Source organism: Drosophila serrata, unplaced genomic scaffold, assembly GCF_035046125.1.
Source record: "Drosophila serrata isolate PLE 108 unplaced genomic scaffold, ASM3504612v1 contig_382, whole genome shotgun sequence".
In the NCBI taxonomy this organism is placed as follows: Eukaryota; Metazoa; Arthropoda; class Insecta; order Diptera; family Drosophilidae; genus Drosophila; species Drosophila serrata.
Genome location: NW_028257280.1, coordinates 3,298,188 through 4,387,715, shown reverse-complemented (window position 1 = coordinate 4,387,715; position 1,089,528 = coordinate 3,298,188). Strand labels below are relative to the sequence as shown.

The window sequence follows — 1,089,528 nt, the reverse complement described above, 5'->3', positions numbered from 1 at the left end:
TTTGCTGTCAGGCAGGAAAAGTCAAGTAACTGGGCTAAATTGTATATATTTAAGAAAAATGGTAAATCATGTAAAATTTTGATAAATCTTAACTTAACAATAAGTGTGCCAATAAATAATACAAATAGATACTTGTTATATTGTATATAAATACTATTATTTAACTATTAAAATATATATTTATAACAAATAGTATACTAAATATGTTTCCCATTTAGTAAAATATTAAATTATAAAGCTCTGAAAGGAATAACTTACTATCTAGATAATTTCTTATTTAACTTCCCAATTAAAACGGTTTCATTGTGGTAAAAATCTATCTTAGGTATAATATTTCCGTTCTCCGCTTTAATCACGTTCTTTCAATTATTCGATTTTCCCTTGGTCCTTGTTGTTGTTCATTACCTGCAGGTCATTGTATACCCGCAAATCCTTCATAAATTCGCAGTAAATTCACTTTGTGTCCTGTACAGGGTAAGCGCCATCTCACTACAGCTGACATCGCTCTGCGCCATGTCAAAATCAGCAACAGCAGGAGCAGCAGCAGCAGGACGAATAGGAGCAGGAGTAGGATCAGCAGGAGCAGGACAACGTCTGCAATGTTTCTTTATTGGAATTGTCGTAAAAGTCGATAACAGAGCCAGGAGGCAGCGAGGGGATAGTGGGTGAGGGTATGCAGGTCACAAGCAATTTAATGTCAATTTTGGTATTAAACGTGCTGACTGCCAATTCACCTGCTGTTTCCGCCTGCCCTCTTCCACTTTACCAAACCCCCAATCCCTCTGCCTCGTTTGGCTCTCTGTCTGACTGCCATTCGCATTCTGGACTTGGCCGGCTTTCAGTGTTTGCAAAAGGCTGCCACACGCACTCCAATCCACCAAAACAACAAGTAGAAGCGATGTGGTCAAGGGATCCAGCTAGGAGATATCCTGTACAGAGGGATATAATATACTACTACCCTAGATTATTTATATGTATATTAAAGGAGGTAAATGTTGAAGAAAATATTTAAAAACTTGTGGAACATTAAATAGAATGCGTATGCTTTAGTTAGGTTCGGCATAAAGCATTCTTCATTTTGTTATTCGAATTTGATCAATAAGCTTTACTTGACTTACGATATTTAAACATAAATTTCAATAATATAAGAAACCAATGAATAATTTCTATAATCATTCACATTTAATAAACTTTATTTGTAGGAAAATTCACATAAATCTCCCTGTGGCTAACATACCTCAGTCTCTGATTAGGAACACATCAGATATAGGGGATTTGGTGCCGTGAGCGTGGAGGTCCTTCAATAACTTCGGCAAACGAATGTTGACAGACCACTGCCATTCGATTAAATCTAATTAATTTCGCAGCACAGCGGCATCGGTTGACCGTCTCTATTCGCATGTGCACTCTAATAGTTTTCGGATTTGTTTGCTTGCCATTAATTGGTTGACCAGCACGGAAAATATTTAATATTATTTGTCGCAGTAAATGTGAAGTGTGTGTGACATATTAGGATATTTAATTGTTTAATGGCTATTGTTTGACTAAGCTGATAAATTAGAATTTAATAAACAATTTAATATGGGATTTGAAATACTCCTGGGAATTCTTCTAGGAAAATGGAAACAACTTTTCAGGGAAGTTGATAACTGATTTATAATATTGTTAAATTTTAGACATCTGTGTAAGATTCTTCAACTTTTTAGTGTTTTCTATAGTATCCCTTATAGAATTTATAAAATAATCCATCTAAAAAGCATATAATTCTCATAATTAATGTTTAACTTGCTTATGGAATTTAAATCATAATAATAACTTCTTGGAAATAGTTTTGTTTTCAAAATAAAGTTAAAGACTTCTGCAAAATATTAAATCTTACTATAAAAATACCATTTTTCTTGCTGAGTTTAAATATATTTCAAATATTTACCAATCTGTTTGACAATCTTTTTGCCGGGTTCCTTGAAACATTATGTACAAACTGTTGGAAATCCAAGCCACTTTTTCACGGAGAGCTACATTCAGGCATCTTATTGCAGCTGTCGCTTATACTGTCGCCGCCATTGCATATCGTGTCACGCACACTAGTTAACATGTTACCAAAATGGCGGCCACACTCACTTACACACACCGCCAAGTGCAATCTGCTGCCAACCGCAATGTGAACTTTCCGCTTTTCCCTTCGCTTTCGTTTCAAGTAATGAAAAAGCGAAAAGAAATCCAGCCCGCTGCGCTCACAGCTCGCAGCTCGCAGCTCGCAGCTCGACCCTCGACATCTGGTGGTGGCGTTTCAAGTTGAAAATTTGCAAACAAGCCGAAAGACGCACAGAAATTAAATGTACCGGCTTGAAAATTAAGTTGAGGTCCTTAAGAACGCATTATAAAAATTATGAAAATTGTTCACAACGAATTTTGTATACAATAACTTGCAACATTTTTATATTTAAATGCTTTTGTGCCAATACAAATCTAAGATGTCTAGTTATAAGTATCATGTTACCAAAAAATATTGTATATATTTTATGATACCACAGAACCTGTATTGTATATAATAAGTTAAAAAAGTCTTTTCATAAATAGCTTGTAAATTCTTGAATATTTCTAAGTAAGGCTTATATTATCTAACACTCAATGTAAATTGTAAACTCTATGTTTTGAAAATAAATACTATGAAAAACTAAAATTATTGTCTACAATTGCTTGGGCCTTGGTTTATCACCCGGGGGAACTTTTCAATATTGTGTTGCTGCATCATTTACTCGTCTCTGTGTGTTTCCTGCAGCGAGCGGCAACCTTTGCGCGAAAGTAATTTTACCCGGGACAAGGTCAGGGAAGGAAATCGCAAAAGTTTTCGCAGCAGCAGGAGCAGCACACACTTACACACACACACACCCACAAATATAAAAAAGTGAAATTTAAGCCACACACGCAGAGCAGAAGACAGACGACAGTTTTGCGCCAAGGCCAAAGGACTCGGGGATTGAATGTATGCCCCACACATACACACACAGAAGCGCACGCCCCCGCACACACAAGCTGCCGCCATTTTGTAACCATTTTATCATGGCAAACAAAAGCGGCTTACAGTCCCCCCGTTGTCCTTCTGTTGTCTCTTGTGTTTTTTGTTTTTTGTTTTGTTTTTTTTTTATTCCGGTTTGTTTCGACTTCAAGTTGATGAATTTTACTCATGCCCCCAAAACGACCGACTCTTTCCGTCTGCAAAGTTATTTTATTTCATGTCATTTTGTAATTTTCGTGGGAGTTTTGGGGGAAATTTGAAAGACTTTGTCACTTGATTAGCATCTCACCGCAATTAGGCAAATTGCCCGGGATGCATTTTAAACCTACACATGCTTATCGACTTTAGCTCTGATTAGCCCCCTCACACCCACCGAAAAGGTGGCAACGTGGTGCTCTCAGGCGTAATTACATCAACAATTCCAAAAACCTTACCGCGTCGCCTCGAAAAAGCCCAGGTCGTTGCCGACATCGTTGGTCGGGCAATGTCACTCACTGCTGGGCATTCAATGTGGCACGAAACGTATCCATTATTCAGGACGTGGTGCAAACAACTCGACCGACAAGCCAACAACGTCCGCCTGCGTGTAAGACGCAGTGCCAACAGTGGGCGGGAATGGGGGGATCCCCGTCTTCCACATTCCATGGCATACGCACACCATATTTGGCATGTGAACTTGCCTCCTAACCTTGTGTGCATGTGCCATGCAATTGGCCCCAGGATAACCCAACAATAACAACAACGACAACGACAACGACAGCGGCAACTCCGACTGCAAGGATGTGCAAACATGGCGAGGTCCTTTCGGGAGCAATGGGCTCAGTCGGTTCGGTCTGCTGGTGTGGTGTGGCCACTGGACTTGCCTCGTAATTAAAGTTCCCCCAGTACCCACTCCCAAGTAAGCGAGTACAGTTCATGCCAAAAACAGTGAGCGAGGTAACTAACCTGATCATGAAAATGAACATTTTGGGTTTCCTTTAGCCAAATTACAAATTCATGGAGGTTGTGGGCGGATTCTAGGGAAAGCAATTTGAAAGGATTTTTAAAGCGGTTTTTGAAATATTAGTGATGCGAAGGTTTTTTTTTCAAATGAAAACCAAGACGGAAAGCTAATTAAAAAGACAGCCATCAATCAAATGGGAACAATGGCTTTCAATATTGTGAAAGCATGGCTGATGCTGCTGCTAAATTGTACGTCCCCAACGAACGTCACTAAACTGTCATGAAATGCAATCCCATTTGAAGTTGCCTTTGACAATAGACACAAGTCCCAAAAGCCTGGCGAAAAAAAACCCGAAAGCGAGAGTTATTGTTCGGCAAAGTTATCGTTGGCTGCGCATCGCTAACACAGTACAGTGGCGTTGGCGAAGCCACTGACAACCATGTTTCCTGCATCAGGAGTCGCAACGAGTTGAGGCTCGGATGCATTCCACCCAATCCAACCCAACCCAACCCAACCCAACCCAACCCATTTTTCGTCCCTGCCAGCCATACACAATTCTGGCCACATTTCCTCGTTCTATTTCTTTTGCCCAGCTGCTGCGTCTCATTGGCTTTTGGCTATTGCACAGAAAAAAATAAATGTGGGCCAAAACAACTTCAAAGGAACTGTAAAGAAGAGAAGCTAACTTCGGGAAATCGAAATTTATGTACCCCTGCAGTAAAAATAAATCATAACTCGGTCAAAAATGCATTAATTTCAATTCGGAAAGCGTTCGTATGTTTATTTTTAACAGGGTAATAAAACTGCCAATGATTTACAGGGTCGGAAATTACTCCTTCACTTTCTTTTAAGTTTCTGACTGAAGGTGCAATACCATTTTTTAATCGATATTAACTATATTTTTATATGCAAATTTTTCGACTTACCAAAATTTCAAAATATCGTAACTAAGCCAAAAAAGGATCAATTTCAATTCGGAAAGCGTTCGTATGTTTATTTTTAACAGGTTAATAAAACTGCCAATGATTTATAGGGTCGGAAATGACTTCTTCACTTTCCTTTAAGCTTCCGACTGAAGGTGCAATACCATTTTTTAATCGATCTTAACTATATTTTTACATGCAAATTTTTTCGACAAATCAAAATTTAAAAAACTCATAACTAAGTCAAAACAGCATTAAATTCAATTCGGAAAGCGGTCGTCTGTTTATTTTTAACAGGTTAATAAAACTGCATACTCCATTTAAAATGTGAATTTTTGGCCGATTTTTGCAAATTTTCATGATGTAACCCCTTTCCTTTTTTCCGAAAAATGGGAAATTTCTGGAAAATTTTTTTTTCGGCCGGATAAAGCTAGAAAGAAAGGCCTGTAGATGCTGATCAAGAATATATATGATTTATGGGGTCGGAAATGACTGCTTCACTTTCTTTTAAGTTTCTGACTGAAGGTGCAATACCATTTTTTAATCGATATTAACTATATTTTTATATGCATATTTTTCGACTTACCAAAATTTAAAATATCATAACTTAGCCAAAAAAGCATTAATTTCAATTCGGATAGCGTTCGTATGTTTATTTTTAACAGGTTAATAAAACTGCCAATGATTTATAGGGTCGGAAATGACTGCTTCACTTTCTTTTAAGATTCTGACTGAAGGTGCAATACCATTTTTTAATCGATATTAGCTATATTTTTATATGGAAATTTATTTGACTAACCAAAATTTAAAAATATCGTAACTAAGCCAAAAAAGGATTAATTTCAATTCGGAAAGCGTTCGTATGTTTATTTTTAACAGGTTAATAAAACTGCCAATGATTTATAGGGTCGGAAATGACTTCTTCACTTTCTTTTAAGCTTCCGACTGAAGGTGCAATACCATTTTTTAATCGATATTAACTATATTTTTACATGCAAATTTTTTCGACAAATCAAAATTTAAAAAACTCATAACTAAGTCAAAACAGCATTAAATTCAATTCGGAAAGCGGTCGTCTGTTTATTTTTAACAGGTTAATAAAACTGCATACTCCATTTAAAATGTGAATTTTTGGCCGATTTTTGCAAATTTTCATGATGTAACCCCTTTCCTTTTTTCCGAAAAATGGGAAATTTCTGGAAAATTTTTTTTTCGGCCGGATAAAGCTAGAAAGAAAGGCCTGTAGATGCTGATCAAGAATATATATGATTTATGGGGTCGGAAATGACTGCTTCACTTTCTTTTAAGTTTCTGACTGAAGGTGCAATACCATTTTTTAATCGATATTAACTATATTTTTATATGCAAATTTTTCGACTTACCAAAATTTAAAAATATCGTAACTAAGCCAAAAAAGGATCAATTTCAATTCGGAAAGCGTTCGTATGTTTATTTTTAACAGGTTAATAAAACTGCCAATGATTTATAGGGTCGGAAATGACTTCTTCACTTTCTTTTAAGCTTCCGACTGAAGGGGCAATACCATTTTTTAATCGATATTAACTATATTTTTACATGCAAATTTTTTCGACAAATCAAAATTTAAAAAACTCATAACTAAGTCAAAACAGCATTAAATTCAATTCGGAAAGCGGTCGTCTGTTTATTTTTAACAGGTTAATAAAACTGCATACTCCATTTAAAATGTGAATTTTTGGCCGATTTTTGCAAATTTTCATGATGTAACCCCTTTCCTTTTTTCCGAAAAATGGGAAATTTCTGGAAAATTTTTTTTTCGGCCGGATAAAGCTAGAAAGAAAGGCCTGTAGATGCTGATCAAGAATATATATGATTTATGGGGTCGGAAATTACTCCTTCACTTTCTTTTAAGCTTCTGACTGAAGGTGCAATACCATTTTTTAATCGATATTAACTATATTTTTATATGCATATTTTTCGACTTACCAAAATTTAAATACCTCATAACTTAGCCAAAAAAGCATTAATTTCAATTCGGATAGCGTTCGTATGTTTATTTTTAACAGGTTAATAAAACTGCCAATGATTTATAGGGTCGGAAATGACTCCTTCACTTTCTTTTAAGCTTCCGACTGAAGGTGCAATACCATTTTTTAATCGATCTTAACTATATTTTTACATGCAAATTTTTTCGACAAATCAAAATTTAAAAAACTCATAACTAAGTCAAAACAGCATTAATTTCAATTCGGAAAGCGTTCGTTTGTTTATTTTTAACAGGTTAATAAAACTGTTAATGATTTATAGGGTCGGAAATGACTTCTTCACTTTATTTTAAGCTTCCGACTGAAGGTGCAATACCATTTTTTAATCGATATTAACTATATTTTTACATGCAAATTTTTTCGACAAATCAAAATTTAAAAAACTCATAACTAAGTCAAAACAGCATTAAATTCAATTCGGAAAGCGGTCGTCTGTTTATTTTTAACAGGTTAATAAAACTGCATACTCCATTTAAAATGTGAATTTTTGGCCGATTTTTGCAAATTTTCATGATGAACCCCTTTCCTTTTTTCCGAAAAATTTGAAATTTCTGGAAAATTTTTTTTTTGGCCGGATAAGGCTAGAAAGAAAGGCCTGTAGATGCTGATCAAGAATATATATGATTTATGGGGTCGGAAATGACTTCTTCACTTTATTTTAAGCTTCAGACTGAAGGTGCAATACCATTTTTTAATCGATCTTAACTATATTTTTACATGCAAATTTTTTCGACAAACCAAAATTTAAAAACCTCATAACTAAGTCAAAACAGCATTAATTTCAATTCGGAAAGCCTTCGTATGTTTATTTTTAACAGGTTAATAAAACTGCCAATGATTTATAGGGTCGGAAATGACTTCTTCACTTTCTTTTAAGCTTCAGACTGAAGGTGCAATACCATTTTTTAATCGATCTTAACTATATTTTTACATGCAAATTTTTTCGACAAATCAAAATTTAAAAAACTCATAACTAAGTCAAAACAGCATTAATTTCAATTCGGAAAGCGTTCGTTTGTTTATTTTTAACAGGTTAATAAAACTGTTAATGATTTATAGGGTCGGAAATGACTTCTTCACTTTCTTTTAAGCTTCAGACTGAAGGTGCAATACCATTTTTTAATCGATCTTAACTATATTTTTACATGCAAATTTTTTCGACAAATCAAAATTTAAAAAACTCATAACTAAGTCAAAACAGCATTAATTTCAATTCGGAAAGCGGTCGAATGTTAATTTTTAGCAGGTTAACAAAACTGCATACTCCATTTAAAATGTGAATTTTTGGCCGATTTTTGCAAATTTTCATGATGTAACCCCTTTCCTTTTTTCCGAAAAATGGGAAATTTCTGGAAAATTTTTTTTTCGGCCGGATAAAGCTAGAAAGAAAGGCCTGTAGATGCTGATCAAGAATATATATGATTTATGGGGTCGGAAATGACTGCTTCACTTTCTTTTAAGTTTCTGACTGAAGGTGCATTACCATTTTTTAATCGATATTAACTATATTTTTATATGCAAATTTTTCGACTTACCAAAATTTAAAAATATCGTAACTAAGCCAAAAAAGGATCAATTTCAATTCGGAAAGCGTTCGTATGTTTATTTTTAACAGGTTAATAAAACTGCCAATGATTTATAGGGTCGGAAATGACTTCTTCACTTTCTTTTAAGCTTCCGACTGAAGGTGCAATACCATTTTTTAATCGATCTTAACTATATTTTTACATGCAAATTTTTTCGACAAATCAAAATTTAAAAAACTCATAACTAAGTCAAAACAGCATTAATTTCAATTCGGAAAGCGTTCGTATGTTTATTTTTAACAGGTTAATAAAACTGCCAATGATTTATAGGGTCGGAAATGACTTCTTCACTTTCTTTTAAGCTTCAGACTGAAGGTGCAATACCATTTTTTAATCGATCTTAACTATATTTTTACATGCAAATTTTTTCGACAAATCAAAATTTAAAAAACTCATAACTAAGTCAAAACAGCATTAAATTCAATTCGGAAAGCGGTCGAATGTTAATTTTTAGCAGGTTAACAAAACTGCATACTCCATTTAAAATGTGAATTTTTGGCCGATTTTTGCAAATTTTCATGATGTAACCCCTTTCCTTTTTTCCGAAAAATGGGAAATTTCTGGAACATTTTTTTTCGGCCGGATAAAGCTAGAACGAAAGGCCTGTAGATGCTGATCAAGAATATATATGATTTATGGGGTCGGAAATGACTGCTTCACTTTCTTTTAAGTTTCTGTCTGAAGGTGCATTACCATTTTTTAATCGATATTAACTATATTTTTATATGGAAATTTATTTGACTAACCAAAATTTCAAAATATCGTAACTAATCCAAAAAAACGATAAATTTCAATTCGGATAGCGTTCGTATGTTTATTTTTAACAGGTTAATAAAACTGCCAATGATTTATAGGGTCGGAAATGACTTCTTCACTTTCTTTTAAGCTTCTGACTAAAGGTGCAATCCCATTTTTTAATCGATATTAACTTTATTTTTATATGGAAATTTATTTGACTAACCGAAATATTAAAAACTCATTTATTAGCCAAATAAAAATCAAATTCAATTCGAAAAGCGATTTTTAATCGAAGAAGTCATTTCCTACCCTATAAACCACTTGATCACAACACTTTTAGAATCGCCTTCCGTTTTTGGCTTAAATGTGATCAAATTCCCATTGCAACCTTTGATCCTGTTTTTGATTGCAAGCGTGTACAAATATTAAGATACGTATACGCATCAAGTATTAAAATTTATGACAATACGAGTTTTACAAAGTATATTGAAATATAATAGAGAACGGGGATCATGATCATTTTTAATTTTAATAATGCTTGCACCGACAATCTAAATCCGATTGACAGGTTTCTCGTATTTTTTTCAATGTGTACGACTTTTTGTTGGGGGACGGGGGTTTTGTTTGGTGGCCGCCTGCGGCTGGCAAAACGACAAAATGTATGCTACGTTCCGGCTGAATTGCAGATTTTCATCCTCCATACATACACAGCAGCCGCTTATTCCCTGCGCCTTTATGTGCAAAAAGCATGAGAGGGAGGTCTTCCACTTTCCACCCTTTCCCGTAGCTCTTACTTAGTTCGTGTAGGGAACTGCGGGATACTGGGGAGGGACAATGTTTTGCCATTTGGCCGCATATTGCTAATGGAATGGAGCGCATTCGCCCCGCCTCGTTTCGCCGAGCACCTGGAACTGGCTTGGGGATTATCCGAGCAGTTCCGCAGCATACTTTTGGGATCATATCTAAATTGAAAAAGTTATCGGAGCCGTGTGTCAAATGTGTCGCCGTCACCGTTACCGTCGCCTTTTATTTACAATTTTATTTTCATGGCAAACGTGTGTCGCCTCGGATAATCGATTCAAATCGATGCCAGGCGATGCCTGGCCTACTGTGGCTGTCGAAATCCGCTTACAATACGCCAAGCCAAGCCGCGAGGATATGTCGTTGACAGCCGGCTGTCCGGCAAGCAATAAACAAAAATAATGTTGCCTGCTTCCAGGCGCGCGCTACATAAATTATAACATTAAAGACACCACCGAAAGGCATAAAAATCTTATTTATTTGGCGAAAATCGCTGCGTTGGCTGATAATTCGTAGCCATAAATTAGGGCCCCGAACAAAAGTTGGAGCCCCCGTTAAATGCGTGGGCTCAATATCCGGATCTGGGATTCCGGAATTGGGACGAAATTAAAACCTGGCCTGGATGCTTAGACAGGCGATTTAACTGTTATCCGCCCAAAGCCTCCCCCACATATTGACTGACAGTGTGTGTGTGTGTGTGGCCATTAGTGACTGTTCAATCTGTTCACTAGGTGCCTCAAACTTTGCCCAAAATGTTCATCGATGGTCCACCGGACGAAGCTCATTACGTATTGATGCCCTCTCATGTGAAATAATTGGCGTAGTTGTCCATTAGCATTTAATAATTCATGGCTGCGTGTCTATCCACATCCCTCTCTCTCTTTCTCTCTCTGTGTGTGTGTGATGTGTGTGTAGGCCAGCCAACAAAAGTCAAAATTGTGCTGGCGTTGAGGCTATTAAGTTCAGGCAATCAGACACAATGTGTAAACCCGATTAGCTTCTCGGTGTTGCCTTGGTTGGGATCGGGTGTGTGAATAGATTATCATTGCAGTGATATTTGAGATGATTCAATTGATTGATAACCTGAAATTGATTTATGAAAATTAATTGAGATGCTGCATAAAAAGCCCCTGTCACAAAATCCAGATTTCTTGGCCACAAAAAAGAAAAACTCTTGAGACGTAATTTTCCATGTTTTACAATTCCATTTTATTTTTCTTTGAGTGAACTTTAATTTACAATATTCATTATTAATTGCTTTAATATTATAATTCTTTATTAATAAACATTTCACACATACCAAATATTAGCTAATATTTTGTTTTTCTTTTAAGCTTTTAGGCGTACCTAAATTAAAATACATTTCACAGGAACCAAATTGTTTAGCCAATACACAATACATTATGTTTCTTTTTGTTTTTTGTTTTCCTTGTAAATAAATAAAAATATTTGAAAGCTTGTTTATACACTAAATAAATGAGAAGAATATTAGAGTTACTACAAATTAAATGATTTAATGCTTTTAAACTGATCACAGCAAATTGTTGATTTCGAATACCCAAGAACGAAAAAAACGGAGCAAAATATTTGTTAATTAGATACATTTTCAAATACTCTAAAAATGTTATTATGTTTTGTTGGCTTTGTAAATTTGTTCTAAACATTTGAGTTTTGTTTTCCTTTTTTATTTCAGTTTTATTTTCTACGTATTTACAGAGATGTTATTCTTCAAATATTTGACTAAAAATTAAACCAACTTGGTGCTAAAAATGTTACTTTAATCATTCCGTTCAATTTGATAACTGCTTGTATTATTTGTTCCATAACAAACCGAGCTTTATTACTAGTCACAATAATAGTTAATAGTTAGGCTTATAAACAGTTTCCGTTTAGCTAATATCTCTTATCCATTCCATTTTTCCTTTGATTTCACAAAATGTTTCTTTCGGTACCAAAACTTCAACGAAATGTCTTAACTTTTTACAATTGATTTCATGGACGTGAAAGAAAAGTTGCACTTCTTGTGTCCTCTATGTCCTGGCTCCTTTGTTCCTGCTCTGAGTTCTTCTGGGCTTCAGTGTGTGTGTGTGTGTGCGTGTGCGAGTGTGTGTGTGTCTGTGGGTGGTGTGGGCGTGAGTATGGGCGAGGTATGTGACTGGTGTGCGACGCTAGTTGATGTTAAAACGCTGCGCCTAGAAAAGTTTTGCGTTGTTATTAGTTTATGGACAAGTGACTGTGTGTGTGTATGCGTATTCGTGTAAGTGTTCATATATAATGTGTGTGTGTGTGTGTTTAGTATTGTTACATTTAAATTAAATTTTAAACTAGGCAACAAATTGAATTTGTTGAGTATTTTCTTCACTTTTCCCCTATGCTGTTTTCGTTCATGTCTTTTCTTTCTTCATTTCTTACTGCTAAATGAAAGTATTTGTTGCTTAGACTTTCATTTTTAGTTGAGTTTTTCTTGTTGTTTTTTCTTAGTTTTTGGTGCCTTGGTCTAAAGGAATTACTAGTAGGAGATGCTCAGTAGTTGTTCTTCAGCGTCAACCCGGCAAAAGTGTGTATTGGATATGCATTTGGGAGGTTCTTTGGCAGGACCTTAAACACACTCGGTGCCCGGCTCAACGAGGGGTTTATTATGCTACAGTAGGGATAACAAAATAAAATATATAATTTTGGGTTAGTTGAGGTCATTCAGATAATTCAATTAAGTAAATAAATAAATAAAAAAATAAAATAACATAAAGGGAAGCTAACTTCGAGAAGCCGAAGTGTGTATACTCTTGCAGTTTATTAGAATATTAGCTTTGGCTTCTTGGCCTTCTTATACCAGCAAGGAAACTGAAAATTTGTGAATTTCCGGTATATAAAATAGTTATTTTTATATGCCAATTTTTTGGTTAAGTCAACGTTTTTCAAATGTCATAACTAAGACAAAAATGGATTAATTTCAATTCGGAAAGCTGTTCTGTGCTAGTTTTTATAGGGCAAACAAATCTGCATACAGAATTTTAAAATTTAAGAAGTTAAATTTTTTGTCAATTTTTTCAAATTTTAATGATGTAACCCCTTATAAAATTTTCAAATTTTCGAAAATTTTTGAAAAATTTTGTTTTGAGCCGGACATGGCTAGATCGATTCAGTTTTTCATGCTGATCAAGAATATATATGGTTTATAGGGTCGGAAATGATTCATTCACTGGGTTTTAAGCTGTTGACTGAATTTAAATTGCACAACAAGGGTATACGAGAAAAACTTATGATAAATTAATATAAAAGTTAAAAATTACAGTGATAAGTTATAAAAAAAAGAGATATTAAGACCAGCAATTATATACAACTAAAACCAACAAAAATAATAAACTTAATTTTGTAAAAAGAATAAATATAACGTACTTAGAAAGCAAACAAATATCAACTTCAATAAAAATATTTATAGAGTATTGCAATTACATTAAACCTAATCCAACAACAATAGTTCAGAGGAAATGGTAATTTTTGGTATGTTAAATAATGAAAAAAAAGAAGAGAATAGGCCGCAAAATACCAATAAAAAAGAGATTTGGTTAGCAATTTCCTAAACGAGGATATTTAATTATAAACCGTAATGAAAACGGCCAACCGCTAAGCCTGCGGCATGGATTTTGGGCGCAACGAGTTCGCTTGCTTATATGCAAATGATGTTGTTGTATATTGGTTGCTCTGTGGCAACCGAAACAGAAAATCTCTCTTAATGCCACTTTGTTTAATTTCGCATAATTATTATTATTATTATTATGCAATGGTTGTCTTATTTTTTGCGTTTGTTTATTAATAAACCGAACGCATTAATTTAAACTGACAACGAAGCAGCTGCCGCAGAGGCAGGGTAGAAAGGTAAAACGTAATTTAATTGAAATGTTTTACTAAAATGCCATATATTCCGGCATTCTCTGAGACGCTTTATGGTTTAGTGGGGCGGACCGAGCGACATTTTGACGCTTCACTGACGCCATTTAATTAGCCTTTTAGTTAATTGGCCAATTGATATGCATGTTTTGATTGCATTCGCAGCTCTGCAATTAGCGATACCCACGGGCAGCTGTCGATAGTGAACTCAAAGAGCACACACACTGGACGCTTAACTCAATGCTAAATTAAATCATAAAGCAATAAAATAATAATTAAATTGTACACAGGAGGTGCCGACGACACACCGTTGTAATATAATATGCTAATAATAATAATGTTTTAGTATTTGTTCTGCGACCACAACTTACCGGTTTTAATGACTAAATTGGCGCCGTGGTTTCATTACGTTTCGCTCGCGGCATTTAAAATTTAAATAAAATAGTTGGATAAACGAATTTCGATTAAATATCTATGTATATAGAAGAGTCGCAAGTCTCGAGGGATGCGAGACTCTTTCACAACAATTTCCAGGACTCGCTTAAATCTGATCTATCAGCTATTTGGATCAACTTAACTTAGCCTAGGATACAGCTATGATACGCATACACTTGGCCATCTATATACAACATTAACTTAGCACCTATTCGCCTAGAACCTCACGTAGCTAAAATCATTCGGATTCGTAGCCATCGGAGGGGCTGACCCGCTTACCTCCTCCTCCATGGCAGTGGCATACATCTGCGGCGTCCCGTTCTTCTGCAGACTGAAGTGATCCTCCGTGGTCTTGTGATAGACCGGATTCTCAAAGTTCATCGAATTGACCGCCCGCGTGCACCGTCTGTACGTCAACACGAGTATCTGCAGAAATATAAATATATAAGTTTAGAAATTACCTTAAGCAATAAATATAATGAATACTTACACAAATTACTAGAGCGGCTAACGATAGAGATGCTATCACAATCATGGCTATTACGCCATAGTCCTCCTCTGGGTTCTGGGCAGAGCCATCGGTTTTATTGGTTGTGTGGGTGTCATTGCTACCAGCTTTTCCTTCAACTATTAAGAAAAACAAAATATAAAAATATTCAAGTATTTAGTAAAAATTCATCAAAATTCATAACAATTAAACAAATACAAAGAAGAATGTGTTTTTGATAAATGATCAAATTAGTAAGTCCCGGAAACCATTTAGTATTATTTTAGTTTATAAGACAGAAGTAAGAACCCTTTTCCAAAGAAATGATTCCCTTAAATGTTACAAAAATATATTATATGATATTGAAATTTCCAATCAATTATGAAACCAAACTTCCTCAAAAATTCCGAGTTCCATCTCCCAGCCCCCAAGTCCTTTAATTTCATAATTCCTATGACAAAATATAATTAAATTGTTGTCTTTCGACTGGCAAAAGACAGAAAAAAAGAATAAGGAAGAGGGGACTCCCCAACGATGACTACATCCCGTGGCGAATGTTTCCGCTTTTGGGTTTCCCTTGGCTTTGCTGTCAGTGACTCGGTGCGCTTTTTATTTGGCGGTGCCCTTTGCTGTTGTGGTGGCAGGAAGTTGTAGGATTTTTCCGCTGTCATCATAATTCGTTTTCATATTTTTCCGTTTAGAATTTGTTCAACAGCAGAAAAAAAGACGCACAAAGTTAAGAGGAGAAGCGCGTTCGCCTGGCAAAGGATATGAAGGCGCGCATTTAACGCGCCCCCTCAAGTTTTTCCCACTTCCACCGAATTTTCCCCCCTCCTCTTTTATTGTTGTTATTAATTTTTGCTCTACGAGTGTCCAGAAGGATGCGGGGAGTGAGAGGTGTGGCTTTGGTCTTAGACGAGAGCATGTGGCAGGGAATTATCATTAAAAGTTGATAGCTGGCAACAGCTGGTCGGCATCGATTCCTCGAAGCCGCGTTAAGATGCTGCAAATTTATTTAAGCGGCATTAACAGACAGTCAAATGGCAGGACAAGTCGCTGAAAAGTTGCACGTTGCTGTGGCATATTAATTGCCCGATTTATCCCACGAGTGGGTGTGTGCTTGTTTATGATTTTTTGCTCTCTTTAGAGGGAAGATAATACGCCAGGATAAGCCAGATGCTGTTCTTTTATATTTTTTTTAACTTTTTTTCTCTTGGCAGCTTAATAATTATTTTATTGCCTTTGGATTTGGGTGGGGCAAGAAGAACATTATGAGCATCCTTTCACCTGAGTAAAAGTTAAGTATTTTTGTTTAAAATTGTACAAAGAAGAAAATGATTTTTGAATTACTTTATAAATCTCCAGAGGTGTTTTACATTATTAATATTTTTTAGAGAAATTAGGACTCTCAAATGCATAAAATTCCTAACAAGTTTGTCATCGGAAATCTAATTTATAAATGTTTCTCTACAGTGAATCGATATTTATTGATATTTTTATATGAAAATTAAAAAAAAAATCAAATTTTAAAAACCTCATAACTAAGCCAAAATTGCATTAATTTAAATTCTCAAATCGTCTCTGAGCTAGTTTTTACAGGCTTAACAAATCTACATACTGGGTTTTTAAATTGTAACCCCTTATAAAATTTTCAATTTTTTTGAAAAATTTGGAAATTTTTTTTTCTTTCTTAAATGGCAAGATAGATTCCCCTATTGATTCTGATCAAGAATATATATGATTTATAGGGTCGGAAAAGACTCCTTCACATAATTACAAGCTTTTGACTACAATTTTAATGCCCTGAATGGATATAAAAATACTGAGACTCCGATTTTAGGAGAAGTAGTAACGCTTCCTATATATATTCTAGGATGTTTAATTTTTTATAACTAAAGTTGGTTAATCCGAAATGAGAAGAGTCTTGGTAGCATGTGCATGCAAGCGCCAATGCATTTTTATAAAATACACAACATATATTTTGCTAATGGTTCCCTTTGGGAAAGTCTAATTCATTTTTAAAGCAAACTGCTTCGCAACATTTCCATCTGTATCTCTCTGCTATTCTGGCAAGTTTTATGTTTGCCTATAAATGTCATATATTATTGCGCCCTCCTAATCTATACAAAATGCAATTTCCGTGCTTCACTCACGCACACACATACAGGAGAGTTATGCCTCATCGCCCATTTGGATAATCCAGCACATGTGTTTTCATATTTATTTGGAAACTCCCAACTCGGGATAACGCATAACAGGTGCTCTCAGCTCCGCCTCTCCTCGATTCCCGGCCAACGGAAGTGCCATAAAAAGTACGACAAAATGGCTGCCGTGCCACAATTTTCCTTCCCGTAACGAAATAAAAACGCATAAAATATGTTCCGTCACCTGTTTTGGGTTTATTTCGTACGGACAGAGAGCGTGAAGAGGGGATGTAAACAGATTAGATAAACCGCACAAAAAAAGAAAAGTTTAAAAGTTTTTGAAAAAAAAAACAAGAGAAAAGGAGAGAAAGCAAGTCAAAAATGGTGTGGCATGCAAATAAACAAAATGGCGGCTTTGCTGCCATGTCTGTGGCCTTCCTGCTGACCTCCTCGGCCCGGCGCTGTCTTCACATCGAAGGCAATATGCAGTAAAGTTAGAGGCGGACAATAACAATTGCCTCGGCAGACTGACCGAACTGCAGGCAAATGAAAGTCATAAAATGCTGCAAGGAGTCAGAACAGCAGCAGCTGTTCGCCCAGTTTTCCGCCTGTATTTGCTGCCAATTTTCCCGCATTTTCCACAGCCTCCACCGCCGTTGCCGCCCTGAGCTTCATTTTATGTGGTTGGCTATTAAAAACGCAGTCGTTACTTCGACGGCTCAAAGTTTATGGTTACTGAGGTCTGGCTCTGAGTCTGGATCTGTCCAAGTGCCATTCTCCCGCTCACCCGTGCTTTGGCGAGTGTGTCCCTGCCCCTCTCAGGGGTATTTGCGAAACTTTGCCTGCGCTTAATTAAGCAATTTGAAGTGGCCAAAGATGGTCATGGAAAAAGTAGCACAAACCGCTAATTGAAATTGCAGTTATGCTGGCCGCCATCGCCGTCGTCGTCGTCATCATCATTGGCAGGGCTTGGCCATCTAATTGAAATAGTCCTTAACTAGTTTATAGTTATTTACTTGGCCCAGCTTCTGCAAACTTTTCTTTTCTCGTTCTCCTTTGCCAGGGCTTAAGTCCTCGTCGTTGCCATCATTATTCTGCCACAAATGTGTTGCAGTTCAAGTCCGTCCGTAAATCCTGAGCTGATTAGCTTTTCCCACGCAAAATACACCCCATTCGCAGCGACCTTCAAGCCCTCGATTCCGCCACTATGACTTCTTTAAACTGACGTAATTAGGCACAATTGTGCGGGCTTCTTAGTAAGCTTTCGCAGGAAACTTGATTTCAGTGCCATCGTGGACATGACAACGTATTAAAACGCTTACTCATAAGCCGACCGAGCAAATGTGAGAGGATTAGGAGAAATAATTGTAGAGATTTTAGAATGAAATCTCATAGAGTTGTGGGTTTTTATATCGCAATTGTAAAGCCACTCAAATGCTTTGTTAATTGCTTTACTAATTTGGCTTGGGAATCACTAAACAAAGACTTTATTTGTTGTAATAAAATTATAATTGAATAAACACATTTAAAGCATTATTACTTTGCTAAAATTCATACAAATCCCTCAAGGTTTCAAATTACGAATAGTTTTTTATATTTCAAGACCTCTTTTGACATTTTTTAGCAAAACAAATATACATGCTGAAAAAACAAACGCTCTGCCATTAAAGACCTAATTCATTTCTTGTTAAAAAACATGTTAGCATCTTCCTGAAGCCCAAGGAACCAGACCAAATACCCTTTATTAGCTTTATTTATTCTCGGAAAAGAAGCCAGCTCAAATTCGGTTGCCAACGCAAAATATCTTTTGCTGCTTTTCATTTTCATTCTCGTTTGCAATAATGGAGGACCGTTCAATTTGGCATTCCGATTGATCAAAGTGCGTCTGTCTGTCGGCCGAGAGGCGGCTAAATTTGTGTTTATTAAAAATAATGATACAGCATTTAGAAGAGGCGTACAGGCGCACACAGAGGGTTCTAATTTAAATCAATAGCAACAACGATACGGTATCAAAATGGACACAGACACACACACATACACAGACATTGGAAAATGGATGAAAATTGGGGAAAATGGGTGGAGTGGTTCTGTTGCATATTTTTTGTTTCTTTGTTGGTATAAACCACACCACGGCTAGATGGGGGTAATTTATTTTGCTCCAAAGCCGACAGACCGAATGTCGACAATTCGAGGTGTTGACAGTGCCAATTTGCTGGAGGATGGCGATGACGAATTTCTGGTTAAACTATTTGCCATGCTCCATGTCACCCTTGTGTTGGTGTAGCATTGGTGTCCTGTTGATGTTACTCTAGATGTTGTTGGTGTTGGTGCTTATGTACAATTTAATTTCATGGCGATTTGTTGACGACTCTCCTACAGTCTGTCGCTGATATGTCTGATGGTTGAACTTCTGACTGCCCCTCTCGTCTACGCCCTGCCTTTGCGGTTGTCAGCCGTTCATCATTCCCGCTTCCAACCGAATTCCCATCCTCATCCCCAGTCCCATTCCCATTCCCATCTCCATCCCCATCCCCATCCCCATCGTCATCGTCATCCTCATTCGCATCCTCGCATCCATGTCACTCTGTCAGAGCAGTTCGCAAATTGCAAGCACAAAATTTGCCCGGCTGCGGTTATGGAGCTCCGTTTAAGCTGAACATAAGGAGGAGTCCAGGGGAATCCCTGGGATGGCGGAGCTGCCATTAAACATGTCACCAATGACTCCTCTCTCTTGCGGTTTTTACATCGTATTTGTGAGTGTGTGCACGAGACCCGATATTTATGTTTTACGCTCAGCTCGTTCGCAATTTTGTAAACTTTGCATCTGCGTGTGTGTCAGTGTACATTTTGAGTGATTACGTCGATATCATTGATGTTGATTTATGATGATGACTATGGCTGTATGTGTGCATCTTGCTCGAGAAATTGTGGCAACAACAAATTCAAAAAACAACAAGATGAGCAGGTGAAAACGATGTTCACAACGACGGAAGGTGGACATAATATTGAATGAAAACGAGAAAGGAAGCTAACTTCGGGATGCCGAAGTTCTCTATACCCTTACAATCGATGTTAACTAAGCCAAAAATGAATTTATATAAATTTCAAAGGCTTTTCTTTCAATAATTATCAATTATCTCTTACAGAAATTTGAAAAATTAGTTTTTAAATCAATATTTGTATATGCTAATTTTTTGCTTAAATCAACATTTTTCAATTATCATAACTAAGCCAAAAATGCATGAATCTCAATTCGGAAAGCGTTTCTGTGCTAGTTTTTTTAGGGCTTATAAATCTGCATACTCGGATTTAAAATTTAAAAAATTAGATTTTTTGTCAGTTTTTGCAAATTTTAATGATGTAACCCCTTATAAAATTTTAAAATTTTCGGAAATTTTCGAAAAATTTTGTTTTGTGTCGGACATAACTAGATCCACTCAGTTTTTAATGCTGATCAAGAATATGTTTATAGGGTCGGAAATGACTCCTTCACTGCTTTTTAAGCTTTTAACTTCTGCAAGGGTATAAAGGCAAAAAAACTTAAACTGGAGCCAACACCAGGTTTGAAAGTAGGAAAAAGGTGAGGAATTTCATATGTACCAATACTTAGTGGGATAAATATCCCTCATTACAAATATTTAAATCATAAAATGTGATTTTAAACAGTGATAAATACTTGTGACTCTTTTAAGAACTTGATTAACAAGTACAGATCTTTAATAATAATAATATAGTACGAAATATTTTGAAATTCCCAGCCTCACATTTCCCTAGCTCACCGAAACCTTAACCATACAAGGACCACCACCATTCATTTTTCTGTATATAAAAAAGACTTGTCGCATACCCGGCGCTTCACTGTGCGCATCTTGAGGTAGACTTGTGGTGGTTGAGGTGAACGACCTGTCTGTCGTCCTGGGCACCGCTGTGCTGTTATACTTCGCACTCGGGACTCGCACTACAACAAAAGTTAATTTCATAGATATAATGAAATCGGAAATGGCGGAAACATTCGATTCAATGAAATTTGCACTGCCGTGCGGGCCACTTAATAGGCCGCAACCGCATCAGGAAAACGTTCTGCCTTGTCCAGGTCCAACCTGGCCTGTCCAACTAACCGCAGGACACAGAAGCCATCGAGGCGAGCGAGGACAATCGCTCGGTGTGGCGCATCAAATGCAATTACGAAATCCCCGCGTTAAATTCCAACAAAAAAAAAAAGCAGAACGAAAAAGAGGTAAAACTACTTACGATCCTCGACACACATGAGGCCGTCGGGCATCAGCTTCAGGCCCGTGGGACAGGCACAGGATATGCGCGGACTCCGCTCGTTAATCCTGGGCGCCGGCAGGCAGAGATGGGAGCAATGACCATTGACCGACTGACAGTGGTTAACGCCATCGGGCTGACGGTACGGATGGTAAACGTGCACCACCATGGGATGTTCAAGCTGCAGGAAAATCGAAAAGCAATTAGTGAGACTTGTCTGCTAGTAGACATTACTCATACGACATGTATAGCAATGTAATATTATCATAAACATATTATCCTTACCATATGGCCCGCTGTGACAGCCTCTATATCCTGTCCCGTGAACTTGTTCGCCTTGAAGACCGCCTGTTTGTCCCAGTCGGTCCAGTAGACGTAATCCTCGAAGGTGGTAATGGAGAAGGGATGTCGCAGGTATTCGCCGGAGTACAGCACCTGGCGACGCTCAGAGCCATCGTAGTTTGAAGACGAAATGGTGTTCAGCTTGCCATCCACCCAGTAGAGGCGCTTCTTTACCAGATCCAAGGTGATGCCATTGGGCCATTTCACATCATAACTAATAATGGCAGTACGGTGGGAGCCATCCATGCCCGCCCTCTCAATACGCGGCGAGGCACCCCAATCGGACCAGTACATCCAGCCGTCAATGGGATCCAGGGCAATGGAACGTGGAATGTCCAGGGCATCCTTAATAAGGACCTTGCCCATGTTGCCCTCGAAATTGGTCAGTTCGATGGTGCACTTGTGGGTGTCTGTATAGTAGACATGGTTATAGATCCAATCCACTGCCAGACCATCCGAGGTAACTGAAGATTGCTTCAGTACCACAGTCTTTTCGCTACCCTCGTCTATAGGTGCCTTGTAGATGCTCTGTGTGGCAATGTCACTCCAGAAGATCATCCCAGTGCGGAAAACGAAATCCAAAGCTGTGGCTGCCTTTGTACTATTCACAATGGAAGTCATTTCAGGGCGTTCGAGGGCTATTTTCCGGATGTCATGACGTCGGGCCAACAGGAGAGAGGCATGACCCTCGCTGGCCTTGCAGCGGGTATGGTTCTTCAGGACTCGCATGTACCCCGTCTCGCACTCGCACTTGAAGGCTCCGATCTCATTGACGCACACCTGTGAGCAGATGCCATGTGTCTCGCACTCATCGATGTCCACACAGCTGCGCTTATCCGCTGCCAGCTTATAGCCTTCCTGGCATTCGCATCGATAACCCACCGCCAGGTTTATGCACTGATGCATGCATCCGCCATTTTTCGTGGCACACTCATTGATGCCACACTTGCCGGCGGGCTCATCCTCACCGTTGGGACAATCCTTCCGGCGGTCACAGACCTTGGAATTGGGAATGCACTGACCGCCACCGCAATCGAACTCGCTGGTGGCATTGCATGTCCTTGGCGGGGCACTGAGGTTGCACTTCTTCTCATCGCTGCCATCGGGGCAGTCACGGTCCCCGTTGCAGGTCAAATGCCCGGCAATGCAGCTGCGATCGTCGCACTGGAACTGATCTGGCCGGCAGGTCATGCTCGCACAGTGCTCCTGAGACTCGTCTTCGCCGTCGGGACAGTCGGCCTCGCCATCGCACACCCAGGTCCTGTGGAGGCAGGTGATGTGATCCCTGCACTGGAATTCGTTGGCCTGGCATAAGTTTAGCGATGCACGAGTGCAGTTTTCCTAAGGTAGAGATAGTAAAGAGAATCGATATATATCTTATATGAGTTGAACCTTATTTATTTCTACAAAATATGATGAACTTTTCCACATATCTCTTATATTTATAAATCCTCTCAGCTAAGATAAATCTGTGCGCATAGCGAGGATAAAGAAAGTTAAGTTTACTGCTGGTACAACAGTTTGCTTTTCTTGTTAAGTGCCAACCAAATATTCAGGCAGTTAAGCTTGGTTCACAAACACAGCCCTATACACACACACATATGCACTGGCACGCACGCACACACGAGTATATAGTTCCCTTTGGCCATTTCCTGCATTTTTTGTGCTGCATACTTTCAAGAGCATGTTGTACACTTTATACTCTTTGTTTATTATAGATATTTGTGGCTAATAAAAGTATGTTTGTATATTAAAACTAAAGATTATATTTGTAAGAATTAATAAAATAGATATATCAGATAGAAACTATAAACCTTCTGTCAAATTTCTCTAAATAAAGGGTTTTCTTTTCATGGTGAAAACAAATTACAAAATCTTTTATACTATATGCATATGTTATTGTACATTTATCTATTAAATACAAATTCAAATAAAGGGCATACATTAAGCAGTATATTCGTATAGTTTGCTATATAGTTCCTCTACTTTTATTGTTATTCCGGTGCCATGCATCCTCTACCTCCCCCCACTGACAACAAAAGCCATGCGTCATACATATAAATGTTTATGGGAAACAGTTGCCGACATGGTCCTCGTCGTCGTCGTCGTCGTTGCCAGTTTTGAATAATGCTCGCGTCCTGCATAATTTATGCTTCCTAGCTAGCTATATAAATACATATTTATATGCGAGCGAATGAGTGTGTGAGTGTGTGTATAGGGTTTGATAATGTGCTCATATCAATTTTCATTTCAAGTATTAAGGTAAGGGAGCCAAGGATTCACAGGGCACCAAAATATGTATGATGAATATTTTTAAATAAATTTTAAATTACTAAGGGATAAATATAGAATCATTTGATACATTTCCTATCGATACAAAATTGTAAATAATATTTGAAAGATGAACTTGCACTCACCATCTCATCGCTTCCATCCATACAGTCCCTATCTCCATCACACTGCCACTGCTTCGGGATGCAATAGCCGCTGGCACAGGTGAAAGAATCCTCGGAACACTGACGCCTACTTTCGCAGCCCTTCTCATCCGATTCATCGCCGCAGTCATCGTCCTCGTCACACCTGAAGCGGTTCTGGATGCACCGTCCATTGCCACAGGTGAACTCGTCCGAGCGACACGTTCTATCTGCACGAAGGAGGTCAGTCAAACGATTAGCTGGATTTCTCAAAAAGGATTTTACGGAGAGGATTCGTTAGCTGATTAGTGTGTGAACTTTATGGTATGATGACATTTGTTATGGTTTGGTATGGGAAATACAACAGAAAAGGCCAGTAAAGTATACTTGGGAGCAAAACCAACACCATTGCAAAAAAAGGTTCCTGCCAAACAAACAAAAGGATCTATGCGGGGCAGGGCAGGGGAACACATGTGAAAGTGACAACAACAAAAAAATAAAATAAAACACAGCAAACTAAAGCTTATACTGTGTGTGAGTCCGCGTGATTGTGTGTGTAAATATTTGTGCTTTATTGCATGCGAGTTTAAGCATGGCATTACACAATTTTCCACTGAAATATGTGTGTGCTCAAGTGCTGGGTAAAAAAGGAAGAGAAAGTAATATAGGATAGGAAGATTACATATATTATATAGAGTAGAATATAGCAGCCAACACCAAGCAGAGGAGGATAAGTACAAAACCGAATAAGAAAAGCTAGCATTTATTTAATTTTGGCTTACTGCACTGGGCCTCATCGCTTCCATCGCGGCAATCTTTGTTCTGATCGCACATCCAGGCCAGGGGAATGCACTCACCCTCGCCCGATTTGCAGGCGAATTGCTCGGGTGAACATGTCTGGCTGCCTAAAAATGTACAAAAAGGATTTACAAGATTCACAAGTATTCTGAAATTAAAGAAAATCGCAACAGCAGAGTAACTTCGGCAAGCCGAAAGTTCATAAATTATTAAACGCATCCTCTGAAAATTAAATTTGTTGGTTTTAAATTTCTGAAATTATTTTATGTAAGAAAGATCTACTATTTTTTACAGAAAGTCCCTCCTTCGCAGTAATATTTTTATGACCCCGCAAGATAAGTACACCAAAAATAACCCTCTAACTACCCAGCTAATGCGATTTCGCATCTCCAAGGACATTGAAGCACCAAAGGGCGACGCCTTAAAGTAGGCAACCGAGTGTTGTCCTGTAATTAAGTTTATAAGCAGCTGCCAAAGGGAGGAGGGGGTCATGGGGCGGGAACTACTCTGCAAGTAATAAACATAGTTGTCATGCCAGCACACACATACACGCACATAGACATTCGAGGGGCTAAACAGTTGGCATTTTATCTAGGCAGTAATTAAGACATTATCAGCCAACACTCCATAAAGTTAAAACGCACACATGCGTATGCATTAAAGCAATTATCGCACACACATACACAGGGGCAGGAACTTTCATTCCAGCGAGGAGCGGACATTAAACAAAGCTGACAACACTCCCACCCACACACACACACTCACACACCCACACACACACGCACACTCGCATTAAAACGCTTGTGTTTAACCCTTAATGCGTATTAGTATGCCAGCTCTTCGGGCCTCCCTAACGTGCTTTCTTTCACATTCTTTTCTCTTGCAATGTGTGTGTGTGAAATGGAGGTCCTTTGTGTGATTTTCCCTGATATGATTATGTACATACATCCCGCTGTTTCTGCTCCTTGTGTGCGTGCAAGCAATAAAATCCTATGGCCAAGACACACACACATGTGTGTGTGTGCACGAGTATTTGAATATGCTTTTTGGCGTTTTGTCTACCTTTTGGCTCCGCATTTTCCGCCGCACAGCATCCTCGTCTATTTTGTCTATTTGTTTACCGTTTACACGCGCGCTTGATGCCCCACGCCGGAAATTTCTGACATCGTTGCAAATAAATTAATTTATTATTATTTTGCTCTCCGGTGGCATTCGCAATTTTTGGCGCGGTTGCTTAGCATGTACAACGCGTCGTATGCGTGATATGCCTTTAATTGGAATTTACTGTGACCAGTTTCCCGAATTTATTCCTTGTCGTTCGCTAACCGGAATATTTCCCAGAATGGCGGGTCCGCGGATGCCAGTAAAAAGCATTCCAAGGATTCCTCGATTGTTCTCCTTTTTGTTAAGTTTTGAATTTTGATTTTAAATAGATTCGTACTGAAAATGTAAAGTTGAATTTCCCTTTAAAGCTTAGTAAGACTTTTCTGGGTATTTCAAACTGATAAGCCAATTATTTCTATATAATTTCGATGATAAAATTCTCTGAATTCCGTACATATCAGCATTCTCTTGGAGTGTGAGCATTTCGTGAATATTTCTCTGTATTTTGATAAAGTATTTTGTTTCCTTTACTTTCTGGTTTCATTCAATCATATTTCCGCTTTCAATGCTTTTATGTTTGAAGAATTCTATAGTTATTATGTTCATTTGTAATGTTCTTTTATGTATTTATAGTATCTTAAATCAATTTATTTTTAAATACTAGATTAAATTTCTATACATTTTTTAATAGGTTTATCTTTTACCTTTAATAGATTCTCCTTTCAACTAGGTTTTCGATTTTATATTGTGTGGGAAATATATTATTACGTTCAGCAGATATTTTTTCAATTATCCAATATCATTTTGCAGCCATAATTTATGGCTTCATTAAATTTCCCAATGCTGCGGCCCATACACCGGGGTCCTTTTCCACCCCACATGTGTGTACACATACTTATATGTAAGTATATAGTACTCTCCATTTTTATCCATTTTGAGGTAACTACTTGGCTGAATGGACGACGACGACGACGACGTCTCATTCCCGTGTGGCCATGGGAACACAGAGCTCCGGCTTCAGCTTCAGCTCCGGCTTTTGTAAGCCATGACAGAATCAATTTGCTGTTGTGGGGTCACAGTCAATGGACCAGCGATGGTCCTTGCACTCCTTTCCCTTACCCCGAGACACACACACATTGTATTCAATGGCATTTTCTTGTTATCTGACGCCAGAGCGCATATACTTGCAATTTGATTTTAATTTTATTTAAAATGCTTTTTAGACCATGGTACAAGACAAGGTCCTACATAACTGCTGCAACAACGCCTCACGACCATCCCCGCCACTTGAAAGCCAATGAAGCTTAATGCCTTTGTGGGGCAGTTTGCGTTGCGTTTTGTTTACTCTGCAGTTTGTGTCCTTTTCGAGTTTATTGTTCAACCAAGTTTCTTCACTCCGCTCCCCCAGAATGGTAATCAAAGTTATGAAGAGTCCGGAGTGGAGTGTTAAATAGAATTAAACAAACGGGCGGAGTCTGTAGCTGAAACTGATAACTGAAAATCGACAGATTTTTAAAGAAATGAACCTCGCTGTGCTTTCTACTCCGAATCTTTCAGTTAAAATTAAGATTCACAGAGAGGTAACTGGGCGAAAGCAGAAATGTCAACAAGGTTTGATGACAATTTTAAAGCACATAAAAGTCATAAAAGGACGCACTCACACATACACGGGGATGTAACTTTATGGCTTTACAGCTGTGCTCAAAATAATAGTGAACATAATTGGAAGAAATTATATTTAAAGAAAAATTTAGTAGATTAATAAACAGCTTTTGATGGAAATTTAGGTATGGTGAACATATTCTGTATTAATCCTTTTATACCTTAAGTTTTCAGCACTATTATTCTGAACACGGCTGTACCTCCTGTAATCCCCTTAGCCAAGCACTGGGCCATGAGTTCCACCATATAAACCACAGGCTCAATTTGGCGCTGCGTTCGCTGTTTGATTACCGGTTCTTTTTTTTATTTTCATCAAGGATAACATCATAAAAATCGCATCATTTTTTCAATTACATCTCGCTGAAAGTCCTTCCAGCATAAAAACATTTTTTACTCTCCTCGTTTGCCACTCACTTCAGTATATATATCAGAATATATATATGTATATATAGTTTGGGGAAATGTGTCACAGACAATAAACCGCTAAACAAGTTACTGTGCGAGAACAAAAAATGCTCTCAGAATAAAGTAAAAAGCGGAAACTACACCCAGAGAAGGACGGAAGGGAGCCAGGACTCTGGAGCAAGCCTAATGCATAAATACAAATTAGTTCCGCCGATGGTCACGTCGCGATGTTGTCCGCAAGGAGTGACGTTAATTTATGGCCTGGTCAGTCCCCAAGTCATAAAATCCGGGGCACATCTCCCAAGTTTCATGGCAGAGCAGAGTCACAGAGGGTCAGATTTCCTCCATGGGAGGGGAGCATGCATTTAAATTTCGATTAAGTGACTCCGCTTTCTTGTCGTTTTAGTGATGAAGGCAAATCCTCGAGTTAGTATGCAAATGTGAGGAGAAAATATAATTCATTCTTTTTGCTTACTGTCACATTCCCATTCGTCGGACTTGTCACGACAGTCCTCGTCGCCATCGCAGACGAACTCCCGGTTCACACATTGCTCACCATTTTTACACATAAACATGTTGGGGGAGCAACGATCCCCTGTTTATAGTATATCATAAAAATCAAGTACAAGTATAATTTAAAGTTAAGCATTATATAGGGATGTATATTAAAAGGAAAACTCTAATGTGTCCAAAAATGTACTGATTTTTGATATAGGAAAATTTTAAATTTCGAAATTTAACGCATTTAACATTTAATATGAATATTATAGAAAAATGTCAAAACAACATATTCAATTTATTTAGTTAGCTTCTATCTTTCTATCAGAAAATCCATTTATTAAAGTTATATCGTAGCGTGCAAATACCGATTGTCTAATTTAGCTTCTTATAAGGACACAGTATCGATTTATCGATCTTTTCTGCTATCCCAAGGATAAAACCCTTTAATGTAAACATCGGTGTAATGCAAATTTAAGATGTAATTGTCCAGTATGTTTGATATAAATAAAAGGTTAAAAGATATTCAGAATCAATGAACTCCTGAAGCTTATTCAACTTTATTTATCTCTTTAAATTGATAAACTTTAAAGCCGTATCAACTTTGAGGTTGGTTTACTTTTAATTCCATCACAAGTGCTTTGCCCAACTGTTTCAATTACCATCTTGAATTGCATTTTGAACCGATATCTACTGCTCATATCAAAATGTAATGTTCCAATACTTACGGCAGCGGGATGGCAACTCGTCGCTTCCATCGGCACAGTCCGACTCCCGATCGCAGACCCATCTCTGTGGAATGCACTTTCCGTTGCCACAGCGGAATTGCTCCGTGGTGCAAGTTGATTCTGCAAAGGCAAATGTTGGAAATTAATTTTACATAACTGCCGCAGATAATGGCTTCGATAGAATATTCCCATGAATATATATATAGACGGGGCATAGCTTTCAAAACTTTTTTAATGCTTGAATGGTTAAGTGTGTCAAAAATAAATGTGATTTTTATGTTCCTGCGGCTGCTTCCTGCGCTGCAGCATTCGCCCTTTGTTTTATGCCTTAGTGGAAATAGTTTTCTGCCACATTTTATGCTGATTTTTTATTTTACGACTTGCCTCGTTTTTCATTTTTGAGACACCAGAACAAAAAGATTTTTAACATGTATGTGCTATATTTCTAATATTTCCGCCCATTCTGTGTTGTTGTTTTTGGTCTTTTGAAGGAAAACAAGTTGTTGAGTGATGGAAATGCAATTAAAAGATAAAAGGAATGCCTGATGAATTTAGGTTTGACTTGTTAGGCAATTGACAGTTGAGTGTTGTAAGCCACTGTTGGCCAAAAATATTTATTGACCGGCAGCCACAAAGTAGCAATATTGAATGGCAATAAAATGGGTAAATAGCACTTTACATTTTTAGTTTGTTTTTCTACAAAAAAAAAGTTGAATAAAAAACAAACTGGAAAATGGAAAGCATCGATTCATGCATGTCAATATAATTGGTAGAATTTCCAAAATATATGAACATATGTAGTTATTTCAATAAATAAATAAAATATAAGAGAGACACTCTGACAGCATTTTGAATAGTTAGTTAAATATTCATCTAAAATTGGTAACTATATCGATACTCCTCATGTTTATGCATATTTCAAAAGCTCCACAAAATATACTTGACAAATTTTCAACATTTTCACTTTGTGAATATTTTTGTAGCTTCTAAATAATTCCCATGGCACCAATTTCTACGTATTCACTCAGAACTCGATGCAATTCTCCCTTTAGAGCGGGAACTTCCTTAAACGTTGCACCTTTTGTACAAGAGTGCCAACACCTTGGAGCTTAATTCAAATGAATTCCTCCGAATGACATCTGCATTTCGTTCGACATGGCTTTAAGAGGAGCCTCCTTGGCTCTACTCCCTCTCTCGGGGTAAAGTTTCCTCTTCGTCGGGAGTCGCTTGCCATAAACTTAAGCGCAACTTTTGTGGCAGTACATCTCACTCCCCAGGCGTCGAAAACTATGGCAGAAACTGTAGCCCCCAACTGGAAGCCCCACGAAGCACCGGGAACCCCCTTGGAATCCCGAAAGCCAAAGCCAAAGCAAGGGACCCATGGGGATGCCACACAGACCCACACAGCCGCCGCAGTGCGAAAAATGCGCATCACGTTCTGCGTTTTGAGCTCGAAGGGGAGTCCCGGGAAATGGGAAATGGGAAATAGAAACTGCGAGCTGGAATGGCAAAAACGTTCCGTAGCGTATTTACCTAGACAGCAGCATTTAGCGTCCCAAAAAAAAGAGAGCATTAAAAACGGGCTGAGACTCGGAATTAGACTGATGTATTCCCCGTGGTGTGTGGGGGGAAATAGTCTGGTTTGTTTTATAGTCTGATTTGGTTTGGTCTCAGCTTAATGAGTAAAATCATCAGCCAAGTTTAGCGGAAATTAATACGTCTATGTTACCTTTGATTACAGTTTATTTCAAGCAAAATATATAAATTTCTTAGTTATTAAGTTAATTACGCAGAATATTACGGACATTCTTCACAAGCAATTTGTTTTACAGAGACAGAACATTCAAGTTGATAAATATCAGAAAATATATATTATTAAAAAAGGAAACTGTGTACAGATTTCAGTAAAAATATTATTCAAAATTTAAACTGTCTGAAAACTTGTTCACAATATGTTTCCTTGTATTTAAACAGGACTTTTGAATATATTTCCATTTTGCCTGTATATAACATTTCTTTTCTGGAGTAAATCTCATAAATTTCCTTGTTTGATATTTGGACAACCATTTGTGTAAGTAAGTATGTAAATACCTTATATATATATCTTAGTATATGCATGGATTTTTTCGTTTTGTTCCTGTGCCTAAGAGCACTTTTAGCATCTGCTCTGCCACTTGCCACGCAGATGCAAACTTCATTATTTACAGTCTGCCGCGTCGCGACAACATGGAGTTCGGTGTGTGTATGAGTTAAGGGGCAGGTTGGGGCATGCCCCTCGCCAGACAGGCTCTTAATTCCCGTTAGAACAGGTTCGAGGGTGGAAAGCACAACACCCTGCAGATTATGCAATTCATTTAAAGTGCTTTCCCTGTCGCAAATCTGACGACACCTTGGGACACCTTTTTAAGGGCGATAATTAATGGCACACCTGGTGGTTGTGCTGCTGCTTCTACTACTTCTGGTTAGCTATCTGTATCTCCACAAATATATATTAAGCGGTAATGCAACGAAAGCCCAGCTGAGGGCCACACAAGTGACAAAGTCAGTTGACTTTGAGCCAAAGCAAATACATTGGAAACTTTTCATACAGACAGACAGACACACGGCGAACTAACCTCAACAAAGTTTTGGTAACAATGCAGCTAACTCCCTGCCCCCTCCCCGAGAGAAAATTCCCCACTCCCTGAGCTCATTTACAGGCTTCGGAATCGGCTTCGACCTTAGCTTAGTGCTAGGAAAAGTTGTCTTGTACTTGGGAAGTGTCCAAGGGAAGCAAAGTTCTGCGGTCATTCATCGATTTGGAGCATTAAAACTTTTCTGATATTTGCCATTCTCCCAATCTCCACTTTTCTCACTTTTCCTTTGTTGGGGGAAATACTAAAATACTTTTTGTAGAATTAATGTAAAGATTAAATCGGAATTTAAGCCATCAACAGACATCAATGATTATAAATTAAATATGTGGTATAAACTAAAATCCGATTAACTAAGGTCTTACAAGCCTCTTTAATATTTCGTTTATTAAATATTCTCTTAATTCTCGATCATAGCTTAGGGCGGGTAATAAAAAACACAATTGAAAATATAAAAGATACAAACATGAAATATTGGTTTCCATTGATTTCTGAGAGGGGACTTTGGGAGTGGTCCTGTGACGATGTCGGGAAGATGTCCTAATGAAGTTTGTCTGTCTGGCAGAGCATAAATTGAATTGTCCGATTCATTTAAACGGCGGAAGGCAGCGAAGAGAAAAAAAGTGTAACAGGAATAAGGAAAATGTGAAAGTGAATTTCACTTTGCCGCCCATTCCATTTGACCCTCCTCATCGGGAAAGACCCTGTCCCCCTCTCCCCCTCTACGGTTGCTGTCTCTCCCTGTCTCGTCTCAATAAATAAATGAAAAATTTGTGCCACAGTTAAGGGGATTTTCCTTTTTTTCCACTGTTTACAATTGTTTTCCTTTTCTGCCCCATCCCCCCGCATTTTATTTATTTATTTTTTGCCTTTGTTTAGAGAAGTATCGTCTTCCGCACACACAGCGGGCTGTATCGTAAAAAAAGGCTCGCCGCTTGTTGTTTATGGCACCTTTTTCCACTTTATTGAAGTTGTACTCTGCCTCAAGTATTTCAATAAAAAAAGGAGCCGGGAAATGGGGCAGCTAAGGGTTTGTTTTTGGCCAGGGGTACACGAGACAATGCCATGCATCATAAATCATTCGCAGAGCATAGATTGAGAGTCGCGCCCTAATGAGGCAAAGTTTTATGTTCCGGTCGAGAGCCATCTCCATATATAGTCGCCATATAGCAACTGTTGCTGAATCGGGTTGGACGACCAATGCAACAAATGGCCGCGAAAGTCGATTTAAAGTGCACTTTAAATGTTTAGCAATTTATATGCTAAATAAACTTGTTTTTTTGTTCGATTTTTTGGGAAAGCAAGGCCAACAAATTGAATCGCCGAGTGCCAGGCGGTGGTGCTGGTGCCATGAAATATTTGAAAAGTAATTCCCATTTCTGTGAATTCCTGGCGAACTAAGGATCGAGCAACTTCGATGGATTGCTGCGCTTAAAAATGTGCGGCATACATAATTTATGGCTTTCGGGGAAAAGGCAGGACAAGTGCGGGGTCCTAAGGTCTAAGGATGGAAAGGAACCAATCCAGGGATGTGTGTGGTGTGTGTGTGTGACTGGAGTTATCTTAGGTCTGCAGTCAGCTTGCAAAATCCAGCAAGAAGGCAAATACACACAGACATACATACATATATAGATGTGCCATAAGAGCGTTCTTTTCCTTCCCCTTTTTAGATTTTTCACTTTCTTTTGCTAAAGTGGAGGCGAGTGGCGGCGGGCTTATCAGATGTCTGCTTTTCCAAATGTGCTGCATGAATATTTATGCCCTCGATATCGAACACTAACATGCCCATGACCGATATATATATAACATAACATATATATGGCAGAAGAGTGTGTATATAGCCATCTACACCACTTGCTATACGGGCTGCTTAAAAGTCTAAAGGCGTATTTTTTTCGGTGACTCTCTCTCTGGTGTCCGTTGTCTCTTGTTGCTTATGGATAACGTGGCGTATGGGTAACGCGGCGTATACGCAACGCGTCGCGGCAAGGCACTTAATGCTGCCAGCAGCCATATCATATATCCCCAGGATGTCTTGGATCCACACTCTCTCTCAGTCTCTCTCTATCTCTGTTGTTAATGGCCATCCTCAGTTTAGTTGCCTATAAGTTATTTATTTATTTACTGACTCCTCCGCTTTGCCCTGTCGATAGGCATTATTTTTTGTCATCTCAGTGGAACTTGAATTGGGTTTATCCCCACATTCACATCCCACATCCCACATCCCATGCGCCACGCCCATGCATAAAAGATAACACCCACTCTCGGAATACTTAGTACAGGCAATAACAGTAAATTGAACTTCGCTTCGTAGCGTTTAATGTGTGCCCGGGTCTTTCCCCCCTCTTATTTCATATCAAAATACTTTGCCAGGGAATTATTTCCTTTAGATGTTTGTGTAAACAATTTCCAGATAATAGAAATACTGAAAAATGTCAAGCTTACTAATTGATAATGGTCTCTTCCAGCAAGCAGTAAATAAAGCTATAATTTAGTATATATCAGGGGATTGCCCATTATTAAATACAGTATTATCTCTTAGAGAGATTATGTTTTTAATTAATCCTTGAACTTGAATGAAATATAAATGTGATAAGAATTCATATAAAAATGCACTTATTAATTATTTAAAAGTCACTGGGTAACTTTGATAAGTAAGTATTAAAAAAAGAAGAGATATATTTCAAACTGGAACTAACTGGAAGTTGGTTTTGGTTTGTTAATTATTTATACAAGTAAATATTGCTATGCTATATGAATAAAAATAAACCCCGTCTAGCTAAATAAATAAACTAAGCGGCTTTCTTATCATTATCTTGTTACTAATCTGATTTCCTTGGTATTATCAGATCGAGGCCCACTCACCCATTCCCCGTCGTATAAAGAGTGAGGTGCCACTGGCAGGCTGAAGCGGCATTAATCCTGTGACGAGAAGCAGGAAGGAGCAGCACAGGATGCTGCTGCGTATTGGTCCCATGTCGGTTCTTCGGAACTCTGAGACTCGGCGGGCGTAGGTGATAATTTTGTGGCCCAAAAGTGCTCGGCTAAATTATTAAATTAAACTGCTGTTTATTCGGGTTTTGTTGCTTTCGCGTGAATATTTGTACTGTGAGTATATGTAATCGTAATTATTTTAAATGGCAGCCAAGTGGTCTGTCAGTCGGCCAGCAGCAAAAATGGCAGCCGGAAACATCATCATAACGTCAGCAGCGGCGAATGGCAGCAGCTCAAAAGTAGGCAACAGTTTTCCGCTCATAAACAATATGAAAATTTATGCCCGGGAAAATGTCAGTTTAATTGGTGTGATTATTATTTCAAGCATTTAAAATGAATTTATGTGTAGTTTATATAATTTATAAATGGTTAATTTCACTATAATTCAATTTAGAAATATATTTGAGCCAGCATTATTTGTGTTTGAGTTAATTTGTGCAATTGAATTTAATTTTATTTTCATTTGAATTCTATTTTTTATTATACAAATATTTGGTTTTTCAAAATTAAACTCTTTTTGTGTGTTGATAATTTCTTTATTCGGCCTTCCAAGCCATCGAACATTATGTGTGTTTTTTTATAAGCTGGCATTTATATATTGTTATATACTTAATTATATTTTATTTATTGCCTTCATTGTTTGCACTGCATATTGAGATATATATTTTTTTGTTTCTCACGTTTTCATCATTTTTCGCACTTAATGCTTTAATTAAGCCACTTTTTCAATGCCTGCCTGTTTGTGATTTTTTTTCATTTGAATAATTATTAATGTGCTTTCTCGTATTATCACAACTACACATAATCCTCGGACATGGACAATTATTTTTCAAGGGAGCTGAGAGTTAAGCCGCCGACGAGTGTTTACATTTAATTTCAATTTTGCACTTTGACATGTCAACGGGAATTATGACACAAATTCTCACACGCGAGGGAATTTTAAATGGAATATAATAAAAATATATAAATAACAATTATGGCGGATTAAAATGCAACAGAGCAAGAAAGGGTAATGTGTGAATATTAATAGGGATTTTTAATTAAATTTAATATACAGCATGGAATCCTTGCTTTACTTTTCATCTCAAGTTCAGTAATCCGATTCAAAACAAAGCCAAATTATCTTAGCGGCTGTAAGAGCGTTTTGTAAGAGCGTTAAAAGAGCTAAATGAAAATGTAATAAAAAGTGGCGCGCAGAAGCGTGAAAAAAATAACACAAGAAGCGGAAAAACACACACACACACTCAGTCAGTGAGGAAAGCTTCCGTTTTTAAGGGAAAAGCTGCTGCTGCTGCCTTTTGATGTTACCGCCAAAGCGACGCCAGCAAAGTGTTTTTAGTTCGTCTGCCAACGTTTGACGGTCCAATTTGGCCTTGCCATTGATTTTTGCTGGTCGATAACAGCTGTTCAAGTTGCTCCTTTTAGCCACAAAATATTTTATAATTTTTGTAGCTAAGCAATCTCTAAAATATTTACTAATTATTTTACAAATTTTATATTTACAGCTCTTTGGTAACACTTTGCAAAATCACTTTGTATTTAAACACTTCTCACAATTTAATTTCTGTACGAAATTATTTTTAATTTTTGCCGCCTCGGAGTCCTGTAGTCTCCGTTATCCTGGCATACACGTCCGTTGCTTTGCAGAGCTCGACGCAAACTGAGTTCAGAGTTTGGTCCTCGTTTCATCTGGCAAGATGTGGTGCCATCCCCACTTGGCAGACTCCACCGAATAGAAGCTTCCACGCGGACTGATAAGAATTCCACTCGGCGTGCGCACTCACAGCACACTCACTTTGAGTTTGAGCGTGAGTCTTAGAATGAGATGAGCTTTACACTCACTCGGCGTTTGAGTCATTTAAAATCCTCACGAAATCCGTCCAATTGAGGGCTACAATTTGTGCGCAATTAGTCGGCGATTTGTCAAAACAACTAATAATGGGGGAAAATAAAACACGAAACCTATTAGAAATAATCTCAAGTGCTATAAGTGGCGTCTAATTAATCAGACTCGACGACTTACTCCGACTATATGGGTGCTGATAAGACCCCAACCAAGTATATTATTTTTCCTAGAGATCCGGTTTAATCTGTTTCGGTCTTAGTGCTCTGTTTTCATCTCGATTGTGGGTCAAGTTTAAACTGCATTTCCTCATTGTGAGCACAAGAACTTTAATTATGTAGAACCATGCTCACGGTCTTGCTGTACTCAATCCGCTTTTTGAGGCGCAATTTAAGCTTTAGATTAGAGCAAAGTTTAAGAAAGAAAAAAAGAACGAAAAACCCCGACTATATCCGCCGTCATTAGCTTGTTTTTCAATGTTTACACAGATAGTCCAAAAATGTTTATTAAGCAGAAATCCAATCAGTTCCTCTTAAACGTGATTCCTGGGCATTCAGTTAGGAAATTCCGTTTAAAAAATATACATTTGCAGTACAGGAAATATATATATTAACTTGATAAGCTCTTTGCTGATTTCTGTCTAACCGGTTGACACTTAATTCACATAAATCAAGACGGAACTATGCGGAAAATACAGAAATATCTATATGCCTTAGATATGATAATAAAATATGGATATATTCAAGAAGACATTTATTACATTTTGTTAAATATACGTAAATGGAATATTTATCAATATGACAATTTTGTGCTACATAGCAAAGATTAAAAAACCGATAACTTGGCCAAAAATGCATTAATTTCAATTCGGTAAGCGTTCGTAAGCTTATTTTTAACAGGTTAACAAATCTGCATACTGGGTTTTAAAATTTTAAAAATTAAATTTTTTGTCAAATTTTGACAATTTAAACGATGTAACCCCTTATCAAAATTTCAAATTTTGGCAAATTTTTGAAAAATTTAGTTTTCATTCGGACATGTCTATTTCGACTCAGTTTTTAATGCTGATCAAGAATATATATGATTTATAGGGTCGGAAATGACTCCTTCACTTTTTTTAAGCTTCTGACTAAAATGATAATACCCCTTTGGTTACATTGAAGAATTAGTAAAAGATAAATGATAAGTCAATTAAATACTAATACAAATATATTCCTATGTATCCTAAAATCTCTAAAAAACAATATAATTGTTTAAAACCTTTTCCTTGACCAAATTGGTTTACTTATTCCGATATAATATTGATAGTAGTGCAGTCAGTGACACTCAAAGTGTTTTGTTTAAATTGTAATCCAATAGAGTTCCATTGAGCTTTTGCTCTTTGAGCGATTAAAGCCAATCAGTTTTGAGCACTTCCGAACCAGTTTATCTATGGTCCAAGCCAACTCTAGGTTAGCATGATGCAATGGCTTACTTGGATTGCACTTGACTTGCTTGCAGTGCCCCCGAAAAAGACTTCACTCGACTTGCCCCGGGTCTTGGTAATGTACCAGTACCAGGGCAGTGCTCAACTTAAGTCCCTCTATCTCATACTATATATATTTTCCACAACATGTAGTCTTATATACTGTATATAATTGAGGCTCAGCTCGGTCGGTGCTGTTTTGCTTAAAGACTTAACAACCGCCACAACATGTCCAATATTTACGGCTGGCAGTGTTTTAAGCACTGCTGCCTGAAAGTAGGCAACGTTGAATATTTGGCAAAGCCTGGCAAACGAGCTCAACGAACCGTGTTTGGAAACAGACTGGTCTGCTAACCGAAACTTAAATTAAATGCAGAGCCTAATAAAAGAAATGGAGGGAATTTACAAAATTTAACGAAAATAAATTCAGTTGCAGGGAATGGAGTGCGGAGCCTACATGACACTAAATAAACAGCCAGTTGTTACTTACCCAACACCGAAGCCAAACAAATGGCAGAAACACCAAAACCAATACGAAGGCAAACAGCACACGCAGAGGGCTTTGGCCGAGCGACCAAGTAAATGGTTAGTTCTGTGACATTTCCAAATTGAAAAACTACAAATGACTGACAACAGATTAGAGCGGGAGCGCACGTAGTTCTCGCCGGCAACATCTGCGTCCTAGCCTCGTCCTGGCCTCCTGCCGTAAATCCCTATACCAAACTCAATTCCCGTAGCCAGCGCTTGACTTTGTAGATCTCCTACTCTTGGCCATGGCCAACACACACACACAAAAAATAAATAAAAAACAACACCAGCAGTAAGGAGTAGGAAAAAAATTGGTGCTAGCAAAAGTTTCCCTTCAAAAGGCTTCTGCAAATATACAGCAACAAAAAGGGAGTCCTGAAAATACATTCTGTGGCTGTTACTGTTGATTTCTTTCAAGTGTGAGGTTTTTGTGCAACCTTTCGAGTGTATTTGAATAAGACAACAGTTGAAGTGAAGGCCTAATCAGAGCCGGAAAGATAAAAATTGAAAAGAAATGGGAATTGGGAAGGAAGAGCCTTGTGAAGCCAGAGCAGAGCTAGGGAATTTCACTTTATTTATTGGCACAAGTGCAGGATGCTGTACGAAGATCTCTGAGTCAGCAGGAATTTTTAACATTCAATAGAAATTCTGTCACACATTCGTTTTTGCTTTAATTATTATTTATTAAAGCGAAAGATTGAAGATATTGAGGATAGATTTATTTAAGAGACTAAACAGAGATTTATCACTGATGGTATAGTACTTAAAAACAAACTAAATGTTCTAATTTTATAACTTATACCTCCAGTAAACATATCATCCATTCATCGTTCTCTTATTTCAGTATTATATATACTAATTAAATTAATTATTTGACAACTTTTTTGTGCAGTGTACACTCACCTATGAACTTGCACTGCTCCAGTCGCTCATCGCTGTGGTCCCGGCAATCCGAGTCGCCATCGCACACGAACCGTATGGGGATACATTCGCCGGAGGAGCACTGGAACTGCTTCTCCTCGCACAAGTTGGACAGGCTGGCCGCTGCAGGAATCAAATGCATATTAATTAATTAAGTTGGAATCCTCGGGTTAGCCGCAGACTATAATTAAACACGAGCGGAGTCGGTGGTCGTTCGTTCCCCCGGGTGGGCCTAATAAAATTCATAACTAAAATTTAAGTTGAAAACTTTGGCTCGTTAAGCACACACTGAGACGCAGGAGGAAGGAGGAGGTGTTGAGAGGGAGTTGCCAAGGAAGGCGTCTGTTGACAAGCCTTAAAACCCTTTTTAATGAAAGCCGAGACTTGACAATAAACAAAAACTTGTAAATAATGAAATCCAGCCGAAGGGCGGCGCGCTTACACATGTCTATCTATCTAGATATATATATCCAAAAATGGGCTTGGAATGGGTGTTTGTCTTTGTGGTGCTGCTGGTGGACCACAAAAGGACCCAAAATGACTGAAAGGGCAGAGTGAAAGTTTTCCGGAAATTAATAAGCGAGAATTTGATGGCAGCTACATAGTTGGAAAGTGCTAAGTTTGGATAGGGATTGGATTGAATTGGATTGGATTGCCTCATCAATCGCTTTACGGGCAACTTGACATTTCACTCGGTCGACCTAATCTGTCTTTTATTTTCCGTGTTTATCGCAAGCTCAATTAGCATGTATGCTAAGGCTGACTTGGGTTAATGTGCCGCCATTATGCCTAAAGTGTCGCAAGTTTGGATCCTCTTGTCTTCTCTTTATATGTGTGTGTGTGCTCTGGATCTGTGACTGTGTCTATCCGTGTCCCATTTACCGTTTAATTGCGCGCATTTAACACAAATTGACAATTGCTTAGGCACCGACACAATCACGCACGGGCACATGCACACAGAAGGCAAGAATCACACAAGCACAGGATCAAAGGTGGACCTTAATCGGTAACATTTAATATATTGAAGTATAAGGTAATATACTATTATAATATAATATAATATAATAAAATAATAATAAAATATAAAATATATTGAAGTATATTCTATGTTTATTATTGTTAAATACAAATTTGGAGTTATTATGTTATATGGTTTCAGTAACTTTAATAATTTTTTGTTTTAAATACAAGTCTAATTTTATAAGCAGCAGTATTGATATTCTTAATTTTATTTTGTATATATTGTAGCAAAAATAAAGTATACTTTTCATGTGTTTCTTTTTGCTTAGCACGCAATTTGGCAAGTATTACGTATACGTAATATGAATATTACTCATACGACCTGTTGAACTTTTGTCAATTCAATAGGTCGTTTTTGGCACGTGTCGTATGCATTTTCCAAATATTAGTTTTAATAACCGAAAGGGTTGATTTAACCAAATGATAAAAAGTTAGAGACTTGGTTTAACAACTTTGAGAACAGCAGAACGAGCTTAATAATAATAATAATTTAATATACTCTTTACTTTATGTGATCAACTTTGTAGTTGCTAAGTAAGTTAAAAAGTAAATACGAAAGGAAACTAACTTTGGAAAGCCGAAGTTTATTTACTCTTGCAATTTGAATTATAAGATCGAATGGAAATCGCATTCTTTAAATCAATATCTATCTATGAAAAATCAAAGATTAAAAATCTCATAACTTTGCCAGAAACTAACTCATTTTAATTCGGAAAGTTGTTCAGTGCTAGTTTTTATATTAGTAACAAATCTGCATACAGATTTTTAAGATTTAACAAATTCAATTTTTTGTCAATTTTTGAAAGTTTATAAAATTTTCAAATTTTTGGAAAATTATTGAAATTTTTTTTTTGTTCTAAAATGACTAAATAGATTCGCCTATTGATTCTGATCAAGAATATATATGATTTATAGGGTCGGAAATGACGCCTTTACAAATTTACAAGCTTCTGACTAAAACTATAATACCCTGAAAGGGTATAAAAATATATATATGTATCTTTCAAATTTTCGTCGCTGGTCCACTCTTTCACACGCCTTCGCATTTAATTACAAAATCAGAAATGTCAGGCAATGCCCTTAACACGCACACACGTTCAGATGCAAACACATATGGCGTATATGAACGGCAGATCCAAATGATGTTTGCTGTGCGTGTGTAATATGGAAAATTCGGCGCATGCAAGGAAAAGAATTTCCCTTTGCATCTCTTTATTGTCTTTTGGCTTCGTGCAGCGCCTTTGCACTCTGCTCTCTGCACTCTGAATGCCTTTTATGCATTCTTGTGTATTTATTTACTCAAATATATTCCACGCTTTTGCATTTTCCCGCCATTTTGTATTTGTATTTTTCACCCTTTTTGGATGCTTTTGCTCTTTTCTTTCTCGTGTGTGAGCTGGAAATTTTTTATTAGTCGCCGTAAATTATTTAAAATGTGCGCACATATTTTGAATTTATGAAAAGAGTTTTGTTTGCTCTTCTTCCCCAGCTGCACGTACGTATGAGTATGCCATTGGTGTGTGTGAAATGTGTGTGAAATTGTTTGGAGCTCAGAAATTGCAATTGCTTTTGTAGACAAATCTGTATGTAAATGTGCAATGCAATTTGCATTTTAAGTGAGTCGTTTAGTAGCTTAATTGAAATAAATATTAAAAGAAAATTCCACATCCAATCCATTTGGCAGCGTTTAGATTAGGCGTTAGATATACGTCAAGCATTCAAAAAAAAAGGAAATTTATTCCATTTACTTTAGAAAGAAATTTATTTGCGCATTCAGAAAAGTTTTCTTCTTGTTGTTTCTCAATGGCAATTGTTTAATGGTCACGTGCAGAGTGCATTCGCCCATAAGAGCTATCGCTTTCATATGATAATTACGTTAATTTTAATTCTCAAAGGTGTGTAACCATCCTTTTGCATATCTTAAATAACGGCTGAAGAGGAAATGCCATTGGATTTCGGCATTCGTTAAGTTAATTATTAATAATAATTGATAGAACGTGCAATTCAGGATTTTCCTAATGGCGTAAAGATACTTTTTAAGGTTTTCCTTATAGCTTATTTAATTATTTTTAATGACTGGTAACTTATAATCAAGTTTAAAGAGAAACTATAAAGTGTATTTTGTACGAGAAGGTGAAAGGATTCTATAAAATGTAGAGACACTTTTATAGTTTAAATACAAACGAAAATGTAGATTGATTGTTCCTAGTATAAAAAAAGAATTGTAAGAAAATCAAAGCTTTCCCCGTTTATTTATATAAGTATTTCCCTTTTTGAAATTAAATAGGATTCATTCATTCGTGGAGAAGCATATCGAATGTGGGAAATATCAATTTCCTTTTCCAAACATTTATTTCCACGGCAATTCACTCGATTCTCGTTGTGGTAGATATTTAATATGAATTAAATCAGTGGGGCAATAATTCGTGGCGTGTTCAGATGGAACAACGGTCATAGCCGCCAATTTGATTGACAGAATCACAAATGCCGACCAGAACAGAACAGAACAGGCTACGGGCCAATTAAATGCTTAATGCGGAGTTCATTGAACAGCTTTACTTTCGCCTTATTCTTTTATTCCTCGCTCCCGCCGAAGGAATCGAATCAATCACACTCACAATCATTGAGAGGAAAACGCTGGGCTTTGCTGACCAACAGAGTATTTCACATGAAAATTTCGCACCATTAATTCAATGACAGCAAAGGGCGTGACAGGAGGGCCGTCTTGGTTGGCCAAGAGGGCGAAATAATAAACAGAAATCAGCGCAAAAGTCAATCAGAGTTCAAATCAATATAAATGCTTTATTAATAGCCCGAAAGGTTGTTGTCGATGTTGTTTTGTTGTCCGTTCCTTAGCCTTATGCCCCCGATTTGATTTCGTTTGCAATCCTATTAATAGTTGGTGATTAATCTCCTGTGGATCGGTCAGTTTCTAATAAAACTACAGCAATAACAGTACAGAATTACGCAAATTAGCAAAAATATTTCCAGTTCATTTAGATAAAAGAAAAGGAAACCCAACAGGACTGATAACAAGAACTTTGCACCCATCAGGCGTTTGTGGTGTACGTGTTGTATTGATAAGAATTGTTACGCATTGGTTTAAAGCATTTAATCATATCTGTTTTGACCATAAAGTATTTACAGACAGGTTAAAGTTAATTAGAGATGGGCAAGGTTCTCTTACTTAATTGAGGGTTTGCTAGCTGATTTTAAGTTTATTAACTTTCTTAGAATTTTTGTGAGAGAACTTTAAGCATCATTTTGTTTATTTGTTATACATTGTTTATTTTGGAAATTACAATGCTTTTATATTGATCATTAAGTCAAACAAATTTAGGGGACTGTAAAGTGCTACAAAGTTTAGAATTAGCTTTTTCTGTTAGTTGTTAGTTGAACTGAACAAAATTAAATTTTTTTAAAGTACTACTTAATCAATTCCGTAGTAAATGTAATTTTGTACGCATTTGTTGGCCCTTCTATGAACCTTATCTAAAAGCACCTGCTAACCACTCCAGATAACGCAGATAACTACCTGTGCTAAACTAGAAATTATTATCTAGGAATTCTACGATTTTGCAGGCCTTATTATAGCTACGTAATGTTTATGTTCATTTTTTTCAAGGGCTCATTAAAGATTTTTTTATAACCAGTATAGATTTCAGTTGAGTCATAAATTAATTTCCGAATTAAGCGGAAGATTAATATACTTTCTTATCTTACGAGTAAGTCATAGTTACGTGGGTTTGTTTTGGCTATAAATTTTATTATTGCGCATGAGTAGCATAAAAATATTTGTATGTTTTTTACTAAGCAACTCATTTAAATTTTATGAATTTTTAAAATCCCGCTATCTGTTATATATATTTTAATTAATTTTTATCAATTATCTTATCTAATGACTGCTTAGTATATGTCATAATAAACTAACTATAATAGTTAAGCATGACTAGCACTAAAATAAGTAACTTAGTCAGGTGTTTAGTCTTAAAATAACCACGGGAAGTACAAATATTCTTCAACTTCGAACTTTATTATACATAATTTTCTCACCAAATTTTTATCTAAACATTAGAAATAATTTCGTGTGCTTTTTTCCATTGCTACCAAGATAAGACTTGATAAAAAGTGGGTACCTCTGCAATTATGATAAAGAATAATCAACAATTAATTGTATAAGCAGAGTTGAACATTGTGCTTTGGATACAGTTGGCTCTCATTATCGGGGATCGTTACTTTTGAAGCCATTAAAAACACTTGACTTTTAACTCTTTTAAGATGAAAATATACGTAAGAGAAACTACCAAAGTTGCTCTTAACAGTTGCTCAAGTAAAGAGATACACGAGAGTGTGTTGTTTTTTTTATTGTTTGTGTTTCTGTTTATTGGGAAAAAAGGTGGCCTGATCGGTAACGTCATAACGTCGACCAAAAACCAGCAACAAACGTCTAAAATAACATTATTAACAATAACAACAATTAGTCACACATCTGTTTTGCGGCAAAAGCTGTATTGGGCGGCACTGTGACTCAGTAACAATGAATGATGTTCCCCTGAATTGTTTTTGAGAAATTTCGCCAACGTCATTGCATGTTTGTTGCGATTGTGATGGGTCCATTATAGCGCCATAGACATAGCTCCTCCTCCCTCCTCCCTCCTTCCCCGTCAGGAATTTCTAATGCATTCGGAATTTCTATTAGCCTCTTGGGTGGGAATTTTCTCAACTGTTTTGCGCATGTCTAATTTGCTAGCCAACATCACGCCACCTTTTTTTTCGTTCGCCTTGTAATTGAATTTTGGCTCGGCCAACAGCTGTGAACGTACACCGCTGCGTATGCGTAATATTTTAATTGAAAGCCGAAATAGAAAACACGAAACCAATTAAAAATACAGAGAAATTTGAGGGGAACAAAAATCGAAGGTTAAAGAAAAAGGTACGCCGGGTTTGACCATCACACCTCGTTGACTGCTCAGCACTCATTAGGCCAGCATTGAGATACAGTTAACAGCGAGGCGTTAACAGACTACAGCCTACCTGTGTTTTTGCATGCCTCGCTTATGAAATTTGTCACTTGAACACGAACAATTGCAGTACACACTTGGTTGGCTTCCATTAAAAAGTGCGGGTAGGAAACCAGTTTTACAAAAAAACTGAAGACAAGCGTTTCTTCTGTGCGGCATAATTATACATAATGGCAAATGCCTTTGTAATTAAGGCAGAGCCAGAGACAGAAGAAGTTTGCATCAGGGACGAACATCAGTTGCATCCAGAGCACGTGCAAATGCCAGGCATAATTAGCCAAGTTAATTATAAAAATCCGGACCAAGACCGGGAGAGCCAACCAAGATGGTCTGACAGTTTTTATTGTACAGAAGCTGTGGAAACTTGTTTCAGTTCGATTTGGAAATAAATCAACACAGACTTCCTCGTGGGAATCAACGTTCCTTCGTTCAACAGCAATTAAACCTGTCAAGGACTCCGGATGAGAGATGTCAATTTCGACTTCCTTCGATTTAACTGGCTTTATTTTTAGCTGTTCAGAAATAATTGTTGGCCAAATTGTACTATTTGAGTATCCTCCGACCTATATCCCCCCTTTACAATACCTATTTGATACGATTTATTCGACAGCCAAGCATTTTCAGCCTTTAGAATTTGATTAAGGGGAGGAAAATAGTTGGATTTACAGTGAAAATGCATTTATGGTCGGTTATCTATGGATTTGGCCTAGTTATAACAATCTATTTATATCTCCAATGAGATAGCAATTTATCTAACGGTGTGCCAGTTAAATGGTCCCACTTTCAATCATCAACAGCTTTTAACCTTTAAGTTTTTGGTAATTATCATGACCCAGCGTTATTCATTTTGTTTATAACTTTGACATTCGTTGGCATTAACTCACTGCGCTTAAAGTCTGATTTTTTGTTTTTTGCCAAGTTGAAGGTTTCATTAATATTTCAAAACAGTTTCATGGGGTCTACCGTTTTTGTGAGTCCCCTACTGCATTTTTTTATGTTTAATACTTCCTAATTTATCATTCTATTTGTATTATTTTTTATGAGAAGTTAGTTATTAGATATTATTGATTAATTTATGTGGAAGTATAGGCAACACATTCATGATTAATTAAGCTATAACTATCAAATTAAATTTTATGTTTAGCTATGACTTCCTTATTTTGGTTTCTTTTTGTTATGTTTCTATTATACGTTTTTCTTCAAAATTGTAGATTTTTTTATGTAAGAAAAGTGTTTATATATTATTCGTTTAGTAAGGCAACAGCTAAATAATAAAATAAAGTTAGGATCTTTTACTTGGTGACTGCTTAAAAAAGGTTTTTTAAGTATTAAGCATAACTTTTAAGTGAATAGTAAAAGTTTAAAATATACCGTTATACTTTATACAATATTATATTAATGATTAAAAAGTTTATAGCGAAATTCTTAGTTTTACTGAAATAGAGCAGAAATGTATATCAAATGCCTATAAACAAAATAATCCATTTTTATCCTATTTTAATGGCAAATGTTTATCTGCCACGTGTTGGAAGTAATTTCCCTAAATTTCTCTGACCAATGTGCAAGGGCAAGTAACTCCAAGAATTGGACACTTGTTGCTCTTTTCGTTTTCTCTTTCCCATTTTTCTTTGGGTTTCCTCTCCCTCTTCGTATTTACTATCTTCTCTGAGTTTTCTCTGCGAGTTTCACAAGAGCCGCCGCCGAAGTTACAGTCTTTCAAGTGGCGCTCCATTCGTTTCATGCTCCTACAACGCCGGCCGGTACAAAAAGTAAGCATAAAACGGAATAATTACGAATGGGAAGCAGAACAAGCAAAGAGTATACACTTGACGAAAAAATGTTGTAATTTACAAGATATGTAATATAACACTTGAGGTAATTTTTAAATGGAATACGAAGGAAAGCGAATGAGTCCACAATTGAGACAAATGCTTTTAATTTACTAAAGTATATTACATTTTGAGTAATAAAATATATTTTTCAGGAATAAATTAATGAGGTTTTATCTACAATATTTAAGAAATATTTTAATACATATTTTTTATAGGGAAAAAATATTTTCTTCAAGTATATTCTTAATATTTTATATAAGAGAAAACCAAAGTTTCAATTTAACTTTGATATAAGAAAACTAACTAACTTTGAGAGACCCCGTGAAAAAGCATTCTGTTATTTCTAATTTAATAAAGAGTATCCTAATCCATGCTAATTTTTTCAAGTGTCTTTAGAGGCGAATGCAGAGGAAAGTAAAAGGTTTCGTCTTCAGAGAGTGCAAGAGAGCGGAGGACTGGAGCTGAGTTGGAGCAGACGGGGGAGCAGACACTACGGGAATGCAGCTCAGCTCAGACTGAAAATCGTATGACGTCGCGGAATGCTTGGACATGGAAATGGAGGTGGCAACGGAGTTGACTGGCACTGCCAGACGCTTTGGCTTTTGCCGTTCGCTTGGCAACGAATTTCGCATAAATAAAACTTGAGTCGAGCCGCCGCCAAGTAGTCGGACTTCTCGGTTTCGGATCGGGAGTCGGAGCCCTGGCTTAAATCGGAGTCTGACTGGAAATCGGAGTACATATACATATGTACATACATAGCAGTTGCTGGTGGCATGATCTCCAGAAATAAGAGAGAGGCGGCGGCAACAACAATAAACACCGGAGCCCCTTTTACACTCTGAGAAACTTGGAAAATATCAAAGAACGTAAAGCCGACGGCGGGAAAATCTTTTTTTCCTCAATTAATAAAGATTACAGTTTAAAGTATACAAGTTTGGGTAAAGGAAATATTAATAGCAACCCAACCCTATTTTATTATCTTATCATTCCCCATTAATCATTTGCATTTTTCCATCGTCTGAGGCTTAGTTACAAATATAGACAAATTTGTAGTGAGTCAAAATGTGTACATAGTTTTTGGAATTACCATTCTAATCTTTTATGAACAAGAAATAAAACTTCAGAAAGCCATAGATTCTATACCCTTGTAGTTTGCAAATAAAATATAAATGAGTATCGGAAACGATCAAAACCAAAATAACTATAGCATTTTTTTATTCAATTTTAGTAATCTTGTTCGACATATCAAAATTTAAAAAACTCATAACTTTGCCAAAAATGAATTAATTTTAATTCGGAAAACTTTCCTATGTAAGTTTTTCTTAGGATTATAAATCTGCATACTCAATTTAAATTGTAAAAAAATTGACATTTTTATCATTTTCTTTAAATTTTAACGAATATATTATAAAATATTCAAATTTCGGACAATTTTTGTTTTCTATCAAACATGGCCAGATTGACTCTGCTGTTGATGCTGATTAAGAATATATATGGTTTATAGGGTCGGAAATGAATCCTTCACAGTGTTTTAAGCTTCTGACTAAAATTAAAATGATTCATTGTCATTACAAAATTATATAAATTCCCTGATTATAAAAACTTTGATTAAATACTAATATTTAAATTGTATAAGCTAGAACTTTTATTTAAATAAACTATCAAAGCAACAACTCAAACTAAGCTTAAATACATTTTAAATATCTAAAGCTCCCTGTAATATAGTAATTACTGGATTAGTACTCACATATATCCAATGGGGTGCCGATTTTCCCGGAAACGTTGAGAAACTTGAAGGGATTGCCATTGAGCACCGAGTTTATGGAGTTGCCAAAGTGTCCCATTCCAATTCCCATTCCGGATCCAATGCCAGGACTCAGGCTGTTGGCCGCCGCTGGGGCCAAGTGTTTCAGTCTATCCAGGGGTGGCCCCAAAGTGCTGGCCTTCAGCCGCTCCAGCAGCGCCGATCCGCTCAGATTTTGCATTATCTCGCTGGGGCTGGGCGCTGCGGCTGACACCTGAGCCGCGTTTATGGCCGCTGCATTGCAGAACTTGCTAATGCTCAGAATGCAGGTAATAAATAGCAGGTGGAACGAGGAGGTGAAGCTAAAACTGATTAGCTGCTGTATTTTGCTGTGATAGTTGGTGCTGGCGCTGAAGAAGAACGCACTGGTTTTGGGCGTTGAAGTTGGTTGCACTTCATCATCATTATCACTTTCATTTGCGGCCGGATTGAAGTGTGTGGATTGAAAACGTTCCGTGAATTCCGGCAGGCAAGCTGTTGCCATTTTACAAAACGCTCTTCAAGCTGCAAGGATACAGTAGAGATGCACTTTTGGGTTTTAGATTGGGAATACTTTTATAAGATATTTATGTATTATTTTTGAAATATTTTTGTTTATTTAGTTATAGTTCCAAAAGGGCAACATTAATTTCCGCATGGTTTTCATTAAATAATTGAATATAATAAGAGAATTTGGATATTTTTTAGGGTCTTTAAAAATTTGGTTATTAAATTCATAAATAATAGGACCTTGTTTAGGTAAATTTTTCGTAATATTTCTATTATTTATATTAATGGGTCAAACACACTTTTCACTCCAATTCGTTTTACCAAATTTGTTATATAGCTTATATATTGCTTTCTTATTAAATAATAAGTCCAAGAAAATACACGCAACGTTTGCCAAAAAATTTCACGAAACAAAAAGAAAGAATGACAAAAGAGAGAAGCGTAAAATATAAAAGAAACAGAATATACCGAAAATGTTTGGCAATGTATCGAAAAGAGAGTGCGAGGCAAATGCACGATAAACATGCTGAAAGGCGATGACTAAAAAAAGAAACATCATACGATGTTGCAGAAAACAGCATAGGAGAAACATGAAGCGAAAAACATACACGCACGCACACTCAGGCAAACAAAAGTGCAGACTAAGGGCGACGACTCTGGTCAAGCAAGGGTTAACGTTAACCCTTACGCCAGCTCGCTTGCTCCCTTTCAGTAGTTTTTTTTTTTTTTTTTTTGGAAAACGAATGTCGTTTTTGGTTGCTTATCAGCATTGTAAAGTGTGATAAGCTCAGGTGAGCTTACACATGTAGGGCGACATCATTTCTATATGCTAATGTTTTCTGTTTAATTCATTTTAACAAAAAAAAACAACACAGCAAGACATGTGGTGCGGAAATTTATGCTGCCGTTTCACATGATGCATTGACGTAACGTTTGGCCAAAATAGACTCGTACATTATTTTTCAATTAACACTTGCTCGCTGCTGCTCGAGAAATGCGTTGATGAGCTGGCTTTTAAACCTCGACTTGAACTTTTTTATATTTGCTTTGAACTTTTGCTTTCCGAAACGATGTTATTTTTTTCGCACACCGAAAATTTCTCGGCTAACGGTGTTTGCTGAGGCGGCGCGTGGAACAGCGGAAGCGCTTACAGACACGACGACAGTGCGGCACGAACAAGACTGCCGGCCCGGCCAGGCCGATATCGTCAGGCAACCACCAATTGAACCGTTCGTGTCTTCGCTTCGTGCGCCACTCGGCAGCGCTCGCTGGCCGACGAACCGTTGATCGCCACGCGTACAAGTACAAGCCGAACTTGGTAGATCTCACCTGAGGCGGTGAGAGAGTGGGGGAGAGCGAGCTAGTTGACAGCACATGTGGAGCTACACGATCGACGACGTCATCAGCGGGGCTCGTCGAAAGAGAACGCGCAAGCGAAGAGAGTGGAGCACAGCTGACATTGAAACTGATGCTGGGCGAGAGAGAGAGAGAGAGAGTGGGCAGGTGGTTGATTGTAATCTCTCTCTTTAGTGGGCCTGGTGTAACAATCAATTTCGGTTTGGAGGTGTGTTCTTCTACTGGCCTCTATTCGATCTTGGCAATTACCACGATAGGCAATTTGTGAAATTACAGGTCTAAATTGTTTCTGTTGGTGCAGGTCAAAAGTCAAGGCTTCGATGTGAAGGCTGTTAAGATAATGTGTGTATTCAAATTTTAATTGATATACCTTTTGCATATTCCGATGATAGATCAATTGAATTTATAAGAATTTATGGAGAATAAATTATGAGGCACAGTGGTGTTTAAAGGGTATGAAATTTGTTAAAAATTGTAGAGAAGCAATTTAAAAAATATAAAATAAAATAATAATTTAAATAAATAAATAATAATTTAAAAAGTAATATTATAATTTAAAAAAGCTTTAAAATTAGGTAATCATTTTCTTGAATAAAAATTCCAACTGGCCCACATGTCGTATGAGTAATTTTTGTGTGTTTTAAGACGCATAAATATAAAAATAAAATTGAAGGTTATACTATATTCTAAATATTCCTCTGTTTACCACACATTTTCTACCCCATTATATATAAAATAAAATACTTTGAAAAACTTACCACTTCTTGGGCAATAATATTCAACATACATATACACTACACATAAGTATATTTGAGTTTATTATTATTAATCATGTATCTTTTAGTGGGAAAACATATACATATGTATGTACACTTAACAAATACAGTTAACAAAAGGCTAATACGTATGTAGTAATAATGGTAATATATAATAAAACGATTCTGTTTTCACATCAACAGAAATATAATTTCTCAACTTGCTCTAATAGTAGACCATAATCATTATGATCCTTGGTTTCGTTTTTTGTTGTTCTTGTCATACATATATACGTATAGTTATAGTTAATTCGCTTCATTTAAAAATAATGCACACTTACAGCTATATACAGTTTGGAACTATGTAATTTATAATTAGCAATTAAATTTCTCTTAAACATCTCCATTTGTTTTACGTTTCTCGTTACTAATTTCTCTCTTTTTTGTTTTGTGATAGAACTCTGCGACATAGTATTTTGTACAGCATCCTTTGAGGATGCGCCCCCCCTAAGTGACCCGCCTTGTCCTTGCCGTGCCTTAAAATTTTAAAATAATTAATTTACACAATACACAGAGTTGCTCAGTCTTCAGGCGTGTTGTTGTTGTTGTTTTTAAGCCGCGGGTCTCGTGTCAACTTTGGTCTTTCATCTTTCCCAAGGACCAAGCGAAAGAATCATCCTATTTGCATGACACACGATGATGCCGAATAAAATGGGTATCAAACTAATACGAGGATATGCCAATGACGGGTGAGTACTGGAATTTAATTAATTATATTTATATTCAATATCTAAATAAATTAGTTAAATGAAAAACCCACCTCCTCATCCATAACACTGGTATGATCGTAGATCCTTGCCGGCAGATTCTTGCGCAAACTGAAGTGATCCTCTGTGGTAGTTGTCTTCCGGTAGATGGGATTCTCGAAGTTCATCGAATTGATGCGTCGCTTGCTGCAGTAGCGATAGCCAATGAGCAGGAGCTATTACAGGATACACAAATTGATTAGTTTTCCAGTTGGATTTCCATTGGTCTTGATTTCCCTAGAACTCACCACCGATAGCAGGACTGCAAAACCACTGAGACTGGCTATAACCACCAGCGCTATGAAGCCAGAATCCGGCTGCGGACTGGGCGCTGTGGTTTGTTCGATTTGGGTTTGATTTTTCACTGGACGCTGGTCGGCAACTGTGAATAAAAATGGTTTCCAATTAGGAAGATTTTCTTTACAGGAAAATGTTGGTAACAAAGTAAAACAGAAAAACATGAAAGGATTAGCAAGTTTATATACCGTTGCAGTTTGCAAATGAATTATGGGATCGAATTATGGGATTTTGCATTCCTTGAATCAATATTTATCAATAAGCAATATAAGCAATAATATTTATAAGCATTTAACTTAATTATAATATGATGCAGGGGTACAAAAACAAATGATATTATATATTTTACAAGCATTAATGGTATGGGGTTAGTTTTCAGTAATTAAAATATTAAAGCAACTTTTTAAATTTCATGCTGCTATAAATATTACCCAACTAATTAACAACACAAAACATACGTGACACACACATTTAAAATTAAATTCAATTAAATTCTAAGCCCTTCCCAGACACTGTTTCTTAAGCTCTTTCATTTTCTTAAGAAAAACTCATAAGTCTAAAAACTTCTCAGTCTATATTTTTATTCAAAGAAAGGAATTTATTTTTAGACCCTATCAGGAGCTTTTCTCTTAGCCAAACCTTTGCCGTCCCAACCCCTTTAAGATTTATTCCAGCTCCATCACAATGACGGGGCTTAAATGCTGCTGCTACTCTACCTTCGGCAATGATAAACAAAAGGGAAGACTGTACAAAAAAGAAAAGAAAAGCGGAAATCATTGCAATAAAAGAGCAAAGCGAAAGAGGGATTCAACATCAGAATCCAAGCGGCTTAGGGCCTGTACCACCCACTGGCAAGGATGCGAAGGAATTTTCAATCAAATCGCTCAAAGTGCGCATTTAGGCGCAAATAAACACTTAAACGCGCTCGCGCCTTTGATGGCTCAAACTTTTATGCCAAAGAAGCGGCCGCCGCCGATTTAGATTGGGAATAGAGGAATTGGAAGTGGGAAAGGGAATGGAAGTGGGAATGGAAGTGGGAATGGAAGTGGGAATGGAATTGGGAATGGGAATGAGAATGTAAATGGTAGCGTAATGACATCGTTAACGCATCGCATTTAATGTTGTCGTGGGAGGACTTCTTCATAGTCAAAACAGTAAAAGTTATCAACATTAAGTTGAGCCGCACTTTAAAGCAAACACTGGATGGAGGGGAATCCCATTCCTCGTGATATTAACCTCATACTTTGTGGCTGAAAATTGTGGGTTGGGTTAAGGGTTGGTGGTTTTGGGAGATGGAGATTGGGAAAGGGTCCTCGCTGAGCTCCCTTGGGGGTCTCCTCGATTGCAGTGCTGGCCCATTGCCTGCCTACTTGCGGTTGGCCCCGATGCAAGTGGCTCCATCCGGCGGATGGCGTTTATGAAACTGTCAAGGATGGGGGGCTCCTGTGTCCTGCTGATGATGATTAATGTGGGCCATGACAAAGCCAATGTTGCCACACAAAAGGGGTACCATCGGTTGAGTGCGGATCCTGGCAAGCATTTTGATTAATACGCTCGCAATAAATCTGAATCTCACGAAAGTGTTTATAAAACAGTTGAGAGAGATGTATAAATGGAGAGAGGAAGTCGCTGGGTTGTCAACCCATCCGAAAGGATAACTATCAAAGTTATCCCTATTTCTATTCTTCGGGATTTATTAATCAAAATTTCTGTTGACATCCTGCTGCTGATGAAGTTTTCTCTTCGTGTTTCTTTCTGCTACAAATTTTACATTCCAAGGACAGGTTGGGTTCAACAAGGAGGGAAGTGGAATTAAAATGATTTGCATCTCATAAATAATGGATTAAAACTGTTGGAAAAATGACAGCTTTGAAAGTTATTCTGTATTTAAAATTTGTGGAAAATATATATATTTTAACCAAGAGGGTTCAGGGATTTTTGACAAACTGAATATGAGGATTGCTGTCTTTTAATATTGGCTTTATAGTGTCTTGTTTTAAGGATGCCATAGAAGCAATAGTAAAATTCCAGGACATACACCCTTCCAAACAACATTTATAACATATATAAGAACGACACAACATGGGTTCCCTCCCTCACAGGACGACAGAGGACAGAACACGCACAAAAGGATTGTCAGGCCTACCGAAAATGCCCGCCGCCAAGAGGGGCAACCTTGTGGTCAGCCTGAGATCATCTTTTACTCCTATCCGATGGTCACCATGTCCCACCTTTACACCGGTGGGCAATCTCCGCCCAGGAAACTTTGGTTTCGGTTTCGTTTTGCGGGCTCGTGGGGGTATCGTGCTGGGAGCCACATAAAGATCTGCATCATGCGGTTGCAAGTCATGCCGGATTTTGGGGAATTAGGTTTCATTATTGTTAGTGTAAGCATTAAATCAAAATTCATGCCATGCTGGTTAAATAAAAGCATATATATATGTGGCAAAAGCTATCGAATACTTACGGTCCTCGACGCACATGAGGCCATCGGCCATCAGCTTCAGGCCCGTGGGGCAGGCGCAGGATATGCGAGGACTCCGCTCGTTAATCCTGGGCGCCGGCAGGCAGAGATGGGAGCAATGACCATTGACCGACTGACAGTGGTTAACGCCATCGGGCTGACGGTACGGATGGTAAACGTGCACCACCATGGGATGCTGGAGCTAAAGGGAGAGAAAGTTGACCATTTTAAAACAAGGAAATAATCAACAGGAACTAGAACTAGTCACACTTTAAAGTCAGTAGGTAATCCAGAGATTTTATGGTTAATAAATAATTGAAATCAAGAGAAAGACTTACCATATGCACTGCTGTCACAGGCTCAACATCTTCCCCTGTGAATTTATTCGCCTTAAAGACCGCCTGCTTGTCCCAGTCGGTCCAGTAGACATAATCCTCGAAGGTGGTAATGGAGAAGGGATGTCGCAGGTATTCGCCGGAGTAGAGCACCTGACGCCGCTGGGAGCCATCATAATTTGCCGACGATATAATGTTCAGCTTGCCATCCACCCAGTACAGTCGCTTCCTCACCAAATCCAAGGTAATACCATTGGGCCACTTGACATCGTAGCTAATAATGGTGGTGCGATGGGAGCCATCCATGCCTGCCCTCTCGATGCGCGGCGAGGCACCCCAGTCGGACCAGTACATCCAACCCTCAATGGGATCCAGGGCAATGGAACGCGGAATGTCCAGAGAGTCCTCCACCAGCACCTTGCCCATGCTGCCCTCAAAGTTGGTCAGCTCAATGGTGCACTTGTGGGTGTCTGTGTAGTAGACATGATTGTAAATCCAATCCACTGCCAGACCATCCGAGGTAACCGAAGATTGCTTCAGCACCACAGTCTTCTCGCTACCCTCGTCTATAGGTGCCTTGTAGATGCTCTGTGTGGTCACATCGCTCCAGAAGATCATTCCCGTGCGGAAGACAAAATCCAAAGCTGTGGCTGCCTTTGTACTATTCACAATTGAGGTCATTTCCATGTGATCCAGAGCTATCTTTCGGATATCATGACGCCTGGCCAAGAGTAAAGAGGCATGACCCTCGCTGGCCTTGCATCTGGTGTGATTCCGGGGATCTCTCATGTAACCCGCTTCGCATTCGCACTTAAAGCCACCAATTTCGTTGACGCATATCTGTGAGCACTTTCCTGGAGTGTCGCACTCATTTATGTCCTGGCAATTCCGCTTATCCGCAGACAACGTGTAACCCTCGTGGCACTCGCAACGGTGACCCACCATCAAATCCACACAGTGGTGCATGCAACCGCCATTCTTTGAGGCACACTCATTGACACCACACTTCCCTGCCGGCTCATCCTCGCCATCGGCACAATCCTTTCGCTTATCGCAGACTTTGGAAAAGGGGATGCACTGACCACCGCCGCAATCAAACTCACTGGTGGTGTTGCAGGCTCCCTGCTCCGATCCCAGACTCAAACTCAGACCGCAGTCACGCTCATCACTGCCATCGGCACAGTCCTTGTCCCCATTGCAGGTGAGATGTCCTGGAATGCAGCTGCGATCTCCGCACTGGAACTGATCTGCTCGACAGGTTACATTCTTGCAATTGGCCGTGTGCTCATCATCGCCATCAGGACAATCCCGGTCACCATCGCAGAGCCAACTGTGATGCAAACAGGTGATGCGGTCCTTGCACTGATACTCATGCGGCAAGCAGGGTGTAGCGGTTTTGGTGACATTTGCACAGGCCTTGAAATGGGAAAAAGGATAAAAAAAATAATAAACAAAGTTGCTTACACAATATCAAAGTATAAAAGTAAATATTCCTAGAATTTTAAATAACTATTTAGTTTAAAACGCGGTTTAGCAAAAGCTATTCTTTTACTTTTTTTCAGCTTTCTACAGTGAAAAACAAAACCTAGTCCTGGGAAACGGACAAAGTTTGCTGCCCTCACAGTTTGGGGAAACTTTTCCGCTCTGAGGCAGCAACTATGTCCCGGAAATTATGCAGCCCCTCTAAGCATGCAAAAATGCAATTTTACGCGTGCCCTGCGTTGACAACAAAAGCTGCCAAAGCTGGCAGCCGCTGAGTTATGCCCAACTTGGCCATAATTTATGTGGCTTAACCGAACACCGAAAAAAAACGAACGCCAAAGGCGGGGGAATTTCCTTTTATTTTTTACCCCACCGGAAATGGGAATTTATGGCGTGTATTATTCACTCACCCGCTCATCGGAGCCATCGGAACAGTCCGGATCTCCGTCGCAGACCCACCGCTTGGCAATGCAGGCCCCGTTGGTGCAGGTGTGCTCCTCCACCTGGTCACAGGGCACCACCGGGCACTCCTTCTCATCGGAACCATCGCCGCAGTCATCGTCATGATCGCACTTCCAACGCTTCTGGATGCAACGTCCATTGCCGCAGGTGAACTCATCGGAGCGACAGGTTTGGTCTGGGGAATTTATCAAGGATACTTAGGAACACACTCGCCACAGAAAGGAAGTTTGCAAACAAATGAGAGGGTCGAACAAAAACAGAGCACAAAAGATGGAAATGAAGTCGATGGAGTTTGAAGTTTCTTGGGGAATTTAAAATGACGAAGCGAAATGAAGTTGATGATAAGTTTGGAATCGAGTTTCTTGGGGAGAAGTTGAATATTTTAAGGATTAAAGCTGGGAGAGATTTAATGCAAGCAAAAAATAGATAGTAATAGATTTGAATGCTTTGAATTTGTAAATGCAATATGCAAAGCTATTTTCCCATTTCCAATATACAAGTTTTAAATACATTAAAGCCATGATTATCCTTGGGTTCGGGGTCACTGGGAGTCTTGGCCACAGCCAGCAGAAAGCTCAAATGAATGGCAACTAAAAACCAAAAGCCAAATGAAGTGCGGTTGCCTCAATAGTTGGAATAAGTTAGCCATGAGGTTTACTTCGGGATGGGTGAGGGGAGCTCTGAATGAAGTTCGCTTGGAATGCAGCTACAGATGAATGGAAATTAAAAACTATTTGTATAAGCAAAGGGAAAACTCAACCGAAACTGAAGCAATTTCTCTCTCAACTTAAGTAGAATCGAACTAAATAAATAAATACATTTTGCAAACGGAAAGGGTCAAATATAAATGTAAACGAAAAGTAAGTGGTGTTTATTTTCACCTGAGTTTAATTTAAACAAATATTTGCCTTAAACATGTAAAAGAATTTAAATAAAACCTTGTAAAATAAAGAAAACTATATCATCTAAACAAACATGTAAGGAATTAAATTTTTCAACTTTTCTACTCCAAAAATTAGAAATCAATTCATAGATTATTTCTTACTGCAGTTGTGCTCATCGGAGCCATCGCTGCAGTCCTTGCTCTGATCGCACATCCAGGCCAAAGGAACACACTGTCCCTCTCCACTTTTGCAGACATATTCATCCGGCGAACAGGTGCGGGCTCCTATTCAATATTGATGAGCAGCATTTAATAAAAAACAAACATTAAACGAGAGAAAAGAGAAAGCCTTTTGTTGAGCTGCCATTCCATTCAATGCATTACGCATACGCCATGTATTACCCACGGAGACATAACAATAAATTCATTTATTAGGGAAGCAAACCCATTCCTACCCTGGTAAAGCTAAAAGGGAAAATATTTCTAAATATTCCATCAGCCGGGGGAACACGTCTAGGGGTTAGATATCGCAAAAACATCAACTGATTTTATGCAGCGACGCCCTTAAATACAGTGGGACTTGTATAAGAATTCCAGGAAATATTTTAAAGCTAGTATATATACTTGTAATTTATAGTTAAATATTTATGTTATTAAATAACTGTTCTATAGTCAGATTAAAATGATTGATAGAAGATAAATTCCTAATTGCATTACTAATTTAATTCTTGAATATTTTCTTGTTCAAAAATGAATATAAAAGTTATCATTTTGTACCTTTAACTTATTTTATGTATCTCTGTTTCTTTTATGGAGTGATGCCTGTAGTTTACCCGCGGCAATGTCGAGGATATTGTGTCTGTGGGCGAGGATTAAGCGAATTTCATGCGATTTCATGTTGCCTGGCGCCATCCTCAGTCTCCAGTTTCAGCGACAACGCGTCGTATACTTGTTGTCAAGGGCCGCCATGAATGAGCACACAATACACACCCACACACACACACACACACAACACACACACTCAACACACACACACACACAACTGGTACTTGTGACTCTCGCTCTCAATGACTTGATTAAACTTCTGAGCATCGCAAGGGGGGGATGGGGTGGTAAATTGTTGCGAAAATTATGCAAGCGCCACTCCATTAAGGGTGCGTATGAGTTATGCGGCAAGTTGGTTAGTGAAAGCGATTACTACACACAAGGACGGGCAGAAGGGGGTATGGATGGGTGGTATTTCGTAGATTTAGTAGTAGATTGTTTTTTCTTTTGGCTTACTGCAGTGCGCCTCATCGGACTTGTCGCGGCAATCGTTGCTGCCATCGCAGAGCCAGCTCCGTGGAATGCACTGCTCGACAGTGCGGCATTTGAACTCATTGTTGGGACAGGCATTCACTAAACAATCGGAACGGTTAGCTTAGAGTCTATTTCTCTCTCTCCGTGGGTGTGTTGCATATATCCCCATTGAATTCATGGTGTACTTACTGCACAATTCGGGGGTTTCATCGGAACCATCGGCACAATCGTGCTCCTGATCGCAGCGCCATTTATTTGGTATGCAATTGCCATTGCCGCATCTAAATTGGTCCGTTGAGCAGGTGGCCTCTGCAAAGGGAGAATTTTCAAAAGAGGAAAACAGTTAAATCAGGTGACTAAAGGTTCTAGAATTTAATGTAAATTAATATAGTTTTCTTTTTTAATATTTAAAGATTAATTTGAATTTTACAAAAGGTTTTGTGAGGCATATTTTGCTAAGAATATTGTAACATGATGGCTAACGGCTTTCATGAGTTTGTTTTAAAAAAGAAAAGATCTTTATTTGAATAATAAATAAAAAAAAATTAAAATTAAATTAATTTTAAATTAATTAAAAATTAAATTTATAGTTTATCTGATCAAGTCACTCTTCAGTAGACACTCAATAAATGTTATTAAATTTGTATAACCTTTTCTAATAGAGTTTACCTATTCAGCTTAATTTTTATTAAGTTCTTGCACCCCAAAAAATGTAAATAAGCTAAATAAAAATATGTGAATAAATACTGCAGACCTTTAAAAATTATTTTCAACTGTACTATTATCACCGAAGTTGTATGTTTGCCTGGCTTTGAAATCCCCCTGGCGAACCGTATCAAAAACAAAAGCCAAGCAAACACACAAAAAAATAAATAAAAAGGAAATAGGGGGCACTCAGAAATATATACGCGTGTTTATGAATGCCTTTTCCGCTGCGTGTGTGCATGTGTGTGTGTGTGTGTATACACACACACCCAAACACATTTATTTACACGCACTTGAGCACGTGCTGAGCAAGGAAAATACACCATACAATATACACGAGGGGAAAACAAAAAGGACTGCTGCTGCAATGGCTTTTCAATGCCACTCCAAGGGGGCAGCGAAAATGTGTCATTTTTTTATACTATATAGTATATGGATACATGTATATATATATATACTATATGACTGGTAATAGGATTAGTTGCTCTTTGAATCCGCCACGGACTTGTTGCCTATGAAATGCTTTTATTCCGGCTCAACAGCCGGAAAAGCTAGTTGCGAAATTTCTATTGCATACTTCTTGGAGTGGCCTTGGCAATTAGAATTTTCCATTTCCTTGGGTTACATTTTGAATGGAGACTTGGGGCAATTTCTAAAACTCGGAAGAAAGCAAATCCCAAGCATTTTGTTGAAAATTATTGGCAAATGCCTTGAGGACATATCGAATTTGCCTGCTTTTGATTATGCAAACCTTGGCTGGGGAAATGTCCTTTACCAATGCCAATACCCTGTAACTTTTAATCAATTTTTATGCCAGTGTTTGCCGCCATATCAATAACATTTTATATGATTACTTTTCTAAACTTTTTATGGACGAGAATGAAATGTGGCATGAAAAAATGGCTACGAGTGTGTGTCTGTGTGAGGAAAACTTGCGCAAAAACAAAACTTTGATGTGAGCCAATATTTGTGAAAAAAAGGGGAAGGGAAAACAAGAAAAATATATATAAAAGCAAAACAAAGGACGCAAATATAAATACTCGCATTCAGTGAACAATAAAAAATTGGCCACATGTGTGACCCAAAACAGGCGAAAATAAAATGTGTACGAACATGGGTGCCCATGATTGTCGATTTAATTTTATGTGATTCCCCTCGGTTTTTCCCCCTCCGTTTTTGCTAATATGTGACATTATTTTTTTCGGGGGAAAATTGCGCCACGCGGACAAATTGCAAATTTTCGCTGATCTGAACGTATTAAAATTTGATGTCACCGTTGCCCCCAATTAAAAATCAAATTATAGTCGCATTTTTTTTTTTTTTGTATCCATGACATTTATGACACGGCGGTCGGAAAACTTTCATTGAATGCATTTATGCAGTCACAAAAAAAATATATATATATTTATATACGACAAAACTGCACATCAAATAAAAACATAAAAGTTATGCTGTCATAATTTATATTTTTAACTAAGTTTAAACGGCTTTTCAGTTGATTAAAAAACTTTGGCCTTTGGCAGTTGATGTTTCCGTGTGTTCCTCACGGCATCTCTACCGCTTTCCCTGCCGCCGCTTTTCCTCCTTTTCCCAATTTGTATGCAAATGTTAAGCGGCGTTGGCGAAAATATTCTGTTGCATCGCTGCCAGGCTCTGTGTATGCTATAGCTGCAGGCGGATGTTGTTGGAAAAGCGGAAAATGGGTAAGCAGGGGCTGGTGGAAAACGGGATTTTTGTAAATCCAGATGATTGGGATTTCGGCATGTTTAATTTAAGTTAAAAGGTGTCGAAAACTTTCCGACCTGATAATAGTTAAAACTTTTCCCTCCAACTTCCCCCACCAGTTTTAACCGAGAATTTTGCCGCGTTTTGAGTTTACTTTTGGAAGTTGGGGTATTTCGGGGCTGGTAAAAGGACATGATAGCAGCACTAGAGAGAGTTAACAAGAAGTACTTAAGGAAGTGAAAAGCTCTTGAAAATCATGCTCAGGGAAAATGTGGAAGGCAATCTTCGGAGTAGCAAAAGTACCTGTTTTGAGAAGATGAAATCTATATCTTTGTAAAGGAAATAATAAATAATAAAAATCACTTTAGGAGGTACCTAAACTTATTGATATTTTTTGATTTGAAATTCGCATTAAGAAGGTGAAATATATATTTCTTAATTGAGTAAATAATACAAAAGAAAATTCAATTTCACGGGGATGTAAACATATCACTTAAGAATACTAATAAGTTATTAAAATTCCTATATAAAAATATTTCCTTATTGTTCCTTAAACTTCGAATTTAAATTTGAGCTTTAAAAATTTGCATTAAAAATATTTGTGTGGGAAATACTTATTCGCTTTGCATTAAGTTTTGCCTTCACATATTAAATTTCTGTGTTTAAATATTCAATGCAGACTTTGTAGAGTCAAAGACTGAATTTTTAAGCTGTTTACTAAACAATTATTTATGTTAGCTCTTAATTGATGATCTGCCCTAAAAAATGCTAAAATAACATAACATCTGCACTTTTTGTAATAAATACATATTATATATTTATATTTTCAGCTAAACCAAACATTTAATGGGTCATCTCAACCCAACCCTTATTTTTATTGTTCACAAATGCCTTAAAATCACTCAATTTTGATATATTGTTCGCACAATTATAATTTGAAATTAGTCAAATTAATAAGCATAATGATTTGCATACCATTTATGGTCAGAGCCCTTAAACTGTGGCTCTGAGTTTGCAGCAAACTGGCAACGACGATTAAACACCAAATGCGACCCATTTTGCGTGGGCTTTTTTCACAAGTAAATTCCGCAAAGTTTTAGGTAAGTTTTTTAAGCAGCTAAATGAAGAGAGATTCAGTTTAGTCAAGAGATCCTTAATTATCACCAATAAATAAGGCCCAGACTAGAGTTCAATTTCTGGTTGACATATTCAAGCAGTTCCAGCCAACTTGCACAAATTGATTGCATAATTTCCGCAAACAAAAACTGCCCTCGAGCAGCACAATTTCAAGTTCATTATGAGCGGACCACACAAAATATATATATATATATATATATATAAAATGTAAACATGATATTCCATTTTTCGGGGTCAGGCGACTGCTTGGGGTCGGAAAATGGCGGAAACTCATTTAATGTTCAACTAAATGATAAATGGCTGAAATGGCAAGTGCTTCTGCTTCTGCTTCTACTGCTGTTGTTGTTATTTGTAGGGACTGGGAAGTCAACCCCATCAACTGTCACCGATTGACTCTGAGGATAAGTCTGGCCGAGAAATGGTGACTTCCTGGCCATATCCTTGAGGGACAGGCCTCCCTCGCAGGATTTTGCGAGTCTTGCTGCTGCTCCTGGCGTTTTTTGTCAGAGATAAGAATGAAATCTTGGCAGAGTCTCAGTACAATTAGCCTTTAATATTTTCACTTTATTTGTTTATTCTTTCGCAGCTCTTTGGCACACCACAATCACACACAAACACACACACACACTTGGCACACTTTGGCCGCCTGGCTTACATTTAATGCACGCTTTTTCACAGAGTCCTGTGTCTGGGGCTTCCCCGTCTGTATATATGTATATATCTCTGTAGATATATGCAAATGTTATCCCCTTAAGCAGGAGGCAGTCCTTTCACTTTCGCACTAGCTTTTCGCGCTAACATCCGTTTGGTTAAGAGGTTCGCCGCCAACTGAGTGTTCGCTGACAGAGCGGCTATCCTTAAAAACAATTCCGCCCAAAGTGGTTTGCAGCCTCTGCAGCCTCCGCTCGAGAGTTGAGTCCGAAAGCTTTTCCAGCGAGTCGAGTGCAAAATTGCGACGCAACTCGAGTGGAAATCCGAGGGGTAAACGAGTGACTTTCGAACTGAGCGAATGTCCGAGTGCTCTGTGCCTTTTGTTTTGAGTGGAAATGGGAAGAAACTCTTACTTTTGAGTGTAAGTCAGGATCAAGGATCATAGTTTATCAAAGAAATTAAGTTGGTAAATTATTTAATTGAGAATTTATTTAGAAATTATAGATCTATATTTCAGGGTATTTAAAAACAATAATAATTTGATAATTATGTTTTTTTAGGGAAAGGATTTATTTAAGATTTTATTGAAATAATTTTCCCTTGAAAAGAGCTTTATTTAAGATTAAATTAAATAAATTATTTCTTGAAAAGAGCTTTATTGAAGATTTTATTCAAATTAATGAATCTACTGTGCTCATTTTAATTTATTTTTCTAAGCTAAAAGGTTCAATGTTATACCCAAAAACAATTTCTTAAACATTTTTCTTTAGTCAAAAAGGTAAGAAAACCCTTAAAACAAATCTTAATATTAAATAAACTCACTGATAAGATTTACTCAGAACTTAAATCGAAACTATTTTTAGCACAATCTCAATAATAACTGTGTGCAATTCCGCAGGAAGTACGCAGAATAATAAAAACCCTGGGAAACCCCTCATACTTATCAAAATTCCCTCAAGTTCAGCAGAAATGCGCTTCTCCTTCCAGATTGCTTCGCCGCCTCATTATCAATTTCTCCACAGTGAATTTAATTAGCTTTAAGTTACATAAAGACATTGCGTTATGCGCCGCAGGAATCCCAAAATGGATGCACTCGTTTTCGAATGGTCAGAGCTTTCGGTTGTCTGGCGATAAGGCCAGAGCAGACGACCTCACATAGTTTCCTTTTAGGCCACGAGACGAGATCGGACTCTGACTATATATGTCTGTGGTGGCATCTATAAGTCGCAAAAGTCTCGTGCGGGGCGAGTGATAAAGCAGCGGCAGACAGCAGCAGAATAATTTGCTGATGCAACAGCGCTGCATGCCGCAGTCATCCAACTAAATGCGTTGCATTAATGCTTCGGGTTTCGGGTGGGGGCAAGTGGCGGGGCGAACGGAGATATAGTCCAAATGCTGCTGCCATGGCACACTTTTTGGTCACCAGACAGCGACAATTGCGATGCGTAAATGTTGCAAACTAGTTTCAGCTTTGGTTTCCATTTCAGTTTCAGGTTTGAAGCAAACAAAAGGAAAACCAACTGCTGAATCCGATACTGGGGAGGCTCAATAAAGCGGCACGCCACTGTTGACGTTCTACAGTCGCTGCAGCCGGAAAGTAGGCAACGAAAAGTGGAGGACCCTAAATCCAACGGAAATGTGCAGTGAGGTGAAAGGGCGATATTTGCTCTAATTTATATTCAAGCTGGTTGATGAATGTAGGAATTTTAATATAATAATAATCTATACTTGTTAATACATAGTTTAGGATTTTTTAAAATATTATATATACGAGAAAAAAGCTTTTTTTAACAGGCTTAAAAAAATATATAAAGCAATAATATTAACAACACTCACAAAAACCTAGCAATTAATTACAAAATAATACCCTGCAAGGGTATAAAAATATATCGAAATTCATATTGTTGATAGATTATCAAGACTCTGAAAATGTATGCTATTTATCATTGTCATTGCTCTAAAAATGATTTCATAAAAATATCAACAGAAACAAATGACGCGCAATTAAATAAATAATTAATTTGAAAAAATACAAAAATAAATGTTAAACAATTCTTTCAAATATTTGTAAAAGAATAGGTTATGTAGGGCAATGAATTAGATATTTGTCAAACAATTGTGTACCTGACATTTGCACTTAAATAAAAATAATAAATTTATTGAAATAAAAAAAAGCGGCAAAAGCCGAAATGGTGTGATTTGTTGTCAAAAATAAATAAGTAATTGCCATAATAAATAAATAAAAAAAATAAAAGTAGTAACCTAGTAAAATAAACTTCGGGAAGCAGAGGTTAGTATATATATATATATATAATATACATATATATCGAAAATTGGTCATAACTAAGCTTAAAATGTTCAGATTCTTTGAAAATATATGTATATTTATCAATATTTCTATATGACAATTTTTTCGACAAACCAAAGTTAAAAAATCTCACAACTAAGGCAAAAATTGATTAATTTCAAATCGGAAAGCTTTCCCATGTTAGTTTTTATTAGTTTAATAAAACTACATTCTCAGTTTAAAATGTTAAAAAATTAAATTTTTCTTTTCAATTTTTTGACAATTTATATTATAAATTTTTGAAAAAAATTTTAAAATTTTTTTTCTCCCCTAAATGTGTAGATAGATTCTCCTGTTGATGCTGATCAAGAATATGTATGCTTTATAGGGTCGGAAATGACACCTTCTCAGCATTACTGACTAAAAATACCCTACACAAAGGTTGCATATAAAAAGGACTCACCTATAAATTTACACTCCTTGACCTGTTCGTCACTGTGATCCTTGCAGTCCGCATCGCCATCGCACACAAATCGAATGGGTATACAGTCACCGCTGTGGCACTGGAACTGCTTCTCATCGCATTTGGCTTCCAGGGCTTGGCCTGCAAATGCAAAACGGCATTGATTTAGTGGGTTAAGCAAACACAGACACAAATGCTTAGGGCTAATTATAACGACTTCGAGTTATGGACTTAAGGGCTTTCCACTGGTCGGGCTCACAGAAAAGTTTTCTCATTAAAGGAGAAATAACAAAAGCTCAAATTGATTAGGGCTGAAAAACTTCAAAAACAATCAGTAGCAGACACACACACAGGACACACATGTGTGTGCGAGTGTGACAAGTCATTTGCATACTAAACGATAAACAAGAGGAGCTGAGAGGGGGCTTTTAATCAACAGAAAAGCCTCAAACAAAATGGATCACAAAGTTTTTGGCCTCCTTCCGTTTTTTTTTTCTTTACGTCGTCCCCTCATTCCGCCCTTAAAAATATGCAATACAAATATTTCAAACAAATCAAGGCATCACAGAGGGAGGACTCTAAACTGAAAGAAATTTTAAAGGATATTTGTGAAGCAGATATATACATTTAAGGATTTTAATTTTCTTATATATTTAAGAACATTTCTTTAAATGCATAATAAAAAAATAGAAAATATGATAGCAAAGTAAATTAATTTTAAGAAAGAACTTAACCATATATGAGCCTGATATTAGGTAATTAATTACACATTATCATAAGTATTTTGCAAAGTTTCAACACCATAAATTTTTATTCCCAGTGCCCTAGAATGTCAACAGTCTTGGGAACCTAATACAAAATGTGACAGGCATCTAGAAAAAAAATATATGAATGTAATAGATGGCCATTGAGCAAACACACAGAGCATGAGAGTAAAATAGCTATAATACAAGGAGGAGGAATGCCTGAAGTGGAGTGGTAATTTTTGAAAAGGGTTCTCCATATCCCTGCCTGCCATTGACAGCTCTGTTCGTTTGACCCATTCGCAGGACCTTCACTCCTCCGCAGGCGATCCGTCTCATTCGTTTGCATATTTCAATGGCTCAATATTTTCCCCATTCACATGCACAGTATAGTATATATGTACATATTTTACATATGTGCCGTGACTACTTGCTAATTGCCGTAATTGAAGTTCCCAGGCTGTATCGAGTGCGTGTGGCAAAATAAACAAAGGGCCAAAATCACCGATTGCCAGCCGTCAATCAATAAGGTCAAATCAATTCGATTTCGTGACGCCGCACTGGCTAACCGGGAATTGTTTTCAATTATGCACGATGACAGTCAACCAAATGGCGAATTATAATTCGGACCGTTGCATGCATATATTTACGAGACAGATGTGGATATATCCATCTGTAGTATATATTTGTTTGTATAAAATGTGTATAGTAGCCATTCAAGTTATTCCAGATGACGTCAAGCATCGCAATGAATGGGTTTCTTTGCCTTATGCCGGGAAACGTATGAATGAAAAAAGAGCCCAAAAATAAATATTTGTTAGGCTTACGGCAAAAAGTGCTTTAAAATGCCAAAAATACTTGGGCTCTCCGCATATAAATAGAAAAATAATATGAATTATTTTGATTTTATAACCTTAATTTGGTATAAATTTAGACACCATAAGTTATTGGGATTGATAAGGGTTCTCTGATAGCCGGAGGAAATGGGTAAATATTTTAATTTTTGGGAATACCAAAAGAGGAAAAGTTAAGTAAAGGGAAAAGTATTGTATTTATGTGATTAAAATTTGTCAGAATAATTTTGCTAAATTTAATAGGAGTCTTTTTAAAAAAGAATTAAGTTGTTAAAGTCCAAGTTAATTTACAAAGAAAAGATTATAGTAATAGCTTTTAGAGGCTTATTGAATTGCTAAAATTAAATCGTCTTAGTAAAATATTTACTAAGGACATAAATAATATTTTATTCGCAATATCCATCATAATTTTAAATAATTATATCAATAGACATGAGTTCAACTAACTTAATTGAAGCAGTTAAAGTTAATTATTGATCACACAGTTTCCGTAATGAGTCTCTGACACACCTCGCCCAACCAGTTTCATATCAAAATCACAGCCAACAGATTGTCTGCCAGTTTCAATCTTTAAAGCCAGACGCAGTCTGAGACTATGAATAAATATATAAAAATAAAGAAAAAATAAAGCTATCGAAAATAAAACTGCTTAGCATAACTAATGATTTCGATAAACGTAAAGACGAAAACAAGTCGTCCACACGCAATCCGGTTGGCTTAACCCAATAAAATTCACTTTGAGAAACTGCAAGTCGTCATCATCATCCGATTTTCACAGCCAATGGGCAACTGATCACAGCTATATATATATATATATTCGAAAAGTCAATGATAACAAATACCAGGTGACTTATTCCAGATACGCGGTTATCTCATGGTCATAGTAGGACTCGCCAAAACTGATAATTAATCATAATTCTGTTTAAAAGTAAGCATAAATTGATAGCAAACAAAAAAAGAGAAGTCTGGTGAAATCAATAATCTAGTACCGATTAAACAAATTAATACTAATTTTTATTTAAAAAGCTAGCTGATAAGCCCAGTGAATTGCGTCAAGATCAAGGTTAATGGATTACCTGATAATTGACTCTGACTCAACACGTGATTCCTGAGGAATGATGAGATCAATTAGAATATTGTTTTGGGCGTCGCGTAGTTACTCTATGAATTTCCCCCCTTTATTGAAATGTTGAATCAATCAAAACATGTTTACTGTAGGCAAACAAAACAATTAAAGTGCATCAACATCTTATACTATATGCAACACAATCGAACACGCCCACTATTAATTTGTTATTGTTGCCGAGTTTCTGGCACAAACTAGTTTTATATGCTAGAAAGATTCGTTGGCAAGGCGAATAAATTAAATTCTAAATTCTAAATGGGGCGCACAAACAGAAATTAAATCAAGTTCTGCCTCTCTTGGGGCGACCTTGCCGCAGCATCACATACTATATATATTACATATAACATGTATATGCTATCAAGCATATGTTAATTTATCTGACAGCATCTTTCACTCGGCGAACAAATCATATGGAATTAACAATAAATCAGCAAAGAGAGGCAAAAACTCAACAGATTGAGAGACTGACAGGTTAAAAGAGATAATGTGCCATGTTACATCGCAAATCGATTCAGAAATAGGGGCTCGACTCGTCTATAAATATGGTGCATTTTCTAAGTTCACAACATGTTGATGAAAACCAAGAAAATATGTTTAAATTTAGCCAAGACAACGCAGTTGGACAGCAGATACATTTTCTGGACTACGTCAATATATATTTTAAAGAAAAAGTCAAGTCTCTTAAATGCGCCATTTCTCTCATTGGGTTAAAGATGTGTTTCTGTCAACAATTTAAATCATTTTGACCAAAGTCCAAGATACCCGAGAGCAAAGTACATCTATTTTCTAGGGAATATAAGTAAGGTTTTTTTTTTTTTAAAGAAATATTTGCATTCTTATATAATGATTAATTGATATTTGACTAAGATACATTATTAAGATGGAAATTGGTTCTCTTTAAATATGAATATTTTAAATATGTTGCATAAAAATTATTCTCTGGGAAACCAAATAATTTTAGTATCATTTTTAATATCATTAACTCTTTGTAGAAATAATAATTGTACAGTTTCCAAATATAGATAATAAATTCTTATGGGATGTTTACATTTTACAAAATCCAAAGAGATTTATTAATTCTTTAATGGGTATACATTTCCAAAATAAAATTTAAATATAACACTAAGATATTAGATAGCTGCAATTTTGAGTGACAAATAATTACACCACAAAGAAAGTTTGAATAACATTTGAAGGACTTATTTATTATACCTTTCGAAATCCCATTTTACTATCTTTCTATTAATTTTTTTGATTTATACGAGGAAATTTTCTATTGTCTGACTAGCTGCCCTTGAGTGGCCACTCGATGGCAATGGCGAATCGCAAAATCCCGGCAAAACGAGAAATGCATAAAAAAAAAATAAAACAAATCGTAAAAATTAACAATCGACCGATAAGATAATCCCCAGTTCAGGGCTGGCCGCCCAACGCCAAATCCCTGTTGGTCAAATCAATTGATTTAAAGTTAGATTTATGATTGGAATGCCCCGTGCCAGAAAACATACGTCATAGCCAGACCGCCAGTCTTTACCATTATCTGGAAACCTTTTAAAAGATATAGAAATACGTTGGTCAAGGTTGGACGGAAATCAATTGCGGAAGTTGATAAACATTTTTTGGCTATTTCTAAACCACGGTAACCACGGTTATCCACCGCCTATTAATGGTTATGTTTGTGTGTGTTTATGTTTGCCTGCAACAAGTGGCAAATTGCACTCTTTTATTTCGTATCTATAGCTGTTGATGTATCTGTATCTCTGCATCTGCATCAGCATTTGTACAGGTGTTTGTATCTGTATCTCTTTAACTGAAAAAAACCCATTTCAAGTGCATGTTGTGTGAAGCCAAGCAAAAGCCTTTTCAATGACTAGACTTAAGGTTCGATGAAATACCCTTAAAGAAAGGGTTTTTAGGAGATTGTAAATTCGTTTTAATGAATTTGTGGTTGTAAATATACAGAAAATGGAGGGGTATATGTTCTAGATTTAGGTAGATGTTTTGTATCTTATATAATAAGATAGTAATGCAATAGGTTATGTGGTAAAATTCATTAAAAATTAATAAAATTTGAGAAAAAGTTACAGACAGAAGGTTATGGATTACTAGGAATAATTATTAACCATTATATTTATGACAGTTTCTTGATGTGTTACTATATAATACTATATACTATACTAAATAATAAATATTTAAATATAATAAATATATAAATAAAAGAAAAAATGGAATAATAAATAAATAAAATCATAATTGATTATATTTCCTTTTCACTCTTTCTTACAAATATTTCCAAGAATAAATATTGAATAATGTAGTAACCTCTGTTTCCTACTCTGTAAGAGTATTCTAACTTCAATTTCCACCTGAGCATCTACCTTTGCTTGTGGTCTAAAATTAGCACATGCTAAGCTAAAAACAAACGTTGCACATTCTATTCTCCCGCATATCCCTCTCCCTTCCCCTTTCTCTTTCTAGTTTTCTGGGGATCATGTTCTACCTATTGCATCTCTCTCTCTCTCCCACCTGAGATGCAGATGGGTTTTTCTCACCTATGCCGAGGGGTGTGCCAATCTTTCCGGAAACGTTGAGGAACTTGAAGCTCATGTTGATGAAGGCTTTGCCATCGAGGAGTTTACTCAGCGATCCCCCCTCGTCCAGTGATTGTGCGTTAACTGTTGTTGTTGCTGCTGCTGCAGATGTGGGCGCTGCTGCTGGTGTGGGTGTGGGCGTGGCAGTGCAACATTTACCAAAGCCGATTATTAGAGTGAGAAGCAAGAGATTGAAGTTGGCGCAGGCGCAACGGAACAGCTGTTCGGCGCGTCTCTTATCACTGAGATTCGTGGAGATTCTTGTTGATTTTTGGGATGATGATAACGATGACGATGATGTGGTATCACTATCACTGGCAGTGCTCATTGAGCGTGACTCTATGGCCATGGTATTGGTCTTTATAAAGATTATCTCGTTCTGTTCTTGTTTTCTGTTTTTTATTGCATATATTCCTTTGATCTTACACTGATTTTACACTAAAAAAGAGAGAGACGGGTGACCCTGGCCATTAGATTATCTAAGCAGGAAGCGTGGGAGCTTCTGGCAAAGATTATCTAATCAGAGAAATGGCCAAAAAAATAATATAAACGCAAAAACATTGAAAATCCGCTTGGCAAAGCAGCGGAAAATAAAATAAATAAAAACAGGCTAATTCTCTTTCAATTTTTGCCTTTGCAGCTCTCTTCGCATTTCACGAGAAGACCGAAAGACCGAACAAACTGGTTAAAAATCGTGCCGCGATGCCGAAAAATAAAAAAACACTCACACAGAAAACCGAAAAGCGACAAAAATTAAGCAAAAATATCGAACGAGAGCGAAACGTGAAACGCACAAAAATATACACAAAAGTTGAAGAAGAATTCGAGTGTGTTGACGTTGACAATTTCAATGAATAAAAGCTATAGAAGAATTTAAAGAGGGGGGAACTTCTGCCACGCCCCCCTCTACGATCGCGCGCAAACCGTTAATTAATTAAATATTGTTTTCGTGGATATTTATTTGAAGCTGGCACGCTTTTTTGTTGCTCTGATAGATACCAATATGCGCGCGCTGCCTTATCAGAGTTTTGTTTTTATTTTGATTTATTTTCTGATTTTTTTGCGGGTTTTCTCAAGGTGTCTGCGAATATGCGGCGGCGGCACGTGCTCATCGATTGATATTGAGTTATAGCATTTCCCGCTTCTTACATTTACATGCCTTAATTGTTTATAGTTTGCTTAGCTTTAAAAATATTTATATGTTGTTGTTCGCACAACGCGGCTTTTACAACTGAATTCCGTTCGAGAATTGGCCTGCGAATTTAAGCGAATTGGCAGCGATTTCGATTCGAGAGCACCAAAGAGAGCATTCGATTTTGCGGCTGTTTGATTGTGTTTGTTTTTGCACCGCCACCTCGTCTCAAGGTGGCCTTATCACAGCAACAAGAATGCGGCCCCCGTCGAAGAGATAATCGAAGCGAAGAGCGAGAGAGCTCCCAAGATCTATGCTCTCTCTTCGAACTTGGCGATGCTGCCGGCTAAAAGTATGAGTGCTCTCTTTAGCCTTCAGCAGATTGCTCTTAAGGTAAAACCTGTTGATCAATGATCATTGGGAATTGATTTCAAACTGAAGGGGAGGAGAAGTGTTCAAGAACTTTCAAGGGATTGATCATTTGAAGGGAGCCTAAAGATCGAACTTTTCATTGATCTACCAATTTCCTAAATTTAACAAAATAAGCTTATTATCTTAGTCATTCTTCGATTTTCTATAAATCTTTATCTTGAATACAAAAACAGACAAGCAAAGTGCCTAAAGTTTATTAAATAAATATAAATTACTTTTATTTCATAATTTAATAAATAATGGTCATGATCACTATCTTAATCTCTACCCATTTTCAATAGAAACTCAAATAATAAAACCTAAATAAATTAAAAGTTTTGTATATTTGATAAAACCAAATTCAAACCATAAATCATATCAAAGACTTGTGTCTGCCATAAAAAGTCAATGAACCTTAGCAAACCTCTGCCTTGATATAAAAAATCTCAAAAATTAAGATATTATTTTCAAATTGTAAGTGCAATTAAAGCACTTAAAAATGGCGCTATATTTATTGCGCCCTTATCACAATTACTACGAATTACCGCTCTTGATCTTAATCAGTGTTCCACGAAATATGTTGAATAAGTCATTGTTTAAGATTCATATAATTATTGTTTCATTACGTGTAAAAGTTAGTACTTAAAGTTAAATATAAACCTTAACATGGTCTTTTTGTACTTAAAGAGGGTAAAGTGTACACTTGACATTACATCGGATGTTTGCATTTCAATTATTTTGTAGAAATACTCTTTGATAAGGCATAGTAATTGCATTTAAAGTGCAGGGAAGATATTATACAAGAAATTATTTAATGTGTGATTAAAGAAATGTTCAAACGTTGTAATTACTCTTAAAAGCTCTTGAAACAAGTTTGTGCTCTAGAAAACCCATTAAAGTAAGGGTTTATAGAAAATGTTTTCAGGAAACTGATTTTTGAACGGATCTTCATGATTTATAGCTATATAGTACCAACCTGAACCGCAGGACAATGCCAAAGAGACCACAAACAGGATCAGCAGGTTGAAGCCATTAAAAATATCACTTTTACGCATTGTATTGGCCAAAAAAGATATATATATAATATATATCCGATTGTATCTTGAGCACGCGACTTCCCTTTTGCGTTGCCACCGCGTTTATCAGTGCGCAAAAAACGATATTTTTAATTAAGGCTGGACAAAATCGGACAGAACCGGACGTAGAATCGTACGATAATCGCAACGCTTGGCATGGGCACCAGGTATGTATATATTCCAGGTGTTAAACTTTAGTATTTTAAATTTTTTGAGACCCGGCAGCGTTTAACCGTGCGATGCCCAACGAAGACCGACGCGAACTGAATCGCCTGCGGTTATGGGTAACGGAATTGTGGCTCATTAGCATTGAAAGTGTCGCTGCTTTCAATCAAACACCAGATGTGTGTGTGCCGGTGTGTGATTGAAAATGTGAAATTCGAAATTGAATTGGAATTGGAAGTGGTTGGGATTTCTCATTGGATGGGATTGAATGACGTTAACTGGACTGATAAGAGTCGCTCGAAAAAGCACAGGCAATGGGTTTGGCTTCATAAAGCCTTGTCTTGGCCAACATCCCATCGATATCATCAATACACCAATGCCAATCCGAAAATCTCAATCAAACTTGCAATCAAACTCTCCCAATCATCGCTGCTGCAATCGTTGGCAGCATGTCATCTGCATTTGTCGTTGCTTCCGGTGCCGCCACTCGAAAATGGGCATAATTTATGATTTTGCGCGTGTAAATCATTTTTCAAGCACCACCCCCATGGGGTTTGTGAATGACAGCAAGAACCCCCTCTTACCATCAGACGCCCCTGACTTTCCGATTATTTGACAGTGTTTGCGGTTGCCGTTTCTAATTGCAGGCAAAGAGCTGCTCGCAAATCGCCTAATCAAGCACTTCAACTGACACTGCATTTTATCGCCCTGCAGCCGACCCGTGTCGTGTGTTCAAGAGACGGGAAATCGGACATTTATATGCATATATATATACAAATATATATAGACATATATTCAGAGGTTTGTCTTTTGTGTTTTTGGCAGACGTCAAGGGCCTCATCTATCGATGATGGGCTCAATTGATAGCTGCATTTTGAAAGCGCAGATAATAATCGGCGTTGTTTATTCGCCAAGTGCCTATGACTGTAATCGCTATTTTGGGATGACAAATCGAACCGATTGGAGAAGTTAGTAAATATTTCTGGTCTCTTCTTTACTACCTAGATCTTGATTAATTCTAAAGTGTATCCTTTACTTTGGAGAAAGTATATATAATAGCCTTGCAGTTTGTAATCTCTTCTACAATGATCTAAAGTGTACTTTAAGTACATTGTTTAAATAGAAAAACTATGTAGACTTAATGGGAAATATATGCATTTGTTTTTTAGTAATAACACTTCCAGGAATACAATCACTACAGTCCAGTACAAAGTTATATGTGTCAAGTGATGATATGTAATTTTTGTTTAAAGGGTCTTATGCCAAATGCCTATCGATCTCATCTTAGCTTGGTCTACTCCGCATTTGAGGTAGGTCTTCTTAGAATTTCGTCTGTCTTCTATGTTTGTTATTATTTGCACTAGCAAAGTTAAAGTATGTTGTTTTAGTCCTTGATAAGTCCATTTGGGTTTTTGCATTATATCTTTTTTTTAATATATTTTTATAGTGTGCAAGCACTTTCCGTGGGGTTCCGATCAATTCGGTTGTCGACGCGATTGTAAAAGTTGCATTTCAGTTTAGTTGCAGACGAACTGCTAACATCCGCGACCCTACGTAATATAGGTGCATTAATTATCTATGAAGATTTATGCAAGTAATTAACATTTTGTATACAATTTGCGCAAAAAGCCTCAAATGCAGGTTTGATTAGAAATGTATATAGTATACTGTGTGTGTTGTTGAAAGCTATTTTCTTCCTATTGATTTGAGGAAAAGTTAATGAAAGAGTCATTTCCGACCCTATAAGTCATATATATTCTTGATCAGCATTAACAACCGAGTCGATCTAGCCACCTTTGGCAGAAAAATAAAATTTTCAGTTTTTTTTTAATTTAATATGGGGTTACATTGTTAAAATTGTTAAACAAAAAATTATGAAAATTTTAAATTTTCCAAAACTTAATATTTGGTATGAAGATTTATTAACCCAATAAAAACTAGCATAGGAAATCTTTCCGAATCAAAATTCATGCTTTTTTGGCTTAGTTATGAGTTTTTAAAACTTTGATTAGTCGAAAAATTTGCCATACAAATATATCGTTAAATAAAGCAAATATTTGAAGCTTAGTTGTGATTTATTTGTTTAAAAATTGATTTGTTTAGTTTTTAAACTTCAAGTTTATGATGAAATTTATTTTATACAGCATATTTTAATTTGGTTTTATTATTACTAATTTAATCATTAAACTTATTAAACTTTAATTTATTATTTTAATTTGCATGTTATTTATTCTATACTGTTTTTATATTATATAGTATTAATTTTCCTTTGGGTTTTGTTATTTGATTTTAATTGTTGTTTTGGTTTTATATTTCACACATCTTTTATAATATCATTTATAAATTAAGCAAACATTTTACACATTTTCGAAGTCGAAACCACAAACGATCATTTTACTATTTTAACAGTAAAACACTGTTATAATTACTGCAATATAATAACAACAACAGTTGTAAAAACCCTATCGATATTCAAATGCAAGGCAGTTTTCGAAAGTCGCGCTCGAATTGGGAAAAGTCTTCGAATCGGAATGTAAACAGCGAATGAATGAGCGAAGAAGTAGCGGTAAATTTCACATGTGCCAAATGACAATAGAAGTCGCTGCCTCTGCTCAAACCGCTCTGCCGCTGTCGCTGCCTCTGCTGACGTTGCAGTCGCAGCCGCGCATTTAACAGTGTTTTTTCGCACTAACAGTTTGTGGATGCTGGGCTGTTAAAGCTCTGTCCAGCGCCTAACAGAGCATGTTGCGTCGACGTTGGCGATATCGCTCATAAACGTCATTCAATGGCCATATCTTTATGAGTGTATGCGTGTGTATGTGTATGTATGTGTATGTGTGTGCAAGTGTGTGTGTGTGTGTGCTAGTGCTTTGGGGTGTGTGAGCCCAGCGAAGCGATGCTAAATATGAAAACATAAAAATTAATGTTATATTTATAGTGTGGCAGCAAAAGTTGCGGCAGGAGGCGTTGCGGTCGCTGCAGGGCAGTGGCATCAGCAGTAGTTACAGCATCATCTGCGAGAAGTACACTTCAAACAAAGTCAAGGGTGTTCTGCGTACTACAAGGGTTGATATAAAGAAAATGTATCTGAAAGATACTTTTGCATTTAAGAAATTCTAGTATGTTTCAAAGATACTTTTGTATCTGAAAATGACTTTAACGATAAAGTTAAAGGGTATTCTTGCAACTGTAGAATACCAATGCATCTTAAAAGTCCTTTTGCACTTATAAGATACACTTGCATTTCAAAAATTCGTTTAAAATTGCATTTGAAAGTTAACTAATCAGTTGAAAGTTACTTTTGCATCTAATAGATACTGAAGCATTCAAAAAATACATATAAAATTGCATCTGAAAGATATTTAGACATTGGACAACTACTAATGCATCTAAAAGATACTAATGCATTTTAAAAATAAATCTGAAAGTTATTTTAACAGTTGAAAGTTACTTTTGCATCTTAAAGATACTCTTGCATCTTGAAATCTTCTTTTGAATTTGCATCAGAAGAAGAACATTAATTTCCTGATTCTCAGAAGGAAAGTTTTTAAATTTCTTCATTTGATTTCTTTATAAATTTTTCTTCTAGTGGCAAAGACTCTCAGACTTCGGGCCAAGTGTCGACTGTTAGCTCTTGCTGGCTGGCATTTGTTGGTACTATATTTGCTTTGGCCAGCGGCAAGTCGGTCGCTTCTGCCACTTTCCACCAACTCACCAACTATTTGTAGTTGTGCCCCAGGGAAGTAAATGGAGGCTGTGGACTAGAAAGGGCAGCCTCTGTTTATCCCGTTTGAATTTCAATAAGCAGAACAAAATATTTTCTACGATAAATCGCTAAAATAAATATATGAAAGTTTAGTGGTTACTCGATAATGGAAAAGGATAAAAGTCATTATAAAATATCTCAATAAAAGCGGAGTACAGTGAATGCTTCCAAGAATAAGAAAGCTTTTATAAATGCAAACTTGACTCTAAAGTACATATATTTTAATTGCTCTAAGATTTTAATATATTTATCTAGCTTTATTGTTATCAACTTTATTTTCGTTATAATTTCTCTAATAAATCGACAATTTACTGTATCCCCCCAGGCAGTCAGCTGGTATTTGCAGTTTGCATTGTTGCGTGTTGTGTGTTGTGGGTTGTGCCCCACATACGTGGCATGCCACACCATCAGCCATGCGAAAGGGTTGCGGCCAACGTGGCGTATGATGAATGCCATTGTCTAACAGAGCTTTTGCTTGCCGGCAGATCGTTTTAGTGAAAGAGCTAGTTGATTATAGGCGATAGTTAGGTGGGTTTAAGAATGTATGTATTCGCTTGAACTTTCCATTCAAAATCAACGATAATGTCAATTGAGTATATCAAAGCTATGTATTGCCCCTACTCTATTTCCTAAGGTTTGAAATGCCTTAGAAAAGGCCAAGTCCTGATTTCTGATTGCTGAGCACTCAATTGGTCAACTTCCGGCGACTAGACGGATTGTCGTTGTTGCAGCTGCTACGTGTGCCTGGCCAGCATTTTTTGTTTTTTGTACTTTAAACCCAGCAGGCACCAGAGTCTGCGGCTGCCCCTCACAGAGGACACAAAGAACTAACCGAGACCACAAACCAGCCGAAAAGCGACGACTTCCCTCACATTAGCACTCGAATAATCATACGCCGCATTGTCCCACAGCCGAAGAGGAGGAGGAAGGGGAGCCAGGACCTGTCATCGCATCTGTTGTGGATATTTGAATGTGCCGTCAACAAGGCCCAGGGAAAACGTTGGCATATCAGGCATTCGGATTTGGAAAGGGATCGGGTACAGGAATGGAACTTTAAACTGCGGGCCTTTCTCTGATGAAAGAGGAGGGGATTGAGGAGCTCTGTGCGTCCTCAGACACAGATAGCAACCACTGCCAGGAGCCGGTCTGCTAACTGGTTGGTTGACTGCCCCTTTTACCTCATCCCAGGCCAGCTCCTGGCCCAATCTCAAACTCATACTCGCTCCTCTGTGCAGGACTAAATTTACCGCTAAGCATTTGCCAACAACGTGGCACTGTTCAAAGGACAAGGGGGAAAAATAGGACATGTAGACAGGATAGGGACTGGGACTGAGACTGGAATGACACACACGGATGCTGCTGGTCGGGATCATGGGGGTCATTGTAATCATAACGGTGGCTCTTTCCACGACAGGATATATTCCTAAACAGGACAAAAAGTGCGCAGAAAAGGCGCCAAATTAGTCAAATTGTTTAGTGGCCAAACAGGGTGCCTGCTGGATAATGCAGTCTAAGTAATTCAGAACCATTTCATATGGATAATTCTGCACATTTCCCATCCCTTTTGGACATTTTAATTCAATTTTAAATTCTACATTCCCTGCTCTTTTGGCAATCTAACAAAAGCAATTGAGTGGACCGGCTTTTCCTTGCCGAAGAAGTCCTTTTGCTCGCTGAGATTGTAGCTGCGCTGCTGCTGCTCTGCTGGTGCGCTGCTTTTCCTGATTTCCTCTGCTTTTCCGCTGCTACGTCGCTGCCCTTGGATGATGTACAAATGGCATCGCAAAGTGAGCAGCTAAGCAGCGACAGTTTTTATGATTTTTCGCTTTGGGCGCGTTTTTCTTTTGTTTGTTTTGCAATTATTTCCCCTCACAGTAACAGCCTGGTGTACTGCTGTCCTTGCTGCTGGTCCTGTTATCCTTTTCTAGTGGTGGCTGGACACTTTTTCCCGGCATTGTGGAACAGAGTGTGCGCAGCATCAGTCCCACAAAGACTTAGCCCCATAGTCTCACTCCTCTAAAGCAGTCAAAAGTTAGCCAAATAGACAAACAAACAGCCAAAAGAACTTATCACTCTCAACCTAATTGATATCAGTTTCTGATTCCGGAGTGGCGAAAAAGTTTCTGATCCCCTGAGGGAGCCCGGCCAAGTGTTGGCCAATGTAAATCCGCTTACAGGAAAGTGGACTCATAAATTATTGATTTGATTATGTCACCCGCTGGCTGAACCCACTCCACGTCACTCCAGTTGAGTTGCCTCAGATGTTGCGGCAGCTGCTGTCCCTGTCCCTGTCCTGGTATTTATAAAGGATCAACAAGCGATTATGTCCTGGCGGCACTCAGCCGAGGAAAGCGAGAGCTGCAGAGGGTCGACCTGAGGTCGCAATCGAATGTGCCAGCAGATTAGTTGACGTATCCATGCCAGGCTCTCGTTTCGTCCTTGCCACTTCTCAATCCTGCTCCTGCTGCTGATGCTTCGTAGCTCAATCTGCGATTGTATCTGTTCCGATGCGGAATGCATTATTGATGAGTGGAATCCGTTTTTAGCGCTCGTCTTTTTTTATTCGCTTCTTTTTGTTTTTGCTTGACCATTTGCATGCATGCCCGATGCTTGGCTATTTATAGTCGCCGGTTAACTCGATTGCGAGAGTCCTTGGCCGTAACGCCAACCCACCTGTGTTGGCCTTGCCACATGTTTGCCATTTTCGTGCTGATTCTCAGTTCCTGGCGATTTCGGAAGATGCCAAAAGAAGGGAAGGGTACTTCAATGGGATATGGATTTTCCTTATATAATGATTTTACAAATAAATAATCTTTGTTATATCTTAATGCATATATTATATTTTATTTAAAGTATTTGTAATGTATAATTCATCTCAAAATGGCAATGCTCTTTAAGGGTTTCCTTTCCAATAGTCTGTTATAACCTGCTCCCTTAAGAGTACTTTACTAAACATTTTCCAAATGCATATATTCAGCATATCCTTTCTCCAACTTGTGCTACCTTTTGCTTCGCCTTGTTTGCGTGTCCTGCGCGTGTTTTCCATTCTCCACAAAACCTTATCCTTTCCCTGGCTACTTTGCTACTTTCTCTCTAACCTGCTTATATGCCATTTGTGTGCCTGCCACGTTTTTTTTGTGCCCAGACCCAAAGGAGGACAGGAGAATGCTGCTATTCTATGCTTTGGAGCTAAGCGTATTCAGTGCCCTCCGCCGATTGATGCCACTCACAGATTTCCCATTGACCTTGATTGGAGTGTGGGTGGGTGGGGTGGTGGTGGCCTTTTGCCACTGGCGAGCTCATAATTAAAGCCTGTCGCTATCTGCGGTTGGTTAGTGGGTTGCATACTTGCGTGTTATCTTAACCAGCTCAGCCACGCCCAATCCAAAATACCAGCCCACAAATATTCAACACTCAGAGAAAAGCATATGAAAATATTATAAAGCATTAATACATTTTTAAAGAATTCCTTTTCCTTTTCCTGGTTTTATTTACTTTAATCCTTATTTGTCTTAAAGAGTTAACTGAATTCATATTTAAAATAATTCCAATTTTATTTGTTTTTCTTATTAATTTGTAACAGTGCCCTCGTCCTTTCACAATGTGTTAATCATTCCACTTGGCGCACGTTTCGTCTTGGCTGTCTTGGAGGAGGGTCATTTTGGAGGGTTGTCCCTATCCTTTTAATTTCCCCCGGATCTCCTTGAATGTCGCCGCTCCATTATCCCTTTCCCCACTTGGATATATCCCCCCACCGCCCGCCCCACTATTCCACCGTTGTCCTCCATTTGTCGACATATTTGTTGTGCGGTCCGCCCACTTTGTCACTTCAACGTCCGTCCAGTCCACCCACGCCCTTGGATGTTGGCTTTTATTTATTTGTTTGCCTTTTGTTGACAGCAATTTAAACGCTTCAATGGACCGCCACCCTCCTCGTCCTCCCTCCCCTTAGCCGTTAGAGCGCAAAAAGGGTTTCGCAAATAAGTTTCACCTCGTAAATTAATTTCTCTTGCTCTTGGTAAGCAGATACAATTTGTTCCGAGTGTGTGTGAGTGTGAAGGAGGGAAAACCTAAAGGAAGGAGAGGTCCGCCTCCTTCTGCTCAAGACACGACCTCCGCCAAAGGTCAAAGGGATTTCGGACCAACTCATTAATTACCTCAAACAACGAAGGGCTTAACGAAACGAAATGAAACGAAAAAAAACGTAAATAAATAAATAAAGTGGCAACATAAAATTCACATAAAATTAAAAGGCAACATAACCGAAACATTACACCAAAAATTTCACTTTTGTTGTATTTGCATTTCGATTATTTCATTTGATAATTTTATTTGCTTAATATGTAAATGGTTTTTATTGTCGGTCGGGGCTAATTTCACTTTGCGGATTACCAAGGTTCGGTGAAAATAATTTAAATCGGTTTTCGCATTTATTGCAAGGGATTTAACCGGTCGTTGATTGGACACTCTTAAAACCCTTTGATTTATAATTGTAATGCAATTGCCTGGTTACTTATTTATTTATTTAAATTTAATTGTGTGCGTGCATTTCGAAAAATTTAGATTAAAATGGTTAAAGAGTTGAGAGCTCTTTGTTGGGGATTAATTACTCAGAGTTGCAATGACAAATTCTATTTTATTTACATTTCGGAAATTGAGTTAAATATTATTTAATTGAGGTATTTAAATATATATTCTTGGGGATAAACTATTGTCATATATAATTTTATTGTAAATATTAAATAACATTTTATTTGCCTTTGACAAATGTATGCATTATTCATTGAAAATGTGTATTTAATTGATTTTTTGTATTAATGCACTTTTACTTATAAAATTCTAAAGATTTAACTTTGCTTCCTACAAAGCATAACAGATTTGTTTAATAGAAAATGGTTCAAATTCCAAAATATTATACATTTTTCAACTAAATTAGCTACGAAACAAAATTAATTAAACTAAATAGCACACCATTATTGAAAAATTTCACAATTTACTGCAACGAAAATCAAGTTTTCCCCACATTTTCCTCAAAAGCCTGTCAATTTATGCCCCCATTGAGAGCGATTTCTCACATTCATCCAACTTTCACATTCCCATACGCACAAGGACATTGATAAGGTCGCTGCTCCTGTCATTGTTCTGGGGGATCCTTTTGGAGGCGCTGTCGCGTTTATGTGATTCAATTTAGTTCGATTAGGAATACCAATTGGTGGGAGGAGCAGGAGCAGGAGCAGGATGAAGAGTGGCAGGAAGTGACATGGGATGGGACAGATGTGCCTTGTCATTGCTGACAGATTTATAGAAAGTCAAGAAGGAGGCTGTGGCAGTGGCAGTGACTGAAATTAAAATGGCTTTTGCTCATCAAGTTCCGTTATGGCGTGATAAGCAAAGGCCAAGGGCGAGAGGATAAACTTCCCGATGTGACAGCTGTTTTAGGGCATATGTCCTCCTAATGGGTGTGTGTTTGGGATATGTGTGTGTTTGGGACACTCGCATTTGGATATGTTGTGTATTGGGATAAGGAATTCCAGCAAACAGCCAAACAGGCAAAAGCCAAAACTGTTTGATATCCGGTGGCGACGCCGGTTCCAACTTTTGTCGTCGTCCAGACAACACCACGTGCCCGCCCGGGACTGACTCCTTTTATCCTTCCACTGTTCTTGGTTCGACTCATCCTTGATTTTCAACCCCATATGCCTTCTCCAAGCTGTCACGTTCCCCGTCTGATGCGAAACTGTCAACTTTATTGCTCGTACACAGTTCAAAAACCCTTCTACTTAAAATACAAAATAAACCCTATAATAGGTAAAGATTTCTCTTTCATCTCTTTTGTATTATAAAATATTTTGTTCTAAATATTTCTTGCACTGCATGGGAATGTCTAGTCTGTCAATCTTCGTCACCACGTAGCCCAAAAACTTCCGGCCAGCACATATTTGTGACTCCGGCATATGGTTATTTCGGATTCACCCCCTGGCACATCCTTGCCCCGTTCCGGGAAAGCCTCCTCCATTATGTGCATTGCATTGCACGTGCCTCGGAAAATGGAAAATTGTCGGGTTGCAGAGGATGGGCAACAGGCGGGCCGTTAAGCGCCCCAGCGAACAATTGAAAAATTAACAGTATTTATTTATGATGAACAACAAAAAGAAAAGCGTCCAGAGAGTTGAAGCTCTCGCTTGAAAATTCACCCTTGGCACCTCTGTTTTCGCATTTTCCACCCACTCACTCCCCCTCCCCGCTTCGAGTGCGTGCTCGGCATGGAAAACTGGTGAATGCCAAGGGCCAGAAAACGAAAACGGCCAGTTGCAACAATTTTTTAATTGGCGCGGAAATTGCTGATGGAATTGACGCTATGAAAGGCAATTTCGGGCAACGAGCTGCAAGGCCGTTGGCCAATTTGTTGCCAAATGCAAACGAGGTGGAGCTGAGAAAGAGACAGCCAGCAAAAGAGGAAAAGAGAGGGAGAAAGAATGAGAAAAGCTGTGGAAAAAAACCATGTAAAGTTGAGGCAAGGCAAACTTTAGATACCTCGTAGTATCGAAATAATATCAGAAATATTAAGGAAAAGGAGGGAAATATACTTTTGAGAAACAGAATTATTAAAATATAAGTTAATAAACGTATAAATTGTATAAAAATTAAATAAATTTAATAAAACAATCAAAGATTCTTTCTTCAACTGCATGGATCCTTAATAAATGCAAAGGTATTTATGAATTTAAATTGCAAAAATACCTTTAACCATTCACAGGCTCTTGTGGAATCCAGAAATCCACAAATGAAACGTTAACTTTATCTGATATAAAATAAGAAAATTGTTATGTTATAAATGAAATATCAAGTATTCAAGAAGCTAACTCCGCTCGAGTCATAAATTTAAAAGGTAAATGGAAATCAATGCAAAATTATAGCACATTTGAGCCATAAATAAGGTGGAAATAAGGGCAAAACCCGATCGAAATGGGAATGGGAAAATCGGGTTGGTCATTTATTTAATTTTTCGCACGATTTCAGCATTTGCCATTTGCTGGCCGGAAAAGGCCGAAGGAAAAATAGGGAGAAAGCGAGGAAAACCTGGAGGGAGGCAGACAAAAAGAAAGTCAGCAAGAGATAGAAACATCAGTTAAATGACCACAAATGGGGGTGGGTCGGGAGGGTGTGGAAAGTGGTATGTGTGTGTCCAAGTGTGAGTGGGTGGAGGGGTGGAGGGGTGGAAAATGGAAAAGTGGTAGCCTGTGAAGTGCCGGGCAAATAAAATGGGGTGCGGGGAATAATAATAAGAAAAGGGTCTCTCTCACAGGGGGAGGGGCGACAGGCGAATGCAAATACGAGAAAAAGCCAAGTGAGCGTCGAGGAATTTCCCGGACAGAGGTGAAAGCACTTCGTGCAAATGAAATTACCCACAAACCCAGAGACAGTGACACATGTACCTGAGTGCAGGCCACGTGAAATGTATGCAAATTCCTTAAATTCAAACTGAAGCAAGCCGAGTCTCGAATTTCAAAGAAAATATGGAAAAACAAGAACTTATTCCCTTACCGCGCCACGAAAACAAAGTGCAAGTACTGCGGGGAATAAAAGGACGACATTTTTCGGGGGGTGAGTTAACAGCGAAAGAGATGGCAACAGTAACAGTTACAGTCCACATCCTGCGACAGGGGAAATAATTGCAAAACAAACAGAAAAGGAAAGCGCGCGCTCAAACCGAAAAATCATAAAAACTGTCCCTGCTTAGTGGCTCACTCTGCACTGCCATTTGTCCATCATCCAAGGGCAGCAACGTAGCAGAGGAAAGCAGCGGAAAAGCAGAGAAAATCAGGAAAAGCAGCGCACCAGCAGAGCAGCAGCAGCGCAGCTACAATCTCAGCGAGCAAAAGGACTTCTTCGGCAAGGAAAAGCCGGTCCACTCAATTGCTTTTGTTAGATTGCCAAAAGAGCAGGGAATGTAGAATTTGAAATTGAATTAAAATGTCCAAAAGGGATGGGAAATGTGCAGAATTATCCATATGAAATGATTCTGAATTACTTAGACTGCATTATCCAGCAGGCACCCTGTTTGGTCACTAAACGATTTGACTAATTTGGCGCCTTTTCTGCGCACTTTTTGTCCTGTTTAGGAATATATCCTGTCGTGGAAAGAACCACCGTTATGATTACAATGACCCCCATGATCCCGACCAGCAGCATCCGTGTGTGTCATTCCAGTCTCAGTCCCAGTCCCTATCCCTTCTACATGTCCTATTTTTCCCCCTTGTCCTTTGAACAGTGCCACGTTGTTGGCAAATGCTTAGCGGTAAATTTTGTCCTGTACAGAGGAGCGAGTATGAGTTTGAGATTGGGCCAGGAGCTGGCCTGGGATGAGGTAAAAGGGGGCAGTCAACCAACCAGTTAGCAGACCGGCTCCTGGCAGTGGTTGCTATCTGTGTCTGAGGACGCACAGAGCTCCTCAATCCCCTCCTCTTTCATCAGAGGAAGGCCCGCAGTTTAAAGTTCCATTCCTGTACCCGATCCCTTTCCAAATCCGAATGCCTGATATGCCAACGTTTTCCCTGGGCCTTGTTGACGGCACATTCAAATATCCACAACAGATGCGATGACAGGTCCTGGCTCCCCTTCCTCCTCCTCTTTGGTCCTGGGACAATGCGGCGTATGATTATTCGAGTGCTAATGTGAGGGAAGTCGTCGCTTTTGGTCTTGCCTAGTTTTATGTGAACTCTATTCTTTAAAGTACCTTTTGCTGGCCAGATGTCTTTTTCGTCATCCGTTTCTGGTCAACGGAAGTCTCCCAAATGAGTGAGCTGCAATCAGGAATCGGAACCCGCTTCGTATTGGAGGTCATCAGTTGTCGGTGGCAGGCGGACTCGAAACAGGAATGGGAATAGAAATTGAGGGCGGAATTGGGAGCATCGATATTGACGTCGCAATAAGCGATGGCCGGAACAAATGTCGCTGACTGACTCCGGCCGGGGAAATGGGAATCCCCGCCTTCCGATTGGCCTAAAAGTGTTGACAATGCCATTTCTCAGCGGACCCACCGCCGGAGGCAGCTGTTCCGAGTGTGCTCCTGCGCTCCTCTCGAATGGCTCTGCTCATTTTTCAGAGGGCCAAAGGACCAGTTTTGATTAATGGTCAGCCGGTTTGAGCCGGCGGCGACTTTTTTATTTGGCAATTATGTTGTTTAGACCCCGCAACAGATTTCGCACCTCGAACATTTTTCATGCACCGAAACACGAGATACGCCCAGTGCTGGACTTTGATTCCGTGTTCCGGGTCTTGTCACTGGCATGCGCCGTCATTAATTCTCCTATCCCTCTACTACGTGGTCCCCCTGGATACCCAGATATCCGCCATTGTCTGTCTGTTCGGAATCCCTGTTTTCAGCCGCTTTCATTTTTCAAACGGTTTTTGGCTTTTCCGACACTTGACAAGTGTTTTCGACTTGCGGCAGAAGGTGTCACAAGCCATGGACAGATTTGAGGTTAGCTGGAACGAAGGGGAAAGCTATCTGGGAGGTATCTTTTGGTGGGCGGAACTTTATGCAAATGTAGAGTACTTAAAGGTGGGGAGAAATTCAAGAGTAACTTTGATGGTGACTTGGCTGTATCCTAACTTTGTTATATTTTGCTAAAGGTATAAGAAAAAATTATGATTAATACATAAAAAAAACTATACCTGTCTCAAAAATCTTTAAAATATGTTTACAGGATTTTTGTTTGCGGAGAAATATGACTATTTAACTATTAAAATTATTTATATATTCTATAATCTATTAGGCTATTTCTTTTAACCTATTGTTTTCTTATCAAACATATTTCCATATGTTTTTCCCTTGGGTCTTATCTGCACAAAACTTATCTGTCTCTCCCTTAGTACCCTTAAAAAGACATTAAAATCACCAATTCTTCTCCGTTCCAAGTGTCACACCACAAACCATTGACCCTTCAACAAAAGAGAAAAGGCACAGGAAAGGAATTTCCACTCCCCAACTGACAATCGGATAAAACCTTGACACGTGGCACAGTCCCCCCGCATTTTCCAACCCCCTCCGATTGCCATGGTAATTAGCACATCGAATGTCGAATTAAATGAAGCGAAAAACTCCGTTGTCTCTGGGTGGCATGGGAAACGTGCATATATATATAATTTGGAAAACACACTGGGATAAGGGTATCAAATTGTATCATTTAGACGGTACGCTTGGACTGCCAATGGACTCCTTCGTGGGGGAGAGGACTCTCGATCATTGGAGATAGCAAAGTCAAGAATCTTCGATTTCCCAGCACCTGGGAAAAGTTGCGTCCTATTCCGAGATCATAAGTGCGATCGGTAGAGTCCGCAGAAACCGCATTGTTTACGACCAATAGAATTTGCCAGCTTAACACCAGCAAGGGAAATACAAAGCACATCAGATTAATGTAAAAGATGGTTCTCATTAGGTATGAAAACAAAATGTCCGAATCATCCGTAGCGAAAGCTTCATCGAAAAATATCGGCAACCAATTTTCCCGATTAAAGCCATGCTTTAGGGCCATGATGAAATTGTAGATCTGAGCCTGGCCAGCTCCAAGGGTAAGGTGAAAGTTCAACGCGATGAAGTAACGTTGATTGTTGTGTCCAATGCAATTGGCCGTGAAGCTGCAGTGATGATCACGCTTCAGAATGCAACATTTGCAGATTTTACAGTGCCAGACTCTCGGTGGCATTAGTTTGTCGCATTTATCACAATATCGCCAAAGGTACTCATCTCCCTTTACAGGCTGCAGTAGTTCCGGTCTCAACTTGTTCACTGAGCTTGTTGTCCTGCAGCAGGCCCAAAGATTTCCGAAAATATTGTAAACGATCCAAGTGGCGATCAAGAAGTTGATTGTCTGTCCAAAGAAACCATGTAACTGCGGCACCACATAGAACACATCATAAATGTAGTAGAAACAGGTCAAGACGATGAGCACGATTATGGAGAGGGGTTCCAGCCAACAGTAGGGATCCTTGTAAATGCGTTTTACGAAATTATCAGTCGTAGAATTCACGAAAGCCATGTTTTACAGATATAGGGAGGTCGCATCTAAGTGTATCTAGGCTTTTCTAAGTTAAGGAAAATGTTGACTACAATATCAAAGCACACAAGGAAACAATTTTATATTATCGAACTGAATTTGTTACATTTAACTGAAAAGACTCATTTACTGTTCTTAGATTTCCACTGGGTGCCACGGTGGGGCAGAGGACTGTGAATAGCTGGCGAGAGGCAAGTCCAAAACTGACATTGTCCCAGTACCTGGCCAAAGTTTCTCCAGACTCCCATATCATACTCCCGATTTGATTTATTAAACATCACAGTATTACGTTGGATCATCAGCACTTCAAAGATGAACATGATTACTGGAAATAAAACGCACAATATGTTCACATAGACAACCATAGATATGGCCACTCTGAATCCATAGTTTGGTTCAATCGAACCTTCAAGGAACGCCATCACATACAACTTTAAAATATTGCCTAAAACAATGCCATGTTGCCAGGCAAAAATAAAATTATAGATGAGGGCCAGGCCGCTGCCAAAGCTCAGGGAAAAGGTCAACCAGAGGAAGAATCTTTGATTATTGTGTCCTATGCAGTTACCCGTAAAATTGCAATGGTGATCGCGCTTCAGGATGCAGCACTTGCATATCTTACAGTGCCAGGACCTTGGTGGCATTACCCTTTGGCATTCCTTGCAATAGCGCCATAGATGCTCTTCCTCCTTAGGAGGTTTTCGGTGTTCCGGAGGCAAAGTATCCACCGAACTGGTCTTCCGGCAACAGGCCCACAGGTTCCCAAGGATATTGTGGGAAATCCATGTGCCTATTATAGCGTGAAAAGTCACTCCAAAGGGACCCATTAATTGCGGTATTACGTAGAACACATCGTAAACGTAAAAGAATGGAGTGAGTATAATAATTAAGGTCATGCAGAGGACTTCTATGCAGGACATGCTAGATTTGGGAGTCTTGATCGGGGAATCTTTGACAGGTTCCGATGGGTTTTGATTATCCAACTCTGCGACGGGCTCTAGAGGTTCATGGTTATCCAAGTCCTTTACAGGTGGCTCCTTTGGGTTCGTGTTATACATATTTTAAAACTATAGGCCTTTAATGCCTAAGTCCAAACCAAAAATAAAGTGTAACTTCTTGTAGTATTGCTGACAAGAATTTATGTTATGTTTATGAGAAATGTTGATAGTAATTTCAAAGCACTCAGAAAAACAACTTAATAGAGAATTATATATTTTTACAAACTGAATTTGTTAATATTCAACTGAAAAGACTCAGTCACTCTTCTTAGATTTCCATTGGGTGCCAAGGTGGGGCAGAGGACTGTTAATAGCTGGCGAAAGACATGTCCAGAACTGAAGTTGTCCTAGTACCTGGCGAAAGTTACTCTGCACTCCCAAATCATATTCCCGATTTGATTTATCAAACATCACTGTATTACGTTTTACCATCAATACTTCGGTGGTGAACATTAGTATTGTAGCAGAAAGGCACAATAAGTTCACGTAGACGACCATAGATATTGCGGTTCTAAATCCAAAGTTCGGTTCCATCGATTCTTGAAGGAAAATAATCTCATACAAGCTCAAAATATTGCCTGTAACAATGCCATATTGCCAGGCTAAAATAAAATTATAGACAAGGACTAAGCCGCAGCCGAGGCTTAGATAAAAGGTCAACCAGAGAAAGAATCTCTGATTATTGTGTCCTATGCAGTTACCAGTAAAGTTGCAGTGATGATCCCGCTTCAGGATGCAGCACTTGCACATTTTGCAGTGCCAGGACCTTGGTGGCATTAGTCTTTCGCACTCCTTGCAATAGCGCCACAGGTGCTCCTCCCCCTTGGCAGGTGTACGGAGTTCAAGGGGCAAAGTGTCCACCAAGCTGCTTTTCCGCAAACAGGCCCAAAGGTTTCCAAGGATATTGTGAGTAATCCAAGTGCAAACTATAGCGTTTAACGTCACTCCAAAGGGACCAAATAATTGCGGAGTTACGTAGAATACGTCGTAAATGAAAAAGAATGGAGTGAGAATAATAATTATCGTTATGCAGAGGATCTCCCTGTAGGACATGGTCGATTTGGGAGTCTTGATCGAGGAATCGTTGACGGGTTTTGATCGGCTTGTATTATCCAAATCTTCAACAGGCTCTTCAGACTTCGGGTTATCCATGTCCTCTAGAGATGGCTCCGTTGGTTCTACAGTATCCATATCTAATATTTATACGCACAAGAATTTATGTTTGAAGATGTAGGCATTTACTGTCTGACAATAACTTCAAAGCGAGTTCCTTAAAAATACAACATATATTTTATCAAAATTATTTCCAATTCATTTTCAATAAGTTAACGAATGGAAATTTCAACTTTTTATTTCTTCTCTGGCCACTGAGTACCATCATGGGGCAATGGACTCTTCAATCTCGGCGAAAGAAAGGTCCAGAGACCTTTTTGACCCACAATCGATCTGAAATTCTCCCGTAGCCCAAGATTGAAGGAGTCGTTGTTCAGGTCTAAGATTACAGTGTTCCTCCAAATGGACACCATTTGAAACATGAACATCACCAGAGGAGGCAGGAGAATGTAGGCATTGAACATGATGGTCAAACCCAACCAGTTGGGAGGACTGGGACCACTGGCAAACTCGTCCAGGTAGATGGCCACTGGCCATAGCCAAGTTATCATATAAATGTAATCGAAATTCTTCAGCATAAAAATAATGGTATTGCCCAGGGACAAGAGAAGACCCAAGGTCATGTAGAAAGTAAACCAGAAGAAGTGACGCTGATTATTATGACCCACACAGTTGGCAGTGAAAATGCAGTGGTGACTCCGTTTCAGAATGCAACATTTACACACCTTGCAGTGCCAGGATCTTGGTGGCATAAGTCTCTCACAGGAATCACAATAACGCCACAAGGACTCGTCTTCAGGAGACGGACATAGTTGATCCCAGCGCAAACTCCATACGCTGGTGTCCGTTCGCTTACAGGCACTCATATTAGCCAGGATATTGTAGGTAATGAAGACAGTCGTTAAGCAGCCAAGCTTGTACATCACTCCGCTGGTATCATAAACCTGGGGAACCACGTAAAGCATTTGTGTAAGAACAAAAAAGGCCATTGTGCTATATAGAAAGCTTGCTGAGAAACGATGTGCTATATCCCTGAATCTCTGAGTATCCCAATTAGCAATTATATCCACGCACTCAACAAATAAACACACTGTTAAGTCGTGAAAAGGATTTTTTGATTTCAATTCTGCTGGAGATTTTCCAGCATATATACCCAAAATTACTGACAGAACACACATGGTGTTGAATTTTTAAATTCCAATAAATTCAAAAACTTGACAAAATATTCTAAAGCTAAAGTTGTTCATGTTGCATTGCAAGACAATAGCCTATAAATATTCCAAAACATTGTGTTATACCTTGTAATTTTAATATTTATAATATACCATTTCTAAATTTAACAAAATAAAGACACAGATTCTGCTTCATAATGTTATACTATACCAAAAATCTAGACCTGCTGCTTAACGATCCACTGGGTGCCATCGTTGGGCAAAGGACTTTTGATTGTGGGCGACAAGAGTGTCCAGAGCAGTCGCCTGCCCAGGACACCTTCGAAATTCCGCCTCCATCCAAGATCATAGCTCCGATCAAAGATCGTATAACACGTACTATTTCGATGGACCATCAATATTTGCAAACCAAACATAAAGAGAGCGATTACCAACAGAAACATGTTCAACTTGAAAATGGTGGAGATCGTGTACTTCCAGTCTATATTCACATCCTCACTATAAGCGGACAGTTTGCTAAATAGCAAAATGGGATCGGCTGTCATCAAGGACTCTGTTTGCCAAGCATAAATGCCATTGAAGACCAGAGCCAAACCGCAACCGAAGCACAAGTGGAAAAGAAAGCAGATGAAATAGCGCTGATTCTTGTGACCAATGCAGCTTCCCGAGATGGTGCAATGGTGATCCCGCTTCAACATGCAACCTTGGCAGAGTCGGCAATGCCAGGACCTTGGTGGCACCAATCTGTCACAGGCAATGCAAAAATGCCACAAATGAGCCTCACCTTCGGCAGGTGACTGTCGTTCCACCGGCAAGCTGTCCACGGTTGTATTGGTTTTAAAACTCAACCACCAGTTCCCAAGGATATTGAAGACTATGAAGCCACCCAACAGGCAGGTGAGCCAGTACCAGCAGCCGCTAGTATCGAGTATATGCGGCACCACATACACCACATCGTAGACAAACAGGAATCCAATGACACTGAGCAGGACAACAGCGGAAAATGGATGAAGTACGTTCACGATTTTCAGGCGATGTCGTCGCGAACAGCGAATTACCGAGTCCTCGCACTGAACCATCATCCTGCGAGTCCAGCAGACCACAATTACAAATAGTCTTCGGAATCCAATCATTTACATATGTGTGTTTAAAGAAAACAAGTAATTTTTTTTCAGAGTGACTTTAAATGCTCAAATTGAGCTGATCTTGAAATATGAATCTAACTGGCAAATCGCATCAGTCAGTGAGTTGGAAAAAAGTGGCATTCAGTCCTTTGCTAAGGATTCCAAATTGAATTTCTTTTCGTTTTTAAGCGGATTAACGTAAAATTACATTTATAATTGATGAGGACAGAGTCTGTTCAAGCTTAAAAGACAAATTACAAAAGGCATATGGGTAAGGGAAACTCATTTTTTCTTGGGGTTGAGAAAGTCAAATTTAACAAGAAAGGAAGTTAACTTCGGCACGCCGAAGTTTATATACCCTTGCAGATAGAACTTCTATGACTAGGAATCCCTACAATAAAAATTATATATATTTATGCATTAAAAACAATGAAGTAATACCTGTTTTCATTTCCTTCACCTAAACGATCTTTGTATTTGCAGTTCACAGATTCGCATTTTTCCTCTACATCATACATGCAATTTTACACAAAATTTAAGACTAATATAAAATGGCTATACCTCAAACTAGATGAAAATCTGTCGAAAACTGAAAATGTTATAATTTTTTTTGTAAAAATTTTCCGGTCATTCCTATGACAGCTATATGATATAGTCGTCCGATCTGGCCCGTTCCGACATATATATGAGTGAGAGTATATAGAAGGCTAACTAAAAAGTTTCATTCAGATAGCTTCAAAACTGAGAGACTAGTTTGGGTAGAAACGAACAGATGGACAGACGGACAGACGGATAGACGGGCAAGGCTAGATCGACTCGGCTGTTGATCCTGATCAAGAATATATATACTTTATATAGTCGGAGGTGCCTCCTTTACTGCGTTGCAAACTTCTGACTGAAATTATAATACCCTGCAAGGGTATAAAAAAAAGAAAAGGAAACAAACAAGGAAAAAAATCCTAAATAGGCTTATATTAGCAAGCTTAAAATCCTTATTTTTTGAGCGGGTTTATGTGTGAAGAATTACTTTTGCAAAAATTATATACAAGCATTGCTTGAAATATGTTAACTTTCTGTTATTTAAAAGCATACCAATTCTTAAAAATTTGCTTTACAAATATAGATCAACTTATTTTAATATATATTTTACATTGAGCCGTTCGATCATCACCATTGTTGTGTTCTTTGTTTAGTAAGTTGTGCTGAATAAACTATTTTCGGGAGTTAAGTATACTTTACTATAAACAAATAAATGACACCATATCCCCGCTCGTCATGATCATCACGGCTCTTAAAGAGAGCTTGGAAGACTTTTCGAGATCAATAATAAGCTAGTCAACACGGGTATGGGTATGGTAATTAAACAATAATTTAATATAAACCATATTTTCATGTATCTTGACTTTTTGGGCCTTGTTTTGGTTTCAATTATCAAGAGATATTTTATTAACGTCTTACCTTAATTAAGAAAACTATAATTTTTATGATTGCCACATCCACTTGATCAAAGTCTATCAACCACCAAGCACTAGATTAGTAATCTATATAAAAAACACACAAAAAGAAGAAGAAAACTAAACTTCCTCTAGCTAGGGCCTTGCTTAAGTATAAGACTTGAGAATCGCAGAGGAGAGCGCTCTATGTACCAAATAGTTAAACAAAGCCTATCTTTCAGTCGAAAGCTTGAAACTTAGTGATGGAGTCATTTCTGATCCTATTATTCATATATATTCTTGATCAGCATCAACAGCCGACTCGATCTAGCCATGGTTGCCACATCCACTTGATCAAAGTCTATCAACCACCAAGCACTAGATTAGTAATTTATATAAAAGAAGAAGAAGAAAACTAAACTTCCTCTAGCTAGAGCCTTGCTTAAGTGTAAGACTTGAGAATCGCAGAGGAGAGCGCTCTATGTACCAAATAGTTAAACAAAGCCTATCTTTCAGTCGAAAGCTTGAAACTTAGTGAAGGAGTCATTTCCGATCGTATTATTCATATATATTCTTGATCAGCATCAACAGCCGAATCGATCTAGCCAGGCCCGGCATAAATTTAATTTTTTCAAATTTTTTGACAATTTTAAATTTTTATAAGAGGTATCGTTAAAATGTAAAAATTGACGAAAATTTGAATTTTTTTAATTTTTAAATTGAGTATGCAGATTTGTTACCCTAATTAAAACTGAAATTAATGCATTTTTGGCTTAGTTATGATATATTTAATATTTGACCTCTTAATACGTAGCTAACTTCAAAGGTATTAAGAAAATTATTCATGTTTTTTTTTTTTGTATATAAAATAAGTTTTTAATATATGATTAGTGTACTTACCTTGAACTTCTATGAGTAGGAATCCCTACAATATAAATTATATATATTTATGATTAAAAACAATGAAGTAACACCTGTTTTCATTTCATTCACCTAAACATATTTATATTTGCAATTCACAGATTTGCATTTTTCCTCTACACCAAACGATCGTTTGTTTGGCACCTATATGATACAGTCGTCCGATTTTCATGAAATTTTACACAAAATTTAAGACTAATATAGAATGGCTACACCTCAAACTTGATGATGATCTGTTTAAAACTGAAATAGTTGTAATTTTTAATTGTATTAATTTCTCGATCGTTCCTATGGGAGCTATATGATATAGTAGTTCGATTTACATAAAACTTTACACAGAATTGTTGAGTATAATAAAATGGGTATATCTCAAATTTGATAAAAATCTGCTGAAAACTGAAAATGTTATAATTTTTTTTGTAAAAATTTTCCGATCATTCCTATGAAAGCTATATGATATAGTCGTCCGATCTGGCCCGTTCCGACATATATATGAGTGAGAGTATATATGTAGAAGGCTAACTACAAAGTTTCATTAAGATAGCTTTAAAACTGAGAGACTAGTTTGCGTAGAAACGGACAGACGGACAGACGGACATGGCTAGATCGACTCGGCTGTTGATCCTGATCAGGAATATATATACTTTATATGGTCGAAGGTGCCTCCTTCACTGCGTTGCAAACTTCTGACTGAAATTATAATACCCTGCAAGGGTATAAAAATAATACTAAAAATTTAAAAAATAATAATAATAAGGCATGCCTTTCTACTACAAATTCCTTTTCTCTTTAAATTATGATAGACTTTCCGTTGAAATATTTCCCAATACATTCATGTTTCTACTCGAGTTACATTCCATTCGGAGAAAAAAACCCTCTAAACTCGACCTTGTTTAAAAATGTAAGCATAAACATGTAGAAAATAAATTCGCTACAGAAAACAATGAAGTGAACGAGCAACATCAACATGGTTATATTTCCCTGGCTTTCGCAGCAGCTGTATATTATGTAAACAAAGAGTAGAATAAAAACAACGGCGAATGCATATTAAATACACAAAACAGCTGGCGGAGTCGACTTCATTTACCCCACAGACTGGCCACAAAATGGCAGCTGTCAGCCAGGTTTTTACCGACCAACCGACCGACTGACAGAAACGCGGCAAACGTTGTCTATTTCACATAAATTTTTATGAATTATTAATATGAACTAGAGCATTTTGAATGTGGCCAACGGAAGGTTTTTGGAGCAAAGTCGCGGTTTTCCATTTTAAGTTTGCGGTGAGCATCACCTTTAGAGAGAGTGGGTTTCCCTTTCGGGAGTAGAGTGCTATGGGTGCCCTTCGTTTGCATAAAATATGTACGAGGGTGCGGCACTTTCCTCACTTCGTGGCTAAATGTGTTTGCCGTCTTAGGACCCCAGACCGGAAGCAAACAAACAGCCATTTTGTGCTGTTCGACGCTGCCGTTTCCGGCGCGTCGCTGTCAATGTGTTTGTCAGTAGTCAACCTGTGGCTTGACTTTCTCTCTCACACTCTCGTTTCGCTTTCTCTTTGACTTTATGCGGGCACTTCAAGTCATTAGCATTTGCTCAAAAAAGAAAAGACACACACAAAGAAGCACACCCACACAGCAAAAGAAAAAAAATGAAAAGGAGAGAGTGGAATGCGAAGTTGGCAACTGCTTTTTGGCCAACTTCTCGCATAATTGCCGAGTTTTGCTGCTAATTTAAGATGATTTCCACCCCCTGCCCAACTCCACGCTGCCGGTGTCTCTGTTTGATTTCATTACGAGGAGTCTCTGTCTCTCAACTTTTGGGCAGATGTGTTGAAAAGTTTTCCCCAACTCGCAGTTTTTGTCTCCGTTTCTTATGGCAAAGAAGAACTTCCCAGGGTTAGGCCCTGTGCGTTACTGTGTAATTTGCAAGCAATTACCTGGCAGGAGCAGCACCACATATAGTACTCTACCCCAGCCCTTTATATCTCCGATCTCCCTCTGGAGAGCGACTTCTTGGAATGTAATTGAGTTTGAAAAATGTTTAAAATTAGATATGTGTGTGTGTGGCAGAGGTTCAGGAAAAGCTGCTGCTGCGTGAGAGGCATGTAAACGCATGAGAGGCCTGGTAAAAATGTATTTAACCTTAGATACTTTTCAAGGGAATACTCCATAATATAGGGACATGACAGATACTCGCAATTACGTTAATCGTAATCTACAATTGAAAGTCATGGAAGGACTTAAAGAAATTTAAAAAGGGATTTAGTTTGAGTTATATATCCTTATGGGTTTACTAGGGGAGTTTTTATATAGTTTAAAACCTTATTTTAAGATGAGTAAACTTGGATTTAAAAGTATTATAAACTAATAAATTTATGAATATATTAAGTGCTTATTAAGTTTAGGCAAATATCTCATCTGATCTCGAAATACTTTACCTAACTAAGTTAGGAACATTTTCGGTAACATTTTTTCTAGGGCACAAATTAAAATATAAATTATTTTAAAATGTATTTCATTGTAATCTTCCAGCAATTTAAACAAGCTATAAACTCTCCTTAATCATGTAATTTTTCATTGGACCTTTAATGTCCTTTTGTATATAAGGAATTAAAACCGGTTTGGAAGAATTTTAAGCATTACAACCTTAAGGGATTTCATTCTGAGAACTCCATTTTATGTCTCGCCATTTCGGGATAAGTAATGATTATAAATACTGGCGCACGTGTGCCTGGTGTACCATTAATATTATTCTACATTATGCCCTCACATACATATGTATGTTGCTTTCTTTTTATAGGTTAAGGCCCTCTCAAGACCCGGACTCTACTCCTCGGCTCGGCAATTAAGGTGCAGGCAGTTCTCAAGTTCTTGCACTTTAATTTATTTTGCTATTTATCTAGGCTTGTGGCAAGGCATTAATTTAAGTACAACTTCCACCTGGAGTCCTGTGATGCATCGTTCATTTAAATGGTCGCTGGGACCGCCACCTGGTACCGATTTATTGTGCTCGATTGCTCTGGGTGCAGTGCAGCGAGCGGGATTTTAATGAACCATCAAACGGCAATTGAAGCTGTTCAATGCTTGCAGGGCCAACGTTGCGTATGAGTGATTTTCCAAAGGCGAGCCAGATGCGCTGGGTGACGGTGCTCAGGGTCCTCTACGAATGGATTCGCCGCTTTTCTGTGCCATGTTTTGTGCCAAAATATGTTTTTGGCTGGATGGCATGTAAAATATTTGGCACTTGGCACACAAAATGGCTTGTCATTTGGGCGAAATGAGTTGGAAGTTTTACGTGAAGGAAACGAAAATTTCATTCCTTTTTTTTCCTTTTTGTTTTTCGTGCAGGAGGCACCACCCGCCTCTTTTTACAAAATATGTTTTATTTTTTTATTCGATCCTTGGTGTGTGTATGTGTGTCTGTGTGTGTGTGTGTTTTTTTTTTTTTTGTTACTGGTCGCGACATATTTTGTTGTTGTTTCATTTTCGTTTTCATAAATTTTTCATTTTGTTTGACAATGTTTTGCGCCTTCGACATGTGTTTGCAATTTGCATGAGGTGAGTGTGAATGTACGGAGTGTGTGTGAGTGTGCAAAAATTGGAACGAACAAGGACTCTGTCTGTCTGTGTGTGTGTGTGTGTGTGTGTGGAGAGAAGAGGACCTTTTGGGATACAATGTTTGCTGATTGATACTCTGTGGCAGAGCAAAGTATTTGCCTTGTGTGATTAAAGCTAACTGATTTTAAGAAGTTACGAGAGCATAATTTGGTTAAAGGGAGGATCGAATTAATCGAAAATTAAACTTTCTTTTAATTCTGAGAGTGTTTTTTTTATAAAAACATGTATACAGTTAGACTATTTTAATCTTATTATTATCTCTTACAAACTATTGAGTAATTGAACTTCAAATTGCTCTAGAATTTATTGTTTTATTTTTATTGATTAGGATTTTTTTTGCAAATATACATTTATGTATATCATTTATGTATATCAATAAAGCTTAAATATGTGTTTTCTAGATATATTAAATCAATTTAGTAATATGTTGATTTTTTGGTAAATCAAAGTTTTTCCAATGTCATAACTAAGCCAAAAATGCATTAATTTCAATTTGGAAAGCTTTTCTGTGCTAGTCTTTAAAGGGCTAAAAACTCTGCAAGCTGAGATTTATTATTAAAAAAATAAATACATTTTTTTGTAAAATTTTAACAATTTTAATGATAAAAATTATGAAAAAAATTTATTAAAATTTTTTTTGTCTCCAGACATGGCTAAATCGATTCGCCTTTTCATGCTGAACAAGAATATATATGATTTATGGGGTCGGAAATGACTCCTTCACTTTCTTTTAAGGTTTTGACTGCAAGAGTCTGCATTTATTTTCCTTTGATTTTAATATTCATATTTTATAATGTTTACTGCCCTGTGAAAGCATAAAGTAAACATCAATGTTGAGCTTAGCTTTTATTTTGCAATTACTTTAATGGCTTATCTGTATAAATAAAATTATTATTTACAATGTTAATTAATAATCAAAGCTCAGATATGAAACATCAATAATTAATCAATGCAAATGTATATACAACACACCGTTGAGCTTCTTTGAAAGTATTTTCGAGCATGAATAATATTTTATGCCACATAAAACTCAATTTATCTTTTGGTTAAGGTCAAAACTAAACCCTTTTTAGAGTGCATAAAATATATTCTCATTTTCCTCTAATACAGACATATCTTCTTAAAAATCTTTATCCTGTGTCTGAGAGTATTTTATTGTCGCAGTGACCCCTTCGTGCGGCTCATCCATTTCCATATTGACATCCCTCCTGTGTGTGTGAAATATTGGAAAACGCAATAGTGAGCGTGAATGCCGGGTAGCACTTTGGGTTTTTCATTATTTTCATAGATTTATTGCGAAAGTTTTGTGATTACTTTTCTTTTTTTTCCACCCCGCCACTGACACTTTTTGCTGTTTTTCATTTTCATTTTTATTTTCTTTTTTTCTTATTATTCGCTGATGGAAAAGCAGACCCAATTGCTGATTGACTTGGCCGCAGCTGGAACGCGTAAATGTAAAGGAACGGAAAATGGAAAGTCCTGGGGCAGAAGAGCAGGGAACTATTTACGCGGCATAGTTACGTTAGCTGAAAAGCAATTAAAAACTAATTACAGTGGCAAAAATGCGCAAAGGCATTTAATAAAAACTTAAAACTTAATTCAGTAAATGCCAGACAACAAAAGCAAAGCGCCAGGTGGGTGACAACGCGGATAATTAGAGCAAAAGGCAAAAGGAAGGTGGAAACATCCACGTACATAGCAGTGACACAGAGGGGAAAGTAGAAGGAAAACTGGAGCCGCCACGCACACCTGACTTTGTTCCTTCCATCCGGGCAACGTGGCGTATGAGCAATTAGTAGTTAATTGTAAAGTTACACCAAGTGAAGGGAGACAAAGGGGGAGGGAACCCGGAGCCTGCAATCGTGACATTGACGTCGCGGATGAGCCAAGGACGAAGGATGCGCCGTAAACGAAAGGGATAATTAAGTAGCAATTTTTGCCACTGCAGCTGAATTTTTAGCAGCTCGGCAGCTGCGAACGTGTATGCTTGATAAATTATCGCGTGTAATTAGCGTATCAATAGCGATAAAACAAAAGCCCCAGCACGTCGTGCTTGCTTGCTGGCTAAGCTGGGCTGAAAATAATAAAGGAGCATGGGAGAATGGGGAATGTCAATTAAATATTAACCTAATAACTCAAACGCAGCATCAACAAAGGGATTACCACGGAGGACGACAGGCAGGCAGTCAGTCAGGCAACCAGGCACTTTAAGCAATGCTTTTCGACTAATTGAAATTGAAAGCTCAGACTAAAGGCGGCTAAATCCGCTTGGCAGGATAACTAAGCAAGACGATTAGAAGAGCAACTAACCGAGAAATGAACAATGGCCATTGGGTAAGCCAAATAAAAATCAAACACGCAAGATGCAGAAACAAATGGCAGAGTTCTCCAAGAGCAAGCACTTATGTAAGGCAGATCAGGAAGCATTGACAAAAATCAAACAATGAAAGCGACGTTCAATAAAAAAACAAAAACAAAGTGGGGAAACCCCATGGAAAAAGGGCAGCGATAAGGAGCAGCTAGAAGGAAAAACGGGAAACCCAAGGCAGGCCAAACAGCAGGATAAAAAAACAAAAGCGAGATGGAAAGTCCCTTTTCCTGCTCCCGGGCAAAATGAAGTGGCAACAAAAAGTGGAAGGAACACAACAAAAAGAATGACAGGAATCTGCTAGCTAATGCTAAGGACATAGGAAAATGAAATTTAAGCCAAGTGGAATTGCCGAGAGTAATGTGTAAGGCTATCAAGTGTGAAAAGTGCTTGACTCAATAAAGACTCAATGTCAGGACTCATTTCTCAGCGAGCTTGAGTCCTTTTCGCGCAGCATCCCTTTTCAGATGAGAGAGAGAGAGAGCAGGCTCAGAGCTTTTGCAGGGAGAGCAGGATACAACAGAGGAGAGAGCTGATGAGAGATGCTGCTCTTAGTAGCTCTTAAAACCCATTTGATTACTGGCCAATGCTCTTAAGGTTTACTGGCACTTGAATGATTACAAACTTGTTACAATTATAACAGAGAAAGCTATGCAGTTTAATTATTAATTCTCAAGCCATTCCATATTCCATATTCCATATATTCCCCGCAGACCCCAAAGATATTTGTCTGCAATTTAAATCCATCTCGACCAACTCAATTAGCTTCAGTTGCCATTCATTTGGCCAATTTCATATTTGCATAGTTTCCACTCGATTTACAAACAACTCGATGCAGGAATTTCTAGGGATATTTGCCTGCAGTGTAATAAGTTTTCGATGGAAAATGGATTTATCCCTGGAACGCACACGGCTAATGCAATTAGTTCATTCACCCTTTTGCAGGGTGCCAGGATGATGGATCGGGGCCAATGGCTGGCTGGCTGGCTGAGAAGCTTATGTGTCTGTCGTTTCACAACTAAGCCGTTTTAATTTTTGCGCCTCGTCGTCCTTTGAACTTTGACACACACACACACACAAACAGAGACACCAACACGAACAGGACACACACAGAGGCGGCTATCCATGTCAAACAGCTGCAGCGGCGCCTAAAAGAATGCTTTGTGTTTGTCTTTCATTATGTGGGCGCAATAAAAAGGAAGGGGCGTGTCACTGCCTTTGTCTCTGAATAAATTACATTTTTGTTCAGCATGTAATTCGCATTCGCATGTGTCATTGACGCCATCTTCTTCTTCTTAGAGAAGGTTCATGACATTTGACATTTGTCCAGCTTGAGAAACTCACTCATTCATTCATCCATTCCCTCTTTCAATTATTCAGTTATCAATATTCAATTATAATTACAACATTGAATGAGAATGTAATGCCAGAGCTAATTTAAATGCAATATTAGGCAGCTCATTTACTTACAATCTTCGGATGGTGAGCTGTTATTGTAATGGTTTTAGTGACTGTGATTAACTAACTCATTTTGCATAAATTAAATTGCTTAGAGTTTGTTTTTGTTAATATTTAATAATTTATAAAAGTGAACATACCTCTTTCAAATGTTTTGAATGTAAATGCAGCTTTAATTACCTATACATAAACCCCTTATTAATTCCTCTTTTTTGTGTCATTTAATCGATATTTAAGCATATTTATATTTATATATTTGACTCAAAAATCAGTTCCTGCATATATTCCTTATGTCCAAACTTGATTTTATCGATTTGCCAGCGTGTCTGAGTTCGCACTTAATGAAATCATTTAACGCTGCAAAAACACAACACGCAATATCAAGTATACGCCATGTGCCAAAATTCATTGACTTCTGGCACAAAATGAAAATGTTTAGTCAAGTGTTGCCTGACCTCCGCCACACCCGCTCACCCAAGCATACACACACACACACACACACACACACAACACATGCTCAACGGAGCAGCAGCAGGACACACACACACAACACAACAACAAGTACCATGTTCCCAGGAGGCAACATCAGCTATGTAGCTATTTTTAAAGCTTGGCCCCCGGGTTCATGGAAATTTCATTTGCCTGCTCAGGTTCCTTTCAGCCGGACTGGACCGGCCTAACTGCGGTAATTACTCACACTTGACCCGAAGGGTTTCCCTTCTGTTTTTCTGTTGTTTTTGGCCAAGTAGAATCAACTCGATGGCTCAGCTGGCTGCAGATAAATTGAGAATTTTGCAGTGGACAGTGAGGCTAAGAGAGCAATGGTATCGAAAGAGGGAAAACAACAATTTTTAATTAATATTTCAGGATTAACTATTGAAAAAAGTTACTAAATATGATTGTAAATTACATACAACTATAATTTAGATAAAGATTCTAACTCTTAAAAAGATATTCAAACTGTAATTGCCGTTGCAATTCGAATTAAAGTTTCTTATAAATAATATTTATAGCTTATAATATATGTATTAAGGTAAATTGGTAAAGCAACCAAATTTGTTTCCAGTGCTTTCACAGTTGCAATTGATAAAGTACCAGTGCTGCTGCTGTGTTACTCCCAAACCTTTTGCAATTTGCCAATGAACATTTTGTGCCGATTTTCTGCAGATTTATGTGGCATCGAGTTGATTAGATTAAAGGTGTGCCTCGTTCTCATTCCAAAACTGATTAAGTGTCCTGCTGGGGACCATCGAAATTCCTTCTCTCCTAGTCCCCTGGTGACAAAAATAAAACCTGAGCCAGGTTATTAAGTAAATGTGGCACTGGCACAACTTCCACATTGGCATAAATTCAGTTGTTATAGTTCAGTAAACCAGCACACACACACACAAAGGACATGGGTATAAACAATACTTTATTTACAATGTAATGGCATATAAAATGGCTGCCGTTGCCATTTTCTTGGGCACCTCCTTTTGTTGTATGTTGTGTGTCCGCTTTTTCGGTTTATTTGCCAGCGGTCAGTTGCTTAATTTCTATGCTTTTATTTGCCACAATTTCAGTTTCTTGCTGCAATGCCGACTGTGTGTGTGGTGGGCGTGGCTCTCCAGCCCCTCGATTCATTTCTCTCTCTCTTTTAGCTGTGTGTCTTGCCCTTCTTATTTATTTTCGTAATAACAATAAATTACATTTTTCTTCGGTTTTCCTTCTGGCCCCCTTCTGCTTGCGTGTGTGTGCTCATTTGCTAAGTTGTTTTATGTGGCTGTCGCTTGTTTGTGGCTTTTTGACATTATTTGGATTAAGAAAATAAATCCTGGCCATGGCTGGACAGCAATTTTAATATTTTTTTACTCTCCATCCACCCTGCAGCATTCATATTCACCAGTAAACTTTGATTTTCGTTAAATTTTGTTGGTTTTTTTTCCTGTGCTTTGGGGCTTTTTAATGAGCTGAATTTTATTATTGTACAATTACTGTAGTATAGCAACTTTTTTACAATAGTGATGGGAGAAGTTCAATGGAAAATGGAAGGAAGATCCGGGGGTGACCATGCTACTTACTACCGGGACTCGAACCCGGACCGGCAGTGCTACGGGTTCCAGTGTTTGTCGTCTCAACCCTTTGAGCTACCACCGGCTGAAGTAAAGTTTTAATCTATGGAATGGCTTAAATCAAATTTTGGCTTACTGAGGTAGAAAGTTTACGGCAGCCTGAGCTTGTCATTTCAGCAGGAATACAATTAAACAAGGTAAAAATGAAATCCCCTCAAGTTGGGCAGAGTTTTGTATATATTTTCAGGTGAAAAATCAAATCAATCAAAATAAGCTTTTGGGTGAATAACAGATGGCTGTTGTTATATTTTAAGCATTTAATAAAAGAAAAACAATTGTAGTAAATTTAAGGGATTTAAAATACATTTGAGGAAAGCTATTAAAGAAATTTTTCTTAAAAGCTTTTTAAAGTCACTAGAAAATTACTTGAACAGCTACAAAAAAATAGTAATAAAAGAACACCTTTTAGTAATATTTTCTTTATATATTTAAATCAATATTTTAATTTATTTTTTTTTATATTTCCACACAAATTCTATAGTAAATGCTATATATTTAAAACCCTCTTAAAATATTTAAACTGTTTTTTTTTATTTTAAACTGCATAAAGTGTGCTTTTTAGCGAATTGCTTTTGATAAGAAGTGATGAACAAAGCACCTAAAACGTAAAAATATTTGAAATAGAGAGAAAACCAGAATAGAGAGAAAAAGACAAGAACAATAAAGCAAGCTGGCTGCGAAAATAAAACTGTTGCCTGATTCAACATTTTGGCCGCGACATTTCTCTCCCTATTGAGGACTTGGCCAAAAGAGATGGCTAACACATAAACAAGAAGAACACCAACACACACAAAAACACAGACATGCTACAAAAAAAAAAAAAAAAACACATAAAAAAGACACCTCACTCAGACAATCGTTAAATGGCAGGCATTAGGCTTAGTTGGAATTTTCGAAACGTTATGGCGGCGAATCCGACTTATTTCTTTTTTAGTCCCTTTCTCTTTAGATGTTATGAACTGGGGGAAATTCTTAGCTAAAACTGAGCTAAAAGGAATTGTTTTTTACTTAGAGGTTATATTACTTGACTTGTTGTTCTAAATCTATTTTAAAGTAATGCTTTTCCCTTACCTTAATGTATTTTTAAGCTTATATAAATATAAGCCACATTAAGGGTTTGTTGTTTTTTCTTCTACTACTATTTTACTACTACTATTCCTTCGCCTGCCCTTAGCCCCATAAACTGTTGCCTAGTTTCTGGCGCTCGCCTGGCTAAACGGCAAAGCTTAGGCTAATTGCACTCGCCAGAAAATGCAGTTGTGAATACTACAACTACTACAACTGCTGCTGTTGCACTGCCAGAGGCAGACACATTATAATTTCGTTAATTTTCCAACAGCTTGGCCTGGCATTTCGCACTAAAGTTTTAATTAAGAGCCGCGGCCAGAAGCACGTGCTGGATTTCACATTTTCCTCTACATCTACATTCACAGTCGCATTCAACATTCACATCAACATTCACATTTTCATTTCCATTTTCATTTCCATTTCTTTTCATTTCTTTCCATTTTCTGTGGCAGACACGCACTCACAGCTGCACGGCATGTCGTCCATTCATTCACTCATTCAAAAATGCTAAACAATTCAAAAAATGTGTGTAACTATTCCCGTCTCTAGGTGGCTACCATCCATTTTGCAGCTAAATGTGTTGCGCTTTTGTCTGTGTTTTTTTCGGTTTTTGTTTTCATTTTTTTTTTATAATTCAAAAAGCCGCTGACTGCTGACTTTAAAATGTTGTTGGTTTGTGGCTGGGGCTGTGCCATGTTTTATGTTTATTAGCCCGTCTAATTGAAAGGCCTAATGCGGAGGAGTTTATGAAAAAGTATAAAAATTCGCTCCCATGCCTCATTTAAAGGCCTGTGTATTGTAAGGGGTCCAAGAGTCCTTCCAGCTCGAATTCCCCCACCAGCTGCCTGATGGAGTCCTGTATGTCAGGATTGAGATACAACCTCCTCTTCATATTTATACCCCGTGGCTGATCCGAGAGCAGGGCTCCAAAATCCGCATCAGTTTCATCGGTATTCAGGAGAACCGGTTGCAGAAGCAGACCACAGTGAACAGCTATCGATATATAGAAATTAGCTTTTGCTTATCTTCTCACAAATTATAAACTTCCTAATCCCTTAGCCTTCAGAGAGTATACCCACCGTAGAAACGTTTCTGTTCAGATTCCAGGTGAAATTGCTTGCGGCTGGGCAACCTTTGACCCCTGAAGTTCAACCTCCTCAGCTCCTGGACAAACACTGCGTGATAGATACACCGCATCTCCATTTGAAGACCAGTTCGCACTTGTTCCACGGCGGAGGTGTTCAGCAGATGATGGATGTCCAACGTGGGCGAGCCCCAGAAGGCATACTGAAAGTCAATCAGAAGGACATCGCATGGCACGCCCGCCTCGTACTTGAACATCATGTTGTTTGTCCACAAATCGCCGTGGGTCAGGACATTAATGTGACCCACCTCAGGCTGAAAGCAACGCAGTCCCAGGCCCATATAGTGGGGTGCCAGTTCCTCTAGTCGTTGGGCGTGGTTCTGGTGACCCGGCTGTGTTTTTAGGTAATTGGCACAGGCCCTTAGGCAGCCCAGGAAATAGGAGCTATAGCTTTCGGTGTAGCGATTGAAGAAACCTCGATCGTATTTCGTTAGAGACTGGGAACTGCACTTTAAATTCTCATTGAGAATGGCAGAAGCAGCCTGCAATTTAGCCAGTTTTTTCAACACCAGCACCACATGCCTCTCATCCAGTCTCTGGAGTCGTGGAGCCATTACATATCCTTTGTGGGTTAAGTCCTCCATCAAAAGAGCTCCTCGCTCGCGATCAATGTGGAGGACTCGTGGACAGAGTTGTTCACCTGCCAAGTTCTGCAGTTGAGGTAATACTTTCTCGTAAATCTCCAACTCTCGATTGTAGGTATCGTAGGGTGCCTTCTTTTCCCGGGTTTCCACATCTTCTTCCTCCAGCTGGGTCTTGGCTATCAAGTACTCAACTTTTGTGACCAGGTCAATGGAGAACTTGACACATATGCGTGTTAGAATGGCGCCATAGTTTTCACCCTTGCCCAAGGCAGCTTTAAGCTCCAAGGATTCTAGTTTAAGTTGAGATTTCTGATAATACTGATGAAGGGCAGCCTCTAGATACTCCGCAGTTAGCCATTCAGGTGCCGCGGCTGACATTTCTAAACTAAACTATAATTTTCAATTTCAGCTGAAGCTGCTTTTAAGATAAGATAACAGATGTAGCAATCAGTTTACAACTTGTAGTATAAATATAATTATAATTTGTTATCACCGCGGCGCCATCTGGTTTAAGTTCAACGTTTGTTTTAGAAGGCGATAAGAAAAATACTTGTACATTTTATATATGAATAACACCTTTTGTTTGCTAAAACGTAATAGCCAACACATGTTTAGACTTATTGCAAAATTAATTGGAATAATTGTTAACTATACACAACAGAAAACGTTATAGTCTTCCTGCTATCTATAAGATTTAATTAGAGGTTTCATCTAAGCACTCCAATAATATAGCATTCCCTGAATCATAAACCACGAATCATGATAAGATCATGATCAATGCAACAAGAACAAGCAAAGTTTAATTAAATTTAAAGTTAGGAAACAATATAAATTAAATTGGTTTTTGGGTAACAACCTCAGCCCTTACATCCTGAAGAGAGTTCCTTAATCCTTTACAAATACCCTGCCCTTCTCAGCCTAACCGCTTACATTTCACTGGCTGTCAGTGTCGCAGTATGGCGCTTAGGCACCTCCGGCTTGGACAGCTCATGCTGTTTCAGCTCCTGCTTGCATTCCCATTCCGGATACGATGATTCCGGCTTCGATTCCGGCTCAAGCTTGGGGGCCTGCTGGCTGCAAGTGTTTGCCATGCTGGCCGGCCTGCTGACCCACTGGTACACGTAGCTAGTAAGGGTAACCGCTGGAGTTTCCCTTTCGATTTCAGTATATACTATTTTGGGTGCTGCCCCTAAAGTTGCACTTGAAGTGGCAAAGGAGTGCAGCAATGGCGGTGCATTGCAGCTTGTTGTGGCGTCATCGAAGAGGTCCTGCTGCTGCCACATGTTGCCAGTGCGTGGCAGACAGCGGGCCTCAATCGCTGCAAACACTAAGCTTTAGATATGGGTTAAAGGTTAAGGAAGCCTAAGACCGCACTCACCAAAAAAGAGGACAATTAGAAAGCAAATGAAAAGTGTAGACTTCATTTTTGTTACTATTCGTTAAATCAAGAGAGGCAACAAAATGTAGCTCTAGTAGGTAGCTCTGAGACAAGACTGTAGAGTCTGAGACTACTCAGATACACAAATATATTGATGTATATTTTAATATAATACACAGTGTCCCTCAGTTTTCCTATGTTTTAATCTCATTTATGATTAAAATACATTTCCTTTATAAAACTTTAAGCCCAATCCTAAGTGTTCATAACTATTTACTACCTAATAAATCCATTTCAAGATATAATTTCTTTATACATTTATCATAAACTATTAGCTACCCAATTCATACTTAAAATTCTGGTACTTTTATCAGTGCATTGTTTTTAAAAAGTTTTGTTAGCCAAACTTTCGACACTTGTTCTTGTTGATGTTTTTATCTGCCGATGCCGCTTCTTCGCCTTCAGTTGCAGCAACCGAAATCCATTCAAATTGACGCATTGACAATTGTTTTACCAATTTCATCTCGCTTGTTGTTCGACAGTTGGCCAGAAAAGTTTTCGCTCCTCCTCCTTTTCCTCCGTCTTTGGCCCCAGCAACGTTTTGACAACTGCCAAAGCTGCTGTTGGTTGGCAGTATTGTTGCTGCATTTGTTGCAGCTTAAAGTTGGCGGGGTTTCTTTCTCAGCGCCTTTCCTTCCCCTTTTATATTCCCATCTTTGCATAGCCAGAGCGCTAGTTTATCAAAACATTTTCAACTCGGAGTGCGGCTGCAAAAACAAAGGCACCCAAGACATCATCGATTTTCTCAAGTGGAATGTTCCTCGCAGGACGAGCAACAGCAGCAGCGGCATCGGGCTGTGGCAACAAGGAAAACAACTCAATCTCAATGCATGGCACTTAAGCAGCTGAAGGAGAAGCCGGAGCAACAGTGGCAGCCACTTGGTTGCAAGGTGCGGAAACTTCTACGACAGCAGAATGCAATTTCTGCAGGGCGGATGCTGGATCCTTGAAGGGAGGAGGTCCCCATCAGCATAGAAATGGGTTACACCCAAAGAAATGTATGTGATCTAAATAAATATTGGTCGATGGGAGAATTGCCTGTTGTCCTTTAAACTCAATTAAAGGTTACAATTAAATTTCTGTCTAAAAAAGTTAGTGACTTGTTTATTATAAGTTATCATTAAATAAACCTCTTTTTTTGTGTATTTCTCTCTGGTATTTGTGCAATCATCAAGGTTTAGTTCAACTGCAATCCATTTAAGTATCCATAACCCATTCTGAGAGCTCACTTGCAAATCGCAGCACTGTGTTAATTCATTGAAAAAGAATCTCATGCCAGAAACTTTGCTCATTATAATTACGAAGAGGCACTGCAGCCGGTAGCTGACTTAATACCATAGATAGGTGAATATATATAACAGGAAGTTATACGATTCGAGGGTTGATTAATAACATTTGATATTCAAATCAGCAAGGAAACTAATTACGGAAAGCTAAAGTTAATTAATTAATTAAGTTACTCTTACAGTTTGCAATTGTATTATATGATCGAATCGGAAATCTATCATAAGTCAGTTTGCATATTTTTTTCTTTTTTATTACTCTTGGAATTGATATTTTTATATGACATTTAATTCGACAAATAATAAATTAAGAACTTCATAACTAAGCCAAAAAAGCATTAATTTCAATTCGGAAAGGTTTGCTATTTTAGTTTTTATTGCGTTAATAAATCTGCATACTCAATTTAACATTATAAAAATTTAAAATTTTTAAAATTTTGTGTGTGCCAATTTTAATAATTTAACCTCTGTAAAAATTTTGAAAAATTTAACAAATTATTTTTCGCCCTGATATGCTCAGATCGACGCGGCTTTTGATGCTGATCAAGAATATATATGATTTATAGGGTCGGAAATGACTCATTCGCTATGTTTTAAGCTTTTAACCTAAAGTATAATACCCTGTAAAGGGTATAATTAGAACACTTATTAAAAAATGAATTACTTAGTCTAGTTTAAAGAAAAAATATGTTCAAGTATCAATTTATTAAGAAACTATATAAAACCATTGTGGATTTAACTTACAATTATTTAAAATTAAAATTCACTATTGAAAATATACATATATCATACAAACAATTGTCCAAACTATGATTTAAGGAACCATTTACCAGAATTTCCATTTAAGGAAAACCTAGGCTCCTCATGAATTTCAAGAACTTCTTTGGCAACCCTCTTGTGCCACCTCGCCCTGCAGCTATGGCACCTTGCAAATGAAAAAGGAGGTGCACAACGAGGACGAGGAGAAGGACGAAGCTTGAACCCTATCCCCGGGAAAATGGCGGCACACGGAAGCGTGCTAGGCAAACGCTTGGCACGTGCATTTCATTTGATAAATGTTGTCGTTGTCGCCGTCGCCTTTGCCTGATTATGCAGCGCAGCTAGGCTAGGTGGCACTGCTCTCTCCACCGTGCCCCCGAGGCAACCCCCTCTATCCTCTATCCCCCTCCAAAAAGGTCCACTGACTTGCTTCCGCCGTAGATGCCAAAAAACTTGCCTCCACTTCCGTTATGCCGCCTGGGTATATCTTTTTATTGCACACGCGCGTGAAAATAAACCGCAGAAGGCAGAAGGCAGGATGCTCGGGCTTTTGTATGCGGCATCAGGTTTCGCTTCTGTGTGTAAAATTTACACTGACATGAGCTAACTAGTCCTGTCTTTATGCCACAGTGTGTGTGTGAGTGTGAGCTCCTCCTAGGTGCCTGTGTGTGCGCCCGGGTGTATCTGTGTATCTTTGGATGCGGCACGTTGCCGTTGTAACTTGCAACTTAAATGCGCACGTGATGCGCTGCCTGCGTTTGCTTTATTGCGTGAGCAGCTCGAAAATTAACAAAGTTTTTTCCTCCCCAGTTTCCCAGCTTTGCCATCTTTTCTTTCTCACCTGAGAAACAGAGAAAGAAAAAAGGTAGACTAAAAATTGGATAAGCGAAGCAGGAAAGTAAATTTTACTTCTTTAAAGAATTATCTTAATTTGTATTCACTTTAAACTCTTTGTTTAAAATATTTCTAATTTAAAAAATACAGTTCCATTTAGCATTTCAAGAGATATTCATATTTTTCTCAGCGTATTAGACAATATGAATGAAGATACCGGCGAGACAAGTGCGAATGAGCACGACCTAGCATAATATCACGCATACGACACGTTGTCGCTGAGAATTTTTGATAGCTACTGCAATCAGCTAAGTGAACGACGGCAATCAGCCCAACGGCATAACAACAGCAAGGAAAATGATTAAACGGAAAAGGGGGGAAAGCTGGCGTAGCACATCCATGACTTTTTCAACTTTTTTTTACCCAATGACATTTTTGCAGCTGCATTCGAACGAATTATAATCAGGTTGCCGGCGACGAAAAAACTTACGCCCGCGAACAGAAATTGAAAGTCAACACACACACACAGGGAGCGGGAGGATATCGAAATCAAATCACAGCATCGTCAAATGCATTTAGAGCTATTTGCATTGCTTGGCATTCCTTCTGCTCGCTGATTCCAGCTCCTTGATTCCATCCGATTCACATTCAGATTGAGATTCAGATTCAGCGGCAGCTCTCTGAATCAGATTCAAATTCAGATGCAAAAGCTGTGCGCGCCTCGGCATGTGTCTCTGGATATTTTCCTTTTACGCTTTCGGCTTCGTTTTCCCGCTGGGGCGGCATTGCAAATTGATTTTCATCGTCCTATGGGGGCAATGCATTTGACTCGTTGACAGATAGTCGGCTTGAAGTTTGTATTACTTTCTAGGTTTCAACACGAAAATGTCAAAAAAAGAAAAAATGCAACAAGAAAGGAAGCTAACTTCGGCACGCCGAAGTTTATATACCCTTGCAGATAGAAATTCTATGACTAGGAATTCATACTATATAAATTAAATATATTTGTGTTAAAAAACAATGAAGTAATACCTGCTTTCATTTCATTCACCTATACATATTATATTTGCAGTTTTACATTCACAGATTTGCATTTTTCCTCTTCATCAAACGATCGTTTGTATGGCACCTATATGATATAGTCGTCCGATTTTTATGAAATTTGCCACAAAATTTAAGACTTATATAAAATGGGTATACCTCAAATTTGATGAAAATCAGCTGAAAACTAAAAAAGTTATAAATTTAATTGCATTAATTTCTCGATCGTTCCTATGGGAGCTATATGATATAGTAGTCCGATTTTCATAAAATTTTACACAAAATTTTAGAATAATATGAAATGGCTATATCTCAAATTTGATTAAATTCTGTTGAAAACTAAAAATGTTATCGCCACCGCGATTGTCAGTCTTCCGACAACAGCCACCGCCATTCTCAGTCCTCTCAAATTTCTCGATCGTTCCTATGGGAGCTATATGATATATTAGTCCGATTTTCATAAAATTTTACACAAAATTGTAGAGTATAGTAAAATGGCTATATCTCAAATTTGATCCAATTCTATTGAAAACTGAAAATGTTAAAATTTTTTTTGTAAAAATTTTCCGATCATTCCTATGGCAGCTATATGATATAGTCGTCCGATCCGGCCCGTTCCGACATATATACGAGTGAGAGTATATAGAAGGCTAACTACAAAGTTTCATTCAGATAGCTTCAAAACTGAGAGACTAGTTTGCGTAGAAACGGACAGACGGACAGACGGACAGACGGACAGACGGACAGAAGGACAGACGGACAGACGGACAGACGGACAGACGGACAGACGGACAGACGGACATGGCTAGATCGACTCGGCTGTTGATCCTGATCAAGAATATATATACTTTATATGGTCGGAGGTGCCTCCTTCACTGCGTTGCAAACTTCTGACTGAAATTATAATACCCTGCAAGGGTATAAAAAGAAAACTTTGTAATGGAAAAACATCTTTTTGACATATTTCCTAATTAGAAAGCTTCAAGAAATTTTCAAGAGACTTCAACTTGACGTGGCCTTAATATCATACACAGTTTATTTTAAAGTTTAAACATAAACTTTTCAAGCCTTTGTTTATTACAATTGTTTACGGATGAGCTCCCTTATGATAACTTTATATTAAGTGTGAATTCATTATGTTTATGTTATGTAATTATTATTTTAATGTATTCATTTCCCTTTTTTTTTGAAAACCATTGTCTTTTTTTGTACTTAAAATAAAATATAATTCACAGATTGAGCTGGGCTTTTGTTAATCAACCAAATGACATCCATTTTTAAGCTTAACATATTTAATGAATGAGAATAAACAACAGTAAGTGCCAGAGTAGGATTTCGTCCAGCATTAATAATGAATATAATAAAAAACATTATGCAATTGCAGCTGATTATGCAAATATATAAATGAGTATATACTGGAAAAAAAAACATCAGGAAATTGTAATTCGAAGCTGAATTCATTGTTGTGCCATTGTGTTAATTATTGACAATAATTACGCTTTAATGCGCAACAAATGTATAAATAATTGCTGGGACAATTGTTCGTGCATTGAATATTGCGTATACGACATGTACGCCAGCGGCATATGTTCCCAATTTCAATTTCCACCCAATTTCATCACTTTATTCCGAATTGTTTGCATAACTAAATGGTTGAACAGTAACTCGATCAATGTTTCCCAACATATATTGTACATTTTCAGGCTTTAGTTTCATGTTGTTTTTCCCAAAAGCCGTACAAAGTTGACCCCCGGAAAAGCTGAGCTGAAATCAAGCTGCCTGCCAGGATATCCTACGAGAAACTTCTGCTTCTTCCTTCGGCTTTTTAATTGAACATTTTTTATTTATGCACAATAAAAACTGATTTACCGCCGGCTACCCGTTCAGCTAGAAAAAAGTTCAACTTTAACTTTTTTATGACTGACCCGAACTGCAAAAAAAAAACACAAAAATAAAATAGAGAGTCGAGGAGCAGAGCAAAAAAAAAATATGATGAGCCATAAAAGCGACCAAGGTGTACGGGTCTATTTTTGTGAAAGCAAAACTAAAGTTTTCGTAGAGCGAGCAACTTTTGGTTTTTAGTGCCGGCAGCTTGGTCTATTTTACAGCATTTAAGTGGCCATGAATTTCCTGGTCAGTGAGCACTGCCTCCTGCCAGGAAAACGAACACGTGGCTCCATAAAGGCAACAGGACACAGGAAATACACAGGAAATAAATATATTCATTCGATTTGTAAAGTATTTAATATACGGAGTACGAGCAAAATTTACTCTTTGACATGAAACTCTTAAAAATATAACCCATTTACAACCTCAATTAATATACATACATTTTTAGCTTAACCTGCAGCATTAAATCTTTGTGGAATAACACATACTCCTGGTATATTTTATAAACAAACAATATGTATATAAACGAAATCAATTCAATTAGTTTCTATACAATTTTTTCTTCCCGAACTTCTGAAAAATAAAATGGGGTCAGCACCTGGTATTTTGCCCCCTAGGTAGGCGCCCTTGTTTTAGTTGCGGTCAGCTTCTCGGTTTCCCAGGACTTTCAATTGGTTTTGGTTTTAGTTTTGCCATGGCAGCCAGGACACGTGTGCTCCCAAATTGTTTTGAGTCAGTTAGCGTGGAAACGTGCCAGTAATAAATTGATCAAAATGAAGAAGCTCTTCAACGAAAAGTATGAAGCTCATGTTTTGATTTTAAGTGCAACAAGAAGTAAAAAAATTATGTTTATTTTATTGGGTTTCATGAGATTTCATCAAACGAAATATATGAGCACTGAAGTTTAGTTGTAAAAGTTGTGTTAAATTTATTATATATATTTTATGAATACTAAAAAGAGCTTTTTATGTTTTTGAAAAACAATTATTCATAAACTAAAGCTTAGAAATGTTGAAAGGGGTTGTCCAGTATTTATTTTACTCTAGTTATCCTTATATATATTCTGTCTGCTTCACAAGTCGTTCGTTGACTCAAATATTAAGTCTTAGTAGACGCCAAAATCTTATTTGAAACAAAACTAGTGAAATATATACAGGAAACCAGAAAAACAGTGTAAAAAAAAGAATACAAATATATATCGAATATAATTATGTCTCAGTTGTGAAAGTGCAAGTGTTTTAATATTTCATGCATGCCTCAAAGAAAAATGAATCAAGTATACATTTTCAGACACGACTAATAAACATACCCAGCATATGCTAAATATATTTTATAATATATTATTTTGTTACGATTTAAAGAACCTTTAAGATTTTCTTTAACTGCTTTTTCATATCTTATTTTGCTTATAAAAAATAATCCAAGTTCTTTTACTATCAGACTAACCATTAGATAAGTTAAATATTATGCACTAAAATTAAGCATAATTTTATAGGTTACTTTGTAAATAGTTCCTATTACATTTGTCATGCCTTAGTCACCACATCCTTCCTGGGTATCAAAATGTAGCACAACGATGCATCACCCTGTCAGAGGTGGGAGGTTGTGGCATTTTGCATTGCATTGTTGCCCTGACAACTGCAATGAAATGACGAAGATGTATAGTTGCACAAAGAAAGAAAAGGGGAATCCACGGAAAGAAAGTGGAAGCTAAAGCTGAAGCTGGGTGCCGCAGGTGGGGCTAGAGGAGCATTTCTGTTGTTTTTGTCGCAGTGACAACAAGCTACGAGAGGATCCTGAGCGACAGGCAGGAACAGCAAGTGAAACAGACGACACTCGCCCCGGTCTAGATCCTGGCTTGTGTCCTGGCCATCTGCATGCAGCTTGTTTGGGATTTTCGCATTTGCCACATACAGTTTGCACACACATGCTGCACATTGCCTGACATTGATGTGACGTGCAACACATTAGTCTAATGAAATTTTTTCCCCGCTTTCCTCAGCTCATCGCTGACAGCGGAAAAAGGGGATTTTGGGGGTTCGCCACCTATTTCCACCTGGCTATTAACACCAGTATGATCCTGGGGACAGTCGGTCTGCTTAGCATTATTTCCATCTCATAAACGTTTTAGTGGCGAACTGGTACCATTTCTCGATTGAGGCTGGGCTCCACAACTCACTGTTTTAATTATATTTCCCACTGTCTTTGGGGGCGCGCATGGCTCATTAAAATGTGCTGCCTACTTTCTGGCGGCCCACGAAAAGACATTCAAGTTTAATTGCGGCCATAAATACATTCGATGCTCTTACTAAATGGTTGTATTAGCTTTTCTTAAAAGAGAGAATAATAATTTTACTATAGTCAAGATACTTGATAAACACATAGTTAACTAATAGTTGCTAAATTCTTTGTCAATAAATTTAAAAACTTTTTAAACTTGCTATACTAATATCTATATTTACATTACATTTTATTTTAAAGTGTTTCCATTTATTTTACAATAAATTCCTTAATTTTCTATTATTTCCCTATTTAAAGCGTATTAAAAACTTCGTTGTTTCTCCTAATCATCTTCGATTCCATTTTGGCTCAAGTTGGTCCACCTTTTTCCGCCTCTCTCTCTCTCTCAAGAATTAATTTTGTTTTGTTGTATTCTTTTTAATGGCTCTGTAATTAAAATGCGGACAGGCCAAGACCCGGGAGTCGCCAAATTCGAGAGATATAAGCCAAGAAACGGAAAAGGTAGCTGAATCCTAAGAGTGCAAAACGAAGCCACTGCAGAAATGTCTACCAAATATCAAAGACAATTTTAGGCTTCAAGTGGCAAAGAGGACAAGAGCTTTGATTGACTCAATGTCACAGGGACAGACTGACTGAATGACTAACTGACTGAATGACTGACTGACTGACTCACTGACTGACTGATGAACTGCAGTTGAGCTGGGGAGTTCCCATCATCTTGGGTTTTGAAATTCGTTGAGCTTAATTTTTCCGGTGGAGGCTCAGACTTCAGGCCATATTGAAATGGTTATCCCAGCTTTGGGGACACTTGGAATAAAGAAAACTGAAACATTTTCCATATACTTTTTACAAAAATATTTAATATTTGTTATTTTCCAATAAAAGTAAATACATTTTAAATACAACTTTTCGATTAGAACAATCTTTAATTGTCTTAAAAATCCTCAAAAATATGCTGCATTGAAATAAGAGTTGCCTTGAAAGTTATAACATTTAAAAGGCAAACAACTCTTGGTTTCTCCCGATTTTTCCCAGTGCATGTTGCTATTGTCAATGCCTGGAGCAGCTCCAGAGCTGGGCCCGGGGCAATTTGGAAAGTGGAACATCCCTACCTGATGATTCTACGCCATGATGATGCCACTGCCTCCTCCTCCTCCTCCACCTCCAGTCATTGCCATAAATCAACTCAAGTGCCTACGCCCCAGCTGATTTATTTTGCCCTGGCAACTCGTCAGATTGTTCCCGGAAAGCAGGACCCGTCCAAGGGGTTCAGGGGGGTGGGAGGAGGGGTTGAGACATTGGCCTAAAATATTTAACCGGCACTTGTGCACAACAATTCCAAGTTTTGCCCCCGTTTCATACCCGTCTTTGGCCTTTGCCTCACTTTTTGGTTCTTTTATTAAATTCTCAAGTGGCATTCGAAGTCGAATTTTCTTTTGCCTTTTGCCTGTTTTCCCTCTCTTGCTATTTTCACAAGAAAACGAAGAAAATTTCATTGTCAATTTCCGTATAATGCACAATAATAATACAACAACGGTAGGGAGTTTGAGTTTGAGTTTGAGTTTGAGTAGGAAAAGAAGCAACAACCATTTGCGGCTAGTGATTACCTTAGACATTTTGTGGTTCGCAAATTGCGCTGCTCCCCATTGCCGCATCGCCCAAGGGGATGCGACCCCAATCCCCCTGAACCCCGACCCTTGGTGGCCCCTAAACTCTGATTGTTGTTACTGCCACAGTTGGGTGTTCTTCTTCTTTGTTTGGCCCTTATAACCGCAGCCGACGTGCCCCCAAAAGAGATCCACATCAGCAAACGAGGAATAGCAAATTTAATTTTTAATTTCGCTGCGCATAATATCAAAAAGTTACCCATAACAATTTTTTATTCCTGTTTTTTTTTTTTTTTTTTTTTTTTGGTCTGTGAGAATGAAAAACAAGAATAACTAAAAGATGGACTGCACTGTAAATATATTAAATAAACGAGGTGCTATTTCATACAAGCTTCATAAGACATTTGTATACAAGAAGTAAGAAAGTATTACTTCAAATATTATTATACTTTTGATTTAAGAAGGTTAGGTAGCAATGTCTTGTTTTATTTTATAAAATTTAATGCAATAACTTGTTAAATTAAAGCTTTAAGTAGTTCCATTACAAAATACAAGGCATATGCAATTAAAATTATAAAACAAACTTCAGTATTCTTGAAATTCAAGAATATGGGCATGTGTTCCCCAAAAGCATTGTTAGTTTTTGACTTTTCCCCATCAGTAAAACTTTTGTAATAGCGCTGGGTTGATTACGGGTTTTCAATATCTGACAAAGTGGAGCTTCAGCCTGAAACCGGAAACGTACAACAGAAAACACAAAACACAGCTAGCCGGAATTCCAAAAACAAAAAAACATGAAAATATTCACTTGCAAATTCGATTGGGCGAACGGGGCGTATGAGTAATGCAATATTGTAACTGGCACCTGGTGGAAATTGGTTTTGCTAAGCCCTAACAATTAGATGTGAAATTACAGTCAACTGTATGTCAGAGAAGAGAGAGAGAGAGTGGTTTTTTCTTTGGGAGGGAGAAGGTTAAACAATAACAGGACAGGCAACGAACTAATTATAAAAAAAAACTTTTTTTCAACCACTTTTCTGGCTCCCTCTCCCTCAGTTGTTTGGAATTTTTGGGCTAAATAAATACACACAGCGAAACGGAAACCACAGGAAGCCGAGAGCCGTTACAGCACACCCATACACACCCATACACACTCATACACACACACAACGCAGACCGGAAAACTCACAGAAGCCATTTTGTGGTCCCGCGCCACGCGTTGTGCTAATGAGATTTTGATAGAAGTTTTCCCAAGCGGGGGGCGTCTGAGAGGCAGTTGCCCCGAAAACTGTTGACAGTTGACTAATTAAAAGTCAATTCCTTTGTCTGATGTATACAAAAAAATGCCAAAAAAGTGACAAATTTAAAAATGAGCTACTTCAACTGCAAATGTAAATTTTTCCAACATTGGATTTAATTTGAAGGCTGCACAACACTGGCACTGACACTGATAGCGACAGCAAAGAGCATAATTTATAAGCAGCAGACATAGCGACTCGATTTTGTTGTCATGTTGCATGCAAATGAGTTCAGCGAAAGCCAAGGGAGCACCGCTTCGCATCCTCCATATTCCCTAGAACTCCTCCTCCACTTTCATAATCTTCTGCCTCGCCTCCTGTTGCAGATGAAATGTTTGCCAGATACGGTTAGTGCTCCCAGTAGCAAACAGTGAATGCAACTTTAAGTCAATTTCCAGCTTCACAAACAACTTGGTTTCACTGCCAAGAAATGTTCTTTACTTCTATGAGAGTCCTTGCAGGATGCAGAGGCTTAAGACAAGGGTGAGCTTAGGAACTTCTCTGATTACTAAATCTATAATATTTTACAATTTAATTTTTGTTAAAGCTTTCAGACTCATTTCATTTAAATTATAAGTAAAGGTTTTCCTTTTATTTATTCAACATTATCTTTGTTAACACTTCACTGCCAATGCAACTCCCTTACCAATGGCACCAGTAAATATATATATATATATATTTCATTTATAGTTTTATTTTGAAGACTTTATATTTTCCCTTCCACATTTCTTCTTTACGCAACCACTTGCTGAAATAACATAAATTTCCGCTTCCTTCCCTCAAACACTTTACTTATTATGTGTTTTTCTTTGCGCTTAGCCCGAATGAAAAGCGGACGAGGAAAAGTGGGTGGGAAAAACCCGAGACCGAGACCAGCTGACTGACATAGTTTTCCAACGACCGCTACCTTCGCATCCTTTTTTCCACTCGGTTTCTTGGTGTCCTGGCTCAAAGTCTTTTGCTGCTGTCGTTGCCTTGGGCCTGCGAAGCAGCATTGAAATAAATCTGAGCAAGTTCCTTAGTGGAAAGTTTTCCTTTTTCGGCCAAGCTGAGGGGTGGTATGAGAATGGGGCATGCCTCGTCGTCTGCTCTTGTGTCTCGCCGGAGGCCAGCCAAAAGTGTTATTTACCTTTTCTCTTTGTTGGCAAATGCCTTGGGAAACTATGCAAAGTTCACTTGCAGTCTTGCATAGTCCGCCGTTCGCGCAGTATTCTCGTTTATTTTTCTTCCTTTTTTGGCCTCCACCAGCACTTTGCTTAATGTTTGTCCTGCATAATTAAACAATTGTCAGGCAAATTGTTGCAACTTGCCTGCGAACTCCCTGCATTCGCGCTGGAATGTCGCTGCTGCAACGACAAACAAAAGGTTCATTTGGCACAGCGGCAGGTGATCACGAAAAATGGATGCCAAAATGGGGGCAACTTTAACTAAATTGTTGGCCAAAAAATGTACATTTTCAGCTGGCTGACACACATTCCCCAGTAGAGCCTAAGATGTTGGCAAACATTTTAAAAGTAAACTAAAAATAGCTAATGGCCCAAATGAGGCTAATTAAGTTGAGCTAAACAATTTGCCAACGATGGCAGTGGAAGCTTTTCCAAGTGGCTGGCTGTTGGCCAACTCCTTCTAGTTGCCAATTTGATTAACCGTTAATTAATTTCATTATTAGACAAGGCAAAGGCATCGAGAATCGACCGACCGATGGGCGGGGGCATCGCAATTAGTTTGGCAAACTTTCCGACAGCTGCGAACGGAAATTGTCAGAAATTGCGTGAAAGGCGCCCGTCCCAGGCACTGAGGGAAAAGTTTCATGCAAAATTTTCTAAGGATAATCGCAAAGATACAAGGACTGTCAAACTCTGATTAAAAGCTTAATTAGCAAGGAAATGTATAGTTAGGGCAGCGGAAAGACTTCAAGCGCGCTTCATTTATATTTTATATTACTCCTAGATAGTAAATCCATCTTTCCAATGTATTTTCTTATTGAATATATTCCAGGGAAATTTGAAAATCTTCATAGATTTTTCTCAGTGAAGTATCCCTAAAAAGCAAGTGATACTGATGCCATTTTAATGCTGAAACCCATTGCATAATTAATTAGCTCAATAATGGCGAAATGAATTTCGCTCTTTGTAATTTGCATTTATTTGCTTATAATTTCCGCAACAATGATTGCCATAAATTTTTAAAGCTCGCCCGGGAAGCTCTAATGTCTGTGGTTCCTTTTCCCCCAAAAAAAATCGAAGATAGACAAAAAACTCCCGGCTACAAATTGCACAGTCAGACAATTGAAAAAGGGGAAAAACAAAAAAAAGGGGAAATAATCTACAAGAGCACACAAATTGCAAGCAAAATAAAAAATAACAAAAAACAAAACTGTGCTTAAAATTCACAAATAAAAGCCACGTGAAAAGCATGCAAGGCAGAGAGAAAAAAATAGGGAAAAACCTGTAGGGGCAGGTTAGTTAGGATCCAAAACGTCCTGTCTGGCAAATATGCAAAAACACTGAATTTGTATTTCAATTTGTGCGAGTATTTCAGTATTTTTAGCAAGCAAACAACTTTCGAGGCGGACAGCACCGCAAAAACCTAACCAAGTGGATGAGGAGAGGAGCAGCCACCGACAGGTTGAGCAAGGCTGTCCAGGATGTCCAGTTTTGCATCCCCGTTACAGAAACAGACACATCTGACCAGTGCTACCCGATGCCTGGATGCGAAGCGAACTCAACTGACACAGCGCATTTGAAAATTGATCACCGGAACATCCGTGCGCTGACCGGAAATGCACAAATACCGGCGTGATTTATGCGTGTGTGTGTGGGCGGAGGGCGTTGGGCTTTTGTCCATGTCCGCTCCGGTGCATGAATAACTGTTTTACATTTGACAATTGTTTGAAATTTCCCAATGATTTCCATTTCACATGTCACTTAAAGTTTACCTTTAAGATGTGTCCTTGTCAGTGAGTAAAAGTGATTGATTGGTTGACCATTTATTACACTTTCACCTGAGATAATAGGGTTTAAATTTCACTGGAGATTTTGTTTAAAATTAGTTTTGTAATGAATCAAACCACAATTTGTATATTTGAATGTTGTAGTTTATTAAAACTCACTGAAGTGAAATACGTCTAAATTTAAACCAGACCTTGTCAAGATCCTGTGAGTGACTTAATCAATCTACAGAATGCAATTTAATCTATAATTCAAAAACCCTGAAATTGACAGGCAAGTGGAAATTACAATTTGCCAAAAATAACTCACTTTCTCTGTGGTCTTTCTCACTTGCTCTCCCTGCCTGATTGGACTGTGGTCTGCGACTTGACTTGGATAGAGCACCTGGTCCAGAGTCCTGACCATATTTCAGCTGGCACTTATTAACTTATTTATGTGGGAAGCGAGCAGGCAAAAGGCAGCAGAAGAGCGCTAGTAAAACCACCAAATGTCAGTTTGGCTTAGCAGGACTTCCATGTCCTTTGCTAGTTATCCAACTAATGGAAAATTATGTTGTGAACTGGGAGCGAGCCACTGGCAATATGTCAAGTCTGTCTTAAAGTTTATTTCAACTTGACACTTCAGTTGCTATTTTTTTGCTCGATTTCTCTATCTTTTTGAGAGAAATTTAGCTGTCGATTTTTTGGTGAAGATTTGACAGCTGCACTTGGGATTTGTGTGAAAGTTTGTTCGGTGTTCAATTGCTTGAAAGTTTTTGCTCCACTTCCGCCAAAAATGCCCCTCTCAAAAAACTTGGCCAATAACTGACAGCCCAATGCAGGGCCATAGATAAGCTCCCGTCGTTCTTCCCTTTCTCCGGCAATGAAAACATTAATTATTTCTGGTATAACAGCAATCCAACCAAGTTTCATGACAGTCGCCGAACAATGGCAGCGATGACTCCATAACGAGCATAATTAAGCCACACAATGTGCATTTAAATTATAAATTAATTGAGCATTGAGTGTGTCTGCGGGGTATTGGCAAAAAAAAACAAGTGAATAAAATATGAAAAAAAAACAATACAATACTGAAAAAAATTTAAGATTAAACATGTATTTCAGTGGGAGAAATTTGTAAACAAAGATTTAGTATAGTTTTCTTATTAAAAACGTTGAAAAACAAAAAATAATGTTTTAGCATTTGATTAAATTTAAAAACCAATGTTTTTATGATTTAAAAATTCAAATTAAAAGCAAAAATTTCGCTTTTCTTCTAGAAATAATGAAAATTTTCCTAGTAAAATATTTTTCCAAGTTAAATTCCAATGCTTAACCAAAGCTCCCCATTTTTATGGACTCATAAAAAAGGGGATTTACAAAGAAAAAAAAAATGGCCACCCTAACGAGGCACCATTTAATGACACATTTTTCACTGCAAAACGCTGACAATTCAATTGAAATGCAACTTCGATGGGTGGAGTTTGCTGAATTGGAGTTGCAATTTCGCATAGCTGTCATCAAGGACCCGCCCATACTCCCAAAAAACCAACACAAAAAAATAAGAGACGAAAACAGGAACAAAACGCTGGCAAACGAAATTAAAACAAGCAGCAGGATATGCACAAAAAAAAAAATAAGAAGAGAGAAAACTATATATACGAAAGTAATGGAATCGAGTTGGGAGGTTAAGGGGTTGTAAACCAGTCAAAAAAATGCAAATATGTATGCCAATGTAAAGCAGAAGCTGCAACCGGGGTACCATCATATAAAAGTGCTCCAGTTCTTTTTCTCCTCACTTTTTTTGTTGTTTCCTCCTCCAGTTAACCATTCAAAAAAAGACAAAGAAAAGGACATAAAAAATGTACGACCAAAGGGGGAGTGGCTGCTTGGGTGATAAAAAAGAACCCTACTGAATGACATGTCTGAATAAAGAAGAGTAAAAAAAAGAAATAAACAATAGCAAAACAAAGGAAATGATGAGAGTGTTGATGGAAAGCAAGGACGAAGGACCTACACTCATTCAACAAACGTAGAGAGCGGGATAAAAGATAATGCCAAACCAAAAGAAAGTCGGAAAAAATTTGGACAAGGAGTGTTGAGGATTTCAAATAGAAAACTGTCCTCATAGAATTGGGTTAAATGGTTGTGAGAAGGAGGAGACATATTTAATTAAATTTAAATACAGACTAAAATATATAATTAGAAAGTAAATGTAAAACGAAAAAAGGGGAAGAGAAAGAGAGAGGATCCTCTATTTATTTTAAAGATACTTACTTTCTTTTTACTACTTTAACTAATTGCAGAAAGTATTAAATAATATAGGAAACACCCTTAAATATATGTACATATATTTCAGGCTTAATTATATAAAGATAAATAATTAATCACTCACCATTATAGCAAGTACATTGTGAAAATCTGTAAGTAAAAGAAAGTATTTGTTTAATATAAAAGATATGGTATTATATACAAAAATACCATATATGTATTAATATATTTAATACAAAATATTTATAAAAATATTACGGTATTTAAAAAATATACAGAAATAATTTATATTCATATATTTTTCGCTATATATTTAAAATTGCGCATATCGTTAGCAATGTGAATAATTCTCTTTTGTGGGGTTTCTCATGTATTTGCATCTATATGTATGTACATATATTCATGTATCTTCCTGTGCAGAATGCAATATAAAAAGCGAAATGCCAATAAAATATTGACAGTCAGTTGACCAAAAACGTAGCCAACAGAAAACTTTGTGTAAACACGACCAACAAAGAGACAGAGAGAAAAGCCTGGCAACACGTCGTATACGTAATATATGGAAAATCTCTTTTGCATATAAACCGATTTCACTCCGACAAAGCTGCAATCGGACGCTCATTAGCTGATTTTGCAAAGGCTTAACTAGAAGCCAGAAACATAAATTACAGGCGCGACTCACGCGGATGTTACAATAAACAGATTTATAAATTGCTGGCAATGGCCAGCATCTGGCCATTATTTATGGCCAGCAGGTTGACAGACAGTTTTCCCCCCAGTATCCTTCCAGGACACCAGACTGTGCATACAGTGTTGGGTAAACCTTTTTTTTATTTGTTTTTTATTCGTTTACCCGCTAATTGGCATTGGCTTACTTTCAATGTCCATGGCGGGTCTTCTTTTGACTTACAATTTCCTTCTCCTCTTCTTTTTTTTTGTCCCAGTTTCTGAGCAGTTTTTTAATTATTTACTTTACGGCCTGCCCCTCCTTGAAGTTGAAACCGATGAAACTGATGGGCCAAAGCAGCCGCAGCACCTGCGGCGTAATTTTCTACACTTTGCAGCATTTTTTCTTTAGCTTTCAGCATCCAAGGCATCTTATCATTTATCAGCAGTTGGGGAAGATCAAAAGCAAAGGTGAGCCATCAAAAGCAGGTATATAAATGTATCTGAGTGTGTGTGTACAGTATATAGAAAAAACTCTGCAATTTCTCACCGTCGCCTCGTGTGACCCCTCTCCGAAATTTTTATCTAAGCCAGTGTGTCTGTGAGTCTGTTTTGTGGGTCGAGGAGTTGCTCCTCCTTGGCCAAGTCATGCCATTTGCCCAAATGAAACTAATTTTGTTGATTGTACACTCGCGCGGAGCTGGAGGAATGGCAAGGAATCGTGGAATTTAGTGGAGTGGAGAGAGAGCCACCAGCAGGATGCGAAAATGCGAAGCTTTATAGCCATCGACAGTTGATATATGAGGAGGTTGTGGAGGGGCGTGGCTTAGCCAGTTTAGAGTAATCTCCTCCGTCTCTTTTTGGTATTTATACCTGCTATTTGTAGGGTATATACTTCACTATCAAAAGTTTTACTCAAAGGAGCACTTAAATGTTAAATAAATCAACCAAAAAAACAGTACTGTTTCTAATTATTTGAAAGCCTTTGCTTTTACACCTTTTACAGAGTATAATAATAGCTGTGGCACTTAGCTCTAACCACCCAAAGTCTCGTATTTCTTGTGTGTCCTGTCAAGTGAAGATGTTGAAGACAATTGAACTGTTGTGAAATTATCTTTAATTGATTGAAATCTCTTTGTCTGGTCGGTGGAAAATTACCTCAGTTGTGTCGAGCTGTCTAATCGGTTCCAATCAACAAATCTCTCTATATATATATGTATATATAGCGATTGCAATCAATCGAAATCGGTCCATCAGGGGACATCATCAATGGAGTTATATCCCCATTGTCCCAGGCGAATTATCGGCCAGCCTGCATTGCTCTTTTCCTTTTATGACATTTTATTATACCAATTAGAGTTTTCTCTTTTGCATTGTCTCAGGCTCCTCCCGGGTGCCATTGTTCCCTCCGGAGGGAGTCCGGATAGAATTTGCTCGCTTCCTTTCTTCTCCTTTTGTATTCCTCACCTATTTCATCTGATGACTGCTCAGAATTTACGGCTCTCGATTGTGTTTTAACATTTATTCATAGAGTGTGGGGCAAAGTGGACTGCGAACCGTGTCCTGGATGTGTCCTGGTGCCACTTCACTGGCGACACTGGCAACACCGGCAGAACACATTTCTCAAACACTTGTAGTTTGCCGGGCACACAAATGACATTTACATTTTGAGCACATAATGTTGGGTGAATTCGTAGCTAGTAGTAGTTTTCCCCTTTATTTTTTATACATTTTCTGCTTACCTGTGACCAGTGGAAAACCCCCTTGGCCTGTAGTATTTTTATTTTTTGGGCGATAATTGCACACGGCGCCGTGCTCTTGACAACAGCAAGTGTCCTACAAGTTGGATGCTGCTCCTGTTGCAGTTGCTCCTGCTGCTGCTATTTCTCATGTTGCCAGCAACTAACAACTTCCTACTCATGGAAAAAGGACCTTCATGGCTTTAATTTCTGCAGGGACAAGCAAATTTTCATACGATACACTTGCAAAAGGAGAAATGCTCTTTGCAAGAGTTGTGAATCGTAAGGAAAAAACAAACATAACATCGACAAAATATAGCACTCAAAATCATATTCGAAATATTGCAAGCTTTCGTATATCGATTTTTAAACAGATAGAAAATAATCACAAAATATATCCATATCTTATTAACCAGCTTTTTTCCGATTATGTAAGACTGTCACATCGAATACCAGTAAAGGATTGATAAATCAATATTTTCTGCCATTAATTAGTCAATTTAATTTTCTTTAATATAAAGCTTAAAATGTTTACTCCGGAAACTATATATATTTGCGACTCTCCAGATTTTCATTTCCATTTACTTCCATATATTTAATTCACTTCTTTTCCCACTGTGTACCTTTTCTCTGAAGGCAAAGTAATCGACTCGAGAAATGGCAGCCAAATTAAAGGCAGAAATCCTGGCCAACGGCTTAGGCCGTTTATCAACCGAACTGACCAGCAGCCTGACAGGCAATAAATTAAAGGACCTGAATATAAACAGCTGATACAGTTGGTACTCCTCCTCCCTAGAGGTCACCCAACTAAGAGCTTCACTTCAAAGAGTTCGTCGGGGCAAAGCCGCTAAAGTCTGAAAATGCTAAAAAATGAAGGAAAAAAAAATAAATAAAAAAGGAGGGGCTTTAAAAGTGTTGGCAGAATGGCAAAGCCACTTTAGACGCATGTGATGTGATGATCAAAGCGCCAGAAACAAGCCGAGGGCGAACTTTATTGAACGAACTTTGCTACAAAAGCCACCTGTAACCCTAAAAGGGTCAGAAGGAAAGTTGCCAAGTGGCAGTGGCAAAAGGCAGATTGCGGCCTTAAGTGGCTCAAGCGCAAGTTGGATTACAGATAAATCAGCATCAAGATGAGCAGCTCTAAAAATAGATATATATATAGGGGAAGAGAGAGACTCTAACAAGATTATGCAGTTTACGGAAAGTTGGAGCGAAAAACTTTAGTTAAAGCCAAAGTCCAGGAACTGTCACAATCGGTTCCAGTTACCAACGAGACGAATCACATTAGGCCATGAATATCTGCTAGAAACAGTCACATCTCGCAGTTTATAGTAGGTAGTCATGACGTTCATTTCGCTGATTTTTGTGGCACTCCTGGCTTTTAGTTCTTTGGGTCTACCTCAGGCAGAGGGTAAGTAAAAGCTTATTAAGGTTAAAATTAAAAAACTAATAAGCTAATTTATAGAAACCTGTGGAACTTATAACTCCGATATATGGAAGGAAGACGCAGAATCAAGTGAAGGTAGTTGCTCTGCTACAAAGGTTTCCGAGAACATTAAGGAGAAAAGTGAAGGAAAAACGGAAGCGACAGAGTCCTCGTTCTTTGACATTATACAGTCTGTAATCAACTTTGTTTTGATGATCTTTAAGTGGTTTACAAATATGAACGATAAGTAAAGATGACAAGGCATATCAGAGGCAAAATCAAACTGCATTGTTTTATATTTTGCTCCTGCAGGACATAAACCAGGAGTCATGTTTTTCTTCCCTTTCCGTTTCTTGGCCATTGTTTTTTGCAATTGCAACTTGTGTTTTACACAGGCTCCGTTCCAGTCACACTCTTTTATTTCTACGCCAATTTTCTCTCTCTCTTTTTGTACCCTTGCTTGGTTGCAATTTAAGTTATGAAAAACGATTCGTTTCGGCTTTGTTGTTGAATTTGCGATGCTGTATTGTGGCTTTTGTTTGCGTTGTTGCTTTGCGTGCATTTCACATGAGCCGGCAGTTGCCGCTTTCCATTTGGTTTATTGCGAATTTTATTGTTTTACGGTAGTTGATGGCAAATGCCGTACACTGAGCCGTGTAAATATTTGTTCTAGGCCCACTCACTCACTCTGAGACTCCACCCGCATTTGGGTTTCGTTTGAGGCCAATTTTCACAGACACAAGCCGGGATACAAACGTGGCTTAAATATGCACAAGTTGATAAAGTGAAATGTTTGCCGGCTGGCTGGGCCATTTCAATCAGTGTTATGTTGACGACCAAACTATAAAAAAGCCAAGAGTCGTGTGCATATATAGGAGTAATATCGTCAATTTTCATGCAGATTGCTTCATTTAATTCAGGGCATTAAATTTAATTAGTTTTTTGCTTTATTTAAAAGAGGAGTGTGTAGTGTTTGTCATTTAATTTAATTAGTGCATCACGACTTGGGGAAAATAACTAAATATTTGTGAAACAAAACAAATACATTTCAATGACTCTAATCTCAGGTTTTCTCTTCAAAATGTAATACAAAGTCGTTGTAGAATTTTTAAATGGAATGCATATTTTTCTATTCAAATATTCCGCTTTGATTTCGTATTTTTTTGTATGCTTCATGCTCTGAAAAATATTGGAATTTATTGCAGAATATTAAAAAAGGAAATATTTTTCTATTCTACAATATAAAATTCTGCAATGAATTGAAATATTTGTTATGCATTATATCAGATATCGTTACCAATTATATTGATTTTGCCAGCGATTTTTATTACTAACAATTTCTGAAGTTTAATAAATATTTAAATAATAAATGTACCCAACTTTTTAGAACCTTAATTTGTAAATTGCCATTATTAAATATACTTTTTTCTTTCTTTAATCATAATAAAGTAACCGTAACATTTTTAAAAACTTATCTAGTTAGGCTCCATGAAATCCTCGTTAGTTTCTTGCCATATTAATTTTGCAAGAAAAGTTAATTTCAGTAAATAAACCAAGGTTGACGGCGACTGCTGTTTGGGCTATAAGGCTAATGGGCTTGCATAAAAACTTTAGCCGGGCCAAAAACAAACGAGCGGCTGGCAAACAAACAAACCAACTGCAGTTAAAACAAAGCGTGTAGAAATAATGTGCTAAATGAACAAAGGCCCTAGTTTTCCACACCCCTTCGTCCTCCTTGTAGTAGGGGGCGTGTACAAATACTTGCAAAATACAAATAAAATTAACTAAAACTCAAACTCAAAGGCAAACTGGTAGCCAAAAGTCCAACCAAAGACCCCGCCCGGTTGTTGGCCCCAAAAGGGCAACAGGAACAACAGGATTTTTGGAAAGCGTTCAACAAAAAACTCTGAAATAATTAAAAACTAATTAAAGGGGCGGTGTGGAAGAGGGCCATGTGGCATGCTGTTGTAAAACTTAATTAACTAAATGTGAGCCAGAACAACGGCAGTGTTAGCAGCAACAACAATAATAATAACACCATAGAACTTGTTGTCCAAGCGCACACACGAGGCGTATGAGTAATTTAATCATGTTTCATGCTGTCCTCTCTCTCCGAAAGGAAAAGCGAAGCCGGGCCAGAGAGAGCTGCGTTTTGTTGACACCCACAGAATGCAATTTGCGCCACAAAAACAAACAGAGTGAGATCTTGGGTGGGGCGGAAAATGGAGGAGGGAAAATACTACAAGGCAAAGGAGGGAGGCAAAGGCGGCGGCAAACAAAAGTCAAACAAAGTTATATACCCAGATTGGATTTTAAGTTTCGGGATTAGTTGCATTGCAGCAGCCGATGCTCTCAGCATAATAATCATAAGAGCCTGAGCAACATATGGGTGAAAAACGGAAATATTTACCAACTAGTTGGATTTTCTCTAAGCATTCAGGCAGGGGATTATGTCTAGAAACAATACTCTTATGGCAAAATATAACTGATATATGATATGGCATAATTTATAAAAATGTCACCGTACTTTTATCTATATTTCCAATTCCAATTCATGAATAACTTACAGCCATGCGATTCTTTAACAATCCTTTTAGCCTTATGGCTTTTAAATCAAGACATCTTACTTGTTGTTGTTCTCCTTGCCTTAGGTTAAGTTTTCTGCTATTGACTTGATTATTTGCCTTTCCACTTCAGAATCCACACTCCCCCGCACCTTTACCTTACCTGGCTTGGAAAAACCACTCCACGCACGTGCCATCAAAAGTGAAATAGAAACAAACAGAAAAGGACTAAGGAAGGGGTCCAAGGAGCCGGGTTTGTTCTACACATTTCTTTCTTTGCCATCTGGCTTAAGTACGTTGTTTGCCCAGTCGAAGCCTTGGAAGGGAGGGCTACATGCCCCATATGCAGGCCAGCACAATGCCCAAGGAGGTGTGAGGCCGTATGATGTGCATAAACAAGGACTCGGACTCGGACCCGGACTCAGACTCGGACAAGGACTTCGCTCTCCCTTTCTCCATTCTTCTGTTGGCCATTTAATGAAAAGCGACAGCTGCATTGGTGGAGATTGAAAGCGGAAGACAAAAGCAAACTCCGGCGGCATTCATTTCTCACAAATGCCCCAGCTCATTGTGGGCCCCAACTGATTGCCACCGTTGGCTATAATTCATTTCCGTAGTTGCACTTGTGACCGATCCGGATACGGAGAACGTTCATTCCCAGTTTCGTTCTTGCCGAGTCTGTCCGTCTATATTGAAATCGCTTTGGCATAGACAAATCTGCGACTCGAATTGCAGTTGGCGTGATTGAATGGCATTACTTTGCAAACTGGCCGATGACGACGACGACTGAATGCGATGCCCAGCTGCCTTTCTGGATCCTTTGGCCACTCAATTGGATTTTGGGGCCACGCATTGTGTGACCAATGGTCAGATTCTGCCTTCATATGCTTAATTGAAATGCCAATGTCAGCGGAAAGGCACACAAAAGTGAAGTGACTTAATATTTAAGGGAGAGAACAAAATTGAAGTTTTTGAAAGATATATATTTTACAATCAATTGCCTCACTTGCATTGCTAATAGTTTTCTAACAATGTGATTACAAATATTTCTATTCATAGTACCTGAGAGCTATCCACTTGGAATGAAGTCATTGCTCTACCTTAAACATTAAAAGATTTACACATCGAAATCCTTGGAGTGTGTGACCCAACTTAACCGGAGAAATGCAAATTATCCTAATCCTCTAAAGGTCCTGTGTTACCATTTCGATTGCTTGACTGTGTGTTAGCCTTTCGTCCTGTTTATGCCTGATTAAAGTCAAATAGTAAACATATTCCAAGCTGCACTTACCAGACACTTGGACAACCCCCGAGATATTCTGACCACCATAATCTATGCAGAGAAATGCTTGACAATCTCGTGTTTTGTGTGGCCCCAAAAGCCAGAATCCCTTGTGTCCTTCGTGCCCAGGATTTGCTTCTCATTAGCAAGAACTTCCCATTCTCGGTCTCATCGGAGAGCGCACGTGTGAGAAAGGATGGACCAGGAAATGGCTCCGTCTCTCTCCTTGCTCCAAAATTATGCAAATTGCTGGAAAATTTCGCATTGGATAATTTTCCTATTTGCACGTAAAGCTCAATAAAAACAGAAGAGAAAAAAGAATATACATTTAATGCCCCAAGGGACTGGCGGTGGCATAAAATGGCTGGCCAGCCAAAATACTCAACCGTTGTATAAATGCACCAAACAAAAATAAAACGAAATAAAAACACAAATAAAATAAAATAAAATAAAAGCCGAAGCAAACTGCGTCGCATTTAATTAAAAATGTAATTACCCATGCTTTTCAACATTGCCGCATCGCTTCAAGCCAAGGGCCATAAAAAAATTATACCGGAAATTTAAAACGAATTAAATTGTTACAAACTTTACTTTGACTTAACTTTCGTATCAAATATTTATATTACACTTTCGGCTTTGACCAAAAATAGAACACAAATACTAAAAACTTTAGCTGTCAAAATTTCAAAATTAATTAGTATATATATAACATATATTATATACCATGGATCAGCCAAATAATGTTGAATACTCCCTTTACCTCTTCATGGACGAGCTGAGTGGTGAACGTTTGGCGGATTATAAACACCAATTTGAGCAACTCAAGAGGAATGAACGAGGAGTGATAACCATAAAGGAATTGGGTTACATGGTACGGTCAATGGGTGAGAATCCCTCGGACAAGGAGCTCGAGAAAATCTTCAAGGCCTCTGACTTGGACGGCAATGGCGAGATCGACTTTAAGGAATATTGCTTTGTAATGGCGCAATTTGAAAACGATGAAGATCGTGAGATGTGCGACATATTCAAAATGTTCGATCGAGATGGTGATGGTTATATAAGCGAACATGATCTTTTAGAGCTATTGAATGACTCTGAGTACAAGGGTAAAAGTAAGGCTGTGAGGCGATTGATCAGTTCATTCGATAGCGACGGAGATGGCAAAATAAGTTATGACGATTTCATGACATTGATGAAGAGTGCCCTTGAGTGTCCAAGTCCTGAGTGAAGTTTCCACAAAGATGACCGATTTCTATTTTAGAATGTATTTTTTTTTTTAATTAGTGAGCCTATTTTATCAATTTTAAGGCGAAATAAATTTAATATTTATCGAACAGTATTGCTTCATAAGGTATAAGATCTTTCCCTATAAACAGAATAACCTAACAAGTTCAACTCAAAAAGCTTACTTTAAATTCAATCTAGTAGAATTCGATTCCTGTCATTTCCCTTTAAGTTAAGTTAACAAAATTCTTATAAATGAACGTGTTTTAATTAAAAGAACAAAATTTTAACTTTTTCTTCAATTTCACAAAATTTTTAGTTCTTTTTTTTTGGTTCTAAAATAAATTTCCTAAATCACCATGGATGATATGGATTACAGCTCCCCACCGCCCGAGGTGCGGACCATTCACACCCACAACCTGAGAGATGAGCAGGTGAAGGACCTTGAGGAGGCTTTCGCCCTCTTCGACGATGATCATACCAATGTTATTCCCATCAAGTATCTGAAGGATCTTCTGCGAGCTGTGGCCCATAGTCTGCCAGAGAATGAAGTGCAAGACTATATCACCGAAATCGATACTGACGGATCGGGTGAACTGTATCTCACTGACTTTCTCTACATCATGTCCAAACGATATGAGGATTCAACTCCCGAGGACGAAGTTATACTCGCGTTCCGTGTCTTTGACAAGGAAGGAACTGGCTTTATTCCCGAGACTGAATTTCGTCAGATATTGACCGAATTGGGAGAAGATATGGACGAGGATGAAATAGAGGAAATGATACGAGATGCAGATGCCAATACAGAGATGAAGATTGACTATGTTCGATTTGTGACCATGATGATGGAATCTTGAGATGATTTTAAGAGCTTTTAAGAAAAATGGTTAGTACTTGAATTAATTTTTATTTAAATAATATAAATAATCTACAAAATATGTTTATTTTAATAACAGAACTTCAAGGAATGCTGTACAAGAATCGAGTGCTTTTATCAAGCTGATTGATTTGATGCTCCAAACATTACATCCCATCCAGCCCCTAAATATTGGATCAACCTTTTCTTTTAACTTAAGATAAATTTATTTGAGTGAAATTAAAGGTTCAGCATGAAAAAATGTATAAACTTGTTTAAAAATTAACTAAGCTAAAGGATAAATATTAGTCATAGCTGCTGCGGCTTTCGGCTGACTTAAATAAATGTATTTCGTGTACTTTTATGGGGAAATATGCATAAAAACAGAAAAACCTACATCGAGGTCACCTTTCATTATTAGGTGTACATATTTCCTAAACTTCAAAATTGAATACTTTTGAAAACATGTTTTGTAGTGATCTTTAGACCTTTAGACCCCTAAATTTCCAGAGGCCCAACCCCCTTGCTCTTCGCCATGGACTTCGATTTCTCAACTCCACCGCCAGAGGAGCGGATCATTCGGTCCAACAACCTGACCGAGGCACAGTTGAAGGATCTGGAGATTGCGTTCTCCTTGTTCGATGAGGCCGACGATAAGGTAATACCCATACAGCATCTGCCACACCTGATGAGGAGTGTGGCCTGCCATCCCACCGAGTTGGAAATGCAGCATATTCTCAACGAAATCGATCCGGATGGCATTGGGGAACTATATCTTAGCGACTTCCTGTACATCATGTCCCAGAAGTATACAACAATGACAACCGAGGACGAGATCATAGGTGCCTTCAGGGTCTTTGATAAAGAGGGAACTGGCTTCATACCCGAATCAGAGTTTCGTCACATAATGAAAAATATGGGAGAACAGATGACCGACGATGAGGTGGATCAAATAGTCCTGGATGCGGATGCCAATGTCGAGGGAAACATTGACTATGTACGCTTTGTGGCCATGATGTCAGAGACATGAAGTGAGCTGAAGTCAAGCAGGCAGTGCTTTTGGGGGATTGGGACCCTGTGACATGTCAGTCTAACAACATTTCTGGCTTGTTCCAAATTCAAACAGTCTCTAGACTGAACAACAACAGCTTCTCGGCATTAAAATAATCGTGACCGCAAATATATACATACATATCCCACAATGAGCGAGCTAACGGAGGAACAGGTGTCCGAGTTCAAGGATGCCTTCACCCAATTCGACAAGGATGGCACCGGCAAGGTCTCAACCCGCGAACTGGGTGCCCTGATGCGAACCTTGGGACAGAATCTTTCGGAACCGGAGCTCCAGGATTTGATCAGCGAGTCCGAGGCCAACACCACCGGAGAGTTTGACTTTAATGAATTCTGCTCGATTATGGTCAAACAGATGCGCGAAACCGATACCGAGGAGGAGATGCGAGAGGCCTTCAAGATCTTTGATCGTGATGGCGATGGTTTCATCTCACCGGCGGAGCTACGTTTTGTCATGATCAACCTGGGCGAGAAGGTGACCGATGAGGAGATCGATGAGATGATCCGTGAAGCTGACTTTGATGGTGATGGAATGATCAACTATGAGGAGTTTGTCTGGATGATAAGCCAGAAGTAGTGTTTGAAGTTTTGTTTACAACACCAATAAAACACATTAGGGGTCACTGCAATCAAATATGGGTTTTAGTAATATTTGTTTTCATAATCTTATAAGATAATTCTACACATTTTCCCTGAAAACTAAGAGTTACTTTAAGGTGACTTTCTTTAATCATTAGAATACTTTTTAGAATATACTTTGCCCCTAGAAAATTGAATAAAATTTCCACATTCCGGTAATTGTGGCTGACTAGGGAAGTTCTGTGCTCTCTTTCCGGTGAAAACTTTTAGCATGAAGCACTCGGCATGGTTTTAGTCAGCGCTTTCCATGGCGCATGTTCCCTACTCCCACATGCGGCACCTTTGTGGCCAGGCGAACAATTTTCCTGTTGCTTAAATTCAATTTGCTTATGCATTAAAATTAAATTTTACTGTGGCCTCAACGGCCCCAAAATTCACCTACAGTGTTCCTCCAGTGCTCCCATGCTCGCAATTCCTTTTCCTTTTGGTCCTCGTTCTTGGCAGGACTCTCCTGGGGGACACCGAGGCTTGTGTCTGACTTTATAAATATTTCGTTCGCATATATGAATTTCCCATTTTACGGGGCACAAGTTTCGGTTTCAGCTCACACAGACACGTCAAAATGCCAACTTGCTTAATTGAGAGTCCATACAAAATCGAAACGAAACGAAACGCAATGCAATGCAATTGCTACGAGCGAGAGCTTAACAGCACTATGCATCCACATGGAATAAGAACAAAGGCCCAAGCAGATTCCAATTTCAGATCTCTGACATCAATAAGCACTTACAGTGGCATAAATATTATATATACTCGACAGGGCAAATATATGTGTCTATATGCAGGCCAAACACCAATCGACATCAGTACTTCGGCACATTGACTACGACGGAGACGACGAGTGAGTGAGTTGGTTTTCAGTTTGGCAGAGAGACTGGGTTCACAGGACATGCTCGATGGACTGGCTGCAAAGGAAATTGAATTTGCGGGCTCAGGACCTGCTCCTCCCACATTTAGCACATTGATAGTGGGCTTGGATAACTGCAGGCAGGATATTTGAGTGGCAAGCAAATCAGGAATAAGAAAAACAAATCAGAACCCGGAGTTTACTTTTGAGTATGATCTATGGTTTTGCCTATTGGGGTCCAAGCATTTCCAGAATTAATTTACTGATTTTAGACCATTTATCTGTGTTTTGTGGGCTATAATTTCCACCATTTTGAAGACTAAGAATCCTGTTTTTCCATCAGAGAACTCGAAGTATCTCAAAGATGATTGTTATGAAGACTTAGTTTACAAACTATATGTATCTATAGCGAGTTGTTATAAACAAATATATTAATAGATATAAATATAAACATAATTATGTGAGAAATTTATTGGTGGCACCCCGAAAACCACCCCAAAAACAAATCAAAAATCGAGAGATTGTATGTTCCCATTTTCATGACAAGAAGCACCAAATGGTTATTACAGTCTTATTATTATTGCTTCAAAGACCCACAAAATTGATTTCAATTCAATTAACTTTAACTTCTTTGCCTAATTGGATTTAATTTCTCCCAGTGAGTGAAAAAAACTGTCATTTTGCTGGCCCCAAAATGTTATGCACATCGATTTCTTCTAGGAGCCTCTCTCTCTTTTTTGCGGTTTACCGCCCACGTTTTCCACTCAGAGTGTCATTTTGAGAAGGGGGAGAAAAAAGAGAGAGTTTTTGGGGAAAGAACGGAATGCGGATGGAACACTTCCGCACAGCCACTTGAATACGCAAAAAGGCGCATGCAAGTGACGAGGTCCATGAACAAGGACGAGTGTGTCCGGACTACGGACTCTGGACTCTGCACAGGAAAAGGACTTTTGAGCCTGGGGACCGAGACTCTGTTGGATGCGGGACACACACACTCCACACCACACCACACAACACCACAAACTCTGGTCAAATTTGGACTGTGGTCCACAGTTTAAACACTTAAAGTTATCTGTTATCTCTAATTGAGAGAGAAATGTGCGTGAGTGTGGGAGGCTTAAATTTTAAGTTGTTGATTTTATTACGCATACGCCTAGTGGCTGCGGCCAGTAACCCTTTTTTTCTCTCCTCTGTTTTTTATATTCCCAGCCATAACAAACTTACCCGCTTAATGGGGAAGCTTTCTTGGGGGCTCTCAATCAAATGGGGGGAAAATCCAAAAAGCTTTCGTCATGGGAAGCCGGCAAACCCTTTTCGGATTAACAGATCAACGCACAAATGACCCAAGTAATCGTCTTGGGTTTTCCACAGTTTTCCCTCAGCTTTCCTCCTCCTTTCCCATTTTTATTGCTCCCTCTCCTAGCTGCCATTTCGATAAGGCTGAAAGCTTATCGGAGGCTGAAGGACTTTGACGACCCAATTAATTCTTGTTCAACAACAGACCGAAGAAAAAAAAAGAAAAGAATTTGTTGGCACATGCATTGTTGGTCTACTTTTCATGTCAAGGAAAAGGAAAAGTAAAAAATCCTAAGTGAATAAAGTACAAAAGAAAATAAAAATGAGAAACTCGAGAAACGTTAAGTTAAATTGCGCGGAAAAGTTATGCGGCCCTGTCCCAGAGAGTTCCCAGAGTTTTTCTAACAAGAAACTTTGTTAAACATATTATTCCGTAGAGCCCTCGCCACGTTGGCTTAGCGAAACTACTTGAAATGTAAAAAATTCTCAAGTCCGAGAGTTGAAAAAGCACAAACTTCACAGTAACTTTCAAGGCTCACATAATTATGCGTTTTTCACCGCCCAAGTCACCGATCCTGTTCGGCATCCTCGTCTACCTATTGGTGACGGGGGTAGCCTCATCGAAACTAGGAGGCAGCTACCAATTGATGCGTTCTGGCAACTGCAGGCAGGAGGATCAGCAACCCACAGCCCAGAACCTGAATTCTTGTGACCCAGATGGCGGAGGTGGCGGCGGTGGCGGTGGCGGAGGTGGTGGCGGTATGGGTATGTCCGGACCCCTGAATCCCAAACAGGTTGCCTCCAACATTGCCCTCCAGGCGGCCCAAGATGCCAAGAAGGCTTCGGATACCCAGCTGCCGGCAGCAGTGGCCGCCGCCCGCCAGGTGAAGCTCCAGCTGGCCGACAGAGCCGGAGCTGCTGCCTGGGCAGCCGAGGCAGCTCTGGCTGGGAAGCAGCAGATGGTGGAACAGCTGAGGGCCGAGGTACGCGAGTCGGAGATCGTTTTTCAGGATGAATCTGCCTCAGTGGGTGCATCACAGGTAAACGATAAAAGCTCCTCACATTCCTTCAATCTATTAATAGTCCTTAATCCCTCAGAACAATCTCAATGCTGCCGTCTTCACATCGACTCAGGCTAATGATTTATTGCAGAAACTACAGGATGCCGTTCGAATTGCCCAGGAAACCGTGTCCTCCGCTGATGCAGCTGTTTGTGGAGCCCATCAGGAGGTGCAAGAGAAAAGCAAACTTGTGGATGCTGCTCAACATCGAGTTGAGTTGTTGGCCCAGCAATTGCGTAACGCCAAGTTGGACTATGAGAACACCAAAAAGGCTGCCTTCAGGGCATCCTGTGCGGCAGCCGAGGCCAGGCAAAAGGCAATGCGGGAGCGACGATCCTCGACACAGGAAATTAGGAACTATAGAGATCAACAACCAACAACTCATCATCAGACACTTGTACAAGCGCCTTTGCGTAAGATGAACTTCAAGCAGATGCAACCCGAAGAATGGGAATACATCCAACAGAACAAGTTTGCAGCTGAATCCAATCAAAAGCCTTTGATGAAGCGTCGAACCTCGGGAAATAATATGAAGGCTTATAGGCAACCACAGCAAACTTATCATCAGACTCAAGAACAAACTCAATTCCATGAGTTCGAACAGAAGCATCAACAAATACAAGAGCAATCTCAGTTCCCGGAGGTCAATGTCAAGCCTCCTCAACAACAATGGGAATATAATGAACAGGGTAAAGCCATGTTTTCCAGTTAAATTACAAGTTTCATTTAATGTTTATTAAGTAAAAAAATATAGTAAATAGGCCGCCACAGAGTTAAGCCTATAAAACTAAATTCAAACATAGAGTTAACATTTCTTTCACCCAGCACCAACTTTAGTTTAAAGTCCATCAGAGTCGTCTATCCCCTTTTTTTTATTTTTTTGAATGAAAAGCGATGGTCCCTTGGCACTTGAAAAGCCAACTGCCTCGGGGACCTGGGCTTTTGCCAATCGAAGAGTTAGGAACCGCAGCAGCGGGACTCCAAAAAGGCCAGGAAAAAAAAAAGGGACACCAAACCCAATTGGCTTGTAAAACAATTTGACCAAAGCTATTTCGTTATAACTTTTGAATTTGTTCTTGTTGTTCTTTCTTTGTTTTTGTGTTGTGTTCATTTTGCCATTTTCCGTGGGCGTGACACAATGGGGGAGGTGCATTAGAAAAGTTTCCACCACACGTTTTCAATAATGATTAGTTTCGGGTTTTCCAATGGGGAATTGACAAGGGATAAGGCCAAAAACATTAAGTTTAAAGTTTTTTGTTTCGTTTCACACTTTGCCAGAAAAGTTGGCAATAAATAAATGTTGCTTGTCAGCGTATTAATTGGGTCATCAGTTGTGGAAAACTGCCAAAGTTTTTCCCCAACGTCGATCCGTAAAAACTCACTGGGGAGCGGTTAAAGTAACGATAGGGGTTTCGGTTATTTGTGGCATTCGATTGCGTACTCGATACAAGATACATATCCGGCTAGGCTGACTTGGCTGCTTTATGATCTGATTTAAGATAATGTATCTATAGGATGTCCAAGTAACTACCAGATTTATGGTTTAGCTACGTTTTAGGAGCACTTGCCTAGCCAGCCGTCGTTGACAGGCGGTCGAAAAAGGGTTCGATTGAGAGGCAGACTTTGGCTTTTCGTTGCCCTATTTTGTCTGGCTTATAGATATTTTTACACTGAAAGAAAGATGGGGAAATAATAATTTCAATATGAAGTAAGAAAAATCATTTTATGTGTACTTACTAACATTTTTTAGAACTTAAATGTTAAGGCAATACTGCACAAAGCAATGTTCCTGAGTTGTCGCTTTAAGTAAATACTTCTTTATATTTGTATTTAAAGTTCCCATAAGTTGCACTTACTTTAAGTAACTTTTATCTGGTAACTACTCGTTTCTCTCTGTGCAACGAGTCAAGACTCTAGGCATTAGAGGGGCATTATGCCGCATGTGGCAAAATCATCGCCGGAACAGCACCATTTGCCCATTCAGAATATTCGGCATTCGGTTGCCAGATGCCATGGCCACATTCCACTCCACTCCACTCCACAGACATCCAAAATATTTGCTGACACTTTAGTGCCAAAGCAATCTGGCAAGTGTTGATCGTTCCAACAACTAAATAAACTACTACTAAAAGTCAGGCACAGGCACCAGGACCACCGCTGGCCGTGTCAGTCAACAGTATCAACATAAGCCACAAATGCCACGCCCCCAATTCCGGGAGCCAGTAACCAAAACCAAACCAAATCCTAATCCAAATCCAAAAGCCTGGCCCCCAAACACGCCCCGAAATGTATTCATTTCAACACTCTCCCAATTCACTAAAATTCAGATGGTGTGAGGAGTTCTTTTTTGTTATCCGGGGTCCGGTTTCCAATTTGCGTTCTTGCGTATTTTTCGGTTGGGAAACAAATCAAAACAAATGAAATGAAATCAATTCAATGAAGCAAATCAAATTTCATGCGTATTTCGTCGCTTTTCCCCCAGCTTCCTTCCTCATTCTTTTGGCGCCTGGCTGGACAATAAAAATTGTCGGCCCGAAATCGAAACCAAAACCAAAGCGAAAAGCGTTGCCCGAAACTGAATCTGAAACTGAGTAAAATCAAATCTGTTGCTATTTGCCCAAAAAGTTGCGGGAAATATTGTATTTATGGCTAGATGAGGGTAGGGGGTGAGAAATAAATAGGCCTTAAATGTGTGTGTTCGCGTGGCCAGGCAAATACCATAAAAAAATCTCAGGGAACAATATAATTTGATGAATTTTCCTTACACAGAAACGAATGAAGAGATATTCTAGCCAAGCATTTTAAATTTTCAATTTATAAAAATAACCAAACATACATTTTAGCTTTAATGAGTTTCGTAATAAATCATTGAACTAGAAATTTCATGTTTGCCTTGAACTTAACCTCTAAAAAAATCGTTTAAGTCTAATACTCTCTTTATAACCTTTCCAATATTAATACCATTCCAGGGTATTATAATTTTACTTAGAAGCTTAAAAAACATTGAAGGAGTCATTTCCGACCCTATAAATCATATATATTCTTGATCAGCATCAACAGCCGAGTCAGTCTAGCTGTGTCCGAAAAAAATTTAATTTTTTCAAATTTTTCACATTTTGTAAGGTGTAAAATTATGAAATTTGAACTTTGAAAAATTGATAAAAATTTGACTTCTTAAAAATTTTAAATTGGGTATGCAGATTTTTTAACCCATTAAAAACTAGCATAGGAAAGCTTTCATATTTAAAATTAATGCATTTTTGGCTTAGTTATGGGTTTTTTAGTCTTTGATTTGTTGAACAATTCTCATATAAAAAAATAGAAAAAATCGACTCAAAGAATGTTATTACATTTCATTCAGAAGCTTTCAAAAGATTGAAGGAGTCGTTTCCGACCCTATAAATCATAGATATTCTTGATCAGTATCAACAGCCGATTCGATCTAGCCATGTCCGACATAAATTTAATTTTTTCAAAATTTTTCACATTTTATAAGGTGTTGGAAATGTGAAGTTTAAAAAATTGATAAAAATTTGACTTTTTAAAAATTGCAAATTGGGTATGCAGATTTTTTAACCCATTAAAAACAAGCATGGAAAAGCTTACCGAATTAAAATTAATGAATTTTTGGCTTAGTTATGAGTTTTAAAAACTTTGATATGTCAAAAGAAAAAGTGTCATAAATATATATCAATAAATATAATATAAATATAATCATTTAAAAATTTAGATTATTTCTCCCAGTGCACTATGTGGAATTTGACCCGTTTTCGTGGCCAAAATTAAAATTTTTGAAATTATTAACATTTTTTAATGCAGGTTTCTTATATAATTATGGTTATGACTATAGGAAGCTATTTTAGAAAAGTGGGCGTGTCAACGCCCCCCTCCGCCCACAGAAATCGAAAAAAATCGAATATTTAAAGCAATTTTCAAGTTAGAGACCCCAATTTTGGAACACAGGATGAATTTCTTATTTTAAATGTGTCCTGTAAATTTGGTTCAGATCGGATAATAAATGTAGAAGTTATTTAAGAATATCATTTTTTTTGGTTTTATTATTCTACATATTAATTATTAACTTCATCATTGTCATCAATTTCATTATTATTATAAAAAAATAGGTATTGTCGTCTTCCCTAACGTCGATATCAGTTTTAACGGTTAAGAAAACCTTATATTCTGCGGAGTTTGATTGTTCCACAATATATTTCCGGAGAAATTGAACCTCCCTTGCTTACGCCACACTACTAGCAGTTCTGCATTTCTGACCAAGATGTTGCTTCCTAATAATTCAAATTACGCAAAAGACCGCAAAAAACGCACAATGAGCCTATATATTTTGAATTCAGAATTGACAAACCTACAACATGTATATGGACACTCGCTGATACAATTTGAACCTTTTTTTAAAACCCTTTGGAAAGTTCAACTTTATTTCCATAAGTGACAAATGGACACCACTTGCTAAATGTACAAATTTTTAGAAAAATACGAACGGAACACGCAACATATTAGTATCAACACATAGTAATAACCTGAAGAATTAATATTCAGTTTGAATTAGGTTATTTAATGATTTTATGTCAGAGATATGCCAATTTGAAACTGCACTGCAAAGTCAACTTATAAGACAGCCCGTGGTGTTCGCTTGCAACAGCTGACTTTAACAGCTGTTATTTTAACATTGAACTGTTAAGTTAACATTTTGGGTATGTAACATAGCAGTTTGATCAATTCATAACATGGTATCATTGAAAATACGCAAATTTGGATACTTGCGAAAAATGAGTTTTGGCCACGAAAACGGGTCAAATTCCACATAGTGCAGTGCCACAATCTCTTGCATGTATGTATTGTATTTGTGTGACTGGCATGCAAATGAAAATCAACAATAGCATACATTTTTGGGTCTTAAATTTCGAACAAATACAAAATGTTGCAAAACTCCAGGAAGAGCTGCTGCTGCTGTCAATTCTCAGAAAAAAAAGTAGACTTTTGTCTGCTGTTGCCGGCTTTGGCTGGCCAAAAAGAGTAAATTTATTCCGCTCAGCTGGAGGCAGATATCATCGCATATCATTTACATTTTCACCTGCCGGCAGCATCACCACCACAGCTGTGAAAATTCTCTATGGACCCACATCCGGGCACCTTTGCATCATTACTATTTCGCTTTAATGGCAAAGAAGCAGCCGCCACTGCCACCGCTGATATTTGCGCATTAATTTCATATCATTAAACATTTTCCCGGGTATTATTATTATTATTTACCAAACTGGAGGGGGGGAGGGAGGAGTAGACCCGCAGTTAATTGGAAATGTTTTGTGGGTGGCGCTTTTGGGGGTGAACATGGGTTAAATGTAATGTACCTGGTTGCGTATTGAAATTTATGCGAACGGCAACAGAACGGAACTCTGAATGGCACAATGTGTTTGTTTAGTTTAATGACGGTTATTATATCCCATTGATTAATTATTGCCGATGGAGGTTCCGAGCTCATAATGATGATGATGATAAAGTATTTGTTGATGTTGTTCTGGTTGAGGCTATTAGCCTGATTAAAGGTTATGAAAATGTTGATTAATTGCCCGATTATTGATTGATCTCTGAAGGAAAGTAGATAAAGTTTTCGGAATTTATTATTAATATTATGTGTTACACTTAATGTATTAGTATAAATTCTAAAACGTCTTGCATAACACTTTGTTTCTCAGATAAAAAATATTCGCTCTATTCGTACAAAACTCCAACTCCCATTAATTTTTGAAAACTTTCTTTTTTTTTGAAAAATATTACTTCCAGCTGGGATTTTTTTTAATAAAATCCGCCAGAAAATAAAACTTTTTACGCTAAGCAAATGCACCCTAGTGACGACAATGGGTAACTTTATAAAGAGTGAAATGGGCTAAGGGAAAATATTAATTTTCCACAAATACAGTAGCAGCAACAGCGACAGCGACACAGACAGGGAAAGGGTTTAGCCTTTCCCCCTTCCCGGAAAACTATGAAAACTCATTTAACAAACTTGCAGGGGGCAAAATAAAATAAAAAAAAGAGGGGACACAGAAGAAAAACACATCGCCAAATGCAAAACTTGTGTTGACACGACAACTGCCCCGCCCTCAAATGCCGCCCACCTGCCGGATCACTAGAGTTTCTCCGCCAGGTGTGTGTACTGATGTCTCCACGTAAAAGTGGATTAAGGGGAGAGAAAGTGCACAGAGAGAAATTAAGCAGGACTTAAGTAAAATATATTTAATGTAAATGGATTATTTTAAAGCTAGAAGACTCCCTTGTGCTGCTTGAAGGGAAGTAAAAAAGCAAGTAATTGCAACAGTTCATATTTCATTGAAAATATTATCATCCTACCAAGCATTTTCTCTCAGTGTTGTTTTCCCAGAAACAAAGTGTTGCCGTTTTGCTGTTGTTTTTTGCATTTCCCCGTACTATTTCACTGACGGAGTGACAAACTTCGCACGTTGCACAAAGACGCTGGCGAAACTTGAGCAGATTACTCAGTGAACCCTTGGATTCCACTTCACTATCCCAGTTTTTCCCCCTCACCCTCCTGCGGCTATATTTCCTCGGTGCAGTTTTTTTTTTATGTGTAACACAAACCCGGTACTTAGTGAAAAGTGAAAAACCAGTGTAACAATGTTGAGCTTTTAAAGGTAAATTGTTGCGAGAGCAAGACCAAAAGACAAAACTTTCCCTCTTCGCTGTTTTTTTTTTTTTTTTGTTTTTGCATTTTCCAAATGAACAACAACAAAGTTGAATGAGGTCGAAAGGTGAGGCGGCAAGGAGGAAGGCAACGCTGACTGAGTAAACGAAATGTGTCAAGTAAGTGCAATGCTTCAAGTTGAAATTTATGCAAAGTGCGCCAGTTTAGGGACAAGTACTTCAACTTGCAGCGAATAGACTTCAGAGTTTACCCTCGGACTCACCAAAGGTATTTCGAATTCATTGTAATTCGGAAGAAACGAATTTGAGAATTGAAAAGTAACTAACTAACTAAGAAGTATCTGAAAATGTTTAAGGCAAACAGCAAATTAATCAAAATTGGTCAAAGTCTATTTATGATTCTTTAATAATAATTATTTATACATATTCTCATTTATTTGTCAAAATATTTCCTGGATTTTAAAAAGTATTTTGAAGTTTTTTTTTTGAAAATTCTAAGATAAAGCGGTTATGACACTGTAGCTTTTATGTTGGTTATGATATGTGTTTTCTTGTATTTCCTAGTTATTTAAAACACCAAAATATTCTTAATAGTTTTGGATATTTTAAAACCCTTTCTGGGTATTATAATTTCAGTCAAAACCATGCAATGAAGTGAAGGAGTCATTTCCGACCCTATAAATCATATATATTCTTGATCAGCATCGATAAGCGAATCTTTCTAGGCATGTAGGAAAGAAAATAATTTCCTTAAATTTTTTTTCAAAATTTTATAATCGGTTTTTACATCTTTGACATTTTTAAAAATTGAAAAATTTTATAATATTTTAAAAATTTTATTTAGGTATGCAGATGTATTAACCTATTAAAAACTAGCAAAGAACAGTTTTCCGATTGGAAATTAATCAATTTTTGACTTAGTTGTGACCGATTTTCTCTGCAAGGGTATATAAATTTCGGGTACCCCAAAGAATTACTACAATAATGTATGCTTTTAGACCTACTCTTATTGCGAGTAAGATAAGGTAGAGGTGAAAGTTAATCTGGAGTCCTGCTTAAATCCTGTGAAAACCTTATATAAATTTTGTTTCAACCCAAACCTAGAGTTAAATTATCTTTAAAAGAGTAACACAACCCTCCATTTACCCCAGTTGACCAAAGTTCATCAGATATATACTATATATTATGCCTTCCTTTTTTTGACTGCACCAAACTTTTTAATAAGGAGCGAGTGGCCAACAAATAGCTGCAACAGCAACAGCTGCTACTGACGGCGAGCTAATGGCCAAAATCCGTTTTCCCAGTTTCGGCCTTTAAGACTGAGGCTGAGGCTAAATTAAAGCGGCAAAAGGACACTTTCTGAAAGGATCCTGCCCAGTGCTGTCAATTGTCCGCAACTTTCGTTCGAGGCCATCTCCGAGGAGGCAGGCCAGAAGCCAAAACCAATGAAATGCCACACAACTGACACGCTGACTGACAGCCTAAGCGCTTCTACATAGCACGCCAGTTTCCATGGCTCCTTTGGCCAGGATGTGGACCTGCTGCCAACTCCTGCCACTGCACGGTGAAGAATTATGTGACATAAAGGTCAAACTAAAATTAGTTTAAGCTAAAGAACAATAAGATCATTGTTTGAAATGTGAAATCTCCTATACTCAGTTTTATTTGTATAAACCAAAATTTCTATTCTAAAAAAGTAGGCCCGATATATATACAATTTTCTTGGACATTAATCTGAATATTATTTCTTCATTATAAATTATCAAGTCAAGTTTGCCTTAATTTCTTCTGTGTGCTTTCACTTTGGACCTAGGAATCCGGTTCAAGTCCGAGGACCCTCGGTCCGGGTCAGAATGAATGACATGGAAGCCTGTGTTGTGTGCGTGATCTATTCGGCCCACTCGACGTTTTGTTTGACGAAATCGTAGCTGAGTGGTGGTGCCAAAAGGAAAAAGGAAACGATGTCCTGGCACGCCACCAACAACTCCGATTGATGAGCTCGAAGGCAGCTGGAGCTCATGGAGGTGGAGCAACCACACTGTCTGTCTGTCAGTTTAGCGATGTCACTTGAACTTTGGAAGGGAAAAGGCTGGGGGCAATTGACTGTAAGTAGCCAGGAGCAAGGGCCAAGAGAAGGAACAGGAGCCAGGAGAAGGAACAGGAGCCAGAAGCCGGTACAGGATGTGAAACCAGCAAAGGACTCGGGGCTGCTGCAGCTTGCATGGCATTAGGATTAGAAGTGTTTATGCAAATGCGGACAACTTTGAGTGATTGCACGGCAGGCGCTTAAAAGACAGGAACTTGACTTGACAGCCACTCCTTGGTGGAATGCCAAAAGGATCCACCAAGGCGTCGTGGAGTGAACGAAGGACACCTAATGGCATCGGGCCATTTAAAAACATCTGCGGCTAAATTGATTCAAAATCATTTGCATAAACGCGATCTGGATGTTTGGTTAACTCAAATTACCTTCATTGCCCAGACTGATGCCATAAATAAACAATGTTCAATTGCTGAGAAATCATCGATTTGTGGGGATAAAAAGGTGAAGCAGAAGTTATTTGTCAGCTTCAGTTTTATTTTTTCAGATTTTTAAATTTAAAGGTGGCTTATATGATATGTTTACTCAAAATAAAGGGTATCAAGAAGCTCCTAAGAGCTTCGAAGTTATTTATATCTCTCATATTCATCATTTTATATTAGTATCAATTCCGCTTTATTATATTCATGAAAATCTTGTTATTTTTGTTAACCATTTCGCAACTTTTCAACTTGCAAACTGGAAAGCATTAATATAACTGTCTGAAAATATATTTCAACTGTTTGGTTGAGTTGAATTTTTTCCAACAATTGTTATTTTTTCGAGTTTCTACCGCACAATAAAAATGCGCCATTCCGCTTTTTCGCTCTTATTTGTGGTTATCATACTCGGATTGCAATTGCAATTAATTTCTCACACATATTTAAGTGATTTTTGCCACCAAAAGTCTGCTATGTCTCTTTTTTTTGTGTACTTAACCAATGCAATTTCCGCGCCTCGTTTTAAAATTGTTAATTTGATGTGAATTTCGAAATGGTCCTGGGGGGTAGTGAAGGGCTTTAAGTGCTGGCCACTTTCGGTGGCATTGTAGTAATTATAAATGCCATTAAAGCCACAGCCATTGAGGCTCCTCCGGAAGAGAGCCTTACGCAATTTGCGCACCGACACAAAAAAAAACATCCATTAAAAACGCAAATCAAAACGAAACCAAACGCTTGACACAGTTCAGGGCACCGAAAGGACCGGGGGGAGGTGCGAGGACCTTATGGTTCGGATGCCAGAATCCTTTGCGCAAACAACAGATGCAGCAGCCAAACCGCAACAATGGAAAAGTCCTTGGCAAAGTATTTCACTTTCACGCCGCAGCCACAAGAGTCGAGACTCGAGACTCACTCGCCCAAGAGCGCCACCAGATTTCGAGTAAGTAATTGCTGCAGTTCTCAATTTCCCCCGGCTCTTTCCCCTTTCCCGGAAAATCCCTCTCACACTCACACACACACACACACTCACACCAGTTAGGCATCCCTTAATTGTCTGCAGTTCTCTCCATCTTTTCTTTTTAGGCAGTCGGCAAAAGTTTTAGATTTTTCGCCTACTGCCTCCAGTTTTCCTCACTCAGAGTCTTAAAGCAAATCAATTAAGCTAAGGCCCAGCCACAAAATTGAAGACCGATCTGCCAGAGGAAAAAGCAACTGTCATCGTCGATTGGGGAATTGAGAATATAGAACTGTATCATAACCACTTTGGGGAATATATAGATCTGTTTGCAAGTCATTGAGCTGCATAAACCATTTTTTAATATTTTGAAAAGAAAACAGATTCAAACTTAATCAAAGAAATTGAAGAGTATTTTTTAAAAGCTTAGTAGAAATCTAAGATTTAGTTTAAGTCATTATACAAGTATTTTATTTATCCTTCAACATTTTTTGTATGTTTTTATAATGTTTTCCTTACTGAACTAATAAAAATTCAGTAACTGAAAACTCTGTTTAACAGCTTTCATAAATTACTAACAAAGTCTTGGCTTTTTATATGCAGACAAAAAAACAAATAACCTTTCACCTGTAACTGATTTGTAATGAAACATAAGCATTTAAATAAATTTTTCAGTTAATTAGCAAACTTAAAAAAAAGTTACAAACGATTTCAGCCGGAAAAAATACATTTAAAAACATTAAATAAAGAAAAAACATGAAAGGAAGTTCACTTCGGAAAACCGAAGTTTATATACCCTTGCAGTTAGCACTTGAATCAAGAAAATCTATCATAACTAAGCCAAAAATACATTAATTTCAATTTGGAAAACTTTCCTGTCCTAGTTTTTATTGGGTTGACAAAATAGGTTATAAAAATTTAAAATTTTAAACTTTACTTTTTTTTTTAATTTTTCACAATTTTAAACATGAAAATAATCCATTATGAAATGCGGAAAATTTGAAAAAAAAATTTTTGCTTGCAAACATGGCTTAATCGATTCGGCTGTTGATTCTGATCAAGAATAAATATGACTTATAGGGTCGGAAATGACTCCTTCACTTTGTTTTATTCTTCTGACTAATTTTATTATAGTCTGCAAGGGTATAAAAATACACCCACCAAAAAACTATGTATTTTACAAAAACCACCAAATAAATTTTAAATAAAATAGTTGCTAGGAACCGATATTAAAATGGTTTCATTAAAATAATAATAACTCAGCCTGTGATAGTATAAAATAACCCAAAATGATACACTATCCAGGTGTGGAATAATCATATATATAGTTTGTTTACAGCCATGGCCATGATTAAGACATTGATTGATTCAAATCAAACACAACTCAATCTCTGGTGCCAATCAAAATCGGTGTGAGAGGAAGAGGAATTTCATATCCTCACATCCCGCATATTGTTCATACATATATTAATTCCCGTGGAGCATCAGCCTGCTGGCATTCTGGCATCCTGGCATCCTGGGAGCCAGTCAAACGGTCACTCGGTGACGACAGTTGGCCAATTGAACACTTGGCCATGTGCAATCATGGCCAGCTGATGGCCTCGCAGTCGTTGTCGCTGCTGATTAATTTATGCCAATATGCAATTTTCACACCAACGGGCAGGGCCAGTGCAATGACAGCTCAAGCGCATAATTGCACCCGGGTCTGGGGCATATTTATGGCACCCGCCCTGCCGTTGGGCATCCCCCCTCTCTCTCTCTCTCTTGGCCCCCGGGGTCAAATTAAGAGCTCAGGCGGCTGGGGGGAGGGAAAAGGTCATCCGGTCAGCCTTATGGAAAATGGCTCCGAGCTGAGGTCATAAATTGAGCTGTCAGCTGGCAAATAGGTTTTAATCATTTTATTAAAATTCCGAGGCATTTAATTGCCCAAAGGATCTGCTGGGATAAGCAGAATAATCTCGACTCTGCCTTAAAGCCAGCACTGAGGTCACCGGGAAAATTTATGCTAAACATGTCAAGGCTCTGGGCTCTGGGCGGGGCAAGTGCAACCAACGCCCCCTTTTCTGCAGCACACGTGTCCGTTTTTGTGGGGTTTCAGCAAAAACGGCATTCCTGCTTCCCCACTTGCATTTGATTAGGGTGAAGATGGAAGAAAAAAAATATAGGAAAAAGCTTAGCATACTTTTCAGGAAATTCTTGCAGTTCTGAGCCTGTCGACAGAAAGGCTAACCTGACTACGAAGGCATTATTTTCTACTCCAAGGGATCCTTTAAATCTATGAAAGTTTAAGTAACTTCAATTCTTAAAAGTTAAAACTAATTATTTTATAACTTATATAATAAGGAAAACCTTTGAATATAGGGAGTATATTGAAAATGAAATGATTATTCAAATGTTTAGTAAATTTACTTAAATAAAAACTTCTTTCTGATATACATAAATAATATATCAAAATTTAAATATTTTGTTAGCAAAATATGTGTTTTCAACAAAACATATATAATATATATTTTTAAAATTCTTATCTCTAAGTAAAATTTTTCAAAGTACGATACATTTTCTATTTTTTTAAATACAAATAAAATAGAACAATGTAGCAATTTCTACAGAATGTTAAAATTTTATAAGAACCTTAGAAATAACAACTAATAAAAATATGGATTTATCAATACTGATATAAATTTAAAATTATGCTTTACGATAAATTATTATTTTGTTTTACGTATTCAAATACTTATATATATTTCCAATACTTTTATTTTTTAAATATTATATATAGAGCGATATTTTTATAGATACATATATCATATCTGACTTTTCCTCTTAATATATATCCTTTCATTTTTGGCGATGAGCCATCTCTGACCAGGGGTTCTGGTCCCTGTTCCCCAATTTTCCACTTTTCCTCCCTCTTTACCATTTTTTTTGGGGGGGCTGTCAAAACGTTCGCCTGGCTGTCAACCACAAGACACAACACAAAAAGCATTGGACAATTTGCTCGGCACCGGATTAGATTGCTCTGGTGTGATCTTTTACTTATATGGGGTATATGGGGGTGGCAATCAACGTCAGGCGTGCGTCAGAGTTGCCTGCACGCTTGATGGATTGCCAGGGTTGCCTGGTCCATCTAATAAGCAAAGCACATTTTTGTATCGAGGCTGCCGCTTAAAGAGCCGTGAAAATTCGCTTTTGCTTGGCTAGTTATTTCCCTGCGGGCCATTCTTCTGCGTCTGTGTGCTTGTGTTTGCCTTGACAAATGATGTTTGAAGGCAAAGTTAACTGGCCCGGCGTGTCGCTGGCCATTTTGCGGTTGCCACTGCCTTTTTTTTTTAGAAAAAAAGAAGTAAAAATTTATATACAAATTTGAATTATGGCTGTGTGGGGCGGCTTATACCTTTCCTGGCCTTTTCTGTTTTTAGCTTTCAACAAAACTCTTTTACTTTTACTTTATTTCTGCATTTTCTCTTTTAGGTCACCGCATAATAAATAACTGCGGATGTTCTTTTTTCCCTTTCTTTCTCCTGGTTCAACACAGTGTTCCGTATAATTTATGCAGGTTAAATTTGCAAATTTTTTTGCTACAAGAATGAGCCCGTGTTTAAGGGCAATTATGGGGCCTGTCAAATGTATATTTCGACAATTGCGGGACCAAGCTTTCGGTCGCTTTTGTGGAAGAAAACGGAAGCATAGTCGCATCGCACCGAGTTTTCCACCGACTTCCCTCCGTTTATCCTTCGCATTTTGTTGTCTTTTCATTAGGACAAAAGGCAAATGTCCTTGGCCCCCTTGGCGTCCTTCAGTTTGCCTTGCACTTGATTTCCTGCAAAGTGTGCTGTGCGTGTGCCAGTCTGGGTTTTTTGTCCGTTTCATGTCTTGGCCATAAATTGTAACTAACGTCTCTGGATAGGAAGGATACAGCGAGATGGTTTAATGCATATTTATACCACCTAAATGGCTAATGAGCAAAACGTGCCACACATGCAGCGGCAACATTTTTGAGGCATGAATATGCGAAAACACGAAGAAAATACATTAATTAAATTTTCGGTAACGAACCTCCTCCACCAACTCCACCAACGCCTTGGCCCCAACGGAAACTCTAAAAGGCGCCAACGCCAAGGGTGTAACTTTTACTTACAAGCAGCGTCGGAAAATCATCCGGGGGGGAGGGAAAAAGCCGAGAGACCTATAAAGAAAATCATGCCGGGCCATGTGTGTCTGAATTCTGATTGAGAATTACGCGAACGAAACAAAAGTCGGACCAAAAAACAAACGAGTGTGAGTGCCCGTGATTTTCGCCTGCATTATTTATAAGAATAAAAACCAAATAATGAAGCCTCATAAAAATGCCAAGGCTCAAGCCATATTGCGGATATTACAAACAAAAGATAATAATATAATGAGCAATAAGCCAAAGGCAAATAATAAAGGCCAGCTGCAGAAAGAGCTCCCAAGACCCGGAGACCACAGCACAGAATTCAATTATGTGCGATAAACAGAAGTCATTAAATATTAAAGTGCTAATGGAAAAGGAATCGACGGCGGCCATACAAAAGATGATGCTTTTCCCGGGAAAATAAATCTGCTCAAAGGAAGCGTAATGAGCGTAGGACAAAGATTGAAGGGTCAAGGTGGAGACCAGACCAGACCTCCCGCGATGTACGTGAAGGTAAAGAAAAATGGGGCCGGGGAAATGCGGAAAAGCTGTGCAAATACTAAGCGGAAAACAGTGTAACACGGGGACCAGACTTCAGGTACAAAGACACTCGGAAAAACAATATAAAATAAATACATTTTAAATTAGGGAACATTTTGCTAAATAAACACCGAATAAAAGAAAAAATTTTGAGATAGTAATTTTGTTTTGAGACCTTTAAATAAAGATTTTAGGATGTGTTAGAAGAAATAGTTTATGATTTAGTACTCATTTAAAATGTATAGGATATGAATATAACAAAATAAAGTATAAACAATATTAGTTTTAGTTATTTTAAATTCATTACAAGAAAAAGTATAAATAATATCAAACTAAGTTAATTGAAGTTTTAATTTATACCTTTTTAAAGGTAACTACAATATGCTATTATATAATACCCTATCCCCAACCTAAAATTCCAAAACCCAAATGTTTTTTAATATTATATTATATTCAAATTTTTTTATGTGTACTTTAACCTTTATTGTAACCACATGGCACCAAACATATGCTTCATATGCATATTTCTGCGACCGGATGGAAATTTTACAGTATTTTGATTTGTTGTATATTGTGTGTTGGTCTGAGCTTAATTTTATTTTCCCCAACTTGTATTATTATGCATGCATAAGATTGGGGTTTTGTGGAGCTAATTTTACGCTCCTCTAATTCCGTATTATGAGATTATTATTATGTTCCTGTTTTTTTTTGGGGGTTCAGCAAAGAAAACAGCTGCCGGTCCTTGTGTATTTTGAGGTTTTGTTTAGCAAATAATATATATTTCATTTGAACTTGTTTTCTTGGTCATTACATTTTGGTTTGATAAGGGTTACCGTAGATTAGATTTATTAACAATTTGCAACGAAACAGGTCAATGCAATCTGTGATTTTAGCATTAAAAATGCAAATCAATGATTTTGGCAGCCAAAAAACAATAGTGCTGATTTAACCAGGGTGTCAAAAAATGAAGCAATCAATTATAGGTGACTTTTTTCTATTATAAATTTGGAAATCGATTAATTATTAGAAATTTATGTATTTTCATCGTTATTATACATTATTAAATTAGTATTTTGTTAAATAATGAAATTAAAAATTGTTTCAAGCATTCTACTATACTGGAAACCATTTTTAAAATGCTAAACAAAAAGATATATGCCAAAATATACAATGAATTAAATATGGCCTGCATCCCTGATTCCTGGCTGTCGAAACTGAAGTGAAAATTGAGAGCGGAAACAAACCGCGAGTCCCAAAAAACCCAAAACCGAAAACCAGATTTTAAATGCATGTAATTGTTATGTGAAGCAAGGATAGAGAGCGTTGGGCAAACAAAATTTGCGTCACTTTTGTGGCTACACCTGCGGCTGTCGCCGGCAGGTGTGTGTGTGTGTGTGTGCACTCTCTTTATCCCCCGCACTAAACAACTCCACTATGCGATGCACTTTCCAGCAGATAAATTATAAATAAAGCGCATCGACATCAGCACGCGAAATGCTGTCATGATTTCCGTTGAACTCCACACACTCGCGGCGCTGTGACCAGATTAAATATATCCCTTTTTCGGGCACTACCACTACCCCTACGCTGCGGATCCTTTATTTATGCCATGAATAAATGCAAATTTCCCAACGCCGCAGCAGATTTTGCAACATATGAAAAGGCAGAGGGGGAAATGGGATAGAGAGGACACGCCAAAGGACTCCGCAGCGTGTCCTTTGCATAATAATAACTTGTAAATGTCATGTAGCGTAACCGTGTCCTCCGTCAAAGCATAAAAAACAAAAATCTAAATAAAATAAAAGATGAAGAGGAGTGGAGGGATGTGGTGTTCCATCTGGGATCGTGTGCCGTATGCGAATTAGCATTTAATATGTGCCATAAGGCCAGGGGCATTAAAATTGCTAATACGACCGAGTGTTTTCCAAAGGGGAGAGGTTCAGACAAGAAAATGATCTTTGCAACGCAAATGAAAATTGCATCAGGTGTAGGGGCCACGAATAAGTACCAATGAATTCAAGGAAACAATTATATGTATATCTTTCCCTCACTTCTTACTCACTTCTTTACCCTAAAAAGAAGATAGTTTTGTGTAATAGAAAATACTTAAATTTTTGCATTATTTATTTGATATTATTTTTTATCCCTTGGGTATAGGTGTACAACAGCTATAAGAAGTTTTGCGATTATTCGGACATAAGCAACGACGACCTGAATTTATAAGACAATAAGTTTTATTTTCGCCATTAAAATCCATGACTCACCAGGTCCATAAAACAAAAATGCACTGATAAGGATCCACCAAAGTCTACTATCCATCTTGATCACAGTTTCTGTCTATTTACCTTTAGTTAGATGCAATGTATACTTATTGTTTACATTTTCCATTTCCACTTTTTCATATATACCGTATATAATGTGAAATTGGAATTTTACACCCGGAACTACATTCTTTTCCTAATATCCATGAAATAGGAGAAAATATTTCTATTTTAGTTATTTTTTAAATGCGGAAATATTTAGAATTGTTATAACCATGTCCACTGTGGTGTTCCTTGGAATCAGCATTTAATGTGTGCCATGAGGTACAATATTTTTAAACAATCACCGAGGGAAAAATAAATCCTGGAGCATACAAATTGCTCATACGCAAGAGTGTCTTCCAAAATTAACATTGCAAGAATGTGAAAATGACAGCAGGTATAGAGTCCAGGAATAAATACCAAAGAAATCAATGAGTAAATTAAACAGACAACTCACTTTTTTACACTAAAAAGAAGGTGGTTTTGTGAACGAGGATATACTTTGATTATTTAGTATTGCGATCCATTTTGTTCCCTGTTTTTGTCTGATGTTTACTTATATGTTACATTTCCAACTTTTAACTTTTAAATATATGTGGAATTCCACCATTAAGTGATTAAAAAACTTCAAATTGAGGGGGTACAAAGACTTGAATAAGTAAATTTTCCCTACCTCATGTTTGCTTTTTCCCCCCATGGAACCCGATTGGCGATTGGTTTAACTTCTCAACCTTTGGCAAACAGATTAGATTAATTGACCGGAAACGAGAAAAATTGATTTATTTGCCGTGACTCAAGGCCTTGACGTGGCTATTATTACGATAAGAGCCGGGCACATAATCAATGGCAATTGATTGGCCGGAAAGCAATTTCCCTAAGCCTAAGCAATTTGTAAATTAAGCAAAAATCTTATACATATGAGCAGCAGTAAACGATATTAAATTGGGTTTGTTAAGGAAAGTTTGGGATATTACGTATACGTATTAGGTTGTCCGGATTTCTTAAGCAGTTGATTTTGTTATGTAGAGTTGCAATAGTTTATCACAACTTAACCTTGACTTATCCCAAATAGAAACCAAAAGTTAGAAAAATAATCGCAATACTCTCGTTATTAATTACAATCAAGTTTTGCTCATTTTTGGTTAACATTAAATCGGAAATAAGAAGTGGTTTAATTATTTACTGGTCTGGTTAGAGACCACGACCACCCAATGCCATAAAATGGCAAATTTGTGGCCCACTAACGGCTCAGTTCACTTCCTTCCTTCCTAACCCTCCTTTCTGGGATTCATTCGGACATTTTTGCATTGGCAAGCACTTTTTGCCCAAGGATACCAAAGACAGCGAGCCACTTGTGTGCGATACTTTTGCAACAAAAAAAAGACAGAAAAAAGACGAAATCTCTGAAAGGAACCGGAGGAATGCTAGAAGAATGGGATACCGTGAGACAGACGTATATGGAGAGCCATTTGAAAACTATTACGCCCAGGAGATTCATTCGAGTAGTGCGGCATTTATAACTCAAATGTTGCCCGAGTAACAAAAAAGCCTAAAAACTCTACCACTACGGATGGAGTTGAACATTGGCCAAGGACTAAAGACGAAGCTAGAAGATAGTGATGAGCATTTATATGTGTTTTATCCTTGGTCCTTAATATAAATAAATAAATATAAATCGTTGAAAAGTGCATGACAATCTGTGGTATTGAAAGTTTATATATTATAACATTTAATGCCACAGCTCGAAAGCATTTTATTTTTTCAAAAGAATCCTGCTTTAAAAAGAACGCATGTGTTATGACATTTTGAAAGTCGATGATATGACACTTTAAATAACCATAATAAGTACATTAACATATAGTCAATTTAATTTATTTAGTATTTTAAGGAATTTTTCCGTACTATTTGAAGTCAATATTCTTCCGCTGCTTTAATATAAATATATAATCAAACAATATATTTAAGTTGCAATTAAAAATAGTAGAAAATATATAATACAATATCTAAATACATATTTTATTTTACCCATTTGCCTATTGATCATCACTGCAATGGGGAACGAGGGAACAAGGAAAAATGGCAGAAAAATGAGAAAACTGTGGAAGCTTCCTAGGAAATGGCAACACACACGAGAATGACATTCACTGTGCTTGCTTTTTATTAGAATGTGTCCATGGAGACGTGGGCGCCAGCCATTGTCTGGCTGCCTTCGCCACGAATCTCCAGCGTTCTCTCTGCCCAAGTATATCCTTGTATATATCCTTTCCTATAATATATATACAAACATATATGTATACATTGTGCTTCTGTAGTTTGCTATACATTTCTTAGCACGTAGTTATCTGTGGCAGCAACGGGAACAACAATGCTACTTGAAAGAACAATAAAAAGTTTGCTGAAAACAAAAATATACCCTTTCTCATATGAGGATAACTCCCTGTTCCGCAATAAAAAAGGATGTAAATCTATAGCATACGATATATGTGAGCAAGTTTCGTCATTAAGTTAAAAGATTGTTTAGCTATATGTTTATGTTTCTTATAATATATTTTACACACTTTTATTATTTAGATTATGGTCTAAGTATTCCGTGATTGCAACACCTAGTACTTATTCCAAACGAACCCTGACATGGGCAAAGATTACCTAGAAAAATGGCATAAGTAGTTGTTTTCCACCATTTAGAAATGTTATACATTTTTTCTTAACCCCGGATATTTAAAGTCGAAAATCGGAGCTGATATTCTAGCACTTTTGTTTGTAAAAATTTTTTAAACGTTTAACGTTTAAGCCAAAATGTCCCTTCTTCATTTGCCGCCCAAATATTCTCTTCTTCACGTGGCGGCTTCTTTATCGTGGATCCTAACCCATTCCAAGGTCCGCCCTGAGCTGATAAGATTACTTTTTGTAAAGTAAACTAATTTAAATGATTTTTTATTATTTTAACTTACCAGCTGCTAGATCTAGACAAAGCAGAATCAAGAAAAAGGCGGCTCCCGTCCAGTACATTTTGAGTAAAAATGATCATATAACTAAAGCCAATTTGATATTTATAAAGATATGGTAGTTTTCCGTAGCAAATAGATTGGTTTCATTTATGTAAGTTGTTTTAAAATAGCTACCATGTCATTCTCTATATTTGAATGCCCTTAAAATATCATATATCAATGCCGATTTATGTGTTTTTCCCGCAAAACTTATTTACAAATAAAAGTCACCTTAAAAGATTCCTAATTCCCATTAAACCTTTTTTATGTTTAGATCAATCTATTTATCTCTTTTATTACCCTTTTTACCAAGATTTTATTTATATTAATATTTTACAAACAAAAAATCGAATTTGGAGTATTCTTGTTCAGAAAATACGGTGGTTTTAAAGATTTTGTCCGATTTGTAAACTAAATATTTATTGATATATTTATATTATTTATATTTGTAGTATCGTCTTGAGCCAACGCCAAGGCAGGCCACAAGGCAACAAGACCAATGAGGAACTTCATGGCAACCAGGTCCATTGAAAAATGAGTTGCAAATTAGAAAAACATCTACTTTTATTTTGCTAAAGAGATTTAATGTAGCGAATTGGTGCCGAACTTTGAAAAAAGTTGACCTTTAAAGCGATGCTAATTACATTAAAATATATTAATAATTGGGCTTAACACTAACCTTTTCGTACTAGGTTATGTAACTCAAGAAGACTAGAGAGACTATATTAAATATAGGAAAATATTTTTGAATCAGGTTAGTAATATAATCAAACTAATATTGTTTTAGTTTATAAGATGCAAGTTTTATCGCATGGTTTTAACCTCTGACCGACTGGCTAAATCAAACAGCGTCATTCTGAAATTTAAAATAAACGTGTATTTTAAAGAGTACAATACTTTTAAGATCAAACATTTAATTCAATCAAAAATATAGTACATTTTAAACTTCCATTTACTTCACCAATTTACCAAAACAAAATAAAATTCTTTCAAATTTGTAAGAAAAAAGGAAGAGATTTGTGACGTATTCCAGTTATTTACTGCATTTAATTACGGAATTTGTTAACCCAGAGCACTGACATTGGAAATTTGGATTTGATTAGTATTGTCGTTAGTATCCCCCTGGACTTGGACCAAGCCAATGAAGAAAGCAACGGCAACGAGGGCAGCAAGGAACTTCATGTTTATCGGGTTGATTTGGAAATGAGTCCAAGAACTAGGGTTGAAGTTGGTGATGTTGTAGTGCAATCCCCAGAATCCCTCTCTATTTATATCCAAAAACGGTTGGTAAAACTGAAACTGGAACTAATTTTGAAATTTGTTCTGAAGCAAAGTCTTTCAGGGTATGATAATTTAGTCGAAGTAAAAGGTCAAATGTTTCTCAAAACCAAACATATGTCATTTCTTAATCCAAAGGATATGTAAATATAATTTTTATAAAATTTAATTAAAGGTAATAAGTCATCATTCTATATTGTACACCTTCAACGTTGCAAAAACATCTTATAAGAAAAACCATGATTTCTTTGGCTAAAATTCAATTTAAGGCATTTGGGATATTTTTTGGTTAAAATTTAGAATTTAAGTCAAAGTTCACGAAAATTGTATGAAAAAAAACCCAATACCTAAATTACAGCATTTATTTTTTTTCGTTTTTTAAAGTAGGTTGTTTTTGTAAATATATTAACCTTTACTTCTAAGTATGAGCAATTGAAAGTCTTCTCTAAACTCCTTTAAGGATCTTAAAGGAATCAGAGAAAAATACATAATACAAAATGACCATCTGGTATATAAACTTAAACTAGCAAAAGTTGGCTTCCTTTCTGTAAACTGCAAACTTCTAAAAATACTTAAGTACATATCTGTATAAATGACTGATTCTTTATTTGTATAAGTTCATTTGCTTATACCATTAATTTTATTGAAGTTTTTCTAATTTTAAGAAGAGAATCGTTGATCCTTTTACTGGAAACCAGAATAAGCATTTTTCAAATGCTCTTAAAATATCGTAATGCTGCTTTTATATATTCAATATATATTTTATGCTATGGACGAACACCCCTATTTTAATGGTTACTTGTCATAAATTACACGTTTTCTTGAATCAACAAAAATTAACCTTGAATTCAGAAAAATAAATTCATATTTTAATATCAAATTACCCTTAAACATAGAAAAATCTTTCTCAATGTAAGACAAATTTACCTTTAATATCAGAAAACTTTTTTCTCATATTAGCGGCAAATCGCCCTAAAAACAACAAAACTACATTTAAGAAAAATCGCCTTAGATTTCAGGAAGTTTCATTCCTCCCTTCAGGGAAAATTTTTTTATGAGCTTTGATGACCAATTCATCCAAAAGTCAAAATTTTTAAGAGTGCAGCTAATTTGGCCTTTTCAGTATCATTACGATTTGTGTTAATTTCCTGGGCATGGGCCAAACCAGCAAAGAAAAGTACGGCAACGAGACCAGCAAGTAACTTCATGGCTACCAGTTTGATTTGGATGATGAGTCGAGGAACGAAAATGTCATTGTGAAGTAATATTTTATATACGTTTTCAATTAAACAGAAAAACTGTTGATAAAACCTTAACTGAAACTAATTTGGTTCCGACACGGAGCATTACAGGGGTGTTAAATTAATGTCAGTAAAAGGTCAAATGTTACTCAAACTCAAGCGTATAAATATACTTTGTTTAGTATTGAATTAAAGGTACTGAGTCATCACTCAATCTTTTACACTTTCAAGAGTAATTAAGATGAGTAAAATAATTACTTAAATATTTTATAAGAAAAGCTTGATAATTGCTTTTAAAAAAGTCAAAATATCATTCCCATAAAACTTTTTTTTGTTTAGATCAAACATTTATATTTTCCCAATACCTTTTTTTGTCAAGATTGAATGTTTATATGTTTTATTATATTAATATTTTACAGAAAACAAATCCGATTTGCAGTTAGCTTGTTTAAAAAACACTGTGGTTTTGTATTTGTTATCTAAGATCCTTTTTTCTGTTTTCCTATATCTATTGCGACATTTATATTATAGTTATTTAAAATCTCGCCTTCAGCCAACGCCAAGGCAGACCACATGGCAATAAGACCAATAAGGAACTTCATGGCAACCAGATCCTTTGAAAAATGAGTTGCAAACTAGAAAAACATCTATTTTTATTTAGGTGGAGAGATTAAGTGTAGCGAATTTTTGGCTGAACCTTAAGCAAAGTTGGCATTTAAAACAAAGTAAAATTCTTGTGGTCTATGCCTTATTAGGATCAGCACATTTTATAAAAATAATTTACCCACCCAATCTAAGGACTCTCAAATTGTATGGTAAAGCATTCAATAATGTTAAAAAAAAGGCAGAATTTAAAGGTTGAATTTATTTATTTAATTCATTTATTTACTGAATTTATACACCCAGAGAACTGAGATTACCAATTTTTATTTGATTATTATTGTCGTTAGTATCCCCCTGGACCTGGACCAAGCCCACGAAGAAAGCAACGGCAATAAGACCAGCAAAGAACTTCATGTTTCTTAGGTTGATTTGGATATGAGTTCAAGAACTATAAAGGTGCTGAGATGTTGTAAGGCACTCCCTTAAATTTGTCTCCATTTATAAAGAAAAATAATGCGTAGAACCAAAACTTGAACTAATTTTAGCATTATTTCTGATGTGGAGTGTGAAAATTCTAATTATTTGGTAATTACATTGATTATTAAAAGGTCAAATGTTTCTCATAAATGCAAAGGATGTACAAATATAATTTGCATACAAATTAAAGGACTAAATTATCGCTATATGTAAAGCGTAATGAGCAAAATAATTGGAAAAACATTTAAAAAGAAGACGAAAATTCCCCAGAAAAGCATCCATTCTGATAGGTTTTAGCTTACTCTTTGGTTATTTACTCAAACTCAAATGAGCTCTGAGCTCTGAGATTTGTGTTGAAAAACAAATTAACTAAATTTTGAAAAGTAAAACTTCCTATTAATCTATTTATAAATAGTGTGAACCATGTGTATTTTGGTAGATACACTTCATCACTACGCCGGCCGTAATCCCAGGAAGTTCGTGAAGATATGTCATCCGGTGGCTGTAATCTTGGGACTGGCTACCGCTGTCCTTTTGTTCCTGGTGCAAATGCTACATGTGGCGCCACAGCTGCTAAGCGATGTGTTATGCAAACTGTACTGGATGCTGGCCATCTTCATAATGTACAATATCCTGGGGAACATGTTGGCCTGCTACCGTGCCACATCGTCGGTGGCTAGTCTGCCCGAAGATAGGCAAGTGCCAGCAACGGAAGAGAAGCATCTGTGGCACTATTGTGATTTGTGTCAAAAGATGTCGCCCCCCAGATCCTGGCATTGCAAGCTGTGTGAATGTTGCATTTTGAAGAGGGACCATCATTGCATTTTCACTGCCGGCTGCATAGGACACAATAATCATCGATACTTCTTCTGGTTCACCTTCTATACGGCATTAGGAACTGGCCTATGTCTCGTCAGCACCTTTATATTATTAGTAAGGAATCATTTGGCTCTGCAACTCATTAACTTCTCAACCTTCTTGGACACTTTACTGTTCACCATTACGCTCTTTGCCTGGGTAGCCACTGTTGTCATGTTGTCATTCCAAATACATGTTGTCTACCTTAACAATTCGTACTATCAAATACTCGATCGGACCTACGATCTGGGTATCAGATCGAACTGCCGAATTATAATGGGTCAGAGAGGATTGTGGACCTTTCTATCGCCCACAATAAAGAGTCCTTTGCCCCACGATGGCACCCAATGGAAAAGGAGGCATAGTGAATGAGTGGCTTTCTTAAATCTAAATTCGTATTTGTGTGTGAAATAAATCCTTAACTTGTAGAACAAGATGTAATTTGTGATATTACTTTTTAACCTTTGAAACATAAAAGGGAAATTTACAATTTACTCTGGCGAATCGAATTCATTTTTTAAGGTCAGCACATACGTGGTAATTAAAATGTAAACAAACGACTTGGGGGATAAGAAACCATATCCTTTCGGTTTTATAGAAACCCATTTAGAAAATTTGTAGAACAAAAATAACTTTTGTTAGTAAGTTTATAACATTTATAATAAAAACATTTTATTATTTTAAATGTCGTATTTAATTTTAATAAATTGCAAGGGGAGCGTGGTAAAGTTGAATTCCATTCTTGTAATAATTAAATATTGTAATAAAAGTAAATAGATTTCTCTCTCTCTTCCTTTTCCTCTCCCTCTCTCTCTCTCTCTCTCTCTCTCTCTCTCTTTTTCTTTCTCTCTCTTACTTTCTCTCTCTCTTTATCCCCATATTTTTCAATATGTGTAAGTCTCTCTGTGTATCTCTGGAGATATCTCTTTCTTTGTATTTCTCTCTGGCTAGCTCTCCACTCTCGCTCTCACTTTCTCTGTTCTCTTTACTCGGAGACTATAAATACAGACACTGCCCTCGCACCGACCTCATTCTGTCCGCGGCCTCTGAAGTGTTTACATCTGCAGTGATAGGGATAGTGATTGCCCTTCGAGCTCATAAATATTACCTGCCAAAAGCAAGACATCCGGATAATTAGGAAGAAGCGTACTTTGATGATACCTAAATCCTAAAAATATCATTGTGCATTTACTTTTCAATTAATTCCCTTATTGCCATGGACCAAATTGCTTAACTTTAATTGAAAGTGATACAGTAATTTGTATTAAGCATATCTACAAAGTTAATAACTTTGCTTAATTAGAAGCAATTCACAAATATTGATTTCTTACCCTTACGATAGTTTCAAAACTAACCCTGTTTCTTGCTACATTGTTATATTCTTGCAGGTTATTATAATTTCAGTCAGCATCTTACAACTAAGTGAAGAAGTCGTTTCCGTTTAATTATTATTTTCAAGAGCAAAACAAAGCTTATTTGCAGACAGACAAGACATCATCTATAGCTATTAATTTTTAAAACCGAATTAGATTTCTGATTTATGCTGTTGCAAACTAATTGTCTGCTAAAATATTCATAATAAATACGGTGAGCTTTTGAAATCATCACTGTGCTTCATGAAAAACTAATTAATTGTTGCCAAATATATAAAGGCAAAGTAAATAGCCAAAGGCAATTTCTGACTGGGCATTATTAACATTTTGAGGAGAGTAACTCGCGGCGCTTTCAAGTTTTGTATAAATATTTTCGCATCATTAAATAGTCAGCCAGACTTGGGCTTTATTTATGCAAAACACAATTTCTCAATTTTGTATTTAAAACCCCCGACAGCCGCTGGCATTTACATATATAAGTACACATCTATATTCAAAGCATTTTAAAGGTCACAGACCTCAAAGTGCATCCTGGATTGGCCAGGAGCTGAAAGAACTAATGCACAAATTTATAGTGACTTTTGGCACTGTCGGCAACAGCTGCTCCATATTATGCCTGACACCCAGAGAACTCCGTCCTCCAAAGGGACACACACAAAAAAGTAAAAGCGGAAAAAAGGACTCACATGTGTGTGTATGTGAGAGAGTGTTTGTCCTGCTCAGTTTTATCTGGTGCGCTGCACGCGGCACATTTGCATATTTCGTGCACAGGAGGATCTGGCTTTTTATTTTTATTTCATTTTTATTAATGCGAAAAATGTAATTTCAAGCATTTGCAACTGCAGCAGGCCCTCAGGGGCCAAACTACGACGACGACAACAGAACAAAAAAATTGGCATGTGGAAAATTGCAAAAATTTCAAGGAAGCCAAACAAAAAGTCAAATTCATTTGGAAAACGACCACGTGTGGATTTTAAATTCTAATTTTCAATATATTTGTTTGATTTTTTTTTATAGATCCAAAATTAAAGTTAAAGAGTTCATGTGCTAATACTTATAACAAGCAATGTATAATAGAACTATAATAAGTTTGGTAAAGTTACAAAAGTTTCGAAGCATTAGATAAGATTTAAATGTGATTTTAAATACTCTCAATATGATATTGAGTAAGATATCATATCGGATACATCTCCTGCATAAAAACATACCCACATTAACCTTAAGCTTTAAGTAACATCCTTTAAGTAATATTTCCCAACAAAATATACTTTTCTTGTAATGGTTATTTATGGAAATTGTAGTTCCAACACCAGCATTCATAACAATTACAAATGCAATCAAAACACTTGATTAGATTTTTGGCTTTTAGTCTCGCTTCCCTTCCTTCACGATTCGGTTTTTGTGTCATGTGTCCATTGGGTCAGATGAAATTCGGCATCTTCGTTGTTACTTTCATTTGCATTTGTCACGCTCGTTAGACATCCGGAATTCCCATTGGGAAATGCGTAGTTTTTCGATATCCAATGACAGCCACGTGACTGGCATCCCAGGGAAAAGGAAAAACAGAAAAACAGAAACTAAAACCCAACCAACCAAAGCTCACTCAAGTAATGCTTGCTAAGCTAAAGAACTTCTACTGAAATGTATTTTTTAAACTAATGCACAAGCGACAACAAGGACGGCTCTGAAAGCAGCTCACTTTCAGTCTGCCAGCTCATAAATAAATATAAAAATTACTGTAATAGTTTTCAGCTTTGGGTTTCACTTGGCAAACGGGCAATGCATAAATACCGACGAAGAGCTCTCGGGGCTGAAATCCTTTTGGCTTTATCTAAGCACTGGTAATAGGATGAAACGAATGTCCGAGAGCCTCTCGTTGCACTCGGTGCAAAAATAAAAAGGATAAGAGAAGAATGAAGCAAACCTTTCCTTGGAAATTGCAAGTATGTAATGGAGAAATCTTTACCTGGAAATTGAAAATATGTAATATCATACCAGATAGAAACAACGAGTAACAGGAAAATCTCAACAAAGCCGATAAGCTTGTTTTACCTGGAATATATTTCTAACAATTTGACTTTAAATTTAAAATCATCAAAGAAGCTTGCAGTATTTATGATTTAAAAAGGTTAAATAAAGTATCCGTTGGATTAAAATCTAAATGAAACGCATTGTTATTCAAATATTTAAACAAATTCAAAATTTGATACACCTGTACGCATGATAAAATACAATCTAAAATTTAAATGAAACTTCCAAAAAAGGACTTGATTAAATTTCAACAATGACTGCTCGCCAAAATGAATGCTGTTGCACATTGAAATTTTACGAATGAGTGCCCCAAAAATGCAGCCACGTATTTGCATTATGATTATTATGGTTGCAGTGCACCGAAAACAACAGAATAAGGAAAATGGAAAGGGGAAAGGGGAAAGGGGAACGGGAAAAGGCAATGGGAACGGAAAATATATAAAGCCAAATATTTTTGTGGCTACACAAGGAAGTGGCCAAAAGCGCACTTTTCATAATCTCTTGCATTTTATGGTGGAATATTGGGAAACAAGGAGCCACCCGAACCGGCTCCCCGTGCCAGCTGAAAATTCAAATGAATAGCAAATTGCGGCACACGCTTCGCGCAATGCCACAAAGGCTTTTACCAAAAATTTCCCCCCTCCCTCTCTCAGTCGGGAAAATCAAATCCGCCTAACCCCATCCGGTCTTGTCGGCGGAAACAGCTGTTTCCTTTACACAGACACAGACACAGACACAACCCCCTGTCCCCTGAAAATTATTATTACATTTTATGCCAATTCAACGAATTTTCCATGTGCATTGGCCCTGGCTATGGAATGGAAACTTTAGTTTTCCTCAGCTTAATTAAAGCCAGAAAAAATATATATGTATAGAGGAAACATAAATTAAAATTTGCGGCTCCCGCAAGTATGCCATAAAAATGAAGTTTTAAAATCTTGATGACTCAACTTTGCAGTTGTTTGTTTGCTGGCTGCACAGGAAGTTAATATTTTTGCAATTTTGCCCGAGTTTAATTTAAAAGAAGACCCAAATCCAGATGCAGTTCGAAAGTAGAGATACTCTTTAGGGAGTAATAAGGTATAAATTGTAATGTAAAGTATATATAAAACCCTTTACTTAGCATATATTTAAATTGTGAAATATATTTTGAAACTGTAAGGAGCTTACATAACTTTAATTCACTATCGAATATCAACTTTTCTAAATATTCCAGAAGAAAATTATTCGAGAAATTGAAATTTTCTTAAAGGAGCAACTCAAGGTGCTTCAACAGTAGTTTAGTATAGAAAAGTACATATGTAATTATCGAAGATATATGATAAATCGAAAATATTGTTAACCTTCTTAAGTACATTTTTATATCGCGCTTAAATTAAATATATTAATATCATTTCTAAATATATTATTATCTTTAAATGTCTCTTTGAATAATATTTCATCCTGTGAGATAAAGTATTAACTTTAAATAATTTTAGGAAAGGTTACTTACGATTAATCTCCTCAAGAAAACATCATTAAATATCACACACACTTTTTTAATACATTAAATCCCTAAAAACCTATCACTAATCCCGCACAAAACACCTGCAATATATAAAATAACCTTTGGGAGAGTATAGGGGAACACAAAGTAGTAAAAATGAGAAGAACACAGGCCAGGCCATGAAATGTTCGTTCAGGGGAAAATAAATGAGCTCCGGCCACGGAAACTTAAAGTTGGAAAAAGGCAATGCGTTGCGTTGCGAGGCGATGAGAGGCGGTGGCAAGGACGAAGGACGAAGGACGAAGGCGACTTTCCGCTAATTTTGTATGCAACCCACACAAATCTTGTCATTATTAAACGATGGCAGGCTCTCTGGTCTGCAGTCTACAGTCTCCAGGAGTCAACTGGACTTTTGCGGCCAAACTGGTGTCTGCTTTTTGCTCGTTTGATTTGCTCCATTAATTTTGAGCGGAGTTTTGCCTCCGGAGGAAAGTTCTGTGTGACAACAGCCGGATCCTGTTGGGCCCGTTGATTTGTGTGGCGCTTTTCTGGGTGATTAAGTCATTCATCAGGCGGCGGCATTGCGCCGGCGACTAAGTAGAAAAAGCAACCATTTTCTTTAATGCGGTATTCTAATGAAGCGTCCTGCCGAATAATTAGAGGTTGTGTAATGTTCCTGGGCCCCCTCAGCCGCATCCCCTAGGCTTATCTAGCTGCCAAATATTTTCCCACTCACTTTTTTCAATTAAAAAGTTTCGCCTTTGTCATGGCTACGCAATAAATATCCTGGCTTGGCGGGGGGGGCCATGCGGCGTATGCGTAATAAGCATTCAATGATTGGGCACACAGAGCCAGAGTCTAAGCTCATTTAATTGGTATTAATAATGGTCCTGGACAAAGGACCAAGCTGTTGCCGCGCAACCAGACAGGGAGAGAGGGCAGGTGGGAGGAATTTCAGCGGAAATGAGCCATGCACTGAGAATAAAAATTCAAGGGGTAATTAAAGGAATATTTGGTAAGAAATGAGCCAAAAAAAGTTCCACAAAAATATCTCCCTCAATGTTATATTAAAAGATAATAATTCCCTGAACGGAAAACCTCGATTCTTTTTAAATTAAAAATTTTTTCTGATTTTTGTCAGTTTCCCTCTTTTTCCCCAGTGTTCTTTGGCTGGCATTGGAGGCAGTGGGTGGCCGAGCATCTGTCAAGGTCATCGCTAAGTAGTTTAGTTCTGACATTGGCATGCTCAGCAGTGCAAATGCCTTGATAAACGTTGCAAACGAAACGTTGGCTGTATTTTTTATGGCTCACAGCATATTTATTTTGCAGAAAAGGGCGAAAAGAGGAACTTCTGGGAAAGGGGATTTTTCCCATTCATTGTTATACTTGGTGGGGGTGGGGATTTTGGCTTCTTTCTAAGCAAATTTTTCATATTTGTAAAAACTTTAAAAAATTTATAGATTGAGGGACATAAAGTTGATTGTGAATTTAACACAATTAAAAGATTTATTACTTGTAATTATTCTCTAAAAATAGATTGTAATATTAATGTTGGTATTGAGACTACTTTTAGTTTCAAATGCTTATTTTTGCCTCCAACATAATCCCCATCAAAACCAACTTATTGTCACGTCCTCCAAAAAACAAACAAGAATAAAAAAAAGAGGAAGGAAGCTCCTTCAGACACATCCGGGCCAAGTGTAAGCTTACATTTCTGGACACTTTATGGTAAAGTATTATGACACTTTGCGAATAGTTGAGGGGAAGTGAGTATTTCTCTATTTTTTATACCTCACTCTGCGAGTGGAGGACGTATTCATTTCCGAACTGCTTGTTGATTCCTTTTTGCAGTACTATTTTTTATTTTTTGTGTGACAATTCGTGGCACTTTGTTGTCTTGTTTGTCCCAGTTTGTTTCGCTTGTCAGTCGTCCTTCGTTGTTCTGTTCTCGTCCTGTTTTCATTATTAATATGCCAACTGCCTTTTGTTTGGCGTTCCCCCTCCCACGCCAGAAGCCACCCACCTTTCGACCGACTTTCACCCGCTTTTCATTCTTTTCTACTTGGAAATTTGAGAAGCCAAGTTTCCTCCATATTCGTGTATTCGTGTTAGTGACAGAAATTATTCTTGTTGACACATAAAAATTGTTTAACCCTTTTTTTTTGTTGGTGGCATGAAAAATGATAGCAAATGATAAAATGTTTTCGTACGTGAGGGGGCACTGAGGAAAAAAGTATACAAATATTTGATATTTAAGAAATAGTTTGGATAGCCAGAAGACAAAAAAAAAGATATCGATATCAATACTATATCGAAAATATTATTATGTTTGAAATATCGCATTTAAAAAATCGAAAAATATTATATCTAAATAATGTTGTCTAATTTATTTCTTTCACTTTTTAAAGTATTTTTTCGATATATCATTGATATAGCAAATCGATTTATCGGACTTACTTATGATGTAAAATAATGATAATTTATTTATCAACTTTTTGGTCAAATATCGATAAATCAATATTTTTTAAGATCCCTACCAAAAATAACAAGTCTAGGTTCGCTTTAAAGCACGATCGGAAAAGGATTTGCCTTAAATACTAGTAAAAGGTTTTTAATTTATCTTAAATCTTTGATGTTATTTCTAATATTTATGTATATTCCATAGTTTTATGCACATATAAATTTAAGTATTGAGTAAATCCAAAAAAGGACCACAATTTTCTCCCTGTTTATGTGTGTGTTAAGCATTTGGCCAAAAACATTTCCCAGACATTGATGTATTTGGGTCAGATGCTGGCGCTGTTGGCCTGGCCTAAACTTCCCCCAAAAAAGGAAACCCGGAAAAATGCCAAGAATATACGGATGTATATATGTAGTTATGTATATGCTGGCCACGCCCGCTTTCCGGCTCATTAACATGGTGAAAATTTGCATAGTTAATTGCTTTTTAATTGTTGTGTTTGGAATTTTCAATTGCAGCCAAAATATTTATATATATAAACATTATTTTCCGAGGGTTCGGGTTCGGGTTCATTCCTTAAGCTTGGCACGTTTTATGGCTGGAAATTTCTTTATTTTGTGCGTGGGCTGTGCCCCATTAGGCAAATGGAGTTTGCAGCTTGGCTAATGAAGCATAGTTTTGAGATTTGCCACGCCCCCCTATAGCATTCGCCTCCCCCATCGCACTCAGACAGACTTCAATTAGCCGCCTGCCAGCAGCAATGGCAGAGTTTTTATTTTCGCTCGCCGTTTTGTTTTTAAGCATTTTTTCCCTGTTTTTTTTTTTTTATTTCGTGGGTTGCCTTTTGCGGTCATTAAAACTAATGGCAGCTCAGTGGTACTGGTTGGCTTTAAAAATCCCCACACTTGCCCTCGGGCCGAATGAAGCGGGACCAACCGGATATATCATTTGACCAGAAAGCCAAACAAATAAGCTCTTACACACACACACACAAAGAGAGTCAGGTCAAAACCGAAGGGAAACAAACAAAAAATATAGCAAAAAAAGGAGCCCAAAGTTTTGTTGGCTCGCATGCGGTCACAAAAGAGCAGTAAATTAAAATTTACTCGACATGAAATTGAAGCGGCACAGAGTCGTTGCCTGGCACCCTTTCCCACATTTCCCCACATTTTCCCACATTCCCCACCATTTTTGACTGTGAAAATTCATTCATTTTTGGTGCACTTGCCTGTACGTGAGATGGTGTCCATGGGGCATCGCTGGGTATCCTTTTTCAGTCCGATTGTAAATGCATTTCACCAACTGAAATATCAAAGGAAAAAGCCATTAATAAATATTAATATATTCTTACCACAACAAATAAAAGTAACTGGACCATTAATTTCTGATAAGATTATTGTATTATTACCTTTTAAATTCACTAAATATCAAATTAGCGAAACTGTATAGGTATATTTCATAGAAAAGTTGATTTATAAATCCAATTTATGGTTGGTTAACCGATATTCTGTTTGATATATTGAAGAAAAGTAATCTGCAAAGACACAAGTAAATCAAATTAGAAAGCTTTTTTTGATATATTTAATAATATCTATATAATAACCTCACATGTGATATATTTCTAAGTTTATTTCAAAAACACTATATTTTAGATATAATATAGATCTAATTTTTGTAGATATACCATTTTATTCCTCGTCCTTTGTCATAGTTCATTTCCTCATTCGTTTTGATCCTTTCCCGGGAATTCGCAAGGATCGCCGCCTGCAATCCGGGACAGACCAGGACTTTGCTGACTGCACTTCATTTTGGTCCGTCTCCGGTTTGTTTTTCCGCCAGTTTGCCCTGCGGTGGCCTGTGCCCCGAAGGGTCTCGTATTTTACGTGGTCAAAGTTGTACGTTCCGGCGAACTACCGACATGCAAAGCAGATTTTGACCAAAAAAAAAACCAAGTCAGGGCCACTTTGCAGTCGACACGCGTGCAGAGATTAAATGGGTTACAAAAAATCGGCATAGCCTGCGGCAGTGGTCAGACATACAAAAAAAGATCCAACTATTTTAAAGAGCTCCAATCAATTATCAAGTTGAGTCAGTCCACTGGTCGCTGTTACCACAATTTCCCGTTAAGCGACAATTTCCGCAGCGATTATTCAATGTCAACTAAAAAGTTACAAAAACCGTTCGAAAAACCAGCAAAAAGCAATTAAAAGCAGCTGCTGCCTGCACCACCCCGTTGCATGTTTATTTTATGTGGCAAAATATGTTTTCTTTTTCGGGGCGAAATATTTATGTAAGCTCTACTGCAGTTTATTTGTCAAGCCGGACGGACATGCAGATGTCGGAGGTCCTGCCGGAGGATTAGATGGATTTATCGCACTGTGACAAATATATATTGTGTAAATCATTTCGATGGCAACATTTTCAGGACCCTTTGCTGCTGTATACTGCAACGTGTAAAATTTATCGCAAGCTAAAACGAATTAAATATGTTCAGGGAGAAAAGAGGAGTGCGGATTATTGGCTTTGGCTTGCAGTTTTTATTCAATTAAAAGAGAAAATATATGAGAGTGTGGCAAAAGGTAAAAAATAAAGTTTTTACTGAACAATTAATTAATACAATTTAAGGTAAGGGAATTGCAATTCGAATTGCTTCTTCTGACTTTAAAGATCTTTTATCCGTAAGCACTTTTACAAATATGCTTTATACATATTTCTGCCATTTAAACTCAATTTATATTCGGTAAATACATTTACTTCGATTTTAAAGGGTATAAACACCGCTTTAAGTTCACTTTGCTTCAATAATGTTTGTAATTTGAGCTAGAAACAATAAAGGAAACTAACTTCAAGAAGCCCTTGCAGTTTGCAATTGAATTATGTTATCGAATAGGAAAATTGTCATAAAATATTGACATTATTTGAATCGATATTTATCGATATTTTTATATGACACTTTTTTCGTAAAATCCGCATCTTAAAAAACTCATAACTAAGTCAAAAATGCATTAATTTTAATTCAGAAAGCTTTAATATGCTAGTTTTTATTAGGTTGTAATATCTGCGTACTTTAAATTTACAATTTAAAGAAATTCCATTTTTTATCAATTTTTCAAAGATCAAATTTCATAATTTTACACCTTATAAAATGTGAAAATTTTGAAAAACTTAAATTTATGTCGGACATAGCTAGATCCACTCGGCTGTTGATGCTGATCAAGAATATATATGACTTATATGTTTTAGAAGCTCCTGAGTAAAATTTTTTGAGTTGATTTTCTTAACAGTTTTATATGAAAATTTGTTCTACAAATCAAAGCCTAAAAACCCATAACTAAGCCAAAAATGCATTAATTTTAATTCGGAAAGCTTTTCTATGCTAGTTTTTATTAGGTTGTAAAATCTGCATACTCAATTTACAATTTAAAGAAATTCCATTTTTTATCAATTTTTCAAAGATCAAATTTCATAATTTTACACCTTATGAAATGTAAAAATTTTGAAAAAATTAAATTCTTGTCGGATATAGCTAGATCGAATCGGCTGTTGATGCTGATCAAGAATATATATGATTTATAGGGTCGGAAATGACTCCTTCTATGTTTTTGAAGCTTCTGACTGAAATTATAATACCCTTAAAGAGATATAAAGAGTATCAATAAACATTTACTTGACAAATTTTTAGATAACTTTTGTGAGGATATTTCAATATAATCCAATTTAATTCAGTTATCAATATTAACCACTAAACCTAATTACACACCAAGCTTCAGAGTCCTCAGGTTTCATTCAAAGCCCTCCAAATAATATGAAAATTATGCTGATTTATTTTTTATATTTTTGCTATATTGCAGTTCAACTCAAAAAAAAAAAAAAAAAATTGATTGACTGGATTTTGCCGAGGGCATGGCTTAATTAGCTGCAACTCATCCACAGCTCTCGATAATGATGAATTAGCTTAGTCCCTGACCCGCTCCAGGGCTCCTCCTCCTGCTCAGAAGCTGTGGCCAAACAGCAGCAGCAGGAATTTGCTGGCAAATGAAATTTCCTCCATTTTACAGTCAAACTGCAGCAGCTTGTTGGAGTTAATTGAATTGTTGTTTCACTGGGGCCCTAGATATTGCCAGTGTACATATACACCATATATTAGTTATTGATTTCCCACAGGTTGCGATATGTGTTTAATGGCAATCAACTCAAAATGGGGCGAGAAACGGGAAATGCATTGAAAATGCTGAGCCCATGTTTCAATCAATTGGAAAACATGAATGTTTGGGATGTAGCAAGGGGTCATGGGGTGTATATCAAGAGAAAAATTTCGATATGATGTATTGATACAAATATTCAGCTTAAAATCATATCTAAAGGATTGTTAAATATCGACAAATATAAAATTTAATAGTAAAATATTAAAATAATATCTCGCAATATTCAATATTAATATCAGTTTTCGTTTAAATATAGATTTAGTATCAATATTTTCTGTAACCCCTAAAAGGGGACTCAAGATTGAAGAACATTATAATTTTCTTGTTCTGACGATTCGGACTCGAACGTTTTAAGAAACACAAAATTATGTATTACTGACTTTACAATAGTATAAACTCAAATTAGCTACTTTTCAAACATTATTGACTTTATTCTACATATTTATTACATTTCAGAAGTTTTGAAAGATGTTTTTCGCAAGGAAAGGTCAGCATTTAAATTGTTTAAATTAATTGATAAGAGACCGTGCCAACGGTTTAGCACTGCCTCTTATTTAATTATAAATTTTATGGAAAATCGAACGGTATATTGAAAAAATAATGGAAAAAAAGAAAAAAACCCAACTCACATGCAGTTGCCAGGAATATGCTTGCAGGACATAAAACAGGCTGAACGGCTTATGTGATATCGAAACATGCTGAAGATAATATGGGATGCATTTCATGCAATTTACTGATTGCAAATCTCATCCTGATCCTCGGCAGAACCAGCTGCCGATGCCTCTGAACTATCGTCCTCGGTCTGCGTACCGGCCTCATCGGTGTACTCATCGGAGGAATCATTAAAAGCAGTCTCTACAGCGCCCACATATTCGTCGTCGTCGCTGGAGCTGTCGTAAAGCTGATCTTCGCCATCCAAATCGATGAGAAGGCGCCGCAAATGACGCAGTTCGTCATGGGCGCGTGAAACCTTGCGCTCCAAAGCCTTCATTTGGGCCTGCGAACGTGGGGGAACGTTATTTTTATTATTGTGCATTAACATATACATATGTATAGTTTTTCACATAATAAAACCCCATAGCAAACCTGTGGAATAAGTGGACATCCTAGGGCATGAAGAATGTACATCAGGGGATCCGCTGGCGGCGGATCCATTGCGACCAGTTGCTTCAATATATCCAGCAGCTTGGGCAAAATACCCTTCTCCGTCAGATAGTCAATGTACTCAACTTCTTTTTCGGTCATATTGGGTGAATTTAACAGTGCAAATTAAAGAAAATTTAAGAAAAAACAGAGACTGAAAAAATTTTAATGCGAAAACTTTTTTGCCGGGAAATAACTGTAAACCCAGGGACGCTTTGAAGCCAGCCTCTGGCGGAAGATTTTTGCACTAGCGAAAAAAGCGCCAAGTGTGACTGTTAACAGGTTAACAGTGTGCTGTTAAGCGCGGACTTCCCGGGTTTTTGCGCCAAGTAGCGCTCTTAGTTCAATAATTAAAATTTTTGAATATATTTTCGTGTATAATAGACAATTTTCAATTAAAAATCCCTCAATTAGTTTTGGTTTCTCTCATCATTCTTCTCCTTCTTCGAGGATGTATTTTAAATCCCAGTAAACGGTCACACTTTCAGTATTTTTTTTTTCTGCAACAAACACTGTTTAAGTTTTGCCAGTGATGAGATAAGCTAGATTCTGAGAAAACAAAATTAATTAATGTAATGGATATATTATATAATATTATTGGATATTAATTAATGGTATTGGATATTTTAATTCAAATTTTTTGCAATTTGGAAATTAAAAACCGCTAGATCTGGTTATAAAATATCTAAAGTCACGGAGTTAACTTACGTTCTCCTCTGAGGAAATTTTACTTAAATTTTACATTCCAATTGGAAATTTGACACCATGTATGAGAATTCTACTTCATGTATCTGCAAACGTGTAAAATGTTTAACTAAACACGTGAAATGTAAAATGTTAATTTTCAGGCAATGCTAGCCAGAAAATAGCAACTCTGGCTGGCACGACAAAAACAAATCTAGCAACAAATATAGTCAAAATTCGAAAGGGATAATTCAAGTTATATATAGCACCGACTTTCAAACGAAATGGAGAAGTTAAGCAAAGCCAAGAAGGTGGCGCGCGAGGAGAAGCAACGCGACCAGAAGCTGGAGGAGCTAGTAAGTTTTGGTCCAAGGAGAAATCCAAGAAAAGGAACCATCGCGAACCGGCGTTGCAATGGAAACGGCTATAAATAAATCGGGTTCTTATGGTTATTTTCCCCTTCCCCCCAGGTGCTCAAGTCCCTCGAGGAGTGCCCCTCCACCGAGGACAAGGTGAAGTTTCTGCTGCAGCGCCATGTGGACAGCGAGAAGAACGTGAGCCGGCTGACCTCGGATCTCCGCGTGCTGCAGCGTCAGATGGAGAGCCAGCAGCGGGAGAAGGAGCAGATGCAACGCGACCTCAACAAGAGCGTTCTCATGCGCGACAAGCTGCAGGAGGTGTGTCGCGAACAGCAGCGCATCATCAAGTCGGTGAAGAACGAGAGCCTGCTCCAGATCAAGGTCGAGGAGGAGCGCCGCAAGGAGAGCCAAACCAAGTTCCAGTCCTCTCTGAACGAGGTTCAGAAGTCGCTGGCCAAGAACAACGAGGAGAACATGAAGTTGCGCGATTACAACATCGAGATGACCAAAAAGTAAGAGGCAACCTCATGGCGCATGCCGCCGCCGCACGCCCCACTGCTGCTCCTTCTAAATATAGACACTGCATATATAGACACACACACACTCTGCTTTGCGATCTGCGGTAACCATCTGGCCTCCTCCCGTTTTAGGTTAAAGCTGCTGGCCGAACAGTACCAGACGCGAGAGCAGCATCTGGAGAAGCTCAACGAACAGGTGCAGCTCGAGTCGCAGCTGCACCAGGCCAAGCTCAGCAAGGCCCAGGTGGAGGCGGCCATGGAGAAGGAGATAATGAAGAAGTGAGTAAACAAAAATGATAAAAGACACTGCAACTAACATACTATTATCTTTAAGGGAGAACCAAATTGGCTTGGAGAAACTACTGCAGGCGCAGCGAGCCATAAAAGATCTCACCGAACGAGAGCACCAGCTCAAGGAGCAGCTGAACATTTACACGGCCAAGTACGATGACTTCCAGCAGTCCCTGCAGAAATCCAACGAGGTCTTCGGCAGCTACAAGCAGGAGCTGGAGAAGATGTCCAAGCACACAAAGAAGATCGAAAAGGAGGCACTGGGATGGCGTCAGAAGTATGAGAAGGCCAATGCCATGGTCATCGATCTGGCCACTGAGAAGCAGTTGCAAACTCAGCATTCGGATCGTTTGCAGAAACAAATCCAGCAGTTGCAGAAGCTACTCCGTGCTCTCCAGCAGGAGCGCACTGCCCTGCACAAGGTCCTCAGGGATAATGAGATGGAAATCCCAGCTCTTCCGCAATTGCCGCCCGAACCAGAGCCATTGGTCGTGAAGCCTGCTAGTGCGGATACGGCGAAAATGGAAATGATGACACGGAACTGCGCCGAACTCAAACAGACGCTGGCCAACCTGCAGAGCCAAATGAAACTGCTCACAACCACCGAATCGAAAGCAGCCACCGAGGAGAGGAACAAAGCTGCCGCCGCCGAGGAGCAGCGTCAGGCAAACAACGCCAAGAAGAACCGGCTGAAAAAGGAGAAAAAATCAAAGGCTAAGGCAGCAGCAGCAGCTGCTGCCGCTTCCTCTTCTACACCGAATGAGGAACTAAACGGAGTTCAGGATCCGATAGTCTCCGACTCGAATGCAGAAGTAGAAGCGGCTGGTGATGGACCCGGTGTGAAGAAGACTCAAGAGCAGACCATTCAGACTGTTCCACAAGAAAAGGAAACTATAGGCGATGCCGCTAAAGCCACCTCCTTTGATATAAACGAAGTGCCTGCCCTTATTGATGCCAATGCAGACTAAACTCTGCCGACTGTTCAATTGTACACCCATTCAGATTAGGGAAGGGTTCAAGCTTTCCCATTAATGCATTTCGTGTCATTCATGTCTCAACACAAAATGGTCAACAATTATAATCAACAGAGCATAATTTTGTACTAGTTATTTATTGTATTTTGTAAATTGTATTTATTTTATGGAATGTCAACGGTGATCGTGTGTTGCTGTTTAAACAAATTGAGTAAATCGTGTTTCCTGCAACAAAATAAGGTTATATGTTTTTCTTAATGGGGCTATAATATTAATTTGACATTTTGGTTATTGTAAGATTTAATTTCTCTCGATATATGTACGGATTATGTTTATATGTTTGTATGTTCCGTATAATCTATTAGCCCTTTTCTTCTATATCTATATCTTCTAACTATCTTGTAGTTTCAAAGATGCAGATCCTCTCTTTTCCTACCTTTCTTAATTTAGTTACACACTCTCTTACATTTGTGCACTTTGCAGCTCAATTTGTTTGAAGTTCTTAAGATATGTTCAAGTGTAAAAGTGACCGACATTCCGTAGCCGTGTTTCTATGGCCAGCGGCAGCGGTGTGGGTCCTCGAGAAATCGCACAAGCTCAATGGCCGTGAGTTGCTTTCGTCACGGCGGTTGATGCCGCCGCAGTGTCTGGCGTTGCATGCAACACATTGCAATGGAATCGGGCCGAGTGGGTGGGAGTGGTGGTGGTGCTGCTGAGTGGTAGTGGTTCGTGGTCAGGGTCGTTATAATTGCGCCTTAATTATTTTCAACACGCAGCTGTCATTTTTGCCGGGCCCCAGATTTCCGCTATAAAATATTCAAGACGCATGCAACGTGGCGTATGCGTAATGCCAACAGTTGGCAGCGGTCACTCGGTGTATGTCCCTGTGTGTGCTCGTGTGTGTGTGGTTGAGGGTGTTGAAATAAAGCCATTTAAGCCACTAAGATAATTACTGAAATTAATTTAAATTGCATAAAGAGTTGCATATGAAAATGGGGCCAGTAATGAGAGTCGCCAAGGTCCCAGCGGATAGCTATCCCCTCATTTTCCAGGATTCCGCAATTATGCCTCGTTGAGAGCTCTGAAGGAAGCCAAAGTAATTTCAAAATTTAATTAAAAATATTCAAGTTGGGTAACGAATTAAGAATAATATTTATATGAAACTTTTGCCCTGAAATCCCAGAGCCTGATGGCCCATTAAGCGGTATTAAAAGTGTCTTCGCCAGAACCCCCAAAAGTGTCGGGGCAACAACAACGACAACGTCAACGACACTTGTGCATATTTCACACCCTTACACACACACACACACACCCTCCACATACAAGAATGTGTGCACATTTCACAGGCAATGAGCTTTTGAACATTTAATGAGTTAATACGCTAAATTTGAAAGCCGCGCAAGCGTGCGCCAAGTGCTCCTAACACTTGTCCTCCTCAGCGGGCCAAGTTGCCCATTTGCAAACTTGAAAAATGAGAATGGGAAAGCCAGGAAGTTAAATTTCACGCAAAAAAAATAAATTAATAAAATAAATTAAAGAAACTAGAAATATATTGGTGATATACTTGGTTTCTCTATAAAGAAAAGCATACGTTTTTAGGGAAACAGTTGGATAAATATGTTATTGAAACGTTAGCTTATCTACATAGTCAATGAATACTTCCAATTTTTAAGTTTCCAGCTAAGAAACCTAAGAAATAATTATACAATTCTATTGAAGTACGCATTTTTTCATGTTAGAAATAACTAATATTAAGTTTAGGATATTCTGTTCTTCCAAACAAACCCAATCATTTTCAAATTTCAGTTATTAATCCCATTATTTTTTCCAGTGCACTCCCACACTCATGCCCATGCAAAACACTAAGCACTTGTCATTTGGGCTGTAAAACCTTCCCCGTCCGTTCGTTGGTGAAAAACACTGCAAATGTCCAACACACGAGCATATGCGAAATAGCAGCAAACGCAGGCGTCAGCTTCCGGGAGGAAGGGAATCGGGTGGCGCGTGAAGGGGCATCGTTTTCATCCCAAACTCATGGGTGTCATTGCTCACAGGACCTGGTACTCTCAGTCTCAGCCTGCAGGATAACAGCGGTGTAACATCAGAGTCATTTGGGAAACAGAAATGTTAAGGCTGCCAGACTGCTTGACTCTGTGTGTTAAAGGACAACGACAACGACAACGACCACGACGAGGACGACAACGAGGAGCACCATGGCAATGGGAGAGAGCGCAATGTGTGGCAATATTTTTGACAGCCAATTGTGCGGGTTGAGCAAGATGAATGGGCGATAACGGCACAGTGGGACTTAAGGAATTCAGGAGACTATGCAATTATTAAGAATAATTAAGTTTTTAATTCGATAAAGTGAACTTTATATATTTTGGAAGCTTAGAATTAGATGATTAGGTTAAAAATATCAAAGCATTTATACTGGGGATATATATTATAAGTAAAATGTCCGGTATGATCGAAATAAAATATCTATTTCGAAACGTTCGAATTTGAAATTATATGAAAATTTTCACTAGTAATATCGGTATAGAATCGGTATATTAATATTTTCTTCCTTTCATATTTATGAAACATTTTATTTCAGGATTTCACTATTTATAATATAAATTAAATTTATATAAATTAAATAATTTAAAAATTAAAATATTTTAAATTTAATAATTTAAAAATTAAAAAATTTTATATTTAATAATTTAAAAAGTTAAATTAAAGATTTTTCGTTGTATTTTTGGTACATTGTTCTTTCAGAAACGTTTTAATCAGTAGTTTTTTACAAAGCAGCAGTTTTATTATGTTAAATTATAAATATGGCTAAAGAAAATAGTAAAAATACAAATGGTCACGAAGGACAACATTATTTTTTTAAACTTAGCTTGTTGTCCAACGTTTATTGCTTATTTGAAATCAAAAATTGTTCTAAGGGTTTTTCCTATAAACAAATGCTTCCAAATATCACTCATACGCCATGTACTCCCTTTGAAAATTCATATTCCGATTAGTTTTTCCACTGTAACCACCGAGGAGCGTGTCCACCCGCACACCCAAGCGTGTGTGTGTGTGTGTGCGCACCCACTCGCGGCTCCAGCTGCTGCCGTCGTACTCCGCTGGTTCTCTCGCCTTCCGTTCTCTCTCTCCGGCGGCACTCCGATACACTCTCTCCGTCCGGATGCGTGTGGTGAGAGCATTCGGCGGCGACGGAGCCTGCGAAGACTTCTTTTGGCCAAAGCTGTGCTTAGTCGAATTTCGGTAACAGAAGCCACAGCGATAGCGGGATATTTTCCGACAAAGCCGAAGCAGGAGCCAGCCGAAAGGAAGGAAACCCGAAGCCGTGCTGCTGCTGCTACTGCTGGCAAACAATTTCCACTTCCATTTTCGCAGTCCTGTAATCAGTTGTGTATAGGACACTGGCGTGCGCGCGTCGAACGGTTTCTGGCATTATTGTATTGTGTGTGTGAGTGTGTGAAAAGTTTTTGGGGGAAAGCGCTGCGCGGTTTTGGCTGCTCCCCGAGTTTTTTTCGTGCCTAAATTCTAAATGGTAGCGATTGTTGCTGCTCTGTCTGCCACGAGAAAATTGAAAATAAATTCATAATTTTATCGAATAAAAATTGTCCCAAAAAAAAAAGAAAACACATTTTTGGTTAGCCGAAAAGGCAGCCAAACAAGTTGGAGGAAATTTTCCAGCTACAGCTGCTGCCGCAGCCAGCGTCGCTGTCGCAGTCGCAGCGCTGCTGCTGTGTCCGAGATAAAGGATATGCCCGGATCTAAAAGATACAGTTTTTCTTCGCTTTTTCGCAGGCTGCTTGGCATTTTCCACAGCGGCAACAACAATCGCTAACCAAAAGAAGAATTCACCCCTCCCCCCAACCCCCCCTCCCTGCCAGCCGAAAAATATAAGAAAATGAAACATAAAGCCAGTGAGTGCCAAGAATGCAAATAAATATATAAATGAATAAGGCCCTGAGAAATCATTAACAAATTAAAACGAAACACGCAAGGGGAGAAGGGGGCCCCGAAAGGCAAGGCAAGGCATCAAATAATAAGGACGAAAACGAAAAGTAGCCCTGAGTCAAGTGTTTCACGAGGAGCTGTGTTTGCGTTGGCATGCTTTGAGGTTAATACCACCCGTCACCCAGTCCTGTTCCCTCCGCTCCGCTCCTGCTCCTGCTCCTGCTCCTTCAGCTGCCGCTCATCTCTGCCGCCGCTGCCGCTGCCGTCACCATCAAAAGGCATCGAAGGTAAATATATGTCTGCGTGTATGAGTGTGCTTTGTGTGTTTGTGTATATATATACATATATATACAGCAAACAAACTAACCTACAAAGTAAACAAAAACGTAACGTTACAAATGCAAATTTTTCGCATTCACACACACACACATTCTCGAGAACTATAAACAACAACTCATTTAACTGACGCCATGCTACATAAAAAAAAAATAAAAACAAAAGAAAACAATGGGAAAAACAACAAAGCTCAAGACTAGAACATAGAAAGGTGGAAAGCCAAACGCACGCTTCTAAAGCAATTTGTATAAAATTTTAATCGCATGCGATTTATTTGACTAGGCGCCAAAGTCGCGCAAACACACACAGCCACACACACAACAATAACGCATTTTTGCACGCACACACGAGCTAACGCCAACGCACACACACAAACTTACACGTTCACCTGGAAAATGGCAATCTGTTTATTATTCGCGAAATTATTATGGAAATTATGCACGCATCGCCATTCGAAATTTTATGTTTGCGTCTAGGTGCCAGAATATAACTAAAATTGATTGTATTAAAAGTTATATTTAATATCAAGAGAGAGAATACGATTTTTTACACTTGAAATTAATACAAGTGATTATCAGGTAATGAAAAGGGAAAAATAATATAATGGTAGCGTAAATAGCACAAAAAGGGATTGTAAAGTTATTGCTTCTTTTTTAACTGAATTTCAGTACACTTTCAAATAAAAAACAATCACAACTAATAAAAGAAATGAAAATCCTTAACTAAAATTAGGAATTTTAGGATAAAGAGATATTACAGTATTATTTACACTTAAAAGACATTTTGTAGAGCATCATGAAATTAAAATAATAAAGATCTGGGCTTAATCAGAACCTAAGGAACATAATGAGTAATTATCCTGTTATTTTGAATCGAATTTCATTAATGTTTGCAAGAAATATTAATAAATAATTGTATATATACAATATAAAATTTATAAAAATCAACAAAATATCATTTTTGGTATTTATTATCAAGAGATAAAATAGGATTTCACAAAATTGCCTGAGTTTTATTCAATTATTATCCAAAAAACCCACTTTTTATACATTTAAACTAATAAATTCCGGTTTGACGTTAAAAATCCAATTATTAAGCTCAAATTTCCATGCGATTTAATCCCTGTGAAGCATTTAACGCAAAACAAAAAACAAAGTAAAGTGTTTGTGTGCAACAATTGATAAACACAACAACAGGAATATCGTGCAGTCTGGCCATAAACAAAATGCCAATTCCATTTAGATGCACAAGCCGATTATAAAAGTCAACTTATGCTTGAATAGTTTGTTGGGAATTCATCGATTTAAGGTTATAAATCGGTTGGGAGTAGAACATAAATGGGAGATGGCATTAACATTTACAAGAGTCCTTCAGAAAGTTAAAGATATTAAAATTGAAATAGGGATCTACTTGTATATATACGTATAAATGTTAAATTTGCAAGCTGAACATGGTTTAGATATATAAATAAGTACATAACTGTTGAAAATCAATAGAATATATTGTTTATAGAATTTATTTCAACTAAGATCCTTGCAAAAATATCAAATTAAATGATTTTTTTCTTTTTTATTATATAGCTCTTCTCTTTTTAAATGTAGTTTTTTTGTCAACGATGATCCATTTTAAATATATGAAAATTCAATTAATTCAGACCAAAATGTTTATATCAAACATATACCTTTTAAATAAAAATAATTTCTGCCATAAATACCAACTTTTGCAACCATTTAACCCATCTTAAAATAACACAGAATTTCACCTCTTGACTGCAGGACAACATTTATTTGACCCAAGTAAATTCAACCTATTATCTATTTATATAATCCTCAAAGCTATTTTCTCAACTATTTTAAGTGCTGGCTGCTAAACAAGGTCCTGAGCCTGCTGCACAATGAAATGAACTTGACTGAGGGGGGGCGATGCTGGATGGAAAGCACTTAGCGCGCAACTAAGCGACAATTGCTGTTTTGTGCCTGTTGTTTTGTGTGTGGCGTTTAAAAATAGCATCAAGGTGCGCTCTAGTTTCATTCACACATCAACACACACCTTCACCCTCCCACACACACAAACACACACAACACACCTCCCATAGAGGCTACACAAAAGTGGCTGCTGTTGTTTTTTGCAAGTGGGCGAATGACTAAAAAGGGAATCCTTGCGCCGCGTTGTATGCAACACGAAACTGCAAATAGAAAATGTATAAATAAAATCCGCAGAATCCAAACGCTCTTGGACGTGAGAGAGTTAAGTGTGACAATTATTAATACGGAAAGGAAATGGCACATGAAAATGTATGGCTATTGTTCATTTTATAAAAACACTTTGTCGAGGATATTTTATAAATAAACTGCATTCTTTGCAAGGTCCTACTAACAAGGTTTTTAAAGCTGCAAAAAAGGGAAAAGATAAATAAACTTATTTTGCATTTTAAGTTCCTAAAATCAATCGTTAATGAACGTAAAATTGTTTTACGTCTTTCTTAAAAGACTTCAGCAAAAGACCTCTGAGCAAATAACATAATTTTCACAATTAATGAATATTAATAAAAAGTCATCTTTTTTTATATATCCTGTTATATAGAATCCTTTTCCTCTTCGTATTCCCTAAACTATATCTCCCCACAATTATTTAGCAGAATAAGGTCAGAGGACCTCTCCTCAACCTTGGTCGAAAAGAAATGAAAATACTCTAACAGAAAGTTCATGACACGCGAACTAATACGAAATGCCAACCGCAGCTGTGCTGAGGTGCAAAATGATTCAACGGTTTTTTTCGGCTATAAAAATTGCCTAATCACTTAAGGTGTTAGGTGCGTGGTGGGCTATCAAATGACACCGGTAATTACAGGCCCCATCGAATGGATATTGTCTCGGCCTAAGTGAGTAATGAGCAGCGGGCGTGACTATCGCTGTCCACCGTTTGAATAATTAAGACTGGTCAAACGAGCGCTGACTCTCACACCTGAAAAACATCCAGGACAGGTGATCAAACGTTTCAAATAACCAAAGAAAATGATGACTTCGTTGGACTCAGAATTAGGTTTCTCTTAAATGGTAAACCATTTAAATGGATTTAAAGATGTATCTATAAACAGTTTTCCCTATGTCCTGGCTGTCACCACAATCCCAGCATGAACATCAATTTGCCAGCATTTGGCGACCATTAATGGTCAACATATCGTAGAGGAAAAAAAACGACTACAACATGGCTATTCCTTTTCCCATGGTTAAGGCCATAAAACATGCGGCTACATATGCAACAGCTAGGGGAAAAAAAGCAAAACGTTTAACTTTGAAACAACAACAAACTTGAAATTTATATAGCCAACCGCCGCCAGATGTGTCTATAAAACTTTGCACACATTCATACCATTTATACCATATATCGAGTATATGTTGCGGAGGTTTTTCTTTTATATTTTTTTATCGCCAGCTGATAAGAGCAAAGTTTGTCCGAAAGTTGGCGCCTCCCAACGTAACACGCATACGCCATGTGTTACAAATATCCAAAGAAACGAAAGAAAGTGAGTGAGAGTGAGAAAATGAAATGGAAGGAAAGTACCTACCTTCCATTTCAGAAAAGTTAAATATCTTGGCTGTCGAGGACAAGGATTTTGGTAACATTTTTTAATTGCCCCTTGGAGTGAGATGAGGAGAAATCCACATCTACAAGCAAACGTATGTTGGCAACATGCAATTAACAAGCCAAGTCCAGCTCTCAGATGAGGAACACAGAAAAAAATTTAGACTTGGTATTGTGATTGGTATTGTGATAATATTTAGTAAGATACTTTTCTAAATTAATTAATTGCTAAAAGAAAAGATTTGAAATTTGGAATATATTCTTACCTTTTCATAAAAGTTAAAGACCTTCTTTTAACTGAGAAAATTTATGAACTATTTTTTTAATCATTCAAGAGAACTCTTCTGGCTAAATCCGATATCCCTTGACACCCATCCTCTATGGCTTTTGCCGCCTCCGATTTCCCATATTTCAGATCAATTTCCCATTTTTCAAGATAGTGTCATATGCCCCAGATCTTGGCATGTACCAACTGAAAAGACCAAGTTGAAAATGTGGCAATCTATGTTCAGCCACCCACGCACAGCACTTACAAGCATTAATTACTGTGTCGGGCCTGCCAAGTCAGCAGCAGCGGCAACGAGCTCCGAAAGTTGAAGGACCAACAGTGGCAGGAGGCGATTTTCCCCAAAAAAAAAATATTGCATACTTTTCGGAATGGAATTTTTTTCCCCCAATTTGGTCCTTTAGCCCGCGCCGTTGCTCTCGTTCTCTGTCAAGTTGTATGAGTTGCGAGAGTTGAATGTTTCTTTTTATTGCCATTGCCATTTGCCTTTGTTGTTGGTATTGTTTCCTTGCTCGCCTCTGCTTTTGTTTTTGTTTTTTTGCACAAATTTTGGTATTATTTGGTCTGTTTATTGTTCTTGTAGATGTTCATGTTCATTGTGAACATAAAAGTAAGCCAAGCAAAAACAAATGTTGAACCAAAAATAAAAAAGTTAGTTTTATAGTTGATTTTTCGCAGAGGGACTTAAGTTTGAGGAAAGCAAATACACAAATATGTAATTAGTTTTTAAGTGGGATAGGAAAACTTGTAGTTCGCAAGGCTTAAGATTAACATAAACATATATTTATGATTTAAGAAAGAAGGGGAAAGTTATGGACACACTCTACAACTAGGAATGTATATTAACTTGGAGATGACGAAGTTTTTATACCATTCCAGTTTGCAATTAAAATGTAGGATCGAATCGGCAATCGATAGTAACTAAGTACATAAGTTAACCAAATATGCATTAATTTTAATTTGGAAAGCTGTCCTATGTTACTTTTAATTAGGTTAATAAATCTGTTTACTTTAATTAACATTTTAAGAAATTAAAATTTTTGGCAATTTTTTCAACTTGTCAACGATAAAACCTCTTAATAAATTTTTGAAAAAATTTGGTGAATTTATTTCACCGCCTGAGATGGCTAGATCGATTCGGCTGTTGATGCTGATCAAGAATATATATGCTTTATAGGGTCGGAAATGATTCCTTAACATAATTACAAGCTATAAACTAAAACTATAATACCCAGCACGGTTAATTAAAACAAATCACGCATTTGGGTGCATACGATTCCCAACTCGTTCCAACATCCCCGGAATGAAGTGACTGCTACTGGCCATGTCTCAGTGAAGTGTTGTTACAAAAGCTGCAAGTCATTGTTTATTAGTGTTCAAAGTTATTAACCGAACATACATATTTACTGGTCATAGATTCTTACTGTTCAGAGTTACTTAGTGTTCATTGATACTTACTGGTTAGAGTTACTTAATGTTCATTGATACTTACTGATCAGAGTTACTTACTGCTCAAAGTTACTTATTGATTATTGGTTAAATTAAATAGCTCGCTGCTCCTCTCTGCCTCTCCCCCTCTCACTCTATGTTAATCGCTCTGTGTTAATCTCTAGAGGCAACTGCTTCTCTCCCACGCACTCACACTCACTTTCTCTGCTCTTTGCTGCTCTTCTCTGCTCTTCGCTGCTCTTCTCTGCTCTGCTCGGGGACTATAAATAGAGGTGCTGAGGTCGCGCGCGCCTCAGTCTGTCCTAGGGGTACCTAGTGTTAACATCTCAAGTGATAGTGATAGTGATCCTCCTTTGATCCCAAAAATATGGTGTGGTACATCTGGATGACTAGAAAGAAACTCATTTCGGATGAAGTCACCATTCTTGGTCAATGTAAACAATGACGAAGGAGAATAGCCACGAGTCCTTTACGGCGGTAAGTCTTAACCATGACATTTATATTATATATGAAGAAGCTGTAGGTGGGATTAGGCCGAGTTCTAGACTTTATATTCCAATTTATTTCCTTATTACCATGGTCCCCTTTACATAGAAACTTACTAATACTTTTCAATACTTTAGATACTTACTGATCATAGTTACTTATGGTCAAAGATACTTACTGTTCAGAGTTACTTACTGCTCATAGTTACTTAATGATCATAGTTGCTTACTATTGATATTAACTTAATGTTGAAAGATTACTGATTCTTCATTTAACAACAGTTTCTCTCTTAGTTATACTATATAGTATTCAGATTTTCATAAAACTAAAAACAAAATTCTATAGTAATTAAAGTTAGCTTTGAATTGAATTAGATAAAAAGTATTTTAAAAACTGTAAAAGTTATAAAAGGTATAATTATTCTGAAATATACACTAAAAAACTATATTTAAGAAAAGTCAAACCATTAAATTAAGAAACTAATTTAATCGAAATCAAATCCGACAAGCCGACAAATTATGCCACTGGCAAGCAATTATATCCTCTGAGCCAATTTAACTGGCTTCGATTTGGCCGGGAATGGCTTATATTTTATCTTCGTTTTGCTCGGCGGAAATAAATTAAGTCAGCTCATAAATTAAATCAATTGAAGCAAAAAATTTGTTGTCCCGTCAATTTCTGCGGCTCATACACCCGGGAAGAGGGATAAGTTTCCTACATACTACTGGCTATATCTGAAGATATTTATGGCTTGGCCAAAAAACTAGCTTAGTTTTGGGCCGAGAAAGGGCACCATCAGCCAGCCAACCAGCCAGAATGATTGTCTAAAAGTTGGCGCATATCGGCGAACCGGAAGTTCTGGGGGCCATCAAGACTAGCGGGTGGCCAATGGCCATATATATGTATATAGGATATAAGTATATATATATAGCTGGGTCTATATAAATTTTCTATCTGCGGGGTCTGACGGAGTCCCCGCCAGCGTTCAATGTCGTTTTATTGTTGAGCATTTCGCACAGTTGAATACGAAATTTTTGGAACTAAACTCCTCCCCAACAGAAGGTCCTGGGAATGCCTTAACTCCTCGCACAATTATTCTCGCCCTGAAATCCCACCCATTTGAAGTAGTTGCAACTATTTTGGCAGTTTCCTTGCAACGCTTTTTGTTGGCACTGGCCAACAATGAAGTCGGTTTCTTGTTTGGCCATTGCCAAGAACTAACTGCATTTTCTGGACGAGGGAGTTGGAGAAAAGTTTTTCCCGGAAACGCAGTAAAAACTTTTTCATTTCTCCCCTGGCATTTTGCATACAAGCCAGTGAATTTTCTTTGCAATATTGCAATTTTAGTGACTTCTAACTGCTGCCAAATTAATGAATACCAATGCCAGGCCTGATTGTGCCTCAGATTGGCAGTAACAAGCTTCCGTTGTCATTCCTTTGGAATCCTTCCGTGCCCCACATGTGAGTGTGTTCTAAGATGATTGCCTTCAAATGCTTGAATGAATCTGAGTCCGACTGACTACTTGAAATGTATACAGCTCTGGGTAAAGTTAAGTTTATCATTTGACCGACTTTGAGTGGCCGGAATAACTCTTATATGTTTGTGAGAGCACTTGCAATATGACTTAATAATTGACCCCACAATTATTCAAATATATATATCTTTAGCATATCATAATTCCGAACCAAGTCAAGTATAAATATAGAAGCAATCATCTGAGTATTACTGGGGAAAATAGCATGAATACAGGTATCCCCATCAATTCAAGGAGCTCTTTGTACCTCGTAAGGATATCCAGGTGCCACCAATTACGTGTCGCGTGTCGGAAGTGCGATTAGAGCATCAGCAGCAGACTAATAATGGCTTGGGTTCCAGGACTCACGCTCCTTTGTTGATTTAAGATAGCTGAAAATGCTTTGCCAAAATTGCTTTTCCCTCTTGTGTTTAACTAAAAAATTATTGCAAACTGAGAGCCAAAACCATGTGCTCCTCGTGGTTCCGGCTCGTGGCTCTGGGGAGTCGTTTGTTATTGTTGCCCCGGGCTTATCTTTGGTAGCTCTTCTGGATGGCAAGGGAAGGTGGTGGTTGCCAGCTGGAAAATCCCCCTCCTAAATTATGGCACGCTTAGCCATTAACAAACCGAAAACTAACTGCACAAAAAGGAGGGATTTTCATCAACACTTTTAGCTTTTAGCTTGATTTCCCCAAGCTCTGTCGCTTCTACTTGAGCTCAAAGCGAGAGTGATGTCAAAGTTACAGCTAATTTTATGCAGGCTCCCCAGGCTCATAAAGTCTGAGGGTCCTTCACTGCACAAATGCACTTATATCAAAAATAATGACTTCCTTTGACTATCTCATAACTCGCTGATAGGCCATTTGTATCTATATTGGCTGTGGGCCAACTTCACTTCATATCGCACATCTCTTGGCAAATTGGTACAATCTCTTTTGGCACAATTACCAACTTTAATTATGCGTCATGCTGTCAGTTTTGTAAAGATAATGCATCATACATATGGTGAGATTAGGAGAAGGGATTGGAAAATGGTTGAAAATGCTAATATTAATAATTAAAAACTATAAAGTTCTCGGAGTATTTATTATTCCAAACAAGACAACTTAATACTTAAAAAATCATAAAATTATTTTTATTTAATTGAGTTACAACAAAATAAATCCCAGATCTCTTATAAGCTTACCAAATTCAAATCCCTGGGGGAACATGAAAGGCTGCCAAATTTTACTTGTAGCTTTTAAACCTCAATAAAATTAGTAATTCATTCCCCAATTACTGCCTGCAATTAGTTTATGCATTAAATTGTCATTGCCTTCCATCAAACATTTAATTCCCTATTTATCATTAATATTTGTTTAAAAACATTTTGTGTCATAACTAAAAGCAATCTAAGGTTATAGCAATTATAATGTTTATATATATATATCAAATTGCACGCCATCAACGGTGTGTGTGCGTGTCTATGTCCTGTATCCTGCGTCCTGTGCATTAATGTATGTGAGCCTATCCACTGGAGGACAAACATCCGTCCATTATCTCAAATCCCCACAAGGCTCTTGTCAACATTGCACACAACGATATCTCGGCTAATCACAATGCAAATGCATTTCCATTTGGCAGCTCGAATTTGATCGGATATCCGCCGCAGGATTCCTCACGAGATTCGGTGGCGTGTTTATTATTTTCCCATTCACAGGCACTGTGGCCTGATTTTCGGATTGAAAAGTGTTGAAAAGCGTTACGTTATGGTGTCGTCATCGTTTGCCTTGGCGGAGAGCCGCAGAAAGCCAGCAAAAAGTGGCTTTAATTGGCGTTGATTTATTGTCTTTGGTAGGCGCAACCAGATTTCGTGGGCGGATTGCCAACAAAAGCCTTGGCTAAAAAAGGAAATTCAATTATGCTCACTGTGGCAGTGGTCCCAAGAAAAGCAAAAATTAAATATACAAAGCGAGGGATACGCCATAGATACATACATACATATCCGCAATTTAATAATACTCTCGAAATTGAAGTGGAACTGTGTCCTTTGCGGTTGCGTGCTAGATCAGCTTGGGAGTCTCTATTTAGATATAGCTGGGGACAGCCCAGTTTGGTTTGCTTTTCGAGCTTGGCACTCCTACTACTCTCACATTGTGCCAGTCTGTCTGAGTTGTCCATGAAAGTGGCATGAAAACAGCAGGAAATGACAATGGAACCAGGCTCTGTGACATGAAATCAACACAGTGGAATCGCTGGGAAAATATCAAGCATATTATTATTATTTTTGTGGCAACAAAAATATCATCATTATCAAAACGTTATATATATTGATTAATAGACTTATGCATCAAATACCAAGATATTTTGGGTAACTTTATTGTATTGCATTTTACTAGCAAATTTAAAAGCATTTCCTTTAAATATTTCTAAACTGATACTTATTTATTTTGACACACAGTTCATAACCAAAAGAACCCAATTTAATTGTTATTTTCTCCACTGCATCTCATCAGGAATCCTTGAGCGCAAAACCCTAATTTAACTTTATAAATAAATAAATAAATAAATAAGCCCTCAAAGGCAGCCTCGCATTGTCAAATATTATTTTGTTTGTGTTCACAAACCACTGTTGACAATTACAGTTGGAGCAGCAGAGTGTGTGTGTGTGGGAGGAGGACTGGCGTGCGTTCTTGTTTAGTTTTAGTTTTGGTTTTAGTTTTTTCTTCCCATTCGAGTAGGATTGCATGACTGCATGCAAGCTCCGGCTCCGGGTCTGGCCAAGCCTTGTCCTTGCCGAGGCTGCTGCTCCTGCTCCTGCTGCCGTTGTCGTTTCCATTTATAAGTTCAAGTCCTGACATGCCGCACACCAGGACCCACAGAGAGAGAGCCCCTGCTGACTTTCCCCTTTCGGCAGCGGCAAGAACAACACAATTAGACAAATGAATAAACATACAGTTCTTGGCAAAGAAAATTTGCATATCCCCAATCCCAAGTATCCTCGCCTCAAGTGCATTTCACTGGGTGTATAGTATGTGTTGAAATATTTTGTTTAGCATTGAGTGCCTTGGCATTCGGCAATTGGCTAATATGGCTTTTCGCATTATAACGTTTACCCTCTCTGTGACCTGGTTTAATATTTAATTAGCTTCTGCCCTGGCAATGAATGGGTTCGACTTCACACCCGCCCCCCATAGCTCCCATATAGCTCCCATACCGATTCGAACCGGTCGGTTGCACGGCTATTCGAGGGTGTTCGTGCGCTCTCCGCCGGAAGCACATGTCGTATACGTGATATTTGACAAACATTTTACATGCCCAAGCACACAAGCGCACACCCACGCACACACCCACACACACAGGCAGAGCGCCAAAACTGCATTTGAAAGTTAAATGGAAGTGTGAGGGTGTGTGCTGAATGGAAGTGTTAAAAACGAAGTCCACATTGAGGGAAAAGTCCTAGCAAAATTGAGTTGTGCTAAGCGATTTCAGGACAAAGTTTAAAGTCTGAAGTTCTTAATAGTTTATTAAAAAATTTATAATAGATAAAAGATTAAAGTTGTAAACATAATATAAAATGTCTATTTTTCATTAGGCTGCCATGCTTTTATAATAATTTTCATTGTAATCAGAAAATTAATCATCTAAGAAAACAAGAACTTTAAGAGGTTTAAAAGACAATTAAATATAAATTAACAAGCTTAATTTCCCTGAAATCTTTTTATTATAAATAAAAAACTTATTTAAATTGCTTAAATTAAAATAATCCTTAATTTTCCAAGTGTACATAAGAAATGCCTGACCATGCAAAAAAAGGCGTTACAACAGCATGGATTTCAAATGCTGTAAAATGCAGGCAGTTGCACGCTTTTCGTTACGCTCCCCTCATTTTCCCGGCACTTTTCCCACCCCCTAGCCCTATCATGTGGGCCACAGAGATTTGTGCAGAATAGAGTCATGAAATTAGTTGGTTGCACACTGCTCGAGCAGCTAAGTATGACATTGTAGTCGGTTTTATGGCTCTCTTTGCTTTTAATACTATTTATGCTAATGGCGGGCAACATTTAGCAGTTGCTTGTGGCCTAAAGGACCGAGCACTCGGCACATTTTCTCGGCTTCACGGTCACGGGTTAAAGTTATTGATTCCACTCAGAGTTTGACTTTTGGAGGAAAATGTATAAATATTTAAGACTTACTTTGGCGTTTTATAAATTATTTATGTATTCAAAAAGTGAAAGGGGGTTTTGGCAAAGTCCAAAAGTAAAGCTTCGGGGAAATTAAGTTTTCTGCAGATGAAGTTGGAAGTTCTTATGGGAATTTATTTGTGTTTAGGTTGACAATGAATATATAGTTTAGGCAAATGAAAAACAAACTTATATTTACAAAAATATTATAGATATTTATAGACTTTCTTTCTTTATAATATTCAAGGTTCGGCTGTAGACCACAGATTAAATCAAATAAGGAATGGTAAATGGTGTTGTAAGAACTGCAAAATAAAAGTTGAAATAAATACTTTTGCTTGGATTAAGACTGTCAAAGCTATTTCCGTTTCGTACTGACCCCATTTTGGTCCATCTGTCGCTTAATCAATTCCAACTGAAAAATAACCGTGACGTCGGAAATGGAGGTCCCTTCCGCCCTTCGCCATTTTCTGCCTCCTTCTAAGCTAACAAAATGGCTGACTATGTGTATATGTGTGTGTGTGTGTTTGTGGGTGCAAATAGAATGGAAATGCGAAATGGAAATAGAGTGGAAAAAGTCAGGAGAACACTCACTTTTTGACTTTTTCGCTGATAAATATTGAAGTGCTGTTGAAATTTGTCAGAGTAAAAAACGGTAGCAATCCACCAAAGATTCGATTTGAGCTGCTGCAAGCGAGTCATTGCAAAAGAAATTCAATTTGTGGATTTATGGGATTTGATTTACGGATTGGTTTTATTATGATGAATGAGAAAGCAGCCATTAATGTCGTTCTAGATTGATATTGGGCAAAAAGAGGAAATAGCTTTAAGTAAGTTTGTAAGGTTAAAGTTTAAAAATAGAAAACAAATTCCAGTAATCTCTTAAATTACTAAACTTAAAATATTAAATAATAAATAAAATAGTTTCCCTGAAAAGCTTGCTCAAAATACAAGATATTTGTATTTGTTTCTTAACCTGTTTACTTATAATTTTCCGACGATTGCAAGACATATTTCTAAGATGCTCTGGTGTATTGCTTCAATAATTAACAAAAAAGTAAAGTTTCTGTACATAATCCTTGAATATCATCTTCAACTTCCAAGTACAACTCATTTTTTCCCAGTAAAATTTCCAATGTTCTGAAAAACAAACACTTAGCTAGAGCGATCTGGCATTCAATTCATTTGCATCCAAAGTGCTCATTAATTTCATCTGGGCAGCAAACCATTCGACGCTTCTCTTCTCACAACTCAACAGCTTCCGAAATCCCCTCCAGCCCAGGTGCAACGAAGGTGCTGCAAGTACGCCAAAGAGTGCACATAACTCGATTCGCCTTTGATTTATGGTACGCAATAATAATCTTCATTTGCATGTTGCCCGCCCGTCTTCGGGGGCCTCAGGCGATGGCAGCCAACGAGGCGTATACTCGATGTACATGGCGTGAAGGGTGAGTGTGTGGGTGAGATGGTGGCCGCAACGGTACCTGCGGCAACGAGTTGCACTTCCGGCAGCTGCAAGTGTCCTTGCCCTGACAGAGAGTCCTGATTTATGTGTACTTGGCAAAAATTATTATTAAATCAAGAGCATATGAAATATATCAAATGTTAACACTTAAATTTCCAAGCCAGACACTATGGCTAAACTTTTCTTATTTATTTTTCGTAGACTGTAAATCTATCCCTAAATAATTAGTACTGTTTTAAGCACACTATTTCATATTAATAACTTTTCCTTCAGTGTAATTTACCTGCTCAAAACCTACTATTTCTGTTTTGTGCCATTACAGCAATGGTTGCCTCATTAGCGACTTAGCGAAATGGCGTAAAGGAAACCGTAACCGAAAACCACACAAAAAAAAGGATACGCTAAAAGGGATTTCGCGCAACAGCAGCCGGCAACATAAAAAAAGGGACAAAGAAATTGAATACTCATAGCGAATTTTAGGCATAATGAGTTCGTTCTCTTGCCTCTAGAAAGAAAATAAAAACCGAGCACCTCAAATGCAAATTGATATTAAGCCACATAAATCGTAATCAGCAAGCAAATTAATTAAATTGGAAGAAAGCCAGACAGCAATAAGTAAGAAGCAACCATGGCCTCGCCACCGGAGAGTCCCATCGAGGAGGTGGTCTATGAGTTGGAACACACACGAGTGCCTAAGCCCATACCCGTTGCCCTCGAGGATCTGTGTCGGCAGACCAAGTTCACCAAACAGGAAATCCGCGTTATGTACAGAGGATTTAAAACGGTAGGAAATACTATTAAGTATTATTAATATTTTTATAGAATGTATAAGCTTATCATTACTAAAACATCTATTATTATCTCTCTTGTTAAGCTATATATTTTATTAAAGCTAAAAAGAAAGCCCTAGTTGAATTAAATCAAAATTACAGAGAAAAATTAAACTCGCAACTTGGATAAAGGCTAAAAATATGAGCCATAAAACCTTAATATCATCTAAGTAACTGCCTATTCAGCGGAAAAAAAGAGCAGGTCCCGAGGCTAAAATCTTTTTACAGCATCTCCCCAACCATTCCAATAAAATAAAGCTTTCAGATTTATGATCCAACAATGACAACTCGGTGGGGCAACTGGGCAGCCGGAATGCGAAAGAAAGAGCTCCATAAATGGCAGCCAGTTTAATGCACATGCGTTTTGAATTTCATTGCAAATGAATTCGCTCCTCGACGAGTGTGCCGAGTGTGCCGAGTGTGTGTGTCCAAGCACTTACACCCAAAGTGCGGAAAAGTTGCTAACTCAGCGCGGAATAAAAAAAAGGTTTCCATATATGGGTCAGTCAACAGCAGATGAGCTCCGGGGTCAAGTAAATGGATAGCCTGAACCGGGCATAGTTTGGCTCTATTTCTGATAGTTTGCCTTATTGACAGTTTGCCCCCATTGATAGTTTGTCTCAGTGACCGTTTTTTGCTCGTTTTCCACGACAAATAGTTGAAGAAAACTGACGGCATTAAGTTTTGAACTACTAAACAGAGTAGTTTAGTTAAACTAGTCAACTTTCTTAATAAGGGAAATAATAGATTTAGTTGTATGACATGGGAAAGTTTTTATTGTTTTATTTTCTAAACAAATCAACCAATTAAGAGAAGTCTTGATTTATGAAATGAAGAGTTTTGAGTATAATGAAATGTACTAGATAGTTTAAATTGCTGAATTTTAAGATAATACGAGAATAGTACGATTACTAGGGTTTGAACCTAAACTTTGTTCCAACTTCTTATACATTTTATTCACATTTCCCACAAACTATTTTTATACAAACAAAGATTTAATACTGATAAGTAAATACTTTTCTCATCAAACAGCTGTCATAAGTTAAGCAAGATTCCTCGCGGTTTAACCTCTGTTGTCCTTTTTTTGCAAACTCACTTTCATTAAATTTGCCTTTTTCTTTATTAACCGAGCAAACACTTTCATGGCGATTTCTTTTCCTTCTTCCCAGGAATGCCCCGAGGGCGTGGTGCACGAGGATTGTTTTAAGGATATTTACGCCAAATTCTTTCCACATGGCAGTAAGTATTTGTGTGTGAGTGTGTGTATGTTTGCGAATAAATGTCCCTTTTGGCAGAGTGTGTGTGTGTTAGCTCGACGCTGTCGCCGAGGTCTTAAGCTTCTCCTTTTTATAGTTGCGCGTCATAAAGCGCCATTTAAGCGAACATTTCGTCCTTGCAGCACAGCTGCGCCCTAAATGCCAAAATACCCAAAAAATACTCAAACCGCCAGAGAGGATAGAAAATAAGGAAAAATAATCACTCTGACACGCCCCCCATTTTGCTTGTTCTATTTATATAGATTCGAGTTTATACGCTCATTATGTGTTCAAAGCGTTCGATGTTAATTGCAATGGCGCCATTAGTTTTCGGGTAATTACTTCTTATTACAAACAACATTTACGCAATTTCCACGGTGGACCCTTATTTATGCATTTTCATCTATATTAGGATTTATTGGTCACCTTGTCGACATTATTGCGCGGTTCGGTCTACGAGCGACTGCGTTGGACCTTTAAGCTGTACGACCTCAACGGCGACGGCAGGATCAGTCGCGGTGAGCTGAGTGAAATTATTTTGGCCATACATGAGCTTATGGGAAGGAGACCACATCAGCCCGAGGATGATCGCAAGGCGAGGGATCAGGTGAGAATAAGTGAAGGATTATCTAACTTACAAGGGTTTACATATTCCCTGTTATATGTTTTAGCTTCCCTCTCTTCAACTAAAATAACATATTTGATTAACATTATGATTTTAAGGTGACTTTATGTATTTTCTTACTCTGTACTTGCAATATTATGCAATATCCTTCTGCAGGCAGTCCTGGAATATTTGTTTTTCACCAAATCCTGCAGCTAAGCTCTGCTTGCTTCATTCAAATTGCGAGTGATGCAAAGCGAAATCCTTGTTTATCTAGAATGAACGGCACGTCCTGGGCTTTTGTTCCTGCAATCTCTATGTGTCCATGTCACCTACACTGACACAGATTTGTATGCTTCATTTTTTATGCAAAAGCCGCACTCGACACAGCTGCATCCGCTGACGTTGGTCGGGCTCACACTGCGTATGCGTAATTATAATTGTGAACAGAAATACAGTTGGTATGCATAAGAGACGAATCGAAATCGAAATCGAAATGCATTGAGCCTTCATGTGCGGAAACAGCAGCGGATATTTTACTTAATGATGAAGGTTTCACGTTTCCCCCTGAAAGTACCAATATAAAGTCGTTGCTATGGAAATGAGAGATTAAATGCCAAATGGATTTCACTCAATGAAGAGTTGAAGAGAGGAAAGTGAGAAAGAGTTAAGCTTATTCCATTCATTTCAAAGTTTATTAAAGTTATGCAGGAAAGATAAAGTTGAATACAACTTTAATTACCCTTATATATTGCAATCGTAAATTTTCCAGGTTGACCGTGTGTTTCGGAAGCTGGACTTGAATCAGGATGGCATTATTACGATAGAGGAGTTCTTGGAGGCCTGCCTGAAGGACGACTTGGTAACGCGTTCGCTGCAAATGTTCGACAACGACCTTTGATGACAAGAGGACGAGGACGAGCCAGAGCTGCGCAATTCCAGGACTATAAGATCTCTTATAGATCTCTAAATGCAATAAGCAACGCAACCAAACAAATTGACAACCTCAGAAAAAACCAAAAAGAAAAAACTTTACAAAAAAAAAGGGAGGAGGAACCCCAAAAAACACAACCACAAAGAATATGACAAACAAGAAACACCAGTGAAATTGATGCGAAATAAGGAAATGAAACATATTAGTAATTAAATAAATTAGCTTAGGCAACAAACAAACAAACAAATATCGAAAGAAGAAATCTTTAAACTTTATGAGTGTGTTATTATATAACTAACAATGAGGTCGTCAAAGATTGATCAGATTATAAAGAATATGTCATTTTTTGAGCATATTATGAATTTAATCCTGCCGTGGAAAGCGAATTGGTCTTATATATGTATTTACTATATAAATTTATACATGTATATGTATATTATTTCGGGAACTAAACTAAACTAAAAACAAAACCACCAAAAACCAAATGTTTGATTCAGGAATGGAATTGGTATACCGACAACAAGAGAACCAGAGCTCTCAACACGATTTACTTTACTACAAATATGCTTAACAAATAATAGATATAATATATTTAGCTAATTGATATAAAAACCAATTAAAGGGTTACCTCTATTGTGTTTCTATAAATCTTTTCCCCTATTTTGTTCTATTGAAAACTGTCAAAATTTAAAGCCTTTTTCTTCGCGGTCAATTAAAGCTTTAAATACGAAAACGAAAGATGACAAACTAAATTACTTCACCAAGCGGTAAATTCTATTAAAACTCATTTGCCATTTGCAATAATTCTTATATTTTTTCCATCCACTAATTGAATTTGCAATTTTTTCTCAATAAAGCTGTCTCCTAACAATATTGATTTGAAAACTTAAATAAATATAAATAAAATATGCGTGGGTTTTTTCGTGCCCAACCGACCACCGATATATAAAAAAATAGCACTTGACAATTACAGTTTAATTATTTATATTTATACAAGGCCCTGCTGATTTGTTAATGGTAACTGCAGTTCACAACATGACTCTTCAATTAAATTACATTTTTATTCAATTACACAATGTCATTAAATATTAACGCCTACATAGGACGTGTCAGGTCCTTTTTTATTTAAAGCCCACCCAATTGACACACAACAACCTATCGAAGGATGATGTTAAAAGTGAGAAAAACAATTTTATCTGCTGTTCGCTGAATGGGAAAACACACTTAAAATACAAAAGAAAAGCGAGCGCGATTTTTATAAAAACTCAAACATTGAACGCTTAATTGTGCATAGACAAGAGAAGACAATCAATGTGGTTTGATATTTCCTATTTCCGCTTTTAGTTGTAAACATTGTTCTTCCATTGTTGCTTCAAACAAAAAGGATATTTCTGTACCAGAAATCATACATGAGAAGCCTTAAAAGGATGATAAAACTAAATACAATAAAAGAAACGGGGGTTTCTATAGTGAGAAATCGTTACATTACATTTTTCCAAAGATATTATTTTAAAGAATATTTAATATATTTATTCTTATAACAATTTTAAATATTTAATGTTACATCTGTTATTCTTAATTTCCTGTAACAACACATCCATCTTCCACGATTCTTCGGACAAAACGAAACTATATAATACAAAATACTCTCCCATCAAACGGCAAAGCCATTTTTTGCGAATCCATTAAGAAAATAATATTAAACGTTAGTAAATGTGTTTAACCAGAACATTTTGTTTAGCAAGAGCATCTTGGCTAAATGAAATCCTATGCGACCTATACTTGTTAAACCACCCACGGAGACGATTTGTAACTTTAAGAAAACGATCTATGCAATATGAACGTACACTGTCCAACATGAAAACTACATGGAATACTTATTGATATTAATACTATCACTCGAATTGAACGAAAGCTAAATGTCTAAACTAGTCAACATAATAAATAATGAAATTGAAACGCTTATACCTAACATTAAATCTTAAAACTAAACCTAATGAAATTTATTTAACCAACCGAATTGGAAGATGTTATAAACTCGGTTTTAGCTGCTAAATGTCCACGACAATTATGAACGAGAATGAATATCCACTATGCTATGCTATATGTCGAGATCAACGTTTACTTGTTATAGCTAGTTGGAATGCCAGACCTTAATATGTGTAACTAACGTGTAGTAACTAATTTTTAGCATTACCTTTACACAACAACTACGTTTAATTCGTATTTAGTTGGAACTAAATTAAATCAAAATGTACCTATAGTAAATGTAAATTACGATAATAATTTTGTCAGCCTAAGCGATATATGTATATGTAAATGACTCCCGAGATGTTAAATCCCCAAAAGCTACCATCCATCCATCTCGAATGTTTATCCTCTAAGTTAACCAAAATACTTCATTTGTACACTATCCCTATGAATAATAATAAATGAAACGCAAACTTAACAAGAGCAAACGTGGTTAGTGATTTGGATTGTTTGTAATAAGTACACGATAGGAAAACACCCTCGAAACATTTATTAAATTAATACTACAATAACAAAAACAATACTATCATATGCTACGAAAAATCCATTTATGTGTAAATTCAATTATTTAATTGTCTAAAACATTCTTTTTGTCATTCCAAAATTGTTCAAATTTTTCAACCCAGTCGAGTCTGTGCTAAAGAAAAACAGAACATTTGTATGTGTTGTCAACTTTCCAAGTAATTAACATTAATCTTTCACACTTTGAACATGTTCATTAAAATGAATGATAAAGTAAATCCACTAAAATGTACCTTCAGTTTAATAATGTGAACTAGGAAAATCTTAAGTGTAGGTAGTTTTAGTAGGTCTTATGAGTGTCAACGCCTCAGTTTTTAAACACTTCCATTCAAATTTCGTTAAACTTTAGTTTTTAGAACGTGAAAATGAAAACATAACAAAAATAACCAAACTGTTCTTATGCCACTCTAAATAATAACTATAATAATGCAAGAAAGCAAAAAAAAGATAAAAAAAATAATGAAAACAATGCCTCACAACAAAATGGGTAATGGATAAAAACCGATAAACATTTTAATAAAAATAAAAATTTAATTATTTATTGAGTTGTTGTACTTTTATTCGGTGGGTTTGAAGTAGAGCGGGTTTACTTTTCCAAACGTATTATCCCCAAATTAGAAGATAGTTTCTATAATTTTATTTAAATGTATGTTTATTTATTTGAAATATCAGTTTTAATGCCGCACTGTTCGCAGTAACTTGTCTCAAATATCCAATGAGTCAATATTATGCGTACCTCTGTTTCGGTTTTACAAATTGCTGTTGTTAAATACAGATCTTGAGCATCGTTATATTGTATAACTTTTTTCCATTTTAAATTGGATGTCTTGAAAATGTGCCATTTTGTCATACAAACTATTTAGTTTCCATATGCTATGAAGATGCTGAGTTGATTGTTTTTGTTTGTTTTATGTTATTTAAAGAGTAGATTCATTTATTTTTGTTTTGGTTTTGATTTTATATGCTTGATGATGGTTTTGTGCTATAAATATTTTGCTACAATCAATTCTCCTTAAGGTTTAGAGATGTTTAATTTGAAAATTGTATTTCCTAAATATTCCAATGCTTTTATTTATCTTTTTTTTTTTTGCTACAAATCCAACACATGAACGTGTATTTTATTTGTATGCAGATTTCTTCTCTCTTAATCTAGAACTGTGTATTTGATTTAACTTCATGACTTACTAAGAAATGTTAAAATAAATAATTTACCTCAATGTGTAAATTGAAATACAATATATTTATTTGTATTTACTTCGGGTACTTTCATTAGTTTGTAAATTTAATATAATTTTGTCCTTGGATTGGTTTTCTTGTAAATTTAATTTAATTAATTTATTTAGACGTTGTGAGGGGGTACAAAGTGTGACGTTCAGGCTACGCTTAACTAACAACAAAATTCACATATAACAACAATAAAATGAAAATGTTACAAAAAATATATATGTATATATGTATATATATATATTAATTATAGTTCATGGTGTATGGTAAAAATACAATGTAAATATAGAGATTTTTTGTGTGCATGGTAGTTGCCATTTAACATTTTGTGCTTCTTTTGATGACTTCCCATATAAATAGTTGCACTTATACAATGATGTCTAAATAATAAGTTTGTTTTCGATGCAGGTAAGTTGGATTCGACAAAATTCGTTACGATTACCCAATATTAATTCATTCGAGCAGTTAAAAGACTACTTAAATTAGAGTAGGGCCTTTAAAGTACATTAAAACAGACACTAGTCTATTTTAAAGTTTAGTCAAAAAAGAGAAAGAGCGTTTCTAGGCTGCTTAGTGCTAAGGATGAGTTACATGTTCATTGCTAAGATTTCCCTTTTGCTCCTCGCTCAAATAAATTAATCATAAATAAATAAAATTACAATTTTGTAAATACATAAAATATTTGGCATTTAATTTCGCGAAGCTCTACGAATTGATTTGTTTTCGATTGGTTTCTTTTTAGCACAACAATTTACACAAGTTTAATAAAAATGATTGGAAAATATATAGTTTGGGCTGGGTCTTTGGATGGCAATGCGTTTTTGTTTTTGTAAGCCAGAACAAAAATCTGTCAATCATTCTCATTCTTGTGGAATGCTGTGTGTTATCATATGTTACATATACGTATATATGGGATGATTTTTACATACATCATTTGGCATTGTGTTAGCGTACGAAAATGGCCACAAAAGATAACTTAATTAGTAATCAAAAGTCTTATCGGGGGGCAGGGGAGAACAAATTTTGAAAGAAATTTGATTGCTTTTCATTTTGTTTACATTTATCCATTGGTTTTGGCATTTAACATTATACTTTTATACCTTTATACGTTTGTGCTTATGCTTTTCTCTATATATTTAATACATAGCATGTATCTATGAATTCAAAACTTTCTCGCTAGGCTAAGTATTATAGAGCTTGTTTTAGAGGTGGAGAAACACAGACAATGATGTTCTTGACATTATAAAAAAAACATAATTTTTAAAATGTAAATTTTTATAAACAAAAAATTGCACAACAAATAACTAAAATAAATATATATTAAACGGTAATACATATTGAACATGTTTAAAAAAAAAGATAGCAAAATCATTAATATTCGCCATAGTAGAGCGATGATTTAAAAATATTCATGCATGCATCGCTGTTTCTCCACCGCTATTGTTTATGTTTATATAAAGTTTAATGTTTGTGTTTCTTGTTTGCTTGGTTGTAGAAATATGTTGTTTAGAAAAGTGTCATTTGTTTTTCTCGCTCTGCTAGCATATCAAGTTCATATAAAGTTGACTTCCGCGACATTGCGTGGCTTGTGCTTTAAAAACTTTCCACAAATCCCAAAAGGTGTCGTATCTCAAATACAATTGCTCAGCTTGTTGTCTGTCGTTTGTCTTCTGGTTAAAAGTACTACAAAAGTGTGGTGTTGTCGTGTTGTTGTTCTGTCGTTTTTGCTGCTGTTAAAGTATTGACCTGGGGACGTCGGACATTATCTGCTAAATGCATTTACCCCATTCGCACGCACGCCTTCAGTAATAACGCTCGCAATGCATCCGTTTCGATTTGGTTTGTTAGTACTTCTCATCGTCCGTGATTTCCCTATGGGAGTTCTGTAATTCTCAGGCCTTGTAGTGCTGATTCCTCACCGCACAGCACAGGCTCAGGGCGAAGGTCAGGGAGAGCAGCTCCAGCAGGATAACGGCGGCAGTGACGGCAAAGATGGTGACCCAGTTCTCATAAATTATATCAATCAGCTTGTCAACGCAGCCCTAGAAGAGATGAAAGTGTTATCATTAATCTGTTTATTTATAACGGAGCTTCAATTGCATTTCAGTTTGTTTATAACATAGAAGACATTCCCGGGTTCTTTTCTTACAAACAAAACCCAATCAGACTGAAATTTGAAATGCGTGTTGAATATCAATATTAATTAATACATTTTTATCGTCTCGGCGTCAGCGGGCGTGAATTTTTATTAGCCCAGTTGCTGAAAGCGGAGAGCTTTCAGACTGAGACCGACGAAAAATCAACAAATGCGTAAAGGATTATTAATTTTTATGGCCCGGCCGGCTGCGAAATTATGAATCGGCCACACCTATCAATTGACTTTAATGGGCTTTTTTGGTAATTCTTTGACTCGATGAAAGAGCGCTGAATGAATGCGTAATTTAGGTTTACTATCATGTGACTCAGAGCATTTGTTTCATTCAGAGTATTTCCCTACCTGCTGATAAATGGCAGCGTTCAATGGGCCACCAAATTTCAGACGACGTGACAGTTCGCACTCGTTATCTTTTAGATTATCCTTGCAGCAGGATTCGGGTATATTGTAGAAGACATTCATGGAAGAAACGGCTATCTCCACAATATTTGTGCGATCCACATTATTAAAACGACTCGTGGCCCAATCGCCAGGTCCATCGGCACCGCAGCACTTCAACTGAAAAGAAGATAGTAAATCACATAAATCAGTTTCTTCGTCTGTTTGGAATTAAGTAGTTCTAAATATTTACATTCTTTTGCAGCGTATCGAATGTGACGGTGCGCGAACTCATAGTAGACTGTCCATACTCCTCCTGAACTGAGGACTTGACTGCCGCCCGGACAATGTCATCCAGCTTGTCTTTGTTGTGAAAGGCCCAGGCACCGGCTGCAATTTGTGCCACCATCACGATGAGTATGACACAGAAGAACTGCAAGAGAATTTCAGATTTATGAATGAATGTGAATGGGAAAAAAGGCAGTGGGCGTTGGGTTAATAAACTCGTTGCCATTTAATAAAGACTTATCCACACTGGGAATATTCAGGAACATTTAAATAAGTTATATAAATACATTTTGAACTTCTATACAATTCAATAAGCAGATTTAAAAGGTTTTTTAAGTTATGATCAATGATTATTAAAGTAGACTTAAGATGTTATCTCCCTTTTTCTGAGTGCAGCGATTGGCAGTCTCTCCCAGACATTGTGGGCGAGCCTCCGTTGCAATTATGCGAACGGAGCTGTGTGGGCCACAGTACTGCATCCAGTTTAATTGGAATTCAGAATATCAGACACTGGTACTACCATATAATCTTTTACTCCATTTTTACTTACCGAAACCAGCAGACATTGCGATTCTCGGCAAACGCCCCAGCAGCCAAAGAATGCACCCAGAGTGATCAGTATGCCAATGCCCAGGAAAACGTAGAGAGCTATATGGTAATGATTGTAGGATTGTGTCATGGACAGCATGAACGTGGGATCTGTCAGCATCCAGACGGAGGTGATCACGATGGTCAGGCCAATGAGCTGCAAGCGAAATCAGAGACGATATAAAAAGTTATTTTTAGTATAGACTTTACGCATTTTCTTTGTAAAATTGTACAATTTTAATAAGTTGCATTGGAACACACTGGGAACACGCCTCAATGACGCCATCTGGCAAGGCGGCAATTAAAGTGGGAGGTCTTCCCTCCCCATAGACCCAACTTATGATGTCAGCGTCAAAATTTGTTGCTTTTAATTTAATTAAATTAGGGCAGTACTGTATACATACGTAAAAAATTAATATGAAATCAAGAAACAGGTACAGAAACGAGTTAAGTGCAGATTTAATTTGTTTTTATAACTCACATGTGCTTATCATTTTTATAGAGGGTCAGGACATTGATTCGAACGAGAAGCTGCGACGTTCTTATCACTTCTTCCCACTAACAGCTAACATTTTGCAAACTTTTTGATTTAAAACAATTATATTTTCCTCCTACTTTTGCTATGTAGAAGTTGAATAACTTAACTTATATAGAAATTGAATCACTTAACTCGAATAAAGGCAAGCAAATCATCTATGAAAATGTTGCATTTAAATTTAAGTTCGTGCCGTGAGTGTAAAAATCTAATAAAGCGCTAATGACTTAATAGGTGAGACACACATACACAAGTGTCAGAGTGAGTATGTATATTCACATTCATTAATTATTCAACTAAAATATTCATCTCAGGGAATTTGAGAGTGCGATGAGAACTAATCAAGGGATGCAAACAAGTGGAACTTATTGTAAGGGAAATTATGTAAATTTAAAAGCCACTTACAAACCGAAGGCAAACTGGAAAGAATTTCAAATTAGAATACATATCTTATCTCAATATTTCTTCTCTACCCAAAATTTTTCGTAATTGCCAAGAAATCTAGAGCGTTTCTAGCATCCATGCTACTTGATAAGATTACGCAGCAGATCTTGCAATTACTGAATTTGGTAACTATTTCAGTTTTTACAAGGTCTGCCTACTTAAGAAATCATTTTTGAATTTATGTAGTTTTATTTTCTTAGAGTGTAAAATTTTTAGGCATTATATTTTATGAGGCCGAAAGGGTTAATTCTAGGGTGAGGCTTGTACTTCCGGTAATCGCATTATTTTTGGCGCCCAAACATAAAAAAACATGATATAGCTCCCTAAAGAAAAGTGAGAGTGACTTAACCATCAAAGAGAGCCGCAAAAATTCATGAAAATCGTATGAAGTCCAAGAGGAAGCACCAGAGACCGGCTTTATGCGGGTGGTCCACGAATGAGGAAGCTATAGAAAATGGAAAAGCCCAGTTTGCAGCCGAGTGCGAGTGGGACAAAAAGTGTGCCACACAGAGTGCACGATATGCCGCCCTAAAAGTTCACATGAGTGTGTGTGTGTGTCTGTGTGCGTGAGTGCAGCTAACGGAAAAACTGTTCGTGGAAATGTAATACAATGTTGCACCATCCGAGGGCCGTTTATTGAGTAATAAAAGCGACATAACCAGCAGAGCGAATACTCAGATGAATAACTTTTACAATTTGCAAAGAACAACCTTACAAGTAAGGTCATTGTGCAAATAAAATGTAAAGATAGGAAAATGTAAAATACTCAATAAAAGAATTTTAGAAGGTAACATATTTTGTCAGTACTATCAGTTATTTTCCCTTTTTTTCTTAATATAACCTATTAAATTTCGTATAAAACCACCTTAAAGTTCTGTGAACGTTTTCCACTTTTCTAGAAAACTGACCCCATTTCAAATCAATTCAATTTTTCCGTGTACGAATGAAATCCACACCTTATTTGTAGCTATGTTTGTTTGTTGCAATTTTACGATTCCTGGTACGTACAGACACTCGTACATATCCTGACACCATGTCGCGTGTCCATGACAAACAAACGAGCGGCTAATAAAAGTCCTTCGTTGACCCACTTTTCAGAGCCGAGGCGTCGACAGGCGGAAAACGAGAGAGCTTTGAGAAATTACAACGCGAAAATCGGGTTACAAGAGTGCAGCTGACTCTGCCATATGCATGTCCAGTTGTCGTTATTGTGCCAGAATTAACCGCATCGATTCCAAACTGCAGCCGAGCCGCCAGCAAACACAGTTTGCAAAATACAAACTATAAATGAAAAATGAATGAAGCGCCACTCATGAATAATTGAGTGAAAATAGCACAGCGAATTATGCATGTAGAAGAGACAGAAATAGATACAGGTGACCTTTCCTAAGACAGAATTAGTATTTGCGGAAAAAGGTCAAAGGACCTTCCTATCTGAACTTGATAGGATAAGATAATCAGAATAAAAATAATTTAAATTAATACATATACGCAAGGTATTTAATTATAATGAGTAGAAAGCATAAAATTCACTAACTAAACTTGTAAAAATTTATTGGAATTCGAAGTTAAGTAAGCTTAAAATATTCGAGTTTTTTAGATCGATATTTTTCGACTATTCAAAGTTTAAAAAACTCGTAACTATGCCAAAAAGACCTTAATTTTAATTCGGAAAACTTTCCTATGCTAGTTTTTACCAGGTTAATAAATCTGCATACTCAATTTAAATATAAAAAAAAATAAAATTTTCGTCAATATTTTATGACAATTTTCATGATAAAATATATATATTTTGACAAAATTTCAAAAACCTTTTTTTTCTACTAGACATGGCTAGATAGACTTGGCTGATGATGCTGATCAAGAATATATATGATTTATAGGGTCGCAAATGACTCCTTTACTGCGTAAGACGCTTCTGACTTAAAAATATATAATGTACCATATATAAAAATATCGAAGATTTTCCTTGAGATCTAGAGACTAATTCTATTGTTTTCTCTTAAAAAGTGCTGACTGTAAGTAAATGAATTGCTTTTCGGTGGGTGGCTAGGGGGCACAATGTCTTGTCAGATGGCCAACGGACAGCTTTTTTTGGTCACTGTCAACTTCAATGACGGCAGCGGCAGCGGCGGTGGCGGCATTTTAGCATTTTAGACGCTCGCCAGCGGCCTCCCGGCATCTAAAAATCTGGGATCTTGGATCTCGGCATCATCATGGAACGTCAGCGTCCTCAGAGATCGTGCCGTTTGATCACGATGCCCCACGGCGACGATGAAAATGGAAATGTTTGGAAACCGATGCGCACAGTGGAAAGGAAAATCAAAGGAAACAGAATCGAATTTAAATCATTGCAGGACAGTGGTCACATAGGCATAGTTTTAGAAAGAAGTAATAGAATTGAATAATAGTATATCATATATTTTACGCTAAATAAAAGTTGGTTTTAAGTATACAAGGTCTTAGAAACAATATATCTTTTTGCAAAGTGTATTATGAAGCATAGATTGAGAAATATGTTAATTAATATTTTGATAAATCTTAATATGCATGTTGCCTTATTACCTATTAATCGTTAGTTCAATAAATTGTATTATTTATAACTTCTCATTTGTTAAAAATACACTTAAACCAACAACTGGCAAGCGTAAAGCTATATAAATAAATTTCTGACGCACTTTCAGTCAAAACATCGCTCTAAAAATAGTACAACCGATTAGGGAAAGAACTGCATCACAAACACATCACAGATTCAATCACATCTTGCTGCCTTCTATAAACATCAAACACATACCACTGTGCAACAAACAAAAACAACGAATACTAAGACATCATAGACCAAGAAAAACTACACCGAAAATAAGTAAGATATAAAAAAGATAAGATAAGAACAGATATTAAAAAGAATTATTGTAAAAGATATACAATTTCTCTGTTAAAAAAAACTGATTTTAAGATAATGGTTCTATTCAATTTATCAGAAAGCGTTAAATTAGAGAGGGGTGCCCAATAGTATTTAAATAAAATATATAAACACATTCTTAAATACAAATCGAACAGAGGCTTAAAATTAATATAAATAAAATGTAGCTAAACGGCTTGATAAAAATCCATAAAATAGAAAACCTGACTAGCAAAATATTCGAGTTAGATAAGTTCAAAAGACATTTTTTTCAAATAAATTTTAAAATTCAAATGGTGTTCAGTGTATTCTACGAGCGGACGCATATGTTTTTGTTGTTTTTCGCCCGTATTCGAAAATAGCTTTTGACTAATAAATACTATAGACAGAAATCGAAAAAAGGCAGCAACAATCAACAAACCGAAAACCAAAAAAAAAAATTAAAATCAAAACAACCAGCAGCATAAGCATCAAAAATCTTAAATTTGTTGCCCAAAGGAAAAGCGAAACTGATTTCGCAATAAGTCTTGGGGAAAACAAACACAAACAGACAATAATTGAATGAAACAATTGAGGCGAGCGAGGCGTTGTTGAAAGTCAGAAAGTCAAAAATTGCGTAAAAACACAAATAAACCCCTTTCCAGGGTGCGGTGCCTAATTTAGATCCTTTTTACTGGATACTGGATAAACCCCCACTGAAGTTTGTAAAAATATCAAACGCACGTATACGTTATAAAAATAATAAAAAACAGAAGAAGAAAAAACAGGAAAAGGCAGAAGCCGAAGAAAAACAACTGAACAAACGTGTATAAAAGGGGGAGAGGCGGGAAAAGAAACAGAGTCCGAGAGTGGGGAGGGTGATGCTTCAATATCTGTCTGTGTGGGTGTTGGTGGGTGCGCGGTAGTATGTTTGTGTGTGTGTGTTATCCACTCCTACAACGGAACTTCTATTGTTTATGAGGGATGAGGGAGGTGGAGTAGGAGTCGAGAGCGCTACTCAGCGAAGACAGGAAGAGAGGAGCAAGTGGTGGAGACAGTTTTTACCGATAGATTTAGCTTGAAAATGAATTAACTTTAGCATATCAGTAGAGCAATTAACTCAACTATACATAATCAAAATTAGACAACAATTTGTTATTACATTTAATTCGGTAACTATAAATAAATTTATTAAATTTCATAAAAATGTATTTAATTAAATTAAGAAATTAAGAATTTTAAAATTCTGATCTGATCTGATATTTTTAAAATAATTTTTAATTATTTAATAAACCCGTTTTGATTGTTGTCATCCCTGAGGGAGAAAGAGAGAGCGTAACCGAGAGAACGGTAGGACTCCAAAGGAGCAATTCTCAAAGAGCGTGCGCATGGCTCCTCCCTACCTCCTCCAGCCTCATTGAGTGGGAGGAACAGCGAACCAGGGGCGTAGAAATACACAAAACACAAATACAAGCCCTAACACCCACATACACACACACGCGCGCAGATTGGGGTCCGTGTGTTCCAGTTGTTGTTGTGATCAGGATCAGGATGTGACATACCCAGAATAAAATGTTTATAAGGACCATCAGATATTTGACGCACGAACAGCAGCCGTTGAGACCCATGGTGGATTCGCTGGATTTATTCTTTTCTGCCTTTGGCTTAACTGGTTTTGGTCACCACCTCACCACCGAGATGCTTCTTGTGGCAGGAAAACGGAATTGTACTGCAGTAACTGCAATGCACTTTTTCACTTTCACACCTTCACCGAACACTTTTCGATTGGCGCACTCTATCGTTTCGGATTATTCAGATTTTTCGGAAGCAAAATCTGCGATTTGAGCCGCTGTTTGCGCGATTGGCCGTTGCAGCGAATTATTTAAAAATTTTATTTGTACTCGCGAAGCGTCGCATCCGTTCTTGTGCAGCTAGTGTGACCATACAACATTTTCATAGAAACACAGAAAGTGCGACCAGCTAAGGTTACTCCGGTATATTTGGTATATTTAAAAATGAAAAAATCCCAAAGATACAAAGCGAAGTATCTAACGGATCGAATATGTTTAAATCTGTATTTGCGCTGTTGAAAATTGTTTGTGGGCTTCGCTAGTTTAGCTTACATCCATATTTGAAAATGGAAAAGCTTATAAGGTTATCAACTAGCTTATAAACTTAAAAATAGCTCAAGTTTACAAAAATTTGAAATTTAACATCCCTGTGTTTGTTTAGGTTTACATTTTACACGTGTACATAAACGCTTACAGATTTAAATTCGAATTCCCATGTAGGAAGTAAAATGCATCTGCAGATCTGCTCAAGTTTGTTTTATAATAATTTAACAATATACAATATCAATTATTTAAAATCTGATTTTTTTAGTTAATTCAACATAGGGAGATAGTTAAAATTTGACAGATATTCTTGTAATAAAACTGAAAAAGACATTTAAGTTTGTGTATACTCCTACAGTTTCAAATTAGATCATTAAGAATCTATATTTTGGTTAAATGAAAAGAAACAGAAGACTAATTGAACGTTTGTACATATAATAATTAGATTTTGATAAACATTCAACATTATTTTGAATAATAATATAACAACGAAGTTATGTCGTCGTATTCATAGCTCCATAGCTCCAAATAAATAAAAGCTTTGAAACCAAAAAAAAACTGGATACACCTTCAGTATTTATTTATGTTTATGTTTTATGTAAACGACACATAGATAATATTAGAATAATATAATAACTTCAACATTAATTGGCAACGGTGATGGCTCGGAAATGAACAGTCTGGCAGCACTGTCCCGTTTCGCATAGGCGTCTGGCGCTGCCAGACCCGGTGATATATTTCCATCGTTTCAAAATGACGCTCACCGTCGCGTGGTTTTCTCTTCATTTCGTGTTTGTCTCATCTCTCATTCGCTTCTGTGATTTTCGCTCACGGAGAGCAAAACAAAATCAGAAATACATATCGGGAGAGTGAATAGGAAATTATCCCTACACCGATTCGCGCCAATTCCTTGCGAAAAAATAAAATTCGGTGAAATAAGACTCGAATCAAAGCTAATAATACATTTTTAGCACAAGTGAAAAAGACGGCGTGCTGCCTCCATTTTGTTTTTGTGTTTCGTGCTTGTTTTGTGTGTGTGCGTGTGAGCGAATCGTGCAAGTCGTCCCCAGAATGTGGAGGAGGAAGTATGAAAATATGAATTTAGGCAAGACACTTCATAGACTTCAGCACTGAGCCATGGAACGGGCATCTTCAGAAGAGCCGGGTAAGTAGCGGAGGGCCATGTGCCATGACGCCATCGAGATCTTCGGTGCCTCCGGCAATCGTTGGATCATGTCAGCGCTATTTCCAGTTTACGGCATACGTGTGTTGTGTTTCAGTGTGTGTATGCGTGCACGTGTGCGTGTGCTTGTGTGAGCGAATGGAGAGAAGAAATAAACAATAAAGCGGATCTGCGATTGGGCGTTTTATAAGAAACTCTTCCCCCTTTATCCCCTTGTTTTTTAGCCAGCAGTACCAATGAAGCCAGAAACCTGATATTGGAAGTCGCGAGAAGTCGACCAGGAACGCATGTTGCCAAGTGCATTGAGGCCTACGAAGAGCAGCAGGATTTGGCCTCGCTGGTCACCCTGCTTGAGGAGGTCTCGAAGAACACCGACTTCTCCACGGATCTACGGATATCGCTCGGATATGTAAGTGGATGAGCAGAGTGGGAGTTATTCTAACTAAAGAGAAAATTAAAAGAATTCGATTTCCATTAGAAAATCACTCCTACAAAATTACGTAATTCTTAAAACCTAAATCTAATCGTAAATCACAAGATCCTGAATTAATTGCATATCCCTTGTACAGTATATTGAAGATTTCCTGCGCTTCTGTCTGGCAAACAGCAATGTGCCCCGGCGAACGGCCATCGTGGCCGCCGGAAGAACCCTCCAGTACTGCGGCAAGATCTATGGAGACCGCGTGGAGTACATGTACCAGGTGGTGGAGCATCAGATCGAGGCATTGCTCACATCGCAGCCTCAAAAGGAGCCGGCCGGCGAAAGCAATGGGTAAGTGTATGGAATGGCCAAAGATAAGAGCACTTTGCATGGAGTTTTTGGCGAATAGCGTGGAAGTTCAAAGCCATGTGCTCTGGGCCGGCATGTACATATGTATGTGTGCCGCCATTCCGTCTGCTGTATTGGTTTATCAAGTGCCGAAATACCGCTTATCACTGCTTCTCCTACACCCCCATCTTCGGCTTTATTTACGCCCAATGTCAGTGATCAGTGAACCCGGCTTCGCTTCCCGTTTCCCAGTCACATGTTAATGAATGGTCGCTCTTAGATAAACAAAAACTGAGTGCTTTAAAGCTTAAAGAATGAGCGGAGAGGAAAGTTTTACGATAAGAAAGCAAGTCACATTAGATCATTCATAAATTAAAATTTTATTGATATCGTAGGGAACTTTCTTATTTAAGTAGTGGTATATAATAATATATTAATTTATGTGATCAGAAAAATCTTAAATAAATGTATTCAAAACATGAGATAAGATTCATTGGAATACAAAATTATTTGACCCAAATACATTTTCTGATTAAATTCTTATCAGTTAACCGAGTAATCACCTAAAAGTATAAAAAATAAGATTATTTATTATAAACACTTGCATTGATGCATCCACTAGAAGCCCCAAAAGCTCTCCTTATCTTCTTTTTTTATTAATTAAATTAAAATTAATTAATTAATTACTCTTTAAGTGATATGGGATAATTTTTTAGAACAACATTTTTTAGCAACAAAGAAAATACATTTACGTTCAGTAATTCTTAATAAGTTAATGTTAAAGCCCTATTAGAATATTGCTACAACTTTAATTTCCTCCTTACAGATCAGAGAACACTGCATCGAGACCGGAGGAGCCGCGCAAGCGTCGCGCCAAGAAGCTAACCAAGAAGGAAGTGGATCCCTATTTGCTCACCATGGAACCGCGTCGATTTAGGACCATGTCCCATGAGAAGCGTTTTAATACGACCGGCTTCGTTAAGTGCACGAAGAATCGGACTATAGAATACCTTTACCAGGATCATATGCCGCCCAATCTGTGGCGTCACGCACCCATTGTTGATCCCCAGAACCCATTGGATCTGGATGAAAAGAAACAGTACAAAATGTTTACTTATCATGTGGAGCATCGATACAATACCCTCCTGCCTGACATTCCCTTTGAGCGGTTTAATATGATCAAAGAGTACGTGCACACAATTCAGATGAACACCTCGGAGATCCTTAATGAGCACATGACCACCAAGGATTACCTGGATGAGTGCATAGCGCTGGAGAATGAAATGCTTGCCTCTCGGTACGGCGCCACCGTCAGGACGAGAAGAAGAATGGACAATCAGGGAAAACGGATGCTTGATGAACGCGCCGAAACGAGTATGTCGAAAAGGGCGCGGCTGGAGGAGGATCAGGCCATGGATACGCTTGAAGCAGGGCTTACCGAAGCCATGGAGATACATCAATCAACGCTGAACGACATCGACCAATCAACCGACGAAGCTCAAGTGTCTAGAGATTCTGGTCTTGGCGAAACAATGAATTTAACTCAAGAGATCAGCGCCATTAATTCCACACTGGGCATCAGTCAAGAAGACGGTACCTTTAATGTTAGTCAGGTCGAGGACTCGTCCGTAAGCGTAAACCAGTTGGCGGACTCCGCTATAGGCATTAGCCAAGGGGAGAACTCCTCTCAGATGGAGAACACTTCCCTAAGCGTTAGCCAAAATGAAAACTGTTCGCTGAGTGTTGGTCAAGTGGAAAACCCACCACTGAGTAGCACGTTGGCTTTGAACGAGTCCAGCACATTGGCCATAAACGAGTCAAGTGTCCTTGACAGCACCAGATTGGACTTTCCCCCCGTGAAGGAGGAGGAGCTCTTGCTTTTCGATTTCGGCATCGGCATGGACGATGTCTCAGATTCTCATCATACAGGTAAACCATAAGCAATCCAAAAAGAAACATGCTGACCAAGCGATCTCTTTTTTTAAGGATAAGTTTTTGTTAATCTTTGTGTTGTAGAATTTGGATTACTCACACTTTGGTTTCCCTTTATGTTTTTTTTTTTTTGTTTATTTTGGCACCCTTGATCCCGCCACATGCATCCCTGCATAGTCTCGGCAGGCCAGTCTTTTGAAGATGAAGGTGTTGTTCTTTCAGATTTTGAAGATCAGAGGCAGCGTCGTCAGTTCGAAGAAGCGGTGGTAAATAATGATGCCGCAATGACGGATCTCAACGAGATCAAGGTGGAAGCACAGCCATCAGAGGAGCCAGAGGGAACCTCTCCCATTATTGTGATGCATGCCGAGGAACCTGTGGATGTTCCCAGGGAAGTCTGCTATCCCATGGTGCTGAATATTTTCGGATTTCCGACAAAGCACGTTCGCCGAAAATGTATTTTTAAACTAACCAAGGAGTATGACATATTTAAGAATTCGGTAAATAAACTTTAGTTATTTAATTAAATGTTTTTTAAATATAAATTTAATTCAAAAATAATTTTAGCGCCTGCCCAGCAAACGAGAGGCCGTCCCGAAACCACCTGCAGTACAGAGGACTCTGGTGTTGCGAACCGAAAGGAACCAAGAAAATCAAATGGATGAGATGCCCGGGTCGCCGGAGAGCTTAGAATTTGATTTGGATATGAGTGAGTGAACCTGACATATACTTTCTTATATTATCTTATATTAAACACACCGGAACATTTTCTAGATTTTCTTGGCTTTCGACGGCGACCAACTATGGACTCTGGCTTTGCTATTGATGACATCGCAAATCTGTCAAGGACAATTTCCCCAGACGTTGAATCCTCTAGAAATGCAGTGAATAAAGGCAACACTGAAGGGGATTCTGTTGAAGTGAAGGAAAATGCTCCTAGTGAAGCGGCAAATGCAGAAGCACCATTAGAAACTGCTTCCACTGAACTCGCACCAAAGGAAGCTAATAGTGCAGATGCCACTACTCTTCTTGACGCGACCGAAAACACTGGACTTGAATCCGGATTGGAGGCTACACTAAATGCAGGAATGGACAGCGGGTTAGGAACCACAATGGACACAGAATTAAATGCCACCGATGGCGCACAACTTGACCAGTCATCGTTGGAGACTACAACGCTGCTAGACCAATCCACAATAATTGACGAAGCACCAGTGGCTGCGGATAATATAGATGACAGAATAGACGAAGCAGAAGGCCAGGACAATGATGAGGAAACAAGTCTGGAATTCGACAACGCGGATTTTACTGACTCCAGCACAATGGTGGGTTTGCTTTCATTACCCTTCACTTGTTCAATTAAATTTTCAACCACATCTCTCTATAGATCCGGGACTGGCATATGCGATTGGCACCCACCCTGGAGGCAGCCCATGCGCGGCAGAATTTTGACATCAAAGATTTGGGAACTGAGATTTTGAATGTGTGCAAGGCAGGAGTCAATGGTCAGGCCACGTTAGCCGATGTAATGGCCGACAAGGATCCCAGTATCATGTGTCGCTATATGCTAGCCTCCCTCGTCCTGGTAAGTGACTGGTTTATCGGAAAGAGACTTCAAACTATATACACTTTAATACTATAATTGCAGACAAATCACGGCAACGTATCGTTGCATTTCGAAAATCACGACAAAAGCAAACCCATCGAAATGTCACAGTTTTGCATGCAGCTAAAGAGTATGAAACGTATGGAAATTCATCCCGAGGATGATGTGGGCAACATGAGTGCTGCTTCGACTTCAGCTGCTGCCAAGGCCAAGAGCAAACCGACCAAGCGGTTGTCAACAGAATTGGCGTCTCCTGAGGTGTTTGCAAAAACAGTTCGATTGATACAGCCAGTCCCCAAGATAAGCCAGTCTGCGAATGACACCGACTCGGGAATATCGTCGATGTGCTCCTCACTGACATCGGCGCCCCATGACGACTAGCAGAAGACTGTGTTGTTTGTGTGTTAAATGTTGTAGATTAGTTGTAGATTATAGAGGAGCTTTGTGTAGTTCATCGGCGTCCCAGTAGTGTCTCTCGCTTCAAATAATAACTAACCCCCTTGCACCATTTACAGGCTCGACAGACAATGCACTTTTCCCAGACGTACCGCAAGGTCAAGAGGCTTGGCTAGCGCAAGGCACAGCGAGAGCTTGCCACAAATTTTACATTTAGTTTATGTACAAAGTAATCATAGTTTCGTATTTTAAGCTTTTGACGCAATATTTGTGTGTAATTTAAAGTTAAACAGTATTATTTAAGCTCAATTTTCCTTAACATTTTGATAGAGATCAACATGCATTTCAGTTTCTTTCAATTTATAATTTTCTTAAAAATTTTTATTTCATTATTTTTCTTTTGAAATTTTATTTTCTTTCATATAATTTTCTCAAAATTTCTTTTTTCTTTAAATTTATTTTCCTTTTTAATTTTAACTGTTCTTATAACTTTAACACATTTCGGATTCTTTTTTAGTTTTATTTAAAATGTTCTTTTATTTTCCTTAGAACTTCTAATATTTTTCAACTGTATTATTTTGTATTCTTATTTAATTATGCATTTTGAACAAAAGCAAATTGTGTTTTGGAAATCCATATGAGCTGATAGTACTAAAATCCAGTACCTGATCTCGTATTGTACAAAATTATCAAAAAAGAAAGTTTGTATAGATTTAGTCTGGCTCCATGCACTGTAAATAAGGAGACAGAATAATATATAATAAGAATTAGGTCTACTTATGCATGCGCATGGCGTAGAAATCCAGAGAAGATTGTATATAAATTTATGTATATACATATTTAAGAACCAGAGTGCAAGCATAAAAGTCTATTTACAAATTATGTGCAAGAAATATGTTTTTTCAATAGCCTAAGAGTAGTTTTTAAGGAATAAAACAAAAATTCATGCAATCACTTAACTATATATTTTTAATCAAAGTAGATAGCTTCTATATGCTATTCGGAATCGCTGCTGCCGGACTTGTGCTCCTCCTCCTTTTTCTCCTCAGTCTTGTAGTGGCGATACTCCTTCTTGAGCTCCCACATGTTTTTGTGCGGATTCTTCATGTTGTAATCGCATACATCCTTGAGAATCTCCTTGAGGTAGCTAATCGGCTGATTGGTGATCTTGACGAGATCCTTAATATTGTAGTACTGATGCTTCTCGAAGGCATGGAAAAGCATATCCATCACAGCATTCTTGTCATCGCGAGCCTTCTTGCCCTCGGCCTTCTTTCGCTCCCGATATTCAATCTAAAAACAAAAATACTGGGTTCATTTTCTGTCCTTGACCCTTAAGATAAACAACAATAAAAATTACATTGTGTGCATGATCCTTGACCGGCTTGAAGTTCTGTACGATCTTATCGATGGGCTGCACCCGGCGCTGTGGTTCCGAGGCCTTGCGGATGGACTCCAGCTTCAGCTTCATGTAGCAAGTATCGGCGATCGGACGGCACTCCAGCTTCTGGACAATGCGACCCTCCATGTAGAGCTTCTCGTTGTCCGGTTGGCCAGAAATCATTGACGAGTTCTCCTTGCCGTTGCTGCCAGCGCCTAGATCAGTCGGTGCCATGTGCGAGAACACCCCTAACGTCTGTTTGGTGACCTGCGACACATCCAGCACGTGCTCTGTGGGTATCTTCTCATCCGGATCCAGAGCCAGGACGGAGGGTGTGAGCGAGAGCGAGACCTGGGCCTTCTGGCCGGGGGTCTTGCTGATCCGCAGCTTGCCCACGTCCATATTCGACGGAGCCTTCTCCCATTTCTGTGCAATGTACTTCGGCACCTTGACTAGCCACACGCCACGTCCGGCATTTGACAGATCCAAGTCTTTGTCGATTATTTGAGCTTTATCCTTATCGTCTTTTGACATTTTGTTTTGTTTGCGAAGCGACTTATGGAAATGCAGCAAACAGATTTCCCCGATTTCTGTTGCAGTGTTGCAAATTGCAATCCGCCAATTAGTGTTTGAAAACGTTCGATTTTGTTACAGGTGCAGTCAAAATAAATCAAATAGTTAGTAGTTTAATTAACAAGTTTTAAAGTTTACAAATTATTAACTATTAGTATACACGTAAACAGCAAGTGGAGGCAGAAGATATATGTATATATATATATCAATATACCATATGGTGCTAATATTTTGACCGCTTCTGTAAGTGGTATTTTTAGCCGCTCCCGATATGGTCACACTTACACTTGCACTTGCAAATTCTCCTTACATTTCCCACGCCGGCACTTTTCCATTTTCCGGATCATGGCGCCACCGGCAGCGCGTGCTCGCTACATAGCCAACAAGGCGGACAACCAGATTCTCTCGAAGAAACCGCCCAAGCGGCTGGGCCTCAATGGCAGCAACAAAGATGCGGCACCGGCCGGCAAGAAGGATAAGAAGCAAAAGGACTCGAAAAAACGGTAAGAATGAGTTTTTCCAGGTCTGAATTCGACTTAACCGGTATTATTTAACTCTTGCCTGTCTTTAGCAAGCAATCGGCGAGTGGGAGCCAGGAGAAAAGCAGCACCCCGAATCCTATAATGCCCAGCGTGCAGACCGCCTTCAAGACCTTCGTGAGCGCCCGGCTTTGCAGCGCCATTTGGGCGTACATCGCCGACTGTGACGAGACCTTCAACTACTGGGAGCCGCTGCACTACATCATCAATGGCCACGGCCTGCAGACGTGGGAGTATAGCCCGCAATTTGGGCTCCGCTCCTACACTTACCTACTGTTGCAGGGCGTGCCTGGATACCTTTACCAGAAGATCTTCAATCCCAGTCCCATACTCATCTTCTACATGGTGCGGTGCATGCTGGGCTTTGGCTGTGCAGTTATGGAGAGGTTTATGTACAAGTAAGACCCACTGGTAAACCGCATCCTAGACAAATTATATTTGTATAACTATCATTTTTCAGGTCCATTTGCCAGGAGTTTGGCATACACATCGGTCGTCTCTGGCTAATATTCCAACTGTTCAGCGTCGGCATGTTCGTGTCCAGCACTGCTCTGTTGCCCTCCTCGTTCTCTATGTACTTCGGATGCGCTGCTCTGGCCGCCTGGTGGCAGCATAACTACAGTTTTGCCATATTCCTGACGGCCATCTCGGCTCTGTTGGGTTGGCCATTCGCCGCTCTGATTGCCATACCCCTGGTGCTGGAGATGCTGATCAGGCAGCGGGACTGGAAGACATTTGTTCAGTGGACCCTGATCTCGGGCGCCTCGGTTGCCATTCCCATGATTGCCATCGATACGAGCTACTTTGGCAAGCTGACCTTTGCTCCGCTGAACATCGTGTGGTACAATGTGTTCACCAGCCACGGACCAAACATTTTCGGCACGGAACCACTTAGCTACTATATCATCAATGGTTTCCTCAACTTTAACATTATATGGGTGAGAGTTTGACTAATTCTTGCATTTTACAAGTCTCTAATCTTCTTTACTGTTATCTATAGCTCCTGGCTTTGCAACTACCCATAATGCTGGTCATGGATTACCTAATTGTGCCTGCCAAGTCAAAGTCAACGCTTAACTTCCCCCACTACATCTCACTTGCTCCCCTTTACCTCTGGCTGTTGGTCTTCTTCGCCCAACCTCATAAGGAGGAGCGGTTTTTGTTCCCTGTTTACCCCCTGATCTCTCTTTGCGGCGCCATCACAGTGGATGTGTACCAGCGCATCTTCTTCCGCTTCAAGTCTCTGGTGTTCAAGATCAAGGCAGGCGTTCACTACCTGGACCACAGCATGTTCATTGCCATCCTGGTGATGGTGACAAGTACACTGCTCGGACTCTCGCGGGTGTTTGCCTTGTACAGGAACTACCATGCCCCCATGGATCTGATGCTGGAGCTTAATCAGTTCAAGACGGATCCACAATATAATCCAAACTCCATCTACAATGTCTGCATTGGCAAGGACTGGCATCGGTATCCGGGAAGCTTCTTCTTCCCCGCCCGGAACTTCCGCCTGCGCTTCCTAAAGTCCGAGTTCCGTGGCATGCTGCCGGCGTACTATGTTAACGGCGACAATGCCACCCAGGTGGTGCATCCCTACTTCAATGATCTCAATCAGGAGAACGAGCACATGTACTTTGATTATGACCAATGCGATTTCCTCGTCGATTTCGACGAGGGCAAGTACACGCCGCTGGAGCCCAACTATTCGAAGCGATCCAAGGAGTGGACAGTGATGAAGAGCCTGCCCTTCCTCATACCGGAGAAGTCGCACAAGGTGCTGCGTGCCTTCTATGTGCCATTCCTCACCGACAATCACATTCAGTATGGCGACTTTAATCTGCTCAAGCGGAAGGCGAAACGCAATGGCAGGTAAAGCTAAAGATCGGTCGTGCCATTTAAACAGCATTTTTTCCATAGCAAAAGTCTGGGATGATTTTTATAGGTAAAGAAATGAGATGTTGCACTGCAATTCCATGTCATTATGATTTAGGAGGTGTAGGTTTTCATTTGAGAATTAATCTTTCCATTCCCAAGATTGTTTTTGCCAAAGTGAATCCAGATATGATTCGTCTAACCCAGTGAATATTATTCTATACGTATTTGTTTCCAAGTCAACGTCCTAAGTCCTTTGTTTTTTATGTTGTGTCCATGCCAAAGTTGTGCAGTTCAATGCTGAATATCGAAGTAGAAAATAAGCCTAAGGAAAAAGAATATATAAACAACGAGATTCGTACAACGTTTCTGTTTTAATATTCGAAAACTTTATTGGACGCACTCGAATCGATCCACTTAAAATCGGGGAAGCAAAACTTTACAATGGAAATCGCTCGGACTTAGCCTAGATCATCATGGTGTGTGTGTGTGCTGGGGTCTGTTTACAATGCTATATTTGGTCTACTCAATGTACAATACACTTGTGCGCGTGGAGAGGGGAGGGGCCTAAACCTAATCCTAAACTGACTTAGCAGCGATATTTACAAGCACTCCGCGAGCAGCTAGCTGGACTGCCACAGCTCTAGAAGTAGACCGTCAAGTTGTTCTCCGAGGAGCCCATGGCATCGGTGGCAGATAGTAAATTGGAGCCGTTGGCATTGGCCGACGTGGTCGTAATGGTGGTGACCCCGTTGCCACTTATTGCTCCGGTGGCCGCCACCTTCCGGTTGTTATTCTCCGTCTGCAGGGAGTCGTGCTCGATCTCGTCCTCCTCCTCGAAGAGCTGACCGTTGGCGGAGGCGCGCGAAACGATGCCTGGCAAAAAGACTACTTATAGTGAGTGTTTCGGGTGAGATTGGGGCAGAGCATTCTTTTTTTTCTGGGGAAGAGTTTAACTTACTGCGCACTGTGGCTGCATAGCTCTCCCGCTGTCGTTCCCGATCCCGCTCTCGCTCCCGTTCCCTCTCCAGCAGGGCAGCGGAACTGCCGAGAGCCATGCTACTGCTGGCTCCACTGGCCACATGATGCAGACCATTGTTCATCGGATTCGCCATGGTGATATTGCCGCCGTGCTTCATGTGGAGCACAGAAACTCCACCGCTGGTGACGCTGGCCCCGTTGCCATTGCCATTCCCGGCCAGCTTCTCGTGGGTTACCAGATTGGCCGAGGATACACTGCTGTGCGCCTGGCTGTGCACACGATTCCGACCAAGGCCAAGGCCACTGGAAGCACTCTTGCCCTGCTTCTTGGACCGCACAATGTAGCAGCTAAGAGCCACGATGATCATCAGGAAGAGCCCCACGATCATGCCGAACATGCCCAGCATGCTGCTATTCCAGCCGGACTGGGCCAAGGTCAGACCCTCCATAGTCACGCTGACTGGGACGGAGGTGCTCCTGGGCGGCACACCCGTATCCGTGGCAATGGCTATCAGGTGTACTGTGGACTCGTTGAGGCTCTGCAACTGCTCCGGACGCATGTAGATATTGCCGGTGGCATCGATCTCGAATAGTCCAGCATGCTGACCCCGTAGTGAGAGCTCCAGCTTGTCGTTGCGATCGCCATCCGCCGCCTCCACCTTACCGATGAGAACGCCCTCAAAAGAATCCGCTCGGGACTGCAGGGACTGCTGGAGAAGGATGGAAAGTTGAAAGCTTAAGGACCTCCCTGCAAATCGTTTAGAATACTCACGCTCTTGGGCACCATAAACTCATAGTGTGTCTCCCTGAATCGTGGCTCCCAATCGTTGACATCGATCACATCCAGCGTGAGCTCGGCGGTGCTATTGGTCATTCCATCGGTGGCCATCACCTGGAACTCATGCTTGGTCATCTTCTCGTAGTCAAGTGGCTTGGCCAAGACCAGTTCCCCCAGAGATCCTACACTGAAGAATTGTGAGTTCACCGGATCCGGAATGGTGTACTTTAGATGTTTCCCTGGTTTGTTGGTTGGCAAGGCCAGTATTCGATTGCCCACCGCCGTGTCCTCGCGGATCCTCATCACAAATCTCTTCTGGACAAATGCCAGGGTACTGAGGTCACTGTGACTACCAGGACGCGTCAACTGGACGGTGGTTAGAGCATAGCGATCGGGATTATCGATCTGGGTGGCCTTCACCACCAGAGTGGCGCCATTGGCCACGTCCGCATAACCAATGGGTGTCAGCAAACTGATGGCTCCGTTGTGCGGATGAATCCGAAAGTATTTGGCATCCTGGGATTGGACTATCGTATACTGGATCGGAGCACAGATACCTTCATCCTGATCCACAGCTTTCAGTGGCTCCGGACGCATGCGCAGCTCTCCCGGCCTTCCATCCACTGGCAGCTCCGCTGTGTAGGATTCCCGCTGGAATCTTGGATTCTGATCATCTGCATCTGTGATGACCACTCGCAGCAATGTGTCCGAGTGACGTGGCGGCGTGCCCTGATCCTGGGCCCGCAACTTTACGGTGAAGTTCTGTAGCTGCTCGTAATCGAGGGCCTTTTTCAGCACCAGGGTGCCTTCGAGGGGATTAAGGAACTGCACAAACTCCGAATATGGACCTGGCAGCACCTGGTACTCCACGGTGGAGAAGGGTCCCGGCTGATCGGCATCTTCGGCCCGAGCTCCTTGCAGTATTCGCGTCCCGGGAACGGTCACTTCCGAGAGGGTCAGCGTGTACGGAGTGCCGATCCACTGGGGAGCATTGTCATTCACGTCGGTAACGCGCACATTCACGGGGACGACGAAGCTCTGCAGGATTAAAATGAACAGAGGGAATGGGTAAGTAATATTTATAATCCAAGAAATTTTCTTAAATGTATAATACTTTCAGATATAAAATCAATTGATTTCTAGTTCAAAATCAGTCCTTGGTATACCTCAAAGAAGTCCTATTACTTTGACTGATGACTAAGCAATTCTTCAAGTGTGTACACCTACCAGACGAACACCTTACTTGTAATCCTGGTCACTGACCCCTCGAGAGTTCAAAGCCCACCGCGAATGTCCTGCATACATTTGCATGTTTAGCGGACCTCACACTCGCCCCAAAACCAGGACGTACCCCAAACCCAAGGCAAGCAACCCCCCAATCCTCATTTTCAGCCCCGCAAACGGAAGCCTTAATGGCTAATTTATGGCCACCAAGCTGGGGCTAACCACAGACGCCGCTCCTGCTCCAGCTCCTCCTCCTTCGATTGCTCTTCGACTTGCAGCTGCGGTGGAGAACTACCAGAGTTGAGAGTTGTTTTGTTGATTCTAAAATTGAAATGGGCGTTCATTGTCTAGGAAAAAGTTTTCAATTGTTTATAGAGTTCCACGAAAAGCCGCAACTTCATGAGAATAGAATCGTGTTTACCGAAAATTTAACCAGCTTAGTTAAGCGCCTCCAAGGGAACACGCACTCTCCCAGTGGAGAAATGGGGTTCAAGGAGGTGGCGGCACCTTAGAGCAATATAGGTTAATTGGTTTGCCGCTGCCCATTGCACGAAGGGTTCCTTCGCAGCTGCGGAATGCGGTTGCTCGACAGGAAGTGCGGTCGATGTGGGCCACTGACCAGGACGGACGAACGACTGATTAATTTGCGGCTTTAACCTGATCGACAAGTGCTTAGCCATCATATTGTAATGTGACTATATTGCTTTAAATAATACTGCTAGCTTTTAACTTAATATTTTTGGTCAAACTCTTTCCGGTGTGTTTACCTTCGTTCTAGATTTTATTGAATATTATAATTATATATATATACAGTTGTCGCTTATCAAATCAAATTGAAAATTTCCCTTTTCTTTTTTTGAAACTACGAGCTTTTCTAACTGATTTATTGATATTTCTTATCGATTGATCGGATTTTCTTTCTGGCATCAATGGAAACGCATCTCTTAATAAAAAGCTTAATGAAAACTAGTTTAGCGTTTCGATAGATAGGTTTAGTTTTTTAGAAAACTGACTGAAAATGGAGTGTGTCCAAGTGGTTATGTTAATATTCGGGATGTTGCCTGCGTTCTTAACACGTAAGTTAGTAAATGATTAAAGGAATCAATTTCCCCATCTAAATATATACTAAAAGTAGCTTATAAAGAAAATGTACGTTTAATCAAGCTTAAAAGTGCATACTTATATATATGTATATATTTTTCTATACCTATTCAAAGCTGGTTTTTCCCCAAACAAAAAGAAATTTACAAAATTGTTCTGAATTATTTCTATTAATTTCAGAAATCCAGGGTCTGGACCTGGAGTGTGGAAAACTGCGGGAGGCCCAGCTCTACAATATGAAACAAATCACAGAACCTGACGAGTACCCGTGGGTTGGACGTGTGGGCTTTGGAAATTCCAGTGATCCGAACCCTGATTTGAAGTGCTCGGCGGTGCTGATTCACAAACGCTATGCTCTTCTCTCCGCAAGATGCGTGCTCACACCTTATGGCTTTGGAGACGCCACGTTTATCCTGTTTGGGGATTGGCAGGCCACCGAAAATATCCGGAAGGAAGACTGTCGCCGGGAGGGGAACAACCTCAAGTGCTCTCCGCCTCCGCAGGCAGTGAATATCGAGGAGCTGGTGGTGCACCCAATGTATGACAGCAAAAACTTTGACTATGAAATCGCATTGGCCAAGTTGGCGGGGAATGTTCAGTTCTCGGACTTTGTCCAGCCCATTTGCCTGCCACCTGTGCGAGAGGTCGAGGGGAATCACATCGCCCAGCGCCTGGAGATGACGGGATTCAGGGGAGAAACCTTTAACAAGGTCGAACCGCTGGCTGACGAGTACCGCTTTCGGACGAAGCTGGTGGTGCAGACGGCCAGTTCGGAGTTTTGCGCCTGGAATTGGCAACAAGTCGGGCTGACGTTTAATTCCGAGAACCAATTGTGCGCAATGGTGGACGTGAGGGACTCTGCTCTGACAGGCGGTACACTGATGGGCATCGAATTTGAGGGCGAAAAGCCCAGGAATTTCTACGTCATTGGAATAGCCAGCATTACGGTTAAGACTGCCTCAAAACCGCCGGTTATTATACATCAATTTATGCGTATCGCGCCATTTAGGGATTGGATTTTAAAAAACATGATATAGGGTTTATTTTACATTTCAATTGAATAAATAATTACAGTTATTGAGCTTGAAAAACAACAAACTATTAGGTAGTAATCTTACCGGATCCGTTGAGTGCCGTCGTATACAGATGACATTAACGTAGATGGACGAGGGACCCCTCAGACCCTCCTTATCCAGTTCCACCGAAAGGGCCAACTCCTTGGTGCCTGCCACAATCTCTACTGGAGCGTTCTTCTCCCTCAGCGAAAGGTTAATGTCTCCCGTCTCAGCAGTGGGATCTCCGTTTATCCTTAGTTTGCCAATTATGGAACCCACCGCCAGATCCTCAGTGGCTAGGAAACTTTCCGCTGAGCCACCGCCCTCGAGATAACAACGAGAGTCCAGTATGGCTCCAAAAGTGGCTGTAATAAAAGAGGAAAGGGAAAACATTATCTACAAGTGTAACTGGTTGGAATTTATAGGCATCCTCTAGCATAGTTCTTTAACAATCTTAGCTTGACCTATTTTAATATCGGTTACCAACTCAATTAAGCTTTTCTTTGGGCAAAAATTCAGTGTAAGGAATACTTTTCTCGAACGGACTCTCCCCCTTTCAGATTTACTTTCGGACTTTGCTGGTAATTTTGAATGAAAAACAAATTGCAGCGACAGGCAGAGGAAGCCACCACCACAGAGGGTAGGTGTGGAGCGGATTGTGTGCCTGGTCCAGTGTTTGTGTGTTCCAGTGAGCCACCTGTCCGAATCGCCAGACATGTTTGCTCGTACCTCGGATACGCTCTACTAAGCTTCCGTTTTCTTTCATTCCAAGTGCTGCAATTTTTGGGCCAGAGCTTCGAAGGCGAAGACCGACCGACCACCACCAGGCACACCTGGCCACATGGAACAACATCTTTCGACTGCTCCTCCTCATTGGGGTGCCTTGCAGCTGATTTGAGTTTCCGGACAAGCTCTGATATCTAATTGTGTTAGTGTGCAAATGGTTAAACCTGAGATGGTCATGCAAATTGCTCTGAACGGAGACCATTTGCCTTTCCCTTCCTCGTATGCAAAAGTGGTAAAAGTTCGTCCGTGAAATGGCTAAGGAAAAGTTAAATCGATTTTCTACACTTTGAGCTTTGTGTTTCATTAATTTTGATATTATTTTCTCTCTTTAAAATTACTTTAGCTTTAGTGATATTATGTTAATATAGGTTTTTAATTCCTTAACAAGCAGAGAGTCGAGAAAAATGACAACAAGTTATATTATCTCATTAAATGTTAATTTTACAATGATCTTAAGAGAATACTATTACTTATTATAAGACTGTTTTACTAAACTGAATTTACTTCAAAGTCTTTAACTTTTTATAAGCCTGTAAATTGGATGTAAAATCTTTTTATATAGTTAAGATTTTCTGTAAGTTGGCACCTTTATCACCTTGACTTATTAATGGCAGTATTAATAGCCTGATCTCCCCTCACTTTCATAAATTTGTTTGTTAAGTGCCTTAGCCCAATTACTCACGTCCCATGGGAGCATGACATAACACCTTTCTTGGGCAATGCTATTATAAAGTATTACAAGTATGTTCATACATATTTCCCAAGCTCCGGTTCCGGTTACTATCTATGTATGTACCTTCCCTTGACCGCCTGAAGAACAAGTTCTTGATATGTGTTAACAGTATAATTTCAGTTTGTTTGTTGTGTTTTTTTTTCTTTCAGCTCGTTCTGGTAAACGGTTTGCAATTGACCCTGAGTGGGGGTCATCTCCGGCGGGATTTTCTCCAGATGATATATGACGGAGGAGTGAAATCTTCTGCTCGTTTTCAAGATCTCAATTGTAGGTTAATTGTTGTGACATTGGGCAATGCACATGGCAATGGCGGAGATCTCTGTGCTGACGGACTTTCTTCGACAGTTAAAAGTGGTTTTTGAAATTAGTCTAATTGCTGAGGATTTATTACCCAATCTCTGTGATGTGTGCTGCTGATAACTCACGTACATGAATCTTGTGCTACTTTCTGCACAAAATGGAAAGTTTGTAAAGCCAACGCATTGGCATCCATCCCGCAAAAACCAAAATTTCGATTACCCAACTTTGGATCCTCCTCAACTAATTAGTGGCGAATGCATGTGTGGCAGGCATTGCACACACTATTAAAAATAAAACCCCAGACTAATTAGAGTCATCGAATAAAACAAAGCGGGTTCCAAAACCCATCGCCATAGAGACATCCATAAGGTGCAAATACCTCAAGCGTAAATCCTCGAAGCTTTGTACAAATAAAGTCGAGATTAAAGACCAAACTCCCGATTATGTAAGTTCTACTTTTATTTATTTATTTTTTGCAAAGTTGGTAGGGAGAGTGTGTGTAAGCCAAATGAAAGTGAGTTGGCGGCTGAACAAATTTGGCCAAAGACGTAGATGAATATGTGAGCATATGGTAAAGAAAAGTTTCAACAATCAAAAAGTTCAGAAAAAACAAATTTTCATACAGTTTGTTTTGGTTACTTTTTTCATTTTTTTTTTTTTTTTTTTTGATAAAACAACGAAAAGAGAAAAAGTGCCCCGTTCAGCTTGGTGATTTTCATGAAAACGCCACCGAAACGACAAACTCCTCGGTCTGGGCCACTGACTTTGCTTCACTATCTATCCGTCAAAGGGGTTTATTTTTTTGGGATTCCAAGTCGTAGTCGAAGCCACAAGTTGCTCCGCTCCGAGCGAGTTCTGTCTGGTTAAACATCGTGAGCATCGAGAGAGGCAAAAGGTATATTTTGCAATCAATTTTTCCGGCACGGGTCAAGCTATTTGAGAGTTATACATCTTAGAGCCCGTTAGGGAAGAACTTGAACTGTGACAGAGCCATTAAACCCCCGACTGCTGTAGACATTCTTTGCCCAAGTAGAGTAATGATTTCACTCAACTATGACAATGTAATGAACCGAAATTAATGCACTAAATGGAACTTCAAACTGGAGCAACAACTTCATGACCACAAGTCTCGGTAGATATAGGTATATATGCGTAAATGCACTCCAGAAAAGGTAAACTGCTCCACGGGAGGGGGAACTGGGATTCCGATACGGTTTGGGGGTATGTCTATATACTACACGAGCCAAGTTAGTCACGTAAAAAGTTGTATCAGCCATAAATCGTTGGACCAGAACGTCGTCGCCGTTGACGTCTTCGTATTCATCGCAGACTTTTCTCTAGTTTTCTGAACTTATCGCTTGGAATTTCACTATTTTTCAGTTTTTACTTTTCGAGGGTTACATGCGGTTAATTACTTTGTTTGTTTTCGATTATCAAAGACAACACTGGGATCAGCAGTTACTTAACCAGCATGCCAAGCTTATAACTATACTATTATTAAGGGTCTTTAATAATTGTCATCACAATAAAAGCAAATAAATCTTAAATATAGTTATTATTATGATATAAATTGCCTTCCTTATGACATCTTAAACTGGTGAAAGTTTCAAATACCTCACAGAATTTATGACTTAATTACTTGTGATTTCTTTTCTTAAGTTTTCTGTATATAACTTACCATTATTAAGCCAGCACAGACACCAGATCACGTAGTATATCCAATAAAGTTTTATCCACATTTTGTACAACATAATTTTGACACTTAACACTCAAGATAGTTTATTAAGCTTCTTAGAGCAACATAATACTTCCACAGAAATCATATAATTATCGTTCACTTCACTCGGAATTCCATATTCTTTATTTCCTTGATTAACTAGAATGTATTTCGTTAGTGTTTCTGATTTATTGCATGCAGTTTTATCTTTTCTTCAGCCATAAATTTTGCGTATATCTAAGATGTGCCATAAACGTTCTCGCCAGAATATTTCGTGCAACTTTTCCTTTGTTCTTTGCTCTGTAATTGACAAAATGGCAATTTGAAATGGATAATGTCTAGGGGGGAGTGGGGGAGTCTGCACTACCTTCTAGGCTGGGTATTACAAGATTATTAGATAGACAAAAGACTTTGGCACAGAAACCAAAGCAACTGGAACATTAGCACCCCCTACTTAGTCCTCCCCCCTGAAATCTGTGTTCTTCATATTTAGCATAGAGTTCCTCCTCATTCATTGTCTTCTGGTTGTGGGGCAAATGTCGCACACATGTCACCTCAAAGTTGGGAGTTGGTAGTTGGAAGTTGGTAGTTGTTGGTCGGGTGTCTTGGTCGGTTGCCACACATTGCCTTAGTTGTTGTCACCAACGGAATTGGCGGTATTTTTTTCCACCAGGCAAAACACCAAGAATAACACAATCAGGAAGAAATTCTTATCTTTTGACAGATTTTTAATACTCTTCTTAGGTTATTCAGAAAGATTTTATAATAAAAGGAATGTGTTTTGATATATCAATAATCATACCAAAAATAGGTATAAATTAATACAACTAAGTGACTCTTGGAATTCTTCTTAAGAAGTTCTTCTAAGAACCTTATAAAGTATCTTGGACATCACCAGGAAAATCAATTTATAAATGTTCTCGTTTTCTTCTAAAAACCTTATAAAGTATCTTGGTATCCCATAGGACATCACCAGGAAAATCAATTTATAAATGTCCTCCTTTGCAGAGATTGTAAGAACTCCCAAATTTGGTGATAATTTACTATATATTCTTCAAAGTCGAAGAGATGATCTTGGATCTCATTAGCCCTAAAAAAACCATTACACCCAATTCAAAGGGTATTAAGACAACAACAGCCACTAAAGGCGGTTAAGAATGTTTTTGTTGTTGTTTCCTTGGTTCCGGAATAGTCGGTCCCAGTGGAAGAATTTCCAAAGCCCGTTTGCATGGCGCACAGGAGCTTCCTCCTGGCCAGGATTTATGGCATGCCACACACACCGCCAGCAGCGGGTGGGGAAAAGTGTGTGTGCTCGGGGCACAGAGCATGGAGGATGATGATGGTGGCGGCTCTATGAACGTATTCCAAGGGGTTTTTGGGAGGACAGACAAACATTTGCATACAAATCAGCCGCTGGCCATTGGCCGATGGCCGATGGCGAAAATGAAAACGCTATTTTTTTTTTGACCGGAAGCCCGCGGAAGCGCACAAAAAAGTCATTCACCTGTGCAAAAACGTTTACATTTTCCGATATTCGCTTTGGGCGGTGAACTTGTTTTCCCTCGGGTTTTTCTTTCGCACTGGAGGAGATTTGGAAAAAAAAGTGTTAACTGATTTATAGCAGAGGTGAAGTTTAATGGGGAATAATTTAATGGATTCCGGCAGTGATAAATAGGTGTCATAAAAAATATTGAAGAAAAGGAAAGTTTCCATATTAATAAACTTTTTAAGCTTAGCGGGGAAAATTGAGATTCATCAAAAGATATACTATATATTACTTTAAAACATTTAGGGTAAACCTATTGAAATTTAGTTTTCTGAAGGAATCATCTTTAAAATTTGACGTGGTTCATTATCGAAGGAGTTTTTAAGAAGTGTTTGTTTGCAAAACTTTTAAAACAAATAAATCAAAAACTAAATTAATTCTAATACAACTTTTTGGCACCAAGAGTATTCAATAAACTAGACAGGAATATAATGAAGAAGAATTAACCTTCACTTTTTGTTTAAAAAAAAAGAATTTTTTTAAAACTGCTTCGTTCTTTTCAATTTGGTTTTCTTTTTTATCAAACTCAATAAGTACTTCTTGGTAAATAATTTTTTAATAATGTGTTGCTTAAGCCAATAAACTGTCACTTCTTAACCGTAAATCCTTTTTCCCCACATGACTCATAAGTTTTAAATCAGAATAAACATTCCGCCATTATTCATGTTTTCACTATAATTAATGCATTTTAAACACGCACTTTATCCTTTTTCTTGGGGGTTTGCACTCGTAATTCTTTTGGCTTACAGGGATTGTTATGATTATGATTGCATTGCACACAAAACAATGTTGACCGAATCGGTTTGAGCCAAAACACTCGGCAGCTTTGAACGAACTCCTCGCGACGCGATCCTAACACAAACTGATTTTCCGTAATGTTGCCAAAGCCGTGCCCCCTAACAACCATGCAACGACGAGTGCTAACACCACCAGCACTAAAACACAACAATAAAGGCAGCAACAGCCTGTAAAGCCGGTGTGCGTCGGTTGGACTTGTGCCCACTATCAACATGCAAGCACACATGAAGACAGCGCGGGACAAAATACTAGTATCAGTTGGTAATTAAAATAATATTACTTAAAAGATATCAAAGTATAGAGCAGGAATTAATTTTCCCTCTGACAACATGTTTCAAAAGCAGGGATTCATTTATTATAAAGGAGGAGCGAATTCAAAGCTCTGAGAGGGAAAGAGAGGTTTGTATATATCATGTGAACTTAATGTGAACTTAATTTAAACTTAATGTGATGCTAAAGACTTCCTTCCTTCCAGTGGCACTGTTACTTCGACCTCTGCTGTTCTCCTATAAGCGTTGGAAGGCCTCTCTGGACGCTGGCTTTTACTTGTGTGTTGAAAATGTTTCCACATCACTCGTCAAGCGTTTCCATTCGAGAGCTTCAAGCTCCTCTCTTCGCGAAAGAGCCGAAAAAAAAAAAATAAAAATAAAGAAACGGAAAGCGGCGGTGGCAGTGCCATGACAACAACAACAACTACTGGAGCGGGTTGCTGGCAGAGCGCACGCGCCCCAGCTGAAATTGATGAGTAGAATCCAACGGCGCCCCTCCCGCCCGCCACTTGTGCTTTCGTTTCGCTCCACTGAGCCGGCTTTGCAACCCCTTTTGTTCTTCTTCTCTTTTTCTTTCTCTTGCTTTGTGGGCCTCTCTCTGTTTACATTGTGTGGAGTCGTCATGGGAACCAAGGCGGCGTCCTAGCCGGTTTATTGCAAGAGCTGGCTCTCTTCCAGGCTTCCATACTCCGATATCACTCCAATTCCATGCCGTGACTCAGCCCCAGTGACATTGCATTTGCATGTGACTTGTTGTTAATTGCAGTAATTTTTGGACTGGACGTCGCCGGCACATAATTGCACTCACCCGAAGCCCCTCCCGCTCCCTCTCCCGCTCCGAAGCCGGCTCCCGGTTTCCTTTCTTTTCCTTTCCTGTACAGTTACAGCTAGATTCGTGCCTGGTTTTCCTTGTTCTTTTCGCTTCCCTTACTTTCGAGTAGTTTTTTGGGCCATGCTTTCAATTGGTTGTTGCTTTCCTTCCGACACTTTTGACTTACTTTATGACCTGGTCGATTATGCTCGCCGTCTTATCGAGCCTTAAATGGGTCTTGAGGTGTTTTATTGAGGGGTTGAAGTTTCATTTGACGTTCCTTGGTTTCTGGATTTTAATAGAATTTTGGATTTAAAGATGCATTAGTGATCATAATTTAAATAACTTAGTTCGTAAGCTTGTACAGAAATCGTTTTAGATTTTTAAGCAATGGAAAAGGCGACCAAAAGTAGGCAACAAAATATTGTAGGACACAATATTAACCCTTCTCGAAGTTACATCTGACGTGTTCTAAGTATGGTATCTTAAAGAAAATTATATTGCATCAGCAAAATACATACCTCTAAACATAAATAAACTCTATGAATTTTATATTAATACCTGATCTTTATTAAAATTAAAATTAATGACAAGGTCTTTTATTTTACGCTGAAGGAGCATTACTTTCGCATCACAAGTACTTGGCAACTTAGTTTTGTTTTAGCTTAAATTCACCTAACTTACTCTGAACAATTTGGGTCTATGGTTTAGCTACGAATTACATTCAAAATTAGCTTACAATAAATAAGAACTTTAACTAATAATTGGCTAGGCTTACAGTTCGGTGTGCTTGGGCTTGTTGAACAGCTTTTCGCAGAGCTTGGACAGGGCCTGTGAGACCTCCAGTCGGTATTCGTCCTGGCTATTGGCATACCGATTCCGGATTGTCAGAAGAGCATGCCTCAGTCCCGAGCTTTGTGACCACGAGGCACTGCAGAGGTCCCCGGTGATCTCCAAAGCAGTGGCAAACTGCTCCACAATCTCTGGCTGCTCCAGGAGGTGCAAGTAATGTTTGGCCAACACATTATCCACCGCTGCGCAGTAGCCGTGCGTTTGTAGCCAGGGCTGGAACTCCAACAGTACATATTGCGCCACTGTTGAGGCGGCATCTGGCGCATCTTTGCTGGTCTCCAGCACAAAACGCTTCTCTTGCACCAGGTCACTGATGAGAGTTACAACCTTGGACTTGCTGCGTAGCTCCACGTCAGGACTCTGGAGTAACTTGATCAAGGCTTGGGTGCCAGAAGTGGAGAGTATTCGCTGCTGGGCGAGCGGAAACTTCCGCAGCAGTGCTCCAAAGGCATGGAGCGCTGCAGAGATCTCTCCGGCATTATTCGAACTGGTAAGGATCTGCGCCAGATGCGACCCAAAGTTCTTCTCGAATACCTTGATCTGCGCCTTGGGATTATTGCTAGTCAGGGAGCCCAGGACCCGCATTGCTGATATTCTCAACGCAGTGTTTGTATCGTTGACAACGATCGGCAGGAGGACGTCGTCCAGCCCGCCATTATCGATGAACAACAGGGCGTTATCAATCTGATGCAGCAGGTACTCCAGGTTCTCCAGGGAGTCCAGTTTGGAACGAAGTTCAGACTCCAGTGGCGTCTTGCTAAAATTCCGGTACTGATCAATTAGCTGCACGATCAGCTCGCCGTCCGTGCGAAAGTTCTTTTGGAACTCCTTGTAAGCTTTCCGCAGCTCGGCGTAGCTCTTCTTTTTCTCTTTGACCCGGCGCAGCGACTCCTCGATAATATCCGGCTTGTAGTCCAAGGAGAGCGGCTCATTCTCATCCGCCTCCTGACCTTCTTGTTGACTTTGCAACGCCGTGCCACGTTCGTTTTCGTCCAGAAGTTTCGCCTCCTTGAGTCCCGTCTGCAGATTTATCCGCACATGGAGTCCCTTGGGAATAGCTTGTCCTAGAAAACCAGAGTCCTTGATTAGTACACGTCATCGGAGCAAGTTTATTTAGCAAACCATTACCTTCCGCAATCACCTGCCATTCCTTAGTGGCCACGAATTCACCTGTTTTGTTCTCAGTTTCAGTTGTCCCTGCCACTTGCAAGCTTACCAGGACCAGGACACTGGCCGCAAAGGCAATGAACTTATAGCCACGCATGCTGCTTCTCTTGCTCTAGATTATTAATGACTCTGAACTGTATTTCGCCTGCTATTTTAAGACATTCGTGAGAAATTTTAAATCCAAACTTAAGACTGATGTGGTCGTACACAGTAGTGTGACCGCCGATTTTTTCGCTAATAAAGCTGAAATGGAAAAGAGCGGGCTTTCCGTTCGCGACACTTTGGTCATATTGAAAAGCTCAGAAGGGATTACTTTGTTTTTATTTAAAAAAGACCGGGAAAGATAAGGATTGTTTTCTTTTTTTTCTGAAAAACTATTATTTTCTCTGCTTTTTTTTATCAATAATTATTTTTATTCTGTATTTATTTTTAAAAATGTGTAAAATAAAAATGTTAACAACGTTTGATTTTGATAAAAATTAATAGCTATTCTATATCTTAGCTATGTAAGTTTTGTTTATTTTACAAATAAACTTTATTGAATTAAAAAATGTATTATGTTTTGCTTCCCTTTTTTTATAAGACGTATTAAGATTCTGCACTTTGATCTGAACAACTGGGAGAGCAAATAATAATATTCAAATCGATCCACTTAAAACCTGAACCCTAAAAAAATTTCCAAAATCATCGTGAATTCCTTAAAATTAAAAAGTTACACCCATTCACAAGCTTTCCACAACAAATTACAAAGTGGAAATACTAGTCCACAAACAGATATTATTGATAGTATTACTAAACATTTTTGCCGAATCACGTTTACGGCAGATGAACCAAATGCAAACAAAAAAAACATATTTTAGGCATCGTGTTTGCATACCATTAACTGGTATTCTACATATTTCGATCGCATATATATGGAATCCGCTGTAATCCCGATCGATGTCTACGACAGCGTCTAGGAATTGGCTCTGCAAATAAAGCTCTGGGATGATGTGAACTCACCTGGCGCCAATTGAATGGCCAAATAATAAACAAAATGCCGGTTTCGCATAGTATTCGCCATACGCTATATCTAAAGCATCAGGCCAGAATATGCTAATTGCCGATGACGAATGCCAGAAAGAAGTCTTTGTCGAATTAAAATTAAATAAACCCCAACGGCGCCTGTCAAAATAGTTTGAAAGTGAAGCCATCTTCTCGCAGGGGGCAACTTTTGTGTGGTGAATCCATTAAGAATGCCGTTGAAACCAGTTTTTTGATGTGTCGTTCGCTCTGTTCGATAATGTCTAATTGGCTTATGTTCGGAATTGAGTTATTGGCCAACAGATCAATTAGGTCTTCTTCTCTTTGGAAGGGGGTATGATGTGCAAAACGGAAATTCTTTCGTGGATTGAAATTAAGCCGTGGAAGTACAGCATCTCCTGAAAAGCAGTAGAATATTGTTTAGTTGAAGAGTTTAAAGTAAGCAATTAGGAAGATAGATAGATACTGGGTATATATACATCACTTAAAAAATAGAGCTGAAAAAATAATTTTTTAATGTACCTACACACCCAATATAAATGCTATCTATGTAATTCCTTAAAAGCTTCTAACATGTAGTAAAAAGTAAAAAGTTCTTTAAAAAGTCCGCCTATAACATTAACCTTTGACACCGCTCTTAATGAGTTCTTTCAATTTCATTTTAAAACCATCGTGACCACTTAGCACCCGTGACTTCAAAAACACTTTGGAAATCCCCAAAAAAAAAGTTCTAAGCTCTGCTGCGCTACTGCTGATCTCAAAGCAAATATCGGTTTTGATAAGTACGAATTATTATTATTTGCACTTCATTATAAAGTGCGAACAAAGCGAAGAGATGCCGTTTCGGGGATCTATAAAAAGTACAAAAAGGCCAAAATAGTCTGAATAATGCATTGTGCGGTGTAGTACATATAGATATTGGTAGAAAAAACGTGGACGGGTTTAAGCATTAAAATTTATAAGAATCACTTTTGATTTTCTGCTGCCTGCGTGCCTTTTTCCTTTGTTATTGTTTATTGTTATTTGTTGCTATTCTCGCGAAACCGGGCACATGCTAATAATATTAATTAATAATATTGTTGCTGCCAATTCTGGCTAGGGGTGCCTATGATAATGATCATGACCACGCTGAACACGATGACGCTGATAATGATAATGATAATGATGATGATGATGAGAAGCCAAAAAACAAAACGAAAGAGATACTCGAATAAATAAAAATAGCCACCAATCAGGCGACAAGCAACAACAACGAACAGCGGCAGCGGGCGAGACAAGTCAGGAATGAATAAACTATGAAGTGTACTGGTTGTCGGCGACTCCAATCCAAGCGATCCAACCGATCCGTCCAATCTCTGGCAGTCAGAAATTTTATAAATGCCGCCGTCTGTCCAGAGCCAATTTACAGTTTGCCATTGAACTTGGTCGGGCGCTTGCCAAATCAGTTGTCGTTGCCGTTGCCGTGAATTTCGTACCTGTGTATTTCCCTGTGTTCCCGGTTTTATATTTGGAACCATAATGCTACTGTTCCAGCTGAGTTCCGTGGCTTTGCTTATCTGCCTGGCCAGCGGTGCCTCCAACTTCCGTGAGTCTGCCACGGTTCTATGAGTGCCTCGAACGGAAGCGTTGCTAATCTTCCGGACTTATCCTTGCAGCTCCCGAGTTGCCCCGCTGCAAAATTGGTGACACCACCTGCATTATCAATGTGTCCCACACGCTGGTGCGTCAGTATGCCAAGACAGGCTATCCGGCTGCAGGATTCCCCCAGGTTGAGCCCTTCTTGGTCAAGCGATTTGATATCTCCGACGGACGCAGTGGTTCATTGAATCTCAAGCTGAACTTTAAGGATGTGAATGTGGAGGGTTTGTCGGGTGTGAAGTTCGACAGAGCTGTGTGAGTATAAAATAAGTGAAGGATAATTAAAAATCTTAAGGAATTGAGGGCAATAAGAAACTCATATTGAGGGTTAAAAGTTCTTTCTTTAATTTAAAGCGCATAAAAAGTCAAAGTCAAGCCTTCTTCTTCCTGTTTATTTTAAACATAATGCTTAAACTAAAATGAGATAAATTATGTATTGGGTTTTAAAACTAGTTACTTCTGTGTTTAATCCTAGAATTCATATTCCCACAGATCTACTATAACAATCCTTTAAATTGAATTTCCCTTTAGTGGCTTTGGACCCGATCCCGCCACCAGCAAGTTCGAGATGTATGGCTCCTTTCCCAAGATCGTTCTGCGCGGCAAGTACGTGGCTGATGGCCGCATCCTGATCCTTCCCATTCGTGGCGATGGCGATGCCGAGATTATCCTGCACAACCCCAAGTTCTCGGTGAAGTTCAAGCCGGGAACCCAGCAGCGCAATGGACGCACTTTCCTGAGTGTGGACAAGCTGAAGGTGCTGGTGGAGCCACAAAAGTGAGTCTTCATTCACTACCACTAAGTTTCCTTTTTAAATCGAATGCATTTTTCCAGGATGAACATCCGTCTGGCGAATCTTTTCAACGGAGATCAGGCACTGGGCGCCAATCTGAACCAGTTCCTCAACGACAACTGGGTGGAGGTGTGGAGCGAGCTGCATCCCTCGATCCACGTGGCCATTGCAGAGATCATGAAGACCATCCTCACGCAGCTGTTCAAGCGGTTCGCCTATGAGGACCTCTTCCTGGAGAACTGAACGCCACACGTTTGGCTTTAGACTAAGTGTACGAGTATTTCCTCATCGGCATTTCATAACCACACGGGGCGTTGCATTCCGGCCATTGACATAACACATATCGTCCATATATTTGCTAAGCTAAGCTTTAAAACTGTAGAATAAACAAACATGATTCGATAACTGGTTGGTTGTCTGCGTCCATTGTTTAATCAAGCGTAGATCTTGTCACCATTTCCGCACAACTGTCGCATACGATTTTTTGGCAAACAATTCGATTTGCCGATTGGCAAGCCGGCCTTTTGATTGCCAATTTGGATCATAAAGGCAAAATGGGCAATAACTATTGAAAAACCTATTGAATAGTATTTTATTAATCTAAGTGGAAATTAAGTGACGTTTATATTAAGCGAAAAAGATTTACATATTTGCGTATATTAACATTAGACAGATTAATCGATCTGATCGCCAGGAGGATTTCCTTCTGATTTTTTATTAAAAAAAACTTAATTGGATTAATATTTATTTTAAAAGTAATGAGTTCCAAGTAATCGAATTCTGTAAACAGAAACTAACAAACACCTTCTGTTGAAATCTTTTATCAAAAACACGCGTATAAATACAAAAACACATATTATATGGACAATTAGTCTAGATGCAGTTTAGATGCTATCGCTATGACCGCGCCTGTAGATCTCATCTTGGGACCCTCACCTGGAAAGTTCAAGAGTACCAAACGGTACACCTTGTTGACCTTGGAAATTGCATTAAAATCTTCCATAAGTCAATAAACTGCAGGCGAATACGTGTAGCCAACAAAAACTAGTTGCTTTTGTTCTCCACGGAGGCTGGGCTGTAAAACGGGGCGTTGTTTTGGCCATTAAAGATAACTGAAGTCTAGGGGGGACCTGTTTTGTTCTTTTCTGGCTCGAACCTCTATACTTCGTCTCTTTAATTTGACATCCCACGATGACATTGTGGTTTTCGATCCATCAGCTTTAATATTTGGAATTGGCTAGCCCTTAATTTTATTGTTGGAATAAGTTAACAATTAAATCGTCTACAGTAAAATTATAGAATTTTAAATGTGAAAAATATATACGAAGAAGTTAAGTTTTTTTCCTGTACTCAAATATCTATATTCTTTTTAATTTACACTTCAGGAAAAAATTAGTAAAAATATAATAAAATAATATAGGTGTGATATAAACTAGATAGTTAATCCTCGCTCAAATAAGCATTTAATTGACCTTTAAATGAGTTTAATTTATTCATTTCATTCAAGTTGTCGAATTATCATGGCAGTCTAGACTGGAATACAAGTCAATCCGAACCTAGTATACTTTAATAAAAGCATTTATTCACTTAATCTCACCTTGGTATTACCTAATACTATAAACAAATTCAAGATTACATTACACGTGTATGTTTTATCGGAGTTTCTGAATACTATAATATTATAATTGTTAAATAAGGAATAAACAATAACATAAATCTAATTTATGCAATATAAACTAGTTTCTCTCTATTAAAGTGAGAAGTAATGGGAACTTATAAGTCGCGCAATTAAAGTGTGACTATAAATAAAAGACGAAACACTGTCCCGCAACTTAGTTTCACAAAGTTTTAAGCCGCATTAACATGCCCGGATTAGCTATTGCATTACTTCTCTGCCTAATCGCTTGTTCACAGGCCTTGTTCCGTAAGATATAATCTAAAAGGATATAAAGTGACTTAAAAATAATAACTCTAAAAGTGATAAAATGATCCCCTTCATTAATCCCTAAATAATACCCACGCAGCTGATGATCCCGTGCCCTGCAAGTACGGCGATGGCGATTGCATAGCTAAATTCTGCAATTCTATGTTCAGCATGAGATCGGGGAAAGAGGATCCCAGCTTAAACATATGGAAATTGGATCCCTTAAAGGTTGATAAGATGGTCATTAACCAGGCCGGCAACAGTGCTGTTGGCATAAAACTAACTTTTACGGATAATTTGCTGTACGGCTTAAAGAACCAGAGAGTTGTCGGAGTAAAGTGAGTTCTTGTTATATTATTGTGATCCTACGAATCAAGTTCCAACTAATTAATATATATTTAACTATTTAGAGGATTTGGGAAAAATCTGACGGAGCCACATGAAATAAGGACCGTTTCTAAGTCATACTCCCTTGTGGGTCCCTACAACATTCAGGGAAAAGTTCTTATACTGCCCATCAGTGGCACCGGCGTCAGTAACATGTCGATGAGTAAGTAACCCCCACCGATCTTTTGCAAATGGATTAACTATAAACCTTTCCTCTAAATACTTTAAGGTAACGTTAAGATGATCGTTAGGTTTTCTGGGCAGCCACTCGTAAAGGATGGGGAGACCTACTTGGACGTTACCAAGTTCAAGCTGTCTTTGAAGCCTGCAGCCACTTCATATTTATTCACCAATCTCTTTAATGGAGACAAGGCTTTGGGTGACAATATGAACGCCTTCCTGAACGAGAACTCGGAAGCCATTTACCAGGAAACGAGCCAGTCTACAGATCGAGCCTTTGGCGAATTGTTGCATAGCCTGGTCAAAGGCGTCTTTGCCCATCGTCCTTATGCCAAGTTATTTGCGGAGGAGTAGGTAAAGTTAAATAGTTTTCGTACCCTTGGTTATCTCAGGTTATCCCAGTCAACGGATATTCATATGACTAGTCATATTAACACAACCCATAAAGCTGTGGAATTATTTTAGTCATAACAGACTATAACAACCTAATCCATTATCTAGATCTTTAATTTTAATAGAGTGACAATAAACTTAATGAACTTTAAAGCTTACTTTATTACAAACCAAACATAAATTAGAAGTCATCCAAATGACAGGGAGCAAAGTTTAAGTTCTAGTGCTAAAGCTGTAGTTAGAGCGATTAAAATTAAATTTTTTGTATTCAAATTATCTCAGAGGGAGACTCCAATGTATAAATATTTAATTTCCGCCTGAAAGTATGTGTCATGAGTGTGCAGGTAAATAACTTATAGAGGAGGAAAGGTCAACCTATAAAGAAAATATAATACATCAAAACATCTAAACGCTCAAGGAAATATAGACAGATAGTATCCTCCTAAACTAACCCCTTGGGATAAAAAAGCTGTTACTCAGCCATTAATTAGGCGCCATTTGAATATGTCGAAGGAATTCAATGTGGAATTAATGACCGATTTTTGGAAGGCCAGGCCAATTTGCATATATCGAGCGAATTACATGCAAAACGTGATTAGGAGACATGGGTCTGAATCAAATCGAATCGAAATGGATGCGATTTGGATGGCCGGTGTCAATGGCTTTCAAGTGCCACTGGTAACCCAACGGGTTCAAGTTCAAATTGGAGGTTCATTAAAGGGAGTCATAAAATAAATTTGCCGGCAATAACAGCACACTTCGGCTGCCTGCCTGCCGCCTGGCCTGACTGCCTGCCGGTTTGGTTTATTATAATAATATAATCCATTTAACTGACTCAGCCGGGTACTTTTGGTAGCTGGTGACGGTCTAAAGTCATATTCCCTCTCAACCTGAGACGCAAAAAGGCAAAAAAGCGGTTTACACCAGCAGCAGCAACAAAAACATGTTACAATTCAAGCTCACACCCGAAAATTTCAATTGACATAAGGTGATATGGTAAGATATATAAGTGGTATCAACTGCGACTAAGTGTATCAGTATTCAATTGTGTTTTGCCTGCATCAATTATGGATCTTACTCTGCCCGTTGTCCTGATGCTGCTGCTGCTCGGCTGTGCGTCGGTGTCCGTCCAGGGACACGCCTCCGAATTACGTGAGTTTCGACCCCCTTTTAGCCTTAAGAATTTTACCCGAATTGCTTTTTACTCAACTGCAGCCTCGGGTATCCAAAGATGCGAGATCCAGGACCAGAATTGTGTAAAGAACGGTGTCAACCATGTGCTGAGGAACTTTGCAAAGACCGGCATTAAAGAACTTGCGCTGATCCCCCTAGATCCACTGCACGTCACCACATTCAAAATCGCACGTAATCCCAACAGCCCGGTTAACATTGATCTGAGCTTCCACGAAGTGGACATACTGGGCCTCCATCTGGGAAATGCCAAGCAAGTGAGGTAAGAAATCGTATAACTAATATTTTTTTTTAAAACTTACCGAGCAGATAATGATACCAGGCGTGTCTAGGTCTTACAACAGCTCTATATCCGCTCCAATTTAGTTATTTCCAAGTGTTTTCTGTGTTAAAATATATATATTCTTTTGTTTTTTAGTGGCTTCACGCCTGATCTCAGCCGTAAAGTTGAGCTGATCATGGATGTGCCCGAAATAATCGTAAAAGGACCCTACGCCGTTGATGGCCGAGTACTAATCCTGCCCATTGTGGGCAAGGGGAAGGCCGTTATCCGACTGAGTAAGTTGGTCAAGTAGTTACCCTAACATCTGATCGATCTTAACTTCGTCCATTCACATAACAGAGGACTGCAAGATTCGAGCTCAGATCAAATTCAAGGCCGTGCACAAGGGCGAGCACCAGACCTTTGCCGAGGTCGAAAGCGCCAATGTGGATATCGATCCCTCTCATGTGACCTACCTCCTGGAAGGACTCTTCAACGGCCAGAAGGAGCTGAGCGACAACATGCATGTCCTTATCAACGAGAACTGGCACGAGATCTTCAACGAACTGAAGCCGAGCATTGGAGAGGCCTTCGGGCTGATCACCAAGTCTGTTCTGGGCAGGATATTTGGCAAACTGCCGCTCGAGCACCTGTTTGTGCTATAAACCATGGAAATACAGTACAAAAAATGTTTAACGTTGTGAATATTTATTTTAAATGTTCCTCATACAAATCAATCGTAAAATAAAAAAGAAAAACAGGCACTGTTGGCATTCATCTAACAGTTTAAGAAATTAAATAGATAGTCAACTTCAATTGTGACTCGGAAGAATACGTGTTTGTCTCCTTAAGGATTCTCATCTCCAACTTGCGTTCTTTCAATTGTTGTTTCTTATAAATATTGTAATTTAGTGAAAATAGGCAATACTTATTTGTTATTGTCAATTTTGAGCTCCATTCTGATCCATCTCAGCATCTGAAGCGTATGGGTTGACACTTGCGCTCGGTTTGCTTAGGCGGCGAAGATGGCGGCACATCAAGTATGTCGCCAAACACCATCCAGTTGAAAGGTTCTGTCATCATGCCTGACATAATTATGTCAGCTGCTTCAGTTCCCTCCGGCGGTGGCTCACACATGGCCACAATATTTGGTGGGAAGTACGCCTCCGGATGGGCGAGCAGAGCCGACAGGTACTCCTCATGTTCGACGGCACAGAGTACAACATTGTCCAGCTGATAGCGCTTGCCAATAAGTTCTTCCTCGGGGGTGAGGACGCGAGGCTGAGCCGCCTGCTCCTCGGCGGCAGCTAGTTGCATGGCGCGTGCGTTCAACGCACGGTGATTTTGAATCATGGACGACGAATAGCGATGCTCCAGATCCATTTCCCAGTTGAACACATGAATAGTCAAATGCGATGCCTTCAGCCAATCGCGCAGATTTCCCAACAGATTCTCCAAGCGATGGGCATTGTCTGGAAAAAAAACAAATGATCGAATGAAATCGAAACTCAAATGAGAGCCACAGCTAAGGATACTTACGTTTGGCCAGAGGATTCACAAAGTTACCACGGTGATGGCGCATTTCGACGCTCATGAAGTGCTTGAAGGACTTCAGATGGGCAGTCGATCCATTTAACAGTTTGTCGCACTCAGTGTACTTCTCGTAGTCAAAGTGGCGATTCGTCTCCAAAATCCGTCGTTGGCCAAGCAGGAATCGCTCCACTTTGGTGCACAACACCTGCAACTGGTAACGCACATTCAAACTGTTCGGCATTGCCGTCCTCACTGGCATGTCGAACAAGTAGTCCGATGGCATCGAGTTTTGGCGAGAGCAGCTCAGATCGGTCGACATGTGATCATGCAGGGACCTAAAGAGGTCCATTAGCCGCAGCACAGGATTATGCTCCAGACTGCGAATTAAAATAAATATTATTTTTAATTAAACAATATTTTAGAAAGCTTATTGGATACTAAACACAGCTTCTGCAACATCTATATACATATATACATTTGCATATGTGAGTTGTCACCACTAATGGATCTTGCTCAGCATGTCCCTAGCAACACTTTTTGCTTTATAGTGTTGCGCATCATGTTTTTAGCAACATTGCTATTTATGAAGATTTAACCGACATATACATACATACATACATACATATGTACATATGTATGTAGCATTTAAAACGGTACCTCACAACCGATATTTTGTCCTTATTTTTTTTACATCAACCCATGACTCACCAATCGCCGTACAATCCAATCGATCGCAGACTCTCGTCGCTAATAACGGGCGTCATTTCATTTTGATCACGATCGATCATGCTCAGATTCCATGTATTCTCTTTTTGCAGCTGCATTTGCTTCTTCTCGGATACCAGCCAGTTGCTTTGCCCGTTGCCCGTCTTCTGCTTCTTTTGCGGAGCACCCCCAGCCGATCGCTGGCCGCCGCGATGTATGCGCGATCTCTTCGGCTTGTGCTGCTGGTTCTGTTGCCTCGGGCAACCCAAGCCGTGGAACTCCAAGGTCGGCGCATTACTGTCCAATTGGAGCACCCCGAACGTACGCTGTAGCTCAGAGAGGACATTGCTGGCCGAGGAGACCTCGACTTCTGGGGGCTCTTCTGGCAGCGTCTTCGGATCGATCTCGTGGGATTCCATCATGTAGCAGAGCTGCTCCTGCAGCTCCTTCAAATTGTTGTCGAGTTGATGGTCATCCGTGGACTCATTGTTACCGGAAGAACGTGGATTAAACATTTTTTATATTGTTTTTTTTTTCGCGCTCGAAATCACAAGTACCGCCGCCGCGTCTGTGTCTGCAAGTGATTTTTTACCGTTTAAAAATGGCGCGGTGCCACGCTGTCTGTCGAGTCAGGGGGGGGGCGGGGGAAGGGGCAAAACAGTGTGAACATAAATCCACGATCTGTTGGCGAAAATATACTAAAAATAAGCTTTTATATACCACAAACTGTTATAACTGGTATTAAATCAAAAGATCCTTAGTTTTTTTCTTGCAAAATCGTATTTTTCGGGCCTAAGAGCCTTGTGCGCTCATCCTTGAGGTTTTTATCAAAGCAAAATTATATAAAACGCGGAAAAATCAGTATAAGCTATAAAAGTGTCCGAAACGTACGGCAGCTCCTATTTTTTTAGTGTAACCAGTTGCATGAAAAGTAAAATTTCTTCCTTCGTCAGGGGAATGTTAAGGGAATATAAAAGAAATACTTTGCGGGCACACTGCACTGCACTGGGAAATATTTATATTTAAATAAATAAACATGATTTTCTGCCTAAAATAAACGTTGCAGAAAATTGCTATGTGAATTCTTTAGAGCTGTTATGTTAAAACTTTTTGAAAAAAATCGTTATAGTCTAATAACAGAATATATTGCCACCGAGTATTATAGGCAAAATCGAATCTATTTGCAAAATGAATTGCTTGCAACATTATTATTATTTATAAAAATATTATTCTACATAAAAATATGACTTCAAATATAATAGAAATGTATGCACTTTGATGTTCTATGACATTAGAAACTAACTTCGGGTAACCGAAATTTACATAGCCTTTCAGTTTCCAATTGAATTATGGAATCGAATCGATCATATGGATTATTATAATATTAACCAGGCTTAAAAACTCATAAATAGCAAAATCATTATAACAAAATTAATTTTAATTCTGTATGCTTTTTCGAGTCAGTTAAATAAAACTTAAATTTTTGAAAATGTTATGTAGGCCCTAATAACATTTCTAACAAGATTCAATTTTTTTTGTTTCGGCCTGAGATGGCTATATCAACTCTGGTGTTGATGCTGATCAAGGATATATATAATTTATAGGGTCGGAAGAAAATCCTTCTCAGCGTTTTCAAGCTTTTGGCTAAAAGTTGAATACCTTGCAAGGGTATAATGAAACCAGTCTCCTATGATAACTAATTTATTCTAAACCCTAGTCTTACAAGCAACTCCAGATCACATCGACAAAAATCAAATTTATCTTATAAACATAGCTGAATTCTAATTTCCCAAAGACTGGCCACCCAAACGATGGCGACGAGAAAGAGGATTTCACAAATAATTCCTTTTTAAAGCCTATGAAACATTCTTTATTATTGTGAAGTCAATTAATTGTTAGGTCTAAGCATAACTAGTGAAAAATTCCTGAAGTGTTGCTGCACAATTAGGTTGGGGAATTAACTACGAAAACCTCGAATGAATCCTCGCACGCAAGAGAGTTTCTTCCATCCACAATGGTTGAATTGAGAGTTGCTGGTCATTTAAAAAACCAACCAATCAAGCAACACCATCGCAGCTGGTAATTCTCATTATCAACATCCACTCAACTATAAACAAATACGACAAGAACTGTTTTTTCACGTAGCCAACCACAAGATCGTTAATTCTTTAATTCACAAAGCACATTGAACCAAAGGACCGCAGCAATTGAATTACAACAGGCTTTCTTTCGGATCGGTTCTGTGGTTTCTTTACGTTTTATAGATTTTATTAAAAAATTAATAATTTGTGGTTCATCGCGAGTCCCATTTTACTGTGGCTTCCTGCGGAAAGAGCAGCCTGTAAGAAAAAAAAGGAAAAGCTGCATTAGATGGGAAATTCTGATGGAGCCTAGGGAGGTGGAAACTACCTTCTGTCAGCTTGGCGCGTCCTCCAGTGGGCTGGCACAGAATGGTTGCGCATCCAGCGCAGACCACAACGCCCTGGGCGTGGCTGAAGACGGTGGTAATCCTGTAGCAGCCGGGGCACTTGACGTCCATGAAGTACGAGTTAGGATGCTGGACCAGGCGCTTCAGCTTGTGCTTGCGCTTCTCCTCAGCGGGCAGAGGGTGCAGAAGATCTTTTGCTAGCTGTAATGAATAAAACATTTTTATTAATAATGTATATATAGTCAAACTAATAATGCAGGATTTAGGTCAGAAGCAGTCTTAAAATGTTCTTAAGAATAGGTTTGCCAAAACATTGAATTAATTAAAAAATTAATTTTCTTCATTGATTCAGTGTGATAAATGCAAATCTACATTAGTTATTAAAAATAATCACTGTGATCAGACATTACTACGAGCAACTATTTTTCTCAGTGTATCAACAAATCTCGACCCGCGACAGTGCCATGCAACAACAACAAACAGGCAAGAAGTAAGCCAAATTCGAGATTCTAGGTTATGTAGGATGACTTCCGCGAATTCCGTCTGGCATTCCATTCAACTCCTGGCTTAAAATCAGCATGTTCGCATTTCACAACTGTTTGCAATTTCACAGGCGCACGCCATGCGTGGCCGCGGCACCACACACACTCATAGAAGCTGCACCCGCCGTCTGTGGCAACTGTTTAATTGTCAACACTCGTTCCATTCACACTGGACCCTTCGGCGGTGGGTCCTGCCAGGTTTTAGTTCCGTTTTCTGAGATTTTTCTGTGTTTAAAATGCATTTTAACGCAATTTGGCACCCACCGGCATGTTTTTTCTTTCACAGCTAACACGGAAAAGGAAGTGGGGTAAATCGCAGCCAACTTAACTTGAGTGCCAATGTTGCCAGATAACAATTTGAATTGGTTTTTGGTTTTGGTTTTTTGATCCGGCAACACTTTTCAGTTTTCGCTCGCAACATTTATCTTATAATAGTACACTATCCTCCATCTCGGACATGCAATTAGTTAATAAATGCTCTAATACCTCAATTTTGGGTTGGGAATAGGAGCTACGTTTGCCATATTTGCCGAACGTGGTATACCTCCTGATTTTTTGTTTAGCTAAGTTCCCACGCTTTTGTTTAGCCAAGTTATGAACCGTTTCTTTGTAACTGAACAGGTTATTTTTAAGTATTTTACTTTTAAATAACGCGGGCCCACTGGCGGAGTAGGAACTCTGGTCTCATTAATAATTCTCGGTTCCCGGTATTGCTGATTTTTGTTGGTGCGCGAATTTTGGAAGCGGCCTTTAAGCAAACATACTATTTGATTTGTACCGAGTAGCCTTGCAACGTGCTGCAATTGTGCGCGCCAATCAAGAATTAATTGCGTCCCGGATCCTGGTCGCTTACGGTACGAGAAATCGGAGTCGATCGGATGACGAGTAAAGACGGAGCAAGCACATTTTGACAGGAGAAACCTAATTGTGAAAACTGAAAGTGTATAAAAGACAGAAGTAACATGTTCACCACGCGCAAGCAGGTGGACGAGCATGTCCACAAGATTCTGGGTAATCTGCCGCCTGGGAACCAGGTAAGTGCTTGTGCATCGGAATTTCCAAAAATGCAGTTGCGAAATAGACGGCGCCGCCATTGACGACAGCGCGCCATGGTGTGCGTGCAGGCGCCCGTCTGTGCGCTTGTGTGCGTGTTCGAATCGGCGTCATTTGAGTGGCGTGTGTGTACTCGGAAAATAAAATTGCGCGCTTTTCTCAAGTCCATGCATGTTGATTTGTGCCAGAAAATAATGCACACAGACATCCTCTACAAATGTCTCAAGGTTTTGTGTTGTTCTCTTGGAAAATCAAAATATAAAAGTGAGGTTAAGTAGGTGGTTAGTAGACGGCTTATTTGAATGTATTCCTTGTTTTACAACGACAGTAACCACTGCCTGTGAGCAACGACTAAGTTTGATTGTTATTAATTAACTGTTGACATATTTGAATTTTTTTTTATCTTTTCTCTTATATTGGTATGTATGTATTGATAGATTGATCAAATCATTAGTTGGTGAATATTTTATTATGATTTTAATTTATTAAATTCTTAAGTATATAAAGTAAATTTCGCTGTTTTTGAGTTTCCCACATACATAACTTTTTATTCTCCTTCCCAGCATTTGACATTATTCCAGAAGGATACTTTTATTTCATGTGAAAATTAAGTCAATTTGACAATTTAAGAATATACTTTCTGATTTGTCACATAAATGAAATAAACTTATTGTTTTGGGTTTTACTTTTAATAGTTTTTTTCGACCATCTTCGGCTCTATATTTCACGCACACAGCACAAGTTTTGTTATTATTAATTAAGATACCTACCTACTTTGACTTATCCACCAATTGTATTTCTATCCGTAGCGCGATATGAAGGGTCTGGCAGTGGCACGTCTATACTATAAGATACAAGAGTATCCCAAGGCTATTGAATACCTTAACTCCTATCTCCGAGCCAAGGATGAGGCTGTGGCCCATAAACTGATAGCCCACAGCTACAAGTTCCTGAAGACCCCAGATCTGCAAAGGGCCTTGCAGCATTTCCAGCGCTGCATCCAGCTAAATCCCCGGCAGCCAGATTTGATCAAAGAAGTCTGCCAGATGCTGGTCGATGAAAAGAGCATATACAACAAGGAGTGTGCCAAATACTGGCTGGAAATCGCCACCTCCGAGAACTTGAGCGACAACGAAGCGGTCGTTTCCCTGCGCATGCGAGTGAATCTCACAGAGAGCAACGGCAACGGCGGCGTTGAAGATGGCACCGCGGGCAAGGAGAACGAGGATGCATTTGAAATGCTTATGCACAAGGAGTTGCAGGCGCGTCCCCAGGACGTGAATGTCCGTGTGCGGCTTATGCGCAGCTACGTGGAGAAGAACCAGCTGGACCAGGCCTTTAAGTACGCTTACAAAGTAGAACTGGAGGCCAACGGCTGCACCAGTCAGTCCAGTGAATGGTACGGAATCGTATGGGTGATGCTCTCAAAGAAGGAGGACAAGAAAAATGATAAAGACTGGCGTTTCTGGCAACTGGCCCTCCACACCTGTGATCGCCTGACGCAACTGAGCCTAGAGTCTGGAGGAACACTTGGAGAGAGCAGCAGTATGTTGTTTCGTTTTGATCAGTATCTGCACAAGTTCGGCACAATAGTGGATCGATCCACTGATGCTCCCCAGCGAGAGCTGCATCTGTCCTGCGTGGAGCATTATGCTGGACAGCTGCTGCTCCATACAGTTGCGCTGATCTTCAAGCGTGAGCTGCTGGCCAACAAGAACAAGTGGGCGAGCGTGCTGCGCAACTTGCTTCCGCTGTTGCTTCTTGGATATCAGGTGCATCCCCTCCAAGAGCAGCACGTCCATCCCTGGATGAAGCACTGCGATGCTGAGCAGAAGCAGTTGCTGCAGCTCTGGCGTCAGGAAGGCTCCTTCCGTTGCGCCCAGCTTGGACGTGTTCTCCTCGGTTGCGTGGAGCGCTCTCAAACGGATCAGGAAAATCAGGAGAACAACAACCAAACCACACAGCCCCTGTCTGGATTGTTTAGTGACTCGGAAGAACTTTTGAGCTGCGCCCGGCAACAATGCATGGACAAGAATTGGCGTAGCAACTTGTTCCCAATTCTCTTTACCAACGCCGAGCACAAGCTGAAGGAGCAGTCGTCCCATCTGATCCGCAATCCCCGACTGCAGACGCCCATTTTTGAGTGGCCCGATCTGGCCGAGATCGAGACCTACGAGCAGCAAGCGCTTCTCCTCCAGCCCCTATCCTTGGCACAACATGTTTACCTCGCGCTGGGCACCGATATCGACAGTCTAGGCGAAGCGCCGCGGGTGCTATTCTACGAGGAGTTTCGGCGCGATGTGAAGCAGAATCTGAGCTACTGCGGTCACGACTCCATCTCCCAGTTAGATGTCGATCTCTTCCTGTATGCCACTGTTATCCAGACGCAGCGTAAATTGGACCTAGTGCGCAACCTCTACGAAAGCTCTCACATTGGAAACCGCAATGCAGCTTCCCGTCCTTATATGATGCCATATTCCAATCTCTTGAGTCAATTGACGACACCGGAGCAGAGCAGCTGGTGGGAAATCGTGCTGCGCCTGCACAGGAATCAGCAGATGTCCGCAGATGGCAACAAGGCCGAGCAACGGGCCCAGCTGCAGCTCGGCCTGGAAGCCGTGCGCGGTGTGAATGGACCAAAGGCAGATGCCATCATCATCTTTCAGTTAGGCAAGATCTTGCAATCGCGCGCCGATCGGGCCTCCCTGGAGCCGCGAATCGATGTTCTTTACCGCCAGGGATTTAGCATGCTCCGTCGGCATCAGCAGCAACAAGATTTTGAGCCTTACGTGCGCATCTTTAAGTACGGATCGCCCAGCGCAACGGTTGCCTGGAACAAGTTACAATCGCTTGCCGAGGATGCTGTGTCTTATTTCAGCGGAAAGATGTTCAAGGCGGGACACTATGACCAGTTTGTAGAAGAAGTGCGAGGACTAGACCTGCCCATGGCCACCTATCTGCAGGCTGAGGCCTACCGTCTCCTGGAGGATTCCGGTAAAGCAAATCGTGCTTCACGGACTCGCTATTTGGAGCGGAGGCAAGAGTGCCTGCAGCAGACGCAGCAACTGCTCCGAAATGATCTTAGGCATCCGCTGAGCGCTGTTGTCAATCGGGAATTGCGGCGCTGCCAGCAACAAAACCGTGGCGCGCTTGTACCGAGTGCTTGCGAGGATAGCTTCGGTACCCCAGATCTCCACAACAACTCCTCTACATACGAAGACGCCGAGGATGACTTTTATGCGGCTGCTTCCTTGTCCGCCAACAGATCGCGTCGTCATCAGCTGGAGGTCAGTGTAGCTTCTCCCGTGTCTTCTGCCGTGGTTGTAGCTCAGCCCAGCGAGGAGATAGAGCAAACCCTCAAGCAGATCAGCAAGTCGATCTGCCTGGTTACAGATAATATGGCAGCCATGCGTCAGGACATATCTACGCTTACCGAGCGATTCAATGGCCTGGAGGATATGATTAAGAAAATGAAGATTACCAACAATCGGGAGACGCCAATACGGGACGTGGACCCCGCGGCTGCCTTGGGATTGGATGATCTCTTTATTATCGAGGATGCGCTGGTGGAACAGCAACAGCAGCACCAGGCTGCAGTTCACCAGGTCGTCCCACCACAGTACGGTGGACCCAATCCGGCCTTCTACAATGGTGTCCAGAGTCATACGCCATCTGCCCAGGATCGCTTCCTGCCAGCCCCATACGGAAGTCCGATGTTTAACCAAAACCAGATGTATAACTATTATGCAGCTCAGGCACAGGCCCAGGCACAATTCCTGCGCACTCCACCAGCTCCGCCCGGAGCGATTCCACCCACAAATTTGTTTGGTAAGTTCCACGCCTTGAATTTCTATTGATTTGCTACTAACTCTTTTTTCTTGTAGGTCCACGTAATCCGAACTTTGGACTCCCCAGCATCTTCCCGCCGCCAACAGCAGGAGCTCCACCGGTAGTATCACCATTTATGGACCCCAGGGGTAACTTTGTCCAGCCGCCAACTGGAAGTCTGATCCCGCCGCCACCTCAGCAAGCACAGCAGGCTCCAGCTCCTCTTAACCTGGCTGAGGCTAAGCCGCCGGCACTTCCCACTCCTGGGGTGGGCGCCGGTTTCTTCAATTCGCCAGCACCAACGTTTGGGGTATCAACAATTCAGTCTAAACCCTTGACCATACCTCAAGCAGCAGCAGCAGCTCCAACGCCTACTGCTGCTGTGCCGGCTCCTGCTCCTGGTCCAGCACCAGTCAATTTGGTTTCAGCAGTTCCAGCTACTGTTCCTGCGCCTATTAAAGCACCCCAAGTGGCGCCGCCAGCTTCAGTTCCACCTCCGGCAAGCGTTCCGGCACTGTTTAACCGGGCATTGAACAATCAACCTGTGGAAAAGGAGCCGCCAGCTAATGTAGTCATCACCAGCTCCGATCCGCTGCCCAAGCCAACGGGAGCCAGTGGTATCCAGCCCACTCTAAGTGTGACAATTCCGGCACAGCATATCAAGCCCAGCCTGGTACAACCAACGGCTGAACCCCAGCAACAGCCGCCGGTACAGTCGCAGCCTCTGCAGCCTACTCTTCCTGCCTCGGGAGTATTCAACTTTAATTTGGGCAATACCGCTTCCGAAAGTCCCTTCTCCTTCAAGACGCAAGTCGCTAGGGCAGCAGCAGAAAAGCAGAAGGAGCAAGAGCTTGAACAGGCGGCAGCTACGGAGCTTAACAAGAGCGGAGCCAGTGATCTTAACAAGAGTGTTGGAGCAGAGGGCAACTCATCCCTGACCGAAGACTATGATCCGCGGCCCGACTTTAAGGCTATAATTCCACTGCCCGACGAAGTGGAGGTACGCACTGGCGAGGAGAACGAAGAGGTCAAGTTTGGCTATCGGGCCAAGCTCTTTCGGTATGTGGACAAGGAGTGGAAGGAACGTGGCACTGGGCTGATCAAGATCCTGCGCGACAAAACCACTGGCGTTTCACGAGTCCTCATGCGTCGCGATCAAACCCATAAGATTTGTGCAAATCACACAATCACCGCGGACATGACTCTGTCCACTCCCAGCCAGGACAAGGACAAGAAATCGTTCTTGTGGGCAGCCAATGACTTTGCGGATGAGCAGTTAACGCTAGAGAAATTCCTGGTGCGATTCAAGACACCGGAAATCGCAGAGGAGTTCCGGGTGGCCTTTGTCAATGCGAACGTTGAGACCAAGGTGAAATTCGCTGAGGAGCCAGCCAAGGGCAACAAGGAACCAGCTGCATTCCCTTCAGCTCCAGCTCCAGCCCCGGCTTCATTTAGTCTGGCCAAAAACTTTGTGACCAGCACACCGGCAGCAGCCAATCCGGTCTTTAACAAGCCCGCAGAGCAGGCGAAATCCAAACAGGCAACGGAACCATCCCTGGCCAAGTCACTGTTTGGGGGTGTCCCGTCGGCTACAGCGGGAGCTGCGCCTCCAGCTACTACACCTGCGGCTCCTTCACCATTTGCCAACTTCAGCTTTTCAGGATTGGGCACTGAAAATAAGGCCTCTCCTTTCGGAAACTTATCCTTTACCAACGCATCCACATTGGGCAGCGGCACTAACAGTACTCTCTTCACCACGGCCCTGATCAAGGACAACACCCTTCAAAATCAAACGCCCGAAAAGGCAAACACTTCTGATGCCGAAGAGGAATATGAGCCTACGGCCGAGTTTACGCCAGTGATTGACCTGCCGGAATTGGTGGAAGTGGTCACAGGAGAGGAGAACGAGGAGGTGCTCTTCGAGCACAGGGCCAAGTTGCTCCGCTTCGTGAAGGGGCCGAATGAGTGGAAGGAACGCGGCTTGGGCGATATGAAGGTGCTGCGGGATCGCAACAATCCCGACCAAGTGCGTTTGCTGATGCGCCGCGACAAGGTGCTCAAGCTGTGCTGCAACCAGCGTTTGACGGCCGAGACAAAGTTCACGTTCGCCTTGAACCAGAAGTCGGCCGTTACCTGGGCTTCGATGGATTACGCCGACGAAGAGCTGTCAAACGATCTGCTGTGTCTGCGTTTTAAAACGCCGGAGATCTGCCAGAATTTCCTAGATGCGGTGCAAAAAGCCCAAGAGGCCATGGGAAAGGGAACCGACGAAAAAAAAGAAGAGAAGCCACAAAAGCAGGCTGAAAAGGAACCGGAGAAGCCGATCCAGGGCTTTGGGGATGCGTTCAAGCCCAAGGCGGGCAGTTGGAGCTGCAAGGCCTGCTATACTAGCAATGGGCAGGAGCAGTCGTACTGCTTGGCATGCCAGGAGCCCAAGGATGACACAGTGCCTCCGAAGCAACCAGGCTTGGATCAAAGTAACGCATTGAATTTGTCCACAAGCGGTTCCTCTGGGAAATTCTCATTCGGATTTGCACCTGCTACACTTCCCGTCTCTGGTGGATTTAGCTTTGGGGCACTTACCCAGTCCAAGGAGCCGGTCAAGGAGAAACCAGCTGCTCCTGTGACTGCCACAGCTTCAGCTCCTGCTTCAACCCCTTCGTTGCAACCGGCAGTTGTTGGCTTTGGAAAGACCACCACCACAACCACACCCGGTTTCGGGGATGCCTTCAAGCCCAAAGCGGGAAGCTGGTCCTGCACCGCTTGCTATGTGAGCAATCCCGGAGAATCGCTGTACTGCAGTGCCTGCGAGACCCCTAAAGATGACACAGTGCCAAAGAAGGAGAACTCTCTTGGTTCAGGGCTCACACTGCCTGCCTCTTCCCAGTTCAACTTTGGATTCGCAGCTAAACCAGCGGATCAGTCGACCAAGAGCAATGTATTTGGTTCCTCCACCTTCAACTTTCAAGCTCCATCGGTTGTAGCGCCAGCAGCTTCACTTGGGTCCAGTGGCGGATTCAGTTTCTCGATGCCGAAACCATCCCAGCAGCAGCCAAAGAGTCCTGCGGCACCCGATGGCGAGGACAACGATGGTTACCATGAGGAGGAGGAAAACAATGCATACTTTGCTCCAGTGATTCCATTGCCGGATAAGGTAAGATGATCTATATTATCAACAAAATCCACCTTTGTTAACCAGACCCGAGTTGCAGATCGATGTGAAGACGGGCGAGGAGAACGAGGAGTTGCTGTATGTGCACCGCGCAAAGCTATATCGCCTTACCGGAGGCGAATGGAAGGAACGTGGCCTGGGCGATGTCAAGATCTTGCGCCACATTCAGACGAAAAAACTGCGTGTGGTCATGCGCCGGGAGCAAGTGTTCAAGATCTGCCTCAATCATGTGCTTAACGAGGGGGTAGTGTACAAACCAAAGGACGAGAAGTCCTTGCTGTTTGCCGCCCACGATTTCAGCGAGGGGGAGAGTGTTCTGGAGAGGTTTACACTACGCTTCAAGAACCACGATGTGGTAGAGGAGTTCAGCAGGGTTGTGAAGGATGCGCTAAAAGGAACTGCCGTAGCTATCACAAATAACGAAAGCAATTTGTTTCCGACGGCCATTAACAAGGCGGATAAACAGAATCAGGATCAAGAATCAACCAGCTGCCCCGGTTGTCGTGGCTGCTCTCCGGATAAATTCGTGTTCGCAGACTCATCTTTGCCCGTTAAAAGTCTGACAGACGATGTGAGTCCGCCCTTGCCCATGTTCCTACCAGCCCTTCAGCTTCCCAAGTCAACTGCCTCGGCAACCTCAATATTCAAGGCCAGTTCACTGGGCGCCACCAACTCGTCATTCTCAGCTTTCGGTAATTTAGCAGTATCCGAGTCAACCAAAACGCCAAACAGTCAAGCTTTTCTATTTGGCAACGTCGGTGAGTTGCACTTTGAAATTTTCTTTTATCCGAAATAAGTTTATATTAATTCTATATCTTTACGCAGAAAAACCAGCCAGCGGAGCACCCCTCTTTGGTGGCAACCTCCAGCCGAAGGGCAATGTCCTTGACTCCATTTTTGGCAGCTCCAATACCGACCAGAGTTCGGGATGGGATCCCGCCAAGTCGATTTTTGGTGGTGGACAGCAGCAAAAGAATGAGACCACGCCCCCAACGTCGATCTTTGGGGGCGCCAAGATTGAGTCACCACAGCAGCCAGCACCGATTACAGCACCCGAGGTGCCCAAGTCAATCTTTGGCGGTGGTGGCTCTGTTTTCGGAAGCAATCCTCTTGCCTCGGGCTTTGTTTTTGGAAGTGGATCTAATGCGCCCATTTTTGGACAAAAAGAAGCCGTATCATCTTTTGCAGACCTGAACCAGCAGGTGAAAGAAAAGGAGGAAAAGCCACCCACTGCGAGTACAACCATCCAGGGCTTCGGTGTTACTGGAGATGCCAAGGAAGAAAAGAAAGAAACTTTGACCTTTGGTTCGGCGATCCCTGATGTGTCGAAAAATACTGGCAGCACCACGTTTGCCGACTTTGGAAGCAAATCGGGCGAAAGTTTTGCCGATTTTGCCAAAAAGGCGGGCAGTGATTTTGCCGATCTATCGGCCAAAAGCCAGGGAACTCCCGTCGGCTTCAACAAGTCTAGCGGTGGTGGCTTCTACAATCTGACGCATCAGAACGAATTCAAGAACTTTCAGTCGACACCACAGAGTGCCAAAAATGAGGATCAGGGCGACGGCGATGATGGCGACGCAAACAATGATGACAACTATGATCCGCACTACAACCCAATTATAGAGCTGCCGGATGAGATTGTGGTCACCACTGGAGAAGAGAACGAGACTAAGTTGTTTGGCGAGAGGGTGAAGCTCTTTCGCTATGACAGAGCAACAAAGGCGTGGAAGGAGAGAGGTGAGTAGACAAGGTTGGCAGGAGTGCATTAGATATTCACTCCTTCTTTATTCTTTACAGGCTGCGGCGAACTGAAAGTACTGGAACATCCGGAGATGCACAGTTTCCGCTTGGTGCTGCGTCAGGAGCAGGTCCACAAGTTGCTGCTCAACATGAAGATCACAGGGGCTATACAATTTGCCTACATGTCCGGTCAGAAAAAAACCCTTCTATGGGCTGGACACAACTTTGCGGCAGACGCGGAGGGCAAGATAAGCACTGATGGGGCAGTTGAGAGTTTGGCATGTCGCTTCGCAAAGGAGGAGATTGCGTCATTGTTCCTTGCCAAGGCCAATGCATGCACCGAACGCGCCAGAGAACTGGAGGACTCTCGGGAAGAGCAAGAGAAACAGGATTAGAACGAGTAGAGTAAAAAAGAAACCTAATATATAGCATGTTTTCAATTGCGTTTTTAAGTCTTGTCAACAGAAAGTATCGTGGGAACTGTTAAATAATGACACAATTTCCATGTAACAATAAAAACTTTATAAAAACTTATGAAATAATAAACTTCAAATAGTAGTTCGTTGTAGCGAAGGAACGTTTTAAAATAAAGTAAGATAGGAAGCTAACTTTGGAAAGCCAAAGTCCGCAATTAAATCATCAGCCGAATTTAATATCGATCATAAGACAAAACTGCACCAATATCTATTCGGAAAGTTTTTCTGGGTTAGTTATACAAATAAGAATATGGAGTATAAAATTTCAATAATTATATTTGCTTTTTAATTTTTAACAATTTTAATTAGAAGCTAACTTAGGAAAGCCGAACTTTGTATAAACAGTTTTCAATAAAATCATAAGACCGAATCGAAAATCATTCATAACTATGCTAAAAATGCATTTGGTAACATGTTTTGTGCTAGTTTTTATAGCGCTAAAAAATCTGCATACTCGGTTTTAAAATTTAAAAAATTAATTTTTTTTTTTTCAAATTTTCACAATGTTACCGATTAGGTGTTTATTAAATTTTCAAATTCTGGAAAATTTTCAAAAATTTAATTTTTAATTGGACTAGCTAGATCGATTCAGCTGTTGTTGCTGATCAAGAATATATAATTTCTAACTACGTTGTAAGCTTCTGAGCATGCAATGATATAAATATTCGCATCGCAGGTCGTTATTTATTTTGACGATTTTTCTTTAATCCACATCTTAAAAAATGCATAAATAAGCCAAAAATTTAGTAATTTCGATTCGGAAAGCTGTCCTGGGCTAGTTTTGAATAGGTTAATAAATCTGCAATCCTAAATATTTATTTTTAAATATTTAAATTTTTGTAAATTTTTTCAAAATGTCAACAATGCAAAAACCTGTTAAAAAAGTTTGAAAAAAAATTATGAAAAAATTTTTGCTCTGCAAGATTTGCTTGTTGATCCTGATCAAGGATATATATGATTTATGTCTCCTTCACTGTTTTGCAAGTTTCTGACTAAAAATATAGTACCCTGAAAAAGTATTACGGAATTAGTGCATAACTTATTTTTTTAACTTATTGGTTTTTACAAGAATTTATTTATATATATATTTGGTGTTTAGACAAGCTCAATTATTTTAGCTTATACTTCACTATCATTAAAAAAAAGCCAAAATATACCGAAATAAATATAAAATCAAATTAAAGTTTTTTTTTACGGAAATGGTTCGATTAACTTAGCTGTTGATGCTAATCAATATTATAAATGATTTATAGAAATTACTATTTCATTGCGGTGCCAACTTCTGATCTAAATTGTAATTATCAAAGGTATAATAATGCAGATTATAAATTCTAGATTGACTTAAAAAAAAACTAGGTGGCAGCACTGTAATCAGACAGCCTTTGAGAGCACACTGAGAGCGGCGAGCAGTGCTGCCAATAATTTGTGAAGAAAAAGCTAGATGGAACTTAATGAAAAAAATGTAAAATGCATGAATTAATATTAATTTTTTTTTATAATTAGTATATATTTCCTTATATTCAATACAATATGTATTTACTGTCTTTGAAACGAATACAGATCAAATTAAAATTATAAAATCCAGATTTCCCGCTGTTTTCAATTTCTTGCCGCTACCTGACTCAGAAAAAAGCCAGATATGACGGAAAAAAAGCCAAAATTGAGAGAGCGTTTCTGATTTGACACATAATGACGTGGTGAAGTCTGTGTGAAAAAGAACAATAAATTGCCGACAAATCTCTAGTGTAATTAAATTAGTTACCGCATATTATTGCGCCCGGATTCGCCTCTGTTTCGTCACAAGTCCTCCAGCATCGGCAAGCAGGCGCTGCGAATAAGTTATCTCAACACACTGACAGTCGCTAAACTCATACAACAAGGAGGTAGAAGAAGAAGAAAGAGAAGACGAAGGCGACGAATATGAATTAGAGAATAATTAGCGATTGTTGCTAGTTTGCCGTTTTGTGTTTTGTTAGCCGCTTCTCCCTATCCCGCCCTGCCTTCCAGACGAGGCCCTATATCGAATCGATACACGTGTGCAGCGGGAGCAGCGCCGACGTCAAAGTCAACAAACGAGGCGAGGGCCGGAGATTGATGAGAGGCTAGCGCGGAGCGACCATGATGAACGAGGACAGCAGCGCCGCCGGCGGAGGCGGCGTCAAGAAGTTCTTTCAGCGCCTCTCACAGGTAAGATTCAGCTTGTAAACATTAAAAAGTGATTTCACGGCTAAGCATTTGTCCTTCGGTTCGCAGACCTACCAATCCACTTTGGACCGGAGCACACCGCACACGCGGATGCGCTGGGTATTCGCTGGCTTCTTGCTCCTGCTCTTCGTTCTACGCATTTTCATTTACCAGGGCTGGTACATTGTGTGCTATGCGCTGGGTATCTACCATTTGAACCTGTTCATCGCGTTTCTCACGCCAAAGATCGATCCGGAGTTCGATCCATACTCCCAGGACGACGAGGATGAAGGACCCAACCTGCCCACGCGCAGCAACGAGGAGTTCAGACCCTTCATCCGGCGCCTGCCGGAGTTCAAGTTTTGGCTGTCGGTGACGAAGAGCACGCTCATTGGTGTGATTTGCACGTTCTTCGACTTCTTTAACGTGCCAGTATTTTGGCCCATCCTGGTTATGTACTTCATCACGCTGTTCTGCATCACGATGAAGCGACAGATCAAGCACATGATCAAGTACAAGTACTTGCCCTTCACGCGCAACAAGCCGCGCTACCAGCGTGTCAATGACCTGGCGGGTGCGGGCGCCGGGCCTGGCTCTGTGGCGGGCAACGCGAAGTGACAATTAGCCGCACAGACGCCGGATCCACGGCCAGTGGCAGCGGGAACGGGCGATTCTTCTATTGCCTCTACCTCTGCTGTTGCGCCACCATCAACAAACAGCGACAACGCCGCGACCAAGGATGTTGGGTCGCCAGCAGCAGGATCGTCCATCAAACCACCGCAGATAATTGCAATTGAGGACTACTAGAGAAGGCTACCGAACAGTCCGAAGGGGAATCAAAAGCAGAAGCAGGGGCACAACATCAACCAGAACCAAGCTGGCCCCATCATTTTGTCGGCTTGTAATCGCAGTATATTATTATTTCCTTTTTCGGCCTAAGTTTGTGTAGCATTTTCCTTTTTTACTGTTGAGTTGTCGTACGGCGTTTTGTGCAAAAAGATACCTTGTTTATTGTCTAACGTAATAATGCTTGTTTAAATTTCTATTTATTTGCAATGAATGCGACTTCTTTCTATTGTAAATCCTCCTCCGAAACGATTACACTCGGCAAAATCAGTTTTAATTTAATACTTCATCCTAAACTAATCCTAAACGTAAACATATTTTAATTAACGATCGTTCTATCCAAAAAGTAGAGTTACTTGCATTCGAAACAAATATATTTTGATTACCAATCATGCTTAGATGCTATATAACAACGTATGCTAAATATATATACAAATATATTTTTTTGCATCATAATTATACAATTTTTTGTTAGCGTTAACTTATACAAAATGTTAAAAGGCGAAATGATAAAATGAATTCTATAGGCAGGAAGTGTACACTGGGTGCGTCTTATGAATAAAGAAAGACACAAGGAAACCAAAACTAATTAATTGCTGAAGTTTGACCTATACTTTAAAGGGTTGGTTGGGATGATTGACGTGTTCGCTTTCGCTTGGTTTTTCGATTTATCTAATCGTTTTTTAATTGAACGCAATGTAGAATTCTGTGATAAGGCAATAACTTCAAGTGCCTCTGACCCTTTATCTATTCTTCGAATATTTTAAAAGCAAAATAGTTGTAGGTATTTGTTTTGATTTATTCAAATGAAGCACGAAACCAATAGTTTAAGCGTGCCGAATGTATACTATTAGATATATGGGTCAAACGTTAAGCTTGCCGGCAACAATTGCAAAAAACATACATTAAATATATAAAATAGCATTTAAATGCAGAATATTTTGAATAACAAGTGGGATATTTTTGGTGGAACGACAAATGAAAATGCAACTTAGTGTACTTAGTGTAAAAGGCAGAGAGAGTCAAAGTCCTCACTTTGTTTCCACCTCATATTTAGCCTTGGCGCGATCTTCTCGAGCGCACTTTTTTATCACGCTATTAAAGTACTTGTGCAGGCCATAGCTAAATAATCTCAGGGGTCCCAAGACAAGGGCATGTAGAAGATTGGTAAAGAAGCCATCCCAAGGTAGCAGACCACCGCCCAAGGTTGTTATTAGCCAGCTTTCAGCTCCCAGCGTAGATGTGAAGTTGCCCTTCTGGAAAAATTAAAGGAAAAGCATAAATTAGTTGAGAAACATCTCTTGCAAACAGTTGACCTACCAATGCATCCCTAAGTATTGCCTTGGCCATCACCTCAGGCTCTACGAGTCCTCCGCCGCCCGAAATTATTTTGGTTTCGCGTGGCTTCGACTTCTCCTCCTCCTCGAAACCGGGCGTATTTGTGTCGCAGGGCATGGCCAGTGTGACACTGACTCCATGCTGTCGAGACTCCATTGCTATCGTCTCTGCCATAGCTCGCAGGGCGTATTTTGTGCACGAATAAGGACCATAGCCATAGATGCCGAACATAGCGGCCTGCGAAGCGGTGATTACAATGATACCCTCCCCCGCCTTCTTCATCTTGGGCAGGACATATCGGGTGCAGTTGTATGTGCCGAAAAAATTGATGTTCATAAGCTTGTGAACATCCTGAACGGATACCTCCTCGAAAACCCCGCAAATGGCCATCCCGGCACAATTGATTAGGGTGTAAATGGGACCGAAGGCGTCCTCAATCTCGCCCAGAGCTCGGGACACCTGCTCGTAGTCGCCGCTAATGTCCAGGCTCTTGTATTGAAACTTTTGGTCAGGTCTCTGGCGTATCACTTCCATAAGAGCCACAGCTCCGCCTGCGCAAGGGTTTGGATAGTGAATCATAGATAAGGGCAATGTTTTGGGTGGGGCTCCCTCTCCCCCATTACTCACTCAACATTTTTTCGTCGCGCGCTATTACCGTCACATTGGCACCCTTCATGGCACACTCCACTGCTAAGCAGAGTCCGATTCCCTTGGAGCCGCCGGTGACCACCACATGACGACCCACAATGCTCTTTGGTTTCTTGGCCATGACGAACAGAAAGACAAGAATGTGAACCAGCACCGCGATGCCCAAGCATAGAACTATCTCCCAGGTGAGTTCCATGTGTTAAACGAGTTTAAAAGAGCTGGAAAGCTATAATCTGTTTTGATTGGGTTTATCTATACGAAAAGTTGATTAGAAAGTGCATCGAAAGTGTGACCAGAGAAGACAGAAACTATAACACCAGTTGCATGCACTGAACGATTCCAAAAGTATCACGGTTTCAGAAGTTTTTGTGTCCAGAATAAAAATTGTCCCTTTCCAAAAAAATCTTCTTATAATTCTGATTTTAATTAATTATTTTATTTTCTCCAAACATATTTTTTTTATTTTAGTTGACAGCGCTGACCGGCACATGTGCACCGCAGCAGGTTGGCAGCTCTGATCGAATTTATTGTTGTTTATTCTGATTGGAACTTATAAATTTAGAAAATATTTAAAGAAAAATGCCACCGAAAAAAGACGCAAAGGGCGGCGGCAAGGATGCGGGTAAGGGCGGCAAAAAGCCTGCCGCTGAGGACAAGTGTGAGTATATATGTAAAGAGGCCAGAGGGAGTGCATCTTAAAGAAATGATCATTTTAACCCCGTGCAGCTGCCGGCAAGGAGAAAAAGGGAGGCAATGCTGTGAAGGTGCGCCACATCCTCTGCGAGAAGCAGGGCAAGATCACCGAAGCGATGGAGAAACTCAAGGCTGGCCAGAAGTTCCCCGAAGTGGCGGCCGCCTACAGCGAGGATAAGGCGCGTCAGGGCGGCGATCTTGGTTGGCAAATTCGCGGAGCAATGGTTGGTCCCTTCCAAGACGCCGCATTCGCGCTGCCCATCTCTACCGTCAACAATCCCGTGTATACAGATCCCCCGATCAAGACCAAGTTTGGCTACCACATCATCATGGTTGAGGGAAAGAAATAAGAGAGCTGTTTTTATAAAATCAATTTTATTGTTCCGATTTTGTTTCGTGTTCCTGTTAAGTTTATATCAATCCTTTGGATTCTGTGCGGTGCGATCACTTCTTGCCAGCGTCCTCCTTGAGGCCCACGGTACGGTTGAACACGATGTGGTCCTTGGTGGTGTCCGGATCCACAGAGAAGAATCCAATCCGCTCGAACTGGAACTTATCGTAGACCTTGGCCTGTGCGAGCGCCTGATCAGCGAAGGCGCGGACGACCGAGATGGACTGCTCGCTAATGTCGCTGAGGAAGCCGCCGGGCACCTCGTTGGGATCCTCGGGGTTCTTGTGCTTGAATAGCTGCTCATAGAGGCGGACCTCAAGCTGAATCGGCTGCGACACCCACTGGACAAATGCTTTGGGCTTCTCGGCCTGCTCGGCAGCTTGGCTGCTGCAGACGAGTTCCACCACCTCCCCGGTCGCCGGATCCTTGACAATGTCATCAACGCTGATCACGAGGCCGGCGTGCCGAAGACCCACCGATTGCTTGGGCGACAGGCGGCGGTAGCCCTTCTCTGGTTCCAGCTTGAAGTCTCCCCTCTCGATGTAAACCACCTTGTCCAGGGTGATCTTGTGCGATCCCTGCTGCGCATTCTGGGGGAAGTCCGGCACCTCTAGCTGCACGGGTGCCGCATGCGGAAAGTTCTTGATGGTCACTTTGAGTGGTTCCAGAACAACCAAGCGGCGGGGAGCGGTGACATTAAGAACATCCCTCACAGCCGCCTCCAGCATGGCGGGGTCGACGGCTATCTGGGCTCCTGTGACGCCCATCTGGGCACAGAAGTTGTTGATGGCCTCTGCCGGGAAGCCCCTTCTCCTCAGAGCCGTGAGAGTAAACAGCCTGGGGTCGTCCCAGTCGTGGACAATCTGCTCAGTAATCAGCTTGGCAATCTTGCGCTTAGACACCAGGGCGTAGTTCATGTTTAACCTGCCGTACTCCCACTGAACCGGACAGTAGATGTCGAGGGCATTGCACAGCCAGTAGTATGAAGACCGCCGTGACTGGAACTCCTTGGTGCACAGCGAATGGCTGATATCTTCCAGCGAGTCGCACAGGCAATGCGTGTAGTCGTAGGTGGGGTAGATGCACCAGTCGGCGCCTGTTCGGTGATGGGCAATAAACTTGATGCGGTACGCGACCGGGTCCATCTTGCCCTCCTCCAGGGTCAATTTTAATCGCAGCGTGGCCGCTCCCTCGTCGATTTTGCCGCGTTTCATGTCTTCGAACAGCTGCAACGACTCCTCAATTGGACGCTCCCGCCATGGACTGGGCTTCGGATTGAAGCCCTTCAGCTCTTCTGCTTTCTGGTGGCAAACGTAGGCCAATCCCTTGTTGATCAGCACCACGGCCCACTCGTACAGCTGCTGGAAGTTGTCCGAGGAGTGGGTAATTTTGTAGGGCTTGTAACCGAGCCATTCGACCATCTCCTTGATAGCCAGGAAGAATTTCTCCTCCTCCTTCTCGGGATTGGTGTCGTCGTACCTCAGGTAGCAGACTCCATCCTGGGCGGCGGCATAGCCAAAGTTGATGTTAATGGCCTTGGCGTGGCCGATGTGCAGGATGCCGTTGGGCTCTGGCGGAAACCGGGTGTGCACTTTGCCGCCCGTCCTCTTGAGGTGCTCCTTTAGCAGCCGCTCAGTGTTTTCAGTGATCACATATCCGTCGGTCTTGTAGTTCTCGCCGGGAGCATGGAAGTGCACCTTTGTCTTCATTAGCTCGGCAATGGTGGTGGCTCCATCAGATGCTGCCTCGGCTGTCACTTGCGGGGAGGAAGCTGCCTCTGCCTTGGTCGTTTTCGCTGCCTTTGGCTTATCGTTCTGCTTGGTAGGTGGCTTGAGATCGGCCTCAGTCTTTGGTCCCAGCAGATCAAAGATCTCAACGTCGATAGCCGCCTTGACGGACTTTGCATCCGCCCATTTGAGTTCGCTCCTCACATCCTGCAGGATTTTAAAGGAATTAAAGTGGTACCGCTGCTCCAGCAGGGCCTCCTTATAGCTGCCCTTGATTTTGGCCTGGACAATGCGCTCGATCTCCTCCGGTGTGACCACGACTCCCACGCCGCACTCCTTTTCCAGCTCCTGGACATTGATGCTGGCCTGCAGCTTCTGACCGCACTTGAGCACATACTCCAGGGCGGCGTCCACACGCTGGGTGTTGTCCAGCTTGCGTTCTACGATGTAACGTACGAGTAGGGGCAGCTGCTCCGCGCTCTGCGGCTTCAGCTTGGTGGCCATGTGGTAGAGCAACATGCCGGTGCCGTCGGCCAGAGAAGAAGAACTACCCGTTTGCGCCAGCGCCAGCTGGAGGTTCTTGGTCACGTTGGCATTCTTCAGAGTCTCCTTGGCCTTCTGCTCACTCATGCCAAGAGCCTGGAATTGGGCTATCAAATCCTCGCCTGCCATGTCCTCGTACTTTCTCTCTTTCTCGCTGCGCCGCTGATGACGAAGTGCAGTTCGCAGTGTGGCCAGACCACCGATTTTATATCTACGGCTTATCGATAACGCAAACAGCTGATTTGTCGAACCTATCGGTCTGCCCGCACGTGTAGAACGAAAACATTGTTAAATGCTATAACAAAAAAAACAACTGAAATAGCGTTAAAATGGGCAAATTAAACGTGACAGTGCTACGTTACCTCACGAAGGAGGACTTCCGCGTCCTTACCGCCATCGAGATGGGCATGAAGAACCATGAACTGGTGCCGGGACCACTGGCCGCTGCTATTGCCAATCTAAAGACAGGTGGCGTCCACAAGCTGCTCAAAGAGCTGTGCAAGCACAAGTTATTGTCCTACGAGCGGGGCAAGAAATGTAAGTATTGCTGAAAGCTTCTTTTTCACTTGTTAAATACCCTTTTCTTTCTAGATGATGGCTATCGCTTGACCAACACGGGGTATGACTACCTGGCTTTAAAGTCTCTTACCTTGCGCGGATCGGTGAGCTCCTTTGGCAACCAGATTGGCATTGGCAAGGAGTCCAACATCTATGTGGTGGCCGATGAGGAGGGCACAGCCATTTGCCTGAAACTCCACCGATTGGGTCGTACTTGCTTTAGGAATGTTAAGTCCAAGCGCGACTACCACGGCCGGCGGCACAAGGCCTCCTGGCTATATCTTTCCCGCATCTCGGCCACTAGAGAGTTTGCCTACATGTCGGCTCTTTATGATCGAGGGTTTCCAGTGCCTAAACCTATCGACTTCAACCGCCATTGCGTGCTGATGGAGCTTGTCAAGGGCTGGCCCATGTAAGATGCTTTATTTTTTAGGAATACAATCCGACTCTTCATGATTCTTTATATTTGAAGGACCCAAGTTCACGAGCTGCTGGATGCTCCACAAGTTTACGATGACCTTATGAATCTTATCGTTCGCCTGGGCAACTCTGGTGTCATCCATGGTGATTTTAACGAGTTTAATTTGATGGTGACGGACGAGGGCAAGCCTATACTGATTGATTTTCCCCAGATGATGTCCACCTCGCACGAGAATGCTGAATTGTAAGTTATCTTGTGTTTTAGGTCTTCCGGAGCTAAGCTTTATTTCCTTTCAGCTTCTTTGAACGCGATGTTACCTGCGTTCGTGAAATGTTCCGTCGCAAGTTTGGTTACGAAAGTGAAGATTACCCAAAATTCAGTGACCTGGTGCGAGAAGATGATCTGGATGCCGAGGTCCATTGCACAGGCTATGGCTTCACCAAGGAAATGGAACAGGATCTACTGCAGGAATACGGAATGGTGGATCAGGATGACGGCGATGATGAAGAAGAAGGTGACATTGACGAGCAAGAAGAACCACCTGTTTTGGTTCCATCAGCAGCTGCGGAGATCGATGAGTGCCGCCGCCAAGTCGAAAACGAAGTGGTCTACAGTGAGGCCAAGCCCACACAGAAGTCAGATGATGCAGTCCGACGGTATATTGAGTCGTGTACTCAATACCTGGGCAATCTGACGGTGGGCCCAGAGGTTCCCGATCAAACGCTGCCCTCAAAACTGGAAGTCGCTCATCCAATTAAAACCCCCGAAGTTATTGCAGCTGAAACTTCAGCACCAGATCATCAGCCTGTTGCCACAGACGATGTCAGGTCCATCAGCTCGAATGACCTAGACGCTGATGAAGTTCCCGAGCTGGTGTCTGGCTTGGATCCCAACTCGCGAATGTATCGCCTTAAAATGGTCGAACAAATGCTGAATGATGCCAGGAGCCAGCGGTCATACTCTACCACAACGAGTACAATAGCACCTTCCGTCATCACCGACCGTATCCGTCGTAATATGGACATCAAAGAAAAGAGAGAGCAGCGCAAAAAGTGCGTGGCCAAGGGAGAAGCCAGCGCTGTGCATCGTCACCGCAAGGAGAACAAGGATGTGGTGAAGGAATACGCCGGTTGGGATTTTTAGAAATTATTCCCTGATAAATATTTCATATGTTTTATAGTGATATGTAAATTTATAATAAAAACACTTGAATGTTCAATGTTAGTCTCTTTCTGCACACATTTCACAAGTGTTCTTTAGCTCGATAACCCATGACTGGGCATTTTTATGATTTCATAAAATTCAAAAGCTAAAGCATTTATCTAGTGTAATCTCATGCTAAACAAAAGCCTCCATTATTCGGGCAAGCAGTTTGTTGTAAAAAATAGCAATTGCCATGATTCAGCGAAATGCGAGAATTAAGTGATACTCATTTCCCCCAGCGGGTGATATGATTAGCTTATTCTGTGGCCCCAAAGGATTTGAGAAATTTCATAAGGTTGATTTATAAGGACACTTACAAGTAGTTTAATGAATTGTATTAGGTAAAATCAAGTTGTTTTTGTTATATATATAAAAAAATATTTTGTACAATTTTTTCCTTATTTGAGAACATAAAATTTGTAGGGCAAAGCTATAGCTTAGATAGTTTTGCCATTAAAGCTAGGATTTAACTAACAATACTGAATCAATTATATCTTCCTCCCAGGGAATCTGAATCGTTAGACTTAGTCGCTTTTCTCTGTATCTTATTAAATATTTTCGTACCGAGAAATTGTTCAATTGCGGAATGACGATGCAAGTCTGGCGGGAGATTTTTGGTGTATAAGTTATCAGTATATTATTACGACCCACGTGACGGTTGTTCTATATAAAAGACCAGCACCTCTGACGACACAATAGCACTAACAAAAATATTCTGTTGTGGTACAAATAATGCCTGAGGAGAAGAGCCACTCTGTGCCTGTGTGGCTCACCAAGGACTTTGTCCAGGAAAAGCTACGCGTCTACTTTAAGGACGACTCTTTGAAGCTGGAGAAATTAGGCATTAATCCAGCTATTGGCAACGGTGAGAACTACGCCAGTGTAATGACCCGCATCAATGTTGAGTATACCACAAAGGACTCGAAGTCCAAGAAGCTGACCACCAACTTCTTGGTGAAGACGACCTTTGCCGAGAAAGACCCAGCTGCCCATGTGCTTATCAATTACGGGGTCTACACTCGTGAGATGGACATGTATCAAAGGATTATTCCCAAGCTGGCGGAGCTTGTAAAGACAGAGATTCGGGATCCACGAAAGCTGTTTGCTGGCACCGTAAACGTAGATCGGAAAACGAATTCCATAATATTTGAAGACCTCTCTCTGGAGCATTATATGGTAGCCAGCCGGCTAAAGAAACTTGATCTGGAACACACGCACTTGGTGCTGGAAAAGCTGGCCAGCTTTCATGCCGCCGGAGCAGTTCTGGTCGAGCGGGAGCCCGGTATAGTAAAAGAGAACTATGATCGAGGATTTTACAATAGACATACCCGAGGCTATGAGCCGATTATGACGAATCTTCTGAGGGCCCTATCCCGATCCCTGAACTTGGATGAGGAGCTGCGTCAGCGCTATAAGGCCAAGATAGATCGATTGGTCGATCGTGTGATGGTATACGGAGAGCGATCGACAACCAACAATCCTGGAGACTTTCTGACCCTGGCTCACGGTGATCTTTGGACCACCAACGTTATGTTCCAGTACGACGGACAGGGACATCCAATCAATGTCACTTTTATTGACTTCCAATTCTGTGTATGGAACTCCCCAGCCATCGATCTGCACTACTTCTTCTCGACTTCGATACACGACAATCTCTACCTGGAAAACCAGCTGGAACTGATCCAATTTTATTACTACAAATTGGTGAATGCTCTCAAGAAGCTTAAATATTCCGGCCACGTCCCGAGCTTATTTGATTTTCAACTGCAGTTCCGCATGAGTAATAAGTACCTATATATAAATGTATTATTTTATTTACTAATACTGTTGTATTATATTCTCTTTCGCAGCTGTGTTTGCATCCTTAATTTTCGAGCCGTTGATGTTGTACAATGGCAAGGAGGAGGCTTCCCTGGAGCAGATTATCTCAGAGAAAGCGAGCGGGCAGAGGTTCAAGGATGATATCTATCAGCAGGAGTGCGTCCGAAAGAAACTGCATCTTACGCTCCCTTTCCTGGAACAGTGGGGATTGCTTGATGAAATGTGATATTTGCTGTCCCCATAAAATATATTAATATGTGTATATATTTGAGCGAAAAGCGAGATTAGATTGAGATTTGGCATTAACTAGAAGGGTTAGTGAGTTAGTTAATTAGTTATAGTATGAGTGTGTGTTATCTCTATCATCTGCCCCACTGCAATAATCCCAACTGCAAGGCTATATAAAGGCAGCGCATCTCATGTACTCTCTTAGAACTTAAATCTTATAGATACAGTAATGAGTACGGAAGGCACACATCCGTCACCCACGTGGCTCACTGCGGATTATGTGGAGCAAAAGTTACGAGTTTATTTCAAGAACAACTCCCTGAAATTAATAAAACTCCAGATTAAGCCCGCCAGTCCCAAGGGCGAGAACTATGCCAGCGTCATGAACCGCATCAGTGTGGAGTACACAACAACAACGGATTCGAAGATCAAAAAGGTGACCAGTTTTCTGGTTAAGGCCACTTTTGCCGACAAGGATCCTGCATCTGAGTTACTTTCGGATTACGGGATCTACACCCGTGAGATGGATATATACGAACGGATCCTGCCTGATCTGGCGAATATGGTGAAGAATGAAATCGGAGACTCTCGAAAGTTGTTTGCGGCAACTGTGGATGTGGATCGTGCGAAGGAATCCATCATCTTTGAGGATCTTTCTCTGGAGGAGTACAAGGTTGCCAGCAGGCTAAAGAAACTAGATCTGGAGCACACACATCTGGCTTTAGAGAAGCTGGCCAATTTCCATGCCGCAGGTGCAGCTTTGGCAAAGCGTCAGCCAGGGATCTTTGAAAAAAATTTTGATCGAGGCTTCTTTAATAAGCACACTCGGGGATATGAATCCACAATGAAAAATTTGCTAGAGGCATTGTCCCGGTCCTTGCAGTTCAATCAATATCTTAAGCAGCGTTACCAGGCGAAGATCGATCGCTTGGTAGATCATGTGATGGAATATGGCGAGAAATCCACCTCCATTAACCCCGGAGACTTTGTGACTCTGGCTCACGGAGATCTTTGGACCACCAACATCATGTTTCAGTACGACGGAAAGGGTCATCCTACGAATGCCATCCTAATAGACTTTCAATTCAGTGTTTGGAACTCTCCGGCTATTGATCTGCATTACTTTTTTTCCACCGCGATGGATGACAATCTTCGGTGGAACCGTCAGCCGGAGTTGGTTCAGTTTTATTATTACAAGCTAGTGGAATCTCTGAAGAAGCTCAAGTACTCAGGCAGTGTGCCAAGTTTATTTGATTTTCAGCTACAGTTTCAGCGAAGGGCGTTTTACGGTAAGTTATTGTAATATTCTTTTATTTCCATAATTGTATTACTTAATTTTTTTCACAGCTGTATTCTCTTCGTTAATTTTTGAGCCCTGCATGCTGTACACTGGAAAGGAGGAGGCGTCTATTGCGCAGGGTATGTCCGACTCCGAGAGTGGAATCCGGTTCAGAGATTCAGTATTTGAGGCGGAGCACATTAGGAATAAAATGTTTTTCACACTTCCGTATTTGGATCAGTTTGGGTTGTTAGATACTATGTGAAATTGAAGTATAAAATAGATATTAGAAGAAAGTATTCTCAACTGATCCCACGGTGCGTATGAGTAATTTTCTTAATTTAATTTCCCACTTTCTATGCAGTCGTCATATACGTGTTATAAAAGTGTTCAGACAATGGGTATATCTGTAACATTTTCTAAATCAACAAGGTAAATATAATATTCTTGCGGTTCCCTGATGTCGCTGAATGATGGAAATAAAAGTACTACCTAATCATAAAAGGGATGGTCTGTGTTTGAAAACAGATTTACTTTCACATAATAACTAAATAGATTATCTTAAGTAAAGGAATTATAAATAATTGATAAAATAAATATGGAAAATTATTTGAATCTTCATTCATTATAATACAAAATTAGGTTTGTAATTGTCCCAAAGAGTAATAATATATTTTCCAAGATTATTGTAGAAGCGCACACTTGATATAAGCACTATTACTCTCCTATGATAATAAGATCCGTCTGTTATATATTTTTATTTTTCTCTCGTTGTGGCTCTTGACAATTGTTAAATTGTTGACGATGACGAAGCAAGTCGGCGAGCGTTAGTTTTTACACAGGTTATCATCATAATAATCACGTAAACCCAGAGAGCTTTATAAAAGACCTGCGCCTCTCACTAAAGATAGCATAAATAGCTGCCCCGAGGTACGGTTCGGATCTCAAAATGCCAGAGGAGAAGCCCCATCCGGCGCCCGTGTGGCTGACCAAGGACTACGTGGAGGACAAGCTGCAAGTCTACTTTAAAAATAATTCCCTGCAGCTCGAGGAACTGGAGATCAAGCCGGCCATACCCAATGGAGAAAACTACGCCAGCGTAATGACCCGCATCAACGTTGTGTATTCCACGAACGAGTCCAAGAAAAAGAAGGCCACTAACTTCCTTGTGAAGACCACTTTTGCTAGCAAGGATCCAGCTGCTCACGTACTCATGCACTACGGAATATACACCCGGGAGATGGATATGTATGAAAAGATCCTGCCAGAGCTATCAGTTATTGTCAAAGAAGAGCTAAAGGATTCAAGACGATTATTCGCCGGCACTGTGAATGTGGATCGCGAACGGGACTCGATTATATTCGAGGATCTATCGCTCGAGTACTACAAGGTGGCCTGCAGGTTGAAGAAGCTGGACCTGGAGCACACTCACCTAGTTCTTGAGAAGTTGGCCAATTTCCATGCTGCCGGAGCAGTTCTTGCAGAACGTCAGCCGGGTATTTTTGCGGAAAACTTTGATCGTGGATTTTATAATAAACACACTCGTGGGTATGAGCCCATCATGAGGAACCTACTGGAAGCCCTGTCCCGCTCCCTAGAGTTGCAGCCAGATCTTAAACAACGTTATCAAGCAAAGATCGATCGATTGGTTGATCGGGTAATGGATTACGGCGAGCAATCGACAACAATTAATCCTGGAGATTTTGTGACCCTGACTCACGGAGATATCTGGACCACCAACGTGATGTTCCAGTACGATACAGAAGGTCATCCCTCGAATGCCATCTTCATTGACTTCCAGTTCACCGTGTGGAACTCTCCGGCCATCGATCTGCATTACTTTTTCTCGACCTCGATACACGAAAATCTCCGTCTGGAAAGGCAATCGGAGTTGGTGCAGTTCTACTTCTACAAGTTGGTGGATGCCCTCAAGAAAGTCAAGTATTCTGGCAGGATTCCCAGTTTATTTGAGTTTCAGCGCCAATTCCGTACTAAGGCTTTTTATGGTGAGTGTGAAATAATATTTTAATAGATCAGACTTTGATAAAAATACACTTCCTCAGCTGTGTTCTCCTCATTAATTTTCGAGCCCACAATGGTTTACAACGGCAAGGAGGAGGCGTCCATGGAACAAATCATATCTAAAAGCGAGAAAGGAATGCGATTCAAAGATGATGTCTATCGATCGGAGAACATCCAAAAGAAAATGCATCTTACACTGCCGTTCCTAGATCATTTGGGTCTGCTGGATGAAATGTAAAGTAAAATAAGCAATAGAGAATCATTTTCTAATTTAAATAAAGACAAGAACAATTATATTTTAGTAATTCAAATATGCCTTTATTTATAAGGAAATTCGAAAAAGATTTTTTAAAGGTTTTTTGTATATGTAATTCAATACAATATTTTAATAGTGGAATATCATACACTATACATTTAAATAAAGCCTTTAATTATTTTCGATTATTAATACAATGGCATTCTTCTGTAATTTTATAAAAAGCATTATATATATTCAGTGTTGTAGATAAGTAGCTAGACATGCAAATGCCACGTCAACCACTTGAAAATAAAAGCTTTTAAGTTTTTACAACATCCACCTCAGCAATCTGTTCACTCGCCTACAATTACTGGGTTTGGAATACATTTTAGTTAAATAAACATTTATGATTCCATAAACTGTAAAGACTTAGTGCCTTAATCTTGTTAAACCCCAAGATAAACAAGTGAAGGAAGCCTCTATACTCTCAGTGTTTCGTTCAAATTAATATATTTAACTTAAAGGCAAGTCGCTCATTATTATGCAAAGGATAATCATTGCGCTGACTAAATTTAAAATTCAATATCTCTTTTATTATTTCCCCTATTTAGTTAATAGTAAAACAACAATTTTAATAATTTATTTAGAAATCTTAGCATCTTTTTTGGAGACAATCTGACGTTTACTAAGAGCGGTTTTAATTCTATTTGCTCTCGGCAAGACTGGTAAGCTTCAAAATTGCTACCAATAAAGGTGTTAAATGGGATGCTCTTAGCACAAGCTATCAGAATCATGCACCTTTCGTAATCATATAAAAGGAACGTACCCCACCATCAGATTGCCATACAGAAAAGTAAGCCTGTGAGCTTTGGTTGACATCACATCATGCCAGAGAAATTCATTCACAATGCTCCTGCTTGGCTCACCGAGGAATACGTGGAGAAGAAGCTGCGAGTTTACTTCAAGGATGAGTCCCTGAACGTTGAACAGCTTGAGATCAAGCCGGCAATCAGTAATGGGGAGAACTATGCCAGTGTGATGACTCGTATCAATGTGGAGTACACTACGGAGGACTTGAAGACCAGGCAGCCTGCAACATTTCTGGTGAAAGCCACATTCGCTGATAGAGATCCGGCCTTTGATTTGCTCTCAGAGTACGGGATCTACACTCGAGAAATGGATATGTACGAGCAGATCCTGCCCCACCTGGCGGTTTTGGTTAAGGAGGATATCGGCGACTCCCGAAAGTTGTTTGCGGCTACAGTGAATGTTGATCGTGTGAGGGACTCCATCATCTTTGAGGATCTTTCTCTGGAGAAGTATAAGGTGGCCAGCAGACTAAAGAAACTGGACCTAGAGCACACCTATCTTGTTCTGGAGAAGCTGGCCAGTTTCCATGCCGCAGGAGCAGCTCTGGCAGAACATCAGCCGGGGATCTTTGAGAAGAACTACGACCGAGGATTCTTTAACAAACACACTCGAGGCTATGAACACATCATGACCGTTCTCTTACAGGCTCTGTCCCGCTCCTTAGAGTTGAATCAGGATCTTAAGCAACGTTATCAAGCGAAGATCGATCGAATGGTGCATCATGTAATGGATTATGGGGAACGATCGGCATCCATTAATCCGGGAGATTTTGTGACTCTGGCTCATGGTGATCTGTGGACCACCAATATCATGTTCCAGTACGACGGAAAGGGTCATCCCACCAACGCGATCTTCATTGACTTCCAGTTCAGTGTGTGGAACTCTCCGTTTATTGATTTGCACTACTTCTTCTCCACTTCGATCCAAGAAGATCTCCGTCTGCAGCATCAGCCGGAAATGGTTCAATTCTATTATTACAAGCTTGTGGAGGCCCTGAAAAAGCTCAGGTATTCAGGACACATCCCCAGTTTGTTCCAGTTCCAACAGCAGTTTCGTGTTAAAGCATTCTACGGTGAGTACAAAATAAATGATATTTCACCAATGATATTAATTCATTTTTTAATTAGCTGCATTTTCCACCCTTATTTTTGGACCTATCATGGTTTACAATGGCAACGAGGAGGCATCCATAGAGAAGATAATATCTACGAGCGAAAAAGGAATTCGATTCAAGGACTCACTTTATCAATCAGAGTATATGCAAAAGTTACTACATTCTTCGTTGCCGTTTCTTGATCAGTTTGGACTGTTAGATGAAATGTGAAATATTTGAAATAAAAGCTTGATATGAAAATTATTATAAATTGTTAAAAGAAGCAAACTTCATTTTTTTGCATTTTTCTCTATTTATAACGATCGCTTTTATGGCAGCTGTATGATATAGAAGTCCGATGTTCATAAAATTGTACATAAAATTGTAGATTAATATATTATATAATGGCTATATATCAAATTTGATTAAAAGTCTGTTGAACATTGGAAATGTTATAATTGTTTTTTCTTAAAATTTTCCGATCGTTCCTATGGTAGCAATATATATATATATCAAGATATAGTGCAGCGATTCGGCATGCTCCGATTTATATCGTAGTAAAATTATATAAAAGAATAACTCCATAGTTTCATTTAAATAGCTCTTATGTTTGTTCCAAAACAAATTTGGCACATCTGTGCATATGATTCCCAACTGGTTCTAACTTCCCCGAAACGAAGTGGCTTCTGCCAACCAAGTATCAGAAATGTGTTGTGTTACAAAAGTTGCAAGTCATTGTATATTAGTGTTCAAAGTTAGTAACTGAACATTCATACTTACTGGTCATAGGTACTTACTCTTCAGAGTTACTTAATGTTCATTGATACTTACTGGTCAGAGTTACTTAATGTTCATTGATACTTACTGGTCAGAGTTACTTACTGCTCATAGTTACTTATTGATTATTGTTAAATTAAATAGCTCGCTACTCCTCTCTGCCTCTCCCCCACTCACTCTTTGTTAATCGCTCTGTGTTAATCTCTAGAGGCAACTGCTTTTCTCCCACGCACTCACACTCACTTTCTCTGCTCTTCTCTGCTCTTCGCTGCTCTTCTCTGCTCTTCGCTGCTCTTCTCTGCTCTTCTCTGCTCTGCTCGGGGACTATAAATAGAGGTGCTGAGGTCGCGCGCGCCTCAGTCTGTCCTAGGGGTACCTAGTGTTAACATCTCAAGTGATAGTGATAGTGATCCTCCTTTGATCCCAAAAATATGGTGTGGTACATCTGGATGACTAGGAAGAAACTCATTTCGGATGAAGTCACCATTCTTGGTCAATGTAAACAATGACGAAAGAGAACAGCCACGTGTCCTTTACGGCGGTAAGTCTTAACCATGACATTTATATTATATATGAAGAAGCTGTAGGTGGGATTAGGCCGAGATCTAGACTTTATATATACTTTAGATACTTATTGATTATAGTTACTTACTGGTCATAGATACTTACAGTTCAGAGTTACTTACTGGTCATAGATACTTACTGTTCAGAGTTACTTTCTGCTCATAGTTACTTAATGATCATAGTTGCTTACTATTGATATTAACTTAATGTTGAAAGATACTTACAGATTCTTCATTTAACAACAGTTTCTCTGTCAGTTGTATTATAAAGTATTCCCATTTTCATAAAACTAAAAACGAAATTCTACAATAATAAAAGATAACGTTTAATTAAATTAAATACAAATTTAAAACTGGAAAAGTTTTGGTTCACAGACATTTTCCGGTAAATTAATTGTTTTATTTAATCGCCAGTCCAGTAAAAACCACGTCAACCATTGAAAAATAAAATCATTTTTGAATAAACTATCCACCCACGCAATCTGTTCTCTCGCCTTCAGTTGGTCGGTTTGGGACACGTTTTACTCAAGCGAGAAATTACGATTTCATAAATTGTAAAAAGTAATTTAGTTAATTCCCTGGTTAAACAAATGCCGCGAGTCTCTAAGTTTGCTCAGTGCTACCTATTTAACTAGGGTATGCTCGGTTTAGTTAAGCAAGTAGGAGCTCTCTTAAATAGTTAAAAATGAAAGCGAAAAATTGTATAGTTTAATTTTCTTTAATTATATATAAAAATAATAATTAATTTATTATACCCACCCATCAAAAAATAAACTTAAATATAAAGCAAAGTATTGTTTGTTTAAAATTAAAAATTAAATCATTATAAATTGGATAACTTAATGCTTAACCATATTCAACTATAATTTCCCATAAATACTTATTTTTTTTAAGATACGTGTCCCAACTTAGATAGGCCCTAAAATATGCCATATAAAATATCTTAGTTATCTTGGCTGACGTGTCCTTAGATCGCTTTCTCTTATTTGCTCTCGACTTGTAAGCTTCTCAATGGCTGGCGATTAAGGTTTAGATGAAATACTTACTCAGTACAAGCATGCTGTATAAAAGAGCTGTGTTTCCCAGAGAGAATCATCACACAACCAGGTAAACTTCACAGCTGCACATCATGCCGGAAACACTCACCCACAAGGCGCCTGCTTGGCTCACCGAGGAATACGTGGAGAAGAAGCTGCGAGTCTACTTCAAGGACGAGTCCTTGAACGTGGAACAGCTTGAGATCAAGCCGGCTATCGGCAATGGGGAGAACTACGCCAGTGTGATGACTCGTATCAATGTGGAGTACACTACGAAGGACTCGCAGGTTGCGGAGTTTGCAACATTCCTGGTCAAGACCACCTTAGCCGACAAGGATCCGGCCTCTGACTTGTTCTCGGAATATGGGATCTACACCCGAGAAATGGACATGTACAAGCAGATTCTGCCCCATCTGGCAGATTTGGTTAAGGAAGATATTGGGGACTCTCGGAAGATGTTTGCTGGCACTGTAGATGTGGATCGAGCAAGGAACTCAATTATCTTCGAGGACCTTTCGCTGGAGAAGTATAAGGTGGCCTGTCGTCTTAAGAAATTGGATCTAGAACACACCCATCTGGTTCTTGAGAAGCTGGCCAGATTCCATGCCTCCGGAGCAGCTTTGGCTGAAAGTCAGCCTGGAATCTTTGACAAAAACTACGATCGAGGGTTCTTCAACAAACACACTAGACGTTACGAACACATCATGACGTCCCTCCTCAAGGCTTTGTCCCGCTCTTTAGAGTTGAATCAAGATCTTAAAAAGCGTTATCAAGCTAAGATCAATGGTCTAATCAATCGTTTAATGGATTATGGTGAGCGATCGGCAACCGTTTATCCGGGAGATTTCGCGACTTTAACTCATGGTGATCTGTGGACCAGTAACGTTATGTTCCAGTACGACGGAAAGGGTCATCCCACCAACGCAATCTTCATTGACTTCCAGTTCAGTGTGTGGAACTCTCCGTTTATTGATTTGCACTACTTCTTCTCCACTTCGATCCAAGAAGATCTCCGTCTGCATCATCAGCCGGCGTTGGTGCAATTCTATTACAACAACCTAGTGGAGGCTCTAAAGAAACTAAGGTTTTCTGGACACATTCCTAGTTTGTTTGAATTCCAACAGCAGTTTCGGGCCAAAGCATTCTACGGTAAGTAAATGTAAATAGTTAATTCAGAACAGTTTCTTATGCAATTTCTTGTGCAGCTGCATTTGCTTCCTTGGTTTTTGCACCCACTATGGTGTACACCGGCAAGGAGGAGGCGTCCGTAGAGCAGATTATATCTACGAGCGAGCAGGGATTACGGTTCAAGGATTCCCTTTATCAATCTGAGTATATGCAAAAGTTTCTGCTCTCCACATTGCCGTTTCTTGATCAGTTTGGATTGTTAGATGAAATGTAAAATCTTGTATATTATTGAAATTGTGAAAATAAATTGAAATAATAAGCCAAAGGCTTGCATTTAATGCTAAAAGATTATTCACAATATGAAATGAATGAGTATTTGTAATCACTTATATTTTCCCAACTTTAAGTGCTGATTCTCTATCAGTTAAAAGTCAAATATACTTGCAATTTATTTTCTTATCTAAATACTTGAGAACCTATAAAAGCCACAAGCCTTCGCTGATGAAATGCAATTAGTAAATATCTACTGATCGTACAATGTCTCAGGAAAGCAACCTCAAACCGCATCCAGCACCTGCTTGGCTCACTCCAAAGTATGTGGAAGAAAAGCTGTGTATCTATTTCAAGGATGACTCCCTCAGCCTAAAAAATCTGCACATTAAGCCGGCAATTGGCAATGGGGAGAACTACTCCAGTGTGATGACTCGCATCAATGTAGAGTACACCGCCCATGGTTCGAAGGATAAGCAATCCACTACGTTTCTGGTGAAGACCACATTTGCCGACAAAGATCCTGCTGCTTGCGTGCTCATGAGCTATGGCGTTTACACCAGGGAGATGGACATGTACGAGCGGATCCTCCCAAGGCTGTCCGATCTGGTAAGGAATGAACTGGGCGACAATCGGAAGTTATTTGCGGGCACAGTGAATGTGGATCGTGCAAGGGACTCAATTATCTTCGAGGATCTTTCGCTGGAGAAGTATAAAGTGGCCTGTAGGCTGAACAAATTGGACCTGGAGCACACTTACCTGGTTCTAGAGAAACTGGCCAGTTTCCATGCCGCAGGAGCAGCTCTGGCTGAACGTCAGCCAAAGATCTTTGCAGATAACTATGATCGTGGATTCTATAACAAACACACCCGCGGGTATGAGCCCATAATGAGGAACTTGCTGCAGGCCCTGTCCCGTTCTCTGGAATTGGATCAAGATCTTAAAAAGCGTTATCAATGGAAGATCGATCGTTTGGTTGATCGGGTAATGGATTATGGTGAGCAATCGACAACAATCAATCCTGGAGATTTTGTGACTCTGGTTCATGGAGATTTGTGGACCACCAACATCATGTTCCAGTACGATGCAGAAGGTCGTCCCTCGAATGCCATCTTCATTGACTTCCAGTTCACCGTGTGGAACTCTCCGGCCATCGATCTGCACTACTTTTTTTTGACCTCATTACAAGAGAACCTCCGTTTGGAAAAGCAACCTGAATTTGTGCAGTTTTACTTCTATAAGTTGGTGGATGCCCTCAAGAAGATCAAGTATTCTGGCAGGATTCCCAGTTTATTTGAGTTTCAACAGCAATTTCGATCTAAGGCTTTTTATGGTGATTTAAATATGGCTTATTTTTTTGAATTTGATATTTGTAATTGTAATGCATTTCTTCCCCACAGCTGCCTTTGCTTCGCTTATTTTCGAGCCACCGATGGTATACAACGGCAAGGAGGAGACGTCCATGCAGCAGATCCTGTCCTTATCCGCCAAGGGAATGCGATTCAAGAACGATCTCTATCAGTCAGAGGAAATGAGAAGAAAGTTGCATTACACGCTGCCATTTCTTGATCATTTGGGATTACTAGATGAAATGTAGATAAAACAAAGAAGATAAAAAACAAATTAATTAATTTGGTCCTTTTTCAATAAAATTGTTTAATTTTATTACAAAAATATGCTCATGGGCCACATTGCGTATACGCAATTTAAAATATTTTGTGAATGATATCGTTCGTACACTCGGAAAATTCATTATTCACACATAATGTGTTTCTGTTTACATTTAATTTAATATTCTGTTACTAACAACTTGGCAGATAAGCGTGTAAGCTATAATAACAAATATATAAATAAAATATATAAATAATAAAGTGTTTACTTTGTTTTGCTGGCAAGAACTGATTTGCTGGTTTTAGTGTGAAAAATCAACAAAACAAGCTTTTTGTTTTAATATTTAAATATGTTACATGAAATAAGTAATGACTGATAAGGTAGAAAATCCCGCTTTAAGATTTTTTTTATCACACATCACAATTTCAGACCACATAAAATAATAAATTGGTACAATAAGGTTTTAAAAAATATTTTTTTTAATAATTTTGAATTTTCCGTAAACTACTCTATTCAATACAAATCTATATTAAACCTTAGATGTACATGTGTCAAAAAAAGAAACAAACAATTTAAAGAAAGATTGTCCGATTTTTTTTTCTATAATATATGTAGTTTATTGTTAATCGTGATATATTTCGATATTTCAAGCGATACTATATTCTGGATAAGACATAACAAGTCAAATCGACGTTTTCATTATACATATATACATACATACATACATATACTTTTCTTAAATCAAAACAAAAAGAAAACAGTTTCACAGATTAATAAAGCAGTACTAATATTTCAACAGTTTCCAAGAATTAGAATTATTTCCTCATTAAACGCCAGTAGACTTGCATATACAATAGAAGCAAATGTGTATTTCTATAAATTTATTTGCTCATTCGGCTAGACTCGAGTGTTATTTGCTCAAGATACTGGCACTGCAATTATCGTGTGCACCCAAGACTATATAAAAGCGGTAGACCCAAGTAGTGGCACCGCAGAAAAAAACACTCCGATCTAAGGCTAAGACCATGTCTGAGGAGGCTACCAAACACAAGACCCATCCGGCTCCTGCCTGGCTCACCTCGGACTACGTGCAGGAAAAGTTGAGTATCTGCTTGAAGGACAAATCCCTTAAATTGGAGAGACTGAGTGTAGCGCCGATCATCGCTAATGGTGGACACTACGGCAGTGTGATGACCCGCATCCATGTGGAGTATACCACGAAGGCGTCGAAGGAGGTGCAGGCCACCACCTTCCTTTCTAAGACCACATTTGCGGACAAGGATCCTGCTGGGGATGTGCTCATCCACTACGGAGTGTATACACGCGAAATGGATATGTACGAAAAGATTTTGCCCCAATTGGCGGATCTGGTTAGAAACGAGCTGAAGGATCCGAGAAAGATGTTTGCTGCCACCATGAACGTAGATCGCGAACGGGATTCCATTATCTTCGAGGACCTGTCGCTGGAGCACTATACGGTGGCCGATCGCCGGAAGAAACTGGATTTGGAGCACACTCACCTATTACTCGAGAAATTGGCCAAGTTCCATGCTGCCGGAGCAGTTCTTGCCGAACGGCAGCCGGGGATCTTCTCGAAGAACTACGATCGAGGCTTCTTTAACAAACATACACGGGCCTATGGGCCCATAATGACGAACCTTCTGGAGGCTTTGTCGCGATCCCTTAGTTCGGATCCGGTTCTGGGTCAGCGCTACAAGGCCAAGATCGATCTGCTTGTGCAACGCCTTATGGACTATGGAGAGCGATCGACATCTATAAATCCGGGAGATTTTGTGACCCTAGCTCATGGAGATCTCTGGACCTCGAACTTTATGTTTCAGTACGATGCGAAGGATGGTCATCCCACCAATACCATCTTCATAGACTTCCAGTTCAGCGTGTGGAACTCACCGGCCATAGATTTGCACTACTTTTTTGCCACATCGCTGCAGGATAATCTCCGCCTGGAACGACAAACAGAGTTGGTGCAGTTCTATTACTATAAGCTGGTGGAGGCCCTCAGGAAGTTGAAGTTTTCGGGCAAGATTCCCAGTTTGTTCGAGTTTCAGCTACAGTTCCGTGCCAGAGGGTTCTATGGTGAGCACAAGTGATCTTTGATTCCTCAAATGTTTATATAAAAAACCCATTTGTATCCATAGCTGTCTTTTGTTCCTTGGTATTCGAACCTGTGATGCAGTACGATGGCAAGGAGAATGCCTCCATTGAGCAGGTACTTTCCAATTCCGAAAGTGGCATGCGGTTCAAGGACTCCGTATACGAGTCCAAGGCAATTAAAAAGAAATTGTCCATCATTCTGCCTTTCCTTGATCAATTGGGCTTACTAGATGATATGTGAAAAGAGTGTTAATAGTTTAAGTAAACAAAATGTTTTTGTAGTAGTTAAGATAGTTAAAAACAGTCAATTAACTAAGTATATACATTTTCTTGGAATTTCAACTATTAGTACCTTTTATTTGGACAAGTTCTTAAAGTAAACTGAAAGTGTTTGATAGTGGTGCAGTTCGATATCAGCAGATAGTGTTAGCAATTATTTTATGGGCCATAACTGACCTTTTCACGAGAAAAAAGTATTGTACTTGACTGATAACAGAAGGATCTGCACTTGACTCTGGCGGAGATAGTGCTGAGCCCTGGCCAAACCATAATAAAAATCTCAGATGCCGTCGGTTACATGCCCTTGACTCATGGCAAAATATAAGTAATCCCGAAACGCAAAAAACACAGCTGTCTGGAGAATAGAAGTTAACTTTTACTACGGCTATAAGCTAATAAATAAAATGTGCTGTAAAAAAGCAACAGCTGTAGGTAAATACTATATATGTCGCTAGCCGAGAATGATAAATAAATGAAACACGTTTTGTCAATTGAGTGAGACGCTTAAAAAAAAACAAAATATATTAAGTATATGTAAGGCCAAGTTTTCACTTTTGTTTGCATATGGTCTCTACTACAAAATATCATTTCGTTTTCATTTAAATTTAAATATTGTGTATTTTTTATCTTGAACAATTATTCTATATACAGGTTAGGGATAGAGGAGAGACATGTGCCTTTCTTTTAGTCAATGACATCTAGAAGACCGCTCCTGTCGAAGCGTGGCAGCATATATTTGAGATTTTCCTGCAGGGTCTTGTTGTGGTACAGCACTTTTCGGAAGTTCCTTCCCCGCTCATCGTCCTTCATTAAGGCATTGAAATCAGCGTCAGCTGTCTGATCATTAGTCAATATGGCCTGGCAGGTTAGGGCTACGGTGACGGCTGTTAAAATATAAAAAAAGGAAATTAAATATTTTTATTTATTGATAATTTGTTTTTAAGATTTCTTACCAAAGAACCCTCCCTTCTCCAGCTGCAGGACGAACTGTCGCAGGGTGGGCGTGTATCCACCGAATTTAAGATCCTTTAGAGTCTCCACCAGCACCGTGTGATAGTACTGAACCAATTCCTCCTGGTGCTCGTAACGAATGGGTTTTTGCACCGAGGTGTTGAAGAAGTAGTGAAGGTCCACTGCCGGCGAAGACCAACTGCAGAACTGGAAGTCGATGAGAATCATGTCCAGGGGCTCCTTCCTCTCTCCGTAGCGCATCATCACGTTGTTTACCCAGAAATCACCATGTACCAGGGTGTTGAACTCATCCGGCTGGGGATCGTAGACCCGCGCGGAGTACTCCATCACTCGCTTTCGCACCTCCCTCAGCTTTCGTGCGTAGTGATCTCCCAGCTCGGGACATGTGGCAGCAAAGTCCGCTGCCACATCGCATAAATTTTCAAAGAAGGGTGCAAATCCCTTCGTGTAACGATTGAAAATGCCGTGATCAAACTTGGTCAGTATTCCGGGCTTTCGTTCATTGAGGACTGCGGCGGCGGCATGCATCTTGGCCAGTTTTCGGAGTGCCAGGCGAGTGTGTTCCAGATCGAAACCAATGAGGCGATCGGCCAGCACATGCTTGCTCACAGCCAGATCCTCGAAAATGATGGCATCATGCTCGTAGTCCACATGCAAAGTGGCGGCAAAGACCTTCTCCGGCTGACGCGTCTCTTCGATGAGGGCGCTCAATTGGGGCAGCACCTTCTCGTACATCAGCATCTCCGTAGTGCTAACCTGGTACTTGGAGAATATATCCGAGGCAAATGGATCATTCTCGTAGGTGGTCTTCACAATATAGTATTCAATTTCCGGAGTCTTGGCCGATGATCTCAGGAAGAGAATCTTAACGCGAGTCATAACACTGGCATAGTTATCACCTTTGGCGGTGGCGGGCTTGATCTCCAGTTCGGTGATCCTCAGGCCGGGATCCTTCTTCAAGTCTCTGAGTAGCGGCTCCAGATAGGATTCATCCAGCCAAACGGGCGCCGGATGAAAGTCCTTGGTTTCCTGCTCTTTGCCCTGTTCCACCATGATGTTCACTTGAGTTCTGGATTGCAGCTTTCCGTGGGAGGCACCATTTATAGGCGAACCGACGCTACAATCTCGATGTCGTCGCCAGATTCCATATTATGGCAGCCGTAAAGCCACCCGACTCAAGCAATTACGTAGCATCTGTATACGTTAGAGGTTCGCGAGCAAACGAATTGTATCTGAAAGTATGTATATCTGGGAGCCGCACCAGATATAGGAAGCGCTTAGAGGCGTGTGAGATAACGCCGACACACACTCTATATGATGTGATGTAAGTGTGCCTGCCGTAAATCATGCAAAAATCTGCTGACGTGGCGTCTAAAGAGCGCTCTCGTTCCCTCACCAAATTAATCCACCTTCGCAATCCATAAATCCGTCCGTTAATTTGCATAACAAAGTCCCAGCAAACACAGATAGATTTCAGTGTTTTACTTGTTTGCGAATCTATTCTCAGACTCACAGTTAATCTGGTTGTTTCTGGATTCACAATTTTGCAAGTAATGCTAGGAAAAGTGGTTTCGAATTTCACAAGGATTTGTGTAATAGAAAGAACCAGAAAAACGAATAAATAAGAAGCTCTGATTGTGAGTTAGAGAGATAATACATTGGCTAGTTTCCTGCATACTTATCGGGGCAAGCGATAAGCATGTTATCAGCAAAACTTTTAAGATTTTTAAATATATGATAAGGTGCTTTAAGAGGCTAATACGTTTGGGTACACCTAATATTAAATTGTGGCTAAAATTTTAAGGAATCTAAGTACTGCAGACTTTTAGGCAAAAAGAGGAAGTCTTTTAAATACAATTCTTGAACAACCAGCCCGAAAAGTTGTATATATATTTATAATATAAATAATTTTTAGATAAGATATATAAAAATATATAAAAAATATATAAAAATATATATATGCTCGGGAAAGCTTGACTTTATAAATATTTATGTGATTGCAACACTGCGTATGAGTGATGCATTTTAAATCAAACTTCCGGGAACAAACGTACTTGTGCTTGCATTTGTGTATCTATTACTTACAAGATTATTATAATTAATATTACTATTAATAAAGATTGCACTTATACACATCCCATAAATGTTACCGTTTAAACAAGTTGTATGAAAAATTCATACGACGTTCTTAAATTGGATTAATACGTCCTTAACAAACTATTAATACAAATTATTTAAAATAACATAATTAAAGAAAAGTATATTTAAAACTATATTTCTTTTAATATAATATATAACAATAAATAAAAAATATAAAACTAATTCTTTCCGGAAAACTTTATGTGCGGACAACGTGGCGTATGAGTGATGCATTTTGATTTAACTTCCTGGAAAGTTGGTTAATTTGTATAAATTTCACATTAAAATTAAAATAGAAAGAAAATCTGCATTAAAATTTAAATTTTCATTAAAGTTTTTAATAGAAATATGTTTAATGCAAATATAAATATTATTACAGCAAGCAAATCATTAATAACCTCTTTGAAAATAATATATTTCCATTTAATAATATAATTACTCAACATTTACTAAACTAAATCACGAAACTTAATACATTTGAACGAAAAATTCAATATCTTAGTTGTTGTTGTTCCTCATGTGTCCCTCTTAGCAAGTTTGGTCCACTTCCAGCAGCCCTTTCCTATCGAAAAATGGGACCAGAGCCTGGAGATTCTGTTGCACTGTGGGATTGGTATACAATCGATTCTTGAAGCGGATGCCACGCTCGTCGTCGTTCATTAATGCATTGAAACAAGCATCCGTCGGATCCTGGCTGATCATCACTGGCTGGACCACCACCGTGGAGTGCATGGCTGTAGGGAACAATGCAATCAAATAGTTACATTGAAAGATGGAAACCCTGAAAGATCAAACTCACCGAAGAAACGCTTCTGCTCCACCTGCTGCTTGAACTGATGCAGACTAGGAATGGGATTCTGGCTATAGTGGAGCTTCTTTAGCGTCTCACTGAAGATACTGTGGTAGAACTGGAACAGACCATTTTGCTGTTCTCGACGCAGTGGCTCCTTCAGGGAGGTGTTGAAGAAATGATGCAGATCAATGCAGGGAGAGCCCCAGAAGGAATATTGAAAGTCGATGAGTAGCACGTCCACAGGTCGTCCCGTCTCCTGGTCATATTTGAACATCACATTGTTTGTCCACACATCACCGTGGGCCAGGACATTCACGTGGCCAGCGGTGGGTGTGAAGCACTCCTTCCCAATGTCCATGTAGTGGGGTGCCAAGGCGAATAACTTCTCTCCGTAGTGGGCCAGCTTGGGCACCTTGCTCATCCATCGGGCGGCTGCCAGAAGGCCACCTACAAAGTAGCCACTGTACGCATTTGTATATTTGTTAAAGAAGCCTCGGTCATAGCCCTCCAGGGAGCCCTTCTCCCGCTCATTTAGCACTGCCGACGCCGCATGGAGCTTGGCCAGTTTGCGGAGGATGAGATGAGTGTGCTCCTCGTTGAGGCGACGCACTCGATCGGCCATTACGTAACCGGCAACGGAGAGATCCTCAAAGATAATGGCCATGCGCTCACGATCCACAAAGATGGCTGTGGGAAATATATTTTCGGAATCTCCAATCTCAATTAGAAGATCCTTTAGCTTGGGCAGCACCTCCTGGTAAATGGTCATCTCGCGGTTGTAAATATCATATGGGGCCATCAGCTCCTGGGTCAGCTCATCGTCATCGATTTCTGTCTTTACGATCAGGTTTTGCAGGTGTTCCTCCTCCTTGGGAGATGAGAGCTTGAAGTTTACTCTTACTCGGGTCAGCACTCCGCCGTAATTCTCGCCGGGTCCCAGAGCCGGATTAATCTCCAGCCGGGCTATGATCAGACCCTCGTCCTGGTAGTGGGAACGCAGAGCGTGCTCGATATACTCATGAGTCAGCCACTCGGGTGCCGCTGCCATTTTGTGCAATGTATTTTTTTTAAGGTCTCCGGAGCGAATGATGAACTCAGACGTGAGTTTGCCAGCTTTTAAACAGCCCCCAGAAGCTGTCAAGATGAGATGCTGCTTTCGGTGTATGTGCAATTGTAATGCACTTGGAGAAAAAAACGTAAATCATCTGACTTACGAGGTGATGCTAGGTGAGGTGAAAATACTAAAATGCGAAAAGCAACGTTGAAATTGTATGTCAAATTTAAAATTATTTCCATTGCAAATTAATAATGTTTCAATATAAATAAAAAATCCATGAAAAATTAAGAACTTTTCGCTACACATTTCTCTTCATTTTACATTTTGAACTTGAACATATTTAAACCCTTGCACGGTATTATAATTTAAGTCAAATGACTTCTGAAGGAGTCATTTCCGACCCCATAAACCATATGTATTTTTGATCAGCATCTACAGGCGAATCTTTCTAGGCATCTTGGAAAGAAACAAATTTTGGATAATTTTTTTCAAATTTTTTTAGCAGGTTTTTGCATTGTTGACATTTTAGAAAATTAACAAAAATTTAAATATTTTTAAAAACTAATTTAGGAATGCAGATTTATTAAACTATGAAAAACTAGCACAGAACAGCTTTCCGAATCGAAATTAATGCATTTTTGGCTTAGGTGTAACATTTTGAAATCTCTAAATTCGATATTACCATATAGAAAGGTCGATTGAATATAGTTAATCCGATTGTTAACTGCATGGACACATTATTCGACGCCAAAGATTACTCCCTTATGCCAAGCCAAACTAGTTTAAGAGTACAAGAAAAAATAAATCAAAGAGGATATAAATCAAAAACTATCTATGTTTATGCCTTAAATAAAATACTACAATATATTATAGAACCCAGCACTATTTTCACATTTTTCATACCTTGACAGTGTATTATAGTTTCAGTCGGAAGCTTGCATCGTAGTGAAAGAGGCGTTTCCGACCCTATAAACCATATATATTCTTGATCAGCATCAACAGGGGAATCTTTCTAGGCATCTTGGAAAGAAACAAATTTTTGATAATTTTTTTCAAATTTTTTTAGCAGGTTTTTGCATTGTTGACATTTTTAAAAATTGCAAAAAATTTAAATATAAAAAAAACTTAATTTAGGAATACAGATTTATTTACCTATTAAAAACTAGCACAGAACAGCTTTCCGAATGGAAAATAATAAATTTTAGGCTTAGTTATGATCGATTACACATTCGAACTAAGGATCCTATCTCTATTTACAAGGGTATACCATCTTTGGTTTCGCAGCTTAGCTGATCTGTAAATGTTTTGATGTAAATATAAGGCACGTAATTCTTTTTATGTAAAGTTTTGTTAATTTCTTTCCAAAGTGTATCTAGACACTCGTTTCAGTATATTAGTATATGCATCTCTGTTCTTGTGGATTAGCTTGACGCACTCGGGTTTTATTCCCGGGCAAACATTTGATAAGGAGCCCTGGTCTGGGCTTGTATTATTATCATCGTTTGGCAACAGGTCTCGAATGTGTGTATCGTGTGCCAAGCATGAAGCCATTGACCAACACTACAATGCTCTCAGGTCTCTAAGATATTATATTTTCAGGTTTAGGGTACGGTTCGCCTTTATAATGTCCCATAAAAAATACAGGGAAGCTTTCATTTGCCTCAAGTATTAGTCCCATTGAGAATTCAAAAGATAAACGCTCATTCTCGTATTCCGTCTGAAGTTATTCAGGCTACTATCACGCTCATTCCCATTCATCATCATAATTTTAAGCTTCGACAGCTTACGTAAATAATAATAATTAATATGGATACCTATTACTCTCAAAGGCTTAATGATCACACTTTATCTCAGAGTCACCGAATGACATTGTTCCAACAAAAGTGTTGTTTGTCCAGACCCCTTAGTAACTGTTTAAATATTTAACCAGACTTTTAAGCCTTTATGATATATTTATATTATTTGATATTTGCTTTGCGATAGCTTACAAAATGTAAGCTGTGTAATGTTTAATTCAAACTATTTTTAGGGGGAGATTTTTAAAAACTTATATATTTCCTAAATTTCAGAGCTATACACACTTACATATATATTATAGAAGGAACCATTCATTTGCCTGATGACTTTCACTAACGTAGTACAAAGCATTTATTATTAGGTGATAAGCCATTGAGAAAATATTTCAAACACTAATGTTTACCTAGACAAAGGCCATCCTAGTTTATCTCTAATGAACTGACAATGTTTGGAAGGCAAACTTTTTAAATCTATTTGCGGAAAACCTAAAACTAGTCAAATAATATACAAATAAAATACATCACAATGCATCTTTTGAATTTTTTTTTTAATGGTTTAAGTTCTAGAATACAATTTATATTTTATTAAAATTTTATTTTAGATATTAAATAGATATTCCTTCAGAAAGTCAAGACTGCCTTTGAAGTGGCTTAGTATTTTTTAAGAACTTCGCAAAAGACCGTTTATGATTTTGAAATTGTATATTTTTCGTATATCCCTTAATTTTTTCGCCGCTTCTGACGTTAGCAGAATTCTGACATATCACTCGGCTGAGTGATGATTTAGCCGGGAATCGCTTGGGCCCATGTGCACTGGGGCAATTAATGGAAACCAAACATTTGTACAGCCCTAGGTCCATAGCAAGTGCTATAAAGATTAACGGGGCTTGCTCTCGACAAACTCAAACAAATCGTAATTAGGCGGTAGCCAGGGCGTGGGCGGCGGGATCCACATCCGTATCCAGACCGAGATTTCAGACTCAAGCCGACGGACCAATAAAAAGTAATCTATTTGCTCAGCGGGCCGGGGCGTACACTCGCTCGCCGTTGTAGAAACTGTGATTTTATGGCTATATATGCACATATCTAAATCACAATTTTTGACGGGACACGAATAGGAGAAACCTGTGTACCTAGTCGATGGGAACACTTTCGGGGCCAGCTGAAAATTTTGCAATAAAAGCAGCCCTGCTCCGATTATTCAGAGCAATATCGTTGAGCAGTCGTCGAGTCTCAGTTGCAGCACAGCTCACTCTTACTATGTCGGTTTCGGATCTAATTGGTGCCCTCGATGCCATTCCCAAGCTCACCACAGCTCCCAGTTCTTGTAGCAGTGACCAGGAGTCAGTCTTCCTGGATGCCCCCGAGTGGCTGACGGAGGCATATCTGCAGGATGCCCTGAGGAAATACTATAACGATCGCAGAATCAGAATCAATTGGGTGAAAGTGAATCCTGCCCTTGGCAAGGGCGAGAACTATGGCGGAGTCCTGACCCGTGTGAAGGCACAGTTTACCCGGAGTGATGGTAGCTCCCAATTGGGTCATTACATAGTCAAGTCCACCTTCGAGGGCAACGACTTCGCCCAGAGCACCATGGAGCCCTATGACATCTTCAACAGGGAGATGGAAATCTACGAGCAGGTCCTGCCCAAGCTGAAAGCTCTCCTGCGGGAAATTGGTGATACGGAGCAAATCTTCGCCGAGACCATGGCTGTGGACATTGACAACTCATCGCTGATCTTCGAGGATTTGAATGCACGTGGTTTCACCATGCCTGATCGCTTGAAAGGATTGGACATGAAGATCACCCGTTTGGTGCTTCGTAAATTGGCCAAGATGCATGCCACTTCGGCGGTGCTGAACGAGCGCGAGAATCATGTCTTGGAGGGCTATGATCGAGGCTTCTTCAACAGGTACACCGATAACTATGCGCCGGCCTTTGTGGGTATGTTCCAGGCGGCGACCCGTCGGGTGGCCCAGTGGCCAGGATACGAGAAGTATGCCGCAAAGATGGAGGCCCTGGTGCCCATCTACATGGAGCTGGGAAAGCGCATCTTTGACATCTCGCCAGGTCACATTAATGTTTTGGCTCACGGCGATTTGTGGACCAATAATGTTCTGGTCAACTATGACAAAGAGACAGGAGAGCCTCTTGATGCCATCATCATTGATTTCCAGTACACAGTTTGGGGCTCGCCAGCCCTGGATCTTTTCTATTTCCTAAACACCTCCCTGGAGTTTGATCTCCACAAGAGTCATCAGGAGGAGCTGATAGCCTACTATTTCGGCGTCTTCTCAGAGACACTAAAGAAACTACAATACCGGGCTACAGTTCCCAGTTTGCATCAATTCCACCAGCAGTTGCTGGAGAAGAAGTTTTATGGTGAGTTTAGCGGTTTTGTGGAAAGTGAATCTTATGTGACTTATCTGGATAATTATATTTATTTAGCTGCTCACACCTCCATTTCGGTGTTGCCTATTCAGCGAAATGTGGAAACTGACAATGCGGATTTCAATGCCTTAATGGAGACCAACCAACGGGCCTTGAACTTTAAAGATGCCTGTTATAGAAACCCGATTTCCCAGAGGGTTCTGAGGGAGCTTCTGCCCGATTTCGAAGCTGAAGGTTTGCTGGATGCAGATCAGTGAGATCAAACATACATACACCTGTGTTTTAAAGTACATATTAGAACAATTTCGTATTGTTATAAAGAGATATATTAGACCAATAATTATTTTATATGTTAATAGGTTAGGCTACTCAAGGACACCTGTATAATCCACTGAAAAGTATTTAACCCTGTAGTAAAATTATAATAAATTACAAGTTCATAAAGTTCATTTGTAAAATCTATGAACCATAAACTGTAAAACCTTCATTGTGGTTTGGTAACTTGAAAAATCTATAATCTTTAACCAATCTAATCAGTTTTTTTACAATTAGAAAAAAGTGATAAGAAACTTAAATAATAGGAAAGATAAGTGCATTAAAGTGCATTGATTATTTTGTGTTAAAAAGCTTGTTGTTAATGATAACTTCAGTACAATTGTAAGTGGTTTAAGTGTACGTAACTATAAGAAAGAAATAAAATATAAATATTAATATATTCCTTCATTTTAATTTGTATAGCAGTTGCATCAATAATTTATTTTATATAATTAAATGCAATGGAGTATAGTTTTTATTCCATTATATTTATTAGATAACTATATGCCCAGCCCCATAGCAGAATACAGATGACTTTGGCTTAAACTTGCCAATCCCTCGGTTGTATGCCCCATTATAAACTGCAAGTGTATCTAGAATAGTTATAAATTCTGAAAAATGACTGACAAGTTGGATGCAGAACAGTTTAATGATAACCAGATTGGCTTAATGCCCAGTTCCTATAGACGATTCTGAACACGTTCGATGAGGCTCCCGATCTGAAAGTCAAAGACCAAAAACGTAATTATTTGCTTGGGTTGCTATTAGTGAAATAATTTTATTAATAATTTTTTTTCATGTTTAATGTTTATAACCTTAGAGAAATAGTATTCCATTTTTAAATTAAACGACAAGCCTTTTACTGGGTTTTGTAAAGCTTTTATTGATAAGATATAGCCTCTATTTCATACTGAATCGTAAAGTTACATAAAAGCTTTGCAAGCTCTTATTGAAATGTTTAAAAAGAGCAAACCGCATTCAGTTTTTACCCATAACCAGATCGTAAGTTTGTTAGACTTGTTCAGTACAAATTGAAATCGCGAACAAAATGCCAGACAACGCAACAGATATGGAATTTAATGCCGACGAGCTGGAAGCGCCGTCTTGGCTGAATTCCCAGTTTATACAAAAAGTTCTCAGCGACTTTGAGGAGTCACCGGAATTGGTGGTCACCGATCTGAAAATCACTCCCGCAAGTGCCCAGGGAGATCACTATGCCAGCGTCATGTTCCGCACCACAGTGGATTACTCAACCTCAAAGGGAAGGTTCTCCAAGCCGCTGATCATCAAGACAATGCCGGAGCAGGAGGGCCACAAGAAGGATATGCTCGCGGAGTCGCATCTCTTCGAAACGGAAATCGGGATGTACTGTCAGGTCCTGCCGGAGTTCGAGAGAATATTGCTCGAAGCAGGAGATAAAACTAAGCTCTATGTACCCTGCCTGTATCATAGCTTGGAACCGCGTCAGGTGATGATCTTCGAGGACCTGGTGCCATTGGGCTACTCTGTCATCCGCGATCGTCCTGTCACGGAGGAAGAAATTAAGAGGGTGTTCTCTAAGCTGGCAAAGTGGCATGCGGTCAGCATGAAGGTTATTTACGAACGTCCTGACTTTCTTAAGGAGTTCAAGTACGGCCTGTTCGACATGCCCACCATTCAGACGGATCCCTTCATTACCACCGGAATGGGTAACTTCATCGAAATGCTGGACAAGTTGCCGGAGCTGAGGAAGTATAAACCGCACTTTGAGAAAATCAAGGACACGTACCTGCAGCGACTGGAGGTGGAGATGCAGGAATTCCATAAATATCGTAGAAATGACAACTACTATGTCCTGTGTCACGGCGACTTCCATCTGCGCAACATGATGTTCAAGCACAACAAAAAGACAGGCGCCTTCGAAGATGCCATGCTCGTGGACTTTCAGATTAGCAATCTGTGTCCCATTACCGTGGACTTGACCTACTCCATCTATATGCTAATGGAGTCGGAGCAGCGGCAGAATATGGGAAGGGATCTGATCAACTATTATCTTACGGAGCTGGTGGCCACTCTGAAGAGCATTGGATACAAGGGTAGTATGCCAACGCAGGCGGGACTCTGGCAGCAGATTCATCAGAATAAGTATTATGGTGAGTTGAGGGAGAAGGGTTAGTTAATTATCATTAATAATTTAATTATCTTTCTTTGTAGATTTCTTTTTGATAAGTACTTTTCTCCCGCTGATTTTGGCCGTCAAATCGAACAGCTTTAAGATTAACGATATGATCCAGAACCCAGAGGCCCGACGGAAGACCTACTTTTTGGACACGTATGTGAAGGATGTGACAAAGCTATTGCCAAAGTTCGAAAAACTTGGCTATTTTAAGGGACTTTAATATAAACATATATTTAGGTTTTAACTACTGACAATTAAAGTTTTAAATAAATTCAAAAAATTATTTTTAAATACAATTGTAGATATTGTAGAAAATTGCTTTCCTACTTAGATTATTCAATATACTCAAGTTGAGAGAAAATAACAGAGACGATAACAGCGTTATGCAATGTGACTGCTCATGTAATTGTTGAAGTGTTATTATTAATTAAAATGTATATTACACAAAACACCTACCTATCTGACTATTTGGCACAACAGAGAGCTTAAGTTGAGTGAATGCTTCAGGAAAACAAGTTCCTTAGTTGCAAGATCAGCGGGTCAATTCAAAAAGCTGAGATAAAGTGCTTGTATTCACAAATTTCTATAACAAACTGTTTTGTAAATATTACTCAAAAGAGCTTCTAGGAACATGATATGGATTGAGGATTTACCAGAATGTTCTTAGACTCAAACTCACTGGGAAGGATCGTTTTCAGCTTGATAAGATAAGGAATTTCACCAACAAATTTTAATTTGAAGGAAAAAAAACAATTCAAATCTACAAAAACCCTTGCAAAAAGCTTGCTAAAAGCTTCCCATTTTTGATATAAAACGATGACACTTGTAGGCTGTTCTCACAACAAGTTTGTTCTGTGGACTGAGTAGTTCTAGCTCTCACAAGTGTTACGAAGAAATGTCTGAAAACGTAGATACAGAACAGTTTAATGCTGACGAGTTGCAGGCACCAGAGTGGTTAAATTCCGAGTTCATAACCGAAGTTCTTAGCAAATACGAAAATGTTCCCGAGTTAAAAGTAACCGATCTGCAGATATCCCCGGCAAGTGCCCAGGGAGATCACTATGCCAGCGTCATGTTCCGGGCCAAAGCGGAGTATACGACGCCGAAGGGCAAGTTCTCCAAGCCGCTGATCATCAAGACAATGCCCGAGCTGGAGGGTCACAAGAAGGATATGCTGAGTGAATCCTACGTATTCACGACGGAAATCGGAACCTACTGCACAGCTCTGCCCGAGTTCGAGAGGATATTGCGGGAAGCAGGAGATAAAACTAAGCTCTATGTACCCTGCCTGTATCATAGCATGGAGCCGCGACAGGTGATGATCTTCGAGGATCTGGTGCCACTGGGCTACTCCGTCATACGGGGTCGTCCTGTCACGGAGGAGGAACTGAAAAAGGTCTTTGCCAAGCTGGCTAAATGGCATGCAGTCAGCATGAAGGTGCTCAATGAGGTAATGTTACTGCTTTCTTAATCTAGACTCCTGCTTATCAGTGCAATCCATTAGCGACCCAATTTCCTGGCGGACTTTAAATACGGCATCTTTGAAATGCCGACCATCAAGACGGATCCCTTTGTGACCACCGGCATGGCTCGCTTTATAGAAATGCTGGACCAAAAACCCGAATTCAGGAAGTACAAGCCGCATTTTGAGAAGGTCAAGGATGTTTATCTGGACCGATTGGCCGATGAAATGCAGGAATATCGCAAGAATAGAAGTTCCGATGGATACTATGTCCTTTGCCACGGTGACTTTCATCTGCGCAACATGATGTTCAAGGAGAACAAGCAGACTGGTGCTCCCGAGGACGTCATGCTGGTTGACTTTCAGTTCTGCAATATATGCCCCATTACCGTGGACTTGACCTATTCCATCTATATGCTAATGGAGCCAGAACAGCGCAGGGATATGGGCAAGGAGATGATCCACCATTACTTTACTGTTTTGGTGGAAACTTTAAAGAAGATTGGCTATAAAGCAGAAATGCCAACCGAAGCTAGACTTTGGGAACAAATTCATCGCAATCGGTATTATCGTAAGTAAATAACATGAATTTTAATACCCTATAAACTAGCATTATTTACAATTTAACAGATTTCTTCATGATAAGCACTTTGCTCCCCATGATGCTGGCCCTTAAATCAAATGCCTTGAAAATGAATGATCTGATTCAGGATCCCGAAACCCGCAAGAAGTCTTACTTATTGGAGAATTATCTCAAAGATGTCGAATTGCTTTTGCCCAAATACGAGGAGTTGGGCCATTTTAAGGATCTTTGATGTGTCCTTTAAGTTATTGTTGTAGCTTCTTCATGAATAGAAAATACATTTATTAAAAATCTTATCAAATAATGAGCTTATGGTTTTTAGAAATGCGTGTTTAAGCTGGAATACCTCATAATGTTACAAAATTTTGATGAGATTGGCTACTTTAATAACTTCTAATTAGAAATTTTTGTATGGAAAGCAAAAATAATCATTAAAGTTGTTTTAATTACGGAGCTATAATGGTTAGTTAGCTTTGTATACAATACAGTTTTCTATTGGTTTAACCTTGCTTATATATTATTATTTATATTGTCATGCTGTTTATTGGAAAACTGTAGATACTCACGAAAGCTTCTATTGTTTAAACTATTGTTCAACGTTGAACGTTAGCCGAAAGCTTTAATTTTGGTTTAATTTTCATGTGTATTTATAGAATAGTTGAAATCATTACAATGATAAAAAGGTTTACAAAGAATTTTGAGTATAAGAAGACTTTTATTTTGCAAGTTTATCTAAATAAACTAATATTATCATGATGAGAAATAATTCCCGATTCATTATTTATTCTATCCAGATAGGCTTCATATGATTTATATCTATAAGCTACGCGAATTGAATCGAAACCAGTATCGACAGAAAAAGCTTTGCCACAGATAAACTCTCTTTTAAATTTTGTAAATATAAGCGGAATTGTCATTAATATATACCATCTTGATAGATCACTTCTTTGGCGAATTCGTATCTCAAAGATGTCCGGAAACTTATGAATGACTTATAGCCAGAGATTAGCCACTAATCTTAGCAAACAAATTCTTTGGCAGAGCATTGACAATTGTATGTTTTAATGAAATCAGGAAATGTTTCCTATCGCTGAGGACTACTTCAATCTGCAGCTAATTGTCTAGGTCTTATCAAGTATTGTTTATGATTGTATTTAATCAGAGAAAAGTTTCACCAAAGTACCAAGTTTCAAAAAGCTTTTGGCTGAACTTATAGTCATGCTTACTGAACAAACACAAACGCAATATCATGACAAGAAATTGTACTATCATAATAGTTAAAGACCAAAAACGTAATTATTTGCTTGGCTTGCTTTTGGTGAAATAAATTTTAATAAATATTAATGTTTAAAATGACATTATTACAATTATTACTTTATAGAAATAGTATTCCCTTTTTTAATTAAACATAAATTAAAGGACAAGCCTTTTACTGGGTTTTGTAAAGCTTTTATTGATAAGATATAGCCTCTATTTCATACTGAATCGTAAAGTTAAGGAAAAGCTTTAAAAGCTCATGTTGAAATGTTTAAAAAGAGCAAGCCGCATTTAGTTTTTACCCATAACCAGATCGTAAGTTTGTTAGACTTGTTCAGTACAAATTGAAATCGCGAACAAAATGCCAGATAACGCAACAGATATGGAATTTAATGCCGACGAGCTGGAGGCTCCGTCTTGGCTGAATTCCCAGTTCATACAAAAAATTCTCAGCGACTTTGAGGAGTCACCGGAATTGGTGGTCACCGATCTGAAAATCACTCCCGCAAGTGCCCAGGGAGATCACTATGCCAGCGTCATGTTCCGCACCACAGTGGATTACTCTACCTCGAAGGGCAAGTTCTCCAAGCCTCTGATAATCAAGACAATGCCGGAGCAGGAGGGCCACAAGAAGGATATGCTCTCGGAGTCACATCTATTCTCAACAGAGATCGGCATGTACACCAAAGTCCTGCCAGAGTTCGAGAGAATACTGCAAAAGGCGGGAGATAATACCAAACTCTATGTACCCTGCCTCTATCACAGCTTAGAGCCTCGTCAGGTGTTGATATTCGAGGATCTGGTGCCGCAGGGATACGCCGTGATCCGGGGTCGTCCTGTCACGGAGGAGGAGCTGAGATTTGTCTACACCAAGCTGGCCAAATTGCATGCGGTCAGCATGAAGGTTATGAATGAGGTGGGTTGTAGCTCATCACATTACAAGTACATAAAAATAAGATTAAATTTTCATTTCAGCAACCCGACTTCTTAAAGGAGTTTAAGTATGGCTTAATTGAGATGCCCACCCTAATGCAGGATCCCATGATCACAACAGGAATGGCTAACTTCCTGAATTTCCTGGACAAGACACCGGAATTCAACAAATACAAGCCGTACTTCGAGAAGCTTAAGGATAATTGCATTGACAAAATGGCTGATGTGCTGACAGAGTACAGGAAGAACTTCCAACCAGATGGATACTACGTGTTATGTCATGGGGACTTCCATCTCAGGAACATGATGTTCCGGCACAATAAGGACACTTCGGCCTACGAGGACGTTATGCTGGTGGACTTCCAGATCAGCAACCTATCTCCCATTACCGTGGACCTGATCTACTCTATCTATATGCTGATGGAGCCGGAGCAGCGATGGGATCTGGGCAAAAATCTAATCAATCACTACTTCTCCGTTTTGGAGGAAACCCTTAAGAAGGTGGGCTACAAGGCAAAGATGCCCACGCAGGCTGGTCTCTGGGAGCAAATGCGACGCCACAAGTACTACGGTAGGTTTATATTTTATTTATAATGTAATATATCATTAATTTATAATAAATTAATTGCAGACTTCGCTCTCATGGCCACCTTTCTGCCCATGATTCTGGCTATCAAGCAGAGTACTGCGAAAATGCATGACATTATTCAGGATAACGAAACCAGAAAGAAAGCCTACTTCTCTGAATTCTACTTGGAAGATTTAAAGCATCTTCTACCGAAATACGAGGAAATGGGTTTCTTCAAAGACCTGTAAATATGTGTAAGTCCATAAATGACACACATTTGACTTATGTCAGATGCGGAAAAAACAGGTTTCTGGCTGAGCCGATGTTAGCTAATTGTTTTTGTACGCGCGCCATAAAGCTCTTCATAGTTATCTTATCTTAACTATAAGTATGCAGTATATAGATTGATATTTCATAATAAGCAACGTAATTGATAGGATAAGTTGTTTTATAAATAAGTCTTTAGAGTTGTTCATAAAACAAATTAACAATGTTTGCGTATTTATTTGTGTGTCTGAAATACTCATGGAATAACACAGCTTACTCTTAAGTGGAAGACCGCAATACTTTCTATAGAATGTATAATGTTCTCTATGTCTTAAAAATCCAGGAATCCCGATAGTTCAAACTCCTTGATGGTTTTCTGCAAGAAGGCTCTGTACTTGGGATTCTCTACATTTTCACGGCGGAATTGATCACCGCTCTCCGTGCGCGAATTCAGATCCTCCAGGTTCTCGAAACCAGCGCCCTCACGGAAGATCAGGGGGGTCAGACAAGTGGCTCCAATGACACCTATAAAAATAATTAAGTATTTAATAATTAACTTCTTGAAAAGTTAGGGAAAAGCATACCCATTAAACTGGTGTTAATAAGCTCGATGTGGATCTCCTTCAGGCTGGGAATGTGTCCCTGATAGTTGAGCTTCTCAAGGGTTTCCTGGAGTACCCGTTGATACTCCCTGACAATGAATTTAAAGTGAACCTTGCGAACGTTCTCATTTAGGGAGCCATAAAGAAAGTAGTTGAGATCGATAGCTGGAGATCCCACATAGGACAGCTGGTAGTCCAACTGAAAGGGATAATTAAATTATTATAAGATTCTTAATAGAATAATTTATATCCCTCCTTACCGCAATGACATCATCTGGCTCCTTGGTCTCATTGTTCACGTGGAACATTAGGTTATTAATCCACAAGTCCGTGAGGTTAAACACCCGGAACTCCTTGCCCGTGGCCTCGAACATGGCCAGTGCATTCTGCAACACATTCTCCGCCAGCTTAAACATCTTCTCGGTGATCTCCTCGTAGCCCTTCCAGTGGGCCACCTCCTCGGCCACACAGCGAATGTTCACGGGGAAGAAGGTGAGGAAGTCGCGCCTGTCTGGATTGCGGGAAATGGGGGCCTCGTCGAAGAACTCCAGCACCTGAGGACTCTCCTGGGCAATCAGGGCGCTGCAGGCATGCAGCTTGGCTACCTTTTCGATGGTGGGCAGGACATAATCCAGATTGAGCAGGCGACCCTTCTCAAAGTTCTCAAAGCCGGATAGTTGGAGGTCTTCGAGGATGAGGAAGGGTTCCGGTGATTCCGTGGTATAGTAACATATGGGTGCAATCTTGGTTTGATCTCCGATGGATCGGAGGAGGGCCTGCACTCGCGGCAATACCTCCTTATAGGCCAGAATCTCGCGCTTGAAGAGCTTGCTGCGCTGGGCCACTGCTCCAGTCTGTCCCTTGGGATGATCCTTAATAATCACCGAGAATTTGCTCTTGGGTGACGAGCCTCTTTGCAGATTAAAGCTGGCCCGATGCATCTCGCTGGCAAATCCCGCCGCCTGGTCGCCCACTTGGGCGCTCTTCACTAGCAGCTCGCTGACCACCAGCTGCTCCTCCTTGAAGTGCTCCTTGAGCACATCCTGCAGGAACTCGGCGGTGAGCCACTCCGGTGCCTGGTAGTTCTTCTTGCCGGTTCCCATTTGTGTAATTTGTGTAAATATTCCAAATTATTAATTTTTTTTCTTCCAAGTCACCTGACTGGGAGTAACTGAGCAACTGGCTGGCGGCTCTGGCAATCGAATTAAGAGTGTGGAACAGCCGGCGGGCCATGTGACGCCTGGGAGCCAGATAAAGCTTTAGCGGGAAAGCTCTCTCTGTTGTCAGTTTTACGCTGGCTTATCAGCTGGCACTGTGTACTAATATAGAAATATAAATAAATACATATAGAGCAGGGGCGGTGCCTAGGGGGTACCACTTATGACTGTAGTTCAAAGAATAAAAAATATGGATAATAATAAGAAGTTATCACACTTATAAAAAGATTGTCAAATAAATATTTAAACACCTGTGTAACTTATTATCATTATTAGTTATAGTACAAATGGTAAATGAAAATTTGAAATTCTATCGATTTCCATAAGCACTCAAAAAAATCTGTTACAGATACGCCCCTGGCTCAGTGAAAATGTGTTAAACAAATATGGGAACAATAAAAAGCATATGGCATTGGAATCTATTTAGGGTTTAATGTGGAACGCATTTTGTGGGTTTTGTGTGCCCGATAGCAATAAGAGTATATGGTTATCTACAGTAAAGTATTAAGACCTACAAGTACGAAAAGTATAGGTGGTTTTACAATAATAAACTTGTATTTCAATTAAATTAAAAATCACAGAACTATATTTCATTTTCCAATTCACAGAATAAAATATTACTAAATATTATTTAGATTTCTATGATATACGATTTATATAATCAATTTAAATAGTTATAGAATTACTTGCAGTGAGCTCCTTTATATTATTTATACATCTTTGTTTTTCCTTTTCAGTTTGTTTTGTTATTTGATTTATCACTGTATTCACTGGTGATAAACAAAACGTGATCAAAATCGAGGCTCCTGTATTGATAAGCCAATAGATTGCTTGAGTTGACAACTGTCTCCTATGTTTGATTAAATTATTATCACAAAAATGGAAAAGTCAGGAGAGATCAGGGGAGAGCGAGAGCTTCAATAAATTATTGGTAGAAAAAAGCACAGACTTTTAATATTTATACCATGTTTAATAATTATATATTATGAATTTATGTAGTTTTATAACTGTTAATTCCGACCATCCTAGTGAGCTGCTATAGCTCTACCATTCTATAAACAAATTCTAAGAGACATAGCTGCAGATATGATAAGGATATTTCCCACTAAAAATAAAACACACTTCTTTTCTTTGGCTTATTTTCTTTAAGAAATATTAACAGACTTTGTTGCTAGCTAAACAAAAGATTATTCTTCAAGATAGTCAAAGTTGCCGCATATGTGTTCCTTTAGAGATATAGATACAGTAAGAGTAGATATGTACACAAATGAAAGCGACATTGTTCCAGTTTTCACTTTCACAGAATTTAACAATAATTCGCATAAATATTCCATTAAATAAGACGTAGTTTGTAAAATCAATAAAAACTCCTGTGAATTAGAAGTCGAGTATCTTTAAAAGTCCAGAATGCCACGTCTGTAGAGGAAGGGGAATATACTGAGCACAGCCCTGACGTAGAGGGGATTCGTGTAGAGCTTGGACCGGAAGCGATCTCCTTCCTCCCCAGGCTGCGTGAGCTTCATCAGACTGGCTTCCGTGTCCACGGGCAAAAGGATGAACACCAAATGGGTAAACGTGGTAAAGTAACCTGGGGGTTAACACTATTATTACTACTATTCAAAAAATAAGTTAAACTCACCCCAAAATCCGTATTTAATCATTTTCATATGTAGCTCCCTGAGCATGGGCATCCTTTCGCCGTAATTAAGGATCTTCAGGCATCGCACCAGGTGACTATGGTATATCCTTATGAAGCAATCAAAGTGCTGGATCCTTATACTGTGCTTGGCCGAGCCAATGATCAGCTCCCACAAATCCTGGGCGGGACTGCCCCACTTGCAGAGCTGGAAGTCCACAAAGCGCAGCTGGTTGATCTCCCCGGACTGGGTATAGCTTAGCATTATGTTACTTGACCAGAAATCTCCATGATTCAGGACCTTGAACTCCTGCGGATTATTGTTGAAGCAGCGGGCATAGGATTGCACAAACTGATCAGCCGTGGGCTAGGAGTTAAAGATCAGGATATTATTATTACTTATTCAAAACATATTATATCAAGGACTTACGATGCGATTCACATACTGCTCGTGATCGGCGAGACCCCAGCTGGCCATGGCCGCCTTGTAGCTCTGGACTCGTGCCTGGTACGACTTGGATTTATTGTAGTTGGCGGGCAGGTAAGTACGCTGAAAGTCCTCGGGAAAGGGTCCATTACGTTGGCGCCACACGGCACTGGCCGCATGGAACTCGGCCAGCTTCTCCAGGACACGATGCATCTGGGCCATGTCGAAACCCTTGAGGCGGCTGATATTCCCGTACTTCTTGGTCCGCAAATCTTCCTGCACCAGACAGATCCTTCCATTGAGCTCCTCCGCCCAGTGGCACTTGGGCGCAAATTTCACCATGAGTCCTGCCTCCTCATAGAGCTGCTCCAGCTGCGGAATTATTGTCTCGTACATCATCTTCTCCTTGGGAAAGATATTCAAAGTGTTGACAAAGCCACCATTTCCCCTAACATCGTCCAGCATTGTCTTTACTATGTAAGACTTTTGTTGCGAGAAGCCATCTGTCGGGGGAATGGAGATATAACTTAATATATAATATGGAAATATTTAACAAAGAAAAAACTCCCTCGTCTCCCTCGACTTTGGGTATTTTGGTGTATTTTGGTTGCGGTTACCTTTCATCTCTATATCGATGACGATACGCATTAGGAGCGAGGTATAGGTCTCCCCAGGAGGAGTGGCTGGTATGATTGAGAGGTTGAGGATGCGTCGAAACTCCCTGAATTCCCGCTTCAGAAGCCGCTTGAAGTAGGCCTCGTTGATCCAGCTGGGAATGCGAACATCATTGCTGGCGCAGAACTTGTTGCTGTTATCGGGCATTCTGGCTGGAACTGGGACTCGGACTGGCACTGGGGACTGGGATTCCGCCGGAGTGAGCTCACTGCGGCACTGCCTTCTCGCGTAGCTCTCGGTCCGAGGTGTGCGCCGCGACTGTTTTTATTTTTTTCCTTATCGAGAATGTTTTTCTTGTTGGAAGCGAGGCGAGGCGGTGTTATTTTTATTTTACAGCACGCACAACGAGACGTAATGCCGAGGTGGGTGAGGTGCGCACTTAGTTATCTGCCAGTCTGCCAATCGCCCGTCTAACTGGTTCCCCAACTGTCCGGACACTGAGCATCGTCGTCGTCGCATTTTTGTGCTGGCCCAAAGACTCTCTCGCCGACTGACAAGTGGGCAGAGCTTTGCGCTTCTATATATGTTTATAGGATGGTTTTTTTTGGGGCTGGTCAAGCAGTGCAGCAGGCGCCGGTCTTATCAGCGGTCTGTGATGGGAATACCTGATAAGCCGGACAAGGGGAATGCTCGCTCTGAAGCACCTCAGTACCGGAGCACTCAGCAGGGGGAGAGAAAAGCTCTCTGATATTCTTTATTTTGTTTACTAGAAAGTCTATCAGAGTCAAATTGCTAAAAATATATTCGCTATAGCATTTTCTGTTATTAACTTCGATAAAGATAAAATTGATTTATATTCAAAAATTGTGTTAAATGACGGGGTGTCAAATTCTTTAAATTCTGAAATTTATATGTGTTTTATCTGTTATCTGTTGTATCAGTTTGTTGATAAAGATAAGCAGGTACGTGACAAAAAGACATAGTGCAACCTAATTACATTGGGGATCTGATTATAGTTATCTCGATTGTTATCATAATATTATAATAAATATACACCCCCTAGGTCATTTCAGATCGTTCTCTAGAATCTCTAACTCAAAGACCAGCTCAAAAAACTATTCCAAGGCCTTCCGCTTTCAATTGCAGTGCGACATTCGCCGTGGAGAACTCGAAAAAACCAGAATCAATATTCGCACACAATTTATTTAATCGCCTCGAGTGCGAGCTGCACTTGGAGATGAATGAACTGGCGACGATAGCCATTGCTTGCTAGACATCGTAGTCTTCGAAGTTGAAGAGGCCGCGGTTGCAGTAGAAGGGATAGAGCTCCCTGATGACCTCCACGTATGCGGGATTGGTGTACATCCGGGTACGGAGACTACGACCCACCTCGTCATTGGACATGATGGTATGCAGGTTGCTCTCCCGGCTGGTGGGCAGTAAGTGGGAGGTTAGGTGATTCATCACGCAAAAGAAGGCTGCCGGGATTTAAAAGTGAATTTAAGTAAATTAAAAGTTAAATTAATTTAATATAGAACTCACCATAAAGCGTGTTATTCTTCTTGTACAGAGAGGACTGCAGATCCCTCAGTTGTGGATACGGCTGCTCATACTTAAGTATATCCAAGCACTCGATAAGATATTGCCAGTATATCCTCACAATGTTGTCAAACTCCTTGATGCGCAATCCCTTCTCTGCTGAGATGGTACTCATCATCAGCAGATCCTGGGCAGGACTTCCCCATTTGCATATCTGAAAGTCCAGAAGACAGGCTTCCTGTAGATCACCTCTTTCGCCGTATTTGTAAAGGATATTTGAGGCTGAAAAGTCACCATGTGTCAGGACATTAAAGTCCTTGGGATCAACGTTAAGAGATTCTAAACAAAGTTGGGCATACTGCTCGGGAGTTGGCTGAAAGAGAAACGAATTACAACGAGTCCCAAGGTTTTTAAGAATACGGAAGACATACGAAATTCTTGAGATATCTCTCATCCATGCCCCAAGTCCTTATTGCTGCCTTAAAATCTGGAGCCTTGACACTGAAGCCTCGCATGCTGTGCTTAATGTTGTCCTTCTTGGCAAATCCATGCTCAAAGTCCACGGAATATGGCCCGTTACGATCCTTGTAGACCACACTGGCGGCATGGAGTTCAGCCAGTTTCCTAAGGGACAGTCGCATGTGCTCCATATCAATGCCTTTCGTACGATCCACACCCTGGTAGCCCTGCGTTGACAGATCCTCGAAGATAAAGTAGAGATTGCCTTCCTCCTCTCCGATTTCCAGGCACTTTGGATTCAGCTGGACGGGATGACCGGCCGATAGAGTTCCTCGAACTTGGGCAAATAAGTTGAGTACATCTGCTGTTCCTTGTGGAAATACCGAAACTCATTCATTCCCTTGCCGCCCTTGTCAAAATCCAAAGCGGTCTTCAACACATATGATTTTCTTTTATGAGTTCCATCTGGTGAAATATATCTTTTATAATTTTTCTACTTTTTGAACTAGTTGCTCTTGATTACCCTTCATTTCCAGATCCAAGTAAACTCTCAGCATGACAGAGGTGAAATTACCACCTGGGGGAACGGCAGCCACTGGAGTAAACTTGAGAATCCTGGCATACTCGGGTTCATCCTTAGCCAGTAAAGGCTTTAATTTAGACTCGTTTAACCATTTCGGAACAACAAGGCTCTCATTGGGATTCTCGATCTTCTCGGCACGCGACATTATATTAAACTGAGCACAAACTCAGTGAACAAGTTGACTTTGTGGTAAAGAGAGATAACATATCCAGAGATTTTTATATGCCGAATTCCACAGTCAGCATAAGAGTATTACTTATGTGTAGTAAATAGGAGTAACCACTTAGCCAAGTATCTTTAAAGATTTATAATATCAGGATTATGCTATTAGTTTATTTTATTTAATTAGTTGCATAAGCTTATTTTATTCTTTTCTTACGCCTATTTCAAGTCTCTACATTTGGTAAGAATTACCCCCTATTAAGGTAATATAACCTTCTCAAGTTTAATCAACTTGTCTCGAAACGTAAATTCGTGATGATAAGATAAGCCTGATTTCGTAAACAGTTTTTACAAGTTGTTGCTAGGTATCATACAAATAAATATCACACTTCATAGTCTTCATAGTTCAAAATTCCGCGATTGTAAAGGAAGGGATAGAGATCCTTCATGACACTTCCTACTGCAGGGTTGCTGACCATTCTTAGTCGAATGTTTTCCCCCTCCTTGGTTTCCGCGGTCACGTTGTGCAGACTACTGTCCTTATCGGTGGGAAACAGAATTATGAGCAGATGATTCATGAGGCTGAAGAAAGCTGCGGGAATTCATATTAATTAGTGAATATTTAACAATATATTACTTGATAACTTACCGAAGAATGAATGGTTCTTCTTGTACATCGATCTGTGAATATCCCTGAGCTGGGGCAAAGGTTTTTTGAACTTCAACACTTTGAGGCATTCGATCAGGCGATCCCAATAGATCCTGACAAAGTTGTCGAACTCCTTTATGCGTAAGTCATTAGTGGGCGACAGGATGAGGAAGAAGAGCAGGTCCAGAGCGGGACTGCCCCACGTGGTGAGTTGGAAGTCGATGAGAATGAGCTTGTCCAGGCTGCCATCAGGGAGATATCTGCTCATCATGTTGCTCGACCAGAAGTCGCCATGGTTGAGAACATTGAATTCACTGGGATCCAAGTCTAAGGTGCTTAAGCACTGAGCCCAATATTGTTCTTGTGTCGGCTGAGGATAATAATTGCATAGAATAATCCTTATGAGAATTGATTTGTTTGCAGAAGTGTTCACGAGTTAAACTTACAAATGCTTTGACATATTTCTCGGCGTCCTTCATACCCCATGTAAGCATGGCTTTCTTGAAGGACGTCGCCTTAAGACGGAATAAATCTATGTGGAATCTCTTAACTTCTGGCTTACGCGTGACGAAACCCTCAAAGAAATCCTTGGGATAAGGACCATGCTGTTCCTCATACACTGCACTGGCAGCATGATACTCGGCCAGTTTGTGCAGCGACTTCGTCATGTGCTTCATGTCCATGCCTTTGGTCCGGTCCATGTTTTGGAATCTTTTCACGCACAGATCCTCAAAGATGAAGTGGATGTCCCCATCACGCTCCTCGGTGTGGAGGCATTTCGGCGCCAACTGTATATTCCATCCGATATCCTTGTAAAGTTCTTCAAAGGCTGGCAGATATGTCTCGTACATCTTGGCCTCTTTGGGGAAAAGCCCGAAGTCGTTGATGTCACTGCCTCCACGCTCTTGCGGAAGCATTGTCTTAAAGACGTACGTTTTGGTTTTGACAGAGCCATCTGGAGAAGGTTATGTTAAAATCAGTTTACAAGTAAAGAATGATTTAAAATTAGCCTGAGATTAGCTTTAATATAAACAAAACATTTGCTTTCGTTTGGCTTTATTAATTTCCAAATAGTTTGAAGTAGTTATGTATTCATGAATCGAAAAACCACATTCTTTTCCGTTCTTAAGCAATAGTTATGCAACCAATTTAGATTGGCTTATCTTCATCTCACCCTTCATTTCCAATTTGATGTAGATCCTAAGCATGGTCGAGGTGAAGTTTTCGCCTGGTGCAATCGCAGCCACTGGTGTGAATTTAAGGACCTTCACATGATCCGGTTCGTCCTGGGCCAGCACCTTCTCGAAGTACTTCTCATTTATCCAATCGGGAATGATCAAATTCTCGTTGGGATTTACAATCTTGTCATCCATATTTTCTTTTTAGAATTTTCTTCGAACAGAACCTCTCACTTCACCTGTTAGTCCACAACTAAATTGTTTACAAGTGTTCACTCAGGTTTTATAGGGCCCATCGGTGTTTGTTATCAAAAGCGAATTTCATTATGGGATGAAAATATTTTAAAGTGGTTCAGCTTGTCTCTTATGTTATTAGCAATGAAATTATGCCAATCATGCTTAAACTATAATACTTGTATATAATTTAAATGAATTTTTATAATATGTAGGTTTGGGTCTTAATAAATTCCAGTTTTTATACCCTTGCAGGGTATTATAATTTCAGTCAGAAGTTTGCAACGCAGTGAAGGAGGCACCTCCGACTATATAAAGTATATATATTCTTGATCAGGATCAACAGCCGAGTCGATCTAGCCATGTCCGTCTGTCCGTCTGTCCGTCTGTCCGTCTGTCCGTCTGTCCTTCTGTCCGTCTGTCCGTCTGTCCGTTTCTACGCAAACTAGTCTCTCAGTTTTGAAGCTATCTGAATGAAACTTTGTAGTTAGCCTTCTATATACTCTCACTCGTATATATGTCGGAACGGGCCGGATCGGACGACTATATCATATAGCTGCCATAGGAATGATCGGAAAATTTTTACAAAAAAATTTTTAACTTTTTCAGTTTTCAATAGAATTGGATCAAATTTGAGATATAGCCATTTTACTATACTTTTTGCATAAAATTTTATGAAAATCGGACTACTATATCATATAGCTCCCATAGGAACGATCGAGAAATGAATACAATTAGATTTATAACCTTTTTAGTTTTCAACTGATTTTCATCAAATTTTAGGTATAGGCATTTTATATTAGTCTTAAATTTTGTGTCAAATTTCATGAAAATCGGACTATTATATCATATAGGTGCCATACAAACGATCGCTTGATGTAGAGGAAAAATGCAAATCTTTGAATGTAAAACTGCAAATATAATATGTATAGGTGAATACAATGAAAGCAGGTATTACTTCATTGTTTTTTAACACAAATATATATCATTTATATTGTATGGTTTTTTATTCATAGAAGTTCTATCTGCAAGGGTATATAAACTTCGGCGTGCCGAAGTTAGCTTCCTTTCTTGTTAATTTTCGAATGCCTTACAAACTTTATCTAACAAAAAATTATAGAAACGGTGATAACGAAGTCCTAGAGTTTAATTGCGGAAGAAAATGTATTTGATATTTATCTTAATAATTAAAACCCATGACTTGTCCAGATAACACTTAAAATCACTTGAGTCACTTCTGTGTGACACTAAATAAAAAACTTCATTGCGTGATACTTGTCTACGATTTATTGCCAGTTATAAACTTAATAATTATAACACATCGTAATCTTCATAGTTCAGGATACCCTTATTGTAGAGGAAGGGATACAGGTCTTTCATTACGCTACCAAAGGCGGGATTGGAAAGCATCCGCAGTCGAAGGCTTTCGCCTTCCTCTGTTTCCGCAGACAAGTTGTGCAAGTTGCTGTCCTTGTCAGTGGGAAACAGGATAATGGGCAGATGATTCATGAGACCGAAGAAAGCTGCAGGAGAATATTTGTTTAAAAGATATATAAATATATTTTGAAAACCAGAATATACCGTAGAATGAGTGGGTCTTCTTGTACATGGAACTCTGTAAATCCCTGAGCTGGGGCAAAGGCTTCTTGAACTTCAGCACTTTAAGGCATTCGACTAGGCGGTCCCAGTAGATCCTGACAAAGTTGTCGAACTCCTTTAGGCGTATGTCCGTGGCAGCCGACAGGATGATAAAGAAGAGCAGATCCTTAGCCGGACTGCCCCACATAGTTATCTGGAAGTCGATAAGAATGAGTTTGTCCAGGCTGCCATCGGGAAGATAGTTGCTCATCAGGTTGCTCGACCAGAAGTCTCCATGATTGAGGACATTGAACTCATTGGGGTCCAAGTCCAGGGTACTCAGACATTGGGCCCAATACTGTTCCGTGGTTGGCTATAACAAATAAGGACACCGGCTTAGTTGCGTATGGAGTTCAAGGTCTTAAGTCTTTAGTGCTTACAAAGGTTTTCACGTATTTATCAGCATCCTCCATGCCCCAGGTAAGCATGGCTTTCTTAAAAGACTTCTCCTTGAGATTAAATCCATCTACGTGAAACTTTTTAACATCACGGGTGACAAATCCTTCCAGAAATTCCTTGGGATAGGGGCCATTCTGCTCCTCGTACACCGAACTGGCTGCATGATACTCAGCTAATTTCTGAAGTGCCCTCGTCATGTGCTCCATGTCCAGGCCCTTTGTACGATCCACATTCTTGAACTGCTTTACTTTCAGATCCTCAAAGATGAAGTAGATGTCTCCGTCTCGCTCCTCGGTGTGGAGACATTTCGGCGCTAATTGTATATTCCATCCGGCATCCTTGTAAAGTGCTTCGAAGGCTGGAAGATATGTCTCGTACATCTTGGCCTCTTTGGGGAAAAGCCCGAAGTCGGTGATGTCATTGCCTCCACGCTCTTCCGGGAGCATTGTCTTAAAGATGTACGTTTTGGTTTTGACAGAGCCATCTGGGAATGGTTAAATAAGGATTAGTAAGATAAAAATTTGCTTTTAATTGGTTCTGTATGGAATTCAATACATTTAGTTTAAATTAGTTATGTCAAATACTGATATATTTTATAGTTACTCGAATTCATTTATTTTTATAACTAATAATCGCAATATTTCCCCTTCTTTATCAATAATTGTGCAACAAATTCACATATGCTTATCTTTAACTCACCCTTCATTTCCAATTTGAAGTAGATCCTGAGCATGGTCGAGGTGAAGTTCTCACCCGGTGGAATCGCAGCCACTGGTGTGAACTTAAGGACCTTCACATGATCCGGTTCGTCTTGGGCCAAAACCTTCTCGAAATACTTCTCGTTGATCCAATCGGGAATGATCAGATTCTCGTTGGGATTCACAATCTCATCAGTCATAGTTTCGTTTTGACCACAACCTCTCCCGGCACCTGTTAGTCCAGAACTGACTTTATTTTTACAAATGTTCGGGGGAGCTTTTGCTTTTATTGGGGTTTCTTATCATCACCGATTTCACTCGGTTTGTCTATATAATTATCGTTATAATAGCTCAATCTTATCGAGCTTGCTAATTATTATAAAGTTTTTATATCATCACGAGTCTGCATTAAGGATGTCATTTGTTTCTAAATAAAAATTTCTTTTGTTTTACATTTACTTACTGGTTTGTCGAAAGAGTATTCATTGACTAGAAACACAATATGTGTATGACCTTGACAATCAATAATCAGCAATTGACAGAAGGCTTGGCGTTACCCCACGCGCCTTTTCAATGCTGATTAATCAGTATTTGTTTGCGATATACTATAAACTGTAGCAAGTGTATCAATTTTGATATGAATAACAATCGTTTTATTTGTGTTATTTCACAAGAAATATTTCAATTATAATCTGAACTTGGTTGCTACAGGAGAGAGCGTGCTTAGAAAAATGAATACTATATATAATTAATTCGAAACACGCATGCGAATAATATATATAGTGCTCGTTAGAGAACTTTCTGCACATTCATGAACACTACGACGATCGTTAATGATAGTAATTATTTTCCGGGGCATTTGTTTAGTTTGTTTTCATATCTCAAAACGCAAGTCATGGTGATGGTTTGGACTTGACTTGGCTGATGACGTCAGCCAAAAGTGTGATTAGTTTGTTGAGGGAGATGAATCACTGAAAAGGGTTCATTAGAAAGCGATTAAGAAATTCCTAAGTTTGCTTTTTTTTAATTGTTGGAATTGTTTATTTATACAAGGTTTTTATACATTCCAAAATTGAGTTTTATTTCCTTATATCAGAGATTCATAAGTTATTTGTAGTCATTAAAGTTAAAGATTCCGCGATTGTAGAAAAAGGGATATATTTCCCTCATAAGATTGCAAAACGAAGGATTTGTAAACAAACGCAGGCGAAACCTGTCACCTTCTTCATCGTCCCTCATAAGGGAATGCAAGTTGGACTCCTTGTCCGAGGGGAATTGGATTACAGGCAAGTGATTGAAGATGGCAATGAAGGCTAAAAAGTATAAGATAATATATATTCCAAGAAATTCTTATAGAAGTTTAATCTTACCATAGATAGTGTTGTTCTCCTGATACAAGGACGTCTGAATGTCTCGCAATTTGGGAAGGGGCTGCTCGTATTTCAAGAGCTTCAGGCACTCTACCAGTCGCTCCCAATAAATCCTTACAAAATTGTCAAACTGCTTTAGCTTTATATCCCTAGCCGCCGAGAGGGTGATGAAGAAAAGTAGATCCTGGGCAGGACTGCCCCATTTGCATATCTGAAAGTCCACCATGATAACCTCATCAATATTGCCATTGGCCAGATAGTTGCACATAAGATTACTGGACCAAAAGTCGCCATGGGTAAGCGTGTTAAAGGCCTTGGGATCTGCAGTCAAATTGCTTTCACACATTTTTACATACTGCTGTGCCGTGGGCTAAGGAAATACTCAATCCTTGATAATAGATAGACCAAAATATTTATAGGGCTTACTCACAAAACTCTTGATGTACTTTTCCTGGTCCTCTAAGCCCCATCCCGCCATGGCCTTGTGATAAGACCTGGCCTTAACATGAAATCCCTGTTCATGAAGCTCAACTTTGTCCTTCGCAATGAATCCTTCCTCGAAATGATCGGGATAGGATCCATTTTTCTCAGCATAAACTGCAGCTGCCGCATGGAATTCAGCCAGTTTTTGTAGAGATCTCTTCATGTGGATGAGGTCCAGACCCTGAATGCGATCAACATTTTGGAAATGCTTCACTCCCAGGTCCTCGAACACAAAGTGAATGCCGTTCTCGCGCTGATCTGTATGCAGACACTTGGGCGCCAGCTGAATCTGTTCTCCAGCTGCACGGTAAAGCTCCTCGAAGGCGGGAAGGTAGGTCTGGTACATCATCAGCTCCTTATCAAAGATGCCACCCTCACGGATATCCTTGCCGCCGCGCTCCTCAGCCAGCATGGTTTTGAATATATACGTCTTGTGCTTGGTAGTGCCATCTGCAAAGATAGTAAAATCATTAAAATAACAAGAGGTAAACTTGGTGCCGTGTAAACTTATTAAACTTAAATGACTCGAAATGCAAGCTAATGACATTCTCACGTGTCGTTCCTAAGCTTGCTACTTACACGCTGAACTGCTGCTCTTTGGAAAGAATTAATTCTGTTGACGATTTGGGCGTCCGCTTGGACCCTAAACTTGACTTTATTGATCATATTTCGTCTATGGTGAATAGAGCCAGGGGTGTGCTTGGATTTATTAAACGGTGGTCGAAGGAATTCAATGACCCCTATGTTACTAAATCCTTATATACTTCCTTAGTTCGTCCTATCCTAGAATATGGATGCTGCGTTTGGAGCCCTCAGTACGGCGTCCATAGTAAACGCATTGAGTCGGTTCAAAAGAACTTTTTACTTTTCGCTCTACGCGGTTTAAATTGGGATGCAAACCAAAGATTACCTTCCTACTCTAGTAGACTCCTATTAATAAACTTGCCGTCCTTAGCCAATCGTAGAACGATGCTAGGGATAACCTTTATTTTTAACCTTATACATGGTGATGTGGAAAGTGCTGACTTGTTGAGTCAGCTTAATTTCCATGTACCATGTAGAACTACTAGATCCTATATCCCATTAGTGTTGCGCCACTGTAGAACCTCCTTTGAACTGCATGAACCTTTTAGAGTGCTATGTGCAAATTATAATGATTTGTACACACTAATCTCTAACGTAGATACCCTTCCTAAATTAAAATCTTTAATACTAACACACTTAGTAAGCATGCAAGCTAACAATCTGGCAGCACGCCGGTAGTTCAATTTTCCTCGTATTCTGTCCTATATTTTCCATCGCGCCTACTAACACCTAACCCTAACAGGCACGTGCCTGGTGTCATACGGGCCACTTGAATGTACTGAACTTAGTGCATCAACGTCCAAGGTATTATATATCATTTCACTTTATCTTCCAGACTTCGCTCTTCTTACCCTTCATTTGAAGATCAAAGTGAATTCGCAGCATAATCGAGGTGAAGTTCTCGCCCGGCGGAATCGCAGCCACCGGGTTGAAGCTTAGTATCTTCTCATAATTTGGCTCATCTTTCTGCAGAACCTGCTCAAAGTATATCCCATTTATCCACTTGGGTATCTCCAAGTGTTCATTAGGATTAATGATATTATCCTTGCTGTTGGCCATGTTGCTATCTTTGTGATGTTGACGCTTCAGAGTTTCTCTTTCGACTGAGTCAGTGACGTTCGTTACACGGTTTACATATGGATAAAAGTAGTTCAAAGTTAAGAGAGAGCTTTTTTCCCTAATATAATAGTTTGTTGTCAGATTGACTCAGCATTTATGGTTCAAATTAATTTGTAAAGCTTTCAAGCTGAAACGACAATCAAATCAAACGAGAGAGCGGAGGCGTTATTAGTACTTATCAAACCTTTTTTCGTCAGGTGTTGCATGTAGAGCCATCGAAAAAATAAACTGATAATAATTTCAACAAATTTAATGCTTATTACACAGACAGCTCCAATCAAAAATGTTTAAATAGAGGAATCTATTCCATATAGAATTTAGTTTACCTCCAAAGCAATTGCGTGAATATGGCCGAGGAAAGTTTCAACGCCGACGAATTGAATCCGCCAGAATGGCTGAACCGTCATTTTGTTACCGAAGTACTGAGTGGCCATGAAAAGGCACCTGAACTCAAAATAACTGACCTGACCTTCGCTCCGGCCAGTCCCAAGGGCGATCACTATGCCAGCATTATGTTCCGGGCCAACGTGAAGTACACCACCCAGAAGGGTGAGTTCACCAAGTCGCTGATCATCAAAACAATGCCCGAGGCGGAGGGTCTAAAGAAGGACATGTTGGTCGATTCTCCACTGTTCATAACCGAGATTGGCATGTACACCAGGATCCTGCCGGAGTGCGAGCGGATCCTTCGCGAGGTGAATGACGATGCCAGGCTGTATGTGGACTGCATCTACCACAGTCTCAGCCCGAAACAGGTGGTCATCTTTGATGATCTCGTGGAGATGGGTTACGCTGTAGTGCGAAGTCGTTTTCTTACGCAGGAGGAGATTTGTAGTGCCTACGGCAAGCTGGCCAAAATTCAAGCAATTAGCATGAAAATGATTAACGAGGTGAGAGATTCTTTATTATTATTTAATTTAAATTAATTACTTTCTAAGTACATTTTCTTATTGATATATATATATATATATATTCTCTTAATTCAGCGTCCCGATTATCTGAAGGACTTTAAGAACGGCATGTGTGATATGCCCGGCATAATGGACAGTCCCATTATAAGCGCAGGCATGACTCCTTTTATTGAATTTTTGGCACGCAATCCGGAACTGAACAAATACCAGGCATACTTTGAGAAGATAAAACTCCATTTCAAGGACCAAGTGCGGGAAACCATGCAGGAGTATCGTAAGAATCCCCGGAAAGACGGATACTACGTGCTCTGCCATGGGGATTACCACAGCCGGAATATGATGTTCAAGCACAACAAGGAAACTGGAGGCTTCGAGGATTGCATGTTGCTGGACTACCAGGGCTGCAATGTGACTTCCATGGCCGTGGATCTCATATATTCCATCTACATGCTGATGGGGCCAGAGCAACGAGCTGAGGAACTTGAATACCTCCTCAAGTACTACTTCACAGTTCTGCTGGAGACTCTGGGAAAGATTGGCTATCAGGGAGAAATGCCCACTCTCTCAGGGTTCTGGGCTGAAATAAAGAGGTTCAGATATTATGGTTAGTAGGGTGGTATCTATATTATTATAATTGAATAACCCTGAACAATTTGCTTTTAGAGTTCCTTATGGTCAGCACTTTCCTTCCCGTTTCTGTGGGTCTCAGAGAGTATAATTTTGACATTGAGGAAATGCTTCACAACGAAGAAACCAGAAGGAAATGTTATCATTTTAAAGGATATCTCGAGGATGCCAAAAAGATGTTGGAGAGATTTGAACGATCGGGCTACTTTGAGGATCTTTGAAAAATATATATACGTGTTCTATAATAAACCTTAAACAACTTACAAGAAATTTAATTCTCTTTTTGAAATAAATGCGATTAGTGTTTATGAACAGAAAAACAACTTCTCTATTACAATAAATATGTAAAATATTTGTATACCTTTGCAGGATGGTATTATATTAGTCAGAAGCTTGTGAAGAAATTATTTCTGATCTTATCAATATATAATTCTTGATCAGCATCAACAGGACAATCGTTCTAGGCATCAGTGAAGAAAACAAAGTCAGTAGTCCGATTTTCATAACATTCAATACAAAATTCTAGATTAATATATAATGGCAATATTCAAATTTGATAAAAATCTGTTAAAACTGCTACTGGTAAAAGTGTATAGAAAAATAACTGCATAGCTTAATTCAAATAGCTTACTCCTAAAATTGTTCCAAAACAAATCTCGCACATATGATGCATATGATTCCCAACTCTTTCTAACATCCCCGGAACAAAGTGGCTTCTACCGGCCAAGTCTCAGAAATGTGTTGTGTTACAAAAGTTGCAAGTCATTGTTTATTAGTGTTCAAAATTAGTCACAGATCATACATTCTTACTGGTCATAGATACTTTCTGGTCATAGATACTTACTGTCCACAAATTCTTACTGATCATAGTTACTTAATATTCGTTGATACTTACTGATCATAGTTACTTACTGGTCATAGGTACATACTGTTGAGAGATACAATATCCTCTACCGTTTCTCTTGCAGTTATATAATATAGTATTCCGATTTTTATTAAACTAAAAAATAAATTTTAAAATACTAAAAGATAGCTTTGAATTAAATTAGATAAAAATATGTTAAGACCTGTAAAATTGCAATATTATTTTTTAATTTTCCGATCATTTCTATGGCAGCTTGTATATGATGTTACCGTGCGAACTCAAACAAATCCCAAAGATTGTTTCTATAGCAACCCAAGCAATTCTACGGAGACTCTTATCTCTCGCTCTTAGAGAAAACAAACTAATAACTCATGCAAATCTCTTTGTTTTTTTTAGCATTTCGAACTCAGTTTCTCTTTTTGAAAACCATTTAAAGTTGATTTAATTGAATGAGCTTTGGCCAGTTGACTCTCTTTGGGTGAATGAAAAACAACAAATTATTAATTTGGCTCATCTTTCTGCAGAACCTGCTCAAAGTATATCCCATTTATCCACTTGGGTATCTCCAAGTGTTTATTAGGATTAATGATTTTATCTTTGCTGTTGGCCATGTTGCTATCTTTGTGATGTTGACGCTCCAGAGTTTCTCTTTCGACTAATTCAGTGACGTTCTTTACACTGTCAAAGTATGGATAAAAGTAGTTTGAAGCTAAGAGAGAGCTTTTTCCCGTAATATAGATTTTTGTCAGGTTGACTCAGCGGTTTATGGTTTCAAATCAATTTGTAAAGCTTTCAAGCTGAAACGACAATCAAATCAAACGAGAGAGCCGGATGTGATATTAGTACTTATCGAACTTTTGTGGTCAGGTGTTGCGTGCGGAGCCCTCGAAAAAATAAACTGATAACAATTTCAACAAATTTAATGCTTATTACAAAGAAAGCTCTGATCATAATTGTTTAAATAGAAGAAGCTCTTCCATATAAAAGTTAGTTTACCTTCAACGTAATTGCGAGAATATGGCCGAGGAAAGTTTCAACGCCGACGAATTGAATCCGCCAGAATGGCTGAACCGTCATTTTGTTACCGAAGTACTGAGTGGCCATGAAAAGGCACCTGAACTCAAAATAACTGACCTGACCTTCGCTCCGGCCAGTCCCAAGGGCGATCACTATGCCAGCATTATGTTCCGGGCCAACGTGAAGTACACCACCCAGAAGGGTGAGTTCACCAAGTCGCTGATCATCAAAACAATGCCCGAGGCGGAGGGTCTCAAGAAGGACATGTTGGGCGATTCTCCACTGTTCATAACCGAGATTGGCATGTACACCAGGGTCCTGCCGGAGTGCGAGCGGATCCTTCGCGAGGTGAATGACGATGCCAGGCTGTATGTGGACTGCATCTACCACAGTCTCAGCCCGAAACAGGTGGTCATCTTTGATGATCTCGTGGAGATGGGTTACGCTGTGGTGCGAAGTCGTTTTCTTACGCAGGAGGAGATTTGTAGTGCCTACGGCAAGCTGGCCAAAATTCAAGCAATTAGCATGAAAATGATTAACGAGGTGAGAGATTCTTTTACTTTCTTAGTACACTTTCTTATTGATATATATATATTCTCTTAATTCAGCGTCCCGATTATCTGAAGGACTTTAAGAACGGCATGTGTGATATGCCCGGCCTAATGGACAGTCCCATTATAAACGCCGGCATGACTCCTTTTATTGAATTTTTGGCACGCAATCCGGAACTAAACAAATTCCAGGCATACTTTGAGAAGATAAAACTCCATTTCAAGGATCAAGTGCGGGAAACCATGCAGGAGTATCGTAAGAATCCCCGGAAAGACGGATACTACGTGCTCTGCCATGGGGATTACCACAGCCGGAATATGATGTTCAAGCACAACAAGGAAACTGGAGGCTTCGAGGATTGCATGTTGCTGGACTACCAGGGCTGCAATGTGACTTCCATGGCCGTGGATCTCATATATTCCATCTACATGCTGATGGGGCCAGAGCAACGAGCTGAGGAACTTGAATACCTCCTCAAGTACTACTTCACAGTTCTGCTGGAGACTCTGAGAAAGATCGGCTATCAGGGAGAAATGCCCACTCCCTCAGGGTTCTGGGCTGAAATAAAGAGGTTCAGATATTATGGTTAGTAGGGTAGTATCTATATTATTATAATTGAATAACCCTGAACAATTTTCTTTTAGAGTTCCTTATGGTCAGCACATTCCTTCCCATTTCTGTGGGTCTCAGAGAGCATAATTTGGACATTGAGGAAATGCTTTACAACGATGAAACTAGAAGGAAATGTTATAATTTAAAAGGATATCTCGAAGATGCCAAAAATATGTTGGAGAGATTCGAACGATCGGGCTACTTTGAGGATCTATGAGAAATGTACTAATTTATTTGAAGCTTGTAAAGGAATTATTTCTTGCTCAATAAATCATATATATTCTAAGGTTGCATCTTTAAAATTATCAAAAATTTACAAAAAATTGTATTTTTTAAATTTTAAATTCTTTAAGGAGATTTTAACCTTAACATAGGAAAGTTTTCGGAATTGAAATTAATTCTTTTTTGATTGAGGTAAATATCGGCACAAAGAATGGTATTATAATTTCAGTCTGTGAGGTTGTGAACAAACCATTTGCGACCCTGTGAATCCATATATTGATCAGCATAGTTTCAATTTTGAAAAATTGAAAAAAAGTTTTATGTTTTTAAATTTTAAATTGGGTTTGCAGATTTATTAACCTTATAAAAACTAGTAAAAGAAAGCTCTCCGAAATGAAAGTAATGCATTTTTGACTTAGTTATAAGTGTTTAAAGCTTTGATTTATAGAAACAAATGTCATATAAAAATTACAATAACTAGAAAGGAAGCTAACTTTGGCCGAGGTTTGTATACCCTTGCAGATTGAAATTCGATCACTAAGAATTAATAAAATATAAATTATATATGTTTTCTCTATTTTTAACGATCGTTTGTATAGCAGCTATGTGATATAGTAGTCCGATTTTTAATACATTTTACAATAAATTCTGGCTCAATATATAATGTCTATACATAAAATTTGATGAAAATCTGTTGAAAAATGAAAAGGTTATAATTCTGTCTCTAAAAATTTTCCATGGCATTTTCTATGGCAGCTATGTATATAGATATATGTATATACATATATAGTCCACCGATTTGACATGATCCGATTTATATGCTAGTAAAATTAAATAGAAGGAAAACTCCATAGTTTAATTCAAATAGCTTGCTCTTAAATTTGTTCCAAAACAAATCTTGCGCATGTGTACATATGATTCCCAACTCGTTATAACATCCCCGGAACGAAATGACTTCTGCCGGCCATGTCTCAGAAATGTGTTGTGTTACAAAAGTTGCAAGTCATTGTTTATTAGTGTTCGAAGTTAGTAACTGAACATACATACTTACCTGTCACAGATATTTACTGGTCATAGTTAATTACTGGTCATATATACTTACTTTTCTGAGTTACTCACTGATCATAGTTACTTAATGCTCACTGATACTTACTGATCATAGTTACTTACTGGTCATAGGTTCTTACTGTTGAAAGATACTTACTAATCCTCTACATGTAAGAACCGTTTCTCTTGCAGTTATATAATATAGTATTCCGATTTTTGAAAAACTTAAAACGAAATTCTAAAATACTAAGAGATAGCTTTGAATTAAATTAGATAAAAATATGTTAAATACCGTAAAAGTTTAAATTTTGTTGTTAATTTTCCGATCATTCCTATGGCAGCTATATGATGTAGTCGGCCGAATCCAAACAAATCCCACAGATTGTTTCTATAGCAACCCAAGCAATTCTACGGAGACTCTTATCTCTCGTTCTTAGAGAAAACTAACTAAAAGCTTCTACGTATCTCACCGCCTATAGCTCTTTGTATCTTTTGCATTCCGAACTAAATTTCTCTTCTTGAAAACCACTTTTAGTTGATGCAATTGAATGAGCTTTGGCCAGTTGACTCTCTTTGGGTGAACGAAGAACAACAAATTAGTAATCGAAATGTCTGAATGTGCTGATAACATTGCGTACAATAAAGATGAGTTGGTGCCACCCGGATGGTTAGACAAAAACTTCATCACGGATGTCTTGAGCAAACATGAAAAGGCACCTGAGCTCCAGGTAACCGATCTTAGATTCTCGCCGGCATGCCTCAAGGGAGAGCATTATGCCAGCATCATGTTCCGGGCCAAAGCCAAATATTTAACAGAGAAAGGGGACTTTGAAAAGTCGCTCATCATCAAAACGATGCCAGAGGAGGAGGGTCACAAGAAGGATTTGATTGGAAGTTCTCCGCTCTTTGAAACCGAGGTGGGAATGTACTCCAAGGTGCTGCCCGAGTTTGAGAGGATCCTCCGCCAGGCAGGAGCACATACGAAACTCTGTGCGGATTGCATATATCACAGTCTGGAACCTCGAAAAATACTCATCTTTGAGGATCTCAAGGAGACGGGTTTCTTTGTGCTGAGAAATCGGGAAGCGAGCAAAGAAGAAGTAGATCGCGCCTACTTCAAACTGGCCAAGTGGCATGCCGCCAGTCTGAAAGTGCAGGAAGAGGCAAGTTACACTTGTTGACATTATTTGGTTTTTATATTGCTTTTCTTTTTTCTAGAAACCTGAGCTACTTAAGGAATATACCCATGGGCTGTTGGAGATACCGCAAATCATGCAGGAGTCCTTTATGAAAACCGGAATGCCCTATTTCGTTGAACTCCTGTCCAATGATCCGGAGCTGATCAAGTACAAAGCCTATTTTGAGCAAATTAAACCTGACTTTCTGGAACGACTTAAGGGAGAGTGGAAAGGCTTAAGAGATAACCCCGAGGTAGACCAATACAGGGTACTTTGCCATGGTGACCTCCACCTACGCAACATGATGTTCCAGTATGAGAAGGGATCCTTTAAGGACTGCATGCTGCTGGACTTCCAGATAAGCCACCTCTTTCCGCTGACCTCAGATCTGGTTTACTCGATATATATGCTAATGGAGCCAGAGCATCGATGGAAGTTTTGGGATGATTTTATTGATTACTACTTTTTCGTTTTCCGTAATACTCTTGAGGAAATCGGTTACAAGGGTGAAATGCCCACTGAAGATGGTCTTTGGGAGCGCTTAAGACAGCACAAATACTATGGTTCGTTTGATGTTTACATTTTTTAGATTATTATTGTATAATCTTATTCGACTGACTTCCGCAGAGTACTTCTTCATAACCACGTTCCTGCCTCTAATGTGGGCTCTTAGGGAGACTTCCGTTGACTTTGGTGAACTTTTGCAAGATGACGAAAGACGTCGGAAATGCTATTACTCTGAGGGTTACATCAAGGATGTTAAGAAAATACTCTTTCGATTGGATTTATACGGATACTTTAGTGATGTCTAAACAGATAACATTCTTTAAAACAATATTATATAATGATCTGAAATCTTAATACCTGCATAGATATTCCTGTAAGCCATACCTTTATATACACATATATAGATCGAGTAAGCTATATAAAGTATTAAATATAAAAAAACCACACTCCTATTTATAGTATGAAATATTAATGAACGAAATATTCAAAAAGAAATTGGGGATAATGTTTCTCATATGTTGCACCAATTTAATGTAATTGAATCTACAAAATAATTAACTGCTGTTTTTTTTTCGCTTAAATTTCAGTTGATTGTTGTCACAACTGAGAAAAAGTTTTAAAGCATTTTAATTTCACAAACAGCAAAAAGCTTTTTTTTTATCTAAATACCCATAGCTTTTGCTAAGCTTAAGCATGTTACATTTCAAATTGAAATACTCTCTCTGGAGTCCATATAAGTGAATGCAGGGAGCGAGATTGGTTCAGTTTGTTCACTTTACTAAGAGGAAACACCAAAGTTTACAGTTTACAAAAGTTTAAAGTGTGTCAACAAAATGTCAGATAACACAGATAACAGCCGGTTCAATCCCGATGAATTGGTGCCACCGAAATGGCTAAACAAAAACTTCATCACAGAGGTTCTGCGGAACAATGAAAAGTCACCTCAACTAGAGGTGAACGAACTTCACTTCTCACCGGTTTGCCTCAATGGAGAACACTGCGCCAGCCTCATGTTTCGGGCCAAAGTTAAGTACTCCACAGAAAAAGGTGACTTCGAGAAATCGCTGATAGTGAAAACGGAGCCCGAGGAAGAAGGAGAGAAAAAGAGCTTTATCGGGACGTCCCACATTTTCAAGACGGAGGTCCGAATGTACTCCGAGGTGCTGCCTGAATTTGAAAGAATCCTTCGCCAGGCAGGAGACCGTACAAAACTATGTGCGGATTGCTTATACTACAGCCTGGAGCCAAACCAGGTGCTAGTCTTTGGGGATCTTGCGGAGGACGGCTATTTTATGCTGAAGGATCGCGAAGCCACCCTGGATGAGATTCAACGCGCCTACTTCAAGATCGCCAAGATGCATGCTGCCAGCCTGAAAGTGCAGCAAGAGGTAAGTTAACATTCGGAATTTCATTTACTCTATTTAATGCTTCTTATCTTTCCAGAAACCGGATTTTCTCAAAGGCTTAAACTACGGACTGTTCGAGTTACCGAACTCCATGGAGAAACCCTTTCTAGATTTCGGATTTTCCTGTTTCATGGAACTTTTGAACGAGGAGCCCGAACTTAATAAGTACAAGCCCTACTTCGAGGGCATCGCGGCAAATTTCCAACAAGGTTTGAAAGAAGAGTGGCAGGAGCTTCGGGATAATCCCAGAAATGATCAGTACTGGGTGCTCTGCCATGGAGATGTCCACCTCCGCAACATGATGTTTAAGTACCAAAAGGGATCCTTCGAGGACTGCTTGCTCGTGGACTTCCAATTCACCAGTCTTTTCCCACTGACAATGGATATGGTTTACTCCATATATCAGCTCTTGGAGCCCACGTATCGCTGGAAGCATTGGGAAGATATGATGAACTATTACTTCTCTGTCTTCGAGGATGCTCTTAAGAAAATCGGTTACAAGGGGGAAATGCCCACCCATACTGGATTCTGGCAGCGCCTGCAAAAGCCCTCGTATTTTGGTTAGTTCATCCTTTAAATATTTAAACCAATACGGTCTATATGCATTCTGATTCTTTTAGAGTTCTTCCTGATGACCATCTACCTGCCCATGATTCCTGCCTTCAGAGATAAGGATACGGACTTAGGCGAAATTCTCAAGAGTAAGGAAGAGCGAAAGAAATTATACTTTGTTCAAGAATACGTTAAGGAAGTGAAAACATTGCTGGCTCGATTTGAAAAGATGGGCTACTATCAGGTGAAGATTTAAACAGATGCTATTTTGAATATATAGATATATAAGAATTTTTGTACAAATCAGTATTTCCTAATACTTTATGTATTACAAATTGTATTTACATTTACAAATCGAATTTATTTGTTTCTAAAACTATAAATTTGATTTAAAACTCACAGGAGAGTCTATCAGATAGCTCAATTTGATTTGTATTATTATGTGTGTGGTCAACTCATAACAACACAAATTAAACACAAAAAAAAAGCAAACAATCTAAATTTGTATCTCATTTGAATCGCTAATTTCCATGTGACTATGGTCAGTGAGCTGGAAGTCTGATGAATGAGAATTATTTGCGTGTTCCTAATTATAAAACCACTGTCGCAAGCAATTAAAGCAATCATTTATGACGCAGCTTTTGTTTTGCTCAATGCCAAAATTGCTTGGGGTACAATTATCTTTCCGAATGATTTCGACTGATTAAATGTAAACAAATAATAGTGAAAAGGTAACATGTGGTAAAGAATAACCGATATCAACAAGTGTGGAGAGTATTTTGCGGTCAAAGGTATTTCTAAGAGTTAGCAATACTGGAACCCCATTTCGAAATTCTATTCTGTCTTACTCAAGCATGATTAGCACGTTGTGAACGTTTTATTTGTGGACATTAATTAATAATTATTGAAGTGATAACTGCTGATAAATACACAGAGGGGCTGGCACCTACGTCACTAGTTTCTGATTTTACGCCCACAAAAGACTCTCAGAGGGAATAGCGTATTTTGCACAGTAATAAAACTCTATTCTTATATAAAGTTTTCTCTTCTTTCTGAATAAAAAACCCCAATTTTCAAGGCACGTTTACTTGATTTCAGCCAGTCATCATGATTGTTTACTACTATAATGTTGTGTCTGTGTCTGTCCAAAGTTCAACCCACCTATTGATACAAGAGATACTTGCAGATTTCTGTTTAAATTAAATAAAAACGTGTATTTCTTTACTTGCTCTTATGATATATGATATCACAACAATTGGGCTAAATTCTAAGGAGGTTCGGGAACCAAACCTACACGGACTTTAGAAGTCCTTTGTTATCGAAAAACGGCAATAACACTTTCATAGCATTGGCATAATACGGATTAATAAAGGTTCTGTATCGCAGAGCATCGGCCTCGGGTCCTGGGGCCATCATCATTTTCATATTGGCATCCTTGTCGGTAGGCATCAGGGTGGCCACCATCACACCCATGGCGGTGAGGGGTCCTGAAGCGAAATAAATTATAAATAAATATACAATAAATTCATTTAATAATATAATAATAATCAATTACTCAAGGAAAAAGGTCAATTTCTTTATTCAAAAAATTGGCATAAAAACTCACCATAGAATCCGTATTTCAGCATCATGACGTGGATATCCCTCAAGGATGGAATGGGCTTCGAGTACTTCAGGAGCTTCAGGCACTCGACCAGGCGTTCGTGATAGATCTGAATAAAGTGGTCAAACTCTTTGACCTTAATGTCCAGAGCGGCGGAGGTGGTGATCAGGTACCACAGATCTTGGGCCGGAGTGCCCCACTTGCCGATCTGCAAATCCACGAAAATGGTCCTGTCGATCTCGCCGTTGTCCTTGTAGTTGAACATTATGTTGTTGGACCAGCAGTCGCCGTGATTCAGCACATTAAACTCGCTCTCGTCCACCTGGTTGATTTTTAGGGCTTCCTCGAACACCTCCACCGGACTCCACATATTTGCTATGTACTTGTCAGCGTGCTCCAGTCCCCATTCGGCCATCGCCTTGAGGAACTGCACCTGGCGCATCTCGCCCAGCTTCTCGAAGAGGTCACGGCTTTGTTCGTTGTACATGGACATGGAATACATTTGGTCGAAGGGTCCGTTGATCTCTCTGACCACAGCGGAGGCGGCATGGAACTCGGCCAGTTTCTGGAGAACTCTTCGCATGTGCGCCATATCGAAGCCCTTTAGGCGATCGGCATTCTTAAAATGCTGGCGACTTAGATCCTCAAAGACCAGGGTAATGAGCTCAGCAGTGGTCTCCACGTGGAGGCATCTGGGTGCCAGCTCAACGTCCAACCCAGCCTCCTTGTAGAGCTTTACGAACTGCGGTATGTGCACCTCGTACATTTTCTTCTCCTTGGGGAAAAGGCCCATGCCAGCGACCACATCCGCTCCACTGTCGGCCTCCAGCATGGTCTTGAGAATGTAAGACATTTTCTTTTCGCTGCCATCTAATAAATTATACGTACAAATAAATACAAATATAAGTAGAATTCGAATATCTTCATATTAATTTGAATATCAATTTACCTTTCAGCAATATATCCACAATAATCCTGATCATAATTGAGGTGTAGTTCTCCCCTGGTGCTGTGGCCGCAATCGGAACAAAGTTGACGATTTTATCGAAATTCGGAACATCCTTTTCGAGAATCGGCAGGAAGTAGTCCTCGTTGACCCACTTGGGAATGTGCAAGTATTCATTGGGATTGACGGCCTTTTCCGAGCTGCTATTCGGCGACATTCTGAGGCTGCTGCAATACAAAAAAAAAATCTATTAATTGTCTGTCAGCGAAAGTGATCAACGGACCCAAGATCAAAGCAATTAAACTATTTTATATAAAATGAGAGAACCCAATGTTATGTCAGCACGAACACGTTGGAACAAAGTCTAAAATATTCAACGGTATTTACTTTCTTTTACACTATATCTAAAAGACAGATAATTAATCATTCTTTTACACTATAATTATTTATAACATGTCGCTGTATAAATTAAAAACAGGTTTGGTTTATAATGAAAGGTTTTGTCTCTTATAAAAGTTGAAAATAATAATATAAATTTAAAGTTTGCAACTGTTTTTTTGCTGCATCATCTTGACAAAGCACCCGTGAACTTGAACTCATAGATGAATTTGTTCACACAATTTTTATAATACGTTTATATAGCTTTCATTGACATCACTTGATTGCACAGGAACTTGATTTAAATTTGAGATTTAAATTCTAAGCAATTAGTAAATTAAGTAAATTGAATTTAAAATATTCCGATATTTATGGCGAATTTCCGCATGCAATTTAAGGTAAATTTCTCCTCAGAGTGCCCCCACAAAATGGAAGGCTTCTTCAATTGTTATTTATTACTGACCGACTTTTTGAAGATAACAAATTTAAATAAAGATTCTCTGCTGCGGCGTGTCCGGCGATTTCTAACGACAATCAAATACTGAGCATTCCGCTGGAATCACATTCATTTTTATACCCAAAGGCAGAGTGCGAGGCAAGTGGAACGTTTTGTGTGCGGCTCTCTGATAGCGTAAACGGGTTTAAGTCTAGGCGGTATTAAAATCGGTGGGGCGGGGTTATTGGGTAGAAACGGAAATAAATGGAGCAAAGTTTAACAATGAAAACGCATAATAGTTTCCTTTATCTCTGGAAACACCAAATAATCATAAAAGACCTTACCTCTGTGTCACATTCGAAGTTCGATTAAATAATTGAAAATATTGGGAAATGTTTATTGTTTGTGAAGAAGGCATTTTCATTCATTATCATTATTTATAGTATAGAAAGATAACTCAATAGTTATTTGGATATTTTATTGATAACAACTAAAATGATGCCTGGGTATTATGCGAGATGTAATTACATTTCGACCAAGGTATTTTAGGGCATGATAAATGTGCACTTGCTTTTATTTTACAATTAAAGATAAAGATTTGCCAAAGTACAGATTGGCAGATATATAGACAGAAGTTTTCAATGCAGCAAAGGAGTCATTTCCGACCATATAAAGTATATATAGCAATGATAAACATCAAAAGCTGAGTCGAGCCCAATTTGCAGCGTCCCGAAGTAAGCTTTCTTTCTTGTATTCTTTTATTTTTTTAAAAAAGGACTATAAACTAATAATCTAAAATACCCTTCCTATAGAAAAAAGGAAGCAATTGCCGCATGGCTTTGACGTAATACGGATTTGTATAGGTTTTGTAGCGATGGGCTTCAGCTTCAGGACCTTCCCCCATCATATTTCCCATATTAGAGTCCTTGTCTGAGGGCATGAGAGTGGCCACCATCACTCCAGTGGCTGTAAAGATGCCTGTAAATTGGGTTAATAAAAACGTATTCAAACAAAACAGTAAATACCATTTACTCACCCCAAGAACCGCGTCGTATCATCATTACGTGCAAGTCCCTCAAGGTTGGAATCCTTTTCGAGTAGTTTAGGAGCTGCAGGCACTCGGTCAATCGTTTGTGATAGATCTGTATGAAATGGTCAAATTCCGTGACCTTAATGTCCAACGAGGCGGATGTGACGATCATGTACCACAGATCCTGGGCGGGAGAGCCCCATTTGGCCATTTGAAGGTCCACAAAGATGGTTCTGTCGATCTCCCCGTTATCCTTGTAGTTAAACATTATATTATTTGACCAGGAGTCGCCATGGTTCAGTACATTGAACTCGCTCTCGTCCACCTTATTGAGGCGAATTCCCTCCTCGAAGGCATCCGTGTCCGAAGGAAACTCTTTGATAAATCTCTCGGATTCCGGAATGTCCCATTCCTTAACTGCCTTCATAAAGGTGGCAGTATTGCTCTCAGATAGGGAGGTAAAGAGTTCCCTGTTCTCCTCCACAAACAGGGAGTTGTAGTATCGCTCATCGTAGGGTCCATTCACTGTTCGATAGACAGCCGAGGCTGCATGAAGTTCTGCCAGTTTTCGGAGGACACAACTGATGTGCGGCAGATCAAGGCCCTTGAGGCGATCAATGTTCCGAAAATTCTGACGACTCAGGTCCTCGAAAACTAGGGTAATCCTATCCTTTATCTCCTCGTAGTGAACACACTTGGGGGCCAATTCGATATCCAACCCTGCCTCTTTGTACAGTTTCACAAACTGGGGTATGTAAGTCTGGTACATCTCCATCTCCTTGGGAAACAGTCCCATCTGATCAACCATGGCGCCACCCTTGTTAGTGTCCAACCCGGTTTTCAGTATATACGAGATACGTTTTTCGCTGCCATCTAAATTGCAATGAGATTAGAAACTCCCAAGAGTTAAAAAGTGCACTCTGCTTACCTTTCACCAAAATATCCATAAAAATCCTGACCATAATCGAGGTGTAGTTCTCTCCAGGAGCCGTGGCTGCAATTGGTGTGAAGTTGACAATTTTATCGAAGTCTTTGACATCTTTCTTCAGAATGGGCAAAAAGTACTCCTCATTTATCCACTCAGGTATGACCAGATGTTCGTTGGGATTAATTGGTTTCGGCGCCATGACTTTACTATTAATAAAAAATATTGATGAGAAATAATTCTGAATATTTGTGTCATTCACTTACCGATTGAAGGGATATTCAACTTGTCGAGAGAAGAAAAATCTTATACGGTTAGTTTAGCCGTAAAGGCGAACCTCAACTAAAGAAGCCTTTGATTGCGTTCCGAGTTAAATAGTGGCCATTTTAAGTGAAATGATTGTAATCACAATCAAGCCAATTGAAATAGAAGAAAAGGTACACAAATATTTAATCTTAAAGCGTCTAACATTGAAAGGCAATGTTGGTCTGTGAATTGTAAATGCAATGAACAAAAGATAAAGAATATAAAACTAATCAATTGCTGCAGTTATCTAACAATAATCTACAATAATATCACTTGAATTACCCGTTTGTAACTCTATACATGTATGCATGGTATCTACAAACACAATGCGATAATTGTTGTCCAACAAATTAATAAATTGTTCCTTCTACAGAATATATACATATATATTTTTATTTATAAATTTTTTCAGCTGCCAGATGTTAATTGAAGCCGCCCAGTCATCCCACATTGGTATAATTGAGGCTAGTCCAATTTCTGAAAGCGTGCCAAACTTCCTATTGCTCGAGGGGTTTCTGATGATAAACATAATCAATTTAGATTGCTCTTCAATTTCAGTTAGTTTGTCGTCAGTGATTAGACTCCAAACAAATGGCAAACGTAAACCAAGTCAAAATTTGTGAAATTTAGCTAAAAAGAACGTCGCGTCATGACTTTTCAATTGGAAATCTGTTTTATCAGTTTTGATAAGATTGAGGTAGTAAAATTGATTACGTCGCTATACAGACGATGCCCCAAAATAGCTGGGAGTCATGAATAGTTCTGTCATTCATTAAGGAATTATCTTACTCATTTCCATCAATGAGTTTGACGAAGCAATCATAATTAGACCATAATTTAACTGATTTCTAGATTATTTATTTAAAGTATTACAAATGTTCATATTTGTATATGTATACCTAAATCATTTCCAATTGAGCAACGATCGCTCCTCCATCCAAGGAAGAATCTCTTTCATAGCCTGGATATACTTGCGATTGGTGAACATGGAGCATTTCATTTTTGAGGCATATCGTTCGTTCACCTCGTCCTCAAACTGATTCATCATAGTAATGGGCAAGACCCGTGTCACCACCACATAGGCTGGAAGTAAACTCAGTTAAAGGGTAATCTTTTACTTTTAATAATGAGCTCACCTGCCAGGCCATGCTTGTTCAGACTTTCCCGAATATATTCGAGCTGTGGCAGGACTTTGCCATATTGTAGGACTTTAAGACTATCCATCAAGTGGTAGAAATAGTACTGCACCATATTGTCGAACTCGGTTAACTTAATGTCCTTCTCAGCAGACGATAATATGGTGTAGTACAGATCATTGGCCTGTAAATAGAAATAATAATTATCTTTATAACCAAGGAAAAGATATATATTTAGAAGGAGCTTACCGGAGATCCGTATTTGACCACCTGGAAGTCCAGCATGGCCGCGTCCACCACATTCCCATGATCGTCGTGCTTGAACATGACATTGTTTGCCCAGCAGTCGCAGTGATTAAGGACATTGAACTGCTCCGAGTCGGGAGAATGCAGCTCAAGTAGCTTCTTAACCAGAACCTCCTCCTTGTCCACGAACTGTTTGTGGAAGTGGTCACCAATGCGTAAGCGCCGAAGCTGCGATAAAAACACTTCCGGGTTATTTAATTCCTGGAGGATTTCTTCGTTGGCCTTTGTGTAGACCCCATTGGTCAGGAGCTTCTTGAATTCGCCACTCTTCTCCACATACACGACGGAGGCGGCATGGAACTGGGCCAGCTTCCGGAGCACCTGCTTCAAATGCTCCAAGTCAAAGCCCTGACTGCGCTCCACATTGCGGTATCCCCTGGCCTTGAGGTTCTCCATCAGGATGTAGCGCACTCCGATGCCGTGGTCCAGCTTGAAGGCACGCGGACCGAATGACACCTTCTGGCCCGCTTCCTCAAAGAGCTGCTCGAATTGTGGCAAGATGTTGTGATAGACGTAATGCTCTCGCACGAACAGTTTTAGCTGGCCCATGATCTTGGCCTGGATATCGCTGCCATGCTGGGCCTTCAGAAGAAAGGACAGTCTTCGCACCGTATTGTCTCGCAGCTGAATCTTCACCTGGATGGGCAGGAGGACGGTGCAGTTGCGGTACTGTATGAGATGGACGCTGGGCAGGACCGCCACAATGCGATCACCACTGTCCACATAAGACTGGACCGCCTGTCCCAGGGACAAGCCGGACACCCATTCGGGGAGTTTTGGTACTTTCATAGTAAATTTATAGCCTTCAATTTTGAGAAATTTACGTATAATTCTGATAAATAATTGACTAATATTGGAAGGAATAATGGATATACGTTAAAGCTATTAAATATTTTATTTGAAATGTATGAAGTATTTTGATGCATATTGTTTCTCGTTAAATATATCGAAATCTTAATTGTTCTACCCTATGATAATCTTAGTTAAAGTTAGTTAGCTAGTTAGTTACTCCTTTCAGAGCCTATAAACCATATATATTCTTGATCAGCATTTGATATTTATTCTTTATCATTCAGCAACAATTTATTCTGCTATGCAAAATCCAAAATATTATAGTTAAAGTTTCTTAAAAAACAATAGCATCCATTTCGAAATTTGTGCAATTCACTAACAGAAAACAGAACGAACAGTTTATAAATTGTATATTTTCATAGAGATACACAGACAAAATTAATATTTAATCGCTAGTCAAAGGTTAGTTTGAATATAATTAGATATTTATTTGGCTGCCAAAACAAATTTGTTGGTAAAGCAATTAAATAAGCATTATTATAGCCGGCAATTGGGGGAGATAATCACTTCCAGTCAAGCAGGCCGCGGTTGTCCAACCATGGCAGCACCTCTGTCATCACCTGGACGTACTTGGGATTGGTGAACATGGCGTTCTTCATCTTGGACTCGTCACTAATGTAACTCTCCAGATTGGCATTGTTGGTCTTGTCAAGCATCACGACGGGCAGCACCTTGGACACCACCATATAGGCTATCGAAAGGGAAGTAGTAAATAGATCATCCTCTATATGTATATAGGAGGTAAACTCACCGGCCAACCCATTGCGGAAGAGGGCCGCATGCAGATTCTTCAACTTGGGCAGGGGTCGGTGGTATTGGAGCAGCTTTAGGTTCTCCACCAGATTATCGAAATAGTATCGCACCAGGTAATCGAACTTGGCTGTCTTCAATTCTGGCGCAGCCGAAGACAAGATCAAGTAGTACAGATCATTGGCCTAGAAGTAAATTAATATTATATTAACTCGAAATTGAATAAGAATATAATATAGATATGTCTGACATACCGGACTGCCGTACTTTCCCACTTGAAAGTCCACGAACAGGGTCTCCTTAATGACTCCAAAGGCATCGTGCTGGAACATAATGTTGTTGGCCCAACAGTCGCCGTGGTTGAGCACATTGAACTCCCTGGGATTGTACTGCTGATTCTGCAGGAGTCGATCCACCAGATAGTCATCGCTATCAGCCTGGAAAACAAGTGTTAAAATGTTAATAAAGTTAAAAGATTCAATGATATAATAATAATCTCACCAACTTCTCGTACAGCTTCTGTGCATTCTTCCACTTTTTGAGCTGGGCCAGAAAGGCTCCCGAGGCATTAAACTCCTGGAGCAACTTACGATTGGCCTCGCTAAACACACCCACAGTAAACTCCTCCCCAAAGAGGCCATTATGCTCCACATAGCAGGCGGATGCCGCATGAAAGGCAGCCAGCTTTTCCAGAGCCTTCTGCATGTGATCCAGGTCCAGGCCGGCCAAACGATTCTCGTTCTTGAAGCCCTTTTGGTGCAGATCTTCCAGCAGAATGTAGTCCACACCCGGGTCGCGGTCCACCTTGAAGGCCCGAGGAGCAAACTGTATGCGCTTGCCGGCAACCGCGTACAACTTCTCGAACTTCGGCAGAAGATTGTGGTACATCTGCTCCTCCTTCTCGAAGAGCTTCAGCTTGGACAAAATGGCAGCCATCACTTCGTTGTTGTGCTGCGCCTTCAGGACAAAGGATATGCGTCTGAAGCTATGTTCTGGCATGAAAGATAATTGATTAAATAAATGTGGTATTGGAGTCCTCGTGAATAAGACTTACCAATCAGCTCCACGTCCACCAGCAATCGCAGGAACTGGGAGGAATAGTTCTCGCCCTCGCTGCTGCCTTTCACTACAGTAATTGGACTGATGCTCTCAACAATACCAGTCGTGGCGTTAATCGCCTTTGCCAGTGTAATGTTGCTCACCCATTTGGGCAGGTCCTCGACAGGTGTCCCATTATGTCCATTTGTGGCCTCAGACATGATGAATCTGCTTAAAAATATAATTATTTTTTCTTTGTCTAATTTGAACTTCCAAACTGATAACAGCGAATTGTGCGAAATACGACCACTCTAATGTTAACAGGGCCAACGGGTCGTATACATAACGTTTATTGGACAATAATCAAACATAGGTGGAGCCAGCGTGTTTGCCGTCTAATTGAATATTGCACTCTATTTGAATATTTTATTTTTAATTCTCAGCCCAACCCAACTCATAAAGATGCCTTGAAAAATTGTTGTATATTTTTAGCAATTGCCTTAATATTTTATCTATCGCAATATTGAGTGTTATAAACGGATTATGCTTCAGTAAAAAGTCTATAAATTATAAGCATGCCTCACTTTTCTTATCAATTATAATTATATATTTTAAACTACAAGCTCATTAATAAATTAATTTCACTGTACAAAGAAATCAAATCCCTGGTTTTAATAAATGACTCATCCTAGTTCACAGACCCACTATTTATACTTTCGAGTGTTTTCAATCGAATTGTTGCAATCCCTGATAAAGTTAGGAACACTTTTGATCAATAGGTCGCTTTTATCAATACCAAATATGGAAATACTATACAAATCATCATCAATATAGGAAACGAGTACGTGATGTATTAAATTAGGCTACCTTCCAATATAGGTAATTACCGAACTTTTGTGGGGTTTTCATTGATTAGGCAATTATCAGGGCAATCGCCATTTAATGAAGCAAAATCGTAAATCAGGTCACATGTCAGTTAATGGAACACACACACCTGCTATGGCATTACGACATAATCTCAGATAATACCTGTGGGCGGGATGGATTTAACCAACCGGGATACAATAACTTTTCTCACTCTTATGGGTCGAAATAATTAAGAAATTTTGTAAACTTGATTCACAGTTCGTGCCACTGCCACAATTCTTTAAATATTAAACTTTTCGATGATGGGGAAATAAGTTTTTATAACACTTTGGGTCAAAACGAAATGAAACGGTGACAAACCTTTTTCCTTAATTGGCAAACTCGTGGAGCGTTCCGTGGGTGACTGCAGTCCGCGGCAACTGACGAGTGGGAAATACGGGCTGCGATACTCGGGACCAGAGCTGTTGCCCCGATTTGGCTATGGGCCAAAGAAATTCCTTATCGCCTGCATTCGATTCAAGTTTATTTTGTAATTCAGCTCGCCAAAACCGGCAAAAAAAAAAGAAATGAAGTGGAATATACATAGTAGAGGGTGGCAGTGGCAGGGTGGCAATTGCCATTGGTGAGAGCGGGCGGGCGATAGTGAGCCGATGATATGGCAGCAAACGCCGTCTATTGTTTGATTGATAACAATGCCCACCGAAAACAGTTTCTTGTTTCTGGTTTCCACCTACATATGATTCCGATCCCGCCTCTTTATCGGGCGTCCGTGTTCCTCTTTGCTCTCGCCATTCGCTCTAATTATTTCGTGATTCCTTATTAATTGCTGTTTGCGGGCATGACATGTGACGGGTAGGTAGATATAGCCTATCAACATATTATATAGACATAGACCCCTTTCCGACATTGGACAGGGATTCCGACATACTCTATATATTATTAATAGGCCATTAGCAAAGCCCACTAAATATGGGAATAAATACTTAACTATTTGACTTCAGACCCGGTGACTACTATTGGTCATTATAGAAGTTGTGTATAGATAAGTTGTTAGGTGTTTGTTTTATTGATCTAATTAATTTCTTTGTGTAATTTGGAATAATTAATTGGTTTTTATTTTCGTATATCTCAAACCCCTTACATTTCATATTGAACTTCGAATATTTGTTCGTATTCAAATTGAAAAGATAAGACTGTAATTCTAAAGAACTTAAATCAAGAGTGGCAATTATAATTATCTCATTTAAGATATAAGCAATAGAACTACGAATCATAGATCGACACACTGGGGCAACATTTGTTAGTTTTTCATTATTATTAACTTTCTGGGAACATTTGATATAAGCTCCAAATGCACAAGAACCTATTTAAATTAAACACATTAACAGCCATGCAATAAAATTAGCCGTGGACTTAAAACCAATTAAACATATATAAAAATATATGAAATAATATATTTTAAGTGTCAATAAGAATTTTTTGTCAAGGTTTGTCGCCTATAGCATACTTTTAGATGCCATAAAAATAAATTTGAACTCCAACAAATTACCCTTACTAATAATTATAGTTACCTTTAATAAAACATCATAATTTTTAATTGAAATATTTATTTATGTAGGTACAAAAATTTTACTTTCTGTCTGTGAGTAACTTTGATTTAAGAGAGCTTTAAAGATCAATTTGAAGTAACGATTTCCTGATAGACCCTCAACCATTTTGTTAATACTTCATGCTTTTTTGCACTTCTCAAATAATTTTTGGAAACATATTAGACTTGGAATGCTCCGCGATTGTTCAGCCAGGTGAGGATGGCGCTAACATGCTTCTTGTATCGATCATTGGAGTACATCGCCATTTTAAGGCCATCGCCATTTTCCGATTCGGTGACAAAGTCGGTTAGATTGGCCTCATTGGTGCGATCGAGTAAAACCGGTGGACAGAGCATCAGGACAGTGTGGTAGCCTGAAATCGAAGAATATGTAAAATAATATTACTATCTATAGCTTTTGAGATAGAGAGAGCTTTTTCCCCATACCAACGCGTCCGTATTTCAGCAGTTGAGTGTGCAGGAACCGCAGCGAGGGGGTCTTCGCCTGGGGATACTTGAGGAGGGCCAGGTGCTCTATCAGCTGATCGTGATAGTACTTGATGAGGTAATCGAATTTACACAACTTGATGTCGTATTGCGTGGATCCCAGAAGGAAGTAGATTAGATCATGGGCCACACAGGTGACCTTCGGGAGCTGCAGATCTACAAAGTAGGTTTCCGCCGGTTCGGGGTTCTCGCCCTCGTACCGGAACATGATGTTGTTCGTCCAGCAATCTCCGTGATTCAGGGCATTGAAATCCTCCGGATCGGGAGTGTTCATTGCATACATCAGGTCCACTATCTTGGGCTGCATTTTGTGCTGCAAAAAGAGTCAATTTAGTAAATCTTTATAAAAGTGAGATGATATTTCTACTTACCACCGCCTCGCTGTATTCCTCGTATCCCTCGTAGAGGGGCAGGCACTTCAGGAAGTACTTTCCCAGGGTCTCGGCCACCTGCTCGATATTGTCCTTCATAGAGTCGGTGTAGGTTGGCTGTAGATAGTGCTGGGTGTATGGACCCTTCAGGTGAAGCCTGTTGGCCGAGGCCGCGTGCCACTGGGCCATCTTCTTGAGAACGCTCTTGGTGTGAGCCATGTTCAGACCCTCCAAACGATCCACATTCTTGAAGCCGAACGGTTTGAGATCCTGCAGCAAGACGTACTCATCGGGAGCATCAATTTCGTAGGCCTTGGCTCCGAACTGAACCTTTAGACCCGCGTCCTCGTACATCTTCTCCAGCTCGGGCTTCACCTGCAAGAAGACGTCCCGCTCCACCACGAACATGTTGTTCTTCCTCAGGATTTCGCGGTACATCTCGAAGTCGTGAGGCGTCTTCAGCATGTAGCTCACCTTCTCGATGACGTGATCTAATGTCGGAGCCCTAATAAGTCTTCATGTTTCTTTGTTTGCCACAACTAGTATGACTCACCCTTCAGTTCCACTTCGAAGTGTAGACGCAGCATGATGGTGGAGTAATTTTCCCCTGGACTCAGACCGGCCACCGGCTCGAAGCTCTTGATTCCCACATACTTGTCCCCGAAACGTTCCGACAGCAACTTCTCGAAGAGATCTGCCTTCAGCCAAGCCGGCAGTGGAACAGTTGTGGCCTCGTCCGTCATTGTGTATAAACTGAAGGCCTTTTTGCCGGCTGTTTCTATTTAATATTGAGATAGAGTGAGCTTTTCGCCCCCTCTATCTCTGTGTTTTTTTATAAATACATATGTATATATTTATATACCAAAACAAATGCCGATCTGAAAGCTCATTAAGAGAGCACTCTTCAAAGAACTTGTTTCCAGAGGTAAAGAGAGTTTCACATATGTATAACCATATATAAAGAGAAAAAAACAAACCATGTGTAGGTGGTAATATATGAAATTCATATTATGAATGTGCCCCTAAAACCATGTATGGGGTGTCTGTTTAACAAATGGAAACATTAATTGAGGCGGCAATGAAGCAATAATTGCAACAACAGAAATAAGTTACAAAAAGGAACATGATAACTATTTACTTTATGACGCTTTCCATTTGTTTTCAAAGGGTGTTCATCTTTCAAGCTCGCTGATCTCTCTAACAATATTTAATGTGTGATGATGAGACTGCAAAATATTTGTTGCCTACCCAAAATATCATATTAAACATTCTAGGTTCTGCGTTAGAAGAAAACTTGAACTACATATACTATCTATATCTATAATTATCAAGTATCTCTATACCCACGAATCCTGAACGATAACCACAATTCGGGATCGCAGACTATGATGAATGCAGTATTCCTTTGAACTCGGAAATCACTATTGTGCCTATTTTAAAATGATCAGATTCAGTCAGGAGCTTCTTATAACGATCAATCACACACTCAACAGTTCTTTGGCAATATAAAGTGCAATTCGAATTTAATATTCCCTTATCGCAAAAAAGTCCAATGCAGAAATGCAGTTTCCAATAATATTTGCATTGCATTTATCTTATCTGTATAGGCTACACATGGTTTCTTATGATTAAAAGGGCTACAATTTATGTAAGTTAAAAGGGAACATAGAATTTTGTTAAATTAACTCTAAAGAAATCTATTCCAATGCTCCTCGATGTTGCAGCCATGGCAAAAGTACTTCCATATGCCTGAGGAACCTAGGATTCACGTACAACGACGTCTTAAAGTCGGAGTTATCGTCAGCCAGGACCTTTTCAAAATCAGCATCGTCGCTGGGATCAAGAAGGACGAATGGCATTATGGTAGAGGAGCATAAGAAGGCTGAAATATTACAATTTTTTTGGTAACTAAGGGGTAAAAACATTCGTATAGAAGTCAAAAACTTACCCCATGCATTGTACTTGGAGAGTGTGTCTCGGATACTTCTTAGAGTGGGCAGGGTTTTGGAGTATTTGAGCAGCTTCAGGTGCTTAACCAACTCGGAGTGATAGAACCAAATGAAGTAGTCGAACTTCGATATTTTTACATCCAAACTAGTGGAGGACAGCAGGAAGTAGTACAGATCCTGTGCCACCGTACCCCACTTCGGCAATTGAAGGTCGACGAAGTATGTGTCCAAGATGTCGTTCTTCTCGTTGTATTGGAACATGATGTTATTGGACCAACCATCACCGTGGTTCAGGGCATTGAATTCGTCAGGCTTTGGATCGTTAAGCTCATTTACAATATCCAATAACTTGTCAGCTGCGATATGCTGTCGAAAAAAAAAGGATAATCACAAAATGAAATAATAAATGTAAAAAGTGTACCCACCAAATCCTTTAGGTAAGTCTCATAACCCTTAACTAGATGGACGTTCTCTAGGAAAACCTTTACGTTTCGGCAACAGAATGCATCCACGATTTCCTCGTTCTTCAGAAAACCCTTGGTAAATTTCTCCTCGTAAGGTCCTTTGGTCGCCACACGAACTGCAGATGCCGCATGCCATTGGGCCATTTTCTTCAGGACACTCTCAGTGTGCGCCTGATCCATGCCCTCGAGCCGATTCACGTTTCTGAAGCCGCGTGGCCTGAGATCCTCCAAAAGGACATGGTAATCGGTGACTGGGATCTCGTAAGCTTTGGCACCAAACTTCACCTCGAGACCCGCATCCCGATATAGCTGCTCCAGTTCAGGAACCACTTCCAGATACATTCCAAGCTCTACATCGAAGATGTTTGACTTTTCGATCACCTTGCGATAGGCTTCAGATTGATGGGGAGTCTTCAGCATGAAGGCCTTGGTGACTTGGTTTTTATCTGTGCACAAATGTGAATATATGTTATATATTATATTATGATGATTATCTAGGTAATTAAATTAGAGACCCACCTTTGGTCTCCACATCCAGCTCCACTCTCAGCATTATGGTGGCATAATTCTCCCCAGCAGGGACACCTGCTTTAGCCCTTAGGGCCTTCGTCGCCTTGTAATCCTTGACATCCTTTCTGAGTAGATCTTCGAAGGCTTCTGCCTTCAGCCAGTCCGGAATTAACACTTTCCTTTGGTCGAGCTCATCTTCCTTAGTCTGTGGCGGCATCTTCGATATGTCACGTTGAGTTCCAAACTTTAAATGAGAGCTCACCGTACGGGGCATCATTTTTATACAATTTACAAAAACTAATGGCGATGAGACTGATAAATCTTATCTCTCAACATGCAAACAGAAGATTGTCTCAAGTGCAAATGTGACACGGCAGATTGTTACACCTTAGATCAAAGGGAGGGGTCTATGATTAGTTTGAAGAAACAATCCTCTCACACATTAGCATCTCAGCATTACGCGACAATTTCCCAGATGTGAGGATAAGACTGGAATATTAATAAGACTATCTGTTCATTAATTTAATTTATTTGCTCATAATTTAATCGTATCGCGTGTGCCAGTCTCAAATTTCACAATATTTATTAAAGCCATTTGTAGAGATAAGCAAATAAATAATAAATAAAACTACGGAGGTTGTAGAGCTCAAACATATTGCACAATTTATATACTCTTTGAAAATCAAAGATGTAACAGTCATACACAAGTATAATTGAAAGTAATCATCAAAGCCAAATTCTTTCTATTCTTTCCTCAGATTGTAATGAAAAGGAAATAAAAAGCAGAAATATATCTTAGTTCGAAGTGATATAATTATTAAATATATCTTATAAGTAACCAAGCCAAACTACAATATTAATTTTAAATCAATTTGTTTTCTTTATTATCCATTTAATTATTATTAAAGCGAAACTAAAATATTCATCTGAATATATACTTAACTAACCCAAAAACCTTTATATAAAACAAGTATATATATATATATATATATAGTAAGACAAGTACCAAAATGTAGATTTCGATTTGTGTTTTATTTATTAAAATTCAAAATATTTAAATGCTAAACTATGTGAGAGGATTATGGGACTTATTCCAGAGCACCTCTTTGCTGTAGCCACGGCAATAGAGCCTCAATATGTCTGCGATATCTGGGGTTCGTGAAGATGGAGTTCTTAAAACTAGAGTCTTCGGCTGACATAATCTGATCGAAGTGAGCATCTTCTCTGGGATCCAGCAAAACGAATCCCATTATGCAGGCAGCACAAACGAAGCCTGAAATATAGTTTCTTACTTGAGATATTAAGGTCAAATTTAAGGAACAAAAAACTCACCCCAACCACTGTACTTGTTAAGAGCATCACGAATACCCCTTAGAGTGGGCAGTGGCTTTGAGTACTTGAGGAGTTTCAGGTGCTTCACGAGTTCGCAGTGATAGAACCAAATTAAATAGTCAAACTTGGAAATTTTAATGTTCAGGCTAGTTGAAGAAATCAGGAAGTAGTACAAGTCCTGGGCCACTGTTCCATATTTGGGTATTTGCAGGTCTACAAAATAGGTATTCAATATCTCGTTCTTATCGTTGTACTGGAACATAATGTTGTTGGACCAGCTATCGCCATGATTCAGGGCATTGAACTCGTCGGCTTTCGGCACATTCAGATCATTAACCACATCCAGCAACTTTTCGGAGACACTGTGCTGTAGCGGAAGACACAGAGATAAGATATAGTAATCCAGAGATAGTCACCAAGTTTACCCACCAAATCTTTAAGGTACGCCTCGTGACCCTCGTACTGATCAATGTGTTTCAGCAGATTCTTGACGCTTCCATTACAGAATGCATCTATGATTTTCTCGGATTTGAAGAAGCCTTTAGTGTACTTCTCCTCGTAGGGTCCCTTGAGCTCCACGCGAACAGCAGACGCCGCATGCCACTGGGCCAGTTTCCGTAGAACATTCTCGGTGTGAACCTGGTCCAAGCCCTCGAGGCGATTCACATTCCTGAAGCCCCGTGGCCTGAGATCCTCCAAGAGGACATAGTGATCGCTCGCCGAGATTTCGTAGGATTCAGCACCAAACTTTACGTCCAATCCCGCGTCCCGATACAGCTGCTCCATTTCGGGAACCACCTCCTGGTACATTCCGCGCTCCACATCGAAAATGTCCGTCTCCTCGATGATTTTGCGATACGTCTCCGATTGGTGTGGAGTCTTCAGCATAAAGGCCTTGGTCACCAGGGATTGGTCTGGAGCATTAATTTCAACTTTAAATTTACTCAAAATTGACCCCATGTTTAGTTTAACCTTTGGTTTCCACATCCAGCTCTACCCTCAGCATTATGGTAGCATAGTTCTCCCCAGGAGCTACACCAGCCTCGGCCCTCAGGGACTTCGTCTCCTTGTAGTCCTTGACCTTTCGCCTGAGCAGATCTTCAAAGACTTCGGGTGTGACCCAGTCCGGGATCTTGACTTCCCTCTGGCAAACCTTTTCTTCCTTCGTTTGTGGCGGCATTGCGGAAAAATCTCGTTGATTTCTGAACAGTGACTGGGAGATTTGCCTCCTAACCGCATCTATTAAATAATTTCAGTAAAAATGATAAACACTATCTCATCTTTAAAGACTTTTACGGGTTGATTGCAAAGATGATGAAGCGATTTTTATGTGTTATGTGAGAGATTGCATTTTCTTCTATAAGTGTAAGTAATTTTATTCAGTATAAAAAAGCAGTTCTAAGCAAATCTGGACGACCTAAAAAAGTTTACATCTGTTTCCCAAGTGGGGGATTCACCTAACTTTTCACCCTTAACTATAGCGGAATAGATTTTTAAGACTCTCGATGCCACCTGGTGACTATATACATTAGACAGTGATCTGTAGATATGCAAAAATAATCAAAACATACATAAATATAATTAAATACCCTGAAGTCTTGTCTTTATGATAATAAATAGAGATAAGCATCTTATTTATTTTGCTTAACTAGTAGTTTTTTTATTTATTTATTTATTTTTGCTCTCTGTTTTTATTGTGGTTCCCCTTATGACATATATTAGTAACTTTTTCTCTCCTGTTTGGTTTTGACCACAAATTAGTTGACACCAAATATTGAATAGCAATGATGTGACATTTTTCGATATGTGTTGGCTTGGCACTCAAGAAATTATTAGTTCTAGGAAAGGGGTCTTATATATATATCTTAGATGTATATACCTAAAAGCTGAATAGTTTATACATACAGAAGAGCAGCTATGGCTAATAGCTATGTAATTTGGTATGTTCAAGCAACCAACTCTAAGCTTTTCCAATTCAATGAGCTATTTAGTAGTTTCTCTCTCAAAAAAAGCTTTTTGTGTTTTTGTTTATTCTGAAAATGTTGTTTTGATTCTCCCATTTGGCCCGAAGCAAATATTTTTTTATAGTAACTAAGCAACGCTATCAAGCCAGAAAACGACAACAATTCACTATAGCGTTAAAAAGACGCTCTTATTGTGATTCATGTATTTATCGTTCGCAATTTTACGTTTATTAATACCCATAGACATTATCGCACGAGGGTTCTGATAACCCTATCATGAGGTCGCTCCAAGTTCTGACTTAATTCATAGGTTTATTGTGTAATTTTTTGAAATCTGTAGGTCTAATTGACATCGAACAGATACAGATAACCTTATCACCTCAATAAGTTATGACTCAAATTACAAATTTTTGTTGGGCAAACTAAGAAATTTGTTTGTGGAATTATTCTAATTAATATCCAAGGCGCCGCGATTGAGCAGCCAGGGCAGGACAGCCTGGATATGTTTGCGGTACCGGGGACTGTTGAAGAGCTGCATCTGGAAGTCCACTCCGGCGTCAGTGTCGCTTACGAAGTTCTCAAAACTGGCAACGTCTGTGGGCTCCAGGAGAACAATGGCCATCACGCCAATGGCCACGGTGTAACCTGGATTAAGCAAATGGAAATGCTGACATCTGGTTAACAAAAATGTAGTCCTAAGTACCCACCGAAAAATCCATATTTGAAGAGTGCCAAGTGAATATCACGAAGACTAGGAATGGGCTTTGTGTACTTTAGAATCTTCAGATGCTCCACCAGATTATCGTGGTACACCTTAATGTAATAATCGAACTTGGAAAGCTTATCCTCCAGCTTGGTGGAAGACAGCAGGAAGTAAAGTAAGTCCTGGGCCACGGTTCCGTACTTGGGGATCTGGTAGTCGACCATATAGACCTCCTTGATCTTGCCGAAGGCATCGTACTGGAACATGATGTTGTTTGACCAGGAATCGCCGTGGTTCAACACATTGAACTCGTTGGGATCGACCTTAGCGAACTCAAAACATTTGTCGACATACACGGGCTTGAGAGCTTTCTAGTAGACGTAAAACAGAGCGATGATTACATGGTTAATTGCATATATTAAATACTAATTACTTACTACTTTTTCAATGTACAGCTCGTTGTTTTCGTAGGTGGCACAGCTTGTGATGAACCGCGTTCCCATTCCGTCCAACATCGCACCCATCATCGGACGGCTTTCTTCCTTGAAGTAACCTTGAAGCACTATTTCCGGATACAGACCCTTGGTGGCCACTCGCACCGCGGAAGCTGCATGCCACTGGGCCAGCTTGAGGAGCACTCTCTCTGTGTGAACTTGATCCAGGCCTTCGAGCCGGTTGGCATTCTTGAATCCCTTGATGCCCAAATCCTCCAGGAGCACATAGTCTGTCTTGGCGTTTTTGAAATCGTAGCTCTTGGCGCCAAATCGTATGTCTACTCCGGCTTCCTTGTAAAGTGCCTCCATCTCGGGCACAACCTCACTGTACATGGTGCGCTCGATGTCGAAGATATTCGTATGCTCCAACATCTCTTTGTAGCTTTCGTTCAGATGCGGTAACTTGACCATGTACGATACCTTTTTGGTTTTGCCATCTATGGGGAGGCAATGTTGAGTTAGACATGATCATGGATTTAATGTTATGGTACTTACCCTTGAGCTCCACCTCGATGTGTACCCGCAGCATGATGGTGGCATAGTTCTCTCCTGCCGTAGATCCCATTTCCGCCTTAAAAGTACTGACCTTGGAGTATCCCTCCACACTCGATTTGAGCACATCCTCGAAGAGTTCCGCATTAATCCACTCGGGTATTTTGCTCTCCGCCATTGCAGATAGTCGTGTCTAGTTTTTATCGAGCAAGTAAATCAAGTATACGCCTAGTTGTACTTGGCTGTGCTGACTGAGGGTCGTCTGGGAGGATCAATAGTTTTATACCAGTTAGAGGAAGCTTTTATAATTATTGTGGGTTGTCGAAATTACGTTTGGTAGAACTTTCTATTGATCGTAGCAGTTAGCTTTATTCTCTTAAAAAGCTATTCGCTTATCTGTACGCATTTTCATAACATTGTGTAGTTCGAATGAACCTTTCAAAGTAAGCCCAATTGTGTGATTGTAACGCATTTAGGAGTATTAAAGCCAAGGTTTATCATTAAGGATTTTGGATTTTGGGACTTGGTTTAGTTTAATAGTTCACTTTAGCTATACATAGATAAAGGTTATTTTATATTTATCATATACTAAAGTCATAGTTTATGACCAAACAAAAAATACGATAAGCCAAAGCTTTCAGTTTTGTTTTGCTAATCCGTTCGCTTGTGGCAGTTACAAGTCACTTGTTTCACTCTATTCTCTTCATTAATCACCTGTTTTTTGTTTGCTTTTGAACTTTGTTTTCCTTTTTCTCTACTCTTCTTATGCCCTTATTTGGAATATGAGTTTCTCCCTTCCCCCTGTTGAGCCGAGATATTCAGGTTTTTGTTACCAAATAAATATTTACGCTGAATCACATAAAATCATATAGAGTGGTGTTAGAAATAGTTTGTATTTATTTAGCTAGTGGAAATAAATATCGTATGTTTCCCTTATAAATACGCTTTTGAGTGTTTTGCAAACATTGATCTATCGATCGGCGTTGTACCGTTTTATTAATACTTTCAATCAGATATAGATAACCTTATCGCCACCTTAGGTTATGACTCAGTTGATGAGCTCTTGTTGGTCAAACTAGGAAATTGTTTGTTAGGAAAACTGCTGTTAAAAATACTAATTGGACTCCAGGGCACCACGATTGAGCAGCCATGGCATGACCGCCTCGATGTGTTTCCGGTACCGGGGACCACTGTACAGCTGCATCTGGAAATCTATTCCGTCTTGGGTGTCGCCCACAAAGTTCTCGAAACTGGCCTTTTCCGTGGGATCCAGCAGAACGCCGGCCATCACACCTGTGGCTACAGAAAAGCCTGGAAAATGAAACGAAATATAACCACTTAATGTTTGTTTTCATTTCTAAGAATGCCAATTAATGCTTACCGAAAGATCCGTGCTTGAGGAGCGACAAGTGGATGTCTCGCAGGCTGGGGATGGGCTTAAAGTACTTAAGAATCTTCAGGTGCTCCACCAGATAGCTGTGGTACGTCTTTATGTAATATTCGAACTTGGACAGCTTATCCTCAAATTTGGTAGATGAGAGCAGGAAGTACTGAAGGTCTTGCGCGACAGTTCCGTACTTGGGAAGCTGGTAGTCCACCATGTAGACCTCCTTGATCTTGCCGAAGGCATCGTACTGGAACATGATGTTATTTGCCCAGGAATCACCATGGTTCAACACATTAAACTCCGTTGGATCGACCTTGGCCATTTCGAACATTTTGTCCATTATCACAGGCTGTAGCTCTTTCTGTAGGTAAAAGAAATTTAAGTTAGAAACTACAAAATCAGATCTATTAAAGTATTTTTTACTTACGACTTTCTCAATGTACTCCTCGTTGCCCTCGTAGGTGGAACAACATTTAAGGAATTTCTCACCCAGGGATTTTGTCATTTCGGTCATCATTTGGCGGTTATCGTCCTTGAAGAAGCCAATGATCAGATCTTGCGGATATGGACCCTTGGTGGCCACTCTCGCAGCGCTGGCTGCATGCCACTGGGCCAGCTTGAGGAGCACTCTCTCTGTGTGAGTTTGATCCAGACCTTCGAGTCGGTTGGCATTCTTGAATCCCCTCATGCCCAGATCCTCCAGGACCACATATTCGCTCTTGGCGTCCTTGAGGTCGTAACTCTTGGCACCGAAAGTAATCTCCAGGCCTGCGGCCTTGTAAAGAGCCTCCATTTCGGGCACATATTGAGTGTACATGCTTCGCTCCATGTCGAACATGCTGTTCTTCTTTGTCATCTCCTGCAGGATCTCCAGTTGGTGGGGTAGCTTCATCATAAAGGATACCTTCTTGAATTTTCCATCTACGGAGGAGATACTTTAAAGTCAGAAGAGAGGACCTGGAGTAGACCCTATATGGACTCACCCTTCAACTCCACTTCGACGTGAATCCGCAACATGATGGTGGCATAGTTCTCTCCCGCCGCGGATCCGATTTCCGCCTTGAAGTTCTTCACCTTCGAATAGCCTTCTATATTTGCTTTGAGCAAATCTTCGGAAAGCTCGGCAGTAATCCAATCGGGAATTTTATTGTCCGCCATTATGTGTATATATTTCGAATTGGTACTCCAGAGGATAAGAAACGAAGGTGTGCATCTCCTTGGACTGCTGTGCACTAACTGTGGCAAGACGGAAAGGATCATTGGGCTTATATACAGTCAAGAGCTAGGCACTTTCACTCAATCGCCTCTCGCAAGCTTTTCCAATGTGGTGCCATCAGTAATTCTCTCCCTCTCTCTCTCTCTCTCTCTCGAAGCTTTTGTCAACACATTTTGTGTTCATATATGGTGTTGTATGGCCTTCAACTATTTTTCGGAGTGGTGACCCTTGCAGAGAGGCGGTTATCAATGAATCCTCCTCTCTGGCTGTGACTATGCCCAAATATGGAAAGATATTAGAAGAGAACATTAAACTAAGCCCAATAAAACTACAATAATTCCTCCTATTTACTCATCAAAATTATTGTTTACAACCGGAAATCAAAAGGTACGAGGGTATTACACTTTGTGCTATTTTTTTGACAAATCAAAGGTCAAAATTCTCATAACTTAGTCAAAAATGCATTAATTTCAATTGAAATTGCTGTTCTGTGCTAGTTTTTAAAGGGCTAAGAAATCTGCATACTCGGCTTATAGTTAACCATCGGATTAACTATATTAAATATATATTTATATATCGCTAAATTTTGGGTAATTAAAAGATTTCAAAATGTTAAAACTGAGTTAAAAATGCGTTAATTCAATTCGGAAAAGGGTTTTGTCTTATTTTTTATAGGGCTAACAAATCTGCATACTCTGCTTATAAATTTAAAATTCCATTTTTTTTTATCAAATTTTGAACATTTTAATGATGTAACCCCTTATAAAATTTTCAAATTTTGGAAAAAATTCAAAATTTTAATTTTTAACCGGACACGGTTAGATCGAATGAGCTGTTGATGCTGATTAAGAATATATTATATGGTTTATAGGGTCGGAAATGACTCCTTCCTTCACAGCTTCTGACTAAAATTATAAAACCATGAAAGGGTATTAAAGAAGTAAAGTATATTTGTAATTTATAATTGAACTCGGATAATAAGTTTATATAGTTTATGAAAAGTTCACTAAATCAAAGCTATTACAACCTATTATTGTAGTATTAGTAAAGTAAGACAACGCATTTTAAAAGATAGGGCTCTTTTGATAGGAACAAAAAATATTAGGTGACGCATGTCGGCAATCAAAATGTTTAGGAATTGCTTTTCACAAATGATTACACCCCTTTTTCAGTAAGAATATATTCCAAATACGATTTTGCTTTTGTTAACTTTATTTTATACTGTTAAGGTCTAATATTCCTAATTGAAGTGAGGTAATAAGGCCTTCCAAGTTAACAATATATTTTAGTTCTGACTGATATCCAAGGCTCCACGATTGAGCAGCCAGGGTAGAATTAATTGGATGTGCTCCCGGTAGCGGGCATTGTTGAACATTTGCATCTGGAAATCAACTCCTTCGGAGGAGTCGCTGATGAAGGTCTCAAAACTGGCTTTGTCTGTGGGATCTACCAGAACTGTTGCCATAACTCCAGTGGCCACAGAGTAAGCTGGAGGAGAAAATAATTAAGGCATTTTCATTGAACAGATTCAAGACTGAGTGCTTACCGAAACTTCCATATTTAAGCAGCGCCACGTGAATTTCTCTCAAAGTCGGCACAGGCTTGGAGTACTTCAGGATCTTAAGGTGCTCCACCAGATTATCGTGATAAAACTTAATGTAATAATCAAACTTGCTCAGCTTATCTTCCAGCCTTGTGGATGAGAGCAGGAAGTACAGAAGATCATGGGCAACAGATCCATACTTGGGCGCCTGAAAATCAACCAAGTAGACCTCTTCAATCCTGCCAAAGTCATCGTACAGGAACATTATATTATTCGACCAAGAATCTCCGTGGTTAAGAACATTGAAGCCCGAGGGATCAACCTGATTAAGCTTGAACATCTCGTCTATTATCACGGGCTTCAAGGCTTTCTGTTTAGGAAGATATCAAAACCTGGTAAATACAATACAAATCCAAGAGGTTAATAAAGTCTTACGATCTTGTCTATGTACGCCTCATTTCCTTTGTAGGTGGCGCAACATTTGAGAAATCTCTGTCCTATGCTGCTCATCATCTGTTTCATCATCTCCTTGTTCTCCTCCTTGAAGTAGCTATTAAGGAGAATCTCCGGATACTGTCCCTTGGTGGCTAGCCGTACGGCAGTGGCGGCATGCCACTGGGCCAACTTTCGCAGCACTCTCTCGGCATGAGCTTGGTTGAGGCCCTCAAGGCGATTGGTGTTCTTGAATCCCCTGACACCAAGATCCTCCATAGCTATATACTCAGTCTGGGCGTTCTTGAGGTCATAGCTTTTGGCCCCGAATGTGATCTCCAAGCCGGCCTCCTTGTAGAGTGCCTCCATCTCGGGCACCACTTGGGTGTACATGGTACGCTCGATTTCGAAGACATTCGTGTGTTTCATCATTTCCCTGATAGCCTCCAACTGATGGGGTAACTTTAACATGTATGACACCAGCTTCGTCTTACCATCTGTGCGTGAGAGGCTTGGAATTAATAAAGCGCTAAAGGGGTTCCCCGAAGTGACTCACCCAGCAGCTCCACTTCGATGTGCACCCGCAGCATGACAGCGGCGTAGTTCTCTCCAGCCGCAGATCCTATTTCCGCCTTGAAAGTTCTGACTTTTAGGTATTTGTCCACACTGGACTTGAGGACATCCTCGAATAGTTCCGCAGTTACCCACTCAGGTATTATGCCAGCCGCCATTACAAATTAGTATTCTGGTTTTTAGTAAGTAGATCAAGTATACGTCCTGTTGCGCTCTTCTGTGCTTACTGAGGTTTGAAGGTTGTGAAGCACTAGATTTATATCACCTGGAGGTGTGTTTCTTGTCACTGTTTTGACCAATAATTGAACTTGGTTCTCATTAAAGTTTTTTCGTGTTTCAGTAAAGAGAGAGAGAGAGAGAGAGAGAGTAAACCAAGCACGGTAAGCTCATTTTTTCAGTTTTGTTTTGCTAAGCTATTCGCTTGTGACCTTATAAGGCACTTGTTGATTTTTATTCTCTCCACTAATCACCGGTTTTTGGGTTTGTTTCTTTTCGCTTCTACAAATAAGAGAGCTAAAGTGAAAGCTTATATTTGGTTATCTCTTATTTTGTTTTGCTCTTCTGTTTTGTTTATGCCCTTATATGGCACACGGTTCTCTTTTCTCCCACATTATCTGAGGTTAGTGTATGGCATTAATCATTAACGCGGTTTCGCCAAAAAAAAGCCAAAATAAAAGTTATGTGATATATTTATACCCCGCCAGGTTATTTTAATTTATGAAAGAGTCATTTCTGAACCTATAAACCATATATATTCTTGATAGGAATCAAAAACCGAATCGATCTAGCCATGTCCGGTTGAAAATTAAATTTTTGAAATATTTTCCAAAATTTGAAAATTTGATAAGAGGTTAGTTTCATCATTAATTGTCAAAATTTGATAAAAAATTGAAACTTTTAAATCTTAAAACCGAGTATGCAAAGCCTTATAAAAAATATCACAGAACAGCGTTCCGAATTGAAATTAATGCATTTTTGGCTTAGTTATAGTTTTCCAAAAACGTTGATTTACCCTAAAAATTAGCATATAAAAATATTGATTTAATACATTCGAACTCCCAGATCCTATGGCTTACTGCATGTGTATATAAACTTCGGGGTTTCAAAGTTACCTTCATTTGTTGTTTTATTTATTAATTTTTTTAGTTTGAGGCAGTCTGAAATAAGTTGCGTCTTCCTCTACGAATAAACTATTTAGTTTTCCAGCAAGTATTGCTTGTCTTAGTTTATAATATAGTTTTGAACCTTATCGGGTAAAGATTCAGTTAATCATATCTTCCCTTTAAATTCTGATTCAATTTAAGAATTTTTTGTGTAAATATAAGAAAGTGTTTGGTGCGGTAAATTTTTATAATTCAACCTAACGTTTCTCCGAAATTCCCCGAAATATAATTTATTGTTATTAATTTGCTTAGAAGAGAAACAACCCAATGCATTCGTCCAGGTATTTTCTCTTATTCGCCTCTCTAATGCCGTCTCAAATATTTCTCTCTTAAAAGCTTTCTTGAATATTTGTTTGTTTGTTCATATTCGAAATAACTTGGCCTTCAACTACTTTTCGGAGTAATGACCCTTACAGTGTGGCGTTAACCATAAACCATTATTTGGTTTATACTATAGTGAAATAAGAAATGATACTATAGAGGCATATTAATAAAAATTGTTTAAACCATCTCTTGGATTATTTGTTATTGATACAAAAAAATGATTTCTTAAATATCCTCAAGTTGGCGTTTCCCCAATTCCCATTGAATAATTGCACAGTTTTACATTATGTTTTTGCAATTGTAAACTTTGTGTTGATATAGTTTAATACTTTTATACAAGGTCTTATGTCTCGGGGGGAATATTGTGTTCAGGTCTTCCAATTTAACAATAAATTGCTTTAATTCGCATCTAGTCTTGACTGATATCCAAGGCTCCTCTATTAAGCAGCCAGGGCAGAATCAGTTGGATGTGTTTCCGGTAGCGAGCATTGTTGTACATTTGCATCTGGAAATCTGCTCCATCGGCGGAATCACTGAGGAAGTTCTCAAAGCTGGCTTTGTCTGTGGGATCCACCAGAATGGCGGCCATAACTCCAGTGGCCACGGAATAAGCTGCAGAATTAGGTAAAAAAGAGTTTAATATCTTAAGGACTCAAGTACTTAATAGGCATACCGAAAAGCCCGTATTTGTATAGCGCCATGTGAATCTCCTTTAGACTTGGCAGAGGCTTGGAGTATTTCAAGATCTTCAGGTGCTCCACCAGATTATCGTGGTAAAACTTAATGTAATAATCGAACTTGCTCAACTTGTCCTCCAGTCTTGTGGACGATATCAGGAAGTAGAGTAGATCTTGGGCGACAGATCCATACTTGGGCACCTGATAGTCGACCATGTAGACCTCCTTGATTTTGCCCAAGTCATCGTATTGGAACATGATGTTGTTTGACCAACAATCGCCATGGTTCAGCACATTGAACTCCGGGGATCGACCTGACCCAGCCTGAACATCTCGTCTATTATCACCGGCTTTAGGGCTTTCTGTAGTGAAAGTATTGATTTTATAGTAAATAACCAGTTTTAGGGCCAGCTCATCTTACGATCTTGTCTATGTACGCTTCGTGACCCTCGTAGGTGGTGCAGCATTGGAAGAATCTCTGGCCCATGCCTTTCATCATCTCGTTCATCATTGGCTTATTTTCCACCTTAAAGAAGCCCTTGAGCAAGATCTCCGGATACTGTCCTTTGGTGGATATCCGTACCGCAGTTGCTGCATGCCACTGGGCCAACTTGCGGAGCACTCTTTCCGTGTGCGCTTGGTCGAGTCCCTCAAGGCGATTGGTGTTCTTGAATCCCTGGACGCTCAAATCCTCCAAAGCAACGTAATCACTCTGGGCATTATTGAGATTGTAGCTGTTGGCACCGAACCTGACCTCCAAGCCGGCCTCCTTGTAGAGGGCCTCCATCTCGGGCACCACTTGGGTGTACATGATGCTCTCGCTTTCAAAGATATTCGTGTGTTTCATCATTTGCTGGTACATCTCCAGCTGATGTGGCAACTTGACCATGAAGGACACCGGCTTGATCTTACCATCTGTGGGTGAAAGTATCGAAATCAATAAAGTTTTAAAGGTGTTTCCCAATGTGTCTTACCCTGAAGCTCCACTTCGATGTGAACCCGCAGCATAATGGTGGCATAGTTTTCGCCCGCCGCGGTTCCAATTTCCGCCTTGAAGCTCCTAACCTTGGTGTAACCCTCCACACTCGCCTTAAGCGCATCCTCGAATAGTTCCGCAGTGACCCACTCAGGTATTTTGCTATCCGCCATTGCTGATAATAGGGATTTGTATTTGATTTGTTATAAAAGCGAACAAAAAAGCACGTATACGCCCGGTTTAACCGTGTTGCGTTGACTGACGTAAATTGAGAATTAGATAGGTTTATATCAGGCGTAGGTGAAGCTTTCACCATTCGCTAGAACTCGGAAGCTCTGCCTCGATCTCCTCTCTCAAGTTTTGCCCGTTTATTTCGCTTTCCAAAAGCTTCCCTTGTTTATAATTTCATGTTTAGAATATTTGTTTACATTCTCTTAACTATTCTTCATGGTGATGACCCCAATAATTGCGCTTAGCTTCAAAAACAAACACATGAATAGAATTTTGTTCAAGGCCATTAAAAGTAATTACATTAATTCCGTTGATAAAATAAAAACTTTTAAATTTCGAGTGGAAAATTAGGTGTATTCAGGTTATTATTATATTAAGGAGTCATTTCCGACCCTATAAAACAGATATATTCTTGATTTTCAACCGGACTGAAAATTAAATTTTTGAAATTTTTTCCAAAATTTGAAAATTTGATAAAAAATTTAAACTTTTAAATCTTAACAGCTGATATGCGATCTGTTAGCCCTATAAAAACTAGCACAGAATTGAAATTACTGCATTATAGGCTAAGTTATGAATGATTTACGGTCCCATGATTTAATCATAAACTACAAGTGTATACGAACATCGGCATTCCTAAATTAGTTTCTCTTCTTGTTTGTATAATATTCCACGACGTAATATTTGTCAACAACAAGAATAGATTAATGTTTGTAAGTATGTAAACAACAAATTCCATTATCTTCTGATTTTTCTCTCTCTAGAGTATTTTTTTTTTAGATAATTATATAGCCATGCTTGCTTGTGATAACTTTTTATTATTTAATACTTTTACAATAGATTGAGCTCGGTATGAACCTGTTTGGCTCATTGCAATCCATTCATCTTATGTAACCCCTCTGAATGAGCCAGGGCAGTATGACTTTGATTTGATCCACGTAAGCCGGGAGCAGAAACATCTTCCGCTTGAATGCAGTCGCCTCCTCCGAATTGCCCATCACATTCGCTATATTCGAATCCAGATCCGCCGGGAGCAGCACTATGGGAAGCATTCGCTGTGCGCATATAAATGCTGAAATTACGGGAGAGAGAGATTTGGGATTCAGTACCCAAGCCGTAATGTGCTTCGCATCAAGGCTGGCCTTACCCCAGAGACTGTATCGGTGTAGATGGGCTTGGAGCTGAGCCAGTGTGGGTGCGTTCCGGTTGTAGCTGAGCAGGCCGAGGTGCTCGACCAGCTGACGGTGATAATACTCTATGAAATGGTCGAATTTCTTTAATTTGATTGAGAACTTGGGGGAGGTCATCAGCAGGCACATTAGGTCCTGAGCAGGTGTACCTAAATATAAGGAATTCTGTGTTAAATTTATTTTTAATAATCATTTAATACCAATTACCATATTTGGGCAGCTGGAAATCAACAAAGCAGACGTCCTCCACCTCCGAAGATGCGTCCGTGTACTTAAACATAAAATTATTGCACCAAAAATCGCCATGATTGAGCACACTCAGCTCCAGAGGGTCGTTTTTGCCAAATTCTATATTCAGGTCGGTTAAACGGGAGGTGTAGTCACTCTGTAAAATTCATATATAAATATAAACACAAATAATACATATTAATGCTACCCACTATGAGGACCATTTGTCCCGGATCTAAATTATATGTCTGCATGCACTCCAAGAAGGGCACACAGAAGTTAATATTGAACTCGTCCAGCAACTTCTGGTGCTCGGCTGTGAAGTAGCTCTCCCTGAGACTCTTCTCGTACTCTCCCTGGTCGACGACCCTTTTTGCGGATGCTGCATGCCACTGGGCCAGCTTCTTGAGCACCGCCTCCACTTCGAATTGTTCCAGTCCCTGGGTTCTGTCCACATTTTTGTAACCCCTCTTCCGCAGATCCTCCAATAAGATGTAGTCACACTTGACCGCATTTTCGGGAAACTTGAAATGCAGCGCTTTGAATTTTGGTGATATTGTAGTATTCTTGGCATATATCGACTCCAGTTCTGGTATCAGGCGATCGTACATATCTAGTTCCGTGGTAAACATATCGTGGAAGTCATGATCCTGGGCGTCTGGCACCAATGGTATCTTCAGTATATAGCTGACATCTTCGGTGCTTTCATCTGTATCTAAGCGTTGGTTACTTGATAAGAGAAGTGAAACACTGACTCACCTTTCAGCTGCATCTCAATATGTATACGCAGCACGATCGTCAGATAGTTCTCGCCTTTGCTGATCGCAGCTTCTGGGACAAACTTAACTATAGCCTTGAAGTTTTTATTATTCTTTTCCAGTAACCCATGAAAAAGCTGTTGGTTAACCCATGACGGTATTTCTTGGTCTGTCATAGTTGATCATATGACGATTTACTGACAACTGTTGCCAATGGCTTTCAGTAAGATACTGTCCGCGAATATTTTGTTTTGTGGAACCGAAAGCTCTTCGTTGTCTCTCTTAAAAGCTATACCTTTATTGAGCATTTTTCCCATACTCAGTTAATAAGAGCAATCGTTTGATCCGGAAACTACAATAGCTCATCTGTAGCTACAGCATGTGAAATAAATGTTAAAATCTTTGGTTATAATTCAACTAAAATGAATACCATTTATCTCACAACTTATTTTCATATATTAAATGACATCTCTATTTATCAGTTATAAAATGTCAGGATCATTACTCCTATGATTTGGCATTGTGCATGAAGACATGACGCCGGAGCTTATCAGGCCGCGCAAATTCTTTGGCACAGAAGGTGCACTGATAGGGCCGCTCGCCCGTATGTTTCCGGCGGTGTACCTTCAGCTCGTAGTACACCGTAAAGCGCATCTCGCAGAGATCACACTTGAATGGCTTCTCGCCCATGTGGCGCCGCATGTGAATGTTAAGCTTGTTGGGCGTCAGGGCTTCCAGGCCGCACAGCGAGCAAAGATACTTCTTACCCGGATTCTTCTTAGCCACGTGCATGTCGCGAATATGCTTATCCAAGCTTGGCTGAACGACGAAGGAACGCCAGCAGTGGGGACACTGGTAGCGGAAGCGTCGTTTCCTTCGCGACGGAGTCTGATTTTCTGGCATGGCGGTTTGCTTAGAATGCTGGGTGGCCAGATGCAGGGCAAGATTCTCCTCCCACATGAACTTGTAGCCGCAACGCGAGCAGACAAACTTCTTGTCGTTGTTCCTGCACTGTCTGTTCAAGTGCTGTTCCAGCATGGACTGAAAAATAGAGTAATATATAGATATGTGTAAAATATACCTTTATAAGTTCACTCACCTTATCCACAGTCTTGAAGATGCAGTGCTCGCAGGAATGTGGCAGCTTGTCGAAGCTATGCAGAGAGTACTGGTGCTCGCTCATCTCCCGTCGTCGTCGGAAGCTCAGGTCGCAGAGGTCGCAACTGTAGGTTCTACTGGCGGGGAAACTCTCCTCATCACTGTCATCCGTGTCGTCAAGCAGGAGCTCAAATCCAGTTTCAGTGCTTATCATGTACGCCGATGGCTGGTCGCTATGGCCCCCCTGCATGGCGATGTGACGACGCAGATCCGCCACACTGATGAACTGAATGTCGCACATTTTACACTGGATACTCTTCTGACCCGCATGCTTGGAGGCGTCCGCCAGCAGAGTCTCGGCCAGCGGGAGATCCTGGCCGGTGAAACCGTGCCGCTGTACGTGTTTGTACAGCAGACCAGGGCGGTAGAAGGTGCGCGTGCACCAGCGGCAGGGAATGAGCTGTGCGTTGCCATCCCGGTGGACCATCAGCTTGTGTTTGGTAACGGCGCTCTTGTCCTGGAAGCTGCGGGAGCACTGATCGCACGAATAGTACTCTTGCTGAAACAGTGATGTCGAGAAAAGCAAGAAATAAAAAGAGATTTATAAAGTGCTTACTTTTGATTTATGCGAATAACTCAAGGCAATTACAAAACGTAAAAATAATTAAATTAAAATTAAAATTAAATTAATTATGGTTCGTTTCTGAAAGCCTTTAAATGGATTCTTCTAAGTGTTCCCTTCATTTCATTGTCGAGGCTCACCTTGCTCTTGTGCTCGACGAGATGGGCGCGCAGGTTCCGCCGCCAGAAGAAGCGCTGCGGACACTTGTCGCACTGGAAGCGCTTCAGCGTGTTGTGGCACAGCTGACTGGTGTGGTGCTCCAGCAGCTGGGCACTGAGGAAGCGCGAGTCGCAGCGCTGGCATACATAGGGTGCGTCTAGCCAGGTGTGATCCTGCCGGTGGTGCAGGTGCAGCAGATACTTCCGCGGCCACCTAGCCTCCGGCGAGTTACATAGCTCGCAAGCATAGCTGCGCCGCAGCACAACGTCCCCCTCACCCTCACCCTCACTGTCCGTGTCCGAGCTGTCCATATTCATCTCGTAGCGCGCCTGGTTCGTTATGGAATAGTAGCGGCCATACACGCCCAGCCTGAGATCCCGAAATATGCGACGCTTCAGACCCTCCGTCGTGGACTCGACGGCAGTCTTGAAGAAGCCCTCGGCTATACGCTCGATGGGTTCTCCATGGGCCTCGAAATCGAAGTCAGTGGGATGGGCGTGCAGGTGATCCCTGAGCTCGCGCAGCTTGGTAAACCGACGTAGGCAGATCATGCACTTGATTTCTTTGGCCCCATTCGGCTCGCAGCTGTGCGGGTCGAAGTCCTCGACGCGTCGATTGATCCTCGAGGGCTTAGCAGAGGCTGCCGACGCCAAGACTGCGGATGTGGAGGCCAACGGCAGATCGTCCTCAGAGTCTGACTGTTTTTTGTCCTGATCCGTGTGTTCCCGATGCTTGTGTTTAATCAGGCTGACAATGTACTTGTAGGACTTGCTGCACTGATCACACTTGTAGTAGTTGTCAACGCTACAGTTGCCGTCCTCGTCCGAGAGTCTGTGAGGGGAATTATGAAATCAAATACAAAGATCTAGTTAGGCTAAGTGATGGTAATATATTGGTGCCAGCAGAATGGAGATTTCTATGGCGCCCCTATAATGCCTTAATTTAGTTAATAGATCTATCTACTTACTCAACTGCCTTAATGATGCTGTGCACCAGGGCGTCAGTATTGCCGCGACTGCGGTGCGTTGAGGTTCCCGAGGTGGAAGCTGGACTAGACGGACTCGCATCGCCGGGCATAACAGAGGGCCTGCCAGGCATCTTTCGCCTGGAAGTCTTTGCGGGCAACAGACTAGCTCCGTGCTCTGCGTGCTTGTGTTTCACCAGCGCCATCACGTACTTGTAGGCCTTGTCGCACTGCTCGCACTTGTAGTAGTTGTCATCATCGTCTATCCTGGTGAGGTAAGGAAATCCATTAGAAACTAGACTATCTATAAGGGAATTTTACTTACTCCTCGCCGGGCTTGGCGGGCAGCCCATGATCCCGCTGCTTGTGGCGATACAGGTTGGTGACGTACCGAAACGCCTTGTTGCACACCTCGCAGATGTGCTTCTCCTCGACGCTGACGGTCTGCGGCGCTGGCGAATCCTTGCGCTGGAGCAGCGGAACATCGTCCTGATCACCTCCGTCCGAGTCGCTAAAGTGCACGATGGTGCGCCTGACGAACCGCGACCGTACCAAAGGATCGGCATTGGCCATGCCTCTTCCCATCTTCCGAGGCGGCTCCAGCACCTCGGACTTGATGGTAACGCCTTCGATTTCGAACAAATGAATGGGCGTCTCCCTGAGGGCCTCCAAGGCCTCCTGACCCAGCAGTTCGTCCGCGGAGTCGTCTTCCAGCTTGCGCAGCCACAGCTCGTGCGTTTGGCGCGCCTGCAGCACAAAGTCATAGCAATTCTCCAGCTTCTGGGCGCAGGCAGAGCACAGCCACTGGGGGAACTTCTCCGCCTGGGCCATTGCCACCTATTAAGGCAATAATTGGCATTAATGCGGGCGGAAATTGGATGACAATGGCTGGTTCACCTCGATCCTCGTTAGCTCGACCAGCAGCTGTCCGAAGGTCTTCTCCGCGTATTTCTCAACGGGTGTCTCAATCCAGTAGCGTCCGTCATCGCCGCCGCAGATTCTGCACGTCCTCGTCATCTTTCTAGCACATTTAATCCGTTTAAATAGTGACTCCCAGCAAGAAAAAGACAACAGCGTCTGATAAAAATTGCCAAGCAAACAGCTGAGCGGTTGGGTACAGTGTTGAGTAGCTCCGCAGCGGTTGGGTACATGGTACGATTGTATAAGGTGGTCTTATCAACGTTGGACCATACATATTCTTTGTTTTCTTTCTCCTCTTAGAGAAACAAGAGATTGCAATAACAATATTGTACTCAAAAAAAGAAATTCTTGTTTGGAGACCACCTTATACAGTTTTACCATGGATAACTTATTTATAGGCAAAGCTGGTCACACTACTAAAAAGGCCCTTGTTGCATTTTCTTAGATCTCAAAGGTTTTCATCGTTTTCTTTTAGTTTATTCTTGTTTTCCGGGCCTAAAAATATATCGGATGTAATTGCACCGACGGCACAATGCTTCCTCCGAATATTTGCCGTACTTGTGCGATTCCGAACACGGATTTGCGGCCATTGTCCACCTGTCTGGCCAAAGACGCCTCAAAAAGTTTCTATGATGTGCTCCAGGAGCTAACGCAAATCGATGTAAGTAGCCACTACAGATGCAGAAATGCACCACTAACACTTTTAACCCAATCGTATAGCCCCTGGTTGAGAGCTCGGGTGATAGTCTGCCGCAGCATCTGTGCACCGAATGCCTGGCGAGATTGGAAAGTGCCTACGCCTTTGTGGAACAGGCTAGGAAAGTCAATGGCGAGCTGTTAGTTCGTCTGCGGGAATGCCTTGACGAAATGCCCATTGACATTCCGCAGGAGCAGCAGCACATTAAAACCGAAGTAGATATCGAGGAGGCGGCTTCCAAGTATGTTGAGGATGTAGATTCCGCCCGTATATCGCCTGTGGAGTTCAAATGGCAGCCGGACAGTGAAAGTGATGGAGATTTTGCTGGAGCAGCATCCAGTAATGAGTGGGTATTATTAACTTGGATTACAGTTTGTACTATATTCTATTACTCCGTAGGAATGAGCGCGAGAAAAAACCCTATCCCCTGAGACGCAGTGCGCGCAAAATCAAGCAGCCTGTAGAAAGCGATAATGAGGAATCAGAAGTACCAACAGAACCTTCGCCCAGCAAACGTCGTCGTGGCCGTCCCCCCGGCCCGGCCAAGCGCCAGTCGATGACCTCCGATGGCCGTCACGCATGCAAGGAGTGCGGCAAGACCTTCTCCTGGTTCCGTGATATGCAGCGCCATGCCCGCATCCATTTCGAAAAATCCAACGCCTACGTTTGCGACACGTGCGGCAAGGGGTTCTTACGCAAGGACAAGTACACATTCCATCTTCGTTGCCACGAAAAAAGCGATGCCAAATGCAAGGCTCTTCAGTTGGGGAACGAATGGCGCTTCGCCGAACGGCTATACAGTTCCGGCAGGTTGAAAAGGATCGAGTGCAAACTGTGCGGCCTGAAGTGCCCTCGGATTCAGGAGCTCAGAATTCACTTGGTCAGCCATAAGAACGTGGAGAGCCTGTTCCAGTTGAGGGAGAATAGCGATGTGATTAAAGAGCACTATGCTGACCAGCCAGGTGACTTGGACGGCGTCAAGGATCAAATTGTCGTGGACATAACGGAAGGGCACTTGGAGAAGTTCGCTTCCATAGTAAATTCCCATGGCTACGAGCTGGGGCTGTATGACTCGGACGAGGAATACGCTAGCGGAGAGTCAAAATATGAATGCACGGTGTGCAATCTTCCCTTTGCGAGGAAACATCAAGTGGTGAGGCACACACTAGAGGAGCACGCCCAATCATTTTCCTCAGAGCTTCCCTGGAAACGGTGCGGCTTCTGTAATATCGGATTCCTCTGCTCCAGACTCTACGATTGCCATGTGAACAGCCAATGTGACAGCAAACTAAAGCGGTATCGATGCGCAAAGTGCCCAGGGAAATTTATGTGGCCGGAAAATCAGAACAGGCACGCGTGCTCCCATCGCCACGAGGAACTGGCGCTTTCCCGCCAGATCTCCTGCTCCTTGTGCGACGAATCGCTGCCCACTTTGGCCCAGTTGCGTATACACTTAGTTACCCACCAAAGTAACATGAGTGGCATCGATCCGGAGCATAGTTCGACGTTCTTTCGGTCGTTTTATCCGAACGGACTGGATTGCACTCGGGAGGAGCTTGGTGTCCGCATAGCCGAAGACTTCGAGGTGCAGGACTTCGATCGCTACTACAACGCCTGCACGGGCAGTGGCCAAGAGCTGGATCTCTTCGATTCCGAGACAGAGCAGAGTGGCGACGATCGGGAGGAGGACGAGAAGCCGAGCGCTCATACCTGTTTGTTGTGTGGAAAGGTGACGAACAGACTCACGTCCCTGCTGCAGCACCAGAACAGTGTCCATTCAAAAGCGACGACGTCAGATCTGCCTTGTTCCTGCCAGGCTTGTGGCGCTAGCTTCATAAGCGACGCCCTGCTGCAACAGCACCGCCGGCGTATCTGTGGAAAGAAACATTTTCGCCGTCACTGCCAGAGCTGCAATCTCCGGTTTATCTGGCCGAGCAACTACGAGCTGCATATGAAGACCCATCATAGCGAGGGAGAGGAGAAACAAGTCGAGGAGGGTGAGCATCGGGATGCCAAGCTGCAGTGCGACGAGTGCGAAAAGGTTTTCATCTGGCACAAGGATCTCACTCGTCACAAACGCTTGCATCTGCCGCAGTCAGCGCAGTTCGAATGTCCGCACTGCGACCGAAAGTTCCACCGCAAGGATGGCCTCAAGTCCCACCTGCGGGTCCACACAGCTGCCCAGCTTGTTGAGCAGCCTCTCGCATCCGACAGTAGCCAGATTCTTGCTCTGCTTTCCCGACCTCATGGCTGTAAGCAGATTCAGTGCATGATCTGTCTCTCACGCCACTCCAAGATCTCTGATTTGCGAACCCACCTGGCCGCTCATCAATACGGACTGAGCTTCACCGCGGAAACCGATGTTTTCAGTATCTCAAAGTATCTGTACCCGGAACTGGGAACATCCTTGGACAGAGATCAACTGGCGAAGAGAATTATGGCAGATATCGACCAGGGACTGGATCTGGATCGATTTATTTCCATCACCAATGAAGCGGGCTTGGAGCTTAACTTGGACAGCAGTGAAACGGACTCTGAATCCGAGGAGGAGGAGGAAAACCAGTCCAGCCAGAACTACGCCTGCAATCTCTGTCCCACGGAGGTAAAGAGAAAACATCAGCTTTATGCCCACCAAGGGGAGAATCATCAGTACGAGGAGGCACCTCTCGTTTGCCCGTACTGCCAGGCTAGGTTCGTCAACGAATCCCTGCTGTATCATCACTCCAGGACCTTTTGCGGCAATGTCCAGAAGCGCTTCCAATGCCGGAAATGTCCGGTTCGCTTCCGATGGCGTGAGAACCTGAAGCACCACCTATATCTGTTCCATCAGCAGGCTGAGATGCTAGCTGCAGAGGATTCGTCGCAAGTGGATGCAGAACTGCAATGTGGTGAGTGCCAGCAAACGTTTAAGATGCAGAAAGATCTTACAAGGCACACCTTGATGCATGCCCGGGAGGCGACGATCTATCGGTGCCGCTGGTGTGCACGTCGATTTTACCGCTGGGCTAACCTCCTGCAACACATCGCGCGCCACGGCATCCGGGCTAGTGAGCTCCACTATGCCGAGGCCCTCCTGGACTCCTATGGACATCCAGGCGGTCAGAAAACCGTGGAGTGCCGGGTGTGCAATGTCAGCTTCGCCAGTATTGCCGCCCTGCGTCTGCATCTGGAGACCATGCCGGCAGGCAGCCACCATGAGCTCTCCTCGTTAAAGAACTATTCGATCACCAACCAAATGGGCTTCGAGCTGGATCTTCAGGATTCGGAAACGGATGAGGAGCAGGCGAAGCCGCCCGGAGTGCCTGCCTACTACACTTGTGGCATGTGCCAGCTGAGGTGCGTGAGGAAGTTCGAACTGCACCAACACCAGCAGGCCATGCACAGGCTGGAGAAGGTTTCCGACGGCTGTGACCAGTGCATCTTCAAGAGCGTCTGTCCCGACATTATTGCGCATCATAAGAGGACGCAGTGTGGCAACCGGGAGAAGCAGTTTACGTGCTCCCGCTGCGGCTACAAGTTTATGTGGGAGGCGAACCTGCTTACGCACATGCAGCTGCAGCACGGAAAGACTGACAATCCGGAGCAGGAGGGGGACAAGGAGTCTCCAGCCGAAGAGCCTAAGACCGGAAGCCCAGTTTTCCAGTGTGCCCAGTGCCCCAGGAAGTATAACCGAAAGGATCGCCTGTCAGCGCACGTTAAAAAGTTCCATGGACCTGGTGGTAGGGGTCCCGAGGTCGCAAAGGTTCCCGCTCCCAGAGCCACCTCACCCAAAGAACCGAAGCGCTTCCTGTGCGCCTTCTGTGGCAAGGCGGTCAGCTCCTCCTCCAACCTGATCATTCACATGCGACGTCACACCGGCGAAAAGCCTTTCAAGTGCGAGTTCTGCGCGATGGCCTTTCCACGGTCGTCGGACCTTCAGTGTCACCGGCGGACGCATACCGGAGAGCGGCCGCACGTGTGTACCGTGTGCCAGAAGGGATTCGCCCGCTCTTACAAGCTGCAGCAGCACATGCGCATCCACAGTGGCGAGCGCCCGTACAAGTGCACCTACTGCGAGAAGAGCTTCACCCAGTCCAACGACCTGACACTCCACATCCGTCGGCACACGGGAGAGCGGCCCTATCAGTGTGGCATCTGCGGGGAACGTTTCATCCAGGGAACGGCGTTGAAGAATCATCGCCTGCAGCAGGGCCACTACGAGGAGGGTCAGAATTCTGGTGAGCCGGCAAGGCGCACGGTTTTGGAACAGTTCGCTGTATGAGACTTGGTAATAAAAATTCTGTTCACACAAAATAGTTTTTTTTATTTAGCTTAATTGATCTTATATAAATCCAAGAACCCGATATATTAATTTTAATTGTAGATCGAAATATATATGAATTTGGGCAATCATTGGCTTCTTGACCTTCGTATACCTCCAAAAATAACTAAAATTGGTATATTAAATCGAAATTTGTATATGACGGGTAAATCTAAATTTCTCAATAACCATAACTGAGCCAAAAATGCATTAATTTCAATTCGGAAAGCTGTTCTATGCTAGTTTTTACTAGATACTACTATATCATATAGCTCCCATAGGAACGATCGAGAAATTAATAAAATTAAAAAATTATAACTTTTTCAGTTTTCAACAGATTTTCATCAAATTTGAGGTGTAGCCATTTTATATTAGTCTTAAATTTTGTGTCAAATTTCATGAAAATCGGACGACTATATCATATAGGTGCCATACAAACTATTGTTTGATGTAGAAGAAAAATGGAAATCTGTGAATGAAAAGCTGCAAATATAATATGTATAGGTGAATGAAATGAAAGCAGGTATTACTTCATTGTTTTTTAACACAAATATATATAATTTATATGGTATGGATTCCTAGTCATAGAATTTCTATCTGCAAGGGTATATAAACTTCGGCGTGCCGAAGTTAGCTTCCTTTCTTGTTAAATTTAAAAAATTCAATTTTTTTGCCAAATTTTGGCAATTCTAAGGAATTTAATTCTATCACCCTTATACAATTTTTAATTTTCGACAAAATGTCAAAAATTTATTTTTTGACAGGGCATGGCTAGAACGACTGGGCTGTTGATGCTGATCAAGAATATATATGGCTTATAGGGTCGGAAATGACTCTCACTTCGAATGTCGTGTTTTAAATGAACATCAAGTGCTCTGTAGCATTAAAACTCAAACTACAGGGTTGAGGCAGGTTTCACCCTTAAGCGAAGAGGGTTGTTTCACCTATGGGCAGTGCCACCTGCTTTCTATTCTCGATATATGCCTGTCTATCGTCCGTCATTGCCTTGACGACCGATCCAAGTGGCCCATTTCTACCTGTCAGAACTGCTGCCGAAATAGTGAAGAATACATTGGCCCGACAGAGCGGAAATACAGATGCACTTACTCTTAAAATTTAGTTTTGAAAGTTTAGCACTCTTCAACTCGAAATTTGTTTAGTTTCGCCTAAAACCAGGCCTGAGTCGGTCACGACAAGATGGTCCAGCAACGGAGCAAGACGAGTCGCTCGCTGGCGGTCAGCGAAAATGGAAGCGAAGGTGCCGGCAGTAAAGATTCTGACCAGGTCCACTGCGTGGTGCTCCATGTGGCCGAAGGTGGGTTTAATATCTTGATTCAATAGTTCAGTTCAGTAAATATTTCTACTCTGTGCAGCCATTAACTTCTTGGGTCGTGAGGCCAGCGAGCAGAGAGATCAGATCGTGATGAACGCCGCCCTCAACACAGTGGACTTCGATGTGGAGGGCTCACAATCGGCGGTCAACGGGCCTATCGTCTTCAACAGCAATTGCATTTGGGAGTGCGATCTGGCCGGGATTAAGCGCATCAAGACGGACCACCGTCCCGTCAAGCTCACATTCACAGCTTGTAGCGGTGCCGGTGGGGTTGAGCGGAAAACTATTGGTAGCCTGCTTCTGCCACTGCGAGGACTTCCGGTACTCAGCACCACAGGCAGCCACAACAGTTCCCATTTGAAAATGATTTGGCACAAGCTCATCTGCATTAGCAGCGAGTTCCGGTCCCAGAAGCCGGAGGTGCTGCTAGTCCTGGCCATCATCAAAAAGTCCATCTTGCACACGAAGGACTTTGACCATATCATGCAGTTCCCAGACGTGAGTCCGATCCTTAAGGAACATTTCTAAATAAGAATATATATCAATATGTATACCCTTAGCAAAAAGTGCCGCCCACGACGCCCCTGAAGTCGCCCGGCCACTCGATCACAGCCAGCATGCTCCAGTCGCAGGTGAGTTGTAGATGTTACCTAGGAATATTTTAGAGGAGATTTATTTCTGGACTTTCATAGGCCAACATCTACGTGCAGTCGTTGATGCAACTAGGCCTGCTGCAGGTGGGCAACGATCCGCTTATCGACTGCGACATCATCGAGGTGGTACTGCAACTGAAGCAGCTGAAGAAGGTGAACCGGCTGGTGAAGTGGCTCAATCAGGGCAAGGAGCCCAGCTCGGTGGTCGTGATGTTCGACTTTGTGGGCAACGTTACCAACATCGAGTTGAAGCTAAACGACTCCGACTCATACGTGGTCAACGACGTCCTGGGACTGCGCTTCAAGACCTCCTTACGCAGCATGCGGTTATACTTTCAACGCATTTTTTATTTGCCCTTTAACATGTACATGAACGGCACGGCTATAGGTGAGTATTTACCATAACATTAATTTCCGGAATCAATTCCAATATTCTCTTTAATAGCCAATTACCGCATGGACTTCAACAACCTGTTGCCACCGGACAGCCACTTCAAAGATCATGTGGAGTATTCCAGCAACGGATCATTCCAGTTCAATCGAATTGGACGACAGGACAGCGCCCGGGATCCCAAGCCTCCAATTATGGAGTACAGCTTTACCGTGGAGATCAAGAACAAACACGCGCTCCAGGAGCAGGTAGAGCCTGAACCAGTGCCATCGAAAGCAAGTGGAGTCATCAGGGAGCTGCCCACGAATCGACAGGATACGGAAGCGATTTCCCTGTCTCATGGGCAAAGTAACTACTCAGCAGCAAGCCTGAATATGGGTGCAGATATATCACTCTCAGGGGAATCCCGCGGCTCATTTTCAATTCAAGAAGATGATTACGATTTTGATACTCCGACAGATCATTCTGGGACGCATAACAAGCGCCGAAAGTTCACTCGATTGCCAGTCGAGGAACTCAATCTTGAAAGCGATGATGAACGGTGTCTGGAAACTAAGTTTTCCGAGCTGGTAAGTGAGGAACTGAAAGACGATTTTGCTGCTCATGAAAATGTGGAAATGGAAGAGGAGGAAGAGTATTACAATCGTAGGGGTAAAAAATGTGTACCGAGTTCCGGTGAAGAGACTCTGGAAGCCAGGGCTTCCAGAAGTTCTAAATTGAATTCTGGCTCCGAGGAACCTCTGCTTCGCAAAAAACTAAAGGTAAAGACCAAGGTATCCAAACAGACTGTCGGGGAACCATCGCAACCAAGATTAATGGCTGACGAAGTGACATCCTTGCAAGAGTTTGAGTTGGATGAAATGAGATTAGCAGAGGAAAATAGAATGGAATTTGCAAAGAGAACCAGGATTAAGTCAGGTCATAGTCTCAAATATGCAAACTCCCAAGTGGAGGAACAAGAATTTGAAAACTTTAGTGAATCGACATCCTTGCAACAGTTTGAACTGGAAGAAAAGAGACTTGTGGAAGAAGAAAAAATTAAGTCTTCTATAAAGCAAAGAATCAATAAATGTAGTAACGAAAATTTACCAGCACTTACCAATCATAAAGTAAGAAAATCAAAAAGGGTAAGCAAGGAAGCAATTGTAATGGATTCCAACGAGCTGGAACTCAATAAAACATTAATAGCATCTTCAAGCGAATGCATCGCAGAGACAAAGGTAGGCAAAAAATATGTGAAGAAGGTTCTAAAAACAAAGCCCAAGGAGGATATTGGCTTACCCCAGGATAGTTCTGTTAATCTCCGAAACTCAGAACCTTTAGCAGTAACCGATATAAGAGAAGACACGTTCGACTTTGCAGAGGATAACGAGCAGATGCCGTCCTCCAGTGAGAAGTTATGCAAGAAAGCAAAAACGTTAAAGATTTTTAAAAAACATTCGAGTGTTGAATCAGTTGACTTAACTGACCAGAATGTCCAAGGCCAGCGTAAACTGAAGTCCAAGACATTGATGCATGAAGATCTATCAGATATATCTCTAAGTACCCAGGGTACTCACGGTAAAGCGAAGACTTCTGATCTGGCATTGCGAGCCCGCTGGGTTGAAGTGAATAAGGTGCAGTCGGCTGCCTTGGAGGAAACAGAATTGTATATAGAGCAGACCTGCCAGACCGAGCTGAACCAGATCCTGTACGAAGATCAGCTTGTACGCGGCCTGGCAAAGCCTTTGAGCCCCAAAAATAAACTTCGTATTGATACAGAAACCGAGATGATGCGCCAGTCTCACGGAAATCTAGGCAGGAAAAAGAAACGAGCTTTGCCGGCAAATAATCACGCTGAATTCAAGAGCTCCGAAGAATATTTCTCACTGCCGGAAAGCCTTTCAAAATCCGAAGAGGTGATCGAGCCTGAAATCAAGCCGCAGCCAGTGCGAGTACTGAAAAAGAAGAAACTTAAACAAACTAAAGTCGAAGAAGCGCCACCGGTTGAACTTAACGAAAGTCCAGAAGATCAAGTTGTTAGGCCCATCAAAAAAAAGGTTATCAGGAAAAAACTATCGGTCGTTGTAAAAAATAAAGAGCATTTAGAGAATGTGGAGCCCCAGGAGGATCTGGTTAGTGCTCAGATAAAGAAAATAATTAAAAGATCCAAACCAGAGGATGATGTCAAAGTAACTAAGAAGGTACCCTCCAGAAGGGGTTCGCCCTCCTTGGATGATTTTGAAATGGATAACTCCGCGGACACGGAGACAGTTGGCCAGAGGATCAAATCCTGGCGGAAACAGCAAATAGAACGATTTGAAGAGGAGCTAGCCCGCAAAGAGGAACACTATAAGGCCCAGTTGGAGGAAATGGAATACCAAGAACTTAGGATCCTTCACCAAAACCAAGATGATTCCGCTGAGGATGAGGTTCAAGCTGACAACACTGTGGATTACCAGGCCAAGTTCAACGAGCTAGAGCAGCACATTTCCCAGCTTAAAGCGGAAATGGAACAGCAGGTAATGCTCTTCGAAAGTCGCAGCTTGGAGCTTCGCGAGGAGAACCTGCAGCTGGCCAATGAGAAGGTAGAGCTAAAGGCTCGCATTGCGAACATGGAGGAGCAGATCACTCAACTTCGCACCCAGGGCTCCGATGAAGCGGATCTTAAAGAGGTCATCGGCGAGCTGAAGTCCCAGAATAGTTGGTATTTGAATGTGGCCCGCCAGAAGGATCGGTACAAGAAGCAGTGGCGACGCTGTGCCCGGCGAGTCCATGCCCTCAAACTGGCCATGTATGAGAAGAGCGCACAGAGCCAATTGGAAGAGAAGTGAGTCCATTCATTTTTCCGTATATTTTCAAATTTATAAAGTATATTTCCTTTTCCCCATGCAGCACTATTAACCTGAGAGAAATCCTGACCAAAGACGCCTTGACCTTTGAGCAGGAGTATGGACCGTTCCGCCGCTGTGACACATCTGACAATTTATCTTTCACCTCGTTATCCGGCTCGGGAGACGCCCCTGATACGGCTCATATACCTACCCCGCAGTCTATCTCTCATTCCATCTCCCAGTCCATCGCCGACTCTATCTCCGAGTCTATCTTTCAGTGCAGCTTCCAGTCTGGCTCTTTGTCTGGCACCCAGTTTGGCTCCCAGTCTGGCTCCCAGTGTAGCTCCCAGTGCAGCACCCAATCTGGCTCCCAGACCATTCCCCAGGACAACTAGCCTCTAATCCCTTTGATTTTACCAAATTAACTGTGAGCATTTTGTACTCTATTTAAGTTCTTTATTTTGTTCGTTTAATGATCTGAAAATAATAAATGGTACAAATAACTAAAACTATAGTTCTCCTCTGGTTCTACTCCAACTGGAAGCCCACGCGCACAAAGTAGGGCAACGTGTCCAGGGCAGCTGGATAGTCCATTACCCAGGTGGGTCCATGGTAGACCTGATCGCTATTGCCGTCCTTCCACTCTCCCTCCGGCAGGTAGATGTCGCGCTGGGTGGCTCCCTCCACCACGACGGGAGCAGCGATTATGTCGTCTCCCAGGAGGAACTCTGTGAATAGAATTGTTTATTAGTATTTTTTGATAGTAATTAAGTGCTGATTAGTGACGGAAACTTTTGTTCGCTTGAAAACTGGCAGGTTATACATTATGTTTTATCAGAAATGTCACGCTAATATCATTCCACATGAACGTGCTACTACTACTCACCATCGTAGATAGACTGCGCCACCTTATCGGTGGGTGAGATCCACCAGAGCGGAGCATTCACTGGCTCTCCGGAGTCCACGGCACGCTGGAACAGCTTCATGATGTAGGGTGTGTAGGTGGCGTGCATGTCGGTGAACGTCTTGCTTATGGTAATGGCCTCATCGTCAAAGTTCCAGGGCACGAAGGAGAACTGGAGGGCGGGCATAAAGACATTGGCCTGCAGCCAGCGGAGGAAGAGCTCCTTGTTCGGGGGCCTCTCTTGGTAACCATTGCCCCCGATCATGTCCGGCAGGACAAAGGGATATCCGTTGAGGTTCATTTGTAGCATAGAAGAGATCAGCGTGAGCAAACCATTGTTCCAGCCCCACTCGGAGTCCTTGTCCACAATGCGTACGAAGATGGGTAGCTCCTGGGTGCCCTGTGCGGATCGCACCTCCACCATGTCCCCGAAGGCGGCAACAGTGCGCACATAATCGCCCACAGCCTGGAGAGGAGTCACCATGGAGCTGCTGGCTTGGATAACAGGATCACTGGGCAACCAACTGGTCTCGCCGGCATCGAACTTGAAGCTATCAATGCCGTCCTCATCCTGTAGCCGCTTCAAACGGTTGGAAAACCATTCCTGCACTTCAGTTTTGGTGAAATCCAAGATGGCCGCATCCTTGGGCTTACTGTTCCACCACTGGGTGTCGGAGCTTCCCTCATGATCAAGCACCAGATAGCCCAGAGACTTGGCCTGCTCGTAAATGGCTGTGCAATTGTTGTTGATGAAGGGATGGATCCATAGAGTCACACGGAAGCCCAGGGCCTTAAGATCGTCCGTCAGGGTTTTGCTGTCAGGGAACTTGTTCTTCCTGAAGGTCAGGGCGCCGTAGCAGTCCTCCCAATCATCATCGATCTCCAGCTGACTGTTGTTGAAACCATTGTCCAGGATCTGTTTGGCAAAGTCCCTGACCACTTCATCGGTGACCTCCGCCTTGTAGAGCGCCCAAGTGGACCACACTGGGTGCATGACCATGCGTTCATCTGGGAAGCCCGTGGGTTGTCCCAGAAAAGTTTTCACGGCATATTTGTGCGCCGCCTTGGCGTCCTTAGCAACGGCCACATGATAGACGAATTTTCCGGAGGTCACTCGAGGATCGTAGGGCAACTCACTGGTGGCACTCAGGCAGAGCTGACCCGGATATGCCGCTGTGTTCTGGTCAAGAAAGAGCGGGGTGTTGCTCTCCACATAAACAAAGGCACCGGCGCTGTTCAGCCAGTACCGCTCGCCCACTCCAAAGTTGTCCAGCTCCTTGGGCAGGTAGGAGTAGTTGCTGTGCACCTGACGCTCCACGGGCCAGTAGTGCTGCTTCTGCTCCGGGCCACTGAACCAGTGAGTGGATCCCGTATTCAGGGGGAAGCAATCCCTCGGCTGGGTGCCCTTCAGCACCCGATCGCGGGACACCCGCACATGGGTGATGTCACTGCCCGTGCCGGAGACCACACCGCTCTGGACCAGCGTAAACTGCACGACGGTCGTGCCATCGGTGAGGGTGTAGCCACCGCTGTCCGTCGCCACCAGATTCGCACTAGTCGCAAAGTTGTCGAAGGTGACCGTTTGCAGGGTCTTATCACCCTTCATCAGCTCGTACTGCAGCTTGTCACCGCGCCCCAGTCGGACGTAGATGTTGCTATTTGGGAACTTGTAGCGCTGCTCGATGCTGGTGCAGCTGGACACCGCCTCCCAGAGGCAGCAGGATGAAGCCACCACCAGCAGCAGGGACAATAAAGCGAACCTCATATTCTTTTTGGTCTCGCGAAGAACGACTGCCGGTCAGGTGGCAGGCAATGGTCCTTATATAGCTGCGATTAGGAAATCGAGGAAATACTAAAGAGCTCTCCGACCAGTCATCAGCAAATAAAGCTCTTGAAGATTGTCAACACAGGGAACACTTCAGTCCGGTGATAACCCCCCCCATGGCTGATAAGTACTGTCCAACCTGGGTTTTGTATATTTTCCATTAGGTAATTAATGATTGTAAGCGCCGAGATTGCAGCTCACCTACTTTGATAGTTTTTTTATCAGCAAATACAAACCTAAACTATTATCTGGTGAAGAGTACCCTGAAAGTCAAGGACCCCTTTGAAGGCAACCTTTTAGAATCGTAATACCGTGATTCGCTATCTTTAGAAAACATTATCAGGACTACCTCAAGTGTCGATGAATGTGCTTTTAAAATATTGTTTACAAAGTAAAAGAACTCAACAAGTTTGATGACTAATAAAATATAGAATCAAAAAACGAAGCTAACTTCAACAACCTGAAGTTAGTACGCCAATAGGCATAGGATTAAATCAATCTTTCTATATTGTTATATTTTAGGTAATTTAAAGATTAAAGACTAAGTCAAAAAACCATTAATTTTAATTCGGAAAGCTGTTCTATGCTAGTTTTTAGTAGCCTAACAAAGCTGCATACTCAGTTTTTAAATTTAGAAAATTCAATTTGTTACCAAATTTTAGCAATTTTAATGATGTAACCCCTTATGAAATTTTCAATTTTCGGCAACATGTCAAAAATTTATTTTTTGACCGGGCATGGCTAGAACGACTGGGCTGTTGATGCTGATCAAGAATATATATGGTTTATAGGGTCGGAAATGACTCCTTCACTGCGTTTCAAGCTTCGGACTTAAATTATATTCTTCAAAAAGGTATAAAAACAGAGAATTTTTTTGAAAAACCAACGTTTTTCGGACATCATAATTAAGCCGAAATTGCATTAATTTTAATTCGGAAAGCTTTTGTGTGCTAGTTTTTATTGCACTCACAAGTCTGCGTACTGCGTTTGTTGATGCTATTGTCAGTTTTTGCCTAAAGATAAAGAAACCTGCAAAATGGTATAAAAACAGACAATTTTTCCTAAAAATCATAGTTTTAAAAACTCATAACTAAGCCAAAAAATCATTAATTTTAATTCGGAAAGCTGTTCTATGCTAGTTTTTAGTAGACTAACAAAGCTGCATACTCAGTTTTTAAATTTAGAAAATTCAATTTGTTGCCAAATTTTAGCAATTTTAATGATGTAACCCCTTATGAAATTTTCAATTTTCGGCAAAATGTCAAAAATTTATTTTTTGACGGGGCATGGCTAGAACGACTGGGCTGTTGATGCTGATCAAGAATATGTATGGTTTATAGGGTCGGAAATGACTCCTTTGTTGCGTTTCAAGCTTCTGACTTAAATTATATTCTTTAAAAAGGTATAAAATCAGACAATTTTTTTGAAAAACCAACGTTTTTCGGACATCATAATTAAGCCGAAATTGCATTAATTTTAATTCGGAAAGCTTTTCTGTGCTAGTTTTTATTGCACTAACAAGTCTGCGTACTGCGTTTGTTGATGCTATTGTCAGTTTTTGCCTAAAGATAAAGAAACCTGCAAAAAGGTATAAAAACAGACAATTTTTCCTAAAAATCGTAGTTTTAAAAACTCATAACTAAGCCAAAAAATCATTAATTTTAATTCGGAAAGCTGTTCTATGCTAGTTTTTAGTAGACTAACAAAGCTGCATACTCAGTTTTTAAATTTAGAAAATTCAATTTGTTGCCAAATTTTAGCAATTTTAATGATGTAACCCCTTATGAAATTTTCAATTTTCGGCAAAATGTCAAAAATTTATTTTTTGACCGGGCATGGCTAGAACGACTGGGCTGTTGATGCTGATCAAGAATATATATGGTTTATAGGGTCGGAAATGACTCCTTCACTGCGTTTCAAGCTTCGGACTTAAATTATATTCTTCAAAAAGGTATAAAAACAGACAATTTTTTTGAAAAACCAACGTTTTTCGGACATCATAATTAAGCAGAAATTGCATTAATTTTAATTCGGAAAGCTTTTCTGTGCTAGTTTTTATTGCACTAACAAGCCTGCGTACTGCGTTTGTTGATGCTATTGTCAGTTTTTGCCTAAAGATAAAGAAACCTGCAAAATGGTATAAAAACAGACAATTTTTCCTAAAAATCATAGTTTTAAAAACTCATAACTAAGCCAAAAAATCATTAATTTTAATTCGGAAAGCTGTTCTATGCTAGTTTTTAGTAGCCTAACAAAGCTGCATACTCAGTTTTTAAATTTAGAAAATTCAATTTGTTACCAAATTTTAGCAATTTTAATGATGTAACCCCTTATGAAATTTTCAATTTTCGGCAACATGTAAAAAATTTATTTTTTGACCGGGCATGGCTAGAACGACTGGGCTGTTGATGCTGATCAAGAATATATATGGTTTATAGGGTCGGAAATGACTCCTTCACTGCGTTTCAAGCTTCGGACTTAAATTATATTCTTCAAAAAGGTATAAAAACAGACAATTTTTTCGAAAAACCAACGTTTTTCGGACATCATAATTAAGCCGAAATTGCATTAATTTTAATTCGGAAAGCTTTTCTGTGCTAGTTTTTATTGCGCTAACAAGTCTGCGTACTGCGCTTGTTGATGCTATTGTCAGTTTTTGCCTAAAGATAAAGAAACCTGCAAAAAGGTATAAAAACAGACAATTTTTCCTAAAAATCATAGTTTTAAAAACTCATAACTAAGCCAAAAAATCATTAATTTTAATTCGGAAAGCTGTTCTATGCTAGTTTTTAGTAGACTAACAAAGCTGCATACTCAGTTTTTAAATTTAGAAAATTCAATTTGTTGCCAAATTTTAGCAATTTTAATGATGTAACCCCTTATGAAATTTTCAATTTTCGGCAAAATGTCAAAAATTTATTTTTTGACCGGGCATGGCTAGAACGACTGGGCTGTTGATGCTGATCAAGAATATGTATGGTTTATAGGGACGGAAATGACTCCTTTACTGTGTTTCAAGCTTCTGACTTAAATTATATTCTTCAAAAAGGTATAAAAACAGACAATTTTTTTGAAAAACCAACGTTTTTCGGACATCATAATTAAGCAGAAATTGCATTAATTTTAATTCGGAAAGCTTTTCTGTGCTAGTTTTTATTGCACTAACAAGTCTGCGTACTGCGTTTGTTGATGCTATTGTCAGTTTTTGCCTAAAGATAAAGAAACCTGCAAAAAGGTATAAAAACAGACAATTTTTCCTAAAAATCGTAGTTTTAAAAACTCATAACTAAGCCAAAAAATCATTAATTTTAATTCGGAAAGCTGTTCTATGCTAGTTTTTAGTAGACTAACAAAGCTGCATACTCAGTTTTTAAATTTAGAAAATTCAATTTGTTGCCAAATTTTAGCAATTTTAATGATGTAACCCCTTATGAAATTTTCAATTTTCGGCAAAATGTCAAAAATTTATTTTTTGACCGGGCATGGCTAGAACGACTGGGCTGTTGATGCTGATCAAGAATATATATGGTTTATAGGGTCGGAAATGACTCCTTCACTGCGTTTCAAGCTTCGGAATTAAAATTTATTCTTCAAAAAGGTATAAAAACAGACAATTTTTTTGAAAAACCAACGTTTTTCGGACATCATAATTAAGCAGAAATTGCATTAATTTTAATTCGGAAAGCTTTTCTGTGCTAGTTTTTATTGCACTAACAAGTCTGCGTACTGCGTTTGTTGATGCTATTGTCAGTTTTTGCCTAAAGATAAAGAAACCTGCAAAAAGGTATAAAAACAGACAATTTTTCCTAAAAATCGTAGTTTTAAAAACTCATAACTAAGCCAAAAAATCATTAATTTTAATTCGGAAAGCTGTTCTATGCTAGTTTTTAGTAGATTAACAAAGCTGCATACTCAGTTTTTAAATTTAGAAAATTCAATTTGTTGCCAAATTTTAGCAATTTTAATGATGTAAATGAAATTATGAAATTTTCAATTTTCGGCAAAATGTCAAAAATTTATTTTTTGACGGGGCATGGCTAGAACGACTAGGCTGTTGATGCTGATCAAGAATATATATAGTTTATAGGGTCGGAAATGACTCCTTAACTGCGTTTCAAGCTTCGGACTTAAATTATATTCTTCAAAAAGGTATAAAAACAGACAATTTTTTTGAAAAACCAACGTTTTTCGGACATCATAATTAAGCCGAAATTGCATTAATTTTAATTCGGAAAGCTTTTCTGTGCTAGTTTTTATTGCACTAACAAGTCTGCATACTGCGTTTGTTGATGCTATTGTCAGTTTTTGCCTAAAGATAAAGAAACCTGCAAAAAGGTATAAAAACAGACAATTTTTCCTAAAAATCATAGTTTTAAAAACTCATAACTAAGCCAAAAAATCATTAATTTTAATTCGGAAAGCTGTTCTATGCTAGTTTTTAGTAGACTAACAAAGCTGCATACTCAGTTTTTAAATTTAGAAAATTCAATTTGTTGCCAAATTTTAGCAATTTTAATGATGTAACCCCTTATTAAATTTTTAATTTTCGGCAAAATGTCAAAAATTTATTTTTTGACCGGGCATGGCTAGAACGACTGGGCTGTTGATGCTGATCAAGAATATATATGGTTTATAGGGTCGGAAATGACTCCTTCACTGCGTTTCAAGCTTCGGACTTAAATTATATTCTTCAAAAAGGTATAAAAACAGACAATTTTTTCGAAAAACCAACGTTTTTCGGACATCATAATTAAGCCGAAATTGCATTAATTTTAATTCGGAAAGCTTTTCTGTGCTAGTTTTTATTGCGCTAACAAGTCTGCGTACTGCGCTTGTTGATGCTATTGTCAGTTTTTGCCTAAAGATAAAGAAACCTGCAAAAAGGTATAAAAACAGACAATTTTTCCTAAAAATCATAGTTTTAAAAACTCATAACTAAGCCAAAAAATCATTAATTTTAATTCGGAAAGCTGTTCTATGCTAGTTTTTAGTAGCCTAACAAAGCTGCATACTCAGTTTTTAAATTTAGAAAATTCAATTTGTTGCCAAATTTTAGCAATTTTAATGATGTAAATGAAATTATGAAATTTTCAATTTTCGGCAAAATGTCAAAAATTTATTTTTTGACGGGGCATGGCTAGAACGGCTAGGCTGTTGATGCTGATCAAGAATATATATAGTTTATAGGGTCGGAAATGACTCCTTCACTGCGTTTCAAGCTTCGGACTTAAATTATATTCTTCAAAAAGGTATAAAAACAGACAATTTTTTTGAAAAACCAACGTTTTTCGGACATCATAATTAAGCCGAAATTGCATTAATTTTAATTCGGAAAGCTTTTCTGTGCTAGTTTTTATTGCACTCACAAGTCTGCGTACTGCGTTTGTTGATGCTATTGTCAGTTTTTGCCTAAAGATAAAGAAACCTGCAAAAAGGTATAAAAACAGACAATTTTTCCTAAAAATCGTAGTTTTAAAAACTCATAACTAAGCCAAAAAATCATTAATTTTAATTCGGAAAGCTGTTCTATGCTAGTTTTTAGTAGACTAACAAAGCTGCATACTCAGTTTTTAAATTTAGAAAATTCAATTTGTTGCCAAATTTTAGCAATTTTAATGATGTAACCCCTTATGAAATTTTCAATTTTCGGCAAAATGTCAAAAATTTATTTTTTGACCGGGCATGGCTAGAACGACTGGGCTGTTGATGCTGATCAAGAATATATATGGTTTATAGGGTCGGAAATGACTCCTTCACTGCGTTTCAAGCTTCGGACTTAAATTATATTCTTCAAAAAGGTATAAAAACAGAGAATTTTTTTGAAAAACCAACGTTTTTCGGACATCATAATTAAGCAGAAATTGCATTAATTTTAATTCAAAAGCTTTTCTGTGCTAGTTTTTATTGCACTAACAAGTCTGCGTACTGCGTTTGTTGATGCTATTGTCAGTTTTTGCCTAAAGATAAAGAAACCTGCAAAAAGGTATAAAAACAGACAATTTTTCCTAAAAATCATAGTTTTAAAAACTCATAACTAAGCCAAAAAATCATTAATTTTAATTCGGAAAGCTGTTCTATGTTAGTTTTTAGTAGACTAACAAAGCTGCATACTCAGTTTTTAAATTTAGAAAATTCAATTTGTTGCCAAATTTTAGCAATTTTAATGATGTAACCCCTTATGAAATTTTCAATTTTCGGCAAAATGTCAAAAATTTATTTTTTGACGGGGCATGGCTAGAACGACTAGGCTGTTGATGCTGATCAAGAATATATATAGTTCATAGGGTTGGAAATGACTCCTTTAATGCGTTTCAAGCTTCGGACTTAAATTGTATTCTTTAAAAAGGTATAAAAACAGACAATTTTTTTGAAAAACCAACGTTTTTCGGACATCATAATTAAGCCGAAATTGCATTAATTTTAATTCGGAAAGCTTTTCTGTGCTAGTTTTTATTGCACTAACAAGTCTGCGTACTGCGTTTGTTGATGCTTTTGTCAGTTTTTGCCTAAAGATAAAGAAACCTGCAAAAAGGTATAAAAACAGACAATTTTTCCTAAAAATCATAGTTTTAAAAACTCATAACTAAGCCAAAAAATCATTAATTTTAATTCGGAAAGCTGTTCTATGCTAGTTTTTAGTAGACTAACAAAGCTGCATACTCAGTTTTTAAATTTAGAAAATTCAATTTGTTGCCAAATTTTAGCAATTTTAATGATGTAACCCCTTATGAAATTTTCAATTTTCGGCAAAATGTCAAAAATTTATTTTTTGACGGGGCATGGCTAGAACGACTAGGCTGTTGATGCTGATCAAGAATATATATAGTTCATAGGGTCGGAAATGACTCCTTCAATGCGTTTCAAGCTTCGGACTTAAATTGTATTCTTTAAAAAGGTATAAAAACAGACAATTTTTTTGAAAAACCAACGTTTTTCGGACATCATAATTAAGCCGAAATTGCATTAATTTTAATTCGGAAAGCTTTTCTGTGCTAGTTTTTATTGCACTAACAAGTCTGCGTACTGCGTTTGTTGATGCTATTGTCAGTTTTTGCCTAAAGATAAAGAAACCTGCAAAAAGGTATAAAAACAGACAATTTTTCCTAAAAATCATAGTTTTAAAAACTCATAACTAAGCCAAAAAATCATTAATTTTAATTCGGAAAGCTGTTCTATGCTAGTTTTTAGTAGCCTAACAAAGCTGCATACTCAGTTTTTAAATTTAGAAAATTCAATTTGTTGCCAAATTTTAGCAATTTTAATGATGTAACCCCTTATGAAATTTTCAATTTTCGGCAACATGTCAAAAATTTATTTTTTGACCGGGCATGGCTAGAACGACTGGGCTGTTGATGCTGATCAAGAATATATATGGTTTATAGGGTCGGAAATGACTCCTTCACTGCGTTTCAAGCTTCGGACTTAAATTATATTCTTCAAAAAGGTATAAAAACAGACAATTTTTTTGAAAAACCAACGTTTTTCGGACATCATAATTAAGCCGAAATTGCATTAATTTTAATTCGGAAAGCTTTTCTGTGCTAGTTTTTATTGCACTAACAAGTCTGCATACTGCGTTTGTTGATGCTATTGTCAGTTTTTGCCTAAAGATAAAGAAACCTGCAAAAAGGTATAAAAACAGACAATTTTTCCTAAAAATCATAGTTTTAAAAACTCATAACTAAGCCAAAAAATCATTAATTTTAATTCGGAAAGCTGTTCTATGCTAGTTTTTAGTAGACTAACAAAGCTGCATACTCAGTTTTTAAATTTAGAAAATTCAATTTGTTGCCAAATTTTAGCAATTTTAATGATGTAACCCCTTATGAAATTTTCAATTTTCGGCAAAATGTCAAAAATTTATTTTTTGACGGGGCATGGCTAGAACGACTAGGCTGTTGATGCTGATCAAGAATATATATAGTTCATAGGGTCGGAAATGACTCCTTCAATGCGTTTCAAGCTTCGGACTTAAATTGTATTCTTTAAAAAGGTATAAAAACAGACAATTTTTTTGAAAAACCAACGTTTTTCGGACATCATAATTAAGCCGAAATTGCATTAATTTTAATTCGGAAAGCTTTTCTGTGCTAGTTTTTATTGCACTAACAAGTCTGCGTACTGCGTTTGTTGATGCTATTGTCAGTTTTTGCCTAAAGATAAAGAAACCTGCAAAAAGGTATACAAACAGACAATTTTTCCTAAAAATCATAGTTTTAAAAACTCATAACTAAGCCAAAAAATCATTAATTTTAATTCGGAAAGCTGTTCTATGCTAGTTTTTAGTAGCCTAACAAAGCTGCATACTCAGTTTTTAAATTTAGAAAATTCAATTTGTTGCCAAATTTTAGCAATTTTAATGATGTAACCCCTTATGAAATTTTCAATTTTCGGCAACATGTCAAAAATTTATTTTTTGACCGGGCATGGCTAGAACGACTGGGCTGTTGATGCTGATCAAGAATATATATGGTTTATAGGGTCGGAAATGACTCCTTCACTGCGTTTCAAGCTTCGGACTTAAATTATATTCTTCAAAAAGGTATAAAAACAGAGAATTTTTTTGAAAAACCAACGTTTTTCGGACATCATAATTAAGCCGAAATTGCATTAATTTTAATTCGGAAAGCTTTTGTGTGCTAGTTTTTATTGCACTCACAAGTCTGCGTACTGCGTTTGTTGATGCTATTGTCAGTTTTTGCCTAAAGATAAAGAAACCTGCAAAAAGGTATAAAAACAGACAATTTTTCCTAAAAATCATAGTTTTAAAAACTCATAACTAAGCCAAAAAATCATTAATTTTAATTCGGAAAGCTGTTCTATGCTAGTTTTTAGTAGACTAACAAAGCTGCATACTCAGTTTTTAAATTTAGAAAATTCAATTTGTTGCCAAATTTTAGCAATTTTAATGATGTAACCCCTTATGAAATTTTCAATTTTCGGCAAAATGTCAAAAATTTATTTTTTGACCGGGCATGGCTGGAACGACTGGGCTGTTGATGCTGATCAAGAATATATATGGTTTATAGGGTCGGAAATGACTCCTTTATTGCGTTTCAAGCTTCTGACTTAAATTATATTCTTTAAAAAGGTATAAAAACAGACAATTTTTTTGAAAAACCAACGTTTTTCGGACATCATAATTAAGCAGAAATTGCATTAATTTTAATTCGGAAAGCTTTTCTGTGCTAGTTTTTATTGCACTAACAAGTCTGCGTACTGCGTTTGTTGATGCTATTGTCAGTTTTTGCCTAAAGATAAAGAAACCTGCAAAAAGGTATAAAAACAGACAATTTTTCCTAAAAATCGTAGTTTTAAAAACTCATAACTAAGCCAAAAAATCATTAATTTTAATTCGGAAAGCTGTTCTATGCTAGTTTTTAGTAGACTAACAAAGCTGCATACTCAGTTTTTAAATTTAGAAAATTCAATTTGTTGCCAAATTTTAGCAATTTTAATGATGTAACCCCTTATGAAATTTTCAATTTTCGGCAACATGTCAAAAATTTATTTTTTGACCGGGCATGGCTAGAACGACTGGGCTGTTGATGCTGATCAAGAATATATATGGTTTATAGGGTCGGAAATGACTCCTTCACTGCGTTTCAAGCTTCGGACTTAAATTATATTCTTCAAAAAGGTATAAAAACAGACAATTTTTTTGAGAAACCAACGTTTTTCGGACATCATAATTAAGCAGAAATTGCATTAATTTTAATTCAAAAGCTTTTCTGTGCTAGTTTTTATTGCACTAACAAGTCTGCGTACTGCGTTTGTTGATGCTATTGTCAGTTTTTGCCTAAAGATAAAGAAACCTGCAAAAAGGTATAAAAACAGACAATTTTTCCTAAAAATCATAGTTTTAAAAACTCATAACTAAGCCAAAAAATCATTAATTTTAATTCGGAAAGCTGTTCTATGTTAGTTTTTAGTAGACTAACAAAGCTGCATACTCAGTTTTTAAATTTAGAAAATTCAATTTGTTGCCAAATTTTAGCAATTTTAATGATGTAACCCCTTATGAAATTTTCAATTTTCGGCAAAATGTCAAAAATTTATTTTTTGACGGGGCATGGCTAGAACGACTAGGCTGTTGATGCTGATCAAGAATATATATAGTTCATAGGGTCGGAAATGACTCCTTCAATGCGTTTCAAGCTTCGGACTTAAATTGTATTCTTTAAAAAGGTATAAAAACAGACAATTTTTTTGAAAAACCAACGTTTTTCGGACATCATAATTAAGCCGAAATTGCATTAATTTTAATTCGGAAAGCTTTTCTGTGCTAGTTTTTATTGCACTAACAAGTCTGCGTACTGCGTTTGTTGATGCTTTTGTCAGTTTTTGCCTAAAGATAAAGAAACCTGCAAAAAGGTATAAAAACAGACAATTTTTCCTAAAAATCATAGTTTTAAAAACTCATAACTAAGCCAAAAAATCATTAATTTTAATTCGGAAAGCTGTTCTATGCTAGTTTTTAGTAGACTAACAAAGCTGCATACTCAGTTTTTAAATTTAGAAAATTCAATTTGTTGCCAAATTTTAGCAATTTTAATGATGTAACCCCTTATGAAATTTTCAATTTTCGGCAAAATGTCAAAAATTTATTTTTTGACGGGGCATGGCTAGAACGACTAGGCTGTTGATGCTGATCAAGAATATATATAGTTCATAGGGTCGGAAATGACTCCTTCAATGCGTTTCAAGCTTCGGACTTAAATTGTATTCTTTAAAAAGGTATAAAAACAGACAATTTTTTTGAAAAACCAACGTTTTTCGGACATCATAATTAAGCCGAAATTGCATTAATTTTAATTCGGAAAGCTTTTCTGTGCTAGTTTTTATTGCACTAACAAGTCTGCGTACTGCGTTTGTTGATGCTATTGTCAGTTTTTGCCTAAAGATAAAGAAACCTGCAAAAAGGTATAAAAACAGACAATTTTTCCTAAAAATCATAGTTTTAAAAACTCATAACTAAGCCAAAAAATCATTAATTTTAATTCGGAAAGCTGTTCTATGCTAGTTTTTAGTAGCCTAACAAAGCTGCATACTCAGTTTTTAAATTTAGAAAATTCAATTTGTTGCCAAATTTTAGCAATTTTAATGATGTAACCCCTTATGAAATTTTCAATTTTCGGCAACATGTCAAAAATTTATTTTTTGACCGGGCATGGCTAGAACGACTGGGCTGTTGATGCTGATCAAGAATATATATGGTTTATAGGGTCGGAAATGACTCCTTCACTGCGTTTCAAGCTTCGGACTTAAATTATATTCTTCAAAAAGGTATAAAAACAGACAATTTTTTTGAAAAACCAACGTTTTTCGGACATCATAATTAAGCCGAAATTGCATTAATTTTAATTCGGAAAGCTTTTCTGTGCTAGTTTTTATTGCACTAACAAGTCTGCATACTGCGTTTGTTGATGCTATTGTCAGTTTTTGCCTAAAGATAAAGAAACCTGCAAAAAGGTATAAAAACAGACAATTTTTCCTAAAAATCATAGTTTTAAAAACTCATAACTAAGCCAAAAAATCATTAATTTTAATTCGGAAAGCTGTTCTATGCTAGTTTTTAGTAGCCTAACAAAGCTGCATACTCAGTTTTTAAATTTAGAAAATTCAATTTGTTGCCAAATTTTAGCAATTTTAATGATGTAACCCCTTATGAAATTTTCAATTTTCGGCAAAATGTCAAAAATTTATTTTTTGACGGGGCATGGCTAGAACGACTAGGCTGTTGATGCTGATCAAGAATATATATAGTTCATAGGGTCGGAAATGACTCCTTTATTGCGTTTCAAGCTTCGGACTTAAATTGTATTCTTTAAAAAGGTATAAAAACAGACAATTTTTTTGAAAAACCAACGTTTTTCGGACATCATAATTAAGCCGAAATTGCATTAATTTTAATTCGGAAAGCTTTTCTGTGCTAGTTTTTATTGCACTAACAAGTCTGCGTACTGCGTTTGTTGATGCTATTGTCAGTTTTTGCCTAAAGATAAAGAAACCTGCAAAAAGGTATACAAACAGACAATTTTTCCTAAAAATCATAGTTTTAAAAACTCATAACTAAGCCAAAAAATCATTAATTTTAATTCGGAAAGCTGTTCTATGCTAGTTTTTAGTAGCCTAACAAAGCTGCATACTCAGTTTTTAAATTTAGAAAATTCAATTTGTTGCCAAATTTTAGCAATTTTAATGATGTAACCCCTTATGAAATTTTCAATTTTCGGCAACATGTCAAAAATTTATTTTTTGACCGGGCATGGCTAGAACGACTGGGCTGTTGATGCTGATCAAGAATATATATGGTTTATAGGGTCGGAAATGACTCCTTCACTGCGTTTCAAGCTTCGGACTTAAATTATATTCTTCAAAAAGGTATAAAAACAGAGAATTTTTTTGAAAAACCAACGTTTTTCGGACATCATAATTAAGCCGAAATTGCATTAATTTTAATTCGGAAAGCTTTTGTGTGCTAGTTTTTATTGCACTCACAAGTCTGCGTACTGCGTTTGTTGATGCTATTGTCAGTTTTTGCCTAAAGATAAAGAAACCTGCAAAAAGGTATAAAAACAGACAATTTTTCCTAAAAATCATAGTTTTAAAAACTCATAACTAAGCCAAAAAATCATTAATTTTAATTCGGAAAGCTGTTCTATGCTAGTTTTTAGTAGACTAACAAAGCTGCATACTCAGTTTTTAAATTTAGAAAATTCAATTTGTTGCCAAATTTTAGCAATTTTAATGACCCCCCTATGTAACCCCTTATGAAATTTTCAATTTTCGGCAAAATGTCAAAAATTTATTTTTTGACCGGGCATGGCTAGAACGACTAGGCTGTTGATGCTGATCAAGAATATATATAGTTTATAGGGTGGGAAATGACTCCTTCACTGCGTTTTAAGCTTCGGACTTAAATTGTATTCTTTAAAAAGGTATAAAAACAGTCAATTTTTTTGAAAAACCAACGTTTTTCGGACATCATAATTAAGCAGAAATTGCATTAATTTTAATTCAAAAGCTTTTCTGTGCTAGTTTTTATTGCACTAACAAGTCTGCGTACTGCGTTTGTTGATGCTATTGTCAGTTTTTGCCTAAAGATAAAGAAACCTGCAAAAAGGTATAAAAACAGACAATTTTTCCTAAAAATCATAGTTTTAAAAACTCATAACTAAGCCAAAAAATCATTAATTTTAATTCGGAAAGCTGTTCTATGCTAGTTTTTAGTAGCCTAACAAAGCTGCATACTCAGTTTTTAAATTTAGAAAATTCAATTTGTTGCCAAATTTTAGCAATTTTAATGAAATTTTCAATTTTCGGCAACATGTCAAAAATTTATTTTTTGACCGGGCATGGCTAGAACGACTGGGCTGTTGATGCTGATCAAGAATATATATGGTTTATAGGGTCGGAAATGACTCCTTCACTGCGTTTCAAGCTTCGGACTTAAATTATATTCTTCAAAAAGGTATAAAAACAGACAATTTTTTTGAAAAACCAACGTTTTTCGGACATCATAATTAAGCCGAAATTGCATTAATTTTAATTCGGAAAGCTTTTGTGTGCTAGTTTTTATTGCACTCACAAGTCTGCGTACTGCGTTTGTTGATGCTATTGTCAGTTTTTGCCTAAAGATAAAGAAACCTGCAAAAAGGTATAAAAACAGACAATTTTTCCTAAAAATCATAGTTTTAAAAACTCATAACTAAGCCAAAAAATCATTAATTTTAATTCGGAAAGCTGTTCTATGCTAGTTTTTAGTAGACTAACAAAGCTGCATACTCAGTTTTTAAATTTAGAAAATTCAATTTGTTGCCAAATTTTAGCAATTTTAATGATGTAACCCCTTATGAAATTTTCAATTTTCGGCAACATGTCAAAAATTTATTTTTTGACCGGGCATGGCTAGAACGACTGGGCTGTTGATGCTGATCAAGAATATATATGGTTTATAGGGTCGGAAATGACTCCTTCACTGCGTTTCAAGCTTCGGACTTAAATTATATTCTTCAAAAAGGTATAAAAACAGACAATTTTTTTGAAAAACCAACGTTTTTCGGACATCATAATTAAGCCGAAATTGCATTAATTTTAATTCGGAAAGCTTTTCTGTGCTAGTTTTTATTGCACTAACAAGTCTGCATACTGCGTTTGTTGATGCTATTGTCAGTTTTTGCCTAAAGATAAAGAAACCTGCAAAAAGGTATAAAAACAGACAATTTTTCCTAAAAATCATAGTTTTAAAAACTCATAACTAAGCCAAAAAATCATTAATTTTAATTCGGAAAGCTGTTCTATGCTAGTTTTTAGTAGACTAACAAAGCTGCATACTCAGTTTTTAAATTTAGAAAATTCAATTTGTTGCCAAATTTTAGCAATTTTAATGATGTAACCCCTTATGAAATTTTCAATTTTCGGCAAAATGTCAAAAATTTATTTTTTGACCGGGCATGGCTAGAACGACTGGGCTGTTGATGCTGATCAAGAATATATATAGTTCATAGGGTCGGAAATGACTCCTTCAATGCGTTTCAAGCTTCGGACTTAAATTGTATTCTTTAAAAAGGTATAAAAACAGACAATTTTTTTGAAAAACCAACGTTTTTCGGACATCATAATTAAGCCGAAATTGCATTAATTTTAATTCGGAAAGCTTTTCTGTGCTAGTTTTTATTGCACTAACAAGTCTGCGTACTGCGTTTGTTGATGCTATTGTCAGTTTTTGCCTAAAGATAAAGAAACCTGCAAAAAGGTATACAAACAGACAATTTTTCCTAAAAATCATAGTTTTAAAAACTCATAACTAAGCCAAAAAATCATTAATTTTAATTCGGAAAGCTGTTCTATGCTAGTTTTTAGTAGACTAACAAAGCTGCATACTCAGTTTTTAAATTTAGAAAATTCAATTTGTTGCCAAATTTTAGCAATTTTAATGATGTAACCCCTTATGAAATTTTCAATTTTCGGCAAAATGTCAAAAATTTATTTTTTGACGGGGCATGGCTAGAACGACTAGGCTGTTGATGCTGATCAAGAATATATATAGTTTATAGGGTCGGAAATGACTCCTTCACTGCGTTTTAAGCTTCGGACTTAAATTGTATTCTTTAAAAAGGTATAAAAACAGACAATTTTTTTGAAAAACCAACGTTTTTCGGACATCATAATTAAGCCGAAATTGCATTAATTTTAATTCGGAAAGCTTTTCTGTGCTAGTTTTTATTGCACTAACAAGTCTGCGTACTGCGTTTGTTGATGCTATTGTCAGTTTTTGCCTAAAAATAAAGAAACCTGCAAAAAGGTATAAAATCAGACAATTTTTCCTAAAAATCATAGTTTTAAAAACTCATAACTAAGCCAAAAAATCATTAATTTTAATTCGGAAAGCTGTTCTATGCTAGTTTTTAGTAGACTAACAAAGCTGCATACTCAGTTTTTAAATTTAGAAAATTCAATTTGTTGCCAAATTTTAGCAATTTTAATGATGTAACCCCTTATGAAATTTTCAATTTTCGGCAACATGTCAAAAATTTATTTTTTGACCGGGCATGGCTAGAACGACTGGGCTGTTGATGCTGATCAAGAATATATATGGTTTATAGGGTCGGAAATGACTCCTTCACTGCGTTTCAAGCTTCGGACTTAAATTGTATTCTTTAAAAAGGTATAAAAACAGACAATTTTTTTGAAAAACCAACGTTTTTCGGACATCATAATTAAGCCGAAATTGCATTAATTTTAATTCGGAAAGCTTTTCTGTGCTAGTTTTTATTGCACTAACAAGTCTGCGTACTGCGTTTGTTGATGCTATTGTCAGTTTTTGCCTAAAAATAAAGAAACCTGCAAAAAGGTATAAAATCAGACAATTTTTCCTAAAAATCATAGTTTTAAAAACTCATAACTAAGCCAAAAAATCATTAATTTTAATTCGGAAAGCTGTTCTATGCTAGTTTTTAGTAGACTAACAAAGCTGCATACTCAGTTTTTAAATTTAGAAAATTCAATTTGTTGCCAAATTTTAGCAATTTTTGATTACTATGAAATTTTCAATTTTCGGCAACATGTCAAAAATTTATTTTTTGACCGGGCATGGCTAGAACGACTGGGCTGTTGATGCTGATCAAGAATATATATGGTTTATAGGGTCGGAAATGACTCCTTCACTGCGTTTCAAGCTTCGGACTTAAATTATATTCTTCAAAAAGGTATAAAAACAGACAATTTTTTTGAAAAACCAACGTTTTTCGGACATCATAATTAAGCCGAAATTGCATTAATTTTAATTCGGAAAGCTTTTCTGTGCTAGTTTTTATTGCACTAACAAGTCTGCGTACTGCGTTTGTTGATGCTATTGTCAGTTTTTGCCTAAAGATAAAGAAACCTGCAAAAAGGTATAAAAACAGACAATTTTTCCTAAAAATCATAGTTTTAAAAACTCATAACTAAGCCAAAAAATCATTAATTTTAATTCGGAAAGCTGTTCTATGCTAGTTTTTAGTAGACTAACAAAGCTGCATACTCAGTTTTTAAATTTAGAAAATTCAATTTGTTGCCAAATTTTAGCAATTTTAATGATGTAACCCCTTATGAATTTTTCAATTTTCGGCAAAATGTCAAAAATTTATTTTTTGACCGGGCATGGCTAGAACGACTGGGCTGTTGATGCTGATCAAGAATATATATGGTTTATAGGGTCGGAAATGACTCCTTTATTGCGTTTCAAGCTTCTGACTTAAATTATATTCTTTAAAAAGGTATAAAATCAGACAATTTTTTTGAAAAACCAACGTTTTTCGGACATCATAATTAAGCCGAAATTGCATTAATTTTAATTCGGAAAGCTTTTCTGTGCTAGTTTTTATTGCACTAACAAGTCTGCGTACTGCGTTTGTTGATGCTATTGCCAGTTGTTGCCTAAAGATAAAGAAACCTGCAAAAAGGTATAAAAACAGACAATTTTTCCTAAAAATCATAGTTTTAAAAACTCATAACTAAGCCAAAAAATCATTAATTTTAATTCGGAAAGCTGTTCTATGCTAGTTTTTAGTAGACTAACAAAGCTGCATACTCAGTTTTTAAATTTAGAAAATTCAATTTGTTGCCAAATTTTAGCAATTTTAATGATGTAACCCCTTATGAAATTTTCAATTTTCGGCAACATGTCAAAAATTTATTTTTTGACCGGGCATGGCTAGAACGACTGGGCTGTTGATGCTGATCAAGAATATATATGGTTTATAGGGTCGGAAATGACTCCTTCACTGCGTTTCAAGCTTCGGACTTAAATTATATTCTTCAAAAAGGTATAAAAACAGAGAATTTTTTTGAAAAACCAACGTTTTTCGGATATCATAATTAAGCCGAAATTGCATTAATTTTAATTCGGAAAGCTTTTCTGTGCTAGTTTTTATTGCACTAACAAGTCTGCGTACTGCGTTTGTTGATGCTTTTGTCAGTTTTTGCCTAAAGATGAAGAAACCTGCAAAAAGGTATAAAAACAGACAATTTTTCCTAAAATTCATAGTTTTAAAATCTCATAACTAAGCCAAAAAATCATTAATTTTAATTCGGAAAGCTGTTCTGTTTTAGTAGACTAACAAAGCTGCATACTCAGTTTTTAAATTTAGAAAATTCAATTTGTTGCCAAATTTTAGCAATTTTAATGATGTAACCCCTTATGAAATTTTAAATTTTCGGCAAAATGTCAAAAATTTATTTTTTGACCGGGCATTGCTAGAACGACTAGGCTGTTGATGCTGATCAAGAATATATATAGTTTATAGGGTCGGAAATGACTCCTTCACTGCGTTTCAAGCTTCGGACTTAAATTGTATTCTTTAAAAAGGTATAAAAACAGAGAATTTTTTTGAAAAACCAACGTTTTTCGGACATCATAATTAAGCCGAAATTGCATTAATTTTAATTCGGAAAGCTTTTCTGTGCTAGTTTTTATTGCACTAACAAGTCTGCGTACTGCGTTTGTTGATGCTATTGTCAGTTTTTGCCTAAAGATAAAGAAACCTGCAAAAAGGTTAAAAAACAGACAATTTTTCCTAAAAATCATAGTTTTAAAAACTCATAACTAAGCCAAAAAATCATTAATTTTAATTCGGAAAGCTGTTCTATGCTAATTTTTAATAGACTAACAAAGCTGCTTACTCAGTTTTTAAATTTAGAAAATTCAATTTGTTGCCAAATTTTAGCAATTTTAATGATGTAACCCCTTATGAAATTTTCAATTTTCGGCAAAATGTCAAAAATTTATTTTTTGACCGGGCATGGCTAGAACGACTGGGCTGTTGATGCTGATCAAGAATATATATGGTTTATAGGGTCGGAAATGACTCCTTCACTGCGTTTCAAGCTTCGGACTTAAATTATATTCTTCAAAAAGGTATAAAAACAGACAATTTTTTTGAAAAACCAACGTTTTTCGGACATCATAATTAAGCAGAAATTGCATTAATTTTAATTCGGAAAGCTTTTCTGTGCTAGTTTTTATTGCACTAACAAGTCTGCGTACTGCGTTTGTTGATGCTATTGTCAGTTTTTGCCTAAAGATAAAGAAACCTGCAAAAAGGTATAAAAACAGACAATTTTTCCTAAAAATCATAGTTTTAAAAACTCATAACTAAGCCAAAAAATCATTAATTTTAATTCGGAAAGCTGTTCTATGCTAGTTTTTAGTAGACTAACAAAGCTGCATACTCAGTTTTTAAATTTAGAAAATTCAATTTGTTGCCAAATTTTAGCAATTTTAATGATGTAACCCCTTATGAAATTTTAAATTTTCGGCAAAATGTCAAAAATTTATTTTTTGACCGGGCATGGCTAGAACGACTGGGCTGTTGATGCTGATCAAGAATATATATGGTTTATAGGGTCGGAAATGACTCCTTCACTGCGTTTCAAGCTTCGGACTTAAATTATATTCTTTAAAAAGGTATAAAAACAGACAATTTTTTTGAAAAACCAACGTTTTTCGGACATGATAATTAAGCCGAAATTGCATTAATTTTAATTCGGAAAGCTTTTCTGTGCTAGTTTTTATTGCACTAACAAGTCTGCATACTGCGTTTGTTGATGCTATTGTCAGTTTTTGCCTAAAGATAAAGAAACCTGCAAAAAGGTATAAAAACAGACAATTTTTCCTAAAAATCATAGTTTTAAAAACTCATAACTAAGCCAAAAAATCATTAATTTTAATTCGGAAAGCTGTTCTATGCTAGTTTTTAGTAGACTAACAAAGCTGCATACTCAGTTTTTAAATTTAGAAAATTCAATTTGTTGCCAAATTTTAGCAATTTTAATGATGTAACCCCTTATGAAATTTTCAATTTTCGGCAAAATGTCAAAAATTTATTATTTGACCGGGCATGGCTAGAACGACTGGGCTGTTGATGCTGATCAAGAATATATATGGTTTATAGGGTCGGAAATGAATCCTTCACTGCGTTTCAAGGTTTGGGCTGTAAGTCTTATACTCTGCCGGGGAATTAAGAATTTTAACAATAGTTCAAGGTTTTATCATATATCGTAGTATTTTTATTAAGGCGTAAATATACAAATTTGGTTTTTGTTTTAATTTTTTTCCTTTAATTTTTTTGTTTAATACTTTTAAACTAGTTTGGCTTGTAATAAGGGAGCAATGTTTGCCGTCGAATGTATTAAAATGATAACCGAAAACGAGTGTTTTTTTCATGGTGGAGGATATATTATATTAAATCTTTCGGGTTCTTAATGGTGGTTAAATGCAAATCATTATGTTTAAAATATGGGTATCTAGGGGACCAATTGGTTGGCCTCTGGATCCGTGGGGATCGCTTCGCTAGGTGCCTCGTCCCGATACTCCATTACATTCTTTTTTGTGCTGCTCGGAAAATGGGCCCGGAACAGTTCATCATCGTTATCCGAGTCACTATCTTCGCCGGCTATCAAAGCCACTCGAGAGTAGAGTTCGTTGCTTCGCGCAGCTTCCCTTCGTTGATAGAGGACAATGCCTCCGGCAACGGTTAAGCCAACCACGGAGAAGACCACGGCCAGCAGGAGCAGCACTGTGGTGCCGTTCATGTACTTGAGCGTACTTGGATTACCCTCCTCGGATATATCCACCACTGTGGCCATGCCTGTGCTGCGCACCACGTAGGCATAGCAGAAGGTTTCGTTCAGGATCCTGCGGAGTTGACTGCCCGGGGAGCAGGTGCTGCACTGCGAGGCCAGGGGTCCGTAGCAGGCCAGGCAGCTCCTGTCGCACGGGGCACAAGTCCTGGCCGGTACCTCCGACAGTTGGATGAGCGGAGAGCCAGTTCTGCGACTACGACGACGCCGTCGATCCTCCGCCTGCAGAGGATCCTGCTTGTCGTCTATGGAATTGGACAGCTCTGAGGGATGATCGGTGGTAGGCCTAGTGTAGGGATTGACAGGACCAGGTCCAGTGGTTTCATCCTCATTCTCCAGTTCCTCCTCTTCAGCAGCCAGTTTATCCAAGGGATACGTGTGCTGGGGGCAGACATCGTAGCAGAGATCCTCGTACATGTAGGCGGAATCGTTGCACTCTGCGAAGGGTTAGAAAAATATATATTATAGTGTTGGTTTATATTTAAAATTGGCTAATTAAGTGATTTACCTCACCGACAGTTTAAGATGGAAGAAGACAGTTTTAAAGATAGTAGGTTAGTAGAGAATTAAACAAGGATAAATGCAGACTATAAAAAGCTATGTTTCGAGCATGATGAGAGACTCAACTGTTTTTTTGATATTTATCATGGAGTACTTTGTATATAATAATAAACATTTAAATAAAATATATATAAAAGCAATATTAAATAGTTAAAATGTGTACAAAACAAAGGCAACAAATAGATAATAATGTTATCTGCTGACTAGAACCATTTCAATACGCCTGCTAAATGAGCAATAAAAATCTATCTTGTATCTCTTAGTTTTACCTCCACACACCAGAATTAGTCTTTTTTTTATATTACCAAAAAGCAAGCGTACAAATGTGGCATCTATTAGCAACAAAAAAATTCAAAGCTCAGCGAGGAAAACATGCTCAAAAATAGCAGAAGGTATATGAAATATAAAGAAAAAACTGAAAACTGAAAGCCAGTGTGCGATTGTGGGTAGCAGCGTATGAGTGTTCACTGTGCCAATCACCAAAAGACATGAGAATGAACGATCTTAATAGTTGTGTTAAGAAAATAGTTAACGTAACGAAAGAAACAAATTAGGAAATGGTTAAAGGGAAATGGTTCAATTTCCATTGAAATCAAAAACGTAGCACGAAACAAAATACTTAGGATGGAACATTTTTCTTGGACCAAAACACTCACCTTGTCTGCAATCTCGAAATTTCAATTGGGACTGGATTCGGAGAAAATATGGTTCAATTTGGAGTACTACTCAGCAGCCTCCAATCCTAAAGATTTTTATTTTAATAGTTATGTTTATTTTGAGCATGTTTCGCTTGCTGCTTTGAATTTTGTTGTTGGAAATAAATGGCTGCGACACGAGTTTGGTTTTTACGGTTTCAATGCATTTATTTATTACTCATATAGATATATTATATATAGATAGATATATACACAAACATACATAAAAAATTGTATTGAGTTTCGAATTGCGGCGTTCTCAATTTCCATTCCTAAGAGGTTTACTTTTCTTTTGTTTTTGTTCTCGTTTTCTTTTAGTCACTAATTTAAGAGTTCTCATTTTACATTTAAAAAAGTTTAATTTCATTTCGTTTCGGCTTGATTAATTGCAAGCATTAATTTAGGGTTCTTGTTCCGATGTTATTTTACAATTTCGTTTCGCATTAAAGTAAATATATTTAGTTGCTAATTTCTACCCCAGGCCCTAGTACCAGTTTGTAATTGTATTTCTTTTTTTTGTTTTTTCGAATCTTGTTCTTGCTTTAGTATTTAGGCTTAAATATTAATTTGGCTTTTTCTCTAATTACTTGACTGAGTAATTAGGCATTTAGAGTAAATCTTTCCTCGATTCTCTACGTGTCCTCTGGCTGTGTGTGTGTGTGTAAGTTGTTCTTCAAGATATTTAATAAGTACCAAAGAAAGGGGAACAGAGTCCTGTCTGTGGGATGCTTCTTAACAAAACTTACTTGTGAATTTGCTCTCAACATAATTTATCTTGGTATCTCGTCGAAGTTTTGGTAAATTGTTGTGCGTTTTGGTTAATATTTCTGCGCGTGTGTGTCAGTATAGTTTATATGTATGCTGGGCAATTAAGGGGTTAATTCAACTATTTTCGCAGATAGAGAAATGCTAGGCTTTAGTTTAGATTTATTTATATTATAGTATATATATGCGCTGGCTAATATGTGTGTGTGTTGGTTTGTGGTGTGTGCGTGTTTGCTAATTACAACAACAACAAAAAAGATACTCCTCCCTTCGATCGCATTACTTTGCTACTTTTGCTTTAACCTGTTCGGTTTTTTAAATTAACATTTATATTTGTATTTGTTTATTGTGCAGTTACGATATGATTATTCATACGAAGAAAATGCATAGATATATTGGGAACACTCGTCGCGTCTCGTCTCTAAACTCAAAAGCCAATAAAATACAATGTGTAGATCATCACAAAAGGGGAATAAGTATTTGCTTTAAGTAAACTAATATTTTGTACCAAGTTACGAAACAAAAACCACTGTTAACTGATATGTTTTTGTTGAAATTGGTTTGATACAGAGACGACAAATAATTAATTAACCACAAAAAACAAACTTGTTAAGTTTTGCTGCTGCCTAAGAGAGAGATTTAATAATAATTATTGCACTTGATTTGCTTTTTGATTTGTGTTTAATATACGATTTAAGTAAGCAACAAATTTATAACAAAGATATGTTTTGTGTGCGTGTGTGTGTTTGTGTGTGTTCGTTCGGCAATCCAGTTGAAATTGTTAATAATTTTGTGTCAGATTCTGTGTCACGTTGCAACTTTGTTGAAAACTGCAGGAACTTTTGTATAAATTGTCAAGTATAATTACTCGAACGATTTAAGTAATGTAATTTAATTATTATTGGTTGCTTCTTGCCTACTTTCCGTCTATTATTATTATTAATATTATTATGCTATGCTTTACCCCTACACCTTACATTATTTGATTTACTTTTCGCTTTTATAATTATTTCCATGCCATTGCCATTTAGATTTCTGTTTTTCTTTAGTTTTGAATACAAAAATTGTTTTGCTTGGCGGCGTCTTAACACTAGAAACATTTCCATTAAATACTTGGTTTTGTGTTTTTCATTTTATTAATTTCACTGCGCTTAAATTTCACGTTGTCCAAGTTTTAGTTTTAATCTTAAGAAACAGTCTTTTACTATGAACTCTAAACTGCAATTGTTTTTCTGTGTGTGAGTGTCTGTTTTTTGCTAGAACATTATTCTTTTACACAAAATAAAAGCAAGAAGACCAACTCAAACAATGAGAAAGAAATTAATTAAATATTTAATAGAAACGAAAGCAAAAGCTGGCATCTAGGGTTGACTACTTGGCTGGCTTGGCAATATCTGAAATAATGCATTTAGTTTACAAGTCTCGTTTATACACACAGATCGCGATATAGAAAACACTTTTGATATTGTAAAGATCACATGATTTAAAAAAGAATATTAGTTTTAAAAGGTTTAAAAAATGCCATGAGTTGCATGTATTAAAAATGATCTCCATTTCTCTCTGTGTAGGGGCAAGCAATGGCAATGGGGAAAAACATTGTAAAAACAAATCAAACTAAACGGGCTTAAAACAAACACAAACAATCTAAACGAAAACAATTAAAAACGAATTGTACAAAAAAATTTCAACTAAAACTTAAAAGTAATGTATATAGTATATATATATATATTTAAAGGATATATATTTATAGGATACGTCTGTGTATATGCATGTGTATAATTTCGTCTAAAATAATACAAAAATTTGCCTTGTGTCTCGACAACAAACAATCAAAAAAAATTAAGGATATCGATTTAAAATAAAAAACAACCTTTTTTTCAGCCACGCCCACAAAAAATATGCATTTGTGTGCGAGTGTGTCTGTGTGTGTTTGTGTGGTGTTGATTGTGTGTAAAACTAGGCTTATATTTAGATTTAACTACAAAATTTTAGTATGTATATATTTTTGGACTTGCAGTGATTCTTCCTTCTCTCGCCTACACTAAGAGTTACTTAAATCTTTAGCTTTTTTTGTTTTGTTTTCTTGTTTCTTGATTCTGGATTTTTTTATTTTGTAACGCTTCGTCCTGTTGCCATCAAAGGGTTAATTGGAAAATTCTTTGTTCGCTTTTCATCTCTGTTCTTTTACACATTTTTTCCTTATACAGTTCAATTTTGTTTCTTTTCTGTTGCCAATTTTTCTTCGACTCTCATTTGTTGCTAAATTATCTAATGATGTTGTTCTTGTTCTTGTTATTGTTGTTGTTGTCGTTGGCATGTTTAAAGTTTAGAAAGAAGACTTGCATGATCGTAAAAAAGAGTAAGGACAAACCTAAGCACTTGCGATCGCTCCACTTAAGGCACGCAGCGGTATTGCTATGATCCCGGGTCATTCCCACATCGCCAACCTGAAAATAAGGATTTCGAATACGAATTAGAATTGATCTAAATGAAAATGATTAAATAGATAGGAAATAGATTAGCAAAAATGATAGATGAACATGTGTATTAAATAGAAGTGCCATTGCATGGAGAATTCTCCTTTGGCAGGTTGTTTAATAAATGTTAATATAGGATGCTGCATTAATGATAATTGATTTGTTTTAATATTTAAACAAACAAGGAAGGAAGCTAATTTCGGAAAACCAAATATTATAAACTCTTGCACCTTAAAATGGAATTCTAGAATCGAATTGGGAATTGATTATAAGTAATTTCCGCATTCTCTGAATGAATATGTTACTTTTATATGACATTTTTTGAGGTAATTCAAAATTTCAAAAACTCATAACTAAGCCAAAAAAGCATTAATTTTAAATGGGAAATCTTTATTTGATAGTTTTTATTATGTTAATAAATCTGCATACTAATTTTTAACTTTAAAAACTTAAATTTTTTGTCAAATTTTGATAATTTTAATGATGTAACCCCTTATAAAATTTTCAAACTTTGGAAAAAATTTCAAAAATTTAATTTTTAACCGGACATGGCTAGATCGACTCAACTGTTGATGCTAATCAATAATATATGTGGTTTATAGGGTCAGAAATGCCTCCTTAACAATGTTGCAAGCTTCTGACTGAAAGTATAATACCCTGTAAGGGTATACGAAGAAACGGCGTTATTTATAAGAATTTGATATATCGAGTTGAATTCCTTGTTAGTAAGTATCAAGTACTTTTAGTTTTATAACAAAGAAATTGCTTCATAAAATATTCTGTTATTATTAATATTAGTAGTATAAATAGAGTTTATGGAAAATAAAATGTAGTAATACTTATCAATAAAACCTTAAATTACCAATTTAAAAAGAAAATCTGTTGTTCTGGGTAAAATTCGCAGCCTTTAATGTTGGCCTAAAAGTTTAAAGCCGCTCGTTTTGAGTTTTTGGCCACTCAGTTGGGGGGACTGGAAGGGCTGGAAAAGTTTTTCGTCTGATTCCCGTAGTTGATGCCTAGTTCATTGCATGTTGCCGCTCTGTCTGGCATTCTAAGCACTTATGTATGTGGGTCTGTCTGCCTTTATTTATAGCTGCCCCTTCCCGAAACGTCTGTCCCGCCGTCCGTTCGTCCATGTCTCCTATCTGAGCTCACATGCAATGACGTCGCGTGTTGGAAAATGGTGGAAAATCGAGAAAAGGGATGAAGGTAGTTGGGTAGCTACAGGAATCCTGGAGGAGTGTTTGTTATGCAAAAACTTTTTTGCTGCCTGCCGCCTGCCCGAGCAGTGTGAGAGGTAAAAAACTAAGGTCACTGCACTTGCCTCTATTACCGCACATCCCCCTCCCCTGAGCCTTGCTTCGCAAAAAGCAGAAAGCGGCAAAAAGCAGCGCTTTTAAAGCACAATAGGTGCCAAAAGGTTAAAAATTGCTGACTGCCCGGAGCAAGAGTGCACTTGAATAAAGGCCCCCGCTGCCAGAGACTCTCAAACCGTAGGCAAAAGTTTTAGAAAAATACTGAATCCTGTGCACAGCGAAAATAGTGTGATAAGAGATTTTGAAAACCTTGCAAGCTTATAGCAATTTCATAAATATATTTTCAGATATTTATATATATGCGGAGCAAAGAAATTATACAGATTTGTAAAATATATTATGTAAATAAATGAATAAAGTGTTCACAACTTTGTTACACTTTATTACTATAAATATTATACATTTCTCCATCTTTTAAATAATTTTCAAATACCTCAAGCAACATTTTTTAACTCTTCTTCCATATGGGATTTACTAATTAAAAATGGATTTCTCTTTCAATTTTATGCTGTAATTGAAATGTTATAATTTTGTGTGATTTTTCCCCACGTGCACCTGATGTCCTTCGGTGTCCGTGCGCCTTGGGCCAGTGCCAAAAAAAGGAGGCCGAAAATGGCTGCCAAAAAGCGGAATTAAGATGCTGCCTTGGATGCAGGATTGGGCAGGGGCAGGGGCAGGGGCAGGGACAGAGAGATAGCTGCTGACACTGTATGCTAAGTATTTTGCAAATTTATGAGCGCTATTGGGCGAATGCCTGGCACATTCTGTCGTCGCTTGTGCAGGCGAAATTCGTGCATTGACAACAAAGGAGGAGAGGGCATGCTGAGCAGAGGGAACTGGAACTGGAAGAGGAACTCAAGCTGCAACTGCAACTTCAACTCAAAATTCAAGTAAACTGGTGGCGATTTAAAAGGAGCTACCTGCCAAGGACCTGCGCATACACAGCGACAAGGACTGACGGGACTGACTGACTGACTGGCGGTTTAATCAAGCTAGCCACATGCAAGCAAGCGGCGACGAGCCATGATTCTGGTTCTGCGGATTCGGATTCGGATTCTGATCGCTACTCAGCTCCTCGTTACCAGGCAAGCCATCTACGAGGCACTGCAATACCAAGACCATGAGAGGTAAACACAACGCGAAGGACGAACAACGAGGCGGATACGTAATACAGTGAAGGCTCAAAAGCATTTACTACCTATTAGAGATTAATCAAAGAGAATGATAATCCAAGAGATCATAAAGAACCTTTAAATTTACTTAAAATTATAGTATTTATATTCTTTCCAAAATCAAACTGCTAGCGAACCTTCACTGTACTCCGTTCCGAGACATGAGCATAAGCTTCCTGGTTGGGTGATTAATGACTATTCATGCGTCTAAAGGGACTTTGCTGCACCTTTGGTTAAATACTGGATATTGCGGACTCACCTGCTGCATGTTCCTCCACTGGCCGGTGGAATCGTATTCGATGTCATTGTGGGCCATGTCATTGCCATACAGATTGAACTGATTCGCCTGGCTGGGATTGGCCTGATCCGAGGGCTGGGCGGGGGTTTCGGTGCCATAGAATATCATGTCCCATTGTGTGATTTGTGCTGCAACGTAGAGTAAGAAATCGTATATAAATACATCAGTATAAAATATATTCAAAAATAAAATCGAAAATATCTATACAGACAAAATCAACACAACAGCTATAACGAAAAAATGTTATAAAATGCATGATATATATTTTGGAAGACTGCTGCTGGACAAGCAAGTCAAGTGAAGGGCCAATAAATCTGCCATATGAGCGAGATCAAGTGCCGAAAGCTAATCGCAACTCTCACAACAACAGGATAAAAAATGAAAAATTGTTGCTGCTGGACACCCCGGGCAGTAGCGACTAAAAAAATATATCCGAAAAAGCATTTTAAAGTTGCACTTTGATTGATGAAAGCAACAAGAAATTGCCACTCGCCGGCTGTCAAACTTTTATTGACGGCTGCCAGCGGGCGGGGTAAAAAATCATAAAACACCAAGCGGGTAAAAAAGGGTTTTCTGAAATAAAGAAAGAGCACTTTACGGGGGATTCCCCCACGGGTATGACACTTTCATTAAACACAACTGATATGCCACAACATGAATTTGTTAAATGAATTAATTCTGTATAGAATAATGTGCATTTTCTATAGATGAAAATATAACCTAATTATGAAAGTGTCACACCCTTCGAAATTCTTTTAAAAACCATAAATTCAAATTAAATCCTTCTATGAAAAAACCAAAATTAGAAAATTCTCAAAATTTGGCTACCACTTGGTCCATTGCCCTCCTTGCGCTGTCCCCTTGGCTGCTGCTCCTCGTAGTCGGGTGTGGCGGGTACTTCCTGCATTTCCAGTTCCACCTGGGCGGGTCCCATTACCCCGGCGGCGGCCATCAGCAGTTGCTGCTTCTTCAGGATCTTTTGGTCAGGCAGGAAGCTACTTCCGCCGGCAGGCAGGATGGGCAAAAGGGGGACGGAGGCCATGGTTTGGGAGGGCGGCGGCACTGATGGTGACTTCTTCGTGTTGCCCTGACGGGTATTGCCACCGGTGGTGGGCCGGAAGAGTTCCACCTCAAACTGCTTGCCCGGCTTGGCTTGCTTGGTCTTGCCCTTGGGCGAACTGCTCTCGTAGGGTTCCAGTTCCGGAAAGATGGCCTGGATCTTGTCGTAGCGCTCGAAGAGCATGGGGATGCGGGCATCCGACGAGGATGAGGATGAGGTGGTGCTCTCCTTCACTTGCTTGGCTGCCTTGACGGAGCCATTGGATCCGGAACTAGATCCAGAGGATGCGGATATCTCGCCCACCACCTTGCGGCTCTTCTCGTCGTATGACTTCTCACCGGAATTGGCCTTGGGTCTGGGTGTTTGGACTCCATTCCTGTCCTGCTTGTTTCCCTTGGACTGCTGCTGCTGCTGGGAGATGCGGTAGTACTTGTTCTTGCTGGTGGTGTTCTGGACGGTGGTGCTCGGCGTGGTCTGCTCCTTGCGATTGCCACCCGATCCTCCGGACTTGCCCTTATTACCATTGTTAGCCTTGTTCCCCTTGTTATTGTTCCTCTCCTTATTATTATTGTTGGCCTTGCCGTTGGCCTTTCCCAGAATGACTCCGTAGGTGGCCGAAATCTGCTGGTAACCCTGCTTGGGTGGGGCAGGATTCAATAGGGGATTGTTGGTTACAAAGCTGGACTTATTCGGAGGCGGCAGTTTGCCCAGCGGCAACTTGGCACCGCCGGAAGGTGAGTTGCCAAAGTTATTGGGCGGAATGCGGGGATATTGCGGGGAATAGGCCTGATGGAGGTTGCTAGTGGTGCTGCTGGTATTGGCCGTGGTGGCCTCCGAGCCACTTGGCCGCGGCACCGAAATCGGATCATTGGGATCGATGCTCTGAGTGGTGCCGTAGAAGATCAGCGACCATTCCCTGAGCAGAGCATGGCCTGGTGGATTTATTGTGATGCATTACATGAGATTGGGTGAGATACGTGTTGGGTGGAGATGGATGGATCGAAGGTGAGTTCCACAAAAGCGCAGCATGTAAAACAGTACAGGTTTAAAGCATCTCTCTCAGACGGCACTAGTTCGGAATTGCTTTTAACTATTTGCAGTGGTTGACTTAGACTTACCCATGTAGCGACCCTCGTTGTGGATCTCCAGCTGCCAGTTGCCGCGCGGGGATTCACCCCAGGTGTGCACCGACATGAAGGGCCACTGATTGAAGCCGGAACGGGAGTTGTCATGGATTCTGGGAAAGAAGTGGAAAGGAGTTTATATTAAATCAAAGTCAGAACACTGTTGTATTTGTGGCTTTAATTACAAGTCTTCTTAGCATTCATTATAAAAATTAACAAGGAATTCCTTAGACAAAATAATCTTACTTCTGGTATACTGTTAGCTAACCTGCAAATATTTATACGAAGAGAGCGTGGATTATCTTTTAATATTTAACTCTTAATTACAAACATTAAATTGTGATACTTCTAAAGCGTTAGTTTTTGGTGATATATACTGGAATTTCTGCTTGTTATAAATAAGTAAAGTTTTTTCAATACAAAACTCTTCCGATTTAGGGTATTTTTAATTAAAATTTATACACTTTTCAAGGTTTTATGGAAACCTACTTGAAACTCTATTTTAGATTCTTGTTTTTCCCTAACACAGTTTATCAAGTTTATGTGATATATGAATATATATTTGGTCACTCCGTATCTTACCTTGGAGTAAGAAGCGTGACACTGGTGTTGGCAGGTGATCTCAAGTACAGCTGAATGTCTCCGCGTCTCTGAGAGGTAAGGGTGATCTTGGCCTGGACGTGCTCCAGATAATTGACCGATCGGCAGTGATTCACCGTCAGCTGCAGTGTGATATGAGTGCGGGGAGGAATGACCCTAAGAGAAATACAAAAGCAAGACGATAAATATACTATCAAATAGAAATAAATAATTTCCTCCTACTTGTCCACATGCGGGGCATTGATCTCACAACGCTGCTGCTCCGGCACCGTTTTCCAGGACCGTGCCACACGCACCATCTCGTAGGCGTCCATCAGGCCGTAGCCGAAGGAGTGGCTCACCCGCCGGCCCACCCCGTTGCGCGACCAGCTGGGATCCTTGAGGTTCGCCGGCTTGGCGGTGCGCACCACAATGTGCTGCAGATCGCGCCAGGTGAGATTCTGGTTTGACTGCAGCACCAAAGCCGCAATGCCAGCGGCGAGCGGGGCCGACGCCGAGGTGCCCGTGTGGGAGACAGTGCACGAGTGATGCAAATCCGTAGTGACCACCTGCTTCTCGCCCGGCCCGCCGCTGCTATAGGTGGTGGCCAGCGTGGAGCTGCACTTCTCCGAGTACCAGGGCACATGGCCCTCCTCGGTGGCGCTGGAGATGGACAGTGTCCAGATGGAGTTTGTGTAGCCGTCGCAGTTGCAGTTATCCTGCTCCCGACCCCCGTTTCCAGAGGCCCAGATAAAGATGCTGCCCTTGCCGCCGCGTCCCTTGGTCGTGCCCTCGATGAAGGCCCTCGAGGCCAGTTCGCCTGGTCCATCAACGGTCTTGCCATCATCATCGGGTCCCCACGATGCGCTGTATATGTCGATGTGTTGAGGATTCAGGGAGAGGGATCGTGCCTCTACGGCATCTGTGACATCGCCGTCCAGCATCCGCACTCCACCCACGCTGGCTCCATAGGCAATGCCCACCGCACAGAAGGAGTTGTTGGCAGTGGCAGCCACCTCACCGGCACAGCGGGTGCCATGGCGATTCGAGTCCGTCATGTCGTAGTGCGGCATGGGATCATCATCGTGGCTATTTACATCATACGAGGCCTTGCGATCCTGTTTTGGAATGGTAAATTTAATGGGTTATTAGAGTTTGTTTGTCCTTTATATGAAACCTTTCCACAACTTACGTAATTCTGCTCTATATCCGGATGATCAGACTCGAGGCCATCGTCCAGAATGGTCACAACCACGCCCTTGCCGGTAATGCCCTGCTTCCAGGCGGGTATCACATTCATGTCCAGTCCACCACCGCGGTTCTGTTACAAGATTGATTATAAATAATATATAATGATCTTGAGAGAGAAATGCATGGTTTATGTTAGCCCACTCACCAAATACCACATCTGCGGCCACTTGGCATCGTCAAAGGGCATGGCATCCACCTGCGACATGGCCCTCGATGAAGTCCTCGATGGTCGCATTCGGATGAAGTCACGCTTGGGGCGCGACTTGGCTCGTTGCTGCTTCGCCCAGTGAACACGATCATCGTCATCGAGTCGCGTCTGGTGATGCGTGGCGGGGGAAAGCGACCGCTTCGAGACCTTGTGATGTGCAAAGTGGTAATGATCGTCGAAGATCTATAAAGAAACAGAAAAACAAATGGTTTTATTATAAATATTTCATATAAAGTAGTCTCTGAATTTAAAGTTCTAGAAACACTTTTAAAAATAATAGAATAATAGAAAAGGGGTGTAATTATTTCAAAACTTAAAACCATGTCTGGCGGAATGGGTGGCTTTCGTAAGCTGGCCAATAAGCTCTTTACTCCCAACGAAATTAGCCGCTTTCAGGCCTACAAGAGTCGCTTCAGTCAAAAGTATTTAAGTATGGAGGGTTTGAAGTCGAACTTCAAGAAACCGGATTTAGGGAAACTATTGAATTATCGTGTGTTTTCGACCAAAAAAGAAGGTAAGTAGGAACTATATTTTAAGCCGTAGTAGTAGTTCTTAAGTTAGGGTTTGAAGGTAATTCATCCCATATTGCATGAAGAAGAGGGTTTTATAGTATTTTATTTCTTATGCCCACAGAGTGTGACAAGGAGCATAAAGGCGAGCCCGAGTGCGATCCCAGTTGGGATGAACTCTTTCCCAGGGGACCGCCCTATGAGCCCCGGAATACCCACTATTGGTATCCAGATCCCGAGTATCTAAATGACTACGAACACGTAGTGATGTATCCCACCGGCAACCAGTGGAAGCAGAGACCCAAGATGACGGGAAAACAGATCCCGCCGGTGGATCGTACCTTTCGCACCAAGTTCATTAACTTTGGACCCGCCCATCCGGCGGCCCATGGTGTACTCCGCATGATCCTGGAGTTGGACAATGAGACGGTGCTTAACGCCGATCCTCACATCGGTCTGCTGCATCGTGGCACCGAGAAGCTAATTGAGTACAAGACCTATGTCCAGGCTCTGCCCTATTTCGATCGCTTGGACTATGTCTCGTGCATGGCCAATGAGTTGGCCTATGCTCTGGCCGTGGAGAAGCTCCTGAATGTGGAAGTTCCTCGGCGGGCCAAGTACATACGCACCATGTTCTCGGAGATAATGCGGCTGACCAATCACACCATGGCCATAGCTTCCTCCGTTTTGGATTGCGGAGCCATCACGCCGCTCTTCTGGCTCTTCGAGGAGCGTGAAAAGCTATACGAGTTCTCGGAGAGAGCCTCGGGGGCACGGCTACATGCCGCCTATATACGCCCAGGAGGCGTGGCCTCAGATATTCCACTGGGGTTCTGCGATGATCTGTACCAGTTTTGTCAGCAATTTGGCGATCGCCTGGATGAGGTTGAGGACGTGGTGACTGATAATCGAATCTGGCGGATGCGTAACATTGGCATCGGAGCAATCTCTGCCCACGATGCCCTTAACTGGGGATGCACTGGACCCGTTCTGAGGGCCTGTGGCATAAAGTGGGATCTGCGAAAACAGCAGCCTTACGATGCCTACGGGGAACTGGACTTTGATGTAATTGTGGGCTCCAATGGGGATTGCTACGATCGGTATCTGGTGCGGATTCGCGAGATGCGCGAGTCCATCAACATCATCGAACAGTGCATCCAATCCATGCCGCCGGGCGAGATCAAGGTGGACGACATGAAGATAAGTCCACCGCAGAGGCGCAGCATGAAGGTGGGCATGGAGGAGCTGATCCATCACTTTAAGCACTTCTCGCAGGGCATCCATGTGCCGCCGGGACAGACGTACACCGCTGTGGAGTCACCCAAGGGTGAATTTGGAGTGTATCTCATCTCTGATGGCTCAACGCGTCCATATCGTTGCAAGATCCGTCCAGCTTCCTATGCGCATTTGGCTCTCATGTCCAAGATCGCACCCACACACATGCTAGCAGATGTGGTGGCCATCATTGGGTCCCTGGACATAGTCTTTGGTGAAATCGATCGTTGATTTGTAATAATTTACAGAATTTCTAGACATTTCAATGGGTTTAGCATTAAAGGCATGAGCTTGAGCCACATAAATATTAAGAAACAACGGAATATTGTTTATTTTAATAATTTATTTAATAGTCATAAATTAAAAAAGATGTCTAGCTTCGGGTAACTGAAATATCTATAACCTTTCATTGAAAGTATGTCATAACTCAGTCAAAATTGCATTTATTTCAATTCGGAAAGTTGTTCCGTGCTAGTTTTTATAGGGCTAAGAAATCTACATACTCGGTTTTAAGATTTTAAGGTTTGAATTTTTAATCAAATTTTGACAACTTTAATGATGTAACCCCTTATAAAATTTTCGAATTTTGCAAAAAAAATTCAAAAATTTAATTTTTAACCGGACATGGCTAGATCGACTCAGCTGTTGATGCTGATCAAGAATATATATGGTTTATAGGGTCGGAAATGACTCCATCATGTCGCTACAAGCTTCTGACTGAAATTATAATACCCTGCAAGGGTATCAAAAACCCTCTTCTCATTTATTTTCAGTGTAAAAAGCAGCGCATAGAAACCCTTTCGCATTCTCCCTAAGCCCTAGAGTGAGTGTAATTAAAATAGGAATTTATTATTTTTGAAATTTATGCGAAATTGTTCTGATTTACTGACGCATGACATAAGCCGGTTCCATATTCTCTCCATTCTCTGACCAGGCAAACAGCGCCAGAACAGAACAGACACTGTTGGTGTCCGCTTTTGTTGTTAATTGAATTTCATTGTGCGAAATTCTTTGGCAAATTGCAATTTAGGAACAACGGGCACAAATGCCGGCTTCAGGTCGAACAATTTTGCAATTACAATTGCCATTAGTTGTGCGTTGGCAGCAGGGACAGGACATGCAGGCTAAGTTATGGCAACTATTGGTCCATGAAGTTATGCGGCATTGTTGTGGCCTGCCGGAGGATTTCCAGTTATTCCTGAGGTGAATATGATGCATTCCTTGCGAGTGCAGGAGGACAGATAGTGACAGGTAAAGGATGCCTGGTTATCTACTGAATATGAATATGTGCTCCTTTCATGTGCACTTGGCCAGCAAAACTTGCGCTTGGCTGCTGCTTAATTGTAAATGTAATTTCGCCTTCGTGGTCCCCAAAACAGGCGTCATTAAGGGCCATGGCAACACCAGCGGCAGCGTTGCCACACTGAGTTTGGGACAGGGACAGGGACCTCAGGTAAACGCATGAAAGTATGCAACACAATTTATTTATGCCCACAGCAGGATGTTGCCGTCGATTTGGTAACAGCGAAAGAGGCTGTTTGCCAGCATCCTGTTTCTCTTTTTTGTTTCTATTACTATGGCAACGTGTTCTGATTTTCTTCTTATAGCTCACTTAACTCAAAATAAATCAATTAAATAATATTCAACAGCAAATTTAAATAGAGATTTTAAAACTCTTTAAAATGTATGACAAGAAATGTAGTTTTAAATCTCCAAAACCCTTAAATAACTCAAAATTGGAACATCCCTAGAATGTCTTTTTTGGTTTGTATGTGTTTGTCGTGAAATTCGAGCCGTTGACTGGCACAGGATGATAGTAGAGGCATATGTGCACTTGCCACTTGCCACTTTGCCACATCCTCCGCTTGGATCCTGTCACGGCTGGGCGACTACTAAAATTTTAATTGCTGCTACTCTCTGCGTACGTGTCGTCGCCCGGCGCTCAAAGCTCGTTTAGTTTTTATGCCCGTCGAGTGGTGCCACCCTCAACTTCCGCCCCGCCCACTATCAAGTTTATTAATTTATGCAACACACACACACACACACACAAACACACTTTTGGATTTGTTTACTTGCCGCCGCCTGCTCTTATGCATATGCAATTTTGTCCAACATTTTAATTGAGTTGGGTGGCCAAGTTAAGTTAATACTTCGCACACAGGGAGTGACTTTATTATTGCAAAAAAAAGGAGGGCAAAAAAAAAATCAGCTTAGGTTTAATTGTTTTGTTGCGGTTTCAATTAAAATTGACTCCGCCCCAATCAAGCTTAAGTGCTAAAATGGAAACGGAAGTCCTGTGGCCAGGATATTAACTTTTACAAGCCATTTGCCAAGGCCCAGAGCACACATCAAGCTAGATAACATGATATGGCAGATGCACAGGAGAGTTATATAGATAAATGGGTTTAATGAAAAGGAAGGAAACCGTGAAAGCTGACACGGAAATATGAATATGTATATATTTATATTTATATGAAAACTTAGCAGAGTATTGCCTTAAGCCATACTTTTTTACTAGTAATCCTGGTAATTCCACCTCCACTTCAGACAGCTTACCGCAAGCAGCTAATTTTCTAGTGCATTTGTCGACAACAGCAAAAAAATGCTGACAATGTGACACAAAAAAAGTCAATAAAAGCATGGCAGCAGTTTGGGGAAATGTTAAGCTGTGAATAATGCCCTCTCCATGGCAGCTTTTAAAATTGTCAACAATTTAATTAATCAACTTGGGGGGTGCAGCCCAACCAAGGCGTCTGATGATTGTGCGGGGGCTCTGATAAATGGCTAAAAAGGAGCAGGCGTCGCTGCGGGGAGTGGCTACCAGGTTAGGGGACCACAACCCTCGACTTGAATGACGTTTAAAATATGCACATGAAACATTTATAAATATAATGTTTTATATTACATACTATTTAAGGCTTTAAAGCGTCTCAATGTGCTCAATTGGAAATGAAAGTGGTTAATTTTTTTATGTCCCCAAATGACGGCTGCTGCCTCGGGGCAGCCGGAAACGAAAGCAGGAACAGGAACAGGAACAGGAACAGGACCAGCACCAGGTGACAGCTAGACAGGAAGGAAGGCCTGTATAAATATGTGCGCCATTTCATTAGCTGCTAATTAATTTAGCCCGCATCCATGCACTCCACAATCCACACCTTAAACCATACACCACGAGGCGGAGGCAAAGGAAATGCAGTTTGGATTTTCAATTAAGTGGGAGGAAGTGATGGGGATGGATGGGGTTGTGCGATTCCCCGGTTGTACGCTGGCAAAATATTACAAAGTGTTAAGAGCGATGACAGGTGCAGAGGCCCGAAGCACCTGGGCGGTGTTCGTAGGTAAAAACTACGAGAGCTGTAAGCTGTCACACAGCGAAGGGAGCTGTGAAAGATGTCAACGCCAGAGCAAAGGGGGATTCCCACATTCAAAAAGGTTAAACATAATTCACAGAGAAATATGCAAATAGGAACTTCTAAAACATCAGGGAATAGTTATAGCTTCTTGCCAAGTTTCCTCTATTTTACATTATACTATTAACACATTTAACCATCCATTACCCTCTTAAACTCTTTATAATTTCTCTATCTTTCTGTATAAAAAAGTGTCTAGTAATCTTTGAAAAACCCCTCAAAACAATATCAACGACAATTTCCATTTAGGTTTTCAGTTTTTGTTTACTTTCTAATGTTGGCATACTAATTCATACATCCATAAATTATACATTCATAAAATTTCAGGTAGTTATTCATAGTTTTTTTTTTTGTTTTTCTTTTTTTAAATCAAAAACGATCGTTAGTGTTTTAGTGTACCGTCTGGCTAATCCTTCCTCAAAATGTCTTTGATCCTACTGTACACCCTTTGTCTGGCTGTTCTAGTTGGCGTTCTTTTTTGGCCAATAAAGCGAATGCTGCTGGCCATAAATAGGTGAGTGATTTTTGTTCTTGTTACACCAAAGGTTTAATCCTTTCGAGCCCAGGAGAGAGAGAAACCGTTTGGCTTTGGTGCCCGTTGCTCCGCAACATGTTCAGCCTGTGCCCTATGATCCCTTGGAGACATCCTCCTGGCACAAGGGCATTCGCTCTCACATCCGTTACTTGGCGCAATATGTTCATGTACCGCCGGATCTGGATGAGGGCGGTATGCCGGAGGAGCTGCATTGCCATATGCTGGTCCTGGCCATGCTGCAGGATCTCTTTCGGAAGGGACGACTGCAGAGACCCACTGTGGATGCCACGGAGTCCTCCTCGGACATGGGTCCAGTTGCCGGTCGTGTTCGGGACTAGAATTGCTCTGATGATGAGTAAGGGAAGAACATCCTTCTCGTTGGAGGAAAAGGAAATGAGCTGCATTTTGGGATCATCAACATAATCACACATTTCCCCGCCTGTACTAAATCGATAGCCTAATAATCATATCGTGGGTTTTACTCCCCAATAGCATTTTTAATTGCTAAACCTTCTCTTAATTTCATTAAACACACACCCAAGGATTCTCCAATCCCCAAGACCCAAGTTCCGAGTTCCTGTCTTGTATATGTAATACTTAAAACTTAAATTTCACAATTTCAAACTTAAATCCTTGCTTGTTCCAAGTGATTTCCCGTTGATCCCCGCAGCTCACATGTTTTTGTGGCACTGCCTTCTCCCATAACCATGTCGAGGCAGTTGTTGGTCCAATAATGTTTGTTATTTGCATATGTGTACATGTACATCGCCTTTTGTTTCCCTCGTCACCACAACGATGCCATAAAAATACAAAAAAAAGAAAAACTGCTCCCCGTTGTAAGTTTTCCTGGTGGTCTGGCTTTTTGCTTAAAATATTTATAGAAAATGGCGACAATTTGCGCCAAACAATTGCAGTTCAGACCAAAGTCGAGCCACCTCAGTGCTCCACGCACTTTGCATTGCATATTTATGGTTTTCTGTTTGCCTTTGGGTCCTGGCTGTTCGACACAAACAACAACTGAGTCAGGAATGGAATAACATTTTATCCATAGGTCAAACTTCATAATGATCCTCCCTCCTTTCCGTTCTGGTGCATTAGGATTGAAATGGGCTAGTGGCCTCAGGATACATTTATGGGTTGGATAAACAGAAACAGAGTGAAACACACTCCTTAGCACCCACACATACACACACCCCACAAGGTGTGTCCTGCCAGCACGAAAAATCTACCCTCTGGTCGAAAAAAATAAACAAATCTCTTCTTGAAACCCGAAAAATACATAATTGTTTCCATGGGAGAGATTGTGTCTATCACCGGGTTTCCCCTTAGTATTTTCTCGTATTTCTCTCGCACTGCCAATCAGGTAAGGCAACCCTTGGATGGCTGAAACTGTCCCCTGTGGGTGGCTTTTGGGTAAATGTTAGACACAAAAGCCCAAAGGCCGAGGGTAGTAGAATTCCGAAAATTTAATAAGACAGGAGATCAGCTGTTGTAAATTTTTCGCCCAGCAATTTCTCGGTTCTTTTTATGGCAATTGGGGGAGCAATAGATATCTTTTCGCAAATCTGTATCTTATGGGGGTTGATACGGAAAGCACTTACCCTTTGCAAAGGACCTTCGACCATAGCCTCAAACTACAAATGTCTTAATGGAGATGGCAAGATATTTGATGGGAAATGATGAGACAGTTTCGGGTTTCAACAGGGGAAGAAATTGGGAAGTTTTCATTGCGATAATATTATATTTGCCAAATGCTTTCCATTATTTGTAGGGGGATGTAGCAGAGAGAATATTATAGCAGCAGAAACTCTTCTTTCACTACTTATATCTCAAGTATAAATAATTGATAAATTGTTTTCTCTGTGGCACAGCCACTGCATATAAAATATATAATTTCACTTTGCTTTATTGATTTACCGCTCTCGTGATTAACGATTCAGTTGCATGCGAAAAATGTCTTAAATGAATGCGGCAATATAATTGTATGCACACGCATACATACCTCACTTCACTCCGCATTTTATTGTTCAAAATTAATTGAAAAAGGAAATAATTTCGATATTAAATTATGCGGCAAAGCGTGGCTGTGAAATATTAATGACAATGACAGCAGCAACAGCAACAGCAGGACGCATCCATTTGGCGACAAATGTGTTTTGTTTTAATTGATGCCACACTCAATGGCCTCCGATCGGTTGGAATCGTTTAACTATTTAACCGCGAAGCCATTTGATTGTTTACAATGCGCATTCATAGTCCCCCACATGAATTGACATGCATTTCTGTCGTTTTACAATTCATGGGAAAACGATCAAAGGTGGCTTAAATCGGTCAGCAATGTCCTTAAATCTGACTGCCAAGCTGAGTTCTCTAGGACCTTCTTCTGGAGTGATGGCCACCGAGTGGCCACTTGTCTCGAAAAGTTGTTGAACGAAGCCCAAGAGCTGGCTCAGCTGGCAGTCGAGTAAACAAACGACATCCGAATCCCACTGCTCCTCCTCTTTTTTATTTTCACAAAAATGTACATTCGCCTGTAATATATGGCAGTGTGTGGAATTTGACGAATCACTTTCAGGGACCCTGCCTGCACTGATTCCAAAAAAGAAAGCAAAAAATGAAAGAGTTGTTGCGGCCTTAAAGCGGATCCTATATTTGACCCATGACCGAGGCCAAATAAAGGACCTCCATTTGCATTGCGGAAAAGAGAGCGACGTGAGGCCGCTGTTTAATAAAGGAAAAAAAAGAGAAAGGATAAAGTACGAGGCAGAGGGATCGCCTTGGTCATTCCCAGTCTTGGGTAAACCTGCATGTCCTTTGGCAAACAGCCGGGGCACAGCAAACGAAATTTATTGGCTTTCGTGGGGGTTGGGCGCAAAAGGATGCCAAAGTCGGGTCCTTCATTGGACCTTTCTCTGGCCGCCGCTCTGCCCGAAAATTAACCAACAAAAAAACCAATTGCAATGGTTTTCCTTGTGGAAATAAAGTACGATGAGCTTAAGATAAAATTCTGATATTAAAATGGGGAATAATAATGATATTTTTAATAAATAAATTCTATAATGAATTTACTTTAGACATGTGTAATTGAATCCTCAAATTCCTATATTGATTGGTCTAGAAACCAACACTTGGATTAATGAATTACATGATGTATTACATTTCCAAAAAAGATACACAATTCAGGGGGTTTCCTTAATTTTTTTTTGGGAACTCAGCAGAGCCTCATTAACCGCACTCGAAACCCATTCACAGCTTCATGGATAGCACAGACAGCACAGACACTCTGAGATCCAAATGCAATCGAGGAATTTCCAAATATTTTTGCATTTCAAGTGCCGGCATCAGCAGTTGCACTCGCATGCAGTTGAGATGTGACCAGGGGAGAGGGGAGAGTTTTAAGGGATTAAGAGGGTTGAGAGGGTTGGGAGGGTTGAGCGGATGGAGGTGGGAAAATGAGTGCTTGTTGGATGCATTGGCCTTTGTCGGGAAATTGATTGCACTTGCTGTTGTCTGCTCGGAACTCCGGCAGTCGGCTTGGCCATCGTCTGATGTTGATGATGGCCCCATTTGGTTGAGTAATGATGCCACTTGCTACCGAATACCGAATTTCGACTACCCAAGTAGGAGTAGGAGTTGAAGTTGAAGTCTCGTTGCAACCCAAATCGATTTAGTGCAGCCCGCATCTGAGACGGATTTCCACATCTTTCCGGAAGCCGCCTTTTAGTTTTTCGTAAATGAAAATGCGAAATTTGTTGCCGTTTGCCGCTGCTCCGTCGTCCATCGTTGTCGATTCTTTTGTCTCTTTGGGAAATCAAATTGATTCGTTAGGTTGGCAATCTGTCGCTTGTTAGGCCAAATTGATTGAAATTAGGTTTAGATCCCTAATCCCCTCCCCCCCTCTGTTCTGGGATTTTGTAGCCTGGTAATTGCTTTCGATTCTGCCCTCTGTCCCCTCTGCAGTTTTGTTCTCATTAGGTGCACTCTCCCTCAAAGGAATGCAAAGGAATAGCCCCAACTACAGATGCACAAAACGGAAACGGAAACGGAAACGGATATAGGAAGGATCCATGCAATATGCGAAAAATATTTGAGAAATTCTGCATACTTTGGTAGCTTCTCCTAGCTGGAGGGGGCTCTCCTGGGGAATCAGGACTATTATTGCACCTTGAAGTGGGAAATTCCTTACGGGTGATGACAAGTGATATGTACTGTTGGCATTCAAGTGTGTAAATGAAAATCGAAGAGTGTAGGTTAAATAACTTGGATGCCAGTAAATCAAATATGTTTTATAATATTTGCAGATAAAGTGCTAGCTTTGGATTCTTTTTAAAATTATTTAAGGGTTTAAGTTTAAGCAATTTTCTTAGCATATAAATAAGCAATTAAGTATTGCCTCTAGGTGCTGATGTTTTGACTGTATGATTACGGTTATATATATATATATTATTTATACACCTTATTTTCAGCGTTTCTCTGTACTTCAACCTCTCTTTACCTCCGGGTTAAACTATTTTCGTAGCCACCTTCGATGGGGCCATAACACAAATTGACTTCGACATCAGGAAAAACAACATCAGGTGCGCCAGATGCGAGGAAGAAGTCTGAGATGGTAAGGGTGGAATTTATATATATATTTATACATCATATACCATATATAACATATATATATATAGCATAGTATAGCAATAACAATAATCATAAATACAGAGTGCGAAGGGTTGCAGGCGGCACGTGTCAATGCAGGTCAGAGGTCCCCCAGAAAATATCTGGAATAACGCATGTTCAAGTCTGAGGTATCCACTCGACTCCCCACTTTAGGCACTGAGTGGGTTTTCCTTTTTTTTTGCTCTGATGTTTCTCTAGAGTTCAACCCATGGGAATTCCATTTCAGTTCATACAATTGCTAATGGGGTTTCAAGGAGACGACGACAAGTCAGGCCCAAAACATTTTGTTTTTACCTCAAAGGAAGCTCTAAAAAAGAAAGCTATAGAAGAACTCTGCACAAGAGTTTAATTAATTTCTCCACATTTCTTGAGCTGAAAGTTTTTAGCCTACTTTCTTGAAAAACGGCACGGTAACTCTCCATAAAAACTTCTTAATAACTATAATAATTTTAATTTTTTTTTTTTCTTTAACTTTAACGTAAAAACTATTTCGAAAAAATCAATTCACACTTCACTGAACTTTTGGAATTTTTTCTTGTTGCAGTTTGGCAGCAATTTTAAAACGCTTAAGAACGTAAAAAACAAAGCTCAAGGAGAAATTTGCACAAAGTCTTTTGCCAAGTTCGTGCTCTTATTTTTTTGCAACTTGTTTCAGTTCGAGGCAAGAGCTCGTCAGAAGTTAAATTACTTTAAACTTATGCATGGCAAAGAATGTAATTGTTAGTGAGCGAAAAAAGCTAAAAACTTTTCCAACAAAGGAACAATTAATGACGCAGGAAAATGAAAATGAAAATGAAAATGAGGAGTAGTGGGAGGTAATGGAAAACTGCCAGAGAATATGTTGCAGTTTAAGACTTTTGCATAGTCTTGAAAAGTGTGTTATTTCGTATCCGAAAATCATTTCCTTGATTGATCTGGCAGATTCAATTACGTAAGCCGAGATTGAAAAAGTTCGCTGGCAGAAGAAGTCGCAAGTAATTCTGCAACAAATTTCATCGATTGCAATTGCTGCTGCCATTTGTTCCCATCGGTTTCCTATGGCATATTGCAAATCATGGAACATAAAATGAAACCATCAAAGTGCAAATGCGAAACAAATTGCAAATTGGCAGCTGGGATGCTCTGTGCTGGAAGATGAAAGAGCTGAAATTATTATTGAAATGCATTAATCAAAATTTGCTGAGGTGCTTCGCTTTGGTCTTTGTTTCGGATTTCATATTTCGGGGTAGTTTCAGCAAACACCAACTTTTTCAATAATGCAGGAAAATATATACATATATAAAATGTATTTTCCCTTTTTCCTTTGAGGGTGGAGGGTATCAATTTGTTTGGAAGGCATGGGCTGGGTATTAGAGGGCCCACCCTCTCTAATGGAGAAATGCGAGCTGAAAATGTTTGCCCTTCTCTTGTCTACAAAAAAAATATATAGGAAAAACCCTCGGGGAGCCATAATTTCAAACGGAATATGAGAAGGTGACTGAAAACATTTTTTGCAGAGTGTGGCATCAGAATTTTTAGGTAAACAAAGCTGACAGTCTATCCAAAACCATTATTTTTAACACACTAATTAAAATTGCTTCGAACAAAGGACTCCACAAAGGACCGCCCTCACTGCTTTAATATAGAGTCCTTTAAAAACAGGAGTAGAGAAACCAGATATATCTGACGAACAAAAGGTGCGTTTGGATTTATGTAGCCACAAAATACATGAAGTCCACGAGACAAAATGCTGTTCGAGAGCGATAAGAGTTAACACTGAAAATGCACAAGTTAATTACACTGAAATAAAGCAGGATAAACTCTTTGAAACGCTTAAAATATATTAAACTACATCACTTTACCATGGCTTATAATTTTTTTATACATTTTAGGTCCAATTCAGGCTTGCAACGTTGTGAAGGAGTCATTTCTGACCCTATAAACCTATATATATTCTTGATCAGCATAAACACCTGATTAGATCTAGCCATGCCCGGTTGAAAATAAAAGTTTTGAAATATCTTCCAAAATTTGAAAATTTTATAAGGAGTTACATCATTAAAATTGTCAAAATTTGATAAAAAATGCAAACTTTTAAATCTTAAAACCGAGTATGCAGATTTGTTAGCTCTATAAAAACTAGCACAGAATTCCGAATTTAAAGTAATGGATTTTTGGCTTAGTTATGATATTTGAAAAACTAGGATTTAACCAAGAAATTAGCATAAAAAAACAATATTCATTTAATATATATATAGTTTATATATTTTAATTGTTTACCTCACTTTCTCGCAGTGCTAATTCAATAATCTGATAACGCAGTACTTTTTACCTATTATCCATTCAATCGTCTAGCCAGAAAATCTGCTTTCCCAAAATGAAATAATAATATATTCAAAATGTCGGAAATTAGGTTTAAAAGCACGAAAACTCCGCTGCCAAGGGCTGCAGTGAGAATGTGAGAATGATGAGCAAAGTTTTGCCAGTCTCAAGCCGGAAATTTATGTTTCCATAAACAAACACAGGGCAGAGCAGAAGAGCGAGTGGAAAATCTTAAGGATCAGGAGGGAAAAGTAAAGGCCCGCGTAAATATATTTAAGAGGGGAATTTAATGAAGCAAAAATCGAGAGAAGCTGCCACACAAGCACTTAAAAACATTGTCAACACCCACTCACACACACAGATGTGTTGTTCGTGTTTTTTGGCGGTTTTTCCACCCCTTTTGGGGATTTTCCAAAGCTGCAGCTCTAGTTTGGAAACTTAAAACGCAACTTGAGCAGAAGGTGAAAATGTGGGACAGTTGCAGGGGCCACCCGTCAAGTCAAGTGCCAAGCTACTAAAAAAAAAGGGTTGGGAAAATGTGGGCAAAACTTTTCCGCCCTTGCTGCAACAATTTGTTGCATAGTTAGAGGCGACGCTCGTTGGCAGTCTAAACAATCAGTGAAAGTTGTGCGTGTGTTGGCTGGGAAATGGGGAAAAAGCCGGCTGAGCAGTATTTCCTCCGGTTGCCGCGCTTCAAATTCATTGCACTTCACTCCACTCCACTCGACTCGACGTTAACTCAACTCGACTCGATTCCATCAGTTGCCACAAAAAACTGGGAAATAAAACGCGCCACAAAGGCAGCTGCGACATGTGCGTGTGTGTGTGTTAACAAGGATTTCAATTTGCAGAATGGCAGTTAATAGCCTGAAGACGCGACACTTGAAAACTTCCAATTTCAAGTGTATGGCAAATAGGGCGGCAAGAGTTAAGCTCAATTGGCTCAAAGTCATCGAAATGCCAATTGAGACATATTTACGATTAAAGCCATAGTTAGCAGCTAAACTATGTGTGTTTTTAAAGTAATACAATTTATAATAAACTTTCAAGTTAAATAAGTAAGACATCAACTTATTGCTTAAGGAAGCTAATGCTTAAAACCATTGTTCGAGACCATTTTAATTGGAAGAAGAATATTCACGAAGCAATTCTCTTAGTTTTAAGTGATTTTAATACTACAGTATGTTATTAAATAACATTTTGCAAATATATGTAATTATACCCTTACAGGGTATTATAATATTAGTCAGAACCTTTAAAGCGCAGTGAAGGAATCATTTCCGACCCTATGAATCATATATATTCTTGATCAGCATCGAAAACCGAGTCGATTAAGCCATCTCCGGGAGAAAAATAAAATTTTCAATTTTTTCAAAATTTTATAAGGGGTTACATCGTTAAAATTGTCAAAAATTTACAGAAAAAATTTGAATTTTTAAAAATCTTAAAATTAGTATCCAGATTTATTAACCTTATAAAAACTTACATAGGAAAGGTTTCTGAAATGAAATTAATGCATTTTTGGCTTAGTTACGAGTTCTTCAAATTCAAAGAATGCAAAGATTTTAATCTTATCGATTTACGATTCGATTCCATAATTTAATTGCAACCCTCAAGACTTTCTTTTTTTATTTTTATTTATATTTCCCATACTAATTAAAATTAAATTTGTAAAGCAATTAAATTCCCCTTTAAATTTCCATTTGCCTGCATTTAATTTGAAAGCAAAATTATTGCTCACTTGCCAAGTGGCAAGTTCATTCGCTAATTGTCAGTCACTCAGATGGATAAACGCGTTTTGTTGCCCCGCCAGGCATTTGAGGCCAATGAGGAGGGTGGGGATGGGTTCCTCCACTGCCACTTCTATAAACCTGGCTCAAAACACCGCGGTGTTCCCGAGGCGGAAAACGATGGCAGCTCTTCGGTGTGAAAAACGTGCGTTGTTTAATTCAAAACCGAAAAGTTCCATCCGCGAGCATCGCTGACAAGAATGCGAAGAAAATGCAATGCAACTATTTTATGGGGCACACTCACACACACACACACACACACACACCAAGTACCGTTGCATGTGCAAATTGTATGTTGCATATTTTGTGGCGCTTGAAAACATTTTTTTTATGGCAATTTGCCAGGCGAACGAAGCTTGAGAAAACACAACAGAACGGAACAGAAATACTCACACACACTACACTTGCATGCTTGCACACAAAACGCATTGTTGCGGTAAAACAAGGCAGAGCCAGTACACTGGGAGAAATATTTTTAGATACAACTATAATGAAGAAAAATATACAAAGTTAAGGAGCTGATTTTCTTTACCCATCCCTTTATAACTTTATTTGTTATATGATTTCCTTAATTGGTTATCTTCGAAACCTTTAATTATATAACAAATTCCCTCTAATATTTCTCTCAGTACACAGCGAAAAGGAGGAAGGACACAAGAATCTAATACCTGGCCCAAAGCTTGCCTCTCTCTCCTTCTGCTTTCGCCTTGAACGCATTTTTCACACATGTTAAGTGCATCTACTGCCCCTCCCCTTTTGCATTTTCTTTTCATTTTCCTTGGCACACCCTCCTCCACTCTCTCCCCCGCCCCCATTTCTGCTGTTGTTCCAATAAATAGCCGGCAACATGGTGTCCAGTCTTCCTCTCGTCTCATTTCCGGCTCTCTCCTCCTGTGCCGTTTCCTTTTTGTCTGTCATAAAAATGTCCGAAAATGTTGCACACTTTCCGGGGGTGTTGTGCCCCAAGTGTTTGCCACAGTTTCATGCGCTTTTTACGACACTTCATAGATCTGAGCCACCTAGCAGCAGCCACCCCCGCCCAACTTTTGCCTTTCGAAAGGCATAATTTGACAGCAAATTGTTCAGTTTATAGCCAGGCACTAAATATTCTTTCAACTTTTTTGCTAAGAGCCATGCACTTCGTCATTCCCTGCCAGCAGCCAACAAACTTCACTTGACTTCACTTTTTTATTCCTTCGTTTTTTGTCTAGAAACTTGGCTTGAAATAATGCAACAAAGTTGCGCCCGGATTAGAAGAAGATGGCATACATCCAATGTAATGAGTTTTAGCTTTTTCGTAGAACGTTATCAGAGGAGCCACAAGCAGCATACAAAATTACTTAATTCACATGAAAATTTCACTGGACCTAAGCGGATTTTCTGGCCAACTTCAGCTACTGTAAGAGTGCCATAAAGTTATTAGATTTTTTTCTAGTTAGTAATTAGTTTCTAGTACGTGGTTGCTCTGAGATAATTGCGGTTAAGCAATAGAGACTAGCTGTGCCTCTTAAAGTTATTTAAATTATATTTTAAATTTTAAGCTATTATATGTCTTATTTGAGCATAAAATGTAATATAATTTCCCTTCTCAATTTCCCAAACACCACACACACTTCCAATTAGACGATTCCTGCCATAACTAAATTCTCAATTCCGTGTGGAGTATTAAGTTTCCCACGAGACAAAGCGAAATCTGGCACCAACTATCTCTAATTCCACTTAAGCTTTCGTAGTGCCTAAATATGAAACTCATATTCCTATGCAATTCTAGCAAAAATCTGCAAATTGCAGTGGTCTCCACTCACCTCTCATATATGTGCGCAGCAATCCTCCCTCCGTCCCGGCTTTCATTTTCCCTGCAGTTTTCTGTAGCAAGTCAAAAGCCCAAAAGGACTTTCAGGTAATTTGAACTAACACAACAGGAGAAGGATGAAGGGGAGTCTGTGTATGGGAACTGGGGTGGGTTGTGAGTGGGTCAGAACGAACCGACCCGTCATATTCCATTTGGTTAACCAAAAGTTACGTGCTTCGGTTTTTCTTTTGTTTTGTTGGCTTTTCTTTTTTTGCTCTGCTTGGTTTTTTCTCACTCTCGCTTGAAATCTCTCCACTAGCCACCCCCAAAATTGGCCTTTCACCTTTTTTTCTGCTTGCTTTTGGCCCTGAAAGCATTTTGGCCCCGTCGCGACGCCTGACGCTATGCAACGCATTATTTGCTTTGGATTAGAGCTCGTCCTTGCTGATCTCTCTCTCTCTCTCTCTCTCACTCCTTAATGCTCGCCGACACTCTGGCGTGTCATATAAATTAGCAACAATGAAGAAATTGCAAAATTTACGAGTCCCTCGGGTGAATAGTGAAGACTGGGGGCAAGTTGGAGAGTGTTCGTTTGAGGGCGAGACAAAGTATTTTTTTTTTTTCCTTCCGCTGCTCATTGAATGTGTTTTTAAAAATATCTGCTGGGCATTAATAAAACCAAAACAAGAACAAAAAAAACTGCGGTGGATAAAGAACTATAGGATGGGACAGGATGTACACTCAGGAAAATAAGGAATTTGTTAAAAACAAATTATATTTACTATTAGAAAACGTGTATTCTAAGTATATAGTATTGTTTATAAGAATCCAGTAAGCTATCTCCAAGCAATAGTAATAAGTATCAAAAATATATAAAAGACAGCTTGATCTTTGCAATATATCAAGGGTTTACCTGGGTTCCTTAGCTTCTTAATTAAAATAATAATCCTTCAAATAAGTTAAGACTGAAAAACAACTCTCAATTTTCCACTCTTCCTAACTTGAAGCCTTATAAACATATTCTGTCAAATTTTTCTAGTATTAAATATTCAACATTGTTTCATACTCCCAATTTCTATCTGAAATCCGCTACTTCTTGCTCTATAAAACTTGTTGAAAATCTCTTGGTTTTTCTTCCAGTGTAGTCCCATATTGGAGTGCGTGTTTGGCCTGTGGCCTTTGCTCGTTATTGCCCGTTAAGGTTCACCGAATTGAGCCGCCGACAGAGCCGGAATGCGAAAGCGCCAGAATGTCTGCGAATTTTCCACTCCTCCTCGGATGGTATATTAATTGAAAGTCGCTTTTCAACAGCGGTTTTAACAGTGCTCGACCTCCGACCTCCGACCTCCGACCTAGGACCTCTCCCCTTTGCAAACCCTTGTCTCGTTCTCTCATCCGGCCTTTTCGGTGTATTTCTTTTCTATCGAATGCGTATTTTTCGGGGGTGCTGGTGGATTTTATGATGCATTCGATGAAAGGTAAACATATCAGGGGGATTGTGTGGCTAGCACTGGCTGGTATTAAACATTGTTCCAGGGAATATAGGAATACAAGCTGGGCAGGGAATGTTGAATTAATCTGAAGAGTTCTTTTCCGTTGTGAAGAATCTGTAGGAAAACACTTTCATCTGCATGGATATTGAGCAAAACAAACATGTGCTTTTAATTGAATTGATGTTAGGTCTAAGTTTTGCCTTAAAAAGAATATATAATATGGCTTCGCAAAGTCAGAGTAAGCAACCTGATCTTTTTCTTTTTCAATTTTCATATTGTTTTCCTTCTTATAATTTTCCTTAATTAAAAACCCCAAGCAGCGTTGTTCTCATTGCCGCATTACAAAAGTCTGTCGCTCATAAAATCCTTAATTAAGAAGAAAACTTTCTTGGTACAGCGAAAATTCCAGCATAACATTACTTGTTGCGAAACTTTACCTGAAACTTAATTAAGGAACTTACGAATATGCCTAGTTAACTACAACTGTCCAACATTTATGCTCTTCCACCGAACAAGCTAACTTCTAAGAGACCTACTAAAATAGGCTCTCCACTTTTCCTCTCTCTCACCCACACACTACATTAATTTCCATTAGCGATGCTTTCACTTTCCCCAAAGTCAGCCAGAAAAAAAAAAATAAAATAAAGGTTTATTACGCTTACGTTTTATGGACACAATTGGCTACCCAGAAAATTGAGCAACACTTGAGAGGCGAAGGACCCTTCACACGAATATATGTTATGTACTATATATACTCACAAATCTAATTAGTCAAACCCTACTGGAAGCGACCCATGAAGCGTTAATGGCCCTGGAGTGGTCATAAAAAAGTAGAAGACGACAACGAGGACCAAGTTTGTCAATTGCCTTTAAAGCAGGACTAAGGAAAGAAGAATGGGGCAAATTTTACGATCCTTCCCAATGCACTAAAAATCCTTGCTTAATGAGTTGCACACGCAGGCATATTAAGTATACCACACGTTGTGCGCAGGAAAATACAAAAAAATGTTAATTAATTTTGTTATTGTTGTGTTTTGTGAAATTCCCATTCCCCAGCATTAAATTTGGACAGGAAACGGAAGTAACCGAAAGTAAAAAACAAAAAATGTTAATTGGATTTCCGCTTTATGCTTCGCGTTGCTACCGCTTGCTGTTTTCAGCTTTTCCTGTTATTAATTATGCTCTGCATGTGTTGGCTTACGAAGAAAAAGTCGGGGGTCCGGTCCTTCTTCCATTCGAAATTTATACACAAAAATGGTTTGCCAAATTTTTAATATCTCTGGATATTTATTCTGGGTCGACGGCCAGTTTCCGTTTTGGTAATTTTTTTTTTTTTTGTATTCTCTAGCAGAAATGAATTATTTGAATGGCAAGAATTTCCGTTTTCTCTGTTGGTTTTACTCGTTTTTCATTCCCGTTTTTGTTTATTTCCGGTTGCCGATTTTTAATGTATCTTTTTAATTAGTTATAAATTCACAGTAGAGATCACAATAATGCCCCAGGAGTATTTTGAAACCAGAGTCATTTTCATTTGCCTTTCGAACTTGCCCATCAAACTTGTCGCATGTGTAATTCTATTAGCCTTCGCCTGAAAAAGGTCAACTCGAACAGGGACCCAAAAAAAAAAATAGGGCCAGAAAAAAAAAGGCGAAACTGTAACATAATTCAATTTATTTAACAAATTGACTGCCACAGCCTGGCCAAGTCAAGGGTCCCTCAGGAGAGTCCTTCACGGAACGACTCTCTCTCTGTGTGTGTGTAACATATGCAAATTGAGAAATCGCTTTGGCAAGTACTATATATACATATATATATATAGTGTGTGTGTGTGTGTGGGCGTGCCAAAATGTTTGCCTCGAAATAATTGCAAAGTAGAACAAGGGGACTGCCGGGGCACGACGAGTAAGAGATTATAAATCATAAGGCGAAAAACTGGCAAAAATTTATGTGGCAACCAAGTCCGTTAAGCCGGATGAATTTTCACCCAAGTATTTCGAAAATGTGCAAATGAATTTTCATTTATTTTTATTGTAAGGAAATTACTGCCAGCAAGTCTGCCCACAAGCAGCTTAAAGAATTTCCAAGAATTTCCAAGAATTTTCAAGAATTGGAAATATGTATGTGTTTGTAACAAAAAATATTTTAAATGCCTTTTTCAAGTATATTTAATTAATGGGGATTATATATACTAAAGGGTTGTAATTACAATTATTCAACATTTTGAAAGTGGTTGCTTAGCGTTGAGAACTAAGGAGACTCTTGGGGTTAAAGACACTTTTGTAAAAGAGAATTTAATTAAATTGGGAATATTATTTACTGGTAAAGTTTGCCTTAGCTTACCATAAATTGTTTTAAAAATCAATGATTGAAAATTCCAGATGAGCTTATTGAAGAAATATAGGAATTTATCTGGTCGAAAATATAATACTTGATTTGCTATAAAAGATATTCCTAAAGAAGACACCCAAGAAGAGTTAATCCTTTGAATTTAATATTCCTAAAAATATTACAATTGAAGAATTCTACACAATATTTATGCTTTCTTTCTTCTCTTCCTCTCTACTCTTCCTTCTGGCTAAAACAAAAGGCCCATTAAAAGTAGGCATGGAAAACAGGCAAAGGGCAACTCTATATGTATTTGTGTTTCGAATAAACTTCCGCTGCGTGTCGTCCTTCTGTCTTTTTGCTGAATTATTTATGCCCGCACGACAACAACAATTTTCGCAACACTAACAACAATAATAACAAAAGCAACAATAACAACAACAACAACTGCTAGGACTGGCTTTTGCTGAAAGAAGAAAATGGCCGGCAACAAGATGGCCGAAGGGGCAGAAAAAAAGGTTAAACCGTGGAGCGTGCAATGAGACAAATACACACAGACACACACACACACAGGACATGGCCGGGAGTCACGCACACACACCAACACTTCGTTACACACACACACACCGAAAAACAAAAGGAACAACTCCTAACCGTAAAGGACACATGGCGCATTGGTCTCAAACAAAAGGCAGTTAGTTTTTGACTTTTGGCTGCCAGAAAGCGTTTTTTCGCCTAACCAATGGAATAAAGGGTAGCCAGGGTATGCGGTTTAATGCATTTTTAATGTTTTTAAATTGAAAAAAGAAGATTGTTATATTTTGATATTAAGTATACCACGTGGTGTACGCTTTAAGAAAGTTTCATTAATTTTTCTGATAACTGAATTCGTTACTAACTTCTTAAGGAAGCTGATTAGGCACTTTTTATGTATTTAATTAAATCTTTGACAACTTAATAGAAATATTAATATTCTCGTTGAATTTTGAGGTACTCTCTAGTCGACTTTAGGTTTTTCCCTTTTGATTTTCCCCACCCTATTTTATTGTTGTTGTTAACCCTTTTTTCCAGCTGTTGGGAAACGTTTGCCGTCCTCATTGTCGTCGCCACGCTGTCTGGTCTTTGGACCTTTGTGCTGGCTGTGTTCTTGTATTTCTTTTTTTTCGGGTGACTTATAAATTATGAACAAAGTTTGTGGGTTTTTTTTTTTGGGGGGGGGGGGGCAAGGGGACTTCTGCTAGCCGTGTTTCCTGGTACATAATTGCAAAGCGCCAGACACGGAGAGTGCGCTACATGTGGGAGCTGTAAAAGTTGAACACATAATGCGAGGTTGGGGATTCCCCTTCACCATTGAGTGGCAAATGAGTTAAGAGAGAGTCTAGACACGGGGCAAGATGATGAAGTCTGGCAGACAGACGATGATTGAATGGGAAATATAGTTGTCTGTTTCTCACGATTTCCTTGATTCACGAATTGTTTATTTATTGTGACTGCGATTTAGCTTACCTGTAAAGAGAGGAAAGGAAAAGAGGATTAGATATTGTATTTGAATTTTGAATAGAAACTTTAATAAGCCTGTTTAATAATATATATTGAATACTTTTCATCCTTTAAGTTGATGTACATCGAAACCTATTTAATAGTTAACTTGGCAATATCTCAAGTGTTTTGTTTATCTGCACAAGCAGCACAAGACAAACCCAATCAGTATCAATTGCAGGACCAACGTCAAACAAGTGAAGTAAGTGAACTAACAATGGACCAAGTCTAGTCCTTCCAATATGCCGAATGCCGTTTGCAGCTATCCGGGTTGCTCCTGCTCCTGCTCCTGCTCCTGCTTCTGCCCTGACTGCCCCCATTGATGTTTATCGTTAAATTCAATTTGCAATTTATAAGATTTTATTCGTTGGAGACGAGGGCAAGTGCCGAAGAAAGCTTGTTATCAGGCAGCAGCTTTACTCTTCGAAGGACCCCTTAACACTCATGCTAACAGTGCTGCCGAAAAAAAGCATTTTTAAGAGCAGATACAAACATATTTCTGAAAAAGTTTAATACATTTTATTTAAAGAACTTAATAAGAAATATGTATCCCTTTGAATGTGATAAAACTAATCAGATTTTAAGTACTAATTGGTACAAAGTGATGTCAAAAGGCCAGAAATGGAAGCCACACACATGGCCAGCACTGTCGCCTACAGATATGCTATAAATTGTGCAGCTGCGCATTCCATGCGAGTAACGCTCAATGCAATGGGTAGATGGGCACCGAATGGCATCGTACACTATTGTGGGGATGTCCGGGGGTGTCCACTGAAGTGGAATGCATGTACTGGCAGCTGAGATTCCACCGGCTCGCAACGATGGTGCACCTTCCTTTCTCTCTCTCACTTGGTCAACTGCCAATATCATGTTACGTGGCTTTAAGCAAAGTTCCTGCTAAATCCGAAATCCAACCGAACCATTATCTAATCTTTTTCTCTTCTCCCTCTCTCTCTCTCTCTCTTTCTGTGTTTTTCAGTTTTCCCGGGGTTTTTAGGTTGCCCTTCCAGCATTTCCCTGTCAGATGCATAACATTTTCCTCTTCCCTTCGGCGGCTTTAGCGACCTGGGAATAATAAGCAAATGATTTGTCATGTTAGCTACTACTCCTTCTAGGAGGATATCTCCGGCAGGATTCAATTTGCAATGACAAATGCTCAGGAGCCGGGAGCCATGGAAAAATGCAAAGGATGCGGATGCAGTGGTAAATGGAGATTTAAATAGCTGGCTGGAATTCCACAATCTCTGTCATTTCTCTTGGCGCACTTTTCGTCCTTAGTTTAGTGTCCAATTACTGGGTTTATTTGCATGAATTGTTCAATTGAATTGTACTCTCAGCGGTTAATTCTTTGAACTGTGTATATTACGATGAATCAATCATTTAGTTGTGTTTATATATTTCTTTAAACTGTATAAAATAATAGCGTATATAACACACCTTTGTGTTTTTATTATTCATAAAACAAAGTCCCGACAAACCACGAATTATGAATCATTGTGAAAACTTATCGCTTTGTATCCACTCATTTTAACTACTTTCTTCCCGAGTTGTTTCCTTTCGACGTTTTGTGTACATTTGTCTTACGTGCTTTTATGCGCTTTTAGTACTTAGTTAAACAATTTGGTTAAAACTTGGAAAACACAACGTGCACGGACATATACATTTATACACATAAGCCCAAAGGAAACCACTCTCGCTGGATGAAACGTGCGTGCATTAGCAGTCAAATACTTGAGCAACTTTCCGCTCACTGTTCCTGTTCCTGTTCCAGTTCCTGTTGCTTTTCCAGCTTTCCCCCCCTCCCACTTTTCCGCGTGCTGCAAATTAAACGTAACTGCGCTAAAGACACGTACGCTCTACCAGGTGTGGCTGCAGACTGCAGGCTTCTGGCAAAGGGCACCAGAAAAGGGGGCGTGGCAGCCTAATTGCGCCAAAAAGCCAGTTAATAACAGAAGCAGAACGCAAACAACACACGAACACAATGGAATTGAATTAAAGCTGGTTTATACATTTTTTTTTCTTCTCCGACTAATTGGAGAGTGTATTTATTTTAGTATAGTACTTTTAGGAGTTACAGGTGGGCTCAGAATAATAGCAGTCATTTTTATACTTTACACAAACGGAAATAAACGGTGTTATAGTTTAGAGCAAGTCGAGCATTGAAAAGAACCACAAGCAGGCATTTCCAACCCTATAAACTATATATATTATTGATCAGCATCAACAGCTGAATCGATCTGGACATGACCGGTTAAAAACTGAATATTTGAAATTTTTCCCAAAATTTTAAATTTATACAAGGGGTTACATAATTAAAATTGTCAAAATTTGATCAAAATGGAAACTTTTAAATCTTAAAACCGAATATGCAGATTTGTTAGCCCTATAAAAAATAGCACAGGAACGCTTTCTAAATTGAAATGAATTAATTTTTGGTTTGGATATGAAATTTCAAAAACTTTGATTTAACTAAAAAATTAGAATATTAAAAGAAATGATTTAATATGCCTAAAATACAAATTTGTTTAGGTTTTATGGTGGTATACAAAATATCCATCTGAATTTCAAATTTTAATTAATAGAGAATACAAAATTGAAACAAGATAATAGCGAAATAATTGCCTTTTTTCCTTCTTCCGCCTTGTTTAATTATGGTTTTTAATAAATTTTAAGTTAATTAGGAAATATATTAAATTGTGTCCATGTTATTTATAATGTTATGACAGTTTTCTTACGTCTTTTAATAATTTTTTTAATGCATAACTATTTATTTGTTATAATGTATCATTTCCATTTTTTATACCCTTGCAGGGTATTATAATTTCAGTCAGAAGTTTGCAACGCAGTGAAGGAGGCACCTCCGACTATATAAAATATATATATATTCTTGATCAGGATCAACAGCCGAGTCGATCTAGCAATGTCCGTCTGTCCGTCTATCCGTCTGTCCGTCTGTCCTTCTGTCCGTCTGTCCGTTTCTACGCAAACTAGTCTCTCAGTTTTGAAGCTATCTAAATGAAACTTTGTAGTTATCCTTCTATATACTCTCACTCGTATATATGTCGGAACGGGCTGGATCGGACGACTATATATAGCTCATATAGCTGCCATAGGAATGATCGGAAAATTTTTACAAAAAAATGTTTAACTTTTTCAGTTTTCAATAGAATTGGATCAAATTTGAGATATAGCCATTTTACTATACTCTACAATTATGCATAAAATTTTATGAAAATCGGACTACTATATCATATAGCTCCCATAGGAACGATCGAGAAACTAATACAATTAAATTTATAACCTTTTCAGTTTTCAACTGATTTTCATCAAATTTTAGTTATAGGCATTTAATTTAAGTCTTAAATTTTGTGGTAAATTTCATGAAAATCGGACGACTATATCATATAGGTGCCATACAAACGATCGTTTGATGTGGAGGAAAAATGCAAATCAGTGAATGTAAAACTGCAAATATAATATGTATAGGTGAATGAAATGAAAGCAGGTATTACTTCATTGTTTTTTAACACAAAGATATATAATTTGTAATGTATGGTTTTTTATTCATAGAAGTTCTATCTGCAAGGGTATATAAACTTCGGCGTGCCGAAGTTAGCTTCCTTTCTTGTTTCTGATTAAATCATGACAGGAATTGCATTATATTTTTAATTTTTTTCTTTATTGTATTATTTATTTATTAATTGATACTATTATTTCGACCCCAGCTGTGTGTGCGTATCTGAGAGTTATTTATTATAAAATTAAATTTAAACTCGTTTGGCAACCGCTAATTAGAAGCGTTACAACTTGCTTGGCATCCTGTTTTGCTGGCTGATCGGAGGAGAGCAAGGGCGTGAAGAGAGGAGGAGAGGCTGAGGCGTGAGGGGTACTGAGAGCTAATTAAGCGTGAATTTATGCAAACGCATGTTGTGCATACGCCTCGTTTGCCAAACTAGCAACTCACGCACACTCACACACACACTCTTTCTCTCTTCTACATTATTCATGCTGCCCAATTATGCACAGGCCACAAAAGTAGGCAACATATTTTTTAGTCGCTCCCTTCCGCTTTCCGCATTTTTAATTTAATGCCACCCAAAACATTACCATTTTTCCCCATTTTCCTGTATTCCCCACATTTCCAGCCCCGCAGGCTGACCAACTGTTTTTGCCATTAAGCTTTATTTATGAGCCTGCTGGCGGCCAGTGCGAAAAATTTGATAAAAATTAGCCTCAACGCCTAATTGCGCACATAATTGCAGTGGAGCGTGTGCATTGTTTATGGATAATGGCAAATTATATTATATATATATATATCTTCGCGCCAAAAACAATGAATGATTTGCTGGCTTATAATGGGGGGGAGAAAAACATTGCCAAAATTAAAATGCGAGTGGAAACCAGCATGTTAAAATATGTATAACGACTCCCCCGAGCACACGTATGTTTTTCTCTTTTCGTTTATTTATTTATTTATTATTTTTTTTTTTGCTCTTTGCGGCAGGCACTTGAACAAATCAAATAAGCACGCATTTCACTTGTGGCACGTAACGGGAATTTGAGTGAAGGCACGTGAGCATGCCCAGGAAATTAAGTAAATGAGGTGGGCAGAAAATGAAAGGATATACACAGGTGGTGAAGATAAGAAGATCCGGATCTAGAGAAATCCTTAAAAGGTAAGTAATATCCATAAGATGTATTACATATTTAATTATAAATGTATCTAAAAAATAAGGAAACATTTGTGCTTCTAGTTATCCAAATATAATTCTTAAATCGTATACATTATCCTCTGTATTATCCTCTGATACCCTATCAAAACATACTGGATATGCGCAACAATAATGTACAGGAAATTCAGCAGGAAATCACCTCGCCTCATTCGATCTTCCTTCGTCAAGAAGTGCCTTAGCCTTGACCCATTATCTTCAAGTTTGAACCACAACTTTCATTGAACAGCTGGCCACTTGGCAAACAATAAAGGTAATAAGAAAATTGCGCCATAAAATTATGAATATTCCGGGGAGCTCGAAAAGTTCGATTAAGGTTCCAGAGGGTAACCTCAAAAGCACTAAAAACTAAGGCTAAATGCATTTGTACAACATTGTTGGGCAATAAAGTCAACTTAATTACAACAAGGAGCGCGGGAAGTGGAGGAGGAAATCAGAAGGCCGGACGAGGAGAAGGACGCTTAGGTAACGAGCAACTTTTGTGTGCAGCTTTTGTTTTCTTAATGAGTTGCGGCATCGAAGTAGCAGCAGTAGACAGCAACAACAACAACATTAGCAACAACAAGCTGCAAACAGCAGTTTCATAAACTTGGCCAAAAAGCATTTGAGCCCGAGACAAGACAAAGTCAGCCGAGCAGACAAGGTGGTGAGGGTCTTTAAAAGTGTACTAAAACAGTGCTGCATATGTTGCACAGCGTAAGCACGTTAACATTTATACACTGAACAAAAAATGGTACATAAAATATATACAAAATATTGAAGAAAATAATTTAATAAATATGTACTTGAGAAAACAAAAACGTGACAATGCTAAGTCGTAAAAAATGCTGCTTATGTACTTGACTCTCTTTAAGATTAAGTTTCTGTTTATGAAAAATTGTTTTCCACACAAATTTAATTCCTTTATTTGCCTTAGTTCTCTGCTTCTCCTTAGTATCTATTTTTTACAGTGCATATCTAAACCAACTGGAACCCAGGGGGCAAGATGAAAGGAAGCGACATCGACGGCAGCGCCACCAATGGCAACAATGGCAGAACAAACGACGCGTCGGATAACGGAAACGGAAGTTGCTTACAAGCATAGTAAGACTCTCAGAGCAACAGAGACAGAACGAGAGGAAGGAGCGAGATAGAGCACACACACACACACACAATGGAGCGTGTTAGGGAGGCACGACTGTATCTTAATGGCTTAAGCTTTAAAATGTGCTGCATACTTTATGGCGCCTTTCATCTTTTTCAGCATTTTTGCATAGAAATAGAGTCAACAGCAAAAAATGGCAGCCGGAGAGCATCGAAAATGCAAATGATGCCTATTGGAAATGCTCGTTACCAGCTTAGAGGAAACGGGTCTCAGAGACCCCTAAAGGTTACTTCATCTATAAATCATCGGTAAACCCCGATCTTTCTCTCTCTCTCTTTTTCGTATTTAACTTTTGCTTAACCAACAAACATTTATTCCCACAAAAATGTACCCACAACAACTTGATATCTCTGGCAGTTTGGCAAAAAGTTGCCGGCCACACTTTTCAGCCCAATCAACTATAAGCCATATTTTAATGGGGCTGCCATCCGTGTCTCTCTCTGTCAGTGTGTTTGTTTTTTTGCCAGAACACACACACACACCGATATACATATACATATGTGCCTGTGTGCTCTTACAAAGTCGAGGGAATAATATTTACAAAATGTATTTATTATTATCATTGCGAGTATTCAGTTGACGTTGGAAAAAAAATTCCATTGCCCAGTGAGTGTGTTTATTTGTGGCATTCGACGGTGTGTGTGCCTGCATTTAATTAAGTTTTGTCGGTTTTTAAGTGTGTCCGTCTCTCCTTTCCTCTTCTCTGAACGCGATTACGGTGATAAGTTTCATTTAATAAAAAAATAAAATAAAATGAAATAAAAACGGAGAATTCTGTGTATGTTATGCCATAAATATTTTTTCTGGCTGCCTCGTGTTTTGCATAAAATATTTATGGCATTAAATTGAGCGTTAGCAACAATTTTTTTTAAATGCGATTTTTGAGCTTGCCTGGGATTTATCACATGATAAACTGTTTTAACGTTTATGCACAAAAGGAATTTTAGATATGGAAAGAATATAATGGCGGGGATATGGTGATATTCTGATAATAAAATTGAACGAATAATGGGATATTACAGAGATTATATAGAATTTAAATGGATTTTATATTTCAGATGCTGTTTGGGTAGCTAAGAATTAAGTATTTTAATTTTAATCATTTCCCCTTTTCGAAAATTAAAGACTTCTTTTAAAATAGAGTTCCCAGTAGAGCTTTATTGGTTCTTATCATCACTTAAAATTATCCATTTGTTGCTGTCGTGTGTCAAATAACATAAATATGCGGTTATTCATATGTTGATTAAATATTTTGGTTAAATATGGGGATTAAATACGGTTTGATAGATAGATAGATAATATGTGGGATATATAATTCCCTTTTATAGTTTCATTTTCATCTCCTCCAACATCCGATAAACCTTGACGAACTTCTTCTCCACCAATTCGGTGAAGGTCTTGATCTCATTCCGAACCACCGATAATTCCATGGCAGCATCCGATCCTTCAGATTCGCATTTCTTCGACTGCTTGTCGCTCTCATACCAACAGGCAATGCCATCCACATAGTCATCGACCAACTCCGGTGCCGTGATATCCTCCATGAAGGATATATCCCGACGCTTCACAAAGGAGCTCATCAGGAGCTGCAGGAAATCGCAGTTCCAGTTGTTCTGCTGAAAGTAGAAATACTGCAGTTCCTTCAGGCTGTCAAAGATGGTGATCTTCAGGGAGTAAATCGAGTTCCCGGATATGTCGAGCATTTGCAGGTGACCCTGCTTCTTGAACACACCCTCCGGCAGCTCGTGGGCATTGGTGGCCGAAAGGTTCAAGCGCAGCAGCGAGGTGAATCTTCTCAGGGGATTCCCCTGGAGATTGCCCAACGGATTGTGCGACAAGTCCAAGCTGCTCACATTCCCAGCCTGCGGAATGTGCGGCATTTCCCTCAGCGAATTATTATGCAAATCCAGTTCACGAATCACTCCATACACGGTCAGTCGCCTCAGGTCGCAGCTGTGGGCCACGGCCACGTCCAGGGAGCTGAAGTTCAGGGTGAGCTCTTGCAGAATATTCCCAGATATATCCAGATGCGTCAGAAGTGGCTGCATTTTCAGCAGCTCCGACTCGAAGGCAGTAAATCGATTCCAGGCCAAGTTCAGTTTCGTTAGGTTCAAGTTCCGGTCGAAAATTCCACGGGGCAGGGCCTCCAAACGATTTCCAGCTAGATTTAGATCCTGCAACTTCCGCATGCCACCAAAGACACCCGGAGAGAGCTGCTCCAGCTGATTGTCGGCCAGAGATAGCTCCTTCACCTCCTTTAGGGCATGAAAACTGTTGTTAACCAACTGTTTCAGTTGATTCGACTCCAGATGCAAGGTGGCCAGATTGTCGGCCCCCAAGAAGATATTCTTGGGTATATCCCTCAGGCGATTGTGCCCCAGGAAAAGGCTCATCAGATTGCTGGCCCCCTCAAACTGCGGTTTCTCGAACGTCTCCAGCGAACAATTCTCCATGCGCAGGATCTGAAGATCCGGAAATGTGTCGAACAGCAGATGAGGGATCTTGGCAATGCTCGAGTTGATGAAGGTGAGCATCGTGGTGCCCGGAATGGGAGCCTGCGAGAGGATCACATAGTCACTGCGACCGATCTCCACGTTCGTGCATATACCGGCACTGCAATGATCCTGCAGCCAGAGGCGTCGCAACTGACCGTTACCGGAGGGCGTGGCCAGTTGGTAACTGGAGGGCAGTAGCAGCACCAGCACCACACAAAGCCAATAACCCATCATATATATATTTGATTTATTTTCCCGTCACGATTTCAGGACTCCCGACAAGGACGTGAATCCTTTCGATCGGGAGCCGCCAACGAAGCGCTCGCCACGGCGCAACTGGCTCAACTGGCTTAACAGCTTCCAGCGTTCGAATCGAAACCAATCCACAGATCCGGAGATTTGAATATCCAGAGACTGATGCTGCTGATGCTGTTGCGGATGATGATGATGATAGTTCCACCCCAAATGCGGATGCGGGTGCTTCAATTCAATCGGATCGCCAACAAACATTGCCAAGCGACCCCTTTTCCCAGTTCTGCGTTCAGTGTTCAGTGTTCAGTGTTCAGCTTTGATTTAATTTAATTAAACCCCTGCCTGGTTTCTATGCTAAACCAAAATATGTACACATATATCGTGTTGAACTTTCAATTTCGTTCTCGTGCGACAAACTATTTCACTATAAATATATATACGTTTAGATATAGATATATATATTTTGTGCACTTTTGTTTTATTGCATTTTATTATCTGTGTGTGTGTGTTTCTATGCTAGTTTATGTCCAACTGATGAAAATGAATGTTTTTTAAAGTAGGAAATGCTAAAACATAAAATGTCAGGGGATGCAGTCGTTATTTATGGTATCTAAGGAGAAATAATGCTATTTTTATAACCAAAAAATCATGTTTAGAAAAGAGTTTAAAGTTGAATTGAAAGCAATTCAAAAGGAATTTATTTACACAACTCAGGTGTCAAAGTTATTTATTTCCTTTTGTAAGAAAGAAAGATAAATACTTAAGAGTATCTTTTGCCATTTTTTGCTTCTTGACAAAGAAATTGATGACAAGATCAATGTTCAACATAAACTTAAAAGAAGTTATGTAAAACATTAAGCTTCGTGAAAACCCAAAGATATTCCTTTAAATTGCTTAAAAATAATACCAAATAAGATCTTGCAATTTATCAAAACACCCAAGCAAAGGGTTTTATCTGCCCTTCTATCAGACTTCTTTTGGGCAAAACCACACCCAATGAGTCATGGTTAAAGATCTTGGGATAAGTTTAACCAGTTTAGCTAGTTGACCCAATTAAATTGGTCAGTTTTAAATTGATTACACCCGAGATGGCAACAAGTTCGCAGAAGAAAGGTTCTCTGATCTCAGATTTTATCAAGCCCAAGTTTTGGGTATAAAAGCAGTTGACTTAAAGACAATATTCAACAGTCAACCAACATGAATCGCAGAGTGCAAATGCTTGGTAAGAAGAAACCTAAAACCTTAAATATAAAGGAGAACTTTTAAATAATAATCATTAACTTTCAGTGATCTTGGGCCTGATTTGCGCCACTCAGGCACGAATTCCCAATCTACGGCGAGTGATTGGCTCTGGACGTGCTGCCGACGTGGATGTGGAGGAGCCGCAAGGACCTCAAATTCTCATTTATTCCCCAGGCGAAGCAACAGCCAGATCCGATGACCAGGAACCCACCTTCCAGGAGCCGCAAATCAGAGAGGAAGTGGCCGAGTCTGAACCAATGGAGCCCAAAGACAGTCGCAAGATTCCCGACTATCTTTACTCGAATGCCATACCCATGGTGAATGACAAGAATCTGAACTATGTGGTGCCCCAGGTGGCGGCATATCCCGTGGCCTTTGGTCCCTCGATCCTCTCCAAGAGCGGTCTCAGCCAAAACCAGGCTAATACCTTACCCATTGTGGTGGTGCCGCGCTATCAACTTGGCTTCAATGTCCAGGGTCAGCAGGGTATCTCAAACTCTCAACTAAACTCCCAACTAAGTTCCCAATTCAATTGGCCCAACTTCAATCTGCTGCCCAGTGAGTCGGTGGCCTCTGAGAAGGAGGAGACCCTGTCTGGTCCAACCTATATCCAGGTTCCTGTGGCAGTACCCGGACCTCCTGGACCACCTGGACCACCGGGACCACGAGGTCCAACCGGACCCACAGGTCCACGTGGTCCTCGAGGTCCTGCTGGTGAGTCTGGAGTGATTTCAGCCCAGAAACCTCAAAGCATTTGGTATACCCAAACTGGTAGCAGCAATAATAAGCAACCTTCGTTCTCCACACCTTTCTCAGGTGGCTATCAAAGTTGAATGAATGAATGAATAAATGGAATTTAAAGAGAAACAAATACCTATTTATTTATAATGAAGAACATATTAAACTTCAAGTTTAACTGAAGAGCAGGATTTATAAGAAAAAGGACTCTGGATCTTTATAAATCCTTGGATCAAACATCATGTGATAAAATATCCAATTGTTTTTATTGACAGGATGTGCCTACATTCTCTATAACGGCATCCTCTAATCTATGATTGTTGTATATATAGTATATATAGTATCTATGCTGCCGGTACACTTGCACTTCAGAGAGCACGTCGCTGGCATTATCTACGGCATTATAGTATACTATCTGCCGCATTATATCTATTGTAACGAGTGTGTCAAACGTTGCCGTTGTGGTCAGGCCATAAAAGGTCCGACGGAATTCTCGTGTTGGGTGTCACTTTATGGCACCACACACCACACACCACACACCACACACACACTACATGCCGACGTAGGCATTATGATGATTGTGTGTAATTTACATGGATTTTAATATCACTTGCCACAACATCTGGGGGAGGCAAATAGAACACGCTCGTTTATCTATGTTTGTTTATTTTTTTCATACCCTATTTTCCCTTTATTTTTTTGTATTATTTTTTGGTCTCTGTTGCTGGCTGCCCATTGACGGGGCACCTGAAACGATTGCCATCCCTGTTGCTCATTTAGTAAATGGTGCTAAAAATGCTCAACCCATTTTGTTGTCATTTAGTTTTTATTGCTCCTTACACACACTCAGAACTAACATATGTGGGCTTCGTTGGCTTCAATTGATACGCAGCACGCATTTGTTTCAATTAAATGAGCCATGTTTTTGCTCGTTTAGTGGTCGTCTGGGGCAGCTCATGGAACCACAAAATGATGGATGACTTTGGAGGAAGCTAGCGTTAAGATATATATAATTTATTTTTTACCCAAAAGGAAGAGTGCGAGCCTTTTAAATTCCCATAACATTGGAGAACTTTCTTATCTGCGGCAGTGAAATGAAATGACAAGACAGGATGACAAGCGAGATTGTCGGAAAAGCTAAGAAAATTGCCAACACATGTTGTATTCGGGTAAAAATTATTACAGTTAACCGAGTGGAAGGATGTGTGTGTGTGTGTATGAGTGAGTGAATAAAATTTGAATTAAAATGTTTATTTGTTTGTTACTCGGCAACAACAACCATCCTGAGTGGGTTGACAACACCTGACTGATTAGGACACATTCTGCGTACATCAAAAGGCGTTTTTGGGGCCCTCCTGCTGATTAAGTTAAAATGTTAATAAATGTGATTATCGTGCTGTATTCGTCCCCCTCTGGCTTGTTGCCATTAAAATGATTATGGCAATAAATAATAAAGTGTGTACCGGAGAGGCTTCTTGGGGAAAGTATGGCAACACTTTGATGTGCAAGGACACGTGGCGTATGCGTGATAAATAAACTTGTTCCTGGAAGAGAGACTGCCGAATTTTGAGAGATATCTTAAGAACTTAATAATAAATTAAAAGATGTATACAGTTCCTTTAAAAACTGTCACAATAATAAGAAACTCAAAAGAGTAAACAGTAGGCAAATTCTCTTTTAAAGGTTAAAAAATCTATACATTCGAAATTTATTTAAATATTTTTGTGGGTGAGATGCAAAGGAAATGTGAATTAAAAAAAAAAAGTGTCAATATTAATAAAGTTACTGGAAATACATATGAATTTGTTAAAACATGCCAAGTAAGATTTAATAACCAACTCTGGTAAATAACCTGATATTTTTTCAAATAAAAAAATAGATGTATATTTACGCACATCCCAAAAAAGAAAACCTTTGACAAATGACATCCAAATTAAAATGTACAAATATCGAGAATATTAAAAATCTCCAGTATAAATAGAACTATAAGCAAAAATCACAGCGATCAGAAAAAATCTGCAGCAAAAACCCATCTAAAGTAAACAAAAATGCAAAGTATTCAGCTCCATCAAAGCCAGCTCGCTTTTCAAGCCAGACAAATCACCTAACCGAGTTTATTAAAAAATTGCTGCAAAATATTTGCCATGGAATATGAACAGGAAAGATATTTTCAACGAGTTTAAATAGCCAACGGAGTTGCTGCGTTATAAAAAAATATATAAAAAATAAAGAAAGAGAACTACGATGATGGTGGCACAGAACAAAAGTTGGCTGTAATTTGCAGGCCAAGTCAGCGAAATGAACACTGGCCGGAACTACGGCGTTTTGTGTGCAAACTGACAATTTAAACAAAACAGCAGGGAGAATGCAGAAGGAGACAGCAGAGGGGAGAATTCTAAAAAAGATGATTCAATTCTAAAGACGAAAGTGACGACTATGAGATACCTGGTAATTATATTTGATAAGAGTTGTGAAAGTATCGATATTACCATCTACAACTCTAGTTATTATTGAAATATAGGTAGGAAGTTATATTGTAAATGTTTCATAATCAAAGTCTTAATTTATCGGTAAAAGAGAGCAGAGGGGAGTGGTCTTAATTTCCTAGATTGTTTAAAGATCTCCCAGCTTAAGCTTAGCTCAATCCCAATATACCCTTGTACCCTTGCGTATGCCAGGGTATGAAAAGAACTTGGACCGGATATAATAGGATAAGGCAGGACGACGACTGGACGGGACAGGCGCTGGATGAGCGGTTGCAGCGGAAGCTCCGCCATTTTCATGCCAGCTTGGCACTTGCATATTTCATGAGGCAGAAATTTATGAAGAAGCGAACAGCGCGATTCGATTGAGTTGCCTCTCAACTTTCGGGGCAAACACTTAGTGCCACGAATTCTCGCTAATAATTCGCACACGCGACTATCATTTATTCATTCGCTTTTGCATTTGCATCCGAAATGCGGCTCGAACGGATTAATATTTTATGGAAACCGCAGCGCGGAGACACACTACACAGGACACAAGACACAGGCTCGGCTCAAGCAGCTTAAGTGCTAATGAAACACGATCCTGAAATATTCATGTGACGGTAAAATGCCTTCTTTTTTGAACTTTCTGTCCCTAGGTTCATTAGTCGGATTTGCATTAGAACGAACGAACTTACACCTTTTTGCCGCTTAATTTACGTTTCATGTTCTATGGATTCTGCTTACCTGCAAAGAAGAAAGGAAACAGGTAATTAGATAAGGTTATATTAATCGCCGTGGATAAACTTAAAGCTCTAACAGATTTATACGATGTCTAAACTGTGGGGCAAAATGGGATTCTGTCTTTAAATGCAATTAAACCACGCTCTAATGACTTTTAATTAGCGCAGAGATTTGTAAACACACACACAGGAACATGGTCTTATCTAAGGCCATGATGTCCTGTGCTCAAAGCCAGGTAGGAGCCAGGTGTGGTTTTTGTCTGGGGCAGCTTCTATTTTTGTTTTTTCTCTTCTCTTTTTTCTGTGGCTCTTTTGTGCTTCCATTCCATTGGACAATGACCATAAAAATGGCCCAAAGGGGCAAGCCATTTTAACTGGACTCGTGCCTTGGCAAGGACCAAATCCTTAATTACCATTACACACACACACATGCATGCACTACGGGCACAGTCGTGGTAAACATATTGGCAACAAAGAGGGTTTGTTATTCTAATATTTAATCATACGTTTGTTTTATACCCTTTCTGGGTATTGTACTTTCAATCTGAAGATCATAAAACAGTTAAGGAGTCGTTTCCGACCCTATAAATCATATATATATTCTTGATCAGCATGAACAGCCGAGACGATTTAGCCGTATTTGGGAGAAAAAAAATGTTTAATTTTTTCAACATTTTATGAGGGGTTACATCTTTAAAACTTTCAACAAAATTTGAAAAAATAAATTCAAATTTTTTATATTTTGAATTGAGTATACAGAGTTCTTTATTTAATTAAAACTAACACAGAAAAGCTTTCCGATTTGAAATAAATGGATTTTTGACTTAGTTCTGATAGATTTCTGATTTAATTACACACTGCAAACTTCCTTTCCTGTTTATACTATTTTAAACAACCTAAAAAACCTCTTAAAGGTAGCTTTAAATTCGTAAACCTTTATAAAAGATGTTATAAATATTTCAATCCTTTCTACATATTTTAAAAATTAATTTCTTTAACATTTTGTATTTAATTTATATATAGTAAGTAATTCCCACCTGACAACCACTATTATTCGTTCCCCATTTGTACTTGGTTAAAGCAGTTTAGCCTTAGTGCTCTCTCTCTGTTCCTTCCATTGTTGTTGTTGTCATTATTATTCATAACTTGGCAGACAGTCGCTTTTATTTATGTTCCCATTTACACAATGGCCAGGACTTCTTCGACCCCCATGTTCACCCCTCTCATACAACCCTCTAATAGGTGTTAATGTGTTTTATTGTTCTCGGGCAGCCAGGTGGCACACACAAGCACATTCCTTTGGATATAAATGAACTTGACTCCTGCTTTTGCTTTAGCTGTGCAATGAGACGGAAATCTTAATGGAATTACAGATCTCGATGTTTGTGTAATCAAGTTAAGGCAGGCAAAGAGAAAAATCATCTTAATCTTGTGCCTTTCGGCTAATTTTCCTGCCTTATTTAATTCTTTTTCTTGCTGATCTTTGGTGTGTAGACCGAAATGATTCTGACAAGTGTCAATCCAATGTGGCACATGTATGTATATACACACTAAAGCTAAGCAAGTGCCTGTCGTTGCTCCTCTCTTTTCCACTTCCAGTTCCTTTCCCTGATCCTGTCCCTGTCCCTGTCCTAGTCCTACCAGACCCTTCACATGTGTTAGTGGCAAAAATGCTTTCATTACGCTTCAAGTGGAATGCCGAGTGGGCCACTTGACGTTGAACGCGACTTTGAAGCCGATGTGACGCTGATGTGGAAGCAATGCCACTATATACCGAGAGCTAAAGCTATATATATAGTATAGAGCTAAAGCTAAAGCTCAGGCCGGCCTTGTGTGGCCATGAACGAGGGCTGCATTGACTGCTAGCGAGCGAGCGAGTGGAAAGGGTTGGGCAAGTGGCGCCTAAAAATATGCAACACATTTGCACACGCATTTAGTTTGACAAACTACAGTGGAACTTGGATTAAAAGAATTGCTAAAATATACAAAATAAATTTGAATACAAATATATATTTATATATGTAAAGATTATATCTCCCATGTACCTTATTTTTTATAATATAATATATTCTCCATTTACCATGTTTCTCCCGTATTTCTAATGCCAAAATGACCGAGAAAAAGGAAATGCGGTTGGAAAGCAGGCTAAGGTCAGCGGCAAGTTCAATATACAGGCGCCAGGACACACATACATATACATGCTTGCACAACACTATATATCCTTATAGCTACAGCTGATGCACACTCACACATAATTGCAGCGTTGATTGCCATCCGCTTTTTTTTTTTTTGCTTCGTCCTTTTTTTTCAATGTCAGCCGGCTCGGCTCTGCTGGCAGAACAAAATGCTTTTACATCGTGGCAAAACTTTTTGAATGCATGCCAAATCATGACGAGGACAAAGTTTCCTGTGGAGCTGTCGGGGCAACGAGTTTTTGGGATTTTTTTTTTTGGCCATCACAAAGGAATAATCGCTGCCAGATTTATAGTCACTCACTCTGTCAACTAGCAAACGCTTTCATCAAGTTAATTAAAAATGTATCAAAACGAGCAGCAGCTCCAACGATGCTGATGAAAACAAAAATGGTGAATAAGTGCGAAAAGTGATTTTGGTATTGCAAAACTCCACCCAGATTTATTAAAATTGCAAATCAAATGGCAACCAAAGGAGATTGGCAGCAGGAAAAGCAAAGAATAAAAGCAATCAGTATAAATATATATACATTTGACTTTTGATTTGCCAGAAATAGTCGTTAGTTTTGAATTGCTGTTTGATACTCTTTTAATAAATATACAATTTAACTACTTTAGATAAACTAAATGCAAATACTTGATGTACCCATTAGTTATCCATTTAAGTTTTGTCAGGCTTGCCCATTTAAAATCCATCTAAATCATTCATTCCTCAACCATTTTGGCCATTAAACAGCACTTGAATGTGTCCGTGGCAATTAAAATGCCAATCCATTCCCCGCAAGCAACGCAATGATATATGAATGCGACTCTAATAACTCAAAATGTCATTTCGAATGCGAATGAGAGAGGGGGAGTGGGTGTGAATACATCCATACATACATCCATCGGAGAGCGTCAGGTCATTTGGGGATGATCAATAATTTATTGCAACATTGGAAAGAGGTAAGCAGCAATTAAACACACACACAGGACAGCAGAAGTACAGATAAATGCTTTTCTCCTAATCAGATTTAATGTCAATTATCACGTGAAACGGGCAAAATGTGCATGTTCCTTTGAGTACGGGGCGTATGAGTAATATCAATGATATCAAGTATACGCAGTGTGGGACAAACTCTTAAACAGTAAAAAATGTGCGAAAAACTATACAAGCATATACTTTAATTCTATTAAAGGATAATCACATTGAAGCTCTCCAATAACAATTAACTTTTTTGTTGCCAGTTAAAACTTTAACAGGAAATGAGAGAGTTTGAAAAAAATATATATATTAAATGGTTTTAATAATAATCTCAGTGGACCTTAAACTTTTTTCTTAAGCATAACAAAAAAATCTATGCATAAAAAATATATATACTAATACAGATAATAACTGGTTTTAATTGATTTTAATTTAATCCACTTTACCATTAATTTCCTTGCAAAACTTTTGCAAACAAAGTCTCCACGCTTTTCAAATATTTCAACAATATATTTCATAATTGCCCTCCGAACTGTCGTCAGTTGTCAAATATCAAATTTCCATATTGGCCTAATCAAGCGGAAAGTGTTGATTTGATTCAGATTCACCGCCTCCTCACCAATGCCAAAATGCTGAAACTGACTGCAATCGTTAACGATTTGTTTGGCTAAAGCTCTCTTCTGCTGAGAGGGGGGAGGAGGGGAATAAATAAAGGGCGAAATACAATGCATGGAAAGCGGAAAATGTTCAATATTTATGCTGGGGAAATATTTACAGTGATTTCACCAAGCTTTTTCACCTCTCGTCCCATCGTCTATAACACTTGATTGAGCAATGTATAAATTTACGAGTTTTGCTTTATTTTTTCACCATTTTTTTTCGCTTTCGAAGGGCAATTAAAGGGACCCTAAAATCAAGTCAACTTTGACTTCGATTCTTCTCCCTTGGCTGGCGACTTTTAATTAAAATCACAGCGCGGCCATTTACCAAAAGTCACAGTTTGGTTTCTTTTTTATTTGCTTTTTTTTCAAATTTTTCCTCTTTGTTGTTGCTGTTGTTGTTGGAAAGCTGCTGGCTTGGCCATTAGCAATTTTCCACTCGACTGAGGCTCAAACGCCAATTGCTGTACAGCAAAAGGGAGGAGATCCATTGAGAGAAAAGGCAGGGCGTGTCCAGGCGGCAAAACAAGAAAAAGAAAAAAAGCTGAGACACCCACAGTTGGACAAAGGAAAAGCGCGAGTGATTCTCTAATGATTTTTAGCCTGCATACGTAAGCGGGAAAGGATGAGGGAAAAGACACTCCACCCCACTCGTGAAAACATTCTGGGAAGGACAAAAAGCCTAAGTAAGAGGCGTGGCTAAGCCGCCCGCTTACTTTGCCTTGTCTTCCCTTAAGATTTCTATTTACAAATATTTTTATTTTCCCATTTTGGCCACAGTTTTTCCTCCAAAGAGCTGCGAGCCAGAACAAAAAACTGTCAGCAGCCCAAAAAGATAAGCTAAGCAAACACGATGCGATTGGGCGTTAACAACAACAACAACAAAGCAGCGGAGCTGGAAAAACTTTTTACGCAAGGTTTTTCCAAACTTTGCCATCTCGTTATACATGTTTTTCTTGGCGTAAAGAAACTAGAAAACCCAAAAGAGACGCCCCAAAATATGCATTAAAATATGCTCAAAAACAACGCCATGGAAAGTAAAAAATGATTTGTAATAGACAGGGCGGGGGTGTAGAGTGCGAATAAAAAATAAACTTTCCTTTGAGCCGGGTCAGTTCAGTCAAGTGAAGTGCTCCCCTTTCGCAGTTGATGATGGACGAGATGATTGAACTCTTGATGGAGAGGAAATCTATAATATTTATGCAGTTCGTGCATAGCTAAGGGATAAGAAATATATATTTCAATGGAAACGTTTCACAGCAGAAGAGCTGCTACTTGGAATGACTTTAAGCTAAGCAAAAGGTGTTTGACAATGGCAAGGAAAATTGCAGGAAAAATGAGGAAATTTTATATGAAAGTATTTTAATTTTATATATATTTAAAAACTCGAAAATAAGATGTTAAAATTGGGAGAGGTATAAGAACATTGTTTGCCGCTAAGTACATCGTTGACTTTTGCATTAAATTTCTTGAAAAGAATAACTATAAGATATTCGTACTTCATATAATAAATCATTCATTAAATTCCAATATTCCTACTTCAAAGATTTAAATCATTTTTTTAATAAACATTTTTTATGTAAACCCCAATCTGCCCTCCCTTAAATTAATGTAAAAATTGAAAAATAAGCACGATAACAAGGCATCGTTAATCAAACGCTCCTACGCGCGTGTCCCATAAATTTGGCTAATTAATTTAACAGCCGCGTCGAGAGGGACATAAACATCAGCTTCATCAACATTATCAACAAAGTTGCTCTAGGTCGAGAGGTCCTTAAATTGTATACCAAAACTGCAAGTTGCTCATCTTTAAAGGTAAAAAATGGAGAGTGCCAAAGAATGGTTTACTTCAGGAACTCTTCTTTTCAGGCCAATTGAATTCGGGATCGATGCAAATTTCTGGCCAAAAAGTTGCCAATGAATTGCGAAATATTTATTAGCTCTATTCGAAAGAACTTTATCGCAGCATTGCCAAATGCACAAAAAGTTTCCACAGAGCAGGAGAAGGAACAGGAGCAGAAGGAGCAGCAGGATGCCGCCATTCATTCGGCACTCACTGCTGCTGGCTGCTGGCTGGTGGCTGGTTCAATCATTGATTCATTTGCGGCACAAAAGTACTAAACTTAATTTCACTCGACGACGCAACACAAAAAGGGAGAAGAAGTGGAATGAAATATGTATATGTGCTACCCAGCAACTTGTCTGTTCGATTGCGTCTGCAAAACTTTGCCTCGAAGGATACAAGTGTGGAGGTTCGAGGATAAATTCGGTTTCAGTTACTTGGATCGATTCGCTCATTTCACACTCAATCGCATTTCGGGTTTACATATTCAATTAGGAGCGAAGGACTCTCTCGCAAAAAGTTGCCCAAGCCTCCCAGGATCAATGGCGAAAAAGCTGAAAATTATGTAAACTTTTTCCCACACCCAATGTTATGTGATTAAAGTTGTACAAGTTCCAGTCCCCAGTCCTAGTTCCATGTCAGCGTTTTTGCTATTTGCATAGGGATCCCAAGTTCTGTGACAATTGTGATATCCTGTGTCAGAGGACGAGGGTGAGGGTGAAACAGAGATATCTACATATGAGCAGAGTTGGCCTGCGTGTTGCCTTGTTACTAAACAAAAGTTAAGTCATAAATATTTTCCGACTTTCTGACTTAAAATTTATCAACGATATCCGCCTTACAGCCACGCGAAATCCGAACAAAGGACACGCAAACACACACGCAGGCACACAACAATGCCTGTATAAATGTATATAAATATCCTTACACACATACACATACACCTGGAGTAGTATTTAACTTTGGCTGGAAAAGTTCTCCGCATGCAAAGTGCAAAAAAATATTTGGAAAATTTGTCAACTGGGGTTAAAAGTTGAGCCAGTGCTGCTCAAAACTACTTAACTTGCTCGGTTAAATTTATAAATGCAATTTGGCAAACTATGACAAATGTTCATGGCTGGATTTTATATTTAAGGTGGAACCTAAATTTATATTTTAGAGTTCGGTAGAGTTCAGCTTAAATGAAAGTTTGAAAACGATTGATTGCTCGAGGACAGGATCCGTTCCTACAGTGAGAAACTAGCTTTCTCTCCTTCATAGTTTGCTTTCTTTTCTGATAGGTTTATTCAAATGCTCACATTACTTTATTAATAAAAAGTATAAAAAGTAGATTTAGGGTTTAAACTTAACTTTCCTTCCTAGAAATATGTTACACTTGAAACCCTAAAAAGAAACTTTCCAAAATCCCGAAACCCATTTTCGGGGAAATATTAAAAGTACACTAAAACAATGAATGCTTCTTAAAATTTAATTTAAATAACTGCTATCCTTCATTTTTAAAGATCCCTTTCATTTTTCAAGACATTTCCGAGAACTAATTAATAAAAATGTCGACCAATTCGGTGACCTTCCTGGCTTAATAAGGCCTCCAGGGGCCAGGGAGTCTTTGAAACCCTTTTAGTGAATGTGTCACCATAGTGCCCAACAACTTGTCAAATTGTTAACCAATTAAGCCCTATTGAAAAGTTTACCTTTTTTGCTTACGTTTCCCCTGAGACCAAAATAAAAAAAATCAACGTAAAAAAATAAAGGGGACAGAGACAGAAACTTGAGGTTTTAGGGATCCGTGAGCCGGGGTCTTTGGACCCGGACTCCGATTTCCGACAGGACCTCATTAATGAGCCGTTGACCTTTGTCAAAGATGAGAGACATGTAGGGAGGGAATTAAGTGCAAAAGGGCTGCCAGGTGGAAAATGAATGTCCCCGAAGGACAGCCAGGACTGGGCTGCCAGTGATTTTAATTACGTGAATGCAATAAGCGGGCGTTGCAACCGCAGGCCAAAAAGGCACACAAAATCAATCAATCTGCCAACCTGACTGACTGACTGCCTGCCTGCCTGCCTGACGATCGATCAATAATCCAATTGGCCCAAGAAAGTGGCAAATTAATTAAAACAGCAAAAATCATCCCGAAAAGGCAAATAAGTTAAGTGAGAAGAGGAGGCGGTAGGTAGGTAAAAGCTTTCGCCTCCTTTCCAATTAAATTGATGAGAGGCCGAGGCCGAGGGATAACATTTATCAGCAGACGTCCAGGGAGCCCACGAAGACAATAGAATCTTAAGAAGGACGAAGGAAGCCAAGAAGCTGCACCAGCCCAGGCGGACAATGAGTGAGTGTTATGTAAATGACGCTGATGTACAAAAGCAGGGGAACAATGGGCCCAGAAATGGGGAAAATGAAATGAAGGCGGGACCGGAAGACTAAAGTCTCGATAAGCAAATGACAAACAGCAGCAGCAGCAGGAAAGAAAAGGACCTGCTGAAAGGACACCCTTATCAAGGTGGCTTCTTTATAAATATATTCCAAGAAATTGCAGCGGTTAGATTAGAAAAGAAATTACAAGTGCAGTTAAGAAGATTTTCGGGAATTATTAAGCAAACTACAAGAGAGAATCAGATTCTAAATAATAGCTTTTCAATACATAACTTTTGCCAAATGTAATAGCAAATATTCGTTAAAAACCTAACACAATTTCCACAGCAGTAAAACTACAAAACAATATAAATGTTATCCTTTATCCTCATTTCCATCGCCCCTTTAATATAATTTTTCCTGATTAGCAGACAGGAAAATGAAATTAGCAGAGCACCTAATAAGGTTTCCTCTTCATTTTCTCAGTTTCCCAACATTGCAAATACATATATATTTGGCGTTGTCCAGCAAACATAGAGCATCGTTTTCATTAAAACTTTTGACACACCAACGAATTCGTTGATGTTCCAAAACTTGTCACTACTCCACCGACCCCTCCTCTTAAGAAAAACAAAACAAACAAAATATAGGAAAGTTGCAGTTGCAATTCGGAAAATGGCATAAAGTCTCGCAACCTACTACTACTTCATCTTTATGCTTTTATTAATTGTTTTTTGCTGGCGTTTCCCCTGTAACTTGTTTGGCAGAGTACTGAGTTTAGTTTTTAGTTTTTAACACTTGTCAGAGTTATGGGGGTGGGCGCTGACTTTTTCCCCCACCAAAAAATTACAACATTTGAAGCAGAAACAGAAACGAACACGAGAACAAGTGAGAAATGTTTGGCAACACTTTTGGCGAGTTATGTTTCAAATGTTTTGCTACCGGAAGGTGCAAAGTTCAAGGGGTTCCTTCACTCCCCAAGTTCGTGTCGAATGAAGCAAAGCGGAACAGGGTTCAGGTTGAAGGGTTTTGTTGGCCAAAGCGTTTAATTTCAATTGGAAAGGTGAGAAAGCTGCTCAGGCAAACTCACACATTTTGAGTAGTAATAAACACGAGTAATATCCTTGATATATGAAGCAATTCCGGGAGTGATTTAGGGGTGAAAATACATCATGTTACTCATAAACTTTTCTTTTGAAATAAATTACTTTTCAAGGCAATATCAAATGATTTAGGATGATTTAGTATTTCCTGAAGGGGAATATTCAAAAAATTGCAGTGCTTTATATGGCAAGAATTACGGGTGAACCTACAAGTTTTTATTTAATAAAAACAATGATAATGATATTACCTGCTATTATTCTTCATTTCAAACAATGTGAATCATTTAACTTGAAGTAGGCAGTCACTCCGCCTTCATTTTTCATTCAGCCAGCCATCAAGTTGGCAATTAATAAACGTTAGTAAGGCAGAAAAGTCTAGGATTCATTTCCACTTCCGCTTGGCGCTCATAAACTCATTACAGTTTTACAGCCATTTTGGGCATCATCTAATTATGCAAAATGGCACATTTCATTTGCAGAGAGCCGGTGTCTGTTCGCATTCAGGTTGGCCTTAAGTTGGATTCATTTTAACAATGCCATTTAAAATTAATTTTCAATTAACTTTCGCGGCCCGGGTCCGGCCATCTGCCATTCTCCGGTCTCCCTTTTTCCGGCGTTGAAATTCCCGGACTTCAACTAGTTCAGAGTGCTAACAAAACTTTTGTGTGTGCGCGCCTCCATAAATTGAATTTTCCGCTTTTTGTTTCTGCCAATTAAGTCAACGGAGCGGCATTGTGAGTGATACTAATTTCCACGGACACGAAGGCTACTTAAGTCGCCTCCCTTTGCCAGAGCTCTCAGAGCAAAAAAGAGGGGATCCGTATAATGGAAATCGACACAGTTGAGCTTCCTCAATTGAAAAACCCAAATGCCGAGCTCCATTTGGAGTCCAGACAGCGACCAGGAGGAGGAGAAGGAGGAGTGGGACTTAACCCTTGGCAGCCACAAAAATAACTGCGCGGAATGCATTTTACTTTCAAATGTACTATCGAAATGTTTCCGACAGGCTGCTCTGGTGTGAGGTATTTGTTGCTCTTACACTGCAGCGATATTTATTATTTTTAGAGTACAGAAAAAAAAAATTATATAAATGAATAAACAATTTTTGGTATTTAAAATAGAGTTTAGTTTTGACTTTAGATACATCCAATAAAGTTGTGTGTATATTAAACTCCTGCAACATCTACATTTGTGTTGATATCACAAATGTTGAGTTCCTCAACATTTTCCAAGGAGCATTTGAGTGTTTAGCTACATATTCCTGGCAACATGTCTCTACATTTACTTCTGCTTTCCGTTCTGTTTAATTTAGGTCCTTTATAAATTAGAGTATTTTTGGGCAAAGTAAATAAGCAATGCCGTATTACTTTCCTTTATAATTTCATCCACAATGCTTGAGTTACCGATTAACTTTTCTATTTCTTTATGTAAAAATCATACACTAATTTCTGCCAGTGTGTTTCACTCCCCAGCATCTGTAAATCCATACTTAGGCCACCTCTGCCCCTTTACCCCTCCCCACAGACTGCCTTGTTTTATCGCAAACGATGCCATTACAAGGTGATTTGAGCTCCATTTGTGCTGGCCATTCCCACACTCAACCTGGGCGACTCCCATTGCCAGGATAACTTGACAGTCACTTAGCGGGTTCGCGTCTGCTGCTCCTGGAGGTTTTGGTTGGATGCAGAAATAGGAGAAGCGAAGCCAAAGGTGTGTGTATCAAAGTAGCAGTTGAGAGTACACAGGGTCGAAATGCTTTCAGATTAAACTTGTCCGGCAGCAACACCTGCGCCCGCATTGCAAACCGAGTTTTTCCCTCCACTTTCCTCTCTGATATTTTCAGTGACTGACAGGCCAGGAAGCTGGCAAAAGGATGCAAAAGCCAGAGAACCGATTTCACCAAAAACTTTGTCCAGTGCTTTGGCATATCAAGCAAACGATATGGCAACTAGCAACTCTTCCAACGACAAAATGTTCCTTTCATAACGTACAAACTTCTGTTTTGGTCTCCTACGGGTGTTGCCAACTTTTAATAGTCTCACATTGGAGAGTTCTCCTAATCATATGCTAAACTGGCTAACGAGTCAGGTTGAGACAAGAGACAAGCCCTTAGGTGTTGGCCAGAACTTCTTCTTTTGGTATGTTAAGCTGGATGAAAAATGGGTTCATTTCTATGGCATAACTGAACAATAATGTGTCTGTATCTAGTAGTTATAACTCTCTATCTTATTTTTTTACTTGTATCTATATTTTAATATAACATTTTCCATCACTTACCTTGCCCAAATTGACGAAACCGTGATCCTTGGCTACAGCATCCGCCATTCCGTTATCGCCATTGGGTATATGCACCGCCCAGGTGTGTGTATAGTGTCCGGCTATCTGATTGTTGCCACCGGAAGTCCCTGAGCCTCCATATTTGCCGCTATTGGGCGTCAGCTTGGCCCTGCCGCCCGTCTCATAGTCGAGAACGTATGGAGGCAACACTGGCGACTGGCCAGATGGATCCAACTTGAGGGATGACGGGGCTGGAGCTGGCGGTGCTCCTGCCTGGGCTGATGTGGCGGGGGGCTGCGGCGCCGTGGGAGCCGAGACAGATGCTGATGCTGATGCCACACTTCCGGCCACGAAACCGACATTATAATTACATAAAAAAACTACGGCACTAAATTGCAAAATGAACAGCAGAGCTGCTTTCGTTCTCGCCAAGTGTCTGGTGCTACTGCTGATGCTGCTGCTTCTTCTGGTGCTAAGTTTCGGTTTGCATTGCGTTAAAAAACTAGTTTTGAATAAATTGCAATTGAAATTGAAATTGAAATTTCCTATATCACATTCAATGATTGTTTGTTGTTGTTCATCTTCTTGCTGGGTGGCCCTCTGCTGACAACTTCTAGCAGCATGTTGCCCTAATTGTCGAGCATTTAATTTGTCGCGTCTGCTTTTGTGTTTGTGGCTGCTGCTAATGTTGCTTCTACTGCTGCTGTTGCTGCTGTTGCTGCTGCTGCTGCTGCTGTTGCTGCTGCTGCTGCTGTTGCTGCTGCTTTTGCTGTTGCTAGTTGGCTGCCTGCTCCATCGCACGACGTCGTTTTTCATTGTGCGTGAGGATGTTTCCAATTGTTGGTATGTGGGCGTGGCGAGGAATGCTGGATGCGATGTGATGCTGCAAAAAGATATATACATATATAAAATTAATAAGAATTCAAAATATTTTGGGTATAATTAAATATTTAAACAGATTTTTAATGCTTATGCCTTTAAAGCACATACAAATAGATAAAATATTGTATAAATACTTTCCCCATTTCATATCATAAGCTTTAGGCATTGGTAATTACCAACAAATTTTCAAGCCAGTCCAGTGTCCTTCCTTCCGCAAAACCAATTAGGCTAACAAATTGCCTGCAACTGACACATCCAATTTGGTTTGCCAAAAAAAGAGAGGAATCACTTGACCACAAAAACTTTTTGGCTTATTACGAGAAAGTGACAAAAAGCCCAAATATGCACATAGGGAACTACTATTATCACCCATTAATTGGATGAGCAACAAAAAAAAAAACCAGAATGATATTGATTGCCACTTTGCATCGTTGGTGAAAGGACAAGTCCTGGCCTCTTTTTCATATTGACAGCCATGGCCAAATCGAAGTTCAGTATTATGTCCCGAAGGGAAACTGCTGGCCAAAGCCAGTATCGCATTGATTGTCACCCCGTGGACAAGTTTTGATTGCAAATGAGAATCAACGCGAGGCTGAAGCGGATTTTCACTGAGCTCGACTAGATACACTTGGGGAAAAATATTTAAATTACTTCTCTTAAGGTATTATATGTTTAAAAGAAATATACAAATAAAGATGTAAAATATAAAAAATAGTATAATATATATTTAAATTATCTTTGTTTTAGTGTTTCGGTGGATTTAACATCACATATTGTAAGTTATTAATTATATTTTATACTGCCAAACAGTTAGGTTCTGTGAAACTTAGATTTAATATTTCTTTTTAAAATCCTTTCAGATTTTCTTCAAATAATTTAAAGTTGAAAAAATGCAACTTCCCTAGTTTTAGGTCTTCTATTTTGTTGAGTGTACATCGACTGACTAATGCCACTGTCAAAATATGCCCATGACTGATGATGGCCAGGGGCCCAGCGCATCCACGGGCATATTTCATCTATTGATATAGGGATTTGGATTTCTGGATTTGGCCAGTCACTCGGCGAGAAAGTGAGCCAGCAGCGGAGGAGTGAGGAGCGTAATTAAAGCGAGTGACAGCGGAAATGCCAAGCACAAGGAGATGGATTGTCGGCGGGGGAAAGCCCCGAAAAGGGGCTATGGTGATGTGTTGTTTGGACGGATTTGACGGCCATCGGCGGAAGCCGGTGGTGTGCAGTGTTTGGGCCATGGTAATCATGGCTAAGTGGAAAGGAAATTGAATTTTGTGTGGGACCGGCTATCAATCGACCAGAAACTGAATGATTTGCTGATGATTTCTCCTAATCTGCTCAAGGTCTTCAATGAAGCATCAAAAACTAATGACTAGTTTTAGGGGTTTTCCCCTTCACTAGGTTGTTTAAAGCAACACATATATTGAAAAATGTATTAGCTTTTAAAGAACACTTCAAGTGAAACTATCTAAGTTATTCAAATCTGGCAATATGCATTTTTCTCTCTCTCCCGTTTTTTAACAGCTCACTTTCGGGTTGATGAAATAGACTGTCAACATGCAACTCCACCTCTGTGATCCCATCGAGAGCCAATGCACATGAATGCACAAGGAAAAGGAGCAGACGACCGGCGACTCCTTTACATTGACTGTGCACCTTTTGTGCTTGAACTTCCTTCCGCATTGAGTTGTTGTCAACACCCCGATCCTGCTCCTGCTCCAGGTCCTGCCACTGCTGCTACTGACAGTGTCCTGCGTCCCTGCGTTTATGCTCCTCGACTCTGACTGACTTTGACTGACGGCATTTGTCAGTGGCAGACACAAAGTAATCATTACTTGGCGCACTTCCGCTGCAGCATCTCCACCGTCTTCCCTTCGCCGTCCCACTAAGCGTATACTTAATAATAAGAAAATAAGTGCCATGTCAACGTAGGCGTGGGCGAGGGATGGATCTCCCTGCTCCTGTTCCTGCTTCTGCTCCTTCTCCTTGAGTGAGCTCCTCTCCTTCTTGGTCTCCTTGGCAACAACTCGCTCACATGCTAACGAAAAGTGGAAAACGGTGTCAAAGTCAGCACTAGTTGGCTGATGAAAGTTGCTATTGCTGGGGCGAGAAAAATGGCAGTGTGTTGAAACACCAACAACGCGCAACTTGACAACTTGAGACAAATTGAAGCGTTGTTTCCCTTTACATTTAACAGGGCCAAGAGCCCCAGCAATGGCCTTTGGGGTCGAAGGCGCTTGTCAACAAATAAAGTGCTGAAACTAGTTAGGTCACAGTTGATAAACTTTATAAAAACAAAAGGAGAAATCAGTCAATATATCTCAGGGGTACATTATTCCATATCAATTGTTATTCTAAGCGTAAGTATAAGGATTCTAGTGGGATCTTATTGCATGTATAGATACCAAAACTAAAACTACGTGTTGGTCACTTCCTATATACTTTGTTCCCTTTACTTCCCACCTTTTTTTCCCCTTGTTAGCTAAAGACTTTCATCCATTTGTAGCCTTTCCTTTTGCATTCCAAGCAATTTACCTAAACCGGAATAACATCCGCAAGGCTTTCTCCATCATAAACTGATCTATTTTCACTCAGCAAACAAGGTCTGTCCACACAACACCCATCAGAAATCACTCAAATGCCCAACAGAAATCCCTAAATTGCTTAAGCCACAACCAGCTGGATGATGGAGGGAAAAAGAGAAAACAGGGAAAAGAAAGAAAAACAAACGCAAGGAAATAAGAGACCATGGGAGCATAGAGTGATGACAATGCCAGGCATCGGTTTAATAGTCCTTGAGGCATTTTTTGGGCAAACAGCCTGACACTTGGCTGCTGCTTTGCCATCCTTTGGCATCCTTTGTGGTTGTTTGCCCTGTGAGTGTTGTTAGTTCCTGTGGATCGCCGCTCTATGCAAAATGCCATGTCAAATGCAGGACTGAAAGGGCTAAAAGCTATGGCTAGGACTCCGGGATGCCGGGATGCTTAGTTGTTGGGATGCTGGGATGTTAGAATGCCAGGAAAGCCGCAGCAGAACACATTAAGCCAAGGAAGCAACTGCTGCTTCTCCTGCTGTTGCTCCCTGTTGTAAAATAAAAAGAAGCTGCAGATGAAGCTGCGGCAGTTGGAAGCTTAAAAAGGCTACAAAACTGCAGGCGAGAAGTCAAAAGGGAGCGATTACACCTAGGGAAAAAATATGGTCCAAGGGTGAGTAAATAAAAATGTTGTCTTAAATGCTTAAGAGTGTATAACTCCGATATAAAAAACCCAAAGATTCTTTTTCATTAATTAAATTCTTATTTTCTGTTTTAGTCAGGACCCCATTTTACAGTTAGTGTGGCCGTACTAATGCAATACCACTGAATTTCAGGTAATCTGGTCACATTTAAATGTGGTTAGACATTTTGCTGTGTGTATTCAAGAAAAAGGAGTAACACACACCATCACCAGCTCCTTTGTTGCTTTTGTTTATGCAAGAGAGAGAGAGAGTGTGTGTGTGGGTATTTGTCTTTTGGCCTCGCTTTTAATGTGTTTCGTGTGGTGGATTGAGGTAAGCTGCTTGCTTCTATGATGCCGATGGTGTGTAGTTTTCTCTGCAGTTTTCTGCTGGTGGCTTCGCTTGTTTAATGATAGTTGCACAAAGGCAAATATGCACTCGCCGCCACTAAACCGCCCACTAAGTCACCCCCCTTCGGCCTTTTTTTCGCGACCAGCAACTGGAGCACAAAGTCAACAACAAAACAGCCTCGGTTAACGCCCGCAGAAAAGCGACTGAAGGCCCAAAAAGACGGCTAAAAGGAAAAGGGGGCTGGCCAAACAAAATGCGGGGGGAAAAAATAGAAAGAAAGAAAGCTAAGTGTCAGGCGAAAGAGTAGAATCGTCAGAGAAGGAGGTGCACTTTTTCACAGCGTATTAGCACACGATCGTCAAACAAAAGGTGTTGCATACATGGCGGCGCCATTTGCCATTTGCCATTTGGCACTGCGGTGACTGTACCAAGTAGGCCAAGCCACACCAAAATGGCTTTGACAGCTGAAGCTGATGGTGTGCGAATTTGCATCGGGGATTGGCCAGGAGAGCTGTCAGGTTGTGTTAGGCTTGGCCAAGTCAGTAGAGCCTGCTGGGTTTTACGTTTGATGTTTGGCGGCTAGAAAAAAAGAACAGTCTCTATAATGCCTGATGGCAAAAAAGTACAGTCTCCATTATGCCTGATGGCAAAAAAGTACAGTCCCTGACTAGTTGTGGTAAAAAAATGGTAACTATGGCAAAAAATTTAGGTGAGAATTGGGATTGACATACAAAGCCAACATGTAGATATGAAAGTACAGTCAGAGGGAAAGGATACTAGCGGAAAAGGATTATTTTCAAGAAATTTAAATAAAAAGCAAATAAAATCCAATAAATATATTAACAATTAAATTAAATTATAAGACAGTATTGTGACAAGCTTTTACAATATCTTGAAAACCACTTAAAGTTATTACAGAATTAAGCAATTGCATATATAATCGAATCAAGAATCAATATGAAGATTTAATTGAAAGTTTACTTTGCCCATTTACGATTAAATCTCAGACCTCAATCAATCACATATACCGATCGAACAAATTTACCTGAGCAACACAATGAGATGAAAGTAATGTTATTATTACTCCTTCATGCGGTGGTGGTGAATCCCCCGAAATGGATGCCATGGATAACGCTCTCATGGGCTTTTCAGACCAACAGAATTTTAATTATTTCGCATTGTCTGCCTGCCACATGATACGAGTGCATATATATACATTAAGGTATACTATATATATGTATATATGGGAATTATCCCAAGCCAAGGTATGCATATTTCGTTTCGGCTTGAGTCTCGGATTGCTTTTTAATGTGCAAACAAGAATGCGCATTAAGTGAAGCCCTGGAAAATGGGAAAAGCGTTAAAGCCTGGGAAAACGCCTTGCGGTGGTGCAATGCAATTTGAGTGCTTCGCTGGCATTAATTGATTTTGCATGGTCACTTGCTGCGGCCCAAGCGAAAGATAAACGACCAAGGATGGCCGAAAGGAAGAACGAAGATCCCACCAACATGTGTCGTGTGGATGGGAGGGCTTTTCCCTAGCCCCATTTTCACCGTCAGCTATTCTTTGCCGCTGCATTTGCGAAATTACCTTTTCAGGTGGAAAGAAGATGGTGGTTGGGGCATCCATCCTGCCATCCATTCACCTGTCTGAATAACGCTTAATGTAAGCACCTGGCGGGTGGCAGGAAAAAAAAGGGGCGAACGCCTAAAAGTATGCAAAAATAAAGGTCCATTCAAAATTCATTCAAAACAAAGGACGCCTGAAGGCATCCCCACAAACAACAGCACCTACCTCAAGTGCAATCTGCCTGGGAAAGGGTTTTTCCGAATAGGGATGGTGAGAGGGGCGGGGGGCACTGTGAGAAGGGAAAAACTCTTCGGCAGTGTGCTCCACTCAAAGACTTACTCAACTCTCCAACTTCACTTTGCTGCTCATATAAAACAATGCACAATTATGACTTATTTTTTGCTCAATTTATACTACACTTATAAAGAAAAGCCGAAAGTGGAAATACCCTCAAGGGTGAGAGATTAAGGTAGCAATTATTAAAAGTGTTTAAATTTTGTAAAACAGGAGTTTCATAAAATACTAAAAAGCTGAAGATAATAAGTATAATATTAGTAGATATTTTATGGAATCTTCAAGTATATTGTTCATGGCTTTACTTAAACTAAACATAAAGCACTTTAAGATACCCTAATTTCTATCAAGAAAAGTCGGATTAAACCATAAATTCCCAACCACTATTAACCTAAGTTTTATAATCGAGCTGAACTACCGGCGGATTCTAGCAAATTTAGTAAGCTTCCTTCAGGACTCAACAAGTCGCTAGGGGAAACTCTCTTTGTGCACGGGAAAAGCTATTAAGCCATCCAGAAAAGTCAGTGTCTGCTACAGGATGTGGCAGCAGCAATTTCTTGCAACAGTTGCAAGTTGGCGGAAATGCAGATGGGTAATGCAACACCGGCACAGGTGAGCAGCCCAGCGATTATGATGATGCTGATGATGATGATGATTATGGAGGCGAAGGTGAAGATGCCGTTGATACTGGGAGCCGTTGGAGATGGAAATATAGAAGAAGATGAAGATGCAAGTCCTTGTTGGCAAAAGGGCAGAAAACAAGAGTTGAGAGCTGGGCCGAGTGGCATTCTTTGCTGCATTTTTTTGTCGCATTTCACCGGCTGCATTAACATTGACAATGATAATGAAAATGTTTCTCATTCAGTTTTTTCTTAAATGACTAAGGAATTCTAAGCTTTTTGTTCATTCTTGGTAAAAGGTAAGTCTTTTTGAGATACCTTTGTCATAAATGAGTTAATGAGTTGGGAAATTCACCCCTTTTAAATGTCTCTTAAATTATAAAATGACATTTTTATGTTGTCGAATTCAGTGACACATTTTAGGGGATTTTAAAAACACTAATAACTTCTATAACACACCCATAAACACTCATTAGTTCTCTTAATTAGAGACATTTTCCCATTTCCCCGGAAAATTGTGGGTGTTGATGGTTCGCATTACAAATTGTCACCACCACCGGCTAAATCACGGTTTTCGTGGTTGACATTTTTGGTTGAAATTCTTGCATGAAGTTGGCAAGTGAGGAAGCCAAGTGTAAATCAACAAATCAACAACTTAATATGCACGAAATTTTTGATGCCAACTGCAGTTGCACACAGAAAAACGAGAGCAACAGGGGCAACGGCGGCAGTTGGAATCTGGCGAGTAATCCACATGGAGTCATCGCCTAGTGGTGACGATGGCAGGGCAACCATTGGGGCAAAGCCAGTGGTGGCCGGGAACCAACCAATGCTGCTGATGGTTTAAGCATCAGTTACCCGCGGGGCCATTGGTGCCACCAAAAAACCAGAACCAGGCGGCAACACAGTGGGCTCACTTAAAGAAATAAAAGATCAAGAAAGAAGGAATTCATGTCTTGAGAAAAGAAAGCCGTTTTAAATAAAGTATGAAATTAAATTGAAAAATTATACAGAAAATGATGATAAATTTCTTGTATTACAAATTATCTAGGGTACTCTAGAAATCAATATCCTTTAAGCCCCGTAAAAATGTGTTTAAAAGTATACAATGATTTTAGACACCAAATTCAGGATAATCTGCATTTTAACAATGTTAAATTTTATAGCATTATTTTCTAAACATTTGTAGGTTTTAAAAACTTTAGTAATTTTTGTTAGATCCCGAAAATGTTTATAATTTTTGTTCTGTGTAGCATGCAGGTTATTAGTATGCACCACTTGCTGCATACTTTCAGGGACCTTGTTCGCTTGTTTGTGCAAAATTTATGCGTGTCTATTCGCGTACTCTTTCCCTCCCTCTCTGTTTCTCTCCTTTTCCCTCTCTTTCTACCCTACTACCTTCGCCCATCTCACTTACACCTTTACGGGCAGGATGGCGGCGGCGCCTGTTCGACGATTGTCGTCATTTCAATTAAGCTCGGCGCCGAAATGTATGCAATGGATGCTTTTTGTGCGGATTTTTGCCGATTAATTTTTCATTATTATGCCAAGTGCTCGCAGGGGGAAATAGAAAGAGACAGCTACACAGCACGCCCGAAGGCCACCGAAAGAGATAGCAAGACCGAGTTCACGCACACAACAAATGTGCCAAAAGTGGCAAATGACAGGCCCACAAAGCAAAAGCACACTGGCACACAAAAGTTTTCAATGCGCTAATATATTTTGCACGCCCCAAAAAATATGCAGAACATTTCCCGGGATGCATGCCAAGGCTGCGTGAATTCCATTTTACAATAATTTCATGGAAATTCCCAGCTAAAAATGATGGTATTGCCATTAAGATATGCGAATTAAAGGGTATTATAATTTCAGTCAGGAGCATGCAACGCACTGAAGGAGTCACTTCCGACCCTATAAATCATATATATTCTTGATCAGAATCAACTGGAGAACCTTTTTAGGCATTTAGAAGAGAAAATAAAGGTTTGAAAATTTTTTCGAAATTTTATGACAAGTTTTTACATTGTTGACACTTTGAAAAATGCACAAAAATTTAAATTCATTAAAAATGTAATTCTGGTATGCAGATTTTTTAATACATTAAAAACTAGCACAGAACAGTTTTCCGATCGGGAATTAATGCTTTTTTGGCGAAGTTATGAGTATTATCAGCTGTAGGTTATAGAAAAATCGTCATATAGATAAATATAGCCCTTACAGGGTATTATAATTTCAGTCACAAGGATACAATTCAGTGAAGGAGTCGTTTCCGACCCTATAAACCATATATATTCTTGATCAGCATCAACAGGGGAATATTTCTAGGCATCTAGGAAAGGAAATACATTTTTGAAAATTTTTTCGAAGTTTTATAACAGGTTTTTACATTGTTGACATGTTGAAAAATTGACAAAAAATTTTAGAATTCTAAATTGGTAATTTAGGTATGCAGATTTATTGAAATATTAAAAACTAGCACAGAACAGCTTTCAGAATCGAAATCACAGCTTTTTTGTCTAAGTTATAAATTTTTGTCAGCTGTAGGTTATAGAAAAGTCGTTATATAGATAAATTATAAATTATAAAATTTGGTATGCAGATTTATTTGCCTTATAAAAACTAGCACAGGACAACTTTCCGAACTAAAATTAATGCATTTTTGGCTTAGTTTTGATCGATTTAGAAATCGGTACGATGATCCAATTGCAAACATAAGGGTATACAAAATTCCCGAAATTAGCTTCATTTCATGCTTATTAATATATTTAAACTAAGAAAAAATAATATATAAAATGATGATATCGTTTAAAGGTCAGAAATTTCAGAATTCAATAGTTATTCTTAAATTCCGTACTTTAAAAATGGCATTATACAGAAAACTTTTATAAATAAGGGTTTCAAAGACACTGAAGCACCCTAGTATTTGTACCTTACATAATACCCAAAAAACCTACACTGCACTTCAGAGAGAGCCTATAAACAATCCTTGTAAATTCCCCATTAAAAAAAGTAAAACATAGAACAAACAAGGGGACTTTTGCTAAAATAAACCAAACTGGCAGTGTCAATAAAAATTAACAGCGAAAAGCTGCAAAGCCGCGACAAGGCTTTCCACCGCTGGCCGCAACAACAACAACAACAACAACAACAGGAACAAACACACAGTGGAAAACCCCCTGAAAATCCACCCCCAAAACGCAAACCCTCCTAGTCAGCCCCTATTCATTAGGTGTGTGTTGTGTGTGTGTAGTTTGTGCGGTGTCTATGTAATTTAGACAATTAGAAAGTTTACGCCCGTAACAATTTCCCACTTCTTGTTGTTGGGTAAAAGTTTTTCGCTTGTTTTCCCTTTTGCCATTTGCATGACAAATAGTTTTTGTGCTGCGAGTGTTGACCAGTTTCTGGTATTGCTTGTTAGCAGCTCAGGGGAATATCAGTCGACTTAGCCGGCTAAGTGTTCTTGGTAAGCCTGCCCCGCCTCCTTGGCAGTTTAATATTTGCACAATGCTTCATAATCACACTCAACACTGGGATTTTTCCCCTTTTTCTCCCCACCCACCCTTTGGTTCTCTGTGTGTTTATGCTGATTCAGCGAATGCGGAAAATTCCTCTTCAATGCGCCAATTGTGTTGTTCGAGTGCGGAGCTTAGTGTCGCCATATTGCCGAGTTATCCTGCCGGAGATCCTGCGGCTCATGCATATGCAAAAATTCTGTGGCGAAAAAAAAACAGAAACCTAACAGGAGGCAACCACTATAAGTGGCTAAATTGCACAAGTAAACAATTTTTAAATGCAGCTTTGATGCGGTCTAAGGAATTAAGAAAGAATTCAAGGAATGCTTTTACAAACAAACACAGAAAACATTGTTTAAAGATAATAAATATCTTAAATAAAAAGGAAAATTAAATTAAATTAATTAAAAGGAAAAACAAGTTAAGTCAAACTAAGATTATTTCAAATAATCTTTCAAAACTTTTAAGAATGTGTCTAAAATAAGCCCTGATTTATAGTTATTTTAAAATACATCCCCAACTATTTCTCAAAGTGTTAATTTCATAGTTTTTCCCTTCACAGCATCTACTACTTCTCAATTGCTATGTGCACAATTTTTTTTTATTATTATTTTCCTTTTCCATTTAACACACTTTTTTCTACCATTTCGGGTTGTCAGATGCAATTCCGCTGACTGCGGAAACACTAATTTTCAGTTATTAGCGGAATGTCAAAACAAACGACAGTTTCCATTTAGCAGTTGGAGATTTTCGCAGCAGTTTTTATTCCCTTTTTTCCAGCTGACAATCATTTTTTATATGTATTTTTGTTGTGCGACAATTTGACTTTGGTGAATTGGTAAAAATAACACGGGAGTTTTTTTTTATTTTATAAATGTGCGCTGAGGTTGAAATATTGGATTCAAATTGGGGCGACTAATTGGGAAAAATGAAAAGCATCAAACAAGCATTCATAAATAAAGTTTTTACCTAGAGAGGCTCACTAAATATAAAAATTTGTTTGAAGCGAAAAACCAGTAAACAAAAAGAAAAACTCGGTTGACATTAATCATGACTCGACAGTCGCACTTAATCTTTGTTAAATCCCCACAGATTTATGCGTCATAAATATTAGACAAATTTTTAGATGAGAACCGACCCGGCGGAGTCTCTCCATAAAAACCAAACCGAGCACACAAATCCCCATAGCCAGATGCCATTTGTTAGAAGCGATAAGCAAACAAAGGACACCGAATGGCAAATAAACAAGGCACTAAAATATTAGAATATCCTTCTTCGTATCCTGCAAATCCTGAGAGCCGAAAGAAAACCCATAAGAACTACTCTCCCCGAGCGAAGACAAAACTAAAAGCTAGACAGATTTCTGCCTGATTACGTTCCGTTTCGCACAACACAATGGGAAAATGCACTTCGGCAAGGAGGACTCCCAAAAGTATGCAATGGCATAGGGAAATGGGGAAAATAGGAAAATGCCGGCCAGGACGAACCAAGCACGAACGAATGCGAACAAATTGATATGCAAATGTGAGTGGGAGCCACCAGGACCCCGAAAAATAAAAAGAAAATGAAAAGGAATAAGAAAAGCGTAATAATAAAATAAAGCAGAACCCTTGCAAAGCACAAAAATGAGGCGGAGGAGAGAGAGATCCCTGGATCCCTGGATCCTGGGATAAATGCTCCATGACTTCTCATTTCCGTTTCGCTCCAGCAACAGAAAGCAGCAGCAGCTGCAACTGGCAGGCAAATCTGCGTTTTCCGGAAGGAAAAAAAGGAAGAAAAAGAGCCCAAAAAAAGGACACCGGAATATGGAAAATTATTAAGTATACGCCTAGTACAACAAGACGTCAATAATTTAACGCAAGTTCAGAGCTTTCAGCGCAGTGGCAATTGAATTAAAAGATTTTCTCATCGCAGGCAAACTTTTTTTCATTCTTTATATATATTTTTTTTTTTTGCACAGAATTCAATTTGGCGCAACTTTGCCTGTTTTCTTCAATTTTTTTTTTAGCCGGTGGCCTTTTTAGTATGCGTTCGGTTGCAGGCAGAAACAGGAACAACTTTTCCCCTCGCAGCCTCAGTGATTGAAATGCCAAGGCATAGATCCATCCACCGATTCCCGCAAAACTTTTCCCCATCGGCAAATTCAGTTGTTCAACTAATGAGAGTCGTAGCCCCGCCTCGGGCTCTCATTCTGATGGACATGCCAGATGAGCCGGGCAAAAGTCATGACAGTCATAAGAAAAAAAAAGATATATAAACCGAAGGGAAAAAACTGGAAAATGCAAAAAAAAAAAAAAGGAAAAACTTTAAATGCCTTCGGTCAGTTGGCAAAATGTTCCTTTTATTATTTGGGGAGGGGTGAGCAAATGTTGCGGAAATTTTTCGGGACTTATTTTCCCACTGATTCTGCTGGCTGGGTATAATTTTACGAGGGAAAGTTTTGGAAAGGAAATATATATTCACTGGGGGAATGATAATGAAAAAATATAACCAAAGAACTGCTGCAAGTGAAAAGAATTTCAGTTTGGCTTAATCTTCCGTCTAAAGAATAGATTTCTGATACTCTTAATAACCTAAAACATATATTTATTTTGATTAAAATGCCAATCACAATGTCTATATATATTTCCCATAATTTGTAATTATTTGGATTGCCTTTTTGTCAAGTCATTGATACCTTCCTGGAAAATTAATAAACTGTTTTCACAGCTTCTCCCCGTGACAGGAAGCAATTGCGACATGTATAAAAACCACAAAAAACTCCTCATGATTTTCCAGGAAACCCAAACCCTAAACACGTTTAAAACGGCTTCAATGAAGCATAAATAGGACATCAAATGCGGAAAATTAAATTGGTTAAAAAGGAAATAAAAGCAAGTAGAATTTTCACACAGATTCTGACTGGCTGAAAAATGCAACAAAATGATGATGATGATGATCATCACGTTGATGAAAAGTGGGAGGGAAATGTGAAATTGTTTTCACGCCCTTTCATGACTTAATAAATACGAGAGAAAGGCAGGGACTCAGGGCTTACCGTGGGCATTTTCGCTTGATTGCCCACGAAATCGACAAAAATGAAGTGGAAATACCAAAGTGTTGGGCCCCCAAAGTCAGTGGAAAGAAACGTGATTGATGCCGATGCCTCTCTCTCTATGGAGGTTCTCGGATTCAGATTGGGACGGCGATTCTGTTTCAGATTGTGTCTCAGATTCCGGTTCCGCAGACGGAAGGGCCAAAAGGCTTGGCGACAAAAAAGGATAACACACACACCCCCTTCTCTATAACAATAAAAAACCCTGGGAGGTTGGTCCTGCCAGTCTACTTTGTCTGACTGCCATCTGTTTCTTTCCGTTTTTTTAGTGTCTCGCCCTCTGCTTTCTATCACCGAATGTTATCCTTTTTGGTCCTGCCCCTTTTGTTGCGTTGTCTGCTCCATTTTAAACAGTTTTGCTGACTAGCACAAAAAAAATATATATGTCTGCGGCAGCCATTTTGTTGAGTGTGTGCAGGATATAAAAAAAGAGGCGTCTAATTGGCAGAAAGTTTTCTTAAAACATTTTAATTCTGTGACTACTTTGGGAGTTAAATATATTAAAAGAAATGAGCAAGATTTCTGTTTAGAAAATGTAATTTAAAGGACTTACTTAGGTGAAGTTAATATTAACAAGGACAGCTTACCTGTAAAGAAAAGAAAGACATTAAAATGTTTGTAAAAGTCATGAATGATATATAATTATTGTAAATAAATAGAAAATCATATAAATAGCATTTCTCTTTCAAACCGAACAGTTTAATTTAATAGGGAAGCTACAATTTATTAAAATAAAAAAACTATAAATAAATATTTATGCATATCTGCATTGCAATGCCTATAAATTGACTTGACACAAAAATATTTAGAATTCCTTTCGCTTAGCTTTTGCCACAATAAATCCCGCAGATCCCTTTTGAGAGACCGCAGAAAATGCCATTAAAAAAAACAAGCGCAAAGTTTTCGCTATTTTGCGGAATTCCCACTCGAACTAAAGTTGGAAAATGCAAATGTTTGTCTTCGTAAATGACAAGAAGATGCTACAAATTACATAAATAAAAGCAATAAAGTGCCAAAGCATTTGCATAAAGAGGGAGTAAAGGGGAGGAGCGATTTGCTGTAGGTAAAGTACGAGGGGGAAAATGGGAGGTAGAGGAAACTTATGCTAAACAATCCATGACACAGTCGAGGGCGTCTTAGCCGGCTTTAGTTGGAAATACACACACACACACACACATCCGAACCAGGCACACATTCAATTACACATAAGATTCAGTTTACTTTCGCCTCCGGGCACGCCCACAACATCAAAGGGCGTCACACTGACATTGATTCCACTCCAGGGCTGCTTTTACATATAAATATATATATGTTTATATATATGTGTATATATTTATATATAAGTATTCTGGTATATCTGGATTGTCTTCTCCTAATCGCCAACTTATGCAACATCATTGCACTCTGAAGTTTGGCTTATTGAAATGTTAAGTCAGAGACAGCAAAGGTAGAAATAATAGTGCTAGTTGTAATAATTATTTAAAATAGGATTTAATATGCTATATATTTATTTTGATCAGATTTAATTCTGTTTTATAAATAGCTACTATGGTAAATAAATTAAATATTATTCATGTTTACTTTTCTGTTTTTAAAAGCAAAAGGAAATCCTTATTTTAGTTTCCTATTTTAATATTAATATTAATATTATTCTATTATTCAATAAACCCTTTTTTTCAAAGCATGCATTAATAATTTCAAATGAGATTTAATATGCTATATATTTACTTTGAACAGATTTCATTCTGGTTTATTAATAGCATGTATGGTAAATAAATTAAATATTATCCTTGTTTACTTTTCTAGTTTTTAAAAGCCAAAGGAAATCCTTGTTGAAGTTTCCTTTTTCTAATAAATAATAATATTATTCTAACCCTTATCAGTAAATACATTTTTTTTAGAAAGCATTTCCCCATTTTCCCTATTCTGCTGACCCTTCTAGTATCTGCATATGTATGAATCCTTGGTATGTGTCCATTTCTTATTCCTGCCAAGAACCGAGCAGTACTCTACCCATTTCCATTTCCAGAATATGCTGAGCTGTCATGCTCTCTTCCGTCCTGCCATCCTGTTTCGTCCTTCCAAACCAATCTGGTTGGTCTTCCCTCTTGAGTTGTTGAACTTTTTCCTTTTACGCTTTTGTCTTCGAGAGCCTCGAGGGCGGTTTTCTTGGGCTTTGGGTTCCTTTTGAGTTTCAGGGAATTGGCCGCTGCCATCTGTCATCCTCACTCACCCACATTCACCCACATTGATGTTTGTCTTTTGCTTTTCGCCACTAATTCAACTGAGTGTATGTATTCCAGTCCATTAATTGAATGTCTCGCCCCTTCGCACATATTGAGTTTTAACTGTGTGGTGATCGCTCTCCCTTTTTCCTTCTGGCGGAAAATTAAATTTTCCTGCGGCTGGAAGATTTCCTTTATGGAAGTTTTTTTTGCATTTAATTGAGCATCAAAATGAAGTCACCTCAAACATTATTTACCTGTTGGCGGCAACAGGTGCCAAGATAGCTTTTCGTCTGAGTGCAAAAACAAAAGGCAATAAATGAAAGCAATTTCCTCAGTGGTAAACTGAAAATCATTTTAAATAAGGCATGAAAACGCATTAAAGGCCGCCACCTTGTCAGACAATAAACAACAACTTCCCCTCCGGCCGAACACACGCATCCCTCCTTAGTACACTCTCTCTCTGAAATATTCGATAAGATTGTGTGACATTATTTACAGCCCTGCCTTTACATGAGTAAATATATATTACATTTTATATTTATATATATATAGCAAAGCAGAAATTTACAAGGACATTTCGGGGCAGGCTATTAGCTTAAGATTTGGGGTAATAAGTTATTTTAAGAAATTATGGTTTAATAAAATTTAATATATGGCCAAAATAATTATTTACATTATGGCAAATAGTTTAATTAATTCATGTAAATAAAATAAACAAATTGAGGAAGTAACGCAAATGCTTCCTTATGTTCTGTTAAATTAATAAAAGAAAATATTCTCAATTAAAAGAAGCAAAAATGCTTTTGTATTTTAAATGTATATTAAATTGAATGTATTAGTCTGTATATCAAATAAGTATTGGTCTTTAATCTTTGAATAAATATCAAATAGCTCATAGATATTTAGCTTAAATAAAATTGTAAACAGAAAATCTTAATTTAACATTTAAATTCATGTTTATTTATTGCTTTATCAAAGTTTCCTCTGGTTACGGTGGCGTATACGTGATGCGGCATTACTCCTTTGATTGCTTTCAAGACCAAGACACACACACACACACACACACACAATTCGTTATCCCACACACACACAAACACACTCACACACACACAGGCAGGCATATTCCCTCACCAATACAAACACATTCACACATATAAAGTGATAAGCAGCCGCAGGGCGACCGTTGAGGCAAACGCATGCAAATAAAATCACCCATACGCCCCGTTGAACGGGCTTCCTTTTTCTTTCATTCTTTCTTTTCCTTATTTCCTGTCTCCTTCCTGTGTTTGCATACATTTTTTTTTTTTTTTGTGATAATACAAGAAATTGTATCAAGCCAAAATTGTTTTTTAAAATGTTACGTGCCCGGCGGCTGCTTTGACAAAAATTTATACACACATATATGTGAGTGTGCGCGGTAGGGTAATAAAAATGCAATATAATTCCATATAAAATTTGTGTGGGTGCTCCTTTTTGGAGGGTAATCCAAAAAGTTTCGATTGCAGCAAAAGCGATTGGTGGGAAGGATAACACAAAAAAAAAACGGAAGCAGAAAGGTAGGAAAAAGGAGATGGGATTCCCTTGACTAGGGCAAAAATCCTTGCCACGTGCTTTTGGTATGCTTGAAATAAATTGAATTTATTTGATGGATATGAGAAAACAATATGTGTGTGCTTTGGTGGGGGGGAGAGGCCAATAAATAATAAAAGAGGAATGCGCGATAAAGAAAATTATTATTACCTCTGTTTCATCATTTAAATAGGCAACCCACACACTTTTGTCACCCTAACAATAAAATTCAATTCTCTGCAATAAATGTTCTCTTTAAAAAAAGGGAATTCACCGCAAAACAAACAACATTTCTGCATTTTCACACCCACTCCAATCAATTTTTGTGAGGCAAAAGCACCATTTGTGCATAATTCCACTTAGTGGAAGCCCCTATTTTCCACTTTTTCGACCAACATGCGGTTCGGGCAATTATAAAATCCACAAAGGGAATTGCCATGACGACGACAATCAACTAATGAAATTAATGGCCATTTGCATTGCCAAACGACCATTGCCATCTGCAACTGCAACTGCAACTGCATGGCATGTACTACAGCTGGAAATAATGCAATTGCTGGGGAAAATTCTCTCCCCGCGAACTGCAGAAATAACCCACTGGTCTCCCTTCGCACACACACAAATACTAATTAATCAGCTTGCTATTAATTAAACGACCGCCGAATGAGCCGAGGGATGGCAAGTTAACGATATCCATAATCCCACAGAAGTGGCTTTCTGAACCGCAAGGCTTTAATTGTTTTCACACATTAAAGAAAGTGCCAGGCAGCAAGCAGCAATTTATTAAAATTATGATGAGAGGTATATGAGTACAGGTGATTAAAGTACTGAGCAGCACGGCATGTATTGAAATTATTCCCCATGAAAATAGGGATTAGATTTATGAACCTATTTCGTTCCGATATACATACATATAACCCTATCAAAATGCGTCACAGATAATGACGAGGCACCTGGGTGGCGCATGCCTTAGTTAGTTTAATTTACAACCCCATTGCGGAGGTGCTATTGTTGTGGTTCAGTTTATCAGTTAATTTTTCTCTTATTTTGTTTTTTGTTTTGTTTGTGGCGTCAACGCTGCAATGGCGCCACGCAAAATGCGCCTGTTATTAAGCATAAAAATAAATTAATAAGCGAGCAACACCCACACACAGTGACAGTGTCAATTAAGCGACAAAGTACGACACTTCCAGTTAATGTTGGCAATGTGTAAAGGGGGTGTTGTGTGTGTGAGTATGGGAACCACCGCAAATATTTTAACGATGGCATGCGATCCTTTCCACGTTGTCAATAGCAAGTGAAAAGGGGTGTTAAGGACGAGAAGGTGTCATCATCATTAAAGCAATGATGTGCAGATGCATCAAGAAATGTTAATTCAAGGATAAGTTAAGCAATAAATACGCTTAATAAAATGCAGTAACTTTTATTATAATGAGTAAAGCATTTCATGAAGAAAATTATATTCTGTTTGACAGTTAAAGTTGCAAAAATACTTTAAAATAAATCAGTAAACAAAAAGGATCTCTTAAGCAAGACCTTCATTACATTTTTAAATGTAAAGCTTTCTCCCTTTTCTTTTAATCAAATTCCTTACTAAAATATTTAATTTAATATGTTCTTAAAAGTGACTCTGGAGAACAACCAATTAACACCTGAAAAAGATTTTCGAAACTAGAAACCGTAAACCCATAAATTATTGCTAAAAACCAACCCATGTATTTACTCAAAATTGTTTGTTAGAACTCACAAGTTAACACAAAGATGCAACAAGCAAACCTTAAATTTCTCTTCTCAACAAGAACCTAAATTTCCAATAAAAACCAAAAAAATTTGAAGTACCAGAGATAGAAAGAAATTTCAAAATTCAGGGCCAAGAGAAGTTATAAAAGTTGAGTGTGCGTAGGAAATTTGTTGGCTCTTGCCGTTCAAAAGGTCCACAAATGCATGGAGGAATGTCATTTTCAGGAAAAACGAGAAGAAGAACTGAACCATATGCAAATGAAACTGATAAATTTTCAATTAAATTGGTATTGGCAAAAACACAAAGGAAGAGCGAAGGAAAGGGTTTGGGCAAGGAGTATGTGAGGAAAACAGGACCAAGTCATTGGCTTGGAAGAGAGGAGCGAGGGAGCAGGGGCCAAGAAAACCATTCAATTACGAAATTAAATTTTCGGTTTTTCTCCAAATAAAAAGGGGAGAAAATTAAATGTTTGAATGGGTTGCATTCTAGATGATCAAGTGAGTCACATTTTTAGGACATTTAAATTCAAATCAGCACTCGCACAAATATTTGTTCTCAACACTTTGAAGCTTTTTCACACACAAATGTGTGTTTGAAGTTTTGCTTCGTAAGATCTTAAGCTATTTTCACTTAATTTCAAAATAAATTTGGGTAAATATGGAAATAGAAATGTATAAATTGTGGTACAAGTGAATGATTCCAAAACAATTTAAATTCAGCCAGTTTGGTTGATTGGAAAACGTGCCAAAATACAAAACCCTTTTAGTGAAAATAATTTTGTAATTTATTTTTGGTTCTGGCCATAAACAAAACGCTGATCAATGACTAATTTATTCCATTTTGTGTGGGGTTTTTCCCACGGGTAGCAACAAACACAAAACACATTTCAGCACAAATCATGGCTCTCCACCCACAAACGAATGAAATTTATCGAAACAAATTGTGCGTTAAAATTATAAAATTTAATCAATGCCAAATGGAGGGTTGTTGCAAAGCCTCTCTGTGTTGTGTTGTTTACCCCTTTCTTCTGGCCAACTCATGCAACAGTTGGTTACCATTTTCGCCAGTGGCCAAAAAGGGGGTGTGCGCACACTCCTCACCTTTTTATGCAAATTAGAGACGCTTTTGTGGAGCAAATGGGTGGAATTTCCCAAGGATGGGAGGTGGCGCAAAGCGATTGCACATTCCACCACCATCACCAACATTGCCGCCGCTTTGAACGTGTCTCGGCATTTATAACAGCCACAACAGGAGAGGAATTTAATTGACAATTGCTTAGGTGGCTCAATTTTCCGAAGCCAGGGGGGGAAAACTGAGTGGACGGTGGACACGACCCAGAACCACCACCATCACCCCATCCTGTTGACCCTTCAGCAATGTGTTCCTGTGGTTTTGTCCATCAACAAGCTCGAATTTCTGAAAGGAGCACCCTTCGGGTCTGGTTATGTTTCATCAATTAAATTACCATCGATTGCGTTTTGACAAAAGTGGGGGAGAGTTAAAGGGACAAATTTGATTGCTTGCATTCAATTAGTACACGTTATATTAATGATTATAGCAATAGGACCAACAAAACCATCGATGTAATTTACAGCCAATTAAGTGAATGCAATTTCTGTCAATAAATGGGTTAAACTGAAGGGGGATCTTGTTGTACATTTTAAATTAGTTTCAACAAAAAGGGTTTAACGCAGCATTATTTAAACTTTCATTAAATAAGGAATTTTATATTGATAATATGTAAATGGTAAAGTTATTATTTAATTATTCCTTCTGCATAACAAATTCGTTGTCTAATTAAAGTTCTTTTATTCGCCTAGTTAATATTTCAAACTTTCCTTGAAGAACTGCAACTAGTTTCTACAACTTTGGTAACAAGAAAGTAAATATACTATAAAAATCTTCTAAACTAATCAGCAATTAATGTATGGCTAAATAAGTTATGAGGCCACGCCACACATTCAATTTAAGCCAGTTAATTAGACGAACGTAAAAGTTTATCCACCAACCAGCAGCCAAAAGCATTTCGTAAATGCAATTTTCAAAGCGAACACGATTTCAAATCAACGCGAAACTACACATGACAAAAAAATAACACAGAATATATTACAACATATAATGTTTTTTTATCCTTGTACCTTTGTTATCTTTAATCAAAACCAATTTGATTATAAATATAATACCGCAAAAATAAGATAAATGTATGAAAAAAAATATTAATATTGTTATTATTGAGGTGGTTTTAAAACATTTGTGATTTAAGGCAGCATGTATTTAGTGCACTTTTTAATTTAATATTTTTAGCATATATTTAATTCGTTACTGGGTTTTATATTTTCAGTTAGAAGCTTACAAAGCTTTGAAGGAATCATTTCCGACCCAATAAATTATATATATTATTGATCAGGATCACTAGGAGAATCTTTTTAGTTATCTCCAGGAGAAAACAAAATTTTAATTTTTTCAACATTTTTTAAGGGGTCAAAAATGTCGAAGAAAAAATATTAAATATTATTATCAATATTAAATTGAGTATGCAGATGTATTAACCTTACAAAAACTAACATAAGAAAGCTTTCCGAATTGAAATTAATGCATTTTTGGCGGAGTTATGAGTTTTTAAACTTTGATTTATCGAAAAAATAATCATATAAAAAATCGATTCAAAGAATGCGAATATTTTAAGCTTAGTTCTGATTGATTTTCAAAGCGAACCTGTAATTTAATTGCAAAATTAAAGGGTATTTGGTATTCCGAAGTTAGTTTTCTTTCTTGTTTGACATTTAAATAGGTATTTCTAAACATTTCTTCAGACTTCTAAAGCACCCCCATTGTTTGAAGAAATACTAAGAATTAATTTAGCTATAAATCAAATCTATCCATCTGTCAATAGCTTTTGAATAAATATATAAATAACTTTATTTCTCTATGTGTATTGCATCAAAATCGCTTGCTCTGGCTGAAAACTGATGCGGGTTTGGGAGTTTTTTTTGGGGGTGGTGTTGATTAGAACTAAGATGAGCTGAGCATACTTAATGCCGCTTAATCAGCGGGCAAAAAATCAAAAGAAAATTCAGAGAGAAAGAGAGAGTGAGAGGGAGAAAACGTCAAGTGAAAAGTATTTTCGCGCCAACGTCGCACAAAATGTTAAATTGCATTTCATTTGGGCTGCGGCTGCATTTTCCTTCATCTTTTTTCCACTATCCAGAGAGGGATTTGAGATTCGCGGCGTATTAGGGGTATTTTGTGGGGTACATTGTGGGTGCTGCTTCATCGGACAAGCAAAATTTCGGATGGCAAATGCCTGCAATTAGGAGCCAAAGAGCGTTGCATGTTCTGCGGCACCCGGATTTGGCGTTGTGCAATTAAAATTTGCCAGGATTTGCCCTCTAAAAAGCGAAACTTGCCACGGATAGTTAATGAGTTTTGGGTTTGGCATTATGCTGCTGCTGCAGGATCAAAAAGCTGCCCAGCAATAGTTCGAAAAGTTCAAATCATTTGCAGCATTTGTGCATTCCATCAGAATTTAAGCAGGCAAATTTTTGGGGAAAAGTTTCTTGGAGGGAGAATATAAAGTTAAAGTTTAAACTAGCCTTTAATTTTTGTTAAATTCAAAATATACACCAGAAAGCCGCAACTTATTTAGGATAGCATTTGAATAACGACACAGAAATTCTTTTCCCGGTAATTTAAAACTTATTTTTCTTTCAACCATAAAATCCACTTAATAGCTAACTCTTAATCTCTTAAAAATTTTTATAACTTACCAAAAAATGTGTATAAAAAGCTCTGTCAATTAATTTGATCTGCAAAGATAGAAATAAAACACAAATATAAATATTTATGAATATATATTTTTGAGCTAAGAACCTTTAAAAAATGCATAAGAAAAATGGTTTGCCATAACAAAAGCAATCCCCAAAAGCTGTCATTGAGCTTAAGGAGGTATTTTTTATGCATTTCCTTCTCTTTTTTTTTGTTTTAAGAGCGTAATTAGAAGGGAGGTAATATAGCAGAGCTAAAATGGCCAGCAAAATGCCAGCCATTTTATGCTAATGGTAATGGCCAAGGAGGCAACACAAAAAAAAAAAAAAAAAACAGAAGAAGGAAAAAAAAGGTGGAATAAGAGGGCAAAAACATCTCTCTGAAATATGTCGCTCAAAGTAACGAGGAAAAGTATCCAAAAGATACATATATATACGAGTATCTGTATCTGGGTTAGCGACTGCCAAATGGTATGCATATTAAAAATAGCAACAAAGAGGCAGAGGGAAACGGAAAAAAGCTTTGACAACCAGGCTAAATTCATCAATGACAAGGGAACAGAGTTTGGGGTTTCCCCCCTGGATGGATGGTTGATGTTGACACTGATGCTGATGCTGCTGACGTGTAATGTCAGTCAGATTAACGTTAAGGCTGATGCACTCGTAAATTAACTTGGCTATAAATAAATGGGATATTTTTGTGGGGCCAAAGTTAAGAGAAATTCATTTTATGGGCAGAAATAAATGAACTTTAATAATGGTTTTACAAGTTTATTGCTTTAAATCGTTTGATATCGAACCTTATTCCTCTTTTCCCTGACTCTATTTAGCCGTATTTTTGAGTCAACTTCAAATTGAACTCATTTGGCCATTTGGCCATTTGCCAATTAACTTTTTTTTTAGCTTATCCTGTAGCAAAGGAGCATTGCCCGATTGGTTAGTTACCCCTTTTTGCGCAGGGCCAACACTCCCGGGCACCCGGGCACCCGCCACCCCCACCCGCCATGTTTGGCAATAATTCAAAGCATGGCCCCAAAACTCACCCCTCTTGTGCGCCGCCCTTAACCTATCTGGCCACCCTTTGGCAGCCAAACCACCAAAACTTTGAAAGCCTTTTGGCCGCAGGCTAACAATGTTCGCTTGAACAAACTCTGCCCCCTTCGCCTGTGAACCATCTCGATGGCAACATCCTCTTTTAGTCAATACACTCGTAAAAAAAAAAACATCTAGCAAATGATACAAATAATTTATATATTAAAATTTAGAAGCTTCTAAATTTAATAAAAATATTTGGTGTTGATAGAAAGTTTTACTTTTATAATATACATGTTTTGTATTATTCAAGAACTATTAATATTATGATAGACTTCTAAACCTTTGCCTTTCTGTTGGTTTTATTAAATATTTCTTATAATTTATTTATAACTTATTTTTATAAAGGTTTTAAGGGTTAATTTAGGACTTGAATTGGAAAGATCATATACAGATCATTATAGAAGGATATAGGATTATGCAGAAGCATTTTAATCGAAGTCCAACTCTAGATTAATTCAGTAAACATTTTGCTAAGATCAAACTTCTCATATTAAATGTTTTTAAAACTGTCAAATTCTTTTTAATATATAAAATTTTCTAGATTTCTACTAGATTTTTTTTGCTTGTGTAGAGGCACTGCCGCAGCCGCAACATTGTGCTGTGGCACAGTTTTGCAGCCACTGACGGCGACGTTGACGGTAAATGCAAAAATGCTAGGAATCCACTGGACGGTGAAACAGGCACCCTGCCTGAGTGGGTGGCACTGGAAAATGTGCATAGGTGTGGATGTGGTGTGCTACGTGTGTGTGTGTGATATGACCGCATTTGATTTTCATCTATGCAACTGCATGGCCAACTCGCAGGCCTTTCTCTCTGCCTCTCTGGGTAAAAGTGGGCTAAGAACTTTTGGTACTTTGTTTAGTTGAATTACGCCAAAGCACATTAAGTTCCCTTTTGGTGCGCTCTGTTTGTTAAGTGCTTAATGAACTTTGCTAAACATGCTTGGCCAAGGGACTTGACTTAACTTGCCCTCTAAACTTTCCACATCTCACTTTCACTCGGCCGAACTTGGTCCAAAGTCCTTGGCTTTTCCCCTCTTCCCCTCGATTGCCGATGGCAGATTTATGGCCGCTTCTCTTCAAAGATTCCCCCCGAAGGCAAAACCGTCTTGAGCTCATTCAATTTGCATGCATTTTGTTGCATTTCCATAATTAATTAACTCGCAAAATGGTTGTTCATTTAATACGTTTAAGCTTGAATTATGAATTGAAAGAACGGGATTAAACGGATTTGCCACTTTAAATGCGTTAACAAATAATGATAATTTTGTGCAATTAGTTGGGAAGTGTATTTGCAGCTAATTAGAGCAGATAACAAGTAAATTATTGCATAAGAATTATTGCATATTGAACTTAACTTAACTAATGTGAAAGTATGTCCTTGTTTTCATAATATTGAACTTTTAATATCACCTAAAATTCCTTATACTTAGACTTCTTTCAGTCATAAATCTTAAAGTCTAATTTCCACTTAAGGATTCCAAATTGGTATGCTTCCTTAGCCACTGAATATTCCGCAGGATATTCCCCCTCTTATAAGCCAGGACACACCCGCTGTGCGAACACATTTGGCATAACGTGTCTCTGCTAATGTCACACATGCATCATATCCACAGGACCAACCACAAAAAACAAGGATAAATGGACTTGGCGGTGGCTTGTGGAGTGCCTTGACTAAGCTGCAGCTAATTATGCAAATTCATTTAATGCCATTGTTAAAATGATATTTGCCAGCAGGATTTGTCATGCTGATAAACCTCACAGCGTCTTTCGTTCACTTAAGTCATGGATGATTAAGCGCAAATTTGACTTGCAGAAAAGTTACTTCCTGTTCAATTAAGCCATACAGCTTAAAGTTTGTCTATTAAGCTGAAGTGCTTTAATTTAACTTGATTAAAAATGTTAATTAACAAAATCATCTTCAGGTTAAAAAGCGAGAAAGTACAGTTTCCTCCGTTGCCAGTGTGACCATAAGTACACTCTTGCCTTAGATATCCAGACATACTTTTTTTCTTAATCTACATAGTAGTTTCAATTTAAAAAAAATAATAATTTCTTTCTTTAGTCTGTATCGTAATTAAATAATTAATATTAATCATAAAGTAGAAAGATGTACAGTTGCCTCTGTTACCAGTGTGACCATAAGTACACTCTTGTCTCAGATATCCTGCAATATTTCATACTCGTTTAGAGGAGATAAATGTGAATTATGAATACGACCAACAGAGCAATAATCATGAGATTAAGAAGTGCCAGAAAGAGGCCTTCATTTTCAAGTACAGTTGCGTTGTGCATAAATTTTCGAAGGCATATTAGGGGGAGAGGCCGCCCAAAATTTATGGAAGGCTCTCTCCCGAACCACTTTTGGGGCACATACATATTAATGAAAACAGACGCCCCAAGGCAGTGGCAGTAGCAGCAACCAAGTGGGCCGTACAATAAATCTCCTAGTTATTGTTTTATAACATGCTTTCAGGCGTAAATCCCTTACAATAAAGGTAAGCGCGGCCGGGTCTCAATTTCTTTCATTTTGGCAGCAGTGCTCAGAGCACACTTTAAACTTGTTTCTCAGCTCAAGTGTTCCGAGGGGCCACTCGAACATTTTGAGGGAGATTGGTTGCCTTAACAGCCGCAACAACAGCAGAATAAGAAGAAAGGTAACCAGGCATTAAATTGAAGCCGAAGTAAACTTTCTTTTACCTGATTTTCGGGGCATTCTTCTGGGCCATCATTCCCAGGCTTAAGTCTCCGCCGATTCTCGGGGTTTTTATTTCCCCTAAACTTTGGCCAGCACTAAGCGTTATTATTATTATTATTATTATTTTACTTGTATTGGAGTAACTTTTTATAAACGATCTACAGGTCGAAACAAAAGTTTAAATGAGCCAAAAGTTTAAGTAGAGGCTTTGGGTGAAATCCAAGAACAACCTTTTTTCTCTGCCCCCAACAAAAGTTGACCGGTGAATTTTAAATAAAATGCAAATGAATAATTTTCTCAATTGCAATGGCAATTGTTTCGTGCACTTGTGTTATTTAAGAATTTCTGTTGTTGGAATTTCATTGGAATTTCTGGTCAAAACCATTGACAAATTCAGACACAACACAGCAGAGCCACGGGCAATTAGGTTTTGGAAAGTTTTAGCTCCAGACATTCTGCTCTCGAATATAAATAATTATCTGACGTTGCCTAATTCTGTTGAGAGGCTGTAGCCACAAAAACCATTTCCCAGCAACTTGATTCCGTTCATTCATTGGGATGGGTTGAAAGCGAAGGAGGATGGAGCTTAGGAAATCTGCTAACAGTGTTTAATTTCAACACTGTCCGCAACCACAACACTGAAACTGACCAACGACTGCAGCTGGCATCATTCCTGTAAAATAATAATAATAATAATTTACTATGAAACCCAAAGCCACAGGATAACATGAAGACCCGAGCCCACATTTAAGCGCTCATTGTATCCTGCTGTAGAGAGGTAAAGGGGAGGAGGATAGTCCTGGGAGGATATGCCAGGGTGCAGGGCAGATGGTGGCCAGCTGCAGCTCGGAGTTGGCTAACCGATAGAGTGGGCCATAAAAAATAGCTTAATTAGTTGCCATTGCTGGATGGCAGGATAAATATTGAAGTTGTTGGCTTTGGCAAATATTTGAAAGGGAGAAGGAGAGAGAGAGCACACAGAAAGCTGGTGGCAAAAAGGGTTTTTTGGGAAAATCCGGGAGTAATTAATATGAGCATTCGAAAACTATTTCAATGCGGTAAAAGCAGGACAGCAAAAGTTCTATAAATTTAAAGGGAAAGTCTAGGTCTCTTTTTACAAACATTAAATTAATTAAAGCCAGTAAACAAAGACTAGAAAAGCTATTAACAGAGTAAGGAAAGAAAAAATGAATGGTTTAAAAATCCATTAAACCTGAATCAAAGCATTGCAAATTGTTTTCTGATTACGTAAAAATTGCCAAGTCTGAAGTCTGTGAGTTTTGGTCCCAAAAGTCAAAGCAATTTATGCTGCACCAGGGATTCTTATTACCATGAAAAGCGAATGCAAATCGTTTCGACATAGCCCAATCTCTGGGAAAACCATGCGGGAAGTTCAATTAAATGCTGAAGCGCATTTGGACAACGGCATTGAGGAGTATTTGCAAAACTCTCTCGTGTCTTCGCAGCACCAGACACATCATCATCATCATCATCGTTATCGTTGTGAAGGAGAACTCCTTTCCTGTCGTCCTGGCAGTCAGGTTAAATTTGATTATGTGGTGCCCTGCGAGCTGGGAAAACTCACACGAAGGCTGAAAAAGCAGGCAAATTTGTTGACATTTTGCCAAAAAACGTTGTGTTTTACTCAAACCTATACCCCCGAGAACACCGAAAACTTGCAGGCAAGGGCAATTTTCTTGCATTTTATGCAAACACAACATCCGGAGAAGCCGGATGGATGGATGGATGGTTACGCCCTTCGACCCTTGGGACAAACTAACAACTACTAACGTAACCGGCAGTTAAATGTTTTCATTTTCATCCTTCTTCCGCAAAATGTTTATGACGCCCAAGCATCAGGCAAACACTGAATTTATTTAATTAAAATGTGTGTATGCAGTCTGCCTAGTTTCTAATTGAATTGCCACGAAAGGTTAGAGTGGAAAATACACAAAGAGAAATTTGCAAGAATTTGAAATTCGAGTATGATAAATTAAGAATATATTTATCAATGATACTTTAAAATAATATACATTTTACAGAGCTCCAGAACTAAATGGTTTTTTAAAACACTTTAAAATGTATCTAAAACTTTGGAACTACCAAATTTAACAATTTCAAAATAAAATAAATTAGTTTAATTTAAAAGAGAATTTTTTATATTTCAAGATAAAAAAGCCTAAACAATTAATTCCTTTGATTTAATTTCTCCTTTCTTTTAAATATCTTTACAAAACTCACTTTTATATTAAAAGTTTCCTCTGAAAAATATATTTATTTTCCTGAGTGCAGAATGCGAGTAGACTAATATGCAGCAGAAGGTAAGAGGAAAAACTGGGATTTTCCATTCGAGCGAGACAAGTGTCAGGCATGCCCTCAGCCATGTCAGGCAAATGCAAATTTTCGAAAAAATTTTCTGTGGGGCAAGTTTTCATTCCTTTTAATTAAAAAGTTTTTGTTTTCCTGTCGGATGGGATCATCGTTGTCATATGAAATCTGCATGATTACCAAAACCAAAAATGCATTTTTAAGCATATGCAAAGCAAATTTCAATTCTTTGTATGTTAGTTGTCAATCAAACTGGGTGTCATTGTAATATACACTCTATAAATATATAAATATATGTATATGTTTCCCTGTGGAGCATTAAAATGCAGGCGATGGCAAAATAATGCATTTCAATGACAATGCCCACAGCGATTACAAACACATTGCCTGTCATTTAACTTTGAAAGCGCGTTGAGTGCGAAGGCCAGTGGTCAAATTTCGATTGACAGGGAAATAATTAAAATGGCCTTTTGTTCAATTTGAAATTTAATGCAATTTAATTATGATAAAATCTCCTAGGCTTTAATTTCTATAAGCATTTACAACTTAATTCTCCCTGGAAATGTCTAGGTACAAGTAAGACAACATTAGGTATTGCAATTTTAATTCAAGACTGGCATTCGTAGCAACATTTTCTAAGTCCTTTGGATGCTGCTGGTAGTATGTATGTTATAATCGCTCACATGCCCATCAAGTTTCTCTGCTTTGTCTGGCAGCACAGGGAAAACTATTTAAATATAAAAAATCCCTAGCATACTTTAAGGCTCAGTGGAAAGTTTTTTGTTGGGACAACAGACAAGTCAGAGTCAGAGTCAGTCGTCAGTCAGACAGACAGACAAACAGAGAGACAGACAGACACAGGAAAAAGCAATTCACCGGGAAAATCTAGAGGAGAGAACACACACACACACAGAGAGTGAGAGAGAGAGAGAGGGAGGGTCACGGGCAGTATCCTTAAAGAAACAAAGAATTTCAATTTAAGCTTCGTGCATTGTCTGACTCTCTCTCTCTCTCTCTCTCTTTGTGCTGTTGCTGTTTGCCTTTTCTCCTCTCCATTTCCTCTCAGTGTTTCCCTCCATTTTTCCCCCATGTTGTAAGCCATTGTTGCATGCATTTAGGTGTTGCAGGCACGTATGCAGCAATACCCTAAAAAAAAAGGAAGAAAAGCACACACATATCCCTCACACGCACAGTTGGGGTTAAAATTGTAGTAAGAAAATAGTTATTTTAGTTTCTAGTTTAAAGAGTTAGGAACCCTAGAAATATTTTTAATTATTTTAGCTTGTATAAATAAAATATAATAAAGGATATTCTGTAAAATATATATTTTATACAAAGAGCTCTAATGGGGAAATGGCTTCATTCTTAATTCTATTTAACAAATTCTAATTCTGAGCTCCTAAAAATATCTTAAAAATTATTAAATATAAGATGTATGAATTTGCCTAAATACCTTGAATTAAATTCGTTTAAGGTCTTAAACCTTTTTTAATATCAACAAGAAAAAAAAAACATTTCTCCTTATGGTATTTTAATGGAAACAAAAAAGGATACTGCATGCAGATGAATGCTTAGCCACGTGTGCTTTAATTTAGAGAAAATCCAGAGAAAACCAAGGGAAATGGAAACCAGCAAAGAGAACTAACAGAAAGAGAGAAAGAGAGGATAAGTTGCATGGCTTAATTGTATTTTTATTTAATTTTAAACGACGACCCTACATCATCTGTTATCTCAACTTCACCGCTCACGCCTTGCTGCTTTATATATATATATATCTAAAAGATACATGTATTTCCCATGCCTTTTACAGATAAGCACGGAAATGAGCCAGAGAAGCGAAAATAAAACGAATAAATGAGCCACATTAATTGCTGTGTGACTTCCTTATTACGTGCAGGGCATGGGAACTCTCTTTTTTCCAGCTTCCGATTTTGCCTGCATAGACGAAGGATATTTAGACATTTATAAAGGCAGTAAGGAAAATGCGAATCCTGATGGTCACTTTCATTGATAAGAATCTCTTTGTACGAAAAATGTGCTCACTAAAACGTGCAAAGGTGACAGGATACAGATGAGATGCGTGACATCAGGTGAAGTTTATCTTAAGCCAGTTTTATGATGATTGTTACAGGGTAGATACAAGGTGCTATATAAGAATTTATGAAATTAAAGTTTTAAATCAAATACAAATAAATGATGTACAAATATTCATAAACAACATAAAATTGATGATAAACATAAGCTGTTTTATATAAAAAACGAATCTTTAATTTAGTTTCTCTTTATCCTGTTGCATCTTAACTAAAAGCTAACATTCCTTGATGAAATTTTAATTCCTAAGTTCATAATATTCTTAAATTCATACACATTCCCAAAAAGACACCCTGTATATTCCAAAAAAGATTCCCATCCTGCTGACACCGACATGAGCGGAAAAAAATTAAGTTCAATGAAATTAGGTCAACCTCCGGTTCGCATCTCCAGGAAAAAAAGAAAACCCACCCTCCTCCGTTACCATTCACACGATGGTGTGATAAAGGTAAATGTAAAAATATGACTAAAGATAAGCATAAATCAGGGTATAAAGCAATTACGCAAAAAAGCAAAGTGAAGAAACAGACAGAAGGAAACCAGCAGGGGGCCAACTGGATGGATAGATGTTAAGCGGAAAATTCTGGGGGGCGGGAAAAGAAAGCTGAGAGGAAGAGGAAGTTAGTACATCGTTGCCTGGCAAAGGCAAAGTGCTAAGCGCAAAACAGTAATGAGACTACTCAGCAGCATTATGATTGATAAATGACGGGGCAAACGAGCGAAAAAAAGAAAATACACAAAAAAGAGAAAAGGAACTCACAAAATAAAGTAGTTATAACAAACAGAAAGAGAGACAGGACAATGTGATGCTCTTTTAATACTAAATTGCAGACAAAATATATACCAAAATATAAACCAAAATATATACCAAAATATATACCAAAATATATACTAAAATATATTTCAAAATATATACTAAAATATATTTCAAAATATATACTAAAATATATTTCAAAATATATACCAAAATATATGATCTTTTCAATTTAAAGTATTAATTTAACAAGCTAAAATATCCTTTGAAAATATTTACATTTGTACAAAGCAAAAACCAGATTTAAGCAAACTTCTTTGGAAATATTAAATGTACAGCAACCGCAAATCACAACCCACACACCTTAATTTTAATTTTAATTTAATTCTCAACCCATCATCAAAACCGCAATACTTTTATGTAGAGCAAAAGCCAAAGGACAACGACAAGTTAGTGCGAGCAAAATGGTGACAAATTCACGCAGCAAGACAGAGAGACAGTCGGACAAGGAGGAGGACATCGTCCTGGTTTGGAAGGAGGTTTATGACTAAAGTTAAGTAGAGCGGCGGATGAGGCAACTAAATGTGCATGTTAAGGTTAGATAAGAGACAGCCAGGATACTCTTTTTTTTCTCTCCTTTGTTTCGCACGCACACTAATGAGTAACTTATTCAATTATTTATTATTTTTTCTCCGCCAGGGCGGAAAATAATTTGCTCTGGCCTGGAGACTAATTGGTACAAAGGGGGACCACCGGTAAAACATGATAAAATGTCAGGCCGTGAGGTAATAAATAAATTATTTCAACTGTGTTATATGCATGCAGCCAAGGAGCCACATTCAGTCCGAGTCAGAGTCAGAGTGCCTGTCCAAGGACCTAATTGAGTGCAAAATTTGTGGGTTAATTGGTTTGAAAGTTGTACACAATTTATTGCCACTCTCAATGGGAAATGAAGCCGAGCGGAATGTGGCAAGGGGAATGTCCTGTGAAAGGAATGAATGGAGATGTCAAAGCGAGGTCCCTCCACCCCCTCCATTCAAGCCTAGATATTTTCTCAACTCAACACAACATTTTCCAGTTTCTCATGCGGTCAAGGTTTGGACGAGTGTAATGAAGCCAGTTTATAATTCAAGAGCCCTCAGAAAATGGCAGCATATGGTGTGGCTTTGTTTGGTTTGGTCCTTCGAAGGCAAAGAATGCGGCAGATAGAGAGAGTGCTGAGTGCTGGAAAAGTACTTTGACCGCACCGCAAAGTGTTGCAACTAGAGGTAATGGCTGCTGACATTGGTATTTTGGTTTATTAAGTGGGAAATATTCAGGAAATTTGCAGGAAAATATGTCAACATTAGATACAGGTTACTTTTGAATCCATAAAAATAATATTATTAAATACTCTTTATACATAAATAAATAAATGAAGCAAGTATAAAAATCTAACCATATAAATCTTACTTTACCAACAATTGCTTTAATAAAATACGTAACCAAAAGCTGCTTTCAATTATTTTCTAAATATATAATTTAGTTTCGTTCGCAATTAAACTGAACAACCAAATCTAAAATTCATCTACACATTCGCAGCAACGTTGATTTATATTTTTCTATGGCTATTTCTCACATAACACACGGCAGCATAAATAAATAAAATAAAATACAAATACAAAACAAAAACTTGACCATAAATTGAACAAGCTGAAAAATGTGAAAACTACGTTTGCCAGTGGAAATGGCGTTGACGTTGGACGTTGATGCGGAACTGACGAAGAACAGAGTTCTCAATTTGTTAATGGAAATTCAATTGAATTGAAAAACTAAATAAATACCAGTGCACAGGTAAATAAATAAAACGTGGAGTAGATCGTTGAAAGAAGAGAGGTATGCGGGGGCTATTCGAAATATCAAATAAATAATGAAATATATATTTTTTGTGTGCTGCTCTCCTACTGTTTTTATGCCGCCTGCCTTCGATTTTTGCCTGAACCTTGTACAGGGACAATTTCACACATCTGTTCCCCAATTGGAGTGGCGAAAATATAGAAAAAATATATACACTTTTTTATATATATCTCTCGTTCAGAGGTATGCCGGAATATATTCATATAAAACCAATGGCCTGTGCCAGTTGATCAACCATTTATGCTGGGTTTAATTTTAATTGGTTTCCCTTCGCCAGTGCAAACTATCAAGAGAGTTATGCGAATTAATTCAGGGGAAACATATGTACATATGGGGAAACAAATTACTGAATTTTCTCACCTAGATAACCCCATAGTAAGTCCTTCATCCCCACTACGTTAAATTGCTTTCCGCCTCGTTTTTATAACCCTTTCAACTTTGTAGATTTATGTGCCATTTTTAGGTGGCACCACCTGGCGTCGCCTTCCTTTCACCGACAATAAAATATATGTATGTATATATACATATATATATTCCTTTTCTACCAATATATATATGTATATATACAGGAGCAACAATAAAAACACAACTTCATACACGACGTAAATCACTTGGGTAGTTCAAGCCTCGCTGAAATATTACTCAACCGAGAAGTTAAATACAAGTCAGCAAGGGAAAAAAATAAAAAAAATAAATACATAAAAAATGGCACCGGGCTTGGTCAATTAGAGTAAAAGTTGGGTGTAAGTATTTCCCAGATTGTGGGATAATAATAAAGGTCAGGGGGATATATGCTAGAAAAGCATATAAATAGCCTTTGCGATAAGCTGCCTTTTTGGTCCCATAAATCCAGCAATCTTTCCATCAGGATCGAACAATGTTTTTCCTTTTTTTTAAGTGTCTTCCCGTTTTCCTACCAATATGGTTTGTTTTTTCTTTTTTTTTCAGCTACCAAATAATACAGAGAATCCTGGCCACCAGGGAACCAGCACGAATGACCTCCTCAGTTTATGACTGACCCGCTCACATTTCACTTTGCAAGAAGTTTCCGGACAGAACAAATATAAAGCTGACTTTTATTGTTATGTAGTTTTTAACCACAATTGCAATCATAGGAAAGGTTTTTCAAGGCTTTAAAGCATGATTTTTAAAATCATATTAATATTTGTATGTATTTAAAACACAATAATACTGTATTTTTAAACCCTTGCAGGGTATTATATTTTCATTCAGAAGCTTAAAACGCAGTGAAGGAGTCATTTCCGACCCTATAAACCATATATATTTTTGATCAGCATCAACAGGCGAATCTTTCTAGACATCTAGGAAAGCAATTAAATTTTTGAAAATTTTTTCGAAATTTTAGAACAGATTTTTACATAATTGGCATTTTGAAAAATTGACAAAAAAATTAGTATTTCAAAAATACAATTTAGGTATGCAGATTTATTAACCTATTAAAAACTAGCACAGAACAGCTTTCCGAATTAAAACTAACGCTTTTTTGGTTTAGTTATGAGTTTTTTAAGCTTTGGGTTTGTCAATAAAAATCTTGATCTTTCTCAATTTTTAAGCTCAGTTATAAAACTTGATCTTTTTATTGAGTTCAAATTGCAAGGATGTATAAACTTCGGCTCCCCAAAGTTAGTTTCCTTTCATGTTCTTTAAAAGTATTATTTTCTTATCATTAAAACTGCGTTTCAGTTATTATTTTCCTATGGAAATATTTTAGAATTAATAGTTTTCTATTGCCTGTGTATTTTTCTTTACAAATGGTTTACATTTCTCTTTATTCAAGAATCTATTCAAATATTTGTAAATATTTACCGACTCAAGTTTAGTCCAACTTTCTCCCATAATCCATGTACCCTTTTTTTACCTTTCTAATTCCTGCCAAAAGATATGGTTGTGCATCATTGACTTTACTTGGCCAGTCGCCATTTTGTATTTCATTTTATTTGTTCGTCATTTATACCGCACTCACACAACATACATACATAAATATATATATATATATATATAAATATACGTATATATGTATAGGGAGTGCGCTGGCACAATACAATATATTATTTATTTGCCCCCAGACCAGCACCAACACCACCCACAACGCCGCCACACATTTGAACTATGAAATAACCACGGGAATGTTTGCCATTTCGTGGTCAATATACGGCATGACCCACATGGAGCTGAACTGAAAAGGATGTGGCCAAGGAAGGCAACGGATTGGTCAGGTGTGGTCAAGTTGTTTGGCCAATATTTATTTACAGAGCCGTACAGTATATTGTATGACCTCTGTGTGGGTGTAGGTGTGTCTGACAGCAGCTCAAGGCTGTTCAATTAGTTGGTTGAAAGGATATTTTTGGCGACTTTACAAGGTTTACTTTATGGTTCTTCCCCTCTCTCTCTCTCTTTGATACATCAATCACAGGCAATTAATTATTCAATTTGGTAACAGAACAAAAAGCGCAACAGCTGAACGACAAAGATAAGTCACAAAATTGTGGTTTTTCCATTCACTTTTCATTATTTTTTTCCCCAGTTTCCTCCTCCCAAATGACCAAAGTCAACACAGATACGAGGCCCAGTCACAAATCACAAAAGTGCAACAAAATTCCATCTCTGGGTGTGTGTTTGTGTGTGTTTTCTAATATAAATCAATCATACGACATGTGCGACACATCAAGCACAAAGCAAATAAACCCAAATATTGGTCTAGGATGAAATAGCCAATGGAGGAAATAAATTTCTGGATACCTTACTTGACTAAATATATATACTTCTTTAAAAGTCTTTAATTTCAGTTAATTCAGTTCTTCGTAAGCAATATAATCTAAGCAGATTTTAATAATTATGTGGCTAATACATAAGCCTTGTATGACCAACATTTATTTTAATTAAATTATTTATTTCAGTTGCTAAACACAATAATTTCACTTAAAAGCCAAGTAATTCCTATATTTTGAATTATAATATCCATTTAAAATATATAAATAAATATATGCGTTTGAAACAATATACCTTACATAAAGGAGTTATACTTTTATTTAAACTAGAACATAGATTTCTTTATTAGGCTTTAATTTTCAGTTAATTCAGTTCTTTGTTAGTAATATAATTTAAGCAAGTATTAATTGTTATGTGGCTTAGATATAAGCCTTTTTTGATCAGCAATAATTTCAATTAAATTACGGTTACTAAAAACTATAATTTCATTAAAGATCTTAGTAATTCCTATATTCTGTCTTATTATATTCATTTAAAATATTTAAAATAAATATATTCTCTTAAAACAATCCCTATTTCTTCCCATTTTATTTTTTTCATTTCGTTTTCTTTTGTCATCATATACATATATATATATATCTTTCCTAGAAATACAAAAACTATTTCTGAGCTAAAAAGCTCTTTCAGACAGAGGGATCTGAGGCTCTGAGGCTGCCCTTCCGACTGACTGACAAACTGCAATGCGATTGCCAGCTCAGCAGATGCGTCCAAACACACACAAAAGCACACACTCTCTAACACACACACACACACATCATACTCGCACACACCATCCAAACACACTCCATTTGGTATTTGCAACCCACTCAAGCCATTCTGTTTCGCTGCTCCGTTCTATTTGCAAGGAAAACATTTATGTAAAGTTTATATTATTAGAATTGCATGAAGAGAGAGCATTGTGCATGCCGTGAGTGTCTGTCTGTCAGTGTGTGTTCTTATAAGTCTGTGTTTGTTTTATAACGACTACGAAAAACGACATTTGCCAATATGTTTTAAAGGGGGGCGGGGAAATGTAGAAGATGGCCAAAAGAGCTTGAATGTGCTGCAGATCGTTAGACTGCGTCTTTCAATTTGTATTTGCTGCTGCTGCTGGCGGAGTGTTTTTTGTGTCTCCGTTTGGAAAGGCGATTGAATTGGTATTTTTGGTTGGACAGACCTAGCTTTCAGCCACTGCAATAACAACAAAAACAAACACAAACTCATCGGCATTTGCCAATTTGAGTCTCTGTGTATGTCCTTTTTGAACCTCTTTTTTCTTTTTTTTACTGCAACTCCTTTAGGCCCTTCTAGCCTTTGATTGCTTTGGCTGAAGGTAAAGTGCTGACTGGCTTTATGCATAGAATTGCAACCAATAAATTATTGGCTCAGCAATAACTTTTTCCTTTTTGATAAAGAAAATATATATATAATAAAAATAAATCATAAAAAGTGTCATATGTCATATGTTAATTTAAAAATATGCACTATTAGTTCTAATCTTCCCTTTTCCTACTATATTATATACCCAAATATTTCATTTTTCCCAAACACATCTTCCACATTAGTTTTCCGGGCACTGCACAATCTGTGTTCATCGGATCGCATCCCTAATATCTTAAAAAATCTCTTTTAGGCTCATTTCCATTTACGTGATATCCTCCCGCAAAATATCCTCAACCACAGGGGAAGCCCAGCGGAACTATCTGGAAAATTATTACCATTCAACTTTCCTGCTCGGATTTCCATAACAAACATCAACCTGGGAATGATATTTTGTAGTATTTGTTGCCATTTTTATTTTCGCTTCTACTTTTTGTGTGTTTAGAGGGAGGCTTTGCCGCCTGTCCATGCTGTGCAAAACATATATATATATATATCTATTGATATGGCCGAAAACAGTGCTCCAGTTTGCAGGATGTGCATAACCCACAAAAGCCCCCGACTTTCCCCCATCTCCCGATGAGACTTTTTGGCAAAAGCCATGGAAAACGTTACCTGAGTTTGGTTTCTGTTCGGTTTGGGGCCAGCAAAATATGTGGCCAATTATAGCAAAAACAGACGTTTTTATGTTACAGTCCCTTCGCCTGCTCTTTGGTCTTTTTCCCTCTCCGGTTACAACTAATTTATGGCTCCCAGCTAAGAGCTAGGATTTTCCGGTACGTTTTTGGTACGTTTTGGATATTTATCCTCCCTATTTTTTTTTCTCTGGCTGCCTTCTTGTTCCTAATCATTGGCCGTAATTCAGTTGCCTTGCTTCAGGCTATTGAAGATTGGTTTAACGGTTTTACAATTGCCACAAACAAATATATATTACGCATACGCAACGTTCGCTGAGGAAAAATTTCGTATATTGAATTACGAACCTTAATGGGTAAACGTTAAATTTAAATTAAACACTAATATATGTTCAAAATAAAATCATAAAATACAAAATTAGGCCACTAAAACTTGTTAATACAGATTCAAAATCATTTCAAAGAAATTTATTACGTATACGCACAGTTGACTGAGAAAAAAATGGAATTACTAACTTTTATAGTAGATTTTTTAAATAAAATAAATAACAAAGAAGATTAGTCCATTAAAAGTTGTTAATAAAGTTTCGAAATCAATGAAAACATATATATTACGCATACGCACGGTTGGCTCAGGGAATAATTCCTGTATTGAATTAAAAACTTGAATGGGTTCACCCTTTATTATAATAAACACTAGACCATTTAGAGTTTTTTTATGCAGATTTAAAATCACCGCAAAACAAATATATTACGCATACGCAACGTTGGCTGAGATAAAATCTCCTCTCACCTTACATTAAAAAGAAATATATTTTCTAAATAAAATCATGCCCCAGAAGATTACTTCATTAAAACTTTGTTTATACAGCTTAAAAATAGCCCCAAAACATATATATTACGCATACGCAACGATTGCTGAGATAAAATCTCCTATATGCTAGTACTAATTTTCACCTTAAATTAAAAACAAATATATTTTCTAAATATTATTATACCCAAGACGATTAGTCCATTAAAACATTGTTTATACAGCTTAAAAATCACCACAAAACAATTATATTACGCATACGCAACGTTTGCTAAGATAAAATCTCCTATATGGAAGTACTAATTTTCACCTTAAATTAAAAACAAAGTATATTTCCTAAATATTATCATACCCAAGACGATTAGCCCATTTAAACATTGTTTATACAGCTTAAAAATCACCACAAAACAATTATATTACGCATACGCAATGTTAGCTGACATAAAATCTCCTATATAGAAGTACTAATTTTCACCTTAAATTAAAAACAAATATATTTTCTAAATATTATCATACCCAAGACGATTAGTCCATTAAAACTTGTTTATAAAGTTTCAAAATCATAGCAAACAAATATCTAATATTACGCATACGCAACGTTGGCCGTGGCACATTTCTCACTTGAACAATTTTTGAAAATAAACTTTCTGCTGGCAAATATCTATCTACTATTGACTCAAATTCAGTCACAAAATCCATTTCATTATGCAAAGTGTCACCGCTTATTGTTCCGTTGGCGCAACTTTGTTTACATACACCATCATTTTCTGGCGGCATCCACAAAATGATTTCATGGTTTATATTCATCTTGGCAGCTCATCAAGGAGCAGAGAGATAGTTGAACAAGGCATTTATCCTCTGGGCACAAATGTTTCTCATTGCCATCGTCGTCGAGCTTAAAATTCAAATCTAATTCCTTATACTTTTTTTTCGCTGGCTTCTTGGTCTTTTCACAAATATTTGCCTTCAATGTTGAATAAGGCTGAGATTGCGGAGAGAACAAGAAAAAATATTTTGACATTTTCGGCGGTCCCCATTTTAGGTTTATTCCTTTTATGTGTTTTCCCCCTCCCCATTTCCCACTCCTTGTTTTTGAATGGTTCCTTTGTCAGGACGTGACTTTTGAATGTTTAGCTTTAATGAAATTATAATTTTTAAAAATTTAATAATAAAATTATTGGAATATTTAGGAAAATAAGTATAAATTGCTTGTTAAAAAGGTATTTATATCCTTAAAAGACACTTTTTTAATTTCTCTACCTCTTGAAATCTCTGCCACTATAATTGTTTTTAAAAGATAATTTCTTCCCTTCAGATTTTCTTCATTTTCTTTTTTTGCCTGTCATAGACACTCTTGGATAAAATCATTTATCATTTGTCATCATTTTTACTTTTGTTTTCTTGATGTCCTTTCGGACCTTCTTATCTGTCTGCCTGTCCTAAACAAATAACTTTTCGATGGCTTTGACTAAAAAGTTATTCATTCATTTTGAACCCAGTCCAAGGTTCAGATTCAGTCTAAGGCATAAATTAAGACTTACATTTGAAGAGGAGCAGCTGGCGAGGGGTGAGTCCAGGATAACACTTCAGAGTTCAGACCGACTTCAGACTAGAAGAAGATACATAAAAGAAAATTTGTATATGAGAAAAAGTTTGCCGGCAGAGCAAGTGTAGGAGTGTAAGAGGAGGCAAAAGAACGACAGACTCAATTAGTTTTATTTGGGAAAAGGCAGACTTTCCAGCCTTCGCCCCCAGGCGCCACCAACTTTGCCAAATTTCCCCAGCAAGCTAAATGTTTATTTTCATTTTAGATTTGCCAGATACGTATATATGTATATATTGCTGGAAATTAACGCTAACATTTCGTTGTTTAATCGTGTCTATCAAAGTAGTTTGCACATAATTCCATGTGTACTTTTGCCTTTGGTCTGCAATTTGTTGCCTACTTTTGTGTGTTCACGTCGCCAGTTTTGAACTAAAAGGAAAAAACTTGGATGGAAAACTTTCAAGGGAAAAACTACAAGAAAAAAGTACATTTAAAGTGAAATCAACCCCACGAAAAAAATGCAATAAAAGGAACGGTGCGCAAAAAGGGCAAAGTTCATGCCGCACAAAAAAAAAAAAAAGATCGAAAAAGTCAATTTCCATCGATATAAAGTCAACTGCAGTGAAGCTCTGTAGAATGGAAAATAGTATCGTTGGAAGGCTCAAGTCCACAAAGGACCAAGACGTGACATCAGAAATCGAGAGCCAAAACCAAATCAAATACATGAGTTGCAGTTTTCACTCTCTCTCTCGGTGGCATTCCTCAGTCAATCTGTTTGGGGGAAAACTCTGCACTTGGGGAAACTTGGCTAGCCGGATTTTTCACACCCAATAAGCTGCCAGGCGCTTAGAATTCTAATGCCAAACATAAACAACAAACGGAATCTGCTTATAAACATTGGAATAAAAAACCCAGCTTTTTTTAAAACGACTTTTGAATGTTCTAACACAGGGAAAGTATATAATATTAAAGCTTCAAAGTAATGTTTTAAAAGGAAAAAACGTGAGAAACTTTTACAATAAGACTAAATTTATAATTGTCGGAAGAACTGCAGTTTCCTGACCAATACAACAAATTATATTTAAAAGTTAATCAAAGGTATCTTAAATATTTGTCATAATATCCTTCTTATTTGTTATATGTAATATTTATTTTCTTATATCCCCCATTATAATTTCTAATTCTTTTATATAGACCAAAGATTCGGAATACCTTAGGCTCCCAAACACTTGTAAAAATTGCACAAGTCTGCTGCCAGTTTTGTTTTTATTTGCAACATAAAGTGAAATCCTTTGGCCAAAAGGTGTTGCCCACAACCGGAACGCGGCAGACAGCCGAAGAAGAAGATATAGGAACAGAACTAAGTCGAAGAGCCAGGTCAAACCAAGAGTCTATTCAGTGCTGAAAAGTCAGCTATATTTCCATAATATTCATTTTATTTACACATAAAGAATTTAGACAAAGTGAGCAATTTGTTAGAAAGATAAACAGAGTTTTTTAGTTTCTTTCAACAATATTTAAGGAAGGTAAATTCAAAATTTAATATATTTATATTTAACTTCAAAATCCATACTTTATATTTTTTAGAAATTCTTTAAGTCCTCGCAGCTCTACCGGAAAAAATCAGTAACTCCAAAACCCTCTTTTCCACTTTGCCTCATTGTTGACTTTGCCATCTTGGCTGCTTGATGTACATATGTATCTTTGTATATATGTATCTTTGTATGTATGTCAAGTGGCCACCCCTTGGCCACATTTCTCCACTTTTCCTCCGATTTCCCGGCTTTTCTCTGCCCCCATTCTCTTCACCTGACAGATAGCATTCATTTGGATCATCTTGCGGCAGGTCAGAGGCAAATCGTTGAAGTTGGCTCTGTGCGTGGTTAAGTCCTTGTCGATGGGCTTAAATAAACAGAGACAGAGATAGCAAGGGAAAGAGAAAGAGAGACAGATACAGCTACACAAAGAGAGAGATAGATTGAGCTAAGCAGAAGGCTTAAGGAAAAGTCAAAGATAATCAAAATGCTTTAAATTTGATTTAATTACTGCTAACTGCCAGCTCTACCAATTAGTTTCAGAGGCCTTAACCAGGCCCATTGAATCTACATTCCCATGCATATCTGAGATGCATTACTGAGACATTGATTGGCATTGGAGATATGCAATGTAAGCATCGCAAATTCATTGGCTTTCAGAGACAAGAGACGACACTAAATCGCAATCAGTTAATGATTGACAAGGTAATTTGCAAACAAGACTTGACAAACGCAAATGCAATAACTATTAGTATTATAAAATCAAGCTCAGAGCACTAAGTACTCATAAAGTTGAAAGATAATTACTGGGGAAATACTTGAAATAAATTAAACTAAATGAGGAGACACAAAGACTTAAATAAACAAAATATGCCAGGAAAAAATCTTATCTACGTCAACATCAACTTTACTTTTCTTAACAAATATTATTCAGAAAGTAAATATGTTTTGCAACACAACCATAAATCATTCTTTCCCCCATCTTTTTAAAAATATTTCACAATGCACTTAGCGCATTAACGAAACCAGGACATTCCACCTGGAAACCCCAAAAAAAAAAAAAATAAATAAAAGCACCCAGAAAACCACCCACAAAAATGCTGACAGGAGAAGACACGGAAGGTAATCTAATAAATGTGACAGTGAGTTCATATGGCAGCGTGTGGAAAACAATAAATCTCCATTAGGTTGAGCTGGCTTTCATTAACGGATTTCACGTAACTAAAACAGGATATATGTATCCTGCCATATACTAATACACTGCCGGGTTGCATAGCTCCACGTGTGTGTGTTTTATTTGCCGTATTTGCTTCATGCACCTGTCATGAAAATATTTGCACAAAATATTTTAAGCCGCACTTTGATAAAGGACTTGGCCCAAACAACACCACACGGAATGAGTCCCGACAGGACCTAGGTCCACGCTCAACGTAAATATGACAGGGATTTGTTATCGGTATAGAGATAGTGGAAATATGCGGCTTTGCCTCTCTGGGATTTCCCCGCATATATATTTTCCATTTTCCCTTACTGTTATGTTATTGTATAAACAAAAAACTGAAGCGCTCCGGTAAACGGATTACGGATGGCAAAGTGTTCACGGGAGGCGAATAGGAATTTGTAAATATATACATATATTTTTGCGGTCTACTTTCGCGGCTACGGTTTTCATGGTAATGTTTCGAGTAAAATGCAAAATAATTGCTATTTGCGGTCCTAAATTATGATGGGTAAAGTGTGGTTTTGTCAGAACTTCGATAGGTTATAGGATTAGCGCATATGAAGGTAATAACTATGATTGATTTTAATTAAATCAAAGTGTAATGCTGCAACTGACGAAAACTGAATTAAATTTGCTTAATCGATTGCGTGTTTATTGAGGGAAATTATATTATATTTGAAATATTAATGTATTCATTAGAATTTGCTCGGAATATTTCATTATCTCAAAGGTTTATGATCAGTAAAAATAAGTAAGAAATTTAAATCAATTAAAAAGGTGCCTCAAAGTATGTAATAAAATATTTTAAGCCTCACCAAATTATCAACAAAACATTACCCTTCAATCACAATATAAAATCCTCTTAATCCTCATATTTGTAAAGTTAAAAAACACCCCCGGAAACCCGTTTAAAGAGTCCCTTCAACTTTGACCCAAAAAGAGTAAATGCCCCTTGGGTCAGTCCTTACAATCCCCGGACCAGACACACTGACCCGCCGGTATGAAACCCACAAATTTCGAAGCCACGCAGACAGACTGACTAACCTCAAGGGGTAAATGCGCAATTGACAAGCAAATTGACAATTCACTTAATTCCAGGCCAAGGAGAGAGTGGGAAAATAATTCTTAAACATTAAACCGACTGCAGTTGACAGAACAGGAAGGGGAATGGAAAACGGGGGGTTAAAGATGAAATTGCAGACACAAGAGGATTAAAGGGTTGTTCCACTCATGAATTATGCAAAAAGCCGCAAAATCCGAAAAACAAGCAAAAACAATTAAGTGGGCTGTGCGGGATAATGCCAATGCTTTTGTCCTTTCCTGTTAGCTATGCTTTTGTGTGCCAATAATTATATGATTGACAGGCGATTGAGTACCCCACAAAAGCCTGCGAGGCAGTTTAGAACCACGCCCATTTTACATATGTAAGATAATACAAACCTGGAAATGGCACCAACACCATAGTACTTGCTCGTTGGCCTAAATGTCAGTGGTTTAGTGACTGTCAGAGCACTCACTGCCTGATGTGTGTTTGGTAATTACGCTCACACATGGCCACATGCATGCTAATTTCAACCGACCCCAGAAATCAGACACAAAACCCGCCATTGGAGAGTGACTTTATATATGGGATGGGATTTTTGTTACCATCAAAATGTGAAGAGTTCACACAGAAAATAAAACAAATGGCAGAATAATATTGATATTTTGTTTGTTAAAACCAAGACTCTTTACTAACAAGATGCATATCATCAATATTTCAATTGTATTTTAATTGTTCTACTATATTTTCTGTTAATATTGGTCTTTGATTGAATGCTCTGATGGCAAAGAAAATACATGAAACACTAGTTCTTGAATTCTTATATTATAACTTTCTATCCCTAAATTACTACTAGTTTATCCCTGTTTAATTTATAATTATTTAAAATATATAAAAAATTATTTAAAGTGCATTTTTAGGAAATGGAAACTGAGGGGCATAAGGTTGTCTGGTCGACTGTTTGTGCAACTGCATTGAAATTGGTGCGGCACGCATTATTTTCGTATGTCCGCCGTCTATATGGAATGGAATCTGTGGCTGCCTTTCGGTCTTCCTCACAATTCTGGCTTATATCTGTTGGGTTTCATCTGTTTGCGGCTTTTATGCGAAATTGCCTTTTGCTGGCTCCCAAACTTTTTGGCTAAAGTGGGCCCAAAATTCTGTGTGTGTGTGTGTGTTCCTGTTTTATAAGTGGGAAAAAATTGGGTTACATTTACCCCCTATTATCTGTTGTATTTGCAGAAAGTGTGTGAGTGCTTTCAGAGTAAATAACTAAAAATTAAAGATTAGAATGAAGGGTTTAATCACGCCTTCAATTAAATAAAAACTAATTTAAATCATTATCTACTAAAAAGTAAGACTTTTTTTTATTCGAATCTAACTTTAAAACGCTTTTCTCAATGTTATGACATTGAACTCTTTTAAACACTTTACCTGCAATCATTTGTGTCAAGAACAAGCACAAAATGACATAAATTCGTTTTCTAGTTACTATTTTCCAGACGAGACCTCATTTCACACTTTGCATACTAAAGCCAGGCACCATCAATTAAACGTCAAAGAGTTTATCAAATTCTGAGTCACAAAAACGGCAGTGCTTGAAATCAAAGTCAAGTCGGTTGTTCTAATTAAATATGCTGACCTAGAACTGGAAACAGAGTAATTTCCCTGACTCTGCATTTGCACTTCAGGCCCACAATTTGCCATCCAACATGACAACTCGGAGAAGGAAAAAGGGAAAATCCTTAGACACATCGAGGTCTGCTCATTTGTGCAGCAAAATCGGTGCTAGATGGATTTCAATAGAACATTTTCTAGTTCTCTAACTTCCTAGCCCTCCTTCCCCCTTTATTCACCTGGTAAAATTCGAATCGAATTGAACCGAAGGCTTTGGCTCTGGCTTTTCCAAAGCAATTGAAAATTATGCTGCAGTAAAAAACTTGAACAGGACTTGGAACTGAAGAGTGTTGAAGGAGATGCTCCGTTTCACATGCTCGTTTCAGGGCGTTTCAAAAAAAAAAAAAAAAAAAAAAAATAGAAAGAAAAAAACGAAAAAGGGAAAGGGAAAGCTAGAGGAAATGGCAGAAAATCGAACACAAAGCAGGTCATATGGAAATAGGTTCAAACTGATGTTTATTAATGCGGAATTTTCCTGCCTTTAAAGTTGGAAATTTTTGATTTGAGGCTTCAATGAATATTTCTGATTTGGAGTTGTTGAGATGATGACTGCATGTTTTTCTTTTCCTCGGGTTTCTTTAATTCAACAGAGAGAAAATACTTCAGTACATTATTATTACCCGTCAAGGAGATAAAGTTTAATCAACAGACTTAACTTATAATGTTTATTAATGCATTTATTATTTACTGAACATTAAGTCCTGTTTGGGCATTGAATATTAGAAAAGTATACAAATTAAAACAATATGAGAGATAGATAAGACAATAAAATAGATATATAAAACAATATAATATATAAATAAAATAATAGAAGATAGATTAGAGTTTTTGTCACTCTGACCCTTAGTTATTTACCCCTGATAATATGTAGATTTTATTTTTGTGCTCGTGAGTTAATTGGAAAGAGTTATAAATGCAAAATTGGGAGTGTATTCTTCCGTTCTTATAATAACAAAATATTGTAATGGCAGTGTATAGCTTTTTCCTTCTCTAACTCAGACTCCCCTTCTCTCTCTCACACTTTCTCTGTTTAGCTATGTCTTACTCTGCATGTATGCGTATCTCTAGAGACATCTCTTGCTCTCTATCCCTCGCTCTCTATTTCAAGCGGGAACTCTTTCTCTCTGATTCTCTCGCTCTCTCTCTCTCTCACTTTCTCTGTTCTCTTTACCCGGAGACTATAAATACAGACGCTGCTGTTGCGCTTGGCTCATTCGGGTCGCGGCCTCCCCGCTGTTTACATCTCTGGTGATAGTGATAGTGATTCCCCTTCGACCCCAAAAATATCAACTGATATTCAAACTTCGACATTTTAAAGATAGCTTGCTTTCTTGTTACTCTTAAAATATTAAACTTTCTTTCCCATCAACTTGTTCTCCATTTCACCCTGTTTTTATAGCTTATAAAGAAGTAAGCTACATATATTTTTCTCACTGTAATTTGTAATGTCTGTAATTAATCAGCATGTTGGAAAAGATCAAAGCTCATTGATGAGCAGCTGGCCCCCAGTCTGCATATTTGATGCCTCACTCTCCATTGGTAATGCAAACTTCAAAAGCGATCTCTTGAGGCTTCCTTCCATCTCTGGCACTGCCTTGGGCTTGCTTTAATTATACTTGAACATTTTCGAGTTACACAATTCAATTGAACAGTCCCCTCCACAGACTCCGGCTGACCTTTCGAGTTTTTTTTTTTTTTTGTGATGGCAAAAGCTAATATAAAGTATATATATACCAACATTTTCATCTTCGAGTTGACATTGAAAAGCGCTTCACGGTCCGTTCACTTCTTCTTCGTTGGACACTTAATTGTTGGTTGTGTCTTCGGTCTGTCGCTCTATGTTTTTACTTGTCTGCCTTTCTGTCTGTGAAGCGCATCGAATGTAAATTGAAATCTTCTACACAATAAACTATCTCAATTGCTAAAAATATATGTAGAAGACGAACTTGACCTTGGCCAAAGCCTTGAAAAGTGAGCAAAGTGGGCTTTAGAGATTTCTGCAATTGAAAATATCGAGTGGCACGTGTCTCTCAGGCGGAAGTTTGCTTCGTGTCTCTAATTATAGCCATCACTTTGCGTCATGCCGACTGATTTTCTATCATGACAAGATTTCTATTTTATTATATATATTTTTTTTATCCAGCGGAAGACTGACTGTGAGGTATTCGGAAAGTGACTACAGTTAATAAATGCTCTATAATCTCGTCACACTCTGCACCATTTATTCCGGGTATCAAGTGGGCGATCCTCTTCAAGGCTGCTCATCGAATTAACTTTGATTTATTGCTTCTTGTATAAAAATAAATGTATTTCAACGAATTCGGCAACTTGAAATGAGCTCAAAATTTGTATAGCAAAAATACTGGTCAACAATTGGCAAATAAATACATTTTGCTATAAAAAATGACATTTTAAAAAGGTATTTAAATTGATATATAGCACATTTTGAGCAAAAAAAACCGATCATAAAATAAGCACTTTCGCTGTATTTAGTTTAGAGTTATTTAAGAAATTGTAGGTACAAATTATGGACAATAAATAATAATAAATATCAGAAAAGTATTTGAAAATAGGATTCCTTTTCTATTTTATAACAATTTCAAACTACTTTATTTACATTTTTTTAGAAAAACACCTCTGTTTCTTATTTATTCTTAACAGCATTTCACTTTACTAATTTTCCGCTTGACACATTTTTCTGTGCAAGTTTATTTTCTGAGAATTCTAAGTCTAACCACAAGGCAACGTATTTTATTTCCTTTTCGTGTGAAGCAAATAAAAATCACCGCATTATTAACTAAACGATACAATTTCACAACAAACTGTAAACAATCAGCTGAAAATATTTATTAAAACAAGCAAGAAAATTACTCACACTCACAATAGTTGCACCGTAATTAACGCTCTCAAAAGTTGAACCGGCTAAGCGCAAGGTCTAAACAGAACTGAGCTGGCTGAGAACGAGTTTGGCTTATCACTTGGCCGGTGAAATCTCACTATGCCAGCACGGGAGAGAGTCAACGGAAAACAAAAATAAAAACAATTACACACAAATTCAAATGATTTCCGATTATTAATTTCATGTAATGATGAATAATGCAAGAGTCGTGTTGAAAATAATTACAATATATATATTTCCAAATTAAAATCTACATTTAATAACACTGCAAAACTGTGCAATTACAGGGCAAACAATAAACCCAACAGTTGCAGTTAATTATTTGCTTCAACAGCTTTGTAGTTTAACATTTGTTTAGTTCACTTGTACTTAAGCTTTAGCTTATCTCTGGCTGCTTTTCCCAGATTCACAAAGATTGGGTCTAAGGTGGCACAGGCCACCCACAAATGATAAGAACGGAGAGATGCGCTGCTGTTATCAGTCACGTTCTACATGCCATCAAAATATAAATTATTTTATATAATAATTGTTATTGTTTGAAAATGGCATTTTATGGGCATGCAAGGGTTTACTGAACTTTCCTAGACATGCTGCACGCGAATGCGGTAATCGGAGCAATTAACAGATACAAGATACAGATACGAAGATACGCAGATACATGGGGAATTTGCCCAACGAATTTACAGAGCGCTAATGAAAGGCCACTCAAATGACGAATTTAGATTTAAGCCAAGCCAAAAGGCTACACCGAAAGAAAAAATTTGTGGGATTAAAGATTGGATTTAAAGATTTGTTGTCAAGAAAAGGTTTTGATTTGAAGTCAAAAGAACAAGCGTTCCAATGGGAATTTTTACTAAAACATAGGAATATCGCTTAATAACGTATTTCATATAATTATATAATAATTTTTTTGTCTAATATTTTTTTTTTTCCAAAGTTTCATTCCTCATTTTTTTCGGTGTGACGCTGCTCATACATACTTCGATGTTTTCGATGTTTACCAATGCTCGACTTCTTCCCTAATGAACCTGGTTCGACTTTGATTTTCTAGGGCAATTCAATTAACATCTAAGCCCTCCCACCTCTTATTGACAGTTTTGTCCCCCCTCCGATTTACTGGTTCATCAACAGTTATGTGCACTCAATTGAACGCTAATCGAAATGTTTATCATTCGCCTCCTTTTTCCTGTACTCGAAAATCTCTCGAACACGAAAAGTGCGGTTTAGAAATTTGTGTAATTACCAAAAGGAGAGAGGAAAATCCATTTAGGCCGGGCTAAAAATTATCATGAATCCACTAAGCACTTTTGAGCGTGACTGGAGCACAGCATTTGGTTAGAGTGATTTACCGCCATTAAAAATAATTAATAAATAGTTGAAGTACTCTTCTCTCCTTTGGGGAAAAATATGAACGTCATACGAACGGGAAATGGCTTTCGATAAGGCAAGTCTGATATTTGCTCTGGTTTAAAATAAATATATACATATTTGGTGGCATTTCCCGAGAGGAAAATTAATAACTTGTATAGATTAGGGATGAATAAATATTTATAAATATCAGCACACAATTTCTTAGAATTCGTTATATATTACAATAAAAAAACGAAGTAAAATGTACTTACAACCGACTTTTCTAGAATTTACTTACATCTCTTTAAATTTGTATAAATCATTTTCAACTATACATCATCTCACTTTAGTATCCTTCATCACTTTAATTTTAGTTTACCTGCAAAGACAGAAACCAAAGTAGGGCGTTAAGTAAGTTTTGGATTTAATTAATTGACGCGGAATAAGTAGTTGACAACATTTGAATTCCAAAGTCTACAAGCAATTAATGCGAGACTCTGATATATACATAGAATGTGTGGCTATTAAATTAGGGGCATAATAAATACATATTTGATAGAATCGAATATGAATTTTGAATGTAACATTTCCTGTGAATTATGAATGCCTAGAGGATAGCAAGGCATTAAATCCCACATATATTGAAACCGACTATGTAGATGTTTTATTAGCCATCTTGCCAAATGAAGAGAACTCGAATGGTTGCCAAGGCTTGAAATAGCATATGCTAATGACACGAGTCCTGGCCACACAACTAAATCGAAAATACACACACACAGGACACGAGAGGACAGGGATGGGCAGGATGTGTGCACTGGCTCTCTCTCTTGTAAAATTATGAGTTGCAAATACAGCTGCCGGAGGGGATTCCTCTAAAGGGTGAAACACATACATATAGTTTGGCTTCTGTCCAAAATTTCAATTAGGTTGAGTAGATCAGAGCCGAAATTCGGGCTCCAGTTCGAGTGCTTACGAATGTTAATTACGCAATTGACTTGACAAGCAACAGAAGAGCAACAACCAAAAGGTATCTTGTATGTGCAACACTTGACGGAAGGAAGATTCGGCTCCTGCCGTGTGTTGACTTACATAATTATGCTGATCCTGCAAGGAGTTGGACTGTAAGCCCTCATATCCATGGAAACCTGTAACCATTTTAGGGTAATTAAAAATTCCCCTCCATTCAATTTTTCCTTCTTCTCATTCAGTTTTGTACTCATTTGCATGCAAATTAATTTCTTTTGTTTAGCTTGGCTTGACTTTTCCCTCACAATTCCTTTTTTTTTTTGCTTGCTGCGTGTATTTGTATTATTTTAGTTTCTGGGAATTTAATTTTGCTAAATGTTTACGCTTTCTTGGCAGTCATGAAATTTGCTTTGCTCTTTTGCTACAAGTTTCAGCTCTGAAATTAACAGTGATTTGACTGAGCAACTAATTCTTATTGTGGGGTTACGAATGCCACCCACTTTTATTGGCTGAATAACAAAAGCTAGGGGCATATATATACATACATATATAAACTTGACTACGTGCCTTGTTTATAATTTGTCGGAATTTGTAATTACAAATAGCAAGTAGAAAGGGACTTGAAGCATAGTTGTAGAATCAGTGAAGCAAATAAACTTGCAATTATTGCATTATTCTTACTTATTTACAACTTAAAATAAATATTACATTTATTAGATTTAATTATATATGTTGAAAGATACAAATAAATTGTATATGCAATCGATAAGTTTATATAAGACAAAATGGTCACATTAAAAGGAGTGTATTTCAAAGAAACGGTCACTTTTTACTAGGACAATATAAGGAATAAAACGGCATCTCAAGTAATAAAATGTAATAATATAAAAAATAATTATATTTCCATAAAGAAATGTATACGAATTATACCATTTAATAATTTATTACAGTCTTATAGGTAACATAGAATTGAATATATTCCATTTTTAATTTACACATAGAATTATAATGAATTATTAAATGGTAATGGAGAATATATAATTTAAGTTTGTCTGTACTTGAGTTTTATTAATCTCTAAATTTGTTATTTAATCAAATGTTAAAAAACACTCCCATTAATATTTACTATTATATTTCCTAGGAATTATACAGTGACATTAATTAAAATAAATAAGAGCTTATCGGATATTTATTTGTTGTTCATTGACTTATTTATAGCCAAAGCAATCTATAATACAGAGAGCAAAAAATAATCAGAGAGCTAAATGCACTTATCTTATCGTTACTTGGAAAATATTTTCAATTGATTCAAGCATAAAGCTATGTTTTTAGATTGAAAAATCAACATGACTCCGTGGCGCAACGGTAGCGCGTCTGACTCCAGATCAGAAGGTTGCGTGTTCAAATCACGTCGGGGTCAAGGTGGATTTCCTTCATTATTTTTTGTTTTTATTTACCATTTATTTTTCTTTTTTTAGCAAACATTTCTTTAGTCTGTATTTGTTCAATATTTTTGTGGTTCTTATAACTAAAGCGAATCATTCAAATTGGCCACAATATCCACATTTTTTTTAAAGCTCTTTATTTATATTTGCAGCATGTAAAGATCATAGAGCGTGAAATATTCATCTCGGCCAGAGTGCCACGCCCCGAAGAGGCTGGCTTAGGGCAGCTGAATTGTTGCATTCGAAATTAGTTACCAAATTGCAGGCAGTTGCATTGCGGCTCGCATAAAGGACTCTAAATTCCTGCATAATTCCATATGAATTTGTATTCGCACACAAATGGATTTGTATTTGCACGCACATGTATGTATGTTATGTGTTTGTCGATTCTATCAAAACAATTTCCATTTCGATTTTATTAAAGTTCTAATTTGTGGTCAGTGAACTGGCTGCGAGTTATATGAAAATCGGTTTAGGCTTAGATTGTTAATATATAGGAATTATAGATAAAATCATTGAACCATGAAATATGTACAGAGATATCGATATATTTAATGAACTGGGAGATTTTAAATTTTAAAGAGGAATGTAAGCTAAAAATTGCTAAGCAAAAATGTATTTTATTTGTACCCAACTTTATTTGCTTTTTACTAATCCCCAAGGAAAATTTAATTAAATGTTGTCAACAATATTTTTTGCATACTCTAGAGAGCAGTTTGGGTGTTTTGAGTGAGTGAAAAGGAGTGAAATCCCATAACGAACTCTAACTTTTAATTAAAATTCTCTCCCTTCACTCTAAGTGACTTCTCTTTGTGTTATGTTTCTGTAGGAAATTTGTGTAATCGCTATTTCATATATGGAAAGTTTTTGTCTCATTGCTGTGGTCATTAAAACACGTTTTCAAAACCTATGCCATGCCATGAACTTGTGGGTTAAGTGTGTGTCAAGGGTTAATAGTATTTTTTGGGGTCTTCGTCAACACAAAACTATAAAATGTTGATGTTTTGACAGTTGTTGGTTGAGAAATGTCAAAAAGTTAAGATGGCGTTAACATGAAGGTTTTGGTGTTCCTAATTTTATTTTAAAGACTAAATATTTGAGGACAAGTAATAACCCTAAAAGGAAACATACTTTTTTAAAGTCTAGACTCAATCACATAAAAATATTACCCAATAAACTCAGATTTAACAATAAAAGCAACCCTTTTCTCTCGACACTTTAATATTTGGTTGGCTATCGTAAAAGTTTCGGTAACTTTTTGCTGAGCAAATCATCAGACAAATCTATATTATGACCAAATCCTTTTGCAGTTCATTCAACTATCTCTCTCAGACCCCCAAAGTTTTTCCGTTCTAAGCCGACACAATGCACAAAATCCAAAAAGCCAGAATATTCCCCGTCGTCGCCGCCTTACCAAATCAGATTTCATGCTAACAACTTCCGGCTTGCCACGAGACAAAAAAGAATATATATACATAGATATATATAAAGCCTGTAAAACAAAACAGAAAAAAAAATCATAAAAAGCCAACAAGAAAAATGGGAAACTTTTCCGGAAAGGGCAATGGACAGTGTAGTGGGGAGAAGGGAAAACTTCTGTTGCAGCTATAAAATATACTTTGGCTATGAATTTCACTCTCTGGACGGCATATAAAATTTAACGCTTCGGCCGCAAGTCCCTCTTTAAAATGTTGCCCGTTTTAATTGTGAAACTTTTGTCATGCAACTTGCAGCAGGATAGTCCTCCCAAAATATACAAAAAATAAATCGTATATATATATATAATGGAAAAGCAAGGACAACCACGGATGGCCAATGGTCGACGACAAGTGCAAGTTGTTGGGCACTTTCTCTTGCTTTTTGTTTTATTTATTTATGCTTCGTTGGGCCGCCATTCATGGTTCCTTCATCAGCTACAGCCCATCCCTTCTTTTATTTATAAATAATGTACCACATTTCGCCCCTAGAACCCTTTCCATCTTCCATTTTCCCCTGGCTCTGCATTCCTCTTCATTCCCTTGCAAAGCTTATCAAACAATCATTAGCTGGGCAAGAGGAAAAAGGGAAAAAGTTTCCTTGATTTTGTTAGTAATTACAAACCCTCAGTGGGAGATGTACGGGAATAGTACAAAAGCTAGTGTCATCAAAGTAAAGTTTATCAATTTAAAAGCTAAACTAGTTTAGCTCTTTGTAAACTCTAATAGAAGGAAACCAGAGAGAGACCAGAACAGATGTCGCCTTTGAAGATGTATAGCCACAAGTTTTGCCATTAAGAATCGGATAAGAATAATAGTTTTGCGTAATTCTTTTGATGATACGTAGTATTTTTTAGTTATTTTGCTAGCCAATTATTATCGAATTATCATCATTAAATAATTAAGTTCACCTTGAATAAGTTTTGTAGCTTATCCAGTTCAGCAAATTTATTAGCTGTCATGAATTCTTAATTTGCAGTTCTAATTTTAAATGCGATCTAATTTATTTTTACTATCTGCCTCATCGATTGCCAGTGGACTGCCTTCACTTCTATTATATATATTTTATTTATCACACTCATGCAAATTGCATTTGAAAATTTATTTGTTTCCCGACTTTTCATTAGGTCGCAATTAGAAATCGGTTGCGTTTTGTTTTGTTGACAATTAAAAATTCATCGTCATAAATTTCACAAATTTTAGAAATTGTCGCTAATTTTGTGAATATTTTAATTGTTCAATAATCTGTATGAAAATCTGTTTGTCCATATCATGACATAAACAAAATATATATATGTATGTTTTTATTTTTCGTTATTTTTAGCCATTTTTATTGTTTGGTTTTTGTGGCCCGCCAATCGGCGTTGGGAAATTGTAATTTAATTAGCCAATAATTATGCGTTCAGTTGCGCGTAATTTGTAGTAAACAAAGTCATTTCCTATTTGCATTATTTGCAAGTGTGACATTAAAAAACTGCAATTTGGTTTGCTTTAATTGAATTGCTAAACATTTGTACACCTGCCCCTGCTGGTGTTGGAAATTGATTTAATTTAACAAGCAAACTAATAAATAAGTAATCAAATTAAATAATAACAATTGAAGTAATGATTTCAACCAAAGTTTAATTTAAAACATTGAAAAAGTAACTTATATTAATTTATTTTCAGAGATTTCTTATAATACTTTGCCTTAGGAAAGTTCCTTCTTAAGAACATAACCCTTTTCTGCAATTTCTCTTCCATTATTTATATTGAATTACATTTCTTTTCAATTACGCGACACTTTTCGGGGCCAAAGTCCAAGAAAAAAAGGGGCAACAGGCTCATCTCTCAGACAATTTAACTCGAAAAAGGCGAAACCCTCGAGGCGAACAAGGCTAAATCCGAAACGAGTAACGCAAAAACGAAAAACGACAACTTTTTGCCAAATCCTTATGAACATTAATAATCATTAGTTCTCGTTCCATACACTGTATGCAGCATGTTCTTCATATAACATATATATATGAATTAAGGGGGGAAAAACTTTCATGTTATTCCCTCTGATGTTTTTCTGTTGTTCTTGTATTTTATCCTTGGGTTGTGTGGGCCATTTTACAATTTGTCAAATTCACTCAACTGTATGACTAGAAATATGAAACAGAAACCCAAAAAAATATAGAAGGAGGCGGAGTATAAAGGATGTTGAATGGAGCAGCTCGGAGAATTGGATACAGAAGAGGCTCAAGGGCCCAGAGAAAAGCTAAATCAACTGAGAGGAGTGGAAAAAAGGGGTTTGCCGACATGAAATTGCACATTTTTCACATAATTTCTGTGATTTTTTATATATATTTTTTTTTGCGTTACTCTAAACGGCTGAATTTGGGTCGTGTTTCTTCTGTTTTGGCGTGAAATATGCGTGGCTGTGGTTGCGTTTCCCCCCAAAAACATCGTTAATTTCATTTGGTTTTTCCTGCCTTTTTAACCCATATCAAGGATTCACTCTTTTTTGCTATGATTACATGGCTCTTGTGGCTAGGATTGTGGCATTTGGGCCATGATTTTCATTTCTAATGTCACAAATGTCCTTTGGAAGAAACATACATTAGCAAATGTATGTCCTTGATGGATTTGGTGATAAGAAAAAGGTATTTTAATGTGATTAAATTGTTAAACTAAGACCCTTTTGCTTTTATCTTTGGTTCCATAAAGAATAGTTCTCTCTTCCATTTATATAATTCCTTGAATATATATCTTAATTTAATTTAAATAATATTTAAGCTCAAGTTTTGAAATTCTGGCTGCCAATTTCAATGGTTCTTTGAGCCACTGGCAAACTTTTATGGGTAAAAAGTTTATTCTCGCTCTGTTTTTAATGACACTGAAGTACACCTGCATCGCGGATCAACTTGCCTCTGCCTTTTGGTTAATTAATACCTGAAGGAGGCTGAAAACTATGCAATTGAAGCGATGTAAACTTTTCGATTGCACTCTGAGCTCCGCTGAGCAGCACTCTCAAGTATCCCAGTGAGATACAACCTCGTCCTCAACATCTCGTCTCATTGATGCTGTGGCAAAAGGGGTTCAACCAACCAACCAAAACGCACATAGCGGGAAGCGGGAAAGCCCCAAGTCCCAATTGACACATAACCATACCATTATAATTAGGATAATTATCAAAATATAAAGCGAAACACAAACAAAACTCCCACGGCAAGAGAAAACAAACTAAAAGGGGAGAATAGGATGGACCTACCCCAAAAAATTAAAAAAAAAAAATTGAGGGTGTGAGTTAAGTAAATAATTGTACAACAGAAATTAACGCATTCAATTACCAAGACCCAGCAAACCAAAATCTTTCTGAAATGCAACAATTTAATAATAAATGTAAACACAGAGGAAAATAACTATAAAGTCTAAGCTTTGAGGAAAGTTTATAAATGAAATTCCTCAAATATAACATTCCAGAAATAATTTAAACTCGAGTACTTCTCTCTCTACTTTTGAATATTTCTTCTAAGACATAGTTGCCTTAATTTTTCTCTGTGTACTTGGTATCCAAGTACCCAAGGGAAGACCATGGATAGGCTCAGAGCTCTGCCTTGGCTGCCGTTTATGGTGCAAATGACAAGTCTATGTACAAACTGTCGGCATGTAATCAACATTAATGTTGGCTCCGAGTTGCAGTTGCCAGGCGAATGAATGAATCACTTTGTCCACGACTCGAACACATTACCCCTACACACACACCACACACACATGAGACAGAGAGAGAGAGAGAGATAAAGAGAGAAAGAGACACGGCTATAGGCTAAACATCTGCAGCTGCCAGTGCCGCCACAACACCAACATCAGCATCAACAGCAGCAACATGAGCCCGATGCTCATCACTGGCAACATTATTACAAACATGCAACCATGCATTGAACAGTGGGGAAAAAACTGGGATACAAATACTGTATGTACTTGTACAAAAATATATGGTAAATTAAGAATTAAATATTCAATGGATAAAAGATAGTTAAAGGAACTGCTGAGGTAAAGTATTCAACTATATAAACAATTGTATAGTCCAATAATTCTTCTTTTTTTAAGTTTTTAATGAAAACAGACTTAACCCTGATTAAATATAAAGGAAAATTAAATGCCTTTTATTTATTATGTCTTTAAAAATATTTGCATTAAATTGCCCTAAAATTCTCAAGGATATTATGATATGAGGATACACTATAGTTAGGAACTAATCAGGTTCAATGTTCAAATCTTCAAAATCTAAGTAAATGAGTTGGAAAACGATAAAAAAAAAACTTCTGGAAAAAACCTTGCTATATAATGATCTATGTATGATCTTGACATATAGTCGAACCTCGCATTTTGTATAAGAAAACGAGAAGACTATACGTCAAGTTACATATATTAAAAACCTCTTTGATTATAACGTATACAGCTATTCAAATTAAAATATGATTCTTTTCAGTAACAAATAATATTGACAAAAAAAACAAATCAAAGACTCTTAAAAATTCCTGATAAAGTTAATGACTTAATTCATTTATTATTTCATTTAGTTTTCAACACATATGGAACTACAGTGCATGTGTACATGATATTCAATCGTGCTGCTTGGCATTGCAGATGTAGTTGCAGTCTCTACATACATATAAACGCGATATATATATATATATGCTATATAGCCTATACAGTCCGCCGGCGGCATCGGGGCCTCAGCACCCACTGACGCCAGCAGGCACTTGTCTGGCTGACATTAATAAATCGCTTTTATAGCATCCAGGCTCAGGGCTTCTGGTGCCGCTTCTACTCCTACTCCTACTCCCTGGTCCTGCTCCTGATCCTGCTCCTGCCTGCTGTCTGTAGGAAAAACCAAAACTGCAGCTGAACTGTCTGCAATTATCCCCTCTCTCATTCACTTTCTCTATGGCGGTCTCTTTCGCTTTTGTTTGTCCCAGGCGTGGGCTACACGCTTTATTAATTCCACATCAATGACGACGACGACTACGGCGCTTGGGTCTACAGTTCAATGGGTTTTCGGGGTTTTCCGAGGCACTAGTATCAATTTTTTCTACTCTGTTTTCCTGTTGTCCCTTCAGGGGCCTGTGCTATATTTGATTTTACTCTTCTTTTTTTTTTGTTGGCTGACCCAAAACCTGCACACTCTAAAGATGCAGTCTAACTGCTTCTTGTTTACATTCGACACACCACAGAATCAGGGAAATATATACACACATTTCACAGAGTTTTATTGAATGCAACCAGCGATTAAGTACAGTGAAGGAAAATAAAAGAGATGAGTGTCAATTGAGTTCAGCATGATTTCCAGATATGTATTTTTAAATATTTATATTTTTTGGTTGAGCAGGATTATGTATCTGCTTCTTCTATATTTTATAACCAATATTTTAATAAATAAATTCAATTTGATTAAAATCACATACATTATAATAGGTACCTCCCCTATTCAATGTTCCGCCTGATCAATTTTCCACTCACGAGGCCGTGAGGGAAGCTACTTGAAATTTCTATTAATATGAAATATTATTATATGCAAATTGCATTCAGGCAACAGTCAGATATATATGTTGAAGCACACACAGAGAGAGAGAGTAGGCTCCTTGGGGAACCATCTGGGGATTTCATTAATCTCCGTGCCGGCGTCACTTTTGTGGAATATATTAAATTGGGTACACACATTAACATTTAAATTTGTTTTCAATTTTGTCAAGAAATGGGTGTGTTCCTGATGCATAATAGATGGTCCATCTCTTTGGACTTGAACTACATATTTTTAGCACCTCCAGAGACCGGCCACCGAAACCTAACTTTTGTGTTCCGTGTTTGTTATGGAAATGAGACCGAAAAACCGAATCCGGCTGGCAGTGTGAGTTTGAATAGACTTTGGGAGCCACCGTTTAGCTTTTGGGATCACTTCATTCTTATGACTTTCAAACAAAAAACACACATAAATCCGACGAGAGAGAGACCTTCGTAATCGATTCGATATTTGAGTGTGTTTTGTCTGCTGGCTAAGACGGGTGTCATAAATATGTAAGCTCTTGTGTATTCTCCACATAATTTGGTAACAGAGATGCGTGGGAGGGACACGAATATCAGAAATATTACTTCAGACAAATTGTGTTCAAATATATTTCCTAATTCTTTGTAATCACACATTTCAAGTAAACTCAATCGTCATATTTATCTTTCATCTTTTTCATTTATTCCGCCCACATCCCAGCAATGACGACACAACACAGCTGTGTTGCATCATTTGATATGCAAATGAGCAAACATTCGCATTCCGCAAACATTCGTGGCCAACAGCTGGTCAACTAACTCCACTCGACTCAGCTGATTCACCGCATTCTCGACGGACACTTTTCACACATTCGAAATCGGAAATTTGAATACCGCAGAACAAGTGTGTTAATGAAACGGAATCGAATGGAAAGCAAGACATAAGAATACCCTTTGTTCATGTATTCATTCTGCATTGTACGATAAATATCATTAAAGTTCATTATATAAAACTGAAATGCTAGTAATACGATATATAACGAAATCTATAGATTTTTCTTGTGAACATACTACTTTAATTATTTTAAAACTCATAGAAAATATATCAGACAATTTAAAATTTTCGAAATTATGGTTTAAGAAACTGATAGATATGGAATATCGAAAAATTATCGATACAAAAAAATGTGACAATGTATAAGAATGAACGCGAATGAATACATGCTGCAATTTTTTTAATGGCTCGTGTGTTCATGGCTCTGTTTCTTAACTTATCATTTGTGTGTCAAGTTCATAATGCCTGGCTATCAAAAGTCAAATAACAAAATACAAAGAGTGTAAGCATATTTCTGAGGCTCCTCTGCACAAATGCTATTTATTCAACTCACATAAAAAAATCGAAACGGCAGAGAAAGAGAAAATATATATACATATATTTTTTCACATTTGTTTGCATACTCTCAAGCACTGTCTTTTGTTGCTGCCTTTTCTGGTTGCTTGTATTTATCTCAAATATAAAATTTTATTATTTATTTGCCCTACTGGCAGGGGGAACTGAAGAAAGAAATGAAGTATTGTTAGTAGACTTACTCAGGGTTCGCCAGAGTCAAATTTTGGGGGAAAAATAAAATACTCGTCATACCTGCAAATAAGAAGAATAGAATGGAATGTTAAGTAAATAATATTTAATTGCTCTGCAAATGTTTGCCCAGCAAAAAGAGGTTCTCCTAATTTAATTGCAAATAAGCGAAAGTCAAACGATTTGTGTTTATCTAGTTTTGTTTGATTTGAATTATTCATGGGGAAAGGAGATAACGAGAAAGTGTTTGGGGGTTAACATAAAATCATTTCATGCTCCGTTTAATTTAATACATTATATGTATCGAATAGTTAAGTAACTAATAAAATACAATTATTATTAACAGTAGTTTAGTTCATCTAAGAAGCCACGCAACTTCTTAAGTGTTTTATATATTCCTGCTGCAGATATAGTATTTAATTAAATTAAAGAATATTTGTTAACATCTGTTCAAATTACAAACAAGTTAACGTATCCCACAAACAAAGTAACAACTGCTGTCATTAGCTGCAATCCCACTTTCCTAGACCTCTTTTAATTATCGCTTCACTGGGCTCACACATTTCCCATTTCCCCACTTAGTGCCATTGAAAGTAATGCAGCCCTAATCCCAAAAACCAATCAACTTTGCTGAAATTGGCCAAATTTAGAGGCCAACAAACTGAGTGCATCCAAAGCGATGGCAACTAATCAGCAGCAGCAGCAGCAACAGCAACAGCAGCAACAGCAGCAACAGCAGCAGCAGCAACAGCAACAGCAACAGCAACAGCAGCAGCAGCATCAACACCCAGCCCCAGTAGCAATTGCAGCTGCATTAACTGCAATTGCCATTTTCCCATTGAATCGGATGGGCGATTGCGAGGTGTTTCCAAACGGTAAAATCAATTAAAAAAGGGGGCAGTTGGGAAAATTGGAGCGCCGCGTGGCCAAGCCGAGAGCCTGTCAAATGCAATTCCAATTGCCATTGCAGCCAGCGACAAACAGCAACACGTGCCATCAGCAGCAACAGTGGAAGCAATAGCAATAGCAACGGCAATATTGGTAACAATTCCTATAAAGATCTGGTCTGGTTAGCGATAGTTAGCGACAGTATCATAAAAAGTTGCAGCAACATTTGCAACGACAATTAGCGGCACATGTTGCTAATGTTTGCCATTATTAAGGCTCTTCAAGTTGCTGATGTGCATTGCATTGGTCATTTCTACACAGGAAATAAAGGATATGTATTAAGGAGAGAATTTTCAATTAATTTCAGTATTAAACATATAAAAAACTAAGCTTCCTAGGAAGGTATATAAAGGATACTGTAGGAGGTGGAAGGTGAAACAAATATATTGCTACAATCCTTCTTAATAATAATACTTTTAAAGCAAACAAAACAACAAGATTAAACTAAGCTTACTAAGAAATTTAATAAATCTTAAAAATCTCTTAAATGTTTTTTTATTTGTTTGTTTAATGTGTAGAGTAATGGACCAAAGCACATCCATAGTTAGTTGCCAAGATGAAGGAAAATTCCACAGATCCTGCTGCGCCAACAACAAAGCCGTATAAATAAATAGCAACAACTTTTACCCAAGAGCAATAATCTTGTTGCTGAAACCACTTGAAAATAAACCCCAAGGAGCGACTTAGGCTGTCAACATTTAATTCTTAATGGCGCTTAAAATGTTTTTTCATGGTCTAATAAAGTTTTGCCCATAAATGCTTCCTCAGTGAACCCGTTTTCCACCGGATAATCCTTGCGGCTCAAGGCTTTTGGTCAAAGTTTCTTCAAAATCAATTAATTAAGATGTTTTCAGGAGATTTTGTTGAATTTTAAAACCAAATGCGATAAAGATAATGAATATGAAAAGACCGCAGCAGAAGACTAAACAATTTAGCCAAAAGACAAAGCGAAGCATGTGGCCATATAATTAAGGCGGCAACACCTCCGACACAATCAACCTTGCCCCAATTTCCACAAAACACATACAGAGCAGGCTGTGTGATGATGATGATGATGATGGAAATGCGGGCCCAGATAAATGAAAAGTCGGGACAAAAAAAAGGTGCAAAAGCTAGTTTAGCCCGAGTTCAGTTTACTCGGGGCCCATGCCGCTTTACGCTCTACTAATTTCTAGTTTAATTATTTTCCATTTTCACAAAGTAACTACGCGACTGCGACAGCTAGTGTGCAATTCAAGTGCAGCGGGGAATCGGGAATGGAGCGTTACGAGTTAGTACACTCTCCCTCTACCACCCTCCCTTCCTCACTCACTCTCATCACTCGCAAATTGCATGAAATTACTAATTACGCGCTAAAATAATGATAACCTACAACTACCCAATGCTTAAAATAACATTTAATTGAGCTTTTTGATAGTGGAGAAGGGTGACTAATCGATCGGAGAGGGCAGTAAAAAATTAATACAGTAACATGACCGTAAAATTGTCCATGGATTCAGTTGTTTTCAATTCATATATTAATATACATATATAGTGACAAACTTTGTAATATTTTAAATTGGTTTCGGCATCATTTGTCATAAACTTAATCTCTCATCATATCACATTATTAGTTATACACACAATTTCACAGCTAAAACGATTATTACTGAATGCAACCTGTGAGGAACCATGAAAGCACCATGAAAATTCCATTACAGAAACGGTTTTTGCACTGGGAAATATATATATCACATAATCAGGAAAATATATTATTAAAAAGCACCTAAAATATTACATTTTGAAGAATTTCGCATATATTTTAAACAATATTTGGTCTGGGGGACATATATATCACATAATCAAGAAAATATATTATTTAAAAGATCCTAAACCATTACATTTTTAAGAATTTTCCATATATTTTAGGCAATACTTGGTCTGGGGGAAATATATATCACATAATCAATAAAATATAATTTTTGAAAGATCCTAAATTGTTTCATTTTTAAGAATTTTCCATATATTTTAGGCAATATTTGGTCTGGGGGGAAATATATATCACATAATCAAGAAAATGTACTTTTAAACTGTTGCATATTTAAGTATTTCTCCACTTATTTCATGAAATATTCAATCTTATTTTGATAGCATTTTTAAAAAACCTCTTTAAATCCAAATTTTCCCTTAATATTTCCCTCTCAGTGTGTCATTTCGAATTGCGTGCGACCACAAACAATACGGGAATTAATCACACCTGGGACACTAAAATGTCATCCATGTCAACAATGCTATGCGGGTCGGACGTCGTCTGGCCTTGGCTGGATTTCTAGTGCGTGTTTGTGCGTCTGTTTTCGAAATAGCACCGAGAATCGCAGAATGGGACTGTGGAGAGAGTGTCGTGCCCTCGCACCTAGAAGCTTAATATTGTTTTCAACAGCCGCTTATTAGATTTTCCCCAAAGCATTTTCCGTCCCCCCTGCCATAGCATTTTCCTTCCCCCCCTGTGCGAATGTTTCCCCAGCATCTCAACAACAAGAACGCAGTGGTATTATTCCACACAGCTCGCAGGTTGACAGAGAGTGCGATGTCAGAGTTTTCTCCGTTCGTTTGGTGTCGTGGGTAAATCGCAATGTTTATTGTCAACAGCCAAAGGTGCCTCAAGTGGCACTTTCCACCAACTGTGGGGGGGGGAGACTGGGAGGGAGCAGCAGGTGGAGCAGTCTCCTCTGTCTGCTTGTTCCTTGAGCCTACGGCCCTGCCAAGCTCTTCAAAATTGTACGTGCTAGGCGCCATCTTCGAGTTGGTAGAACAGAGAAATATATATACAGTAGATGTTCGAAAAGGGAGAATTAATAACCCAACTAATAAGGTATTAGAAAAGGTAATACTATTATTTGGGTTTATAATTAAACTACATGTAACATGTGTTGATTGGCAATATTTCATGGGATTATCTTTATTGTCTTTATAGTTTATTGCGCACTTTCGTACTCAAGGATATCCTGTGGTTCTTACTTACAAATTGTATTGTCTATTAGATAAGTTAAACATTTTTAAACAGTATTCTCTATGACAATTCTTTCCTCGTTTTTACTACTGTACTTCCGCTGAGGCTTCGAGGAGTATACTTCATTTTATTTTCAAGACTTTCCAACAGCTTGAGGCTGGGGGGCGTGAGGCTTTCCTTTATACTTTACACTTGTCTGGACATTTGATTAATGATCCTTACGTGGTCGACTTGGTGTTGTAGCCACTTGAAGTTTTCCCCCTGGCCATTATGATTGTATTCATTGTCATTCATTGTAGAGTATACATATATACTCATATATACTCATACTTCTGTTGCTGCTTTTCACCTCTAATTAAGTTTTGCCCCTGCATACATTTAATCCTGGCTACTTCGCCTTGAAGGGGTTGCTGGGTCGTCCAGGAACCATGTCTCGAGTGATTTCTGAGTGTTTTCCTGTCACGCCAACTTGTATGTTATTTTATGTGTCTGGCCGCCCACTCTCATATTTTTTTCCCCTGTTTACTCTTAGTCATTGTTTCTAGGTAAATGAATTTTCCTGCCTGCCTTTTTTTTGCACTCACTTCTGGCATTATCTTATCTATCGATAAAGGTAAACAGACGCATACACATGTACACAATTTTCGTTAATTATTTAACACAATTTGTGTACGATTGCCAGGTAATTAGCTTATTATGTTCCATCAATACGGAATTGTGAGTTTAATTGATGGTTCCATTAGCGAAATATATATGTATAGAGTTTCACTTTTAATGAGTTTTTCGCATCAATCATACACACACATTTTATGATTCTGTTGTACGAAGGGAAGTGGAAGTGCACAATTTATAATCAATATAATAAAGAGTGTTAATTAAGTGGATTTTTTGTCATTTGTTGTAAGGGGAAATTTTAAATGTAATTTAAATAAAACTTTTCTTATAGTAACCTTAAAAAAATCTCACCCTATCACTCTAGATAAAACCTTCTTATCTTATGGCATAATGAAGTAAAAATGATAAACCCAAAAAAAAAAAAAAAAAACTAAACAAATAAAAACCGTGGCGCTCTGACAACCCAAAAAAAAATTATAAAGAAACAAGTAAACAAGGGGCATAAACAGACAACGCTAAATAAATACAAATAAATCTCATCAAAAGGTTGAGGGGAAAAACTTGAATAACATTTATTCAACATTTCTGGTTGATGAAAAGAAATCAATTTATGATCCATTTTTTTTATTGGTCAAACGCGTTCAACGAAAATAATGTCAAGGTTTACAAGTGGATGGCAAAGGGGTCTCCTCCTCTCCTCCTCCTCTCTTCATCATTTTGTGCTTATCTCTGACTGCCTCTCATATTTATACAGTTTGTATTTGGCTTTTGATAAGCGGCAATGGCATTTAATTGCGTTTTGGGCCAGTCAGCAAGCCAAAAAAACAAATGCATAATTATGAATGGCAGAGGAAAATGAGTTTTTAGATAAGTTCTCTGTGGGATGTTGTTCACCCATGACGCCGCGCAGAGAATTTCGTAATAAATCATAAATAAGTAAAAGACCAAACTGGACTGCAATTGCACCTGATTTGCTCACTGAAGCGGTCAGCTGGAAGAAAGTACATTTTCGTTAAAAGCTCTAAAAAAAGGCACCTTTATTTCCCTTCCTTCCTCCTCAGAATCAAAGGAAAGTTCGCAGAGAAAGGTGAAATCATATTTAATCCTGTTAAGAGACCAGAAATGTGACCAAAATATTGCATTTAGAAGCTAAGTGCACAGAGATGTGCTTAAATATAATTTAAAACAAGATTTTTACTTCACTTTTGTGGGAAAATGAATACGAGACAAACCAATTAATTACCAAACTAAATGCATGCCCTTAACTTTGGGTTTCCTGTCGTTAAACTTTTGTGAAACTAGCCTCCATCTTATAGAGCGTATATAGAGCTATAGAGAGTTGGCACCAAACACTTTATAAGGCCATTTCGCTGGGATTTTCATGTTAAACCCCGATAAGAAATCCCAATGTTCTCGTAAAAACTTTTGCTGAAATAAAAGGGAGGAGCAAAATAAAGAGGAAGTAAACGGGGGGAAATGCTGCTCATTAAGCACGTCAAAAGCCAATTTGTTGTCACATTTTGACGAGCATAAAACTGGAGAGCGAAATAAAGGCAAAGAACAAAAACCGAGAAAAACGAAACCAAAAACCAAATCACAGCAAGTGGAGGGGGACACGCAATTCCAAAGATTAAATGCAGCACATTACGATGAGTGGCGAAAGCACGAGAAAAAAAATAAAGAAATCTGACAAAGTATGAGATTTCCTGATTTCTCCTTTCAATGGTTTTTTTTTTAGGGGATATCCTTTCCGGCTTCTTTTCTTTTTTTCCGTCTTTTACATGAGCCGCTGACCAGTTCATTTTTCTTCACTAACACAAAAATAACATGATATTCTTTTGCTTGTTTTTTTTTTGCGACAACAAAAATACCAAAAGAAAAACTTTCAACATAATAATAAAAATTTCATGCCTGTAAGGCCCTTGAATCTCCTTCCATTACATACTCTTCCTTTATTTTTTTCCAACTCCTACATCTTCGAACCTCTTAATGTTGCCCAGACGTCTGTTTTGGGGGTGTTCTTTGGGTGTTTGGGCGGAACATTCAATATTAAAGCTGCTTAAAATCATGATGATGGCTGCCAATATAAGTATACGTATTCCGTAAAGATATATATGTATGTACATATATGCTGTATATAAAACGTGATGCGACAATAACAACAATGGAGAAGACGCAAAACACACAACAACAACGATATCATCAACTATGTGCCATATGATGTGCAAAATGTTGCCAAAAGAAAAAAATGCCAAAACAAAATTAAGTAGGAATGAGCAAGTAAATAAAATTTAATTGAGCACTCGAATCTCGAGTACCCATTAAGTGGGGCTTGAAAAACAAGAACGTCTGAGGAGAAAAGAATCTTTTGGAAAGAATTGTAACCTTAAAAGGGTTGAAAATTAAGCAGTAAATAGAATCTGGTAAATAGTATCTACTAAAAAGTATCTAGTAAATAATATCTGGTAAACAGTATCTAGTGAATCGTATACAGTAAATAGTATCTAATAAATAGTATCTAGTAAATAGTATTTAGTATATAGTATCTAGTATATAGTATCTAGCATATAGTATCTAGCATATAGTATCTAGTAAATTGTATCTAGTATATAAAATCTAGTATGTAGTATATAGAATATAGTATCTAGTATATAACGTGTAGTATATACATAGTAAAAAGTATTTAGTAAATAGTGTCTTGTAAATAGTATCTAGTGAATAGTATCTAGAAAACAGTATCTTATAAAAAATATCTAGTAAATAGTATCTAGTGAACAATACCTAGTAAAAATTATCTAGGAAATAGTATCTAGTATATAAAATCTAGTATATAGTATTTAGAATGTAGTATCTAGTATATAACAAATAGTATATAGTAAAAAGTATCCAGTAAATAGTATTTAGTAAAGAGTATCTAGTAAAGAGTATCTAGTAAAGAGTATCTAGTAAAGAGTATCTAGTAAAGAGTATCTAGTAAAGAGTATCTAGTAAAGAGTATCTAGTAAAGAGTATCTAGTAAAGAGTATCTAGTAAAGAGTATCTAGTAAAGAGTATCTAGTAAAGAGTATCTAGTAAATAGTAACTGGAAAAGAGTTAATAATAAATATCAACTAGTAAATATCAACTGATAATGAAAATCTTTTAGAGCTAGTAAAAACTACCTAGTAAAAATTATGTTCAAAATTATCTTCCTTAAAAAATCTCTCCTTTCTCAAAAACCATCATAACTCCCAATTTCAATGGGTATCAAAATCGCTTATATAGGAAACTCGTCTATGAAAATGGATTCTGACTTGGTCATGGCTGCTGACAGTTTGCTGCTCCTCCCTCTCTCTCTATCTCTCATTTTTTCTCAGTCACTGTTATCATACTGCCAAATAAATGAGTTTCTGGCCACAACGGCAAAGGCCCAAATAGAAAACCCGCTAGAAGTCTGCCAGCCGCCAACGAAGAAGAGTAAATCTTGGCCTTTATTGGTTTAATATTCGCCAGAGTTTGTTTCGCCAAGTCGGGACGCCGTTCTCTATGTCATCAAAGATATACTACTTAGGGAATCCATTCATATTTATGTGTGTGCTCGCGAACATATATGTTATGAGAGAGTGTACATAGTTATATACTTGTTAGGCGCTTGTTAGCCCAACTTTTCCTCTTTTTTTCTTTTTTTTTGGGAGCCGCTTAAGTTTGCTGATATTTCTGGGGGCTGTTATCGCATTTATTATGCCAATTTTTGGCAGAGTTCCCTCGATATTTTTACGCGTGTGTGTATATATTTAGTATAAGAAAGTTAAATTGCGTAGAAATTCAAGTCGCGTCGGGTAACCGTAACCCCCTTTGGTACTTCCCCCCATCTCCTACACAAAATATTGTCCCTTTCCATAGTTTATTTATTTTATGATGTGCATGTTGTTGATTTTTATTTTATTAGGCCTTCTTGTGTCATCTGTCCCTTTTTCGGTTTTTGGGCTTTTGGGTGCGGAATGTGCGGTTTGGTTATTCTAACCAAATTTGTGGTCAATGAATTTAACTTGGGTCTGCCCCTCGACAAATTAGATTATTTTGTTCCATATTATTTGCATTTAATTAGTGGCTAAAAACTTTTCAAAAGAATCGAGCTAAGAATATAAATGTGAATCAAAATTTTGATTAATTGGGAGATGAAGCAATTCAAATGTTGCTTTCAAAAATAATATATTTCTGTCAACTGGTAAAAATGTTCTTACAAATACAACTCGCTTTATAAAAACTATAAAATCATTTAAATATATTATTAAAATACCTATCATATTTAGCAATATTTTTGTACCAAATATATTCAACAATAAAACCAATACTTTTAACATAATGCCAAGAGTATTTTACAACCGGACTTCCTAACCAACAAAAACAAAAAATTGTTAATTTTCTCGGCTATCCCTTATAGTCCCCTCAAAGGATTTTCGGGATTTTCCATCGCCCCTTTTTATGGGTTTTAGACTTGGAAATTAATTCTGGTTTCGTTTTGCCTTGATTTTGTGATTCTTTATGGGGCCACCCCAAAATACGAAAAAGAAAGGAAATATGTTTTGGGTTTCGGCGTGTTTTATGTGCGAAATTAATTTGGCCAAGGATTTTCCTCTGGTTTAGTTGGGATCGCATAGAAAATGAGTCCCGGACTATGGGCGAGGAATTTTAATTTAGTTTAGCCCGCTTAAGTAACTTGGGTCTGCCATTCACATTATTGCGGAGTTTTCAGATCCTCAGAATTCAGGGTGTGTGTGTGTGGTTTTAGCTCCTTTCTTTCTGCATGGTTTTTTTCCCCCTGGTGTCATCTCATCAGCGTCGCATAATTAGCTTGATTTTTCCTATACCTCCGATGGAGGCAACTATGCATGTAATTTACCAGGGTAAGCAAATCAAGGCCCTGCCCCTGTCTGGGTGCCCCTTCGAACAAAAGCAATTAAGACAGTCTGTGGATGAAGGCGGCTAATCAAACACGGAGGGACACAGAGCATATGCACAGGGAAAAATTTTATACTACTATAGAAAATATAGAAACATACAAATAATCCAAAAATATATGCTATATCAGTACTATTATTATTCAAAACAAACGCGAATATATTATTTATAGAATTTAAATTATTCATTCAATGACTATGAAGTAAGTTAACTATTATTTTATAAGAAATTCAAGAGTCTACTTATTGAAAACCCCCGAAAATAGATGGAAAAACTGTAATCTGATTATAAGCCTTTTCGAACTCATATCTTGCAGGCTATGAAGGAGTCATTTCCGGCCCTATAAATTTTGATCAGCATCAAAAATCGAGTCAATCTAGCCATCTCCGAGTAAAAAAAAAATTTATTTAATTTTTTCACAATTTTTTTAGGGTTTAAAATCGTTCAAATTTCAGCAACAAAATTATCAAAAATTTAAATTTTTTGAAATTGAAAATAGAATATGCAGTTTTATTAGCCTACTAAAAACTAACATATGAAAGCTTTCCAAATTAAAATTAATGCATTTTTGGCTTTGTTTTGAGATTTTTAAAGTTTAATATTTCAAAAAATATTTCATAATTTTCATATAAAAATATTGATTAATTTCGACTCAAGAAAAGGGAATATTTTAAGCTTAGTTAATGATAAATTTCCGATATGATCATAAAATTCATTTGCGAACTACAAGGGTATATAAGCTTCGTTTTCTGAAGTTAGTTTCTTTTATTATTCCCACTCACATAATACTACAACTGTGTAATTTAGTATTAAATAGAGTTAGGTAAGTTTTCCCAATTTCCTTCTGTGTAGAAAATGAGGGACAATTATTGGAAGAGTGCTTCCCTAGTGAAAAATTTCTTGTAAATATTAGTTCAGCAAGTTGCTTCCAAATTTCCTTCTGTGTAGAATGTGAGAGACATGAGAAACGATTATTCGAAGTGTGCTTCTTTAGTGGAAAATTCTCTCGCCCTTTTGAACTCCAGCTACACACACACACACACTGGAGGAAAATTTTGCAATGGGCACACGCAAAATCCTTAATTACATCCGTTTTCTGTCTGCGCGTGTATCCGGCGGAGGTCGAGGATTTCGCGGGGCTTATGGGTTTCCTCCGGGGGTACGGGTTCGGGATCTCTCTTCACCCAATATGAACATAGACCATAGTTCCTCACTCACTCACTCGGGGAAAAACCACAGGGAAAAACACGTGGCTAAGTGAACCGCAAGGCACTGACAACTTCTGCAGTCACGTTGTGATGTGGGCCACTACTCCTCGTCAGTTGTGTGTGTTCCTCATCAGCGGCAAAAGGAAGAGGCCGGGCCGTGAGCACCCTCTTCATCGGCTCGAACAATTGCTTTTGGTTGTCAACCAGCTGTCCACAGTTTTTCCTCCCGCTTTTCTCTCTTTTTTCCGCATTTTTCGCACGTATTTTTGAGAGTCCAAAAACCGAAGGGACATTGGACACTGGACATCGGGCAATCCCACCCTCTCTTGCAGTCTCTCGGTTTTGAGGTACCTCCCCCGGTTTTTGTCACCTTACCTCCGGGGTCATCTGTTCCATTTCGTGTGCCCTATTTCCTAAGGGTGGAAGATTCCCTTTAGTCCCAAAAAAGTACTCCCCACTGACTTCATATGATTAAACTGCTTCATTTGCTTCGGTTCATGTCGTTATTGCTAAATTAGTTTCGACGCGAGCTGCTAACGTTTTTGTGTCATTTCATAAACTCTTATCAGAAATCGATAGTTAATTGGATTTCAACATCAATTTAATGGGTTTTTAAGGAAAAAGAGGGCTTGGGACCCCTCCTAATGAAAAATAATGATAACGAAGTTCCTTTAATTACGAAATATAGTTGTGTCCATGGGGTGTCTAACCGCGAAAATTTCAAAGAACTCTTGAACACAAATTGGTGGTTAAAAGTGTTTTATGATGGTTGATTCAGTTTAAGTATTTTGTAGTTTTTAGTACCTCTTCTAATGTTTGTATTATTATTAAAATAAAGCAAACAGACTTTAGTACTTTTCCACTTTTTAGCCAAATAACTTTAAACTAAATAAATCCACTTTTAGCATAACTTAATGCTATTTTTTGTATAAATTGACAGTTGAGAAAATAAAAACTTGAATTCCGAGCTGATTTAAAATAAATTATGCAAATTAAAAACAAAAGCCCGTGCGCTAAAAACTTGAAACTCGAGACTTAATTTTACATAGAGTTTCAATTGATTAATTGGTAACCTAAAGTTTTGTGTCAGCTGCACAAAAAGTGTCTTTATGTTTTGTTTTGTTTATTATCAACCACATTGTAAAATGCATTTAAAATCAGCAAAAATCATCAGTTCATTAATTAAATTAAGTCAAAGAAAAACTTCCGCTTAGAGTGGGAAAAACAAAAAACATAACCGGGAAAACAAACAAAGTGAAACCACATAAATTAAGCGGCAACGCCACAACCCCAAAATGAACCCGTCGACCCCTTTTTGATATGATTTACAGACAGGCCCGAAAGGCCCAGACTGACCCCCACTCCCGGAAAACCCTTTCGGAAAACTCCCCAGCTCACAAAAGGAATTAGTTTGCTGGAGCCTAAGCCTTGGGGCGGACATCAGGGGTTAAGGTGGGGTCATTTAATGATTTCATAACGGATGCGGCCTAAGGGTCACATTTTCAAAGTGACGAAACTGAAACGCTCTCGACAGCTTGGATTAAGTATTTAATATGAATTTAATATTACACAAGGAGTAATTCAAGAACTTCTAATTGAGTAGAAAAGCTTCTTAATATTTAAACAGAAAATGCAAATAATTTGGTACATTTTATGCGAACTACGGGTAATGATCACTTTATAGTTTTATAAATTCATGTTATATTTATAATATTTATTGAAACAAACTACTTAACATTGTGAAAATACCCCATGAAGTAAGTGATCTGTATCTCTCCTCTTCCTCTAATTAAGCTTTCATTCAAATTTTTGTTTCCAACTTTATTTGGTTTTGGCGCACATTTTGAAAATGCCCAGACAAACACCAATGATAATGATGTTAATTTTCCGCTATATTCATTAGCTGAATGATTATTATTATGATTATGATGATGATGCTTTTGGCCAGAGGCCAAAGGCCCAAACAGGAAATTCCGATTTGTTTTTATTTGCCAGAAATCTTTGCTTTGAATTAACTGAATTTATGAGAAGCTTTTCAATAGAGTTTCCATTACGTTACGTATAGCTATTTTTTCTAGATATGGCGGCTTACTTTGAGTTTTAAATGTACATTTCTCATTTGCCAATTTCATATATGTAAGTACATATAGTCGAGTGTAAATTGACACGGCAATTTAATTTAACGAGCTAGAGAATTTCCAAACACTAATTGTTTCTGTTGAATACAATTTCATACCTAAATGCGAGAGGCTTTATTTTCAACCTTTTTTTTACATATATATAGTGAGAATCCAACAAAATTTAAAAGTTAAATAAATCATGCAACTTTTTCCAAGCTTTTTATAGAACTTGTTTAAAGAGAGAGATAGATAGAGAAGGTTAATGGGTTTTTATAGCGGCTTTGATAAGCATTTGTGTTGTTGGCACTAATTTAAGCAGTAAATAAATATATGTTGATACATTCTCTTTTTTAAGCTTCTTCAAGATAGAGTATATAAAATAAACCCTATTTTAAAGAACTTATTTTAGTATTTAATCTCTGACAATTTATTCCCAAATCTGTAGCTAAAATTGAACTGATTTATCGTAAGATATCTTTCCCATTTCAGGCTAATGTTCTCAGTAGCAGAACGAGTAAATAAAAATTAGCCTGTTATCTTATTGTATTCTTAATTTTTGTTGGTAAAACTTGGAGACTGGCAATCAGTTAGCAGCCATATGCTAATTTCCACCTCAGTCCGGATCCGGATCGTGTGACAAGCGACAGTCAGTGAACGTTATCGCCCTTCACAGATTTGCTCCTCTCTCAGCATCTTTCGAACATGTATCCGTATCTGAATCTGCATCTGTGTTCGCTTCTGTATCTGTATCTCTCGGAAAGTTCATCGACATCATTTTGACGACACAACCAGTCGAGTGTGAGATTCGGGTTGGCGTTGAATTTTACACTTCATTCTTGGCGGGCCAAGAAAATCATTTTAGCATTTTAATGGTTCAAGTATCCCCCTTTTTTTACAGCTCCTGCTGCTGTCCGTGTTCCCTGAACTTTGGCAAACAAATCGTTTTGCCAGCATAATGCGATATATGCCAGCGGAATCCGGCAACTACCGGGGAGTGTCCAACAACATCTTAAACCAAGTAGAACAAATATCATTTACAGTTTTTGACCCACTTTTATTTCAGCTCCTTTTTATGAACCGCCAACGGGCGATGACGACAACATCAGCAAGCAGCGTATGCATTTCGATACCCTTTTTAAGATTGAGCATATCCTTTTGTGGATTATTACATAATATATAGTTAAAATTATGAATTTTAGCAGATATAATAGCTCTGTCAGGAATAAAAACAAAAAACATCTATTATTACATCTAGTATTATTATTTTTTTCTTTCACATTCATTACTTTTAAATTCGTTTTAGTATTATATATTAGTTATATTAATATATTGTATTCATTTATATTATTATAATTTTAGTATTATTATATTGATGTTATATTTTTGGTATTATATTATAAGTATTTCATTATAAATGTTATATTATTAGTATTTATAATTCACATTATAAGTATTTTATCTGTATTATATTAACCTAAGAGTTTGATATTTTGTTCCCAACCGTATTCCCTGGTACAGGATATCCCCAAGTCGAACCTTCTTTAGCATTTTTTACCCACTTGCTCTTGCCTATGAATATAATAGTAAAAGTGAATGCGATTTTTTCGCTCCTTCAGTCAGTCCCTATCCTTCGTCGTCAGGACCTCCCTCCTCCATTTACATCGCAGCAATCTTTATGCGTTTATGCTGAGGAGTAAACCAAGTCCTGGTGATGGGGAAACGTCGTTGCATCGCGGCTTACAACAGTTTTTTGCTCGCTGCTGGATGTTGCCTCCTCTGTTGCCTGCTGACGACATTTGGTTGCGGGCTGTCGGCGTGGCTATTAAATTTCAATTATTGTTACATTTTTCACACACCGCACACCACGCAACAGCAGAGGCCGCGGAGGAAATGGCAATGGGGAAACGGCCAACGAGAATGGGAAATGGAAATGGTACTGAAAATGAAAACGAGAATGGAAAAATGGACAAACTGGAGCAGGCATTCGTTCGTTGGTTGGGTCTCCTTTATTGATGTTCCGTTGACAATCTCATTGCACTTAATTTCCCAGAGAGATTGAGAAACGAAAAAAACCCTGGCACTTATCGGACAGGTGCAACAACAATTATGTGGGGCTCTAATTAACCAACCAAGTGAATCACAGTCTCAATGAACACACGAGCACACACCTGCTCAATTAGGGAACAATATCTGCAAGGCATTCATCAAGCTTAATTCCGGTTGTCTGGATTTTTAAAGGAAAGGGAAAGGGTTTCCCCATTAAATGATTGAGACTCGAAGCTTAAGCCAATCAAAAAACCAATGACATTTTAATTGCAAAACACTTTGCGGGCTACAAAATTAACCACAACTGTTTTAAGGTATACAAAAAAGAAAGTTAAATTCAGGTACCTGAAATGTATATACCCTTGCGGAGAAAATCGGTCATAATTTAGTCAAATCGGCGCTAATTCCCAATCGGAAAGCTGTTCTGTGCTAGTTTTTAATATGCTAAGAAATCTGCATACCAAAATTACATTTATAAAAAATTTATATTTTTGTCATTTTTTTAAAATGACAATAATGTAAAAATCTGTCATAAAATTTCGGGAATAAATTTCAAAAATTCTTAGCTGTCTAGAAAGATTCCCCTGTTGATGCTGATCAAGAATATATATGGTTTATAGGGTCGGAAATGACTCCTTTAGTGCATTGCATGCTTCTGACTGAAATTATAATACCCTGTAAAGGTGATATTTATCTATATGACGATTTTAGTACAACCTACAACTGAAAAAACCCATAACTTAGCCAAAAAAGCATTAATTCCCAATCGGAAAGCTGTTCTGTGCTAGTTTTTAACATATTAAAAAATCTGCATACCAGAATTACATTTTTAATGTATTCAAATTTTTGTCAATTTTTCAAAATGTCAATGATGTAAAAACCTGTTATAAAAATTTCAAAAAAAATTTCAAAAATTTATTTTTGTTTTTGATGCCTAGAAAGATTTGCCTATTGATGCTGATCAGGAATATATATGCTTTATAGGGTCGGAAATGACTCCTTCTGACTGAAATTAACGTATAATATAATAATACCTAAGTAAAAAACAAAGCTGATCATGGATTCCCATTACCTCTTTAAAGTAATTTAACTCCGATTAAAATAACTTTACATTTTGCCTAAATTATTGTTTTTAAATTAAAACGAAAGCATTAGATATTATATTAATTAACTACATCTTAGTAACTTCTTCAATTTTTCATTAGTTTAAAAATGAGCGTACATATATATTTTGTTTAATATATGTGTCATTTTCCTTTATATAATTATAAACCCATATATTTTCTACTGTACAATAGAAAAGAGCATACTTTTAACCCTATTTAGGGGCTTTACTATTTTGACCCAAACTGTTGGTATCATTTTTCCGTTTTTATTTTGTGTCATTTTTTTTGTGGCAACTCGATCGAGCGTAAAAAGGTGAAGTCAGCCAAAGGCGGATAGCGAAAAGCAGTTAGCCTATAAAACGTATACGATGGTATACTATGCACTTGCAGGTATATGTATATATATATATATATATATATATATATATATATATAGTACATACAGCCGATATGCGAGAGCGTAAGTCATAAAAGAAAAACGCTCGAGGAAGCCGAAGCGAACTTGCCCGCAAAACTTGCTGACATTTGGTTTGGCCCAGTTGACGCTGCAAGTTGTCGCTGCTGCAGTTGCAGTTGCAGATGCAGTTGCAGTTGCAGAAGCACTTGTAGTTGGGTCTCTTCTTTCTATATTTATGTAACTTATACCAACGGCTGTCTCTCCTTCTTCATCTCAGTCTTGTTTTATGGCTGCAAGTCAAGGAATTTAGTTTGGTAAATGGTATTGCAAGGAGTACACCATATGGTTTGTGGTGTTCCATCTAAATTGGGTTTATATCAATGCTATTAACCTTTACCTTTTACCTTTACCTTTTACCTTTTACCTTTAATAAGGATTTATGTAAAATACTTTCACAAGCCATCTTTAAGATCAGTTTTGTATGTTAAACAAATAAAATTTCCATAAAAGAAAGTAACTTTTTGCGTCTTAAACCAAGTTGAAAGTAATCTCTATTTCTCACCATAAAAACACTTTAAAAGTTAAGAAAAACTTCAATATTTACCGGTAGTTCAGTAGTTCAAAAATACCGAAACGATTTATTCCTTAATGCAAATGATGGTAGTAGCTTACCTGCAAATAAAGAAAAATAAAACTGCATTATAAGGCAAGTCGAGGAAAAAAAGAGAGAGTTAAGAAATGCGTCTGCTGAAATGAAAACAAAATGCAAAAGCCGCACCAGAAGAACCACTGTCTGGTTGCTTGGCTAATTATGTATCCCAGAATGCAAGAAAAACTTTTCTTGGTAAAGCAAGCAGACTCAACACACTCAGTCATCTAATTAGGTTGAACGAAGGACTCAAGGATTATACGGATCCAGCTCCTTGTGGCGGCTTTTTTGCTTTCTGCTTATCGCGAAACATGTAATTTAACTAAATATGGATGCATGAATAAATTCAAAAGGCAGCAAAAACCAAGATAATGTCGGCAAAGAAGTCGTGGGACTACAGTAAGTCGAAGAAAATGTTACTCTAAAGGGGATGTAATCTGTTATTATAAAAGAGAACATCGCATATACTTAAAATTCAACATGCTAGTAAAGTTTCAAATCATTTTTGTTTTCATTAGTTTCTGGAAGAATCATTTCCAACAAGTATTATATTTGTCTAATGCTTGGCATTTTTCTGCATTATTTTTCTTATATTTATAACTTTAGGGGTATAAAAACTATTAAAAAATACAATTTCTAAAGTTTAAAAAGGGTATTTAGATACCAACGCACAATAAACGACCACAAACCAGGAGATTGTGGTACGTGAACCGACGACTGCAGGCGGGGATTTAGTAGAGAAAGGCCAAAGACTTGGCCAAACAAAGGCATATTTAAATGTTATTCTTGCCAAACATTTGGCGGAGCAGTGAGGAACTTGCAACAGCAGCAACGCGCAACTCGCACAACTCGCAACTCGCAGCTTGCAACTAGCAACTTGCTACTCCTTTTGGACTGTTAATTTGCCAAACAATTGGCAGATAGCCAGGCCCAGGGCCCAACGCAGATACCCCTTTAAGCGAGACCCAAGAGCCAAGAGTCAAGGAAGCTAACAAGAAAATAACCCAAGCTAGACGGGCTGACGACGATGTTGCATTGCCAGCGAAGATCCCATTCTTGTTGCAGTTGCATATTTTGGCGATGCACGTTTTGCTTGTTGCTGCTGCTGCTGCTGCTGCTGCTGTTCCCGCACTGCAAATATGCCAAAAGACAGTGCCCGCGAGGAGGAGAAGTTAAAGCTTCCCCCCAGACACAATCATCCAGAGCCAAGGCTCATCCGGAGTGGCTCCTCCTCCTCCGGCTCCCTTCCCCCACTTTTCTGTTCACTTCGCTTCACTCCACCCTTCGGGCCACCATAAACGAGTTGCTTCCCCAACTCTTGCGGAATAACAAACATTTCAAAAAAGGCCCAGACCCCGACTCCGAAAACTGCAAAACTTGATTTACAAAAACACAAGCAACCATGGGTAGCACAGGCAAACAACAATAAACTTTAAATGCCTTAACGCTTGAAAGGAAGAGGATCTGGTTTAGTATACGAATAAAACAAGAGAATGGCCATTAAATAAATTAGGGAAATAAATTAATTTAAGCAAAAAAGAAAACAGAAACTTTAGGGGAACTTTAATACATTCTATAAAGAAATTTGTCTGTGTATTCTTATTATAAAAAAAACCTCAGGCTATCTTATAGATGTATACAAATTCTTATTAAAATCTACTATATATTTCGAGTGACCACCTCCTAGTCCAGCATACCCTCTCTCCTTGAAGCCAATACAGCATCACAAACAATCGACAACTTTGAAGCCGGCGCTCCGTAAAACTGGTTTCAATGGGCCCAGCTCTTGAAAACGTAAAAATAAAAAAATAAGAAGTAAGAAGTGACGCCGCCTTAATCCGGCATTCTTTCGCCCAGTTCGTGATTAACTGTTGAGTGGCGGAGAACCAACAATCGAAGGGGGAGCAGCCGCCAGGAGGATCGGATCGGAGGAGCAGCCAGTCAGAGCCAGAGATCCCAAAGAGATTCGAAGCATGTAACTCAATCGCTGGGCTAAGATCATTAGGCTTTTATGCTGCGCTCGTTTGTTGTTTTTCTCCCTCAGAGTCTGGCTTTGGCCTGTCTGTGCTGCTTAAAAGTCGATTTCAAGTTCAGACAATGGTCCAAGTTGAAGCCAACTGATTGATGCCGCTCGCTCATCGGTGGATAGGAAATGCGGCGGCAGTGGCGGCGCTCTGGAACGTTTAAACAAAAGGCCATGGCCCCAATCCTCCAACTGCCAACTTGGCTAAGTAGTTTGATGGCGTTTTGGTCATGAACATTATTCGGGGTGGCCTCCCCTCCCTCTCCCCATTATACATACATACAAAAATTCCAATTTGATTCCTTTGCCAACAAAAACTAATGACCACAATTTTTCGGGGCGTTCGTTCTTCTTCTCTACAGAAAGATTGATTTTTCAGAATATGGCAGACACTACTAAACACAATTGGGAGTCAAAAAATAATATTAAAAATATTAGGCCTTAGTTGGGTCTATTAATATAATAGGAACAATATCTTTAAATATTAAAGATTTGATTAATTTTACTAGTTACTCTTTTTTTTTTAACTAGATGCATCATATGTTAATTGAAACCAATCTCGAATATTTTTTAAAGTTGTAATTTCAACTCAATAAAAGTTATTAATCCTAAAATTTTGTTAGCCACTGTATATGTATATTTTTCGAAGAGTAAAGATGAATGACTGGATGTTCTCTTCTCTTTGGTTGGGATGACTTTGGCTGGTTTGATTTGATTATTTGCTTGCCGACGGACAGCAGCCACGAAAATCAATTTATGTTGCCTTTTTCTTTTTTTTTTCTTTATAAATTTTGTGTACGTGACTTCCAACTGGAGATGGTATAATATGGAGCTAACTAAAGGAGGAGTTTTAAAGCAAGTTTGCAGAGGAAAATTAGGGAAACTAACAATTAAATTAAATTTGAAAACTTAAAAGGGAAAAATAGATGGGAATTCTTACAGAAAAACGTTCAAAACGATCTAAATATTTTAGAAAAGTAAGCAAGATGTTTAATTATAAGAGTTTTATCAAAAGATAAAATACGTATTTGTAAATATCTATTGCTTCATACGAGATTTCTATATAATATGTATAGGTAGTAGATATATAGATCATTTTCTGCCTTTCTAAAAAAAGAACCCCCAAACCCAAGTTCATGACCGCATTAATCAATTGCCCCAAAGTACAGGAAGTTCAACAGACCTAACTACATAATTTTTTAAACAACCACCGCACATAAAATTACCATAAAATGTTAAGCAAATTAAAGCAAGTCACAGAATTAAACCAAAAAGCTCATTATATCATTGTCATATGAGGTAAGTCCAATAAAAGATAAGGTAATAGCAAAACGTTTTATTTTTTTTCGGCCAGAAATCATAAAAACTGTATATAGTACATATAGAAGGTGCCTCGAAAAGATAAAGCTCCCGAAAACTGTTAAAGCCCATGTAAGGCCAGCAAAGCGAAACAACAAAACGGGAAAAAGAGTGATTTTTCCATTCGGTTAGGTATATGTATATATGTATATATACTCATACCCGGGGTCAACGGAGCGGGTCATTTTCAGTTTGGTAACTCTTGCATTTCATTTTCGTCATGTCATGATGCCCAAGAAAATGTTCATCAACCTCGGCATCATCCGAAATTGTTGTCTGCCTTCCTCTCTTTATTTTTTTCATTATTTTGTTTAATCGTAATTATGTTTAATTATAATGATGCATACAAATTAATGACACTTCAATTAAGCTAAGAGAAACACAACAAAAGACAAGGAAGATCAACAACAACAAAAGCGGACATACATAAATTTATAAATAAATCTGGTAAAGAGGAAATTAACAGCAATAATAATATTAATAACAGGAGCATCAAAACGGAATTAAATAATGCAGGATGGAGAATAAAAAACTAGTTCTTAAGTCGCCAATAATTATACTCTTTCAAGATATAATAATTTAATTATTAAATCAAATATTGAACAAGAAAACTAGATTTGCATATAGCATAAAAGTAAAAATTGATTATTTTGGCTATTTTAAGACTTTAAACTTCAGATAGTTAATTAAATAATTAGTATTGTATCTAAAACATTGACTTAAAAACGAATCTGTAAAGTTTTTTACTTAACAATCATATATTTTTATTAATTTTAAGTAAAATCAACCTATTAATGTCGTTTGAAATATTCCCCGCTCCCGTAAGAGCATTTTTGAATGTTTATAATAAGCAAAAGAGCTGACAAAGTGACAAAAGACAGCTTCCGAAAAGCCAACATTAATGCCAACAGGACCAACAACAGCCTCAGAAAAGAGGTTTATATTTTTAATATATGTACATATGTATAAAAATACATACATCATAATGTATGCAACAGTATGTACATATATTCACCGAGTTGACAACTCTTTTGACACTGCTGTGGGCGGGGGCGTGGCACAATGTCACGAAAGTTGCAAAAAGTTATTTGCCCAAAGGGGGGTATTTTTATTTTTAAACCCAGGTCAGAAATATAAAGAGCACTACCTTTTTCGTTTTGGCATATTATAAAAATTAAACAGAATAAAACAAATTCCATTAATTTACTCTAAATATAATTTTTCAAAATATAGAGTATTTACAGTGTGTCCTTTCAGAGCAAATTTAAGCTCCTTTTAACCTCTTGATGTATTTTAATTTGTTCATAAAATGCAAGTCAAGTCAAGTCTTGATGACGTTATCCTCTCTTGCGATTCGCATTTTTCCACTTCCTTGCATCTTTATGTCCATCGTCTTCCATCAACATTTATTAACGTTTATTATAATATTATTATAAACGCCTTTTTGCAAAATGTTTGTCCATAATTGTCGCATTATTTTCAATAATGTTGTGGCCCATTTCTGAGTCCCTCGATTCGCACAATATGCTGCCAAAGATGTCTGCCAGCCGAGTTCCAAGCTGATTTTTACGATCCTATCAATGTCTGCATTAAAGCGTACTTAAATTGCATCCAACCACCATTTCTGATGCAATGGAGGAAAATGCTCCAATGTGGAGGTCGGGCATAAAAAAGTTATTTTCTTTAACATTTACTCGATCTGAAGCAGGGTGTCTAGCAGGGAATTAATGATCATATGTTGAGTGCTTGTTAACGGGTTTTCGATTTTTATAAGCCAATATCAGTTTGAGGGCATAAGAACATTTCGTATACTTTAAAAAAATGTACAGAGTTCAGAACATTGAAATCTTTTTGACTATTTTTTTCTTTTTTATTCAAAAATTACTTCCTAAATTTGTATATTTTGTAATCACTCTAAACACTTAAAACCTATTAATTCCTTTATTAAATTAAAAAAGAAACACTGATTTAAAATAATGTTACAAAGACAACCCTCATCAATCTTGGCCGTCCACTGAAATAAAATTGAAAATCACCTAATTTCCGAGTGAAAAACATCTGTTAAACGGCTGCCAATCACCGGTTGAAGCGCTTTTCCTATTGCTTTTCCGTTGGCCCAAATTATATTCAATATTTCAACTATTTTTAACTGCACCCCCGTGCCACAAGAAGCTATTTGTCTTGTTCATCAGAGGCCTCCAAAGAAGAAAGGGAAACCCCCCACAAGTTCGCATCCTCACTTCTAAATACGTGAAGAAAATCGAACTGAGGGGGAAAAATCCCAACTCCTTAGAAGAGTCGAAACTGAAACTGCCGACACTTTTCCGAAATGGGCATTTTTCAAGTTTATTACTCGGGCATTCATCAATTGCAACACGAAATGAAAATGCACTTCAAGTATTTTCAACAAAAAAAAACTGCCATAACAATACAACCAGCAAATGAAATAAAAAAGAATAAAATATTAATTTAAGTCAGTTGACTTTTGAATACTCTACGTTAAATTTATTTTACTTTAAAATTAAATAAAGTTACATATTGTACCTACCTCTGTATCTGTGTTATTATTTATTAATTTTTATGAATTCTACTTCAATTATCTTTGAAAGAATTGAGCTTTTCCTAACTCAAAATTTAGGTTTCGTTAGCACTTAGAGATTTTTGAAGATACTATGAGCAATTTTTACCTATCTTATATAAGATTTTTTACCTTTTTCTTTCGATAAATCAATTTAAAAAAATCTACAAGAATTTTGACTTATATTTATAATGGTATTAATAAATATTCCCCTACATAACATACACCAAATCATAGGAATAACACCCCCTTAGCTGGGTATATCCCACAAATAAAACCCAAACGAAATAGAAATCAAAGTTGAACAGCAAACAAAAGTGGAGGGAGGTAGGTGGTCGATTCAAGTGGTTTTTCAATAATATTGCAAACGGTGAGTGGGGGAGGCGACTGTGCTGTGTGCTCGGTGGGTTGCATTTATCGAAGCCTTCTGATTGTGAACGTAACTGAAAAACTACAGCAAAATAAATGTAAACAAACCGCACAAACTGGGAAAAAAGGAAAAAGTACAACAAAAAATACAACAAATCATACACACACACAAGGGAGCTGGCTAAGAACAATGTCATGCAATCAACTTTAGGCCAAGAGCAGCCCAGCCAACAATAAAATTCAACCAACGAGCAGAAGAAGAACCAAACAGCAATCAGAAAACTAAAGCCGTCGAAAGCAACAGGAGAAACAAAAACAATAATCAACATTTTTTTTTCCCCTTGCAAGGTGAACACTTTTACAGTTTTACAGTTTTCCCCACCGTGTTTTTCCCATACATTTCATTTTCATAGTCATAGCTTCTTCTCCTGCTCGGCAGGTGAGAGATTAATGCCTATTATCAGCTCGTTCCTCCGCCCTCTCGTTGTGATTGTTCAAGGTAACCCGTACACTATAGCAATATGTCGATTGAATTTGAGCTTTTGTGGTTTTCATCGGAACTAAATTGTTGCGAAAAAAAAAAGGAAAAACAAAATAAAAAGTTTCCACAGTGCTTTGTAGTTGCTGGTCAGGGTTAAGTTGATTGCAAAGCATTACTGTAACCAACGGAAACAAATAGTTGGGTTAGGAAAAATCCAAGTAAAATTTATGAACAAAGTCCATTAGCACATTGGCAGCAAAGTGAAACTTTGTAGATATATTTGATGATTTTAGGGTGTAACATTTACAATGGAATAAGTGCTAGCTTAGTAATTGTTTATAAGATTTGTTAAATACCTATATTTTGTATATACTTTTGCCTGCAGTTAATTCTTTTTGCACCTTAAACTAGAAAGGAAACTTACTTAGGAAAACTAATGTTTTTGTACCCTTTAAATTTGCAATTGAATTGGAAATTGATAATAAATAAGTTTAATATATTTGCTTTCCTTAAATAATTATTTATTAATAACTAAGCCAAAACATCATTAATTTTAATTCGGAAAGCTATCCCATGATAGTTTTTATTAGGTAAATAAATCAATACTCAACTAAAGATTTACAAAAATGAACATTTTCCCCAATTTTTGACAATTTTAATGATGTAACCCTTATAATATTTTGAAAATTTTGAAAAAATTAAATTTTTGTTGGACATAGCTAGATCTATCCGGCTGTTAATGCGGATCAAGAATATATATGACTTATAGGGTCGGAAATGACTCCTTCATACCATAACAAGCTTCTGATTAAAATTATAATACCCTATAAATATTAAGTAAGACGTGCCTTAGATTAATATTTTATAAATAGATTTTCTTGCCCTATAAACCTTATCATATTAAAGCAGAAGTTTTTTCCGCTCCATTATGTTTTAATATAATAATTAATGTAAATGAACTTAGACTTGGAAACAGTTTTGTTTTTTAAATCCCAAAATGATTTTATGTTATTATATTTATTTTATTTCCATTTATATCATTTGATTTTGTATCATTCTTTTCTAATTTAAAATAAAGAGAGAACAAAAAATAACCACTAAATCGTCGGATTCTTTTGTGGGTTATTGGATATCGAATTCGGTACATACACACGCCTCTTACACTCTTTGCGGTGACTGAGTTAAATCCATAAATTTGCTGGCTTTGCAATTTATAATGCTCGTACTCGTACACACATCCCCATCTTGTGTTTCTCTTTTTTATTATTTTTTTTTGCTGGGTCAAGGTTGACAGAGCGCTGCGATATACTTTTTATTTATAAAGCAGTAAGCCCCCGAAAAAAACCCCCCCGAAACAACAACAACAAAGGAAGAACAAGCCAAAGAACCAAAAATTTACAGAGCAGCAAATATTAACTATGACATTTATGACACACTTTTCTTTTGGCTTTCTTACAAGACGGCAACAACAAGAGCAACAAAAATGAAACAGTAGGAGACAACAAACAACAATTTATTGTCACGTGCCAAAAAGTACAAACACACACATAGACACATGTAGAAGAAAATTTACAGCAAAAAAAAAAGAGGAAAAATTTTCAGAAATTGTATAACTTTGGCAAACAAGAAAAGTAAGTGAAAAACGAGAGAGAGAGAGCGGAAAATGAACGGGGAAAACAACTTAGACAACATCAACTTCTTGGCAACTCTGTTTAGGAGTTGCTCTCTCTTTCTTCGACACATCTCCCCCTCTCTCTCTCTTTCTGCCATCAAAAAATGCCATAAATTTTGTGATTTCACATAAATTTTAGTCTCTGGACCTGCCACCCCCCATCTATACATCGCATTGTTCATATTTGCATATGAAATCATGTGTTAAAATGCAGAAGCTTTTTGAATATACATAGATATATATTTTTTTGTTGTACAGCAACATTTCTACGACACTGAAGAATCTTTGAGAAATGAAGGGAAAGGAACTTGCAGTAGGTTCTGTGAGTAAATAAACATATAAGCAGTTTTTCTTCTTCATATTTTCCAGCATATTTTGTTAACAAATGTCAACTCGGTTGGCTGAACAGAAATGCATCGATAGTTTGGCTTGCCTTTAAAAACTTTTTAGACTAACAAAAAGGGTGTTTTCGTTTTAAAATTCTTTTTGAAAACAAAATATTATTTATTTTCTTCTCAAAATGAACAAAGAACTACAGCAGACATTTGTTTTAGGATATAAACATAAAATGCAAACAAATTCTTCTAAAATTAATATAAAATGCAAGGGTATAAAAAACTTATGAAAATCAACATTTATAGTTATTGAATATTACTTCCAGTTCCTTCAAATATTTTTCAAAATTTAGTTAGGAAACCTTTTAATTATATTAAAGTCTATAAGTTTCTCACTCCAGCTTTTGTCTAAATATAAAAAAACTGATAAATGACCATCAAGAAACCCATCCTACAATCGATTACATTTCAATCGAATTTACAATTAGCTTCAAAAGAAACAGAGAGAAGAAAAGTAGCTTAATGTTCGCAATTGAACCGAAAGAAAAGCAAAATCTGCAATATCCGGCAAATTTGGATTACCATTTTCTTTTCCACCTATATTGTTGTTTCCATTTTAATTTATTTTTGGATGTCTACTACAGGAACCAGACAAACGAAAGACAAAAGAAATTTCTGCTGAGTCAAAGTGCAAAATAAAGATTGCAGTTCAAATTGCTCAAATCTCAAGTTTGTTGTCTATGTCGCCTCTTTGTTTCTATTTCCTTAGATCTGTCATTGATTATAGTGGTGGCTTTTAGGCTATTTCTAGTTGAGGTCTAGGAAATAACATCATTACAACAATTTTTTAGCGTTGAAACATTTGTACAAAGCAATTTGGTTGAAATTCGAATTTATTATAACCTTGCCTGATATTATAAATTTAATCAAGCTTTCAAAAAGTCATTTCCGACCCTATAAATCATATATATATTCTTGATGATATTCAGCATGACAATCATCCAATCATCTCCGGCAGGAAAACAAAATTTTCAATTTTTTTTACATTTTTTAAGGGTTTACCATCGTTCAAATTTTCAAAAATTGGCAAAATTTGCAACTTTTTTAAAATTTCAAAATAAGTAAGCAGATTGATTAACCTAATAAAAACTAACATAGGAAAGCTTTCCGAATTTAAATTAATACTTTTTTGGCTTAGTTATGAGTTTTGTAAATTTTTAATTCTTTGAATAAAATTGTCATATAAAAAGATAGATAAATACCTATTCAAAAAATAAGTTATGGTAGATTTCCATTTCGACCCCATAATTTATTGCAAACTGCAAAGTTTATAAAACCTTCGTCATCTCGAAATTAGCTTCCATTCCTCTTAATATAGAATACTTTGAGATTATTTCTATATTTTTAAATACTACTAATCGAATCAATATTTGCCTATTGATTAAATATAAAAAAATTTTAATTTAAATATACTGAAACTTGTTCTATAAAATATGAAAGAAATTTTTCATATTAACAACAAAACTATAAGTTTTGTTTTATAAAAATCTTGGATAAAAGGTTCCTTTTAGTTTTCAAACTCCACTGGTCTCCTTTGTCGGCACTTTCTAAGAGAGCTAACTTAACTAGTTAGTTCCGTTTTTCTTTCCTTTTTTCTTTGTGTTTGCGCCTTTCCCAATTGTTTTGGTTTCCCTCGCCTTTTTTTGGCCGGCGACATCGCGGGAAATTTAAACTGAACCGAATAAACAAAGCCAGCGGGAGCGGGGGTGGGTGGTGTAGCTGAAGACGGAGCCGGGAGTCGCGTCAAACGCTTTTCCGCCTTCTCAACTATGCGTGGCACGTTGCCTCGTGCTCAAATTGCTGAGAAAGGTGAGAAATTCGAGGGAACTCAACTCGAGATGCCGCGAAGAAAAAGAAATCCGATGTTTCCCTCCTCCGTTTTGTGTGTCGTCATTTTCCGGCTCGGCTAGGCTAGGCTGCGGCTGCGGCTGAAGCTGCGGCTGATACGGAGATGTGAAAAACCCGGACGACTTGTGAAAGCCGCTTATTTGAAAAGCGGGGAGGTGAAAGGTGAAAAGGAGTGGTAGTTAGTTAGGAAGGTAGGTTCGCGATGGCCTGATGGGATGTCTAAATGAATTGGCCGTGCCGAAACAAGTTAACTTAATGGCTGACTAGCTGCTTTGCATAAATATTCCCCAGGATTTCCAATTAAATTAGCAATTTCTTAACGGTCAAAAACGAAAATTTGCCATGCTCAAAGATCAAAGTTTGTCCATGGATCGATTTGGGGGAAACTAAATTTGTATATTCTTAGCAAAACATCAAAATATAGTACAAAAATTAAAAATTAATTAAATAAAATTTACTCTAATACTAATTACAAATGAAAGTATGTTTCGATTTGGGTTCCTAGCTTGATATTTGATGTGTCAAACCTATTTTTAAAGTTTTTCCAAATATAAAACCATACAAACTTTTCCTATAAACTTGTTACAAATCCCAAAACAACAAAACTATTAATTTATCTTCCAGCATAAAAAACAAATGCTAAATTCAGCCTTAAATAATTTGCTCTAATTAAATTCCACCAAATCATCACAATTCATGTTCTCTTTATGCAATTTTAGAATTCTAGGAATTCATGAATTACTCCATCTGTAGCATTAAAATATTCCCTCTCATTTTCTCTCTTGATTTTTTATTGTTAGTTAATATTTTAGGCCTGGTCATACACACACACACACACACAACAGGCAAACATTGCTGATTTATTCGCTATATTTGCCGCACCTTCTCTTTGCTTTTCTTTGTTTCAACTTGGACACGCGCCAAAATACTTTGCCCCAAGGCAGCAAGCAAGCACACATTTTGAACGTCAGTCAGTCATTCAGTCATTCTATATCCCCTATATATCTCAAGAGGCTTCACTTTTGCAATTCTTCTGGAGAGTCTTTGGAGTTTACCCGTTGAGGGAAAGGAAAACCAAGTCACAACTCACCGCACTATTATTATAAGCCAAAGAATGCTGAAGACTGAAGACTGAAGACTGAAAACTGAAGAATCTGACTCTATTTTTTATTCTTTGTTATTCGTCACTGTTTTAAGTGAGTCACCCTAATGGGACGACAACGCATGAGTGCGATATATTGTCAATTGTTAGCACTTTTCGTGATGAGTTTGCTGAAATAAAAATGCTGACAAACGAGGCGCTACAAGCAAAAAGAAATCGAAAATTGGGTTTCCGAATTTAAATAAGTAAATATTTGTGTTACAAATATTTTCAATTTTTAGGCAAATCAAATGCGGATTCTCTTTTGGGGTTAAATACAAACAAACCTGAAAATAAACTTGATATTATGTTATAATAATGACAGCAATATGTTATCAGAGGAATATATTATTAAATTAACTAAGTTATCATGGCAACCTAATTATTAACTATTTTCTAAAAATTTTACTTCAAGAGGAAATCATCCAAAAGACGCAATTCATTCAATACTAAAAAAAAATCACATTATTCCGGACAAAGAACGATGACTTTCTTAAATGGGAATTAACTGAAAATGCAATCTCCAACACGTGTGTGTCCAAAGCGAATTGAAATTGTGCCAAAAATAGCTCAGCAAAGTATGGGAAAAAATAAATATTTAAAAGAATTACCTAAAGAATTATACTCCAAACATGAGATCATACAAAAAAAGCAAACTGGAGCTAATACAAAGCATTTATATGTACACAGAACAGACAAATGGAAATATTTGCCATATGCCAACAGAAGAACAATACTAATTGGGCTTGATGTGTGTGAGCGTCGAAATGAGCAACAAAAAAAGATAAAAACGAAATCAAATAAAAACACGAAAATTCACACGCCTCCGCACAGAAACGTTTTTTTCTTTTCCAGGGAAAAAAAGAAAAAAGAAAAGCGACGACAAGGAAAAAGCAACGCATGTTGCAAAAAATGTTTTTTGTTTTCTCTTCCAAAATCGTTTCTGTTTACACAAATTCTCGACTCTCTTTCTCCGTTTCAGTTCCATTCTCTCCCCTCTTGATGTGTAATTTGTTTCTGGTTTTAATTAGTGCGGATTTTTTGCAGGAATTTATGGCCTCGGAGAATATTTGAGCTTCGAGTGGGTGTGATTGGTATCACCTTCGGCAGTTGTGTTTATTTACCTAAAAGAAAATCAATTATTTCGATTTGCTCTGCTGGTTATAATTTTGTTTTTCTTGGCCGATGGAAAATCGAATTGAGAAATCAACTTTGGCCTCGCTCCACTCAGAGGTATTCCCCATTTTTTTGAAGTTTATACAATACAATTTACAGAGCTAAGGTAAAACTTAATGACTCAAGGCAAGGTTTCTAATGTATAAAGATATAGGCATAAACTATAAGAAATTTGATTAATTTTAAGCACACTCAAGTAAAAAATTTGAATTTTCTTATTGAGAATTTAAGTTACTTTACCAAACTGGGGTTTTAAAAATACTAAAACTTGTGCTAAAAATAATCTAGGTTCTAGACACAAAAAAAAAAACAAGAAACAATTAAAAACAAACATTTAAATATTTAAATAAACAGCCAAAGGTTGAACAGCCTCTTGCGAAAAAGACAATCTCTCAAATGATAATACGAAAAAGAACCCATAAATGAAATCGAATAAAGGAATTAAAAATGCCTACAAAAATTAACTTTTAATGGGCGAAAGAGCAAGATCAGTCCCAGAAGACAAATAAAGCATAATTGGGAGAGACAACCACAACAACAATAACCATTAGAAGGCAATAGAAGATGAGAGCAAAGATGAGGAGAACGAGAAGCAGCAGGAGGAGCAGAGCGCTCTAGACGCACAGAAGCGCAAAGAATAGAAAATCTAAAAGTAAACTATGTGCACAACTACCTGCACACAGCGCGATAGAGCGAGATGGGGCAAATGAAACCGGTATCACAAAACAAACGAAACCGAAAGAAAACGCGAAGAAGACTATAAGAAAATAATGTTAGCCACTTAAACATAACGTAAATGAAAACAACACCAACCACACTTGGCAGCCGGAGGAGATAATGATTGACAAAGGCAGAAATTGCAACAAAGCGAAAAAGAGAGTGCGAGAAGCGGACAAGAGCGAAAAGGAAAACGTGCACTGGCGACGAAATTGGGGAGCAAAGGGGAGCCGCGAACATGCAACAAGCTGCAACAACAAAGACCGCTCACCGCTTATTTTTGTCACTTGCCCCAACAATTTCAGGTATTTTCGCACGAATTTCACCCACATTCGCGAGCCGCAAGCCGCCCCGATTTATTTATAAACAAAAAATAGCTTTTGGCTTACCTGGTAACTGGAAAAGCCGACTCCGACTTCAACTGCTGATTAATTTTATGGGAAATCTCAATCTCATTTGCTGCTGCTGCTGGTGTCGTTGTTGTTGTTGTTGCTGTATTTCGCGCGAAAGCAGGCAGAATAACAACAATATCAAAATCACTAACACTTGCTCGCACGCACAACACACACACACTCACACGACACGGACACGTTTACACACACTCTGGCTGCATGGACATAAACACACGGAGAGCGGACACGGGAGAATGGGAGAACGGCGGAGAGAGAGCGAGCGAATAAACACTTGTACTTGGATTTTTCTCTGGTTTTCAGATTTATTCCACGGGTTATTTTGATTTTATATTAATTTTCGTGTGTGTGTCGGCGGCCGAGAATTATGATAATCGCGTTGCTCAATTCGCCCAATGGAACCGCATTCTGTTTTGTTATTGCTTTGGCTGCTTCGTCGCCCCTTCAGCTGGCTTTAATTTACAAAACGACTCGCCGCGACAAGAACAGATGATTTTTCGACTGGCAGAATCACGACAAAAACACAGAAAAACGGCGAAGATGCGCTATGACCTCACGACGAGTTTTGTTTTGAAACTGGTGGACAGTCTGAATCGAAACTAGCAAGTCAGGTGGAGAATCATCGATGAAAACATCGATGCATCGATATTTTTCGAACTTTTTAATCATCGATGTATTTTCGAAGCTGTTACTTAACATTTTACATCTTACACGTCTAAAAAACCATTTTACACGGTTACAGATGAGGTATATGAGGTAAAACTCCAGCCTATGGGGTCGAATTCTCATGTAAGAAGTAGAATTCTTATATAGTAAGTAAAATGCATTAACAGACCTACTCTCATCTCTCTCTCTCTCTCTTTTTGGCTGTCGGTTCGAGAGATGCATTGATGTTTCTTGGACTATCGATATTTCTGTGCCGCCACATCAGCTGTTTTTGTTGATTTACCTGAGAATGGATGTGTCGCTGGACAAAAAACTGCAGGGATTTCAACTGGTGGCACAAGAAAAGGTAAAACCAGATCGCATATGTTACCTATTATCCAAGCTATATGTTCACTTGCAGCTCCAAGCGATACTATGCTCAATACCTGGAAAGAAGGAGTTGATTTTGGAGCCAGCGTTGATAAAACCGCTGGAACATGTTTGCACCGCCTCATGGCTAAAGTAATTCATTCAAAAATTGAATAGTCTTTTACCTAAATTCAACTGCTGATTCCAGGTTAAAAGGCATCCAAAGGATCTACAAGCTTGATGCGGAGCAATCCTTACCGCGAGCTGCGGACCAGGTCCACATTTTTATGATCCGCAGTGTTTTGGGCACTTTTCAAACATTACTCAGGCAACTACAACCCGTGGCCATGAAGGAGATGCCGGACATCTCTTTGAAAATGTACCACATTGTCTGCGTACCGAGTTGCTATTCATACTTCCAGACGCTGCTGGAACAAGCCGGTCTTTGGGGATTGGTGCAACTGCATCACTTCAACTGGGATTTCATTTACTTTGACCAGGGAGTGCTTAGCTTGGAGCTGCCCAATGTGAGTGAATCTCAAGAACCATTATAAGATACCTAATAAATAAATATCATTCTTTACAGCTCTATGAGTGCATATATCTTCAGGGCAACAGTTCCCCTCTGCCTTCAGTAACACAAAGTCTAAGATTGCTTCAGATGATTACCGGAAAACCTTCAGTGATACTTAGCTTTGGAAATCATTCATCTCAGCTGCTGCAAATGCTGCAGGCTCTGGGCAAGGTGCCTGAGCCCACGAATCCACCCGATTATGGCGGCTGGCTGATCATTGATCGGGATAAGGACTACCCGGCCAGCTTACTCACCCCGGCCATTTATGCCGGCCTTCTCCTGGAGGTCTTCCAGCAGCGTTCCGGCGAGATTCTGGTGGATAACTCAAAGAACAAGATCAGCAGTCAGAGGGTAGAGTTACTCCAAGGTAAGAGTTCTAAGGGAGGATTGGCCCAGGCCATCAGTAAGCCCTGCTCCATTCGCCTGAACTCCGCCTCCGATGAGATCTACGGAGATAATCGTTACAAGCACTTTGCCCAGGCGAGCAGCTTAATTCGAGCTCAGGTCAAGGCCTTGGGATTGGAACTGCAAAAGCTCAGTGACATGCAGCTGGACGAGATGCACGACTATGTGGCGAGGAAACTGCCCAAGCTCACCGAACTAAAGGCCAAGGTGCTGCGGCATTTGAATGCCAGCGAAATTGTCATCAAAATGATGGGGAACTTCAGGAGATTGCAGACCTTGGAGGAGGACATCCTGAATAACGTGTCCAGGAAGCGATTGCTTGGCGAAATCGATGAACTACTCACCACCGATGGCCAACGTTTTAATACACTTCGATTACTGTGCCTGCTTCATCATTGTGCCGGCGTGGCGCCCGAGGAGCTGCAGAGCTTTGCGAGGAATTATTGCAACCTATTTGGCCACCAGGAGCTAAGTGTGTTCCAGCAGTTGACACAGGCGGGATTGTTACCACCACTTCTGGCGGAGAAAAAGGCACCCACTACGACGAAGCTGCTATCCAATCTTCCGTTGCCGAAATTCCAACAAACCGAATTCCAAGCAAATGCCAATCGTCTAAAGCTTCTTACCTCCTTCGGCGATGGGCAGGATGGCAACGCGGTATCCTCGTCTAAAAACCAAGCGGGGGGCCTGCAATCCTGCCCCAGTTTTGTGTTCAATGGCACCTATATTCCATTAGTGGCGCAGCTCTGTTCGATTTTACTAAAGACCAACAGTGCCGAGGAGCTGGCCTCCAAGCTGGCCATGATTGAGGGCTTGCATCTGCATTTGGAGAGTGGTAAGACCACGCCCAAGGCTTATGCTAACCAAATTAAGACAAATGGCGGTGGAGATCAGGATATTTTCCCATTGCGTCTAAGGAATCTCTTTGTTTTTGTGGTTGGCGGAGCCAGTTATGCGGAGATAGCCGCCTGCGATTTTGTAGCTAAGCTGACGGGAGCCCAGATTACGGTGGCATCCGACTCTCTAATGGCAGGCAGTGATCTCATCTCTGCTGCTTTCAATCATTAATCATGACAAGAATCTGTGTAAATTACGCTTTATATATTTTTATTTTTATATAACAAAGGTTTAACAATTTGTATTAAAAACTCAAAAATTAGTTTAACGAGCGTCTGTTTTTCCAGTCATTCCTGGGACGCGATAAAGCAGCTCTCCATCATCATCGTAGTATGCATCCTCCACTCGGTATGTGGCTCCCGGACGATGGAGCTTCCGCGGAATGACAATGCGGGCCTTGACCTGAGTTATTTCATACTTTCGCTGATCCGCTGCACTGATGACGATCTCGCTGCTGGCGAACTTGGGTACGAAACTGGGCAGAAAGCCGGTGCCACTGGGATTTTCGAGGGGCCGTTGAGGTGCGTCTTGAACTGTGGGGACGGATTCCACCAGCTGCAGTTCCTTGAGCTCCTGCAGACGCATCTTACGCTTGTTGCGAACTTTATCCAAAAGATATGTTTCGTCTTCGGCAGCTGCAGGTGGGGCTTCATAGCCAGACATGAGTTGTGGAGATGGCTGCTCCTCCTGGTTCGCTTTGGAGTTGCTTCCCAGAAGTTTTCTAAACTCGTTTGCCTGGGGAATGGGCAACTGTGGCTTTGTGGGATAGTTCTCGGGTTTTAACTCCTTTAAATCCTCTTGCCGTCGCTCGGCAAACTTTTGAAGATGTTGAAAGAGTGCAGGCGGCAGTTTAAAGTCCCCATTTCCGCCAGCCTTTAGCTGTTGCCAGTTCCGGACAACGGTTTCGTCGTGGGAGCGGATTCTTTGCACACTCCTTGGACGCCACTTAGCGCGCAGTATTTTTTGCACAATATCTGGAGTGGCGGGGAAACTCTCCGCCAGCCGCTCCACGCTCCACTCCTCCGGATCTCGTTCGTGAAGCAGCCGCATCTGTTCCTTTTCCGCATGCAGCAGAAGATTGGGTAAGTTGGCATCGCGGAAGTACTTGTGTTTGATCATAAACTGGCGGATGCGATCGCGATGCTTTTGCAGCTCTTGCTCATGCTGGCGATGCGTCATCTGGACTTCCATAAAGTCGGACTCCAGGTCGGCGTAATCCTCGTTGGCTTCACTGGACTGCGCCGGGTGTTGCTCCTGCAGCTGCTGGAGCTGGTAGCCCAGGCCGGGATTGGCGCGCCGCGGAGCTCTGGCCAAGAGACAGGAGCGAGCCGTGTGCAGGCAGCGGTGAATTATGTGTGTGGTCATTATACGGTGGATATTTGAATTGTTTACATAAACAGAAGCGGCATGCCTGACCTAGGGATGTTTGCAGAGCGATTCATTTTTAATCGAAGCTATCGATTTTTAAAGACAATATTTAGAACATTTAACTATTTTTCGTGTTCAATTATATTTAAGAAGTCTTAAATTATTTCAAAAGGCATAAAAAATATTATTAAAGATTCAAAATGAGAAAATTCATTAAATTAAATTGTTCGATTCTTTACAAATCGATATCGATGAGTCTCATCGATGAGTTTCATCCCAATTTACAAATATTGGCAACCCTGTCTGCGTTTTTTTGTTTTACTTTGGTGACCGGCACAAAAATTGTTTATATTGCTAAAAACTCGCACATCCGGGAAACAGAACGGCTAGAATCATGGCCAGCAACGAGCCCGGCGGCGGTAACCTGATGGACGAGTTTGAGGAGGCCTTCCAGTCTTGCCTGCTGTCGCTGACCAAGCAGGAGCCTAATTCCGGGACAAACAAGGAGGAAATCGAGCTGGAGGTGCAGAAGACCACCAATCGGTTTATTGACGTCGCCCGCCAAATGGAGGCCTTCTTCCTGCAAAAGCGTTTCCTGGTATCCACACTTAAACCTTACATGCTTATTAAGGACGAGAATCAGGACCTGAGCATCGAAATTCAGCGCAAGGAGGCGCTGCTCCAGAAGCACTACAACCGCCTGGAGGAGTGGAAAGCCTGCCTCTCCGACATTCAGCAGGGAGTCCACAGTCGGCCCACACCTCCCATTGGTGCTGGCATGCTACAGGGCCCTGGCGGTGGAATGTCACCCATGGGTGGCGGGCCTCCCAGGCCGGGAATGATGCCAGGAATGCCGCCTGGCGGAATGCCACCGGTCGGTGCCATGCAACCGAGTCCGCAGCATATGCTGCAGGCACAGCAGATGCAGCAGCTCCGCATGATGGGTAAGCTGCCGCCCAAATGAGGAGGGGATTCTTAATTTTAGCCTGTAACTTGTGTATCTTTTGTTTAGTTTAATAAACAGATTATATATACTGGAAATGAATCGACGAACCCACTGTCGATTCTGTAACTGGGTAATAAATGGGGAAAAATTTAAAGAAAGCCTGGAACATTAAACGCGGTATTTCTATACCCCTTCACAAGGTATTATAATTTTATTTCGAACCCATGATTCTATGTAGCCCGAAATCAAATTTCTTGTTCGATTTGTGGTGGATATATCATAGCCTCCAGATATATGTACATCCCCCGTTACACCTGTAAAGAATATTCAATGGAGGAGATCTCGTTACGCATTTATTTATAATATCTGTGCCATTTATTTATTGTTTGTTATCTTGTCGCGTGTTAATTTAATTTCCTGCGTCTCCTAGCCGGATCCGCGCTATGTATGTATGCATATAGCCTGATCTATATAGTGTAAATATACGTGTTTAAATCATATTATGCTTTCCTTTTTCGAACTTGTATCTAATGTAAGTCTACACATGAATTAGGACAGTTTCGAACTTAACTGAGAGAGTTGATAGAAAATACAATCTTATGCTCGTTTACGGGTAAAATAGTAATTGGTAATTAATTAGATAGGAAAAACCACAATTGTAACTTGTAAGTCCAAAAGGAAAAGTCGACAAGGTCGACGCGAATTACCTACTATTAAATTAAAGAGTAACCACCTCGCCATCGGTTCTTAGTCGATCTCGTATACCGTGTCCGGCTCGAAACCAGGAGCAGGTGCTCCAGTTGGTGCCGATCCAGTCGGCATACCGCCACTGCCCTGATTATAGCCAGCCGACGAGGACTGCTGGTTGGCGTAGAGCAGGGGATTCATGTACATCCCGCTGGGATGCCTGATGTTATGGTGCATTTCGAGCAGGTCCTTATACATGGTTGGATCGCCGTTGTTCATCTCATTGTACAGCTGCTGCAAATACGTGGGCACCAGCTGGATGACCTGGTTTTGGGTGAGTTCCTGATGATCTTTGGATATCTTCATGTTCAGCAACTGCAGCAGGATGTCCGAGCGGAAGCCAAAGATCTTGTTGGATGTTACACTGCCGGAGGCGTTTCCAAACTGCCCCATAACCTGATTGCCAAAGGCATTCCTATCGTAACTCATGTACTGCGACGCCTGCACGGTGCGCGTCTTCTCTGCCTCGTACTCGGCCCAAGCAGATTTGCGCTCTTCCTCTGTCAGATTCTCGTGCTCCTCCTGTTCCAGCAGTGAGTCGTGCTCGTGGTACTTAAAGATCAACTTGTCGTGCTCAGTGAGAATCTCGGCAAACAACCGATCTTTGGGCAGAATCGGCATCTCACGCTCTGCGCTCGGTTTCAGCTCGTACGAGTACAGCTCCATCAGGTCGGTTTGGTTGTAGTGCCGCGAGATCTGCTGCTCGTCGATCACTCGCTTGGCCGTGGCCTGCTTGGCCACCTGTCGTTCGTAAACCTTTTGCTCCATGGTGCCCATGGCTATAAGGCGGTAGATGTAGCACGGCTTGATCTGCCCAAAGCGGTACACTCGGAATATGCTTTGGGTGTCGTGTGAGGGATTCCAGGAGACATCGAAGATGACCACTCTATTGGCTGCCACCAGATTGATGCCCAGGCCACCGGCTCGCGTGGAGATGAGAAAGAGGCGGGCTCGCAAATTGGTTATATTGTTGAATTGCTTGCACATAGCCTCGCGCTGCTCAACACTACAGCTGCCGTCCAGCCGGAAGTAGTCCTTGCCGTTCGTCCAGCAGCCCTTGAAGTCACCAACGTCACCTGAGAGAATTTATATTATTATTATTTTGTACCTATAAAGAGATCCTCCAACTTACCTTCAAACTCGTAGTTCTTTGTGTTGCTGTCCACCAGCGACAGGAAGTGCTCAATGACGTCCAGCGACTGCAAGGATTGCGAGAAAACTAGCAGCTTGTCGCCAATGGCCTCGCACTCCTGCAGCAGTCGCAGTAGAATCAGAAGCTTGGGGGAATGGTGCACATTGTTCAGCTCTCGCTCCTCGACGAACGGCTTCCACCACTCGGAGGGATCATCCTTCTGGGCATTGGCTCCACTTGGTAATCCGCTCAGCAACTCTACATCGGAATCACTGTCAGCGTTGCCAGCGTTATTGTTACCATTGCGAGTTTTTCGCTTTTTCGCCTTGCCAGAGCCCGCTGCTAATCCCGACATGCTCGCGTCCGACTTGAAGGAGTCACAACTGTCTGACGAGTTAGAGGCGGCTTCCTCCTCATCGGTCTCGTCGCAGATGAAGCCGTCTATATCCGAGTCATCGTTGCTGAGCAGACGCTTAGCAATCACATTATCGCTATTTACCCGCAGGTTCATCGGGTGCGTCCAGATGCGTCGTAGATCCTGAAAGTCCTGGAATAACCGCGCTCCCTTGCCACAGATGTCGGAGCTGCTCTGCTCCCGGTGCGTGGTCATATAGTAACCATAAAGCTTCTGCTGAAGCTCGGACAGCGTCGTGTATACCACATACTCGTGCTTTGGAGGCAAATAGGGTGCAAGAACTGAGTAATCCCTGCGCTGTATGCAGCCCTCAAGCAGCTTGTGCAGGATGTGCGAGCGGTGCTTCATCAGGCGTAGATCCCGCTCCGTGGAGTCCGTATACTGGCCGTTGCTGATGGGATTTACGAAGCGATTCATGTACTCCTTGTAAGTGCCCAACAGATTCGGTTTCACAAACTGAATCATGCAGTAATCTGAATTATGAAAAGGGGTTTTCAATTAGCTCATAATTATTAAATTATTTAGATTCAAAATAAAAGAAAACTTACATTCTCTGAGATTATTTTGTAGCGGGGTGCCGGTGAGGACAACCCGACGCTTGGTGCGCATCCGGGTGACCGCCTTGCTAATCGAGGTCTTCTCGTTCTTGAGCAGATGTCCCTCGTCACAGACCACCAGATCCGGTCCGGGGTCAGCCAGGGCCTGCTGTAGCTGCTCGCGCTGCTTCTTGCGTAAGCCCTTGGCCTTTTCGTTTGAGAGGATACGGTACATGTCGTAGCCGAGGATGCAGACGCCGCCCTCGTTAAACCATTCGTTAAGCTTAAAGATGCGCGTCGGCTTGTCCTTGTAGCGCGAGATGTCATACACCTCGATGTCCTTGCGGTTGGCAAACTTCATCCACTGATGAAACTCCCGGGCCCAATTATTCACCGTGCTTAGCGGTGAGATAACCAGGACGCGGTCAACACCCGTACGACTTGAGTTTACCAGTAGCGTGTGCGATAAGGTAACCACCTGTAGGGTTTTGCCCAAACCCATACAGTGGGCCAAGATGCAACCTGAGCCGGGTTTCTCTTCGGCGTCCTTCAGCGTCTCGAAGCAGGCATCCCACATAAACTTGACGCCCGCCATCTGATGGGGCTTTAGCTTCTTCACCAGTCCCTTGTCCACCTGCAGCAGAGCCTTTTTAGACTCCTCGTCAAAGTCCAGAACCAGTTCGTTAATCTCAACGCTCTCAGATTTTTCAAAGATTCGATTGTACAACTTCTGGCGCTCCTCAATACGTTTCTTCCTGTCGTCCTCCTCTTTGGCCGCCTCCTTGGTGGTCACATCCAGATCCTTCGTCTTGATGATCTTTCGGATGTGCTTGCGTTTGTTCTTCTGCTTCTCATCGTCGCCATCGTCACTCTCCCCGCTGGAGTTCTTCTTGATGCGCTTGCGCTTCTTCTTTGAAGTCTTTTCATCCGGTTCAAAGTCGGAGGAACCCTTGTCGGAGTCGCTTTTGGCCTTGCGCCTCTTGCGCTGCGGTATCACCTCGCTGTCGCTACTGTGCGCCTCCTCCTCAGCCGCCTCATCCTCGCTTGACTTCTTTTCCTCTTCCTCCTCGGACTCTACCTGCTCTATTAGTGCCTCAAAATCAGAGTCCGGTTCGCTTTCGCTTTTGGATCGCCGCTGACGACTCTTCTTGGAGGTGGTGGCCGCCTCCTCGGAATCTGTGCTCATTTTATGCTTCTTTTGGGCGGGATTTGGTTTGTTTGGCAAGGTGACACGCTTCAAGCGCACCACACAGCGCTTGATTTTAGGCGGTGCGACAGCTCGCGGACAGCTGGCTTTCGAGGACTTCCCGTTGACTGGCGATTCCCTGGCCTTTGAGGATGCCTTGCTAACAGGAGTATCAGAGCGTGACGAGCTGGTTTGGCGCGATCTATCGCTGCTTGTGGACTTCTTGCGCTCCCTTTCCCGCTTGCTGTTACCGTTCTTTAGTGGTTCCTTCTTCTGTTGTTTTTCTTTATTCTTTTTGACCAGTGGAATCAGAAGATTTTCCTCGTCCTCGCTAGATGAGACTGTCCTGCTTTCAGGTCTCTTTGCTAGTGAAGATCTCGCTTTGGAGGATTTGTCTGATTTCTTTTTTTCTACTTCTTTAAGCGACGGTTGTTCCTTCTGTTGTTGTTTTTCTTTCTTCTTTTTGACCAGTGGAACTAGAAGATTTTCCTCGTCCTCGCTGGTTGACCCTGTCCTGCTTTCAGGACTCTTTGCTGGTGAAGATCTCGCTTTGGAGGATTTGTCTGATTTCTTTTTTTCTACCTCTTTAAGCGACGGTTGCTCCTTCTGTTGTTGTTTTTCTTTCTTCTTTTTGACCAGTGGAACTAGAAGATTTTCCTCGTCCTCGCTGGTTGACCCTGTCCTGCTTTCAGGACTCTTTGCTGGTGGCAGGCTTGGTTTATCCAACAGTTGGTCCTTCTTCTGTTGATTTTCCCTCTTATTTTTGACCAGTGGAATCAGAAGATTTTCCTCGTTCTCGCTGGATGATACAGTCCTGCTCTCAGGTGTCTTTGCTGGTGGAGAGCTCGCTTTCGAGGATTTTTCTGCTTTATTTTGTTCTACTTCTTTAGGAGGCGGTTTATCCAACAGATCCTCTTCCTCTTCACTGGTACTTAACTCGATAATGGAAACGTTCTTGTTCCGACTTCTGCGTGGTGGCAACACAGAACGCGACTCCTGCGGCTTGTCCTCCCTTTCCCGAGTCCTGGGCAACTGGTTGGTGGGACTGCTTAGAAGCCTTTGGAGTGGTCGAATGTTCGACTGGTCAGGTGGAGTGGCCAGCAGCTGTTCCAGCGGCCTAATGCGAAATTGGCCCGATTTGCTGGACTCCTGGTCCACCAACGTCGGATTCTCCTTGATGTTACTCCTCTTCTTGGTCTTAGGACTGGCCAGCAGCTGTGCCAGCGGCACAATACGAATCTTAGGGGCGGGTTTTTGATCCGCGTCTTCCACGGAACTAGCTGTGGACGCGGCTACTGCTCGCTCGGTATCGGAGCTGGAGCTGCTGGTGATAATTCTCGGCCGTTTGACATTATTTTTTTTCGCCCGGGGCTTTGATTTTCGTTTTGCCTTGACACTGGAACCAGAGTCTGATTCCGATTCGGACGTAGAGTTGTCTGTGGTCAGCGGGGTGGTTGAGGCATCTGTGTCACGGGCGTCGGTCTTTTTCTTTCCCATAGGTAACCGGCTGATTCGACCGCTCAGCAAGTCAGTAGATCTGCAAGAAATGCGGTTGATGGCGTTACTTTTTCTATTGCACACAAAAAAAACTAATGGTATTTCTTGGCATTTGCCGCGCGTTCTTCGCTTCGTTCCTTCTTCTTCTTCTTCGATTTGTCTTCTTCTTTTCTCTCTCTTGTTCTCATTTCTTTTTCTATTTTTTTTTTTTTTGCAATCTGCGTCTGTCTCTTTTTGTGGCGTCGGCACTATATGAACATTTATTATTTATTCGGCAAACCAATGGTTTGTGCCGTGAAAATAAAGTTTTATTTTACTCTTTCGGGATTTATTCACCTGCTAGTCGATGCTTAGAAAATCCATGGCTCTCACCAGCTTAATTAAGCTTATTTTTGCGATTTGTTAATTGTTAATTTTACAGCGGAAAAATTGTTGCCAGCGAAAAGCCGCTGCCACAAAATTCTGGGTATACACAGGGAAAATCTTAGTGTGGCCGTCTCCGGGTGAGTGCCACTTCTGGCGCAACCTTCTGTTTTTGGCAGTGATTTCAGTCACGGTTTTGTTAACGTTATTTCTACTTTTCTATATTTTCTATTATTTTGCTGTGCCGGATATTTTTTATAACAACTCGTCATTTGCTTAGCTTTGAAGTAAAAGCCCTTAAGATTACTGTTTATAAATTGTTATTAAATTTTTTTAAATGAGTCACAGTATTGACACCGTGACTATCGTCTCATCCCTATCGATCTACCGTAATTCTACACTTCTTTAAAATTTTGTCACCTGGAGCAAAAATGTCATAACACATTTAAGACCCACTGGCAGCGTTGTTGCGTCAATGCCGTCAATTAACCCTTAAAATGATCATAAAACCATTTGTTTATATTGCATAAAACTCGAAAGCCGCCACCGGGACATCGGGTCACCACTAACGTGCTGCGGCGGCCTGCCAACTCGTCGCGGAATGACCGCGCTGCCCGAGGAATGCTGAAAAAATCGTAGAGAAAACATGCTGCGAAGCAATAAAAAAAGAAGAAAACAACCAGCTAATGCCATGATTGATATAACGAGGCAGGACCAGCAGCGGCGTAAGAGACAAAAATTGTAAATTAGTGTAGAGAAAAAATCGCGGCGCTGTTCCGGAAAAAATCTGCTGACGAACTGGTGGCGATGAGCAGCAACCTAAACATAAACACCATGCCCAGGCCTAGTCCAAAGCCAAATCCAATTCCAAATCCGATTGCGAGTCGAAGTGCTGACTCCGATGAGGAGGAGGAGGTGGACGGCCGGATGAGCGACAGCAGCAGTAGCAGCAGCTCTGGTAGCAGCCAGCGGAGTCGTGTTTCGAGCAGTAGCAGTGGCTCCTCATCGAGCGGTGGTTCGCTAGAGGAAGATCAGGACGAGGACGAAGAGCTCTCTGACTCCGGTTCGGAGACGGAGGATGACACCACCACCTGCCAGTCGGACGAGGTGGAGTTGGCACAGCTCAGCGGAAGGGATATCTTCAGACTGCCCCGGGGCTTGTGCGAGAACTCGGCCATATTCCACGAGTTCTTTTCCATGGAGACCTGGCAGCTGTTGCCCCACCACGTCCAGGCCCGCCTGCAGCCGCTGCTGCCAAATTTCTCCAGCTTGGTTTCCGGACAGGCGCAGGCTAGCGCCGAGCAGCAGCGCACCTTGGTCCAGCTCTTCAACGGCGGCCTTCAGCGTTTCGGGCAGTCCCCGCTGCTCCAGCTGCAGCGTCAGCTTGAGGAGGGCAACCTGCGGCCCGATGTCCTACAGCTTCGCCGGAGCATCCAACACTCGAGCCGAAGGGAATTCCGTTTTCAGCAGGCGGAACGTTTAAGCCAGCTGGCTAAGGAGCTCTTTCTCTCAAGGGAGCAACTCTTGCAGCATGCTTATACCTCTGCCCCGCCCGCTGAAGGAGCCTTTGGGAAATCCCTGCCAAGACAAAGGCCTCGCAAACGGAAACCGCCAACGCTTTCCATGGAGAATCGATTTTGCTCGCAACGAGCCAAGAAACGGTACGCCCAGGAGCTCCTGGATTGTATGGGCGAATGTGAGCTAAAGGTTGGCGACATCAGTGCCGAGGAGGAAGAGGAGGACGAGGAGTGCTCCCAGCTAATTGAGCGGCTGACCAAAACGCCGCTGGAGTTTAAACTTGAGGAGCCCAGGGCTCCGGAGCCGGCGGGACCTGGACGACCCTCAAATGCGGCTGACAAGAAATGCATTTATAATACCTTCTTTAAGCGGCGGCCGGGTGTGGACGATGAGCAGGTGCTGCGCTTCATGCAAGAGGAGAGGATTCCCCAGTTGAACGACAAGAATTTTCGAAAGTATTTAAGGGATTACAAGCGTCGGAAGGTGGAGCAGCCGGTAAGTGAGACGGTTTAATATAAGCTACTACCTAGTAGGACCTCACATAAAAATAATATTCTAATTATAAAAACAAAAACTTTAGTAAACCAATAATCTTTCACATTACAGGACAGTCCCGAGTTCGACACCTCAGAGGTGCGCCTACGCGACATCTGCACACGGGCCCAATTTGTGGGAAGCTTCAAGCCAGGTCGAAAACCAAAAGCGCTGATGGCCCGACTCAATCCCGATCCACCTGCCTTGGTACCTATTGGAGGAGGCACGCCGAACAGGAGCGAGTTCGGGGAAGAGGCAGAACCCATGCTCCTGGATGAACCTCAGCAGGTGTACGGTCGTCGGGCGCCAGAAGAAGACCAACCGGAACAGGAGCACCTGCCCAGTCCGAGGGAAACGAAGACCATGCCAAAGAAAATAGCACCTGCATCAGCAACCGTTGCTCTTGTTCCCCAGCCCGTGCCCAAACTAGAGCCGTTGAATGGACCGATTGCTAACTCCAGTCCGAGTCCCACGCTACCTCATAATCTCTCCAGCAATCCGCCGGCAGCAGCAGCGTCTCCAACTGCTGGTCACATCACCGGCAGTCCCACTAGGGAAGTGCTTATCCGACCGCCGGCTTCCCCCCGTCCTGCCTCCTTCTTCTCGCTGCTACGGGATCTGTTTGTTTCCACGCCGCAGCACCGACTTACCTACGGCGAATTACAAATCCTGCTGTCCAGCTGGCGGGAAATCAACTCGGACTCGGTCATACCCACGGGGGACTGGCAACGATCCGTGCCGGATTGGTCCAAGCTGCTGCAATCCGCCATCAATTTCTTGTCCGGGGACTTTGGCTCCCTGCCGCCGGAGTATGTGCCGTACATTGAGCACAAGACGCAGTTGGGGATTTACCAATGGATAGGCGCTGGCCGGGACTCGGACACACGACTGCAGGGTCTGTGCCACAGCTGGCTGAGAAGTCAACGAGAGGAGCAGTCTCAACTTAGTCCAGTACTGAACTCGAATGCGTACTTGAATCTGGTAGATGCATCTCCCACGCCGCCGCCCAGATGTCCCACCACCTGGACTGTGCGCACGGCCAGCCAGGCGGAGATCCTTGAGTTCCAGCGGCAGGAGCGTATTCGCTTCGAGTATCCGCACCGGCCGTTCACCTACCGCCTCAACGGATACGAAAGTGTTGTTGGACCAGTGAAGGGAATCTACACTCAAAGTCTGCCGCTGAACAAGGCGAGAGGTCATGCTGTGATGGTGGACGACCGACCGCCATTCGTGACCATCCTTACGCTGGTGCGAGATGCGACCGCCCGGCTGCCAAACGGAGAGGGAACCCGCGCCGAGATCTCCGAGCTGCTCAAGTGCTCCCAGTATGTGAGCCAACAGGCGGCGGATAATGTGCTGCAGACCATCGTGAGCGGAGCCTTGGATCGCATGCATGGCGGCCAGGATCCTTGCGTAAAGTACGACGCAAGGCGAAAGATCTGGATCTATTTACACCGCAATCGTAGCGAGGCTGAGTTCGAGAGGATGCATCGGCAGAATCAATCCTTGGTGAAGCACAAGCAACAGCAGCGGAAACAGTTGGCCAGGCCAAAGAACGCGGACGGCAGTGAAGGATCTGGAGTGCTACTGGACGTCCACCCACAGCCGGAGCAACTGCCAGCCTTGGTGCCCGCAGTGGTGACACCAGTTCAAGTTCCCACGGTTTCTGTTGTGCAGGTGAAGAAGCCAATGGGCGTGAAATGTCCTCCTGTGCCGCCTCTCAAGTACCACATACCACCCGGCGCCACTGGCAGTGTGGGAACGATAGTAGCAGCCTCCTCCTCCTCACCAAATCCAAATCCGAATCCGAATCCCCTACAGCAGGTACAGAAATCTCTGCTTAAGCCCGTGGCTCTTCCCATTCCTGCTCCAACGACCGTTCAACGACCGGTGGCTACTGCCAAGGCTGGCAACTTTGCGATCTCCAAGATCAGTCCAACGCGCAACACCACGCCCATTCTGGTGTCCACGCCAAGTGGCTTTCAAACTGTGCATGTGGCCACGACACCGAATCAATCGCTGGGATCCGTCCCCCCCACTGTAGTGACCAAGAAGCTGACCATCAAGAAGCCAACTCCCAACAATAAGATAGGTAACTTTATTATACCCATGGAGCAACAGCAGCAGCAGCAGCAACAACAACAACAACAACAGCAGCAGGTGCAACTGCAGGTACAACCGGTGGCCGGAAAACCCAAGGCTCTAACCATAACGCCACGACCTCAGATGCCCAAGAACATTATACGACTGTTGCCCGCCGTGGGAGGGACCACCATAGCTGGAAACCCCACGGTGACTTCGTCGAAGCCATCCTCTGTGCAGATTCTTGGACCCCGAGTGATGCCCCAATCCCAGACGGTGCGACCTGTACAACAAAAGATCGGCGCAGTTTCGATTGTCGCCAGCAAACCGGTGACGAGTATTTCCGCCACAGAAGCTTCAAATCCCGTGCCCATCACTACAACGACGAGTTCCCCCGTCACCGGTGGCGGAACCATTGTGAAGATGTCGCCCCAGGCCTTTGCCAGTCTCCAGCAGCAACAGCTGAAACAGGTGAAGGTGAACAGCAGTGTCAGTCCAGTCCAAAGCTCACCGCAGCAAAGGATTATTGTGGGTAAGTCTGCCAAGTATAAATAATTCAAGAATTAAAATTTGACTAATCAGAAAAACCCCTTTTTCTTGATAGGAAACACGGCCATTTCATCGAACAAGAAAATCGTATTCCAGGCGCTGCCGAAATCAGGTCCCAAAATACTCGCCACATCGCCCAGTAGCCCCGTGGTCAAGTCAGCGACAACGAGTGTGTCGCCGCAACAGCAACAAAGGATTGTGCTACAGAATTTCAAGCAACCGGGGGTGGCCACCAACCAAACCGGAGCAGCCACTCGCGTGATTCGAGCAACGCCAGCGACAGCTGCAGTGGGTACTGCAGGGAACGCCACTCAGGGAACGGGTCATATTATCACCCTGGACAGCTTACAAAGTAAGCCTGCTGGCGGCGGCAAGCTTCTTACTTCGGCCGGTAACAATATAATTCATCTGGCCAATTCCTCGACGGGTAATGTGATTACCTTGAGCCCCAACCAACCGACCAAACAGATGCCCACAATGGCACGCATTGTAAGTGCAACTGCAACAACGACAGTTGGCGGAGGAGGACCTGGTGGAACCACTATAATGCCCAAGATCATTGGCAAAACGACGGTGTTGCCAGGTAAACCTTTGCTGGTGCATGCCAAGCAGCTAAAACAGCTGGGCGGTAACAGTGTCGCCATCACCCAGACCACAACCACGGCCACCACTACGGTGGCTTCGGCAGGCGCGGCTTCCGGGGCAGTGGTCTCTGGAGCAGGTGTGACTGCAAATGCCGTGCGAACAACTCAGAACATTGTGATTGGCGGACAGACCATGAAGCTACAGGGAGCGGTGAGTAATCAAAGACATTTGATATATAAAGCTGTTAGACAAGCAACTGCTGGTACTGGGAATATATACTTACATGGGTATATCGAGGGGAAAAATCGACAAAGTTCAAATATCAATTTATATCGATTGCATTGCATTAAATATCCATTCATAATACAATGTTTATGTTACAGATTCCCGCTCGACCTGCCGGATCTACACCCGTACAGACCGTTATTATGGGCAATCAACTGCTCCGCCTGGCCACCAGCAGCAGCAGTAACAACAGTGTAACCACTTCCTCTGGCGGCGGTATAACCACGGCGCCCAAAACGCTGCTTATTGGAGCTGGCGGCACACAAACACTGCGACTGGCCAAGAATATGCTGGTGGCTAACAAGCAGATTACCAGTACCGCCACGACAACAGCATCTCCAGCGGCAACGACTGCGACAGCTGGGAATAATCTAGTGTTCGCCGTGCAAGGCAATGGCGGTCAGCTGTACTTTTCGCCGGGCTTGCAGGGTCTAAACCTAAAGCCTCTGTCTAGCTTGAAGGTGATACCAATGGCAACGGCGGCCGGAGCATCGTCTGGTGGCAAAATCTCCGTTACGACGGTGGCTGGAGGAGAAGCGACCGGGAAGGCGCTTGCCACCAAACTGATCCCGGCCACGGTACTCAAGACGGCCACAGGAAGTGGCAATTAACTGGAAGGAGGAAGCTTTGCATCGAGAGTGAAGAGGCTTGTTTAACCACATTGTTTACCCTTCTTCCTTCGGTTATTTTTCTTAAATTTTGTTTTAAAACTAAATTGTAATTTGATTTATTTAGGCGAAAAGTTTTCAAAGTAGAGAGAAAGAAATTCCTCCCTATCAATGAACCCCATTTTATGGAAAACACAATTTATAAATAATTATATTACGTATAGAGAGACACACCCAATAAAACTCAGATGAAACTAACGACGTGTTGCTTGTTGTTTTCTTTATATTTCATATTTCATATTTCGTAATACCTAGCTTAACCTTAAAAGTTACATGTTTTAACACGGAAACTGAAAAGAAATCTCAAATGAAATGAAATTGAGGAACATAATATTTAATGTTTGTCACATGGTTCAACATAAGTGAAATTTACTAATACTTCTTTAGTATTAAGAGTTAAGAATCTTTGCTTAGGGACAGTAAAAAAAATAATATTTTATGGCTTTAAACTAGAAATTCCTCAGATTGGCGGCTTGTGCTTCGCCATGTGTCGATTTAGTTTGAACTTCAGAGTGAACGTCTTGTGGCAAATTGGACACCGCGAGTAGGGTTTATTGTTATCATTCTGGTGTTTGTGTTCGGAGTATAGGGAGCTACCATTGAGGCTCCCATCTATTATATTGAAGTTGCCATCTTCCGCGAATGTTTCTTCCGTCGGCGTGGCTAAAGGTAGGATATTCTCGATCTCTTGCTTACTGACCTTCGCCGGCTTAATGGACGGCGGAGTCTTGTCTGGAGAATGCAGTCTCTTTTTTGGTTTTCTATGTGTGGCCAGCACATGAGCTCCCAGTTGCACAGTATCGTCGAAGGTGTCGCTGCAGAACGCGCACTGTACGACACAAATATCGTTAACGGAATAATCCGGTTCAGGAGAGTCAACGATGGCAGGCGGCTCCAACGCAGAAGCAGATTCTTCTTCGGCAGGAACATCCTCTGTGGTGGCAGAGACACAAAAGTCTTCTTCTTCAGGAGTTGTTGATGCCAGTGGAAGTGGAGATTCCGCAGGAGATAAAGGCTCTGGACTGCCAGTCGTCACTGGAATAATAGGAACCGCTGTAGGTGAAGAGGTCTCCACATCGACCTCCGGTTTGTGCAATAAGTTCAGTTGGTCGGTGCTATCTGTAGTATAAAATATAAATGTTTAGCAATATTGGTAAAAACATGTTTAAAGTTGAAATACCTTCCAAATGCGTTTTTAAATGTCGCTGCATTAAGTTCGTTCTTATGTCTGAAATTATACATACACGTATTTATATATATTAATGTAAAATAGATCAATTAAAATTGTACACTTTACTCACTTTTTCCACAGAAAGTGCACTTAGTCCGCGTGTGAACGGCCTTCTTGTGCGTCTTTAGCGTTTCTTTGGAGCTGCAGAAATAGCCGCACATGGGACATTTGAGATGGCGCTGCAGCTTGTGCCACTTCATGTGAAACTTGATGCGAGACTCCGGGGCACTGGTGAACTTTTTGGCACAGTAGTGGCACTCCCAGTCTTTTAGCAGGTGCATTCGCTGCATGTGTTCCAGGTGCGCCTCCTCGTTGGGCGAATCGTAGGAACAGAGCTTACACGACACAACCGCCTGCGATTCAACAAGGGGCTGTGGCACCGTTGCAGCCGCTTCGTCGTCATCGTCGTAAGTAAATTTGATGATCATGTCTTCCTCCTCCTCCTCCTCCTGAAAATCATCATCGCTGTTAACCAAGGTGTTGGGATCACCACTTGATGGTGAAAACATCCCGTTCAGCTTATTGCTTTCCATCTCCTTAAAATTAGACTCGATAGATGGCTCGAGCTCCTTGGGCTCTGGCGGCAGGAATGTCGTTTTGCTTTGAATTGGAACACGGGCCATGTGCTCTTCCTTGATCGGCACATGCGGTATATCGAAGGCGGCGGAGACGCGTCTGCTGCCATCTTCGTCGCTGATCTCCTCCTCGTCGGATATATCGAGGTAGACAAATCCGCAGAACTTCTCATCCGGTTCGGCTTCGATCTCGCGCTTGATCACCACGCCGTTGTGCTCCCGCTGCAACTCCAGCTCTCCAAACTGCTCCTGGGTCTCGAGGCAACTGCGCTTGAACTTGAGCAGCTTTCGAAATTCAGCGATGCAGCTGATGCACATGTACTGCGGTCTCCCATCATCTCGCGCCACCTAAGTTGACGAGTGTTAGTCACAGGGTTTACAGAAAGGCAGTTTACTTACATGCATTTTCCAAGCGCTCATCTGCTCCAGAATCTCCACCATGTCCGTGGGAGATGTGGCGTCATCCGTGTCGAACAAGGGTTTCACGAGCTCCTGGTCCAAGCCCAGGCCATGTGTGAAATATATGCCGCAGGCTCGACACGGCTCGATGGAGTCCTCCGCGAAGCAGAGATCCGTGTTGAACTCCATAATTTTAAAGCAAATGTGACCTGAGCGAGTGGAAGTTTATTTGTGTTTTTATATTTGGTCAATAGGTGTCGAAATATCGATTACATTTATCGACAAGAAAAGTGGTTTGTTCAAACCGGCGCTTATAATTTATTAAAACAAATCAAAAAATGAACGTCAAAACTTGTTGCTGTTAGGATTGCACAGTTAAAAAGACACTGGAATTTTAATATTAAGCCAAGCTGATTTGTTCTCGTTTGCAAAACTAGCAAAAAATTAATTTTCTATCTAATAATAACATTTAAATCAGGAAGGAATCTCTTTCACCAGGTAACCAATAAAGTTAATTAACAAGCAATTTAATTTAATTAACGAAAAATGGTCACCGGTGGGCGTGTAATCTTTTATCAAACATCGGCGGGTATCGAATCGTAGCACTTTGCGCAGTTCGGTCACACTAGAACCATTGTTTTTATACGAAAAAAAAATTCCATCTCATCCGTAGTACCGTCCACTGGTTTGTTTTTCTGTCCAGCAATTGAAACGGAAGTGGTTAGTGGCCGCCTGGTCTCCAACATCCCGCGGAGCGTGCAATGAACCTCACGGAGCAAAACCCGTACGGGAACGGGCTGCTCTATGCAGCCTTTAACCAAGACCAGGGTACGGTGCTTGTTTACATATAAACTTCATATACTGCGGTGTCCATATACTATAACTTACCTATTGCGTTGCAGGATGCTTTGCCTGTGCGACGGACACAGGATTCCGGGTCTACAACTGTGATCCGCTGAAGGAAAAGGAACGCCAATACTTCCCAGAAGGTACAGATAGGGAGAGCGAAGAAAACCCGGATTTCCCACGGCCTACAAATAAATCTATTGTTTTTCGTAGGTGGCCTGAGCCATGTGGAGATGCTGTTCAGGTGCAATTACCTGGCATTGGTGGGCGGTGGCATCCGGCCACTGTATCCGCCCAATAAGGTTATCGTGTGGGACGACCTAAAGAAGTCGCCGGCCATATCGTTGGACTTCAACCAGCCGGTGCGGGCGGTGCGGCTCCGAAGGGATCGCATCGTCGTTGTGCTGGAGGGTGTGATCAAGGTATTCACCTTCACGCAGCAGCCGCAGCAGCTGCATGTGTTTGAGACGAGCTCCAATCCCAATGGCTTGTGCGTACTGTGCCCACACAGCAACAAGAGCCTTCTCGCATTCCCCGGCCGGCGCACTGGTCACGTTCAGATCGTTGATTTGGCTAACACGGAACGGGCGCCGCTAGAGGTGATCGCCCACGAGGCAGGCATCAGCTGCATTGCCTTGAACCTGCAGGGCACGCGACTGGCCACCGCCGGTGAGAAGGGCACCCTCATCCGAATCTTTGACACGGAGAGCGGCAAGAAGGTATCGGAACTGAGGCGTGGCAGCAACCATGCAAACATCTTCTGCATTAACTTTAACCACCAGTCCACCATGGTGGTGGTGGCCTCCGATCATGGCACCATACACGTCTTCAACCTGGAGGACAACAAGCCCCGCGAGTCCTCGATAATACCCAAGTATTTTTCGAGCCAATGGAGCTTTGTGAAGTTCTCAATACCGCAGGGACCACGATGTGTTTGTGCCTTTGGCGCCGATCCCAATTCGGTTGTGGGTAAGTTCTGAATATATTATGCCATCTTATGGGTATAACCTTATTCCTTTTTAATTTGCACTTTGAAGCCATTTGTGCGGACGGCCATTATTATAAATTCCTATTCAACAACAAGGGCGAATGCAGTCGCGACATCTGTACACAATTCCTCGAGCTGCAGGACGACGAGACCTAGAAAGCCGCTGTGCCCTTGCTGCATCTATATAAAGTTATACATATATATCTCCATGGAAATGTGTTATACAATATTACTTTTAAGCATGCTTTAAATACGAGTTACAAAAGCCAAGTTCACATAAAAAGTAGTTGAAAACCTTAAGACTAGCTGGTGGATCTTCTCTATTGCTTTTTCGATCAATTAGTGCGAATTGGTTGTGGATACCGTGTTCTTCCTAAGAAGTTTAAAGAAAGCAACTGCATTTTACATTAAAATTAAATATTTAACAACATACTGGACATTTACTTAACCATTTTATTTTGGTCACTTTTAAATCTAAGAAAAGTGTTTAAATATATTTTACATATTCAAGTGTGCCAAAGAAATCGCTATTGATCGTCTTAGAAAGGGAATTAAATTATTAAATGCTTTCGATGCGATTTCTATGGCGTTCTTTTGTTTACCAATTCCTATTTTTGAATATGATGTCAATTAGATTTCAAACTTTAGAGAAAAGTTATCCATAGGGTTTCAGAGCAAATCCCTTGAAATAATAATTTAAAATAAAGAAGAGATTCGATCCCCCCATTGCACCATTAAGAAAGTGAGATCATTTAATAAGTATGTAAATCTATGTAGTTAAGTTTATTTCTCAGAAATATCACGGGAATGTTAAGCACGTGTACAGATCTTTGACACAGGATGATGACACAGGCGACATGGGCATGGACGACTCACAGTCCAGCTCCAGATGCTCACAGATGCGTGGTATTGCTCTCCTCAAAGGCCGGATTGGCCATACCAACTCCCGCTGTCCTTCCGTTCGGCGGCCGTGGCGCAAAGTCGCTCTGCTGCAGATGTATGATCTTTGCCTGCTGCTGTGAGGTGATGGGCACATGGAAGCTCTGCATCCCATCCACATTGATAGCATTGCCAGAATATTGCGATTCGTCCTTGACGGGCAATCTATTGCTGGGCTGCTTGCGCAATAGATTCATGTCGGATTTCTTGGAGAAGTGTGCCTCGATTTCCTAATGGAAAAAAGAAAATGAAGTTAATTTAGTTTATTGATTTACTTATGATATCTATAATTTACTTACACCCAGAGTGCGTCCCTCCGTTTCTGGAAGGGTGAAGTACAGGACAATGGTTCCGACAAATGCCACGGATGCGTAGAAGGCAAAGGTTCCGGGCAGAGTTAGTGCACTCAGCATAAGCAGGAAGAGCTTGTTGGCCAAGAAGCCAAATATATAGCCCACTCCTCCAGCAAAGCCCGAGGCAGTGTTTCGTATCTCGGCCGGAAAGACCTCGCCAATCAATATCCAGGGAAGCATTCGGATGCCCAGATGCGAGAAGAAGGCGGAAAGCAGCAGGAGGATGAGTGGCACCCAAACCAGATAGTTGTGCTCCTGCTTAGGCACCACCAAAAGGATATCCTCCGCAATCGGAGGCTTTGTCGTCGTTGATACTCCTGGTGTTGCTGATGAACTGGGCACCGCACTGCTACTAGACTCTGGCCACATAGTGGTGTCCACTTGTGCTTCGGTGGTCATTGTCTCATCCACTTCTCTTCTACTCCGGTTATAGGGTTCCGATGGAAACATTGTAGTTGTCTCCAAGTCCGGAAATTGTGTAGTAAACTGGTCCGCTTCCTCCCTTATGGCTTTCTTTTCGGTCTCAAAGATTTTTGAGATATTTGCCTGCGAGAGAATCGCCTCCTGAGGAACAAGGGATGAGGCATTGACCACCACATTGTTGACCGTAAACCCGGGAACTTCATTTAGGAAATGAGCATAGGTGGCTGTGCCGAAGAAGCACAGGCCAGTGCCCACAGTGGAAACCAAAACCAAGGGTCTTTTTCCGGTAAAATGGATGAGTATCACACCCAAAATGGTGGCCAGCATCTCGGCTACTCCCAGCAGGATGGTGGCGTGGTACTTGTTCATCGGAGCCTTGAGAGTGTGGAATATCTGAACAGCATACGTTTGCAGCGGCGTCTTGCCGGAAAAGTGGCCCGTGAAGAAGGTGAAGGAGACCAGGAGGAAGGGCACCAGGAAGCTTCGCTTGCGCCACATCCTCAGGCGCTGACTCAACGTTCGCCGCTGTCCCGGCAACGGAATACCGTCCGCTGTCAGTTCGATGGCCTTCTGGGTGATAAGTTCATCATAGAGCTGATTGAACTCCGCCTCGATCTTGTGCTCCGGCACCCAGCCGCGCAGCCATTGCAGGGACTTGACCGCCTCCCGGAAACGCTGCTCTCGTATCAGCCAAACCGGACTCTCTGGCACAAAGCACAGCATCACAATGGTGATCACCGGAAAGGCCGAACTTACGGCTGCAACACTTCGCCAGTCCATCAGGGAACCCAGAATGAATTGGATAAAGACACCGGTGATGACACAGGTGGTTCCCAAAGCTGACAAAATGCCACGATACTTGGGCTCTGTGATCTCGGCCACATAGGTAAGCACCTGAAGAATAGCAAGAGTAGTCGTTAGTAGTCATTACCAGAGGAATTAACCCTACCCAGGCACCTTAAACTCAAGAATTATTATATCAATAAATACCTTGAAAAGTTATTTGAATTGTTCAGCTCACAAAAAAGGGGAGATTATATTATATGTACGTAATTTCAATTTCAAATTATAGCTGCCTTTCCTATAGCCAAATGAAACGAAACCCCTCAAATACCAGAGGGTTAATAAACGTATCTAAAACTACCATCAACTTGTGCCTACGTCAAGTGACAAGCGGCAACTAGAGTTCTCAAGGAGCTGGCCAAGGCCAGAAAAAAACTATACTTGAAAGCAAACTAACTGACGATGTGGTTTAAGCCATTGTTGCAAAAGGAATTTGTGGGTCAGCTGTGGAAGCGATCGTGAGGGGTAATCACAAATTGACATAAAAACACTCGGATTGAATCTACAATAGTTGAGTTAATGGTCATATGTTCATACGTGATGACCTTCTCAGATCGTATTGATAGAATTTGAGCTTAAGAGAAGATGAGGAATCTGGAACTTTTGTTTAGTATGTAATCTGACAACTAAGACTTTTTTTAAATGTAAACAAACAAAAATACTAAAATGTATAAAATAATAGTTTGTTTCTTAATTTAACTTATTCCTAATTGACAGTTGTAATATATCACACTCTATATATTTTAATACCCTAGCAGGTTATTCAAATTTTAGTCATGAAGGAGTCATTTCCGACATATTCTTGATCAGCATCAACAGCAGCATCTTTCTAGCCATTTTTGAGAGATTTTTTCGAAATTTTATCGTTAAAATGTTCAAAAATTGTATTTGTTTAGATTGTAAAGATTTATTAACCTAACAAAAACTAACACAGGACCACTGTCCGAATTTAAATGAATGCCTTTTTGGCTTAGTTATGTGTTCTTGACACTTTGATTTAATATAGATTCAAATATTTTAAGATTAGTTATAATTGATTTTCGATTTGATTGTATAATTAACTGCAAGGTTGTATAAATTTCGGCGTGTCGAATTTAGCTTTCTTTCTAAACTAAAACCGTTTACATTGAAATTATTAAATAAATGTATTTTGTTTTCACAAGATTAAAAACAGTTCTCGCTTTAAAAATAAAAATGAGATTCTTCAGTTTTCAATTATTAATATAATATTTATGTTGAAATAACATATGTATATATATGTAAAACAAAAATCTTTTAAATTTTAGATTCATTATTATTTTCTGGCACATCAAGATTTCGTTTCCCTCCCCCTTTTAACTCGTAGAGCTGCTGGCCAGGCTTAAGCCTCTTGTCGAATATACAGGTGATAAATCGCTTTTTGGTTGTGGTAAGAACTCCACAGCCAAACTTTGTAACCTTGGAGTTAATCATGTTGGCGAACGCCAGAACCTCCGGATTCAGACCGGTCAAGCTCGGGAAGTTAGAAACGTCGCCGTGTTGCATCTTGGACGCTTGCTCGAACCAGCTCCTGAAGAAGCCGATTACGTTTATATTAGGCTGAGCATCCAGGAAGCGAAAGTCGGAGGACTCGCCCACCTCCCTATAACGCATCGTGTTTGCACAAAGTCCGACGGGGTAATCGTTGCACTGGTTGTTAACCCGCATCGCCATAGTGGCAAGTTCTTTGTCCCACGTCACCTCGGGCATTTCCTTTCCCTGCGGCAGCTGGGTCTTTCCGTTCACTACTTGGGCCCGAAGTTTGTTAAGAACCTTCACAATCTTCCTCATGCAATAGTTTATATCCAAGCCCTCGTGCCGGGGGCCACATTGGGTACTCCACTAAAACGAGTGGGTCGAATTTATGAATTTATGACCAAGCTATTTGAATCTTCGTTTGATTTTTTACAAAATCCTGATGAAAATTCATTAACATAAAGATTGTTTTATTTTCTAGTTTGGGCTTTAATGTCAATGTCAAGAATCTTTAGTTCGGTGCAAATATCTACTTACAAACATTTTCCCACAGGTTACATGCTTTTGACCCGCAGGGCAAAGATTTGCTATGCAGTAGTCTTTCGGCTTGCAAGTGTAATATTTCATATTAAATAATTTTAAAAATTCAGAGAGTCGTTATGAAAATCCCACCTTGACTGGCTCGGCATAAGTATTTTTCGGTTCGTATTTTGGCCATCGAGTTCGATAGACAACCTTACCATCTATCAGTACACAAACAAACAGTAAAAGCATTAAAATCCACAAAAGTTTCATTTTTCGAATGGTATAAAACATTTAATGAAACAATACAGCGAAACTGCAATGCTTTATATAATAATTAAAAACTTAATGGAACTTTGACTGGGTAATTGCAATTTATATGCTTTAAATAACCAATAAAAACATAATTGAGAGGAATTTCAACTATTGGTATGATTTTTACACCCGTGCAGGGTATTATAATTTCAAAATCAAATATATTCTTGATCAGAATAAACAGCGGATTCGATCTAGCCAAGTCCGGTTGAAAATTAAATTTTTGAAATTTTGGTCAAAATTTCAAAATTTGAAAAGGGGTTACATCATTAAAATTGTCAAAATTTGATAAAAAATGGAAACTTTTAAATCTTAAAACCAAGTATGCAGATTTGTTAGCCCTATAAAAACTAGCACAGAACAGCGTTCCGAATTGAAATTAATGCATTTTTGGCTCATTTATGATGTTTGAAAAACACTAATTATTTACACAAATTGCCTGTTTTTATACCTTTTTTCAGGGTATTTTAATTTTTGTCAACATTTTTTACCAGCATCAACAAACGCAATATGCAGATTTGTTAGCGGTTTAAAATGTAGCACAGAAAAGCTTTCCAAATTAATGTTGGTGCAATTTTAGCCTATTTATTACTATTTTAACTGCAAGGGTATACAAACTTTCGCAAACAACGCCTTCTTCTTTTTTCTTAATCGTTCTGCCTTGTTTATAAGTGTGATGTAAAAAACTAGCCTTAAAGATTTTTATCTTCTGTAATTTAACCTAATTACGTAAATAGTAAATTCTGATTGTATTCAGTTTTGTTTCCCTTTTTTCCCTTTTCATTTCAAGACAATTACAAAGATCTGTGTAGATATAAAACCTCTAAATGATATTGTGGCTAATAGGTGAGAACTCGGTACTTTTTACACTTAAGTAATCTCTGGCTTCTGTTACTTTAATATTTTGATGGGCAATCTTTTTATTGTCATGTTTTCCCGGATATTTGGTTTGCATAATTTTGCGGTTTCAACAGCTTAGCTTTGAGAAATTCACAACTCCGTGGGGAAATGTGAAAAGTCCCCATTTCTGAGGAATTATGCAAATTAATAGATAAATAAAACAGGCAACGGGAGAATGGATTTTAAGAGGTGGCAGTTCACAGGTGCCCCAAGTGTTAGGTTAGATAAGGGTTTGACTATATATTTCAGAGCTATTAAGCAGTGTGGCTTGGGATTCACTTACCGGCGCCTCCATCAATCCGCCACCAAGTCCAGCCAAGCACAAAGCCGCATACAGGTGTTCCGTGCGCGTCGAGAAGTGAAACATCAGCCAGGCGGCCAGTATCGGAAGATTGACAAACTGCGGATACAGACAGGGGAAGAGCAGAGTTTGGATCAGCACCATCGGATGAGCATAATTGCATAACCATAACCCTCCCACAAAGTCACGCAGCGCTCGTTTCCAGCTCAGTGTGTCAGTGTTCCAAGTAATCGGAGGAGCGCCTGATGAGCCGCAGATGATTGCGGCTAAGTGGCCTTATGATCATCATTTCAGGTGTGTGCCAAAAAAAAAATTACACCTTTGCATGCGGTGGCAATTGCTCAATTTTAGCTTGCCCTTTGTTATTAACAAATACAAACTCCTATTTAAAGGCTATGCTGTTTTACTATTGCACTATTTATTAAACCCACCTGCATGGCTCTCCGTTTGCCCAATGGCTGAGTGAGTAGGCCGGAGAACAGACAACCCAGTGGGACACAAATAAGGTTAATTGAACCTAGAGGTAAATTAGTGGGTTAATTATACATTATATTGATAATTTGAAGTGCTGGAAACGTACTAAACCAAGAGATCTCATCCTTGTTGAGGACTATGTCGCCACTGGTCTCACTGCGTCCCTCGCCGCCCTGAATGGCGGGAATCACAATTGTGGGGAACCCTAAGGTCATGCCATATCCTGAACAAAGCACATTGAATTTGTATATTAAGTATTAACAAGAATAATATAAAGCTTAAATCGTATCTTTCAAAGGAGAATGAAGTCTTATACACTTAATTCACTTTACTTGATACAAAACAAACGAGTTTTATAGTGTCATACAACTCTCTAAAAAACACGTTTCAAATTAAAAGCTAAATCGCACACAATAAATTATTGAGTTAATTAACTAATTAACTAATATTCATAATATTTTTTAAATTCTGTTTAAAAGCAGGTGTGGCTTTTTCTTAACAAGCAATTTAAATTAGTGATGACAATTTAAATAAAATTCTCTCAACTAGGTGATGGCTTAAAAAAAACAATAAACTTTAAAATAAATACATTGTTTACTTCTGGCAACTCACTGACTTTAATTATGATTAATTTGCACCGCTTTTTTCAGATTTTTTTGTATGATTTACGATTTAAAAATCAATAGTTTCGTGAATTCATTTCCCCTGTGAAAAAATACATGTAGCTGGAATATGTTTTGTTGTTATTTACCGAATAGCAATATGTTCTTAATACTAACAGCTATGAACTGTGGGAGGGCGCGTCTAAAGTTGCTGACTTCCACATCGTTGGATGCAGTGCGTCCGCCGCTGCCGTTTTGCATGAACAATGGCCGATCGTTCAGCGCGCTGTAACGGAAATGGGGAAAATTGTATTTGTTTGTTTGGCATTCGATTAATTTTAGTTAACAATTAAGCTATTGTCTGTAGTAAGTGGGAAAAAATGCAGGCAGCAGTTACTTTACCCATTTTTCTCAGCTGTGGCGGCTGCTGTGGCAGCCTTGCCATTGGACATCGCGGCGTATACTTGATGGGCGACGTATACGTAATGCGCCCTTCTGTTTGCTCAAGCGTCTGCTTGTTTGCCTTTGATTTTATTATTGTTTTTAAGTCTCGGGGTTTTGGGTGATTTTGCCTGCGTATTGATTTTCACTCAGTTAAGCATCATTTGGTGAGCATTATTGATCATTATCGTTACTTATCGATACGCGTTCGGCACTGAGTGCTAAGTGGCAAAAGCCTTTCGAAATCACACACACACAAAAACGAAGAAAATACATTATAATTGGACATTAATAGCTCTTCTTGTTTGGCTGCTTTCTTTCTTTAGGGCTTTGGTTTTTGGTTTTTGGTTTTTGGCTTTCGGCTCGTTTATTATGCGATTGGGAGTGCTGAAGTTTTTGACACAATTAAAATATTACGTGTTTATATGTGAGAAAGCATTGGAAATCATTTCTTTTTGTACTTAAGAGCTTTTAAATTTAATTGAAATGAATGTAACTTTGTTGAAATAAATATAATTAGAAGCTTAAAAAATTAAAAAATCAATGAAGTCTATTTAAAACAATACCGATAGTGCAACATATTTTGCTTTATTTCAAACTGATTTAATATGCAGATTATTAGTTAAGTCACAATGATGGCCAATAATTTTGCATTTTTGCCGAGTCTCACGTGATAAGCTTTGGGAGAAATCTTTGAACACGTATTAAAAAGAAATACATATTAAAAAGGAGATTTATGAATGCATTTTATGCATATGAGCAAAGTAAGCCAACAAATCTCGAGGCTGTCACAAAAAAATGAAGAGAAAAAGAAAAAGGAAAAGCCTTGAGCTGGGAAACCAGTTCATCACAGGTGCATAGGGTTAGGCGATGGAGTGGAATGGTACGATATCTATGAGATGCGTAATAAATCGCCTTGCGGTCACGGGATCCACAAACTGGTTTTAACTGATTTTCACGATGAACCCAAAAAAACCGATACTCCAACCGAAAACGAAAGACCGATCCCAGCGGGCGCACCTCAACTGAATCTGGCTAAGTGGATTCCCGGTGGTTCCACCATTCCGAGAATTTTGGCACGTATTTTAACCTCTTTTCTCGTTTGTTTTTGTGTTTACTCTGATAGCAGTATTTACTAGGCCATAAAGAAGGCACATTTCAACTTCCTTGATTCAATTTCAAAAAGTGAGATAAAATTTAAGAATGCAAGAGTTAATTTTCAAAAGCTTATCTTTAGGTAATGAATATATTTAAACATATTCTTATAAATAAAAATATTTCTATGTCATTTTAATAATGAAAGGCTTTACATTACGAGAATTATTATAAACATTGTTAGAGTTTTGGTTTAAATTGCCTGCTCGACTCAGTAAATAGGTAATAATACGATTTCCACAATTTAAAATATAACAACTTAACCGATTTCTTTTATTATATATATTGGAATTTTATTTATTGTTTAAAAACACTCGTATCATTCTGGCAAATGGTATATTTATACGTTTTTTTTTTTTTTTTTGTATTTTTAATTTAAACTCAAATATCTTTTTCGCTGAAAGGTTGCACAATGCACACACTCGCTCCCTGAAACGGGCTTAATAAAGCCAAATGTTGACTTTTGACCAACAAATCCAACTTCTAACTTCATTTACATAAAAGGGTCGCTGTCTGGGGATATGCAACGGAGTGGCGTGCCACGGAAAAACCCGTCGTTGAAGTTGAGAACACTGCACTCAATCGATGTCGTGTATAATACACGCATATAGGACGTTTATTAAGGGATTTAAGGCTTAATCGGTTTGTTGAACTTTCGCCTTTTATTTTTGGTGAAATTTTGAACAGGTTTCACCGACTCCTGCCGCCCGCCACAGACCGTGAACTGTGCAAGCGTCGAACTTTAACTAATTTTATGGTTAATATTAAATGGGTTTTGTATAATTTTCGTATTTTTATTCCGCGACAAGTCTACGCTTTGGGGCAACAAACACCTCAGAGCGTGTCGCGCGGTCAAAACAAACTGAAACCGAAGCCAAAGTTAAGCGCGCGATTCTCTTTCCCGTTACAACAAAAGCGGCTCGGCAAGCTTTCCATTAAGCTAAGCTTACAAATCGAAGCGCAGCAAAAATAAAAATAAAAAAAACAGCAGCAGTAGCAGAGACAAAAAATTAAACAAAAAGCTCAACTGGCATTTGTGTCAATGTGGAATGTAGGAAATTTGGTAACAAAAAAAAAAAATAAATAACAAAGCAAAACCCTCCTAAAATAAATTCATTGAGCGAGAGAACAATTAAACGGACGAAAAACCTGTTTACTTGTCTATTTACCTCATCAATGCCCGGCTACTACTAAATCTGCCCACTAAAGCCGCTAGCCAGAGCTATATGCTTTCTGGATCTTTATGGGTATCGCTATGTGTCGCCAGCACCTCGAGCATTCCTTCAGATTCAGGTTCCGCACTCGAAGTGAACACAACGTACGTATTTGATTAAAATGCAAGTAGGAAAAGGTAAATTCTCGTAATAACGACAGTTGCATAAACCCGTCACACATGAATAGAACGGAACGCAAAGTGGGTCCCCAGTCTCTTTGATCACTGAAATAGTACAGAAAAGCTACTTAAGTTCACTTAAACTCGAATGAATAGCACTTGACACTTTCTCCAAGTGAGGTATTCTATTTCAGTTTAAAATAAACTCATCGGTCATTTTATTATTTATTTACGGTTGCAAAAGCTTGTAGTTTAAATAAATACCAGAACACGAGAGTAAACAATTATTTAAGCTGAGTACTCCACCAACAAAAAATTAGAAATTCCTGAAATATCTACAACAAATTTTAAAAACATCATTATTTTCACAAAGTATGTCATTAAAAATAAAAAAATAAATTTATTTAAATAACTATTGAGCAAATCAGCATTAAATTCTACAAAACCGTCATCTCCCAAAATTTTTAATGTATTTGCTGTCTGCTCCAGATAATTGGAATAAACTTCACTGGGACGCGTTCAAGCATTACTGTTAGTCACACATGGGTGTTATTAGCCAATTTATTTGGAAAAAAGCTGCGCTAATATAACTTCAAAGGTGTAAGCTTATTGTAGGTAGAAAAATTTTTACCCTATGCAAGGAATTGAAAAATTTAGTATACATATTAAACATTTAACATTATTCATGTACGTGAAAAGCGCCAGAAATATTACGAATGGGCTTATATTGTATATATTGATAACTCTTTTTAACACGTAAATTGGCTTCAAATAAACAAACCTAATATGATCCCAATATACCCTCAAACCTTAAATACCTTATACTAGGTACTAAAAGGTACTTTGTTTGCTTGTGCCATTTGCTTATTATTTGTACATGGGCGTGAAAATATAATTACAAAGTCAATTGTGAAAACAAGCGCAATTTTCGCTCAGTGGCAATGAACTTCTAACGTAATCGGGAAAGATAAGCTGCATGCTGAAAGAGGCTGGGGTCGGAATCGAGTCCAAATTGCGATAGGAGCGTGTCTGCATCGATCTCGAGCCCCCATGCCCCAACCCGCTATGAGTTGATGTTGGTGTCGGGATAATTGCATTTTAATGTGAGCTGCGTTTCGCATTTCATTTGGAAAAGTGTTTAGAAACTGGTTTCAAAGCTTTAGCTTCCCTTTTCTAAACAATTTCCGAGCGCTTCGCATTTTTCGAAGGTCGTGGGAGGCTCTAAACGAGGAAAATGCCTGTGCAACGATTAAAATTAAATCGTTTTCTTTTTGTGCGCTCTCCGCTCCTACACGTGATCTACACGTCGGCTGTGATTTATGTTACTTTTCGGTGTAGCCCGGATTCGCACAATAGGCACTGTGGCTATTTTTGATTTTAATTGTTGTTCGTCGCTCACAATTAACGGAAATGAGAAATTTAAACAGTTTAAGGCATCAGCTGATTATATAAGACGTCACTACATCACGCACTGGGTCAATAAATGCCATTTTAATCACTGAGATTCCGAATTCCATATATTTAATAAAACTGTCCTCTTACATTGCTGGTACTTGCCGACTAATATTTCGGCGTAAGCGAGCTTCTGCCATTATTGGTTAATCCTTGTTTTTAATACGCCTTATCCACTATCCATGCGTGTGTCTTGAGAAGCAAAAACTTACTGATATTTTCGCCCAATAATTTTCTAATGAACCATCCAATAAAAAAAACCCGAATGGCTGCCTATAAGTTGTTGTCTAACAAATTAGCAAATTATTGTTAATTAATTGTTCCAACAGGTTCGCCCATGCAAACGAGTGGTGAGAGGTATTGAGCTGGCGGTGCTTGGTACAGACAACGGATTTTCTAAAATTATTTTACGTTTTTTTTAAATATACATAATTAGAGCGTTTAGTTTAATTTTTAAGCTTTTAAAATACATCTGCTTTAAAAAACCGTTTTCAGTGCTGCCACACTATTCGAGGTTATTTTGTAATCACACTGGTCAAGCAACTCGGTCTGGCAACTCCAATTTTGTATTTAGTGGTCACACTGGTTCTTATGTTCCGGTTCTTGCCGCGTTTTCGTAAGTTTTTATTAAAAATCGTTTCTAATTGAAATAACAAATTCCTTTTGATCAGGACAACTATTTATAATGACTGGAGGAACTCCACCCAAGCGCTCTTCTTTGTGGATTGGCACCCACAGCGGCACTTTCCACTGCGATGAGGTCGTTGCATGCTTCATGCTGAAGAAGCTGCCAGAGTACGAACATGCGGAAATTTTCAGGAGCCGGGACGACAAGGCACTGCGGGAAAAGTGCGACATCATTGTGGACGTAGGCGGCGAGTATGATCATGCCAAGAAGTGGTACGATCATCACCAGAAATCCTTTACAGAAACCTTCAAGAGCATTTGTCCCGAAGTCAGCGAAGAGTTCAATGTGATCAGGTGAGTTCTTGGGGAGTTTGTTCCACGGAACCTTATCTAACTGTTTACTAAATCCCCACCAGGCTAAGCAGCGCTGGCTTAATATACAGTCACTATGGCGAACGAATCATCCAGAGCATCTTGCAGCAGGAAAAGGGCATCCAACTCTCACCAGAGAACCTAAAGTTGGCCTTCACACAGATCTACCGGAATTTTATCAGCGAACTGGATGCCATTGACAACGGAGTACCCATGTTCGAAGGCGGGGAACCTGTATACAAAGTGTCCACTCATCTATCCGCTCGTATTGGAAAACTGAATCCCTCCTGGCAGGAGGTCGGCGTGGACATTGACCAGCGATTCCAAAAGGCAATGGAAATTGCTGGACGAGAGTTCGTCGAAAACGTTCTGGAGGTTGTCTGCTCGTGGATTGCGGCCAGGGATCATGTCCGAGCGGCTCTGGAAGGAGCAAAAAACGTTTATCCCACTGGCGAGATTCTCGTACTGAAGACCTTCTGCCCCTGGAAGGCTCATCTGGCCGACCTAGAGAAGGAATACAATGTGGAGGGAGTGCCCAAACTTGTCATATTTAACGACGGCACAGGCTATCGAGTGGCCGGAGTGCCCGTAACACCCAGTAGCTTCCTGGGACGCAAGTTTCTGCCCACGCCGTGGCGAGGATTGAGGGATGATGATCTTAGTGAGAAGACAGGCATCAAAGATCTCGTGTTCGTTCATCACAATGGCTTTATCGGCGGCGCTAAAAATGAAGAGGCCGCCATGGCGATGGCCATAAAGTCAATCGAGTGGTCGGAGGAGCAATAACTCCAGTTTTGTACCTCAAATTAATTGTATTAAGCGAAAAAATGTTTTAAAATAAATAAAGCCTCATTTCTCTTTTCTGAACGATGGATGCAACTGACAATATTCCTTCGATGAAGATGATATGTGGGTACCTTAACAAATTTTATTTGTATGTTATATCTTCTGTTTTTCTGTATACAAAATCACCAATCGGAATTCTCGATAACGTCTTTAGTCCATGCGGGTCTTCAACGAGCGCTCTGTAATCTTATCCTTCTCGATAACGTACACGGTGGCGCCCCAACCGCTCATGGCGTCACGGTCGAAGGCGTTCATCATGGACTGGGCGATCACCTCAAACAGCTGGTCCGGCTCCAGGTCTGGGCGCCACAACGTCTCGCACATGCCGTACAGCTGCTCTGCACAGGTGCCGGCCACAACGAAGTCATCGGGCTCGTTGGGGCACCCAATCAGGTCCATGTTGCAGATGAACGGCTTCAGGGTTTTGGGATCCAGTCCAGCCACCACCGGCTCGATGAAGTACGGGCCGAAGCGGTGCTCGTAGAGAAAGCTGGAGAGCATGGCCGAGAAGGGTTTGGGGGCCATCTCGCGGCTCTCACGGGTCTCGTACAGGTTCTTTCGGAACATTAGGCGATCCCGCACGGTCAGAATGTCTGTCTGTAGGCCAGTGAGGCCCAGGAACATGCGTGGAGCGATGTGGAACACCTTCTTAAAGTCCGTTGAGATGGTCTGCGCCTGGACTCCGAAGCGGTGGTCCGTGGCGATGGCCACGCAGTCCTTACCGCGCATGGCCACGACGCATCCTCCGTTGTAGGCTAAAATCGACATGGTGACGGTGCTGCTCGCTTAACTCAATTTACTTTGCAGGGGAATCAAAATTTTGCAAAACGCTAAACGCCGCCAGTGAAGATGACTTTTTGTTTCTCAACCTGCGTTGCCAGACTGCGAATGGGAAATGGACTAATAATGACGGCCGAATGGGAAGTGATGTGGCAACGCCTACTCTGATGGAATGACATGCACCGAGCTGACAAAGTTGGCTATTTTACAGCTAAATGTGGCTTTAAATATATTAAATAAGGTTCAATAAAGTTTAAAAATTAAATCTTTAAAATATAAATGTAGAATATTTAAAATTTCACATTAAAAAAATTGAGTTTTCGCAAAACACTTATTAAAAATCAATTTCAACACTAATTAAAAATATAAATGGAATCAAACGTGCTTACATAAAATTTATCGTTGTAAAAAAATCAAAATTTTCCTATAAAAAATAATTTTTACGGTAAATTCTACTTATATTGTCGTGCGTCACTTGGATTTGCCTTTAACGGCTCCACATCTCCAGTTCCCGCCAAACAATAGGGAAGCCTCTTGGCCCGAGGCCGGCAATTAGATGTGAAGTTTTCGTCGTTTTATTCTGCGGAAAAATTAACTTAATCTTAATTTTTACACATTTATAACTCTCACACGCGCTTACCGCAGTGTGTCCTCCTAATTCTCGCACGACAATAAGACGCTCAATTTTGGCGGTTAACTTAGCGATAAAAGTATGCCCTTTTTCTCTTGGGCTCAAAATCCATTAGTATTTTTTACGTTATTCTTAATATACTAACTACGCCTATCGATTACAATATTCGATCGTCGACATCCCCGACCCCGTGAAGAACCGCTTCACTCAATTCAAAACTTCAAAAGTTTAGAGACGGGTCGCATCATTGTCTGAGATAGGCCGTCGTCGTTTTTGCGCACTGTAGCGCATCTGGCGACTCCATCAGCTCCGTTGTAGACTCCCTCCACGATGCCCTTGCGCCACTCTCGTCGGGGCAAGGCAGGATCACAGATGAAGACCATGTCGCCCTGACGGACGGGCTCCGTCCTCCTGCACCACTTCTCGTGCCGCACCAGCGTAGGTAGGTACTCCAGGACCCACCTCTTCCAAGGGCGGTCTCTCAGCAGGCGAGCAATCCTCCAGTGCTTTCGTGTTGAGCATTCCTTTGGTAACTCCGCACCCAGTCCAGGGGTATCCGGCAGGTTGGCTACTCCCTTGAGTAGGTCATTCGGCGTCAACGATGCTTCCTGGTCCGCTTCCACCGGCAAATGGGTAAGCGGACGCGAGTTTACGACATTCTCCGCCTCGATCAGGAAACTCTCCAAAACATGTTCCCTCGGTGCGACTTCCTTTAGGGTATGACGCAGTACTCTTTTGACGCACTGCACCATACGCTCCCATATTCCTCCCTCAGACGGGTTCGCCGCATTTTCGGCTGTAGGTACCCATCGCCAATGGGAAACCTTCGACGAATCCAAAATCTCAGACACTCGATTGCCGACAGACTGCTTGTACCGGCGGTGTGTGCTGCCAATCCATCTCAGCACCGTCTTCGAGTCTGACCATAAGACCACATCGTTGATGACCACACTGTGCTCCTCCTTGACAGTGTTCATTAGTCTGGTTCCAAGAACTGCTGCTTGCAGCTCCAGCCGTGGGATCGACATCGTTCTCATTGGGGCACACTTCGTCTTTGCGCATATGAAGCTCACCAGTACACTATCGTCCTCATATGTGACCCTCCAGTAGGCCACCGCCGCGAATGCAGATTGACTTGCATCCACGAACACGTGCAGCTCTATGGCTCTAACTGCTCCGTGCCCAAAATAATGGCGAGGACAACGGAACTGTCCTACGGCGTCCATCTCTTTACGCCAAATCGCAAAGGCCTTGCCAATCTCCTCCGGTAGTGGTTCATCCCACTGGATCTTCTGCCTCCAAATCTCTCTCAGCAACAGCTTCGCTGTAATCATCAGGCAGCACAGGAATCCCAGTGGGTCGAACGTTGACATCACTAGGCTCAAGTATTCCCTTTTCGTAGGAACTCGATCCCCTCTTAGAACGCTGCTTGGGACTCGGTGATACTCAACTTTGAACCTGAAGTCATCCGTGGCTACCTGCCAACGCATTCCAAGAATCTTCTGCTCAGCCTCGCCCCATCCAACGCTCTTGACTCGTCCAGGTGGTCCCAACGCCGTCTCCACGGTGGGTGAGCTGGATGAGAACTTGCATAGCTCGAATCCAGCTTCCGCGTGTATCTCCTTCACACGGGTAGATACGCTAATAGCTTCGCGCTCTGTAGCGAAACTATCCACGTAGTCGTCGACGTAGTGGTAGTCGACGATGGCCTTGACTGCTCTCGGATCCGAATCACGAAATCGCAGGGCATTCACAGTCTTCACGTAATGTGCAGCGCTCGGCGAACAGGCTGCGCCAAAGGTCATTACGTTCATCACGTATACATCCGGATCCCTTACGTCATTACCATCTCTCCAAAGGAATCTTTGGGAACATCTATCTTCGGGTCGGATCAGCACTTGGTGGAACATCTCCTTGATGTCGCCGCAGACTCCGACTGCTCCTTCTCTGAAATGAAAGAGCACGGCTGGCAAAGACTTGTAGTGCTGAGGTCCTTTGTCCAACGCCGAATTTAACGACGTTTCTCCAACTTTGGCTGCCGCATCGAACACAAGCCGGACCTTACCGGGCTTGTTCGGGTTTTCGACACCAAAGTGTGGCAAATACCATATCCGGTCACTATTCTCCGCGGCCTCATGCGGTTCCAACCGCCTCGCGTATCCTTTTGCAACATAATCCTTGATGATCCGACAGTATTCCAGAGCTAACTGTTCGTTGCGCTTCATCTTCTTCTCGACGTTGACCAGCCGTTTGTATGCCATCTCATGGCTCTGTGGCAGCTTAACGTGGTCGTCCTTCCAGAGTAGTCCCGTTTGGTAGCGGCGCCCCACTCTCATCGTGGTGTCTTCGAGTATCCTTTGTGCCCGCATGTCGTCGCTGGCTGCGACCTGTGACACGAGCTTCACACCAAAGTTCTCCAAATCGAAATAATCCTCTACCATTTTTTCCACCGTATCATCCTTCGACACGGCAAGTAGGCAGGACCTCGGTGATGGCGAAGTGAACTGCCCCTTTACGGGCCCGAACACAACCCAGCCTAGCTTGGTGGCAGCTGCATACGGTCCCTCACTACCAAATCGCCTGGTTCTCATTGGCAATCCCAGGTGTCCATGATCCAGGCCGATGAGCAACTTCGGCACCACATTGCTGTAAGGCTTCATCGGCAGACGCGCATCCTTACGCACACCCTGGGCATCCTGCCGACTTAATGTCTGCATCGGCAGGCTCAAGCTCGAAATGGCATACACGTTTCTCAGTACATGGCGAGTGGACTTTCCAATTCCACTTATTTTCAGACTCACTACGTTCGTGGTCTCTCTGGATGCTCTTCCTCCAAACCATTGGATATTTAGCTGTCGGCGTTCCCCTTGTATTCCGAGATCCCTCCGTAGTTCTTCGTCGATCATCGTAACGGAGGATCCTTCGTCAAAGAGCGCGTACGTATTCACCGTCCGTCCGGCTCCGTACAGCGTTACTGGCAGTATACGGAACAGAAGGCGGCCTCCCTCGGCGTCAACGCAGCTTAGATTCCTCTGCACAGGCAAATCCGCTTCCTGCGGTGCCCTTCTCTCCGGGCTGTTTATGGCTGGCTGCCGGTTCACCTCGTGGTCCCTGTGACCGTCTCGTGGTAAATATCTCCTATCCGGGCTGTGTCTGGAAACCGCTGGCTGCTGGTTCCCCTCGTGGTCCCTGTGACCATCTCGTGGTAAATATTTCCTATCCGGGCTGTGTCTGGAAACCGCTGGCTGCTGGTTCCCCTCGTGGTCCCTGTGACCATCTCGTGCTAAATACCTCCTGTCCGGGCTGTGTCTGGAAACCGCTGGCTGCTGGTTCCCCTCGTTGTGGCGACTGTACCCACCTCGTTGCTGCGGCCTTTGCTCATCGTCCGCATCATGCAGCAGACGGTGATGCAACTTGCGACAGTCGTTAATCTGGCACTCCCTATGCACATTGCAGAATCTCGTTGTGTGCCCACTTCGTAAGCATGAGAAGCAGAGCTTTTGCCTCTTCACCATGCTCCACCTGCCCGGTGGCGGAGTTCCAATAAATTCCTGGCAGTTCGTAACTGCGTGTTGTCCTCCACAGATTGGACAACATCCATGCCGATCATCCTTTCGATCGCATTTCTTGGCGTCGATATTAGCATGCAGAACTCGACGCTTCGGCTCCTTTCCCTCTACATCCAAAACGGTACACAAAACGTTTGCGTAGCCCTGTAACCATGCGCTGAAGTGCACTATAGTGGGAAAGGGCTGGATCGTCGCAGCATACTTAGCCCAATCCACGCGCTTGCTCGTAGGAAGCTTGGCCACAAGCTCCTCCATGAGGGATGGGTTCCCCAGATGCTGCTCCGCGTTCGCCGCCTGCAAGAAAGCCATGAGGTTACTCACTCGGGTAGCGAAGGGAACAATCTTCGCTAGATTGTGCTCTGAAATTGGTTGCACTTCTCGTATGTTGTTCAGCTGACTGCGTATAAGCTGCTCCGGTCGGCCAAACCTAAAGCGTAGCTGCTCCATCACGGCGCTGACGTTCCCTGGATGAATCAATAGCGACTTCACCGCCTCGCGAGCGTCATCCTTTAGCGCCTTCAACAACCTTTGATTGTTCTCCAAATCCGTGCAGTTATACGCCCGTGTCGTCTCCGTGAACGCACAGCTGAAAATCGGCCACTCCTCTGGCTGCCCTCCAAATATAGGCAGATCTGGGAGCTTTCTTGGCCCGTATGTTCCTTGAATTCCATTCGACGTCAATATAGTGGGGGATCCGACAAGTGGCGATACTGATGCCACGTTGCGCATATTCACACCCGGTAGTGTGAATCCATGCGCCGTCTGCGCAGTGCTTGCTGTGAACGGCGGCCCACTGCAAGGTGGCGGCAGCGTGCAGGACGCGCTGTGCCCACCGACACTGTGATAGGGCGCCGACCCGACCCCGTTACATGAGGTCTCCTCAACCGATGTCGCTAATGGCGGACCGCTCCAAAATGGCGGCCGGCCTGACGCTACACTGTGCGCGCCAACTGTGACTGGCGCGCAATTGGCGGTGCCCACGCTTCCCAGGGCTTTAACCTGCTGCAGCTCCTTTTCCAGCGCTGCGATCCTCGCCAGGAGATCCAACGTGAAATCCTCTCTGGCATTGATGTTCGCAGTTGAGGCTGCAGTGCTTCCATGTTGGGAAGCTGATGTAATCTCCGTAGTGGCTGGGCTAGGTATAGCCGCTGCCGTGGTTACGCCTACCAGTGGCCAGGATTCTGTTTCACTACTCACTGGTTGCTGATCTTCTCGTGTTGTTATAGGGGTGGCTTCCCCTGCATTCAGCCGGGCGCTCCTCCTGGGTGAGCGCTGCATTTTCCCGATTCCAATAGGGCGCTGACTTAGCGCACTTTAACTGGCGTACCTGTGCTTCCTTGTCGCTGGCTGCGACCACTGACGCCGCCCGCGTCTCCTTGTCGCTGGCTGCGACCACTGACGCTACCCGCGCCTCCTTGTCGCTGGCTGCGACCACTGACGCTACCCGCGTCTCCTTGTCGCTGGCTGCGACCACTGACGCCACTCGCGTCTCCTTGTTGCTGGCTGCGACCACTGACGCCGCTCGCGTCTCCTTGTCGCTGGCTGCGACCACTGACGCCGCTCGCGTCTCCTTGTCGCTGGCTGCGACCACTGACGCCGCTCGCGTCTCCTTGTCGCTGGCTGCGACCACTGACGCCACTCGCGTCTCCTTGTCGCTGGCTGCGACCACTGACGCCACTTGCGTCTCCTCGTCGCTGGCTGCGACCACTGACGCTACCCGCGTCTCCTTGTCGCTGGCTGCGACCACTGACGCCACTCGCGTCTCCTCGTCGCTGGCTGCGACCACTGACGCTACCCGCGTCTCCTCGTCGCTGGCTGCGACCACTGACGCTACCCGCGTCTCCTCGTCGCTGGCTGCGACCACTGACGCTACCCGCGTCTCCTCGTCGCTGGCTGCGACTTCTCCATCAACACGTGGAACGCTGGCTGCGCTCCCAAGTTGCTTTAGCAGTCTCTATCGGACTGCGAATAAAAGGAGTTGTCGTGCGTCACTTGGATTTGCCTTTAACGGCTCCACATCTCCAGTTCCCGCCAAACAATAGGGAAGCCTCTTGGCCCGAGGCCGGCAATTAGATGTGAAGTTTTCGTCGTTTTATTCTGCGGAAAAATTAACTTAATCTTAATTTTTACACATTTATAACTCTCACACGCGCTTACCGCAGTGTGTCCTCCTAATTCTCGCACGACAATAAGACGCTCAATTTTGGCGGTTAACTTAGCGATAAAAGTATGCCCTTTTTCTCTTGGGCTCAAAATCCATTAGTATTTTTTACGTTATTCTTAATATACTAACTACGCCTATCGATTACAATATTCGATCGTCGACATATATTTTGAATAAATTAGCTTTTTATCGATAATTTATTTTCAATTCGTCAACGTTTTCGCCAAAAAAATACTAATCAACTATCCAAAGCAAAACTGGGCACTTTAAAAGGGCATTATTTTTAGAAAAATATAACTCACTAAGTGTTTCCTAAATTCTCAACGAATAGAGTGTCCGGCGTGGAGCCCGGCGTACGTACCTTGTCCCCGTGTGTGTAACGCAACGTCTTAGGTGACCAGCAGACAACGCCAGTCGGAAGCGACGCCATCTGCCGACCGCGGCGCCCAGCTTGCACAATCAGCCATTCAGAGCTCGTCAGGAAGATAAGGACACAGTCAATTCCCGCAGGATGGCCGAGGCAATGGTGGTGGAGGACCGGTCCGCGGACCCTAAGCGCTTCTTCTGCCACATGTGCAACGTGGAAATCAACATTCCCAATGCGGATTTCACCTGCCCTCTGTGCGCCAACGGCTTCGTGGAGGAGCTGCCGGCTAATGCCCCGGAGATGGCTACCGGGGCTGCTGTTGCCTCAAGTAGTGGTCGATCGGGCAGCAGTGGCAGTGGCAGTGGATCCTCCAGCTCCCACGACAATCTTAGCCGGGGCAGCTCCTCAAGCGGATCTCAAGTCACCGTGGAGTCGCTGCGAAACGACATTGTATCTCTGCTGAATATGCGGAATGTACCGAATCTGGAGATCACCATCGAGCCAAATCGGCGTCACACCAATGTGGTGCACCTGGGCGGCTTTGGCGGACCATCGGGCAGTGGCGCCGGTCTGACCGCCGGTGGACGCGTGCGGCCGGCCAACCTAGATCGCCTAGACAATGTGCTATTTGACTTTCTGCAGAGCTTGCCCCTGGCCGGCGCAACTGCCGAAATAGTGACCGGCCCGGGCGGAGGCGTTGGCGGCGGTGGCAACTCGCACATGTTCTTCATGGGCAACCCAGGGGACTATGCATGGGGCCGGGAGGGCCTGGACACGATTGTCACGCAAATGCTTAACCAAATGGAGACCTCGGGACCGCCGCCACTGTCGGCGCAGCGCATCAACGAGATACCCAATGTGCAGATCAGTGCCGAGGATGTGGAGCGCAAGATCCAGTGTTCCATCTGCTGGGACGACTTCAAAATTGACGAAACAGTTCGCAAGCTGCCCTGCTCGCACCTGTATCACGAAAATTGCATTGTGCCATGGCTGAATCTTAACAGCACCTGTCCGATCTGCCGCAAGTCCCTGGCTGAAGATGGCAGTGATGGTGACGAGGAGTTTTTTCTGCTCGACGGCTTTAATAGCGGAGAGACTGGAGCGGAGGGCACAAGTTCCACAAGGAGCTCGGCCACCAACGCCATAGGAACGGCGACTTCGGCTGCTGTCAACAATAGCAGCACCCCTAGTAGCCAGACTCTTACGGACAGAGCCCAAGCACGACCTGAGGCCGCCTCCAATCCCGCCCAGCCACGCAACAACGTATTCACCTTTGACGACGACAACATGTTTCTTGATTAAGGCCTGGACAGTAGAGCGATGGATCAATGGATTGATATTCAAAATTATGCCAATTATTGGCAGCGGCTTTAGCAGTTTAGCCCTAATATAACAATTAATCATATATATTTATAATAGTTCTCCTCACGCTTACTTTTGTTGTTGTTCAAAATAACGATTTGTAATAAACAACACGGAATACAAGTTGAATTCCGTCGGCCCTGCAAGAATCAACCTCAAGTTGAATGTTAATTGGTCTGTTTTTTGTATAATTGAAACTTTTTTGACTTGTACTACGATAGTTACAATATATGATATATATTATAATAGGTACCTATAATCGTATTGTACATAGGCAATAGCTTAATAAACTACACAACTTGCATATGTATACATATAAATATTTAACAAACTTGACAAAGAAACTTGTAATACTGTCGTCTGTGAAATTGAGAAGCATTCTTAAATAAAAAATCACCAGGTAACTTAATAAAAATCAGGTTTTCATGTTATAATAAATGGACTATTACTTTATTACTATTACTATTACTTTTGGAGTGTTACTTTTAAAATGCCGCCTAAAAGGGTGGGCCCAGTGAGACCGTCAGCCATTGGCATTGGCTCGAAATCGGTCTTGAGGTCTAACGCTGCCACACTTTTGGGTCTCGTTGGCGTTGCCGCTTTAACGAAAGCTACTTCCACGCACAGCTGATTGCCGACAAGTGGCAACGCTGTCACATTGTTTAAATTGTTATTTGAACCGGCAGCAGCTTTAAGCCCGGCTTAAACGTTTGTCGAAAGCAGAAAAATGAGTAAATTTATTTAAGTAGAAAAGGGCAAGGATCACGTCACAATTTAAGAATGAAATCTGAAAGCAATAATGAGTTTGTTGTGCTCACAGAGGTGGTAAGTAAATTGATTTCAAAAGCTTTTGTTTCGGACACATTTCCTCCAATCACAGAAGTTTGTTTATGTCTTTGATCTCGTAGGTACAAAAGCAATATGTGCTCTATTTGGAGCGTCAGCTGCGTGAGAACGTTTGCGCCTGGGCTAGCCAGTCAAGGAATCGGCACAAGCCCACTGCATGGGCCTGTATCCCGGAGAGCCTGCACAAACTGGAGCAGAAGGCAGTAAAGGCCTGTAAGGCTGCCCAGGTGTATCAGAGGGTCATGGTCAAGACTGTGAGTAAACCCAAGATGTGTACCGATTATCCTCATCAACTTTAAAGCCCACAGATAGCCGCTGTGCGAAGGAGCACGCAGGAGGGTCGCCTGGCCAATATTATCTTTGACCAAATGCAGAGCCAGTCACCGGAAGATGCCAAGGATGTGGCGCCAGCCAAATTAGATCAGACTTATGTAGATAAAGGCACTCAAACAATATGGAACGAATCTCAAAACGGACATGACTCCAATTTAGAAGATGATAATTTTGAAAGCTACGAATTGAGCCGAAAAATCGATATGTTTCAGGCCAGACTTCAGGAGTCGACGGAAGTTGAGGATTCAATCTGCCGACGATGTCACTCTAAAAATGTTAAGAAGAAGCAAAATCTGCATCCAGATCATGGTTCACCGTCCTCTGGAACCGAAGATGCGGTGGCCCAGGAGCTGGCAATGCTGTTTGGGGACGAGCACACCGACCTGAATGAAATCTTTGGCATCGAAGCCTCGGCTGTAAACGACGATCCGCAGATCTCAGCGATCCTGGAGGAGATAGAGAACGCCGAGTTGCCCTACACCAGAAAGATTGAAGATCCTCCCTCGCCTCCCTCACAGCCACAGCAACAAAGCCAGGAGCTGGATCTCCGCCAGAGTCGTTGGCCCTGCGAACTCTACGTTCAAAGGATGAGACTCAGCGCATGTATGGTCCGCGTGCTGGAAGCGGACTGGCGCTGCGAGGACCGATTGCGGTACAAGTTTCACGAGCTTTTCGGCGAGGACAGTGACGATGAGTTTGCCACTGAAATTTCCAGCCCCTCCATTGACCTGGCGGATGAAGTGCTGTTGGCCAGTTGTGTGTTCCGCATACGTCCGTGGATAGTTCGGCATTTGATGAGCCCCCTGGAAGAGGGGCTCATAGCCAATCGATTTCTGTTCAAGAAGCTGGCCAAGTTGTTGGCCCACTCCATTGTTTTGGTTAATCCATATTGCTCCGATATGCAGATTAAGCAGGCAGTGGAGCACTTGTTTTGCCTGCGTCCCAAAGGTATCCAAAGCGCTTACGATTTAGACAATCTGCCTCCGTTGGATGTGGACAAGTTTGAGTTGTGAAGGGCATTAACTTAAGCTAACTTTAAGTACTTAAATTTTATATTACAGTTATGATTTTAGATTAGAAATGGGCGAAATGAATCAGAGCTAATGGAGCAAGATACCTTCCCTATAACACGTCGGATACTAAGTATTATTTTGAAGTACAAATCGATATTTGGTTAAAAAATCTCTCAACTTTAAAGGCATCTTTTGTACGATGTAGTCAAGGAGACAGATTTGTTAATAAAGAGTATGGAATATTTTTGACAGCATAACTACTTAGCAAACGGGCGCCCAAAAAACAGTCAGATTTGTTTTTTGTGGTTTCTTTAAATTATAATTAATTCAATGATTACAATAATTTTTCTTGCTGCACATCTCTCCTCTCTTCTTTTTATAATTATATAAATTTTAATATATTTAATAAACGATACATAATATAGTTGTTTCCTTTTGACGAATTTGCTGCGGCGGACGTCAGCAACTGCTTAAGACGAATCCGATTCCTCCAGAGCAGCAGCTATCCCGCACTACTACGGTTGTTACTTTTACGGCTGTGTTGGTTGTAGTTCCTTCAATTGTGGCTGCTGTTTCTGTTTCTGTATCAGCGTCTGCTCCTGCTGTTTCTGCTTTCGATTGCTGTTGCGGTGTTGCTGGTGGTGATAGATTGGTTGTGGCTGCTGCAGCTACATTGGGTGTGTGGTTGTTGTTGTCGCTGTGATCATCATCAGAGGCACTACCTAGTGTCGGGAATTTGATTTGTGTTTGCCGCCGCCGCTGTATTAGCGTTCTGTTTGTATTTCTGCTGGGACGCTGCCGGATTGCCCGTGGACTGCTGCTGTTGTGGCTGCTGCGACGAGCCCGTGGCCATCTCCGCGGGCGGCGGTCGGCCGCCACGTCTCTCGATGCCTCTGTCAGCTGTTGGCTTACTGCCAGCTCCGCTAGCACCCCCTCCGGATGCCGCAGTGGCTGCTGCTCCCGCTACTCCTCCTCCGCCAGCTGTGCCGCTCGTTTGTGTTGTGTTGGCCTTTTTGTTTTTATAACGATACTCGTCGCAAACAAAGTCCTCCGGAGAGGTCTGTTGCATTTGATTCACCTGTCGCACCATCGCCGGCTGTGCCTGCTGCTGTTCCTGTTGCTCCACTTCGGCATTGTTGTTTAACAGCGTTTCCGCCTGCGCCTCGGCCTCCGCATCCTCCTGCTGCTGCTGCTGTTGCCCTTTATTTACATTATCACTCTTGGCCAGGCTCTCATCGGAGGCATTCAAGTCAAGCGCCTCATTGCAGAGCATCGATAGCATCAGAGACTGCACAAACATGGAGCTACAAGGAGAAGGACTAACATTAGAAAGCAGCAGATCACTTTTTCTTGGAAAACAAACTCACCGATCTGCCCGCTTGCGCTCCACATTCGCCCATTCGGCCTCGGTAAGGGTGGGCTGCATGAACTGGGCCAGTAATAGGGACTCCCCAGCTGCCGCGCCTCCCTGCCCACCCGTCTGACCACTGCCTCCGGCTCCTGCTCCCACACCGACTGCTCCTGGTCCGCCGTTGCCATTGGCCGCTCCGCCCACGCCCACACTGATACCGAGGGCATTGTTAGCGCTGCTGCTGCTACCGACCGCCTGCAGGATAAGACATTGGAGATTAGTGGACATTTGAATTAGGGGATGCTGGCCAGCGGGATGAACTACTTCTCTGGCATTGAGGCTGTTGGCGGCCAGACTCGACTGAGTCTGCGAATGATTGCTGGCCGATGTCGAGAAGCTGGCTGTCACCGGCCACTCGGTGGTGCGCAGGTTGGGCGGAGCCGTGCCTCCGCTGCCGCCGCCGCTACCACTTCCAACTGCGCCACTGCCTCCGCCTCCGCTGCCTGCTCCACCGCTGATCACCTCGGCCATGGCGGCATTCGAGTTCGATGTTGAGACTATGGGATGCCCGCGCCTTGGCAGCCGATCGATTTGGCGCGATGCCTAAAATAATGCAAGAGCGCAAAGGCGAGAGACAACAAAAGTCGCAGTTTCCTTATACACACAAATATTTTAGATGTGGAAATGGACGTCTCCCTTACCGTCACCTGCTGTCGGTCCAACTGCATCTGCATCTGTAGCTGCTGCAGCTGCGATGTGGGCGGTCCACCCCGCCGTACACCGGAGAGCTGCGAGAGCAATTCCGCAATGGGATCCACCGATTCCCGGCCCGAGGGTGAAAGGGCCGATAGACCGCTCGAAGAGCTAAAGTGCATATTGGAGCGTCGCGTGCGTGGGCCACCAAGGGTGCGTCCAGGGATCCGGCGCACTCCACCGCCGTGACGGATGGCAGAGGGCTCGTCGTATTGTCTAAAGGTTAAGGCAACCAAAAATGATTTTACCGAAAAGAAAATATAGACTAGCCAAATGGAGATTATCTGTGAAAAATCAAAGCTAAAAATACTTTATGAAGCTATAACAAGGCCTGCAGCTGCATCGCAAAGAGCTTAATAATAAAAACAAGCTATACAAAAACGCCTACGAAATAAATATGAACATAAAATTGGGATTTTTTGAGATTACAAAAAATTAACGGAGAGTTAAAAATGCAAGAGAAATAATTTAAAATATGTCCTTTGTGAACTAAACAACTAAGCAAAGAGAATTTCTGCTTGACTTATTTCCCTACAATGCAGCCTGGCAGAATTACACTTCTTTATATAGTATCCGTTAGTTATGTTTTTGAAAAAGGATATCAAAAAGGAAATCAGCTCGCGCGGTCCCTGCCTGTGTTCCAATGTTAGGTGACCGGCAAAGTCATCTGTGACTAGATTCGGTTCGCCGCCCGGCAATCCGGCACAGACGGGACAGACCACCTCCAGGCTGGTCTCCGTGTGCTCGGCGGAGACGTGCTCCAGTAAAGTGGCATCGCTGAAGCCCATCTTTTTGCAGTAGGGACAGGTAAAGCTTTGCGGCTGATCCGAGGTTAGCATCTCGCCGCCAAAGTATAGCTCGATGTCGGAGCGGGTAAGGATGCACTGCATGGGATGCTCGACCAAATGGCGTGTCGAAGTGACGCCATCCTCGTAGCAGTCGGCGCACAGGTCGTAGTCATAGCAGATCAGGCACTTGTAGCGCCTGCCGTTAAAGTTGCTCTTGAGACACGAATCGCAGCTGACACCTAGACGGGAGCAGTGGTGGTTGGTAGTTTTATCCTTCGGGCTCTAATGCTATTTCATGCACTCCAAGTACTCACCTTCATGTCGACTCATTATTCGGCAGCGGCAGTAAGCTTCGCTTCCACTTCCTGGCGTTCAGGAGACCCTCTCCCGCTGAAGTTGGCGATGTCTTGCTTGCTGCGATTCAGGCTGCGTGGGATTGTTTTTCTTGTGGTGTCCTTGCTGGCTTCGGTTTCAGAGGATTCTAAGATTCAGTGGAGCTGGAAGGTAGAGAGACAGCAGGCACTCCGTTAGCAAGGCAACACTAGAGGAGAAGGGCTAATGGGGATTTGGGGACATGGCGCGCTCTATTCTTTTGTTTTCTCCTTCCTCTGCATTCCTTCGTCGCTACTATTTATTTCTTTGTACCATGCTTTCTCGTGCCCACGATTACGGTTCTTTCTTTTCGCCGTTCATTTCGCCTTGCGAATGGCAGTGTGAAGCAAAAGCACAGAGGCACACAAAAACGGGGCTCTCCGCCCCCGCTGCCACCGCACACACCCACGAACTGCAAACTGCGCTGGGGCAACCAGCGAATTATTCAATACAATCGAGAGCGCGAGCCATCGGAAAATTACATTTAACACTTCGCCGCTGGCGGCCGGTGGGGGGTTAATTGCGTTTTCGCCCGCCCCCTCTATTCCGCTGCTCAGTAAACATTTATTTTTAACTTTTTGGTTTCGCTTTGCGAAAATTTTCAACGATGTCGTGGGCTTTTCTGCCCCTCACCTCACCAACACATAGAGCTGTGAAAACTTCGATGGTACTATCGATATTTTTGTATCAAACTACTATCGAAAAACTATTTACTTTATAAAGTTTTCCCCACAATTTTAGTACATTCAAATAAAATTTACCTCCAAAAACAGAAATCAAAATATAAAAAAACACGAGACTTCATTTGATAAAAAATAAAAATGTTAGGAATTGAAAACATTAATTTGTTATTAGTTGAGATAAAAAAAGGAAGTACAGAAATATATTTTAATTGATATTTAGCTTTACTTTCTAAATGTTTCAACCTGTCATACGGAAATAAGTTTTAGTTAAGGCTTTTATTTTAACTAACATGATAACGAATCTTTTTTTTAAATATATAGATAATTTTGAGGATATAAACAGACTTTTCTACGCCATAATATTTCCTATTGACATTTTGAAAAGAGCGATAGTATCGATGGTTCCCTGAAAATATCGGAAAACATCGACATCGTCACTATCGAGGTTTTTACAGCTCTATAAACTTTGCGCAGACGGGGCAGCTGGGAAATACCAGTAGGCATTTTTAGTTTGTCACTATTTTTAAGCTTATGCGTCGCCTGCTTTTGCCCGAGTTTTTCGGCCATTATTCATCAATTTTCGTGCACTCATCTCGCCGAGCACACTGGCACTGGCTGCACTGGTGTGTGTCTGTGTTCACACACGAAATGGGTTCTACGCAATTGCAAATTGAAATCTTTGTTCGCCGCCGCCGCGTATTTTCGCACACAAGATGCTCCCGATGATTGTTATTGTTGTTGTGGCTGCTGCTGTATTGCATTTTTGTTGTACACTGTTTTCGGGGCTTTTTTCGAGGGGTTTGTGATATTCCCTTTGCGGACACGACAACGTACTTTGGTTTGCTCCGGCATTGGCTATTTTTCAGTTGCTATAAAACGCTGGCGCACGCGAAAATTAATAATTGAAACGAAAATAAGTTATATCGAAGTGAAAAGCTTTTCCTGACCTGCAGTAGGACCGTGCGTGGGTGACGCCAAAACACCAATTGTCAGTTGATACCACAGACGGTATTTTACTAAATAGTGCTCCACCCCTGGAAAATGCATTTTATTTCTTTCTACAATATATTTATTTTAAGTTGAATTTTCTTAGTCCTCTAGCTTTTCCGGGGGTGGTCCGCAGGGCTGCAGCATGCGCTCCATCAAGTTAAACCGCACCCTTGCCTTCGATTCGTTCTCGGCAATGGCAAAGTAGTTAAGGATGTCGTAGTGACCCATGTAGCTGGCCAGCGAGTCGCGGTGCTGGTTGGTCAGCCACTCGAATTTGGTGGTATCCGCGTGCCCAGTTCCGATGTACTTGCTCTGAAGATGCTCCAGCTGGCTGTGGATGTTGTAGCGCTCGCCCATTTTCTTTTAGTTGACTTCCGAAAATGCCTGAAAACTGATTGTATAGAAGCGCTTAATTTTTCTGTTGTGATTTTGCAGTGTAGTGAGACCAGGTGTGGTTAGGAAACTTATCTTTTTTTTCTCAGAACATAGCTATTTGGGCGGTCATCACCCGGCAACACTGGAGACCACCGACCTAAGATTAAATTTTAAATATCGGGAAAGAAACGTGAGAATAAATATATTTCCCCTTTATTTCACACACCAATCCAATGTGCGGCCGCACATGTCTGTAAGGGGCATAATCATCCAGATTAGAACAAAACTAACCGCTTTCTCAGAACCTTAGATCCGGATCAGGTGATTTGCGCCTGTAAATATCCAAAACAGACAGTGAAAAAGGAGCCGGAAGGTGAAGAGCAGATCAAGGTCAAGGATGAGGAAATCTCGAGCATGACGACACCAGAATGGAGGGCGGAATTCAACCTGGGAAGGCGCTACCAGGCCTCGTACAACATTGCTCCCACCGACATCACACCCGTGATCGTGTCCGCAGCGCATTTCTCCGACGCCCCGGAACAAAAATGCGCCCGCGTCGTAATGCCGATGATGTGGGGCATGATCCCCTTTTGGCACAAGGGCGACTATCGGCGGCACGGCCTCACCACCAACAACTGCCGACTGGAGCACCTGATGGATTCCAAATTGTATCGCGGTCCGTTTAAGCGCGGGCAGCGGTGCGTAGTGATTTGTGAGGGCTTCTACGAGTGGCAGACGGCAGGTCCCGCCAAGAAGCCCTCAGAACGGGAAGCCTACTTGGTTTACGTGCCCCAGGACGGCAATGCTAAGATCTATGACAAGAGCACCTGGTCGCCGGGCGACGTAAAGCTGCTGCGGATGGCCGGACTCTTTGATGTTTGGGAGGACGAGAGCGGCGACAAGATGTACAGCTACAGTATTATTACCTTTCAGTCAAGTAAGATCATGTCCTGGATGCACTATCGCATGCCTGCGATTCTGGAAACTGAGCAGCAGATGAATGTAAGTCTACTCGAAAGTAGAAAGGAGTTTAATCTTAAAATATAAACCTTTCTTTTGCATCTAGGACTGGCTGGACTTTAAGCGAGTGACTGACTCGGAGGCCTTGGCCACCTTGCGTCCAGCTACCTCTCTCAAGTGGCATCGGGTGGCCAAGATGGTGAACAACTCCCGAAACAAGAGCGAGGAGTGCAACAAGCCCATCGAATTGGCCGCCAAGCCTACAAAGCCGGCAATGAACAAGACCATGATGGCCTGGCTGAATGTGCGCAAGAAGCGGGAGGATCAGATCAAGGCGGAGCAGAGCGACCCCAGCGGGGATGAAGAGTATGCGCCGGCGGAAAAGGAGAGTGTCTTAAATAAGCGCAGGATATCCTCCGATGGCTCAGAGTCCGTCGATAGTCCTTCCAAGAGGCCCAGATTTAGAGATTTTAAGAGGGCGGCGGCACTTGCCCAGCAGAACAGCGGCGGCGGCAGCAGTGACAGTAATGAGGTAAAATCGGCCGAAGCAATCGAATCCCTATAAATATTCATAAGCTCCCATAGTTTTGTAGTACATTTAGTTTATTTTCATTAAAAAACCGAAATATTTGCTGTCAATATCGAAAAGTTCTAAGCATTATTATCATCATCGATGTTGTTGTTGCAGCTTAATAATAAAAATTTAAACTTAGCGACTAAAGATTTTGCTTGAAGTGGAGGCTTAATTAATACTAATTTTATGTTTGAACTTGCTGTTATCAAATGGGTTTTATGGGGGTTTGTGTTTTAATTTCTTGAGCGCCACTTTATTTGAGCTTGCTAGTTTTTGCTATCATTTTCGTTGTCGCTGCATAAATTGCAATTGAAGGCAAAGGGAGAAAAGCTGCTCAACGAAGCGAATTTGTGTGTATGCTGTGTGTTTGCATTGGCCGGAAAATGAGCCATAAAGTAATGGGAAATTGTGTCAATGTTAATGGCTGGTCTGGCGTGGAAGTGGTGTCAGTGGAGGTGGCGGTGCACTTGTGATTGCTTACAATTATCAATTTGTTGTATATTAGTCTACGAATTGTATATTTATATATGTTTGTATATACTGTGAAATACAAGAGAATACTCTGCACACATTAACCTTAATGCTACATAGAATCGATGAGAAAGTTTAGAATTCAAAGGCCATATAGCGCTGTGTGGATATACATATCCCCTTAGCGGCGACCAATCGTAAAACTTTAATTGTAAATACTTTGCCAGGCCAACGGGAGCGGGCTAAGCGCGGGTTCTTCGGGAAATGGGAGGTGACGGTGTGGCGAAGACGTAGAACACACAAAAATAAAGATATCATAGTCGTGTGTTCACGTACGTGACTGCCGGTTATGTACTTAAAAGGCTATTTACGAGATTACAATTTGCATGCTGATGCTCGGGCTGAAATATTTCAACAATGTTAAGATGGATTGCACTTGAGAAGAGGTTAAAAGAGAGACACAAAGGGATGGAGTGGGAATTGGGGGAAGAGAATGGAATATTACTCAAACGGCGTGCTAAACATGTTAATGTTCAGGTCCTCAAACGTGGTCGGCGCACTGTGATCAAGCATCTGTAGCATATCGGAGAACTCCTGGCCCTGCGGCTGCCCTCCTGCCCCGGCCGGTCCGCCGGGATGGCCATGCGGATGATGGGGATGTTGTGCCGTTGGGTGCGGCGGATGTGGATGCGGATGGCCGCCGGCCTGCTGCCAATCCCACATGCCCGGCGCATTGGGCGGCGGTGGCGGTGGAGCCGCCTGATATGCTCCCGGCTGTGGTTGCTGGCGGTTTCCGTTGCCTGCACTCAGCTGTGTGTAGGTTGGGCCACTCGGCGACCTGGCCGGACTTGTCTGCTGATACTGATAGCCCTCGGTCACGGGCTGCTGCTGCTGTTGCTGCTGCTGGGGACGAAGCGCTGCCCAGGAGTTAGGCGCCACTGGCGTGGGTGAGGTGCCAGACTTTGGAATCTTGGCCAAAGGCGAAGGTCCTCCGCCGCCTGCACTATACGGCGAATGCGTAGTATCGTAGCTATAGCCCACCGGCGTGGTCTGGGCCGATCCTGGTCGCTGCTGTTGTTGCTGTTGTGGTGTCGGGGCCTGCATGGCGAGCATGTGCGTTTGGTACATGCCGTCGTTGGTGGCACTGCCCACTGGCGTCAGTTCACGGCGTGCATAGTCCACTCCAGGAGCAGCCTGCACGTAGACATGCTGCTCCTGCTGCTGCTGTTGTTGCTGCACCTGTTCGGGTGTATGAGCAGCTGCTGCCGCATCTAATGGAGCACCGTGCATGGTCTTTCCGGAGCTGTTGGTACACACTATATACTCCACCTCGTCGGTATAGGGGTTGAGGAAGGCATAGGCCTGGGTGCGCAGCCACACGTACTCCGAGTTCTTGGCCCGGGCTCTGTATAGGAGCGAAAACATCTGACCTTTCTGCTTGAGCACCTGGTCGAAGCTCTCCTTCATGTGGCTCTGGTCCTCCGGATGGAAGAAATCATAGCAAATCTTTCCGAGCAGCTCGGTGGGCGTATAACCCAGGATGTTGAGCACCCGCTGGTCCACGAACGTGAACTTGCCATCCATGGCGTGGCGCGTGATGAACTCGCTCTGGTTGTTCGACCCGCTCATATCGTTTGCAGCCGTCGAGGTGACCTGCAGACGACCGATGGCCACCAAGCAGCAGTGCGAGGTCATATCATCCACATCGCGCTCCATGTGCATGTTGGGGAACATATCCGTTGGTGGCCAGTTCTTGATATATCCCGTGCAGTGCACCACGGCATAGTTGGTGCCATCGCGTGACGGTCCCAGGGAATTGCGCTGCTTGAGGCGGTTCAGGTGTCCGGAAACCATGGACTCCGAGTTAACATTGCCCACGCGCATCCGGCAGATGAATCCACGCCTGGCGCCCATGCTCAGTCGCATGCTAGACTGATGACCTTCCTTCTTCACGGTGCCGGACTTCAGGTCCAGAATACGTCCGGCATTCTGCGACTCCTGTGTGGACAGCTGCTCCCGGATCTTCTCACGATCGTCAGGATGAATGTGCTCGTAAAGGCTAGTGCCATACCAATCGCTCTGCGTGTAGTTCAAAACCGGGGTTACCGAATCGGAAACGTAGATCACTCGTCCCGAGTCGCAAGAGACCACAAAGAGGAATCCATCGGCCGCCTCCAAAATGAGATGCTTTAGCTCCTGGTCGGTGAGGAACGAGGGCTTGTACGTTCCATCGCTGCTAGTGTTTCCAGTGCCACGTAGGGCCTTCATGTGCGCCACCGCCATGCGCAGAATGGTAAGCTTATCCGGTTTCCTGGCCAGGGCACTGCAGGTGGGCACCATGTCAGACAGTTCCGTAATGTAGGCCGTCATCTTGTTGCGCCGCCGCCGCTCGATCTCGCAGTGGTTCTCGCGGCTGGCGAACCGCTCCTTGTCCTGTATGTTGGCCTCGTCCATGCTCGGAATGCGTAATTAGCAATCGAGCAAAGCGGGTTCGTCGTAATTTGGGTCGCCTGTGCTCTGGAAAAGTGAGAAGAGCAAGCGACGAAGGTGAGGTTCGTGGAATCGCGGGTGGAGGGGGAACGGTGGTTGGTATTTTGTCTACGTCGTGCCTGTGTGTGTGCGCACTTGCAAACGGACCGAAAATTGTGTTTTGAGACCGTTTTTCATCACTCCACTTACAATTGGTTCGAGTGCGTGGGCTTTTAGCACACCCAAGCTCCGTATCAGGTATTTTTATGCGCGTTGTTTAGCGTTTTACCATAAAATCACTACTTTTTCTTCCACTTTTTTTTTGTTGTAAAATCTGTTTACCAGAGGTGGAAGAAAGTCAATACCCCTGGTTATCGATATTGGCTATCGGTATATCGATAAGAGTGTCGAACAACAAACTGCTTTATAAAGCAGTACTTAATGTTAGTAGTTACAAAAATTAAGCAAGCCAAGCAGTTCAAATAGGCAAAGTACCGAATTTAGCGGCAACGGCTTGCCGATTGTGACAATAAGAACAGCACGGACACAAACCTAGGTGAGGAAACACGTATTAATTTTTGTAATTAATGTATGAAATTTAAATATATATGAAATATATAAATAAAAATTTATAAAAGTCATAGCTAAGCCCAAAAAAGCATAATTTTTAATGCATGATAAATTTTAAATTCAAGAAATATTAAAATTTTGACAATTTTAACGATGTAACACCCCTTATAAAAATTTTCAAAAATCGAAAAAAATTTGTTTCCCTCCAAGATGGCTATAAAGATTCGTCTGTTGACGCTGATCAAGAATATATATGATTTATGGGGTCGGAAATGACTGCTTCACTGCGTTTTACGCTTCTGACTAAGATTGTAATAACATTTTTTGAGTCGATATTTTTTAATATATTTATATGAAAATTATGTCAAAAAATCAAAGCTTAAAAAACACATAACTAAGCCAAAAAGGTATTCATTTAAATTCGGACACCGGTCCTGTGTTAGTTTTTGTTTGGTTAATAAATCTGCATACTCAATTTACAATCTTAAAATATACAGTTTTTTGCCTATTTTTGACAATTTTAATGATTTAACCCCTTATAAAATTTTGCAAAAATCGTAAAAAATTTGTTTCCCTCGAAGATGGCTAGAAAGATTCGTCTGTTGATGCTGATCAAGAATATATGTATATGATTTATGGGGTCGGAAATGACTGCTTCACTGCGTTTTACGCTTCTGACTAAAATTGTAATAACATTTTTTGAGTCGATATTTTTTAATATATTACATGAAAATGTTGTCTAAAAATCAAAGCTTAAAAAACACATAACTAAGCCAAAAAAGCATTTATTGAAATTCGGACAACGATGCTGAGTTAGTTTTTGCCAGGTTAATAAATTTGCACACTCAATTTTCAATCTTAAAAAATACAGTTTTTTGACAATTTTAATGATGTAACCCCTTATAAAATGTTACAAAAATCGAAAAAAATTTGTTTCCCTCGAAGATGGCTAGAAATATTCGCCTGTTGATGCTGATCAAGAATATATATGATTTATGGGGTCGGAAATGACTGCTTCACTGCGATTTACGCTTCTGACTAAGATTGTAATAACATTTTTTGAGTCGATATTTTTTAATATATTTATATGAAAATTATGTCAAAAAATCAAAGCTTAAAAAATACATAACTAAGCCAAAAAGGCATTCATTTCAATTCGGACACCGGTCCTGTGTTAGTTTTTGTTTGGTTAATAAATCTACATACTCAAAATTATAGTACCCTGCAAGGGTACACAAATGTTATCTAATAAATAACATAGATAGTCCTCCCGCACTTACAAATAAAACAAAGGGCACTTCTCTGATATTGTGGTCAGTATTTAATGGTATTACAGCATTGCGTTGTCTTACATATATCAAATATAATTTCATAAATACATTTTTTATTCGTTTAGTCATAACTAGGCGTAGTATCGTAGTGTTACGTACTAGGATTCATTAAAAAATTAAAAGTTAATTATTAATAGTGGCAATAACATGTCTCCATTTATTCCTATCCGGATTCATACTTGTAACAAAAATAGTAAGCTTGCGCTCTCCACTTCGCACATATTCTCGTTCTTTGTGTTCTTTGCGTATTACGATTTCTTTTAGTGTTTTTTAATACAATCTTAGGTAAAGGTTTTCCGCTTCATCGTGTTTGTGTTCTGCTTGGTATTGTTTGTTAATTAATTATTGGCAATTTTCTAACTGCATGCTTGATTTACTCCACGTTTCTCATATTTCCATATTTTCCTTCAAGCTGTTGGTACAACATACAAGTCTTTTGTTCTATGTTTAAAGTAAGGTATATTATATAATAAGTCTGCATTAAAATACGTGCACTACTTAGGTGTAATTTAAAATGCGCGGCTCCACTTAAAATTGCTTAGGCGTGCTCAAAATACGTCATTGTGTGGTGTCTTTAATTGTGTTTTTTATGAACCGCGATCTAGATTAAACTTCAGCATAATTCGTTGACTAGAAATTAACTTAAGTACTTAGGGCTAGCTAACATTAGATTTTAACACGCTCTTGCAGTTTATATTTTGGTTTTCGTGCACAAGTATTTCTTCGTTTTTGATCAATCTTTTCTCTTCTTTCAACAATTTGTGCTGCAGATATATTTGAGTTGAGTGTGTTTATATAGGAAAGTCTCAAGCGTTTCCCTGCTGGAAAGTAGTCGATAATTGCATTTATTTTATCCTCTTGGTCAAAATAAGGACCTCTTCAGTTGCTGCAAAGCTTAAACATAACTTTTCAAATCCGTTAACAATTTTATTATTTTGCATTTCAAAACATTTAGCACCAAAATGATTATTATTCGCCAATTAAATAATGTTTTTCGTTAATTTTGCACATCGTTTGGAATTTAGACATATAGTAAATAGGAAAAATTAAGGAAAATTTGCAACAACTGTTATAAATCAATTAAAATCCAACTTCAAATACAATTAATTCCTAGACAATACTTTGGTTTTATACTTAGTACGAACGCGCTGTTCAGAGCTTGCAAAAAAATTGAAAATCGTAGAGAAGTCTCGATTGAACAAAGTACATAGTTTTGGCTCTCGGGCGCACTTACTCATAACATCACAAAAAAATTAAACATATATGTATATACTGGTAGATGGTAGCGATATAAATAAGGTGTGATAGGTTCGCTTTCCCCACTATATAACTCTGTCTAGACTATCATTTCAATCTCTCGTTGATCGCCTGTCTCTCTCCAAAATAGTGTATTACTTTTGCGCTTGATTGCGTTCAAATGCATTTGATTTTGAGTAAGGGTTGCTTCTTGGCTAGGAAACACGATGCCTCCTACGTGGTGTAGGTGCGGATAACATCTCGGATGACAGCTCGGCACAGCGGACACTGACCACCGCCAACGCCGCGCCACTGCTCGATGGCGCAGTCGTAGCACATGCACATGTGCCCACACATGTACAGGACCGAGTCGATGGGGTTCTCGTAGCAGATGGTACACTCCGCACTGGAGTCCGTGCTCTGCTGATCGCTCAGGCTGTCCTTCCACTTGTTGGCCGCATTATTCGTGCTGTTGGCAACGGGCTGTAAGGGAATAAAACGATTTAGATTCGTATACGATCATAGAGATTCAATTTAAATAACACTCACCTCAATGTACTGACTGCTGGTGGTGCTGATGAGAGTGCCGCTGGAGCAGGCTCCGGCCAGGATGCCGCTGGAACTAACCGTGGTCGTGCTGGGCCTGGCCGTCAGCTGGCCATTGATATCGTGGGAGCTGCTCGCCGGTGGCAGGTTAACCACCAGAACGGTGCCACCGCCATTGGGTTGAATCTGGAGAATGTCTCCGTTGGACGGCATGCTGATCATCCGACTGCCATTAGCTCCGCCGGCCGAGGCCAAGGTGCTCGTGCTCTGGGCCACGCTCAACTGAGAGGGATGGTGGTGCAGCAGCTTGGCCGTGGCTCCGGCATTCAGACTGCTCATCGACTCGGTCATGGGCAGCATGCGGGAACCCGAACTGGAGCTAGCGGCGGCGGCATTGCAGGCGGAGGAGGAGCTGCTGGCATTCACCTGCGGCTGAGACGGATACGCCACCATGTTGGGCAGCTGTTGGCGGAACATGCGCAGCGACTGCGTTGAACCGTAGACATCGAGGAAGGCCCACAGCTGGAGCGACTGGTCCACATGCATCACCACGACGGCAGGGCCGTTGTTCTTGCTGATGCTCACCTCGCCGTTGGGTGCCACAAAGAAGGCGATCTCATCGCCACGCTGAGGGGCAGCCGCAATGTCTTTGCTGACTACCCAATACTCCGGACGGTCCAGTAGGAAATCGGAGTCGTTGGGCAGATCGTTGGGCTGCAGCATCGCCGGATTGCAAGAGGTCAGTCCCAAGGCCAAGGCACCCACGTACATCTGTTCCGTCTTCAGGACCTGGACAATCAGCTTCTCGCCAATGCGAATGGGACGCGCCGTGAAAACGTAGCCTTGACAGAAGTCGGACTCCGTGCGCGAGGCCACAAAGCGATCCTGAGACAGCCGCACATTCCTGCCCTTGGTGTTGTGGAAGGGCACAGGTATCAGTCTGCCGTTGGCATTGTATCGCAGCGGTGGCAGTCCATTGGCCAGATCATGGGCTATGGCCGCCTGCTCCACGCTGCTGACGGAACCCCCGTTGCCTGCCAAGTGCAGCGACTGCAGCGAAGGCATCACGTGGCGCTCCAGGTCGTGCTCGATGGCTCCGCCACTGTGGCCGGGCAGGGATCGGCGCGACTGCTGGTGCGGATGATGCGCCATCAGGCCGGAGGAGGCGATGGCAGCCGGCTGGGCCAGCTGTTGCTGCTGCTGGGCAGGCACAGGCGTCGCCGTCGGCTGCTGGTACATGTAAATGCGGGAGTCCAGGAACTCAATGCCCGTGCAGTTGCCATAGATATCGATCACCGTCCACAGCATGCCGCGTGTATCGATGCCGGACAGTATCACGCCCTTCTCCTCGTTGTTAATCCCGTAGATCACATCGCCGGCTCCATTGACATAGTAGTAGAGAATGTTGTCCTTCTCGCAGTACTGCTCATGCAGGGCCTTAGCCCAGAAACCGGGCCTGTTGGTTAGATCCGGACAGGCGTACTTGGGCAGTGATCCCTCCAGGGAGGCTGGATCGTTGCTAGTAAAACCAAAGCGAATGCCACCGTTCCAGTTGTTCGAGATCTCGGCAAACTTCACACAGATCCGCTCGTTGATCCTCACAGGACGGGCGGAGAAGGTGATGGCCCGGCAGAAGCTCTCGAAGCGACGGGCCAGGGTTCCGTCACGCGACAGCCGGATGTTGTCACCATGCACGGTGTGGAATTGCAGCGGGGGCAGGTTATTGGGGCCAGGACAGGATGAGGGCGAGCGGCGTACTGCAATAAGAGGAGAGAACATTCAGTTAGTTGCGGGAAATGGTAAGGTTACGGGTTAATAAGTATTCATTTATAATAGGATTGCTCAAGTAAAAGCTTTATAGAAGTATTGTTCAAGGTAAGTTTTGTGTTTTCTCCCCCATAAATCTTTCCAAAGTCACCTATTTCGCATTCAGCTAACGATAACCTTCCCACAATCCAGTTATCTATTTTGTTTCATCTTCAGCTACATTGTTTTAAAATCTTATTCCGATCTTTCTTTCGGAATGCCAGCTCACACACCGTATCGAGTTACGCATCTACGAAAAAAGATTTCTATTTGTTGCTTCAGGTAGCCGAAAATTCAACAGTTTAGTATACACAACCAGCCATGTGCTGGGGATCGAATTACGCAGGAGCTCCGACCTGATCTTTCCGAGGAGAGTCGAGTCAATAACCCCCAACCCAAAGAACCAAATTTAGTCGGGCACGTGACTGGATTGCAGATTATTAAACTATGCCTTCGAGAAATGCTGTAAACGCCTTCACAAAACCAATCAATAGATGGACTCTGAAAAGGATTTGCCATGGGCATCGTCAGCTGGTCATGCATTTTCTTGGAAAATTCTAAATCAGAAACGTGTGAAGTACAAGAAATATTTCAGAGAAGAAAAAATATTGGTATAGGTTCGGGGAGTTCCTTAAATATTGTTAGGATTGAATTATCAAGAAAACCTTGTTATAGGAGAAATCTTATGGATTGTTTATTGGTTTCTGATAAAATGTATTCCGTGTTTATGAAAAACAGTTCCATAAATAAACTTATTAAATAGTTTATGTTTTCAACAAGAAAGGAAACTAATTTTCGCGGGCTGAAGTTGATATATCCTTAGCTCTTGAAAAACGATCATAACTAGGCCAAAAATGCATTTCTTTTCGGGAAACATGGCCTAATCGATCCGTCTCTTAATTCCAATCAAGAATATATATGATTTATAGGGTCGGATATAATTCCTTCACTGCGTTTTATACCTCTTTCTAGAGATATAACACCCTGAAAAGGTATAAATATGTGCGTAATGTCAGCTGCTTGTTAATTCCCCACTTCTATGGGGAGAAGCACTTTAGTAACACAAGCAAGACTTGGTGAATCCTTAAAATATATTCCCGAAATTGGCATTATTATTGCACCTTGCAAATCCACATACATATACATACATATATGTATAAGTACATATCAGCAGCTGCTGACAATTACCACAGAGAAAAAAGCCTATAACCAATCCATATAGCCCAATATAAATAATTACCCGAGGAGGAGTCTTGGGATGGCGACAGGTTTTCTTAGCCCAGACTGATGGCATGGCCAACATCAGACGATTCCGGCGGCATGCCAACAGTTGCTCTGAACAAAAACAGAAAAAAACTAAAAAATAAGGTTATGCCTACCCAGTTTATAAGAATGGAGGAGAAGGACCTGCCGAGATGATTACCATGTTGATATGCGGCGCGTGGCACTCGAGATCAATGTGTTTGCTTTATGGAGCAACCGACCGAAGGCGGCATGTGGCAGCTGTCCTTTTTCCTTGTCCCTTTTCTTGATACGACAAACGGGGCAAGGAGAAGGACGCATGGGAAGGTCAGAAGAAAGCAGCTGTACGAAGCTGGAACAGGTAAAACAACCCCTAAAGGGCCAGCGAATGTCCCTTGTGTTCGTTCCAGGGGTAGTTTCCAGCCGGGGATTTCGATCGCATTCGGGGGTTGCTCGTCGCACTTCCTCTCACAAACGGCAGCTGTTCAAATTTCGCCCAAAAAACTACACAACTACAGCTCGACAAGACAAGACACTGAGATATACACAAGATACAACATATTCCCTGCAAGATTCGAGTCCCGAGTCTGTCTTCGGGGTTGAAATTTAATCCTAAGCCAGGGCCAATGACTTGCACACAAAATCTGAACCGCTGTCTGGGCTCTCCTTCTTCCTTCTTTCCAAACGTACTCAATCCTCAAGTGCTTCCGCAGCCGGAGCAGCAGAACAGGAAGTGGAAAGGGAGCACCACACCAGCTTCCGGTGGCTCCCAAACGGCGGCGCTCAACGGCGGTGGAGATAGCCACCGATTGGGCCAGAAGAAGTCTGCTTGAGCCACTGGAACATCCATATTTATGAATTGACCGCGACGAGGAAGTAGGAAATCACGTACGTGCCGCATAGCGGGCCTATTAGCTGCAGGATGTTATTGTACTGTCCCGGCGACGACGCCTACTTTTTATCGGCCCAGACCAGACCAGGCCAGACCTGGCCAGGCCCAGACAGTCGTCAGTCAATGGATTGAATGGCTGGAATTGCGACGGGTAGGCTAGTACAAGTATTCATTGGCTTCGAATGAATGAAATACGCGCATCGCTTTTTCCTTGAAGTCGAAACGAAAGAAAGCCTGGAGTAGGAATTGGAATCGGAATTGCAATCGAAACGGTGCTTGGCCAAGACGCGTTGATACTTTCAATTAGCCGGGAGCCATAATTAATTAACTGCCCTGCCTTGTCGATTGTCTCCATGAGATAGATGGCTTTAATGATCTCCGCCCCGAGAGGACAAATAATTGTATAAAAATATATGAAAATAATGCTGGAAACAATTGAGAATATAAGGGGGGATGTGTGATCATATAAATTAACCATTGTAAAAAGAGAGTCAAACTAATTGAGTAATCAGGAACGTAAAGGAAGTGAGAAATTATAACCATTTTCCTATATGGTGATTAGGTATAGTAAGTTTGCTAATTGTTAGATTTCTCTGAATCAAGATAAAAATCCCAATCTAAAACCCTTTTTTTCCCAGGCAATCAGATCATCATCGTCAAGCTAATTTCGACATAATTTCGCGATCGTCGAGATGAAAAGTTCAAACTTTCGGTGGCCGTGCGTTTGGAGTTAGCCGCTCTGCCGTAAAGGTTCCCAAAAAGCCTGGCCAGAGCGCATCCACGTCCACCATCCAGCGATCGACTGTAAACGATCTTAGAGTGCAGTTGCAGTTAAAGGCAAATTTTCGTTGTTGTTTGGCGAAAAGGAAAAACCTGATTTACCGTTCAGCAGGCCGGCTGCAAGGCAGGCAGATCTTCGTCGCTCCGCAAAAACATTTCCCACGCTGAGCAAAAATCAAACTCAAAACCCAAACCCAAACACAAACACAAACACAGTGTTGTGCAGAAACAATTCCCACGACTCCAAATTTGTATATATAGGATAGAAGAGAGAGATATATATAGTAAATTTGCGCGGCTGCCGAACACCGAAAAACCTGTAACAAGCCGCGGTAATTGCGCGAAGAGAGTCTTCCCGAATTGGGAGACTGCAGCGGGTGGAAAATGTGAAAATCATGCAGGTGTCATAAAACAAAAACCCAAAAAGAAAATGGCCAGACCGGACCAGGGCAGCCACTGAGGCAATCTGCAATCGTTGGGTGAAATCATTTTAACGATGAAGATCTCTATAGGACATTCAAAATCCCATTGAGCCGAGACATCATTAAATCGCGATTGGCACTCGTGAGCTCAAGTTGAGCTGAGTTTGCGATCATTAAAGACAGATTATGTGTTGATGTCTGAATGAAGACAAGTTACAAGGGGATTGTGGAGTTACTAAGCTTGGATCGGATGTAATAGTGGTTCGGTTCGGTTCGGGGTTCTAACAAATCACTTAAAAGGTGAATACATTAAAGCGATAGCATTAAATGCATTCGATCTAGTACTAAAACAGTCGTAAATGGGTTGCCCAATCTTCGTTGGGAGACCAATAAAAATATAAAGCTAATTGCAATTTCAGTTGAAGCAATTCAACTTTGATTTTAACATGAAAACTTTCAAAACTCGAGGTTGCTTTTATAAAATAAACAACTCATAAATGTGTACAATAAAATAAAGTAGTGTTTTAATAAAAATATAAAAGATTATTCTAGGAGTATTTGCTGGAATTTATTTGTTTTCAAGAACCGAACAAAGCTCATGGCTTGTATCCTTTCCTCAAGAGAAAGAGTTCAGTTGACAAGTGCCACCCCCTCCAAGTGCCTCATTTGCCCTGTAATTCAGGTCACAGGTCACGTGCTGAATCCCTGAATTGTTCCTAATATTACATGGCCCACGTGCATGAGTCAGGAGACGTGTGCGGACAATTAACACGACGACAACGACGACAACGCTGGCCGTTTAATTGCACCGGAAGTTCCCCCATAAAAGCCGGGGGTTCACTCGGAGCAGAGGCGGCGGCGGCATGGCCAGTGGATCAATGGATCATTTACACAAATTGTATCAATTGGTCAGGCATTTGGCATAAATTATCGGCGTTTTGCAGTGGGTGTGAGTGAGTCGCATTGGGTTGGACTTAGGCATTCGATTAACACTGCCACTTCCACGGGCTTGTCGATGAATGGATCTCGGATCTCGACCCACACTCGTCGTCCTAACCTGTGTGTTTCTTTATATTTTATATATATATTTTTTTTTGTCGACATTTCAGTGAAATTAGTTGGGGAAACACTGTGTGGGTCGTTCGTTAGTTAGTATTGAATGTGGGCAGAGATGATAACTCAGGCGTTGGTCGGTGTAGCTAAAGATCTGAGCAAGTGTCTCTGGCCCAAAGACTTGTAAAACAATTCTCACAGCAATAAATGCAATGTTAAATTCTCGGCTTAAAGATACGCAAATGAAGCTAATGAATGTTAATTAATCGCTCACAAACAAACAATTTGCGTGGGGCGGGAAAATATGAAAGTTTTCATATAAAAAACTCATTCCACGAAAGGCTTCCTCTAAACATATTTTAGAGTATTGGTTTCTGGACTTTCAAGAACCCTAAGACTTCCTTTATTCATTTTATAGTTTAATTAACAGCTAAAATTCCGGATTTTTTTAGTTTAAAACCAAATTGGAAAGTTCCCATTAAGAGGGAATGCAAAAAACCACTTCCGTTCTGCTTGACCGCTGACCAGTGCAGCGGAAATCGCACTCGGATCCACTCATCGAGAGCTGCTGGAGCAAGACTCCTCCCCCTCTCTGTCGGTGTGGATTCCCCACCGGTTTTCCCGTAATCCCCCCTTCTTTTCTAAGTAACTCTAGATGCAGCAGCAGGGCAGCAATACAATGGAAATAGACTCTGCAAATATAATAAAAATAATTACACAAGAGAAAAAGGGGCCGACTGGCGACTGGCGGCGGTGACAACGATGAAACCAGAGGTCAGACTACGCCAAGTTGTTGTAACCAGTCGTTATAGTATTGTATTTTGTTGTGTTCATGTCTGAACGAACAGCTTTTCTTCTACGCAAGTACATTGCACTTTTCATGCGATTAAGCGAAATCTGATACTTGGCAGCATTTTGAGGAAGAAGACATCGAAGAAATCACTGTAGTTTTCATCATTGCCCCGTTGTGTTTAAAGAGGTTTACTGCGGTTATGTGTAAGAATACCTTTATTGATTTCTATTACCATGAAAAGAGAATTGACTAAAATACCACTAAAGATCCCTAACTCAAGTTAAATGAATGATTTCATTCATAAACTTGATAAGCTAAAAGTCAATAATTACTAAAAAAAACTATCCGAATAATTCTTCCTCTTTATGATTACACATGCTAAGATATCATAAATCCCTTATTTAGAAAATCCATATATTTAGACCTTATAAAGTCATATAAATATAAATCATAGCTGAAAGAATAGTTTCCTTTTATAAGCTATGTAGAACTGCACTTGCATCTTATTTAAATAGTGAAAAACAACCCCCAACACATGTATCCCCCAATATATGCATGTTTCACCTTAAATATTGAACACACCTTGTACAAAAAAAAGGTTCAATGACACCCATTGACTCTTCTCGCGGTTCGACAGCAATTTTCAGTCTATCCACACATATAGAAATTAGTTGAAAACACCCGGATGGGGAGCAGGCTCCCTATAAATAATATAATTAGCCAACGACAGGGAGCGATATAGAAAAACAGATAGGGAGGCGGAAAAGAGCGACACAGAGAGAGGGAGAGGGGGAGGAAGGGTGGGTGGCCAAATCAAATTTACATGTTTATTTTTACAAGCGCACAAAACAACGGAGCGTGGAATGGGAGCACCTCTCTATCGATGCACATGATATATATACATATATATATAAACATATATATATCCATGGTTGAGCACCGAACCGTGCAAGAGGCCCCAGCCAAGAAGAACCGAACTTGTTCAGCTCCGGAATAGACATAAAACCGATCTAAATATATACCCTCAGAGGTACAAGGAAGTATATAGGAGCCATATAACCATACAATCAGCAACATTGTGTGAAGGATTATGGGGACTTTGGGTAGGGAAAATATGAAGAATCACATATAAGAATTTCAACTTTTAACAAGAAAGAAAGCTAACTTCGGCACGCCGAAGTTTATATACCCTTGCAGATAGAACTTCTATGAATAGGAATCCATACAATATAAATTATATATATTTGTGTTAAAAAACAATGAATAATAATACCTGCTTTCATTTCATTCACCTATACATATTATATTTGCAGTTTTACATTCACAGATTTGCATTTTTCCTCTACATCAAACGATCGTTTGTATGGCACCTATAAGATATAGTCGTTCGATTTTCATAAAATTTGACAAAAAATTTAAGACTAATATAAAATAGCTATACCTTAAATTTGATGAAAATCAGCTGAAAACTAAAAAAGTTATAAATTTAATTGTATTAATTTCTCGATCGTTCCTATGGGAGCTATATGATATATTGGTCCGATTTTCATAAAATTTTACACAAAATTGTAGAGTATAGTAAAATGGCTATATCTTAAATTTGATCCAATTCTATTGAAAACTGAAAAAGTTAAAAATTTTTTTGTAAAAATTTTACGATCATTCCTATGGCAGCTATATGATATAGTCGTCCGATCCGGCCCGTTCCGACATATATACGAGTGAGAGTATATAGAAGGCTAACTACAAAGTTTCATTCAGATTGCTTCAAAACTGAGAGACTAGTTTGCGTAGAAACGGACAGACGGACAGACGGACAGACGGACAGAAGGACAGACGGACAGACGGACAGACGGACATGGCTAGATCGACTCGGCTGTTGATCCTGATCAAGAATATATATACTTTATATAGTCGGAGGTGCCTCCTTCACTGCGTTGCAAACTTCTGACTGAAATTATAATACCCTGCAAGGGTATAAAAATTAGAGGGTAAATCAACCAGGAAACTATAAAATGTATTGAAACCATCCAAATTAATAATTTATAAGGAAGCTTTTCCGCATGTTTTATAGAGTTTTGTTGTTTAACTGAACAGTCTGTACCAAGAGTCATATAAGATAAGACCGGCTTTCTTCCGCTGTGTTTTGTTGCGCTTTGTAGACTCGCTGTTTATCGAAGCGTTGCAATTTCTGGAAAGGGCCAGTGGAGAGGTCCACATAAACGTATATAAGAGCACTATACAATATACAATATAAACTATATATATATAGAGTTGATAGTTACTCCCATAGTACTTGCATTTCCTCGCACTTGACTGCGCACAAGGCACCCCTACCCTTCCCTTCCCTTCTTCCCAAAGACTCGACTCAAACTCTTTTGTGTAATTAAATCACTCGAGCGTTGAAGGGGAAGCAACAATATGTCTGAGTGGAGCTGAGTGGAATGGACTTCAAGAGTCGTCTTTTGATAGAAACACATCATTATAGCATGATTATTACATTATAACACTGCCATTACAATGGCTGACGAGACACTTGAAGTATTCGAACGGTTCAAGATGCCACTGTATGCATTATAATCATCGATGATGGCTAAACTATTCCCATTCGAATTTAGGGTTATAGCCAAACCATGCAAATATCCCCAAGTTTAGCATATTAAATACCCCGAACAGCTGCAAAACTGAGCCCAAAATCTAGTTCTAGTTCCTACCAAAAATAGGTGTACATATTAATTACATTAAGAGTTCTGTTCAAAAGCGTACAAAATCCGAAAAATTCGACAAAACCCGATCTGGCCAAGTTGCCAGCGATGGATGGCTGGCCGAGCAGCTGGTGGTGGTGGACACAGACGTAGATTAAAGACCCGTAGGTGTTCGAGAGACCAGCGGTGATTTATGCATGGCAACGTAGCTGAGCCCGCCTTATAGCCCGTCTAAGATCGGAAAAGAAACACACACGCCCTCAAGCCAAGCGCTCAAAATTGACCCAAGAGATGGCTTTCGATATCTTTCCATCTCGCTTTGCGTGAGTTAATTGCAGCTGCCTTCGGGCTCAGAGCCAGGTATGCTATGTGCTATATGCTACAACTATATGGTATTTGGTATGGTTTATTTACCTGTTGCTACCTGGTTTGCGCCTTTTGTCTTGCGCCAGTTGCAACACCATGCGGCGAACCGTTTTTATCTAGTTTATCTATTTCGAGCTGTTATCGCTCGGCCCAGACAAAATGTTAACAATTCTGTACTACATTTGGGCCTTGAGGGAAATTTACGGACCTTACAGTAGATATTAGTTTAGAGGTTGGTAAACAAAAGTTTACAAATCAAAAAGTAAATAACTTTAATTCTTTAGAGGACATTCTTTTTCTAACTTTGTAACTTAATGGGAACAATGTTGTATCTTCTTACATTGGTTGAAATAAATCGATTTGTCTAACTGATATCCACTGTACCTGGGTACAAGCTGCCAACTTGGTTCATTAACTGATAAACAAAAGATGGAAAAGGCACCTCTAAATGGGTCAAAAGTAAGATAACTTTTTGAAACCAATAAAAACCCAACACCACCTTAGGATCTCTCTGTACATCCCCAACACCGACTAGTACCTCTTATTTATAGCCAAAATCCCCCAATCAGTTTCCCAACTACACTTGCAAAGATAACTACTTTTTGCACTGACCGTTATCACCTGGGTAAAGTTATCAATTAGGAAAGGCATTGAATTGTGGTATCAGGCTTTAAACATACAAATTTTAAAGTGTTTTGCAAAATGACCATAAGATGGATGTGTCATCCAGATGACCTCATATATGTAGGGGAGAAAAGTAAATATAGAAATAAGAAGTAGGAAAAGAAATGAGAGTTATCGCAACAGATGTGCATATATAGCGTACAGCTGTGGTCAAAATAATGGAACTAAAAACTCGTTGTGTAAAATCTTATTATTATATTATTTCTTATTCTTTTTTTTGTTGATTTTGTGTAAAATCTTATTATTATATTATTTCTTATTCTTTTTTTTGTTTTGAAAATAGTTAAATTAATTAATGCTATAAAAATACAAACAAAAGTACTACAAATCCTGAAAAATACCTTTAATAAAAAATATTACTTCCTGAAAATACTAAAATAGTTAACTCACACTGAAATAGGACTGATACATTACTTATCCAGCGGGGGTGTGCATGTTTATTTGTAGTGTTTTGTACCATTATTGTTATTTACTTTTTGGCCAACATAATCGAAGGTCATATGACAGAGACGACAACACAACAACAAATATGCAGTAGGTTCCAAACAAAATCAAAGGCTCAACGACAAGTTGGCAGCTCTTCGATTCCAAACACACGCACACACACACTAATTTCGAAAAGTAAACCGTGAGAAGCTAAGTAAAAGCCAAGAGCAGATAAACTTTTTAGCCAAAGCAAACGTGGCATGCCAACACTCAACAACAACAAAACCCACAAAAGCAAACAAACAACTACGAATTGTAATAGAAAAGCTAAAAATGCAGGTAACAAAAAAAAAAACAGGCTAAAGCAGCTGATGCCACAAAGTAATTTCATTGATTACCGATAGGCAACGCACGTTCAAACTCAAACGGATTGGATTGGAAGCCGCCGCATAAAGCATAAAACGCAAACACATCCCAAGCTTAAAAAACTGAAACTTCAAAGCCACACCTCTTCCTCTAGCCCCTCTTTACCACCCTCTTACTACTCCTCCTGCCTTCTTCCTCCTCATTGCCGCCTTGGGCCGTGTTGATCGTTTCTCTCCTTAATATTTTTTTTTTTTTGCGTTTTGTTTTTGCTTTTGCCTTTGCCGATGGCGGCAACGGCGCTTCGCGTACAATTCCCAGTACTACAAAAATAACAACCACAAAAAAATACTGAATGAGGCAGGAACAGTAACGGCCGGCAGAATAGTTCCAAGCAAATATCCACTCTGATATACCAAAAGTAATTGTTTGCGCTTGAAATACCAGAAAAATACTCTTTTTCAAGGATCAAATAAATACTGCTGGTTACTAAATATCAGACAGGCAAGTTTGATTGTAATATTTAAATTGTATCTTCCTTTGCATGTTGGCCACAACTGTCGGCGAGAGAGTAAAAACAAAAAGAAGTAGAAGACGCTTAGGCTATGCGTCATTGGCGTTGCTTTGCTCCCCATTCCAGGTCCGAAAGAGAGGCCCGAGAATGCAATTGAGCCAAGTTTAGGGAGAGTGAGAAGGCAATTTTTGTTTTTTCCTTTTTCTTTGCAGCTCAGCTGCTTGCAACGAAAACAAAAACAATGCCCGTTGAGATAATCGTTATGATAAACATAATCGCTCCTTGGGAAAATTGCTTTTGGTGGTATTTTCCTCATCTCCCCCGTTCCCTATATCGAGCTCGATCCCAATCAATTTGTGGTTACTTTTGGGAGTGTGAGTTCTTCGCTTCGCTGTGGGGGTTTTTTCTGTATTTCGATGCGATTTGAAAAATGCAGTTTTTAAGAACTGACATTTCCGGTGAATTTCTTGGGTCGAGGTTAAATTCAGCAGAAGCCTTGAGAGAACTTTTCCCTCCATTAATTCAGCGCAAAAATAAGTAATATTTTGTTGTGCGTGCTCTTTTCAAGCGTTTAATCATTAGCTTTTTGTTTTAAACAATCGCAAACTGTTCCGTTTCTGCTTTTTATCTCCCCATTTGCTATTTGTTTTTATTTTTGTTACTATTCTTGAGACGCAAAATGCTAATGTATGCATAAATGTTTGCGGCCGGCTGGCTGTGTCTTGGACTTATTTATCTTTGCCGCATTAATTAACTGAATGAACGAGTGAATGAATGAGCGATAGGTCGGGCCACATGCTAATATTATGTGGGAATATCGCCGGAGATAAAAGCACAGCGCCCCCAGAGACCCAGATCGATGAATAATGTATTATCCAAGTATTTTCGCACGCCGCAATTACATTTTTTTCAGATGGATACAATGGGATAAATATTACACAGAAAAGGGCCGTTAGTTAATTTTTAAAATTATAATTTCTCATACCTCACTCTAGCTTTTCTTACGAGTTTATTTTATTAAATAATTAAGTTCTCCTGAAAATTCTATTGTTTTAAAGGTTCTGAAATAGCGTTTCCGATGTATTTTTCAAAACCCATAAAATCTATTTTATTCCATTTTCCCTTTTAATACTCAAATTGATATCGATGTACTAACTAATGCAGATTACTAACCCAATCCGAAACGCTTCTTGATCTTCTTGAGCAGGTGCATCTTCTTCTTGCTGGACATCTTATCCTTGGTGGACATGAGGAGCTCGTTGCTCTCCATCGCCAGGACATGAGCCGCCTGTTGGGCGGGCGTTTGCGTGGCATTGATGGGCGTCATGTTGGCGTTGTGGATCTGAAGATTGCGAAGGTGCTGCTGCTGGTGATGTTGGTTATGCTGGTGCTGGCTCAGGTGGGGATTCAGGTGCTGCTGTTGGGCATGCATGTTGAGGTTGAGGTGCGGGTGGCTGCCCTGCATGTAGTTGGCTGGTATATCCGATAGACCCATTGCAATTTATACTTTAATTTCCTTTGAAATCGAGCAAAACTAAACTAATCACACGCGCGATTTGCTATCCAAAATACACAAGCTACTTGCGTTTTTATTTGGCATTAAATTTTAGCGCTACGAGTTCTTGGAATCCAGTGTTTTTCGGTTAAAACATTTTGAATTTGTTGTTTGCGCGCGACGGAACGAACGAAATAAACGGAACACAGACCGACGCTACGACAACTCCCGGGCGAAGCCTCGTATTTTTTTCGATTTCGAGTTTTAAGAGAAATGAGCTGTTGTTGCAACCTTATATAGCCTCGCTCTCTCCCTCGACTCGGCGTCGCTGCCACAGCTGAGCTGAGAGAGCAACAGTGCTGGCACATCAGCTATTTAACCGACAAGACGGTAAATTGATAAAAGTAATTTATTCTTTTTACCAATTGATGGCCATTGTTATTAAAAATAAAATATATAGAATAAAAAATTATCTAAAAACTGTTGCACAATTCTTTAAATATTAAAAAAATGCAGGGCAAAAACATTTTTAATTTACAATTTTAATCATAAAAGAGTTATAGTTTCTATCATTTTAATAATTTCTTAGCTAGAATCCTCTCTCAGAGTGGAATTGGATATTTTCTGCCCTACACGATTGCCAACACTGAGAGTGGTACAAAGGAGAGAAGAGAGAGAGAGAGCGAAATTGAGAGCGGGCGGAAAGGTAAAGGCAAAAGCAAAGGAAATTGTTGTTGCTTCCTTTTCTCTCTGGCAGCTGTTTCTTATTTACTATGGTTTCGCTTTGGCCTGCCATTCGCGTGCATTTGTGTGTTTGAGCCTCCCTTATAATTTCCCTGTATGTGCACCTTGATCAGCGATTCCTTCACTTATTCTCCTCCTGCTGTTGCTTCTCCTGTTGTTTTTGTTGCCGTTCTAGGCCTGTCTGCATTTTGCTTTTTTTGTTGGCTCTTATGTCCGCTAACTGTTGTTGTTCCCTGCGTAAGTGTGTGTGTAGTTCAGCCAGGTTCAAAGCAATTCTTTCGCCTGCTTTTTTTTTTGGGAAAAAGGTTACAAGGTTCGCAGCTCATATAACTGGGGAAAACTATGTAAATTGCTTTAATTTCTTTGATCGTGAACTTTAGTACTGGCCAAAAAATTCGATTAGAGGCAGGCAAAGTGAATGAAGAAGAGGTGTATGGTAAATTAAAATTAACCGTTTGTGCGAGAAGATATATAATAACTATGAAAAACTATTCATGAACAGATTTATCAAGTAAATTAAATATGTATTATAGAGAATATTGGCATATTGACTATGGTTTTGTATTTGTATACCCTTGCAGAGTATTAAAATGTTAGTTAGAAGCTTAGTTATGATCGATTTCCGATACGATAAGTGCAAGATTATATAAACTTTGGCTTCTCTAAGTTAGATTTCTTTCCGGTTCCATCATAATCATAAGATTATGAATCGAATCTAAGATTGTCAATATAGTATTGTACATATGGGTCCATAGGCCCGATTTTAGTTTTGCATTTTTAATATCGTATTTAATCTTAGCAGAAGAATCATAAATGATCCTTTTTCGTTAGGTCAAGAAATATTGAATCCTAATGATAAATATTGTTTCTTAATCAATATTAATATTCCTATGGAGCCTTTTTATCCATTACGGAATCCAAGGAGCAGGAGCAGGGCAGGGTTGTCTATGATGGGGGACACATGCCATTGTGGTCTCATTTGTTAAGCTCTGGGCTTTTGCGGTCATCAACAACTGCCGTCTGGCGTCATGATCATCCTTTATCCTTTATGCAGGATGATAATTGCTGCGAGTGCCCCAGCCTCGTCCTGCAGACGGCAGATGCAACTCTCAAGATCGGAAGGGATCAGCGATCAGGAGACTGAGACCGAGACGGAGACGGAGACCCGAAAGAGCATTTAAATTTTGATATTAAAGTGGAAATGCATATTCAGCATCCTGGCAGCAGGCGTGCGTCCTGGAAATACATCTGCTGCTCCTGTTACCCGAGTTCCCTTTCTTTCCCTTCTCGCTCCCCTCCCTCGCATACAACTCACATTTTGCGAATGCGAAAATGCAAAAATGGTTGTTGTTTTGGCCCAGGAACAGGAACAGGAACCGGAGCTGGCAAACACTGTGCAGCGAAACGAGCGAAAAACCAGCGAACTACCCCAAAAAACTGTTAAGGAATACAGTGGATATTGGCTAAAGGACACAATTCAGGAAGAACTTAACCTTTATAGAAGATACATTATTTGATTGTTTCGATTATATTTGTATTTTTGCACACAATTTAAATATGGTTTTAGGAAAGCATTATTTAAATATGTCTGAAAGTGTACTCCCCTAAACTTATAAAAAAAAAAAAACGTTTCAAAAATCTATTTAAAATTACAATAATATTATAATGAAAGACTATCAAATTTATCTTTAGTTTATTTAGTAGAGCTTTTCCTCTATCCCTTAAATATATGTATAAAAAATGCCACATCAGGAACCTTTACACGATATCCACTGTACGAAAGGTGTCCCATCTGCGGTTGCAGTTGGACCTGAAAAGGTCCTGCAGAAAGGGTTTGCTATCCCCTAGCTTACCCCTGTCCGCCGATCTCGAATTGTTTGTTTGTTTGCCAATTCCAGGTGTAAATTCATAGCAAAAGAGACAGATACAGAAAGGGATTTTTTTCTTTTTGGAGGAGGCATCAGAGGAAGCCAGCCAACCACGTGCCAGGTTAAAAAACAAAAAAAAGGAGGAAAAAAATAAAGAATGGGAGACGTGCGCCAGTTGCCCTGGCTGATAAGGTTGCTCTACTTCTTCGGATCGATTCGAAACTCCATTTACGATTATTTATTTTTATATATATTCATATTTACTAAAAGACAGCTGCTGCCATTTGCATTTGTCGCCTCGATGGGGGGAGAAGATACTCCTCGTGTATCTACAAGATGTTTGTTTGCTCCCTTTAGAATTTTTTTTGTAATGTTTAAATTTAGAATTTGGCACATGTGCCCCCAAGATCCAGTGGTAAAATGTGCAATTTTATCGTCCTACGTTTCGGTCTCCCACGAACATCTGGCTTAAGATACACACACATATGTACATATGAATATTTTGCCCGTCTTCTTCGGGGATCGTTGTTTTCTGCTGAGACCCGCATTTACTTTCTGTACAGTACTCAATTGTTGTATTTCGACCATTGTCCCAAAGATGTCACAGCGATTTACCTTTCAGACAGTTCCTTAACCCAAGGATCCCTGCTGCTATACGAAATCGTCGTCTATGGAGAATTGACCTAGGCAGGCGTTTAATGAAAATGCCAAACGATCATTTTGCACGGCAAGTGAAAAGAGGAGTTAAGGGAGAAAAATCGTTGTCATAAAGGGTTTACAAATTTAGAGTTTCTTGGCCATGTCAAAAATTCTCTGGTTATAAGTAATACCATTTTGTTTAAGAATCTCTAAAATCATTTTTTAAATATTTGTATAAGGTCCGCCAGTAAAGGCTCCTAACTAAGAATCTATTGTACGAGATCATCGTCTAAAGTCTAAATTTTATTAGACAGATATTTAAGAGTGTAATCCTAGAATTCATACTCCCTAAACTCATTAAATTCACTCTCATCATTAAGAGTAAATACTGTAGCTAAAGGAATTTCTAATTTATCTTTATGAAAATGGTGATCAATAACAAACCGCAGACTAAATAAAATCAAAGTACTGCAAGTCTTGAAGAATTTCTGATTTCTGGAAGTACCACCTTATTAGTGATAACATATCACACGCCGTTTAAATGACCTAATAAAAATCAAAAATACAACAAAAAAAAAAGATATACACAAATTGTAGTTTTGATTCAATTTCCATACACACAAATTTCCTTATCGCATAAAACCTTCTTCATGATCGAGGTGTAAGAAAATGTATAGAAGCTACCTTCACCTTGGGACACCTTTAATTCCGATAAAGTTTTATCTGCTTATAGATAACACAAAATAAATATACATTTGCAGCTATAATTAAATTGTTTAAAATTGAATTGAAGAAAAAGCGAAATTAAAAGGAATACCACAAATAATTTCCATAAGTTAATCACTGTCAAAGTGGGCCAAAGATAGGTATAATAAAATCGATAGAATAGTCAACAAAATGTATAATATCAATGGAAAAAGACGCGGATAGTAAATAACCAAGACGATATAAGGAATTGGCAGCTGTCGAAAGAAAGACAGCTGAGAATTCTATGGCTCTCCACATCGATTGCCGATAGCCGATCAATATACACATAATTAAGTAAAAACTGTAGCAAATGCCAATGTTTAATTAGAAAACGACATATGCAAACGGGGAGTAGCTCGAAAGGAAAATAAAATAAAAGGGAAAGGACTCAGGCAGGAAAAATAAGGAGCTCAGCTCGACAAGGAGCAGTTGTGGAGTTTCATATATATGTACATATATGTACAAACAGATATGTATGAACCCGAACTAATCCAGCACGGACACAAAGGAGAACCCGAGGAGAAGGAACCCAAAATCGAATTGCGCAAGCACTTGAGAAACTGAAGAATCGAAAATTTAAGACGATGGCGTACCCATTTGTATGTATTCTCTGTCTCAAGGGATCGCAGGACATGCGGACAGGACAAGCTGAAGAAATCGATTTAGACATATCATAAGTTATACATTATATATTGTTGGAGCTATGATTGGGAGGATCACAGATATAATTTAAGAACATATTTCAATTTGTTCATAAGGAAAGATACTAGATTTTTATCAATTTGAATACATGTATGCAACATTTAGCAAAAATAACATTCAAGGTAAACCCAGAGTAAAGACAGTGTGTTCCCTATAACTCTGACTTATTCTATAGGCATGCTCTGTAGGTATACTCCTCCACTTTTATGGGATACCTGCGACAGCAGTTGGTTTGTCTGCAGTGCCGAGATCAAGATCTAACAAAAGCAAACTCGCTTGGGATTCGGGGATGCATTTGGCAACTTCAACTTCCACATCCTCTCATCTTCGTCCATATTCACTTCCCATTTCCGCATCCTCGTGTGCATACGCTAATCAAATATCGCCATCGACGACGAGGAATAACCGCCAAATGCAACACATGCGCTAAGGGAAGCTGCGATCCGTTAAATAGACAGAATCCTTGGTTCTGCCGGCCAAATGTTTGCCTTTTACGGGGGGTTTCGGCTTTCACAGTTTTCACATTGCAGTTTTTTCCCGCCTGTAAAATGGAAAAGCGGAAAACTCCCCCGTCTGTATAACCAGATACAGTCAGGACATTTGGCAAGTCATAGAGAGCGAGCGGGCGAGCGAAGGTCCTGGCGGGTTTTCGGCCCACAGCATGTGTCTTTGTCTCAGGGTCAGAAGAAGGTTACGGTTCGGTTCGGCTATCTCCCTACCTGACCTGACCGAGCTCCTATTGGGGTTTTCTTATCCTCTTCTGTGCCTTTGTACCTCCTTCGTCCTTTTTCTGCGCCCGTTTTGTGAGAAATCATTGCCATAAACTCTATAATTTATTGTCTACAGCTGCAGGAATCGCAGCCGATTCCGTCGATTTGATGGAGACCCTCAGAGACTTAGATGATGACGATGCGGTAAGCAGGTAAATCCTCTCCGTTAAGTGCACCTGTAAAGGTGAGTTGAAGTTCGCGCCTGCATGAGAACTGAAGTTCCTTAGCTGGTCTCAGTTCATTGGTAAAGGATCCTTACTCTTCCCTTTATAAAGATTTCTTTCAAATCTGATTCTTGACTTCTTTGGCATATAAGCAGCTTAAAGGTTTGATGTCCTTATATGTATGTTGCAGCGGAACCCAGATTAATTGAGAAAATATTACTTTAAGTATGTAACTTCATATAAAAAATTTAATAAAGAATGAGAAAATCTGTAGTACCCCTCCCAAAATTATTAAATTAACTATTTATATTATGAAATAGGACTTTAAATAAGGTTTTGATATAGGGTATGAGAGAGAAAAGACATTATATACAAGTAAAGAAATATATCTTGGTTATATTTGTGTACTAAAGAAATACATTAATTATTTATATTCCTAATATGTTTTATTATTTCAGATCTATCAAAATCAATTGAAAAAATGAAAGGAAACTAACATCGAATTATGTATATACCCTTGCAGTTTGCAGTTGAGTTATAGGATCGATCATAATCATAAACGACTGTAACTAGGCTTAAAATATATACCTATATATATTTGTATAATATATATAACTAATCAATATTTTTATAGAACAATTTTTCAATAAATCTTAGTTAAAAGAACTCATAACTAAAATAAAACTCATAATAAATTATAAATATGCAAACCCCATTTAAGACTTAAAAAGTTATTTAAAAAAAAAATTGTTTCTGCTTAAGATGGGTAAAAAGATTCGGCTGTTCATCCTGTCGAAAATGATTTCTTCACAGCTTTACAAGCTTCTGACTAAAAATTACTCTGCAAGGGTATAATAATACTAATACTAATGGTTTTCTGATATCTAATATACATATTATGTTATTAAAGATTGTTTTGGCCATGACCAAGAGTTAGAAATAAATACCCAATTATATTTATTATTATTATTATAATATAATACGTATTATAATTAATTAGCTCATTTAAATATTGAATCGAAAACTCAAAGTATTGCAAGTGAAATTTTAAACTCTGGGAATTTTTACATTTTAGTTCAAAGTATAGCTTCAGTAACATTACACTTGTATAATAATTACAGAACTATCGGTAAGAGCGCGGAAATGAAGCGACCGAGTGTCATCGCTAGGGAAACAGCTGTTCCACAAACATGTGCGTGTGTGTGTGTTTGGTGGGAAGGTCACAAACCCTATTGGAATATTGGGAACAAGCTTGGCTTGCAGGTTTCATTGATATCATTTGAAATTGGAATTAATATTGTCATTCCAGTCTATTTAGTGGCAATTACCCATTTATTGTTACCCCTGGGAGATTTATCCGGCTTATTGTGCTATTTATGCGAAAATGAAGCCTGTGCAACTTACCTATTTTACCAGCCGACTGACCCATTGCTTAGTAGTAATCACCAGTTTGCGTATTTTCGCTTCCCAAAAGGCACAACAAGAATCAACAACAACAAGGACACACATTCACAACTTCTTTGGCATTGGATTTTGCTCCTTTTCTTTCTTCACGTGGCCGCAGCTTACGAAAACTCAGCTTGTCTCGCGTCCCGTCCCGGTAACCGATCATGTGCTCTGGCGGGTGAACTTACTACCGAAATCATGGGCGTTAATTGCGATGCATTTTTTAAAGCTTTGTTTTAATTGTTTTTTTTTTTTGAAGATGGAGAGGCTGCCGGTCAGCACGGCTTTTTTAGTTCGATATTCGCTCTCGCCAAGTACTACCGCGTTTTGTAGTAATGTGCTAACGCGTTATGGCAAAAGCCGACGATAGTAGCAGATATCGGTGAATAAATATAGCTTTGTATCACAATTAATTAATATTTTACATTACTTAACACAATTGATTGACTGATTGCAAATGTTTGTTTTCCTAATAAATTAATAATTTTCTCGAAAGAAAAATAAACCAATCGATTTAACTGTCACACTATAAATAAAAACTGTGACTTTCACGCGATAGTTTCTTTCAAGTCACGCGATATATACTTGCGGTATTTAATTCGACGGCTTTTATGGTATTTTGCTTTCGCAAGCCAGGTGGTAACACTCCACGCAACCTCTGCCAAAAGAAAACTACGCGAAAAATATGCCATAAATCGTGAGAATTGAGCGTGTTTAATAAGCTTAACCGGGGACGTAAAGTGCTCAGCAGTAGCGGGTCGAGCACCGCCCCACTAGCCATCGATTCGCGAAGTGCCAGGCATAAGAGAAGAGCGGCCAAAAGATGGCGGATCCACTGAGTCTGCTGCGGCAGTACAACATAAACAAAAAGGAGATCGTGGAGCGGGACAGCCAAATCATCTTCGGCGAATTCTCCTGGCCGAAGAGTGTTAAAACCAACTATCTCAAATATGGGTGAGTAGCTCCTCTTCCTCCCAATCCTCCAGCTGTGATAACCTCTTTACCGTAATACGCAAACCCTTAGCTCCGGAAAAAAGGGCGCTCCACGTGAGTACTACACGCTGGAGTGCCTGCTGTACCTGCTCAAGAATGTGATGCTCCAGCACTCTGTGTATGTCCGGCAGTGCGCTGCAGAGGATATACCCGCCGTGAATCGTCCGGATCGAAAGGAGCTGCTGGCTTACCTCAATGGCGAGACACCGACCTGTGCCAGCATCGACAAGAGCGCCCCTCTCGAGATCCCGACCCAGGTGAAGCGAGCCGCCGAGGGCGAAATCTCAAGCGGTGAGGTGGCCGCCAAGAAGGCACGGTTCGAGGAGACGCAGGTGCAGAAGGTGCGCGAGCAACTGGCGGCACGATGGGATGTAAACCAAAAGGAGACGGCCGTCAATATGGACAACATCAAGTCGCTGTCAGAGACGATGTCCGTGGAGAAAATTGCGGCCATCAAGGCGAAGCGTCTGGCCAACAAGCGGACAACCATCAAGCGAACGGACAACGATGAGACAATGGGCACCGATATGCGGGCCATTCTCGACTACGACGTGGACTCCACAAAGGATATTATAAGCCGAGAGCGTCAGTGGCGCACGCGCACCTCCATCCTACAGAGCACCGGTAAGATCTTTGCCAAGAACATCTTCGCCATGCTGCAGGGCATAAAAGCTCGCGAGGAAGGACGCAACCGACCGCAGGCGCCCAATCCCATCAAGATGCCGGAACCGGCAAGGATTGCCAAGCCACAACCACAGCTGTCGCAGTACAATCGTTACGATCAGGAGCGCTTCAATCGTCAGAAGGAGGAGACCGAGGGCTTCAAGATCGACACGCTGGGTACGTACCACGGTATGTCTCTGAAGTCTGTGACGGATGGCTCGCTGGCGCAGCGCAAGTCGCAGGCCAGTTTGCCAGGGGCACCTGGACCGGGAATGCCACCGGGAGCAGCAGCCGCCGTACCCGGACGGCCCAAGGAGCTGATCCCGACGGCGCAGGCCAGACAACTGCCCGCGAATGGACCCACGAAGCGACCTTCGCGTACGCCCATCATCATTATACCGTCTGCCAACACAAGCCTCATCACCATGCTCAATGTGAAGGATATCCTTCAGGAGCTGCGCTTCCTGTCCACCGCCGAGAAAAAGCTGCAGGGCTGCCAACGCGACAGCGAGGTGCTGTTACAGGTGCGTAACAAGAAACAAAGGTTGCAATTTGTTTAGTTGGAATTGCGTTTATAAAAGACTTGCTTACAATAGGTTAAGTCGGAATTAGACTATAGTAATTAAATAAGCTTTCCAATTAATTAATTGGATTATTTCCTATACCCTTGCGGGTATACATTATAAGATTTTAGAAGCATGCAAAGTGAAGGAGTCATTTCCGACCCTATAAATCATATATATTCTTGATCACCATCCAAATTAAAATTAGTTAGTTATGAGTTTTTAAAACTTAAATTTAATATCGATTTGTTAAATTATTTTTTTCAATTCCCTCCACGCAGCGTAAACGTAACAATCAGACTGTTTCTTACCGGGTGATAGACAATCCCATCAAGTTGTCGCAACAGGACTGGCAACGTGTTGTGGCCGTGTTCGTTATGGGGCCACAGTGGCAGTTTAAGGGCTGGCCCTGGGATGGCAATCCCGTTGAGATATTCTCAAAAAGTGAGTTCAATTTATACATAATTGTTTTTGCAAGTTACTAATTCATTTTCCTTTGCAGTTTGCGCCTTTCACTTGTGCTTCAGCGAACTGAAATTGGACTCCAATGTAGAGCGCTGGTCGGTGACGCTACTGCGTCTCTCCCAAAATAAACGACATCTGGATCGAGCCGTGCTCAGCAAGTTTTGGGAAACGCTAGACAAGTAAGTGATTAACTACTCTACACTATGTTTTAATGGGACTTGTATCAAATTTCATTATATTTTGAGGTCGATTTATTTACTTAGAAATCAATGATTAGTGTGATTTTGTATTGGATAGGAATTGTTTATTACAAACTTACTAGTAAAATATTACTATTAAAAGACTCTAGATAGTAAATATATATTACATGATGTTATTTAAATTTAATTTAATCTCCCCCTTTTCAAATCATTTCAGATACATGGCCAAGTACAAGCCCGACTTACGATTCTAATCCCTTCTAAAACTTTGCCTGAAGATTATTTGCAATAAAGCATGCACAGTCCCCCATAAAACATATTTTTATCGATCCGTAACTTTGTAATAAATGACGCACTCAATTACATTGTAATCCTAACTTGTGAAAGTGAGATATGGCCAATAATCTGTGTCTTATGGTCTTTCTAAGTTGGTAAATCCTTGATTAAACTCGTTCATTAGGGAACTATCTCTCTTTTTGGCCCGCCACCCACTGATGCAAATAGGCCCGACCGGTGGCAGTTAGAGAATAAGCTTAAAAGTTTGTTGTTCGACAATTGTACAATGTAAACTATAGAAAACAAAAGGAATAGAAATCAAGTAATTTGTATTTTTAGTGATAATAAAAAGTTACAAGACAATTAAGCTTTTGCGATTATCGATGACTTTGTTAACAGTTCCCACAAGCCCATAAAAAAAACGCAAACGAGGCAAGATTCCATTATCTGTGTTTATATACCAAAAAATGCAAGATTATGTGCGCGCCACAATCGTCAAGTTAGCGGTTGGTCAGTAACTCTACTCTCTACTTTAGGTTAGCGGATTAAATACAAAAAATACTATTTCTCGCCCGGCGAGAGGCTGGATCTTCCTCATCGGTGGCACTATGGGAACTAATCTCAGCAGGAGTTGCGGTCGCTGAACTGTTTCTTGCTAGCTTTAAGAGTATTGTGTAGAAGCATGGCCACCGTCATGGGCCCAACACCGCCGGGAACCGGAGTAATATGACCGGCAACTTGGCGCACTTCTGCAAGCATAAAGGCGAAAGGTTTATATGTTGTGTTGTTATGCTAGGTTATTTTTTCTCACCATCAAAATCCACATCTCCGACAAGCTTAAATGTTCCGGTCTTCTCGTCCTTGATGCGATTGATCCCCACATCGATGACACAGGCACCAGGCTTGATCATGTCCTTGGTGATAAGTCCGACCTTGCCAACGGCCACTACAATGATGTCCGCGTTGCGACAGTAGCGGGCCAACTCCTTGGGCGGCGTATGACGGTGGCAGATGGTCACCGTGGCATCCAACGCTTTGGTGTTATATCTCCCGTCAGAGCTCAATAGGATGGCCATCGGTAGACTGACGTTCTTGGAGCGGCCCACTACGACGGCATTGCGTCCCAAAGTCTCGATGTTAAAATGCTCCAGCAGACGTTTTACGCCCAGCGGCGTGGCTGGGACTAGAGAGTCCATGTCGAGAGCCAAGCGTCCCATATTCTGCTCATTGAATCCATCCACATCCTTGTCCACATGCACGGCATTGCAAATGGTGCGCTCATTGATGTGATCCGGCACTGGCAGTTGCACGAGGATTCCCGATACCTGCGGATCCTTGTTCAGCTTAGCAATCACATCGAGCAGTTCCTCCTGCGTGGTGGAGGCGGGCAGTTTCTTGGTTTCACAGGAAATTCCCACCTCTCGGCAGGCGACCATCTTGTTGGCCACATACTTCTTGCTGGCCTCATCTTCGCCCACAATCACCGCAGTTAGATGCGGTACTGGACAACCGGTGGTCAGGAGCTCCTTAAGCTCCTGGGTTAGCTGTTTGCGGATATCCTGGGCAATGCTCTTGCCATCGATGAGTTGCGCCATGTTGCTGGAAGGGGGAAAATGCAGATTGTAATTTAATTAAATTTATTGAAAACTATGAATGTATACAAAATACCTTGACTAGTGACTAGTTTACTAAGATTTTTAAAATAATATTAGGCATATTAAGTATATTTTGTAGAGCAAAAAGAATCATAAGCAAGGTCATAAATGCCAAAGAATGCCGCCAAAGAGATAAGGCCCCTGGGTACATCCCCGTCCTGCCAATCTGCACACTGCGGTTGCGCTGCAGTAATTCCCCGGATCACATCACCTCCTCCAACGCACACACCCATGTATGTATGAGAATATCGGGTGATTCACACTGCCTTGTTTATTGCAAAATTGTTGCGAGTGATTCCCCCTTCTCAGAATATACTTTTTAATCGCCGCGTTATGCCTATGCGTACATACATGTGTATGTACATATAATCTATACTATCGACGGAGAAAAACTTTTTTCTGTGTAATTATAGTTTGGGGGAATCACCACAGAATAACTCAAGTCTTAGGAACTGCACTTTCATTAAAGTGCAGCCGAAATTATTATTTATTTAGCTTTAGTTTTCAATATTTATTTATGAGCTTGTGTGTGAAAAATTTATAAAGCACCTGTTGTATTTTCATTTCACTTTAATGTAAAAACGTGTTGTAAAAATAAGTTAGTAACAGATACTTTCTTCAGCGTATACAAAGTGTAATTTTTCCTTCAATTTCATAGTTTTAATTATTTTTTTTTAACCTGAAACCCTTTAATTATTGGTTAAAATTGTAATTCCGAGAAGACTAAAAATACCATCAGGGTCAAAATCGAAATACTTCCAAGTAAAACCCTTATCAAAAATTCGCTTTTCTTCATGTACTGATAAGTAGTTATAAACTTAAAGGTATTTTATTGATCAACATTTTCAATACATAATAAAGCACTCTCTCGCTGAGGAGTGCGGTGTAAAAAAGGCTTCCAATGGTTCGGATTGGAGGGAAATCTCTATGGGCTATATTACGAATTCCGAACCAGCAGGGCATAGGCCTTGGAATCGATTGTCTGCAGCTTGCGGGTAAATTCTCCAAACTCCACGCTGGCGCCATTGTCCAGGATGTGATCGAGAAAGGCTTCGGCATTTAGCCACATAAAGGCCATTATCTTAAGTTCCCGTGCCAGAAGCTTCCATTTGGGCAGATGTGGTTCCGGTCCATGTTCCAAGGGTTCGTTAAGAAGAGAGCTCAGCTGGTCATAAATGGATTTGTTTTGGAGGAGCAGCTGCAGCTTATTCGCCTGCGACGATTCCATTTTGCTGTCGGCCAGTGTCGGATCCCTTCGATTATGGCTGCTCAGGTCCAGCTCCATAGAGTCCTCGTCCTCCGTTTTGATCTCCATATCTTCCGATTTAATCTCCAGCTGTCCGGCCTCACTGCTCTCGTCCGAGGACGAGTCGATCTCCTCCTTTACCTTGCGCGGAATCCAGGTCATGGCCATATCAGCCTTCTCTGGGTACACCTTCTCTAGCAGTTGGACGACTCGCTCGTTGGCCTTGTGCTTGGCCAACTCCAAAGGCGTATAGCCGGCGGCATTTCGCGCCTGCAGAATATCCGTGAGGTTCTGATTCTGGGCGTCCAAGATGAGCACGAGCAACTCAATACTCTGCTCCAGCACAGCCATGTGCAGGGCATTGTTGCCGTCCGTTGTGTTGGCCACACTGATGGAGCTCGTGTCGTGGCTAATCAGCTTCTTGGCCACATCGTACTTGTTCTGCCGAATAGCCATGTGCAGAGGCGTCAGCCCGTCGTCGTTCTTCAGTGAGAGGTCCAACGACACGGGTGGCATTCCATTCAGGAAACTTTCCACGCAATTGATGCGCTCCTCCTTAACGGCTAAATGCAGCGGGGTGTTCCCGGCGTGATTCTGTTGGTTGGGACTGCAGCCCAGGCCCATCAAGGGCCGGATGTAATGCGCACGATCCTGCTGACAGGCCACGTGCAAAGCACTGTCTCCGTCCGCGTTCAAGGCATTGTTGGCTAGTTCCTTCAACTGGAAGTAGTTTAACACCTGTATCGTCTTAATCGCCAACTTCAGGTTGTCCTTCTTGTGGCTTATCACTTCGTGTAGCAGCGTGTCATTGTTGTCGTTCTTGAGGGCATGATCCGTGAACAGATCCTCCACTTGTCGCTTCGAATCCTCCATCGGCGTGCGACGATCCTGATCGAAGATCTTAAAAATCTCACTCAGATAATCCCTGGTTAGATTCCTGCCCACTGCCTCCGAACGTCCATGACCATCCGCCTGCAGCTCGCCCATGTCCATGGACACATGGCATATCTTCAACAGTTCGTCAGAGTTGGTGTCAATAAGCTTACGGAAGGACTCAGTATTGACCAAATCGCATTTTTCCAAGCTTATCAGGTGCAGGTCACGTCCGAACTCCTGGCTAATGGTCTGATCGTGAAGAGAAAAGTTATTTGGCTGGCCACCCACAGGCGCTGCTGCCAGAGCCAAAGTCTTGGGCAGGTCCAGGGAATTGTTGGTGCTGGAATTGCCAGAGCTGCTGGTCGTGGCCGTGGAGCAGGTGCGACGTCGTTTCCGGGACACAATCGCATCGCGTGGCTTGTAGCGGAAGGGCAGCGGCGGATAGGAGCGCTCGTCGTCGGAGGGCCGTATCAGCTCTATTGACACGTTCACCTCTCGATCCACGTCCTTGTCTTTGTACGGTGGCGTCTGGCACACAATTGCATATTGATGATGCACATCGGACTCGCGGAACTTTGCAAAAGCCTCCCACACGGTCTCGCCATCCTCATCCTCCTCGAAGAAACGCACTTTTACGTTCTTCTTGCTAACCTTCTCCACCAACAGGATCAGCTCGTCGTTGCCCATGACGCCGCCAGTGGGCTTGCTAAGCCTGACGATGCGCAGCTCACCAGTTTGTGCGGACTTGCGGTTGTTGATCGGATTGCTGAATACTGGAGGAGCCAGTTGCACCCATGAGCCATTGTCTTCGACCTTGAAGGCCTCAAAACATAGGCGGACCTAATAAAAAAGCAAGGAGTGCGGGTGAGTTAATTGGACTTTGAGAAAGGGGGCTACCAATACTGGGTCAGTTCACTCAGCCGACACCCACCTGGTTCAAATTCATATCCTTGGTCTCGCGCTCCGTCTCCTGATGCAGCTCCTGCAGCTGCCTGGTGGACAGCTCCCTGCGGTTCATCTGGAAGACGAGGCGATCCTGCTTCTTCTTAAACAGCTCGTCGAATATATACTTCTTGGCAGTGTGTATGATGCCCATGTTGATGAATTGCGCCACATAGCCCCGATCCTTGGACACGTGCAGATCGTGCGGATCGCACACATCCCTTTCGTCCTTGCGCACGACCAACTGATGCGAGTGAGGACTGTCCAAGTTTGTTTGGAACAAGCTGCATCTAATGACAGCTGGGCCGTCGTAGTTGCAGAGTGTGACTTCGGGGAAGGTTTTCGGTGTCCTCTTCGAGTTGGCGCCATTAAGGGAGCCATGTGTGCCGTGCATCTCACTCTTGTAACGAAATCGGAACTTCTCCACCGGTTGCTCCACAATTCGCAGCTGCGGCACGTGTTTGGAGTCGCTGCTGCCGGCTGGAAGTCCATTCTGTTGATAGCCGAATTGTTGCTGTGCTGTGGGTGCTCCTCCAGGTGACACATAGTAGGGATGATCGTACATGTTGCCGAAACTCGTTGCCGTACCAATGCCAGCAGGATTTATCAAAGAGTTTGCATCCAACAGGAGGCCACTGCCGCCATTTAACAGCTGATGGTATGGTGAATTCTGCGGCTGCTGAGGTGAATTTGCTGCTGGCAAGTTGAGATTTGCGAAATCGGATTGTAGCGCCATAGTTGCTGGGGAGTGAGCGGGTGACAAAGATTGGGTCGTGGATGTGGGCGAGTTGCCGCTGCTGTAGCCACTGGTGCTGCTGGCATCGTTCAAGAACAGCACATTCTTGCCCTTGTCCAGGTCGTAGTATTGATTCATCTTCCCTTTTATTTGTTCCCTTAAATTGCGTCGTAGAAACTCAACCGCCGCGTCCGGAGAGCGCAGCGCTAATGATCGAAACGAGCGGAGTGATCTCGACGAGTGAACGTTTTGGGTACTTCCCCGGTGTCTCGACGGCACTGGGAAATTATCTGGCGGCCACGTCGCGATGACTCACGGGTTTTTCAGCCGTGTGATTTTTTTATTTCTTCGCCTATATACTATTTAGACTTGTTGTTCGTGGAACACTGGATTCGGGTTCGCTTTCGCGATTCGCGAGTGTTGTTTACACAGCAAAATCACATACAATGTACATACATAGTGTTCGGTTCTGAGGCAAATACATATACGTATTTATATACTATATATGTGGGTTCGGGAACGCAGCGTTTCGCGGAACTTGAATGCTTCACTGCTGGAACGAAAATGAGCAAGTTCGAACCAGCCCTGCTCCCATATCAACTCAAAACGCTCGCCATAATCGTTGAGCTGATAACAGGTTTAAGCTGTTCGCGCATTTGGAGCTTTCGTAGCTCGAGGTGTAGCTTTCCACGGCTAGTACGACGCACTTAATAAATTTAAATATTTGAATTCAACACACAAGTCCAGTGAGCGACCATGCGCAAGCTGGAGGAAAAAGAGCTGCCACCCGTGTCAACTTATGATTACGTGGCAACTCCGTCGTCAGCTGTTACGAGAATATGGGTGATGCTAGCGTGAGCGATTTTAAGCTCGCCTTACGCACATTCATAATATATTTAGCTCCCTCACTGAACCCCTAAAATGATTTAATTTAAATTTTGAATGGAACTGTATTCAAAATTATTTTAAATTGAATTCTTGTTCGTTTTAAGCCATTTCAATTATTAATATAACCGTAAGGTTGGAACGGATGTATGTAATAATAAATAAAATAAAGTTTTTTTATTCATAATATTTTTTTTCATGGCGATCCTGCGCCTTCTAACAATTTCAAAAGATTTAATTATAAATTTAATTCGAAAACATTGCCATGCGATGTTTTTGTTCAAACAACTAAACGCGTCACGAGGGTATCACTGTTGTTTCTTTTTACTTCGAGATTTTCGTTTACTTCCACTTTTTGTATTACATTCACAAATTTAATGTACGCACCACTCCTTAGCGACGTATCTTCGTGAAATCGAAAACACTAGAGATTCCAGAGAGCGCCGCCACATATTTAAAAAAAACTTTGTGCACTACGAAAATTTTTGCATCAGAAAAAATAACTTTGTGTTGCGAGAGAAATTGACACAAACGGAGCAAGACACTACTACTCTTGTAAGTTATTAAAATTTCCCTGCCTCTGGGCACACGGACATACACCCTTACCACTTGTTGCTAAGTAGTTTATATTGCATATAATCACGGTTTATTTCCCTTTTTATATGCCTGAATCAGCAAAAATGGGGAAAAATAAATTCAGAACTTGACCCCCTAAGTGTTGTTCTCTTCCTCTTGTTGCCATGTGTATGTTTCCCTTTCGATGTGTGCGAGCGTAAGCGTTTTTTTAATGTTATCAGCTGCCAATCATTTTTGTTTATTTTGATAATAAATTAGTAGGAAAAACATAAACAAATCGGAGGTCCCGACTTTTCAGGCTGCAGTCTGGTAAAAATAGCCGACAATTAAATAAAATTTGTATTCAGCTTAGGCTTAGATTTTTTTCTAATTAATCATTTAGAAGCATGATTTGTAGAAAGTCAATTTAGAAGGCAAATAACTATTTGTAGTGGAAAATTTGTAAGTTCTTAGTTTTTCTTCACTTGTTTAGTACCTTTTTGTTTGAGTTTTTTTGGAACTTTTCTTTTATGGAAAATGTAAACTGCACTGATTGCTGGATACAAGTGGACTGTTTGAGTATATGTATATATAGGACCGATCTCGAAAATGAACTGTGGCGCACGTGTTGGCGAGCCCACGGATATGTCGTTTTTCGTTCTTTTTGGATATAAAGCTCTTGCTCAAGCGCGAGCGAGAGGGTGTGACTTAAAAGTTGTAGCTATTTCGTGTGGAAAGCTCTGGTACAGGTACTTTTAAAAGTAGCGCCACAAGCAACTTATAATAGATCATTACTGGGTTTGCTGGTGCGAGACTCCTAAATTCCACAGTTTAAATAAGCTTTGGTTATGTTTGCGAAGCTCTGTAATAAAAGTATTTTACAAATAATTTTGTTGTTGATCAATAAAATCAAACACGCTTTTCTTCAAGTTATTTTCCAGCAGATTGTTTTTCTACGATGCGACGGATGACGAAATCGGAAAGCCTGATTACTGATTTCCGATTGCTGCACAGCACTCGGAGATAGAGATTAAAAGATGGCATGAGATTTCCCGACAGTGACGTTAATTTGCTCCCCAGGGGGCCATGTCTCCCACTGATAAGGCCTTTGATGCTGACCCGGGATAACCTCACCTCGCTCATTACCTCATGCTTAGGCTATAGTAGCGATGCACTACGATCGCCTGGTAACTGGTGGTCTCTGTTTTTAGCTTGAGGAAAAACAATGCAGGCGTCATTAACAATGTTATTCACAGGCGAAGATTGCGCGATGCTGTTTTGGGTTGAAAAACATGTTATTTTCGAAAAGAGCTGCCCAGATAAGCCAAGAAAAGTGCGAGTGGCTGCGTTGATTCAACCCACATCGCTGTTCGATATTTGTGAAATGGAATTTTACTTGAGAATACAATAAAATTGTTTTCAATGACTGTCGTTTTACTTTAGTTCCTTTATATTAAGGAGTTAAACGTTTGATGACAAGTTTTTTCTAGCTCTTAATATTTTAAATCACCCAATATTCACATAATTAAATCATTAAAATTTATAACTTAAGAACGGTTCTTTAATATGTTTAAATATCATTTAAAGAACCTAAAACTGTATTATTTGTATTTGTATTTACTACCTCTATATATGGATGTTCTCCAAGTTCATGGCTTAAACTATTACCTATTTAAATGTTACAAACATATTGATAAAATAAAGGAGATGAGAAATAAACTCACCTTGTGAATCGCATTTTTATGGAAATATATTTTTTCTGTCACTTAAATTGTTGAAAAGCTGTAGTATATTATTACTTTTTTCACTACTGTACGGCACTGTACGTTTATAATTTATAATTTTTGAATTTAAGGTTTTAAAGCACTTAGCACGGTCACTTGATGCGTTTTAATATTTAAAAGCGGCGGGCTGCTGCGCTTTTTATGCATTCTATTTTGGTGTTTTTTAGTGAGTTTCGAAGTTAGCACATTTTAAAAAGGTTTCCAGCACTGTTTAGTGCAACTTAAATACTGAAAAATACTAAAAACAAAAAGCATTGGCCGGCCACACCAAAGAAAACAAATATAAGGCCCTGATGTTCACTGGAACAAAGGCTGTCACTTTAGCTTTTTTTTTTTTTTTTTTTTATTAAAATAAAAAGTTTGTCTACAAAAAACAACTGGTTTCTGCTGTTAATGCGACTATTTTCACGTAATTTCTTCAATTTCTTTCGTCACAGTGGTCACAGTATCTAGCTAAATATATAGCTATTTTGCTACCTACATTCGTCAAGCGGATTTATCTTTGTTTGTACCATGCTTAAAAAGGAATTACAACCTTTTTTTTAGTTTTATTTAATATTTTTATGGTGTAAAATTATATTTCTAGCCAGTTACTTTTCACATCTTGAAAAAAGTCTAAATCTAGTCGTAAAATAGCCAGAGTCTCACTCGCACCTTTATCTTTAGCTGAATTAAGACTAAACTGGTTACACTGCATAAGTATGAGGTTGAACGGTGCAAGGAAAAAATATATTCCCAAAAACAAGGACGCTGCGGATTTCGCCGGATTTTTACAGCACGGCTATGGGAATCCGACTCTTGCGGAGAACGAGTGCGGGAAGTGGCAGCACAAAAGAAAGTCGGAGCAACAGGCAACAGCCGTTCTGTAAGGCCATAGATTCCTTGAATCCCTTCAATCCTAGTAACTAATCCCGTCACCGTATAGCCCTCCTAAAATGCTGATTACAGAGGAACGCATCACCCAGCATTTCAGTGGCCTACAGATCTCTGGAGATCCGAAGAGTGCGACGGCTTCGGTGGTGGGAAGCACCAATAACAACAGCGTAGCCGCCGTTACCGGTGGACTTGCCACGGATGATATTCCGTCCACGAGCACAGGAAAAACACATCACCCGAACCCCGCCTACCAAATGGCGGCCATGGAATTGGAGCAGAAGCTGCGCAACGCGAATCGCATTGTGATCTGTGACGGCCTCAAGCCGGGAACAGGGCCCGGAGCCACCGGACCGCCAGTCATCCCACCGGAATGGCTGATTAAGACCGTACCACGTCCCTGCACCGCCTTGGTGCCCTGGCAGCCATCGCCCCTGCAGTTGCCGCTGCCAGAGATGGCCAAGATTCCGACGGTGCCACAGAATCAACAGCTGCCAGCGGCGGTATCGATGGTCAATCCCAACCAGCAGGAGCTCGACGACTACGACGACGATCTAGAGTTCTTTGAGAACAACAACACGTGCAGCGTGAACCTAAACAAGTCTGATGAGCACATGGACGAAGACCTGTAGCAGCAATAGTCATAAGCAACGTAAGTTAGCGCGTAAACCATGTAGATTTTTATGTCCGTATATTATATCCGAAAGAGCAAGTTGATAGCATACAATGGAATACTCAATGCTCTTTACCTTATTTTGTATTAATATTGAAAATAGATAGATGTATGTCATCCAATCCGCACCTTGTTTCGTGAAGTGTGTTCTGTCAACTGAATTTAAAGGATTTAAAGAAATTATGCGATGATCCCATTATCTTCCTTTTAATTGCTTAATTTTGTATATCAGCGGATACTCTGGATTAATTTTTTTAATTTGCAGCAACCATTTTGTTGGTGTCACAATTGAGTACCTTCATCAAAAGTTGACTGGTTTGATGAAGTTTTATATTTATTTACTTTTAACGAATAACTCTGCGCAAACAGTGTGACCAGATGTCAACACGGCACCAGTTATTTTTAACATCTAGGAAAAGGCTAGATCTAGCCAAAAAACAGCCAAGCCATGATACAAAAATTGTAGGTAGTCTCGTCCACACATTGTTTTCAACTCCAAAACATCAAAAATGTAATTATTAAAACAGAAAGCCCTATATTTATCTGTATAATATATAATCGAATATGCTAGATAATTATTAAAATAAGCTATTTTAAAGGCTTTGAGCTAGTTTAAATTTCATAAAATTTTTCATTGTCAAATAGGCTAGTTACAGCCTGAAGTATGCTAAACCGGCAACACTGATAAAGAGCCAACAGAACCCCACCAACTACTTTGAACAGCGCAGATACAGATATAAACACACTTCGAACGCGTGCAGTTTCGGTTCGGTCTGTTAGATACCTCGCTCCGAATTTGGTGTTTGTTTCGCTGCGTGACGTGACTCTTGGCCCTCGATTTCGACCAGGTAGTACTATCCGAAAGATTCCCGGGTGCAGCTGTCTTTGTATGTTTGGGATACAAATTAAGTTGATTTGTTGCTCTCCTGTTCTCAAATTTTTACCGTTGTCCGCGCAAGTACCCCAAAAATGTACAAATAAAACGACAAAAACCAATCAGCAAGTGGCAATAAGCTAGTTGGAAATTTATAAGCTTTTCCATTTTCAAATAAGCCAGATATAGCCTAAGTAAGCTAAACTGACAACAGTGACCCTACAACTCTTAAAAATAACAACGCTGCGGGATTCGCCGGATTTTTCCAACTCGCGTACGGAGAAAAATCGCATCGTTTAAAAGTGATTTTTGGTTGGCGAACGGAAGCCACGAAATTAAATGTTAATTTCGTAATTCTAATGAGTGTGAGTGTGTGTTCGGCCAGTGTGCATACGCATTAATTATAATTAAAATTTACTACATGGCGCAACGCGAAAAAAATTGTCATTCAGAGAACAAAAGCGAGGCGGAGCAGAATTTCCACCACGAGTGAAAATCTGACAAAAACTAGATACTCGAGCAAAATCGTCAAAGTGCAAATTTAGAATGCTTTTTACAAGTTCATGGGAAAGTGGCGAAATATACGTGGAGCGTTCATCCTCGGCGTTTTTCTTCTTTCCCCCTTTTTTTTTTTTTGTCATTTTGTTGGATGTTGAGTGGCAAAACATCACGTTGAGAGACAGAGAGCAGCTGAGTAGTACTCACCTCGCCCTGCTCTCTTTCTCGCTCTCGCTCATTCTGCTCGCCTCGTGTTCTGTGCAAAGACTTTTATCGATACTTCCCTATATTAAAAGTATCGCAAAAAACATCTGAATGCATGCAATAAGTAAAAGCAGGCAGTATAGTTTCAAATATCGCCGACGCACGACAGCTCATTTTCCGAATTATTTAAATTTTAAAATTTATTGTTGGTGGAAAGAAACATCGATGACTTAGAAAATTCGAAAAACATCGATGCATCGATGTTTTCATCGATGTTTTACTTACCTCCGCAGTCGCGTCGTGGGAGTGTGTTTGTGCGTGTGTTTGTGCCTGGCCGTTCAATTTGTGTGAAGTAATAAGCGTAATTAGTTGTTTCTGTTTCTGCTTGTGCCGCGAATGCAATGAATTCTGCATGGAAACCGACCTAAACGCGTGATTTTGTGATTTGCAGCTTGGAGCCTGGCCGATAGAGCGATTCCGTCGAGTGGAACCGAACAGAGAAAAAGAGAATCGCACACAAACATTCAGAGGCAGCGATGTCCACCGCCGTTGAAACGGGGTCGTCGCCTGCCAAGAGCAACAACAACAACAATAATAGCGGCAGCAACAGCAGCGGCAATGGCAATCCCAGTCCAAATGCAAAAGGCGTGCAACGGCGTCAACTGGTGAGTACTAACCCCTTACTCCTCGCTCAGTCAATTATCCATTTCCCCTCCCTCGCTTGTACACTATCAATAACCGATAAAGCCCCCTCTGCAGCTACAGTGAAGCTTGCCTTCGGCTTACTTTTCAAAGTGTGTAACTAAATCTCAAGAAATTAAGTGATTATGCCTAAATTGATTGCCTATTCCATGGGAAATAATACAATTCGATTGTAACAAGAGATTGTGATTACAAAAATTAAACGTACATGTACACGGGGACTATTTTCGATTTCCATTGCGTGCACATTTTGCCTTAGTTGTTATAAGGGTAGTTTTTACAGCTCGACTTCGATCTTAGGGTTTAAAGTTTTAATTTCTTACTAAATTGTTGTACTTGAAGAGGTCTATATTACTTGCATTTAAATAGTGATGAGTATTACATATTCCGTAACCGATAAACCGGCGTCTATAGGGAGTTCACCTGTCGCCATGATTGATAAGTTGGCCGAGCCTATTTGTTGATGAATCTTTAGGTAAGAGAGCGGCAAGATAATAGTAAACGCTTGTGGAAGCAAACGTAAACTCATCGTTAATCGGTGGAAATAATAAATGCATGCCCCACCGTCGCCTCCGCTCTGTCCCCCTGGCTCTTCCGCCTCCTACTTTGCGCCAGTTGAGCATTGAAGCTCAACTGGGGGCCGCATGACCGAAAGCAATGAGCTTTATTTGCCATATTCGCTTGGCTGTTTGTTATTCTCTTCTTCTCGCCGCCGTTGTTATTGCCATTGTTGTTGTCGGCTGCCTCGCATTTCGTTTTCAATTTGCCATTGGTGTGTGTGCGCGGGTTATGTGTGTGTGCGTGTGCTGCTGTGGTGTGTTGCTGCTTCGGTTTCTATTCCGTATCGTCGTAGATAACAGGGCATTGTGTTGCCGTTGTTGTTGCCCAACATATATTTACATACGAAGAGAGGAAGAGCGAGAAAATGAGAGTATGCTGACGTTGCCACTGCTACACGAGGTGGGCGTAGGCGGAGGGGGGTTTGTCGGCTGGTCGGTCGCTGCTGCCTCACTGATTTCTCATATCTTTGGCCAACTCGCAAAGTTCACGTTCACATTTTTGTTGGCTGCGCATTTGATTAGCACCGAAAATTGGATCAGCAGCTGTTGGCGCTCGTTGCTTTCCGTTCCGTTTGCGCTGCGTTCGCTTAATGATAATTGGAAGACGGTAATGACGACGAATTCCCGCCTGGCACTTGTCGCCGGAATCCTGTTTTCCTTCCTCTTGTTATGAGAATCTAATACCCTGTAAGTGCAGGGTATATTTATGTAAAAATAATCTATCATCATCATTAGCATTCAAACTTGCTGACCTTGCTTCCTTTTCTTTTAATGCCCCTCAGTGTATTATAATTTAATTCAGAATCTTGCCACTTAGTGGAGGAGTCATGTCCGATAAATCACAGAGGAGAGTATTTATTAGTCAGTCTTAAAAACAAACATATCTTTCAGTTTATCTATGCATATTTGAGAAGGGGAAAGAAGAGCGCTAAAGAGCGAGGGCCCATTAAAAATGTATGGAATAGTGGAATAGCGAGTGGAATGGAGACTCTTATTACGATGACTAACCCAACACGGCTCAAAGATTACTGGTGAAGCCGGTGGGAGAAGCAAGGCAGTAGCACCGAGCACATGGTAGATAAGGGTCTTTGCAATTAGCACCTTAAATAGAATACATTAGGTGGCCCAGGTGGCCAATTGACGTTGAATTGGGTTAGAGGGGGGGTGGTGGGGCGAAGGTGACGCCACCACCGCAAACTAACAACAATATGAAACCACTTGACTGGATTTGGATTTTTGGTTTCTTCTGTTTTACACGCAATTTTTTACAGGCAAACCTCTATAAGACGAAATCATTAAGTTTAAGCCAGTAAAGAGTTTATTGGTGGGATTTAAGAACTAAATTAATTGAAGTTTCCTAAAGCTAAAGTAGCCCTTTAGTTATTTTTAAATTAAAGTAAAATTCCAAAAAGCGGAGGACAACTGTATGCGGTTTAGGCTTGTTGATTCCTCTCTCTCTCTGCTTCATCGTCATCTACTTCTACCTGCGATTGTTAATCGACGAGACACCAAAACAAGCTTTCCAGCCAACTACAACAACAGGCAGCGTGGCCACAATGAAAAGTCGGTAAAAAAAATCGGTTTAGAACATGCCAAACAAGTTTCAACATTTCTGTGGGGCAAGCCGCTTAAAAAGGATATGGCAGCACGCACACTCGCACAGATGCAGATGCAGATACAGATACAGATACGGATACGGATACGGATATGGGGGATACAGGCAAGCCAACCAACACAAGCACAAACGAGGGCAGGCCGCGCATCCATGTTTATAGATTTTTCGTTGCATTGCCGTCGGCCACCTCTCCACCCTCCCCAATTTGCGCCACCACTGGCAGGCAGCGTCCAAAATAAACTCAAAGCAGGAGACATAATAATGCACCGTATTTGTTGTCTGCTAGCCCCCCACCTCCTTGGCGCAACAGTCTCTCTCAATCTGGCAATCTCTCAGTTTGCCATCTCAAGCTCTCAGATTCGCTTCTCTGCCGGCGCAATGCACTACCACCAATGCATAAGGCACAAAAATAAAAAAAATAGCGAAAACAAAACGGTCCTTCATATGCAAAGTGCATGCGCACTAAAGGGAGATGGCGATATAAGCAGAAAGAGAAAGAGGGGAGCCGCCTGTGGTGGACAGCTTGATTCCCGTTGCCCCTTGCGAACCGGTGTTGTCAACTTTTAGTTAAAATAAGCCTCAACATTTTTTGTTGATGTTTTAGAAGTATTTCTAGTGATTTTTTTTAAATATTTTCATGAAATACCAAAAAGCTTCAACAGAAAATTAATTCAAATATTTTAATTTGATTGCAGCTATTTGCAATTAAATCACCTTAATCTTGGTTGATTTGGTTTTTAGAATATTTGGAAATTCTATTAATTATTATTATTATTAATATTTGGACTGGGTTATCTATTTGACAATTCTGGAGTTAGATTTTGAAGTAGGAAAAAGACTTAAGCATTTCGGACGTAAACACTTGTTGGCTAAGATAGTTTATTAATTGCAATAATCCTGTAAACAGTAAATTTGTATAGATATAAAAGTCAAGCTGATATAGTCAAGCTAGTTCTATAAAAACTCTCCATCCAAATCAAAGAAACTCTCCTGAAACTTTGAAATTTTAGACCTTTCAAGGAAATGGCTGAAACGACATTATTGTTGCCAAGTTATAAAAGCCGCGGAAACTGCTGGAAACCATGAAATTCAAATCAGATGAGGAAACAAAAAGATTTTCGGTCCCAACTTATCATCAACGGTTCTTAGAGTCAGGGAAATTTTTAAATATCAAAGCCAATACAAATATCGAGTCTAAATGCCTAAGTATTATGCATTGCCCGAATATTGTTTTGGGAAATATATCAAATATACACAATACTTTGACGTAATTTTTTATTTAGCATTCAAAGCGAACGCACAAGCGGCGCGAATAAAATTAGTAAAGTAAAATAAGTGATCTTAGTAGCATGTTGCCTAAATAGATTTCTGTTTGCTCGCTCTCTCGCTAAGTGGCTCTCTTTAGTTTGTTTGACTCCTAATCTTTAAACTCTCTCTGTCTCTCTCCCTGTTTTAAGCGATAATGAGCTTCTAGTGGCACCAGATTTTACCGATTTCAGCCTACCAGGTGTTTAATCAATCAATCGGGATTGATAGTAAATTATTAAGCTCAGTGTCTTTGGTTAGAATGGGAGCTGAGTTCTAAACAGCTAACACATCTTTTTAATATTACACATGGCGTAAATATGGATAATGGTTAAATTATATATATCGAAAAATCTATATTTTGTATATATAACTTAAGAAAGGTTTTGAATTTTTTTTATTTTTTTTGTAAATACTATATTATTTACTACAGAAAGAAAATCACTGCATTCTATTTTAAAAAAGTGTTCCATCTCTAACACAAGCAAATGAAAACGAAATGACAAAGCCGAGAGAGCGTTCCATAAGCGATGAGAGAAAGTGAAGACTAGAGCGGGAGAGTCACTTAATGACTGTGGTGAAGAGAGAAGCATGTGAATCACAGCGCTGCTGGCAGAGGCACAGGCAGCGCCCTCTATGGTAGCGGTGTATTTTTAGGCATTCATCAGTTTGCTCACTGCTGCTCTTTCCGCTCTTCGTATCCGACTCAGTGCTGTCAGTTTAGCTATCTTTCCTCTCTGAAATCCATGAGCTCAATAATAATAATAATAATATAAAATATAATTTTAAAATATCTAAATATATTTTCAACAACCCCAGTCAAACTACTTGCTGCATAAGTTACCCAAATGGTCAATTTGTGACACTCTTGCATGCGTATAAAAACTGGAATGTATCAATGGAATGTAACAATGTATCTGTAAACGTGTAGAATGCTTATCTGACGTAAGATGTAAAATTTAAAATAACAGCAAGTGTTTCAAAACATTTATACTAACATTGATAATATAAAAAAATGGATAAAATCAAACAAATTTCACCATATTAAAATATAATTTAAAAAAATAAATAAATTAATATTTCTATATTTTTCAACAACCCTTTACTTCTTATCTCTTTTTGCAGCGAGAGCGGAAGCAACGCAAGCTTTACCTAGATGAATGGTCGCTGGGTGATGATGACGGTGAGGGAACGCGGGGCTTTAGCGTCGCCGAGAAGCTGGAGTCCTCGAAATTCGCACAGGCTGGAATGGTGCGGGAGATGCGGGGCAGCGATCTCACCGTGGCGTAAGTATCTGGCAGTTTATTTGGTATAACTACAGCTTCCTAATTGTCGAAGTTTCCTGATTCAGATTCCTGCAGCAGCACGGCTTCAACATACCTCTGCTGTTCCGGGACAAGGCCGGACTGGGCTTGCGGATGCCTGATCCGAACGAGTTCACAGTGAACGATGTGCGGCTGTGTGTAGGCTCCCGGCGACTACTGGATGTGATGGACGTCAATACGCAGAAAAACCTGCAGATGACGATGAAGGAGTGGCAGCAGTACTACGACAGTCCGCAGAAGGATCGGCTGCTCAATGTGATCTCGTTGGAGTTCTCGCACACACGGCTGGATAGGTTCGTCCAGAGCCCAGAGATCGTGCGCCAGATCGACTGGGTGGACGTGGTATGGCCAAAGCAGCTGAAGGACGCCCAGCGGGAGGGCACCAACCTGCTGGGCGGCATGATGTACCCCAAGGTGCAGAAGTATTGCCTGATGTCGGTGCAGAACTGCTACACGGACTTCCACATCGACTTTGGCGGCACTTCGGTGTGGTATCATATTCTGCGTGGCAGCAAGGTTTTTTGGCTGATACCGCCCACGGATCGCAACCTGCAACTGTACGAAAAGTGGGTTCTATCTGGCAAACAGGCGGATGTCTTTTTCGGCGACACCGTGGAGAAGTGTGCTCGTGTATATCTCACCGCCGGGAATACCTTCTTCATACCCACCGGATGGATTCATGCAGTCTATACCCCCACCCAGTCGCTCGTCTTTGGCGGGAATTTCCTGCACTCGTTTGGGATTGTTAAGCAACTGAAAACGGCCAGTGTGGAGGATAGTACGAAGGTGCCACAAAAGTTCCGCTACCCCTTCTTCACAGAGATGCTCTGGTACGTCCTCGCTCGCTACGTTCATACGCTTCTGGGACACTCACACCTTACCGGGGAGCCTTCGATTAACGAGGAGGAAATGGCAGCTCGTCCGCACACCCACCTTACGCATCACGAGCTCTTTGGGCTTAAGGAAATCGTAATGTATCTGTACGACTTGCCGCCGCAAAAGAAAAATGTGCCCAGCTTGGTCCTGGATCCCGTGGCACTGATCAAGGATGTTCGATCGCTGGTGGAGCGGCACTGCAAGGATCAGCAAGATCTCGCCATCACAGGCATCTCCGTGCTAAAAGCCCCTTCCGGCTCGCATCCGCCCTTTCTGCTGTATGACCGCACTCGTGTCAAGCAAGAGATCAAGCAGGAGATCGCGCGCAAGAATGCCGAGGTGATACGCGAGCAGCAGCAGCTGGAGGCTGGCAGGGCCAGGGAGGCCGAGTCTGATGCATCGCAGTCGACGGGAGCAGGATCGGTCATCGGCATGGGTGCTGGCATTGAGTACAGCAATGGAGTGATGAAGAAAGAGCAGCAGCTGGAAAACGGCACTGCGTCAGCAGCTGTCGCAGGCAATGGGTCACAGCCAGGTGGGTTTTAAGATATAGTCCCATTTGGGTGCAAAACTTAACATTATTTTATCTTACAGAGGCCACCTTTGTCCTGCCTACGGATACGCTTAAGTATCGCCCGCCCAAAAAGATGCATCTGGCCAATGCTGTGGCCGCTGCAGCCAGTAGCAGTAGCAATAATATTGGTGGCAGCAGTGGTGGATCCGGTGGGAATGTTCCAGGATTAGGCGGCGGCTCTGCTATTGTGGGAAGCAGCCATAGTCCCACAAACGGAGGAGGAGTGGCACCTGCAGCAGGTACAGGCAGCGGAGCCATCAGTGTGATTGCCACCTGCTCCAGCTTCAGTGATGGTGGAGGGACAGCCAGCCTGGATAACTGCCCATCCCCAGGAGAGGGTGGGGCCAAGCTATCACCCAATCTAACCGGCACCGGCCAACCCCGCAGGCGTCGGACGCGCTGTAAGAACTGCGCCGCCTGCCAGCGCTCCGATTGCGGCACCTGTCCCTTTTGCATGGACATGGTCAAGTTCGGTGGCCCGGGGCGGGCCAAGCAGACGTGTATGATGCGCCAGTGTCTGTCGCCAATGCTGCCGGTCACGGCACAGTGCGTTTACTGCCATCTGGATGGTTGGCGACAAACGCCTGTGTCGCCGCAGACCAAACAGCTGGCCACCATCGATGGACCATCGGCACTGATGGAGTGCTCCGTTTGCTACGAGATCGCGCATCCAGATTGTGCCTTGTCTCAGCTAGACGGCACTGAGGACGCGGCGGATGCCAAGGGTATTGTGAACGAGGACCTGCCCAATAGCTGGGAGTGCCCCAGTTGCTGTCGTTCCGGAAAGAATTACGACTATAAGGTAGCCACCAACATCGGATTTCCAAAACAACAATAACTAATCTTTTTTTGTCCCCGACAGCCTCGTCATTTCCGCGCCCGTCAAAAGTCTTCTGAGGTCCGCCGTGTCTCTATTTCTCATGGTCCCGGTGGAGCAGGCGGTGAAGGCGGTCACCAGGAGGGAACGCCTTTGCTACCGCCTCCGGTGGGCCAGTACAATGACTTTGTCTTTACCAGTGAGTCAGAAATGGAGTCAGCGGGGACAGCAGCCGGCGGTCATATGACGCACTGGAAGCACGGATTGAAGCGCCACCATCAGCTGGAGGTGAAAACGGAGCGCAATAACAGCTGTGACACTCCATCGCCGGGAATCTCACCGAATGCCGTAGGCGGCGGCGAGTCCACAGGAGGAAAGCGGCGCAAGAGCGACGATGGCACAAGCGTGAGCAGTAGTATGCACGAGAGCAACGATGCCCCATGCAACTCCTCGGTAGATGGAGGAGGCGCTGGTGGAGCTGCCAATGCTAATGCAACCAACAATCAGTGGAGTGGCAGCAGCGGAGGCGGCGGTGGTTCGCGGAAGAAAAACTCGATACGCTCACAGCTAGCCCAGCAGATGTTGAACTCGTCGACTCGCGTGCTTAAAAAGCCACAGTACGTCGTGCGACCAGCAGGAGGAGGGTCCGGCTCTGCTTCAGCCAGTGGCAACGGCGGAGGATCTGGCGGTGCATCCGGTACTAATGGAATGAGCAATGGAGGCAACCAAGGCGGAGCCAACTCCAGTGGCAATGGAGAGCGCGCCACTAATAACGGAGGATTCAGCGGCTCGAACAACGGCCTAGGAAATCAGCATCACAGCTCTGGCCAGAATCTGGCACTGGATCCTACCGTGTTGAAGATCATCTTCCGCTACCTGCCACAGGAAACGCTCGTCACATGCTGCTCGGTGTGCAAGGTGTGGTCCAACGCCGCCGTCGATCCCGATTTGTGGAAAAATATGAACTGTTCGGAGCACAAGATGTCTGCGTCACTCCTGACCGCTATTGTTCGTCGCCAGCCAGAGCACTTGATCTTGGACTGGACGCAGATTGCCAAGCGACAACTGGCCTGGCTGGTAGCTCGCTTGCCTGCGCTTAAGAATCTCTCGTTGCAGAACTGCCCCATCCAGGCGGTGTTGGCGTTGCACACCTGCCTCTGTCCGCCGCTACAGACGTTGGATCTGAGTTTCGTGAGGGGATTGAATGACGCCGCCGTAAGAGACATTCTCTCGCCACCCAAAGATTCGCGACCGGGACTGAGCGACTCGAAGACCCGGCTAAGGGATCTCAAGGTGCTAAAGCTAGCGGGAACCGATATATCCGATGTTGCTGTGCGCTACATCACCCAGAGCTTGCCACACTTGCGACATTTGGATCTGTCCTCTTGCCAGCGGATCACGGACGCAGGCGTGGCACAAATTGGCACCTCAACCACGGCCATTGCGCGACTCACAGAACTCAATCTAAGCGCCTGCCGGCTGGTGTCGGAGAACGCCTTGGAGCATTTGGCCAAGTGCGAGGGTCTCATATGGCTGGACCTACGCCACGTGCCTCAAGTGAGCACCCAGTCGGTTATCCGTTTCGCAAGCAACTCCAAGCACGATCTTTGCGTCAGGGATATCAAGTTGGTGGAGCGCAGGCGCCGCACCTCAACGACAATGGCCAGGAGCTGGCACCACGACTGAGCAACTGGCAGACGAGGGCGGGTAGGCCCTTTTAAAGTTAATGTTACGCATTAGGACAGGATAATTCTTTTTAAGACCCAATCCTCGAATCTAAGACCCACGATTCCACGCCCGATTGCAAGCCAAAGAGCGTCGTCGAGCCCATTGCATTGCTAGAGGTTGTTCCTAAATGCTTAGCTCATGGTGCAACTATATAAGGTGATCTCATCGCGAGAACAGCTGTGGAGAGAATTATTGTCCTTAAAAAGCCTGATGCTAGCACCTTGTATAGTTCCACCATATATTAGCTGCTGGATTGGATGTCCGCTTCAGTATGTTTGTCCGCTTTTTTTTTATAAATTGCCGACCAATGACGAGTGGTGCTTGGCGGCACCGCTCATGGTATTGCATTGAACTGCATACTGGTTTCAAATTTTTGATCAATGGCCATTCTAAATATTTTTATTGTGATTGTGCGCTATAGTGTATTCCAATCAATCCTAATTGCATAAAATGTGATGCTTCATATTTTTGTAAGATTAAAATTTCCCTTTTACAAGAAAGGACATCTTCAAAAGTGCAAATAATATTGTTAGTGGTTTCAAATGCAATTTTTATTAGTATTTCTACAATTATACACTTCACATTATACATTCAGTTCTTTCTTACCAAATCCTCCACTCGTATCGAGGCAGTGCAAAGGGCTGAGCTTCGGTTTTTCCGAAGGTACACAGATGGTAGTAGTAGCACCGTTTTTTTCGAGGTAACGCCCATACCCTAAACTCTCGGATCTAGCGTAGTGATTAAGATTAGCATTCCCGCGACGATAGTAGCTACATTTAATCAGTGTCATATATGTAAGTAAGCTGGCAGAGTTGGAGGGAGAGCCGCACTAGGTGCACACAACCCAACCACATCCAGCTTAAGTAGATTCAGCTCGCAGCACAGCATCCAAGTATCACAGACAGAAGAGCAGTGCGTTTCGGAACGATAAGAGCCTTGGCAATCCTTTAAAAATTGACACAAATTTGGCCTTAATCTCGATGCAATTTAAATTAGCAACCTTGCAGCACTTTCGCCATACAGTTCCGACTCGCACTGCCGGAGCGCTAATACCGCACATACAGTCGTTAAGTCAGCCGAACCCATCCCATCCTACATCCTCCGCTCCAGTAGCTGTTAAAAAATAGTGATAACGTGGCTAAAATCTATATATATAATTGAGAGTGTGTAAGAATTATGCAAGTAAATGCATAAATATATATTAATGTTTTACATAATTACAACATTGCAAAATATAGTATAATGTTTCAAGAACAATTCTAGTATTTTGCGAAATTGTAATCCGGTTCATCGCCTCCTCCGCCGATGCGACCACCGCCATCCGTATCTGATGGAATCAATACATGGTATTGCTTACCAACAATGGCGGCGCATCCAAGTGGGCGTCCGACATGGTGGGGCACGTTCCAAAATGTTTTTTGTAGCAAAAATTTTATATTTACAAAATGTTGCTTCTTATTAGTGGTGGTTACTTCGTGATATCGATAACCATCGATAGAATTTACCTATTTTTCCATTAAAAATAGCTATTTTGTCTCAATAATGAGTCGATCTTTAGGATGAGTGGAAACAATGAGTGAAAATATTGGCATTGAGTGAAAATGAAAGTTTGCACTAGAGTAAATCCTCCATCTACTGCCTTCTGTTCGCCTGGTACTTTAAATCCAGAAATTGACAATTTTGTACTAGAGATGACCAAATTGAAGGTTGCTTTTTGGCTACAACAATTTACAACAACAAAAGAAACGAAATTTGAAGTCGAGTTGAAATAGTCGATAATTTCCCGCCATGCAATTTTTATTAAATTATAAATCAATGGATTCGAATGGTGTAAGAAATACGAAAGCATGATTATTTATTAATGTTTTACACAATTACAAAATATAGTTTAATGTTTAAAGAATTATTCTAGTATTTCGCGGATTTGTAATCGGGTTCATCGCCTCCTCCGCCGCTGCTACCACCGCCACCACCCCCGCCGTCCTTGGGCAGCTTCCTCTTTTGTATGATGGTCTGGAATAAAGTAAATAATCAACCCTGATCTGATAGAATCAATAAATCTGATTGATTACCTGAATCTTCTGCCACTCTCTGTCCAACTCGGCCTTCTCGTTCTTCTCCGTCTTGTTCTTGCGCGTCTTCCGTCCGTCCTGCATCTTGACGCCATACTGGAAGGCGGCTTTTGGCAGGGCCTCCTTGGTGCTCATGTAGTCTGAGTATTCCTCTTGTGTATCGAAGTCCCAGCGCCCAATCGGTCCCTTTTTGTTACCCAGATCCATCTTGGTATAGTCAACCTCGTCATCCGAGTCGTCGATGGCGTCGTTCATCTCCTCTAGCCCAGGATAACATTCGGCATAACCTTCGGGTTCGTTAGCGAAACGCGAGGCCATAGCCTTCGATATTTTCGGTGGCGGAGGTATACTGGTAACCATGGGTTCCTCTGCGGCCTCGGGAGGACCCTCGCCAAAGTATGAGTTGGCGGGTTTTCCAGCGTCCTGACGGTTTCGATCTCCTCGTGAGGCTGTTGGCTGGTAGTCCCCAATATCGTCGTAGATATTGTCCCCCAGAGGAACGGTTTTTCCGCCCTTATTGCCAGACGAGGTGGTGATGCTACTGATGCCTCCACCACCGCTGGTCGGTCCCCGGGCATTCTCCATCTCCTTGTCGTAGAAAAGCGGCTTGTCCTTGTCGCGCTTCTTGTTCTTTTTGTTGCGACCACCGGCCCTCAAGTAGCTCAGGATCTGGGACAGTTTGTTGATGACAATGTCATTAGTGGTTAGCGTGGCCACATCCTCACGCGCCACTGGCACCTCGAACTTGGAGCGTTTCAGAGTCGTTGGGATGTCCGATTCGCCCAGCTCGTCATCCAGGTCGATGACGTAGGCCATACGTCCAGGCGCAAACAGCTCATTGCGGGGCACCTCCTTTGATCGCCGTGCTTGGATCAGATTGTATATGTTGCGGGCTAGGGCTCCGTTGATGGCATTGATGTCCTCCGACTCGCGGCGCTCTGCTTCGAGCTGTTCGGCTGCAGCGGCTGCCTCGGCCAGCTTCTCCCTGGCCACGGCGGCGGCTATCTCCTCCTCCTCTGCCTCTTTAGAGTGCAGCTCCGAGCGCACCTTCTGCAGCAGAGCGTAATCGAGACCCTTCACCAAATGCGTGTGCTGGATGTCACCGCCCAAGAACTTCGATTCCTGGATGATTCGCCGTCGGCGTTCGGCAGCGTCTATTCCTGACTTCATATCCGGAGCGACGGCTCGGTAGGCGTTCGTGCTGCTGCCGTGCCCCGGAGTGCTTACGTTCACGTAATCCGGATTGGCACCATCTCGACGCTCGCGCGCTCTGTCCCTATACTTCTCAGACAGCTCCTGGAGCTTCACATCCTCCTGCTTCTTCAGCGCCGCGTAGAAGTTCTTTTTCTTCCGCCGAAGGTCGTTCCGCTCGCTGCTGCTTTGACCCTTCTTCTTGTCTCCACTCGATCCTGACAAGGCAGGAGTAGAAGGTGTGGCAAACGTCGCGGTGGCCAGAGATCCGCCGCCGGAAGTGCTGCTAGTACTAGACCCAGGAGGCGGAGCTCGGGGCGTGGCCAGCAGCTTGCGGAAGTCATCATTGGTCAGTCGCACTGATGGCGGCGCATCCAAGTGGGCGTCCGACATGGCAGGGCAAGTTCCCAAATGGTTTTTGTAACGAAAATTCTATATTTACAAAATGATGCTTCTTCTTATTAGTGGTGGTTAATTCGTGATATCGATAGCCATCGATAGAATTTAGCTATTTTTTCATTTTAAATAGCTTTTTTGTCTCAATAATGAGCAGTTGCTGGTATATGGGATGAGTACAAATAATGAGTGAAAATATTGGCATTGAGTGAAAATAAAAGTTTGCAATAGAGTAAATCCCCCATCTACTGCCTTCTGTTCGCCTGGTTATTGAAATCCAGAAATTGACAATTTTGTACGTAAAATTACCAAATTGAAGGCAGATTGGCCAGATTGCAGTCGATGATCTTAGAACTAGCTCTGTCTGGACGGAAAAGAGCTGAATCATCAACACTAGCCGGTAAAGCAGCTGATCGGCTATTGTTTATTGTTTTTATTAGAAATGCTGCAATTTCTGAAAGAACTTCCCAAAGTGGAGTTGCACGCCCACCTGAACGGTTCTTTGGGCATGGAAAGCCTATGTGATCTTGCCGAGCGGCTGTACGGATCAGCCTCCAAGGAGTTTTCCCAGCTGTGTGCGCGTTTCATCCGATTCGACAGGGACTCGGACTTGGATGCGTGCTTTGAGAAGTTTGCGTTTGTCCACGAGCTGACCTCCACGGAGGAGGGTTTGCGTTATGCCACCGAGCTGGTGGTTCGGGAGTTCGCTCGCGACAACGTGCAGTACGTGGAGCTGAGGACTACTCCGAAGGCGAATAAAAGCTATACCCGCAGAGAGTACCTTCAGCATGTGATAGATGCAATCGGGGAAGCAAGGAAAACATATCCCGATATTCTGGTTAAGCTATTGCCCTCCATAAATCGTGCGGAACCCGTGGCCGTAGCGGAGGAAACTGTGTCCCTTGCTCTGGAGTTTGCCCAGTCCCATCCGGATTTGATCTTGGGTATCGATCTCAGCGGCAATCCTGGTAAGGGAACGTTCTCTGACTTTGTTCCCATACTGTCGTTGGCGCGGGAGAAGGGATTAAAGCTGGTCCTTCACTGCGCGGAGATCGAGAATCCAGCGGAGATCAAGGAAATGCTGAACTTCGGTATGTCTCGGTGCGGCCATGGAACCTTCCTGACCCCAGAGGACATTGAACTACTGAAGAGCCGAAATATACCCATCGAGTGCTGCCTAACGAGTAATGTTAAGTCGGGCACAGTGCCCAGCTTGGAGGAGCATCATCTTAAGCGGCTTATGGAGGCTGATGCTCCGAAAGTGATTTGCACGGACGACAGTGGTGTTTTTGATACTACATTGACGCAGGAGTTCCTGTTGGCTAAGCAGACGTTTGGATTGACCCGAGATCAATGCGTTTCCCTGACCTTGGAGGCAGTGCAACATTCCTTTGCCACTGTTGAAGAACGACAAAGTATGGCAACCAAAGTGAAAAACTACATGGATAGCTTGCAGAAATAAAGCCCTGTAAGGAAAAGGACGATCCTAAGAACCTGAGATCCTAAGAACCTGGATGGTGATATATGAAAACATTTATGTAGAATTTAAATTATGAGGTACATGTTTTGTAAAAAGAGAATTTTTTTTTATAAAGAGAATTCATCTATAGTTGTTCTTCAATAACACAAGAATGCAATTCCGTTTTTAATATCATTCTTTTTATTCAATATGTAGAAGTATTTAGTTACAAGTTTTGTTCATTAGTTATGTTCATCATCCTTCGTACGTACATATGTGGGTAATAAGTTGTTATGCGTTTCTCTGTTAAATATTCATAATTGAAATGAACTTCATTCAATATATATCCCTTCCTGCTCTGCTCTGCTCTTTCCATGTGGCATAGTTGGGGGTGTAGGTGTATAAGAGGCGTTCAAAATACAATGGAGTTCAAGCATTGGTCAAGAGCGGGCTCCCTTTACTGCCCCGAAGCGAAGTGGACGATCGAATAGGACAAGGATCGAGTCCTTTCATAGGTAAAATAATGGCTCAAATCGGAAGCATTTAAAGAATTTCGTTTGCAGAATAACCATCCACTCCCACTCACCTAAACGGACAGATTTTCAGTTGAAGAGGTCTTTGCCTGCCTGTTTGGAATTCCCTATATACAGTTTAACTATTTTTGTATACTTTTAGTTTGGTTTCTTGTTTTTATTGCTGCTTTTCTACATGAACTGCGTGCAGCAGCTCAGCTTTAGTTTTGTCGTGCTACGAGGACCGACCAACTTAGGAGTTTATGGTGTCGAGTTATGTCGAATGGAAATATTACTACCCGAGCTTGGAGAGCTCAAGTACAAATCTATGTACTATATATATATATATATATTTATATAAAGGTTTACATTTCTACAATTTGGAAAAATTCTACTAGTTGAAAATGGTATGGTATGGATCTTGCTTTTCATCTCGATTTGGTATTTGGTTTTGTCAATCGGGCATTAGGTTTTAGGTTTTAATCTTGTCGTTAAGTATGTATAATTTTGTTAAAATTTACGGGCCTGGTAAAAGTTTAGCTTGCCAAGGCTGATAAAAAAATATTTCTTTACTGATTTACTTACTGGCTGCTCATTATAAAAGTTGATCATTTCTTGGGTATACATATCATCGTCATATATAGGACAGCTAGCCTGTTCGTATATAAAAAATGCGCCGTATAAAATGCCTCAAACTTGCGCTCACTTTTGTTGTGCCATTTATTTGTGTTGTAATTTATTTGTTAGGTTTTTGGAAGGGGCTATAGGTTATGGTAAGTGTATATTATTTATCTATACGTTTATCTTCAATGTAATGCTATGTATGCCTCGCTAATTGCATGCCGTATAATATCAATTTTGATTTCAGATTTGTTGTCATCGCAGCCTTCCATTTATTGAAGCCAATTTGTTGAAACATGTTGAAGTTGAACTTGGGGAATGTGTTTGGTCTATGTTCGGGGGAAAAATGGAAATAAATATGCCAACCAATATCCATGTGCCAATCGGAATCGGTCGAATTGAGAAATAAAACGTTTGCGCTTTTTGCTACATAATAAACTTGTTTTTTTATTTTTGTTCACAAAGAAATTAGCATTAATCGTATCCTGTTTAATAATAATGATAATAATAATAATAAACATAAGAGTCTAATGCATAGTTTAAATCAAATGCTCGAATGCAATGCTGTCCAAATGTTAAGTTAGATAACTTGTGCCAATTGCTCGCCGGTTATAAAACTAAGGGTTTCGATCTGTTTCTGTTTCTGTTTCATTTTGCCTTTTTCTGATTCGGTTTTTTCCTTTCTGGTGTATATGTTTGTTTGTGGGTGTGAGAGTGTAACTACAAAATATTCTCGTAATTAATTATTTACTGTATAGTTATATTTATATATGTATATGCATTAATATATATAATTTATAGTTTTACTTGACGCCAGCTCTAGCATTTGCCATGCCCTTAAATTTCCAGCCTTCCTTCATCGGGTTTGCCCTCTCTTTTTACAACAAATTACAAATGGTTTATTTAGTGTATGGTTTTTAGCTATGTCCTTAGCTTAGTTTACAGGGTTCTTTCATCTCTCATCGTTCGGTTTTCGAAAAAATTTTACAAATTCTGCTTCTGCGCGGTATGTTAATATTTACTTTAAATATTTTGGTTACTTTAGGCCCTTCTCGAATGGGGCATTAATTTGTTTGTTTGTTTGTTTTTTACAATTGAGTTGGCGAAGGAAATCAAATCTCATATTTTGTTGTTGTTTTTTCTTTCAGCTTTTCGCTTCGCCCAACGTTACAAAGTTTACATGTGTGTGGAGTTTACATTTGTTGTTTACAATTGTTGTTGTTAAATTTTCTTTTTTTGCTCCTTTTATTATGGGATTCGCTTTAGTTTTATTTATTTTTTTAAGAACTTGATCCTTTAACCAAGTGTTTTACATGCGTGCAAAAAATTGTTACGGTAAAAACTGGACGCGTGTAGAAGACGCCAGCTTACGTGTAAATTTCACTTTTTACATATACATGTTCATTAAAAACGTCAAGTTCAAAACTAAGTGTATTACATATTCTCTATTCGCGTGTATATATATATATATTTAATTATATATATATGTTTAAATATTTATAGGGATTCTACAGCTAAGCAGCTCGCTGTGTGTGTGTGTGTGTGTGTGTTTGTGTTGTGTGAGAGTGTGGGTGTCCTGTGTGTATCTTACACGTCATATGTACACGGCGTGTAGCAAATGTAAACACATTCTTTTGTTTCTTTAATCTACAGAAAGCATCTCTACTTGCATTGTTCATTCCGTATCGAACGTATCGAGAGAATCCTAAATACAATGTTCATCTATGGATTATTTAAATTAAAATTATCAGTGCATTGCGCTCTAGAGACAGGCAGTTGACAAGTTAATAACTAATAATAAAAGGAAATACAAAACAAATAATACCGAGCCCTGCTTGCGCGCCGTTCGCTTGAAATGCGCTCACTCTAACTACAACTGGATGATGCGGTTACAGGATAATGGATAATGGAAAATGGATGATGGATGATAGTTAATGAATAATGCATCTTTCTCTGATGATCGGATGGGGGAAATGTACAGAAAATTACAATGTTCAATGACTGGTATCCTTTGCTTGCTTGTTATATACAAAACACGACAACGACAACGACAACAACACGACAACGAAATTGTGTGTACAAAAATATGCATAAATACACTTTACATTGGATATCCAAAAATTGTGTGTTTTACATATGGATCTTTCTATGTGTGTGTGTGTTTCGACGAAACCGACAAAAAGGTCTAAATTCGTTTTTCTTACCACCATCTCTTCTTTCTCGTTACATTTTCAGTATTTCAGTATTTTCAGTATTTTTAGTATTTGGAATAAGGCGTCGCGAAGTAGTCTAAAATGTATATCAAAAAATGTACAAAATTCTTCGGGTATTTGTTACTTTTTACAATGTTCGCTTCGTATGTATACCATTTACAATTTTTGTTGTTTGCAATTTACAAGTGTTTTTCAATGACATTTTAAAACAATTTTATACACTTATGTGAGAAGAGGGGAAAGTGGGGGTAGTAGTAGTAATAATAACATTATTAATATATTCGTAGATTTGCCGCACAGCGAATGCATTTCAAGCTTCGCGGGGAGCAGTAACAAGCGCTTTCTGTCTAATATAACAAGGTGTCGAAGTCGAATTAAATCATATTTATACATATATATCATACAGAGTTAAAAAAAAAGAAATACCGAAATCCAATAGGATTTGTAAAATTTGGAAAAAATAATGTTTTATTGAATTTTGCATATATTTTAGGTCTCTTTTTGCTCTCTTCTTGTTTCTTTGTTTTCTTGTTTTGTTTCGGGTAAAAATCATTTATAGTTCGGAAAATCAAATCATAGTTTCGGTAATCTGTTGAAGGATCTTACTTAACTAACAAATGTTCTTTACCGGCACTCACGGCCAGGCAATGGTAATATGCTTAAAAAAAATTATAAATACATGCGTGCGGGGTATATAGGATATAGAATATGTGTTTGTATGAGTTACTTGCGACTTAAAACAAACAAAATTTACAAAATACAATATGTATAAATTTTACAAGAACATTTTGAAAATATTACATGGTTTACATGGTTTATACACAAATTTTTACATAGTGCAACGTGAATGGGGCTGAAGTGTATGCATCGTATTCAAGAGTGAATGAAGAGTGTGTGAGGGGGCGTGTCTCGTGTGTTTGTTTCCGTTTCCGTTTCTCGTATTCTCTTTTGTTTTTGGTAGCAGCTGCTGGCTCCATAAACAGAATTAATCTACAATCTACACTAAGTGTGGCTCGCGCTGTTTTATCCTTCGATTTATATATATTTGAAATGGTTCCTCTCTCTCTGCAACTCTATGCACTTAAATAAATTCTAGGCGCCCGCTCTCCATCGCTCCTCTAGATTCTACATTCTCCTCCGTTCTTCGCTCTTCCGTCGTCTTCTTCTTATCAATTTACAGTCGAAACTCGAATCATTTACAAATAGACTTGCTATATAATCATTAATTTATACAAAATTACAACGAAAATGTACGCAGACAAAATTGTTTCTCTGACATTTCGACATTTTTTCTTTTCTTTACATTTACGATCGTTTGTGTTATTCTTTTATTCGCGTTCGGAACACGCTCTTTGTTTTTTCTGTTTTTTTTTTTTAATCTTTTATCTTTGATTTCTTTCTTGTTTTTGTTTTTGTTTTTTTTTTTTACAAAGTAAACATGCGAGCGCAGTGTACAAATATTTTTTGAAATCTTCTTTCGAGTGTTTGTGAGTGTGTGTTGTTATTACTTTTTGTTCGTAAAAATACAAATTTGTTTTCTTCTGATGCCAGCTCTTGGCGCGCTTTCCTTTTTGTTTCTATAGCTTGGCGTGTGTTTCTTGTGAGTGTGTTTCTCTTTACAAATCTCCGAGGGCAGCTGCATCGCTGATCGATCGCTGCTTGTTTCAATAAATTATTATTATTAAATGTACTCTTGTTTAGCTTATGCATCTTCTTCTTCTTTAGCTCTGTTAAGCTCCTAAAACCTAGTCTGCCATTCGAGAAGGATGCACGACGGCTTCCCCTGACTTCCTCTCGCAACTCATCCGCCTTACAGCACACCGTTGGCTGTGGTTGGGGGTCCAATGGGACCCAATCCACTGTTGACGGCCGCCGAGACTACTGAGGATGAGGACTCGGAGGCGGTAGGTGAAGAGGGCTCCACGATCATGGCGCTGCCAGTTCCGTTCTCCTGCACCGAGCAGATGGTGGGCGAGGCCAGGCTGTTGGTGGTGCTGGTGGTTGTGGTGCTGCTGCCGCTGGTGCAGGCTGTGGTGGCTGCTGACGAAGTTGTCGCACTGCTGCTAACAGCTGCTGCCGACACCGTTGACGAGGGAGCGGGCACTGCTCCTGCAGCTCCTGCGGCACCTGTCCCGGCTCCTGCTGCTCCCGATGTGCCGGTGGTACCCACAGAAATGGGATTGGTGATCTTCATGTAGTACTTCTCCAACTTGGCATTGATGTGCTTGCCGTAAGTGTACTTGCGCAAGGCGGCCATGTGTGGCCGGATCTTGGTCATCAGCTTCTTCAATTGCGTCGGCTCCGAGACATCGATCATCTTCTGGACCACATAGTTAGCATACTGATCCTTCATCATCACGTGCAAGGCACTGTTTGGGAGAAAATATTCCATTAGTTGGGTTCCAGGGTGGGGGGGTTTTAATTCAAGTTCACTTACTTGTCATTGAAGGTGCAGACCTCGTCGATCAGGCCAGTGCGTTCGCCACGAGTGGCATGGGTCACACACTTCTCCACCACGTTCGAGGCGAACTTGTGTTGCGATAGCACCAGTACCTTGCCGCGCACGCTGTTGATCAGAATGGACTTATCCTCCTGCTTGCCGTGCTCTGTAAAGGGGGCAGAAGATTCCTTATTAGTAAGAGCAAAAGGCATGTTAACAATGAGAAAGATTGGATATCCGCCTTACCCAACACATGCTGAATGACATAGTTGCCATATTGGTCCTGTATCAACTGCTCGGTGTGCTCGTGCAGCTCGTCCAAAATAGGCGTCGTTTGTTCGGCGGTGCAGTGCTCTAGGATGCGCTGGATCACCCGGCAGCCATACGGATGGGTGCTCAGCGAGTACACCTGACCCTTGAAGGCATTGATGATGAACTGCAAGGCCACTGGGTCCACGCACTCGATGCACTTCTGCACGACATGATTGCCGTTCTGGTCCTTGACGCACTTCAGCACATGACCGTCCAGCTCGTGCACGATCTCCTGCTGCTGCTCCGGCGAAATGCTCTCCAGCGCCTTCTGGATCACCCGGCAGCCGTACATCTGCAGCGCCAGCTGCAGCACATGGCCCTTGACCTGCATGCCCAGCGTGTTCTTCTGCTCGGGAGTGCCAAACTCGAAGAACTTCTGGATGACATAGTTGCCAAAGACGTCGGTCATCAGGCTGTAGGCAGCGCCCAGAATCTCGCTGAATACCATTTGCTTTTCGGCGGCCGTGGCCCGCTCCAACTTCTGCTGGATGAACCGCGAGCCATGCTGATCCTGCGAGAACTCCACAATGTGGTTGACGAGATCGCGCAGCTGGAGATTCGGATACCGCTGGTTGCGGAAGTCCTCGAGAAGCCGCGACCGTCCCGGCTGGGGTGCACCACCTACTCCACCGCTTGCGGCTGCCACTGCGGCCGCTGCTGCTGCTGCCGTGGCCGCCACCTGTCGCGAATTGGCGGCCGCTGCTGCTGCTGCTGCCGCTGCCACTGCTGCGGTACCCGGAATGGCCAGGTGGTTCGAGAAGAGCGAGCTATTGGACCCGAACATGTTGTTGGCAGCCGCGGCCACCGCTGCCTGGGCAGCTGCTGCCGTTGCCGGCAATCCCACGGCGGCCAGTTGCTGTTGCTGCTGCTGCTGTTGCTGCTGTCGCTGGCGGGACTCGGCGCCCGGAGCTCGGCTGCCCAGCAGGCAGGACTGTGCCGACGGTGGCGGTGTGAGCGGAGCGCCCAGTGGACTGGCCGAGGCATTGCCGGCTCCCGCTCCGAGGGCACCATAAGCACCACCAGCCGCTCCCGACATGGCTCCCGGCCACTTGCCACGTGCTGCTGCGGCGGCTGCGGCTGCAGCAGCTGCTGCTGCCTGGGCCACTGAGCTGTTCACCGCATTAGCCGCTGCCACGCCGGTGCTGGTGTAGTCCATTGCCGAGGGACTGAAGGCGGAGGTGCTGCGGTCGAAGGAGTCGCGGCGACCCGACAACGAGCTTGTGTTCAGGGCGAGGCCTGCAAAGAACAGAGAAAATGGGTTTGTTTTAATGATTAAATGTTGAGTTACTAAAGTTTACTAATTAAATTGTACGTTGGTAACGTCTTTACAAATATACCCTTGCAGGGCATTATAATTTAAGTCAGAAGCAAGAAACGCGGTGAAGGAGTCATTTCCGACCCTATAAGCCATATATATTCTTGATTAGAACGAACAGCTGATTCGATCTAGCTATATCCGGTTGAAAAATAAATTTTTTAAATTTTGTCAAAAATTTGAAAATTTGATAAGGGGTTACATCATTAAAATTGTCAAAATTGGATAAAAAATGGAAACTTTTAAATCTTAAAACCGAGTATGCAGATTTTTTAGCCCTTTCAAAACTAGCACAGAACAGCGTTCCGAATTGAATTTAATGCATTTTTGGCATAATTATAATGGTTGAAAAACACTGATTATTAAAAAAAATTGCCTGTTTTTATACCCTTTTTCAGGGTTATGTAAATTTTTGTCAAAATCTTTTACCAGCATCAACAAACGCAATACGCAGATTTGTTAGCGCTTTAAAATCTAGCACATAACAGCTTTTCGAATTGAAATTAATGCATTTTTGGCTTATCTATGATGTTTGAAAGACACTGATTATTTAAAAAAATTGTCGGTTTTTATACCTTTTTGCAGGATATTAGTATTAATCAGAAGCTTATAACACAATGAAGAAATCATTTCTGACCCTATAAACCATATATATTCTTGATCAGAATGAACAGCTGATTCGATCTAGCCATGTCTAGTTGAAAATTAAATTTTTTAAATTTTGGCCAAAATTTGAAAATTTTATAAGGGGTTACATCATTAAAATTGTCAAAATTTGATAAAAAATTGAAACTTTTGAATCTTAAAACCGAGTATGCAGATTTTTTAGCCCTTTAAAAACTAGCACTGAACAGCGTTCCAAATTGAATTTAATGCATTTTTGGCATAATTATAATGTTTGAAAAACACAGATTATTAAAAAAATTGCCTGTTTTTATACCCTTTTTCAGGGTTATGTAAATTTTTGTCAAAATCTTTTACCAGCATCAACAAACGCAATATGCAGATTTGTTAGCGCTTTAAAATCTAGCACAGAAAAGCTTTCCGAATTAATATTAATGCATTTTTGGCTTAATTATGATGTTTGAAAAACACCAATTATTTTAAAAAATTGTCTGTTTTTTTTGCCTTTTTAAAGAATATAATTTCAGTCAGAAGCTTGAAACGCAGTGAAGAAGTCATTTCCGACCCTATAAACCATATATATTCTTGATCAGAATGAACAGCCAAGTCGTTCTAGCCATGTCCAGTGAAAAAATAAATTTTTTAAATTTTGTCCAAAATTTCAAAATTTTATAAGGGGTTACATCATTAAAATTGCCAAAATTTGGCAAAAAAATGAATTTTTTAAATTTGAAATCTGAGTATGCAGCTTTGTTAATCTACTAAAAACTAGCATAGAACAGCTTTCTGAATTAAAATTTATGATTCTTTGGCTTAGTTATGAGTTTTTTAAATTATGATTTTCGGAAAAATTGTCTGTTTTTATACCTTTTTGCAGGTTATTATAATTTTTGTCAAAATCTTTTTTGTTCCCGAAAATAGGTTTCATTCTGTATTTCGTATTACTTTATAGTTAGTAAAAGTAGGATGTATATATTGTTAGATAGTATATTATAGTATTTGCATAGAACATATTTGTAAATATCTAGAATTGAATCATTTGTAACTATGTTTAAGATTTTTCTTTAAGATCTCAAGGAACCTGAATAGTAACTAAATAGCAGTGTATTTATAATTAATTGACTTATTTTTATTTAATTATTTCATATTATTTAAGTACGAGAAGTCTTTAAAATAAACCATAATAAAAATACAACTCCTAGTTTTTTCATTCTAAAACCCACGGGTGCATTATGGCTCTATCCTGAATCCCGAGACCCGAGTGACAATCAATCTGCAAATGGAAAAATCGAAAGCGCATAAAGATGGTCGCACTTTCAATTCAGTTAACAGTTTACAGCCTTCAGCAGGACATCAATTCGAAGCTGGCTCAGATATATATATCGTATATATGTAGTACTCTGCTCAACTGTACTCGGCGTTCATTTGGTAATTAATCGAGGGTAGCGACTCGGTGACGAGGAGGCGATTTTGATGCGCCTGTAAAACTTAATTGCCTTGGCTTCAAGGCGCAGCTGTGTGGCTTAGTTTTAGTCACTTGGCCATTTGGCATTTGCAGGGATCTCTTGTTTCTCCTATCCTGCATCCATTCTGGCCCCCCTTTCACCACCCCCCACCACGCCCAGTTCCTAAGCCATAATGTACAGCATTAATGGTGCGCACACATGAGGCTGACTGCAAGGATATGTAAAAGGATACATGGGGGGCGGACGGCGGCAGCAATAAGTGGATGTAGCTGGGCGGGAAGACGGTGCCAACTTGATTGATGTTGTAATCTGTCACTGGCATTTGATTTGCCATCTCTAAGCGGAGAAAGTTTGGCGAGAAAAGAGAGCCCAGGAGAAAGGGAATGCGAGGAGAGACATTGAGGGATTTACAGGCATCTCATCCTTGGGATTTTTCTTCCTTTCTCTCTGTGCAATTCTCGTTTTCCCAAGCAATGAGCCGGAAATGTGCGACTCGGCAAAAAAGCGAAAGTCTAAAACCGGCTGCAGGCCTCCAACTTCGACCATAATAAATTCATTCTCAACCCCAATCCATCAGATGCCATGTTGCATTTCGACCCAAAAAGAAAAGTCCAAATTAATTGCACAAATTTATAAAATTAAGGGGGAGGCGGAAAATGCCGCACATAAACGCGGCCAGGACGCATTAAGTTATTTAACAACTAATGCAACAAACAGCTGCGCAAAAGGGTTGCAACCAGGTTTCAGGTTGGGGGTGGCCCTGGATGGCTGCAAGGCTGCAAGGACTCGGTCCAACTCGAGTGGCAGAGGAAGAGGAGGAGGAGAGCCGGGGAAGGTGAGGGCCGTAAATGTCAACACACAGTGTGCGCAATTTGTTGACCGAGTTATTAAGCAATTTGTAGAAAGTTGCAGAGTGGTGTGGTGGTGGTGTTGTTGGTAAATAATATACAATGTTGCCACTGTTTGTTCCGAAAACCTAAAGTGGAGCACTGGCGTTAGCAGGTGTCGCAAGGAAATCAATAGTGACAGCAGCAGAGAGGCAAATTAACTTGGAAAAGGTTTATGGAATATAAACAACAGAGAACGAACCTTGTTGTTGTTTGAATTACCAAAATGTGCTTTATATTACGAGTACTATTGCCTTTAGATTCGTGGTTTTCCCTTGCTAAGCCCCAAGGATATACTCTGATATTAAAAAGGCATAATAAATAAAGCAACTATTAAAGCCACACTTAAACTGCGGCTGCATTTCCGTTACTTTGAAGCTGCGCTTTAGCACTAATTACATTTCATATAATGCCTCTTTAAACCGCTTTTTTTCATAGCCTACTTAACAGGGCTTACAAAGTTGCCCGAACCGAGAATAGTTTTGCCACGCCACCTCCCCTCCCACCCACGCCCACTCTCACGACCTTTCTCTCGACATTTAAATGACTCGCAGTTTTAATGCGTTTTCACTTTTCCTTTTTCCGGCCATTGTGTGGGCGGCAGCGGCGGAAATGGGCGTGGTAGATATAGAGTAAGCGAGCGAGAGACGTGTGTGCATAATGGGCACGTGTGTGCATTTATAATTCATAAAATCATTACATTAAGCTAAGGACACGGGCGGCCAAGTGTCGTCCTCGTCTCGTCCCTCGACTCGTCGTCTTGCCGAGCTTCACTCTCTCTCAACAATCCCCACGCTTTCTCCTTATTTGCGGAACGTGTGCATAAACCACAAAATGTCGCCTGCAATAAACTTGGCGTCTTTTTAATGCCACCCACACCCAGAAACGCCCCTTGCTCATGCCCACCACTCATTCTCCATGTTACAGTCATGGAGTCTTGGATTCACAGGCACTGGAAACAAAAACTTAATATTCAAAAGCTTAAGTTTAGTTTTTGAAATGCATTATTAAACATATATAAATTTTTCATATGAAGAATTTCATTTTGTTAAAAGCCTAAAGCTTTTTTTTACTTTCTACTATAAATTAGAAGGAAGTTTGTGATATTTTAACATTTTTATAACTTTGGAGGGCTGCAGATAGTGAAAGAGTCATTTCCGACCCTATAAACCATATATATTCTTGATCAGAATAAACAGCTGATTCGATCTAGTCATGTCCGGTTGAAAATTAAATTTTTTAAATTTTGGCCAAAATTTGAAAATTTGATAAGGGGTTACATCATTAAAATTGTCAAAATTTGATAAAAAATGGAAACCTTTAAATCTTAAAACCCAGTATGCAGATTTGTTAGCTCTAAAAAAACTAGCACAGAGCAGCTTTCCGAATTAAAATTAATGCATTTTTGGCATAATTATGATGGTTGAAAAACACTGATTATTTAAAAAAATTGTCTGTTTTTATACCCTTTTTCAGGGTTATTTTAATTTTTGTCAAAATCTTTTACCAGCATCAACAAACGCAATATGCAGATTTGTTAGCGCTTTAAAATCTAGCACAGAAAAGCTTTCCGAATTGGAATTTATTCATTTTTGGCTTAATTATGATGTTTGAAAAACACCGATTATTTTTAAAAATTGTCTGTTTTTATACCTTTTTGCAGGGTATTAGTGTTAATCAGAAGCTTGTAACATAATTAAGGAATCATTTCTGACCCTATAAACCATATATATTCTTGATCAGAAAAAACAGCTGATTCGATCTAGCCATGTCCGCTTGAAAATTAAATTTTTAAAATTGTTTCCGAAAATTGAAAATTTGATAAGGGGTTACATCATTAAAATTGTCAAAATTTGATAAAAAATGGAATTTTTTTAAACTTGGAATTTAGTATGCAAGTTTTTTTAAGCTCGCAAAAACTAACACAAAACAGCTTTCCGAATTGACATTAATCGAGTTTTGGCGAAGTTGCAGCATTTTTAAATTTTAACGTGTCGAATTTTGTACCCATATTCCCTGCCCTTCCTGCTTCCATTTCCGCTCAGTGTACACATATGGTTGCAGTTTCATTTGGCAAATGGTACCCCCAGTGCGAGGCCGCAGCTCTCCCTCACGGATCTGAGAGTGAAGCCTGAGCTGAGACACAGGGTCGTGTTGTCAGGCAGGGTTCCCCTGTTCCATGTTCTCTCGGAGGCAGCAGCCGCGGCGGTGGTTGCAAATATTCCACCTTATTTACAGCATCCTCCATCCAAAAATCCAGCCAGCAGCCCCAGCGTCCCGCACAAATTGCATGAATAATTCCCTTTGGAATTGCGCAACTACACGCACCTCTCTAACTGAAAGCCCAGTCCAGGAAATAAAATAAACAGACGGAACAGACACACTGGATACTTGGATACAGCAACAACTCCGACACTTTCATTGATGCAAATTGTTTGTGTTTTTCCTCCCCCCATCTGCCGTCTGCATTTGAAATTTCATCCTTCGTCTCGAGAGCCGCCAAATTAGTTGCAATTTAAATGCAGGAATTAAAACTTCTGCCGCTGTCATTAAACTGAACATTGCATTCGGGATTTCGCTGTTAGTCCTTCGCTTACTGCCACAAGAACTTTGCAGTTGCAACAGACTCCTCCGCCTGCCGCAGGCAGTTAAATTCCAGCAACTGTTGCCGACAGATAAAAGTTTACCCTTTAATTTACTTTAATGTCGAGTTAGTTGCTAGTTTTTAATTGCCAGATATCAATCATTGTCAGGGTTTGCTTTGAAGTTACAATTACAAAGGTGAATAAATAATTGATTACTGTCAATAAATTATAGTTAAGTGATTACTGATTACTATTGAAAAGGAACAAGATGAACATATTACAAATGTAACAAGAAACTAAGATTGGTTTATGTGCCTCAAAGGAATCAATTTATTTTGAATGAAAGACACTAAATGTTTAATTTGTGGAATACAATGTTGATTGGAAATGCAAATGTATAATGCCTAGAAGTAGTTCTTGCTATTTTTAGGATAAACTAAACCTTGGAAGGAATGATTCCAATATCTATGCATTAGTTATATAATATAAAAGATAGTTTTTTTTATCACATGGTTAAAACATCATTAATAGTCTTAATACATCCATTGTTACATAAATCCCTGCTTTTATTTTTGTGGTGCGGCTGCAATCCCATTTGCATTGCGTCACGCATACGCCGTGTGGTACACATCATTGAGACTTTCATTAAGCATAAAGTGCACACAACACACGACCAACGACAAAACACCTCCCGACACCGCAGCAAGTGACAGGCTCCGGCTGTTCCTCCTGCCCAGCATCCTGCTCCATCTGCTACAGGTCCTCTTAGCCAACCCCCCACCCCATTTCCCTCATATCACCCTTATCCTGTCCTGTAAGCCAGCACAGCAATTGACATTTTACAAAATAAACGAATTCATTTGCACAAAAGGCTGATGGAGAAAGTAGACGAGAAGGAGCAGGATGAGGAGCAGGATCAGGAGCAGCAGCCAGAGGAGAAGGTGGAGCACACAATGTGCTATATTGTACGCAAAGTGGTGGTTTCGATGGAGCTTTCACTTTCCCCGCAGCCTCCAGATTGCATTCTGCATCCTGCAACCGGTACCCGGTACCCTGTTTCTGATGCAATCACATGTTGCCAACATGCGAAAGGTGTACATAATAATTTAGCCTGGAAAAAAGGGAGGATGATGTGGCTCCCGCTGCTTCTGCTGCTCCCGTGCTGTGTGCTTTGCTGCTACCCTCATTGTTTTCAAGGCAATGGCCAAAATGGGTTTGGCGGTTGCAAAGTCAAGCAGCTTTTCCATCCCCCCTCCCTTCTCGGGCCGGGGCAGGCCAAGGCGCATTAACGTTTGTAATTGCAGCTTGTCTGTGTGACACAGAAGGGGGATCCCCTGCTGCCTGCTGCCTGGTGCACCACCCGTTGTTCTCCTTCAGTCAGCCAGCCACTTAAAACAATATAATCTCCATTAAAAAGCCTTTTTGACATTGCACACGACGAACAGACAGACAGCCAGACGGATAGTAGTTAGAGGGATGTGTTCACCGTACGGCATCGATTGCACAACATAATGAGTGGGTTTGCTGCTTCTGCTTCTGCTGATGAGGATGAGGATGAGGACGAGATGAGGATGAGGACGAGAACGATGCCATCTGCGCTGCACTTGTTAGTGGGGATTTGTGCCAGCGGAGGACAAACTGTGGGTGCCATGTGCTAATTGTAATTGAGATGCGAATGTGCAAGCGGAATGGTTGTTACACTGCCGGAAATGGTCTCAAATAATCCCTAACTAAACTGTTTTTAATAAAGATACATTCTTACACCTCTTAACGGTTTAAAATCTAATAAATTGGTGTTTATTTAAAACAGTATCCCGAAATTTATCGTTAAACTTGAGCCAAATTTCCGCTCAGTGCAAGTCCAAATACGCAGAGTGGCACATACAGCGTAGGCGTGGCTCCTCTGTGCACATGTGGCACACTCCTCGAGAGACCCTTAGCCTAATCACCTGCATCATCATCATCGCAGTTTACTAGTTTTCCACGCAAAAGCATGTCAGGGCTTGACTTGCGTCTCAAAAGCGAATTGGATTTGGTTTCGATTGAATTTCCACTCGTGTTCGAAACCAAATCTGAATTACTTAACTCGAGGACTCTTTAAGAGCCAAGCGAGCGATGCCTTTAAAAAAATGCAACGTGGAAAACAATTTCAGTGGCATAAAGGCACAACAAAGAGAGGGGAAAAAAAGAATTGAAATACGTAATCACTCATACGTCATGTGGGCCGTGGAGGGAAAAAACTGGAAACTTCATTAAACTGCCATATGAGGCAAAATGAATTAACGACATAATAATGCCAGTGCGCTCCCTGAACAACTCTCTTTCTCACTCTCACTCACACGGGCGCCTTATCCCGGGAAATTCGTTAATGGAAAGAGCGCTTTTGCATGCGGTCGGAAAATAAAAAGCGGTAGGTGGAAAGCGTAATAATTGATTTCGCCTGATTGTTAATGGAGTTAATGGAGCTGTCCAGCTTTCCGAAGTCTGTAAACTCCAGACTGAGTGCACTTTAAGCGGCAATTTAAGTTTATTTCGTTTATATTCTCACTTGACCCGAAAATAGGTGCAAGGATACAAAATTGTAGTTATTGTTTGTGGCAGACAGTTTCAGCACAAAGTGTAAACTTTCATTGCCTGACGACTGCTGGTGCTGCTGCTGTTGTTATTGCTATTATTAATTATAAATCGAAATTCTATAAATTTACAACAATGCCAGAGTGGGGAATCGCAACAACAATGATAATTTCGTTTGGCCCCTGCAGCTATTTCAAACTATTTGACTTTGTTTAGAGGATATGTTCCAAGTAAATAGATTATGCAGTGCTTGAGTTCCAGAATTTAACTAATCATAAACCATAAATTATGATTAGGATTGTATTTGTAAAAAGAGAATGATAAAACTCTTTAATTATATACTATTCTAAATGAAATTGTAAGTTTCAACTTTAGTTTATATAAAATACCAAGACAAAACTCTGTTTATAATTATATATTCATATCATCAACATATTTCCCTGCATAAACCGAGACACAACTCTCTCAAAGTTTTCGCTCCTTTTCCACATTGCAATGTGAAACATTTTCCCTGCTGGAAAATTCGCCTCCCAAAACTCATCGCGTTACATTTAAAATTGCATGAGTCAGTAGGAGTTTTGCAGTTGAAGTTGCCTTTGCTGGCAATAATAACATTTTGCGTGCTGGCATGCAATTGTTGTTAGTTTACTTCTTCTCGATGGCTCTTCTGTGCATTAGATATGTATGGTGTGGATGTACATATGTACGTATGGAAAGCAGCTGAATTTACTGACACAAACAGTTGGTTTTCATGGCTTTTCCCCCGTCATCATCATCATCATCATCATCATCATGTGCAATGCATTCGCATTCTGAGTACTAGCAACTAATGCTAAATGCATGTATGCCCTGTAATTGATACTTGGGGAGCTCTCAATATGTTTGCTTTGGGAATATAATGCAACTCTTAATATTTCAAGCATGTTGTTTTCTATTATTTATTTAACAGAATTAGAGCTTAACAAAAACCACAGGAAAATATTAGTTTCCTTTAGTTTATTCCAACAACTGATATGCCTCACTTGGTAATGGAAAATCTAAATGATAATTTGATTTTATAAATTGTTCTAGTATTATTATGAAGACTGAAGAGAGAGCTGACAAGGCTACCCTCACCTTTTGTTCTATTATTATTATTATTGTTATTATTGTTGTTCAGACACACATTCGAAGACATTTTACAGGCTCGAAAATTACTGTTTACGAGCCGAAGATCCTTCTAATACAAAGGGAATTGTTAGATAAACGGAGATTTATGGCTATACAGATTTACAGGCTGTACAGGGAGCGAACGGGGTTGGTCAATTGATGTTGATGAAGATATGCCACACTTTATACTAATTACAATTTGTGATACTGCTGAGAACACTGAGCGAAATGAGAGACTTTGTAGAACTAATGAACAAATGAATTAATTAGAAGAATTTCCAATTTGATTATAAATTAAATTTCATTGTAAATTCTAAGGCTAAGGACTACTGCTGAGCTGTTGTTGAATTGGAATTGATTGTAATGCAAATTTAATTCAATTTGGTTTGCTCCGTAATTAACTTTTAAGCATAAGCTTAATTAAAACCTTTAAATATACTTTTGAATAAGTAACATAATTAAATATATAGAGAGAAAATGCTGGTGACTTTTCTATACAAATATCACTCATACGCCATGCGGCCGGTTTTAAGGGAATTGTAATGAATATTACTCATACGCCATGTGGGCCAAGTTTATCTTATCTTTATTTTCGTTTCTTTTTTGTTACTCTAGTAAAATGATTTTAAATATAGTGCCACAAAAAATCACTCCTACGCCATGTGGCCTGATTTTACACCATTCCAATGTCACTTTTTAGGAACAAGGTTATAATAATGATTTACTTATTTTATATTTCTTTTTAGATTTATAAAAATCACTCATTTCGCTTGATTGTTTTGCAGTGTTATGATGAATATTGGACTTACCTCCGACACTGGAACCATTCTGTTGAGAATACAGATTCTGCTGCGCCGTCTGTGGCTGTGGCTGATAGAGCTGCGGTCCTTGCGGGGGCGGGGGACCGGCACGGGCGGCGCCCGGCGGTACCAGAACGGGGGCGGGGCTAACCAGGCGCATGGGTGTACCGGTGCGGGGTCCTCCCATCAGCAAGGAGCCTGTGTGATCGAGGAAGGCCGGAATCACCTGCGGCACGGCACGATATTTTACACGGTTTTGGTTTCGATTTGTACAGGGTTAGATTTTGGTTGTTGTTTTGTTGGTTTGTTATGGAACAACGTGTTGTTGATGAAGTGAGTACAGAAAAGAGAGAGAGAGAGAAGAGAGACAGAGCATAAATATACAATTTTGGCAGGGATAAGTTTCCGTTTCCGGCTATTGAACGAAGAAAAGCTGATTTACATTATTATTCTTTTGAGATTTTCCTTTTAATTTACAAATATACTACTTGCTTACTTGCTTTTCATATTTCAATAATAATTTAAGCCTTAAAAGCTTATTTTGAATAATTACAAGAATTGCATCTAACAAAATGTACATAATATATTTTAATAATCTAATAATGGATAAATATAGTACAAATTATATCATATGTACATATATTCCACAGAACTTTCTAACATTTCCATTACAATTTTTGAAGAACTTTCTTTTTTTATACCCTGTAAAGGGGTATAAGTTTGCTATGAAGTGATGGAGTCATTTCCGACCCTATAAACCATATATATTCTTGATCAGCATTAACAGCAGAGTCTATCTAGGCCAAAAAACGTGTATACAAAAAATTAAGAATTTTTTGAAAATTACATAAGGGGTTACATCATTAAAATTGTCAAAAATTGACAAAAATTTGAACTTTTTAAAATTTTATTTGAAGTATGCATATTTATTACCCTAACAAAAACGAACATAGAAAAGTTTTCCGAATTAAAATTAATGCATTTTTGGCCTAGTTATGATGGATTGCAAATTAAAATTCCTTCAAGGGTATACACACTTCGACTTCCTATCACGTTTTAGTTAACATATTATTTAGTAGCTCTATTTATGTGAACCCTACTGTTAGATCCTTTTAATGTTTGTCTCTCTTATTTACACCTTATGTACATCCTGTTTTGTACAAAACGGAAGCAAGGGAAAGACACACTGAAACTGGAACTGGGACTGGGAGTGGGTTACTTGCACCTGGCCATCTCAACTCACCTGGTAGGGCTGATTCTCGGCACCCTGCTGCGAGGGTGTGAGGGGGCGTCGCGGCTGCGTTCCCTGCTGCGGGATCAGATTGCCCGGATACATGCCCCAGGGCGCCACGCCGTAGTATTGCGGCATCTGGGCGGCGGTAATCATGCCCATGTACGGGGCAGCCTCCTGGCCCGGATTGATGACATAGGGCGTGGCCTGTTGGGCGGCGTAGGCGGCATTCTGCTGCGCCTGCTGCTGTGCGGCCAGAAACTGCTGCGACGCAGCAGCCATTTGCATCTGTTGCTGCTGTTGTTGCTGCTGCTGTTGCGACTGTTGCAGCGTCCCATTGGGTGCACCAGGAACGGGCGGAGCGCCCGCAGCTGCCGCAGCGCTTGCTGCGGATGTGGCCGCTGCAGCGGCAGCTGCCACGGCAGCCGCATTTGTGGCAACAGCAGCAAGGCCAGGATTCTGTGAGCGGAACAGTTGCTGCAAGGTGAAGAGGAACATTTGGTTAGTTTATTATCATTATTTAAGTCCTGTAAGTACCTCGAGTTGCTTCAATCATAAATGAAATATCATCATTAATTAAATATCATATTTTAATTAGTTAACATTGCTGAGCAGTACAAAATGGTTGTATAAGCCTTCGTAAGGGATAACTGATAAATCGCCGCAAGCCAATCTCATGTATTTAACATAACTCCCTTGTGCTTTACTCTGATTTTTCTTTTTTAAAATCATTTTTCCTGCCAATAAATCCTCTTTTTATCCGGCGTAACTGATGTGGTTGTTGTTGTTGCCAGGATACGACCCCAGCGGATTTCTCTTTTGGCTTACGTGAAACCTTCGTCGCCGCTTAATAGGGCGCTGTGACTATTCGTCATATCAAGTAACCGCCCCGTTGCCATAAGGATTTATCAACAGATCCACGGAGCTCCTGGGCGGCTGCTGTGTTGTTCTAGCACACCCACAACACACACAACACACACGTGTAACATGATAAAGTGTTTTCAATTGGAAAATTAAATCAAATCCAATCAAATCAGCATGCGATACTTTCGCACACACACGGGAATGGTTGGATATATATAAAGAGATATATTTGTGAAGGAGTATGCAGAAAAGAGAGTAGAATAACAAGGAGCAAGCCATACGGAAAAACGCATGACTGAGTGTTGTGTTTCACTGTTTTTTCCGGCTGCTGCTGCTGCTTCCTTCTCGTCCTTCAGCCAGCTCTCCTTTCCGTTTCGTCCTGTTTTATGCCTTGTTTGTTGCATGTAGTGTGGCCATATCATCGCCAGGAGCAACACAGCCAAACACAGGCAAACAACATTTTAAAAAGGTTCAAATCCAACTATCCAACTCGATAAAAAATCATCGTTTGAAAAAAAGTTAAAAGTAACGTGAAAGTGCTTTAAAATTGGCTTTACAGATTGTGCAGTGAATGCATGTAGAACTAATTTTCAGGTATACAAACAAAGCAAATAATGGTGATGATTTGAAAGAGCAAAAGGTTGTATTTTTAATTAAATAACTTGGGTATTTTACAACATTCGCAGAACTTGTTTAAAACCTGAACATATTTTTGGGTCAAGTTTTAACCATTCAAATCCTTTTGTCATATAATCAATCTTTTATATATATTATTATATATATAATATTAATGTTCCAGTTTATAGAATTATACATTTATTTTTAAAGGAATATTTAAGCCACTTTTACTAGATTTTCTACGGAAATTTGTATAACCTTGCATGGTATTAAAATTTCAGTCAGAAGCATGCAACGAGTGAAGGAGTCATTTCCGACCCTATAACTTATATATATTCTTGATCAGCATTAAGAGCCGGATCGATCAAGCTATGACTGACAAAAATTTAATTTTTTCAAAATTTTGAAATTTTTATAAGGGGTTACATCGTTAAAATTGTCAAAAATTTACCAAAAATTGTATTTTTTAAGATTGTAAATTGAATATGCAGATTTATTAACCAAATAAAAACTAACATATTAATGGTTTCCGAATCAAAATGAATGCGTTATTGACGGAGTTATGAGTTTTTTAAGCATTAGTTTGTATATGAAATTGTCATATAAAAATATGGATAAATATCGATTAAAATAATATTATTTTACTCTTAGTTATGATCGATTTTCGATTTTATCCAATAAATCAATTAAAAACTGCAAGAGTATATAAACTTTCCGAATTTAATTAACTTTCTTGTTATAATTTAAAATATGAACTATAATTTTCAGCTTTCTTTAATTCCCAGTTTTTATACCCTTGCAGGGTATTATAATTTCAGTCAGAAGTTTGCAACGCAGTGAAGGAGGCACCTCCGACTATATAAAGTATATATATTCTTGATCAGGATCAACAGCCGAGTCGATCTAGCCATGTCCGTCTGTCCGTCTGTCCGTCTGTCCGTCTGTCCTTCTGTCCGTCTGTCCGTCTGTCCGTCTGTCCGTTTCTACGCAAACTAGTCTCTCAGTTTTAAAGCTATCTGAATGAAACTTTGTAGTTAGCCTTCTATATACTCTCACTCGTATATATGTCGGAACGGGCCGGATCGGACGACTATATCATATAGCTGCCATAGGAATGATCGGAAAATTTTTACAAAAAAATTTTTAACTTTTTCAGTTTTCAATAGAATTGGATCAAATTTGAGATATAGCCATTTTACTATACTCTACAATTTTGCATAGAATTTTATGAAAATCGGACTTCTATATCATATAGCTCCCATAGGAACGATCGAGAAATTAATACAATTAGATTTATAACCTTTTTAGTTTTCAACTGATTTTCATCAAATTTTAGTTATAGGCATTTTATATTAGCCTTAAATTTTGTGTCAAATTTCATGAAAATCGGACTATTATATCATCTAGGTGCCATACAAACGATCGCTTGATGTAGAGGAAAAATGCAAATCAGTGAATGTAAAACTGCAAATATAATATGTATAGGTGAATGAAATGAAAGCAGGTATTACTTCATTGTTTTTTAACACAAATATATATCATTTATATTGTATGGTTTTTTATTCATAGAAGTTCTATCTGCAAGGGTATATAAACTTCGGCGTGCCGAAGTTAGCTTCCTTTCTTGTTTCAATTTAAAATCCTTTATCATCCCCCCTTCTACACACACCACACACACACTTTTCATTCGCTTTGATGTTACGCCCGAGAATTAGTGGCTTTTCCCTTGGAATTCCAGCGAATTGGGAATATTCCCTTGGAAATTTAAATGCAGGTCGTTCTTTGGCATAAATTCTCAGAGTCCCCCCTAGGAGTCTCGCACACCTGTAACACGGGTATAACTGTACATGCGGGGGCATAATAATACTACTATATCCCTGTATGTGTATGTGCATAATGGCTTCAATGGCACTGCGGCACGCCCCCTCCATTGAAAGACAGGACTCCCGCGATAGAGTCTCCTTGTCAATTGTTTACACTGCGAAAAATTGCGAAGGATGGGGGGTCAGAGTGGGGGGGAGGGGAGCGGTAAACAAAGCGAAATGGAAGGAAATGGAAGCCAACTGGGATGCCATTAACATTAAGGCGAGTGCACGAGCCAGAGAGAAAGAAATCAATGTGAATTATTGATGAATGGTGCAGGGGAAAAGCTGAACAAAAAGGGCAAATAAAACCGAAACGTGGCAGAAAAAGATGGCAAAGTAAAATAATAATAACACGCAAAACTTTTCGGAAAGGGAACATGAACGGAGCGGGCGAGGAGGAGGTTTTTCCACGCGACTGGGGGGAAAATGTGGAAATGTGGCGAAGGCGATAAAAAGCAAATATCATGGCCTGCATGCTTTTGGGCGCGTGATGCGTGAGAACAGCACTCGGGGTTCGTCGGGACTCAGGCTTCAGGATTCAGGACGACTGCCAGCCACGAGCATGAAATAATAATCAGAAGCCAAATAAGCGTTGAAATCTGAGCCATCGGTTGCCATGGTTCCCCAAAGTCCTCTCATCCCCAGTTGCCCACTTCTTTTCTTCTCGGTTCTCTTTACGATTATTAAAACGAAATTGAAAACAAAGGGAAAGTGCGTGAAATGGGAGAAGGGCAGAGCAGAGCAGAGAGCGCACCAACAAAAGTGGGAGGGGAAAATTATGTAATTTTACGCCGTAAGGTATGCAACGCTTTGATTTAGTTGCCGAGTGACGTAAGAGCGAAATCTACCCCTAAACACTGAAGGTTACTTAGTCAACAGCTTGTAATTATATATTATAGTATTCTCATATGCTTTACTATAATTCTGAACATTCTTTTCAACTTGTTCTATATTCTCAACATCATTTCAGTAATTAGATTTGTCTGATTCCTTGATTTCATTGCATTTTCATCATCCTAACTATTTCCCATTCTGCATAAATCCCAAAACGGCAGTGCTTGGTCAGTGTGACCAAAACTCATTATAAAGCTTGGATGCGATTTTAATGGCGCTATAAGTCTACATTCCTCTCCAGTCACAGTCACAGTCACTGCAATACCCTGTGATTTATGCAAATGGCTGGGTCAGTGGCAAATTTACGATCCGCACATGACACACTCGAGTTATTGTCCTAAGGCTAACATTACTCAGGGCACGGGGTATTATGGGAATTATGGGGCAGAAATGGAGAGAGAGAAAGGGAAAATTGGCAACAAGTAGAAGAGAGTAGGAAAAGCAAGTCAGTAGTGAAATTATGGAAAATCCTGACCAAGTTTCTGTTGCCTTTCTCTGGTATTTCTTCTTCTTTATTTAATTTTTTTTTCATTCACTGGCATTCTGAAGAACCCTGCCCGCTCTGACATTTTTATTTCATTTCATTTGCACATTACCAAAAGACGGAAGGGGAAAGCGTGCTTAATAAGCTCCCTGGTGTACAATTTTCAGCGCTCGACTCGTAATGGAAATTATAGCTGATGTCATACACAGGGGAAATGCCCTGACTCGGGTCGCATTTCCACTTCTCCACCACTCACTATCTTGTGCACTGCAAGAAAGGTTATGGGTATACCTAATACCTGGGTATAAAATGGAGTGACTGAAATATTGCTTACATTGCAATTAAATAATAAATAATGTTCTTTATGCTTTAAAAGATGTTATCCTAAGAAGTCCCTTTAGTTTTCCCTCAGTGTTGTCCTGTTTTCTGTTTCAGTTTTGGTTCTGTGACGCCCTTCGAGTGAAAGTGAGTCAACTAACTGTGGCAATATGCCCGGCCAGAGCCCCACCCAACTTGTTGCAAGTGGGTCGCCGCCGTTGCCGGTGGCAAAATGGGAAATGTCGAGGGCGGCAGGCTTTTAATGCTGCCTTTGGCTTTGGGCCTGAGTGGATTAGTTAGTTGGGAGTAAGCAGCAGCAGCAGGAGCAGGTGGGGCCCACTTAGCTAGTTGATTTATAATTATGGCCAGGAGAGAAAGAAAAAAAAACAGCAGCAGACGGGCTCGAGGACCTGGCCAACTGGCTAACTGCCTACTACAACTACAACTACCTCACCTTGTCTGCGGGAAAGCCGGAAAAGTTTCAAGTGGCATATACACACACACAAAGTTGTTCTTTCGTTCGGCTTGATTTGCTGCAATTGGAGTGTTTTTGGTTTCTGTTTCTATTTTTATTTTCTATTTTATTTCTCCTACTGGCTTCCATTCCCCACCATTTTCACTTTGACATAGTTTTTGTGTTGTGTGTTTTCCAAGTGGCGGGCATTTCCTCAAGTGTGGATTTTGTTTCAGACAAAGAGGGATTTGTTGAAATTATTTCGAATTAGTTGAGGTATGTTTGCCACAGTTGGTTTTGTTTGGAAGTAAAAGTTTTATAAGCTTGAATTAGAATTAGAATTCTATTAAGAATGTTTATATTTAAATGAAGTTTTTCATGGGTTTATAGTTAGATATCTCTTTGAATTTGTCAAGCATTATTTTTTAATAAATTCTTTCAATTTCAATCGTTTTTGCTTTCATTTATTATCAATTTGGGAAGAAATATTCCATCTCTGATTGAGCAATTTTATTGTTTCGCTCTCGTAATTTTAAATTGAATCCCTTTTATTATGATTTAAGCACAAGTTGATTGCCTTAAACTACTTGAACTGAATGGCTTCTTCTCCGGCTGCCAGGGCAGTAAAATCTGGAAATATCCGCCATTGGCTAGTTGATTTAATTTCCTATTTTTTGCAATTTCCTGAAGTCTCCTTGAATTTCTTACTAGCTCACTTTCCTGCTTGCCATGACTGCTGCCATTACTCACGCTCAATGTCTCTTCGGTTGCAAGGACTCACTCGTCTTCCCATTCTCCCCACTTTCCCCTGCAGGACGACACTCATGAGTTGGCAAGTACTTGGAAGTAGAGCTGCGCTTTAATTAAATATCAATTACGCAGAGCCAACCCTCTGGAGCAGTGGAGCTCAAGCTGAAAAGCAATCAATTAAGTGTTCTCCTCGAGAAAGTGTCCATTTCCATTCTCCACCTCCCCTCGCTTTTCCCAGCTGCTGAATGAGTGCAACTCAAATATTTGTAGTCTACGCTAAGGCGCAATAAAAACAGAACGCAAATTGAATATGAATGATGGAGGAGGTGGAGCAGAGTGCCCAGTTAAGCTAAATGGGGATCCCCCCAACAAAAAAAGGAGTGTGTGGGGATTTCACCCGCTAATGAAAGGATAGTGACAGTCCGCTCCGCATACGCGTGGGGTCAGGTCCTCTTGCACAAACGACTTGTAAACAAAATTAATGCCACAAACAAACATTAGCGCACTTTCGGCGTCGTTCTCTTCAGTTCGCGTTGTGTGGCTCATTAGGCCACCACCCACACAACGGGTGCGTGGAAAGTGGCAGCAGGAGAAAGTGAGGAAAAGTGGGGGTAAAAGGCGGGAGTTAGAGGCGAAAGAGTGGCCCAACTCCCTGACCATTAAACAGAATTACTTAATGACCGCACGCGTGTGCCTTTGATGCCTACTTTTAGGCTCAGGACACACCCACATGGATACAGAGAGAGAAATTGCAAAAGGACAACATCTAAAATAAGAGAATTTATATATTAAAGAAAAACCCTAAAATAAGGTCTAATCCTTGAACAAAATTCTGATAAGAAGAGATTACTTTTCCCCCTTTTTTATAACTAAAAACTCTCTTGAAAAGTTTCTTGTTAGTTCTATTCTCTGTGTACATTTTGACTTTCTTTAATTTGAGCTTCGGCTTTCTTTCTTTCATTCTTGCTGCTGCTGCTGTGTGCGTGATTGCTGTTTGTATATTGCTTTTTAATTTTCCTCGTTACTCGCAATTTCCCACTGAAACGTGAGCCACAAAAGCAACAAAAAAGGAAATATAGGCGAGAGAGAATCAACAAGGACGAGAACGAGGACGAGGCGGCGGCAATAGGAAAAGGTGGAGCTGCCGACATTGTAGTTTCTATTTACGCCTCAACTTTGCCATATATTTCATAAGTTTTGTGAAACTTTATTCTTCCCTTGCAACCTTGCAGGAATTTCATATTTCCCTCCCCCTCGTTTTCCCCGTTTTCCGTGTTTTTCTTCTTCTTGGGTCCTCCCATAAATTCCAGGCACTCAAGGCAAGGAGTAATGAAAAATAGGTTAAGCCGGCTTATGTTACCTTAGTCAATAATGAAAACTTCACAAATCGATGACAAACTTTGGCTACGCGCAACTATGGGGAATTTTAAAGTAGAAGGAAATAAGTTCAACAAAACTCTCGGCAGCTACTTTATCAGCCAATGCAGTCGAGGTTTCAAAGTTTAGTTTTTTAAAGGTAAGAAGGCTTTAACTAGTTTAAATTCCAAATAACATTTGTTTTAAAAATTAATTTGATAAGCAAAAGCTATGAAATTCCTTAAAGATTTCCACTCAAAACCCAAAATCTCGTAAGTTTAATCTTCTTTTGGCCACATTTACTATGCAAAAGTAGAAGATTTCATGGCCATTTTATTCCCATTTCCAAGGACTGAATTGTGTAAAATCCAAACCACTAAAGAACCACCATCACCACCACCAGCACCACCGAAATGCGCTCCATTTCCCCTCGGCAGTGTTATTTTATTAATGAAATTACGCAATTTCCTTTTTACGTTTGCCTTGCGTTTCGTTTGGCTCAGTTTTTGGTTTTCCCTTATTTAATGATGACGCAGAGACAGACGACGACCGGCGCAAGTGAAAATCGCGAAAGAATGTTCGGTAAATGTGACCTTAATTTGTGCATCAGCAAGCGGTAAATACAATGTTGATATATGGTTTCGAATAAAGGACTAAAGAGTGGAGTCTTCTTCATTTACATAAAGAGCACATTTAAAGTAAAATATGGCCAAAGGCCGCAGGACAAATGTTCGATAAGGAGAGAGGGGGTTGGCGTTCAAAGGACGCTGCAAATTACCACAAAAGGAAACCTCACTGTTCGCCATCTCCTCCCGATTTATCCCCCTCATCCCACACTTCCCTCTCAAACAAATTGGACATAAAAATGTTTGAGGCAAATGAAGCCATAAATGCGCAATCACGGAATTACATGGAAAAGTAAGGGAGTCCTTTCGTGTTCCTGCCAAAGTGTTTATTTATGCAGTTTTTATTTCAACGGCAGCTCACTCTCCTCTTCTGGTCAAACGTTGCGCATACGCAACGTGGTGCGGCCAGGGAATAATGATATTCGAGGAGAGTGAAAAAAGGGAAACTTTCGCCACTGACGCTGCCGCCGTCAAGTTTAATTGCCTTGCAAATTGCCAAGGAAGTAAAGCCATGCAGATCCCTTTGAATTTCATAACAAATTGCTGTAAATTGAAGGGAGTTTTTCCTCCAGCTCCACCCCCATTGTCTTCTTGGCTTGCCTGTGGAAAAGTTTGACTGCTCTCGCCGGAAAACCGCCGCCCATTAAAACTATTTGCCGTAACAAACAAGACAATCTGGGCAAAAACAAAAAAACAGCAGCTAGCAAGCGAGCGAAAAGAAAATTCTTGTGTGTGGCAAAGATTTTCCGGCTGGCTGTGGGTGGTTTTCCCAGGGGGTTTAACTTTGATTGTCTGGCCAGCTTTGTTGCATTCTTTCGAGGCGTACACAACTATTTGCTAAACTATTAGAAAGTCAATTAGGTTTCTGCCTGTTTTTTTTTTTTTTATAAGCTGAAGCTGGGCGGCTTTTAAGGAAAGGGGTGTTTTCAGCTGTCAGTTTGATTGAATTAAGTTGGTTCTCTTGGGACACGAATGCACGTAATTTCAATTAAAATCCAACATTCCGAGAGTCGCATCGGACAGCACCTGCAGTGCGTAGTTTTCCCGGGTTTTTTCCAGTCGGATGATTGTCAATGTTTGACAATTGCTTTTTCTGATGGCCTGCGAAAATGTCGCTGACAGCATTTCAACCGAAAAATAGAGATTGGCGAGGGGGTAGAGGAAGGTGAGGGAAATTGCCAGAGGTGCTGTAGATAAATTGCCCTTTTCCAGAAATGTCAGGCAGAAACAGATTTTCGGAAACTGCATTTCATGTTTGATTTCAAATAGAGAATTTCAATTGTAGTAGTTAGTGTTTTAAACTTACATGAAAAGAGCTTCATTTATTCTTCAATACGTTTCTATATATTGATTTATATATTTGTAATAGTATTTAAATACATATAGATAGTTTTCGAACGAATTCTTAATTACCCTTCTCGAACATGTTACTCTGAACCCACAAATAGTATTTCTTCTTGGTAGAAATTGACCTCATTCTCGTTTCATTTGCTCACTTCCCGAATACGTGACTTCCTTGATATCAACACCTCTTCTTTGCTGGCAAAAAGACGTCCTTTTTGGTCTCTATAAACTTGCTATTAATTGACAGGAATACTTCTGGCACTCCTTCGACTGAATGTTGTATTTATTTTTTTTTTCCGTTGGTCAGTTATGATTGCCATTACGTGTTCGGCATCTTAAATTCAATTTCATGCCCGACTTGCCTCTCAAATTAACTGAAAATCATTAATTGCTTAGCATAGACCGACATAATGGTTTTGGGATCCTGAACGCAGGACCTTGCTGTCTGCTCCCAGTTTAGTGTTTGCTTTGGCCTTCGGTGCTTGTGCTTTTGCTGCTCCAACTGCTCCAACTGCTCCTGCTGCTAATTGCCGGTAAATTAGTTTCTATTTGCAAATTAAATAGCCCACACCAGGTGCCCAAACTGTCAAACTCTTTGATTGACCGCCCGTCTGCAGCATTTTCAAATTGAATTTCCATTTCAGTGGCCACTTTTCCGCTTACGCTTTCCCACCCACACTGATGGAAATCTGCTTAAAGTCGAGCCTGCCCTGCCGCCGCCTGTGGTTCCTTCTATTCCTTCATTCAACGTCAACGGTGCCGTGTCCGTCCCTCGGTGGAAATGTAAACAGAAAGCATGCGGAAAAAGCGCAAGTAACCGGCCACGCCCCCATATCCTAGCAGTTGTTCGTTGTGGCGCAAAAAAAAATCGATAGCCTGATTTTCAACGGCAAAAGCAAACAAAAGACAGACACACACACACACACACACTAGGTTGTGATCAGGAGTGGAGGGAGCGGGGAAGCACATCCTGTCTTGACCCCCTCTCGCTGCTCTTAGTTTACCGTGTGTTTGAACTAGACGACGGTCTCAAAAAGTAGGCAACGTTTTGCTTGCATTCGCATCTCGGTGACAGAGAGAGAAAAATATTGAGAGTTCTCAAGGATCAAGCATTAAAATTTAAATTGTATAAAATGTTTAACACTATTATTACTAACCGAGCAGCCTAGGAAGCTTCTAGTAAATGATTTAATGGTTGAAATCCTAGGATCTCTTTTAGCTCTATGGCTTTTTTCATTATTTATCGTTTTTACGTCTGGTTTAAATTGTAGTTACTGATTTTCCCATTCATATTAACTTATATTTTCTAAACTATGTAATAAAGGTTATACACTGGATAGGTCACCAAATATTTATATTGTTAACTAGTATAATAGTAATATAGTATAGTATATAGTACTTATAAATATATTCAGTCAGAAGCTTAAAATGATGTGAAGGAGTCGTTTCCGACCCTATAAATCATATATATTCTTGATCAGAATCAACAGCCGAATACATCTAATCATATCTGGTGAAAAAATACATTTCTAAAATTTTTTCAAATTTTTGAAAATTTCATAAGGGGTTACATCATTAAAATTGTCAAAATTTGATAAAAATTTGATTTTTTAAAATTTTAAAACTGAGTATGCAGATTTGCTAGCCCTATAAAAACTAGCAAAGAAAAGCTTTCTGAAGCGAAATTAATGCATTTTTGGCTTAGTTATGATATTTCAAAAATATTGATTTAGCCAAAAAATTATCATATAAAAATATCGTTGTAATATACCTAGAATACATACAATTTAGGTTTTCTTGGTTGGTATACGAATTCCTAATAGCCAACAAATGATAAAATACATATACATAGACATATATTTGGATTTTAATTAGTTAAGAAATAAGCATAGATCTAACAATTTGACAAAAATTTAACTAGATTTTTCAAAATGTTGTGTTTCTTAATTATGATAATGATCTTATGCACCTTGAAACCCATGATCCAAAGGGTATATACACTTTGTCTATCCGAAGTTAGCTTCCCTGTTTTACACTTTGTAATACAATATCTACAAAATTGTATTCTATTATTTCCAGTGCACTTTGCCTTGCGCCCCTGTCACACCATACATTTTTAATGTGTGCCCCGGTGCTCTTTAGGATTCCAGCCCTGTCTAGGACATAATGAGTGAGCTAGCAGTTGCAGTGCCCCTCTCTTGCCCCATGCCGCCCCTTTTGAATGGCATTTTGTGGGCGTGATGTCGTCTATAGTCGGGAAATTTCGCATTTAGAAAAGCTTACGGAGACCATGAGAAAAATTCATGAGTAAGAGGATGACGAGAGGGTTAAGGGACACACGACTAAATGAAATTAAGCTGCCATATGTGGTGGGACAATGGCTGTTCCCTTACTGGCAGTCTCTTTCCCAGAGAAGAGAGGGAAAAAAGAAGGAAAACTAAACACCACAACTACTACTGGGGGTGACTAAAGGCATGAAATGCCATTAGGTAAAAGTTTGTGTGGGTCTACAGAGACTTTAAGGCATTTTTCAAAGGGTTCAAATTTGCATAGAGGACTTTGAGGAGAATATAAATTTGCATATTTGAATTACAAGAAAATAAAAGAAGGAAATATTGGAAAAATCCAATTCCTTGCCTTGATTTAGAAATGTGAAACAGATAGCTTTTCATAATAGAGAAATACTAGAATTCCTTAAAGATGAATTTGGTTGCAAAACTTTCATTTGGTTTAGTGCACTCCGGATATTATGTCAATCGATTTCTTGTCCATCTAGCAATACTATATTCGACATTTTCCACCCTCAGGCGAGGGTGTGCGTCTGCAGGTGTTTGCTCATAAAGCGGCACAGACACCTAATGAATTATTGGTTATTTTTGTACTCATTCTACTTCCTAATCGCAGGCAACCTCAACATCATCAAATACTCCCCTATATTCGGTTCCCCACTCATAAAAACCAAAATTGAACGCATTTCCACTATTCATTGATTTTCTGTCACGTTATCGGGCAAACATTTCAGAGGTTTACTAACTAAACAAGCAAGCCCCTGTGTCAATCTATTTCCAACTACCCCCCAGGAAAAACTATAAATGCCAGAAACGTATCGGAGAGTTTCAAGCATAAATCAACACGAAACTGGTCATAAAATCCACAGAAAAGTGTCAATCGTAGGGAAATGGTACAGTGAACTACTGCTCATTTGCACCCTTTTCGGCATCCCATTTTCTACACTTTTCCAAGTGTTTTTGGTTTATATTCAAAAACACTTTAAGCATTTACTTCTTTTTTTCGGGGGCTCAAAACTTTTCTTCTTCCCTAGTTCACTTTTTTTTTGTTTTTGTTTTATCACACCGTCGGAAAAGCAGGTGAAAATGTCAACGACAATTGCCAGCGCCAGGTGGCGAGCAACAACAAGAAAAACAACAAGTGTAATAACAGTAGCAACATCAACAACATTTGCATAAATTTCAAGGAACGTTTGGTGGCAAAAGTTTGCGCTGAAAGTGATTTACATGGTGGGGGAGAGGTAAGGTTGGCTTCCTCTCAGCAATTTTCTCGCCTCCAAGCTCAGGCTTTCCCATCGTTTGTTGCTTAAGTTCAGTTTAACTTTCCTATAAACTTTTGTCACGCCCCTCTTCTCCGCGCCTTAGTTATTTCCCTATCGCCGCCCCCTCAGCGGGCGGTTCTTAGCGCCTCAGTTAGCAGGTAGGTTTTTGTTTTGTTATTTTTACTTCGTGCTTTTTTTATTTTTGTTGCTTTATTTCCTTTTTTTTGCTTTATTTTTATTAACCACATTAGTTGATTTTTGTCACGCGAAAAGTTGCCTTCGCTGAAATGTGATTTATGGAAATTTCCTTCACACTTATTGTGTGCCTCTACAGAGAGAGAAAAATGGGTAGTAAGAGCAGTAAGAATAAAAAGTCATGAAGCATATTAAACCTATTAGAGAACGATCTTAATATGCATTGCTGATTTAAAGAAAGAAATTTATGATTAATTTATCTAAAAAGTATTGCAACTGAGTTTGAGCTTTTAAATAAATCTTTTGGATGATTTTCAAGTATCTAACATTATTTGAAATATATTTCCCTATTTCATTTTTTCTCTGTATATTTTAGTTTACTTTTTTTTCTTACTAACTTACACCCGGTGTGGTGCATATTTTAACAGTTTATTTATTTGGCGTCAAGACCAACTCCCGTTTATACCCACATAAAACATTTCTTTGCCTGGTTTGGGTCCATTTTTTTTTGTGGGGTAAGTTAAAGCATTTAGTTATTGTAATTTGCGTTGATTTCGTGGTTGCTTCAGAGGGTGGTGCTTTTGTGGGTGGTGGTTCGTTTTAGTTAGAAGTGCGTGAGCTTGATTTAATGACCTCGGGCGTTTTTATTTATTTACATTGCTGGAATTTTGTCAACAATTTGTTTGATTTGATTGCTTGGCTAATGAGGGAGAAAAGGTCAAACACTGATGAAGTCAATATATATATGTATAAAATTTGCCAAGAAAATATTGTAAATTATTGAAAAGGAAATTGTTGAAATTAAAGTTGATTGTTATTAAATATTTACAAAACTGAGTTCCTGGGAAAGTGGTAATCCATTTCAGTCGTATTTTAATTTATTAAAATTTAGTATGTATATTTCACTAGAGCTTATTGTTTTTCCCTACCATTTGAGAACCAGACACTTTCTAAAATTCCATTTTCTAGTTCTTAACCAGCATTTATCCCTCCACAGTGATTACAGTTCTCATACTTGGACATCGATAAAACCAAAGGACTGGCTTGCTTTTATACACTTCCACTGGCACCCACACAAGTGTGAATGCCCAGTGAATGTTATAAACTTTGATTTCCTTTTATTGCCATACACACACACACACACACTCGCACAGCAACACACTCCCCTAACGGTAGAGTGGCTAATCCAAAATGGCTGCCATAACAGTGCTCGGGAAACTCTGGAGTTTTTAGCTGAAATTTTTATGAGACCGCAACACGCACCCCAAACGAAAGGAAATAACTAAAATCGGACTGTGACTACAATTTAATTTGAACAGAAAAAAATCTATATATATATATATACATATATATATAAAAGCGATAAAGAGAAATGTGTGCAATGTCCATGGAGTTTGCACAATTCATTTCTTTTGTGGAACTTGAAAAATGTTTCAAAATGTTGCATGTTTGTCGGCGGGGTCGAAGTAGTTTTATTTTTACTTTCGGATTCGCATTCGTATTAAATGCCATGCATTGGCCTGCGATGGCATTTTCATGTTGATTCGCAAAGCCTGCAGTATGCAGTTTTTAGTTGTGGTGGCAACCCTGGCCAACAGCATGTTGTAACGTGTATTTTATGGATTTGCGGCATTTCAGGGTAACCCTCTTTTTTTCCCCCATTTTTCCCACAGAATCGGAAAAGCTTGTTACATATTTCATTTATCAAGCCAAACGACAATGGAAAAATGATTTTGTTTCTTTTTTCGTAATATTTTTGTGTTGAATGCAACTCGTGGTACTTACAACATTTTGCGGAAAAGTGTCAAGGGGAATTGATTTGACGAGACTTACCTAAAAAGAGAAAGAAAAATGTTTGGTTTAGTAAAGTTAGTTTTTAAAGAAGTCACATTAATATAAGGTAAAAATAAGGCTAATAATATATAATTGATATTTAGTACGTAATGTTTCCCTACCAAATGTTCTAAATAATAAATTTATATTTGTTTAGCTTTAATGACTTGCATTTGTTATAATATATATTAAATATTACAAAAAATCCATTAAAATTAGTAATTTGGCAGAGTACCGATTACCAGCTAATACCCACAAATTTGGCAACTAATTCCAGCTGAAATCATTTCGATTACAAATAAAACCTGAGCTGGGACAAATTGATTTATCAGTCATATCATGGCCATGGCCCTCGCTAACCCCGCCATAATCGTATGCAAATTATGATGCGCTTAATTTGGGATCACGGCCACTCCGCACTCTGTAGCAGCAGCCTCTCCCCAGATAATTGCCAAAGTTTGAACTTTAATTAAAATTGAAAATTGTGTTGCCATTTCTGAATCTAAAATATCCCTCCTCCGGTGTCTGTTTCTGTTTCTGTGTCTGGCTGCTGCATTATTCTGGCCCAAAGGCCAGAGGCAAAACAGCTGCGATAACTTGTGGAATGGCTTTGTCAGGGCAGCCCGGAATTGTTTTTGGATTTGTACAAATGTTTTGTCACTGTGCTAAATGCAAACTTCAATTAGTTTGTCCGGTGATTCAGTTGGGCTTACACACACTGATTCCCCGAGTCCCCAAAAACCCAGAACCAGAACGAAAATGCTGCCAGAGAATGAATGAATTCAGGGAGAGTAGGAGGAGGTGGGATTCCGGGGGCTTTATTTGAGGCTGAAACTGAAAACGTTTGGCATATTGACAGGCGCATAATTAACACTATTATCAGCATATGCACAGAGATAGAGCGTTGAGTGCTGCTGCACAAGGATTTTGCCACAATTTGTATTTGCTGGCCAAAATATATATATTTCGTTGGCCATTAAACTTTAGCCGGCAGACATAAGTTTTGATTACGATGTCAGGACTTTCAGTGCGGCTGCCATAATAAATGTATAGATTATGAATCCAGACATATATTTCGTTATTACATTTTGGCAATAAGAGTCGCCAATACAAAAAAAAAAAACCCAATATAGTTCCACCAAACTAATTTCCTGCTTTCAAATGAAAGTTACAACGCCTCTCTTGAGCCAGCAATCATTTTCACGTTTCGCTTCGTTGGCGGTTTGGTTCGCTGGTTCGTGTTCGCAAAAAACTCAAAAGTAAACATGAAAAATTAGAAAAACACAAACGAAGAAAAAGTAAATTAAACTTATTATTTTCTTGACGCTCGACACGCTTCGATTTTTCATGTTTCACGCTTCACAGCCATGAAAATTGTGCGTAATAATTATGAGTGAAAATTGTAAAAGGAAAAGTGTAATGGCAAAATAATTTAAAATAATTTGAGTGCAAAAAGGCGTCACAGAAACTTTGTCATTGTTTACTCTAAAGCATTAATAAAATAATTTCCTTATCATGAAATTTCTTTACTTTCTTATTTATTTATATACATTTAAAAAATCAACTGAGCCGAACAATAACCATATCTTGACACTAAATGTAAATGTCACGCTTATCGCTGAAATATTTATCCCACATTTAAATTGACATTTCCTGCACCACAAAAAAATTTACAAAAATGTATTGAACAAAAGAAGAATATCCCTTTATCCGGTTTATTAACACATGGTATGTGCCACGCCCTAAACCAATACGCCTCCCCCTCCGAAGAATGCCGCATTTAAATAACAACAGATTGTTGTTGCGGTTGTGTTTGTGAATACAATCAAATTACATTTACATTAGCGAAAGAGCTCTTTTTTCCACGAATTTGGCAAATTCATATTAAATATTTAATTAGTTGCAATGAAATTGATTGCATTAGTCGCTGGTCGATGCGGCAGAAATGGGTTTTTGTTGTTAATGAACTTTGTAAACTTTTTAGATGGTCTGCTGGCTCTCTGGTTATGCGGAAAATGTGAATGTGAATGCGAATGTGTGGGAGTTTTCCAACAATCTGCCAAATGCCAATTCCAGTGCGTGGGTTTTACCCATAAATTGGATTTTATAAACAAAATATGCATACTGACAGACTAATGGGTCCTTGTGCCCCTCTTGGATTTAGGATAAAATGATGCCAAAATATAAATTATCTTTGATTTGGCAAATATTATTTAATTTAAAAGTTCAAGGAAACATTGTGTGTGATTTAATGCTGGCTTTTATTCAAATAAATCATAAATTTATAGATGGTTCCAGCCTATGTATAATTATTTAGTTTGTTTGACTAATATTTATTGATAGTTTCTTTAAAATGTTAACCTTTTCCGCATTAAATTAAGCATTTCCCCATCCAATTAACTTGTTTAACTCGGTGAAAAAGCGTAAAACATTTAGGGAAGAAAACTCGCCAAAATAAAAGAACCGCTTGAAATTTTCCCTTAAAAAAGGAGGAGAATGAAAAAACCTGTGACCAGCATAAAATACCGGAAACGGAAAAGGCGGAAAAAAGAGCACATAATGCCACTTAATTAGCGAGCACAGACACAAGCACACGCGCACACTTACTCACACAACGGCAAACACATGCTTAATGCACATTAAGCCCAGAAATAAACGAGACAGAGAGAAGGAGAGAAAGGGAGAGAGACAGTGGGAGAGAGAGAGAGGGAAGTGAGGAAGCTGGAGGGGGGGAAGTGAAATCGAGCGTACAAATTTTCCCCGCAAATCAAGAGCAACGAAAAAGCCAAGAAAAATTAAAAACTGGCACACACAGTTCTGGCAGGACCAAAAGAGAGAGAGAGAGAGGAGATGGTGAATGTGGGTCAACTACTGCGTTACCCATTGTTCACACACACACACACATACACTCACATACACACATTCACATCCGGCTTTAATGTCATTTGCATTTTTTTCCATAGCCTATCCAAACGGGCAGCTGCTTTCGGTATAGCGTGCCAGAGAGGAGTGTGTGTGTGTGTGTGCTGAATTTATTCCCTCCTTTCACTTGATTTAATTGTGCATAAATATTTTCCCATTGCTTCTGCATGCAAATTAGGTGAACCAAAAATAAAAGAAAACTTCAAAAATAAACGCATGTCTATGTGTGTCGAATGCAATCTGCATTGTATTTATATTTGGGATTATGGCCCAGGAAAATAGTAAGCAGTAGAACTTACAGGGTCCGGTAAATATACAAAATACTTCAAAATGATAATCTAATGTAATTTAAGCTTGAAGGTAAGAGGTCCCTAAACTATATTTTATAATCATATCTGTTAATTTTTATACATCTGTAGATATTGTTTCCTGTATTTTTCCTTAAAATTAAATACCACTTTGAATTTGCATATTTAAAGTTCGTTTTCTTGAACAATCTCCCTTTTTTATTTTACAATTATTTATTGATTCATTCATTTATTTATTCGCAGAAAAGCTATAAATTTGCTATTTAATTTACTACTAAATACCTACCCTTAGGGAAAACCTTTGTGTATTTATTTCAAAATGCATTTCCCCCCCCATTCAATAAACATCCAAAACACAATGTTATTTTTTGGGAATAATTCCATGTCGTCCTGCCTACTCCCAGCCCAACAAAGTGTGCTACAGATTAATGGTCATGGCAAAACGAAAATAAAACCGTCTACCGTTTCCATTTCAAACTCCCCCATTTCGAACCCCGTGGCGTCCTGCAATGGAGTAGCAAATTAAATGCAGTGACAAATTACACAAATTGCAACTGCAACTGCATCGGGAATTGCACTCTAAATTCGAAACTGCCAAATGCTGCAATTGCAACAAATTGCAAATGCGTTTTAATTGCAATTCGCATCGTTTGCCACTGCAACAATTTGCATTTCCAATTCTTTTTACAATGTCTCCTCTCTCTTTTTTTTTTTTTGGTTCTAAAAACGAAAACAAAACTAAATGGTAAAGTTTAATGCAGCCCCTAGATCCATCTATGTATATATTTGTATATAAAGCAACGAAAACTCCCCCTTTGGCTGGACAAGCCTAACGAGCAGCATTGTTGTTGATGATGACAATGATTAGATGCGATAATGCAAATGAGTCAACAACGTCGAGTCCTTGGCTCCTCCTGTTGATGTGGATGCGGAATAGGAAGCGGCTACGGATGTTGATGATGATAATGATAATGATAATGATGATAGTGGATGGCGATGGAGCTACAGCGACAGCCATCGCTTAAAAAATTTGCATGCCAATGATACATGTCCTGCATTCACAATTACGCTCAGAATAATAGAACAAAGAAAAACTAGAGAGGGGGGAAGGATTTAAAAAAGAATAAATACCTAATGGATTTATTTTGGGTAAAAACTTTGGAAATAAATAGGTATAAGGATATATATATTAACGAAATGTAATTATAAAGGCAAATCTTTAAAGCTTGAAGCACTTTTTTCTAGTCTTTAGACGAATAAAATGAAGTAAATACTTATTTTATAAAGCAGAAATAGATTTGTATTTGTAAGTTCTAACTAGTTACACACTTTTAAAACATTCTGATAATAATTTGAGCCTCAAAAGAGATTGATTATCCTTCGAAATCTTTTTGTATGCCGGCGCCACAAAGTAGGCAATCTTTTTTGCATTAAGAACTGTGTATTTCCTTTTTGTTCCTTTAAGACAATTATAACTAGATTTTACTAGATAGATTATTATTCTGACCACAACTGTCTACAAAGAATGACACATACATATATAGAAGCTGCATCCAGGCATCTCTCCACCCACATGTGTGGGCGTGTCAGATTGGGGCGTTGGCGACAATGACAGCGTTGACATTGCTGTTGTTGTTGTTGTTGCGGAAAAGCAGGGAAAAGGGAACAGCACTGATGACGTGTGGTTGTCATTAGAGGACACCACAACTGCATCCAGTGCACGAAACACGCCCACGCGTCCACCTAACCATCTAACATTCACTATCCCAGCAGAACAGCAGTCCTGCGAAACCCTCCTATATCCTGGCATCAGGAGATGCCTCTTCCCATCCTACTATCCTACCACCGACCATGTTTTGCATGGCTATCATTGTCGGTGCCGCTGCTGCTGCTGGTGTGGTTCTCCGTTGACAAAATGCCCACCACACTGACCAAAAAAGCATACAACATGGCACAAAGGACCAAAGACCCGGGCTACGTTGTGGTTCTACTTGTGTCCTTTTCTCCTCTTTTAATTTTTGGGGGCACTTCTGCCTGCTTTGTTTTGGCGTTCATTTTCACTGTCGTCGGGCTGAGCTTTAATTTGTACGCTCACCTGTCAAAATATTTAGAAACTACAGAGTTCTTTAGTTCATATTAAACATTAATATTAGACATTAATAAATTTATTATCTTTAAATTTGACTCAGAATTATTAAAAGGAAGATAACTAGTTGAGCATTCTTTGCAATTTAAAGATTAATTTTAATTATCCAAAATATACTTTTGGCTGATCTCTGAATAACTTGGACCTTTTCCTTATAGGGTTAGTTTTTCCCCATTTTTCCATTTGTTTGCCAAATTATGTGCAGGCTGTTGCATAAAATGGTAATTTTTTAGACTCCATATGGGTTACCAGCCGCAATTCATTTGCATAATAACTATGAGGGTGACGGGTGGCAAATGCCCTTTTATTATGGTTTGCCCCCCGCCGACCCACCCAACAATGAGAAATGTACATTTCTGTTTAAATTTAGAATGCAGGTCCTTAAATTGCTGTCACAACAGCCACACAACAAAAAAAACGAGTAGAAAGACTAAAAAATGCAAAATCGAGGGCATATGTTGTCGGCCACCCACGTAATGACATTTTGATGACATTTTTTGTATAACCATTTAGTTTCTATTTTTGGTGCAGAGCCAAAGTTTATGGTGGTGCTTGTATAAGGAATAAATGGGAGATGATTCCCAGTAAGGAATTTACTGGCCAATTTGCAGGCCAATTAGTGTAACCAGGCTAATAGAATTTTTGTGTTAATTTTATTGCAGCAGTGTCTTCATCTCCACGTGCACTCGCCTCTAATGACTGATTTCGAAAGCTATTAAATGGTTACACAGGGAAGCGTTAGGGGGGATAGGGTACAGAGTCCAGAGGAATCCTGGAAACCCTCAATGCTCATCCCTTTTTGGTCAATGCAGAAACCGAAAAGTGAGTTATCAAGCAAGCACTTTTCTAATTACGATTTTGTCCGACGATTTTTGGATCCTGCCTGCACTTAACACTGGGAAAAATCATCTGATATTTGTAAATTTGTTACAAGAAATTACTTTTCAGTTAATGGTTTTGTAAAAGAAGTTGTATTAAATATTATTTTTGGTCACAGAAAGAGGATTTGAGAACTAAGAGATCTATAATTGTCGGGATATTATACGGGTATTCGTATACCCATTTAAGGTATTATATTATTTAGTCAGAAGCTTCAAACGCAGTGAAGGAGTCATTTCCGACCCTATAAATCATATATATTCTGGATCAGCATTAAAAACAGAATCGATCTAGACATGTCCGACAAAAATTTAATTTTTTCAATATTTTATAAGGGGTTACATCGTTAAAATTGTCAAAAATTTGGAGAAAAAATTCAATTTTTTTACATTTTAAATTGAGTATGCAGATTTATTCACCTATTAAAAACTAACATAGAACCGCTTTCCGAATTAAAATTAATGATTTTTTGGCTTAGTTATGAGATTTTTAAACTTTGAATTTCAAGTTAATTTATTCATTTAAATGTATGAATTCATAAATGGAAAAATGTATCATTAATTTCTCCCAGTGCATGCTAGCCAAATAGATGCCGATTCCAAGTCTGACTCTGACGGCCTGTTGACTGCGAAAGGACATTTGGGAACCGGCTGCTGCTGGGGATAACATTAGCCAGTGAAATTTCCCCAGGCCGATGGCCCATCCTCATGTTTTGTTGTTGTTTGTTGCCGTTTGTGATGTTATGGATGCAACTTTAAATTGCTTTCCCAGCGCGAGAGTGAGAGGGCCAGAGTTTTTCTAACAGTTTTCCAGCTCTCCCGGCCCCGCTCGGGAGGCCAACTGACAATGCAGAGGATTGCCACATAGCAGGTTTCGAGTTGGTTTCAGGCTGGGCTGCGGTTCAGTTTTGCAGAGAAGGGGTTTCCCGGAGAGGGGCCTGATATTTTCATCGTCTGTCTGGAGCTCCGGGTCCGGCTCCGGCTCCGGTGGGAAATGCGCCACTGCACTGATTGCACTTTGGCTCAACATTTCACAGAGATACGAGTACGAATACGAGGAGGCCAGGCCCCCGAAAATGTCTGAGTGCGTAATGCGTTTTCACGGCGGCCCTGGCCCAGAGGCAGGATGCGGAATGCAGGAGGCATCAGGGGATCAGGGGACCAATGGACAGATATGGGTGATAAAGTGCAGACATTTGACAAATTAACTGCTTTGCGTCATGCGCCGGAAATGTTGCAAATCTCGTACCGTCAATGGCTGTGTTGTTCCAGAACCCCACCACAACCACAACCAGTAAGTCGATGATTCCCTGGGATCTCCGATCTTTGATTGATTTATGAAGCTAAACCCCTCCAAGCTCACATACAAATAGAGCTGCATTTGAGGTGTGAGTTTTGCATGCCCCCTTAGACCATAAAATAAAAACGATAATAAACAAAAAACAAATCTTACTTGGTTGTGATTAAAAGCAAGCGATAGCACATCGTCACTTACCTGGAAAGAGATAAGAGAATAAATCAATAATTAAAATGGATTCAAGGTAATGTAGATAGTTAAAATAAAGGGAATATTATTTATAAATTAATAAAAAGACTTTAATAAAGACTTGCATAAATCAAACAGTTAGGGAAATACTGATCTCCATCTATACAATGCTTTCTAATTATAATTTCTCCTCTTAATAGAAATCAAAGCACAACTGTAGCCCCTTGTTGATGCCTTTGTAAAGCCTGCTAGTTTTCCCTTTTTAATTGTTAAACAAAGTGAAATGTGTATTTTCCCCTCAACAAGGGGGAAAGAAACTCTTACATAAATTCATTTTAACTCTATATTTTTGCCTCCTGGGATAACATACATAAACATTAGCCAAAGCATATAATAACACGGCAACAAAGTCACCAAGAGAGTAAGGGACTTGGGGGTGAGCTGTGGAAATGGCGTTCAAATTGTATTTAGTCGTAAAATGCACACACAAAGGCTCTGAGGGGGAAAGACTGCTTTTCCGAGAAGGATGAAGAACATAAAACTATTGGCAACTGCGGTCGGGGGGGAGGCCATATAAGAGCCATAATTTCGACACTAATGCCAAGCCACAAAAAAAAAGAAGGTGGCTCTGCTTTGGCGACCTTGCGGGTCTTGCAAATGGTCAGACTTTGACATGTGTCAAAGGAAACCCTGATGGAGAGACTGACCTCCCAAAGGAGAGGAGGAAAACAGGATCTGGAGGGATGTGGAAGTTAGGATGAGTCAGAATCACACCTGTGACCTAAGCAGGACTTCACGGAAAGAAACAGGGAATACCTTATTATAAGCATTAATATTTAAATCATAGCTTCAGCAGATTTAATTCTTTAAGAGTCTCTAATAAACCTTTACTTTCTCCTCAGTGTAACTATATCTGACATTCAGCTTGGTCGTCTCACGAACCTCGATAAAAATCAACAGTTTATGTGAGACGCATGATGTCCTTGAGAGCTGCTCCTGCTTCAGCTCCTACTCCATCTCCTGAAGGACACGATGGAAATGTCATTTTTACAAGGCAACCTCATCGAAAGGACATGGCAAACAGCAGTGACTGCCTGGGCTATATCTCTGAGGAGTCTGGCAAATGTATTGCCTTCTATTTGCATTTTCTATTTATTTCTTTATCCCTTTTCCTGACCCCGCTCCTTTTTTTTGCTTTAGCTTCGGCTCCTTTTGCTTTGCCTTTCGCCGTGGCACTTGAGCCCTGGTTCGCCATTAGTGGCACGTCCTTGGATATTTCGTCCGTGTTTGTCCTGTCCTCCTCCGCTTTGGCACTCATATTTTATTAAGTAGCAAAGTTGACAAGGGATTTGCCAGGACAAGGAGGCCCCGCCTGTCATTTTGTAAAGTAAATATTGGTAATTTTTATTGAGGATTTTCCCTTGATTTCCCTTTGAGCATATGGCTTATCCCAAAACTGGTCACAAACTTTCCCCCGACGACCGAAATTAAGGGCAATTATTTTTGGCCACTCGAACTTGAACCCGAATCAAACTCAAATGACATTAGGCGAAAAAGCCTAGCAACACTTGGAACTTGTGAGATACGAAGTTGTTTTTTTTTGGGTGGGAAAAAGAAATCAGACGTAAAGCAGGGGAAAATTATTAGAAAAGTTTTACCTCCCTCACCTCTGATCCTGAGAGTTTGAGTGTGAAGGGGGGAAGGACAACGACGACGACGACGACGGGAGGAACGCTTCGTTGCACAAATTTGTGGACCTGCGGCGCAAATTTGTACAAAATGCAACAGACCGTAAGAGACAACATAAGCGATAACACAACAACCAAGCCGAGAACCAAACCAGGCTGGCAGGAAGCTGCCTCGAGTTGTGTTCACAGCGGTTGCTAACAGGATTTTCCCCACCCATCCACGTGGCTTTTCCACACCCAGCCTCAGCCTCAGCCTCATTTTCTCCACCTTCCTTCATTTCGTTGTTGGGTTACTATGGCGAAAAATGAGTCTGAGGAGACTGAGGCCAAGTGTCGATGCATGGCATACGCAAATTGCCAATCGTTAAGTGAATTTTGAGTTGAGTTTGGTTGCTCTTTACAAATAAAAAAAAAGGGGGTAGAAGGATGAATGCACTGGAAAATATTGGGGGATAATCCATAATATTTCTATATGGAATAATTTTAAATTATTTGCATGTGAAGCTATAAACTATTTAATCAAAGTATCGAAAAGTTTGCAATGTTATGTGGGAATAATTGTTGATTTCCCGACTTCATTCCCTTGATTTTCCTTTTAAATGTAAGCATTTTCTTTGAGGGATTGCTTTGCACCACAACTTTTCCTTGGGCCACGCTTCAAGTCAGCTGAATTACATTTCATAAATGTCTCCCTAGAAGCCTTTGCCATGCATCATTTAACTTTGACGCCAACCTGTCCAAACACTTAAGGAGCTCACTCCACCAATTTCCACAACAGAGGGAAGGGAATGTAAAAATCGAAAGGGGGAAAGGGTCACGCACCATCATTTTCATTTTCATAGGACACAAAAAAAAGAAAACCTGAGAAGAAATGGTTATAAAATATTTAAAAATCATGCCCAAGCGGACAAACGAGCCTTGAAAACACCTCAAGGATGATTGTGAAAGGAGTGGAAAGATTTCAGCTCAAATATGCAAGGCAATGGCTGAAAAAGAAAAAGAAATAATAAAAAAGAAAACTCAGAGAGAGAGAGAGAGAGAGAGAGAGAGAAGAGCGAGAGTAGGTGGAAATGGAAAATGGTTGCAGGACTCAGTTGAATCACACATGTTGCCGCGTATTTGGTTAGAACCCCTTTTGAACAAGTATATATACTAGCTTTTATATACATTTGTGTACATGTTTATGTATTCCTGTAAATATATATATATATGGAATGTGTATAAATAAAATACCATATTCCCTGACATGAATATTTAACAATGCAACAACGACATTCAGCCTGTGCCTTACTGCGCTCTTGCATTGGTAAAATATCACAAAATATTCATTTCAATTTCATTTGCTTTTTTCGAACTTCGTTTACATTTTCATTTTTTTTTATTTTGTTATTTCCCAACCATTTTCCATTTGTTTTGCATTTTAGTTTTATTTGTTTTTCCCTCCCTCGCCCTCTCCCTCTCCCTTTCCCTTTTGGCTTTATTTTGTTATTTTTATCACTATTGAGGATTTCAACTCGGCGCTGACATTTTCCTTGGCCACATTCAGTGCTCTCTGTTGGCAATTATTTTGTTATTCGTTTTGTTAAAAGCATCAACAAGGACAAGACAATTTTATTGGTAAATTGGAAATTGATTGTTTATTTTTAAGGCAAGAAACCCAGATAGCAAAGGGGAAAAATAGGTCTTTGTCCCCGGAATTACTCATCCGAATGTGTCGGCGCTCTCATCGCTTTTTGACGCAATCTACAAATTCCATGTCGCAGTAATTTTGCATGACAGATTAATAAGCCGCCGCCGCCACTGCCTCTTGTCCCGAATTGACATTAAATTGTAATAAATAGGCAAACAAGACAGGATCCCTGTGGCAAATCTCTCAAAATACGAAAGAAGAACAAATTGCCATGGCAAAAAGCAGAAGCAGTGGCATCATGAAAGAAACTTGGATGGAGGGCAAAAAGACTGAGCAACGACGTCTGCAGTTGAAACGAATTTAATTTTCTACTTTTTATTTTTATTTATTTTCATTTTTATTTTTTTGTTGTGCTTTCTTGTGCCCTCTCGCGTCTGGCAGACACAAACAGAATAACAAGCCGCAAGCCTGAGGCTGACATTTCTCCTTAAGCTACAGCTAGCTACCTTCCTCACCTGGCCACCAAATAGCTTCTATCCTCGCAGGTTTTTCTTCTTTTTTTTTGTTGGGAGTTTTCTACCTTTTGCGGAAAATAGTGGAAACTTTTTGATAATTACATTTGGCGGCTGTTGCTTTGGCAGCTAAGCCAAAGTAAGAAAAAGAAAAACGAAAAGCACACGGGGAGCAAAAACTTCTCTCGAAGGTAGAAGAGCAAAAACCAACAATTCAGGGGATAAGAAAATGTAGGCTGTGGTCTGGAACGATTCAAGTGAAAACCCAAAGAGATCGATTTTAAAGTTCAGACTACCGAAGGGTTAACTTGATAATAGAAAGAAAACGACACTATAGAATATAAAACTATAAAATATACAAATCAATTTAAAAAGCTGCTCAAAGTATGACATTTGAATGCAATTTTAGTAAGCTTTTAAGCCACAATTTAAATTTATTTAAAGACTAGGACGTTAGCAATTGTATCAGCTTATATGTATAACATCTTTTTGGCAAAAAGAAACTAATTTATGTGATTTGAGATTCCCCTAAAATAACTATTAAAATTCCAGAAATTTTTTCTTAGATCCAACCACTTTTCTTTCCAAGGTATTACTTTCCTTTTGACTTGAAAATTTCCTTTTAGGCCTAATACTCTAGGTAAAATTTAGTCCTGAAAAAATTCCACTGAAAGGCTAAGCCACCAACTCAGATACAAACTAGATGTACTTTCCTTCTTTTCATTTGAAGAACATCTTTACAGCCAGAACAGAGACCAGAAGAGAGTGAGCTGTCAATTTCAAATAGAAATGTGTCCCCTACCTCCTGGAATTTATTTCATTTTATGCCCGCGCTTCCACTTTGTGCATAAAACATAGTGTGAAGCGAAGGCAAGAAAAGCGAGGAAATGCTGGGAAAAGCGGGGGGGAGTTGGGAGGCAAAGACAGATGGCAGAGCACCACCTTCGGGCAATTTCTTAACCTAATTTGGCGTGAGGCTGCTGCTGCTGTGGTGGCGGCATTTTCTTATTTTCATCTCCATCGCCATCTCCTTCATCTTCATCTTTAGTGGCAACGGCATCGTCCTTGTCTTGGCGGTTTTTGTGCCTTTTACGTGTTCCCAAAAGTATGCAAAGTGAAAGCGTTTACTGGCTGGGAAAAGATGGAGCAGGAGAGTTTGACGGAACTTTTGATGTTTTTTGGTTTCTTCCCCAAGGGTCTGAGGGTCCGCAAAGTATGCAGCAATTATTTTATGGGCCAACCATCAATCGGTATGGGGCATTTTGTTAATATCCGGCTTAAAAATTCCAATATAGTTTTGCCCAAGATGCTGAGAGATCTGAACACAAGTTTACGGGGATGTGAGCATAGTTAATTGCCTTTTTCCAGGAAGCTATGACAAAAGGGGAGCTGGGAATATATATATAGACAATTTAAGTTCTAGAAAGTGAAATGTTGTAAGTTCTAAAAGTACTATCTATTAAAATCCCTCAAAGATATATAATGATTCTGAATTTTTATTGGTTTTTAATGACGAGTGCTCACTGTATATCCCAAGGAATTCAAATAGTTCTCTGTACCTGACAGCTGAATGGAAAAGTTATACATAATGGAAGCAATGGGAGTCTCGGGTATTTGGGACTCAAGATAAGAACTCCCTTCGTCCTAGACTAAATCGCAGGACAATTAAACTTTTAAGCAGGCAAGCGACAAACGACAAAATGATGAAATGCATGTAAATGGAAAATAAATATCAAAAGCAAGAGACTACCAGGAGATAGTACAGAGACAGAGAGACAGAGATGGCTGTCACATGCCACAAACGGAGACAGGACAACAGGATTCACCCGGATACAATGGCGACAACAACAAAAGCGGACTAGAAAGGGATAGAGATAGAGTGACAGGGGAGAGCGCAAAAAAAGGAGTTTGCTGCTTTTGAGCCGCTTTCAGTCTAGTTGGACTATGTCTATAACAGCCGCAACAGTTCACATGGCTCATTTTCTATGGTCAAAGGAAGCAGGATGGATGTGCGCACCTCTCATCCCCCTTGGACAGCAAATTCTTTTTCTTCTTTTTTTTTGTACACAATACAATATTATTCATATTGTTCGGTGTATGTATATGAAATATGGCAAATGTCATTTAACATGACAGCTTGATGATAATACTACGAGGCAAGAAACAGCAACAATAGCTCACAGGACAATGCCAAGCGCAGCAGGATAAAGTCTACGAGCAGAGGCGGAATCTTAACCAGCCAGTTGGAGACGCTTTTGTGGGACCCCTCCCCCAGGAAAAGGTGAATGGGATGCCTTGCAAAACAGACAAAAACACCAGTCTAAAGCTAGTCTAATAGGGGGAGGAATGGAAATAAGAATGAAAATGGGAATTTTCTTGAAGAAAGCAGAAAGATTATGGCCATAATACAGGCCGAAAAGAGTTGCCCATGACAGGCAATCAATTTTTAGATAAATTAAAGATTTAAGAAAAAGGGTATGTCATGGAGTTTAAGATATTTTAGTCCATTTGGCTTTTATCCTTTTTGGGTTTATGGAAACCTGTTTGTGGTTTACCTTTCACACCTTTTGCACATCTTATTTTACTTGATTAAAGACTTCCCACTCCAGATCTCAGGCCTATAAAAATCAAATTTACAACATATTGATGGGACTTGAGTCCTTTCCGTTCAATGCTCTTCCGTACAGGGGTGCATCCTGCGGTGGCTCTATCAAAAACAGCGAAAGCTTGGTCCAACTCCGTCGTCTTGCCGCCGTTCGAACTGATGCCAAAAACCACAAAAGCGCATTTTGTGTAAACCGACTCGACCGCAAAGCAATTGCGAATGTGTATGCACCTAAGGGGGAGGAAGAGAGCAGGGCTAAAGTCCTGCAAGGGGGAGGCGGAGGCAGGTTGCGTTACAGAAGGATGCTCCTAGGAGGCGGGGCGGCAGTTGGCACACAGTTAGGCGCCTGACTGAGCATAAACGTCAGTGTCAGGTGTGGCCTGCTGTTGCTGTTCCTGTTTCGTTTCCTGCTCCCATTTCTCTTTATCCAGCGAGTCGCCATTTTGGCCAAGCGGCAGCCGGAAATGCGGTTACGTAATCTCCATATCCGGTGGCACAGCCGGGTTGCGGGATGCTGGGAATGCAGGATGCTGGGAATGCTGGGTGGGCCATGTCAAAAACTGTAGCACACTTTTTGGCACATTATTAATTTTTAGCTTTCGCTGGCCAGGATTTTCACCCTCTGCCCTCCTCACTGCCCGCCTGCATATAAATACAAATTCATTTTTGGTTTCTGCTTCTGCCGGCTGTCCGGTGCATATTTGATGAATATTTAAAATATCAGCACCAAATTGAATTGCATTCGCTAAATATTTTCCACAAAAGCATATAAATGGTATCAGTGTTATTTTTTTGCAAGCCACAATTCACAGGAAATGTTTATTTACAAAATATTCAATTGCCTTTGCAAAATATTTTTCAACAAAAAGAACTGTAAAGATTTCAGTTTTTTCAAGCGACAAATTGCAAATAATGCTTTTTTTTAAATATGGTAAAAACTTTTAACTTTTTAACATAAAAACTATGTGAAATCTCATGAATAATTTGCAGTATATTATAAACAAACCAATTATAGTTATATGCATCGAGTAAAGAGAATTTAAATGGCTTATAATATTAACAAAAAAAGTTAAATCATTTAAAACCCTGTTCTAGAGCTGCTAAATACAATATTTCCCTTCAACTCAATTTCCATCTCACTCTTTCACTCACTTCCTCTGCGAACATCCGTTGTGCAGGACCGCAATGAAAATTTCCGGAAGTTGTGCATAAAATGGGCTATGCATACGGAAATCATCAACTCAATGGCTGAGCAAACAAAACCAAAAGAATGAGAGAGAGAGAGAGAGAGAAATCAGAGAGAGAGAGATGGAGGATGGACTCTCCAGTTGTATGGGAGAAAGAGGAGTAACAATGGCAAATGGCGAATGACGCCAAACGAATGGCCAAAAACAATGCAAAACGGCTGCCAACGTCCGGCAGAAAAGGACACACAACTGCTGCCAGAAAGAGACAGTAAGAATGGTGGTGAAAGAGACGGAAATATAGAGACCACCGCAGAATGATGATGATGACGGCGATGGTGTGGTCCTGAATCTCATGGCGACCTTCAGCGGCCATGGTCTTTGTGTTATGAATAGTCGTCTGCAAGTGAAAAAAGACTGGAAAGAGAGGGCAATACCTAAAGGAAAAGAGACGGGACGAGGACTCCTCGGTTCAGTTGACCAGAAACCAGAACCCAGAAGTTCAGTAGCTTCATTTTACACCGACTCCCGCTGCTGCTGCCTCTGTCAGGGTCGATTTCACATTTATTTATTGTTTCAAGCGTCCCCGCCTATAGAAAATTGTGCTTCCCTCTGGTTTTCCCCCCACCTCCCGTGGAAAAACTCGCATGACTCATTTGATTTCAATGGCCCCAACTTGTTCATTTGGCAGCGAAAGTATTTAACATTTCCCCGACAAACAATGGGCCAGCCAATTGAATGGAATGGTGCGAATGTTTCGGAAAATCTCTCAATTGAATTAAGTGTGTTTGTACGGAGGAGAAAAAAGGGACATTGAAATGATTTAAAAAGGAACAGGTCATTATAGGGAAAAATAAAATTGAAATTTTCCAGCTACTCCTTGAAGCTTAATATCTTTCGAGCCCAATAAGTAAGTTAATTAACATTTTAAAGATGTTTTTATAAATATTTGAAGCGTTTGTTGGAGATTTCATAGGCTACTTTGTTACTGAAATCTAATCATGGTAAAATCTGTCATGAAAATATGATCTTGATATGATATTCCATAGTTTAAAACATAAATATTATCTCTAACATATACTTATTATATCATATTTCCTCTCATTATTGTTGTATTAAATATTTTCCCTAAATATAACTAATTTTCCACTGTTGCCTCTGAGTGCTTAACGGTTCTAAATCGGATCTAATCATGGCAGCAAGGAGCAAGGGGTCCTGGATTTGAGCTGGGATCCACCGCAATAATACTGATGATGATGATGTTGTCAGTGGCAGGAGGTCAACGATGATGAGCTTTGCCAGTTGTAAGCTCTTTACCAAAAGCGTAGGAAAACGGGTAAAATGGCAGGAAGAGAGAACGGGTAGGGATTGACCACTGCCCTGGGCTGATTCCACAATGCTCTTCAGCCGGAAGCTCTCCTGGTCGACCGAGTGATTTCAGTGCAGGGATTTTCAACTAGTTGCCAGGGATTAAGCCAAAACCAGGGGGGTGCATTGCTCAGAGCGGGAAAACCACAGGTGAACTGAGGGGAAAACCGAAGAGACGCACATAAATGCTTAATAACTCAAGTAGAAAATTACACCAGTTTTTCTTTTCCCCATTTGATATATATGCAAAACAATTTTCAACTGCGAAGACGAACCGCAAAAACATATTTTACATAATTTCACAAAAGTTCAACTTGATAAAACAATTTCATTGAAAGCAGATGCTTAACAGCAACAACAATAAAGTCTAATAAAAGGAATTTCGCTTTCATGTTCAACAGCCATAAGGGTGAAATCGTCAAGGGGGAAAAGAAAGGCTGGTGTTTAGCTAAAGGGTGTACCAGAGAAATGACCACTGCTCGTTTTTCTTTATTTTCTTTCACTTTGGGGGCGGCAGCAGGCAATGTGGCAATATTGCCTTGCCACTTTATAAGCTTTTCCTTTACACAAGAACACACACACAGAATGAATGTACCAACCCAGGTACACACATCATGCACTGCATAAACCTGACACAACAAAGGTGCGTTCACTTCCTTTTAACCCGCAGGAGAAGCAACCGAAACCAAGGCTGGTCGAATACCAGGGAAATACTCTAATTTTATTAAGGTACATTTACTATTAATTAAAGAAGGATTTTGTGGAAAAAAAGTTCTAATAAAATAGTTTATATTTATTTAGTAAATAAGAAAATAATAAAGAAAGTAAGTCCAATTCTTTTAACCATTTCAAGGCTTTATGTCTTTATTTCTGGGAACTGATAGAACTCTTCTAGTAAAATCAAAGTTTAATCATCTGTATATGTTTATAATTGATAAAATATTTTACTGAACGAATTTAGAGGTATTTAAAAATTCTTTTACTTTAAATAAGAAAATATGAAAGTGTATACCAGACTTCGTTCACTCTTTGTATTAATTTCATCTTCTAATGTTTAGAGGCGTTTAGCTCGGGTTATTTTCTTTGTTTTTTGTTGTTGTTGTTGACAAGTGCAGGCAACACATTTTTGTTTAAATTTCAATCAAAAACAATTTGAAAAGCTTGGCATAGAGGCATAGAGCGGAGAAAACCCCGGCAAAATCGGGCTAAAGTTGAAAAGGTAGTAGAAGTAGCTGTGTGTAGCCATAGCTTTAGTCCTGCTCCAAGAGTTATTCACATTGTTCAAGTTTGGACTTTTTGTTTTACTTTCTTTGCCAACTGGCGCCTCGAATGCTGCAACAAGTTAGACAAACACAGACACAGACGCAGAGTTTTCCACACTCCTACACTCACGCACTGGAAAATGCACAAAATTGCCGTTGGTGAATCAACAGAGCCGCAAATGCAGACACGCCCCCTTTTTGCATGCCATGCATTTCACTTTCCGGCTCATGGAGAGACGTTATGTTTGACTAAAATTTGCCTCAGGACAAAAAACAAGAAAATAGGACTGAGAAATGGCTCCTTTCTTGGCTGCAACATGGCAAAGTTTTTTACGTAATTAGAGGGCACATGGAGCCGCCAGGATATGGAGCCTTTAATAATGATTTGTTTTTAAGGTTCATTTGCCCTGCCAGCACACACACACACACTCATACACACACTTGGCAGGAGTGAGAAATAACCCAAAACGAAGAGGGGACAGGACCAGGAAGGACCTCTGCTCCTACCCGTTTCTGAAGTGCAGTGTAAATGTCTTGACTTTTTGTGTTTGTTGAGCCCTTAAGCACTTTTTGTGAGAGGCACGTAGGCAAAAATTGTAACAAAAGATGAAAATATACATGTAGAGAGGGGAAAATAACTAGAAAATATAGAGAATGAAGCTCAAAGGGGCGACGTTGCAACTGGAATAGAGGGGAAAAAGGAAAGTCAAGTTCGTGCCTGGGCATTAATGAAAATGCTGCTCACTCATCGACTTCCTTCCTTCCTCTTTAGCTATTATGCAAAATAATATTTTTGACCCTAAATGTTACATGTTGCACACACACACACTCAGGAGTGTATTTCGTTTTTCGTTTGGGGGTTCATTTCCCCTTTATATATATGTATATATTTTTAATTAATTAAGACTTTCTGTTAGCTGAACCATGCTGCCAAACATGGCAGAAAATTGTTGGTTAAATTTTCTGTAGCCTACCCCAAAATTACAGTCATTAAAGTTTTAAAGGGTTTCGGTTGAGAGCATTAAAAATGCCATTTAAATGTGGAATTCATTTGTAAAATTAAATATTGTAACCATTAAATAGTGTTGTTTTGAATTTAACTGAGGTTATTTAATGCAATGTATGGGCTAAAAATTATAAATTATAATCGAATATATTCTTAGATTCTTAGACCATTTTAATACCCTTACAGGGTATTGTAATAATATTCAGAAGCTTAAAATGCATTGATGGAAACATTTTCGACCCTATAAATCATATATATTCTTGATCAGCATCATCAGCCGATTCAATCTAGCTGTGTCCGGAAAAAATGTAATTTTTTCAACATTTTCCAAATTTTATAAGTGGATTTTAACGATGTTAAAGTTGTCAAAAATTTATAAAAATTTAAAATTTTAGAAACTTTAAATTGAGTACGCAGATTTATTTACCTAATAAAAACTAACATAGGACCGCTATCCGAATTAAAATTAATGCATTTTTGGCTTAGTTATGAGTTTTTTAAACTTTGATTTATCAAGAAAATTATTGGTTTAAAAGAATGCAAATATTTTAAGTTTACTTATTATCCATTTCCTTTAACGATACTATATTTCAATTGCAAACAACAAGGTTATAAAAACTTTGGCTTCCAGAAGCTCGATTTCTTTCTTGTTATAAGTCTAATATACCCTTTTATTTGTATATTCTGTAGACTCCTATCCTGTTATTCCTCTTATCGAATATCCTCTGTAGACATAGCTAAATCCCACTCTCTCTCTCTCTCTCTCTGTAACAAAACACATAATTACAGAAGCATCAAGGAAATAAATTAGCTATTAAATCCAGGCAGTTAAAAGCCTGCCCGCAGGCAAATGAAAACCAACCGACCCAACAAAGCCATCCCACCCCCACCCATTGAATTTTCCCCATTTTCCACTCAACTTTGCAGCCCCGCCCTAATTCCAAAAAGTTATACTAATTGCGTAATAATCTTATTACATTTAAAAATACATTTACAACAGCATTTATACCTGCCCCCAAGGCCAATGACAACAGACAGGCAGGCGGGCAGGAAAAGGGGGGCGGAAAATGTTTGGTGGGGGGAAAAACTAAGCAAAAAGGCCAAGGAAGGCACAAAGACAGACAGCAATCTGTCAAGGCGAATCTGCAGACGACCAAGAACAATGATCCACCGGAAGCATTGATAAATGAATGAGCCCACAACAGTCAAGCCATCTCCAGCCTCGCTTTTCCTCATTTTCCAAGACAAACCCCCCCCCCACCACCACCGGAAACTCCAATCAACTTGAACAGCTTCCAGCCAGGCTAAAGTGAGGAAATAAATCTAAACATTCCAACATGACGCGGCGACGGGGGCCAAGGAAAACTGTCAAAATTATGCCAAAGCTTATGAATATGAAAATGCTCAAGAAAAGAGGGGAAGCTTGACAAAAGTTTTCCCCGAGACTGTGGAATTTCAGTGGCAAAGCCCCGGAAAACCGAAAAACCCCAAACTCCATGCCAAAGCCCATTACAAGTCGCCTGGTATAATGAGTAAAATGTCACAAGTTGACGCAAGTAAATATTTAAATGTCAGATTTCTATATGGAAGCAAAGGGAGAGTGAGTCAAACCAACCCACTGACAGTGAGCACGAAAAATATGTCTCATAATTTGCTGGCTGGAAGAGAGAAAGATCCGTGACATTCCCTTACCATTTAAGACCACGATTTCCCCAAAACTTTGTGTCCCCAAAATGCTCCACTTTGCTCTGGCCAAGAATATGCGGGCCAAGAACTTAAAAGAACATTTCTGAACTGACTTTGCCTGGAGATGGACTAGCAAAAGAGATAGGAATGATATAGGGATTGATCCTGATAAAGGATATTAATTGATTTTGGATTTAAATAGATAATAATAACGATAGAAAATCATTTCACCAAAGAGAGAAAAATATAAAAATTTTCTCTCATTTAAGAAACATTTTTTAAGGAGCCTGAAGTAGGCTTTGACTTTTGTCAACTTTTCAGAAGAATGAATATATTATTAAGCACTTTGAATCACTCTTTTAAATACTTTAAAATTCCTAGATTATTTTTGATCCCTTCCTGCTACATTTTTCACTCTTCAGAATGTATACTGTACTTCATTTTCCTGTCCTCGCATATATGCAAAATTCGCTCGACCGCCGTTTGACATTTACAAATGACAAACATTTGACAAACAAAATGCTTTTTCTTTGTGTTTGCCTTCTGCCTCACACTCCAATGTGTTGTGTGTGTGTGTGTGAAGCGTTTAATGTGGGCTTCCCCCGAAAAATGAGGGATGCATGGCACATATTTGCTAAGGACCCGCAGCAATTTCTTCACTCACCTTTTTTCAGTCGCATTTGGTTCATTGCGCCCCCCCGGAAAAGTGGCGGCAACAACAAAAGAGACAAATAATTAAATGAAAAGCGAGACGACAGACAGGCGGGGAGAAAGGTAGGTAAAGTAGTTCCCAGGGGGGCCTTCAATGTAAATAAAACTTCTCAGGGCAATTAAAATGAATGTGATGGATGAGGAGGGGGGTAGGTAAGGTATAAATATTCATTTTAATGAATAATTTTAAATGTTGCTTCTAAGAACAAGAGAAATATATTAGAAAATAAGGTCTACAAATGTTTCTTACTCTTATCGTAGTCGTAATATGAATCCTAATATTTTTTCTAAGCTTCAAACATTTCTCAGAACTCTTTTCCATGATTTGCATTTGAAACTTTCCACCCAAAACCGTATTTAAATTCATTCGAATGAACTATTTCGTTGAAAACACTGAATATTTCAACTTTTAGAAAACTGAAAACCGAACAAAAACTTTACTCAGACATTCCTTATGCAGTTTGGCCATGGATAAGCTTTAGCACTCTAAAATATCAGAGGTATCGGTGCTTAGAAAATACTTCCTTTGGGCTGGGGTTTATGGGCGGCAGTTATGTTTAATTTACTCGGAATTCGAGAGATTCGCCCCCGAAGCCATTTCCACCTGCAGAGTTTATGGAAATGGAGGAGGCGCGTTTCAGGTTCGGCATGTGGCACCACCACCATCGGCCTCGGGCAGCAATATTCCTGTTAATAACTATGTCCAACATTCATTCCTGCCTCCCTCCCACATCAACCACCTGCTCCCCCATCGTTGTCGTCGTCCTCCTAGTGGTCTTGGTGCTCTTCTGCTAACAAGCTGCATGTCATTACTTCTAATAAACCCCAGGGAGTGTCCTGCACACGGGTCCTGTGTGTGTGTGTGCCATGGGCCAGTGGACATTGTCAAATGCCCGCAGAACGCACCCAGCTAAAAGCGTAACAACGCACTGAATATTACATACACTGAGCTCTTAAATTGAATATATTATATAATAATATCATATCATTATTTAACTAAGTAACTCAGGCAAATATTCCTTCGTGAAAGAAATACTTTACATTGTATTAACAATCTCTTGTTCTCTTTGTTTTTCATATGATTTAACGCCTATATATCATATTATAAACCAAAACTAGATTGAATTAATCCTTACTACTAAACCAACATGTAAGAACTATATTCCTTTATAATTTCTGTTTTTCTCAGTGCCGTCCTTCCCCCAAAATGCTTTTGCTTTTACCTTTAGCTATTTTTCCTGTTGGTCATTTGCCTGTGAAAGTGGGAGTTCTGGCTGTGTAAATATTTGGCTTTAATAGAATAAAATGATGAGCGGCTCTGTCCCGAAAAAATTATTTACGGCCCTCATAACAAGATAGGGAAGGGGAAGGAAGAGCGTACTCTGTAGTGGCGAAAAGCGAGGAAACACAGGAAGAAGCCAGGATAAGGAGGAGCAGGAGAAGAAGGAAAAGATGGCAGAGGAAGAGGAAGAGGAAGGACGTGGACGTGAAGGACCCTGGCCCAACCTTGGGGCCAAAACACTTAAATTAATAAAGTAAATAATAAGAATTACGCACAGGACGAGTCAGAGGAACAGGAACAGGGGAATGTGAGCAGGGAAGGAAGGACGAAGGACGAAGGACAACGGTCAGGTGGCAGGCTCAAGTCCAAAAGCGTTGAAAGTGAATTAAATGCCATTTGTGGCTTAAAAAATGGTGCCAAGGAAGCGAGAGAATTTAACGCGCATCCTTGATGAGCCTGGGTGTGCGTGTGCGTGTGTTCCTGTTTTATATTTTCTCCCAACAAAATCACTTGATTTAATTCCCACTTTCAGTGGCAGCGATTTCGAGGCGAAACTGAAAGCCGGAAAATGCGAGAGAACTCATTTTGTTTTGAGGATTTTCCCCCGCACTTGATTAATTTATGGCAGACATTTTGTGGCTCTAGAATGTAATCACATTTTAGCAGTTAGCGCCTAATCCCGCTCAATATGGCTTAGCTCCTACGGCCACTCGGCTCTTCTATATATATATGTATATATATTCCTGTTCCTGGCAGCTTAAAGCCCAAAGCCCCTGATTGAATTGGAAAATAATTATGCGGACTCTTCTGTGGCTTCACTTTGTCATGTCCTTTTTTTTGTGGTTGGAAAGACCCCAAACTTGGCGGTTTGTTGTTCAAGATCGATTGTTGTATTGCAAGAGAGGACTTACCTAGAATGAGAAGACAAATTAAATTTTGATTAATTTTACATACAACAATAAATGGCCAGCAGTAAGGGAAAAGGACAAGACAGTAACTCACTTCGCTCACCCTGTCGAAATCATTTAAATAAATTGCTTTCTTTTGCCTAATTTAAAGGCCTACTTAAAAATCCATTACAAAATTTGCATAAATCTATAAAAAGAAGGCAAGCCAGTGAGAGTACACCAGGGGAAGTAGCTGGAGGTCCAGTAAAAAGAGTTTTGGTTACTCTATAAATTAAATTTCATTTTTCTTCTACTACTTTCTTATTAATTTTAATAAAATACAACAAAAAACTTTCCTTAAAACCTATTTACTTTAATAACCTCAGTCTAATCTCTATAACCCATAAAGAGTAGTACAAAATTCGTTTTTCTTTTCGCCCCCAAAACAAAACTCCAACTTGATGAAATTGACAAGAAGCTGTCATTAATTTGCATCAAATCAATTTCTCCTCGACAGCTGCCAGGGCCAAAGGAGCCTTGTCCTAGACATGTCCTAGCATAAAAATGCAAATTTGTTTTGGCTTTAAAGGGGGGAGGACCAAAACGTTGTTGCCAAGGGGAAGCACAAGAGAAGATCCTTTAGGCAAAGGACGTTCGCTCACCCTGACATGGCGCTGGCATATGTGACATGACAACAAATAAAATTGCTAAAATATTATTACAAGTAATAGGAGCAAGCCCAAAACATAACCGCAGCAGTCACTGGGAGAAAGGGTGTTGATATCGACGCCCATCGTGATGAGGATGATGACGATGATGATGATGAGGATGTTGACGCCTTCTGCCGATATCAATGGGCATATCCATGGCATCATCATCGTAACCCAGCCTCTCTCTTTCTTTTTATTTTTGGAGTGCGGTTAGACGTGCCCAAAATACATTAAAAGTTATACAACAAATGGCAATATACATACATAGGTGGCCATGGGGGAAGAGGTAAGGAGGCAGAGTGGGTGTGGTTTAGAGGAAAAGTCTCAACATTTTCTATACAAACAAATTGCCGCGTACGCGACTTGAAAGCCAAATTTGATTGATGTTGCATTCTATAGTCAGTTTCTGGGCTTCCTGGGGAAGTTTTCTAAGGAAAATCGAACTGAGTAATACTCTTTCTTAATGTTTGCTAAAAGTCATTTAATTAAAAGGTTTAATTAGTTTTGTAAAGGAAAATAAATATTATAATGAGCTTAGGAGAATATTAATTCTAAAAATAAAACTTTAATCTTATTTACATTATATTTCCCAGTATTTAAAGTAGACTTTAAGCTTTGAAATCTTCAGAAATAGCATATTTGTATAGCATATTCATTCTCTTTTTTTAGGGTATTAACACAGAGGAAAAACTTTTATACGTAATACGATTTTGAGTGTTTATTGTTGTGGAATTAAAAGTATTTTTCGGGGCAGCACCTCCTTCTCCTCCTCTAGCTCCCTCGTAACTTCTGGCAAATATGCTTACGATTTGTTACGGACTCGTAAAACGGACCCCAAGAATGAGACTCTAATTGAGTGTGACCAAGATGATGATGATGACGATGATGATGATGGCCAGTCTGCTTCTGCAGGCGATGAGTCATCACAGGATGGTTTGGTTGATGGAACCGGATGGAGGTCGCATCACCCCCGGGGCTAGGATAATTGAAAATCTGTCAACACTTTTACTAGAGCGTGGCGAAATAAAAATTGCAATTTGTGCAAACAAGAATGTCATAATTTTATTGCAAAAAGGGGTGGTGGTGGTAGAGAAACTGTCGCAGTGGCAAACGAACAGCTGCCGCTGCTTTTGGCCCTATTTATAAAACAATTTCATATTTGCCGCCTGCCGTCTTCAGTTGCGGATTTATTGAAATCATCTCTCTGGTCAGTTGCTGCTGCTTTTGCTGCTTCTGCATAGCTGAGCCCATTTCTGTCCAATTAAAATGCATTTAGCCTTCATTTGATATACGCAAACAGATTTGCAGCAGCGGCAAAAAAAGAGAAATGCATTTCTAGCAGCGGCAACAAATAAGCACAAATTACAAAAATGCAATTTGTTCATTATTTATTCTTTCCGAGGGATTAAAAAATCAACAAAATGGGACAATTTTCGTGCTCTTGAGAATACAATGTTTTCTTGTTTAAATTGTTTGTTGATTTGGTCACATGAAAGCTGCATAATAAAGCAGCTGGCTAATCATTTAAGTTTTTGATTTAATTGCAGGGAAAATGGGAAATTGGTTTCTTTACAATATATATTTAACCATGTATCATAGACTAAGTAATCTCTTCTTGCCTTAGAATCATTGTCTGTTCTTTGTATAATAAATCTCATTTATTAAATCATCCTCCTAAACCTCATGTGATTTTAAGAAATCATTTTAATATGGTGAAAAAAATGTCATTGTGTTTTTTTATGTCTTCCTGTTTGTAATGTTCTAGATTCCCTATTAAGATATCCATATCACTCACATGAAAATCGCTGTCAATCTTAAAATGTCTTGAAAATGCTCACTCGTTTTTTTTTTTTGGCAATATCCGCTTGGCAATTGCAATCAGGGTAACAAGTGGGCGTGGCCAAAAGAAACAGCCCATTTAGGCCATAAAAATTCAACTCGAGGAGAGAAAGATGCCGGAGCCATTTTTGATGTTATGCTATATATGCGGCGGGCACCGCAAAGTATGCAACATTTATTTTTAATGCCCGCCAAACATTTTCAGTGCCCCATTTTCCACACACACACAGGAGTAAAAAAAAAGAACTGTAGAAGAAAAGCCACCCCAGTGCAGAATCAGTGGCCACATAAAAGTTATACATAAATGCACAATGTATTTGTATATATGCCGCAAAAAAATATATATATATAAATTTTTACGCGTTTAGAATATCAATTTGGTGAATGCGATTTGGTCATAAATGCCAAAGGAACAACAATAAATTCATGGCCGGCAGTGACACACGGTGGTTATGCCCTTTATGTTGACATGTTTTCCTGCGGTTTTCAAGCGTTTTTTAACGCAGTTGTAATTTATTTTTTTTGCATTTAAGCCCCCCGTGTAATACTTTTTCATTGTTGCTGCAAGTGGACATGTTGCGGTTTTCGTGTTGTTTGTGGAAATGAAATTATGCGGTTGTTGCACAACTTTTAACCAAAAAGAACATGGAATGCGGCAACTAACGAGCAAAATTTTAATTGGTAAATTTAATGTCCGGCAAAAAAGAGGGACATTTTTGATTCACTTCGAGGAATTTTCAACCTAATTAAAATTGGGAGGAACCCTAAAAAAAAAAGAAACCTAGGGAAAATGGAAACTGCATTAGGAGCTGCTTTGACAGTTTTCCCGTTTCCATTTTCCCCTGTTATGGCCGCCATTTCTATTGCTTTTTATGCTCCCGCACAGTTTACAACAAAGCAATTTCCGCAGACGACACTCTTCGCTCAAAACGAGAGAGAGTGAAAAGCGGGAAAATTTCTTCTCTGTACCGGGTACTTTTTTGCAGTTTTTCCTTCTCTCTTTTTTTTCCGTGGCACTTAAAAAATTTACAAAGTGCTTTGTGAAGGAGACCAAAACGCTTCAACGCTCCCGCGGCAGCCGCTGCTGGCAATGAAGTGCAAATTGCAGTGCAAAGTGTCCTGCCGCCTCCTTCTCGTCTATCTGCATAAAGGCAGGAGGATCCTCCTCCTTCTCCTCCTCCTCCTCTCCCTTTTTCCGCTTAGCATTTTCTTCCTGTCTCCCGTTTCGTTCGTCGCAACTTTTGCTTATTTGTCACACGAATTTTTGTTGAACTTTTTTTTTTTTGATTCAGCGGCGAGGAAGTCACTTGCAGTTGTTACCGCGACAACTCCCACTTGGATTTCTCCCCATTCCCGGTTTTCCCTTGTATCTCACTTTCTGGGGTGTTTGGCAAACTTTTCGCTGCCACGCCTAGACATTTTTGTCTCGCCACTGGTCGCCCCCCTTGTAGTTTTAATTGTTTCCAGTTCTTGTTTGGTCGCGCTTTCTCAAGTGGCTCCCCGAAGTATGCAGCGTTTTTTTTGCTCCCTAAAAGTTCCTAGAGACTGCAGTACCAAAAAGTATCTGCATATTGTATATATATGTATATTTAAGGTTTGTTGAGTGTATCTGTGTCTATTTTAATTAGGGTTTAAGGAAACTGACCATCCCGCTGGAGGGAACAAGAAAGAGAGGGAGAGGCAAGAGAGCATTCAGCTCAAAGGACCAAACTGCAAGGGACTATCTTAGTAAGAAGGCATCTGCATAGCTTGAGTTTTTGTAAGCAACGGATTTTCTCTTAAGATATATTCCTTTTAAATAGATTATATGAGTAACTAATCTAAATTAAAGGGAATGTCTTCAGGTAATAAAATATATCTTTCAGGTTAAAATGAACAAGAAGTTGCTTGAAGTTTAATAAGATTGATTTAAATCTGAATATCTATATCCATTCAAGTTTCATCTGACCCAAAATCATTCACTTTGGATAACCTTCCACTCATAAAATACTTCAAAACTCTCAGGATTGGTCCGAATTTTCGGTTAACAAGTTTTATTTTTCAAAGTGGCAGCAAATTTGAAACAATCCATTCAATTGACATAAATAAAATGCGGGACATTCGGTGGTGTTGTCCTGCCATTTTTATCTCACTTCAGACACACACACACTCTTTGCACTTCGAAAGCGAGACAAAATAAATGGGCATGAGTGGGAATCGCCCCAAAGCAAACATACAATATAAATAAATGTTATTGACAATTAATTTCTGGCTCGCAATCAATTTGTGTTATTTATTGTGTACAACATACATAGTTTCATATCTCTGTCCGTCCCAACTGGGGACTTTAAAAATAAATTTAAGTCGAGAGAGAGAGTCGTGCCGTCAGAGAATCTCATATTTCACTTTTCCAGCATGGTCTATCATTTCGTTAGCGGAAATTTGCTCACACACAAGAGCTCCAGCTCCAGAGGAAAATAAAAAAAACAGGGAAGGGAAGGTTAAATTGTAATATTTCGTCACCTTTTCTAGGAGTCCGGGGCCAAAAAGGCAAAGGCTCTGCATAATTTAGCAGGCAGCAGGCAGCAGACAGTGAAGCGAGCCCCGTAATGTATGCTATGCTCCAGGAGAAGGCACAAAAACGCACACACACACTCACAGCAAGTGCTATTACCATAACACACACACACGTGAAGAGCATTGCCGGAAGTCACTTTAACGATGCGCGAGTAAGTAATAACAGCGAACAAAACGCCAAAAGGAGCGCAGGCAGGAGGATTGAAGAGCGAAGAGAGAAAAGGGCGCTCGAGGAGGACGAATCAACGAAAACCCAGACAGGAAGGACCCCAAAGGGGCCAGTGGAAGACTGGTGAAGAAGGACATGTGAAGTACGGCCAACAAAATGGTTCACATTTGTCCTGCACAGCCAAAAAATATATAAAAGATCTCTATGAAAAGGATCAACCAAGATCAATATATATCCTTTTTAACTCTGGTAAATAATAATATCTATAATTAAAATATTTTATATTTAAAAATTAAAAAAATATTATTAAAAAATCTCTAATTTTGTTGAGTGCATGTGTGTGTAAATTGTTAAAGTTCGCTGTGAAATAACGCTAGACAAACAGCGAGGCAACGGTGGGCAACATCCTGTCCCTTCTATCCTTCAAATGCTGGCACAAAACTGGAGCCAGGTAACGAAGTTCAGTTCCCCATTTTTCTTTTTTATTTTTCCTTCTCCCGTTTTCCTTTTTTTGTTGGAGCCGTTGGCAGTGGCTGAGATTGCCGGCAAACAGCCAGAAGGAAAGATGGCTGGTCATGTGCAATTCAGCTAAATTGCCAATGGCCAGGAAACAGGACAGTGATGGGAAATCCTTGTTGGAATTAACCATGATTTGGTTAAGGGGACTTAGATCTAAGTGCTTTTAATTCCATTATTTATGATGCATTAATTACATTTGAAACATTAAATTAAATACCATATATATTTTTTTGTTTCGTGAATTTTTCTCCTGGAATTTTCACTTAAATTTCCAAGCTCGGACAATGCTTAGTTACGGCTGGACCGAGGGAAAGCGAGATATCGAGAGAACATGGAGAGAGAGATTGGGAAAATCCACAAGGGGATTTCGGATTGTTTACTCAGGAAGCAGGAGCAGCAGGAAAAGCAAGTAAGAAAGGTGGTACAGCGAAGGAAAATAGGGAAAAGGGAAAAAGAAAATGCAATTGCAATCGGATCGCTTCGATGTTTGCCATATCTAAGGGAGTACACACGCAGACGCTGTTTGCTCTTGGGTTCTGGTGTTTAGGCAAATGTTTGTTGTGATCCAACAGGATGGAAAAACGGGTTGGAAAGCCTGTGGGGAAAACGCAGCAGAGTGAGAGTTCAGGGATCTAGAGACAGCAAAACTGCCGACTGTTGGCATTTATGATGCTCAAGTGAAATTATGAGTCGTTCAGTAGACAACTCTGACAAGGACAACGGACGCGGACGATGATGGAGCAGGATGCAGAATGCAGAAAGCAGGACGACTAACTGCACAGGGAATGGGAGCTAGGGAGCTAGGGAGCCTAGCCAGGAGTGCACGGGGAAAACACAGAACAAGGATCAAAAGGTAGCAGGAGGTAGCAGCAAACACGAGCAGTGAAGACGATGACGTGAATGTCCACAAGGATGCACTAATAGAAAAGTATACTGAAGGTAATATCAAGAAAAATCCATCTTGAACAAGTATTATCGAAGTATAAAGGAGGTAACAAGGCTGAAATATCATAAGAAACCATTTTACTTAGACATTGATTCATCAACTTATATTAAAGTTATCCTCACCAAAAACTCTAATCAAACTTGAAAGGACTCTAATTTTCTGTTCAGTGTTGCTGCTGTAACCTGTCATATGCATATCTACCAGGATGGCGGTGCACCTAGTACAGGTAACTGTTGGGAGAGTAGAACAGGACGAGACTGACAACTGGAATTGCCAGGAGGTGAAACGTGGCCCAAGAAATGAGAAAATATAACAAGCAGACAGAGGGACGTAACGTAACAAATGTTGCCAGCCAACAGGCGTGCACGATGGGGTTTTTCCCCCCTCAAAAGGTGGGGGTTTTTCTTTTAGCCTTTAGATGAAGAGAAATGTGCAGCTTATAAAATGCGAAACGCAGTGAGAACGAACGAAAGTCAGTGGGTTGCATAGATATTTTCTTCTTTTTTTATTGTTCTTGTTGGGAAAATCGTGTGTGTGTGTGTGTATGTGCGAAAGGCCTTGAGAAATGTTTACCCTAAGCTCAGACCCAGAATTACCATCCATTTTCCATCACTCCACATTGTCTACCTTTATTCTTGATGAAACGGAAATTGCCATTTTCTTGCTAATATTTTTACTTCTTGGGAAATGTGAATCAAAATGAAAAAATAAGAATTTATCTGTTGTTGATTTTCTTGGGTGGGAAGGGAGAGAAAAAAGCAAAAATTACAAAAGGAATTCATTATAAATAAATATTACATTGTCTCTCAGAGACAACACTGCGTATGATGAATTTCTTCTCTTAAGAATCACAGGGAAGTACTATAAATTATTTAGTTATTTCTTAAAGGGAAAACCCCGGAAAATGCATCAACATTTGCTAGCATTGCAATGGAATCTGGTTCTTAGTCCCAGACACGTTCCAGAGCATCGTTTCTGGTGTTTGTCATACGATGGGCCTGTATCTGAGCCTGATTCTCAGTTGCAGGCAGGAAAAAACTCTACAAAAGGGTGTTTGTTTTCCTTACCTTCTGTTTTTTATACTCCTTTTTTTTTTTGTTAGCAGGGAAGAGGGAAAACAACGAGGACAAAACAAAAAAAAAAATAAAATGGCTAACCGAAACTGAAACCTTTTGTGCCGTTGGAAACTGTTCTGCGGTTGCTCACCCTTCTCGGACCAGGACCCTGGACTAGGACTAGGAGTCCAAAAAGTCCACAGTCTAGACATTGCCATTTCCGTTTAACGTGACTGTGTTTTCAGGAAGGCCAAAATGGAAGGCGGAGTGAAAACAAGGCGACGGCTTCCATTATCATCATTTTCGCCTTTAATTTGCGCGGCTTTTGCTCACTTTTGGCTCTTGTCCTCACCTTTTTTTTTTGCCATTTGCATATTGATAAAAAAAAGCTGAATAAAAAGGGTTGCCATTTTTTCAGAAGTTTGTCTTGTGTTCACCGTTTGTTTTAACAAAAAAAAGGAAAATTCTATTTATTAATGTTATTTTCCCTTTGCCTTTTCATATTTTCGCTTTGTTTACCTATATCGCTGTCGCTTCAGGCTAATTCACTTAGCCGCTCTCTGGGCCTGGCCTAAAAGGTTTTGCCAACCACAAAATCCTGGCTCATATACAAAACTCGCTCTCTCCTCCTGCTCGCTGTCGTATTTATTTATTTTTAGTTTATCTCTACAGACTCGCCCACGGTGTACTTTTTGTTTATGACGTGTCAATGATATGAATTTAATCGATAAGCCACGCGAGAACGGAAAACTGGTAAAAACCACAGCAAAGCCGGCAGCAAACGATAAGCTCCTCGTCCTCTGAACTTACCTCTCTCAACTGTATTTGTACTGCTGTGGTTATTTATTTCAACCATTTCGAAATATGTTGAAAACAATTTATAATTTAAGCAAAATGCAAATGTTTTGTTGCAACTAAAATTGGGAAACTGTTGAAATAAATATGAAGAGGATAATGTGAGCCTAATCATTTTGAAGTATTTTTGTAGTACAGCAATTATCTAAGGATCTATAAATGTGATTGGTCTGAAACTTTGACTTTTTAAAGATTGTGACTTTAACTTTAGGAAATAATATATAAAACTGACGGGTTCGGGATTTTTACTTTAATAATACAGCTTGTTTGAATTGCTATAATGATTAGATTTTATTACAAAATTACTGCATATTCTGAGCTTCCACGTTGCTATAATGCTAGATTATAGCTCAGATGGTTAAGTTATTATTTCTGTAACCCTTAATAATAAATCTGAAATATATTTAACCATAACTGCATAACCTTCTTTATCTGACCTGCGGGTAATTCATCACTGGAATGACCCTGTCAGCTAACCCTGCTGAATCCCAATGCATCGTGAATTGGTTGTGGGAAAAAACATATAATATTATTGGCGATTTTTGCAATGTTTACCAAGTTGCAATGCCTGTCAGAGAGAAAGGGCAACAGTGGAAGCGGAAGGGATATCGAGTGAAAACAAATTCAATTGCAAATTGAATTTTTATTGAATGTTGGCGGCGTCGCTTGCTAAAACAAAAACACAAAGTACAAAACCAAAAAAAAAAAACCCAAAAAATAAAGAATCCCGCTCGGTACCAGACATCGACGACGGTGGCTTGTTCTCGATTTGTGTTTTGCAATTTTTGCTTTTCAGTTTGAACTTTTTTTTTTATTCTGCTGCTTTGACATTTTTGTAATTTTTTTTCTCCCCATTTTGCGGAGTTGCCTATGCTCATATGAAAGTTGTGCTGTTCCTGCTGCTGTTGCTGCTGTCCGCTGTCGGGGCTTTCCCCCAAAGTCAATAGCAGGAAATTCAATTTTCCCAGGCAAACTAAAGTCTGGGAAAGTTTCTTCCTTTTGCCACTTTATGCTGTTGTTCCTTCAACCCCCGTTCTGCATATTTTATATATGGGTGAAGTGAAGAATCTCTCTTGGCTGGAAAATCTAATATGCAAGCTCAGGCTCAGGCTCGAAGCGGGTTTTATGCCTCCAGATGGAACACAGAACTTTGCAATATGTTTTTGCTCAGTATATATAGATATACATATATATATATTCATATATATAGTGTAGTAGTAGTGGCCTTCCTCTGGCCTTATCAAAGGCACATTTTGTTCATTGTTTTTATCGGGCAACACAGGAAATGTTATAGAAATTTTGCGCTTATCAGAGCAAATAAACAACCCAACGGACACAAAGGCATTTTTAGCCTGACACAATTTCCAAACAGCGATGTTGACGAGTTTTGTGTTTTGTTATAATTAAAAACGAGAGACTGTTTGATAAATAAGAAGCAAGAGCAAAGTGATTTTTGTTCATAGAGGAAATAAATAATATATATAGGAAACTTAGCTGCCTTATATTTCCAAGACCAAACTGCTGTTGTTGCTGTTTTGATTTAAATGGAGATTCAACTTACCTGAAAATAGAAAGAAACAAGTAATCAAGTTAGTTAGCTTTAAAGAAAATAAACTTAAAAGACCACCCTTTAAAATAAATACTTTTTAAATAATTTTATAACTCAATTATAGAGTAATTGGCTTGGCCAAAAGGAAATTGGACATAGCCTTGAAATAAAACCCCAGGGGAAGAGCCCTAGAAGGTAATGAAATAATGCCCCTTTTTAAGTACCGCATCCAAACGAAAGATGCCATGGCCAAACTCCTAATGAAAAAATAATTAAAAGCAATGACAATTTGCTTTTATTTTCTGCCTGCGGGGGTGTCTTTCCATCGGTGGAAAATGGTCCAGACAGAGCGAGAGAGCTACTGGGACACAAATCCCCAAACACGTCGCTCACATTTCAATTTACGCATGAAAATGTCATTTCCGACAAGACCAAATTTGCATGCAGGAATCCGGGCTGAAAGTGGGGGCGATGGAGGCGGCATTTCGCAAAAAAAAAAACGAGGCTATCCTCTCATCTTAGACACGCCCCCTTTTTCCTCCCTCACACGCCAGAAAAAAAAAGTGTAATAAAATTAAGAATTCCAAGCTGCCGTGACAAATATTTCTCTTCTTCATGTTTTTCACGTTTTCTTCTCTCTTATATTTTTTTTTTGTGTTGTGTTGTGCTCTACGCAATGAATGGGAAATGGACAAGCGAGGAAAAACCAGGAGGGAGAGAGGGGAGAGCTTCAGCGGAAATGGAGAAAAAATACAGGGGGAGGGAAAAGAGAGGGAGGAACGAGCAAATGAGTGACAGGCTCTGAGCAGGAGGAATGGGAAAACAGTGACGTTGAGTGCCAATTTCGCGCTGGAGAACCAGCATCCCCATGCCATTTCCCATTCCCTCATAGTTACACAATCACCACCACCCATGGTGAGAGTATATTAAGCCATAAAATTAGTGCGACCCTGGGTTGTCAAGGGGGGTCACAGAAAAAAAAGGGGGGTCGCTACGTGCGTCGCATTATAGGACAACAGCAACAGTATAGCTCCAGTTGAAATTTGTTTATTTTGATGATATATCGCATAATTACGGGGGAAAAAGGAAAAAGATCAAGAGAGGAAATAATAATCTATTGAGATATATAAGGGTGGACTTATGTGGAAGCTAATCTAGCTTTAACAAGCTTAAATAGAGTTATACTTTAACAAGTACCAGCATTTATTATTAAGATTCAAGTTAAATTTACACCAACTTCACTTTACCCACCCACAATTTCCCTTGCTAACCTCATTAAAGCCTCTCTCCGTTACTAATACCCTTTTAATTGGCATCAAATTTCTCAGGATCCTTTTGAGATGGAAATCTGAAAAAGCTGCAATGCAACCCTCATCACAGTGGCAACTGATTAGAGTACCAATAACAAGGCGGTTCGTTGTATCTGTCGAAATAACAAAACGAAAAGCGGTTGAAGATGTGCGCCCATCAAGATGATATACACCCCAGCACACACACTCTCCCAATGAGCGCCTAATCCAGTGATAAGCATCTCAGTGGCAGACATCAGTCAGTTCGTCGAAAATCAAATCAAATTAGTATGCAAAAGACATGGGGGCCAGCCAGATGGTCGTCGGTTGTTCTTGCGACTTTACGAGATGCCACTGAGATGCTTGACAACGAGATGGAAAATAAATGAGTTTTGCTATCATAATCACAAAATTATGAGCACTGCTTATGAATAACTTGTACGAGAAAGAGGGAAAGGGGATTATTAAGAGATAGAGAGTATATGTAGAGCCAGAGAAAATGTTAATCAGGTCAGATCATTCTTTGGCTAGATGATGATGCAACAACAAACATGGCCAAAAGAGAGCACAACCGATGAACACAGCCCACACAACATTTGTCAATTTAAATGAGCCGTAAACACTTTTCGCCAATTTTTATGATTAATTAAGTGTCCACATTAATTGCAGTCGAACATGAAGCTGCACAAGGCAACATCATAAGAAGGCGGCTGCTTCGGCAAAGGCGACATGGCCCCAACAATTTGATGCCAGGAAAGAAAATAAAAGGCACCGAAACAAATTGCAAAGCAATCGCAGGCAGCACCATACATACTATAAAGATGATGATGCTGGGGATATATGTACATATCTGTTAGTACGTATAAATTATGGCCCAATCTATATCTGGCCATTTTCAGGTATGGCTCGCTCGCCTTCCTCGGTGGATGCTGCTCCCATCAGAGCCTGATTAACTCTACGAAATGGCAAAGACAATAATAAATTACGAAAAGAATTATACGGCCACGTTCGGAGCATATTAATAGGGTCAGAGAGACGGAGCACATAACATAAAAAAGCCAACCAAAAACATCAAAAACTAATGAAAAGATGAGCAAAAAAAACAACACATAAAATCTGGGAAGAATAAATAAACATGACAGATGGAATTGAGAAAAGGAGAACAACAAATAAAAAATGTTATTAACTGAAAGTGTAATGTTGTTTGGAATCATCATTGCTATAATGCTGGCCATTAATAAGGACTTTCGAAAGGGACTAAATGAAATGGTAGCTTGCTTTTTTTATGTTTGTCAGGATATCAAGACGGAATTTAATCAATTTGGGTTTATATAAGCTTGTTTTATGAGATTTACATCTAAATTTATGTTTGATGGTTTAGATATTTGACAAGTTGTAAATATATTTAAGAATGAACAATTCTTATAGATCGGGGATTTGGTTTAAAGAACATGAAAAATTGTGGGAGCCAAATAGCAAAATGACAGCTGCAGTATGGTAAATGTCTCGAAAAATGCCCAACAACAGCAGTTGCCATTTGCCGCTCATAATTTATGACAATTATTATTGCATTATATGATATATTAGAGAAGCGAAATCTACCAGAGAGATTGATGCAAATGCAGATACAGATACAAAGATATTGCAGTGAGAGAGCAGCGCGGTGACTTGGCTTAATTATAATTAGATACAAAATTGCTCATGACTGCAATAAATGTTTCAATTATTTATAATCTTTATGCCAGTGTTGGAGACGTTAGAAAGTCTGTTTATTTGTCTCTCTGTTCAATTTTCCTGCCATGAAAGTTTTGCAAAATATAGGAAAAACAACAACAGACTTTTATTTTGTGGCATAAATCATGTTAATTAGCCGCAGCGATCGTGCGAGATAAAGTCTCTTTCGCGGTGTACTTTATAAGGGCAACTCCATTAGCATTTTCGGGGTTGGAACAACAATTAAAGTGCCTAAAACTTTTAATGATGGACAATTTATTAAGTGCCTCGACTCGCCCCTTGAAATAAACCAAAATCTCTTCCTCTCGAATCAATCCATTTGCTTGCCTACGGATCCCATAAATAAGTTCTGCACAAATTTATCTTTCAAGAGCAAACAAAAACAATTTGAGCAACTATTTACAAACATTAGGCAGAAGAGCTGGAAGGTAATGGTTTGAACATTTGTTGATTTGTGAGACTTCCTCCTCTATCCACAAAACCCAAATCGCTAAATGTACATATTCCATCCAAGTTTGTCTGAACAGATTTGTGCTGTGTGTATGTTGTTTAACGCAAATTACGCAAAAATTTAATTGCAATTAAATTGAAATTATATCAGTAATTATGCATATGAAAGTAGTAAACAAATAGCAACACAATAATTACGCGTTGGTAAACAAAAGTGATTGGGGGTTCAGACTGAGAGAGAAAAAAAACGGTCTATGGAAGTTAGCCAGAAAATATTGTTTGGAAATCCGGGCAAAGTGTAAACAAAATTGCTGAACCAAAAACTCGGCAAACGGAATTTGTATGAACAGAGTTGGTAAATACGCAGAAATAGTAGTTTTTATACATATATTTAAGCGTTGTACATGTTGGGAATTTATTGGATTTTTTTTTATTGTTAGTTTAAGCTGCGAATGTCCTAAATAGTAGGAGATTTTAAATGTATTAACGTATTTATTAATTATATATGTTATATATATTTACAAGGAAACGAAAATGTATGAGTAAATACTTTTCATTTGTTGTGAAAGTTAAACTTGCCATAAATCAATGAAATACGTTTCCCAAATTGTTTCAATAAACATGAGAAATTCTACATTTCGATTTAAATTAAATTTCTCTCTTTCATTTGTGAATAGGTACACCTTTAACATATAAAATCACATATAAATGACCAAGTAAATAACGACAGCCACACCCATCAAATTAATCAAACAGCTGGCTTTTGGGGGGAAAAGGGAAAAACTAACCGCAAAAACACAAAAACAAATTTGTTAATTTTTGGCACAGCCACCGAAACTAACGACAATGAAAGCCCAAGCGATGCACAACGAAAATGCTAATTAATGTGATTATGTGGCCATTTAATGTTTGAACAATTGTTTAACGATTAGTCAGGCGTGAGTGAAAAATACACGGCTAGGGAAATCATGACAAAGGCGAAGACACATGCTTCTCACACAGAGAGAAAAAGAGCAGAAGAATAACCAACCAGAAGACCCGAAAAAAAGGGGGGCAAGCCCACTGATACAGGGCGCCGACTTGATGATTAATTGTTGTGCCACGCAACCCAAAAATAAAGGAAAAGAAAAAGGAAAGTGCAGAGAAAATCTCTGGCAATTTAATGCCAAAAAGTTTACATCGCAAAAATTGCACATACGCCCCGTGGGGCACTTACAAGCAGATTGAAAGTTTACCTTTTGCAACAAGATTATTTTCAATGCCCTTAAGAAGGGTATTTCTATTATGGTTACGAAGATGGTTAGCAAGTGTTTCTAGGTAATTTTACAATATTTATATTTAATCAAACGAGTTTTTTAGATAATTTTATAACCATTTTCCTTCCCCTTTTCATTTAAACGGGTAATAAATGAAGTTCTAACTGAGCTTTAGGAATATTGTAAGGAAGTTCTGGTTTATTTTACAATATTAATCTTTAAAAAACATTTTTTTATTTTTTTGTTAATTTATCTTCGCATTCACACCTTGAACTGCTATAAGTAATGTCTTAACTAAATTTTAAAATGATTTTATGTTCATTTTACAATATTTATATTTTTAAAAGTCTCTCAAGAAATTTTATCCAAGTATTTCTAGGATTTTCCTTCTAAACTGCTTACAAATAATGTTTAAACTTACATTTAAATGTATTTAAAACCTCAAAAAACATAATAACAACTTCTAAATCAGTATTTTAAATCATAGAAATAATTTCCTATGTAAATCTGTGTATAAATAATGAAAATGCAAGGGTATATAAACTAAGGCTTGCTGAATACATGTTCCCTTGCAATTTTTTCACTGATTTATTTTTCCAAGGTTGCTGGAGGTGTTGAAATTGCGGCAAGTTACGCACATTTGCACCTCCTAACTACCCAGGAAAAAAAAGAGAATAGAAAATAATAAAATGGCAGGGGGGTGCAAAAAAAGAAAAAAGCGAGCCAAGTTTCCTCTTATCCCCAGAATGGCAACCCGTTAAACAGCCGCAACCGCTGCCAGAGAGAAGGTTGGCCAAATGTTTTCACTGATAAGCACAGACACGCCTCGGATGAGGGGACCAACCAAACCAAACTCCAGGGCACTTCACCCATCACCCATCACCCACGTTTTTCCGCTGGAAAAACCACCTGCCCGGGCAGAAAGGCTAAACTGACAGCTATAGAGACATTAATGTGACGAGGGTTCTGGGGTTTGGGGTTTTGTTCGCACGAGGAAAAAGTTGCAGCATCGCGCCAAGCAAATCAGTTCATGTCGGTGCAAAAAAAAAGAAGAAAATAGCAAGAAAATAAGGGGAAAAATCTGTGCAAGTACACACACATTTACACACAGTTCTTCCTTCTTTATTTCCCCCCTCGTCTAGCCAGAGCGGAAAGCTGAATGGTTATATGATACGTCAGGTGTATGTACGTAGAGCAAACTTAAAGTCGCACAGATTTATCTCACAGCAAATAGCTTCTGTACTTTGATAAAATGTTAAGCTAGACTGTCCTCTAACTTATTATAACTGTTTACTGTTTACATTTTGTGCTGGAAAATTTTTAAAACATATTATTTGAAAAGAAAAGAATCTATTAAGCAATAAACCCACTTTTCAATGGTAAATTTCCTAACTATTAACACTTTCTTCACCCAAGAAAAAGGTGCAATATTTACCCTATCAATATACAAATATAGACTTTCTGATTCATTTGCATTATATATATATAGAATATATATGTTTATTGTGCATTATAATACCCAGAACTTGTTTTCTCTGTCGCTTAAATAGTACTAGACCAAATTGTCTGTGGTTTGGTTTGGTTTGGGTAAATATGTTTACCCAGCAATTGGCGCTGACATTGCGGCAAAGATAAAGAAAACTCGACTGGCGAGAGGGGAGGAGTACAACGAATGGTGTGATAACAATGTTTGTCAATTGCGGCTACACACACAGAAATAACACTCGACTTCGTTTCACTCTCCAGCTCTCTCGACCCTCCTCCTTTCGATACAATACACAGAAATTAACTTTTGCTGTTGAAAGATTTTCACTCACAGATTTCCTACTCAAAAACTTTCTATGCGAGCTCTAAAGAGCTCTTCAATTATGGAATTGTCCCGGAAAAAAAGGTAAACAACTACATGACATTTGTGGGTGATAAAAAAAACCAAACAGGAAAAACGAAGAGGGGCAGACCTCTAATTGATTTCGAAGAGATATCGCCTGATAATGGCAATCAATTGTCATTATGTTGAGCCCCCGTCCGGAGGCTAATTGAAAGTTGTCGATGCTCTGTGACAAAATAATCAATCGATCTTTAAAAGAGCAGAGGAGCGAAAGAGGGCGCAAAAGTCCACGTCATAAATAATTCAACATTTACAAGATACTCTTGTGTTTCAAAACAAAGAGAAAAGCCGGAAAACCATATGAAATATATTCACGAGATGTGCAAGCAAAATCAGGGTAATCCTTCAGCAGCCACAACTCGGACTCCTTGTACCACCCTCGCAGGATACTTTAATTCCACACACACAGACAGATATCGGTGGATGGATATATATATATATATATATATATATATATTAAATTTCGATTTTGCAACCCAACAACCCAACACAAACGCTTTGGGAGCGTGAGCACGTGCGCTAACCTTTGACATATGAGCATGGCGAAACCATCAAACATATTTTATGTATTAAGGATATGCGAGACGACAACAACGATGTCGACCCTTTGCCATCTCTTTTGCCCAAGCAGACAAGCAATAAACTCGGAACAAACATATATATATATATGCTGAAAAATATATATGTATATATAAAAAAAACACGTTAACCAAAATAAGTTCGCAAGGGTGAACAAGAGAGCCTGCCAAACAAGAAATCACGTTACACGACTGCAAGGACACACAGGACACTCACACAGACTCTGTCTTTCTCTCTGTCTGTCTCTCTGGGGAAATCAAAACAGATCAAAATGTCATCTTTAAGAGCTTAAATTTGTATGGAATTGTCGTCTCGCAAAAAAATAAAACCCCACCAAACAAAGGTATTTTCTCACATTACCCGATGCTTTCCCACACAAAATATCATCTAGGACTACGAGAGGGTAGCCTCTTTTTTTAGTGCTTATTATATCAAAGTGTTTACCTGATTTGGTTGACTGATTTGTCCTGAATCACTCATAAAATTGAATGGATTTAGGATACTGAGTATTGACTGTCACAGACTTTTGGGGTTTTTGGCAGTGAATTGAGGTGTTTTTCTACCAAGAATTTGCTAAGCACTCCCTAGATTATTAAAGAATTTATAAAAGTTTTTAAATACTGTAAAAATATTAAATTATAATTTAAAGAATGTATTCTTGTTAAATTTCTTGGACATAATAATATTTTACTAAATCATCTCTTTCTGATAACTGAAAATGCTTTCCAATCATAACTTTGACAGCTAATTAGACAGACTGGTTTAAAGACAAACCGGGCCAAAACTCCTACATTTTCATCACCTTAAATTTATCAGTGAAAAAAAATTTCAAACCGCTTTGGCTGGTTGCAAATGAAAGAAACGAAACCGTGTTAACAGCCATAAAAAGACAGTTCAATGCATCAATTCAATTTCAGATGTCCAAGAAAAACCAAAGACAACTTCATTGGTTGTTAAACAAAAAAAAAACAGTTTGAAAAATTCAATAAAAACGAGTGACAAACAAAGGGGTATAAAGGCGGTTAGAAAGAGGAGATTCAAAGGCCACCAAAGACTCAATAAACACATCGTAAATGGATGTGAATGCAACGCGAAGAGGACCAACGAACAAACGAATCTGAATTGAATGAGTGAAATTTTATATGTCTCCTCCCTCACTTTTCAGTCGCCTGTCTCTCTCTCCACCAGAGAAGAATTTCCCCCCATTTCAAGTCCACGACTGCATCACGCCCGTTCACTTTACAATAATAAGCCAAAAGCAAATGCTGTGATTTCAGAATCCCAGAGATCCCTCTTTATACTCTCTGTCTGTGTCCCCTTGTTTGACCACCCTCCTTTCAGACCGGACGCACATCATCATCATTCTCCATTCCATGTGGAGAGGGTGACAAAACCTAATAAAATTTAATTAAACTCAATCAAAATCCATTTAAGGCGGCACAAAACGGAAAAAAATAAACGAGATCGGGCCACTGAAAGAAAAAGAGGGGAAAGAGGGACCACTACTCAATGGCATACGGCCACACTAATTGAATGCTTTTTGCTCTTTTGCATTTCTGCAAACGGAAATGATGTCAGCACTTGATAGGAAAAGATTCATCATACTTGCTAAGATAATTTAATATAATGCAGTACCTATCTATCATTGAAGATGCAAAGTATTCATTGAAAATAATACCAATCACAACTATATCTTGAGCAAGATACCCAATCTACAGCCACACTAATTAAATGTACTTTGCTGCAGTTAAAGGGTAACATTTTCAAGTAAACTTGAAATTATTGACTGAACCTTCAATTGATTTGTCTTATACCTGTAACTGAGATACACCAACAAAAGCTGATTAACTCAGAGAGGGACAGTGAACATGGGAAGCTGCATTCAATTAAAATTGACAATTGTCCAGTGCAAATCAATGGGTAGCCTAATGATGAAGCCCTGTGTATCCATCTCAGTCTCAGTCTCATACCCCCTTTATTACCCATTTAACCCTTGAGTGGGTGAATGGGTGACAAGCGACAACAATGTCGACCAATTTGAATTCAAACCGTTGCCTCTGTTTGGTTGGGTTAATTCAATTCATCAGCTGAGCCCCACAAAACGATGAATATGAGATGTGAGCTTGTTAGGTTGAAAGCTTTAGAGAAAACCAAGAGGGGTTTGGGGGTCAAAAGGTCAATTTATGCGTCAAAATGCGGCATAAATACTAGAAGACGGGATGTATTGACCAAATTAAATGGTCAGCCAATTTTGAATCACTTCCTTCGTACAAAATAAAGTCCAATTACTACAAATTCCATTCCGTTTGTCATTAAAAAGTCTCAAAATTCTCCAGACTCTCGTCTGTGTTTATATAAATACAGACAGACATTCTCGAAATATATATATATCTCGTAATTTTGAACAATGTGTAAATTGCCTGCCATGCAAGCCAAATAGAAAATATTTTTCTATCATCAAAATCTAAACAAGAAGAAAAAAAGGAATTGGCCGAAATTAAAATCCAAAAAATTTTCTCTATAGCAAATATCAGGAAAAATGAATACACATATGCAGCAGCATGAAAAGTGGAAAAAAACTTTGTGAAAATATTCTTCCAAATTAAAAATACATTTTTACCTCAGCCCCGAGGAGCACGCTAGCAGCGAACTGGCTGTCCGGCGTGCAGGTGTGTGCGGTGATGAGATATTTTTAGCAGACACTGTTGACTGCGCACCACTCGCCCGATTTCGCTCTGGCCATCATCCCATCCCCCATATATTCCGTCTGCTTAGTGAGTAATTAAACTAGAAAATAATAAGTGAAGGGGGAGGAGGAAGAGGGTGGAGCTGAGCAGCATCAGCATCGAGGAAAATACAGAACGACGGACCGACTGTCATTTCACTTAAGTAGACATTAATTATATGCCATGAACTGAAAAACCAGAGAAAAATCAAAACAAAAAACAAGAATGGATATTGAAAAAATATTAGAAAGGTGTTGAATGGGAAGCTTAAATACCCTTTATAATTTGATTAATCAATTTACTAAAATAAAAAAAATACACAAGACATCTGGCTTTATAATGAGTAAATTTCTATATTATTTAAATGTTTTAATCACTTGGGATTTAATCACAATTAAAAATACTTGTGACTAAGGCCAAACTGGTTGGCGAAATCGAAATACCCTGAGGGCATGGGCACAAAAAATTGTCAGAAATACTCAGCCTCGGCTGCACTCTTACGTCGTATGTTAATAATAATAATTATAACATTTTTTATAAGCCGTTCGTTAATGGTGTAATATATGGTAAAAGGGGAAATATAGAGTACAAAGTGCTTTACAGCCTTGAGCTCATTGTTTAATTACTCGCAAAATAAACATTCATACTTTAGTACAAATAAACATTTAATGGTAATTAAGACTTGATATTCTTATTAAGGCCATAAATGTATATTCGATTATATTGTTTACAACCAATTAAGTATTTATCGAAAAAGGAAAGATGCATAAAAATATCGGAAAAGACATAAAAATGGAAAAAGAGTTTTTAAACTCTCTGGGACTTTCCCAAATCCTAAGAAATGTAATCTTTCTAAGTAGATTCCCCCCCAAAAAATGGATTTGATAGTGTAATAAAAACCGAAAATAAAAACCATTACACATGTGCTGCTTCGGTGGTTGGAGTTGAGATTATATAGAAGGTGTGTTCGTTTCTCGATGCCCCTCGTTTGATGGATAAAACTTACCTGCAAAGAAAAGAAGTGAAATAAAAAATTAGATATTAAAAATTTATTTCAGATGCAACAAGAGACAACGACAATAACAATAATAACAAGAACAACACCAAACAACCATGGCGGCGGCAAGAGTGCCAGTTGAGAGCATTTCAAAATTTTCGTAAGTTCAAAAATGTAATAAAAATAAGAAATTTATGAAGAATTTAGTAAGTGAGGAGAGCGAGAGCTAGCAGGCGAACGGTGGGGCGGTGAAAAGAATTTATGGCTGTAAAAATGTTTATTGCTTCTGTATTTTTCCTGTTTTTCATTGTGTGGGCGAGGGCAAGAGGGCAGGGATGTACCTATATATATATCCCGGTATCTAAATTGTTGCACTGGCTGCCACTTGACAGGTATTCTCCAAGGAGAAACTCGGAGAAGACCAGGAGAGTCGGCCTGTCACTTTGAATAATGTTCGGGGGCCTCATAAACTGGGCACCGCCTGTGATATGTCCATGTCCGCCGATGTTTTTCCTCTAATAAGCTCAACCCTCACACAAAAAGTAAGGCACAATTTTCAACACTTTTTATACCCTTCCAGGGTATTATAATTTCAGCAGAAAGCTTGTAACAATATGAAGGAGTCATTTCCGACACCAAAAATCATATATATTCTTGATCAGCATCAACAGGCGAATCGAACTGGCTATGTCCGATCAAAATTTAATTTTTTCAAAATTTTTACAATTTTATAAGAGGTAAAATTATGAAAATTGACTTTTGAAAATTTGATAAAAATTTTAATTTTTTTAAATTTTAAATTGGGTATGCAGATTTATTAATCTCATAAAAACTTGCATAGGACAGCTTTCCAAATTGAAATTAATGCTTTTTTGCTTAGTTATGACTTGCATAAATATATATTAATAAATATTCTTTCCGATTCGATCCCATAATTCAATTGTAAGCTGGAAGGGTATATAAACATCGTCTTCTCTCCCCCTTCGACTTGTTTATTTTAATATTGTTTCCGGAAAAAAACAAATGAAAGAATATTTTGACTTGATGAAAGGAGAGCATTTGATGAAAAGTGTCAAAATTAACGCGGCCACGTCACATGCATAAAACATCATAACGAAGGGGGGAGCGGCAATGTTTCCAGGGGGGAGAACAAGGAGTACGAGCTCTTAGCACCGGCTTAATCCTTCAAGAGCTGATCCTGATGGAATGACGGCAGTAGCCCCAAGGATAGCTTTGGCCTACGGGCTGAATCCGGTTGATAGGCAAATACTATATAGATTTTATAATAATAGAAGTATGGATACCCTTCTTCGGGTTTTAATATTACTGAAATTCAACAAAAAACTTCTTGGTTTTTCCAAAATATATTCCAAAATTTGATTTAAATATTAATTGAAATCGAAATCGAAGCCGATAGCTCACCTCCCCTGGCAGACTAAAGTAACAATTCTACCCAAATAGAAAGAGCAACGCTCCAACATTTTGTACTCCCACCTCGTATCGTAGCTATATATATATGTATATGTTTTTTAATCAAAATTCTCTTAAATAATTAAAATGCAAATTGTGCGAGCATAAAATAACAAAAACAACAGCAGCAGCAAATAAACAGAGTCACAGACACTGGCGGCACACAGAGCTGCTGACAGGACATACGCAAGGACAAAGGAACCAAAGGGACAGGACGGACAGGACCAACAAAACAACAACAACTCGGAAAAAAAATCCACCCACGACAGGGGAATGATATGATGACAATCCCTGCCGCAGCCACAGCCGCTTCAGCTTTTGCTCCTGCTCCTGCTGCTGATGATGATGCCTGGTTTTTTGGAGCTGGGGGCTTTAAGAGGGTTTTGTGGAAGGATGACGACGACTTTGACAGTTCTTTGTGGTATTTTCAACGCTGACTGACAAGACGGAAAGGAAGGGCTATTGGGGGAGAGGACTAGAGGTAGAGCCCTTAAAGTGTTAAAGATGATAAAGTTGGGTGAAAACTGTTGTGTTTCGTTGGGACATGCCACCTCCGAACTCTCGGGATTCCCCCCGCAAAACAATGGTAGTTAATTTATTAGAGATTGAGGGGGGAATTTAAATTAATTCTATGGGTTATTGAGTTCTACTAGAAACAAATATATATTAAAGGTTCTTATACTTAATAAGTAATTAAATATAAATAGTGCTGTTTGTCTTAAAACAGTAGTAGATTTTTTCACCCTCTTTTAAATTACTTCTTTCTCTGCTCACTACTATCTTGACCCCGTCTGTATCTGTTTGCCATCTCTTTCTGTTGCCATCTCACGCACACGCACACGTGTTAAATTCATGACACAAGCTGCGCATCCTTAAAAAGGGTTGTCCTCCACACCCCTTTCCCAAAAAAGGGGCAGGAGGAGGCAAAAGGATCTCCCGAGTGCACGTGGGTTCAGTTTCTGTGTGTGTGTGTTCATTAAGCTGCTTATTATGTTTGCACTTAAAAATTCATATGTGACTATGGCAACCCCACAAACAAATTGGTCGTGTCCTTTAAAGACCCTTTTCCCTCCCCGTCCATTTTCACCTCCTCCACCCAACCCAGTCGCAACTTATTGGCATACTTAAGGAGGACTCTACCATGCTTCATTAAACTGAGCCGAGGATTTCAAATTTTCAGCTGAGACCATCATCACCACCAGCTATGAATGGCCAAAAACCAGCTCCGCATCCTTCTCCACCACTCATCCTTTTAAGCTCCTCACTCATCTTTATTTGTTGCCAACCATTTTTTATACCCCACATATCCTTGTGTGTCTCTGTTTTTGTGTTTTGCATATTAATTTATTGGCAGAGACCGGGAAAATTAACAACTTGTAAAACACCAAATGTAATTAAGTATACGCCATGTGGCGCAATACCAAAAAAGAACGAATACACATTCTTTTTCTCGCCAGCTCTGAATAAAATTCTGTCGTAATTTTATAAATATTAAATAAGCAGTTTGAATGGGGTCAAGTTGGGTAATATTTTGAATGTCTTTCGCTTTTTTTCTTTGGACAGGTGAATGGGGTTAGTTCTGATGAAATGCTCTTGCGGTGGGCCAAATATTACAACAAAAATAAATTATATGCCTTGCAAGAGAATCCAAAAAACACGACATTCAAACCACAAAGTATTTCATAAAGTTTATAAAAAAAAAGGAGCCCTAAAAGAGTAGTGCCTGAAACACCATAGTAATTAAAAGAATATAGTTAATTTAAGCAATTAATTTCTATAACTTTATCCTAAAACTATAGAGTAATTTATCTTTAAGAGAGTAAAAAATGCCATAAAAGGACCAGCAAAATATAGTAGCAAATACCCGGAAAAGTGGAAACCAGGAAACTGTGTGGAAAATGATGAACCAGACTGGAAATTCATACCTAAGGATATGCGATGATAGAGAAAGGAAAAGACTGGCAAAATTGAGAGGAGAGGTAAGTAAATAAAAGAAGGGATACGACACTCCGCTCAAGTTCATTTAAGCGAAAATGTAATTTTATGCTTTTTAATTGAGCGAATATGCGTGGAAACATGTGGCGCCGGAAATGGGTGAAAGGACGACGCAGGACGCAGGACGATAAAGTGAGCAATGGACCCGAGTTCAAGCCGTAGAGCATTCGCCTTGATGAGTTTGCGCCGCACTCAAGCGAAATAATCAACCGGCAAGGATAGAGATAGAGAGCTAGAGAGAGAGACAGAGATGAGAATAGAGATAGAAATGCAGGTGTTATCCTGTGACACACACCTACTGCCTCCCAGTATCCTTGTATCCTACTACTTTAATGTATTTAAACAACCAAAAGGACAACGACTGCTGTAGGTGTTGCCTGCTTTGGCTTGATGAAAAGCAATAAAAATGCAACATTATTAATCATCATCAATCAATGTCATCCATCAAAATGCGTGGCATGGTGGTGTCATCTCCCCCTTCTACTTTTTATCCATCATCTTCTGGCTTTTGTTCTCTAGTTTTCTGCTGAATTCAACAAAATCTCTCCCATCCTGCGCTGTCCATTATCGTCATCAACGCCTTTTTACCTAAAACACCAGACACACGTCCAGACAACGCTGAAGGAAAATGCAAAAACGGGGGAAGGAGCAAGCTTAAGGAGCCATTAAAGCACTTCACTTCATTTGGGATTTAATTTGCTTAATTTGGGTACTAATTTGAAATTTAAATAGAACTTTCAAAGCTCTTAAACTAGTTTATAAAATCTGAAATCGTGTCAAAGAGTCATAGCTATAGTAACCCTAATTATCCAAAAAATATTTTGCAGCTTTCTAACTAAAAAATAAAACCCTTTCCCAGACCACAGACTTTAGAAAGGTTTACCCCAACCTGACCCATATATAAAATTATAAATCCGACACCTTGTACTTAGAGATAGTAGTTGGGGGAAAGGTTTTTAGGTTCCGTTCCCTTTGAAAGTCAAAAACTACCTTCATTTTCGCTTCTTCCTTCCCTTGTTTCAATTTTTGTTTCGAGTTCAGTGAACCTTTTGCGCCAAGTCAATGACCAAAAGAAAGGCACACCGACTAAAAAAAACATGTAAAACCAGATGCAGAGAAAGGGGACTGAGACAGTGGCTAAAAGAACAAGAACGACAATAATAAGAATCATAATGATAATGATATCATATGGATAAACACAGCCAAGGCACAATGGATAAATATGAATGAAAAGAACTAAACTTGATTCCACTGCCGGCATTTAACTAGCATATTTTTCACATTTCTTGTTTTGCTCTGGCTTTGTTTCACTACACTGCAAGTGTTTTGTTTTTTGTATCTTCTTTTGTATATTTTGTTGTTTTTGAATTTAAATTTTCCCCCCATTTGTACTAGATTACATCATATCCAGTGCCTGCTTTTGTCTTTGTTTGGCTTTGCACTTTGGGGGCTCATTTAAATTTATCAAGCGTATTTTTTTCGGACTCCACCTCCACCTTCGTCTCTCTTTCACACTTGCCGTGAATTTAATTAACAAACTCAAGAGGGTGACCTCTTCAAAGTCTGGCTTTTTCCGCCCCCGCCCCCTTGTCTTCTTCAATATAGTAAACTTCTTTCTGACTCTCCGTGGAAAAGTCTGCTCATAAACTTTGCGGCACTTTTCCGGCACTTCTCCCGCTACTTTTTGTTCGCTTTTCTTTCTTTTTTATTTCCCCCACCCGACCAGAATTTTCGTGAGTAGCTTGAATAGCAATTGACATACAAAATACTTTTGAGTGTCATGCTACCTTTACAGGTAACTCGCCTTTTTTCCCCCAAAAACTCCTTTATATTCTCTCTTCTTGTTTTCTTCGTATTGCACCCATTGTTTTTTAGACGGAAAATTTACCTTTTACTGCAATTCTTTTAGGGTTTGGCAGGCAAAAAAAAAATTAACTTTATTAAACTTTTAAAAGAAAATGGGAATAGTAAAAAAACTTTAGGGGAGTGGAAAATATAATAAACTAATCAGAAAACTTTAAATATCATAAAAAACTTGGAGATCTACCAAACTCTAGTAATTGTAAAGTAATCTGGTAACATCGTAATCAATCTATTATGATTAAATAATTTCATTTATTCAATTTATCAGTTTCCTTATTTAAAAATTTCTGAAAATTAATGAATCTGGCAACTCTGTATACAAAATGCACCACAAAACTAAATAAATTAAGCAAATTATTTTGCATTTAACGACAAATGCTACAAGCATACGGAATTCGGAAGTGAAGCGGCATAACAAAACGCATTTTAATTGCCTTCCAAATTGAGTTGAATCAATACATTCCATTTGCTTATCAAAGAATATTCAAATATTATTTAGGGGTCAAGTTCGGTGTGATAGAAGGCGATGCTAACAGAATGACTCAATGGAATTTTAAATATCAAAGAAGATGCATCTCGAAATGAATATGATGAATACATAATTGTTTAATGTGTTAACAAGGCAAATGACTACTAATAGATTTCTAATCTAAACTAGCAACTCTTTAGTATTTATTTCAAAGAAAATCCTAAAGTTTAGTTGTGATTAATCAATAACCTTACTTTCTATAATTTCCCTTTAAATTGCTTAAAGTTCATCAACTTTCCTTAAAGTTCAAATAGCCCTGGGACACGCATTTCCCTTCTTTCTTAAAGCCTCATTAGACCTAGAGTAGTTTTTTCTTGTGGCAACATAAACAAACAATCTAGAGGGCTTTCATTCAATGGCAATTTCAGTGGCAAAGTAACAATAGAAAACGCAAACGCAGATGCCAAAATTCGACACACAACAATGGCAGCAATCTTAACCCACTTTTCCTTAGCCACAATGTCTAAGCTTTGGATGCAGACAGACAACAATAATACACCAGAAAACTATGACTAAGTACATTTCTTTTGCATTTCTCTCTCATCTTTCGAATCATCGTCATCATCATCTTCAGTATTATTATTATAAGCAAAGCATCTCTCATATCTCGCTCGAAACCCATGACAAAAGTGTCAAATTAGACAGACAGACAAGCAGAATTATGTTGTTAGATGGAAAATATATACACACACGCCCACACAGTGACCGCCTTTTTTCTCTTTGCTATGCTACCTGGTGAAAATTCCAAAACGAAAATGTTCTATACATTTTTGATTTTTTTTTTTGTTTTTGGCAAACTAAAAATGAGACAGCGCAATATTTATTTTCGTTTCCGAACTATATTCGTTTTTGTCGCATTGTTTTTGCTGTCTCATTTCGATTTTTCACACTTTACTCGCTGACAGATAGTGTTGATATATTTTTTTGAGGAGGGAAAATCTGCGGAAAGGTGGGGGTTCAGCTATGAGCTGGCTTTTCGATGTCAAATGGTTTTAAAAAAAATGTATCCATGGCACTAGAATGAGTAATGGGATAAAAGATTGATTTTTTAGTTTAAAGAAAGACCAACACTTTAGTTGGTTGAGAAATATATCTTTTAGATAGTATTCTAATTAATAATCTCTATGGTATGTGATAAATTTAATAGGTTTTAAAATGTTCTTTTGAATCCAATTTCATTTATTTTAATTCTTTAATCCAATAAAGAGTGGAAAGTGTAATTTCTTGTTAAAAAATTAAGCACATCTGGGCATCAAATCCCCTTATTTTCTGGCACAATTTTCTGGTCATTTTTCATTACCTTTAGGATTGCAGCAATGCCTGGCCCAAAAGTCTTCTTGGCTATAATCCCGGCTGACATTGTCAACTTAAATACAGCTTGGGGTCAGTGTGAAGTGAGAGGTGACAGGGTTTCAGAAGGGAAGGGTAGCTAAACTTGGTTACGCTTGCCCTTTTCTGACTGACAGTTTCAATTTGCACTAACTTCGAGCCAAAAAAGGGGTGCAGCAGTGCAGCTCCGCACTCGTTCCATTTCGTGCCCATAAAGGTGACGCCTTTCTTTGGGTATTAAGGTCAAAAAGCGTTAAACCAAAGCAACAAGAAGAACAACAACAAAGCCAGGTTACTGAAAGGATAGACGAGAAGCTGAACACAAAAAAGTCCAACAGATTTGCTGCAACAACCGCAAAAAGCACAAAGAACCAACTAAGAGGTAGAGAAGTTGGGGATATATCTATAGAGAGAAGCTACAGGAGCTATAGAATCAGGTCAGGCCAACTTGGAACAAAAATGTGCAATGCCGTAAAGGCCAAGCGAAAATAATTGGCCAAAAAAAGGAGAGAGAGAGAGAGAGATTGAGGGTAAAAGGCAAAAAAGAAAAACAAACAAACAAGATTTTGGCTTATGCACTTTTGGCTTAAATGAGAACGAATGAAAGAAAGCTACAAAACACAAACCCAGAAGCAAAAGAACCAAAGTCACAAAGTCACAAAGCCAAAGAAGTTGATTCTTCGCTGTCTTTGGTTCACCGTTATGTTGACCGCTTTACTTAACGGTACTATTGAAGACAGGGGGGTGGGGGTTTGTGTTTCTTCACGTCTTCGTGCTGGAGGTTCTGTAGAACCGGTTCCATTTCGTCGCTTCTTCAGCATTGACACCCATTTGAAGAAGAGAAGAATCGTCTTCGTCTTCGTCTTCTTCGCTCATTCAACCGGTTCTTCCGAACTCCCCGAACTCTTCTTGCACACTTTGCGAATTCTTAATTTCTAGTCTTTCTTTATTTATTCTTCTCCCGTCTTTGAGTTCTTCAAGCTTTCCAAATGAATGACAGTGCGGTGAGATTAGGATCAAGAGACACAAACGTTAATGAGTGTGGGTTTCTTGAATGTTTTTTTAAAGCAAAATTTGTCAAACTGGAGCAACTGGTGGCTGAGATTGTTATCATTAAACATTCACATGAGACTTGGGGTTTTATATAAATAAGCATCATTAAAGAAACAAATTAGGGGAAGTCTACAAGGTAATCAAATGAGATAGTAGAGATAGTACTCTAGGAGTCTCTTCAAAGTTTGCTTCATAGATTTATATTCTTTTGATATCATATTAAACTAATTCGATTAATATCTTAATAATAATTAGCTGCCGATTATCATTCATTATGACGGCTTTACACAACAACAGAATGATGATCCATAATTCTTATGTAGATTGCATATTGAGAGGCATTCTAAAACATCGCAATTTACATAATCGTGTTTTGTGTCGGTCAACCGGAAATTGACCAACCCACGAGGAGAAACAATAAACATTCAGACCAACTTGGCCGCTTCCGTTTGATTACCGTTGCTTATTAATTCTGTTATGGGGTTTCTTCTTTTTTCTTTTTTTTTCAAAATAATCACATACAGTCCGTTTCATTGTGTATTTCTCTTTGGTATTTGTGGTAGACATACCAACAAATCACATTAACAGAAGCAACAAAACCAAAATTGAAATCTAAAGCCAAAAGCAAAGATATAAAAATTGATTCTAATTAAAAAATAAAAATATTGTGAAATATGTGAAGCAAGCTTATAGCGAGGGTTGCTCCATAACTTTGAAAAATGTGACTGTTATACAACTTCAATTATAATTATGAAATTAACTTCAATTATGTATCTACTACAGAAATTTAATTACTAATGTAATGATGAGTTGCAGTTGATAATTTGGTAATCATAGCTTTAATATTTTGCTTAACTTTTATAGACATTAACTAAAGATAGTAGAGTGTAAAAATAACCTATTATCTGAATTCTGCTTTTACCAATTATGAGTAATTACATTTAATTGATTAACTCATACAATAAAATTATACTATTTCGACAAAATTTTTTATTTACTCTTAAATAAATATTACTCGAATGCATAATTTTCGATATCGTAATTTCTCCAAACGATCTAAGCTTATACTTAATATTGTTATTAATATTATTCTTGCTTTTGGTTTCGATTTGTTTATGATCTTGACATTTTCCATTCAGGTCTAACTTGCTATAGATTAAGATTTCGGTTATGACTCTTTTTCTAAATCGAGGGGACTCAAGGAGGGACTTGTTTCGGACTAGACTAGTCTAGTTAATTAGTTAGTTGAATGGCGTGTTGTGTCTATTTTATGACTTTTTGACTGACTTCACAACAAAAGGAATTATATAATTTTTTTACGGCTTTTTTTCAGTTAAGAAACGAGATTTTCGTTAGCAGTTCGAATGCATTTTTTACGCTGTGATAATCCGTTGCGGGTGAAAGCTTAATATCTGTCTGAATTGTTTTTAATTGCATTTTTTATTTCATGCAACACATTTGTACATTTGGATTGATCTATCCATCTTCTATATATATTTTTTGTTTCTTTGGTTGATACACATTCTTTCACAAGTTATCATATCAAAAGCTGTCCAACATGTTTTCAAAGTCAAGAAGATAAATTAGCAACTTGTTTTATTAATATTGTATTTTATATGGTGTCTGTTATTGTTTTGCTTTTGTTTTGTATTTTTCAAGACGACAACAATCCTTCAAAAAGCCGGCTGCGTGTGCTAAAATCTTTTATTCAAATCCATCTTCTTCGACTGCGACATTTGTTATGCAAATTATCCATTGGATTTGAGGCCTATCTATATGGTTTATATACGTATGAAATCGATAGAAAACCAAATACAAAAAGTCAGCTGGTTTAAATTTAGTTGTGTGCCGGCAACGACAGACTATGTTGAATTTTTCCTAATCAAATAAATTTCACATTTTAATAGGTTTATGCTCAGCAAATACAGAAATAGGTGTTGTGTAAAAATAAACTCAAAATAGAAAAAAGACAAGAAATGAAGCAAACTTTGAGTAGACGAAGTGTGGATACCCTTGCAGTTACCCATAAGTTGAAATCGATCATAAATGACTCAAAAATTCATTAATTTCAATTCGGAAAGTTGTTTTGCGCTAGTTTTTATAAAGGTAACAAAACTGCATCCCAGATTTTTAAGTTTTATTAAATTTAAATTTTGTCAAATTTTTACATTTTAAAAATATCAAATTTAATGACAAATTTGGGGTAAAAATTTTTGAAATTTTTTTCCTTTCAAATATGTCTGGATCGATTTGGCTTTTCAAGCTGATCAAGAATATATAAGATTTATGGGGTCGGAAACGACTCTTTCACTGCTTTGCAAGCTTCTGATTGAATTTATAATACCCTGTAAAGCTTGGTAAAATGGGTTGGGAGAGTGAAATATGGGGTATATCTTTTGTATATAATTCAATAAGTAAATTCTTTAAACCTCATATACCCTTCTTTTTCCAGGGCATCTCTTCTATAGACTCGATGACGCGACTTTTGCCTGCTTTAGATGTTAATGTCGCCACCCAAGCAACTTGATGACTAACCTAATGCCACCTCATATAAATACCTCCATATATTCTGGATGTATTAATTGCTTTTACCGAAATACACACACACACACATTGGCATGTCCTTGAAAAATACTATTTATCTTTAGCAAAAGCCAAAATTTATGGCACTCTTTGTTGCACAGAATCCGTTAAGACATTAAATATATATACATCTCAGTGTTCACCTGGCTTGAGGATTCTGCTCTGTTTATGGTCTGCCATTAATTGCCTAAACAAAATTCCGTTCAACCGGCATTCAAGTTTAGTAAATACAATTTAATTCCTAATATCCACTCCCACTATTTGCAAATGACGCACAAAAAAAAGCAGGCCAAACAATTATATAATACAATTGTTAATAAATAAAACCCAATTTGAGTGGTGAATATGGAAAGGGGAGGCCATCTGGGATTCAAATTATATATACATCACCCGAAAAGGCAGAGGCGAGATTCAAGGGGGGGTTTTCTTTTCGGATAGCCAGAGATTTCCCTCTGAAACAAGTTACGTACATTGTCACCTACCTGCAAAGAGAAAGAAGAGGCAAATAACGAGGGTGAGAAATGGTTGTGGAAAATGCAATTTCAGATATGTTGACAAATAAATACGGTTAAAAGGTATTAAGATTTATAACGACACTCAATTGGGTGAATTTGTTCACATAATAAATCTTAGAGTTTAGAAACTGGAACTGGTTTTTCTAAGGTTTTAACATAAATTCAAAGTAATTTAATCAGTATAAATCTAAAGTGTAATTATTATTCCTTCGAATACATATATAAATTTAAGGATAAAAACTAACCGTAATCTACAAAAAAACCTATTTTCCCCAAGCTCTATCTCCCATTTTATTCAGAATCTTGAATTTACTAGTATTTTCCTTGAAAATTCTGAGCTGAAATATTCATAAAACACTCTTGTAACATCTCCAGAGCCAACTACAAATTTCCATTCACTTGAAAAACAAAAGAAAACTTGTACTTTGTTTGACTTTTCCCCCCAAAAATATCTGCATCCCAAAGAACCCTCAAAGAACCAAGCTCAAAGACAAGGCCAGAGGATGCACAAACTCGGCTCTTTCTGAGCAGATTGTCAACTTCAATTTGGTTGCTTCTCATAAATATTGACGCGAAAATTGTCGCTTGCGTTTTTTGAGGGGAAACAGCGGGGTTATTAAAAAATTCATGGCTTGTAAAATGCTGAAAATCCGGTCAATGGAAAATTTAAAATGCCTATAAAGGGAGGGAACAAGGGGTGAGGGAAGCAGAACACGAACGAAATGAAAATTGGCCGGGAAAGCGGCTTATAGAATGGAGGAGCAGGAGGATGGGGATGAGGAACAGAAACCAATGCCGCTTGCCCTTTGGCCTTTTCCGACCGCAATGTTGGCGACGTTGGGAAAATCCAGGAAAGAAGGTAGAGCCATCGGGCAAATGCGGTTTTGTGGGTGGCTTCGTTGGGGAGGATGGATCCGAGCTGAAAACATTGGCTGCGTTTGACGTCCACTCGAAAATATCATTTACATATCCGCGGAGGAGTCGGTTGCTCAGCGGGAAATACATGAAAAGCTTTTAAATTTTTGATAGCCGCCCACTTTTCATCTCCAACAAAATAAAAGCGAAGGAAAAACCTACATGTTTTCCCTGCTGATCCCTAGCACCCCTTTTTTTTCATTCGCTTGTTATCCTTTGATTTCTGCCATCAGTTGTTTGTTACCTTTTTTGTTAAATTAAATTTAATTTCCATGTTTCGGGGTTCTTGATCATATTAATTTTTCATTTATTTAAGCCTTTCGGCTTTTACAATTTGACCAAAAGTTAAATTCATTTTTTACATTTTTAATTCATTTCAATTTCGCTGTCTGTTTGTTGGTAAACTGCAGCTTTTTAGGCAACAGCTTCGATTTCTGTTGGCTTTACCCTTATAATTTGGCTTAATTTTTTGTTTATTTATTTTTTGCCTCCCCGCAGGCTAGGAAAGATATTCGGTTATGGCCAAAAACAAAACAAAGATATCGAGGGGGAGGAATAATGTTTGTGCAGGCACATCTGTGCACTTTTTGCCTTTGGTTTGCTTTGCTCTTCTTGTTCCAGTGGCTTTTTTGTTTATGTTTTAATTACGTTTTTCGTGGTTGATTTATGCTCATAAAATGGTGTGTGGGCGAGGAAAATGGAAAGGGGAAATGGAAAAGGGAATGGGTTGGGGAAATGCGGTAATAGAGTGTGGTCCCAGTTGCTTTTGGTTGGCCTTGAGAGGAAAATTGGGTTATTCAGAGATTATGCCATAATTGGTGATGAATAAAAATGGGTTAAAACACAGAAGCTTCAATTTAATACTTAACATTTTTAAAAATTCCTCTAATAACTCCTCCTTTTTCCCCAGTAAATCTCAACCTTCTCACCTCCTTTGTTGTCCCCCAAACTGAAGTCCTTTTTTGTTCTCAATCCCCTTTTGGTCTTTCGTCCTGCAATGCGCTTTCCATCCACTGAAGATGATAAATGACCAGCTATCCATCTAACTATCCAACGAACCTAGTATATATATACCATCCCATAGACACATTGCATCTAACCAAGTAATATCTATGTGTATCTATCTGGGCTATCTTTTGTGTGTATTGTTATTGCCTTTCGGTTTGAATATTTCCGTAGCCATACTTATGTACATACATGTATCCCATCTATGTATAATATGGCCATCGAACGTTTTTCGTTCGTAGCCTGCAACTTGTCAGTTTCTGCACAAAGACCATCAATTTATTTAGTTTTATTATCTGCACACGCAGTGCGGCGAGTTCATAGTACAGTAGTAAGGGGAGGTGATGTGGGGGTCTTCCTATTTTCCCAAACGGGAAGTTCTTTCTATATTGGCTCAGAGGTTTTCTTTTTTTGCTAGCCATTTTTTGTTGCTTTCGCCCTTTTGTTTACGCTCTGCACGCAATGCATAACACAGAATACTAAACAAAAAAAGGCAGAGAAAGAATGGAAAAAAAAACAGAAAAAATTGTTTGTTGCAAGTGTCGTTCTATTCTTCGAAAAAAAAAAATGGAGAGAAATAAAGCAAAATTAGTGAGTTTAGACTAAAAGATACCACGTTTTTAGTTCTTATAGTAAGATACAAAAGTTAAGCATTAAGCAGAGATGGGCAGTTTGTAGATACACAGGCTCCGCCAAGCAAAAATGGCGCCCATCGAAGGACTACAAAAGGAAACCATTTTAAAAATATAGACTTATAAAATGTTTCATTTAAATTTAAATAATAATCTCCATAAGTAACTTCTTCTATAGCATCTTAAAGTTCTATCTTAAAGTGTCCCTGACCGAACCCTCTAATACCCTATAAGACCGAGTGTCGACGAAAGAAAACAACACTATGGAGTGAAAAAAAAGGAATATCTTGACACTTTATCGTTAGCCAAAAACTAGCGCAGCGTAAACAAAAGACAAGCGATGGGTGAAAATGTGGAGGCAGGCACAACATGACACGATGGGCGGTGGGCGCATGGATGGGAAAATGGGGGCGTGGCAGGGCAGGGCACCGTGTAAGGTTTTTGGCATTTTCGCGCTTGGCGTTAAATTCCCCTGACAGCTATAAAATTGCATTTTAGAGCAGCGCAGCGGCGAAGAAGTCAAAGGGAATGAAAGGGAAGCGAAAAGTAGAGGCACGCAGCAGCAGCAGATACAATGTATCTATGTATCTAATAAATAGTTATTGCCGAATTGCAGCAACAGCAACAAGAAAGCCGAAAATAACAAAATTGATATTCCCTCGTGCTTGGAAGTGGAGGGAAAAGCAAAAGTGCGACATCATTATATAAATTGTGCGGTGGCCAAAGTGAGCATCATATGTTTCCTATCTGTATCTATCAGATACACTCGGAATGCTTTGGCTTCTTTTTCTCTCTCTCTAAGTTTGAAGTGATTTCACACACATGTTTTCCCCAAAGCAACTTTTCCAAATTCCTCCTCCTTCTCTGTCAACATGACCACAAAATGTTTCACAGCTGTGCGCAGGGAAAAGCTTTTGGGGGAAAAGGGGAAAAAATAAGGAAAATATCCAAGAGCGAGGGGGAGTTTCTCTTGGTTATTTGTCATTGATGGAGAGATGGGTATCGGGGGAGTTGGCCTGGTTGGTGGGGGGAAAAAAAGGAAAAACAAACAGAAACTCTCTGGTGCACGTGACACGGAAATCATATTTATCTGATTCACAACTGGAAAATGTATTCTAGAGGCGCGAAACAAAATCTTTTAATGTGGGTAAAATGAAAATTTCATCGATTTAATATTTATTAAGGAATTAAAAGTTCTTTCACATTGCGTAATTTTTATGGACGAGTGACAAAAACCAATTAATTCCAGGTTCTTTTAAAACGTGTGACCTTAATTAATTTGTATAATATTTAAAGAATTTATGGAACAGATGTGTATAAAACTATATTTTAGGTGAAGCTTTAGCTCTTGACATCTTGTATAGACCATAAACTATAAATTTTTATATCTTTTCAGTAACCCTTTCGATTTTATCCCCATCTTCTCTTGGGTTTCTATTTCAATATACTTTCCACAAATTGTTGCGATTGCCATGTTTTGGAGTAAGTGAATTTTTATGAGACATCATCAAGTCCTCTTGATGCTGTCAACCATGATATGGGGGTAGAAAGTACCCCCATAGGCCTGCCTGTAGCACTTGCGATAACAGTTCCCTGACACGTGTCCTGGCCACGTGTATCAGCCCTGTGAAAGGGTTAGAAACTCCTCATTTTATTTTATTTAATTTTTTTGTGGTGGCTCCACTTCCACTTATGTCGAGATTACACGCTTGTCAGCGGAGGCGTTCCGCCCGCAAAATATGTCGAAAAGGGTTTTCCCAGAGTGGTGACGACAGCAGCAGGAGCAGAAGGATCAGAAGGACTCTTGGTGGTTGACTGATAAAATGAGCAATATGTTAGAGTTTGCTGGATTTAGATAAGTGGTGGTGTGTAGAGGGAGGGAAAAGTGTTTGTTTCACAAAAAAAGAGTTTTAATATTGTTTGTTTTTCTGCTTATTAAAATAAAATTGGCCAGTTTGTGAGGGCTAGAGACTTTTAAATCTATTCATTTGTTTATGAAATTAAATAAATCATTTTTATTTACTTGTATTTATTGGTATTTATTTGGTAAATAAAAAAAGTAAATAAACATTTACTTAATATGTATTTCTGTTTGGAAACTGTATTTTTATTTAATTATTTATCAGTTTTTATTATAGAGTTATATATTGTTATACATACACAGTAAAATAGGCTAATAAATTCAAATTCACTGAGTGCTTTTCCCTTTCAACTCACTTCATTTGAAGATTTAATCTTTTCTAGAATACTTTTTCTAAAAATCGGTTTTCCTATTTAAGATCTAAACTAAATCATGTGTTCTTATATACTAATTTTCTTTCCCTGCTCATTACCATCTTAAATATAACAATTTTTAGGTCATTATATTCCTTTTTTTATTAGCAGCTCATTCAACTTTGCTCATCTTCACAAGTGTTCAAGTGCAACTTAGATGAACTCAACTTTTGGATTACAAATTTTCCCTTATTTTTTCCCCATTTTTTTGGGTGCCAAAAACAAATTGCCAACATTGCCCCACTCTATTCAAAAGTTCTTCATCATTTTCTAGCCATTTCCCATCTTTCCTTTTTGCTCATTTTTATATTCACTTTTGGCTCTAAACGATTATGAATGCGAATGGAAATTTAGTCCGGCAGCTGCGAGAGGGAAAAGGATGAGCAGAATTTCCAGAAGGAGGAGGAAAAGGAGGAGTTCGGTTCTGTTACAAAAGGCTCTAGGCTCTTGGCTACTAAGCGCCTGATGAAGTAGATTCAACATCAGAGAAGCAGCATAATTTGCTTAAATAATTTGTAAGTGCAAAGTTATGAATTGCTTGGATGAGCACCAGCTGCCAGAGGATTATGGGCTCGCTTTTGAGCTTCTAACTCCTCCCCTTCCTCTCTATTTCCACTCGGGGAAAATGCATTTAGCCGCAAATCGTTTTCCCCTCGTTCGACAATTTGCACACATACACAAAAATCTTGTTCGCTCGAACATAAAATGTTAATTGTTTGTTTTTCCCTCCCATTTTCCATGCGAAAATGAGGAAATAAAGCATAGAATTTTGCAGAGGGAAAAACTGGGTTAAATGCTTAATGATCTCATGATCATGCTGGGAATGGGAATGGAAACGGGTTGGAAATGAGAGCTGCAGTAATTGAAAATGGAAAATTGCAACACAGCACGTAGAACTCTATTCTCTCTCTGGTTTTCTGTTTTCTTTTTTTTTGGTTTGTTTGGATTTTTCCGCCATAAATAATAGTACACAGAGACGGATACAGAGATACTATACTGGGTGAAAGTTTTTACGAGGTTTTTTCCATGAATTTAATGCAATGAAATGAGGTTTTCATTGCTAGTGAGTAACTCTGCTGGTTTCTTGTCAATTTTCCCCCTAACCATTTATGAATTATGACAATTTCTCTGCCTCTTTGACACAGTTTGTCTTGTATGAGACTTTTTTTCCATAATTGTTCTTACGTGACACATTTATATGTGGAAAATAAGAAGGAGAAGCCTTGTCTTCCAGATACTTTGACACTTTTCAAACGCTCTTCACAAATGAAGGCGGCGGCACGTTTGGACAAGGTCTGAAGTTGACTTTCTGTCAGTTTTTGTAGGCAGGCACGAGCATATGTATCTGTCAGATACTTTTGGGCCCAGTACACGGTGCACGTAGTCGGGATGTACTTCTCAGAAGGAGCAGAAGAAGAAGGAGAATACCTGGCACGTTTGGGCCAAATGTATCTGTTAGATAGTTGTCACACACAAAAGGAGCACTAACCAAAAGATGCATATTTATGCTAAGCATTATCGTAGGACATTGGAGTAACAATATTACTTATGCTTGGGATAGTATCTTTTACTATAAGATAGTTTATACTTATGACATTAATTTGTCACAAGATAAATGTATGAACTTTTTAAGAAACCCAATATCTTTTACTATAAGATAGTATATATTTATGACATTAATTTGCCATAAGATAAATGCATCAACCCTTTGAGAACCATAGTTATTACTAACTTATAAAGCTACTTTACAAACCTATATATCCTTCCCATAATTTCCAACTCAAAGCTTAAACAATTACTTATATCTGCACAAAACAATGCCCAAACCCAAATAATTGATAGCCATACACAAGTATCCCACAGATACTTAAATATCTCTCTGTCTCATATACAAATTGTACTTATTCCCTGACTTATGGGTTAACTACCAATCAATGCAATGTGCCCACTGGCACAAAAAAAAAAACAAGAGGAAAACAAACCAAACACCTAGAAAAACACCCACAACATCTTGGTGAAAACCAAAATCAAATCCAAAACGCACTTAACTCAATATGGCTAACTTTTGCCTCCCTCCTACCCCCCTTCAATCTGTGGGGCAAAAGCCAAAACCAAACTAAACCATATCTGAACTCCCCAATCCATATCCATTCCGTACACTCTCCCCTCTTCCTCGACATCATTCAAATAGTCGTAGCTAACAAATTGCACTGTCGAATGCAATATTTTTGCTTTTAGCCATAATACCTTTTACATATGCTACGACAGATGGCTGAGAAGAGCATTTTAAGCTGCCATCCTCCTCCTTTCCACCCACAAAAAGACAGCCGGGATTCGGGATGCGAAGGCTGCATCTCGTGGATACTAACTCCCCCTCTTATCTATCACCTTAAATACACAGGAAATTCAATAAGTAAGATTAAATTTATTGATTATCAATGAGATTTTTGACTAAAAGAACTATAAATTTCAATGAAACTAAGTATGGTAATATTCCTAAATTGATTTTATAATTTCTAAATTTAAAATCTCTTTAAAATGTATTTTATATACCCATAGTTTTCATATATTTCTCACTGTGCACTCCTTCCCCTGGCAAAAGGTAAGTAACTTGCATGCCAGGCAGCCACAAGAGTCAGTTAGTACGATGGCTCGAACGAGATGCTGTGGGTTCAAAGGGGTGAAGGGGAACTTGTTAGCATGAGATGTGTCTCGGACCAAAGGAGCAGCAGCAGCATCCCAGCATCCCAGGAAGATGCAGAAGGGAATACGAGAGGGATGAGAGCGATGCTAAAGTGATAAATCCTTGCGGCTTTTTATTTCCACCAAACCAGCGGCGGCATCGTCTTCAGTATCTGTATCTGTGTGTGTTTGTGTGTGTGTGTGTGTGTATGTGTATGCGCCTCTGTGTGGGTGTGACATGCCACGCCCCCCCTTTTGCAGCACGCATTGCATTACAGGCATAATAATTCTTACTGACAGCTCTTGGGTTCCTCGCTGCGCCATCCTTTCTGCCTTTTATTCTTTCTTTTTTTCCTACTTATTTATTATTTCTTTCTTCTTTTTTTTATTACAAACATTCAAAGCATTAAATTTCCACACTTAGCGCCCAATTAAAGGCAAAAAAAAAAGGAATCAAACCCATAATGTACAACAGAAAAAGGGATACATTCTTTCTTTACTTATTCTTTTTGGTCCTCTGATCATATACCAGAGAAATTTACGCCTCGTTAATTTCAATTTAAGTGCAGACAATTTAAAATACAACCGAAAATAACAAAAAAAAAATTATACAATAAAATCAGCACCAAAATGTGTGAGAGAAGGACGAAAAAAAAATAAAATAAACCAAAACTTGCGCCATTTTTACAAAAGGCAAAGCGCAAATTAACGGCTCGGTTTTTTCTTTTTTGGGGGAGAAGAGGTTTTTCCTCCCAAATGAAACCCTCAACACACACACACACATTAGCTTTGGCATAAAAAAAGTATTTTATCGTTGGCCAGGAAACAGTTTGGCGGAAGCCGGAAATGTTTCCACTTTTTGTTGTACTTCCCTTCTATTCCCTTGGCTACTCTCTATTCGAATTTCCTCTAAAAAGGGTTTATCACAGGAAGAAAAAAATCACAGAGAACAGAGAAGTGCATTAAATATTTGACTAATTAAAGTAATGGCTTGCAAGTTATTTGTTTGAAAAAAAGATAAATATATATATATAAACGAGTTTATCATTTTCCATTTTCATGTTTAATTGTGCCCCAAGCCCAACCCTTGTGATATAATTATATTTGCCTTGGTTTCGAGGCTCTGAACTCTTGTGGTCTTTATTGTTCTCATAATTAGGTCGACAACTTGTCCCCCCTTTAGATAAATTAAAAACAAAGCAAACAATTAGGGAAAGAATTATAAAGGATAAAGTATAAAAATCATGACAATAATCTCAGATTTATTAATCATAAATATGCGCTCAATCCTTTCTTAAATCCTAAAAAGTGTGCTGGTAATTTAAAGCAATTATAATATTTTTCAAAATAATTGGTGTATTTATACAAATTCCAAGTGGCATGTTTACAATTTATTTAACATCTAAAATAAGCGTGTATAAATTGTGCCATAAATTATCAAACCCTTTATACTTTTTTTTGCCCTACTTTGGAGTCACTTAAAATTCCAGAAAATTACAATGAAATCATACACAAAATCAAGGCAGTCATCAGCCGAAAGTTTAGTCAACTTTGTAATGGCAAAATAATCATAACAATAAAATAAAACACACAAAAAACCAGTTGCCAAAAAGCACGAGAGTGAGAGAGAAAAAGTAAAGCAAAAAGAAATGTGTGTTTCAAGTGTTGACAATTGACTTACTGACTTGTAGCTCTTGGCCATCTCGAAAAAAACACACACAACAAAAAGGCCAAAACAACTCTAGAAAAGAGATCCCAAGAAATCAAGTCATAATATTTTTTCCGACATGAACTTGTAGCCAATGGCCAAAAGCACACACACCAAACACACCCATAACGTCATTATTTGGTTGAGAAAGAGGGACGGGGTGGCATTCAAATAACATGGGCCAAAGAACTTTAAGCCGGCAGCTGACTTCAGACACGTTTATGAGCTTGGCCAGGCCAACACACACACATGAACACAGATACACAGATACAGAGGCTAGCATAAACTACTTTAAGACGGGTCGTTGACTCTGAGGCAGCCACAGAAAAGTGAGCAAATATAAAATGAAAAATAAAAAATCCAACAAAAAATTATGAAAAGAAATTGTATTTCGCTTTTTGATTTGATGAAATATTTGTATAAATACCCCAAATGGCAAACATGTGTGAAAAGATTCAATAATTGCTTGTGGTAAACCAATATGGGAATGTTATTATTTAAATGAAATGGATAAAGTCGGCAGTTTTAGGTAAATATATTTGTTATGACTCTTGGGGAAACTAAATAAATATATTAGTTATGCAAAGGTAAGCAATAAATTGGCATAATATTGAAGAAATAATGAAACTGTTTTAATATTGGCCAGCATTTATTATATGTTTCATAAAAGTGAGCTAGTTTTTGGTCACTTAATTGAAATATTCTCTCATTGCTTTGAATAAACAAATAAAATATTATATATATTTGCGCCAGAATATGCTTTGCTTCATTAAAAGAATTGAAAATAAATTATTTGTAATAAGTGAAGAGTTATTTATGGAAGAACTTGTGTGTAATATATTACATTTAATTAGAAATAATAGAAAATGTATCTCCTTTTTTAATACATTTTTTATTTAATATAATGAAAGACTAAATTCAAATAATTTTCCTGAAAATCTTTCTCAAATTTAACAATATTGAAATATTAAGAAACCAACCACAATGTAGCCCCAAAGGGTTGAATAAAAAAATAGCCAGAGCCGGTAGAGGGAGGGAAATGGGAGTTTGTAGCCTGGCTACGAAATTTTCCGCACATTTGAGCGGAAAATTATCGATTTATATATATATGCAGTGGCAGCATCAGAGCACAGAGACCGAAATGCAACAGCGGCTGGCAAATAGACCCACAGACAGAATTGGTTTTGGCTGAGAGAAGGGGGGAAAAATCGGAAAAGTGGGCAAGTGGGTGGAGAGGAAAATGATGCGCCCAACATTTGATGAAAGAGGAAAATTCGCACACACACACACACACACACATAGCAGCAGTAGAGCATATGTAACATGCTCGCACATTTGTACAACGGAGCATGGCAGATGGATGACACTCTCTCAACACGAGTAGGGAAAACTCTTTTGGTGAAAACTTTTGGGGGGGAAAGGAGGAGGAAAACGCCGGCTACTTTTGCTTACTTTTCATTCAAACATTTTTTTGCATGACAGAAAGGAATTTCTTTTCTATTTTATTTTTTTCCTACGTATTTTCAACAGCACCTCCTTCCCATCATTGATATTTGCCAGTGTGCGGTTCAATAAACTGGCGCGTGAATTTTCCCTACTTCAATCGCATTTTCTTTTATTATCTACGTTTTTGTTAGTTTGCTAAACATGTTGTAAATGTTTCAAAAATAAAGAAAGACATAAATAAGTGTATGTTAGACAGAAACCTCAAAGGAAAACAACATAATTCATTGAAGAGGTGTAGATTTTATATTTTTTGTACCAAATATATTATTATCCTAATTTTTAGATACAACTTCTTTCTGTGTACTTTTTTCTAATACAAAAAGAGTTTTTTGTCTGTCGTTTTATGTGCCAAACATTCAATTGGAGAGACAACAAGAAAAAAGAAGTGTAAAAGAAATTTAAATTGTTAAAGGGAATACATTTTATCATCGACTCCCTGCGGAATTTATATTTAGTAGATGAGAAAACGAACTCAAAAAGGTGTCAAGTGAAATGATTTCTAAAGGGTTTATGTTCTTGTTTTTCAAAATGCAATAGAGCTTAAATACTTGCAAGTGATTTTAAAACAACATATACTAAGAATCACCTTAAACGTTTAAAAACAAAATAATAAAGAAATACATTAAAAAATCACATTTGTCTGAACCTTTGCTATATTAAATAATCCCATTTGCTTGCACTTTAAAATACATTTATTCTCTTTCCGAGAATCTCTTAACAAGGCTCGATTTCTTTGAATAAATTCTATTTTTTCAGCTTTTCCCTGAGCTAACCCAATTATTTCAGTCATCGAGCCTTGAAGTTATCCATCTCTACATTTCCCAATATACAATGTCTGTGAATTTTTCGCACTTTTTTCCACAATTCGAAAAGCGAGAGAGAGCAAAGGAAGACTAAACTTTTCATCTCTTCATCTCGATTCTTGTATTTTTTTCCCGACCAGTTTTCCAGTTTGGGTGCGACCTTTTTTTTATGCCTCTGCTAATTTGCTGTCATTTTCCTTTCCATGCCTAGAGCTCTCTCACTCTGGAGCCCATCCTTTGGGTCTGGTCTATGCATTATATATCGATCAAAATTCAATTTGTGACGCTTTTTTGTCAGCGTTTAAAGCGTGGCTATGGAAAAAAAATGTGGCAGCAAAAGATGAGCGACGGGAAAAATGAGAATTAAGTTTAATTGAAAAAGTTTGTCGCATCTTTTTTAGCAGCGCTCTTTCTTTCTTGTCTTGGTTTTCTGGTTTTCTCTTCTGGTCTTCATTTTTTGTTGTATTTTTTTTATTTTTTTTTTTTGGCTATGACTTACGTATGACCTCGAGCAGTTTTTAATTAACCCAATTTGCTAAAAGAAGAACTTTTCATTCAAGATTGCTTCTCTTTTCGTTTGGGTTTCCCTTTATATCTCTCTCTCGCATCTGAATTTCCCAGAACTACCCCTCAGTGTTCTCCCAATGTCACTTTAGATTCAAATTTTGTTGGAAAATTGAAGCTGAGCCAAGGCTGACTTGCCAAAAAACACGGGAAAACACAACTTCAAGCTGAAGTTCAGTTTCGGTTTTAGCTTCAGGTTCGACGTCATAACATATCAATGTGAGAATATCAAGGAGAAATCCAAGTTGGAAAGATATAGAGCTGGTATATATACTATTCTTGTTTTCAGGGAAAAATTTTTATTTAAATTTCAAACACTAGTTCTTAGTTCTAAATCTTGTTTTAGTTTTTCTTTCTTATATTTAATAAACAACTGAAACTATATGTTCTTATCTACAAATATCTTTATACACTATCTTAATATTCTTCCAAAAAAAAAGAAATCCCTTTGTGCCATGTGTCACGACTTTTCCTATTTTTCCGACCCAACAAGCCAGCTTCTTGGTAACCAAAAATGATTTTTCCGCTCTCTCACTTGGCTTTTCACTTCCGTTTGCTCTTCCCCAGATCTAATCAAGTCACTGGGCTTTGTCGTTTCCCTTTATACTGGCTTAAAGCAATCTTTACTCCCAACTTTAAGTCATAAGCTCAAGATGTTGGCCAAGGAAAATGGGGAAAAATTGAGCATGGTGGGGGGTGGGGGGAAAAATACTGAAAATATGATGGTATAAATTTGTCGACGACAGACAACACATGTTGTTAATAACTTTATTGTTTGCTCCTCTTTTTGGTCACTTTTCCCCCTCTTTTTCTCTGGACCTTGGTAACAATTAAATTTAAGACAGATTTTTGATACCTTTTTTTTTGCTTCTGCTCGTTGTCGTCGTTCTTGGTTCCTTAGAGATTTTCCTTTTGCTTGGCAACTATTATTTTTCTGCGAACGTTGACAGAAAATTAATTGAAAAATTCTCTCTGTTCGGCAAAAACTATATAATGACTGGCCATCGATTGCAGTGTGTGTGTGTGTGTGTGCGATTGAGTTAAGTTCATTAAAAAACTCTAAGGACAGGGGACAGGGGGTGGAAGAGAAGGGGCACCTGGAAAATGGTAGCAGGTGGAAACAAGGTCCAAATGATGCAGCTGATGGCTGCATTCGATTGGATTAGTTCACAAAGTCTGAAAATCGTAAAAATGACAATGTTGTTGTGCCAGAAAGGCCAAAGTTTAATGAAATTATTGCATTTTAAGGGAGGAGAAGAAACAACGTTTTAGATACATTTTTCTTTCAAGAAGGGGGGAAAGTGTTTAAGATGAAGAAAAGAACTTTAAGACCTTTATATTCTTGTATCTTATTTTCCCAATATTGTATATAATACTTTAAAGACTTGTCTTAAAAATATAAATCTTACATCTTTCTTATAATATTTAATAATTTATTGAATGCCATTTAATTTGTCTGTGATTCTTTGCCATATCTTCAAATCAATAATTTCTTCAATGCAATTTTAATCTCTAACAGCTTTTTTCTTTGGCATCCGCTACAGTTTTCCCCTCTTTAAACTTGCTCCAATTTTCACCTGCAAAGCCAAAAGAAAAGCCTCAACCAAACCAAATCTGAACTAAGCCACGTACCAAATCAAAACAAAAAAAAAAAGTTGGAAAAATACTTAAATAAACTGAATCAAAACCCAAACTTGGCCACAATTTTTTCTCGAGTTTTCCTCGACTTGTCCATGGCTGCACATGGAGTCGTTAATGCTGCAATTTTCCTTCCACACATCGCAAGCATCTAGGGAAAACAGAGAGAAAAGCGGGCTCGGAAAATGGAGGTCGGTCTCATCTTCCCATCCGCCTCAGATTTTCACTTCGGCCTCTGAATGCGAATCCGTGGCACCTAATTTGCTACAATTTTCACCGCTGCCAACGGAAAATTCTGCTTCTCCTCTTGCCTTCGTTATTAAAAATGCATAAAATCTGCACAACAACACCGCAGCAACAAAAAAAGCAGAACGTGAAATAAATACAGTTTTCTACTTATTTCCCCCTAAACAGTTGGGGTCAGGAAAATAGTTTTTCCTTTAGTTTTTGTAACATTTCAAAGATAATGTTGAAACTATGAATGTAAAACCTTCTAACTTAACCGTAATAAGTTTTTATATGCATAAAAGCATAGCTTTTCATAATTAATTTTATTTGTTGAACTATTTTCTCAACCGCAATTGTACTCTATATTTAAGTATATATTCTTCCCTTTGCTGTAATTGTACACGCAGCGTATGGGAAAAATGAAAATAAATATTAAAAATAAATTAGAGCTACCTGCGGGTTTTTTATTAACTTTTAATTTATGAAGAGTGTAAAATAATGAGAGAGAGGGAGAGTGAGACTGCTAAAGAAGGGCAAAGAAGAACTTGCAGCTGCAACCGAACACACGAATGTTGCCAGCAGAAAATAAGAAACGGAAAATCGCAATATAAGCGAAAAAAAAATGATGAGGAAAATAACAACAAACCATTCACACATTCAGCCAGGTGTGTAGCTTTGAGGGGGGGTGCAAGGGGATTATAGCAAAAGGTGTGCAAAGTACACAAGGCACAGATACAGATACACAGATACAGATACATGAGTGAGTGTAGTATTGGCCCTCACACACGCTGGCACATAATTGAAATAATGTTTGGAAATTGCAATTTGCAAGGCAAGCAGAGAAATACGAGCGGAATTTTCAATTAAAACTATCCAAGCAACGAATATTAAGTGCTCTCTCTCTAGGTAAAGTCAAGAAAATAACACAAAAAACAAAAGGGAAATGGATGTTTTTGAGATAATGTAGATAAATCCATAGATATATGTTTGGGAGAGCATATGATTTGTTGTTGTAAACTCTAATTTCCCATGTTGAACCATTTTCATCTTCATTTTAGTGGTGTTTTTATTGGAAAGTTTAAGAGATTCTTTAATCTTCTGAAATCTATTTTACAATTATTAACTAGATCACAGAGCAACCTTTATGTACATTTCAACATACCCCTTTTTAGCATCTCCCTAATAAGAGTATAAAAATTCTCGAGAAAAATGCAAAACCACTGCTGGAGTCAAGAGCCCAGAAGAAGAAGGTTAATACTTCAGATTCCTTGATTCAAGTGGAAACCCAAGGAAGGTAGTAAGTGTGTGTGCAGCAAATGGAAAACCACAAAGGAAAACTGAGTAATCAGAAGTCGTGATCGTGTTTTTGATTTACGCTCTAAGCCTGGCTAATTTCATAGAAAGTTGCGTGATTTAATTGATGACGGACCGTCGAACATGAAACTTAAACTTTAGCTTAAGCTTCGTCGCTTCCTTATAAAACAACTCCCCCTATTTAATTTTTCTCTCTTTTCTTTTTTTTTAGCATAACCCAAATGCACTTGAGCAGAACCAGAGATAGAGAGATATAGAAAAGTCGAAGGGGGGGAGTGGCGGTAATTTTACTCCCGCTCAACAACAAAGTTACAAACAAAAAGAAAAAATGTGTAAGGAAAATCCCCCTTCAGCAATTGAAGGAGCAACAGGGATGGAAGCAACTGATGTAATGACATTTAGAAAAGCCGAACGAACAACAACAACAAGCAAGGCTTAGATAAGTTTTCCCTTTTGGAGGAGAGAGAAAAGCCTCTGCACTCTACTTGGCATTCGCCTCGAGCACTTTTCAGTGTTTAACTTGTGTGAAGTTTTCGAGTTGCAGTTCGGACAAGACAAGGCAAAAAGCGTGGCAAGACAAGACGGATGGATGCGAGGCATCTTTGGCATCATCATGGCCACTTGTGGAGGTTAACCCACTGGAGGAGTTGTGGGTTAGGAATCAGGGTGTGAGGTGGTGCTGGTGGTGCTGGTGGTTCACTGAAAACCCACGACAGCTGCTGCCTGCGGTGCTGCGGTTCTGTGGGCCTTTTAAGCAGGTCAACTCGAGACATGAACACCAGATTGCAGATTGCAGTTGCCGAGAAGTTTTTCGGGGGGCTGGAAGTTAATCTATTTGAAAAGTTGCCAGAGTCAGCTGGAAATTAGGGAGTCAGAGAAAAGCGAGAAAGATATGTTATGGCCACGGTGGGATTGGGGTAAAGGAAAAACTACAACCATTTCCAATGGGGTAAACATGTTTGGGAATTGTAGTTTAATTTAATTTAAATTCATTCGGTTTATCAAGCAAAGGTGCTCTTAAACTGGTTTTTATTGAGATATTAGCTAGGATGGATAGTATTTTCTTAAAAACTCCTAAAGTTATAGGGAAGTTATTAATAATTTAATGGATTATTTACACATTCTCAGCTTAAAACCCGACAAGTAGTGACTAAAAAGTGGCTTTTCCCTGTTCGATCGATCCATAAAATACTTATACATTTCCATAAAACACTCACAAACACACCACATCCCTCCAGTTTGTGTTCTTTGGCCAAAATTCCACATCTAATTACCGTCAGAATGTGTCACAGGCATTTGACAATGACATCTCCTCTCATTTTGGGCCCCTTGAAACAATGAGCTCAAAACAGTAATAGGGAACAGTTGCAAATGGCTCTCAGCCCAAGAACCCCCTTTTTGCCATATTTGGATCTAAGTACTTGGTTATGCACTTTGTGATATGCGTCAGTCAGTCAGTCAAGTAAGTTGGGGTCGGTTTTCCCAGATGCAAGATGGAAATGGAAACCCGACACACGTCGAATACGTAATCTGCGGGTGGAAAATGTGGAAAATGGATGGGGATGTGAGGTTAGTCAGCCTAACAAATTATAAACATCTATTATTTAGCTTATTTTAGGTATAAGCATCACATGGCCAGACTTCTACCCTGTGTGTGTGTAGATTATGCATTGATAATCCAATCCATCTCCCCAGTAAGAGCGAGTGTGCACTGTGTTTTAACCACTTTACAGGGATTTTCCAAAGCGCATAAATCACTCAATTGGAAAATGCACTCTCTCTCTCTTTCTCTCTCTTCCATCTTCCTTGCTCGGAAAGCCAGCCGGCCGATTCCTGTGCCCCAGAGCATAATTCATATGCTATTTAAGCCTTGGCCATAAATTCAACGACCAACCAACACAGGCACCCACCCATTAATTAGAGCTAAATGTGAACTTTTCTCCGCTTACCTTTCGGTCTGTGGTCGGTTATCTAATAAAAAACATAGAGAACCCATAAAGCCCAGAACACACACACACACACACTAATGCAGAACCTCATTAGTCTTGGCCGGAAGATTAAGCCAGTTTCTTCTTATGGCCGGGAGAATCAGATTCTTCTAGTCTGGTCTGAACCGTGTAATCCCCGGTTTGAAAATAAAATAAAAGTATGCAAAAAGCAGCAGCGTATATAAAAGGGATTTGCCTCTGTACTAAAATAATCAATCAATGTGCCAATCAATCAATCAATCGAGGCATCGGAAAAACGAAATCGCGAAATAGAAATTCAACAAAGTCCAGCGAAAAACTGTGAGGAAAATAAATGTTGCAAAACAAATAGCACCAAGCAAACAAAAACAAAAGGAAACAATCAACGGAAATAATAAAGACAATACAAATTATCCAATTTGGGAGGGATTTAATTTTAATTTGTTAAATCTATTAGATATTATTTAATTTTAATTGAATTTGTAAAGGCTTGAATAGGATTTTTATTACATTATTTTCCTTTGTTTTAAATAAGCTTAATTAATTTGAAACAAAATATGGAATTGAAATTATTTTCTTTCCAAGCTTTATTAAATCTTCAGTTTATTTTCGCTTATTTGTCAAGTTTTTTTTTTTTTTTGTAAAATGACGAATTAAATTTTAAGATTAAGCCGAAAACAGTTGTGCAAAAAAATGTTTTGTTATCGTTTTTATTTTATATTCTGAACATTTTATGTCAGTGAATCACTTTAAGCGAGTCATATTTGTAGTAAGATAAGTCTTTGTAAGTCTTATTTATTTAATTTAATTAAATGCGTGAGCTACTGATTGGGATTAAAAGTATTTAGTGAAGTTCTTATTGTTCTTATTATTATTTTTTGAGAATAAATTTCAAAATGACTTCATAAAATGAATATTTCTGAGTGCTATTTTACCCACAAATTTCCACTACTAACGAAAATCAGATAAAATCTCCCTACATCTTTCATTTTCATATCGAAAAATAGGTTTCAAAGAATCGATTTCAGAGTGCTAACTTACAATATGCTCCTTTAGCTCCTTGGTCCGAATTGGTCCCAGCCACTGATGTAATCCAATGTAGCGTTTCTGGACCATTTTCAAGGCGGGAGCGCCTTGGGCATATGGTCCGCCCAAAAGGGCGCTGGCAGTTTCTAAAACCACCATTGTGCTATCGACCGGATCTGTGATAGTTGTTATTTTGTCTAGTTGCTTCTGTTATTGTTGCAACACTTTCCGGCTAATGATGCCGGAACACAATACTTCACTTTTTTACCAATAACTCAACTCACTGTACTTTTCTTTGTTTTTTATTAAATTTGTTAAAATAATTTTCTTTCTTTTCCTTTTCTTGCTTTTGTTTTTTGTTTGGAATTTCTTTGGGGTTTCAATTAAATTTTAAGCCGAATTTCGTTTATTATTTTTTTCAGACGTGACACGGCGGCCACAAAAGCGATTCCGATTCAGATTCAGTTGGGGAGCTCTCGGGGGCTCCTTCTGCGTGTTATAATCTGCAGCACTTTTAATCCCCGAAACGGAAAACGAGACAGTTTCAATTTACTTTTGCCATTTGGCAATCCTTGAAATCAATTAAACGACACGCACAATCCATCTAGGGATAAATATCTGTGGGGCTTTCTACTTTTTTACTTCTTTCTCTTTTATTATTTTGAATATATATTTTTAATTGGGATATTTATTTGTGATAATTCTGTTTGAGGCACTGATCAAATTGGGGTAACTTGGTTTTGCTTTTTCTTTTAACAATTCTTGGGCTTGTTGCAACACCCAAATAAACCGTAAATAAAGCACGAAAACTGCGACTACGGCGAAATTGAAGTGCAAAACGGAAACGAGGCGCACGGAGACAACCGTTATGTTCAGAATTTCATCGCGAAATGATTGGAAACTTGGAACTTGGTAAGGAACCCTGCTAATCAGCCGCCCGAACTGAAACGAACAGACACGAGCCGGCTCGGGGAGAGCCGAAGCCAAAAACCGGAAGCCGAGGCAGAACGAGCGAGAGCCGAAGAGCCCCCGCTAAACGAATGCAAGTGGCGTATAAGTAGTGCTGGCAGTTTAGCTTAATTCAGGCAACAGAAATAATATATTTTTAAAATTAAAGAGTATATACAAATTTTAAAATCCTAAAACCAAAACTACGCAAGAAAATGGAGTTCATTCTTCCTAAATACTCAACTTAATTACTTTGTAATTTTCAGCTTATTTTTACATCGAAATTTAGCTTATACAGGCCGGTCATCCCCTCACAACACTGCTGCCGTAGAAGAGGGAGAGCGAGAGAACCTTTGGGGAGCGCATTGGAAAGCTGAGCGAAAAACACTTGTTGTTGACGTTTACCGAACAACAAAAAACAGAGACAGATGACGAGAGAGAGAGCAAGCGAACTGTTGCTTTTTGCTTGTGGAGACTTTTCCTCACAGCTCTTATACGAGAACAGGGTCTTATATTAGCAGAGAATGGCATTGCCAGCTGTCGACCAGAAAAGCGCAGTTATCTTTTGTAGAAAATCACCATGCGAAGGTTAAAGGGCGGGGTGGAAAAGAGGTGGGGCATATGAACTGCATAGATAAATGTATGCATTGTTTTTGTTCACTTCCGCCAAATTTTGGAGAATTACAAAATGGGTAACAGGTTGCTTTCCAAAATATTTAAAAATGAGAATTCGCAATCAAGAATTTAGGATATTAGAAACTATGTATGTTTAATAATAATATTACCAAGAACTCGAGCAGATTTTTAAGCCACTCAATTAATATTACTTAGTTTACATTACCATAAATAGCATTACATCATTCTAGAAACCAAAATGAAATCATAATAAATCAGAAAATAGTTAAATCATCGATTCATTTAGATTCGATAACAAAAAACAAATACAAAAATTGTCTGACTAAGTATTATCATGAAATCATAAATAATCAGGCCTTTCCTAACTTTTTATTACTGCTGATATAAATGTTAATGGACAAAAGGTTTGGAAAAATCTATGCAAATGTTCACACTATTAGATAACACTTTTGCCCATTCAAAAGCCAACAGGTAATCGAGCCTCTTAGCCAAAAAAAAAAGGTTAAAGTCCCGTTAACTTAATTTCACAAGCTAAGCATAAAAAGAAGTAAAAAGGGGCGAAGCGATTCTAACCAAAATGAGCTTCATTAATTATACACAACTGGATGACAAGTTTCAGGCGCCTTGTAAGCATTTTAATGATCATAAACCAGGGAACGAACGAAAAAACAGGGGTTTCGTTGACTGCGCCGAGTATAATATATATTAAGCAAACCCATGCGGAGTTTGTTGACTTCTTCAACAAAGTGTGACTAAACAAATTAAGCCGAGAACCGAGCGATGGGGAAAGGCTCCAGAGGTGAGAAGGAGAAACAGATCAGAAAAAAATAAACCAAAAACCCGGAGCGCACTAAATTACAAATTAAGTAAGGTTCGTACATCGCAACATCAAAGCCGGAGCTTTTTTGAGTGTGAAAAGACAAAAAAACAAACGCAACAAGATACACGTAATACTTGGTAACAAGTAAAGCCGATTTCACGCACGAGAAGAGCAAGAGAGGAAGAAAAAAAAGAGGGAGGGAGAGACCAGAGCCTTATGCTCTTCCATTTATGAAAACTGGAAAATTGTTGGCAATAAATGGAATATCCATCACCATCACCGTCATTATCCTCTTGACCATTATCAACTACATTCACCCAAATGGGCACAAGACAACATTCTTTCTTCCTTTTCCTGCCAAAGAACTGAGCCAGAAGAATCTAACGGTTAATCGCAGAAGAAGGAGAACTGCACTGAGAGATAGTTAAGCACTTGGGAAATTATTAATAGTTACACTTAAGTTTAGACAAGGAAAATTCTTTTGATATTTTTGTATATGTTTTATAGCTGCAGGGTATTATATGGCTAAAAAAGACTATAGCTTTTGATTAATATACCCTTTTCAGGGTATTATAATTTAAGTCAGAAGCTTGAAAAGCAGTGAAGGAGTTATTTCCGACCCTATAAATCATATACATTTTTGATCAAAAACAACAGCCGAGTCGATCTAAGTTTTTTAGGTAGAAAAGAAAATTTAAAAAATTTTCCAATATTTTTATAGAGTTTAAAAGTGTCAAAACTTGATTTTTTTAGATTTTTTATTAAGTATATATATTTATTAACCTACTAAAAACTAATATAGGGAAGCTTTCAGAATTAAAAATTAATGCATTTTTTTTTTTAATTTTGATATGTCGAAAAAATTGTCATGTAAAAATATAGTTAAATACCAATACAAATTTTGTAAATATTTTAAGCTTACTTATTCTATTTTTTTTTCAAGTGCAAGAACTGCACTCCTCAGCACAAATCCAAACAGACACCGGCAACAACGAGTTGTTGCCATAAACATGTTGCTGCAACATGGCTTGGTAATTAAGCGGTAGTTTCTGGTTGCTCCGCTCTCACGTGATTGTTTTTTATTTTACCATTATTTTTTTTAGCTCACAAGTTCAATGCACGAAGCACATGAGAAATTAGCACAGTAGAAGAAGCAGAAGAAGCTGTGCCTTGGGGAAATTATGCAAACAGTGAGAGAGAGAGAGACTCAGACAGAGAAAGAGAGGCATCTACCAACTTGCTGCTCTGCTCTCTAGGCCTCGGCAATGACATTCAAAAAAGCTGCCCGACTGGCACGATCGCTCACGATCCCGCCCGCCCCGAGCAGCAGCACTCTTTATTTATTTTTTTTTTACGTATTCCAGTCAAGCAACTTTGATTCCGAGAGTTCGTTAACCGCACGAAATACATTCGTTCGCTCGGATGGCAACAACAACAACAACAACACTACACACATCCATATGAGATCATTATGACCGAGCATCGTTGTCGTCATTAACGTGATCGGGTTCTTGGCCTAAAAATATTTCCAAAGCTACCACGACCTGCCTAACTGCATTTTGGCCAAGCTTAGTCCCCTCCACTCTTTCAGCTCTTACGATCTTGTCATCGTACATTTCTTGGTGAAGTAGTTCCTATGGGATCTTTTATCTTGGCTTTAAGCAATTAGCAACAAAGTCTAAGATTGTGTTCTCTTGCTGGCAGAAATTAATTGAAATTAGTGCATAAATTTAAGAAGATTATTTAGCACATTTTCGGTATACAGTGAGAGACTAAAGTTTACATACGAACCACTCCACTACTTAATACACTTCTCTATCTTTTACATGAAAAGAAACTTTCACGGATAATTCCGAATACAAAATATTTAAATATATAAAAATTCCCTTAGGCAGAATTAATATTTAGCTATAAGAACAAGCTTATACCATGGAATATCTTTAAAGTTTTACTTGTATATAAAACATCTTTCGAAATAAATCGAATATAAATAATACAGAAATGCAACATTCTAACTCTTGTTCTAAATTTCTTCTTCACTTGTCATATTTTATATTATTTATATGTATTCGTACATCTTGCTCTATAAATTTCCCTGTAAATTCTAGGACATAGACAGAGGTTTTGTTTAGAGACAAAAATAAATTCGTTTAACCTGTCGAGAGCCTATCGATAACGATAAGTCAACGCCTGCATGAGCGTTCGTTTGCTGCACTGCACACACCTACAATGCATTTCATTTGCAATTCACACTATGGGAGGAAAAGTGAAGTACACAACCAGATATAAACGTCAGAAGGGGGGCGTTGTATCAAAGGGTTAAAGGGGGCGTGGCAATGGAGGTGGTGTTGCATTCAAGTTTCAAGTGTGTCAGTCGATGTGGAGAGTCGAGTGGTTTGCTGCCTTTGCTGGCAGGGAGAGAATGTCAGGTAATTGAATAACGTGTCCTCAAATAAATACGAAATTCTGAATGATTTATTTTTATATTTTTTTGTTGTCGTTTGCAACACTTTTTTGTAGAACAGAAATGGAAAAGGAAATACAGAAATAAAAAAAGTTTGGGTATGGCTTTTTGACACAATTTAGATGGGGATTACTATTGGTTTTGTGGGGTTATGAAAACGATATTTATATTTATATTATATTTTATAAAATGTATTTGAAAGTTTGCCAAATGAGGAATATTTTTTAATTTTATTCTTTGTTTTACTAATAAACTTACTATAGTTATATATATTAATAAACACACAACTTTTGAAAGCCTGCGCTGACAGTTTCATTAATTAGTTTTCCCGCTCTATACAGAAAATCCTTTATGTACCATGCACATTTCCATCTGTAGTTTCCTCATTTTTATTTCCACTATTCATCAGCTGCCAGGCAGCCCGGCGGCATTCATTTGTCTCCCAACCGGCATTCATCGAATGGCATATCTAAATTGAATTTATAATAGTTGACAAGACAAGGAGGATGACCCCACCCACCTCGGGACGGTTGGTCATCAACCAATTCAGAGCAATTCTCATTCATTTACTTCAATCACTTCTCACACATTTTTTGCACCCAACAGAGACAGACAGACAGACAGAACGAGAGAAAAAATGTGGCGAAAATTAATTAAAAATCAATTTGATTTTGATTGTTGAATGGGGAAAAGGGGGATACTCCTCCTCCAATGTGAACCCATCTATTTGTTCTTTCGCCTCTGCTCGTCGTTGTCGAATGTTTAATTGACATTTGGTACAATGTTTGACATTTTTGCTCTACGAATTGAATACTCTTGTTGTATTTGCATTTTTTTATATTGCCACTCCCCTCCCCTCGTAATGTTTTTTATGATTTTTCAATTATGCCAGTTTTTTATCTTCCATTTCTTTGATGGGTATGAGTTGTTGTGTTTCATGCACCATCAAAAACAAATCAAATTAAAATAAAAGAACACTTTTAATTGAATTATTTCGCAAGAAACATTAAATCCCATTCCATCTACGTATTTATTTATCTATAATTAAATTCAATTCAATGGCACAAATGCTAAAAAAAAAAGGGAAAAGCGTGTGAAATGTATATGGCAAATTGAAATGAAATTAGTCGCAATAAATTAATATTGAAATGCATGTGTTTTTTCTGACTGCATAACAATCTAACAGGCCGTATGTTTCAATGGCAAATGCAATTTTGATGGCACGAAACACGTAGGACATACAAAAACCAGCGCCCAAAAAATAAAAAATATATACATATACAATATGCAGTAACAAAAAGTGCAACATTTCATGGATATTTGGCCAAAACTGGAAGGCAGCCAACGACGAATGTCAGACAATGCAAATGAAATGAATGTCAAAGCGTAGAAATATATGTTGAAATAATATAATAGGAAACATACAAAATACCCTACAAATATGTTAACAAAATATTTGTAATTTTTATTTAAAATTATATACTATACTATACTATACTTTTAATTATTGACAATTTCCCTTAATATTTAAAATATTGAAAACCTGAAACGTCATAATACTCTTTCGTGTGAGGGTATTTGACAGTATAGATAATGTTTATCAAAAACATATGACAATGAAAAACCTTTTTTGCCTTAATTCAATTTAAAATTGGCACAGACACAAAAACAAAAAAGAAGTAAACAATATCACTTCCAAAAAGGTGTCAAGAAAAGTATTTAAAATGTATTCAAATTGCAGCAATTGCGACGTGAATACCAACAAAACACAACAAAACAAATAATAAAGCTGAGAATGAAACAAAAGCTACGCTTAAGTAAACAGAATAATAAAAGGTAATGATGTCGCACCTTGAAAATGCATTTAGCTTTTGGGTTTCTCCTGAGCCCAATTTTGGGTTTCGGAATATTTTGAGAGTGCTTTTTGAATTCATTTATTACTTATTAGTTCAGGTACAGTTATCATTATCTGTCATTCATTAAATTAAACTAGATTTAATTCAACGCTTTCACTTCCATAAGTGTCATGATGCATTGTTTACTGAGTGATAAATGCTGTCATTTATTGAAAAGCTGTTTTCCCTTACAAACATGGTTAAAATATGTACTTTGTTTGACTGAATAAGGAGATTATTTTTGTTAAAAAAATTCAATTTTTTCCCCCACTTAATTTTTGTTATAATTATCAATTAAAGAAAAATCATTTTGAGCTTGTAAAACTTACATTACTTCTTTCATTATAATATTTTTAAGAGAGATAAATATTTAAAGTACACGCACCTGTAAAGATAAGATAAAAATACAAAGAAAACATTAGTTGTTTGTTTGCTTTGACTAAAAATCTAAAGCAAAGTAAACTTAAATTTACAACATTCTACCTACTAATTCCATTTAATGAGCTTTCACTTTTTTTATCCTCCACTCTTCAGTTGATTAAAAATTATAACGCACTTAAAAATATTATTTTTTTCTCGTGTTCACTTATGCCTCATTTAACCAAATTAAAAGTAAACACGAAACAGAGTGCTGGGGATACTAAAAAAAAAATGCTGAGGAAAATTAAAAAGGAAATTCTCTGAGCTTGTGTGTCTGTGTGTGTTTGTGTGTGTTTGTGCAGATTTAATCAGCACCAAACTCACCCAACCGCAAAAAGTATGCAAAGGAAAATTATGAAAAGCCAAGGCACGAAAAGCGAACCACAAAAAAAGGAAAAAAGGTAAACAAAGCGAGTAAAGTGAAAGTGACACGCCAATGACGGGAAAAATGAGCCTCATCAACAAATATTGAAGAGGCATACTTAGTGGCTGGAAAAATCCATCCCATCCCAACCCACCAGATGAGCCAACTCATTTGGAATTTGTTTGGCAAGTTCACCTCTCATTTCCTCTTATTTTTTCCCCGGGCATAATTCAATGGAAAAGGTCGCCCTAATATGCACCAGAATTTCTAGTAGTTCTCAGTTTTTTTTCCCTTTCCCGTATGGTCTCTTCTGTCCCTGCTGATGTCATCGGTCTCATTGCCTCAAACAGACCGCAACCCAGGAGTGGACATAACCCAACCTCCAAGTGTCCAGGCATACCAGCATATCTAACATGGATAGGCCTGAAGACCACCCAAAGAAGATGGACTAACTAAATCTGTCCTAAGTTCGCCTTTTAGTGCTGACTGAGCCAACTTTGTAGGTAGTTCCTTCTCTCTTACCAGTTTTTCTCGGGAGGATCTTTGTGCACCTAGGTAACAGTTTTTAATACTCTTCTTAGATATGAAAAAAATGTATCTTATATTCTTAATTTATTTTTAAACTGTACTGTACTGTATATCAATAATTTATTAAATAAACAAAAAATGTCATAATTTAGACCCTATATTCTATGGTCTTCCAGAGATCACTTGGGTTTTTAAGACCTTAAAAATATGTCTTTAAATTCTATTACTACTTCTTTAGTTACCAAGCTAAATGTAAATTTGTTAAATAATTTTTTATATTCATTTTTTGAACACTCCCACTTGCATTTACTATTTGATTACTTAATGAACCCCCAATTTTCCTTTAATAATTTACCAATTCCTCTTCAAAACTTCTTTTAAAATCATTCTCAACTTTTTCAAAAGAAAAGAAAGGGCATCTATCAAAAGGACTATATTCCCCGACTTCCTGTCCAAACATTGACATTTCACAGGGGTCTGGGTACTGAGGGCAAAGTCCTCGTTTGCCTTCGACTTTAATAACTTTAAGCAGCCACGGTCAATTTAATTTTCATGGCAGGCGGGCGCAGAAGACCGGAGACAGTCAGTCCTGTTCGTCCGGCAAAAGGACCTTACGGATAGAGGGCGACATGTATATCCTAGCATCCTTGCACAAGGCAGGCGACAATTTGAACGAACATATGGAGAAGAAACAAAGCACGAGGAAAAAAGAAGAAGAACAAACACTGAAAAAGAGAGGAAAAACTTGAAAGGAAAACTTGATTATAAAGCGATGACTTCACACTTTGCTGGACGGCGGGATAAACCAGAAAGAGATGGAGGTGGGGCCAAAAGCAGAGCTGGGTGGTTTTAGGACATATAATTTTCCTTTTGGCCTGGACAAGGACATTGTGCAAACAGAGGCGTGTACCGAAATGGGGCAAAGTAAAAAAAAAAAAGCGGGGACACAGGACTCGGCTGCTGCTGTTGCTGCTGTAATTTAATACTTTTCTAATATGTAGTTGTCTCTCTTTCTCTCTCCTTTCCCCTATTTTTTGGGCAAAGAATTTTAATAGAATTGGTAAGCTGAGATGGGTATACCCGTATTCTCCTCCTTCTCGTGTAAACCCCTCTTTTCTGTGCGTGATTAGATGTCCAAAAAGTAGGCAATGAAATTTGGAAAATATGCTATGTGTGCTATCCCTTGCTCTCTATCTCGTTTTCTCTATTTATCTCTTTTTAGTAGGTCACACTAAAAATGGGTGGAGTGGCTAACAAAAAGCCGCCTAAACAGCAGAAACTAAAGTCAACAAGTCGAACCGACAGACTTTTTTACGATGCCAAAGGATTGGCAGGAAGTGTATAGATAGGGTTAAGGGATAAGTGATTGGATAGTTTAGGACGTGTTTTTAAAAGATGTGAAAAACATATTTTGTGGTTGGGTACATAAATAATAGCGTTGTGTACATATTTTCTTGGGGAAACTGTATTTTTTAGAGTTGCTGATGAATCATTAATTTTATACTTTTTACTCTTGGATACATTTCACATCATAAAGATACGTGCCAATAATTATCTTTTGATCTCAAAAAATGTTATCCAACTAAGCTCTAATTTTGCTAGACATTATCATCATTTTTTGTACAACAATTATTATATATTTTTTAACTTATCTAAAAACGCAATCAAATAAATGAGAAAATATCCAACACAAAAGTGTTTCTTGAAAGTGGTTTTCTTCGGCTATCTTTCATTTTATCCCAGCCATCTTTCTCAAAGTCTAGTTAATGTCGTGTCTCGGGACTACGTGTCACTTACTACAACAAAACCACTAAACTCAAATATACAATAGCGACAATTTGCCAAAATAAGAAAATAAGAAGCACCAGCCAAGAGAGAGAGAAAGAGAGAAAAAGGAGACTGTCGAAGCCAAAAATAAAGTCATGTTTAATGGCGCACAAAACACACCGTAAAAAGGCAAAAAGGAGACTATTGAAGGACCAAAAAATAGAGTGTTGAAGAAGGAAAAAAATATATATTATGTTGAAGAAGGAAAAAAAGAGTGTTGGGAAGCACAAAAAAAAGTGAATGCAAAGTTATTTGATTAAGTCACTTAAGGCAAAAAAAGAAGCAAAGAATGGAAGCAAGAACGAGAATATCCTTTAGTAAGGCTAGTTCCAGCCAGGACAAAAAACACTGGAAAAATACTGTATTTGGGAAATATAGAATTCTAGACAAAGATATTAAAATTTAATTTCACAATTGGTGTTGCTACAGAAATCTTTATGGTTTTTGAAACACTATGATTCTTTTGATGGATAAGAAATAATTTCATATAATAAGTGACCCAATTTTTTCCGACAGTGTCTTGGGTAATACCACTCAGACAGTAGCAGCAGGCAAAGGATCACAGGAGGTTGAGAGCAGACGTGGGATTCTCCACTCTGCATGTAATATTGACATATTGAACAAACGTGCGGCAAGCCCAAAAGTAAAATTGGCGCAGAGAAGAGAAAAACCCCATCGAAAACGCAAGTGCAACAAAGCCATAGAAGGAGAAGGACAAAAGGGGGCCAGTGGTTTTTCCTTCCTTCCCCCTTTTAGCATTGGACGAACAGACAGTTCGGGACTTAAAGGACTAAATTCATATTAAAAGTACGCGCTCAGCAGACATGACAGCAGAAAGGAGATAGATGGCGAATATTTCACTGGCAAAAGGAGTTTGAAGAATTGAGGGCGTGACTTGAAGGAGGAAAGAATAAAGATATAAATAACAAGAATATAAGCTAAATTCGCGTACCCTTAATTTATATACCCTTACAGAGAAAATCGGTCATAACTAAGTCAAAAATGCATTAATTTCCAATCGGAAAGCTGTTCTGTGCTAGTTTTTAATAGTTTAATAAATCTGCATACCTAAATTCAATTTTCATAACATTTAAAAACTTTGCAATTTTTCATAATGCCAAAGATGTAAAAACCTGTGATAAAATTTAAAAACTTTAAAAAATTTATTTTCTTTCGTTTATGCCTAGAAAGATTCGCCTGTTGATGCTGATCAAGAATATATATGATTTATAGGGTCGGAAATGACTCCTTCACTGCATTTCATGCTTCTGACTGAAATTATAATACCCTGTAAGGGTCGATATTTATCTATATATTTATATGAAGATTTTTCTACAACCCACAGCTTAAAAAAACTCATAACTAAGTCAAAAATGCATTAATTTCCAATCGGAGAGCTGTTCTGTGCTAGTTTTTAATAGTTTAATAAATCTGCATACCTAAATTCAATTTTCATAACACTTAAAAATTTTGCAATTTTTCAAATGCCAAAGATGTAAAAACCTGTTATAAAAATTAGAAAAAAATTTTAAAAATTTATTTTCTTTCGTTTATGCCTAGAAAGATTCGCCTGTTGATGTTGATCAAGAATATATATGATTTATAGGGTCGGAAATGACTCCTTCACTGCATTTCATGCTTCTGACTGAAATTATATTACTATGTGAATTTCAGACCTTGAGGTATCAAATAAGTTGCGAAATGTTTTTATTAATTAACTAATAAATCATATAATATAACAAAATCAAAAATAATAATTTGAATATTTGTTAAAATAATAAAATATATTTTAAGTCTTCTTTTATAAATGGTAATTATAAAAATCAACATTAACTTCACTATAAATTGTAGGAATATTTAATTTTTAATATTTTTTAAAAGGAAAACATTTTATAGTTTTATATTTAACACTTTTCCGAAAGCCCTTACGCCACCTTCACAGCTTGAAACCACAAATAGTTGGGAAAGACAAAAAATGAGGGGGAAAAATTCTAAAATATATTGCCAAGGACTCGCAAGCATAGACGCACGTACACTCCTTTTTCCGCCCCAACCTTCTATTGCTTCCCACCGGAAACTGTGGGTACGAGAGGAAGCACAAGCAGAAGTAACCAGCATCGAGACACATTTTCTAATAATGTTCCAGCGTCACGTATTAATGCGTTTGTTTGTATCTTCATTTTACCCGCTGGCATTTTAATGTATTTATTTTTTTTCTTTTTTTTTTTTTCGCCCTACCGAGAGGGGAAAAATGGCTGAGAAAACGGGGTGAGAAGTTTTCTCTGGTGGTCTTTTTTTTCGGGCATGTTTGTGCATGCGACACACTCGTCTGGATAATAATGAAGTACGTTTACGTGTAAACTCTATCTAATATGTATGCTAAAAGCTTCAGCCACACCAAACCCAACGGGGGGAACAACAAAAAAATCAAAGAGTTTGAGGAGGGGAGCACAGAGAGAGTAGGAGACCCACAGGATACGCGATGAATTTTTCTACATTAGGTCGGATAAGCGCGGTGACAAAGGGGTAAATATCAGGAGTAGAAATTAATTACAGCTCGTAGCTGGAGAATTGAGTGCTAGGTTCTTGCTTTTGCTGCTTTGTCTCTGGAAGAATCCAGGGCATTCGGATTATTGGTGAATAGAAGTGAGAAGGAAAAAAAACCGTACAGAGAAGTGTGTGTAAGTGAGTGCATGAATAATGAGTGAATGCTGGTGGCAAAATGGTAGTGAATAATGAATTAGATCAAAAGGAGCAGCAAGGTTGATGGATGGTGTGGGAAATTATTTATTAATCGAAATGGGCTTGGGTTAAGGTAAATTAATTATGAGCAAAGTGTAATATTTCAAGATTAAATCATATGAGTGAAAGCAGACTTAATTCTCAGTTGGAATAATCAAAACAGAAGGGAAATAAAGCGATATTTTAGCATACTTTTCGACAGTTGTAAAAGAGTTTTCATTTCTCTACCATAAAACTGTACCTAGAAATCATAGTTCCAATAGAGAAAGCAGATTTACTTCATATACTTAAACCCTAATTTATAGTAAAAGCGGGTTCCACTATAATTTATCCACTTTAATTAAGTGCACTTCTCTTCACCTATTTGACTGCACTTTCGATCGGCTTTTCCACGCTCAAATTCTCTTCGACTGCAGTTGCTATTTTCGTGATGTTGATGCAGGAAAGTCTCGTCCTGGGCCTTATATACACATTAATTCACTTTAGCATGAAAGCCACTTTACACTATTACCCGCACAACAACTCAGGGGGGGTGTGAGTGTGTGTGCGGGTGTGTGTCTGTGGTTATTGCAAAACTGCGCAACGTGGAAAAATTCATCAAGCGCAAAATAACATTGCATACTTTATGGCGCATTATGAAAACACACGCGCTAGACTTGAGTGTGCGGACGGGAAGGTATGATGGATGGGAGTGACTATCAGAGGTGGAGGCGAAATTTGCGCTACATTTACACAAAAACGTTTTAGAAAATGTGCACAACACGACAACCCTGTCTCTCCTATCGCTCTATCTCTGTTTTGCATTCGCAATTACAGTGGACAATATAGAAAGTGAACTGGGATAGTAAATACAGTAAATGCTCATAAGTTGAGTTTTGTTTATAAATAATATAATGCAAATTAGAAATATTTTTGGGTGCTTCAAATATCCCTAGGTTTTTTTAATCCTGTTCAAATAAGTCAAAAAGTATGCAATGATATTTTAAAAGTACGTTTTTAACGTTTTAAAGTATTTTAATGTAATTTTTAAAACCAGTGTTTAAGGACCCTTCTGACCTCCTTTTACATAAATATATATTTCTGTTTCTTTTTAAGATAATTCTAAATTTTTGAACTTGTCCCAGGTATTGCACAACTAATTCCTTCTATTTATATTCCACTGTTTTTAAAAAACATGAAAAACGCAAGCTGGCAGTTAACCCCAAAAGCCTGTACATACTGCCCTCTTAACCCTCGACAGACCCCAACGAGTTATGCAGATAGCACTGCTGATAATAATGATGATGATGATGATGATGATGATGATGATGATGATGACGAGAGCTCCAGACAGGGAAAAGTTGAGAGGGGAAATGTTTGGAGTGTAAACAGAGCAACAATCATGGCGACAAGGATGATGATCATGATTGTGATGATGGGAATCCTAGTGATGATGATGATGATGATGATGACGATGGTGGTGGTGGTGGTGGTAGTGACGTTGTCATCGTCTCTCTAGCTGACGTCAGCCAGTATCCCTGTTCCTGCTCTTCCACTGAAATCCTTGTGTTTCAACATTCGCGGGATATTTTTGCCATATGGCAGAGTAATGATAATAAACTCCTAAAAACACAGCACGGCAAGAGACAGAGATAGAGGGAGTGTTGGGAAAAGCAACAGGAGACGGGAAAAACTGTCGTCATCGCCTTCAAGGATGTCACTCGGTTCTTATCTGCGGCAACGGAGCTGCAACCAAGCGGCAAACTCGGCAGCTCTGCAACTCGGACTAACGCCCCAGATAGCGTCAGTTATTTTCATTCAATTTCAGGGGTATCCTCATGCCCCATCCTCGCTCGACTCACATTCCACAATGTGCCACAGATACAAACCGCAGGAAATTGCGCATTTTGTTTGATTTCCATCCGTCAGAGACCGGGTTGAAAATTTAAGCAACAAATAAATCTCATGTGCGAATGGAAAATAGTGTTGTTGGTGAGAGGTTAGACCAGAATAAACGGGTTAAATGGGAATTTATTTTTGGGTAACTGGGATTTAACTTGGTTTTTGTTTTGTGCTCCTATGAATTTGAAATGAAAATAGGAAAATGTTATGAAGAGAAATTCAGGGTTCTACAATCCCATAGGTGTAGTTCTAATAAATATGATTTTATATTGGAATGACTTCTTGAATATTATAAATTATATTGCATTTTGCTGAGTCTGTCAAATAGGGTACATACAGTACCAGTTTCCATTTCCTGGCCACAAATCGCATTAATATTTGTACTTAACAACTAACTAACAACTGACAAATGCAATTAAAAATGTGCAGAAGCAACTCTAGTCGCCCAATGTCACTAAAAGGCTGCAAATTAAGAGCATACAGGGGAAGAAAATCTAGGGAACTAAGACCTTTTAATAAATATAAAACTAAACAAATGTATTAACAAATAAATAAATATTAAATATTCAAGTTTCTTTCTTGGAAACACTTTTTCTTTCCTAATAAAAAGTTGTTTTAATTAATCACCAATATTAAGGACTATATGTCTCTGTGCAGAGAGCATCATCATGAGGCGGACAAGGACATGGCCATCAGCGCTTGGTTAACGTTGTTTCATCAACTCATCGCCGGCATCCTTTGGCTGCTCCTTGGGTCCTCTTGCTCTCTCTTTCTCTATGTCCTGCCCTGGATTTTGCTCGTGCTGCTTTATTTTGATGCCCAACCCTGCTATTGCGCTATCGCAGCCTGTGGCCCCGCAGGCGTTATATGTAATTGCATTTTTTAGTTTTAATGGAGCGTACACAACCCAGGAATAGGAACTGAACTGAACTTGGCTCAGAACTGAAATGAGAAGCGGCAGGAGCAGTTTCCCTTTGGCTCTCACTCTCTCTCTTGCTGCGAATGTAATTAATTTGTAACGTTTGATGACAAGCTTAATGGCCAACAGTCCAGCTGGGTGGGTTGGATGATCAGGGAAAGCTGGAGGGAGGTGGAATTGGTTGAAAAATATATAGGAAAATGTATAGGAAAAGCATTTGCCGCCTGGTGCGTGTGACTGACTGGGATTGGTGCGAGTTATTGAGGGTGGCTCCCTAATAGTTTTATAATTAATTCTGATATGATTTGGCAGAATGAAGAAAAACTCAAAAAACAAGGGAAAACAAAATTGCAAAACATTGTATATTCGATTTACAGTCCATTTCAGGGGGAGGCACAGGAAACTCAATTGAAAATTGAATTTGCCGAGGGTTGCGATTTAACGAAACATTTTCGAAGGGATATTGGTACTGGAAATCTATTAAAGGCACAAATAGGATTAAAAAAAAAAGAAAGAAACCTTTTAAATAAATTTGAATACTAAATTTGAACTTGGTTACATTATTGAAAATCTATTTTTATAGATGCTGATTATACATAATATACCAACCAAAATTTTACTTAATTGAAGACCTTTTCCAATCTCATATAAAAGTCACAACAATAGGCCTTAACTTTAGCTATCCTTTACTTAGATTTAACCCCCTTAACTTTAACTATCCTTTATATGCAATAAACTACTCTAACTTTACCTATAATTTACCTATATTAAAGACCATTTCCTTTCAAATTATTTCCATAATTTCCTTTGATTGCTTTAATTCAACACCAAATTCCAGTAGTGAAAATCAACCGCATTACCCTAATAGGCAGTGACATGATTAAAGCCAAGACAAACATTCGCAATGGGGCGCAGACACGTGCAAAATGAGTTAACAATTTGCATGTAAATCTGCGACGACAAGTCGCCTAATGTTAACCCATTAAGGCCGTGAAAAGCTGTCGTCGTTGTCGCTGCCCTGAAATCAAATTGTCGCCGTTGCCGTTGCCTTTGCCGCCTCGTCATTGCAGATTTTCCAGTTCGTTTCGCGCCAACGTGCAGGGGGGAAAAAAGTCACATTAGATGACTTCCCAGCGATATCATAATGAGCGAAACTCTGAGCATTTTTCTCGCCTCCTAATGATGCTTGAAATCAGCTTGGATTGAAGTACAGAAAAGGCGATCTTGTATTAAAAAAAATATGAGGAACATTACATATAAAACCTGTTGATGATCCACAGTTCTGGGAAGTTTTTGAAGATAATGGAACTTGGGTGAGGAATATGATCTTTTATAGAAAAAAGAAGGGAATGTTATGTATCAAACCTGTTTATGATCCAAAGTTCTGGGAAGTTTCATGATAATGGAACTAAAGTGAGGAACCTGATCTTTTATATAAAAGAGTCAGGAATATTTACCTTAGATTCTTTTAATGATCAAAAGATCTGGGAAATCTTTAAAAAATGGAACTAAGGTTAGAAATCTCTGTTCATTGAGGTTCTATAAATAAAGTAATATAATATTAAGAAGATAGATAAAGCTACTTACATTAAAGAAATTCAAATTCAACAAGTTTCAATAAAGACATAATAGGAAATTAATCAGATCTTCATATAACCAAGTTTTAAGTTTAATTTTGTATTAACGATGAACGTAAAAACTATCTAATATTATTAATATTATTCCCAAACTTGTATTTGAATATTAACCCAGTCTGATGATCACCTAATATCTCTAAACATTATTTATAATTATTGTGGGCATCAATCAAGGTGGCGGTGTGAAAATGTTATGGACATTAATTGGAATCGCCTCGAGGCGGCATGGCAAAACAAAACCAGAGTTGTCAACTCTATCTTCGTCTATCTGAAGTTCCCCCTATCTAAAATCCCCTTTCACACATCACTGCTATCAACGGCTCGTCTTCTTCTTTTTTTAGCCATCTCAAGCTACAGTCTCGACTTGTTCCCTCTTCTACTTCTGCATGTCGGCAAAGTTTTTTGATACCATGAGTGTGGTTAGGTGCTGGGATGTGGCAAAAAAAAAGAAGGAAAAACAACAAATAAAACAAAGTAGGGGGCACTGAGGTCTGAGTGAGTCTACAAAAGTGTCACAGCATAAAAGCACAATCTATCCCCACCGCCGCCCCCCCGCTTTTGGCCTTTATCGGTGGTGTGTCCACTCTGAAAAGTGTGAGAATAATGGTGGACACGGTGGAAAAGGCAGAGGAACATCCAAAGACAGACACAAAAAGAATCAACACACAGGGACACACACCTCTCTCCCCCTCTCTTTCTCACACACACATGAGCATTCAACCATTGCTGTGTCATTCACACCGAAAATAAACTTTTTTACTTACATTTACTACATTTTAAATACTCTTTCCCTAAAAGTTATAATATATTTTTTTAGCTTTTTTATATTATATACACACTTTTTAAAGTTGTACAAAATATAGTAAGTTTATGTATCCAAAATAATTTTGACTTTTTAAACTTTAGCACAAATTTAATACAAAATATAGTAAGTTTATGTATCCAAAATAATTTTGACTTTTTAAACTTTAGCACAAATTTAATACTATAACTATATACCACCAAATATTCCTATTCCAGAATGCAATGTATATTTGTTGTACTTTTTTGTACATCAATTTAAAAAGGGTTAAAAAAAAGTATCTTAAAATTCTGAAGCCAAAATTCGGTGACTCTCTAGTTTAAAGTTCTTTATAAATGTAAATTATTTTAAGAGACTTAACCAAAACTAATCTTACATTTTAATATTTTTCTAACCAATTATTATTTCTCTAATATTTTATTTATTTATTTTTTTTTTATCATGTCAAATTAATATAAATCATAGAAAGGGTATTAAATGTATCTTTAATAAGGCTACCCTATCATTTGCTTCTCTATAATTTTTTTTTAGAAACATAAAGGACAACTTTTTCGTTGCCGAGTTTTTAGCAAACTCATTTATATAGTTTTCGCTTCATGTTTACTTAAAGTTCAACTCGAGTGTTGTTTTTACAAATTGTTATCCACTGTGTGTGTGTGCCAGTTGGTTTGGTTGTGCCAGAGTGTGTGTGTGTGTGTGTGTGTGTGTGTGTGTAATGTGGGTGGTCGGTAATAGAAGTAGACAGTTTTGGAGTCATTGCCGCAGCTTCAGTTCAGGAGTTAGTCGAAATTCAGTTTCGGTTTTTTTGGCTTTGTTGCTTTGACCTTAGTTTTTCCCATCTAGTTTTCCCTTTTTCCGGTTACTTGGCAATGGAGTTGGTTTCATGATAGTTTCAGTTTAGATTAGTAAACATTTCTAATTAATGTTGAAAAGGCGTGCAATTTGCTCAACTTTTGGGTGGGGTTTTTTGAAATAGAAATGAGAACTAGGGAAAACTAGGGAAGGGATCTTGTTTAATAATAATGTGAGGGACATGCATTAACTTTTTTTAAATTATAAGTTAAATTAAACAAGAGAGTGTCTTAATAGTTCACATCTTTAAATATAGTAAGTAATTTTGACCCTTTATTATAACCCATTAACTTTCTAATCTTTTAATAATTCCCTTCAGTACTTCATCATCAATAGCTTAGGGGAAATAATTACCATTTATCAGATCGAATTTCCCATAAAACTAATTACAAAACAAAAATCATAATGCATTAACCAGTCTAAGCTTTTAATTTCCAGTCTTTTGATATTTTATTGATGACTTTTCTTGCCACATTTTCCCTCCCTCCCCCTCCAACTATAACCACTGACGCGCTGACGTAATCCAGTCAAGAAACCCATCAAAGAAATATTAAAAGCCAGTCTGATGGCCACAATAAAAGAACATACAGACTTATTGTCCGGACCGTGTCAACAGTTTAGAACACAAATAGTATAGATGTATCGCGTATAGCAAGTGGACCCCTAAGGAGGACCCTCATCAACTTTATTTATAGATTTATTTATGCGTTGTTTTCCCACTTTATTGATTCCCATCGAGCAGATCGAGCAGTTGATTAATTTAATTAATCAAATAGACATTAGCGGCACGAACCACGAATCCCGGATCGAATCAAAGCAAATCATTATCGAAAAGAACACAAAGAAGATGGCGAGAGGAAGCCAATTCGTTCAATGAACTTGCACTAGAAAGGGGGAAAAGCAGGAAAAAACCATATACACAAATCAAATCGAAACTGGCTAATTATTATGCTAATTATCGTTCCACTTAATTGCCAGCTTGTTGCACATTCTCAACGCTTTTTAGACCAAGGAAAGTTGGCTTAGAAAGTCGCCAATAAAAAAACACCATTGGCCATTGACCCAAAAACAAGTCCGATGGCAGCCAAGGAAGCCCCAGAAGAAAATCCATTCTGCCAGAAGGAAAAACCAGATTTTCCTCACAACTTCTTACTGACATTTACAGCTTGGACAAAAATTGCAGCAGCAGCATCTAGGCTCTTTGTGGAGAAAAAGCTGCAGACAGCAGACACATGGAGATAATGTCTTTGCATGTTTTGTGCCATTGCAAATCTCGGTGGACTCAATAAAAAAAGAAAGATGAGGCGAATAGAAACCCAAACCAGGAAGCCAAAGCAAAAAGGCCCAGATGTTCGCTCAGACAGAGGTGCATAAAGAGGGAACCGGGGTCTATCTCTATCATTCTAACCATTTGAGAGTGTGTTTGCATCGTTGTTCTAGGCCAGTTTACATTGCTAAACTTTTGAGAAATTGATGCTGCACGAAGGCACAACTAAGAATGGGTAAAAAAAAGGGGAAAGATTAAGCTAACGAAGGCAAGATACTATAGGTAGAAACCTTTAGAAACCTCTTTAATATTAGTGATAATACTAAGGTCCTAAGAACCTTTATCTATCCATTAAATTTTGACATGAAGCTTAGAAACCCGACCCTAAGAATGTGAAAAAATTAAGTATTCTTATTTTTATTAAACTTGTATTATGGTGTACTATGTATTTTTAACTTTTAAAGGCAGCTATAAAAGTTAAAAATACATAGTACACTGTATATTGTCAACAGTAAAGTAAGAAGCTTTGATTCCAATTCTTTAGAAACAATAATAATGATAATGATAATCCTACTTCTCTTGACCATGTCTTTAAAAGGTATTTGAATATATAATACCCTAATCCTAAATAAATTATGAAAGTTCAAGTTAAAGTTAAATCCTATGAAAAGCCATATATATCCTTCTTTTTCTCAGAGTTAGTGTATCATCAAAGAAATCCCAGCGAATCGCTTCAATTTATTGCCATCGATTGTAATTATTCAAATGGCTGTGTGGCCAAAGTTTTTGTTCTATTTCTCTTTTCCTTCTTTACCATTTTCCAACTTCTTGTTGGATTTTTCCCAACCCATTTTTTTTCCTCTTTCTTTTATTACCGCATCAAGTTTTTCCAGTTCGCTTGGAACACACTCTATGCAAATTGTTTTTGGAACTTTGCAGCTAAATGAGAAATATGGCAAATTGCTTGAGTGTAATAGCCACAGTTTCAGATGCACTGCCGAGGGTCTAGAATTAATTGGTTGACTGTAACCAATTTCTATTATATTTTTTGGCCTCTGACGAATGGGTAATATATATATATAATACAATAAAGGGAATGAATGAAACTGGCTAAGCAAACAAAGCCCGCCGGATATGGTACAACAGGTACATAGAAAATAAGAGGGGAGAAAAATGGAGGGAGGACTTAACACCCAAAACGTGACATCATCACTTTACGACTCTATGATTCCCAAGAATGGTCAAGCAAAATCGACACTGGTTCCGACAAATTGCAATTAAATGTGAGTGGAAAGGTGGAAAAAAGTGGCAAGAGAGACATAGAAATAGAGGAAATAAAAAAATATTATATACATACATATATAAATAATATAAAGACGGCCGATCAAAAGATGGACAATGACCTGACAATGGAAAACTGAGACAACAAACTAGACACTGATGATGGCGGCATTTAAAATAATAGTAAAGCAAAATGCGGCATAAACAATAATTAAGCTTAAGCGCAATGTGCGTAACAGCAGGCAAAAGAGACGGTCGAGTGAAAGAGGAAGCTACAACAATGGTCAAAAGCGAGACATTGACCCAGGCCTAAAGCCGAGACTCGAACCACTCACATGCGCAACATATCTTATTACCATATTGCAAGACTTGTTGCTTACAACCTCAACATGTTGACAATCTCAAAGTTAAGGCCAAGGTCAGGCTGGCAACATGTTGCCAAGCTCAATTTGTTGCAAATAATAATAAGAGAGTTAAAAAAAATACAATTTTTGGCAATCCATTGAATAAAAATTAAAAATAAAAATACATTTCACACAGTTGGACACCTTCTGAATAGTTTTCGGAATTTTAAAAGCCTCCTGAATATATAAAAAATATATTTTTACCTTAGTATATCAATACCATACGGTCATAATAACACCCTGCTATATATAAAATACAAGGAAGCCTTAGCAAAATAAAAACCAGTTGGCCTGATCTATGTACATCTTATTTTCTTCTCTTCCCCTTTGGCAACATGTTGCCAAGGTGTGCTTGTAAGAAACCAAAATCTGGCTTCCCCGGCAAAAAAGATACGCGCAGGTCAGGAGTTCCACATCGTGAGGCTGTGCTGGTAGCCATAACACCAATAGGAACACATACTTGTTAACAGCCGTGGGGGGGGGGAACAGCCAACAAATGCCGGAAAACTTTGGCCAAGACCAAAAACCACTTAAAAAAGGTCAGCGAAAAGTCGCAACACACACATATACTTCTTTCTCAGCTAGAAGCTGATAATCATTTCCCCCCAAACCCGTAACAATTTAACATGCCTGGTCTTGGCCAGGAATAAAGAAAGATACTTCCCCACCTCCCCCACTTACTCAGATTATATCCCCCACCTCTTGATTTTCTATAATTTTCTCCACCAACACCACGAACACCCAATAAATGCTCTCTTCAAACTAATAATCATGACTTGTTAATCTTTACGCTGCTCTTCTCACTTGCTAAATTTGTTGCCTTTTTTATTGAGTAAAGATACACTATCTATATGAAAGGGTATTTGCGAATTTATGTTAAATATAAATATATTATTTTGGGTTTTTTGCAAGGGTATTATAATTTTAGTTAGAAGCTGAAATAGCAGTGAAGGAGTCATTTCCGACCCTATAAATCATATATATTCTTGATCAGCATCAACAGACAAATCGATCTAGGCATGTAGGAACTAAACTAATTTTTTGTATTTTTTTCAAAATTTTATAACAGGTTTTTACATCTTTGACATTTTGAAAAATTACAAAATTTTGAAATGTTATGAAAATTTAATTTAAGTATGCAGAATTATTAACCTATAAAAAACTAGCACAGAACAGCTTTCCGAATTAAAATTAATGCTCTTTTGGCTTAGTTATACGTTTTTTAATCTTTAATTTATCGAATAAAATTTCATATAAAATTAACAATAAATATAAGGAATTCATATAAGTTAGAACTCACAAATTGTATTTCATAATTTCTAAATTCCTTTACAGAAAAATATATAAATATCGATTTAATTTATATATTTCTGGAAAAACGATTCAATCTCAATCATATTTCTATATAAACTAAATAATTGATCTTTTGAGAGTATTCAACTTTCTCTATATCAAAAATTCGTTAATACCCTTCATTACTTCCCTTTTCTCGTCATGATTTTGGACATGTTCTAAGCTGCTTGGATTTAACGGTGGATGATTGTTGCTATTTTTGTTGTTTTGCTGTTGGGTTCCTACTATTACTACCTCTTACTACCGGCAATGTTGTAGTTATTTTGTTAAAACCTGATGATGCTGCTGGTGCTGCCTTTTTCACGCATTATCGTCATTATCATCAGCATTGCGAGAGATGATTACCCGAATGCCGCCAACTATTATAGATGATGTAAGTGCAAAAAGCCATTGAACGCTTATTATTTTTCTACCTCCCCATCTCTTTCGACGGGATGAATTTCGTTGTATTATTTTTTACTTTTTTTCATATTTTTCCTAGCCAGCTTTACTTAACCAATAAACGCAAACGGAGGAGCAATAAACTTTGAGCAGACATTGTGGCTAGACAAGCTGTGAAGTGGAGAAGAGAACCTTTCACTTTGTCCCGGCCCAAGTTGCCCTTTTTCGATCTTTAATGTTAAATTCAGCTAAGCAGCTTAAGACCATTTCGGATGGGAAACTTTGTGGTTATCCTTGAACGAAAACACTTTCATTGACTCGCAGGCGTTGGCGTTGCCGGTTTGCCAAAATGCTTTCGTGGGCGTTTGGGAAAGCAACCAAAACAGAAGAAGAAGGACACATCATTTTCCTTTCCCTCCCCCCTTCCTCTCTACCACTTATCATCTGCAGTTAGTGGCTTGGAAGTTACTTGGCTGCATTTTCTGTTTAGCTGCGTTTAGCTTACCCCGTATTTTTGGCACTTAACCAAGGTTAAGTAAGACTTTCCCCCAATCTTTGCAGAGAACAAAACCCAGAACGAATCCGCCAAAAGGAAGTGATAAAGACTGAGTAAAAAAGGACATAAAAGGAGGTGGAGGAGGAGTAGAGACAAAGCCATTGTGGATTCTCTTAAGATTCAATTCAAGGACTTCTACCCAAAGTCATTAAAGTGGAGGAAAACTATAACTGCAGATTGTAAAAAAAAGTAAAACCTTTAAAAATTTAATGCCAGCTAAGAAAATTAGGAATATATACACGTAAAGCAAGCTTTATATTTTAATTAAAGAAGAAAAAGAGTTATTGAAGATGAGTGTTTCAGTTGATTTAAATTACTTACAACTTACTTACAAGTATAACAACATTTAAATAATTATTAAATAAAATATATTTAATTTTTTATTAAAAAATTTCTCTAAATAAAATTTCTATTTACTTTTATAGACTTCTCTAAGCTTTTCTAGGTCTTCTCTTAGGTTTCTTAAGCATTTCAGAGGCTTCTCATTGATTAAAATATAACTGAACTTGCTAGGAAAGAGATGGCTTGAGTCTGACTGAAAGAGATAGGAAATTATTGAACACCACATAAAGAAAAAAGAGCCATCTCTTTCCTACAAAATAAAGTCAGCGAGCAAAGTGCGTAAACAAAAACAAACAAGATGCAAATTGAAATTGAAAACGTTACGCATGCGCTGCTTTTTCGAACTGAACCGAACTTGACTTGACTTTCCATGGAAATCCGTAAGTAATTCTTTTGGTTTTGATGCTGCTCCTGTCGCTCGACTTTCAAACCTATCGAATATCAAAGCGAGAGAGAGAGATATAGAGGGAGATGGCAGCAAATGGAAAATGCAATTGGAAACGTGAGGTTGAGGAGGCAGAAAACTCAGCATCCAACCCAACCCATACGCATCTTTTCCGTTCAGTGAGCATCGCATCCGATGATGAAATTGAATCTGCTCCGGCTGTAAAGGCAATAAAAGTGGGCGACTGACCAGAGAGATGCGTCACATGTTGGTCGACAGTTGGAGCTGCCATAAGTTATGGAGCCATGGATTTGGATATCCTGAATCAGCATACATTTACAATCCTTTGGATCATCATCTGCTGCCTACTAACATGGAATCTCGAGAGCTGCCAGGCGAAACCAGGTTCAAGCAGCGGCGAGAGGTAAGATTTGAAAGGAACAAAAAGGATCTTAGGATTTATATTTAAATCAACTTCAAGGGTCCACATTCGTCTCCACATGCCGGAGGTAGTGCGTCAGCATACGCATTACCACAACGTCTACAAATATCCTCGGCAAATCCATCCTGTTCCTGTTCAAGTTCCTGCACCCACAGCGATCGCTTCGTTGCCGCCAAAGTATCTGGGAAAACCCCATGTCCAACTTTTGGGTTATACAACCTCAGTGGGAAGTTCGGGACCAATGGCTCCAAATCTAATGCAACTAATGGCCACTGCTGCCACGCCCAGCATGATGCCAACGCCCACAAGTCTAATGCCCAATTATGGACCCGCTTTATTTGATAATTACAATCAGGATGCAACGGCTTTAAGTGCAACCACAACAACTACAACAATGAGACCTCAGGTCTTGAAAGCTGTCACCAAACAGCAACAAATGTTGCAACAATTATTCTCATCACCTCAGCAAATGGAAGATGAGGATGCTTCCACCTCGGAGGACAATCAATTGGAGAACAACTCTTTGCTAAACAACAGTTTCCTGGAAGCCCTGCAAAAGGAATATCTATCGAAATTTGGAGGACGTCGAAAACGAAAGAAATCTAGTTCAAAACTTAAGAACTCCTCGATGAAGGATTACTCTAATAACTACAGAAATAAACCCTACTATTATCAAGATGAAGATCTGTCGGAGAACTTTGAGGATTATCAGGACGAGCCACACGATCATGAGGATTACGAGGAAGTGATGATGATGAGTACCCCGAATAAATATGGCGGTTACTATCCTACAGGATCTGAGGAAGCCGAGGATCAAGCTCAGGGTTATGACACTGCTGTGGCTTTTAGTGGTCAGGATAATAGTATTTCATCTTCGATACCCACAACAATGGAGGATTTTCTTGATAGTGTGAATAATCCTGGATCCGGATCCAACTACGATCCCTATGACAATTGGCAACCTTATTCAACCAGTCCCACAATGACCAATAATTGGTCACGACCCACCACAAATTCGTATACAAATTCTCACAATAATTCCTCAAAGAGCCCAAAATCAAGACCCATACGATCCCGAGGCAAAAAGAAAATTCGTTATGTAAAATTAATCACGCGAAAGAAGCGAAAAAACCACATCCGAACCAAAAGATATCGTAATTAAATTGAATAAACAAAAAAGGTTTTGGAGTTACTCATCTTTAGGTTATGTTTAAAAACATGTTATCTATTTATAAATAAATACAAAAGTGAATTATAAATCAGTCTTACCCCTTTATCAATATTATTAAATTTCTTCAAATAACTTTTAAGCTCTTACCTGAAATTAAAGAAAAAGAAAGTGGCATTTAATAAAAATATTCATAAATATTATGTATATTAAATATAGTATTATGTTCCAGTCTAGCTTTAGGTTATAAATATCTTGGCGACATTTATTTCCATTCACAAAAGTCATTTTCTTTGGCTTTTCTTGGCCAAAGCAAACACTCATTAGATGCACAAACAAACCATAATAGAAACCAACTAAGGCTGGAGGGAAAAACTACCCCCATATAGACAGAAACCAGAAACTGATCCACCATTCGCCTACAAATTCCTCCCACGAAGCCAGCAAATAAAACGTACAATTAAATGGGCAGTTCAGAGGAAGAGAAGGGGACTTCGGAGCTGAGCAAATAATAAGTACAAATGCTAATAAAATTCAATTAAAGGCCACAAAATTACAATAAAAGTGGACCCCCAAAAAAGCAAACTAACTTAGGTCTATGCCGCCAAGTCCTAAAATAATAAGAGAGAGGGCGGTTTTGCTGGTTGAAAGGGAAAGGACGAGCATCACAAGGGGGAGTCTTTGTCGCCCATGAAAAGTCAAAATTAACGACTCATTTGGGCAAATTGAAGCCATAAACTACAAAAGCGAAACGAAAATGGTGAAAGAGTGGGGATTCTCAACTTCCTCATCTTTGGAAATATATAGAAGTCTTTTTGAGGTTAATGTAGGCAAAAGTAATATTTCTATGATTGAGAAATATTAATATTTAAATGAAATATTATCTAATTAATATTTTCAAATATTATTTAACTTATACACCCTTTTCTTGTAAGAGTACTGGGTATAAATATATCCATAATAGCTGTCTGTTTTTGCTATATTATTTATTTTCTCTGGAACATATCCAAGTGTGTGACAAAACAGGGGATGATGAGCTGTGGGGACAAAGTGTGGGCGTTATAAAAGGACCCCAAAAGAAGCCTTTGTTTATGTGTCTCTACTTCGTATTTCTATTTCACATTCTTAATTTTCTGCTGGTCATATTTTTATTTCATTTCTGGGGCCATAAAAATACGAGAAAGTGTGATGTAAAAACATTCTCGGCATACTTTGGAAGAGGGGACAGTGAAATTAAAAGCGTGTAAAGATTTTCATTTGCTTGTCCCAAAAGCCAGAAAATCTTAGGTGGTTGGGGAGCAGAGAAAGCAAATATAAGGCAAGGATATTTGCCAGGACATTTTTGGAAGGGGGGCCAAGCGAAGCGCATAAAGTGTTGATGTGTCAACCATATGACATTTATTGTTTAGCCGACGACAGCGAATGTCTTGCAATGTTTTTCGGAGAATAGAGTCCTTGGAGTGAGGAAAAAGAGGCGCCATGTTTATTACCCCCAACAGATGGCATCGAAAATGGAAAGGATGGGATGGAATTGAGTCAAGGCAACAAGTGAGATGAGAGTGAGTCTGGGCGGATTTCCCCCGACTTTGCTTCAAGATTTATGGGGCGTGGGCTCTCTCGGTGGGTCTGATGTCATAATATATAAATGTATTTGCGATTAAAGTCGTTCGAGTTGAGCCTGCGCAATATTCAATGGCTTTGTTATATGGTCATGAATAAATTGTTGCCAAAGGTCATAAAAGAACTAGGCTTTAAAGGATACTAATTTGATCGATGGATGGGATCAAGAAATTATTTCTGTATTTTAATTATTTATTTCAATATTTATTTTTCTTTTATTTACTTGTTTTTGTTATTGTTTAAAATAAAATATTAATAGTTAATTAAAAATTAATATTATTTCCATTAAAAAGACAAAATATCATGATATTTTATTATTCTCCAAACGCAACTGTACATTTTCATGCTTTTTTTAAACAAGTTGGCAGCTCTTTAGCAAAATCCCAACAAGCTGGCAGTCCTGGCGCCATAAATTACCCTCACAAATTGCCTTCACTTATATCGCAATCACTAAAAGCTATATGCCGATGACTTTTTTTTGTGCAAACATACATATATATACATTTTTATTCGCCATTGACGTAATTGATTTTCTCGAAATAATGGACAACAGAGAGCCGGAGCATCACAATAACCAATATTCTACAATATCCAATTCGCCTGCTCGAAATGACAAGTTTATCTGCCCAAAACCACACACACACACACTCATATACCCAGAATGAATAAAAATGTCCCATTTCCTTTTTTGGTTTAATGAAAGTGACATAAAAATGGCACCACAACGAAAATTGTGGAGGAAAATTCTGATATCTGGGCAAGGAAACTCCTGCCTCCCTTTCATCTCAATTTAACACTAAAATTGCCATCAAGTTTATAAGCCTAATAAAAGTTTTATATTGCGTTTCGCATATGCCAGCAGCCAATAATTTTATTGAAGTGAAAATTAATTTTCCAATTCAGTTGGAGAAAATATCTCAGACAAATCATTAGCAGTAAACTGCTAAGGGAAAATCATGTGTCATTGGCAGGAGTATGAGGAAAACTAAACACTATAAGAGAGGTAAAAGAAAACTCTTCTGGCTTGGCTAATTTTTAGATAAATGACTTGAAATCTTCTCTCTGCAAACAATTCATTAATTTAATTAATTTGTGGCAATTAAATATGGTTGCACAGGCGACAGCCGCAGGACGAATATTTGCCCAGTCATCATCCACTCAATGGGACAGCCATTTGTTAGATATAAGCAAACATATAAGTATATATGTATAAATGTACATATATTATATTCCACTCGCATGTTCATCAATTCCCTGGGGAATCTACGAAGCGAACGCTTTAGCACTTTCCTCCATTTGCTGGGTGCGGTTTCAGGACCAAGTCCAGGGACCAGGGAAACCCACAGGACCTGGGCTTAAATGGGTTAAGTGCTGGCGATAAACACATTCGCATTTTGCCAGGACTAAAGGTGCCACTGCGGGCAGTCAACACCCACTAAAGTAAACCAAAAGAGAAAAAAAAAGTGTACCGTCATGCCACGCCTCAAGCTCTCAACACTTTCCCACAACAAGATTAAGAGGGGGTTGGATGTATGAAATGGCAGGAAAATAATATATAATGAAGGATATAAATTGGTTAACCATTAACTGGAATCTAACACTTCAAAAAGAAACTATTGAAAAAAGAAATAAATAACTATTTAAAGGTAAATAATATAGTTAAGATCTATATAATCAAGGGATTTATTTCACTAAGAATTACTTTTATTTCTCTCCATTAACTGCACTCGAGAGTGACATCATCTGACGCTCTTCAGTGTTGTGTGTGCGTGCTGGGATATATATTCGCTTCATTTGCATTAAAGTCAAACCCATCCGCCCCCAACTTTTCCAACCAGCAGATGCAATCGTATATAATCATCCGACCCGACCGCTGGACAATCAAGCAATTTAATTAAAATGAAAAGTGAGGGGGCGCACAGCAACTACAAAAACCGAGAACGATTCCATGAAGATGAGGCTCGAGGAGGGGAGGGCGGCGAGTGCAAATGAAATACTCGAGGGCATTACGACAAATGTATTACAAAATGCTAATTAAATGCCAGGAAAATTGGGCCAAGCCTCTCCTCGAAATGGAAACTAAGCTAATCGCACCCCAAGGAGGAAGAGAGTAGTGCGGGCGGAGGATTGGTTGTAGTAATTCCATTGAGGATTGCGCATTGTAAAAAATACAAAAATTACAACATTTTCTTTCGCTTATTTGTGACAATTAAGTGCAAATTACACATTCTGTGTCACACTTGTAAGCTCTGAAGCACACAACCACACTCATTCGCAATGTTTATCTACATTGGTAAGCAACAAAATAGTTATAATAGAGAATAATATATAATGTATTATTTTATATTTTTATAAGACAATTTGTTCTATAAACCAAACCTTTAAAAACTCATAACTTAGCCAAAAATGCTTTCATTTCAATTCTAAAGTCAGTCCTGTGCTAGTTTTTATTAGGTTAAAAAATCTGCATACTCAATTTAAAATGTACAAAAATTAAAACATTTTTTCAATTTTTAATTTAATATAAACACTTAAAAAATTATAAAAAATTTGGTAAAATTTTTTTCCCGCCTTAGATAGCTATATCGATTCGTCTGTTGATGCTGATCAAGAATATATATGATTTATAGGGTCGGAAATGACTCCTTTACTGCATTGCAAGCTTCTGACTGAAATTATAATACCCTGCAAGGATCGATATTTATCTATATATTTATATGAAAATTTTTCTACAACGCACAGATAAAAAAAGTTCATAACTAAGTCAAAAATGCATTAATTTCCAATCGGAAAGCTGTTCTGCGCTAGTTTTTAATATTTTAATAAATCTGCAACAATTAAAATTTTTGTCAATTTTTCAAAATGTCAAAGATGTAAAAACCTGTTATAAAATTTGGAAAAAATTTCAAAAAATTTAATTTCTTTCCTAGATGCTTAGAAAAATTCGCCGGTTGATGCTGATCAAGAATATATATGATTTATATAGCCGGAAATGACTCCTTCACATCATTACAGCTTTCTGACTAAAATTATAATACCCTATAAAGGTATAAGAGGATAACTTTAAGATACATTTCCTGAGATGATATTTTATTTTTAAGATTTTACCAAGACAAGCCTTAAGTAGAAGAATATATCATATAATATAATTTGATTATTAAACCATTTTAATATTTATGATTTGTTCCTTAAAAAGAAGGATTATTTTGCTTTATATAAAGTGTAGAAAAATTTATACAAAACACATACTATTTAATAGTTTAAGTTTATAAATGATAAAAATAATTGCACACTCGACCAGCTCCTTAATTAAATCAGCATCTGTTCTTGTCTTAGAGAGTAATGCCCCTTTTTCCTTTTTTCTTAATAAGAAATGTGCCATAAGTTGATTGTGTGCAGTTATTATATCTGCACTATTTAGAGGAAACATTAAAGTGACATTTTTGATGATAACAATTAAAACGAATGAGTGCCGCCGCTGTGGTTTCATCAGCAGGAACCTCAAAACAGATGGAAAAACTGCATCACTGGCGGCACCAGATGACTATTATGACTCTGATGACGAGGACGATGATGCTAGAAGCGTCTGCTTGGCCGGAAAAATATAAATAAATTGTGTATGCAGCAAGTGTGTGTGGTGTGTGTGTGGCGATGCAGTGACAGTTGCAACAACAGTTTACTGATTGTGATTATCGTACGCAAAAGAGTATACAGATATCACTCCCTATCCCTCCTTTGTGCGCCTCTGGTTGCTGTATCCCCATTAAGAGTCATAGATCCCTCATGGTCCATCATCATCATCATATATACATATATCTGGGTAGGGTTTTCACTCGGTTCGGACAGGCTGTGATTACAAACTTTTCTGTTTTGCTGTTTATGTTTTGCAATTGTGTCACTCCAAATATAAACTATATATATGTTATATATATGTTATATGTGGGGAATGAGTTTCTGTCGGTTTTTGACAGTTATGATGGAGAATAGTGTGTGTGCCAGAGGGCAAGGCACTTTAAATGTGACGCACTCACACAAAAACTAGTGGCAATCTCTAAAATGGAAATGCATTCAACCGAAAGCCACACAAAGGAAAACCAAGCGGATATATTATAGTTTTTATCATAATAAAATATACAAGAAAGGTCACAATTATATTCTTATTAAATTTGATATGATGATAAGAGAAATAATAAACCCACCCACTCATAACTATTGTATCCTGTTTTCCACCCGCATATATCATTCTTTCGTTACATTGTTCTCCTTTTCTTTGGCATTTTCAATGCATTTCGCGCACATATCATAAACGTTGACAATGCTTGACCCTTGACATTTCCAATAACATGCCAGAGAACCCAAAACTCAACCCATTTCAAGAACCTTGAAGTATTGTTTACGCAAAACCGAGGGAGAATGTTGGCAGTGAGGTTAAAGTTTTCTCGAACAAGAAAAATAGTGTAAGAATCAACTGAAAACAATAACTGACTGGATGGAAAATAAAACTGAGAATATATATTGTATTTTATATATATTGCCTTTACACTCACTGACCTCTGACCCCCCACATCCTTCCTTCTTTTCCTTCCTGCAAAACTAAAGGTATATACCCGTAGAACTGCCAACGCCCCAAACAATGCAGAAGAAAAACACAGTGAGAGAGAAAGGCCTGCGTTCAAGTGCCCTATCCATATATCATTTGGTCGAAGGAAAAATGTATTTTTTATTTCATATATATATATATTCCAACATATATATATTCCAACTCCTGCCTTGTCCTTGAAGCCATCGGACAGCAGCGTGAAAAAAGAGGAAAACTTTTGTCATACACGCGCTGGTGGCAAAAGCGGAAAATTGAAAAATATGCACGGGCGGGGAAAAAAAGTTTTCCATCATCGCCCACTCATATCTGTGGCTTTTATGTGTGTTGTGTGTGTTCATGTGCATTGTGGAATTCGTTTGGCGGCTAAGCCAACACAGAGCCCTAGAAAACTGTTTCACAGGAACTGTGTCAAGTGCAGTCCGAGCTGCAAAAATTCAATATTTAAAGACTGTTATTTTTTTTGGTAACAAATATTGTAGAAAAAATGTCGCTCTAGCTTTGGAATATCCTGGGGAGAGCCCTTTTTAGTACTAAATAAATAAAAGTATTGATTTTCACGAACAAATATAACTTGTTAACAAGAATTTTTGCTTCTAAAGCATAAATGAAATATATGACTTGCTGACTCCTTTCAAAAAATATAACAGAAAGAGTTATGGTAACTCACAAAACATTATTTTAACTAAACCTTTAAAAAGTAATTCTAAAACACCTTTCTGCAAGCTGAACAATATTCAACTTTACTTGGCAATAAATTGGCAATGATCCTTAGGCAATTATTTTCATATTTCTGAAAATTTTCCCTCTCACATCCTTAGGCATTTTGTTTGCCTGAAAATGCGCAAAGACTGCAAGAGCAAATGAAGTTCCCTTCTTTTTTTTCGGGCTGATGAAGAAAGGAAAGGGGTTTTTGAGAGGGGAAAAGGAGAGGTTTTTTTTTTTTTTTGGCGGGAGCGGTAGTTGGGTTTATCAACACTTCCGCACGACGGTGCGCATACAAAAGCTGCAGAATTTACGCTGAATAACTGCCATAAACACATACACAGGGACACAGGCACACTTGCAGGCATGCATATCCTGCTACTTTGCAGGACATTGTTTGCGCTTTGATAACACACACACACAGACACACTCTTAGATACACCAATACAAATGCAGTATCATTACTACTATGAAAATTGCACATGCCATGGTTTTGTGTTTGACTAGAAAGAGACAGAGTGTAAGACAGAGAGAGAGAGAGAGAGAGGCAAGGGAGTTGGAGTGGGAGAGGAATAGCTGACGCTGCAGACAGCAACAGCCGCTTTTCCTCTGAAAAACCCCACCGCCGCGCCGCCATTGCCCATGTTAAAAACAGTCAGCAGTCAAAACTATTTTTCGCTTGGCATTTCAAGCATCTTATGGTTTTATTTCGACAAAAATTCGCCCCTTAAATGCGCTCGGAATAGTCCTTGCATGCCACGACACAAAACGTAAATGCACTGAAAGAAATTCGGTAGTGCTTCCTTTTTAATAAACTCCAATTACTAGAAGTAATCAAGCATTCTTTGTGAAAGTGTAATTAAAATAATTAACTCAGAAGTAAAAATATTTTAAACTAATATTGAATGCAACAGAAATTTGATTCATGATTCTTTTGTAACCAGAGTTCAAGAAATATGTGTTTCAATTTCAATATTTTTAACATATTTCTTTAAGTGCATAAAACCCACACACACGTTCCTCCCACCCCATTGAAAGCCAGCGGAGACAGACATAGTCCAGAGTTTTAGCCACCAACTGGTCATGGTAAAGCCATGATGATGATAGCTTCCGTTTCGTTCTGCTTGTGTTCTGCACACACTTCCGTTTCCATCTCCATTCCCATTCCATTCCATTCCATTTCGATTCGTTCGCCATTTGCCTTCGCCATATGTTGGGTGTTAATTCATTGTCATGTCCTTTTCATTACGCACACACACATACACACACGCGCATGCAAAATTCATTGAAATATTTGCACAAATTCTCACGAAATTAAAAGAGTATGGAAAGTATGAAGCGATGCTGAACTAGGGCAAGGATAATACACTCCTAAATTGAAGGATTTTATGAATTTATTGTTTTTAAAGCAAAAAATAATAAACAAATAATTTAAAAGGGTTCAATGTGACCATCACTCTGAAATGCATGGTCATACTATAAGGGTAAATAGTATGGCAACTCTAAATCTTTTTTAGAAATCCCTTTTATTTAATAATAATAAAAACCTTTGCACAAGTAACTGACATAAAACTTAATTTGTTTACCGATGCTTTCACAGAAAGCCTTAACCGATTCTTATCTTATATTTAGCACCCACGAAAAAGCCTATTTAAACAGAGTTTCGCCATAAAGCATCCACAATGCAAATAGGAACCCTTGTTTTTTTAGGAACCCTTTACTACGAGCCACGCAAATAGAACGTGAAATGAAATTAAAAGAGCAAATTACGCTTTTCAAAACTTGTACAAATAAATATAAATATCACAGGGGACAAGACAGGACAACATAAAGTGAGGGAATATCCGCAGCTTCCGCTGGGGAATGGGAATGGGATGGGGTAGCAGATAAGCTGCAAGTGGGAATGGGGAGGCGGCTCTTAAGCTCTCCTCTAGTCCTTAGTCGCCCACTTGAAGCTCTCATCCGGCTCTCCTTTCATTAATATTTCACAGCAAAAAAGGCAATGCGAGGAATTCTAAGCCCATAGAAAGAACAAGGATTTAGCAGCTAAAGCTCTTTGGTCTCCGTTCTCCTTTTCTGCTTATCTGCTCTTGCAAACCCCCCTTTTTAGCTGCCACGATGCCACCCCAATTAAAATCAGATTAAAGTTGCGCTAATTTATGCGACCGCACGGCGACAAAACAAAGCGAAACAAGAGGAAGTGTGGATTTGTAGAGCAAGGGATGATGGAAATCCAGGAGGTGGATTTGTGGGATAAGGCCCAACATCAGTGGGATCAAAAATGGAAATACCCAACTTGACTGCTCTGCTTCACTCTGTGTTCCCCAAGCTGTAATTGCAAAGGCAAGAAAGTTTAGCTCCTTCGTTCCTTACGCCTTTTATTTCAGTTTTTCCATCTCCATTTTCCAAAGTCAATGTTTCTGCCTCTTTGTCCTGTGGTTTCCGAGGCTTTTGAATAGCTTTGAGATATTTAATTGTACCAAGGAGAAACGTTTTGACTTGTACTTGCTAATGCAAGTATATGTATATATTAGTATATGATTTATTGCTGGATTTTTAAAGTTTATTTTGATCTTTGAAATGTATTCCGCATATAGTTTATTAACACTCCAGCAAATATGTTTTTGATTGTACCAAATCATATGCATAAATTTCAAGCAAGAACCACAAATCAAACAACGTGTTAATAATCATGGAAAAATTGGTAGGAGAACATAGGGTTAAGTTGAAGTTGTTAAGGAACTAAAGGCAACAGACAACCTTCTTGACTTAACAAAGATTATTTTTGAAGGTTAATACTCTTGACCTTGTATGCCAATGAATATGTAAATGAGATTTGCAAGAAACCAAAAGAAAATGGGCAAAAAACATTCTCAAACAATGGTTTACGAGTTTTTCCAAATCTTTAGGAAAGAACATATTTAATCGAGGGCTCTGCAAAAAGTTACTAGCAAATCTAAAAACCCTAAGAAATGTTCTAAGAATTATACAACACTTAACACGGTTATAAAAAGCATTAAGTTGAATTTGGTACCCAAGAAATTAGTTTTAGATACATTAAAGGTTTACATAATACATAAAAGGTTTAAAAATCCGAAGGGATTTTAAGATTTTAAATTGTTAAAATCCTTTTTAACTACAAATCTACGAAATACGAGAATATATAAGCTATAACTTCACAGAAACTTTAAGGCATAGGCTAACCTATCTATATCTATATTAAAAGCAAACCATTAACATTATCCTCTTAGTCAGCAGAATTTTAACTCTGTCTCTAAAATCATAATCGAAAATTGTTGCCGGTATGTGAAAATACCTTCATAATTTGCCATGGAAATTCAGGAAAATTGTTGCTTTGACTAGGAGATACACTCATACCCAAAAAGCAAAGAATAAACCAATCCTCCTGTTGCTCAACCAAACTTTTGCTGTTGCCTTTGTCCAGAGAGCGTCTGGCCTGGCAAAAACACATGGCAAACAATTCAATTTAATTAAGAGTTGTCTCCCCCCTGTTTTTACCATAACCCCAAATAGTCAGAGTCTGAGTTTGAGAATGAGACTGAAACTGGAGTAGACAGATTTTTCGGGTGGCGCCCAAAGAATAAATATAAAGAAAAAATTGTCATAGGGCTGATGTTCTTGTTGTTGCATCCATCAGGGCCAAAAAGTTTGTTTGCCAAGTCTGGTTGGAATCTTTTTCCTTTCCTTTTTTTGTTTCTTATATTTAATTGAGCGCATTGTAGTCTGGTTGCTATACAGGGGAAGAGATAAGAGAGCTTGTTTTTGAATATGTGATTCATGCATCCGGCAGTAACTTTGGAATTAATGTGACATTTCTGCTGATTCTTGTTGAACTTTTTCCCCTTTTTTCAGCTTGCTATATCCTTGCCCTTTGACAGTTTGTACTAATTCATGGCAATCAGCAAATGCAAAAGCCACAAAATCCAAAAGAAAGAAAATTGAAAGCAATTTATTGAATTCACATTCGCATTTTACAAATTCACATAAAATGTAAATAAATTCAGCTGGCAACAAACAAAATCCCTGGCAATTATTTACTGTAAATGTATATTGTTTATTAAAATGTAAGAAGACGACGATGCATCTGGGACTTAGATTCAGTGTAGAAAGGACACGCTCCAAGTGCTGCTTAAGCAGCAGAGCAAACATAACACTTTCCCACTCGGGATGCAAAACTTAAATTCAGGGATTTTGGTACACACACACGCACACGCAGACAAAATATTTACTTGTTCCTCTGTGTATCCTTAGACTCCAAACAATCTAGCTTAAATGATTTTCAAAATGCCACTTGAATTTTGGTCGAGTCTGGGCTGCAGCAGCCAAACCGGATTTCATAATAATTAATTGGCTCTATATTTGCACATCTGTAATACAATACAAGACCAAGCATTTTGTAGCCATTTTAGATACGTTTGTGTACGTTTATTAAGTGCCAATGGCTAAAACTGCAGGAAGCTCCTTCGACTTAAACTCACAAACACACACAGACAAAACTCCCACTGACCGCAGGACAAATTCAATGGAAACCAATGGATAAAAACGATGTATATTTGAGGATAAAGGATACAGGATATATGTATATTCTGCAAAAGGTTCTTTACTCCTTGATTGTTTATGATTGAGAACTGGCAGGATTAAATGTGAGGCACGTAGTATAGAGCCAGACACTTTATGATGTCGATAAATCAGTTGCAGGTAACATTGGTTGCAAGTTGCTAAAGTGTGGAATATAATCAGCCACAGATATTTATGAAATTATTGGTTTTAACTAAATATTGGACTGGGATATAATAGTGGTTAAATGATAGTGTTTAAAGAACATTAAATAATGATTTATATACATGAAAGCCTGAAGATCTCTTTTCCCATATGCACTATAAGCAATTATTTACATAGCAGGAATAAGCTTTCTTCACCTTTTATCCTGCGATAATAAATTGATTTTAAATCATCTACATCTACACCTTTGGTTATCCTCAACATTCCTCACATGCCTACAAAGTCTGAATAATTTTATCAAAAAAGAAGTGCCAATATTTTGTAACCGTTTTGTGACAAAATGCATTTGGCCGTAAGCGCATTGTCGTCTTTTCAACCCTGTTGTCTTTAACCAATATTGTTTGGCTTTCAGTTCACAGTCTGTGAATATATTTCAACCACTTGTTTAAGCATTTATATATGCTCAAAAATATTTGTGAATACTTCAAATCTGATTCTTATTCAAGGCAACCGAGCGAAATAAATGAACTTGAATGGTCAGCAACATCCTTGCTCTCTCTTTGCCTTAATTTAAATCATAATTTAATTTGACTAATAGCTTTTTGTGGAGATTTTTGCGTACAGAGAGTCATGCGTAAATTTTATTGCAAAATTTAATTGGTCTTGGTTATGGTTTCGGAATCGGGTTTTTTGGACCTGGCTAATAGACTCACACACACAAACACATTCCCCACTCACTCGTAGGCATTTTAATTGAGTTTTTGAGCTGCAGCAGCTTCTGTTTTTCCTCGGGGGGATAAACCCCAAAGAAAACCCCTAGTTTTGACCTTTATCCACAGACAGGTGGGGAATAGGGGCAGAGAGACTGACTGGCTGTATGAGCAGCTCAATTCTTGGCCTCGTTGATTGTTAGCACACAGGCATAGCATATCACGCATACGCAGCGTGTGCCCGGTGAGATGGCAAAGGTAGGTGGCAAATTTGCGAAAACCCAATGGAAATTCGAATGGAATGCTTTCAAATTTCAGTCTCTCGAGGCAATTATTAGTGGATAATTGGGGAAAATGCAACTGCCAAATGCGTTCTGGATGTGTACTGCATTTTGCCAGCTCTACAAACTGTCCTTTGACATATTAATTAAGTGCTTTATAAAGTATAAAACTCTTCAAAATATTACAAAATTCATATTAGCTGCTTGAATTTCTCTTGAAATGTACAGATTAAAACTCTCCATTTAACGTTCAATGTTAAAGGTGTCAACTTAAACTGTCTAAACCCCCATTGAATCCCATTTTGACATCTCGCACAATCGATAAAAATTGTTTTGAATGGCAAATAAAACGACAATTCTGAATGGCTTAGCAGACAAGGGCAAACAAAAGCACAGCGAGAGAGATAGAATACGAGTATCCAGTGTATAAAGAAACTGGGAATATCTACCTAAAAATGCAGTTACAGGGAAACTGATCCTGCGAGTTTGGGGACACAGGACACAGACAGGGGAAAATAAAAAAATATAGAAGGTAGCGCGCCTGCCTGCCTGCCAGACTGACTGACTGACAGTTAAAGCTAGTCCAACAAAACGTTACTACACACCCTGCAATGCCACACACACCCACCCACACACACACACACCATCTCCATTATTTATGCATCAATGGCTGCTATGACGACATGCGCTAAATTGAAACAGTACACAGAGAGGGGATCCGGGGATCCGGGGATCCGAGGTACTTCTGGTGGCAGGATGATGGCGCAAGGACACAATGGCGCCAAACGACAACGACACACATGCAATACACAGGACATAGACACACACCCCAGGTAGGGAAATAAAAACTGTAGAAATATTGGCAAAATTGAAAGAAGTTAAACACAAAAAAAAAAGAATGTAGGAAAACGCAGAGTATAAAGCTGTCGGAGCAAAAGGGAAATGGAAATGTGTAGTAGGCGGCGACGGTGACGCCGTCAGCGGACACATAAAAACTGCAGTCCCATTGGGCTTTTATAATACCCTGTATTTTAATGGGGTGGAAGGGTATATTGGTAACGGTATTATAAACTCGAAATTTTATCATTATCCATATAAAAGGTAAAGTTTGTCAAGAAATTCCATTTAAAACAAATTTATAATACTGCAAATTTTAAAATAATGTTAACATAATGTTAGTAAGACGCATAAAAAAATGGAAAAAAAAAATTTATAATAGTCGTTTTTTTAACCATAATTACTGAGGAAACACTATATAATACAAACAAATAATTCTAATTTTTAATTTTGCTTACGAAAAACAACAATTTCAAGTTGATTAACATGCTATTTGGGAATTCTAGTGCATCATAATGCTGAAAAAGCCGCTAGTTTCCCTTGGACTCTCTTATTATTAATCTAAAAATATCTTTAACCTGTTCTTCTTTCATTAAACTTGTGTTTTCAATATTTTAAAGGAATACACAATAGATTTACTATTAAACTTTTAACTTAACCAGAGGTATTTACAAGTCGTAAGTTGTTCAACAATCCCATACTAACTCCACCTCTATTGTTGTCGCTATGTTCTATGAAACAAGCCACATAACTAAATAGAATTTACCTCTCTATCCCCTTGCACCACACTTTTTCCTTTGTCTGTCCTTGCTGAGGCAGCCTCATAAAAACTGCAAACAAAACGGAAAAAGCAATGGCGGTGGAAAATAAAAAATAGAAATTAAAAAAAAAACGAAATAGTATATAAAGAAACAACTCCAAAGTCGCGTCGAGTCATTGAGCCAATTGAGTAAATTGTTTTATTGAAAGATTTTTCGTTGTTGTCCTTGTTGTTGTGGCCACTGATGCTGCTCCTGGTCCTGCTCCTTGTTGCTCCTGTCTATATAGACAGTCGTTTGGCTGGCCACTCTACGATATATAGTATATTCTAGCCAATATTTTTTTTCATGTGCTTCATTCTTCCTTTCTTAATGGCACACGATGACATTTATGCATTTTTGATGGTTTGAATAATAAAAAGAAAAGGCAAATCAAATATATAGTAACATTGTTCGAGTATTTTAAGTTGTCTGGTATTTAAATCTCTTCTAAGTGGTCCGTTTTTGAAGAAAAAGTTGAAATATTTAAGGTTTTTAGTTTATAGTAAAGTTATAAGTCAGAATGGAATATGTATTATATAGAATTTAAAATATTATTGTATATTTAAATAAGTTTTAAACATTTGTGGCTATTTTACAATATTTTTGTAGGAAAAATCATATTTAGCTGTTAAGAATTTGTTTAATTTTTCTTATTTCAATCGTTGTTCGTTTTATTTTTTCCCTAAAAATCAGAATGCATTTTTAGTCTTTGCTTCTTTGGTTTGCATTTCTTCTCTTCCATATTTTTATGTTCCTCACTGTCCCCAGACATTAACCATAACTCAGATTTGTCTGGAACATATCCAGAAAGGTGGCGCAGATGTTTCTAACAGATTTTTTCAGACAGACTAAAAAGAAAGAGAACCAAACAAATCGAGGAGAAAAATCAACCAAGTCCCCCAAAAAACGTATTTTACTAAACGCTTAAGAATCAATGTTTGCATTTCTCTTAAAAAAAGGATTTTTCGATGTCAAAAATAGAAATAGATGTGAGAAGGGTTGAAATTATTTTGGGGCTGAACAAATATTTTGTTAAAATACAATTTGAATGCAATTCGACAGTCACTCATTACAGGGGCATTCCACAGTTAGTTTTATTCCATATTTCCAAATAAATAACTATCTCAATATGCACAATTGAGGTCATAATAATAACAGTGTTAGCAGCAAAATATTATAAAAATTCTAGAAAGCTTTAATTAATTAAAAACAATTACTAGAAAACATTCTTATCAAACTTTATATCCTTTTAAAATAAATTTTATGAAATTAGTAGCTATTTATAGCTATAATTTAAATTGTGAGCTCTTCATATATGTTTTCTTTTCTGATTCAGTTTTTAGATTCTTCTAGATTAAGAAATAACCAAATACTATTCCTTACTGCACCTATTTCATTGCCTGCAACTGTCCATATAACATGCATGCAGAGTGCAGCACTTCACAAATCAATAAAAACGTCAAAATCAAACGCTCCGTCATTAGTTTTTGTGTGTGCCCTCCACAATCCACCCATAAAATTGGGCCTCATAAATTGAATACAAAAACGGGAGAGGGAGAGCTGCGTCGACGACGATTTGTGCAAAAAATATTTTTGCATTTAGCTATTGTTGGTTGGCATTTTAGCCCCCCGCATCCGCCCATCCTCCTCCTCCTCCTCCTTTTTTTGCGCCCTACAAAAGCCAATTTCAGCAAGTCGACGCCTATGACAATCCAAGGGGGGTTCAGTCAGAATGAGAGAGAGTGTGTGTAGGAGTTTTTGGCGGGGACGTAGAAATTGAAGGGGCAACTGTCAACGGCAGAGAATTTGTGGGGCTTCAGCGGCAGGATGTCACATGTCCTGGCCGCCTGCTTCTGTCAACACACACATATACACACACGCACTACAATTCAAGCACAATGGGATCAATTATTTTGCTAGAGAGTGAGTCCCTGTGTGTATGTGTGTGTGTGTGTGTGTGTGGGTGTTTTGCAATCATGATTGCGTGTATATGGTTGGGGATATTGTGTGAGTGTGTTTCAGCAGGAAGAGCTTTGCGCCATAAGCAAAATGCCAAAATGCCTAAAACTGTCAAGGGTCCGCTTTTGAGTGGTCAATCAAATGTTGTTTTGAAGGTTTCTGTGGTCTTGCCGTTTCGACAAACGCCTGATGGAAGCGAGTGGCTCTGTGCATCATCATTCGGGGGGCAAAACTGTCAAATTGTTTTCGGGGATATGGAGCATGAGCATGAGCATGAGCCTGATCCTGGTCCTGGCTCTATCAATTTCATTTAAAAAAGGAATATACTATTAAAGATATATGAAATTTGTATAGGCTACTTTGAGTATTAAAATTTATTACCAAGATAGAAGGCTTCTCTGACAGCATAAAGTAAAATGATATGTCTTTTAAGAAATATAATAATATCTGAATATTAAAATTGTGAAAATTGTAATAAAATCTGATAATAAACATGGGAGTTATTCGATATTGTAAAGTTTCCGTTTATATTGAACCTTTGCAACATCTCAAATCCTAATGTGTGTTGCTCAACATGTTCCTAACAGTAAATTGTTTAGATGTTGCGCAACAAGTTCCTAGCAATTGTCAACACTGTATCCTGCCTTACGTCCTGTTTAATTTAAGTTTATCAGAAATTTCAGCTTAATTGTAAATGTTTCTTTTTAATTTTACCCACAATGGTAAGGGATATAATTACTTTTAATAAATTGTAAAATCATTCAAATTATTTACTTCACTAAAAACCTTTGTCATCAACTATTCATATTTTAATATGGTTATTATTCTCTTTCTGCCTGTCAATAAACCTCCTCTAAAAACAAACAAATCCAATTAAAGCTAATTATGTTTTTCTTATTCATCTTGTTTTCTTTTTTTAATTTGCTTAATTTCAAATCCAATGACATTGTGCCTGTCCAATTAGTTAAAAATCTGGCGAAAGACAGACAGAGGGACCAATCTCCTAGTGCAGCTTATTATATTTATTTGAGAACTTTCCATCTCTAGAGAATGCTTCTGATAAATTAAATATTTATATTTTTTGAGGTGAACGAAAATATGTTGCCATTTGACAACGTGTTAATAAATGTTGTCAGTTGAAGGTCGTCTGGGATAAAAGAGCAAAAATCAAAACGACAAACTGACAGAAAAGTGTCTCAGCTTATTGATGGAATGAGAAATAGGTAATGAAAAATACATTATAATTAGGCACACACACACATTTTACTTGATTTTTTAGGTCAGAGAAATGAAAAGACATCAAGGACATTTGGTTTATGAATTAAGTTTTAATTGAAGTTGCATTTTAATCATAGTGAAATTCATGCTTCAACTACTTTAATCCGCAAAATCATTAAAGCAAAATATTTCTTCAATTGCCTGAAGGATATATATTAAATCAATGATCATTATACCGAAATTACTTGAAATATCAGTCGTCACACGCTTCAGTTTTCTCGGGCAATTAAAAACGAAATGAATTGTATTCTATGAATAATTTACTATATCAATTTCAGTGGCGCAGACACGACAGATAAATACACAATTATATATACATTGCACACAACAGACCAAAGCAGAAGCCCGGCAAAATAATATTATGGGTGGAAATTTCATTAAAATAATTTTAACAAAATAATGACAGTGAAACCAGACCAAAACCAGACCATCCCCGCCTGCTGCTCAGCAGCAAAAAGCTGCCGAAGCGTGCAAAATGTTATGCATAATTGATAGCAAACAGAAATCAATCAATCATAAAATGTCAACCTCACCCACTTCCCTCAAAGCCCAAGAGGAAAGAGGCAAGTCCAAAGGAAGAGGGAGAGAATGCGGCACATAAATAGACAAGACAAAGGACATTTTGAATGTCTAATCATTTAAGATGGAATTTAATTGAAATTCTTGTGACAAAAGCTGTCGCAGACTACAATTTCTCCCTTGACAGAAGGGAATGCCTTTAAAATGTCATTAAATTGATTTAGTAAAATATAATTTGAAAGAAGAAATGTAAGACGTTTAAATTTATTAAGAAATTATAAGTAAAGCCCAGTTAATAATTATTTGGTAGCTCTGGAAAATAATTTAAAATACAATATAAAATGGATCAATTTACATACTCTTGAAAAAAAGAACAAACGAATTCAAAGAAATGTAATTAAATCAATTGGCAAAGGAATTTCAAGTACACAGAAGCCTTGCCTTTCCTTTTTCATATCCTTTTAATGATATTTGATATTTCAGTTATTTGTTTTACAAATAAAAAGGAGCAAAAGGATTTAAAATTAAAAACTGAAGCCTCTGCTGAAATATTGTGACAATAAAATACGGAAATAATTACAAAATATGTATTATGTAATGGTTTGAAATTACTTTACTTTCTCAATACACCATAACCCCGCAAAGTTTAAAACGTAATTAACCAATCAGTTTTTCACACGAATTACTCATTTAATATCCAATGTATGTGTATATGCTTTTATTTTTCATACAATTTGTGGCAATTTTTTCATCCCGATGCAATTTATCATAAAAATATTTCAATGTTAATTAAATCGAATACCCAAATGAGCCACATTAATTCACACAATGGCTACGACTTGGACAATCGACTCCTCTCGACCATACATAAATTATTAATTATATTACAATTTTTTTTAATAAACCGGCTGCAGTTTATTAAACAAACAGCCTTCACATCATCATCATTCATCAGGGTAAAGTCTCTGTGAGCTGAAAATTGCCTGTCAATGAATTTCAACATACACACACAGAGGTTCGTAAAGTATTCATCGTGGTAATTAAAGCGTTAAATTGAAAACAAAAGCAACCAAAGATTCCAAAAACTTTTCGGGTGCCGAAAAATCGTTTTAGCCAGGGGAAAACTTGAGAGGAAAACTAAAAGTTTTAGCGAAGGCGAAGAAATATCCAACAGGCAACAGACAGGCGTTATAATAATGAGTTGTAAGCGTAAGTTCACACAAAGGATTAACAAACAATAGCTTCACGTATTCATCTCACTTCAGTCATTTGGTCCTTAATTCATTCATTCAGTCACTCAATTCACTGATATATGCCGCATTCGTTATCCAAAAGGATGCCCCATGAATGGTTAACAATGGGATTAAGATATTATCGACCAAGTGAGTTGAGAAAAGGAAATTCTGCTTTGGGATTACTTTCAAAGAGAGGAGATTATGAAAGTTGGTCTGTGTTGGTATATGGATATTTAAATATTAAAGTTATTTGATATTAAGAAGGACTTAATTATCATTTTGGAGTAAGTGGTAAAGTTAGGTAAATAATCTTAAGCGAATTTGTGATGTTTCCTATCAATAATATATTTTCAATAACATTTCTCTCATTAAATCTCTGCTCTGTGGTAATCCTTTAACCATTTTAGTAATTTCAACTGCAAACAACTTGTGCATTATGCTCAAGTCTTGGCATTAAGACCCACTTTAGGCCAGAATCCCCAAGCCTAATCAAGCAACTAAAATCTATTACACCAAAGGGTTAAGGCCTCTGCGTCGACATGCCTTATTAGACGAACACAAAACATGGATGGATAGGATAGGTATTGAAATGGGGGTGATGAGGTGAGATGAAGGGCATAAACTTTTGCCAAACAACTTCATTAAACTAGAAACCCGGAACAGACAGAAACACATACACATACTCAAACAGGGGGCAGGGAAAATGGGTGGAAAATCTCGACGAAAATCCATCATGAAGTGGAGGAAACCGCAACACAAAAAGACTTAAATGGTTTCAGGACCGGCTTTTATATGTGCAATCACCAGAAAGCTAGGAAAAGGGTTCAGAGAAACTAAATTCGAATCAACTCGAACTCATTTTCACATCATCATCGTCATCCTTTGTTGTTCCGCCTGTCAGGACAAATGTCAAAGGTTTTTGCGGGTGTTTGACAAAGGCCCACAGAAAACTTTATTCATAACTAAGCGACAAAGAATTGTTTGGATTTCGACTGTCTGCGGTTTGAATTTATATTACTTTTTAAATGCATTTTTGAAATTACTGCAAGACGCCCATCTTCACCTGGGGCCGGGAATTCCAAAGCTTATTAAACTTTTCCCCCAAGAAGACGAACGTCAACAAATCCAATTTAGCAATCGAATGAAGCTCCTCTGTTCCTCTTTGGTTGTTTATTAATTTATTTTATTTTATTTTTTGTTGTATAGTAGCAAAGTTTTTAATAGTGGAACACACAGCGAATCACTTTGGCTTTGGCTTGGCCAAAACAAACTTTTCTTTTTTGCCCATGGAAACATCTTTCTGAGCCACTTAAGTGCAGAGCAAACAAACTTATACACACACCACACACCCACACTAAGCAACGCCCACTGCAAAGAAAAAGAAAGATATTGCTGTGAAAGTTGCCGAGGGGTTTTGTTCGTTTTCAGTTTCAGTTTCCGCGCATCGGGTGTAGTAAAAGTTTTTAATAATAACCGCAATACAAGAATATAAACATTTATATTACTGCTTCATAATGCGGTCGGTTCTTTCGAGGAGGTAAAGTCAGGGGGGGTGGAGCGGGGAAGGAAGGAAAAATCTGTTGGAAAATGGATCCTCATGGCGCGTATGAGCAATGCGCTTCCTTGTAAGTATTATTTTACTTTGAGCTTTTGCTCGGCTCTCCCCTGCTTTACTCTGCTTTTGCCTGGCGTGTCAAAAGATTGAAGGTTAACATGCATGTGGCCCAGGGAAGGGAAATTGTGGAGCGGGAAAAAGGGAAGAAAAGCGGGAGCCAGCCAACAGCAGGTGCAGATGCCATAAATGTAAAGTTTCCTTTTGGTTTTTCGGTGGGTTAAGTAAAAGCGGAGACCGGGAAAACGACGGAGGTGAGTTAAGCTCTCACCTCAAGGCAGCTTAAGCTACTTTGAAGTTGGTAAGTTGATAGCGAATTTATATACACATTTGTTTCCAAGATTATTCCAAAACTTTTACTCATAAGCCCCGGACTAACCAAGAAGCTGGTCCGTGTAAGCTAATTGTTGGAAAGCGGTTGAAAAATGTATAATAATGCAAGGGATTTAGAATATGTGGAGAAGTTTTTATAAAGCAACTATCATTTTATTTGTTTGTATATAATATTTTATGAAAGTTATTTGGTTAGTTTGTCTCTACATTATTTGGTTCTTCAAGCAGGATTTTTATGTCAAGGTTTGCCCAAGGAAAGGTTCACAGTTTTTTCAGAAAAAGTAATGAAAAAGGTATAAATCGGACAACTAAAGTATTATTATGCAACTAATATTATATTAATAATAATATAATTGCTTCATTACAACTTTAGCAAGTTAAAACAGATTTCATGCTTTCAATTCCCTTTTCCATTTTATTTAAAGATCTTTAAAGCTACCTCCTTACTAGTAGATCCTTAAAATAAAGTCCAGTAAGGCAAATGTGCACACTCTCATCTAGCACTTCTGTAAAATCCAATTGCATTTAAGTAAGCCAATGCTTCAAGTGAATAAGTAGAAAGAATAAGTGCAGTATTGCAGCTGTGGGTTCCAAATTGGTTTTGAAAAGAAGCCAAAATGGCATTTAAAACCGAAACCGAAAAGTTTGCAGTCTGAGCTGAGCTGGGGGATTCCCTCAACTTCATTGGCACCTGCTCCCTGTAGCAACATAATGGCAACTCAATTAAGCAAACCGAGGAGCTGTTTCCTCTCTCTCGACTTCTAGAATTTCCATTCCCCATTCAATGCACATCGATGGCGATGAAGGTGGCGATGAAAAGTGGAGGAAAAGCTAGCTGCTCAATGGCTTGGCATTTCCTGTTTCCTACACGCCACACTACTAAGCGCCACTTCCTCTTAATGCCGCCTTCCCAACAAAAGGCGATGGAGCGATGAAGAAATGAAAAATATAAAACGGAAAAATACCATTCAAGTAAAATTAAAACTGCACAAAATGTCCGGAATGGAGTTGACAAACCGAGAGGACGAAGACGACTCCAGACGGGACACAAAGGGCGGAAATGATAGAGAATGATTTAATGTTGCAAGAAAAGAAAAGAAAAAAACAGAAGTATGGGCCAATAAGTCGGAGTGATCATCCTCTTCTGGCAAAGACAATTTGATTGATTGTTCGGGCCAAGTCAGCAACAGGCCATAAAGGCAAGTTGGCAAGCCTGCCGGCTGGCTAAAATGCAAATAAAATGGTGGGTCATATAAATTTCCTTGGTAAATGGCATAAGGGAAGTTGACATCAAAATGGAGAGGAAGGAGTTCTGATTGATGGTCCTTCATATAAAAAGCTAAACTTGACTTGGATTATTTTTACTTTTACTTCTTTTTCTATAGAGTTAAGGAGTAATTCTCTGGATATAATATTGAATGCTCCAAGTCTTTAAATATCTTTCCTTATTCCTGCATTTTAAATGTTATTAAAAATATACACATCAAATTAATAATTCATTATCTTCTCTTGAATTGCTTACATTTCATATTCCCTCTTTTGTTTTTCAATTTCACCCTTGTCTAACATACATATTTCATGTCTTTAACAATATTCGAAAAAAAAACTTCAACCATTTCTCATCTATTTGCTTTTCATGATTGCTCGTCTGAGCTTCAATCCTCTGTCATCCAGTCGATGGAACATTTGTTGCGCTCCTTTGCTTTTTTTTTCTATCTTCTGCTATTTATTTCATGCTCATCCATCCAAAAACTCAATTTCTCGCTATTAAATAAAAATCAAATATGAAATCAATACGTTTAGACCACACTTCATTTAATGGCAATATGCCACGCCTACCCATTCCCCATCAATCCGATCGACCGACGAGCCATTCAACCAATAGAAATCATAATGAAAACAATGGGTGGTTCAATGGGAAGTAAGGTCGTTATGGCGGAAAGGTCACCGGAGTTGAGTTTGCCAGCCGAAAAAAATGAAAAGAAAAACACAGAAAACAAAAGAAACCGATGAGGGAAATAAGGGAAAATGAAGAGCGAGAAAAACTCAATTGAAAGCAACGGTTTCAATTACAATTTGTGGCACATTTTTAAAGTTTAGTTTCGGTTTTATCTTTTATCTAAACGTTTAATATTATACATACATTTCCCTTAAAAAAAAATGTATGTTTATTTAAGAACCTTCATTACTTTTTACTTGATAGACAATTGCATTTTTAACCGTTTCTGCGTTTAACTTGTATTTCCTGTAGCACATTGTCCTTGCTTCCTTTGACTTTACTTCTCCCTTCCTTCTCATCTCTGTACTTTTTTTTTGTTCTTATCGGTTACCGGACAGAAGTTCCTTTTCCTTCGACTTTCCACTTTCTCCAGCTTTTCCTTCTCCATTTCCCTCTTGATTCCGGCACTTGACTGTCATTGTTTACATTTACAAATTGTTCGCTTGTCCGCAAATTGCGAAGCGTTTTGTTGGTCCTTTCGCAGGTCCTGTATTTTCTCTTCCTGTCTTTTTTTTTTGTTTTCGGGGGGCATATCTTTCAAAAATCTCTCTCTGCTTCAGTTTCCAGGGGGACTTCCCCTGCCTTTACTTCTAACTCACTCAGCTTCCTTGTTTGTTCTCCCTTCAGGGCGGCGGCAGGCAAGGATCTTTTTTGACCAAATGTTGTAGTATAACAAAAGCAAATGTCGCTTTTCCTGTTTGCCATTCGACTCCTGCTTTGCTTTTCTCGTTTTTTTTTTTTTTTCAATCATTTAGCTGCTTGCGGTTTCAGCTTTGTTTGTATTTGTTCATCTTCAGAGTTTTTCTGTTTATTTATCATGATTTTTATTTGGCTACTGAGAACAGTCGAGCCTCCAGCAATTTTCTATCGTTCTAAAATTGTTTGTTCATTTCTACTTTCTGTGGCAAGCGGGGAATCCCAAGCTAATATTATAGAAATAACTGAATATTTGAATGAAATCGAAGGTTTTTAGAGCCGCAAAAGAAGTAAATTGAATTGGTAATAATTTTAATAAAGATTAATTAAAGGTTTGCTTTAGTTAGTCGACTTGAAAATGTATAAATATTTCCATGAAGTATTTGCTACATGTTTTTATGTTCAATAAACTCTAAGAAATATTTCTTTTTCACAACCAAAACAAGTTTCAGAATGTTTAATTTTCAAAACTTGATCGAACTCGTATTTTCCAACATTGTCAAGTATTTTTTTCCCACATACATTTTAACTTTTAAATATTATATCGTTATTTTACTGGAAAAATCTATTAATTTCAACATTTCTAAATGAAATAAATTTCTTATTCTTTAAAAGTGTCATCTAAAAACATTTGTGACACACTTCTCTCTACTAAATCTACCCTTTTATTGTAGAAAGTTGGAAATTTCACACTTACTGAGTGATTGAATGACTGACTGACTGACTGCTTGATTGAGTGACAGTCGAGGCTAGGAATAATGCCACATATTTTTTATGACAAAAGCGGAAAATGAAAGCGCAAAAATATATATAGCTATTCGGACAAAAGGCATTTATTGAAATGTTCTCTTACAAAGTAAGAGAAAACTAAATAGAAAAGTCTACACTGGTTTTTCCCTTTACTTCGCTTCTTTGTAGAGTTTAACTGTTGAATCAGGTGACTGTTTTACAATGAAAGAAAATGCTGGATATAAATAACAACTTAACATATATAGAAGTATTGAATAAGCACTTATTATTATGCATTGTTAGCTAAAACTTGTTACGTCTCAAAACTATTAATTTTACAAGAAAACCCCTATTACGTCATTTCAAACCGGCATTCACTCTTATAAAATCTCAATGTTTTTCTCTCATCATTTTCTTTGGAAATTTCCTTACGCATGCGTGGAAAAATAGGGGAAAAGTCTACACATTCAAGGACAATGGGAGAGTTTATTTTTAGGAATTTTTGCTTGCATTTGCAACAAGTTGCTTCCATGAAAATAACAAATAATAAACAAGAAAATGAGTTAGAGCTCAAAATTTCAAGTATCCCAAAGCAATTGCACTTAATTGCACAATTGTGAAATCAAATGGAAAATGTACTCTAAAATCAAGTTAATAATTCAAAGCCAACAAAGGAGAACTCAAATGCAGATATATATCAATATCTATATAAGAGTCCAAGTGTTAGATTGCAAAGCAAACAACAGTGGCAGGTGGGGGGGGGAGAGAACTAAATAGAAAATTTAATTCAATTAATTATGTTTTCACTTAGCAAAAAGGGCGAGCAGGAAGAAGCCCCTTCTTGCATCAGAGTCCTGGCTCATTGTGCAATGGAAATTAAATTAAGGCACACAGACACAGACTATGGAGGGATGAGGAGGGGAGAAGGGAGTGGGGTTTATATTGCCAACACCAACTGCAAGTGCAACTACTATATACTATACTATGGTGTTATTCCCTCTCTCTCTCTCTCTGTGCTCCCTGATAATCACATTTGATGTGCTGTAAATCATATTACGCATACGCCTCGTGGGCTTCAAGCCAGCATCAAAATGCAGAGTCTCACCCACACACAGCCCAAAACAGTATGCCTGCCTTGATTGTTGTTTAACTTAATTAGCTTCTCCGCCTTCTATAAGCTATAGATGGAAAAATCTGATGGATGGAAGGGGAAAGCAAGTAAAAGAAATTGCTTTTGCAAAAAGTATAGCATAGTTTCTGGCATACGTTGGTCAGATAATAATAGAGGAAAAGCACTATAGTTTCTTTTATGAAATACTCAAAAATATAATATATTAAATCTTAAAATGATAATAGTTCAAGATTTAAGTTAAATCTTTCCCTATTATTATTCATTTTCTTAGGCTTACATGGCGTATGAGTAATTTTTTACCTTTTAAACACATTTAAAACCATTCTCTTCCCTATTTTTCACAAATTCTTTTACTTCTTATGTACATACCACATTTATTAAGCATTTTTAAGACCATTCTTCCAACTCACCTGCAAGAAATAAAAAGAAAACAATTGAAATTAGTACAAAATAGGCTTAACAGCTGCATAATAATAAAGTCAAAGAACCTCCAATGCCCCAGAGCTCCACTTAGTTAAATCACATGGCTAAGAAATACAATTGGCCGACAAAGATAGGGACAGTAGGATGTGTAGGAGTCCTGGCAGGACATGAAAAAAAAAAGACAGAGCAACGAGCCGGAAAGCAAACGAAAATAAAAATGTAAAATAAAATGCAACAGTGGAAACAAGCTGCAACTGCAACGGCAGCAGCTTAAAATGTGGCCAGAGGGACAAGAACCAAAAAACAAAAAACAAAAAATAAAAATTCGTAGAGAAAAAAACAGAAAATGAGGACCAACCAAATAGGAGGAAAAGCGAAAAAGCGATGGAAAAGAGCAACAGACAAACGGGACATGCAACACAAATTTTCATGTTCGACATGAATTGGGAGGAGCGCAAAAAAAAAAAAAATAAATAAAAAAAAACACAACCCAGGATGGTCAGAATGGGTGAGCCAAAGGTGGAAAAGGGAACGAAGGGTCAGTGGTGCTAACAACAAGTAAAGCCCAACAACGAGGTGCAACCGAGAGAAACAGGACCTGTAAATGGTCGACAAGGAGCACGAGGACGAGGACAAGGACGAGAGGGAGTGCCGCAGAGGAGAAGGCATGTGAAGGTTGGTTACTGCAAGAGATATGGTCACGGCTTTGTACTGTTATTTTCCAAATGACTGAGAATTATTAAAGGGGCATTATTGCAGCTTCATGAAGCAAACACACATATACATACACAGGGAAAGGGAAATGGGGAAATGTGAGGGGGCGGAAAATGGAGGCGGAAAATTGCGGCCAGGGCGGAGGTGAAAGCATAACAAAGTAACCGTTAGTCATTGTCAAAGACAAGTGCATTAAATCCAAATACAGTAACTCACTAAAAACAAAGTGCAGATACTAAAACAGAGGCATTTTCCAGGAAAAACTAGTAGAGAGAAGAAGGAAAAACGCCCCACAACAATTAACACAAATTGAAGTAGCAGATTTCAGGACATTTTTATGGCATTACCCAATAGTATCAATACCTTTAATAGTTAACCTTTATTTACAAAATTTCCAAGTTAATTTTCCTACAACCTTGCAACCCAGTTTTCCAGTTATTTCTACAATTTTTCCCCATAACAAAACTAATTTCTTATTTATCCTTTGGCATCTGCTTAGTTTTATATATTCCCAGAACTCAGTAGTATCCTTACAGATGCTAGTAAGGAAACCTTTGCCCGTATAATTTGTATTTGTCAAGCAGCTGCCTCAGATACTACTTGCATAATTAGAATAATTTTCCAGCTCCCAGCTGCTTCTGCCACTACATGCCACTTCTAGCAGTTTCTTCTTGGAAAAGGAAATGGGGGAAAATGGGAAAAATAGGGGAGAAAAACTCATGACAAACTTTTTTGCAAGGCAACCCATAAAAAATGCAACACAAAAATAATACGGGTCAGGAAACTGAAGACTAAGGTATACTCTTTGTATTGCGGGAATACAAAAAATATATCAAAAAAAATCAATTTAAATTTAAAAATTATACTAAGGCTTCTTATTAAATTAATTCACGAATTTAGTTTTGTTTTTAATAAAAAGTTTATGTGAGCTAAGCATATAAAGTGTAACTATTGAAACTTTATGATGAAAACACGTTGCCATCTTTCGCATAAAGTTGCAACTTTTGCATTTCATAAATGAAACATGTGCATAATATTAAATAAAATGAACATGTAAGTAAACAACACGTATACGCAGCCAGAAAGGAAAGTCAGCAGCAATGAAAGAAAATTGCAAGCCATTGAAATTCATGGAAATGCTTTAGCTTCCTATGCCATATCATTTATTTATTCTTTATTAAGCCTTAATTTTATTTCAAACTAAAGCCACTGCCAATTCTGCAGAAACTTTTATTAACTTTCAAATGAAAAATAAATGAAAAATATCAGGAAAACAAGAGAAACAATATTAGTTTAAATAATAAATAGAGAAGCAAAAAAGATAACATGAAACTTATTATGGAATTTAATATTTGAAAACTGAAAGTATTTAAGAAAATCTTCCTTTATAGTTAAATACATTTTCTAATGTATATTTTACCACTTTTCCTATTGTTATTGGTCATTCACATCTTTAGTTATTTCCTGCTATCAATGTCCTTTGATTAACTCGAATATCAACTCCTGATAAATATCATTTCAATGCCTCGCACAAATCCAAACGCAATCCACCAAAAGTTGAACAACTTTTTCCCAATAAAGTTGTAGAACAAAAAAAAGAAGGAATAAATAAATAAATAAAAATATGTATAGAAAACATGAAAAGGACTGACATTGGCAGAGTGCGTTGAGGAATGCAGGGAGCCAAAGTTTTCAGTGAAGCAAACGCAGGAGTGACTACTCTCTATAGTCTACTCCAAATGATATGACACTGAACAGAGAACAGAGCAAGTCGAGTGGGAGAACAAAGAATATCCAAAGTTAAATTAAATTGTAGTTTGTAAGGCAAACTTTGTCCTTTTGAGAGTGTAGTTGCATGCAGCTCACCTGTACTGGGAGTACTCACTAGCTCACCATAGAGAGGACTCTCTCCCTCAACTATTCACATTTATTCAATTGGTTCACTTGCATTAACATTTAATTAAAAATCACAAATTAACCCACAAAATTCATGAATTTCTATGAGTACTGCAAGCTCATTAAAAATGTAAATCAAATATGTAAACATCACAGAAAAACATCACCGCTAGATATCGCACGCGACACAATGAACACACTCATACACACAGAGGACACAAAGTTTTCCATCTCGAAAAGTTGAAAATCGCACAGAAACTTCCACGGCATCAAGGTGAATTTTAATGAAAAACATAATTATAATTCATGTAGATTCAACTCAGCCAACCAGAAGAGACCTCATGAGTGCAAACTTTTGGATAAACTTCAAAATGTTCACTCTTGTTGTTGTTCCTGCTGCTGTTTGGTTAGTTCCAGTTTCCACCTCTCGAATTATTTGCTCAACGTAGTCTATGGAATTAAAATGTAATTATGTCCTAAAGCAGCTGAGCATAACATTGCATACATTTTTGAACAAGTGCCAGACGTTGCACACAGAAGAAGAAAAGGTGTCGTCGTCGGCACAAATTGAGTTTTTGGAGTTTAATAAACTTGCCAAGGTTCATAACGACAATTTGTGGAAGGCATTGTCATGGATATTTAAATAAATAAATGTATTTTCAACAGGAGAGACGGAAACCAGAGGTGGTTTTCCAGCTTAAGGGAGTTAGTATACAGTTTTAAGGGATTGCTTTGAGGTTTGAGGTTTATTTAAACTGATTTTAGATTAATCTTATATTAAATAACTTTAAAAAACAGTTCCAATATTAATATTTTTTTTAAAAACCACTCTTTTGTTTATTTTTCCCTTCAAAAACATCACACAAAAAGGAGCTTTCAATCTTTTTCCATCGCCCTTGGCACACACCAAATGCCAATTAAGTCTGATGCATTAGGAAACCAAGCTAAAGTGACAAAACCGAATGGCAAACAATGGTCGAGTAGAGTAGGGAAAACGTTCTAGCTGGTGAAAGAGAGAAAAGCCGCCACATAATTTTGATTGACAAACGTCTATCAAAAGAGTGAAAAGACTAAGCGAATGCGGGCCGTCTCTGATGAAGATGTCGCAGCACAATGACAGCTGAAATGACAGCTGCCGCTGTTGCTGCACTCAATCCGGCTCCTTTGAGCCAAGTTAAGAGCCTCCGACACGGAGTGCCATTTTGAAGACGCACTCTCATTATGGCCAAAGAAAGATGGCAACAAAAGAGGTCCTGCCACAGCGCCCAGCCAGCCAGAGCACCAATAGAAATGTGACGCGAATGACATTTTATCGAGAAAACAAAAGAACCGCAAAACTGTTTCGGGTTGCCGACAAACCATTCACAAAAAATTATATATATACCTATATATATATAAATTCTTGATGCCGCCTGCACTTGGAAAAGAAATTCTTAAATGTGAAGGATATGCATAAATACCTATACCAAAGATCACTATAATTAAAAGATGAGTTACGCCATACTATTGTTATCCTATTCTTACTTTCCTTTGAAATTTTGTTTCAAAATCAGAAAGGAAACCCCAAATATACTAATACATATGTTTTCTTTTGCATTCTAGATCTGTATGCTATTTACGCAATTGATTGATATTTAATAAACCCACATAACTCATTCGGTTTTTACAATTTTAAAGGTCTTAACTAGTTAATACCAGAAGAAAAAAATGTCTTGCATAGGACAACTCAAACTTGTAACTCGTTATGCATCTTGTTATTAAAGAGTCCTTGTTTATACTGTATTTTATTTTATTTATATATTTATATATTTAAATTTCTTTATTTTTTCTGGAAGAGAGATTTAAAAAGACTTCTCAAAAAGAAGGTTCATACAATCTCTTTAATTTAAGAATAAAACCGTATTAAATTCGTGTTTACTTAATTATAAAGACCACTTCAAAGGCAAGACATAATAAATGCACTGATTTATTTAATATAAAGTTCAATTATAATTTCCTAGTTTGCTTTCATGTTTTATTCATAATATTATTTTCACACTAGCAATCTTTTTAAGATTTAATACATATCATAAAATATATTTTATAATTAGCTTCCCTTTAAAATTCAAGCATTTTTCTCAAGTGTGATATCAAGCTCATTGTGTCAGTGTCCCAAAAAGGATGCAACCTTACTTTACTCACACCTACTAGGACTCATACATATACACACTCACACACACACACATACCTTAGCGAGACCGCGACATCCTGCTCTTTATCCTTAATGAGATGCACAGAGATACCCCTCTCCCTCTCCCCTTCCCCAACGTGGACTCAACCTTCTCACTTCATCTCAGTGATTATGTTGGGGATTACAAGTTGAATGTGTGTAAATTAGCCGGCACTTTGAAAAGCTTAACTTAAGCGTCGCAAAACACCACGATAATGATCGGGATACTAATAATGATGAAGATGATGATGATTATAATGTTGGTTTACCAAATACAAAAGACCCACAAAAGATTTTCAGCTCTATACCGTTTCATTCATATATATATTTTTTTCTCTACCACTAATTAAAAGTCTGTGCTTAGAAAACCTTGAAAATGTCCAAAACTTGGAGGCCTTTCAAAGCGCACTTTTAATTAATACTTTTCATAAATGCAAGAAAACTAAAAAACCAAGCAGAGAATACGTAATAATAAAGAAGAGGAACAAAAAAAAAAATAGTGCATTAAATTGTCTTAAGTAGCCTCTAAATGGTTATGTAATTCAAACTGCAATTGCAACAAGATTTACGCCCCAATGGAGCGCATCGCTGCAACTACAAAATGCAAAAACGTAGAAAAAATCAAACAGAAAATGAATCAATAGGGGAAGTGAAACCCATTGAGTTAGGTTAGTGAAAAACGCTGCATAATATATATATAACAAGAAAGGAAGCTAACTTCGGCACGCCGAAGTTTATATACCCTTGCAGATAGAACTTCTATGAATAGGAATCCATACAATATAAATTATATATATTTGTGTTAAAAAACAATGAAGTAATACCTGCTTTCATTTCATTCACCTATACATATTATATTTGCAGTTTTACATTCACAGATTTTCATTTTTCCTCTACATCAAACGATCGTTTGTATGGCACCTATATGATATAGTCGTCCGATTTTTACGGAATTTGCCACAAAATTTAAGACTTATATAAAATGGCTATACCTCAAATTTGATGAAAATCAGCTGAAAACTAAAAAAGTTATAAATTTAATTGTATTAATTTCTCGATCGTTCCTATGGGAGCTATATGATATAGTAGTCCGATTTTCATAAAATTTTACACAAAATTTTAGAATAATATGAAATGGCTATATCTCAAATTTGATTAAATTCTGTTGAAAACTAAAAATGTTGTCGCCACCGCGATTGTCAGTCTTCCGACAACAGACACCGCCATTCTCATTCCTCTCAAATTTCTCGATCGTTCCTATGGCAGCTATATGATATATTAGTCCGATTTTCATAAAATTTTACACAAAATTGTAGAATAATATGAAACGGCGATATCTCAAATTTGATGAAAATCTGTTGAAAACTGAAAATGTTATACTTATTAATTGAATTAATTTCTCGATCGTTCCTATGGGAGCTATATGATATAGTCGTCCGATTTTCATAAAATTTTACACAAAATTGTAGAATAATATGAAATGGCTATATCTCAAATTTGATCACATTCTGTTGAAAACTAAAAATTTTATAATTTTTTTTGTAAAACTTTTCCGATCATTCCTATGACAGCTATATGATATAGTCGTCCGATCCGGCCCGTTCCGACATATATACGAGTGAGAGTATATAGAAGACTAACTGCAAAGTTTCATTCAGATAGCTTCAAAACTGAGAGACTAGTTTGCGTAGAAACGGACAGACGGACAGACGGACAGACGGACAGACGGACATGGCTAGATCGACTCGGCTGTTGATCCTGATCAAGAATATATATACTTTATATAGTCGGATGTGCCTCCTTCACTGCGTTGCAAACTTCTGACTGAAATTATAATACCCTGCAAGGGTATAAATATATATATTTAGAGGCAAAGAAATCAAGTTCAGTGATTCACGATATCGTAACATAACTCCTTCACCAAACTTTCGCCATGAAACAATTTCCAAACACACCTGACAAAAATTATATTTCACCTGTCTTCATAAAGTTTGCGTGCCAAATAATAACCATTCTCATTCGATATAGATTGCCATCGTTAATAGCTTAACGCTGTAAAAGCATCAAACTTTGACTTTTTTCACACGACAACCGAAATGGAGAAGGGAATACCCAATAAAGGAACCATTAAATATCACATTTTTATGAACATAAATTTGATTCTTTCTTTTTATTATCCTGGCGGCAAATTTAGTTGACAAAAGCTGAATAAAAACGATAGGAAAAAAAACGGAAACTAAGGGTTTAATAGAGCGTAGTTAATACCCTTTTCTGAATGAAAACATTTTACACTTTTTTAAGCTGACAAAATCCTTAAAAAATACATAAACTCTCTCCATTTAAATATCGTTTAAGTCCAAAGTCAAACTGGAACACAGTTGTTCTTAAATTTTAGAACAAAGATTGACTTTTTGGTGGTATAAATACACTTCATTTTTGCGTATTAATCAGTGAGTGATTTGAGGGGTTGATAAAAAACTATCTAAAGGGAAAACTCTTTCATCAGCAAAACGCAGGAAAAACCTACTACAGACAAACCTAGACGACTTCGGACTAAATGTAGCGTAAATATAGAGCACAGAGTTATAGACAAAAATAGTATATAAAAAAAGGAGATATCCTTTGCGTGTGACATGCACGGGACTCATAGAGAAGGGGAAAAACTGTGCGGGCAGAAATATAATATCAAGGAAGTATATATTTAAATTGCACAGTGAACCCTTTTCTACTGTTTTTTTTTTTCGTCAGAGGTCTGAACAGAACCATTAAAGTGCACTGAATTGGAATGTATATACACACTATATAGATGTGGATTTGAGGTGCCTGCCCTGCTAAATGTTGCAGAACCTCAGGACCCAGAAAACAGGTTGATTGAACGCCTCCCTCACACCCGGGGAAATCTATCGTCAGCTCGTTTTTCCCCTCTTTCCTCCGCAGGGAAAAACATTTCCCATCTACATGGCACATGGGCCGTTGAGCACCAAAATGAAGTCACTTGACAACTCTAACTGATGTTGATTGCACGGCGATGCCGTGGCATTAATTATTTAGAATATGCCACATATATACATTGCGACTCGAAAGTATGCAATTAGTTTTTGGCGTGATTGTTGCAAGCATGGCACAATTATTGTCCGATGGTTCACATTTGATTGTGTTGTTTGGGAAAATTGAAAATTGGGTTAATGGTTGTGTGTATTTTTAAAGCATTTAAACGTTTTTAGCTAATTTTAGCGGATGAAATACTTATATCAATAAGAGAACAATGTTTTTAGTATTTATAATTTAATTATCGTTGCCAAGCCATGAAAGGCATTTATGGGTTCAAAGCTTGTAAAACAAAAATACAAAAACAAGAAAATAGTTTGGGTTAAATAATAGAAATAAAAATATATTTAAATATATTTAAAACAAATTATTTCATGCAAGTTTCACGGTTTAATTTAATAAATATTTTTAAATACATTTAAAACAACTATTTCATGTTAGTTGCAGGTTTAATTTTATAAATATTTTTAAATATATTTAACTATATTTCGCCATGAAAAATATGTATGAGTTCTACTTAAATTTAAGCTTGTAGCTTATAAAATATTTATATAACTAAGAAAATAGTTAAGTTAATAGTTAAATAGTTAACCTTTCCGGTGAATACATTTACTATAATACCCGATTATAAATATAAGAAATCCTTTATTTACAAGTCACAAACTGACGTTGTTGCTTCTAAACTCTCTCCTCAATCCTTTAAAAAACATAAAATAAATCTAAACACTATCTAAACAAATAAAATAATGAACTTTTCCCAATAAAAATAAATAAATCAACCAACAACACTTTAAAACTCTACCTCTGACTCTCTTCTCTTAATCCTTAATAATCGGATAAAAATATCTACAACTTTAAAATAACTTGAATCGAATGCTGAATAACTTGAAGCACCCAAAACACTCTATCAATTACACACACACACACACCCCTTAGTCGTCCTGCTTCAATGTCCTTCTATCCACTCAAAGGCTTCGACAACTAACCCAAAACTGTCAACATTTTATCAACTCAATGTCTTCGCCTGGCTGTGTGTGGTTTTCTATGCTCTCTTCCATATAACATATATATATATAAAGTATAAAATTCAATGAAAAACTTTTCCACACACAAAACCATTTCCCATTTTCCCCCCTAACCCCTGAAAATGTATAAAGTGTCTGCATGCGGTTTTCTTCTACTCTTTTTCCTATTTTGAGCTAGTGTGCTTTACATGCTTTTAGTTTAGTTAAGCTTTTTGACCAACAAAACTCAAATGAGCTAGACAAAATTGGCAAGGAGAGGGGAGGGTGCAGTGCTGGAAAATCCTAGCAAGAAAGCTGGGAAAATTTAGTTAAGGGACCTGCTTGCTTTGGGGGCATTCGTGGTTAACCCTTTGCTAATGAGCCAATTTAAATTTATGGCTTGCACAGGGTCGTCCTTAAGCTTTAAACATTGCTTGAATTTTATGCTTCATGCCTTGGATTATTCATCAACATTGGAGATGGATAAAGCGAAACTTGTCAAAGTGCAAGACAGAAAGAAAGAAATGCAGATGAATGCAAGGCGACAGCTGGCAAGTGGCCTGGAAAATGAGCAGCCGAAGTGAAGCTGGAAAAATCTACTGCCTGCGAATGAAAGGTGAGACGTGAAAAGCGCTTTGAGGGAATTGTCCGGGAAATCTTATGACAGGACAACAAACAACAAGTCATTGACAGACCTGAAAATGGCGCCAAGCTAAGGCCAAAGCAACTTTATCAGCACATAAAACCGCAAAGGCAAAGGCAAAAAAAGTGTATAAACTTGGCCAAGAAAAGAAAATTGTAGTAGTAGGAGTCGAGCAGGAAAAAAAAAACCGAGATTGAGGGGGAGAGAAAACAGGAAACTGACTTGGCCTGACTTTCCTTCGTCTGGCTGCTTAATTATGAAGCTTGTTAACTATTAATGAAAAAGTTGTTGTAAACCTCCCCAGACGTAACCAACTAAAAGTTGACAAACTACAACTAAAGGTCGAAAGTTATTCTGAGGGGTGAAAAAGAAGAAAGGTTGGGAGAAAATGCGGATAAAATGGCCGCAAGTGTCGGGATCTAGAAGTGGTAACAAACCGGTGGTGAAACTTCATCAGCTTATTAGGAAATGTAGGAAGAAATCTCTAGGAATAAATCCGAAAAACCAATAATTCAATTTTAATGGTTAGTTATAAATAATTGTATAATGTTATAATATTATTCAGTAGCTTAATCGGCTGGCTAAACAAAATTAGAGCTTATGATTTTTATACCCTTGCGGGGTATTATAATTTCAGTCATAAGCATGAAACGCAGTGAAGGAGTTATCTCTGACCCTATAAACCATATATATTCTTGTTCAGCATTAAAAGGGGAATATTTCTAGACATCTCGGAAAGAAATTAAATTTATTCAAATTTTGTTCAACATTTTATAACAGGTTTTTACATCTTTGACATTTTGAAAAATTGACAAAATTTTAAATGTTATGAAAATTTAATTGAGGTTTGCAGATTTATTAAACTATTAAAAACTAGCACAGAACAGCTTTCCGATTGGAAATTAATGCATTTTCGACTAAGTTATGAGTTATTTTAAGCTGTGGGTTGTAGAAAAATCTCCATATAAATATATAGATAATTATCGATCCTTACAGGGTATTATAATTTCACTAAGAAGCATGAAATGCAGTTAAGGAGTCATTTCCGACCCTATAAATCATATATATTCTTGATCAGCATCAACAGGCGAATCTTTCTAGGCATTTAGGAAAGAAATTATTTTTTTTGAAATTTTTTTCAACATTTTACAAGTTTTTACATCTTTGACATTTTGAAAAATTGAAAAATTTTTAAATGTTATGAAAATTAAATTAAATTATGCAGATTTAAAACCCTATTAAAAACTAGCACAGAACAGCTTTCCGATTGGAAATTAATGCATTTTTGATTTAGTTATGACCGATTTTCTCTGCAAGGGTATATCAATTTCGGGTACCCGAATTTAGCTTCCTTTCTTGTTTTAGTTAAATTTTTGATATTTTGTGCATTAAATTTGACCTCTTTAATGGAAAAGAGAACCACAAAAAAAAAGCACTTCAAATGTGCCAAAAATTAGCATAGAAATTTATAAAATGAGGAAATAAAGAAATAAATTAATTAACTAAGTTTTTATGCATTGGGATCTATAAAGGTTTTAAACTAAAATATTTAACTAAGCACAAAGAATTAAAGTTGTAGTCAAATCCACATTAAAATTTAAATTTCTAATACCAATAATATTAATTTAATCATAACTCTAGTTTTCAATATCCCAACTTAACTCAATAAAGTAAATTGTTCAACTTTTCGCCAGGGGAATCCCCTGTCTATATTTGGTAATTTCTAGCAAATTGCGGTAATCAAGAAATTAGCATTTACATATACCATTTACATTGGCCTTTTCTTATTGAGGTCAATGACTTGGCTTTAGCTCTGCACTTATGAGCTAATCAAGCGATTGTCCAAAATGTGTCTGCAGCGAATTGGCCCATTTTAGTCTGGCCCACGAATAAATAAATAAATAACACAGTCAGTTTGGTTGGGCCAAGTTAATGTGATTAATTGCGTCATGCAGAGAGCAATGTCGTCAAATGATTTCACACCCGTCAGGGGGTTGGGTTCCATGGTTCTATTCCAACAGTTCTCCATTTCCATTACCATTTTTCCCCCCCCCATCGCTCTCTGTCAGCCCGATTTTTCCCCCCAGGAGTGTGATAAGTGCGCTTTTGGGTTTTGTATTACACGAAGACTTGGTGTGTGTGTGTGAAAATTTACGACGTAGTTTTTCTAATTTTTCTATTTAATTAGCACACAAACACACAGAGGACGAAGGTGGGGTCTAGCTGCCAATAGCAATCCCAAGGGGGTTGGGTTGAAGGTCCTTGCTGTGGGGGGGATGGTATTTCCTGCGGGCGTGAAGACAAATGATTCGACTATCTCACAAACTGTTGCCATCTGCTTAATGATGTCAGCATGTTAATTAAAGGCAAATTATTTGCTAAATTCTACTAACAGCCAATATTCAAACTCTTCCCTGAAAGTTTTTCCTGCTGTTTTTTTCTTTGGCAGTGAGTTGGGAAAGTCTCATGTGGTGAGGTTTTGTGTTAAAAGTTAAAAAGTGTTAATGGGTGTAAAGTTAAGCCAAAGGGGTTGAAAAGTCATATGTTCGATTGAGGGAAAGGTTAGCTTAATTGCCTTGGAAATCAATGGGTTTCAGAACTTTAATTCTTAGAAAATCCAGTATTTATTAAGCGAGAATTTCCTTGCAAACCCAGTCATGAAAGAGCATTGAATTGCAAGGACATTCGGTTGATAAGCTCAAAATGCTGTGAAGCATGCATCAGGGCGTCGCTTAATTAATGTCTCGGCTACTGAATTCGCTACTCCTCCCTCCTCCTCCTCCTCCTCCCTCTTCGGATCAACCCATCGCCCCTATATAGCTATAGCTACAAGCCCGATGTCAACTATTTGCCACTTACTAATTAGCATTTGCGTGTCCACACAAACTTCGAGGGTAGAGACAACGACAACGACAACCAAGAAGGGTATCTGAGGCATGGGGCCGACCGCTAATTGGGCTTTATTGGCGGTAAATGTCAAGTGACGGCATTGGATGACACTCTCCATCGGATCTCACACTCCTTGAACTGAAGCTGATGCTCCTGCTGGTGATGCTTCTTGGCCTCCTGTCCCTGTTCCAGCCCAAAAACAACAACCACTTGATTATGGCTTTTGCGACCTGATAACAGAAGGCGAAATCGACAAGTGCCTGGTGGAGGGGACACATTTATCGTTGTCCATGGCAACCAACGTCTTATCGAGAACTTTAGCAAAATGTAGTCTTAGAAAGTAGAGTTTAAAGTTTGTAAGAGTATTTATGAAGTGAAAGTAAAGGTTATATAGAGACTTGTAGCATTAATATACTTAAAGTAATCAGCAAAGGATCTAACTAAAGTCGCTAAAATAATACATTTATCTCCAAATTGTTATCAAAACCTCATAAAAAGTGTCGAAAATTGAGCTAGATCACTTTATATTGTATTAAAAGGTCCACAAAGAATTTTGTATCTCATAAAAATCATTGCATACTTTTAAACACCTTTAAAAAACCTCTAGAGATTTTTAAAATCTATTTAGATAACTTTAAGAGTTTTTTAAAAACTCTCTAGATAAGTAAAAGATTTTCTACCTATAACTAAAGTTAAATAAAAATTTAAAAAACAAACAAAAACTATTATAAAAAAAATTAAATGTTCACAATTTTTAGCGACACTGGTAATCAAACCACTTTCTAATGCTCAAACCACATTTTTTCAGTAACTAAAATAAAGTTTTTGTATAATTTGATTAGTATTCTGCGAACCTTTCACAAAACCAAATTAAATTCAACAAAACAATGAGTTTATCCTGCATTTAAATGGAAACCGTGACAATTTGAAGGCTGAATACGGGGGACAATTGGAAATTAATTTACTAAGTGCCATACACACATGCATAATGAGCAGTATGCTTTTTGTGCCAATTAACGCTTAATTAATTGCTGAATTAATATATGCCAGGAACAATAATGAGAGATAGCAACAGCAGCAGCAGCAACAAGAAGCAGATGTTGCATTTCCATTGATTTAAATGCATTTTTATGCAAATTTCATGCTCACACTTAACACAATCATAAATTATGCACAATGAATTTGAATGTGAAATGTATTTGGCATTTGTTGCGGAATGAAAATGGCTATTGCCTTAACCCATTTCCATTTCCATTTCCATTCCCATTTAGTTAATGCTGCCTGTGGGCCTAAAACTATGCCACAATAATACCAATAAAAAGAGTTCTAATAATAAAACAATTTATATTATATTATGCAATAGGAATGCATAAATCAAGCACTCGAAAGGATATATGAATAAAATATATTATAGGAATTTGCATAAATTTAACCATAAATATTTTGCATTCGCATAAATATGTTAGATTTCATTTTATAGATTTTTTATTTTTTCGCACAAATAATAACCAATAAAACAAACCTTTTCGACTTTCTTTCAACTTTCACAGTACCTCAAATTCAAGGGAAAATCTATGTTTTTTGGAAATCAATTAAGCATACTTTCAGATCAAAGCTGAATTAGGCAGACAAAAAGAGAAAAGCCAGCGAAAACAATTATCCGATTAAAGCCCCGTTTGAAGACAACAAAAGCCTCACCAACTGACTGATTAACACACAAAGGCAGTCAATGAAGCATGTCTGCAACAGACAGCCACCAAAAGTGTTGGCCAAAATAAAAATAAAACAAAAAAAAAACTGTATTCGTAACAAAAGAAAAACTTTTCCGTAAGTCTTGAAGCATTTTAGGCCCGAGCTAACGTAATTAGTTTTGGTTTTCTCAGAGAAATATAAGTAGAAATAGTGCCAAAAAGCAGTAATTAGTTTTATAATTACCTTAAGCTTAGATATATTTAAAAGAAAATTTATAAAAATGTAAGTACAGAAATAGGTTAATACTTAAATTATCAAGCTACTTAAATCCAATTACCAGTCTTTATATTTTCTCTTCATCGTCTAAATATTTTCACTATATTTTGTCTATATTTTCTCTTCATTTTCTCCAAATTTTCTGCGTATTTCTCTCGTATTTCCTCTTTGTTTTTTCTAGGTTTTCTCTCTATTTTATCTTAATTTCCCCTACAATTTCTTTATATTTCTCTATTTCTTAGTTCAAAAGAAAACTCCCTTTAATTGTTTCAAGTCTCGCCATTATTTTTCTTCATTTGCTAGTGGCTAGTTTTTGCAAATATGTTATTGGTCACATTGAAATTTATATTGATGGTTTTCTTGGCAACAGTTTGCATTAATTTTCAACGATTTGCCAAGCAGTTTTACCACCCATTTTCCAGCTCTATACACTCTGGTTTTGTGGTGAATTTTCTTCACACTTTCTCGTCTGTCTGGGTGAAGCATATAAATAATGATTTCTTTGCCATTTGAATGGCAATTCATCCATTTGTCTTACACATGCTGACACTCTAAAGGGGGTTTTACACATGCCATATGTGCGTAATTCCAGGTTCTTTATGGTTTGTAGTTGCAGTTCTTGTAATAAAAACTAAGCAGAAATTTTGTAATAAATTATAAGTTTAAATAAATCAAGGAAAATATACTTTTACTCTAGTAAGGAAAAGATTTTATACCCTCCTAATGATTATCTAAATATAATCTCTGATAGATTTAGTAAGAAATTCCACTGACTCTTGCTCATATCTTTTTCTGACAAATCATCACATTTTCCTTTATTTCCTATCAATCTTCTGTGACCTTTTTTGTTACCAGTTTTTCTCCTTGCAAAACGAACAAAAGCTGAAAGTCGTTCGTCTTCATATTTATTGCATATAACCATTGTCAAAAAATAGGTTGCATTGTATGCGATGCCATAATGCCGCCCTCTTAATATTCAGGAAAATATGAAACCAAAAAAAAAAGAAAAACCCTTTTCCTTCTTTGTTATTTTGCATGCAATTCGTCAAGAATCCTTTTCTTTGCTTTTTCCTTCTTCTTTTTTTCGGTGTTAATATCAACGCCAATTTAATAAGAAATATGCACGAAAGGCTCTGTATGAGGAGGAAAATCAGAGGAAAACTGCACGAGTGCCTGGCTTGCATTATCCATTATCGGGAAAACATATTGCAGTGGCTTCTCATGAAACCAATAAATGCATATCTGCGGGTAACTCCATGCCTTCTTTTGTCCCTTTCCCCTTTCCTTTTGGTTTATTTATGGACAGCCGAGTGTTGAAAGTTACTTTATCTTTCATTGGAAATATAAGTGCATAATAATTATTATTATTACTATTATTACACATATATTATGGAATTTATATACTGCATTTTGGGTATATAAATTTAATTTGTTGTGGGGTTTTTACCATTAAAAACAATATAATCAAAAAGGAATTCACATTCGGCTGACCTAAAAGGATAAGTCTTCAGTTTTATGATGATAACTAAAGGAAGATTCTTACGAAATTATAATTTCATTAATTATAAAAACATTTATTTACAAATTTTAAATTGAAAATAAGTAAAACAACACCTTGAAATAATTATATTTTCAGTTCTTTAATTAGAAACTAAATAATGAACTTGTTATATTTCTAGTTCCTTAAAATTATTATATTTCCATTTCTTCAAGTAGAACATAATTTTTTTTAATATTTTTAAATCCAAATTATAACTCAAAGTTCCTTTTACGAACTCCTAAAAATTACTATATAAATTAACCCCTTACTAAACCCTTCAAATTCCCTATAAACAATATCATTACCCTGCTCTGAGAGCTCACTAACTATATTTAATGCGATTGAAAGCTGCTTATGCAAAAAAACTTGCGGCAAAATAATACAGGAAGCGCATTAAACTTTCACCTTTCACCGCAGGCTGTCAGCAGCTTCTACAAAAATGTTTCATTCCAGCCATAATGACATTCTGCGGTTACTTTCGCCAAAGCGATCAGAAGTGATATAAACCAACTATAGTTTATGCATGTAGTTCCTGTTTTCTGCCAGTGTATGTGTGCTCTGGCTTTTTCACTTTGATGCAATTTTGTGCAGCATACTTTCCCGCGCACTCCCTCTCTCTCTCTCTCTTCCTCTCTTTACTTAAAATACAAACAAAGAGCTACGATAAAGTTTTGCCTCCTCTTTGGGCGAGAGAAAAGTGAAGACAAAAAGCTACACAAAAATGCCTGCAGGATGTGGATTGAGTGTGTGTGTGGTGGAGCGAACGATAAAAAGCGGAAGTGCAGATTGGCGACTAAAGTGTGGAAATGTCAATTTGCTTTGCGGCCAAACAGTCGAAGGCCACAGGGATATCGTAAGGGTGAAGCAAGGGATATATCCCTCCCCGATATATATATACAGCATCGGGGAAACTGCAACAACGCATATTGATTTTCAATTTGGCAAGCAAAAGGGAAAAAAGTTGCATGTGTTGCTGTTGTTATTTGCCAGATATAAAGCCCAAGTTGACAAAAGGAAATGATACTGACTACAAGAACAGTGAAATAGCAGTTAAAAAATATTATTTATAAAAGTTACTATAGTTATTTAAACATTAGGGATATTTATAAAGGTTTTTAGGCAGTTATTTATGACTCAAAATTATATTTAACATATTGAAAAGCTTGAAAATGTTCAAAAGTTTTACTAATTTTAAGTTTGATTTTTTCCAGCACCTTCTCCCTTAACGATGACCCACTGTAACCACAGAAATGTGACTGAAAGCGAGCCTAACCAATGGTTTTGGGTTTGAAAGCCACTGGTACAACAGAGCACACAAGCTTAAAAGCAATTTTGTGGCTAATAAATCCGATTTCCGTTTTGTTTCGAAATAAATTGCTTGCAACGGAAGGGGGCGAAAGGATATATATGAAGGAGAGAGTGGAGTGGTAGACACAGAGAGTGCGCCTGGCTGCCGGAAATGGCTACCAGGGGACACAGCAGCAGCATCAACAGCAGCAGTAGCAGCATCCGGCGGATGTGCAAAATTAGCCAGCTTCTGTTGCACACACACACAACACACAACACATTGTGGCATTGTGGTGGTGCAATACCCACAACACATGACCCAAATTCCCGACAATGAGAATGTCACTCTGGGGACATGAAACCAGAAACCAACCGAATAGCAAAACTCTTCTTCGAAAGACAACTCACAACTCACCTGAACATCAAAATTTTGCTGCTGCAAGAGATTTCCGGGAGATTCCATATGATTGGGTCCAGCTGCCTGGTGATTCAACATCGGAGACTGCCGCAAAGGATATACAATTTATTAATTATTAAATAAATATATACAATTCAATGAATTGATAATGAATTCTAAATCCTACCTGAGCTGCCATTGGCATACCACCGCCCACGCCGTTCATCATTGGCGGCTGCAGCTGACTCATCTGTGCGGCCATTTGTTGGTGAGCCGCATATGCACCACCTGCACCACCGCCGCCGCCACCACCTCCGCCGCCGCCGCCGCCTCCAACGCCATTGCCGGAGCCCACAACGCCACCCAAACCGCCGCCCATGCCCTGACCATGGTCCATCAGCATGTGGTTAAAGGGGGGCGGCAGGGGGAATAGCAAGTTGGGGGGACGAGGTAGGGTCTCCTCGGCAGGTGAGGGTTGACGAGAGCCAGGAGTGCGACTGCAAGAAATATTAAAAAAAAAAAAAAAAATTAAATAATTGGAAATTGTGTACACATTTAAACAACTATTTTTATCAATTTTTATACATAAATTCTTAATGGGAATTAAAAGAAAAATTTTACATTTTGTTCAGTAAAGAATTCCATTAATTTTAATATTTTAATTATATTTTTAAACAATTATTAAATATTTTAACTTTAAATTTAAATAATTTCCCAGTTTTGCAATCACTGAATTCTTAACAGTTTCTTGAATACAGTTTGAGATGAACTAAACATCCTAACAGCCTGTAACATAACATAACAGTTTACAGTGTATTACAATAACAGCAGTTTAACAGTTTACAACTGTTTGATATTCACTGTAACAACCACTTAGCCAAGACCAAAACCTATAATTGAGCTAAGACACTCGAAGTGAACTAAAAGTGACAAACTAGTTAGCACAATATCCCTAAAACTATTGGCAGAATAAAAAAAAATTAATAAATTAAAAAGGAAAAAATTATATATTTACCAAACAAATTATTTGGGCAATAAATATTAGCTCTTTAGAGATTTATGGCTACCAATTTATCAACAAGTTCATACAGAAATATAAAGTTTGAAAGTCATCGCAAAGCTGGGGCAAACAAAAGACTTAAACAGCAAACTTGTTTGCATTTTTTTCTTATTCTTTTTGCAAACGCAATTATGACGTCAGCACAGCAGCTGAACAAAGTTCATAAACAAACAAAATAAAAAAAATGAACGAGCGGCGCTTAAAATGCAAATTAAATCAAACTGGAAATGTTTGGCCGCCGTTAGTCACGCTGCGTATACAAATTAATTAATGCATTTATCTTTGGAACAGCAGCTAAGCATCTGCTACTCGTTATTCATTCAATAAAACTATTAACCCATTGCAGCCCAGCAGCAATGACTTTGCAACTGTTGGGCTTAATCTTTTGTTTATTTTTTTTTCTAGATTACTTTGACTTTACTTTACTTTGTTGCTGCTTTTTTAATTTCTTTCTAGCAACAGTTTTTGCTGCATGTATTGAGTGTGTGTGTTGTGTTTGTGTTGTGTGTTTGCTTGTGTGTATAATTGCCAGCTATAATTTCATTGTCGGGTCATTCACATCGCGTTAATAACAATAAAAAGCGCAGCTGCAGTAACAGAACAAATGATTTATAATGTGAGGCAGTGGCTGTAAAACATTGAGGTGGGCTAACTTTAAAATTAATAATTTTAAACTATTTATGACAATATTTAATAGGATATTAAATATTCTTGTGACTATAAACAATGCAAATTATTGTATTTTAAAATATATATATATATATATATACCCTTGCAGAGAAAATCGATCATAACTAAGTCAAAAATGAATTAATTACCAATCGGAAAGCTGTTCTATGCTAGTTTTTAATAGTTCATTAAATCTGAACACCTAAATTAAACTTTCATAACATTTAAAAAAATTTCAATTTTTCAAAATGTCAAAGATGTAAAAAAACTGCTATAAAATTTGGAAAAAATCAAATAAAATTATTTTCTTTCCCACATGCCTAGAAAGATTCGCCTGTTGATGGTGATCAAAAATATATATGATTTAAAGGGTCGGAAATAACTTCTTCACTGCGTTAAATGCTTCTGACTGAAATTATATTACCCTGTAAGAGTCAATATTTATCTCTATATTTATATGAAGATTTTTCTACAACCCACAGCTTGAAAAACGCATAACTTTGCCAAAAATGCATTAATTCACAATTGGAAAGCTGTTCTGAGCTAGTTTTTAATAGGTTAATAGATCTGCATTCCTCAATTTTATTTTTAAAACATTAAAATTTTTGTCAATTTTTCATAATGTCAACAATGTAAAAATCTGTTATAAAATATGAACAAAAATTTTAAAAATTTAATTTCTTTCCTAGATGCCTAGAAAGATTCGCCTGTTGATGCTGATCAAGAATATATATGGTTTATAGGGTCGGAAATGACTCCTTCACTTAATAGTAAACTTCTGACTGAAAGTATAATACCCTGTAGGGGCATTTTTTGTATGAAAATTTTTCTATTGCTACTAAATAATAATTTTAAATTCAATTTCTTCTTCATTTACATTTTATTTAAAATTTCTGGGTAAATCATAAATATTTAGTTAATACTTCAATCAATACTCTCTCATCAATATAATTTGTAAAAATTTAATTATTTACCAAAAATGAAGACTAGCTAACTAACTTTATATTTTTAAAATTTAATTACTTTAAAAATATCAAAGCTTTTCCTTTATTTCTATGCATTTAAACATAGGAAATTTATATTTTAACAAATTAAATTCTAACCATATTTATTTTTCAACCATTTATCTCTCCGTTGTGGAGGAAGCTTGATGTATAGTTATTTTTGGCAAAAGCTTAAAACAAAAAAACAACAAAGGAAATCTAATGACTGACTATCTGTATTAGTCATACCTGAGACAAGCTTAGCTGCCTTTCAGAGTTCTGTTTGTGATTACTAAGCCAACAGGCGGCAGGTGAATAATAATCTTAATCGTGAGCTCAGCCAGCCATAACTTTGGAAATATGTAAGTATAAACTGTTCCATCTTCTTAACAGAAATAATAGTAAACTAAGTAAAAATAAAATTAACAAGAAAGCACTGAAATCTGTAATTAACTTAAAAACGAAACGATTAAGATGATAACTTCCTTGTTATAATTTTGGTTTAAATTAAAGAAACTTTGAGAGGACTTTCCCTAGAGATAGGAATTGAAAATTACAAAGTTATCCTCACGTAATCCAAAGGAAAACGTGATCAAAGAGTTGATATTTTAAATGAAAACCAATGCCTACGTGACTCAGAAGTATAAAGTGCTATTATGTCTCAGTTAAATTTCATTATTAAAAGTAGTTATTATTAAAATTCAAATGTATTCCAACAAACTCATTTTCACTCTCACTTTTCCCCAATATTTCCACATGGTCTATTCTATCTTTGTCTAAGGTCAGGTTTTTCATTGGCAACTTTCCATTCTGAGAGTCATGTCTGGTCTGACCTAGGCCAAATAAAGCAATAAAAAAAAGATTATATAATCCCCATTGGCCTCATGCTGCTACCTCATCTTCTTCTTTCGTTGCCCCAAAAAAAAATTTTATTTTCACTTTCCGTGTAAAAGAAAGAAAAGAAAGTACGGCGGGTTAAAGAAACAAAGAAATGTGGCAGCCAAAAAGGTCAACGTGGGCCCTTTATATGTGGGTTAAGGGGCGTGGCTCGGTGTGTTAATGGGTTACTGCCACATCTGTCTGGGTCATCTGGGCGGGCGGACAGGTGGCGAAGTACGCCAGTAGGTGAGTCAGTCACTTGACTGTCCACTTTTGCCTGCCTCGAATTATTTTTAGCAGCTCACTTTTCGCTTTTCAATGTTTTCGCAACTTTAATTTCAAACAAAACGTACAGCAAAAAATACAACAACAACAACAAAAAATACACCAACAAAAACTACACCAACAATATCTACACCAACAAAATCTACACCAACAAAAACTACACCAACAACAAATAAAGCCGAATAAAAAAAAAAGAAATCTCCAAAAGCAACTGAAGCCCACGTTGTAATGCAATATCACACGAAAACTAATCGAAAATGTTTACAAAATAAATGATACAAAACGTTTTTGCCTGCAGTGTTTTTTTTTTTTTTTTCGTTTTTCATTGTTGCTTTCAGTGATTATCTTTCAGGATTTTTCCACTTTACAGACTTTAATGGGAAATTAAATCAATTGCTCTTATTTTCATTAAATTTTGCTGGGGTTTTGTAATGTTTTTTTATCATTTAAGTTAGAAATTAGAATAAAGTAAACCTAATTTTAAACAATATTTTAAAGGTACAACCACCAATATTGTTTTAGTTCCCACTAACTAACTAATAGAACAATAATGATTGCTTTTTATAACTTTAACAAACATTTTAAAGTGTTTTGAAAAAGTATTAAATAGTTTAAACATATCATTAGATATTTAAATACAAATTTATTAATTTGTTCATCATTTTAGCCTTTAATTTAATAGCTTAATCAATAGCTTTGCTTTCCCTTAGCAGCTAACTAATCGTTTTTCTAATAACCAAACTGGCGAAACTAATTATAATTAAATTAAAACCGGAACACACATGCATCGTTCGATGCTTCGATTTCGATTTCTTATAGCCAATATTTTGTTGCAGGTGCTTCTTTTCAGGCTTTTCTTGTGGTTGTTGTTGTAGTTGTTGTTGCCACTTACATCATAACAGTTATTACGTTTGGCATTGAAACATGTTTGGGCCAACCGGCAATGAAATTGCAAAACAGCGTCAGCAGCAAACAGAAGAAGAAGGCAACAAATACCAACAAAGAGACAAGAGACAGCCGGCGGCAGCCACAAAACCAGAGAATGAGAGAAATACTGAGAGAGAGAGAGAGATATATAGAGAGAGACAAGAAGAGAAACCGCAGACTGGTTTTTTTTCTCTGTAGGCCTAAAGCTGGTTACTTCAGTTTGATATATATATATATATATATATATATATATATACATATATATCAAACTGAAGTATATATAAAAACTATTATTTATTATATATATCTATTATTTATTATATATATATATTATTTCTTTTATTATTATTATTATTATTTAGAGCGACAAAAGGAAGTCGCTCACAAATTGTGCAACAAGAAATCGAACAAAGCCCTTTGATTTAAACAAAAGACTTGTTAAGGGTCATCAAAAATAATATATTATATATGGAAATTGTAAGTTAAGATACTTTCCTTCTGCATAAATGAAATATTTGAATATATTCCAAGACAGAGGATGTTGTTTTTTTTTAAGTATATAAATTCATGAGAACTTTTAATTGGCATAAGCTAATTTTTCTACTTCTTTTTGTTTATTATTAAATCTATAGCAGCTATCAGGCATTTTTCCGCCCCTCTCTGTAGATAGATTAAAAGATATCAATTTTTACACATTCATAAATTAAAACAAAAGAACGAACTACCAATAGAGGAATAAATCCTAAAACGATGTTATATTATTACTATAACTAATATACCCAATTACCTTCCAGCTAAGGTAAGCTCATTATAACCTAGTTAATATATTAATAAACCCTAAAACCCTATACAAAACTACCTCCCTAACTAGTTTTAAGCCAACACAAAAATTGTCATTAAATCAAACATACATTATATTACATACAATCTTTCAACATAACTATACAAATTCCAATTAAACTCACTCAAAAAAAGTGTCATATGTATTTTCGTTGCGTCAAAAAATGAACGCAGGTGGGCCACACAGTAAAAAGCTTTCCCCATTGCCATAAATAACAATTAAAACATAATAATAAAAAATGTAAATGGAAATACGAAAACTGTGGGCAGACACAACAATCACTTGGCGTCTTTATTCCATACAAACTCATCGTATATATATGAAGTTATGACGATTGCAATTGAAATATAAGAAATATGGGTTAAGACCGAGTGAATAAAAAACTCAAATAATTGTGGGTCAACATTTATATATATGTATATTCAAGGTTTGCATTTAAATAAATTATGTCTAGACTCCATAATTTGTTCAAAACTTTCAAAGCAATCCAATTATTTGCACAAGTTTGTAAACGAAGTGAATTAATAATGATCTAATATTAATTCCTTATTGAATAACCTTCGGAAATGTAAGAACATAATGACTAGACATCTCCTATCATCTTTTCTAAGCCATTTGCCAGTCACGATCACAGCTTGAAACTGGAAAAACTCCTCACCTTTCTTTTCTTTTCTTTGGCTTCCTTTCCTAACAACACTCAAACCGAGTGAAAGTTTATGCAAAAAGAAAGAACCAACCTTGAACTGGAAAAATTTCAGTTTCAGTAATCATAACATGAAAACATTCTGCGGTCAAAAGAGAACCAAAGAAGCACAAAGAATTACCCAACAGATAGATAGACAGAGGAGTGAGGAAACCAGTTTTCAAAACCAACCAGAGTCTACGAGTTTTGTTGTCTAGTCTGGCCATTAGTTGGAGTCTGTGGTGGATGGATTGAAAGTTGTCCTCTATATACTCACTTGAAGCCCTTGTCATCGTCAATGCCATTGACAACACCATTTGTGTTAGTGACCTGATCGTCCTTCTTCAATCCGTTTGTGTCGAACGGAGAGTTGGCCTTTTCCTTGTCATCGTGTGACTGCAAATCCAAAAAGATGTATCAATTATTTCATTATCTCTGAAGTATCTTGAGATTTGTGGCTACTCACCTTATCGTTGTCATCAAATTTGAGATTACGCAGACGCGGCTCCAAGCCGGAAAGAGGGCTCTCCTTGTTGGTGGGGGAACCACCCAAAACATATTCCACCATTTTAGCACATTGGGAATCACGGGGACTATAAAATATAACATTATTAGTATTTAAATAAAGATTAATTGAATAAATTTATATTACAGCAATCAATTACTCTCTTTTTTCGATTTAATTTATTTTATATCCTACTAAGCTATCCTAACCAATATCCTAGCAAAATCCTCTAACTGAATCGTAATTACAATCCTTTTCTAGTATTTCCTTGTAATAATATTATTTACAGGATTTAAATATCATAAATATATTACATTTCCTTATGCTTTCATATATCTTCTTTCTATTTCTACAAAAAAAAAATCATCAAAAAATCTATTTAATCCAATTTAATCAAATTTTATAGCATATTCTTATTTTTCTCAAAGAATTATGTCATATTTCTTATAAAAGTTCATTATAATGTTTATAACTCATAGTATAATTAATAAATCAATCAATTAGGTAGACATCCGATAAGTCATTAACGCCAACTTAATGCAATAAACTTTATAGTTTACTGCCACTTAAATATATTAAAGGAAAAGTCATCGCAATTGTTTAGTATAATAATTCGTTTCTTTAATCTATTTGAAGATATGATATTTTTAAATAAGCATAAGGAATGGATAAATTGCTATCTCTAGTTACTAATATATGTTAAAGTAACTGCTCAATATCATTAAATAATTGCTTTAAAAACACGCTTTACTATAAGTTCTTTCCCTCTCCATTCAAAATTACACATATATATATTTGTATTGTAATGAAATCGAAATGAATTTTCTTATCTATATTTCACGCTCTATTGATTGCATTTGCTAATAATTATTGTGTCAGAATTCTCACCTCAGAATGCCCGCATTTCCACTGTTTGAAGTATCGGAGGCACCACCATGGGCGGCATAGGCTCGCGATGGAGGCGGGGCCAGGATATTCTCGCCCTGAGTGGACCAAGTGTGATCCTTCCATACCGACGACGGATCCCCAATGCCGGGTATTTGCAATGGGTTAAGGGGACCACCGGAAGTGCCCGAGGTCACGCCCTTGCCATCGGATTTCTCCCACAGCTTCTTGGCAGTGGATGTGGTGATCTGAAAGCGAAAAGGAAACATTGAGATATTATAATTTGGTTTTTTAATATGCGTAAAGGTTATCATAAATTGTCATCCAAATCCCCATTAAAATGACATTCTGAGACATTATTTAAAACGAAAGTTATTTTTTAAGGGGTATTTTAAGAAGCTGTTGGAGGCAGAGTTTAACAAACACCTTAATAAGACTAGAACTTAGAAGGTTTTTAGTAAAATATCATATATAATTTATGGAATTAAAGAAGAGATGACATAAACCGAGATACCGACCTGATTTCTCTTGTCTTTTTCCATAAAAATATATATAAAAAGATTTTAAGCTTTAAATGCACGCATTATCCGCTACCAATGCAATTCTCGAATGAATTCCCATTTGACAACTGATGGAGAAGCAGAGCAAATATCAAGAAAATCACATCATCATCATCTCATTGACAACAATACCAGCAACATTAAATGTCAACGAAGCGTTGCAAACAAATTGTTAATTAACTTTTCCCGCCTGCCGCTCTCTTTCACACACAGTGCTTCCATCTCGTTTCCTCTTCTTTTTTCTTGCTTTTTTTTAACCATTCCCAAAGGCAATTCCTTGCGTCATAATGCGAAGGAGTGAGCCCCACCAATTTCCCCTTCGGTCACCCACACATCTGGCAACTTCCCGACATCCTGACATACACACTTTAAATATTTAAGCGCTTATCAACTGGGATTGCGGAGGAGGAGGAGGAGGAGGAGGAGGCAAGTGGGTGGTAGGTGGTTCTGGATAATGTTTGCGGGCTGGGAAAATGAAAAGCTCGCCTTGGCTGCGACTTCTGCATTAATAACAGCGCAAGTCACCAAGGCAAAGGAAAACTTTGCTGAACCAAAATATAACAAGAAAGGGAGTTAACTTCAATAAGCCGAACTGTGTATACCCTTGAAGTTACCCAAGGGATCATGGGTTCATAACTAACCCAAAAATGCATTAATTTCAATTCGGAAAGTTGTTTTGTGCTAGATTTTATAAGGCTAACAAATCTACTTACTAAAGTTTGAAGTTTTATTAAATTAATTTTTGTCAAATTTTGACAATTTAAAAATATAAAATTTAATGACAATTTTATGAAAAAAACAAAATTTGAAAAAATTTTTTCTTCCAAATATGGCTTAATCGATTCTGCTGTTCATGCTGATCAAGAATATATATGATTTATAGGGTCGGAAATGATTACTTCAAGCATTGCAAGCTTCTGACTGAAATTGTAATACCCTGTAAGGGTATAAAAAGGCCTGCAATTAGCACACATCCAAGTTTATATTTTAAATATTCAATGCAGAAACACGAAAGAAAATCAATGTGGTTATTAAATCAAAATTGTATGCAAAAGACTTAATTAATTTTTAAAGATGTGCCTTTTTCAATCTTCTTATAAAACTAGATAATTCAATTTTGATTCAATTGAATAATTTAATTCATTTGATAGACTATAAAAATATTATTTAATTTATTAAAATATAATTAATTTAATTCAGATGATTTATTCAATTTATTTAATTCATTCAATTAATATTTTCTTCCGTTATATTTATTTTATATCTTTTATTCATTTCATTATATTCCTTTAAAGAACAAAAGAACTAATACTATATAAAGTGATACTGGGTATAAAATTAATATTTCAAGTATACTTTTTAAAGACTACTATTCCATAATATCTTTAAAATATCCTCCAAATAAATTAAGCTACTTTATAGTTTTAATTTTCACTTTAAAATGTTTACAGACTCCTAAATTAATCATTGATCTCCTTCATAAATATTACCTAATACCGGACTAGCTTTTAACAAACATTTAGCATAAAGAAACTGACAAATTGTAAGTGTTAAATAATAATACAAAATAATAAAAAAGAGAGCGTGAAGCAACGCTCAAAGTGAGACAAAGGAAAACTTGACAGAGCAGAAGAAAAGAAGCTTGAGGCAGAAAAGTGCGAATTTTGATCTCCAGACAGACACAAAAGATGCAAACAGATTACCCAAGCATCATCCACAAAAGCACTGATATAAAGCAAGAAAAAAAAACAACAATACAACAAAACAAAAATATATATTTGTACAATATATAAAGGCAACGAACTGCTGACGCAATTCATTTTATTTAATATGGGTCACAGTCTTTCTCCCTCTCTCTCTTTAGGCAAAATGCAAGAAAATAAACAATTTCATTCATACGGCGGGTAAAAATAAATCAAACAAATTAATTAAACCGCATTTAATAAATAAGCACAAGAGAAAGAAGGCAAAAAGGTGCCCAGAAAACCGCGGCGCCAAGCATAAAAAATATAAAACAAAATCACAAAACCGGAAAAGTCAACAACAGAAGCCGATTTGTTTATGAACAAAGCGGATTAGGAAATAGGATTATTTGAATGGAAATGTATGGTATTGTTTCTATTTAAATATATTAAATTCTTGAAGATAAGTCAAGAAAATAAGAGAAATATAAGAATAAGAATTAGAAGAATGAATAATTTAAATATATGTATAGTAGAAAATTATGTACATTGAATGTTTAACGAAATTGATAAGATTGGATCTAGTTGTTTTATGTAGTTGTCTTGTTGATTATTTAATAATTAAATTGCTAAGAAATACTATTTTTCTAAAGAAAACAATATTTTACCAAACCAAAATTCTGTTGAAAAACAAAGTCATACAATTTTCCTTCACCCAATTTGTCAATTGAGGAGGAAAAACACAAGAATGAAAAGCTTTTCAGTTGAGAATAATGTACATAATTATATCGAGTCGAGAGGAAAACATGTTTTTACCACCCACCCGACCCTTATATCCTCCCCGCAAATAGGAAATTCTACACAAAACAGAAAATCGTTCATTAACTTGTCCTTGACTGTGAAGATACAAAAAAACAAAACGCAGATACAAATACACGCACACACAGATACACGCCGCACGCACACAGATACAAAAGGCGACAGCTGAGCGAAAAAGGGATGGAAAGGGAAAAGTGGGGTATAATGGAAAAATAGGGAGAGACAGACAACAGAAACCGGCCTCCTCTTTGTTAAAAAGAAGACGAAAAAACGAAAAAGAAAAAACATGCGTGAGAGACAAAGAGAGCGAGACAGAGAGAACCCAACGAAAATGCCTACAAAGGAGAATCAACGATTAGCAAGAAGAAGAAATAGATAGAAAACAACACACACACAGACACAAAAAGAGCAAAGAAAAACTTAGAATGGCAAATGGGAGAACGCATAAAAAAGACAAATACAGGAATTATTCGATATAGGAAAATAACAGATAATTGACAATTGAAGAAAAAATAAGAAAATGTGTATATTTTATTAAAAAAATATGTAAGAGCTATAAATATAGAGCAAGGAAACAGATTTTTTATTAATTTTAAAACCCTTTTGTGTCTAAAAGTGAAAAATAAATCAATAAGATTTACGAAATTGAAAACTTTTCTGAAATATTATAATTTAAGATATTTATTACATTATTAACTTGTTAAAAATAAATAAATTTATATAATATAGCATACGTTTTAGATATTTGTTCAATATTCAAAACCTTCACTTTACCTAAGAAAAAGAGAAAGAGAACCCCAAGAAAGAGAGCAAGAAAAAGGTGGAGAAAGAGAGCGGCAAAGAGGGTGGGAGGTTTGCCAATAGGCTCGTGAAAAAATAAATAAAAAATAAGAGAAGCAACAAAACATGGCATAAATAGCGAAAAGAAAACCAGTCAGGAACCGACAAAAATCCCAAAAATCTAAATTACATTCTATCATACATTTGGGATTTGGTTTTGCTTCTTTTCGATTGTATTCAAATTTATTGTTGTTTCGTTTAGGCGCCTTAGGTGGGTTATGTAAATAATGCTTGTTTCTGCTTTGATTGAAAGCAACTTTGGCCAGTTAGCGGCTTAGGAACCTTCTTAAATAAAACCACATTAAATAAATATCAGCATATCACGATATTTGTTTATATTTTATATTTAATTAAACCATTTCATTTTCCAACAAACTACACAACATGAATTTTATTTCCTCTCCCCAAAAAAAACACAAACTTTTAAAGCATGTTTTAATTAATGAGTGAAATTCCTTTGAAGTTTTTGTTTCTGAAATTGATTGACTTCTCTAAACGCAAACTTTTTTAATAGTGGACCAAATTCCGGACTTTCAAGTATTAAATACATACTTGTATATATAAACTCAACTAAAAAGTTTCTTTACAAAATATAATCTACAAAAAATATATAAGCTAACTTCATTAAACTAATTGCTTCATAATGAACCAGTTCTTCAACAGCAAATAATGCTAAACGTAAAGTGAATTAATCTAATAATAACCAAATAGCTGTCACACACACACATATAAAATTTAAAACCAGTTTTTTTCTCAATTAAAAATTATAACTTAAATTTTGTATTTTTATTTTTAATAGTACAATTATCGCTGGCCTTGAGGGCGTTGGGGTTTCATTCACAAAACCAAAAATCATTTTAATTTATTTGATCAAATTTGGACACAGCATAAATCATGCTGTGATAAACATAACAAACTTGTAGGATAACCAAAAATGTATATATAAAAAGTAATAATAATAATGCAAAAAGCCAAAACAAAAATCAAACAAATTAAATACACACAAATTATGCACTTGACACATTTATAAATCAAATAAAACAGAGCAACAATCATTTAATATTATGCACTTTTCATATTGACTTAAAATAAATAAGATATTTATATAGAGAATTTATTAAATAAACATAAAATAACACACAAAAAAATCATAAATAATCGCATTGCATGGCAAACCCAGCCTTGAATTTAAGATACCCTCTAAGCCAGAGTATAAAAACATTAACAACATTTAATTTTGAGCACGTCAAGTTGTTGACTTTGAATTTTTGTGTGTGTAACACACACCGAAAATACATAAATAAAGTGTGTGAGAAAATAAGACGAGTGCCCCGAAAAAGATGTGCGAAAAAGTCTTGAGTCAAACATCAAGATTAAATTGTTTAACGAAATCAAGGCAACATTTGTTGAGAATACTTTAGTTTAAATTTTTATTATTATTATTTTTGCTTCCACCTTTCGATGGTTTTTTTGTTGTTGTTATTGTTGTCAAGTGCAAAGACCTTTCGCGTGTCATACGGAAAGCCAAACGAAAATAAACTAATAAAAATAAAGCTAAACACAGTCGGTACACACACGAAAGGTAAGGAGACAGTGTACTATGGATATATATATAAATATATATATATATATATCTATAGATATACTTATGTATATGCCAAATTGGGCGTGGCATTTAAGGGGATTTAAGGGGATAATTGCATCAAGAAAATTGTACTTGAAGTGAGCTAAGCTAAATGGGTTTATGGGAATTATATTAAGCTTCGGAAAGTAAACTTCAATGTTTGAAGGTTTCCTTGTCCAAATAGTTAATATTTTCAAGTTAAATAGTTATTAAATCCTTTAATATATAAATTCCAATATTATGCCCTATTTAAATCTTGTTATTTAAATCCACATTCCCATTTGTATCTGAATCTGACAGTCTGTCACTTAACTTGCACACACAAATAAATCATTTCTATTATTGTAATTCTGGATAATATTCTTGGTTTCAGTATCTGCATTTGTATCTGTATCTGAGTGAATGCTCACAGTTATTTTCGGCTCTTCGCGACTATTGATTTTATTTCTCTTTGCTGGTCTCATTGCTTTTTGTTTGCAAAACGAAACAAAATAAAAATAAGAAACAAAACAAAAAACATTACAGCCTGGCTGAGAAATGCGTTTATTGCTGTTTTTCAACAGTCGACTTCGCTGTGCATATTTATTTGGCTTTCACACACACACACACACACACACACACACAAAAACCCAGAGAAAGGGGAAGAAAAATATAAATAAAGAGTGCAATGCAACGCTAAATGGTTTTACTTTGCTCTCTGTATACTTGGCAAAAAGCAGCCGCCAGCTAAGCTTCAATAAATTTTAAAAGATTAATTGCTATAAAGGGAATAATCTACAAGCAATAAACTATCCAAGGTGTTTAAAGTTTATCGGTTAACATTAATGGTTTAGAAATTCTACGAAGAAAATAAGGGAACTTAAAAGAAATATACATTTCCGAGTAGGTGACAATTTAAATCTATAGGTACAAACTTGGTCAAAGCTAAAAATGTTATATTTCTTTCTAATTAAATATTTATTTAATAAACAAAGAACAATAAGCTAACTCGGAATTTAATCGTATAATTTAAACTGAATTAAGTACATATTAATGTATATTCCTGCACAAGATTTAAAATATCTCAAACTTCCACCTAATCACACACCTGCAACTGCAATTTTCCAGCAACTTTTGAAAAGTTACCTGTATAGCCAGCGAATTTTCCGCACAGCGTGAGTCAAGGGAAAAGTTGCAAGTTGATCGCCACGGTGAAAAGTTCTTAATGTTAAACTAAGTCACGTGACTTGCATTCAGCACAAAAATATATATAAACCAAGAATTGTTGCATTTTCTCTCCCCCCTCTGCCCCCTTTTCCCTTATAATTCAGCAGCAACTTTGTTGTCATTGTTATTGTTATTGTTATTGGATTCAGCCACGCCCCTCAACCTTTTCCACATAAACTGTCGTGTCTTCCGTCGCCTGTCGTTGGAATTGTCATCACACTCCTTTTGGCCCTCGCCCCTCTTGGACTTTTCCCATTTTAACCCATTTCTACTCCTCTCCACCACTTCAGTGTTGGTGCTGCAAACATTTCCGGCGCCTTCGTCCGGCAATTGTCCCTCTTGTCCGTCAGTTTTGTCCGCTTGTCCGGCAATTGTATCGCCTGTCTGTTGGTTAGTTCCCCAGAGTACAATAAGTCAATCCGTTTTTGGCCAAGGTGTCGAGACTGGCCTGTCGTTGTCTCTGTCTCTCTGTGGCTATCTTTTATCTCTTTCGATGGTGTAAATCTTTTTTACATAACTCAAAGTTTGCTTTGGCACTAGGTCTCTTGGTGTAATTTATGGAGTTGAATAGCATAAGCAAACAGAAATAACATGCTTTAGGAGAGAGAATCTAATAAATTAAATGATTAACAAACTTGTCTAAAGGAGGATGAACAAATTGGAAAGATGTAATAAAAGCTATGAAAACTTTAATACCTCTTATGGTTATGATAATATACCTTATTAGGGATTTTGTAGTCAAAATATTAATTTAAGATTTATATTTAACATCATGTTCATTTATAATTATTACATTACACACAAAAATAAAAAAGTTGTATATTTATAACACTCCACTTTTGCATTTGTACTTTTTAACCATAAATGGTTTTCATTGATTAATGTAAAAATAACAAAAGTAACATTGAAAAGCAAACAATTGAAATGTTGTCGAGGATGACGACCTCCCCCCAGATCCAATCAAGAACAGCCCCCCAAGGTGTCACCTCTTAATGGGTTTCAATGGTTACAATTTAAACGGATTCAAATTGGATTACCATTTACCATTTGTGAATAAATAAATGTATACAGATACAAATAAGAGCCATGCCCTTATCGGGCGTCGACTGTCGACTGTCATCTGCCGTCTGACATCGCCACGCCCCTGAAATTGGCTAAAAGCCAATTCGGGCCACATATATAAAGCCTAATCAGTCAGCGAGTTCGCTTCACTTCAGGCAGACGCAATGCAATCAAGCGTGAAATAGATCGGTGGGGGGCAAAAACAAAATATGTGAAAATAGGGGAAATTCGGGGAGGAAAGCACTGGCAAAAGGTGGGGGCAAAGGCAAAAAAACATCGCATATATAATTGAAACCGGAAAATATTTATTTTCATGTAAATTCCCTCGAAAGAGAAAACGATGAACGATGAACGATGAACAAACCAACCGGTCGGTAGGGGCAGATAGCATAAAATCCCATTCTACCTTCGCTCAAAGAACCCTCTTCTGGTTCTGTTTCTGGTTCTGAATCTGCTCACTTTACAGTTTACAGTTCTGTGGGGTTAAAGCTACGTGAAATGCATACAAAAAACAATTGCCAGAGTGGAAAAAACAAACCCAATGAATGAATGAAATGAAAGAAAAAGCTAAAAAACAAAATCAACTGCAGTCAGCAGAGCCACAAACAGAGAGTCGGGGGAAGGTAACCGCAAAAACGCTTTTATCTATAGAACTCAGGCCCCACAATCGGGGGAAAATAGCGACACAGAGGCAAAACCAAAGCTACGCTGCTTGCTACTCTGGGATTTAGATCGGGATTCTACACTGAAAAAAAAAAAACAATACGTACAATAATAGAGTTTCTAAGTATATAAGAAACATGAAAATTATTGTTAAAATGCTTTATTTTAAAACTTGTAATGCCTAACTTGTTATTTATACTCCCAATGTATCTTAAATAAATTTCTAGCTCTGTTTTTCTTTTCACAAAATGAGCTCTATATACAATTTAAAAATGGTCATAAGAAATGCAAAGATGCAAAGTCTTAAATAACAAACTAGAGTACTTAGAGTACTTTCTATAATTTAATAATCCCAAATATGTTCCCTAATAATTTACTTTAATTATATTTAATAAAATCCCTGAAAGGAATTTCTCTCAGTGCTTATTTTTTGTTGTGCCATTATCTAATAGCAGCAGTAACAAGAAGAGCATGAATGAAACGTGTCTCGCTTATCTCCCTGTAGTCAAAGTGTGTGTGCAAAGGGAAGTAACTGCAAGCTATTTAAATTATTTTAAATATCTTTTATGGTCCCCCCCCCCTCTTTATTAGTGCTTTAAATGATCATTACATTTATTATTCCACTTTTATTTAGTTTTCAACTCAATTTACTGATTAACAATCCAAGTGAGAACAGTAAATCGAAATGATCAATTACACGGTCAACTAATTTGTATTCCATTATTTCCATTAAATAAAATGTATTCAAATTATCAACGACAGTAATATATTCTTTCAGATATGTTATCGGTATTTATAAAGCAACTTAAAGCTGATTGATTTGCCTGGTTTGTCTATACCTTTTATCACTGCAAGCTAGTTTATCAAATTGGTTATGTTTGATATGCATAGAAAAAGGTACATACATACATATATTGCCAAGTAAATAATAGCAAACCTCGAGAGCAGGTTGAATATTGCACCATTTAAAAGCAATTAACAAATATCAAGAGCAAAAGTAATTAGATGTAGACTCAAATCATTAACCGGTTGGCTCTGAAGACAGTCTAAACGGAATGAACTTCTAGCTGTCACCATCGCCATCTCCTCAACAATTGCCACAAAGCAATCAATCATAATTCCTCTCTCCATAAATGATAGCACAATTGCACAAGTGTGTGTATCTCAGCTTAACCCTTTCTTGTGAATCTGACATATTCAGTCATTAGATGAAATTAAAGCTTCTTAACTGCAAACTGTTTCTTGATTAGATTGAACTCTTTTTTGAAAAGTGAACTTATGATATGAAGACTTCATTTCCGTTGGAGTTGAATGATAAAATTAAAATATGTTTTATTCAGTCCTTAAAACCGTATTTCAATAATAAATCTCTTAAAAGTACCATCTAACTAGAATCAATGATAATGATAAAATCAGAATATAATTTGTTCCACGTTTCACAAATATTTTAATCTCTTTAATGCCAAATTTCCTTATAGAGTCCTGGCCTTTTTAAAATTTCAATTTAATAAATAATTTTAATTCCAAATATGCTCCTCTCATTTGAACACCTTTAGCAGAGGGACAGGTGAAGCTAAAGGGTTAAGGAAACTCGACATTAAAATGAGGATCTTTTTGGTGTCATTTACCATTTCCTGCGTGAGTGCAACATCCTCGGCGGTGCGAGGGTCCAACATAAAGTCGTCGTAAAGTAATTTCATCATTGGATAGGCTGTGCGAGCGAGAGGGCGAGATCGCAAAGAACACACGGATCCAGAGCGCGACAGAAAGAGAGAGGTGGCGAGAGCGAGCGAGCGCGGTAGAAAGGGACAGGGCGAGCGAAACACGTTACACTGGCTTTTATTTCTTTTTTTTGCCGCCTGGTGATTCTTCTTCTTTCTTTCTTTCGTGGGGACAACACCGCGTTTATATACACATACAATATACACGATATATATCTTTTTCGGTATATATAGATTAATGATTTATTCACAAACTCAATATATTGATTCGGAATTTGGAATATCTCAGCTGGGCTTTTCGCACGCACAAAGCAATTTACATACACCAACTATATACAACTATGTACAAACACAACACACACACACGCAACAAGTACACTTAAAGCATTTTGTTAAGTAAATTTTCACTTGTTTCCTTTTTGTTTCTTCTTTTCTTTTCTTTTCCTTTTTCTTTTCTTTTTTTGCGGCAAGAAACAAAAAACGTGCTTAACGATCGACACACGAAATGGCGGCGGGGGCTCCTCCTCTCATTTGTTTAAATCCCATGCAGACGAGTCAACTGTTTCCGAGTAACTTATAGTACAATATCTCTGTCGAGCGGTTCCAAACGATCCATAAGATACTTCTGTTAAATAACAGAATTTTGCTCATGGAGTACAACAGAGAGAGAGAGAGAGCAACAGAGGTGGACAGAGAGAGAGTCTACGCTCCCCAGCGGCGAAACAATGTTCGCGAAAAAAATATATATGTATAAGCGAGAGAGCGGCAGAGCAAGGGGGAGAGAGCTACCTGGATGGGGACAAAGGTGAGAGCGGGAGTGAGAAGAGGGCGCGAGCGAGAGAGCCAGCAGCTGTTGACTGACAATAACATAATCAGCAACAATTTATGCTGCTAATGGGCAGGGGAAGGGGGCGAAGACGAAGCGCCTCTCTCGCCCTCTCAGACGCACACGTGCAAGCTTAGCATTCTATCTGTCTGTCTCTGTTTGTGTTTGCTAAGCCGCATTTGGCATAGATTTGATACCCTGGGTGCCATAAGGCAGAAGGGTACTATAAATAAGTGGTCAACAAGGGGCATCACCGATTCCATAACGGTTACGTCTGTAGACATTACCTATCAGCATTACAAATTAATTTGATTAAGGCATGAACTATCCGCATAAGACTTATTTAAAAATATATACTAAATACTTAAAAATTTGAGAACAATTGGATAATAACTGTTATATCAAACATTAATAAAATAAAACAATTTGTATCTATCTCCCTCGGATACCAAGTATCTAACAGTCGAGTATAGTCAACTGCAACTTTCCTACTTGTTTTGCTTTTTACGTAATTCGAGAGCGTTGAAAAGAGAGCCGAGCTTAAGAGGCGTGTTGGTGTTTGTGTGGGCAGTCAAGCTCGCTCTTACTCTCTCTCCCTCTCTCTCTCTCTCTAAGGCTTTGTAAGAGTTTTGTCTGTGTGAGCGCAGACTAAGTGATCATGATTTGCAAACACAAGCTCAAGCAGCTGTTTGATTACAAAGCAAAGAGCAGTGGGAAAGCAAGAAAATACCAGAGATTAGCGACCTTTTAATGCCCTACATTTATACTTTTAATATAAGGTAAGCCATAGAAAATTTTGAAATAAATTAAAATTACACTGAACACGAAAAGGTTGTATGAAATCGTTGTTAGAATAATTTTGTTCATTAAAAATAAACGAATCATAAAATTTTTCGTACGGTCTCTTCAACAATGAGCTTCTATATTGCTCATACGCACTGTTGCCATTATGCAGGGTATAAGTTATCCATGTAAAATATTTAAAATACAATAATTTAATAATCTATTGGAGGATTAAATTCCCCCGAACAATATAGTTTACAAAGAGCTTAGCCAAATCTATAAGCTCCAGCTCTAATTGCCCGACTTAACCTCCAAGTAATCAAATCGCTCGTGACAGTTGCTGGCAATTAAAAGCGTTTTGGAGAGCCAAGTCAAACAGTAATATGAAATTAAATTGTCAAACAATTTGCCGCTGCATTTGAAATGCTTTATTTAATTAATGCGAAATGAGTGTGAGCATTGTGAGCTCCACAGAGAGGTGGTGGAGAGTCCGAGAGAGGACTGAGAATGACGCATAGAGCAGCTGCTGCTGCTGCCATCTCAGCTGACCACCCGGTTTTTTCTGTTGAGATAATCGAGGAAAACGTGCCAGAAGACAGATAAATGTGGCAACAATAAAAAAAAATAGCTACCACCCCGCAAGTGAGAAGTGGAGACCAGAATGAGAGAACGCGAGTGCGAACGGGAGAGAAACTAAACCAGGTCTGCAGCCGGCAATGCAAATCAATCAAAGCCGATGGAAGTTAACGTTATTGCATTTGCCACACGCAACAACAAATACAACAATTTAACTTCCACAAGCCTAATTTTCAGCAAATCTAAAGAAATCTCGCCTCCGTAACTATAAGTTGTGTTTTTACGCTAATGGAAATTACATCCATAAATCTAATTTTCTACATACAGTGGGCACTTTGAGAAGTTTAAAACTGTATTATCGTTTCGCTACAACCAAAATATTCTGGAAAGATAAAGTCAATGTGGGAGCTAATGTTAACTATAACCTGTAATTCTTATAGATCTTCAACAAATTTATAATATCGAAACGTTTTCGTAACAAAATGTTATATGCGGTTAGCCAGTTCAAAGAAACTTCACTGTGGTCTCAGAAAATAGCAACAAACACACACATTTTCCACCATTATCATCAAAGCAGAGCGCGTCTTGGATGTTGGAAAATGGCAAACATTTCAGCTAATTGGCTGGCATCGCAGGAGGGAGCGAGATGGAGATCATAAGTAAGAGAGAGAGACAAAGTGATGGCTGAGCGGCATTTGTTCAATTAGAACGTAAACTGTTTATGAAAACGGGACTGGAGGGGGCTGTGTACGGATAGAGGAGAATAAAAACGAAGTTGGCGTGAAATAGGAGAATGGAAAATTGCAAAACTAGGAAAATGAGAAGAAGAAACAAATAAGTAGAAAGCCTCAGAAAACATTGCAATGCAACAAACATAAGAATCTTTTTAATACTTCTTATTTCAAATATTTCTAAGAATTCCAAAACTATCAGGTTTCCGACAATTATTTCGGTGTATCTAACAGATACAAAGATATGCCATAGTCAAAATCTAAGTATTCAACAAAATTAAGGTCTTGCATCTAATTATTAATTTACATACATAGGAAGTAACAAATTGTAGACCTTTTTAATTCTTTTCAAAAAAGTCCAACCAGTAAAGGAGGACAACAACAATGCTCGAAAAGCTTCTTAACAGAGATGTTCCAATTAGGAAACCCATTATCCAACCAGAAAACGCAAGCGGAACGAGGGAAAAAAGCTGCGCTCAAAATCAGATGCCTCACACAGAGACAAATTCACACACACACACACATACACAAACTCAAATCATTACGCGCAGGAAAAGCAAAAAAAAAAAGAAAATACAGGGCGCGGGAGGGAAAAATGGGTGGACTGGATGAGGATGGGAATTGGCGGAGGATGAGTAAGAACAGCCACAGCAGAGACAACATGAAAGAATCGCAAGTAATAAGAACACCGCACAGAAGACGAAGAAGAAATAGGAAGCAGAGGAGGAAGCCGAATGCGCCACATGCAGGGCAACAACAACAGCAACAACAAAGTAACGCAAGTGAAACAATAACCAAAGCCAAACACAAAAAAAAAAAACGAAAAAAAAGCACGGAGGCAAGTAGAAAAATCATCGTCGCACCTCTCTTTCTCTCCCTCACTCTTCACTCCCCTTTTCCAATCTATTCCATTCCATTCCGTTCCGTTCCGCCCGGCTGTTAAGCGCAAATCAATGACCTACGACATCAACAAGAGCGCGTCAAACACACGCAGCCCCCACCATGAGTGCAAGCGAGAGCGAAGAGAATGGAGGAGAACGGCAAGATACACATAGTTCTCGAAGCTGGATGGGGGAGAAAATAAGAAGAAGAAGAATAGAGGTGCGAGAGGGAGAAGGATAGCACGTGGCAAGTGCGGGGGAGGCAGAAAAGGGGAGGGAGATATCATAATCATGGAGTTTTGCTAAAGTTGCCTTTGCTGGAATTCATTATCGTCCACAAAACAAGGGTATTCCAACTACAACTTCCTCGTGGAAGAATTTACAAAGGTTGAATCTATGAATTTTTTACAAACTATTAACTGTGTAAATGTTTTATACAAAATCATAAAAATATAAATATACATACATATATAATGAAATTATTTGAAAAGAAGAATATACAAAAAAATTGAAAATTTTTTTCCTGCTTGATCGAATCAGCTGTAAATGCTGATCAAGAATATACAAGCTTCTGACTAAAATTTTAATAGCCTAAAAGGGTATAAAAAGTATATAACGTTCTTACAACAAAATTTAGTATAGATTAAGCTATAGAAGATTCTTCTAGCGAAACCATTCTAGAAAATTTCCTAGATTTACCACAAATAATAAAACAAATTGTAATTTCAACTATTTGGTTAAACTACTACCAAGTAATGTATACCGTGTGGATTGACAAAAATCTAGTAAGTTGCATGAAAAACAAACTAGAGTAACAGCGCCAGACATTAAAAGGTAGAGAGAAATAAGAGAAATATGAGAAAAGCAAGAGGACCGGACAACAACATAAACTTAGCTGTGCTGAAGCTCTCTTTTGGCACGACTTTAGCTTTCCATTCTTCCTTTTTTTGCATGGCGAAGGAACAACGGACGAAGGAGCAGAGGACGAAGTTACTTTTTGTTGTCGTCCTATCCTGCTTGGGGGTCCTTCTGTTCCGCTTCTTCTGCTTCTTCTTATGCCTCCTGCCGCTTGCATAAATGCAATAAATATTCGTCTTCCTTTTATTCAGAGCCTGCCTTTGGTGTTTCTTCGTTCTTGGTTCTCAAGAGAGAGAGAGAGACAGAGAGAAGACTGCACAATGTATGCACAAAAGGAAGTTGTGGCAAAGAAATATGTTGAAAAAAAAAAGGGTGACACGAATTAAGACAAAATACGAAGATCTTGGAATACACTTTCTGGTGAGTTAAATAAATAAATTTAAAAAAATATATTTTTTTAATATTTAACAAAATTTGTTGCCATAAAAAAAATAACAAAAGGATGATAAAAGGATATATATATATATATATATATATATATAAAAAAAATACAGCTGGTTTAAACTTTTGTAATTAAACGTAGGTAAAGTTTTTGCAAAAAACACCCCTAAAATTCCAAAGTATGACTTTCATGTGTCGATTTATCTGCTCACTTTTAGAAAACAAATTTTAAGGAAAGTGTATCTAGAGTTCGACTAGACAAGAAACATTTTCACTCGACAATTTGCTTGATAAAAGCATAATCGATTGTGAGCCAACAGTCCGACACTTGTATGTGTTTGCAAAGGAAGTGAAAAGGAAATTGCAGGGCAATGCGACACAGCAAAGGAATCACCTGGCTAGAACAGGTGAGATAGGTGAGCATAAGGCCAGACGACGGGTGAAATTCTTTAATTAAAATTGCTTTTCCTATAAACAATTGTGACATAAGATGGAGAACTTCTTCAGCATCATCATCAGAGCTCATTAGGTCCCTGTCGCAGTATTCGTATTAAATTCTTTCACTTGTTAAATTCCGACAAGTTGTTGTTTCTGGCTTAAATACCAGTGGCAGTAGTCGTCGTCGTCGTCGTTGAGTTCTCAAGCCATCAGATTTTGCGGACAGACAGGTGAGTGGTGGTAGTCTCAGGTGTGGTGCGTGTGTACTGTGCTGTGCTGTGCTGTGGTGTATTTCCGAGGCATGTGTGCAATGTTCTGGCTTTATAAGGCTGAAAAATTGCAACCGGACTGGGATCTATCCATGTATCTCATCCGACCCGCCCCGTTCATCTCTTCTCGCCTATATTACCACATTTATCTCCATTAGCAAGCCGAGGCAAAGACATGTAATAAAGCAGCAAAGCACAGCACAGAGGAACAAAGAATGAAGAGCCAGCGAAAAGAATGGTAAAAGTAGCTAAATATTATGGTAAAATCTTCAACAATTATGCCTTATCTTGTATACAAAGATTGAGGAGAGATACAAAATCAACAAAGATAAAAAACTCTATAGAATCTCATTAAAATATCTTTAAGTTCATAAATGAAAACTATTGCTTTTCAAACTTTAAAATAAACAATGACTTAAAAAAAATTGTATAGGTTCTTGGAAAATAATGCCTAACCCTTAAAGGTCTATAAGAAAACAAAATAGAAAGCCATCAAATAAAAGTTAGGCAATGAAAGCGGAAAAACTTTTAACCAAAGTGGAAGTATAAGAGGAAAACCCATAAAACGCCAACCAACAACAAGAAAAATTATTGATTAACCTGACAAGAAAATATCATCAAATGAAATTGAATGGTTAAAGTTTCGCCCTCTTTATTTCTCTCTTTGGAAATAAACTTTCGATTTAAACATGTAAAAGTCCTATTAGGACCACTTTGCTACAACTATAACTATTTTGTTGAGTTGGTTTCAGCTGAATTTTAGTTACAATAAACGTCAAATAATGAGACAGATGCGGGTAATGATATACATATCTATAAAGGTTATTTACTGCGTCACACAAACAAAAAAGAAGGCGGATGAGTCACCTCAAAGTTACAGGATAGAAACTAATAAATAATAATAATTTCTTCAAATGACTGTAATTTTAAGATTAACTTTATGAATATTTCTTCGGAATATTTGATCAACTAACCCCATCATTAACAACAATTAGCATTCTGTATGTGAACAAATAGTATCGATTGATAGCCAAACATGGCAAACTAATTAACGGGTAGCAGGGCTTATCAATGGCCCACTTATCGATTTAATCAAAGGTAAATCCAATACCCGAGTGACATTTTAACAGAAACTAAGCTAACCAAGCAAGGTATTCTATTGACACCGAACAACAGAGGACCTAACAGAGGGAGCAATCCTTTTCCAACTCAAATAGCAAAGGATCTTTCAAACTTATCCTAGACTGTTATAAAAAAATAAATCTTGAACTCACCGCTGCATTCCGATTGGCGGCCGCAACGACAGAGCTGTTCATATACTGATTCTGTGGCGGCATCATTGCCGCACCCATCGGCACCGTCGTCTGGCCACCCATGTAGACATAGTCCTGCGGTCCCCCGGCTCCTGGAGGTGGTCCTAGAGGTGGCTTTGGCATTCCACCATTCATTCCCGGGTGCATGGCCCCACCATGATGATCGTACATATTTCCGCCCGACTGGGCATAGGATGACATGTGACCCATGGCAGCGGCATGGCTGAGCAGGTTCGAGTTGTACTGCCCGGGATGCTGTTGCTGTTGCTGTTGCTGCTGCTGTTGCTGCTGTCCGGGATGCTGGATGCCCAGGCCATTGCCATTGCCCATGCCATTGCCGCCGCCCATCATGTGATGTGGATGACCCTGGTTCTGGACCTGCTGCTGCTGCTGTTGCTGCTGCTGCTGCTGTGGATGCGGCGGCTGTTGCTGGTGCTGTTGATGCTGCTGCTGTTGGGCTGCAACGGCAGCCGCTGCCTGTGACATCATGTGATTGTGCTTGGCCACCGCCGCGGCCTGCTGCATGGCAGCCATATTGGCAGCCGCTGCTGCCATCGATGGATGATGGAGTCCACCGTTTGTGCCGGAGCCACCGTTGTTACCAGCTCCGCCACCGCCGCCCATGCTGCCCAATCCGCTGCCCATGCCAATGGTTCCAATGGCCCCGGGGCCACCATTGCTGCCACCACCAGGCGGTCCGCCAGGAGCTGCGTTTGCTGGATTCATTGGCGGATTGTATTTCCATTTGTCCGGATTCTGGAATATGAGAAAAGTCAAAAAGATTGTTATCTAGGAAAAGCAATCTTAAATAGTGATAAAAGAGCTGTTAAATCCTCAAAATCCTTCAAACTGCTTCGTAAAGGCTTAGCTTAAAACAAAGCCCAGGCTTATTTTCTTTAAAAATATTTACTTAATCTCTGATTTTCCTGCACAATAATCCTTGCACCTTCTTCTTCCTTTTCATTGGCAACTGTCTCAATGCCAGATTGTAATAATCTGTTTATGCAACCATTTTTGGCAGACAGAGACCTTAGAAACTTACACAATCCGAGGAGGTCAAACTAAAGCTGTGGGGAAATCCCAAATTACCCCTCTCTTAAATGGAGAAGCCACAAAATGTAATCAAGAAGGAACACAACGCAAAACAAATACTAGAGAAAAATATAGAACCTTCAAATTATGCTAATTGTGCATGAAAATTGCAATCGATTTTATACACTTTTTCAGTGGAAGTTTCATTATGGATAACTGTACAAAAATGATATCTGATAACTAACTTTAAAAGGTATTTTAACCTGTTCTAACTAGTTTTGTCTGTAGTTTATGGGTCTGGTAATTATATATACTTACATCCATGCCATGTCCATCATCGCCGCATGCCCAACGTGTCTGTTGTTGTTTCTGGGCAAAGTGGGCTGCATATTCGGCAGCGGCGGCCTCGTGCAAGGTCGAGCCGACGGCTCCAACACCGGGCACTCCCTGACCGCCACCCACGCCCACCGCTCCCGGTGAGGGACGTTGCTGGAAGACATAGCCAACGGCAGCGGCTGCGGCAGCACCGGCTGCATCGGCAGCATCCTGGGAGACGCCACCGCGAGATCCTACCACAATGGCATCCGTGCCGGCACCAACGCCGACGCCTCCGCGGCCATTGCGATCATCGTTGCCACCCAAAAACTTCATGTGTTGCTGCTGGTTGTGCTGGTGTTGCTGCTGCTGCTGCTGATGTTGCTGGTGAAGTTGTTGAAAATAAGGCGGTGGCGGACCGTAATGTTGCTGCTGCTGCTGCTGTTGATGTTGCTGGTAGAGCGTTTGCTGCTGCTGCTGCTGCTGATGTTGTTGCTGCTGCGGCGAAGGCGTCGATATAGCGATTGTGGGCGCGGTTAGGAGCTCAATTTTGACGGCTTTTCCTAGCTATCGCAGCTGACAATTTTGCGCGTATTGCCAACTGTGATTAATAGCTACACTTTTTGATTTATTTAGGTATCACCATAAGGAAAGCTTCCTTTTCTTTTCAAAAATCTTCACAATGTCACGCGCGATTTTCAACTCCCGAAACGAACTATTCACAAATGGTTGTTTTTTTTTTAATTGGCTTAATTTTCTCTCAAATTTTCACGTGTTTGTTGTCGTAGAGAAACCGCACTTTATTCTTAATATATTTAACATTAATTTACAGGATTTTCGGGAGATTTTTCTTTCAATCACTTTTTGCTCAAAAAAATTATTTTTCTGGTTTGGTTTGGTTGTCGTGGTTGGTTGTTGTTGTTGTTTTTTTTTACATAAATTTACACAAAATTATGAATAATATTTTACACAGTTGCACAGTTGCGTTTTTTTTTTACGGGACTTAAAAACAAAACTGAACTTTACTATATAATTACGTATGAGAATTGGTTAAAATTTGAATTTTTACAGATTTATTTTTGAGAATTGTTGAAATTTCCGGTTTTTTAATGTAGTTGTTTATTAATTATAATTAGGATGAATTTTAATTTACACGACGTTTTAATGATGAAAATATACACAAACTGTAAAGAGAAAATGATGAAGTGTGATTAATATTTTTTTTTAATAATTCACAGAAACTGTAATTTTTTAAAGTAATACTGGACTCTATTATATAAAACACACTGTACTTTTCTGCTCATAAAATCTTTGAGCTGGTCATGGTAAAAGTAAAAGAATGGAATCCGATAACGTCGACAGCAGACAGGGCGCATAATAATCAACAAAATAAAGCGCACAAGGGGCGAAGGCGAATAAAAACAAAGCGAATTCTTCTAAGACTGAAGGAAGACCAAGACAAATACTAGCTATGAATTTCCTCATTTCGAAAACAATAACAAAGTCTGTCTAAAAGGCGAGTGGGTTGAAGCGGGGGGCGGACTGCTTTTGAGGAACAGGAGCCACAAGACAAAGTAGAAGAAGAATTCTATCCGTAGAAGAACAACGCACAGCTGAATCATCCGCGAAAAATAGGGAAAATAAAATAAGTTCACCTATGTTAACAGATGATCGAAGCACCAGATACTCTTAAAGATATCATCGTTAAAATTGTAAAAAATTTACGAAAAATATTGATATTTCTTTAATTTAAAATTAAGAAAGCATAATAGGAAAGTTTTTCGACTTAAAATTAATGCTATTTTGATTGAGTTATGATTTATTTTAATTTGATTTGAGCAATTGTTAAAAAAAAAAAATATATATATATACATATATAAAAATATTGATTCAAAGATTGCTAATAATTTAAGCTTAGTACTTATCGATTCGATTCTATAATTCCATTGCAAACTTTAAGAGTATATAAACTTCGGCTTAGTTTTCTTTCTCGATTTATAAAAGTTAAATTGAACATTTTTAAAAGCTCATTTTGCAGCTGAGACAATACTAATGAATAAGCCTTCAATTTCATTAAAATGATTACCTTTCACGGAATATTCATTCTTATACATTTGTTTTGACAAATAACGGATAGAAAATATAAAAATATATTTTATATATGCAGGAATTAACAATCAATAATAGAAAATAAATAGATATATGCAAAATCTATTAATTTAATTTTTTATTATATTTTTTTTAATTAGAGAAACACTGATAGCGACTAATAACTGGGAATTTTCGTAAACTTCTGGACAGAATTATGACACTCCCCCCAACCCCAGCCAAGGGAAGTGAAAAGCGCAGAGACAGCGGCTGAAAAGTAAAAGAGCTAGGGGGCGGGGCGCACAGAGAGGGAGGTTGAAAATGGAAAACACATAAAATTAACATACACACAGAACATTGTACAAGAACAAGAACAACAACAACGATGCCGGCAGACGATGAACGAATGGCGAAGAAAACGAAACGAAACAAAACGAAGACGAAAGGCAGGCAAAGGCGGCCGCAACATTTGAGGTTAAGTTTTGTGCGAGAAGAATGCGAGAATATGTCTGTGGGTCGGTTTTTTCTTCTTATTTTATTTTATTTTTTTTACTTGTTTACGAGAATTTCCTTATTCCTTATTCCTTGGTGAAGAAGTGAGAGCGAGCGAGCCAGAACGAACAAGTGCAGCATGCGAAAAGAGACAGAGAGAGACCCCTGGAAATCCGCACACACACACACACACACACTCACGCGCACTCAGGAATATAAAAACAAACATAAAGATAAACCATAAAAGAGACATGTGAAAAACAAAGGCACAAGGAGCCGAAAGGCGTAGCGGGCGGGGGCGTGGCACTTTCCCTCCCCCTTGTCGCGCTCAATGAATAATTAAACGAATTATTAAATATTTCAGTTAGTTAACCTTGCGTGTGTGCGAACGAGTGTGTGATAATACGGTTGTTATGCGTTCTTATTGGGAAAAATTCGTGTGTACAAATGCAAGGCGTCCCGAGAGAGAAACAGAGAGCGCACGAGAATTGTGCAAATGTAAAGCGAAGGAGGAGAAGAAGGAAGCAGTGGCAGAAGAAGAAGAAGCAGAGCAGCCAAATGGCCGCCGCTGACAAGGAAGAAAAATGATGGAACAAGGCAACAAGGCGAAATAATGAAACACACAGCACACACACACACACACACACACAGATGCACAATCGGAAAACTCAAATGTTTAACCGAAAAAAAAAAATGCACATCTATTATTCAGTTGCCTCCTTAATTGATTTTTACCATTTCGGGTAGAATGCTATGTAATTTTGCAAACTATTTTTATGCACAAAAGTATAAATATATGTAAAAAGCGGTCTGGAAATACACACACACACATACACAACACACAGGCGGCCGCCGAAGTGGAAAAGGAAACCCGATGATGACAATGTAAAACGAGGCAGAAGGAACGGAGCACACGGGCAAAAATTAATACGAAAAAAAAAACGTTGGCGTCGGAAAAAAAAACTTTTTTTTCGTATTATTCGTTTTCGATTTTCGTTTGTTTTCAAGGAGCACTTACACATGCACTTAAAAAAGCATTCGCGATGCGCTTGGATTTCCTTTTAATGGTGTGTGCTTTCGTATTTAATTTAGATTATTTAAATTACAAGTATTTACACAGGATGATGAAGAAGTCGGCTAGAATTCTTCAACCCGTCGCCGCCGTCCGTCGCAGAACGATAAAAAAAGCGAAAATGCAAAGACACACTCACGCTGGCCAAATACAAATACAACGAGACTGAGAGAGATGAGAGAATAAGAACGAACAGTGTTGGCCAACGGGCGAAATCAACACGGGCATGCGCCGGGTAAGCGTGAGAGAGGGAGAGAGAGACAGAGAGCAGCAAGAGAGTTACAATTTAATGGAAATTAATGTTTAGAACTTTGCAAAGAGGGAGAGCGAGACCGCCCGCTCTCACTCTCTCGCCAATACAAATAAATTTATTTCACTTTTATTAACATGCGCGCATAATATTTATATAAATTGATTACACATTTCAGCTTCCTCCTTTTTTTTTCTTTTATCAACCCATCGCCGCTTTTATTCACTTTGGCGAATTAATTACACTGTCTCAGTCCAAATTGTTTATATATTATTTATCAATCGATTTTGTGGGCATGCCAAATTTGATTAGACGCCAGACGCACACTCGTGCACACACAAAGTCACACACACTCGCGCACACAATACACACACAGTTGTGTTTGTTTTGTTTTTGTTTGCGGCTTTTTTTTTATCAACTCCTGCGTTTTTGCTGGGCGAAGAAGAGGAAGAACAGCGGCCGCAGCAGAAACCGCAGAACATTTCGATTTTTCGTGCCAGCGGAAATTGAAAAACACCTCCGCCAGTATATCACGCGCCCAAACGTTAACCCGTGTTTTTGCAGACCCTTTCTTTGTTGTTTTTTGCAACACACCTTAGCTTATTTGAACAATTTACATATTACAAGCACGCCGTTCTATGTCCGCTTCTTCTTCTTCTTCCGCGCGAAGAATAATATAGAAGAAATACCAAAAAACATGAAGTGAGAAGGTGTCGAATTTGATTTGAAGAGGTTGGAAACTTTGGTGGAAAGTGATTGAAAACTTGGGTGGGGGCAGCTGTGATGAAATCACAATTAAGCAACGTTAATTGATCCAAAATGTGGAGAAATTAAGAAAACGGATGCTATAAATAAATGCAGAAATTTAATGAATGGTAATTTATCAAAACCTTTTTACATATTCCCGAAAGGTAATGCTTGGTGGGAAACTTTGCTAAATAAAAATAAATAATAAAAAACCTTAGCGCCATAACCAGTGTTGCCCCACTAGATTCTCCGGTTGACCAGTGCTACCACCTGGGTGTTAATAATAATGTCTTTCAGCTGGGCGGCAATTTTAAAATCCATTTAAAAGGTGTGAAGACGGAGATATAGTCTTTATTTGGCTTTCAATACATTTTATATAAAAAGAGGTAACCTTTTGACAAAAATATAACCGAAAATCATGATACATTGTCAAAGAAATATTAATGTTTTTCTTTTGTACCTTTAAGCACTGAATACTTAGCTAGAAAAAACTCCCAATGGTTATAAGATCTGAAAAACGCCCAATCCAGAATATAATTCGAATTAAAATACAAAACATTTTAGTCTAATGTTTATTTAAATTTGCAGGGAATCGAAGAAATAGTCTCAATCAAAATATAAATTACATGAAACACATTTATAATTTCGGAAAAAGGGGTGGAAATGTTGTATAAACTCTTCTCTTGGATCCTTTCCCGAACATAAATATGTAATACATGTATATGTAATGTAATTTAGTTGAAATCGTTAAGTTAAACATAAAGTTTTCATATTTGGATGTTCCTTTTCCATGCAGCCCTTGCAAACGAATCTTTATCTTAGTTGCATTTTTCGGAATTCAGTGGGGAGGGTGGGCGAAAGGATTCCAGAGTCCTCAGGAATCGGGGGGGCAGGTTCTGTCCTGTATTTTCATATTTGTTTGTTTGTGGTCTCGTGTTGTATGTGTGTGCTTCTTACTTGTAGAAAATGGTTCATGTTTTGTTGGATTTCTTTCAAATGTTTTTGCTTCGCTTCTTTCGATTTGTTTTGTTTTATTGGAAATGTGTAATTAGTTTTTAGGCGGCTCCTGATTCCCCATCCTGATAGACATCCGAAACATATTCGACGGAATCGTTGGCATCGTTATCGCCTTCGGAGGAATTCCATTTGAGGCCGTCGGCTTTGGGGGAGCCCCCCTTATCGTCAGGTGACCCCTTCTTGTTGTTACTCTCCGCCTCTCCGCCGGCAGAGTCTTCATCCTCGTCGTCGTCATTGTTGGAGGCCGCCTTGGCGGGTCGTCCGCGCTTTACAGATCCATCGCTGCCGGAGGATTTGTTTGCATTTTGCGCGGGACGTCCACGCTTCTTCGGAGTCACTGCCGTCTTATCCGGCGAGCTAGGCTGCTGTCGTTCGTCCTGGGATCCATCATCACCATCGGCATCCTCGCCATTATCCTCGGCGCTAGCAGCCTTCTCAGGATTGGCATTGGCCTTTGGGCGGCCACGTGGACGACCGGTGGGCACATATGCGGCACCACCAGAGCCGCCGCCTTTGTTCAGAGCTGGACGTCCACGCTTCTTCGGTGGCGGATCTCCTTCGCCATTCCACTCGGCCACAGCTTGCTTCTTCGGCCTGCCCTGACCGCGTCCACTGCGCGATATGTTCAGGTTAACAGCTCCAGTTGCTGGGCGGCCCACCGGGAGACGCTCCTCTTCATCATCGTAGTCGTCATTGTCTGCATCTGTGGTCAAACGAAAGGGGTTGAATTAATAAGCTGAACAAGCTGTACATTAATCTTATGGATCATAAAACATCATAAGATGTTAAATATTTAAAAATAATTATTTTAAATAACTTGCTTTTTTATATTATTTTGGTGTTCGTAATAATATATTATTATATTATATACTTTGCTTTGCTGGGGGTTCTACCTATCTTATATATAAAGTGTATATAATGTATTCTACCAACTTTTTTGGCAAGATCTGTAGAGATTTCTTTTGGCGTAAAGAGAACCGTGTTTAAGATATGTAGAGGAAATCAAATAAGTTAACAAATGGCAAATAATTCGATATTTGTATGCAGGAAAACCCTTGAAATTCGATTTCTACCTACTACGGGTATGGTTTTAAGTAAATCTCAGCCAGGTAGCGTTAATATTTGTGTAAAAACAAACAGAAAGACGAAAAAGGTTAAAAGAAAGGCAGCTAATTACTGGGTTAACTAGCCAGCTGAAGATAAACTACATGAGTTTATGGTTTTTGCATATACAAGAAATTATGTATATTAATTTATTTTATATATTAAGTAACCTCTACTTTCCGTAGATTAAATTGAAAATTTAGAAAAACTCAACATAGGGCAACACTGCAAATGTAATATTCAAAATTCTCTTGGAAACATCCACACTAAACATAAAAATGATACGGAGGGCGAACTTCACGAGCATAAATTTAAATTCAATTTAGAGAATAAAATGAAAATACATTTTCCTCACAAATTGCACTTTTAAAAATACTGCCCATTGTTTTCCCAAAAACAAATACAAAGGTATAATATATGATATAATATATATAAAAAATACAAATATAGCTAAATAAATCAGGGAATATAACAATTAATATTGGTATAGGAGATACAATTTTAAATTAAATTATTTAATTTAATTTTTAATAATAAAAAGAATTTTAATTTAATTTACTTCTCATCTAAAAACCCTATTAATTTTCTCTAAGTGCACACGAGGGCATCGGTCAACTTAAGTACATATACCAAAATGGCGTTCACTAGAATTTTTAAGACTATTTCCACATTAATTTGTCTTTAAAGAAATGTCCAAGAAAATAAGAAGAGACCAAGAACGTTACAAGACATGTTTGATTTTGCATATTTTATGTACAGTTTTCGTTCAACTCGAAAGTTACCCGAGAGAGGGACGCAGGGGAGGCGGGAGAAACTTAATTTCGACATTATTCAATATTACCAGATTTTGGCTTTATTCTCTTACCTTCCTCACTGTCACTGGGCTGATGCTTCTTGGGACGCCCGGCCTTGCGCTTTTTGGCGGACGACGGCGTCTTGACGCCGTCACTGGCTGCAGCTCCGGCCCCGCTGCCCCTGGGGCGGCCTCTGCCCTTTGTCGGCGTTGGCGAGGCGGCGGCCTCCTCGCCGGAATCCTCATTCTCGCTGCCCTCGGCATCGTCGTCAAAGTTCTTGGGACTCTTGGGCGCCTTGGGTGGACGACCACGCTGGCCAGTGCCACCGCCGGCATTTTTTGCGGGACGACCGCGTTTTTTGGCGCCACCGGCAGCTGCCGGTGCTCCGCCGCCGCTGCTGCCGCCTCCTGCCTTTGGGGGCCGGCCGCGCTTCTTAACTGCAACTTCCTCCATATCTGGTTGCTGGCCGAGATTTAATTAGCAAGCGAAATAAAGAAAATCCTTGTTCTTTCTGCGCCTTTTTAGCGGCGTCCCTTCGCACACACGCACACTGACACAAACGCGAACTCTCGCACCGACTGAACCGCGCTCTCGCTCGCGCGCAACACACACACACACGCAGGTACAGAGCCAAACGGCTTTTTCTCTTGCTATTTTTTTTTGCGCTTGCCGAAAATTGAACTGGAAAATACAAAGAAAGAACAATGTCGGTGTGTAAATAAACAGCGTGAAAATATGTGGAAAAATATGGAAAAAATTATTACGATTTTTCGGTGGGGGAAAGACTAGCACTTGCCTCGTCAATTTTCTTTTTTCTTTAACAAATAAAACAAGCTATTTCTCATTCGCACAGTACAGTTAAGTGAGTCGGGCAAAACATCGGAGCACTATCGATAGTATCGATGTTAGATATTGTTATCAAAACTTCGATTCTTTGCACTATCGATGTTTTCGTAAGTTATATTTTATTTTTTCCCCATTTCAATACTCTTGAAAATTAATAAAATAGTGAAAAAGAAATTATATTATTAAATAAACATTAATCGTAATAAAAATAGTACTTTTTCAATATAATATGCATGTGCATGGCTTAAAAATCGATAGTATCGATAAAACGATAGTGGAAAACATCGGGTTTTTGCTAGCTCTAACTTTGACCGAGTGTCTTGGATAGCCAGGCAAGTGGGAAGTGGTGTGGTGCCTGAATAGAAAAGCTGTTTTAATTAATTGCACCATAGCGCCCCCTCGTTTTTAAAGTTGAAAGATGCCACTCGACTTGACAAACGTAATGTAAAAACCAACAGAAAAACATTGCTTACATTGTAAGACGAGGAACTTGCTTGGATTATATTGCCATAAAATTAAACTCTGGGTATAGTTTAAAAGAATGTGCTTAAATTTAGGCGATAGTTTAAGTATTTATTTTAAAATTGTTTATAAAAACATCGAAAAACATTGATTCTGCAAACACTTCAAAATATACTAAAAAGTATAAAATATTCCATAAAAGGGCTGGCATTTTACATTTTACCTACTCTGGCCACACCTTTCGCGTTGACAAAAAAATTTCAGCTGCTTATTTTTATTTTGTCATTTAATTTTAGTATAACTTAAGTATAAGAGAAGAGTTTTAAGCCGGCAATCAGTGTAAGTGTACGAGGAGCTATGACAAACTATGGGAGCATTGGAAAAACTAACCTGGGAATGGGCGCACTTCTATTTTAGTTAACACGAAACACACCTAACACACATGTATATAATTAACAATTGTTTTTTTAACTTTCATCACAAACCACACACACACACAAACAACGACTGCAGTTGGGAAAGCAGCAACAACAAGTAAACAAGCGCTTTTTTCGTTGACTATGCACTTTTTTTCCCTTCCCACACTTTTATTTGCACCCTTTCCACTTTGGGCTCCACCTGTCCCCCAACCCACTTGTTTAGACTGTGAAGAAACCGAAAATCAAGTCCAATATCTTTACCCCTTTCGATAGCAACGGCCACGCCGAGCACTACCAAAATCCGACACAAAACCAGCACCACAACACGTCCTCATCCGCCATGGCCTCGCCCTCCCAGCACAGTCCGATGACCAACAACAGCAACTCATCCTCGCAGAACGGTGGTCCGGTAGCCATGGGTTCGGTCTCTGGTTTGGGCGCGGGTTCCACATCCGGTGGTGGTGGCAAGTCATCCAATCACTCAACCTCCGCAGCTGGCTCCGAGAACACACCTGTAAGCTATGCACTCCCTGAATTCCATTGCGTCCACTTCTAATCCTATATTGCACTTCCTCCTGCAGATGCTCACCAAGCCGCGTCTCACTGAACTCGTCCGCGAGGTGGACACTACCACGCAGCTGGACGAAGATGTTGAAGAGCTTCTGCTGCAGATCATCGATGACTTTGTCGAGGACACCGTAAAGTCCACCAGCGCGTTTGCCAAGCACAGGAAATCGAACAAGATCGAGGTGCGCGATGTGCAGCTTCACTTTGAGCGCAAGTACAACATGTGGATACCAGGGTTTGGAACGGACGAGCTGCGTCCATACAAGCGCGCCGCCGTCACGGAGGCGCACAAGCAGCGCCTGGCCCTCATCCGAAAAACGATCAAAAAGTACTAGGCAGGCGGCTGCAGGATCGAGCCTTCGTGTCGTGTTGGCTTTCATCCGGATTTAGCGCAGATGCCACAAACTATTTTAAGCTCCAGCGTAGAATAAGAAACAAATTTACCCACGTTCTAGCGTAGTTATAAAGGAATAAAGTATACATTGATTTTACATTTTAATTTTGGGTGAATTTGATTCGATTTCAATAAATTAATTAATTAATATTGAAACTTTATTAATTTAAATTCCAAAAATATACAAAAAAACTGCGAATATCGAAATAGTTAGTTTCGGTATTTTCCGGTAGTCAGTATTTTTATCCGCGTCGATCAAGGTCATACCTTTAAAAATTGTTGATTTTCTGATTGTTGACTTTGGAATTGCTACACTTAAAGTGGTTTTGATTGGGCTAATTAAACGTCCCTGCCATGAAGCTGCCGGTAATGTGTCGCACCTGCGACTCCACGGACACCGACAATCTTCTAAAGCTGGCCACGCCCTCGAAAAAGTATCCGGACAAGCTGCTCTCGGAGATTTTGATGGAGCTCACCGACATCCATGTAAACAAAGCTCTGAAAATTAATTAGACACCGGAAAATAGCAATTAAAATGAGATATTACTTTCAGGTGGACGCGAGTGGCAGTCAGAAGTTGCCGCAGTGTTTGTGCAGCAGCTGCAGCAAGAAACTAGTGGCAAGTTATTGTTTCGTCAAGCAGGCGCTGGTCGCCAACGAACTGCTGATGAAGCACTTGAAGAGCGGCTCAGCGCCGACCGCCACCGACTGTCTGCAGGAGGCGCCTATGGAGCTGTGCGCCGAGCAGCATGTAGAGGTTAAGATGGAGACGGAAGACGAGGAGTGTGGCGACAACGATGTTAATATCACCTTCTCCGAGCTGCCAGAAACGGGCGAACGGAATGTGGAGAGCAAGAAATCCGTGGATCCACTGACCATGATTGAGACCGTGAAACTGGAGGGGGAACCGCTAAGCGTGGAAAGGCCGGCTGAAGAAGAGCCCACCTCGGACTTTGACGATGACGATGAAGAGTGGGTGCCGAATGACATTTTGTAAATGCTTTACTACCTTAACCATTGACTTTTGCAGCTCCCTGGACAACCTGCCTCTGAATAAGCGCATTCAAAAGTGGAAGGCTCGAAGTATGTCCGTTTTCAAGTGCCACGATTGCCCGAGAAGTTTCAAGAGTAACGAGTACCTAAAGCGCCATGAAATCCGAGTCCACCAGCCGGAGACCCAATGGTTCGCCTGCTCCCTCTGCGTTCGCAAGTTCAGCCGCAGCGAAGCTCTTGAGGCTCACCTGAAGGTCCACAGGAACTCCAAGCGATCGGCCAACATCAGCGAGCACAAGAAGGCCAAGGCGGTGGACCTGAATCTCTGCAAGCCGCACGGCTACAAGCTTATCGAGTGCATGATCTGTCAGAGTCAGTACAACAAGATTGCGGATCTGCGGCGACACTTGGAAGAGCACCCGGATATTGTCAGTCTGGGCGTTCGTCCAAATGTGGAGCCCAATGAGCTGGCTGAACTGTTCTATCCCGACTCCAAGGACATGGATGAAGACCAGTTGATTGGCCTAATCCGCAAGGATTTGGCTTCGGGCATTTATCAGCGTTTCTACTCGATAACCAATCAGAGTGGCTACGAAATGGATCTGGATAGCTCGGAGACGGACAGCGATATGGATGGTGAACCTGAGGATCCGCAGAACAAGAGGCGACGCAAAAACCGCAAGTGCAGCTACACCTGCGAACTGTGTCAGGAGAAGTTTCCGCGGAAATATCAGCTCTATGATCACCAACGGCAGAGCCACAGTTGGTCCGACGCTCCACATGTCTGCGGGCGGTGTGATGGACGCTTCGTTAGCCTGCAGCTGCTGCGGCATCACAACGAGTCGCAGTGCCGGAATGCACAGAAGCGCTTTCTTTGCCACAAATGCCCTTTGCGCTTCCGGTGGAAACACAATCTGAAGACCCATTTCCGCGAGCATAGGATTACAGTAAGTTGTGTATATAAATATTATCCGATTAGTACTGACATTCTCATATGTACTTCACAGAATCAGACCTTCGAGTGTCCCGAGTGTAAGCGGGTCTTTGACAAAAAGAAATCCCTCACCGTTCACCTGCTCAGCGTTCATGCCGAGGAATCAAAGCTCATACCCTGTCAGTGGTGTAGCCGCAAGTTCTACCGACATGATTACCTGGTGAAGCATTTGAAGCGTCATGGACTTAAGGAGCAGGACATTCCACTGGCCGAAACCTTAATAGCGGCCACTTCTCGGCCAAATGGAACAAAGAGAATCACCTGCCGGATGTGCAATCTACACTTTGAGCGAATTGTGGATCTGCGGGCTCACATTCAGCTGGAGCTGAAGCTCTCTTTGTCGCTCCATCAGAGCTACGACTCTCCGCATAATTACTCGATCACAAACGAGTCTGGATTCGAGTTGCAGTTGGAGGATTCGGAGACTGAGGACGAGATGCAGTCGAGCGGCGGCAGTCGCCACGTATACATCTGTGAGTTGTGTAGTGTGCAGTGCAAGCGAAAATTCGAGATGATCCAACATCAGAGGACAATGCATCGATTTGACAAAATGCCACATGAATGCGATGACTGCATCTTTAAGTGTGTGTCCAAGGTGGGTTTGTAGTTTGCCAGAAGTATATAGGAACTATAATAATTGAATTATATATCTAGAGCATCATGGATCACCATCGGCTGGGGCAGTGCAGCAGCAAGGAGAAGATGTACACCTGTAGCAAGTGCTCCTACAAGTTCATGTGGCCCGAGAATCTGGAACTGCACGTGCGACTGCAGCACAGCGAATCCTCCTCCCACAGCAGTCCCACAGGCGTTAGCGGTGGTGTCAGGCCACGTACTGGACCGGGTGAACTGGATAAGGACGCCGGTGAAGATGGGGTACCATTATTGCAGTGTCCGCATTGCGATCGCACCTACCAGATGAAGTCCCGCCTCAACAACCACATCCGCGATGTGCATGTAAACGGAGATCGGAAACGCAAGGAGGCAATCAAGCGTTTTCTGTGCTCCCTGTGCGGCATGGAGACCCGATCGGCGGCCGCTCTTGTTACACACACCCGGCGTCACACCGGTGAGAAGCCCTTCAAGTGCGATCTGTGCGAGATGGCCTTTCCCAGGCATTCAGAGTTAGCCTCTCATCGCCGAATGCACACCGGGGAGAAACCATTCCACTGCACAGTCTGCGGCAAGGATTTCGCCCGCTCTGACAAGCTCAAGCGCCACATGCTCACCCACAGCGGTCTGAAGCCGCACAAATGTACGTACTGCGAGAAGAGCTATCGCCAGGCAAAGGATCTGAAGCTCCACCTGCAGCAGCACACCGGTGAATGTCCATTCGTGTGTGGCACCTGCGGCGAGCGATTTATACAGAGCAGCACGCTGGAGAAACACCGTCTGATGCGTCGTCACTTTGACGAAGTGGAAGCCTGGCTAAGGCGTCAAAAATAAAAGGGGCTCTTGCAATTAAATAAAGTTTAGGTCTAGCATAAAAAATAGTTTTCTTCCGTAAGAAATGCTTGTTGAAGATGCAGATTATTGAGAAATTACAAAATACTGATTAGAATACAGCCAGCGGAAGTATAAACAAATCTTAATGAACTAAGCTGTGCAACTCCAACTGATAAGAAACCGTTCTTGATCTTTGGGGGTGAAGAAACCCTAAAAAAGTAGTTTCAATATGCCCGATAAGCGGCTAATAATACAATAGTGGTTTTTGAGATAAGAAAAATCTTAAACACACAGTTTTAATTCCAATTAAAAACTTAATTTATAAACTTTGGGCTTAGGCACTGCATTCCTCTCGATGGCACTTGCACAATGTATATCCAATGTATATTACAACTCATCGGAGGACGGTTCGATTTTCATCAATTCCGTTTCGAAATGGAGCACCGCATTGGGGGGAATAAGTCCACCGCCTGCTCCACTTGCTCCATAACCCAACTCTGGGGGAACCGTCAACTTCCGCTGTTCGCCTACGCACATGCCAAGGATGCCCTGGTCCCAACCCTTGATCACCTGGCGGGCGCCCAGTGTAAAGGAGAAGGGAGTGCCGCGCTTGTAGCTGGTGTCGAACTCCGAGCCATCATCCAGAGTGCCCTGGAAGGAAGACAGGCGTGGGTGTTCCCAAATGCGAGGTTAAGATTTTCAGGCTCAGCTCTGTTATCAGCTGTTCGCTTACCTTGTAGTGGACGTGGACTAGATCGCCGTTCTTGGCCTGCCGCTTGCAGTTCTCCACGCGCTTCGTGATCCCGATCTTCAGCTTGGGGTCGGCGGCCAAGGATGTGGCCACGAAGGCGATGAGGACAAGGAAAGTCAGCTTCATCTTATTGGGATTTTCGAATTGGAGCAGCAAGCGGTTGTGCGTATGTTGGTAAAAGCAGTGTGACCGAATGCGATACAGAAAATAATACGTGCGTATTCTGAAATGGCGCTTGTATTTAAAAATTAAATTAACTGCAGGAAAATTCTTTAAAAAAGTAAAGTGATAATCCTAAAAGTTAAATATCTAACAAGAGGAATATAAACATATATATAATGCATAAAATATCATTTATTGTGCTTTTTTGGCGCCTTCTAGTGGATGTATTGAAAAGACCACAAAGCGGTCACTCTAAAAGTAACACCCCTTTGCCAAAGCCCGCCAAATTCAAAAGCAAGAACTCGAAACGTTTGCTGAACATATTTTTTTTTCTATATTTCACAATAATATGAATGAGTACAGTACAGCTCAGTGTGTGTGGACTTAAAAGTAACTTACGTTCATTAAAGCTCGTTTAAAATAGATACATACATATACATAGCTGGATTACATATTTGACTTTCTTAAAATATAAATGGAGAGCTCCAAATATTTCTCAATTGTTCCGATATTATGGCCCCGGATCGCATTTGCGCCGAGTGCAGAAAACAAAACAAACATAAATTGACATTATAAATATGCAACAGATTATCGAGAGATATAAGAATGTACGATTATATCACAATAATAAAGGAATACATACATTTTAAATGATATTTTTTTTAAAGCCCGACAAATATAACGACGTTTAAATCAGAACATAATACTAAGTTACACTAATATTTCGTATATAAAACAGCTACTTTTGCTACTGATGACGGTCCAAGCTTGGGATCAGCTTGGTTTCCACTCGATTCTGGGATTGGTTCTTCAGTTATCGTTGGACAGATTTGTGATCTTGGCCGCATACATGCTGGCCACCTTGTAGATAAATTCATACTGCTCCTTGGTCTGCACGGCGCTGGCCCGTCCCCGCCGGACGTAGTACACCAGCTGTGGTATATCCACCGAACGCTTCGGGGTCTCCAGACTACGGATGGCCATGTCTGAGGCAATAATGGTGCCGGTACGTCCCGTGCCTGGAGAACAGTGAACGGTTAGGGGTCTAGGGAGGGGAGGAAAGGAAAGACGCAGAACATTAAAAAGCCATGCAAGACACAACTGCTTAACTAATGATTCCTTACCCCTGTTGGTTTCTGGCTGCACTCCTGCTGGATATATTTCCATTAATCTCATTGCTGGACGTGCTGCCTGCCTCCGATTTAGTACCACCGCCACCATCCGCATCCAACGATGTCTCCAGTGTCGCCGACTTCTCGCGCAGCTCGTTGGCCTGCTCCAAGCAATAGGACTTGAGCGAGGATCGCGCCTCTAGCAGCATGGCTATGATCGGTGCCTCCTCGGCGGGCACTCCCGCCTCGGGCCACTTGTACCAGTAGTGGGTCAGTTCGCGGCTCTCCTCACCATCCACACGCTTCAGGACCAGCGTGGATATGGCGTATCTGTCCTTCACCTCGCGATGCTTCAGTGTCACCTGATAGTCACCATAGCTGCTGTGATTATCCAAAGTGGCCGATGGTGGCAGGTATTCGGCGCACTTCTCGATTCCATTCTCACTGAGATCCGTCGCCTGGATGATCACTCGTGACTGCTGCTCCCAGATCATGCGCCAAAAGTCGCTAGTCGTGCTCTCCATCGGTGCCTGGCAGGCGATGTAGTAATTGGGCGCATCTCGGGGGCCCTAAAGGAAAGGAAAGTAAACAATGTATAGAGTTAATAAAAAAGAGTCTTGAGTGTCGGATATTAACATAAAAGGGTTGGTCTTGACTCTGATTCATAGCTTAGGTTGGGCCTTGTTCGTGGATAAGTTGATTGTACATGGGGAAAAGTTTCCGCTTTATTAAATGTTTATGATTTTATGTCCCTAAACAATTAGTTTTTGGTACAATAGTTTTTTAAAGTGAAATGTTTAATATACCAGAAAAACTATTATAGTTTTAAAGCCGAATTGATCTAGCCATGCCTTTCTATCCTTTTTGACCTTAAATAGTCTCTAATTCGTAAATTTTTTGAAAGAGTTTTCTTTCTTGGAATAAGACGGATCAATTAGTTATATTTACCAATAAATTACTCGAAAAATAATAATAGGAAAATCCTATAGCTTGAGATATTGCACTCATTGGATATGATTGGTTTTATTTTTTATATAATTAAGTGGATTTAGGGCCTATGCTCTTTTCCACTACAGTGAGAGGTCACTAAAAGCGCAATTGGCCAGCATGAGTGATGATATAACCATTAATTAAAACCTATTGCGGCTTAAGCCCACACAAATGACTGGCGTTGGCGATGGAGATGATCATGTGAGCAACGCAGCTTGAGTCTCTGATAAAAGACCATAAAAATCGGAAAGCAAAATCGCGAAACTTTTGCTGTTTAAATCTCAACAAGCTCAGGTTATCGGCAGGTGCAACTCGATGGACGCCTGAAATGTTTCGCTCCAATGCATCGTCGCTGTCACGCTTCAATGCAGTTGTGTTTAGAGTGCGTTTTAAGTAAACTGCAAAAAAACAGTAATCACCAGACAGGACTTTTGTTTAAAAACGTATGTCAATTACGGAAACAATCCAAAAAAAGAGGTGACTAAGTGTGAGAACAAAGATAAAACAAAGAGAATGCAATCACTATAATTACTGCAAAGAACATAAAATTAGGCAATTGTCTTGATCTTGAAAAGAGAGTTAAATATCTGATAGCAAGCTAACTATCAGTATCTTGGGGAGTAATTTATTTCATTAATTATATCATTTAAACAACTGTGAAATTACTTAAGAATGAACGTACAAGATAATGCGGTATCTGAATGACAGGTAAAAATAGCTCTGAAGACTTTAAAACTGATAAGAATAAGAATACGTAAAATGAAAAAGGTTGTCAACTTTAAAAATTAAATTATATGATTAAAAAACTTTTTAAACGATTTAAAAACAAATTCTGCAGATAATCTGAGGTTTAAGTGTATAGGAAATACTATTGTCCTTGACTTTCGACTGCGTTTCTTTGTTTTATATTAATAATAAACTATCTTTAAGCTTCTTGCTTTTCTGAGAGATATCTCAGGCAACTGAGAGCGTGCGGGTCATGATGTAAGGGCATTCATACTTCGGTGATCTTGGCAGACACTTTCCCTTTGCAGCAATTACTATTTGCTGCTCTTCGCTCGAACCTATTTGCTCGCATGGTTTGGGCCAACAAAGCAGCCAACAGCCATGGCCAAAACCAGGAGGAGCTGCAGGTGAGTCTCATCGGGCGTGTAATTATTCGAGCGCCATGTTTAATGGCCCTCGAGGGCTCTCCGAAGATTTCAGTTAGGGCAGGGCGTCATGCAAGGCTCGCCACGTATGCTAAAGCCATACCAAGATGACTCCAAACATGTGCCACCCACATGTGAGAAAGCTCCCCGATTGTTTTGATGCCTCGATGGATGGATGTATGGATGAGCTGATCCGCCACCGCCACCTCCGTCAACTTGGAGACTTTCTGCCTCGGTTACTTACCCGCACATAATTGGCATTAATGTATTCCGTTTTGTCATCGTCGCCTTGCCGCTGGAGCACCACACGCGTCTCAGGAAGCGGAATCACGTTGGCGTAGCTGTGGTTCCCAGTTCGAGGTCGGTTTACATCGGGTTGGAGTTGAGTCATCGTCGGCGGCAATGTTTGTTATTGTTTCGGGGAGAGAAAAAAAGCAGGAAGAGATGGGCAGAGATCAGTATTGTAATTAATTGAACTCGGTTGTGAGAAAGTGAACTCTTAATTGATATAAATACCGCATGCAAGGAAGCTTTAATCCCAAGAGGGGATCTTAACTTGAATGCTATATAACTTTACTCTAAATCTAATCAAAGCAGATTCATTTAATCAAATTAAGATTAAGATTACACAATTCTGACCTCATGAAACTTTGATAAAACATATCTATCTAAAAAACGTATTTTTAAAATTAATTAAACATGAAAACTTATTTTTCAGCCTATTGTACCTTCTCCCGATCCCTTACTCACCGATTCTTGTCCTCACAACCAGGTGGAACCTCATCCGCTCTGGCTATAATCTGTGGCACATCCCGGAACTCCTCAAAGACATCTGATCGCCTCTCCACAAAGCGTCCCAGTTCACTGGCAGTTAAAAGATTATGCCTTAATGAAGGATCATCAAAGGCAGCATTGCCATAGGTCCTCTTGGATGCCCTCACATCTCTGCCCTTCCTTCGCACACTGCCCAGCACTGAGACATTGTCCAGGGAGTAGGCATCCAGGCTTACGGGACGACAGCGCTGGCCATAGGACGTCTGCTTTTGGCGTTTTCTCATCAAGTAAAGGAACGCCACCAGCAGGATGAGGGCCACCACAAAAATCACACTGACTGTGATGGCTATGATCACATTGACATCCGTCCCATTGCCCTGGGCATTGGTCTGCATGTGATCCAGTTCGTTGGGATAAGGAGCCATGAAGGTGGGCGGTGGCATTTGAGTGGTGGTTGTGGTGTCCAGGGGCAACATGTTGCTAACCGTGCTGCTGCTCACCGAAGGCGATTCGGTGTACTCCTCTGTTGCAGGAGCAACTGTGGTTGTCGTAGTCGTAGTCGTCGTGGTAGTGGTGCTATCGTCCAGGAGACTTATAACCGGGGGTTGCATGGTAGTGCTGGTACTGGTAGTGGTCAAGGGTGCCTCCGTTGTGGTACTGGTGCTGGTTATAACTGCCATCGTTGTCTTGGCTAGCTGCTGCTCTGTATCCTGCTCTTCGGCCACCTGTTGCCCTTCATGGTGCAGGGTCTCCTTTACCTGTTTGCCACCTGTTGCTGCCCCAGCTGCTGCTGCTGTTGCTGCTGTTGTTGCTGGTGTTGGTGTGCTCTCATCCGTGGCAGATGTTGCTGCTGCTGTTGTTGTGGATTCGGGTGCCTCGCCTATGTTGTTGGTCTCCAGCGAGGACTCGTGCTCCTGGCTAAGTTTACCGAGGTCACTGAGCGGACTGCCGGTTGTGGTTGTTGTTCGTGTTGTGGTGGAACTTGTGCCTGCTGCTGGCTCGCTCTCTGTTATGGCCACACTGTTATTGACCGCGTTATCGGTTTTCTCGGCCGTTATTGGGCCTGAGCCCAGGTCTTGGCCGTTTTCGCTCACACTCTTCACTGTCACTGCCTCCAAATTCACTTCATTGCTAATTTGCGCCACTTCCGTTGGCGTAGGCGTAGTCGTAGCTAGAGTCGATGTACTCGTACTTGTGCCCGTAATTGTACTCGTGATTGGGATTGCACTCGTCCCGGTGACGACGATATCAGGCTGATTTGTACTCGTAGTGCTCACCTCGCCATTCAAGTTTTCACTAACAGCAGTGGCTGTTGCCTCGGTTGTCGGTGCTGCTGGTTTTGCCTCGACGACTGTCGCTGTCGTTGCTGTTGCTCTCTGCTGCTCGCTCTCGGGAGTGTTGGTTGTGGCGACGATGACGTCGTTACTGGTATTATCTACCTCGTAGGCTAGGTTATCGTTGTTGTTTATGTTTCTGCTGCTGCTCTCATTGCTGTTAAAAGCCTCGTAAGCTTCTCTCTCATTGTTTTTTGGTTGAATGTTGCTGATGCTACTGGCATTTACAGGAGAGGCTTTAATTGCCATTTCAGTTGTGCTGCTAGTGGTAACATCGGGGATTTCCGAACTAACAGAAGATATTGTTGATGTTGCTGCGGGTGTTGCAGATGTTGTTGATGTTGCAGCAGCTGGTATTACAGTTGTTGTTGATGTTGCTGCTGGTATTGCAGATGTTGTTGATGTTGCTGCATGTGTTGCAGATGTTGTTGATGATGCAGCTGGTACGGCAGTTGTTGTTAATGTTGCTTCTGTCGCTGCAAATGTTGTTGTGGCTTCTGTGTATGTTAAGACTTCTAGGTTTGCCTTAGGAGCAGTTGTTGTCATTGTTGCCAATGTTACTGCTTCAGATACTGCTGCTGCTGCTGGTTCCGAATCAATTTCAGCTGAAGCATGTTGCACTGTTCCTGCTCCCTCAGTGGTTGCATTAACCAGAGCTGACATTTCGCCAGATAAAGCTGTTACACTTGGCAATTCCATTTTTGTTAAAGCCACCCTCGCTGTTACAGCAGCTGTTGAGGGTTGCTGTGTTACGGGAATGTTAATTAAAGCCTCTGTTGTGGCTTTTGTCTCATTTTGAGCCTCTGTTAACTTGGCATTGGCCAAATCGGACATCTTTTTGACCATTGGAACATCCAGTAACTCCGTTCGAGACGTTGTTGTTGTTAGCTTTTCATCAGAGGAATCTTCCCTCTGCCATTGCAGGTGTCACACCCAGAGTGGTTTCATCCAAACCTTGAGTAATTTTACTTTTTGGGTAACTCTCCTCATCCAATGGTTCAGTGGTGGCCTGCGTTGCTCCCTCGGTGGCTTCTAGGGTGGTCCTCACCACAAACTCGGTGCGGTTCTCCATCATTGCTATCTGCTGCCAGTCTAGTAGGTTCTTCTCCTTCACTTGCTGCTGCTCCTGCTGCTTTGTGCGGTTCTGCGCTCCGGACACTTCAATGTCGTTGGCCAAATCAGTGTGATTCAAGGAAGGCAACACTGTGGTGCTGGTAACAAGCGGAGGAGGAGCTGCCTTTGGTACTGCCTTCATCCCCGCCAGACTCCAAACCTCTGCGGTATTTGGCAGAGTCAATTGCTGGGCATTTGTGGAATTCTCACTGATGAACTTGGCCCGCTTCTCGGGTAGCTGTCGAATCCCTGGCTCGGACTCCGAAGTGGACTCTTCGATGGCGTTCTCATTGGAGGAAAATATGGAAGGAGTGCTTGTTGAGAGAGTACTGGTTGTGGTGGTTTTCTTAGTAGTGGATGTCATGGGCAGGGCCCTCAGCTTCATGGGTGTGACTGCAGCCAGGGATTGGATCGCTTCCTCAGTGGTTGAGGAGTACTGCATGGATCGACCGTGCTCAGAGGGTCGAGTGGTGGTATTTGAGGCACTCTCAGTGGTGCTAGGAATGCCTAAAGTTACAGGTTTCCTTAGGAGATTCTCGGTGGTGGTGCTAAGTGGAGCTCCTGTAGTTTTCTCAGGGATTTCAGACTGTTTTGGGGGTTCTTCCGTGGAAAGAGATTCTTTGAATTCTGCCTGCTGTAGTTCTTTAGGCTTTGTGGTTGTGCTTGTAGCTTCGCTTTGTTCGTTCTTCAAATGAGTCTTAGGAATTATAGTTGAGTCTTCCGTGGCTGGTTGAGCAAGGACTTCCTTATTTATTGAGCTTCCTTCGCTTTCCTTCTCCAACTGAGTTTCCTCCTCCTTTGGTTTGGGTTGCTCTTTCTCCAGTAGGCCTCCTTGGAGCTACTGATTACAGAGATTCTTTCCTCTGTAGGCTTAGTCTTTAAGCTCTCAGTATCGCTTCCAGGTTCATCTTCCAGCTTTGTTATAGCTTCCTGGGTAACCCCGAGGACTTCTTCCTTTGCTTCATTTGCTGCACCGACATTCCCGCTTTCCCTGGCCGGCGTAACAGTGTCAGGGTCAGTGGAAATGGATGTGGAAGCCACTGCTTGATCCAACTGAGCGGTTTCTCTTTTCGCAATGAAACGTGCCTGCGTTAGCATTATGGCCAGGGCGAGCATAAAGCCGCCAATACTCAGCCTGCTACCCATACGCATTGTGTTTCTTTATACCTGTGTTTCTATAGTCTTGGGTGCCCCTCTCTGGGTCAAGTCAATTCCACGTTCGACTGGGCCTCAAAATCTCTGTTTGAGCTTGAGTTATTCCAGTTCTTTTTTGGCTTGGTTTTTCATATTTATTTTGAGCAATTTGCAACCATTTTGTTCCTTGTTTATTCCTCTGAGATTAAAGGGGCCATTTTACCTGTAAGCAAAAGAGGGAATACAAATTAGTTTCTAGGTAAAAATTTCTTATTAAATTCATATTGTTTTTCTGTAAAAGGTATGACATTTATAGCTACCCAGAGTACGCTGAAATATTCCCTAGAAAGTGAGTATCAATTTCCCTTTCTATAAGTGGAGCTCTCCATAAATATAATTAATGTCATTAAGACACGTTCCGCATTCCACCGAATATGAGCGCAAGTTCAAGGCCAAAATACCTTGATTAGTTGAGTTAAATATAGTTCGATTATGGGTAATAAATAAGTATAGAAGTTGTACTTCATTAACTTCTCTATAAGGTGTTATTGAACTCGTATTTTGTTTGCCCAAGTTCAGTGTGGCATTTTCCCACAATAAATAATGTCAAGGAAGCCGAGAGAGAGGTTCATTGTACCGAGTAACCAAAAATAGTTCATATCAAAGTGTTTACCATCTGCACACCCACAGCTCCTCCATGGATTTCGAGTGAACTCTGAGTTGCGAACCATTCATAAGCCCAATCGGAGTCATGGAACTAGCAAAATGCACAAGGTTCATTCAACCACGGCCTCTGTCAAAAGTTGCTCATGGAGTTGAAGTATTCGAACCCAACGGCAAACAGAGCCACCCAATAATAACTCTATATATATATAGGGGAGGCGTGAGTTTACCGACTTCATTCACCATGGTTATCGCTGGGTTTGTTATCTACCGATCCGGGCAATGCCATGTCAATAGTGCATGCCACTAACCCCTCCAGCAAGGTGGAGCACCAGGAGACCCCGAACCCCCAGAACCACTGGGGAAAATATGCCTACCCCCATAGGTTGTTGGCAATTAGTGCTAAAAGCCCAGAGTTCTGTGGTGTTGGAAGCTCTGGTAGCTTGTCATTATAATGACGTTACCCTCTCACACGGTGGTGCGATATTCAGGTGTGGCGCTACCCTCATATCATACCCTATTGGGGGCCCTTAAGGGGTTGCCCTCTTAAATAGTGCTACCTTCTTGCCTAGAATACTCTATCTTAGCTTTTCCATTCTGCTGCCTTTCGGCCATGTGTCCGGTGACTAATGCCGCTCTGAAAATATAGATATAGTTGGGCATCTGTATGTGTATGTGCCTGAGCTGATAAGAATTGCCAACAAAGCCAGACGGGGACAAAATCACAGCTACGGGTATTTTGTAATTTTTTTTATATATTTTTGAATGTCAACGTTGCTGCTGCTGCTGCTGATAAAAACAAAGCAGCAAAAGTAAATTGTTATCGTTTATGTTGGTTATGGCCGAAGGTCAACAGCGATTGGTAAAAGGGCAGCGATAGCCAACGGGTAAGGGAATGCAATATTAACTTAAGTTAAGTAAATAAATTAAAATAAGTGGGGACTTTACGAAAAGCTCTAAAGCTTGCAGTTGGGTTTATTTTTAAATTATATAAATAAAAGTAAAAAAGCACACAGAAACAAAAAAGAGGGAAGAAAATTAAAATTAAACTAAATATATTAAATAATATTAATGCTATCAATAAATTTTATAGCTGTAGATCTTATGGTATCTGATATGGACAAATTGAAAAGGGCTAAATCGAGTGACCTAGTGATAAGGAAATATAATTCTTTAATAAATACTTTAGGTGAATTTCATATATTTTTATAACTAATTTAATGGGTTTAAGAGAGTTCCTGTTTTACTAATTTTTTTATAGACAGTTACCAATCAATTTTGGTTTGTACAATGTTCTATTTTTCTATGCCTTTGCACAGAAAATTCATCATAACTAAGCCAAAAGTGCATTAATTTCAACTCGGAAAGCTTTTCTGTGCTACTTTTTATAAGTTTAACAAATCTGTATATTGAGTTTTAAAATTTAAAAAATTAGATTTTTTTGTAAAATTTTTGACAGTTTTTTTTGTCAAAAAAAATTAACTAAAAATTAAAAAAAAATTTGTTTTTTTTGGACATGGCTAGATCGATCCAATTTTTAATGCTGATCAAGAGTATATATAATTTATAGGGTCGGATATGACAAGCTTCTGCATCACATTCTTGTACACCGAACGGTTTAAAAACAGTGTTTTGCATTAAAAGAAAAAATTTTAAAATATGTTTTTACAATTTTAAAAATTATATTTTTACCCAATAGCGACACCAACAACCACGCTCAATCGTCATTTGTTATAAAGCCTAAAAGTATGCAATCATTTTTATAATGTACTCCCACTTGCGTTTGCATCGCTCCTACTAAAGTAAACTTAATGCTAGCCTGCAGCATAGGTTTCCCCCGATCCCATGAAAAGACAAAAAATCGATCAAGAAGGAACCAACTTGTGTTACACTAAACCACAGCCCAGGGCCAGGGCCGGAGCAGGCAGGCGAGAGACCGCAATTTGAACCCTCCACTTAACCCAAATGGAACCCACGAGCCCTGGGGCTCTGCAAAACGTGACTCTAACCAGGGAGTCAAGTGCTGCACCATGGCATTACCAGAGAAAGGTGAAAATGGTACGGGACGAGAGGAGCTGGTGCATGTTCCAAGATGTAAACAGAAATCAGCATTAGAGAAACGAGGCTCCCGCTGGGGAGTCGACTCATTTCCGCTTCAGCAGCACGCACTGAGGATGAACGAATGGCTTAGAATACTCCGACTCCAGTGAAGGCTCTCCTCTTGGTCCAACTTTGAGCTCAAGATTCCATCCACGATCGAGGATGATCGCTTAAACCAGTTTTCTTTTGCTTCGTTTTCGATTTGCAATTATGATTTCACTTGCATTGCGATCGCGATCGCGATTCCGATACTGGATAAATGTAGAGAATGGCTGGCGATCGATCTCTGGTATATCTTAATGATCTCGGGGAGCGGGAGCTGGAGCCAGACCAGGCCAAATGATTGCTGCGGTGGCTTGTGATAATGACAGCCATCTGGGTAGTCATGACTTGGATCTGCTTTTATGATTGATGGCCTGGAGGGGTTAGGTTAGAGCGATAAGTCTATTGGCGGCTTAGGATCGTTAGCTCAAAGTATCGATTGCTGGGAATTTTCTACAAGTTTTTAGATTTTAAGTTAATCATTAGCCGGAAAATCGATTAAATGAAGTGATTTTAAGAGCTTAAAATACGATTAAACTAACTGCCAGAAGATCGTTAAGTTGCATTAAGAGATTATGGAAAATTTGATATAATAAGACTTTATAATATGAAGATAATTTAATGTTTCAACATACCATTAGCTTAGCTTGGCTTTCTATTATTAAATTGTTATTGTAACCCAAGTTCTCTAGACAAACCATAACTAAATTACTCTGAAGCTTAACCCAAATGACGGACTCTGCACGCAGACTCCCGGCCACAAAATAGAATTCTAAAGAATGCCAACAGTTGGCTTGGATTATGACAGACACAGATACTCATGCTCATAATTATCTATATAAACAGTATACTTCTCCAAAGCTAAGTTCTATGTTGGAAGATGAAAAGATGAAGATACTTATCAATAATGAATAGCGAGCGGGACTTGTTGCGCTCTGAAATCAGCCAAGTGTGATGGAGAATGCGACGCCTGGCACGCTCAAGCGATAACTGTAGCATTAGTACTATATATGTGTATATATTTGATTTACAGAAATAACGGTCTAGAGACAAAACTATAAGTATCCACGGAAGCAACTCTCATTCGAACTCAAATGCAATGCTATCTCCATTATTCTGTATTTACGAACTTCCCATGCGTATCATGTGTTGTATCTTCATAATGGGAAGTAGCTTCGAAATTTGCTGCCATTCATGCGATTTGAAGATGACTCATTTGCATGCCATTTGCTTATATCACGGTCTATATTTGTATACAACGAATTCGTAGTCAAATTTCTTTATTTTTTTTATACGAAAATCAGAGGCGATAGCTCTGCCCCGGAGCTGAACTTTCAACGCAATTAAGTTTCTGAAAGAAATCGAAAACCCGCAATGAAATCGAACCCAATCGCAGAGATTCAAAGCGGTCAAATGCTTCATCAGCATCAGCGGATGGATGGATATATGGAAGCTTTGATACATTGAGAGAAACTAAGAAAGAATTAAGGTTACAGTCAGAAAAGGTAATAAATTCATTATCATCTTCAGTATCTATAACATTACCTCAACTTAAACAAAAGATAAACATATAAACAAATTATTTCAGATTAAAAAAGAGTAGTAGTATCTTCTTGATATTTAGTATCTTTTCTGTCTGTAGTATCTACTACGTCTCTGTACTATCTTTGTGTATCAAAACGAAGTATCTTTTGCAATATCAAGATCGTGTAAAACGTATATTTAACTCTTCACAAGATAAGCAATTTCGATCTTTAAAAATATCTGAGTAACACCTGACTTTTTGCACTGTGCAAGTAAATTACCGCATTCATCAATTTTGACCTTGTTGGCCCTGGCCATTGGCGTTTATTGAACCAGGCAGCAAAAATATATATATACATATATTAGACCGTTTAAATAGCAAATGAGTTCAGGCATTAATGTTTTGTGTCTGTGTTTGGAAAAACTCACGATCTCTGGCTACTTGAATTGTATATTAATTCCATTTTTATAACACTTTCCACCAGCATATGCTGGGTTTCCATGAGCTTATAAGCAGGCAGATGCTCCTCATTTGTTTTGCATAAAAAGTCTAAATAATTTAAATGGTTTACATGTGGCCTAATAAATATAGAAGCTAAAATATAGCTAAACAACCACTAAATTGAAGAGAATCGGAGGAGCTTGATGTCCACGCAACATGCAAGTTTAGGCCACCTTTTGAATATGTCCAAGCCTTTGTCCGTTGTCTTCGCTTATCTTTACCTGAGTATCTGGATTTGTATCTGTATCTGTGCAATTACTCTAATGACAGGCGCATGTGCACATACACATACTGTGTGTAGTATTTACATGTATGTCAGCCGCATAATTGCCCCTAATGCAATTGAACAATTAGGCAAGCGCTGCAGCTCAAGCGCGAGATACGAGCACACACAACAAATGCAAATCAAACACACAAATGTTTGCACTAGAAAAAAAACGAGTTAGAAATAAGAGTAACTATTAGGTAATTGGCTAATAAATGTATTAATTGAAGGTATGCCTTGATTGGGTTATGCTTTGGTAAGCTGAACGCGGTATAATTATGAATTTATGAATAATAAACCAGACTAGGAATATATGTATATACAAAATTATATTTTTATAAAATTTATAAAATGGTTCAATATAGATAATTATATCGATATTTTATACCTCTTTAAACAATATGTCGAAGAGTTTATTTATAATTTGTATTGATTTCGAAGTCTGTATTACAAACATTTGATTCCCCAATAAATTTCTAGACTCCATATATATTTTTGTAGATTTTTTTGCATGTCCAATTTTTTTATTAGTGTTTATGCATGGATAGTCAGATAGCCATCTAATGTTGTGTCCATATTTCACGTTCCCATTCCTCTGCTTCCCCGACTCTATATTTTGGGTCACCGCGAGTTCTCCATAAAGAACACGCTTCACCTCCTCCTCAGACCCGGAAAAATCCCCCACGAATTGCCCAGCTTTTGTCAATTTAAGAGCTCAAACCCAAGTCGCATTTACCTCGAAAACTGACAAATTTGCTGGGGGTTCGCTTTTAATTTGCTCTCCTTTGTTAAAGCAATTGCGATCGGTTGGGCGATAGCTGGTAAGCGGTTTATTAATGCCCACCTCCTTACCTCCACCTCGATTGCCCTAATAAGTCGGCAATTTGGAGCAGGATTTCGTCATTATTTGGTAATGCTGCAATATAACTCATTCGTGGAAAATCCATTTCCGATCGGTGGTGGCTGCCCTTTTGCTTGGCTCGGAACGAACCGATTTGAATGTCACGTTGCCGTTGTTACCAAAAAGCGCTCGACAAATTGGAACTGGCACGAGGGCTACCGTCCGAAAACTGGTGGTGGTGACTGGCCAAAAACACAAAAAAAAAAAAAAAAAAACAAGGTAACTACTCTGCAAGTATTTGTTTCTTTTATTTTTTGTGTTTTGTTGTCCAAGCTTTACTTGGCTCGATCCATGAACGTGGCTGTAACGTGTACTAGATTCGGTTGGGCTTGCTCTTTGAAGTGTGTTTAACCCTTTCAGTGCTCCACTAGATGATATTTTATAGAGCTGTTGATTTTGTATATATCATAAACAGGTTCATGCATTTTTGTTCAATGGGAATAATAAATAATATCATATCATTTTTAAAGACTTCAATAAAGAGATGTACATACTTCATATATGTACATGTATGGAATAGAAAAAACTGAATTGAATTCTAATATATAATATATAGATTTCGATACATATATATAAAAATGTATATAATTATATATAAAACAAAGACTACAAATAAATTTTTTTGAGCTTATCTGTAATCAACAAGAAAGGAAACTAACTTCCGAAAGCCAAAGTTAGTATACCCTTAAAATGGGCTCAAGAATTCAAACATCAAATCGATCATAACTAAGTCAAAAATGCATTATTTTTAAATCGGAAAGCATTTCGGTGCTAGTTTTTAAAGTGCTTACAATGCCTTATACTAAGTTTTCAAATTTAAATAACTAAATTTTTTATCAAATTTTTAATGATGATTTTAACGGTGTTACCCCTTATAAAATTTTCAAAATTTTTCAAAAAATAAAAATGTACGGGACATAGCTAGATTAATTCGGCTTATTCATGCTGATCAATAATATATATGGATTATAGGGTCGGAAATGATTCCTTCACTGCGTTTTAAGCTTTTGACTGAAATTATAATACCCTTCTAGGGGATTAAAAATTACCAATAATTCAGAAAATATAAAAAAATCACCCTAAAACCCTATCGAATTTCCACTTAGCTTGGGCATTAAAGGGTTAACCACGCTTGGAATTACAGCGCAGCCGCAAAGTGAACCAAAATTGAGGTTACTCCACCGACAGATGAGCTAACATTTCACGCATGCCCCAAGTTTTTGTGTTTTTTTTTTTGGTGTTTTAGGTTTTTTTGGCTTTTGATTGTGGGTCTGGGAATGCACCGTGGACGTGACTCATGTGGGGTTCATTTCATTCATTTGTTACGTAGGAGTCGCAGGCAGGGTTCAAACAATGCAGTTTTTGTTGCAGCAGAGTTCGCAGTTGTTTTTTTTTGTTGCTATTTTCGCAAGGTGAGCTACACTTTTCGCCTGCTTCTCTTCTCCTCTAAAACTTGGATACTTCACGACTCAATGGAAGCTAGCAACTATAGCTGCAGTAGAAAAAAGAAAGAAGCGACAGAAGAAAGCAAAAGTGGGCGCCACTGCGCGGCACTTTTACTTTCCTCGCTTCACTGACTAGTATCTGACAGATACATTTCCAATTTTCCACAGCAGGCAGCAGCCAGCAGCAGCATCGGACAAGTTTTCCCCGGGTGCTAAACGAGTTTCGAGTAGTGTTAATAGCCAAGAGAGCCGGCAACTGTCGCTGGAGAACGATCGGTTGGTTGGTTAGTTGGTGGGCGTTACCAGAGAGATCCAGATGGGGGTTATATAACCCAGGTGACTTTCGTTTGGAAGCTACTGAACTCGAGAGAGAGAGAGAGAGATTTCTCCCACGCTTCCCCGATACAATTACCACGTTTTTTGGCACTTTTTCTTTTGCCTTAATGTTATTACTTTTCACAAATTAGCCAGACAGGCACTTTCCCCAGCTCTTTCGTGGTGTTGGTTAGGTTAATATTTTTCTTTTTTCTGCCTAGGTAAATTTGCAAGGTGTAAAGCATAACTGGGCATATAAAAGGTTTTTCTACACAAGATATATTCAATATTTTAATTATAATAATTAATTTCCCTGCAAAGAAATGGTACGAAGTTGGTTTTTTTTTGGGTTTCCCTGACATTTTACCTTGCTTCATTTTTGGGTCAACGTATTTTTTGGGGTTTCCTCAACTCGAACATGCGAATCTCCCATTGCCAAGCCATTGCGTGCTAATTGGCAACGAATGTGCAATATTTTCTCAATCAGCCAGAGTTCAAGGTCTGTATGGGAATTATGGGAATTTATTAACACCCACCTGCTAACCAGGAATTCAGACAGGGATTTCAAGGGCTAGACTATGATCAGATCGAAGACCATAGAGCTTACTATTTCTTGAATATATTATTATATACAACACTAAGTGCGCATTATATTCGCTGTAAAATAATTTCATTCGCTGATTTGTTATTCCTTGTCATGTGATAATTGGCGACGATGTTTTGCGTATAATCGAAACCATATAAATTCATTAGCATTTCATAAAACAAAGTACGTCAAAAGAAGCCTGTGGTTGTGCTGCTAACCGGACCCAACCCCCAAAGAATTGTAAAACAGGTTTCTCGCTATTACCGAGAATTTCGTTGTAGACAATAAATTCAAATCCAAAGGCCAAGTGCTATGTACTGCTCAAAAACCATAGAGAATAATAATAATAATAGGTTAAATTACTGCGAAAAAAAGTCCAACACTTTTCGAGTAGTTTGGTATGCAAAGCAGTCTCTAGTGATTGGAAGCTCTTTGCATGCAAATGCATCCGTAAGATGCCCGCGGCATCCATCTGAATGATGAAATATGGCATTTGTGTTGTGTTGTGTGAATTGTGTATCTTTCGGATACGTAAGTAGCGTAAACAAACGGCAAATGCATTGCACTATAAAAGGTAAACAAAAAACGAAAAGGGGGAGGCATTAAGAATGCAGAAGGTGGTAACAAACACACACTCACATAACGTACGTAACATTTGCCCCCATTTGTGGCAACATCTGTGGTTATGTGGAGGAAATGCCCAAAGAGACCCCAGCGAAGTCAACTAAAATGGCTTTTTAGCTGTATGAAAACCGAGCGAATCTAGTTCACAGCCAGCTGCCTTGAGCCAATCTACCAGTCTCTACCTCTCTGTATAATATTCATTTGATATTGGACACACCCTCAAGCTATAGGTAAGATTGCATAGATTGATTCATATACAGTTTCCTGGTATTTTTACTTTGAAAACATTCTAAGTAAACAAAAAAGTTCAATGAAGTAAACAGTTTTTTAAAGAAATAATCAAGAGAAATGTTTAGGTATGATAAATATCAATAAATCTTTATAGTTTTCTTTATTGAATCGTAAGTTTATAATATTTATAGAATGCAAATCCATAATTTTTAACCATATATACATTACAAATAATTTGGAAAGCCACTGAAACCGGTGTGTATTTTGAAAACCATTTAATTTCAGTTGAAAAGTATGCTATAAAAAGTTACACCAATAGTTTTGCAACTTTACTTAATTATTGGACCTTTAAAAGAGATTTTCAAGTAATTTGCAATGCCCAAATTATTTCTATGGCATAACTTAGAAAGGCCTTAATCATTAGCTATACGAAATACCTTTTCACCTATAAATTGTACTCAATTCTCTTTTAGTTGTCACTGTTAATATGAATCCAAAACGAGCCTGACTTCCTGCACGAGTGACCCAAGTGAAGAAGATGTAACTGGCAAACTGCTCTTAATTCAATTAAGTTCAATCAATGCCAAGTGTTTGGCGATTGTTCGTTCCACCGACAAGTGTCTAGAATTGAATTAATATTACAATGTATGTTCTGTCATTGAGAGCAAAGGCGAAACAACCCGAATTTCTATAAGCTTCTGTAAGCCTCTGTAATCTCAGGCCAGTTCATTGACATTGATGTCTATCTACCTGTCAACAGAACAATTCAAGTTTTTAATTTAATTAAGCCAGCTCAAGTGAGTGGAAAGTAGGGAGAAATGCCAAGAGTCAAAAGACTTTTTGATTGAGTAACTTAATTCAACGCCCACCAACAGGTAATCGAGGTTATGGCGGTTTTCAATTGATATTTGCTTAGCTTTTTGCTTGTTATTTCTTTTTTGGTTTTGCGAAAAACTCTGATCATTTTCCCTTCCCCGGCAAGAGCGAGAACACGTTTCCAAGGTGGGTCCAAAAATAAAACCGCATAAATCGAAGCAAAACTGCTGTTGTTGCCCCCAAAAGCAAGATAAACGGAATGGTGAAGAAACAATGGAAGAAACAAACAAAGAAACACACAGAAGAGCGGAGAACGAGGAAAGACTAAATACTGGCTAAAGACAAAGCTCATAGGTCAGGTCTCCGGGTTGGCAGGGCAAGTTTTTTCCTCTTGAGGAGAATGCAAAATACTTAATGCCTTGTGGGGAATGCGGAAGAGAGGAGGTGATGATGATTCAGGGGGTATACATAGGTCCATATGTGTGTTACCTACTAAACTGCAGTGTTGCCTTAATGACAGATTTTGAGTCATCAAGGCGAGAAAATTACCACTCCGATGCATTGGGGCCAAGAATCCGAGAAAGTGGAGCAGGAACTCAAGATCGAAGAGTTATAGTACTTCTTCTCACTTTATTTGTATTAAGATGGAAGTCAAAGAAATCAAAGAAATGTGGTACAGATGAATCTATAATTATCCAGTTAATCCAACTCATTAACGAGCTTCTTGTTCTACTTGAGCTATAAATAAAATGTTTATACTATTAATTTATTAACTCTTCAACATCAGATGCTGATTTTTTCCAATACCTGCAAACGGTATGAATAAACAGGTGATAAGAACCAACCTGATCCCAGAATTACGTGCCATAAACTCAAGACTGGGGGATTTCCTCTGTCAATCGGAATTCGTCTCGTTTTCTAAGAAACTTTTCATTATCTCAGCGTCAGCAACTATGCAACTATTGTGTTTGCTATATAACTTCGTTCTCTATTCTCAAATCCCAAAACCCCTCGAAGACGGACAGGCACGTCTTGTGGCGATCAGAGCTGGCTTCGAACGTGACTCATGGTCTCTCCTCTCTTCAAGAGACCTCGGAGACCTTCGCTATCAGCTCAGCTCAGCTCAGGCCAATCCAATAGGGCACCAGCACCGGCAGGAGACCGGTTTCCCCGATTCTCGGTAACCACATTCCACAAAAACGATGCAGAGAAAGAAACATTATGGTAAATAAATATTTTAACAGGAAATTTATGAGGTATTTATCTTCAAGAAGGATTGTCTAGATCCTGTGTCATACTATTAAAGTAAAGGTATATAAATATGTCCTATTTTATGACCAACTCAGGTAATAATTTGCAGTGTGCCGGCGCCCCTCCTTGGTTTCGAAATCACTTATGTTTCGTCATCCCCGTCGACTCGACTCATTTGGCATTCAAAACGCTTCTCTATTAGCCCGGGCCCATTAAGCCGCCGATTTATGCTGGCCGTTCGCACATGCATAATGCAATTCTGCAAGGCATTTGTTCTGTGGTTGCAGTTGCAACAATTGCTGGGCTCTTGTGGCGTCTCTTGGTAACTAACCTCTAATTAAATTGCTGGCTGTGCGGCGGCCTTCGCCGGCAGCTTTCGATGCTGAATGGAGATGATGGAGCTGGGGTCTGGGGACTGGGAACGGAGATTCTTTTGAAGCCGCCTCTGAATGGATCGCTTAGCTTTGAGGTCTCTCGTTAACGCATCGCTGGCGACTGCAGCTGATTGCAGGTGATTTACAGGTGGCAAGAAGATTGAAACCCGAGTTTCTTGAGAGTTATGCCATTGGCATTGAAGTGAGTCGTTAAGTTGTGCTATTTATTTTTTTTATTGATCCAAACTGCAGGCGGTAAACGTGCTAAATTCAGTTTTTCAAAACACATTTAATATTAGGTAACGGCAGCTTTATTATTTTACACTAATTAATTTTATATTTTCTTTATAGAAAAGAAATTGGCTTGAATAATAAGTAAGATCTGTGTTGCTCAATGTATTTCTAGAATGAAATTTCCATAGGAACATGTTGCTGTAAACAAATTCCTATAACAACATGTTCTTATAAACAAAGCCCAATAGCAACATATTTCTGTGCATATTAGATTTAATTGTTATATTTAATATTAGAACATATTTAAACACTAATATTTTAATATGGATATGTATTTTATAATAAAATAGTTAGCAAATGTAAAAAAAAATTGTTATTGGAGCTATAGATTCAGTCAATGGAAACATTGAAAGTTTGATCACTATTCCTTTTGCAACTTTAATATTTATATTATCCGATTTCCTAATATTTTTAAAATACAGTATAATTACCAGGTGTTAGTTCAAATAGTAAGAACTATTTTAAGGGTATGAACAAATAAATTATAGTAAATTAAACCATACACAAACAGTTGTTCGCGAAATGGTCCACGTTTCACAAATTACAAATATTATGACATTTTTAATCAAATAATTGCTGGCGTTTCCACATGTGCGAAAAAATATCCATAGTTAGTGCGATGTTTTCTGGCGCGCACAAAAAGCAAATACGAATTATATTAAAGCGTCAACAACAAAAGCGTAATTAAATAAAAAAAAGGAGAGAAAAAAAAACAGGCAGCAAGTCAGAAGTGGAAAAACCAAAAACAACAACAATGAATGATGTTGAAAGTCGTTTTGCGAGTTTGACCGCTGAGCTCCACTGTCCGCAAGAGAGCTCGCTATATTGGAGAACGGAGAGTGGAGAGACGATCTGATCTGGGGAGCTTTTGGGGAGAACGAGAGAGAAAGAGTGGGGCTTAGAGCTAGACTTACCAAAAAAATGTTTATATTTTATATAGTATAGACTTCTCGGCAGCTCCGATTTTAGATTGACGATTTCAGCACTTTTCTCGATGGCTTCATTGTTGTTGCAAAAATACAGAAATACGTAGACTTTTCACGTCACACTTTTGGCTTCCGCGTTGACATAAACAAACAACAACAAATCCAGTAACGACACTTTCCTCTTGCACTTTTTAAACAATTGAGCGATTTCTATGGCTTGACATTAATTTGCAATTAATTGCATTTTCAATTTCCATATTTCACTCATACACACAGAGCCACACGCACTTGTATTATTTACACTCTGCTCCCCTTTCGTTTTCCGCTCCACACACGCACACACAAAGACGCGCCTGGTTGTTGCTTTTGCTTGCGGTTTCTGTTTATTTCCCCTCTCACTCGATTTCCGCACAATAGAACCAACAAAATTGTGTTAACAATTTTTCGTGTGTTTGTTTATTCGAACAAAAAACTGAATACCGCAACGCGAGCGCCAGCATCCAGCAACACGTCCGCTTCGTTCGACGGTTTTTTCGAAAATAAATTTGGATTTCCCACTGTAGCCCACCTCGTCGCGACTGCGACGCTGGCAGCGGCCGTGTTGCCAGTAATGACCGCCCGTATAAGCTTGATTCTGAGCTTGTAAATAAAAAGCTCTGATATTTTCCTTATAATATAAATCCTTGTTATTATGATTACGTATATTTTACATTAAAAATAAATTATATTATAGACAATACGCTTGTTGCTACTTTTATAAATTTTTTAAATTTAAATATAAACGATATGTGGTCTAAAAAAAGCTTAACTGGCAACACTGGGTGGCAGAATACGAAAGCGCTGCAGAGCACAGTGGCAAAAAGCATTTAACTGTGAGCGAATATAAACTCCATTTATAATAAAAATGGGTTCTTGGATAAGTTTATTTTGTATTTATATATTATATTATAGAAATTATGTTTTTTATTACTTGCTTCAGGTAATTAGCTCCTTTAATTAAAAGGTATTTACTATTATTCATGAATGGTAATAGAATAAAATTGTTGTATGCAAAAAAAAAAGTTAGATATATAAATTAGAAGATGTTTTTTTAAAAATGCATACTAATTTAACATTTCTTTACTAACTTCAAATGCCAATAACAATGTAATACAAATACATTATAATCTTAGCAAAAATTTTGTTGATAAAGCGGCGCTATAACAGTCATTTTTCCCACTGCGCATGCCTGGAAGCTCCAACAGCGGAATGCAAGTGAACATTTTTGCACTGTTAATCGGGAAATGATGGTTAAAAGTCGATAATTAAGTTTAATTGTAACTAAAGAAGGCAAAACGGCCTATTACTCTGTTAAGATTGCATGTTAAAAGTGGAGAACCTTCAACAAGACAGAAGACAGAAGTATGCTAATTAATTATAATGAAAAGCCGCAAGTTTATAGATAGAAATGTATATTTTTAAACGAGGTATTTATATTTTAGTTATTGCCCTATTATGTGATAATAAAGGCTTTCGTATGTAATGTAAGATAGGTAAAACATAGAATCAACTAGTAAATAGAAACGAAATTTACCTAGGGATAATGCCGTCCCCACTGTTCCCACCATGACTGGCGGCTACCTGGCAACAATGGTCGCCCACAACACAAATCCCGGCAGGTGAAACCGGTTCCAACCTTCTCCGGTGGTTGCCTCCGCTTCTACGGTTTTTGTTTGGCAAACAAAACGCTTCACTGCAGCGGCGCACCAGCAACAGGAAATCATATCAGGCAAAATGTTTGTTTTTCCAAAAAGGAAATATATATGAAGGGCGTTGCTGCTCACAGGCGGCAACGATTATAAATGATATCTAAAAGACGACGCCCCCAATAAAAAAGTGATAGTTCCGAATCGAACATGAGCTTGGGGGAAGAGCCCCATGTCGTGCCGCCCACTTTTGCCAGCTGCCTGGCACTGGACTGGCACTCATCACTCATAATCTGCCCACTGCAAGCGTTGGTTTTTTGTTTAATTTCGATACATTCAATTAGCATTTCAATGCTACATTTATTTCCAGAGCAGTGAAAGTAAAGCTTAGATGGGTGCGGATATTGGGGGAGGATTCGGGTGAGGCGACCAGCATCACGCAATTAAAATGATGACTCACTGGAGGATCTCGTGTTGCCAGTCGATCAGATTTAGCTGCGGCTTGAATCGCTTCAGGGGACCTGAAAGTAGCTACGTTAGAGCCTTAATTTAAGGGAAGGAAATTCTCACAACTCACTTATCAAGGCGTAGCGCTGCTCCTTTTGCAGCGCCAAATAGTCCACATTGGGTCCCGTTAGATGCTGCGCCACTGATCCATTGCTCACCAGCTCCGGTGTCCAGATCTCGTCCAGCGACGCCTCTACTGTCTTCAAAAGCGTCTTAAATTCACGCTGCAATGACGCCGCGAGGGAATCTCCATCCACAGGTGCTCCGCTGCCGCCAAGCTGGAGCAGCGCTTTGCATGTGTCACGCACAGGCTGCTGCTGCTGGGCGATCTTCGTGACGTGGTTGTGCAACGCATCAATGAGCGCGATGTCTTCGAAGGGGTTGCCCGGCTTCAAGCTTAGCAGCTTGCGTTCGTGCTTACGTCGGTTTTTGCTGGAGCGGAATGTCTTGCTACAAGGAGCGAAAAAACACAGGGAGTTATAAAGTGAAAACTTTGGCTAAAGTGCAGTGGAGCAGGTCCAGGTCTTAGCTTACCCGGTGCCACGAGAGGTACCGCTGTAGCGCGAGGAGTGTAGACTGGTTGTGTCTGACAGAAGATCCACCTCCTCGATGTCCACGTCGCCATCGTTATCCGCATCTCCTGAAGTGGCTTGCTTTTGGCGAATGTCTAACAAGCGCTGCTTGTACTCCACGAATAGCTTAAGATCGGCTTGTAAGGAGCCCTGCAATTGTGCTCCATAGGCCAACAGGGCTGGGGCGATCTTGTCGGCTGGAAAATATGAAAAAATTATGTTAATAATTTAAATAAATTAAAGTTAGCTAACGATTCCTTACCCAATGCATCTCCCTGCTCCAAACCGGCTTCGTAGATGGCCCTGCCGTAGAGATGACCCTCTAGCAGTACTTCTAACTGCCTGTTCCGGTCCCCACCATGCTCCTTTACCAATTCATAGGCTTCCATGTGACGTCCCTGCTGCTGTAGAGGTCCCACCAGTGACAGGGCCACCTGATCCAGAGGCTCGTCCAGCTTTTTGGCTAGTATTAGGACTCGTTGCCAATCCAGCGTATGCTTGGCACTGAGCAGCGCCTGCTGGAGTTGTCCTCCACGCTCGTACATCAAACTGGCATTATCCAGCTTGGCATTAGCCCTCAGGTGATCTGCATAGGCCACGCAGACCCGCTTGTGGAACTCCTCGTGCTCCCGATAGCACGACAATCCGGCTGTGTACAGGCCATGCTTCCGGATGAACTCAAGAGCCTCCTCGTAGTGCTGCTCCCCGCAGGAAGCCAGATGGGACAGGGCCGCGGGATACCTTTTTAGGTGATCATCGATCCGGAACTTGCGATATTCAATGGGCAGAGCCTTCAGTTCATTCAGATAGGGCAGGAATTCCTTGGGATCTTTCTGCGATTTTTGGGCAACGAAAAGGACCAAACCAAAGTCGTAGGTGCCCAGGGCCACGTTGTATAAGTCGTTCACATCCACCAGGTAGAGCAGGTACTTCAGCAGTTGGTCTGCCAGAGTAGCATCCGCCTGCTTTTCCTGCCAGATCAGCTGTAAAGCCTGCTCCAGTCGACCCAACTTGACATAAGCTGTGATAATAGGCAGGCGAAAGCGTTCAACATCCTCCGGCCGCGCTGCCTGCTCCATGCGTTGGCACAGCAGTCGGCACACATATTCCACCTTCTCCTCCACACGATAGTCTGCGGGATAGGTCTGCTTAGCAGCCTCGTAGTTGCTGGAGTACATGCCCTTGGCAAAGTCTTCGTTCTGAAGTTCACTCAGGAAGAGACAGAGCCACTGGCTCTGCTTGATTTCACGCAGGAAGACGTCTACCGAAGCCACGAAAAGCTCAACGTTGTGATCCCAGATGATGTTTAAGTTGATGCGCTGCTTCCGGAGCATCTGCATCGCTGCCTGGTATTGCTTCCTCGCGAGCAGGGCACCAACCAGCTCCAGTACAAGCACGCGAGGGCAGATGGCTTCCAGATTTCCGCGCGGAAGCTGCAGCACCACTCGCGCCTCACTGGCCACTGCCGTTACCAGCTTGCCGCCCCGCTCAATGTTTCTGCTCGCCACTTGACGGCGATCCTTCAGTCGGACAAAGTGTAGTGCATTGAGCTGGGTGTAGGCGAGGTAGTTACCCACCACGCAGAAGGAGGTGACGTCTTCGGCGATGCGATGACCATCTAGGTGGAGTAGCTGTTGATTGCGGAGCGTAATGAGACCGCCTGGGAACGGTTGTGAGTAATTAAATAAGAAACACATTAATAATCCCTTGTATAACTCACCTGTAGAGTCACTGTTGAGGGTGAACCACTCAATCTGGTCGGCTGCCTGGGCCAACTGCACATGCGTTCGCTCCACCTTCAGCGTGTTGTCTGTTTTGAGGGATACCTCATAGGTATGACCATTATTTACCGTCTGAACAAAGAACTCATCCATGGCATTGGCTCCGACTGACAAAGCATTGACCAGCCCGCTGATTCGCAGGGAACACTGCACCCTGTAGCAGAGCTCGCCCTTATCGTTGACCTCATCTTCGTCGGGCTCCTTGTTTAACAGCAAAAGACGCGTGGATCCGCCCGTGCTGTAAGTGGCCAGCAGGTAATCACAGTTGAAGTACGTGAGATTCGCCAGTGGTAGGCGTGAGAGCTCTGCATCCGGCATTAGTACGGTAGCTCGCGGTTCCTGAACGCTCAACTGCTGCATGGGCTCGTAAAAGTGCAGCTTCCGATCGCAGGTGTAAACACACAGGCTGGTCTCGTACCAGGTGAAGGCGTTGATGTAATTATCCAGCTGCAGGACGCGTTGGGACATGGGAGGCGGCACAACCGCCCTGGCAAAGTCCGTCAACAGCAGACGCTTGCCATCGATGACACCAACGACGCCACTGCGCTCGTACCGATCCACAGCGAAGGCCCAGCGGTAAACCAACTGCTTTCCGCTTTCCTTGACCAGGTGCAACGTGTGCTCGGCTCCCATTCGCGTGTCCCAATGAAGCAGCGCCAGCGGATCCTCTTGGTCGAAGATCAATACCTGCTTTAAGTACCAATGGTAGTTGCCTATCGTGTACAGATAAACTCGCTGCTCTTCCTTTGTGGCTGTCCTAATGGCCAGAATGTCGGAGTCCTCACTCCAACGCAGCTGCACCACCGGCTCTTCTTGCAGATCGAAGGGTAGCACTAGCTCCCTATGCCTTAAGCCATTCTTCTCGAATAGTGCTATCGTGGACTTATTGGGGAACCTCTGGGGCAGAGCAATCCAATTGCCCGCCGGTCGCCAGGCCACCACTTGCTGCAGATTTGCGCTCTTTTCGGCCGTGTGTTGAAGTTTTCCCTCGCAGTCGTATACCTTGAAGGTGCGGCCAACCTGAGCGGCCACGTAGGAGACCACAAAATGGGCACCATCGCCGCGCCAAGAAATGTGTATGTCCTGCAAGGCAAATGCTATTACAAACCAAAGAAAAATATTACAAATTTAAAGCTCAAACCTGGTTAAGCTCCTGCCAGTCTTGATTAGCGGTGTCAGCAGCGCCCGCCGTCTGCTTAGCAGCTTGCTTTCCCTCTGATCCGTGGAACTGTGTCTCCTTCTTGCCCCATCCCACGTTGACGAATTGCTGGTCCGGCGCCAGATCCGCGTTCAGTGGCTGCTCGGCAATCACATCGAATGTGCTGGTCATAAGCACCACGTTGTGGGTCCGGGTCACAAAGGCCACCACCTCCTGGTTGGGTGACCAGGCCATGCGCTCGATCCCTACCTCGCAGTAGGTGCCCTCGCTGGTGGCTCCCGTCTGGGGATCGATCAGCAGCACCTCGCCGGCTCCGCTGGCCACACAAATCGCATTATCCAGCTGCAGGAACTCGGCGCCCACAATGTCCGGCAAATCGGCAATCACTTTGGACCGCACATCGCCGGACTCCTGCACGGCGTAGATCTGGCCGTCGGTCACCAGGAAGGCCGTGTCGGAGGCGTCTCCATTTAGCTCCGGCTGCAGTAGTAGCTGGCGGGACTGAGCCACCGCTGTGTCCAGCTCCTGGCAATATTGAAGCTTCAAATTGCGCATATTTCGTAAATATTGCACGTGTGGAACGGTGTGACCGGAGCTTTCGAATGCACCAAAATAAACAAATGCATTCCCTGACAAATACCAAAATGTATCCACAAATCTGCTTGAGTTTATAAACAATTTAAATAGTTTAGTTAAATTTCAAGTTAATAAACGTTAAAGCCCTGCACTAAAGCATTTATGAATAATTATTTAAGTAATTGTCCAAGACTAGCTATAAAAAAGCCAACGGCATCCCCTCTCAGCATTCTTGGTTCACCGTCGCCTGGTCACACCAACATTCAAGAGTTGCACAACACTAGCCAAGATGCGGCCATCTTGCTCTGCTCTCGTGTGAATTTTTTTGTTTAAATTAATATTGCCCGTGCTGTGGACTGATTGACGATCCAAAATCGAACCGAACGCCATGCTCGGGCTGAACTGAAACGGTTGCAAGTGCGAATATGCATAAGTTTGAACGGAGGACGGCCAAAGATCCGGAGAATAGAATCGAAAATTCCACAAAACCAGCAGCCAGTTGTTGGTCAGAAGGAGTGCGTGTGTGTGAGTGCTAGTGCTTGTGCAAGTGTTAACGTGTGTGTGTGTGTGTATGGAAGGAAGGCACCAAAACGGAAAGGTGGTGCAAATGTTTATAAATATATTATACACCATATTATATATGCGTGATAATTCAAATGAAATGTGCATGTGGCTAATGCGACGTTAGCAGCGACGCCAGCGTCGGATTGGAATGTTAACGGGGAGCTCCAGCCAGCAGCAGACAACAACAACAACAACGAGGGCAGAAAGACCAGCAAAGCAGCACAACAGAAAATAACAACAATAGCTGAAAAAACGCAGGAAAACATCTTATAAATTTCGGTAAGCATTTTGGTTAATCTTATTTTAAGCACCTGCTCTAAATGTTTTTTGAAAGCCGAACTCAAGGACTCCGCCCAACGCCCTTTTTTTGCAGCGTCGCGCTGTCTGCTTCCTTAATACACTTGTCGCTGTGTTTGTGAGTGTGCGTATGTGTGTGTGGGTGTGAAAGTGACGAAAGCTTGCGGAAAAAGGATAACACAATTGTGTTAATAATAAGGTGTAGCTAAAAATAAAGAAAACATCTTGAAAATACCTTTGCATAATCCACCACAAAAACAAATAAAAAAGCAAACAAATATTATTGCATAAATCTTTGCCTCATCATTTAGATGATAAATATAAATTCAAACATTTGGCATCTGCAAAAAAATTACAGTAAATCCTCTATAACAGTTACTGCTTTAAAAGTGTACTGTGCGTAAAAGGACATTTTTTACTTAAAAATTAATGATTTAAAAAATAATATTCTTGAATACTTAAATTGCTAGGTAATATTTTATGAATATATATTTTATATCTTATTTACATAATTATAGGCTTCACTGTGCCGTGCTTGTCCCGTGCATATTTTGCCAAGTGTATTTGTTTTCCTTTTTTGGGTCACTATATTTGCAGCTTCTTTATATTTGTATTTTTATCGCTGTTGTCTGAGGTCAACTAGTTTGCTTTATAAAAAAAAAACGAAAGCAAAAATACAATAACGAACAACATGAAAAAAATAATAACAATAAAAAGCACAAAAAACTACGCATTTTGGGTTCCTCCAATTCAAAGCGAAAACAAAAACACGTTTTACAACTCTGCGGCGCGAATTTGTTGTTGTGGCTTTTTGAATCGCGAACGCATACACACGTCTTAAGCTTAACACACGTATACATATACACAAACGGGCCATGAATGACCAATGCGTACAACAACAACAACAAAAGCCTGCACCGAATAACAACAACAACAGCGACCACAGTAGTAATTAAAGGCAATAACCGAAGCGTGGCGCATCGTAGTTTTTGTTATGGATTTCCGTTCGTAGTAGTTCGTATTCGGTGTCCGCTGTTTTTGTTGTTGTTTCTGGTCAGCATTTTGCGTCGTCGGCAAAATATTCGTGCGCTGACGTCACACGTAGGCGCCACAAAGCTCCCTTTCCCCTTTTCCCACATTTTTCTCTCTAGTTGTCTCTCTCTGTATCCCGTTTGTTTGTTTGTTTGTATATTGCAACATGCGTGGGCGTTATACTCCAACTGTATCGGTGTGCGTAAGTTGGCTTCTTGTTTTTTTTTTTTCTTTTTTCATTTTGCGTCTGTGTGTATGTGAGGTCAGTATTGCGTGAACTTTTCACATTGGTTTGAGCTTCGCATTTCGTGTTCAACTTACTTCTGGCGCTCACTGTTTATTGCGAGCAAGCATCACTGTGTATCTGTCGTTTTCAATTGTGCTAATTACGCCTTTGCATGACCACTGTACGGCTGGTGGTCTAGTCAGACTGATTGGAATGCTAATTGGAATTAGTAATTGCAAGTTTATCCCAATGGGCAATACACCGTTAGTAAGCTGCTGTGAATTACTGAATTTAGTTCTGAAACAGTTTGCAATATATGTATGATTATAATTGATAACTTCAGTCTAGATGAAATTATAATCTCTTTAGTAATGATCAAAGTAACTTTCCTGTTAAATTAGCTTTTAAGGTTGTGTCTCTTACCAGAACATCTAAAAATAAATCATTTGTGTATATTCTGTCTGAACCTTAACTATAGTTATATGATCTTTGAATAAGCATATATCATTTTGCTTTGGACCTCCTTCTCTAATCTTATTTATTTTTACTGATTTTTTAATCCAACAAAAACAGGCTGCACGAAATGCAAACTTCTTGAGTACGGCCGGGAATATGAAACATGGAATCTGGTTTATCGTTTAAAGCCCAACTGATATCTCTTATCTAGAATAACTGGTTGATAAATTATGTGTGTTTGGCATTCTTAACATTTTTATTTTCTGCTCTCATTTTTCGCTGTTCCGCAAATAATTTCTTAGCAAATTTGAGTTTCTTTTCCCGGTTTTTTGTTTGTTTATGTTTCTTTGCGAGTATTTTTAGCACCCATGTAGCCCTCGCTTTGATCTACTTGCTAGTGGATGGATTTACATTGCGAATTCCACACCGGGAGAACTAATGGTACTTGTGGTAGTGGTAGTGGTGACGTCAGGAAATCTCCTTCTGGCTGCTTTTCTCTATCTACAATTTCCCCGACTTCACTTCGATGCTAATTGGCTCGGCAAAGTATGCAAAAAATGCCATAGAGCAGAAAAAGCGAAGAAAATCACGAACTGCAAGCAAGCTGCAAGAAAGAAACAATAAACATTTTGATGTCTACATTTTTGCAAACAACTCGATTCGACAGCAGCAGCAAATTGCTGCCTGGAAATGGAGACGAAAAGTAAACATGCAAAAAAGGAAAAAAAAATTCGGAGAGGGGGAGTGGGGGAATCCGACACAATGGGGAAATTAATTAACATGGCCAGCGGCAGCAATTAGACCAAATAAACGAAACAGAAAGGAAATCGATCCACAGTCACAAGCTGCAGTGAGTGATATTGGAGCGTGTGTGTTTCAGAAGCAGCGATCGCTTTGGACTCATTTCAGTCTTCGATGACACTAACGTACACTGTCGAAAAATTTATGATAAATGGGAAATATGTTTAGCTTATATAGGAATTCTGGTATACCCTAAAAAAAAGCAATGTAATTGGTTTTAAAGTTTGTAACTTTATTTTCTGTGTAAAATTGGCGATCACATTGTGACTTACTTTTGGCCAGGCCGCTGCAAAGACTTGAAATGCCAAAATTGGCCTAATGAGTTGGCCAACACACATGTTTTTGATTTCATTTACACTGCCAAAAGCTTTCAAAAGGCAAATCGAATTGCCGGGAGCCATTAATGCAGCGCTGCAGGTGAGAAATTGCATGATACTGCCTGGATTTTATCGCATGCGATAAAGCCAAGCGCCAGAGAAGAAGCCGGCTCACAAATACACAAGAAAAGTGGAGCTTAAAAAATACGCTCTCTTGCGCTCCGTGGTTTTGGTTTGTGTTTTTTTATACTCTCTAGGGTATTATAGTTTTAGTCTGAAGTTTGCAAAGCAATGATAGGAGTATATATGTACATTCTTGATCAGCATCAACAGACGAGTCGATCTGGTCATGTTTCTAAGCAAACTAGTGTCTCAGTTTGTCTTTGAAGTTATTGAAATGAAACTTTGCAGATTGTCTTCTTTCTGTTTTTATAAGTATATAAAGTAAAGATCTTGGAAATACAAGAAAAACAATTTATAACTTTGCCCATTTTCAATGTACATAATAATTAATAATTTTTTCATGCAAAGTCAAAAAAATATTTTTAATTTTCAGTGTGTAAACAGTTTCTTGAAATACTGTATTTACACAACTCCAAGACTTGATTATATATTATGACATAATTTAATTGTTTAAGAATTTGAATTTTAAATGTATGCAATTTAAATGATAGGTGAAGAAATTTTAAAGCACTTTGTTCGAATGTATAGATTGTTATGAATGAATTTGCAAGCTGCAAGGGTATACAATTTTCGGTGCACCAAAGTTGGCTTTCTATTTTGTTGCTTTTCATGACTCAGGTTGAGCGGCAAGTTCGTGCAGCGATTTTCAGTTGAAAACTAGCAGGCGAGGCGCGCGGTCGCAAGAAACTCGAGAGGGAGAAAAAATAATAATAAAATCGGTGGCCACGCATGCGCAGAACTTCGAATCGCGTGTGTTGTTTGTTTTTCAATCGATTGCAATTGGCTTTCTGCAATATAAATATATACATATTTTCATAATAACGATAAATTATGACGGTCGGTGGTATGCAAAGTGGCCGCCGCCCGATAATAATCCATTCAGTGCAAAACACAAAAGGCAGACGTTGCTGCTGCCCATCGTGATGTAACGTGCGAATTCGAATTGTTGATATTTTTCGCTATTGTAATAATTAATTATACAAGCGCGAATAATTTTTTTTTTGGGACGCCCTGAAGGAAGTGATTTATGCAAATTATCACACAAATAAATACACTGTTAAAGCGCGAAGAAAGTGAAACAAAAGCAGAGTGCGAATATGTGAGCTTCCTGTGGCTCCGAGTAGATGATGGATACAAAATCTCTACATTTATGAGAGATATTTGGATTTGATTTTGGCTTTGGTGGCGCAATGACCTTTGTATGCTTTGGCTTTTTGATTTGTTTGCCATGTTCGGGGATACGTCCGTTTAATTATGGGTTTGGGTCAGCATTATCGGGCATTAGCAGCAATCAGTGTTTGAATGTGTGTCTGTGATTAATTTCGAAATATTGCTCAAGGCATGCAGAGAGGAAATTGAATATGATGTTAAATGTAGTTGCTATTTAGGGGATATATATTTCAACTAGTTTTTATAACGTTCATAGACCACAGATGTTTGAAAGACTGCTGGCAAAATATGTTTAGGAAAAAATATATAAAATTGAATTTAAATTATAAAAGTAATAATAGATTGAAGATTTAGGTGAAGTGATTAGTGACTTTAAAGGAAAGCATACATTTTTCTAACTCTTTTACCTGTGATTAAGAAACCATAGATGTTCTGGTTAAAAAGCTTATGACTGCAAAACAAATGAACAACTGTCTTCATAATTGAAACAAAGTATCAAAATTCAAGTTGTAGTAATCAACAATCCAACGATCCAAAAAAGTGGAATTTAATTAATACCATTTTCAAAAAACCATCTAATTGGCAAGTCAATACCCTATTTGGTAATTTACCATTTGGAAGCCTCTTTATTTATTTTTTTTGCGTGTGCTCCGTTCCCCTAAAGATGATCACGGCTGCATATTTGATAGTTTGAAAGTCTCAAATGAAAGTTACTTGGCTTACTGATGACTCCCATCTCTCCCCTCCAGCTTTCTGCAATTGCCAGGAGGTTTTCCCCCCGAGTAAACTTCAATCACACAGTGCTAATTGTTTTCCCAGGTCTCTGTGTAAATTGAATTCTTCTCCCTCTCCTGCAAAACACAACAACCATTACTGCAATTTCTTCGCCATTCTTCCATTCTTCTCGCTCTCTAACTGCACATTTTAATCCAAAGCCAGGCTTAGACTATGAACCGCGGCTGATCCCAAAATTGCATGAATCACTCCGGCTTAAGACCCCTCTCTTGCCAATCGATTTGGACGCTAATTTTGGCGACGTGCAGACATTCGACTTTGACAAAATAAAAACAGGAAAACTGCGAGACATTGTAGGCTGGCTTGGCTGCCTGGCGTGTCGAGCGGCGAAAAGGTATTTTCAATTTTCCAGCGCATTAGTCATCGCCGCTCTAATCGGCCAACAAAAATAAGAAACAAAAACAAAAAAAGATAAAAACCGGAGCCTTAAACTGTAACTAGTTTTCGCCAACGCGACTCTCAATGGGAAACCAATCCGCGCGAAACGTCATCCTGAGCGAGTCCGAGGCTGAGTCCCAGTCTTGGCAGAAACTTATATCTCCAAGCTAAGCTCTTGGCTGGACCGAGTGAAAGTGGACAAAAGCACAAAAACCAAAAAGTTGAAGAGGGGGAAAAAAGACTTCAACTTCAAACTGCAGACGCGTGAAACAATTTTTTATGTTTTTCTTGGCTCTGTACACGGCTTTTATGTGTTTTCCATCCACTTATTCAATTTGCCATTCACTGCACATAAGTGAAGACGAGCTGAGAAACCCTCCGAGATCCAAGTTGCCAAGTTGCCAAGTTACCAACATACCAACTTGGCCCCTTCCTTCTTCCACCTGGTCAAAGCCAATGGCGCATTTCATTTTTCATTTCTCTACGCGGACTCGGACTCGGACTCGGCTTGGACTCTCTTCATTTTCTTTTAATGCGTGCCTGGCACGTTGAAACAATTGTAAAACTTAAATTATTAATTAAGGCCCCGCAATGGTGAATGCTAAATGCTCTTTGTCTAACATAAATTGCTGTCAATTTGGGTTTTTTTTGTGCAAGTTACGGTTACCGTTTCGGGGCAGGGTATGTTTTTAATTTTTTGGAAAACTTTCACTTGACTCTGGTGCCGCTTTTTGCCAAAATGTTATATGCAACAGGTAATGCCGCCGGCGGCAATCAAACCGATCCAATACGATCCCAAACAAATCGAAACCCATTCCGAGGATATCCGGACCAGCAAATGCTCACCGAAAACCAGGCCCATTGTCTTTAGGTCTTCTCTTGTTTTCTTTGGGCTTTTCTTATTGTCTCCTCTTATTATTGCCCACTTTGTTTCAGCCAGCGTAGATTTTTGGCTTTTATTTTGTGATTTTGTTTTGGTTTTTTACATTTTTATTAAGCATTTCGTCAGCAGCCGCTACGGCAACTCAAAGCCCAAACTCGTTGTGTCATACATAATTCTGTTATTGTTTTATTTAATTAGTTTTTTGTGTTGTCTCTTTTTTTGGGTGCGCTTCTTGTGGCGGTCTGGCAACCGAGCGCTTTTCCCACTCTCTTCTCCGTGCAGAGAATTTCATTTTGGCCCTGCCAGCACCTTTGTGGGTCATGATAGGCAATCACTTTCCACGTGCCCAATTCCGGCTCATTTGCATAGTTAATTTTCGGTTGACATTTGCCCAGGAAAGTTCTCTCTTGGCCCTGCCAGAGAAGAAAGTGAGTTGTGGGGGGATTGCAAATGAAAGATTTCCATGTCTCGAATTTCGAAATGTTCGTTTTTTTAGGAATGGTAAAACCCCAAAAGTTATCCAGAAAAGTTGACTCACAAACAAAGAAAAATGTTATAGCTTTAGAGCATATTTTTATGAGACAGGAAGAACAGAACAAAGAATAGTTATATAACTTCCTTTCATCTTGGGTTTTAACGATCGAAGAACGTTTTAGAATCAGAAGTTTAGTATATTTTTGATGAGTCATTTGTATTTAATAACAAGTTCTTTGTTTATTTTGTTTCCTTTTATTTAAAGCGGAGGCTTTAAAGTTTTACTACATTTTTAATTGAGACAATGGATAATAATTATTACTTCCTAGAATCAATATAATAAAACTTCAAAAGCTTAAGCAGTATTTATTTCAGTTTTCAATCAAGAAATCTGATTAGTACTAATTTCACTGATGATCTACCTCAACAATTTTAATGGTTTTTTACAGTATGTCTTCGTATGCCACATAAAGAGTTTTTATACTTGTTGACTTCATATTCCGTTAATATTTTTAGCATCAGAATATCTAATTAAAGCTGACTTTATTACCAGCATGCAACTGATTTATTTGATTTATTTACTTAACATATACTAATATGATTGTTTCAAATCCCCTTGTTTAATATGTGTTCCCAAGATTTGGTAAATAATTAAGACCCCATCTTGATCCCCAACAACAGCTACAACAAATATATACATATACATATATCTTTTCATCTTCTAACTTTCCCAACATTTTCCACTTGCCACCGAGAAAATAGACAATAGGTCTTTCTCTGCCTGATCCTCTGCTGGTTTCCCACGCCCAAATTATTTGCACAATATGTGGCTCCAGAGAGCTCCCTCAGTAAATTCCAATTCAATTCAGGCATCTCGTTCGTTCGTGTTTTCCCAACCCAGAGAAATAAAGGCAACTGATTTTGGCCCAGCCAACGTTTTTCGCTGTTTGTGGAGCACTCAAAGCTCATTGTCGGCGATTTCAGTAAGCCAAGAGCAGTAGGCAACTGACGACAAACCGTTAATGTGGCGAATTGGTTTGCTGAGGAATGCCAAACCAAACAAAAAATAAAATAAAGTAATAGATATATACAGAAAAGTCAAAGAGTTGTTATTATTTATTAAAGAACTATGACGGAAAACCCCCCTCTCGGAATAAATTCAATTTCTTCTACTACTTCTGGTTTTCCTTTATTTTTCTATCTCTCTAAGCCTTGCTTTTATTCTTCTTTTTTATATAGCTTGAATTTTCTTTTTAGAAATTTCCCATTTGCGCTTTTTTTTTTTTTTAATTCTTGCCATTATTTGCCCCGGTTGCTTCCCTATTGATTCTGACTGGTTCCATTGTGGCTAGCACTATCGATGCTGGCCCGATACCAACTCGAACTGCTTACAGAACCTTAATTAGTATTATTACCAACGAAAACAATTTGCCGGGCTTTGTCCACTTGAAGCCGGGCATTAGCCTCGTTTTTAGTTCTACCAAGAGGGCGGGGCAATGATTTTTTGTTGCTTTTTGCCTTAGCTGCTTGCTACTGTGCAGGAACAATGGTATTCATGGCAACTATCTTTTTCATACTCAAAATAATAGATTTCTATTAAAATTAGAAAGTCTGGGTTTGGGGATAAAATAAAGTATTATTTACTTTGGGTTTTTAAATAAGAAATCTTCAGAGAGATGATTTAGGGAGATTAATCTCAATTAAATTAAATATTCCTTTGATATAGTGAATCCAAAGGTCATTGCTCAACCAAAAACAAATCATAGATTTATATTAAGTACCAAAAGATCCACTCAAAACGTGAACTATAAACCGAATGTGAACGCAATGCCGGAACATGGTGACTACAATTAAGATAACCTGCGATGGCGTCTTCATCCAGTCCAACTCGTACCTCATGCCCTCACCTGCCAATGGAGGAGCAGGTGCAGCAGGATCGTCTGCCTCGGAACGGGCACTAAAATCCTCGGTATCGGCTTCCAATTCGAACAACGAAAGCGACAATTCCCAGACGAGCAGTGGCAGTCAGACAACCTCCAGTGCCAGTGCCAGCAAGCGATCCAATCGATCGGCTGTGAGCCGGGGTCATAGGGGTACAGGATCAGGATCGCAGGACACCAGGCGACGTTACTACTTTGGCAGCAAGGATATCTACTGGTGCAAGCAGAGCCGAGAGGGTTCTGCCGCGGCATCAGTCTGTGGATCTGCTGGACTCTCACGCAGTGCAAGCAGCGTCACCCATAAGGAGGCAGGGATCACCCACGCCACCCACAGTGGTGGGCAGGTGATTTCCCGGGCGCGTCGCAAGCCTATTTTACTGTGTAGCAGCCTAAGTGCTGCCTATGCTCCATCCCGCCGGCGGGAGTTTTACTTTTGTGACAAGTATGCACCATCTCAAGGTCGCTCGGCCACTCCCACCACGCCGAATTCAAATGCTGCTGCCTCTGCTCAGTCGTCTGCCCCGCCCATTGATGCTCGTCTGCTGAATTTCCTACGCTGTGCCCATCGTAAGTTCCAGGCAGCTAAAACCAAATCGGAGCCTCCGCAAACCAAAGAAAAGTCTTCCTCCTGGGAATATCCAGGAAAAAAGGACAAAGCAACGCGGACAGGAGTCTCAATCACTGCCGCCCATCGCCAGTTCCGAGGAGTGGTTCGGTTAGTACAAAGAGATACAAGAATTTATTTATTTATCTATAAATTCTCTAATAAAGATAAAGCTAAGGTATACCACTTTTAGTGACGATCCCATAAGACCTGCTTTAAGTTCTAAGCAAACCTTAAAAATGCACTCAGCCCTGCTCCGAATTGTTGCGGCCTGGTGTTGCAAGCGTTCGGTCTGCAGATTGGGTTTCACTCCACTCCACTCTGCTCCATGGCAACCATCCGAATCTCTTTCCGCTCGCTGACATTGGAGCAGAGTATTGGATTTTGGCCTAACCTAACCGTTGGCCAATAATAAGTGGCAAAAGACAAGACAAGACTCCCCAGCAGCGGTGGTGTCCAGTGGCAGTCTCAAGACCCGCTGAGATTAGGAGAAGGGATCTATTGGGCCACCCAGCAAACCACCTCTGTTCAGGGTCAGCCACATGAAGCAGCTAACCGTGTAATTAGCAGGTACATGAAGCAATGTATGAATGTGCACGGGGGGGAGGCCCCTCTCTCTGTCCCAAGTGTAGTTTTTCCCAGTGTCTTCCTTCTTCCTGCTTGCGGTTTTCCTGCTGCTCATCGCCTTGCATGCGATATGCAAATTTCAACCATCACACGCCATTCACTACGACGAGGAGCACCACCACCATCTCCATTCATGGCTTTTGTTTAGCTCCAAATCCTCCCTGCTCAGTTCCCTTTTGGCCAAGCCCAGCGACTGACTGACTGACTGACTAAGGTTACCTTTCTTTCGGCTTGCACTTTCCAACTGGCAACAAAATACAATGAAGCAGGAACCACCACCGCCACCGGCAACTGTGCAGAAATGATTGTCTGCTGTGTGTATTTATATTTACCTGTCGCCACCCATCTCATCCGCTCTACACCTGAGTGAAAATAGTGTGAGAGAGAGGTCCCCCAAGTTCCTGCTGCTCTACTATATATCTGCATTTGTTTATGTTTATACCCCGCCTTGCGGTAGTGCAATTAGACTACAAAATTGGCAAAGGCTGATGGCGATGAAACATTGCATTTATTATTAATATAAAAACGGAATATACTAGGTCTTCTAAGTTATCTAGTCATTCTAGTTAGGAAAGGCTATGCTTAACTTTTTTAGATAATTTTGTTCAAGTATTTAGACTTGTAATTGTTTTCACTGGAACCCTGACTCAGTCTTTTGTTTATAAAGAAATTTTAGTCATACTCGAAGTACAAGATTAGGTTTTTTTTATCAATAAATTTATTTATTAGGTATATGAAAAATAAATTATTGTAAAGATTTCTTATTAAGTTTTTGCTAACCAAAGATCTTTGGAAAACAATTTCTTAAGTAAAATCATATTTTATGTCTTTCAGGGCCAATAATATATTTGTTTAATCCGAAAAAAAAACAATTAATTCGAATGCTTTATGATTATTTAAATTATTGCTTATGTTATTTTGTATTTACATTATCTTTATCAAGTTTACAGTATAATTTTTTAAATAAAGCGTCTAATATGAGTATTTTTGCAAGTGTATTTGCACTTTCGGCTTTGTCAGATGATTTTTCTTTGTTATATTTTACCGTCTGTGTTGTGTGTGTTCTGCACTAAGTCACACACAATAAGGAAGCAATACAAAAGATTCTCACGTACTTGTTACCTCTATAGGTGTTGAACTATGCTTTTTCTCTCTCTCTCTCTCTCTGCTGCTGCCACTTCTCCCCAATTTGCTCCAGAGTCATATAACATTTATTCTAGAGCTTTCATTTGCTTTCCGGGATAATCCAGAGACTAAATTAGTCGCTTGTGTGATGAGTATAAAACTACTTTGTGCGCCAAAGAACTCTGTATAATAAAAAGAATAAGTTGTGTGTCCGTTTCATAGTCTAATAAAATTAATTTTGATTAAAATGGAGGACTTTTTTAATAGGAAACAATGAAATTAATTCTCAGGCCCTTGAAAGTAATTTGATTTATTAGTTATATTTTCATTGCAATTATAGGTAGGGCCTTATTTGTTTTAAGATGACTTAAGGCCAGCTTTGTCTACAAAATTCACAAGCTTCAAAGGGCACAGCCGCACCCTATAACATCAATATCAAATATCCAACAAATTCTATTATAAAACCAAGATGTGCTTAGCCCCCAAAAAATATTTAAAGTTGATTCTTTTTGACACAATTTCATCCGCACTGCATGTTGCTCGCTGGTTTGGCTAATTAGTAATATTACCTCATCGAGAGTCAGTCGGGTTACTGCTGCGCATTTCATTTGACTTTGCTCAACACCCACAACCAGTATACAGTCCACAGTGCATTGCAAAAGTATATGTACTCGCAGTGTGTGCGTTGAACTGCCGCCTGCCAATTGCCAATGAATCATTCAGTTTTATTGTTTGCACTTTTTGGCGAACCTTTAGAAGCGCTTTTTGCACTCATGTCCGGCAGATAAATCGTTGTCGTTAAATAAACTTTGTGCCTTTTTTTTATGATTATTATTATATTTTGAATATGTAAATACAATACACAAAGATTGCTGCTCATCTGCTCGCCAGGTATACAATTGTTGTTTATTCATTTGAGAGCAGTTGATTTGTGCTTGAGGAGCGTGTTTCACCTGTCTGTCTGTTTAAATGCCTCCTCCACTCCCTTCTTTTATTTACTCACCTTTTTGTTTACAAATTCCACAAAAAAAAACTATGGTTGTTTATGCTCGTCTCGCTTCTGTGGCGCTTGGCATTCTTTAATTCCTCTTGGCCAACAAAACACTTTATTAGTGTTAGATATTAATTATTTGCGGTGTTTTTGTTTAGGGTTTCGCAAGACTAACGCTCGCTGATAGGTAGTATGTATTTGCATTGCCAAAGCTACAGGTGAATGAGGTAATATACCTGTCGATAACTCCCTGACACGCACATGCAAAGGTGAGCAGCACTGCGGGGCAGGTGAGAGAGAAAGGAAGTGTATACTAATTGGCCTGTCACCATCCGCTGACTAATCAAAGGCTGCCAGTAAGTCGAGTCACTCCCAGCGATGACAGCTCGAGTGGGCATTGGGTATTGCTTTTTTACATAAGACTATAACCGGCATTTATCCCAGGCAATATAATTTTATTTTTATATATCTTGGAGGGTTTCTGAAGTGTCTCAATAAATGGGGTGCTTAATTTATCCTTTAGGGGGTATATGAATTGAGATGAGCAAATAAATGAGTAGGGATTAAGAATTGACAGTCTTTTTAAATAATATGTATCTGTAAGAGCTCTTAAAACCCTATTTGTATTGGTATTTAAGATACAAGAATACAAATTGGAAAATAATAAACTAGAATTTATACAGAAATAGTAATTCAGAAGTAAGCAAGTACCTTTTTTCCAGGGTATCCGAACTTTTTAATCTTCTGGCTTATTTTCGCTTTGTTTATATTCATTCTCTGACTCAGACTTAAGGGAGATTTGCAGGCTGAAAGGGAGCTCCAGGGTAATCTTAGGACTCTCTCTGAGTCAAGGTCGAGTCTGGAATGGAAATCCTTGGACTTTGATCCCTTTCGAAGCAACTCAATTTATAAGAAATAAAAAAAAGCCAACTATATTTATTTGTATATTTTTTTGTTTGTACTTAAAGTTTCCTATGATGCATAGCTAAGCTGTTTATGTAAGTTTTTACAACACAATTTGTTCAGCCTTAATTTTACTTTAAGTGCCCGTAAATTGTTTAAGAACTGCAAATACAAATTGTTTAGCTATGGCAATTTTTTAAGCTCATTAGTGCTAGTTCTCTTGTTTTTAAAATGACTAAAATATTACAATTTATGGTTTATGCATATTGTTCTTTGGAGACTAGTTGTGTTCTTTTAATATAAGCTTAAAAGTTCGATTTATCTTTAACGGAGTGAAGTGCTAAATTCCAAGAACAATCAGGAGAATAAGACGACGATGACGAAAAGTACACAAATATAAAGACTATTGTCTGCGGGCGTGACTTCAAAGTTCCGACAGCTCTCGTCCGGCGAACAGGAAGCCAGAGATGACTGTGACTGTATATGTATTGTATGACTGACTGCAATTGCTGAACGGATTCGGATTCTGATTCTGATTCGAACAGTCATGCTAAGCCAATTTTGGCCACAATGATAACCGAAACTCCAGTTCCTCGCGAATGGCGGATGTATGTATGTATGTGACTCTAAATAATTTACGGGCAAGGTCTGGGGCCTTTGAGAGCGGTAAACTGACCTGCGTGTGCCCTCCTCCTCCTCCTCCTCCTCCTCCTCCACTGCCAACCTGTCGCAATTTAAACAATGCCCACTCACTCCCACTCCCACGATAAATCCACGTCCCAATGACTGCGACAAGAATGAGAATTTAATATGCAAAAAGCGTTTCCGCCAAGAGCGAGCGAGATTCGCTAATGAAATTTGCATAAAATTAAGAAATTAAGCTGGCTGAAAATGGAGGCATCATTGCCTAAAACAGCACAATTACAAGTAAAGTAAGTTCAAGGGGAGGAAGGGAATGTTAAAAAAAACCTGGTAGACCATTTACCTTTTTTGGGAGTGTTTGGGAATACTGCAAGAAATTTTCTTGAACATGTTGAATATTTGGATGATCTCTTTATATAATAACGTGTTTCCATTATAAGCATATAATAAATGTGTACTAGAAGTTCTTAACTTGTACCCAATAAAAAGTGGAATAGATAGAACCTCTTAATTATTTTATATTTTATATTCTTATTTGAAAATCAAACTAGTATTTAGTACATTTAAATCTTAGTGTAAAGATCTAAAACGATATAAAACTGACTCATCCCGAATTCGTAATCGTGTCCCAGGGAAACAGTAGCTCAAACCTCGTAAAAAGTGCGCAGTAAACGGATTTAATTATGCCTGTCACATGCAAATGTTTTACATTTGGCGAGTGGATTCGCTCGATTCACCCCGATTAGCATGCCATTTGTGTCCATTTGAGTCACTGGAGTGAAGTGTGGAGTGTGTTGACCAACAATTAGCATTGCGCATCCAAAGCGATAGTCGCTTATGCAATCGCAGCTAGTTTATGGATTCACTCACTGATTAAATAAACGTGCGTTTAGCCTCCAGACCCGATCACGAGAGCTTTGGCTATCTTGGGAAACGAAGCTCGGATCGGGAGACCTAAGAAATGTGTATATTGAAATCTAGTCAAGTACAGAGATTGTGTGTGTGAAGCATTCTATGCTTTTTATTGCAGAGATAAGACAGATTTTTTCATTATCAGGGCTACAACATGGCAAGATTATGTGACAGAAGCTAATAATCATATAATAATCTTATAAACCATATGTCTGTTATTGGTATTTATTTGTCATAAGGTCTTATAAAGAGCCAAGAATAGAATAGAAGGAACTTTTAAGAGAAGGAATATTTACTGTTCCGAATTTGCATTCTAAAGCTCTTAATCTTTCCATTAAAATAACATTTAATGGTTCAATCACAATCTCTCACTTGCCTAGATTTGAATAAACTCTCAATCCATGAGTTTGTTCAGTTTCGAATTATAAATCTAAAGGAAAACAACATTCAGGATCATTAAGAGGCAAGCAAAAATATATGAATATGTTTATAATCTTATCTTAACAGTCTCATTAAGCTTATTATTTATTTTATTAAAGCATATTTTTTTATATTTACTCACTATGATAATTGCGAATAGTTCCATATAAAAAAGTTATGAAGCAATCTTAATAATCTGCGAGTTATGCAATTATTCTATCCAATCTATTGGAATATTACGTGAATTGCCATAAAATTCATTACATATTTGCACAACTGATTGCATTGGGCATAAATAATATAATTAATGAAGATAACATTGTCAAAATGAGTGTGTGTGTGCGTGGTGGGTGTGATAAGATTAGATGCTTTTGCTTTGGCCTCAATTTATCAGCAAATAACATCATCAAATGGAAACAAGCTAATGTTCGCACTCCATATTCTATTCTTGCAGACGAGGAAGCCCTAGCCAGAGAGGAGACCAGCCTGACGAAGAAGCAGCAGCTGGTGGAGGAGAAGGAGAAACGGGAACCCCTCTCTCGTAAGGTTTCCGGCGAGGGCGATCTGATCACCGTTGAGATCAAGCAAGGACCATTGAGGAAGGCATCGCCACCGAAAGAAGCCCTAACGACCGGCTCGGCGATGAACAGCCACGCAACGGCCACCCAGAACGGACAAACCACGGTCGTTGGACACCATCGCGGATTCTCGCAACCCTCGGTGACGGTGGCCGCTGCGGCCGCTTCGGGTAGCACAGCCGGCGATCCATGGTTCCTGCAGACCACCGGCCATCAAATGCCGCCCACTGCACCGCTGCGGCACAACAAGCGGCCGGCGCCACAGCCGAACGCTGTTCTAGGTTCGGGAGCCGGTGGAGTCTCGGCAGCCGGCGGAGGATCAGCGGTGGGAGCGGTGCTGCTGCACCAACAGCAGCTAAGCCAGTCGCAACCGCACATTGTACCGCCCAGCATACCGCCACATCATCACCATCATCGCGAGAACAATGTGGTAGGTGCTCCTCTCCCTCTCCTACAATACAATATGTATTTATTAAATTGACCTAACCCTCGACGTTGACATTGCTCTCCTTTCAGCATCCCAGCCAGGCGGGAGCGGCGGGCGCCTTGCATTTGTCATCGCATGCGCTTAATAGTCATAATTTAATCAGCAGCGCCAGCAATCATTCACCCAAGTCTCCCAGCCAGACGCAGCAGCAGCAGCAAACGACAGCCCAACAACAACAACAGCAGCAACAGCAGGTGTCCCACAGCATACTGTCCACGTTTGCACCCGCACCCACGGTCCCCTCCGGTTCGGCGGGATCACAGCCGGTGGCGGGTACCGCGGCCGCTGTGGCCGCCGTTGCCCAGCAGCAACAGCAGCAGCATCTCCAGTTGCTGGCCAATTGCGGTGGTTCTAGCGGATCGGGCCTGATGTCCTCCTCTCTAAATGCGGCGCAAATGGCGCTCCATAGCGCCGAGCGAGCGCTGCCGCCAAAGAGCCTGGCCTTGAGTGGCAGCCAGCACGGTAGCAATATGCTGCTGCACACTGCAACCCAGCCCAGCCAACAGGCAACCCAGCCAGCGGCGGTCGGTGGGGTAAGCGGATCAGCGGGCATGTCCACCTCGCTGCACAGCTTCGATATCAATGGAGCTGGTGGTGGCGGAGCGGGTGGTGTGAATGCCAATAGCGCGTGGTCCAGCGGCTCTACCACAGCCATGAATCATGCCTCCCTATCGCCCACTTCGATGGCCCCCCAGCAAGGTCGTTCGCGGTGCGAGGTCAAGCTTAACGCAATGCCGTAAGTGTCAACAGAAGGCTAAATATTTTAGATAGTTTCATAATAAATATCTCTTCTCTCCAGCTGGTTCCATGGCAGCATAACGCGGGACGAGGCAGAGCATCTCCTGCAGCCCCGGGAGGATGGATTGTTCCTGGTGCGCGAGTCCACAAACTTCCCTGGTGATTATACGCTCTGCGTTTGCTTTCAAACCAAGGTGGAGCACTATCGGGTCAAGTATCTGGAGAATAAGCTGACCATTGACGACGAGGAGTACTTTGAGAATCTGGGACAATTGGTGGCGGTAAGTCCTAACGAGAAAGTCTAGATGTAGTCAGATAAAGCAATGGTTTTTTTCTATTTCCAACAGCACTACGAGGCAGATGCGGATGGGCTGTGCACTCAGCTGATCAAGTGCTTGCCCAAGCTGGGTAAACAAGAGTTCTGCATCAACTCCAAAGATTTCGTGGACAAGGGCTGGGTTATACCGGAGGCGGAGCTACAGCTGCGCGAGAGCATTGGCAAGGGCGAGTTCGGGGACGTGATGCTGGGCATATTACGTAACGAGAAGGTGGCCGTCAAGATGCTTAAGGATGAGGGCGCCGTGCAAAAGTTTCTGGCCGAAGCCTCGGTCATGACGTACGTTCTATTAAGCTTTTAAACCTCCATTCCATTTCCACATTTCAATTTATTTTGTTCCCTTCCAGAACACTGGAGCACGACAACCTGGTCAAGTTCATTGGCCTGGTCTTCACCAGCAAGCACCTGTATCTGGTCACAGAGTACATGAGCAAGGGGTCACTGGTTGATTACCTGCGATCGCGCGGACGACAGCACATAACCAAAAAGGATCAAATCATTTTTGCCTAGTAAGTTTTTTATGATAAATCTCACTAAACATTATCAAATTGTAATCAAATTTCTTGTTTAAACAGCGACACTGCCTCTGGTATGGAGTATCTGGAAGCCAAAAAGGTTGTGCATCGCGATCTGGCAGCCCGCAATGTCCTTATATCGGAAGATTGTGTGGCCAAGGTATCGGATTTCGGTTTGGCTCGCGAGGAATGCTACAATCTTGACGTTGGCAAGCTGCCCATCAAATGGACGGCTCCCGAGGCTCTGAAAAATGGGGTAAGTTGTGGACCTGTTGCTGTAGACAAAGGATGGCATTAAATATCTATTCTTTTTACTTAGCGTTTCTCCAATAAATCGGACATGTGGAGCTTTGGCATACTGCTGTGGGAAATCTATTCCTTTGGACGCGTGCCTTACCCTCGAATTGTAAGTGTTACTATCCTTAAATTAAATCAGAAATTAATCGATATAAACTCACTTCCTTGCAGCCATTAGCCGATGTGGTGAAGCACGTTGAGGTGGGCTACAAAATGGAGGCGCCGGAGGGCTGTCCACCGGAGATCTACGAGATGATGCGCCAAGCCTGGGACCTCAATCCCGCCAAGCGACCCACATTCGCTGAGCTCAAGGTAAAGCTGCAGCTGCTGAACAATGCCACAGCGTGAGGAGACCTCGAGGGATTGATGCAAGAGAAACTACAGCGGATTGTTCAGACCAGTTGCCAGCAAAGCCAGAGCCAGAGCTAGAGCCAGATCTGAAGAAGCGAAAGCTGAAACCAACACCGAACACTGAACGCAACAATTTTTCGTACGATTATATACATACTTGAATATATAACTAATTTACAACAATTTATTTACATATATAATTTATGAAGTAAGTTTTTGTAAACCTAAGCGAGGATATGGAACCCAACACAATCAAGCAATGTTAGTGAGTTGCGCCAGCTTCCGACATATAATTAAATACGAACTACGGGAAAGGACAAGAAGGTGGGGCAAGAAGAGCTTCTGTGTAGCCTACCTACTACCTACTACCTTCAACTACCAACTACCACAATATTACGTTATCTGTGTACACTGTGTAACTGTAGCTATTTATTATCCCCCGTTTTTGGATCGAACTCCATTGTAAGATTTATTTCTGTACCCTGTATCTTTATGTTATAGAATACGCATACATATGAGCGCGCCTCCACCTCCCTTTTGGGGGCAAGCAATTGTTTATAGAATGTGTTTCCCCATTGAAGACGACAACTTTTATTCGAGTTTCCGTTTCTGTTTGTAGCACAAAAACCAGGGGGATGGGATGACCACATAGAACTTGTCCAACAAGTCGTTGGGGAAGAGATCAAGCTGAGAATTAGTTAAATTTAGTTACATTTATTTGTATTGGAAATCAAAAAGAAGACAGCATAAAAATTATACTTAAAAAAAAGAAGAACGAAGGCGACTTCAGTCGCGTGTCCTTAAACTCAAAAAATAACAAGAAAAGTAAAAAAGTAAAAGGATAAAAAACACTTGTGAAAATATGCATTACATTACAACTTCTACATATAATACAACAATACACACATAAACTACGTATTTAGCATATGAATCGATTAATAAATAATATAAATACATAAATTATTATATACGCCAAGTTCGTGAATATTCGTTCATTATTCGGTCCGTTCTTCTAAACAAGGAATCTCCTTCTCTCTGTACTCTAATCGAACCGATAAAGGCAAAGTAAAACTGTAATTTATTTTATAAAGAGTTACCCCTTTAATTTACTTAATAATACCCATGTATTATGTTAAGCGAAACCTTGTACATTTATGCGTTTTAATTTCCAAACCAGCGGCAGCCACTTTGCTTTAACATTTAATTTGTAGGCTACTTTATGTAAAACACACACACCCACACCTCCTCACAAAACACACGTCCACATGACACATACAATTAATTAATTTTAAAGTTATTATTTTTTTAAAACAAACACCACAAACACATCTATCCATTTTGTAAAAGAAAGAAAGTTCTATGCGTGAGATAAAACACACAATTTGCACCACAACCACACGAAACTTAATTGAGGTGATTAAACGATGGCAGAGAGAGTTCTAAAACTTTTAATAAAAGTAAAGAATACAAGCATGAACCTGACTTGGCATTTTTATTAAAACTGGATGGATCTTTAAGATTATAGTCCTTGGTAACATGTTGATAAGCAATTCTTGCAGCTTGATGGGCATAAATAATCCTTTATTTCAATTGATTCCTTATTAAAATACGTTTTTAATTCACAAGATTACCAGACAAAAAAAGGTGTACACTTTCATACAAACTTTATTTTTGAAATTACCACAATATAATGATTAAGAAATTAATAGAAATTGTACCTAAACGAAACAATAACGATCTACACAGACTTAAAACTTCCGACTTATTTCTGCAGCCGCCGCGTTGCCTTGCGGAAGGGCCGATTCTCTGGTGGTGGGGCAAACATGTTCCCAGCATTCGCCTGTTGGGCTGGTGAGGAGCTGCCTCCGAAGTTAAAGGCTCCGGCCGGATTGCTAGCTGGGGGCGCTGGGTGCTGGGGTGCTGGGCTGCCGAAGACACTGGGTGCTGGATTGCCACCAGCGCCACCGAAGCTAAACGGCTTGGCCGTATTCATGCTCTGGTTGCTGGGCGGCGAAGCAATGCCGCCAGCAGCAGCTCCGCCGAATGAGAAGGGAGCGTTGCCGGCTGTGGAATTGGAGTTGGTGGAGTTCTTAGCCCCACCGAAGGCAAAGCCTCCCGGCTTGGCTTGGTTCTGGGTGGCAGCCACTGCACTGGCGAAGAGATTGCCACCTATACTCGGTGCAGCGGTGGGAGCACCGGTTGCTGTGCTGCCGCCAAATGCAAAGGGTTTGTTCTGATTGGATGCCCCCGCTGCTGGTTGTGATGCTGCTGCTGCTGGAGCTGCTGCCCCGGCTCCAAATCCTCCAAAGCCAGACGATGTAGCAGGAGCAGGAGTGGTGGCATTGCTGCCACCGCCAAAGCCAAATGTGGGTTTCACGACTCCTGTATTGGCGTTCGCTGCACTTCCAAAGACATTAGTGGCAGCCGGCTCCTTTTTGCCGAAAGAGAAGCCTCCAGATGGTGCGGCTGGTGATGCTACTGCTGGTCCTGCTGCTTGGTTGCTGGTGTTTCCGCCAAAGTTAAAGCTTGGCTTGGCCGCGGGACTGCCAAACAAGTTGGCTCCACTAGGCTCCTCGGTCTTCTTAGCCGCGACTGCAGCTAAGGAGAATCCTCCTGTCGATGCAGGTGCTGCTGTCGGCGTCGACTGCACTGCACCAAATGCAAATGGTTTTGTGGCTGCCGGCGAAGCAGTGGCTCCATTACTACCAAACATGGGTGTTGACGGTTTCGATGATGATCCGAAAGCAAAGGCAGGTCCAGGTGTTGGTGTCACCGCAGCTACCGTTGGGGCTACGCTGCCAAAAGCCGGCGAAGGAGCAGCCTTATCACCTCCACCAAAGTTGAGCACAGCACTGGGCTTGTTACTCGAGCTCTTGTCTCCTCCTCCTGCTGATCCTCCAAATGCAAATACGGATTTGTTAGCATCAGTGTTGCTGCTCGTTTCCTTGGCAGCAGTGGCTGCTCCTCCAAAACTAAATGGCGTGGCTGCAGCTGTGCCTGCACTTTGGCCAAAGGCCAGGCTAGTGGCTGGTTCCGCTGGCTTAGCGGCCGTACTTGTTGCTCCACCGAAGGTAAAGAGATTTGTGGCTGTTGTAGTCGCGCTGGTTGTTGGAGTCTTGAAGGCGAATGCATTGGCCGGCTCTGTGGACGTGACAGCTCCCGTCGCCACTGAAGCTGCTGGTGGCTTGAAGGGACTGCCAAAGGTGTCATCCTGACTGCCAAAGATGCCTGCTGGTTTCGAGGGTTCCGGTTTCGAATTGAAAACCCCCCCAAAGGTGGGTTTGCTTTCTGTCGCTCCATTGGTGGCTTGTGTGGTGCTGCCTCCAAAACTAAATACTGCCGGTGGCTTTGCTGGAGTTGCGCTGCCATTTGCTGTTGAGCTTGGTTGTCCAAAGGCGAACATTGGCGCGGCTTTCGGTGGACTTATCATGCTGCTGCTGGCTGTCGGTGCTGTGCCAAATGGAGATGTGCTCACTGTGGTGGTGGCTGCAATAGGCTGGCCGAAGTTAAGTGTTGGTGCAATGCGTGGCAGGACAGTTGCCGTAGCGGTGGATGTTCCAAAGGTCAGTGAAGTTGTGTTCGGTGTTCCCAAGCTGTTGGCTGTAGTTGTAGACGTGGTTTCCTTTGTTGTTTCCGTTTTGAAGCTAGTGGCAGCGCCTACGGTGGGTCCATTAGTAGTAGCTGGTGAGTGTCCAAATACGGAAAATAAGGCTGCTGTGCTGGAGCTGCTGGCGCTGGTGGTTGTGGTGGTAGATCCAAAGGACAGTGTTGGTGCTGTGGAGGGTTTTGGACTGCCAAAAGTAACAAGGGGCTGAGCTGACGTTACGCCGGAAGCTATTGAAGTGGCAGGCAGGCTAAACTTGGCCTGATTTCCTAAACCGGCTTCTGGGGCTTTGTCTGTGGTGACTGGAGTGGGAGCTGGTGCTGCTGCAGGGTCAGATCTGGGAGAGGGAGCAACAGCTGCTGCAGAAGCTGAAGCTGGAGCTGAAGCTGTTACTGGAGCCGGAGCTGGTGCAGCTGCTATGCCTCCCAGAGCGCCAAAGGCTAGCTTTGGCACTGTTGTAGTCGTGGTTGTTGCCGTTGTCGAAGCCGCTGGCACAATGACTTGGTTGCTCAATATAACTGGCTTGTTGGAGGAAACTATGGTCTGGGCAGGGGTCGTAGAGGTCGTTGTGGTGGTCGTGGAGGTAGTTGTCGTTGTTGTTGTGGTCTTAGATGTAACAACAGACGAACTGATGGGTTTAATTGGCGTTGGGAGACCTGCAGGCGGTGGCACCAGTGTGGTGTCAGGCTCATCTGGCTCACCTTGGTACAGTTCGCCCTTCAATCCGCTCAGCATGATGGCCAGCTTGGTCTTTTGAGTACGCTCCACGCTGGGATTTCTTACACCCTGCATAGAGTTCTGCTGCTTAGGCTTCACAAACTGTATGCCGGCATACTCCCCGGCATCCACGTCGGGGCTGTTGAGATCCTGACGCGTCCGATCACCTGTCGTTTGCGTTGGCTGCCGCGCATTAAATAGGGTAAGCTTCGGCTTCTGTGCGGCAGGCGGAACAATAGCCTCCGTAGGGCGATGTTCACTACTGTGGCTCTTGGCGGGAGGTGCTGAGATCGTCCGTGCTGGTGGTACAGGCGGAACAGCGGGAATGGGCATACTCTGGGTCCTGCCGATGGACTCAGCATCTACCTTACGCTGAACCTTTGACTTGGGCGAATTTTCGGGCGAACTGGTACTGGCGGCGGACTCGTTATGGCTTTGCTGCAAGCTGTCCCGCATGTCAAACAGTTTCCGCTTGTTGGTGTGCCGTAGACTGGAGCTCAGCGAAGAGGCAATATCGTTGCTATAACTGCAGTTACGACGCTTGGCCACCTGCTCCGGCGACTGGCGGGGCGAAATCGCTCCATTGGAGTACATATGCTGCAATGCCGGCGGTGGAACGGGCAGTGAGGTCAGGTTGTGCCTGAGGGGAACGGCGACGGTCAGTTCCCGCTGTCTTTTGAAAGACTGATGGTGCTGTTGCTGCTGCAGCCGATGCAGTTCGTGATGCTGTTGGTGTTGGTGATGGTGATGCTGATGGTGCTGCTGATGAAGGTCTACAAAGTCCTCTCGCTGGCAGCTTCTTTTCGTAAAGTCATGCGCCGACTGTGTATCCTGAAAGTAACCGAAACCTGAGCTCGTATCTCTCCTGTTGCACCCCACACGATGCAAACTTACACCACTGTTAATGCGTTTCCGCGAGATTTCCTTGAGCTCCTCCAGAACACTTCTGGTGGGTTCGCACTCGTGCTGCGGATGTGGTGGATGCAGAATGGGTCGATTCTCCCGCGACAACTGCTCCTGATCGCTGGTTTTGAGCCCCACACCGACCAGTGAGTTGGATCGCATCAGGCTAGACAGTGTGTTGCCGGAATAAAAGCTTCGTTCAGGCGGTGCAATCTTGGTCAGCGAGAGCACTGGAACACTCGCCTTGTAGGGCAGTGGTGGGGCTGCGGGCCGTCGTGAATGCGACAGTGGACTGTAGAGGTTACTGACGGACATACTGCGCTGCAAACCACCAGCACCACTGCCACTGCCGCGTCCTCCAAGGCTATTCTCGTGGTAGGCAGCAATGCGTGAGGTCAGGCCACTGCTGTGCACATCGGCAAATGTCCTAACAAAAACAAATAGGAGGATAATTATCAGGCGTAACATGCATCCTTATGGACAACTCGCTCTCTTACCTTGGATCCAACTGACTAAGATTCAGTTTTTGTCTAGATATACTGTTGCTGCTGCCTGCTGTACTCGTGGCCATCGTCTGGCTGGCCAGCGATTCCTCCGGGGTCCGGCTGCCGTTGCTGCTGATCACGCTGTTCCGCCTTAAGGGACTTAGTGTCGCCATAAAGCTGCTGGGCACGGGGCGTTTGCCGCTGGAATCATAAAACAACGAAGAACACTTTTATTAAGCCTGCTATGCGGATAAGGCAGGCACACCACACTCACATGGAAGAAGCGTCAATCCGCGTGGAGTCGGCCATGGGGCTGTTCATGTGCAAGCGACGACGCTCCATGCTGTCCAAGGTCAAAAACAGGTTATTAGCGTTAGGCAATGACGGCAAACGAGACACTCAGAGCTCGGGCGAAATTATCCTCGCTTATTTGCACGCCACTAAGCTTTTAACCCCAGGTTTTATTAGGAATTTCGCAAAATAAAACGATTTCAACACTTGGCAAAATGTGTGTAGTGTGACTGTGGGTGAAGCGCCAAAATATACCTCAGCGAGAGGCAATAAAAATACCGCTGCCTTTAACATACCAAAATATACCAACCCGATAAATATATCGATTCATAGCGAAATATAAATATCAAATTAAATTTGAATTGTAATTTAAAGCATTTTTTTTTTATAATAATAGTTTTGAATTAAATTTAATTATAATAGCACACAAGTAGCTTATGAGTGAACTATATCAGTTAATACCAACTTACGTTAGAACAAACTAAATTCCCTCATAATTTTATAATTTAAATCGTACATTTAAAGTTTTATTCAGTCCGATTCGAGTTCATCTTTATTATTGGACTCTGCCCGAAGTGCATGCATTTTTGATCGCAAATGAGCCTTTAGATGAGTGTTGCGCTGGAAGGATTGTTCGCAAATTGAGCAGCTAAAAAATAAAAAATTACTTAATTATTTGTCCTCAGAAAGATCACAGATGTTACTCACGAATAGGCCCTTACACCGGTGTGTATCAGCTCATGCCGCTTGCGTCCTGAAGCCGAGCTAAACGTCTTATTGCAGTGGGTGCAGCTATATGGTCGGGCATTTGTGTGAATTCTGGAAAGGATTGACACAGCTAGAAATGAGTGAACTCGGTATAGATTCGTCGGTTAGCTTGCCTCTCGTGGATCACACGGGTGGTGCTGTTGTGAAAGGTCTTAGTGCAGTATCGGCAGGCGTAGGGTCGCTCGCCATTGTGTACGATTCTCTGGTGCAACGACAGGAGGTGGTCGGTGTAGAAGCGTCTTCCGCACTCCTCGCAGGCAAAGTTCCTTATGCCCGTGTGCCGGAGCATATGCAACTTGAAGTTGCTCTGGTCGGTGAAGTGTCGGCCGCACTGCTCGCAAACACAGTCGCGCATGCGCTGCTGCCGCTTCCGCGCCACGATCTGTTCCTCGGTCATGTTCTTCCACGTCACATACGGTTTCTTTTTTCTCGGCTTCGCGGTTGTCGTCTTGGGATCCAAGTCAACGCTTCCAGACTTCGATGTGCTGCCACGTGGGCGGCCGCGTTGCTTCACTGACGCGGGCTGTACGGGAGAGGCTGCACAGGAGTTATCAGAAAAACTGTCTCGCTCGAGTTCACCCTCATTTTCTGAGGTATCCGGCTCCGGGTCCGGCTGAAGCTGTCTGGAAGAATTTGGAAAGGAGCCGTCTGTGTAGCAGTCCTCTTCGACTTCATCCTCAGAATTCGAAATGCGATTGAAAAACTCTTCTGGTTCGGTGCTGGTTTCGTAAATGGTTTCGAACTCTTCGGTTACAGTTGCCTCCAAAGTGTCGGCCTCCTCTTCCGCTACGGCTGGCTCTTCCCCGACGTCGAGACAAGCGTCGAACTCATCAAAGAAATTATCCTCCTCCTCAAGGGAATCGGGGGGTACCGCGGCATAGTTGTCCTCCTCCTGCTGGAGATCACATTCCTCTACCTCCTCCTCCTGATCGCCTGTCTCCTGTTCAAAGACTTCCCTTTTGGGAATCTTGCCTCGCTGCAGCAGATCCTTCTGCGTTTGAATGCACCGTTCCCGAAACACTATGGCCAGCTTCAAGTCGTGCAGACAGCAGCCACAAATAAAACTGGGCAGCGCCGGATCATTATTGATCTACAAGTACAGGTAAAAAAATCCTTTAATTGAAGGGAAAACACTATTTGGTACAAACTTACCACGGCGCCGGTCACCTGTACAAGGTTTAGCAGCATTGTGGCGTTCTCAATGCTGAAGAGATTCTTTGGCCTTGTGTGGTAGATGACGCCGGCGCAAGTCCGGCACTGAAATGTCATTTCTAAGCTTGGCTATGATATAAAATTAAGTTTAGTGCGAGCATAAACAAAAATTTGTTTTGAGAAAACGCGAAGGAATCAGCTGTCTTGTTATCAAAGTTATCGATAATTGCGCTCAACCAGGGGCAGGGGTGTAGTAAGGGGGATCGATACACTACAAATCCCGATTATTCCCACCTCCATGTCACGCACACTATCATACTGACATGGAACGTAAACAATAAACAATTAACTTAAAAATAGAAAAGCTCAAGATGCGGAGTAAAAATTGTCGCGTTTGCTCTGAACAGGAGGCTACACTCAACCTTTTTGAGCCAGAAAATAATCACCTGGTTCGCCAAATTCAATCTGTTACGGGAGTAGAGGTAGGTGGCAGTAAAAATTGAAACAATTAACTTATTTTTACATTCTAATTTGCAGCTAAGTGATAGAGCAGAACTCTCCAGACACCTATGCCTGGTTTGCCTAAACGATCTGAATGCAGCTATTAAATTCCGCCAACGCTGCATTATTTCCGAGAAGCAGAATCTTGAGAGGATCGACGCAGCCCTCAAAGATAACTCAACAAAAGAAGATCAGAACGAGGATATAGATGACACCGATATTGAGTTGTATTTCACGAAGAAAGATGAGGCAACTTTGCTCCTGGAGACCAGCGAACCCATTCTGTTTCCAGGAGAAGTTGAAAAAGAGGCCCCCAAGAAACCAAAACCAAAGCCAATTGGCCGAGGTGATCGATGTGTCTGCGGAGATTGCGGGAAAAGCATCAGCAGGTCCAACTTTTTAGAGCACAAGCTCAGGCACTCGGGCATCAAGGATTTCCATTGTCAGTTCGGGTAAAGCTTGAGAGTGAACCCCTTACATGGAAGATGGTTTTAATACCTATTTTTCTTCATGACAGCTGTGGCAAGAGTTTTGTCACCCGCAAGGAACTGATCCGTCACAATCGCACACACACGGGCGAAAAGCCCTTCGCCTGCAGCTACTGTCCTATACGGTTCTCGGATGAAAGTGCACGACTGCAGCACCATCGACGCCACAGGGACGAACGTAATTTCCATTGTGACGTTTGCGATAAGAGCTTCATCAGTTCCGGCTGCCTTAGCAAGCACAAGGTGATGCACTCCTCGGAGAGGCTGTTTAGGTAAGCTTACTCGTATTTTTTAACGTTTTACCAGTTTAAAATGTGATCCTTTTCAGTTGCGAAATCTGTGATAAGAGCTTTCATAGGAAAGCTCATCTGAGTAACCATTTGACCACCATCCCTCACCTGGAGAAGGCGAGTTGTGTAAAATATTGACAATCTATTGTTATTTTTTATGTTTAAAATATTAAATTATTAATTTCTCTAAGATAACTTGAAGCTCAAGATTGGTTCTCTGATCTCTCCCTTCAACTTCATGACCAGAACAATTCTTTGTAAACGGACCATTTGTACTCTTTTTATTTACAATTACTAATAATAATAAGGTTTACGTTAATTGCATTCGTTAGGGACTAGTACATAGCATAGCCTCGTTATTCTGGTGTTTTCGCATAGTCAGTTGGTGGGTCATTGTCCCGATATGCTGCTCTAGCTGATGCTTACGAGAGAAGTTCTTATTGCACGGTCGACATCTAAAATTGTAAATTGTTAATAAATATTCCCATCAGGTCGAAAAGTAATCTTACAGGAAGGGTTTCTCCCCCGTGTGGGTGAGCATGTGGTTCTTAAGCACATTCGAATAGGAAAAGGCTTTGCCGCAGGTGGGGCAGGTGAAAGGTCGCTCGTTCGTGTGGGTCCTGCAAGGCCAACAAGGGAATTCATAAATTTAGTAAAGCTTCTTGTAAGGGGAGTGTCTTTGGCATCACCTCTCATGACGTATGTTAGAGCTGCGGTCTGCAAAGGAGCGGTTGCAGTATTTACACATGAATGGCTTTTCGCCCGTGTGCACACGAATGTGGCGATTCAGCTCAGAAGGACCAGCAAACGTTTTGCTGCAGATTCTGGAAGATGTATAACCATAAATATAATTCCTTAACCACATAGCTCTATAGTGATACCCACTCGCATTCGAACGGCTTTTCGGCCAGGTGGCGACGCATGTGTATGTTCAGCGCCGCCCGCTTCGAGTAGATATTGCCGCAAATCTCGCACATGATGTTCGTGGTGGACTCCTCGGGTGAGGACTTGCAGCTTAAGGGCACAGACGCCATGTCCTGGGTATTTCCTTGCGTTAGGCCACCAGCAGAGTTGCGTGGTCGTCCACGACCCCGCTTGCTGTGTCGGGTCTTACGCACCTTAGTCTTGTGACAGTGCTCCCCGGGATTGTAGTCACTGTCGCTGCCTTGCCGCTCCAGCAACTCGTTTTCGTCCAGTTCATCCGCCGCGGCATCCATTTCGTACGGATGCTCCGATTCCGCAATGCCGTCCTCCAGGCGCTCCTCCAGCATGGCCTCCAGCTCCATGCCCTCCTCCTCGGTATTGATGAAATCGCTGGTGGCCTCGTATATGTACTCCGCTACTATGTGCGGCACCTCATCTGTAGGCTCGACCTTTAGCTCGGCCTGGCATGAGAAATCGGTATTCCCTGGTTCAAGGGGGTCTAGCGTTCACGGCGGCCCACTTACCTTGACCACATTGGTGGTGAGCGCCACCTGGCACAGCCTCCGGAACTCATGCGCGTTTGTCAGCTTTTCCAAGCAGTTCAGGCACAACATGCTGGGAATGTCCTGCAACGGCACGAGCTGCAAACCCAGAGAGGAATCAATGGTATTCGTTGCACAGGTGCCTGGTAATCAAGTTACCTTAATGCTGACCACTTCCTCCAGCTTGCGGACCAGCTCGCGACACTCTTCGTCCTCGTCGTCAAATAGAGGCGACATAGTGTCCGCGTTAATGTGGTCTGTCAAGCAGATTCTGCACAGCATAAACTCGGGCATGGTGGCTCCGTTTTGCAGTCAGTCGGAAAAATTCGAGAAAATAAACAAAGCGTCTGCAGCACTGCCTCACCCAGGGTTGTCAAACTGATACAAGCTGCAAGACTATCGATGGTGGTAATCGATTGGTATCGATGAGGCACTGTCAAAAAAACGAAGGTATGTGATTAGATAATTAATACTTATTATCTAAAAATGATTGGGTTGCGGTTTCAAAAATTTGTCGGGAAATTCTTTGTATTTAGTTTAATGATACCAAAATACTAATCTCTTTCCCTGCGAAGGTTCCGATGAATGTGTATAATGCCGACAAAATGCAAAATTAACGATTACTGACTTAATTATTGTACATAAAATATATTTAAATTTATGCAAAAGTTGAAAAATAAAAACAACCTTTTCAATTGGATTCTCTGTCCGTTTAAATAGTTTTTTTTTTCAGAAATCACCTATATGCTCACAGCCGATAACGACTATTAGTTAAAACTATCGATAGGCTGTTACCATGTACCATACATGACAGCCCTACCATCTCTAAATACGAAACTTTATTTTGAATCTGAATTTGGGAATCTTAAGAAAAAAAGGTGATTTATAATAACCCCATGGAGATCAGCATTAAGTGGAGCATGTGCCGCACCTGCACGACTGAGAGGTGCTCCACACTGCGGCCGCTGTTTGAATCCGAAGCCGTCAAGCATTTGAATCAGCATGCCGGCCTGGTTGTGAGTGTAAACAAATACAAATTTAAAAGTAGTTTACACATCAATAGTTACAATTTAGGTAGAACAGAACGATGGTTTGCCCGATCAGATATGCGCGGATTGTGTTGATAAGCTGGAACAGGCCCACCGCTTCTTTAAGATGTGCAAGCGTTCCGATGAGCACCTAAGGAATCTCGTGAGCAAAACCATGTCCTCGGCTGCGAGTCTCAAGACAACGAGCGTCACTGATACATCCCCTCCGATCCAAAGAAAGCGGGCCAGAAAGCAAGAGGTCAGTGCACAGACATGCATTTCCTTTCAGGACTACGATACTCCCAACGAAACCCTTAAAAAGGAGGAAAACAGAGTGGACTTTGTGGAGAAATCGGAAGCGGATGAACTTTTGCCCATAGATAAGTCTCTCTCGACAGAAGAGGAGAATAGACTAGTTTTTGATGAGGAATACATCATTATGAATACGGAAGAGCGGATCTATGATAATGACTTTGAAGCCACCTCCTCCCAGGGCAGTTCCATAGCCATACACAACGGAGCGTGCTCGCAGGAGGCTAGCGAAGAAGAGAGTTTCGGGCAAAAGTCAGATACCGCCTCTGAGGACCAGCACAAGTGCGAAATCTGCAGCAAGACGCATCCTAATACTTCCCAGCTCAAGTCCCACATGCGGAAGCATCTCAATGAAAAGAGCTATGAGTGCGAGTAAGTGTTCAAGCTATTAAGTTAACAAATGAACTGTTTTATGTCGATTTTAGGGTCTGCGGTAGACGCTTCAACGCTGCCTGCAACCTGACTTCTCACATGCGAACCCACACGGGCGAGAAACCCTTCATATGTGCCTACTGTGAGCGCCGGTTTGCCGATCATAGTAGTCATCGCAAGCACGAACGGTAGGCTGCTTTTAGTTTCTTAACTTCAACCTTATACATCTGGCTCTTTTCTTAATCTTAGGATACACACTAATGAGCGCCCTTACGCCTGCAACATTTGCGGAAAAGCCTTTGCCTTGTCCACCTCTCTCAAGGCGCACTATATGACACATTCCTCCGAAAAGCCCTACAAATGTCAGCCCTGTTCGAAGTCATTTCGCCTGAAGCATCAACTGACGGCGCACGAGAAGACGGATGCGCATCGCATGGGCTGCGGCGGATTAGACAGCTAGCTAATAAGTACAAAGAATACCATAAAATATGGTAAACAGTTCATCTGTTTCATATAATCTCTTAACAATACTTGTAACTAACTTAAACTAAGCATAAAACGTAGGACCTTAACTGTCCTCACAGTCTTCGGTATGGGCCATGGAATTCATCAACTCAACTCGACTGCGATGGGTTTGAGTCGTAAGGTGGGCCTTCAGCTGGTGCAATAGGGTGAAGGACTTGCAGCATGTGTCACAGCTGAAGATAAACTTTATTAAGAAAGATATTTCTTTTGGAGAGGCTACTTTCCTACCTGTAATTCTTCTCGCCAGAGTGGACCAGCCTGTGATTCTTGAGGATAGCAGTATGCGTGAAGGTCTTTCCGCATTCCTGGCAGGCGTAGGGACGTGTGTTGGTGTGGACTCGCTCGTGTCGAATCCTTTCGCTGCGATCGTAAAAGTGACGGTCGCAGTGGGCGCACTTGTACGGACGCTCGCCCGTATGTCGACGCATATGCGAGCGGAGCTCTCCCTTTTGGCGGAAACCTTTGTGGCAGATTCTGAAATGCATAAACAAGACTAATAAAACCAAGTCGTTAGATTCTATTTTCCCACTTACTCGCACTGGTTTGGCTTGTAGTCTGTGTGAGCCATCATGTGGGCCGTGAAAAGGGACTTCTTTTCACAGACTTGACCGCAGAGGCTGCACGTAAATGTAGTGGGCTGCTCGCCCTCTTGGTTTTCCGCTTTGATCAGCTTTCCTCTGGCGCCCTTCTCCTTTCGCTTTACCTTGAGTTCGCTATCGGGCTTGCGTGGCCTCCCTGGCTTGCGCTTTGCCAATGGCCTGGCGGTCTGATCGTGCGATAGTGAGAGGAAGTCGTCATCGTTAAGATCTTCCTCATCGAAGTCAACTTCGTAGTAGTCTTCGTTCAGCAGAGAGTTATCGTCAACGGACTGGCTATTGTCTTGGACATATGCTTCCATCTGTGCCCCATTCTCGTAGGGGTCCATTTGACAAATTAAAACCTGGTCAGCGCTGTCTTTGGTATGCTCAGCTTCCTCTTCGACCTGATCAGCCATCACTAAGTCGGCGATGTGGAAGCCTTCCTGCGACCTCGAAGAAGCATCTTCCAGCTGATTCTGCTCCATCTCTTGGAGGATCTCCTCCTCCTCGTGATAGGTGGATTCAGCGTAGTTAAGTTGCAGCTTCTCGTACAGATACTCCATATACTCTGAATCGCTGGCTTCAGCCAGATACGCCGGTCTCTCTGCGTCCGGACAACTCGAAACCCAAAAAACCTGAGCATTTAGGCATAACTGCCGAAAGTTGAACCACATGTCTACGAATTCGCAGCAGCTGGTGCAAGCGGTGCCGGGCATCTGGGCAGACTCGCGAATCTTTGAAAAATTGGACTAGTCAGTTGAGATTCGTTCTATGGACACCTACTCACTCTTATGCCAGAGCACATCTGCACCCTGTCGGCCAGCCGATTCTCGCCCTCCGATTGCTCTTCGAACAGAGAAGTCATGGTGTGCTCCTCGAACTCGCCCATGCAAATCCGGCACTTTACCAGCATCACCGGCACAGTGGCGGTATTCATCCTGGCCAGCAGTTGGAAATGGTAGAAGGAAGCAAGGATTTTGACCAAATTTTTGTAAACAAAACAAGATAGCGATGGACAAACGTCGATACACCGATATTATCATTGCGATATGATTTGGCGATGTTCTTACATTTTTAAGTCTAGTAGTAACATAAAATATATAAATATTCTTTAAATTTACCAGAAAACCCATATATTTATGTCAATTATAATTAAACTAATTCAGTCAGACAATCAACACGCAAACAAAAAGTTATTTTAGAATCTATACATGACTTCCCTTATTCCATAATTTTTCAACCGAGATTTATACTTATTTTAGATTAATTATTTTATATAGTTAATATTCAAATTTGATCACAAACGATGTATATTTGTATACATTTTGCGATAGTTTTCTTTTCTATGCACAGGAACATAAATATAATTGAACATCGTTAACGACATGGATTTGTTCAATTTACATAATAATTTATTTAGTTCTATTTTTCTAGTAAAATATATAGCTATAATTTTGAGTCGAAGGTGTAGTATTATATAGTACATTAAATCTTTACAAAAATTCAAAATTCTTTTTCTTTAGTTTACACAAACATTAATATAATAATTTAAAATGTATTAAAAACACAATATCTTAGAGTTAATGATGTTGAAAATGACGCTGTTATGATTTTTTTTAATTATCCTAAAATTTTTACGACAACCATAAAAAAATTCTAAAATATCGACTAAATGACTTAAGAGTGTCGCTTCATAATTCCCAAAAAGCAAGGCTTTTTATTGCTAAATTTAAGGAACTACATTTCCAAATAATAGAGTTTAGCTGTATTTTAACTGGAATTTTTTAATTAAAACATTTGGAATTTTTCCCTAATCTGGCTTAATATCTGGTTCTTGGGAATTCGACCCCAAAAGTGAGAATTCGACCCCATCTATATGTAAACGTGTAGAACGGCATTTTAGACGTGTAGGATGTAAAATGTTAAGTTACAGTTTCCCAGTTTAGAGTGACCAAAGGAAGTATATACAAAAATACAAAAAAACATATAGCAATTCATATGTGGCCACACAAAATACCGCGCATTTTATTGTTGGATTTTCGCGTTTCAAGTCGTCTGCGCTCGTGTTTTTTTGTGAAATAATAATAATTCAAACTTAATAAAAAGATGATCTCCAACTGCGATATCACCGAAAAGTCCAGCAGCAAGTAAGTTAACAATAAAGGATTGCCGGCGTTTTTTAATACGCTGTGTGCGTGTGTAGTGCAGTTCGAATTTGCAGATTTGCAAAAACAATGCCCTGGCTTTTTTGCTCCGTTTCTTTTTGTGTGTGCTTCCTCCATCTATCCTCTTTTAGAAGCGGGGCGAACCGGCATTTCCGTTCCAAATTTTTGCCTTATTTATTGATCTTTTAATGGGTTAATTTTTAACAAGGATCCAGATCTGTTCCAGTGCTCCTTTTCCATTAGCCATTGTTACTGGAAAACGCCCTTAACAACCGATATTTGATATTATTTAAACCCCCCCGCTGTCAATATATGTACATGTGATTGTTATTAGTGTAGGATGGCTCAGCTGCAGCAGAGAAAAATTGACCATTTTGAGTAGTGGCAACAGGAAACCCTCGGTACAGTGGAAAATACTAATTAGCCTTCTTAACTAATTTGTGGGAATTGGAATAAGTAAACATTACTTTCCAGAAAACCATAATACTTTGTTTTAATCCGACTTCCAGTATCGTTTACAGAGGGATAAAGCCCAGCTTGATTTCGAGAAATCTACGGTTCCAAGCAATTTTATTTCCAATCAAAAGTAAATAATAGATTATTTTCAGCGATAAGTGCGCTTTCCTGTTGACATAACGAAATTATTCGTATTATTTTTAGAACTCATTATTTACTAATCCGAGAGTTCACTGTGCCATGTTTGCCTGCATGCGTGTGTTTGTGTGTGTGTGTACTTGCATACAGTGGTGGTTCTAGTTAAATGCACACTGCAATGTCAGCAAGTGTGCCAGTTTCCCAGCTGCCCCTAGCCCTCGCTCCTCCTCCGCCTGTCTTTCTACCCTAATGCCCGTATCGCTCGATGGACATCTCAAAACCCTCCCCGCTATCCTAACAGTTTTATGACTGCAATCGAGGTGGCGCTTGTTTTTTGTCTTTTTGTGTGCTCTGTGCCCGTTTCCAAATTGTTGGTCAGCCAACTCCATGATAGTGCCACCTAACCAAGTAGTTGGGGGTACACCCAATAATTACATGTTTTTAATGGTAAAATATGCTCTTATCAGTGGGTCTTTCATTTCTATTACCCTTAAAAATCCCGGGTAAAAACTGCAATTAAAACGGCTTTATATGTATACTAACCAAGGGATTTACATACATAATAACATTTCTTCTAGATATATATTGTTTATAAACTCAGATTTATTTGATATACGTTAGGTAAATCCACCTACGAGGCACAAACCCTAAGTAAATATTGAAGATAAAGTCTTGCTTATTACCAAAATCCAAGTATAGGAATAGTTGTACTAAAAAACGGCCTTTCAAAACAATTAACAATGTTTAATAGTTATGTTAAATGCAGTTCCAAGCCATTAAATTCCACATTAGTATTCCCATTTTAACGACTTTTAAATGTTTTGTGAAAAACAAAATAAAACTGAGGCATAAATTGCACCTAGAACCCACTAGAAGGAATAGTTTTACGACCTCTTTAATGTCAGCGCATAAAACAAAGTTTTAAACGATTGTTTGCTGTAAACAAAAGTGTGCTTGTTGAACATTGATGAATGATTTAAATAGCTCAAGCTGCAGGCACCTGCTTCCCCGTGCTTGACCTTTGCTAATTTGCCGGATTCCCCGAAGCAAACTAGCTCGAATGTGCTCCAAATTGGCTCCTTGAGTCATGCGGATTTCTGCCTGCAGCTGTTTCGGTTCGCACTTATCATCATAATACGGGTAATTGCGGCGATAGATGAGTAATTGCGATTGAAATCGATGGCGTACTCTCCGCCTCGCCACCACAGTGGTGGCCAGTGATTAAGGGCAGTCGTGTTGGAGCTCCAATTCCCGGTATTGGGGGATAGTTTCGGCCATAATATCGTCACGTGCCGCTGCCGCTATAGCTGCTCCCGAAAGTGCTTAACTATATTTAAGTATAGTCACGCGATCAGGCTAATGCAGAGAGTGAGTACATATATACATATATGCATGTATTTGTATTGGGATATGTATCTGGCCAAGAGCAACTGCAGCGGAGTTTGAGGCTGAGTGGCAAGTGCATTGAACCCGGGACACATTGCATGTTCGCCTTCTGGATGTTGTTGTTTGACTCGCCATAAAACTAAATGTCGATTTTGATTGCCTAGCCGCGGCGACTAGTTTTGTGCTGGCTTCGGGTGCTCGGGTTTGGGTTTGGGTTTGGGTTTGGGCCTCAGCCCTAGAATGAGTCAATGGGTCTAATTCCCTGCAGAACCGCCAGAGAAAGCCGCATAGCCGGAGAATGCAGCCAGCCGCACCCAAAATGGAGACAGACGACGGGCCCACATTAATCCGACATAGAAATAGTGATAGATTTACACTGAACGCTTTTATTTAATGCCAAAGAATGGGAAAGAAGGGTTCATTAGTCTAAAGCTATTGTATTGGTTTGCTGACTATGTTTTTAAAAGATTATGTTAGGTAGGAAGCCTATTTCCATTACTAGTCACTCCTTTATTAAACATTTCCGACTTATTTCTCCACTTTTTGCCAAGTGTAGAGCTGTCAAAGGAGGAGTTTACGAGTAGAGTTAGTCTGTCACTGACGCATGCAACCCACACGATAAGCAACCCCGACCGAGGCCATAGTAGTAGTAGGACATATCTGTCATATGGCCCATGCCTTTCAGTTTCCCTTTTTCCCTGCTCCTGCCCCCGAAAATGCATTTGTCTCTAGATATTGGTCAGGGTGGGCCTTCCTGCCAGATAAATGTTTTTTTCGTGTAAATTAGGGAAGCCCTAGCGAGTCACGTTTCCTGTTCTTCGCATTCCGCTTGCCTCCTGTGTGACTCATGCCCGATTGATAGATGATTAATGGAGGACGCAGTACTTTGGCCCTGACTAACCGACTTCTTGTTTGCTCTTCTCTCTCTTTGCAGGTAAGTCCATATTTACGCCAGGCAGTGTCCTTATTTGGATGTAGTTCCAGTACATAAAACCCACTAGATGGATTATTGGCTACCGTATAAGTGGACCTCAAGGCTGTCTGCCGGGGCCAATGCAAAACGCAAAACGCTCCACTGAGCAGACAGCCGTCGTCTTTTGGTATCTGGTATATCTCTTTGTATCTTCCATTTGCTACGAGGAAGCCGAGGCACTGAGTGACAATTTCGGCAAAGAAATAACATTTCCACTATAATTGGGCACAGCTCTCGAGCTCACTTTCGGTAATTGTTGTTAAGTAATAACGCGTCACTCGCCGCTGGCTTGGCTTGGTGGACCATTAGCCGCCTTATATGGCCGGCCTGTTCGATTACCCGTTTTGCATAGAGCCTATCTGCATCAGAGTTTTGCCATTTGCAGAACGATCTGTTTGCGTCGCAAGTCTGCCTTCTGGCAGTTGTTGTACATGGGCGATTACCATTATGGCTGTGCTCTACGCCCTCTGTTTGGAGGCGCACACATGAAGGCAAAAAAATATCGCAAAGAAATGGTATGGTATTTTCATTTAAATATTGATTGATTTAGGTGATCTTCAAATCATTGTCCAATTAATTCTTTACAGTATGATATAAAGAGATTGTGGCTTGACTATTCCCACTTATAGCTCTATAAATCTGACCGCAAGTGTGCCTGCTTCTATCAACTTCCTCTGGCCCTGGGCTGGTTATGAATTTATTGCTGAAACGCCGCTGCTGCCTTGGATCGAAAGACGCAGATCCCTGAGTCAGCAGCGTCGTTTGCTGATGGAAAACCTTTCAGCCGATTTTCTCTCCAGCCTCGCTCTTTGTTCCTCCAGCTGGCTCTGGCACTCAACTCGTAGCGTCGCGTCGCGTCGCGACTTGACTCCACTCCGGGTTAAGTGAGTTGCTCCCACACACTGGCGCGCGGATACGATGTATTTATAAGTTTGCATATTTGCATTGTGGGCTGTGCGCTCCGACCGTATCTGCAGGCTTCACACGTTCCATGGCGATTTCTTTGTAGGATTTGGTCTGCGTCGAACAGGGTGTGTTGTTACTCCTTTGTTACAGCCAGACGGGACGCTTGCCTGGCTGTGAATCACTGATGAGTTGCTCCTGGGCTGCTCAATTATGCGATTAACCCGCTACCACCTGCATGCCGATGTATATACACACAGACACACTCTCTGGCAAAAAACTGCCCTTGCCGGCTGACTTTTGGACCTTGAAATCTGAAATCCAGCCAGCCAGACGATGCCACCCCCGTTCTTGATGATGATGAAATCCCCCAAGGACTAAGAGGGGCGGCAGGCAGTTGTCAAAATTGCAAGGGTTGCTGGCTGCATTTGCAAGTGCACTGGCTGATGAAGGCCTCGTCCTCGTCCTCGTCGTCGTCCTCGGCCTCGGTCTCGGTCGCGGCCTCGGGCGGATCTGGAGCAGGAGCTGGGATTTGTGAAAGTGAATTTTTGCTACTCCACTTTTTGGTCTGGCAAGGGATTTCCTGTCACTGTTTGAGGGCAGCAACCACCAGGCATAGAAGAGGCTTCTCTGAGGGTTGATTTTTGCACTGCAATTGCCTGGAATTTTACAAAAATTAAATCAATTTGGATTTTAGCATGTTCTTTGTTTCAAGGAGGAAGGGGGCGAGCAGCCACTTGGACTGTCTGGCCTTAGAAAAAAAACCTAGCAGATCTTCTAATAGACAAATAGAGAAATTTGAAAAATATCCCCTATGAGTAATCTCCACTTGATATTCTTTGTTTTTTCCGAGTTTCATACTTCACCGCCTAGATTCAATATTGATTTAACGAGCATTTCTTGTGGTCAACCGTAATATACATAAATAATCAAAGAACCTTTTGTCTCCGGGCACACCCCAGACGAATATCTTTATGCTGATTTCTGCACTTCTCTGGTGTTCTCGGGGAGTGAATTAATTTGCTCTTAATTGGCCGTCAGGCCATAATACCCATAACTCATGACCAGCTAGGCCCAGGCCCAGTTGCATAGCCAAAGAGATCATTTCGAAGATCTTTGCGCTGGAGAACAAACTGGAAACGCTGCGAAATGCGACTCCAAGCGAGAGTCAATGGCCACAATCTGGGTTATTCAATGCAAATTGTTTTTTGTTCCGACAACGCCCCAAAGTTCCCCAAAGAACGATCTTTTGGTTCGGCGATAAAGTTAAGTTGAGGTCGTTTAAGAGTTATTTTTATTTTAAAATGTAATATTTTCTGCAGAGTACTAGAAATACCCTACAAATGAGGAAAAAAAATTTTGTTTTTTTTTTATAGTTATCTTCCGAGTTATGAGCAATCTTTTAAGAAACCCACTTCTTTTATCTCTGTAGATGAGTTATTTTGACATTCAATTAATTGAAACTGGTCTCAGTGGCCAATTAATTCTCATTTAGCGGCGATCTCCCATTGTTTCGAGACTGCACATTCATGTGTGTTTGCATACAATGCGTGTAAATGTAAATGTTTGCTCCACATTATTATTATTATTATTTAAAAGCTGAGATATGGCGTGTGTGCTGGCTACGCTTCTGGAGCAGCAGCAGCAGTCCGCTGTTTTGTGCCAGATCATTGCCACAGCTGCTGTGTTTAGAGACTCGAGATACCGAGACTTGCAGCGATCCGAGTTTAAGCCAAGTCCATTGACTCGATACTCACGATGATTACGATGATGACAAGAGAAGTTTTTGTCCATAAAGTTCGTTCACTCTTGACACTCTGACTCTGAAATGGATAAAAGGAAAAGGAGAGAAAAGAGTGGAAGCTGGCAAGATTCGCATGCAAACACTGCATCCGACAGCTCATCCTTCTGCCTCATCCTCCGCCTCCGCCTCCTCCTCCTCCCGTTTTGTGCCGCGTCATTTGTGCCAAGTGCCTGATGGAGCACCATCGATGGCAATGCGTTGGCTTCCTCAAATCGCTGCCAAGGGATCAGCTCGCAGCTAGAGAAAAGGCGACTGGGTCGTCTTCGCCGTCGTCTGCTGATGATGATTCCAGAAACGATCCGTAAGCGAAAACAGGTTCTCCCAACTCCCGATTCCAAGTCCAAGTCCAAGTCCAAGTCCAGCCCATTGCCGCTTTCTTCCGTTCCGCTAAATTCTTTTGTCTTTGTCGCTCTGCGAGCAGAATTCCGCGAGAGAACCGGCTGTGGCCATGGCTGTGTGGCAGGTGCCCCACTTCTTGCTGCCCCCCAGTATCGGAAATTAATTCCTGGAATTGTTTTCCCCGCCAAGTGAGCGGTTGATGATTAAAAAACAAAAACAAATCAAATGCTGCGGGTCTATAGGGAGGAGAACCCTTCGATTTTGATGTGATTATCAGGCGTAAGCCCGGAATCTCAGTCCATTGTTTCGTAGGCCCCCATAGGGGTATCAGGCATAGGGAAATTCAGCTTGAGTTCTACTGCCTGATTGCCTCGCTTAAAAACACAAGCGGATGTATACAAAAACCCAAAAACAAAGTCGATAGGGAGCCGGTCAAAGATAACAGATGCAGATGATGCCTAAACACACACAGACAGGCACACATACGCACACGAGTGGTATTTATTGAGGATGAATGCAGGCAGACAGGGGTTAAGTAAGGGTCGAAGGTATACCGGCATAACGAAGATAAGAAAAGCAACACAGGACTAAGAAATGAATAAAAATATTAAATATTTACGGGTTCCTGAAAATATATTCTTCTAATTTCATTTTTGTAATATTTTTATTTTTAAATATTTTAGAAAATTTTATTGAAAGATTTCTACAAAATTGCTTTGCCTCTGTGTGGCGCCATCTATACAGTTTATTTAGCAATAGCTTGTCTGGAAACTCTGAGGCTAGTGCATGAGCCACCGCTAGATGTCCCCAAGTGGCAGCCAGTATAACAGACTGTCTGTAAAATACATGTAAAATAGTGTAACATGTATAACAGTAGAAAATGTATAACAGATGTCGTCATTGTTTATCGACAAAGTAATGTAAAAACCATGTCAAAATTCCTTTGGTTAAAATTTGTGTTTAAATTAAATTCAAATTTAGTTGGTAAAACATGAATTTAAACAAAACAATAGTACAAAACTAAATCGATAATTGAAGATTTAAATTTAAAATATTTTTTTGAGCCATAATCGATCATCTTCTTTGACTTATTCTTATATAAAATCCTTGAATGTCGTTAAGCAAAGTTTACTTTTAATTCTGAAATGTAACAAATTCACTTGTTTTAGTTAAATCTAAATTATGTGCACTAAACTGCGATTTTTTATTTAATTTTGCAAAATTGTGACCGCCTGTCCGAAATGACAGTTGCAATTTATGTGCAATTGGGGAATATCAGTGTCGTCGGAGCCGCAGCCGTGATCTATCGATAAGTGCGTTTTTGCAGCTGGTTGCCGCGGTGTGAGTTTGATTGATTGATTGATGAGTGGACATGATGGACTGGCCATCGAGATGAATTTGCATTTTGCACATTTCGTTAGCCGAAAAGGAATGCCAGCCCGCCTTAGCCTGCTGTCTGTCCCAGTTGGGAAAATCGGGGGGAAGCCTCCAGAGATCGAGATCGAATGAGCTTGATATGCCAACCCAAGCACTGAGAGAAAAGATCGTTGCCTAAATAGCAATAAAATGTGTTTTATTATAATATATAATACCTAATACCTATACACAAGCATTTTGATGAATGATTTAAAAGTCGTCTTAAAAATAAGTCTCGTAAATCGTTTCAAGAATGATTTAATAGTGAATTTAATGTTTTTTTAATAGAGCTCAGTTGAACTCGATTTATAGAGCTACTTTCTGAGCACCGATCGCTTTTTGTGTTGCCGCAATAGAGTGTCGAATTATTACGTGCCGCATTAGCTGCGATTGTTGCAATATATTTTCTATGATCTCCCATTTCCCCGCTAACTCGGGTCATTTGTCTAATATTTTTTTTGTTGGTTTCAATGGAGGCTCAGTTCGTGCCGCTGCAAGTTGCAATGTTGGCTGTGTTTATAGCATTATCTGCACACAGAAATCGGCGTAAATAATTACCATCGTTTCGCATCTGAGACGGAGTTGGCAGCAGAACGAAAGATGGAGTGAAAAATAGAAGAGTGGAGAAAGAACGGGAATTCCTAATTTAATAGTAATCATAATGAATGGAATGCATTCGCAGCAGCTCCCAGTCCGAGTCGGAGTTGAAGTCGGATTCTGGGCCATCTCTGGGGGAGAAGCTATGAAAGCCGGGATCTCTCTGTGTGTGTGTTTATATAGATCAGTTTGCGTTAGCGTTTCGAGATGAGGATGAAGATGAAGATGAAGATGAGATTCGGATTCAGATTCTGGAGCCTGGCGAGCTTGGAGGCTTGAGGCTCAGCTGCCTTCAAACAAAGCCATCTTGTGCGCGTTGCGTAGTGAGAACCAGTTGCCGCTGCTGCGTGGAGCATATAGCATTTGATTTAGTTTCCAGGAATTTCAATTAGCTGGGAAATGGGCAAATGCATTCGGCCAGACGCTCGCCTTGCGGATTATCTAAGATCTGCTCTAAGCTGGAAAAGAATTCCAAGCCGGGCTTAGCTTTTGTGTCAGCGGCGACAGCTGCATTTTCCTCTTGGCCGTGCACGTACCGTCCGAAACATATAATTCGAATGTGAAAAGTGCTGACACACACACGCGATTAAGCTCCATTGAAGCCCCCACCAGAAGACCGCTTTTAGTGGCTTTTAAACTGTGTTAACGCTCCGGTAGGGAAATATTAGTCAGCGGCCAGCGACGTGAGTTTCCCAGAATAAGCCATAAATTCGTTGACATTGCTCGGGGTCTCCGGCTTGGCTTGGCGTTAATTGCAGACAGTACTTGTAGGTTGATTTGAGAGATATATAGCTATATATTTTATATATACCTCTGATTTATGGTTTAATCCTTGAAGGGTTTCCAATTTACTTCTTTTATATACTTTTCTTCAACATTCCATGAAATTGAAGCATTTTAAAGGTATATTTTATTTAAAACCTACTAGCAATATCTTTATAAGTATTTCATATACATTTTAATAGGTTTTTATCAACTTGAATTTATAAAATATATTGTTTCTTAAACATCTTTCTTTTTCTTAGTTTATTCACTTTTTTCTCGTGCCTTCTTAATGATTTCTTGAGAATTTATAAATTTGTGCTTAGAAAGCATTTTTTGATTTTTGTTTTCTTCTCTATTAAAAGCAAATCTAGCTTGAAGCGTATAAATTTATGATTGTTTTTCTAGCACTTGTTCCATAATAATCACGTTCACAACTATTTTCAATGTCAGAGACATTGTTGTGTGTGAGAAGATTCTCCCACACACAGATTATATGCCACAAAATACACCCAACCTAAGGGGTATCATTAAGTCTCAAGCTATGGGAGTGCGTTCTTAGTGGTTTTAATTAAGCAGACAGTGGAACAAATTCAAACTCGGTCTGCCTTTCACTCGCTCAATAAACAAATAATAATTCAGAGCCCCTCGTCTTACCCCCTCCGTCCGTTTCGCTGGCTGGCTTTATGTGCAAACTTTTCACTCGACATCTGCTGCTGCTGCTGCGGGGAGAGAGAAATTGTAACCGAAAACTCTGAAATCTGAAATCCAAAAACCGAAACCAAAAATCCCAAAATCCGATTGAGAGCTCCCAAATTGATCCGCAATTTCGTCTCTCGACTTTTGGGCTAATGGCTAAGCAAACACCCAGCTCCCCCATTCGATCCGAGTGGAAGTTTGGAGTGCGCCGAATCACGCACTGCACTTGACCATTATCCATTATACAAATGCAGCCTGGTGGTGGGGTTGGGCATCCATTCCGCCTCGAATGCACCTGAGACATGCGATCATCATCCGATGGGGGTTGGGGATTCGGAATAGCTGCGAGTCCATTGCCATTGCCATTGCCAGATGCATTGTTGCATTTGAATAACACGGCAGATGGAGAGTTTTGTAACTGCCGCTGCTGCTGCCGTTGCTGCCTCTGATGTGGCTGCTGCAATTACTCATTTTGATGGGAAATCTACAAAATCCAAATCATAAATATTTCAGAGATTTATGGAAAGCTGATTAGTAGCTGCAGGTAATGATATAATCCTTGGTTTAAACAAGAAAGAGGTTGTACATATATTACTATAAATTGCTAATGTCAAAGGGAAAAGTCAGAGTTATTTCAAGAAATATTGATTAAATAGGGGAGCAAATTTAATATAAAGACTGCATTTAAATATTTCTAAACTTTTATCTTGAAACGATCAGAGTTTAGGCTACAATTTCCAAGTTTATAGCTCTGCAAATTACTCAAGTTGGTTAACTACAAGTTAGAATAGTTGGAATTCTCTTTTAAATTTGATAAAATTGTTTTGGCCCCAACATTCGACCATGTGTTCAGGTCTCCAGCCCACGCCAATCCACCGAATTAGTTCGCTTATAGAAATGTTTGCCCCACAAAGTCATCATTCTGGCGCAAATTGTTTTAATTTCACTTTAATTTATTGCCGAGAATGCCCAATTTAAAGTTTTATGCCATCTAATTGAAAACGTTTTTGGGGACCTGGCTCATAGACACAAACACAGACCTTCCCTTGGATCGTCAGTGCCTCCTACTTCCATTTCCCCATATGTAACCGAGGAAAACTTTGTGCAGTTTTCTTTGGGGGGAGGTGGGAAAATGTCAAGGCAAATGCAGTAATGCGGCTTCGAGGCGTGGAAACTTAGTCAAACTAAACCTAACCGATTACGATAATTCTCACAAAAGTTTGAGGGCAATCGATAAGCAAAGTTGGAAAGTTTTTGCATTAGATTCAGAGTAAGGTCTATATGTTCCGTAGGGTAACAGACCGGCACAAGTGGTCTGGCCATCTCGAATCCATTAAAGACGCCTCGGGAGCGGCTCTTTAGCTCTTCCTTATGGCTCCTGGGTCTGGCCAGATCAAGTGCCAGACAATCCAGACATTTTATTGCACAGACACAGCATGGAACAGGCATATATATATAAGGGGTGTATATATAGATATATGGCAATATAGGCAGACAGAGCCTCATCTGGAGATGTTGCATATTGGCGCTGTCCAACAAATTTAGCAACATTTCCTGCCCGATGTTGTGTTCACTTCAACGTCTTCAGACGTCTTCGCTTTATTTTTTGTGTACAAACAAAGTTTTCGATTTGGACCTCACGCATTTTGGGAAATGGGAAGTTTGGGTCAGGCTATAAGAAAAAAATAAACAAATAAGTTGGCTAATAAAATAAATATAGTTTGAGGCTTATTAAGAACTTATGAGGTTATAACTTCTAACTACTTTGAAGAGTATTAATTAATTAGTCTTTCAGTTGCAATATTTCCTTATTGATAATCCCCCATTATTAGTTACCTTTTTTTTCTTTTAGTGTTATAAAAAGTTTCTTTTCTCTAGAAGAAACGAAGCCGAAAAAGAGTTGAAAAGCTAAAAGTCAAAAGAAATTAAAGCATTAATTTAACGCCAGCTTTGCTTAGCTTTTGTGCTGCTCTGGTAATTGTTACCTTAGTACCTTTAATAGCGAGCTGAGTGTGCGTGGAGTGTGTGTATGTTGTGTTGTGTGCACACACAATGCACTCGAGGAAGTTGTGCTATTGTTGGCCATCATTAAAAGACAATTTGGAATCGGGCAAACTCCAATTTGAACCCAAACTCCAGGGCCTACCTACGAAAAGCGAAAGTGTTTGCCATATCCATTGCACTTTATGCGTTCTATGGCCGGCGTTTCTTTCCCATGGGCAGCCAGTGGAAATGGAGATTGATTAAAAGATTTACAACGGCCGACGATGATGCATTTCCCTTGACCATTTTCCTACAATAAAGCGACTGCTGCTGCTGGCCCCCGAGGCCGCCGTTAATGCCTTAATAATATGATAAACTGGCTTAGCCGAAAAAAGAGATTAATTTCCGAGACATTTCCCAGGGAAAGCCAAGACGCCAGGGCAAGTGAGTTGTTAGCCCAAGCTAAACGTGGCATGTGGCAAGGGGAATTTTGAATGCTAAACGCTGGATGGATGGATGGACAGATGGATAGATGGATAGATGGATGGTTTCCAGAGCAGGGAGCAGAGAGTAGCCGCTCACCTTTCTGACCGAAAGTCGTTTTTTGATGGTTTTCAGCTCACCGGCGTGTGTTTGTCTTCCTCAACTGCTGCTCTGGTAGATAGTTTTTGGCTTCGGTTGTTTGCAATGCACGTTTTCCTAATTGCTCTACTTAATCTCCGCTTTTAAGACTTTTTGGTGGTCAGTCAATGGCCCGCACAGAGAAAACTAAATACTATTCATATGTGAAAATATATACACAGACAACTTCAACTCCCTTGTTGTCTGCAATTTTCAGTGGAGATAAGTTTAAGTGAAAGATGAAAGAAATCAGTTTGCAGTTCAAGCGATTGAAAAGGTCATTGAACATGGATGGGAAAGGGTTTTTAGATGCAGAAACTGTAGGAAAATATATTTCATACACATAACTATTCTCAATAGGTCAGCAAAACAATTTAAAACCCATCTTATAACTTGAAAAGTAAATCTATAAATATTTTGAAAAACTTTCAAGACTTAATGTCCATTATGATGTGGCAGGTAACACGGATTATGTTTTCCCCATTGAGGCATTAAGCGGCTTAATTGACCATAACACCTCCTTTGTTGAAAGCTTTCGCTTCCTGGAGCATTAATGCTATCTCTGAGTCCTGTGCCCCTCAGTTTCTCACGATCGTAAAGTGGTCTCTTACCACCTGTAACTCGGTAGTTGCGCCGCAAAGAGTTTGAGCCATAAAACTTTATATATACATTATTGTATATTGTATTGTATAGATTTTAATTAATGAAAGTTAAAACCATAAATATGGCCAGGAAAATGCATTTCCGAATGTCACAGATACTACGGTTTCGTGCTTAACCAAAAATTTCCATATGTTGGACACGTAGTAACCATCATTGATGGCAATTATGCAGGGCTGGCCTCCTTGGCAGCCGGAAATTTCACTTTGTGCAGTGAAATTATTTATTGGCTTAAATATTCGCAGTATGTATGTGCCGAGTGTCGAGTGTCGATGCCTGGTTTATAATCATTAAGGTTTTGCCACGTCACTTCAATTGTCAGTTGCCGCTGATGTGGTGCCACCGCTGCCCACGTTCAGATACTTGGATACTTGGTTACTCTACGGGTACTTTGTTGCACTCCGTCGTCCCTGAGAGGGACTCCAGTGTGATGTTTTAACTAGTCGAGGGGGCAACACCATGGGAATGGGAAGAGAGGGGAATGCTGGTCGTGGGTGGAGGAGGTTGGTGCTGGTATGAGGAGCAGACTTTGACTTCGATGAGATTAGACACACACACGCAATCACAGTGGTTGAAATTCATTAAATATAAACTATAAATAATAATTCTCATTAACAAATGAAACCTTTCATCATCAATTCACCCAAGAAACCGTATATAAATATATTTTAATGTGCAATAGAGAAAGCCCAAAGGCCCCTTGACTTACGATTTAATGTATTTAGTGTCTAAGAGCGCGCCAGAAAGGTAAAAGTTATTTCTTCAGAAATGTGTGCAAATTTATTATCATAAAATACCCAGGGGCTCATATTTTATACCACTGTACGTACTCAACACCATGTGAGAGTGAGTGTCGGCAAATGTGTGTATAGTCCGTGTCCGTGTGCTCGAGTCAGTTCCATTGCACTTCTTCTCCTGGTGGAATATCAGGCGACACTTGACTATTAAGCAAGAGATGGCCAGAGTGGAGACGGAGATGGAGATGGAGATGGAGGAGATGCTGCAGAGATGAAGGAGACGACGAGTACACGGAGCCCTCCTATTTTTAACCGCATGGAGTGGGCTTGTGGCCCACAGTTTCCATTCCAGGCCATGCGCCCTCCTACCAGATTTTTATTTCAATCCTGCTATATGCTAGTGTTGCCAATTGTTGGGACAGAAATTAATATTTGAAATATGAATTTTTAAATAACTATGATAATTTAATCTTTATTGAACACTTTAAAAGACATATATTCTTACCTTAGAGGTATGCTTAAGATATAGCAGGAGTCTAGGTTATATATAGGGGGTTTATATGGTCAGAAATAGTCATGGAACCATCTTCCATCATCCAAGAAAAATCTATAAAAATTAACTAAGGAAAAAAAACTTCAACAGAAAACCCTCTAAACTGTCACCACTGTTGGCAAGTGCATTAGGCCTAGGCTTTTACACTTACTTTACCGTCAAAAGGGAGAAGTAGGAGGGTGGCATAGCCCCTAGAAAAAAAGGGGGCAAGTGGCATGGTGGTGTCAGGTTGCCGCATGCACTTCGCCACACACACACACACATCTCAGTGGGTCGACAGTCCCACGACCCACCAGCAGCAGCAGCAACAACAATATCCAACTTGCAACTGCAACACTGTGGCAAAATGCGACTGCAACGACGGCCAGTCAACTTTTGGCTCGGCTAAACAAAAGTGTCTTCGCGCAGCTAAAAATAAGCACTGTTTTGACCCAACAACTTCCCCCTCCGTGACGTTGCCTCGGTGCCTTGGTTCCATGGCAACATGGAACATGGCTACATGGCCCGATCCTCTTAGTCGTCGCTGGCTAGCGCTTCCTGTTCTGTGTGTGCAAATCTGTGCCAAATGTTTTCCAAGAAAACGAAGTATGCAAATACATTTTGCATTTAAATTCTTGTTGCCGCAAATGCAAGCAATAGCGAAACCGGCAAAAGGGGCGGCCTCATTAGTAGCAAGACACTTGAAATTAGAGTTTAGAGTTTACTGCTGCTGCTGGCCTGGTCTGGCCTGGCCTGCTGGTTTCTTCGTTTCGGAGATGATGAAAGTGATTTATGTCCGGCAGTGGCACTGCCTCCTCCCAGCACTTCTCCCAGCTCTCCTCCTTGGAGACTCCATGAGACCTGATGTCTGGCAGCCTCATCATGGTTGGGAAAGAAGACCGTAGGTTGCAGATGCCGATTGAAATGCCTACGCTAATTTTTGTTTGTATGTTACAATACCCTGAAATTAAAGGGGGAAATAGAGCTACACTATAGTAAAACAACGGAGATTTTATGATGCTTTTTGCAAAGTCAAACTCTAGTCGACTGATTTAATTCACATAAATCTAAACCAAATACAAGGCATGATCTATAGTACACAATTGTTTATATTTTGAGAATGGTCTTTCGGTCGGAAGCCTAAAAAGAAGTGAAGGAGTCATTTCCGACCCTATAGATTATATATATTCTTGATCAGCATCAACAGCCGGATCAATCTAGCTATGTCCAACAAAAATTCAATTTTTTTTCAAAATTTTTGAAATTTTATAAGGGGTTAAATCATTAAAATTCTCAAAAATTGAAAAAATTGTACTTTTCTAAAATTTTAAATTGAGTATGCAGATTTATTAACCCAATAAAAACTAACATTGGATTGCTTTCTGAATTAAAATTAATGCTTTTTTGGCTTAGTAATGAGTATTTTAAACTTTGATAAACTACTGAATATCGGCCAGGTTATATACTAGAATGTAGTAATCCCCAGTTGTAAATTTTAGCTGCATTATTTAAATTTGTTAATGTTGGAAAGCCAAAGAGCAAATTTTTTCCCATCTTGGTAAAAACCAGGAGCTAAAAGGCACCGAAATTCTTAATCAGTAACTGATACCATGTTTTTTAAACATACTAAAAAGAGCTGCTAAACCAGGTACAGGGTATCTGAGCTTCTTGCCAAGAAATTTGAAAGCCAAAAGCTAAAGAAGAAAGACAACCAACAAAATCTTTTAAGAAATAGAAAAAGAAGCTGAAGAAAGAAACAATTGCATTTGGAGAACCCTGAAACGCACTAGACCTGAACTTTTATTTGTAGCTTTTTCTAGTTTTTTATCTCTCAACTCTTTTTTTTTAGTTTTTTTGCAATGGCAGGGCATAACTGAAGCATATCTGCGCACACTTCTCGCTGGTGCTGCACACACACACACACACACACACACACACTCTTGAAATAAATGCAAAATGTTAATCCCGCAAGTGTTTAAGACCGGCTTAAGTATATGTTTTATTTGCGCTTGAGTTATTTTAACAACTTTTTGTGACCTACAAGCACAAGTTGGCGGCCGGTATTCACCACGAGTTGAGTTCTGGCCAAGAGCGGATGAGAGAGTGCCCCAAAGAGAGGGCTCCAAACTCCAATCAGCTGGGGTTTGTTTTTGTTTTGGTACGAGCGCCACATGGCTGCCCACTCTCTGGGTCTCTCTGTCTCTCTCCCTCTCTCCCTGTGAGCTTTAAGTGAGTTGGGTTTCGCTCGTTGCTTTTGGATCGATAAAACATATCGCCGCCTCTGCCGCCGCCGTGGTATAAAATGCTTTTCACTTTTCCAAATGCACTTTAGTCGCCAGACTTTTATCGAAACGTGCACATCTCCAGCGGCCAGTTGTTGTTGTTGCGCGCCTACACAAAGCATTTCCGCAGAATATATATATATACACACACAAATCCTTTGTATATCCTTCGAGTCGAAAATTAATCATCGCGAGTGAAAATCAAAGTTTTTCTGGGCTTTCTTTGTGAGTGTAAAGTGCTGGTTGGGCAGATGGAAAAGTGCTGCAGGGATGCTAGATGCCAGATGAGGTCCTCCTGGCTTACCTAACTCCTGGAATTTTCTCTCAGGACTCACTCTCTCTGTGCAGCTCTCTTTTGCTTGCGCGCTCTATCTCTCTCTCGCTCTCGTGGGATGCTGCTCCTTGCACAAGGCAAAAGTTTTTGCGTTTGTATTGATTTTACGCACATGCAGGCAGCAGGAGCAGCAGCATCCCACGTTGCGATGAGTCATCATCCAGCATCCATTCGTCCTGCAGCAGTTTTCCATCGTGTTTCTAATCTCTCCGCCTCTTACCACTTTCCACGTTTCCTTTGGCCCCGCGTGCGCTTAGATTTTTCCAGTGCGAAAAGTAAAGCAATTGCATCCATCCAACGCTGAGATTATCCTTTTGCCAGCCACCCAACAAAAACAAACAGAAATGGCCGCCTACGCCGCATTCAAACACGTTGAACTTTACAACGTTGGCAAGGCCAAAAAGAGGTAAGAAAACGAGCCAAGAAAATGGGAAAATATGAAAATGTGGAGCGAAAAGTTTCAAGTAGTTTTCTTATTTTTCTTTGTGCTTAAAGAAATTAAATAGAAAGCAAAGAAAATGACATTGAGTTCTGAAGAATACATGCCTATGTTAAGAATATGTGTTATTTTTTCAACTAATAAATAAATTATCACAATTAAGGAAATTTATAAGTGACTTTGGAGAACTTACAATGCAAAATAATATATTATAAAAGTACTAAAGTGCCTTAATTATATTTTTTCTTGTTAAACAAAAGTTATACTAATGCCAACCTTTTGATATTTTATTATGACGAATCTAAAGCGGAAATAACCCAATTTTTCTGAGATAATGACAGGCAAAGGGTTATTAAACTCGTCACCCAAAAAATAAACTCATATAAATTTCTTTGTAATCTCTCCTTGAGTCATTTTTCCTAAGTTTGATAATAAAATATAAAAACAAAAGACTATAACTTTTGTTTTTATATTTTATTATCACACTTGCAGTTCTTGCTAAGTGTTTAATAATAAATTGAATAATTTAATAATTACTGTTTCGTGATTAAGTGTATATTCAAGCATCTGTAAGATATTACTTCTTCGTAGCGTTCGCTTTTCATTATTATTACTCAACACCTCCGACAACCGCATCGGGTTTCCTCTTAAAGTTGATCATCTGTTACATGGCATTGCATATTTTATGATTGTTTTTGCCACTAGTACCACCGCTCGAGTGAACTTTGATTGGCAAACATTTGGTAAAGGGCGGCTCCATCGTCCTCAGTGCCTTAAAATCCCCATGAGCAACACAACGTCTTCATCTTCATATTTATCCCATTGTTTGAGCCATCAAACCGCACACAAACAGAGTCACTCTTACGTATACATACGTACTTACATATTCATTCCGCTGTTTGTGTGGAGATTAATTTAGCGTGCATTCACCCCGCCGGCTGACTGACTGACTAACTAATACGACCAATACACTAGCGTGTGCACGGGGCGTATGTGTAATCTGGGGAGCAACACTTTTGCAAGCGCCTACTTCCCACAGAAACCAAAGCACCTAGCCAACTAACCAAGTAGCCAACGAAGCCACCTAGCCACCTAGCCACCTTGCCACCAAGCCACCCAGCAAGTGAGCCCCGTCGGTGGCATGTCTTTGGATGTTTCATTGATTTTCCTTTTGCCAACAACGGCCAACGGCCAACAACGGCACCACCCAAAAAAAAAAAAAAACCCTCACAACCGACCCACTCGAAAGCGATGCCACCACACAAAAGCCAAAGGGACTGGTGTTCTTTGGGAATACCCTTGGTTACTCAAGGGGTATGCATGGATATAGTTAAACCAGCTAAAACAATAGTCAATTTGCATTGATTAGAAGGTGTTTCTGGGATAGTAGATTACTCCAACTCTATCTTAATCTTTGAGATAGGAATAAATACATTCCCATTGAAGTTTATATGCATTCATTTCGCTTTTAAAACGTCTTAAACTTATTTTATTGGCCAAAAGAAAATGCATTAATGTTTCCAACTTTAATTTCCCCATTTAAAATCCACTTCAAAAGAGTTGTAAACTTAGATTTCCTCAGGTTTATTTGAGTTTTAATGGTCAGTAATTTATTTTATTTAAATGACTTCATAAAAACATTTTACTTTCCTTCAAGAAATTGCTCAAATCAAGTAAATTTCAACTGCATTGAGACATAACAAGCCTTGAGAGTGTATTATGCAAGTATAATGAAATGTTTATTATTTAATATTCAACCGCAATCATGTTTTTCCCTAATAAAATCATTATCGAATTATGGCTTGTGTGCCTGTTCGAGGGTATTTCCTCCATCGACTATCCACCTTTTCGTTTGTGTGTGTGTGCAGGCCTTTCTTTTTCCGTATATTTTTTTGGCTTTTTTGTTTTTTGCATGCAATTCTTTTGGCCAAGCCCAGCACCACCCATTTTCCCGCCTCTCTTCGTCCCGTCCGGCGGGAAAGAAAACAACAAAAATCGTTACCGAAATGCTTTTTGCCAATGTCTGGTTCCGTTTACTTACTACGCTTACGTTTCGTACCTGTCCCAAGACGACGCTGGAGTCCCGCTTCCCAACTGTCCGTCTGTCCGTCTGTCCGCTCGACTGTCCGCGGACATTGAACCCGCTCCTGCTCACCGCGGGCCGTGTTGGGAGATTAGTTTTGGTCGCAGCAGAAACCAAACAGAAACAATTTTCCGTATGTGTGCCATGTGCATTATAAACAATTTGCTGGATTTTATGGTCCATCGATGGGTGGCTGGGGCCAAGTGTGGAAAATGTGTTAATCATTGTCATTGATTGCGATTGTGTAACGAACACACACACACTCCCAGCTTGGACTTGGACTTTCCCGCTGGAGGCTTGGTGGAAAATGATTAATATACTTTTTCTCTGCATTCGAGCGAACGTTTTGTCCCCCTTTCTTTGGCTGCAAAGCCGTGACTTATTATTGTAAACAATCAAATTAAATCTCAAAGGTGCGACGCGCCAAGATATCGGGATTGAATTGTCGCTCTTTGTTGGGTTGTATAAGCGGCGGAAATCATGACAATTCATTTTGCTTTATGGCATTGTCTCTGTTGTCTATCCATCTGACGATCATTATACGCTTGAATTCCTGCGCACAATGCCCATGCATATCCATGTACTATATAGATAGTACTGTTTGCAACCTGAAGTTAACCTCATTCTGCAAACAAATCCAAGTATTTCCATATATATTTATAGCCATAAATATATAATATAATGTATAGCCAGTTGCCAAGTCAACATTTATGTAAATGATTGCAGAACATGCGGACCCGAACATTCCCTCAGTAATCAACAGAAATCTGCACACCTCTCCCTCCATCAGCCATTAACCTGACCTATTGACAGAACCGAAAAGGAAATCAAACACATTTCCCAAGAATACTCTGTTTCTGACTGCGTCAATGTAATTCCCGTTGACACGGAAAACGGGGGGCAGGAAGAGCGAGGTATACGAAAAACTTTGGCCGAGTTCCCTTAGCAACCCCAAAAAATATATACTATATATAATATATACCATAAGCATTGCTTTTTTCTGATGGATTTTGTACCTCAGAGTGCCTGTCACTCGGTATGCGGTTGCCTCGTTCCCATCGATTTGAAGGTGGAGTGTCCTCTCATCGGAGGAGGAGCTAGCACTGTTGTCGCTCTGTGCTTGTGAAATGAATATATTAGAAAGTCCTTTCGCTTTCGCACAAAAGCCGCAAATTAATCAATACAAATTTATTAATTACATATTTAAAAGCGGTACGAACTCTCTCAGTTGCAACTTTCGCTGCCGAGCGATGAGTGTGTGTACGTACTATGTATATGCCTGCAATTCTGGTATGGTTTGACTTTGGCTTTAACTCTGGCTCTGAAATGCACAATTTACGGAGCCGATCCCAGCTTACGTACGCATATACATAATAATAAAAATGCCAGCATCACTGCTATCGGCATCTACATGCCGGCAACTTTTCCTCTCGAGCACTTTCCTTGGGAAACGCGGGAAACTGTATGCAACTGCCACTGCAAGCCAACCAACCGCACGGCTAATCGATAATTATTCATCGGGCGCAGGCCAACACTATCGATAATTGACAATCTTTTGGCTGCGGCTTAGTCCCGACTCTCCAACCTCCTCCTCCTCCTCCTGTGCTTTGTCCAATTATGAGTTTTCATCAAAATCTCTGCAACTCTGGGCGTCCATTAATCACACCTCACAGCCACCACCCGCTGCGGTTTGATTTGAGGCTCTGCTCTTCAGTCTTCCTGCACATCATCATCATTACCATCATCATCTTCTTCTTTTTCTTCGGGGGAAAAGCCACTCCCTATCCCGCTGACATCCGACACTTTTCACAACCATGACTGACCAGGAAAACATTTCAATTTAAATACTATTGCTTTGATTGAGAGAGGGGGAAATGGGGGAAAAGTGCGTGGACCTGGTATTTAAATTGTATTTGAATCATGAGTGGAGGAAGTCGTGCTTAATCCGGGGATCTCAGCAGGAGATTACTTCTTGTTAGATTTGGTATTTGTGTTTATAGATAAGCTTTAAAGATGTACTTCAAAGGTAATAATATGGATCTTAATTATTATCTGTATATGTAATATAGGTTATAGGTTATAGGTTGGAATCTCTAAAGGTAATAAACTTGGGGATAAGATATTACCTGAATGTATCAGAAAAAAAATTCTGTAACAATCTCCTTAAAAATTATTAAAAAAATGCAACTAATTGTACTGAAGAATCTTCTTAAGTCAGAAATGCTTCTTGATTTATGTGGATTAAATTAGCTGACTAAAGATTGATAATATGTAAGAAAAAGGAATAATAGCCCGTTTGAGTTACTATTCTTAATAAAAGTTTAAAGAAGCCTCTTCTTTTGTTAAAGTTTCTGGTATTGTATTGAAGATACCTTTTATTAACGATTAACCTTGATAGGTCTTTATTAATTATTCAGCATTCAATCTTTAAATCATTTAAGCTCAGTTGTATTCCGAATGAAACCTCTTTGGTCTCAACTTTTGCAATCGACGACCAATTTGAAAGTCTTTCTTTCGTTTACATTAATCATCATTTGATCTCGCTTACAATGTAGATCATATCGCTTTCTGGAATGCCTGACTACACCGATTGATAGAGATATATATATATAGATATAGATATAGATATAGATAGTGGCCGGCCACAGCTGATTGGATTCGAAAAGCTTTTGAGTGGAAAGCAACGGTAAACATACCGCGCTTGAGTGATCTCCAGGCAGCTCCTCCCCCTTCCTTTTGATCACCGCGGGGAAAGTAGATTCTTCAACATACTGCAAACATAACTCACTGTTTCATTGTGTGTTTGGCTTGATTTGGCTTTGTTTGAAGCGGCGGCAATTATAATGGATTCGACTAATCAACGTTTTTAGGTAAATCAAAACTGGGCGGCAGACAATCATAACAAAAGTGCCTGCAACAATAGAAGAAAACCGCATACAATTTTCGTGCTTCAGTTGGGATTTTCATTAGGTTTTTGTTTATTTATTTTTCTGATTCGCTGGCAGTTTTGCGGTTGCACGAATCGGACGGGACACGTTTTAAATGAAACAAAAGGAAGCAGAAGCATCAAATGCAGTGCGGCGATGCACTGGAGCAGCACTGCAGGAAGGCAAACGTAATGAGTCCGAACAAACCCAAAAAAACTCGATAATAAATGCACTGCAAGAGCCACGATGGCAAACACATCAAGTGAACTCGTCCGATAAACAATTACCCGGACATTCGAAATGAGCCGAATCAACTGGAACCTACCATCCCAGCTCCATCTCCAGCTCCAGCTCCATCTCCAGCTCCAGTTCCAGCTCTAGCTTCAGCTCCATCTCCATGATGTACAGGTGCAGTGCAGCATAACAACCGATGCTTTATGGACTAAACCATAAAGTTGAGGCCTCCGACTGACTGGCAGTAAATTGTGCATTTTTATTGCATGATTGCTCTCGGCGAGCAAACAAAACCCCCCTTCGGAAAGCAACAGAGGGAGAGAGAGAGGAAGGGGATGCCTCAACATTCCACAGACGTAGTGAAAATAGCATTGACCCTTTCCCGGGAAAGTCGAGAGCAACCCAAACCCAACCCAACCCAACCCATCTCATGCTTAACCCACCATCACCCCCTTCGAAGAGCGAATTAAGCTGCCAGCTTGCCAGGTTTAAACAAAGTCATAAAAATCAATTGCAATTAATCAAGTTGCACGGGGAGCCTCTGCTGCCTTCTCCCCTCTCCCCCAAAAGGCGGCAACTTCATTATAAAACGACATGAGGCATCCGACCCAGCCTCCTGCTCCTCCTTGTCCCACAACTCTGGCATTAGCCAAAAAAAAAGAAGGTAAAGAAAAAGAAACAAATTAACTTTGGCTTGGCAGCGGACAACCATTTCAGCCTTGTCTCTGGATTTTTCCCCTCACCTTTTCCTTTTGGCTTTTTTCCATGCGTCTCTTGGCCAGAAGCGGCAAACGCTTGACAGGGAGACAGAAGACAGGCTGATCGAGCAGGAGAAGAAGAAAAGATGCAGGTTTTCACACCTCCATTTTTCATTATGAAATGTTTTTCTTTTTTAGTTGGGAATGCATTTAGGAAGGAACACAGAAAATAAGCTTCTTATGCGTTATGCTCCAAATACATTAGTTTTATTTTGTGGTGTCTTTGTCGCTTTCCCACACGCTGTCAATACACACAACAAAGTTTTCCCAACAGCTTTTCAACGGAAGAAGAGGAAGCAGATCTCCGATTTCCAATTTTACTTGTGCGCTCGCAAAGTAAAAACAAATTTTGACAGTTGGTTAATTAGAAAACTGTCGTAATGAATTTTGGCGTTGAAGTTTATGAAGCTCAACGTGGGTCTCTTGAAGTTAACTCGAACAAGAAATACGCTTTTTTAAAAAAAGATATTGGTTTCTAGTAATGTTTATGATTGCAGTCTGCTTTCGACAACGAAATTTACATTAAGATGATTATCGACTTATCGAACTTGTTAAAATATCTATCTATTATACCGATTTTCCAATGGTTATTTCGTTACAAATACAAGGGGGAATACATTCAATTATAATGTTACATTAAAGCAACGCTCCATAAGCCTGATTATACCCCTTCTTGGCCAAAGAGTATTAAAGAAAATGTGAAATCAAAATATAGCGTATAGCTTTTATCAGGTCAAGCGCCATATAGAAAGTAACATTTTATTTCATAATTTAAAATCGAGAGAGGCATATCGACGATGATTTGGCTTGGACTTTGGTCGGCGACACGCCCCCTTGGTGTTGTAATTAATTGGCGGCTGTGGGTAAAAGGGAAATCTGGAAAAGCCCCTGTGAGTGAGTGTGCAAACATAAAACAATTATCGCAGCGGTTAAAGGAACGGAGAAAATGGGGGAAAAAAATAGCCTAGAGCCAAGTCAAGTCGAAGATGAAAGGAGAAAAAACTAAAGCCAAACTAAATCAGAGCGACAACTATCACTTTGAGCCAAGTATTTTCTATATGCACAACCCGAACAACTTTTACCCGAAAAGGTTGTTTTCAAATTTTGTTGCCGCTGCACCATGCCATGCCATGCCATGCCACATTACCTTTCGCTTGAAGCAGCCTCTTCTGCTGCTGCTGTTGCTCTCCTGTTGCCCCTGGCCAGTGCCTAGTTGCTCTGTCGATATACATTAATTTTTGTCATCACCCAGGACAGGGAGAAGGCTCTCAGGCTCTCAGGCTCTCAGACTATCGAGCTCGTAGCCGGACTCCTTCAATTGGGAGCCACCTGCGCACTCCCAACTCCACCTGGTGGTGCCGATGGTGGTCAGGTCTGTGTCGCTGTCCGCAGTCAGATCTGGACCCGCAGGCGCCTGGTGTGTGAAAGGTTGCTGTTTCCTGGGGATTGGGCCATTCGATTTGGCTCATATTTCAAATTGAGTCAAAGCAATTGGGTTCCCAGCTGGCACAGCCACAATTGTTGACTCTTTACCTTGTATTTAAATAAGCAAAAATGTTTCCACTGAACACAGAATTTAACCAATAATCAATACATATTAGGAGTTAAAATAACCAAGCATTCAGACCCCATAAATGGGTTAAATGCAACTTAACCCAAGGGATAGTGGCTGCCACTGGGATTCCGGGGAAGCCACATCGAGTCACAACTGCGACTGCGTGCGTATGTGGAAAGTAAGTGTATAAGCAGCTAAAACCAGCTCAAACGGAAGCCATGCCAAAAAAAAGAAAGAAATAAACTGCGACACTTTCCGGGGTACACACAATGGTTGGTTATTATGGGCGATAGAAGCATTTAACATATATGTACATATAACCCCTTCCAGAGGCCATTAAAAGAGCAAAGCCTCCGAATTTGGCAGAGGCCAGGGTCTGACCTGAGCTAGCTTGCTTGGCAGATGGATGGTAATTAGTTGTAGGCCCGGTTAACTGGCTAACCATTAAGATGGCCAGCATATTTTTTTTTCACCGCATTGCCAATAATGCATGATATTGTGAGCATGCCACATGTGGCATGGCCCGGGTTAGAGTCAAACTGAAACGCAACTTTCGCTTTCCATTTGATCGGGCCGCATTCGGTGGGTAGGTAGGTAACATAGGTAGGTTCACAGGCAATGAATGAATGAATGAATGAATGAATGAGTGAGTGAATGAATGAGAGGCCACTTGGCTTGGCTTGGATGGCGGCGGCTTAACTGTTTAAATAATTATTACTTGTTCGTCACTTGCGCAAAAATTGCCCATTTACCGTTGCTTTGTTAGTTTTTCCTCACAACCCTGTGTCGGTCCAAAAAAAGAAGAAGAAATCCTACTAAAAAAAAAACCAAATAAAAATAGAGAAAGAAAAGCGGGAGAAACAAGTCTTTTGTTAAAAAGGAAAGAGTTCAACAAAAAAGAAGAGTTTTACGCTTCGCTGCCTGTGCTAACAAGCCTGAAGACATTTTAATAAGAACACTTTGCACACACACACACACAGGCCTCCTCCTTCCAGTTGGAGTCGCAGTTGGAGTCACACTCCTATGGAGTGTGCGACAGTTATGATCGCAATTACCCCACACACACCAATCCAACCCGAACTGTGCGAGTGCCAGATATTTCATTTCAGTGATTTCCCCACGCGACAATGCTACACTGCAAAATTGTTTATTAATTATAGATACATCATATATCTTGTCAAGCTAATTACAATACCAGATTTCTCTGAAATATCTAGAAGAGTTAATTAGGGCAGAAAATCATTTGGCAATCTAATCAAGCGAATCACATTTCTTTTTTTCAGTCAAAGGGTGAAAGGGTTTATAATTATCTGAGGAGTTTTGACAATAAAAACTAACCTTTGGGGGTCCTTTCTTGTTTTCAATTATAATTTTGTGTTTATCTGAAAAATCAATATCAATATCATCAATATTTATTGATATTTTAATATTAAAATTGTTTCGTTAAAATTAAAGTTTTAAAAACTCATAACTCTGCCAAAAAAGCATTAAATTTAATTCGGAAAGCAGTCCTATGTTAGTTTTTATTAAAGTAAAAAATCTGGTTACTCAATTTAAAATTTAAGAAAACTAAAATTTTGGTCTAATTTTGACAATTTTAACGATGTAACCCCTTATAAAAATGTGAAATGTTTGAAAAATTTATATTTTTTTTACATAGCTAGATCGATCCGGCTGTTGATGCTGTTTAATAATATATATGATTTATAAGGTCGGAAATGACTCCTTCGTGAATTAGAAGCTTCTGACCAAAGGTCTAATAACATTTCTTGATTCGATATTTGTCAACTATTTTCTATGACAATATGTCTTTAAATCAGAACTTAAATAACTCATAACTGAGCCAAAAAAGCATTAATTTTAATTCGGAAAGCAGTCCTATGTTGCCTTTTATTACAGTAATAAATCTGCATACTCCATTTAAAATGTTAAAAAAATTTGATGTTAATGTTAAATTGAAATTTTTTTATCAACTTTTGACAATTTTAAAGATGTAACCCCTTATAAAATTTAAGAATTTTTGAAAAAAATTAATTTCTGCCGGAGATAGCTAGATCGATCCGGCAGTTGATGCTGATCAAGAATATATATGATTTATAGGGGCGGAAATAACTCCTTCACTCCTTTTTAGCTTCTGACTAAAATTATAATACCTTGCAAGGTTAAAAATAAAATAATTGCAGTTACTGTTTTGAAACTGTTTTCAGATAAAATATAATTTAAGTATATAAAGTTATATATAGATTTATACAGATTTATTGAATTTAAATCTTTACAATGAATTATAATTAACAAATGCCTTAAAGGTTTCTTCTACTTTCTCTTGAACATAGCTTAAAGTTACTAAGAACACACCTTCACCTCCAGCTCTTCAGAGCAATTTCAATACCATGTTTTTCTCTGAGTGTGACACTTAATCCCACCTCTGCCCCCCGTCTTGCCACCGCTTTGAGCAGTTCACACACTTGCGGCTGGCCGCTTAACGGTGCTTTTGCCTTTGCGGCCTGCGCTTTGACGCTTTGTCATGTTTTTCGGTTGGGGAGAGGGGGGCCAAGAAAAGCCCGAAGGGGCATGGGGCGTGGGGCATACTACAGTGTAGTATAATTAATTAGGCGCAGCCACAGCAGCGGCCTCTTCCTCTTCCGCCGAAGTACGCAAATTGGGTTGCACTTTCTAGCAGGAAGGCAGAGACGACGCACCTTAGCCTCTTTCTCGGACCCTTTCCGCTGCACTCCTCGGTTTCGGATTCTACGCGTAGAAAGTTTTAATACCCAAAACGAGAGCCTAACTGGGTCTCTACTATTTATTTATGCTATTTGCGGCGCCACATTGGCTTTGTTTAAGCAGCCGCGGCGTTAATCGACAGTAATTGCAATGCAATTTTCGTTAATTACCACAAAAGTGTAACAAAAGCAGCGGGAAATGCGCGGCGACGACTCTCACTTTCCGGCAGTGCGTGCCACACTGCAGATGGTGCTTAAAAAAAGAAAAAAATAAGCAGAAAGAAAAACGCAATCTTTTAACACACTGAAAGCCCGCTGATTTGATTGACGCCCCAAGGAAGGCGTCTTGCAGTAGTAAACTAGCAAAGCGGCCAAAAGCAAATGTTGACAAGTGAATGGTCTTTGGCTTTCAGAGCCTGGGGGCAAATGCAACGAATCACCAGGATGGAGATGGAGCTGGAGATGGAGTTGAGGTTGGAGATGGAGCTGAGGTTGGACTCACTCGGAGATGGAGCTGCATAAGTTGGTAGCATCCACAGTTCAGCTAACTGTTGCAGAGTTTAATTGACGTCTCATGCTGGCGGCAGTAAAATGCATTCACAGAAACCTCAGATACTTGGTTACTTGGATACATGGATACATGGATACTTGGATACTTGGTTACTCTCGGCTACCCTCGGTTAGACGTCGTCTTCGACGGCTGACAGTGCGGCTCACAATTGCCAGACAGCTGCAAGTCTTAACTGAATTAAATTATCAAATGTTTTTGGGGCTTCAGGGAAGAGATAAATTTAATATCTAAATTTGACAAGGAAAACTATAAAAATGAAATAGGAAAATGTAGTTTAAAAATGTATATAATGAACTTAAATAATCTAGGAGGTAGTAAGTACACATACCTGCAAGACTACAACTTTTTCCTTATTGTTTTCTACATTATTATGTATTATGTATTTATATTTTCATTTAATCGTGTTGCCTTACCTGGATCAATTTCAATTAAAAATCATTAACCAAGTCAAGTACCCGCTGGGATCTGGCACCTTACAGTACCGATCGTCACTGTAGTAGCCTGTGGTTTTGGGCAACGTTGCGTGGACGTCGACGGACTGTCTGTCTGACTGAGTGGCTAGCGAATGCCACAAAGCATAACATTTTTGGCCAGGCTTTGTCTCGGATGCAATTCTTTATGCCAGGGTTTCCACTTAATTGCGATGCAGCTGGGGAAGAGATGGGACGTTGGATGGAACGCTGGGAGATGCATCTTGGCGTGACTTCTAATGCCCATTGAGTGCTCACCCAGCCAGCTCCGACTTAAACTCGATGAGTCCACGGTGTTGTGGTGATGATTAGACACAGACATTAAATGCGCTGAGCTTAAGTTTTCCTCGATCCTAGCAAAGCGTGTGGAAATTTTTGAATTATGCACTGTGCCATATCAATTACGGAGCGTGGAAGAATTAGCCTGTAATTAATGAGTTCTCCTCTCCTTTCTTTTTGTTGTTGCAGGGTGCTGAGGCCTCCGGGCGGCGGATCGAGCGACATCTTTGGATCGGAGATGCCGCAGACCCCCAGGAATGTGAAGAATCGCATGGTATCCAACATTTTTGCTGCCGAGAAAGATAATGGAGTGAAAAATAACGGTAAGTTTGAAGGTCCTGACCCCCCCATATACCTCAAATATTATATATTATAAAGCTGTGTGATATTTCCTTGAATAGAAAAAGATCTTGATTTGCTTTTAATTTTGATTGGAAAAGTGTGCTTAAGACGACGTCCTTAGATGATGGATTCTGTTGGATTTTTAAATGCTTATTAAATGTCTATCGTTTTCTTCCCGTTCTTGTTCTCGTTCTCGTTCTACTTTTATTTTTAATTCCTCCGCCTACCCCCGCTCTATATTTCTTTTCTTTTTCTACGTATCTTTGCAGTACGACAAGGAGCTCACAGATTCTATTTCATTGGTACTTGAACTATGTCTCCTCCTCTATCCCCCATATATATTCATGTCGAAACAAAACTGCACACAGAGTCCTCTTTACACAGTGTTAACCCCAAAATTGTGTTCACTTTACTTTCGTTGTTGTGTGTCAGTTGTTGCTGTTGTTTTGTGCTAATTTCAAATCCTCAGTTTGCACTAGGCACAGAATACTCCTCGACTAATCCCCACTCCTTCTAAACTCACTCCCCATCTCACCCACTTCCCACAAAGAGTATTACTGTCCCCCACTCCACATTCAAGAAGTTGCCATTGCAACCGGTTTGCTTCCTTTATTCCACCTGCTGCCGATGACATTTTGGGTTCACACAGATAAAAGCCAAAAGAACTCAAGGCTTTTCTCTTTGAATTTGGTTAACCTTTGCCATTCATCGCACAAATGAAGAAAAACAAAAGAATAGTTAGGAAATTGTAAAGGTTTTAATTTGGTACATTTTTTTTTAATAGTAACAAGTACTTTACATGCAGGAGAGGTTTCCCCATTAAGCGTAAAAAGAATGTTTTTAAAGTTCTTAAGTTAAACTCAGGCATAAAGATATTAAGTTAGAATACATTAAATAGGATCTTGACTTAATAATTAATTATTACCATATTTTCGATAGGACGTTGATATATTTGTAAATAGACCAATGAGGACTTACCTCTCGCTACTCATTTATAGCTAAGACTTCATGTAAATAATTCATATATTAATTCCAATCAATTTGAAATTAAATGTATATTCCTAAAATACATATATAGGGAAGCATCTTATAATTTTTAATGATTTTATAGCAATATATGATTAAGTTCTCTATGTACACTAACCCACCTTCCACCTTCCTAGTCTTGTACCTCTTTGTCAAACACAATTAAGAAACTAATTTAAACATTCTACTCTCCGACACAAATCCACTAATTTGATTGTTTTATTTTCTTTGGTTTCCCCCAATTTGTTTTGCCTTTCCCCCTGGAATTGTAATCCAACAATGATGACGATCCGGATAATCAGGTGATGCACCGCGTCGCGGCCAGAAGACCGTCGACTCGCACTCTCGGCTGTTTGGTGAACCCTCGCGCCCCATCACCCCTGGCAAGAACCACATGAAGAGCAGCATTCCCTTCGGGCAGAACACAGAGGCAGCTGCCGCCCAAAAGCTGCTGACCACCGCCACCAATGGCCACTACAATGGCAAGAGCGGATCCGTGTCTTCGGCCTCATCTTCGGTGTCGTCCTCGACCGAGAATCTCAAGATGAGCAGATCAGGTGAGAGCATATGTATATAATATATAGTAGTCGCTGGATATTGAAATCGAACCGAATGTGGAACTGTCAGCAGTGAGCTGGGAACAGATTCAGTACGATCTCAGAGCGGCAACTAGTAACATCGATATTACAATTATTGCGCATAAAACCAAAATTTTTGAAAAGAAATATCGAAACGAAATTGTGATTCACGTTGTGTTAAATTTTTAAATAAATATATATTGTAATATATTTCTACCACTTGCGCACACGCACTAAAAACAAAACTCGCAAATCTTGCAACCGTCTTCCGTTTTCTTCGCCCTTCGTGTCCGTGTTGTGTCGTATCTCGTTCCGGGTCAAGTCTACCGCAATATGAGCAGTGAGTATTGGTAGTGTCCATCGATGGGACTCACCCTCATCCCTCCCAATCCGCCTGCTCCCGCTCCCACCTTCCGCTTAGCAGCAACAGCTCCAGCTCCAGAGCCTAAAGAATCTGCTCCAGTTGAACGCGAGGAGCCTGCCCCCCTGACTGTTGAGAACGAGACTGCCCCCATCAGCGCTGTCGCCAGCCAGGCCGAAGGACTAGCCATCGATCAGTTGTGTGTGGATAAGGAAGTGGGAGACGTTCCGGCTGATAACTACAAATATACCGAGTCTGATCAACGCGACGAGGCCATTCAAACGCGCAAAGACTCTGGGAACAATCCCGAAAGGCCCAATTCGCTCGACAAGATGGAGGGAGCACCAAATCTCCTGGAGCCCTTGAATCCCTGTCCGGATAATGTAGAGGATCCGGTGCAAGCTTGCCGTAATGATTCTCGCAACCCGATCACGGGCCTGGGCCTCAACGGCGATGGTGTAGGTGGACTGAAGCCAAAGAAGCTCAAGATACGAGGTGGGCGATGGGTTTATGGTTGATTGTCCACCTATCTACACGCTTTCCTTTCCCGATTTCCGCAAAGTAGCCTCACGATCCCATTTAATTTCTTTATATGTTTAGTTGCAACCAATTTCGCGTTCTAGCTTATCTAGATTAGTTATTAGGTTTCTAAGCCCTAGTTAATGACTTCAGTTTTAGATTTATATTAATAAATCTCTCTTCTCATCTGCAGAGGGCAACCCCGTCACCGGTGAGGGCTACAAGGCCGGAGGCACCGATTATCAGCACCGCCAGGACACCTCCCATGGTGGCACTCCGATGATTAACAAGAATCGCGTGCCACCAGGCGGCTACTCGTCGGGACTATGGTAATGGCGACGGGAATTGATCTGGATCCCCAGCACAATTAGTGGCGCAATGGCGGGATGGAGGAGAAACCGCAAGAAAACCCAAGAAAAAAAACAGACACAAAAAAATTAAATCGTACTACCCCCATATACGCATAACCCTTACCCTTACCCTACGTACACACAACAAGGAGCAGCACATGCGATCGGAGCAGCGGCAGGCCAGCAGGATTTGCCAACGAATATTAAGGCGTACACGAGGGAACTCATTGCTCAACGAGATGGAGATCACCGACGACGACGACGACGACGACGACGATGATGCTGCAAACCCAAAACGAGAGTTAATCGAACACATTTAAGCGACATTCGCACTATACCTACCACTACACCAATCACTACCACCAGAGACAAGCCTCCCTTCGAAGACATACATTTTAAATTCTTTTGTTTATGTAATCCCTGGTCCCCTGCCTCCCAACCCATGCAGCCCAAGGGTATGTGTGGTTGTGGAGATAAGAGCAGATTAAAGGCGCAATGGGACTTTCCACACCTTTCGATATTTTAATGCTAATTGCATTAACCACACGCTACATCTATATATTTATATCAATCGCATTCACACGACCACTCACATACATAAACTACATACATACATAATATACATTGTATTACCATTACATTAAATATGTAATTTAAACAGTACGCATGTACGTACTAATGTGCACGTACTAATAAGGTGTAAAAATACAAAATTCAAACGCGAATCTTTGTTCAATAAAAATCCTTTCGTACATAGTTTTGTTTTTAATTTTTTTGAGCTATGTAGTTGTAGTTGGGGATTACTGGGAAATTAAGCATCTAGTTTTAATTAATGTAGGCTCTTTGGGAAGATTGCATTTATACGAATTTAGAGGCAGATCCAGTTCAGTACCAAGCTCAATCTAAATGTTATCCGTTAATAAAAAACATAAGCAAAAGAGATAAGCAAAATTTAAAATAAATTGTCAGAATCTACATCTAATTCAAATTTTTTTCCATAATCAATTTTCACCGCCAATTAACTATCGAAGTATCGATAACCTCCCAAACATTCTGGCAACGCCGCAGTAATTTCGATGCGATAGTGTGTTCGATGTGTGTTCTCTAATCTATCGTAATAAAGATGGCAAAAAATATGTTACTAATTTTATTAATATATGTATTAACAAAAGAACAGGACAGAAAGCTAACCTCGGCGGCACCCCGAAGTTCGTATACCCTTGCTCGACCATGAATAAAAAAAACTATATAAATTATATATATTTGTGTTAGAAACAAGGAAAAAGTTCCTACTCTTATTGCAGAAACCTATCCTTTTTGATATCTCTTACAGTTTTTTCATTGTATTAATTTCACGTTTTTTCCAATGGCAGCTATATGATATAGTCTTCCGATTTTCTTAAAATTAAAAACGAAATTCTAGAATAATACAGAATGGCTATATGTAAAATTTTATGAAAATCTGTTGAAAGCTGCAAAAATTATAAATTTTTTTCTAAAAATTTCCTGATTGTTCCTGTGGCAGCTATACGATATAGTTGTCCGATCCCGTTCCGACGTGTATTTATAGAAAGTATTAAGAAGACTAACTGCAAAGTTTTATTCAGATAACTTCAGAACTGAGAGTCCTGCAAGGTATAAATATGATAGACTGTTTATTTTAATCATAAGTATAATAATGTAATAAGAGTTGTTCGATGTTTTTATAAACTTTTTAAGGGTTGTTTATTTTTTATTTCATAAAAGCTAGTTTTCGGTTTAAGTTAGAGCTTGAAAATGTCGATGTTTTCCACTATCGTTTTTGCGATGTTTTTAATTTCAATACTATCGGTAGTGTTTTTACCACCACTATCGATAACGCCGCAAACAAAATGGTTTTTGCAGACTAAGAAAGTTAATTTTTTGCAATTTTTGGACTTTTCGCGATATCCCAGATGCCTTAGTGGTGGAGAGATAAGTGCAATCGGTGCGGTGACGGTGACGATGGATAAGCTGCGCTCCGGAAAAGCCCAAAAGAGCTCCGCCAAAGTGAAAAAGCTGCAGCCGCAGACTTGTCCAACTGTGGCGTAGGATACGAAAACTAGTTCTCACAGACGAGACCACTCACACAAACGCACACGCACGCAAGCTAGAGCGGCGCAAGCTGCCACACAAAGCCATCCAGCTAGCCTGTTCCCAGAAATGGAAGGCATGGACCTGTGGACGTCGATGTTCTCCTCGGAGTTCGAGGACGGAGAGCCGGAAGGGGGCGGCGAGGGAGAGCAGCTGGCGGGTGGAGAGGATGGGGCGCAGTACGGCAACGGTAATGGCGACTTTATCGACGACACGGCCATCCTGGAGGCTGGAGATGGTGTAGACGACCTGCTAGATGGCGAGGATGAGGAAAGGGAAGAGGACGACGAAGGTGGCACTAAAAAGGCGTCGAAGGGACCGGAACCGGACGACGATGCGCTCTTCGATTTCGAGCTGGAGCCGATTGTGAGTATCGGTGAGTCGTCGCCGGCTTCGGTTTTGGCGCCCGCCGGTCCGATGGGTGCCCGAGTTCGCCCAGCCCTGCAGCGGCAATCACTGCCAGCCCTGAGTCGGCCGCGTTCCGATATGCGACCCATTGGATTTCCCGTGCGTCCCACCACCTCCCAGATCAATGCCACCGATGAGAACGGCGTGCCCATCAACTACGAGCTGGGCGTAGTGTACATCTGCCCAGCCTGTGGCGGAGAGTTCCGACAGCAGGATCACTGGAAGCGGCACATGAATCAAATCCATAGGTACAACACCCTTCGGGGCCTTAACTTTGCGCCGCTGGACAAGCTCTATCAGCGCTGCAAGGAATGCCACAAGCGAATCGCTATGCACAGCCGGGAGAACCTGCTAAAGCACAAGTTCACACACCTGCCGTTTCGGTGCACCAAGTGCTACATCTGCAAGCGGGAGTACAAATACAGGTAAAGACTTCTTTAAGATCTTATCCCTCCAAAGTCTTAATGTGCATTCATTCCTCTATAGGCAAGATCTAATGGTGCACCTCCGCATGGTACACTGCGACGAAGTGGTGGCCATGATGCGGGAAGGTTACAATGCTGCCGGACGGAAAACCCGTGTCCGAGAGTCACGTACAGAGCAAATGAAGCGGGAGAAGAGTTTTCTCGAGGATGAGGACCTAGATCACATCGAGGTGCGAAACGAGCTGCTCGAACCGGATGTTGATGAGTCCGGCGGCATGGGTCAACATCCGACGCAGGTGGTGGAGGAGACGCCCCAAAAGAAGCGACCCGGAGGCAGTGGCGGAGAAGCCGCTGAGCTGTGCGAGGACTACATCCACTACATGTGCCCTGACTGTGGCACTGAGTGCGACACCCACGCCCAGTGGAGTCAGCACATTGAGTTTGTCCACGACTATGTCAGCAGGCGTGGCCTCAACTTTCGGAGTGTCGACATGCAGATGCAGTGCCTCGAATGCAAGAAGGTGGGTCTTTATGGCAATTTAAGAACCTAGATTTTCCACAACATGTCCTCTTCTTTTCAGATTATAACACCCAACACCATCAAGTCGCTTCGTGCCCACAAATTCAGTCACTTGTCGCATCCCGAGTGGCTGCGCTGCAAGCTCTGCTACAAGGGCTACACGGATCATCCGGAATTGGTTAGGCATTTGCTAAAGCATCATCATCTGGAGACCCTAATGTCAGAGGACCCTGGCCAGGAAGAGGGGGATGCGTCTCTGGCCATCGATGGGGGAAATGAATGTGAAGACAACGGCAATGGCGAGGGAAACGGCGCGGCATTGGACGAGGATTCACCCTACTTTGAAGATGCCCCCCGTCGCGGCGGTCGAATAAGCAGCGATGACATTTACGAACCGCACATCGACTACCTCTGCCCGCAGTGCGGCAAGGAGTTCATCGAGAAGAAGCACTGGCGCACCCATGTGGTCATGGCGCACAGCATGAACGATCTGTCCAAGCTGAACTTTGAGATGATCAACGAACGGCAGCTAAAGTGCACCGAATGCGATAAGATCATCACAAATGCCTATGGCATACAGAATGCCCAGCAGCACAGGATTACCCATCTGCCATTCAAGGCATATGCCAGATGCCGCAAGTGCCACAAGTCCTATACGGACCGAAAGGGCCTCGTCAAGCATCTTGCCACCTATCACCGCATCGGCTGTGATTCTCGGAAGTCTGGTGGAGGTGCAGCGCCACCGTCACCCATGGTAACTACTCCCAAGCAGCCCCGCAAACAGATCGTCACCGTGGCCAATGAGACCTACGAGATTATCTACCTGGACGATGTGGAGCCGACTAGCTTGGATGAGGAAAATGACTTTGGGGAACAGATGCTTGCTGACGAGGACGATTATCCGGTTATTCAGCCACCGCAACAGCGTCAGGTGCCGCCTCCACCACGACCCGCCCCGCAAAACACTCAGCACCGCTACAAGTGCGTCCACTGCAGCACTCTCTTCCCCACTCAGGTGGCCGTGCGGATGCACATAAGCGAGAAGCATTGCCGGAAGCCTCATCAGGTGGGTAGAAGACATCGTCATTCGCTTTCGAATCCCGGTGGAGCAGACTCCGGTCTTACCACAGTGGAACAGAATTACATCTTCCTGTGCCCGTCCTGCGGCAAGGAGTACAAAACGCAGTACGAGTGGCGACGTCATATTAACGAGGAGCACAACTTTGACAAGCGAAACTACCTGAACATGCGACAGTTGGACAAGTACCGCTACCAGTGCACACAGTGCAAGGACATTGTGTGCAACTCGAAGCTGAAGGGTCTGCAGGACCATCACTTCCGCCATCTGCCATATCGCCTGTACCTCAAGTGCTTGGTCTGTGGAACCTGCTACAACCACAAACCGAACATTGCAGCACATCTCAGGGCGCGCCACAACATCTTCGACAAGGAGGCGCCCCTGATGGCTACCAAGCCGATAAAAGTCTACAGTCGTTTCAAGGATGGGGATAGAGAGAAGATCCCTGTACCCCCTCCCGCTCCGGCAGCAAGATCTCCACCCGGCTGCTCCACTTCTTCCGCAGCGGTTGTTGCTGCCGTGCCTGTGGTCAATCGCACGCTTAAACCCCAACCCGGTGACCTGCCCACACGACCTGCTGGCCTGAATACCCTGGAGGACAGCATCTCGTACCACAATGCCGTAGATATGGACTTCATCACGTACTTCTGTCCGAAGTGCAACCAGAACTTTGACTCGCACGCATTCTGGCGCAAGCACATCGTGGAGCAGCACAACTTCAACAGCCGCGAGGGACTGAACTTCCGGCAGATCGACAACCATCACTACCTGTGCCTGGAGTGCTACAAGCGCGTCACGGTGACCCACACCAAGGGCGCCATTGGACAGCTGCAGTCGCACAAGTTCCGGCATCTTCCCCATCGCTCCTTCAAGTGTCTGACCTGCGACGCCTCGTTTGTGCGTAAGCAAATGTTCTTCAAGCATCTGAATCGTGACACCAACCGGTGTGATAATCGTCCGCAACGCGAGTTGGACGATGAAGAGCCCAGCCAGGACGCTCAGCTGAACACCATTTACCACCTGGCGTGTCCGCAGTGCGGCGATGACTTCAACACCTCCAGTCGGAAGCAGTGGCGCGATCACATTAACGTGGTTCATGGCTTAACCGCGCTGGACCTGCTGCACATGAACAAGGTGGATGGCGCGGAGGATCTGTATCGCTGTCAGGACTGCAACGAAGAGCTGCAGACGAACCGGCAGTGGGTGCTGCAATACCACCGCTTCCAGCATCTCCCACAGCCGGCCTACATCCGCTGCCAGCTGTGCGAGCAGAACAGTGAGCGGGATGCGACAGTGGGATCCGGGATGCACAGTCTACGTGAGCTGCAGCAGCATCTTCGCAAGCATCATCCCACAACGGTGGGCGAGAACGAGATGCAGATGCTTCGCGAACAGATTGCCCAGGAAGAAAAGGAGCAGGAGGTGACCGTGGGCCAGGCCGCAGATGAAGAGGACAACCAGATGGGCCAGGACTCCGGCCCATATATGCCGCTTCCGCCGCATTTATTGGATGATGGAGACGACGTAGAGTTTGAGGACCAGTATTTGCTGGGCTAGGGGCGTCTCCGAAGCAACCAATCGCAGGGAAGAATGTAATCTTTGAAGCATTACAACATATTTTATATATTTTTCTTATAACTTTTTCTAGTCCATAGTTATCGGTAATCTGAAACAGTGCGGAAATTTTTTAAAATTCCTTTTTTTAGTTCGGTTCTGATTTTAAAAAATAATATTTTTTAACTTTTGCTCTTAATTGTTTAGCAGCCAACATTTTAATTTATTTTAATTGTATGATAGAAGGATGGAATCTGAATACCCAGAATCTTGGTACTTATAAATTATTATTATATCTTATCTAAAGCCATTATTTCTTTAAAAGAAACTTAAGTTATTGTACAAAGATTACGTTTTATCGCTGCGATTCATCAGGTCTTTTTTTTTAATTAAGCAAACGGTTTTTACCTAGGAATGATCATTTGACGTCGATATATATGAGATAAATCAATATTCGTTTTGATATATCCGACCAATATAATCGAAAAAAGTGACAAATAAATAATATTTGAACACTGAATGCGATTCTTTTCAATATTTAAAAATTTTCGTTATGATTTTGTCAATATATAATAACGAACTCCTCGCGATACATCCCTAGAATCGATGCCATCTCCACATCCGATTCCGCATCCACAACACCCGTACTTCCAGTGCTCGGCAGAACCCCATAGAATTCTCTCTGAAGGGCTGCGTTTTGATGAGATTATAAGAGTATTTCGTAGAATTTACAGATAATAAGCAGCCTAATTCCTAGTTATAGTGTCACACCCTCTAACATGACTAGTCGTAAGTCCTCAGCTATTTATTTCCAGGCCTAAGCTGTATGAAACTGATATTACGGAAATTATAATAAATCGATAATATATACATGTATTTCTAGGATTTGAGATAGTTATGTCCCAACAACTCCTTGGACTAATCAGGAATTAGTCAACATACAATATGTCTGCATCTATGATCGGTTAAGCCTCTGTTTAAATAATGTTAATAAATAAGACATTTAAGTCGATAAAAACCTACATATGGTTTTCCTCTATTGCAAAGAAAAACAATTTTTGATTGATTTTTTAGGTATTTTTTGTTTTATTAGTAATAAATTTTAATATTTAGTTCGCTCAAAACTCCAAACTTCTCAGGTTTGCCCGCATTATCGAAGGTAAATATCAACATTCTCATCTCCGAGCAGATATACGGATAAAGGAGTAAAAAGTAGTATAGCTATGTGACCTCGTCATAGCAACATAAGTCCGCCGAAATAAACTTTCCCAGTAACGGGGTCAAATAGGGGAAATTTTTGCATTTTCGTTTGGCTTTAATTTTAATTGGCGAGCTTATTTCGGCGGACGGGACACCGATAGTTCCGTCTGTGTCAGCTGCCTTCGGGTGGTGATGATGGTGATCATAATACGATATGTTCCGGGTCCTCTCAATTCGGACTTGAAATGTTACATTATCATAATAATAATAAATATGTAATAAATACTTTTGAAAAGCATAAACAAATTGCACGCTCATAATAATTGCCACTAAATGAATAATACGAATACGAATACAGATACAAGTCCAGCCCGATTGTGCTCAACAAAAGAATTGGCTTAAAATTAGACAAACTGATTGCTTGGAATGATGTCTCCGTAATTGACTGACCGCGTAAACTGACTAAACCAGTTCCGGTCACTCGACCCCACTGCCCTGCCTCCGCTTTGTGCACGATCTTCTGCCTCCTCCTCTTATTCGACTTTAAACGTAAAAATCTTATGCAACTATGCATTTTGTTTGTGTTTGTGTGTTTAGTAACAATTTGTTAAAGTAGTAGTAGCTGCCATTCCTCTCACAGGGTTGGCATATTGCGTCGATGTCCGCCGGCTTCTGCCTCCTGTTGCGCCTTCTGCTTGGCCCGTCTCGCCTTCTGACGCGTGTGTTCGATCTGGAAGTCCTCGACGCGCAGGTTTAGCCGCATCATGTTATTGATGATAAATTCCTCTTCAACGATGTGCTCTTCCGGTGATCGTAGCACTTCCAGCGTTTCGCACAGACCTGTGCATGTTTTGCGCACCTTATGTCGGCTAAGCGAGGCTCCGATGATTACCAGGGCCACCTTGAAGATCACCCGTATGCCCTCGGCCAGAAAGCAGTCCCAAACGCGCAACAGCGTCTCCCAGGGCAGGGTTCGTGTCATTGCGCAGAGGAACCAATCGGTCATATAGAGCAGGGGTTCCACTTTATGCTTCTGCAGGTGACGATAGACGGGCGGGCAGGTCTTCTTCAGAAGGCCCTCCAGGATGCCGGCATCGTTCTGGATCACCTCCAGGCCGGGTATAAAGTAGTCCTGTAGGTAACTGCAAGGAAGTAAACCAAAGTAACTAAATTGTGTTATCTTTTAAGAGGAAACCTTGACTTACACATCACAAACACTGACAAACACCCAGAAGGCGTCCTCTGCGGGCAGGTGCATCAATAGAAAGGCAGCTATCGGTGCCTGCGCCTGGCAGAAGCCCACCTTGGGGTTGTATATCGAGTAGGCTTTGAGCACATTGAAAAGTTCGATTTGTCCGACTTTCTGTTCGTCGAGGAACATTTCGTGGAAGGGAAACTGGCGATGCTTATCCTTTTTGATCTCCTCTATGGTCGTCGGATTGCCAGGCTTCTCCAGCAACTCGCTGTAGACATTGGGGTTTTTCTTTTTCAGCAGATACGCCCCGGATAAATAGAACCAGGCCTTTGGCCGCACTGATTTCGGTATGCCCTTGCGACAGCGATCCCGGATCTGAAAGTAAAATAAATGTATCTTAGTCTGTTCTATTAATGATTACAGGAAACAAGTCCTTACCTTCTTGTAGTTCTTGGACATGTAAGTGGACCAGTTCTCAATCATGTATAGCCATTTCTTTTCCCTGGCTATGATCTGTGCCTTGGACAGTGGCTCCTTGGGCTTGTCTGTGCGCTGGAAACCGCCGTAGAAGCCATTCCGATCAGGGCAACTGGAGACGGTGGAGCACAGGGAGATGGTGTCCAGGGAACGCGGTGCCGTGGCCATCGCCGAAGCGACAGTGAACTGAAAGAGCAGAGCACAAATTGTTACACGATCAGCCTCAATACGCCCACTAGCAGAACCCACTAATTGTGTATGCAAATTCACTGGGTCTGAGATACAGATGGATAGATAGATATATGGACAGAGACTGGGAGAGCCTCTCCCTGCGATTTGAATAATACAAAGTGCGCAATTAAGTGCACTCTCTCACTCTCATTGCCCATTTTGATGTCTCGCATAGTTTTTTCAGCTATCTCGAAGCCTTATCGCTACCAAGGCCAACATCAAATTGGGCTACTTAGAAGAGATAACTATAAATTGACCGTGAATTATGAGGTTTAATAGTGGGTTACGGTTACACCTCATCTTCGTGAAGTAAGTCCAGTAAGTCCAGTTCGTTGAGACTGCCGCTGAGGTATGGAAATGGCATTGTTCGTCCAGCAACTGAACGGTAACTTAGTTTGTTCACTTGCTTCCTGCTTAAGCCTAAGACTGCAGGTAAACAGCTGCTGATTGGTCACTAATCGCACTTAAACGAAGGCATTACCCCAGTGATTACACATCAGCTGCTGATGTGCCTTAGAACGGAATGGGGGGCAGTGAAAGTAGCAACTACTATATATATTCACTCGCTTCTCCCTTGGCTAATGACACTGGGGCACGGGCTGTTGCCGCTGCCACATGCTGCTCCGCCGGATGCTCGAGTTTTGCCTAATGAGCAAGTCACTTCACCTCACCTCACCGACGACTGCCACAAAAAGAGCAACAACTAATTGAGGCAACTGTGCCTCTCTGCCGCTGAACAAGTGGCTGAATAATGGCAAAAGCAAGACAAAAGAGGCCCACAGGGAAAAATTGGCTAAGAAAAACGAATATTGGAATATACTAGGAGGCTTAATATTGCTTCCTGGATTGCGAAAGACTATTTACATCGATTTTTAGGTAGATCTCAAGCTAAATTCTTTATTTTATTATTGTTAATTAATTATTTCAGCTTTATGGTAAGCTTTTATCCGGTTTTTATTTTAATATATTAACCTGGTTTAAAGTTTATTGTCACCATTTTATGAGATACGCTAATTTTTATACCCTTGCAAGGGTATTCTAATTTTAGTCAGCAGCTGAAAAAGCAGTGAACGAGTCATTTCCGACCCTATAAATCATATATATCCTTGATCAGCATTAACAGGCGGATTGATCTAGCTATGTTCGACAAAAATTTAATTTTTTCAAATTTTTAGAAATTTTATCGAAAAATTGATAAAATTTTTAATATTTTAAAACTATAAATTGAGTATGCAAATTTATTCTCCTGATAAAAACTAGAAAAATAACGGTTTGGGAATTCAAATTGATGCATTTTTAGCTTAGTTATGAGTTTTTTAATCTTTAATTTGAGTAAAAAGTTGTCACATAAAAATGTCGACTCAAAGAATGCTCAGAGTCAACATACCCATTCATGAATATGGTGCATAAGTCAGCGAAAGGGGGAAAGCCCAGTGCAAGAGCGCACTGCAAGAGACGGAACAGCAGGGCATAAGTACATATGTACATACATATGTATGTACATATGCAATCTCTGGCAAAGATACCCGGCGTGACAATATCCGACCTTCGCAGGCCTACCGATCGAGAACGGAATTAGAACCTTATCGCTGCTAGGTGGCCGAGTCATAGAGCAAGATCGTGGTGTTGGCGCAAGCAAACCTAGGCTATGGAGCGGGGGCGGGGACGGAGGCGATGGGGGCTCGATGGAGGTGTTAGGTGGAAACTAAAACTTAACTCAATTTGTTTTTGGGCTGCCATTTTGCCTACGCGCTCCAAAATGAGTGTGTGACACTGTGTGCGTGTGTGTGTGTGTTGGTACGTGCACAATACATGGCAATTGTTGTTATTAACAGTGAACAGTTCGTACACCGACCGCCCCCACATTCACATGTAAACTTTTGCCTCACCTTTTACTAAGTTGTTGTTGCTGTTGCTCTGCTTCTGCTTCCGTGGTTAGGGATACGCAATAGCCGTTTCCGCGGCAAACTTCCACGTCCTCGTGCGGTTTCGCGATACCCGGGGGGTTGAATTTTCCAGCAAACACTTGCGCCAGCACAAATGTGTTGGTTATTATCGTGAAAACATAATTTCCGCAGAGCTTTTTGTTTATTTTCTATGCTCAATCGTTGTGTGACCGCGCGCGCCGATGGAGAAAATACCGAGTAACAGTGTGACCAAATGTCTGGTCAGCTAGCTAAGAACGATATGGCAACGCTAACAGTTACCGACACCTTTTCACGATGTTTGAGTTTCGTTAGGTTTCGAATTAATCCGTTAATTCAAAAAAAGTAAATGAAACAATATAATTATTTTTATTATAAAATGCCATGAAATCTTGCTTTAAAATGCAAAGTTTATGGAAGATTTCCTTAGGCCACCCTGTCTGGCAGCTGGGTAATCCACTTGGAGCCCAGCTTGTGGTGCGCCAGACGCCACAGCAGCAGCCATAAGAGCGGAAACACCTGCACCATGCCGAACTTGGTAAAACTGTTAAGGATATTTCGCCATGGACCATCGCTTCGAACTTGGTGCAGTAGCACCATTGACATTGCACTGTTCAGCAGGAGCAGCCGCATAAAGATCTGCCTCTCGTGGCACCATATATCCTTGTAGTTACCAGCCAGGATGCAGAGCATCAGCAGCCAAGGCAGGAACAGCTTTAGCATCGTAGTCAGGATGTGGGTTAAAAAGAAGTTGCCAAAGGTGGTTTCATGGACGATTTCGAAGAAGTTCTGGCAGGCTGGAAAGCTTCCAATCACGAACAGAGAGTACCAGCTGTACACCAGTATGTAATGGGATACAGTACTCGCTCCAATTGTCTCGTTCCTCTCCAGCTTCATCCTCAGTCCCAGCAGCAGCTCCATGCCCAGCATTTGGATAACTACCGATTCGTAAGAGGTGCATGTCAAGGTGTACAGGGTGCTTAGGTTGAAGAGCATTAGCTCGTTGGGCTGAAGACTGCGTCGCTGTCCGAAGGCAACGTAGCCCAGATAGACCCAGGAAGCAGCATACGTAGCCCAAGTAAACGAGCCCACCAAAACGTACTCGACGGAAATCAAGAGCATGCCAATGTTAACCAGCCAGGTCACGGGATTTAGGTACACTCCGAAGGCCAGGGGCCGCATTAGGGTCAGCCAGATGCTAACGAGCAGAGCTCTTGGCTGCAAATGTCCCAGTGACTCCGGGAGAAGAGATACAAGCGACAGTCCCAGAACCATAGTTAGCCACAGGTAGAATTGCATTCCTCGGACCCGAAAGCCATCTCTGTTGGAGTAACAGGCAAATCCCAAATAGCCCAGGCCCATAATGGAGCGACTGTAAAAGCCACCCAGGCAAGTCATGGCCAGTAGAGCGGACTCAATCCCGCTACGTAGGCTTACCGTTTTGGTCTTTTGGCCCCACATCTTCAGGGTGATCATGCAATAGAGGGAAGGCAGGAGGAGTATAGCCTGCACCAGCAAGGGAATCCTTTCCAGAATCATAAAGATCACCAATACACCGGTCAGCAGTCGAGAAAGTCCTCTGAGCCGCACCAGCCCCTTAATGGGGCCCACCTCTCGGCCATGGCCATCGGAAAGGGTATAGTACACACAGCAAAGCCATCCGACTCCAGCCACGGTCACTGCCCAGACCATGGCATCGCGAAAGTAGTCCTTGTAGAAGTCGATTTCCTTGATCAGCAGTGGCATGTAGTTACAGCTGTATTCCCGCAGAGCCTTGAAGCGTTGCTGCCTCACGAGGCGCCAGCAGTTTTTCAAAAAGGAGTCCATCAGGGGAAAGTCCAGCCAATAAGCGGGAGTACTCCCGGGATGCATCTCTCTCATACGACGAGCCTGTGCCACCAGTTGCTGGGCATTGGTCAGCATGGCCTTGGCCTCGTACTCCAAGCTCACGTTTAACAAGCCAATTGGAAGCATGCCGAGACTGTAAACTGGAGGCGGGAGTCCCAGCAGAGCGCTTAATAGGGACGTAAGCTGGAGAGGATTCAGGACATGCAGGGGTAACTTGTACCCAGTGGCATTGACCATAATGGTGCGGTCACCACCAGATGTGGCGTGTGCCACCCCTGCGCCCCACAACATAATCGGCGATTCAACAGACAGTTTGCATTTCCCTGTGAATAATGATAAAAGGATTCGTCATTGTCATGGCAGAGATAATAGAAGCTCTTACATTGAAGCTTGGGTTTACCCAGATTGGAGGTGAGTAGGTACGCCGTTCGCCGGTCGGGAAATCTCTCTTCGAAGAGCTTGTACATGTCCATAATGTTGTCTTCAATGCGTGGCAGACTTTTTCGAGTGGGCTCCACACCCGCTAGGTGCACAAAGAAAAGGATACCTTTTGTAGTTTGCCAGTGATGGGATTCGTCGGAGAGTAAATGCTTCACGCTCCCAGCAACTAAATCCTCCGCTTGGAAGTCCATTGCCCGGTGCAAGTTCATTTTGGGAAAGTAAGATCCCAATTCCGGTGTCGTCCAGGCAAAGTTTTGACGGCATCGCTCGAAAAGGGAGTCAGGAGCCTTCGATTGCCACAGCCAGCTGCGTGCCACTGTGACTGCATCCTCATTGATACCGGAAAATAGAGCCACATATGGCGAAATTGGACGGTAGGTGGGTGCCTCTGGACAACTAACTCCCACCAGACCTTCGTGCGAGAAGATATTACTCAGCATCGGCACATTCTGACAGCGATTCGAGAAGAAAGTGTGGGCAGACAAGTTGTCCCTTATGAATACCACCAGGCGATCAGCCGGTGGCGTGTCCTCTGCACTCTTTTGCGGTTTCAGGCCATCCAAGGATGTTGTATGAAAGTAAATCAATAGAACTGCAAGCAGCGGCAAGAGCTGCAGGACCACGAGACTTCGATAAGATTCCAGCATTGTATCCAAAAGGGTGTTCCTGTCTGAATATGGAAGTTTGCTGAGCTGTAGCTGGACTGGAAAAACTGCTGACAGATTTGTCTCAGGTTACTAGACTCGCAACGATTTTTCATAAACCAGTGTCTTATTTGCTCTTGACTTTATTCATAGCTGAAACATTCGGAAATGAAGTGGGCTCTCTGTCGGATATTTTTCTGGTGCTTATTCTCACTTTTCACAAATGCTGTGTTCCTGATATATCGTCGGATTTTATTAAGTTTTTGGGGTAAATCAACAATCCCGCTAAAGATGTGGAAGACAAAGGCCGTGCTGGTGCACCTTCTGCTGCTCGGTTGCGTTCTGAAGATCTACTTTCAGTCCGCGCCGCTGATCCACCTGGAGCCGCAGATGACGCTGCCGGAAATGGGTGTGAGGTCGCCTGCCGATCGCCTGGTGGTGTTCCTCGCCGAAGGTCTCAGCGCGAAAGCATTCTTCTCGCAGAACCTCAGCCGGATGCCACAGCTGGACGAGATATTTCAGAGCCAGGGTCTGAGGGGCATAGCCCATTCCAGTGTGCCAACGCTTACCCAACCGGGTAATGTGGCTCTGATTGCCGGATTCCATCCGTCGCCGCCGCTCACGGCCACCTATGACACTATCTTCAATCGCACCTTGGATTCTCCTGATGGGATCTTACTCAAATTTGTGGGTGACAATCCCGAAACGGATTCTAGTTTCATAGATCTGCAAGACTACCTGTCCGAGGATACCAACCAGAGCAGGATAAGGAACGCCAGCAGGGTGTTGATCTTGGTCCACATGGGTGATGTAGGCGGGGCCAGTCCATGGCACGAGATATATTTGAAAAAGTTGTTTAGAGCCCAGGCCGGCATCTTTGAGTCCTACGAAGTGATGGAAAGTGTGTTCAGGGACAGGAGGACTGCTTACCTGATGACCTCGGCACATGGACTCAGTAATCTGGGTAAGAATAGCGAAGAGATGCGTGTTAGTAAGGTGACTAAGATGATATCTGTTTCAGGCTCCCATGGCGCTGGAACTCCTGACGAGACGGAGACACCTTTCCTTCTCTGGGGCTCCGGCATCAATGCTAACCGAACGATCCAGAGACTGGAGCAGATCCAGCTGGCGCCGCTAATGTCTGCTTTAATTGGCTTACCACCACCGGTCAATAACCTGGGCAAGTTGCCTTTGGGTTACCTGAATGTGTCCCATGAGGAGGAGGGGAAAGCAATGCATCTGAACGCCCTGCAACTTTTACTTCAGGCCAGGGTCCTTGTGAAACGCCACAAACGCGGCTTTTTCAACAAGTGGCTTCCTAAGGCCGGAGACTTGGACCTTCTGCGAATTTCCTACTATCAATACCAAATAAACCGCCTCACGAAAAAGCGCTGGCAGGAGAAGGCCATGGAGACAAGCCAAGTGGCAGCCAGCTTGGCCCTGAACTCCGTGAAGTCCTACGTGGGATACTACCACATTCCGCTGGCGGTGGCCACAGCAATGACTCTTCTGGGCTGGGAACTCTACCTGGTGCTGAAGCTGTACCGGGATTCAAGGGCCTCCAAAGAGCATCGTAGAGGCTTTTGGACTGCGGGAACGATTTTGCTCTCCGCTCTGGGACTGCTACTGGGAGAGCTGGCCTTCCTGCAGTGCTTACCGCTTCTGACAATCGTCTGTTTGGTGGCGCCCTTTGGCTTTTGGTGCCTGGCCCTGGCCGAGTTGCCACTGAAAGGTCATAGTATCTTGGATGTCTGGACCCACTTGAAATGGATCGTTATACCTGCTGGACTCATCATTGTGATGCTGTGCTGCAACTACTCCCTCAGCCTGACATATGCTCTGGCTGTTGGGTTCTACAACCGACTGGGCTATGAGCGCCCCTCCATCAAGGTCGTGGCCTGGTTGGTTCTGGTTTTCCTGCTGAGCTTGTTCTTGGGCTTTCTGCCCAAAATGGATTTCTTGATGGACACCAATTATAGGATGATCCTGCAGGCGTTAAGTATGCTGCTGGTTGTCCTGCGTCCCTACATTTTCGACGAAAATCACCAGAAGCGCGTGTGGATGGTCAACGGGGGAATGCTGATTATGGGAGGAGTAGGAATCTGCTTCACGGAGACGGGCAAGGCGGTTCCCATCTACATGATGGCGGCCAACTGGGCGTACCTGTTCTATGCGTTCATATCGATACCCTACAGTGGGAATACCTGTCTCCGATCTCGCCTAGAGTTGATATGCTTTAACCTGCTGACCGTTCATGTCCTGCTGAGCGACTCGTACACCTCTCTCTTTGCCCAGCTATTGGTCATAGAGTATCAGCAGGGCATCGAGGTGCACTTGGAGACCAGACAACAGGTGAAGGAGGAGGAGGATAAGGACGAATCAATGCTAACATCCAAGGAGTATCTACAACTGTGCTACCGATTTGCCGTCTCCATCCTGCTTTACTTCTACGTCTCAATGATGGGAACAGGCCATTGGCTGCAGAGTTTCACCTATTTGGCCAATACGGATCGACTGTTTATGCCACATTGCTGCCCCACTATGTTGGGATTCCTGGTATTTGTCCATATGCTCATCCCCCTCATCATAATCCTGGCCAGCTTCCGCGCACTCAGCACATTTGGGCGCCACGAGATAAGCTCCATTTTCATCTGCGTGATGCTCATCTGCAATGTCGTGGTTCTGTCCTTTATGATTTCTGTTCGCCATCTGATCGATTGGCCAAATGTACACCCATCCGTGATCAAAGTGATCATGGTCCAACTCACGGCCGTCCTGTTGATCGCCTGCGACTCCTGCGGGATATTTTTATTCCGGGGATTTGACCTGATCACCACCATAATCCCCAAGCGAGCTGTGGTTCAAATCCGTCCCAAGGCCATAGTATGCTCTAGGGCCTCGGTGACCTCCAGCGCGGTATGAGTGGGTTCTGACCCAAGAACTTGTTAAAAAAAAATAATATTTAAAATTTGTAGTTAACACATAAGTTCTTAAGTTTAGCAACTTTTGCACGTAGCTTTTACCAGATGTATCTACAGAATATAATAAATAGTTTGGCAATAAAGTGTGGATCATAATTCAACAGTAATTTAGATACTTTCCTTCATGCGGAACTTTCTTTCTCTTTCTCTTGCAGAGCATTTAAAGTAGTTTTATTTTTGAGACTCTGTATATATTTAACCATTCGATGGGCTGCTTCTGTATTTCATACTAAATCTACAAGAAGGGACTCCCATAAGTAGGGTATGTAAGGTTCAAAGGCGTATAATACTTTAAGTAGCAAATTAACTTAAATGCAGCTGGCTGGATTAGGTACAAATTTGCAGGAGTTGAGACCTTAATAAACTAAGTATAAACCTGTGCCATCGGAATCTACTCCGATTTCGGTTTTTTCGCCTCCAGATGAGCCTGAAAAGATAAGGAAAATCAAAAATTAATAATAAACAAACGGAGCAAACATTTAATCATTATCTCTTAGCACTCACCTTCTCGGCAACCTTGAGGAGGCTATCGAAGCTATTCTGACCCGTTTCCATCACCATGCCATGGAAGATCTTTGACTCGGTGGCCGTCAGCAGTTCGTAGGGTGATCCAAACTCCACCAGATGACCGGCATCCATCACGAGCACACGATCCGAGTCCATGATCGTGTTGAGTCGATGGGCTATGGTCAGCACCGTGCAGTCACGGAATTTACTCCGGATTGTGGCCTGTATCAGGGCATCCGTTTGCGGATCTACATTTGCCGTAGCCTCGTCCATCACTAGGACTCGGTTCTCCCGAAGAATGGCTCTCGCCAGGCACACCAACTGCCGCTGTCCCACACTGAAGTTGGAGCCGCCCTCGCTAATCTTGCTCTGCAAACCACTTGGCAGCTCAGCAATCACAGGCTTTAACTTGACCTCTTCGAGAGCCTCCCACAGCTTGGCATCATTATACTCCTCGAAGGGATCCAGATTGTAACGCATGCTGCCCGAGAAGAGCACCGGTTCCTGGGGTATGATGGATATCTTGCTTCGGAGGTCAAAGAGTCCCATCTCAGATGTATCCCTCTCGTCGATGGTGATGATGCCTTCGTTGTAGGAGAGTCGGAAAAGTGCATTGATCAGCGACGACTTGCCCGCTCCAGTGCGTCCAACGATGCCCACTTTTTCGCAGGGCCGGATACGGAAATTCAAGGCTTTGAGCACATACTTGGACTGCGGATCCGGGAAGTAGCGCAGGCAGAGATCCTCCGTTATAATCTCACCCCTTTCGGGCCAATTTGGCGGGGGTTTCTTACCCTCACGGGACTCGAACTCACCCTCCGGCTCGATTTCGTCGTACTCCACCACCCGCTCCACGGCGGTCATTGTATTCTCCAGCTCCGCCGACTGACGCATGCCCCACTGCACCATACCAGTCATGCCCATCGCTTGGGTAATGGCCAAGCCCACCTCCCCGGGACTCTTTGGTGGGTTAATGAAGTAATTCAGGATTATTATCACAATGTACATCGTGCAGAAACAGTCCAGATAGTAGCCAAAGGCACGATTCGTGGCCAGAAAGGTGTAGTAACCGGAGCTATGCAGATCCTGGAGATTGTCAAACTCGGCAATTAGTTCCTTCTGAGCTCCCAACGCACGAATCGTCGGCAGACCGCTGATGGTGGCGCCCAGATGTGAGTAAATCGGTGACCTGGCCACCGCCTCCAAACGCTTCACATCCCTCGAAGTCTTCAGGTAGAACTCCCTTATGTAGTAGAAAATAATGGCCAGGGCAAATGTGAGGATCATATAGTAGGGATTGGTGATGCAGATCACAATGATGATGCCGAGCAGTGTGAGGAAGACTTGTACTACATCCAGCATTACGGTGGGTAGGACTTCATCCACCTGTCCCAGATCCTTGGAGAAGCGATTGAGAATGCGTCCCGAGGGATTCGTGTTGAAGAAATACATGGCCGCTCTCGTTATGCCACGGTACATGGCATTGTGCAAATGGGTGGAGCTGCGCATGGCCATTTTGTAGAAGAGCATTGTCCGAACGATGGTGAACACCACCACGGCCACATTGAGGGCGGCAAAGTAGTACATGTCCTCGGGATCCGAGCTTATATCAGTGCCATCGGTATTCTTGTCCACCCTGTAAGAGCAAGGATAAATATGGTATATAGAAAATCAAATTTCCTCTACTTACCAATAGGACAAAAAGTAATCCGCAAACGAGCACAGGATCTGTGTGGCCAGGCAAAGAAACACCATGAAGAGGAGCATGAACCAGCTGCTGCCCGCCGTCAGATACTCCTTGTACAGTCCCAGTCCAATCTTGCCCTCCACTCGAGTCTCCTGCATCTGCAAGGCCGCCTCCTGGGCCATCGATTCCGCCATGGAACTCAACGAGGTGAAGCTGTTGTTCCGCGTGCTCGGCTTACTGATCTTGCTGTCCCTTCTGCTCAGCGAGGGCACGCCCAAGCGATCCACACCATCGCCAATGTCAAACTCCGTCTCCTCCAGTGCCTCATCCTCCTTATTGGGTGCCGTAAGGAGTTGGGCAAAGTCCAAGCCACTACGCTTCATGGACGAGTATGTCCCCTTGGCGCTAACTCGACCCTTGTCCATGATCACTATGAGATCAGCTTGCTCCAAAAACTGCAGCTGGTGCGTGACCAGAATCACAAGTTCGCTTCGCAGGTAACCGCGCATGCATTGGTCAAAGAGATGACGGCCCACATGGGTGTCTACAGCACTAAGTGGGTCATCCAGTAGGTAAATATCTGCTCGTCGATATACAGCACGAGCCAAACTAATCCTGGCCTTTTGACCACCCGAGAGTGAAGCTCCACGTTCACCCACGATCGTTTTGTCGCCATAGGGTAACAGCTCAAAGTCCCTTTCCAGGGCGCACTTCTTGACCACAGTGCGATAGCGATGCTTGTCCCACTCCAAGCCAAACAGGATGTTCTGGCGCACGGATCCGGTAAAGAGCCATGGCTCCTGGGCGGCATAGGAGTAGCTGCCGTTGACCCGCAGAGTTCCGCTCTCCGCAGGCAGTTCACCAAGAACTGCCTGGATCAGACTGGATTTGCCAGCGCCCACGGGTCCAATGACGGCCACCAATTTGCGACGTCCCAGCTGTAGATTGATGTCCTCCAGCGTGGGATCCACCGAATGACTCTCCCAGCGGGCCTGGAACTGATTGAACTCGATCAGATTCTCCGACAGGCCATTGCTCTTGGGGCTGTCTCCATTTAGTGACTCTCCTTTTGGTGCCGGAGTGGGACTCCTTGACTTATCCCTGACCTGGGTCTCTGGTCGATGCATGAATGTCTCCAGGCGACGCACGGAGACCAATAGCTCGGCAAACTGGGAGATGCCTTGTGGGAAGAACATGGTCACCGAGCGTCGCAGGATATTGTAGTAGGCAGTGATAAAGAACGCCTTCTCGGCATTCAAGATATTTCCCAGCAGGACAAAGGCAATAAGGCTGGAGGAGACGAAGACGCGGGACAGGAACATGGCGAAGGAGATGAGGATGCCGCGGATGTAGTTGACTTGCTTGATGCACAGCATCTCATTGAAGCGTGTCAGCTCCACCACCTTGCCGAAGGGTTTCTCCCAGGCGTACATCTTGATCACCTGGATGCCCGAGATGATCTCGTTCATCATTCGAACGCGTTCATCCGTCCTTAAGGCAGTTCTCAGTCGGAGCACACTGGTCCGCTTGCCCAGGTAGGATTGGAAGGGTAGAAAGAGCAGCATTATAGCAACGCCAAAGAGAGAAGATACCCCAATCTGAAAAAAATATAGAATTTAGTTAGTTTTAATTGTATAAATTATTATTTCCTTTCCAAATTAAATACAATTTCCATTTACTGCTTTTGTAATTGGTCAGCCATTTGTGTATGTACGAAAAGTAATTAATAATAATAAGCCAACATTTATATTCACAGCCAAACTATTAAATGATAGCTTAATGTTTGAATAAGTAAACCGAAAATGGTCATGAATATGGCTGTAACCAGGGGAAAGCATTAATGTTTTTGTCGGTTGTTTATTTTTCCATCATTTTATGGAAGCTTAGCATTATGCTAAGCCATGTTTGCGGGTCACGTTCAAAAGAACTTAAAAGGGCGAATGGAAATGTTCCATCAGTTCAAAACCGGTTTATTTAGAAACATTCCCTCTCTCCGGTATCCTAACCACCCACTTACCTCTCGATACATCAGGTAGGTGACTAGAATCAGCTCGAGTGGAGCCAACCACAGGTAGTGAACGTTGATCAGAACCAAATCGAAGCGTCCCACATCGTTGGACAGGAGATTGACCACTTGGCCCACGGTGGTATCGCCCAAGGCGGTCCTACTTAGTCGGAGAGCCTTTCGATAGACGAGGCTGCTGAGTGCTGCAAAGATATGGAGATAAGTTGGAATTTAATCAATATTATATAAAGAAATCACAACTTACCAACACGCATTTTCATGCCCAGGTGAAGTAGCCCCAACATATAGGGATGTCCAATTAACACACTAAATACGGAGCCTGCTATCAGACCCGCGGCATAGAACTGAGCCTTGTTGAGGTCCGGATCATTGCCGGAAAAGTAGGCCATAACCCCGAACAGGCAAATGGGCTGTGTGACCCTGGAACATTAAGAAGAGGTATCAGTAAGTTGTCTTTGTAATTACTCCTCACCAGAAGCTACTCACTTGGTTAGAAACTCCTGGAGAAACAGGGAAATACCCGTAACTATCAGCTTCCAGCCAAATACCTTCATCAGGGCTCGGCCCAGACGCGGTGTCTCATTTCTGGCCACCTGCTCATCCCAAGCGGCGCACAAACGATCTCCCAGAGAGTCTACATTTTAGAGAGAGAGAGATTAACTAAAGACTTTTTTGGAAACTTAATAAATAGATTAATTCACCTGACTTGTGCTCTTTGAGTGCCCTATAAAGATCTTTCTGCTCCAGGGTCTTCTTCCGCCCCTTGAAAAGCACGGGCATGGCAAAACTTTAGGTGGGAACAGCATCACGTAGGCAAGGTTAAAGCCACATTTTATTGAGAGTATAACAAAAATATAATTAGCGGAAGGCTTTCTCTTATCAGCGACTGATACTGATAATTCTTATGTGATGACAGCCACAAAAAAAAGGAAAATTAGGAGGAGACAAGTGACATTCCCAGAGGCTTATCACAACCAAAACAAGAGAGAAAAACTGTTGCTAGCCCATCCAGCAATATAATTACTAGTATGTCACGGTCACAATGAAGTTTTTGTAACTCGAAATCTATTAACAATTACGTGCTACAACAAAATAATAATACATCACTGTTTGATATTATTATCAATGCAAGGAACATATATTTTCTGATAAGCCCACATTTATGAGCAAAAGCCAACGTCACTATGAAGTTTATCAAATATTTTTTTTATCAGAAATAAACCGCAGATTGTAATGACCAGAAATAATTAGTTAACTAACTCAGCATAATGAAATGTTTAGATTTAAATCTAATCAGTAAGTTAAAGTCTCCCTAAATCGAAATTGTACGCTGGCTGATAAAGTTTTAATGTTTGAAGGCTTGACTGAACTGGGTATATCCACACCTTGTGATACCCTCTGATTCATTCCATTTGTCAGCACTTTTCCTATCGGATATCATAGTTATTGTGGCATTATTCCCTTTAGGAGAAGTTCTAAAGAACGGAGCAGCACTGGAAAAGTGTCGCCTTCAATTGGTAGCCAATTGAATAAAGCTTCGGACTCTGCTGGGGCTCCGGCCGAATGGGTAAAGATTTCCACGACTACTCGGTCATGCAAATTAAGCGAGCCATTGAATGAAATAATCAACTTGTCAGTGTTGTCGCGTCGGTAGCTCCGTCATAGCTATCCGAAAATCCCCTTGCCCTGAATCTAAATCTGAATCTAAAAGCGTTCCCCATACAACAAAAACTAGCACGTAAACTAGTCATCAATGGCGTTAATTCTCTTATCAAAGCGGCTCTAATCTTTTTATTAATATTTATTTTCGTAAGAAGAACTATTTAAAGCTTATTTGTATTTCACAACAAACAACAAAGTATAAGTTGTGTGTTTTCCTTATAAACATAAATGATTAAGATACTTCTTTTAGAGATATCACCAGCCAGTTCAAAAATTTGGGTTAACTCACCAGAAGAACATCGAGGAGAGGGGATTGGAACGCTCGCGCGGATTCTCCGGCAGTTCATCGGCTTTCATTGACTGCATGGCTAATGGATTGGCAGGTTGGATTACACTAATTGGAGTTGAATTGCACTATATACACTGTTGCATTACAGGGGGACTTGTTTGAGCAGGGTGGAAGGAGGGGGGATTGATTGTCTTTGAATTAGCCAGCGATTGATTAGCACTCTTCGATCCGAAAGGGGACACGCGCTTGCCTCTAATATAATTAGTTTGGCATTAGCAGGGAGCCAGCGAGCGAGCAACTTCAGAGATCTCAGATCTTGTATCTTGTATCTTGTATCTTGTATCTCGAATTTCGATTTCTAATCGCGTCCGAAGGGAGTAAACTTTTCCACTGCCGCCGCACAGGTAATATCACTCGGCATTTGATTTTATTCCAACGCGTCGGACAGGCAGGCTGCTGCTCCCAGAGATCACTTCGGTTCACTTCTATCTCTGTAACAGCCGAATTTCGTCATCGGTCGCGTTGCGCTGTATTTCTAATTTGCTTTTGTCCACATCGAACTTATCGGAAGCATACGGGAATACGCATGGCTTAGTACGCTGCTCGATCCACGACGACGTGCTCGCTCCGACACTCCGCTTTGTTTAATGCGCTCCGCTCTCGCGCTTCCATTAAATAGTTGCTCCACTGCACTGAGAGAAACGATTGCCACAGAAAACTTGAGTTATTAAAATGTAGTAAACCAAAATTACAAGTTTAAAATGTTCCATTGATGGAAATATGTCTGTTAAATAATTTGCTAACAGGAAATTCTAAAACAGTATTGTAAAGATTATACTGTAAACGTTTATCTAGCTTCGGAAAGGGAAAAATATTTTTATAATATAAATTTTAATGCTTTCCTGAAGCTCATGCTAAAGTTTTCTCTCAGTGTGCACTCTCTGTACTTGTTGTGCCAGGTTAAGATCGGAACGGTGCTCTCTTGCTGGCCACCAGCTATTTGGGGCTCTCAGTAAGCTCCCCTACTCTCTGGAGCCCCAACAGACTTTGCTTGCAGCACTCTCTTCCGATTGTTGCTCTTCTGTTCTTCGCTCTCTTCAGCTACACTCTTCCATCCATCACTTTCCCATTCTTTTCTCTCCAATTCTAAAGGTCTCCCTGGTATCTTATATCGTGTGATAAGCGGCCCCAACGCCTGTTTTCCCCATTTTTTGCTTGACACTTGCCTCTTGTAATCAGTAATAACCAATGTGTAACTATGATACGCCTTTTATCTGGCAAACATTCTATTAGCTTGCAAATTTGTTGATGTACTCGTTGTACGCGTATGATCTCCTAGATGTTAAAGGTGTCATATGTACATTTGTAAATTCTGAGAAAACAACTTAGGTAGATAATACAAAAAAGACTCCATTTAAATTTATGAATTTAACGGTCTAAAAAAGTAGCGCCAGGTGTCAGTGGCACGAAAGCCATATTTGTATTTTTACTGCATACTTTTAGGTTTCCTTAGGGATCCCAAAAGACTTCCATAAGAGGAATGAAACAGAGACAATAAATTCTAATAAAAACGTCAGTTCTCAGAGTTTACTTAAACATAGGTAAAGCTTAGTTTTAAATTAACTTTAGGCTTTAATAATAAAAAACTAACTGAGGGAAGTCGAAGTTCTTATACTCTTGCAGTTTGTAGTTTAGGATAGAATCGAAAACGAATCAATCATAACTAAGATTAAAATAATAATCAATATTTATTGATATTTTTATATAACAATTTTTTCGACAATTCAATTTTTTTCTCATAACTAAGACAAAAAAGCATTACGATTAATTCGGAAAGCAATCCTTTATTAGTTTTAATTAGGTTAACAAATCTGCATACTCAATATAAGATTTAGAAGAATTTAATTTTTTTATTAAATTTTGACAATTTTAACGATGTAACCCCTTATAAAACTTTTAAATTTTTGAAAAAATTAAATTTTTGTCGGATATAGCTAGATCGATGCGCCTGTTGATGCTGATCAAGAATATATACGGATTATAACGCCGGAAATGACTCCTTCACCGCTTTTTCAGCTTCTGAGGAGGAGGGAGGTGCTAAATACATTTATTTAAAAATAAAATCTTTTAAATTTTAAAACCAATGTAGCATTTTGGAAAGCTATGGCGTCAAATTCGTCATATGCACTTAAATATAACGATTGTGCATTTCCAATAGCAACAAACTAACTTTAACTTTTATGATCGGCCATATAATTATAAGGGGTGGTTGACGAGTAAGGAGGTCTACGAATTGATAATTGAATTAATACGATAACTGAAGGCACCAAACGAAATCTTTCGAATATATGTATGTATGATTATATATGTATATAAATAAGTACATAATTGCCACCCAACAGAGGATGGGCCTGCCAGCTTATAGAGATCGTGGGTAATCTCAATATTGCATTGGATTGGGCTTGGGTGGAAGGAAGTGCTTGATTAGATTACAATTCAGTGGTGCGGCGACTTTTCAAAAGATATTCACACTAATAATATGCAACGAATTGTGTCGAAAGTTATTATTTATACACATGCACATGATCACTTAGCAGTTCCCGTGAGTTTTCAATTGGTGCCACTGACCCACAGAGGATCGCCTTTTTAAATGGGTATATGTACATATGGGTAGATAAAAACTCGAACCTTTTTTATTCCAATTTTTATCTATATTGAGCTGGACACCTGGATCAATAGAAAAAGCTAAGATTTCCATAGGGCGCACAAAGTTAAATAACTTCTCTAGCTAGTAAAATATCAATGTTAATCTATTCAAATTAGGCTTAGTTCCAGTTTTTAAATTACGTTGATTTATATATAAGTTTTGCGTAAATATTTTCTCGATTATAATGATATCAACTTTATTTATTTCTTAACGAGAATTGACCAACTTAATCGATTATGGAAAAGCAGTAAACAGTTTTATGGATAGGTGATAATTTAAAGTTTTTCGCTATGCGCATAGACTTTTATTGATGACTATCAGCAATTTTGGACTCGGGAATCACCATTTCGCCCTCAAGTATATATCCTAAAAGGTAGATATTGAGAAAAAGATATAGAACTGTGGAAACTTTTAAATCTATTTATTATGGAGGTTCAAAGTCGCTTCTAGACAACATCTTTTGCAGCAAAAAGCTATTTTTAAAGTCTTAAAATATATAAAATCCCGAATACTTGACTGTATTTCGAGCTTCATTCATATCAAGATATTTTCATACATTCATATATTGCATGGCTGCTGATAATGTACATAGTTCCCGTTATTAGGCCGGCACCTTTGAATCAATTAAGGCTGCAGGCGATGGCTGACGCTAAGGTGCAAGAGGGGGGCTGGTCTGGCGCTCTGACTGGCAACTCGTGGGGAGAGTAAGAGGAGAAAGCTATACTGATCGCATACATGGAACCGTTCTTATTTTGGAGAGCGACAAAAATCAGCTTTATGTAACAAGTCGAATAAAGAACTCCGTGACGCCGATATACACACTAATGCAATATACTATGTATAAACTGTACGCGGTTTTGCATCAGGTAAGCCGATCCCAAGACAGATCATTTAATGTTTGCTCTTATCCGCCAAGCAGACATAAAAAATTCAAAACCAACAGCAGCATTCGCTCAATAACTTTTCAGAGAGCGTGAGAGAGAGAGCTTTCTTCAATTTCTGGCGGTTGTCAGTTAGAGCTGGCACTATCAAAGTTTTTGACTATCGATTGTTTTAATTAAATATTTTGAATTTTCAGTTTGGATATCTGTATCGTTTCAATAATAATTTTCATATATTTTTATGTAAATAATTTTAGAAAATTGAATAACGAAACTTTCGTTTCAACTTGTATTTTTTCGAGTTACTGTCTCTGCAGAAAAAAAATTGTATTTAAATTCAACGGAAAACAATCGATGTTACCGAAAGCTTAAAGGTTATCGAAAGCCTTCCATCCCTATTTCGGCGTCTGGAGAGTATAAAAGAGCGCCACCACAACGAAAATTCTATTCGCTCCGCAAAATTTGAAAAGTGAATATCTTGTGCAGAACCACACACCAGACATACCGTTAAAATGGCATCGTTCGTTGGAAAGAAGTACAAGCTCGACAAATCCGAGAACTTCGATGAGTACATGAAGGAGCTGGGTAAGTTTACAGAAAGTGAAAGAAATCCGCAATGCAGCAAAAATCTCATGCATCACAAGGGTGGGAGAGGAGTAGGAAGCCGAAAACACGCCACCGAAATCAACCGGCCGGCTTTTTCTGCAGTGTGTGTGTGTGTTTGTGCAAACTCCCCATATGCCTGTGTGTTAGTGGAAGATGAAAATCAATAGAGGGAACCGCCGCAGAAAAATGGAGATGCAAGAGCCGAAAAAACGTGCTTACCTTGCGAAAAGAAAAAGATTTACAGTTGCGAATCAGAGTGCAAAAAGCATAAGAGTAGTAAAAGCTTATCTATCTCTTGGTTCCGCCATAAACCCAAAAACTAATGAAATGGCCTGTACTTTGGCCCCCTTTTTTGAGTCACCTCATCATTAAATCATCGTGATATTAGCCTTTCTCGACAGGTGTCGTCATATATATGCCGTATGCCTGATTTTTTGGGGAAAGTTCCCACTGACCTTTGCACCGGGCCATTAAGTTTGCTGTCTACTAAAAGAAAAGAAAATAGGTTCCGATCTTTGGCCTTGCTGTTTGTGTCTAGGGTCTAAACTCTAGACTACACATTATTATCTGGGTTTATTATAACTTTAAACCTAAATGCTTTATTTTATTTCATACTTTTAAATATACTTTTTTTCATGTGCGGTGTGTGGGGGATGACATGTTGTGTATATTGGGAAACCGGAGATGTCGCGCCAGTTCGAGGTCCGGATCTATTTTCCAGACCCCCAAGTAAGCCAGAACTTTTCTCGTCTTGCGGTTTTGGTTTCAACGCTAGACTTGGTCCCCAGACAGGGCCACGTAGGGATCTCGGTTTTCAAATCCAAACAAAGCCCAAAAAACAACCTGTTTGTGGCTGGGGCCTCGGCAATGGTTATCAGCTGTCATATATAAATGCGATAAACTATATGCCTATATACATATATGTGGGGTGGATGGTCACGATAATTGGGCAACGATTACAGTCTTTGCACTTTGGGCAGGCCCTATCGTTGACCGTAGCTGGAAATTGCAGGCAGGCGAGTCTAATCTATTCAAGGTTCTCGAATCATATATACCAATGCGGTGCATATAAATCGATCTCTGGGCACAGTTGCTGGGTTCCCATGAGTGGGAAGTTATCGCGCGGCGACAGACGGTTGACACTTGACTCGAGGGGGCTCGTAAAGCGCCAAATACAAGCTACAAGCTTGTCGTCGGCCATACATAATTGAGCATAATTGATTGGCCCTATTGGCTGGCTTGATGGATATACAATCGCTCCAAATAAAAGCGATATAGAAAGCCTGAGCTGAGGTCAGGAGAGGTCTTACTTTCTTCTTCGATAAATGCAAGCCATTATTAAGTTTTTACTTTGTTTAATTGTTCTCGAGACGTGTTTATTACTGCGACCTAATGAGGCATGACCATAAATTATAAATTCGATAGAAATACAGAAATATAAATAGTGCAATTAACAAATGCTATCAAACGGGCAAATAATTACGTGTCTTATCATTTAATGGCTATATAACATGGCTTATCTTTGATTTTGCTGTAGTGCTTCGCTTGTTTCTCTTGAATCCATCGATTTTGAACTTGTCAGTCACCGGAAATGGCCAAATGCATATCATTTTAAAGAGATTATCGTTCATTTTGAATAATTTTAAGCTTTTTTCTCAAGAGCCCCGTCTGTTGCAAACGGGATGTTCATATTTAAACATTTATATTGAATGCAACTACTCGGAGATAAGGAGCTGTCCCCGCCCGATCTATATATAGAGGGGCTTGCCAATTGATAAGCTCCCGGAGGAGGAGGAGGAGGAGGAGCCCGCATTGTTCGTTAACCTTGAGCACGACTTTTTACGTTCCAGCAGCGGCGGAGTCTGCACTGCTTCGGCTTCGTGATACAGCTTTATTATTTTTAATTAAATAAAATATGATTTGCATTGTGGCCGATCTTGTTGGGTCTCGGAGTTTGTTGGGCTAATTCAATTATGTGCAGTCTGTCCATAATTCATCTCTCGCATTCCAATTTTTCATTTTCCCTGCCCTTAGTTCCCGATTTCTCTGACCTTTTTATTAAATTTTGTATTTTATTTATTTTTCGCAGGCGTCGGTCTGGTGACGCGCAAGATGGGCAACAGCCTGAGCCCCACCGTGGAGGTGACTCTGGAGGGTGATACCTACACCCTGACCACCACCTCCACCTTCAAGACTTCCGCCATCAGCTTCAAGCTGGGCGTGGAGTTCGACGAGGAGACCCTGGATGGTCGCAACGTGAAGAGCATCATCACCCTCGATGGCAACAAGCTCACGCAGGAGCAGAAGGGCGACAAGCCCACCACCATTGTCCGCGAGTTCAACGATGGCGAGCTTATCACCGTGAGTACCCGTGAGATCATCTCAAGATCCCTGGTCTAACTTATTCCTCCCTTTCCGCAGACCCTCACCATTGGCAACGTCAAGTGCGTGCGCGTCTACAAGGCTGTCTAAGCGACAGGAGCTGTCCATGACTGATCTACAACTATAATCATTCGACTACATGCATCGCAACTAACTCAGATAGCCACTATTGTTATTGACTAACAGTGAATTAATCTAACTAAACGAAAAAAAAAACGGAACTGCACGCTCAGCCTACTGTTAATTTATGATTTAGCACCCGTACACCCGCAGTCGGTGTATGCGAGAAGAATACCCCCCTCACTCGGGGGTCCGATTTCCAAAATGCATTTGAATAAACCAAAACACTGAAGTGCTTTAATATATCCAATGTTTTCTTGACAAGTTTCTCTTTCAGATTTCAGAATCAAAGTTCGATATGCTTAGACACAAAATTCAAAATGTATTTCCAATTACAAAATATCGAGAAAACCTTAGTTAAGTTTCGTAACACATCTCAAAATTCTCATAAGTAAGAAAATCAGGTGGTTCTGCGGAAGATTCTTCTTTTTCGCGCTTGGGACTTTAAGAAATATAAATATGTTTCGAATTTAAGTTTATGCCGTCAGTTTGACTTTTAATTCATAGATTGATTTGCTTTTAGTATCATATCTACAAGTACTATATACCTTTAATTGATATACAGGTTAGTTGGTTGATATACCTTGGTTGAGCTTTGATCAGTTGAAAATAAAGGTACAAGCTTTAAGGTTTTTGTTCCTTGTCTATTGTTAGCATGGATTGTCCGGCTATCGCTGTCCTGGTAAGCCCATATCCTCGGCGTCCCTGGATGACAAAGACCGGAGCTGCGGCGGCTGGTGGAGGAGAACAGGGTCTCAAGGGTATTGTGGCCGGCGGTATAACCGGAGGCATTGAAATCTGCATCACGTATCCCACTGAGTACGTCAAGACACAATTGCAGCTGGACGAGAAGGGAGCGAATAAAAAGTACAATGGCATTTTTGACTGCGTGAGGAAGACGGTGCAGGAGCGCGGATTCTTAGGACTCTACCGCGGTCTCAGTGTGCTGATTTATGGCAGCATTCCCAAGTCTGCTTGCAGGTAAGAGCTTTCTATATTAAAAAAACAGATGAATATAGACATTTAGTATTTGTATTTGATTTTGCAGATTTGGCGCCTTTGAGTTCCTGAAAACGCATTCTGTGGACTCCAGGGGACAACTGAGTAACTCCGGCAAGCTGCTCTGCGGTCTGGGTGCCGGTGTTTGCGAAGCAATTGTGGCAGTAACCCCAATGGAGACCATTAAGGTGAAATTCATCAATGATCAGCGGAGCGATAATCCAAGGTTTAATGGTTTTGCCCACGGGGTGAGGGAGATCATCAAGGCAGAGGGCATCACTGGCATCTACAAGGGTCTTACTGCCACTATTTTGAAGCAGGGCTCCAACCAAGCTATCCGCTTCTTCGTGCTGGAATCACTAAAGGATCTTTACAAGGGTGATGATCCGAACAAGCCCGTTCCCAAGTTGCTGGTTGGTGCGTTTGGTGCCATTGCCGGAGCTGCTTCTGTTTTCGGCAACACGCCTCTGGATGTGGTCAAGACCAGGATGCAGGGACTCGAGGCCTCCAAATACAAGAACACAGCTCACTGTGCGATGATGATCCTCAAGAATGAGGGACCAGCCGCCTTCTACAAGGGCACAGTGCCGCGTCTGGGACGCGTGTGCCTGGATGTGGCCATTACATTCATGATCTACGACTCGTTCATGGACCTCTTCAGCAAGGTGTGGAAGTAGTCTTGATCTTGCGTTTCTCAATTTCCCCAAGTGTGCAGTTGTCATCTGATTTTTTTAGCCGAGAGTATTTTAAATAAAGTAGTTGTGTAAAAAAACACTATCATTAAGCTGTTTTAATATTTTTAAAAATAATTCCAGAAAATTGCTTCAATTTAGCTTAATTTACAAGTAATTATATTCAATTTACAAGATTCAAATTTTATTTTTACGGTATTATTATTATATGTATATTATTTTAATTTTCTACATAATTTCAAGATTATATTGTATAAGTTTAAAATTTTATATTTACTATAGTGTCGGAAATGACTCCTTCATAGCGTTACAAGCTTCTGAATAAAATTATAATACCATTATTTGGGTCGTCATATACATATCTATATTTTTATGACAATTTCCTATGTAATTTTTTTAGGTATATAATTTTGATCGCAACTGTGTGCTTAAGTGGAAACTTAAACTATTCCAGGCTTGACTCACTCGATGCTCTTCCCACGCGCTTCCCGTTCCATTAATCACCGTAGAGCTGGTTGTTCTACAAGTGTGGGTGGTAACTGTGGAACTTAAGGAACCAAGGGGGGCTGACGCAGGCGCAGTTGTTATCACCGGAGAGTTGGCGGCACGGCCATACTTTGCGCCGGGCCTTAGTTTACTTTCACCGTTTGCCGGCAGCGTTAGAAGCAACCCGGCTCCGGGTTGCGTCAGTTGGTAAATAATTAAAAGTAGACTGATTACGGTTTTATAATTGTATCGATTTCATTACTGGGGCACTAAACGCCGCGATAAGATGGATAAAAACTTTGCGTGGATGTGGGGCTGTCCGCTTTGTCTGTGTGCGTGAGTGTTTATTGTGTAATCGCAGCGGAAAAATGTTAGTCTACTTTGTGGCGTGCTCGGAAAGTTAAACCAAAGTCAAACATTCTTGTTTTTGTTCTGCGGAATTGTAGCTTTTCCAGTCGAAAAGCTTTGTCCAGTTTGTTGTTGCCGGCCAAACGGGTTTCTGATTAGTGAGACCCAGTGAGAGATCTCCACCGAGCCGTTACTTTGGGGCTCATTTACTCGCTGGCCCCACTCTCTGCACATGAAGAAAATTAGATCGTATTGGAATGTATTTGAAAAATTTAAGTAGATGTTTTAGCTCAGTAAACTAAATAAATTTCATAGGAACAACTTGATATGAAAATAACCAATATAATTAAAATAGAAACTACATAATAGATAATTTTTTCATGTGTGGGTTACTGAGCGTGGGGAGAGCAGGTCGCGCTCCCTGGAGAGCTGTTGTTTACAATCAGCCAACGCGTTGGAACGTTTAGCTTTCTCGTCGATTGGAAATTGGAATTTTTCGTAGAGCCGATCAGTTGAGATTCAGCCGCCTGACCACCATCCAGTTCTCTTCGTCACCTTCTCTCTGCTGCTGCTGGGCATTCCAAAAAGAATTTTTATTACTTTCGGGTTTGCATTGTGCCGAAAGAGTTCCACTGTGAGTAACAAGAGCGTAAAAAAATTCAAATATCTAGGCGGCATTCTCCATGAATAAAAATTAATTGCAACGTCTGCAGAAATGTGTGTGTGGAGTGTGAGTGGGTGAGAGAGGGTTAATTACGGGCTTGTGTGTGTGCGAGTGTCTGTCGAAGTCGTTAGACACTTTTATCAGTGCGCTTTGTTTATGTTTATCCAGATTTCCAGTCCGATACGGAAGGCGTACGGGCAAATCAGTGAATAATTATGGACTAAACATTTTCCGATTATTATTTATGGTCATGCAAAAGTTACATAACCACACTGAAACAATATAAAAAAGTGTCAAGTGCAAAGAGCGAGCCCAGCTGATATAGCACCCGCTCCCATTCGAACCGCCCAGACACAGACACCATATCAGCCGATCTTAAGTAATCACTCGGGAGATTTTCTAATATTCCAACATATTTCTGTGTTTTCTTCCCTCTGTAGTAGTGTTGGTATTAGTTTTTGGCGATTCTTCTGGTTTCTGGTTTGTTTTGAACCTTGTCCTCAGGGTGAAATTTCTGGGGCGATAAATGAATGTGCGTGGCGGGAATAGAAGTGAGAGCCATTGATTACCCTAATCGAGTGGAAATTACCATTGATAGGCGCGTCTCCAAATCTCTTTGAATTCGAATTAGCGAAGAATCAAAGCATTTGACTTTGAGAGCTTCTTGCTTTTTTTCATAGAAAATTGCATAAGTAACCAAGAACTGCACACATTCAAAACAACAATTAAGGTTTTGTTTTGAATTGAAGCTCTATTTGTAGATAAAAAATTTTGCTGAGCTATTATAGTTTATCAATCTAATTGTTAGCAGTTTGAGGAGCCACTTTCAAGATATTCTTCCAAAGTTCATATACATAAAAATGTTATTTTATGTATTTAATAAAGATAATAATTTTATAAAACCTTCCTTTGAATTATAAGATCATTAATTTTAACACACCCCTTTGTTTCCTTAGAAATGAATACTAGAATTCTTCTCCTGACAACTCTTTCACTTATTCAACTAGTATTTTCTTTCAGTGCAAGACTATTGATTGCACCCACACGAAAATATGTAACCATATTTTCGATGATCCCCCAACAATAGTCTAAAAATAAACTCTCTAGTGGACAGAAATCAGCTGGAATCCACGAAGAAACCAGAATACCAAATACTGATCGTTCCCTCTCCAATCTTTTCCTTGTCTCCCAGCTAACCTCCCACCTTCCTTCCGCCTAGTCAGCATGGAACGCTCAAGCATCGCCGCCCTCGTCAGCCCGTACCGTCGTCGCCCCTGGATGACGGAGAACGGAGCTGCCGCACCCGCTGGCGGACAAAAGGGTCTCAAGGGTATTGTGGCCGGCGGTATAACCGGAGGCATCGAGATCTGCATCACATATCCCACCGAGTACGTCAAGACACACCTGCAGCTGGACGAGAAGGGAGCGAATAAGAAGTACAATGGCATCTTTGACTGCGTGAAGAAGACGGTGCAGCAGCGTGGATTCTTCGGACTCTACCGAGGTCTCAGTGTGCTCCTCTACGGCAGCATTCCCAAGTCGGCGGCGAGGTGAGTAGAGATTCTAACCAATTCCATAAATGTTTATAACAATTTGCTCCATTCATCAGATTTGGCGCCTTTGAGTTCCTGAAAACGCATTCTGTGGACTCCAGGGGACAACTGAGTAACTCCGGCAAGCTGCTCTGCGGTCTGGGTGCCGGTGTTTGCGAAGCAATAGTGGCCGTAACTCCCAATGGAGACCATCAAGGTGAAGTTTATTAACGACCAGCGCAGTGCCAATCCCAAATTCAAGGGATTCGTGCATGGAGTGGGACAGATCGTTAAGTCGGAGGGCATCACTGGCATCTACAAGGGCCTGACGCCCACCATTCTGAAGCAGGGCTCCAACCAGGCTATCCGCTTCTTCGTGCTGGAGTCACTAAAGGATCTGTACAAGGGTGATGATCCGAACAAGCCGGTGCCCAAGTTGCTGGTGGGTGCGTTCGGTGCCATTGCCGGAGCTGCTTCTGTGTTCGGCAACACTCCTCTGGATGTGGTCAAGACCAGGATGCAGGGACTCGAGGCCTCCAAATACAAGAATACAGCTCACTGTGCGGTGATGATCCTCAAGAATGAGGGACCAGCCGCCTTCTACAAGGGCACAGTGCCGCGTCTGGGACGTGTGTGCCTGGATGTGGCCATTACTTTCATGATCTACGACTCGTTCATGGACCTCTTCAGCAAGGTGTGGCACTAACCCCGCGATCCTGCGTAATCCCTATGTGTGCATTTCTATCTGATCCCATTGACCTAGTCGGCTGTTGCAATAGTTTCTAGTGTTCGAACATATTCCAAGAAAGCATTTTAAATACCTTTATACCCAATATGCGTATGTGGCTATGGAAATTATACATTATACAGCTTGTTTTAAATAATGAATAAAATCTGAGATGACTGTTTGGAATCGAAAGCCTTGGGTGATTTGGGTGAATATTGGGATGTTATTTGAGTATTTTAGTTTCTGATACATTTTATTGAAACGGAAATATTTAATTCTATTAACTTGTATGCAATGTAATTATAAAGGCAAACATCTAAATTGGTACTGTTAATTTTTTAAGCTAACTTTTGTTTAAAAGCCACAAGCTTAAGTCTTTTGGAACTATCTAAAGATAAAGATAGATTAAACTAAGTCTGTAAACTAGTCTAAGTCTAGCAAACCCTACATTTAGTCTTGCACCAGGAAATTATAAGAGTTTTGTTAGTTGGGATAGTTTAGACAAGGAAAAACAGAAACAGAACTTCTTAAAAATTGTGAGGGACATCTTAAAGACATCACCTTGGGGGGTTATTTTTAATTGCAACTTGTAACGGATAGATTGCTTGCACCATAGTTAAGGACAGATTATTCTAGCTTTAAGTAAGGCCCTCAGCGTATCACGTTGAGCGGAATAGAGGCATTCTTGCTGCTGACAATGCGTCCCAATTGCTCATCGAGCGGTGCCCCCAGCTCCTGCCAAATGCACTTGCCAATTAGCGAGATCTCCTCGAGCGGCGGCCGGAAAGCCACCAGAAGATTCAGGCAAATCCCATCCGTGTTCTCCGCCTCCGAAGCCGAGTGCTCCACACTCAGCAGGCCATGCGGTCGGTGCTGGGGCAGCTCGGCGCCAAAAATCTCAATCATAAACTTGCGCAGCGTGGAGTGTATGCTGCGACTCGGATGCAGTTCCACAGTGGGGAAGTGATGGATATTCTTCTCGCTCACCAGAATGTTGAGGGAGTTGTGGGCTCGTTTCCGGGCCACGGCCAGCACGCGCAGATAGTTCCGCTTGTGGGAAAAGCGAGTGGGCAGTATGTTGCCGTGCCAGAGTGCCGAGGGGCTACTGGGGATCTTTTGGCCTCGATGATAAGCGCGGCCAATCTCAATGATGTTGAGTATGTCGTTGGCTCGGAGCGGTACATCTTTGGGACTGCGCACCCAGCGCGCTTGTATGGACTCGGCATCGGCATCCGCCGGCGTCTTAAGCCGCCCACCAGTAATGCGTCCGGTGAGCACGAAGCGAAACCAAGAACCCCCAGCCGCCTCAACGGCCAGCAGAGTGTTCAGCTCGGCATTTAGGCCGGTCTCCTCGAAAACCTCCCGGGCGGCTGCCTCTGTGATGGACTCGCCGCGCTCCATACGGCCGGCGGGTAAGTACCACTTGCCTGGTCAACGGAGTGCAACGTTAGGGTGAGCTCTAAGCCTAGTCTTCCTCCCAGCTTACCTGCACAGCTCTGCTTGGCCTCCTCGATCATGAGCAGCTCGTCGTGCTCGTTGATCAGCACACTGGCCACAATGTAGGTGACCGTCTGGCCAAGAACGGGTACAAAATCCGAGGTGGACGAGGGCTGCACGCCCTGGGCCTCGGCGGTGGCATTCTGTTCTTTCAGAGAGAAATCGCACAGCTCCGAGGTAATGTCACCCAGATCCTTGGCATCCAAAACGCGACGCACTTTCTCCACAATCGAAGCCATATCCTGGAAAGCGAAATCAGTGAAAATTTGGGCCACAAATGCGTGAAATACTCACTTTTTAGCTGGTAGAGTGACTCAGGGCGATAAACATGCTCCACGCCCAGCTCTAAGACACTGCATATATCTTGCGAAAATATGCAAATAGCGAATTCCTAAGCGTTCTAAGACGAACGAACGCCAGAGCGGGCCGATTGTGACTGTTGTGGCTTGTTCTGTGCTGGCTATAATGCCCAATAAAAACGGCCAAGACAACGATGGTGATGATGATGATGGCAATCCACTTTTTGTTGTTGTCGCTCTACAGGTGCCCCAACCAGCGAGCGAGCGGTGGCCTCTATTTCTCTGTATTTCTCGCTATTTCTCTCTATTGCCGCCGTATTGATATCGAAATGGATGTCAAATAAGCCGCTCGACGGGTTTTCTTCGTCGCAGAGAAAGTGCATTGGAATGTGTCTCCGTGTGCGCGCGCCAGCTGTTCTTCGTTCCTGTTATTGTTGTTGCTTCTGCCGCTAAGCACCTCCGTTTAGCGGTCGGCAATTAGCAATTGTCCACTTAATCAACGCACACGCGGCTATTTACGGTCTAATCGATCGGCAAGAACGGCATACAAATAAAAAAACAGGTAATTTGTTAGTAAATACAGCAGTGAGTTGCCAGCTGGGTAAGCGCATGCGGTGTGGCAGCCCTGTTAATGCGTTGCCAACTTGCCAGTGTTGCCCGTCTGTTAGCTGAGAGCAACGCTTGGTCACACTCTGAAAATTCAAATTTCCCACCTAAAAGGTCGTTACAAACATTTCATTATTGAAAACTGGTTGATGTCGTGTTTGCCTTGTCTGCTGTCACTTCACCAGCGCGATAATGTACATGTTATATGCTAATTTCACACTCACAACACGCATCATTCAATTTCCCAGCAAATTTAGCTGACAAACAGCAAACAGGCGGTGCGCCATAGATTAATATTAAAGCGCAATATCCCATCTAGCATATGCGTTTATCACTCTCTCTGCCTGTGTGTGTGTATGTGCAGGAAGTCTCGCTGATTGCTGGCAATAAAATTTGAATGCGGAAATTTCATTGTTTACCCAAATCGATCATCATTAAAAGCATTGCTCTTGCTTACCATTCTCCCGTTGCCATTGCAAAAGTGCCAATTGCCCCGAATCCATGGCGTATACTTAACGTGGGGCGGAGCAGCTAGCCCGTGTGGGAATGGCTGTGTTTGTGGTGCGGTGACAGGGGCGATGGTGGTGGTGGCTTTGGGTTACTGGTAATGGGCCTGCAAACTCAGATGCCCGGGTAGGTAATTCAATTTTGTGCAAATGCTTGATTTGCCATTTAGCAGCGAGACCTAATCCAGGTCCTTCGAAGACCTTGACTACACAGTGAGAATATTGCCTGAGATATTGGGTCGATTTTTAGAAGTAGAATGGGATAATTAACTTAGAACTTCGAGAATAAATAATAATTCAATATATTATTCAATATATTATTCACTTAGGGAAATGTTGAAAGTTCTTGCTAATTAAAAGACCAATAAATTAGTATAGTTTTCTCTTTCCCTTCAAAGATTAATGAAAGATTCAAAATATTTGTATGCACCAAAGAATTACTTAACTAGAAATAATGAAATTGTAAAGAATAAACCAAAATGGTGCTAATAAGTGGATAATTTGAGTTGATATATTGCTTAAAATATGCTATGCTCGTAATATAATTTACTATTTGAAATTTTTGACGCACTTATTTGTTATTTAAATAATGAGGATGTACGGAAATGACTTGAAATCACATAATGTTAGTTATCAAATCAAATATGATAAATAAATATAAAAAGGAAGTTACAATTAATAATTTTCTTCCTGTGTCTGTGTGAGTTCCTGTTTCTTTATTCACTTCCTTTTAGGCTTGTTTTTCCTCCCTTTCCACCGGGTTTTCCTCACCTTTTGGGCTCTGGAGCCACACACCCACAGCTCCTCAACCACATTTCACATAAGACTTTTGTCATTATATTGTTAATTTGTTTTAGTTGTTTTTTAATTTCCTTAGAGAGTCGCAACCTCGTTGAGGCGCACATGCGTGAGAGCACATTGGCGGTAGTAGTAGTGTGTGTGCGAGTGTAAGTCTGAGTGGGTGTGCTCCTTATGCGTCGGTGGGTGGGTTTGGTGGGTGGTTTGGTGTGCTAATGTACTGTGAGTGGATCTCTGGTAATAACGGCTAAAGTAAAATGCTGATAAAGTGGCGAATGTTTTGGAATGTGCGAGTGTTTGCAGGCTGCGTGGATTCTGCTGCGTGGCTGCGATGACAGGCAAAAGCGAACACAAAACGTTCATTTCCCACATGCACCATTATTCGTTGAAACCCGTAAATTTTACCAAAAACGAACAGCAGCAGCAGCAGCGGCAGAAACACAAGCAGCAGCAGCAGCAGCTCCAATGGCAACAACAACAACAACAGCAATCCAAGAAGCTGCTTAACACGAGAATAATGTTTAAAATGTTTATTATGTGTGCAAGTGACGCGAGCTTCGCTCCCCCGGCTTACCCCTCCCTCTTAGATGACAGGCCCAAGCGACAGGCCAATACGCACACATAACTCGGCACTGAGAGAAAAATTGGGAAGAAAAGGGAAGTATAAATATAAAATGGGGGAAAAAATATAAAAAATCAAAAGAATAAATCTTAAGAAATGCTTTATTTGGATTATTTTAGAGTCTTTGCTAAAAAATTATACTAAAACAAGAATTTTTATAACTAAATTTTAACAGAATTCAAGATTACATTACAATTTTATTTATTTAATTTATTAATGGATTAGTTTTTATATTATATATAATTTATTGAAATACAGAAATTGATTATATTATTACAGTTAACATATGCTTATTTTATAGATTATCAGATACTATCAGTAAATAAATAAACTATTAGAAAGTAAAAAAGCTATTTAAAAAGAAAACAATTTAAAGCAGTTGGAATAATGTTATAATTCTCATGTTTTTGGGTTTTCTTTTTCAGGAATAAGTTTAAAGCAGAAAAGCACCGATAATAATCGATTTAAAATCGTGTAAAAGCATCAAAGACTTCGAAACATTTCCCAATCGATTTAAGTACGTTAAATCGAAACTATTACATAAAGCCTTTGAAGTTGTAAAGGATTGTGGAAAGAAGCTTTAAATAATCTTTATCCTTTTTACAGCTTTTAAAGTATATAAAAATTCAGCAATTTCAATGAATATTTTCTTTTCACAGCATTATCATTACTTTTATTATTATTATTATTTATTTTCATGTTGTTTTTGTTGCTTGTCCTGGCCGAATGACACAAAGCCGAATTTCGTATAATGAGCATAATGCTACAAACCACTTTACAAAATGCGTAAGCCTTTTATTTGGAGCAAAATGCTGGGCCGACATAAAATCCTTAATCATACGGACATGAAATCAAATCCTGACTGCGTGTAACCGCTTTGCGTACGAAATACTTTGTTTTTGTTTCTCTGTGCGCACAGACACAGAGGCACAGTGGCACAGAGCCACAGACATATGTCCTGTATGGCGTATATATGTTCGCGTTTATACATATAAACTGGTATGTGGCAATGTTGATTTTCGTTGTGCCAACGCCGGATGCGAAACAAGTAGTCCAAATAACCCGCAATAAGCTTTTGTCACGATTAACAAGGCTTACGCAAATGTGTGTCTCTGTGGTGGGAAACAGCCCCCTTATTCTCACCCCCCCCCCACAAACATCCTTCCCCCCTCAACATAATTACATGCACGCCTTGCCTTGCCTTTCCTTTCCTTGCCATGTCCTGCCCCAGCCTTTGCGTGTGGCTTCGTGTGTGTGTGCCATATTTTAGATTAATGATGGCGTCGAGTCGTATTAGGCAAATGAAGAAATCGACATCGACATGCGGCCACCGGGATGAGGTGAGGCTGAAGTAATACCTACTGCCTCTGTGGTGAGCTCACCTCCTCAGCACCAAAAAGGATCTTGGCCATTTCTGGCTGGGTCCCCCCATCCTGTGCGGTTTTCGCACAGCACTTCCGCAACAAATTTGCCACAACAATAAGTGCATATCATTATGCTGATTTAAGTGGGTGCCCCGCTCTCCCAACAACACGTACCCATCTATAGCGAGTTATTGCCCGCACACCTGACCCCAAAAAACTCCCTATGAAAAACTCGCAGGTCCTGGGTCCTGGGCTCAGGATTTTTCGAGGTTTCTGGCTGCTTCGTTTCTCCGGTTCCTCCGGTTTCTCCGGTTTCTGGATAGCATGCAAGTGGGTACATAAATCTTTGTTTAAAGACACATGCACAATGTAAGTTAAATTGGCAATAACGTGCTTTCTTTTATACCCCAAGCTCACAGCGGGCACAGACATTCGTACAGGACAGGTGAGGTCAGTTGAATAGAAATTAAACTATGAGAACTTGATCCCAGGAAGTTTTAATATTTTAAAAAAGGAAATAAGCATTTCTTAATTAGAGATTCACATGAATTTTTAATTAAAATTAATGGCATCAAAATAGCTTCAGTTTTCAGAATCTTAAATTCATTATTTTAAAGCATCTGGTTAGAAACTTTTATCATTTTTAGAGTCAAATATTGGTAAGATATCAATGAAACTATAATTTCTTTCATTCTCACATTACATTGGTCTTAATCAGCAGAATAACACAATATTTTCCTCATTTTTAACTAGATACGTGAAATTAGATTGTAAATGAATAAAATACATATACATAAATCAAATTAAATCTAAACACCTATGTACATACTGAAAATTATATTATAAATCTCCAGTTAGTATGTAAAACCCTTAGAATATCTAGAAAAAAAAAAAACACCTTTAAATTCAAGTAATAAGTATTATATTCCTTAGAATATAAATTCCCAAATCTAATATATCTAATCTAGAATATCTTAACACTAAACATTATAATAATACATTTATTAGCATTGAGAACCTTTAGAATATCTAGAAAATTTCAGGAGTAATATAATTTAATAACAACATAATAAAAAACCCCCCAAAAAACACCCCTATAAATTCAAGTAATAAATATTATTTCCCTTAGAATATAAATTCCCAAATCTAATATTCGGCTATAAATGGTAATTACCAAGTTTCTGCGAACTGTTGGTCCTAAGCCAGCATTTTTAATTATTTATGTTAGCCAGCCCTCTGAAACCATTAGGTATGAGTGAAGGACCCGGCCCGATGGTGAGATAATAAAATGTTCATTTGCAGTGCTATTATTTTTTCCGAAACTGTGCACACACACACATACACACCGACATTCATATAATATATATAATATATATATATATATATATATGCAGATGTAGATGTAGATGTGGCCGTATACATAACGGTAACGGAACCTTGTTTGCAAGGAAGTAACAACCTGTTTTCACCCCGTACGTCCGTGGGTTTCACGGTGGGTTTTATGTGAGCGGTGGAGAAGGTGAAGGCCCTATGCCCCCCTCTACATCTCCATCTCGGTCCATGTCCTGGCCCCGCCCCGCCCCCCGTTGTTTTTGCTGCTGTTATGCTTTAATTATGCCCTTGTCAAAAGGTGGGTCTGGGTCTGGTCTTCTGGCTCCGGATCCCGTCCGTGGCCCCTTCCTTGCCTTTTGTGTTCCGCCGGATACAAATTTACTATATATACCGACTGTACCGTGGCGAGTCAGTATGCGAAGGTTGTCCCATAAAATTCGGGAATATACACATCATCGATTGCAAATACGTGGAAAAAGTGCAGCATCATCAAATGCATGATGGCGAAGCTTGGGTCCTTACACTCACACCCCTTTTTCCAGCAAACTGTTTTTCTTTAGCTGAGCGTAGAGCTTTTCATATTTTTCACCAAAAATAAAAAAACTCACACACAAAAAAAAGAAAACTAACCAAAAAGTTTGTGCTTCGCTCGCCACTTGAGCTGCCATTAAATTCGCTTTTGGCGAGGGGAGCGGAAAACGGAAACACGATTTTCAGCTTTTCCAAGGGGACATGCAATCAGCGGTCGTCGTTGGGCACTTGCAACAAGCGGGCCAGCGAGCCAAAGTTTTGACTTTCAGATAGCCGGTAATCAGATCCGCCCATTCTGCACTCTACTCTCGGTCAAATGCCATAAATGAATTAATTTGAATTTTATTGTCCTTAGGTGTAGTTGGTATAGGGATTATCATAGCCGGGCGAGAAGGACTTGACTTGGGCTAAGATTTTCCTTCTTTTGCTTCTTTGGGTAAACTCTTGAGAGTCTATGACAACATTATAAACTTTCATTTTTTGTTAATTTTATATCCTTGTAAGGGTATTATAATTTCATTCTAAAGCTAAAAAAAGCTAAAAAAGCTGTGAAGGAGTCATTTTCGACCCTATAAAAACCGACCCTATATTCTTGATCAGCATCAACAGGCGAATCTTTTTAGACATGTCCCACAAAAATTAAATTTTTTCAAAATTTTCAAAATTTTATAAGGGGTTACATCGTTAAAATTGCCAAAAATGATGAAAAATTTGAATTTTTTAAAACATTAAATTGAGTATGCAGATTTATAAACCTTTTAAAAACTAGAATAGGAACGGATTCTGAATTGAAATTACTGCATTTTTAACTTAGTTATGAGATATTTAAGCATTGATTTGTAGCACGATTTGTCATATAAAAATATAGATAAATATGAACTCAAATAATGGTATTATAATTTTAGTCGGAAGATAAAAAAGAAGTGAAGGAGTAATTCCCTACCCTATAAATCATATATATTCTTGATCAGCATTAACGGGGGAATCGATCAAGCCATGTCCGGTTGAAAAATAAATTTTGAAACTTTTTTCAAAATTTTCAATATTGTTAAGGGGTTACATCGTTAAAATTGTCAAAAATTGATAAAAATTGCTATCTTTAATTTTATATTGAGTATGCTGATTTGTTAGCCCAATAAAAACTAACATAGGACTGTTTACCGAATTGAATTTAATGCTTATTTGGCAGAGTTATAATGTTTTGAAATATGTGAATTATCGAAAAAAACTTCATATAAAAATATAGTTTCAAAGAATGTAAATAACTCAAGCTTAGTTATAGATACAATCCTATACCGATACCGATACATTCAATAATTCGTTTGCAAATAGCAACATTATATATTATATGTACTTCCGATTTTGTTTTTCTAACTTATTAAATCATTTGTATACCTGTGCAGATTTTACGTAATCTCTGACGTTTTAACCCACACTCTTGGCATTCTCCAAAGAAAAATCTTGTACCTAAGCGAAATACAAATTTAAAGAATTAAAGAACTCAAGAAGTGCCAAAGTTTTGAGTGTAAAAACGCAAAGAAAATGAGAAAATTGAGCGATTTAAGTCGTAAAGTAGGTTGTAAGCTCTTAAAAAGTGCCCACTACACTTGCCAGTTTACAAGGCACTTGACAAGCTTAGGTGAAAAGTGTGAATTGTGTTTATTTTAGATTTTTTGTTTTTTTTTTTTTGTACACACCTTTTAAATTGGCTCAGAGAGTAACGAAGTTTATGCATAAACCATTTAGGTCCTGTGACTTCCGAGAGATAAGGAACTGCGGCTGTAACTTAAGCTATGCTCCGAATTAATGAATCAACCCACTCGGATGATGAACGACATCTATATTTAAATACGATATGGGACCATGCCGTGCGTTGTCTTGAGCCCTTGGCATGCCACGCAATCTTATCGGGGGGAAAGCGAGCGCTTTATCTCATTAAATGCCAGGAGACGTCATTGAATCATTTTACAAATGGCTGAGTACATGTCGCATATGGACAGGGGGGCGGGGGGTGGCGGCGGAACTATATAGCAGGGCCTAGGTCTACAGTAGAGCCTCTACACACACACAGAGGAGCACACGCACACAGCGCAATTGCTGACAAATGAGATAATTTACACGCTGAAATGAAGCCCATAAAGGCTCATTTAAAATTCAGCGGCGTCTGGGGCATAATTTTTTTTCGCTGCTTTGCTTTGCCTTCGCCCTTTTCCCTTTTTCCCCGCCGGTCCTGCTTACCTCCCTTACCCAGAGCCTTAACATTTTCCGTTGTGTTTTGTGTTTAATGGCTCCTTGCCATGACATACGTGGCTGGATATTAAAAGTGGGCTCGAATGGAGATGGCCAAGAAGTGTGTGGGTAAGGGGGGCTGGTTGGGAATGAGCAAATAGCTTCGGGGCCCCAAAACCGGCGAGAGACACTGCTTCAGAGAGAGGGGCTGAATCTTTATTAGCATACGGCATAAAAATGTTTATTAAAGATGGAAATGGAAATGGTGAAGCAGGAAAGGCGGAAAAAATGGAAGCCAGTTCTGTAAGTATCGCAATTTTAGTTTTCCGCTTCCTGTCCTGTCCTGCCCTATCCTGTCCTGTCCTGTCCTGTCCTGTTCTGTCTTGTCCTGTCCTGGCCAGCTTATTGTAAATCGAATTGAAGTTTTTGATTAAGCCCCGAAATAACCGTAGGGCGTGTTGGCCACGCCTCCTTTTGCCAGGACAAGTTTTGTCATTCGTCGGCGTTGTTGTTCTTGTTACTTTTTTTATGATGTTCAACTTAATTTTATACAAATGACCTTAGGTCATATCACCATTTATATCCGTCAATCCCTTTTCGGTATAAGTTTTATATTTGCCTGTTTTCTTTTTATTCCCTTAGATTCCGCCCGGAGTCAGCCTTTCCTTGAGTTTCGTTTGGTTTGGTTTGGTTTCGTTCCGTTTGTCTCTCTCTGTTGCTTTTAAGGGCATTTTTATGTTCGCTGGAAGCGGCAACTAACAGCCGAACGAGAGTCCTGAGCTGTCCTAAAAGCCTTTAGCCAAATATCTTCAAGAGACACAAGCAGCAGCCGCAGGAGCGACAGCCACAACAACAGCAGTTAACAGTAAGGGGGAAAAAGGATGCCCCGACATCGAGGACTTGGATACCCTTTACAAAAAAGGACCATATTATAATTGAATTAGGAAAATATGCAAAGGGTTTTTTGAAAGTAATTTTAATGCAGAACTCTCTGTCTGTTGGAGTTAGCTAAATCCTTATTCATATTAAATAAAGGTATTATTTAATACGATCCTCTTTAGAGTCCAGTCTCGTAGCAAAAATAGATCTTATGATTCTCTTTTGGTTCTAAAAATCTAAATTTAGTTTAAAAAGAATCAGTTTTAGGTTATTATAAACTTTTAAAAGTTTTTAGCTTCTATCAATAAAGTCTCTCATATATTGCATCTTAAATATTAACAAGCCTTTTTAATTTCCTTATTTTATATTCTTATTATTGTGCAATCATAAGGTTCTGTTATCTTTTCATTATAATAAGCATGTTTCCCTTTTGTTAACAATTAAAATATAGAGTAAATTGAATTTTATTAAGCATTCACTCACACCTTTTTTGGTGAGTAAAAGTTGGTGTAACTTTTTGGGAAACTTTTCGTTTTTCTTTCCATTTTCCCCATCTTGTTCAGCAGGGTTTCGGTTTTTGGGCAAACGTCTAAACAAAATTTAAATACACTCGGCAAGGGCATGAAAACAACTGACTGAGCAGAGACAGCCAGCCATGTGCATATTTTTTTATATACATATATGTATACCAGACTCATGAATGTGTGCTTGCGTCGTACTAAACATATATCTATACATATATATATATATTTATATACGTATGTGTCTAGGCTTATGTAAATACAAAAACGACGAGTTTTTGTTTGTATAGAAAGCCAAAGCGGAGTTCGGTCCCGTCTCCGCCTCCATTTTCGAGAGGCTCCAACCCCAGCATCTGAATCAGGATGCCAATATAAAAAGCCAAGCTGAGCCACTTGCGAAAATGAAAGGAAAATGTCGACTGGAGATGGAGAGATGGACATCAGCCAGCGGACATGCGGACACCAGGACAACGGACAGTGAATGCATGAGGGAAAGGAGCGGCAGGAGCAGGAGCAGGAGGAGGATGGAGAAGGGTTTAGGGTTTCGGTCGGAAGGATTTCTCATACAAAGAAACCAAAGTTTTCCCTGAGCTTCAGTCACAAGAATTTCCTGGTTATTCTTTGGCCCAGCAATCGAGTTAGATTTGATGCATATCAGATGCTTATGCTCTGCTGAATGCTGAATGTTGTCCAGTTCCAGTTTCATATCCCTGCTCCCCGCTCCCTGCTCCCTGCTTTTCCCTCGTTTTCCATGTCCAGCCAGGACCATCATCAAAAACTCCCAGCTCAACCATCTATGTAAATGCCCTCCGGGGTGTTGGGTTCGAGTGGCGACGAGGAGCAGGCAGCGGATGCGGATGCGGGGGCTAAGCAGGGGATTATCGAGTGCACCCGCAGTGGCCACTATATTTGCATATACAGTGCGTGTCGAAACTATAAATCACAGAGCCGCACAAACGATCAATGTGCTGTCGACGTCTGGAATTTAAAGCCATACGTTAATCTTTCTTTTGTCGTAAAATGCCATCATTCTATGAACTGTGAGATATATGACCAAATAAGTATTATAATTGAGTTAATTTTGAAATTTATTTTGCTTTTTGAATTGTGCGAGAAACTAAACAACACTCCAAATAATTTTTTATTTAAGAACTGCAATTTAAAGAATTAAAACAGGAAATTGTTTGGGCTTTGAGACATATTGTGTTCTCTGCCTGTATGCTCTAGAGCTGTCTCTCTCTCTCTCTCTTATCCCATTAACTCAGCATAGCGCTAGAATTCCCACCGTGTTCTAGCAGTTTTTCAGCCAATACCTATAAAAGGTATAGGTGGCTTCCTTTTGAAAGCTCGTTTCCAGATATTTGCTTATGTTATTATACATAAAACCTTATATACATATATATTACAACCAATTAACACTTAGAGAGAGAGAGAGAGAGAGAGAGAGAGAGAGAGAGAGAGGGCAGAGGGAAATTATGCTTGCCTTGCATACCCGAAACGTACTGTTCGCCTAGTTAGTTTTGGCTATTTGCACAAACGGATGAAGAAAAGTAATTAATTATTGTGTCGAGTATAAATAAATATTGTTGTAGTCTATCGTATGCAGTTTTCTTTGTTTTTCCACTCAGTCTATCTCGCTCCTTCATCTATCCGTGGCACTGTGCTGTGGGCGAGTGTGTGTGCCGGCCATAAATCAATAGATACACACACACCCACACACACACCGAGCCGAGCGGAAGAGGCAATGCACAAGTTTAACTGACCATGTGACACATAAATATGTAACAGCAAAGGGGATCGGGGGAGCCGGGCAAGACCAGAGCAGTGTGTCCTCCGGGGGCAGATGAAATGTTATCGCCGGGCGGGGAGCGGGGACCGAAGGACTCGGAGAGAGGAGAGATGAGAGAGAGGAGACTTCCAGGGCAAAAGCACTTCGGGGAGGCCCTTTAACGCTCTCAGATCGTGTGGAAATCGCCACGGAAATGCGGCGAAGGATTTGTCAATATTTTTTTTTTCCCGCGAATATTAAATTGCCATAAAAGGAATTCCTAGGAGCATTCCTCCTTGAAAGTTTTGTGGTATCCTTAATTGGTAGTGTCTTAAATTTCACTTAAATAATTTACAATTGATGCCGATTTGTTCAATCGATTTAGGAAATATGTAATTAAATGCAATTGAATGAGGTTGATTGATTTGTAATGATTTATAAATTCCCCTTGATATATTCGTGTGAATTGTCAGCTTAAATTTATGAAAGTCATCGTTTAGCCTTGCAAAGGGCATGAAATGGTTTTGTATTCAAGTTTATATACTTATTTATTTGTCTTATTGCATGTATCAAACGAAAATGCGCAGCTGTTGCCTTCAAGACTTTAGCTGCACAACGGGTCGTATACGTGATGTTGCCTTCCTTCCTTTTTTTTTTGGGAAAATGAAGAGATTCAGTTATTGTTTTGCTTAATTTTTTGTTTGAAAAAACAGGGTGAAATTCAATAATATTTTCTTTAATTCTACTTAACAAAAAACATTTTTAAGCTGTTGGTTTGGATGCTTAAGCTTGTCAACATGTCGTATACGTGATTTTTGCATTTTTTTTCTAAAAAAAAAAGAGATATTGATAATAAGCAAATAGTTTCTATTAAATTAAATTTAAATTGAATTATTGCTATTGAATTGAATAGTATACAATTTTATTTTTATGACTTCTGACCTATTGAAGAATTCTCCTTCTGAAAAATATAACTCTTGAATTTTTTATTCAAAAAATGGTTCATTTAAGAAAACGAAATTACTTCATATTCCACTTTTATTTCTTATTTGTCTCTTATGTTTCATCTAACAAAAACATTATAAAGCTTTGGCCTTTCGAGATTTAAGCTAGCCAACTAGTCGTATACGTGATATTTTGCCTTTTTGCTTAATAAAGAGATTGAGCTATATTGTGGCGAATATTTTTCCAAATCCTTTATTTACAAAATAAACTTTTTGCCATATTTTTTCTGACTGAACTTTCTAGACAAGTTATTTTTCATCCGACACCTCCGACAATAGTGTTTGTTTTGAAAGTATTTAAATTAAGTTTATTATTGTGCACTCTCAACTTTTGCCTCCATTCAAGCAGTTGCTGCATCGACAACTTAAATAATCGACTAAAAACGAGCTTTGGCTTCGAGTGCGACTGGGAAAATTCATTGAACCTCGTTTGCTGGGAAAATAAATAATAAGGAAAATCTTCGACAAAACGACCGAGCTGTGTTTGAAGGACTAAATCAACTGAAAAATCGAAGCGCTAAGCTGTTTTTTCTATCCCAAGTCCTTTTAAGCATGCCAGGTGGACTTGCTTAAGAGACGCTCAACTGCATTTGAGTTGCCATTAATTGCATTAATCAATACCATTCAGCGGCAATGTCGTCGTGCATCCGAAAATTCGAAACCAAAATCGTCGTGGTCTAAGCACAGCTCGTAGCTGAAGCTGCATCTGAACCAGAACCAGAACCAGAGCGTGGCGAGGCGAGTCAATCAATACGAATTCCCCGCCAGATTCCATCTCCATTCAGATTCCATCTCCACTCAGCTGGCCTGATGCGCTGACAGTTCGGATGTGGTGGTGGTGGTGGCGGTGGTCTCAAAGGGAATCGGCATCGTTTATTTATGCGACTGAGGCATCACTCTGACCTATTCTCTGTGGACAGAGCGGATGGATACCCGATCGAGTAGGCAGCGACTAAGACTTGGACACCTAGCCGGGGCCCAAACACAATGGGGATCTTAATCAGGCTGGCATCTAAATGCGGCTCAAATTGAATAATGAATGCAAAGTGGCCGAAGCCCGAAGGGCTTCCCAAATGACTGACTGGCCGGGGGGTTGAATGGATGGAATGGATGAGGGGCCCACTTGTTAGGTGGGCGTGGCCATAGCTGCTCAATGAAATGCATTAAATCAAGGCATCGTTGAAAGAGCCGCCGCCCGCCCAGCAGGTGCCCCCAAAAGTAGTCAACGAAATGGAAATTTCCCATCGGGGGCATGGGCAGTGTTTTGCTGTAAACATCAATTACGCCGCCCAAACTATTCACGCGATTAGCCGCGTTCTCTAGTTATTGGATAATAGCCCCAGAGTCAGGGGGCATGGGGCTCAGGTTTCGGGGGGAGAATGGTTGGTACGGATGGGGGGTACTTGGGCGCCGGAGAGGCTTACGCTGAATTGAATTAACGGCCGCGTTGTCTGGGCCGGACTGTGGTGCTGTAAATTTCCCAGCAGTGCATCTGATAAACTCGACATCGAGGCCCCGAAACGCTGGCTCTCTCCGAAACTGGGAGAAGGATCTGAAGGAGGAAGGTAGCCAGGAGTCCACACACACACGCATATACTCCCAGGAGGAGCCGACCCAGACGTAGAGTTATTTCAACGAAACAAGAAATGTAAAACAGACAGAACGACTCAGTGCTGCACTGGGGGAAAATAGAGTGCTAAAAGGCATGCTAAAGTCCCTGTAGGTTTTACCTAAATATTAAATTTTATGAGGATTTCTTGAAGTCCATAAAAATGTACATAAATCAGCTTTAAAGGGAGCTTTAAAGGTGTATAAAACATTGCGACAATTATATGCAAATCCTTATATTTATGAGCTAAATATAGTTTTATATAGAAAAAATTAGTTAAAAGAGGTGTGAAAGCAATTTTATACTAATAACACATCCTAAGCTACGTTTAAAGTTATGCTTATAAGTTAGTTAATAACAAACAAAGCTAAAGCTTCACTTTCTCTTTTACAAACGTTTGAAAGCAAATATATATTCTTCAGAAATACACTCTTTCAAAAGACTATCCTTTGCCTAATGATGAAATCAAATAAATAAATGCAATATGTCAAGAGAATTCATAAAATAATCATCATAAATCAAAGCATCCACCTTCACCTTCTTTGATTTCTTTCCCATAAATTCAAATGCTCTTTAAATTGAAATATTATTTGTTTTGATTTCCTTTTTGGGTATTTTTAATCCTGCTCCTTTTAGAGCTTAGACATTTAAGGACTAATTGAAAATCACGATTTTATTTATATGCCAAATCTCTTTATATGAAAGTGCTTCTCAGTTTGTTCTCTGAAGCGCAAAGAAATAAACTTTAAAATTCTCGACTTGATTTCCTTTTTTTTTTCGGCTGTGTGCGTGTTGGGTAGAGAGTTTATTGCTGCGCTCGGCGCTTCTCAGCTCGGTCTGGTCTTAAAAGCGAAAAGCCATTTGTATTCATTTGAAATTAATTTAGCATTCATTCAAGGCAACGGAAGCGGGCTCGGTCCGCACCTCCAAGTACACCCCCGGCACCCAGCCATTTTCCTTCAGAGGCCTCCATTAGCTCCAATGCCGCCTCCCCCTGTGACGTCCCCATTTCTCTGTGAGCAATAAATGGCGTCGGCGAGCTAAGCAATGGATAAATACGTGTACGTGGCATACATTTCGGAGGCGACGACGTCTGGGGGTCCTTTGCCCACTTTCGCTTATCGATAAGCAGTTGAAGACAGCGTCTCCGCCTCCGTCTCCGCCTCTGCCTCGAAGTCCATGTTCACGTCCACATTCACATCCACATCCATATCCTTGTAGTCCCCACCCAACCCAGAGTAGTCTCCGGCAATTGAAACTACCACAATGCAGAGGCAACGACAAGGCCTGCTCCACTAATTTTAACAAATTAATTGGCAACAATAAATTCGCTGGCGAAAAGGTGAGCAGATAACATCGCAGCGGGTGAGGTGAGGGTGTGGACACAAAGGGGGTGGATAGATTGCTCCACTAATTTGATTTCTTGAATGGGCCAGCGAGCGTTAAGTATTGCCACGTAGTCGATATATCCCCGACACCCAGTAGATATCGGGTGTGACCTAAGAGAGGCCATTGCGATGGTTTTAGTTCTGTATATTTGATTTAAAATTAAACATAAAACTATTTTCTACATTTATATCTTTTTTTGTTTGGTTCTCATATGATATAAAATAATTAGAATATGCTAAAGTAACCGTTTAATGAGGCCAAATGATAATAAAAATGATCCTCTCATATTTATTTTATAAATGGATTTTGGATGAATTTGAATAATATTTAAAGTAATATTATATAATAAATTTATATATTATATTAAGTATAAATCATATATAGTAAAGAGATCATGATCGCACTTTGTTTCTCATATTTATTTTATAAATGGATTTAGGATGAATTTGAATAATATTTTAAAGTAATATTAAAAGTTAAGTACAAACTTCTGGTATCTTAAATATATAATGCTTTCTCTATTAATAATACTAATAGCTAGATTCTTAGATTATTATAGTATAATTCATATATAGAAGAGAGAACAACATCCCACTTTGTTTTTTTTAAATGCATTGCTATAGCGTTTAACTAGATGTTTTCAAGCATGTAATATGAGGAAAAGCTATAATTAGAAAGTTGAAAAACTGTTGCATATTCAAATTAAAATTACTAAAATGTAGATTTTATCGTGCATAAATCCCTATATATTTCTACTCTGTCCCCTTTGACCCGATTGCGTGCTGACTTAATTATAGAATTTGTAAACTGCTTAGCGGGATGCCGCCCCGGCTATCTGGACGTTGTGCTGTATTCCCATTTCAATTGTTTGGTAATGGAATTTTATAATCAAATGTCAAACCAAACACACACGCGCGCACACACACTACCGCAAACACAGGGCACAAACTAACACCAACGCAGGCGGGGGGCCATAACAACTTTAATCATTCGTAATGGCCGCTAGGTGGCGTGTCAATTACAGGGCCATTGTCTGTCAATTCTCTGCTGCACTGGCTGCCTCGCTCCCTCCCACTACTAGCTGGCTTGCTCCGAGTGCCTCCTGCTGCTGTCTCTTTCTCAGTGCCCTGCTCATTTGCATTGCGTCCTTGTTGCTGCTGCTGCTGCTGCTTGGTTGACCGAGAACGACGAGGCCTACAGGGCATTCTCCAGTCAAGCACACTCGACTTTATCGGGCTCGGACCGAACAGGCGGCCCATCGATACCCTTGTGGGGCATTTTAATTGTGAGCAGTGGTTTGTAATGACACTGACGGAGTTATTTATTATTTATAATTTAACCTTTAAGGTGTTTAATTATATTCTAGTTAACAGGCAAATCGATCAGGACTTGGAGGGGTATTGATATAGTTTTATTTAATGGAAATGTCACTCAAAAGAATGTATATAATGAACCATATTTAATGAGTGGGATAAATCGATATTGTGTTGGTTGTATCAGATCAGTATAATCGCAAGGTATTATAATTTCAGGCTGTAGCTTATAACGTAATGAAGGAGTAATTTCCGACCCTATAAATCATATATATTCTTAATCAGCATCAAAAATCGAATCGATTTTGCCATGTTTGGAAGAAAACAATTTTTTTTTTATTTTTTTTTCATAATTTTATAAGGGGTTATATCATTACAATTAATACAAAATTGGCAAAAAATCTAATTTTTTTTAAATTTTAAATCGAGTATGCAGATTTATTAAACTCATAAAAACTTACATGGGAACGCTTTCCGCTTGAATTTAATGCATTTTTGGCTTAGTTATGAGATTTGTAAACTTTATTTTGTCGGAGAAAAGTTCTTATAACAATATCAATATTGATTTAAAGAATTTAACAATATTAATTTAATTTAATTTTAATCCTCTAATTTATTTGTAAACTTTAAGTTTATATAAACTTGGGCTTTCATAAGTTAACATAGTTGCCTTTCCTGTTAAAGATAAGATCGTTATTAGACTAAACTTAATGCTTTTTTAGCTCTCTAAAGAGCCATAATACTCTTGCTAAAAATACAAAATTAGTAAAAGAGAACCTATATTTAATGAATAATATAGTAAAGATCAGTGGAAATACCCATTATAATTATGCAAGGGTATTTAAGCTTCGACTGAATCAACTTTACTTCATTTCTTGTTATTTATGAGCTCGTAAGGCATGCGTTGAAATGCCCGCCTCTGGTTTTCGGAAGGGGGCGGCCACTGGAGAGGTTAAAACTGTTAAGGGGGGTACTACCAAAGGGTGGCAAAAGGCCGGCTAAAAGGGAGGAGGAGGAGGATACGCTTTCGCCAGCCACATTTGCGGGCCATAACACGCAACATTTGACATGGCCAGAGTAGCAACAAAAAGCGGCGAGGCACAGGTGTTGGTTGCACCTCCCTCCCCCCTTTACGGTCAGAGCTCCCTTCACCCCTTCACCCCTTACCCTACCTAACAACCAACACACACACATACATCTCTCTCGAGTGCGACGCATGTACATAAACTGAAATTGGCCTATAACTGTCTGTTCAATTGTTTCTGCCTTGTCTAAGGGGTAAGAGGAATTTGGCAAAAAGGGATTCCGATTCCTATACCATTACCTATACCTATATATTGCGGTAAAAATCACATTTCCATGGCCCGGCGTAAATCATTCATGTGCGAGAACGACGACCGAAGGAAGGGCCAGAGGCAAGGAGCCAAGAGCCAGGAGCCAGGAGCTAGGAGCCAGAAGAGAGTGCCGCCGAGCACCGACGAAACGGGAAGGGACGTGCCCCGAAATGTAGACTATATTAATATGCCAAAACGAAGGCGTCTCTACTACGAATATTCATTTGTACGTGACTATGGAGCATATTAGGTTCGTCTGGCCACGACTTGCACTCGGATTCTGTTTCGGCCTAGGGTCTCGTGTCTCGTGTGTCTCGCATTGAGGCAGGTTGTGCTAATAACCCAGATAGTGCCGAAAGAGATGGATGTAGAAGAGAGTTCTCAGTCAGAGAGAGAGAAGCGATCCGACTTTCTGTGGTTAAGGGATAAGCAACTCGAGTCGAGCGGGAACCCTTGACTTGACTTGACTTGCCTTGCCTTGCCTTGCCTTTCTTGCCTTAAAAATAAAATTGCTCATTAGGCATGCAAAGAAAGAGGCAACAAATGGATGGCAAATTAATATTTGATATGCTCCAGCTCTCGAGGAAATCCTCTCATCCTTTCGGGTTACAGCTTTCGGCTTTCGCCACTCTCTCTTTCGTCCTGCCTGGGTCTGCGCCTGCGCCAGAGAGCAACGCTTTCGGAGTCAGCGTTTTCGGAGTCCCTAGTCCGAGGACGAGTGCAAGTCCTGTGCTCATGCCGAGATAGACACGGAATCAGTTCCAGCACGCGAATCCTGCCGCAAGGATGCCCGTGAACGCTGCTCCTTTATCGCCGGAGTACACAGTCACTGAAGGCAAGGGCAAGGGGAAAGAGAACGCCAACGAGAAAGAGAAAGAGAAAGTGCTACTAGCATCGCCGAGCATTGTGCCACATTTAAAAATGAAAACAGACGAAGGAATGAAGTGAAGGCGCAAGCCAAAAGCCGTTTAATAACTAAATCCCACGGAGCCGCCGTTGGTCACGTTCCGAGACGGATACACAAAAATGCCACCTCTCTTCGCTGCCACATCGTCGGTGTCGGTGTCTGTGTGTGTCGGTGCGAGTTCCGCTGTGTATTGGTGCTGGTGTGCATACCTATAGGGTCTCCTGGCTGCCACCTAATGTGGTAACATCCACATACACACATCGGTGAAAATAATAATACAAAGCCCTCGTCCTTGTCGCTACTCGCCGCCTGTCGCCTCGTCATCGTGCCCGTGCCCGTGTCCGTATCCGTGTCGGTGTCCGGGGTCCCTGTCCGCGTCCGCATCCGCGTCCCTATGTGGATCTGTGTCCCCGCCAAACGGAAATATTTTCGAAATCCGCGTTATTAAGCCACGCACACAAAGAGTCAGACCAAAATAAACCTAGCGCTGGCCGCATTGTTGAACGGATTGATTGCTGAATTGTTGTACGCGCTGGCATTGATTGGTGAACTGTGTGTGCGTCTGTGTGTGTGTCATTGGTGAATTGTTGAGAGAATTGTTGAATACCTTTCGAGAACTGTTGATTGGACGCGCCATGCCGCCTAATTATTGCGCGTTGCGCAATCCCATCCCCATGGCAAGCTCCGGATTAAACCAACAGTAGTTGAGGCAACCGCGGGACAAAGCGCAGCAGGAGTTAAGAGCCGGACCTCGGGGGATGATGACGTTGGTGTCATTTGGAAGTCATTGCGGAGACCCAGTAAGTGAAGGAATTTAATTTAATGCGCCTGCAAGGACACGGGGGGCGGGACGACGACTATGGGGGCAAGGGCAAGCGAGAAAAACAAACAATAAATAGGGTCCTTTTCCCGGACAAACTGTGCGGTCGTCCTTTGTCCGCCTTTTCCGTTTGACAGGTCTGAAAAGTTAGGAAAAGAACAACAGAATAATGTTGTTCGCTAGCCGGATAAAAAAATACAACAAAAAGAAGAACAACTTTTGTTTAATTTCCATGGAGAGCAGGAGAGAAAGGGAACTGCGGCGGACATGGCGGCCAGGCGATAATTCCGCTGTAATAGCTGCGAAAAAAATGAAGCCTGCGAAACCTTTTTCCTAGGAACCGAGAGGGACCTGGGACCAGGGACCAGGGGATCCGGGAGGAGGCCCGGATACCAAGAAACCAGGCAACCAAGGAGCCGACGCGATGGCTGAAAGGCCAAAAGTGACCAAAACAAATGGCGGCCGCCGGACCGAGGCTTTGACCCTTGGAGTCACGCAGCTAATTGGACTGACAACAAATGTATATTTTTGAGTAATGACCGGGATTATGAAAGACCGTTCTAGGCGCCGTCCCCTGCCCGACCTTCCGCAAACTGACTGATTACTGAGTTGGAGCCATAAATAATGAGAGGAACAGCCTCGAGGACTCATGCTCCGACTCCTTTGACTTCGACTCAGACTCGGGGGCACCATGGCAGCAGACTGACAAATTTGCAAATGCAGAGGGAAAGACGAAGGGGAGTATCGAGTTTATCCAGATAAAACTATATAGTTGACAAGGTCGTTTAGCCAGGAGCTCAGTTTTGCGAAAACTTTTTAATTTCATCCTTCACGAAGTTTTTCGACTTTTGCTCAGTTTTCCATTCAACGTGCTCTGGTTCGCCCCCGCACCCTGTGTTGTCCCATCATCTTTATCCTTTGTGCTCCCCCAAAGAAGTGGCAGCATAGTTAAGTCACTTTGTTGCCTGGCAACCCGGGGAGTTGTCGTCGGAAAACTGAAAGTTGAGGAGGCTGCACAACAACCTCATCCGGCATTAACCTCATTAACCCCCCATTCGGACGAATTCCCAGCGACGATTCTCTCATTCTGTTAATTGGAATTGCGGTGCAGTGAGCTCCATAAGTATGCGCACACACAAGTCGCCGTAAATCAATAAATAATGTTTAATCGTTCAAATGTGACCGAGGATCCACAGAATAATGGTGTGTGGCTGAATCTGAATCTGTGTTGGTTGGCAAATTTATCTATAATTTATTCTTGGCACAGTTGGCACAACAAATTTGTCGATTGCTGACCCAATTATAAAACTAATTCTTCCGATAATTCATCCACCCGCACTCAACTGGCATATAATATTAATACAATTGGAGTGCCAAAATAATGCTTTAATTTTAACGATAAACAGACCAATTTTGTTGCCAATTAAGTTGACAATTGGGAAAATTCATATCAAATAATTGTGAATAAATCGTTTTGAGTGAAAAATCGCACTTAATAATATATCGAAAAAGTATTGTAAACTTTTGTGAAAAGAGCCATTCATAAGATGACCTATATAGTAAAATAACTTTTTCATATTCCACCTCTAATTCAAGCTTTTTCAAATCAATATTCCCTTAAAGTTAAATTAAAATGTACGTAATATTATTAGAATACTTCGAAGCCAATTCCAATTTCTACGTTTCATTATATCTCTTTTTATGTTTATCGTTATTATTCAATCTTTTAACCATCCGAGGGCAATGAAACGCACTGTATTAAACAATTGCCTGCGATGGGCATGGCAATTTGCCGTCTGCTGGCGAAAAAGGAAACATATTGGCTTGTGCCCTGGCAGGACTCTCCTCCTCCTCCTCCCCATATCCTGGTTCAGGCTCGCTTCCATCATTTGCCCGGCAAATTACTTTCCCATTCCCTTGTCGCATTTCCAGGCGGGTCGTCCTTCGCCTTTGGCCCCATAAAAAAAAGCGCGCTGGTAATAATATTTCCTCCTTTGCAGATTATTATTAAACCTTAAACCGTAAACGGAGCAAGCCCAGCAGCGAGGAGCGGAGGACTCCAACGCCAGAGCAGCAGTAGCTGAAGCCAGTAGCCGAAGGACCAGAAGTCCGAGTGGAGAGCATAAACCATGTGGACAACGGACTGCCCCAGAGCGTTGAAAGCGATTTTCCTGGTGCCGCTGTGGCTGTTCCTGCACCTCGGTGAGTTTTTTCCTATTTTATGCCTCATGTTTGTGGTCTACACAGAGAGAAATAAGTACATATTTAGCTTGGAGTTTATAGTGTTTATGTGTATATATGTTTTCTAAATAAACTATAAAGTTAATATTTAGTCTGAGGCTCGAAACACTGTGAAGGAATCATTTCTGACCCTATAAACCTTGATCAGCACCACATCTCTGGCAAGAAAATATTTTTGCCGAAAATAATTCAAAATTTGAAAATTTAAAATTGCCAAAAATGTATAAAAATTTGAATTTTGTATATGATAAATCCAGTATGCAGATTTAATAACCTACTAAAACGAAACATTGGAAAACATTCCGAATTAAAATGAATACATTTTTGGCCAAGATATGAGTTGTTTTAGTTTTGATTTTTTCGAAAATACTTCCATATAAACATACCACTAAATATGTTTAGATTCAAAGAATTTAAACTTATTTTGATCGATTTCCTTTTCTATATAATAATTTGATTGTAATTTTGTATGTATAAACAAAATTTTGGGTGTATAAACCTTGGCTTCCCAAAGCTAGGTTTCTTTCTGTTTTTGTTTATTATTAAATTATATAAACCAGTGTTCTCCATATTTAATGAATTATCTAAAATAATCGAACTAAAATTTGAAGGATTTTATAGTATGATTAATAGAAATTGTAACATTTTAATTTAAATCCCATTATCAGAAGCGGAAACCTTTTATATAAATTAAAATTATATATTGTATTATCTGCCATGTTAAAGTGGCAAATCCACTTAAGAGGCTTACTTTAAAGTTAACAGGCTTAAATAATTTTCATTATAAAAAAAAAAAACAAAAGAATCAATTAATTTATGTGTAAAGGCCCACGGCATTCGTTGTTCATATACATATTTGAAATATTTATATATATATTTTTTTGTAGCTTCAATTGAAATTGAATGACTTCCTCTTCAAATGCCCACAAAAACAGCTTGTGAAATATGAGCATCTAAGTATTTTTTCACAATATCATTGTGTGCATATGGCTGAATATATTTTCAATAATTAAATAACAAATGAGATATGAGAGACAGATATGCATGAAACAACTTCCTTTAGATAATGTAATATAAATAATCCTGTCCAAATGTCAATCATATTTGGTTAGGGATTACATTTCTACTATCAGTAACATGACTGTTATTTATCTGATAACATTTAACCATTTCTGATAGAGTTTTAAGTTATTTTCTGCAAGTGCTGGGATTAATGCGCGATGCATCCTCTGTTTGTTCACAGATTGCGGCCTGGTTGGCGGCGAGGTGCCGCCGCACTACTGGGAGACGCCCTACTCCCAGCCGTACTTCGACAACTCCTCGAGGCGCGAGGTCACCGCAACCGTGGGCCAGGCAGCCCTGCTGCACTGCCGCGTCCGGAATCTGGGCGATCGAGCGGTAAGTGGGGTCGGGTCGCCAGCAATTAATATGCTCGGGGAGAGGGAGAGGGTCCTGGGTCCAGGGTCCGGGGTCCGAGTCCCCGGCATTATATTCGCATAAGGCATAAGGCAAAACAAACGACCTGCGGCGGTCGTGTGGCAGATTTGTAGATTACTTTTAAAAGATTACGCCATAAAGTTGGTGGTTGGATGGTTGCCCCGATGCCCCCTGGAATGCGCCTCCCCTTATAGTCCTCCTCCTCCTGACCATAAACCCCCTCGCCTTTGTGTGTGTTTGGCTCGCTCTGGTTTGCACATTTGTAACACGGCTTCGCTTCCGCTGCCGGCGATTTGTTAGCAAATGCAACAACACACAGGACCCCGGACCGTACCATGCCGCCACCTGCCAGTCCCAGTCCTTGGTCCCTTGTCCTGGTCCCAATCCATGACCATGTCCATGTCCAGGCCGAGTTCCCGCCACCTCGCCGACCTTTTGTCCCGGCCAGTCGCTCTGTGGCTGTGCAATTATGCGGTGTAATAAATTTTACGTTGTCCGTGTCCGCCTCCTGGCTCCCCTCCGAGCGGAGTTTTGAGAACCAAACCCTGCTCCTCCTTCCTCTCCCCGGCTGACAACGATGTCAGCAACGCTCGTTCGCCCGCCCAACTTTCAGCAAGTCAGTGGCATTGAGTAATTAACGCCGTGCTGGAGCCGTGTTGGAGCTTGGAGCGGAACTGAACTCTGCCCTAATCCTCCATTCTGGGCATTGTCTCCCGTTATATGCGGCTAATTGGCGGTGTCTCCAGCACGTTGCATTCTCTCAGTCCTTTGCTCCTTGCTCCTTGCTCCTTGCTTCTCTGACTGCACGAATCCCAATTCGAGATCCATTTTTCCAGTCACTCAGAGCTTCTGTGGCACGACACCCACTGCCGGTGCCACCGAGTTCCGTGCTAATTGATTGTCGCAATATATGCACGACATGAAAATTTTCCCTCTAAATGGGATTTTTCGCATTTCGTTTCGCATAGTTCGTGTGTGAGGCAGCCTCAAAGGAAAATGTCAACGAAAAGGAAAACTAAACGAAGCTTAATCACTTTGGCAAAAATTTAGTTCAAGTGATGTAAACTAGTTTAGAGGCATGTTGCTTAGAGAAAGAGAAAGAGCGTTCAGGCAAGAAACTTGATTAAAATCTTAGAACTTTAAATTGTTAATTAAAAGCACAGAGATTTATATACTAAATTTCTATGATTAAAAAACTAATCAGCATAGATTGTTGTTTTTATAAAATGTACAAGATAATACTCATTAATCTCCCAGAATTCGTAATATAGAATTAATCTAAGCTAATAGTTTCTTAACTAAAATGAAAATTGCAACTCAATTATTTAAATTGTATCTGTGAATTAAAATCAATAAATACTATGATAGCACACATAAAAACATAATCAATCAATCATTTAAAATGATTTTGTATAAAAAACTAAAACAACATAGATATTTTTTCCCGCTGATTAATCATCTAAACTAATATTTAAAGAGTCAATCGTTTATCAAGATTTTTTCTATTGTTAATTAATATGTTTCTTGCAATCTAAATGCAATTATTTTCTGTATTAAAAACTCAATATTTTTTCTATTTTTCTTTTAGTTTGTTTTGTTTGCATTTATCAATCATTGCGTGCTATATGGAGTATTAAATGTGGAAAATTCACTTAGTGAACGTGTTAATTGGTTGGTTTCACTTTTTATACATTTTTCTGTGCATTAACCAAAGGCCTTGCCTTGAACTTATTTGCACTGGGGAAATGCAATTAATTTTAATTGAATATTGAAAATTAGTGAACGGATGGTTAATGAATGAATATTAATTTAAATATAAATCAAGCGGACTCTTTATGTGCACGGCTGTGCACGACCAGGCGCTAATCCATAATTAATTGAACCCAAACAAACGGCGAAATTAAGCCAGGCACAAAGCGAGAGCTTCGTTTCGCTCATTTCTCCTCCATTGGCATAAGCAACTCCTACTCTTATATAATATATATCTATAAATATATATATAGAGATATATAGAGATGTACATAAAACTACTCCGGGACTGGGCCGCATTAAGTAACCCAATTGCAGCCATAAATTAGAGTCCAGACAAAGCCGAAACGGGCAATTAATGAATTTCTAGTTTTCCCCTGCTGCCTCGCCACGCCCACAAATGGGAAAACTTTGGGCAACCATTTAAAGTTGCTCAATTTGCTTCGTGGCCAAAGTATCCTAGGCATCCTTCAGGTAGGTAGAACACAAGGAGCACACAAAGACCTGGAGGCTGGAATCCTTTTAAGCCAGAACACGCTTTTGTTGCTGGCGAAAAATCCGGCTAATTATAGGAACATATAAAAGAGCATTTATGTTATTATTTTGGGGATTTGCTATTGGGAGCTTGCCGCTCCACTGAATATTAAGTGAAAAGTTTTTTATTCCTTGCACTTAAACTTTTGGCCAAATTTCGAATTTATTCCCCGAAGATACATATTTCAAAATGTCATAACATGAAAGCGTATCAAAAAACTTGCCACGTGCAAAAAGTTGACTACTTTGTTGGCCGATGTCAATAGTTTGTACTATTTTTAGCCGAAGAACTTAGGGTAAAAATACTAAATGTAAATCTCCATTGTGTCGGTCCTTAAGTGGCATTTACACAAGGCAATTATGCCCCCTTCTTTCAAGGAATATCATAAATATTGCCTCACACGAATCTAAAAACCATTTCGTAAAATTCATGAAGGCAAGCCACACCTTTAAGAAACACGAAATAATTTTTCATTCGAGATTCTGACACGTGCATGCAAGTACAGCTGTCCCAGTAAAGGCTTTCGTTCAAATTGTATTCATTATTATTTTTTTAAACTAGTTTCACATTTTTGTAGGTCACTTTTGTGCGGAATCAAGAGGTTAAAAAATATAATTGCTTTTCTCTGCTGAAAACAATTTTAGAATAGAATTTAATTAAATTAAAAACATATAAAGAAATTCTATTCATGTGCACATGAAGGGTAGGTTTTCTCAAATATCCTAGCAAAACATTTTAATTGCCAAAACATAATCAATTTATGGCAATTTACTGATGAGTTTTCTGTGTAGCAAAAGGTCCTTTTAATGAAGGAAATAACTTTTTATGCCGGAAGAAACTTAAGCTAATGTGTTTTGGGGGTGCAAAAGGAGGTCTGCTTTACCTATATTTAATGACTGTTTATTCTTCCTCCTTCAGGTGTCCTGGATACGAAAGCGCGACCTGCACATCCTTACGGTGGGCATCCTTACGTACACCAACGACCAGCGCTTCCAGTCGCTGCACTCGGAGGGCTCCGACGAGTGGACGCTGCGCATCTCGTCACCCCAGCCCAGGGACTCTGGCACCTACGAATGCCAGGTGTCCACCGAGCCCAAGATCAGCCAGGGCTTCCGCCTCAACGTAGTGGGTGAGTATGGAGTCCAAGTGGGGGAGCTGGGAATGAATAGAGAAGAAGAAGCTCCCATTAGTTGGCCATTTGTTGGGCGGAGTGCTAATTAATTGCCTGCCACGTGTGGCTTTCTATCACCTCTCTCGCTTGGCAGTGTCGCGGGCCAAGATCCTGGGCAACGCGGAGCTCTTCATCAAGAGCGGCAGCGACATCAATCTCACCTGCCTGGCGATGCAGTCGCCGGTGCCGCCGTCGTTCATCTACTGGTACAAGGGCAAGCGGGTCATGAATTATAGCCAGCGTGGCGGCATCAACGTCATCACGGAGCGTTCCACGCGGACCAGCAAGCTCCTCATCGCCAAGGCCACGCCGGCGGACTCGGGCAACTACACCTGCTCCCCGAGCAGCTCAGGTGAGTCGACATTCAGCACCCCAGCACTCCAGCCATATGCCAATTTCCCCTGCATCGACACACTTGGAAAATACACAAGCGAAAACTATATGCCTCATAATTATTTCATATTTCAAATTGCTGTCTAAATAACAAACATGAATCCTAAAAAAATAAAGCCTTGTTTAAACTTTAGTTTATCTAAAAAAAAACAATATAAATTCACATTGAATGTTACATGAACTTTTCTATTGTCTAAAAATATGGCAGAAAAATCTCTGTGAAGTCTTATGAACTTTTGAGCCTGTGTAATGGCAGAGAATGGAAACATGACTGATTGTTCATCAGCTAAAGTTTAACTTGTGGGCGTAGAGAGTTATTGATATCCTTTATAAATAGCCTGATGTGTGTGTCAGCAATTGTAAAGAGCCTTGAGCTTACCCACAAACATTATTTTAATTGAGGATACGAGGCGTATGAGCAATTATTACCCTAAAAATAAAAACATAACTAAAAGTCAATATTTAAATTGAGGGATCATTCAGGAAGGTTTAACAAAAAGAGTAAATAAATTAGGACAGTTTAGGCCTTGAGTTTACTTTTACATTGTTTTTTTTTTTTTGGTATATAGAATGAAATATTAAAAAAGAAAACATTTTCTTAATCTTAAAGTAAAAGACCATATATAGAAGAAATTATCTAATGTACTCTAAGCTATGATGCCTGGAAACATATATTGACTTTAAAATAAATATAAGAACTGTAAAAATTGATTAAGAAACTGGTCTTAAATAAGCTGTAAGAATAACTAACTAAAACAAGTACCATCTTTGCAAACTTTAATTTAAAATACAGTTTAAACAACTTGAATAATAATGAAGGCCTACTCATTAGTTAAGAATAGCTAACACAACATAATATATGTTGTTTATAAACAAAACTTAGCTTGTTGTTTAGTTTCCAAAGTGGGGCTTTATTTGTTTAGAAATCAGAGGAACAAAGCGTTTTAAACTCTCTCAAAGGTCGTTACTCAAACTTGTGTGACTTTCGTCTATTCATAAATTAAAAAGTTTTGGTGGCAAGAATTTTCCGAGTGTGTGCTCCCCCACCCACACTGGCAATTAATGCAACTATATTCGTGACCTGCGGCATTTCCATCCCCCCAACCACGTTCCACCACCTGCCAACCGTCACCAAATGCCTCCTTTGAAAACCATGCCACCACCACACTCATTTCCCCATTTTCCCCATTTTCTTTGCATTTTCCCGCTCCCATTGCAGACTCCGCCTCGGTGGTGGTGCACGTCATCAACGGGGAGCATCCGGCCGCCATGCAGCACGGCAACAGCAGCGCCACCTGCCTGCGCCTCCTGCCGCCGGCCACGTCCGTGCCTTTAGCCTTCGCTGCCAGGATGGCGATGACGCTGGCGGCTGTCGCCTGGAACTGCAACTCCAACTATTATGGCAATGGTAACTGGAACTGGAACTGGAACTGGAACCGGAACATGCACTGGCACTGGCACTGGAAGTGGAACTGGATGCTGGGCGGCGGTGGTCTCTGGAGCTGGAGCTGATGCAACAGTGCTCGATGCTGAATGCAAAAAAACGCCGAACGCTGAACGCTGAACGCTGAATGCCACTGTCCCGGCCTAGTTGGGACTGGGCCACGCTCCTCCCCAGGTGCATTTAATGGGCGCGGAGGAGCGTCTTACGAACTAGTGTACATATACAGTGTGTCCTTTAAACGAGTATTATCTATAAGACATCCCCAAAGGAGAGACAGGCAGAGGCAGGCAGTATTACGAACGAATCAATAATCAAGACAGCACAGTCAACGGAAAGAGTCCAGGCCCCCCAGCACTCACTATATACATCCCTTACTTATCAAAAAGAAAAAAATAATAATAATGAAAACAAGGAACCCATAAATAGCAGCTGCTTCGACCCCCATTCATTCAGCCATCCGAAAAACTGAGTTGTATGTTGTCATTGTTTTAATTTGAAATTCATTTCGTTTGTCATACATAATAATCATTATACACGGGCCAAAAGTCAGCAATTATAGTCAACCTTTCGGTGGAAACACACACTTTACAGTTTAGAGTTCACAGTTTATTTTGTGTTAACAGAAGCAGAAATGTCCGATTGTATATATACAAGAAATACACAAACATTTTAGGCCTTCGATTGTTATTTATTTATACCGAAATCATACATACACCCAAAAAGTACACTCATATACACCCTGCACAATGATATAGGGGGAGGTAACCCTCGGCTATATATATATAGATGGTTATTCAGTGTATATGGATAAGTTTTTATCTGGTTGTCAGCCGCGAAATTGTTCTACGTAGTCCATCATCTAGTTACTGTGTAAAATATTCATACTTGATAATTGTACATTTAGAGGTCGGTTTTAAGCGGTCTTGATAAGACTTTTAAGTAAATAAGAGCGAACGGAAGCACTCGGTTCAACCAAAGAAAATAGTCAAAGAAATAATTATGGAAATTACTAAACTAAACGGAAAGGAAATAAGTAAATGAAGCTAACCTAAGCAGAGTCAAAATATGTTTTTCTGTTTAAACAAAAGCTAAAATAAACGAACAATGTTTCTCCATAATAAATGAAAATATGGTTATGGTTAACACTGTGCAAATGTTCTCTCATTAAGGGGGGAGGGACGGAGCTTAACGTACCCACAAAATCAAGGGGGAAAAAAGGCAAAAGTTTTTATCCTATTATGGCAACATTTAATTAACGTCCGATTTGGTGGAACGAACGAATGGACGCGTCGCCGAATCGCTTCGATCATCTTCATTATGCATACGCCACGTTGGCCCCGCAAATCCGACAGCTTTTGGCCACATTCGGTGGCAGCCACAATCCATGGCCAATACCACTACCACTACCACACGGTCGTTGTTTCACCCGAAAATGAAAGACTAATTAAGCGGCTTATTTGCGCGTATTAATAGACCGACTTGTGGTCAGCTCAGCATGTGTTCATATCGGCGGCACACTATATATGGTGTCGGAGTTTGTTCAACAAAAACCCGCCCAACTAGCAACTAGCAAGGACTGTGTGGCTAAACCAACATGTATTTATATTCCGATTTAAAAATAGTAAAAATGGTAAAAACTCGAGAGAACCCACGCAAATAACCAAGCAGCTATACACACACAATCGTAACGCACGGGGGAGCTGCTGGTGCTGGTGCTGCAGATACAGATACAAACCCAAATGGACTTATAAAAGTGTACGATGGCAGCTTACGTGACAGGGGTCAGGAGACAGGAGCACCAAAAAGGGTGCAAAAGTCAAGGAAAATAAATGGTTTTTCAGCTTTTATTTACTTGAGAGACCGGTGGGAAAAGGGAATGCAGCCAGCCAAGGATGATGCGACGCCGGCAGTGGAATCAATGTAAAGGTCACAATTTATTCAATTGCCTTTTGCCAAGATATTTTTATGGCGTGTTCATGTGCCTGGACTTCAGCTCTCTCTCTTTGGTCAGAAGACCTAATCCCAAATCACAACGGAATTACAAACTGGTAATGGTTATGTAGCGGAAGAGAGCAAGGGAACCGGGACACAGGACTTTGAGCCCCCAAACCCCTGGCACATAATGGCCAATTGATAGCCAAAAGGCATTAACACGCCAAAGAAATTCCCCAGGCTAAAACAGAGATGTTGCCAAAAAAAGCGAGCAAATTTCCAGCTAACACACACATTCACATTTTCGCCCGAAAAGTGAGCCAGACCGAGAGGGAAAATATTAAGTTCAAATGTAGCAGAAATCCAAAATACGTGCCATGACATAGAAAACAGGATGGCCAAAAAACACGGGGGGCACGGGGACAAAGCAGGGGTGGAGGGTGCGGGGGTTTCGGTGGGGACTATGGGACAACGTAAGCAATCCCCGGGCCACACCCCCTTTTGAGCCACCCCTCTAAATGAAACTAACTCCCCTGTTTAGGTGCGGCATGCGTGCGTGAAGCGAAAATCACGTCCGATTCGATGCGTTGCCCCGAGAATTTATTGGGGAGAGGTCAGAATATTCATACATCGATATTTTCCAGAGCCTTCACCTGATGCGACCATAAGTATATGTGTACATGGAAAGAAATACAAAAAAAGAACTCTGTCTAAATCGAATCATCAACTTATTAATATTGAGCGCAAGCACGAGTGAAGATACGAGCTGAAAATCAATAAGTGGGATGTTCCTGGAAGCTGTCTACCTTTTAAAGACAAGAGGTTTGCAAAATATCGTTGGGAGTTATTACTTTTAGGATGTTTCCGAGTATTTTGGGAATATTTAATTATAGGTTTCAATCAGGTTGCTTGAGATTTCATTGACACTTTGCTGTATCTTTATGACAGCCTTACCACCACGTGGCTTAATAATATTTACGTAATTATATTTCTAGGAACAATTTAAACAGGAATGAATTTTCATTTAATATAATAGGTTTTGGGAATTAAAGAGGTAATATTTTGGGACAATTTAAATGGATAAGAGAGTGTGATAAAGAGCGAGTTATATTAAATGAACATGTAGAACTACTTGTAAAGACTTCTTAAAGTCAAGACAACTGAGACAGGCAATGGTATATTAATCATATAATACAACTTAAAAATGCCTTGTTCAAATTATTTTATTATTCAAATTCGGACTGCAATTTTTCTCTCTCTGCATATTGAATGTGTGCTTGTGTTATTGAAAAATTCAATATGAAATGCTGGCAGCCATGTGGGAAGACTTAGACAAATGGCCACCCGTCTCGTAAGCGGATGAAAATGACTTACAATACGCACCGAGCGGACCTGAGCAACTTATAGCAGGTACCTGGCCATGACTGCAGGACTCCTAAAAGCGTTAAATATTTTACGATATGTGCAACTTGGCTTCCTCCAAGAACACACTTGTGTGGCACACACACCGCCTCCCAACCACCCTCCCTCCCCTTTGCGAGTGGCGTGGCTAATGGCTCAGAAGCGTATGAACGAATGAAGTGCAACAACAACAATAAGAACTGGGAAAGGGGGTTTGGGGGGTTTGGGAAAGCAACAACATCAACAGGAAACTAGAAGAAAAACAGCAAATAAATTTATGAAATTTTCATCAACATTTTTGACAACAACAGGGAAAAATTCAAGACACACCGGGTGGTCGGTGGTGGGTGAAGAAAAAACATTTGTAAAATGGAATATAACAGGGAAATTGTTTAAATGCATGGAAAGTGCTCCTCAAGTGCGATAGGAAGCAAGGAAAGTGGAGCACCAAACATTTTTGAGGCACTTTGGAAAATATTTATGCTGTTTAAAAGGGACATTAAGGTATTTTTATTGTAAATATATTTGTAATTATGTCTAGGTAATTATTATTATTTTCTTGGAGGAAATTGGGGGAAATACTAGTACCCCAAGTATACATATATTATATATCATTGGTTATTTAAATTGGGAAATTGGGAAATTAAATTCTTAAATGCTTAGTAAGCTTTGAGTATTGATTACAAAATAAATATTCCACCATTGAGAGTATAATTAAAATAAATTCTGCAAAAACCTTACAACAAGATAAATATTTCTAAGAACTACACCCTTAAATCAACTATACATTTCAGCTTTTATTGGAATTCTGAAAATGATTTCTAATAACAATTTCTTTGAAAAACAAAAATGTTAAGAACTGTTAAAATGAGCTTCGAGAGCTTCTAACCATGTGTACATTCCTGGGAAATACCTTGATTGATTCATTTGAAGTAAGATTCTCTTGGAAACGTAAAAGCCATTGAATGTAATCGGTGAAAAGCGTAATTTTTTCCTGTGCCAAGGAAGTTGGGGAAAAATCACAGAACGAATGGGAGAGTAGCAGAAGCAGCAGTAGAAAAGCACACGCAATGCCAAAGTGAAAACAACAACGACAGTGGCTAATGAAATCTCTCAAGTGCATGGAAATTGCTAATCGGATGTGAATGTGTGTGTGTAGAAGTGTCGGAAATGGTGTTTCAGAGGGGGTGGGGGAGGTGGGAAAACAGTAAGCCAAAGTGAAATTACTGTGGCCAATTGCATGGAAAGTACGCACAGGATGCAACCGAAAGTTGGCACAGTAGTTAGCAAGGGATTAAGCTCATCCAGCACAATCAGATAATCTCAATTTCTTCGCTTCTCCCTTCCTTACTGTCTGCGAGAAATTACAAATGAATTAAGCACTTAAACTTTTATGATAATTTCTCAATCCTCAGTGACTTCCTGCTTTACGGTCGCCTACGGATTTTGTTGCTGTCTTCGACTTTGGATGATTTATGATCCACTTCCACATTTGCATAGATACATTTATCGATATTCGCAGGTAAGTAAACAAAGGCAAAATAAGGGTGGCCCCAAAGGACCCCCATCTTTCCGGACAGCCAAATATTTGCCTTGGGAGGGCGAAGGAGCGAAGGATTGCCAAGTTAACGTTAATGTTAACCGTATCGGCCCTGGCATCGGGCATAATCCTGTTGGCTTTCCATATTGTTTTTGACAGCAGATCAATCGAGTGGAAAATGTTACGGCTGGCGGTTGCGGGGCCAATCGGTTTATCGGATATCGCGATTATATTTAGCCGATAATTGGCCCACAAGCGTCGTCGTCGCCATTGCCGTCCCCCCAGAGATTCTGGATAACTTTATAATGTGCTCGAGCACAAGGTGAGATTGCATTAGGAGCTGTCAATGAATGGACCAAACTCGAGACAAAGGCAACCACAAAATTGCTGAGAGTTTTGCAAAGCAAAACAAAGGCACCAGCAGCCGCAGGGGAGGGGTTCAAGGAGTAGGGGAGGTTTCTAGGAGACTTCAACCAGCAGCATAGCCAAGCAGCCACTTGTGGAGAGAGAGAGAGAGGGAGAGAGAGAGAGAGAGAGAGAGGGGAATGCAGGTGGAATGGCAAGCAATGTCAGTTTGTCCCTACAATTGGCCCAAAGCGTTTGCTATTGTGTAGATCCTCTTGCTTTGCCCTCGCCCACCCCTGTTGTTGCTGCTCCTTTCTCTGCTCTGCTCTGGCCATGTTAACCTGTCCCAGCTTCCCCATTACCCCTGCAGGAGTCTTACATTGGGAGAAATAATAGAGTGTGCTAGTTTTCTATATTTAGTTAATATATGTGGGAGAGTGAAAAAATATGTTACTTATATGATATAAGATTTAAAGCTATTTATTTATATTTACCATCTTTTATTTACTACAAATATATAATTAGGAATGGATCAGATCAAACAACTATATCATATAGCTGCCATAGGAATGATCGTTAAATCTATGCTTATCCCTCTCTCTGTGCATCTCTGCTCTCTATCCCTCTCGCGTACCTCCAGAGATATGACTTTAACTCTCGCGCTCTCGCTCTCACTTTCTCTGCTCTCCTCTTTACTCGCAGACTATAAATAGAGGGCCTACCCTCCCACCGGCCTCAGTCTGTCCGCGGTCTTTCCAGTGTTAACATCTGTTGTGATAGTGATAGTGATTACTCTTCGGCCTCTAAAATATCACCTGGCCTATGTGATACATGTGGATCACCAGGAAGAAGCTTACTTTGATGTGTCCTCTACTCCGGTAAGTCTTAACAATGACAATTATTTTATATTATTATATTATATTATAAAAGAGGCCTTATTTTATATTATAAAATAATTATAATTATATTATTAAAGAGGCCTAGGTCAAATATTATCTGTATCTGAATTAACTCTCTTATTATCATAAATCTCATTACTTTGTTTTTATTTAAAGTGACACAGCACTTTGTATTCAGGATATCTACAATCATATACTCAAAGTTAACAGCTTGACTTAATTATAAACCTTTTTTTGAATATTGATTTCTTACCCTTATGATACTTTTCTAACTGACTTTGGTGCCAACTTTTGGTACATTATAATAATAAAATCAGGGTGTTATAATTAAAGTCAGAAGCGTAAAACACAGTGAAAGAATCATTTCCGACCCTATAAATCATATATATTCTTGATCAGCATCAGAAGCAGAATCGATCTATCTACCTCCAGATAAAATTTGATTTTTTCAATATTTTGAAAATTTTATAAGGGGTAACATCGTTAAAATTGTCAAAATTTAACAAAAAATGTTAATTTTGTAAATTCTAAAACTCTATATGCAGCTTTGTTAACCCTATAAAAACTAGCACAGAAATGTTATCCGAATTGAAATGAATGCCTTTTTGACTTAGTTATGGTTCTGAAAAACTTGAATTTACCCCAAAAATTAGCATATCAAAATATAGAGTTAATATATCCTAGGGTTTTTCTTCCAGTGCAAAAGCTAGAGAAAGCGAGAGCGAGAGACTTTTCGGCTTGAAACGATAAACAGGCTGACAATGGCAGCTGGAGAAGCTCCTTGTGCTCCTGCTTATGGAATCCCGTAGAAAATACTCGATGCTCTCTATATACCGAAAAATCGTCGTTTATTCTCTGGCCACCTTACCCCCCTCTAGCCCCCATTCAGCACATAGCTAAATTTCTTCCCCCTAGCCCCACACTTCACCCCTTTTTTTTGGCCAGCGGCGGGGTGCTCACTCTTCGGTGGCACGTTTTTATGACTTAATGCTAACAAACGCATCCACGTGCCAAAAATAATCGTCCGACTCTCTTTCTGTTGACTCGGCTCATTGTGCTCGGGCTTTAGACCAATTTTGTTGCCAATACGTTTTAGCCATGTTTGTACAAAACGCAAACGGATTTGCCAATGTTTATGCCATGGATTATTGCGGCATGCGTAAGCCTGTCTACGTGTATTGGCCACCCATCCGCCGCCCACAGGGCCAGCTATCCGATTTTCCGGAATGTCTGAATGGGTGTATGTGTGTGTGCGGGAAATCCGTGTGGCCAGAAAAGTGGCCAAGAACATAAAGCCCCAACCGGGACTATGGCCAGGTGCCTGGACCGATAATAATAATAATAATAGGCCAAAACACGGCAGCGGTAGCGGCTAAAAAGCCATCAAGAAATTTATGTGCGTAAAGGGTTTGGGGTCGGGGTCATTGTCGGTGTCAGAGTTGGATCTTTAAAGTCGAACCCATTTCGTCAGCTGCCAGATTTGATGCTGATTTGAAGGGTCCTTCGTCATCAGCAGCATCTCCTTGCTTCCCTTCCCTCGTCCCGCGTCCCTCGTGCTGCCAATTAGCGAGCGATGGCAAATTGTCTTCCAGAGACATCAAGCTCGTCCTCGAGCACCAACTGGAGCAGGCAGTCGTCGTAGTTATAATACGACATTACAATAAAAAGTGCGCTTGTTGTAAGCTGACATGCAACATTGCAGCAATTTTCAGGAACTGCTGCAGACGATGACGACTGCGATGACGAATGGGAGCGGAAAAGCTGAGAACCCGAGTCGCAGCGGGAAATCGCAGGGTATAGCAGCGGGTTCCGGGGGAGATTCTCCTCTCTTTTTTTTTTGGAGGAGGAAAACTCAACAAGAGATTGAGTGGAATGCTGGAAATAACGAAGGTTGCCGCGCTTAAAGCTTTGACAGCTGCAACTACTGCCGCGTCGCTCGATCTTCTCTCGTTTTGGAGCAATTGAATTTTTGCAGCTGCCAGGCGACTTAACCCTCTAATGCCGACGCAAACAGGATTAGATGCAATGCCAGTTGATTGCCCATTCGAATACAATCAAGATTGGGTTAATTATTCAAGAGCTGCAAGTTGCAAGCTGCATTCAGAGAGAGAGAGGGAGACACGTATGCATTCCGCCTGTCGAATTCCGGTTGAATATGCAAGTGCACGTGGCGCAATCAAGGCAAGACAATATCAACTTGGAGTCGGGGATTCCCCCTTTCAGTTGGTGCCTCAGTCGATTAATTCAACTAGTTTTTACGCACACACATACAAGGAGCTCCTTCGGCAGTTCCCCGGTTCCTAGTTTCTTTGCATGTTTTCTGCTTCCAGAATTGCCAGAAAATTGCTGGAAAGTGGTCCTTAAACAATTGCCAGACTTCTCCTTCCTCTCCCTGTTTTTTTTTTCTAAATAACTTAAAATGGCATCTCTGTAATTTAAACTGTTTCAGATCAATGATTGAAAAAGAAAACCAATTATTTGCTTATTTTTACAGGCTTTACTTTTCACAAAATGCTTAAATAATCTTACATTCGATTGTAAGTGAACATATAAATTTAAAATACCTAAAGAATATTCTCATTTTCAGAAGTAAGACAACTTTTATAAACATCCTGCTGCGTGCAAAAGGCATATCCATTTAATTAACTAAACCCTCGAGCCATTATCCTTTTGTGGAACACACAGAAAGAAGGAAAGAAGCCCCAGCTTCCCCATTTGTAAGCCACATTGAGAAATCTTATTTAAATTCTGGAAATAAATAAAGCGAAAAAATAGTAAAACACAAAGTCAGAAATATACATAGATGGATTCTGATGAATCTGTACAATTTTGCATGTACACTAGTACTATATATATATGTGCAACCAATCAGAAAAAATCGTTGCATATACATAAATATGAGTATATATATTTGTAAATTGGCGGTGGTGTGCACAACTAATATTTACCGTATACGTTTCACTTAAATATTTACATGCTTATTTATCTTGCTTAAATTGTACATTTATTTTGCGCCTTTATATAATTAATTTATTGTTGTTTAACTCTGTTCGAAATCAAATAAAATTGAAATGTTCAATCCACTTTCATGCTGATTGAGCATTGACCCCATTAAAGGGGAAGTTCTAGTAGTTCAAAAGGAAGTTATAACCCAGTTTTTATGCTTTTTTTTTATAGCTTACTTAATTTCAAGCACATAAATGTATGTACTTTCATTTTAATATGAGTTTTTTGTAAGGAAAATTAAATAATCAAAGAATAAGTAAAGATTCTTAAGAAACTGTTGTGTTTTCCAAGTTTCTAATCTTAAAAATAAAAGAAAAATACGAAACTTTTAGAGCCTGCCACGTAAAGCATCACTCAATGCTGTCCGGCATAAATGTGGATAGTATTTTCTTTTTTGGTGGCCATCAACTTTGTTTTGATGGCCTTTTCATGACGCCAACCAAGAGCGACTGGAGTCATAACCGGCAACAATTTCCAGGTTCCATTTCAATAAACGGGGAAATCAAAAGGCACTATATTCCAGCCTAAATTCAGCTATGTGTGTGTGAGTGTGTACGTGTAAGGATGGTATGTAGTTCCCCTTGGTGACTTTCGGTTCGGCTTCAGTTCATTTTTCTCCCACATAGTTCATTTCCTGATGAGCGTGTAAAAAGCCGAATATTACCTGCGGGCTCTGGCACTATGCTATGCTATGCCAGGGGTTGTGTGTGCGTGTGTAACCGGGGCATTATCACAGTTATTCCATTAGAGAACGAACCTGGTTCCCTGGTTTCGGATGCTAAGTCTGGTTGCGGGTTGTGGGAGGTGTCGTCGTTAATGGGTTAACTGGCAGCCCGAATCGCTTCATTTCATTCGACACATAAGGCAGTTCCTGCTCCCAATGCATCCCAACCGTAGATGGGTGGGTGAATCGTTATCCCGGAGGCAGGATCTGGGCTGGGCATGTGTCTGGTGTCTCTGGGAGGGAGGGAGGGGACTGTGGCTAGGTGGGGGAGTGGCTGCCTTTTGGTAAATGGCCTGCCGTATGCTCATTTGTATTGGCTACAAATACAATTTGATAGTCCTGCTGCTACCAGGTCCTGGCCCTACTCCTGCTCCTGCTTCTGCTCCTGCTTCTGCTCCTGCTCCTGCTCCTGCTTCTGCTCCTGCTCCTGCTTATTCCTCCTCTACTGTGGCTGCAGGCAAAGCATATACACAGAGGCACACCGAAAAAATTCGCAGCCTCGTTTACCTGCACTTCGTGCAGCTCGAAAGCCAGCCAACAATGAAATTGCTCGGTTCAAGGAGGTGGAAGCAATTGAACCTTCAATTTAGAAGGACTTAAGACGGTGTACTCGAAGATTCTATTAATTTGTGAACGATTAAATTGGTTTGCCTAAAGCTTAATGCTTAAATTGGATTCATTTATAAGCAGAAGATATTACACAGAGTCTTAATTTATAGAGAAATTAAGAGAGAAAAAGTTAAGTTCGGTATGTCAAAGTTGGCAGTTTTTATTGATCATAACTAAGCCAAAAATGCTTTAATTTCAATTCGGAAAGCTTTTCTATGCTAGTTTTTATTAGGCTAACAAAACTAGATAATAAATTTAACATAAAAAAAATTCAATTTTTTTCGAATTTTTGAACAAATTTTACAAATATAAAAAGTTGAAAAATTTGAGCAATTTGTTTTTTCATTCAAACATGTCTAGATCGACTCTACTATTCATGCTGATCAAGAATATATATGATTTATAGGGTCGGAAATGACTCCTTCACTCCTTTTCAGAGTTCTGATCCTTGCAAGGGTATGAAAATTAACAAGGGTTAAATAAACCTCTTAACTGGCCATAAATAACCTTACTTAATCGATAAAATATACCGATAACAGAAATTGAAGATTGAAAAAGTCGTGAACAAGCCAAACCCTAATTCGTACAACTTGGTTGAAAAAGTAAAATCGATTGCTGGAACCAAAGATTCAAAATCAGATTATTCTCGGTATTTTATCTTTCGCTTTAACTTTTCCTCTTTTCTTTGCTGGCTTTTTGCTGAACGTAGATTTGTTTTCTTTTTAAATTACATCTTTGGCATTGATTTGGGCTTTTGAAAAGTATTTTATTTCACAAGTGGATGGCAATAAATTCCTATCGAATTCAATTGTCTGCCGCCTGTTTTTCTTCCTGTGCGCACCGCACTCACACACACACAACAGGCGGCGTACGTGTGCAGAAAACAGTTAACCAAGGTGGTAACTGAAGGGGGGAAACTTGGGGGGGGGGGAGGGGGAGGAGGGAACGGGTCTGAACGGAATGGCAGGGCGGTCCAAACAAATTGCGCACCACCGACGAATCTGCACCGTTCCACCGATGGTACACCTAGGCGTATGCGTTATAATAATACGTATACGTATGTATGCACATAACGATGGCCAGAGAAACAGAAGCAGAAACAGAAGTAACGGCAAAAGCAGAGACAGAGGCAGAGGGACAAGCAGAAACAGAAGGAGGCGCCAAGCAGATGGCAAGGAAGGAGCAGGCGTTGAAGAAGGACTAAAGAGGAAGTGGAAGGGTTGCGGGGCAAGATAAAAAGTTGAAAATAAATTTTTATTGTTATGGGGCACACACACAGACACACACACCGGAGCTCTTCTTGTATGTCCTTGTATCTGTTTGCGTGTTTGCGACACTCATTTTCTGCAGATGTCTTTTATGTGTGTGCGTGCCGCTGCCCCCCGCTGCCCCCCTGCCCCACGTCGCCAGATATCCTTCCTTGCCCGTATCCATTTTCCATCTCCCTTCCGCTGTGGCTTGGAAAATCCAATGAGAACATGTGTACTTAACATAAATCGCTCACTCATTGAAAACAGTTGCATAAATACCGAACCAAAAGGGGAGGGGTGTGAAAAGTGGTGGGAAAATCGACCCCAGAAGAAACCAGAAACAGAAACTGAAACCGAATCGGCAACCGAATCAGCTGAAGTTGCAACTGCAATGCAAAACATTTATCGATTTGCAGCCACACACAGAGCGAAACTATCTATGCACACCGCTTTTCCCACCAAGCTTTTCCCTTCCCCCTCCCCCTTGGATTTCCCATTTTCCCTGTTACCAGCACCACCATCTCCCTGGGACAGGAACTCGCACTCGTTCAGCCGCCGCTGCCGCCCCACGTGTGCAGAAAGTTTTGCCAACAGTTTTAATTTCCCATAATTACACAATTACAAAGCGCAAAGTTTTCAGCACACGCCACGCCCCTCCGCCCCTCCAGAGCACGAAGGCACCTCTCCCTTGCCCTCCCTGCACTCTCCTCACGCCCCTACACAATGCCAACTGCGCGTCATGGAAATGAGCAGTCAAAAAAAGGCACAAAAAAAAGGAACAAAGAAAAAAATGAAGGAAAGCGGAAAACTAAAAAACAGCGGAAAACGGAAGGCGGATTTATTTCCCATGCAAAATCGAAGCTTTAATGCCCTGAAAGCAGTCGAGGATTAATCGCTTGTCCGGCAATTAGTGAATCTACATAGAAGATTGTGTCGTCCTGCCGGTACCTGGAAAATAAATCAGGCGCAATAAGGCAACGTTGATGACCCCATTGATATGTATGTACAAATATACATATGGATATATATGTGGTATAATAACGTGGTTTTATAGTGAATTTTAATCAAGTCATGACATCTTAAATGTCAGGGGTTGTGCAAATATATAGTTCTTAAATATAGTTTGGTAATATTTAGTATAGGATAGGTATACAATTTTAGAAATGATATGTTTATGTAGTGACTTTTTGTTTGGTTTGAATACAACTTTTTTATAGACAGTAATATAAAAATACTGAAGTAATATATTATTAAAATAATCTTTTAATAAAAGTTCAGAGTTTACATAGTATGGTATTACATCAATTTAATTTCCTCCTAAACACTATATTAACTCATATGAATCTACTAATTAACTAAAGAAATGCCTTGATATGAAGTTATAAATAAAATGGTAATTTCAACATTGATTTATATAGATAACATGTGTTTTGTTTTATAAATAAGGAAATGAAATATTTTGATTATATCTTTAGTTTGTTGTGGCATTCTTTGACTATACGATTCATTAAGATTCATAAAGCATTTTGTCATGAATCAAGAATTGAAAACTAAAATGTATACTCTTTATCGACTTAATATTCAATAATCAAGAGTATGCTAAAGTCATTTTTTGAATTATACCTTCATCCATTTGTTTTAATCACAATTAAACATGAAAAATGGCCTTGTTCTTGGTCATTAATGCTTTTAACCGAAACAATTAACATATTTATTATTTGAATAAAAACCTACCAATAAATAAAGTAATTACTAAAAACACCTATGAAATATTATTTCATTAACATCTCTCATTTAATCTAAAATAAGCTACCAAAATATCCCAACTAAATTGGAACCTTGAACAAAAATAGATCTTATATAAACCCATCCCTATGTACATATCCTTATCGCAATGTAATCTTTCTGATCCCTCTATGTGATCACTAATCCTTGATCCTTTGGGCAGGGTATTATTCGTGTAGCTCAACCAACAGGCGAAATGAGCAGGCAAAACTTTTGTGCATTGCTCATTCTTTCTCTCTCTCTCTCTGGCACACACACACACACTTTGGCAGCAGCAATTCAGCACACATGGATAGTCAGTGGGGCGGGGTAGGGGCGCTGATGAAACGGAAGACTGAGGAGCGGAAAAGTGGACGGACACGTAGGCAAAAGTATTTATTGAAAACTGTTACCGTTAGCAGCCAACCTGGTCGCTTCCCGCTTCCCGCTTCCGCGCCCCTTCATCCACGATGCCTTTCACACTTTGTGTTCGAATGGGTTTGAGTGTGTTCGTTTGGTCGCTTGCTTATCGCTGACGTTGCTCCACACACGCACACACTCACACACACACTAAAGTGGTCATGTGTGAGTGCATGCATGGGCGGTGGGCGTGGCAGGAGAGGGGCGGAGTCCTAAGGGATGGAGAGATGGAGATACGCTGCCAAATGACAATGCGACAATGCTGCCCGCCAGCGAAGCGCACTTGGAAAAATGCTATAAAAAATCAAACCATTACGCGAGTGAAAAAATCCAGAGAAAAGCAATAGGAAAAGCTGTGATTTCTTTTTAGCAAAATAAATTTGAGTTTTTATTTTTGTGTCGTTGTGCTTAGGAGTACTTTTTTAAAAGCCAATCTAATCCACTTCAAGTCCGTTTCATTAATCGACTCAAGCGCTTTAAAAAGGATTTATAATTATCTGCAAATTGGTTATACTTAAACATTTTGTATTTAATGGATATGTAAATGCTACTTTAATCCTTAAAATCTGTTAGTATTAATTTAAATTCCCCAATAAACCATCGCCATAGCCACACAAAAGAATTTAATGCTTGCCATGTGCTAAATACTATTTATTTTCAGCTTTGTTTAATGCTGCAATGCTTCAGAATTAATTATCTGCTTAAATTCAAATTCGAAATACTCTAATTTATGAAATAAGTTGTATATTTACCATTCTCTTGGAACCAACAGTAAATAATATATACTATAATATAATAATATATATTTATTATTTCTTTAATATAATTTTTAAAGGTACCGCAATCATTAATAAGAAAGAAACTAACTTTGGAAAGCCGCACATTGTATACCCTTGCATTATGATATATGATCAGAGAGTCGAATTTTTAATCGTGTAGAACTAAGCCAGATAATCATTAATTATAATTCCGAAAGCTTTTCTGTCAGTTTTTATTAGGTTTATAAATCTGCATACTTAATTTAAAACTTAAAAAAATTAAAATTTTTATCAAATTTTCAAAATTTTGACGATGTAACCCCTTATAAAATTTAAAAAAAATTTTTAAAATATTGTTTTCAACCGGACATGGCTAGATCGTTATTTTTTTTCACAGTGCACCTGTGGCGCCGACTGTTGACAGTGGCTTTTGTTGGGGATTTTAAAATCAATTGTAAATGCAAGTTATACGCGCATATCCTTTAAATCAGGCAGCTGTCCCGTCGCTGTCCCTACAGCCATCTCACCATCGACCCGAACTCCCCGGCTGCAGGACCCGTAGTATATGTCCTTGTCTGCTGGATGCATAATCCCTGGCACTATTTAATTTTCAATTGAAAGGCCAGCAATTTATGGCTCTTCTTGGAAAGTTCGCTTCCTCTCTCTGTCTCTAGCTCCCGGGTAGACAATCAAAAATTGTGTGCCAGCGGCTTACAAGTTTCTCGTGTCATAATTTATGCCATGCCAATAAAATAGACGCCTCGGCAGTGGCCATCAATTTCTCAGTTCTCTAGCCCCAAAAATTTCAATTCGATGTGCGTAGATCCTCGCAGGCTTTTCATGCGGCATGAAGAATGGGCCTTGGGTGGGAGGCACTACTAGCCGGAGGCAGAAGCAGAAGCACAGGCAGGCAGGAGTCGGAGCAGGAGCAGGAGGGAGGAGGAGCAGGAGGAGGAGCAGGAGCAGGAGCAGGAGGAGGAGCAGTGGCAGAAGCTGGAGCCGGTTCAGTAAGAGATGTGGCAGGCCAACCAGGGCCATGCCACGTTAATTATGCATGGGGTTAGCTGCCAGAGAGCTCGGGCCAAAGTAGGCCACATGGTTACGAAGGGGGGCTCCGGCTCTGCCACTGCCACTGCCACTGAATGCTGCCTCCGGATGGGGGGTGGGGTGGCTGCTTCACTGACGGGGCATGGGTTATGTATGTGCGGCATGCAGCGAACTTTTAATCCGCTTTAACTAAAAACATTTAAATTTGCCCGAGCACAAGCCATCCGAAACCCACTTCACCAACCGAATGCCACAGCCACCCCGCCACTCAGCCACTCGCCAACCGAAAAAATGGAAAATAAATAGAAAAAATATATTAAGCTTATACTCTGCCGCAGGGAAAAGTAGCTGCAGCTGGACAAGGATTGAAAGTGTTGCGAAGAGCAACGAAGATTAATGCGGAGATGATCTGTTGTGGTAGAAGAAGGCGTTCAAAAAGGGAGTTATTTACAGAAAAGGAAATATTTTTGCAAATGTAGTTATGTATTTCGTTTGTTTTAAAACTATGAAATTACATATATTCTGCTCTTGACAACGAGATTTATCTTTAACTAGATATAAAGTAAAGTTATAGGGCTTAAGGTAATACCTACTTACCTATTTTATAATAATAATGAAGAGCATTTAAATATTGGTTATCGAAGACAGAGATTTACCCCACAAATACTGCTTTATGTTAGCTAGTATTTTACAAAATTAATTAATCAAAATTCAGCTTTTAGCAGGAGGTGTAAAAACTTCTGGTTGCAAAAGCATATTGAGTATTTGCAGGGGTTAAGGTTTATTACGCAATTTCTGTGGGACTTGCAAAAGAGCAAAGCGAATATAATAAGTTAACCAACCTGAAAGCTGAACAAGTTTAAATCGAAAAAGAGCCTCAATCATTTCATGATTAATCACATCTTTAAAAAAAATCAAACTGCAGTTGACTCCCGACTCAAAATGATATTAAAATCATGGCAATTCCTCATGGAGTTTGATCAGCTTTCAACCGAATGATGCTGAACTCTGTTTTTCGTTTCGATTTTGCAAATCAAATCGATTTTGCGGCTACTGAGACCTGACGAATATTTGGTTTGCCAACTTATTTACCTTTTTTTTGCCCAACTATTCGGTGACGTTGCAATTGGAGCGGTAAAATGAACTCAATTAAAATCGGATTGAATGCCGAATATCTGAATATCTGTGAAATATTTAATATGGAAATGCTTTTAATCCCCAGCCGAAGGATAGATGGCATGGCAAGATGAATGTTGTTGGGATAGGCATTCGAAATATTTTATTGATTTGTTAATATATATTTTGTGATTTCATTTGGCCTTTGTTCTGCCACACACACACAACACACACAGAGCAGTGGCAGCAGCAGCTGTATAGGAAATTCTTGTTCAATAAGGAATTTGGACGATTTGTTTGGCCCTGTCTCCCTGTCAGTCCGTATCTGCGCTCTGTTTCTGTTTTCCCAGTGAATGTGTAGTTCGGTTTTCCGCAAATTCATTTCATTTTCTTAGCTTTTTTCCTGTCGGGAGTGAGTGATTCTTTTTCCCAAATTGGGAGCGGGGAGTGGGTGTGCGGTAGCTGTGGCCTTTTCTTTTTTTTTTTGCTCCCCTAATGAAGGACGCGCTTTGTAAGCCGCAGGCGGGGGGATGAGTTTTCCGTTGGGTTTCCTAGGGGGCTGTGCTGGGTGCTAATCACAACTTGCAGCTAAGCAGCTTACAGAACTTGTTTTCCACTGTAATTTTTAGCACTTCTCGTGGCCCAATGGCCGAAGTTGGTGGCCGGAACAGCTGCAAAGCATTTAAGGAAATTTCTTTTACCGAAGCTGAAGTGGCAGCTTCAGCTCTCGCTGTCTGCTTCTCTCGGGTGTCAAGTTGTACTTGGACAACAGATTACAATAAACAATTTTTCATGGCAGCAACAGCAGCAGCAGCAGCATCGGCAGCAACAACATCAACATCGACAGCAGCAACACTGACATGAACACGAACAGCAAAGTCCTGGAAGAGAGCCGCAGGACGACCGCAGGACCGCAGGGCGAAGTGGAGCCCATAACTTAAATTTTGACAAATGTATGTGACACTTACAATTAGTATAAATTGACTGGCGTGTTGAGTGGCCCACACATACCCACACAATGACACCCTGACACACGCACACACGCACACACCTCCGCCACGAAGCCCATCCTGCAGCCAGGACCCATCGCCGCCCCATTGCCATTGTCATACTATGAGGATTCGTGCTGGGGAACCGCACAATAGAGCGAGCGGAGAGCGACAACAATGTCACGGCATCTGCTATTGTCAGTCCACAATACGCCGATTTGCATTACTAGCTACGGAGGGAGATGAAGGAGTTCCCAGAGTTTCAGGATAAGCGGGGATTAAAATAATAAAACTGGGAGCTTATATATGTTTTTTTAATAGAAAAATAGTCAAGCGAGTTAAGTTCGTAAGCGAATTCTTAGCCATTGAACGACATTAAAGATCTTCATTTATGTGAATGTCAAAATCATTATTTTACCCTAAAAACTTCATTATCTTTGAATAGGTAAAGTTTCCGTATATCAATATATCACTAGTTGATTGATGAGTAACCTTTGTATAACTAATATAAACTCAGAAATGCCTGGATTTTTAGTATATTATTAACAAACCCAATGACTGTGCAATTAGTACTCTTCAAATTTATTTTCCGTATAAATTTACCCTTAAATCTAAAATTTCCAAAAATTCACAATTATTATTATGAACACCACTCTGCCCCGTTATTATTATTTAAAATCAAGAGCCCGAAGTTCAGTTAAAATCTATCTAAAATAGAATATTGAAAGTAATCCTGAAGCTGCCCCCTCACGAACTCTCGAGTAATAATAAATTTATTTTGCCAACTCTCTCGTTCGCCTAGTGAACTGAACTTCCATCAATTTATGCCAATTTCAGCGTGTGCGCACGACTAAACCGTTTAAAAATTGATGCAAATTAAATTCACTATTTTGTGAAATGGCGGTGGAAAGTTTCAGGCGAAAGCGGAAACAACAAACAATGTGGCCCAGAGCCGGACAAAACAAAAAAAGAAAGCCACGTGGAAATTGGGAAAATTTAGTTTGCGGTCATCCGGCCACGTATCAAGTATTCATGCGGACCTCTATTGCGATTCCATGATCGCCCCTCGGAGGCCTCATCTTCTGTGTGGGTGTAATGGTGTGCACGTGGATGTGTATGTGTATGTGAATGTGAGTGTAAGTGTATGAGTGTACGTATTTACTCCATATACAAATATATCATCCAAGTTTAAACTGCCGCAAAGGCTAAGGGCAATTGCTTTTGACAGTTATGCACAAATTTATGAGACAAAGTGCTGAGAATGGCGGCTGGTGGAGGGGGGGCGGGAATTTGGGGGCTTCCCCCCTGAACTAAGGGATAGGGAGAGGGGGGTTAACTGGAGCGTGGTTATTTCGGTGGTTTCAGCATAACATATGCCGGGGCGCTAACTTTAATTGAGTGAATCGCACACACACTTAACCTCCTTTCCAAGGAATCCTCACGAAATCTACGAGCACGCACACCCCCGCACGCAACACACACAGATACACACACTCACACTCACGTGGACATCTCGAGGTGAGGTATCAGAAATTACTTACAATTCAAAACAAACTTTTTGGCGCACAGCAACCTAAATTTGTAAGTCAACAATGGGCGAGAGAAGCAATCAGAGGGCAGAGTGGCCTAAGCGTTAGCCCGAAATCCGCAAATGTCGCAGAGAAAAACTTGCAGAGAGCTACGACGGGGCCAGAGATGAGGGGGGGTAAGTGAGGTGGTATAAAGGGGGGGCCAGGGGCAACACAGACTGCAAAAGTGAAGAAAAATTGTGGAAAACTTTTGCTGATTTCGCCCAGTGCGCTTCATTTATTTCAACGATTTGTTGCCAGGCAGAAGCAGTAGAGTACATGGAAAGAAAACAATATAAGGTACGAGTATAGAAAAGAAAAATGAAATTGGTCAGTTTTTTTCAAAATAAAATATCTAAATATGAAATTTGTGTAAAACATACATATTTTGCTAACATTCCAACACTAAAAAATCTATGTATATATAGAGATTTGCTTTAATTATCCATTTTACGATATTTTGTGCAATGCCTTACCAGGATCGTTAATACTTAAATGAATTAAGTATATTATTATTGATTATCTACATATATAAAAATAATAAGGCTTTATTTCAAAGTTTATAATGCTCTTTTGGTTGTATATCATTTATTTATTAATGAAACATACAAATAAGGAAAGCCATGACTAGGCTCTTTTGACACGCTCTAGTCTTATGAATATTTTATAAGCGTTCTTTTTTGCTCCTTTAATTTGACTAACATACTCAACAATTAAATAAATTAAATATTTCTGCCACATGTATTTCAAAAAAAGAGTCCCTTAACCAATAAATTATACCTTTTAAAGTAGTTAATAAATTTCTAAAAAATATTTACCAACTTCTAAGGACTTTTCCTTAAAGTGCAGAGTTAAAAGCAGAAGCAGAACCAGGATTGTGTCCAAAGAGCAGCTGTTTTACTTCTTGATGGGTTCGCAGGACTCCCCAGAATCCTCCGGATGCCCCCCCTCACCCAGATTCCCCCCCTCTGACTTTATCGCTTGAGTAAGTTGCCGCTGCCTTCCGTTTTATAATATTATAACGTGCGTTGTTTGTGCTTGAACAATTTTTCGGCGTTACCTTCGCCTCGGCTCTTATTGGAAAATTGCAAGTTGTCGTTGGGTCGCAGCAGCAGCAACATCAGAAGCAGCAGCCTGAGCAGCAGCAGCAGCAACAACAATGGACCATAGATGGGTGGCAAAGTTTTCCAAGGGGACAGCACCAGTTTGTGGCTCGAGTTTAGTGTGCGCATAGGTAAATACCTTGCAGATTCTTATTTGAGTTGCCAGTTTGAGTTGTGTTCCAAGTTTGAACAAACTGTGTGTGTCTGAGGAGGGGAGGGGTGTGTGTTTGGCCGTGTTTGAGCCAGTTCTCAAAGAGCGTTTGAGGCCAAGCTAACCCATTCAGGCAGTTCTCCCCTTTATCGGCGGAACTATCTTCCAACAAAAGCCAAAATGCCGGCCATTTCGCAGTGCCAACAAAAAGCGCACAATTGTTTGGTTTATCTTAGCGGCCATCGGCAAAGACACTTGCTTTTTATTTCGTTCGCATTAATTGCCAACTTTAATCGCTGGCACAACGGAGGAGGAAGGAAGCGGAGACCAAGCAGCTGCGGCTATTTTTAGTACAAGCCAGAAAGAGTTGCGAAATTATTCATGGCCATCATCCACACAGTTTTAGAGAAAATTTCATTAAAGTTTAGGCTTAAAGTTGAATATTTTATTGCTTTCTAATTGAGGCATTATTTTCTGCTCTGCCAGGAAAATATCACTCTTAATTTACTGTTTTACTTGATGCCTAAGTGGGGATATGAACTTTTCAACGAAGAAATGGTATTGATTTTAAAGGTTCATTTATTTTTATACCCTTTCAAGGATTTTACCATTTTAGTAAGAAGCTTGTAATGCTATGCAGGAGTCATTTCCGACCCTATAAATCATATATATTCTTGATCTTCATTACGAGGAAAATCGATCTAGCTATGTCCGATAAAAATTTAATTTTTTAAGAATTTTGAAAATTTTATAAGGGGTTACATCGATATAGATTTCCGATGCAATCTAATAGTTCAATTGCCAACTGTGAGAGGGTATATAAACTTTGGCTTCCCAAAGTTAGTTTTATTTCTTGTTTATATTGCTTCCGCTCTTGATATTTAAGCACCTCAGCAAAAAGTGGTCCCTAAAGCTAGCTAAAGCTGCGATTTGGTACTTATATTGCCAATCACATATATATAGTTTTCTATTTCACATTTTAAAGTTAGGGAAAGATTTAAGCAACAGCTTTTGAAATTTAATCCGATTGCTAGATTGAGGAGAAACTGTGACAGATTTGTTTTTAAAGTCAAGTTTTGTAGTTTTCATTAAATTCCCTCCCCCTTTGTTCTGAATAATATTCAATGTTTTTACTCAATTATAAATCGAAATTAAATTGAAAAAGATGACAAAAAAAAAAAAAAAAAATCAATTATAAAAACATGCATAAAACCACACAAACAATATTAATAAATCATGAAAACATTAGAGTAACTAGGCCGCTTTTTAGGTCCATTTTGATTGAAATTGAATATGTTGAGTAAGGGGCTTTGCATAAATTTAGTAGCAGACATTTTTATTCAATTGATTTTTGATTTAATTCACACTGATTGAGTCTTTGAAAATGTTTTGTAATTTGTTTAAAGAGTTACATTTACTTTTGTTTTTGTAGAATTCAAGAGTTTGAAATTTTAAGAAAGAAATATACTTAAGAATGTTTTAATAGCATTTAGCAAACTGAAACCTACTTTAATTTGAAGCAATTTTATTATTTGGCTCTGGAATGGCATTTAATAAGCGAATAAGGATCACGGCAGGACCCATTAAAGCGTTAATCGTGGCTGAATGTTCCAGCAAAGTGGTGGCAATTTTCGGTGGTTCATGATGGTTCATTCCCCCTTTTATGTTGGTCCATTTTGCGGTTGGTTCACAGAGTTCATTCACTTGCCTCACCTTCGTGCTGTGGGACACACAAAAAAGCAGGACAAATGCATGCATAGGCTGTGCAGCATTTTCGTTTACGCTGCTCCTAATTTTAAAGTATCCTTCAAGTGCTCGCCTCCTGGTCCTGCTGCTGCTCCTGCTCATGCTCTCCTGCTCTCTAGGTCCTTTCGCGCTAATGCTGTTGTTGTTGTTTCTGTTATTGTTGCTGCTGCTGCTGATGTTGTTGCTATGTTGTTGCTGCTACTGATGTTGCTGTTTTTTGCTCTATGTCTGTGCTGCTGCTTTGCTCCGCTTGCGTGTGTTCTATATGCTGTGTGTGTGTGAGTTTGTGTGCGGCAAACATTTGCAAAAAGCGACACACGCTGCAAAACTGCACAATGAAGCTTCCCCCATGTCCCCTGCTCAGTGTGCCTTCATCATTCCTGGCCCAACCCTGCCTGCGCACATTGTTGCCGCTGCTCCTTGTTGCTTAACAAAAAGCATTAACACAATGCAGGCGCAGCATGACGGGGCCACGTTTCGGGGCCACATCCACATTCGCATCCACATCCACATCCACTTGCACTAGCACATCCACATCCTCATCCACATCCACTTCCACATTCGCATCCCCATTCGGTTACAGTTGGGAGTGAAATCAGGAGCTAGTGGCCAGAAGTGGAAAAAGGAGTTGCAGCAGGAGTTGGAGTCAGAGCCAGAGCGGGCGCTGGAGCGGCAACGAGTGGATCCTCCGCGGGTCGTGTTATGTACCGACATTGTCGTACATAGAGAATACGACACTAGCAGCGAACACAAGTAAAGAAAGGCAAAGTTCAGAGCCTCGACTTTGGGTTACCTGTTGCGGAAAAAAGCGTAGCCTACCTAAGGGGGCTTTTGCCAGAGCAACATTAATATGTTTCAAAGTTTGCAAAGTATTTACTAAAAGTAATATAGTTACATATCCAAGTCACATAAAGTCTACCCCAAGGGTTATTTAATTATTATAATTCAATATTTAATTAACAAACTGATAAATCCCTCCATTAAATAACTCCTAAAGGCATGTAGAAAAAACCTATCGAAATATCCCCTTGCCCAACTTCTAATAGGTATTCCTGGAGCTGAAAGGGCAGTGAGGACGGGCGTTAGGGGGCCGAGTGAGAGTGCAGCTGTTGCCGGCGGCGTTGCGTGGGACTTCCGCTGAAATGTAACCACAGCAGAAGAGCCGAACAAGAGCCCGGGGGCCAGGAGTGGGGAGCACGCAGGATGAGGGGGAGCGGTAGCCGTAACGCCGGAGATATAAGCAGCCCCAGCGGACGGACTGGGATGAATTTGCAAGTGCACCGAGAAGAAAAGTGCAAAGTTTTTGGCCAACGTAATAGCCCTAAAGACTCCCCCTGGACAGTCCCTATCCCGTCCTAAGGCAGTGAAGGCTTAGTCAAGGATAATAAATTACACTACTTGCAAATATTTACTTTTGTTATATTGGCAAAATGTACTTCCATTTTTGAGATGAACCAAATAGTTTGGCTTTAATAAAATCAAACAAGAATGTAAGCTCTTTTCCGAGAGATAATATCTGCTTACCCAAGTGTAATCTTTGATTTTCTTCAAGAAAATCCAAATTGCTCATATTAAATTCCCAGCAAACAGTTAAGTTCAAGTGTTTCAGTAATCAATTAAGTCCAAACTGGCAACCGTTTGCTGGACGCGCAGTGGCCTTCCATAAACCGCAATTGAAACATTTTGAGATTGGAAAATGGCATTCACCATAGAATTTCTTTGGCCTGAAATGGACAGTCAATGTTTTAATTAAACATGAGCGTTCGCCAACCGAAATAATATTAATTTCCGACACTTGAGGAGAATAGTTGGTTGAGTGCTCGACTTGCTATTGAAGGTGGGTTTTTGTCTCTCTGTATTTTGATGACAGCCCTGCAATGGGGCTGGGTGGGTGGCCCAGACCGTTGCAGGGGGTAATTGCTAAGCAATTACCTTCTTGCCAAGATTAATGGTCATGGAAGCAACTTGAAAATGCTGCCGCAATGCTAACAATGACCACCACACATGACATGCTGGGAGCTCGGATTCGGGTTTGGAATTCGGTTCCTGCTTCGGCTTTACCTTTTTAGCCTTTCTTGTTTTCCTTTTTTCTACTGCCTTTTTTCAGGCTTGGCCATGGGCTAAATGAGGGCGTTATGGCATTAATTAGATGCACAGTGGGCGTGCGTGTTCTGGACCAGTGTAAAAAAGTCGAATTATGCAAATTGCGACAGCTCCTCCTACGCCTCGGCCAGCCCAAGTGCAATGCGGTGGGAAAAAGACAAAAATAGCTGGCTTTGTTGCTATTGCTGTAGTTTTCCCTTTTAGTTACAGCCAATTTTTTTACTGGCCATTATCCATTTGCAATTTCTGCTTTTTTTTTGGTGTTGTTGTAGTAATTCGCACCGGATATATGTATTTTCAGGCATGTTAAGCTGCAATCCCAATCGCAAACCCAATCCGCGACACCGCAATCACCGCCACTGACCCACCTCCATCGCCCAGTTGCAGCGGCAGTCGTGGAATCATCTCCTGATCCCCGCCAGCCTCCTTGGTCACCCACTGCGCTTTACATAAATTATATTTCCGCCGGAAAAATTAACATTTTTATGAATTTCCTTTCAGCAGTCGCGCATTGTGGTGTCGGGTAAAAAATAAAAATAAAAAAACGAGAAACGGCAGCCAGCGAAACGCAGTTCAGGAGGGGGCGGGTAGGGGGGCGTGGCATTGCATCAGGAAGAGGAAGAGCCACAGGACGCACACTGGCGCCAAAGTCGAGCTTCCACGGCCCTACGTACATAGGTACTCGCATCTCAGTTCTCAATTCTCAGTTCTCAGCTTCCCAACTCGAGGCCTCTCTCAAAGCAAAGCTCCCCAGTGAGTGTTTCTCGCGTTTCTCTTTTTTTTTTTTTTGCAGCCTTGGCATAAAGGGAAAACTGCGAACTGCGAAACTGAAAATGAAATGTTGTTATTGAAATTGGCAAAGTTTTATGTGCGCACTTTTTACATAGAAATGTGGCCATGACTTGCTGCCGAAAAATGTTCCCCAAGTCGTTGCCGTTTCCCATTGCCTATTTATGCGCGCCAGGCTTGGGAATGAACCGATTTCCCTCACAATTTTTTGTGTGTGACTCTATCTCGGCTTAGACGGACTGTTATGTGTGTTGGCCTTTTCTTTGTCGAGCCTGGGCTGTGTTCTTTTTTTTTCGCAAGTGAAATCCGCACATTTGCGCCAATGTGCCGGCATTGCGTTGGTGTAAAATGGCACAATACGCCAGCAACAACAACGGCAACAACGGCAGCAACGGCAAAATAAAGTGCCAGGAAACACATTTAATATCTACGCATAAAAATAAAAGTCTGGCAGCCGGCAATGGAAGTGACCAAACGAAGCAGCGGCAGCATCGCAGGAGCAACAGCAAAAGCAACATAACGCCGAGTAAAGGACAACGCACAGCGGACAACGGGCAGTAAGCACGACGTCGTCGTCGTCGTCGCCGTCGTCGGTTGAAGGTCTTGTTTATTACGCTCGCATAGCCAAATGCATAAATTTACGGACCGATGCGTGCAAACTGTACAAACTTAAAAAAATGAAAAGAAAAAACAACGCCAGGACGATGAAGGAAAGGCAGCAACAGCGGCAGCCACATCATCGGAATCAGAAGCACAAGCAGAAAGCCGGAGAATCCCGAGCTGCAAATGAAAAAGCGCCGGAGAACGGCGTTGCCAGCGGCGCAGTGGCAGAACAGCAATCGGAGCGGCAGCAGCAGCAGCAAAAGCAGCAGAAGCAAAAGCAGCAGCAGCAGAAGCAACAGAAGCAACAGAAGCAACATGAGCTGGAACAACTTCCAAGCCGGAGCTTACATGCACTGCACAAAAGAGGAGAGCAAAAGGTGGATAGCGAGATGTACACACGTGTATTTAAACAACGACGTTCATAATATTAGCATAAGGAAAACGAAAGGCTCAAAGAACACATGCATATAAAATATCTGTTGATTTAACCTTTAACGAGTTTCATTCTTATAAAAATATACCCAACGCTAATTGAAATTCTGTTAATTTATGTGTAGGTAAAGTAATGAAGTTAACCATGCTTTGCCTATGCTTCTTTATCATTTTTAAACAAAACAACTGTTTTCTTCATGACTTCAGACTTGAAATGTAATATGTTTTAATTAATTTTGTTTACATTGCGTATACGTAATATTTGTTGATGAACTTCGTTCACATTACGTATACGTAATATTTGTTGATGAATTTCATTCTGATTGCGTAAACGTAATATTTGTTGATGAATTTCGTTCACATTACGTATACGTAATATTTGATGATGAACTTCGTTCACATTACGTATACGTAATATTTGTTGATGAATTCCGTTCTCATTACGTATACATAATATTTGTTGATGAATTTCGTTCACATTACGTATACGTAATATTTGTTGATGAATTTCGTTCACATTACGTATACGTAATATTTGTTGATTAATTTCGTTCACATTACGTATACGTAATATTTGTTTATGAATCTCGTTCACATTACGTATACGTAATATTTGTTGTTGATATTTCGTTCACATTACGTATACGTAATATTTGTTGATGAACTCCGTTCCCATTGTGTTTACATAATATATGTTGATGGATTTTGTGTAGAATGCGTATACGTAAAATTTGTTAACGAATTTCCATAGTAAAATATTTAAATATGTACGTCCCAAGTAGATAAAAACATGCAGGAATTCAAGAAATGAGGAATCGTTACCCAAAAAAGCATCGCATTTAAAAAAATAGAATTCCCCCTGCACCCATATCCTTCCGACCACAACTGTACAAATACAAGAGTGAAATGTGCGCTTGTAAGTATGCATACTGGAAATTCAATTTTAATTTGAACGAGTAGCAAACATACAAGCAAACCGAACGAGCACAAATATACAAGAACACACAAACGGACAAGGTGCACCTAATGGAAAAAGATTAGCCGAAAGCAACAGCCATGCGGTGGCAGTATATTTGCATAAACCAACTCGTATTCAATGTGTAATTCCGATAATTAAAGGAAATCCCAGAGCTACTCTCACAAGCAAGACAAGCAGGCACTGCGACACACACTCAATTTTCGCGCAGTGCATTTTCGGCCAGGCCAAGCGAATGAAATTACGCAGAGGCGAAAAGAGATAAAAGGGCCGAAAGTGTGCAAAACAAGGCAAAAGGCGATCGAGGAAATGCAACAGAAATGAGAATTTATGTTTATGAAAATATTTTTACCCCCTTAGCTTATGAATATGCAAGATGCGGGGTGTTGTGGGGGGCTGGGTCTCGAAACAGGATGCGGAAATGGAAGTGGAAGGGAGGGAGGGAGGTACCGGGGTAGGTAGAAGAAAGGCGAAAAGAACCAAAGGGGACTGGGGCTGCGGAGTGACGTTGAGGTGTATATTTATTAGCAGGCTGTGCACAGGAAGCTGCTAATGTGCTTGCCGCTTTGACTGCCAGTCTGTGGGGCAATAACTGCCTAATGGTCTGTCATTTGTCTCTCAGCGAGTCACGTGGGGACCCCGAGGGGTATGGGGTATGATGAGGGGGTAGTTTTGAGGGAACTAAGGGGTGCGGGCTGTCATAGTCTAACTGGAACTCATTATGCACCACGCAGAGCTTTGATTAGCCGTCAAGGCCTAAATTTTTAAATCGAAACTTTTACACATCATGAACTTTTGAAGCTTTTAATTGTTAGCTTTTTGGGGGAAAGCTAACGGAAAGCTCTGTCTGTTTATGGCATCCCCTTTTATGGCTAAGCTCCTTTTATAGCTGAGAACCTTTTCTATTTCCCCATAGCGAATAATTCCCTTCTAACGGAAAATATCCTTAAATATTCCCCCTAAAATTGAACCAAACTCACTTGCCCGCCTCCTTTTTGCTTCTTCCTTTTCCTGCTCCTTCGTTCCTACTCCACATCCTCATCTTCGCTTCGACTAGAGATTGAGTCTCTGGTTTTGGCGTGCCTGGAAATACATATTTAATAATTCAAAGTTGACTGCTATAAAATCTCAGCGGGTGTCCATATTTCAGGGCGGTAATTTCACATTGTTCGGTTTGCCAGCCGCAGAAGGAGCAGAAGCTGCTGGCCTCCAACTGGAGTCCTGCCAAGCAGGTGGGCCCGCACAAAATTCGCCTTTTCCTGGTGTACCCACTATGCGTAATAATGAGGGGTAGATTCGTTTACAGGATAAAAAACTGCTATTTATCTATTTTAACAATCAAATAATAATGAAAGAACCTCTGCATTCTTTAACTAAACCTTGTAAAAAAAATCATATAAGCAAACATTTACTATTTTAGGTTTTTCTTCTTGTTTTTCAATTTAAGTAACTCTCTGCTTGTGTATACATTTCTTTTAATGAACATTCATCAATCCTTGTATCTCTCAATCCTTCTCAGTTGCACTTTTTGTTGATTCACCTATTTCCTAATTACTCACCTTCCTTTTAAAAATAAAGGAAAACGAAAAAAAGTATGTTTTTTGCCACTATGTAGTACCGGGTATCTGATGGTCTGTTTAGAGTTCGAGAACGACATGAAAAGCGTCCTAACTGGTTTTTGGTCCTGGTTTTCGGGGATTGGCTTTGTGTTAATGTGAGAGTTTACTTAGCCCGGCGCTATTCCTGCTCTAAGGCCATTGAGCCGGGGTGCTTCCTGGGGGAAATTAACCTCTTGCCGGGGGGCAATTGTACAAGACCGGAGCGAGTGCTCCTCTAGCTGCTGCTCTTTGGCCTCGCTTTGTCAGCCAGCTCCACTCGGTGTCCCTCCGCCTTTGATGATATGGATCAAACGATGTTGTTTGCAGATTAAACTACATGGTCCGACACCAGCTCCGGATCCAGGCAGAGCCAATTCGGAGGAGCCGCAGTCTCGGAGCCAGAGCCCCGAAAAGCAGTTAGCGGGAACAATCGCGTGTCGCATGCGAGCAAATGACAGCCCACGGCCATGCGATTCGAATCCATTCTGTGGAAAATTGCTGCAAAATGCCTGCCACTTTGCACTTTGCACTTTTGTGCACTGCCACACTGCCACTAACGCTGCCAGAAAACTTAAATTGAGCCCAAAACAAACATTCGGGCGGGCGAGAGCAAATAGTGCCCGGGCCAGAATGGAGCCGAGTCCCAACCAGAGGGCCACACCAGGCCATTCATTATCCGCACTTTGATTTTAAAGCCAGTCAGCAAATCACTTAAATCTCTCTTGTGCAAAAGTCGTGGCCAACTTAAATCGCATGATAAATGTTTTCTTAGGCCCCGAGCCATACCCACCACCAGAAGGGGTATATTGAGCTGTCCCATTCTCCGTTTGCTGCCGAAAGGCACTGGGTATTTGACAATTCATTTACTTGGCCTCGGTTTTGTCCTACTTTTCTGTATCTGTATCTGTATCTCTGTCTTTATCTCTATATCTGTATCTACACATCGAGTGTATATTTAATAGAATCTTTTGCATTTCTTATGTGTTTCCAAGTGTCAGCGAGCATCTAATTTGATTTATGACCGACAGAGTTATGCCCCGATAATAATATCGAAGAGAAACTTTTTCGCCTTGTTTATTCTCAGGAGGGAAGAGGAGAGACGAAGAAAGGACTAACGATGACTAAGGCCTTTTAAATACTGTCGAAAAATGTCATTGTTTTTGGCCAAAAGAATAAAAGTTCTGTGTGTGTCGTCATAAGTTATGCATGCCAGGCTAGGCCAGGATGAAGAGCTCAAGAAGGATACTACACTCCTCCGGCCAATGTTGCCTGTCAGGGCCTAATACCTGATAATCAATTGCTAAATGCTGGCTAAATAATTGATTGTTGTTTCATCCACACTCCGCCAATCAATCAAATTCGGGCTCTGCTGCCATTTCGGCTAATTAGCAAATTAAAAATCCCTAGTTCAGCGGCACTTTTCGTCGCGTTTTTAAAGCGCTTTCCCTTACGACCAGCAGCAGCACGAAAAACTCATTAGTAATTAAATGTTTTCCGGCGCGACTACGCCCCGTAGTTTCTCTGTCCCAGCTCCTGATCCTTAGTCCTTCGTCTGTCCTTGTTGTCGCTGTAGTCGCTGTAGTCGTCGTGTTCGCACAGCCAGCACTTCCGCACTTCCTGCCTGCCGCTGATTCTGGTTCCGAGTCTGCTGTTGATGCTCCTCCTTCTGCACACCCCCTAAACTACCCCTTTCCCTACGCCCTTTGCTGTATCTGATGATGACGTACACACACACATACACAGTTTCGCATTCGAAGAAGCCCACAGTACGTATACGCACTTTTTCCCACCTGCTACCTCGCAGTGTGAGGCGATGTGTTTGTTTTCTGGCCTTGTTTGCCGCTGCCAGAGGTGATTCTGTTTACAGCCCGAACAATTTTAATTAATTAGAATTGATCAATGGTTTTTCTTCTTTTAGCCTGTGCCGGAGCATTGCTTGATTAAGCCTGGAAGGCTGCTCTTAGGTAAATTGCCTCAGATAAGGATAATAACAATGGTTGAGGTGGGGGTAAAAAATGGGTTTTAAGTTGTGAAATAAAGTTAGTTGATGGAGTTATATGCCATTTATAGTATTTCATAGACGTGACTATAGTTTAAAATTTTTACAACATAATACTCTTTTTAAGTCCGGCTTGCTAACGGTTAAAACAAGGTACACATATCATTATAAGAAAATCACCTAAACGTATAAGTAAGATCCAAACAACAATGTAAATAAGCTTCCTTTTAAACCATTTTATTTAAGAAGTTACACATTTATATTTCAACATCAGTTTACTTATAAATTTATTACTTATAAAACAAACATTATTAACATACTTACAATTATTAAATTGCCTTAAAAATATAATCTGAAAATAAATAATGGGCATCTCACAGTCGCTTTTCTTTGCCCTTCTCCGTGTCTGGTGCTGCGTATTAAGCCCGTAAACAAGTCCGCAAGCAATGGCTCCGGTTAAGGCAACGCCAAAGGCTACGGCTACGGCTCCTGCAAGGACTACGGACTTCGGACTACGGCAAGGACTATGAGGCTCCGGCTCCTACTGGGCTGTGGCTGTAGCCCTGAGCATGATTTGTTACTGACAGCGTCTCAGGCAGCACCAGCAACATCGCACCAAGTCGAGGCTGGGTTTGATTTATTTCTCGTTGTACAATTTATGAGTGAAGGTGAAGCAACAGAAACAGCAACAGCAAAGGCAACAGCAACAGCGAGGCAAAGGATCGGTATGCCTTGGCCAACAACCGGACCCTCGGCACTTGCAATTCATTGAGCCTGAACCCGAGATGCGTCGTCCTTCCAAGGGGTTATGTTCCGGAGCCCGGACTCGGGCCACTGTGACTGCGGCTGTCAGGCAGCGCGTGTTTCAGATGCGTAAGATTCCCCAAAGATTTGCGAAATGCCAGGCGGTGGGGAAAGGGGAAGGGAAGTGAGTGAAAAAGCGGGCACAACGACATGCTAAGTCCCAAGTACCAGCGCACCCCCTAGTCTGTAAAAACCCTCTCCTTATGCCAGATTGTGATGGATGCTTTTGCCTACTTTGGTGGATATCCTTTGGGCTCCGAGCTCCGCAAGGGGTTTGCGGTTGTGTTAAAGGGAACTAAGGGAAAGGGAAAGGGAAATGAGAACAAGGAGCTGGGAGGAGTTGTTGCTGCGTGCGGACCCATTAGCGGCTGGGAACGTCTTTTATTTCAATTACCACCGCCTTATGCAAAATTCAGCGAACACTTGGCAATAAGGAGATGCGTTATGCCTTTGCTCCAGCCATCCTTGCGCATCCTAGCGCGTCCTCTCAGCCTCTCCTTGCCACTGCCACTGCCGCCATTACTCATTGTGTGCCGTTTGCGGCTCCTTTGAAGCTGCCGGAACTGTCGCCCTGCATTCGGCGGGGTACTTATCCGTATCCTTATCCCAGCTATCATCGTGAGCTACGAAAACTTTGTCCAAGAACTTCAACTGTAATTGCCGTCGAGGAGTGTGAATTACGCACGCTTCAAATGTTTCAATTACCTTGCCCCAGGCACACCTGTCGTCGCACCTTACCTGCTTCCCTTTCCTCCCCTCTCTGGGAAAATCGAAAGTGTTTTTCCTTTGATGTGCTCTGGGAAACCATGCGCTCTCCCTGTATATGGGGAACCTTCAATGACCCGTCCTGACCTTATCGTTTTTCAATTACTGTTCGAAACTCCGCCCCCGCAATTAAGGGCCCATAATCCGGGTCGCAGGATGTCAAAGTCCTTCGCCCAGCTATAGTAATCGACGGCAGGGAGGCGGTCCCACTCGTATCGCCATCAATCATGGGGCGGGAAAATGAAATTGCGTATACGCGATGCGTCAGGCGATTCGTCATAATTAATCTAGATATCGCCGCTCGATTATTAAGATTAAACATTTATTTACATTCGTTATGGATTCGATTCGATTCGATTGCTCGCTTCTGGTATCTCTAGGTATGCGATCGGCCATGTATATGCTACTTATATGTATGAGCATATACATATGTATATGCTAGACGTATGCACTCTCGACCTATTTACTTAATTACGTATAAAAATACTTAGAGACTGAGCCACAAACACAAACATAAACAAAAACTCGATTTACATATTTACAAGACAACGCGACATCGACGTCGTTAGCCTACAGCCTCCAGGCTCCAGACCCCATCCTCTATCCTCCATTCACCATCCAGTCAGGCAGTCATCCAATATCCCAGTGGGCGTGTCCTGTAACGAGATGTTGACTACGACTCCTGAGCTGATGACGGCATTAAAAATCACCGACTTACCCGTGCTCCCGGGCTCCAGACATCGAACATAAGTTGCCGCTCGACTTTGGGCCCGGCTTAGAGGGGCGCTGTTGCTGCAAGAGCTGCTGCCGGAGATGGGGTTACCGGGGATGCCAGGAGGACCAGAAGGGCCGCCAGGAGCAGCAGTGACAGCGGTGGCAGCTCCAGCCTCGCTCCCAGTTCGTGCTGCATGGCCGCGTGCTGCTCACTCTTAATGATATGCACAAAGACGCTGTCAGAATCTGTTGGGAGCAGATGTTGGTATATATACATAAAAAGAGGGTTAGTTAGTGGTTGTGTTAAACACTCGGCGAAAATCATTTAAAACTTTATTATATTGTAATTGTAGAGCAAGAGGGATATTAATTATTTAGCAGGTAATCAATAAATATGCTCCCATCATATAATAAATGAAGCAATTATTTATGATTCTATCACCAAGAAACAAGGATACTAAATCTAAATTGTAATAACAAATGATTTTATCAAATGTTCATGATTTGAAATATATTTATCATTATTATAAATATTTAATATGCATACATAGTTCAATCAAGAAACCAAGAAATAAATCTGGAATGTAATAAAGAAAGATAAACATAATAAATCCTGAAGCAATTAAGATAAATGAAATATTTTATAGTTGAGGCTTGAGCGAAACTCATTTTTGGTATCAAAAATAAATTTAACGAAAGAAGATAAATATATACATAACAAAGAGCTTATCAAGACTATATTATTTTATATTCGTTAATTATTTTTGTATTAAATATTTTCCCATCCAGGGTACCGAAAATATCTACATTAAAGAATCCCCATAAATAATGCAATAAAGAGGGATATTAATTGAATTTTCACAAAGTTTCGTGCCATCAACTCATACTAAAACTGAAACAGTAAATGATGTCAACTATAAAGGACTTAATCCTGCTGCATGGACGAGAAAAAGTTCTTTTGTTGCTGCTTGAAGGACTCACTCGAGTTCTCCGCGGAGCAGGTGTAGTTGCCGGAGTCCGTGTTCAGCACGCGCGATATCACCAGGTTGCTGGTCTTCATCTGCTGCTCGGACACCACCCGGATGCCGCCCCGCGCCGAGTCGCTCACCAGCTCCGTGTCCTTGTGCCACAGCATGTGCGTGTAGGGGCCGGGCGCCTGCGGGGCGATGCACGTCAGATTGATGTCGCTGCCTTTTTGGATGAACAGCTCGCGGTTGGCGAGGATCTGGGCCTTGGAGGCTGTCAAAGGACAGAGAGCACCGTGTCGATGTCGATTAATGGGGGTGTCAACAAGTTGCCATCGGGGGGTACTTTATCCCTCCCCGCCCCCTGCCCTTTGTTTGATAAACTAATTTGTCAGAGTAATCCCCGCTCTTTGCACCCTTGGGCTGGGCTATCTAAACGGAGATGTAAACAACGGCAACAAGGACTAACACGACCGCCAATCGATTGGCATTCAAAGGGAGTATTGAGGCGGGCACTTGCCTTAATTTAAGCCCAGCAATTGAGGGCACTCTGTGCAGGGGGTTGTACTCGAAAAAAGGGGTTAATATTCCGCCAAAGAAATTAACAATTTTAATGAGTTTTTAATGGAGTCAGCACTTTTTCCCCGAATTAGGGTTCTTTTTTTATCTACCGTTTGATGGTGCTCCATTTATGGATATGCTTCATTTGCAAAGCAAATTGTTCCCAGTTTTCCCCAGAAGGATACTCACTCACAACGACCAGCTTGTAGGCCAAACTGATCTTAGGCTCCGTGGACACCTGGCACTCGTAGATGCCCGCATCCCTGGGCTGCACCGACACCACCTTGAGGACCCACTCGTCCGAGTTGTCAATGTGACGTGCCAAGAATCGCTGGTCATTGGTATATGTCATGATGCCAATGGTGAGGATGTGGAGGTCACGTTGCCGGATCCAGGAGACCGCCCGGTCGCCCAGATGTCGGACACGGCAGTGGAGTCGAGCAGTGGTGCCAAGAGCGGCGATAATCTCCCGATCTGTGGAGTTATCGAAGATCGGATCTGGGCCTTCATAGTTGTCGGGTATTAAGTTGGACAGTTCCTCAGCGGCGGCCAGGTGACCTAAAGGGGTTAAAGATTATAAAGATTCTTAATAATAATAATAAATTTAAAAGTACAGATTATATTGATATGTAGCTCTTCAAGATTACCTAATTTAACAAAATAATATAACTTCCCATATAATAGAATTATTCCCATTTCAATTAAATATTAATCAAATTAAATAAGTTCATATTTAGGCATCTGTATTTAACATTTGTTTGATTTGCCAATGAAATTAAACACATATTATTACATTTAAATCACTACCATCAATTTATTAACCATAAATGTCCTAAGATAACAACTTGCTAAAAGATAACTAATACTTTAAACTACCGAAACCATCTTTCGATGATTAAGTTATTTAGTTACAGGGGAAAGAGTTGTAAATTGTAGTGCCTAGGACATGACCATTAAAGCCACCCAGAAGGGGTGTCAGAATACCCAAACAGCTGTATCTGAACGTCAATCTAAACGTATTCAAGTGCATTCCTTGGCCGCAGGGCCCGAACGGCCAGACAGACAGATGGAAACAGGAAGCGTCAGCTAGGCAGACATTCAGACAATCAGACAGATAGATAGATATACCGACAGACAGACAGACAGACAGATGGATGGATGGACAACAGACCGACAGACAGACAGATGGATGGCCATTTGAGCGGGTTGTGCCAGAATTGGCCTCCTACAATTGGCTCAATCGCCTCAAACGGCGAAGAGGTGATGGTGGTCTTGGCATCAGCATTCATTTGATTAACGAGTATTTCCGCTTAATTTATGCCCCAGCTTAAGCAGGCACCCATTCCCATTCCCATTCCCCCTTTTATGATCCATCACCGGTTTGGGAGTGATTTATGTGGGTGGTGCTCCTGCTCCTCCGCCTCTCAGCACCCGATCCTGGCACCAACCAACCAAATGGCGATGTATTAGCCAACTAATGCGCTAATAATCCATGAGTGCCTAAACAAATACAAACACAAATACAGCTGCTAAAGTGGTTTGGTACGGCGACTCTATGGGAATGTGGATATGGAAGTGGATAAACACATATTGATTTATAGGCAGGGATCCTTTGTGCCTGCAATGTGTGTGTGTGTGTGTTGGTTGGACCAAATTTAGCTATCAAATGTCGGAGCAATAAAATGATGTTAAACACTTAATTGAAACTGTTGCTCCAGAGCCGCTGGGCTGGCTGGTAACGCTTTGGCCAGGCCAAAACACTTCACTTGAAATTGCTTTTTATGCTGGCCACAAAATATAAAAAAAAAGAAAACCCCTCCACGAACACTCTCGCACACGCACACACACACACACTGACGTTGGCAAATAGCATGTAACAACATAAAAAATTTTTTAATAAAAGTTGCGTATTTACATACAAAGTGCGGGGTGGCAAGTTGTGTGGGTGGGGGGAGAGGGAATCGCTCGCTGGAACCGCAGCAACCGCAGCAGCATCAGTGGCCATCTCCTCCTCGTAACCCAGTATCAGAGGATTCCCACCCAAGCTGCAGTCCCCCAAGCGGGCCCTAAACTGAGCTCAGGTGCCATAAATTACAAATGAGCAATTGGCAAAGCTCCTGGTTCTGGTCCTGGTTCTGGTCCTGCTCCTCTTCCTGTTCCTGTTTCCAGTTTGCACTCACAGATGTGAGAGAAATGCGAAATAGATGGCAACATAAACAATTTCGGACAGATGCAATAGGGAATTGCCAAATTGAGATCCTTTCAGAGATCATTTATCCATTAGAGGAAGATATATACATAAACATTACTTAGGTATATTAACTCTGATGTTGATTCCAGCGAATTCAATTTAAAAGGGGTTACTACGGTTTGAAGAGTTTATTTGGTTAAGCTTTGCAAATAACTTTTTAATTAAAACGTCAGTGTTAACATGCACAAATAAGTTAGTTAGTTAGTTTTAATTATACATATGTTGGTTTCACGTTAAAAGTTGTAAATTAAACTTGCAAAATTCAATTGATAAAGGAAATTGAATGGAAATGTGGAATTTCAATTTAAAAATGTTGAAATTTTATTTGGAAACTGTAGTTAGATTATGGAAAAACTAGTGAATGGACTTGGATTTTGTTTTTTGAAAAATTCCAATGATGTATATATATTTATATATTCTTTATATATACCCTTTCCGCTTGCAATTTAAAAGTAGGATCGAATCGAAAATCAATAATAACTAATTATTCTTTTAGTCTATATTATATTATATATCGAAATTTGTATATGAAAATCAAGATTTAAAATACTTATAACTAAGCTAAAAATGCATTAATTTCAATTCGGAAAGCGTTGTTATGTAAGTTTTTATATGTTTTATAAATCTGCATACCCAATATACCATTTTAAAAATTTCAAATTTTTCCCAATTTTTGGCAATTTTACCAATTTTTGACAATTTTAATGACAATTTTAACCCCTTATGAAAATTTGAAATTTTGAAAAATTTTTTAAAATTTAAATTTCAAACGGACATGGCTTAATCGACTGGGATGTTGATGCTGATCAAGAATATATATAATTTATAGGGTCGGAAATGATTCCTTCACTGCTTTTTAAGCTTCTGACTAAAATTATTATACTCTGCAAGGGAATTAAAACTATATATATTTTTAAAGTCTTTAAGTTTCAGATATTTATATTATGAAGTTTTATGCATATATTCCTTAATTTTTTTAATATTTTAAAAGCTTTAACTTTTTATGTATTATATTAAAGTAAAAGAAAACTTAATCTGAACTTAATATGTACCTTTCCTCCTCATGTAATGCATTTCCCTTTCTATCCACTTTCCGACTTTAATAATGTAAGTAACAAAAATATATTTATATACATATAAATATAATATTTCCCCAAAACAATAAAGTCTTAATCCATACACAAGAGTATAAGCTCTTTTGCTTTTTCAAATTTCCAGCAATTTGCTGTCCCAGCTTTTGAGCTTTTAATGTAGTATATCCCCTGGTCTGAGAGATCAGTGTCCCTCCGCATAATCCCCACCATATCCCTCAATCTAATTGGAATTGGAATTGGACGGCGGCTCATCACAAATGCGATTTCCAATACCCTTCGTCCTGCGTTGTTTTCTCATTTATAATGCCTTTGCTGATATGATTGCAGAGTCTGAGAGCGGCTTTACCCTTTGAGTGTCGCCTGATTAGATTTAAAGCCTTGGATACTCACCGAAGTATTGCCTGCTGCTGCTGAACCGGCGGCTCTGCTTGTCGACTGTTGCGGTTAATCCCATGATCACGAGCAGCGCCATAAAGTATTCCACCAACATTTCATGCGCAATTTGTGTGGCTCTCGAATTACATATAACTGCAGCCAGGACATGGGCCAGGAACAGGACCAGCACCAGGACCAGTATCAAAAGAGAGAACGACAACAGAAAAGTAATTAAAATAAATGATGGCAATCGCGGGACTCAACTCAATTCAACTCGTCGCGACTCGAGTCGTCACAAAAGATGGAGACGAAAGCAAAGACGAAGATGAAGAAGGACACTCCTACCCCACTTTTGAGGCCACATTGTGCCGAAACAATAACTGAAAGGGATTAGGCTCAGGACTCCGTCTTATCGGAGAGCCGGAAACCGCAGCACATTCATTTAAACTGATGACAAGACCGCAATGCGGTTGAGTTTTCAATCACCATGACGCCCACAGGACAACGGCGTGCTGGAGATTGAGATGATGTCCTTAGGGGTGGGGAAGGGATGGTGAAAATCGAGCTTTTGGTAATTTCTTCATTACACACTAAGCTGTCCATTCAATTGCTTGGCCAGTGGAGGAGGAGGAGACAGGAGCTGAGACAGTAGAAGGAGGAGCAGAAACTCAAGTCTCGCCCGCAGGCAGCAATTTCGCTTTGGTCACGTTCCGATAATACACTTAATTATATTCGACAGGGACGGGCGGGTCAAAGGGGCAACCGAGGAGGTTTGAAAGGACGAAGGTACTATCGTACCTTTTCCCTGGCAGCGAAACTAGATTCGGTGGCTGTGGTCGGAGTAAATGTAGCGCGAACTGCGTGCCGCCATCTCATGCGCAACGTAACGCATTCGAGCGCCTTGCGTTTCGGTCCCTCTATCGGTGCGAAGGGATGGGGTTTTGCTTACGTAACTGCCCTTACGTGCGGCGACGTAAGGGTACAGTCATGGTCATACGCGACGAACCGCTCACACAATCACACAAAACGTAATGCGAAATCAGTCACTCCAATGACGCGATTCCAATACCAATTCCGATTGAGACGCCAGATATAAAGGGCACGAAAGCCAGCCGAGCAGTCTCACCCGAATCACAGTACACGACAAGTCACGGGAAGTCACGGTATGAGTCGGTCACGTTTCACGTTTCGTCGTTTCCGGTCTTGGGCAATGCGCTCGTCGCGTGTGTGTGGCTTGAGGCGCGGAATACAACTGAACCGAGTTACTCTGGCATGTCCTCCGCAAATATGCAAATCTCTGGGAGTCCTGCGGCCTGCGCCTGCGCATCAGCAACATGTTGCAGCAACATTTATTGGAGCCAAATTGAGTCGCAAGGCCTGGAGGCGACATTCACTTGGAGGAGGAGGAGGAGCGCTTAGGCCCCCTCCAGTAATGTCCTGGGATCTCTTTAAAGTTCATCGGAGGTGCGTGGTTGGATGTGCTTATGAAATATTTACCAGGGTACGTTTGATTTGTGTCATGCCACTGCGAAGAAGCAACAATGAAATGGCAGCAGCGCCATCAGAAGAAGCAACAGAAGGAGTAGCAGTAGCAATAATAGCACCAAACAACATCAATAATAAAAGGCACAAAACTCATGCATGACGAGGCGTCTTTTTTGCAATCGAAAGTGGCATAGGGGCAGACACAGAGACAGAGACACACACACACGAGCAGCTCACACACACACATACACAAGTGCCACGCATTGTGAGCCCATTGTGTCAAAGCGGAAACGGATATGAAGCGGCCATGGCAGCCGCTGCTGCTGTTGCTGTTGCTGTTGCTGTTGCTGCGCCCGATATGGCTGCGGCGACGGCGACGGCGACTTATCAAAATCGATGAGGCAACATATGGTCGATTTTAATTTTCTAACATATTTCTCCTGCTGGTACACACAGGCACAGTCACAGACACAGCCAACACCGACACCGACACTGACACCGAGACCGAGGCATTGACACGACACAAGCCACGCACAGTTGCCCGACTGACATCCTCACCTCGGGAAATCCCCCTCTCAAATCCGTTTAGCATATTTTCTTTGGAAATTGAATTTCCAAGTTATTATAAATATTTCTCCAATAAATGCAATTTGAGTGGAATTTTTTTTGTGCTGTATTCTTCGTCTTCGTCTTCGTCTTCGTCGTCACCTAGTCTCCATCAGGATGTACTGGCAAATCAAATAGACAACACAGGCGGACAAAAGGCGGTAAGGGTGCTCCTAAGTAAGCAGAGTCCCGCCCACGGAGCTCATATTATTTTACACTAACAAGCCAAACATTCCTCAGAATTTAACAAGCGGCGACATTTTTGCAGCCCCTCATCCATCACTCTTAGCCCTAAGTGAATTCTGTTCTTGGTGGTAAGGTTGCAAAAATTATGAAAAATGTCTTCGGGGAAGGACTACGCGCTGCTGTTGGAGATTTTTTGCCGAAAATATGAAACACTTTAAGAGTAAAGTCGAGTTACTTTTGATGTGAGCGCAGGAAGGGATGCTGCGAAATGTTAAAATTCAATATTTCCGCGAAATCCCCTGTTAAGATCATTTCGCGAATAACCTTTTGAGCGAGAAAACGAACCCTTCCTTCTTGTAAATATTCCCCATTTTAACAGTGAACTGTGTTTACAAGGAATTTTATTTGAACATTAATAAATAAGGGAACCCAGTCATGCGCAACTATTTCATAATTTATTTAGTCTTTAAAGAGACTAGGAAGAACTTAAGAAACCTTGACATGGGAAAAGTAGGATTCAGAATATATTATTTATATTTTTCTTGCAGATTAAACTTGAGGAAATTTCTGTTTTTAGAGGCTCCCCTGTATGTCTTGTGAGGGGCTTCACCGCTTTGCGTCTTCGATTTGGACATTGATTGCATACTGAATTGATGGAAATGCTGGCAGTCGCTGGCAGTCTTACCTTGCCTGGGCCCTGCCTTATCCCGACCACTTTGAGAAGCCCTTCCGCCGGGGAATAATGTACTCACGGGGGGGATGGATGGATGGTGGCTTTTAGGAAGCGGCAGCAGGGGTGGAGCGAGGACTGTCGTGTGTAAAATTGATAACTTTGTTTGTGTAAACAGCGACGCGACATATCGCCCCAATTCCCCCAACCCCGTCCCCTTCTTCATCTTCCTCTACATCCCGCATCCTGTCGTCGTCCTGGTGCTCTTGCCCCTCGCCTCACCTCAGCGACCGACAAATTTTCCGACATGATGTATGTTTTCGGGGCGTGTGCGTGTTTATATCGCGTATACGCAGTGGAGACTCGCACAGACTCGAATTATCGGTGTCAATTTTTATGCTGCTACGTGTGCGAAATTTAACAGAGCGCCAACTGATGAGTGAACCTGTAGACACATTCCCACATCCGAAGCAAGGAGAGCAGGAATCCAGCTCCCCTCCACAGTCCCAGTGCCACGAGTGGGCAAAAACAAAACATAAAACGATGTCGCCCAATTTGGCATTACATGGCGATTGCCACTGAGTACGACTCGATAACGAAATGGAAACCCAGTCCAGCTGGAAACACATACAGCTGGATACAGAAACAGCAACAGAAAAACTGGGAAACTGGGAAACTGGGAAACTGTGCTGAAACTGAGGAGGATAAAGAAGAGTCGAGTGAGAGCAAGGTGAAAGCCGGGCTAAATATGCCAAAAGTAGTTGCAGGAACAGGAAAGCCAGGACAATAAGAATCAGAATCAGAATCACCAGCAGAATCAACAATGGCCCAGAGCAGCTGAAGGAAAAGGAGGAGGAGGAGCAGGAGGAGCAGGAGGAGCAGGAGTGGTAACAACAAGCGTTAACAGGGGAGTAACAACAGTAACATAACACACCAGGCAGGCGGGACTGACAACGACGACGCTTAAGTTTTGCTCAACTGTTCATCAGAATTACAAATTGTATTCGATTTCCGGCATTTGTGACGCTTGAGTTAACAGCCGAAGTAAGCAGCCAAATGGGATGGGTTCCGGATCCTGTCCGGATTGGACAGTAAGCTTTGCTGGAGCAAAGGGGTGCGAACCAACCCCAGGCACGATTTAAATGCCATATAAAGTTTTATGCATATTGCGTACTTGTTGTTGCTGTCCCAGCGATAGTTTATAGGTCGAGACAGCAGGAGACAGGAGACAATGGCAGTGGAAGGACAAGCCCCAAAACGCTCCATTTGAGGCCCGTTGGGTTGTCAAAACGTTTGATTCGATTAGACCGATTGATTGTATTAGCATAAAAAACGCATTGATTCGGCTTAGCCAAGCACTCAACGCTCGCACAGATTCCTCTGGTTTTCGATAATAACGAGGTGACTTTACCCGACAGTTCCAAGGCTCTCCTGCCTCTCCTCAGACAGGTTCTCAGTTTCAATTTTCTATTTCACATTTTCCATTACCATTTACCATTTTCCCCCATTTTCTTTGGAAAACAAATCGCACAACGCTCCAAAAGTTTTGCTCGATTCTTTGCAAATTTATTTGAGGCATCTCCCTCTTGTTGTTCTTCGCTGGAAACTTTTCTATCTAGATCTCTCTTTCAGCCGTCGGAGACTTTCGTTTGATTTATAGGATTTGGCGCTGGTTTTTGGTGAAAAGTAATATTTAAATAATATTTTTAGCTGAGGGGATGGCAAGCATAACTCATGATAGCGCACAAGCTCCTTCGATAGTTACCCATATCCGGATACTCACTGAGGTCATCCGCCGCCAGGCGCCTACCAGCCTCCCTCCAGTTCCGATACCAATTTCGATTTCCGACTCCCTCGCCTTCCCCTCACAAAAATTTAAGCCATCAAATAAACCCATGATTGACCAGCCATCGTGCGGCGATTCCCTTTTGGCCATTGCGGGTTTAATTATGGCCACCATAATGCGCACAAATAGCAGGTTACATTCAATTTGACATGTAATTTTATCGCCTGAAACAAAAACTTTATGTGTGTGTACGCGTTGGGGGAAGGGAGGAGTGTGAAGGAGGGACGACGCGCATTGAGCACAATTCAAATACATATATTTTATTATTTTATTATCTACTGTTTTATAACTTTTTGCCAACAGCTCCTAAGCTGGCACTCAAACTTTCTGCACGTTTTCCGTATAAAAAGAGCACTGTGTGTGCTATGTGGAAGCTTCCGTCAGCAGATTTGTGTCGACTCGACTCGAATCGACTCGACTGTCCCGCCTCCTCGGATGCTATCCGTTCCGATTTCAATGGCCATGGCCAGGCCAGGACAGGCCAAAATCTATATAGATCTTCCACCGACCGACCCCCTGAAGACGCGGCACAAATGGCGCAATTGTGTGAAAGTTGAAAAACGTTTTTTGGCGAAATGTGCGGCACTAAACAATGCCATAAAGCGTCAAACTTGTCGATACTTTTTCGCTCTGGCTGCCATCATCCAATCTCCGTGCACATTGCTCTCTTTCGCCTCGTAATGTATCCGAATGTGTGCGAGTGTATCCGTATCTGAGCGAAAGTATCTCACAGTCCTGTCTCTGTCAGCTCCAGTTGCTGTGTTTTTCTTGTTATTCAGCTACCACTTTGATTATAACAATGGCAGTGGCAGTCGCAGGAGCAGCAGGAGCAGCAGGACATGAAGGGGAGACTAGACAATCGCTTACAATCTTGGCAGACAAAAGTTTTCAATTTGTAACTATTTGTTGTTCTGGGTTATGTAAATTGGCTCATGTCGGTCTCGCTTGGCAACTTGAGTTGGAGACTTGAAAGGCGGGGAGCATTGCATTGCATTCATTCCGATTCCGATTCCGAATTTCTAATTCGGCCCAAGCCACTGACGGCTATCTGCTTTACACTTCATTTGCAGTGGCAGTTGTTGGGATTGTTTGAACGAGTTGGCTTCCAGCAAAACGAAAATTGTAATAAATGGCTATTAATGTGCATCTCCGAAAAAGGGGGTTTAGTGGTTTTGGGTGGGCAGGGAGTGGGGCTGAGGAAAACCGCAAAAAGAGCTGACTAATTTCGAGCGCTTGAAATTATGAAAAGTGTTTGGGCCATCAAAATGCGAATGCAACTTTGCCCATTAATCATTTATGGGCGTTCGTTTTTCAGCCCGCTGCAACTTGGCAACTTTCAGCACCCCTCCCAAATTTCACCCCCTCTCATCCAGAGCCACTGCACAATGGTAAAACTAGTTAACATACAAGGGATCTTATTTTTTGGAGTCTCTCTTAAAGTAGGAAGCGAAAATATAAATTAAATGGAAATATTAATGTTTAGTATTCAAAATTATATTCTTGAAATATTTTCCTTTCTTTCCTTTATCATTTATTTTATACAAATTTGATGATGGTTATAGTATAGCTATATCTTCATAATCAATGCTTCAAGTTCTTCAATTTCAATTTGCATAAATTTTGAGTTTGAATATTGAACGAATTGTGCAATCTTGTCAACTATTCCACAACTTTAAGTGTTCGATTTTAGTTCAAATAGTTTTGGCTTCGGGCAGTTCTTACCCAAAAATAATAATAAAATAAATACTAGGCAAGACAAAATATAGAAATTTTCCATATTGAATGTAGTTTTCATACCCTTGCAGAATATTATAATGTTACTCAGAAGCTTGAAAAGCAGCGAAGGAATTATTTCCGACCCTATAAACTATATATATATTATTGATCAGCATGAAAAGACGAATCGATCTAGCTATCTGTGGAAGAAAACAAATTTTTTGAAATTTTTTCAATTTTATAAGTGGTTACATCATTAAATTTAACAAAAAATGGGCAAAAAAATTGATTTTTTTAAAACTTTAAATTGAGTATGCAGATTTATTAACCTAATAAAAACTAGCATAGGAGCGGTTTCTGATTTGAAATTAATGCATTTTTGGTGTTGTTATGAGATTTCTAAACATTGGTAAGTCTATAAATTGTGATATGGAATCAGAAAATGCGACTAATTTAAGCTTAGTTATGATCGATTTTCGATTCTATAATTAAATTGCAAACTATGGGATATACTTTGGTTTCCCAAATGTAAATTCCCTTTCTTGTGAATAAATAAATGCACAACTCTGAAAGCAATAACATTGAGTACAAAAAATAATCGTTGGAAAGTCTAATTTGTTATAAAAACCCATAAAATGAAACCAAGTAGCCATATAATTTTAAGTACCTTGTTTCCTAGTGTAATCTCTGAGCTGACTCAGCAACTCTCGATGGCCTTGCAACTGCAACAACAACGACAGCAACCTCTGCTGCTGCTGCTGCTGCTGCTGCCATCTACAACTGTGTGCCCCCGGCGGCCTTTCAATGGGCAATTTAACCAGGCCCCCGACAAACAGAGATATCCAATTGTTGATGCCAGTCCTTTGTCCTCGGTCCCCACATCGCCTCCCTCCTTTCCTCCGCCGCCGAGTATCAACTACTATCCTGATGGGCTTCTCTCAATATTTTCCTGCTTAATAAATACGCTCCTCTAACGATAACAGACGGAGGGGGAAAGGCGAGCGGGGTAAAGGCAAGTGCCTGAAGAAAGCACAAACATGTAATAAAATGCTTCAATAATTTAATTTAATTTTTTATAGCCGCTTAAAATGGGCGCCGAGCATGCGGATGAAGACGTCGATGAAAGGGAATTTCGAATGCGTTGCAATTCAGCCGGAAAAGGGATTAACATTAACCCTGAACTCGGAGGCAAGTGCAGTGTAGCAGCTGGAAAGGATGCAACAGCCAAGGATTCAGAGATTCCCTTTGAGCAATGGATAAAGCTCTTAGCTCAAGTCAGAAGAAATCAAAGGTTAAGCCAGTGAAGGAGCCCGAGATCTGGGGTTGGGATATTGGGTTCTTGAGGATGTCTTCAAAATATTTAATTTTATTTAGAAAGAGTCAAGCATTAAAGCTACTAACAAATAGTCCCTGCACTTCCTGTAAACAACTGCAACTCAGTCCCATGTTGATCATACTCAGTCGGAGACGGAACTGTCCCAGAACTGGAGTCCTGAGTACCTCTTGTCCCAGCAGCTGAAATGCCAACAGCGTACCAATCTAATGACGCTCGACTTTCGGCAACTGGCCGATTGGAGGACCAGGAACAGGGAAAAAAACTTTGTCCAACATCAAGCCGGAACACAGAGCAATAGGGAGCTTCGACAGCGGCAGCAACAAAGTAAACATATGTCAATTTTCCACTCGAATTGCGATGCAAAGCTGAAGTGAAAAACGTAGCTGGGGAAAAAACGGAAAATAAAAATAGAAAGCATACACACAGACACACAAAGGGAGCTGGAAACGGAGACCAGAACTGGGACCGAGACCGGGACTGGGACCATGCCGGACCACCGCCAGAAACCAAGAACCCAAGAACCCAAGAATGTAAACGTTGACAATTTTCGCATTTCTATATTATATATAATATATATGTTTCAAGCTAGTGGTCATACATACATACCTACACCTAGTTCTATATAGAGTGGTACATGTATGAATGAACGGCAGTACTTTCATTTTGGCTGCCAACAAACAAAATGAAAAAGTCGATTTTATTGCTAAGAATTTCGGTTGATTTTGCCAGCACCAATTTTTTGGTGTATTTTATATATATATATAAATTTTATTTTCTTTTTCATCGTCGTCGTCTCTCATCTTTTGCAATTTTCCTTTGCTTTATTTGTGTGTTTTATTTGATTTTTTCTATAATTCTGCAGCGCCAATCGAAGGAGCAAGAACGCTTTTAAGAAGTTTGTCCGTGAGCCGAACACGAACGTTACGTTGTTGATAAATATTGGTTGTCCGCCTCCTTCTGCCACTGCCACTGGACAACTAAAAAACTCAACTCCTCTCGCCTCAACTCGCCTCAAAGGACAAACATCAGAGAGTGAGGACCTCAAGCTGGGTTTCGGGTCGTATGCAGAGACGTCAGAAGGATGTCAAAATGGCAAATTGCTGGGAAACATGTAATTTTCATGGTTAGTTACATTTTTATTGTGACATTAAGTGGTCGGAACCAGGCCACTGTGCCCCCCATGTTCGTGTTTGTTCGGAGGGGGGAGGAGCCTATGAATTGATTGAAATGCCATTTCAGAGACCAGATGAAAGGTCATTCGGGTAATATCTCACAATGTGTGTGTCCCCCTGGCGGGGGGCTTTTAAGCTGAAATGGATTTTTGGCCAAAACTGGCAGGGAGTGAAGCGAAATAGCTGTGCAAATGCGTTAACCGAGGGAGCTCTGCAGATTGGCTTGAAAACTTCTACGCCTGACTGGGTCACTTAACGCCCAGCTCCCCACACTCTCCTTTTTTTTGGCATTTTCCCGAAACATATAGACCGAATTTCGACGACTTTCCCACGCCTGCAGCCTGCAACTTCAATCCATTCACCAGGGCCGCAACTCAACCTCGAAGCGGCGGAAACGGAGCCGCAGTTTGAGTTTGTTTTGCCATTTGGCGTAGTCATGGCTCCGCCCCGGCATCCGTATCCGCTCCCGTATCCGAACGGAGTCACGTCATGTGTTGTTTGTCTGTCTCCTCCGACTCTCTGGATTAGATCAACATTTGTGCTAAGCCAGGAGTTCTGGTGGGAGGAGTATCCGGTGCGGAGCGGGCCGTGACCTCGAAGGCAGCAGGCAACACGCGGCGGCAACGTCAAACAATAAATCGCAACTCGTTGTGCTTGCCAGCATAATAAGTGCCTACTTTTACGTAATCCAAAAGCGCTTGGCTTTAGCCTACTAACCCCCAGTTAACCAGCTCCCCTGCAGGGGCTAACGGAGATAGCGTTTACCGAAAAGGGGGTTTACATATAGTCATCAAAACGTTGTAATTATGGTTACCACTCTAGAGGTTGTAGATTGCCTTGAACAGTAGAAACCTTTGAGAGTAAGTAATATAATTCTTAATAAATTAAATTGAAATGTATGATATTCACACTCAGTCAAGTAAACAAAGATATTAAGCCAAGAATAGGTTTACCTCTTTTTTTATGCAGGAATACTAAGCAAATCAATTTTCAAAAATTGCAATTCAAATGGATTCAGCTCTCCGGAGGGGAGTTGAGATTTTCAAATTCAATGGAATGTCCCCCCAATGTTAGACTGCCACTGTTCCTGCCACCACCCCCTGCCTTGTCGTCATTTTGCACTGATGAAGGCCACAGGCGTAGACACTAGAAAACAGACAGCATCAGGTTGGGATTACCTCTCCACTGGAGGAGGAGGAGGAGCGCAGAAGGGTGGAGCCCTGGGCTGGCTCTTTTGCATTTTATTGTCATTGCTCCTCTCTCTCGCATTGCCGTTTCTGTGGGATGTTTGTTGCCCCATTGTTGTTTATGTGCGGGTATCAAAACGCTATTAGGCCTTGACTACGACGGCACGCATACCTCGATATCAAGTTGAGCTTATGCACACTTATCTGCGCCGCGGTGGCTGCCACTTGAGTGGGGAATGCCCGAATGGGAATTACTCTTTCCGCCGGATGGAGGTCGTTATATATGTACATATGTATGTACTTCCCCCTTTATTTGTAGAAGCCAACAGGAGCAACGAGAGCCTCGTTTACCTTCAGTATGTAAAAATGCTGGCATTCTTCCTGTGCATTCTCTTTATTTTCTTTTGCCAACCAACTGAAAACTCGCAAAAGGGGAAAGAGTTGAGATCGAGTTTAAAACTTATGGGTGGAAATAAAACTTGAAACCATCAAGAGTTTCTGCTAGTTTATATCCTTAAGAGATTGCCCCTTAATTTTGTATTTCCTGAGAACTTAGAGTAGGAGTTAAAGTAAACCTATTTAAAATTTCATCGATGGAAATGGTTATGGAAATCCTCTCTCATCTGCATACCCTGTATTCCATAGATCTTTCTTCAATTCCGCTTATCCGATTCCCTTTGCCATACCCCTTGGCCAACTTGAAGACGGACTCATTAAGAGAAGACAAATTTGGGATCTTTGCATATTTGCTCAAGTGCAGGAACTAATCCCTTGATACCCTGCGGCTCGCAGAGCATTCAAAGTGTTTTATTCCGCCCACCGCCCACCACCAGCCACGCCTTCTTTTCCCTAACCAAATATATACTTACAGAGAGAGAAATTAATACTTTAATTAAGTTATTGTTACTTATATTATATATTTTATACTGGAATATATATCTCTTAATTTGTCATGTATACTAGCTCATTTAATAGCTCAAATTTGTATAGAAAATCCTAGTAAATATACAATTTTCTTTACTTGCTAATTTCCTAGCTATTCTCCCAGTGTATCTATATGTTTTTGTGTTTATCTATCTTCGTTGTAGTTGGAAATAAACGGCAAGTTTTGTCTCTGGCGCTTGTTAACGCCCCCGTTTCGGTGGCTTTGAAAAGCTTTTGGCATCACCGACATGGCCATGGCCGTAGCCATAGCCATAGCTGTTGCCGTTGCCGTTGTTATTGGCCAGAAATTAAAGACTTTTGTCGCCGCCGTCTACGGGAATGGGTAAGAGGGCAGGAATAGGGAGGAGAGTAGTCAAAGTGAGAGTGGGGAAACCCCAAAAACGAACCGAAGGGAACTCAGGGAACTCGGGGAACTCTCACGTACCATGGGCAACAAATGGGCTCTGCAAATAAGCAAACAAGACGGAGGCGTTGGCCCTGAGCTGGGTAGGATTCGGGGCACAATATGGGCTAGAGGGTAGAGGTGGGAGGGCCTAAGCCTGGACAGCCTGCAAATTATTTTAAACAAACTTCATTCTTGAGTTTATACAACTCGTTGCGAACGAGGTGCCGATGGGGGATGGGATGGAGTGTAAGTCTCAGTCTTGCCTTGTTTTTCAATCATTATTCAGGCGCAAGGCTTTGCAGGCTTTCCTTGGAAAAACATTGTATACGACTTGCCAGGGTGTGTGTGTGTTGTATGGGTGTGTGCCGGAGTGTGTGTAAAAAGGGATGGTGCAGGCAGAGGGTATCGTGTTTTGCACGCTTTTAATTAAAATTGGGGCTACGATTTTTCACTTGTGCTCGGCTTAGAGCCGTGATTTATGAAACTTGCTTGCATGTTATAGTTTTATACAAAAGTAAATGCTAAGTAAATGCCACAAAAGGCCCACGATCCCGGGACCCTGCATCTTCCACAACTCTGCAACACCCGCACTGCCGCTTCTTCTGCAGCTTTAATTGAAAACTAGTTCAAAGGTCAGTTGAATGTGGAAGAGTTTGCCAAGTAGCAGAAGCAGAAGCCTGCCCGAGGCAAATACCAGGCCATAAATGCCTGAAATATGAAGACACCGGGCAAATACGCAGGCACGCAGGAAGGCAGGCACATCCTCCTGGCTTGGCCTTATCGGCGCCGGCTGGCTCCCATCTGGCCAGTCCTCCATCATGCGATTAACAAAGTGCCAGGCACTAAGTGCGCACCAGCACCAGCAGCACCGCCACGGAACTAAGCACAATTAATAGCCCGGGGAGTCATAACAATGCATGCCGGAAGAAGGAGCATGTGGCTCCACCCACTCCACTTTGATTGTCGAACGAACGAACGAACACATCATTTTGGGGCTGAATTTATTTGTATGCGAGGACATATATAAGTATAATGAGATTATGTCGTGAAGGAGATTTTGTTTCATTAGCAAGGCGGCAGTTAATGACAGTTGCCACGCCCACCGCAAACGCACTGGCATTGCCATTTTGCTTTGTGGCCACACGGCGTATGAGTGATGCCAGCAGGACGAAAAAGACTCTCCTCAGCAGGATGTTCATTCTCAGTGAATTTCCTGCCTGTCATGTTCGGTTATTTTGACTTAATTTCGATTGCCCAGCAGAGTCACCTTGCTCTTGTCATTGCCTCCTGAAATTGGTTGGTCCTTACTCTACCCATTTCCCATTTCCCATTTAACAATAACAGTTAGCCAATTACAAAGCCACCAGCCCGAGTCCGCAAAGCTACTGGCTTTTAAAGGCGATACCCCCTTTCGGTTCAATTAGAGCTCGTTAGGGCTTCGAAGCCATAAAAGCCAGTACAATTGACTCTGGGCTACAGGGGCTTGGGATTGCATTTAGGCACATGACCATAAAAATTAAACGCTGCCGTTGCAGCTAATGAAGTCTCGCCCTGCCGTCGCCATTCCTCCTTGCTCCTTGCTCCTTCCTCCTTCAGTTCGATGCCATCCGATCCTATCCCGGCTGGTCATCAACGTCGAGAACGTGACAGGGTTTGGGCAATTGGCAATCCACTGTCATTTGAAGTGTGCATGTGTCGGCGGCGATTATCCCACCATTATGTTGGCTGCCTTATGGGCTCCGGCTTTGGCTCCTTCGACTCACACTAAAGAAAAATCGTTAACATAAAGACGCTTTTCCAAGAACTCATTTTGAGAAAATTTATGTCGAAT

General features: G+C 39.7%; 134 protein-coding genes, 8 long non-coding RNA genes and 1 other non-coding gene across 268 annotated transcripts; 68 read left to right on the top strand and 75 right to left on the bottom strand.

Annotated features, from left to right (window-relative positions):
- Positions 1 to 11,219: 11,219 nt before the first annotated feature.
- Positions 11,220 to 50,975, bottom strand: LpR2 (Lipophorin receptor 2). 20 transcript variants are annotated; one of them, XM_020956195.2, is made up of 12 exons: positions 50,713 to 50,967; positions 49,213 to 49,773; positions 39,575 to 39,715; positions 29,209 to 29,328; positions 24,796 to 24,918; positions 24,017 to 24,243; positions 21,543 to 22,940; positions 21,240 to 21,438; positions 20,836 to 20,946; positions 14,848 to 14,984; positions 14,637 to 14,783; positions 11,220 to 12,675 (listed from the first exon to the last, which is right to left on the bottom strand). In XM_020956195.2, exons 2-12 carry the CDS (start codon positions 49,751 to 49,753, stop codon positions 12,634 to 12,636), a joined length of 3,186 nt encoding a protein of 1,061 aa, XP_020811854.2. In that variant the 5' UTR covers positions 49,754 to 49,773; positions 50,713 to 50,967; the 3' UTR covers positions 11,220 to 12,633. The 20 variants fall into 20 exon arrangements, with proteins under 20 accessions (XP_020811854.2, XP_020811855.2, XP_020811858.2 ...); XM_020956196.2 differs by lacking the exon at positions 24,796 to 24,918 and adding an exon at positions 28,458 to 28,577 and having other exon boundaries at positions 50,713 to 50,951; XM_020956199.2 differs by lacking the exons at positions 20,836 to 20,946; positions 24,796 to 24,918 and adding an exon at positions 28,458 to 28,577 and having other exon boundaries at positions 50,713 to 50,975.
- A 929-nt stretch (positions 50,976 to 51,904) lies between these two features.
- LOC110186896 (Lipophorin receptor 1) lies at positions 51,905 to 174,646 on the bottom strand. 23 transcript variants are annotated; one of them, XM_086840564.1, is made up of 13 exons: positions 174,521 to 174,646; positions 174,341 to 174,414; positions 126,613 to 126,638; positions 66,866 to 67,006; positions 60,087 to 60,206; positions 58,761 to 58,883; positions 57,664 to 57,890; positions 55,775 to 57,187; positions 55,440 to 55,638; positions 55,119 to 55,298; positions 52,924 to 53,057; positions 52,690 to 52,851; positions 51,905 to 52,625 (listed from the first exon to the last, which is right to left on the bottom strand). In XM_086840564.1, the coding sequence occupies exons 2-13, from the start codon at positions 174,367 to 174,369 to the stop codon at positions 52,593 to 52,595; spliced, it is 2,787 nt and encodes a 928-aa protein (XP_086696690.1). In that variant the 5' UTR covers positions 174,370 to 174,414; positions 174,521 to 174,646; the 3' UTR covers positions 51,905 to 52,592. The 23 variants fall into 23 exon arrangements, with proteins under 23 accessions (XP_086696690.1, XP_086696685.1, XP_086696694.1 ...); XM_086840559.1 differs by lacking the exons at positions 58,761 to 58,883; positions 126,613 to 126,638; positions 174,341 to 174,414; positions 174,521 to 174,646 and adding exons at positions 59,880 to 59,996; positions 72,141 to 72,617; positions 75,548 to 76,439; XM_086840568.1 differs by lacking the exons at positions 126,613 to 126,638; positions 174,341 to 174,414; positions 174,521 to 174,646 and adding exons at positions 59,880 to 59,996; positions 72,141 to 73,917.
- LOC110186900 (putative palmitoyltransferase ZDHHC24) lies at positions 88,844 to 89,783 on the bottom strand. Its single transcript, XM_020956218.2, has one exon. It carries the CDS (start codon positions 89,769 to 89,771, stop codon positions 88,920 to 88,922), a length of 852 nt encoding a protein of 283 aa, XP_020811877.2. The 5' UTR covers positions 89,772 to 89,783; the 3' UTR covers positions 88,844 to 88,919.
- LOC110186897 (putative palmitoyltransferase ZDHHC24) lies at positions 89,847 to 90,974 on the bottom strand. Its single transcript, XM_020956216.2, has one exon. It carries the CDS (start codon positions 90,845 to 90,847, stop codon positions 89,912 to 89,914), a length of 936 nt encoding a protein of 311 aa, XP_020811875.2. The 5' UTR covers positions 90,848 to 90,974; the 3' UTR covers positions 89,847 to 89,911.
- On the bottom strand, positions 90,983 to 92,096 carry LOC110186296 (putative palmitoyltransferase ZDHHC24). The gene has a single exon (XM_020955411.2). The coding sequence runs from the start codon at positions 91,976 to 91,978 to the stop codon at positions 91,043 to 91,045; it is 936 nt and encodes a 311-aa protein (XP_020811070.2). The 5' UTR covers positions 91,979 to 92,096; the 3' UTR covers positions 90,983 to 91,042.
- On the bottom strand, positions 92,060 to 93,078 carry LOC110186297 (putative palmitoyltransferase ZDHHC24). The gene has a single exon (XM_020955412.2). It carries the CDS (start codon positions 93,076 to 93,078, stop codon positions 92,137 to 92,139), a length of 942 nt encoding a protein of 313 aa, XP_020811071.2. The 3' UTR covers positions 92,060 to 92,136.
- Positions 93,188 to 94,450, bottom strand: LOC110186898 (putative palmitoyltransferase ZDHHC24). The gene has a single exon (XM_020956217.2). The coding sequence runs from the start codon at positions 94,203 to 94,205 to the stop codon at positions 93,291 to 93,293; it is 915 nt and encodes a 304-aa protein (XP_020811876.2). The 5' UTR covers positions 94,206 to 94,450; the 3' UTR covers positions 93,188 to 93,290.
- Positions 107,823 to 109,328, bottom strand: LOC110186298 (uncharacterized). Its single transcript, XM_020955413.2, has 2 exons — positions 108,249 to 109,328; positions 107,823 to 108,162 (listed from the first exon to the last, which is right to left on the bottom strand). Exons 1-2 carry the CDS (start codon positions 109,273 to 109,275, stop codon positions 107,951 to 107,953), a joined length of 1,239 nt encoding a protein of 412 aa, XP_020811072.2. The 5' UTR covers positions 109,276 to 109,328; the 3' UTR covers positions 107,823 to 107,950.
- On the bottom strand, positions 109,674 to 110,410 carry LOC110186904 (uncharacterized). 2 transcript variants are annotated; one of them, XM_086839948.1, is made up of 2 exons: positions 110,276 to 110,410; positions 109,674 to 110,224 (listed from the first exon to the last, which is right to left on the bottom strand). In XM_086839948.1, exons 1-2 carry the CDS (start codon positions 110,319 to 110,321, stop codon positions 109,824 to 109,826), a joined length of 447 nt encoding a protein of 148 aa, XP_086696074.1. In that variant the 5' UTR covers positions 110,322 to 110,410; the 3' UTR covers positions 109,674 to 109,823. The 2 variants fall into 2 exon arrangements, with proteins under 2 accessions (XP_086696074.1, XP_020811882.2); XM_020956223.2 differs by having other exon boundaries at positions 109,674 to 110,215.
- LOC110186905 (BG642167) lies at positions 129,696 to 130,605 on the top strand. The gene is made up of 2 exons (XM_020956224.2): positions 129,696 to 130,307; positions 130,362 to 130,605. Exons 1-2 carry the CDS (start codon positions 130,238 to 130,240, stop codon positions 130,571 to 130,573), a joined length of 282 nt encoding a protein of 93 aa, XP_020811883.1. The 5' UTR covers positions 129,696 to 130,237; the 3' UTR covers positions 130,574 to 130,605.
- LOC110186299 (uncharacterized) lies at positions 134,893 to 135,513 on the top strand. The gene has a single exon (XM_020955414.2). The coding sequence runs from the start codon at positions 134,893 to 134,895 to the stop codon at positions 135,394 to 135,396; it is 504 nt and encodes a 167-aa protein (XP_020811073.2). The 3' UTR covers positions 135,397 to 135,513.
- Positions 135,512 to 136,518, top strand: LOC110186901 (uncharacterized). Its single transcript, XM_020956219.2, has 2 exons — positions 135,512 to 136,278; positions 136,349 to 136,518. Exon 1 carries the CDS (start codon positions 135,752 to 135,754, stop codon positions 136,247 to 136,249), a length of 498 nt encoding a protein of 165 aa, XP_020811878.2. The 5' UTR covers positions 135,512 to 135,751; the 3' UTR covers positions 136,250 to 136,278; positions 136,349 to 136,518.
- On the top strand, positions 136,784 to 137,278 carry LOC110186902 (uncharacterized). Its single transcript, XM_020956220.2, has one exon. It carries the CDS (start codon positions 136,784 to 136,786, stop codon positions 137,276 to 137,278), a length of 495 nt encoding a protein of 164 aa, XP_020811879.2.
- Acam (Androcam) lies at positions 137,415 to 137,953 on the top strand. Its single transcript, XM_020956222.2, has one exon. It carries the CDS (start codon positions 137,450 to 137,452, stop codon positions 137,894 to 137,896), a length of 447 nt encoding a protein of 148 aa, XP_020811881.2. The 5' UTR covers positions 137,415 to 137,449; the 3' UTR covers positions 137,897 to 137,953.
- Positions 140,524 to 141,954, top strand: LOC110186797 (uncharacterized). Its single transcript, XM_020956077.2, has 2 exons — positions 140,524 to 141,141; positions 141,200 to 141,954. The coding sequence occupies exons 1-2, from the start codon at positions 140,647 to 140,649 to the stop codon at positions 141,872 to 141,874; spliced, it is 1,170 nt and encodes a 389-aa protein (XP_020811736.2). The 5' UTR covers positions 140,524 to 140,646; the 3' UTR covers positions 141,875 to 141,954.
- LOC110186850 (uncharacterized) lies at positions 157,435 to 158,976 on the bottom strand. Of its 3 annotated transcripts, none has more exons than XR_015273274.1 (3): positions 158,423 to 158,691; positions 158,279 to 158,359; positions 157,435 to 158,225 (listed from the first exon to the last, which is right to left on the bottom strand). It is a non-coding gene; the product is annotated as an uncharacterized LOC110186850 (long non-coding RNA). The 3 variants fall into 3 exon arrangements; XR_015273273.1 differs by adding an exon at positions 158,775 to 158,976 and having other exon boundaries at positions 157,437 to 158,225; positions 158,279 to 158,471; XR_015273272.1 differs by having other exon boundaries at positions 157,437 to 158,225; positions 158,279 to 158,471; positions 158,550 to 158,691.
- On the bottom strand, positions 160,846 to 161,492 carry LOC147642572 (uncharacterized). Of its 2 annotated transcripts, XR_015273220.1 has the most exons (3): positions 161,269 to 161,426; positions 161,027 to 161,206; positions 160,846 to 160,963 (listed from the first exon to the last, which is right to left on the bottom strand). It is a non-coding gene; the product is annotated as an uncharacterized LOC147642572 (long non-coding RNA). The 2 variants fall into 2 exon arrangements; XR_015273219.1 differs by having other exon boundaries at positions 160,846 to 161,206; positions 161,269 to 161,492.
- Positions 165,171 to 166,195, top strand: LOC110186538 (uncharacterized). Its single transcript, XM_020955742.2, has one exon. It carries the CDS (start codon positions 165,327 to 165,329, stop codon positions 166,131 to 166,133), a length of 807 nt encoding a protein of 268 aa, XP_020811401.1. The 5' UTR covers positions 165,171 to 165,326; the 3' UTR covers positions 166,134 to 166,195.
- On the bottom strand, positions 174,521 to 178,694 carry LOC110186716 (protein bourbon). Of its 2 annotated transcripts, XR_002319840.2 has the most exons (3): positions 178,404 to 178,694; positions 177,947 to 178,314; positions 174,521 to 174,646 (listed from the first exon to the last, which is right to left on the bottom strand). XR_002319840.2 is itself a non-coding variant. In XM_020955988.2 (2 exons), the coding sequence occupies exons 1-2, from the start codon at positions 178,560 to 178,562 to the stop codon at positions 178,048 to 178,050; spliced, it is 426 nt and encodes a 141-aa protein (XP_020811647.2). In that variant the 5' UTR covers positions 178,563 to 178,694; the 3' UTR covers positions 177,725 to 178,047. The 2 variants fall into 2 exon arrangements, 1 of the variants encoding a protein (XP_020811647.2); XM_020955988.2 differs by lacking the exon at positions 174,521 to 174,646 and having other exon boundaries at positions 177,725 to 178,314.
- A 605-nt stretch (positions 178,695 to 179,299) lies between these two features.
- LOC110186470 (beta-taxilin) lies at positions 179,300 to 181,525 on the top strand. The gene is made up of 4 exons (XM_020955657.2): positions 179,300 to 179,500; positions 179,615 to 180,015; positions 180,154 to 180,300; positions 180,356 to 181,525. The coding sequence occupies exons 1-4, from the start codon at positions 179,429 to 179,431 to the stop codon at positions 181,278 to 181,280; spliced, it is 1,545 nt and encodes a 514-aa protein (XP_020811316.1). The 5' UTR covers positions 179,300 to 179,428; the 3' UTR covers positions 181,281 to 181,525.
- Positions 181,526 to 184,509: 2,984 nt separating this feature from the next.
- Positions 184,510 to 205,255, top strand: LOC110186439 (A-type potassium channel modulatory protein KCNIP1). 3 transcript variants are annotated; one of them, XM_086840534.1, is made up of 7 exons: positions 184,510 to 184,752; positions 185,097 to 185,536; positions 198,856 to 199,317; positions 200,533 to 200,602; positions 200,883 to 200,953; positions 201,032 to 201,226; positions 201,996 to 205,255. In XM_086840534.1, exons 3-7 carry the CDS (start codon positions 199,162 to 199,164, stop codon positions 202,122 to 202,124), a joined length of 621 nt encoding a protein of 206 aa, XP_086696660.1. In that variant the 5' UTR covers positions 184,510 to 184,752; positions 185,097 to 185,536; positions 198,856 to 199,161; the 3' UTR covers positions 202,125 to 205,255. The 3 variants fall into 3 exon arrangements, with proteins under 3 accessions (XP_086696660.1, XP_086696662.1, XP_086696661.1); XM_086840536.1 differs by having other exon boundaries at positions 184,536 to 184,752; positions 185,183 to 185,536; XM_086840535.1 differs by having other exon boundaries at positions 184,536 to 184,752; positions 185,076 to 185,536.
- Positions 205,256 to 205,344: 89 nt separating this feature from the next.
- On the bottom strand, positions 205,345 to 215,208 carry Tsp96F (Tetraspanin 96F). The gene is made up of 5 exons (XM_020955823.2): positions 214,766 to 215,208; positions 209,306 to 209,500; positions 208,721 to 208,900; positions 208,432 to 208,647; positions 205,345 to 207,976 (listed from the first exon to the last, which is right to left on the bottom strand). Exons 1-5 carry the CDS (start codon positions 214,829 to 214,831, stop codon positions 207,827 to 207,829), a joined length of 807 nt encoding a protein of 268 aa, XP_020811482.1. The 5' UTR covers positions 214,832 to 215,208; the 3' UTR covers positions 205,345 to 207,826.
- Positions 215,209 to 216,075: 867 nt separating this feature from the next.
- Positions 216,076 to 222,162, top strand: Cap-H2 (Chromosome associated protein H2). Of its 5 annotated transcripts, XM_020955504.2 has the most exons (10): positions 216,092 to 216,482; positions 216,725 to 216,909; positions 217,070 to 217,272; positions 218,096 to 219,198; positions 219,379 to 219,701; positions 219,769 to 219,910; positions 219,976 to 220,526; positions 220,589 to 220,786; positions 220,850 to 221,065; positions 221,323 to 222,162. In XM_020955504.2, the coding sequence occupies exons 1-10, from the start codon at positions 216,455 to 216,457 to the stop codon at positions 221,377 to 221,379; spliced, it is 3,006 nt and encodes a 1,001-aa protein (XP_020811163.2). In that variant the 5' UTR covers positions 216,092 to 216,454; the 3' UTR covers positions 221,380 to 222,162. The 5 variants fall into 5 exon arrangements, with proteins under 5 accessions (XP_020811162.2, XP_020811163.2, XP_020811161.2 ...); XM_020955503.2 differs by having other exon boundaries at positions 216,076 to 216,482; positions 219,424 to 219,701; positions 220,850 to 221,334; XM_020955502.2 differs by having other exon boundaries at positions 220,850 to 221,334.
- Positions 222,150 to 223,261, bottom strand: TfIIFbeta (transcription factor TFIIFbeta). Its single transcript, XM_020955840.2, has 2 exons — positions 222,564 to 223,261; positions 222,150 to 222,496 (listed from the first exon to the last, which is right to left on the bottom strand). The coding sequence occupies exons 1-2, from the start codon at positions 223,116 to 223,118 to the stop codon at positions 222,200 to 222,202; spliced, it is 852 nt and encodes a 283-aa protein (XP_020811499.2). The 5' UTR covers positions 223,119 to 223,261; the 3' UTR covers positions 222,150 to 222,199.
- Positions 223,262 to 223,405: 144 nt separating this feature from the next.
- Alg9 (alpha-1,2-mannosyltransferase Alg9) lies at positions 223,406 to 225,929 on the top strand. Its single transcript, XM_020955637.2, has 4 exons — positions 223,406 to 223,660; positions 223,729 to 224,094; positions 224,157 to 224,634; positions 224,697 to 225,929. Exons 1-4 carry the CDS (start codon positions 223,503 to 223,505, stop codon positions 225,567 to 225,569), a joined length of 1,875 nt encoding a protein of 624 aa, XP_020811296.1. The 5' UTR covers positions 223,406 to 223,502; the 3' UTR covers positions 225,570 to 225,929.
- A 5-nt stretch (positions 225,930 to 225,934) lies between these two features.
- Cad96Cb (protocadherin Fat 4-like Cad96Ca) lies at positions 225,935 to 234,543 on the bottom strand. Of its 2 annotated transcripts, none has more exons than XM_086840532.1 (5): positions 234,205 to 234,543; positions 230,771 to 231,072; positions 227,322 to 228,365; positions 226,530 to 227,259; positions 225,935 to 226,444 (listed from the first exon to the last, which is right to left on the bottom strand). In XM_086840532.1, exons 1-5 carry the CDS (start codon positions 234,275 to 234,277, stop codon positions 226,212 to 226,214), a joined length of 2,382 nt encoding a protein of 793 aa, XP_086696658.1. In that variant the 5' UTR covers positions 234,278 to 234,543; the 3' UTR covers positions 225,935 to 226,211. The 2 variants fall into 2 exon arrangements, with proteins under 2 accessions (XP_086696658.1, XP_020811083.2); XM_020955424.2 differs by having other exon boundaries at positions 226,530 to 227,256; positions 234,205 to 234,414.
- Positions 229,348 to 230,750, top strand: LOC110186739 (phenoloxidase-activating factor 1-like). Its single transcript, XM_020956004.2, has 2 exons — positions 229,348 to 229,627; positions 229,833 to 230,750. The coding sequence occupies exons 1-2, from the start codon at positions 229,570 to 229,572 to the stop codon at positions 230,687 to 230,689; spliced, it is 915 nt and encodes a 304-aa protein (XP_020811663.2). The 5' UTR covers positions 229,348 to 229,569; the 3' UTR covers positions 230,690 to 230,750.
- A 2,376-nt stretch (positions 234,544 to 236,919) lies between the features above and the next one.
- On the bottom strand, positions 236,920 to 239,985 carry Sil1 (Sil1 nucleotide exchange factor). 2 transcript variants are annotated; one of them, XM_086840529.1, is made up of 3 exons: positions 239,648 to 239,934; positions 238,446 to 239,583; positions 236,920 to 237,955 (listed from the first exon to the last, which is right to left on the bottom strand). In XM_086840529.1, the coding sequence occupies exons 1-3, from the start codon at positions 239,781 to 239,783 to the stop codon at positions 237,916 to 237,918; spliced, it is 1,314 nt and encodes a 437-aa protein (XP_086696655.1). In that variant the 5' UTR covers positions 239,784 to 239,934; the 3' UTR covers positions 236,920 to 237,915. The 2 variants fall into 2 exon arrangements, with proteins under 2 accessions (XP_086696655.1, XP_020811463.2); XM_020955804.2 differs by lacking the exon at positions 236,920 to 237,955 and having other exon boundaries at positions 238,215 to 239,583; positions 239,648 to 239,985.
- Positions 239,986 to 241,984: 1,999 nt separating this feature from the next.
- Positions 241,985 to 243,545, top strand: Jhbp7 (Juvenile hormone binding protein 7). Its single transcript, XM_020956055.2, has 4 exons — positions 241,985 to 242,294; positions 242,365 to 242,602; positions 242,879 to 243,124; positions 243,182 to 243,545. Exons 1-4 carry the CDS (start codon positions 242,228 to 242,230, stop codon positions 243,381 to 243,383), a joined length of 753 nt encoding a protein of 250 aa, XP_020811714.1. The 5' UTR covers positions 241,985 to 242,227; the 3' UTR covers positions 243,384 to 243,545.
- Positions 243,546 to 244,225: 680 nt separating this feature from the next.
- to (takeout) lies at positions 244,226 to 246,177 on the top strand. Its single transcript, XM_020955944.2, has 4 exons — positions 244,226 to 245,064; positions 245,165 to 245,402; positions 245,475 to 245,614; positions 245,681 to 246,177. Exons 1-4 carry the CDS (start codon positions 245,004 to 245,006, stop codon positions 245,983 to 245,985), a joined length of 744 nt encoding a protein of 247 aa, XP_020811603.2. The 5' UTR covers positions 244,226 to 245,003; the 3' UTR covers positions 245,986 to 246,177.
- LOC110186663 (protein takeout) lies at positions 245,972 to 248,276 on the top strand. The gene is made up of 4 exons (XM_020955928.2): positions 245,972 to 247,176; positions 247,240 to 247,477; positions 247,634 to 247,773; positions 247,838 to 248,276. The coding sequence occupies exons 1-4, from the start codon at positions 247,092 to 247,094 to the stop codon at positions 248,140 to 248,142; spliced, it is 768 nt and encodes a 255-aa protein (XP_020811587.2). The 5' UTR covers positions 245,972 to 247,091; the 3' UTR covers positions 248,143 to 248,276.
- On the bottom strand, positions 248,169 to 251,103 carry bam (bag of marbles). The gene is made up of 3 exons (XM_020955927.2): positions 249,719 to 251,103; positions 249,017 to 249,387; positions 248,169 to 248,949 (listed from the first exon to the last, which is right to left on the bottom strand). The coding sequence occupies exons 1-3, from the start codon at positions 250,228 to 250,230 to the stop codon at positions 248,447 to 248,449; spliced, it is 1,386 nt and encodes a 461-aa protein (XP_020811586.2). The 5' UTR covers positions 250,231 to 251,103; the 3' UTR covers positions 248,169 to 248,446.
- Positions 251,104 to 251,845: 742 nt separating this feature from the next.
- Positions 251,846 to 252,985, bottom strand: RpS27 (ribosomal protein S27). The gene is made up of 3 exons (XM_020956167.2): positions 252,950 to 252,985; positions 252,125 to 252,344; positions 251,846 to 252,054 (listed from the first exon to the last, which is right to left on the bottom strand). The coding sequence occupies exons 1-3, from the start codon at positions 252,953 to 252,955 to the stop codon at positions 252,026 to 252,028; spliced, it is 255 nt and encodes an 84-aa protein (XP_020811826.1). The 5' UTR covers positions 252,956 to 252,985; the 3' UTR covers positions 251,846 to 252,025.
- A 345-nt stretch (positions 252,986 to 253,330) lies between these two features.
- Nup358 (nucleoporin 358) lies at positions 253,331 to 263,024 on the top strand. The gene is made up of 6 exons (XM_020956166.2): positions 253,331 to 253,719; positions 254,548 to 257,566; positions 257,623 to 260,720; positions 260,779 to 261,496; positions 261,564 to 262,475; positions 262,536 to 263,024. Exons 1-6 carry the CDS (start codon positions 253,648 to 253,650, stop codon positions 262,871 to 262,873), a joined length of 8,157 nt encoding a protein of 2,718 aa, XP_020811825.2. The 5' UTR covers positions 253,331 to 253,647; the 3' UTR covers positions 262,874 to 263,024.
- Positions 263,025 to 264,555: 1,531 nt separating this feature from the next.
- LOC110186975 (protein RER1) lies at positions 264,556 to 266,577 on the top strand. Of its 2 annotated transcripts, XM_020956325.2 has the most exons (3): positions 264,579 to 264,837; positions 264,908 to 265,141; positions 265,208 to 266,577. In XM_020956325.2, exons 2-3 carry the CDS (start codon positions 265,073 to 265,075, stop codon positions 265,754 to 265,756), a joined length of 618 nt encoding a protein of 205 aa, XP_020811984.1. In that variant the 5' UTR covers positions 264,579 to 264,837; positions 264,908 to 265,072; the 3' UTR covers positions 265,757 to 266,577. The 2 variants fall into 2 exon arrangements, with proteins under 2 accessions (XP_020811983.1, XP_020811984.1); XM_020956324.2 differs by having other exon boundaries at positions 264,556 to 265,141.
- Positions 266,341 to 268,301, bottom strand: Kdsr (3-ketodihydrosphingosine reductase). The gene is made up of 3 exons (XM_020956323.2): positions 267,950 to 268,301; positions 267,305 to 267,873; positions 266,341 to 267,240 (listed from the first exon to the last, which is right to left on the bottom strand). Exons 1-3 carry the CDS (start codon positions 268,164 to 268,166, stop codon positions 267,016 to 267,018), a joined length of 1,011 nt encoding a protein of 336 aa, XP_020811982.2. The 5' UTR covers positions 268,167 to 268,301; the 3' UTR covers positions 266,341 to 267,015.
- Positions 268,302 to 268,344: 43 nt separating this feature from the next.
- LOC110186977 (peptidyl-prolyl cis-trans isomerase NIMA-interacting 4) lies at positions 268,345 to 269,045 on the top strand. The gene is made up of 2 exons (XM_020956327.2): positions 268,345 to 268,628; positions 268,697 to 269,045. Exons 1-2 carry the CDS (start codon positions 268,550 to 268,552, stop codon positions 269,011 to 269,013), a joined length of 396 nt encoding a protein of 131 aa, XP_020811986.1. The 5' UTR covers positions 268,345 to 268,549; the 3' UTR covers positions 269,014 to 269,045.
- On the bottom strand, positions 269,022 to 271,556 carry GlnRS (Glutaminyl-tRNA synthetase). Its single transcript, XM_020956321.2, has one exon. The coding sequence runs from the start codon at positions 271,451 to 271,453 to the stop codon at positions 269,108 to 269,110; it is 2,346 nt and encodes a 781-aa protein (XP_020811980.2). The 5' UTR covers positions 271,454 to 271,556; the 3' UTR covers positions 269,022 to 269,107.
- On the top strand, positions 271,537 to 273,522 carry RIOK2 (RIO kinase 2). Its single transcript, XM_020956322.2, has 4 exons — positions 271,537 to 271,861; positions 271,916 to 272,294; positions 272,355 to 272,546; positions 272,600 to 273,522. Exons 1-4 carry the CDS (start codon positions 271,654 to 271,656, stop codon positions 273,444 to 273,446), a joined length of 1,626 nt encoding a protein of 541 aa, XP_020811981.2. The 5' UTR covers positions 271,537 to 271,653; the 3' UTR covers positions 273,447 to 273,522.
- A 714-nt stretch (positions 273,523 to 274,236) lies between these two features.
- Positions 274,237 to 275,605, top strand: LOC110186725 (uncharacterized). Its single transcript, XM_086840527.1, has 2 exons — positions 274,237 to 275,287; positions 275,346 to 275,605. Exons 1-2 carry the CDS (start codon positions 274,239 to 274,241, stop codon positions 275,551 to 275,553), a joined length of 1,257 nt encoding a protein of 418 aa, XP_086696653.1. The 5' UTR covers positions 274,237 to 274,238; the 3' UTR covers positions 275,554 to 275,605.
- A 53-nt stretch (positions 275,606 to 275,658) lies between these two features.
- On the top strand, positions 275,659 to 277,443 carry LOC110186566 (uncharacterized). Its single transcript, XM_020955774.2, has 2 exons — positions 275,659 to 276,844; positions 276,903 to 277,443. The coding sequence occupies exons 1-2, from the start codon at positions 275,785 to 275,787 to the stop codon at positions 277,097 to 277,099; spliced, it is 1,257 nt and encodes a 418-aa protein (XP_020811433.2). The 5' UTR covers positions 275,659 to 275,784; the 3' UTR covers positions 277,100 to 277,443.
- A 228-nt stretch (positions 277,444 to 277,671) lies between these two features.
- Positions 277,672 to 279,161, top strand: LOC110186707 (uncharacterized). The gene is made up of 2 exons (XM_020955979.2): positions 277,672 to 278,840; positions 278,898 to 279,161. Exons 1-2 carry the CDS (start codon positions 277,784 to 277,786, stop codon positions 279,092 to 279,094), a joined length of 1,254 nt encoding a protein of 417 aa, XP_020811638.2. The 5' UTR covers positions 277,672 to 277,783; the 3' UTR covers positions 279,095 to 279,161.
- A 592-nt stretch (positions 279,162 to 279,753) lies between these two features.
- On the top strand, positions 279,754 to 281,298 carry LOC110186837 (uncharacterized). The gene is made up of 3 exons (XM_020956127.2): positions 279,754 to 279,819; positions 279,870 to 281,036; positions 281,092 to 281,298. The coding sequence occupies exons 2-3, from the start codon at positions 279,980 to 279,982 to the stop codon at positions 281,286 to 281,288; spliced, it is 1,254 nt and encodes a 417-aa protein (XP_020811786.2). The 5' UTR covers positions 279,754 to 279,819; positions 279,870 to 279,979; the 3' UTR covers positions 281,289 to 281,298.
- A 2,105-nt stretch (positions 281,299 to 283,403) lies between these two features.
- LOC110186844 (uncharacterized) lies at positions 283,404 to 284,931 on the top strand. Its single transcript, XM_020956132.2, has 2 exons — positions 283,404 to 284,583; positions 284,640 to 284,931. Exons 1-2 carry the CDS (start codon positions 283,527 to 283,529, stop codon positions 284,834 to 284,836), a joined length of 1,254 nt encoding a protein of 417 aa, XP_020811791.2. The 5' UTR covers positions 283,404 to 283,526; the 3' UTR covers positions 284,837 to 284,931.
- A 168-nt stretch (positions 284,932 to 285,099) lies between these two features.
- Positions 285,100 to 286,479, top strand: LOC110186523 (uncharacterized). The gene is made up of 2 exons (XM_020955721.2): positions 285,100 to 286,165; positions 286,233 to 286,479. Exons 1-2 carry the CDS (start codon positions 285,100 to 285,102, stop codon positions 286,427 to 286,429), a joined length of 1,263 nt encoding a protein of 420 aa, XP_020811380.2. The 3' UTR covers positions 286,430 to 286,479.
- Positions 286,480 to 287,433: 954 nt separating this feature from the next.
- Positions 287,434 to 288,900, top strand: LOC110186680 (uncharacterized). The gene is made up of 2 exons (XM_020955946.2): positions 287,434 to 288,540; positions 288,603 to 288,900. Exons 1-2 carry the CDS (start codon positions 287,469 to 287,471, stop codon positions 288,797 to 288,799), a joined length of 1,269 nt encoding a protein of 422 aa, XP_020811605.2. The 5' UTR covers positions 287,434 to 287,468; the 3' UTR covers positions 288,800 to 288,900.
- A 446-nt stretch (positions 288,901 to 289,346) lies between these two features.
- LOC110186678 (uncharacterized) lies at positions 289,347 to 291,026 on the bottom strand. Its single transcript, XM_086840525.1, has one exon. The coding sequence runs from the start codon at positions 290,860 to 290,862 to the stop codon at positions 289,777 to 289,779; it is 1,086 nt and encodes a 361-aa protein (XP_086696651.1). The 5' UTR covers positions 290,863 to 291,026; the 3' UTR covers positions 289,347 to 289,776.
- Positions 291,027 to 292,349: 1,323 nt separating this feature from the next.
- On the bottom strand, positions 292,350 to 293,919 carry LOC110186577 (uncharacterized). The gene is made up of 2 exons (XM_020955791.2): positions 292,748 to 293,919; positions 292,350 to 292,682 (listed from the first exon to the last, which is right to left on the bottom strand). Exons 1-2 carry the CDS (start codon positions 293,787 to 293,789, stop codon positions 292,477 to 292,479), a joined length of 1,248 nt encoding a protein of 415 aa, XP_020811450.2. The 5' UTR covers positions 293,790 to 293,919; the 3' UTR covers positions 292,350 to 292,476.
- A 2,866-nt stretch (positions 293,920 to 296,785) lies between these two features.
- LOC110186502 (uncharacterized) lies at positions 296,786 to 298,467 on the top strand. The gene is made up of 2 exons (XM_020955697.2): positions 296,786 to 297,977; positions 298,044 to 298,467. The coding sequence occupies exons 1-2, from the start codon at positions 296,855 to 296,857 to the stop codon at positions 298,241 to 298,243; spliced, it is 1,323 nt and encodes a 440-aa protein (XP_020811356.2). The 5' UTR covers positions 296,786 to 296,854; the 3' UTR covers positions 298,244 to 298,467.
- An 812-nt stretch (positions 298,468 to 299,279) lies between these two features.
- Positions 299,280 to 300,755, top strand: LOC110186567 (uncharacterized). The gene is made up of 2 exons (XM_020955775.2): positions 299,280 to 300,433; positions 300,495 to 300,755. The coding sequence occupies exons 1-2, from the start codon at positions 299,350 to 299,352 to the stop codon at positions 300,677 to 300,679; spliced, it is 1,269 nt and encodes a 422-aa protein (XP_020811434.1). The 5' UTR covers positions 299,280 to 299,349; the 3' UTR covers positions 300,680 to 300,755.
- Positions 300,756 to 300,900: 145 nt separating this feature from the next.
- On the top strand, positions 300,901 to 302,808 carry LOC110186639 (uncharacterized). Its single transcript, XM_020955899.2, has 3 exons — positions 300,901 to 301,909; positions 301,964 to 302,492; positions 302,552 to 302,808. Exons 1-3 carry the CDS (start codon positions 301,355 to 301,357, stop codon positions 302,734 to 302,736), a joined length of 1,269 nt encoding a protein of 422 aa, XP_020811558.2. The 5' UTR covers positions 300,901 to 301,354; the 3' UTR covers positions 302,737 to 302,808.
- A 1,253-nt stretch (positions 302,809 to 304,061) lies between these two features.
- Positions 304,062 to 305,763, top strand: LOC110186484 (uncharacterized). The gene is made up of 3 exons (XM_020955671.2): positions 304,062 to 304,677; positions 304,737 to 305,265; positions 305,326 to 305,763. Exons 1-3 carry the CDS (start codon positions 304,123 to 304,125, stop codon positions 305,508 to 305,510), a joined length of 1,269 nt encoding a protein of 422 aa, XP_020811330.2. The 5' UTR covers positions 304,062 to 304,122; the 3' UTR covers positions 305,511 to 305,763.
- LOC110186485 (uncharacterized) lies at positions 305,731 to 307,427 on the bottom strand. Its single transcript, XM_020955672.2, has 3 exons — positions 306,392 to 307,427; positions 306,114 to 306,330; positions 305,731 to 306,054 (listed from the first exon to the last, which is right to left on the bottom strand). The coding sequence occupies exons 1-3, from the start codon at positions 307,232 to 307,234 to the stop codon at positions 305,861 to 305,863; spliced, it is 1,254 nt and encodes a 417-aa protein (XP_020811331.2). The 5' UTR covers positions 307,235 to 307,427; the 3' UTR covers positions 305,731 to 305,860.
- A 1,046-nt stretch (positions 307,428 to 308,473) lies between these two features.
- LOC110186561 (uncharacterized) lies at positions 308,474 to 310,683 on the bottom strand. The gene is made up of 4 exons (XM_020955766.2): positions 310,029 to 310,683; positions 309,415 to 309,914; positions 308,988 to 309,351; positions 308,474 to 308,936 (listed from the first exon to the last, which is right to left on the bottom strand). The coding sequence occupies exons 1-4, from the start codon at positions 310,231 to 310,233 to the stop codon at positions 308,743 to 308,745; spliced, it is 1,263 nt and encodes a 420-aa protein (XP_020811425.1). The 5' UTR covers positions 310,234 to 310,683; the 3' UTR covers positions 308,474 to 308,742.
- Positions 310,684 to 310,733: 50 nt separating this feature from the next.
- On the top strand, positions 310,734 to 311,574 carry LOC147642571 (uncharacterized). The gene is made up of 2 exons (XR_015273377.1): positions 310,734 to 310,988; positions 311,090 to 311,574. It is a non-coding gene; the product is annotated as an uncharacterized LOC147642571 (long non-coding RNA).
- Positions 311,214 to 312,857, bottom strand: LOC110186304 (uncharacterized). The gene is made up of 4 exons (XM_020955425.2): positions 312,548 to 312,857; positions 311,997 to 312,489; positions 311,569 to 311,938; positions 311,214 to 311,504 (listed from the first exon to the last, which is right to left on the bottom strand). The coding sequence occupies exons 2-4, from the start codon at positions 312,213 to 312,215 to the stop codon at positions 311,296 to 311,298; spliced, it is 798 nt and encodes a 265-aa protein (XP_020811084.2). The 5' UTR covers positions 312,216 to 312,489; positions 312,548 to 312,857; the 3' UTR covers positions 311,214 to 311,295.
- A 63-nt stretch (positions 312,858 to 312,920) lies between these two features.
- LOC110186691 (uncharacterized) lies at positions 312,921 to 314,863 on the bottom strand. Its single transcript, XM_020955959.2, has 4 exons — positions 314,593 to 314,863; positions 313,865 to 314,373; positions 313,419 to 313,788; positions 312,921 to 313,361 (listed from the first exon to the last, which is right to left on the bottom strand). Exons 1-4 carry the CDS (start codon positions 314,789 to 314,791, stop codon positions 313,153 to 313,155), a joined length of 1,287 nt encoding a protein of 428 aa, XP_020811618.2. The 5' UTR covers positions 314,792 to 314,863; the 3' UTR covers positions 312,921 to 313,152.
- A 1,231-nt stretch (positions 314,864 to 316,094) lies between these two features.
- Positions 316,095 to 317,968, bottom strand: LOC110186660 (uncharacterized). The gene is made up of 4 exons (XM_020955924.2): positions 317,567 to 317,968; positions 316,849 to 317,351; positions 316,412 to 316,781; positions 316,095 to 316,353 (listed from the first exon to the last, which is right to left on the bottom strand). Exons 1-4 carry the CDS (start codon positions 317,763 to 317,765, stop codon positions 316,142 to 316,144), a joined length of 1,284 nt encoding a protein of 427 aa, XP_020811583.2. The 5' UTR covers positions 317,766 to 317,968; the 3' UTR covers positions 316,095 to 316,141.
- Positions 317,969 to 318,577: 609 nt separating this feature from the next.
- LOC110186689 (uncharacterized) lies at positions 318,578 to 321,694 on the bottom strand. Its single transcript, XM_086840524.1, has 3 exons — positions 320,855 to 321,694; positions 319,366 to 319,868; positions 318,578 to 319,305 (listed from the first exon to the last, which is right to left on the bottom strand). The coding sequence occupies exons 1-3, from the start codon at positions 321,060 to 321,062 to the stop codon at positions 318,916 to 318,918; spliced, it is 1,101 nt and encodes a 366-aa protein (XP_086696650.1). The 5' UTR covers positions 321,063 to 321,694; the 3' UTR covers positions 318,578 to 318,915.
- LOC110186667 (uncharacterized) lies at positions 321,465 to 322,980 on the top strand. Its single transcript, XM_086840523.1, has 3 exons — positions 321,465 to 322,012; positions 322,109 to 322,637; positions 322,697 to 322,980. The coding sequence occupies exons 1-3, from the start codon at positions 321,470 to 321,472 to the stop codon at positions 322,879 to 322,881; spliced, it is 1,257 nt and encodes a 418-aa protein (XP_086696649.1). The 5' UTR covers positions 321,465 to 321,469; the 3' UTR covers positions 322,882 to 322,980.
- Positions 322,981 to 323,987: 1,007 nt separating this feature from the next.
- LOC110186535 (uncharacterized) lies at positions 323,988 to 325,992 on the top strand. Its single transcript, XM_086840521.1, has 3 exons — positions 323,988 to 325,085; positions 325,151 to 325,679; positions 325,739 to 325,992. The coding sequence occupies exons 1-3, from the start codon at positions 324,543 to 324,545 to the stop codon at positions 325,921 to 325,923; spliced, it is 1,257 nt and encodes a 418-aa protein (XP_086696647.1). The 5' UTR covers positions 323,988 to 324,542; the 3' UTR covers positions 325,924 to 325,992.
- Positions 325,993 to 327,476: 1,484 nt separating this feature from the next.
- LOC110186801 (uncharacterized) lies at positions 327,477 to 329,112 on the top strand. The gene is made up of 3 exons (XM_086840520.1): positions 327,477 to 328,138; positions 328,194 to 328,716; positions 328,781 to 329,112. Exons 1-3 carry the CDS (start codon positions 327,584 to 327,586, stop codon positions 328,963 to 328,965), a joined length of 1,263 nt encoding a protein of 420 aa, XP_086696646.1. The 5' UTR covers positions 327,477 to 327,583; the 3' UTR covers positions 328,966 to 329,112.
- Positions 329,113 to 329,382: 270 nt separating this feature from the next.
- LOC110186551 (uncharacterized) lies at positions 329,383 to 331,113 on the top strand. Its single transcript, XM_020955756.2, has 3 exons — positions 329,383 to 330,048; positions 330,104 to 330,626; positions 330,687 to 331,113. The coding sequence occupies exons 1-3, from the start codon at positions 329,494 to 329,496 to the stop codon at positions 330,872 to 330,874; spliced, it is 1,266 nt and encodes a 421-aa protein (XP_020811415.2). The 5' UTR covers positions 329,383 to 329,493; the 3' UTR covers positions 330,875 to 331,113.
- A 692-nt stretch (positions 331,114 to 331,805) lies between these two features.
- Positions 331,806 to 334,128, bottom strand: LOC110186560 (uncharacterized). The gene is made up of 4 exons (XM_020955765.2): positions 334,009 to 334,128; positions 333,171 to 333,391; positions 332,225 to 333,091; positions 331,806 to 332,105 (listed from the first exon to the last, which is right to left on the bottom strand). Exons 2-4 carry the CDS (start codon positions 333,382 to 333,384, stop codon positions 331,909 to 331,911), a joined length of 1,278 nt encoding a protein of 425 aa, XP_020811424.2. The 5' UTR covers positions 333,385 to 333,391; positions 334,009 to 334,128; the 3' UTR covers positions 331,806 to 331,908.
- A 590-nt stretch (positions 334,129 to 334,718) lies between these two features.
- Positions 334,719 to 336,332, bottom strand: LOC110186672 (uncharacterized). Of its 2 annotated transcripts, none has more exons than XM_020955938.2 (4): positions 336,203 to 336,332; positions 335,940 to 336,145; positions 335,018 to 335,884; positions 334,719 to 334,959 (listed from the first exon to the last, which is right to left on the bottom strand). In XM_020955938.2, exons 2-4 carry the CDS (start codon positions 336,136 to 336,138, stop codon positions 334,766 to 334,768), a joined length of 1,260 nt encoding a protein of 419 aa, XP_020811597.2. In that variant the 5' UTR covers positions 336,139 to 336,145; positions 336,203 to 336,332; the 3' UTR covers positions 334,719 to 334,765. The 2 variants fall into 2 exon arrangements, with proteins under 2 accessions (XP_020811597.2, XP_020811598.2); XM_020955939.2 differs by having other exon boundaries at positions 335,940 to 336,140; positions 336,203 to 336,316.
- A 746-nt stretch (positions 336,333 to 337,078) lies between these two features.
- LOC147642570 (uncharacterized) lies at positions 337,079 to 338,816 on the bottom strand. The gene is made up of 3 exons (XM_086840519.1): positions 337,628 to 338,816; positions 337,379 to 337,562; positions 337,079 to 337,325 (listed from the first exon to the last, which is right to left on the bottom strand). The coding sequence occupies exons 1-3, from the start codon at positions 338,471 to 338,473 to the stop codon at positions 337,147 to 337,149; spliced, it is 1,209 nt and encodes a 402-aa protein (XP_086696645.1). The 5' UTR covers positions 338,474 to 338,816; the 3' UTR covers positions 337,079 to 337,146.
- A 123-nt stretch (positions 338,817 to 338,939) lies between these two features.
- LOC110186554 (uncharacterized) lies at positions 338,940 to 341,688 on the bottom strand. 2 transcript variants are annotated; one of them, XM_020955757.2, is made up of 6 exons: positions 341,552 to 341,688; positions 340,341 to 340,552; positions 339,788 to 340,278; positions 339,541 to 339,723; positions 339,288 to 339,471; positions 338,940 to 339,227 (listed from the first exon to the last, which is right to left on the bottom strand). In XM_020955757.2, the coding sequence occupies exons 2-6, from the start codon at positions 340,543 to 340,545 to the stop codon at positions 339,040 to 339,042; spliced, it is 1,251 nt and encodes a 416-aa protein (XP_020811416.2). In that variant the 5' UTR covers positions 340,546 to 340,552; positions 341,552 to 341,688; the 3' UTR covers positions 338,940 to 339,039. The 2 variants fall into 2 exon arrangements, with proteins under 2 accessions (XP_020811416.2, XP_086696644.1); XM_086840518.1 differs by lacking the exon at positions 341,552 to 341,688 and adding an exon at positions 341,354 to 341,485.
- A 1,093-nt stretch (positions 341,689 to 342,781) lies between these two features.
- LOC110186555 (uncharacterized) lies at positions 342,782 to 345,457 on the bottom strand. The gene is made up of 4 exons (XM_020955758.2): positions 344,211 to 345,457; positions 343,658 to 344,148; positions 343,227 to 343,599; positions 342,782 to 343,153 (listed from the first exon to the last, which is right to left on the bottom strand). Exons 1-4 carry the CDS (start codon positions 344,398 to 344,400, stop codon positions 342,960 to 342,962), a joined length of 1,248 nt encoding a protein of 415 aa, XP_020811417.2. The 5' UTR covers positions 344,401 to 345,457; the 3' UTR covers positions 342,782 to 342,959.
- On the bottom strand, positions 345,219 to 346,981 carry LOC147642569 (uncharacterized). Its single transcript, XM_086840517.1, has 4 exons — positions 346,590 to 346,981; positions 346,032 to 346,516; positions 345,606 to 345,972; positions 345,219 to 345,539 (listed from the first exon to the last, which is right to left on the bottom strand). Exons 1-4 carry the CDS (start codon positions 346,855 to 346,857, stop codon positions 345,355 to 345,357), a joined length of 1,305 nt encoding a protein of 434 aa, XP_086696643.1. The 5' UTR covers positions 346,858 to 346,981; the 3' UTR covers positions 345,219 to 345,354.
- A 612-nt stretch (positions 346,982 to 347,593) lies between these two features.
- Positions 347,594 to 349,550, bottom strand: LOC110186661 (uncharacterized). The gene is made up of 4 exons (XM_020955925.2): positions 348,885 to 349,550; positions 348,342 to 348,826; positions 347,913 to 348,279; positions 347,594 to 347,853 (listed from the first exon to the last, which is right to left on the bottom strand). Exons 1-4 carry the CDS (start codon positions 349,090 to 349,092, stop codon positions 347,669 to 347,671), a joined length of 1,245 nt encoding a protein of 414 aa, XP_020811584.2. The 5' UTR covers positions 349,093 to 349,550; the 3' UTR covers positions 347,594 to 347,668.
- Positions 349,551 to 350,168: 618 nt separating this feature from the next.
- On the bottom strand, positions 350,169 to 351,842 carry LOC110186558 (uncharacterized). Its single transcript, XM_020955763.2, has 4 exons — positions 351,569 to 351,842; positions 351,017 to 351,510; positions 350,584 to 350,950; positions 350,169 to 350,521 (listed from the first exon to the last, which is right to left on the bottom strand). The coding sequence occupies exons 1-4, from the start codon at positions 351,741 to 351,743 to the stop codon at positions 350,325 to 350,327; spliced, it is 1,233 nt and encodes a 410-aa protein (XP_020811422.2). The 5' UTR covers positions 351,744 to 351,842; the 3' UTR covers positions 350,169 to 350,324.
- Positions 351,843 to 352,439: 597 nt separating this feature from the next.
- Positions 352,440 to 354,189, bottom strand: LOC110186559 (uncharacterized). Its single transcript, XM_020955764.2, has 4 exons — positions 353,936 to 354,189; positions 353,380 to 353,873; positions 352,947 to 353,313; positions 352,440 to 352,876 (listed from the first exon to the last, which is right to left on the bottom strand). The coding sequence occupies exons 1-4, from the start codon at positions 354,108 to 354,110 to the stop codon at positions 352,680 to 352,682; spliced, it is 1,233 nt and encodes a 410-aa protein (XP_020811423.2). The 5' UTR covers positions 354,111 to 354,189; the 3' UTR covers positions 352,440 to 352,679.
- A 1,238-nt stretch (positions 354,190 to 355,427) lies between these two features.
- On the bottom strand, positions 355,428 to 356,968 carry LOC110186306 (uncharacterized). The gene is made up of 4 exons (XM_020955427.2): positions 356,700 to 356,968; positions 356,147 to 356,640; positions 355,715 to 356,081; positions 355,428 to 355,656 (listed from the first exon to the last, which is right to left on the bottom strand). The coding sequence occupies exons 1-4, from the start codon at positions 356,872 to 356,874 to the stop codon at positions 355,454 to 355,456; spliced, it is 1,239 nt and encodes a 412-aa protein (XP_020811086.2). The 5' UTR covers positions 356,875 to 356,968; the 3' UTR covers positions 355,428 to 355,453.
- A 1,519-nt stretch (positions 356,969 to 358,487) lies between these two features.
- Positions 358,488 to 360,119, bottom strand: CHKov1 (CHK domain ov1). The gene is given in 5 exon segments (XM_020955794.2): positions 358,488 to 358,815; positions 358,877 to 359,185; positions 359,188 to 359,242; positions 359,302 to 359,795; positions 359,855 to 360,119. Coding segments are annotated over 5 exon segments (1,236 nt in total). The 5' UTR covers positions 360,030 to 360,119; the 3' UTR covers positions 358,488 to 358,612.
- A 766-nt stretch (positions 360,120 to 360,885) lies between these two features.
- On the bottom strand, positions 360,886 to 362,525 carry CHKov2 (CHK domain ov2). The gene is made up of 5 exons (XM_020955517.2): positions 362,265 to 362,525; positions 361,718 to 362,214; positions 361,485 to 361,662; positions 361,235 to 361,426; positions 360,886 to 361,159 (listed from the first exon to the last, which is right to left on the bottom strand). Exons 1-5 carry the CDS (start codon positions 362,437 to 362,439, stop codon positions 360,969 to 360,971), a joined length of 1,233 nt encoding a protein of 410 aa, XP_020811176.2. The 5' UTR covers positions 362,440 to 362,525; the 3' UTR covers positions 360,886 to 360,968.
- Positions 362,526 to 362,669: 144 nt separating this feature from the next.
- Positions 362,670 to 366,229, bottom strand: LOC110186366 (uncharacterized). Its single transcript, XM_020955516.2, has 6 exons — positions 366,004 to 366,229; positions 365,432 to 365,943; positions 365,110 to 365,373; positions 364,124 to 364,973; positions 363,363 to 363,920; positions 362,670 to 363,304 (listed from the first exon to the last, which is right to left on the bottom strand). The coding sequence occupies exons 1-6, from the start codon at positions 366,121 to 366,123 to the stop codon at positions 362,771 to 362,773; spliced, it is 2,838 nt and encodes a 945-aa protein (XP_020811175.2). The 5' UTR covers positions 366,124 to 366,229; the 3' UTR covers positions 362,670 to 362,770.
- On the top strand, positions 365,118 to 371,017 carry LOC110186764 (uncharacterized). Of its 2 annotated transcripts, XM_086840516.1 has the most exons (4): positions 365,118 to 365,381; positions 366,503 to 366,688; positions 366,748 to 367,070; positions 367,124 to 371,017. In XM_086840516.1, exons 2-4 carry the CDS (start codon positions 366,560 to 366,562, stop codon positions 370,983 to 370,985), a joined length of 4,314 nt encoding a protein of 1,437 aa, XP_086696642.1. In that variant the 5' UTR covers positions 365,118 to 365,381; positions 366,503 to 366,559; the 3' UTR covers positions 370,986 to 371,017. The 2 variants fall into 2 exon arrangements, with proteins under 2 accessions (XP_086696642.1, XP_020811685.2); XM_020956026.2 differs by lacking the exon at positions 365,118 to 365,381 and having other exon boundaries at positions 366,428 to 366,688.
- Positions 371,018 to 371,845: 828 nt separating this feature from the next.
- rha (protein) lies at positions 371,846 to 376,723 on the top strand. Its single transcript, XM_020955393.2, has 6 exons — positions 371,846 to 372,339; positions 372,398 to 372,855; positions 372,918 to 372,989; positions 373,050 to 373,398; positions 373,456 to 376,210; positions 376,276 to 376,723. Exons 1-6 carry the CDS (start codon positions 372,222 to 372,224, stop codon positions 376,607 to 376,609), a joined length of 4,086 nt encoding a protein of 1,361 aa, XP_020811052.2. The 5' UTR covers positions 371,846 to 372,221; the 3' UTR covers positions 376,610 to 376,723.
- Positions 376,649 to 378,919, bottom strand: tobi (target of brain insulin). The gene is made up of 2 exons (XM_020955394.2): positions 377,101 to 378,919; positions 376,649 to 376,942 (listed from the first exon to the last, which is right to left on the bottom strand). Exons 1-2 carry the CDS (start codon positions 378,881 to 378,883, stop codon positions 376,743 to 376,745), a joined length of 1,983 nt encoding a protein of 660 aa, XP_020811053.2. The 5' UTR covers positions 378,884 to 378,919; the 3' UTR covers positions 376,649 to 376,742.
- Positions 378,920 to 398,471: 19,552 nt separating this feature from the next.
- Positions 398,472 to 550,778, bottom strand: Fur1 (Furin-like protease 1). 13 transcript variants are annotated; one of them, XM_086840506.1, is made up of 15 exons: positions 550,126 to 550,745; positions 518,970 to 519,021; positions 508,281 to 508,361; positions 498,253 to 498,320; positions 480,259 to 480,297; positions 457,407 to 458,289; positions 410,511 to 410,756; positions 410,307 to 410,435; positions 409,358 to 410,232; positions 409,118 to 409,291; positions 408,530 to 408,648; positions 407,180 to 408,343; positions 406,313 to 406,479; positions 403,460 to 403,535; positions 398,472 to 399,504 (listed from the first exon to the last, which is right to left on the bottom strand). In XM_086840506.1, the coding sequence occupies exons 6-15, from the start codon at positions 458,220 to 458,222 to the stop codon at positions 398,732 to 398,734; spliced, it is 4,539 nt and encodes a 1,512-aa protein (XP_086696632.1). In that variant the 5' UTR covers positions 458,223 to 458,289; positions 480,259 to 480,297; positions 498,253 to 498,320; positions 508,281 to 508,361; positions 518,970 to 519,021; positions 550,126 to 550,745; the 3' UTR covers positions 398,472 to 398,731. The 13 variants fall into 13 exon arrangements, with proteins under 13 accessions (XP_086696632.1, XP_086696631.1, XP_086696639.1 ...); XM_086840505.1 differs by lacking the exon at positions 518,970 to 519,021 and having other exon boundaries at positions 550,126 to 550,755; XM_086840513.1 differs by lacking the exon at positions 407,180 to 408,343.
- On the top strand, positions 410,788 to 412,675 carry ND-49L (NADH dehydrogenase (ubiquinone) 49 kDa subunit-like). The gene is made up of 2 exons (XM_020956066.2): positions 410,788 to 411,087; positions 411,207 to 412,675. Exons 1-2 carry the CDS (start codon positions 410,895 to 410,897, stop codon positions 412,586 to 412,588), a joined length of 1,575 nt encoding a protein of 524 aa, XP_020811725.2. The 5' UTR covers positions 410,788 to 410,894; the 3' UTR covers positions 412,589 to 412,675.
- Positions 415,953 to 416,803, top strand: LOC110186792 (uncharacterized). Its single transcript, XM_020956069.2, has 3 exons — positions 415,953 to 416,094; positions 416,154 to 416,281; positions 416,334 to 416,803. Exons 2-3 carry the CDS (start codon positions 416,190 to 416,192, stop codon positions 416,638 to 416,640), a joined length of 399 nt encoding a protein of 132 aa, XP_020811728.2. The 5' UTR covers positions 415,953 to 416,094; positions 416,154 to 416,189; the 3' UTR covers positions 416,641 to 416,803.
- Positions 432,113 to 455,511, bottom strand: LOC147642568 (uncharacterized). Its single transcript, XR_015273371.1, has 2 exons — positions 455,378 to 455,511; positions 432,113 to 432,174 (listed from the first exon to the last, which is right to left on the bottom strand). It is a non-coding gene; the product is annotated as an uncharacterized LOC147642568 (long non-coding RNA).
- alrm (astrocytic leucine-rich repeat molecule) lies at positions 439,212 to 440,810 on the bottom strand. Its single transcript, XM_020956067.2, has one exon. The coding sequence runs from the start codon at positions 440,808 to 440,810 to the stop codon at positions 439,404 to 439,406; it is 1,407 nt and encodes a 468-aa protein (XP_020811726.2). The 3' UTR covers positions 439,212 to 439,403.
- LOC110186791 (uncharacterized) lies at positions 442,026 to 442,941 on the top strand. The gene is made up of 2 exons (XM_020956068.2): positions 442,026 to 442,050; positions 442,116 to 442,941. The coding sequence occupies exons 1-2, from the start codon at positions 442,026 to 442,028 to the stop codon at positions 442,901 to 442,903; spliced, it is 813 nt and encodes a 270-aa protein (XP_020811727.2). The 3' UTR covers positions 442,904 to 442,941.
- TRNAW-CCA (transfer RNA tryptophan (anticodon CCA)) lies at positions 510,297 to 510,368 on the top strand. Its single transcript has one exon. It is a non-coding gene; the product is annotated as a tRNA-Trp (tRNA).
- A 227-nt stretch (positions 550,779 to 551,005) lies between the features above and the next one.
- Vps33B (vacuolar protein sorting 33B) lies at positions 551,006 to 553,298 on the top strand. The gene is made up of 4 exons (XM_020955614.2): positions 551,006 to 551,158; positions 551,213 to 551,313; positions 551,369 to 551,687; positions 551,747 to 553,298. The coding sequence occupies exons 1-4, from the start codon at positions 551,102 to 551,104 to the stop codon at positions 553,205 to 553,207; spliced, it is 1,938 nt and encodes a 645-aa protein (XP_020811273.2). The 5' UTR covers positions 551,006 to 551,101; the 3' UTR covers positions 553,208 to 553,298.
- Positions 553,230 to 554,476, bottom strand: LOC110186432 (uncharacterized). The gene has a single exon (XM_020955615.2). The coding sequence runs from the start codon at positions 554,399 to 554,401 to the stop codon at positions 553,301 to 553,303; it is 1,101 nt and encodes a 366-aa protein (XP_020811274.2). The 5' UTR covers positions 554,402 to 554,476; the 3' UTR covers positions 553,230 to 553,300.
- Positions 554,477 to 554,663: 187 nt separating this feature from the next.
- Positions 554,664 to 555,445, top strand: MED28 (mediator complex subunit 28). Its single transcript, XM_020956045.2, has one exon. It carries the CDS (start codon positions 554,799 to 554,801, stop codon positions 555,366 to 555,368), a length of 570 nt encoding a protein of 189 aa, XP_020811704.2. The 5' UTR covers positions 554,664 to 554,798; the 3' UTR covers positions 555,369 to 555,445.
- Positions 555,446 to 555,702: 257 nt separating this feature from the next.
- XNP (ATRX chromatin remodeler XNP) lies at positions 555,703 to 561,406 on the bottom strand. 2 transcript variants are annotated; one of them, XM_020955564.2, is made up of 4 exons: positions 561,200 to 561,406; positions 558,193 to 560,903; positions 557,230 to 558,117; positions 555,703 to 557,173 (listed from the first exon to the last, which is right to left on the bottom strand). In XM_020955564.2, the coding sequence occupies exons 2-4, from the start codon at positions 560,861 to 560,863 to the stop codon at positions 556,098 to 556,100; spliced, it is 4,635 nt and encodes a 1,544-aa protein (XP_020811223.2). In that variant the 5' UTR covers positions 560,864 to 560,903; positions 561,200 to 561,406; the 3' UTR covers positions 555,703 to 556,097. The 2 variants fall into 2 exon arrangements, with proteins under 2 accessions (XP_020811223.2, XP_086696629.1); XM_086840503.1 differs by lacking the exon at positions 561,200 to 561,406 and having other exon boundaries at positions 558,193 to 561,030.
- A 223-nt stretch (positions 561,407 to 561,629) lies between these two features.
- Positions 561,630 to 567,645, top strand: LOC110186349 (uncharacterized). The gene is made up of 4 exons (XM_020955497.2): positions 561,630 to 563,239; positions 563,351 to 565,892; positions 565,965 to 566,704; positions 566,878 to 567,645. Exons 1-4 carry the CDS (start codon positions 562,034 to 562,036, stop codon positions 567,388 to 567,390), a joined length of 5,001 nt encoding a protein of 1,666 aa, XP_020811156.2. The 5' UTR covers positions 561,630 to 562,033; the 3' UTR covers positions 567,391 to 567,645.
- A 7-nt stretch (positions 567,646 to 567,652) lies between these two features.
- Positions 567,653 to 570,123, bottom strand: E(var)3-9 (Enhancer of variegation 3-9). The gene is made up of 4 exons (XM_020955498.2): positions 569,653 to 570,123; positions 568,749 to 569,601; positions 568,628 to 568,675; positions 567,653 to 568,566 (listed from the first exon to the last, which is right to left on the bottom strand). The coding sequence occupies exons 1-4, from the start codon at positions 569,839 to 569,841 to the stop codon at positions 567,908 to 567,910; spliced, it is 1,749 nt and encodes a 582-aa protein (XP_020811157.2). The 5' UTR covers positions 569,842 to 570,123; the 3' UTR covers positions 567,653 to 567,907.
- Positions 570,124 to 570,226: 103 nt separating this feature from the next.
- LOC110186609 (WD repeat domain phosphoinositide-interacting protein 3) lies at positions 570,227 to 572,228 on the top strand. Its single transcript, XM_020955841.2, has 4 exons — positions 570,227 to 570,480; positions 570,555 to 570,641; positions 570,712 to 571,467; positions 571,536 to 572,228. The coding sequence occupies exons 1-4, from the start codon at positions 570,414 to 570,416 to the stop codon at positions 571,640 to 571,642; spliced, it is 1,017 nt and encodes a 338-aa protein (XP_020811500.1). The 5' UTR covers positions 570,227 to 570,413; the 3' UTR covers positions 571,643 to 572,228.
- Positions 572,229 to 572,237: 9 nt separating this feature from the next.
- Positions 572,238 to 583,246, bottom strand: LOC110186334 (facilitated trehalose transporter Tret1). Of its 12 annotated transcripts, none has more exons than XM_086840491.1 (8): positions 580,967 to 581,159; positions 579,055 to 579,329; positions 578,802 to 578,938; positions 578,157 to 578,273; positions 578,008 to 578,093; positions 577,559 to 577,675; positions 572,725 to 574,095; positions 572,238 to 572,655 (listed from the first exon to the last, which is right to left on the bottom strand). In XM_086840491.1, the coding sequence occupies exons 2-8, from the start codon at positions 579,102 to 579,104 to the stop codon at positions 572,380 to 572,382; spliced, it is 2,154 nt and encodes a 717-aa protein (XP_086696617.1). In that variant the 5' UTR covers positions 579,105 to 579,329; positions 580,967 to 581,159; the 3' UTR covers positions 572,238 to 572,379. The 12 variants fall into 12 exon arrangements, with proteins under 12 accessions (XP_086696617.1, XP_020811140.2, XP_020811139.2 ...); XM_020955481.2 differs by having other exon boundaries at positions 579,055 to 579,224; positions 580,967 to 581,118; XM_020955480.2 differs by having other exon boundaries at positions 580,746 to 581,116.
- On the bottom strand, positions 575,248 to 576,366 carry LOC110186337 (tabinhibitin 3). The gene is made up of 3 exons (XM_020955484.2): positions 576,211 to 576,366; positions 576,076 to 576,144; positions 575,248 to 575,904 (listed from the first exon to the last, which is right to left on the bottom strand). Exons 1-3 carry the CDS (start codon positions 576,352 to 576,354, stop codon positions 575,320 to 575,322), a joined length of 798 nt encoding a protein of 265 aa, XP_020811143.2. The 5' UTR covers positions 576,355 to 576,366; the 3' UTR covers positions 575,248 to 575,319.
- Positions 581,125 to 584,899, top strand: LOC110186336 (MYG1 protein C27H6.8). The gene is made up of 4 exons (XM_086840501.1): positions 581,125 to 581,566; positions 583,529 to 583,649; positions 583,705 to 584,014; positions 584,077 to 584,899. The coding sequence occupies exons 1-4, from the start codon at positions 581,492 to 581,494 to the stop codon at positions 584,816 to 584,818; spliced, it is 1,248 nt and encodes a 415-aa protein (XP_086696627.1). The 5' UTR covers positions 581,125 to 581,491; the 3' UTR covers positions 584,819 to 584,899.
- Positions 584,900 to 584,940: 41 nt separating this feature from the next.
- Positions 584,941 to 585,646, bottom strand: Prosbeta3 (proteasome subunit beta type-3). Its single transcript, XM_020955486.2, has one exon. The coding sequence runs from the start codon at positions 585,644 to 585,646 to the stop codon at positions 585,029 to 585,031; it is 618 nt and encodes a 205-aa protein (XP_020811145.1). The 3' UTR covers positions 584,941 to 585,028.
- An 855-nt stretch (positions 585,647 to 586,501) lies between these two features.
- LOC147642567 (uncharacterized) lies at positions 586,502 to 591,136 on the bottom strand. The gene has a single exon (XM_086839900.1). The coding sequence runs from the start codon at positions 591,134 to 591,136 to the stop codon at positions 586,502 to 586,504; it is 4,635 nt and encodes a 1,544-aa protein (XP_086696026.1).
- Positions 591,137 to 592,216: 1,080 nt separating this feature from the next.
- On the top strand, positions 592,217 to 594,189 carry Iru (E3 ubiquitin-protein ligase Iruka). The gene has a single exon (XM_020955730.2). It carries the CDS (start codon positions 592,534 to 592,536, stop codon positions 593,689 to 593,691), a length of 1,158 nt encoding a protein of 385 aa, XP_020811389.2. The 5' UTR covers positions 592,217 to 592,533; the 3' UTR covers positions 593,692 to 594,189.
- Positions 594,190 to 594,372: 183 nt separating this feature from the next.
- On the top strand, positions 594,373 to 596,367 carry LOC110186920 (uncharacterized). The gene is made up of 3 exons (XM_020956243.2): positions 594,373 to 594,576; positions 594,660 to 594,851; positions 594,906 to 596,367. The coding sequence occupies exons 1-3, from the start codon at positions 594,532 to 594,534 to the stop codon at positions 595,941 to 595,943; spliced, it is 1,275 nt and encodes a 424-aa protein (XP_020811902.1). The 5' UTR covers positions 594,373 to 594,531; the 3' UTR covers positions 595,944 to 596,367.
- Positions 596,236 to 600,878, bottom strand: Kcmf1 (Potassium channel modulatory factor 1). 5 transcript variants are annotated; one of them, XM_020956241.2, is made up of 7 exons: positions 600,725 to 600,878; positions 599,150 to 599,332; positions 598,650 to 599,074; positions 597,996 to 598,256; positions 597,619 to 597,897; positions 597,311 to 597,549; positions 596,236 to 597,247 (listed from the first exon to the last, which is right to left on the bottom strand). In XM_020956241.2, exons 2-7 carry the CDS (start codon positions 599,163 to 599,165, stop codon positions 596,662 to 596,664), a joined length of 1,806 nt encoding a protein of 601 aa, XP_020811900.2. In that variant the 5' UTR covers positions 599,166 to 599,332; positions 600,725 to 600,878; the 3' UTR covers positions 596,236 to 596,661. The 5 variants fall into 5 exon arrangements, with proteins under 5 accessions (XP_020811900.2, XP_086696614.1, XP_020811899.2 ...); XM_086840488.1 differs by having other exon boundaries at positions 600,838 to 600,873; XM_020956240.2 differs by lacking the exon at positions 600,725 to 600,878 and adding an exon at positions 599,690 to 599,879.
- On the top strand, positions 600,386 to 602,936 carry LOC110186921 (abasic site processing protein HMCES). The gene is made up of 4 exons (XM_020956244.2): positions 600,386 to 600,513; positions 601,363 to 601,508; positions 601,558 to 602,257; positions 602,322 to 602,936. Exons 2-4 carry the CDS (start codon positions 601,489 to 601,491, stop codon positions 602,778 to 602,780), a joined length of 1,179 nt encoding a protein of 392 aa, XP_020811903.2. The 5' UTR covers positions 600,386 to 600,513; positions 601,363 to 601,488; the 3' UTR covers positions 602,781 to 602,936.
- Sf3b5 (splicing factor 3b subunit 5) lies at positions 600,937 to 601,237 on the bottom strand. Its single transcript, XM_020956246.2, has one exon. It carries the CDS (start codon positions 601,235 to 601,237, stop codon positions 600,980 to 600,982), a length of 258 nt encoding a protein of 85 aa, XP_020811905.1. The 3' UTR covers positions 600,937 to 600,979.
- On the bottom strand, positions 602,801 to 606,111 carry tgo (Aryl hydrocarbon receptor nuclear translocator homolog tgo). The gene is made up of 2 exons (XM_020956239.2): positions 605,940 to 606,111; positions 602,801 to 605,777 (listed from the first exon to the last, which is right to left on the bottom strand). The coding sequence occupies exon 2, from the start codon at positions 605,712 to 605,714 to the stop codon at positions 603,762 to 603,764; it is 1,953 nt and encodes a 650-aa protein (XP_020811898.1). The 5' UTR covers positions 605,715 to 605,777; positions 605,940 to 606,111; the 3' UTR covers positions 602,801 to 603,761.
- A 1,486-nt stretch (positions 606,112 to 607,597) lies between these two features.
- neur (E3 ubiquitin-protein ligase neur) lies at positions 607,598 to 630,482 on the bottom strand. Of its 2 annotated transcripts, none has more exons than XM_020956025.2 (3): positions 629,992 to 630,482; positions 609,416 to 611,169; positions 607,598 to 609,349 (listed from the first exon to the last, which is right to left on the bottom strand). In XM_020956025.2, exons 1-3 carry the CDS (start codon positions 630,014 to 630,016, stop codon positions 609,101 to 609,103), a joined length of 2,028 nt encoding a protein of 675 aa, XP_020811684.2. In that variant the 5' UTR covers positions 630,017 to 630,482; the 3' UTR covers positions 607,598 to 609,100. The 2 variants fall into 2 exon arrangements, with proteins under 2 accessions (XP_020811684.2, XP_020811683.2); XM_020956024.2 differs by lacking the exon at positions 629,992 to 630,482 and adding an exon at positions 622,632 to 625,318.
- Positions 630,483 to 630,637: 155 nt separating this feature from the next.
- On the top strand, positions 630,638 to 633,560 carry hyx (cell division cycle 73 hyrax). Its single transcript, XM_020956268.2, has 5 exons — positions 630,638 to 630,987; positions 631,058 to 632,213; positions 632,534 to 632,696; positions 632,755 to 632,896; positions 633,135 to 633,560. The coding sequence occupies exons 1-5, from the start codon at positions 630,857 to 630,859 to the stop codon at positions 633,169 to 633,171; spliced, it is 1,629 nt and encodes a 542-aa protein (XP_020811927.1). The 5' UTR covers positions 630,638 to 630,856; the 3' UTR covers positions 633,172 to 633,560.
- A 71-nt stretch (positions 633,561 to 633,631) lies between these two features.
- On the bottom strand, positions 633,632 to 642,047 carry Nmdmc (NAD-dependent methylenetetrahydrofolate dehydrogenase). Of its 4 annotated transcripts, none has more exons than XM_020956271.2 (3): positions 641,813 to 642,047; positions 634,005 to 634,792; positions 633,632 to 633,942 (listed from the first exon to the last, which is right to left on the bottom strand). In XM_020956271.2, exons 1-3 carry the CDS (start codon positions 641,824 to 641,826, stop codon positions 633,815 to 633,817), a joined length of 930 nt encoding a protein of 309 aa, XP_020811930.1. In that variant the 5' UTR covers positions 641,827 to 642,047; the 3' UTR covers positions 633,632 to 633,814. The 4 variants fall into 4 exon arrangements, with proteins under 4 accessions (XP_020811930.1, XP_020811931.1, XP_020811928.1 ...); XM_020956272.2 differs by lacking the exon at positions 641,813 to 642,047 and adding an exon at positions 640,585 to 640,923; XM_020956269.2 differs by lacking the exon at positions 641,813 to 642,047 and adding an exon at positions 639,921 to 640,088.
- Positions 635,635 to 639,922, bottom strand: Rel (nuclear factor NF-kappa-B family member relish). The gene is made up of 2 exons (XM_020956267.2): positions 637,902 to 639,922; positions 635,635 to 637,810 (listed from the first exon to the last, which is right to left on the bottom strand). The coding sequence occupies exons 1-2, from the start codon at positions 638,784 to 638,786 to the stop codon at positions 635,786 to 635,788; spliced, it is 2,910 nt and encodes a 969-aa protein (XP_020811926.2). The 5' UTR covers positions 638,787 to 639,922; the 3' UTR covers positions 635,635 to 635,785.
- Positions 639,867 to 645,583, top strand: Mst85C. Of its 2 annotated transcripts, XM_086840486.1 has the most exons (4): positions 639,867 to 640,088; positions 642,539 to 642,737; positions 642,798 to 643,397; positions 645,446 to 645,583. In XM_086840486.1, the coding sequence occupies exons 2-3, from the start codon at positions 642,574 to 642,576 to the stop codon at positions 643,375 to 643,377; spliced, it is 744 nt and encodes a 247-aa protein (XP_086696612.1). In that variant the 5' UTR covers positions 639,867 to 640,088; positions 642,539 to 642,573; the 3' UTR covers positions 643,378 to 643,397; positions 645,446 to 645,583. The 2 variants fall into 2 exon arrangements, with proteins under 2 accessions (XP_086696612.1, XP_020811932.2); XM_020956273.2 differs by lacking the exons at positions 639,867 to 640,088; positions 645,446 to 645,583 and adding an exon at positions 642,267 to 642,376 and having other exon boundaries at positions 642,798 to 643,540.
- Positions 644,116 to 655,753, top strand: Kdm2 (Lysine demethylase 2). Its single transcript, XM_020955701.2, has 6 exons — positions 644,116 to 644,266; positions 645,446 to 645,659; positions 650,302 to 650,462; positions 650,528 to 651,912; positions 651,972 to 652,753; positions 652,814 to 655,753. Exons 2-6 carry the CDS (start codon positions 645,531 to 645,533, stop codon positions 654,452 to 654,454), a joined length of 4,098 nt encoding a protein of 1,365 aa, XP_020811360.2. The 5' UTR covers positions 644,116 to 644,266; positions 645,446 to 645,530; the 3' UTR covers positions 654,455 to 655,753.
- LOC147642566 (uncharacterized) lies at positions 655,026 to 656,000 on the bottom strand. The gene is made up of 2 exons (XR_015273367.1): positions 655,854 to 656,000; positions 655,026 to 655,609 (listed from the first exon to the last, which is right to left on the bottom strand). It is a non-coding gene; the product is annotated as an uncharacterized LOC147642566 (long non-coding RNA).
- A 316-nt stretch (positions 656,001 to 656,316) lies between these two features.
- Positions 656,317 to 658,253, bottom strand: beag (IC cytokine homolog beag). Its single transcript, XM_020955778.2, has 2 exons — positions 656,569 to 658,253; positions 656,317 to 656,509 (listed from the first exon to the last, which is right to left on the bottom strand). The coding sequence occupies exons 1-2, from the start codon at positions 658,150 to 658,152 to the stop codon at positions 656,405 to 656,407; spliced, it is 1,689 nt and encodes a 562-aa protein (XP_020811437.2). The 5' UTR covers positions 658,153 to 658,253; the 3' UTR covers positions 656,317 to 656,404.
- Positions 658,254 to 658,522: 269 nt separating this feature from the next.
- Positions 658,523 to 660,176, top strand: Ada (adenosine deaminase-like protein). Its single transcript, XM_020956192.2, has 2 exons — positions 658,523 to 659,712; positions 660,000 to 660,176. Exon 1 carries the CDS (start codon positions 658,598 to 658,600, stop codon positions 659,615 to 659,617), a length of 1,020 nt encoding a protein of 339 aa, XP_020811851.2. The 5' UTR covers positions 658,523 to 658,597; the 3' UTR covers positions 659,618 to 659,712; positions 660,000 to 660,176.
- pum (pumilio) lies at positions 659,793 to 868,876 on the bottom strand. 5 transcript variants are annotated; one of them, XM_086840481.1, is made up of 16 exons: positions 867,843 to 868,824; positions 864,248 to 865,428; positions 862,859 to 863,653; positions 845,608 to 845,852; positions 844,681 to 844,807; positions 844,492 to 844,610; positions 838,076 to 838,385; positions 837,907 to 837,993; positions 749,465 to 749,476; positions 738,095 to 738,181; positions 701,202 to 701,243; positions 678,356 to 678,820; positions 677,122 to 677,338; positions 665,647 to 666,948; positions 665,398 to 665,566; positions 661,168 to 665,329 (listed from the first exon to the last, which is right to left on the bottom strand). In XM_086840481.1, the coding sequence occupies exons 2-16, from the start codon at positions 864,578 to 864,580 to the stop codon at positions 664,771 to 664,773; spliced, it is 4,869 nt and encodes a 1,622-aa protein (XP_086696607.1). In that variant the 5' UTR covers positions 864,581 to 865,428; positions 867,843 to 868,824; the 3' UTR covers positions 661,168 to 664,770. The 5 variants fall into 5 exon arrangements, with proteins under 5 accessions (XP_086696604.1, XP_086696603.1, XP_086696605.1 ...); XM_086840478.1 differs by lacking the exons at positions 701,202 to 701,243; positions 738,095 to 738,181; positions 749,465 to 749,476 and having other exon boundaries at positions 659,793 to 665,329; positions 868,741 to 868,876; XM_086840477.1 differs by lacking the exons at positions 701,202 to 701,243; positions 738,095 to 738,181; positions 749,465 to 749,476 and having other exon boundaries at positions 659,793 to 665,329.
- On the top strand, positions 790,502 to 794,176 carry LOC110186270 (uncharacterized). Its single transcript, XM_086840483.1, has one exon. It carries the CDS (start codon positions 792,976 to 792,978, stop codon positions 794,077 to 794,079), a length of 1,104 nt encoding a protein of 367 aa, XP_086696609.1. The 5' UTR covers positions 790,502 to 792,975; the 3' UTR covers positions 794,080 to 794,176.
- On the top strand, positions 866,800 to 868,282 carry LOC147642565 (uncharacterized). Its single transcript, XR_015273368.1, has 2 exons — positions 866,800 to 867,891; positions 867,945 to 868,282. It is a non-coding gene; the product is annotated as an uncharacterized LOC147642565 (long non-coding RNA).
- Positions 868,877 to 869,451: 575 nt separating the features above from the next.
- Positions 869,452 to 872,725, bottom strand: D1 (D1 chromosomal protein). Of its 2 annotated transcripts, none has more exons than XM_086840476.1 (3): positions 872,605 to 872,725; positions 871,880 to 872,489; positions 869,452 to 870,613 (listed from the first exon to the last, which is right to left on the bottom strand). In XM_086840476.1, the coding sequence occupies exons 2-3, from the start codon at positions 872,259 to 872,261 to the stop codon at positions 869,949 to 869,951; spliced, it is 1,047 nt and encodes a 348-aa protein (XP_086696602.1). In that variant the 5' UTR covers positions 872,262 to 872,489; positions 872,605 to 872,725; the 3' UTR covers positions 869,452 to 869,948. The 2 variants fall into 2 exon arrangements, with proteins under 2 accessions (XP_086696602.1, XP_020811747.1); XM_020956088.2 differs by having other exon boundaries at positions 872,573 to 872,700.
- A 586-nt stretch (positions 872,726 to 873,311) lies between these two features.
- On the top strand, positions 873,312 to 874,601 carry Taf12 (TATA-box binding protein associated factor 12). 3 transcript variants are annotated; one of them, XM_020955955.2, is made up of 3 exons: positions 873,312 to 873,455; positions 873,809 to 874,049; positions 874,117 to 874,601. In XM_020955955.2, exons 2-3 carry the CDS (start codon positions 873,876 to 873,878, stop codon positions 874,435 to 874,437), a joined length of 495 nt encoding a protein of 164 aa, XP_020811614.1. In that variant the 5' UTR covers positions 873,312 to 873,455; positions 873,809 to 873,875; the 3' UTR covers positions 874,438 to 874,601. The 3 variants fall into 3 exon arrangements, with proteins under 3 accessions (XP_020811614.1, XP_086696600.1, XP_086696599.1); XM_086840473.1 differs by having other exon boundaries at positions 873,353 to 873,650; XM_086840474.1 differs by lacking the exon at positions 873,809 to 874,049 and having other exon boundaries at positions 873,317 to 873,455.
- A 126-nt stretch (positions 874,602 to 874,727) lies between these two features.
- Positions 874,728 to 877,974, top strand: LOC110186378 (uncharacterized). The gene is made up of 5 exons (XM_020955531.2): positions 874,728 to 874,982; positions 875,050 to 875,468; positions 875,527 to 876,436; positions 876,497 to 877,078; positions 877,138 to 877,974. Exons 1-5 carry the CDS (start codon positions 874,851 to 874,853, stop codon positions 877,927 to 877,929), a joined length of 2,835 nt encoding a protein of 944 aa, XP_020811190.2. The 5' UTR covers positions 874,728 to 874,850; the 3' UTR covers positions 877,930 to 877,974.
- A 217-nt stretch (positions 877,975 to 878,191) lies between these two features.
- LOC110186379 (FK506-binding protein 2) lies at positions 878,192 to 878,853 on the bottom strand. Its single transcript, XM_020955532.2, has 2 exons — positions 878,663 to 878,853; positions 878,192 to 878,580 (listed from the first exon to the last, which is right to left on the bottom strand). Exons 1-2 carry the CDS (start codon positions 878,804 to 878,806, stop codon positions 878,317 to 878,319), a joined length of 408 nt encoding a protein of 135 aa, XP_020811191.2. The 5' UTR covers positions 878,807 to 878,853; the 3' UTR covers positions 878,192 to 878,316.
- A 299-nt stretch (positions 878,854 to 879,152) lies between these two features.
- LOC110186512 (uncharacterized) lies at positions 879,153 to 886,673 on the bottom strand. 2 transcript variants are annotated; one of them, XM_020955709.2, is made up of 4 exons: positions 882,846 to 886,673; positions 882,340 to 882,436; positions 879,967 to 880,523; positions 879,153 to 879,887 (listed from the first exon to the last, which is right to left on the bottom strand). In XM_020955709.2, the coding sequence occupies exons 1-4, from the start codon at positions 885,047 to 885,049 to the stop codon at positions 879,653 to 879,655; spliced, it is 3,093 nt and encodes a 1,030-aa protein (XP_020811368.2). In that variant the 5' UTR covers positions 885,050 to 886,673; the 3' UTR covers positions 879,153 to 879,652. The 2 variants fall into 2 exon arrangements, with proteins under 2 accessions (XP_020811368.2, XP_086696587.1); XM_086840461.1 differs by lacking the exon at positions 879,153 to 879,887 and having other exon boundaries at positions 879,963 to 880,523; positions 882,846 to 886,129.
- Positions 884,672 to 886,468, bottom strand: LOC147642564 (uncharacterized). Its single transcript, XM_086840471.1, is given in 2 exon segments — positions 884,672 to 886,147; positions 886,150 to 886,468. Coding segments are annotated over 2 exon segments (1,368 nt in total). The 3' UTR covers positions 884,672 to 885,098.
- Positions 886,674 to 900,563: 13,890 nt separating the features above from the next.
- LOC147642563 (uncharacterized) lies at positions 900,564 to 901,198 on the top strand. Its single transcript, XR_015273366.1, has 2 exons — positions 900,564 to 900,775; positions 900,842 to 901,198. It is a non-coding gene; the product is annotated as an uncharacterized LOC147642563 (long non-coding RNA).
- Positions 901,192 to 905,634, bottom strand: Elp1 (elongator complex protein 1). 2 transcript variants are annotated; one of them, XM_086840462.1, is made up of 6 exons: positions 904,996 to 905,632; positions 903,794 to 904,937; positions 902,336 to 903,733; positions 902,036 to 902,270; positions 901,572 to 901,951; positions 901,192 to 901,515 (listed from the first exon to the last, which is right to left on the bottom strand). In XM_086840462.1, exons 1-6 carry the CDS (start codon positions 905,566 to 905,568, stop codon positions 901,451 to 901,453), a joined length of 3,795 nt encoding a protein of 1,264 aa, XP_086696588.1. In that variant the 5' UTR covers positions 905,569 to 905,632; the 3' UTR covers positions 901,192 to 901,450. The 2 variants fall into 2 exon arrangements, with proteins under 2 accessions (XP_086696588.1, XP_020811658.2); XM_020955999.2 differs by having other exon boundaries at positions 902,336 to 904,937; positions 904,996 to 905,634.
- A 194-nt stretch (positions 905,635 to 905,828) lies between these two features.
- Positions 905,829 to 926,109, top strand: Csk (C-terminal Src kinase). 7 transcript variants are annotated; one of them, XM_086840466.1, is made up of 10 exons: positions 910,096 to 910,390; positions 914,892 to 915,820; positions 921,784 to 922,337; positions 922,424 to 923,130; positions 923,194 to 923,413; positions 923,480 to 923,748; positions 923,817 to 923,978; positions 924,045 to 924,240; positions 924,304 to 924,390; positions 924,453 to 926,109. In XM_086840466.1, the coding sequence occupies exons 3-10, from the start codon at positions 921,972 to 921,974 to the stop codon at positions 924,627 to 924,629; spliced, it is 2,184 nt and encodes a 727-aa protein (XP_086696592.1). In that variant the 5' UTR covers positions 910,096 to 910,390; positions 914,892 to 915,820; positions 921,784 to 921,971; the 3' UTR covers positions 924,630 to 926,109. The 7 variants fall into 7 exon arrangements, with proteins under 7 accessions (XP_086696594.1, XP_086696592.1, XP_086696589.1 ...); XM_086840463.1 differs by having other exon boundaries at positions 910,110 to 910,664; XM_086840470.1 differs by having other exon boundaries at positions 910,114 to 910,215.
- Positions 926,110 to 926,279: 170 nt separating this feature from the next.
- Positions 926,280 to 930,908, bottom strand: LOC110186722 (uncharacterized). The gene is made up of 4 exons (XM_020955993.2): positions 930,616 to 930,908; positions 930,354 to 930,542; positions 929,848 to 930,283; positions 926,280 to 929,784 (listed from the first exon to the last, which is right to left on the bottom strand). Exons 1-4 carry the CDS (start codon positions 930,681 to 930,683, stop codon positions 926,395 to 926,397), a joined length of 4,083 nt encoding a protein of 1,360 aa, XP_020811652.2. The 5' UTR covers positions 930,684 to 930,908; the 3' UTR covers positions 926,280 to 926,394.
- An 80-nt stretch (positions 930,909 to 930,988) lies between these two features.
- On the bottom strand, positions 930,989 to 932,787 carry LOC110186447 (uncharacterized). Its single transcript, XM_020955631.2, has 4 exons — positions 932,553 to 932,787; positions 931,514 to 932,490; positions 931,341 to 931,451; positions 930,989 to 931,281 (listed from the first exon to the last, which is right to left on the bottom strand). The coding sequence occupies exons 1-4, from the start codon at positions 932,667 to 932,669 to the stop codon at positions 931,164 to 931,166; spliced, it is 1,323 nt and encodes a 440-aa protein (XP_020811290.2). The 5' UTR covers positions 932,670 to 932,787; the 3' UTR covers positions 930,989 to 931,163.
- A 28-nt stretch (positions 932,788 to 932,815) lies between these two features.
- Zaf1 (ZAD and Architectural Function 1) lies at positions 932,816 to 937,581 on the top strand. The gene is made up of 9 exons (XM_086839899.1): positions 932,816 to 933,034; positions 933,090 to 933,505; positions 933,571 to 933,813; positions 933,870 to 933,957; positions 934,984 to 935,608; positions 936,168 to 936,313; positions 936,372 to 937,009; positions 937,063 to 937,197; positions 937,259 to 937,581. The coding sequence occupies exons 1-9, from the start codon at positions 932,924 to 932,926 to the stop codon at positions 937,467 to 937,469; spliced, it is 2,613 nt and encodes an 870-aa protein (XP_086696025.1). The 5' UTR covers positions 932,816 to 932,923; the 3' UTR covers positions 937,470 to 937,581.
- On the bottom strand, positions 934,086 to 935,730 carry LOC110186448 (uncharacterized). Its single transcript, XM_020955632.2, has 6 exons — positions 935,457 to 935,730; positions 935,280 to 935,396; positions 934,717 to 935,216; positions 934,521 to 934,655; positions 934,341 to 934,451; positions 934,086 to 934,286 (listed from the first exon to the last, which is right to left on the bottom strand). The coding sequence occupies exons 1-6, from the start codon at positions 935,589 to 935,591 to the stop codon at positions 934,160 to 934,162; spliced, it is 1,125 nt and encodes a 374-aa protein (XP_020811291.2). The 5' UTR covers positions 935,592 to 935,730; the 3' UTR covers positions 934,086 to 934,159.
- On the bottom strand, positions 937,497 to 939,170 carry LOC110186446 (uncharacterized). The gene is made up of 4 exons (XM_020955630.2): positions 938,900 to 939,170; positions 938,068 to 938,846; positions 937,763 to 938,008; positions 937,497 to 937,707 (listed from the first exon to the last, which is right to left on the bottom strand). The coding sequence occupies exons 1-4, from the start codon at positions 939,047 to 939,049 to the stop codon at positions 937,578 to 937,580; spliced, it is 1,305 nt and encodes a 434-aa protein (XP_020811289.2). The 5' UTR covers positions 939,050 to 939,170; the 3' UTR covers positions 937,497 to 937,577.
- Positions 939,171 to 940,096: 926 nt separating this feature from the next.
- On the top strand, positions 940,097 to 972,870 carry Jupiter (microtubule-associated protein Jupiter). 12 transcript variants are annotated; one of them, XM_086840454.1, is made up of 8 exons: positions 956,515 to 956,790; positions 957,157 to 957,305; positions 969,128 to 969,261; positions 969,550 to 969,582; positions 970,609 to 970,863; positions 971,207 to 971,224; positions 971,309 to 971,740; positions 971,958 to 972,870. In XM_086840454.1, the coding sequence occupies exons 2-8, from the start codon at positions 957,244 to 957,246 to the stop codon at positions 972,095 to 972,097; spliced, it is 1,074 nt and encodes a 357-aa protein (XP_086696580.1). In that variant the 5' UTR covers positions 956,515 to 956,790; positions 957,157 to 957,243; the 3' UTR covers positions 972,098 to 972,870. The 12 variants fall into 12 exon arrangements, with proteins under 12 accessions (XP_020811457.2, XP_086696581.1, XP_086696586.1 ...); XM_086840453.1 differs by having other exon boundaries at positions 971,306 to 971,740; XM_086840455.1 differs by lacking the exons at positions 956,515 to 956,790; positions 957,157 to 957,305 and adding an exon at positions 940,104 to 940,259 and having other exon boundaries at positions 971,306 to 971,740.
- Positions 972,871 to 973,934: 1,064 nt separating this feature from the next.
- On the top strand, positions 973,935 to 979,233 carry LOC110186698 (uncharacterized). Its single transcript, XM_020955970.2, has 3 exons — positions 973,935 to 975,059; positions 975,121 to 975,580; positions 975,641 to 979,233. Exons 1-3 carry the CDS (start codon positions 974,296 to 974,298, stop codon positions 978,212 to 978,214), a joined length of 3,798 nt encoding a protein of 1,265 aa, XP_020811629.2. The 5' UTR covers positions 973,935 to 974,295; the 3' UTR covers positions 978,215 to 979,233.
- A 33-nt stretch (positions 979,234 to 979,266) lies between these two features.
- On the bottom strand, positions 979,267 to 983,512 carry wkd (TBC1 domain family member whacked). 3 transcript variants are annotated; one of them, XM_020956344.2, is made up of 4 exons: positions 983,204 to 983,512; positions 981,045 to 981,269; positions 980,617 to 980,981; positions 979,267 to 980,553 (listed from the first exon to the last, which is right to left on the bottom strand). In XM_020956344.2, the coding sequence occupies exons 2-4, from the start codon at positions 981,249 to 981,251 to the stop codon at positions 980,046 to 980,048; spliced, it is 1,080 nt and encodes a 359-aa protein (XP_020812003.1). In that variant the 5' UTR covers positions 981,252 to 981,269; positions 983,204 to 983,512; the 3' UTR covers positions 979,267 to 980,045. The 3 variants fall into 3 exon arrangements, with proteins under 3 accessions (XP_020812003.1, XP_086696577.1, XP_020812002.1); XM_086840451.1 differs by lacking the exon at positions 983,204 to 983,512 and adding an exon at positions 981,878 to 982,018; XM_020956343.2 differs by lacking the exon at positions 983,204 to 983,512 and adding an exon at positions 981,610 to 981,994.
- Positions 983,513 to 983,589: 77 nt separating this feature from the next.
- On the bottom strand, positions 983,590 to 986,287 carry LOC110186986 (GPI ethanolamine phosphate transferase 1). Its single transcript, XM_020956341.2, has 2 exons — positions 985,470 to 986,287; positions 983,590 to 985,410 (listed from the first exon to the last, which is right to left on the bottom strand). Exons 1-2 carry the CDS (start codon positions 986,173 to 986,175, stop codon positions 983,666 to 983,668), a joined length of 2,451 nt encoding a protein of 816 aa, XP_020812000.2. The 5' UTR covers positions 986,176 to 986,287; the 3' UTR covers positions 983,590 to 983,665.
- Positions 986,288 to 986,319: 32 nt separating this feature from the next.
- On the top strand, positions 986,320 to 989,270 carry LOC110186985 (GPI ethanolamine phosphate transferase 1). Its single transcript, XM_020956340.2, has 2 exons — positions 986,320 to 987,136; positions 987,194 to 989,270. The coding sequence occupies exons 1-2, from the start codon at positions 986,341 to 986,343 to the stop codon at positions 989,092 to 989,094; spliced, it is 2,697 nt and encodes an 898-aa protein (XP_020811999.2). The 5' UTR covers positions 986,320 to 986,340; the 3' UTR covers positions 989,095 to 989,270.
- A 52-nt stretch (positions 989,271 to 989,322) lies between these two features.
- Positions 989,323 to 996,042, bottom strand: Mrp4 (Multidrug resistance protein 4). Its single transcript, XM_086840450.1, is given in 7 exon segments — positions 989,323 to 989,580; positions 989,658 to 992,945; positions 993,365 to 993,555; positions 993,618 to 993,793; positions 993,860 to 994,007; positions 994,075 to 994,160; positions 995,325 to 996,042. Coding segments are annotated over 7 exon segments (4,002 nt in total). The 5' UTR covers positions 995,402 to 996,042; the 3' UTR covers positions 989,323 to 989,544.
- Positions 996,043 to 999,356: 3,314 nt separating this feature from the next.
- fabp (fatty acid binding protein) lies at positions 999,357 to 1,002,263 on the top strand. The gene is made up of 3 exons (XM_020956349.2): positions 999,357 to 999,497; positions 1,001,608 to 1,001,879; positions 1,001,940 to 1,002,263. The coding sequence occupies exons 1-3, from the start codon at positions 999,425 to 999,427 to the stop codon at positions 1,001,988 to 1,001,990; spliced, it is 396 nt and encodes a 131-aa protein (XP_020812008.1). The 5' UTR covers positions 999,357 to 999,424; the 3' UTR covers positions 1,001,991 to 1,002,263.
- Positions 1,001,940 to 1,004,065, top strand: LOC110186308 (mitochondrial citrate transporter scheggia). 5 transcript variants are annotated; one of them, XM_086840444.1, is made up of 3 exons: positions 1,001,940 to 1,002,411; positions 1,002,675 to 1,003,001; positions 1,003,069 to 1,004,065. In XM_086840444.1, exons 1-3 carry the CDS (start codon positions 1,002,341 to 1,002,343, stop codon positions 1,003,694 to 1,003,696), a joined length of 1,026 nt encoding a protein of 341 aa, XP_086696570.1. In that variant the 5' UTR covers positions 1,001,940 to 1,002,340; the 3' UTR covers positions 1,003,697 to 1,004,065. The 5 variants fall into 5 exon arrangements, with proteins under 5 accessions (XP_086696570.1, XP_020811089.2, XP_086696572.1 ...); XM_020955430.2 differs by having other exon boundaries at positions 1,001,940 to 1,002,585; XM_086840446.1 differs by having other exon boundaries at positions 1,001,940 to 1,002,585; positions 1,002,650 to 1,003,001.
- Positions 1,002,000 to 1,010,250, bottom strand: LOC110186991 (8-oxo-dGDP phosphatase NUDT18). The gene is made up of 3 exons (XM_086840443.1): positions 1,009,260 to 1,010,250; positions 1,008,955 to 1,009,207; positions 1,002,000 to 1,008,895 (listed from the first exon to the last, which is right to left on the bottom strand). The coding sequence occupies exons 2-3, from the start codon at positions 1,009,202 to 1,009,204 to the stop codon at positions 1,008,120 to 1,008,122; spliced, it is 1,026 nt and encodes a 341-aa protein (XP_086696569.1). The 5' UTR covers positions 1,009,205 to 1,009,207; positions 1,009,260 to 1,010,250; the 3' UTR covers positions 1,002,000 to 1,008,119.
- Positions 1,004,351 to 1,007,654, top strand: LOC147642562 (tricarboxylate transport protein, mitochondrial-like). The gene is given in 4 exon segments (XM_086840448.1): positions 1,004,351 to 1,005,179; positions 1,006,402 to 1,006,759; positions 1,006,819 to 1,006,939; positions 1,006,941 to 1,007,654. Coding segments are annotated over 3 exon segments (954 nt in total). The 5' UTR covers positions 1,004,351 to 1,005,179; positions 1,006,402 to 1,006,433; the 3' UTR covers positions 1,007,448 to 1,007,654.
- A 17,041-nt stretch (positions 1,010,251 to 1,027,291) lies between the features above and the next one.
- dpr4 (defective proboscis extension response 4) lies at positions 1,027,292 to 1,038,909 on the top strand. Its single transcript, XM_020955669.2, has 6 exons — positions 1,027,292 to 1,028,776; positions 1,030,797 to 1,030,998; positions 1,032,281 to 1,032,435; positions 1,035,677 to 1,035,887; positions 1,036,024 to 1,036,281; positions 1,037,542 to 1,038,909. The coding sequence occupies exons 2-6, from the start codon at positions 1,030,926 to 1,030,928 to the stop codon at positions 1,037,832 to 1,037,834; spliced, it is 990 nt and encodes a 329-aa protein (XP_020811328.2). The 5' UTR covers positions 1,027,292 to 1,028,776; positions 1,030,797 to 1,030,925; the 3' UTR covers positions 1,037,835 to 1,038,909.
- A 31,595-nt stretch (positions 1,038,910 to 1,070,504) lies between these two features.
- dpr5 (defective proboscis extension response 5) lies at positions 1,070,505 to 1,077,422 on the bottom strand. Of its 3 annotated transcripts, none has more exons than XM_020955998.2 (6): positions 1,076,962 to 1,077,422; positions 1,076,179 to 1,076,316; positions 1,072,633 to 1,073,001; positions 1,071,899 to 1,072,156; positions 1,070,922 to 1,071,163; positions 1,070,505 to 1,070,876 (listed from the first exon to the last, which is right to left on the bottom strand). In XM_020955998.2, exons 2-5 carry the CDS (start codon positions 1,076,276 to 1,076,278, stop codon positions 1,070,979 to 1,070,981), a joined length of 912 nt encoding a protein of 303 aa, XP_020811657.1. In that variant the 5' UTR covers positions 1,076,279 to 1,076,316; positions 1,076,962 to 1,077,422; the 3' UTR covers positions 1,070,505 to 1,070,876; positions 1,070,922 to 1,070,978. The 3 variants fall into 3 exon arrangements, with proteins under 3 accessions (XP_020811657.1, XP_020811656.1, XP_086696567.1); XM_020955997.2 differs by having other exon boundaries at positions 1,070,505 to 1,070,859; XM_086840441.1 differs by having other exon boundaries at positions 1,070,505 to 1,070,859; positions 1,077,113 to 1,077,417.
- Positions 1,077,423 to 1,083,322: 5,900 nt separating this feature from the next.
- Positions 1,083,323 to 1,085,894, top strand: LOC147642561 (uncharacterized). The gene is made up of 3 exons (XR_015273233.1): positions 1,083,323 to 1,083,684; positions 1,083,752 to 1,084,538; positions 1,084,871 to 1,085,894. It is a non-coding gene; the product is annotated as an uncharacterized LOC147642561 (long non-coding RNA).
- The last annotated feature ends 3,634 nt before the right edge of the window (positions 1,085,895 to 1,089,528 follow it).

What these genes read in the sequence shown, in the direction of transcription:
- LOC110186349 (XM_020955497.2), top strand. Translation starts at nt 562,034, where the DNA reads ATGAGCAGCAACCTAAACATAAACACCATGCCCAGGCCTAGTCCAAAG. An exon ending in GTCGGAAGGTGGAGCAGCCG is followed by an intron (nt 563,240 to 563,350) that starts GTAAGTGAGACG and finishes TTCACATTACAG; the next exon opens with GACAGTCCCGAGTTCGACAC. An exon ending in CCATGAAGCTACAGGGAGCG is followed by an intron (nt 566,705 to 566,877) that starts GTGAGTAATCAA and finishes TTTATGTTACAG; the next exon opens with ATTCCCGCTCGACCTGCCGG.
- LOC110186905 (XM_020956224.2), top strand. Translation starts at nt 130,238, where the DNA reads ATGACGTTCATTTCGCTGATTTTTGTGGCACTCCTGGCTTTTAGTTCT. An exon ending in GGGTCTACCTCAGGCAGAGG is followed by an intron (nt 130,308 to 130,361) that starts GTAAGTAAAAGC and finishes GCTAATTTATAG; the next exon opens with AAACCTGTGGAACTTATAAC.
- LOC110186901 (XM_020956219.2), top strand. Translation starts at nt 135,752, where the DNA reads ATGGATGATATGGATTACAGCTCCCCACCGCCCGAGGTGCGGACCATT.
- LOC110186902 (XM_020956220.2), top strand. Translation starts at nt 136,784, where the DNA reads ATGGACTTCGATTTCTCAACTCCACCGCCAGAGGAGCGGATCATTCGG.
- Jupiter (XM_086840453.1), top strand. Translation starts at nt 957,244, where the DNA reads ATGGCCGCCTACGCCGCATTCAAACACGTTGAACTTTACAACGTTGGC. An exon ending in TAATGGAGTGAAAAATAACG is followed by an intron (nt 969,262 to 969,549) that starts GTAAGTTTGAAG and finishes GTATCTTTGCAG; the next exon opens with TACGACAAGGAGCTCACAGA. An exon ending in TCACAGATTCTATTTCATTG is followed by an intron (nt 969,583 to 970,608) that starts GTACTTGAACTA and finishes CCGGATAATCAG; the next exon opens with GTGATGCACCGCGTCGCGGC.
- LOC110186378 (XM_020955531.2), top strand. Translation starts at nt 874,851, where the DNA reads ATGAAGCTGCCGGTAATGTGTCGCACCTGCGACTCCACGGACACCGAC. An exon ending in TGGAGCTCACCGACATCCAT is followed by an intron (nt 874,983 to 875,049) that starts GTAAACAAAGCT and finishes TATTACTTTCAG; the next exon opens with GTGGACGCGAGTGGCAGTCA. An exon ending in TCTTTAAGTGTGTGTCCAAG is followed by an intron (nt 877,079 to 877,137) that starts GTGGGTTTGTAG and finishes TTATATATCTAG; the next exon opens with AGCATCATGGATCACCATCG.
- rha (XM_020955393.2), top strand. Translation starts at nt 372,222, where the DNA reads ATGGTCCAGCAACGGAGCAAGACGAGTCGCTCGCTGGCGGTCAGCGAA. An exon ending in CCAGCATGCTCCAGTCGCAG is followed by an intron (nt 372,990 to 373,049) that starts GTGAGTTGTAGA and finishes GGACTTTCATAG; the next exon opens with GCCAACATCTACGTGCAGTC. An exon ending in CATGAACGGCACGGCTATAG is followed by an intron (nt 373,399 to 373,455) that starts GTGAGTATTTAC and finishes TCTCTTTAATAG; the next exon opens with CCAATTACCGCATGGACTTC.
- LpR2 (XM_086840537.1), bottom strand. Translation starts at nt 49,753, where the DNA reads ATGGCAACAGCTTGCCTGCCGGAATTCACGGAACGTTTTCAATCCACA. An exon ending in CCTCATGTGTGTCGAGGATC is followed by an intron (nt 20,947 to 21,239) that starts GTAAGTAGTTTT and finishes CTTTTGTTGTAG; the next exon opens with TGCGAGTCCCGAGTGCGAAG. An exon ending in TAGCCGCTCTAGTAATTTGT is followed by an intron (nt 14,784 to 14,847) that starts GTAAGTATTCAT and finishes ATATTTCTGCAG; the next exon opens with ATACTCGTGTTGACGTACAG.
- LOC110186535 (XM_086840521.1), top strand. Translation starts at nt 324,543, where the DNA reads ATGGCCGAGGAAAGTTTCAACGCCGACGAATTGAATCCGCCAGAATGG. An exon ending in GCATGAAAATGATTAACGAG is followed by an intron (nt 325,086 to 325,150) that starts GTGAGAGATTCT and finishes CTCTTAATTCAG; the next exon opens with CGTCCCGATTATCTGAAGGA. An exon ending in AAAGAGGTTCAGATATTATG is followed by an intron (nt 325,680 to 325,738) that starts GTTAGTAGGGTA and finishes ATTTTCTTTTAG; the next exon opens with AGTTCCTTATGGTCAGCACA.
- LOC110186904 (XM_086839948.1), bottom strand. Translation starts at nt 110,321, where the DNA reads ATGAAGTCTACACTTTTCATTTGCTTTCTAATTGTCCTCTTTTTTG. An exon ending in TCTAATTGTCCTCTTTTTTG is followed by an intron (nt 110,225 to 110,275) that starts GTGAGTGCGGTC and finishes TCTAAAGCTTAG; the next exon opens with TGTTTGCAGCGATTGAGGCC.
- LOC110186791 (XM_020956068.2), top strand. Translation starts at nt 442,026, where the DNA reads ATGAATCGCAGAGTGCAAATGCTTG. An exon ending in TCGCAGAGTGCAAATGCTTG is followed by an intron (nt 442,051 to 442,115) that starts GTAAGAAGAAAC and finishes ATTAACTTTCAG; the next exon opens with TGATCTTGGGCCTGATTTGC.
- LOC110186660 (XM_020955924.2), bottom strand. Translation starts at nt 317,765, where the DNA reads ATGACTGATGAGATTGTGAATCCCAACGAGAATCTGATCATTCCCGAT. An exon ending in ATAAATACGTGAAAACCTTT is followed by an intron (nt 316,782 to 316,848) that starts GTAAGCACTAAA and finishes TATTTGTTATAG; the next exon opens with CCAACCACGGAACAGTATTG. An exon ending in GAAGACCCACTCATTCTACG is followed by an intron (nt 316,354 to 316,411) that starts GTATATTCTGGT and finishes ATTCTCCTGCAG; the next exon opens with CTTTCTTCGGTCTCATGAAT.
- LOC110186725 (XM_086840527.1), top strand. Translation starts at nt 274,239, where the DNA reads ATGCCTGAGGAGAAGAGCCACTCTGTGCCTGTGTGGCTCACCAAGGAC. An exon ending in CAACTGCAGTTCCGCATGAG is followed by an intron (nt 275,288 to 275,345) that starts TAATAAGTACCT and finishes TTGTATTATATT; the next exon opens with CTCTTTCGCAGCTGTGTTTG.
- Csk (XM_086840468.1), top strand. Translation starts at nt 921,972, where the DNA reads ATGAACAGCCACGCAACGGCCACCCAGAACGGACAAACCACGGTCGTT. An exon ending in GTCAAGCTTAACGCAATGCC is followed by an intron (nt 923,131 to 923,193) that starts GTAAGTGTCAAC and finishes TCTTCTCTCCAG; the next exon opens with CTGGTTCCATGGCAGCATAA. An exon ending in GCGTGCCTTACCCTCGAATT is followed by an intron (nt 924,391 to 924,452) that starts GTAAGTGTTACT and finishes ACTTCCTTGCAG; the next exon opens with CCATTAGCCGATGTGGTGAA.
- LOC110186678 (XM_086840525.1), bottom strand. Translation starts at nt 290,862, where the DNA reads ATGGTGGAACAGGGCAAAGAGCAGGAAACCAAGGACTTTCATCCGGCG.
- LOC110186844 (XM_020956132.2), top strand. Translation starts at nt 283,527, where the DNA reads ATGCCGGAAACACTCACCCACAAGGCGCCTGCTTGGCTCACCGAGGAA. An exon ending in TCGGGCCAAAGCATTCTACG is followed by an intron (nt 284,584 to 284,639) that starts GTAAGTAAATGT and finishes TTTCTTGTGCAG; the next exon opens with CTGCATTTGCTTCCTTGGTT.
- tobi (XM_020955394.2), bottom strand. Translation starts at nt 378,883, where the DNA reads ATGAGGTTCGCTTTATTGTCCCTGCTGCTGGTGGTGGCTTCATCCTGC. An exon ending in GGCGCAGTCTATCTACGATG is followed by an intron (nt 376,943 to 377,100) that starts GTGAGTAGTAGT and finishes TTCTATTCACAG; the next exon opens with AGTTCCTCCTGGGAGACGAC.
- LOC110186920 (XM_020956243.2), top strand. Translation starts at nt 594,532, where the DNA reads ATGAAATCTGAAAGCAATAATGAGTTTGTTGTGCTCACAGAGGTG. An exon ending in TTGTTGTGCTCACAGAGGTG is followed by an intron (nt 594,577 to 594,659) that starts GTAAGTAAATTG and finishes TTGATCTCGTAG; the next exon opens with GTACAAAAGCAATATGTGCT. An exon ending in AGAGGGTCATGGTCAAGACT is followed by an intron (nt 594,852 to 594,905) that starts GTGAGTAAACCC and finishes TAAAGCCCACAG; the next exon opens with ATAGCCGCTGTGCGAAGGAG.
- LOC110186439 (XM_086840534.1), top strand. Translation starts at nt 199,162, where the DNA reads ATGGCCTCGCCACCGGAGAGTCCCATCGAGGAGGTGGTCTATGAGTTG. An exon ending in ATGGCGCCATTAGTTTTCGG is followed by an intron (nt 200,954 to 201,031) that starts GTAATTACTTCT and finishes CATCTATATTAG; the next exon opens with GATTTATTGGTCACCTTGTC. An exon ending in ATCGCAAGGCGAGGGATCAG is followed by an intron (nt 201,227 to 201,995) that starts GTGAGAATAAGT and finishes TAAATTTTCCAG; the next exon opens with GTTGACCGTGTGTTTCGGAA.
- LOC110186523 (XM_020955721.2), top strand. Translation starts at nt 285,100, where the DNA reads ATGTCTCAGGAAAGCAACCTCAAACCGCATCCAGCACCTGCTTGGCTC. An exon ending in TCGATCTAAGGCTTTTTATG is followed by an intron (nt 286,166 to 286,232) that starts GTGATTTAAATA and finishes TCTTCCCCACAG; the next exon opens with CTGCCTTTGCTTCGCTTATT.
- LOC147642567 (XM_086839900.1), bottom strand. Translation starts at nt 591,136, where the DNA reads ATGCAGCGCTCACCCAGGAGGAGCGCCCGGCTGAATGCAGGGGAAGCC.
- Iru (XM_020955730.2), top strand. Translation starts at nt 592,534, where the DNA reads ATGGCCGAGGCAATGGTGGTGGAGGACCGGTCCGCGGACCCTAAGCGC.
- Zaf1 (XM_086839899.1), top strand. Translation starts at nt 932,924, where the DNA reads ATGCGGAGTAAAAATTGTCGCGTTTGCTCTGAACAGGAGGCTACACTC. An exon ending in ATCAGCATGCCGGCCTGGTT is followed by an intron (nt 936,314 to 936,371) that starts GTGAGTGTAAAC and finishes GTTACAATTTAG; the next exon opens with GTAGAACAGAACGATGGTTT. An exon ending in AGTCATCGCAAGCACGAACG is followed by an intron (nt 937,198 to 937,258) that starts GTAGGCTGCTTT and finishes TCTTAATCTTAG; the next exon opens with GATACACACTAATGAGCGCC.
- LOC147642569 (XM_086840517.1), bottom strand. Translation starts at nt 346,857, where the DNA reads ATGATGCCCCGTACGGTGAGCTCTCATTTAAAGTTTGGAACTCAACGT. An exon ending in AGACTTACCTAAAGGATTTG is followed by an intron (nt 345,973 to 346,031) that starts GTGGGTACACTT and finishes TTTTTTCGACAG; the next exon opens with CATATCGCAGCTGACAAGTT. An exon ending in CTCCAAGTACAATGCATGGG is followed by an intron (nt 345,540 to 345,605) that starts GTAAGTTTTTGA and finishes GTAATATTTCAG; the next exon opens with CCTTCTTATGCTCCTCTACC.
- LOC110186680 (XM_020955946.2), top strand. Translation starts at nt 287,469, where the DNA reads ATGTCTGAGGAGGCTACCAAACACAAGACCCATCCGGCTCCTGCCTGG. An exon ending in CCGTGCCAGAGGGTTCTATG is followed by an intron (nt 288,541 to 288,602) that starts GTGAGCACAAGT and finishes TTGTATCCATAG; the next exon opens with CTGTCTTTTGTTCCTTGGTA.
- LOC147642570 (XM_086840519.1), bottom strand. Translation starts at nt 338,473, where the DNA reads ATGAAAGTACCAAAACTCCCCGAATGGGTGTCCGGCTTGTCCCTGGGA. An exon ending in TGGTCAAATACGGATCTCCG is followed by an intron (nt 337,563 to 337,627) that starts GTAAGCTCCTTC and finishes TTCTATTTACAG; the next exon opens with GCCAATGATCTGTACTACAC. An exon ending in GAACAAGCATGGCCTGGCAG is followed by an intron (nt 337,326 to 337,378) that starts GTGAGCTCATTA and finishes GTTTACTTCCAG; the next exon opens with CCTATGTGGTGGTGACACGG.
- LOC110186297 (XM_020955412.2), bottom strand. Translation starts at nt 93,078, where the DNA reads ATGTGTGTTCTGTCAGTAATTTTGGGTATATATGCTGGAAAATCTCCA.
- LOC110186306 (XM_020955427.2), bottom strand. Translation starts at nt 356,874, where the DNA reads ATGGCGGCTGGCATAATACCTGAGTGGGTAACTGCGGAACTATTCGAG. An exon ending in CATCGAAGTGGAGCTGCTGG is followed by an intron (nt 356,641 to 356,699) that starts GTGAGTCACTTC and finishes TCTCACGCACAG; the next exon opens with ATGGTAAGACGAAGCTGGTG. An exon ending in AGGCGTACATAGACAAGATC is followed by an intron (nt 356,082 to 356,146) that starts GTAAGACTTTAT and finishes CTTCCTAAACAG; the next exon opens with AAAGCCTTGAAGCCCGTGAT.
- Fur1 (XM_020956065.2), bottom strand. Translation starts at nt 458,222, where the DNA reads ATGAAAAACGACGTCGTGCGATGGAGCAGGCAGCCAACTAGCAACAGC. An exon ending in CAACGAGGGTCGCTACATGG is followed by an intron (nt 408,344 to 408,529) that starts GTAAGTCTAAGT and finishes TAAATCCACCAG; the next exon opens with GCCATGCTCTGCTCAGGGAA. An exon ending in GGAGGGCAATGGACCAAGTG is followed by an intron (nt 406,480 to 407,179) that starts GTAGCCAAATTT and finishes TCTACGTTGCAG; the next exon opens with CACAAATCACACAATGGGAC.
- LOC110186986 (XM_020956341.2), bottom strand. Translation starts at nt 986,175, where the DNA reads ATGCTGGAATCTTATCGAAGTCTCGTGGTCCTGCAGCTCTTGCCGCTG. An exon ending in GGGTAAACCCAAGCTTCAAT is followed by an intron (nt 985,411 to 985,469) that starts GTAAGAGCTTCT and finishes CATTATTCACAG; the next exon opens with GGAAATGCAAACTGTCTGTT.
- ND-49L (XM_020956066.2), top strand. Translation starts at nt 410,895, where the DNA reads ATGTCTGGCGGAATGGGTGGCTTTCGTAAGCTGGCCAATAAGCTCTTT. An exon ending in GTTTTCGACCAAAAAAGAAG is followed by an intron (nt 411,088 to 411,206) that starts GTAAGTAGGAAC and finishes TTATGCCCACAG; the next exon opens with AGTGTGACAAGGAGCATAAA.
- dpr4 (XM_020955669.2), top strand. Translation starts at nt 1,030,926, where the DNA reads ATGTGGACAACGGACTGCCCCAGAGCGTTGAAAGCGATTTTCCTGGTG. An exon ending in GTGGCTGTTCCTGCACCTCG is followed by an intron (nt 1,030,999 to 1,032,280) that starts GTGAGTTTTTTC and finishes GTTTGTTCACAG; the next exon opens with ATTGCGGCCTGGTTGGCGGC. An exon ending in CTTCCGCCTCAACGTAGTGG is followed by an intron (nt 1,035,888 to 1,036,023) that starts GTGAGTATGGAG and finishes CTCGCTTGGCAG; the next exon opens with TGTCGCGGGCCAAGATCCTG.
- LOC110186921 (XM_020956244.2), top strand. Translation starts at nt 601,489, where the DNA reads ATGTGCGGCCGCACATGTCT. An exon ending in ATGTGCGGCCGCACATGTCT is followed by an intron (nt 601,509 to 601,557) that starts GTAAGGGGCATA and finishes CCGCTTTCTCAG; the next exon opens with AACCTTAGATCCGGATCAGG. An exon ending in AAACTGAGCAGCAGATGAAT is followed by an intron (nt 602,258 to 602,321) that starts GTAAGTCTACTC and finishes TTTTGCATCTAG; the next exon opens with GACTGGCTGGACTTTAAGCG.
- LOC110186900 (XM_020956218.2), bottom strand. Translation starts at nt 89,771, where the DNA reads ATGGCTTTCGTGAATTCTACGACTGATAATTTCGTAAAACGCATTTAC.
- LOC110186801 (XM_086840520.1), top strand. Translation starts at nt 327,584, where the DNA reads ATGTCTGAATGTGCTGATAACATTGCGTACAATAAAGATGAGTTGGTG. An exon ending in GTCTGAAAGTGCAGGAAGAG is followed by an intron (nt 328,139 to 328,193) that starts GCAAGTTACACT and finishes TCTTTTTTCTAG; the next exon opens with AAACCTGAGCTACTTAAGGA. An exon ending in AAGACAGCACAAATACTATG is followed by an intron (nt 328,717 to 328,780) that starts GTTCGTTTGATG and finishes TGACTTCCGCAG; the next exon opens with AGTACTTCTTCATAACCACG.
- LOC110186448 (XM_020955632.2), bottom strand. Translation starts at nt 935,591, where the DNA reads ATGCCCGAGTTTATGCTGTGCAGAATCTGCTTGACAGACCACATTAAC. An exon ending in TCACCACCAATGTGGTCAAG is followed by an intron (nt 935,217 to 935,279) that starts GTAAGTGGGCCG and finishes TTCTCATGCCAG; the next exon opens with GCCGAGCTAAAGGTCGAGCC. An exon ending in GAAAAGCCGTTCGAATGCGA is followed by an intron (nt 934,656 to 934,716) that starts GTGGGTATCACT and finishes TACATCTTCCAG; the next exon opens with AATCTGCAGCAAAACGTTTG.
- hyx (XM_020956268.2), top strand. Translation starts at nt 630,857, where the DNA reads ATGGCGGATCCACTGAGTCTGCTGCGGCAGTACAACATAAACAAAAAG. An exon ending in ACAGCGAGGTGCTGTTACAG is followed by an intron (nt 632,214 to 632,533) that starts GTGCGTAACAAG and finishes CCCTCCACGCAG; the next exon opens with CGTAAACGTAACAATCAGAC. An exon ending in CGTTGAGATATTCTCAAAAA is followed by an intron (nt 632,697 to 632,754) that starts GTGAGTTCAATT and finishes TTTCCTTTGCAG; the next exon opens with TTTGCGCCTTTCACTTGTGC.
- Cad96Cb (XM_086840532.1), bottom strand. Translation starts at nt 234,277, where the DNA reads ATGTTGTACAAAATGTGGATAAAACTTTATTGGATATACTACGTGATC. An exon ending in TCTGTGCTGGCTTAATAATG is followed by an intron (nt 231,073 to 234,204) that starts GTAAGTTATATA and finishes CTTTTATTACAG; the next exon opens with CCACTTTTGGAGCCATACTG. An exon ending in AGTTTATGGTGCCCAAGAGC is followed by an intron (nt 227,260 to 227,321) that starts GTGAGTATTCTA and finishes ATCCTTCTCCAG; the next exon opens with CAGTCCCTGCAGTCCCGAGC.
- fabp (XM_020956349.2), top strand. Translation starts at nt 999,425, where the DNA reads ATGGCATCGTTCGTTGGAAAGAAGTACAAGCTCGACAAATCCGAGAAC. An exon ending in TGAGTACATGAAGGAGCTGG is followed by an intron (nt 999,498 to 1,001,607) that starts GTAAGTTTACAG and finishes TATTTTTCGCAG; the next exon opens with GCGTCGGTCTGGTGACGCGC. An exon ending in ACGATGGCGAGCTTATCACC is followed by an intron (nt 1,001,880 to 1,001,939) that starts GTGAGTACCCGT and finishes CCCTTTCCGCAG; the next exon opens with ACCCTCACCATTGGCAACGT.
- LOC110186298 (XM_020955413.2), bottom strand. Translation starts at nt 109,275, where the DNA reads ATGTCAGCCGCGGCACCTGAATGGCTAACTGCGGAGTATCTAGAGGCT. An exon ending in TGAACAGAAACGTTTCTACG is followed by an intron (nt 108,163 to 108,248) that starts GTGGGTATACTC and finishes ATATATCGATAG; the next exon opens with CTGTTCACTGTGGTCTGCTT.
- Sil1 (XM_086840529.1), bottom strand. Translation starts at nt 239,783, where the DNA reads ATGCGTGGCTATAAGTTCATTGCCTTTGCGGCCAGTGTCCTGGTCCTG. An exon ending in ATGGCAGGTGATTGCGGAAG is followed by an intron (nt 239,584 to 239,647) that starts GTAATGGTTTGC and finishes CTGGTTTTCTAG; the next exon opens with GACAAGCTATTCCCAAGGGA. An exon ending in AAGCCCAAGCACACCGAACT is followed by an intron (nt 237,956 to 238,445) that starts GTAAGCCTAGCC and finishes ATTAAAATCCAG; the next exon opens with AAACCAAGGAACGTCAAATG.
- Prosbeta3 (XM_020955486.2), bottom strand. Translation starts at nt 585,646, where the DNA reads ATGTCGATTTTAGCCTACAACGGAGGATGCGTCGTGGCCATGCGCGGT.
- LOC110186561 (XM_020955766.2), bottom strand. Translation starts at nt 310,233, where the DNA reads ATGCCCGATAACAGCAACAAGTTCTGCGCCAGCAATGATGTTCGCATT. An exon ending in CATCGATATAGAGATGAAAG is followed by an intron (nt 309,915 to 310,028) that starts GTAACCGCAACC and finishes TTCCCCCGACAG; the next exon opens with ATGGCTTCTCGCAACAAAAG. An exon ending in GATTAAATACGGATTTTGGG is followed by an intron (nt 308,937 to 308,987) that starts GTGAGTTTAACT and finishes GTTAACCCCCAG; the next exon opens with GTTACTTTACCACGTTTACC.
- MED28 (XM_020956045.2), top strand. Translation starts at nt 554,799, where the DNA reads ATGGCCAGCAACGAGCCCGGCGGCGGTAACCTGATGGACGAGTTTGAG.
- LOC110186577 (XM_020955791.2), bottom strand. Translation starts at nt 293,789, where the DNA reads ATGGCAGCGGCACCCGAGTGGCTGACTCATGAGTATATCGAGCACGCT. An exon ending in GGAGCAGAAGCGTTTCTTCG is followed by an intron (nt 292,683 to 292,747) that starts GTGAGTTTGATC and finishes TGTTCCCTACAG; the next exon opens with CCATGCACTCCACGGTGGTG.
- Kcmf1 (XM_020956241.2), bottom strand. An exon ending in TGGACCGACAGCAGGTGACG is followed by an intron (nt 597,898 to 597,995) that starts GTAAGGGAGACG and finishes GCATTATTTTAG; the next exon opens with GCATCGCGCCAAATCGATCG. An exon ending in GAGCGCAAGCGGGCAGATCG is followed by an intron (nt 597,248 to 597,310) that starts GTGAGTTTGTTT and finishes TTCTCCTTGTAG; the next exon opens with CTCCATGTTTGTGCAGTCTC.
- to (XM_020955944.2), top strand. Translation starts at nt 245,004, where the DNA reads ATGCCCGGATTAGCTATTGCATTACTTCTCTGCCTAATCGCTTGTTCA. An exon ending in TTGTTCACAGGCCTTGTTCC is followed by an intron (nt 245,065 to 245,164) that starts GTAAGATATAAT and finishes ATACCCACGCAG; the next exon opens with CTGATGATCCCGTGCCCTGC. An exon ending in CGTCAGTAACATGTCGATGA is followed by an intron (nt 245,615 to 245,680) that starts GTAAGTAACCCC and finishes AAATACTTTAAG; the next exon opens with GTAACGTTAAGATGATCGTT.
- LOC110186707 (XM_020955979.2), top strand. Translation starts at nt 277,784, where the DNA reads ATGCCAGAGGAGAAGCCCCATCCGGCGCCCGTGTGGCTGACCAAGGAC. An exon ending in CCGTACTAAGGCTTTTTATG is followed by an intron (nt 278,841 to 278,897) that starts GTGAGTGTGAAA and finishes ACACTTCCTCAG; the next exon opens with CTGTGTTCTCCTCATTAATT.
- Kdm2 (XM_020955701.2), top strand. Translation starts at nt 645,531, where the DNA reads ATGTCCACCGCCGTTGAAACGGGGTCGTCGCCTGCCAAGAGCAACAAC. An exon ending in GGCAGCGATCTCACCGTGGC is followed by an intron (nt 650,463 to 650,527) that starts GTAAGTATCTGG and finishes TTCCTGATTCAG; the next exon opens with ATTCCTGCAGCAGCACGGCT. An exon ending in GAAAGAATTACGACTATAAG is followed by an intron (nt 652,754 to 652,813) that starts GTAGCCACCAAC and finishes TGTCCCCGACAG; the next exon opens with CCTCGTCATTTCCGCGCCCG.
- LOC110186446 (XM_020955630.2), bottom strand. Translation starts at nt 939,049, where the DNA reads ATGAATACCGCCACTGTGCCGGTGATGCTGGTAAAGTGCCGGATTTGC. An exon ending in AGATGTGCTCTGGCATAAGA is followed by an intron (nt 938,847 to 938,899) that starts GTGAGTAGGTGT and finishes AATTTTTCAAAG; the next exon opens with ATTCGCGAGTCTGCCCAGAT. An exon ending in TACAAGCCAAACCAGTGCGA is followed by an intron (nt 938,009 to 938,067) that starts GTAAGTGGGAAA and finishes TATGCATTTCAG; the next exon opens with AATCTGCCACAAAGGTTTCC.
- LOC110186661 (XM_020955925.2), bottom strand. Translation starts at nt 349,092, where the DNA reads ATGCCGCCACAAACGAAGGAAGAAAAGGTTTGCCAGAGGGAAGTCAAG. An exon ending in AGGCGTACCTTAAAGATTTG is followed by an intron (nt 348,280 to 348,341) that starts GTGGGTAAACTT and finishes CTTCCGCTACAG; the next exon opens with CACAGTGTCTCCGAAAAGTT. An exon ending in TAACAAGTACAGTGGTTGGG is followed by an intron (nt 347,854 to 347,912) that starts GTGAGTTTTTTG and finishes ACTATATTTCAG; the next exon opens with GCTTCGTTTGTGCTGCCTGC.
- GlnRS (XM_020956321.2), bottom strand. Translation starts at nt 271,453, where the DNA reads ATGGCAGGCGAGGATTTGATAGCCCAATTCCAGGCTCTTGGCATGAGT.
- LOC110186502 (XM_020955697.2), top strand. Translation starts at nt 296,855, where the DNA reads ATGTCGGTTTCGGATCTAATTGGTGCCCTCGATGCCATTCCCAAGCTC. An exon ending in GCTGGAGAAGAAGTTTTATG is followed by an intron (nt 297,978 to 298,043) that starts GTGAGTTTAGCG and finishes ATATTTATTTAG; the next exon opens with CTGCTCACACCTCCATTTCG.
- Jhbp7 (XM_020956055.2), top strand. Translation starts at nt 242,228, where the DNA reads ATGCTACTGTTCCAGCTGAGTTCCGTGGCTTTGCTTATCTGCCTGGCC. An exon ending in CAGCGGTGCCTCCAACTTCC is followed by an intron (nt 242,295 to 242,364) that starts GTGAGTCTGCCA and finishes TTATCCTTGCAG; the next exon opens with CTCCCGAGTTGCCCCGCTGC. An exon ending in GTGAAGTTCGACAGAGCTGT is followed by an intron (nt 242,603 to 242,878) that starts GTGAGTATAAAA and finishes ATTTCCCTTTAG; the next exon opens with TGGCTTTGGACCCGATCCCG.
- wkd (XM_020956343.2), bottom strand. Translation starts at nt 981,678, where the DNA reads ATGCCATTTCCATACCTCAGCGGCAGTCTCAACGAACTGGACTTACTG. An exon ending in TGTCCAAGAACTACAAGAAG is followed by an intron (nt 980,982 to 981,044) that starts GTAAGGACTTGT and finishes TTTTACTTTCAG; the next exon opens with ATCCGGGATCGCTGTCGCAA. An exon ending in TTTGTCAGTGTTTGTGATGT is followed by an intron (nt 980,554 to 980,616) that starts GTAAGTCAAGGT and finishes ACTTCCTTGCAG; the next exon opens with TTACCTACAGGACTACTTTA.
- LOC110186296 (XM_020955411.2), bottom strand. Translation starts at nt 91,978, where the DNA reads ATGGATACTGTAGAACCAACGGAGCCATCTCTAGAGGACATGGATAAC.
- LOC110186991 (XM_086840443.1), bottom strand. Translation starts at nt 1,009,204, where the DNA reads ATGGCTTCGATTGTGGAGAAAGTGCGTCGCGTTTTGGATGCCAAGGAT. An exon ending in GGCCAAGCAGAGCTGTGCAG is followed by an intron (nt 1,008,896 to 1,008,954) that starts GTAAGCTGGGAG and finishes TCCGTTGACCAG; the next exon opens with GCAAGTGGTACTTACCCGCC.
- LOC110186609 (XM_020955841.2), top strand. Translation starts at nt 570,414, where the DNA reads ATGAACCTCACGGAGCAAAACCCGTACGGGAACGGGCTGCTCTATGCA. An exon ending in AGCCTTTAACCAAGACCAGG is followed by an intron (nt 570,481 to 570,554) that starts GTACGGTGCTTG and finishes ATTGCGTTGCAG; the next exon opens with GATGCTTTGCCTGTGCGACG. An exon ending in CGATCCCAATTCGGTTGTGG is followed by an intron (nt 571,468 to 571,535) that starts GTAAGTTCTGAA and finishes TGCACTTTGAAG; the next exon opens with CCATTTGTGCGGACGGCCAT.
- LOC110186698 (XM_020955970.2), top strand. Translation starts at nt 974,296, where the DNA reads ATGGAAGGCATGGACCTGTGGACGTCGATGTTCTCCTCGGAGTTCGAG. An exon ending in AAGCGGGAGTACAAATACAG is followed by an intron (nt 975,060 to 975,120) that starts GTAAAGACTTCT and finishes ATTCCTCTATAG; the next exon opens with GCAAGATCTAATGGTGCACC. An exon ending in AGTGCCTCGAATGCAAGAAG is followed by an intron (nt 975,581 to 975,640) that starts GTGGGTCTTTAT and finishes TCTTCTTTTCAG; the next exon opens with ATTATAACACCCAACACCAT.
- LOC110186379 (XM_020955532.2), bottom strand. Translation starts at nt 878,806, where the DNA reads ATGAAGCTGACTTTCCTTGTCCTCATCGCCTTCGTGGCCACATCCTTG. An exon ending in TAGTCCACGTCCACTACAAG is followed by an intron (nt 878,581 to 878,662) that starts GTAAGCGAACAG and finishes TCTTCCTTCCAG; the next exon opens with GGCACTCTGGATGATGGCTC.
- LOC110186447 (XM_020955631.2), bottom strand. Translation starts at nt 932,669, where the DNA reads ATGACATTTCAGTGCCGGACTTGCGCCGGCGTCATCTACCACACAAGG. An exon ending in TACAGGTGACCGGCGCCGTG is followed by an intron (nt 932,491 to 932,552) that starts GTAAGTTTGTAC and finishes CTGTACTTGTAG; the next exon opens with ATCAATAATGATCCGGCGCT. An exon ending in ACCGGTGTAAGGGCCTATTC is followed by an intron (nt 931,282 to 931,340) that starts GTGAGTAACATC and finishes TTTATTTTTTAG; the next exon opens with CTGCTCAATTTGCGAACAAT.
- LOC110186484 (XM_020955671.2), top strand. Translation starts at nt 304,123, where the DNA reads ATGCCAGATAACGCAACAGATATGGAATTTAATGCCGACGAGCTGGAG. An exon ending in GCATGAAGGTTATGAATGAG is followed by an intron (nt 304,678 to 304,736) that starts GTGGGTTGTAGC and finishes TTTTCATTTCAG; the next exon opens with CAACCCGACTTCTTAAAGGA. An exon ending in GCGACGCCACAAGTACTACG is followed by an intron (nt 305,266 to 305,325) that starts GTAGGTTTATAT and finishes AATTAATTGCAG; the next exon opens with ACTTCGCTCTCATGGCCACC.
- LOC110186337 (XM_020955484.2), bottom strand. Translation starts at nt 576,354, where the DNA reads ATGTTTTATACCATTCGAAAAATGAAACTTTTGTGGATTTTAATGCTT. An exon ending in CTTATGCCGAGCCAGTCAAG is followed by an intron (nt 576,145 to 576,210) that starts GTGGGATTTTCA and finishes TACACTTGCAAG; the next exon opens with CCGAAAGACTACTGCATAGC. An exon ending in TAACCTGTGGGAAAATGTTT is followed by an intron (nt 575,905 to 576,075) that starts GTAAGTAGATAT and finishes CACTCGTTTTAG; the next exon opens with TGGAGTACCCAATGTGGCCC.
- Tsp96F (XM_020955823.2), bottom strand. Translation starts at nt 214,831, where the DNA reads ATGGGTCTCAACGGCTGCTGTTCGTGCGTCAAATATCTGATGGTCCTT. An exon ending in TTATAAACATTTTATTCTGG is followed by an intron (nt 209,501 to 214,765) that starts GTATGTCACATC and finishes TTTCGCTTGCAG; the next exon opens with CTCATTGGCCTGACCATCGT. An exon ending in ACGCTGCCATTTATCAGCAG is followed by an intron (nt 207,977 to 208,431) that starts GTAGGGAAATAC and finishes CATCTCTTCTAG; the next exon opens with GGCTGCGTTGACAAGCTGAT.
- LOC110186764 (XM_086840516.1), top strand. Translation starts at nt 366,560, where the DNA reads ATGCTTCCTCCGAATATTTGCCGTACTTGTGCGATTCCGAACACGGAT. An exon ending in AGGAGCTAACGCAAATCGAT is followed by an intron (nt 366,689 to 366,747) that starts GTAAGTAGCCAC and finishes CCAATCGTATAG; the next exon opens with CCCCTGGTTGAGAGCTCGGG. An exon ending in GGAGCAGCATCCAGTAATGA is followed by an intron (nt 367,071 to 367,123) that starts GTGGGTATTATT and finishes ATTACTCCGTAG; the next exon opens with GAATGAGCGCGAGAAAAAAC.
- Rel (XM_020956267.2), bottom strand. Translation starts at nt 638,786, where the DNA reads ATGAATCAATACTACGACCTGGACAAGGGCAAGAATGTGCTGTTCTTG. An exon ending in AGGATATGAATTTGAACCAG is followed by an intron (nt 637,811 to 637,901) that starts GTGGGTGTCGGC and finishes CTTTTTTATTAG; the next exon opens with GTCCGCCTATGTTTTGAGGC.
- Nup358 (XM_020956166.2), top strand. Translation starts at nt 253,648, where the DNA reads ATGTTCACCACGCGCAAGCAGGTGGACGAGCATGTCCACAAGATTCTG. An exon ending in TTTTCTATTTGGCAACGTCG is followed by an intron (nt 261,497 to 261,563) that starts GTGAGTTGCACT and finishes ATCTTTACGCAG; the next exon opens with AAAAACCAGCCAGCGGAGCA. An exon ending in AAAGGCGTGGAAGGAGAGAG is followed by an intron (nt 262,476 to 262,535) that starts GTGAGTAGACAA and finishes TATTCTTTACAG; the next exon opens with GCTGCGGCGAACTGAAAGTA.
- Kdsr (XM_020956323.2), bottom strand. Translation starts at nt 268,166, where the DNA reads ATGGAACTCACCTGGGAGATAGTTCTATGCTTGGGCATCGCGGTGCTG. An exon ending in GCGCGACGAAAAAATGTTGA is followed by an intron (nt 267,874 to 267,949) that starts GTGAGTAATGGG and finishes ACCCTTGCGCAG; the next exon opens with GCGGAGCTGTGGCTCTTATG. An exon ending in CAATACTTAGGGATGCATTG is followed by an intron (nt 267,241 to 267,304) that starts GTAGGTCAACTG and finishes TAATTTTTCCAG; the next exon opens with AAGGGCAACTTCACATCTAC.
- LOC110186366 (XM_020955516.2), bottom strand. Translation starts at nt 366,123, where the DNA reads ATGACGAGGACGTGCAGAATCTGCGGCGGCGATGACGGACGCTACTGG. An exon ending in CCCGCCAAGCCCGGCGAGGA is followed by an intron (nt 365,374 to 365,431) that starts GTAAGTAAAATT and finishes TTACCTCACCAG; the next exon opens with GATAGACGATGATGACAACT. An exon ending in AGCATCATTAAGGCAGTTGA is followed by an intron (nt 364,974 to 365,109) that starts GTAAGTAGATAG and finishes TTCCCCTCACAG; the next exon opens with ACTCTCGGACGAGGACGGCA.
- pum (XM_086840481.1), bottom strand. Translation starts at nt 864,580, where the DNA reads ATGAAGTTTTTGGGTGGCAACGATGATCGCAATGGCCGCGGAGGCGTC. An exon ending in GACGATGACAAGGGCTTCAA is followed by an intron (nt 838,386 to 844,491) that starts GTGAGTATATAG and finishes TATTTCTTGCAG; the next exon opens with TCGCACTCCTGGCTCTCGTC. An exon ending in TTGCTTTTAATCACAACCAA is followed by an intron (nt 678,821 to 701,201) that starts GTAAGATTTGTT and finishes TTCACCTTGCAG; the next exon opens with CAACTGTTCCGCTCACAGAA.
- LOC110186667 (XM_086840523.1), top strand. Translation starts at nt 321,470, where the DNA reads ATGGCCGAGGAAAGTTTCAACGCCGACGAATTGAATCCGCCAGAATGG. An exon ending in GCATGAAAATGATTAACGAG is followed by an intron (nt 322,013 to 322,108) that starts GTGAGAGATTCT and finishes CTCTTAATTCAG; the next exon opens with CGTCCCGATTATCTGAAGGA. An exon ending in AAAGAGGTTCAGATATTATG is followed by an intron (nt 322,638 to 322,696) that starts GTTAGTAGGGTG and finishes ATTTGCTTTTAG; the next exon opens with AGTTCCTTATGGTCAGCACT.
- LOC110186554 (XM_020955757.2), bottom strand. Translation starts at nt 340,545, where the DNA reads ATGTCTGAGGCCACAAATGGACATAATGGGACACCTGTCGAGGACCTG. An exon ending in AGAAGCTGTACGAGAAGTTG is followed by an intron (nt 339,724 to 339,787) that starts GTGAGATTATTA and finishes CTTGTTTTCCAG; the next exon opens with GCTGATAGCGATGACTATCT. An exon ending in CTTCCGCAATGGGTTGGCCG is followed by an intron (nt 339,228 to 339,287) that starts GTGAGTTTACCT and finishes CCCTTTCGATAG; the next exon opens with CCTATATGGTGGTGTCCAAG.
- Acam (XM_020956222.2), top strand. Translation starts at nt 137,450, where the DNA reads ATGAGCGAGCTAACGGAGGAACAGGTGTCCGAGTTCAAGGATGCCTTC.
- LOC110186559 (XM_020955764.2), bottom strand. Translation starts at nt 354,110, where the DNA reads ATGGCGGACAATAAAATTCCCGATTGGATTACTGCCGAGCTTTCCGAA. An exon ending in AGGAGTACATTGAGAAAGTC is followed by an intron (nt 353,314 to 353,379) that starts GTAAGTAAAAAA and finishes TTTTACCTACAG; the next exon opens with AAAGAGCTACAGCCTGTGAT. An exon ending in CCTCAAGCACGGATCTTTCG is followed by an intron (nt 352,877 to 352,946) that starts GTAAGCATTAAT and finishes TTCATTTTCCAG; the next exon opens with GCTTTTCTGTAGCCACAGGT.
- neur (XM_020956024.2), bottom strand. Translation starts at nt 622,953, where the DNA reads ATGGGTCTATCGGATATACCAGCCAACTACATGCAGGGCAGCCACCCG. An exon ending in CAAGAAGCGTTTCGGATTGG is followed by an intron (nt 611,170 to 622,631) that starts GTTAGTAATCTG and finishes CTCTTATTGCAG; the next exon opens with TACGCCGCTCGCCCTCATCC. An exon ending in CCAGCAGTCAGTACATTGAG is followed by an intron (nt 609,350 to 609,415) that starts GTGAGTGTTATT and finishes ATTCCCTTACAG; the next exon opens with CCCGTTGCCAACAGCACGAA.
- LOC110186985 (XM_020956340.2), top strand. Translation starts at nt 986,341, where the DNA reads ATGAAGTGGGCTCTCTGTCGGATATTTTTCTGGTGCTTATTCTCACTT. An exon ending in ACATGGACTCAGTAATCTGG is followed by an intron (nt 987,137 to 987,193) that starts GTAAGAATAGCG and finishes TATCTGTTTCAG; the next exon opens with GCTCCCATGGCGCTGGAACT.
- LOC110186555 (XM_020955758.2), bottom strand. Translation starts at nt 344,400, where the DNA reads ATGACGGACGAGGCCACAACTGTTCCACTGCCGGCTTGGCTGAAGGCA. An exon ending in CTTCGAAGTGGAACTGAAGG is followed by an intron (nt 344,149 to 344,210) that starts GTGAGTCATACT and finishes CTCCGACATTAG; the next exon opens with ATCACGTCATCGAGAAGGTG. An exon ending in GCTGAAATACGGACGCGTTG is followed by an intron (nt 343,154 to 343,226) that starts GTATGGGGAAAA and finishes CTTCGATTTCAG; the next exon opens with GCTACCACACTGTCCTGATG.
- Mst85C (XM_086840486.1), top strand. Translation starts at nt 642,574, where the DNA reads ATGAGGTTGAACGGTGCAAGGAAAAAATATATTCCCAAAAACAAGGAC. An exon ending in CAACAGGCAACAGCCGTTCT is followed by an intron (nt 642,738 to 642,797) that starts GTAAGGCCATAG and finishes GTCACCGTATAG; the next exon opens with CCCTCCTAAAATGCTGATTA.
- D1 (XM_086840476.1), bottom strand. Translation starts at nt 872,261, where the DNA reads ATGGAGGAAGTTGCAGTTAAGAAGCGCGGCCGGCCCCCAAAGGCAGGA. An exon ending in GCCCAGTGACAGTGAGGAAG is followed by an intron (nt 870,614 to 871,879) that starts GTAAGAGAATAA and finishes GTTTGACCACAG; the next exon opens with ATGCAGACAATGACGACTAC.
- XNP (XM_020955564.2), bottom strand. Translation starts at nt 560,863, where the DNA reads ATGGGAAAGAAAAAGACCGACGCCCGTGACACAGATGCCTCAACCACC. An exon ending in ACAAAATAATCTCAGAGAAT is followed by an intron (nt 558,118 to 558,192) that starts GTAAGTTTTCTT and finishes TTCATAATTCAG; the next exon opens with ATTACTGCATGATTCAGTTT. An exon ending in AAAGAACTACGAGTTTGAAG is followed by an intron (nt 557,174 to 557,229) that starts GTAAGTTGGAGG and finishes AAATTCTCTCAG; the next exon opens with GTGACGTTGGTGACTTCAAG.
- LOC110186558 (XM_020955763.2), bottom strand. Translation starts at nt 351,743, where the DNA reads ATGGCGGAGAGCAAAATACCCGAGTGGATTAATGCGGAACTCTTCGAG. An exon ending in CATCGAGGTGGAGCTCAAGG is followed by an intron (nt 351,511 to 351,568) that starts GTAAGTACCATA and finishes GCCTCCCCATAG; the next exon opens with ATGGCAAAACCAAAAAGGTA. An exon ending in AGCTGTACATTGAAAAAGTA is followed by an intron (nt 350,951 to 351,016) that starts GTAAGTAATTAG and finishes TACGTCTACTAG; the next exon opens with AAAGCTCTCAAGCCCGTGTA.
- beag (XM_020955778.2), bottom strand. Translation starts at nt 658,152, where the DNA reads ATGTCGGACGCCCACTTGGATGCGCCGCCATCAGTGCGACTGACCAAT. An exon ending in GAGAGTGGCAGAAGATTCAG is followed by an intron (nt 656,510 to 656,568) that starts GTAATCAATCAG and finishes ACTTTATTCCAG; the next exon opens with ACCATCATACAAAAGAGGAA.
- Vps33B (XM_020955614.2), top strand. Translation starts at nt 551,102, where the DNA reads ATGGATGTGTCGCTGGACAAAAAACTGCAGGGATTTCAACTGGTGGCA. An exon ending in TGCACCGCCTCATGGCTAAA is followed by an intron (nt 551,314 to 551,368) that starts GTAATTCATTCA and finishes TGCTGATTCCAG; the next exon opens with GTTAAAAGGCATCCAAAGGA. An exon ending in TTAGCTTGGAGCTGCCCAAT is followed by an intron (nt 551,688 to 551,746) that starts GTGAGTGAATCT and finishes CATTCTTTACAG; the next exon opens with CTCTATGAGTGCATATATCT.
- LOC110186538 (XM_020955742.2), top strand. Translation starts at nt 165,327, where the DNA reads ATGTGTATTTTGGTAGATACACTTCATCACTACGCCGGCCGTAATCCC.
- LOC110186485 (XM_020955672.2), bottom strand. Translation starts at nt 307,234, where the DNA reads ATGGGAACCGGCAAGAAGAACTACCAGGCACCGGAGTGGCTCACCGCC. An exon ending in AGCCAGATGATGTCATTGCG is followed by an intron (nt 306,331 to 306,391) that starts GTAAGGAGGGAT and finishes TATCCCTTTCAG; the next exon opens with TTGGACTACCAGCTGTCCTA. An exon ending in TATTAACACCAGTTTAATGG is followed by an intron (nt 306,055 to 306,113) that starts GTATGCTTTTCC and finishes TTATTTTTATAG; the next exon opens with GTGTCATTGGAGCCACTTGT.
- Taf12 (XM_086840473.1), top strand. Translation starts at nt 873,559, where the DNA reads ATGTATATAATTAACAATTGTTTTTTTAACTTTCATCACAAACCACAC. An exon ending in TGGGAAAGCAGCAACAACAA is followed by an intron (nt 873,651 to 873,808) that starts GTAAACAAGCGC and finishes CCCTTTCGATAG; the next exon opens with CAACGGCCACGCCGAGCACT. An exon ending in CTGGCTCCGAGAACACACCT is followed by an intron (nt 874,050 to 874,116) that starts GTAAGCTATGCA and finishes TTCCTCCTGCAG; the next exon opens with ATGCTCACCAAGCCGCGTCT.
- LOC110186896 (XM_086840568.1), bottom strand. Translation starts at nt 72,528, where the DNA reads ATGGCCATAGAGTCACGCTCAATGAGCACTGCCAGTGATAGTGATACC. An exon ending in CTGTGACAGCAGTGCATATG is followed by an intron (nt 55,639 to 55,774) that starts GTAAGTCTTTCT and finishes CTCTCCCTTTAG; the next exon opens with CTCCAGCATCCCATGGTGGT. An exon ending in TTGCAGTCCTGCTATCGGTG is followed by an intron (nt 52,852 to 52,923) that starts GTGAGTTCTAGG and finishes ATCCTGTAATAG; the next exon opens with CTCCTGCTCATTGGCTATCG.
- TfIIFbeta (XM_020955840.2), bottom strand. Translation starts at nt 223,118, where the DNA reads ATGTCAAAAGACGATAAGGATAAAGCTCAAATAATCGACAAAGACTTG. An exon ending in TCAAGGATCATGCACACAAT is followed by an intron (nt 222,497 to 222,563) that starts GTAATTTTTATT and finishes TTTTGTTTTTAG; the next exon opens with ATTGAATATCGGGAGCGAAA.
- Cap-H2 (XM_020955502.2), top strand. Translation starts at nt 216,455, where the DNA reads ATGGAACGGGCATCTTCAGAAGAGCCGG. An exon ending in GGCATCTTCAGAAGAGCCGG is followed by an intron (nt 216,483 to 216,724) that starts GTAAGTAGCGGA and finishes CTTGTTTTTTAG; the next exon opens with CCAGCAGTACCAATGAAGCC. An exon ending in TTACTGACTCCAGCACAATG is followed by an intron (nt 220,527 to 220,588) that starts GTGGGTTTGCTT and finishes ATCTCTCTATAG; the next exon opens with ATCCGGGACTGGCATATGCG.
- LOC110186897 (XM_020956216.2), bottom strand. Translation starts at nt 90,847, where the DNA reads ATGTATAACACGAACCCAAAGGAGCCACCTGTAAAGGACTTGGATAAC.
- LOC110186663 (XM_020955928.2), top strand. Translation starts at nt 247,092, where the DNA reads ATGGATCTTACTCTGCCCGTTGTCCTGATGCTGCTGCTGCTCGGCTGT. An exon ending in GGGACACGCCTCCGAATTAC is followed by an intron (nt 247,177 to 247,239) that starts GTGAGTTTCGAC and finishes ACTCAACTGCAG; the next exon opens with CCTCGGGTATCCAAAGATGC. An exon ending in GGAAATGCCAAGCAAGTGAG is followed by an intron (nt 247,478 to 247,633) that starts GTAAGAAATCGT and finishes TTTGTTTTTTAG; the next exon opens with TGGCTTCACGCCTGATCTCA.
- Ada (XM_020956192.2), top strand. Translation starts at nt 658,598, where the DNA reads ATGCTGCAATTTCTGAAAGAACTTCCCAAAGTGGAGTTGCACGCCCAC.
- LOC110186304 (XM_020955425.2), bottom strand. Translation starts at nt 312,215, where the DNA reads ATGGAGCACATGCGACTGTCCCTTAGGAAACTGGCTGAACTCCATGCC. An exon ending in AGAGATATCTCAAGAATTTC is followed by an intron (nt 311,939 to 311,996) that starts GTATGTCTTCCG and finishes TTTCTCTTTCAG; the next exon opens with CCAACTCCCGAGCAGTATGC. An exon ending in GAAGAATAACACGCTTTATG is followed by an intron (nt 311,505 to 311,568) that starts GTGAGTTCTATA and finishes AAATCCCGGCAG; the next exon opens with CCTTCTTTTGCGTGATGAAT.
- LOC110186336 (XM_086840501.1), top strand. Translation starts at nt 581,492, where the DNA reads ATGGGTATCGCTATGTGTCGCCAGCACCTCGAGCATTCCTTCAGATTC. An exon ending in GCACTCGAAGTGAACACAAC is followed by an intron (nt 581,567 to 583,528) that starts GTACGTATTTGA and finishes AACCGTTTTCAG; the next exon opens with TGCTGCCACACTATTCGAGG. An exon ending in CCGGTTCTTGCCGCGTTTTC is followed by an intron (nt 583,650 to 583,704) that starts GTAAGTTTTTAT and finishes CCTTTTGATCAG; the next exon opens with GACAACTATTTATAATGACT.
- LOC110186560 (XM_020955765.2), bottom strand. Translation starts at nt 333,384, where the DNA reads ATGTCGCCGAATAGCAGCTCGGAAAAGGCCGTCAATCCCAATGAATAC. An exon ending in TGTGGATATATTGCTGAAAG is followed by an intron (nt 333,092 to 333,170) that starts GTAAATTGATAT and finishes ATAATTTATTAG; the next exon opens with ATGGCAGCGAAAAGAAAATG. An exon ending in GCTGAAATACGGATTCTATG is followed by an intron (nt 332,106 to 332,224) that starts GTGAGTTTTTAT and finishes ATTTCGCTTCAG; the next exon opens with GACCCCTCACCGCCATGGGT.
- LOC110186566 (XM_020955774.2), top strand. Translation starts at nt 275,785, where the DNA reads ATGAGTACGGAAGGCACACATCCGTCACCCACGTGGCTCACTGCGGAT. An exon ending in TCAGCGAAGGGCGTTTTACG is followed by an intron (nt 276,845 to 276,902) that starts GTAAGTTATTGT and finishes TTTTTTTCACAG; the next exon opens with CTGTATTCTCTTCGTTAATT.
- CHKov2 (XM_020955517.2), bottom strand. Translation starts at nt 362,439, where the DNA reads ATGACAGACCAAGAAATACCGTCATGGGTTAACCAACAGCTTTTTCAT. An exon ending in TTTCCAGCTGCCCAAATATG is followed by an intron (nt 361,427 to 361,484) that starts GTAATTGGTATT and finishes CCTTATATTTAG; the next exon opens with GTACACCTGCTCAGGACCTA. An exon ending in ACACCGATACAGTCTCTGGG is followed by an intron (nt 361,160 to 361,234) that starts GTAAGGCCAGCC and finishes CCGTAATTTCAG; the next exon opens with CATTTATATGCGCACAGCGA.
- RIOK2 (XM_020956322.2), top strand. Translation starts at nt 271,654, where the DNA reads ATGGGCAAATTAAACGTGACAGTGCTACGTTACCTCACGAAGGAGGAC. An exon ending in CTACGAGCGGGGCAAGAAAT is followed by an intron (nt 271,862 to 271,915) that starts GTAAGTATTGCT and finishes TTTTCTTTCTAG; the next exon opens with ATGATGGCTATCGCTTGACC. An exon ending in TCGCACGAGAATGCTGAATT is followed by an intron (nt 272,547 to 272,599) that starts GTAAGTTATCTT and finishes ATTTCCTTTCAG; the next exon opens with CTTCTTTGAACGCGATGTTA.
- Elp1 (XM_020955999.2), bottom strand. Translation starts at nt 905,568, where the DNA reads ATGCGCAATTTGAAGCTTCAATATTGCCAGGAGCTGGACACAGCGGTG. An exon ending in ACTGGCAGGAGCTTAACCAG is followed by an intron (nt 904,938 to 904,995) that starts GTTTGAGCTTTA and finishes TTTGCCTTGCAG; the next exon opens with GACATACACATTTCTTGGCG. An exon ending in GCAGCGCTACGCCTTGATAA is followed by an intron (nt 901,516 to 901,571) that starts GTGAGTTGTGAG and finishes AGCTACTTTCAG; the next exon opens with GTCCCCTGAAGCGATTCAAG.
- LOC110186898 (XM_020956217.2), bottom strand. Translation starts at nt 94,205, where the DNA reads ATGATTGGATTCCGAAGACTATTTGTAATTGTGGTCTGCTGGACTCGC.
- LOC110186977 (XM_020956327.2), top strand. Translation starts at nt 268,550, where the DNA reads ATGCCACCGAAAAAAGACGCAAAGGGCGGCGGCAAGGATGCGGGTAAG. An exon ending in GCCTGCCGCTGAGGACAAGT is followed by an intron (nt 268,629 to 268,696) that starts GTGAGTATATAT and finishes AACCCCGTGCAG; the next exon opens with CTGCCGGCAAGGAGAAAAAG.
- LOC110186639 (XM_020955899.2), top strand. Translation starts at nt 301,355, where the DNA reads ATGTCTGAAAACGTAGATACAGAACAGTTTAATGCTGACGAGTTGCAG. An exon ending in GCATGAAGGTGCTCAATGAG is followed by an intron (nt 301,910 to 301,963) that starts GTAATGTTACTG and finishes GCAATCCATTAG; the next exon opens with CGACCCAATTTCCTGGCGGA. An exon ending in TCATCGCAATCGGTATTATC is followed by an intron (nt 302,493 to 302,551) that starts GTAAGTAAATAA and finishes ACAATTTAACAG; the next exon opens with ATTTCTTCATGATAAGCACT.
- LOC110186308 (XM_086840444.1), top strand. Translation starts at nt 1,002,341, where the DNA reads ATGTATTTCCAATTACAAAATATCGAGAAAACCTTAGTTAAGTTTCGT. An exon ending in ACATCTCAAAATTCTCATAA is followed by an intron (nt 1,002,412 to 1,002,674) that starts GTAAGAAAATCA and finishes GTCTATTGTTAG; the next exon opens with CATGGATTGTCCGGCTATCG. An exon ending in ATTCCCAAGTCTGCTTGCAG is followed by an intron (nt 1,003,002 to 1,003,068) that starts GTAAGAGCTTTC and finishes TTGATTTTGCAG; the next exon opens with ATTTGGCGCCTTTGAGTTCC.
- LOC110186470 (XM_020955657.2), top strand. Translation starts at nt 179,429, where the DNA reads ATGGAGAAGTTAAGCAAAGCCAAGAAGGTGGCGCGCGAGGAGAAGCAA. An exon ending in AACATCGAGATGACCAAAAA is followed by an intron (nt 180,016 to 180,153) that starts GTAAGAGGCAAC and finishes CTCCCGTTTTAG; the next exon opens with GTTAAAGCTGCTGGCCGAAC. An exon ending in GAGAAGGAGATAATGAAGAA is followed by an intron (nt 180,301 to 180,355) that starts GTGAGTAAACAA and finishes ATTATCTTTAAG; the next exon opens with GGAGAACCAAATTGGCTTGG.
- RpS27 (XM_020956167.2), bottom strand. An exon ending in ACGCGCCAAGCTGACAGAAG is followed by an intron (nt 252,055 to 252,124) that starts GTAGTTTCCACC and finishes TTTTTCTTACAG; the next exon opens with GCTGCTCTTTCCGCAGGAAG.
- LOC110186334 (XM_020955482.2), bottom strand. Translation starts at nt 583,173, where the DNA reads ATGGCAGAAGCTCGCTTACGCCGAAATATTAGTCGGCAAGTACCAGCA. An exon ending in GCAAACGGAGAGCCATGCAG is followed by an intron (nt 577,676 to 578,007) that starts GTGGGTTTAATA and finishes CTGTATCCGCAG; the next exon opens with TTTGTCAATCTTCCGATACT. An exon ending in GCGGATTGATGGAGGCGCCG is followed by an intron (nt 574,096 to 577,558) that starts GTAAGTGAATCC and finishes GCTATTCTTCAG; the next exon opens with GTGCTTACCTATGTGGCCGA.
- LOC110186512 (XM_020955709.2), bottom strand. Translation starts at nt 885,049, where the DNA reads ATGGTCAAAAAGATGTCCGATTTGGCCAATGCCAAGTTAACAGAGGCT. An exon ending in TTAATGCCAATTATGTGCGG is followed by an intron (nt 880,524 to 882,339) that starts GTAAGTAACCGA and finishes CCTTTCCTTTAG; the next exon opens with GGCCCCCGAGATGCGCCCAA. An exon ending in GCAGCCAGAAACCAACAGGG is followed by an intron (nt 879,888 to 879,966) that starts GTAAGGAATCAT and finishes TCCCCTCCCTAG; the next exon opens with ACCCCTAACCGTTCACTGTT.
- Nmdmc (XM_020956269.2), bottom strand. Translation starts at nt 639,985, where the DNA reads ATGTGGCGGCGCTCTCTGGAATCTCTAGTGTTTTCGATTTCACGAAGA. An exon ending in AGATACGTCGCTAAGGAGTG is followed by an intron (nt 634,793 to 639,920) that starts GTGCGTACATTA and finishes TCCCCCTTCCAG; the next exon opens with CAACATGGCGCAACTCATCG. An exon ending in CGGAGATGTGGATTTTGATG is followed by an intron (nt 633,943 to 634,004) that starts GTGAGAAAAAAT and finishes TTATGCTTGCAG; the next exon opens with AAGTGCGCCAAGTTGCCGGT.
- Alg9 (XM_020955637.2), top strand. Translation starts at nt 223,503, where the DNA reads ATGGCGCCACCGGCAGCGCGTGCTCGCTACATAGCCAACAAGGCGGAC. An exon ending in CAAAAGGACTCGAAAAAACG is followed by an intron (nt 223,661 to 223,728) that starts GTAAGAATGAGT and finishes GCCTGTCTTTAG; the next exon opens with CAAGCAATCGGCGAGTGGGA. An exon ending in ATGGAGAGGTTTATGTACAA is followed by an intron (nt 224,095 to 224,156) that starts GTAAGACCCACT and finishes ATCATTTTTCAG; the next exon opens with GTCCATTTGCCAGGAGTTTG.
- LOC110186270 (XM_086840483.1), top strand. Translation starts at nt 792,976, where the DNA reads ATGCCGGAGGTAGTGCGTCAGCATACGCATTACCACAACGTCTACAAA.
- LOC110186739 (XM_020956004.2), top strand. Translation starts at nt 229,570, where the DNA reads ATGGAGTGTGTCCAAGTGGTTATGTTAATATTCGGGATGTTGCCTGCG. An exon ending in GTTGCCTGCGTTCTTAACAC is followed by an intron (nt 229,628 to 229,832) that starts GTAAGTTAGTAA and finishes TATTAATTTCAG; the next exon opens with AAATCCAGGGTCTGGACCTG.
- LOC110186299 (XM_020955414.2), top strand. Translation starts at nt 134,893, where the DNA reads ATGGATCAGCCAAATAATGTTGAATACTCCCTTTACCTCTTCATGGAC.
- LOC110186551 (XM_020955756.2), top strand. Translation starts at nt 329,494, where the DNA reads ATGTCAGATAACACAGATAACAGCCGGTTCAATCCCGATGAATTGGTG. An exon ending in GCCTGAAAGTGCAGCAAGAG is followed by an intron (nt 330,049 to 330,103) that starts GTAAGTTAACAT and finishes TTATCTTTCCAG; the next exon opens with AAACCGGATTTTCTCAAAGG. An exon ending in GCAAAAGCCCTCGTATTTTG is followed by an intron (nt 330,627 to 330,686) that starts GTTAGTTCATCC and finishes TGATTCTTTTAG; the next exon opens with AGTTCTTCCTGATGACCATC.
- dpr5 (XM_020955998.2), bottom strand. Translation starts at nt 1,076,278, where the DNA reads ATGTTGGTGGAATACTTTATGGCGCTGCTCGTGATCATGGGATTAACC. An exon ending in CAGCAGCAGGCAATACTTCG is followed by an intron (nt 1,073,002 to 1,076,178) that starts GTGAGTATCCAA and finishes TAACCCCTTTAG; the next exon opens with GTCACCTGGCCGCCGCTGAG. An exon ending in CTACAAGCTGGTCGTTGTGA is followed by an intron (nt 1,072,157 to 1,072,632) that starts GTGAGTATCCTT and finishes GTCCTTTGACAG; the next exon opens with CCTCCAAGGCCCAGATCCTC.
- LOC110186792 (XM_020956069.2), top strand. Translation starts at nt 416,190, where the DNA reads ATGTCTTTGATCCTACTGTACACCCTTTGTCTGGCTGTTCTAGTTGGC. An exon ending in ATGCTGCTGGCCATAAATAG is followed by an intron (nt 416,282 to 416,333) that starts GTGAGTGATTTT and finishes TTTCGAGCCCAG; the next exon opens with GAGAGAGAGAAACCGTTTGG.
- LOC110186672 (XM_020955938.2), bottom strand. Translation starts at nt 336,138, where the DNA reads ATGGCGCCGAAACCAATTAATCCCAACGAACATCTGGTCATACCTGAG. An exon ending in TATGGATATTTTGGTGAAAG is followed by an intron (nt 335,885 to 335,939) that starts GTAAGCAGAGTG and finishes ATTGCAATTTAG; the next exon opens with ATGGCAGCGAAAAACGTATC. An exon ending in GATACGACGCGGTTCTTGGG is followed by an intron (nt 334,960 to 335,017) that starts GTGAGTAAATGG and finishes CCCAATTTACAG; the next exon opens with GCATCTTTACAGCCACTGGA.
- LOC110186689 (XM_086840524.1), bottom strand. Translation starts at nt 321,062, where the DNA reads ATGGCCAACAGCAAGGATAATATCATTAATCCTAATGAACACTTGGAG. An exon ending in CTTTGATCTTCAAATGAAGG is followed by an intron (nt 319,869 to 320,854) that starts GTAAGAAGAGCG and finishes CTATCTTTGCAG; the next exon opens with ATGGCACTACCAAGCACAAG. An exon ending in AAAAGTACATCAAGAGTTTT is followed by an intron (nt 319,306 to 319,365) that starts GTGAGTAAGCCC and finishes GTATTTCCTTAG; the next exon opens with CCCACGGCACAGCAGTATGT.
- LOC110186432 (XM_020955615.2), bottom strand. Translation starts at nt 554,401, where the DNA reads ATGACCACACACATAATTCACCGCTGCCTGCACACGGCTCGCTCCTGT.
- LOC110186567 (XM_020955775.2), top strand. Translation starts at nt 299,350, where the DNA reads ATGCCAGACAACGCAACAGATATGGAATTTAATGCCGACGAGCTGGAA. An exon ending in TCATCAGAATAAGTATTATG is followed by an intron (nt 300,434 to 300,494) that starts GTGAGTTGAGGG and finishes CTTTCTTTGTAG; the next exon opens with ATTTCTTTTTGATAAGTACT.
- Sf3b5 (XM_020956246.2), bottom strand. Translation starts at nt 601,237, where the DNA reads ATGGGCGAGCGCTACAACATCCACAGCCAGCTGGAGCATCTTCAGAGC.
- bam (XM_020955927.2), bottom strand. Translation starts at nt 250,230, where the DNA reads ATGTTTAATCCACGTTCTTCCGGTAACAATGAGTCCACGGATGACCAT. An exon ending in ATTGGATTGTACGGCGATTG is followed by an intron (nt 249,388 to 249,718) that starts GTGAGTCATGGG and finishes TTTAATTCGCAG; the next exon opens with TCTGGAGCATAATCCTGTGC. An exon ending in TGTGAATCCTCTGGCCAAAC is followed by an intron (nt 248,950 to 249,016) that starts GTAAGTATCCTT and finishes TTTTTTTTCCAG; the next exon opens with ACAATGCCCATCGCTTGGAG.
- LOC110186837 (XM_020956127.2), top strand. Translation starts at nt 279,980, where the DNA reads ATGCCAGAGAAATTCATTCACAATGCTCCTGCTTGGCTCACCGAGGAA. An exon ending in TCGTGTTAAAGCATTCTACG is followed by an intron (nt 281,037 to 281,091) that starts GTGAGTACAAAA and finishes TTTTTTAATTAG; the next exon opens with CTGCATTTTCCACCCTTATT.
- tgo (XM_020956239.2), bottom strand. Translation starts at nt 605,714, where the DNA reads ATGGACGAGGCCAACATACAGGACAAGGAGCGGTTCGCCAGCCGCGAG.
- alrm (XM_020956067.2), bottom strand. Translation starts at nt 440,810, where the DNA reads ATGATGGGTTATTGGCTTTGTGTGGTGCTGGTGCTGCTACTGCCCTCC.
- LOC110186975 (XM_020956324.2), top strand. Translation starts at nt 265,073, where the DNA reads ATGATGAACGAGGACAGCAGCGCCGCCGGCGGAGGCGGCGTCAAGAAG. An exon ending in TCTTTCAGCGCCTCTCACAG is followed by an intron (nt 265,142 to 265,207) that starts GTAAGATTCAGC and finishes TTCGGTTCGCAG; the next exon opens with ACCTACCAATCCACTTTGGA.
- LOC110186716 (XM_020955988.2), bottom strand. Translation starts at nt 178,562, where the DNA reads ATGACCGAAAAAGAAGTTGAGTACATTGACTATCTGACGGAGAAGGGT. An exon ending in GATGTCCACTTATTCCACAG is followed by an intron (nt 178,315 to 178,403) that starts GTTTGCTATGGG and finishes CCACGTTCGCAG; the next exon opens with GCCCAAATGAAGGCTTTGGA.
- LOC110186797 (XM_020956077.2), top strand. Translation starts at nt 140,647, where the DNA reads ATGCGTTTTTCACCGCCCAAGTCACCGATCCTGTTCGGCATCCTCGTC. An exon ending in CCTCAGTGGGTGCATCACAG is followed by an intron (nt 141,142 to 141,199) that starts GTAAACGATAAA and finishes TTAATCCCTCAG; the next exon opens with AACAATCTCAATGCTGCCGT.
- LOC110186691 (XM_020955959.2), bottom strand. Translation starts at nt 314,791, where the DNA reads ATGGATGACAAGATTGTAAATCCCAACGAGAATTTGATCATTCCCGAT. An exon ending in AGAAATATGTCAAAGCATTT is followed by an intron (nt 313,789 to 313,864) that starts GTAAGTTTAACT and finishes TATTATCCTCAG; the next exon opens with CCGACACAAGAACAATATTG. An exon ending in GAAGAACCATTCATTCTTCG is followed by an intron (nt 313,362 to 313,418) that starts GTAAGTTATCAA and finishes GAATTCCCGCAG; the next exon opens with CTTTCTTCAGCCTCATGAAT.
- LOC110186722 (XM_020955993.2), bottom strand. Translation starts at nt 930,683, where the DNA reads ATGGAGCGTCGTCGCTTGCACATGAACAGCCCCATGGCCGACTCCACG. An exon ending in CTTAGTCAGTTGGATCCAAG is followed by an intron (nt 930,284 to 930,353) that starts GTAAGAGAGCGA and finishes TGTTTTTGTTAG; the next exon opens with GACATTTGCCGATGTGCACA. An exon ending in GGAAACGCATTAACAGTGGT is followed by an intron (nt 929,785 to 929,847) that starts GTAAGTTTGCAT and finishes GGTTACTTTCAG; the next exon opens with GATACACAGTCGGCGCATGA.